Source organism: Drosophila bipectinata, chromosome 2R (genome assembly GCF_030179905.1).
Source record: "Drosophila bipectinata strain 14024-0381.07 chromosome 2R, DbipHiC1v2, whole genome shotgun sequence".
Taxonomy (NCBI): Eukaryota; Metazoa; Arthropoda; class Insecta; order Diptera; family Drosophilidae; genus Drosophila; species Drosophila bipectinata.
Window position 1 is genome coordinate 24,057,517 of NC_091737.1, and position 1,049,750 is coordinate 25,107,266.

The following is a 1,049,750-nucleotide window of genomic DNA, read 5'->3' on the forward strand; positions in this document are numbered from 1 at the left end:
TTAAAAATCGCATATACCCATTAAGACCCTAGCCAGGTGGCGCTGCTGAATCACCCGATCTTGGTCCAGACTCCATCGCTAATGCCCAAGACAAACAATGAGTTGACCAAATATGACTCTGAAATTCTTATGCAAAATTACTTAATAATTTAATTTTTATTTGATTTTTGTGATTTTATTGATTGGCCAGACACTCCCATGATTTTGGCTTTTGTTTGTTGTTATTTTTGTTGTTGGCTCCCCCACCACTCTGTCTCCTTTGCCACTCCCCCCTCGGGCAGCTGTCTTTCTTCTCTTTATCGGGTCTGTAAATCTTGACTCTTTTTGGCGTCTTTTTTTTCGGTTTGGCTTTTTGGGGAGAGACTTTGGGCTAACCGGGCAACAATCCACAATTGATTAAAAATGTAAATTGTTTATTTATTTTAAACGATTTTTATCCACATCGAGCACAGCACATACAGATGCCAGAGCTTTGTTATGTAAAAAATGCTGCGACCGAAAAAATATGAATGACTCTACGAATATGATTGTTTATGGACGCTTTTCTGGCCAGAGAGTCCCCGGTCGGTCCCCTAGCCTGTGGACAGTGTTTGTCTTGCTTACGGATCGCGGACCTTTGGCCACGGATTAAGTCATAAAAAGGCCATAAAAAAGTTGTCGAAAAATCGTGTAACCCGAAGACTATATGCCTGTAAACGTTCGGTGCCAGGTCGGTGGACATAAAAGGTTCTTTTTGGACCATTAAATGTTGCGTCCATAAATGTCATAAACTGTTGATCAGATCGCATAGCTCGGCCCCGTTTTATGGTCTGATTGGATGGCATCCGAGGTGCCATCTCCAAAGCCATATAAATTTCACGACTTATCAGCCACCCCTCAATAGTCGGCTACCGTTGACAATATTTTCAAAGACCATAAGTCCAGATCGGAGATCGGAGAAATCACTTTCCCCACAACACCACCATCACCATTCCACACGGTGCACTTGAGAAAACCGAATTGGAAATTTATGAAATTTCAAATTTAACGCTTTTCAAGTTGCGGCATTTGTCAAGTGGCAGGGATCATTGTTGCCACAAGTGGAACAAATAGACAAGGCCTCCGAAAAATCAAGGTGTGTGGCAGTTCAAGTGGCCAGTCCAAACGCAACGCAGTGCTCAAAAAATTTCGATTTACTTTGAAATATGATGAGGCGGATTTTCGTAAAATATTTTGATATCGTTTTAATTAAACCTTATTGTCCGGTACAGGTGGCAGGGGGGCAGTGCATTTAATTAAATGCGAGGCAGCTCGACATCTTGGCCAGTGGTAGTGCGTCCAATTGTAAAGCGTCAGAAGCGTTTAAACTTCGCTTAATTCACGGCCTGATGCGTTGCGACAAATGCATTTAGTCCAAGCCGAGAGTCCCTTTAGCCAGTTACTTTATTTTTGATGTTTTTATTTTTTGTTTTCGGCAGCAACACCTTGCCCCCAGTGGTAGCCACCACAACAACCACATGCCGTGCCAGCAAGGATCAACTTTGTCAGGGCGGTCTCTGGTAGATTCCAAAAAGGGGGTTTTTGTTTTCAAAGGATTAACATCCAGTTCACCCTTTTTCGAAGACGCCCCTGAACTTCGAGGACTTGGTTTCTTGGTATTTTCGGTTGCCGTTGCCGTTGCCGCTTCCTTGCCCCATGGTTTTGGATTTCACTGGCGGTCATCAAATTTCAACTTGCCCCTTCTCCGAGGAGCCAGAAGCAGAAGCAGCCTCGGCAGCAACTAGAGATGTGGCGATCTGGGGATTCATTTGCATTTATCTAAACCATGTAGCCATAAACATAATAATCATCGAAATGGGGGGAAAGCTTTTCTCCCAGCCTCCCTGGAAATGCGCATAAATTAATACAGTTTATTTATCAGTCAAGTCGAGTATAGCTGGTATGCGAGTATATATTAATGGCCAGAGATTAAGACATCAGGGCGACCTGCTGCTGGCCGCTGGGTGCAGGGTGCTGGTTGCTGGCTGGTCCACCGAGTATAGAGTTCTGTTTCAGGTATGAAATTTTTCACCCATCACAACAAATGACTGAGTTTCCGAGGAGACGGAGTGAACACAACTGAATTCAATTCGGTTTTGGCCGCCTGCTGTGAATTTATGCGAAAAGAATCGAACGGGCTGTCGCCTCGAGAGATCTGTATTTTTGTTTGGTTTTTTTTTCGGGGGGGCTATATAGTAGTTTGGGAAGATTGGACATCGGAGATGGAAGATCGGAGCTTGGGGGCTACACCATCCGCTGTGCATTCATATTTAAAACAAAGTGTCATGTGTCATAATGGCACCAAAAAAGTTGAATGGCTCTTTCTTTCTCTCCAAAATGGTTGCCTGGCGCCATTTTCTGTGGCAAGTGGCAATTACTTTCACTGTGGCAATTTCGGAGGGTAAACTGCTGCTGGTGCTGGTGCTTCTGCTTCTGCTGTTGCCGCAAAAAATGAGAAGCAGAAGCAGTAGAAGTTAATGATGTTGCCACATGCTTTTTATTGGCGGTCTTCCCTCGGTTTCCTGTTCCCAGCTGAATGCTGATGATGATGGCCGACCATGGCCAGGGGAAGCCCCTGCTGCAGCTGTCCCCGTTCCCCACCCTCCTCGATCCCCCCACTGAAAACTACTTCAATTACATGCGAATAAATATGTATGTATGGGTTGTGGTGCATCGGTGATTATGTCTGTGTGTTGGCCTTTGAGGCGGGGCCTTGGTAAAATGGCGTTCCTGGCTCTCATCGTTCTGTTTCTCCTACTTCTGGGCCGGCGTTTTGCCGTCGGTATCCGCAAGTTACGCAAAACTCACATCTGACGGATGGCTGCCGATCGGTGCCGGTTCCCGGTTGCCGGTTGCAGGGTGGTGATGCCACATGCTGCTCATCAGCTAACGAGCAAATCGATGCCGGGGACAATGTCGCCGCAGTTCTTATCTCAAAAAAGTTACTCAAAAAAACCGAACCCAAACTGAAGCTGCATCTCCATTTTCATCTCCAGCTGCATCTTTGGCCAGCCTACTCTGTGTTTGTGCGCTGCGTTGCTCCCAGCGATTCCAGCTCAAGCCCAGACACTGAAAGAAAACAATTACCCCATGAATAATAGCTTTATTGTCCACAAACGCTAATGGGAATTATTTTTCTCAGTGCCCTGTATGTCTCGATTGAACGCTGATCGATATCGCGAAGGCTGCCAAACGCTTCTATGCAAAGTGCCTGCGATTCCGCCTCTTCCTCAGCCAAGCCCCTTGAGCCTCTTGGGCAGCCGAGTCACCCAAAGGCTTCCTTCTCCGAACCTGAAGAAGAACCTGTTGCGGCTGCTGCTCCGGCCTGGGCTGGTCCTCTAACTATCAAGATGACCAAGGGGTGAACAAATTCATTCAGTCATTCATCGAAACAAATTGGTTGACTGATGATGACGACGACGCGATGCCGTCGAAGAGGTGGAGCTGGAGAGCTGGAGGACTGGGAAGGAGTCGAGGATCCGGCGCAGTGACAAGGTTTAACTTGTCAATCTGGTTATGTCAATTTGCTGTTTGTTTTTGCCTCTTCCCCGCCAAAAGATCACTTTTCTGCATACGAGAGTGTACATATACATATGTGGGCAGCACCATCCGACCATCCAGCATCCGAGGATCCAGCCATCCAACATCCCAGTCTCCCCATTTGCGTGTCGGGGGACTTAACAATTTTATTTATTCGTCGCCGGACGCATTTCCAATGCACACTCGTGTCATCCGATAAGCCAGCCGGGTCTAACAATTACTATCGCATAAATAACCGTTTACCAGTCCGGGTCTTGACTGGATCTGGAATCAAATCTACGATTGCCACACACGACACATGAGGCACCCATGCGGCAACTGTGTACAAGTTGAGGGGCGGCGGTGGCGACACAACCAAATCAATTTGTATGCGGATGTTTTTCGGACAATCTTAACCCGAAACTTGCTGTTTAATGGATGTTTATTGCCTGCCACAAGGTGGGAGGGGGGAGCAGTGGGTGTGGGAGGGGGCGTGAACCAATTTACGCGGCAAACGCATGCGCACAGACGTCGATATCAAAGCACATCTCGTTTTCAACTCGGGCGGGGGAGGTGGTCTAAACACTGTGAGAAAGTCTTACTAGAAAGGTTAAAAATACATTTATTTAATTTAAGATTATTTATAAAAGAATTAATAATTATAGGTAATTCTTAAGTAATTTAATAATTATACTCAAGAGCCGTAAAAGTTCTTTGGAAACTATTAACTTTTCAGGAGGTGTGTGTCGAGTGCACACCTCACTCGGTGGGTGTGCGGATAGATTCTAGCGAGTCTGGTCTCCAGTCTTCAGAGTCTTTGAGCCTCCAGTTTCTAGTCTTTGGTCTCGGATCGTTGCACGCCATGCGGTGGGGCATGAGGGGTGAATGGCATTTGCAACAATTGCATAAATTTCGCATTTTTATGACTGATAGTGTAAGAAATAGGCGTGGCACATGTGAGACGGCGCTGCTCCAGCTCCAGCTATTTGAAGCTGGAGTTGCGATTCTCCGATTCTCCGATTCTACGGATTCTCCGGAGCACCACGCAATTGAATTTCCCCCGTGTCATACATGAAATATACTTGTACCCGATAGACAGTTGGAATGTACTGCTCTGGGTCGTCTCATCTTCCTTTCAGCCTATCTACCAGAGTTGATCAATTGGGCGTTGCCACGATGCCACAGCGACGCCAACTGTGGCAGAGGCAGAGACTGGCTGGTGGCTTTCTGTGGCAGTGGCAGCAGAATCTGAGTAATGGCCGTCAAGCGCCCGCGGACATCATTTCCATAATGTCCTTCACAGGGCAGCGTACCTTCTACCATCCTTCCATCCGCTGTGGCAACTTCTCAGGTGCAACTCCACGGGGTGAACTATGCAACAGGGCAGAGCAGACCTAAACTAAAGGTAAGCGAACTTACCTGACCAACCGACAGCTTGTAACAGATTTGTATCGCATTTTATATGCCACAATTTTCGTTTGATATTTATGTCGATAATAAAATTAAGATGATGAGCGAAATTGCACTCTAAGCGGTGCATGAAAGGGGCGGCGACTTCCGAGACTCCCCAAGCATATATATATTATAATATTTATATATACAAGAAGTCCGGCCAGAGAGAATTGGCCATCCCCATGAGGCACGACGGGCAGATGCCGCAAAGCCAGCCAATCAAGTGCAAGGGGCAGCTGTCGCAGGACCAGATCAATCTTCGGTCATTTGCACCGTTGTACTCCCCGATTAACTCGATGAGAAAGTCCCGAAAAAAGTATACAAAATTCAGCACTGGAATTTGGTAATTTCTTAGCAAGCTTGAGGCTCAAAAAAAAAAAAATACAAAAATAACAAGTAAATGTTGGGAGTTCGTTATTAATTTGCTAATAAATTTATTCTTATCTTTTCTTCCGCATCATCTCTTGTCGGATTGAGAGTTTAAATTATGAAAATAAGAAACATATTTTATAAGATAATTATAAATCGATTTAATATAAGAGGGTTAAAGGTATTTTTATAAAGAAATATGGAAGTATAATTCTCATAACTCTTAGCTAAAAGATAACATGAAGTTTTTTAAGACTTAGGTTCAGCAATTTTCATCTCCTATTTTCCATTTAAAATTCTTATTAAATATACCTTTATTTATTTCACTTAGTATATTCTTATAAAACTCTCCTAATTATTTTAAATAATTTGAAAATTTTTCAATCACCTTGAATACGTTCTGCAAACCCTGAAGGATAATCATTAGCATGGTGGATGAACCAATTTTCCTTTAATTTTTTTGCCAAGTTATCCTCTCGGGGTGCCGAAAGTCATTGGAGCCATCAAAAAAGTAAAGATCGATTGGCCAGCGAGCAGGTGAGACAGAGGTGCTCCAGTGGACCCACCTACCCGGAGCGAAGGGAATCGATTTTGATGGGAGATTAGCAAAGCGCTGGGAGCCAAAACAACCAACCCGGGCTTAGTACCATGTTCGGCATGTCTCGGTATCCAGCGGCGGATATCTGGAGTATATCTATACTGGTTAATAACAATAATCAGCCATGGCGAGTACAAGCCAAGTACATGGATCTGATGGAGCGGGAGGGGATCCGGACAGGGATATGGAGACATGGGAAGGGACAGGGACAGGGACACACATCCGGATGACGGCCATAACAACAGCTGTCAAAGCCCAAAAGATGAGGTCGATGACGATGATGAACAACAGTCATCCAGTGATCGGGCGAGGGGATCAAGTGGAGGGGATGCAAAGACACTGGAAAAATTCAGGATCTACAGTATTTTGATCTCAACAAGAGCTATTGAAGGCCTTAAAGTCCATCAAGGGGCCTTTATAAAGAGATAAAAAAAGCGACTTAAATTTCTTGAATTTTCAGACTATCCTAGAGTTTTCTCTCACTGCATCAATAGCAACAACAACAATGACGATCGACTAGAGACGGGCGGCTGGGAATTTCAAGAGCCCCGGGTGCAAATTACCACGAAAACAATTTCTGTTGCAAGTTGCAAGTTGCAACTGGAAAATGGCAGCAGCAACATTGGCGGCACCGACACCGACAACAGATTGCCAGGATAAAGTATGTCTGTTGAAAGCATGCGTCACAAAGGATTGAGGTGCAACGGATCATGATGTGCAACAGAGAGGGGGCTAGAGGCGATAGAGCGAGAGCGACAGCAGCAACATCAACTGCAACGGCGATGAATTCTGATTGTCGCTGCAGCTTCTGTTGGCTGCTGTTGCAGAGGCGTTGACGTCGCTGTTGCTGTTGTTGCAAGTTGCTGCTGCTGCTGCTGCTGTTGTCTAGCTGGCAGATGTCGGCAATGTTTCCTTTTTTTTTTTTGCTGCCTTGCCGCACTGTCATTGATGAAGCATGAAATTATGGGAGGCAACATGTATGTGGTGTGTGTTGCAAAAATGGCCGCGCGATGGATTAAAGTCGGCAAATGTTGGTTGGCCAGAAGGCTTGGCTAACAAACAAAAAAAAAATACATGAAATAGTTCTATAAAGGGGAAAGGAAGTACACACATACACGGAAAGTATGTGTGCAACACGACGTTGCAAGTGCATAATTAAGCCTTACACCGTCGTGTTTTGCATGGCCGCGATTTTGCACACTTGAACGGCGATTGGCTGCCGTGATTGGCCGGCCAAGTTGCAACTAGCCAGCAACTTGCAACTTGGTAGCCACTGGCGGTGGCGGTCAAGCTCATAGATCATTGCACTGGCTCTGCCACATTCCACAAGAATTTTCTTCTATTGCAGAGCACCTCTCTACCATTTCTCTTTCTTTCTTTCTTACTTTTTTGCATGGCACTTGTGGCAGATGTCAGGGAGTTGCATTGTTCAATGGCTTTTCGGAAATTACCAAAAAATTAACCAAAAAACAGTAAAAAACAAAAAAGAGTTAACGAGGAAATAAAAGAAAAGACTGAAAAGCCGCCAGGAGCTGGAGGAGAGCATCCAATTGCCAATTTTGATAGCTGTTGCAACACCTTGACGCAAGCACGCAATCTCCAAGTCCTGATTCCTTGTCGCCTCAGTCGTTCCGCCACCCACCCCCTCCCTATACCGATCTTTTTCTCTTCCGGACGCTGTGTGTGGCTTTGAGCCATCACAACAACAACAACAGTACCTGCCACAAACAGCAACAACAAAGTTGGCTTGACAACTTGTAAGCAAAGTGAGTGAAAATTAGTGAAAACCTCTAAAAGCTGCCAGCTATATAAAGCGGTGAATGAGATTTTTCAACATTCTCTTCGGCAAAAAATATACCCAGCTTTATTGGGGTATTTTTGAAATATTAAGAGTTTTGTATAACAGATATAAAGATATAAATTTATTTTAGTAAAAAATAAATGTGCAGTCCTTAAGGTTCTTCTTATGTATATGCAGTCCTCCTTGACAAATTCTTCCTTTAAAAATGGCAATCGAAAATTTACAATAATATATCTTTAAAGATAGAAGATGGGTATATATTATTTTCATTGAATTTTAAATACATTACATGTCTAACTCTATTGAAACCTGGAAAATCTTTATCATAAGGTACCCAAAAAACGATTGTTTCTTCAACAGTTTATTTAATTGCAAGGTTTATTAACTTAAGTATCTAAATATTTGTTTTGAATTACTTATTTAAATATATTTTGTTAAATATGTATTATTATATTCATATAACTATAAAATTAAAGTCAATTAGGTCCATTAAAAAAAGTTATCTTTACCTATCTTTTCTAATAAAATTAAAAATTTTTATGACTTTTAGAAAAAAAGTACTCTCGATGATCGTCAGACCACCTGTTAGGGTGTTTTCGTATTTCATTCGGTTGTCCAAAAAGCAACTTTCTCCGCCTCTCACCCAGCCAGCCAGCCAGCCCAGGTCCTCCTCATCTGGAGCTCACATTGCGTGCCTGGCCATTCTGCCCACTGCGTTCTTTGGCGTTCAGTACTGCAGTGTTCGGGGCTTAGTGTTTGGTGTTCGGCGGTGTACCGGCGTTCATATCCTGCGGACGTTCATAAACATGACAGTTTGAGCAATTTCCATCAATCACTTTTTTTGGCTGCTTTTATTTTGTGGGCTCTGTTTTTGCGAGCGACTCGCCGGGATATCGTGACTTTGGGGGCACGAAAGAAAACCATCTCGATGGATGGATTTCTGCCTGCAAGATTGCCAACTTAAATATTTTCACTTTATTACATACTCACAGGCGTTCTTTTTTCTCCTTGTTTTTATTATTTTTTTTTTGTGTGTGGTATGCGGTTAAGGGAGGGGTGCCAGGGGGCTGGCCAGCGGGCGGAGATCAAACAACAAAGCGGTTCCGCATGCTAATGAATGCGCAAATACAACAAACTAATTTAAACGATTCTCGATCGCAATCAAGGCGCTCAGAGGCCAGGGCTGAGCGGGTCTGTTCCAATTTTGATACAACTTTAACACCAATCAATTAGCACGATCCCAGGTGGGAGGAGGGTCCCACTAGGGAGGAAGGTTTAGGGTTTTTTTTTGGACGGGGAATCTCTAACGAACACGCAACGCACACCTTTTTCCCTTTGAGGCCATTTGGCACCTTCGCATCCGAGACCCAAAGATCTCCGATCTTACAGCCTCATCTTTTCACACGCCGTCGCTAAGTGCGCCTAAAAAATGGGGGAAAAAGTCGGTCTTACATCCAAAAGCCAGGTGAAATTTTCTATACAACTTCATTTCCAAAAAGCGAAAACTGAAACATCAAATTGCAATTAAGAGAAGTTCAACAGAAATATTACATGTGCGGGGGGAAACTGGTTTTTTTCCCAGTCCGGACTACGAACTCTCATACCCAAATCTGAATCCAAATCCATGGTCCGGGGTCTCCATGTCCCAGCATCAGTACCAGTGCCAGCACCAGCCCCGAGTCCCATGACCATGTCTAATCAACTTTGCAATCGCTGTTCATAAATTTATTTCATTTCGGACACAAATTACAAGAGAGTAGGGTGTTTAACATGCCATTCGCGTTGTAAGATCAATTGGGTTAAGCTTCGATCGAGAATCGATGGATTGCCACAGTAGCACTTCAAATTTGTTCAAATTTTTTATTAATCAAGTCTAGTAGAAGAAGTAAGGAAACTCAATTAAAGACTATTAAGACTATCAAGGATGCTGTTTAAGGGGGTTTTTTAGGAAGTATATAATTCTTTGGCTTTAAAGTTTTATGATTTGAAAGTTTCTCTTTCTACTTATTGCCTTTTAAAACCAAAACATAATAGAATTAAGAGGAATATCTTTAAGTAATTTAAATTTATTTCTTTCCAAAGAAATCTTAAGAAAATAAAAGCCAAAACGAACTGTTAAGTCTCACATTCAAACAAATAATTTATTTGCTTTCTGTTTTATTTTTTCCAAAAGATACTTAACCTGTGCTTTTTATGAAACGTTGACATCTTTTTGATCAGCTATCACAAGCCCATGAATCTTTTATAATAAACTAGAATGGACTGGAAGATATTTGCAAATTTTATTTATAGCCTTTTCGGTTTGGAGCGGTCGAACTTAAACACACTATTAGAATAGAGCTAGAGGCGATCGAGCCAGAGAGCTGGGCTGGTTTGCCTCCAAAAATCTGCTTCCCATAAATCATCCGGTAATGCCAGACGCCGGCAGCGAGTGATTGAATTAGCCGGGCCGCGAAGCCATGATATCGGGCAATACCAATTTCGTAAATTAGCCAAATCTAACATGTGCGATAGCCGGCCTGGTGGACCAACTATCGTCGGTTGCGCCTACCACATTGGAGGCAGCACCAGCAACAGCAGCGGCAGCAACTTGCAACTTGGGCTCTCGGCTCGGACCTGGCCAGAACTAGTTGTACAATAATTATCAGGCCTAATTAAATCGTTGCTTTATGCGATATCAGCCACTTGTCGCGGCCGGGTTTTCTGACACAGTTTTCTCAGCAATTCAGCGTTGCCGTCGTCGTTTTCATTTTCATTTCGGTTTTCGCACTTTGTGCCACAAATTTGTGGCTGCTTTTAATTAGCTGGGTGGGGCAGGTGGCTGGATGTGGCAAGGGGGTGTGGAATCCGCCTGATAAATTGCTGTTTGGTTATGAAACTGAACGGATTTATGGCGTACCCTAGACTGCAACACAAATCAGTGGCTTTCATCGCCACCAGAACCCCACCACCGCTGCTTGCCACTCGCCACTTGCCACAGAAACTGAAAACTCAAAAAAAATCCTCCGAGTGGGGCATTTAAGCCGGCACATAATTTACGCTTAAGCATGGCTTTTGACCAAAATCAATAAATCCACTCGGCATTCGCACAACAAAAGAAAATGTGCTGGCTAGCCAAAAGTCCACGCACCAGTCTCGGCTCAACTGGCTAGATGTTGCCACTCTGTGGCACCATGGAGTGGTATGTACATACTATACATACATAGGTACGGTGTGGTGCAGTGTAGTGCTGCATCATCAACGCGCCACTGCGGCTGCGGCCTAATATCGTTCGAAATTTATGATTTTGAACTCTCTGCCCAGTTGAACGTTACCTGGTTTGGGGCTTTGGGGTATACTTGGAGGTTCAGAGGTTTAGAAAATAACGAGTGACTTGGTTATAACATTTCGCAATGCTAAATACCTTCAAAAAATATCTAGAGCAACTACTACTCATTCTATAAGTTATAGAACTTATCTTGAGATTAGTTAGGCCTTTAATATTATTAACCTTTTACAGGATATTTCGATTTCCAAACTAACACATCGTCTTTGGTTTTTAGACTGTTTTATATTTTCATGGCTTAGTTTTTTAGCTTCGACTGAGCCCTACACTTGATTCTCATGTGATGGACTGGAACTACGTAGACGGGACGAACTGCCATTTCTAGGCGGCTGCGTGGGCGTGTCTAAGGAAGGACGGAGGGGGCTAGGGAAGGAAAGGTGTAGGTGGCAGGTGAAACCAAAAGGTGGGTAGTTCCCAGTGACTCGGGGCAGGGGGCAGAGGGCAACGTCAGTGGCCACCATTTATGTGTCTGGCAAAATATTGGCTTAACCTAATTTGTGTGGCGCGGCATTGACGTTTTTGTGTTGGCCACTAATCACGAGTTGCATGGCCCAGAGTTGCAGTCACCTGACTGGGCAGAGCGGCGAGGTGGGGAGGGCTGTGAGTGAATGGATGAGTTACCTGGAAAATGCAATAAAATTGCAGAAAGAGAAAGAACCGGCCCTGTCAAGCATCTGTCGGCGTGAGGCAGACAGTCGGCTAGGCTATCTTCCCAGCAGAGGAGCAGTAGCGCCATATTCCCCTGCCGCCAGCTCTCCTGCCCCCCAGTTGCAAGTGTTTTTCCATTTCCCCAACCCCACCGCAAGACTTGGCTTATCTAATCGTCTGACGTTTTCGGTTTAATTTGGCCAAACGCCGCCGCCCCAAGGCTTTCGGCAATAGCAACTAAGTCAAGGCCTTATGGCCAAATTTTCGCGCACTCTGCAATGTGCGTGGAGTACATGGGAGCTGGGCGGCTGGGCGGAGGGGGAGACTTGGACCAGTTGGTGGGCCGTCAACCAAATGACAGGTTAACCCACTTTCCTCCTCGAAAAAAAAGCCAAACGCCATCGCACGCATGCTCTCAGCCAGGTCTAACGAAGTTGGCACAACTATGCCAAAATATTTCACTCCGCTTGTGCCGAGTGCTCAGCGAATTTCCCTCTTCATTTTCGTAATTTTCATGGTAATGAATACTCACATGGCCGGCCTGACCCACTTGGCCGGGAAAATTGTCAGAGCCCGGCGGCAGATGGATCCCAATTGGCCAAAAACGAAGGCAACTAACTGCCGCAAGGCAATAAATTACCAGGAATTTCTGTCCGCATAAAACAAGAGGAGAATTGAGAATAGTGTTTTGCAAAATTTAGCAGCAGCTTAAATAAAATTATTCTAGCTGCGGAAGGCTATAACTTAAATGAATGTAAAAAACTATAAAGTGCCTTTCTAATTTCACCCACTGCAGTGGATGGGTATTAAACAACTCACTAAATTGTTAAAGTATCGGCGAATTACTGGTTGTAAAAAAAGAGGTAGTTTCTCAAAAACATATATATCACTTTAAGTGTTTTTGGTCTAAATACTAGGTGCTTTGTACTCCAAAAATTCCATAGATCTATTGGAGTTTACAAAATATAAGCTGAGACCCCTTCACTGTCATTTGAAGTGCCTTGAATACAGAAACCAAGTCAAAGACTTATGCAAATTATAAACAATATTTCGTTGCCTTATTGACTTATTGATATATGATCGTGCTGACCCAGCGACATGCAACAGGTTGCGGATTGCGGCAGCCACTTTCCCGCAACATTGCTGATTGATTGCCGTTGCGGCAGGTAAAATAAGCCTCTCAACAAAGATACAAAATAAAATAAAATCAAAAGTAAAAAAATCGAAATGCAAATCTGTGAGGTAGACTGTTACGTGTTACGTCTAAACGCCAAAAACCCAAAGCAATTGGTCTTGGTCAGCTACGCAGCCTGAATTCGGGCTAACAAATTGCTTGGTAAATGTTTGTCTAGTCAAGCCATTTCCGCGGCAATTGAAAGGATGGATGAATGGATGGCTGCCTTGCTAGCTGGATGGATAGATGGATGGAGTTGTTCCCACAGAAGCAGCTCTACGATGACAAGTCAAATTGCATTTGCTTAAGGGTTTTTCGTCAAACAAACATTACAAGATTACGCGAGGGAGTTGATCAAAAATCCAAATAAAAATCTGAAAAATAACTATTTTGATGTTGCTCCAGTTGGCGGAACTGTGAGCGTTTTAAAAATGCACATAAATAAATCAATGCCATAGCTAAACCCATAAACAGTCATAGGAGAACTACATAAGCGTAGGAAAAAAAAAATATAAATAAATACGAGCATAAAAAATCGAATAAATAAAATTTGAGGCAAAAATCAATTACAGAAAATGTCGCAAATGGCAAACAGAGAAAAAGTAAGCGAAAAATGTTTATTGCCTTGGCGCTGGAATTTTCAAATCAAAACTCGGCATTTTCGTTGCTAACCTGTCAGTGTGGTCAACAATCAACTATCAGGCTAACACAACCAGGGCAATAGCAACAAAATGCGGCATTTGAGGTAGCAAAAGCTTTCATTGTCAATATGAAGTGAAGTCAGGCGGCAGGCAATAGCCAACAGCCAACAGCCATCAGGCAACGGGCAACAGGCGGCATGGGCCATGGTGGCTCTAACTTTTGCCTCAAAACTCGTCGACGACGACTGCACGCAGTGTGGTCGGGGCAGCTAACAAATGTTGTTAACAATTTCATGCTGGCAACAGCAACGACAACTACAACTACAATGACAACGACAGCAACAGCAACAACTCGAACAACTGTCAATGCACATGAAATAGAAACATTGGCAAGCGCAGCTGCGTCAGTGAGGAAATGCACAAAAGGCCGAGACAGACAAGCCGGCCCAGCCAGACTGACAGTCAGTCCGGATCGCTTCGAACTGGGCCTGGGCTTGCACCGTGAAAAATAATAGGAAGTAAGATTTATAATATTCCTAAAAAGATGTGCATAAAAGTCGGATTTTCTTTAGGATGGAAATATTATTTATTTATTAAAATATTTTATTTAAATCCCCTTTTTTTCACAGTGTATAACTAGGCCTGGTTCTCCGTTTGTCTCCCGAATTGCAATTGAAAAATTGTGAGTTGTACAATAAATTCCTTCTGTGTGGGATTGCGAAACATTTGAGCTTGATTGAATTATGAAGTGCGTAAGCTCCGCTCGAGGGGGCATGTAAGGGTTGGAGCCAAGGAGGTGGGGTGTGGGGCTGAGGCGGAGGCGGGGGTGGGGCGGTGAGGCAGCAGAGATCTGTCACAGTGACACACACTGTGGCAACCCAAGACAAAAGACGCAAATGGAGCCAGGCTGCAACGCTGAGTGAGTCACTTGAGTGGCTCCACAGCTCAGGAGTTTTGTGTTTTTATCTTTTATTATTTTTTTGCTTATTTTTTTGCATATGCAAATCATGCTGCCGAGGACATGCATTACGCATTTGTTAACAATCGAAGCTACAATTGTCGGCTGTGTCTGGGCGAAGCTCATAGTTTTAACATAAATACAAAAAAAGAAGCTCATCATTGTGCACTTTTGAGCCACATTTTAGAGAACATTTCAGTCATTTCGGATCGTACTTTAAAAAGGAATATCTTTTACGAATCAGGAAACTATTTGCCTACAATCTACATTTAAAACTCGTGAGAATTAAAGAATAAAATTTTTAGTAAATTTTTGGGCAAAATCGTGATCGTACCCCTTGGAAAATTTTCAAAAATTGGGTCAATTTTTAGGTATCCAGTTTTTGATTAAGAATTGAAATACTCCAAATTCTAAGATCGGGAAGGTATAAAATTTGTCGATCGGATAATTATTGGCAAAAATATGACCATTTTTCTCAAATAAATGGACACCGAGAGCCTGTTGGCCAGGTTAAGACCATAGTCTCTAAAATTCAAACTTTTTAGACACTTTTTAGTCAATATTTTAGTCATCTCGCATCAGATTATAAAGGGGAATACCATTTTCGAATCGGGGAACTATTTGCCATCGATCTGCATTAAAATATCTTGAGAATTCAAAAATTAAATTTTTGGTCAATTTTTGGCCAAAATCATGATGTACCCCTTGGAAAATATTAAAAAATTGGGTCAAATTTTTGGTAGCCAGGTTTTGATGAAGAATTGAAGTGCTGGAAGATCTAAGATTGGGAAGGTATAACATTTGTCGATCGGATAATTATTACCAAAAATATGACAATTTTTTTCAAATAAATGGACACCGAGAGCCTGTTGGCCAGGCTAAGACCATAGTCCCTAAAATTCCAACTTACTAGACACTTTTTAGTCAATATTTTAGACATTTCCAATCAGATTTTGAAGAGGAATACCTTTTCCGAATCAGGAAACTATTTGCCGTCGATCTGCATTAAAATATCATAAGTATTCAAAAATCAAATTTTTGGTCAATTTTTGGCAAAAATCATGATGTTACCCCTTTGAAAATTTTCAAAAATTGGGTCAAACATTTTGTGTCCAGTTTTTGATGGCAGTTGATAGGACTCAAAGAGCCAAGATCGGGAAGGTATAACATTCATGGATATGACAATAATTGCCGGAGATATGGTCTTATAGGCTTGCAGGATCCTGGATTTTGCAGGATCGTAATACCTGATGGTCCACCACGGAAAATAATGGCTTAGATGTGTTTCAAAATTGAGCCTCCATATCGTCCCATTTCCATGTCAAAAATTCTTAAGGTCTTAACATTTAGTCTTAGGTATTTGGCAAGAAAAATTGCATTTAATGCCAAATCCATATGCTTCGCTTCACAAAAATATTTTTCGCTGGCCCTGGAAACCTTAGACCCGAGGCTAGACAGTCAAATAAGTTAGGCCTCAGAGGCGAGACCCCGGACCCGCGACCCGGTACCCGATTGGGTGTTAATGGAGGGAAATCTGTGATTGGGGCCACGGGGGATCCCCACACCCGATATGTGGCAGTTTCACCTTCGCTCAATTACGGCGACCGGCCGACTGGATGACTGGCTGAGTGGCTGACTGGCTGCTTGCCACAAATGTCAACCGCTCTGGGGTAGCTTTCTTTTGGCAGCCACTGTGTGTGTGCCATGCGCCTGGCCTGGGTCCTGGTCCTGGCTTACAACTCCATCGATTGGCAGTTTTCCTCCATTACCATTTCGGTTTCGCCAAATCGAATATTTGCAATCTCCACTGCGACTGCGTGGGCCGTCGCGAAAACAAAAGGCACTCGGAGCAGCTGGGAGCTGGCTGGGATCAGTTGGATGCTGGATATGATAAATCTGTGTGCCATGCATTATATTTCATTGCTTAATAAGCCCGGCAATCTCGACTGCCTCTGTCCCCGCCCCCGCCATCGAATAAGCGGTGGCAACTGGTTTGCTCGGCGGGTCAAATTTTTTTATATAAATTGTATTTTTCTTTATTTTGTTGGCTGGTCTTTTACTTTTGTTTTCCATCGGCTGGCAACTCGTGACTTTTCATATTTATGGGGACAGCAACAAGTTTTTTTATTTTTAAGTTAATTTGGCAAGGGAACAAGCGATCCGAAATTATATTTATATTTAATTTAATTGATCATTAAGACTTGGGGCTAAATTGAAATTTATTTCAGCTCCAAATATGCAAATCATTCAGATCCAGATGGGGGCTTTGGATAGAAGATCGACCCGAAATTAATCACAAATACCTGAGAGTTACCTTTGGTTATTTTCGGCAAATCCCAGATGCAGATATTGAGTTACGCTTGTAAATCGAAATCTGGAAAGTATTCCAGTAACCAGCTGGACACGTCGCAAATATTGTTAATCGAACACCCAACAAGCCGATCGGCTACTGCGTTTACACGCGCTCCACTTGTGGCTGGGGCATGGGGCAAGGGGCCAAGCCACATGGTCGTGGAAGGGGCGAGGGGCCGTGGAGAGGCTGTGGCGGCAGTGTCGGTGTCGGTGTTGGGGCCATGTTCACGCAAGTAAGACAAGACGTGACCATAAGAACCACGAACCAGCAGCGCCGGCTGAAGAGATATCTCAAACTCTCAAAATCTCAGCCAAGCTATACAAGCTTGAAGTTTGCAGTTTTCCTCCAAAAAATACTTGGAGGTGAGCCAATTGGAGATACTCTTGCTTAGGAGGTAATACATTTTATACTAATTTAATAAAAATAGTTCTTATAGATCCTTTATAGATGGTTCTATCCAATGAACCTTTTCTTAACTTTAGTAAGGCCAAACTTTATGGCTTCAAGTTCGCATAAATTCTAGAGTATTACCAGTATCGGCTTTGGCCAAAAAAAGCCGTCTATGATTTTTGCAAAACTCTCTGTAATCAAACACCATATAGCCAGCACAGAGAGCTACTGTTTGACTACACTTTTGGTTGGTGTTCCTATAGCAGCTGCTGCTGCTGCATGTTGTTGAGGTGCAGTTGCAAGTTGCAAGTCGCGAGGCGTGTGCGCCTGATGCCTTGGCACGCCCCACACTCGCTCAAAGTCAGCGGTCTGAGCGGTTGGGGAGTGGGGCAGGCGATGCGTTAATTATAAACGCATTAGGCAGGCCAGGGGAATTAGAATTAGAATTAGCTTATCGCCCTCCGCTCACACCTTGCCCAGACTCTTTCGGGCATCCCTCCCAAGCTGCCGGCTGAAACAAAATGCTAACAAGACTGAGGGAAAATAAATAAATAAATATCGTAAATAAAACGAATCGTTATCTGGTCAGGGACTGACGCCTTAGTCGGGCCGAGAAAGAGAAAGGTGGAGGGGGGCTGGGTAGCAGGAGACCTGCAATTAATCACAGCTCCGACCAAATGATTCCCAAGCTGATTTACATAATTTTATGAACAAACAAACAAATGAGAGATGGAGGGGGACATCTGGGGCAGACACAACAACATTTGAGGATTTCGAAAAGAGATTTCACTGCTCAAGATTAGCCATGTCTCTGTCCCCTATTGACCTTTTTAGAGCCTCTTACCTTCAGGAACAACAAACAGAGGGAAAAGTTAAATGAACTGCAAGTGCGAGAGAGGATGAGATGATCAACTGTCGTTAAAAGATTTATTGCACTCTGCATTCCAGCTCCCCAGCTCCTCGGCTCGGTTCTTCCACTTTGTGGCCTATAAAAAAACGCCAGGCAATAACAACATAACTACACACAAAAAAAGAGCCACAAAATAGCTTGAACTTTCGACACCTTTTCGAGGCTGTAAAGAGAAATGTGAGCTTTGTGTGTGTTCTGAATTGGTTTTGCCTTTATTTATTTCCACTCGATTTTAATTGCCAAGAACGAACCTGGTGAACTTTCGCGTAGTATAGGGTTACCAATATTAACGGCTTCGTGTACGGGTTCGGGGGGGTCTGTGGACCTAAATGGTCTGTGGACTCCGGACCAAATGCATTCACCACATCCAAGTGAAGACCATGGCTTTGGCCGTAATGAAGTAATTAAGTCTAGAACAGTTCCACTCTGCCAATCGGATCGGCTTGGCCAAGATCACCTGGCCCACCGTCAAGATGGCCAAAAGCCGCAGGTCATTAACAAAGCAGACAAAACACACACCGGACGAACGACTTTTCGACTTGTCAGCCCTTTGGAGAAATAGACCAATCAGCGTTACGCAAAATCTCATGTATATGTATATTTCTGATGACGATTTGCAGATCAAGTGGCGCTCTCCAGATACCCCACTACCAAAAAACAAAAAAAAAGAAACACGATGTCTCATGAATAACATTTTTTAATTGAGTTACCAACTGTGAGATGGGCTGGCTGGCGGGATGGCTGGTCAAACATTTGGTCTCGGCGGTCTCTGTAATTTGACAGTTTGGTGATATTAACGCGATTTGACAGCCACAGTGACAGTTGTGTGCATCTGTGTGTGTACTCAAATCAAACAAGACAAATAAACCGCCGATCTGCGCTCTGCCTTTTGTCAACCATCCATCAAAAAAGGCATCGCAAAACACCAAAATGAGTAGAAAAAGAACCAACAACGACGTCGGGCTGCAACAGCATCATCTTGGCCATGTATTGTCAATGAAACTGGTTTTTGGTTAGCATCATTCCGTCACTCAGCTCCAGACAACAAAATTCCAGAGAAAAAAATAGTTTTTAAATTTTTTCAAATAAAAAGTTAAGAAGACTTCTTTCAATAAATATAAAGAATTTAATATTCCAAAGAGACATGAGAAGTCTAATTTCTTTATATATATTTTTTTCCTGTGTATCTTTTGGTCCACTCTGCGGCCAAATACGCACAAGAGGCTGGCAGACGGCATCGGTAAACGCACCGCAGCGATGCGCTTCAAAGATAATAACCAATATGCAACAGCAACAACCACGGCTGAGGCAACACGGCAACAGCAACAACCTGTGTAACGACCACGCCAACACCAAACACCAAAACACCCAGAACAACAAATCCCAACAAAAACAGGCTCAGAGCCACAAACAGACAAATACAACATATATGGAAAAATGGGTAAGAGTGATAGGTGGGGGGCAGGGGGGCTTGGACAGGGACACAATCGGAGAGGGAATGTTACAAACGAGTGAAAACTAATGGAAAATAATGGAAAAATATATTTACAATAGGCAGAGCCAAAAGAACCGCTAAGCAGAACTTGAAGAAAGAGGAAAATCTTATAAAGATTTGAGTGACAGAAGAAAACGGAATGACAGGAGGGGGGGTGGAGGGGAGGAGCAGGTGAGAGGGGCGATTGTCAGAGCTGGAGTCGGTCTTGGGGCTGGGGCTGGGGAGACGACAGTGACAAACATTAGAAAGCTAATGAAAGTGAACCACAGATACAAAATAACAAAGAAATATCCAGACAAAGAAATATTTCTAAATCCACACACTCGTCGCGAGATCTTCAGATACTGCAGATACTTTTCACGTTAAAGATCTTCAAGTGGCTGGCTTTTCATTATAAATAGATGCTGTATCTTTGGCCATTTGATAAATTGATCGGGGCATTGTTTGAAGGTTAGCTCTCAGGCACTTTGCATGCGATATTTGCATTTGCAACTGCCCCCTTCAGCTCCCTCTGCCTCAATTGCGTTTTTGTTGTGCGACTCAATTAGAACATAGTGTTGGTGGGTTGGGGGTACTGACTTGGGGGTACTGACTGCACACAGAGTTCGCCCACGCGAATCTCAGAGGCATGCGAAACTGGAACTGCGACTGGGTCCGCGATTGCAACTGGAACTCAGAATCGTCGGCCAAATGGCGCCAGCTCCACAGATGTGTTTGTGTGAGAAAATCCAAGCTAAAAACAGAATCTAGCAAATATATTTTGCACTACAGTGGAGATCCTTCAAAAAGACTCCAGCAACACAGGTCTAGAAGAGGAAAGACCTTCTGAATAGTAGAGAAACCAATGCAAACCACAAAGCCAGGCTAGTTCTGGTTTAAATTAGAAAACTAAACTAAGAAACCCATCGTTTATCTACTGTACTGGCTGTGTGAATTATTTTAGCGACCCAAAGTCAACTAACATGCAATAAAAGACGTTAAAGTGAACATTAAAGCTAACATCGTCCATTTTCCAATGCAATTACTTAGCTTTTTGTCGCCGCCACCGATCTCGAGAGTCTCGAAAATCGCCAGAGTCGTTGGGGTCGCCGGAGCGGCGGAGGCGGGTAAGTAATTACCCCAGAAGGTATCTATCTATTTTGCGGTTCAAAATCTATCATAAACAATCTATAAATTTTCATTATGCAGATCGGGGCGATGGCAATTGCCCGGATTGCTTGTAGTTCTTCTGAAGGTCAGCCAGTCCGCCGTCCGCCGTCCGCCGACCGCGGTCTACAGTCAATTACATGGATTGGGGTGCGACCCAAACAACTAATTAAACAGATCCATGATCGCTGATTGTAATTGAAAGAGCAACATGGGCAACAGCAAATGTTTTCGGATCGGCAGGGGTCTTGGAGTTTGGGACTCTATTTAGTGGGTTGGTATGGCAGGAATCCCGCGGGAACCCGGTATTAAGGCCGAGTTATAGGTTTTAGGCGGCCAGGCCACGCCCTCGCTGGTCCATCATATGCATTTGCACAGATTACTAATCGTCTTTTTGTCTTCATTTGATGGCTTTGGGTTTTAATTATTCGAGAAATGGTTTTCCAAAACAGACCAGCTCAGCGAGATGAGATGAGAGCCCGCATATCTTAAACGTTCCGTTGTGTTGTGATGGTGTCTCGAGCCCATTTTCAGGTGTCTGTTAATTTGTTTTCCCCCCTCGTGGGACCCGTGTCCCGTCCCGGCCCACCCCTTCCCCACATGAGGATGGCTGGGACTGCCTTAAACTCGTCTGACCCTCATCGTCTTTGTTTAACAACAAATGCTTGACTTGGGCCAAGGTGTTAAAGCTTGTCTCCGCTCTACAGTTTTGAGTTTCCATTTTTTTTTCTTCATTTCGGTTATTTTTGGTTATTTTCGAGAACCGCTTTCCTTCTTATGTTAGTCTAGTTCGGCTCGTAGGCTTTATAATTTATGATAACCGAATGGTTTCTATGAAATTCTCCATGGAGCCAAAAAGAGATCGCCTCAGATTTGGGGCAAGCATGTCGGATTTGGTTAGACGGACAGCGGATTCATATTATTATGTTGCACATTAGCTCAGAGGAGGGTCGCTTCGATGCTCCGATGCCCTGATCCATCCATCGATCCATGTATGCATTTATAATTCAATCACGAGCAATTAACTAGGAAAAATGCATCAGTCGAAGAACAAAAGACTTAGGCAACAAACTTGAAATTTCATTAGTTTGCATAACTGCCCTTTTCTTTCTCTCCCCCTATGTCTCTCTCTCTCCTGGACTGTGCCTTGTGCGTTTTTGACAAATTTGTTTGAAAATTTCCAAATTGAAAAGATTCATTCATCAGCGGGACCGCTCGCATCATCATCATCAAGGCAGGCAGCCCGAGAAGGCAGGCAGAAGCCGGGCTCAGGGTATTTTTAATGGATTCCAACATCCCAGGTCCCAAGTTTGGGCTTTTCTTGTTTTTTGTCTGCTGCTGCTGTTGTTGCTGCTGCTGCTGCCGGGATGAGAGTCTTAGGCTCAAAGGTCCCATGTGCGATCTGACCCATTGTCGTTATAAATTAGCGCAATCAATCAACTCACTTCACCTGATTCGCCCGAAAAAGCGAGATGGCATCACAACAAAAGAGTCCAGACAATCGAAAACAGGTTATCCGCCCAAAGATTCAGATAGATAGGGCCGGCGAATGGGTAAGATACATTTATTTTGTGTATTTTCGGGGGGTTAGGCTCTATGTCTGATAGATCAGAACAGAGACCAGACAAATTTCGGCACTTCGTCAATGTCAAAACGACAGAATCATTGACCAGTTTTGTTAAATTAATCAGCAAAATTGTTTAATGGCTTTCGAAAATCCATCTCCTCTTCGGCCAGTCTTTGGCTAGTCTTTGGACTAAAATCAAAAGTTATATTTTAGCTGGAAATGTTACCGACTGGCTTATCAGAAGAGACTCGCTCGTTTGCCTATCAAAGCCATCGAAGACCGATCTCGGCTCTTTCTTCTTTTCCGAGCCAATGTTAACAAGAAGAAGTAGAAGACGGGCAGTCGAGTCCCAAGAAAAAGCAGTTAAGCATCTCCCATCCCTCCCTGCTTTTCAGGTGTAAAATGAAAGAGGGTTTTTCATCAGATCCCAAAAGAGCCGACCATAAATTCTCAGTTGCCCGCTTGCGCCCTGGAAACTTGGATGAAACCTTTTCCATATAATTTTCCTCCGTAGCCTCCAGGGGATGCGCACTTAACCGAAAAATAAAAGAATTTCAGAAAGCAAAGAACTCTCCCTTTTATTTGAAGGGTTTTTTTGTCAGGATTATGATATGATATGATTCAGTTCGATACGATTTGCCTCCTCGGGGCTTTCTTTTTACGAGTGGGGAAATGTTTTATTTTGATGCTGTTGGCCGGCACAATGTCTCTCATTATTCGTGGCACAAAGGAGTTGACTATTCAGATAGCCGGCAGTCTTTTCTGTGTAGTATGTGGGCATGGGCATGGGCACGGGTATGGGCACTCTATATGGATTCCAGGTCGCCGGTGCATTGATTTTTTGTTCATATATATATATTTCTTACGTAGCTGCAGGTGCGGAAGCAATTTGTTTAGAATTTTCGCTGTAAACGCACCAGCAACAGCAACAGCCATAGCCATAGCCACAGCAATGGCAATGGCAAGAGCAACTGCCACATGTTGCTGACGGGCGGACTGGAAGGGGAGGGGCAGGGAGACAGGGGCGCGGACATTAAATAAAAGCGAAAAGAGTAAACACACAACACGAGAAAATATTGCATGCAACAACGCGGTTCCCGTCTACACCATACCGTACTCCATGCCCCATAGTGGACTATATGGCGTATGGAGCTTGGAGTATGGCGTATGGGTGCTTGTGAGCATACAAATATGCAAATTATTGTGCACACAGAGCGGCCACGCCAACAACAAACAGCAAACAACAAGCAACAACAACCGGGCAGAAGAAGCTGGCAGATTTGTTTGGCCTGCCAGGCAGTCAAGTAAAAAAGTGAGGCAACGACTTGATCGCCGGGCACAACTAGCCAGGATGTATTGGCCCGGACCGAGTCAACAGCGCCCGAGCGGCTAAAATATATGGGCTTGAACTTGAAATTTTTATAGTCGGAAATTAGTTTGAATGAGTAAGTGCGCGATAAAGTGTGTCCAGGATATCCCCCGTATGCCATTTTGCAATTTTACAATCATTTTAAATATTCCAATAAAACAAACCATTAATTTTTTAGCTCCAAAACAATTACCATATGGCCCATAAATATCTATAAACTCTATGCATTAATACAAATGTTACAGCACTTTATGATCTGCCTGGAATCCAGATCCGAAGAAATGATTCTTTGTTGAGGAGAGTCATAACCCCACCTAGGGACTTGAGTGCTCGTATAAATTATATTTTTGTGTCAATGCCAGTGATTCTTTACGATATTTCAGATACTCCGTTTTATCATCTACGAGGAGCAATTGGAAGCCGGGGATTAGCATTAGTGGCATTACGTTTTATGGGGCCCTTGGGCGTTTTATGGTTTGGGGCTCGGCATCCCAGTCCAGTATTAATAAGTTCATAAAACTACGCGCCGTTGATGTTGGCACATTTGCTTGGCGTTTGCAGTTTTTGGGCCATAAACCGTGTAAACTGTAAACTGTAAACAAAGACTCGGTTGGTGGGCAAAGCATTTCCGAGATCTGTAAACACTCCGTCTCAGGTTGCTCCATCTAGGTATGTTCTACGGTTTCTACGTTCTTTCGTCCATCTCTCAATTATATTGTTTTATTATGGTTTCATTTTGAGCCAAGATGCCGAGCGGAGGCCTCAGAGACAAGCTCCGAGAACCAGAGACCAAAGTCACTGCGAGATACATTGTACGGCCCGGAGCGAACCGAAAAGGTAAGACGATATTCGAAAATGAGTTTTGCGGCCAAGTCTGTGAACGTGTTAAAGTCACAAGTTCCCTAACACGTCTTTAGGTTATTTGATATATTTATTAAACTAGCCGAACAATTTTTTATGCAGCTCTCGGCCTTTCTTCTCGCTCCCTCTCGCAGCCGGCGAGCTTGAGATACTTTATCTGGCGGGTACGAAACGGGTTATCAAAATATCTGCGCTCTGCTCAGGCGTGAGTTGATTAACTCTCCGATGAGGTACATTTTTTGGTAGTTGGGAAACATGGGAAAAGCTATCTGGATTCTAAATTCCCAGTATCTTTTATGGGAGGCTCATATAGGGAGAAAATGGGCGAGTATTTTGGCAAGAAATTTCTCTCGGTGCAACATTATTTCCATCTCCTTGCAGCTTCACTTGCCACTTCATCTGCGCGCCTTGGTCCATTTCATTTTTTATTTACGTGAACTACTCTGGTGTCCAATAAAATATACGCAGCGAAATCAGATGCAAAACGTGCGACAGAGAAAGAGGCGGCAGGAGAGAGAACGAGAGAGCGGGACGGGTAGAGAAAAGATTCTCAGCATCTTGTCGCTGAGACACGCGGACGCACTTAATGAGCAGCGATCTTAAATCTTAAAGTCAGACAGAGGCTGCCAGGGAGAAGAGGCATGGAGACGGTTGTATCCACACGAGCGTGTATCTCCAGACACTGCACGTAGCATGACTGTGTGTCTGTGTGTGTGTGTGTGTGTTTGTGGAAAGTATCTCGAACTGGCTTTGGTCTGGCTGCATCTTTCTCCGCCACTTGAGAGCTTGAAGAGAGCCAGAGAAGCGGTTCTCAAATGCTTATGAAGATATTATGAAAAGCAGCATAAGGTTCTGACTCCGTGCATCTTTGGGGTGTCTCGGTGTGAGTGCCGCAGCAGCAGTCGCAGCATTATGTGGCAAGTTCCATCTCCATCCGAAGGGGCAAGTTGACAAATGCTAGGATAGAGGAACGTGGACGGGTATGGGTTATGGAATTGGGAACCAGACTCCGCTTCCATCTCACCTGCAAAAAAAGATCAATGACAATTTATTGTCATGACTATGTAAGTTCTCACAAGGCGCAGGCGTGCTCAGATACTCAGATACTGAGATACTCAGATACTCGTGTATCTGCAGATCTGCATCTGCATCTGCTGGATGGTTTTCCATATTTCAAAATGACATTCGGCTGGCGCACTACGTTTGCTTTTCGGTATATTCGTTGTTTATTGGTTTTAAAAATTAAAATGAAATCTACTTAAGCCTGGTCTTCTCTTCTTTCTTAGACAAATATCACAAACAGATGGTTAGGGCTAGCTGGGCTTATTCTATACAGATACAATTACGGGAGTAGGTTAAACTTAATACTCTGGCATTTACACGATAATCTTCAGTGGACCACCCTCTAATACTTGGATCTGCTCTGCACGGGGGGCGTACGCTGGGCTCTTGGCTCGATCGTAGTAATCATAATTAACTTTAAACAATTTACAAAATAGATCTAGTAATCGCTCCTCTAATACAGGCTGGCACGTGCGTACGTACACCCCCGCTCCCATGACTATCCAGATGAAGATGCTCCGCCCTCTATTTACAGCTGATCAGTCGAGGTGTTGTTGGCTTCATTAGCTGCCCTGGCACTTGTGCACCTGTCCGAGCACCCGGTCGATGCGCTCCACCAGGATCTTGACGGACTTGTCCGGCAGCGACGGCAGGACATCCCGCACTCCGGGGCTGGTCGTCTTCTCGAAGAGATCGCGCAGCTTCTGGCCCGGCCCCGCCGCCCTCAGGCGCTGGAGGGCCTCGATCGTGGGTCGCCGGAAGACGCAGAGGTTGTCCAGCAGGAGGCTGTGATAGGCCTCGTACTTCTTGAGGAGACGATAGCCGTGAAGCAGGCCGCTCTCGTTGTCCAGGAAGACGAGCAGCTGGGAGGCGGGCTGGCGGGCGAGGTTGTGGGCCGGGGCGGCCATGATGTCGGCGTTCCATTGGAAGTTGTACAGGTTATTAACCACGCGATCGAGGTTCGCGATCAGGTAATCGAAGACGATTAAATCGGACCATTGTGCCAATTCAATTAGCCGCTGCACCAGAGCTCCTCCAGCCTCGGCATCTCCTCCTGCACCCGCTCCTCCAGGGCCGGCTGCTGCGGCTGCACCTTCTTTGCCAGCTCCCGTCTCTTCAATCGCACGTGATTGATGATCGGAGCTTGGCGAACTGGCAGCCCCCAACCGCTTGAGTAATCCCGTCTGCCTTTCGGGTTCGGTCTCCCTCTCGCCCTCCCCCTCCAATTGGCGCGTCAAATTCCAGACATCGTGCTTGTTGAGGTGCCGCTCCAGCGGCTGGAAGGGCTGTGGAATGCCAGCGGGCTCGAGGTCGGATAGCCAGCGGGTCAGCACCACCGGTCGGCGCTCCTTCCACTGGGCCTGACTGATGTCGCCCAAGGCAGCCGCCCAGTTGGGCGTGGAGGTGTCCACCACTGTGGCGGCACTCGGTGCCAGGTTGCTGATGTTCAGCAGTTGTCCCAGGTAGTAGCTGAAGATCTCGCCCTGGATCTGGTCGGTGTTTTGGCGGTAGCGGGCACAGGCCCGTGTCCCGTCAGCGAAGATCACCAGACGGTTCTGCATGCGCCCGCAGCCCGCCTCCAGGCGGACTACGCGGCCCTGCTCGCCCACGAATCTTTCCCAGCTGAGCTGGTCCTCCGAGGCGAAACCCTTGGGCAGAGCCTTCTCCACCACTGGTCCCCAGAACACGTTGTCCTCGATGAGGCCACTTGGGCCTTGCGTCGTGGTGGTCACCGGCGAGCGAAGCGTCTCCGCCTGCGTCCTGCGCTCCGGAACCTTTTTGGTCAACCTCCGCTCCGGTCCCTTCCGGTAGCGTCCGCTGGCCGTGCGCTGGACGTGGAACTCCTTGATGCTGCCGTCGTTGGTGTCCAGCTTCTTGACCACCATGGAGTCGGGGGCATCCTTGTCCTGCTCCAGGTGGAAGGCGTTGCGGAAGACCTGCTCGGCACTCAGCTCAGAGTCCTGCTCCTCCTTGATGAAGGCCACGCGGTAGTTGTTCTGCAGGGGCTCCACTATGATTTCCTGGAGCATGTCTGGCGGAGATTCGGCGGCATCGGGGCTACGGGGCAGGCCGAACATGGGCACTACCACGCCCAGGGCCATGCCAAAGACGAAGGCGGCCAGGATGCTGAGGAGGCAGGCGCGACGCTGCAGCGATCGACGCCGGCGCAGGGACAGCAGCGTCATGTGGGTGGCCTCGCTGGAATTGGGGTTATCCTGGAGCTTCAGGGAGGGCGCTGCTATCACGCTGCAGGTGAGCTGCTGCTTCTGCAGACCGCTCAGGTCAAGGCCCAGGGATTGCTGTTGTTGCTGTAGTTGCTGAAGTTGCTGGAGTCGCTGTAGTGATTGCAGTTGCTGTTGTTGTCCGGCTTCCAGGCGCTTGATGTCGTACATTTTGCCGGCGAACCGTAGATCCTTAGTTCCCTGCTCAAGCCCAGACCTCTGGCTCAAAGTTCAGGCCGCGCATGGGGGGCAGGTGGCTGGCGGACAGGGGTAGCAGGGGGGCGCGTGGGTCGCTTGGGCAAGAGGGTGGCTCCAATATGCTGGTGGTGCACAAAGTCGTGAAATTAATTTCTGTCTTTGTTTAATAAATATCGGTTCTTGGCCTCGTCCTCGTCCGCGTCGTTGTTGCAAGAATCTTCCTTGTTGTTGCAGTTGCAGTTGCAGTCTCGGTTTGCCCTCGGACCGGTTCGAATTTTTCCTCTACGATTTCCACAATTGAAATTGAAACAAAAACACAGAAACGTGCTCTTCCTGCTAAAGCTCCTTGATCGCTCGCAGATCGTCGTTCGTTTATTTATTTTTATACTCTCTGGACCGCTGGACAACGTTGGCTTTTTTTCGTTTTTTTGTTGTTGATTTTTTTTTTTCGGGTTTAAGTTCGTTTTGTGTTGGAGTTTTGGCGTTTGGGGTTTGGGGTTTGGGTTTTGGGTTTATCGATCTATTTTCTGCACGATCACTTGCTGTAATTTTTTATTATACATTTTTGCTGGCCGTTTGTTTGTTTGTTTGTTTGTGGGCGACTGACTGTTAGCCCGGCGGGTTAATATTTTGTGGGGCGGCTGGGCCCTTCAGTTTCTTTCTATTTCTTTATTTTTTTTTTTGTTTCGCTTTTAATTTGTGCAGTTTGGCGATTTCGGTGGGGCGATAAAAACTATTTCGTGGCTCGGAGCTATTTGCCTCACACACCCCAACACACGCGCTAGCGCGAAGCACACACACGCACACACTGGCGAGGCGACGCAGGGACACGTGAGGTTGTCAGGAATTCCCAACCCAACCGATTCGACCGATAATTGCCCGCGCAGTGCAAACACCAACACGACAATAATAACAACAACACCACCACCGCCAACAAACGGCCAGGAGCTGGTCCAACAATATCCGGCGGGGCGGCGGGCAGCCGCGTGGGGCAACCAAGAAGATGATGGCGAAAAAAAAAAAAACGTAAAAAGACAAAGTCCTAGGAACGTCGCTGGTCTTTGCTTTTTAGGCTTTATCAATTTAATTTCTTGTCTCGCACCTCCGGCTCGGCTCGGGTTTGGTTTATTTTTCGCCCTTAGTCTCGTCTCTGGAGCTGAAGCTGGAGCTGGAGCTGAAGCTGGTGCTGGTGTCTGGTGCTGTGTGCTTTATTTTAGGCTTTTTGTCCGCGCATTCGATCTCGTCGCTGCGCACCGAACGATGTGTGGAATTTTTATGCCTCCGCTTTATTTATTTTCTGCCTTATTTATATGTTTGTCCTTCGTTCGGCGGACAGGCGGACTGACACTGGCGGTCGGGCGGATATTTTTGGCGGCGTAACCGGAGTTTAGAATGTCACACCACTACTACTAATAATAGTACATCTGCTACTGCTACTCGGCGTATCTGCGAGTTGCAAGACTTCACTTTTCAATTCTGATTTTCACTGGCAAGTATCTGACGGATGTGCGACTGCGCGCCTGCGTACCGTTCGCTTTGAGTTTCGCTGACAAACTGACGGCTCATCGGCTCTCCCCGGTCTTAGTTAAAGACACGCGGCGGCGCATGGCTCCGGTGCTCACCTGCTCGCCTGCATACCTTCTCTCTTGGCCACCTTTTACGGGAGAGATCTCTCTCGACCACCTTGGCTTGCCGGTTTTTGAGTCGATTTTGAGTGGAATTTTGGATCTGTGCTCTTTGAGTCGAAAGGTTCACTCTCTTCGTTAATATGCTACTAATGGTTGGACTATAAATTAATTGTTAATTAGTTAAGAACTAGTGGAGACTTGTCCGTCTGATATCAATTGAAAGAATATATAAAGAATATTAAATTCCTTATAAATTCTTAAGGAATAATATTTCCTAACAACTAATTAAAACAAAAACCCAATACACAAGTCCAGTAATCATATATTTATTTTTTGTAGTCTCAATAAACTGAAAATAATAAAGAATATTTATTGAAATTTGTTGTATTTTTTAGGAACATGATAGAAACTGCCATTGGCCTGAACATCGACTCCCAGGATATTGTTGCCGTAAAACTTTCCATTAAAAGTATAGTTAAAATCAGGCATGTACTGCGGCATATCGTCCCCATCGAACTGAATACGCTTCATAGGGTAGGTGACATTCTAAAAAATCATGAAATAAAATCTGTATAAAAAATCATCCAAATCCATTATTTTCTTGCCTTTAAAAGTGGACACTTTTCGGGAAAATCGGCAGCCGCACGTCGAAAGACTCTGTAATAAATAGCAGTCCAGTTTTGTTTTTTAATCATCTTTTTTAGGTTACAGAGCTCTACGCGGATGTTTCTCAAGTGCACCACGTTTCCATAGACCTCGGAAAAAATATTCAGCTCGAGGACACCCAGGATATTATAAGCATCCTTGTCACCGATCGTGACATTTAATGCCAATACCAAAGGGGAGGCCAACTTGCAGACAATATTTGAGAATACATGGTTCTTTAGAGTACACTTTACATTATCGAAGGTGATTTGCTGAAGGTAAACCAAGAAATGAAACATATTTAGACATCAAATCGATAAATTTTTAATATTTTGATATAATTTAAATACAAGATATTCATAAACTATGATGTTTTATTTAAAGAAGGATCGTAAAAGCATCCTGTAGCTTTTGCAACAAATCCTAACTTTTTATTTGCATAAAACTTTCCACTGTACGTAAAGTTTGCCTCGGGAAAGTACTGTGGAATTAAATCGTATTCGAAATACAATCCTTCCAGGATAAAGGTAGTATTCTGCCAACAAATAAAATTATTTTATGAAAAAACAGTTAAAGATTCTCACTTTTGGAAAAGGACATTTTTCGGGAAAATTTACTGCAGCCTGAAGTATTTTTTTATGTTGGAGGCCAAGGACAGATTTTTTCTCACTCTGTTTTTTGAGATTACACAAATCCCATTTAAACTTTTGCAGTCTTAACGATTTGGTATAACCCTTTAGGAAAATATCCAAACTTATCCAACCGAATAAGGTTTCAGATGCCTCCTGTTCGGCAGTTGTGAATACTATTTTCAGAGTTCGATTGGATTCCTTTAGGCAAATTACACTCGATATAACATTGCCTTTCTGAGAGCATTCAAAAGAGTTGAACACAACCTGCCAAAATTAAGTTACTAACTTAAGACCAAATAAAAAAAATTGTATATTTTGAAAAAATATTAGGATTATCAAACCTTTTTTGCAATCCCGTCGGGCGGTAATATCCAAACGCAAAGAACTGCGGTCCAGACAACTTTTGGGTTACGAAACATTTTTCCAAATGATTCTATAAATAAAATATATCTTGTCCATGGTTTTTGATTTGGAACAGTTTAATGATTGAGCTTCAATTATTTTCAATCACCAATTAGATCATATCGTTTTAATTCACAAAACTCGTTGAAGTGAATCTTTGTGGGAACAATTTTAAATAAACGTTTTAAATGCTATTTTGGGTAGAAGTGGTCTTTGAAACATCAATATATTTTTTTGTTCCTTTAAAATTTGTTTACTTAAGAATTTGTTGAATTTATAGAGAGGGGTATTTAATATTTTGTTCTGAATCTAGCTTAGAAATTCTTTATTTTAATTATAACCTTTTTAACGACCCTATAGTATATCCTTTCGATAATCGATTTTTTGCAACGCCGTCGGATGTTTATTTACACTTTATTCCTAATTTTTACAAGACTAATTTTTAGTTAAAGTGGAAACATTATTTTTCAAATTGTTGATTTCAAAAAAGGCCCCTGTGGCATGTGCCTCGATTCCTAGTTCGTTGTTGGAATAGAATTTGGCATTAAATGTGTAATTAAAATCTGGCAATTACTGTGGCATGTCATTTCCATCGAATTGTAGTCGTTTCAAAGAATATGTGGTGTTCTATTTGAAATAATAAAGAAAGAAATGTTAATACTAAAGAAAATAAAAAAATTTTTGTCAAATGCTAACCTTTTGAAAAGGACACTTGTCGGGAAAGTTGGCGGCTGCTCTTCGTAAACTTTTATAATAGATGCCCATCAGGGATTTCTTGTCAATGAGTTTCTTAAGGTTACACAGCTCCACACGGATATTTTTTAAACGCATCATTTTGCGATGTCCTTCGGGAAAGACTTGTAGCTCAATAATGGCCAGAACATTGTGAGCTGGCTCCTTTTCAGCAATGGTAACATTCACGGTCAAAGATACTGGAGAATCCACCTGGCAGATGATCTTGGAGAACTGTTTGGTTTTCAAAGTGCACTCCATTGTGTAAAATACAATTTGCTAAATAGGAATTAACAGAAATTACAATAAATTTTCAATTAAATATATATTTTCATCTAACCTTTTTAGCTAACCCGTTGGATGGTAAAAACCCAAAGAAATAAAATACCAGTACCCACATGAGCACGTAGTTTTGATTCATTTTTCCAACTGGAGCGTTGAATATTGCTATGATCTAACAATTATCTGGCTTGCCAATTATATATATATAGTATTTCTACATGATGGTATTGACACTCTTGTGTATTTTACATTTAAGAGCGGCTCCGAGTAAAGCCACTCATTGGATTCACTCAATTTTTAATAAGCCGGGGATCTATGGAGAGCGGAGAGCTCCAATCGGTGGGAGGCTTGTGGAGCTCTGGATTTGTTTGTGCTCCCGTTGACTTTTATGCTCAATGCGGCACATTTGCTCCGGCACATTAAGAAACTAGAATTCCTAATGGAAGAGAGCGGAGTGAAGAGTGGGGAAACGATTGTAAAGTGGGAAAAGGTGTCCTGAAAAGGAACAATTTTAAACCAAGACTAGAAAAAAGGTATTAAATATAGATTCCTTAAATAGTTGTAATATAAAATAATTTAAGGGAAACACTTTACTAATTATTTTAAAGACACAAAATCAGAAGGACGATATAGCTAAGAACTGAAGACAAATAAATAAATAATAGAGTTAACTGCCTCGACTATACAATATCCCCCAATATCAAATTTCAAAAATAATCAAAACCATTTAATAGTCGTTCCGGTTGTCTACATAAATTTGTACTAATTTTTTTGGTATCATTTATAAGCCGAGACTTATAATTTGGGGCCTAAACGACCATTATTTTTAATACTAGGGCATAAAACAGATATTGAAACCGTTTGAAAGTGATACCAAAATTATAATATTTTACGGTTGGAAAAGATAGTTTTATTATAAAAATCATTTGATTTGTATGGGACTTTATGGGATATACGGAAAGCGATATACCCACTGAACTTCGAGGAGTAGAAAGAACAGAAACGGAAAAAATATGATCAAGGAATGTAGACATAACTTGACAGCGTGTTTAGAGAATTTTTACTCGGGCCCGAGGACAGGGACAGAATCGCGAGTTCCAAGTTGCGACTTGGAAGACACCGAAGACTCGCGGCTCGGAAGAATTGGCTGGCGGAGGCGACGGCAAAAACGAAAGATAACAACAACTCGGGGCCGCTGCATTCTTTTGTCCAGAAGAGCCCACTAGAGAGCGAGATGGAGACAGAGGGATCACGAGAAAACCGAACCGAGAACCGAGAAATAGAGAGTGCGAAGGAGAGCGAGACGGGTTTTTTGACTCAAGAATTGGGCTCACGATTTTTCGGGTGCAGTTTAATTTAATAAAGTGAGAGCATGTTCGGGCCTAATTGAATTTGCAATGTTGATTCAATGGCGGCAAGATCGAACCAGAATTAATTTATTTTTCTTTTACACACTATTAAGCTTGATGGTTGAAATTTCCATGATCCGTCCCGAAAGCCCACAATGCACAAGTTAGTTATGCGCCGGCCGGATTTGATGTCTTTTTGAAAACCAAAATAACCAAACAAATAAAAAGCTTTTAAGTGGGTTTTTGACTTTTTTCAAACTTTATCAATCGAACGCCATCAGTCGGTTTCCATTTTGAATTGTCGCTGTTTTTTTTTTTGTTGTGTATTTTGATTTGCCATATGCCCCGCAGTAATGTGTCTGTTGAAATCGTCAGTTTAAGTCAAATTAATTAACATTAATTTTTGTGGCTCGTTTCGAGGCATGAAATCAACCGGGTGGCTCTGCTCTGCTCCAACTCTTTTTCCTTGGGTCTCTGGTCTCTGGCTTTCAATGTGTGTAAAATTAATGTCGGCTTTGATGATAAATTGGAACTCGTTGGAGCTTTGTTTTATAGATTTCATTTCTGGCTCTGACTCTTGCCAATATGGTGGGAACCAAATGGATGGATGGATGATGGTCGGAGTGGTGTGTTATAGTTATAGTTTTGGCCCAGCGCCGGGCCCAGAGGTTAATCGAATTAAACAAATACCTGACGAATGTTTTCTTTTTTTTTTTCCCCTTTTTTTTGTTTTGTTTGGGGGGTCTTTTGAAAAATGATCTATTACGGGGCGGCCGTGTAACTGTGCCCAGTCTTTGCCGTTGATGGCCTGTTGATGGCTGCTGCGTCAAGTTCGTTGCCTAAGTCTTTCGTTATGGGAAGTCAGCACAAACACAAACACCAAAGAAGAGACACTTTGCGGCGACTCAGCCCTTGTTTTAATTATTTGCAGGCTGCGTATAAGTTTCAGACGAAAAGAAACGGCGAAAAATCCCCAAAAAACATTGAAAACCAATGGAGGCACCAACACTGAGACTAACAACTGAAGTGAAATCGAGTTAACGTTTGACTAATTATTATTACAATTATAAGGGTTTGTGTGCGGTGACTTCATTGCTATTTAAATACTTTTTAATGATTAAACATTAAGCATTATCTGTATTTCATGATTTATCTTTTATGCGTTTATGAGGGGCGATAAATAATTGTCACAAAACAAAAATTAAATTTCTTTATTTCTGATTATGGTTAAAATTTTTCCTCAGTGCTGAAACCGAAACGGAAAGCATTTGCCGAAGTTTGTTAAGCGCAAATTCCTGGGATGTTTGCAGTGCGCAACAATTTGGAACATTTTGTCGAACACAAGAGGAGCAAACAGACTGCATCAAGCTTACAAAAAAAAAGAAGAAACCGAAAATATAACAAAAAGGAGGGGATCCTCGACGGACATCGCCTCGTGGTCAACGAAAGTGAACTGTGAAGGACATGGCCAGCGGCCCCCGCCTCCTGGCCAGTTGGAAATTGGATGGAACTCGAGTGTTAGCTGCCTTTTGTTTGCTCTGCTAGATTCCAGACCACTCATCCTAGACCAGACGCTGGCGTCGTCGCTGACGATGACGACTTGGACGACCTCAAGAGGCAGGAACTCAGTCACCGCAGCTCGGTCTCTCCCTACCTCTCTGAGGCTCGGATATCGTCACGGGCCGTCAGCGCCTCCATCCACCATTCACACTCTCTAGGAGATCCTAGTCGCAGGCGTACTTGAGCCTCGGCATCCACATCCACATCCACATCCCCATCAACGCCGCTGCCAGGGCACTTGCCACGGACTGCGGCAGCGACCTCGGCTGTCGCGGCATCAACTTGGATGGGATCTGCTCAAGCATCTACGCAGACAGCACGGCACAGTGGTTGCGAAGTTGCAAGCAATCGGGGGCGGAACGGAAACTTTGCGATTACAAGTGCAAATAATAGGCTCCCTTTTAGAAAATCAGGAACAAATAAAAAATATATAAAAAATATACTTCTTATTAAATTTTATTTTTAGTTAAGGAATTTTGAAACAAGATATTGTTTGGTTTTTAAAAGGAAAATATCACTGAAAAAGAATGCAATATTTATTTAGGATCATGTGGTTGATGGAATCACTTTGAAACCAATGTCGCGGATCAGAATTGTTAAGGGAGACTGAAAACAGTCTCCGAGGTTCAGATACACTCGTACTAGGTGCCAGGGCCTGACCTGAGTTAAACAAATTCATTAAAAACTCGTCACTTTGCGCAGATCACGCTGACTTGGCACAACTTGGCTCGATTCTTGATCCTCGTCCTCGGGCTTCGGTCCTCCAGCTGGCGTCCTCCATGCCACATCCATGCAGCATCCTCGTGTCGAGCACTTTGGGCACTTGGCAGTGTTCGGTGTGTGTATTTTGGCCATGGCCTGTGTATCTCCGTCTCTGGCCAATGAAGTGTTGGCCAAAACGTTGGCTGGCATTGTCAGTTTTAGTTTTAGGGCGATGGAAGGACTCGATGAGAGGCCAAAAGACAATATTTTCGTAGCATCCCTTCACACACTGTGCTGTATTTGCACTTCCTACAGGAGAGGTTGGTTTTTATTTGGAGTTTTGTACTCGTAGTTTTTGGTGTTTTCAAAGTTCTGGAGCCTGAGCTCCTCGCATGTTTGTATTCAGCTTCGAAGGCACTTCAATCAACTTGATCTGCTGCAGCCTGCGAGGCAAGATCGGGGCAAGCCACATCGCTCCTCCGTCCACTGGCATTTCTCTTGAGAAAGCTCCGAAACCAAAACCGATAAGGTGGCAGGCAGTTGCATGCTTCATTGAAATGTGGCAAGTGAGCCCGGCTCTAACGGCGGCTCATAATTGTCCGGCTAGAGGAGTTTGGTGCCTCCAGGCTGGAGATAGGTTTCCAGGAAGTGCATACGCACTGTTCACACCGCTACTGATGCCGCCAGTTGATGTCGCCCCAACGAATCGGTCCAACGAATTCCCCAAACGCATCGCGATGACTCAGACTGGTTTCCTGGATGGATGGTTGGTCGGCAAAGGTGGCGGATGTGGGAGCGAACAGTGTGGGAAGAACAGAGACTTTCCCTTTCACTGGCCTTATGAATTTTCAAACAAACGTCCACACATATATCCTTTATATATTTATTTATATACCGACTGTCATTCCCCGACAGTGCCATCAAAGATATCGCTTCGCTATTCGCCTTTTATGGCTGCCTTGTCCCCTGAAAAAAACTATATATATCTTTAAAAAAAAACATACAAACGCGCCTGTAATTTTAAGGCCCAGAGAAAGGAACAGGGAAAAGGAATAAGGGAGCCCAGACCGAGACCAAGTCCAAGACCAAGGGCCAAGTATGACGATGATGACAAACAAGGATACCAAACTCAGAATACCAGGGAATTCTTTTGGATAATTAAAAGCACTTAAGTAGGAATTTTTTTCGTCTCTCTTTCGTTCTGTCTATCTCTCTGGTTCCCTCTTTTCCTTTTTTTGTTGTTTATGTTCTCTGTGGTTCCCTCTTAAATTTATATAATTTTATATAAAGTTTATAATACTATGTGGTTAGTCTAAGGATTCAATATACAGGTTAGACTGGTTGCCTTATATTCCTAGAAGAAAGCTTATAAGAACCTGTAAATATTATATAAATTATAAAGGATTTATAGTATAAGATCGTAAAAGTTCAAAAGGCCTCTTTACGTATCTGTTGAAGATTTTAATTGAAACTTAAAAGTCCTTCACTTCTCATTTCTTAATTTAAATATAAAAATTTATTATAAAGACCCTGCTGCAAGATTACCTCACTTTAGTCCACTATTATCCACTATTGGCTCTGGCCATTCAGTTCCCCATCAAAACATTAACTTTTATTTCATTATTTATACTGGCGGTGATCCAATCGAATCGAAACGAAGCCACATTCATGCAAATTCCCGGCACGTTAGCTGGCGTTCGAAATGCTTTTAGCTGATATTCAATATTTTGCCTGCGATTCTGCATTCAAGGCGAACTTGAACTTCAGAGGAGGACCTGAGTATTTCGTGTGATTTGTGGGCATTTCGCGCGGAGACACTTCATTTATCACCTTCGCTTTGGAACGGCATCGGATTCGCGTTTCGAGAGATCCCCGGTATCGGTATCGCGGGTCAGCCTTGACCTTGGCCAGAGATTTTGCGACGAACCCAAAAATCAGCGGAGAACACGACGACGGTATCGGGAATTAACATTTATTTTTTGCATTTTCAGTTTTTGGGTTCATATTTGGATTTTTTTGTGTTGTTTCCCCCTTTTGGCTTTGGCCTTATTAATGATGCAACACTCGCGATAATGACGGATCCCCACATAAAGTCCCACAAATGCTAAGTGCCTGCGATCTCCGTACTCCGCACTCCCGACTCCCCACTGCCCACCCATCCACACCCACAATCTCGCATTGGTCGCTATCTATTCTAGGAGCTGTGGCAATGCCACAAAATGCCAGGAATGGTGTTAAGCACGATTAATTCATCGACAATCCAGCTTCTAGAGACCCTCTTAAGACCCATCCCCAGCCTCCCCATTCACTTCTGGCTCAGTGTCGAAGGCGAGCGCTAAATAAATAAATGAATTAATGGCCAATGCATGTGCGGTGCAGAAAAATCAATTAAATAAAATACGAAATACGTATGCGGATACGGATACGTTAAACATGCTGCTGCCAGAGACCGGGGAGCCTGCTGCAAGTGCTGGCAGTAGTGGCAGCAACAAGTTGCAGGTTGCCAGTTAATGTGGAACTACACTGGTCGAGTTTGAGGATTTCTTAACTATCTTTTGAACCATTTATTTCGGATTTTAGGAATAGAATTCTCTTCAATTCTTGTATAAAATAGGTTAAAATTTATGAAGGAAGGAACTGGTCATGAAATATCTCTCTTATTAGTAGTAAAACATTATAGAATTTTTTGAATAAACACGTTCAACTTTATAGAAGTTTAGATTTTTTTTCAGTGACTTTTTGTCTGGCAGTTTGGGTCTCCGACTATGCAGATGCAGATGCCGGTGCCGGTGTTTTCTCCTGGGCTCACTTGGCACTGGCACCACGATATTAAATTGTTACGCTTTGGACAATTTGAACACGCGCAGGCGCAACAAAACAAAAACAACAACAAAAACAGAAGTGAGGTATAAAAAAAAAGCAAATAAAAAATAAAAAGAAAAAAAAGGAGCAAAGTGGTGAGGCAAAGTCAGAGCCTAAATGCAATCGCAGATCGGTTGCTCGATCAATGCGGCCGATTGCACTCCCCCGGATAACCCCCTTTATATATGTATGTACGTATATACTTATACCGTATGTATCCACCGACTTGGGCTGGCAGGCATTGGGCATTGGCTCCTCTATAAGGTCGAGGCATGTGTTGATGCCGCTCGCCGTGGTAATTAACTCGTTTGCTATTGTAAATGCCTCATTGCAACACTTTTCAAGTCGATTGCTGCTTGCAACTGGCAACTGGCATCTGGCAGTGGAAGCTGCATCTCTGATCCAAACCAGTGGGTGGTCCTCGGTTGGGCGGCGTGTTTGATGACCATTTTGCCGACTGACGTCCATAAATGTGTGATCCACATTCGCGATACCCAGTCCCTGTTCTGTGATCCGCATCCAACTTGGGCTATTGCTTATGAATGGGTTTTTAACCTTGAAGTCGGGATTCCAGGAATTAGCGACACTTTGGCCATTAAGCACCCTCGCACACAGCCACACATCTGCATACACAGATAAGGCCCAACCCAGGCAAAAACTTTGAACATTCGCGAATTAAAAAAAAAAATCAGCAAAAACCCGGTCTAACAATGACAAATCTGAGCAGAAACTCAACCAGATTCCCAGACCATGATGGAGCATGCTATCCTCTCACGATATCCCCAATGTTGTGGCACACACATGTGTTTGTATGTACCTGCCCTGCCACCTAATGGATTTTATTTGTGCCTCGCTCGCGTACCGATTTTTAAAATTTTCACATTTTGTGCCTCGTCCCTGGCTAATGCGAAACTTTTATTGCGGTTAATTTGTGTTTGTTGTTCCACCCGCTGACTTGGCATCTTGGTTTCGATTTCGATTTCAAGCTCGGACCCTGTCTGGACTTGAATCGGGCTCTGAAAATGGCTATGACTCAATTAGCCGCGGTGACCCAAGGCAAGGCCAGCCAAGACAACAAAGTGGGCGCAGTCAGAGCTTTTATGAATGCTCACAGACTATAGCAAAGATCCGGTGAGGATCGTAGTGGATTGGCATTGATTTAATGACAGCCAGTACTAAATTGTGACTGCCCAGACATTTTTTGCGAAATCACACTATTTCATAATATTTTTGGGCATTGTTTAAAACATTAAAACTTTTAGTCGATTGAGGTGGCCACAGAGGTGGCTTGAAGCTACGAACTACAGCTGCAAACTTAAGATATTTTTATTGTTAGGATTTTATTATTTATCTAATTACAATTTTCTCAATTTAAATTAAGCATCATACACCCCTAGAAGCAAAAGTCGTTGACTGGCACATCGCAGAACTTTCAGAAAACGAAAGACTTAGGCAACGAACTTTGTCGCATAAAGGAATCGTCGGAGACACGAGCAACTTATGCAAATAACACCGGTTCCAGTGCTATTTGATGTTGTTGCTGTTGTTGGTGTTGTCGCTGTCGCCATTACCTGTCTGTGGCATGTTTGGAGTGTTGGAGGCGCTTCCTTTTTTGCCGCTCAGCCAGGATAAACAAAGACCTTAAGCAGACAGCAGGATGTGTCAGACATAATTTTCATAATTTTACGCCACGAATCTGCAAGATTTCTGGCATTTACTTACGCCGTCCCGACCGCGCCCCCTCTCTTCTCGCCCGCCCCCCTATCATCCATCTTTATCCGCCGGGCTTGGAGCGGCATGAAACTTAATACGCCAGCAGCAGCAACAACAAAGTGGTTAGGTAGTGAGGGTGAGGCGGTGCAGTTCCCGCTCCTCATTCTCGCAACCCCTTTCCCCATTTACGAGTGGTTGTGGTTTTTTGTTTTTTATTATTTTTTGGGGAACGGCCGAACCGAGGTCTGAGGTGTGAATTTTTAACCGGATATGAGTGAAACGCATCTTCCAGGACAACCCCAGAGCCAGACATTCAAGACGCGGCAGCGACACAATTCTCTGAAGGAGACTGAGACTGACAAACGAGAGAACCAGGAGTGGGAGGAGCAGTCAGAGCCGTTGGAGCCTTCCAGGGGCGTGGCAGTGTTTAATAAAACTGATAGATTGACAGGCAGCAACAGCAACTCCCCCAAGCCAGAAAAATTTCACCCGAACGAGCACATGCCACCTCGGCTTTGTTTAATATATTCAATTCGCTTGCCGTCCTGGGCCGCGTCCACTTCATCCCGCTCCCGGTCCGTCCAATCAGCTTTCTGCTGTCATTTTGCCAGGCATTTTGAAGCCACTCGCATGTAAACAATCGAATTACACATGCTCCCCTGGACTTAACACCAAACAGAACAGATTAGATGAACGGGGCACAGGAATGGCGACGGTTCGGTTGTCCCGCTGGGGGATTGTCTGGGAATGCAACAGAAGCCAGAGGAAAGGAGGTTCTCCACTTTCTGATCAATAAATACCATGGGATATTTGAAATTATTGCAATTCCTTAGGCAAGGAGAAGGGCAAGGAAAGGTTTTAAAAATTCTAAAAGCTAGTCAAGTTAGTTTTAATTAAAACACTACATAGTAAATTCAATGGGGGAGATATAAGAACTATATAGGCTTATAGTACCTATATTTATTGTTCACTTTCCAAATTATATCAGGTCCAGTTCACTCTTTTAGCTTACAGCTCATATAACCATAACTTAAAGTATTTAGTTTAATAGTTTCAAAAATATATAGTCAGTCTGTCTAATTTAAAAAGAATATAAATTATAGCCCGGGCACTTGAGCTTACTAATATTGATTTAATGCCACTGCATCGGGTTTCTTTAAGATTTGCAATCTGGCGATCGCCTTCTAATAACAGACTTGGCTTAACGAGCCATTAAAACTTTTGGCTGCAATGGGATATTTGAGAAATCGAGAGGCCATTCGTTTCGGCAAGTTCAGTTTTGGCTTGCATTTGAGTGGAACTCGAAGTGATCTGACGGAGATTGCGGTTCCCAAATGGCACGACGACCTTTTCACACCTTCTCCTTCTCCAGCGTGGCTCTTCCTATTGTAATATTTCATTTGTATTATTTTTATTTTTTCTCCTGGCCCTGACAAAGACGCGCTTGGTATCGATTTCACTTGCATCCGCTTTTGACAAACTTCTTTGAAATCGACTTTGACAAATTTTGTCTGGCCCGAAGGGAAACATTTCCCTTTGTTTTTCTTGCCATCTTTCCATCTGGGAGATTGGGATTTTCTGGGTTTTTTGGTGTTTGTGTAAACGATACCGAACTCGTGCAGTTGCCGACTCGTGTTGCCGGGTCAAAGTCATAGATACAGATATAGACAGGCATCTGGGTGAGCGGCGCCACATTTCTATGCCCACTGTCGGCGACTGATCTATTTTTACACTAAAAGCATTTCCCATTTCCATATTGTAATTGCGAATGAAAGCGAAATGTCGCCGGCAACGCCTACGAGCGTCTGCCATTTGAATCAGCATCTCGGCCAAGTCAAATGCCAGGGCGATAAGTTGTCATAAATTTGAGCCAATGTCCGTTCAAATGCAAATGTGCTGTGCTGCAGTCCGAGTATAATTTTTATGGCCAAACGCCTGTCAAATGCAATTGAATGAATGCGAACAGCATCCAAAGACGGACAGCTTAGCCTCGCAAACAGATATAGCTACAGATACATTCACAGATTTCGCAGATCCAAATCCAACTCTCTGGCCAGCTGTTTAAAACTGAGGCATTTAGTCGAACAAGCCAACTTACAAGCTAAATGGCGGGTTGGGGCAGTCCAAGTGCGGGGCTTACTTGGGGTTTACCAGAAAGAGTCGGTAGTGCCCAATGGGGCATATTGTTTATCGTTAAACCATCAACCCGGCAAGTACCAGAAAATAGATTTTTAAAAACTTGGCTTTTATTTTTATGATTATTATTCAACCATAAATACCATAACGTTATAGATTGGCTTACTCAAAGAGCCTATAAATAAAAACAAATAAGAGTAATCAAAATTCACTATACTCTATCCAAAGTCATTTGTTTAAAAGCCCAAATGCTAATTCAATTGGCGCCTTGAAAGCATTCAAATGATTTACACCAAAATATATTTGCAATGCGATTCGATTCGATGGATCGGGTAAACTGGATTCAGTAGCCGTGGATATGCATCGTTAGTGGGCTTATTTGTCTGCTTGGAATGTGAGCTTGGCTAATCAGTGGCATAATTAATATTAATTTATATGAGAGAGTCAAGTGCACTTATCGCCAATTTGCATTGGCGCATGGCAATTGTCGCCTTCCTTCCAATCTCAATCTCAGCACAGAGTACAGAACGTACTCGGACATGGACATGGAGTGTGTGTATGGAAACCAATTGCCACTTCTTGTCAGCGAAATGAAAGCACATACCGGAGCCGATATGAAAAGAAAAGAACTCGGGTTGCACAACAAAGAAAGTCTAGAGCAAACGAGGTGGTGAAAGAAACTGTAACAAGTTCAGGCCACTCGAACTCAACCTCGGCGGCACTTGGCACATTTTATTACCAACCCGGGGACCGTAACCGGGGCCAGTGGAGTCAAAAATAAAAAATAATAAAATAACGAGAAATAAAAAAAAATGTAAAATGTATAAAGCAGCAAATGGGGCTGGTCGCAAAGACAACTGAAAAGTGTTTCATTTTCAGGTCGGTCGGTTGGTTGGTTGGTTGGTTGGGTTGGTTGCCCATTTCTCGAACCTGAAGTCTCGAACTGGAGTTTATTTTGTTTTTTCTTAACGAGGCGCTGCCAAGTCACTGTCAAAATATTGAAATAAAGGAATTTTCAATTTTAATTTCTTTAGCGCTCATCGTTCAGCACACACGAACGAGATACACGTGAAAGGCCAGATACAAAAAATTGAGAAAAATGAAAAGACCCTAAGAAGCCAACCAGCCAAGGGGGTAAGCAGCCGAAACACTAACGTTCCAAGGAAGTGACTCTGTTCTTATGTTAATGATTGTTATTCTAAGCGTTAAATGAGCGTGGGTAAATAAAAAGAACCAGCCCCGACTGACTGAAGCAAGTATAAGTATAAGAAACCTTTTTTTTACGAATTGACACATGCAACCGATTTTCCATTAACTTCCAGAAAACCTAGGGATCTATGTCAAGAGATCGCAAAGGGGGTTTAACATAATTTAACACTGCATTGTATTATTTATTTAAAAACATGCAAATAAGATCTAACAATAGTTTTTCAGAACTCCTAAGAAACATTTAGTTTCTTAAGTTTTGGGTTCAAAGAAACGGGGTTTCAAGAGCCAACTAACTCGGCTAAACAATCTTGCCAAATCCTCCAATCTTCCCCTTATTTACATTCAATTATAGAGTCTCCCATAGAGTCTCCCCAGATTCCCACTGATTGCTCGTTTAAATCAAACCGCTCAGCTTTATTGCTTCACTTTCCTTTTTTTTACCAAAAGGGATTACTTATTCAATCGGGACTCCCACTCCAGTCGCTGGTCGATAGCAGCTATAATTTGAGTGCAGTTAACTTGAATCTTTTTTGTAGAGCGAGGAATATAATTTAGATTTTGTTTTCATTTTTATTTTTCATTTTTGTTGGCCAACGAGCGCTTCTTAGCTGGCCTGGCCATTCCGAGCCGGCTGGCCTCCTCATTTATGCAAATTTCACTCAATATGCAAAACATAATCATTTTGTTATAAGCCACAAAGAACGCACTCTGGAGCAGGCAGCCAAAAACCAAAGCCACGGCGCAACCAGCCAAAGAGGAGCAGAACCGAACACGCCCTCAGCCTCGAGAGGAGATGCAGCCTGGTGGTGGTGGTGGTGGTGCCTCCCGAGCAATAAAGCAGCCAGCTCTAAATAACTCAAACTATCACGATGCCACAGGAGGAGGCAGTCCGGCGGTGCGGGGCGGGGAAGGAGCAGGAGGCGGGCGATCCAGGCACACACTCAGGGCGGAGGACGATCAATCGTTTAAAAATTTAAATAATATATATGTTTGCCAGTCGGCGGGCAGAACGCGCAGCTCAGAGCTCGCCACTCTCAGCTCGCAGCTCGCAACTCGCAACTCGAGACTTGCAACTTGCAACGCGAAACTGTAACAGTCGGGATGTCGGAGTTGAAGTAGGTGGAGCAGTTTCAGCAGGAGCAGGAACCTCAGAAGCTGGAGAGGATCGGCAAGAAGGGTAGGGGGTTCCTGGAGGCAGGGACAGGAGTCGTGGCAAGTTCAGTGAGTTGAACGCATATCGGGCGCATGCCCTGTGGCGATTTATGCTTAAAACAGTGTAGATTCTGGTGCTGCAAATACACTGAGACAAATGAAGGGTATTCGATGGTGCCTTAAAAGAATATTATTAAGAAAAGGGTTCATTAGCTTCTAAGCTTTGGTTTCTGTAATAATTATATAAATTATTAGGGAGGGAAAGTTTTCTCTCGGTGCCTTGTCGGAGCAGTCACAAAGGAGCTGGAGCTTCAAAACAAAACAGGATGGTGCATGGAACGCGAATGGGGAAAGGACGAGGCAGAGGTCCCAAAGAGCAGACAGCTAGGCTGCTTATTAAGCGATCTAGTGATCGCCGATCGCCGGTTGTCGGTTGCAAGTTGCCCGGTAACCGGCAACAAAGTGTGTTTTTTTTTTATGTGAGCTACAGGTTAAGGAACTTTTTTGGAGCAGATCAGGGCACATGGGTGTGGCGGGCGAGTTCACCAGATGAGTGCGGAACCCTCCTAGGCTGGCAGGGCAGGTTAATTGATTCGAAGCGAGACGAACTTCTTTGGAAATCTCACTTGAAATATGATTTATCCCGCCGGCCGATCAATGCAGAATCATTGAAGCAAATTAATGAAGCAACCGGGTTGACAATCCCACAGGAATCGAAATCCGGATTGGGTTTGATGAGTCACAGGAACGGAAAGCTGATCATCACGATCATCTCCCCCGCACACGCTCTCTCTCTGACGAAGGTGTGACAGCTGGGCTTTTGATTTTGGGTTTGTGTTTGGGATTGGGATTGGCTTTGATTTCCGAGAGCTAGGAATTCCCCCGGTGATCGGCTTACGCTGATTGATAATGTAGCTCAATTAATTGTGAATTGTAATTTCCAGTAGCAACAGCATTCAAATGCAACAAACTGTCAGCAGAGCTGTCAGTGCCAGTTCGAGGCTCTAAGCTCAAAGCCCATTCAAATGGAACCAGTAAGCCCACTCAAGTGATGAATACGTATATACAGAGACTCGTGTGTAAAGTAAAGCAAAGCCACTGAGGCAAACGACAAACGGCAACCACAAATTGAAGTAAACGCTTTAACCGCCAGAGATCCTCGACAACCTCCAGCCCAATCCCAGATCCGAGATCGCAGACAACCGCAGAGATAATCCCGAATGTGGTCGCCTTTATTTGTCGCCATCTTTTTCCCTTTTGGTAAATTAAATTCAAAAATTCATTTTGTTTGATTGCCGCAGCTGAAAAGGTGTGGCATTTGCCCCCACGGTTAAGCCACTGTTGCGGTTGCCCCTCCCGGTTGTCCTCCTATCTGTGTGGCATCTTGAAATGTGAGATCGGATATTGGGGCCAGATTCTACGCCTTTGTCTCTGTCAAGAGCTCTTCCTGCCAAGAATGAGGACAACCAAGGGTTTAAGAATTAGGTTTAAATATTCAAATATCCTAATATCTTTGGAGTTCAAGAAAATCCATATCCATCTACCATATCCATCTGAAACTATCTGTTAACTTTCAATGATCTGTCGCACGTTTGTCGAGGTCTTACATGGACAGCAAATGCGAATTTTAGAGCCGCTTTGATTGACAGTTAAACGCCGCACTGCAATTTGCAATTTGGCACATTAATCATACGCCGCATGTTGCACACACACGCCGGATCCCCCATATATGCAGCTACAGGTGCAACAACAGGTGGCAGCAGGCTGCAACTGGCAAGGCAAAGCAGCGGCAACGTCATTTGTGTCGATTTTTGTCTTCGTCGGGTGAATGTAAATGTGATTTTGTGTCGCCAAAAAAATGCCAGGCATGGAAATTAAAAACCAAAATAAAAGCAAAACCCGACTTTGATTCGCAAATGACATTCACTTTTTGGCGGCGCGACAAAAATTTAATCAAACCTCATGTAATTATGACATTTGCAAATGTTCGCCTTGGCGTGACTCCCTCTAACGTCTTTTGGGCCGAATGGGCGGCCACTTCGAAAATCCAACAATGCCAAATTGTTAACAAAATTTATCGAATTGTTCGGAGGTTAATTGAAAAAAATGTATTCACATTTTGAATGGATGGATGGCAGCTTGTGAAGGTCGTTTAGGCCCGCCTTACTACTAACATGGTGTGTGCTAGAGCTTTCAATAAGATAGTGAATATGTTTTGCATTTAGATGATATGAATCTAAGTCAGGGACTACACAAATTATAGTTTATTCTATAATTGAATTAAAATGTATTCAAGTCTCTATAGTCTAGGCAGGCTTTTTTACATAAGAACTCTATCTTCATCCAAAATTGTAGAAGCTTCTCTTTCATCTTACCTAAGTTCAAATAGCCTTACGATATTGTTACATGAAACACAATAATATGGTGAAATTAACGATAAAGATATTTATTTATTATTAACGATATAATAATACTACTATACTTCTCTAATAATTTCCATTACTTATAGGGCAATATCTGACAACAAGTTCCCTTGAACATCAAAAGCTTCCTCCAAAACAATTAAGTTTGATGATTTATAACATATTTTAACATACCTTAAGTAACTTTTAATTGAAATATATTTATCATTTCGCAAAATAGGGATGTTTATGGCTGGGAAATTCTCGCCATTTCCATTAACTTGGCCAGCTGAAGGCCGACTTCCTGCTGGCCCTCTTCCTGGCCCTCGTCACTCGCAACAAGCGGCAACCCCTTCTCGTCCGAAAGTTCCCGCGGTAATTTCAGCTCAATTAGGGAAATGTGTAATTACTCGATGGAACAGCAAATGCGGCATTTGCGAGATAATCTATCTGGTTAGCCACCAGGGCGAACCGAGAACTGAGAACCGAACTCCGAGACTCCGAGACTCGAAACGGAAGTGGCAAGAGGGCGGCGTCTGGGCTCTTGACATTGTTTTTGTCAGCAAGTTTACAAGGAACTGAACATGGGGCATGGCTCTAATCAGGAGATGCCAAAGCAGCCGCCGAATGGGGCATGACCAGGAGGGACTTGGGGCAGGGCAGGGTGGAGGAGCGGAGAGGAGAGGTTGCCATGCAAAACAAGCAAACTGACAGACAGCCAACCAGGCAGCGACATGCAAAGTCGACAACAAGAACAAATTGCTGCCGTTGGAGGTTGCCACAGCTGCCCCATCTGGCAGGCCGTGGAAAGCCTGTGGTGGAGTGATGGGGCTTAGGGGGGAGGAAAAGCACTGCAACGACATCTCTCGACCATGGCCAAGACGAGGGGGAAGAAGGAGAAGCTGCAGACGAGCAGCTCCGTCATAACTCAGTCTATTGGCTTGTTAAGCGAATTTTCCAATATCACCGCGTTTCAGGTTCGTAATTACGAGCTGCGTCTAGGGCTCCAATGTGATTTACACTGAGGTTATATGTTGATTTAAATATGTATAATATTTTAAAATTTAAAAGAACCTTTATTTATTAAAAAATAAGTTGAACTTATTAAAAGATTAGGGTTTAAACTTTTGAAACCTTTAATAGTGTCTGAGGTTCTTCTAGATTTCAGTATTTTTTCAGTGTCTAGATCGTGCGTGCTCGGATGTAGATGAAGTTTCGATTGGTCGAGTGAAAAAAAAATAAGTTCAAGGAAGAGTGAGGGGCATCCTTCGATATTTATTTTTGCGTACGAGTATTTCGGCCTTTGGGCCATTTTTTCGACTATAAATACCAAACCAGCAGCTCGGGCGCCTGCCTCATGCCCCGCCAGCCCTCCTCTCGAAAAGTGCATGCATCTCCCGCTTTTTGTGGAGCCAACTGGTGGCGCATATTAAGCTATTTTCCTTGCAGCTCATGTCCGCTTATCAAACGCATGCAAAGCTTTCGAGTCTAGACCAAGGACCAGAAATTGGCAACAGAGTTGGAGGAAAGGGGCTCCCATCGGGCAGAGTGCACTCGATGGTCCATGTCGAAGACCATGTCCATGTCCTCGCTTGCACTGCGCCAAGTGATTTATTAAATATCTTTTATTATTTATAGTCGCCTCGGCTCAAGGCTGTCAAATAAGTTGAGGTAATTAATTAAGCTCAAAAGCCGGCCGCAAGATGTTCGCATTTGGGCCGATGACGGTGCCTTAATCCTGTTCATTGGTTATAGAATATTTTATCTGGATTTACACGGGTTTCGATAAAGGCCACTGGCTACTGGGTATATCAAGCTGGTGGGGCGCTTTTAATCTATTAATTGCAATGATTTCTGGCCAACAAAGTGCTTAGCTTCTACTCCGTACTAATGTATCATTTTCTTGATAGAACTTGGCTTTTTTTATGTCAATATTTAAAATGACAACCTTAGTTTTTTGGCTGGTTCTCATTACCATCCGTCACCTGACTTCCACAGCGATTGCGTGCGTTTAATTGAAGAGTTGGCCAATGCAAACGAATCATTTGAAACACCTCATTTGAGTGAAATGGAAATGCCAATTTTCGGCCTGGCCAGCGTTAAAGGCGCTAAATGCCCCCAATGAACGGCCCAGCAAATCAGCAAACTCGAAAAAAAATTCATGGCCGGCAAACGAAATCACAGAGCAAACCAAGAAACGAAACCGAAATGCCGAGTTCCCTGTGTCATTAAGTGGAACATGCGATCATTTTGGCCTGGTAACGAAGGGGGTTGAGGTATATAAGTAAGGTAAACACATGGGGCTAACCGGGGGATACGGCCATAAAAAGAAGCCTGGCTAAATTGAAGGTTATCCATTTGGGCAAATAAAAGTCGAGGGCGTGCTGGATTCGCGGGTGTTAATTGCTGGGCGCGACTGGGGAAACTCACCAGAAGCCGCATCCGAAGCCAATTGACAGCTGCAGTTGGGAAGTGGGACCATCCGGACGTGGCCCAAAACCGATCTGTGTGGCCCTATAAAGTGTTGCGTGTCATCTCTAGGAGCCAGTAATTTACTCTAATTGAAATTACAGCTTTTAAGGAAGCCCTAATTAAAGTAATTTGAGAATTATAATCTTGTTTAAACCTAAATAAAGTAACTGAGAGATTGGTTGTTTTTAGGATGCTTTACATTAATTGGTTTATGAAAACGTCCTAAGGGAGTAATATAATTTTATAAGTACTTCGTTAATTTAAGGTTTATAGGTATGCCTTTGGAATATTTTTTCTAGACCACCAACCTGTCGACTTTATTAATTCAAAAACCATAACTGGTCGTTATTGTGTTCTACATTTTCGGGTCTCATACTGAAAACGCCACAGATTTTGGCCCACATGGCTGCAGACATAATAAAATTTATAGTCATACCAAGATCGAAAGTATCTGTATACTAAACGGCCTGCTGTAAGCCCCCATGATTTGTGGCACGTACTCGAACCGCTTGGCACCTGCTACTCGGCAAATTAATAAACGATTATTATATTACGCAGCCCGTTAAGTTAAAATGCGATTATGACATAACGAGGGCACTCACACACACTCGGGGCCGGGACTGGGCAATTGTTGTTAGGAAACTGAGAGGCAGAGGCCAAGAGGCCGGAGTTTGGAGTCCGGAGTCCCCGGAAAAGCGGACCGACTCCCAATAATTTATCCATTAAGATTGCACGCGCCCGATTATGTGCTACGTGGTTGTGGCTGTGGTCTTGGTCTCTGTCTGGGTCTTGGTGCTTGGTTCCCAGTTCCCAGCAAAGTTTTTTCTTCATTGCCTAGATGGAGACGGAGATGGTTATTGGGCTCGGCCCACAGTTGATTTAATGCGCCAAATTATAAAATTGTTGTTGATTTAATTTTATGAGTGTAAACCGCTCGGTCCGGTGTCGGTCGATCAGTCAAGAGCGCTACTCGTCTTTGTTTACCACCACCATCTCTGCAACTGCATCTTTAACTTTGGAGCTCCGACTGCAGCTCTTCTGCCGATTCCTCCAGCTCCGTCTCCAGGCTTGTAACCATGTTCTCGCAGTTTATCGCAAATCTCCAGCAGAAGCCACCGCATCCGAAAAACGGCAACTCTCAGCAAAGACTTGGCGAAACGTGGAACATGAACGTGACATGTGAATTAGGATTCGGACATGGGGACATGGACACGGAGTACACTCTGTACTCCGAACACTCTGCCAGCGAAGGTTCCTTTTTCTCCATTAATTTATCTTGTTCTGCTCATAAATTAATTGACACTAATATGGCGCTAGATAATCGTGATAGGCCAGGAGTTTTTATTTAAATACATGTAGTTGCAGTCTAATAGGTTTCTTCAGAGGAATAGCTATTTCAAATTAAAATTCTGAGAACTATCAAGACTGAATCCATATCTTCCTAACCATGCCATAAGTACTCTCTGATATTTAAGCTAAACTTAACGAAACTTTTATGACCACAATTTAATAATCTTGCATATAAAATTTTCCCATTTTGGCATATGATTATCCTTTTCTACGAATCTTGAGAAGTTGATTGGTTTTAAAAGACCAAATATTTATAAACCCTTTTCCTTGATTCGGGAACGACAAGTATTTCACATAAAACCCAAGTGGGGATTATCACACACGAAACGATATACCTCTGGGAGAAATTTTATTTATATTTTTTCTTGGTTTTTTTTATTTTTGGAGGCCATCCATTGGCTCTCACATCTCTGTTGGATGTTGCAAGTGACCTGCTTGGATGTTTGAATGCCTGAGTGCCTGGGTGCTGTCAATTAAGCAGGGACTCTCTGGGACCGAGCCCATTTCCATCTTTATTTTCACCTAAAGACGACCAACATGATGCACCACCCGCTGTTCTGGCAGTCAATAATCGAAATACTAAACCCGCTGCATTGCACTTCACTTTGGCCTGAAAGGGGATCTCAGGGCTCTGGAGAGAGTGGGGGAGTTTGGGATACTGAGATACTAAAGGGTTTCAGAGCTGCCCGGGGGTAAACCCGCAGCCCGGGACGTGCACAATTTGGCGCCCTACTTTGGACCCGCTCCTACGCACCTAAAAAAGGGCCTCGGATCCGAATGGGATCGAGCATGGTTAAGTGTTAATAAATCGCTGGGCGACTCGTATCAAACTGTTTTTATATTATTTTTACAACTTCGTTGGGACAGCGATCGCGGTCCCTTCGGTTATTACTTAACAAATTAGCTCAAATTAATCAGAAACGAAAGTAACGCCACATGCAGCACTTTTGGGGTCAAGACAAATGGACGGATGCGCTGCAAGGGGGCCTGAACCGATCCGAACTATCCACCTGGGTGGCTGATCACTGGACACTGGCCACTGGCCGGGCCAACGACATTATCCATGTAAGTGCATCCATTTCGAAACTCTCCGAAGATGCTACAAACAATTTGCAAGCTTTCAATCAACTCGCGTTGCCCCGGCTGCTGGATTCTGGACACTATACACTGGACAGGGTATACTGTATACTGGATTCCCTCGCTAATCGATCACGGAACCCGTATTCCCTGCCCAGCCCAGGCCAGGCCAGGCTCGACTTCGATTCCATCATTCATGCGATCAGCATTATCTGCCGTCAGGCATCGTTGTCTTTTGCGGCAAGTGGTTGCCACGACCATCCAGCCATCCTGCCATCCTCCCATCCAGCCATGCTGCCATCCCACCATCCAGCAGATGCATCTGCATCTCAGCATCTGGGCATCTGAATCTCGTCAGTGCGTAAGAGGCTTCGCCTAAAAAGAGCGTAATTAACGTTCGCATATTTTGCTGTCGGATTATCGCTGCCTGTGCAGCTCTGCGACAAAAGCTTCCTGTGCAAATTGAACGGATAATTGCGAGACATAACTGTAAATACACGCAGGCATCATTTAGGGGGACTTGACAAACTGTCCTAATTTTGTCCATACCAAATTTCACGTTTGTAGGAGATCAACATGGCCAAAATTATGTTTAACCTTTTAGGACATTAAGGGTAGGAGTTAGGAGTATAGCTGGCAACCTGTCTCATTATACTTCATAATATAAGAAGTCCATTTAGATATCTCTATACAATTAATTAAGCACAAAATCCCTGGCAATTAATAATCGCTAAACAATGTTTCCCTTCCAAGCGAGGGTGGTCTGACGACACAAGGGACTTACGTCTGTAGAGAGAGGGAGAAGTTTCCCAGCAATTGGAAAATTCTATAGAGCAAGTCTCAAGTGGGTTCTGTTTGTAAAATGATACGAGCACATTTTCTTCTTTCAGGCTGGCTCTTCTAATCCTTGGCTCGGACGCTTATCGCCCGCGCCCTGGACGCTAATTTGATGAGTCATCTGTGCCGACTTCGACTGCGGTCCGATAGCCATCTGCCACGCCCCCACCTCCTGTATCGGGGCTCATTCACCTGAGTTTCTTACCTGCTCGATTGGGCATTGTCGTAAATTTAAGGTTTGTCATTGAATGGGAGTGTTTAGGCATCATCTAGGGACGATATGTTTGTGTTTGTATTGAGTTTTCGTAGAAATTGTCACAAGAAATGGGGAAAAGCGGGTTGAGCAGGCAGGCGAGGCCAGAAAGCGGAATGTCAACACAAAACCTACGACAAGCAGGGTCGGGAAAAACTAGATGATAATCGGATCGTACCTTTGGGTTTTGGGTATCTCATTTCTCCATAAAAATTGGTAACAATGAACAACCATTTCTCCCCCTCCCCCACCGCTCACTCCATTTTCCGTAATTACTTTGATATCCGAGAGCCTAGTGGTAGGTATTCTCATTCCCATCTCTAGTTTATCGCAGTGAAATGGAGAATCCCATTTATACGGCTCATCCATCCAAAGGAAAAGGACTTGTGCCGCTGGCGAAAGTCGGAAAGTGGATCAGTATCACAGGATACCGGAGCAGATGTCTGGCAGCTGATATCATGTGGTTCAGGACATGGCTCATGGATCATGGCATTAAAAGGGTAAAGTATTTTTCGAGCCAAATGTGAAAGATAAAACTACCAAAAACAAGAAAGAAAATCTAACTTCGGGCGGAGCTGAGCGGTAATGATTGGATATTTTTTAAAATTTTTTGTCCATTTTTGCGATGGGATCCCTTGAAAATGGGGTTTTCCCCTACATGGCCCACAGTAATGGCTATATCTTTCTCAATTCTTATCCGATTCTCAAGCGGAGTACCTTAAACGATTTCTGGATCGATTCTCCACCATTCTGCATCAAAATCCCGAGACAAAATATTTTTTAGATTTTTTGTCCATTTTTGCGATGGGATCCCTTGAAAATGCGGTTTTCCCCTATATGGCCCACAGTGATGGCTATATCTTTCCCAATTCTTATCCGATTCTCAAGCGGAGTACCTTAAACGATTTCTGGATCGATTCTCCACCATTCTGCATCAAAATTCTGAGACAAAATATTTTTTAGATTTTTTGTCCATTTTTCGTGATGGGATCCCTTGAAAATGCGATTTTCCCCTATAGGGTCCACGGGGATGGCTATATCTTCCCCAATTCTCATCCGATTCTCAAGCGGAGTACCTTAAACGATTTCTGGATCGATTCTCCACCATTCTGCATCAAAATTCTGAGACAAAATATTTTTTAGATTTTTTGTCCATTTTTCGTGATGGGATCCCTTGAAAATGCGATTTTCCCCTATAGGGTCCACGGGGATGGCTATATCTTCCCCAATTCTCATCCGATTCTCAAGCGGAGTACCTTAAACGATTTCTGGATCGATTCGCCACCATTCTGCATCAAAATCCCGAGACAAAATATTTTTTAGATTTTTTGTCCATTTTTGCGATGGGATCCCTTGAAAATGCGGTTTTCCCCTATATGGCCAAAGTGATGGCTATATCTTTCCCAATTCTTATCCGATTCTCAAGCGGAGTACCTTAAACGATTTCTGGATCGATTCTCCACCATTCTGCATCAAAATCCCGAGACCAAATATTTTTTAGATTTTTTGTCCATTTTTGCGATGGGATCCCTTGAAAATGGGGTTTTCCCCTACATGGCCCACAGTGATGGCTATATCTTTCCCAATTCTTATCCGATTCTCAAGCGGAGTACCTTAAACGATTTCTGGATCGATTCTCCACCATTCTGCATCAAAATCCCGAGACAAAATATTTTTTAGATTTTTTGTCCATTTTTGCGATGGGATCCCTTGAAAATGCGGTTTTCCCCTATATGGCCCACAGTGATGGCTATATCTTTCCCAATTCTTATCCGATTCTCAAGCGGAGTACCTTAAACGATTTCTGGATCGATTCTCCACCATTCTGCATCAAAATCCCGAGACAAAATATTTTTTAGATTTTTTGTCCATTTTTGCGATGGGATCCCTTGAAAATGCGGTTTTCCCCTATATGGCCCACAGTGATGGCTATATCTTTCCCAATTCTTATCCGATTCTCAAGCGGAGTACCTTAAACGATTTCTGGATCGATTCTCCACCATTCTGCATCAAAATCCCGAGACCAAATATTTTTTAGATTTTTTGTCCATTTTTGCGATGGGATCCCTTGAAAATGGGGTTTTCCCCTACATGGCCCACAGTGATGGCGATATCTTTCCCAATTCTTATCCGATTCTCAAGCGGAGTACCTTAAACGATTTCTGGATCGATTCTCCACCATTCTGCATCAAAATCCCGAGACAAAATATTTTTTAGATTTTTTGTCCATTTTTGCGATGGGATCCCTTGAAAATGCGGTTTTCCCCTATATGGCCCACAGTGATGGCTATATCTTTCCCAATTCTTATCCGATTCTCAAGCGGAGTACCTTAAACGATTTCTGGATCGATTCTCCACCATTCTGCATCAAAATCCCGAGACAAAATATTTTTTAGATTTTTTGTCCATTTTTGCGATGGGATCCCTTGAAAATGGGGTTTTCCCCTACATGGCCCACAGTGATGGCTATATCTTTCCCAATTCTTATCCGATTCTCAAGCGGAGTACCTTAAACGATTTCTGGATCGATTCTCCACCATTCTGCATCAAAATCCCGAGACAAAATATTTTTTAGATTTTTTGTCCATTTTTGCGATGGGATCCCTTGAAAATGCGGTTTTCCCCTATATGGCCCACAGTGATGGCTATATCTTTCCCAATTCTTATCCGATTCTCAAGCGGAGTACCTTTAACGATTTCTGGATCGATTCTCCACCATTCTGCATCAAAATCCCGAGACAAAATATTTTTTAGATTTTTTGTCCATTTTTGCGATGGGATCCCTTGAAAATGGGGTTTTCCCCTACATGGCCCACAGTGATGGCTATATCTTTCCCAATTCTTATCCGATTCTCAAGCGGAGTACCTTAAACGATTTCTGGATCGATTCTCCACCATTCTGCATCAAAATCCCGAGACAAAATATTTTTTAGATTTTTTGTCCATTTTTGTGATGGGATCCCTTGAAAATGCGGGTTTCCCCAATAGGGCCCACAGTGATGGCTATATCTTCTCCAATTCTCATCCGATTCTCAAGCGGAGTTCCTTAAACGATTTTTGGATCGATTCTCCACCATTCTGTATCAAATTCTTTGTTTTTTGTTTTGATTTTTAAGAAATCAAAAATCAATTTGAAATAATGCAATAAACCCTTTATAGTTTCTTTACTGGAAATCAAAAGGATTCCCTTGTCGGCTTGTTGGATCTGTTTTGGGAATTACACTCTAATACGAAATACATGGTGTTTTGCTCAATTCTGACTCATCTGCGGTCGCAATTTCGGAGTCAGAGATTCATTGGCCATTCAGTCGAATGCCCCCCTGTGGCTATCATAAAATGCCGACTCGTCGCCAAAGGAAGTGGAAAGGTGAGGCCAATGTAGGAACGGAAGTGGCGGCGGGGAGGGCTAAGGTCGGTCGCCTACTTACTCCAGAGCTGTCAGCTTATCATTTCGCTTTTAGCGAACCAAATCCAACCTCTTTCCTCTACTGAAAGTGTGTCCTGCAAGGCACTTGGAAAAATATAAAAAATAACTGTCGAGAATTCTCAAAACATGTTTTCTTATACTTTACTTTTTTTAAACAATTCAATTTAAGGAAATGCAGACATCAAAGATATCCTTTTAATAATAATATTCTTTGAACCACAAAACTTTCCTTAGTGTATGCTGGTGGCGACTCATTATCGGGGTGCGCTCAATGGAATGTAATGGTGGCCCCACTTGACTTGGAGCCCCACCTGGCTCGGCGGTCGCCGCCGCGTCCTCCACTTTCCAAGAACATTGCGTGCTGGACCGCTGCTGTCTCCGCTGGCATTTCGTGTTATCCTTCAGCTCAATTTCGGCTACTTTTGGATGTCGCTGCGAGGAGTATGAGAATATGGGAGTGTGTATATGCTGCATTGCATGTCGCATGTCGCACTCCAACTCAAAAAACTCAAACTCCTCGCCGTGTGTGTCTCTGCCTTTGTCGCCGACCCTGTCTCCGTCTTTGTCTGGCCCTCCTCTTGCCTCTCTTTTGCGTTGTCCGTCCGATAAGGTTTTAAGTTATGACCTTTTAAAATGTCCAAATGCCGCGATAACACGTGATTACTACAAATGTATTCCGAGAGTGCAGCGGATCAGCGGATGAGACTCAAAATGCAATCCACACAGGCTGGAGGTTAGGGGTTCCCAGACAGAGACAGCGGGAGAACTAAGGGAGATGGATAGATCGGCCTGGTAACAAGCAACAAATTGTTTTGGCCTCCAACTGGAAAATATAACCCTAAATCACAGACCTCCCACTCCTCCTCCTTCTCTTCCGGGGCTTCTGTCTGACATCCAGTTATGAGCTGCAGGACATGCGACTCCCTTCTCCTGTAACTCCTTCAGGAATCATAAATATCGATCAAAACGTCAGCGTTTTATCTATTCCACAAATCGATCGATACATTGTAAGGTGAAGGAGTCCAAAAGCCAGGGATGTCATGATTATCAGCAGCTTTTATGAAAAAAAATTTAGACTTGAAGTAGTGCCCTTAAGAATGATCTCCCATTTTGGGAGAATACCCTGTCCAAATCCTTCCCGAAATGTTCCCACACTGGGCCTCCATCCAGAACAGAAAATCCGCATCCCTGGTCGATGGCCATTCACCATGTAAGCCCCGAGACGAGGCGGAGGCCAAGTGCAAAGGGCTGGGGGTCGATCACTTTGTAAATTGTTGGGCCTTGCATAATTTAAGCATAATTCTTATTTTATTTTTGCCTGGAAGTGCGAGTGTGTGCGGATGCTCCCAGGAATTTCATCTTTCGCTGGCACATGTCGATTGCGGCCAGATATCCGTCCAGCTCCGGCTACCTTCGACAAAATGCTCCGAGGGATTTCGGCCCCGATATGCCCCGCTGCTTATTATAAGGCCGATGGTGAACAGAGGGCCAGAGAGGTGGGGACTGGGGTGCCTTTATATGGCTAATAATAACAATAATAATATGCGTTCGCTTATCAAAATTGACGTCAGATCTTATTGATATGCATCTGGATGTGGTATGTTATATGTGGCTGTGGTGATGGTGGTGGTGGTGCTGCTGCTGGTCCTGCTGGAGTGGAGTGGCCAGGGTTCACAAAGGAAAATCGTGTCAGGGAATCGCTTGGGCTTAATTGAAGCGTTATTATGCGACTGTCACATACACGCACCAGCATATACTCCTCATACCGTATGTATGATTAAATACATACCTACATATATGCAAAGTTTTGCAAAAGTTTTGAATACCGATCCCAATCCTGCTGGCACCAAGCTGCGCCTGCGCGAAACCTTCACCTTCGCTCAGTTTGACAGATGCCTCAGAATTTTTAAGCACCGCAGGCCATCTCTGCCGCAGCTCTTGCAACTTTTGCTGCTTCTGCTGCTGCTGCCGATGCTGCCGATGCTGCTGTGGCTGCCACGGCAGCCGTCTTTTATTAATCAGCGGACCGACCACTTGAGAGACGTGTGGGGGGCAGGTCGGGGTATGCGGAGCGGTTGAAAATATTATTTATATCGAATTTAATAATAATTCTTGAGCCGCCGCCGCTGCTGCTGCTGCTGCTGCGTAGGTTGTTGCTGCTGCCGATGCTGCTGCTCGGCCAGCTTGATCAGCTCAGAAATTTGCATTGATCGACGTTGCAGATATGGACAGGCAGAGGCCACAGGCAGGGCCAGATTCAAAGTCAGGACAAGGCCTTGCACTGCACAAAATTATACAGAAATTTAAAATGAATTTTTAAGAAATATTAGTACAAAATTGATCAAATTTAGTCCTGTAAAAACAGATATAAGGTTATTTAATATTTAATTAAAAAATATGTATAGTAGTATCCCTATTTTCCCAGTTTATAAAGACAGACAAGATGGCAAGATGAGCAGTTGCTGCCACAGCGGCTGACGATGGGACTCACCTCGTATGATGGACGATTTAAAGTATTGGGGCCAAAGGGGCAACGGAGGGGCATGAGACTGCAGCGGGGGTGGAGGCGGCTGTGGCGGCTGCAGTGGCGGCAGAAGCCATTCAACTTTATGTACTTTCGCTCTGGTGAAAAGTATGCGCCGCCCTTATTAGCATGCCGCGAACGTTCTCGGATCGCGAGACTGGACCATGGAGAAAAGTGGGTTACCCCTTTCCTTTCCAGCCTCGCCCGCCCCACCGCCTCCCTCTCCAACAACATCAATCGATTTACGCCCCTCTGGCTTAATGTGCCGTTTTGTTAAATTGCAGCGTTAAGAATTGCGCACATAAAGCATTTTGTTGTCAAACTGATTTCTGATCATACATAATTTTTATCTTGATCCAAATAAGCCTTTACACGATCAGAACGCAGCTCGATTTTCGGGCCCCTAGGGCCAGAGAAACCAGTAACCTGGCATATACTACATCGATTTCATTTAATATATGCATGCGTGGTCAGAGGCGATATAGAATACATACAATACATAGATACTCGTATCTCTTATGTATATATTCGTTTCCGTAGCTGACGTTTCTTAATGGCAAATTTGTTGGCCAACAAATGAGCCCCGGTCGTCATATGCAAAATGTCTAAAAATTATGAGATTTCCAAAAAAGAATCGCCGGGGCGTTTCAAATGCCAGGCCTTATTTGTCGCTCTGGCGCCGCCCCCTCGGCAAAAAAAAAGACCGAAAATGGCTAAGTGGCCGACACTTAAGTGCACCATAAAAATCGGAACGCATAAATCATCTACCAAATCCACATAATAATACGTTAAACACGATCCAGAGATATACATAACTCTACAGATCGATTCTCTTGTTTTTGGGCATCGTATCAAAGTGACACAAAAATCAAATCAACTTTTTATAGCCATGGTTATGAAGCGGAGTGTTTTATTGTCTGTCGTTAACTTTCGAGCTCGAGAATATCAATTTGGGTTTTAATATTGTCCCAAGCGATCCATTGATTATGCGATAACTATCAATAAAAAGTGGAAATGTCCGATGATCCACAGCTCTTCAGACGGCTTTTCAGATTTCAGTTTAGATCCGGCTGTTTGGTATTACCAAAGGCATTACATCGGTGGTTTTTATTGCGTTGAAAGCGAGCCAAAAACGGTAATCTTGGCTAATAAAATAAAGGTGCGATTTGCATACTCCGCATACTCATAGAGAAACTCTGAATATATTAAACATAGACTAAATCAAATTTAATAAACATTAAATGCGCTATTACAGGTGCTTTTACAACCAATTGCTGGACTTCTAATGGCATTAACTGTCTTAAAGTTATAGACCAATAAATTGAGCAATATTATAAGTATAATCCTTTTTTATGAAGCTGAACTTTATTAAATAGTTTATTTAACTGTATTTAAACGGTCATCAATTAGTTTGTTTATCCTATTTGTACAATAAATTATAGAAGCTTAAGTTTTCTTTCCGTTAAAGGCCATTTCTTTGCTTCCTTGACCCAGTTTAAATCCCAAAAAAAGTCCACAAATCTTACATATTCCTCCAAAATTATGCTTCATGTTTACCTTTATGTTTTTTTTGCTCATCCTTGTTTCGATTCCCTCCCACCTGAGCGGGGAGGCACATAAATTGGCTCTCAATATCCACAAAACGACATTAAACGGTCATTTTTATCGAAATAATTGCTTTTTTTCGGTTCGGCCAGACTTTGGCATTGGCAGCGAAAGTTTTGATTGCGTTCCGCTGGCGTTAGCCCTGAACCCCTGGTTTAAGCCGCCACTCCATATCAATGGGGGAAGTGGCAGAGAGTGGCCAGTTGCCTGTTGCCAGTCGAAATGCTGAATGTTGGATGTTGAATGTTGGATGCCGGAGGGCCAGCCAGGCCAGGGCAAACGAGCCTCCTGACATTGTTGTAACCCATCGAATGGGGAATACGAGGGTATGTGTGTGCTGATTGTGCATACGCACGAAATCAATAAATAAAAGCAGCCAGAAATTGCCTGGACGGAGGCTCCAGCCGCAAATGGAAGCCCACGCCGCCCTGCCTCAATCTGAGGCTTCAGATTCGGATGCACTTAGCAAAAATATCTAATATTATTAGGTCATTACAAGCTAATACATATTAGAATATGGATTTCAAAAGGCATAGAAATCTTTAGATTATATTTATATGAATAAATTTTAATATGCATATTTATATTATTGATTTATAGTACTTCTTAATTTATTTCTGTGCCTTTTTTAGTCTCATCCCCAGTCTGAGATTGTGGCTCAGCTTTAGTCTCGGCCACTGATGCGCGCTCATAATTCATTTCATTATTGTTTTGACATTTTATTTATTGAATGCGAACAGGCGTGCGTTGCAACTTGCAACCAACCACCCGCCCCTCTCGCCCTTCTACCCTGCCCTTCCCCTGGCCCTTGGCCCACTTATGAGTTTTTGTTTATTTCTCCGCCAGTTTGGCTGTGCTTCGTTTACCCAAGGGGGTGGGCAAATGTTTTGTGCAAATTGTTAACGGGCTTGTATCATTTTTTTTTTTTGGGGGCTTCGGTAAGTAAGTGAAATCAATGCCTCCAATACCAGCAACAAAAAATTACCGCATACGCGTGTGTGAGTGAGCGAATGCGTGTGGTCCCGCAAGAGAAACAAAAGACTTAGGCAACGAACTTCGGCCAAGAAGAAAAGTGTTTCGAGCAAACAAACGAAATACTTATGGAAATGTTACAACGCAACAAAGCAAGGTGAAATTTACATAAATTGCTCTCAAATCAATTTAGTTTTTAGCAGACCCAACCGGTTCGGGCAAATGGTTTTCGAGAAATTCTCTTTAGACCAGATTTCATCGCCGGGCCATCGCATCAATTAATGATGTCGAGGCGGAGAGAGTTCTCAATTAGACAACCATTAAAATCGCATTCCAATTGGTCGATGCTAAATGGAGCACTCCACACTTCCCACGCACCGCAGCCACACCGCCACGCTGTCACGCTGACACTCTGCCATGCCCCCACCCACGCTCGGACGGTGCGATTGCCAAATGGATAACAATTAATACACACCTCGGCGTATTTTCCACATTTGAAAAATTATGGGGCCCGTCATGCCGCATCGATTGGGAATCAGAAGTTACGGAAATTACCTTGCTGGCGAGAGTTAATGGAGTCAAAACGCTTATAAAACTTATATGCCCTGCCGTCTGTAGCAGCTGCTCCAGAGCCAGAATATGACAATATGGCTGGAAATTAATCTTGCATAGAGCCAGTGAACCAAAGTCCACAGGAGAGGGCGTAGAATCCCAGACGACGACCACGACGACGGCAATGCAGTCGGTTTCTAGGCAGGATGTGGCCTGCCATTGTCGCCCGGTTTTCTCTCGATCTCGAGTCTGAGTCCCTCTGAATGTGAACTTGATTATGTTTTATGAGACTCGGTGGTAGTGTTGCTGCTGCAGTTGCATTGCATGCAGCAGATGCTGCTGCCGCAAATCCCCCAACTAAGTTGCATCTGTACCCCATTAGATGTCGCCCATAAATTGTGGTATCATTTTTTATATGCACTCTGGACTGGTCATCTAAATGACCCAAGAAAAGGGATCCCATCCGCTCGGCCTCCCTTTTTCGATTCCAATGCCTGGTGGGCGTTAATCTGTTTGCAACTATTTGATTTGATTATTCTGTTTTTATTTTTTTACTCCTCACTTATGGGGATTTTACAGATTACTGCAAGCGCTTCAAATAGTTCAATAGTTTGGATTAAATTGATAAGTTTTAAGGGGTAGTCCTTAGAAATTAATAAACCAATCATTAGGTACGGAAAGTCTTTGCCTTAACACATTTAACCTCTCGATAGTTGTTTCGGCAAAGATATAAACTTTAAAACAAAAACTATATAAGATATATAATTTAATTAGGAGTGTTCCAACAAACTTAATGTTTAATTTAAACCTTAAATCTCTAGTGACTGCAAAAAATGTAACATTCTTTTGATCTTAGCATTTTCTCTTCACTTATTGCACTTAACCAGGCAGAGTGATAAATTCTGTACAATGGGCTCCACTGTGCGGAGACTCCTACGCAGCTTTCACCCCTGCCTCGCCCTCCTCCCACTATACCCATGTCTTCCCCCTGTTAGCCAGCCGACCAACAAGCCAGCCAGCCAGCCAGGCAGCCTGTGTCGGTATCATTGTTGATGACATTTATGTCTTAATATTTTTGCAGGCCCAAATGCAAATGCAGTGGCACTCAGCCAGTACCGTTACCGGTACCAACGCCATTAGCCAGGCTGAGAGGCTCAGCGGATCTACACTCACACACACACACATGAACATTAACACACACACTCCCAAATGTACTGATGCCAACCATTAATTTCCATTTATGGATTAAGCCAGTGAGAGAGCCGAGCAGCAGGGAGTGGGATTTTGGGATTGGAAGATGGAGCTGCAGATGCAAAAGTCGAGGGGAAGGGGCATGGCCCGCACGCACAAAAGCCTTTAATAAATGCAACGCCATTACGGCCAGCACATGCTTAGGAGCAGCATCATCAGCCAGGAGCAGCAACATCATCAGCAACTGAAGCTGCAACTGCAACACCAACAGCAACAGCAACGGCAACATCATCAGCATCAGCAACAGAAGTTGCTCCTTGGAGTCCCAAAAGCCAAGCCAAAGCCGAATGGCCCAGCTGGCGAACAACTCAATTGCCATCTCAGTTTTCCCGAGCTGCTTATCGCCGGTTGCCGTTGCCGTTGCAGTAGTGGCTTTTCCATCTGCCACAGCCACCTCGCTCACAGCCAGCAACTAGCAACTTGCAACTCCACTCAGTGCTGCTCGCCCCAAATCTTTAAATGCTGCTCATGTGATTTTTCTTGGACGCCGCCGACTGGAATGGAATGGAATGGTTCGGAGTCCCTGGGATTAGCGCGAGTGAGTAATGATTGTGGCCTGCGACAGAGACGGAGATGAAGATGGAGACCCGACCAGGCCTGGCCGGGCCAGGACGCAGCGAATGATGCAGATCGAGGAAGATGAACACATGTATATTGGCCACTAGACCTTTACCCAAGAATTCTACACTCTGACAAACTGGGGTCTATGTTTCAAAAAGTCTTTAAAAAAGTCATAAAATATCCATCAATACAGAAAGCCAGCCGCGGAGTCAATAAATTCGAAGTGATCCAGAACGATTAGGCCTCCAATTGGTTGAAGAGTGTCTGTTGGATTTGTGGCCGCTGTTGGTGTGGTGGATGGCTATGCAAACATCTTGGCCAGCAAATAGAGAAACTTCAGCAGGGCCTTGAAATTCCTGGCACCCCTGCAGTTGCCGTTGCAACGCCCCAAAGATCTGAGGGAGTGGGCAAGGGCGGCGCTGATGATGACGAACAGGAGGAGGAGCTGGACTCCAAGGGGGTGCTGAAGGCAGGCCGGCCAGGAGGGAGGAGGCATGCCGCTCTGCCGCTGTTTATATTAATGTAGCGCTGTCCAAGTGGCAAATGAATGCCATCAATCAACGAGGAGAGCGCGAGCCTGCGCATTCACAGTTTTGCTTTGAGGACAAATAAAAATGGTAATAAAAACTAAAAAAAAAATAAAAAACAAATAAAAAAAAGTAAACGCAAACAGAAACAGAAACACACAAGAACAAACCCAAACACAAATACAAGGCATATGAGTGCGAAGTGCGCATGCGCGGAACGTTATGGTTTTCAAGGAAAGGGCCAGAAAACCAAACAAAAGTAACCAACACTGGGAAAAAAATTGTTTAAAATAAATAATTGTTTGTAAAATAAAAAGAATATATTGAAAAATACATTTCCAAGACCAATTTAAAAAAGTTTTACTAGCAAAACAAGGATTATCTTTTCTCAAAGATCAATGCAGCTGCACCTTTACTGTCTCCACCTTAGAGTAAAAATTATACTATATATTATTAATATTAATTTAATTTAATATTAACTATATATATACCCTCTTTTGGCGACGATTTTTTCAGTGAAAGGAGACTGTAAGGAGGAGTGATGCCGCCACAGGACGAAAGGGCGCAACTTGGCCGGCACTTGACAAATGTGAGAGTGCGAAAAGTCGCCGGCTTGGGCGCCATTAATTGTTTCGATGCAGAGGGGTGGTCTGCCAAGGGGCGGTGCGGTGCGGTGCGGTGTGGGGTGTGGGGTGTGGCATCCAAGGTGGTGCAACAATTATCGAACGCCATGTTGTCAGAGTGCTGTCCATCTCACTCGCGCCCATTAGGTGACGTCTTAATTGCCAACTCTATAGCGGGGCGTTAAAAATTAAATTTATGTTTTCTATGCAATTTATTACATGAAAAATAACATTTATATCGAGCCCATTGCACACAGGCTCGCGATTGGAGGCCTGATCGTGCTGACAAGGCTGCGCCACGCCCCCTTTCGGTTGAGCTTTTGATGATGTTGGCCAGGACAAGAGCCAAGAGAAGGCAGCAGCAGAAAGCGGCCAGCAGCCGGCAGCCGGTCGAGTTGATTTTTATATATATTTTTTTTATTTCGGTTTCCCCCACTTACTGATCTAGCCATGTGAGCAGCCCCAACTCCCGACTCCGACTCCAATCTCTTGTCTGCCCACCAGAGTTCGATCCATCTGGCGATAAGCCGCTGGTCCGGGCGTGAGTTCTCCACCTTTCTGGCCAGCTTCCTGCTCCGGCTGTTCAGGCTGCTCAGGCCGCTCAGGCTCTGATTTAATTTGGGCTCCTTTTTGTCTTTTGGCAGCAGCGGCAGCAGCTTTTACCTAACCGGGTCAACACGGAGGTTCAACAAATGTCCCAAATTTGTTCAACTGGCTTGTTGCTGTTTGCAATTCGTTAACTGATTTGCCGTTGTCAATATATTTTATGTTGTCTTCGATTATATTGTGGCCAAATACGTGGGTTTTCTCAAGGAATTTTCACAAGCCAAAAAAAAACTTAAACAGATCTAAAATAGTGGGTTCAGTGATTAATAATAATAGTTAAGTTTGGTTTAGCTATTTTAAAATGAATTATAAAGTATTTTTCTTCGAGTTATGTTATTGAAATTAAATACTTTATTTTATATTTTTGGAAACTAATGGACATAGTATTACCTTTACAATCTAAGAGCATCTAAGCTTCGTTTTAGTTTGCCACAATTTTGTGATTTAACCTTTTTTATTGGACTTATCGTCTTTTGTGCATCTTGCTACTCTCGTTTTTTCGTGCCCAGCAAACAGTTGACAGCAAAAAAAAAATAACAAAAAACAATAACCATGAAACTAAACAAGAAAAACTAAATAAAAACTATAAACCGAAACCAATAAAAAATCGAATCATAAAGCATTTTGACATTGTTACAAGTCAGCGGGAGATATTTCACTTTTAACCTTTCGCTTGACTTTTCCGCTAAAAAAAAAGACAATAAGCAAAAATTTAGGGTAGATATTGATAGATATTTTCCGACTTGGTATGGTATTTGCTAAAGGTATGTGCCTTTTTGCATTCATGCGTGAGCCGTGGGCAGTCCTAGTGCAGTGCAGAACATACTGGCAAGTGCATTTGTCGGCTGTGATTTATAGGAGGCATGCGTGGTTGTAGCATGTGAAAAATGAATACGAGATTTATAACATCAGCCTAATTGAATGTTTGATCCTGGGCATAAATAACCAAATTAATGAAAATGATTTTTAATAAATTTCTCAATTGCATGTTTATCCCGAATGCAGTGCCGCCCCACTGCCCGCTGGACACCAACAATCTCGACTAGACACGCTGCGAACTCAACGATATCCTGCTGGGCATGAGTAATGTTTCCCTATTAGCCGCTGCATCACTCCAGCTAATGGAGGAGCAGTGGTCCATTGGCGGCGGTGCACCACTGGGAGCCAGTGGCTCGGAGTCAGTTGTTGGAGCCACTGGAAGCACTGAGAACCACCAACGGCAGCAGAAGCAGCTGCCTTCGGTGTGTCATTCACCCGCTTAATTATGAAGAAATGCATCCCTTTTTGCGATAATTAATGGCGCCATTCGCTGGTTGGCAGAAAATTTTCGTTGGTTTTAGCTCAATTCGCGGATAATTGGGGCGGCAACATTGTCGCCATGTCCAAGACCAAGACCAAGACCAGGCCAAGAACCATGTCCCATGTTCCCATTTCCCTTGCGCTTTTGATTTCCCGCGAAACTCAATCCATTTTTTACACAGCCAAAAACTGAGATACTCACAATATTGTGTCCTTTAGACTTCCTTTTTATTTCTCATTCAAATTTCTTTCAGTGCTGATCGCCTGATCTGTTGTCATTGACATTGCGACGCATATTTTGTGGCATGCCCCGCTTGACAACTTCAATTAATGATTGCCGAGTGCGCGTAATTAGCGCATTTCTGAGCCTTTTGCTCTTCAAGGACCGCTTGCCGAAAATGAAACAAAATACACGAATTTCGCAATTTTGGCATACTTTGACAAGATATACTTGTACATAACAAGACATAACATATCCTCCCCAACCACCTCCATCCCCCGGATCGGGAAGACGAATTTGGTCAGTCGGTAGTATCCAGATATCAATCGGTAATGAGGAAATGGAAGCCGTTTGTCATCGCCATCGCCCCAGGAATGAGTTATGCTCAGGTATTCGAGTACCTTGGCTACTTCCCCTTGTCAGGAAAACAGCAATATCTGTCTAGGCCTTGATCTCTGTTTGGAATATCTAATGCCATATAGGGGCATGTTTTGACTACGCATAGTGGAGTAGAAAATCACGGGTTAATACCCATTAAAATTACACTGATTAAGAGTCTAGAGTCTTTAGAATTTTTAGAAAAAATATATAAACTAGAAAGAGTATACAATTTATATATATCAAAATATCAATGTCAATAACAGTATTGAATAGGAATAGAACCAATAATAGGTAACTCCCTTGTCTATCAAAATACGTTTACCCTTCAAGTAACTTCCCACTTATTTGTTCATTCAATCCACTGGCTTGGCTAATGAAATGTTGAGTTTTGAATTTTGAAAAGAAAAAGGCATAAATCAGCTAGGGGTCCGACAGGCCACAAAGAAAAACAATTCAAAATATGCAAAGGGGCAACCCCGACACCTGCCACAAGCCATTCCTGCGGCCCAAAGGCCTCACCTGCAATAGCCGAAATCCGAAATTGAAATTCATCCCACACTGCCACGACATGACGACGATTTGTCTGGTATAATCCAAGACCTTTGGGACACTAATGACGCGGCACTCGGATTTATTCTTCCGGCGGCTGTCGGTCTGAGAAGTGGAAGCCTCCCGGTGGGTGATCCCGAAAGTAAAAGTGTGCAAATTGCCGGATCTGCCACAGATTGCCTAATGCCGCACTCTATGTTGCAGAACCAGAAGAGCTGACAACAATGGCAGCTTTTCTTTTCTTCTCGTTTTTTGGAGGGAAGGCGGGCGAGAGCATGGCTGCCGCCTGGCTTGGGGCAATCAAAAGCACGTCACGATTGCGAGGATGAAATTGAAGCCGCCTCTGTGTGTAAGCTGGCTGCCCCGCCCCCTATGCCCCTTTGTTTGGTGCACAGAGAGATATTTGCAATGATTTTCAGATATTGTCTGAAAATCTTATTAAAGCTAAGCCATTCCTACTCTATTTTTTAAAACCCAAATATTTCTCTCCCTGTACCGATCATTTTCTTTATCTTGGCCAGACTCTTCCCTGAGATAAACTGTAGCCAAATCTCGAACTTGGTCAGCGGGAAGCATTCATGCACTCATGCGCCGTTTGCGAAAGCATCATGCGAATTTAATTGAATAAAGTTTTGTAAGAGTTTTGTAATTGCCCCGCCAGATTAACAAAACGAACTCAGATACCGACCAGCTCGTAGTAGTCCGCCCAGGGGGGTGCCCCGCTCCCGAATGGGCCTCGGCGGTTTCATGTCTGGCCAGGAGCCATAATTGAGATGCTTTTGAGGCGATAATAAATTATGAAGGCAGAAAATGAAACGGAACGAGAAGCCACAAAACGAAAGCAAAATAAAGCGCCAAAATCGAGGCCCAGAAAGTAAAATGTCGGGCGGGAGGAGACTGGATGACTGGATGGCCTGGACCCTACACTATCGTTCGTGTGGGCAGGGAAGGAGACGATTAGGCCAGGGATTAGGCCAAGTCTGCAGGCCATAAATTATACATTGTATTTTTTCGATTCGGGCTAAAAGCTAACGGGACTATGCCTCGCCAAACTGTTAGACAGGCTAACAAAAAACAGGCTTCCAAACAAAAAATAAGGGAAATTGAAAGTGCAGTGAACCCGCCAAAGGATTAAGGAGTCTGGGCATAGCTTCGACCCGGTAAACCGTCCATGTCAGTCGCCCGGACAGGTTGAGCGGTAAAGTATAGGTTTTTAATTGAATGCTTAGGCCGGAATGCCGAACTTATCTCCTAACAAAGCCCACATGCAGATGGTCCATTAATCACAGCCTCAACCTTGAATGTAAATTAACTCAATTGATTTATTCGCCCCGAACGAAAGGTGAATAACGCAGAGATTGATTTGATTGAAATTAAATATGTTTAGTTCCGGATTGATTTCAGTCTAATTCACAACAATTTATAAAGCCAGAAGAATAATATTCCCTGATTGAAAGGGAATATCATGGCCATTTGTTAGATTAGAATTGAATCATTTTTAAAATAAAGTTTATTGCAGCAGAATCTTTGACTATTTCATTTACATAATTTCTTACACAACTTTTAATAGGTTTGGTAACAAACATTTCTTACTTGATATTTGGCCGTTTTTGCAATTGAAAGCGTTTTGTTTTGGGAAAAAAAAAGTAATTGAGAACTGTCATGCAATCTGATATGATTGCAAATGCGGCGGCGGGCACATAAATTCACTGGGAATGTCCTCGGTTTCGGTTTCAGTTTCAGTTTCTGTTGCGGATTGGATTGGTCCCGGACTTGGACTCTCGGCCTCTCGGCATTTGAGTGTTTCAGTCTGGGTTGGCTTTTAGTAGACAATTAGCAGCATTGCGTGTCCAGAGCTTGAGGTATTCGGCCCAGAGGGGCTGGCTCCTAAAAACCCGAGACTCGTGAGTAAGCCACATCCTAATGGTCAATCGCTGCAGGGCAGCAGCAGTTATGGCCAACTCGGGCTAACCCTTCCACTTCCTGGTTAACCAAATAGCCAAACAGTGCTGCTTGCCAAGGGACTTTAAATTAAATTAATCACCAAACAAAGATACCGAAAATTATGTAAAATATTATTTATCATTTGCTTGTTTTTTTCAAAATAAGCGGACAAGAGCCTATCAAAAATATATGCTATTTTATATGCACATTTATTAGGAATTTATTGCTTCTAAAAATGTTAATTTCCATTAAATCTTAGTGATGCTATTTTTAACTATTTTTTACGACTTCTCCTTTTAAGCTTGAATACAAATTGGCAACACTGATACCCAAAGTATCTCATAGATAAACGCGTGACTCATAAAACCGCATTGAAGAAGATCGAATGAGGCAAAAATGGTAGGTAGAGGGGGGGTGGTTGCAGGGGGGAGGGCGAGGCTAGGGGGAGCACAACAAAAGGGAACATCGATTTGTGGCAGCGCCTGCGCAAAGCGTGAAATTTATGCGACCCACACGCAGCGCCACTCACGATCGCTGGAAAACGTTCACCAGCCGAAGACTTGAAGACTGTAGACCGAAGACTGTTGACTGCAGACTGTAGACTGTAGTCCGAAGAATGAATACAGAAGACTCCGGACGAAGACGAAGCTGCAGATAAAGAGAGAAGACAGACGCTGTAGAAGTCGAAGCTGTTGAGGAGCAGCCGGCGAATTTCATTTCTCGCAATAAATCCATGACTGATTTATGTACTGCACAATCGTTACAAATCACAAACGTTTACGTTTACTGAATGAACGTTTGTCTGCATAGGATTACACTGCAAAAAAAGGAGAGTATATACACAATTCTTTGATATATTTTTATAAACCATGAGGGGTTACATTCAAGGGAAAATACCCAATGTTTTAGAACAAACAAGTCACAATTAAAACTATCTTTTAATCTTTAATCATGTGCTAAGAAGTTTAATATTTCTAGCTGCATTTCTTTGGAGCTTTAAAACCCCAAAAATAAGTATTTTCAGTGTAAGCCATGTGTCATTGCATCTGCTGCCGGAGGTGGGGTATTGGTGGCTTTTTTAGATGGATAAAAGTAATAGTGGCTCCACTCACGTGTTGGCCTTCAGCTTGAATCAGTGCAACATCACTCGCCGTGATGCACTCGGAATTGCATTTGAATTAATTAAAAATCGTCGATGTGATGCGGACACGAATCTTTCAGAGCTCAACGCGAATTTGTCAAATAAACGTTGTGCAGACTCCCCATTGGAACTTCCCAAACAATAAATACGACTGTCTGGTCCAACACAGTGTTCACCCTTTATCGATTCCAGAACAATTGAAAGTTCAACGAAAGGCAACTGAAAAAACCACAAGTGACGTGAACAAAATCGATCAGCAACATCGGCAGCAGGCGCAACAATAACAACTCTCTAGTGCAACTCGAGTACAGAGTGCAATGCCAACAACAATATCAACAACCACGACAACGGCAACAACTGTGGAATGGCAATGGATCGGGAGATTTACATACTCCCGACTGCAGGCGAGGATCCCCATCAGAGGTGACACTATATGGACAAAAGTTTTTCAACAAGATATTGTATGAACAAATGCATAAAATTGTAAAGATAATTGGCAAGTGATGGATATAATGAAATAGTTTAATATAAAATACCATCCTGTTAATGATATAATTCTTATATATCTTTTAAAAAGGTTACAAAAGTATACCTATTTTTCTGAGATTTCTTAGGGTTGTAGACCTTAGGGTCATAGTCTCACTGAAATCTGAAAGATTAGTCTTTCTTTCTAGAATAATATTGAAGATATATTTTGTATTATACCTAGATATGCTATCATAATAAACGAAACCTCTAAAAATATCAAGGTTTTATCAAATATCGAGGTAATTATATTTTATAATCATAATACTCATATACCTTAATAAAGTCTAAAATTCTCATATAGCTAGTATAAGTCCTGGTAGTCCTGATGATCGTTTCAGTATTGGTAGTCCTGATGATCGTTTCAGTCAAGTTTTTAAAGAACTTTTCAATATCCAATATCCCAATAAAATGGCCAAATCGGCAACACTGATCCCCAAGCTCCGTGTGATGTTGTTATTGTTGTTTTGGCCCGGTTGGCCACTTAAGTTGACGTTGCGACGCGACTTCCCGATGCGCTGCTTGAGTCCCGCTGCCTGCCGCTGCCCAGAGGCGCATGCCTGGCTCCACCCCCCCTCCAAAAAGGGGGGCTACGGGACAGCAAGGAAGGAGAATGGGGCAGCGAGCTGGGGCAAAAAGTATGACTAAATGCATGCAAGTTATTTAAATGAGACATTTTCAGAGTCCATGGCCAGGCGGCGGCATGTGAACAGCTCCGGATATCGCCACGGCTTTTTGGCTGTCACTTAATTCTCTAACAGAGGGTATTTGGCACTTATAAAGTATTTTGTCAGACATGAATAATCTTAGAATCTCTTTAGAAACTTTAATTCTGCTCTGGTTAAAAGTAAAAAGAATTATACCCAAAGTATAAACACTTTGAACCAATTCTACATTTCGACTCTTCCTTAACAACTTAAGTTTTTAATGTATTAAAATTAAAAAAATGTAAAAATTAAAATGTACATAAGTGCTTAAATATTTTTATTCAGCCAAATGTAGAGCATTTCTTTGTCGGATTTATTAATCCAAACGGCATTAAACTCTACGCATTATCTTGCAGCTGAGACCGGAGCAATGCAAACTATTTATGTACATTTTGCTGTGGCGGCTGTCACTTTTGGGTGGCAGCTTCCACAGTCCCGGTCGCAGTGGCAAGGGGGCTGAGGAGCAGAGGGCCAAGACATCGGCCAGGGCGGGGCTGGTTAGGGTCTGAAAGGCCGTGCTAATTGTGTCGCTAGTGTCAGATTTATGTGGCCCGATCAATCGGTAATATATGCCCGGCGATCGGAACCCCCAAGCGCAGAGCGCTGGTCTCCGGCCCTCGGAGATCTCGAGAGTGGCGGAGTCGGGTATCAAATTATAATTCAATTTACGAATGGACAAGCGACCACCGTGGTGGCCAGCTAAACACATTCCTAAGCAGTTGTCGGCCGGCTAGATTGGCTCATAAATTGTCCAAATTAATTCATAGTGGCACCAATGGCGACACCTACTCGTTGTCACCGTTACACCTCGCCCATCTCCATCCACGATCCTCGGATCTCCCCCTGCCTCCGGACCAGCAACCGGAATGGAAATGGGCAATCGGCATGGGAGAATGTTTACTTGGTTCGTTAGTCATAAATTTATAGGCTTTATTGAAACATCAATTCGGACACCATAGCGGACGACACCCGACCAGTTCAAAGTTACCCGATCCAATTGTGTTCCCCGACATGGAGATGGTGATGGCGATGGCGATGGCGATGGCGATGCTGAAGATGAAGATGCTCTGCTCCAAGGAGATGAGGTGTCTCTGAGTTGGGGGAAAGAAAAAAAACGACATCGCGGTGGTCCATGGTGCGACCAACAGCAGCGCCTCCTCATTTCTCGGCTTTTTGTTTTTATTTATCCCCAACGCCTAGAACAGGTTTGCTCTTCCGTCGGATCGCCGGCTGGCTTTTGCGGATTCCTATTCGAACATTGGGGGACTGGGGACTTGGGATTCCAGCCAATCGCTCGCCGCTTGCGCTGTTAATTTTCAACAATTTTACAGCTAGTTATGCAAATGCCCGACTGTTTCTTTTTCGTTTGGAAAGTCGCTAGCTCGAGGCGGGTATTATGCCGAGCCGATACGGCTGGATGATCTCATGGCAGCAGGCCGAAGAGGCGGGACAATGGCAGCCACTCTCAATGTTGCCAAAGTCAGATTTATGTGACTCGGTATCTGGGTATACCTTTAGCAGATCTGGGGGATTTCGTACTCATAAAGAATTTTTGAAAAATTACCAATGTCGAGATGTGAAAGGTATCAGAGTTAGCAATCATGACTATTGGAAAGTATTAGAATATTTAAATCATAGAAAATATAATAAAATACTTAGATGCAAATAAAGGATATATTTTTCAATTGTTTTATGGCCATTTAATAAATAGAATTACATTTTATTTAAGCTTACCTGTTGATATTAAATGGATATTATTTGTTGTTTTATTTATTAGATCGTTATTATATTGAATTATTATTATTATCCTTTAAACTTTTAAACTGGTTTTAAAGAAACAAAAATATAACCAATTTTCTACATTAAGTTTCCTTCACTTTTACATAAGGTTTGGGTATTGGCTAAGAAAGGATGTCAAGAACGTTCTTACACTTACATGGGTGTAAGTTTTAAGCAATAAATGATTTTTAAGAAATAATTAAGTACATTCCTTATCTGCAAAGATCATTTAAAAATTTAATTTATGATTATAGAATGTTTAAGAATTTTTTCTTTATTTTTAAATTCAAAACGAGTTGCTACACAAATGATTACAAGCATTAAAGGCTGCTGAGCCTTACATCCTAATTGCTCTTTAACAAAACCCAAAAAAAGAAAAGAATATTATTAAACTTCTTATCTGAATATTAAAAATAATCCTTCTCCCAGCAGGGCCATAAATTTGTGGTAATAAAAACACATATTCCAAAAAAAAATGTAGAGTAAAATGTAAGCGAGTTGGATTACAGCAGCGGGCTAACAGTATCAGAGTCCTGCGAAGGACTCGCTGGGTGGGGTGGACGGGCATTCCCAAAGGACTTTCGGTATAAACAGATGAAACTCAACAGGTTTAAGCTCAGTCGGCTGTGTGCGCTCCTCGCGTTCAATCGCGGAAATCCGAAGGGAACCGGAAATTAAAGAAAAACCCACACACGGTATCGCGGGACTGGCGGTACATTCCAAGTACTTGTCGCAAATAGATAATTGAATTTTTTTGCCATTGTTTTGTGGGAATTTTAATGTGTGTGGGCCGTTTGCGAAGGCTGGTGGAATAATAAAAATTAAAGAAACTTTTTATGTGCGTGCTGTGCGATTGATTGGAAATGCTCGGCTGATAAAAGAATCCTGCATCCTGATAGACTAGGCACAGGCTACATTAACAACAAAATCATTGCCGAGTAACACGAGCGGTTTTTCCCCAAAAGTTGTAATATCATTTAATTAAGTGGAGTTCGGTTGAATATTCCCTCGTGTGGGCACCATTTGTCAAGCCAATTAAAACTTTAATCAATAAATGTGCTCTTGATAAGTGTGAAAATTAAACCAACAAACGGACACTGCGACAACAAGAACAACAAAGGCCAAAGGATGTGTGTCCACACACACACACACCCAACGACCAGCGGGGACAGGGGTTCCATCGCGTAAATTGTTTACTTTGCCAATACACTGGACAAAAAATGGGGGGTCTCCGCCTTGGGGAGCAATCAAATGTGCTTTCAATTAAACTCAAAGTCCCAACCCCTTTTGCGAGACTCTCGATTCCATTCCCCCTCCAAGCCCCAAAACCTCGAGCCCCCCCCCAACCGCCTAGTGTCCTGTCCCATCCTGTCAACGCTTCGTTGCTTGGCTGCTCATCCATCAAATTTGTCGTCCTGACGTTTGGACTTTCCCCTCTGTTTCTGTGTGTGTGTGTGTGTGTGGAGCGAGAATTGGGACAGGGGCACTGGGGGGGGGGCTTGTTTGGAGTAGGGGGCGTGGTCCGGCCACCCATATGTGCTTATCTTCCATTCTTTGCAATTATTCTACGCGCCCTCATCATTACGGCCCCATTGAAACTCAACAAGTGTCGCAAGGAGTGAAACCATCAGATACAAATTGAACAGTCACAGATACAGATACAGATACAGTCTGCAATTGCAGCTCTAGCACTGAGAGAAAAATATGTTTAATATTTATATTTCTTTTCAATATAATGCATTAAATGTTACTTTTATACTTTATATTCTATTTTAAATGTTTCTTTCTTAGGAAAAATTTTAAAAGGGTTTTTGAAGTTTTAACAATTTTTATAAACGATCTAAAAAGATCCTCACCATTTCAAAACCTTTTTAAAAAATATTTCTAAAGTAAGCATTATTTTTATGACTGATTTTTCGTTGACTTTTTTGTTATGTTGTGACCGATTTGTTGCCCTATCTTTATCCCATGAAGCATTAGTGTTTATGAGGCGCTGGCACTCTGTATGCTCGCCTGAACAATCAGCAATATGCTAAATGGAAAAGCGCACAAGTCCGGAGAAAATCCTGAACCTTGCCCGGCGGGTGGCAGTGGGGTGGGTGGCGAAAGCGGTAGCGGGAGTGGCAGAAGGTCCGCCGCTTGCGTTAAGATCGACATTAGCACTTGCCAATCGAATCATCCGATGAACGTGGTAATGGGCCCCGAGAAGCTTAACCCAACGGGTGGGGGCGCCGGCGGAGGACTCCTGGTAGTGCCCACACATCACAATCTGCAGCTCGATAAAATTTCCGTGCGCTCGATTAGTTCCGAGGATATATCGAGTGGCGGGAATGGAAAATGCTGCAGTGCCGCTGCCCGTAATCCGGCCATAAAAACGGGACGGCGCCTGCAACTGATGCAGGTGAGTGTTTTTGGCTTTTTTGGGAGGTTGGGGGCTGGGAGGGATGCTGGAGGAGGAACAGGTGCGAAAAACACACTTATCTAGAGCAGCATAAATTAGCGAAGGCACATGCATCTTAATTAGTCCGACTGGTCAGAGTCACGTGCCACAAGGAGTCCCATAGAATGAGTCTAATGAATGCCGCGATTAGCGGTCCACGATAAAGACTAATCACGCCTTCTCTGCCTTTTTGGTTTGTCTCTGACTTTGTTGTATTAGACTTTCTTTGAGCTTGCAACCAGCTCCTGATAGAGGCCAGATAGGTCTGGGCTCTGGGTTGAACACATATTGGTGACAAATGAAAATAGATGGCACCGTGGGGCAAGAGGGGTTAAAGAAGCATGTTAGATGAAAAAAAATGAAATATTATTAAATACAGGTTCAAATATCTCCCTTCAAAGATAAGCTAATTGTTTCTATAACATTACATAGATGTATTCCAATATTAAAGTCTGAAAAAACCAGCATTTATTTGAAAATTTATGTTAAACTTTTTAAAAACATGATCCTTCAATACCACAAGACACTGTCGGCAAGAGTTTGCTCTCATTGACATGCGAATCCATTTGCAGATGATAATTCTACCATTTATACCAATATTGGCGTTGATTGTGCAAACATCGGTGTCACTGCAAGAGATCCTGGAGTACCGTTCCGCCGTGGCAGACATTGAGACCCAGGTAAGTGAGAGACAGGACGATGAAAAGAAGTAAACAATGCGAAGGTGACCCAACTGTGTGTCCTTTTTGAGGCGTAATTAAAATTTATAGCTGAAATTCAATCATACGTCAAGTAGATGCTGGCGGGAGGGTCCTGTCCGCCGTTGTCTCGGTCAATGTTCACTTGACCATTACGGCGGAGGCAAAGAAACCTCGAAGACCACCCTGCAAATATTTATTTGCCCAGGTAAGTGCCGCCCAAGTCCCCGAGAAGGGTTCCGGAGCACGAGCTCTGGCTCGTGGCTGGTGGCTGGCACTCAGCAGTGTCCTTGGTCCCTGCCCGTGCACCCTCGGCCGCCCACTTCACTCATCCATAATGCAAATGCGTCGTCTTCCGTGGAAAATATGAAAGATAGAATAGGAAATATTGTAAATACTTGTATGTATGATGAGGAACGAGGGAACGAGGGCCGATGGAGCCAAAGTGAATTGATAGGGACGCATTGCCAAGTATGCGGCTAGATGGGCGGCGAGCTGATAGATACTCAGGAACAAGTGGCCGGGCGAAGGGTGGGCAGCGAATAGGGTCACGTACTTAGAATGCAAAACACACTATAAACAAATCAAAGAAAGAAAAGGGAAATGCTTCTATAGAGGAACTTTCCATTTCGAACATAGATGGTGGCCATTCATATCATAAAAGGGTCTGCGACTAAAGGGGCAACTAAACTTGAACTTTTTTAAATCAAACACTGTAAAGCCAATCAAGTAGGAAGCACTAAAGTTCTCAACGCCATTTAAATTACACTTGAAGTAGAGGGAACTGATTAGATTTTTTATGAAACTATAATTAAAAGTTTAATAATAGTGATAGAACCGAAATTGTTGGGGATACACACTGACATTATAATAAAATGTCAAAATATATTATATTCTTTGAATTCCAAGCACACATCACATTTATTATTTTCAAGAGTTAGCTTTACAGAGGTACTTGAACCTCATGGAAGGCTTCGGGGTTGAGACACAACTGGGTCTTGAACTGGACCGGCTCCGTCTGGCAGATGTGGGGAGCCCACTGGGTGCAGTTCTTTACGGCCAGGCGGTGATCTTCCACGACCAGTTGTCCTGTAGAGGTGGAGTAATTGGCCAGCAAAGTCAGGCAATCACCGCTGGCAGGAGTGGGCTGACCTACCGCCCAGGGCAGATAGAGAGCCCTATCCCCGGTGCTCTGCCAGAAGTAATCAATTAGGGTCGATACTTCGCCCAATTTGTTTCCAGCTGTCCAGAACTCCAGTTGGTAAGGCGCCGCCACCGGCAGCCACTCATTGATGGCCTTCAATTCGGTTTGGTTCTTGATGCTCAACAGTCCGGCGTTGATGGACCGGCAATGACGATCCGATTCGTACCAGCTCTTCCAGGAACTATCGGCGAGAAGGCATTTATCAGCCACACGGGTAAAGTTGACGGGGCAGGCGGAGAATGTCTCCTGGCTGGCAGCCTGATAAAGTTGGCAAAGAGCCAAGCTGACCAAGGCAAAACAGACTAACTTGGGCCACAACATTTTGGTTAACTGACCGACAGGTGGGCAACAATGTCTTTTATACACCCACCCAGCCTGCCAGGTCTCTGATAAGACTACCTGTCTGATAAGAGTTCGGGGAATATTAAGTATACGCCTAGTTTTCGTTATCTTTGCGCTATCAAAAAAGCAGCTGAATCCCTCACAGAGATCGTTTGGCCGCTTGGCTTCAAAAGATTACTCATCAGAGTCCCCCCTGCCATGTTAGGGAATCCCAAAATGAAACCATAATCTTAATTATACTATTTTTAATACCTAAAGGAATTCCCTCAAAATTAAAATTACTTAAGTAACCGATAAGGAATGCCAATAATTTTAGCCAAATATCAGTAATAAAGCCTTGATGTAATTAAAGCGAAAAGTTCTCTACTCTATTTAAATTACTTTTGAAGTACAGTGATTAGATTATTTAAGAAACTATAATTAAAAGCTTAATTAAACAGAAAATAATAGTGCTTGAACCGTAATTGATAAGGTTTTTGGAAAAATAATAGTTTTCTGAGTGAAATCGAAACCAATTGTTGGAGTAACACTCACTGTCATTATGATAAAATAATAAAATATATTATTTTATTTGAATTCTTAGCTCACGTCATATTTATTATTCAGAATGGGTAGATTTACAGAGGTACTTGAACCTCGTGAAAGGCATAAGGGTTGAGGCACAACTGGGTCTTGAACTGGACCAGGTCCGTCTGGCAGATGTGGGGAGCCCACTGAGTGCAGTTTCTTACCATCAGGCGGTGATCTTCCGTAGACATGGAGTAATTGGCCAGCAAAGTCAGGCAATCACCGCTGGCAGGAGTGGGCTGACCTACCGCCCAGGGCAGATAGAGAGCCCTATCCCCAGTGCTCTGCCAGAAGTAATCGATGAGGGCCGAGACTTGGCCCAACTTGTTTCCAGCAGTCCAGAACTCCATTTGGTACGGAGCCGACACTGGTAGCCACTCATTGATGGCCTTCAGTTCGGTCTGGTTCTTGATGCTGAGAAGTCCTGCGTTGATGGAGCGGCAATGACGATCCGATTCGTACCAATTTTTCCAGGAACTATCGGCGAGAAGGCATTTGTCCGCCACACGGGTAAAGTTGATGGGGCAGGAGGAGAAAGTCTCCTCGCTGGCACCCTGATAAGGTTGGCAAAAAGCCAAGATGACCAAGGCGAAACAGACTAACTTGGAACACATAATTTTGGCTAGCTGACCGATAGGTATAGGCTCAATAGGGTCTTATATACGGCCACCCAGCCTGCCAGGTTTCTGATAAGACAGGTCTGCTAGGACTGATAAGGTTTCTGGGAATATTAAGTATACGCCTAGTTAACGATATCATTGCGCTATCAAAAAAGCAGCTGAATCCCTTACAAAGATCACTTGGCCGATCGTTCTCGAAAGATTACTGATCAGAGCTCCCCCAGCTATCTTCGGGAATCCCAAAATGAAACCATAATCCTAATCAAAGTTATAATTATTAAGTAACCGATGAGGAATGCCAATTATTTTAGCCATATATCAGTATTAAAGCCTTTGTATATTTTCGTTTGTGACTTTGTCTTTATGTAAACATATATTAAGATATTAAGGTATTGTTTTATTGTTTTTATTTATTTTTACAGGTAACAATTGCCACGGACTTGGGAAAAGTAGTAACCCGCCTTCAGCTGGAACGGTCTGAGGTGGCCTTCTATATTTTCACCAACGGGAGCAAGGAGCGGTTAGTATTCATCCTGATATACACTTTTGCCTGATTCTTGATGTCCCTGGAACAGAAACAACCTGACACAGCGTTTTACAAACACGGATCATGCTCTCAACAACATGACAACCTGGAATGAGATCAGCGTGCCAACGGCTCCCGACGAGGATGAAGACGATCGGGAGATGATGCTGACCCGGACAGACTTTCAGAGCAGGCTGTCAGATTTTCGTAATCGTGTGCGCTTGGAGCCAGAAGAGAGCTCCATCACCGAGGTCATGAACTGGTACACGTCCATCAATAGAGGATTACTGCACCATCTAAACGAGCAAATCAAGGAAACGGACAACAGTGGTGTTTGGCGGTGAGTTCCTGTTCTAGGATAGCACTCATAATATTATATATTATCTCTCTACCATCAGCTATCTAGTAGGTTTTAAGAACCTTTTGAAAAGCATAGAGTGCCAGAACATAGCCACATCCTTCGGCATTCGTTACTATGGCAGAGGATCCCTAACGGCCGAGAATTTCGTGTCCTACGTACGTTATGAGTTCATGGCCCGGGAAATGATCAACTCCACTTTGAACTACGCTCCCATGCTGAAGGAAATGTACACAAACATCACCTGCACCAAGAAATTTCATCGTGCCAAGCAAATGTGGGTATTTTCAGTTCTGACCTATTGGTTTTGAGTCTGATCCTAATTCTTACTCTCCGCAGGGGCGCCACGCTGCTCAAGAATAGTCCCAATGTTTCCAATGAACGCAGTGCCATCGAGTACTACGATCTAATGAATAACTATACTGATGATCTCCGAATCTTGCAAAAGGCCTTAAGACGACAGATCAAGTGAGTCTATAAGGGATTGGAGTTAAATATTTCGAAGTTATTTTTTAAATTTCAGGGAATATGTGGACTCTACTTTGGCAGAGGCTGACCGCAAGGAGGCCATTGGAATAGCCATTCTTGTCGTGGTGCTCCTGGTGTCTCCCGTCATCATTGTGCTGGTCAAGAATGCCGCTGCCACAATTCAAGTGAGTATTTTGTCCTGATTATTAAAGGTTTTGAGTTAAAGTAACTCTTCCGTTTAGCTCTACGCCGTCAATCTCTCCCAGAAGGCCAAGGAGCTGAAGCGGGAGAAACGCAAAAGCGACTCCCTTCTCTTCCAAATGCTGCCCCCCAGTGTGGCCATGCAACTGAAGCAAACCCAGAAGGTGAGTGGAAAAGGAGAAGGGGCGTGGGTACGGGCTTTAGCCAGTTCTAATTGACTCCCTGACAGGTGCCCGCCGAGCTCTACGAGGCAGTAACCATCTACTTTAGCGACATTGTCGGCTTCACCGAAATCGCCGCACATTGCACTCCCCTGGAGGTAATTAAAGCATTACACTTAAAGAATTAATAAGAGCCTGGCTATCCTGTAAATTTCTATTCAGGTCGTTACTTTTCTCAATTCCATTTACCGCGTGTTTGACGAACGCATCGAGTGCTATGACGTCTACAAGGTGGAGACCATCGGCGACTCCTACATGGTGGCCTCCGGTCTGCCGGTGAAGAACGGTAATTTATGCAAATTCGGCTGTCATTCTGTCAGTCAGTCGACAGTTTGGCCCCAAAAAAGATTTGCGCTAATTTAACTTTCATTTGTGGCCATGCGCCGTAATTTTAATTTATGCCGCCCCCAAAACCACATACCTCCCACCTTCTGGCGCTGCCCAGGGAACAAGCACATCAGCGAGATAGCAACAATGGCGCTTGATTTGCTGGACGCCTCGTCGGTGTTCCGGATCCCGAGGGCAGGCGATGAGTTCGTTCAGATCCGGTGCGGCGTGCACACAGGACCGGTGGTGGCCGGGATCGTGGGCACCAAGATGCCGCGCTACTGCCTCTTTGGCGACACGGTGAACACGGCCTCGCGTATGGAGAGTACCGGCGAGGCCCAGAAGATACATATCACCGAGGAGATGCACGACTCCCTGCAGCAAGTGGGCGGCTTCCGGACGGAGCACCGAGGTCTCATCGACGTCAAGGTGGGTCTAATCCATTAAATGAACTAAACTCTATAACCTCCATGGCTTATAACAGGGCAAGGGCTTGATGAGCACCTACTGGCTGACCTGCAAAGATGGGCCAGTGAGGGCTCGGGAGGAGATCTCATGGCGGGCGGATATGCAGCCAGTTTTTTTGGACCATCTAAAGCTGCATCCGCCAGTGGACTACAAGCTGCCGAAAAGGAAATGACTGGCCAATTCGGCAGGATATTGATCTATCAATATTACCCTTAAATCTGTCACCAAGCATTCAAAAACATACGGCTATTGAGCTCTTTAGATGTGCGTGTGTTGGTGTTTCTCCGTCTCTGTATCTCTTAGTGTGTCCTTGTTCACTCTTTGTCCCGGTCCCCATTCTTAAAAGCTTCAACGCCCAGGCGTCTAAATGTAATTGCAATGTGAATAATAATAGCATGAGAAAGCCAAAATACAAATATACGTAAATTAACAAATCAGTTTCATCATAAGCTTTTTGAGCATTCAAAAATATTCAACGAGAAAATAACAGTCTCTTTTTAGCGCCACATTTTCGATATTTTGGGCTATCGACTTATCGATAGCCCGCCAGCTGAAGGTATGACTCCTCTGACAAAAGCTAGTTGCTTTGAAACGAAGTGAATTCGAATGAGCGAGTGTGTGTGCGTGTGGGAAGTTTCAGAGAAAGAACAAAGTAAAAATTTTAAGTTGCTATTGCTCCAGCTGCTGCTAATTTAGGCGATTAGAAAAAATAAGGAATTCGTAGCCATGGCCAAGGTTATTTCCCAGGACACCTTCGACGATGTGGTCAAGGAGAATGTGGTGGAGTTCTCCATGACGCCATCGGAGGCCAAGGAGGAGACCATCAAACAGTTCGAGGCCCAGGTGAGTGGGAATTGCGTTTTCCACACCAATGATTCACAAAATGAATGTTTTGTAGGGCATCAACCTGGCCAACATCATCAAGGACCTGTCCATAAATCCAGAATCGGGAAAACCGGTCATTAACGAAACAGTTGATCAGATTAAGGAGCACATTGGCCAAAAGACTGAAGACACTGCCCAGCTGCTGGAGCAATTGGCCACCCTAGATGCGGAATGCGCCAAATCGCTGGCGCATCGGGTTCTGGCCGGAAAGAACGGAGCCCACGATTCCCTGATTACTCTCCTCGAACAGACACTCTCCTCCGATTCGCCAAACGAAGAGTTAACCAGGAAGTGCCTGGAGGCGGTCAACAGTCTGACCAACAAACAACCGGATTTGTTTGATGCGGAGGCAATGGCCGTAGTCCTCAAGCTATTATCCTTGGAGCAGAGTACTACGGGAAGGGAAGAGATTACTCTGCTCACGCTTCAATGGCTTCAAAAGGCCTGCATTATGCACGAAATGAACCGCCAGAACATCATGAACACACCAGCCTTAAAATTAATGAAGCCGTTGCTTGGCAAAGACAAGCCGCGCCTGGTGCGTGAGCTCACCGCTGTGTTCCGATTCCTGGTGTTGGACGACGATATTCGTGTGGAGTTTGGCTGCGCCCACGAACACGCCCGTCAAATAGCCAACGAGGTCTTGCTTCCTTTGGTGGAGTTGCTTCCCGCGTACCAGGATCCCAACGTACTGGCCGATCTACTCCTCACCATTGGGACCTTGGCAGTGCGCCAAGAACTTTGTACAGCCATCGACGAGGCTGGCGGTCTGAAGATCGTCTTCGAGATTATGAGCAGCAACCTCGGCGAAGTTCGTTTGAATCGAGAGGGTCTAAAGCTGCTGCGGGCACTGGCTGGCCACGACTCGGTGAAGGCGCACATTGTGCAGCAGGGAGTGGCTCCCATCGTAAAGCAGCTGCTGGAAACGCACCAAAACAACGAAAACATCGTGGCCGCTGCATTAGCTTGTGTTACCACGCTGACCCTTCGAGTGAAGGAGCACAGTGCTGCGTTCTTCGAGACTGGCATCGCCGAGGTGATAGTGGAGGCACTTCGCGCCCATCCGAAACACAAAATCGTCCAAAGAAACGGGGCCTGGGCCATCCGCAACATGGTGTCACGGTCGCGCAATCAGTGCGAGACCTGGATATCCTATGGCGTCGAAGACCTGCTAAACGCCGCCATGACGGAGCACCCCAGTGTGGAACAAGACATCAAAGCGGCGTTGCGCGACCTGGGATGCAATGTCCACTTGCGCGAGGAATGGACGGGCAAAGCAGAAAAGAAGATCGCCGCCTGATTTTGGACTTCCTGTTTCTCATTTTTGTATTTAATTCTAACTTATTAATTCAAAACCATGCATTGGCTACGTAACAAAATAGCATCCCAATCTAATTCCTGAACACAGGCAGTCTTTATAGTTCACATGACTTATTTGCCCAGCTTGAAGTTGCGAAGGGATCCGGCCTTTAGCCGCTGGTTGACATTCCGGGCAAGTGGTGCCGTGGATCGGCAATTCTCCAATTCCTCAGCGCGCTGCGCAAACGGATCCACCTTCTCTGAGCCTCCCATTCCGTTGAAAACGAAGTTGGAGCTCGATGTGGCCGCCAGTCCACTACTGCTGGGTAGCAGCAGTCGTGGTTTCTTGAAAATGGAGTACTACAAAGAATTTGTATTAGGTTTTAGCTTTCTTATTTCTTGCAGCCTTACCTTTTCGCTAAGGTCACTGGTCGTCTTGCGTATAGTTCCACTGGCCATGTTGGCACCAGTCGCCGCCTTGATTGGAGATATTTTGGTTTTTGTTAAACCGATATTACCCTTGGTGTTGAGTAAATGGGCTAGTCCCACGCTGCTGGACTTGATATTCAGATAAGGCGAAGTCGACTCTTCTATGCGCTTGATGTTCTCCTTCTGCAATATAGAGCGGGAATATTAATTCCAAGAGATTTTCACCCTAGGACCCTAGGACTTACAATTGTGGGGGAGATGGTGTCGCGTCTTTCTTCTTTTTTTAAAAACATGAGATTGCTTTTGGTAGGCGAATCCACAGGAGTCCAGTTCTTCGCAGATTGAAGCTGTTTTTGAAAACAATTATGAAAGTGGCAATAAAAAGAACATTGTGCTAACAAACCTTCTCCTGTGCCTGGTAAAGATCGCTTTCCAGTTGCGAAACCCTCTCCTCGAGCTTGCTGGAAAATAAGAATCATGGGTTTCTGAACAATTTTGAATCTCACTCTTCTCACCGTTTCACTTCGATCTCTTTGCGCAGATCATTTTGGACCACTGTGAGTACATTCCTCATGTCAGTCTTCTTGCTCTCGCACTGGCGCAACTCGCGCTTTAGTGTGGTGACCCAGTTGGCCAGCACTTGGGGATTAGACTCATTTTTTAGAAGGCGTTCGGTGTCTGCCGATCCAGCGGCAAGAATGGCTGACATGCTCTCGACGGAATGAAGTAGTTGCTTCAGCGATTTGTTTTCCTTACGCAAAGCATCCACCACCAGAGCCTCATTCTTCAGGATGTGGATCTGCTCCACGTAACTGCTGATCAAAAAGTCCTTCTTCTGGACCTTTTGTTCCAACCCAGCTATAGTTTTCCTGCAATGCAGACGTTTAGTATTTATGGAAAAATAATCAAAGATTCCTAACTTACAGGCACTTCTTTTGGGTCTCTTTCTGGTCACGCATTTGCTGCTCCAGTTTGCCGGACTCCCTTTCCTTCATCTTCAGTGCCAGATTGGCATTATCCAGCTGTTCCTGAAGAGACCCCACATCGATGCGGCTCACATCCAAGTTGGCCAAATTAAAGTAGACCCGAAAGATGTTGCGCGTGGTGCACTTATTGCGGCACTGGGGACAGGTTTTGGAGCTGCCAATAAATATGATTTTTCCTTATTCCAAGACCCCATCCTGTCAACAAAAACAAATTCTTTACCGATCGAGCCATTGGTTGAGGCAATTGTGGTGGAACATGTGGCCACAAACGGTGACGAACACCTCGTCCGCCTGGGAAAACAGTTCGGCGCATATCACGCAGTTTAAGTTTAACATATTCGAAACAATAAATAATCTACATAAAAACAGTTATAAAATCCAGATATTCGGCGCGCCGCAAAGAATTCGACAACTCATTAGGGATGAGTCTTAATTTCAAACATTTGTTTATATCGATATATCGGCAGCGTCACGATTACCATACCAGTTTACGCGCCCATGACAATCAGCTGATAGTATTCTAATTCCCCACACTTGCCATAAATTCAATTCACCTCGATAACGTAGGTAATCGATGTCTTAGCTTTTATTTATTAGCCAAAAAGAATATATATATTTTAAGGAAGAATTAAGCTTGTATATACATTTTATAAACACTTTTAAAGCAATTAATAGACATAATTATTTAAATTTAATTATTGTATTTGTTGTAATAACTGACGAAAAATCTTGTTTGAAAGCCCCACGGAAAGCACGCCATCATCGATAGCGCCATCGGTGCCACCGCTAATACAACATCTCAAAAGTCGTCAAATAGGAATAATAAATAGGAATAGTTTTAGATTTGTGTGCATTTAATTTTTCTTTGTTTGTTCTATTAAAGTTCTGTACAAAAGTTAACCATTAGTTACCTGCTAGAACGGCGCCAGAACGGTGAAAAGCACAAGGTGGCAATTCAGCTTGCGCATTTCGCATTTCGACACCTTTGTCAACGCGATTGAACTTACACACACTCGGACAGTGGGAGAACGGAAAGAACAGACGGCGGAAGAGTGTGAAAAAGAGGCAAACAAACAACCGTGCGATAACAACAACAATAGCCAGCGAGCCCCAGCGCCTCCAGCAAATGGAAATGGCCAACATGATCGGCAACAACCACAGCGGGGGCAACAAGAGCAGTGGCGTCGGCGGCCCCAACTACAACAACAGTTACAACAGCGTGGCTGACAGTGGACACAGCAGCACCACCGGAGGTGGCGCCGATACTCCACGGCTCCGCGACATTCTGAATGTTGGCGGCGGATACCAGATTCCAGCAGGTGGCTGCGCCTACGACCTCATCATCGAGCTGATGCGAGGCCTCGACATCCAGGACGACGGAATCGTGCTGAACTCCAAGATCAAGACCATTGAGACTGACTTCTGCAACATTGTGCGCGACGAGTCGATGCTGTGGTATGTGTCCCCATGTTTGTGTGACTGTTCGTGTATGGGCCATTGATGATTAATAATGTTATAAGTAGTATGTATGTTTGCCACCTCTTTTCGCGTATAAATACTCGCAGTCTATACAGCGAGCGCCAAAACAGTAAGGCAGGAAGCGGGTGAAAGCGTTCTCGATAGTCCAAATGGACTAGGAGGTCAACCAGGGCGGTATTCTTCTCAAGATCTCCTGCGCCAGGTCCCAGAATGAATTCATAAACGAGGCTTAATGTTTACTCTTTCAAGAAGATCGAGATTAAATTGAATATTGTCTTCAATTAATACTCTTATCTACTTCCATGACACTTCACACATGGGCGAAGGAGCCATAATATGCCTACTAGGCAATTTTATTTCTCGATTTGTCTCAATTTTTGTTCTCAGACATAATGTTTATACAAAGCAACCCATCAAGGCCTATTAGGAATAATAATAACAACTTGACAGTTTCGAAACGCACTGTAGTTGTAAATATGTGGTAGACCAGGTCGCTTGGACGTCAGCGTGTCTTAAAAATTTACAGCTTTTCATATAAATAATCACGGTGCGAGACTGTCGCCATCGAAGCAGTTCAAAGTGAACACTTTTCCCACCCATTGCCTCCGGCTCATGCTTCCAGTTAATTGCCGAGTAAATAAATTCGAGACTTGGGCTTATCAGATAACACTGCTCCGTACCTGCGAAAGCATATAAATAGAAAAACCAGCATGCTCCTGTTACCCGATTCGGTTCTATAGCTCACTCTCTTTGTTTACAGCGAATCCATGGAGTACCTGAACGACAAGGCGCTCGGAGACAGCGACACGGCGCTAAAGTTCGCCCTGCTCTTCTCATCCCGTAACTTCGATGCGCTGGCGATGAAGGACACCAAGGTGCGCAGCGCCATGCTGAAGATCCTCGAGACAAATTTCCTGAATGCAGATGCGTACCGGACGCACGACAAGAACCGGCTGTACAACTCCATAACGCTGCTGGGCGAGTACTACCACCGGGTCCGGCTGGCAGACAATGCTCCAATCACGATCCTAGGGGTGTCCCTGCTGGACCTGCTCACCCGGGAGCTTACGGACGTCAATGTTGTGGTGAACGCCCGTCTGGCGCGCCTCGTCCTTTCCCAGATCTCGCTGAACGGAGAGATCATGCGCACGCGCCACAAGGCTGAGATCGACCAGCTGCTGTTCCACGTCCGTCGCCACCTGATTATGCAGCCTGCGCTAACCGCCAAGGTGAAGGCCATGTTCGTTATGGTGCTGGACCTGTTCTACAGCCACTTCAAACACATCGGCAACGAGCTGGAGGCCATGTACACCACCTATCTGGTGGTTGAAGAGGGGGAGGATGACGCAGTCAACAATAACGGATCGGGACCCATGCATCCGAAGGACGACAATCACCCGCTACAGCATCAACAGTCTGAGAACGGGAGCAGCGCCAATACTTCTGGCCAAGACCCGGACACTTTCGATCCGCCGCCGACGACAAAGAAGTGGAGCGAGCAAGTCTGCGAGGACTCCTTCTGCGACATCGGCTACGGCGAGGTGGAGCCAAGCGAGGAGCGCTACTCGGATGCAGCCCCACAGCCATATCCTGCCAGCAGCACGGGCCCTCATCGCCACGGACGCCGCAACTATCAGCCGCGCCAGGCCCCGAGACCGTTGAAGACTCAGCAGCCGGCCAGCATAGACACAAACTCCGACCAGTATCCATCCATGGCCAGCAGCGAGGATCGCGACGAGAGCAAGCCGCTGCCGAGCTGGCGAAAGACGCGCTTCAACCGCAACCACGACGGTGACAGCAACGGCCGTTCCCGCGACCAGCAAAGGCGCTACAGCGCGAGCTTCGAGGACGACCATCACAGCGTGAGGAGCGAGGGCACCGGCAACTTGCGGCTCTACAGCATTCACGACCGAAGGAAACACTCCCAGGAGCGGCACGAGCGCAACATGAGCGGAGGGGGGAACTACAACAGCATAGTCAACTCCAACTGGGACCAGCGCGACAGGGACGACCGCAGCGAGCGCTCCTACATCAGTAACTACGAGCGTGGCAACACCTATAAGCGGGGCGGCCGCTTCCAGAACCGCAACACCTACGACAAGCCGCCGCGCTTCCAGAAACAGCAGCAGCAGCAGCAGCAACAAGGTCAGGTTCAGCATCAGCCACAGACTGGCCCAGGCCAGAAGATTCATAGCGATACCTGGCGGCGCTCCAATACGGCCATTAACAGTGGCTACCAGGACGAAAACTGTGCCTACAACTCCAACGGGCCAGAGTCCAATAGCCGCAGCTCCTCCAGGGCTCGCACCCTTCCACGCCCTTCCAAGATGGACAAGTCTGGCGGATATCGGTACAACCAGAGTCCCACACGAGGGGGAGGCGGAGGAGGAGGTGGTCCAAGGTTCCCCCGATACAGCAGCCAGAGCAGCTTGGCCAGTGAGGCGTCCAGCACGTTCGACCGCCGTCAGCAGACCTCGCCGCAGCATCCGCACCAGCGACACCGCCACTTCACGCGCCGATCGCAGCCCGACATCCATCAGCCACAGAACGAGGACAAAAACTGGCAGGGTGGACAGGGTGTCGGTCAGGGCGATCAGCAGGCGGCTGGCAAGGAGGAGAGCGAGCTGGTGCGCAACGCCCAGCAGACCACCAAGTACATGAACTACCTGTCCTCGCAGAAATGACCTCCGCACCGCAGCCACCGCCGCCAGGGCAAAAAAGTACATTTGTAAACTAGTTATTACTGTTTGTATGGAGGGAGCCCGGTTCTTCCATAGCTACTCAAAGTGTTTTTCAGTTTTTTCCCCTCATCGCTTCCCAAACAGTTCATCCTCAGATTACAACCCAGGGGACTGTACCACCTCCTGTTCCAGCCAGACCAGAGCTCAAATGTGAAACCAAATCAACAGAAACCAGACTCAACTCAAAACAAGGCTCAATAGCGAAGCATTAGGTCCCATCACACATTGGAATCCGATCACCACTCTGTAAATACCAATCTATATAGTATATAGATGATAACATAGCACTTGCACGGCCCACACAAACATACACACGAATCCATTTTTATATATTTATGTATACAACTGCTTAGGAACTAAGTACAAACTCCAGGAAAATCCTATCGAAGCCTGTTAAATGTTAAATCAAAGTTGAGCATATGAAATTGTATTTTAGCTAAATATATACATATATATTGAATGTCATGTTATAGTGCAGATTCAGATAAAGTTTATTAAACGAATTATACACCCACACAAAGGTATTTTTAAAGAAAATTTTGTGAGGCCCTTTGTTGGAACAACGAAGCCAAGCCAGAGCTCCAGAGAAAGGAATATATTCTAGAGTTATACGCATAGTCACATATTATTACTTAAACCATTGTTTAGAAACTGTCCCGATGTTCACAGCATGCGTAGGATCAAAGCATTAATCTGATTATTCATAGCGTCTAACACATTTTTAAATAAAAAAAAGTATGAAGATCAAAGTGGCTACCAATCCTCTCTTGAAACCCCTACAGATCATCCCAGCTTGGGTACAAAAAACAGACTTCTTTTTGGAAAAGGATGGATTTTATTGAAAAATAGCCGGAATGGGTAATGAAATATCTTTGAACTGAAAAGAAATGGATTACAGGAATGGATTACATCGATATACCCTCCAAAGTCATGGTCTCACCTGGTCTTGAATGATATTTCTGCTAATCTTCATCGAGATCCTCCCACAATATATCTTCGTCCGAGTCTTCTGCGTCAATGCGATCTTTGGAGTCGTAGGAATCATCGTGTCTCTCCTCGGTGGACCAATCTTGTGGTTTACCATACTCATTAGTAGGTTTACCATACTCTTTGGGAGGCGGCTTTGGGGGCTTACGACCCCTACCATATACCTTCATTTTGATGGTCGTGAAGCCGTACCGGACCACATTGCCCGCCTTGATCACCATATCGGCCGACTCGTTGTCCAGGAGGAGCACTACCTGCCGCGACGGCCCGGAGGCCTTCTCCACCTTGACCACCCGCCAGTTGGCAGTTGGAATCTCCGGGTTGCAGAGCTGCAACATTTTAAGTATGATCTCTGGCTCTTCGGGCTTAATGGTGACCCAAGCCCGGGCCTTTGGCGGTGAGACGACCTGCTCCCAGTCAACCGCCACCAGTCGGGCATTGGGGTAAACTTCGCCCAGAGATTCGATCATTCGCTTGTAGATCTCCGCCGATCGGGTGTCTTCACAGACTATGGCCTTGACACAGCCCTGGTGCCATCCAGCGTCCGTGCACATGGGGGGTGGTTCGCCAGAGTCGCCCACGAACTCCAAAAACCGATCCTGCAGCTCGTTCTCCACCAGCCTCCACTTCTCGCGAGGAACATTTCCACTGACAGCATTCCTGTCCTGCACGCCCAGAAGGACCTTGCCCTCGGCCATTTCGATCAATGATCGGTTTTGCATCTCCATCCTGGACCGCTTGGAAGTCGTTGGACCCTCCACCCGCTCCTTTCGTTTGCTGCCCGAAGGCTGGCTGGGAGCGGGAGCCTGAGCCTGAGCTGGTTTTTTGATGTTTTTTTTATGAAATGTCACACCAGCTTTGGCGGGCTCGAAGTCCGGGAGGATCGTCTTGGCCCATTTGATAGCTTCCTGCTCTTCCGGCGAAACCACTTCGTCGGAGGTCCTATTCAAGTCCTGCATCAGAATGTAAGCAGCTCGTCTCTTGTCTTTGTATGATTTTTTGCGGGTTCCAGGCGAAGGTACATCGCCTGGATGGTCGCCCGATTTGTCGTCAATCGCCGTATAGGGCCTCCAGTCTTCGGAGTATGGTGCGGACCTGCTCTCCTCCACGTTTGTTGAGTGATCTGTACCAGATGTCTGGTTCAAGTTGTTACCATTATTATTGTTTGAGTTTTTTCGATTCATTTTGGATCCCACGAGTGCGCAGGAAGGGGTTGGTCGCCCGCCGGCAGAGCCTGCAATGCCGTGGGAAGCCTTTCTGAAACTGGAGGTCGGCCGGTGTCCAGAGTTCGCATGCTGTCGACCGAGCACCCCCTCGGCCACGCATCCATCAGCGCACACAGTACCGCCTTGGATTGGGGTGATTTTCGGAGTTTTCTTCTCCTCGCCCGACTACAATTAGCCAGCGTCCACGGCAGAGACATGACCGTGCCGTGGACCTGTTTCCAGCCGCCCTCGCGAGGAGAGTGTAGTCGCACTTCCGTCGGTGTACACAGTAGCGACGGCGCCGCCCCGCATACCCGACGGCTGACGGCCAAAGGATAGCATGTATCATCAGGTGCTCAACCAATAATCGGAGAGCCCGTCGATTCATCATGCAATGACCTCAGGAGTGAGTCATCAGACGTACTACGTAAACCAAGAACTGATTTCATGCGGATATTTCACTAATAAAATAATAAAAATACATAACTACTAATTAAAAATAATGCATTAAAGTTAAAGGATAGGAATCTAGCTAGGGATATGGTAAAAAAAGGAATATAAACTAAGCTATAGAATCTATCTATTGGAACAAACATAAAGCCACAAGTTAACATTAATACAGAGAATACATAGATACTATATTTAAAGAAAAAACAAAGTAACTTTAACAAAGATTCAATTAAGAATTAATTCTCCATCGAGGAGCATAATAAGTAGAAACAGATCATCGATCGGCTTGTTCGCGGGGAGTCACCACAAGGACCTCATACGTACGGGTGTTCACCTCGAGATGGTTGTGGGCCATGTACAAGACTTTGTGCGAGGGATGCACCTTTCCCAGCTTCTGGATACCTTTGTATAGACCACGTCCGGTATAGGTAACTTCCTGGGTATCACCGTATCCGGATTTTAAAGCATCTTCCGGAAAGCTTCCCGCCTCGCCGGCCACCCATTTGTAATCACAGTCCTTCAGTACAAGCACTTCAACTTCATCGGTAAGGCTTCTAGACTGGCAGCTCCAGGACGCGATAACGGCTTTCTTTTGGGGCACATAGCTGGCCGGGAGTAGCTCGTTTTCTATGTAGACACGAGCTACGTAAGTTGGCTCGCCGTCATCGTCTGTGCCGCATTGTATGGCTCCCTTAGGGGGCAGGTGGGCATCCGTCGGAGCGCCCGGCTCCAGATCCATGGGCACCCACTCGAAGGGTGCATCCGGCAACTGTTCATCGTCGAAATCAGTGCGTTCAGCATAGTTCAGGTAAATTCGGTGAATGCGCGTTCTGTAGCAGTGGGAGCGGCACTGAGGACAGCTAGAGGATGTTCGCAGACAGCGAGTTAGGCAGTTCTTGTGGAAAACATGGCCACAAGCAGCAGTGCTGAAAATCACATCGCTTGCCCGGAAATATATGTTGCAAATCGCACACAAAATATTCAGCTGTGGCGATGATACCGGAGTACCATCCGCGCAGGGAACGTGATCCTCCGAGTTGTGGTCCTCCATGTGAAGGTTATTTACGTGAGTCAACAGCGAAGAGGCGTAGAATTTAGTTTTGTGGCACTGGTATTTCACAAGGGAAGGAAAACAAACCCGGAGAACACGAAATAGTGATGCGCAAACGTCAAATACAACAGTGCACTTAAAAATCGATTATCGATTAATCTGGCGGGAAATCGGTTCGAAATTTTAAAAATGTTTATTGATGGCCAAGGCAATATCTTTGCCAATTCTTATCCGATCCCAGAGCCGAGTACCTTTATCGATTTGTGGAAAGATTCTCCACCAATCTGCATCAAAATCTAGAAACAAAATATTTTTTAGATATTTTGTTAAAATTTTCAGGGGGTCCCCTTCAAAAATGGGGAATTGCATGGGAGGGGCACTATAGCTCACTGCGAAGGCTATATCTTTAACAATTCTTATCCGATCCCAGAGCGGAGTACCTTTATCGATTTGTGGAAAGATTCTCCACCAATCTGCATCAAAATCTAGAAACAAAATATTTTTTAGATTTTTTGTTAAAATTTCCAGGGGGTCCCCTTCAAAAATGGGGAATTGCATGGGAGGGACACTATGGCTCACTGTGAAGGCTATATCTTTAACAATTCTTATCCGATCCCAGAGCGGAGTACCTTTATCGATTTGTGGAAAGATTCTCCACAAATCTGCATCAAAATCTAGAAACAAAATATTTTTTAAATTTTTTGTTAAAATTTCCAGGGGGTCCCCTTCAAAAATGGGGAATTGCATGGGAGGGGCACTATAGCTCACTGTGAAGGCTATGTCTTTAACAATTTTTATCCGATCCCAGAGCGGAGTACCTTTATCGATTTGTGGAAAGATTCTCCACCAATCTGCATCAAAATCTAGAAACAAAATATTTTTTAGATTTTTTGTTAAAATTTCCAGGGGGTCCCCTTCAAAAATGGGGAATTGCATGGGAGGGACACTATGGCTCACTGTGAAGGCTATATCTTTAACAATTCTTATCCGATCCCAGAGCGGAGTACCTTTATCGATTTGTGGAAAGATTCTCCACAAATCTGCATCAAAATCCAGAAACAAAATATTTTTTAGATTTTTTGTTAAAATTTCCAGGGGTCCAGTTCAAAAATGGGGAATTGCATGGGAGGGGCACTATAGCTCACTGTGAAGGCTATATCTTTACCAATTCTTTTCCGATTCCAGAGCGGGGTACCTTTATCGATTTGTGGAAAGATTCTTCACCAATCTGCATCAAAATCTAGAAACAAAATATTTTTTAAATTTTTTGTTAAAATTTCCAGGGGGTCCCCTTCAAAAATGGGGAATTGCATGGGAGGGGCACTATAGCTCACTGTGAAGGCTATATCTTTGTCAATTCTTATCCGATCTTAGAGCGGAGTACCTTTATCGATTTGTGGAAAGATTCTCCACAAATCTGCATCAAAATCTAGAAACAAAATATTTTTTAGATTTTTTGTTAAAATTTCCAGGGGGTCCCCTTCAAAAATGGGGAATTGCATGGGAGGGACACTATGGCTCACTGTGAAGGCTATATCTTTAACAATTCTTATCCGATCCCAGAGCGGAGTACCTTTATCGATTTGTGGAAAGATTCTCCACAAATCTGCATCAAAATCTAGAAACAAAATATTTTTTAAATTTTTTGTTAAAATTTCCAGGGGGTCCCCTTCAAAAATGGGGAATTGCATGGGAGGGGCACTATAGCTCACTGCGAAGGCTATATCTTTAACAATTCTTATCCGATCCCAGAGCGGAGTACCTTTATCGATTTGTGGAAAGATTCTCCACAAATCTGCATCAAAATCCAGAAACAAAATATTTTTTAGATTTTTTGTTAAAATTTCCAGGGGTCCAGTTCAAAAATGGGGAATTGCATGGGAGGGGCACTATAGCTCACTGTGAAGGCTATATCTTTACCAATTATTTTCCGATTCCAGAGCGGAGTACCTTTATCGATTTGTGGAAAGATTCTCCACAAATCTGCATCAAAATCTAGAAACAAAATATTTTTTAGATTTTTTGTTAAAATTTCCAGGGGGTCCCCTTCAAAAATGGGGAATTGCATGGGAGGGGCACTATAGCTCACTGTGAAGGCTATATCTTTAACAATTTTTATCCGATCCCAGAGCGGAGTACCTTTATCGATTTGTGGAAAGATTCTCCACCAATCTGCATCAAAATCTAGAAACAAAATATTTTTTAGATTTTTTGTTAAAATTTCCAGGGGGTCCCCTTCAAAAATGGGGAATTGCATGGGAGGGACACTATGGCTCACTGTGAAGGCTATATCTTTAACAATTCTTATCCGATCCCAGAGCGGAGTACCTTTATCGATTTGTGGAAAGATTCTCCACAAATCTGCATCAAAATCTAGAAACAAAATATTTTTTAGATTTTTTGTTAAAATTTCCAGGGGGTCCCCTTCAAAAATGGGGAATTGCATGGGAGGGACACTATGGCTCACTGTGAAGGCTATATCTTTGCCAATTTTTACCCGATCCCAGAGCGGGAAAAATGGGGAATTGCATGGGAGGGGCACTATGGCTCACTGTGAAGGCTATATCTTTACCAATTCTTTTCCGATTCCAGAGCGGAGTACCTTTATCGATTTGTGGAAAGATTCTCCACCAATCTGCATCAAAAGCTAGAAACAAAATATTTTTGTTTCATTCCATATTTTTTCATTCCTATATTTTTGCAAAAATTCCAGGGGGTTCCTTGCCAAAATGGGGAATAGAATGGGAGGGGAACTTTGACCCACTTTCTAGATGATAAGATGAGCAGCTCATGTGAAAAAAGCGTGTCATAAGTAAGTTTTGCTAAAAACTGAAAAACGTACCGACACCCGTATAGGACCCAATTTGAATCGAAGCTTGCCGAAGTGCCGGCGAGAGAAGATGAATGTAAATATAGTACTTAGTAAGTAATTCTCAGTCGCGTGGATCGGAAGAGATGGAAGGCATCATCCCAGCTGGAGACCCGCGAACACTTAACATTCAGTGTAGCGTTTGCAAATCTTTCTTTGCAGTTGACGATGAGATCTATAATATAGGATGCCGCCATTTGTTCCACAAAACCTGTATGGAGCTCCAGCTAACACGATGTGCCCTCTGCCTGCAATGCGGATGGCAATGGAATGGATCGCAGAGAAGGGTTTACCTGTCATTTGGGGAACCCACCAGCTTTACCCAAGGAGATCTGCCTTACAAGTGGGTGCCTATGCAACTAGGACCAAATGTTTCCCTCCGTTCCATATCGCTACCTTCTGGAGTCGTCGAATGTGGCACAGACTGCGAGGGTCACGAGGCATACGTGGCACGGGTCATTAAATGCCGGGAACTACTTCCGGCAAGCTACGTTCCTTTTAAGAAAGCTGCTCTGGCATCGACTGGCGGCATAGCTTATTGGGTTACGGAGGACGTCGAAGTTCTCGTACTGGACGACTGTGATATTGAATGGGTTGCTGCTGACCATGGTAGATATCCACCGCATGCCATCCCAACCGGATTATCTGACACCGGCGAAGTAACCTACACGGGACGTGCCACTTTCCGCAACAGGCTGAGAATTGGAAAAGTGCATCCCTCATATAAGACGATGTTCATTGCCCACAACCACAGGGAACCAAGCATCTCTAAGTATGAGGTTCTGGCAATTACTCCCAGCGAACCCGTGGATCGTTAATCATCCAGGATTTTTTGAATTATTAAACAAATTTCCCAAAATTGATACATCATTATACCTAAATGCGAATCATCTATCCTGATTCATAGATTTTTGTGAAACCCAATCGAAGTTTTTTAAGGGGGGGGGGGGTAAGGTCAAATCATGCGAAAAAAGCCATGTTTTTTCGATTTTTTTCCTGACGACACAGTTAAAATTTATTTATTCAACAAACGGTATATTAAAGTATGACATTAGAAAAATGTTTTATCAAATTTTTACAAAAAAATATTTAAAAATATGGCAATGGTAGCAATTGTCCTCATAACTCGGTGCTGGATTATGTGAAATCAAAGAATGAAAGTTCATTCGTTAGATAATAGTTCGCAATTTTTTAATTTTTTCGACGACTTTGAAGTGAAAAACACAATTTTTTGGGAAAAAATCGCTTAATTTGTCATTGCGAAATCAAAATTCTGAAAACGTTTATAAGCAACTTCGTCAATAACTAATAACTTCGTCAATTTTGCTTTAATTGACTTGAAATTGACACAATATTCTTCAGATGTTATGCATTCAATTTAAAAAATTAAAAAAAAAAAATGAAAAAAAAAAAATTTAATAAATTAAAAGATGACAAAAATTAAATTAAGAATTATTATATTGTTAACAGATAAAAGCTGTTAATAGCTTTAATTAAAAAGCCACGTCAATGATTTCATAAAAACAACCTTAAACATATACATACATATATTTCTAAATATATGTACAATTTTGTTCTATGCTCTTGAGGTACAATAAATTTGGTAACACATAAAAATAAACCTTCTTAGTTATAGTAAACCTTTGTTAGAATTGTTAAAAACAGATTAAAAAATATTTAGATTAGAGATATTAGATATTTAGATTTACTTAAAATATGGGACCTCGTTTAGTGGTTGTTAGATTCGCGCGGCTTGACCACCAGGACCTCGTAGTTGTCGGTGCTTACTTCTAGGTCGCGGTGCGGCAAATACATTAGAGAATGGGAGGGATGCACCTTACCCAGGCGCAGAATGCCCTCGTAGATGCAACGCCCAGTAAAGGTGGGGTGACCGATTTCGGAGTGGCCGGTTCTTAGGGATTCTACCGGATAACTTCCATTCTGGCCGGGCACCCAACTATGATCACAATTGTTCAGCACCAGGACCTCCACGTCCTGGGTTTGGGCATACGAGCGACATCCATACGATCCGCAAGCGACACCTCTTTCCGGTATGTAACTCGCTGGCAATAAATCACGGTTGAAAGTCATACGTGCCACATAAGCGGGATGTCCGTCCTCGTCGGTTCCACACTGCACAGAACCTTCTATTATTTGGGGAGTATCCTCGTCGTCGTCGTCGCCCAAGTAAATGGGCACCCATTCATAGGGCGGCCTGGGAACCGGGTCGACATTCTCAGGCATACTCGCCGGTGCTGTGAAGTTTAGGGAAACCCTATGGATTTGATCATGGGAGCACTCTGATCGGCACTGGGGGCACGTTCTTGATCTATTCAACCACCGTGTGAGGCAGTTCTTGTGGAAAACATGACCGCAAGTAGTGGAATTGATGACATCATTCTCCTTAAAAAATTCGTTGCATATTGGACACAAAATGTTCAGTGCAGGTGTGTGCTCCGTAGACGCTTGCCCTGGGGTAACTTCCTCTCCTGCCATATCAGCTTGTAGGTCAGTATATCCTTAATCCCTGCAGGCAATTCGCTGTTGCTTCTTTTATAAATTAATTTCACAATAAAGTGAATAATGAGTCAGAACTGTAAACTAAGATTTGTAGATCTAAGATAAATAGAGATGGCAGTTTTAAATATACTGAAAATACCAAAGTCGATGAAAAAGAGTAAAGACTGCCTAACTATAATCATGAAATGTATTTCTGCAATTGTTCATATAAAATTTATTAAAATCGAGTTTATTCTGATAAAAAAAGACCCTGAATTACAAAAAAATAATGTTTGTATTAAGCTTAAGTCATCGAAGAAAGTTATCGATTGGCTAACCGATATGTAAACAACTTGGCAGCTCCGCACGGTACGTGGCTTCGGGACACGGAAAACAATTTACAGGAAAATCTAAAACAAATTATGTGTGTTTCGGTTTAAAAAATTGCATGTCGAGGCCCAGCATCCATCAGATTTTACAAGCAAAGAAGGCTACATGAAGTGTGAGTTCGGTTTCGGGCCAACGGCGCCTTTCTCCAGAAGCTGTGGCCAAAATGCCCAAAATCATAACATCCTTTCACTTTCTAATGAACCATATTCTCGGGGAGAGCTTAATACAGCTGATTTCTTGTTTATTTCGTTAATTAATATCCAAGGCGCCTTTTCTGTTTCTGAATATGGTGCTTAAATGTTCCAAATGGCACCTATTGTGGTGCAGCTTTCGTGTTTGTTTTGGTTTGCTTCGTTTGTATATACAAGTATATATGTACCTGCGTAAATATGTTTGCTACAAATGTACATATGTACATGGACATAGTATTTGCTCTTTGTTTGCCGCTAAAAATAAACACCAAACTATGCGTAATGACAATCCTATTTGTTGTTATATGTCTTCTAGTTTTGTATACGTCAACAAAGCAATATTATATAAACAAAAAATCAGCTGTTCCCAAACAACAACATTTTGGTGAGCGAATGTCGATAACGGTAATTTCGCTTATTTATGAAATTTGAGAATTCTTCTGGGTTAGGCACTCTCTCTTTCTTTGGGTTCTCTCTTTCTCGGAGAGGGGATTGCATCATGCTAGGCTTGGGTTACCAAAGAATCTGTTTAATCCTCAATCCTTCAAGATTTAAGATCTTAAACCCAAAGATTTCAAAGCTTTAAGATTTTCCAAAGGTGTTTGTAATGTCCATTGGGAAGATAGGTTCTGCCCGGTTTCCTGTATCCAGTTTCCTGTATCTGCCCAGTTTCAAGTTTCTCTTCCGGAGAAATTGCCACTCTCTTAGCATGTTTTAATGCCCCACATGGGGTTAGTATTGCATCATGCCAAGCACTCGATTTCATCATGCTGTTTGCCGGGTATAAAAGCACCTCCAGTCGCTTCTTCAGTTTTATTTCATCATTGAGATGCAAGGAAACAAGAACCCACGCCAGAAAACCCAAGCACAACTCAGTCAGATGGGCATAGGATAGGTGGGGCACTTGTCCTTTTGCGGCTTCCTACAATCTTACTCATCCGGGATGCACTTCTCTTCCTGTAATTTCAGAATTCATCTAAAGTCACCCATCCGCATCATTCTCAACCTGCACAATCACACACAGACCCGAAAGGCAATGATTCCAAGGATACAGTGAGGCATCAGACAACAAAGACAATTAGCATAATGAGTAACCTACAGAATGCCCCGAATGGTGGGGGCGTCGGCGTGGGCATTAAAACGGCCCGGAGCAACATCTTCAACGTCGATGGGCTGCCGCAGCAGATGGCGGCGCTTAGCGTGGACTTCTCCAGCATCCGGGGGAAGGATGTCCTGGTGCAGCCCAGTGCCGATCAGTTGGAGCTGCTGCAGAAGCGGCTCCAGGATCGCATTGCCGACAATTGTGGCGAGACCATTTACGAGGTCGGCGTGGGCGAAGGTAAGAAGCCTTTCCTAAGCTGTCCTCCTCCAGCCGATTTAATTCTTGAAATCCTTCTCAGACGGAAGTGACAATGGCCTGAATCCGGAACAGTTTCTCGCCTCCGTGAAGACACTCCATCTTCTGGCCGCCAATATTGATGCCGATGTGGTCAAGCTTCGAGAGCGGAAGGTAGAGAAGGGCATGTCGGCCCAGTTCCTCATAAGGAAACACATTGAAACGACGGACTTTATGGAAATTCGGTAAGGGAACAGAATTATCTTTCAAGCAGTCCAAGCACTGAAAGAATTCCAAATTGTAGAGTGGCCGTGGTGGGCAACGTGGACGCCGGCAAGTCCACTTTGCTGGGCGTTCTTACTCACGGGGAGTTGGACAACGGACGTGGACATGCCCGGCAGCGGCTCTTCAGACACAAGCACGAAATAGAGAGCGGACGCACCAGCTCAGTGGGCAACGACATTCTGGGCTTTGACGGAGTGGGAAACGTGGTCAACAAACCGGACCACGGGCACCTGGACTGGGTGAAGATCTGCGAGAACTCGGCCAAAGTTATAACCTTCATTGATCTGGCTGGTCACGAGCGCTACCTGAAAACTACGGTCTTCGGCATGACAGGCCATGCCCCGGACTTTGGCATGCTAATGGTGGGTCTCATGGTTAGTTTCTTGGGACCTTTTAACCTAATCTTTTGTCCAATATTCCCAACAGATTGGCGCCAATGCTGGCATTATTGGCATGACCAAAGAGCATCTGGGATTGGCCTTGGCCCTGGCAGTTCCCGTTTTTGTGGTGGTCACCAAAATCGACATGTGTCCGGCCAACATTCTGCAGGACAACATGAAGCTCCTCTTCAAGATGCTCAAGTCGCAGGGCTGCCGCAAGGTGCCGGTTGTGGTGCGCACCCAGGACGATGTGGTTCTCAGTGCCACGAATTTTGTGAGTGAGCGGCTATGCCCCATTTTCCAGGTGTCCAACGTCACTGGCGACAACCTGGAATTGCTCAAGATGTTCCTTAATCTGCTGAGCACGCGCATGGCCGGCTCCGAGAGCCAACCGGCTGAGTTCCAGATCGACGACGTGTACTCGGTTCCGGGTGTCGGAACCGTAGTCTCGGGCACCTGTCTACAGGGCACTATACGGCTTAACGACACCCTGATGTTGGGGCCTGATGCCGTGGGTGCATTCGTGCCCATCACTATTAAGAGCATCCACCGGAAGCGGATGAATGTGGCACGCGTGCGTTGCGGCCAAACGGCCAGTTTCGCGCTGAAGAAGATTAAGCGGGCTTATCTGCGAAAGGGCATGGTGATGGTGTCGCCGGAGCTGAAGCCGCAAGCCTGCTGGGAGTTCGAGGGCGAGATTCTGGTACTCCACCACCCGACTACGATATCGGCCCGCTACCAGGCCATGGTGCACTGCGGCAGCATACGGCAGACGGCTTCCATCATACACATGTCGCTGGACTGCCTGCGCACTGGCGACAAGGCCCACGTCAAGTTCCGGTTCATCAAGCAGCCGGAGTACATCCGAGCCGGCCAGCGACTAGTCTTCCGCGAAGGTCGCACCAAGGCCGTGGGCAATATCCTGTGCCCGCTGCCCAATGCCGCAGCGTCACCCTATCGCCCCAAGCCAGCCAAGATGCAGTCTCGCTCCCAGAACGGTGGCAGCAACGGAAGCAACAATCAGCACCGCCAGCAGGGCCAGGGAAGTTCCTCGGGCGTGGGAGCTGGAGGCAGCAAGGACACCGGCGAGGAGAAGCAGAATGGCGGCAGTAGGCGGGGCGGCAAACGGAAACGAAACAATCGCCCACCGGCGGGAGGAGGCGGAGGAACGGGACAGTCCAACGGCTCGGCCGGTCTGGTCCTGCCTCTTGGAGAGATGCCCGCTCCCTCCACCGCCGGATCAGTGGGTCTCACCGAGTGAGGCTCGCCTCCATCACGTTTGTTCTTTCTAGTTGTGTAAGCTAAAGTATTTTTGAAAACCTTAAAGTGAGAAACTATATATTTTGCTACTCGAGTCCGGATTCCTGATCTGCATGGCCGTTTGCCTCAAAATAAACTTTTCCGTGTCCTGTCCTTGTCCACTATACTTTTGATTTTAATTTCTTGAATCAATCGCATGTATGATTTTTAAAAAGATGTCTAAATTATATAAAGTTGTTTTTTTAACTGATTATTCTGATTATTTTGTTATTTAGAATTAAGACCACATGTCACATAATAAAATTATTTGATTTTTTATCTAGATATTACTCGATTTACAATAATAAAACCGATTTCTGGACTTTAAATTGTTGTACTTTAAACTTTCTAGCATCAAAAATTAAATAGATTTGTAATTTAATGCTTCTATGTCAATTTTTATTCATTCCTAAAGTTGACTAAAATTTTGCTTGCCACGTATTTACAATTTCAATGGCGAAGAGGCTCCTAGTTCTTCTTTTTGTTGTTGATCTCCTTCTTGACGCCCTCCAGTTCCTGCCGAACGTTGTTCTTAAACATATTCATAAAGGACCTGAAACAAAATCCAATTTTGGTACCCAAACTATCTAGCAGTGAGTGGATCTACTCACTTGAAGCGCTCTGGTGTCATCTCATGCAGGCCCTGCTCCCTGGCCAAGCTCTTGGTGCGGTACATCAGTGAAACGGCCAACTGGGCCGCCCGTCTTATGGGATAGCTCTCCGACATGCGCTGGATGAGCTGCTCATTGTTGGCCAGATATCGCATCAGGAATCGCAGCACCATCTTGTTTCTCTCCCGATTCTCGCCTAGAACTCGATGTCCTTGTATTTCCGAATGAGCTGCTGCTTGAGCTTCAGCTGGTTGCGTAGCAGTTCCAGTCGCTGCTGCTGCTCCTCCTTGTTGTAATCAATGCCAGGCAACTGCCGTATTTGCTCCCTTGCGGAGTCGAATCGTTTCTGCAGCTCGAAGATCTTCTGATTGCAATCCTGGGACTCGCGCAGCTTCACGGCGTTCTCCAAGGGATCCTTTTCAACGCTGCAATGAATCATAGTTATATAAGGCTCATGCCAAGTGCGCACTTGTTTGTTATTTTCGGCTTTCTCCGATGGGGTGGGTGACCGGAACCTACGTCCGCATCCCCTCCATCCGTCGGAAGAGCACCTGTTACCCACCAACGCACAATGTCGTAGATTATCGGCAATATCTCAATGTCGAGCTGGTCGACTGTCAGTTGGCACTGGCCACCGCCGATGCCGTTGGAGGTCTGCGTCTCCTGCGAGATTGTCGGCTCGAAGGGGGAGTTGGATGTCTGGACCAGTCCGTCGGCAGTTAGGATGGGTTTTCTGTCCTCGATCTGATTGTTTGGCGATAATTCCATCATAAAAAGGCCGAATTTCAATGTTGGCGTCTCAGCAGGGTTGTGGATATTGTATAAATATATCGATATATTTGTATAAAACTCATACAATCGAGTTATCGCTCCTCTAGTGTTGACAAACGTCCCGTTGTGACGTTGGCGGTTAATTTGAAAAATTTAATCGCATTTAAGATAGATGCTAATAAACTAAATTGCACTGCTAATTTAAAAACTTGAAGCTCCATTCACTTTTTATTACGCCTTATAATATTTGCTAAATTTCTCTCTATAACCGCCAGAGATTTTGATCAATGGCCATAAAGAGTATTTTTAAGCTGATGTTGCTAATTTGTGCTGATTAACTGCGCTAATGAAAACCTTAGTTGAAGCTACCAAAAAATGTTAAAAAAAACGTGCACCTATTCTGCAAAAAGAACTCTGCGGTTCATTGTAGAAAATTGCGTCTTTGACTTTCATTGTGGAAAATAAATTAATTTCACTTGGCGACCTCGTTATTGAAGACAATTTAAAAACAATTGAAAAGTATTTTATTCGCCAACCGCCAACCATATTCCCATATATATTCCCGGTCGTATTGCGATCAATTTAGGAAATGTAAAAGAAAGCAAAACGAGAATGGCAATTTTTCAAAAATTCGGATACGGCTTTTATCAATTAAGGCCTCAATTAACACTCAGGATAGATGGCGGGATAAGAACTGGGTTCTTAAGATGTCATGAATGAAATCGGAGGATGTTAATTGATCTGTATTAGGACCACTTGAAGGTTTTCACCATTAATGGAAGGGGTGACAAAAGTTAAAAGCTTCTAGAAAGTCTTAAAGATTACAATTTTTTCTTTCTGAAAAAAATTAGTATACAAAGTCTTCATATTTATAAAATTTACATCATTTTCGTACTAATACCTAAGCTAACAACCGGGATAGATGGGCGGGATTAGATCAGGTTCTTGATTTTTTTGGGAACCAGATCGGTGGAAGGTAATTAGTTGGTGTTGGTACCCAGATGTGGATCTTAACCAGCTGAAGAGCATTATCAGCAGGTGCAGCACTCTTTAATAGTCTCTCTTTGGCGAGAGACTGGGATTTTCAACAACAGCTGTTCTTGTTGATAAATAGCATTCTTTGCTGCCCATGGGGGGAGCAACTGGGTGGTAAATGCAAGTCAGCCCCCCACAACAGAATTTTGCAAGTAAATATATTTCAGCGGAATAGATACTATCCGTATCTGGATACATATACATACTTAAAAATGAAAGGTCGCAACGAAAGTGCGTGCTTTGTTTTTGTTTTATTAAACACACCCGCAACGATGGGGTCTGGCTGCACCTGTATGCGTGTGTGGAAGAGCGCCCCTCGCTCTTTTGGAGCCATGCGACCTATGAGCGGGAGAAAGAGAGAGAGAGCGAGGGAGACAGATGGGGCCCAATGGGGTCCCACGACTAGTGTTGATATTAGCGTATGCTCCACGCTCAATCAGTTTTTATTCAACAGTCGTCGTTAAAAGTTGAGCGTTTAAGTGTAAACTAATCTGGAGCAGACAGAATCACCATAACCCACCAGCAACAACACCAACAACAACAACTACAAACCACAATCTTCGTCAGAAATATTAACACGTTGACATTTTTTAGTGTTTATCGCGAGCGGAAAAGCTTAATTAGTCGAAAGGAAGAGGCAGAAAGTCTTTTTCTTGGGCTGTGCGGGTGCGCGCCAAAAAAATCAAATACGTCATCGACGCGCGCATCGAAAAACCTACGATAATTTTCGATTACCGAAAATATTCAAAAGCAACAACAGCGAATAGATTTCCATTGCGGGAACAAGCTAAAATAGTCCGAGCAACGCCCAACCTGATAATCGGAGGAGGAAACTTGAAATAGTTAATAAAACTATCTGTATCTTTACTAGCTGCTTTTGCTTTGCCATTCACAGCGAAGCGGAGAGCCCACAAAAAAAAAAAGAAGAACGTGCAAAACAGCTGAGCGGAGAGTAACGGACCTCCTCAGCCTCAGTCGTCGTCGGCAGCGAAAACAAAGCAACAAGTGCAGTCAGCAGTATCTGACCCACCAACAACAATAACAACAACAACACTAAGCCCTTTCAATTGAGCGTATGCCAGCGAGAGAGTGTGTAATTTGTGTGTGTGTCCACTCCAATAAACACATTGTTGTTGCCGCAATCAATTAGAGTGATAGCAGTAGCATCAGCATCAGCATCAGCAGCAGCAGACGGAGGAGCAGCTTGTTTTTGTCGCACTCGTACCGTACCCGACGTCTCCGATCTGTGATCCGCGATCCGCGATCCACCATCCGCCCATCCGACCATCCAACCATCCAACGATCCGCGATCCGCCATCTCCGATCCGATCCGATTCTCTTGCCCAGGCGTATTTCTTTTCTTGCCCAAGTGTGTGTCCGTGTGGGGCAGCGCCGTCGGGCTTGATTGGGGCTTGTTGGATTCCGAAACTGTATCTGTAGTTTCCCGCTAACGGCGAAAATTCACACAACTCATTGATATTTTAACCTCGTGTCCGCGTTGGCTGCCGCTCGACCAAGGTTCTGCCGCACAAGATGCTCGTCTCCTTGGGCTTTTCGAAGCCTGGCTTCGTCGGACTAAAAGTGCTCCTCTAACGAGCAGGCCCGCAACGATATCAAGAATTTTTACAAAAAAACTGAACAATAACTGAACCTATTTGAATTGGCCAAATCAGTATCTAAATCCAACTCGAAATTATACAAATCGAAACTCCAAAAAAATTTTAAAAGTGTTTAAAATCAAGTGAATCAAACTCCTATTCTGGCCTTTAATTTGTGAATAATTAGCCCCCCTCGAAAGAAGAAAAAAACCCGTTTCGCGTCGCAGTCGCAGAAACAGAAATTAGGCCCCCATAAAGTGACGATCCAAGATACTGGTACATCTCGGCCCGTTGATATATAACACCCCAACACAACCGCATTCGCAGTCGGATTCGCGATAACACCCATACTAGCCCGCGACTAAAAGCAGAGCGAAAATCGAACTCACGAATCAACTTCACAGTAACGTCTGAAAGTCAGTCCAAGCCAGAGTAATATTGTCGATCGTACGGAATAGTTGTGCCCTCAAGACCGTTAAGAGTCCTAATCAAGAAATTGATCAAGAAAAGCCTATTCAATATCAGTTATCAGTGTGCCTACCTATCAGTGCCTTCGCAGCAAAGTCAGTGTCGAAAAAGTTACATAACCATTGTTGGATTGAAAAAAATCCTATTTTCGGAAGCCCCACAAGTTTCGAGCTAATTGAAATGTCGCATATCTGACAGTGACTCAATAAATACAAAAAATAAAAAAAAGTCCAAAAGCTAAGAACTAGCTAATCGCTAAACTAAAAAAAAACCCACAAAAAAAAAACGTCACAAGAAAACCTACTTACTATCAGCAGCAGGAGGAGTGCAGCAGTCTGTTGCCTGTTATCAGTGAAGGGAAAAAATTCAATTGAAGCGTAAACAACTCCTATATGATGTCCGACGCCATCTGACAGTGTCCACCAAGCAGCCAGCAGCCCAGCTATAGTCGCATAATCCAGTGACCATATAGCCCATAGCCCCAGAAGTCGCAGAGTACAGAGCCAGTTAGAGCTGTACAGTAGAGCCACGTTAAGTTGAAAATTCGTGTGAAGAACGTATCGCATATTGATCAATAAATGGAGAAATCTGAAATACGACTGCAGCGCATGTCAAATGAATATCAGTCGCAATCGAGCTATATGTATTTGCGGACCAAGATGCTGTTAAAAATCGAAAACACCCTACTTCGAAGCCATCGTCAGCGTGAGACCACTGGAATCAAGAAACTATACAATTCGTTTTTCGTATTGTTTTAATTTGCCCCCTTGGCCCCTCGTCGAAGAACCCCGTCGTCCCAAGGCCCCCCTCAAGAACACAAAACGCACAACGCAACAATTCCAATTCCAAAATCACTCCATCAAGTGAGCCAATTTAGAGAAAAAAGTGTAAAAAAAAAAAATAAAGCAAGTTATTAATTATATAATTATATGAATAAACTAGAGATATTTTATAGTGGTTGTTAGTGGAACTCCCGACAAGTGCGTATATTCTTAATCCAAGTACTGTACCAAGCGACGAACAAAACGGCTCACAAGTGTGTCATATTATCAACATTTTGAATTCAAAACAAAATGCCAATCCATATCTAAGTATCCATTCGATTAAAAACGGTTTCTACTTCGAATATTATCATTACAATCGCGTTGTACGCAACTTGATCAAAATTGCTGACGAAAGGTCGGTCGGTCGTGATCTAAAATATATATATCGATAATCTATAATCCGAGCTATATCCTACGAAAGAAAACAAAAAAGTTGTTAGAAACAGAAAGCGAATCTTCCGCCTTCCACTCACCTACCGAATGGCTCTTTCGTTTCTATCCCAAAACTCCGGTCTGTTGGATTTACAAAGTATATTTGATCCACAATATTCACATAATCATCATCAACAACAACAACAACAAAATCAATCAACTTTAAACAACAACCAACATCAACATCACAATCAAGAACTCAATCAGGAACAACAAAATCAACGCTCCAACTCGACAAAGTTTGATTTAAGCCTATTCAACGACTTCGATCAAATGGAATTCAATAACAACTTAAATCGTAATCAATATCAGAGCAATATCAACAATCAGAACAACAACAACAGCAATAACTCTACTAGCGTAAGTTAACTATCTTATCACTAGTTTATAGACCCATTTATAAAGAATAACTATAGATTCTTCAAGTGGTTATGGTATTAGGGCCTTGGGATTTGTAAGACTTTAATATTGAATCCTCTCATCAATCTTTTAGTTCTTGAGGTTATATAGTAGGAGTTCCTTCATGTTGTCTATTTTTGGAGAAATATATTAAGATTTTCGTCCAAGAAACCTTAGAATTCTGGTAGCTTATATTCATTTCTATTATTTGTACAACTGTTTCTGTCTTAAAAAGCAGTTCCCAACACTCCTTACAGATCTCTGAACCTCCCCCAGCCAACTCTGAGGCCTGGAGACAAACATATAAATATATAGTTCAATTGCTAATTATAATATACGGCCTGGGGTATCATATAACTCACATATGAGTGCCTCTAAAGAGAGGAAAAACAATAGAATGCAGTTTAATAAATAGTTGCAAGCGTTACGTCAACAGTTCGACCTACTTACCCACCCCAAGTGGGGTATATCTCACTCTATATATATACTTTTGAACTCTTTCATTTTATATATTTTTGGACATTTTGTTTAAATAAAGAAATATGTATGCACCGGGGCTTCTTTGCCCAGCTCTTGAGGCGCATATCTCTCTGGTTTGTTTACCCATATCGGGCATTTCCAACTTGTCCTTATCGGAGCGAAAATAATGAAACCAAAGCGACTTTTTAATAACAAACACGATTCTCTTGAATTTCTGTCTGTTTGTCCCTACTCTCTCCGTTCTCCGTTCTCCTGAGAGTCGAGATTGGAAGTGACCTTATCAGCAAGGTTCGGACCTACATATAGAATTTAAGCTGGACTCTGGGAGATAATGCTGGGAGGGCATAGCCTCGCTGGCGGCTAGACACGCTGCTCTGGCTGTTTGTGATGAGCTTCCAGCAGTGATTACGGCTTCGAAATTCAATTTTCCAACTAAATACCTCTCTTTAATACCGAAATCCCTCTCCCGATTCCGATTTTTCAGATCCAGAACCGCCACTTCATCAGCGGCTACCACCACCAGCATATTAGTTCGGATTATGAGCAAGTGATCAACTTTGTTGACTCGCCACCCAACTCTGAAGAATCGTGGACAGGTAAGAAAAAAGAGCTCTTTAAGATCACTTCATGTACATCATCAAACTGCAATCCTCGCCCATCGAAAACATAGAATCCTCCGCATCCTCGCTAATCGAACAAATTACGATTGTCGTAGACGCCCAGTCGAAGGACTCGCCGGGACCGCAGATCATTGACGTCCAGACTATTTACCTGAACAGCGGCTCACGCAAAAGACGAATGGATTGGGACTCCCTGGACATTGGTCAAAGTGAAAGCTCACCCACCGGATCACAGAGCGGCGACCTGCCCACCAAAGTGGTCCACCAGGAGAGGGACAAGCACAAGCGCGAGAAGCACTCTGGTAAGTAAGACCCGACTATATATCTATATAGGTATTCCCACCAAAAAAACCAGACTGTCGAGAATGCCACTTAATCATCATAATTTAATAAGTACGTTTGGTGGTAGGATACTATATTTAAACACAATGGACAGCTGGCCAATATGTGTCAATGGGATGATCATTAAATGAAATCTTAAATAATTTGCATAACTTGTGCGCTGACCCAGAATCAATGAAAGCGGTTAAGAATGGACCTGAGACTTCTTCCTGTGACTGGGAAGTTGGGTAGCTGGGTGGCGTGGTAGCTGGGAAGTGGGAATTCAAAACCCGTTGGCCCTCCCGCGATTACTGGTAGTATTAGAAGTGTTCGTAATTGAGAAACCCGTTTTTAAAACCGAATATACATGTGTGCACCTGTGTTAAGGAGTATATATACATGATACTTGTATACATCGGTATACCCTAGACAGGTGTATCTGATCGTAAGACAAGTGTGAGGCTTTCTGCCTTTCGGGGGTGCTAAGTGGCGTATAAACAGACGAATATACGATCGCTAATTAGTCTGTATCTATCAGACATGAAGTTATACGACATGCGTGAGGTGCCAATTAAAAGCCGAATAGATGAAGGGTTAAATTGGCCATTTTTCGGCGTATTATTTGGATTATGGATGTATAGGCCGAGTGCACTGTGAGAGCGGTCAAGTCTTTAAATAGTTTCATAAATTTATTAACACACATAAGGCTGATGGCTTCTAATGTCGGAGTTTAGGGTCCCTAATGAAATTAACAGCTGCGGCCATCTAACTATAATTAATTTAGCACCTGTGCTTGTGTTAATCAACCCAGCTTTAATATTAGAATGTCACTATCGAAATGAAAATCTTCTCGTGGTACTTTTCCAATGGCCAGCACCGAACAAGCCCCTAGCCCAAAGAGACCCTTTAAAGTTTCAACTTTAAAGATCTGCCCCTAAGATTGGGGGCTCAACAAAAATCACGCAAGGCACTCGGACTAACTAGGGGCCTAGGCATGACACTGACACACTACCTCTACTATATACAATGTACCGCGGAACAAACAGATTTGGGTAGACCCGGCCATATAATTTTGACTCCAATCTAGAGCACTCTAGCTCTGATGGCTTATCATCGCCATTCGGGCGGTACTCGGGGCAGATAAGGCCAAACACAGGCGTTTTGGCCGTCTGTGATGGTGGGTTGGTGGGAGATGGGTTGGAAGTCTGAAAGCGCCCACAGATAAGCAGGGATTGGAATATATATAGTCACTATGGGAGGCAGCCCCAACTGAGATCACTTGGCCAGGCCTAATTGCTCCAGCTTTTGTCCCATCCTCGTTCCCACACTCGGTTTATATAACCAAAGGCCATAAGATGAAATTGCGGTCTATACCCGAAAAGTACTCAATATATATAGTACTATATCTGACATTACAGAAGATTTGAATCAAACAATTAGCTCTCTGACACTATCGCAAATGTGAATTTGTTTGTGCGTCATTCGGGGTCTTGGATAACTTTGAATCGATTGTGAACCGGGTATTGTCCAATGGAATAGCCACACAGACAGGCTATATCTATCTCTACTGTCCCCACAAATTAAATTAATTAACAAAAAGCATCACAAACATTCTTTCATTAGAGTACATCATATATGTAAGCAGTTTACAATTGAATAGACTTTTCGACTTCAATGCCTTGAAGTCTGTTGTTCAGATCCCGTAACTTTATTCCTGATTAGGGTGGCGGGTCTATAATATATATAAATTAATTTCAAAGTGGGCTTATAAATGATGGCTGTGACTAATGTTTGACGTTCTTTTAGCGGCATTTACGCAAGTCGGCCATCAAGATTTGAGGGCCGCTTATCGCTGTCAAGAGAACAACTCTCTGATAGTTTTTTATAAAATTAGAAAAAAGTTGATAAGGATTGACTATATAGATCTTGTGGTCTTTACTTTCACAGGCCGCAGCAGCTGGAGCGATGATATTGGCTTCGACCTGAACGCCGAGTTCAACAGCAACTCGTACCTGAACAAGTAAGAGAAGCTCTAACCAAATCCAAGATTTATGGCTTATTCAGTTTACTTTGCAACCAGTGACAACTTCCTGGCTTTCTCGCCCACTCTAAGCACCCTGAAGCAGGAGCCCCAGACCGAGCACATCAAGCCGAGCCCCAAGATTTCGTTGGAGAATGCCGCTGGATCGCCCTCGGTGGCCATTGCCAAGTTGGACGAGGCCCAGAACTCACCGCTCCAGGTCATACCGCAGGGCAAGGAATCCGCTTCCGCCTCCGCCGGATCAGGTTCCGCAGGCAACACCAAGCACGATGTGAACTCCGGACTGGCGTGTGGCTGTGGCTCGCCCCAGGGATCCCCACAGGCCAACAACGATTACGAGCTGAACGACAAGGGCAGTGTCCTGCCTCAGCAGCAGCTGAGTGTCCTGGACCCGGCCAAGATAGAGATTGTTTCGGCCAATGGAGCCGCAAATGCCGAGGACCACAAGTGAGTCACAGTCTTAGAACCAAAGTTGGATATCTTTTAACCTCGTGATGTATCCAATCCAGGTTCCAATACATCCTCGCTGCGGCCACTTCAATCGCCACCAAGAACAACGAGGAGACCCTGACTTATCTCAACCAAGGCCAGAGCTACGAGATCAAGCTGAAGAAGATCGGTGACCTGTCCCTCTACCGGGATAAAATACTGAAGGTGAGTTCAAAGTCCCTGTTCCCAGCCACCCATTCAGCCGCCGGGCGGTCATGTGATGCGACGAATTGCTCGAGTGTCCACTGAGTCGTCTTCCAGTCGCCGAGTGGGTGTGTGAGCTGGGACGAGTGTGTGTCTGCGAGACTCAATTGGTTTTAATAAGCCACAATTGGTCTGCTCGACTCGAGAGTCCAGAAAGCCAAAGCGCCATGGCTGTGCATGTGGAATCTGCGTGTGCAAAATTGAAACTGAAAACTTTCCGAGTGACTTCATTTGCGGCCCCTCCTCACGACTTCTCCACTTTGCTGCCATTTTCAGAGTGTGATCAAGATCTGCTTCCACGAGCGCCGCCTCCAATTCATGGAGCGCGAGCAGATGCAGCAATGGCAGCAATCCCGCCCCGGCGAACGCATCATTGAGGTGGACGTACCGCTCTCGTACGGCCTGTGCCACGTGTCCCAGCCGCTGAGCTCCAACTCCCTGAACACTGTTGAAATCTTCTGGGACCCCTTGAAGGAGGTCGGCGTCTACATCAAGGTCAACTGCATTTCAACCGAATTTACCCCCAAGAAGCACGGCGGCGAGAAAGGAGTCCCCTTCCGGCTCCAGATTGAAACCTACATAGAAAACACCCCAGCCTTGAGCAACGCCTCCAATGGTGGCACCGGAAACGGCAGTGCCAGTGTGGTGACTGCTCCAGCCTCACCGGAACAGACTGCCAACGGAAATGGCTCCGGAAACAATGCCAAACAGGCGGTCCATGCCGCTGCCTGTCAGATTAAGGTAAGTGCTTGGGGGGAACCTCCTCCTAGACTAGACTCTCATAGTGACTAATACCTTCTTGCAGGTTTTCAAGCTAAAGGGCGCTGATCGGAAGCACAAGCAGGACCGCGAAAAGATACAGAAGCGTCCTCAGTCTGAGCAGGACAAGTTCCAGCCCAGCTACGAGTGCACCATTATGAACGATATTTCTCTGGACTTGGTGATGGCCGCCACCACTACTGGATGCTACAGTCCTGAATAGTGAGTACCCATTAGCCCCCTAGAGGCAATGCTGCGAATAATTTACTTTCCTAAGCGGCCCCACAATCTTCCAATTGAGCTCAGACAATTTTCCGCAAGTCTTGTTTATTTATGTGACAGCTACGGTCCGGGCCTTTTGATTTACGAACCCAACGATTGCAGTCATTCCAGCCATACAGCCATTTACATAACATTCAGTTAAGATCAAGTGCATATTACGTACCCTGTGATACGTGTTCCTTATCATTTGCAGTACAGTGCGGTTCATAGATGTTATATACATGGGATATGGGTCAATTATCTTCTAATGGAAGGGTCATTTAGGCTCTAAAATGTATTCCAATCTCAATTAGTAGCTGGAATTATTATGGCTCTCGTTCGATTCAGTCAGTAAATGCATTAATTTAGATACACATATTAAATCATATATAAATAGTCTGAGGTTGATGGCCGTTTCTACATATCTATAATTAAATTTAGGTTAGCTATTTATAAGATCTGTGCTTTATTCAATTCTAAAAATTTCACCAAGTGTTGTAATATGAAGGGCAGGAAATTATTGAAAATATTATTGAATTTGTTGGGTTTATTCCTTAAAAATATATACTTAAGTAGTATATACTCTTTCCAAAACATTCCATTTGTATTCAAAAACAACATTGTATCTCTCTTACAATAATGAAACGCACCATTGAGTGGAATTTTCCCGCAGCAGCCATACGAGAGGAAATCATTTTGTTTGCCATTTGAACAATCATCAAGATCAATTGAATTGAGAGCAGAAAGACCAGAGGGAGCAAGACACTGGGGGACTGGTCGCTGGTCACTGGGAACTGGCCACTGGGGAGACATGTGGAGACCCCTCTAGAGAGAGAAGGATCTCCCTGTTCGGTAGACTTTTAAGAGATCACCTAAGAGCGCTTTTCGCCGTGTGGCTGGCAGCCGCTTTTGCTTTTGGCCAGAAGCTATTTTTAGTTTAAAGTTGCTTTTAACCGGTTTTCAGTTTTCGTTTCTGCTCAATGATTTTGTTTGTTTACTGGTCGAGTACTATAGATAATAATGGCAAATGATATGGGATTGTATAAGGTCTTGTATTGTTGGGATCGATTATATCGATTGGCTGTGATCATCGCAACTGGATTTTAGCATTAAATCCATCCGAGCTTTAGATATGTGGACAATGGGAGGAGGGGCAGCGTCGGAAAGCGGGGCGGGATCGGGCAGAAAGTCTGGAAAAATTTCCCCTATGATATAGTCAGTCGTAAAACAGATTCCAAACTGGTTTGCTGGCCAATTAGCCGCAACAGGGCGTATCGGGTTGCTTGTAAACAAGGCGAGCGGTGGACGCCAAGATCCAGCCAAGAGCAAACCAGATTCTCCCCCCGATGGCATATGAAAAATGCGGCATCCAAGATGGGAGATCGATGATGGGAGTGTTTCTCGCATTCGCGAACATGCGCTTGCATCTGAAGGATCATCGGTTCTGCCAGCGTCAGATATTGAACGAGCTCTACTGGATTTGTAGGATCCCAGGACATTCCACTCTCGCCAAGCCCCACTAATCCTTGGACTATGTTTTCTCATCCTCAGTATGAAACTGTGGCCCAATTCGCCCGTGCACATCCCCAAGTACGATGGAATGCTTCCGTTTGCAGCCAGTGCAGCATCCCCGGCCACCAGCAGCAGCCCCATCGCCATCAACTCGGTGACATCCACCAACTCACCCACTCTGAAGCTGATGGACACCACCAACATGGTTTCGCCGCAGCATGTGCCTGCCGACATCGATGATTGCGTAGGTTTTCCTGTCTATAACCCTCTATCAGAACACCCCCATTTAACGATTACTCCAATCCCGAAACAGAACCAGAACATCATGCCGGAATCGACGCCCTCGCAAGTGACGCAGTGGCTGACCAATCACCGCCTCACGGCTTATCTTTCGACTTTCGCGCAGTTCTCCGGATCGGATATAATGCGGTTAGTACGACCATACTTTTCTATATATATATTTGTTATTAATATTTTTGACTTCCTTGTAGCATGTCTAAGGAGGATTTGATACAGATCTGTGGTCTGGCTGACGGCATCCGCATGTTCAACATTTTGCGCGCCAAGTGAGTAGACTCCTTCCCAAAATAAATGATTTCTTTGCTGACACCTCACTTTCCTCCCGAAGGACCATTGCACCCAGACTTACCATGTACGCCAGCTTGGATGGCTGCAGCTACAATGCCATTTACCTGCTGTCCAACACCGCCAAGGAGTTGCAGCAGAAGATCTTCAAGATGCCCGGCTTCTACGAGTTCATGGCCAAGGCCAGTGCCCAGGAGAACGGGGCAGGAGGTGCCGCCGCAGCCGCCGCCCTCTACAACAACTGGGGCATGCACTCGAAGTACTCCGGCAGCGGATCCAACATCTTCAACGACGCCAACAAGAGCTGCGTGTACATCTCCGGGCCGTCCGGCATCCTGGTCAGCGTCACCGACGAGGTGCTCAACAACGAAGTCAAGGACGGCAGCCTCTACGCCTTGGAGGTGCAGGCCGGCAAGGTGATCTTGAAGCTAATCAACAAGCAGGACAATAACTAAGGCCGCCTAACCCAAAATAAATCACCAGAAGAAGTATAGTTTATAGCATTTAAACGTAGCCCTCGGCTTGTTTTCTATATAAGCTTCAATTATATGAGATTTTCGCGCAGTAATTTTGAACAAGTAATAAGCAAGCAACCCGAAACCCGTTTTCCAATCCAAAACACTATCAAAAACAGAAAAAATATATAAAAAAAAAATCCTTTTCCCTTCTTAATGATCTAGTGCAAAGTAATATAGTTTTTTTTTGTTTTCAGTTTCTTTCTTTAAGTTTGATTTACTCTACCATGTATTTTATACCACTTATGCGATATACGCGAAACCTATGCACATTTAATCCTCCGATGCGATGGCATTTCGATTCGTTATTGTTTCTTCTACTTTTAGTTTTCTTCACCTTCTATGTTTAACGCTTATGTAAGGACTATATATTTGTTTGTAGAACCCAGCCAATACCAATATTAATTATTTGAAGTAGAATGAAAAGCACACAAAAAAAGTAACAACATATACCATCATGATTATTATATTCAAGTACAGTACCACGAATACAAGAATTGAGCAATTGTTTCGAAGCAGAGTTCAACTAGCAACCAAACAACAACTTTTGTATGTGATAGAAGCAATAAAGTGTTATCCACAAGTGGACTGTCAAAAAAAAACCAAATTGTAGTTTTTATTTAAAATTCAATCGATTAATCGATTTAAATAAGGGGCTTTCCCGAAAATGTAGTGTAACTCATTCGGTTCGTGTCTACGTTTGGAGCATTTTCAAAATCTAAAACAGTCCAGATTCCCTAATCAAATGGGTGGCTTCCACATCATTCTCATTATCCTGAGCCTCCCCTTCGGTGAGTTATGTGGACATGGTTTTCGGTTTCCTCTCTAAAGCCTTGCTACTCAAGAGCAGCTTGGGAAGTGCTGGCCGATTGTAGGATAACCCAGCACATGGTGGAGCAAACCAATCGCATTTTCACCTTTCGGGATGCCAGGGGAGACCTCCAACTGCAGCGACGGGAAACAGTGCCCTCTGGGGTCACCCTTCTGATGTACGCCAACCCATCCGATGTGCTGGAGACTCAGTGCCTGGACAGTGGCGGGTTCTCCGTTGCCCTGCCTATGCGGTGTGGCAATCCCATGATGCCAACGGTGACCAGGACAAGGGATAACGAATGTCCTGGCACCGTGTTTTCCGTGGGCTACACGATTGAGGGCAGGAGTCTGGAGCTCTATCGCACCTGCTTTGATGCCGAGCACGGAAGGTCCTTGTACTCCCAGAGCGACGTCTACTACAAGACCTTTTGTGAGGAAATTATTATTTATTTATAAGTTTCTATTTTAATTTATAATTTCTGAACAACCAGTTCCGAGACGGCCATTCGTGGACTTTGTAGCCGATGAGATGTTCAGTCCCCGAGAAGCAGCTGCCTACCTAAAGTCCAACATTTACTTCTCCTTCAGAGCCATCTACGGCGACGGCCAGTCATACCTGCCGAATCCTCGGGCCTTGATCATCAACCGAGGACACCTGGTGGCCTCTGCCGATTTCCTGTTTGTGGACCAAATGGGGAGCACCTTCCGCTACTTGAACGTGGTGCCGCAATTCAAGTCCATCAACGACGGCAACTGGGAGAAGATAGAGCGCTGGGTGCGCAGCCAGATCCCACCGTCCAGCTTCTTTCGGGTGAAGTCCGGCGGCATCGGGGTTTTGACACTACCGGACGCCAATGGATCCTTTCAGCAGGCATTCCTAGCCGGTTCCAAGATACCTGTTCCGGAGTGGACCTACAAAGTGGTCCGAGATGCCAGCGGTAATGGCCTGTACGTGTTCCTCACGTACAACAACTCCTTCTACACAGATAGGCCGCCGGTCCTGGACATCTGCCATCCTGTTGGTTGCCCCATTAGTTTGCCCAACAACCCCTCTGAGGGATACACCTTCTGCTGCAATCCCAAGAGTTTCCCATTCTAAATCAGCGATGTTGCATATTTCATAGCTTCCCATTTTCGGAAGGACTGCGCCAAATTATCCTGCGTAATAATCGCTTCATAAAAAATTCAGTATTTTTATTTAACAGACGCATGTTGGTGGAAAATTGCAGAGCAGCTAGTACACAGCGGATAAATTCGACATAATATATATTTAAATAAAAGTTTTTAAAAAAGATTAATATATATATTTACCTTCCTTCTACCATACCTACCATACCTTCCTTCTATATAATACCTTCTTTATTTAAACCCCAAGTGTTTCTTTTGTATTATGACCCCTTCGATTTTTGAGTCCTAACTCCACCAGGACAATTAGCCATTAATTAAGCTAGCTAGTAGCTACTAATGACATTTTAATCGCTATTAAGCCACTATATAACCAGTTGATTCCAAGTCATTTTTTAAAAATTATAAACCAATGGCGGAAAACGCGGAAATCTTCTACAAGCGCCAGAGGGCCTTCCTGAACATCTTCTCATTGTGGCCACCAGAATCAGGTTATCGCAGGTCCCTGCACCAGATCAACTTCATCCATGTGATTGGCTTCTGGGTGCTGCTTTTCGATCTGTTGGTGATCTTGCACATCTTGGGCAATCTAAACCGAATGTCCGAGGTAGTGAAGGCCTTCTTTGTGCTGGCCACCAGTCTGGGGGTCACCATTAAACTCATAAGCATCAAATGGTACAATGTGGAGTTGGACAAGCTCTTTGGGAGTCTGGACGACGAGGAGTTTCGGCCTCAAGGACCCAAGGAGCGGGCCATCTTTGCCGCTGCCTGTGAAACAAGTCGTTGGCAAAGGGATGGATATATGTTCTTGTCCTTGGCGGCTCTGGGAATGATTCTGATCCCGCAGCTCATCTTTGAATGGTCGCACTTGCCCCTGCCAGCATATAGCCCCTTTGATGAAGATCCTCGCAAACCCGGCTACTGGATTCTCTACACCTACCTGTTCCTAGGAGAGACAATATCATGTCTGACCAACATAGGATTCGACCCCCTCTGCTCATCGCTGTTTATATTCATCAAGTGCCAGCTGGACTTTGTGGCAGTGAGGTTCAGTAAATTGGACCACGAATCCGAGGATGACAGTACCGTTGGTGAGGAGCTGAGGAAGTGCATCCGCCAGCACATGGCCATCGTGGATCTAACAGCGCAGGTGGAGAAGCTTCTGACCAAAACGATATCGCTACAGGTCTTTTGTTCGGTACTAGTGCTCACGGCCAACTTTTATGCTATAGCTCTGGTGGGTCCTCTCTACGGATAATGAATCTTTAAAGGATATTTATATCTTTTACTTCTAGCTCTCTAATGAGAAGCTAGTCCTGTTCAAGTTTATCGTTTATCAGGCTGCCATGTTGGCGCAGATCTTTATTATGTGCTACTATGCCGGGTAGGGATAACTAATAAGATATCTTAATGGATATTAACTCAATCTTAAAAGAGAGGTCACCCAGCGCAGCTCAGAGCTCCCACATGAACTCTACAAAACCCAGTGGGTGAACTGGTCTCGTCCCAACCGCAGGATTCTGCTCCTCTTCATGCAACGCCTTCAGTCAAATCTCAGGATAAGGACCATAAACCCCAGTCTCAGCTTCGACTTAATGCTCTTCAGCTCGGTAGGTTAATATTTTAAAATATACCCCCTGCTTCCTTGCACTGTAGCTATAATTTCCATAATGAGCCCAATTTCCAGCTATTATCCTGGCTATAGCCCTGTCTATAAAAGGATTGGTTTGGGGGTTAAGTCAAGTTGAGTCAGAATCGGCAACATGTATCAGCATCAGTTGGTCACAGAGGACTTTTACAAGTACCAGGTGTGGTACTTTCAGATCCTGGGCGCTTGGAGGCTACCTATTTGGGCCACAAATGGACAGAAAAGACTCCACGCCTTTCGCTTTGGATTCATCCTGGTGATGCTCTGGGTTATGCTATTGCTCTTTGCTGTGGAGCTGGTCAACAATATATCCCGGATGCGGCACATCCTGAAGGTGTTCTTCATGTTCGCCACGGAGATGTCCTGCATGACTAAGCTGATGCATCTGAAGTCTAGGAGCCGGAAACTGGCGTACATGGTCGAAATGATGAGATCCAAGACATTCTCCGCTCGGGAAAGCGAAGAAATAGAGATAATGGAGTCGGCCAGGAGGGTGGTGATCAAAATGAGAAATTTCTACGGGATCTCGTCCCTGGGCACGGCCTCGCTTATCCTGCTAGTGCCCTTTTTTGCTGGATTGGAGGAGCTACCTCTGACCATGTACGAGGTGTGCAACATCCAGGGCAGCTTGTGCTACTGGCTCCTGTTTGTGTTCCACTGTGCTTGCCTGCTGCCCACCTGTGTCCTGAACATTACCTACGATTCGGAGGCTTTTTCTCTCCTCACCTTTTTGAGAGTACAGCTCCAGATGTTGGTCCTGCGTCTCGAAAAACTGGGTTCGAAAATTGATCCCAGAGATAACCAACGGATTGCCTGGGAGCTGCGGGAGTGTGCCAGATACTACAATAGCATCGTGCAGCTCAAGGATTTGGTAGAGGAGTTCATCAAGGTTCCGGGATCAGTACAGCTTATGTGCTCAGTGCTCGTCCTGGTATCGAACCTCTACGACATGTCCACTATATCGATTGCCAATGGAGAAGGAATTTATATGGCCAAGACTTGCATCTATCAGCTGGTGATGCTTTGGCAAATTTTCATCATCTGCTACGCCTCCAACGAGGTGACCATTTACAGTTATAGGCTCTGTCACGCCATCTACAGTTCCCAGTGGACGGCCTGGAGCAGGATCAACCGACGGATGATCCTTCTGATGATGATGCGCTTTGACTCACCTCTGCTCTTACGAACCCTTAATCCCACTTTTGTTTTCAGCTTGGAGGCATTCGGTTCTGTACGATGAATCTTAGTCATTAATAGGTTGTTTTACGTCTTAATTATATTTATTTTCTTTCCAGATTGTAAATGTCTCGTACAGCTACTTCGCCCTCCTGAAGAGAGTCAACAGTTGAATTTTGAATGGAAAAACTAAAAGGACCTCCTCTCTGTAGATCTATTGAGAGTTTTGAAATACCTTTTCTAGAAAACATTTTGCACTACTCTTTTAAATAACTACTGCTTTAAAATAAATACATAATTGTTAACGGGAAAACTTTTAAAGATCTTGAACTTTGTTGTTTGCCCGCCAAGGTTTTAAATGCTGCCATAGTATATGGGGATGCCACTATGGGGATGCCACTCAGACTTTTATAGTTATCGTTATCGGAGGGTCTATCGGTTTCTGCTAGCGGACAAAGATTAAGATGTCGGAAAACCAAAATAAACAAAGCTGCCTGCATTGTAGAGTATTCAATCCGAAATTCCGCTACCAGGAGATATTTGATGAGTTTGGTACCGAACTGGGCCTGCAATCCTTGCTGGCCAAGCACTTTGACTTGAATGTGACGCAGGACTGTAATAAGCAGCAGTTGCTGTGTGAGGTTTGCGTCAACAGTCTAATCCGTCTCTTTGACATCGATGAACTGCAGCGGGAACAGGATGCCTTGAAGAATAAGACCAAGACCAAGGAGTCTGCTCCTGAGCAGCAAGTATCTGTGGCCATCCAAGAATCCAGTGCTCCGCCATCCCCAACGGTGGATCCTGCTAAAAAAGAGGTGGCGCCTCCAAAGACTAAGACCGTAAAAACTGTACTTGTTGCTCCTAAAAGAGAACTCATTGTTCGCATCGACAAGGAACCATCAACTCCACCTCAGATTCCTCCGGCTTCTTCGCAGGATTTTGATAAAGTTAAGGAGCAGGAAAGATGCCCTCTCCCCGTCAAAGTAGAATCCAAAAGAGTTCCAAAGGAATCGGATCAGGAGCAGATCAGCCGCCTTATTCGGAACATCCTCAACGACGACGAGGTGATCGTTGAAGAGGTTTCACATTCGATTCCAGTGGAAGTTGAAAAAAATGAGGGAATAGTTCTGCTGGACAGCGAGTCTATCCCCGACACGGATCTAGACCAGGAAGAATTCATTTACGACCATGAAGGTGGGTTGGCTAATGGGTAACCAAGATCTTATCCTTAAGTCCTTTGTGTTTTTTTCAGATATTCTAGACCCGGTGCTGCCAGACTTAAAGTTGAAGACTGAGACTCAACCGAAGGGTCAGGAGGAGGATAGTCAGAGTGAAGGAGACGATGGTAGTGAATCCAGCAACGTCATACTCTTCAACTTTGTTGAGATCAAAGATCGTAAGTTGGATATTTGTTTACCCATTGGTTGGAACTTATTTTCTTCCCGCATTGCAGATGACGACGTTGGGAACATTTTCGAATACCTGTCCACGGTGGTGAAGACCAGCTTTGAAAAACTCTCTTTCGAGTGGTGCACAGATTGCAAACACTGCTCCCAAAAGTTCCAAAATTTCGAGTCTCTCTTTAGTCACATGTTGAAAGCGCACAAATCTCGAGGTAATGCCTTCAGGTGTCCTTTAAAGGACTGCAGCAAGGAGCTAAAAGGAAGCCAGTTTCTGGCCATGCACTTGGTGCTCATGCATGCCCAAGTGGCAGAGTACGTTTAAAGATCAGTTTAAAAAATGCCTCTTATATTATAGTTATTTATTTTGGTGTAGAATTCCAATCTATGGCAGCTGTCCGGAGTGCAGAATGACGTTTTCAAACATTCTGCAGTACAACAAACACTCTTGTGCCCATGTTATCAAAAAGAAGCGAGGAGTGCGGCTTTACTGCGAAATGTGTGCTCAGGAATTTCCATCCTGGAAGCGGTAATACCTAAGCTTAGGTCCATAGGTCTTCATTTCACTTTAAAGCGTGATATATTCTCTTTATAGTTTCAACTTTCACAACCAATTTCATTTGGAGAAACACAGGCCGCGCAATTGTTTCATCTGCGATTATGCCAGCAAGAATATTGACGAACTTTTCCAGCACTTGAACTACTTCCATGAGCCAGAGGGAACACTATTCTGTGATATGTAAGTGGTTGGAAATGAAAGAGGACTTAGACTCAAATATTTTGTAATTCTTAGCTGTGATCGCACCTTCCGAGATCCTGAGGTTTTTACGGAGCACAACAAATCCCATGCCAATATTGGTGGCAGCAGCTTTACCTGCAGTGAGTGCATGGCCTCGTTCGAGTCGCGTGGTCGATTGTATGGGCACATGGTACGATATTCTATAACATAAAATTCTTCCAAAAATATTAAATGCTAATATCTTTAGAGAGCCATGCATGGCAGCGCTATAAGCTGCGAACTGTGCTCCCGCGAGTTCGCCACCGAGGCTACCTACAACATTCACATGAAGAAGCACTTGATCATCGAGAGGGACGTCAATGTGTGCACCAAATGTGGCCAGCTGAGCGACAACCTGGAGAACATGCAGGCCCATGTACACAATAAGGAGTCCCCCTGTTTTCAAGCAAAGGTTTCCACAGAACTCCTTCGCGATGCCTATACCTGCGAACATTGCTCGCTGTACTTTAAAGAAAAAGATGACCTGCAACGCCATCGGAAAACGGGCGTCCACAAGAACGGATTGTATTGGTGCCAACCGTGTGGCAAGGAGTTTTCACATATGAAGCTATACCGCCACCACATTCGAAACTTTCAGCAGATAAGAGGAGATGCCACACACCGCAAACTGGAGATTTGTGTTTTATACATGTGTGACCAGGAGGTTTGGGTTATAATCTAAGATTTTGAATATGAAGACTAATAATATTCTTTTAGGACTGTTCTGAGGCTTATGCGAATTGGAACTCCTTGTATACGCACAAGCGACGAACCCACGAGTCCTCCAGCAAGCAAGCTAAGAATACTTCAAAACCTGAACAAGAATGGGTATGCCAGTTCTGTTTGAAGCAGTGCCGCTCTAAGATGTCGTTGTCAGTTCATGTAGCAAGGAGCCACAATAATGGTATGAGACGAATCTGTCAAATTATCATACTCCTTACAATTAAACTTTGATTTGCAATCCCCTCTAGACAATGTTGTCTGTGCTTTGTGTAATGCTTCTTATAAGAACCAGGAAGCTTTGGACAAGCACCATGCCTACTGGCACGAGCCCATTGAATGCCCCCAGTGCTTCAAAATCGTCAAAAACCGTCGAAACTATGATACCCATGTAAACGTGGTCCATTCCAATACGAAGCGCTATGCCTGCAGTGTTTGTCAGAAGGGTTTCTACCACAAAAGCGAAATGGAGTCGCATCAGAGAGTAAGTACCACAACCCAACACTTTAGGGCTCTTATTTATGACCACTTATTTCCCAGCTCCATGGGCAGTCCTACAATTGTGACCAGTGCAGCTTTACCACCAGGAACAAGAAGTCCCTGTCCGTTCACGTTCTCGGTCAGCACTACAAGCGATTTGCTTTCGAATGCATGATGTGCCACAAGCGATTTGGAAGGCAACAGGGTCTGAACACCCACATGCAGCGAGCTCACGGATCGACGTTCACGTGCCGGGAGTACTTTGAAGGCGGCTGCGGGCGCAGCTTTCTCAACAGTTCCCAGTTGAATGTACATGTGCGAAAGGTTCACAACGGCACTATATTCCTGACCGAGGAAGAGGAGGAGGAATTCATCAACGACGGGCCATCGACGTCTAAGAAACGATGCTTTCGGATCGACGATGATACCCATATCGAGTTTGTAGAGGATGCCGACACCACCCAAGATGGAATGGAAGTTGTGGATGAAATAGAAGAGGATGAGTTCGAAGACGAAGGCTTAGATGCCAAGAATTAAGGTAGTTTCATTTACATTTAATTTAAAATTGTTTTGCTAAAGCAGATTTATTGGTTTGATTTTCATTTGTTTGCTATCCATGAACACAAATGATGTCCGAAAATGACATTAACATGTATTCAGTAGTACATAATATAATTCTAGTGATAACATAAGCTAACATTTCAATTGCATTAACTAGCCAGAGTCTGGCGGAAGCAAATTTGATTTATTAAGCGTTGTAGTTTGGTCATTTAACTGCTGAAGATTGTGTGCGGAGCTTACCTAAAATTAGATACAAGTGTCATTACAAGGTTGTGAAATACATAAATGGGATTGGCTTACTGGGCTAATTGGTGTTATAACAATGGCAGTACGCGTGGCGCACTGCAGCAGGGCCGTGTCCTCAGTGGATTCATCGCAGTCACCGTCGGCGTCCGCATCCACGTCCACATCGACCCCAATATCACTGTCGATCTCCCAGGAGGGGAAGTGTTCCATTTCGCCTTCACAGTTGAGGTCCTCCTCCTCGAAATCCTCGTACTCATCGATTAGTATAACTGAACGAGAGAATATATAGCTTATAGTTTATAGTTTAAACTAAATATTTTGCTAATCAAAAAGTCAACAAAAATTTGTTTATTTTTCTTATTTTATGACCATCTTTAAATCCGCAAATAAAAAAATACTGTTTTAAAAATATAAACTCATAAAATAAACATATTTGGTTTCTTTTTATTCATTCTTTGGTGGCCAATTATTTAAAAACTATTCCATTGTCTAAATTAAATCATAATACTCTAGATTCCATTTAAAATAAAACAATCTATCTAAATTTTTAGGGAATTAAATTACTTGAACTATCTGGCGGCGTTGGCTTTGCACTGCTGTCCAGGGATTCAGCACCCTCATCGGGTATGTTGATGCGTTGCTCCTGCTTGCTATATGGCTCCGATGTGGATCTTTGTAGGCTTTAGCACAATTATTTAAAATTAGAAGCAGATATTTATTTGTAAGTTACTGGACTTACCTTAACGTAACACGTTTTTTGGTTCTATTCTCTAATTCAGTCAAAAAAACATCATTGTGCTGCTGCTTCTCAGACCCCAGCTGATATGAGTTAAGCACGGAAGACTGTAAAGATACAAAGATACTTGATATCCTTCAGATACTTGCAACTGTTGCACATTACCTTTGTATTGGTCGCTGTATGCTGCATGTGCGGCGGCAATGGGGTTTGTGTGGCTATCGCATCCGTGGTCGTGGTCGCCGTCTGTGTGGCCGTCAGGGACTTCAGCTCGGAGCCATCGGTGAGAGAGGCACTCACCACCGGGGTGGTGGTCACCTGCTCCGGATGGACACTGAGTGCCGCAGTGCGTTTCCACACATCGATCATGGCCAGGTTGTGGGCGTGGTGCAGGGGCTTGTGGTTAGGACTAATGGAATGTATTTTGGGCTTGGCTGGCAAGGGAAGAGCCAGGAATCTATCACGATCCTCCATATACGCCTTGATCAGCACGTCCAGCTTCTCTTCTATATCAGCGACCTGGAAAGTAGGTTGTGGTTAAGTCTTTATTTAAGATGTCCATACTTTAAGGGGTTATCTCACCTGCCGTTCGACTTTAACCCCTCTGGAGGCTAAGCTTATTTTAGAAGCATAGACATCCTTGGCCTTGGAGCCTTGTTTGCCTAGGATTTGATCCAATCTGTTTGGGGATTGGGGGATATGTTAAGAGCTCTTTGGGGTTATTTGATTTTGAAGAGAACTCACCGCAAATGTAGCATCTTTACGCGACCCAACAAGTCCACATGACCTTAAAGTTTTGGTATTTAAATAAAAAATATTTTAAAATTAATAAAATATCACTCACCTGCTGCATATTGCTCCATGACATCCTTGACATCGTAGGGCTTCAGGGCTTCCTTGAACTTCCGACGAGCCACAAAGTACTTGAGCTAATTATAAAGAGATTTAAAAGCTGAATCCTTAAGGGGATATCCTAGGACTCACCTTGCGTATGAATCGGATGGCGGTCTTGTGCCGGTTGGTTAGCTGGGTGCAGCGCGGCTCCTCATCCTCATCTGCGGGCAATTTGTGAATCAGAGAGATTGACTTGTGCGTTAGGTTTTGGTTGCTAGCTTCGCTTGTTGGTTATTTATTTTTTTTGGTTTTGATTTTGGTTTTTGGATTAGGTTATTCAAGTCAACGTCAACGCAAATATACAACAACACATACAAAAATACCGTTACACACACATATGGAACAATCAGTAAATACACATATAATATTATCATTATTATTATGAATTAATTTTTAAAGATCATCAACGATAGATAGAGAGAGAGCTTAGTTAGTTAGTTTAGTTAGTAAAATGCGCGGCCGAAGGATCCTCCAGCCCAGATACAAGAAGCAAGCGTTGTGGTGTGAGGTGGTGTCGCAGTGTGATGGGATTAGTGGGAGTACTACTATTCTTTTGGGTGGTGGCTCAAATGTTTCCAATATTCTTGCTACAAAATCAACTCAAACTGCAGGATTTGTGGGGAAGAGGACATTCTACGGGGGATAGCATGCAACCCTAGCACAGGCGGAATACTCGGAGCTTTCTTTCAAACATTCGACGGGGGCACACGCACTTGCCACATTTGAGCTTGCACCACCACCACCGCCTCCAGAGGTGGCACTGTGCGAGAATCCGGTCTCCAGGAAATGCGAGGCTGCCGCAAAAAAGCGACCCGTGCGTCCGCTGCCAGGACTCCGGTTAGGACTCGAACTGGGACTCCGCCGGCTGATGCCGGGCAAGGGCAATGTGTTGCTGCGCCGGCAGGCATCTTCTCCTGGCTTATCCTCCTCCTGGTGGCCCCCAGCCTCCACGTCCCGGTCGTTGGCAGGAGCCACTCGCGAGCCACGCAGCGACAACGTCGAGCCGAAGAAGTTTCCGTGCAGAAAACCGTAGAGCACCACCGGAATGGTAAGGTTTCTGGAGCTAGGCTCGCTCTTGACCGGCACCTGGCCTGCATCCCGATCGGAAACCACATGGACCTGGATGGCTGGTTCCGGATCGGGAAACTGGGCCAAGGAGCCGGCACTGGAGCTGAGCTTGCAGTTGGCCAGCGACTCTGGCGGCTGGCTGGCTAATTGGGTTAGAGAGCTGGATTAGGATTAGGACCCATCCGGAGCGGTTAGTCGAGGGTGTCCAGTGGGACCGGCGGGGCAGGTGGGAGGGGGCGTTGTGTGTTAGGCAACCAACCAACCAACAAACAACATCAATTCAAATTTAAATCAATCTTATCTCTGGGATGCATTGGATTCACAACATTGACACAACCACAACACTCAAATACTATATAGTGTGATATAATATTCAATTTTTGTTTTTTTTTTTTATGTTTTGATAAATTTTGGATATTCGTATTGTAGGACCTGGGGGAGAGGACCTTGTAGACTTACCGTCTGAATTTTTAATATTTTTTAAGCAAGTGGTTTCAGCAACCGAATCCTCGCTGAAACTTGGATTCATGGATTTGCCGTTTTGTACTACCTCTGCAAAATTTTAAATCAAACGTTAAACTCTACGAATTTTTGGTATTCTCGAAACAACAACGAAAATTTGCATAACGGAGCAGCGATTTTGTAAATTGTAACTGGAATCGGATTGTGTGCCAATTGGATCTGCGATTCGAGAGACACGGTACGGTACACTCTATATATGGGTCGTACAATATTGGAACATTCAATACGTTTTTGCGAAATAAACTTAAAAAATAAATATCCAGCGCCACAAAAGAGAAATCAAAACAGTTTGTTAATCGCATCCAAGTTTAAAAATACTATTCTTAGTTATTGCATTGTTTGTTGGTAAATTTAATTTTTGATTTAATTTTGATATTTGGTTAAAGGAATGATATATTATTTGGGGTTTTAAGGCTTAATATTTTTCAATCTTTTCAATTCTAATGATAAGTATATGATTATTTAGTCAATTCGTCATCTTTATCTCTAATAAATAGCCCCAAAAATGGTGGGCCATTAGTCTGTTGTTAATAAAATTAATTATTGAGGCAGATATTGGAAAATCTTAGTAATGAACTTGCCAAGGCTCTATTAAGCCGCAATATTTCAATTAATATCGCATCAAAGCTGCCCGGAATTGTTTATGGTTTATTGCTAAACGACTATTTTATTGACAATTAATTCAAGTGGAATTTATTGCAGAACGTTGCATGCATATCAAAATAAGCGAAATTAAGCAAATGTCCCTTGAATCCAAGGCGGATAAAAATATATGTTTCAATCGTTTTTCGAAACTTGTATGTTTTGGCATCTCTGGTGGGGGAGTATCTTTGTCTTGTTGGGGAATTCGGGGAGCTGCGTAAATATGCAAAAAGAAAACCTTTTTTTTCTTGTTTGGTTATTGTTTGCTCAGCAACAATAAAGTTTGAAAGAACAACATGCTTGGGTCGAACAGTGCGTTTCGTGACCGTAAGGCATATGTTCTAAAATAAAAAATATGTTGATTTGTACGTTTTAGTCTCGAAACGCACTTTTATAAAAAAAAATACCCATTAAAGCTTGATGTGTGTGTGCATGTGTGGGCTTTGTGCAAACAGAAATTCGCCATGGAATGGAAATGGGAAACATAAACGGAAATCGGAAGGATCTCCTAGTTAGTCCTTCAACTTACCCAGATTCTCCACGGACGCATTGATGTCCCGAATGGTGCGGGTGTAGCGGGTGGAGGCCCGTGACGAGCCCGGGGGCTTGGACATTCCGGTGCCGTCGCCACCGCCCGGAGTCTGGATCGTTTGGCTCTTGTGCCGCCGGATGGTGGGCAGCCGGGCCACGAAGGACGTGTTGTGCTTAAAGCTGGACGAGGCCCGTCTACACGATGGGTCAAACACAAAAAAGAAGTCAAACGGTTAGCCATCAAATATTTGCACAAATCAAACGTTTTTCATTTAATGTAAATAGAAAAGTTATCTGGCAAATAGTCAACAGGATACGACTGTGTGTGTTTTCTAGTTAAAAAGATTGTGTGTGTGTGGTGTGTAGCAGTGGGTGTAGGTGTACTTGTGTAGTTGCGCATACATACAAGAATATGTGAGATTAAGAACATTTAATATTGAGATTATGGTGCCAAGGCCACAACACTAAAGATTAGTTTTAAACATATACAAGTTTTCAATGAAGTGCAACAAAATTCCGGACTCTAGCGACTTTAGATAGAGATGGTTTACTCAAGAGGGCTTTGTCGCGGGGGACGGCCGTCCAGGTAGGTGACGAACCTTCGGCCTTAGCATAGATATACTATCTAATATCTAAGGTTTCTACCTACAGCTATCTTTATTCTTCATCATAGTTGTTTAACTTTCCCTGATTCACTTAACATAACTTTAAAGAACCTTATTAATGGGGTTTTGAAAAAGTGGCGACCGTGACAGCAAAATAACCGTGCCCTTATGTACAAGATAATAGAGGTCGCAGCAAACTTAACAATTAGAATTGGTATAGAAACCCTAGGAATTTTAAACATTTTATTCTAAAATTAAACCTACTTCTACATTAATCTAGCTCTCAATGAATCCCTCAAGGAAACACAAATTCCTCTTAATAAAACCCAGAAAAATATCTATCAAACAGTTGAGAATAAACTTATAAATGTTGCAAGTGGTGCTTTGATCTTTGAGAAGCTGGATATCGAAAAAACAGGCGACGAGGTGCTGGGGGGCAAAACATATCGTAAATGTTCAAAACGGTAGCGGGTTGTGTGGTTGGATAAGTGTCTTCATTGGGCTTAAGGGGTTAAAAGAGCAAACGGGGGGTTGAGAGACAAAGATAGAATCGAATAAAAAGCTTTTCACTCAATTTGCTTCATTGAACTCACGTGTTAATTATAGTTTAGACACACATTTACATATATGCATTTTTTATGGAGTTTTTGTTTGGGCGCGCGGCAGCAGAACACACAGAATGAGAATCAATTCGTATCACATTGATTAATCATACATATATCGGTCATTGAGGAAAAAAATTCAAAAAAAATGTTTTTCAAAATTTAGCATAGAATTCTTTAGAATGCAGCGGAAGACAGAGATGGATAGAACGAGGCGAGAGAAAGAGACAGAGCGGCAGAGGTAGAGAGAGATAGAGAGACTGGTGCTGATGGTAAGAAAGCTGCGAATTAATTTTATTCGATTTAGATGTGGGAGCCATGTCTACAGATGTGGGTGCTTTGGGGGGCTGAAGGACACCGCCCTTAACAGAATGATGGCAATTGCTTTTTGAGTCTTGCTTGGCTTTGAGATTGATTTTTATTGCTTTTTTTTATGGTTATCAAGTTTTACCTATATTCAGTTATGTTTTTTAATAATCGCTCCCAGTTTTCAGAACTGAAAATGTTTACAAAAATTATATTATCTATGGGAAAAAGTAAATTATAGAGAACTTAAGTGGTTAATAATCTGGTGGGTGTGGAGAAGAAAGACAGATAGATAGAGAGTTGGGTGGCTAAGTATTCTGACGGGGCTACACTCTAGATATATGCAATATATCTCTAGTTCTACCCATGCTAGGTGTTGACCAGTGTTCTTGTTCTGTACATCTTTAGAGATTGTTTTAGTTTGTTTTTACACATGTTTAGTGTCATGACGCTTTACCAATTGGCGCCTTTCTATGCGCTTCTCAAAAAGTTTAGCTGTGTCGGTCATGAGCACACTCATGTTTTTGTTTTAATTTCGGTTATACACACCAATGCAGATCGTGTTCGAGTGTGTGGGTGTGTGGTGTGCGAGTGTTTGTGAGAGTGTATGTGGTAATTTATCTTTTTTCTGTACAAAAAGTCGTTTCACTTCTCCTCTGCAAATAAATTCCCCAAAAGAGTCTTCATTTTTGATACAAATAACCCACCCAAAGCGAAACAGTTGAAGGAAGGGGAATACTTACGAGGCCGGCGGACTGGGCAAGGCCACCTGATGGATCTTCCATGTGGCCACCGACACGGAATGCTCGTCGGCCGCATAGCATCGCCACACGGCCTGGATGAGAGTGGCAGCCGGCTGGCGTCGCCGGATCATGTGCTTCTGCCGCTGCTGCTGCTGGACCTTCAAGGCAAAACCACTGCCCAGGATTCCCTTTAAAAGTTATTTAAATTATTTATCAATAAAGTAAATATATAGGTACTATTTTGTGCTTACCGCTGGTAGTGCAAAGAAGGATATTCCCAACAGAGCACAACAGGAGGCTATCAGCTTGCCCTGCCAGGTGATCGGCACCATGTCTCCATATCCCACCGTGCAGAGTGTAATCTGCATTCGAATTATTGTTATACTTTTTATAAACTATAAAAAATAAGTCATTTTCTTACCACACCCCACCATAAAGCCTGTGCGAAGTTACTGAACTTATCATTGACGTCCTTCTCCCACATATAGACCAGGAATGATGCAAATATTAGACCTAAGAATCCTATGTACATGGTTGTGATCAGCTCCTACAAAATAATCATAAAATATGAAATTTAACAACACTTGCCATTAAGTAAATTCAATACATTAACTTAATGAATGCAAAGTATTATATACTCAGATTTTGTCGCTTAATGAGAAAGTAAGTGACCCTACAGCACAGAAATTAAATTTTAATAGCTTTTTTTGCGCTAAGCTTCCAGTTGGAATGCTTTTGTTTTTGATTTGAAATTTAGCTCAGAATTTAATTAATTTCAAGAGAGTTTACTAACCTGTCTGTGTGCGTAAACAACCGAACCGAGCAGCTTCCAGGTGCCGCCCCGTCGATCCATGCGCACCATCCGCAGGATCTGAAAGAACCGCAGTCCTCGCAGGGCACTTGTGGCGAACACCTGACCGGAAGTGCCCATGCCTAATACTACAATTGAAGCTAAAATGGTGACTATGTCTGCAAATGATAAAATTTATTATTAATCTACTTGTTATGCTCCTAAAGCTCTATCTTACCTATAATACAGAATGGTCGCTTGACGAACTTGAGCCGCCCTATGCAGCCCTGGTACCGCGATCGGCAGCCCGAGGACCACAGGCGGGCCCCGAACTCCATCGTGAACCAGATGACAACCAGAATCTCCATCCGGAACAGGATGTACACGGCGTCCTCCTCGTATTCCTTGATGGTGGAGAATACGCTCAGAGCCAGGCAGGTGAACACCATCAGGAATCTGATACATGGTAGGTGTGATAAAAAATTAATAAGTTTATTTTATTTAAAGTATAAATATATTTTTTATATTTATTTATTTTATTTTAAAAGACTATGTAAATATTTTGAATGCTTTCTTTTGTTTAGTCGGCACTTTTATGGGAGAATAAATAACAATAACTACGTATTTATGAAGGTGTCATATAACATTTCATTTTCTTCCATAGGTGCGGAAAAATTTACTTTTAAGAGTACGATTTTAAAAAATATATTTGAGAAAATAATTTTACATTTAAAAGAGTTCAAGTAATAAAGCTTATCTTAAAATAAATAATAAAAACAACTCAAAAAGGTAATTCATGAAAAGTTTTAAGGAAAATCACAACTTAAGTGTGTTTGTTGATACTCCACACTTCTTTCTTGTTTTTTGTTGATTAAAATTAAAAAATTATTTAATTATTTATTTAAAAAATATACTTACACCATAACATGGTAGAATATGGCGTGCAGGCCCCGCGGTCGCTCCAGGAAGTTGTAGAGGCGGCTCTGGAGGCGCCGGTAGCGAACATCGCGGCGGGTGCCGCGATTGTAGTTGAGCGGCTTCCCTAGGAGTGACATTCGCGGTTGCAGGATTCGTTCCGAGATCGGCCTGCCCGGTCTACATTTCCTGCAAAGAGGAATTTAAACATTTATGATTTTCACTTATGGCCCGGTATCTCAGAAGATAAGAGAGATCATTTTTGCTGAGTGTACCCCTTGTACTCCCTAATGTCGTAGAAGGCATAGATATCGTTGTCGGGATCCATTCTAATCTCATTCCAGCACACTGATTTCTCAACAAATCCCGGATAGCTTGTGACACTTTGGACACGTCTGGTCGGAACGGCGCTTGAACCGCAACTCGATCGTTGGTTAAGCGTTGGCCGGTTAAAAAACCTTCCCTAACAAGTCTACTGACTTTCAAAACCCTCATGTGTAAATTTTATTAATTATCTACATAAACAGTTTTTCGTTCCACACACCTTGCATTTTTATGGCAGACTAGGTCTACGCAGACCTCTATTTGATTTTATTTTGATACTCTATATACCACCCTCAATATACATCGTCACTCGCCAGAGTGTCATAAAAATTCGCGTATTTTAGCGACAATTTCGTTTTGGTGCTCCTCCACAATTGTGGGCGGGTCAGGTTCGGTTTAGTCACGATCTCTCGACTTTGTCTTTGCCCAACGTGCTGCCCCGAGATCGTACGTCATTAACATTTGGTCGGCACTTGCCGGGCCATGCCCCATAGCTCACAAAAACAGCTCAAATATGGGTGAGTTTTGGCAATTCGTTCGGGGTGTGCTGGAAAATTACCAGCCGCCAATAATAATACTAGGGTTTCAAGAACTCTATATTGCTATGGTAAATATAATATATACTATATAGAGGGTATATATTGAGAGAAATGCTAGGAAAATTTCACAGTATTTTGATTGGTTCCGGGTCTGTGTTTATACACTTTCTTTAAAGAGGCTGTTTAAAATATCCTCATAACAATCATAAGCTTAACAAGAAAGGAAAGCTAACTTCGGGCGGAGCCGAAGTTTATATACCCTTGCAGTTAAAACTGGATATATATCGCAAACATCGGATATAGTTGGCCGATCCTTATGATTACATCATAATAAAACCAATTAATTACAATAAAAAATCTAAAAAAAAGTCCCAAGCTTCTATCTTCAAAAATACGAAAGTTGATATTTCTACCAAATACCATTTCCGATCGTTCAGTTATATGGCAGCTATAGGATATAGTCGGCCGATCCTAATGAAATTTGGTAGGTCGGATTAACTGACCAAAAATATAATCTGTAGCAAATTCCAGCTTTCTATCTTCAAAAACACGAAAGTTGGGTCATTTCCGATCGTTCAGTTATATGGCAGCTATAAGATATAGTCGGCCGATCCTTATGAAATTTGGCATGTCGTAATTTGTCGCCAAAAATAGCTCTCATGTTAAATTTGAAGTCTCTAAATTTAAAAACACCAAAGTTATACCATTTCCGATCAATCAGTTATATGGCAGCTATAGGATATAGTCGGCCGATCCCGGCCGTTCCGACTTATATACTGCGTGCAAAGGAAAGAAGGGTGTGTGCAAAGTTTTAAGACGATAGCTTCAAAACTGAGAGACTAGTTCGCGTAGAAACGGACAGACAGACAGACGGACAGACAGACGGACAGACAGACGGACAGACGGACAGACGGACAGACGGACATGCTCATATCAACTCAGGAGGTGATCCTGATCAAGAATATATATACTTTATAGGGTCGGAGATGTCTCCTTCACTGCGTTGCACACTTTTGGACAAAATTATAATACCCTCTGCAAGGGTATAAAAAGAAAAAGTTAGACATTTGATATTTTTATAAAAAGTAAAATAAGTGGAATATTTTAGGGTCTATATTAATTGGGAGATAGGTATAGGTATCTAGTTGAAAAAGAAACCGATTTTCATATATCTGGAGATTCTTCTGACCATCTTCCATTTTTATAGGACAGCTACTTTCACTGAAGAGTTTTAATACAATTTTAAGGAAACATCGATTTAAGAAAATATTCTTTAGTGAAACTTTGAACTTTTTAAGCAAAAATAAAATTAACTATTTTAATTTGCAGAATGTCTTTAGAGGTCTTTGTAAAGAATGCATTTCTCTGAATCCATAGGGATAATACAACAACGTAGTCATTATTTTCTATAAGAAAGATATGATCAGTAGATTGATTTTGTATCCAAAGCGGTAAACTTGAAAGCCCCCAACCAACAAAGAAACGTCAAACAAAGAGCCGTCTTATATTGGCTCTTCTCTGATTTATATTTACAAACTAATGCAAATTAGACATGATTCATTAAAAACACACAATTATCGTGATTTTACTGGCATCCCAAGTCCCCAAGCACTGAAAAATATATATGCTAAATGGACGAATTGCGATGGCAGGCAGTCAGGCAGTTATTGTTGTGCTAATTGTATGTGGGAAGCGGGAGAGCCAGTTCTCAGGTCTCTTTTGGCAAACAACTTTTCAAAGCTCCAACTACATGGAATGGATATATAATTGCAATGTTGTGAAGTCAGTTATCGACATCGAGGCATCGCCACTTCGCCACATTGCCACTCGGTTCTCTTTGAAAGCTTTCCACCATCCACGGACCACGATCTCCGGGGGGAGAGACTCTTTGTTTTTTGATTCCGCGATGTGAGTCAGCCCCCTATCTTATCTTCCTGCCCCCCTGGGATGGGCCCCCGATCCCTACAGAAAGTGCTGCCCATAAGCATAGGTCCATTAAGGCGAAAAAATCGTTATATTTTAAAATTGTTTAATGCATTCTCGCTTGTTGATGTGTTTCTTCTTATATATTGTAAGTGCTGCTGTTTGTTGTGAGTGTGGCTTAGGTTAGGCAGTAATTTAAAAATACGATGTGGGTGCGCAATGCTCGCTTGGCCGTCAGAACGTATTTACACAGTAGTTTGCTGGGGGAGAACAGAACCGCTTTAACATTAGGAAATAAAAATACGTTAAGTATAAGTGTTCGTGTACAAGATCACAAGTTGTAGCACCGGGCGGGGGAACGAGGCGGTGGGGATGTCACCTCCTGCCTCACTGCCTCACTTCTTGGCATCGATGATGATCTCGTCGCCCGACTGGATGTTGTAGCTGTACAACTGTTTGTTGGGGAACCTCATCTCCTCGGGCCCGAACTCCTTGTAGTCCTGGTCGAGATAGTAGAGACGCATCTTGTTGGGCGCCAGGCCCACCAGCTTCTCCAGCTTGACCTTCAGATCGTTGACCGTCAGGTAGATGTCCACGAACCGGCTCTCGCTCACATCGTTATAGGTGAACACGACCTTGACCCGCTTGTCCGGCTTCAGGCTGACGTTCACCAGGGGGTCCAGCTTCCCGTGGATCCGCAGCAGCTCCTCGTACCTGGCCGGTCGCTCCTCCTCGGGCTTGTCCATGTAGTAACGGACGAACGCCCGCTCGGCGTCCACCCGCTCGTCGGTGCCGATCTTTCCGCCTCCGTTCAGCATCTCCACATTGGGCAGCCGGGCTATCAGGAGCTGGCGCCGCTCGTGCTCCGTGCACTCGAGGCTCTCCCACAGGGGCCAGTGTTTCACGCGGAGATTTCTCAGCTGCCCGAACTTGGCCAGCTGGTCGATGGCACTCCAACTGTTGAGCTGCGCGGAGCTGAGGTTGAGTAGCTTCAGGCTGGGGAAGTATCTGTGGGACGCCGACTCGGCCTCGTTCTCCGCCTCCTCCGCCTGGAGCGAACGGATGGGACAGTCGGCCAACACCAAGGCTTCAAGGTTGGGGAAAAGGCGGCCCAGCCGGCAGATTTCCTGCCAGTGCTCGACGGGATTGCCGGTGAAATGCAAAGTCTTTAGTTCGGGATGGGCTTTGGTAAGCCTCCGTTGCTCCTTTTCCTCCTCTGTTTCCGTATCCGGTTCCGTTCCCTGGAGACGCTGTTCCGCCAGCACCTCCACCTCGTGGGCATCTATCAACACCTGTCTGTAGTTGTTCAGGCTGAGGTGGAGCTCCTGGAGCACGGGCAGGTTCTGGAGCAGGGCGTCAACGCAGGCCCAGTCCAGGTAGGTGCCGTTGAGCACCAAGCTCTTGAGGTTGATCGTGGGCGCCGTGGCCAAAGCACTGATGGGACTGGCCAGCTGATTCTTGCTCAGATTGAGGAACTCAATGCGCGGCATGTGCTCCAGTATGCTGAATACCTCCGACCAGTCGCGCAGCTTGTTCTGGGCCAGATCCAGTTCCCGCACCCGCTGGCACTTGTCGCGGATGCTTTCGAAGTCGCCAGCGGAGTCGATGTCGCAGTCGTTGAGCACCAGCAACGCTGGGACACTGGTCAGGGGGGAGAGTCGTGGTATGAAGATGGAGAACTCCATCCGCCCGCCGCACTTGGTCACCGTGAAGTCGTTGGGCAGATCGCTCCGCTTGTGCAGCTCCGGTTCGTGGGCATTCTCGAACTCGCACTCGGCGAAGTACTTTCGCTCCAGCGCCTCCAGCAGGGATGGCATCTCGTTGCAGTACTCGTCTCTTTGTAGGAGGGACGTTCCACTCCCCAGCCCTTGGCCAGTTCTTAGAAACCTACTTCTTCCTCCGCTCTCTGGCCTCCGACCTCTGTCCTCCGAAGGCTACGATATGGCCAGTATAGTGGGGCTTTCCTCAATTGATTTTCCACTCTCTTGCTGGCATAGACTTTTCCGTTTTCCGTTCCTAATTATTTAATGTTTATTTTTGTGTCTTGGCGTGTTCTGGCCGTGGGGCTGTGATGCAATTTTTCAGTTTTTTTGCGCAGTTGCAGTCTTCATTGATTTTAAACAAATTATTGCGCACGTTCCGTGTTCGTTGTATTTTTTTGTTATTATTGCGCACTTTCGTATTTGTGGTGAGTCCGTTTTTTACTAAAGTGCTGCGATGTTAAAAACACAAAAATTCGTAACAAAGAAACCAAAAGTGCGTTGGTCTTGGATCTTGGTCTTGGTACCAGCTTAGATGCGTTTTCCCTTTGTTGTTTTTTGTTTTTGTAGTGGTGGTTGGTTGGTTGTTGTTGCTGCTGCTGCCGTTTAACCTTTGTTGTTGCTGGTGTTGCTTGTTGCCTAAGCTGATGTGGTGGTGCAGATAGTTTGCCACTCTGTCCGCTCGCAGTGCCACCAAATGCTCAAATAACCACCGAGAACCGCGCGAACTCCGCCAACAGCCGTCCCAGTCGGTGGGGCTTCGTGTGCTCGTATTCGAGTCGTGTGCTCGTATTCGGATTCTGGCCTGTTTAGTGCTTTTGCTGTGTAGGTCGCTCGACATGCGCCCAGGAGCGGTTCAGCCGATTTCGGGCGCCCAGCCACCCTCACCGGTGTACACTAGTTGGGGCCAATGTACCCCTATTGGACTATATTCGATAAGTTCTCGTCTGACGTCTCACACAAAGTAGATACGTGGGTGAGGAGGCGGCGGTTCTGATCAGACAAGAACTTATCGTGTAATTTTGAAAAAGCTAAGAAAATAATAAAGGAAAATAACATAACATTTATTTCATAGCCTTCTTTTTGGCAGGGTTTACTATGGTTTTTAATATTTAGGAACTCTAAAATAATAATAATATTGATCACCTCTTAAACACGTTTTTTTAAATTGAATTTTTTTCAAAAAATACTTCTATCCTAAATATGTCGCCCCCAATTCGGGCGCCACACTTTTCCCGCCACCCATTCACCCATGTAAGCGATTTGACAGCGACCTTGCCGATAAAAATAAATAAACTGCTCAATTACGAAATTTTGTTTAAATAAAACTGGCGGCAGAACAGAAAATAATTTGTTTGGTTGCTCTCGCTTTTCGATCTTTGGTTGTGGGCTTTTGGGGTTTCTGGTGCAGGCCAGAGCATAAATAGAATATAAAAGAAGGGCAGCGGATTATTATTTTAAATAGTAGAACACACATTTACAATGACCTTGCCGCTTGCACTTGGCGGCGGCCCTAAAAAAACAGACGCCCCATTTGATGGATGTCCCAACTGACAGGCAGGCGCCCACCGCCCACCCGCGGCCACTGAGTGCGCCTCTGGCGAGCCGTGAGGAAAACCAGTTACAAGTCAATGGTCATGGCACAGTAGGCACTCGCTGAGAGTGACAGGTCACTAGCTGCTTTATTTTGATTGACGCCTACAATTGCAAGTGGGGCGGACAGAGCAGAAACATGCAAAAAATTAAGAAAATAAATGAATATAAATTTAGTGACGGCCTTGCAGGTCATAATGGACCGTTATATGACTCGCTTCGTATCAGTCGCTGGGGTTCCACTTTGCTTCGAAAGGTGCGCAATAGATCCGCGAGAGAGTTCAGCGTCGCTGTGGAAGGGGGGTTGGGAGTTGGGAGATGGGGAGAGCAACCCAGGGCAGAGAGCAGAGCGCGCGCCAATTTAGAAAGCTCTCGCGCACACAGCTGTGCTTTGTTGTGTTGCCAATGTGCTCTCTCTCTCTCTCTATTCTGGTGGAGCAACAACAAAAAATAACAAACACATATGTTTGCTTACTTTGAGGTGGGGGCTTTTGGGGCAAAAAAAACTACGCAGCATTTGGGCTGGAGCTTCGGCGACCACCAGCTGATTGTGTTTGGCTAGAAAAGCTCTGGCCCCAATAGCCCCCACCCCTGGCCCTCCCGGGGAGCTTTGGCGCCATGTGCAACGCTTGCCACCACAACAACAAACAAAGAGCCAAACAGATGGCAGCTCTTTGTCAGGTTGCTCCGCTGATTTTCCCATTTTCTCATTGTCGCTCGAGTACTCGGTCTTGTTTTTTGTGTTTTTGATATTTTTTGGGGGGGAAGTGGGGTCTTTATGATTTGATTTGCAACGAACACGCCATGGATCGAAGGTTTTGCTGAACAGTGAAGGTTCCATATAAAGAATAGTTTTCAAAATGTTTGGTTTAAAATAATAAAGAAAAATTCTGAATAAGAATTATTAATATTAGCTTGATTATTTTACGTTAGATTTTGAAAATATGTGTGGCTTTTCAGGGTTTAATGCAACGAAATGCAGGCCCGCCAATAAATGCCTCAAGATCAAAGCAAAACGAAAAATTCTTTTGAAAAAATTAAACTTTCGATAATCGGCAAGGTTTCAATAAGGCAGAACCTTGAGATGAGTATATCTATAGGCTATATCTTTGCGATTATGTATCTGATCCCAAAGCAGAATACCTAAACGGATTGGCAGATGGACTCTTCACCAATCTGCATCACAATCTGGGAGATCCCCTGCGAAAATTGGGAGCAACGTGGCAGGGGCACTATGGCCCACGGAGAAGGCTATATATTTGCCAATTCTTATCCGATCCCAGAACGGAGTACCTTTATCGATTTGTGGAAAGATTCTCCACCAATCTGCATCAAAATCTAGAAACAAAATATCTTTTAGATTTTTTGTCAAAATTTCCAGGGAGTTCCCTTCAAAAATGGGGAGTTGCATGGGAGGGTCACTTTGACGCACGGGGATGGCTATATCTTTGTCAATTCTTATCCGATCCCAGAACAGATTTTGATGCAGATTGGTGGAGAATCTTTCCATAAATCGATAAAGTACCTTTATCGATTTATGGAAATTTCAGATTTTTAAATATTTTTCAGATTTTTTGTTAAAATTTCCAGGGAGTCCCCTTCAAAAATGGGGAAATGCATGGGAGGGTCACTTTGACGCACGGGGATGGCTATATCTTTGTCAATTCTTATCCGATCCCATAGCGGAGTACCTTTATCGATTTGTGGAAGGATTCTCCATTAATCTGCATCAAAATCTAGAAACAAAATATTTTTTAGATTTTTTGTCGAAATTTCCAGGGAGTTCCCTTCAAAAATGGGGAGTTGCATGGGAGGGTCACTTTGACGCACGGGGATGGCTATATCTTTGTCAATTCTTATCCGATCCCATAGCGGAGTACCTTTATCGATTTGTGGAAGGATTCTCCATTAATCTGCATCAAAATCTAGAAACAAAATATTTTTTAGATTTTTTGTCAAAATTTCCAGGGAGTCCCCTTCAAAAATGGGGAATTGCATGGGAGGGGCACTATGGCTCACTGTGAAGGCTATATCTTTGCCAATTCTTATCCGATCCCATAGCGGAGTACCTTTATCGATTTGTGGAAAGATTCTCCACCAATCTGCATCAAAATCTAGAAACAAAATATTTTTTAGATTTTTTGTCGAAATTTCCAGGGAGTCCCCTTCAAAAATGGGGAGTTGCATGGGAGGGTCACTTGGACGCACGGGGATGGCTATATCTTTGTCAATTCTTATCCGATCCCATAGCGGAGTACCTTTATCGATTTGTGGAAGGATTCTCCACCAATCTGCATCAAAATCTAGAAACAAAATATTTTTTAGATTTTTTGTCAAAATTTCCAGGGAGTCCCCTTCAAAAATGGGGAGTTGCATGGGAGGGTCACTTGGACGCACGGGGATGGCTATATCTTTGTCAATTCTTATCCGATCCCATAGCGGAGTACCTTTATCGATTTGTGGAAAGATTCTCCACCAATCTGCATCAAAATCTAGAAACAAAATATTTGTTAGATTTTTTGTCGAAATTTCCAGGGAGTCCCCTTCAAAAATGGGGAGTTGCATGGGAGGGTCACTTGGACGCACGGGGATGGCTATATCTTTGTCAATTCTTATCCGATCCCATAGCGGAGTACCTTTATCGATTTGTGGAAAGATTCTCCACCAATCTGCATCAAAATCTAGAAACAAAATATTTTTTAGATTTTTTGTCAAAATTTCCAGGGAGTCCCCTTCAAAAATGGGGAGTTGCATGGGAGGGTCACTTTGACGCACGGGGATGGCTATATCTTTGTCAATTCTTATCCAATCCCATAGCGGAGTACCTTTATCGATTTGTGGAAAGATTCTCGCCCAATCTGCATCAAAATCTACAAACAAAATATTTTTTAGATTTTTTGTCAAAATTTCCAGGGAGTCCCCTTCAAAAATGGGGAGTTGCATGGGAGGGTCACTTGGACGCACGGGGATGGCTATATCTTTGTCAATTCTTATCCGATCCCATAGCGGAGTACCTTTATCGATTTGTGGAAAGATTCTCCACCAATCTGCATCAAAATCTAGAAACAAAATATTTTTTAGATTTTTTGTCAAAATTTCCAGGGAGTCCCCTTCAAAAATGGGGAGTTGCATGGGAGGGTCACTTTGACGCACGGGGATGGCTATATCTTTGTCAATTCTTATCCGATCCCAGAACGGATTACCTTTATCGATTTGTGGGAAGATTCTCCACCAATCTGCATCAAAATCTAGAGACAAAATATTTTTTAGATTTTTTGTCAAAATTTCCAGGAAGTCCCCTTCAAAAATGGGGAATTGCATGGAAGGGACACTTTGACCCACGGTGAAGGCTATATCTATCTTTTTTCTGGCCCAGTTTTTCACAATGGCTGTTCTGAAGATATATTCTTTGTCGGCTGTGAAGAACGCCTCTGTTCCGCTCCACTGAAGTCAATTCGCAAATATTTCACTCTGCACACAGCCATAAATATGAGTGATAGATAAAAGTGTTTGTACACACATCGTGCCGCGCACACACAGCTAATATTTTTGATTGACAGCTAGTTGCAAATTGGTCAATGTCTGAGCTGGGTTCAATCAGGGACTTGCCAATTTTTTCGCCTTTCATTCTTTGCGAATGCCCTTTGTGTGGGAAAATAGGCGCAACAGACCTTGGTATTGTTATTTGGGTGTTGGATTTATTTATTTATGGAATTTGAATGTCTAGAATCTAGATCATAACCATGTATAATATAAACTAAAAAGCCAACAGCGGGCAGATATATATTGAGCTAAAAATTTGCAAACAATTCGCAAGAGAGTGGACAATGTCCCGTTGACTATATCACTTTATGGGGCTCTTAACCCCAAAAGTCAATCACTTAAGTCGGCCCGAACCTGTCCCATTTAAAGATGCCCACTCGTGAGTGGTTGCATCTATCAAAGTCATCAATTATGTCCACTTGCCGCAGCCCCTCATCAGCTTTTTGAAGACCGAGACCCATCGAAGCACCTAGCCCCATCGAGTCTATATTTAACCAAAATCGTTGGGACTTTGGCGCTTAGACTTGTTGGCATTTTCACTCTGTTGTGTGCGATAATAGTTCAAAAAAATATAATTTTCTGTTATGGCTGTGGGCTTTTCGCGCCACCCGCCCGTCCTACCCGCCAGGGAAAGCAGAGTCGCAAATAAGTCATTTGTCAATAGAATTTTCATTTCACTTGACTGCTGCCCCTTGGCCTTGCCCCTGGCTTTCAAGAGGCCCGCCACGATGAGTCGGATCGGACACAATTAAGCTATTGCTGCATCAACATCATATATCATGTATCCGCATATCATCCAGAATTTATTATTTTCTGATCTATATGCGCATTGATTTGCCTTTATTGGAAGCTTTTCATGAAGATGGATGCGTTTGGTGGTAATTAGGAATTTTGTGTAGCTTCCAGGGATATAAATATTGTTTTTATGGCCACAGAAGCGTTGGGTTTTTGTTTACACATCGGGGATCGGACGGCACAAAGGCCTAGTATTATCCAGGGTATCGAGATACGTTCCGATCGATTGCGTCAATTAATGCAGAAACTAAAAGTGTTGGGGCTGCCTCTGGCTCTTGGGTCGTAAAGTTTCTAAAAATTGTGCCTGGTCTGGGGGTCTCGACGACGTTTAACGACTTTTGAACCGAATGGCACACAACCTCAAAAATGGCAGCGTAAACAATGGCCAAAAATGAAATATGAATTGGTAGGAGTACGAATTTCCCTCGACAGCATCTTTTTCATCTTTTTCTTTGTCTCTGGCCCGAGTCTAGACTCTAGACGGTTCTTGTGAATTATTGCACGTTTACCCAGTGTCAACAGCATCTCTGGCTCTCTGCCGGCGAATGCGAATGTGTCTGGTTTGCGGCCAACCTTGCGTATGAGTAATTTCATTATGATTAGCTGCCTTGTGCTGCATTTAAAATGAGGTCTGTCTGAGGTCCATTGAACGAATTTTTGTATCAAAACATGCACTGTTAGAAAAATATTTCTATAAGAGCATATACTAACAATCAAGGGGCTTAACTTGAGATATATACTCTGAATATATCTACTTAGATCTCCTAATTAAAAGACTATACATTTCCTTTTGATTTCTAATTTTTTTGCTTTGTGCAGCATATGACCTCCTCGCTGGCACATTTTTCTGACATCACAAGTTCGCTCGTAAATTCTGAGAGAAAGCCATATCGATTGGTTATAAAAAAAAACTTTGTTTTAGCGATAAGGGCAAACAAATTGTTTAAAAGTGATTGAGTACTAGAGCTGGAACGTCAACAAGTCTCTCGATAAGCAATTTTTGATTCTCGTTTTTCGCTGTGGCTGTCAATAGTCTGCAGTATCATGCTCTGACTAATTTGGTTTCGCCTTCGCCGAGGTGACAGGAACGGGGGGGAGGACAGTGTCTGTCAACTGGCAGCGTTAATTTAATATGCAACATTTGCACTTTTCGGTCAGCAGCAGTGGGGTAACCCAAGCCCCCAACGTCAACCCATGACCAAAGCCGGGGTTCATCGGTTACGCTATCGTTGGCGGTGTCACTTTCGGGCGAGGATTGGGGGGACAACACCTCCCAGTTGTGCCACACCACGGGCCATACCACACAGCACAGCAGATTGTGTTGGCGGTGAAAAGTTCAATTTTGAGCAATGCACTTTATGCACTTTCCCGCCAGCCGGAGGGAAATTGCGGTCCGGCGGGAGAAAAGGGTCTGTGTCGGATATACGTCCGTGTTTATTGCTCATCGTTTGTCATCCGAGCGCGGTGGCGTACTTGATAGTCACGCATTTTGATGGAATTTACGCATTTTGTGGGAATTCGCTTGTCCGGCGAAAAGGATAATGTGATTTTTATGCAAATGTCTTATTTCATCAATAACGGTTTTGTCAAGTCCGTCTGGCAGTGGTTTAATGCAAATTAAAGGCAAAGCCCTTAAATTAAAATTCACTTTTTATGGCCAGTGATTCTGCGTTTTTACTGAAAAAGATAAACCCTTAAATCTTTAGTAATTTCTGTTGTTTAACTGCAAGAGATTTAAATGATTTTATAAATATTTCTCTTTAAAAATCATTCTTCTTCCATGGGGATTTTTCCTCCTCTTCTTTAGAAGGATTCCATTTGGTCCAATGCCTTTCCCTTGCACCCACTCACTGCCTCTGTCTCACTCTGTTATCAGCTTAAAGTAACATTTTTATGGCCATAATATTCGGCTTAGTCACTCCTCCTCGCCGTCGCACTCTTTCAGCCTCGATAGGGATTATGTCTGGGCGTCTTTACGGAATCTTTCGAAAACTTTTGCCGGATAATGTCGGGGTAACGTCTCGTATAATAGTCAACTCGATTAGACTGAAAATAGCTTAAATGAGTTAAGGGCTGAATGCGGAATGCTGGCAAAAAATAACAGCACGAAGAGTTGCTTTTTAAGAAAGGGTCTAGTCTTCTTCTAGCATGCCGCGCGGCAGGACACTGCTTCCTGGCCTGCAATTGTGGCTCATTACTGGCAATTAGTAGACGTCCTTTGGTGGCAGTGGGCGTGTCTGGCTGGTCAGCTCCTGGCAAACAGAATTATTCATAGCCCGCTGAGGTAAAGAGATGCACTATCAAAAAATACTAGACCGTTTAGGGGGTTATTCTTACAAAATAAACAAAAGAAATAATTCACTTTCTTTATTATTTAATTCTAATAAATTAAATTGTTAAAAAATGCCTTTATAATTATAATTTTATAAACTTTTTCTCTAACTGTATGGGTAAAAAGCGGCTTTCGTTTGACTCGGTGTGCAATTAATTTGCCGGCAATAATGAAATCTAGGACAAAATGCTGGCAAAAGGAAAATCGTTGACAGTTGACTGCATGCGGCACTCAGTTTTCCATTTTCCCATTTTGCCTTGTCATTATACCCTTGCAGAGGGTATTATAATTTTGGTCAAAAGTGTGCAACGCAGTGAAGGAGACATCTCCGACCCTATAAAGTATATATATTCTTGATCAGGATCACCTCCTGAGTTGATATGAGCATGTCCGTCTGTCCGTCTGTCCGTCTGTCCGTCTGTCCGTCTGTCCGTCTGTCTGTCCGTCTGTCTGTTTCTACGCGAACTAGTCTCTCAGTTTTAAAGCTATCGTCTTGAAACTTTGCACACACCCTTCTTTCCTTTGCACGCAGTATATAAGTCGGAACGACCGGGATCGGCCGACTATATCCTATAGCTGCCATATAACTGAACGATCGGAAATGGTACTTGGAAGAAATATCAACTTTCGTATTTTTGAAGATAGAAGTTTGGGACTTTTTTTAGATTTTGTATTGTAAAAAATTGGATTATATATTCCTATTCCCATAAGGATCGGCCAACTATATCCGATGTTTGCGATATATATCCGGTTTTAACTGCAAGGGTATATAAACTTCGGCTCCGCCCGAAGTTAGCTTTCCTTTCTTGTTTTTATTTCACTTTCCCTTCGACTTGTCCCTGGTCTTGTGTCTTATGTCCTGCGTCCTGTGTCTTGTGTTGTATTGTGCATATGGAAGAAGTTGCGAGTTTTCCATGGCATTCGATTTAATGAAATTATTCAGGTGTTCCAGGTGTGCGATTGTCTGTTTGTCTGCCAAGGCATTGCCATGGCCCACATAGCAACCCTGGCTGCAGTAGCAGAGTTGCCAAGGTGTTATCTCAAAATCCTACTTCTTTTGGCCAAGTCTGTAACACACACAAACATACCCCCCGCCCCCGCTCATTCGATGGTATCTGCATATTGAATGGCAAGCAGGCTTAGATAAAAGTAAGTATTATAGATTATGTACGAAACAGGACTGCTCAGCCTGGCTGGTTCGTTTGGGCCATGTTTTTAATCAAACTAAAATGCTTGGCAACACCGAGAGTATTCCCAGCTGCCACTCCCTCGAAAAGGGGAGCAACTACTCCCCTTGGATTGTAATTTTGGTTTGCTGAGGGATGATGAGGCTTAAGCCCAAAAGGAGCTTCTTAGTTCCCAAGGATGCGAAAAGAAAGTACTATTTCACATTCCAATGGTCAAAACTGAAGTGGTGTTGCATTGAAGAGAATTGGTTCTAAAAGAATGAAGAATATTATTGATTATCTATTAATTCTGCAATGCTATTTAAATTTTATTTAAAAGTTATGAACAAACAATTATCTAGAAAGCAGCCTCAATTGTTTATATTTTATGTTTATTTTATGAAATCAGCCAATACATATTCAATTCCTCATGTTTAGCTTATGAAATAGCCATTTAATATTTGCCATTTCCCATTTGCATAAAATTAATTCCAAAATCAAAGCCATTATAATAGTAATAGATGGCCCACTTTGTTTTGGTTGTTATACTTTAATGGAGAATTACATAAAGTGTGCAATTAATTGGAATTTCGAGTGAAGTGAGTTCTTGAAGGAAGTACAGTGCCCAGATTGGACTAATTGCCAGTCTGTCAATCAATATTGTCAATATTGAGTTGCATCTGCCAAAAACGGATCAGAGTGGCAGCGGAGAGGGAAGGCAATTTTAACCGTGTCGGAACGCATACCCCTGATTACCCTGAACCTAATGCCATTAACCCATTATCTATGCACCTGCTGCCATCCGTGCACTACCTTTGGCCTTTATTGTAGACTCTCTCGGCCTGGTTTTGGCCCACTTTGATGGCGTGTGACACTGATTAGACCGCTGCACCACCGCTGACGGTGATAGTAATAATGATGATGGCGATGGGGATTATAACGATATAGACTTTGGCTGATGGCGTGCCAAAAAGTTATCAATGAATCACTTTAAGTGCCGGCCATTATTTGCATATTCCTCGTCTGTGTTGGCCGTTGAATTTATTTCTGGTGTTTGTTGATTTAAATTGTTAAGATCTTAATGCCAGTGTTGCTCCACGCCGACTGCTCTACGTACTTGTGTACTTGTTGATGCTTCTCATCAATCAAATGTCCGTGTTCTCCGACTGCCGACCGGGTTGTAAGAACAATTGCGAATTTATTGTAATTTGTTTGAACAGCTGCCAAAGGCAAACATCAAACGGAGCGCGGGAATAGGCAAAGGGGGCGTGGCCCGGGCTTTTGTTTGGCCAGAGATTACTCAGCCCGGTCCGGTTGGGACTCCGGAGTAGGAAATACGGAACCTTGTACGTGCGGACACGCAAAAATGGTTCAGCAATGTCTCGACTAATGATAATTACATTCAACGTGGCCTTGCTCCTTTCCGAGGAGGGCAGGGGCAGGGGTTTGTGTTAAGCAGCTTAAAGCGTTATTCGTGACACATGCCCCCAACCACCCATTGGACGTACCACCCACCACTGGACATCCAACAGGCAGGCATAATTTTAATTATCATCAAATTGCGTTACATTCTCAGCAGGCTTCTGTTGGCAATTATTTTGCTTCCAAAAACCCATACAAACCCACATTTGATTAGCCATCAGCTTACAGTGCGTCTCATAACAGCATTTTACCATCGATTTAAGTGATTATTGCCGAAGAAATATCCTTGCAACTCTGCCACAAAACTGTGGCCCTTGGGAATTTCTTAATTAGATTTTTCTGGGGCTTCACTGGATTGGAAAACTTCTCCAGCTCGACGATTTGTGTAAACTGAAATGCCGGTCTGTTGGTTCAATCAGCTCTCAGAAATGAACGAAAAATTAAAAGTTGTTAAAGGTCACCCGCAGCAGCAGCAAAATTGATTTAAAAAAAACAGAAAATATTTCAACTATTTTATGGTGGCTGTAACTTTTTCGCCGCCAAGTGACAATGGCCAAAATGCAATTTATATTGTCAGCAAAATATTCTGATGCCATCGAGGACACCATCGCACCACAACGTTCCGCATGAAGTGGCAGGAACGGAGAGTTTTACGTAGTATCTCGGGGCGTCTCTGGAGGGTGGAGCCACTGCCGCAGCCACTACTGGCTCGGCAGCCATTGAAGTGAGTTAATTATTCAAAGTTGCTCATACGCAACGTTGTCGCTGGGTCGCAGAGTCGCTGATATGCACCATGTACCCCGATATGGATGTGACGCAAGTGGCAGGAATTGGCGGCGTCTCTTAAGGCAGCCAGCCAGGTTGCACAGCACATATAGTACTGCTTGATGTGGGTATCATGACTGTTAAATAACCTCAAATTGATTGACAATTAAGATTTCCCTGTCATTGGAGCCGGATAGCTGCGGTCGGTTGTGCAACAAGGTGGAGCGGCCCGGGTAGCCCCGTACTAGCTGCCCCATCAATTAGTCCCATTTAGATGGCTCTCTCTTTGATTAATTAAATGCAAGTGCAAAGTGCACCTCTGCTGCGGAATTATTCTCTACATTGATCACATAAAAGGATTATAGTGATTGGAGGATTGGTCATATCAGCTTGGATTATTGTATCCATAAAGCTATATTGCTTCTAAATATTGGAGCCAAAGGTCTTGATTCCAAAGCCCTTGAAATAATATCTACTCCATGCATATTCATAAACCAATATTGATATATTATATATGTATATTTTCTCATGTATGCCAGGATCGATAAAATCGATTTTAATTTTCGCGCGACTTATTGTTATTTTCCCATTTTCTAGTGCGTTTTTCCATTCGTGGGAGTGGGGGTGGGGTGGTAGGGTTTCGACTGATTTGAGAAAATATTTGCACAGTTTGTCATTACAATTGATTGCCGGCAATCAAGCAACTCAAGGCACATGCCACTTTTTCCAGAACCCCGACTGGAGGTGTTCTTACTTCTCGAAGCCATTAAAATACGACCACATCAAAGCAATTACTTATTACTGCTCCTGCTGATGGAAAATCAAAATAGAAACCCCAAAACATATGAAACGCTAATCCACAGAGCCACTTCACCCACAAATCTTGACAAAAGTTAGTTTGGCGTGAATAATTCCACTAAATACAATAAAAACATTTTTCGCCGTCGGCATTAGGAATTTGCATAGAAATGAAAGCCTCGCAGCCGGAACTGTGCCACCAAAAATAAAAAAATAATCAAAATAAAAAACAAACGAGGAAAAATAAAGAAAACGTTGATGAGTTTGCGGTTAGAAAGAGGGGGTGGAATGATATACAGAAGGGGCAGGAAAAAAGGCACTTAAAAAAAACATTCCTAACTACAAAAAAAATATGTTTTCAGGTCTAAACAAGACATTTTTTAAGGACATTGCCCATCATTTTTATTATTTTTATACCATCTACTTTTTCTCTCAGTGTCTAGGGGGTGGCTGCTTGTTAGAAACTGGTTTCCTTGCTCTCCGGGCCGCGGATGTAAATAATAAAAAGCACATTAAACAGCATTTTCTTTCATTTCGAAACGAAAACGAAACAATTCCCCACTCGGACTAGGGCAAACCTCACTCTCCTTCCTCTTGCATTTCCTCTCTCACACAAACACACACACACACACACACACTAACACTTATACAAGAAAAAAACACCCACAACAAAGACTGACCGCTCCGAAAAGTATGCTACACTTGCGGCTGGCGACGCGTCGCTTTGACACTTGGGCAGACGAACTACTTAGAGTGGGGCACGACGGTCCATTTTCCACATTTCCCATGCACTCGGGATTCCATTGGGGCAGCACGCAAAGCCGGAGACTTAAGACCCTTCTGTGTGGGCGGTTGAAACTTCTCTCATAAATATTCTTTGCTTTTCTTTTTAAATCTCTTTAAGTTTGAGTTTCAATCTACCGGATGATTGTTTATTGGTAGATACATTTTGTCAATGTCGATGGTTTTTTCTTGATTAAATTGATAAAGTTCAACATATGTTTCTATTAGTAATGTTTCATTGTTTTTTATGGACTTTTGTAGATGACATATGTATTTTTATGAAACATTTTATAGCTTGTTCTTTGAAGTTCAACTTGTGGGTGAAAGTTTAATATTCTCATTATAATTCATTATATATAAGGGATACATTTTTAAGAAAAAAATGCTTTAGAAATATGCTATACATTTTATTTAAAATTTTTGGTAGAATTACTTTAGAATAAGTAAACTTTTTTAAGTATTTTTATTAGCAATTGTATTAAAAGTTGGAACACTAGCTCTCCTAGTGACCTTCTCAAATCTTTTTGGAGTTTTTTGAGAATAAATTCTACATAAACTATACTATTTTTGATCAACTTTTCCATTATATTTGCAAAAAATTAAAAATAATAAAACTGTTCTATTAAATGTACTTTGTTTCAAAGATAAACATGGCAAAGTTAACAAGCCACCTCCCCAAAAACAAGAAAAGCAAAAGTATGAAAGTAATGAAGCCTTTTAATATTAGAGTAGCTTGCAACTTGCATTTGCAAGTCAAAAAATACTCCATTGCAGACACGAAAATAATAATGTTGACCCCATATGCATGCAGAGTAGAGCTCTTTTTCATAAAATCCCAACCCAATGCAGGTCATCTGTTCTGGGCTCTCCTGATTTCCTTGAGGGCATTGCAAGTTCGTTAGAGAACCGACACTTGTTTCGTGGCGCAGCAAATTGTGGCAGCTGCTACTTGTGCCACTTGCTGCTGCTACATTACTGCCACATTCTACAGCCAATGCCCCCGCTTTCTCCCCCCTCTCTCCCATACTTTTGAGCCTTTCATTTTCATGTCCAATTTTGCAGCCTAAAAGGGCTGCTTGGCTGGCTGGATGGCTGGCTGGCTCACAGGCTGGCGGGTTGCACTTGAAAATTTAGCAGTCGCTGCGCCACCTGACTGCTGTCAGTATGCCATTTTGCCAGTTTTGGCTTGGATACGATGGATACTACGGCTCTACTCCCACAGCCCCTCGGCGGGAGAGCGGGAAATGAAATGTGAAATGAAATGTAATCCAGTGTCATGTGCCATGTTTATTTGCCTGCCGGTAGTTGGATGGCCGGATGGCCCATCCCACCGCTGGGCTGTGCCAATTGAGTTTAATTTGTTGAATGCCTTTTGACAGATTTCAAAATTAACTGATACCACAGCCGAGTGCACCGACAAAGAGCCATCGGAATATGTTTTGCTCTCCAGTGTTCATCCAAAAACTGATTGATATGGGGAGGAGGACTCCTCCCCCTATGGCGAATTCCAACCAAAGTTTCCCCCAAGCATGTGTGTGTGTAGATGGGTGTGGGGAATGAAGGACTAACTCTTGGTAATCATTTGGTTTACCTCAACTTTGCTCAACTCTAATCCGATTACGGTTTCCTTCTGTTTGCACATCTTGGGTCCTCAAATTCAGCGGAAATCGGTTTAAGGAGATTTAAGCAACTAAACGGGTTGGAACGAGTCCCGAATTGCATTTTCATGTTCGAAGTTTTCTGGCCCGACAACTTTTTTGGACTGTAATCTTGGGGCCAGTGGTCCCGGGGGAAGGGGCATTCAAAATGCAAGTCAAGTAATCAAGAATTCAGCCATAGTCTGAGCAAATTTGCATTTCCGCCGCTTCTTTTCAACTTAAAGCGGCTTTGCCGCGCTTCGTTATACTCAATTCATAATTAATATAGTTTAAACGAGCTGAGAATAATTGATTTTGGGCCACCCCAACAATGAGAGATGAAGAACCGGATGCTGCAGAGGAGGAAAGACACTGCCAGAATGATGAATTCATTGATATTAATTGTTTTCGTTGTGCCTTCCAAACGAGTTCCGGGAAATCAATGTTTTCCTTCAGATAACTCAGAAGAGAAAGGAATCGAAATTCTTGGTTTATTTTATAGTTTTAAGTTTTAATGGGAATTAAAATCAAATTTGGAAAGTGAATAATTGCGATAATGTGATAGCTTCCCTAAGCTCCTTACCAAAAATTAGTTTATTCTGGCAAACACAAACATCGGCTTATTAAATATTCGCTTATAGATTCTCAAGGTATTGAGGGCTCTATTGACTAATTCCAGGTATCTAGCCGACATATACTTGCTCTGAACATTAGCATAATCTGCTGACCTATGACAGATGATAGCCCGGCCCTCCCGATTTGCATAATCTGATGCCGCACTGCAGAAAGCAACCTGCCCCTGCCCCATGCCCCATGCCAGTCCTTCCAGTGTTTGTTTATCTGCATATATATAGCCATCCCATAGTATATATCTAGGGATGTGTAGCTATACCTAATGGCCAAGCACAACAAACGGAGTCAAGTGCAGATTTCCTTTGGCAGCAACGATTTCCGACAGTGAATTTTGATGAGCCCGGAGTGCAGTTGGCTGGATGGCTAAAAATAAAGTGCGGAAAAGCAGCGAAATTGAAAGTAGGGGACGATACGGAGAGGTTCTAGTGACTGGCTAAATATGCAAATTAATGAAACCAAGCCAAAATGTTGCCTGCGGTGCCGAGTGCAGGTACAAGAACAGAGGCCAAGCCGGTTGCAGGTTTAGGTGAGTGAGTTTCCCTTTGAACTATTTTCGGTTTTTGTCGCTAACAAATGGTCTAAAGCGGCAGCAACGACAAGTGCGGTGGCTCGAACAAGTGCCACAGCTAACAATGCCACATCGAAAAAGGAGAAAGGAATGGAGGGTATACAGAAAGAAATAAAATAAATCAATCAAATATATGCCAGGAATGTGGATTGTCTTCTAGAGGTCTTTTAAAACTAAACTATATAAAACAAATACTTGAAATTATAGAGCCTAGTAATTCATAGCCTAGCCTAGTATTTAATTATAAAATATTTTTCAGTGTGCATGCCAGGGTGAGTAAAATTTGTCGCCAACACTTGACACAACAGCCGCAATAACGACTAACTGCAAAAACATCTAAAAGCCAAAAAGGACGAACAAGGAACTGCACTAATAACCAACAAGCCAACAAAAGCCAACCCATGAAAATAGTTCTAATAAACACTTGAGAGCTTCTCCTTTCTGTTCTCTAACCAACACCACCACTTCACAGTCGGGCAGGGACCCACACAGAACACAGAGAAACACGTGTATGTGTTGGCACTTGCAACCCAATAATAACTGTGACCGCATTGCGTATACGTCATGTGTTGCAGTCAGCACAATGCCATTTGATTTGAAAAACAGCAACAATAAGCGGTAAAGTGAACTTTTTAATTTCCTGTATAAATTTGTTTTAATTGCAACAACTAGTATAGTACATACTGGCGCACTGACTAGCACCCACAGCGTAACAGAAACAGAAATAGAGCCACCGTAGCCACCGTGGTTGTGGCTTTTTAATTAATGAATAGTTAATGCCACAAAATGTTGCACTTAAAACGAATGCAGGGCCATGCAGGTTCTCATTAATGTGATATGCTGGCTAAATTGTGTTTTTTTGTTTCTCGTTCTTTTGCCAATTGAGTAATTTGTTGGCTAGGCATTTATTTCATTCTGATTGAATTGCAATTTTTGTTGCTGCCCGCCTTGTTTGGTGCACTAATTGTTCAATTATAATTGTGGTTAAATGATGTATACACATGTGGCAAGTGAGCATATATTTACCCTTCTTTTGAGTAAATAATTCATTTTTAATAGTCCGAGTCCCTGCCTCGGAAAGTGTTACATATTCAGGAGCTAACGAGCTTCTTGGGAATATGGGGAAAATAAGGAAGCAGAAATTGGGTGTGAACTCTCCAGGGAATCCGGAGAAGGAAAATCAATGAAAAACCCGCAAGTTGTTTAAGCCAACAAATCAATAAAGGCCTTTCTGTTTACTCAAGTTTTATTAACTATTTGGCTTTAAGATTTTCATTCAGTATTTATTTGTATGAGGATGTTTGTTTATCTTGGCAGTTTATTTAAAATAGAAATAAATTGTAATAAACAAATGAAACCCAAACACCTGTTTAAAATAAATTATTAAATCATTGTCTTCATTAATTTATTTATCTTTGGGAGAATAAAAACTACTAGAACTATTCCTTTATAGGCCTAGATATCTTGGAATGGCCATAAATTATTCCCAAATGTTCGATCATCGTTGTGGCGTATATCTTGGCGTCATTTGTCATCCGGTAATGGACGCGTTATAGACGTTATCGGCACCACTCGTCTGCGAATCGAAACAGCACTAATAGAAAGCCTTTATGTGTTTTTTTCCGTTTATTATGTTTTCGATTCTAATCGTCAATATAAATCACTTAGCACTTTTCGACGCTATCGACCTGCCCGACCCACGCTCCAATTGGCCCACTCGGCCTGGCCGAAAATGAAATTTTCGCAATAGCCGCCGGCCATATGAGAGTTATTTACATTTCCTCGGCGATTACTAATTAACCGGACTGAATAACTTTTTAATTACATTCGTTGCACGAAGCGATTAATATGTGTCCGCTAGGTGGCGCTAATTGCCAGCGTGCAACGCCCACACGTCGCACGAGGGACTTTACCTTAAATGGATGGTGGTCAGCTCCCGGAGGCATGGCTTCAAATTGTAAATTTATATTTAAGTTAGGTCTGCTTCACTTGCCTCGACAATCGATCCCCACACCAAAGATATAAACTCCTATGCACTGAGGAAAATGACATAAGAAATTAGGGTAATTAAGGATATAGGTAGGTGTAGGATATCATATAAAAAATAGGGAATAGGCCATTGTAACCTCAAAATAAAAGATTAGAAAATAACTATATTTGAAAAAAGAATCATTTTTCTTTATAGATTCTTCTGTTTAAATCTCATGACTTCCTTTACCAGGATTGCCTTGGATTCTTTCCGTGCATTTACACGTACATACGTTGGAAAATATTTGCCAAAGCTCGACACTGATTTGGCTTAAACGATAAAGTCAGGAGAAGGGTCCTTTGTGCCCAGAGCGGACCCGAGCAGTCCGGTGCAGACCGTCCTCGGACCAGCCCAAGCATAACAGTTTAAATGCGAGCTGGGTCTATTAAAAAACCAAATGGAGTACACACCGACACATATCCACTTAGCCAGTGGCAGGAGCAGGATCAGGAGGTGGTGCCAGGGGGGTGGTGCCAGGCGGGATGGGGCACGGGGAAGCGGCAACAGGAGCGACATGCCAACACAAAAGCCAACATGCAATTTATGAACAGCTTTTTGCTGGCGGGCCCGAAATGCTCGTTTGAAGCTAACGAAATGTTCTAGTCCTGGCCAACCTGCCAGTGAATGGGCTCCAGGGGGTGGGGTTGTCGAGGTCGGAGGGGCTGGTAGAAAGCGTAAGCAAGAAAGCGTAAAAAAAGCATCAAGTACCAGAATGCCATTTGATTGCCAGCGAGCCAACGAAGCGGAAATGCCCTTTCAATATTCTATTGGTCACTCTTGCCACTTTTTTTTGGCAATTGTCCACCGGGTGGACTTTCGAGAGTGAATTATTCAAAAGTTACTTCCAGAACGGCGATGGATTTATTCATAAAAAATTTAAGACCTCACTCCTTTAATGCATTTTTGTTCTATTCGATATTGGATGGGACTATCCCCCAACAAAATGCAACCTCTCTGCTCTAGAAAGAGTATCCAGAGAGCCAAGACGTAGAGCCAAGTCTCAGGGCGGAGCAGCTGAGGTGAGTGGGGCAGACCCTTAAGCCATAAGTGGGGGTTTGGGGACTGCGGATTGGTAGCTTGTGGCAAGTGGCATGCGGCCAGAGGAGTACGGGGTGCTCTCAGGGGAAGCTAGTGTAGCTGTGGCACGTTCCAGGCTCTTCCTGCTGCTGTTGTTTTTGCTGAGCCCATTGTTTGCTAAAAAGAAAGAACAGCTCTCCAATGAGAGCCAGAGAACTGTCTAATTTGCAAAGACTCATGAATTTATCAGCTCGGTAAACCTAATCAATATCAACACGGCCCAGCTAATTGGAAACTTCAATCTTCATCAAGTCCCAACACAGAAGAACCACAGAGTTCTATTAAATTTTAGAGAGAGACTTCAGGCCTGGGCTTTCTGACCTTTTGCACAAAACTGGCTATTTTTTTGGGGGCATCCGTGATCCGTATCTCACGAAGGTCCGGGCTTCGGAATGAAAATTGGCATGGCTTAAATTATATGTGGGCCAGGTCAGTACACACTGGCCGAAGGGCCCGGAAGCTTCGCCATTCCGCCATCCTTACAGGACTGGCATTATTTTTCAATATATCGATGTACGAGGATGGCTTCAAGTGCACTCCTCAATGCTGCATTTATTATGGCTGCAATGTTGCAAAAGTTATTTTTCATGCCACCACACTCCCACTACCCTTTTTAATGCAACACTCTGCCCCGCCAAAGTGTTTCGCTTGTTTAGTTTTCATGTTTCATATTTTATGGATGGCCACAACAAAGGTGGCTCTGAAATTGCTTTCGTGTCGAAGGCTGCAACTCTGCCGAGTTATTTGGGTTTCCATTTCAAGTTTGCTATTTTTTTTTCGTACACTTTCTGACAATTTAATTACGGCTCCCTTATGTCGAAAGGACGTGCGCACAAAGGTGCCTTGTTTATTTAGATTTTCAAGTTTTTCGTTTTCGCAGAGCGTTTCTATCTCGAGTTGGGCTATATTTTTCGGTATTTCCAGCACCTTTTTCACTTTTAAATTGAATAAATAATTTAAAGAAGTCAGCTTAGTCAACACAATCGAACCATTGCAAAGGTTAATCAATAAAACATCAAATGAAAATCAATTTAAATCCCTGAAATGGCAATCTTTTGTTTAGCTTTACGCCTTTTTTTATCCCTCCTCGTTTTTGCGCCAAAAAGTAGACTACACTTTTTGTTTCCGTCGCTGAAAGGGTTCGCCGCCGCCCGAAAGTCCTACTTCCTCGTCCCGAATTTCCATTTCTCGGGCAACAAACAATTGTCCGCGACCCACAGAGCAAAGCAAATAATTTTGGCTGAGAAATGTCACATTTTATTGCTTCTTCCATCATATTTGGCCCAAGGAGGTCGGCGGCAGGCTGGGGAGGAAAAGTGGAGCAGCAACTTCGGCCAAAGTCAGAGGAATTTCATGCCATGGGCTAATAAAAGTGCGAAACCTGGCCGGGAAATGGCCAAGGAGAGGGCCGGACGAAAGTTTCGCCATGAACATTTAAGCAAAACACGACCCAATATCCTTATCGCTGGCTTCGAGTCGGGACATTCCCAAACAAAAGACCCACAAAAACAGCATTATAATAATACGAAAATGAAAACAAAAATGTGTCACGAATCAAAGCTGTTGTATGTAGCTGGCAGCAAGAACTACTATACAACGCGTTAACATCTACAAATTATTATGTAGATTTCGCTAAACTGAAATTCCGATGACTTTCGCATAGCTTGAGGTTGGGGCCATGAGTCTTGGGGCTGGAAAAGCCGCCAGTTTTCTCCAATTAGGAGCTATATCCGCGACTCTTAGGCACACGCAATGCTAAATCAATTATACAAATTGCAGTCCCCCCTCCCCAGACTCACATTTTACCTCAATCTCATCACACCAGCCCATGAGGGTATCAATCTGATTACAATTGAACATAAATTTCAGGTCCCCAGCGCCCCGCCCTCAGTCTTCCTTCCTTCCTCGACATTGTTTGCAAATTTTAATAAGCACGCAGGCTCATACAAACATACTACATATGCATATTAAAAGGCACTTGGGGAAAGGCTTTCCCTATTCTATTGTTTCACATATTTTGTAGAAATGTAATTAACACAAATCACGAAGCTAAATTAAACTAAATAGTAATGGGGCTTACCCAATTCTTACTATGATTTAAAAGGAATTAGAAGTTGATTTCTTATTAAATTTTTTTGACGAAGCTTGTTTCTATTATTCATCCAAGTAATTGTAGCGTTTTACTTATTTTACAAAAAAATATATTATATTTTTTATAACGCCATTAAGTAAGGTCTCTTATAGGCGGATCATTTAATGTGGCGACCGTGACAAACCTAACATGTTTAAAACTTTAGCCACTTTTGTAAGTTAAATTGGAAATTTCATAGACTTTTTTTTGCAATCAATTATTTGTTATTATATTAATTACAAATTTATTAAAGAAATTATATTTATTATTTAAGCTTGATTATGTATATAATATATTTCCCAAAATACTGCTCAGTGTAAGTAGTACCCTGTTTATGACAGGGTGTGTCAGCTGAGCCCCACTGGGTGGCGGGCTACATGGGCGGCGAAAAGGGGCATTGCAGCACACAAATTAAAAGCGAAAATAAAGTTGGGCGTAAATTTTCAATTTCGTGCAAAATGATGGCAAAATTTATATTGAAAATTCAGCTGCCTCCCGCCGCCGAAAAGCAAGCAGGTTCTACAGAAAGCCCACCCTCTCCACGCCCGTCGCGGGGCGACGCACCACCCACACCACCCACAGCACCCTTAGCACCCTTGGCGGTGTATGTGAAGGGTTTCCTGGCCGCAAAAGCCGACAACGTCAAAAGTTTTCATTCATCAAGGAAAATGGCTTTGAAGTTTCGTTAAAGTTCTGGCGGGCCGAGAACTAAGATGGAAATTAACTCGGAACTTTGATGGTCTTGCTTTCTATTTTGTTTTTATTTTATTTATTTTTCTTAGAGCGCTTCGCGGCTGTGTAACAGTGACGTCATGGACATAATTACGCATACGCCGCGTGTGCCGGGCAGAGCAAGGGATATGCTGTTTGGTTGCTTTTGGGGCTGCCATTGAATGTCATAAAAATGTGTTTGAGGTAAGGTTAACAATAACAAATAAACATGTGCCTATGCCACTGTCTGTGTGTGTGTATAAACACATATGCAAAAAGGAGAAAAGGAGGAAGCGAAAAAGAGAAGAAAAGAATTGTAAACAAATATAAAGTGTTGGGCCTGCCCCAGTGTGGGAGTGCTCACATGTGTCTGCGTGTGTTTGTGGGGCTCTATTCATTTACAAAATGTTGGCAAAAGTTGTGGCAATAAGACCAAGATGACGACTACGTCGAAAAAACCTGTTAGGAGCAGCCTTTCTTGTCAGCAATTTTTAAAATCTAACGCTCTTATTTACACCTGTATGTGTGGGCTTGTATCAAATGTGCAGCTATTTGCATATGTTTGGGTTAGCTGTCTGGAAGCATAAGTCCTGGAATGGGCCCAGGAATGTGCCAGGGCGAATATTTTATAATACTCGGTCGAGACGGGCCCGTCAAAGGAGGTAGGATAGAGAGTATTTGTGTCATTTGATATTCAATATTGAAAATGGAGCTTTTCACTCGAATGAGGATAGGCTTACATTTGTTTTTTGATTGGAAATGGCAGAAAATAAATATATTTGCGGATCTAATGGAAAAAGTTTTTCTATAATAATAGCTAAACAATTTTTGAATATAGTTAACTAAGAAAATATAAGGATAAGTACATGAAGATTAATAAAGATAATCTTATTAAGAAGTTGAGATATCTTTTGTTCAACTTGTCTTTCCAAGAATGAAGAATAACGTTTCAAGTGACAAGAATCATTTTATAGATGAGTCTCTCTTTTAAATATTTTTAGATTTTTGGGTAAAGTTTTGTTAAAAAAAAGTTTTTATAGATTATCTTAGGTAATTACTGTTAAACAAAGATTTTATTAGAAACCCTTAGAAGTATAAATACATTAAACCATTAATCTTTTAAATAAAAATCACACAACATTGCGCTTTAAACTTAAAGGATTGTGTGCATTTTGTATAAGCCCCGCCATGAATGGGTAATGTGAGAAGCAAAGAATGCTTTTAATATTTTGATGCCCTCGCAGAAATTTCGCACAAATAATTTCAAGTTGCTACATTTCGAGATGAATTCCTCTGGCACTCCTCCACACTCTGGCACACCAACACACACTCATCGGCATCAGGCATCCGACATCCCGGAGAGGATGTAGAACAACAATTAAGTGAAAGGAGAAGGAATCAGGAAAAGCAGCTTGGCAGGCACTTGCTTAAGCGTTTTTCATACCAAAAATTATGTATACATGTGTGAACATATCAGCATAATTCCAAAATGTCTGCTCGCACAAACACACACACACACACACACATAGTCGTATCACAACACAGCAGGACGAAGAAAGGAAGATGTCTATTTGGCTTCACTTTTGGCCTGGTTCCATTTCCCCTCCGCCCAGCCCTCTTTCGTCATCGTCTGAGACATGTGGGCGTGTTCATAATTTATTTCTGGGTAATTGACAGTCAAGTTAAATGCTTTATGGAGCCGAGTGCCCCAAAATGCTGTAATTCCAGCCAAGTATTTCACCTTACCATTGAGAGGAAAAAGAAATCTCCAGCGTCTACTCCTGCCCCATCGTATCTTGCGGATATAGATGCTGCGCTCTGTTAAATGGTGCGTAAAATTTCACACTCAATTTGTGCCTTTTGCCGACATTATGCCTCGTGGTTTATTAATGTCAAATTTATGTAAATACTTCAAAATTGACAGCCGAGGACTATCAAATTAATTAATGCCTCATTGGGTATTTTTCAGCCGTTGTGACAGGACTTTCCCCCAAAAAACCCTTGTGGTCAATCGAGAAAAAGGAGGGAAATCGGCAAGTTCCTCTTGTAACTTTTTGTTTCCTGACTTTGTTCGCTTTCCCAACAAAGTTTTCCCTCCCTGTCAGAACAAGTTTTTTTGTTTAGTTTTTTTGCTGATTTTTTGTTGAAAAGAATTCCTCGAAGAATGCAGCGTGGAAATGCACAAAAGGTAACCAGCAGTGATAAGTTGCCAAGTCAACGGATGGCAGGGAAGGTCTTGAAATAATTTCTGGTAATATGTCTGAATTATATTTCCATTACCTGCTGGACGTTTTTTCCGAAATGAAATACCATTCTAATGAAATGGTCATTGCCAGGAGGTTGGATTAATCGAAGTCTAGACGGCCATTTGTATTAATAAACTCTGATTAAGTTGACCTTCCAGGGGCAGGCAGCTACTCAATGAACCCCCCTCGCTGGCTGGTATATTCATCGATTTTGGATTTATGCGATTATGCAAAAAGTTCTTTACATTTTCTCCTCCCCCTGTCCCCTAGTGATGTGGCATGCCACCAATTAAAAATTGCTTAAGGGCAACATTACAAAAATTTTAATCAAGCCAAAGAGCCTGGCTGGGATTTGATTATCTAACAAAAATGGTAGAATAGATATTTCTAAACGACACTTGGAATTAGCCTCAAGTCGGACTCATTTTTCAAGTAAATGCAGTTTGACAAGTTCATTTTAGAATTGTGCTGAGCAAGAAGAACTTGTTCTGAAAGGCAAAGAGTTATAGTCTGTTATATACCCTATTTAATAATATTTATTTAATAAACCATAATATTAATTTAATATTAATTTCATTTCAAAGAAATCCACCTTTGCCATCTTCTACTGCTACCATTTATTTTTAGAAACGACCTCGAAAACAGCTAGATAGCTAGAGCCAAAATAGAAGTTCGGGGTCATCTACTGACATTTATCAACTGTGAAATTGGCAATGAAGCTTACCCCGAACATGGCTAACCAGGCCAGCCAGGCCAATAGCTGAGTGCGATTGGATGTGGCATTGTCTCTGGGATTAGGCCCAAGCCAATCGAACAGATTGAACTGCTCCGAGTGTAATTGCTACACAGATATACGAGGGTGTGCTCCACATGTACTCAGATCCCCAGCTCCGTGGCTAATACAGATTCCTGATTGATGGGCGCAAACGTGTGAAGTGCAAGCCCCCGGAACTGACCTTGGGGGCACTAAGGGAGTAAAATGTTTTCCATTTGCTGGTGGGTAATTGATTTAGCAAATGCAAATGCCATTCCCCAAACCCAGCACCAGCACCCTCAACGAATTGTCTCCCCCGATTTGGATGTCAGGCAGGCGATATAATTTCAGGCACGTACACTGCCCCATTCCGCCCTCCTTCCGCCTTTCAGACTTTAAATTTCTGTCTCAGTTTCAGTTTCGGTTTCAGTTTGGAGTTTTGTGTTTTTGTTTCAATTTGAGTTCTTGTTTCGTTTCTAATTGCCATATCGCTGCTGTTGGTAGTTCGCTAGAAATGGGCCAAAGTAAATTGGTTTGACAACCGCAAAGGGCCAAAGCCTCTCAATAGGCCGAGTTCTCATTGGGTTCAGCACGTTCTAGCCATGAAAATGTTTTCCTTTTTTTTTCTCCAACCAGGAATCCAACACGTTTTAATACCCAGCTATTAGGCTAACATCACTTGATATGGAAATATTAAATATTTTGTTGTTAGAAGGCTTTAAGCCTAAAACACTTAATAAAATAAGTGAGCCATTTATTTATTTATTTATTCATGTTTTAGTTTACTGCCACCATGGCTTATGGCTGTTATTTTGTATTTACCAAAACTAGTCACTAAAACAAACACAGGTAAATGAAAATATTGCAAGCCAAATATCAGTGTTTTGGCCAACAAATATTTACTTTTTCTAATGATTGGATTCACAAAAAATGTCAAAACAGGCCATAAATGTAAAGGGTTTTTCTAGACTTAAAATCTTTTTCTGAAAACTTTATCTTTAAAGTCAAATTCTAAATATAGAGCTTTGACAATTCAAGTCTGATAAGACTATAAATCATATAACACTTCGTCACAGAACAGTCTTTAACACAGAGTCTATTTCATCTCTATAAAAAGATATCTCTGTAGGATTTCCCAGGGTAGACCCCACTTCGATAAGCCCCCTTCAGGTTTTATCAAAATTTAAACTCTTTATATATTTGTGTTTTATGAGCACATTTATACGACACCCCTGCACTGTTGTCGTTGGCGCTTACTTGGCAGGTTCTTTGGAATTTTTAATGATTTTGCGTGCTTGAGATTTTCTATTGGAAAATATACGAAAAACTCGTACGTTGCCGTCTCTCTATATTTTGCGAATTTTGTCGAATATTTTCGAAAAGTGTGCGTGTTTTTATTTCTACTTACAAATCAAAATCGAGCATAGAAATAATGGATGGATGGCTAAAAAATTTGTTATGTTTTGCTGCTGGGGTGCTGCTGGCCAAGAATGCTGCAATTTGCTTTAACGAGCCGTTAACAACTGAATATTTGAATATTTAAATAAAATCTTATAAATACGAGATTGTTTGTGGTTTAAACAAAACACCCTGCCCCACACATACGCACATAATTTTCTACATTTTTAAACCGATGCAGGGGCAGACATATAGAGAGCTGTATATCCAATAAAATTGGACGTTGTTTCCGCCGCCAAAAAGACTGAAAATACCCGAAAACCCGAAAATCCGAAAAACGTTTTCCAACAAAAACACCCCGAAATTCACAATTTTAGCCAAGAAATTGTTGCGTACTGCAATATTTGCAATTTGCTTAGCTGAACTTAGCATCTTTTATTTATTTAAATTAATTCTGGTGTGTGTTTTTTTATTGCTTAGCACGCACCTTTCTGACGGGATTTTTGTTGCTGGTTGCTCGCCTTTTGTATTATTTTTGTTTCTCCGGTTTTGTTGTTTGTTTACTCGCCTTTTTGTTTGGTGAGTATTAACTATTTTTTATTCGTTTTCACAGTTTTTTTTTTTATTTTTTGTTGGCCAAAACTCACAGACACACTGTCACAGAAACTCGCAACGCTGGCACTTGTTTTACGATCGCTTCTTGCTGCTGTTTGCTGCCTTTTGCTCTTTGCTTTTTGCGAGTTATTAATATTTATTTTCCATCTATTTTCTCTGATATTTGGATTTAACCCTCCCCGCGCCGCATTTGGATCGAAATCGGTTATTCGGAAACGCGCTGGATCTGTGGGCCGCCGTATTATCGCTGGCCTGGCCCGCCGCCGGCTTCTTATCCGCCGAGCAATTCCGTGGATCGGCTGGCGGAAAATCGGAGAGCGGAAAACGCAGCTAGTTGCGTTGCCGAGCGAACTTCAAATGAAACCGAGAAGCCAACGACGACGTCGAACAACGTTGGCGAACTTGTGCGAAAAAGATTGCTGCTGCACTGGGAAAAAATTGTAGGCCTTTTGGGTTATTATTAAATTTCATACAATTTTTATTGTTTTTTTATTGTACATTTTTTAGTTTTTCTTTCAGAAAGAAGGCTTTTGTTTAAAAATAATCTTAATAATTATAGTTGTATTATGTTTATAAAACATATAATAATATTAAAATCTTTATCTTTACTCTTATTAACCAAAGAAAAATAATTGAGAACCGGAAATGAGAAGTCTCCATTCAGTTTCAAACTATATTACTCATACGCAGTGTGGCCGTGATATCTTATTTTCAATAAATGGTTAGTAAGTAAAAGTAAGATGCTAAGATGGTATTTTTATACAGTATTAATATACTTTTTAAGTAATAAGGAAGAAAGTGAGAAGGATATTGCAGTTATTATTATTATACATTTTATTTTAATTTTTTTTTTATCTCAAAAACTTCTACCCCCAAACCCAGAAGCTAAACTGCTCACAAAATTGTCTTTTATCATTTTTTCCAAGTGTCTGTTGTTGTTTTCTCGATGGCCAAAAAGATGCCGCCAATACTTGACGTAGCGCCACATCAACCCCCCGCCCTGTTGGCCGACTACGTCATCGATCCGGCCAACTTGGTTCGATGTTCGAAGCTGCCGCTCGAACCTGTTGTATAGGCCACAAACTGTTGCCGGTTTTGTAGGTTGGTAGGTCACTGTTGGCCGTATGTTTGTGTTTGTATTTTGCCATGTCTGTGGCATATCTGTATCTGTATCTGTGTATTAGACCGTGTCTGTATCTGTATCTGTGTCCATGTTCCACTCATAAGTTCATTAACGGCGACCACTTCGCGCAACAGTTTCGTACGCTTGTGCGTGGGCGGGTGTGGGTTGGTGGCAGTGGGTGGTTGTATCTGTTACCGAGTTACATGCCGAGTTAACCCCCGTTAGCCGACATACTGGAATTTTTGGGGTAATTGCTTGAGGCCAGAACAGCAAATGCGTATTAATGAAACCCCTCGATTTGCACGTGATGCCACCACAATATCCTTTGTGAGCCTTTTGTTGCTCCTCCCAGAAAGGGTTGCTCTTTCTCAATTATTTACTGGGCTCTCGTCCAAATAATCACATTCCCAGAACTGCTGCGAAAAAATAAACAAACTAAAGTTAGTGATAGACCTCATAGTAACCCCAATCCATCAATTGAATACAAATAAATCCTACTAAGACGATTGTTACCCTTTCGACTGAAGGGGTTTTCTATTGGTTCTATTATTCGTTCGACTTGCCTTGGCATTTCTATGGGAATGTGTTTTTAATCCTAAGAAAGCAATTATTTTGATGGCCAACGATGGTTGCAAATTTATGAGGAAAGTACTAAAAAGTTCATACAATTCTAGGAAATTATTATAATAGGAAGACCACCTTCTTTTTCCCTTAAAACTACTCTAATTTTATTTATTTCTGAAACGCAAGTACCTAGTATTTTTAAACCTATTCTGTAAACCCCTTTTATTTATTGATGAGGAAATGTGTCTGGTTTTATTTATAATTTGTTTACAGACCTCTTAGTTTACATCTAATTGTATTACTTTCCTGCAGGTCTGTTTATTTCCGGTGCTAAAAAGTTTATTTTCAGTCACACCTGCTGCTAGTACGACCCTCTTATTATTTCGGCAATATTTCACAGGCCAGAACAAGCGGAAAAATCTCATTGGCCCCCTTAATGAGTCGACGATTTGTTGGCTTTTGTAATGGTGCACTCCCTGCCCTCAGCCATTTTAAAAATTTTATTTCCAGTCGGTAAAATCTGCAACTAAATTTCGGTTTTGGCCAGAAAACAAATGGTAATTAATTTGTGCATGTGACGAACGCATTTATTGCCAAAAATTGCGCCAGCAGATGCTACTGTGGCAGTGTCCGTTGTGGCAGCGGCATTTAGCGGCCGTTTTATGGCCGTCTAATTAACTGGTCGGAGAGCAGTGGCCAAATCCCAAATTAATTGGGAATTAAACACACAGAGAGGCAGGGCGCGGGAGTGAGGGCCGAAAAGAAAAGTTCTCATCGCTAAATGGGGCCATAAAACCAGTTGGCCTTCCCCTTAGGCCCTGGGCGTGGTCACGCCCATCTGGCCCTATGCAAATAATAAAAACGAAAGCCGACATTGATTCTTCTTTCGCATAGTCCATTTCTACCCCATCTATTTTATTTTTATAAGCAATAAAATCGCCACCCATCCACCCATCCCTGACATCCTTGCCGGCATTATCCTGGGGAGGGAATCGTAAAAGAAATATGAAATGTCGGACGACGCATAAGTTGCTCTCCTTGGCCAGGGTCCTGGGGCATAAACTACGTATATTTAACAATCTGTTTATATGGACTATGATGTTTGCCTCGGTTTATGCACCGAAGTCAGCAAATCTCTACTTTTATGTTTGTATTTCAAATATGCCAAAAGGAGCACAGGACGAGGGTCCGGCCGGTGATTGCTGTCCACTCGAGACAAATGTCCTTTAGGTCCAGGCTGCTATTTATTTATTTTATTCTTTTTATTTTGGTCATCGTCTAGAAAACTAGAAAATTATGACAGGGCAGGAGATGGATTTTGGTAGACCCTGGGGGCTGGATATTGTTTGACCAGAAGGGTTAAGGAACTCTTAAGGTTAAGGTTAAAAGTTCCTAAATAGCCCAAGGATAATCTTGATCTCGCTGATTAATTCCTCCGTTCAATGTGCCACTGGCCAAGAGCCTGAATTAGCCAGGGGATTTGTAACTCGGTAAGCCAAGTTTGCGACCCGGCTAATCCGCAAATCTAGTTCCCATTTGATTAGCCAGCATATTTATCACTAAGTAGCCGAAAAGTAGTTTGTCTAGGCCCATTTCCAGTTCCCAGCTCCCAGTTCCACTCATTGTTATGCGTGCTATGCACAATTTTTGTATTTGTATGTGGCATGTGGCATGGCGAGTGTCGGCGGGGCACATGCGTGCGATTTATTTGCTGTCACCACAAATACAAACACGAGAACAAACACAAACATCAGAGCAGATATGTAGGCATACAAACATTCACAGTAACAATGACTTTCGCACCCCCACTTGGCCAACACTTGGGGCCACAAATTAACCCAAGCACGTAGCTCGCTTAGGCGGCCTAATCAAATAGAAGCGCCCAAATCAAACAACAACACCATCAACAACAACTACACCAACACCAACAGCACCAGCAACAACAAAGATACAAAAACACCAAAAATGCTGCCAGAATCAGCAGCCAGCCGTCGCACCACACGAAGAGCCAAGTAAATATATGAGCTTCACACCCACAAATTGGCGGGGGACTCTCGCCAGCCACAAGCCGGTTGAAAGACCTGGCCTATGAGACCTACACTGGCTTCCCAAGGGCCAGGGACTTGGCCAAGAAACACACAGATCTGGGCCACGGTATGGTGACAACTTAATAATTTTCAAGATATTTGGGCTTTCGAGGAAAAGGTTTTAAAATAAATTTATCCATAATATAAAGATATGGGTCTATAATTTTAAAATCTTTGAAATAAATGTATTCACAAAAATCTAAAAAATCGTAAAGGTACTCCGCTTAAGGATCGGATAAGAATTGACAAAGATATGGATATGATACCCGTGGGCCATAGAGTCCCTTCCATGCTATTTCCAATTTTTGAAGGGGACCCCCTAGAAATTTTGACAAAAATCTAAAAAATATTTTGTTTCTAGATTTTGATGCAGATTGGTGGAGAATCTTTCCACAAATCGATAAAGGTACTCCGCTCTGGGATCGGATAAGAATCGCCAAAGATATAGCCATCCCCGTGCGTCAAAGTGCTCCTCCCATGCAATTCCTCATTTTTGAAGGGGACCCCCTGGAAATTTTGACAAAAAGTCTAAAAAATATTTTGTTTCTAGATTTTGGCGCAGATTGGTGGAGAATCTTTCCACAAATCGATAAAGGTACTCCGCTCTGGGATCGGATAAGAATTGGCAAAGATATAGCCATCCCCGTGCGTCAAAGTGACCCTCCCATGGAATTCCCCATTTTTGAGGGGACTCCCTGGAAATTTTGACAAAAAATCTAAAAAATATTTTGTTTCTAGATTTTCATGCTGATTGGTGGAGAATCTTTCCACAAATCGATAAAGGTACTCCGCTCTGGGATCGGATAAGAATTGACAATGATATAGCACTCCCCGTGCGTCAAAGTGACCCTCCCATGCAACTCCCCATATTTGAAGGGGACTCCCTGGAAATTTTGACAAACAATCTAAAAAATATTTTGTTTCTAGATTTTGATGCAGATTGGTGGAGAATCTTTCCACAAATCGATAAAGGTACTCCGCTATGGGATCGGATAAGAATTGACAAAGATATAGCCATCCCCGTGCGTCACAGTGACCCTCCCATGCAACTCCCCATTTTTGAAGGGGACTCCCTGGAAATTTTGACAAAAAGTCTAAAAAATATTTTGTTTCTAGATTTTGGCGCAGATTGGTGGAGAATCTTTCCACAAATCGATAAAGGTACTCCGCTCTGGGATCGGATAAGAATTGGCAAAGATATAGCCATCCCCGTGCGTCTAAGTGACCCTCCCATGGAATTCCCCACTTTTGAAGAGGACCCCCTGGAAATTTTGACAAAAAATTTAAAAAATATTTTGTCTCTAGATTTTGATGCAGATTGGTGGAGAATCTTTCCACAAATCGATAAAGGTACTCCGCTCTGGGATCGGATAAGAACTGGCAAAGATCCACTGTCTAGCGAGCTCCTCATTAAATTAATGTGACTTTTCCCAGCACACACTCACACGCACCCAGGGCCCCAACCACAACCACACCCACTTGAGTGCGGCAGGTGGCTGGCTAGTGGGTGGTGGGTGTTGTACATACGTATTAATTAGGCCCCCTGCTAGTCAGCTAGTCCGATTTCCTGCCGCCCCCGCCACTCCGCTGGAGGATCGCCCATCGAGCCGACTGAGTGCCGAGTAAATTGAGTGGCTCTACAATGACGAGTGTCGTTGCTGTTGCGCCTCCACGTTTTTTTCTGGCTTTGTGGGGCTCTCTTGCCCCCACTAGCCACCTCCGGCACCACTAGTGCGGCTGCTTATACTTCGCTTTCGCTTCGGCTTTGAGTGGCTGCCACTTGAGTGGCGCTAAAGTCGTGGAAAATGAGCCATCAACAGCTGCCGCCTCGGGCTTGTTTGCTGGGGCGTAAGAAAAACAGTCGGTACACAGGGGGAAATATTATGGCCAATACTAAGGTTCTATATGTTAACCCATTTTTCAACTTTTTAGTTGGTTTTCTTTAGGAGTTTATAAAGGTTTAAAGGTTAAAAAGGTTTATATTATTTCTCCCAGTGCCTTTTGAGAGCCACAGGCAACAGGCGGCGTGCCTGCTCGGTCCTAGCCCATCCCGACCCGACCCGGCCAACAGTTGTTGACATTCTTTTTAGCCAGGCTGTTGACTAGACGGCCCAGCACGTGCTGTCGCTCGCCCGAGCGGGACAGACAAACGCGGACGGGGCACAGCTGAGCATGCATATTTCATGGCGTAAGCTTCGGTCTCAGTCTCTTGCCCCCGATGGATGCCATGCCTCATGCCCCCCACCCAGCGCCAAGAGCCACAAAATCATTACAAACATCCCAGCTCTTGGTTTACTTTGCTGTTTCGCATGTCGTGCGCCTCATTTATTTATGCACAAATATCCCACAGAAGGTGCAGGTGGCGAGGTGGCAGCCACAGTGACAGCATCAAAATCAGCAGCAACTTTGGCAACAGCAACAGTATCATCCGCAGCAACATCGGCAACACCAACAGCAACATCTGGAAATGTTCAATTCAATCAGTTTAAATCTCGTTGCTTAAGCTCTGACGAGGGGGAGTTTCCTGATTCCCTGATTTCCAGCAGCCAAGTATTCACTTTAGTAGGATTTTATTCAGAGTCGTAAAATCCGAATCGTGTACTATAATCAGTAGATATTGCAGATATAAAAGGTTTGGGGGCTTCAAGGATAGTAACACCAGGATTATTGCCTCTTTAATTGATATTCATTGCAATCCTCACAGATCTTTAAATCGGTATGGTTTTTTATAACTTTCAATATCAGTAGTAGCTAGTCTCTCAATAAAATCTTTAGGGTATGACATAATTTTCCTGATTTAAGCACCCACTAAAGAAATATATTTATTATCCCGAAAACTCTGTCAAAACTCAGAAAGTCAAAGACCAAGGAACCCAAACAAAAGCAAACAACTTTGTAGACATTGGCTTTAAATTGTGCTTAAATCTAATATTTGTTTATTTTATTGCACGGAAATGTTTTGAGCTTCTCCTACATATTTTCGCATTTCTTTCTTAGGCACTAAAAAAAACAGTGACAAATCAGACCCAGAATTGTTGTGTTTTCATATAGATTTTTTTTTGTTTTCTCCGATTCCAGCTCCGGATCCTCTCCGACTCCGGTCGTCCTTTATGTATCCCGTACTCAAGCCGCCTCGTATTTTGGTTTATTTTCGTCTTAATCTGCGTAAATTGTATTTCATTTGATTTCATTTTCCCCGCTGTGCGTGGGTGGTGTTTTCCGGGGGGTATTTTCTGGCCAGAAAGAGCTCAGACAAAGGGATGCCGCGTGCGTCTTTTGGCCTTGATGGGATACTCGTAGCCCTCGAAATCGTCATCCAGCTCGTCCTCGTGATGGTGGTGGTGGTGGTGGCTGCGGCTGCTGTGGTGCTTTTTCGGTTCGTGGTGGTGCTCCTTGACCGGCACCGGAATGGGCAGTGGGACCTTCTTAATGACCGTCTTCGTGTGCACATGTGTGTGATGCTTCACTGGCACGTGTATTCGAATTCTGCACAGAGGAAAAAAGGTTTAGTCTTTATATTAGGCTGATATCTTAGATATTAACTTAATATACAATTCATATTTAGTCAATTATATTAAATGTATCTCTAATTAGTCAATAGAACTCAAAATTGGCATAAAAAGTATGTTATTTGAGCTTGTTTTCTTAAATTTGAATCACGGCTTTGAATATTACTCATACGCAGTGTTGTCTTTGGTTTGAATTATTATTATTTTATATAAAAAAAAGATATGTCGATGACAAATATTAGTTATTACCATCGTTACTAAACAAACAAAGAATTTATTTTACTTTAAATTTGAATTAGACTTCCCATAAAACTACAATTGGTATACAGGTCGTATGAGTAATTTTGTTTTAGAAATATTAAAAAACATGGAAATATGTATGTCTTAAAAAAAGTATAGTTTGTAGGATAAAATTTGATGAATTATTACAAATCTAAAGAGTAAAACTAATAAGTTTAATTTTTTTTTTAAATTTATTTTTAAGTTTAAACAAATTTTTTGCTTGTCTATCCCTGATTCTTGAATAAAAAAATTATTTTTTTCTCTAGGCGTATGTATACTTTTCCTTTATTTTTGTGAGTCGTTAAAAGGGCGGGGTTAAGGGTCTTACTTTAGCTTGTCGCTTGATGGATGGCCTCCTGCCAGCGCGAACATCATGCAAGTGATGAACAGAAAACTTAATGCCTGCAACGGAAATAAGTAGAAAGGTTACGATCCAGTAGCTAAAAGTATAAACATTACGATTCTACCATCTGAAATAAAGAGAGGTTATCGGCCTCTTCAATTTTCTTCAACAAACAGCTCATAAACAGCCGGACAATACAATTAGCATAATAAGCATCTGAGGACCTTATTTCCTTGGGCGGACGACTATTATTCGAAGACCCATCATCATCATTTAGGGATGTGATGGGACCTCCCTCGTGGACGAAATGTTTTTGATTTGGGCGTGTTAGGAGCTGTCACCGGCAATGTCAGAGGCCCGGTCAGCGGCAAAGTGGCCAAGACGGAATTAGAAAGCCATTTTGGGACGCCCACATGGGTAATCTACGAGCCCATGTTTAAGGTAGACAATGACTATTTTATAGAAAAGCTATATAACTTGAATTGCAATAAAAATTCTGCAATATTTAAGAGGGCATATCTTTCACTGATCACTATTTGTGTTTTGTGAAGTTCATAAAAGTCTGACACTAAAGGGATTATTTCTCAAATATTTTATAAGCTTATCACTTGATTATAAAATAATATTTTCGCAATTTTCCGACCATGCCACAGACACCAAGTCCCTTTCACTTTGGCCAGCACTCGTGTCTGGATTTGTGACTTTCCCTTTGTTGCACAATTTGGTTCAATTAACAGTTTATGGCCAACTTGAGAGTTCTTTTCATGTTTCAACATTCAGCGCTGGTCATAAAAAACGAATTAAATTTTTGCGGTTATCTGCAGTTTATTTTTTTGTTTTTTATTTCTCGTTACTCATTTCCCGCGCGATTGGAGTCAATGAATTCGTTGCAAAATGAAAGCTTTTTATTTGCATATTATTTTTTTTCCCCTCGTCGTGCACTTTTCCAGCGGAATTATACGGAGACTTTCTAAGCCGGATTTCATTTAAAACATTTATTTTTTATATTATTTTTTTGTTGGTCTCTTGGCTAACACAAACATATTTTTGTTGGGGGAATGTTTACACGGTTCTTGTTTTTTTTTTTTCACGAAACTCCCAATGTAATTAACACTTACTCCTTGGGGCAAATGCATTGTTATTCGCGTTGCTTTTTGTTCTTTTTTTTTTTATTTTTCAATGTTATTTAATTGGATTATTGGTGCGGATGTTGGTTAACCATCGTCGACGGACGTAGAAATGGTATTGCTCTGGGACCCGACGCCTGCATCCGCTTAAATATGAGCCAAAAAGCAAAGAAAAAAGTTGCGAGCGGCCGCTACAGTGAAACGTGCCACAACTGGAAACACATGCGGCGTGTCGGAGCGAGACAGAGCGGCAGCAGAGCTCTTGCAACAACAACGATAGCAGTGCGGTGACATGAAGTTGCTGAGTTGGAAACGAAACTTAAAACAAAAACATAATCAACTCGTGTCCAGGAGGCGAACCGAGGGGGTGCGGAAGTGGCCGGAGCAACTACTTACTGCGACAGGCCGACCAGCTTGGACTTGGACTCACTCGGCTTGTGGCAATGTTAACTGCCGCCTCAAAGCACTCTGAAGAGGTACCAGCGAAGATGGTTGACTTGGCCAAGACTCTATAGGCTGTTATTTTTAGATAGCTTCAGGTTTGATACATCTTTATCGATAATAAACAGCTTTGGGGAGGTTACTCTTTAAAGCCTTAGTTGTTAATAAAAGCCTTTAATGTTGAAATTTTGAATATAAACTAAACAAACTAAACAGTAAAATATCTTTTATTCTAGAGAATATATCTTCTAGAGACATTCTTTTATCTTTTAATCTCTATTTAATATTAATTGTATTACCTAACCCCTTATAATAGCCTTTATTTAGGCCAAGTCTTATAAAATTATGATCGATATATTGTATATACCCCGAATCATTATTTATAAAGCAGGGTGCCGATCCACCCTGACATGATAGTGAATACCCAGGCCGCAAATAAACCGAGCCAAAGCCAAAACAAACCCAAAGTAACCAGCAAAGTCAGGCGGCAAGCAGCAGAAACTCAAGCTCAAAGCCACAAGCTCTCGGGCGGCCTCCACCGCTCTCTTTCTAACCAACTAGTCCTGTCTCTTTCGGCGGGTTGCGAGGGAAAAGCCAAGATGTCAGTCAATGAGACCGAGCGAGAGGGGGCTAAGTGTAAGTGTAATTGAAGCCTGTGCCGGAGTTAAACGCAGCGATTATGTCGGTCTGGCCGCCTGCAGGCTGGAGGCAGCTGGAGGAGGGCCAGTTGAGGAGGAGGAGGAGGTGGTAGCGCCAGCAGCATATTGCCGTTGCAGTTTCTGTTGCAGTTGCAGTTGCAGTGGCAGTGGCAAGGATTTTGGCCAGCTTCCTGGTTAGGCATTTGGATTCGGAATCGTTTGCCGTAAATTGAGTTGTGCGCTGAAATATGTCGTCATGTCAAAATAGGCACTGAAAAAAATATATTTTAAATAAAATCAAGAATAGTGCATAATTTGTAAACTGAAAAAAACAGTACCTTACCCATTATTTCTGAAGTGCATGCTCTCCATACTTAAGGTATGATTTATAGATGTATTTTTAAACTTTATTTTAAGTCTTTAAAAAAATATTGTAGAACCTCAAATTTTAATGGCAGTGCACCTTGCACCCACAACTACCAACGACCTGCATTTGATTGCAATTTAAATGTGCAACGCAGTGGCAGGCAATCCATTTGATTGGCCATTCTGGCCGTTGGGCCCGCATAGGTACTACCATTAGGTATTTTACGTGGGGCATGGGGCATGATACTGAAAGTACATAGAAAGTACAGGTGCTGGCAGGCAGAGAGCTAAGCTAAGCAATGAATGTAATGCAGGAAGCGCTCCATTTCGGCCAACTAATCAACTGGTTTCGCTGGTGGCACACCGCGATTGCATAACAATGACAAATCCAGACCGGCACGACACTTGGTCATTGTCTTCGCCGCTTCGTCGGGCTCATCTACAACTAGTTTTCTTGTTTTCTGGCTATTTGGCAGTGCTGTTCCGCCTGACATGATATAACTCCGTATTTTGTGATACATCTATAACTGCTTATTGGTCTGCAATTGTGGAAAGTTTCACGACTCCGGCCAGAAGAAGTTGGCCAATTAACAGAAATATTTTGATGATATAATCACAAAAAACGTCAAGAAATATGATCGAACCAGCCACCACACTTGATCGCGCGCAATTGCGAAAAAGTGTCAAAATTAATTGCATACAAAGTGGTTCGATCCACCAAACCACCTCAAAGCCAAAAAGCCACCAAGCTACCAATCCACCAACCCACCGATCCACCGAGTGGGGTTGGCCTGACATCGGTCATTAGCACCACATTCGAGTGAATGGTGGCAACATCCAATCAAAATGAGGCTTCGAGGCTTTTCCAGGCCATAAATACATATATGTCTATTACATTGCAATAAAAATTAAATATTTACTGTTTTTTTAGGATATATAATTAAAGTAAGATCTATTGATTGACCTATTATTATTGTTGCTATTATTGTTGTTGCTATTGCTATTGATCTTGATGTTGATTTAAATTGGTTTAATTTTATTATCCTTTACATTTGTTTCTTATATTGTATTGTATCCCAACAATATACATACATAAGGCTTATCTGCAACCTATGAGAAGCGAGGAGGAGGGCGCTAGTTCTTAATTAAATATTTCTTAAAATTTTAATAAATAGTTACCAAATTAAATCATTTTTTAGAATCTTTTTACACGCAAAATAAAGATAATATTGTACTCTTTATAACTATTCCAATTCTAAGGGCCCTTTAAAGTAGGCAATGAAGATATGCCTTTTTACATTTTCAGATATATAATTTATATACCATACAAAGAAGTTTTCCTTCTGAAATTATACAATTCGGAGATGTCTCCTCTTAATAAACATTTCTATATACTGCAAATTATAAAAATCGTTTCTTTAACGTTAGAAATTACAGTAATTTTTGCTTTTAATTTATAAAAAATATAAATAGTCAACAATACTATACTATACCAATAAAAGATTTTTATTTAACATGTAGAAAGTTAATTTGTTTTAGATCCATTCTCTGATTTAAGAAATAACCTTTCAACTTTAAAGCCATAAACTGGTGCAAGGCCAGCCAAGTATTTCGCACTTTACTCCAAGATTAATATTGAAGATGGCCAAGAGGAATCGGCAATGGCCGACAACAACTACAACAGCAACGAAAACGGCCAAAAGCCAACGCATACGAAATCGCCAAAGCCATAGCCAAATTTGCTTAACCTGTTGTGTTACGGCCTTTCACTTGGATGGCGGATGGCCTGCCAAGGATTATCCAACCGAAAAGCCCCGGAAACCGATACATCAGGCCTGTTGTCTCCCTGTCCGCCGGCCATTTCCTTTACCAATAAATTTTCACTTAACTATGTCGATCATCGTGGCAACGAAAGGCCTGCTACCGCCTGCTATGCGTATATATGCAACATGCAACATTCATGTGCAACAAACACACTCCCCCAATCTGGCCTGGCCATCCGGCAGTATGGTAAAATATTCCCAATCTCATTCCTGGGCGGAGCTTTGGTGTGTGTGACACAATTTTCCAGTTTGCCAGTTACGCCTCGTAAGTTTAATTGACGGAAGCGCGTTAAAATTGCAGAGTTAAACCATAGCAGGAACAACAACAAAAATTACACATTTTTTTTCAGCGATGAAAATGAAAATAAAGTGAAAATTTGTGTATGCATTATGTATATTTGCATATTTTCGCAGCCAACCAAGTTTCCCGCTTCCATTACCCATCTGTAATTGATGACCAAATATTAAAGAGTTCGAACAGCAGCCGGTTTTTTTTGGGGAAGATATGATATAACCACACTCCAGATTTAATCTTTTTCCTAATAAAAACAAACTTAATTCGATATTACGTGGCAGGGGCATTAAAAGGGGATTAATCATTGAGCAGCATTAATGAATTTAATGGATTGAAAAGGACAGCATGGGGGATTTGGGATTTTTAATTGGCCGTAAAACACAAATATGGGGAAAGCTTAAATTCAATTTTGTAACTGAATTTCGGTTATTTTCCTTGAAAGCTTCCTAATTTACTTGCCACAAATATTTCCCCGTCATCAGCACTTTGAAGCACCTGCAATTGCGATGAATCAATTGTTAAGATTTAAGGATAAACTTTGTGTACTTCTCACATGGCCAACTACTGCTGCCCTGCTGACTCCAACAAAAGTGACCTTGCCCCAAGTAGTGGCAACGTGTTGGTGTATCCATGTGGCCATAAATCTAGTTCTCCCCGCCCTCCCCCTCAAGTAGTGGCTAGTGTGGCAAAAGTTTTACTTTGCCCCAAACATGGATTTGCGTTTAACGGGGCAAGCAGGTGTCGTTATTGTTAGTGCTGTATGCTATTGTGTATTGAAAACCGACTCTACAAGATTCTCGACTCGACTTTTGTATGCAGCACGTTTTTATGGCCTCCAAGGCGGCTCGGCCAACACGGGGGGTCCCTGAGAATCGGGGGAGGTATTAATTTATGGCCATCAAAAGCGAGTTTGTCGATTGACCATTTCAGCTTCGGTTGTTCGATTTTGCCGCCAAAGTTTGCTGAACTTGGCAGAAAATCAGCCAGTGTTCTCGGAGACATGTTGCCCCCTTGAAGGAGAGTGGGGGTGTACGGGGAAAAACCACAAATGACTCATGATCGCATACACATGACTGCAATTGGCCTAAATAACTGTAGGGGCGACCTTACATATATTCTCCATTTCAGGAACTTGTGCTCCAGTTGCGGTCATTATCATATATTAAAGCTCTGCTTCATTGTGTAAGAAAGTAAATTGCTTTTCGATTTTTTCACGATTGTTGCATGTTTAAGTGAGGGGGAGAAATGGGTGACTAGGGATTGTATTTTGTTCTTTTTGTGGTATGTGGTTCGTCACCTACCGAGAACACAGTTAAGTTCTTTATAAAGGGAGCTTCTTCAAGACATTTAAGGACATTGTATAATCTTCAAGATTTTTTAAAACATACCTCCATGAAACAACACCCCCAGACTGAAAGTTCATTGATCATTTTTCACTTTTCCCACCACAGGAGGATGGATGTCCAATACTTACTTCCGCGGAAATCATTCGGAGTGTTTCCTGTACTGGTCCAGCTGAACGCCTTGATTGACGTTTCATTAATGTGGATTATGAGCCACAATGCAAAATCAGGCGCTGAACACCAGCACCGTTGTGCAATTGAAACAATTTTTAATTGAAAAATGGATATAATAGGCAATGAAGTGATTAAGCCGCCCCTTGAACCCCCAAGGCAAGTAAAAAGGCCGGCAAGTGTTTTCTTTATGATTTTCATTTGTTTTCTCTTTTGGTTTGCTGTTGTTTTTTGTTTTTGTTTTGTATAATTCAGATTACATTTTATTATTAAGAATGAATTGAATTATTTTCTGCTGGTTTCTGGTTTCTGATTTCTTGGGTTGATGCGGCGTTTAACGGCGTTCTCCAACAATGTTTCGGTTCTGGGACCAGCGGATGCATGCGGTATTTTGTTTCAGTGTCGGGTTGTTTTCTTTCTCGAATCATAATAATCGTAATAATCATAATGCAGTATGACATAATATATATAATCTGTCCCATATATATGTATGCGTGTGTATACGTATAGAGATTCGTATATACTATATATCTGTGTATATATAATTCGATTTACCTAAAAACAATTTACAAATATATAAAAACGAATTCACCTATTAAACTAAAACTACATGTGTCTGAGTTTTTTGTGAGTGTGTGATGTGTGTTCTTTGAGTGAGTGATAGTTTATAAAAAAATGATTCCTTCTTTGATTCCTTGTGTTGTTCGTGTGCCAATACCCCTTCAACCTCCTCCCTCCTCCAACAGCAGCTACTGTCTCTTGGCCAGTTTTTGTTTACAGCCGAGCCACATACACAAATAATAGGTATATTGGTTTATGTGTTGATTTTCGAGATTTATTTATGTTCGGGCACGGACATTAAAAAACCGAATAGTATTGTTTGAAATTAAACATGCTCCGGGTCTAGCCCGTTGAAAGTCAAATATCGGAATGAGTCGATGCATGTTACTCATACGCAGCGTATGGCCAACACTCATACGCCCCATGGTACAGGTACGAGAGGGAAAATCCTAAGGGCGAGGCAAAGACGTCATTGGAAACTATATATATTTATGTTAGTGAGGAAATTGTTTCATTCACCAATAGGAAAAGAAATAATAAAACTGTTCATCAGTCTATTAGGGCCAGTGTTCACTGTACCGTGCTTGTGACTCTTTTCCGTTGACATATTGCTTTTTTAATATTCACCTTAGAATGCGAATGGCTGTGTGTGTTAGTGTTTGAATATGATGTTTAGAAAATTTCCCCCATTTTGTTTTTCAGCTGCAGCTTGTGGGTGTGTTTGTGTGTGTGTGAGTGTGATAGAGGTGTGTGTGCAACAGTCGGCCTAAAGCTACTTAATCATATATATAATATATAATTTGCCTTCTTTTCATATATAAGTTTTGTTTGTATATTTAATTTTTTTTTACCTCCTTTGGGTTCTCTGATTGTTATCCTCCTTTCCGTTTTTAATTTTTTGTGTTTTTTGTTTTTTCTTTTAAGGGGCATTTAGATTTTTATAGATTTCTTTCTTTTTTTTTTTGCTTTTATATAAATGTAAATATCGTAACATAATAATTATGTCGTATATATGCTAAATTTAAATGTTAATGTACTCATTTTACACCTCGACGAGTTCGCATCTTTTATTTATTTTTTTTTCTGTTTAGTATTATTTAAAAATGTAACCGTTTGTCTCACTAAAAACTTAGCATACAAATTTAACAATACATATATCATTATATAGATACATACATTTATGTTTTTGTTGCCAGCGACCGCTTAAACCAACTTAACTTCAATTTATATTTTAGATTAACTTTGTGTCGTCAGTTTATTTTTTGTTTTTTGTTTTTCTTTATTATGGATAATTTTTAACAAAGTTCTGTATGTTTTTTTCGGGATTTATTTTGTTTTTGAGTTTGAAAGCTGCTCCCTTGCTTTGTATAAATTAAAACTAGTTTTGTATTCTCTATATTGTATATATGGTTTGTATATATATAAAGTACTTTAGTTTTCTTCTTTTTTTATTTTTCATTTAAGGCCAAAAATGTCAAACTTAAATTTGTCCAAATCTATCGATTACACTAAACATAGATTTTGTTTCAATTGAAATATTGTTGTAGTCCTCGTCCCAGTTCTATGTTAGCTAGTGTTTCAGGCAAAGTTAAAGTTTAGTTTTCGAGAGAAATCTTGCAAAATAATTGTATTTATTTTGGAATTTGCAAAATGTAATTTATTTGATTGTTTTTAAGATGTTGTTGTATACATTTTTCATTTTTATTTATAAATGTTCTTGCTATAATTAATGTTAATTAATTAATAATTATGCCTGCCTTCGGAAATTGTTTTCTTGAATAATTACCAAAAAAGTCCTTTTGATTTATTTTAAGCATTTAAATTTAGTAAAAATTTTCACTTTCGGGATTGGGTTCGAGCCGTGGCTTGGGAGGGGATCGGGTGGAGAGGGTGGGGGGATTAAGACACACCAATTATCACCTACTATCCAATGTGTTTGTTGTTGCTTTCTTTACTCTAAGTTTAACTAATTTATGTAATGTAAGCAATGTGTGTGTGTGTATGCGTTTGTGTGTGTGTGAATGCGATTGTGTGTGTGTGTAACGTCTTTGTGTAGTCAGTCAGTTAATTAATTGTATATATATCTTTATGTATCAACCAAAAAAGTTGTCGTTTTGTCTTTATTTTAAAAAAGATTTTCATATTTTTTTTTAACGATTTTTTAGCGGGAGGAGGGACAGGCTGGACTGGGAGGGGAGAGGGCGGCATGCTGTCGGGGTCGGTCCGTCAGTCTGTTTTGGTTTTTCTCATCCATTCCATTTATTTAAGTTTTAATCTTAGAAACAATAAAAGTTTTGTAATTATGCGTAGGATTTCATATCAAAAAATGTTTGTTTTTCGTTTCATTTCTCTTTATTTTTTTTTTTTACTAAACCTTGGAACCGGATTGGGATTTGTCTATCATGTATACATATATATACATATATGTATATATATAGATATATATAGCCCTATATATACGTGTGTGTATGTACGTAATTATGTTAAATTTAATATATATACTTGTATGAACTAATAAAAAATTGTTTTTAAACAAAATATTGCATACTTTTATGTGCTTGCTTGAAATTTGCATTTTCTTTTCATATCCGTTTTCTGGTTTTCTTTCGATTTCCCGCTCACTTTCTAAACTCTATTTTCTCCTTACACTTTCGTTTTTTGTTTTCTTATTTAACTGATTCCCTTCATCATCATCATCATCATCATCTACTACGTCGACTTATGTAAAATGTAAAAACGTAACGGTAAATTGTAAATATATTGTAATTGCATTAATCAATATAATTATAAGAACACATTTTCCGAGATATTCGATTTAGTTTTGTTTACAGTGAAATAATTTTTTTGTTTTTTATGTTTTATGTTTTCTGTTTTCTGTTCTGACATATAACCGATAAGACATAGAGTTATACATACATCTGCTGTATATATAATACACATACTTTAGTTACAACATAAGGCAAAGACAACCTAGGCGGGACCAGGGCGGGGCAGGGGACGGGACGGGAGGGCTGCTGGAGGAACCGAACTGTAGTAGAGCTAAGGACCAACTATCCTGGGATGCATACAAATTAAAAATTTAAGTACTTAATCAAGGCATTGCCGCCTGGGTTTGCTGATTTCTTGATTATTTCTTACCGATCTGTTTGGGTTTTCGGATATGAGATGTGGTACATATGTATTAATATATATATTTCTTTGTATGTATATGTTGTATATAAACACGAAAATCAGAATTGTATGCCCCTTGCTCCAAAATGCAATCGGTTTCGGTTTCAGTTTCAGTTTAAGTTTCGGTTTCGATTTCTCTACGAAGCAAAAAGTCTTAACTGAGTTAACAATATTTTTCAAATATTTTCCCTTCCCTTTCTCTGCGTTTTCCGCTCTGTCATATATAATATATATATGTGTGTGTCTGTGTGTGTGGGTGTATATGTGTTTATGTATAGATAGAGTTCTTTTTAAGTGAGTCCTTGGCGAGGATCACATCCTTGGTTGTATGCTAGCTTAAATCATGATAAAGTTCTTGTATCTGCAGACATCTGCAGAGGCTGTATAACGCATTTCTTTTCATATCCTTTTCATATTTGTATCCTTGCCGCTCGGTCCTCAGTCCTCGAGCAGCTGCTGTCCGGCAGGTGGCGCCACCAGCGGCAGGACTAGGCCTGCGGCATCCGCAGCCGCACCGGCCTCGTCCGCAACCTCATCCGCACTCGAGCTCTCCATGAACAGTTGCTGCTCTTGTTATGTCAGATCCTGCTGCGAATCTATGGAGAAGAGCTCCTTGTACAGCGCCGGGAACACCACATTCGGATGCTGTTGCTTGAATTTGCTCAACGCCTCCATATGCAGAATGGAAATGTCGCTGAAAATATGAATAGTTATGATTAGATCGGAGGATACTAGGTGGATACCATCCAAACACATACCGGAAATTGGGTATATTGTTCAGCAGTGTGTCCAGCACAGTGACATCGCCCTTGAGCGGCGCATGATTCGTTTCCAGCTCCTGCCGAATCGCATTCATGCTCAGATTGAAAAGCCTCTGAATTTCCGTATTACCACGGACTCCATTGCGTTCTACAGAGAACAGATGAAAGATTTATTGGTAGTAGATACAAATTCAATAGTAATATAATACCCTTACCTGGCCAGAGCAAAACTAAGCTCTGGTACAGCGCCAGTTCGGTTTCAGTCAGTTTAAGTTCGGCTATCGACTTGGCCGTTTGGAAGATGCGCGACACCAGGCGCATCTCCTCCGAGTCGGATGTGTAGAACGCCTCCTGGGGCAGCATCACATCGCCGTAGAGTACCGCGTTCTGGGAGAGATCTAGCAGTCTGGACATGCGAACAATCGCCAGCTCAAAGGAGCCCGTCTTCAGCAATAATATCTGAATGAGATTAAAACCATTAATTAGGTAGTTAATATATTTATTTAAAACAAGGTCTACCTGATCGTCCTGACTCAGGCGCATGAATCCTGGTATTAGCTTTGCAAATTCGATTATGTTCTGTATCATTTGTGTAAGCTTCTCGGCGCAGTCCAGCCAGAGCTCCTCGGGGCCCAGATTCTTGTAGTAGAGAATGCGCGATACGTCCTGCTTTTGTTTTAATATTTAATATTTATTTAGTCAGGGTTTAAGTTAGGGATTAGTTAGTTAGTAGCCTACCGGTTGCTTTCGGAACATGTCGTGCACAGCTTCCAGTTTGGTATTTGTGTTGTTATGCGCCTCCGCCAGGGTTTTGATCAGCACATCGTTGATATCGCCATCTGCTGAAGGGATATTATATTATTTCTAAAATATATATATTAAATGTTAGTTAGTTACCATGACTAATAAATTCGGGATCGATTATTGTACTGCGCGGCTCGTAGGTGGTGCTGTCCACGTAGTCCGCCGATATATCGTACTGCATGGTCTGCTGGGGCGTCACCGAGGCCGAGTAGCCGTAGGGACTGCCGTAGCCCACCTCATTGTTGGAATATCCGCCGCTGTAGCTGAGTGACAGAGAAGGGCATTACGGGTCGGGCATTACGGGTTGAGCGTTGCGGGTTCAGGCCGGGCACGGGTTGGCGGGTTGGGATATTTGGGTGAGAGGGGAAGAGAAGAGCAGAGAAACGGGGGAGATAAAGAGCGTGGACCAAAAGCCGGGGGCAGGGGCAAGAAAACGCAAACGGAAACATCAATATGGAAAGTCATTCTCATATCGGTCATACTGCACCTATTGTAGTTGTTGTGATGCAGCTGATCGCTGCTAGAGGGCGTCTGCGTATCGTACACGGAGCTGTCCGGCGCCGCGTCGCTCTGGGCCCTCATCTGGGCCCGGTGGAAGCGGACCTCGTCCTCGACCTTCTCGCGCTGTTTCTTCGACATCCTTCCGAACTTTACAGCTGCAAAAACGGGTTAAGGACATGATGGAATTAATTTTAAAGCCTCAAGATGGAGGATATTTCTGTAATAATAATTAAACTAACAAATCAACAAATTTTTCTCTTTAAAAAACTGTTATTATCCTTAGTTTTATCATTAAAATGATCTTCATGCTTCCTCCCACTTAAGTAGACTATGAAAATTGTCTATTTCTTTGAATAGAAAGAACTAGTTCATCACTAGTTCAAGGACACCCACAAAGTCTGAGTTGAAAACTTAAAAATAGCTTAAAAACTTTTTCTCCTTAGAGACTTGAACCATTTCTACAGACCATCACGACTCATTCCCAGTTTTAGGCACTTTTGCAGTCTACAGTATTGACAGCGGTTCCGGTTAACGCGGTCCACCACACATTGCTTGTTGCGCGGACACTGATAGTTCACCACGGAGCTCTGCGATCGTCGAAAGAATCCCTTACAGCCCTCACAGGTGATAACGCCGTAGTGCACGCCCGATGACTTGTCGCCGCAGACTTTGCATGGAATTATCTCGATTTGAGCTGAAATTAAAGAGGTGGAAGATATAGATTAGTATTGAAAGAAATTAAAGTAAAACCTAAAAAAAATATTTTAAATAATTGTTTACCAGCAGATATTTAAACTTCATATATCATTTTAATTACTAGATAACAGATACTCTATTAAAAGGAAATAATTTCCTCTTCTTTTGTTAATTAAACCCCTGTTAAATTTTTAGAAAACAGCTTTTTCATAACTTAAGAACCTACATCACAAATAAACGACAATTGTGAACGCCCCGCAATTACAATCAATGGATTTTCCGATCCCAGACTTTCCATTGTCGGAGTTCAGACAAAAGCAAAATCAACCCCAAAGAACTATTGCGCAATATTGTAATGTATTATCCATGCGGCACAATGCACCTTAAGCCACTTGTCTGCCCCAGACAATAAAAGAATGCTCGCACACCAGATTGTCTGTGGCAGCGAGAGGCCCAATGGGGGAGAAGAGGCCCAGAAGAAAGAGGTTGGAGATAGTGCGACAGCTGTTTGGGTTTCCCTTGCCGCAATCCTTTACAGCGATGATGCAATTTCCTGATCAGCACCACTGCACCATCGCTGAGAACTGGTTCAATGAGAGAATTGCGATTTGTTGCAACTAACACTAGTTAGCAAAAGATCAGTTTGGGCGTAGACCTTAATGGGGTTTCTTAAAATTATAAAAAAGGGGGATATTTTTCTATATTAATATCCATAATATCTATCTATATTGATATAAAATATATCAGGAAATAATGAAAACTCTTAAAAACTCTAAACGAAAACTAGAATATTTAAGATTATAGTCCATGCAAGTTCATAAAATCTTAAAAATTCCAAACCATTATTATCACTTATTTAATAAAGCTTAACCCCAACTTTTGTTGCCCAGTGTTGGACTTAAAAAGCATGCAAGAGCGGCAGCAGATAAAGAGAGTCTGGCGGCGGTATTGTGTAATCTAGGCGCTTTGCGTATTTACCCACGAGGATGAAAGATGCGCGCTGAACCGAACGCAGACAAACACAGACGCTGTCGCAGCATCCGCCGCAACAGAGCCGCCAGCCGAGACGTCAGCAGCGGCAGCGACGTCGACTGCGGACGGCAGAGCAAAATCAAAACACAACACAGAGCTCGAAAAATGTGCCAAGCCGCACTGCTTGGATCGGATCGAATGGAAATCGGATTGGGAGTGGATTGGGATATTGGGGGACGGAGGATGTGGGGGACCTTTTGGGGGATTGGGAGTCATGAGCCGAGAGAAATGTGTGACAGATGATGAGCGACAGCGGCAGTGGCAGCGGAGTGAGTAACCGAGTCGCTTTGTGTGAGTGAGTGACTGAAATGTTTTTCAAGTGTCAATGAACCTTTCCAACACGGCAGTATCTCACAGCGCACACAGATACGGATACCGCTACCACACAGATACTCCCGTAAACATTCTCGGCGAGCGAAGAAAAAGAAAACAAAAACAAAATCGAAAAGAAAGTTCTCCGACTCTCTTTACTGGCTCGCCGCTCTCTTAAACGGTAAGAGAGTCCTTGCCGCTCTTTGGAAATGCAACTGAGCGTCAAGTTTTCTTTCTCAGAATGTGTGTCGTCATCGTCGTTGGGCTGAAAATGGGGGGGTTTTAAAGCGCCTTAAAGTTTTATCTTTTTCGGGAATAAGGAAATACTTGAAATACCCGCCTAGCAAATGCCAGGCTTCGTAAGGCTTTCCCTCGACTTCAAAATAATAAAAAAAACGAACATAAATCTTTATCTGAAGTACTGGGAATGTGCGTGTTTATGAGTCTTCAGACAGATAAGACGGAGGTAACTGCATTGCTGGAAGAGAGTGGGGGTGGGCCAGCATTTACCGCTATGTCGAGTAAAAGCTTCGAACTTTACGGGCAATTTCAGCTCATTTGTATGCACTTCATAAAATCGATAAATGAACCGATAACACACTAAGCAAACATCCCTGTCGGTAGTAGTGCACTTTTTTTGTTTATTTATTTTGGAAGTTTGGATTTTTATGGTGGCTGTCAAATAATTCATTAGTTTTAGCTTAGTATTAGTAACTGTTGCAGGGGCTGTGTTAGAACTATAATTAAGTTTTCAGACTTTACATGGTGACAAGTTACTGGAACTAAATGAATTCTGAACCTACGCACATTTTTTTGCCCCCATTCGGGTTAACAAATACCAGTCGCAAATATTTACTTAATACGCTGCGCGGAAAAGTGTGTCACGAAATACATTTTATTGTCTTATTTGGTTTTTTTAGCATTGTGTACTTTGACGGCGAGAAAACAGAAATTTATGACATACTTTTTCGAAATTTAAGCAAATATTGGGTGAAATTGTTTACTTATCAGAGGTAAAAACTGGAATAAAACGAGCCAGCAAAAATCGCATGTAAGCTATAAAATATGTTTAATTAATTAAGCTGCAACGCCCAGCCCAGCACTCAATGAAAAAACATCCATTCAATTATTAGGTAACTCCACGTATCACGCATACGCACCGTTGCCGCCGAAAACGAGTTGCAGTTAATAAACTAAAAAAAACCCGCTTAATAAAATAAATTCAGAATGAGGAGGGGAGAGGCTGAAATATTTAGCATGTGCAATTTATTTGCATTGCCCCACGGGCTTTCTTTTTGCCTCGTTCGCTGGGTGCAGCAATAACCAGAAGTCAAAATTAATATGTTCTTCTTTATTGCAAATGCATGGCCACAAAAACAAAAATGCAGGACCCGAGACACTCACACTTGCAAATGCTCACATTCGTATTCGTATTCGAGAAAAATTAATATGCAACGACATGTGCTAACGAAAAAAAAAAGCAACAAAAAAATAAAAATAAAAAGCCGGGAGACTGCAGAAGTCGGCTGCCGGAGGGGCCTGTGGGGCGGGCTGCATATGATTGCAGTTTTTGGCACTGCGGCGCACGGCAAAGTCAAACAAAATAACAATAACACCAGAAACTATAGCAATAATAATAAAAAAATAGACATATAAAACACAAAATAACTCAAAAACAGTTGGTCGAGAGACGAAAACTATGAGACTAAAGGTGATAAATGGTTTAGATTATGATGTAAAATATTTAGAAATATTGGAAGTAGAGTTTCAGTTTTATATAAACAACTTGGAATAATTGAAGTTTTAATTTTAATTTATTATAATTTAATTTATTATACATTTTAATAATTTCAGGCTTTTGATTAAATTTAAAGGAAATACAGTAGCTTATTATTATTTTCATATACTGTATTGGAGTACTCTTTATTATATTTCAAATATTAGATAAGAAAGTTTTTAGAAATAAAATAATAAACTTGAGCTTAGCTTCGTCACCTACTTCGAGAGGTCCCTACATTAACAAATATAGTCTAAGGCACATTCTTACATTCTACATTCTGTAAACCTCCATATCCATATAAAATCTATCTTATCTTAAACTTGATGTAATAAATATGAAATATTGTTAAACACCACATTCGTCACTTACTTCTTCTGCTCTCTACAGTGACAAATGTAGTCTTAAAAGAAAACAATCCTCAAAAAAATGTAATATTTATTCAATAAAGATAATGATTAGATATTTATCTTATGGATGCTTTAACTTTAAAGTTTTCTTACTCAATTTGAGACTCAATTTGATGCTTTATTATGCATTATTTATTGAAGGTATTCATTTGGTGATTTTTGATTAGCAAATTAGTCTTGTACCTTCCAATTAGCATCCCAATTGAGGTTTTACTGCAATGTGGATTTTGGCATGTCTGGGACCAGTGTGCCGAGGCAGAAACCAAAGCAAAGTCAGTTTCAGTTGCCACTTTGGCAGCGCAGTCGACGCTATTGCTGTTGCAGTGGCTGCGGCTTCTGCTGCTGCTGCCATCGTTGCTGCTGCTGCCTATTGCACAAGTTGCTTATTCGCCCCGTCGGCAGCGGCACGAGCTCGCTTCGGCGGCCAACCATTCGCATTCGGATTCGCATTGGCAAAAAGCAGCTTCGTAAGTGGGTCAGCGAGCTGTGGGGTCAATGCACCAGCCGACGACTGCCTTGTGTTGGAGAATGAGAAGCCAAGAGAGTCGCTCTCGGCCCCCCCTATCTTTCTCTCTGTTGGAGCTCTCTCTCTCTTTGGGTCGTGCTTGGTTCTTTTGCCGCCAAGCAAATGCTAATAGAAAACTCGTTTCAAGCTTTCACACTAACACACTCAAAGATGACAAAAACACAGGCTGTGAGATGGTGGGATGGGTGGGGGCGGGGGAATAAACTGGGAAGAGTGCGGCTTTTAGCCGGCTGTGCGAAATGCCGTTAGAGAGAAAGAGCATTAGCATGCTGGCTACGTAATTTGTCGCTTTCTTTTCTGCCAGGCTACTACATACATATGTACGTGTGTGTGTGTGTGTGAGCTTAGAATTCCGTTAGAATTTCGTAAGGTCCGATTTCATTCATTCACAGGCTTAATGGAGATCTCAGAAAAACACATAATATTGTTGCTATTAACTTGGCTAACGGGTGTTCGCCTCAGTTCGGTTCAGTTCAGTTCAGCTGAGTTCTTATTTTTGGCCACATATTTGCGATGATGATGACGATGATGATGATGATGATGATGCGATGGCTTGGCATTTTTGTAATGTTTACATTTCGCACTCGCACTCGCTCTGGCTCTTTCCCTTTCCCCCAAAGAGCCCTGTCGTACGTGACGCGTTCGTTCTTTTGTTGCCAACAAAAGAATTTCTCATATACAAATTTTTGACTGGGCCCACAAGTTTATTGACCCACGAAACAGCACAAACGAGGAAGAAGTAGTGGCGGTGGCCAGAAGCGGAAGAATTTTGCCATTTTTAGTCGAATTTTACGAAATGCTAAACATTTTCACCAAATGATGTAATTTCTTCGTGTCGATGCATAAGTAATTCGATCGTTCTCAACCAGAAAAGATTTATTAAAACAGCCACTATGGAGTATTGACGAGAGTGTCTATATATAAGCGCACTTTAGTCAGCGTTACGGCCACCATGACGTATGCGTAATTTATTATATTGTTTCCCAAACATCACGTATACGTTTCACGTGATGGTGGATCCGATCGGAGAGAGGAGAGGAGCTTGGAGAGATCCGCGAGAGAGGTTCTGAAGTTTACGGGTTTTCTTCGAAATGATTCATGGTTTTGTGGAAAATTTCGCCTTTGAAAAGTATACGACTTTTTAAATGACTTTGAATGCATATATGTATATATATTTATTCATACTTATTTTTGGCCTTTTGATTTTCTTTTGAATCATGCCGAAAATCACGTTTTACAACAAGATCTTATAAGTAAAGAAAGTTCTACATGAATTTCCATTACATTTAAATAGTCTCTCTATAAAGAAAATGCATTTTTCTAAGAATTCGAATGGGTGTATGCATATTTATGTGCTTGACATCGAACAGAAGCATAAAATGTAGGCCTACGGCATTATTTATGCACCAGCAGCAGCATAAATGAAACTCAAATCGTAAAAATACGAAAAAAAATACCTTGAAAACCTCAAAAGCCACACACCAAGCTTGTAAACTGACTCCTTCTGATTGTTTTTTTGCGTTTTTTTGCGCAACAACTACCAATGCACTTAAGTAGCCAATTATTTATGGTATTTAAGTGTTTTTGACTAAAGCATCAAAACCAAAAAGAACTCGGTTTGCATTTTGGCCAAAACAAGAATTTTCAAGTTGAGCCGGACCAAGACCAAGACTGACTCGAAAATACATATACTTTTTGGCCAAATGTATATACATGGCCATAAATGCACACAGATGTACAAAAATGCAATCTGTATGGAAAAAAAACAGCAGAGTTCTTGAAGAAAATCCATTCATTGTGGTTGTTGGGTGATGGAAACCAGGCAAACTCGTTTTTCCACCATTAATTAAAATTTGTTTTTTTTTTTTTGTTTTTGGTGGAAATGTCTGCAAAATTAACAACAACAAACTATACAACAAAAACAACCATTGCAGTTTGCTACTGAAAAAAAGAGAAGAAGAAAAAACCTGAAAATGCAATGCTGAAGCGCCAGGGGGTGGCCGGCGAGGGAGATAAAGTGCTTCTATCCGCCCTGTTGGCTGTACTGCCACTGCCTCTGCCTCCGCCGCTGCCTCTGCTCCTGCCACTGCCTCTGCCGCTGGCGTCATGCAAATTGTAATCAACAAACAACAAAATTTTCTGTAAAGTTGAAAGCTATACGGCCGGCACAGTGAGTACTCGCCGCAAAAAAATTCTTAAGTTTTCAGATAATAGAAGTAATGGAAGTAACGACCTTGGTAATTGTTACTCTGGCAATCTTTTTGCTGCAGTTTTTTACATTTAATTGATATTTGTTTTTATTTCTTACAGGGCTACTTTAGTTTTGCCCAAAATGTGGGGCTTAACTTGTATTTTTCTTTAGTTTCTTTAGATAGATATATTTTTGATAAATTTTATTGAGATTTCTATTACTTATCCAATTTTAATAGCAAAAATGCCTCTATAACTGTGGAGGAAATTCTAGAAAGGTGACGAATAGCACGTCTTAGTTTTCCTACGGAGGCTATTATTTAAAACGAAGAATCAAACATTAAAAGCTTTAAATGCTTATAAATTGGAAAAAGTATGAATTGAAAATGTATATCTTAAACAAAAATTAACATAAATCAAATAAATTAAAATCCAAGAGTCAATATCCTTTAAAATAAAGGATAAAATTAGTCTTAAACTAGAAATTCTCAAGAAGAAATCCCCAACGGATTTCACAAGCTTCACTAGTCTTGTCAGTCTTCTGAGAAGAATCTTCCTATTCCCTAGAGCTCTGAACTTAAAGCCAAATAAATCAATCCTAAAAGATTAAATAAATATGTTTTTTGACATTTGGGAGTTGAATAGAAAATATATATTTTTTTTGAAGTGATGTCTTGAGGGATTAGTGTGTCGGAAATCCCCAAGATACTTGTGCGTAAAAGTACATTAGGATCTTAAAAGGGAGTTGATTCTTGATGTTTTTTTTTTTTGAGTCTATTGTGTATTCACTGTAGAGGCAGCAACAACAACAATGCTGGAAAACATTCATTTTGTTTTTCCACTTTTCGCTGGCAACTTCTCAGTCGTGGCCCCCCTCCCAGCTGGCCCCCTGTCGGCCGCCCAGTCAGCGTTCATCATGCAACTGTTCACTGTTCAGTGTTCGGTGTTCAGTGTTCGGTGTGTTCGCGCCGCGTCGCACTAATATCCGTCCTTGGCTCGTCTGTTCAACTTTGTCCCAGTTTTCGCATTTTGTTGGCGCGCTTTGCCTTTGCCTCCACAAACGTTGGCGTTGCATTCTGTCTATGGTTGAGTGCCCGAGTATCTGTGTGAGTGTGCTGGCAGCCAGCAGCCAGCTAACAGCTAACAGCACTAGCTCCACTATGTACAGTATAGTGTATACATACATACATATATTTGTCTATTCATTTGGCGACGCGACTCAAATGCAATGTCTGTGAATCTGTTTGTGTCTGCATTGTGGGGCACATGCAATCTTTTATTTGCTTGCATATACATATGTATATAATATATATATACAATATATATATGTATTGATGGACGAGTGGTGGTTGTGTGCGACAAACTCACGCACAAAACGTTAAACTATGCGAAGAGTTGCATAGATAAGATACGCAGCTGTGTGGGGCTGGGGCTGGGGCTGGCTTTTGGGGGCTGTTGCATTAGATAGGCAGGCGGGCCGGCCCACTCATGCCTAGCATTTGATGTCTGCCTGTCTGCTTTATAATTACTACAATAATATTATTTAATTTATTTTTTCGCTGCAGCCCAGCATAATGAAAACGTTTGTCAAGCTATACTTTGTACAGCGGATGTCATTAGATAGAACCCTATATGACCTGTGGAACTTTCCAGTTCAAGTTAATTCCTACCGTCCATGTCTAGTCTATTTTGATTCCTTGTCTATATCTCTCGTAGTACATTGTAGCATTGAAGTTGCGGTGGCCTTATGACACACATTCTGTGGTTAGGCTTATCTCCCGTCTATATGTAGGGTTTATTTTTTGCCTTACTTGTTTGTGAACAGCACAGTAGTGTTGATTTTGAAGAGTTGGACAAAGAAGTGATAGTATTTCTACCTTTTCTATAGATCAGAGTTCAAAAGACAATCTTTAAGATTGATATTATCAATAGAAGCAACAACTTTAAGACGACTTGAGTCAATAGATCATAAATTTGAAACACGAATCGATAGATAATTCCCAGACTTTGATGGGCTGGGCCCTATTATCTTTATCGGGCTATTCAGAGTTCATTGAACCCCTCACATATTTGCCAGGTTTCGGACCAGCACTTGTAAGTTTCCCCCAAATTATCAGAAAGAACAAATAGCCTGTTTTTTAGTGCTATTTTTTTTTTGCATTTCATATTTTTCTAGGACACATGCGAATGAACTTTTGGAAAACATGAACACATTACTCCATTATTTGCCTCCAGCAGACAGACCAGAATTTTTTCAAAATATTTGCATGCTCCACATACGGAATCTATAAGATACTATATGGGGGTGGGCTATATTGATGGGAAATTCCATGCCAAATTTAGGTATTTCTTTTCAAATGGAATATGAGTATATATGAGTATATGAGTGTGAGTTTGGTATGCAAATTGGAGAACATGTGTCATTACAGACATCTGCCAACTATGGAGATGGTAAAAAAAAGAAAGTTTAAAAAGAATCTTTATTATTTTATAAGGAATAAGGTATAAGGAAGAGAAATATGTATCAATAAGGCATTAGTGTAATTAAAGTTTAAGGTTTAAAGACCTTTTTATAGAATTCTGAATAGAAAGTATAATAAAATAAGGGTTATAAGAATATATTCTTGAATTTTTAGATGAAATATAACATCATACTTTATAATATGATCTAATAGAATCTCATATTTCCGAAATATATTTTTCTAATATTGATATACATATGTATAGTATATGTATGATATGGAATATATATATATTAGTCAAATATATATATTATTTTTATATACATATATAGTTTTATATATTTAGTAGCAATAACTCAATATCATGCTCTATCTTTTTGTTAAAGATGAAGTTCAAGATCTTCCTCTATGATAAGATCTATAACAACCCTATATTGCCTAAATACCATCTTCCTAAATGATAATTATGGACAGATAGTCATAGATATGATATGATGTTGAAAGCTTTTAATATTTTAAGTCTTTAATACCATATCTTGATCTATCTTTTTTAGATCTTGATTCATATCTGATTTATAATCTCTGTTTATGGTTCTCCACCGGTTCTTTAGTGCCTAGGAAGCTGGTAAAATGCTATTTATAGGCCATTATCATTTGTGCCTAATCAGGAAAGTTAACGGCCTAATGGCCGGCCCAAAAGGAAGTCAAAGTTCGACGACTGTTCTACTCAAAGCAATTAATACGGCATTTGCATGAAAAGCAAGCAGCAGTAGGGGGAGAGCCAGCAGCGGTAATCGTGGAAATTCACGCAATAATTGTCAAACAAAGAAGTGGGCGGCAGAATTTCCTCCCCCCCACTCTAAGGCAGTGGCTGATTCTTCCTCCATATGCCTCCCATGCTATCGCATTTTTATGGCTCCAAACTTTGACTGCATAAATAATAATTTCGAGTCGCGACGAGTCGAGTTGTTTGAAAAGAAAATAGAAATGGGGGAGAGAGCAGTAGAAAAAGCCATAGAAAGTATTTCCCATTGTGTCGATGTTGTAATGTGCGTGCTGCTGGCTGCGCTGCCCACGCCGACACCGCTGCCGGCGACGCAGTCGATGCCTAGCTCCCGCATAATAGTCATCGAATAGACCCGACCCCTGCGCTCTCACGCACTCTCTTCCCGCGCTCCCGCTCCACCGTTCTCCCACTCTCTCCGCTCGGCGCTCTATCGCAAAGTGCGTGTTCGAGAGTGCGTGTGTGTGTGTGTGAGTGCGTGCGAGTTGAATGACCGCCGAAAATAATTTTTTTTCAACGATTTCAGACTTTTACTATGTTGACGCTGCTTGCTGCCTGCTGCTTGCTGCCCTGCTGCCCGCTGATGATGGCTGTGTGAGCTATACGGCCTGTGTGCTTTGGCGCTTCTCACGCACACACCGGCACACGCGGCGGGGCACACAGATACGCGCCGCCAGAAATTTTGTAGCTTCATAGTTTTTTGAGTGTTAAACGACCGTTCGCACTATCTCTCGGAGGGGGAGGGCGAGGGCGGGCCTGGCCGGCTGGGCTTGGGCCTGCATGGGGCGCTTTTTTTTCGGTCTATGTGTGTATATGTGTGTGTGTAGTGGTGAGCAGACTACACAATCAGCTAAAGCAGCAGCATTTCACTTTAACAAAACTTTTTCGGTTTCTTTCTTTTTCAATATTTTTATTGTTGCTTCTTCGCGCTCCCCACATCCCTAGGGTCCCCACTACCCCCTCGCTTTCGTTGTCAACTCTTTCGCTTTTTAAATTTCTGCTTTTGGCTGCTTTCTGTTTACGCCGCAAAATTTCTTTCACTTTGCGTACGTTTCTATCAGTTTCACGGTTTCAGCCAAAAGGAAAGGCAAACAAAAAAAAAACCATAAAAAAAAAACAGCAAAAAGTGAAAATTTTAATAATAAAATAAAAAGTTGATTTTGCGGAAGTCGCAAAGGCAAATTGCATGCCAAAAGTAACAGTGACCGACAGTCACCGACCCTACACCCCTTTTTCAGTTTTCTCCCTTAACTAATTTACACGCAACCCCATGGGCGTCCCCCCCAGGAGGGGGATAGATGGTGGCCTGCGATTAAGATTTATGTTGGATATATATAATATGCTCCTAAAGCTCGGCTATTACGGTAATTGCAGTCGGAACTGACCCCCTAAGGGTTCAAGGAACTCGGATTAAATGTGAATTTAATTAGTTGTGGCCAGTAGTTTATTTTAGGTCCGGATGGGCGACACATTATCCCCAAACAGGAAATTTTTCAAGGGATTTAAATTGGTTTTCTTTTTATAATTATCATTCAAATACTTTAAGAGAGGGGAATGGCTTAAAAATTAATATGAATAATTGTTACTATGATTTTTGTATAGGTTTTTTAATAAAAAGCATCTCTGTTTTGGGTTCAACTTTCTTGAACTTTATTTTATCTTAGTTCATTAAAGGACTCCCATAATAAAGGTCTATAAGCCCCAAGATAGCTTTCAACAAAGCCATTTTTGAATAGGAATATATTATATGATATTATTATATTATTCCTTACTGCACTACAATATAAATTACATTATAAAATGTTTAAAGACTTGGATAATGAATTTCTATTTGGATTTTTAGTAAGTTTTTTGATAAAAAATGTGTCTCCTTCTTGGCTTAAACTCTCTGAAACCTTATATTATCTGAATTTATCAAAGAACCCCCATAGTTCATGACCATAAACCCCGAAGAATACTCGCAATTAAACCATTTTTGTATAGAAACAATATTATATTATTATATTGCACACATGGTCTTGCATCTTCCACGAATAATAATAAAATGTATATAGCTCTTTGAAACATTGTTGGCATTACAATATCTCATTTATTTTTTTTTATGACTGGCCTGCGAATTTTAATTCGCAAGTTTCTTTTTCATTTCATTTTGAACTTTTTTTTTTTTTTTACACTTTTTATGGCTCAGTTACATACACAATTTGTATCTTTGTATCTTTTTTTTTGCAGAGAAGAAAAGGTTGTTGGCTGTCTCTTTCTAACCATTTGATTGCCTTTTCGAATTAGTTGAATTGTCAATGCAAACCACACACACACACACACACTACGCACTATACACTAACTCGAATGCAAACACACTCAAGAGTGTGTGGCAGTGTGGCATAATGTTTCGTAATCTTTCATTTGGCTCTTGTTTCTTCTGCTGCTGTTGTTGTTGTTGTTTTTATTGTTGTTGGTGTTTTTGGGGGTCTTTCTTCATTTACGAATTTCATGGATTTCCCTTAAATAATTTTTTGTTTTTGTTGAGAAACCCAAGTGACTTTCACTGCCAACAACACGGCGGTAGCCACTCGTTTCGGGACCAACTGACTGACTGACTGAGTGAGTGACTTGGCTCTGCCACATAAAACCCCCAACTTAACTGGATTTCATTAAATTTAAAATTTATTTGCCTTTTTTGAGTTGTTTTTTGTGCAATTCTCTAGTTACTTGGTTTTTGTTTTTTTGTGGGATGAAAGTTCACACTTAATGTTTACTTTACTTGCAGTTAAAAGTTACCAAATAGTAAACATTTCGTGGTTTGAAAATCCCTCTTAAAAATAGACTTCCTTGGGGTTTGGCAGGAAATTTCTTAAAATTAGAAACCATTTTGGTTTAATTGGGTTTTTGAAAGAGGGTTTTTGAAATACTTTAAGAGACTACATGATATAAATGTATATGAATCTATGAAGTATAGATTCTAAACAAAAAGTACTGTTGTTCTTAAGTTTTTATTATAAATGACATTCCAAAAAGAAGGCCCAACTTAAGTATTTACATATATCTAGTATATATAGATATATATTCTCTTCTTTACCTTTGATGGAACCGCTGGAGTTGTTTTGTCCCGCCGGCGATTGGACGTTGCTTTGACCGAGATTGTTTGCGTGTGCTTCCAGTTTCGAAGTGACGCTGCTCCACATGTCAAACATACGTTGCGTATACATAATTATTAATGGAAATGCGAAGCTTTGGTGACGTTTCTAACGTTTTGCTTTAACTGGCTGTCGCTGCAGTACACTTGCAGCTTGCAGGGGGGTATACTATCAGTTGTATCAGTTGTGGCGGCAGCCCACACACTCTGTTAGGCCGCGGGCCATACGGGGCGTATGCGTAATGCGTAATCCGGCAGCTCTTTCTTGAGTTGGAAATCGTAGTCTTTTGCTTTTTAACTTGTTATATATTGGTTTGTAAATATGTAAAACGTTGTATACAGTATTTAATATATATATATATAGGTATATACTTTATATAGCTGCCCTTCGGTTCCAATTTTGTTAGCCAATCGTATTGCACTTGGTCTTTGAATCAATCTGCTTTTTATGAATGGATCTCTCGCGTCCAGTGTGAATCAAGAACTATCACAGTGTGTATGGGTGTTTTGTGAGACGGGGGGGAGGGGCTTGCTGTGTGTGAGAGGGGGCTTGCCAATCGATATATGTATGTATATATATATATATATGTTGTATATTGCTATATATATATGTATGTATATAATGATCTAACGTTGTCAGGCCTGTAGGTACTAAATTGTTGATGTTTTTGTTGGATCTGATGCTGCTTTTAATATTATTATTATTTAATTTTGTTTATAACTATTTTTTAATAAGACACTTGTTTAGTTATTTAACTTTTTTTTGTTTTTGTTTTTTAATTGTTTAGTTAAAGCGATTTTCTATGATTTGTATGAATATCCTATTAATTCGAAACGAACGACCTTTAACCCTTTTGCAGTATTTGCAGATTGTGGTTGTTGTTGCTGTTGCTGTTACTGTTACTATTATTGTTGTTATTGTTGTTATTGGTATTATAGTTGTTTGAAGTTTTGTTTTTGGTTGTTTTTGGCAGTTGCTTCTGCTGCTTTATCACTTTCACTGCGTTGCTGTTGCTTCTTCGGTTGCTGTGATTTTTATTGTGTTGTTTGTTGTTGTTGTTGCTATTACTGCTTGTTGTTGTTGTTGTTTCGTTACTGCTGTTGCTGGTGTTGTTGTTGCTATGCTCATTGTTTTGTCGATTTCTCTGTTTTGCTTGATTCCAAATCAAAATTTCCAAAAATACGAAAATTTCACGACAATTAATTCCGGAAGACATTTAAACGCAATCTTTAGCGCTTTTCTCATCGATTTGAACTGTCGCTGCCTTGGAAACGTTCATCAGTTTATTATTATTGTTATTATAATTATTAAGGACCCTCTAGGCTTTTAGCTTAAACACTTTGATGTACAAAATGGTCTGGCCCGTTATGTAAATACTTTTGCTACGCACTGTCAGCCATGGCCAAATCATGGCATTCAGCATATTGCACGGGAATGATGTCTGCGGGAATTTAAAAATTTTCATTTAATTTAAAAATCCCAAAAATGCACATAATTTTCGAAAGTGATTCTCTCATAAATTATGGGATTTTTTGGAGGGTAGCCAATATGTGTGTCTGAGTGCCTCTTTGCCAAACAGGAACTGGGCCGAATTCCCCGCCCCCCAACTAGACTCACGCTCTCCCTTTTTTTTCGGTTGGCAACTCCCTTTTAGCCAGCGATGATTATACGGACATGGACATGAAAAATCGATAAAGAAATGGGATTTAAGGGTGCCCAGACAGACGTTGGGGTTGGGTCGTGGGGCCTGAAAATGCAGCGCATAAATCTCATCGCCAGGCATAGTGGGTGTGTTCCACCAGTGTAGTGTAGGCGCACGTGTGTGTGTGTGTGAGGGGGGGTAAACATAGAAAAAAGTTCTATGACCCAAAGCTCAAACACACACAAACGAGCCGGCAAACCCAATGAATATAAAAACATTTTTACTTTTCTCCCTTTCTAGCCGCCATGAGCCCCCCACCCCACCCAAGGGGGCCGGGGGAGTAATCAGTATGTTGGCGGTTTGGGGTGGCTTTGGGTGGCCATGCGGAAGCCTCTGGCAGACGTATAAAATACGTCACCAAAGCGACAGCAACAACACAAAAATTGTGCCAGCTCAGAAAGCGAGAGAGATGGAAGTACATAGAAAGAGATGGCCTACACAGAGAGGGAGAAATTTACATACACAAACATACAAACATACGTACACATATACATATAGACAAAAACGCAATGAAAAGAAGAAAATGCTGAAAAGAAAATGAAAATGAATAGCCCCCCCCCCAACAGTAAAATGAAAAATTCTCTCACAACGACAACGAACTTACTAACGGTACCCCAAGCTAACGAGCCGGTCAAGCCGACGATGAGTAAGAGAGAGAGAATCATACGGTGAAAGATTGCTTGTGGGATTGAGAGGGTGGGGGGGTGGTGAGGGCAGAGCCGAAGGCGGTTACAGTTACAACAGCAACAGAGCGACAGCAAAGCAGACGACAAAGTTTACAAGGCAGCGCTGCCAGCGTCGCTGTTGCTGCGCAGCTGATGTTACTGTTGTACTGCTGGCGCTGCCGCTGCTGTTGCTGTTGCTGTTGCCGTCGTCGTACGTTGACGCCGTCGAAAAAGACCAATGACCTATGGGTGGGCTCTACGGCTGCCCCCACTTTTCCACTTTTCCGCCTGGGACTTGTGCTTAGGCTGTTTTCCGCCTAGACACGGAAAGAAAAATCGTTCTAATAGAAGGATGTCTGACTAAGAAGCTCTTTTGGAGAAGAAGTGCAAGAAGCTTCAAAGATTTTAATCCCAAAACTTAAAGAACTATATCTTCTCCCGATTTGGAGAAGCCTCTGCTGCATTCTCTCAGTGCATCTGGGGTGGCACACTTATGGGCGACACATGTAGCGAGTGTGTGTGTGCTTAGCCATGTTGTTCCACTAACGGTAATGCAAACAGCCGACTAAAAAGGCAGCAGAAGGAATGAAGAAATAGAAGGAGGAGGGGCAGGAGGAGGAGGAGGAGCAGGAGCAGCAGTGGGTGGCTCTGGCTGGCGACCGACTTTAGTCTATGAACTCGCCTGAACTGAAAAGTCGGAGCAACTACTACCGCCTCTAACTGCTTCTAACGACAACAATAACAATTGTTGATAATCATAAGTTGCCACAATGGACACAGATACAGATACAGATACAGATACAGTATCTGCAACAAAGGGGCAGCCAACTACCATAAGGCCATAGACAAGAAAAGGGCATCTTGTGGCTTTGTTGCCAGTTTTTGGGATACTCCCAAAGATCTCCTCCTAGGATGATGATGGCAAAGACAATGGGCCCCAGCCCCAGAAGTTATAATAGATACTTTGAAAAATTGCAAAAAAACTGGAAACTGACGGAAATAGTGGGGTTTGGTCATCAAAGAGGTGGAATGTGGACCTCGAGGGACGGTTACTGTCTGCTGTTGATCTTAAAAACTTGTCAGAACTCAAAAATAGTTCTATTTCCCTCACAAGTGGCCAATAAATTCTGATTAGAACGGAGTGGGGACTACAAGAGAAAGCAATCCTAAACCTATCTACAAGTTCCTCAACCCGCCCGTGAGATGTATCCAAAAGATGCTGAAATTATCCAATTGGCGGGTGGCGATGAGGGATTATCCTTTCTGGCACATTGGCACTAAGACACACATATTGGTCTTCACCGATCGTACACATACACTATATTGTTGTTGTTTCTTAGTTGTTGTTGTTGAACAATCGTATTGGTTTAGACGAGGGGGAGGCTGGTGATGGGGGCCGGGAAAGGATATTGCATTCCCAGGATCCTTTTGTTTTTTTTTCTCAGGAATATGGAGAGTATTACGTCACTGGCACTTCCGTTTCCGATTTCCGAGAGGGGGGAGGGGGGTAGGCGCGCGTTGCAATCAGAATTGCAATTGTTGCAGTTTTAGGCACGATGTGATATTTGAATGCACACGATATTGATTGATTGATTGACTGGTACTGTGAGTGTGTGTGTGCTCGCAGAGATATAGATAAACCGTATTCTATGATTTTTTTTTGATCTGAAACCGAACAAACTTCATCAGTTGCAGTTGCAGTTGCAGTTGCTGCAGCTCATGTTGCAATATTTTTTGCACACACACCCACACCGACACTGACACACTCTAACACACTAACACACTGAGGCAGCGGCTGGCGCGCGCGTTAGTTTCGTAGTTTGCCTTTTTTTTCTCAAAATTTTTTTGAAATAATTTTCGTATTATTTTGCTCCTTCTCGTCGTTGGCTAAGGGGGATGGTGGTTGTGGTGGTGGTGGTAGTGGAGGGAGGGGATCCAAAACGCATAGACACACACACGCACACACGCGACACAGATGCAGATGCAGATGCAGATACGGATACGGATACGGATAGAGCGATGGGAAATAATACGGTACAGAGTAAACAACAACAACAAATAATTAATAATAAAGATACAACGCGCCACGCATCGTAACCCGCCGCCGCGAAACGCTCAATTCGAGGTGTATCTGAAGAGTGCCTCGAAATGTTATCGAGTTCGTTGTCGTCGTGCGGCTGGTGCTGCCGCGGCGCAGCAGAGACGCCGGCAGTGCGGCGGCAGCGTCGCAATGCGGAGTGTGTGTGGTGGCACCTCGGCCGCAGAGAGAGCGAGTGGCCGCGGAGAGCTCCGGCCGCCCAACGACCCAACGAGGGCTCCCCCGAAAGAGAGCGCAACGTCAGTGGGTATATGTGTCTCTGTGCCGATGACTTCTTCTTCGGCTGGAACCGCCTGCCCGCCCCCAAGCCCCCACGCCCCTCCTACTCGACGGGTTTTCCTGCTGTCAGCATTCCGCTTTGGGCCGTTCATTCGCTATGGCAACCGCTCGGAAAGTTTTCAGCCCAAAGAGCGGGAGAGAGAGCCCCCAATCAGCTGTTATCTGGAGTTCTCTCTTCGTTTCTCTTTACCAAAAAAACATAAAGAGAGAACGAGAGAGAGCGGACTGAAGCTTTTGGCGCTTCCTTCAATTAGCAGGTCAATTGCTTTTTAGGCCAAAATGTGTGCACTGCAGTTGGCCCGGCCTTTAATTGCACTTTTTAGCCATGCGTCTAATGGTTTTCGGGGAACGGAAACGGAAATTGGCCCCAAATTGTGTCACTGTGTGTCCTGTCAACAAGCCATTTTGTTTACTTTGTAACTCATACTCATACACTATACATAGTAGATACACTATTTATGTTTTCGGTTCTTTAGTTATGCAAAAATCAATTGGGTTAAGTTGCATTATTTATGCATACACTTTATTAATTTTATAAATATTCAAATGGCGTGCAAAAAATATAAGAAATAAGACACAGTCGCAGAAACAGTCAAGGTGAACTGCAAGACAGAGTTTGCGAGCCAATTAAAAATGTTAAAATTAGTTTAAGTCGTTTGGCAATTTGCTTTCGAAGTTTGCCAAAATGAAAAGCAAACTGGGCAAAAAATAAAAAAGTCAATTTCCATGTAAATGTTGAAAACAACAAACTTCGCCAAAGTTATAAATTAATATTTCGCTTTGGCTAATTTATGTGGTTTCGTTCGACGCCAGATACTAAAGCCATTAAGTCTGCACCTCACAGATACAAAGATACACTCGCCGTCTGCAGCATAATTCGTACTTTGCATAGACGAGCAGAGATGAGCAGCCAGTAAAATAAAAAAAAAAAAATACAACATATTTATTATACAAAAATAAGCTGGGCATTACGACATCGCCCGGCCAACAGCAGCATCGATGAAGTTTGGCAAAAATCGAAAATATGATAATGAAACTTCGCCACGCTCGATTGGAAGAAGCCTCATGGGGGGCTGACCTGGCTAATAGCCGGGGCTATAGTTGTTTCGAGTCTTCCAGACCAGACCAGACCAGACCACCGAACCGACCCATAAGCCAGGCCAATAAGCAGAAGATTCATGCATGAAATGCAAAACGTTGTCCAACCAAATTATAATGAACCTGGCACTGGGAAATTACAACAATAAACAGCCAACCGACATCCACCAACTATATGTATGTATATATATCGCAAAAGTGATAGTGTGAATCCCGATGGTCAAAAAAATATATCTCGTAATCTTCGGGTTGCGACATCTCCCCGGCAAAGTCCATCGACCATGTTCAGGGTCGCCACCACTGCAGAAAGGTCTTTGGATGAAGAAAACCCTATCGTTTGGGTTTCACATTATAGATTGCTTTTTAGTTTGTCGTTTTAGCCAACTTCCATTATGTGGGCTAATCATTGTCAAATCCGCTTGTGATTTCAGGGAATTAAATGCCTTTATTAATCATAATTTTATTTTAAAACTTGAGCTATATATAGCTTCTGAAAATCAATCCTTTCCAGATCTTGTTCTGGCGTTTACAGCAATTAGGGGAACAATTGATTGACTTGATAATCAATCACAACTCGGGGAAATCCATTCGAGACATTCTGGTACGCCCCAGCCTCTAATGAATGGTGTTCCCTGCCCAGAGCCGAGATATATCAACAGAAACTATAAAATATAGATCAATCTTGGCCGAAACTGGTAGGGCTTCTGCATGAGAAGTCGCGTCAGTGCCTGACACTCATTTGTAGTCATCAAGAGTGGAGAAATGGGGGCCCGAGGCGCTGCCAAATCCATTTTTCAGCTTAGCTGCCCCTCCGGCGGGCTCCCTTCATAATCCGACTGCCAATAAGCGTTAATACTACACTGAGAAAAATTCATACTTGAGGGTAAAATAAATAGATATATATATCTTTTAAAAACAAAAAATAAACTCAACTTTTCAATAGCTATTTTCTTTCAGTGCATTATAGCCAGTTACGCTTTGTCTGGAATTTCACCCTCTATCTCCCTCTACCGTTCTAGACTTCATTCAGTTAACTGTATAGTTTGTAGTTGACGCTTTTACCGCTAAGGTTCGTGGTACGGTAAAAATATGAGCCAAGCAGAAGAACAGCGCCAGTATCTGTATATCTGTATCTTGTATCTGTATCTGTAACTGGTAGATTGGTAGCTTGGCAGCTTTGCTGGTATTGCAGCAGTAAAGCGAATATGTCGAGGTAGCAAGAATGGCAGAAAAAGCAGAAAAACAGAAAACCGCGAAACAACACCCCAGTCATTGGTAAGAAGACAGAACGGCTAACAGAACCTAATGATAAAGAACACCTAGACTTGGCCAAAAGCTAGGCAGCCTACCAGCCTAGCAGCCTAGCAGCGGCTTATTTAGTGTGTCAAAACATGTTCTTGTTGCTTGTTGCTGGTTGTTGTTGCCGCATGTGGTTGCCGAGTCCGGAAAGTGGGACACATGCCCGTAGCTGCAGCCACACAAAGGTGAATAGCCAATAAATCGAGGCTTGTAAATTGAAATTCTTTTTAGCATGGGGTGTGTACACCATACACCTGTTGTTGCCCCTGCTAGCTGCCTGCTGCCTGCCACTGCTGATGTGTTGCTGATGTGTCAGCCTGTTAATTGCTGTTGCTGCCTGGGATGCTTGCGCAATGCCGGAGCGTTCATTTGCATAGCTTAGATTCTTTTGGAGGGGGTGGAGGGGGAGGAGGGCCAGGGGATGGTGGGCGATGCTTATCAGAAGCATCGCTGATCATCAGTGGTCGCTCTGGGTGAGTGCTCACTGTGGTTAGGCCGCCGTTGTTGCAACAAGTGGAATTCCTACAACTACTTGGTTAGTGTTTTGGACCGTAAATAGAAATATTATAGGTTCTGGTTAGATGGCCAGATTTTTTGGTAGATATTTTATAAAAGATATTATAAATGATAGATATTATAAAAGAACCAGTTTGAATATCCTACTAACTCTCAACTATTCCAAGTCCTTTTATACAAACTAGCTTAGATGAACTATGTTAAGATAAGATAGGATAAATCTTTAAAAATCTATTATAAAAGATATAGATACTAACTCTCGTTAACAAGCTTAAAAGTTAATCCCTTTTTAAAATCTATTTACCTGTCATGGCTCCATTGGTGCTGCTGCTGCTGCCGCTGTTGTTGCTGCCTCCATCGCGGACCGATGTTGCTGCTGTGCCTGCCGCACTGCCAGCGGATATTGCAGTGGCTGTGGCAGTGGCAGTTGCCGTCGTCGCTGACGAGGCCATGGCAGCGGGTTTCTGGGCGGCGAGAGGTGGCATGGCTGGTTGGTGGGGTGCTGGTGGCGGCGAGCGCTCCTTGGAGCGCTTCAGGTTGTTGCTGCTTTCGGTGCTGCTGTTGGTGCTGGCCATGTTCTTGCAGGCGGAGCTGATGTTGCTGAGGCTGCTGAAGCTACTCAGGCTGCCGAAGCTGCTGGAGCGAGCCAAGGCCGGGGGATCCGACAGGAATTTAGCCTGCGGCTGGTGTTGCTGCGGCTGCTGCTGCCTTGGCTGTTGCATTCGGGTGATGGTCAACCTCTTGGGTGCCGGTGGCTCTGTTTCAGTCTCATCTTCCGGCTCGGCCACCCCTTCCAGGTCCCCCTCCAGATCCGTGTCCATGTCCGGCTGCACTGTGGCTATGATGGTGCCGTCCTCGTTGGCCTGCTCGAAGCACACGTCCAGCAGGGTGGCGCCCCCGCCCGCCTGGAGGCCCGCTATGTCCTTGAGATCAATCCAACTGGCGCCCAGCTTGTCGGCATCGGTGAGGGGCAGGCTGAGGACGCGGGTGTCGCCCTCATCCACGATGTGGAACGACTGCGTGGGCTCGATCTTCACGATGATGGGCTGGTTGGCCAGGATCTGGGCGGGCGGGCCGCTGCCCAGCAGGCTGGCCATGTTCTCCTCCTCCTCGTCGGCCGCCTCCAGCTCGCTGAGCTGCTGCTCGATCTGCAGGTAGGTGCTGTTGGACGAACCACTGGTGCCGGACGCCCCGCTTGCCCCCGGATTGGGCTTCACCACATCCAGCTTCAGTACGGTGCACTTGTCGGTCTGCTGGTACTGGTGCTGCTGCTGGGGGCGGGGCAGCAGGGTCAGGCCGGGCGTGGCCTGCGAGTCCTGCGAGAGGAAGGCCAGCGGAGGCGAGGTGGCCGTTGACTTGTTGGACACGCTCCTGGCGCCTGAGCTGGGTATCAGCTGGGGCAGGACACCCGCGGCAGCTGCTCCACTGCGTGCCACGATGCTGGTGGACACGGGCAGGGGGATTATCGAGATGGAGGGCACCTTGCTGCGCAGATTTGCCACCGCGGCTGCTGTGGCAGCATCGGTGTCGATATAGACCTGGCCGCCACCGCCCGACGAGGACTTGCCACTGGCAATGGTGTTGGTGGTGCCGTTGCCGTTGCCCGGGGGCTTGGCCTGCTGGATCAGCAGGAGATCTCTTGGCCTATCCGTTGTGGAGGCCGTTTCAACCAGATTCTGGGGAAAAGTCCTTCGATTTCTTCCTGCGGCTTAAACACTAAAACACTCACACTTTCACTTGGTTCGTTGCTCTCACTGGGCAATTCTCTCCATTAATTATAGATTTTGTTTTGGTTTTTGGCTTTAATTACTTTGGTTTTGGGTGTAGAAGCACAACATCGAAATAAATTCAAAATCAGCCTTACGAAAGTGCACTTAAAAATTGTCGACTAAACGAATACGAATTCATTCATTTTGCGATTCCTCGATTGCTTGTCAGATTGGTGTAGATACCACTAGAGGAGGGGCTATTGGGGATTGGGGATATTGGGGCATGTGGCAAAGGGCGGGAGTTCTCAGCAGTAGAGAGCAAGAGCAAGGGGGGTGGCAAGGGAAATGATGCACCTGTGCGTTTCGTTTCGTTTCGGTTCGTTTGGGTTCGCTTTGCAGCTGGAATACGGGTCGTATACTCAACTTTGTGCGATTTCTGGGCGATTCAAGACCTTTGAATTAAACTGCATTCTCTGGGGAATTTTTGTTCACTTTGATTATTTTGAATTTCTTTGTTTTTCCAGCCACAATATGTTGCAGGCTAATGTCCGGCAAGTGTTGGTGTAACTGTGTATCTGTGGCTATAACTGGGCTTGTATCTGTATCTGTATCTGTTAGCGGTCGCAGTCCAACTCCTCGATGTTGTTGTCATCCTCGCTTTCGTATCCTGCTGATGTTGTTTTTGTTGTTGTGGCTGCTGTTGCTGTTGCTGTTGCTCTTGTTGTTGTTGCTGCTGCTGCACATGCAACGCGTCGCCGCTGGATGGCTGCAAGGCTGCGCTGCAGCATACGATTTTGGCAGAAGCAGCGCCATTGGAATCCACTAGCCGACGTCAAAACAGTTGGAAGTGTGTCTCTGCCAGCGTCGCTGTTGCTGTTGCTCTTGTTATTGTTGTTGTTTTTGTTGGTTCTGTTGATTTCCCACATTGCGGCACGCAACCCCCACCTATGCAACCACCACCATCTTCACTGCCACACAGCCAGCTGTGAGTGGAAAGTGGCTTTAATAATCGATTTTTCAGCGGCCAACATGTAAATCAATAATCTCACACACCCACGCCAGGGTACAGAAGCTGCACACCTCTTGCCTCGATCCTTTTCCTGTCCTGGTTTTTCAATTAAAATCTTCAATTTCCCAACTGTTTTTCACACTCTTCGATTAACTAATTTATTTCACTTTAGAATCGAAAACTAATTAAATAATCATGTTGCACCGCGCGCGTTTTTTGTGCCTCGATTTTTGTGGCCTTTTTTTATTATTATTTATTGGTGGCAGCAGCAGCTGACCGGAGCTGCGTCCTTTACAGGAATGTGTCCCAAATTCGAGTGCCACAAACACAGTTGCTGCTGCTGCTGCACAAACTTTCCGTTTCGTGGGGGTTGCGCCTCGGTTTCTGCCACCGTTGCTGCCACTGCTGCTGCTACTGCTGCTGCTGCTGCTTTTGGGAAAATCGCAGTGGGTTTGTGTGTGTATGTATCCCCGCGTGCAACTTGAAAAATGGGACTCGCTGCGAACTGCTGCGAAAATAGGGTTAGTAGGCATAATGCCAAGTGCATAGCCAGGAAAAACTGGAAGCCCGCCCGAGTGCTAACGAGTGCGAGAACGAGCCATCCGACTTGGCATTGTTGCGCAGCTTTTCCACCCTTAGCCTCTGCATGCGGGTGGCGGCAGCAGGGGGTGGTAGCCGGGAAATTCCCATCGTGGTGTGAAAAGTTTTCTGCACATCCGTGGTGGGTTTGGGAAGGGCGGGAACTTTTGAAATGATAGCTTTGAAGCAGGGGGTTGAAATGAAAGTGTGGTTATGGTCAGAAGAAAGTTAAAATGTTAATATATTTTCAATAAATGGATAGGTTAAATTATATACAGATTCATAAAAAATAAAACATATTAGACTATGAGACTAAACAACATCTCTCATGCTTTCGTTTTTATGGGTGCATTTATTTTCTTTTAAAAAATAATGCCCAATCCAAAAAATCCATCCTATAAATTGTCCAAATCTTAGGCCAAGTAATTCAAAACAAGGCCCAAAAACAAAAAACCCTTCAAAAACGCATTAAAATCTCAGCAGAGTAATTGCACATCATTAGGCCAAGAGGTATGGGCCATGAAAAAATCAGAACTTTGGCAAAAATAGAGCCAAGAACAGCTAAAACCGCAATAATCGAATCCATCACCGCATGACCTCCAAGCTTGAAGCCGAAAACACTGAAGGGAGACTGATTCTAGCATATTGCCCAATGGGCCAGCTGTAAATTTTGGCTTAATCGCCTAACTGGGCCCTAACAGAGGCCCGGTGCGATCGAAGATCTTGGGAGATCATTATGGGAGGGCCGATGAAGGCGAACCATCGCAGAGACCGTTAAGAGTCAACCATCAGCATTAATATTTCATGTTTTTCCGTTGCTTAAATCATGTTAGATTTATTTTGTGCTGGTTTTCAGCTGCCGCGCTTGCGCAACAACAATCAAGAGCCTAACTGGTTCTGCCAGCCCAACTAGCAACTTGCAACCAGTAACTAGCAGCCTAGCAGCTAGAAACTTGGCAACTTGGCCAGAGCACCGTTGGTTCTAACGTGAAACGCGAAAATGTGTGCCTCACCGTTGTAAACTTCTTGCGGCTGCTACATGGGCCATATCTATTGCAAGTCTGCGCTGTGCCGATTCTAACCTGTTTTCTTCTCTGCAGAAACTCTCCGAAAAAGTCCCGTAAGAAAGTCCCAGTTATTCAAGAGGAAAAACCTGTTACACGCAACTGGCTCACAGTTGATTGCCAAGAAAAATAAAAATAAAAAGAAAGGAAAAGAACAGAAAAGAAAAGAACAAACAGATAAAAAAAAAAAAGAAAAAAAAGCTACAATAGCAAGCAGCAAACACGTTAGTACCGTTGCTTCGGATTCTTTGTTGCGCAACTGTGTTGCAAGATTAGCTGCGACTTCCAACTGGTTTATTGCAGCTCCGCTGTCGATGAGGCAACAGTTGCCCATTGCCGTTGTTGTTCTTTTTCTGTTTTTTGTTTTTTTTCTGTTTTTTGCCTTGAAGATGTTGTAAAATCTTTTGGCTAGAATCGGAAATCCAGCAGCAAAGCTTTCCGAAGACGGAGAGTCGCAGCATTGCATGTTTGAAGCTTGACTGCATATTGCATCCATTTATTAGCGGCTACTGCCAGCCGTTGCCTTATTTAATCAATTAATGTTTGTTTTTTTTTTTTTTTTTAATTTGTTTGCCAGTTAAGTGATTCCATTGACTGGTTTTGGCCATCCAAGGTTGATGCCTACTAAGCCGGCAATATCACCAGAACTATTTTGATTGCCAGAGAAACTCATGTTCTAATATTGCAAAAGTTTCACAAAAAAGACGTTATTGAGAATTGGAGAAACTATAGCCTTCACTGTGGGTCCTATAGGGGAAAACCCCATTTTCAAGGGATCTCCTCAGGAAAAATGGACAAAAAATCTAAAAAATATTTTGCCTCAGGATTTTGATGCAGAATGGTGGAGAATCGATACAGAAATCGTTTAAGGTACTCCGCTTGAGGATCGGATGAGAATTGGGCAAGATATAGCCACCACAGTGGACCCTATAGGGGAAAACCTCATTTTCAAGGGATCTCCTCAGGAAAAATGGACAAAAAATCTAAAAAATATTTTGCCTCAGGATTTTGATGCAGAATGGTGGAGAATCGATACAGAAATCGTTTAAGGTACTCCGCTTGAGGATCGGATGAGAATTGGGCAAGATATAGCCACCACAGTGGACCCTATAGGGGAAAACCTCATTTTCAAGGGATCTCCTCAGGAAAAATGGACAAAAAATCTAAAAAATATTTTGCCTCAGGATTTTGATGCAGAATGGTGGAGAATCGATAAAGAAATCGTTTAAGGTACTCCGCTTGGGAATCGGATGAGAATTGGAGAAGATATAGCCATCTATGTGGGCCCTATAGGGGAAAACCTTCTTTTCAAGGGATCCCATCATGAAAAATGGAAAAAAATCTGAAAAATATTTTGTCTCGGGATTTTGATGCAGAATGGTGGAGAATCAATCCAGAAATCGTTTAAGGTACTCCGCTTGAGAATCGGATGAGAATTGGAGAAGATATAGCCATCACAGTGGACCCTATAGGGGAAAACCTCATTTTCAAGGGATCTCCTCAGGAAAAATGGACAAAAAATCTAAAAAATATTTTGCCTCAGGATTTTGATGCAGAATGGTGGAGAATCAATACAGAAATCGTTTAAGGTACTCCGCTTGAGGATCGGATGAGAATTGGTGAAGATATAGCCATCACAGTGGACCCTATAGGGGAAAACCCCATTTTCAAGGGATCTCCTCAGGAAAAATGGACAAAAAATCGAAAAAATATTTTGCCTCAGGATTTTGATGCAGAATGGTGGAGAATCAATCCAGAAATCGTTTAAGGTACTCCGCTTGAGAATCGGATGAGAATTGGTGAAGATATAGCCATCACAGTGGACCCTATAGGGGAAAACCCCATTTTCAAGGGATCTCCTCAGGAAAAATGGACAAAAAATCGAAAAAATATTTTGCCTCAGGATTTTGATGCAGAATGGTGGAGAATCAATCCAGAAATCGTTTAAGGTACTCCGCTTGAGAATCGGATGAGAATTGGGGAAGATATAGCCATCACTGTGGGCCCCATAGGGAAAACACCATTTGCAAGGGATCCCATCATGAAAAATGGACAAAAAATTTGAAAAATATTTTGTCTCAGGATTTTGATGCAGAATGGTAGAGAATCGACCCAGAAATCGTTTAAGATACTCCGCTTGAGAATCGGATGAGAATTGGGGAAGATATAGCCATCACTGTGGGCCCCATAGGGAAAACACCATTTGCAAGGGATCCCATCATGAAAAATGGACAAAAAATTTGAAAAATATTTTGTCTCAGGATTTTGATGCAGAATGGTAGAGAATCGACCCAGAAATCGTTTAAGATACTCCGCTTGAGAATCGGATGAGAATTGTAGAAGATATAGCCATCACTGTGGGCCCCATAGGGAAAACACCATTTGCAAGGGATCCCATCATGAAAAATGGACAAAAAATCTGAAAAATATTTTGTCTCAGGATTTAGATGCAGAATGGTGGAGAATCAATCCAGAAATCGTTTAAGGTACTCCGCTTGAGAATCGGATGAGAATTGGGGAAGATATAGCCATCACTGTGGGCCCATAGGGAAAAATCCCATTTTCAAGGGATCCCATCATGAAAAATGGACAAAAAATCTGAAAAATATTTTCCCTAAGGTTTTTTGGTGGCAGAATGGTGGAGAATTAATCCAGAAATCGTTTAAGGTACTCCGCTCGAGAATCGGTTGAGAATTGGGGAAGATATAGCCATCACAGTGGACCCTATAGGGGAAAACCCCATTTTCAAGGGATCTCCTCAGGAAAAATGGACAAAAAATCGAAAAAATATTTTGCCTCAGGATTTTGATGCAGAATGGTGGAGAATCAATCCAGAAATCGTTTAAGGTACTCCGCTTGAGAATCGGATGAGAATTGGTGAAGATATAGCCATCACAGTGGACCCTATAGGGGAAAACCCCATTTTCAAGGGATCTCCTCAGGAAAAATGGACAAAAAATCGAAAAAATATTTTGCCTCAGGATTTTGATGCAGAATGGTGGAGAATCAATCCAGAAATCGTTTAAGGTACTCCGCTTGAGAATCGGATGAGAATTGGTGAAGATATAGCCATCACAGTGGACCCTATAGGGGAAAACCCCATTTTCAAGGGATCTCCTCAGGAAAAATGGACAAAAAATCGAAAAAATATTTTGCCTCAGGATTTTGATGCAGAACGGTGGAGAATCAATCCAGAAATCGTTTAAGGTACTCCGCTTGAGAATCGGATGAGAATTGGGGAAGATATAGCCATCACTGTGGGCCCCATAGGGAAAACACCATTTGCAAGGGATCCCATCATGAAAAATGGACAAAAAATTTGAAAAATATTTTGTCTCAGGATTTTGATGCAGAATGGTAGAGAATCGACCCAGAAATCGTTTAAGATACTCCGCTTGAGAATCGGATGAGAATTGGGGAAGATATAGCCATCACTGTGGGCCCCATAGGGAAAACACCATTTGCAAGGGATCCCATCATGAAAAATGGACAAAAAATTTGAAAAATATTTTGTCTCAGGATTTTGATGCAGAATGGTAGAGAATCGACCCAGAAATCGTTTAAGATACTCCGCTTGAGAATCGGATGAGAATTGGGGAAGATATAGCCATCACTGTGGGCCCCATAGGGAAAACACCATTTGCAAGGGATCCCATCATGAAAAATGGACAAAAAATTTGAAAAATATTTTGTCTCAGGATTTTGATGCAGAATGGTAGAGAATCGACCCAGAAATCGTTTAAGATACTCCGCTTGAGAATCGGATGAGAATTGTAGAAGATATAGCCATCACTGTGGGCCCCATAGGGAAAACACCATTTGCAAGGGATCCCATCATGAAAAATGGAGAAAAAATCTGAAAAATATTTTGTCTCGGGATTTTGATGCAGAATGGTGGAGAATCGGCCCACAAATCGTTTAAGGTAGTCCGCTTGAGAATCGGATAAAAATTGGGGCAGATATAGCCATCACTGTGGGCCCCATAGGGAAAACACCATTTGCAAGGGATCCCATCATGAAAAATGGACAAAAAATCTGAAAAATATTTTGTCTCAGGATTTAGATGCAGAATGGTGGAGAATCAATCCAGAAATCGTTTAAGGTACTCCGCTTGAGAATCGGATGAGAATTGGGAAAGATATAGCCATCACTGTGGGCCCCATAAGGAAAACACCATTTTCAAGGGATCCCATCATGAAAAATGGACAAAAAATTTGAAAAATATTTTGTCTCAGGATTTTGATGCAGAATGGTAGAGAATCGACCCAGAAATCGTTTAAGATACTCCGCTTGAGAATCGGATCAAGATTGGGAAAGATATAGCCATCACTGTGGACGCTATGAGGTAAAACTCTATTTTCAAGGGCTTTAAAAAATATTTTGTTTCAGAATTCTGATAAAATTATAAAGAACTGTTTGAACAAATCAGAAAAGAATAAAATCACTTATTTATTAATTATTTTATTTATTAATATGTATTCCCTTCAAACTCACCTCTTATAGTGCTTGGCATGTTAGTCAGGTTAAGCGATTTCATCTACGGGCCAGACTTTCGTTCACACACACACTGAAGTCTCAACGGATCAATGTCAAGGCTTTGAACTCTTCACCAGACAAGATCATCATAATGATCGTTAGATTCGCGAATTAGTTCAGGTCGCAGATATGGCGACATCAAATAGCTTTCAAACGGTACAAATAAAGACGATGATGATGCCGGCGAGCGGAACGAAACGAAACGGATCAGGAAGGAGAACTGGAACTGGAACTTGGACCGAAGCTGAAGCTGAATCTGAAGCTGGAGAGTGACACCGTGTGGCCAGAATCCGTGTGGACTGGACTGGACGTGGGGACAAACGATTGCACACTAAATGGCAAGAGACCAAGTCGGAAGACCCGTTGCATCCCAGGTCCGATCATGATCATCACGATCATCATCGGTCTCATCCGCGGTGGAATCATCATCCCCAGGCGGGAACCTGTGTGTGGAGGAGGTGGCGACTGCAAAAAAAAAAACAAGAAGATTCCCAAACAGAAACAGAAGCTCAGCCGAGAAAGGAGAAAGGAGCTGCAAGAAGATTCCCAACTCACACTCACACAAGGCATGTACACAGATACACAGGTATGGTACACCATCACCTGGAAGAGTTTACTCACAAAAATTCCTGCTAATTAAATGCGTGATCACAGCCCAAAAATATCCACGCAGCAACCAAAATAATACAGTCAGGCTTAAAAAAAAAAAATAAATGACAAAAAAGATCTATTTCATCATAATGGTAATCTTTAAGAAATTCAATCTATTAGTATTCATGCTATGATCTATGACATCATTTAGGTTAATCTATAATTATTATTTTAAAACCCTTATAAAAGCCTCTCTCCCCTGAAAGCATTTTTCATTTTAAAATTTTAAAAGATAATACCATATCTTAAATGAAAAACCTATCGGTTTAATTCACAGATGTAAGCCTGTATCTCAAAGTAAAAGATACAACTTGAAGTACCAGAGAGGAGTCATGCGTGCATTTCATCAGAGTTGTCCAAGAGCCGGGTTCGGGAATATTGTACTTGTGGTACTCGAACCCAAAGAGTCAGAGACCCGAAACCCGGGCGGCTGTTGTTGTTGCTGCTGGTTTGGGGCCCGTCATCGGAGCTTGCTCAGTTGCACCTTTAATCGCTGAACAAACAGGAAGACTTCTACGGCAAACACACCAACACCAGTGCACGACGCGCCCGCTCACACTCACACACACACGCACTCCGGAGAGCGGGAGAGGCGGAAAACAGGTTGAGAAGTACCGCTAAGCGGGTAGCAGCAGCAGAAGAAGCAACAGCAGAGCCCCAACACGGAGGTCAACGAACGTTCTTAGCGCTCAAGAATGAAGGAATCAAAACACACGAAAAAAACTGAAAAGCGGGAGAGAGAGAAAGAAACAACAGTGGGGGAAGAGAACAGAAGAGAGCCCCAACGTAGAAAGTACGAAAAGAGAAAGGCCAGCGATCGCGTCATTGTTTAAGAGAGGCCACAGGTGAGCACAATGGGAAGAGAGTGAGAGCCGGAGAAATGATTACACTGCACATGCACTTCTGAAACGAATTTATCTGTTCGACTGTCTCCACCGCTTACAGCTAAATAAAAGCTTACAAAAAAAATGTATTTTTAGCAACAAATTTAATAAGAATGCAGGCGGTGAACAGATAAATGAGTTGTACAAAGAGAGAAAAGACAGTGGCAGTGGCAGTGGCAGAAGGGGGAGTGGTGGTGGGGCGTGTCTGGGGCCCCAACAAAAGCCGCTTTGTAACTGTCTGTCTCATGCCCAAAAGAAACTGAAATTCTTATTCTTATTGCCCAATATTTGGTAATACACACACCAGAAACCAACTCACGGCTACAGATACAGATACACTCGCACAGATACAGATACAGATAGAGATACGTGCAAAAGCCATTGAATGTAGCGGTATTTTGTCGAAATTTTCAGAGTCTCGAGACGAGTACAAAGCTCATTGACCTCTCTGCTTTTCTCCTTCTTTATTTTCTCTTTCTCCGCACCGCCCCGCCCCGCCCCACCCCACACTCACCCCCTCCCACCGTGCTTTATTTTGTAACAAGTGTGTAATGAGGGGAGGGGTCTCTCGAGCGGAAGGGGGCTCGATTTGCTTTCTGATATCGCCGCGTATTTTGAAGCCGAGCTTCCAGCTAACTTGCTGGGCATTTTCGGCTTTTATGTCTTCCTGTGCCAGCGGAGACCCGAAATTATATGCCCCATCCCGTGCCTCTGGGAATTGACTTTTAATCCGGCCAGATGTGGTATTTATTATTGGCCAAAGCGGCCCTTTAAGTCAGCGAACAAATTGGTTAGGAAGTGGGGGGAGGGAGACTGTCTGCTGCTGGCCGACAGCCTGTTGATCCTGTTTGTGGTTGCCGCCCTCTGATTGGTCAGCTTGTGTCGTCCTAGCGAAGGACTCCACCCGCCATTGGCTGTTCGGTTCTCTTCGCTTTCGTGGCCTTTTTTTTCTTTATGTTCTCTTATTGTTTTAGATACTCTTTCAATACTAGTTTATAGAATATTTGTATAATAACATTGTTATTAATATGTTATTTATTTAGTTATTTATCCTAATATATTTAATATTTTACATTAAAATTCAGTTGAGTATATGAACCAATCTATAAGAAAGGAAAGAGTATTAAAAGTTCAGAAAGCTTCACCCACGCATTTTCCTAAGCTTATAGTTGTTGTCATTCATATTAGGAAAATGGCCATCCTGCTGTTTAATGTCATTTGGAAAGACCCCCCTTTTCTGGCAGAAGCAGAGCCCCAGTTCCAGGGTATAAATAGATCCTGTAAGAGTCCCATTTCCTTCAGTTTGAATCAGATTTTAGTCCTGCGAGTGTTTCGTTTAACTTTATTGTGTCTGTATAGTTCGGTAATAAAATAATATTTAACTTACATGTATTAAAAGTATAAGGATTCTCTTAATTTTAAATATTTTATCCCTTGTTTCTTTGTATTATATTGCCATTTTTTTGGATAAAATTTTATTAAATTTGATAACCCATTACATCGAATCGCAGATGAGTTAGTATCCATGTTATTCCCATTTTAAATGCATGACAAAATGCAGTTGGAGAATCGGAGTGCACGTGTGTGGTAGATAGGCACCTGTACAGTGAAGCCGGTGCATGAGAGCTGCAGATCGAGCGATAGAATTAATTTGCGGTATTTAAAATGTAATCAAAGCTATGGGAGTCAGCAAGCATAAACAATTAGGGGGCGCTTTCCAATTTAAACGGAATTTTGTTGCAGATCCATGGCGATCCCCCCCATTCCCGCCAGAGCCACGTCCGGATATCGTGCCACTGGGGGAGATGGGCAATTAGGCCAGCTCCATGTTCTGACAACTTGTCGACACAATTTGATTTATTTCGGGGCGCATATTCCAGTTCTATAAAAGCCCGGAGTGATCCAAAACAGAGGCAGTATTAGGATAAATATTTTCGTTGCCGTAATTAGGTTATTCAGCCAAAACCCTTCCAATACCTGCGGATAGGGTCCGGCCCTGTATTTTCACAGCTGGCCGTTTTTCCAGGCGTTTTTCTTTTGCTTTTCCAGGCCCAAAAGAAGCCCCACAACATCGGAAGTGTCCAAGTTTCCATTTCATTATATTGTTCTTCAAATTTTTTCCCGTCTGTATTTTTTTCGCCAGCGGTCAGCGGTTGACGTTCCCATTTAGCATTTCAACTTAGCACAAGTGCCCCCCAGAAAAATGGAGCTGGCCTAGCTGGACCCACACCCAAAATAGACCATATAAAACCATATAAAGCCCAAAAGGAAAACAACAGCAAAGAGCGAGCCAGAGAGTGCGAAAGTCCAAAAGGATTAGGCCAAACTCATAACGACACGAGTCGGCTAAAAGACGCAGTTAGAGCCACTGATTGTCTGCGACAATTGCACAGCATTTACGTCAGCAAGGGTTAAGCGAGTCGATTGCACCACCATGGACTTCAAGGAATACCGCCAGAGGGGTAAGTAGATGGGGGAACCGGGGGAGTGGGTCAAATCTGGGCCATAAACTGCACAGCGGCAGGCAGGGCAGGGCCGTATGGTAAATACCGGATGGAAATCCCCTCCGACGGGGCGTATATTTGATTTGGCCCCGAGGAGGATTTGGCCCGGCCGTTTGTCTTCGTTTGATGGCCTCTAATTGAATTCGACTGCACAGCAAAAAGTATATATATATATCAGAGATATATTCTTATTTGAAAAGAGTCTAATAGAAACTTGAATTTAATAGATAGAAGACTACAGAAAAGAATTTCCTAAGGTTTTGATCTTAAAAAGCTTATTCTAACTATTATCGAAATGATAATAATTAAACCCCTTTTAAAACAAAATAACTATAAATTTCTAGGAAAGGAAATGGTCGACTATATAGCGGATTATTTGGAGAACATTCGCGAGAGACGCGTCTTCCCCGATGTGAGTCCCGGCTATATGCGCCAGCTACTCCCGGAATCGGCACCCATTGATGGGGAGCCCTGGCCAAAGATCTTTGCGGACGTGGAGAGGATCGTGATGCCTGGAATAACCCACTGGCAGTCGCCACACATGCACGCCTACTTTCCGGCCCTCAACTCGATGCCCTCCCTGCTGGGCGACATGCTGGCGGATGCCATCAACTGCCTGGGCTTCACCTGGGCCAGTTCTCCGGCTTGCACTGAGCTGGAGATCATCGTGATGAACTGGCTGGGCAAGATGATCGGGCTGCCGGACGAGTTCCTGCACCTGAGCTCCAGCAGTCAGGGAGGCGGGGTGCTTCAGACGACGGCCAGCGAGGCCACTCTGGTCTGTTTGCTGGCGGGCAGGACGAGGGCCATTCAGCGTTTCCACGAGCGACATCCTGGCTACCAGGATGCGGAAATCAATGCCCGACTGGTGGCCTATTGCTCGGATCAGGCTCATTCTAGTGTGGAGAAGGCAGCTCTAATTGGTGAGTTTATTTTTAAATTATCCTTTTTTTTTAAATATAAATACATTAGTGGGTATTTTTAATGAAAAAAAGAGGAAGCATCGACAACCTGATGCTTCTTAGTGGGCTGGTGTTTGGTTTCTTTAAGCTGCTTAAGGCCTAAGCCTCTCTCACGCTTCCCTCCTTTGCAGGACTCGTCAGGATGCGGTACATCGAGGCGGATGAGGACTTGGCCATGCGCGGCAAACTGTTGCGCGAGGCCATCGAGGATGACATTAAGCAGGGCCTGGTCCCCTTCTGGGTGAGTGGCAGTCTGTCAAAATTAATTGGCTTGCCTTCCGCTGCCAGCTGATTCTGGGATTCTCGCATCAAGAATCGCGACTCCCACTGGAGCCAATTAATACATGTCAGCCAGTTAAGTGTCCTGCGGTGGTTTATTTTTAGGTCTGCGCCACTCTCGGCACCACCGGCAGCTGCAGTTTCGACAACCTGGAAGAGGTGGGTGTGCTTAGTGTTTGTGGCTTTTCTACAAATTATTGCCAAGGGAGTACTAGAAAAATACCTAATAATTGTGAAAGATATTCAAGGGTTCTAAAAAAGGCTTATAAATGTTATATTTCTCATCCAGATCGGAGTGGTGTGCGGTGAGTACCACCTGTGGCTTCATGTGGACGCCGCCTATGCGGGCAGCGCCTTCATCTGCCCGGAGTTCCGCACCTGGCTGAGGGGTATCGAGCGGGCCGACTCGCTGGCCTTCAACCCGTCCAAGTGGCTGATGGTGCACTTCGATGCCACCGCCCTGTGGGTGCGCGACAGCACCGCCGTCCACCGCACCTTCAACGTGGAGCCACTCTATCTGCAGCACGAGAACTCTGGAGTGGCGGTGGACTTTATGCACTGGCAGATACCACTGAGTCGCCGTTTCCGGGCCCTGAAGGTCTGGTTCGTTCTGAGATCCTATGGCATCAAGGGCCTGCAGCGCCACATCCGCGAGGGAGTGCGTCTGGCCCAGAAATTCGAGGCCCTGGTCCTGGCCGACCATCGATTCGAGTTGCCCGCCAAACGGCATCTGGGCTTGGTGGTTTTCCGGATTCGCGGCGACAACGAGATCACCGAGAAATTACTGAAACGTCTGAACCATCGGGGCAACCTTCACTGCATCCCTTCGTCGCTGAAAGGACAGTATGTGATCCGGTTCACGGTCACCTCGACGCACACCACCCTGGATGACATTGTCAAGGATTGGATGGAGATCCGGCAGGTGGCCTCCATGGTGCTCGAGGAGATGAACATCACCATTTCGAATCGCGTCTATCTCAAGGGTAAACGCAAATCCTACCGCCTCTAGTTCTAGTTCCAGTTCCAGTTTTAGTTCTAGTTCCACATCCGTTCCTGTTCCAGTTCTAGTTCCACTTCCGTTTCAATAACCTGCCCATGTTTCTTGTTTTTATGTTTTTCTTTTGTTTGTTTTGTTAGTGCACTTCGATCACCTAAAATCGTTGATTACTTTTAGTTAATATACGTTGGAGTTATGTTTACTTTTTGGTTCAGAGAATGGTGTTATAAATAGTTGATTTTCAGGAAGATAGGTTGGAAAAATGGGGCTATTTTGTGGAAATCCTTTTTAAATGTCCAATTTATATTCTTGAAATGCATATTTATATTGTACAAGGATTCTGTTGGGCTCTTTAAATAGGTTTTTAGCTCACTTTTTAATGAAGATTTAAGTTAAAAATCAAATTTACAGTAATTTTTTGGAAGATATGGGAGAGTATGAAGAAGATTCTCCAAATACGGAGTGCAGATATTCATACAGATTATAAAGCCTTTTCTTTTTTATGTTTTTTTTTTAAATAAAGTTAAACAAGTATCTATAGTTTATTTCTGATCATAAGTCCTGGATTAACATGCAAGTTTTCCAATCTAGAAACCAAGGAGAAAAACGAAGCCTTCGGCTCCAGTCTCCTGCTCTCGAACTCTCCGCTTTCGCCCAAAGTGGTTAATGGTTCGTTTGCGGCCATATTCGATGCCGATGAGTTCTTGGCCAAAACCTATGCCGGTGTTCGAATAGCGGTGAGTAGCACCAATCACTCCTGAACATGGTTTTAATCCGGATTTCGTAGCATCATGAATCACCGTCGATGAGGAGACGGGTCCGCGGTATTCTCATGTCCGGGAAGCAGTTCTCGCTGGACTCGCACATGGACGTGGTGGTGCAGACGACCCTTGATGCCGGCAGTGGTGTGACTCGCACTGGCAGCACCAACTCCTACGGGCGCACGGCTCTAAAGGAATCCACCGCCCAGAGTACGGCCGGCGGCCAGGCGAGTATCCGGGAGGACAACGAGGAGTCGTCGGAAGGTATGAAGAACAGGTAGTGTAGTCGGCCAATTAGATCTATTGCCAGAATGCTAGTTTGTAGAAATGCGAGTGGCTTTTAGGATGATATTTTGGATGCTAACCCAACCTTCTTATCAAAATTGGTATCTTTGCGTTTTTTGTAGAAACTGAACTGCTTTCGCTTTGCCGGCCTGGCAAGGTGTGCAGCCTCACTCCTAACTCCAGCCACGCCCACTCCCTATCCACGGCCAGTCGCAGCTGCAGCTCCACTTCGCACTCGCACTCCTTGACCCACTCACCTTCCTCCAGCCACTCGCCGCCAAATAACCAATTCCGGCCCATAAACACACACGAGACTTCCCATCAGACCCCGATGGAGCTGCCCCACCCCATGCCCCTTCCATTATCGCTCCCCCTCCCTATGATTTATCCCTCCTGCAATCCCAGTGTCACCGTCTCTGTGGACAGCCTCTCGACCCCCGTTACCACCTGCAACGTCTACCATGGCAAGCGATTCCTGGAGACCCTCGAGAGCCAAGCCGACGGCGGGGCTTCCTTCAGCAGCAGCATCTTTCGCCTGCCAACGCCCCTGGCCACGCCCACCCAGGAGCCGCCCGAGGATCTCGACTGGCCGGCAAAGACCTTCAGCCAGCTGCTGCTGGAGCGCTATGCCACGTATTCGCTTTCCCGGTCCGAATCCCTTGGCAACTCCTCCACCGGCAGCAGCAGCCTCAGTTGTGAATTAGACGAAAGGGGCGGTGCCACGCCCACACCCACACCATTGAGCAGCCTGGATGAGCAGGCCACGCCCCTGTTGCAGTCGTTTGCCTCCCCGACGACGCCACCAATGTTCTCCGCCCATGGAGTCGGGGAGCCAGCGGGAAGGGATACCGATTCGGATGCGACCATTTGTTCGGCAGCATCATCGATGGAGTCGCTATAGTCCTTTCCAACCAGCAGGATCTAAATATTTCTACAAAAGTTCTTATATAGAATACCTATATAGAGTTTTAGATCCTAAGTTTAACGAAATTGCTTTGGAATGACCCTTTAAATCCTAGAATATCCTTATCATTTATACCTGATTGGGTCAAAGGTGAAGCCATCCGAAGCTGCTGTGCAATCAATCAATAATTCAATCAATCGTAGTTACAATCAATGTTGAGCCGTTCGTTATATCCGTAATATCCATATGTGTTTAGCCTATTGTAAGATCTGCTTCAACTAACCAACCGGTTTACATACTATATCCACGTTTAACCAAAGTCAATGTGATTAAAGTTTCAAGGTTCCAGTTAAAGACGCTCTATTTGTTTATTTTTGGATGAGTTCATACATGCAGGTGTCTCCCCACGAAGGGTTCTCACAATTCCACAGACATATGATGTATCACGAGTGCCGGTGTCCTAGTCGGGGGTCAGGAGATCTTGAATCCTAGTCACTATTTCTAGACTCGTCATCCCCTTCCCCGACATCATCTGGATTTGAATGGATTGTGGAGGATCTTGAGGGGAAAGCTAGAAGTGTGGGATGATGTCGTGGAAGAGGATGAGCGAGACCAGCAGGAGATTAGGGAGAAAGTACTCCTGGCCGGGCAGGTTATCCGGGAGGCTTTTGATCACCACCATCACTCAAGATGGGCTTGTTAGCCCCATCCGCGCTATCACTCAGACTGTCAACTGTCGTAGTCTCCGTTGGCTCACTGGTGGAGGTCGAGAATCGGGTGGCAAACTTGTGGACGATCTGCGCGTAGAAGGACAGCAGGAAGAGGATGATGAAGTCGTGGAAGAGGATGAGCGAGGCCAGCAGATGATCATTGAGGCGCATCTCCGCGAACCGTCCACCGTTAATGGTCTGGGCATGATACATGACGAACTGAACGAAGGATCGGGGATTAGAAGGTTGTGATGGAAACTCTGGGTATTCTCCGTCCTTACCAGCAGCACTATGATACTGACAAAGACTTGGAAAACCACAAAGGAGAACGGCATGTCGACCAGAATATACAGCATGACGAAGTAGATGGTGATCATCAGGAAAATGAAGGCCAGCACGAACAGTATCACCACATCCAGAGTTAGGTCGTGCTATGGAAGGGGATTTCAAGATAGGGATTAGTTTGTCAGAGGAATCGGAGTCAGAAGTCCATTACCGGTATTATGGAGCCCAGAAGTACGAATATGAAAATGAGCAGCATGCAGATCAAGAACCACATTACTATGTCTGGCCAAGGAGATCGGGCCACCAGTCCAAACAATCCGATGATGATGAACTCCACCTGAAAAAGGAGACCTCTTAGAAATCTGGATGGCTATAGACTGGCAGTAACTCACTATTAACACGGCTAGCAGCCAGTTGAGACCGATTATGAACCGGACCTTCTCGAAAAATATAAACAGGATGACCAACAGCATCGCCACCGCAAAGAATATGAGGCTTATCCAGTAAGAGTGGTGGAACAGGTCGCTTATTTCGTTTCTGAAAGACAGGATATATATCTAGGAAAAGGTTACAAACCCACAGACTCCAAGAACTCACATCAAGGACACAATGAGCCACTGAATGATGGCCAGCACCATCCAGGCAATGGTCAGGATGTAGACGATGAGGGCGAACTTTCGGCGGGCCCGCCGGTACGCCCGGAGTCTCTGGCGGCGGTCCTCCATGGCGGTGTGGGCGTGGCCCGGACTTCTGTGTTTGGTGTATTAAAAAAACAAACACACAGAAACTAGGAGCAAAATTAATGGAGTACTCAAAGCCACTCTGATGGATGATCTCCGGGGATCGGCACTCAAAGCCACTCTGATGGATGATCACCAGGGGATCTACACTTTATTGCCAAACCTCTCGAAGGTGCTTTCCTTTTTAAAATAGGAATGGCTCAATCCCTCAAGAACTGACTGATTTTAACAAAATTAAATCAAAGTAACAAACTTTTTTAAAACTGACATTAATTTCTGGAACATTTATTTTCGAATCTTTTGAAATTCTATTCCGAAATGTCGCCTGAGATCACACCTCCGAAAAGGAAGAACTCCGTGGGCCTCACCTATGCAGTGACTATTGGTTTGCTGGTCCTTGGCCAGCTCCAAGCCTTGGTTGCTGTGGAAATGTGAGTATAATCACTTTCCTAAAACTCTGATTGGATAATCAAGCTCTCTTATTGAACAGCGATTCGTTGAAAGTCCTTAGGAGCAGTCGCCATTACTTCGGTCTGGGGGCTTTCTTCATAAGCTTCATCTCCATACAGCTATATGGGTTCTTCTACCACATCCTCGCAAAGAAACCCTGGTATGTGCGCTTTCTTGCAGGCTTATGGACAGTGAGTTCTTGGGGAATAGTTCTTAAATACATGAATATTATATTTTTCATTTTTAATCTAGTTTGAAGCCTCGACCCTGGCGATCATGAAGCCCGTTCGTAAGCCCACCTACCTTAGCTTCTTTATTTCCGTATTCTTAACCTACCTGATGTTGGGAATTGGCTGGATCTATGGATCTATCAGTGCCACAAAACGAAGGGGTTGCTTCGTAAGTTTTCAGTCTTTATAAGATCTATTGTGATATATCCCATCCATATAGATGTCCCGCCTGAGAGTGGTTCTGTGGTCCGAGAGGATCTTCGCTCTCACCTGCTTCGGAGTCATCGTTTGTGCGGAAATGAAACGTAGTGGCATCGAGATAACCAGCATGCTGGTCTACACATTGATCTCGAATACGGTTGGTAGAAAAGGAGCTATATACCCGGTACTTCTTTATATAAGCCACACTTTCCCCCACAGTTCGTTGTGATATTCGCCGCCTCCATGAAGAGACAACATTTCTTCCGCGAGAACATCGACTCGGACTACATTTTCATCGCCCAACTATACTACCTCAACCTATTCGCCCTTTGCATGAGCTACGTGTGGGCATTGGACTGCTTTTCTTTCAGTTTTTTGAATGTAATGTACTGGCTTTGAAGACTCACATCGCTAGAGGTCGGGGCGAGCATGCGCCAACTATCGGAACAGCTGTCTGGGACTCCTGGCGTCCTGGCGAAAACAGTTGCTTTGTGCCGCGCACCCAACCTGGTCAGACGTCGGGCTTACTTTTGTGCAAGTGCAGCAGCTCCTCAATTCGGTTAACCGGAAAATCGATACTGTTTTCTTGACACACACATCGTTTAATTGTGGTCGCAGAATGCAAATAAATGGCTTGTGTTGTGAACTGCTTCCGAACTTCCGAGGCTCCAACGGATTCCCCAGGACTGGCTAAAGGGTGGGCATATTTTTGTTTTACAACTTTATGACATACAAGTATATGTATATATAATATAATTGTACATTTGCATAAACATACACACGGACCTCTGGTCTCGGCTACAATACGTGAAAATGTTTCGTTTAACATTAAGTTTTAATAATTACAATCTGGTTAAATATATGTTAGACGCGATTTTAGTTAAATTTCCATAATGATTCTCTCCACCCTCTCTCTCTCCGTGTTGTGCGTTAAGGCCGAAAGCTAATGCTGCTTGGTTCCCGTTCCAGATATACATGGGTAAATGTTTGGTCCATAGTTCCTGTTCCGTATCTGTGTGGTTGCCCCAATTCTCTCCTCCTTGACTTGGAAGGCACCTAGTGCGGTGCCTCGGTAACGGCCTTAGCTCCGCCGCCTCCGCTGTTACTGCTAGATGGCCAAACGGACACTAAAAGTTGCAAAAGTTATATATTAGTTTCTTGATGGTTTAATGAAGTATTTTCCTTGTAGTCTGGCTGATAAAAATGCACCCCGTGCTTCTAAAAACTCTCAATATTAATTTTCAAATTAATTTAAGCCTTTTAAAACCCCAAAATTTAATATTCACGAGTGTAATCTTCCCTATCTTTATTTGCAAAAGAGCCGAAACTCTCTGCAACCCACAACACACAAAAACCTCCTAATTACAAACACATACTACGGCTCTAATCTTTAGACTTTATAGACTAGACAAATATAACGATAATTAACACTTAGAACAGATACCAGAACGACATTTACCTTTAGAGTTTTGGAGTTGCTTAGCTTAAACATATTATATAATATATTATACAATATAATGCGTATATAGTAGGAGCCCGAAACACACTCTTAAGTGTGTTATTTTTTGTAAAATCTGAGAACCTTAACATTGTTGTATGGAAAACGGAATTGGTTTTTCTTTTTCAGTTGCGATTGCTTTTTGTATTTTTTGGGGTGTATGTAAGGGTTTAATTGTTTCAATTGAAAAGCGACACTGCAAGTAAACAGAAATTCACGATTTGTAATCAGTTCGAGAGGGATTATCTCTTATTGGGTTAGTTGGAGTGCCGAAACCGCAGATTGAGCAAGAGCGTCGAGCTATGTTTTAGTTAAAATCACAAGACCAGCCACCTAGCTACTCAGAGAGGAAAAACCACAACCAGAAGAAGCCCCAGAAGCAGAAGCCGAAGCAAAGCCATAAGCAAGCATCTTACCCAGGACGATGATGAGCAGCACTACGGCAATCACGCCTAGAATGATCATCATTTTCATGTTGGCCCACCACTGTTTGCGCTTCAGTTTTCCGGCCTGCTGTTCGAACTGCGAGGCGCCCTGCTCCAGCTGGTCGGCTCGTTCTCCCAGCTCCGACAGCTTCTGGTCCCGCTCCAGCACCTTCTCCACGTTTACCCGCATGATCCCGACCACCTCGTCCACCTTGGCCTGCGTCTGCTGCAGTCGCTTCTGGGCTGCATTGTTGTTGCTGTGGTGGTCCCCGTATTGGTTCGGTTGGAAGTTGTTGTTGTTTGGTGGTGGCGGAAGTATGGGAAAACTGAATAATATTATATGTGTGGTGGGGGATGCTTACAAGTACTAAAATGTGAGGAAACCGATCAGCTAGACGATCAACGCACAAAAGCCGTATGATATGAGAGAGTATAAGCTTTTAAATACCCTTGCTTGCAGTATACAAGTTGGAAAAGTTAGTAACTTTTACTAAAACAAACTATTATTTGATAGGTCATCCTATTGTCATGGTCTAGGAATTCCCATAATGACTTTAGCTTATCACACAGCTGTTTAAGCAGGTTTATATAGAGAGTAACTAAGCTAAAACAGACTTGTGGAAAAAACCACTGCCTTTAAAAGAAGCCCTACTTTCATTGCTTTGTAAACTTTATTGCCTTGCAAGGGTATTCCAAAGTTCAGTGTACGAAGCTGGGAACTTTCTTTCCAGTTCGATTTCCGGCAATCAAAGCCGGTGACGTCACGACACAGATATATATGTATGTTTTCCTGCCGTTTGTGCGCTGAGCCTGTTGATTCGATGGTTGATTCCACTTACTCGTTCACATTGGATCCAGATGGGGAGGGGGCTTCGTTGTTCTCCATTGTGAATGTGGGCTTGTTGCTGCTAGAAAGAGTATCAAAGAAAGGCCTTTATTCGCCGATTTGTAGCTGCGTAGGCAATTTATTGCAATTTCTCGCACATACTTAAACACACTCACACCAGCCTCGAGATTATTTGGGCCGCAAAATAATAGTAAAAGAAAGAAAACAAAACGGCACACACCTTATCTATTCGGTGAATGAATCACTCCATTTAGAAAAATGCCATCACCAGGCAACGAACGAAAAAGACTTGTTGCATGCCGCTGTGCCAACGCACACTGTTTACGTCCCCGCCCTTTGACCGTAGCGCCCTACGGCGGACCACCCACCACCCCAGTGCTCACCTTGACTCTCTACCGTTAGAATGCTGCTGTATATTTGGCTTTTCCAAGGAAAACTTGCGTCGTGTAGCACAATTTTCGTCCAGGAGTTATAAATATATCAGATGACAACAATCGACATCTGTGCCTATCGCAATATCACTTTTTTGGATATATCGAACAATACAACAATCGATATTTTTTTTCGTTTGGAGAATTTTTCTACTAAAGAATTAGTATTTAAAAATAAAACATAATAATATTAAACTATTTGAAAAAATTACCTTATTATTTTGAATCGCATTATTTTAATTTGAATCAGAAATGACTTAACTATCGTTATCAACCGTCTAGTGTTGAAAAACGATTTTTATGTTAAGGAGTTGCCACATCGCGCAGAAATCTAACGCTTTTTTGAAATGATTTCTTTTAGTAAAACAACTATGGAAAATGCATAACTCGCTGGTGTCCAAGTTGCTGGTCCGCCTGCTTCTGCTGTTTGCTCTGGTGACTGTCGCATCCATTGTGGTTCTCACCAAATGCGGATTTGACGAGTTGACCACGCGGGAAGCACAGCCCAGCAATCCAAGTGAATCCAGCGGCTTCAGTTATGCTCTGAGCGAGCGCGAAGCAGAAATTGAAAGGCTTAAGCATGAAGTTCTTTCCCTACGTACGCAAATTCTTTTTCTGAAGAATAACCACAGCAGCCACAATAGTGGAAAGTTGTCCAATGGCAGTCTGCAGCTGGTGGAGACCACAGTGGGTCCACAGTCTGCCCCCTTATCGCACCACTACGACTGCAGTAGTTATATCCGGAAGCAGGTTGGTGCCGCTGAAATTCTTCACGGATTGCCGCTGAATAACGAATATGAGCTGGTGCCCTACAACCATTTCACATTCACCCGGGTATATCCCATCGACTTGGGCCTGGGCAAGCGGGTGGTGGAGAAGCCCATTGGCTATAGGCGGCGCGATCTCATCGAGGCTGTTAACAAGGCTCTGGAGAGCCTGAACCGAAATCACTCGGCCAAGATAAGAGCCAAGGGAGCTGTGGCAGGGGCTCCCACGGATGCGATCAAGTACACTTTGGACGACTTCGTCGAGGGCATCTACCGCAATGAGCCCACAACTGGCACTCAGTACGAGCTCTATTTCCAAAGCGTTAAAAATCAGGCGAGCCCGGTGCGAAGGGCACTAGTTATGCGACCGTTCGCCCCCCTGCAAACAGTTCAGCTGTCGGAGCTGACCCCGACTGCAGACGCCACAAGATCCAGTCCACCCGTGATCCATGTGATAATGCCCTTGGCCGGGAGGTTGCACAGTTTTCTCAGCTTCCTGCACATGTTCTCCAAGCTTGAGGATCGGCAATTGGAGCTCATTGTGGTTTACTTCGGTGTCAGCGGTCTTGACCAGGCCCGTCGAATGGTCAGTCGATCGAAAAGAACACAACTTATAGCCCTCAATGAGACATTTAGCAGAGGTAATTACAATAATTATTTATTTATATGAGTGGGATACTAAAATTAAACAAAATTTATTTATTTTACAGCCAAAGCTCTCAGAATTGGCGCGGAGCATGTAAAGCCCGCTGGAGAGGATGTCCTGCTCTTCATGTGCGATGTGGATATTATGTTTACAACCAGATTCCTAGAGCGTTGTAGATGGAATGCAGCCCCTGGAAAGAAGGTAAAATCTACATACACTATGTCCTTCATCAATTCTAGAATAACTTCCTTGTTTTAGGTTTACTATCCTGTGGTTTTTAGCCTCTACAATCCCCATGTGGCTTATACCCTCCAAGGAAAGCCGCTGCCCAGCGATGAGGAGCAGCTGGTGATCTCCAGGGACACTGGATTCTGGCGAGACTTTGGCTATGGAATGACGTGTCAGTACCGCTCCGATTTTCTGCAAGTTCGCGGTTTCGATGAGGAGGAAATAGTTGGCTGGGGCGGCGAGGATGTAATGCTGTATCGAAAATATGTACGCTCCAAAATCAAAATTATACGTGCCACCGATCCTGGTATCTTTCATCGCTGGCACATAAAGGTATTTAGAATGTATTGCATTATTTTGAGTATTATTTTAAACAGTTTTTTTGATGCTATTTTTAGATATGTTCCAGTTCCCTGACTGCGGATCAGTATCGAGCCTGCATTCGATCCAGAGCTCTGAATGAAGCGTCTCATGCCCAGCTTGGCTTTTTGGCCTTCCGGGACGATATAGCTGCTGCAAACGCTGCCAACTTGAACTTGTGATACTTGCATATCCTTCATGTATCCTTTCTGATTCGGCTACTCTATTTTAGGCCAACATATGAATGTGATTTTGTGAACAAATGGTAGTGCTCTTTAAAAGTTAAAGCTTTTTGTTAGGAAAAAGGTTGTCTAATTTACAAATCAATTAAATTATTACCTATTACTATGCTGTTTAATTTATTTAATATTTTCCCAAAGACTTATTGCATTTGTTTAGATAGGGTATGAAAATATGTGTGATAAGTTATAATCCTAGTCATCCTAGTTTTCATTATAATCGAACTTGTATCACTACCATTTTGTCACAAAATCGTAATCGCATACTATATATAACCCAAAAGTATGTACAATTTGAGACAATAACATGTATTTAGCAGAATCGTTGAACTAGCTTAATTGTTGATCTTGTTGCGCCCTCGAGAGTGCCACAAACAGACACATACACATCACATCACATCACAAATTGTTCTTCCATGAAGTAAATTAGATGCAATCTGTAGAGCCCAAGAAAATATATTTACCATATCGAATCTGTAACTCCTACTAAGCCTACCAAACCTGCCAGACTGTGGCGCGCTTTGTAAAAACTAAATTAAATCGTTTAATTAAACTTGTCGCCTGGCTTCTGTGTTTTTTTTTTATGTATTTCGGGTAGTTTGTTTTACAGATGAAGCCAACGACCTCCGGCTCGGGGTTCAGTGAGCGTGCCGACCAAGAAGGTCCAATCCATGGCGCCAAGTGCCATCTTGTGGTTCAACTTAATCCGCCATGATTTTAAACTTTAGGATAAAAGATAGTTGTCATAGTTTCATAAGAGAAATTGCTTTCTTTAACTAATATATAACCAGTTCTTAAACTTCCACAGAGTATTCAAAAACTCTGGAAAAAAATGGATCCAAACACTCCGTTTTGTTTGGGACTTCTTCAGGTGGAAAGCCTTTTCATGGTCACGGTCGGGGATTATGTAAGCACAGCCAGAGTCTTTTGCTCGACTTTGAAGTGGAAATGGTAATCTCATGCTTATTCCGAGACTTATTTTCTGAGTCACAGGTTGGGAAGCTCGAACGAGAACCGAATAATCTGCGATAATTTCACAGGAGTGTTCTCTGGGGCATTACGCAATAGACAGATGCATAATTAGCCCCCCAGCTCGATGAAATAATCCAAGGCGTTTTTTCAGCACATCCTCCTGTCATTCTCCGAAAGCCAAACTGACCATGAAACGAGAGCGGAACCCCAAGGTGTTGGGAACAGGCGAAGTGACAAATCGTCGCCCCAGCCCAGAAAACAAAACAAAAATAGGAATCCAAGTGCCAACACCTTAGCTGCCACAAATGCCAGCGAACCACAGCCATCAACCACAGCCACTCAACCACCAGGCACCACCTCTAATAGCCACGATGATCCGGGGCTGGGATCGCGGTTCAGTGCTCCCGACTCGGCCAGAATGAAGTTCGGGTTGGAGTTCAAATAAATACGGCGCCATCCGCCCCGGGCAGATCATTCGCGGTCTGACACCCGTCTGAGAAGCTTTCAACTCGTCGCGAAAATAGTGCAAGGATATTTTTCGATATATCAACCAAAAAACCAAGGAAACGATATTATAGAGGCACAACGCGTGCCGGTGATTTATTTGTGTTCAACTTGGTGGAACGAAGTGAGGCGGAGTAACGATGAGAGCTTTTATGCTGGTGAGTCCTGAAGTCGATGGATTTTTATAGATTAGAGATCTTATAAAGAAATTAATGAAAAATATTAAAATTTCTTATTTGATAAGAAACTGCGTTACAAATTAAATATTTTCTATTATAACTTTTGGAAAGTTCCTTATAAAAGGAACTTCTATTGTAGAGGATTGAAGTTGTGAGAAGAATGTCCTTTATGTTAGTTTTTCAGTATTTATTTATGCAATTATTTATTATTGATTTATTGATCTGAGATGTATTTGCATCTGGTGAGGTATTTATATCTGGAAAATATACAAATTCATTAAAACAAAGCATGGAAATTCACCTTTGATAATAAAAAAGATAACACAGCATTATAGGTTTCAAGATTAAAAGTTTTTCAAAGAATACGTAGGTCCTTGATACCAATAGTAGTTTTTTTTCGTAAGAATAAGTGTTTTTTATACATTTTAATATGTTCCTATCACATTTCTTAAACGTCAACTATCAAAACTTTTTAATTTTGATATATAAATAGGTTTTTTATTTGAAAGTCTAGAGTAGTGAAATAGTAAAGTTCAGATCGGGAAGGTATAACATTTCTAGATCTTTTAATCTTTTTTTAGACGAAAGGATACACATAAATATTTTTATATAAGACTTATCACAAATCCATAGCTATTCCATAACATGACCTCGAAAGAATTGTGTAACTTTTTAGTAGAACATGTTATGCAACCCCCAAAATATTACCAGACACACGATATGTAAATTATGTGATAGACTAAACAAAAAAAACCATAAATTCAATTTGGAAAAACAACAATAAAAAAACAGAAATCATTCATACTATTTCGGCGGCAACGACCCTCGGTCATCAAAACAATAACCCCACATTCATATAGAAACTACATATCTGACGGTACTCACTCGAAATATAATTATTCTAATGAAGTTGGCCAGAGTCAGTGACAAGTCACGCCGATCCATCGCCACCGCCATCGCCGTAAGCCAGAGTTAAAGCCAAATTCAACACCAATGGCCTGGCCGGAAGTTGTTCCTGATGCTTGGCTAACAAAGCGTGGCGGCCAGCTAGCAAAATATTTTCCATGATTAACTCTCTTCGGGCCGGTCTGGCCATTCACAAATCTAGCATATGCCACTGGAGTTATGATTCCAATCCGAAATCTGATTCATGCAACCATGAGCGGTACTCCGAAATGATGTCAATGCTATTTGGTGCCCGGACTCTGGCTGGTGGAGCTTCGACTTTGGCTTCTGGCCCGGCTTTTGGCCACAAATCCATTGCATAATCAGTGGGGTACCTGATCATATTTCACGCCGACTGGCCACAGTGTTGTCGTCCATTTTACCACTATTTTAGTGGCTATCAAATGGGGAGGAGAGCACCGGCTTTGTGCCTCCTCAATTACGATCGGAGGCTGATGCTGCCACATTACTCTATTTTGGCCCAGTTGGTTGCCGAACCGTGCGATATGCTTAGCAGTCGATTGCAATAGGCCCCATCGGAGGCAATTAAAACCAATCAGTTAATGGCGATCGCTTTCTGCTTTCTATTCAGAGAACAACCCTTTATTTTTGTAACAATCAGAATATAATCTATTCCATACCATCTATGAAAAATTAAGTTCTTGAACTGTCATGACCTGAAAACTTTTTAAATGAGTTTTAATTATTAAAAGTCTGAATGGAATAGATATTAGGACAATTTGTTTAAATCTGTTTTCAAATCCGGTATAGAATAAATTGTAAATATGGCCATTTTAATTTTTTCAAAATCTGAATTTTTGATGGACTTTTTAGTGGATATTTTTAGTATTTCGCAACCGATTTTGAAAGGGAATACCAATTATGAATCAGGACTCCAATCTTCTTCGATCTACATACATCTAAAGATTGAAAATATAAAACAAAAAAAATTTTGTCAAATTTTTGGCCAAAATCATGAGGGTACCCCTTGGAAAAAATGAAAAAAATGGATCCAAAATTTTGTTGCCAGCTTTTGATTGAAAATGATGCTACTGGGAGTTCTAAGATCGGGAAGGTATACCATTTCTAGATCTTTCAATTATAAGCAAAGTTATGCACATTTTTCCATTAAGAAAGTCCAAAAAATGGAATCCCGATCCTGACGTTTTTACGTTTAAAAAATCTGATTTTTGTATGCACTTTTTAGTGGATATTTTTAATATTTCGCAACCGATTTTAAAACGGAATACCAATTATGAATCAGGACTCCAATCTTCTTCGATCTACATCTAAAGATTGAAAATATCAAACTAAAAAAATTTTGTCAAATTTTTGGCCAAAATCATGAGGGTACCCCTTGGAAAAAATGAAAAAAATGGATCCAAAATTTTGTTGCCAGCTTTTGATTGAAAATGATGCTACTGGGAGTTCTAAGATCGGGAAGGTATACCATTTCTAGATCTTTCAATTATAAGCAAAGTTATGCACATTTTTCCATTAAGAAAGTCCAAAAAATGGAATCCCGATCCTGACGTTTTTTACGTTTAAAAAATCTGATTTTTTTATGCACTTTTTAGTGGATATTTTTAGTATTTCGCAACCGATTTTGAAAGGGAATACCAATTATGAATCAGGACTCCAATCTTCTTCGATCTACATCTAAAGATTGAAAATATCAAACTAAAAAAATTTTGTCAAATTTTTGGCCAAAATCATGAGGGTACCCCTTGGAAAAAATGAAAAAAATGGATCCAAAATTTTGTTGCCAGCTTTTGATTGAAAATGATGCTACTGGGAGTTCTAAGATCGGGAAGGTATACCATTTCTAGATCTTTCAATTATAAGCAAAGTTATGCACATTTGTCCATTAAGAAAGTCCAAAAAATGGAATCCCAATCCTGACGTTTTTTACGTTTAAAAAATCTGATTTTTTTATGCACTTTTTAGTGGATATTTTTAATATTTCGCAACCGATTTTAAAACGGAATACCAATTATGAATCAGGACTCCAATCTTCTTCGATCTACATCTAAAGATTGAAAATATCAAACTAAAAAAATTTTGTCAAATTTTTGGCCAAAATCATGAGGGTACCCCTTGGAAAAAATGAAAAAAATGGATCCAAAATTTTGTTGCCAGCTCTTGATTGAAAATGATGCTACTGGGAGTTCTAAGATCGGGAAGGTATACCATTTCTAGATCTTTCAATTATAAGCAAAGTTATGCACATTTTTCCAATAAAAAAGTCAAAAAAATGGAATCCCGATCCTGACGTTTTTTACTTTTTAAAAATCTGATTTTTTGGTGCACTTTTTAGTGGATATTTTTAATATTTCGCAACCGATTTTAAAACGGAATACCAATTATGAATCAGGAGTTCAATCTTCTGAGATGAGAATTTTAAAAAAGTACAGATATAAGTTTAATTTTGATGAGAATTTTTATAAAAAAAATTATTTTATTTATATTTAAACCAATTTTATTAGCTACCTTGGTTGGCCCTGCTCGTCTGTGTGCGAGCGGCGGTGACGGGACCCGAGGCGAGGTCCAGTGTGGACTCTAAGGATCGACAAGTGGCCACCGCGGGGGTGGGAGTCCTGGACTCCGTGCTGCGCGGCAAGAGCCGACAGTCTCGCTGTGTACGCTGCTACGAGGATCGTGATCGGGATCGTTATTACGGCGGATACTCCAGCCGAACTGGAGACGATACTCGCGGCAGCTCCTGGTACTATTCCGGATACGATGAACGCGGCAGCAGTCGGGACCGGGACTACGACAGGTACTATGACCGTTATCGGTCATACTACGACGATCGGTACTCCCCAAGGACTTACGACCGGTACGAGGGAAGAGGCTACGATGATTACAGACGTCCTTCGAGCTACGGATCCTACGACAGGGAGCGCGGATATGGCTACGATAACCGAGATCGGTACTACACCGACCGTTATAGCGAAGGTTCGTCCAGGGGTCAGTATAGATTCGTTTCGCAAATAAAATATTCCTAATATTATATTGTTTTATTTCCAGATCGGTACTACGACCGCTCTCGTTCCGGCTACGATCGCTATGACCCCTACGACCGCTACTACTCCAGGTATGATTTTCGCAACTATCGTCCTTGGGATGAAACCTACAGGTATCCTTCTCTTCTCTTTCTTTCCTTTCTCTCTTCTCTGTATATATCTGTGTTCTCTTCCACTTTCATTCAATGAATTATTTCCGTTTTTACTTTCTAATTGCATACAACACCAAAACAACAACTACAACTACAACATGAAATACACACCACACCAAAACAACAACACTGTGGACACTGCGGATGCTTCACGGCTGGCAAACAAAACTGTTACCCGAAATACTCAAATGCACTGCTAAACCCGCACTCACTACTTTCCGAACGAAAAATCCCGTATCCGCCCCGTGGGCTCCCGCTCGCCAACTCGACCACCGCTTCCGTTTCCGCCTCCGCGCCATCAGAGGTCAGTCTGGCTTCGATAACTCCGGACGTGGCTATTACTTTGCCACCGACGAGGACGACGGAGACATGAGAAACCGGGGCTACGCCTACAACCGCCCCTCCAACTCGCTGTCCACGCCCTGCGGCCGCCTCGCCGGAAATTGTCCTTATGCCGGTGCCGGTTACTCCAAGGTCACGTCCTCGGCCATCGGCAGTGACAGCTCCCGCATCCCGGGTCACACCAATGTCCTTGGCTCGGAGGGCGGCGGCTGGACGTATCTGGGAGACCGCGACCGAGACCGGGATCAGGACAAGGTCAGCGGCAATGGCAACAGCAGCGGCGGGGGCAGCGGCAGTAGCTCCAACAGCGGCAGCAGCAATGGCAACGGAGGCAGCGGCAGCGGCGGCAGTCGGGATCGGGACAGGGATAGGGATGCACAGAGGTAAGTTGCAGTGGGTGTTGCCTCTGCCACAGCACCACGAATTTTGAAATAGTATTCCTCTCACGGATTCGGTTCCGGAATCAGTCTCGGCATTAAGTTAGGCTTGCCCTCTTGTCGCCCCTTATAGCTCTTCCTATGGTGGCCGACCACGTCCTCTAGGCGTCAGCTATCTGCTGGAACGGGACTCGGACTCCTCGTCGGACGGCCCTGGAAACCCGGCGAACCCAGCCGGTGGTGGTGTTGGTGGAGGTGGTGGTACTAATGGTGGTGCTGGTGGCCAGAGCATGCCCATTCCCGCTGCCCAGACAGCCGCCGAAGGAAGTTCCGGCAACGCCGAGCAGTAGAGCTCGAACCGGAAACTGATACGGAACTGGTTCCAAAAAGGCGAATCTCGAATCACGACTCCTGGAACCAGAAGATGCGGTGCAGCGGCTGGGAAAGAGGCCGAGCCAGGCCGGTGGGCGTGGCATAGCTTAGTTTAACCTTCCTTCCGTATTTATGTGTAATTCGTAAGCTAAGTCTCCAAAGAAACTATTTATGTGTGCGGCACAGCTTTGCTTAAAAAATAAACTTCAAAGATCCTCATAGCTCTTTTTTTTATTTTTTTGCTTTTGGGAAAATTAAAAAATGGGTATTTGTGATTGGAAGTACTGTATGTTTTATTCTTCAATGCTTAATTATAAGTTCGTACATTTTTTATCATTATTATGACAACATACTTTCCTATGAGAGAACCTGAGCAAAAATAAAGAATCAAACTGAAATGTTTCAAAATTGAAAACCAAATAAAATAAAACTTTAAAAACATAAAATTCAATAAGAAATAAATGCAATAAAATGAAAGTTTAAGAAAACTGTTAGACAAAATTGAAAAAAAATTCATACAAAGAATTGTTAAACCAAATATAACAAACAAAATAAACAAAAAAATAAATAAAGAGGTTTCACATGTTGTGAACAAAATATTTTAAGATGATTAAATATAATCAAATGCTTATATAACTAAATAACGAAATATAACAAATTAAACCCATAAAAAGGAACTGACAAAAAGGAATAATAAAATCTACAAAAATATAAACATAAATTATAAATGAACTTATATCAATAAAATTATGCGAAAAAATGATGAAATGATTTAGATAATGAAGTAAAAAAAGTAACAAATACAAAAATTTCAACACAAAAGATTTTTAATTAAAAACTTAACTAAATAATAAACACACGAAAAAAAATAAATTTTGAAATAATCCTTTTGAAAAATAATCAACTGATAAGTTTAAAAGCAAAATTATTAGAATTGAAATTTTTCAATAAATAATATAAAATTATAAATTAAAGTCGGTAACATGATAATAATATTTCCAATTGAGAACATAAGTTGAAAAATGAATTATAGAAAACCACTTGATAAGTGGCTTTTTCAAAATAAATAAACTTATTAAAAAGGTACCTTGATAAAATCACAAAAATTATAATAATAAAAAATAGGACAACTCAAAAATATAAAAAAAAATTGATAAAAAATAGGTCACCATAAATTAAACTGAAATATAAATGAATGTAATAAAAATTATAAGAAAACATATTCAATATAAATCATGTGAAAGGATGAATAATCAAATAAATAAGGACATAAGGAAGGAATAAGGAATACAATTAAAAAAAAAAAAAAACAGAATTTGAAATAAAAACTACAGAACAAAATAAGAAATTATGTAATTAAAAGAAACAAAAAAGTACTCACCAATTCAAAAGAATAATGAAACCAAGGATTCGTATAAATAACCAAACAAGAACTGATAAATATTTTCAGAATTAAAAAAAAAGGATTTTCAAATAAAAAAATAATTAAAATCGAAGACTGTAAAAATAAAACACTTAAGAACCGCAGATTTAAAGCAAGTTGAAACCAAAGGAACTTAAATTGATTAAAAATTAAAAACGAAGCAATCGAAATAAGATTTTAGAAATGAAATAAATCACGATATTCTTTCTTTTAAAATAAAACACAATTTAAGAAACAAATCTTTAAAAAAAAGTATGAAAAAATGATATGAAATTAATTTAAAATAGCTCAAGGAACCTCATAAACAAAACAATTATTTTTTAACAAAAACACGCATTGCTATTGGCAATATACGTTGATGAAACTTTCCTAATATTTTCTTTCTTAAATTTCAAAGTTTAAATTTAAGTGGAAACCTTCGTCAAGGATATTGTTAGACCAACAAATTTATCTCAAAACGATTTAACAAAAAACAGCAACAAAAACTAAAATAATTGGAAACTAAAAAGGCACAAAAAAATATGAAACTAAAGTTTAATTTTATGTTTTTAGAAACTGTATGGTACAATTTCAGGAAGTATAATCTCTTGGTGGAATCCTTAGGTATAGGTATATTTTTTGTAGATGATTTTCTTTTGAATGTTTAGTTTTTGGATATCTGATGATTTTTATAAGAATTGTGTTTCAATTTTCGGTGGAATTTTTGTCAGTGTAACAATGATATGATTTGGATGTTAAAGAAACATGATGGGTTTTGGATAGTTTCCATAAAATCTATTTAAGTTTTAATTAGCCACTATTGTCGTAGTTTAGGCGTCAAGATGTGTAAACCCATTTTTTGTACAGGATTCTTTCAATATTTCTTGGAGTTTGGTTTAAGAAAAAGTAATCGCGGGTTTTGGATCAGTTTTAATATTTCTGAGTGATTATATCCTGTTGCTTGTTTCACAACAATCTGGTGGGTTTTTATAAAATTTTGATGAGCGATAGCAACACGTTGTATTTTCTATTGTTTGCCTCTGATCCTGTGAAAGACACGAATCTTCAGCCTTCTTGTTAAATTTTTCACTTTTTTCTTACTTACCGTATGACCAAAACGGGAAGAAGTTATGATGGTTATTTACTTTTTAGGACTTTCTTTAGTAACAAACTTTAGTTAACGGCTAAGGCCGCCACATAGCGTGGCGGCTTAGCTCGATCTACGAGCCTGGTGACTTCACTCGATGGTTTCTTGAACCGAACTGTGCTGTAATGCCGATCCGATCGGGGTTTTATACCCTTCGAGCGATATCCACCACCAAAAACACAATACCATTGAAAATACTTTCGCATGACGCAGGCGTGCCGGCAGAGGGGGAACCCAGGCACCCGGGAACCCTGGAATTTTCTGGATAGTGGGAACCGGGTGGGGTGCGTGCTATTGGGCCATGATAATAACAATACGAGGGTTAGCTTTAAGAAACGTGAATTCAATTGAAAATGTTTATTTCATTTTTATGCTGGTATGTCCCCGGGATCGTTGTTGTCTTCGCGGCTCTGGTGGAGGGTTGGACTCGGGTTAGGTCACCCCCAGTTAAGGCGATTTTGCTTTGTGGGAACCGACCCGACATGATCTACGACTACCAGTTGAGTGCATAATAATTAGTCAAGATATTTCCCGTTCGCTTTCTCACGCTCCCGTTGGCTTTCTTAGATCCTGTGGCGAAAATCTCCCCGAAAGGTGTTCACCCAGAGCATTTCACAATAGTTCGCAACTAGAAATGATAACAACGAATGTGTATAGGGGCTGGGGCAGGACGACAACCACCAGGGTGGGTTCTCCTGGCTCCTGTGTCAGTTTGCCAGCTACTGGTTCGAACATTTATAGCAGACAGATCGATTTATGCTGGTTGCATTTAATTTCATTTAGGACTCTTGTGGGATCATCAATTAAACATGATTTTTGCTACTGGTAGTATGCGGGTTCTTTAAAACTCCAAGGTGCAGCTGCACGGGTGTCCTCGTGGCGGGTGGAATCTTCCTGGGACTCTAGAGAAATTATGGGAACAACTACTCTACTATAAAAGTTAAAAATTCATGTTCAGATATGGTTTTCTTACTCTTATTTTATGAACCTTGGGATTTAACTTCCCAAACTCTGTTCTCTGCCTTATTTCTTGTTTCTAAAAATAGAGTCGTAGTGCCAGCTTGATTCTCCGTATAGGAAACTCTCCAAAAACTATCACAAAATTCGGTGGGCAACCCTCTCCACTTGTAGAGGTAGTAGTACATTTCGCCGATAGCACATCTTATCAATGAGTCCAAAACTGATAAGGAAACAACTCGCCCATCGAAGGGAACACTACTCTCTAGAGTTTTAGTTTATTTCTACTCATTTCGGGGTTAAGTTCGCGATAGTTTCGGCATTTTCAAGTATTATTTACGAAAAATGCGACGGATTTCCTACTGGCTGCGTCCCAGGGTGACGCATATTGCCTTTCTGGTGTTTCTGGTCTATATATTCCTTCTCGTCGGCTATAAATTGCTACAAGTGAGTGAGACAAATTGGCTGCATTCAATTAGAAACAAATATTCTTTGTCAAGAACACATCCGTACCTCTTTAAAGTATTTAATGGTTTGAGTAATTAATATTTCGCCTTTGAGTAGCGTAAAACGAAAGGAAAAGCTAGACAAATATTTTTGTTTTGATGGGAAAATAACGTGGACCCAATGGCTGAGAACAGTGGGTGCGATATGGTTAGAAGTGATATGAAATTAACTATACTCAGTAAAACTATAACACATGAAACTATGAAAATAATGAAAGTAACAAATAAAACTATTCTAATAAAAATGTGAAATAAAAACTATAAAAATGTTTAAATTACCAAGCTTTTAATATAGTATGATTACTTCTAAGTACGTACCTATAAGAAAGACTATTTGAAAAGTGATGTACCACTGTCCTTAAACTTATTTAAATGAAGCATCAAGTGGTCATCGCCTTTCCCCAGTCCCTGCTCCAAACTGGCCAAGACAAATGTATTAAATGTGGCAATTATACATAAACATGTGTCTGAATAAAAAATATTCGGCGGCGAGTATGTATGCTGGCTGGCATGTGCCTATATATAATTGATATATTTTCATTTTCGATAATAAAAGTGGAGGATGTTGGCCGTGTATTTACTTAAAAATAGCTTGGAAAAGGCGACGCTGACTCACCCAGACATGGACACTCCAATCGAGAGACAAACGTACAATTTATTAAGTCCTCAGCCACCGGCCCCGCCCCAGTCACGGCCCCAGTCACCTAACCCCAAGCCATCAACCCCACCGCCACCCACCATGGAGTATGCCTCTTACAAGGCCCCTCTAGTTGCGCCGCTACTGCGCTGCCACAGCGCTGCTGCTGCTCTGCTCCAAGGCTGCCCCGCCATTTGATGACAGCGTCCATGGACAGAGGCGCCAGTTTGATGCGAGGCGTGCGTTGATTAACTTGTTGCATACGCGTCCTGGAGAAAAGCGGGAAAGTGCTTTCCCCCATCTCCCCACTTTGCCGGCGCCTCTTTGTGGCAGAGTGTGTGTCTCCCAGTGTGTGTGTGTGTGTGTGTGTGAGCCATAATTATTTGCGTATTGTGGGGCGCCAAGTGAACTTGCGGTTAGGTCGGTCAGTGGAAGAGACAGGGCTAAAGAATGCCGAGGGCATACACAAGAAGAAAATACAATTTATAATAAAATATGTAAAAAATTATAAAATATAAATAATAATAATAATAATTATAGCTGAATTCTCATATAAAAAACCTATAAAAGCCTTTAGAAGTTTCTTATGAATAGTCCTGAACCACGAAGAATTTCATGATAATTATATACCACTTAATACCTTACATATTTCGATTTAATTATTCTTAAAAAATTAAAGTAAAATGTTAAAATTAAGGACAATATTGGAAGTGCTTTCCAAGTATATTATAACCCGCCTCCAGTGGCTCTAAACTGTAACTAAAATGTTAATCAAATCAGGATCTAATTGAGTTTGCCGCGTAACAAAGTAGTTCCTCAAGATACCTGGCCCTGGCTGGCTGGGGGTGGTGAGTGGTCTCCAGTATCTTGCGGTGTGGTGATGACACTGAGGGGACGCCCCAAAGCAGAAGACATACCTGCCGCACCAACAAGCCGCGTGTTATCGCTAATCGATGGCCGGCCATCAAGAACGACGCTAAGCAAATAAGCAACAGGAGGTGCCTTTGGGGTTGGCCCGAGCTTGGGGCTTGGGCTTGAGACTCGCGGACACCGAGCCACCCGAGTGGAGACGTTGCTGCCCCAATCGCAGTCTCGCTGCCGCAATCGCTGTCGCAGCCGCTGTCAGTGTCGCTGTCGGCGCCCACGCAACGCTCAACAATAAGGCTAGAAATAAATAAACAGTTTTTAGTTGCTGTCGGCGATTCCTGAGGAGAGGATCGACTTTGGGTGAAATGTTGGCCGCCCAGGAGAACCGCTTTCAGTATGTGTACTTCATGCTGTCCGGCCTGGTGGCCACCGCCATGCTCGTCCTGGTCTACATCTCCATGCGCTCGAGCCTTGTGAGTGTGTGGAGTCCTTTAGGGATAGTATGGTTACCTTATCTTATGGATATCTTTCTTTCTTGTTTACAGAATGAACGTCTGCGTGAGGACTTGGCCAAGACACAGCGCCATCTCGTCTTTGAGAAGCCAAATCCCCACTGGGACTACACCAATAGTTGGCGCAGGATTGGAAATGCTTCCCTCCGGCACGAGATCTACTCGGCGTACTTTGACGTCAGGACGGATATTATAGGTGAGATACATATATAGCATAAAGGATATCACAGAACTAATAACTAACGTCCTTTACAGGAAGTGTTCGCCTGGATGAAGAACAAATAACCATAGGATCCTTGAGAATCTTTGCCGTATTGCCGGAGCGGCTGCGGGACTACTCCGTGAGTTGCATTGTGCGCTTTGCGGACTTTACCAGCCTGGAGATCCTGGCCGAGGAGGCGGGAGCCATGCACGAGGTTCACAACAACACCTTCGCGGCGTGGAGCATCATGTGCCCCCTGCACGCCTCCCGTCGGGATCCCCTTCGGTTGCCCCAGGCTGTGGCCTTGACCTACTCCTCCAATAGGTTGAGCCACCTCAGTCCCACCTTTGTGCAGATCAGGTGGGTCATTTGATGAAGTCCAAAGAAATGGATAATAATTTAGTAATCCTTTAGTTACCCCCGCAACATGACGAATCTGTTTGCCAAATCCCGTCCCGCCATCTCCGTTTGTGTGGGTCCTGTCCAGGACAACTACTCCAATGTGCTGCGCCTGGTGGAGTTCGTGGAGATGTACCGGCTGCAGGGCGCCAGCCACTTCTACTTCTACTATGTGCAGGCCAGCGAGGAGGTGCGTCGAGTCCTGGAGTACTACCAGCGCGAGGGACTGGCCGACGTGTTCGAGTGGAATGTGGGTGCCCACCTCCAGGATCTGCACTACGCCGGCATTGTGGCGCAGTTCAACGATTGCGTCTACCGGGCGAGCATCGTGGACAACTTCCGGTATGCGGCAGTGGTGGACCTGGACGAGGTGATGATGCCGCTGAAGCACAACTCCCTGGCGGACTATCTGCGCCAGTGCGACGAGGGTCGCACCGCCGGCTTCGTCTTCCGGAACGTCTTCTTCCACCGACGGGACAGCAACGACACCTTCAACGCCCCCGCCCACGTCCTCAACCGCCTGCTCTACACCCAGTCAAAGGTGAAGCGCACTCTGGAGGTCCTGCCCGCCCACGTTCGCAGCAAGGTCATCGTCAACGCCCGGGCCATTGTCGAGATGGGCAATCACCAGGTCTACCGTTCCGCACCCGGCTACGCGGACCACGTGGTCCATCCGACGGTGGGGCTGTTGTTCCACTACCGCGACAAGTGCATCAACTGCAAAATGGTTCTGATCGTGGACTACACGGCCCGGAGATTCGGTTCGCTGCTCTTCGACCGAGTGGACAACACGTGCCTGGAGGTCTTCATGGATCGCCGGGGCATCTGCGAGCTGGCGTAGCCTCCATCTGTTTCTGTTTACGCGATCCACAATATGGGTATCTGTATCTCTATCTCGGCCTCGAGGTGACGCCCCCTAAAACCTAAAAAAACAAAACCAACACAGAGATCTCTTCTTCAGTTGAGTGCGTGGCCTTTGCCCGACGACATGCTGAAGTTCTGTTCGCTGAGAAAATCCAAGGAGCCGGCGGATCCTGCCACTCCGGCTCCGAAAGTGACCAAGAGTGTACGACAAATTAGCCTAAGTCCTAATCTAGCTGTTCCTCTCTAAGTGTTATGCCGTAATAAATTGTGCTTTAAGTGACTTGTGATGTAATCCGCATTGTTTGGTTTCTGGTCTTCTATTTTCCACCTCGCACAGTCATCGTTGCGGTTGAAGGATGTCCCGCTGAACGACACCCAGCTGCTCCGCGTCCTCCAGGCTCAGCGGGAGCGGGGTCCTTTGATTTTGGCCCTAAGCAGGTAAGAGCCCCCAACCCCATATCGCTCCGGGTGAGAACTTCCCCCTTATATCCGCCCGTTTTTAGTGCAGCGAGCAAGCCGGAAGCCTGCCGGAAGTGCGGAACACCCCTGGAAGGCCGCGAGTTTGTGGGGAATGGCACAACAGGTGAGTCAGAGCTCTCTCGCCAGAGGCATGCTATTTTAATCCCGGATCACCGCAAGTACCTCACCCAGCAAATCTAACAAGTGGTGTTTCATTCGCATGACACTTGGTATTCCCTTGAGATTTTTAATTAGCCTAAAATGGAACTAAATCCGTGATTACTTTCCATCATTGTTTAGTAAACCTAAAAGTCCCCTAGAGAGTGCTTAGGCCAGAACTCCGCTATGAAAGCCATAAAGCAGTGGCATTGCACTTCGTAAACTGTGAAACGCATAAACGCCGACAAACCATAAACAGTTTAATGGCAAGAGTCTTGAACAGCGGAACAGCATTGGAAATATAATAACTAAAGTGCATGCCAAACCGTCCCAAAGCGAACCCCTTTCCATCCCTCTAATGGGCCCCCTGCCTCCGCCCCTGTCCGGCCCGTTGGAGCTTGACGACGCGCCGATGACAATGACGCTGGTATTATGTGTTTATGGGGGAGTGTGACAGGCCATGGAGGGAGGGCACTGGAGGGTCTTGTGTGGGGGGGGGAGGGCAGCCAGCGAATGGCTTGGAGCGGGTGGTCAGTGCCTAAGCCTAAGCCGGCGAAACTTAAAAAAATATAGTCTACATAAGAGAGAGAGAGTGGCTACGGGGGTTTCTGTTTAATAATCTGAAATGATACTTATTATTGGGGTGATACTTGGCCTATACTAGTACTAGTTGTAATATACAACCTAAGCCCACTGGAACTCCTTGATCGCCCCACGGCCACCCGCAATATCGTCATCGTCATTCATCGACTGTCTCCACTCCAGACATCTGTCTGCTCATGTCGAGCCCGTCCTGCCCCCCATCGCCCTGTCACCCATCCGCTGCCAGTTTCAATACATCAGTGTGTGTGTGGCTCACAGTCGCAGTTGCAGCTCCAAGTCTCTGGCTGCCAAGCTCTCCAGCCTCTGCCCTAAACCAGATGCGCACATGCTGCGGCACAATGCACTGTCAATGATTGGATTCTTTTGTTCTGTTTTGCTGTCCAAGCCCCGCCTCCTACCCCCACCACATCGCCAATGGCACCCCCACTCCTACTCAGAACTGACCCTGCGACCCTCGCTGTGCATTTGTGTGTGAATTTATGCATACAAATTTGAAAAATATCGGATCTGTGGTCCGTGCTCAGCCGAACGCAGAACGCCAGAACGCAAAACGGAAAAACGACGACGGGGACAACGTCACCAACAACTAAACTAAAGATTAGTATAGTTATGAGGGCGTTGACTTACCCTGTAATTATTGTATTTTGAGGGGACTATATCTATTATAATAGATGTCATGGTAGACTTCAAAGATTATGACTGAAACATCTCAAAAATATTTTTAAAATATTGATTCTATTTAAAAATATTAAAAAAGATACGAACAAAAATAGAGATATAATATCATAGAGAGACTAAAGAAATATAGGTATATTGTAGAGATATAAAATATTAATATATATATATAATAGGAATAGAAATATCTGTAACTGGTAAGGTGACAGATGTATCTTTTGTTCTAAAGTACGATATAAATTTCAGGTGAAGATACTTCTTCCAGCTAGATTTGATATGTAAATATATCTAAGATTCTTCTTCTAATATCTAAGTCTTTTTTAGCACAAGTCTTTCAATAAAAACTCTAGAAACCATTTAGTAATATATTAAGTCCCCAAATTTTAAAGCATCCTTTGGCCCAACCTCCTTAGGAGCCCAAACTACCCATCAGATACTATTACTGGGCATCACAATGGCAAAACATCAACAAGTCACGGCTCTAAGCCGGCTACAACAACAACATCATCCACTGCAAACATTGGGGACCAGTCCGCACCCACCACTCGACGTCGTTGTCGACGCGGGCATCTCTGCCTGCGCTGGCAGAGCTGAGGCCGAGGCAGAAGCCGAGGCAGAGGCAGCAACAAGTCAGCGTCGCACTAATCAACAGGCGACTCTTGCTCTCTGCCGCTGCTCAGGCATTCTGCTTGTTTGCTGCCCTGCTGCTGCTGCCATGCTTTTGGTGTGTTTGTGTTATTCGATACCGTAGGCCCCAAGCGATTTAGTTACTATAGAAGTTTTGCCAAGTCAAGTCGTGAGCGAAAACCCATCTATATGTATATTTTTATCTATCTATCTATCGGTACCTTTTCGCGGGCGGTGATCGTCAAGTTCAGTGGCAACAAAATCAAAGCGTAAACAGTTGAAACGGTCGCGTGAAATTAATTAGCAACCGTTGTTTGCAAAAAATTGCATTAAAAATCAAGCCATCGCAGTTACAAAGTGAGTTACTCGATGTAGTTTAAGCCAATTGTGTCTCTTCCCAATCAAAAATCCGTTCAGAGATTGAGTTTGGCGACCGTTTCTACCGTGTCAGTGGGCCAAGAAGGTTTTGACCCACAAAGCAGTATGGCAGCGTGTGCTATGCCCATGGAATAATCAATTGTCATACCTTATTGGCGATTGGCTTCATTAACTATTTAAATCAATCGGTCTATTTTCGATTATCGGTTTCCAATTTAAACTTCAGCCTGATAGGCAAATGCAGACCGAATTTGGGTTAATTATTGTCTATGCGGTCGGGTTGATAATAATACCCCAAAAATGGCACAAACTTCTATGTATATAAATAAATGATATGCTATATATAGTTTGGGCTGGACTTTGTGTGTGCATACATGTGATTTTAATTCGTTTTAAATTATACAGTGCAACCCTTTTTCCTCTCTATGGTCATAGTTCAATTAAGTCTCTAATGACCGGATGCCATATAGAGTGTGTGTGTGTTGTGTGTGTGTGTTTGGCATGCAAATGAAGCCGGGAATGTGTCCCAGAATTTCGGTTTGATTTTGTTGTGAAAATGTATAATTTTTAGAAATTAATTTCCAGCCGGGATCGCTTGCCCCTGAAAGTTGCGGTTCATAATTCAATTTGCGCGGCACACCCAGATCGCGTTTATGATTAATTATAATTTCTATTCGGCGGTCTTCTATCGCTCATGGCATTGAAGCAGAAAGAAAGCCATTTCCAGTACTATTATTATTCTACTTTTGTTTACCGTTCCACGACGACGTCGACTACGATGGCGACACAATAACAATTTTTGATAAGCCTCAGCTGGCGAAAAATTCAAAATTTGTATTTGTGCTTTTGCCTCTAAAAGTAAAACAAAACAAAAAATGAAACCAACACTAGGAAATTTTTATTGTCAATTGCTAAAAGCGATAAAAAGACACTAAAAGACTGAGAGGGCAACAGTGCGATTGCGACTCTACAAAAACCATAATAAATTTTGAAAAATTACTAAAGTATTAGTTGGCTTTCGTTCTATATAAACTCATTAAAAAGTTGGAACTGGAATGTCTTTAAATCAATGGGTCTCCAGCGAAAACTTAAAGTTTAACAAGTTCTTTGTTTACTTCAATCGATTATAAAAGAAAGGCGACCTAGATAATGGTCTACATTTTTAATTTTTAACTAGCAGTGCAGCTGTTTATTGTCTCAAGAGGTTCTCTATATAATTTTGAACACAATTTAACGAAATTATCGCCTTCAGTTCGGTAGTGACTCAATGGAGTCCGGTCATCGACTTGGGGGAAACACTCCTTGGCATTACAATGGAGGCCCTTCTGGATTTTTTTGGTTCGAATTTTTGCGGTTTCGGGTTACCTGTGTGGGAAATGACCACTCCGGGAGGGGTTGGGGGGAAAACAACACTCAATTTATTTGTCGGGTATCAGTTTTAATGGCTTTTGTCACATTAATGTGCCATGAAACATAAATGAATGATATCGATCGTTGGACAGGGTCGGGGTTTTAAAATGTATTGGGTTACAAAGTAATTTCAATATGAATGGGATTTATGAAAAGTGGGTGGGGTTTCAGCTAATTCAATTAAATGTTTTAAAAAGAATGTAATGTTTATAAACAAGGCCAGTTGTTACTCACATTTGTACTCAGAATAGTCTACTTTTAGGCGTATTTCAAATACAAATTGGTTTTTTAAAATTCTCATCTTTTGAAATGCACCTTGAACCATAAAATCCAAAAACAATAAAAGCCTTAAGTGCCAAAAATGCTAATTTAAGAACTAAAAGCCTACTCCACCTTCTGTTCACCTTTTCTGGCTAATTTAGTCTAATATACACCTTCGAAATTGGTAACTAAATGCGAGCTGGCGATGGTGTCATGTTTGGTTTTTGGTAGCGCCCCCGCAGCTCGACCCCAGCCGAACCTTTCCAAAATTGTCTAACCATGTCTTGCCTGGCCATTATTTCATTATGATAATTTTGTGTTTCGCCGTGGCTATCTGTCTATAAAGCCGTTTTGCCGCCGCTCAGCTGACACGGCCTGGCCTTTTGTTATTGTCGCAGCGTTTTGGCAACGACATCGCCAAACAAAGTTTTAGTATTGAATTGTGATTCAGTGTCTGAAAAACAAATAGAACCAAATAATATAGAATTTTTGACAATGCAATTAGCGTGAATTTGTTATTTAGCAGCAAAATGTTTTGGTTATATAATTTTGATATTTGTTGTTTGCGATTCAAGTTCCCAAATAAATCATCCAGCGAAATGCTTGAATAAATATTGATAAACATAACTTCCAGATTTTGGTGTCCAGAATTCCTTATCGTTGCTCTTGATTTCTGTTTCTAGCCGTGTATGTTGAACGATAACTTAAACTTGAGCTACAATTTTAGTGATTATACTACAGTGAATACTAAAAAAACCAATATATTCAAAAAATATTCAAATTCGATTTGTTTACGATTTGTATAATTCCATTTTTGAATTATAAAATCTAGAACAACACCACATAGTTACCCAATTATTTGTTTGTTTATACAACTTTAGATTTTATAGTCAAAAAAATATTAAAAACGTTTAAAAATTTTGGAAAGAAATATACTTTTGGTTACTTTTAAGGGAATAATTTGTATTTTGTTTACACGACTGTGAACTTAAGGAAAGAGAACTCAAACCCAAAAACATTTGAAAGACATGTAAACAAATGTAAATGCTAAAGAAGCAGCCAAATTAAACAAAGTATCTTGTGGATTTCGAGATACAATACCTCATAAAACACCTCGAAATAAAATTGAAAAATTTGCATTTGCTGGAAAGCTTAAAACACGTTTGCCATTCGCTTTCTAGCCCTGGCCAGTTGGAGTGTCTTAATATATTTTAGCTTGTGATTTCATAGTACAACTCGCAAACCAGAATTGCTTCTTGTTTTTGGCAGTACGTATGGGGAATTACGTTACTAATGGCTCTAATGGCCCCCTTCCTCACCACCTCTCCCCCACCGAATAGCAGTGTTTATTCCAGAAATCGAAAGCTGCTTCCAGCTGGCTGGAGACTGGCCCTGTGCCAAACATTTCACATCCGAGCTACCAAGTGCCCAGCAAAGTAGCTGCAATCGGAAGCCGATTTCGTATTGATTCCATTGAACTGGCGGGAGGGAGGGAGAGGGCATGAGGAACCGAGCGAGACGGGTGACAATCAGCAAAGTTAAAGGCTTTCGGGCTGAAACTTATCTGCCAGCTACCGGGCGGGTTTCCAGGTGTGCTGTGGCGGCTCTCAATATTCTGCGAAGCTTTCAAAGCTTCAGTCCGGCATTAGAACTTCGACTCTGACGTTGTGTGTTGCGATCGAGCTATCGGAAATTACACTGCCCAACACGCTCGTGGCCGGAATAGCTGTTGTCTTGCAGTGTAGTCTTCCCGCCGTAAAAATAGTCTTCCCCCGCCAGCTTTTCGTTTGTGTGTGTGTTTAGTTTTCCCTGGCCCCCAGTGTGTGTCCGCTTAGGGTCGAGAAAAACCTGCGAAAAACTGACGCAACCGCAAAGGAAAACCAAAGGCAAAGTTATTGTGTTTGTTTAGGCCATTTTGGAAGCCGAGTGTGTGGAACTACCACTACTGCCATTAGCATTAACGAAATGTTGGCAATTACGCGCAAAGTTTGCCACTTGGATGCGAGTCTCTGAGATCATTGTTCGATTTTAGCTTCTACGTTGTTGCAGATAAGACAGGGAAATGAATAGGGCCTGGGACTGGGACTGGGACAACGGGGCGGATACGTAACGGGGCGAGAGTGCGCCTTCTTCTTGCCTTGCCTTGCGGTGGCAAGTGCGGTGGCACTTTTCGCTTTTCAGTTGGCTCACGTACGCGGCCTTTGATGCAACGAGAACTGAAAGAACCGCCTTTACTTTGTCCGATGCCGATGCCGACGATTTGCAATTAATTGGGAATTAAATCGTAAGAGCGTGACGTCAGAGTGCAGGGTCGTCGGTCTCGGCTGGTCTTGTCTCTAGTGTGTTTTTGTTTGTGGGTGGCAGAGCGCTTCATAAATTAATTTACTGAGCATATTGTTTGTGTTACCCCTCGACCCTCCTGCCCCCTTGAGTGTACTGTGTGTAAAAAGCAAACAAACAATAAGAACAACAAAACAGAGAGGAGCAGACATGTGCTCAGCTCGTTATGGGAGAACAGAACGCTCCGAGCTGCGAGCTGCTAGCTGGCCAAATAAATAACGAAAGCGTAAACACGACGGCAAACTCAAAAATCTATGCTAATTACGATACATATATCTGTATCTGTTGCTGTGCCTCATTCTGTATCTGAAGAATGCTTTAAACATAAGTGCAAAACCAACAAATCACTCGAAAGACCCCCGAGGAAATGACAAATAGTGTGAGTGGCGAGTGAATGGAGGAGAGTGTGTCTGCAGCCTGAACCCAAACATAGCCAACAAATTTAGAAAGAAAGATGCAAGTGACCTCAGCCGATCTAGAAAGTGATGGCTAAGAGCAAGTGAAAGGAATCTAAGCCAAGAGGTCTTTAGTTTTCATCTAATTTCAAAGAATTCTCTGTAAAACATGGATGAATGGTATTCTTTGTCAGCATTTGAGATACAAATACTTTTGTACAACATTTTCCAAGAAATCAAAAGCATTTCGCATTCGGTTCTTTATCAGAAATGCAAAATTTATCAGCGATAACCCAGAAATAGATAACTGGAACGAGCTCGTTCTACAGCAAATAAATCGAAGAAATTGATTTTGTTATGTGCCTTTGTTGATATTATAGAGCCAGGAATAGCGGCCAGATAGTAGCCACCAATACACTTCAGTGTGCGTCAATGGTTTCGGGCCCAAACCCAAAGAGGCCCAAACGGAAACAGAAGCCCATTAAGTATAAACATACAAGTGATATATGTTCCGGCGATGGGGGGAAGTGACCGTTGGAATGGCTCCTAATTGGGCACCCAGGGGCAGTCTACAGTCTGAGGAGTTTATGCAGTCTGTCCACAGTGTGCAGAATACCCGGGGATTGCATAATCCCCGGGGAAATAGAGAGGCCCAGCCTCAGTAAATGCACATCACGTGTCTGGGTTGTCTGGCACCTGACAGATATACACAGAATTACTTCAGTTCGGATCGGCTCTGGTGGCTCTGGTTCTGCTTGTGGCCGGAGGAAGTTGCTGATGATGATGAGTCTTAAGGGCCAGACAGAGACACAACAAGAGAAATTGAAATCCATTAAGTACCTTTAAAAATAAAAGCAGAATACTACTAACCGCATGGCCCACTGGGATGATACATGGGCGAGTGCTATATATATAGTATATACGCGTGGATACGCGTTCAGCTTCAATTATTCAAGAGTAGAGCGAAACAGAGACTTGTGACCACAAAAATCAAAAGAAATTACGCACGAAAAATATCTTGAAAATGCCATAAGTTGTTTTGTAGAAGATACACATAGCCGGGCCGCAGACTCACCATCAGATACTCACACACAAGGCAGAGCGAATATAGAAAAACTCGATCTGTGGCAAACTATTTCCGTATTGAGTTCTCTTCCTCAATGCCCTGTATACGGTCTATTTGGGCATATTGCTCCCGACTTTTTCCAAGATTCCCCGAATTTTTCCGAATGAGATAATCACATCCAAATGACCACTTAATTTCAAACTAACATTTCTCTGATTTGATTTGACCTCCAAGTTATTTATTTTTTCCGCCACTCCCCAAACATTTATCAACTGAAATATAAGCCTTTTTGAAAACCGAAAAATGTCGCTGCGATATTTTTCAAATGATATTTTCCGAGCGTTTAAAAAAGAATATATAATTTGTGTGCCTTCTGCGTAAATTCCACCGCGGAGCCAAACAAATTATAAACGTGTTCCAAAAACATTTTCTAATATTTATGGTAGCGCCAAAAATATACATATACGCTTTTTGAGTTTTATTCCTTTCATATGATTTTATGGTTTTGTTTGGCTTTCGGAAATTGCATTGACCTAGAAGACGGGTATTCGGATATTGTTGTTTTTACGGTCTATTGAGGGATCTTGATGTCTTTGGAATACCCTGCTTTCGAATATGGTTTTGCACTTTTCCCCCAGACACTCCCACTCATGATTCTCGCTCTCTCTCTCGGCGTATCTCAGTCTCTCTAATTATATATTCCCCCGATCTCAGAATCAGAGCGAGAATGAGAGAAATGCGGCTGGCAGCATCATTATGAATTCCCGATTTGTTTTTTGTTGCTGGTCGGTGTGTATATTTTCAAATACGTGCATTTGGGTGCCCAACCTTATGCGAGAGTGTCTGGGTGAGTGGGTGCCTGTGTGCGTGTGAGTGAGGGGAACTGGCTCCCGGTTGAGATCGTGGAAAGCCCATGGGCCATTCCTTGTCCGTCGGTCGCCAGCACAGCCGCGAGGAGCGGGAATCGCAGTCCCCCCCACGAAAATCACAAAAATCGGAATTAAGTTTATAGCCAGAAGAGAAGGCAGAACTCTAATCGAATCGGGAACAAAAGTTCATTGAAAACGCAATTTAATTTGGCCAAAAACTGAAAACTCGATACAAAGAGCGCGATTTCGGGGATATATCTAGATACGTATATATCCGAGCGACATCTTAACGATTTTCGGACGCGTGCCCGGCGATGTCCGCCACCCGACGTTCGATGGGCGGTGGGCGGTGATCGGCGGCGGAACGGCAGAGATGCCAGCGCCGGCGCTGACGTTGGCAGAGCTGACTTTTTATATTATTTTCCGCTCGTAGTGCTCTTTTTTGCTGCGGTTCTGTTCAGTAGTTTATTTTTTGTCCGATTTCTGTATTTTTGTTGTCTACTGTTTGCCGGCTGTCGTCGTGAGCTGAATGCCGGCCCGGCCCGGCGGTTCAGTTCTGGTTGAGTTTCTGGCGACGAGTGACACACACAGTGGGCTTTAAGAAACAAGAAATTAAACGACACACAAACGAAAACGAAATACATTTTAGTTGTAGATTCTTGCTGATTAGGAAAGAGCAACAGCTAACAAACACAACACGAGGCGCACACACAACGTACAACACTCCCACACAACGCACACACAGCACTGCATTAGTCAGATTCAGTGAGGGACAGTGACGTAGACGATGCCCAATAACCGGAATCGCAACCGCAATCGAAATCGCAACAAACGCAATCGAAATCAAAATCCACATCCAAATCAAAATCAAACTCAGGCCGAAGAGGTTCAGCCGGAGGAGCAGTCGGTAGAGGCCAGGCAGCCAGGGATTGCAGTAGCATCATCCTCGTCTTCTTCCATAGATGATAATGGAAATTCTGGCAGCGTTTCAAATGGGCCACCTCAGAACGACAACAGCAACGCCGAAAGTTCTATTATTTCCGAACCGAAAGTGACGAATACCCCCCAACATCAAGAAGAAGGTGATATAGAACAAGATATAGAAAACTCATCAGAAATGGGTGCCAAAAACTCGAAACATCAGAAGGATAAGGCTGGCAAGCAGGTGGAGGAGCAGGTGCGACCTGGACCCACAATCATACGAAGGCCGCCGGGAAGTCCCCGTCAGGCCAAGGTCATAGTGCACCGGATTGTCAAAGAGGAGGATCTGGTGGACAAAGCCGAGGTTCCACAGCCAGAAGCCAAGGTTGTGGCAGTAAAAGTGGAACCAGAGGAGGAACAGCAGGACAAATCTGAAGTTCCAGGAGACCAACCCAAAGTTTTGGAAATAAAAGTGGAACCAGCAGAGGATGAGGTGGACAACTCTAAAGTTCCAGCAGACCAACCCAAAGTTGTGGAAATAAAAGTGGAACAAGAGGCCTTGAAAGAGGATGAGTTGGAAGAGGAAACTATCCAGCCAGCAAGTGAAGCTGTCAAGGATGAAGTAGTGACTCAGGTGACTACCATCTCCGAGAAGCTCAATAAGGAGCTGGAAGACCTGGTGGAGAAAGCACAAGAGCTACAAGACATCGCACAAGCTGTAGAGCCAAAACCTTCCCAAGAAGTAACCAAAGTTGAAGAAGAGCAACCTCAGGAGCAGGAACCTTTACCCCTGCTAGCAGAGAAACCTCCCACCAGCATCCCAGAGGTACAAGCTCATCCAATCCTACAGTCACCTCCCCAGCAACGCACCTCCAAGGTGATTATTCACAAAATCCGCCTAGAAACCGACGAAGAAGAGCGAGAACGGAAGGGTAAACCCACAATTGAGGAAATCAGCAGTACTTCCGGAAGCTCATTGGCTGGCACCCTCTCCCCACCGCCACGCTACCTGGTGGAGTCGCCTAAGAATGTGACTAGTGGAAGTGGAGGGCAGTTCGCGCGCTTCTCTCGGGATGTGCAGATCCAGGAACTGGAACTGAACAGCGATTGCAGTTCGGGAGAGTTCAATGTCACGCTATCGCCTCTGGTCTGCGAAGCTGACTCGGAAACCGAGGGATCGGGGTCGGCCGGAGGAGCTGGTCAGCAGGAGCTATCTCCGCCAGAACAGCCGTCCAGCAGCAGCCGTGTGGAGCAGAAGGAGCAGCTGCGTCAGAAGCGCGCCCAGAAGCGAAACGCCCTGGAATCGCACTTCTTGCCGCAGCTGCTGAATCCGCGCTACCTGGACAGCATCCTGGAGGAGAACGGTGAGACGCCCAGTTATAAGAGCTCCTCCTCCAACTCCTCCTCCGCCGCCAACAATCGTACCCCCAAGCTGAACGAGAATTTCCCGAAGAGTCAGCTGGACTTCAGCAGGCGGCACAAGCGCCGGGAAGAGGCACCCACTCCTCTGAAGCTGGAGACCAAGTTTTTGGATCAGTCCCTGGATTTGGAGAGCTGCACTCGCCTGCAGAGCACCCTGTCGCCCCAGTCCGAGGACGCTGAGCTTGTATACCTCAGCTCGTCGGCCTCCAGCAGTGTCTCCGATCTTATGGAGCTCGAGCTGGAGCAGGCGGCCGCTCTGGCAGAGAGGGCCCTGGTGGACCTGGATACGGATGCCAGCCGATTGATAAATCCGCCGGATGACGAGATGAGCAGCACAAGCACCACCACGGCGGAGAGAAGCGAGACGGAGGCGGAAACGGAAACGGAGACGGAAAGAGAGGTGCCGGAGAGCCGCGAGAGCACACCTGTTAATGGCAGCTCTCAGCTAACGTTAGCGCCAACGCCACCACCGACGTCGACGTCGACGCCGTCGGCAAGAGAACCATTGGCAAAAGATACAAATGTTTCTAACGGATCGTTGTCGGCCAGTTTCGGGGCAGCGTCTCCGCTGGCGGCCACGCGCGAGGAGTTCGTTCGCAATATGGACAAAGTGCGCGAGTTGATCGAGATGACGCGACGCGAACAAGAGGAAGTGACCGGTACGCCGCGATCGCCGTCGCCACCGCCCGTACCCCCGCCCCCCGTGGGCCATCAGCTTTATAGCAACACCCACATAGTACCCCTAAGCCTAGATACCACCAGCTTCGCCAATCTGAAACGGCAGGAGTCGAACGACTCGCACTGCTCGGACAGTACCACCCACAGCCAGTGCACGGCCATCAACCTGGCCAGTCCCCCGCTTCCGAGCACGCAGCCACCCACACCGCCCCTGAGGCAAAAGCCAGCCCCGCCAGTAGCACTAGCACCACCTCCAGTTCCTGTTTCCGTGCCCGAACCCACACCCACACCTCCACCCACCCCAGAATCCACCATCGCTGCACCCAATTCAGAGCCCGAGCTTTCAGTTGCAGATTCGGACTCGGATGCCATCAAGAAGCTGCGTCTGCTGTGCACCGAGACCCTGGCCTCCATGCCCTATGGCGAGCAGGTGCTAGAGGAGCTGGCCAGCGTGGCCCAGAACATAGCCAGCAAGTCGCAGGCCAACATGCCGTACCCCATGCCCCAGCTGCCGCACATCAAGGAGCTGGAACTAAATGCCGGCGAAGGCAAGTCCTCGTCCGCCTGGCTCGGCCTGCCCACCCAGTCGGATCCCCAGCTGCTGGTGTGCCTGTCGCCGGGCCAGAGGCAACTACTCGATGGGGAGACCCAGCCCGATCAGCTGTTGGACGCCCATCAGAAGTTCGTGGAGCGCCGGGGCTACCATGAGCTGAGCAAGGCGCAGGTGCTGGAGCAGGAGGAGAAGCAGCAGCAGGAGAAGCAGCAACAGCAGCAGAGCGAGATGCTCAAGACTGCGGCCATGATGCGGGAATTGCGCAAGAGCCTGTCGCCCAGCAAGTCACCGCCCCCGGTGCCCCCGCCGCCGGTGCCCGTGAAGAGCGCCGAAACGGCGGCCAAGGCAAATGCTAATACTCATCCAAACGCGAAAAGAGATGACGCAAGCGAGCAAAAGCAGAAGATAGAAGCAAGTGAATCGTCATCGCTTGAAAATAAACCAAGGCGAGCAGCTGATCTTTACGAGCAGCAGCAGTCGGCAGAGCACCGCCAGAGCAGCAGCACCACCATGACCAGCAGCAGCAGCAGCAGCAGCACCAGCACCACCGGCACCGGTAAATTTCCCACGCTGGAAAGCATGGAAAGCGAACTGGCCAGAATGTTCCCCCACCGTCCCAAGAGCGGCGACATCTTCGAGGAGCAGCGCAAGCGGTTCTCCAACATCGAGTTCCCCAGCCATGTACCGTTGGCGACTCAGTCCCAGAAGCGATACTCCAACATCGAGACCAGCAGCTACGAGTCCAAGAAGCGCACCGAGAACGGTCAGGTGGTGTACGATGTGAGTACTTCCAGCCACGAGAAGAAGGAGCAGGGGGACCCGCCCAAAGATGGGCAGCAGCAGCCACAGCCCCCGGCACCGCCCGTTCCCCCGCCTCCAATTATGTCAGCAACGAAATTAAACGGTGGCACTTTCATTGATGGAGACAACAAGCCCAAAAATAGCCAGCCAGAGAAAGAGAACAGCGCCAGCAACGGTACGTACGAGGAATTTCGGCAGCGTGCCAAGGCCGCCGTGGATGCCATTGGAGGAGATCATCAGCAGCAGCAGCAGCAGCAACAGAATGGCTTGGATCACGACCGCGTGTTCAAGGACTTTGACAGACTTTCGCAGCAGATGCACGCCGAGCTGCAGTCCACGCGGGAGAGGCGGGAGAAGTCCGCGTCCCTCTACGATCTCAGTGGGCTGACCCGGCCCGCGAGCACAGGCCAACAGAAGCTGGAGGAGCTGCAGCAGCGGCGCCATGCCCACATGCAGGAGCTGGAGCGGGAGATCGAACGCTCGGCCAAATCCCGGCAGGAGCGCATGTCCTCGGTGCCCCGTCAGTTGGAGGCCACTCCACCCCATGTCCATGAAATACCCATCGAACTGGAGTCCCGATCCCGGCGAGCCGAGTCTCTGTGCAACTTGAACGAGCCACCGCCCCGGCCACACACTACAGTAGGTAACTACGGAAACAGCCAGACCGACGACTGGGCCAGGTATGCCAGTGACTTGGGCTATTCGGAGAACATTGCCCGACCCTTTGCCCGGGAGGTGGAGATCTGCTATCAGCGCCAGAACCCAAGGGCCTCACACGGTATTCGGGCTCCCAGACTGTCGGCCAGCACCAACGACCTGAGCAGCTCCAGCCAGTATAGCTTCGATAGCTTCAACGCCTACGGGGGCCGCAGGACCCATGCCCCCATGCTGAACCAGGTGCAGCAACAGCCGCGTCCGCACTACGGCAGCTGCTACTCGATGATCGAACGGGATCCCAATCCGCGATATATCAGCACCACCTCCAGGAGGGGGGTGAGTCCTGCTCCGGGCGCAGTGGCCGCTCCACCATTACCGCTGCAACCACCACCCGCCTACGATCGCCAGCAGCGAAGAGCCTCACTGCCTAGGGAGCTCCACGAACAGCAGCTGAAGTACATACTCTCCAAGGAAGAGGAACTGAAGCTGGAGGTGGAGCGACTGCAGCACGAGCGGCGTCGCCTAATGGAGGAAATGCAGAGAGCGCCCGTACTGCCCGCCCCCCAGCGCAGGGAGAGCTACCGGCCGGCTGCCAAGCTTCCCACCCTCAGCGAGGACGAGGTCTTCCGCCAGCAGATGGCCGAGGAGTGGATGAACAAGGTGGCCGAGCGGGAGGAGCGCCGCCACAACAAGATAATACGCATCTCCAAGATCGAGGACGAAGCGGAACACGCAACTGCCGAGAGGGGAACCATCAGCGATGAGTTCCTGGACCGGGTCAAGGAGCGGCGGCACAAGCTGTCCATGCCGGCGGACAGTGACTGGGAGAGTGGAGCCGAGTCGCAGCCCCAGCCGAACGCCAATCAGTCGCAGGGCGAGTCGGATGTGGAGGCGCCACCGGTACGCATCCTCGAGGGCCAGGCCGAGGCCAATCTGCGCCAGCTGCCACGGCACCTGCGGGAGTTCGCCAAGTTCTCCACCAGCGAGCAACTGCCCGATGGCGGCCAGATGGAGCGACATGAACAGCAGGAGCGGCACGAGGAGGCCACGGACAACTCGCACAGCAGTGCCAGCAAGAAGACCAGCATCGTGAAGACCTACAAGGTGTCCCGGCTACCGCCGTCCGTGCAGGGTGAGTTTCCCGGTCAGTTATCCGGGGGAAAGCCGCGTCCTCGCCAGTATCGCGAACGCTCGCAAACGGCGCGGCTCGTGAGTCATAACATCCCTTTGGAACTAACTAACAGCAACTGCTCATCTCCACTTGATTCCGATTCCGGTTGTGGTTCACCAACGGCAAAAGGTTCCTCTACCCCCATGTATCCCACGCCCACTCCCACACCCAGTACCCCATCCTCTCCAGCAGCCAATGCACTCCCAGTACCACCCCCCGAATCGAATTCATCCAGTACCGCCGGCGGGATCTTGGGCACCGCCTTGCTGGTGGGTCTGTCCTTGCTGACCGCCTGGAACAAGTTCAGTTAGTTCATTCACCCACTCACCCCCGATTTCCAACTTGATCCATTTGAGTTTATCCAAAAGAGAAGCATCTCAAACGAGAATATTTGTATATATCCGAAATATTCGATTTGTTATTATCAAGTTGAAAATATTTTGTTTGCCTTTCTGTACATCGGTGTCGGCCCATCTCACCCACCCGCACTCCCACACACCATACCCACCATATCCACACAGTAGCTACTTGGTGTTGTCCAAACTTTCTGTCTCTTTCTTTAGTCAATTCTCTATCTCTCTCTCTTTGTATTTCGTTTCGTCTACTCATTGTGCGCGATATACTCCTACTCCTACTCAAATACAGACGAGGCCACAGAAACCACAGACAGGAGCAGCACGATCCACCATATAGATAGACAGGAGAGCCAGGAGAGCTCCTCCAGCTCCGGCTCCAGAGCCAGCAAATTCGGCGGCCATTGGGAAGATTTCTTCGCCGGCTCGCCCTTCCGATCGAAAATCTTCGAAGAATTCGACAAGTACTGGCGAAACTTTGAGCACTCCGCCTCGAACACATTCTAGAAAACAAGAGAAATCCTTTGAATCGACAGCTGAACCACAAACCGAATGCTTTAAATACCAATGCCCCCCCCCCCTAAAAAACAAAGTCAGCTGCATGCAGCCACCCCCTAAACCCCACGCCCCAAAACCCCAATATGCTCATTATAAATATTGAAATAAAACTTAGAGATTTTGTCGAAATTGCGTTTGTGAAACTTTGTTAAATGTTTGAAAACATTGAAATTAATAATATTAGAAATAAAACCAAAAAAAGAAACGAAAATTATATATCTTAGTGTTGTTTAATGTTTAATAAACGAAATTATTTCATTAACCAAAAGTTGTTTATTTGATTCGAGAATATGTACCTATATATTCGTTGCATTCATTGTATATTCTGCATGATGTTTCCTTTTAGTTTTGTGATGTGTCCTTAAAGAGAGAGACTATAAGCTGCTTGAGAATATAAACTAATCCGTATATATAGTGTATATAATGTAAAGATATTGATGGGAGGTATGAAATAATAATGGGAAGTGGGGGCGCTAAACTATGTAGATCTTTAAATATTTAAATAAAAACCTTTAATCCACTTAAATCAAACAAATAATGGCTTTGAATTACCTTTTTATGACCCCCATTTCTTAATATTAAAACCAAACAAAGCCACCCATTCAGTACCTAACGTCAATATCTCATTATTCTGACTTTAAGAAGGCAATGCTACCGCTTGGCTTTAGCTTTTCCTCGAGCCATCTTTGTAAATCGGCTTAGCCCGAGTGCGCCTCGTTCTCCACCCATCCCAGTTGCACCCCAGAGATCCATCGGCTTATCTGCCGCTTAAGAATCGCAATCAAGAAAAGTAAAGACAAAGTCGAGTGACTCGCTGGGCAGAAGCGAAATTGCGATTAAGCGGAAATTTTAAATTAATTCCATTCAATTGCATGGACACAAAGTGCAGTCCGACAGACGGTTCGTTTGTTTAAATGGGAATTACGAAATCGGGGGCAATTGAGCTAGAATGTCTACACAGAGAATAAGATCGTAATCGACTTGAAGTCAATTCTTGGCTTTACTATCTATATGTGTCATCTTATAAGTTCTAGCTTTCTATGCTTTTATTAGAAGAGATTTTTAGAAGTTACCCACCGAGTTTCGAAAGACTGTTTATGAAAAAAGTGAAGAATTCTAAAAATATTGAACAAAAGGCTTAATATTTGTTTCGAAAATTCCACCTAACATGTCTCTAAATCGCCTAATGTTTCTCTCTGTGTATGTTATATGCATGGAAAACGCGAAAAAATGGGGTCCACAGGCTAAGGAGGCTGGAAAAGTGAAATTCTAACCGCATGCTATCGTTCAGACAGAGGAACTTCATCCGAGCCAGCAACCCCCGGGGCCATGGGTGTCCGGCTGCGACCACGCCCACCCAAGCAGACGCGATTCCTGCTCAACGCCCAGCAGCTGCAGCAGCAGCGCCAGCGACGCAGCTGGTCCGAGAGCGATCTGCTCAAGGAGATCGACAGCGAACTGCAGCTGGCCAAGGGCTTTCTCTACGCCAATGGTGTGTCAGAAACCCCCATATCCCCAACCTCCCCATTCCTTGTGTGTCGCCTTGTGTCTCTAATTGTCTAACCCAGATAACCCCTCAGATCATAGACCAATCGGATACGTCTCGAGGTCAATTCGATCACGATTGGTGATGGTTTTGATCATGAAATAATTACGATAAAGATCCATTTAAAAAGAGTTGTTAAAATTTGCTTAAAATCAGATTAAGTCCAATGTGTGCTCGTCTAATTATGTTAAGTTTATTTTTAGTCCGCCCACTTTGTACATAACGCATTTCAATGGGCCGCCTGAAAGTAGGCAGCACTTGTTCTGTTTTATGTTTCAGCAAATTACGTATACGACGTGAAGGCTTCTACTTGGTCACTTGCTTGTATCGCTATTTTCTCAAATGTATTTATGTTGGTCTGCATTGTGTACAAAATTTATGACCCACTTGAGTCAAAGTTCTCCGCTTTTCACTCCCTTACGATCGCACCACTCTCTGCTGGCACTCTCAGGGCTTCCTCTCGGGTCTCTGTTTACGAAAGCATTTTCCACACGAAAAAAAAAGAACCTGTTGTTTATACTAGCTGGCCGAAATACGTACATATTCGAATTTTTCATCTGATTGTGAGTAGGAGAACGTTCAACAAATTTGTTGTCTCGACGCTGAGAACTTTCGGCTGGGATTTCAGATTTTTTTTGGATCTCTAGAGTCTATAAGGCGCGACGAGAAGCAAAATCCAAGCAACCTGCCCGAAAATGAAAACCGTTTCGTAGTCGTCGTCGTGTTAAAGTCGTGCGAGCAACGCCAAGGCGCGTCAGCAGGCGAGAAAAGCGAAAAGGAAAATCGAGAAAATAGTCCAAAGTCGGAAATTAGAAATTAGAAAAAATCTGAAAAAAAACGAAGTCGGCGCTAATATTTCCACAGCAAAATATGGGGCAGGGTTAGTTGAGTGTTTTGTATTCGAAAATTTTGTGTTTTTGTGTGTTTCTTGTTGGCGGATGCCATGTGAATGATATACAAAAGATGCAAACCGCCATTGCATTCGAAATCAAGTGAACTTCAGTGCATTCCAGAATATAATTCTCAAACAAGTCTAAAATTTTGCAAATCAAATGCAAATCTCTGATTTTTTCAGAGCACACACAGAACACGGGCGGCAATGCTACGACTTTTGCACCGAAATTCAAGGCGCGCGCGCCCCCAGGCTCAGGTAAATGGAAGTGTATCCAACGGATGCACCCATCCGTCACAAGTGTGACAAATGGCAAACATGACGTTTTCAGGAGGCTGTCTTTTGATGATTCGTCGCAGCCTGACGAATCGCATAAGGTTGAATGAGTGAAACTTTCAGCACCTTTTTTTCCCCCGACATCCGACAACCGTCAACTTTCCACCTTTCGACTTGGCCGTTTCCAAATTTATTGCTCATATTTATAGATCATCGTTTTTTTGGTGTTGGCTCGTTTGCAGACTGAACTTGATTCGGTTTTTGGCAGATTGGCGATTGTTTATTTTAAATATTTCACATTAGTTCCCTGTTAATTGTGCACACACACACACATCGTCCAAAGAAAAGTTTCCACATGATTTAGGAGATGGGTGCTCTTTTTCTTTTTGGAAAATCCAAAACTGGAAAATGAGGTGCGCCACTGCTCTAAATATACAGTATGACGTAAAATTCTACAGCGAGAATATACGAATTATTTATTACAATATTTGCAATGTTCCCAATTGTTGTTCTCCGTCCAGCAGCCGTTGTTGTTTTAGCCGCCCACACGGATGCCGCCTTTACAGTATCCCATTAAAATGCCAGCTAAATAAAATCAACACGGGGTACTCTACCATGTCGCCATCACGATCCATTTGATCTTTCATGCTAGTTCTCCTGCCAAAGTCCAAGACTTTCCATTCACTAGAATCTCTTGGCCATAAACCCCCTTCAGGACTGACGGGGGCGTGGGCAAATCCATCAAAACTTTGTTCCTTGATTGGCGTCATCTGATGGTATTATCTATGCTCTGGGCTTTTCGATTTTCATCTTGTTTATTTAGAGCATTAATTTGTATGTTGTTATTTTTAAAATTTCCTTCCTCCGTGTTTCGGTTTTTTGTTGTTTCTATTTCAGAAATTCAGCGTTTTTTTCGCTCATGCCAAAGAATGGAAAATATAAATTTGAAGACTTTTAGTGAGTGAAAATAATTTATAGTTAGGTATAAATTCAGTTGAACTTGAACGAACAGATTCCCTCGGAATAGCGATTTAATTTTGCTTCATGACGTTGCCATTGGGATTATCAATCTGTTGAGCAGCGATCTTAATAATAGCGATTGGATAAGAATTTGGCATCAACATGGATCCACTGCTAGATGAAGAATGGGATATAAATACTGGGGAATTTATTACAGGTGGAAATCAAAGAAAATTTTACTTTGAAGATGATGTTGTTTTGTGTGGGTTGGGTATTTAGGTACTAAGACTAAGTAAATATATTTTTTTAATGGCCCTAACTAGCTTTCTAAACAACATAAATGAGATCCCTTTCATCCGATGCCTTCCATCTATGAAAGTTCCAATCAGTTCCGGTTGAACCACAAGTATGCTGCACTCCATAAATAACCCCAACTGGATAAGTCTCCCACTCCCCAAAGCACCTACGAACTCCCCCCAAATTCCCCATAAATCAGCTCAGGAAATGCTCTTAATTTGCCAGAGTTGGGGCGCACCCATTTTCATTCCCATTTCCCATTGACAGGTCGGAACTCCGGAGTCCGCATCCGAACTCCCGTTCCCAATCGGCGACAGGTTACTCTGATGGGCCGCTTTCCCCTTTCTCCACACACACTTTCCCCTTGAACACAACTACACACACCTATTTTTGTGTGAATTTTACAAGGCCGCAATGAGCTATTGGTTCCGCTATTGGAAAAACATTTTAAAAACTATCCCGAGTTAAAATTAAATGGTTCCCTCATTGCAGGTTAGAGCTCTTCCAATTACACAGAAAGAAATGTGTAAAGCTTAATGAGTTTTAAAAGTAAAATTTCTATAGAAAGAACTACGATAGGGTCTAGTAATACTAGAATTCTGTTTGTACGCATGGTACCTTAATAGAAATCTTCCTAGAAAAAGCCATTTTAAGTGATATAATATAATATACATAGTATACAGTACTATATATATTTCTATAATATAATGTAATATACTATGTAATTCTAAGTTTCTTAATGTGTATAGTTTGCTTTTTTCAGAATTTTCTTGTTCGCAAATCGATAAATTTGAAAATGAATCGCTCTGAGGAACGAAATTCGAAATGCGGCTTCTGCTGCTCGACTGCGGACACTCCTTTTGCGGGTGTGTCTCTGGGTAGTCACCGCAGTAGTATTGGTAGTAGTATAAGTAGTATCTATGGCAGTGTCGCACTCAAGTGCCACTATTAACATTTTTTATCCAAGCGAATTTTCGAATTTTCCGTTTGATTTGTTCTAAAGTCAGCAGCAGTGGCAGTGGCCACCGGAAGTGCCAAGCCAAGTCAAGCCAAACCAAACAAATCGAATTGGCTTTTGTGTTTTGTTTGGCTTTTGTGTGTGTTTTTGGCCTGTTTTTGTTTTGTGGATTTGGCTTTGCCAAGAAGAGTTGGGCTTTATTTTGTTTTGTTCAGTTGTTTTCGGGTGACTTTTTATTGTTGTTTAAATGCTGGTTCACTGTACTCCGGCGCACACATTTCCATTTCCGTTCCATTTCGCATTGCACGCATAATTGGCGTTCCGGGGTGAAAACGAAGATCCCTCGATCTATTCGTGGTACCCCTCGTTGCTCCGGTTGATCGAGCACTACTGTTACTGCTCCCACATTTGAGTGCCCGCCGAGTAATTGATCTTCTATTCGCGAAGGGGGGACACACACGGACTAGCTGGCTGGCTGGCTGGCTGACTGAAGGAGGAGCAGCCAACTAGATGGGTGTGTTCGCTAGCCGGTTGCTTGTGATTTGGCCTTTTGTTTCTCCCCTGCCCATTACCCATACCCATACCCATTCCCGTTCCGAATCTGAATCCGATTCGGAATCCATCCCCATTCCTGGGCTTTGCTCGACGGTGGCGAGTCACGCAAAATTTAGTTCGCCTCGAGCCGTGCGCGGAGTCAGCAACTCAATCAGCGAAACGCTCTCCAAATCGTTATCCGTATCTGTATCCGTATCCGTATCGGTATCTGTATCTGATCTGTATCTGATCCGAGTGCATCTGCTAGGTAAATCCATCAGATAAATAGAAAGCGATTAGCGCGTGTGACTCAGAGGATGTCCATCTGTGTGTGCGCGATTTTGATTGACTTTTGCAAGGAGAAGTCTCCTTTTGATTCGATTGTATAATTCAATTAAGTGCTGATTGAATAAAGACGTCAGCGCGCCCACATACGAGAGACCAGCATCACCACCCCCACTGTCCCCCCTGCTAACCCAGCACCCCACCTCTAACCCGCCACTGAAGGAAAGCCAACCGCTGGCGAAATCAGAGGCAAGACCGCTGCTCCTCGTCCGAATACGTGTCAATGTCTCGAAGGCAGTGCGCCTAGGGCAGATCTATCTGTATCTGTGTACCTCTGACTGTATCTGTATCTGAATCTGTATCTGTTTCTCGACGTGTTTGTTTGTGGTTTTTGTTTTTTTTACAGGTGGCAAATAAATCTGTAGAATGAAAGATTTTGGCTAGACCCAATGCAAAACCTGCACAGAGATTGGGTGGGTTACTTGACAAGTTATGGAATTAAGGAAGCAATTTATATTCATCAAGGAATAAGAATTGAAGAGAGTGTTCTTGGTTTAAAGTGGGTTAATAGAACATCTCTAGATAATCTTTATAAAGTGTGGGGCTTTAGATCTAAAAAGATACAAATTAGGTTTGATTTAAAAGGCCTTTCAAAAGGTATATAGTTTCTCACAGTACCTCTTTTATAAGAACTCATTAATAAATGTATTCCTGTCCAGATAATTATAATAGCACACCTCGTTTAGTTCTTTAACGGTACGGGAATATAAAATTATATCTCTTGGTCTATCTTGGTCTGTATTTGTGTATTTTGTGAATGCTAAACATGCGCCAAATGCGATGACTCATCCCGGGCCTTTTCCCCACACTCCCCACCTCTCTGAATGTGTGTGTGAGTGTGTGTGTTGGCCGAATTTTGAATGGCTGCCAAATGGCGGCTTCCTTGGTCGCAGTCGTATTAATTATTGCTGTTCTACGTCGCTATGTTTGTTTGTCAATTTGTCTTTCGGTCGGTTTGTTGACTGCCGAGCGCTATTTTCGAAGAGAATGTATCGAAACGGCGACCGCAGATTGAGGCGCCCATTGGGCATAAATTTGTTGACAAGTGTAAATGTCGCGGCTAGAAACTCAATCTCTGAACTCACGGCGCCCCTGAAAATGTCATATGCCACCACGAAAACGAAATAAGAAAAATATGTATGAAAATAAATGAAATATCAACGACACCCGCCCACATCCCACATGGTCTCATCCCTTGAAACTTTCGACAGGCGTGTGGACACCTTACGGATCCAGCAACGAACTAAATCAATCGGGCGCCCCCTCGGCCACGCCTCCACCCCCGCCGCTACCCGCACAGCCCGTGTGGACGCCGCAGCCGTCGCCGGCGCTGAGCGGCCGGAAGGAGTTCCGTCCGGTCCACTTCGAGTCCCCCACCCTGCCACGCCGCTATACGGCCCTGCAACACCAGCAGCAGCAGCAGCAGACAACGACGACACCACCGTGGTCCTACACCAACGGAGAGGCGCCACCACCGCCCGCACCACCGTCCCTCAACTCCGTCAATTCCAACTCGGACTACGCCGAAACCGATTGTTCCCTGCACTTTGGTCCTGTAGCCCCTAGTAGGAGTGTCTCCGACAAGATTCGAAGTACTATATCCTCTAAAGATCTCTACAAGATTCTTCTAACTTACCCCGCGACCCAAAACTCAAAGAAACAAACAGGTTCTATAGAAGTGCCCAATATTTGGGGAAAATTATTGAAAATAATAATTGTTATGTCCTATCTTTGAGTATCGGGTATCGCACAGTTGGCTTGATCCTTCTTTCTCTGATTCTCTTATTTCTCTGATTCCCATTTATTATTTTATTCCTCTTACGATTGGTTCTCGTCTATCCTTCCGAAAAGCATTTGAACGCTCCGCTTCCAATTCGGAACTGCAGAGGCCCTTCGTGCGGCGCCAGGCGTCCGACGTAGGTCGTCCCGCCTACAGGCCCAATGAAGTCAGTAAGTATAGCCGATAGCCGATGTTTGTTAGGGCAAGTGACCAGGTGAAGCGAGCTCACGTCGAGGCACAACACTGAATGTAGCCGTGATCTGTGTAACCCTATTTGTTTAACCCTGAAACCCGAAACCCAAAACAAACCCCCAAGGATTACCCAAAGCACTAACCCAAAATTCATCTGCGGTTTCCAGTATACAAAGTGAAGAGCGAGTATTTGAGCGAGCCGGAGACGGGCAACGATCGTCCCCGGAAAATGGCACAGTTAGGGCGAAGGCAGTACGATGGCATCGGTCCGGTGACCAACGATGGAATGCCCATCATTCTCAGATCGGTAAAGGAAACTCCATTTTACTTCAGGGGGTTTTAAAAGGGGGCTTCTTTTCCACGATTTGATACGAGTACTGTCCTTATCCTTATCCAACAAAACAGGAAGTCCAGGAGCCTCATCAGCATGAATGGTACAAGCGTCTGTATCAGACCATCCACAAGCAGAAGAACGGCGGTAAATGTCTCCCACTCTCACCCATCGGTCTGAAGCATTACGAACTCCCCAGAACACCCATCCCAACATCCCACCTCATTCCCCACAAACCCTTTAATGCTTCAGTCTGATATCCTGCTTATTATTTTGGTCTTTTCTCAAAAACAAACTCTCGTTTCTCACATTTCCATTCGCTTTCACCCCAAGATGATTTCGTGATTCGCTACAAGTGTCCCAGAGGTGATTCTTTGATCTTATAACTATGCTATACCCCGTAGTCTCCATCCTGTACCTCCTCGCTTTCGCCTGTACATATAGATAGAGTAGAGTGTTGGAATCTCTAAAAAATAGAGTGCAACACTGTTGATTGGGTTTTATTTTATTCCATGCATGCTGTATTATTTGATTCTACATCCGGTCTTTATCATGTTCCCGCGTCTAGCCCATTGACAATTCGGCAGCTTCTACTAAATTTCAAGACTAACCTACTTTAAGGCCTAACCCACCCACAACCCACCGCCAAACAATAACACACAAGCAAACAACGCTAGCCTAACATCATGCCCGCCAGTACACCAACCAAACAAAGTAATGACTGCGATTAGTAGAGCTTGATAAACTGCCTAATTGTCTGACTTGAACGACCATGTCTAATGAGTTCTCTTTATCCAATCAGCCCGTCCGTCGTACAAGAGCAACGGCTACGTCTCAGAGCCCGAACCCAACTACGACTCCGACTACTCGACTACGGTGAGGTACCGCACCCAGAATCCGCACCGCGTGCAGTCCGTCTCCTCGGCTGTCAATGTGCGAAACCTCAACCAGGACGAGAAGTCAGTAAATGCTACTTGGGCCTACTGATCCCTGGTTAACTGAAGCTTGATCTCTTGCAGGTTGTATGGTACTATGCCAAATCCTATAAAATCAGCACAGAACTCGTATAAAAATCAGCCAGGTCGCATTGAGGACTACACCACCGGTCATTCGTCAGTTTCCGAAAAGGAAAAGAAGGAGGTAAGTGCCCAGACTCATAGCAATACTCCCGCTACTTCACCAGTGTGACCGATTCTGTGTTTGCAACTTGAAAGAGATAGATTGGTCACACTGTTCATCACTGCTAGGATGTCCTAATCATCAACATTATGTTAATTCGCTGAAACCTCATAGAACCAAAGCTTTCGCAGCTAAACCTCACCTTAAAGTATAAAAAGCAATGGCCTAATACACCTACCATCCTCCACCACCGTCATTATAACGCCCCACATCCAAAATCGTGCACCACTGTCACCTCTCATGATACACATTCAATCATAAGATCGCGTAAAATGTATTAACTCACAGCAATTATTCTATTCACAATTCTAGTGGTGGGACGAAGTGATGGACATCTTTAACGGGGTATGATCTCTACTATATACTACTAGTTTTAGTCTTAGTTTATTTACCTTCCGATTGAGTTACTCTCGACTGAGTTTTCCGTTACCTAACGTGAATTAAACCTTTTCCAACTATCTGCTTACCGTTGTATCTTTCCCTGCCTACCATTCAAAAATGCCTTCAAAAATGCCTGATCCACATCCTTCGCAAAGTGGCTTAGGGAGCATACGCGCATTCCGCGTATTATCATAGAGTTTGTCGATGATTTCGACGGAATCGGAGTAAGTTTCCCCCGACAGAACACCCATCAGTCTGAGCGAGGCAGGAATCATTGCAAAAGGCACCAGAACTACTAATTAAAGCCACTGAATAAAATGTTAAAATAATTGTTGTATTTAGGAGTTAATTTACCTTTTCTTCGTTTTTGATAGAATCTTGAACAATCGAAGCTATCACCTTTGTACACCGAAGGTAACTTGTCCAGGTAAGTTCACAGGATCCATTGGGGTTTCTTTATTCTAATCCCTATATCATTCCAGAGCTCTGGCTAAGGAATCTGGCTATACCAGTGACTCGAACCTAGTCTTCCGCAAGAAGGAGCTTCCAGTGAGCAGTCCTTTGAGTCCCGTGGAACAAAGGCAGGCCTATAAGAGTCTCCAGGCAGGCGGAGAACCTCCACTGCTCGGCTTCCGCAAGCCAGCCCCCGAGAAGCCCCGTGGTGAGTTCACTTTCACTCTTAGTGTTCCAGGATAGTTGCCACTGTTGAGCAGTAATATCTAGAAATCTAATGACTAACTTAGTTGTAAGACGCTGGGCTATTCTACTCACTAATCCTGCAAACGGTGTTGGTTCCAAGGTCTCTATCTTTCCTACACTCAAGCTATCTAAAATGGTAAAATCTAGCCACTTGTTGCCCCAGTTTCGTTGCCTCTCACCCACCCTCTCTCACTGATCACACGAAGTTGTTTTTGTCCGCCCACAAGGATGTGGGTGCCACCCAAAGCACCACCGTTAACGGCACTGGCACAGGCACCTCTTAAAACCACGACCAGACGATGCCTAATCTCCAAAACGATTTATTGCCTTCCTCCAAAGAAATCGTGGAGGAGTTCGAATTCATACAGATCACTCCCACGCTCACAAAGATTCGAGTGAGCACCAAGGAGCTGGAAGAGGAAGAACCAGTAAAGCCCTCAGCCCCACCCCCACCACCGCCACCACCGCCGCCGCCACCACCTCCGACCCACACTCAAAGCTTGCCAGGAAGGAAAAGCCAGAAGCCGACGAAGATGTTCTCGCAGATTTCGAAGAATCTGCCCTCGTTTATACCGCTGAGCAAGAAGCAGCAGGCGCCGCAGGATGAGCCTCCGCCAAGGCCGCCCCACCGAAAGTCCAGCTGCACCAAGAGCACTGTCCGAGTGCTCAGTTCCGCCTCCAAGTCCAGGCACGAGCAGTGCTTCCAGCCGCCGAACGGCCCGGCTACTGGAGTGTCCACCATCACTCTGAGGAAAGTGGCCACCTCGAGCTGTTCCCGGCGGGAGCCCATCTGTCGCTCCAAGTCCGTCGGGGCTGTGTCCACGCTGCTGCAGACTCTCACGGCCACCAAGGAGACAAGGCTGACCCGCCGGGTGCAACAACAGCAGCAGCAGTCCCGCCTGAGGTCAGCCAGTCCCAGTCGTCGGCCTGCTCGCCTCCTGGCACTGCGTCAGTCCAGCCGCAGTCCTGTGGCCTTTGGCCGAAGCATCTCCAAGGAGCGGAGCTTTGCCGAAGAGAAGAAGCGCCTGGAGAATACCTTGCCAGCCAGCCGCACCAACTTCGAGGCCAGCACGAATATACTCCGGGATCCCTCGCTGAAATCTCCCCAAGAAGTGAAGGAGGCAGTGCGTTCCTATGCCACTTCGCGCAGCAAGTCGCTTCCGAGACTCCGTCCCACTGTCAGTACAGTGAGCACTACCACGCGACAGACCATGTGCTTCCCGCAAGTGCGGCCACAAACGTTGCTGGCTTGTGGAAGCCGCTCGCTGAAGAAGTCGTCTTCCAAGAACGCCAAGGGTCAGGCCAAAACCGGCTCCAATGACAGCCTGCCGCGCAGCAACTCCACCTTCTCCATTGACTCGATCGTGCACCAGGAGTACGTTCCCATTGCCCCGCCCAAGACCTATGTGGGTAAATCCAGGGGCACTGGGGGCTCCAAGGCTCTGGTGCCGCTTCAGAGCAGTCGCAGCGAAGGACACGTTCCCAGGAAGCGTCAGCAAGGGAAGTCAGCCACCAAGCCAGCACCACCACCACCACTTACGGTTCACTCGTACAGCGAGTCGGTGCGGGAGAAGACCAACTTCTGGAACGACTACAATGCCAAGCAGGCCATGTCCCTGCCGCAGGAGTACAAGTTCTGCTCAGAGGATGTCTGCGACTTCTCGGCTCCCCCGCCGCAGCCGTGCATCGAGGATCTGGTGTGGAAGTACGAGGGCAATGACCAGCACCGTCCTCCCAAGCAAGTGGCTGTGACGGACATTGCCCGTCCCCTGTCGCCGCAGCTGAGTCAGGAGCGCCGCTTCTCACCCACTCGGGAGGTGAGGGTGCCCCAAATCAACCGGGAGGTGCGCTCCCCATCGCGCCGTCGTATAGATAGCCTGCGGTCCAAGGAGAAGGATCAGTCCCTGGCCCGGGCTAGCAGCCTGAGCAGTGCCGACGACCGTGGCCGGAAGTCGACTCCAGCCCCCTCTCAGGGTCTCTATCTGTGCGGAGAACTGGCCCACAGCGCCACTTCCCTGACCCACCTGGAGCGCCACAGCCCCAGCTGCCGGTATCGCAACAACTGTGAGCGTTTCACCGAACTAAACCGATTCTACAGCACCCTGGAGCGAGTGGGGCAGCTGGAGAGGGCCACCTCCTCCAGCAGCTTCCATCCACTGCGCAAGGATGCCGAGCTCCTGGACTTCGATGAGTGGCGCAAGGTGAGGCTGCATGAACGAGCCGAGAAGGAGCTGCATTACCTGGTGGGCAAGCTGCAGGATGACCAGAAGCAAAGGGATCTTCACTTTCGGTCCAAGGACGTGGAAGCCATCAAGTGGCGCCAGGACGCAGATCAAGCCCTGTGCACCAAAAAGAAATCCGTTGAGGATCTGCGGGACAACTTCGAGCAGTTGAACTTGCTCCGGCAGCAACAGCAGTTCGAATCCGAGCCCGTTCATCGCCACTGGAGGCGCAACACGGTGGCCGACCTGGCCAGTAGTCTGGAGCACCGCGTGGAGGTAGAACCCGAAATGGATCGCCATTTGGACAACGACCTAGTAAGCACCTTGTCCAAGGATCAGATCAAGAAGATCACCCAGCAACTAAACGAGATTTACTCCGGCAACCGCCAGATTCCCGCCGTCGAGGAGCAGTACGTGGTCACTGTGGAGAAGGGTACTCGCCCAAATGGCCTAAAAGTCCGCTGCAACTCGAGCATCTCCAAGGACCAGCTCCTCGGATCGGTTCAGCGTAAGAGGGAGGAACAGCAAGTCAACCAGACGCTGCCCCGTGCCACCCGGAGTCAGTCGCCTGTGGTGGTGGCCAGGGAGACTCGTGGCGCCATTGCGGCCAAGAACGCGGAGTTGACACTCACGAAGCCGCCAGAAGTGCCTCCCCGGCCAAAACCCACGCCCAGCCAGGAGGTGAAAGCCAAGCCGCCACCCAAGGAAGAAGCCAAAGAGGATTCTCGTGAGGCCACGGAAAACATCAACCAGAAGATACAGTATTTCGAGGATCGCCAGTTCGATGAACCACCAAAGACCATTTACCACGCTCGCGAGGACTCCTCTCCGGACGAGGCGGAGGTCATGCGACTCATCGAGCACAACATGCAGGAGCGGCAGAGGGCTAAAGGACAGACCTGCCTGCAGCACCAGGAGCTGAGCAACTCTCTGACCGATCTTAGCGGGGTGTTCGGCGAACGACCTGCCGCCCGGGTAAATTTTCACTTGCACAGCCCACCCGAGCGCCCGCCCGACGATACGGAACTTATCAGCTTTGGGAACGGTTCTCCGGATCCCGCAGACGCCAGTCTTGAGCTCTACTCGGACTCGTACTACCGTTCGAGGAGCTTGTCGCCCCAAAGCCAGGTCTCCGCCTGCTCCAGCTCCTACTTGCAGAGGGTCTACACCGGGGAAGTGCGGAAAATGCGCCAGCACTTCGAGAGCATCCACCAGTCCGGCGAACAGTCCCGGGAGCAGTCCTCAGAACGGCGGGATTTTTTTGGGCTTAGCTCGCTGCGGAGGGCGCGCAGCGATCCCGAAGTGAATGCGGGATCCAAAGACGCCCCGGACACCGCTTCGGAGGCGGTGTCGAAGGTGCAGGCCACCGAGTCTGGTGGTGGTGTGCCCCGACTGACCCACAAGTTCGAGGTACGAGGCGCCACGCCATCGCCCGAGCGCGGAAGGCGGCGTCAGAGGAGCGCCCAGGATCGTCTGATGCCTCACATCGATATCATTAGCAAGACGGCGGCCTTGAAGCGGGAGCTCCTGCCTCGGAGCAGCCCCACCCGGAGCCTGAGCACCGGCAGCCAGTGTGTTGAGCGCTTGAGGATGCGCTACGAATCGCCGGAGCTGCAGACCCACAGCTACCTGTCCACCTCGCACCCGGACATGCGGGATGTGCACGTCATCTCGCCGCACCTGAGTGCCGACTGGGTGGCCCACCGCCACCCACAACCCTCGAAGCCCAAGCCTCAGCTGCCCAAAAAGCCCCAAAGGGAGGTGGTCCAAAGAGCCAGCTCCACCTCGCCGCCACGACCGGCCAGGTCGCAGAGCCACCGCCTCAGTTCCCGGCTCACCAGCTGCATGAAGGACATCTTCGCCAACCAGAAGTTCGATCCCAGCAAGCATCGTCCCAAGGCTCGGTACGTTCCTGACGAAGCGGAGACCAGCAAGAAGAAACCGGATGGTGCTGTCAAGGAAAAGAGCCAGCCCAATGGCAATGGCACCCTGGAACGTCTCAAGAAGACCATGGCAGTGACTTTTAAAGGTGACTAGAAACAAAAACCATAACTTTCAGATGAGACAGTGAGAGGGAGGATGATTAGGGGCATGAGGTAAGGGAACTGGGGCAACTCTTAAGTAATCCCTTAGCCATTTGCTTCGTTGGTCGCCTGAACTCGTAGAGTTACTTAGCTGCTTCTGTTTTCATTGGGTTTAACTCCCTAATTGGTTTAACACTCGAAATTATCCCTTTACTCGTCTATTATCTGTAATCGTTGGCGCAGATCTCGACCCGAATGCGCCTCCTATTCCCCCCCAGCCGCCAGTCAAGGGTCTCTCCACCTACGATATCCCGTACAACTCTGACACCGTCGACGGAACAGGTGAGTGACGAAGATTCCGGGGGTTTCCTGGACGGGAATTGAATGCCAGCTTGTCAAGGGGTTACCTAAAAGTATTTTGCGATTATAATATGTAAATTTTTGGGAGAATCTTATATAATATCTATAGGGTTGATATCCTCTAGCTGAAAAACACCCTCTATCATCGTAGATTAATTATAATAATATTATAGTACATATAATGAGCTTAGTATAAGTGGTTCTACCCCCTTTGGGAACTGGTAACTCCGCCCCTGGGGACACTGCCATACGTTGACCTTTCCTAAAAGCGTTTTTACTACCGCTACGGCATAGAATTTCCGCAATTGGTGCAATTTCGCTTTGAAGGTGCGCCGTGACCAAATTAATCGATATCCTCAATGAAAACGCCGGCCACGCGGACGCTCTGACCCGCTTAGTCGGTCCGACCCACCACCCACCACCTACCTGTCCACCTGCCCCGAAAGTGGTGCTGTTAGTGTGCTGCTACTGTTATTGCCGCCAGTGGGGTGGCTCACCTTGCCGGTGTGCGCGTTGCCATGGCCAAGACGGTGCCGTCAACAAAACAAACAGCCACTGGAAGTGGGCTCTGGAATACTCGCGGCACTTGTCGCGGCCGTTAGTCAGTTTCACTTTTCCGTGCCAAAAAAACGCGTCGCTCGGAAAAAGCTCGTCCGCCGGAATTAAATGCCCCGCAACCGGGTTCTGACGGCTTACGCAACTGTGTGTGGGTAGCGGTAGCGCGATGATCCACCAAACCCTGGCACCACACCGCACCCAATCCTCCAGCTACTCCAAGAACAAGGCGGTCCACTGGCGAACGAAATTGCATCGCAGTTGCAATGACCTGGACGCGGACGACAAGCTGGAGGACTCGCAAAACTGGTGGCGCAGCTCCGAGGTTAATCACAATCCCTGGCAACGACCGCAGAGTAGTGGTGGCGACACTGCCATCCCCTACCAGAGCGACAACAACAACAGTGTCCAAATCCGTCCCCGCAACAATGTGGTGTTGCATCAGGAAAACGGTGTTTGTGATGTACCCAACTGCGGGAAAATCCTGTGGATACATCGCCAGGGATACGATTACTCCAGACCTTCCGCCCCACTGAGGCCTCCGCCTCCGCCCCAGTATCAGAGCGGTGCGGTGGGTTACCACGTGGTGGGTCTGCCCCACACCCCGCAGCCCAATCAGCGGCAGGCTTACCTGGCCAACCAGCGGGCAATCGGAGCTTCCATGCCCCTGCTCCTGTGGCAGCAACAGCAGCAGCAACAGTATCTGCCACAGCAGCATTTACGGCAATGGCCAGAGAGTTAGTATTTTAATAACTAAAGGGTTTATAAAAAATATTAAAGTGACTTGCTAGTCACTGAGTGAGATAAAAGAAAGCCAAACGATCGATTGAACCCCCTTTCTTCCATTCACCCGCCCAGCTGGCTGTGCACTTTCTCATTTGACTAAAGCGACCTTCCTGCTTTGCACTTTCTCACGGCTTTTCTTTTGCAAAAAAAAGTAAAAACTCGTTATCACCTGGGCTGCCAGAGATTGCAACAGAGCTGAAGAGAGGCGTCCAGCCAGGCACACGCTGCTCACCAGCTTTTCGCCACGCTCCTCACGTTTCAGTGATAAAAGCTGGAGACTGTGTGAGTAAGTGCGATAAAAGCTCCTCTCTGGGAAAGATCGAGATGGGGAAAGATACAGTGGGTGGAGGAAAAAAAATCCATTGAAAATATATAAAAAATTAAAGAACTATATCTTAATTAGAGCTAATTTTCAACCCTAAAAGATACTAAATATAATCATAACTGTAAGGCCCCATTATTTTTCATATTTTATCCCACTGTTGCTGTCTCCATACTCCCCGTAGAAACAACAACAGTATCTTGGAAACGTGAGTCGGCGCCGGTAAAAAAAAATAATAAAAACGGAACTTGTAGTAAGCGCCACTATCTTTGGAGATTACTCACCAAAAAAAGACTCTGACGTCGGCGGCGAAGCTTCGTCTTCTGGCCTCTCTCTCTCTCTAAGCTCTCCCATTCATTCCTTTCGCTCTCGGTGCCCCCCCCCCTAGTAGTGGTTTCTCTTTCTTTCGGCTGCTTCGAGGAGCCCCCCATATTGGGGGCCCCATTCAGTTTCGATTTCGGTTTCAGTTTAGCGCAACGCGAGCAACGGTAAAGTCGGGCGCAAAGTCCCTCCCCCTTGTCACGTCCTTGTCTTTCTTCTGGAAAGAGACTCAAGTGAAGCGTGAAGCGGTTGTTGTTGTTTCCAAGAGGCTTTATCAGAAGAAGAACCCAACCTTCGAATTCAATTCTGAATTCTGATCGATTGTTGTGACTAATGAGAGGCCAGAAAGGAAAACTTTATTGAGCGTGAAAAGTTGGGAAAGGCCTTGAGAAAATTATGTTTATTTTTAAAGTGAAAAAAGGAAATGGCTAATGGTTTTCTAAGGAAACCTATCTATTTCCTTTCCTAGAACTGGACTATGTATGTTCTTAAATAAAATTACTCACAACCCCACTCATACTCCAAATATTTGAGCAATCTCGATCTTCGGGTTGACTTTCAACTGATAACCCCAATTAACCAGTGTGGCTAATGTGGCCAATACGGCTCTGATTTTCCTCCATAGAAGGCACTTTCAAATGCTCGCAAAAATGTGCCGCAGCGAATCAGTGAAAGTGAAAATCCCCCGAGTGTCAATTAAACCTCTCTTTCCATTTCTCCGCTTGGCGTTAACAGCACGTACAAAGCGGTTGTTAATTGTTGTTGTCCGAGAGACAAAGCACTGCGGCTCATGTGGTATTTGCGGCACACAAATATTTGTGCAGCTGCCCCCCCATTCCACAGCGCACCTTCCTAGGTTTTCCCCTTGAGATTTCCCCCCGAATCGGGGTCAATTGAAGTTGAATTATCTTTTTATCAGCTTTATAGCCCGCTGCGCAGTTCCATTAAGGCATCAATTGAATCGAGTGGAGCACTTGGAAGGCAGTCGTATTAATATATTCCTGAAATGCGAGTAATTCGCAAGCAAATAGGGAAGCTCTTATCACGAGGTCATTCGGCTTATTAGAGTTCTCTATCTCCTGATCTCCATATCTCTGGAGTCGGTTCAGACCCCAATTAACGAGAACATTAACTTCAATTGCTGCTGAGAGAGAGCTGCTTAATTCAATTTGAGATTGTACCTTGTAGGGCCTAGGTGGACGGGGTTGTTTATTTGCCTACCAATTGGCAGACAGATATGTACGGCCGCACCCGACTCAGATAAGCCAGTGTTTCATAACAGAAGCGGCGGCAGTAACAACGATTTGCGGTCGGATCGTCTTACGTCTCAGACAACGACATCAACTAGCTATTTTTAGGGTAGAAAGGGGGCTACACCAGAAAAAAAAGGTTCTAAGACCAAGGTCTAGTCTTTAGATAGAAGGTCTATAACTTAGTTAGTAAGGATTCAGAGGGATCAACGCCTCCATAGCTGCTGCATCTACGCTTGAGCTTGAGCCTGAAACGCTTTTGTGCTTTGTGCCTCTTATCTGAACAGAGTCTCCCAATCGTTACTATGCCACAGACGTGAACATCCACTTCAAGACCCCGATCAGGCATGAGCAGCGCCAGAACATACCGGAGGACGAACTAGCCATACGCCAAGCGGAGCACATGCAAAAGCTCTACCAGGAGGAGCGTCGTCGCAAGTATCTACAGGAGTTGCAGGACATGAATTCGCGACGCCACACGGACAACTTTACGCCCTCCCAGAAGTCGCCCATCGCCCTCAATCGCTACGATGACTTCCCCACGGACGTGACCCTCAAGTCACTGGTGGGCCCCAAGACAGTGGCCCGGGCCCTATTCAACTTCCAGGGACAGAGCTCCAAGTAAGCTAAAGATACACCATTTGATAGGAATTCTTGGTAACTTCATATTTTGTTTTGTAGGGAGCTCTCCTTCCGCAAGGGTGACACTATCTACATCAGGCGACAGATCGATCCGAACTGGTACGAGGGCGAACACAATGCCATGATTGGCCTGCTGCCAGTTAGCTATGTCGAGGTGAGTGATAAGCTCGAAGTCAGTCTGTAGATTCCACATTTAATCCAATTGATATTCCATTATTTACAGGTTGTCAGCCGCGATGGAGCCCGCACCCCCTCCAAGAGGCCATCGGAGGGCCAAGCCCGTGCCAAATACAACTTCCAGGCACAGTCCGGCATCGAACTCTCCCTGAACAAGGGTGAGCTGGTGACACTGACGCGCCGAGTGGACGGAAACTGGTTCGAGGGCAAGATAGCCAACAGGAAGGGCATCTTCCCCGTCTCCTATGTGGAGGTGAGTCCCCTATTTCTAATGGAACAAGAACTTTAGCTAATCCCGCTTATATCGACAGGTACTCACGGACATTGGAGCTGAGGACATTGCGGCAAGGACGACCGTGATCAGCAGCCAAAGCACCACCAACCTGCGACCCACTCTGGACGCGCTGCGCACAAACATCAACAATGAGTTCAACACCCTTACGCAAAACGGATCCCAGCCACCAAATGGCATCCTCAAGGAGACGCGAACGCTGCAGAAGACGGATGCCCTCCACGTGGACACCAGTTCCGAGCCATTGGCGTAAGTACCCCCTTTCTTTTATTGAGAAACCTTCTTTAATTTCCGGAGTATTCCCTTTTAGGTACCGCGCCCTGTACAAGTACCGGCCCCAGAACTCGGACGAGCTGGAGCTGCTCGAGGGCGATGTGGTCCATGTGCTGGAGAAGTGCGACGATGGATGGTTTGTGGGCACCTCGCAGCGCACCGGCTGCTTCGGCACATTCCCCGGCAACTACGTGGAACGGGCCTAGAGGAGATGACCGGGAATCCTGTCCCCGGGCCGGAGGTCATGTCTCTAATCTTAATGAATTTTTGTAGTCTAATGCGATGAGGAGGACCGTGGCCGGGGCGAAGGCAGGCTCTAAGATTAACTCTGATTTGGTTTAACTGGATTATTTTATGTTGTTGTTGAATAATTCTTATCCCGCTAATTCTGATGCTTTCGTTTGCCGTAATTTAAAGCTATTTATTTATTTTTAAACAGAGCATTAATTATATCAATGTTGGAATTACGTTTATTTATGAAGTGCAAATATTAACCAGACGTTGTACCCTCCACTGTCCCCCACTCCGACACCCCATTCACCAACGCCCTCACACACACACACACACACACACCAAATATCGAAGAAACTAAATTAAGATCATACTTATATATGGTATATATTTTGTCGTTTACCTACTAATTTTAACTAGTCACAGCTAATTTCCAAAAAGAGAATCAAACTATGAGAAGCAAGCAGAGACCGTTGAACTAAAGTGCCTTAAAGTTGAAATTTTAATGACTAAAATTAAAAAAAAAAATTAAATAAAATAAAAAATCAAGTGCTAAGAACCAAGTGCCCCTGTTGAGTCGGCGAAATGGATATTTATTATTGATAATTAATATTTATGATGATATTGTCGAGTCCGAACCAACAGAAACCATTTTATAATCATTAAAAGCGTTTATTACACAGACACTGTTGCAAGCGTATTTAGTAAATAAAGATGAAACTAAAAAACAAATAATGAATTATTCTTTTTGGGTTTATAAACAAAGCTGTTCCAAAGGTAGGTTCTTCAATTAAAACAATAGCTTATAGATATATTCTTTAAATATAAAAGCTCTATCTTTTACCTTCCATTTTGGTGTAGTTTACAACTAATTCGTGACTTAAATCAACATTTCCCTCTTTAACATTAACCATAGCTATAGCTCCGCGAATAAATTATTCCAAGACCATCACGTTTGCTCCATTTTCCGTTTCCTCTCCTGCTTCAGCTCCCGCTTTACAGCCCGCTGCTCCAACTCCTCCGTGTACTCGGCGTACATGGCCAGCAGGGCGGGGTACAGCTTGTGGTAGTGCTGCAGATCGTCGACGGTCACCTGCATGTTGTCGAAGGCAATGGCCACCTGCTTCATGTCCTCGGCATCCGGCAGCCTCGGGCACTTGGCGTAGCGCTGCGAAAAGTGGGTGAGAATGGTGTGCCGGGCGTTCATGTTGCGGCCCTGCTGAATCGCCTGCGAGACTGTGCTGTGCGTCTTGACTCGCGCCTCCTCCTCCAGGTCGTCTTCCATTGTGGCTTCGTGGATTAGCACCGTGGAATTGCGACCCAGCTCGATGAGGTCCAGGCAGGGCATCGTGTCGCCGCTGTAGGTGATCTTTATGGGTTCACCTTCATGCTGGGCCGCCAAGGTGAGACTGATGCCAAAGGAGTTGGGACAGTGCCGCACCAGACAGGTGCCTATAGCGGTGATACCCAGGGGCTCCACCTTCTCGCCGGTCAGAGGACTTTCCAGCAGTTCTCCATTGCCCACCAGGTTGTACGAGTCCTCAATGGGCTCGATCTGGCGGTTGTAGAACTCCAGCCATGGTTCGATCTGCCGCGGGGCCAGCAGAATCAGGGGATCGACCTTCTGCTTCAGCTTCCTTCTTTCCCGGAGGAGGCCGATCAGACCAATGTGATGGTCGGCATGCAGATGGGATACATAAATGGCTTGGAGTTGAGCGAGAACTGTTTCCGCTTTGCTTCTGCCGTAAAGCCTCACAATCTGGCCAAAGGTCCCTTCGCCACAGTCCAGCAAGACGTAGGCTTCGGCCGCAGTCTGAACTAGAATGGAGCTAACGTTGCGGGTCTTGTTGGGAATACATGACCCTGTTCCGAGAAAGATTATTTTTGGATAGCTGTTGGCCGAGCTGGCCGGAAAGGAGTACTCCTCTTTGAACTTTGCGAGCAGTTCCGTGAAGCCTGGAACAGCATGGGTCTCCTTGACGTACTCTTCGGGCGTGAGCTTGGCTTCGAGGGTGCGATCTAGACCTAGTGGGAAGAATAATAGTTCATATCAGTAGATAACAGACTTTTCATCAATACCAACCTTTTTTTGGCCTCAAGTGGAAACTGGTCATGGACACAACACCCTGTTCGGCACTATCGTCATTCGATGGCTTCTCCTGCTCCTCCTCTTCTGGATCTTTCTCGTCTAGCTTGGTTTTCTTCAGGTTCTGGCTGAGGTTTTGACTCTGACACGGCAACTGTTCGTTCAGTAGCGGAAACACCTGGGGAGCCAGTTGATGGAGCTGATGCTGGATGCGATGGGCAGCAGCATATCCTGAGAACTGATTGTTCGGGGAGCCGAGGTAAATGTGCTGTGTGTCCGTCGAGAAGTTCTGGGCCACAAAATCCTTGTAGTCTGTGCGTGACGCTATCAGCTCAGGTGTAAAATGAACCACTAAGGCTACCTCTGTGAGTTTCTGGTCTCCAAGTTCTTTAATGCGTTTCGCTTGAGCCAGGAGTCCTGCCACATAATCCTCCGAGGGCACGTCCAGGAAAACAAACGAGAGGTGCGTTTCACTGGCCTCGGTGACATCCGCCGAGCGTACCACAGTTCCATTCGGCAGTGTGATATCCTGGCCGTTCTTCAGCTTTCCCAGCAGTGGACCCGGCGGCACTCCCTGCTCCACGCACTTTACCAGGTTGAGAGCTCCCGGTCGCGGCTTCAGTTGGCAAATGTAGTTGACAACGCTCTTGTCGGGATCCACCGAGCTGAACAGAGGCAGGGAATCCACCTTTAAGATGGAGTCCTCGAAGCTCCCGCCCTCGGAGCAGTCAATTGTCTGCATCTGAAGGTTCTTCAGCACCACAAAGCGCCGCATGGACTGTAGCATCGTACTGAGGTGTGGGGGCCCGTGGAGTCCAACGTTTCTCACACCAGCATCCTGGATTGTAAGCGCCAGTCCTGGCAGTCCACCCACAGCAGCCCACGTGTTGCGGGTAACGAAGATCTGCTCTAGTCGGGACAGGCGAGTCTTGTGCTCGTGAGCCAATCTCTGAGTTCCTTCTCCGCAGTTGAAGAGGTAGCGTGCCTGATCCGTAAACATGTAAACGGCGGCGGGTGCCCCGTTGGCCCCGGCACCGAGCACTTGGAGATTCACAGAGCCGGGAACCACGGAGGCCAGCTTCTTGCGCAGCACATTGGGTTCACGCTCATATCGGGGGCCTGTCAGGGGATCCGTGGCGGAGGCTATAGTGGCCGCCACCGAGCTGCTCATCTTGAAAGTTCGAATAGTTCCATAAAGCGGCCAACACCTCGATTTCACCACAAACATTCGTACTCAGTCAACGGCGCGGTCCTCACGTTTCGCTTAACAGCTGTTGCTTCTAAAGATGGCCAGTTCCAGAAACTTATCGATATATTTAATATTTCAAAAATGAAATACCTTTTTTAAAAACTAATATTTATTTCTTACTAAGTTTTTGGGAACCTTTTCCTATTATTAATATTTAAAATAATGAGAAACACTTAATTCTTTTATTCTTAAAGCAACATCTTTCTTTGTTTTCCAACACTGTTTCTGTGGTGTTTTTCCCCTTGGACTGGCCACACTTATGCCCACGTGCGTTTTGTTTAGCTATTGCCGGGCTCTGTATTTAATCGCTTTTCATTGAATTTATTTTAATTTTCGTGCATTCAGCAGACTAGAGGACAAGTAGACATGGTGTTCTTTACATGCAACATTTGCGGCGAGTCGGTTAAGAAGCCGGCGGTGGAGAAACACTACCAGACTCGCTGCCGAGGAAAAGACAAGAGCGTATCCTGCATGGATTGCCTTAAGGACTTCTACGGCGAGGAGTATGCAGACCACACAAAGTGCATCTCGGAGGCCCAGAAGTACGCCAGCCAGAGCCAGGGGTTTGTGGCCAAGGAGCCGCGCAACAAGAACGCCCAGAAGCAGGACAGCTGGATGGACTCCATTCGTGCGATCCTGGACAGCAGCGAGTACCAGCTGACTCCCGCCCTGCGCGCCGCCTTCCAGAAGCTCCAGAGCGTGGACAATGTGCCGCGCAAGAAGGCCAAGTTTGAGAACTTTGTTGGCAACTGCATGCGACTCCCACGACACCAGGCCACCGAGGTGTGGGACATCCTCGAGAAGGAGCTCAACAAACTGAAGGTGGCCAAGCAAGCTGAACTGGCCAGAATTAAGGCTGAAAGGGAGGCAGCGGTGAAGCAGAAGAAAGAGTCTGAGGAGGCGCCGCCCACGAAGAAAGCCAAAGTGGAAGAAGCTCCCGAAGAAGCCACCAATGGCACTGCCAGCAGCGATTTTGATTGGCTTTCACAGCTCACCAAGATTGTGTCAAAGCAGTCCGAGGGCATATTTGTGGAGAAGCTGCGGAAGAAGATTCTCAAAAAGTATACCAAGCACCTGGCTGTGGAGGAGCTGAGCGAAAAGCAAGCTAAGAAATTCACCAAGCGCTTCGACAAGCAGCTAAATCAAGCTGAATCCCTGGTAGTGGAGGGCGATCTGGTCAAGGCATCCAGCTAGCAAAGTATCTCCCTTAGACGTAGTTAAGTTATAGCAAAGTACAATAAAAATGTAAGCTGCAAGTGCTGTGTATTTTCGTGTGATTATTGTATCTCTCTAGGCCTTGTACTTGAGGTACTGCATACACTGCTTCAAATAGTTTCTGGTCTCTTTGCAAGCGGCCGTTTGTTGGAATTTCTTAGCTGGGCAGTTGAGGATCATCTCGTTGGCCACGCACTCGAAAACCAAGCCAGGATACGGATGACAGCCGTAGGAGGAAAGGCGCTTAGCCAGCTTCTTGACACCCGAGTGCGGCAAGAGGGAAAGGGCTGCAAAGAAACCCTTCCTAGGTGTTTGATACTTCAGTTGTATATATAAGTCTCCTACCATGTTTGTCGCACTTGATGTAGGTAGCATAAAGTAGATCCACATCTGCATCGTTGACCAGGTAGGATTCCAAGTGATTCTTCACCAGACGGAGTCTGAGAGACTGACGGGTCTTGCCCAGAATCTCGGTGCTGTTAAAGGTGCATTCTGCAGTGCACTGACAATTGAATTGGTTATCCAAGGTTTGAGTCTATTGAAAACCTAAACTCACAAACATATAGCTCTGTTCTTCCTCATCCGTGGAGTACTGGATCTTGTCATGCCACTCTCTCTGGCAGTCGGTGAACTGTGGGCCCTCTTCGTGAAGGTCACAGCAGAAATCGTGCTAAAATACACAGGATTTTATTTTAATTAGTGCAATATAACCCAAATACCTCTTCTGCTGAAATAGTAGTAGAATAGTAGTATCTCTGTCAAAACTAACAGTATGTTAAGGCCCTGTTGGCAACACCATTACTATAACAGAGTTTAGACCACACACTGTTATGTCCTGTGGTTTTTAGAACAAAATGGTTTCCTCGTAAAAAAAAACATTAAACTTAAAATAAAAAGCAATTTTTATTCAAAATTTGGAAATGTCTGTTACCAAAATCAAGTAATAGCTTCAACTTTTATCATAACTCACCATTGTATCCACCGCATTTAGTTCGCAATCCTCGTCCAGGTCGGAGGAAGTACTTCTGCCCGAAACCCCAAGGGCCAAGACCAGGAAGAAGACTCCATTCCAAAATTTAAACATTGTGAACAGTCTGGGCCCACAATTCAGGGGCTTTATATCGAAATAGCCCCTATGAAAGTGTAATTTTGCGTAACATTTGATGGCTTTTAATTTGAGGCCTAATTTATGTTTTTAATTATTGTGCCCGAAATCGCCCCACCACTGGGAGTAGAGTCAGAGGCGTCTGAAATTGGGATTCGGGTGCAGCGTCATCCTCATGCAGCGTCGTCATCATCATCGTTCCGCTCCAGTTCCTGGAACCCATTGCAGTTCCATTAGCCCGCTGCACTCGAAGATAAATGATGAAAAGGCGCAGGCATCCATCACCGATCAAGCGGCGCATTATCCAAATATAGCAAAAATACGCACCGTGGCACGCACTTTCTTCTGGTCTCTTTCTTCTGGCTTCCAAAACGATCGGGATGCAATGCTTCTACTCACATCAAATGCATGCGGAAGCATTACTTCATTCCCAGGCAGGCCCATGCCCACTCCCTCTATCCACTCCCTAGCCTCTGTGTTCAGCTGCAACTAATTAACCGAGAAATACATCATAAATAGTCCAACTGCCGGTCCCTCCGCCGACTGCGGCTCTCGTTGCATCTCCATTTCCAGGTCCTCCCACCCCCAGCTCTCCGCCCAGTGCTTCTCCAGCACCCGATCATCATCAGTCAGGGCGCAGACGTTGCGTCGCTCCCTCAGAAGTCAGAAGTTACCCATTTGTTTATTTTCGACTCGCCCCCACCCCGCCAAGGAAAGGGATTGGTGTGGATCAGAGATGCCTAAATAGTTTTATAAGAATATATATATTTTTAAAGTTTTCTTTAAATTAAAAAGATATTAAAGAAAAGGTATAATACATTTTTTATTTTAAAAATCTTTAAAAACAAAATATTCTAGAGCAAGGTCACTTAATCTTAAAGATTATATGAGAATATCTTAAATAATCCTCCTAAAAACCGATTAAGAAAGTCATTTTGGCACCACTATTTTTTTGGGGCAAGACATTAGGAATGGGTGTGGATATGCGTGTGGATACGGATGTGTCTGTGTGGTAGGTAGCCGTTCTCCACTCCGCCGTGGCGGCGCTTCACGGTGGCATGCAACGGGGAATTTCTGGTCTGGGGGGCAAGAGCAATCAACCGGCACGTGCCCGCCTGAAGTTCAGTTCTCTGGAATTAGAACGCCCGCAACTAACTAGCCGCATCCGTGTTGCCAAGAAGCCAGGCCTAGAAGACTCTGTCCGGATGGGGATTGCAACATCAGAGGTGGCCATCTGTCCGGGAAGTATAATAATGGGCTCAAATATAATATTTTGAATATCATAGTTTTACCAACATCAGAAATTTCTTTATAAGAACCAAAATCCTTTACTTCTAAGACACTTAATATGCCAGTTCAGTTTCATATTATACCAGAAAGCTATGTTAATATGAGGTTATAAATTAAATAGATTTATTTTTGTAATATTCCCACCATAATAAATATTTAAATTATATTTCTATCTTATCTCAATAGTCAGTATCAAAAGTGCTAGACAATTTTAAATAAGTATGAGTCGGATTATTTCCTAAAAACACCTTTAGCTTATATTTTGTGGATGTCAAAAAGTATAAATTCCACGATTACTGCTTTAATTAGTATTTTCAGAACTTTTGATTATTTTCTATTGCTTTGTTGACACCACAGGCAGTGAATTTCGGTGGTAAACATCAACAAAGTTCTGTCATAATTGCTCTTTCCAACCTCCAGATTGCAGTTTGTGGATGCTATTTGTGGGACTGCAATTGCATAGATGTTCGAGTATCTGCCGCCTCCAGAAACACTCTCACTTTCACCCACACACACGCAGATACAGATACACTCACAGATGCAGATACAGATACTCGGATGTAACGGACGGATGGGCACCGAGTCGAAGAGAATCCACAGCGGAGACGACGACCATCAATCGAGAATCAGTTGGCAAGCCGTGCGGTTCGTTCGGTTTCGCTCGCGTGCTTGGGAAAAGCAAAGGAAAAGCACAAGGCAGAAATCAGAGGAAAAGCAGAGGAGCTGGTGCTGTGTCGCCACTTGGAGCGACAGTTCCAAAAAATCTGACAACTATACAAAAAATACCACAAAAGAAAGAACGCACCTATACAGACTACAAACTTTTCGAATAGATAGATAGTGCCACATTTTATTTATAAACCCGCCATATTTTTGGATCAAACTTGAGGCGAAAGCGAAAGTGTTCTAGGAATTCTGTTCTGTGTGTCTTGAGTGCGTCTAGTGTGAAAATGCCTTTGGCGAAATTCTAAGGCCCTCGCGTGTCAAAGTCGAAGAAGTAAACAGATATACGTATTGCCCATCAAAAATAAAGAATACCAGATATATCCCGCCACAATGCCGAGCTTCGGCAGTAAATTCCTTGCCTGCTTGCTCCTCAGCTCGGTGATCCTGGTCAGTGGCCAGTTCGAGCACTATCTGGACAGTTTGCGGGCCAACGAGCTCTACGAGTTCGTGGACGATGGCTCCTCGGGCAGCCTACAGTTCCTGCCCAAGGGCGACAGCGAGAAGATCCTGCTCCAGCTGGAGCAGCCCGTCCACTTCTACGGAGAGCAATACGAGCAGATATATGTGAGTAGCAGTCGAAAACCCCCTTAAATCTAGATTCCCGCCTAGAATACAAAGTATCTCGAAGATTGTGCACTGAATGAATTTCGCGTTTGCAGCTTTCGTGGTGATAAGACAGATGGACGGGCCATCGATCGGCGATAAGCTGCAATCATTATGCAAATATAGTTTCTATTCTATTTGTCCGCATGTCCGCCTATTTCTGGGTTGCCTGCTTTGTTGTGGACGGCGTATTTATAGGCGACATTAATTTTCGGCAAAACATGACAGGTCGGACATCGATTTCCACACACACTCTCGAGTGTCCCAATCCCAAACTATCCGCAGCCACTTGAGGGTGGTCCAAGACCAAAAACTCAACCCATTGATGTCGCTTTTGCCGCCTTGGCCAAGTGCCAGGAGTTCTGAGCAGAAGAATCCCATCATCTCGCCATCTCGCCAGAACACTTTGGGTGTCTCTGGGTGTGAGTGCTTTAGGCACTTGGCAGCCGAAAGTTATGAGTTCTCCGCGTGGAGAGTGTCGCCTATTTTTGAACAACTATGCTTTTTGTTTCTGGCCGTGCCGTGCTCTGTATTTTGTTAGTTAATTAACTGAATTTATGTGTCTGACGTAGAGAAATAGCACGCGGCACAGAATCGCGCCACAGATCGGATACTTCGAGAGCACAATATGTCCATAGAAATCCATAAATTTTATTGAAATTCCTTGCCCCAATGGACGGTGCCCCAAGATGCGAAGAGCTTGGGGTCGAAATTGATGTCGAAACCATTTGAAGATCCCAAAAATAGACCTGTCACACTCACATTCATAATAACGTTTTAATAACCCGACCTGAAAGTCTAAATACTCAGTGATAGCATGTGCATATTTTTTGTTAAATAAATACATATATTATTTTTGATAAGCTAGGCACTCTTCAGAATTAAATTTTTAGCAAGAATTTAAAATCATTAAGAATATAATAAATCCATTGATTTATGTATAACTCATACCATTCCAATTCTAAGCTTTTAAACGAGATAAGAATTGCCTTCTTTGAAGTGGAATCATGACTTGTATTGACCCATTTGCCTATATTTCTGCTTGTGGCAGACAGACTAAAAAAACAATCTTGGAGTGGCTCCTAAGAGCCTTCAATTTGCCCAACAGTTTACCTCAATCAATTATCAATTAATTGATCCAAATATTTAGTAAAATAGGGCTGGGATTATGGCCCTTTCGTTCCCTCTCCCAACCTCAATTGGAAAGGCATTGCGGCATGTGGATCACCCAGTTCATAGAAATCACCTTCCAGGCAGCCGGAATTCAAAGATATTTTTGTGGCGGGTCAAATGCCTTGCCACATGCCGCCTCTTCCTGCGGCGATAAATGCAGCCCATGGTGCTGCCACAAGAATATGCCACTGATTTATGTTGCGGCCTGTCGGCATTCAAAACAAAGCATTTTTCAAACACCTGTGCTCCAATTCCAATTCCGATTTGTTTATTCAGATTGGCGGTTGCACATAGCTGGAGGAGAATGCAACATGCAGCATGCATGCTGCATGCTGTCAGCTAATTATAGACCGATCGGTGAGCGGATGTCGAGGACTCAATTAGTGTCGGCCCTGTGGCAGAACAATTATCCCGAAGGCATCGCAATACAATATACACACGGATATCCCATATCCCAAGATCATTTGCACCCTCGTTAATGGTTTGTTGTTATTTTGTTTCCGCCAAGAGGATTCCCATTCCGGAGCTAAGTGGCCCGTTAGCACTTTACGGGGCGTACCACTGCAGGGCCATATCATTCCACGCCATATGGAGGCCAAGTATTTCCACTTGAAAAGGTCTGATCCACACTTCCTCATTCCTGGTTCCAAACTAAATGATCCATACATAAATTTATAGCAGCGGGGATGCCAAACTTGTAATTTTAATAAAACAGAACTGTTCGAAATACTTTCCGTTTGGGAGAATCCTTAAAGATGAAAAATGTAAAAATTCGGGATCGAAAATTTTGTTCTGAGGTGCAGATTGAAGCAGAATCCCACTACAAATCGTTTAAGGTACTCCTCTCAAGGATCGGATGAAAATTGGCCAAGATATGGACTTGGTTTGGGGCCAACATCGAAATCCCGGGTTTTGCAAGGGGGTCCATCAGAAAAATTTGAAAAATCGGGATCGAAAATTTTGTTTTGAGGTTTTGATGCAGATTGAAGCAGAATCCCACTACAAATCGTTTAAGGTACTCCTTTCAAGGATCGGATGAAAATTGGCCAAGATATGGACTTGGTTTGGGGCCAAAATGGAAATCCCGCATTTTGCATTTTATTTAAAAAAAAAATATGCACATGCTATCACTGAGTATTTAGACTTTCAGAAAAATTCAGAAAAATTTGAAAAATCGGGATCGAAAATTTTGTTTTGAGGTTTTGATGCAGATTGAAGCAGAATCCCACTACAAATCGTTTAAGGTACTCCTCTCAAGGATCGGATGAAAATTGGCAAAGATATGGACTTGGTTTGGGGCCAAAATGGAAATCCCGGATTTTGCAAGGGGGTCCATCAGAAAAATTTGAAAAATCGGGATCGAAAATTTTGTTTTGAGGTTTTGATGCAGATTGAAGCAGAATCCCACTACAAATCGTTTAAGGTACTCCTCTCAAGGATCGGATAAAAATTGGCCAAGATATGGACTTGGTTTGGGGCCAAAATGGAAATTCCGGATTTTGCAAGGGGGTCCATCAGAAAAATTTGAAAAATCGGGATCGAAAATTTTGTTTTGAGGTTTTGATGCAGATTGAAGCAGAATCCCACTACAAATCGTTTAAGGTACTCCTCTCAAGGATCGGATAAAAATTGGCCAAGATATGGACTTGGTTTGGGGCCAAAATGGAAATTCCGGATTTTGCAAGGGGGTCCATCAGAAAAATTTGAAAAATCGGGATCGAAAATTTTGTTTTGAGGTTTTGATGCAGATTGAAGCAGAATCCCACTACAAATCGTTTAAGGTACTCCTCTCAAGGATCGGATGAAAATTGGCCAAGATATGGACTTGGTTTGGGGCCAAAATGGAAATCCCGGGTTTTGCAAGGGGGTCCATCAGAAAAATTTGAAAAATCGGGATCAAAAATTTTGTTTTGAGGTTTTGATGCAGATTGAAGCAGAATCCCTCTACAAGTCGTTTAAGGTACTCCTCTCAAGGATCGGATGAAAATTGGCCAAGATATGGACTTGGGTTGGAGGGACATTGTGCTGATCTCTTTTCATTTTGGACAAATATTATACCTTCTTAGGGTTCTATGTTGTACTTTGTCATAAAATGTGAATAATGATCACTAATAACGCCTCTCTTCTTTGAAAAAAATCAATAATAAAATATTGCGTTACTTTTCAGATAAATACCAATGGTATCCTGACATTCAATGCGGAGTTCACGGACTATCTGAACCAGCCCTTCCCGCTGGAGTATCCCTCGATAGCCGCCTTCTACTCCAATGTGGATACCTCTAATAGTGACGACTTTACATCCATTTCGCTCTTTGAGACCAAGGAGCAATCCACCCTGGAAAAGGCCTCCTCGCTGGTTCGGTATGCTTTCAGCAGCCAGCAGGAGTTCGAGGCCCGCCAGGTGATCGTGGCAACGTGGCGCAATGTGGGCTACTTCGACTCCAAGACGGATCGTCTGAACACCTTCCAGGTGGCCCTCCTTCTCGGAGAGCAGCAGACCTTCGTGCAATTCATTTACCCGGAGGGCGGCCTCAACTGGTTGCAGGGCGAGTCCGCCGCCCGTGGTCTTCCAGATATCCGTGCCCAGGCCGGGTTTGTTGCCGAGGACGGTCGTTACTATAATCTGAATGGTTCGGGATCGGAGAACGTAAGATTAAAATAGAATATGCAAATACTTTAAATACTAATCTCTTCTACTTTCTAGGCCCGTTTCCTGAGCGAGAGCACTAACCTGGGTGTGCCCGGAGTATGGCTTTTCGAGGTGGCTCCCATTGAGCCTGGACAGAATGTTAAGACCCCGGACAATGCCGAGACCCTCACGGAGTCACCGGCTCTGGCCCAGAGCTGCCAGTCCAGCGCGCACCAGTGCCATGAGAAGGCCCAATGCCACGACAAGTCCGAGGGCTACTGCTGCGTCTGTGAGCCTGGATTCTACGGCAACGGCAAGTCCTGCCTCGCCAACGGACTGCCCATCCGAGTGATTGGAACGCTGACCGGAGAACTGAACCATCGGCCGGTGGAAGAGCAGGCCCAGTTGCAGTCGTATGTGGTCACCACTGATGCCAGGTCCTTCACCACCATCAACCCCCTGGAACCGGAACTGGGTGCCCAGTTGCGTCTGGTGCTCCCTCTCCTGACCACCGTTCCCTGGCTTTTTGCCAAGTCGGTGGGTGGTGCTGTCAATGGCTACCAGCTGACTGGTGGAGTCTACAGCCATGTCTCCCGCATTCAGTTCGATTCGGGAGAGTCGCTTTTGGTGAACCAGACCTTCGAGGGCCTCAACTACTGGGACCAGCTGTCTGTGAAGATCGAACTATACGGTGAAGTGCCCACCGTGCCCGCAGATGCTCCCCTCCAGCTGGCCGACTACGTGGACGAGTACCGCTTCGTGCGTCCCGGAGAAGTGCGATCGGTGAGGTCGCACCAACTGACCCTGACCGAAGAGCAGCGGGTTATTGGATTGCAGGTAAGTCCTCTCCCAGGATTCTGTCAACGTAATCATACTTACAAGGTCCTTATTTTCGTCTCACCCATAGGTGGACCAGCGCATCCTGTACACCAGTTGTCTGCGTGACGACGAATCCGATCCCACCGAGACAGTTGCGTTCCAGAAGATCTCCAACGTTGTTTTGGACTACATCCCCGGGGACGAAGCCTTAAGGATTAGTGCCAACAGCAAGGTGGGAGTGGATGCGGAGTCCAATGCCTGCACCGATGGCACTGCCGAATGCGTGGAGAACTCCGTGTGCGTTCCCCAGGACGACTCCTTCAGATGTGACTGCCATCATGGATTCGCGGCTCAGCTGGATGATCGTGGCCTGGAGATCTGCGTAGACATTGACGAGTGTGCCCTGGGCACCCATGTCTGTGACGAGAACGCCTCTTGTGAGAACACCGAGGGAGGATTCAACTGCTACTGTGCTGAAGGATTCAGCGGCAATGGCTACAGATGCGATAGCAACAACACGGCTGATAACATTGAATACCCCACACCTCCAACTCAGGATGAGAATCCCAATCCCAGCCCCGACCCCATTCCCTATCCTTACCCCGATCAGCGACCTGATCAGGGACAAGAACAGGAACAGCCCCAGCCGGAACCTTATCCTTATCCTGGCGAGGATGAGCAGGTGCCCCATCGTCCCGATGAGTGTTATGTAAGTATTTAACTTTTCTACCTTTATGTTTTATTAAATGTGTGGTCCCTTAGCGCTGCTCCAAGGATGCAAACTGCTATGGAGGACGTTGCTTCTGCCACGATGGCTTCTCCGGCGACGGCTACAATTGTGAAAACATCTGCGGGCAAGAGCAGGTCTGGGAGAACGGACGCTGCGAGCCTCTGTACCTGGACAAACACGACCTGGAGCCCAGTTGCGACTTGTTTGGAGAATGCCGTTGCCCGGACGGATATGAGCTCTCCGAGGATAACCAGCGCTGTGTCTATGCCCAGGACTTTGACATTGAAAAGAATGGAGAACTGAGTAAGATTGCTACAAATCTTAAAATAGATGGATATCGTTTATTTAAATGACCTACTCCCCTACAGTTCCTTGCGATGTGGATGCCAATTGCCACATTAATGCCACTTGCAACTGGTATGAACACGAATTGCGTCACATTTGCACCTGTTCTTCTGGCTTCAGTGGCGATGGTTACACCTGCGAGCCCATTGACGACTCCTGCGCCATTGTAAGTATTGATTAGGTCACCTACCACATCCCCATCCTATAATTCCCGTAACATTTTCAGAGACCCGATATCTGTGATGCGCATGCCACTTGCGAGTACAACGAGCAGCTGGGAAAGTCCGAGTGCCAGTGTAATCGGGGATACGAGGGTGATGGCTTCCGTTGCCAACTCGCTGCCGAGTGCGAGGCCAATGAGCACTGCGGGGAGAATGCCTTCTGCGATGGCGGAGTGTGCCAGTGCCAGCCGGAATTCGAGCGGGATGTGAGCGATCGATGTGTTCCGGCCGGACGTTGTGGCAGTGTCTTCTGCGGATCGAATGCCATCTGCAAGTGGGACGCCGAGCAGGGTGTCCAGTACTGCGACTGCCTGGAGGGCTATCAGGGAGACGCCCTGGTGGGATGCGTCAGCAAGCCCATTCCCTGCAACCTGCGAAACACCTGCGGCATCCACGCCACTTGCGAGCCCACAGAGTAGGTCTTCCACTCCCTAGACTCCGCCAACTATTCTTCATTATCCTATTGTGTATTGCAGGGACCCTGCCCACTACGAGTGCCAGTGCATTGCCGGTTACAATGGCGACGGCTACGTGTGCATCGAGGAGCAGAACTGCCTGAATAACCCCACGCTCTGCGATCTGAATGCCCAGTGTCGGTCCACCAACGCCGGTCTGGTCTGCGTCTGCAATCAAGGTGAGTTCCGGTCAATTGTCCCTGCCCTGGTATGGGGCCACGGGCGGACGGGTCTGGACTGCTTTCTTCTCCAGCCGGTCGTGTTCGCAGGGGGCGCACGAGTTGAAGAAACAGAATCCGAAAATCGCCAAGCCCAGGACTACATTGAAGTAGCCGTTGTTCTTGTCCCAGGTCATCGGATGCATGAAAAACTCGCGCATCGACTGCCAGCTGTTGGGGCTCTTGAGGGGGTCCTTGACGTCCTTGGCATTCGGTGGATGAATGGCCCTGTGCGGAGGGCCACACAACTTCACTTTCAGTGTTCTGGCCGGGGGCCAAGCTTTTGTTAACATTTTCTGAGCGACACGCATGCCTGAAACCGATTTCGGTTAAACCAGTTTTGAAACTCGGCTGAAAGGGGAACCTACCTTGAACTACAAAACTGAAAATTTAGAAGAGAGGATAGAGTGAAAGTGTGACCCAAAAAACAAAAAAAGGCTCAGGACAGACTGATGGAACAGAGAATGCTGGGATTGTCAATTGTTTTCTAAAAGAAACTCATCAAAATCGTGTCCCCTTTTCTTCCAGGATTCTATGGCAATGGCTCGGTGTGCCTGGAGCGCCAACAACACGAGTCGGACTTCCTGCTGGTCAGCCAGGGAGTGGTCATCGTACGAGTTCCCCTGAACGGACGCCAGGTTCTGCCCATTGCAGTGGCCTCCATGGCCATTGGCTTGGACAAGGACTGTGTGGAGGGTCGTGTCTACTGGGGCGAGATTACCACCAAGAAGATTGTGAGCGCCAAGTACAATGGCTCTGATATTCGTCCCTTCATTGCCACCGGTAAGATTATAATAGTGAGTCCCCATTAAAATCGTACTAATCTTCATATTTTATTTAGATATTGAGTCGCCTGAGGGTATTGCCATTGATGTGGTCTCCCGTCGTCTGTACTGGACAGATTCGGTGAAGGACACCATCGAGGTGGCCAGCCTGGACGATCCTTCCTTGAGGGCAGTGATCATAAACAAGCAGTTGGTGAACCCACGAGGCATTGCCGTGGATCCCTATAGGGAGTAAGTTTATTTTCTCAAGTCTGATAACTTTTTGCTAAATTATGATCTTTACTAGAAAACTCTTCTGGTCGGATTGGGATCGCTCGGCGCCCAAGATCGAAATGTCCAACCTGGATGGCACCGAAAGGCAACTGTTGTTGGGCCACGATTCGGTGACCCTGCCCAACTCGCTGGTGGTGCTCGAGAACTCAGGAGAACTGTGCTACGCTGATGCCGGCACCAAGAAGGTGGAGTGCATCCAGCCCCAGAATGGCCAGACTCGCACCATCTCCAACGAGCTGTCCTATCCCTTCGGACTTACCTTCACTCACGATCAGTTCTACTGGACGGACTGGTCCACGTAAGTGGCTTTACGACTAGTTGTTCTATACAGATCTGTAACCCTGAACTTTCAGTAAGAAACTGGAGAGCGTGGACAGCCTGGGCACTCGGCAGAAGGCCATCCAGACCCCGTCCTTTGGCAGCCACAAGATGTACGGCATGACGTCCGTGGAGCAGAACTGCCCGCAGTACCAGAGTCCCTGCCAGATCAACAACGGAGGTTGCACGGATGCCAGGCTGTGCCTGGTGAACCGCCTTGCCCCCTCCGGCAAGAGCTGCAAGTGCACCAGTGCCTCCACCACTTGCAACCTGCCCACGGCCTATCCCGGCTACTAAGTCTACCTTTAATGCAAAACTGAAATTATTTTTCGATACGTATACAATCGCACAAGAATACAAAAGCAAGCTAAGAATTCTTCAAGTTAACCACAAAGGAAGGGGCGAGAGCACAGTAACTTAACTTAACTAATTTAAAATAACTAACTAGGAATGCCTGTGTGCCATTTTATGTAAAGCAACCCAGAGAGGAATAATTAATAAAGAAAAACAGGCCCTTTTGTGGGTCAATTACATTACAGAATATTGGCTTTTTATCAACTTACCTTTCTTATCCCTTAAGATTTAAATAATACATCTTATGAATTATTTCCAACTATAGTTTGAGTTTATTGTGAGTTCTGTTCGGCCTGCCCTAAAGAGCATGGCGCCGATAAATATTACAGCAAGTTTATACCCTAGACCACACTAATTGTATCTCTAATGCTCCGTATCTGCAGTTTCCGATGCAATTCAGTTACCTAATTTTGGTTTTGTTTTTGTACATTGAGACATCGATTCGATCTATGCGGTAGATGCAGATATACAGATACATGGGTATACATATACGGAGATCTATATATAAATAGGTTTTCCTTTGGGGTGCTAGGCGTAAGCTTAACTAGTTGTTTTATTCTCTCGAGACACTGGAATGCATTTAATCGTCATCGTTGACTAAAATTTTCTTATAAAACAGCTTTGGGTGCATTAACTAATTTAATTTTTGTTGTTAGTTGTTAGTTGGTTTCTTTGGTGAGTGGATGTGATGTAAGTGGTAAGTATTTGGTGTGTAGGTACATCTTTGCATTAACTACTTCCTAAAGAGGATATAACTTGGCCGTCGAATTGAGTTTGTGGGACGTGGGTTGCGTTGCACTATGCTACAGGGTTCGGGCTCGTTAAGCTGCAACCGATCCTGCTCATATAGCTCATTGTATTTTGGTTCAGTTGCCGTCAATCCGTACTGGGTCCAAACTAGCCTTAACTGGTTACGTCTCTAAGCTACGGCTCTATTTCTAAATTCTGTTGTCCTTTCAAATTTAAGTTTTAAGTTTTCTTTAGATCCTAATAGTTTAAATTTTCGTTTTTTGTTTTGTTTTTGAATGCGTGGTTGGTACTTAATTGATAGAGTTTATATACAAATTCTTTGATTTATTTTTAGTGTTTTTTTCTTTTTGTTTTGTAAAGCATTAGAGTATACCAAAGCCCGTTCCAATTTTTGTTATGAAAACCGTTTCTTCGTCATCTTTTCGTTTTTTTTTGTTTTTTGTTTGTAAAACATTTCTAATAGGTGTTTCTAGTGAGTGTATAGTACAAGACATTGATAGCACCGTCATATATGATCTATATGGGGTTTACGTGGGTCAGATAGGGATTCTAAAAACCAGACTGAAGCCCACTAAGACAGTGAGGTCATACCTAAGGTATTTACATGGCTTTTTTTTATTATTATATTCTGTAGCATTAAAGCCCGATAGACTAAGCATCAGATATATATATATACAGTTATACAGAGTTTGCTAAATCATCGTCGTATCCAATAGTTTAACTACAGTTGTTGTTCCCAAAACACACTTTGCTGCGGCTCTTCCGATAGCCAAGCCGACATAATCATTGCTTATTATTAGATTTAGTATATATTTTATATATTTGAATTTATGTATCCCTCTAGGGATAAAACGATAAGCACGCTTTAACTTAATGGGACCGTTGGGGGAGGAGGGGTTCCCAGGGAGACACACACCACAGACAGTTTATCTTTTAGTTAGTAGGGGGTGGGCTGATTTGCTTGGATTAATAATACTTTTGCTCCGATCAGAACTTATCTCTACGCGTGTGTCTGTGTGTGCCGGCCGAATTCTATATCCATTTGTTTTTCGACATGGAGGAGCGGAGGCGGCGCCCCCACATCAGGTTGTATCATACAATCGTGCCCTGCAGATGCTGCGGCGAGGACACCTGCGACGGCGCCTGGCCTAGAGAGTCCTGGGCCTGCAGGGACCCGCCGGCGCCGGACGAGGTGCTCGGCCCCGGGCCCAGATCCGCCGTATTAATGGCCAGCGAGGAGCCGGCACCCAGCAGGCCGCCGGTGGAGGATCCGGCCCCGGAAGGATTGATGCCGCCACCACCGCCACCGCCCACCACGCACGGAACACCCAGCATGGGGGTGGGCTCCTCGGGCGGGGTTACCTGCAAGGAGATTTGGTTCTACAAGAGAGTGAGTAAGAGGATTGAAATGAATAAATTGATGTCCAATCATTTACCTCCATGCCTATGCTGCCGTTGAGCGATATCTTGATGGGATTGCTGTGATTCGTTGCTTGCATGAGGGTGGTGAAATGACTGATGCCGATCTCCTCCAGCGACGACTTTCTCCGGCCGTGGCTGACGCCGACGCTGGGAAGGCCCTGTCGCAGGGACGAGGATCGACGGAGCAGGATGTCGTTGTCGATCTGCAAGAGGAGCAAGCGGAGGAACAGCCACCAGAATGGCGGGTATTAGTGGATATTAATCACGAATCTGGTCTCGTGGTGGTACCAAACTCAACTCAAATTACGTTTACACATACAAATTGGCTATTTTGTTGCAGTTGCATTTTAAGTCACAATTTAAAATGTAAATTTTAAATTTAAAAGTTTAAGTTTACAATCAAAACAAACAAACACATTGAACAGGAAACACATGATCTTCAACTCGCAATGCGGCTCGATGATGGGGCTGACATCTAAACTTGATAGATATTTTATTTTATTTTCGATTTTATGATCTTTTGATTATCCTCTGAGTGCGAGCAATGATTGTGATTAATTCATGTTGTTGTTGTAGTTGTTGGTTGTTGCAGTTGTTCTTGCTGTTGCTGCTGTTGGTTGTTGCAGTTGCAGGTGGAGTGTTCTTTTGCGGCTCTAGTTCGAGTATATCGAGTTCTCGGAATTTTGATGCTTTTTGTGTGAAAGTGCAAATGCTTGATGCCCGGAGACGGCAACAAGCAACAGGGTGGAACACATTCGTTTGTTTTTAGCCAATTTGTTTAAGAAACCGAACAAAATAAAACTAGGTTTGTTTTTGACTAAAGTGTATAGCTAGGTTGGTAGACTATGTAGGTAGTTTTGGCTTATAACAGTGGAGTTTACATGGCGGTCTCAATATAAAGAAGCAATTTTTTAAATTTAAGAAATATTTATTGGAATGAGCATTAAAGTTTAAAGATTAAAATTACTTATTTAAAGGTTTTTCTTTATCTTAAAGCCTCGAGAAAAGACTTCTATGAGAAGAATCCCACAAAATGGAGACAAGCCCCCTAAAAGAAGATTTTTAAATTTTTATTAAAAATTCTTAGGAAACCCTACAAATACTCTTGTGACCGGAATGTAAACTTTCTAGTTTAAGCAACGCCTTTTAAAGAAAACTAAATGAACCAACGTGAAGAACGTGAATAGATTTTCAAAATCAAACAAACATAGAGACAGAAAGGGTGTGTGTTCCAGTGTGTATTTGAGGTGTGTGTGCAGGTGTCTGTGTGTGGTTGTGGTTTATCTTTGGGTAAGTGGGTGTAATAGGAATAATAGCCAACCCGCAATGAGTTACTCCGTCCTCGCTGATTGCCAACCACCGTCGGACTGTCGGGTAGAGAAAGAGAATTCGATTTAATTTGCTGCATCGGGGGGCTACAGCGCTGCGAGGATGATCCATACCCGGCCAATGTCTGAACGCTCTGCATTTGCATCGGGTTCAAGCCGGCGATGCCGGAACCGCGTCGCGATCCAGCCCCGACGGCGGTATTGGCCATATTCATGTTCATCTGCGGCATTTGCGGCATCTGGCCGCCCAGGTTCATGTTCGAGCAGAACGAGATGTTCGATTTCCGGCGCGAGTTATGGCGTTCGAATGTCTTTTGGGCCGAGAACGGCGATGGCCTGACCAAGTAGCTAAGGAAATAAAGCAGAAAAGCTAGAAGGTAACCAGCTTAAGGATGAATCTCTCAACTCACATGAGATCGCCTTCCTCCAATTTGAGATCACAGCTTGGATTTATTATCACATAGGATAGGTGGTTGCGCTTCTCGCTGACATCGTCGTAGTCGATGGTGGGCAGGTTCAGGGACTCCATCCGACTCCTGACCAGGTTCGCGATCTCGGCCCTCTCGATCTGCTGGGCGTGGTTGTCCCGGGCCTCGTCGGCCAAGTTGATGGAATACTAAAAGGGAGAAGAGAGACTATAGCCCTCCACCTTCAGCAACAGGAAATCAAGTGTAAGGGATAGTTTGAACCCCTATATAGAGAGACTAGTTGATCCTGGGTTAGTGTTGCTGTGGTGCGGATGGGCAGTGGTGATGGGCGGATTGGCGGACTGATGGGCTTCACCGCTGCTTGCTGGCTTTGTTGTTGGTTAGTTGTTAGCTGTGATGCATGCTACCATTCAAAGAGAACACCATGCTGCAAAGGCGGAAGGAATCAAGGACCTACCTGGAACCCAAACAAACCCTCTAACCTTCGACCTTGGGCCCCGCTACAGAACTGAAGAGGTGGAGTGGAATGGTGGGCGGGTGGAGACGGGGGTGCTGGCTACTTACGGTTGATCCTTTACGCTCCGAGCAACCGCCCAGACAATTGACCGAACGTTGGCGCTGCTGCTGCGGCCGGAAGCTGCTGGCGCCACCTGTTGCCGACGACGGGGGGCGGTAGGTGACTCCGCGCAGCATTTCCGTCGAGTCCTTCGTCGAGTCCGGGGTGCCGGTCTCCTCGTCGTACTGAGACATGCCCATGATTTGTTTGGTGTATGCAAATTCGAGTTCGATGAGTTTGGTTAAACACAAAATGATTTACATATTTAATTGGTTTTTAATTGAAATGGTAAATTGCTTTCGCTGAATGGTGTGTGTCGATAGATGTGTGTGGCTGAGTGTTGGTCTATGGCAAGTGGTTGAGTGGTTCAGTGGTTGAGTGTTTGTGGCCTTAGCAAAAAATTTCAACATTTAGGTTGTTAAGCATGCCGTGGAAAGCAAACACGCCAATGTTCGTTCCACTTTCCGCTAACAGTCATAAATTATGGAATGAAATTCAGGAAAATAAAAACACGCGACTTACTGATTCAAAAAGCGAGAACCAAAAACAGTTTCTAAACTTAATGAAGAAACTAGAAGAATCGGTGCAGGGCAAGCGTTAGGCAGATGTTTCTGGAAATCACAAACTACTAACTCCAACTACTTTCCAGGGTCATTCGATACTAATTGAATTTCAAAATCTTTTTGTTTTGTTTGCCAATTATCCCGAAAATTCGAGTTTATCCGGTGCCTACGGCGGGGGTATTGATTTTCTTTTAATCGAGCAAGCATTTTTAATGAGCACTCGATGCCTGTCAAGTGGGCATTAATTAAGCAAGTTGGACTGCCTCGAGAACGGGTTAGGGAATATTTAAAGGGAAGAGAACTAGAATTTCTGGCACAACAAGCATATGCAATCAGCTAATTAAAAGCGGCATGCAAACAGAAAAAGAAACCAGGAACGTGAAAACAGGAACGGAAACGGAAACGGAAAAAGAAACAAAAAACAAAATGAAACCAAATTAAAGTCGGAAAGTTCAAACATGCAGCAGCCAACGGGTCACGCAGGACCAAAAGGATAGGCTGGCTAGAGTGGGGCGGGAGGAGGGATAAATCTAGTACAACTACCCACTCCCAAAGGACAACATCTACGACTAGACTACACACAGTTACACACACACGAACGATTAACGAATCAGAGGCCAGGCATATATGAGATTGTATGAAGTGTGTGGCTGGTATTTATGGGTTTTCCATTTTCGTTTTTGAGTTTTTGGTTTTCTTTTTATATTTTCTGTTTTGTTTTTATCGCTTCGGGTTAACTCACTGCGTGCGTGTGCGTCAGGTCCAAATACAAACGCAAATCAATTGTTCAATCGGTACAACGGGTCGTATGTGTAATTTGTTTGAGTATTCTCATTGACCTGATCTGATTGATATACATATGCTCACACAGCGATGGTGAATGGATTTTCTCTGTTCTGTTCTGTTCTGTGCTGATTTGTTGTCCTAGTTTAATGAAAATGCATCGAGGCAAATCAAAATAATCCAAAAACGAAACGATTCTGGGCGAGGATGGATCGCAGGACATCACTACGGTATGGGTGGCAAAAACAAAACTTTTATGGGGAACTGCGATTGGGAGTGGGAGTCGTAATTATAATCAGCACGCTATGCTTTATAAAAATATACAATATAACTCGATTCTGGGGTTTTTTGGGGGGGAAGAGTTTACTTTACAAAAGGGTTCAAATCGCTGCTAAAGGCATCAACCAAGCGTATATTCTTATTTATTTCAAAAACTATGCCTTTTACCAGTTTGGCCAATGAATTTTACAACTTTAGAGATTATATATATTCAGATATATATATAGAGAGAGAGAGAGCGAGAAACAGAGGTATACAGGTTAGAGTAAACTTATGCACTTAACAATATTGGAGGTAAAAATGCAAACTTTGGATGATGAACAGACTTCAGACTCGATGCAGTTAGTAGTAAAGCGTAAGCGTGTGATTGACAAAATCAAAAATAAAAACCAACTCAGGGATATCAAAACCAAAAATACAGTTAAATCATCAATGGCCTCAAGAGGGGGGTAGAGGGCGGCAATTGGCAACTGAAGGACAAATCTTTTAAACGCTTTCTTTCGAATTTACTTTCGCTGTGTTTTTGTGTGTGTACCTAATCGCAACTCGAAATACGATTACGTGAGCAAGAGACAAGAAAAATAGCTATTTAATAGAGCTAGTAGAGAGATATAGAGTTAGACATAGAGAAAGAGATAGATATATAGGTAGAGACAGAGAGATAGATAGACAGGCTGTGGACAGGTGTTGAGGAGTGTGTGAGTGAGTTCGAGTGTTAGCTTGGGTTAGAGAATAGAATGCGGTTGTCTCTTGAGTGTCCTGGGAAGACATTTCCCCTTTTTGGTATTAGTTTTTTGAAGCTGATTTTGAGAGTACTGACTCGGGATATCTTGATATCCTGAGTGCTTGAGCTGCTGAGATTTGCTGTTTGCAGTTCCTTGGACTCACCGATGGACGCAAGCGCACACAATGTCTGCTGAAGGCCGAGAAGGGTCCCCATCGCTCTACCGGCGAGTTACTCACATGAGAGGTGTCCGCATTCGAGGTGTCCTGGGTGCGGTAAATGCCGATGGGTATTTCGCAGGTGGTGGAGCAGAGTTTCTGGTACAGTCGCCCGTACGTGCGTATCCACATGTCGTCCTTGGTGATGCGCATCTGCGGGACATCGAATTAGCCAACTCAAAAATCACTCTCTCGGCCATCTCTCTGGGCTTACCGAAGTCAAGAAGCCACTGCCGGGGGCCTGGTCGATTCCCAAAAGCAGTCGCACAAACGTAATCACATAGTCCTTGACAAAGGCCTGGTAGAGCAGGGTGTCCAGCATCGAGGCACTGAATACGGCGCCCGCCGCGAACGGCAGCCGGAACATGTAGGAGATGTGCGAGCCGCGCTCCTTCTCGCGCTGCAAAGAAGTGAGCGGCCAATTAACCAAATGACACTTGCCGGGTCAGGGGGGATTTAAACGCTCTACCGACCTTTTCCATTTTGCTGAGGTGCAGGGCGTACTTGTCGTGGGCTCTGAACTGCATGAACCTCATATTGGAGCTCTGCGACAGCTCTGTGATGCTCTTGATGCTGGGAAAGAATCTGAAAAGCGAGTAGGATGTGAGAAGTATGATGTGATTCGATGAAAAATATAATCCCTTACTTGAACATGTTCTGAACAGCCACAATGGTGTTGCAGTCGGAGAGGGAGTCCTCCTCGGCCGAGTTGGACAGTTCCTTGTTGACCACCACCACGCTCTCGGCCAGCGTAATGCCAGCCCTCAGCAGATCGTCCAGGCAGTCTATCGAGCCCAGCATCCAGTAGACCTAAAAGATACCATTTAAGACCCAATGAGCCAGAGCCAGAGCCAGAGGCCAAGCCACCCACCAATGGGAAGTACGAGAGGGCATCCAGAAAGGCTACGTCCGGCCTTCGCTCCAGCAACAAGATGATCGGATTCAGAGACGTCTTAGAGCGGAAGTGAGCCCTCAGCGGAATGATGAAGTTGTAGATGCCGTTGGAGGCGTAGTCCGCCGCCAGGATGATCGTCTTGTTCTGCCACTGGTACTCCTTGGCATTCCGGTAGCTGCAGTGCTCACAGACCTGCCGGGGACAGAACAGAGACATTGGCAGCTGGCTAATGGAAGTGGGAGAAGGTGTCAGGTCTCACCTGGGCCAGCTGGAGACAGCAGAGGGGCTTCTTCTCTTTGAGCAGGTAGCAGAGCGTGGGACTCACGCCGATGAAGGGTGACACGGGCGGAAAGCCCTTGACAATGCTGGAAAGGCAGACACAGATCCGGTTTAGACGTGGGAGGCTCCTGTTCGGGCCGGGAATCATGTGGGATGGGTGGCGCTGTGTGTCTGGCTGTGAGGGATTCGGGTACGTGGAGGAAGCAAGCCGAGTGTGCTGGGATTTAAACGTTTTTACGGTTAGCTACGACAGGAGGCTAGAGAGTGTAGGAGTGGGGGTGATGCAAACTACGAGCAGGTCCAAAACATTCACTACGAATTAAGAAATGCCAGAACTTAAATTGCGGCTTCTGGGATGCCAGGACCTCGGCCCGGACCTCCAGAGTAATGGCCTGTCACTCCGGAAAGGCAAACTTTTTGAAGCTCCGGGGTGACGCTTTGGAGATGAATGCACACACAATTGAAGGCGAAAAGCAAAACAAGCAGAAGCACGAAATGCAGATGAAATGGTCACGAAAATGCGGGATGCAAATGCATGTAGTTTGGGATTCTGATTCAGATTCAAAGCCAACACCAAGAACAAACATCAACCAGTGAGGAGCAGTCTTAAGTTGTTGCTCTGTTGGTCCAAGGTTCAAGGTTCAAGGTCCAGAAGGTAAACGGCGGCGTCATTAAAACGTGACCTGCGGCAGGCAAACAAAAGCAACAACAAGGAACGAGCAACAGCAACTAGAACAACGACAAGAACTCTTCAACAAATGGCGTGTGTCCGCGGAATGGCATGGTGCCGCTCCCCTGCCCAATCCTTGGGCAATCCTCTCCCCCAGTCAGACTTACCCGGAGTAGTCGGCGGCCCAAACCGGACGCCCGGGCCGTGTCTGTACGGAACTGCTCGACGTGAATGCCGCTCCTGCCCCTGCTCCACCTACTCTTGCTGCTGCCGCCGCCGCCGCCGCTGTGGTGGTCGTTGTTGTGGCCGAGGTAGTGGAACAACTGCAGGAGCAACACCTCTCCTGTTGCCGCCTGCGGGCCGCTGCCAGTCTGGCCAGGGCTCCTCCGCCCAGTCCCAGCCCCACTCCCATTCCCAGTCCCATTTCGGGAACACTTCGGCACTCGCTGTCGCAGCTGTAGCTCTTCCTCATAACGCGCCTACGTAACTGGGGCAGGTACTCCTCGGACGGCAGGGCAGTTGGCAAATCGGTGGAGGCACCAGGATCATCGTCATCCTCCCCAACAGCGGCAGCAGCTCCATCAGCTGCAACATCAGCAGCAGCAACAGTAGCAGCAGTGGCAGTGGCATTACAGAAGCTGCAACTGCGCTGATACGAATCCTCCGAGGAGCTCATGATGAGCGAATAGGTGCGCGATTGTGGAAAGTGCCCACCCAAGCAGCTGAGGCAGAGTTTTCGATTTTCGTTTAGTTGGATGTGTTCAGAGTTGGGTGATAATAAGTTGGGAAAGGTGGGGAGTCTAGTGCATGAGTACAACATATAAAGTTTACATTCATAGTTAGGGGTCTGGCACTCCTCAACGATCCATCCTCGATCGTTTCGGATTACCGACATCACACTAGTTTGGTCTATATGTACACAGATTGGGGTTCGAGGTTAGTTTCGAGGTTGGCTAAGAAGTACAGTTAGTGATACACATACGTTTTGGGGGTTAGAACTCTATGTGGATAGAGACACTACACTGGGAAAGTGGGGAAAACTGTGCCTCGGATTAGGTGACTAAGAGGTGGACGGGTAGGGGTCGCTTTCTATTGCGTGTTTGGTGGTAACTTACGCAATCTTCTCGGAGGGCGAACGCCAGGGCATTTCGTCATCGATCTCGTCGTCGCTTTCGTCACCCTCCTCGCCGTCGTCGTTGCCCGCGATGCTGAAGGAGGAGGAGGTGAACATGTCGGGCACGGGCAGGATCGAGGGGCGTCTGCTTCCTAAAACGCACAAAGGAATAAGGTTATAATCAAGATCCTTAATAGATGGACTTACCCCTTCGCTGGTTGAGCACATCCGGACTGAGCAGGTTCGGGTTGTTGGCAAAGGGCACGTCCAGGTGGTTGCCCGTCGTGGTCAAGGTTGCCGGGGTAATGCTCAGGGACGTGCCCACATTGAGGCTACTGCCCACCCCAAGGCCGCCCGATCCACTCGCCTGCGGCGGCGGCGGCGGCAAGGTCGTGGTGGTGGTGATGGTGGCCGCCGTCTGGGTCACCGTGGTGTCCCTGAGGTTCTGCCTGGAGTCCGAGATTATCACAGCCGTCGGATTATCGCTGGCTGGACGGGGGAGAGGGGAAAGTGCCGTTAGTCGCGGTTAGATTGTCGATCAATATCCACTCTAATTACGACTACTTGGTATACAAGACTCTTGCTATACAAGATAAAATGTCCACTAATTTCAGCTGAGCGACAAAAAGGTGATGAAGAAAACTAGAGAGCGAGTAAGTTGGGTGGGGGCTAGGTAAGGGGGCGTGGCAAATCTACAAGGCAAACCTGGGGAAAACAACTCGTTAAAAGTCCTCGACAAGACTGCACTGGCCGGGAAAGTTTCGGCAAAGTGATTAAGGTGCAACTTTGCCAAAATGTTGTCTTTCCCTTTCATTTTTTTTTCTTTTGGGCCATAGTTTTTGGTTACTTAATTACAGGGGCAGGCGGGGGCCAGGCGGGGCGGGGAGTAAAAACAGGGTTGATTTACAAGGACATGGCTAAAATTGTAGCGTACAAAAAGCTAAACTATTTCTTTGCGGCTAATTTACACGAATTGTTGCGTGTGGTGATATTATTATTTACAGCGTTTTTTATTATTTTTTCGTTTCTACCAAGTAGACACCCAAAAACACATGCTCGTACATACACACACATGGCTAGAACTACAAACAAACAGGGCTAACAAACAAACAAAGGCTAAAACAAACAGGGAGAAATGCAAAGACAGGCAAGAAGAATTGGCAACAGGCGGAAGCAGGCCCAGAAAGAGTAATGTTTTGGCCAAAAAGAACTACGGAGCGTGCAGAAGAAGCCGTGTAGAAAATGAAGCAAACAACAAAAATAGCTTTGCATAGTGCGAGAGAGAAGGGTGTATGTGGATGACAAGGCCAGGCTAGGTGTGGTCTTGAGAGTGGACCTCGTTTATTTAAAGGAATGTGGTTCAACCTTATTTGTGAACTACAACTAATTATAAAATATTTATATATTTAGAAAATAAAGAACAAATTAAGAACAAATTTTTGTTAGTTAAAGTTATTTGAATGCAAATGCAAGAATGGTACCTTGGATAACATGGCGTATGAGTAATATTTTGTGCTGACATTAGCAATACTCTTAAGCTTTCAGATTTGAAAATCATTTTCTCTAAGAGATTTTATCCTTCACTCTTCTCTTATACAAAAATATTTCTTTATATGTAATATATTCGTTACTTCTAAGCTCTTCATATGGACTTCACATCGTAAATTACTCATACGACCTGTTGGCACCAGTATTTTGAAATAATAACAAAATTCTTAAAATTGAAGTCTAGTTAGAAAGTTTAGGACGATAACTAGTGTAAGTTCTATTCTAAGGACTACCAACATTTAAATAAAAGAGGTCCACCCTGGGTATCCTGCGGCGGACGGGCGAGTGTGCTTGTGTGTGTGTTTGAGTGTTGATGTGCGGAATAGAGGAATGCAGAAAGGAGTCTTGATGGCAGCGGAAATGCTTTTTGACATGGGTAGCGGAAGTGAAGGTGGCTTGGGTGGAGGGGGGGACAGCAGCTCAAGCCTTAAAATTGAGACAGCTAGAGCCAGAGAGAGAGGGAGATAGATAGAATTGGCTTGTCTTGAAAGGGGGGACTGAATTGGTGGTGTGGCGGGTGAAACATAGATTTAGGCAAAGAACGTGTTTTTCAAAAAGACAAAGACGAAAGAAATAAGTGTGTTTTGCTTCATTTTTTGTCCAAAAAGGGGTTTGTTTTGTTGACTTGCAGGATTTTTTGTTAGTTCTCGTGTCACACTCACGCACAAATAGTGATGCAAACTCGCCACTGTCGGGTGTTTGCATTGACGGATGCGATTGCGATTGCGGATACGGATACGGTTGCAAGTGGGTGGCGTGGCCACTGCCGCCGCCACCCTCGTAACTAGGACTGTGGGGCACACGCACACAAACAGACGGCACAGACTGTGGTGGTGGTGCGGCCGCTGCTGCGGATGTTGCATTTATTGTTGCTGTTGTTGTTGATGCTGATAGTAATGTTGATGATGTGAAGGTTGTGCTAATTGTTGTTGTTGTTGTAGCTGTTGCTTGTATTGTTGTTGCTGTTGTTGTTGGTACTGCTGTTGTTGTAGTTGATGACGTATAGTTGGATGTTATTGTTTCGCCACAATACATTAAAGACAATATTAGGGGTGTACATGTGCTCTGGATGGGGTATACCTCACACTAACGTGGTCATATATGAGGTCATCAGGTGGGTGTTCGTTTGTCTGTGTGTGTGTGTGGGTGTGTGTGTGTGCGCTATAACTAACCTAGAGCTCTGGAATCTAAGTTGATCCCAAGCTACTTGCCATCTACGGACAACTATAAGCGTGTTCTGCTCCTAAACCTCTCTTGGTTCTTAACGTGTTTGCTTAGAACTATTGTCATTTTATAATGGAGACAGCTAAGAAAGCACTTAAACTTATAACCCCGCAGGTAGGTAATTAATTAAAAAAAAGTATAACCAAACGAATCACAGGCCCACAAAAAAACAGACACCGAAAGCAGTTTCTTTTCATTCAGACAAACCAAACCGAACAAAAGGATAACTTGAAACTCAGCCTCAGAAATAAATTAATCAGATTAATGGTTTAACAGAGAAAGAAGGATAATAAGTTAGAGATAAAGAGAGAGAGAGTCATAGCAATAACTTGTTGCTAAGTAAGGATATATGGTAAGCTTATAATTCATATAGATATACTTTTTATGTAAATGGGCGGGGTTCTCTCCACATTCATTCGCTTTGTATTTTAAATGGTTAGCATACCACTAACCCACTCACACACTGGCACACTCGCACACCCGAGAAATATTTTTGAAAGGGTCTACCCACCAGTTGCAGCCGCTGGGTGGGTGGAGGCGGAGGAGGAGGGACCACCGCCCCCGCCTCCACCACCGCCAGCGTCCTTGGCAGCTGCCGCCGGGTCCGATGTTTGATTTTGATTAACGACGAATGCGGAATTCTCCTCCTTGGTGATGCTCATGTAATAGCACGTGTCATCCTTTTTCATAATGTGCCTGGGTCCTGGATTCAGCAGAATGGTGTCCTCGTAGAATTCCGGCAGTTCTGCCGGACGCACGCCCACCAGGGCCACTCCGTATCTGCGGGGCGCGCAGTCACACAATTTAAACATCAAAATTGCGGGTATACGGGAAGGGATATATGGGATACTGGAATATTGACAGCCAACTTACTTGCGATGCGAATGGAAGCTGGCGTATGTAAAGCTCTTGCCCTCGTATTCACCGAAAAATCGACTGTCTCCGAGCACAATGTGATAGATCTCGTTTCCGGAGCACTTCCCGTACAAGCGATGCCACTCCTCCGGCGATTGCTGGCCCTCCCTGTTTAAATTTTTCAAGTTGAAAGATTAATAATATTTAATTTTGGTTTAGTGGCTCATGAGAAATGCATGAGTCATGCCGATGGGGGGCCTGGCCTGGCGGTAGTGACCCAATTAGAATCCGGCGACAGGTGAGATTACATTGGCTTTTCGTGTCGCGACCGCACGGCAAACGGAAACTAAAAGCCGCATTTAATTGACGTCTCGGGCGAAACACCATTGCCCTTCCTATTCTGCTAATTTTCACACTTTTCGACCTCTGGCGCACTGTTTACCACCTCTGGCATGTCACAAAAGCAGTTTAATTAAAACTGAAATTTTAAATTGAATTCCTGGGTTGTGCGATGCCGAGGGCAGAGAATATGTGCCATGAATTCATTAAATTTTCACGTTTGTTTACTAGCCATTGTCGGTGTTTAGCCTGAAGAGCTATTTGCTTGGTTGATGTTTACTATTACAGACTTCTTAAGAGTTATTTAAATAATAAGAAATGATTTACGAAAACCATAACTAACTTCCAACAACCTCTCACTTCCGAAACATTAACTTCAAGACCGAGCTGCTCTTCATGAAAAAATAATCTGCAAGCCATCATTTTCTCCCAACTAGCTTATGCATTTAGCCACCCACCTAAGGCTAAGCTAAATTAGCTTCTCCCACTACAAGCACACACAAAAAAGAAGAAAACATGGAAACAAAAATAAATAAAGGGAAAACACGTGAAAGGCCAGCGGAGGAAAAACCATCTGAATGAGCAATCAACTATGTCCACCGACTTGGCTAATGACGCATCCAAGCGAGCCGATGACGCACAGCAGATAGAGAATTTTTTTTTGTGTTTTTGCATGTAGATGTATGTATGCCAACTGGCCAAATGGCCAACAGTTAACCGGCAACAGTTAACAGTTGACCTGGCTGAAAGAATACTCACTGGCCGCGGGAGGTGTGAAGGAGGAGGGTGACCAGCGTGCTGGCGCCGGGGCAGGTGCAGTTGTTGGCCAGGAGGGCGTACTTGAACTCATCCTCGCAGACGACGTGCTCGGCGAACTTGACATGCAGCTTGTGCTCCGGCCTGCGAAATGCGAAAATCGCGAATCGAAATCGGGGAATGGAATTTCCGCAGGATTTGCAGACCAACAGATTGGTTTTACGTTGTGCGTCCAGCATATGGAAATAGAAGAGAAGATAGTGATTAGGGTTTATGTTGGGGATGGGGATAATGTGTTGCTTTTACCTGAAAATCTGCACATACTGCGGCACATTCGGCGCAAAGTCCTTGACGGCCCAGGATCGTAGGATGGTGTGCTCGTCGGCGGCCGTTTTGTCGGCGTAGTTGCGGGCCGCCAGGATGAAGCACGCCTCCGCCTCGTTCATTCGAGCCCTGGCCAAATCGCCATCCTTCAGACAGGAGCCCTTCAGACGGGAAAATAGAGTTTTACTTTTCAACTCCCACGTGAGAGAAATGGCTGGAAAATCCCACCTGTATATAGATAACGCGCTGCGCCCAAATGGGCACTTGAAGGATCATACGCATCGTGGTGTCCAGTTCCATGGGGCTTAGCAGGACTACGTAAAAGTCCTGCAGCAGCGGGTGGGCGTAGAACTCGTTGAGAAAGTCCATTATGGTGTCCGCGTGGAGGGTGGTGGAGCAGACCACCACATGCTTTTCGCTCTGGGCCCGATGGGAGCTGTAGCTTCCTCCGAGCTTCTGCCTCTCCATCCAGGTGAACGCCAGTTGCTCGAACTTTAAAGGGAAACCAATTAAACATACTTTTCCGGTCGCACTTCACACAGCCTAATTCCATTTCCCAGCTTTAATTGAATTGAAGGGGCAGCTGCCTCTGGACGTTTGCAACATTTTGGTTGAAACGCCACCTTGTTTTGGGTTTTCTTTCATTTTTATTGGTTTGACGGGCTATTGGGTCGTGAAGGTCATAAATTCTGCAGCATATTGACATGCACTTCGAACTTTTAGAGCCACGCCCCAAAACTATGCCCGAAAAAATAGGCAACTCGGGTAAACAACAAAAAATTTGATGGATGCTTGTGTTGTTTGCTATTTGGCCAAATGGCCCGGGTCAGTTGTTTTTGGAAACTCTCATTTTTTTTAGGTGCTTTATTAACTAAGATAGTCACTAGTTAAGATCTGAATAGTTCCCCAAAAAAGTTTAGTACATCTATCCATCATGGTAGGGTGCTTTGTCTAGTTTGCTGCCATTTAAGCTTATATTTCTGTTTGCAATCTGTACTCCTCCCTCTGGTCAGTTGTGTGTGTTTTGTTGATAAAACAATTGTTTGCAAATTGTTCAACATGGAAGCCAGTCAGCCAGTCAGCTAGTCAGCTGGTCAGAGGGGCAGTGAGGCAATGGATCAGGAAATGTGAGGAGGGTTCACGGACAGACAGAGTGTGGCAAGCAAATGGTAAACAATTTCCACCATCAGCATCCCCCATTCCGTATTTATTAATATCGATTGATGACCAAAGTGGGCTATATCCACAGAACATGGTCGGGACTCCGGACGGCGGAGATGCAGATGATGGATGGGTACAAGGTTCGTCCTGGCTTATGGCGCATAAATATTTGATGTTGGCTCTAAATGAAACTATTTGGCAAGGATAGGGAACCCGAATCCTTTTCGTTTTCGGGACTTACCTGTGTGGGCAGGACAATGAGGGCGACACAAATCATGATGACCATGTAGAGCTGCGACGGCCAGATGTCCGGCACAAAGTCACCGTAACCCACCGTGGAGAAGGTCACAACCACATAGTAAGTACTCTGGAAAAGGTTCAAGTGACGATGGCCAGCCCGCTGAAAGTGCTGGATGCCACAAACGCTAAGAATGGATATTTATTTTGTAGAGCTTGAGGATTATATATTGAGGAATGGAGGTACCTGGTAAACACCAAACACAGCAAAGTGGCTGACAGAATGGTTAGTTGCTGGGAAAGCGCCGACTGAGACTTCTGCATGGCCCGATGAAGGTCATTCTTCAAGGTGAACATAAACTAGTTATTAAAATGCAATTCTAGTTAATCAAATCTTCACTTACAAACATATTTTCCAGCGAACGCTTGGCCAGCCAGCAGTTGAGGAAAATGGGTATGAACAAGTTCCGAAGTGGCGGGTGAACAATCTAAAAAAACATATACTTTTCAGTTTTATTTAAAATAGAACCCCAATAGTCCCTACTCACCGTTAGTGCAAAGGGTATTGTCGTTACTAATTCTAGTATAAAGTGAAATGAGAGTATCTGTTGCCAGATGTTGCCCTGAAAGAAGTCATGAAAGTCATTACTGTACCTATTTAATACTATTTTGGGGGATACTACCTTATAGCCTAGATATGTGAGAACCAAGGATTGCGTTAACGACACCATGGCCAGCATTAGTTGCAGGACCCAGAGCACTGTCGGCCTATTCACCCAAAGTATGGCGTCCCAATTGATGATGGGATTCTCCTGGAACTCCTCCTCCGTCAGCTGGGCCGAGATGATGAACTCTGTCTTGTTGCCAACTTCGCAGCCATAGCTATGAGAAGTTCAAAAACCATTAGACATCACCTTAAAAGACTCTATGGAGGGTACTCACCATGTTATAAAGGTTGGATTTTTATCCAATATCACACGTATTATGTAGAGAACACACGACAGTAACTTAAGGAATAAATCGGCGATTCGTATGCGTAAGCCTTTTTTGTTTTTTTTTTTTTTTGGGGAGGAACATAAGGAACAGAGTTAGAATTTGGGTCAGTCGAGCGATGGGGAATCTAGTCTAGGAATGTTTGCCCTGTGCTACCCGAAACAACTCCCACTCAATCGAGACTTGTTTACCTGTTCAATTATTTCGTTTCCAAATCAATATTTACCCAAGATTATCGAATTCTCTTTTGTAATGTCATTCGTTTGTATGTGTGTGTGTGTGGGTTTGTGGTTGTGTGGGTATTCGTCCTGTCAGGATACATGTTTATAGATATTTGTGTGTGAAGAGTCTGCCCTCACACTAATCAAATTCAATTAAATTCCACCTCTTGTTGATTGTTGTAATCAAGTCGAATATTTTGGTTAATTCAAAGACAATACAAAGCCATCCACTTACTTGAACGCTGATTCTTAATGAAATAGAGTTGCAGTCTTTCTTTAAATGTGTTTTCGTTCACATAGTACTCCACTCGAACTCTGCAAATAGACGGAAGGATAAAGTCAATTGGTGATTGAGCTTATTTCGAATTAAATTGCAGAACAAAGCCTTTTCAGTAGAGTCCTTGTTCTTCGAGACGCCATTATCCCCGCCCTCATTCAATTGCCCCTCGAACCCCACTTTCCAGGCACTGCACTTGACAATTGATGCGCTTACTTATCACATTAAGGAACGCAGCTGGTGCAGTTTCCCTTTCGCTCTATTACTATGCACTGCTAGAAAAAGAGGGGTCAGAAGTTGGACACAAAGTATGGGTATATGTTTATGGAACTATAGATCTAAAATTATTATAATATCATTAATAATCATTTTCTCAAACCTATAATTACTTTTTCTTCAGTGTATATAGTTTCTGCGTGCAGCTAAGTATCTAGGAATTACTAAAGACTCAAAGCGAGAGCGAGTGAAAGTAGCGAAAGTAGTTGTAGTAGTAGTTCCAGTAGCAAAGCAGTAGAACACACGAATGCCCTGAACACACGTGACTGTCCCGGCCCCCCGCCACTTAAGGACTAAGGATGTCTGGGCAACTACGCCGTGGATGAGTTTCCTTCAATGATTGTCTGTCTTCGTCGTAGGGGCCTTTCGTTTATGCCCCACAATCGGATCAAAGGAAATATTAAAGTTACGCCCTTAAAAGTGACTTAAAAACTAAAGGATGTACGTTAAAGCAACTTTTTCCTACTGGAGGGTGCTCAGAGCTTCTGCCGGCAGCAATATGTGGCACGGGCACACATGGCGTATGTGCAACGAGATGCAAGGCTAATGGGTTTGCAGAAACTGTGGCTGCCTAAGTGAGAGGCAAGCTCATAGTCGAGCAAACATTTGCCAGACATACAGACAGAGGATCCTTTTAAGCAGCCACTTGACTGCACAAGACATGCCAGATGGCAAAGGATAGACTCCAGGATATATGTATCGCACCCAGCTCTGGTAATTAAAGTAGTTCAAAGCTCTTAAAGTGCGGAGCCGGACAAAGGAAAAAGAGATTCAATTAACGACTTGGCACCTTTTTGAACCTTTGTTCTGGCTTTCAAACAGAACTCTGAATATTCATGTCAAGGTTAATGCACCAAGTGGAAAACCCAAGGAGCCTGGGAATAGTTCAAGCATTGCTCCCGGCAATGGCACCTTGGGGGCCATTCGGGGATTCTGCTGCGCCAGGACATAGGACGATGACTGCAAGTGCGTGGTGAAATTAACGAGCGTCCCAGTCCTCAACCGATTCCAGTCCTCAACTCACACGCAGTGGCAGTGGCAAGTGACCAATCAGTTATGACCCGGCCAGAAGCAGAAACATCGTGCCACTGCATACAATCAACTCTGAACCTGGAGGTGGATATTTCGTCCTGCGGTTTGTGCTCGGTTTCGGGTTCATTCCACTCGCTTTTTCTTCTCACTTGTGCTGGCCATTGAACGCGGCAGAGCGCCTCTACCAGATGGCCATAAGTTCTGGCCATAACTTGCGGGCGAAAAGAGCAATCACTTGGCTCTGCAGCGCTTTAAGTCTTTAGTCACGCAGCAAATGAAATTCGACAAAATGCAATCAAAGCTACGGAGTGATTGCCATGCAGCTTCAATGAAAATATTTTCGTTAAATTAAAAAATATACTCAGTCGGGTGGTAGAGCAGCAAAAAAGTGAAAACTACGAAATTGGAAAACAAGCAAAACTTCTATCTGATTGGATATCGAATTCCATTGTTTATTTATTAGAAACTTAATTTAAACTCTCTGGATTACTCTGGAGTTTTTGAGGTCTATTCTAAAGCGAAAATTAAATTTCACTTTCCCATTTATGGTCCATCGTTTATGTGAACTTTTCAGCCTCGGATAATTGAGTTCACGCCCCGAGGGCCTTTACATTTTCCTATGTGAAGTTCTGGGCCCAAAACCCGCAAAGTTATGAACTTTTAAAGTATCCCCTACATCCACTTAAATTGATTCCCTTAGCCGGGATTCAGGTTTTTTTTGGCCAGGCTTAGCCGGCGACAAATTGCACGTTAATGTGTTTTTGTTGTCCCATCATTTGATTATCCAGAGATATTGAGTTTAAAGCTCTATGGATGAAATGGCCAAATGGCCAGGACGGGGCCAGCCCGCGGCAGGATATGCTTAGATTGTTTTACCTTTATTGATTTTTGATTTGGCGCTTTTTAAAGAAAATTTGATTTAATTTTGCCAGGCTGCTGGCAGCTAGGCGTTGTAGGCTCAGGTTTCTGCGTTTCGTGACGAGATTTGATTACAACTCCTTGATGAAATTTGGCTGGGAGAGGAAACGAGGCGAAGCGAAGCCAGCCAAATCAAAGGCCACAAAGGACTCTGGGAAAATGCCTAGCATAACAAAGGCCGAGAAAGGTTTTTCTTTCCCGACTGCCAGTAGGCTGCCTGCCGCCAACACAAAGGACCTTCGGACAAAGGACACCTATGCGTGGTGTAAGCTGGCAACAAATTGCATCTCTGGGCGAGGCCTCATTTTTTGTGTTGGTCCTTGCTGCCGGAGACCGTGTTCCTGCTCGTTTATTGGTGTCCTTATGAGACATCTCAATATCCTCGCTGAAGTATCCATTAAGTCAGCGCTGCTTTGATTGCTTCTCGTAAAAACTAAAGAGCTCTCAGCTAAATCATTGAGCCATCTTCGCCACAAACACAACTGCCCGATTATGTGTGCCAGAGACAGCAAGAAGTGGAGGGGATGTGCAGGATAATGACATAGGAATGAAATGCATTTTGCATCAAGGATTTCCGGTTCTCATTTGTCATTCCAAGTCGCATTTGCAAAGCGGAAAGGAAAAATTACTAAACTATTTGAGGATGTATACATTAAGAATGTAAATATTTTATATTTTATATCCTTTTAAATATCACTGAATTTTAAATATTTTATATCCTTTTCAGTGAGCTTGTCTGGAAGTCATTTTTGCGAGTGTATGTCCTTGAAAGCACTCTCCAATTAAATTCTTCATTTGAAATATAATTCCACAGTTAAAGTATCAATAAGAAACTGGCTCCATTTGGTCATTGAATTTCAAAGAAAATTTCCTTGAATAACTTTAAGGAGAAGAATAATTTTTAAAACAAAACTCAAACCAAATTGCCCCCAACTGTGACCTTTCCGCGAAGCAGGACACTCATCTGCCCGCCAGGACTCGCGTACTCCGGCAGTTTTCACACTTTAATGTGTGTGGGCTTTTAGTTGAGTCCTGATTCGATTATGAATCGACGCCTCGCTCCCGCTTTGACCTGTTAATGGCAATCACGCTGTGCTCGACTGCTTTTTAAATCGAATTTTGAATTAAGTTACATGACTCGAGGGCTCCAGGATCGGTCGAGTGGAGTGAAGGGGAGGAGTCGCGCGACGGCTTACCTGGGTATTCGATCATAGGAGTCCCACGAGGAGAGACAATTGTAGGACGAATTGCGACTGTTGCCCGCCATGTTGCATAATAGATGATCCATTTGGCGCGACTGCCCTTAGCACTTTAGTTAATTTCACGTTTCGAGCGCACTGGCCGATTGCATTTCACGTTTCGATCTCTTGGAGGGTTAGATTTATTTCTGTGATATGTCTACTTTGAAGGACCCTTTAAGGCCAATACTTTAATAATGGTGGTCTTTGGCGGCGCTTCAACTTTAATCAAAATTGATTGCCCCGACTGAGTCCTGGCTGGGCAATTAATTTTGTTGTTTGAACACGCAATTGAGGACAGGACACACACATTCCGGAGCACACTTATTTATAGCTTGTTTAACATGATTTTTTCCCCTCTTTTGTTTATGCTCGTTGTGTGTCGTCCTGCCCCCGTTGTGTGTTCTCTGGCCATTTAATAAATTTATTGCCCGAACGGCCATAGCCTTGAAAAGCGATGGAAACAGCGGAAATTGCCGAGGTGGAGGTGGCAGATAAACCAGCTCGGTGTCCTCATTTTGTCATTAAGCCCGGTTTTTACACTTTTTATTATTATTATTTGACATGGCATTACGACTATCCTTCCCCTCTGTTTACACAATTTTTCACTTCCCTTTTCAATTTGCGCAATTAATTAAAATGCATGAGGCCGCTGGAATATTATTTACCGCCAAAAGCACCGAACCACCGAACACTGAACATTTTGTGTTCAATTGTTAATCCGGAATTCAATTGTAAACACATTCATTATTTAAAGAAATGGAGCAGGAGTTGGAGCTTTTATGCCTTTCATCAACATATAATACGTTGTGATTGCTTTTTAATTGCGAATTCATGTTCGCCGCGGGTGACGAGATTCGTTAAAGTGTCGTTATGGCACTCGCTTTAAGCCAGATTGCCTGCCGAATCCATCAAGTGGCCCAAAAGAGTCAATCGAATTTATGGCTTTTGACTTACGCTGACAGCCAGCTGAGCCAAATCATTAGACGTGACCTGAGGAGTCTGGCTAAGTGACACATTGATAAATGACAAAAATACAAGGACTTCTGTCTCTCTGTCTCCCTGCCAAAGGACATTTTGCGGCTGAAACTGTATCCCTTTGCTATCTTTAATTTAAATTGGTTGTGGTCTGGCCTTAAGCCATCTGTCGCCTTGCTTTATGGCCTTTGGCTTGCCGGGGACTTCAATTAAAAGAACCTAAGGAAAACGCTCACAAAAAAGGGAGCTTTTTCTTATCTATGAACTTTGAACTTTTGCTGAGGCTGCTGCTGCTGATGCTTCTGATGGCACTACTGTGACCTCGGTGCTCTGATTGAAACACTTCTTTAATGCAATTCCTTCCATTCGAATCGCCTTCTTTTATTCATTCTGTCTCCAAATGCAATTTGCATGGCTATGGTTTCGAGCTTGCCTCTGAATTATTTAGGCGTTCGAAGTGATTAATCGAAGTGCTTTCGGTGGAAATCCAGGGTGCGTGCCCCGACTGTCTGCCTGTCGCAATCAAGTATACGCCCCGTTGCCGGCATGTATTTGGCGCGTAATGCCCGTGTGATGTGGCGCTTTTTTCGTGGGCCCCACAATTACAGTAATTGGCCTGTCCCGTGGTTAACACCTCTTTATGGGCGACCCGAGGCAGCGAGTAGGGGTCTCTGGGGGGTAAGTAACCCAATTTTTTCGGGGGTTACCAGCAAGGGTGCGAAAAACAGCAAGTTCGAGGACTCCTAATTACAATCTATGTCAAGGAAATCAATAGAGGTTTCCTATTACTCAAAGGTAATTTCCTTCTCTTCTTCAAGACCATTATTCTGTAATATTTCTCTGCTCCTGTCGAACTGATTCTTTAACCATTAAGGAAGTACTTTGATTCTATTTTGGGTTCCCGCATGAAGGTTAATTTTAAAACAAGCCCCGCGACTCAAGCACTCCCTCCCTGTCTGTCTGTTCCACAGCTCATTAGGTTTATCGATTGGCCAGATCCCCTATATCCTTGAAGGCAGACAGTCACAACAATCGTTGCTGAGGCCCCAGACCCGGAGGGTATGTTGCCTAAATGTATGCAAACATTTGCATTAACACTCGACACATGAACAGCGTGTACGTTGGAGCGTTCCTTGGAGCACGCCAAACCCAACTCAACTCGGGGAACGTTGAACCGACAAACAAATCAATTTGGCTGCATAAAATTTAAATATTTTGAAAGAGCTTTTGTTTCATTGTCCAGACAGTTTTCAGGCTTTGTTTCGTCGCTGAAATGAAGCTGCCATGCTGGCTCAGTTGGCTCTGGTGCTCTTGGCCCATTTGCATAGCCAACAAAATATCTTTATTCATTTTGGTGAGCCAAGCGAATAGAAATTGGAAATCCGGTGACCTTTGTCCGCTGCTTCTGCGGAAGTCCAAAGACGTCACAGTTCATGAACTCTTTTTGGCCAAAGCACCCCTGGTCTCCCCCTTCTCTTGCCACTTTCTCTTGCTACTTTCACTGCCACCGCCATTGCTTTTTATGATTTCTGCTCAAAGTTTATGTCCTGGCTTTATGTGCAGCATAATAAACTTGATGTCTGAATCGCTTAAATTGACTGAAGGTCGTATTTTAATGGGCTTGTATCTTGATTGCACACACCAAATCCCCAGAAAACGAAAAAATATGATGGGATCATGATGGAAAATGTACATCCCGGCCCGCTCTAATGCTGCACATTTCAATGGCTCGGAAATGGGAACGGGAATTGGGCACGGGAACGGCTTTGATGTGTTCCGAGCAGCTGCTCACTGGAGCAGACCTAAGTTGCATTCGCATCTGCCCCAATTAGCCTTACAAATACCTTTTGAGGCAACTCCTCCTCAACAACATATTGCCATTTCCCACGCGATCGAGTCATTCACAAGGTAGGCCATCTTTCCTTTTGAATTTCAAAGGGTACATCCATCCTGTGGCATGTTCGCATATTGTAATTTTTCCCCTTTTTGCAAAAATAGTATGAAATATTTATGGTGGAGTGTAAAAAGAACTCTACTTGTTGTGCATTTTTAAAATGATTGAAAGCGAAAGGCAGCTAGCTGCCGGCTGTTGTAAAAAATCTCATAAATAGTGGTGGTTGGAAAAAAACAAGCTGTCTTAAAAAGTGAAACAACATTTATCGCGCTTTTTCGCCAAATTTAAGAGTGGGGTATAAAAGCAGGAACTTCATACTTTGTAGTTTGTGGACCTGAAGAATTAAGGTGGCTTACAAATACAAATACAAAGTTTAAGACAGTCTGCTACGAATGTCTACCGAAACTTCATTTATTTTCATAGACAAATAATGATAGTATATGACTCCTATTTCAATTTATAAAAATGCCATTACGTTACCCCCAATTAATTATTTATTTTTGACAGTATTCATAAATATTTGACTAATATAAGCAATTTTTCCCCCGCCAGGGTACCAAACAGCTCGAGTTTCCTCCGTAGCTGCCTCAACTTGTTGATTAATGGTTATTTTTCCAGCTATTTTTGCAAGCATTGCGTGAGCTGCTTCGATTCGAGTGAAAGTTGGCACGCGCCACCAGAACGCGGAGAAAGTGAGAGTGATAGAGTGATAAGGCGAGGGCAAAGGGCAGGACGTGGCAGTACGTGGCAGGAGCCGAAGCCGGAGCCGGAGTAACAACAGACAGTGGCACGCCTTGGCTGTCGGCCAAGTGCGCAACAGTTTAAAAAGTAGGCGTCAACCAGGAGGGCACGACATGTCAGGACACAAAAAAAAAAGTTAAATAAAAGACAGCAAAAAAAGAAGAGGAGGAAGCAAAGGATCCCAGGCAGACAGGCCACAGGACAAACTGTTGCTGCTTCCCCTTTGGCTTTAGCATATTTAATCGTGCGGAAGCAATCGATGGCCGTTAAATAGCGGCAATTTGCCCCTAATGACGTCATTACATGCAACAAGCAAACTGCCGCAGGACATCCCAGGCCATGAAGACGAAGGAGCAGGGCATTAGCCCTAACCACCGCCAGTCCGTTCATAAATCAATTCTCTAAACTTGGCCAAAACCGCACGCGACCTTTTTGTGAACTGGATAGCAAAAAAGAGCAAAGTTGAGTGTAGGCTGGAGGAATTTATCACTTGGCCAGCTTAATGGCTCTTGGCCCAAACAAAGGCGAATTACAAAGCGTTTAGCATGTTGTTCTTCCCACTTCTCTTTACTCTTTTTAACATTTCACTTGATCCCTCTTTTGTGGTTCAAAGAATGAAAGAAAGGCCAACTAAATGAAACGTTGATGGCCGGCCAAAGGTGAAGTTTGTTTTTTATGAAGTTACAAGACTAAAGTGGACTTTGATGAACTATAGCGTAAATTGAGTAAGAAGTGGCTAAAAAAAGAGGCTTACTAAGGGGTCTTTCATTTCTCAGAAATATTTACTAGAAATATACTTGGTCCAGAAGACAGAAAGGTCCTTTAAAGAGTTACACTAAAAAGCCTCATAAATCCCATTACAGGTTTAAGCCTCTTTACTGAATAATTATATTAGTTTAATTAAGCTCTTGTTGTGGTTTGTTATAATGTGTCAGTATTAACAAATAATGTCTATCAGTGGCTTTTAAATGAATTTAAAAGCAAAAAAAGTGGTTTTCCAAAAAAAAGATAATTAATTTTGAACTCTTCTTGAAATGTTAATTAAAGTCAAATAATTTCGCACATTTAAATCATTTATTAAGAGTTCTGCGAAAATTTTTCAATTAGCTTTCGTGACTTTCACCTTTGGCCCCAATTGGCTTTTGTTTAGCCAGTCCCCTCACACTCCCCTCCATCGCTTCCAAGGCAGCAAGGCAGTCTGGCAGCCCGATTCCTTGGCCAAATGTATGCAAATAGAAATGTCGCACATATTTCATAATTTTCATATTCTTCGCTCCGAAAAGCAATTTGCATTGCGAAACGAAATTGGTTGCCATTTCTGTTTATCATACATGGAAAATTGGGCTCCCAAAGTGAGAGAGAGAGTGTGTGTGTTTACATACATGAAATTGGAATTATGGTACAAATTAGCTTATTTGACATTTCAATGTGCAAATATTTGGAAAAGTGGCGACTCGAACGAGTGGCGGGACGAGTTTTCAAGGTGAGGATAAAGTCGCTACGCATTTTCCGCTCCGCTTTCACGTTATTTTCGTTTGATTGCAGCGCCAGTCAGGATTGATGGAGCTTTAAGGACCTGCGGTTGTCGAAGGACTTGAGTGGCTGGAATGTCGCCGGAGCGGGTATTTCATTTATCTGCAGCTGTCAGTTAATTTCCGTTCAAGTAGCCATTAAAACAATCATGACGCCGCTTAGGCTACGCACACATACACACGCACAAAAGGACTCACAAACACACACACTAAGGGAGCAGAGCCTGAGATACGCCATTTTTATGGGATGCCATTAACAGCTTGTTGTCGCAGCAGCCATTTAATAATAATAAAATGGTAAAAATCCAAGAGAAATAACTCAATTACACGGCCAGCCAGACGGATCCGGGCCGACTTGTCAACACTCTGCCCAGGCCCTTTCTGCCACAACGCCACCCCACCCCTCCTGGCTAATTATAGACTTCTCCGGCTTCATTGCCAGCTCCTCCCGTTTGATTATTAATATTGAATCCAATTAATCTTCCCCCATTTGGCTGCTAGGACGCCCAACACAACATGTGGCGCATGTCAAGTTATCATAAATGATTTCGACTTGCGGAAAGTTTGTCGTAAAAACTTTCTCCAACTTGCATCTGGGCCTGGGCATGTCTTCTGGGCCCCGGCTTGCCAAGTCAATTTGTTGGCAAGACTCTCGTTCTGAATTGCCGCAAATTTTCAGTGACAACAAACTACAACCAGCCAGTTAGTCAGTTAGACAACTTGGTCGTCTGGCAGAGTTTCTAATCCCTATTAGGCACTGCCTGATTAGGTGGAGTATTAACTTGGCTAATTACAGAATTGGTTTTCTTATGCCTGTTGAGTAAACTGGATTAGCTCTATGCTAATTGAGTTTATTTTAAAATTCAAATTTTGTTAAAAGTTTTTTTTATGATTTGTTGGTTTATTAAATTATTAGGGTTGGTTTCTTTTATATTATTCTTTGAACATTTAAGAAATTTAAGACACATTTAATTATTTTTTAATATTTGATTTACTTTAAGCACTCGTTACCGTTAAAACTCTACACTCTATGTATTTAACTCTACTTTTTAATTAAAAAACTAAGTTATTTGTTTGAATTTTCAACGTTACGATTTGAAATAAAAGCGCGGTTGAAGCGTGTTTGCGGCAGGATTCGGTACGCTCGCTTCGGCACAAGGATAAGGACTAAACCTCGGCTCCAAGGACCGAACTCTGCAAAAGGAAGTGGCGCAGGCTCGGAATGCGAAACGGAAATGCGAAAACTCACCACTGTGGTGAAATGAAATGGCGCCAAACAGCTGAGAAATGCCGGCACGGTATTCGGCGACTTTGTTTACAATTTTCCTCGACCGGAAAAATTGGGAGAGCGAGGGAGAGAGCAGGAAAACAGAATCAGAGAGCCCGAAGCTTACAGAGAGCAAAAAGCATCAAGTGACATTCTGTTAATTAAAAGCTTTCCATTAACAGAGACCCCAACAGGACTCAACAGAAATTCAAATCCTCGCTGTTAACCAAAAACTGCATAAATTAAATGCCAACATGTGAACCAAAAATTCAATTAAAACTTTGTATTGACAAATTAGTATGCGGAATGCTGGGAAAGCACTTTTGGCGGGAGAAACAAATAGACGACAGCTTAGCCAATCAGTGGAAAGGATAATGGGTGGGGGGTGAAACAAGGATATAAGGCATTTCAAGGCCAGGTAAGTGGCACGACCCTACCTGTTGGCTGCCTTATAAATCCTAGTCCCCAGGACCACGAGCAATTTAGCCTTTGGGCCAGGACCTCGTTCCCGGAACACGACCTGGCATCAATCATTCTCGAAGGCAACCATTTCATTTTGTGGGCGAGTCAATCTTGGAGCGCCGCCACCTCAACCAATTACCTAACCGCAGATGAAAAGCATGGGAAAGTGTTCTTACTTATATTTGGGGCAGGAGGACCATGGACGGGGGGCAACCTTTGTCTGTTTGCGCCGCAGATAAGACTTGCCCCAAACATTCCGGCCGTAAGTTATGCAGAGCGACGCACTCGAGCCTAACCCAACTGGAAATGGATCCGAATCCGGAGGAGCTGGTGCCGAGTTCATAAAATATTTATTTATGCGGATGCTGCGGCCTGAGCCTGATCTGGGGGCCCAAAGACTGATTGAAATGGCTCGGGGAAGCGCATGAACGAGTTCATTTGTGTGTCAGGACCTCGTCTGTCTTCTCATTTGTTAAACGTTTTGTGTGGCTTACGACGTCGTCATAGGTACATACACACATATGCCTATATATGCCTCATGTATCGTCCTGGATTTGCTCAATAATCAATCATAATGAATGGGCAGCCGGCAGGTGAGTCAGGTGGAGGTGGAGGTTAAGGTTCAGGTGGGGTAAGGTGGCTGAAAGATTGCCACACAGTCTCACACATGAAACACCATACAGGTAACCCTTAAAGTTCGACTTTGACGCACGGTGAGATTGAGGAAGTGCAAAGTTTTTGCGTTTCCTTAAACTTTGCCAAGTTTTACCCAACTCACCTTTTGACATATATATTTATTGCGGTTGCCTTTGTTTTTTAGCTATTAAAAGGGTCTAAAAACTTTCAACAAACTCATAAATGCATTGAACCTGAATTTTGAAACAAAAGCTATAACTTGTGCATTATTTTGTTAAATATTTTGACAAACGGGGCTTCAATCTACTCTTTACCTGCTAGAAGATACAAAAAAACGCATTCAGAAATTTGGTTTTACAGCAGCCTTCTCATTTTATTATTTAAAATGGAACACAGGTCCTTAAAACTGACCCATATGCAGGAAATCTTTGAATATTTAGGGCTCGCAGCGTCGGCATACGAAGATGCCGCACACCACGCCAATTCCAAAGGAAAGAATGTGGATCATTGTGAATTACTGAAAAATAATTAAGCCTCACTAAAGAAATCTCTCAAATACCAATAAAAATAAACGACTTACTCGAGTGTTTTTGGCAAGCAAAAATCCAACTATTCCACCGACAATAAATGTTATGAACCTCTGCATGACTTTTGGGAAATTTTCAAATCCGAAAACCAGGAATTTAGGCTGAGCTCCAAATAGAAGGTAGATTATGGAATGAATAACCTTTTTTTGGGCTTTCCGATAACTTAAATCATTAAGCCTACTTAGTTGAGGTTTCTACTTGTGTTTTATTTAATTTTTCCTTCATATAGACTAGTCGGTATGTACGGCTACTAAATAACCCACAAGAAAGCCAACGATGAGGGTCAGAGCCAAGTCCGAGTCTTTCTTTTGAGGATTCATGATTGGAGGAATGTATACGTGAATTAAAACTAATATGCACTGCGTCTGTGAACAATACTGTTTACAAAACAATAAAAGTTTGTAATTTTTTGTACAAACTTTTTCATAAAAAGGCTAACTAGATTTCAGATTCAGAAATTTTGGTAAACAAATATTTCACAAGAGTCTCCACAAAGTTCCAACTTCTTTGTTATAAAGACTAGGCTAAAGACTTTGCTATAAAGACTATAAAGGCATTAACCAAAACTATTTAATTCAAAACATCTTTAATGAAAAAACAATATCTTTTAGGCATATTTCTGTATTTATTATTTCATGTTAACTTTCGAAATTTTTCCAAAAAAACTAGGCTTATTAACGGCTCAGGTCAACATTTTCGGCAACTCATCATTCCAACTATGACACCCAGAGCGAAAGAGATCACGGGAGTCATTTTGCTTCCTGGCTCTTGATCCTGAAGGTCTTGCTTTAAATATTCAACTCTTTATAGGCTCAGCAGAGTGTGATAGTCAGATGTTGACCCTCACCAAGCTAAATAAATTTTAATAATATTTTCCAAATGCATTGCGATCCTTTCATTCCTAGCTTGTTTAGGAATTTTTGGCCAATAAATATCCAACCAAAAAGCCAACTAGAAACGTTATCACCCAGTCCAAATCCATGTTTAACAGTTGGGGGGTCAAGCTTGTAGTTCCAAGAAAATGTTTTGTCAGTGTGAACTTGGAAAATATGTATATTTGTGAGCGATTGCAAAGGGAAAGCCTACTTTGGAATATCCATTTTGAATTTTTTTTGACCAATTGCCACCTCAAGTCAACATCTCCGGCAAGACATCATTCCGATAATTACTCCCAAGGCAAAGGAGATTACGTGAGTCATTTTGCCCAATAGATTTTAATCCTGAAGAGACCCGTGATGATGATACCTAGATCTATATTTGATATGCCCTGGAGAGTGTGAGCAATATCCGGATGTTGACCTTAACCAAGCAGGGAAATTTTGAACAATATTTTCAAAGGTTTCTTTGGTTAATCCATTCCAAGACAAACTATGCGTTCATTGCTATTAAATACCCCACCAACATGCCAACTAGGAAGGTTATCACAAAGTCCATATCCATTTTCGTGAATGAGGAGTACAATTTTGTTCGGCTCCAACCAGAGAATCTTAACTTGAGTGATATAATAGCTATTGGTTGGCAAGTTAGGTTACAAAGCCTACTTCAATAGATGCATTGAATTGTTTACCTTATCGCTTTACTTGTGGTGTTTGCCAAATAAAAATCCAACCAGACAGCCCACAATGAAAGTCAGTGCGAAGAAGTTGTCCATTCTTAGCTTCTGGGTGGCTTGCTTTTGAAATTTTTCTCTATATCTTTGCCAAATAAGAAGACAAAAATAAAGAGCTGTGTTTGAAAATTACAAAAAATTATTTACAAATTTTAAAACGACATTTTAGTCAAGGAATTGTGATTGATATAGTTTGCTAACCTGCGACACTATTAACCCAAATAAGTAGGCAATGAAAATTTTTATTGAAAGCATGGACGAGGAATCGAAATGGTTTAGGACTTTTATCGTTAATTAAAGATTTTTTTCAAAGAAAAAGAAGTTTTGCTATAAAACAAGATTAATGTAGGAAAACAATTATTAAATTTTTTATGTGAATTTGAACTCTTCTTCCGCGAACTTTGAGCTGGCGGCCGTCCCAGAACTAGGGGACTAAAAACAATAGCCTTGAAAGTATTAACATAATATTAGTCAAACTTTCTGAAAAACAAACTACGTCTGTTTTCTTAAAAGTAGAGTTTGGGATTTACGTCAGATACTTGACTGATTGCCAAAAGCAATGTTATAGCTCCTAACACTAGTCCAAATTTTTCATTCGGCTAACAACATATTTCGGAACCTCTTTTTGTTGTAAAATTAAAATTTTTGTCGGGACTTTTGATCGTCTAGTCCAAATTGGAAGATTCCGTTGAAGGCAACCGTTTAAGATGTGCGATCAGCCGCCGACGTGCCCCCCACCGCCGCGATGCTGTCCGCCGCCACCGCCGCCGTGCAAGCCTCCGCCGACTCTGTGGCAGAAGCTGAACTGCGTTCCCTGCAACAGGTTCTTCTTCTTCCTGGTTGGAGCCGGGATCGGGCTCTATTGGGACAAGCTGAAGAAGGATGCGGAAAAGGCCCGCGAAGAGGCTAACAAGTCGCCCAAGGAGAAGGAGAAGGACCGCAAGGAGCGGGAGAAGCAGCAGAAGGAGAAGGAGAAGGCCGAGAAGGATAAGGCCGAAAAGGAGAAAAAAGAAAAGGAGAAGAAGGAGAAGGAGAGAAAGGATAAAGAGAAGAAGGAGGCCGCCGGCAAGAAGGACGGCAAGAAGGATGGCAAGGACGATAAGAAGAAATAAGGCACTACTACCAACTTTGATCTATGAGGCGCTCCAAAATCGCCGTAAGAACCGCCATGATGATGATGTCACGACTATTGTGTCCCTCCAACATGCAAAATTATCAGTTAAATTAATCGAAGACCCATATAGTGCTGTACCATGTTAGGAAAGTTCATAATACCCAATTCCTAGTGTTTCCCAACCCGATGACCCCCTCTCAAGGACGTGATGGCTCGGAAAAGTTCTACTACACGGAGTTCGAAGCTGCGTGAACTTAAATTCGAAACTGGGATGATATTCAATGATTATTAACCAAGGCTTTTAAATTTAAAAAATTACCAGTGAGCAGCAAAAATACAAAATATATATTCATATATATATTTATTGAAAACTTTGTGTGAATTAAATTACCGTTCCTTGGCTAGAGTTGATCCTGAACGACATCACTTTGAAGCACTTGACAAAGTCTATTTACTAATAAAATACAAAAAGATGGTATAAACGTGAAAATAAAGCCTTTTTTAAATTCAACAATTGGTAAACAAATACAGTTCCCTTTGCAGTGACAGCAGAGCAATCAAAAAATGTATCCTATTACGTTGATACCCGGTACTTATACAATAAAGAGGGTATATTGGAAGTACAGCTAGTAGAAGTACTGGGTATCTTTACTGGCATTAATGATAGAAAATATATCGTTAATAATTTAAATTCCCTTTTATTATTTTTTTTTGGTTACATTTTGAAATCCGGTTAACAATTGATTGAAAAAATTAGGGTACTCTTCGCATCTTGGTCTCAGAAACTAATTCCAAACAGTGGGTAGGCGGCTTGCCCCAAAAAAACGTTCCAATTGACAGCGGAAATCAAGTAAAATTTTTTAAAATGATCGAATGTCAAAGTACTCATAGAGAATACATCAATCGAAGAAGTCCATCCGGGCACGATAGTTCGATTGATAAATTACTCCATTGATGATTTTATCTACTGGAAAATTTTGGAATCCCTCAAATTCTTCGGTGGACAAAGTCATCGAACGGCATTCCTCCTAGTCGGGTCACTAGTCCTAGTCCCTTGCAACTTGCTCGACAGATGCATTATCAATGGATCAGAATGTAATCCAATCGATCGGTCCAACTGGGCTGAATTTTGGAACTCCGGCCGGGCCCTCCACTGCCAATCTACTTCTTCGCCTTGGCGTCCTTTTTATTCGGTGCGGCGTCCTTTTGGCTGTTCTTGTTGTTCACGAAGAACATCCCCAGTCCCACTCCAATGACGAAGAACAGGACCCGATTGCACGGCGTACAGTTGAACCTGGAGAGTAGTGATGGCATCGGGTGGCACACCCGCCGGGTCTCAGCTCGCTTGCAACAGGGCATGATTGTATCCAAGAATGCACTCCTCGTTCTTCAGAACTCGGCTCTGCCACGAATTTTAAAAGAATTTTGATTTCTAAACTAGGCTGAGTTAAAAAAGGGAAGGACGGAGAATTTTAGACAAGCCGAAGAATGATAGATCTGGTTGTAAGCTGAATGTATACTGAGGAATGTCATTTTCGGAGTTGACAGCTCCTTGAAATTCTTGGCTGGCCTACTAGGATTCGACCTATTTTGTCTAAGACTAAAAACATAATTAAGGAAAATGTAATAAAATTAGAATATACAATATGCGCACCTTAAGCTCGAGATGAACTAATTAGACTTAAATGATGATTGGCCTACTTCTTCTTGTCCTTGCCCTTCTTGGCATCCTCGGCCTCCTTGGGGAAGGTCTTGGCAAACCAGAGTCCAGCAAGTATACCGGCAAAAACCGAGGATATCCGTTCACACATTAAATGCATGTCGCTGCTTAACTCCGAAAGAATCTCAGTATAACCTCGATGGAACCCCGATGGAAAACAAGAATTTTGAAACAATTTTGAACTTTTTATTTCGAGCCTGGCAGTTGACCACCTGAACTGAAAACTGAATGGAATAAATGAAATGTGCCCGACAACCCAGTGTTTACACAAATTTCAAAGCCATCTATGTGGCGATTTCGGAAAACCATTCAAATTGTCGCAGTCCCCCATTCACCCAAGGCGGGGCCACTTAATTAACTGAAAGATTACAAAGACCAATTTAATTAGCGGGAATTACAACGCGTATCCCTCGGCTGTGAAAAAAGGCAGAATTAAAGCCCGATTCTACCACCAACAGGCAGCAGTTTGCCTGAATTCGTGAATACACATTTGTGTACTCGGGCATGTTATGGGGCAACAACAAAGGCTCCACATGTTGCAAGAAACATGATTTGGAAAAATGCGAAATCAGCGAGGGGCCACCCCCCTGGGAGGTTCGTCCTCAAAGAAAATAAAAGGCTCTGGCATGTTAAATAATACCAATTGAATTTATTTAGCGCCAAAAATTGTATTGTCATTCTTAAGAACTGAATCCTTTAAATGGATCAACTAAGTTAACTGTCCAGAATAAAAATTAACATCTTTGTCCGGTCCGTAAAGCTTTGGGGAGGGACTCCACTAGTAAAAAGAAGCTACTCCTTCCGTTCACCAAGATTGGAATTTTGAGAGTGCCTACTGGAAGATTTGGCTAGAAGTAGAAATTTTCGATCAGATGTTGCCAAACATACGTATCTAAGCAGCTAAATTGAGCAAAGTCCCCATCGCAAGTTCTTAAGAGAATACTCAGTTTAGCCTATTTGGTTTTCTTTTCCAGCTTCTTGCCTTTTTCAGCCTTGTCCTTGGCGGCCTTCGCGGCAGCATCGGCGTCGGGCACTTTACAAGGATAGGTTTTCGCGTACCACGCCCCGACCATTAGTCCGGCTGCTAGTGCTGATACACGATCGCAAAGGTTACGCATTGTAAAAATAGATTGGAAAAATAGACTAAACTGGTATAGAAACAGCCAATTTTGGACCGTGTAAGAATACTCAAAAGGGAAGAGATAGATTTTGAATGCACATTTGCACCGAAATTTCGAAAGACTGAATTCGAATAGCTTGCTTTGTGATTTTTTTAATTACGAATTTAAATTACCTTTGAATATGGAAGAACCTTTGCTGTTCTTGACAAGAGCTATGCCTGTTCTTGACAAGACCACATTGTTGCCAAGTGTCTTGAGCTTCCGACTTATTCTCACCACAGAGGGCCAAGTTTGTGCGGTTGTGTGTTTGTTTTCCGATGTCACTCAGAAGCAGTCAAAACCAAAGAGCAGCTGGGCCCTCTTTAAGACCCCTCCCCAATGCTCTTTTAGCGAAAATATATATGAAAAGTTTTGCAATAATACTGAATGGTAGGAATATACGCAGGTTTTTGGTTTAAAAGGTGTATAAGTAGGCTTTACACTCTAAAGTTTTGGGCTTTGAATTCTGAGAAGTGCAAAAGACCAAGGAAAATGTATCTAAATTCTTTGTTTTAGATACTTAAAGATGAGTTATAAGATTTAGAATATTTTAAGCGATATATATAGTTCTAAAATATAACATACATACATATATATTTAAGTTTAATATTTTTTAATATTAATATTCCCAAAAGTTCCCAAAAACAGTCATTGGTCATTGGTTTTTACCATAGACACCCCAAAGTGTAAAGTTCACATTCCTCTTTAAGAGAAACAATCTAAAACTACATTTATAAATATATTTATTTTATTTCATTTAATTTAAAGTTTAGAAATAGTGGATATTTTTCCTCTTAGTCCTCTAAGAACTCACCTGGGTATCTGGAGGGCTATCTCGTCCAGACTGTCCGAGGGACTCATGGGCGTGCGCTCGAAGAGGCGGGAGGGGGCCAGGGTCAGGTGGCCGGTGGAGTCGCTGACACATTTGAAGACCTTGGCCCCCCGCCGCTGGCGCTGCTGCTGGCGCTGCTGCTCCACCCGCTTCTTGCGCTTGTTCTCCTCGGCGCGCTGCAGGTTATGCAATCGAAAGAAGAACATTGACATTCTGCGGGTGGGAGTCGGTATTGTGGGGGTGGCGGATGTTATGACGAGTTGATTGCCGAAATAATTTTCAAATCCAATTTTTTCGTTTTAAGAATTCATTTTCCGTTCGTATGGCATGGTATTTTTGTGCACATTTCGTTTATTGTTGAGCAAAGTTTCGGTTTTCATTCATAAATTATTTTATTAATTTGATTAAAGCATTTCATGTTGTTTGGTTTCGGTTTGTTTGAGTTTCGATCGAGTTGTTATGGAGCGAATGGCAGAAGCACATCGGATTAAGGTTAAATGTGTGAACAGTTTGTTTGTGGAGGTGACTTGGTGGTGGAGGGAGCTTTCTGGACTACAAACAATGTAATTAATAAATAAAAACACGCTTACTGCAAATACTACAAAATTGGTCAAATAAATATTCAGGTTCAGGCCAATACGCATGCAAGATCTAGAGGTAAAAAATATGAAAATTAATCTGAACAGATCCGGGATTGGAAAAACCATCTAATGGCGAAACTAAATCAAGCAAAGTGACATACGCTCCAGGGCCCAAGCCAACTTCCGCAACATCAATCAAATTTGAAGTGAAATGGAATGCTGGCCTGGCCTGGCCCGGCCAGAGCTACACAAAAAAAATGGAAAAATAACGATGAAAACTTTACAACTGACTGTGAACAACAAACTGGCAACTGTCCGCAAATGCTGGGGAACACAGAGCTGGAAAGCTGAAATGCTCCTTCCATTCCGGAAATTGAAATATGAACCCCGTTTCGGGGGCGGCGGGATGTCCATTTCGAAAATGCCAAGGCACGGAAATGGCGGAAGTTCTGTGGTAAAGTCTGATTTCCAAGGAATTTAAGGCTGCATCTATATGTATATCCTTGCAGTGGGCTAGGGCCTAGGGGCAGGATAACTTTGAATAATTTTTCGTTGGCAAATTTTGTTTTGATTGATTGCTGATCAAACCGGCAATCAGCTGGTTGGGAAATACATATATACCGACTTGTGATTCCCTGTCATCAACTCGAGATTTCCGTTCAATTAGCAGGCGACTTTCGTCCTTAATGAGCTGGGAAGTGTGGGAAGAAGTCTCGAGCCTCGAGCTCACTCTCGGTGTCAAAAATAAATTAATCGACATTTGCATAAATTTGTTTTGGTCTGAAGGCATTGTCGCGTCGTCTGCCCCAATACTCCAAACCACTCTAAATGATTGCGTCCCGAAACTTAATTATAAAAGCCAGCAACAAAAAAGCGGAGGAGCAATGTAAATTTCGATGAACTGGAATGAAAACGACAACTTTGCATCGTCATTAGCTCGTCCTGGCAGACAGTTCGATGCGCCTAATTACACGGGTATTCAGTTTAAATGTGACTGGTGTTTTAAAGAAATTTTTGAAGTAAGACTTCCTTAAGATCTGTTCTTTAAACACACAAAAAATTAAATTGGAAATAAATGGCAAGACTAACTATCCCTCTGTCGGCGCAGCTGCAGGAATAATCCATTAGATTTGTTATTTCGCATTACGACATAGCTGCCGGCAAAATGACAGACCGGGGCAGGAAAATATATGAAAAGTGAATTCAAGTTTCCCCTCACAAATTACAGTCCATCATTTTGGGCTTTCGGCTGCAAATTGCAGTACAACCGTCATTAGTCCTAATGATGTTTTGGCACTGCCCATTTGGCAGACCACATGGAACTGAAAATTAAATATAAACTCAACAATTAATAATCCCCAACAGGCAGACATTTATTTTTGGGCCCACAATAGCCCAGTCTATGCCATTGTTGGGAAAATACCTTGACCAATTCAATTTCCACAACCTTTTAAAAAACACAGATCGTTTAAAGCGGATGATTAGTTTCTCTTCTGATGTCATGACACCTGCAGTTTGTTTGTTTTTCTTATTGACGTTCGGCCTGCCGGCGGAGTCAATGAAAACGAAAGGTAAGAGTGACTTCATGGAACTATATCTTTTATATGTTATTATTTTAAACATTATAAAGCCATGCTTTGCCATCAGTATGTTGTCGTAATGCGAGAGAAGACCATGTGCTATCCTCTCCAATCCATATGGGTTCTGAGAGATGGGAAATGCAAGGAGGGCCTCATGTGCGCCTCTGGATTGACGAAGAGCGAGTGCGAAAAATACTGCATAAAAAGGTCACCTGCGAAAACCACTAAAATTCAGCACTATAACACTATCGAACCAAATACCTGGAACCCTTTAGAGCATATGCACGGAATGGACATAACTCATAGACCGCGGAGAACTAGAAGAATTAGAACGACCCTAAAGCATAAATGTGGTTGGACCCCGAAGCCTCGACTCCATTCCAAACATTTAAAGCGAAATAAAGTATATTTTAAGACCTAAGATCCTCCTAATTATATTTATTTATTAAGCTTCATGGTCGTAAGTAACCCATAAGCTTTACCAAATTAGCAAATCATTTAAATAACATAAAATCCTTATCGAGCGAACGGCAGGCATCCTGTATCGAGTCACCCTCGAGAAAGTATTTTTATGTCCATTGAAAATCGTCGTAAAAAGCGAAGAGCTGGCGGAACAATACCCTGTGTGTTCCAGCGCCGAACAATGCCAATTCAGGAACCGAAAAAACGAAGGGAAAGCAATAATCATTAGGCCAACAAAGGACCCTCTCCTGGTGGAGGATTGGGGCTGGCCGCCAGCCTCTTCTATCGGGTTGAGTGCGTTGTCAAATGCTGACCAGGCACGGTATCCTGCCAGGACACAAACAAAAAAAAAACCAAAAAAAAAGATAGTCCTAAGCGAAATGCCAAAATAAACACTTGTCGCTGGTGAAACATGGAGTGGTTGAGGTGGTTCTTCCGTTTCGACCACAAAAGGGAATATTTTCCAGCTCAGCACGCGTTTAGGCGCTGGTGCGTGCCACATCGCTTGCCCCAAGCCCCCAACCCCGAAATACCAAAAGCCCGGAGACCATTAGCCATGTGAGTGCGAGAAACATAAAGAATTTTTATATATATAGCTATATTCTGCGGTGAGGGCGGCGGACAGACGGACGGCAGTCAGAGGGATGGCTCAATCTTTTCACGGTCCTGTCTCCTGGCGAGCTGCCTGGAATGACTTTTCCCTCCGCCCTGCTTTGTAATAAAAATGTAGACAATTTTTACGACACTGTACAGCGTACAACACAAGTGGACATTCCGCTTTTATTTCTTCATTAAAAAGCAGTATTGATTGCCCACCAGTTGGTGGGGCGGTGGGGGCGGCCCGCAGGACCTCTTCTATATCCATACTTTTATTATAGTTGGCACACACAAAGGGGCTTTGTCGGTGGCGTTATTGGGCTTTCTGCAGATCTGCCTGTATTTGATTTATCCGTATTGAAAATCACATCTTTTTCGTTTGGCTTTTCATATTTTAGTGCACTCCGGAGCAGGCTTAAAGGTAGCTTTGACGCTTCTAATAAAATGTGTATGTTGACATAAAGATTACCATTCAAATTGAAATTAAACCTTGATTTCATTTTCGTTAAGCCACGTTCGGAGAGTGATTACTGCTCGGTGCTTTGTTACCCAATGTCGGCCTAATGTGGAAGCAATTTTTCATCACCAGCTAACGACTCCCAGGAGCTCGATTAATAGCACCCTTTCTGGTAAATGATGGCCTAATTGGGCTGACCCAGAAGCCTATAAAATAGAGGCCAGGACATGCAGTCTATTAGTTTTCAAAATGCCTCTTCTTGGGGTGCATTACTACAGTTTCCTCACCTATCTGACCGGTCTAAACGGACTCAATACCTATTACTTTGTGGGTGAAAGCAATCGATTTAGGAATTCTACAAAACTAAAATTATACTGCTTTATGCATCACTTGCTCTGCGGCCTGGGCCTGGCTATCATGCTCAACTCCTCCTGGGGAAATGTTCGCATTTGTGTGACTCTCCTGACCATAGGGGCAACCTGCGTCTTTGCCATAAACAATTGCTGGGAAAAGACCCAAGGCATTCGGAAATTGGCCGAAGGATTAGTTCGATTGGAGACCAAGCACTTCGCAGGAAAACCAAGCGGCTTTGCCTTGAAGGTCCGATGCTACATGAAACAAGTGCTTGTAGTAGTTACCCTGGTAAGGGTAATCGTCTTCTATCCGCTCTACATTAAGAGGTTCATACGCCATTTCTTTATTCTGAATGTGGCCTGCTACTGGCTGCTCTACAACATGCTCTTGTCCGCCGTATTCGGTTTCTACTGCCTCGTTTGGCAAATATGTCGCAGCCAGAAACTGATAAACGATCGGATGACCAAACTTTTGACCAAGTCCAGGATAAGGAATCGTTCCAGTAAGATGAGAAGGTGCCTAAAACTCTATTCGAAGCTTCTGGGCCTGTGCAACAGCTTAAACTACGAGTTTGGCCACATTTCCATCTGTGTCCTGGCCTGCAAAAGCTGGTTTCAGATCACCTACGGCTACGAGATATTCATAATGATAGCAGCCCCCAGAGCCATCGACTTGAGCCTACCCCTGAGGATGTTTGTGGTGCTGACATATGTCCTGGACGCAGTTAATCTATACTTTGCCACCGATGTGGCCGAATTGTTCACCCGCCTGAGGGAGGACTCCTTGTGCATCCTGCGGGAAAGTAACCGTTTGGATCCTTTGGTAAGTTTTTGGTTTCTTTTCAAGAATTCCTCCTAAATTCTGTCTTAATTTAACAAACTATGTACCCTTCTAAACGACTTTTCTATTCCTATTCAGCTCTCCATGTTCACCTTGAAACTGGCTCTGCACCGAAAGCGGGTCGTCTTTCTAAACGCTGTTTCCTTTGACCGAAAGCTGACTCTCACCCTCATGGCCAAGACGTTGTTGTACACAGTCTGTTGGCTGCAAGGCGATTACAAGAAACTCGTGCACTAGATGGTCCCATTCAATAGCCACACAGTCCTGTCAAAAATCTAGACTTATTCACACGGCTTCTCCCTATTATGGAGAGCTTATTAAGGAACATACAAAGGGCCACGTTGGGAAGAGTTTGTCTGGACCATAAACCATAGAACATGCACAAATTGAACCAGCACATACGCTCACAAATATTTTTACAGCAAATATTGGCAAAACATATATATTTGATTTTAAACATCCAAATATAAAAACCACAAACCTGGGAGTTGTGTGCGATGATGGGATGTTGAATGAGGAATGGTTCAATTTCCATGGCGAGATTGAATTGAAAAACTGGGTTTCTAAAAATTAGAACGAAGTAATATACCCTTGCCCACAGTGATGGCTATATCTTCCCCAATTCTCATCCGATTCTCAAGCGGAGTACCTTAATCGATTTCTGGATCGATTCGCCACCATTCTGCATCAAAATCCTGAGAAAAAATATTTTTTAAATTTTTTGTCCATTTTTCGTGAGGGGATCCCTTGAAAATGTGGTTTTCCCCTATAGGGCCCACAGTGATGGCTATATCTTCCCCAATTCTCATCCGATTCTCAAGCGGAGTACCTTAAACGATTTCTGGACCGATTTGCCACCATTCAGCATCAAAATCCTGAGACAAAATATTTTTTAGATTTTTTGTCCATTTTTCGTGAGGGGATCCCTTGAAAATGTGGTTTTCCCCTATAGGGCCGACAGTGATGGCTATATCTTCCCCAATTCTCATCCGATTCTCAAGCGGAGTACCTTAAACGATTTCTAGATCGATTGGCCACCATTCTGCATCAAAATCCTGAGACAAAATATTTTTTACATTTTTTGTCCATTTTTCGTGAGGGGATCCCTTGAAAATGTGATTTTCCCCTATTGGGCCAACAGTGATGGCTATATCTTCCTCAATTCTCATCCGATTCTCAAGCGGAGTATCTTAATCGATTTCTAGATCGATTTGCCACCATTCTGCATCAAAACCCTGAGACAAAATATTTTTTACATTTTTTGTCCATTTTTCGTGAGGGGATCCCTTGAAAATGTGGTTTTCCCCTATAGGGCCGACAGTGATGGCTATATCTTCCCCAATTCTCATCCGATTCTCAAGCGGAGTACCTTAATCGATTTCTAGATCGATTTGCCACCATTCTGCATCAAAACCCTGAGACAAAATATTTTTTACATTTTTTGTCCATTTTTCGTGAGGGGATCCCTTGAAAATGTGGTTTTCCCCTATAGGGCCGACAGTGATGGCTATATCTTCCCCAATTCTCATCCGATTCTCAAGCGGAGTACCTTAAACGATTTCTAGATCGATTGGCCACCATTCTGCATCAAAATCCTGAGACAAAATATTTTTTACATTTTTTGTCCATTTTTCGTGAGGGGATCCCTTGAAAATGTGATTTTCCCCTATTGGGCCAACAGTGATGGCTATATCTTCCTCAATTCTCATCCGATTCTCAAGCGGAGTATCTTAATCGATTTCTAGATCGATTTGCCACCATTCTGCATCAAAACCCTGAGACAAAATATTTTTTACATTTTTTGTCCATTTTTCGTGAGGGGATCCCTTGAAAATGTGGTTTTCCCCTATAGGGCCGACAGTGATGGCTATATCTTCCCCAATTCTCATCCGATTCTCAAGCGGAGTACCTTAATCGATTTCTAGATCGATTTGCCACCATTCTGCATCAAAACCCTGAGACAAAATATTTTTTACATTTTTTGTCCATTTTTCGTGAGGGGATCCCTTGAAAATGTGGTTTTCCCCTATAGGGCCGACAGTGATGGCTATATCTTCCCCAATTCTCATCCGATTCTCAAGCGGAGTACCTTAAACGATTTCTAGATCGATTGGCCACCATTCTGCATCAAAATCCTGAGACGAAATATTTTTTCGATTTTTTGTCCATTTTTCTGAGGAGATACCGTGAAAATGGGGTTTTCCCCTATAGGGCCCACAGTGATGGCTATATCTTCCCCAATTCTCATCCGATTCTCAAGCGGAGTACCTTAATCGATTTCTAGATCGATTTGCCACAATTCTGCATCAAAATCCTGAGACAAAATATTTTTTACATTTTTTGTCCATTTTTCGTGAGGGGATCCCTTGAAAATGTGGTTTTCCCCTATAGGGCCCACAGTGATGGCTATATCTGCCCCAATTCTCATCCAATTCTCAAGCGGAGTACCTTAATCGATTTCTAGATCGATTTGCCACCATTCTGCATCAAAATCCCGAGACAAAATATTTTTTAAATTTTTTGTCCATTTTTCGTGAGGGGATCCCTTGAAATTGGGATTTTCCCCTATAGGGTCCACAATGATGGCTATATCTTCCCTAATTCTCATTCGATTCTATATCTATTCTATCTGATGGCTATATCTTTCCCAATCCTTCTAAGTCTGAAACATTTTCTTAGACTGAAACCCAGAAACCAGTCATCTACAGGGTATTTGTTGTCGCCATTTGACACCGACAATGGCCTCCCTGCTCCGACTGTTTGCTTGGGCGGAATTGTGTACATGTTTCCAAAGTAAATTTTAATTTGATTTGCCAAGGATAAAGGATGAATGCGGCTGGTGAGTGAGGTTGCAGGTTGCGGTGTGACAATTGTGGAGCAAATAAATATGAGAAATGAAAACCGAATGGGAGGATGGGCTGGGAGCGAAATCAAAGAATAAACAAAACTTACGTGTGGAAACCAATTAGCTAACTTGTAGTTACGAATTCTGGCTAAGCGGCTACTGATGTTGCTGTTGTGGCTGCTACTCGTTGATGCTTCGTTGTTGTTGTTGTCATTGTTGTTTCTGATGTTGCTGCTACAGCTGGGTACCGCTTGGTCTAGACCGCCGAGGTTGCTGCTGCTCATTGTTTAGGACTTACAGGAGATATATAGATACAGAATACCGTGCTAGGAACACATACACATGGACACAGATACACACAGGTGAGGACACAGTCGCATAAATGCATTTGCAAGGAACACTTATAGATCTACAAAAAAATATACACAACAGCAAGGAAAGCTCCCAGAAAGGATTGTTGATGTGTTGAGGTTTGGTCAGGCTTGGCTTGCTTTACCTGGAAATGGTGTTAGTGGTAGCAATAGTTCAAGTAGCAGTAATAGGACTTTCTTTTTCTCTAAATGCTTCTTCGTGGCTTAGGGTAAGTTTATACGTATAGCTTGAATATGGTCATGGCACAGTCTACAGATTACACGTTCAGTTACACTTTACACTTTATATATAGTATGTATATAATATATTACGAGAATTGACAGCAAAAATCGAGTTGGGTTTTGCCTCCTCCGGTTGACTTAGGTCTCTAGTTTAAAGCTTTTACCAAGTTTGTTCCATTCTGGTCATATGTACACTTATGCTATACTTCTTAGGTATATAAATTCTAGGTTTAGTTATCCGTATTCCTCTTCTTTTATCGCTCTGAAGGTAGCAGCTTGTTGGTCCGCTCAGTTGGATTAAGTATATGGTTTGTTGTGTCCTGATGTTTAATCAGTTGGTAAGGTTGCTTGGTCAGTTGTTGGTCTGTCAATACTTAAATATTTAAAGCTGGTTTACATGGACTCCGCCTGATGATATTTATTGTTTCGTCCTTGGTCCTTGGTCCTGCAGAAAGAGAAATGGATGCTGTTGGGAAGAAGGAGGAGGAAAGGACGAAAAAAAACTATCGACTCAAGTGTGCCCGTCGACTGCCTCGTCCCGGGAGAGACTGAAACATTTGCTTGCCAAACGAAATTATGGCCATGATATTTTGCAAATAATAAATGGAGGAGAAAAGGATGCGAAAAAGAGATGGCCAAGAAAAAGACATCGGCTCAAGTGGCCGCTGGTCCGGGTCCGGCTCTGGCTCTTGGTTTTTTGGTCCGGAACACCCGTCGAGCAAGGAGTCACCATCTCTGGGCCATTTCTTAAGTTCAAATGCGTGCCAGGCAGCAATTTTGCTGTCTTTTGTGCCACTTAGTCCCGGCCACTCGCCATTTGCACTTGTCTGTGGCTCTGGCTCTGGTTCTGGTTCTGGTTCTGCTTCCAATTTAATTCCCCAGGATTCTTATTAAATTTAATAGTTAAGTCCTGGCTGAAACCCTGCTGGTAGCGGCTGGTCGTTGATCCGATATGATACCCATGTATGATTATACATAAAATATTAATTAATAATTAGTTTATTTCCACCGAAATCCCAAACAGACTAATCTCCTACAAACGACCTGGGATACAGCTCCGCCTAAATATAGACACCATCCACCCACCTGACCAAAGAAAATCAATAATCACCCATACGCCCCGTGGGCCAGTGGGTTCTGGAAGGTTGAAAGAGGTGGAGGTAACAAAATTTCTTCGATTATTAGTTTTGTTGCAGTTGCAAGTGACAAAACGCGACATAAAGTCACCTCGCACACATGCAACATGAGACTTGGCGTTGTCCCCACTTCCGAAATTGAATTTATGACCCACAGCCACCCACTCGTAACAGCTGCTGCCTCGACAGTTTACACATTTCGTATACGAGAAACTTTTCGGCTGAAGTAACTATCCACCTCCGCCCCAGCACTCCCCTAAAAAAACCAAACCAAAAACCATGCCAAGGAACTTTTCACATCAGCCCTGAGCGTATAAGTTTATCTCGGGGCTTTGGCTCTTCGCATCAGGCAGCTATCTACGATTTTTTATGCCAAAAGTTCAAAGCAATTTTTAAAGATCAAAATGCCAAACGGAGACAAGGGCTAAGGACATGCAACCGAAGGATGCTCGAGTGGATACTCGGTTGGAAGCCGCCAGGGAGCACTGGACCAATACCAATGCCGTTGGCGAGAAACCACAGAGAAATCATTTCATTTCAATTTATTTTTCGATTCCCATTGTTTTCACTTGTAGTTAGTAAACATTTTTGTTGTCCCTCCTAGCCTTAAATCGGATTTTCTTCGATTTTGTCTTGCCGTGTTGGCATTTTCACACCATTCGGCCTTTGAATTGGTTATTTTCGAACAGAGGACCCAAATTACACAACATTATTTTTCCAAATTACTGGTATTTGTCCACATGGCATCCGAGGTTTCTCGATGTGTGGCTGTGAGTAATTACAGTCTGGATTTCTTTTTCAAAAAGTTGTAAGGAAATAAGTAAATCAAAAATTCCATTGAAGCATTTCTAATTGGATCAATGGCAGTGTGGATTATATTGCAAAGTTTTTGGCTTCAAATTCAATTATAATTTGGAGGAGCCCTGCTTAAAGCAAGTTTCCCGCGAACAAATCCCAGAGCTTACTTGGCTTTTGGGTCATAAATTGTGACACTATTTTCAGGAAAGCAAAAAACTTAAGCCCATTAATCACAAGCCTGTGGCCTCTTGACACAAAATGGCGCAGATACCGGAGGGATCTCAGCTCTCAGGAGGTATAGCACGAAATGTGCTCTTTAATTAGTTTAATTTTTAAAAATTAAAACCACAATAGCCATAAATACACAAACGCGTTCTCGCCACTTTCAAGCTGTGGGGCAATTATGAGAAATCTTGCCAAAGTGAAAACTATACTGCGTGGGTGTTTGTCAGCGGAAATTTATGCTCCAGGGTCAGGACCTCTCGGTGGCCGAAAAGGAATGGCAACGTGAAAAGGAGAATGGGCGCCACTTACTTTAATTGCTGGCACGTTGCCGGGCTCCTGTCCTCTCCGCCTGTGGCCCAAATACACAAAGGAGCTGCTCTGCGGCTTTGCGTGTAATTAAAGCACCGAGCCATGCCACACGCCACACTGCATCCCCTGCAACAATGCGTCGTCTGGTGTGGCAAGTTTAGTGCTTGCATTTTTCTCTGGCATTTCACGCCTTTGGTTACCAAGTTTTCGGCACTCAATTGAGCACATTAACTGACAGAACGAGGCCCCGAAAAAAAGACGTTATTGGTTGCCCTTTCGGGCCTTTCCCTTTCATCCGTCCAGCCATCCTTTCAGCTGCTACGTGATTCATAATTGGCCAGAACCAGCACCGGACCAGAGTGCAGGCTTCAGTTTAGTTACTTTTATGTCAGTTTCCCCCACCGTACGGGCGTGGTAAATGGAAAGCTTATGAATGTTTAAACAACTTTCAATTGCGAGCGAAAAGTTTTCAATTTTCGTCGTAACTTTTTCTCGCTTGCCATGGCAATGCATTAACCAACTTTAATTAATATACTATAGTACATAGTATGTTCGGGCGGGGTGGCACAGGAATATCGATACTATTGCCAGCTTGTCGGAAAGTTTTCACTTAAATGGATCCCCGGGCGCAACAAGTTTTTCGATTGTTCTACATCAGCGCCCACGTGACGTATACGCAACTTTTGTTGCGACCTTCTGGGGGAAGGGATGAGTTGTCTAATTTAAATACAGAATTTCAGCTTAACTGCATAAGAACTCTATGGCCAATGGAATCCCAAGTGGTTTACGATTACAGATGACTGTCTAACCCAAATACTTTGACGGCGGCACTTGGCTGCTACATCGTGTGCACACTTTGCATACGTTTGTCAAATCCAATCGAAACCCATTTCGCCAGGACATTGCCAGCAACGAATCCTGCTGAAATTCAAGACTCCTCCGGAATATCTAACGAATCGAACCGAAACAGTGCAGAGGCAACCAGCTGTATGTCCTGGCTGCAGCTCGGCGATTAGCAAACAAGATGGTGTGGAGCAAAGTGCGACTTGTTCCCCCAAAATAGGGTACGGATGGGTGGTGATACATAGGGGGGGAATGGCTCACATAAAAATGCAATGCGTTGCCTGGCAACGGTAAAAATGTGTCACTGGAGATGCAGGGATATGAGTACACTGAGCGAAAAATGACTTAATCGAACACGAGGGTCGGCTATAGATGGGCTTTTTAAAGAGGTCTTTTATGAAAGTATTTTATTCACAAGTATTCACTATGGCTTCTTTTAGCGGATTATTTATTAATATATGAAACCGTGTTAACTAGTATAAAATATCTCCCAGTGTATAAATGCTTGGGAGGGAAAAAGGGCACTGCCACAGCCCAGGGAGCACCGTCGCAACGTTAGTTGGGAAAACGCAAAATGACTTTAAATTGAGAAATCGCTTTGAGGGCCCTCCCTTCGGTTCGTTGTCGCTACGTGCCACTTGAATGGTCCTCTTAGGGCACCGAGAGGCGGCAGGGGGGGGATCAAAATGAAGTTATGCAGTATTTTCATTGATTTCCTCGGAACAGGCCAATGAAGGGGGCAGCCCAGAGACACCGAGAGAAAAGTGTTGTCAAAGTCGATCAGGTACTTACGGAAATTAAAGGAGTCGTGCGGGGAGATGGGTTCTGGGACTACTCGACACCTGCAACATGAGGCCTGAGCTCCAGGCACGCTGTCTAGTTGACGTACTTGATGCTCTTGACATCGCTGGCGCAAATGAGTTGGCTAATGTGACAGGCAGCGAAGGCCAAAATGTTTGGACAAAAGCCCAAAAGTGTGAGGAGTGTGTGTGAGTGGCCCTGACAGGTATGTATGAGCGGGTTTTATGGCTGATTTGGTTGCTGGCAAATGCATTCGTGCCCCACAACACATCAGCAGCAAATGCGACCTCTCTACATTACTCATACGCCCCACACGCCCCATAAACAATTTAAAGGCGCACATTAAAGACCTCCGCGACCTGCGCCCGTAAAACCATTCAGTTCATTAAATATTGAACACGAATTTATGACCGACTGGAACATATACACAAAAAGAGAAAGAGATAGAGAAGGATAGTTAGAAAGAGAGGGAAAGTGAATTGCAATTTGAATGTTGTCCTTTGAATTCATTGAGTTCTCCTATTCCCTTGTGAAAACCGGAAAAAATATGCTTCGCCCGCTCATTATTATTTCGAAAATTTGAATTTTCTGGCATGCATAAAAAATGAACTGGAAGAGAGGCAGATCTCCTCCGTAAGGCAGTTTATTAATAAAATATTTATATGCCCGGGATGCTTCACACTCGACCCTTCCCTAGGCGAATTCAGAGAAAGCGCCAAACTCAATAAGCGGCAAATGAAATTCCCCTTCAGGTTAGAGCCAACAATCTTTTTGGCCGTAATAAATTCAATTTATTTTAGCCATCTCTCAGTACAGCCCAGAGGTTTTGTTGGCTTTTTTGTCTGCCTGTCTGCGATGGCGATATGAAACACTCACAATTAATATTAATTTGCACTCGGCTCGCTACATTTAATGCAAAAGTTTTGTGCACGTCAGTCCGGATCAGGCCCGGATAGAGAAAGTGGGAAAGTCGGCCACATAATTGTCACTTAAAAGCTTTCGCATGCTTTCCCCAGCTCTTTATTATTTATCTTTGTTTTCTGTCTCAATTATCCTGCTGTCAGTTAGTGTTATCGCGGAAGAGCCTCAATATGTGGGAAGGCCGATATAAAGTGGCTTTAGAACTGGTAGGTGGACGAATTTTAGTTGGAAAGTATGTCGAATCATGGGGAATTGTACCCAGCCAATCAATTGATTTGTAAGAGATTAAAATAGGTCAATAAAATCACCTACAAACAGACGTTCAAAGTAAGTTTAAAAGAGAACCACGTGGTTATTAAATTCCTCACTTTCTAAGAGTGGAAAAAACCTTAAGCAGGGCCTGTACTTTATATACCTCCCCCCCATTAACAAACATTTCCAATTATAACCAACTTCCAACCTAGAAACTCTCCATTTGGTAACTAAGCGCCTGATTTCCCGCTCGACTGCAGTCTGAAGTGAAAACTCAAAGTTCCAAAGCCAAAATTAATAATTAACTACGTAGGGGGGTGTGGCTGGAGGAGTGGAAGCCCGCTCAGCCAGATGTGGCTAACACAGAACGTGGTCAGAAGCAGCTGGCAGGTAGGCCACAAAATGCCTTTTCCTTGTAAATTATAATTGTTATTAATTCTTGCCAATTTGCATGATGATTCTGCTAGCACTGCTCCTGTGGCTGTTGCTCCTGCTGATGATGATGATCAATGAATTACGGCACTGGGTCGTGGAAGCCTTCTTGGGTTGATTAAAAACTGTCCAGGCGACAAAATCGATGATGGAATTAAGTAAACAATCAATTTGCGCCAGCCAGCCAGGCTAGAATGAATGAATGAATGAGTTCCGTCTTAGTCCTGGCAGTTGCCTTAGTTGCCAAGCAAACACTAGCCCCTGGCCCTCCTGGTCCTGCCCCTAAATGCCACCCCATGGTGTTGGTATTTACGGCTATAATGAAAGTTGTTGTTTCTGGTTTCTGTTCGACAATCCTGCGTCCTGCGTCCTCCTGCGCCCTTTGTTTGAGACTGGAAAAGGTAATTCATTGGCTCGATATTGTTGTCCTGCTGTTTCTGCTAATAAAACATGCCCCAAACACTGCGAGAAATTGCCGACTATTATTGCCAGAGGTTGACATGCAAAATTAATAGTTTTAAAGGGGATTTCCTCGAGTGTAGAGCTCCCTGTTTGCACAGCCTGTTGCTGTTAATACAATAAAATGGCAACCTCATCGCACTTAGCGAGGCCCGAAATATGGTCTGGTCCTTTTCGTCCTGTTCGTCGATGGGGTCCTCCTTTATTGGCAATTGTCAACAGTCATTATGTGGCCCAAAAGTTTACCATTCCGTCTAAATATAAAATGCCATCGGTGCACGTGTCAAGAAAATGTTGGGGCGGAGAATAGTTGGCCATAAATTTGCTGGAAACTTCGGATGAATAAATGATGACCCAACAGGTGTTGGAGTATTTCCTTCAAAAATTCTAAAAGAATAAGCTCCTGGTAGTCCTGGCAGTGCGTTTCACTGCATAAATAATGCCGATTCTTTGCCGACTTAAGCAAATTGGATTTCTACAATTAAAATCTGCCTTCTTAGTCGGCTAAAGACCGTGCGATTCGCGACAGGCTCCTAATTATTCATGCATAAATTACAAAAATAAATTGTTGACACAGAACCAGAGTAGGAGTGCCTGCCGCAGGACTCGTCCTGTGTCCTGTGTCTTCTTCGGCAACATGTTGCTCAGAGCAGTTAAGCCAAATTTGGGTTGGAACAAGCTGCTAAGACGGCTCAAGAATGTTCTTGAGGTCGTGTAAATAAATTAAGCGGCTTAGGATTCCATGTATGCCTGGCTCGACGTCCTGACTCCTCGTCCTGACTTGGCTTGTTGTTTGTCGTTTGTCGCGCTTTTTGTAATTAAAACACTCGAGGCACACAGCATTTGAAAGGCGTTTCGGTGTGTATTCCTAATGGAGTCATTTGTTATGCTAAGAAGGACTTTGCACGAACCACTTTGCCAGAGAAAAGTAGTGCTTGCTTGTTATGATTATGAACTTTATGCCACTTTCGCAGCAATTAATTTTATAATAGTTTTCCAACTACTTTCCAACTCTCTCCTGGCAGCGTAATCCAACCAATTTAAATAATTTAAATAGCATTTTCAGTCTCACAAACCGAGTCCTTCTTAAATTAAAGTGTTGTGTCCTCCCAGAGGAAGTGCAAGTGCCGCCGCCGGATGGAGCTCTCTGCGTTCTGGCGTTCTGCATAAATTATGCACTTGCTGGTGTTGTTGGATCGCATATCGATGGCATTTTTAATTGAAATACCACGGCTCCAAAAACACAACCACAGAGCCTCGAAAAGTAAAAAAAATGAAGACCGTAAAAACGGCCTGAAATTTAATTAAATCAATGTGTTGATTTAATTGAAATGCAGTGTCAGTGGCAGTGTCCATCTTAATACGCCTGGCCGGGCAAAGTAATTAATTTACATGATAATGCTTCTTTCTCAAAGTTTTCCCTTCAAAGTTGTAGCTTGAACTTTGATCCATAATTCCTGGAGATTTTTGTGTCCTCCTAAATGTCAGACCTCCTAATTTAAACTCTTTTAGAAAATATTGAAAGTATAGTGTCTTTGGAAGCCCTCACTCTAAGAACTCCTAGACCCCATCTAGTATTTTATTTTATCCGATTCGGTGAAAGCCATCAATTTGAAAGCCAGACCATGTAATTCTAAAATATGAACCGACTCTCCGTTGACAGACTGTCCATCAAACAGAGCCACGTCTCCTGTCTCTAGCGATGCAATATGTCGAAATGTTTGTTTGTTTATGGGTTGTTGTTTGTTTGTTTGTTGCATCAAGATGGAACAACAACAAGAGACACGCTGGCTGGCAAATAGGGAGTGTCACAGCTCCCCAGCACCACCCCGGCCAGCCCACTTGCCAACTATCTGTGATTGTCATGCACTTAGCCAGGCCTGACACCAGCCGACTCGTCGTTTCCATTTCATTCCTTTCCAGTGCATATCCTGTCAGCTGTAAATTTACGATTTTCTGGCAGCAGGAGGCAGGAGGCAGCAGGGATGTCCTGGAGGTAATAAAAAAATGTTGATTCAACGTTAAGCCGCTAGAAGAATTTCAATTGCAGTCTTCAGCTGGATAATTGATGAGAAGTGAACCAGCTTGGCTCTTAAAGCTTTCCATGAAATGTCTGCAAGTCATTTCGCTTTATTTCTCGCCTTTCACTCTCTCCGCTTATAAAGGATTTTTTTCCTCTATATCCTAGCGAGTGGGCGTGGCTGAGAGGCGGTGGCAGAGCAAGGCAAATATTTGTACTTAAACGGAAGTTTTTGCCCAACTCGCTGCCAGAAGAGCAGTTTGCCGAGCGGCAGGCCCCGAGGTTCTTTGCTTTTCACACTTTGCCTGTACAGGCCCCATCCGCTAGAAACACCAACACCCACCCACTTTTGCCAAGTTTTAGGTTTACATACTTACACTTGCACAAGGGAATGGGTATTTAGAAATTTCGAATTTCTAGAGAATTAAACGGAAAAAGGTATAGATTTCAAAGTCTGTTAAATAATTCATAATTTTATTATCCTTTAAAGTCTATGATCCTTCCTATCCTTAACCTGATACTAATATTTAAATTTCCAGTGCATTGGACTGCAAATGAGTTTTCGGTTGGCTGCCTGGCTGTCGGCTTTAATAAGGTTAAGTGACCCATCCTATCCCATCCCGACCCAACCCAACCTGACTTGCTGCTGAGCTGGCATATTTTGACAGCAAATTGACCAACAAACCCGCATTCCCGAAGCATATGATTTCCATTTAGTGGGCCAAATTATTATGGATTGTCAGTGCAATTAGCTTTGACTTTAATGGAATGCAGCCAATGAGGGATGCAATTCCCGGGCCGGCAGAAAAAAGCTTGTTTAGCGCAAATATATGAATATAAATCAGGAATGATTGCCATGTGTGGTTGAGTGCATTTCATAACCTTTAACCCGAGCCTTTCAGCACTCGGGTCGGTTCTGTCTTTCTGAATGAAAATTGACATGCGAGGCGTCCATTTCCAGCGCCTTCCCTAGGGACTCGCACACCCACACCTTCCAATCAAAGGCACACCCACTCTGTAACACATCCACAACGTCAATCAGCAAATAACAATCTGACAAATGCAAATACCAGAAATTCAAATTGTATGCGATATAAATAATTCACGGAAAACGCAAAACGAAGTTGTTCGTTCATACACGTGAAAAGTTATGCTTTTCTACTCCCACAAACCGAACCAAAAAAAAAGGACTCTTTTCCGCTCTCTGTTACAATTTAAATTTTAATTAAATGATAAAACAGCAAACGGAGCAATCAGCTTGTCGAAGCGTAACTCTGGGAGAGGGATTTCGCCTCCTTTTTTTTTATTCCCTGGCATCGGTGTTGGCCTCGTTAAGTCGACGCCACAATCCCAAGGCATAAAAGGCATGGCGTAAGTTGAGAACTTAAACCCCTTCTGTAGGTGACGCATCCGCCCTGTGGGCCCATGTGCCAGTGTGTCACCTTTGTATTGTTTTTCCTTTGCCCAATTTTTTTCCCCTTTTTTTTATTGCCTGTTTACTGACGTCAATCGATTGATTTTGGAGTGTTGTCGTTGTCGATCCATGCTTTCCCTAATTGCCAGAGACCTCCAACTATCCAACTACCAACTAGTCCAAACGCCCGACTCATCAATCTCATCAATAGACTGGATACCTTCTGGCTCAAAGTACACATTTATTATGCAATAATTAATTGTCGCCCCCGAAATCCGGTCAAGGTTAGGCCATCGAGTCGGTGCCCACATGTCGGCATTATGTTTGGTTCCCATTCCCCAACGCTGTCACGACTTCTTGGCTGGCTGTCCCTCATTTTCTATCATAAATGCCTGGCATATCGTCACATATATCATTCGAGTTCTGTTTATGACCGAGGTTTTTTATTGTCATTGATGAGAGAACCGAGATACAGACAAAGGGTCAAAGGAACAAAGACGGCTTGCCTTGAACTCTTGGTGGGAACATTTATTAAAGTCATTAGGCGGTGCAATTAGGGTAAAATATACAATAATTAATTGACAAACATACTTTACGTTGGATTCACTTCTTCAACCAATTGATTATTATTTCCACAACAAAAACGCAAATGCTCACACTCCATCCTACGAACAATAAACCCCACAAAGCTATAAAGTCCCGGGGCTGCAGAGTATTACCAACTCGTTTATGATCCTTCCTTTGAAGTTTTAGACTCGAAACATGCTGGTGTATGGCCTTCAGTAGCCAGTGAGACATGAGACCAGTATCCCAGGCATTTAGCGAAAACCTTCGAATGGATCGCGAGAAAATGGAGTTCCTGGGCAGACAAAAGATATAGGTAAGACCGCCCAAAATTTGCAGATCTGGTGACTTGCAGAGAGCCTTCTTGGGCACGTTTTCCTGCATGAGAGTGAAGGGATCCTCCTGGTAGGAGAATATCAAATAGGCGTAGTTGGCGTTCAACGTGCTTAACAGCTCCATTTGCCTAGTACTGCTCACTATTAGGGCTTTTGGCAATTTCCTGGCCAGAAAATCCATATTCACATGCTTTTCGATCATCTGATAGGTGAGTCTGTTGAATAGAACTGGTGTTTTGCTCTCGATTAGCTCCTGGAAGTTGACGACGTGCCGGTACTGGGGATTCAGGGTGAGAAGGGTGCTTAATTGTGCTCCTAGAATGCAATAGGCCAGCATTCCTGTTGCACTCATGGCCGTCAGTAGTTGCCCCTTCACGGATCTGAACCGATTCCCTTCAGGGACCGACATGTTTAGGATGCTTAGCAGCACCTTCAGGTTAACAATCATTCTGAAGAATCGAAAACGGCGGTGCTTGCGCTGGATCCAGTGGCTGAAAGCTATAAAAATAAATTCAAGAACGCTGCAAGAGATATAGAAGAGGAAAAAGAAAGCAATGCGCTCCTTTCCACAATTCATTTGGAACAATTCGTATAGAGCCAACTCCTCTCCACAAGGAACTGCGATGGCCAGGCTCGACCATCCCAGAGAAGCATAGATCCGGCTCTCATTGGAATGCCTGAAGTTGTAGAATTGTCCAGTCATCGGTATGTCCAGTTGCCCCTGCAGGGTTATATCCAGTAGCTCTATCTGGGGAATGGCTCTCCTGCCATTCACGGTCTTCAGAATTTCCAACGAAATGTTGTATTGGGTGGCAAAATTCCGAATAACATCGTATATATAGCCGGCATGGGATCTCTTGCCAGTGAGGGGATCTGTGCGAATGAAGCTTCTTGGGGGCACAAAATCGGGAAAACTTCGAAGTTTTTTTCCCATAAAATTCCATGGCATTTCGCAGAAGATTTTATTATTTTTACCTGGATTTTCTACAAGCTTCAGGAATGGCTTTGGAAAAGGTTGTAGGCGATATATCCTTGAAGCACTGTGTACCACGGCAACTCTCACAAAGTTGAACTCAGCTGACTTTTCCTCTATGACTCTGAGAAGTGATTCATATTTTGGGATCGACAACCAGACAATTATCCTGGTATTCCTTAAATGATTCAGGTTTTCCGCCAGAGCATCTAGCAAAATGGCGTCCTCCAGACAATCAATGTAAACCAACGAAAGAATATGTTTTATGTAGTGATTCACCATATAAATAGTGTGATTCTCGTCAAGGCGAATCGTTGGCCAAGCGAAGGGATAGTGCTTCTCCAGAATATCGAGCTGGGACTCCCTCTTCGGAGCCCTTCTTTGCAAAAGCAGGAGGGTGGAAAAGGATCGTGTTTGGTTCACCGATTGAAGGAAATCGCTGATATATCCATGATGCTCCAGGGAGGCCACTGCCCCAACGAGGAGGACCAGAAATAGAGTGACTTTTCTCATGGCTTTGCGAGTTTTAAAAGGCAACTGATGTGGCTGTGAGGCTCTGGTTTAGTTTTAAAGTCATATCCGCGCATCTCCTCCACTAATGCCTCGCAAATCTAACCTTCCATCTAAAGTGCTCTGCACGTATGGAAAGGCAAACCCGCAATCAAATTTACCATTCCACACTGGCATTACGTATACGCACTGAAAGCCGCGAAATGCGTTTTCATATTTAAATTAGTATGAATATTAAATTGAAATTACTTTCGCTATGGCACCATCGCCATCGCTGGCAGCCACCAGGTTGCTTTATATTTAATTAAAGGCATCGCACAATGTCCCCATCACAGCCGCCGTTCGCGGAAAGTTTCTGAACACATGTTTATGTCCTGCTGCCCCTACGGTTAGTCCTTTCATTTGGGTTTCGGGTTTGGCTTTGGGGTTTGGGTTACTCCGCTCTCCACTCTCCACTCCACGCTCCATAAAACCCACTCGAGCTGAGCCCTTCAACGACATAATTTACAAAGCGCTTTGGCAGCTGTCTACCTCTGTCTCCTCATGTCGCCTCCTGTCTGCAGGCTTCAGTCTCCTCGCTCCTGTATAGTGTCTACTGTCTTCTATCGCCTTACCGACACTTCCGGCTCTGCACTGCACTGTTCCCCTCCTCCCAGCTTGGTTATTCCAGTGCCTCGATGCCCTGTTATCGTTGTCACTGTCAGTTTGTGTGTGGCAGGGTAGAGGAGGGCAGGTCCTAGAAGCGGAGGAAGTGGAGCATTTCAAGCGCATTTAATGCGCATAATGTCAAATGCAACAAAGCAACAAAAACAACAGGCCCCCACTCCACGCCATCCCCTCGAAAACCACCAAAACAGTGGAAGGATATGAGGGGCTGGGGTTCGGTTTTGTCAAAAGGGCAAACGTTTGAATTTTAAGCAGGCTTAACCGGGAGATTGAATTAAATTCCTTCATCAGATTAGAATAAGTTTTGCGGTTAATTAAAGTAGCAGGGGTGCTTCAAAAGGATACATCTTTAGAAACCTTAAAGCAACCACATTATTTCTAATCTTATGTGATAATCCGTTTAGTATTCCATATCAAAGGAGTCTATCTAATGAGCTGGCTATAAAATGTGTTACCCAGTACCCGGAAAACTCTTCTCCCCCAATGGTTTCCAGCAATCGCGAGCCATTCCAGCCACAGCCATCGCTTTGAAGATACTTTGGACGAGCGCGACCAAGCCCCAAAAATAAATACTTGCCCGCGAAGGATACCGGGGGCCCCAAACTACACTCCGCATAGGAACAGATAAACTTTTATTGATATAAAAAATTACCCACGTAGAGCAAACAAAAAACAAGGGAATTGCTAAAGAAAACAATTGCCACGGAAAGCGGAAAACGGATGCGGCTACGGATACGGATACGGATGCGCTGGATTCACTTTCGATTGCACACTTGAGTCGACATGGCTGGCATTTTCAGGTGGATTGGAATACGTACCTTTGGCATATCCTGCAGGATACCTGTGGTGGTGTGGTGTGGTGTGGAGGGTTATGCGAGGCTGTTGTTTCGGTGTTTATGATTTTCGGTTCTGGGTGTGGAGGTTACGGGTTTTTTCCTTAGGCCGACAACGAGGCCCCGAGGACAGTGGAGTGCGCGAGCGCGGCATTGGCAATAAATTCTTGGCGAAACTTTCGGCAACTTGGGCCTTGATTGGGGTTCTCCTTTTTTGCGCCGGTGACTTGGTGTGTCCACGGGATAAAATACGGCTTACGGGTCAACTGGCTGGTCACACTGAGCGCCACTCACACACTCGCACCGAATACGCACACTACTTGCGTCTCCGGCTGCTGTCAGCCTTATTTATTTATGCATTCGCACAGGCACCGGCACCGGATCAGGCACTGGCACTGGCACACCCCCTCCACTGACTGTAGACAGCCACAAATTCGCACGGAAATTTTATTGCCACTTATATCATTCGGTGTGAAATTAAATATTTAACTCCAGCTTGATAATTTATTATTCTCGTTTTATTGATTTATGTGTGTGTTATTTCGGCTGTATAAAAAACCAACTACAAACTACAGTACTTTCCATTCAAGATTTATGGTTGCAAGGTCGTTAAAGCTAAAAATCTTTCCCTATTTCAGTTTTTATCTTTAAATATTCTATTAAATTTTATGCTAAACCTTAGACTAAGTCTAGAAACTCATTTTTTTCACTTTGCACAGTCGATTGATTCAATTTTAATTAGCACTTTAGCCATTTCCGGTACAAAAATCTCGCGTTTTGGAAAATGTCACCGACACGAACGAAATATGAACGAAACTCACGACCCCACACGCACGAGCACACACTCAGAGTCATACACACACACACACACAGGCCCACTGTGTGGGGGAGCGAGGGGAAAATCTTCTAAAAGAAAACTCTGGCTTCGCTGACTGGAGCTGGTGAGCTGGTGAGCGTTCGAAGGAAATCACATGTTTCATGTGCAAGGTATAAAAACAAACTGAAAACAGAAACTGAACTGAACTTGGAGCCGAACGTCCACTGCCGACCGACTAACATATTTTCCCGCAGCTGAGTGTGGGGGGTGAGTCCTGGCGAGGATTGTGTAACAGGACCCGATCTGCCGCGAACATGGTTTCCCACTGTTACAGGACTATGCTGGCTGGAAAGCTTCTCGCTTCCAGCGAGCTTTCTCCACTGTTAAGGCTCTGTAGCTTACAGAGTACCGCCAAACAATTGGGGAAGACGTCGTTTCCCACATAATTCGCGCTTGATTGGCAAACAAAAACCAAAAAAAAAAAAGCAGCTACAAAACGAGAGTGACAGGTGTAAAAAACTGAGAGTACAATTAACGCTTGTTTATGACTCGACTGACAGACAGAAAATCAGTTCAGCGAGACCGCAACAGGTGTGCGGAAACCGCAGGCCTGAGCTTGAGCTTCAGCTCGAGCTGGAGTCTTAAATGAGGAATATTGTAAACAATAACAAGAGTCATAAATGTCACAAATGCCAAGAGCAGCAAAAAAAAGCTGTAAACTCAAGCCGATAGACGCCCTCCGACGGGCTGAGCCAATAAATAAATTCCAAGCAAACACACACAACACGCTTAAGGTTGGCCCCAAGCATTCCTTCCTCTGAATTTCATTACGAATGCCAGACACAGGAGCACGCAGCTGGATGGCCACTCAAGCCACACTGTTTGCCAGGACAGCGGGACATGGCAGCACAGGACAACGGGTCGGCAGTCAAGTAGCCGGGCAGCTTCCTCAAGTCAAGTCAAGTGGAAAGCATCTAGGCGAGGCAACGCCAGAGCCAGGGGGCCAAAAGTGTGTTAACATACTAATATTCACTTTGCATCTTAATCGTTGTTGTGTGTGTGTGTCTGTGTGTGTGTGTCTTGGCCAAAAGGATGTTATTCCGGTGTGCGGGGGAGTGACATTGATAGCATTGCTGAGGATGGAGCCAGCAATCCTGGGCCGTCGTGCTACACCAATTTCAATTGCCGCCTGTAGTTGATATAATCATCATTATGCTGACAAATTTGGGCTTTGTGTTTGGCATATGCGAAGGCAATTTAGAAGTCATGAATAATTTGTGTGTCAAGGAAGAGATCTAAGCCACAGGATGCAAATATCAATTGAGAATTAAGTTAAATAATACTTGCTGGCACAATTGATTGAGTGGGTCACAAAGGAATAAGTTCTTTGCTTTGAATATATGTTTTGATTCAGAATATAATTCTTATTCCCAATTCAAGCCCAACATATCCTATTAACAGAGTTATTGGCGCCATCTGTTTCTCGGGATGTGAGCCTACTGGCTAGTCTCCAAAAAAAGCTTCTCCTGGCACACAAACACAAAACACAAAGTGAAAGCTGTATAACCAATAGAACGGAAACTGAAACATTGTCCTGTGCCTTTTTCTCAACTGGCAATGCTCACAGGCTCTCTTTCTGCCCTTGCTCCCTCATCCTGGGGTTATGCTTCTCCCTAGCATGTCCTGCGAATAACAATGTAAAGGCATAAGCAGCACGAACACGTGGTTGAGCCACAACCAAGAGAGTAAACCGTGACTTTGATGCAAAGAGCAAAGAGTAATGCAAAGAGAGGATGGGCAAGTTAACAGAAGGATAAGGTCAGGAACGGGGGGGAGGAGGACGGAAAGTCCTGAGGAAAACATGTGCGTCCAAACGTTTCCTTGCTGGGTGCGCCGTTAAGCGCATTTGCTTGCTTAGGCGCAAATCTCACTTCACTGACATTTTACTGGCAGTGTCCTGACAGCGTCCTGCCATTTTCCTGACCAACGTTGGCCTCTGTTGACCTCCGATGGCCTTCTGCTGCTACTCTGCTGCTGCTGCATTTGCAGCTGCCCTCCACTAATTGGCAATTTCAGTGAAAGCAACTTGTCGTGGTCGTTAATGTTGGTGGCTTTTTGTTGGTGCCTTCCTGTTGATTTCAGATTAATGAATTTAAGACACGCACATCCTGGCCAGTCCAAAGGTGGGATTTTAATTTCAAAATCCAGCTAATGCTTGAAATTTTTCCCCCCTGTTTCGGACTTGTTGCTTTGTCTGCGTGGGGCATTAATTTTTTTAATGAAACCTTATGACGCAATGGGTCGTATACGTAATGTGCGCCATGACGCCCGCCTGAAAGTATGCAGCAAAAACACTTTAACCATTTTCAGAAGCATTGCATCTGAATGCTTTTATCCTTGTGGTTATGAAAAGCTTAGGCGGAAAGGGAGAACGCAAGGGGCGAGGGGTCGCCCATCGAAATGTGTGCTTGGAAAATGTTATTAAGCTGTTGAGCAAGGAACTCGTCCTGCGTAGCCTCGATTTATTGAGTTTGCTCGTTGGTTTAACGCATTGCAAACTACTTTCTCAACAGGATAAGTACATAAATTCCCAGTTCGAAAATATTTGTGCTTCATAATCAAATGAAGCGGGTGAATATAATAAATTTATGCCAATTTATGCTTGGGCACTGCCGAGATAAATATTTAAATTCATCCAACACGTTTAGTACTCATTTTATAAAGCAATTATCTTTGTATTCCAGCTCCTAAATCCAACTCAAAACCACAATGCCAGAAGCACCCCTTTTTTCTCGCTTTCGTTGGATAATCAAGAGCCCACCGGCGGCGAAGATTAAACCGCTCAACCCTCTGAATGTCAGTCACTAATTGGAAACGAATCGTTACACTTTGGACAGACGGACCGGGAGATAAAAGCCACAAAGATCTGCTGCTGTCTGTTACATACTCGTATATCGAGATTGACACAATATACTTGTGCACACACACACACAAGTTTTACAAGGATATCCACGAACGCGTAAAACACAATTAGGAGCCGCACACACGCACACATAGACACACGCGTGGAATACATTTTGTTTCATTTCGGGTGGCAGCGGCATAAACATAACATAAACACTGGGAAAACATTAAACATAACACACGAGGCATAACGAAATGCGTGCCAACCAGGATACGCTGGTTTCCACCTGCAAACGCATCGAAGAGGACCCAAGGGGGCGAGGATCCTGCTGCTGCCTTCGTCCGTGATGATTTGAGGCATTTTTTATGATTGTTTTATGAGATTCCGAGGGAGGGGGAAATGAAACGATGCCGATGAAAGCAAAGACCACTTCGGAATGCGTAAAGTCATTTGCAAAATATTCGAGATTCCGGCAAGGAATTTGCCAGGGAACAAGAACAAAGACACAAGGTATTTTATTTTTCCAGATAAGACATAATTGATAGCGTGTTTTGCTCAAGGAGCAACTTCTAGGGCTCTTTACCTGTCCACCCTTCCCCCTGTGGCACTTTCACACATGATAAAGTCCATTTAGGACTCCTTACATATTACGTATACGTACCGTTGTCAAGGTGGATACAAAAAATCATGTTAATTTAGACACTTTCACTCACCTGCAAGAGAAAAAAGAAAAAGGTTAGCAAAAGAGCTATCTTAATGCTTGGAATATTGACTAAAATCATATTATAATATTAAACGTAAGTATAATAAAGACTATTGGGTTTTTATTAAAATATATTTTCCTTTGTGTAGGAAAGTCTTTAGTGGGCGGCGCCAAAGACCAAAGCTCTTTATGTTCTTCAATGGCTCTTGATATATGAGCAATTCCTGGGCAGAGGGGTTTCATTCTCAGCTTTTATGGGCCATTGTTAAAGGATTCCTTCGTTTTTTTTCCAAAGCTGTGGAGTGTGGGTGGCTTATTGCAATAAAACGGCTTAACAGAGAACTAGTATAGTATATATACAGACCGCAAAACAACGTTAAAGACCAGTTAAACTCAATAGCGAACTACACACCCCCATTTAGCTTTGGCTGAGCGATAATCATTCATTTCAATTACTCGGTGGAACATTAAATGCATGGGATTCCATGGCCAGACGCGACTTAATTAATGGTTAGCACTTCTTGGCAGGAGCTGAAAGAAGCTGACAGGCCAATTACCGGGATGGCTTACACCCGACATAATCACCAATCAAAGAGGTGTCGATGCAAGGTGCCATGACCGGGGCCATCTACACGCCGAAAAGAAAGCCGAGCCGAGCATAATTGAGTTATTTGCGCTAATTGGCGCACCAAGGGGCGGTCGGATGGTGGCTGAATGACGCAAATTGGCCAAGTTGCAGCACAAAAGCCTCAGAAGTTTGCACAGCTAACGTGGGCTGTGAGCTGTTGACTGACTTGGCCCTGTTGCCAGTCCCTCCCTTTGCCTCTAAATCATATTTCATTCAAAATTTCCGGCTGCCAACCACGTGCCACAGCCATATTCGGGGGAAATTTAATTACAAATACTCATGTGCAGGCCACAAAAATAAACAAATGTGGCAAAGGCTCGTGAATTATAAGGAAGACAAGATACTCGGTACTAACAAGCTCCAACTTTTGTATCCCCTTTGGCAATCTTTCTCCATTATTCTCCACTCAGTCACTAATCTAGTCTGGCACCCAGATATCCTTGCTAATATATTCCGACACTTTCAATATTGCCACCATCCCGATATCTAAATCCCATTACTTTGGTGTTAACGGGGCGGCAAGGAGGCACCGACGAGTGCGAGCAATAATCACAGACCAGAGACAACAAACGGGATAACAGGATAATAAAAGTCCAAGTGATAAAACTAAATTAAGGGGTTATATACAGTTGTGATATATGAAAAAATCGATTTTTTTTTTATTGCATATTCTTTAAGTATATTCTATTGGGAATACTCTCACAAAAATTCATAACGATCGGAGCATTGGAACAGAAGCTGTAGCTATTTAAAGCGCACTATCTGCATATAAAACTTGAACAAACTTGAAACTTTAAACGCGATTATCTCAGAATCTTTTTTTTGGGAAATTGCTTTTGCGGTGGACACGATTACTAAAAAACTACTAATCCGATCAACACCAAATTTTGACCACTTATTTATTATGATATTAGCTAGTCCGTGAACGAGGGATTTTCAATTTTTTTGAAAACTCCTTTTTTAAAGCACAAAAAACAAAAATCTTATACGTTGAAAAAGTACATTTTTTGTTAAAAACGTCGCCATTTTTTTTTTTATCAAAATTTTTAAAAATCCCTCGTTCACGGACTAGACAATACAATATACTAACTAAACTTTTTTGAATTTTGGATTTCGGATGAACCGTTTTCGAGAAATCATGTCCACCGCAAGACACCATCGAAAAAAGACGATCCGGGAATTCGGCTATAACATTTTTGTTATGTAATATTTTTTTTATGAAAAAATTTAATTAGGTACCCAGAAACATGTACTAAACAACGTCGGTAAAACATTTTTCATAAATATTTTCTATGGTGTCAAAAACAAATCGATAAAAATCCATATGTTTGCGCGGTACAACTGTATATAACCCCTTAAACTGCCCTCGAGGCTGCCCTTTCATGCATAAACGATTTGTGTCCGGGGTCTCAAATTTGATTTAAGCATTTTCCCAATATTTTCGCTAAAGAGGCACAATTTAATGGCTGCGGCACATGGCGTTCAGCACAATGACAGAAAAGCTGTTTGAATTTAATTTTCGTTTTCGTTTATGAACTTTATGGAAAACAATTATGCCCGAAGTGTGTGCTTAGCTGGGAGTAATACGCAGGAACATACGCTACAGCCGGATTTAATAATCTCCAATCTGCGATAATAAAAATATAATTTGCTTTAAGCTGTAATGCCTCCCAGAGGATGTTGGCCATTAAGTGTGTAAAGACTCTGCTTAATTTCTGCACAAAGAACGTAATTGATGCCTATTTTTAAATATTTGTTCAAGAGAAAATCAATGCCCGCCCTGTATCGATAGATTAGTTATAATCAGATGAACTCGCAGCTTATAACACTTTGTCATGCCTCGCATACAGCCGCTGGCAGGCCTACTCCTCGGGCACATTCCCCTCCTTGTTGGGTGTTTTATACGATAGAAAGCAAATATTTATGTAGATTTCGCTCACGCAATCAGCCTAAGAATACAGAAAACACATAAATTCCCTAGAAGGCAGGACTCGCACCCCAACACACTCACAAACACACACAGAGCCTGGAAACCACATGTCGCAAATTACAAAAGAGCCTCGGGCTCGTACAGAGGACAAAATGGCTTAGGTTTCATATAACCTTCAAAATTATTCCATTAAATTAGCATTTTTATTTTGTTCCTTAACCTTTATTAAGCTATCGGGTTTTATTTTATTTTTTGTAATTTTAAACTCATAATAATAGGAATATTGCTTCACAAAATAATGAATTTTTCGAGGAAAAATTTTAAAAAAATATCTCATAGCATGACCACAAATATGGGAAGCTTTCTTTCGTCTAGAAGCCCAGTGACCTTTTTTCTAAGTGTACCACAAACCTAACCCAGGTCCTGGTTAACTACCTCCCCCACTTACCTCTCATCCAGACGCATACTGCTCCGGCTGATGTCACTCCACACGGACATGGAACGCGGCCGCTGGAAGATGGACTTGGAGAAGCGCCGCACCGCCGTGGAGGGGGGCGGCGGCATCTGCTGGGGCGGGTAGCCGGCCAAGTCGTTGAGCTCCTCGTGGAAGTTGACATTGCGCTGCAGGCGGTGATTGGAGCCGGGAGACGCCATCGAGGGCATCGAGTAGCTGCAGGTTTGATTATCGTCCGACATGCCCAAAGCTGTGTAGCTCACTTGGAGGTTGTGGCTCATGTCCTTGGGGGATCAGATCGGGGATCGAGATCGATATGTGTACGTTTCAGTCCGGGCCTTAACTCGGAGCCTACATCACATCATGGAATACGAATGGCTGTTGTATTTCTGGTCACTGACACTTTTCTTTATTCACTTTTCACTTTTTCCCGACATGTAGTACTTGCAGGTTGCATATATTTTTGTCCGACACGTGTCCCGTTTTTGTTTTTTGTATCTTAAGGATTCGCCTGCATCGAACATGGACTGATGACTGAGTGCTTTTGCCTCCGGGTGTTGTATTAATTGCATCTGCATGGCAGAGGCGGAGGCAGAGTGCCTTTGGCGAAAACTTGCATATTGTCTGTGCTCATGACATATCAGACACTTCATTAAGCACAATCAGCCCAAACAATTGACCGTCACTTTTTCTCCCGCCTGGCCCTTTGTCTCTGGCCACGTTTCCCACTTCTCACTGCTCGGTTCTCGGGTCTTGGCTCTCTATTTTCTATTCTGGAACTACATAAGCGACAGTGATAAATTACTGACCTTAGGACCTCCCTGGCTCACACCAGTCTCCCGGCTTAATTGAGCCAACAGACATTCAACACGCAAATATTACTGCAGTTTAAAGTTCAACCATCGAGATGATCAATCAAGCAAACATTCAATCAATCAAAGGGTATGCATTTCTGTTTTAAAAGAGTTGACCATTTTTTGTAACCCATCAGAACTTTACCAAATCAATTTTCTTTTCAGTTTTTGATTAGCGAACTTTATTGAACACCTCATGGAATTTTAATTCCTCTCGAGAAACTTTCAGACACTTTTCTTTTCTCGATAATTAAGAAACTTTATTAGTACCTATTTTGATATGAAAACAAAGACCTTGAAATCTTAAGAAAGCTCTGAGCTAACAAGGACTTACTTTGCAACTCCATATACATATTTATTTTCTTTAACACTTATGACAAACTCTTTATATTTTCCCCCTGAAGTTATGCAATTAATCAAATATTTAATTATGCTGGCCGAAAGCAAGTCCATTTGGCTGGAACTTATCAAGCTGAAATGCGTCCAAGGCGTGGCAAATGGCGCTCCTCATCAGCATAATGAAAAATATGTATATACTTCCAGAGGGACACACCCACACAAAAATGCCAAAACAAAAAGCTGCAGTTCTGCCAGATGACGCAGAAATGGAGTGAAAGTGGAGAAAGGACGGGAAAGCAACGAAATTGAATTGTTTTCGCTGCGACTCTCTTCTGGGACACTCCCTTATTATATTTCAGCAATTTCAAGCTCCGTAAACAAGCATTCTATGCAGCACTTCTTGGCCACTTGAGTTTTATGCTTTAAGGCCAAAATGTTTAAAGCATTTTCCAGCTTAGTATGGCCATTTGCATGCTCAGCCGTAACTTGGCCAACTAAGTGCCACAATTAACAAATGTAAAGGGTGCTAAACTGGTGCCACGCCCACTTCTCGATGGCCTGTTGGCCAAAACTGGAGTAGTACACGCGATTTTCCAGCTAGACTCCTGGCATAACTAAGACATTAAATGGCCTACGAAACCGGGTGGCCAAACTGTCTTGGCCGGGGTGTGTGCGACACTTGCAAGGTCATGATTACAAATGTGTATACTCCGTAAAGGATACCCTCTGGATGGCTTCCAAAAAAAAACCAAGAAACAAAGAGAAAAGACAAGAAAATCCCACTGGCACTTCATCGATGAAAGGGGAGCCTTTTGCTGAATTGGCAGGAGCAGCATTTTAGAATTACAAAGAAGCCAATTGGCCAGAAAATAATCCAACAAAATTTAAGAAAACAGACTAAGCATTTAACTCCCACATTATTCCATTTTAAATCAAAGAAAATATAACATAATTCCACAAAAATATCCTTTAACAAAAAGCCTGCACTGTTTCTGTAGAAAAACCACCTTTTTCCTTATTTTAACCACTTTTTTTTGCGGCAGAAGGGAAATGTACTATGCACATGCATAATATATGCCAGAAAGCACACAGTCGCTTTTATTAACCGCAGAAAAATTCCCAGCTCTGATATCCGACAGACCCACGGTCCAAGACCCACGACCCACACGAGAAAAGTGCCAGGGCGTCCTATCAATTAATGAACTTTCTCACCCTGACTTCCTGCAGTTCCAGAAATATAAACATATATGTATGTCTACAAAAAAGGGGAAAAGTGAAACATGTGACAATAGTTCCTTCCTTTTTATATCACCATGGAGAACGTTTATTGTTGGTGCCGGCAAGGAAATGTCCTTCAAAATGGCTGACAAACAGAAGTTCTGTAAACATGCGGGAATTGTTGGCATTTAATGCTCAGCTAGAGCCTTCTCTTCCAGGGCGGCGGGGGAGACGGTCGGGGAGGCAATAAAAAATGTGTTGGCCTAACATGTGCCGGCCATAAATAAATGGGGAAAAACAAAGCAAAGCCCATAATATATGCGCCGACATCTGTGCAACCAGTTTGGGGAAAATCCACACACCGCACACTAAAAATAAGGTGCAACTGTCGTCCTTTGGAGAGGGACTCAAATCCTCGTCTGACATTTCGCCTAAGACCATCAAAACGAGCTTATGCGGAAGATATCCTCTAACTGGAACACCCTCCAACCAACTGGCCATAGGTTGTCACCAGTATCTTACCCTCATCAGCAGCGCTTTGAACTCAATTTTTGCACAAAAGTTGACCTTTTCTGGCATTCAAATGGTTGAAGCGGGAAGGTCGCCCTATCACAGCAAAGCAGTTACCAAAATGAATGGAAACTGGCATCTCTATTAAGTATTTATCCCACAATATGAATGTATAATGGCGAACTTTGATGGCAAAGTAATTTGATGCATGTGAGCTATATCCTATTCTTATTCCAAGTCAAAGTTGAATCAATATGATGAAAAATATATTTTAAAATCCAAACCATCACTTAAAGCTGCTTTCATCCTCGAGCTTTTCATTTTTCATTTTTTATCTTTCTGGTAGAAAATGTTACAACACTTTCTCCTCATTTTGTTGGCCAACATCCATTTTTGTTTATCCTTTTTTTTGCTTGGCCCACTCTGCCAAGTCGGAAATTGATTTGTGGCTGCAGAGAAAAAGTTTCACTTTTTTGTGGTTGCGAAATTGAATTTTCATTTCGACTTTGGCCCGGTTTGAGAGGAAAAGTTGGCCAAGAACCCCTCACATTCACGAGGTTTTCACACCTGTCTATCCAGGCTTAGAATTAGCAAGTCAAACAATTTGGTTCTTCGATTCGAATAGATATTCAAAGAAGCAGCCGAGGCTAAACGGGCCAGGACTTATTTTTAAACCATATTCTGGAGGAAAACTTTTCGCAGGATAAAGGATAAAGTTGAGGCGCAACTTTCACGGACAAATGCACAAATGTATACTTAAGTTCGAGGCCCCAAAACTGACACATCGGATAAAAGTCACTGTCTGTTCGTGGAATATTAAAGCCTCCTAAAGGTTCTCTGGCCAAGACATTTGAACCGGAACCGGAAGAGATATGTAAAGTAAAAACCACTTAACTGCCTGTGACTGGAAAGATATAAAAAATCTGACAAATGCGCGGGGCGAGGTCGACGGCGAAAAAATCTCCACAATATAACAGACAAATAATGTACAAACAAACGATGCCCCCCGTCGAGTGGGCGTGTGGCCAAAGTCCAAAAAGAAATCAAAGGAAAAACGGCAAAAACAAGAGGATATATGGCGAAGAGTTAATACAGCGTGATAAGTTGTCTGTGTAATACATTTAGTCCAACAAACAGAGTCGGTCCGGGAACACAAACAGCATTTTCTGAAGGCAACCGTCATCAGTTATCGGACAGAAATAAGCATCACGATGTCAACCACAACTGCTTGCGGCACCGAGAGTCTTGAGGGAAAAGTTCAAATGTTTTGCCCTGGAATAGATTGGATTAATATATACTTTCTGGGGGAGCTGATGCGCAAGGAATAATAAGTTATCCAATCTTAAATCAGAGAGACATGGCCTCTGGCTGGAATTTAGGAAGTGTCTTTAATCCTAAAGCTGCTTTCCTGGCTGGTTAATTTAATTTGCAAATCTCAACATAAAATGCAAATGACTGGTGTTGATTCACCGCAAACACATCCAGCAGACAAATTCCCACTAAATGGCAATCAAAAAAGTGTCACAACAAAGCAAAAACACTCAATGGACCCTGAACTTTGGCTCATTAGTCAATTATACCAATAGCGATGTCCCCCACTGAGAACATTGAGGAATTGACAAAGTGCCAAGTAAATGGAAAAGTCATCAATCTCGTTGTAGCCTCAGCAGAAAAATTATCATTTCTGTAGAAAAACTATAATTTATTCATTATTTTAATTAATAGTTTATTTCACTTGTATGTTTATTGCCCAAACTATCCAACTAACTAAAATATTCATACCCTCACTTACAGTCAACTTTAATTAAACACCACAGGAGACATTCCCCAAAGAACAGCTCGGTTACTTTGTTTGAGTTCTCGGCCAAGTTGTAACCAAAAGGCTTGTCATTTCGCATGCATGACAACGACTGCATTGAGAAAAGTAAATGGCTCACACATATTTACTTTCTCTTATGCAAAAGTTTCATCCCAGTCAGGTACTTTCACCTTTCATCTCACTTTCACTTTTCCCCACATTCTGTTTTTCTTTCTCCGGCATAACCCTAGATTAACTCGACCTTTTGCGAGCCTGTGGTCGGCATTCTCTTAACATTTTCCGGGATGGGCGTTAGCCAGGGATTAGCCCAGTCGGTTCCCGTTTCATCCCGTCCCAACCACGTAGCCACAAAAAGTTCTAGTCCCTATCCCCTTGGCTCTCTCTCTTCTGCATTTTTTTTCCTCCTGGTCTTTCTCAATTTTGTTAAGCTTTCACTTTTAGCTTTTTAAGGTATTTGACCAGCTTACCCAGCAAAGTAAGACGGGTTCTCATACTCCCTAGTATATGTATATCCCACTTTGATCGCTGCATCAGCCCCTAGGGAATAAATGGGGAATTAAATGCAAAATGTAACTCATAAGCCATGTGTGCGTATTTTACGACCTTGCTCTTGCCTTTTGGCCAAAGCCAATTTCAGTTTTTATTTTTATGCTCTTTTTATGTTTATTATTATTTTGTGGTTTTTCGATTTTGTTTCAGGCTTTTTACCGAATAAAATCGTCGAGTTATTTATGGCCCAGCTGATATTCTTGTTAGCAAACATAAATTAGTTTAAAAAATGTATTTTTAATGCCATCATTATGGCCATACTTTATAAAGGTCTTTGCAAACAATCTCCAATACATTTGAATTAAAAAATTTTTTAATTTTTCCCCCAAAATAGTTGTGTTAACCTTAATTTCAAAGTTGCTTTGGCAACTTTTGCTTTTATTTTTTCTAACAAAAACAGACCGCAAAAATAGGGTCGCAGAACGGCAACGTCGAGTGGCTTAATGAAAGTCAAAGTAAATATATAATAAACTTAATTGGTATGCAAATTTGCGCTGCTTGGCCAATTTCAGCTAAATGACTGGCCCACAAAGTGCAGAACGAGCGGGTGCTCCGGCTCCATCGATGCCGCGAACGGAATGTGTCATAAAACCTAATTGAAAATTTCAGACTACGGGGCATTGTTGTGGGTGTTGTGGCACTGCTGCACTATGGCACTATGCCACTGAGGCACGGTGGCAAGAAATATTGTTGGGCAAACAGATAAGCGAAATAAACGGCTGTTGATGCAGCTGCAGCTGCAGGGGCAGCCTCCTATCCATTTACGGTGGCAAATGTCAGTGGCTATATGGCTATGTGGCCAAAACGAAATGTGTCAAGGCGAAACAAAGGCAAAATACCTGCAGGGGCCTCTCACATAAGCAAACATGACAACAAAGTTCTTCGTGCATATGCGATATGTACATACGCGATGGCGTATGGCCCCAAACTACAAATGCAAAAATAAAAATGTTCACTTTCCTAATTATTCGGTGGGCTTGATAAACAAAATGGTACAGGGACGACACGGAAACACAGCCTGGCATCGATTTTGTGTGAGAAGGCTTCGCCAAGGGAAGTTTCCTCAAAGGCTGCGCACAAAAGTATGCTATAAAGTTTTAGTTTTCCACAAAAGAGGACAAAAACACACTCCAACACACTAACACACCACTAACACACAGATAACAATATGTCAGAGGACACTGCGATTTTCCTCGAGTTATTTTCGCTTTGTAATGCTGACACTTGATTAGGTCTTTTTAACGGATAGGCGAGTCCTTTCATCCTCCTCTTTTTTTTATATTCCTCCATGTATAGTATCATTATTTTCCATTACAGCCAAGGACACCATAACTTTCACTTTTCCAGCCTTGCTGCTGTGTTTTTTTTTTTTTACCCATTTGCCTGACATTTTTTGCTAATTAACACAACAAATCTGCCCGACACGTGGGCGGTGGCCTTGAGCCGCCCAACCACCCGCACCTCCCACAGTCATAACCGCAAGCATGATAGCACCGTTCAAATAGGCTTTGATTAATTCGTGGAGGTGACACTGTCGCGTACACTATGCTACACCCGATATACCGAATTAATATACAACTCCGTTGGCGGACCGTTCTGCATCCAACTGGCAGCACAAACTGACTGACGGACTGACTGCCTCGGTGCCTCGATGCCTCGATGGCTCGATGCCTCGGTGGCAGCTTGTTGGCGAATCTTTTGCAGTGGCTCCACTGGCAAGCGTCTAAAGTCACGCACCACCAGGAGCAGAGCAGAGGAGCACAACTGCCACAACGACCGCCCCACCGAGTGCCTGTGACTCTGACTGTGTGTACGAGTGTGCCACTGTGTGTGTTTCTTGGTCCTTTGAATATGCTCTTTTCCACAATACTCTCTCGACAGGACTCTCTTAATCAGCATTCAATGCTGGTCACAGTTAACTAGAGTTGCCAATCTTGATAGCTTCAATATTAATATATTAAATATATTACAAATTATATTTTAAAATAAAATTTATTTTTATAAAAAAGAGTTTAAAGGACAAAGTGAAAAACATGTGATAAACAGCTTTAACAGTTATATGAATAGTATTTTTTGAAATTATCATTGGTTTTTTAAAGAAGTCTATCTATTTTATTTTCTCGTAAAATTTTCTTGCTTTGTTATGTGAGGATTTTCTTGGCTTAACTTGGAATGTTTTTAGATACTAATCTTTATTTATACGAAAACTCTGACTAAGATTGTAGAAAATAGGATAAAATAGAAAATAATTAATTTTCTCTAATTGTTCCTCAAAAATAGTAAAGTTGTGAACCCATTGCGTATACGTAATTTTATCTCATGTAAATGAATTCCTTTCTTTCCTTTCCCCTTTTAATGATTATTAAAAATAGTAATAGATTCATAGAAAGCGTTATGACCACACTGCGTATACGCAATTTCAGAACCCATTATGTATACGCCATGTAGGCGCGAGTAACACCACTTCCTGCTTTTAATTTTCCCTCAGTGCAACGGTACTCTGTTGGTGGCTGGCCCAAACACGTGTTATATAACAAAACAACAAATGTTAAGAGAATCTTCTCCGGCAAAGAGAGCCAAGGACTTGTTCCGTTAACCCAGAAGTAGGATAACAGCGAACAAATAATGAAAGCAAATGCCAAGAGCTCCAAGCAACAACAAATTTGGCGCCAAAGACACGTGTGGAATCGGAACGCAAACTTCTCTTTCCATTCCATTGCGTGGCGTGTAAACATTGAAGCTTTTCTGTGACGTCAGTTGCGGCCTTATGACGTCACCGACCAAAGCAAACACAAAACCAACACAAAAGTCTACAAACCAAAGGAAAAGGCAAATAATGGAAAGCACCATCTGTGGGTCGAGTTTTGACAGGATATTGTTTCGGGTTCTGTTAGATTCTTGAAAAATGTTAGAAGATGCTCTTTAAAAAAAGAATAAAAACACGTTCCTGCGGTTGATAAATCAAATAAATATTTCAGGCACGTTTGTAACACCCACAAAAATGTTCTGAGTGAAAATATGGAAATGAAGTTATTTAAACAAAACACCGATCCTAGTAAACTAGAAGGGAGCACCGACCCCGTCACCCATTCACATGGGAATTCTAAAACATTAAAACACAATAGGTCTGCCCCCATTTGGTTCGGGGTATAATGGAAGCATATTGATTTCCATAAGTGATTGATGAACCCAAATCGATGGACGAAATTTCTATACGGTGCCCCCATCTAATACATATTTGTGTATTCACGTATACAATGTACTGGCCAAGGTCTATGGACTGAAACAAAAGTGCAACTGACAGCCGCAAGAGTGGTGTGAGCCGAGTGGTTGAGTGGTTGGGCTTTGGTATCCTTTATTCCAAATGCAAATCCCTTAACTTCGAATGCAGCTCGATTACTGTACTATCGGAAATGCATTAGAAACCGCTTTAAAATTCAATTTAATCCAGATTTAAATTTCGATTATGCATCCGAACAATAGACATTTCAGGCGAACTTCTGCCTTATGTATTCCAATAAATGCAAATGAAGAAAGTTTTAATTTTCAAATTAATATTTACCCAATAGAATCAATAAAAAGTTCCAGATAAGCAAATTGTTGAATCTAAATTTTGCCGATAAAGCTCAATTCATTATCATTAATTAAAATGTTTGAATATTCAACTAGGCAATTATCACATTTTAGACGATAACTTTGAGATTTAATTTAATTTGGTTTTGTTTGAAAACTTTAATAAAATGTAAATTGAAAGGTATTTCATTTAGTATCAGTATACATTCATAATAACATCAAAGGACATCAGTAATAAATAATAATTAAGGAGCTTAGATACACAACTACTGCTCTTTATCTAAAATCTGACCTGTAGCTTTTTATTATACCCTTGCAGGTATTTAAACAAAAATTTTTTAAACAAAAAACTAAAAAATATTTTGCCTCAGGATTTTGATGCAGAATGGTGGCGAATCGATCCAGAAATCGTTTAAGGTACTTCGCTTGGGAATCGGATAAGAATTGGGAAAGTTATAGCCATCACTGTGGGCCCTATAGGGGAAAACCCCACTTTCAGGGTATCCCCTCATGAAAAATGGACAAAAAATCTAAAAAATATTTTGTCTCAGGATTTTGATGCAGAATGATGGCGAATCGACCCAGAAATCGTTTAAGGTACTCCGCTTGCGAATCGAATGAGAATTGGGGAAGATATATCCATCACTGTGGGCCCTATAGGGGAAAACCCCCTTTTTCAAGGTATCCCCTCATGAAAAATGAACAAAAAATCTACAAAATATTTTGTCTCAGGATTTTGATGCAGAATGATGGCGAATCGATCCAGAAATCGTTTAAGGTACTCCGCTTGGGAATCGGATAAGAATTGGGAAAGATATAGCCATCACTGTGGGCCCTATAGGGGAAAACCCCATTTTCAAGGGACCCCTCACGAAAAATGGACAAAAAATCTCAAAAATATTTTGTCTCAGGATTTTGAGGCAGAATGATGGCGAATCGATCCAGAAATCGTTTAAGGTAGTTCGCTTGAGAATCGGATGAGAATTGGGGAAGATATAGCCATCACTGTAGGTCCTATAAGGGAAAACACGATTTTTAGGGTATCCCCTCATGAAAAATGGACAAAAAATCTACAAAATATTTTGTCTCAGGATTTTGATGCAGAATGATGGCGAATCGATCCAGAAATCCTTTAAGGTAGTTCGCTTGAGAATCGGATGAGAATTGTGGAAGATATAGCCATCACTGTGGGCCCTATAGGGGAAAACCTCATTTTCAAGGGATCCCCTCATGAAAAATTGACAAAAAATCTAAAAAATATTTTTGCTCAGGATTTTGAGGCAGAATGATGGCGAATCGATCCAGAAATCGTTTAAGGTAGTTCGCTTGAGAATCGGATGAGAATTGGGGAAGATATAGCCATCACTGTAGGTCCTATAAGGGAAAACCCCATTTTTAGGGTATCCCCTCATGAAAAATGGACAAAAAATCTCAAAAATATTTTGTCTCAGGATTTTGAGGCAGAATGATGGCGAATCGATCCAGAAATCGTTTAAGGTAGTTCGCTTGAGAATCGGATGAGAATTGGGGAAGATATAGCCATCACTGTAGGTCCTATAAGGGAAAACCCCATTTTTAGGGTATGTCCTCATGAAAAATGGACAAAAAATCTCAAAAATATTTCGTCTCGGGATTTTGATGCAGAATGGTGGAGAATCGTTCCAGAAATCGTTTAAGGTACTCCGCTTGAGAATCGGATGAGAATTGGGGAAGATATAGCCATCACTGTGGTCATTTAGGGGAATATATGTATATCCTATAGCTGAATTATTCGGCTCCGCCCGAAGTTAGCTTTCCTTCCTTGTTTTTATTTTATATTCTTTAACAAAGAAAATAACATTCAACTTTTTCAAAGTTGTATTTTGCTGGCCTACGTTTATAAATCGAACCCCATCACACATGTATCTTGGAATAGTTTACATTACATGCTTTTAAGGGCTTAAAAAACTTTCCAAGGGTTTGACAAATTTCAAAGTTGTTTGAACCATTTTTGCGCTGACTCGATTACATATTCCGGTCAATATTTGGGCCATTTCCCCCATTGATATGCCAAGGAGCAGGCCGATGGAAACCTCAACAAACACTGGACCCAATTTTCCGTATGTGTAGTTGATTAGTAAATGGGGTCTTTATATCCTTATGTGAGCGACCGAGTGTGTGTCCTGGAAATTTGTTGTCAATTTCCGGCAATTTGTCGTAGGCAGCAAAATCATTGTGATAAGGACAAGCAGGAGAGGATTCGGGTGCGAAAAAAAATAAAGGAGAAAAATAAAGCGGCGGCTGGGGTAGGAGACAAACACTTCCTGTAATGGATCCGCAGCAAACAGGCAACACAATCAACGCAACATAATGTAAAAGTAAATTAGAATGCCAAGATATGCCCGCAACCCATAGAGAAAGTAAGAACTTTCCTTGGTAATTTGTTTTGGCGCTAAACGAAAGTCGAGAGTGAAAGTAGGTGCACTGAGGGAAATACAAATAAGGATTCTTTCGCAGAGTTTAAAAGACTCACAAACCAAAATTATACGGGAAAATGTCTTAAAATATAATTGATAAATATTTTTCTTTATTGATTATATTATGGAATATTTTGTTCAGTGATCATAATGCGAAGCAGACCAGCCAGGCGCTAGTTGATGACCCAAATTGAGTGTTTGACAGTTTGCCTGGCCCCTCCTCCTTAAGACCCCGCCACCCACTGATGGCTGCCGTCAGGTTGCTCCAATTATGCCAGAATTCTAGCGCTCTCTGATTGCTTAATCTTGCCGGAATGCATTAATGTGTCAGCGCCGGGCCTTGCAAATTGAACCCAGTTAACACGTAGGCCGCCACTCGCACACACACGCGCGCATAGAACCACCTCCGTTTGAGAAGAAGTCCTACTGTAATTAAAATGTCAAAACGAATTTACATGCCACATTCCTGCGTGATAAGGACTTTTGATCACAAGGATGCTCTAATGCTGCCATCTTAAGCGAAATGCGAAAAAAATAGTAGGCCTCTTCATTTGGTTTTGCGGTTCGGTCGTCTGTCAGGGCCAAGCCCACATCCGAGAGAAAGAAAAATGTTGTATCAGACCGGACACACAGACGGTCGGTCAGGCAATGATGCAAAAATATTTCAACAATTTTTTTGTGTACAAATAGAGGAGAACGTTGGACGAGATGGCCAACACAGACAAGACATGGCTCAAAAACAGGAATCTAAAACCGAATGCAAAAACCAACTGTGGGCGAACACAAAGGACCAACATATTTCCAGCAATCGGAGGGGAGAAACAACGAATGGACAACCCACAGATAACACAACGAAAGGACTTTAAAAACTTTACCCTATAAAGAGAGAGTTAGTTTTTGAGGCGAGCACGTCATTACTCATTGGATTTCACAAAAATAGGTTTGGGATTTAAGGTAAACTGAGACCGATTTTCCACTCTGTATTGTGTTTATTAAAAAACTGAAAAGGAAAACCCACAACCAAGATCCTATCTCAAGACCGAGCTATGCCCCACTTGGTGCTTACATCAGATGTGACCCTGTTGATATGGGCAACCGAAATCTCCAGAGACATTAATATAAATAAATTGGCCGACAAGTGCAAAAAATAATAAAAATATATAAATGTCAACAAATAAATATTTGCTGATATTTATAGCCCCCCACAGAGTCATAGGATATGAGAAACTTTATACTTTCGGGGACGAAGAGATGAAATATTTTTGATACAAATTGCACTTGGAAGTCCTGATACCTCTGGGGACTTTGGGCCGAGATTGCATTTCAGTCAGATGACAGGTTGTACCCTGTCCTGTTCCTACTGCCCCTTTAAATTTAAAAACAAGTATGCAAATTTATTTTGATAGAAATAAAGTTCTCAGGACAACACAAATGCATATATTTGAAACTCAAATAACTCACGACACAGTCTGCTAAAAATGATGGTCTTTTTTATGGGTTATTCTTTTTTGAGGGACTGTTGCCGACGGAACTTTTATTAATTAGCACGCAATGTTGCGTCAAATGTCTATGTAAATAAAACCCCCCCTTAGACAACCCAAGCAATCAGCAATCAATAAAGCAAAAACAAGTTATTTTTAGTAGAAGGGCTTTAAAGAGGTTTCACTTTCAGAGGGAGTAAGTGATAAGCTACAAAAAATGTCATGTACGCCATTTCAATAATTTGATTCCCCATGTTAAGCAGAAATTACACGAACCTTATATCTTTATAAATAGCTCTCCGAAAAGGTCAACGTGTGGCTATAGATTTCAATCAACTTCTAAATAAAAACTGTTGCCCACAAACTAGCTTCCTTGTGATTACTTAGAGCCCACCTTTTCGATTTCCATTCGAAATAAATTTTTCATCTTTTCCATCAAATGTCTTTAAGCCGAAAGGAAGTTCAATTGCAGCGAATGGAACAAGGCCCAACACGATTTGGCTTTTTTCATTAGTGTCAGGCTGCGAATGAACCGCTCGGGACGTGAAAATCGTGAAAATTCTGTGGAAACGGCGGGAAATCGTGGGAAAACGTGAAGCGCAGCTGGTACCTCTGACTTTGCCGGGCTCATCAAAAGATTGAAAGGCCGCGCTGCCTCCGCCGCGAGAGAAGGAAATATTCAAATGCCTAAACTAAATTGCATATTTATGCCAGTCCACAAATACTGAAGGAGCAGGATAAAAAAAAATATGAATAAAAGTAAGACAGCAGTGGCTCGCACTGCTGGCATAAATTATATAACATTGCACGTATTTTCCTTTTTTATTATACTTTTTCATTTTTGCTTTTTTATATTTTTTGACAGGCCGCGGCAGTTTTCGTCGAACAGGGACAATTGCCAAAACGTCAGCCGATTTTGTTTATTTTTTTTCTTGTTGTGACTGTCAATATTTATTTTTGTTCATGTTCGTGTGTGTGGCACACTTTGGGGACTTTGGAGGGACGTCGGTTACAAATTTTGATTGACACATCGAATTTAGTTTGAATTCCGACCAGGCCCCACGCATGGTGGCGCATTTCATGTCAGATCAATTAACTGAAGCTTCCTGGAACTGGCAATCCCAAACAACGTCTACTCCTAGTCCTTTGGTTTACCAGGCCAGTGATCCCTTTCTCCACCTCCTCGATACACAGAATTTAAGTCAGGTTCAGAAAAAACCCATACCCATATAAAAAGGAATGGCAAAGTACGAAAAAAAACGAAACTTGCTCAATTATGCAAGGCCCGGAACGTGCTTGGAACTTGTCTAAAAGATACACTAAATAACAGTGAAGCTTCTATGAGACCAACTTTTTTCTTTTAGCAAAATAATAGGTTTTTTAGAGACGTATAGCTTTTAAGGTAATTATTAGTTTCAGATTATGTTACTGGTGTCACACTGATAAGGATTAATCGTAAGACATTCAAAAAATATTGTCTTACATCTACAATAAATATTTTACCATCCCACATTAATGTCCCTTCAATTGAAGTAACACTGTGGCTATAGAATAGCTTGCCTTGTTGAATTTTGAATAAGATTCGACGCTTGAATCCTGCTCCTGCTGGGGGCTGGAGACAGGCTGGCACGCTGGCTGGCTCCCTGGCTGGCTGGTTCGCTTGAGGGCTAATTGAACGCCATTTGGTTAGACAGTAATTGATGTATGAGTCAGCCATGGATACGCCCGGTCAGTCGTCTGGGGGATACCCACCAAAGGCGGGGAGGCAGGCGGGGCTACATATTTTCAAATGTCAACCTTTGGAGTCAGTCCTTGGACTGGTTACCAGGTTCCAGTTACCATTTCGGAATGTTTCGGGTTTCGGGCACTGTGTATTACTCTTACAATGAGTTTTTTGTAGTGTCTTGCTGTTGAAACTTAAAACTGATGTCCATTAGGAAATTGCAGCAGAGAAACGTGCATACAGAAAATGCAAAAGTGACGAGAGGAGGGCCTGTCGAGAGGTCACCGAAAGAGCAATGGACCAAAAGAAAGGATGCAGTCATCCTGTGCGTTCGTTTACCTGTCTGTATTGACCCAAAAGTGAAAGACAAATGTTACAAGGCTCTTCAGTTGAAATGGTGTCCTTGGGCTTTAAGGGAATTGTTGCTTTCACTTCAAAAAACAAAAATTGGGTTCAAAGAAAATAAATAAAATAAAAAAACCTATCTCGTGTTCTGGTTTTATAAAGCCCGTGGCTCGCGCTTATAGCTTGTTCTTTCTAGATTTATCTAATGCATATCCTTTTTTCTCAGTGTTTATTTATATGCCAACCACGCCCACTGACAGCCCCTCCTCTGAGAAAGGCCAGAGTGTAAATAAACCCGTTGTTCTGCAGTGCACTTTGCCAGAGAACTACATACAGCAGCGCCGAGGCAGAGGAAGGTAAAGTATTTTTTATTTGCTTTACGACTTTCTTTTCTCCTATTTTCACCCAGGTTGTTGTCTCTTCGATATTGTCCCGATGTTTACTTTCACTTTCGCTGGCTATTTTGGTAACAGTCTTTTCTGGTACAAAGTAAAAGGATATGTTCAAATGGAAGCTTTATAGCGACACCTGAAGTGCATTTACTTTTTTTTATTAAATAAGTAAAGCTTGTAGAGTGTAAAAACTGAGCATCTACTGCAATGGCAGTGGGGCTCTTTACCAAATTCAATTAGCACTAAGTGCCAGTTGTTTTTATTTTGACTTGGCTCTCACAAAGTCATTACCAAGCAATCGAGTTTAATGCAATTGCTTTCTCGATCCAGTTTCCTTGGCTTTTCCAGAGAAACCCGAAACGTTTCATTTAATTTTAATTGCTCAAGTGGAAGGAACTCGAAGACAATTGAAAATCATCGAGGTCGGAGGCTTCCAATTGGCCGCAAATGAGCTGCGAACAGACATTTCTGTTTGTCTATTTTTGTGAGTAATTAGAAACATATTTCTAATTGTTTGATTTAAAGTAAATATTTTAAGAACCTTTAATACTAAAATAGTATAATAATAAATAGTTTAGTATAATAAAAGCTAAAAGAAACCCCAAAGTTCATTGTCCTTTTCGGGTCTAAGGCTCGAGAGCTTAGCAGATGGTTTATAAAGGCCGGCCTTTTATTACCAAGCTTATGTTTTAATGGCGGTTCTAAGCCAAAAAGTCGCTTTTCTGTCTTTAGATGAACCATAAAAAAGCTAATGGCCTTGCTAATTGTTTCGCTGTCTCTTGAAGTAAACCCAAAACCATGGATTTTTAACACATACTTGGGTATGTATCTTGGTGGCTATAATACGAGTAACCAACCCCCAGGTATCCAATATCCCTCAACCCTTTGCCAAAAATGTAATTTATGTAAATATTGTGATTTTATATTGAAAATCCTGCAAGAAAATTAATAACGCTTCAAGTGCTTTCAAGTCTTTCAGGCGAATTTTTGTACATTTTTTTTCCATTTACGATTTGCGGCCGCTTATTGTTTTTCCGAGCATGTCAGGGCAATTGCTGAAAAATCCCTTTAATTTGCATAAATTCGTAGCTATTGAAATCGGTTTAATGCCAACAGGATTGTCCTGTCTGTTGGCCCGGACCCTGATCCAATCCTGACAATCAGTCGGCGGATTCAGTCAGTCAGTCAGACTGGCAGACTGGCAGTCAGTCAGCCGCCCGGCAGTATCCTTCACTTCCAGTTGGCTTGGCTTGATTCGGTTGTGGCTCGGGTTTGATTCGGTTTGATTTTGCCATTCAGAAAAGGATATCCGATTCGGTTGGCTGCAGCTCCCGGCGAAAGTACAGGTGTAGGCATTGTGGTCTACCTTTCGGGGCCCACGTAATTGCTAAATTTAAAGCGACAGCTTCTCGACAGCCCCAGTCATCAGTCCCAGTCATGCATGGTCCGTGTGCTAATTAAATTTACGTGGGCAAAGGTCCTGCCGAAAGCCCATACTTCTTACACACACAATGAATGACTTTGCCAGGAAATTGAAAAATTCTTTATTGTTCATTGCGGCAAATAAACAGCTTGGAAATTCGAAGAAACAAATAATGTTCCCCAGCAAACGCCATTAAATGCATCATTGACCAACAGCTCGCCGGGCGGACAAAAAAAAAGAGCGAGAAAAGCTAAAATATTTATTTTCCCTGGCCAAGAGAATAAAGACGACCTGGCCAAGGACCTGGCCAAATCCCAAAAAGTCAAGCGTTGCTCATGTTTTACGCCACATTTGTCGGTACTGGGAACAACAACAAAAAAAGTTGTCAACAAACAAAAAAAGGAAAAAAAAGCCAGCACACACCCTCCCACAAAGACTGACGCACAAAGACCAACACTTTTACACTCTGGTCTCCACACCTACACATCACACAGGAAGCAGCAAGGAAACTTTACTTATAATAGAATTTTCAAGCATGGTCATACCCTAAATGACGTCAGGGTATAGGCCTTTTTGGCCTAAAGGTTAACAATTATAGGCCAAAAATTGTGAGAGGATTTTTAAAGGAAGAGGTAGCATTCTTATATTATATTTTACTTTTTATACTATTGTTAAACCGCTTTTATAAAAATGTTTTACAAAATGCTTATTTTAGAAGCCATATTTTGAATTTTTTAAGACAAGTTAAGATTTCAGACATTTTTTTTATTCGTCACCAAAATATTTGCTCATCCAAATGAATGTTTTTTTTGGTAAAATATATAATATTAAACCAAATACCTTTTGTACCGATAAGTACATCCAATCACGTTTAGGAAAAAACATGTCCTTGAGTAAATTACCACAAGCATTCGACTTCATTGAAAGAAATGGCTTTTGTTTTGACAGGACCATCAACTTTAATCTAAGCACACTTGTAAGCTGGGAATATAATAAATAAGGGTACATAAAGATGCAGATTGCTGAAATGGAATTTTTTTTATAGCCAACTGTGGTAGATCTCCGTCTCCGGGTGCCGAAGCTTCGCCTCTCCCCGGTAGCCACAAATTGCCTTTTTCGCACGTTGATTGATTTTTGAACTTTTTCTTTCGGCAGACACACATCCTGATACACCCACACACTCCCTCACACCCCCACCAGACACTCACACACAAAGGCATACGTGCTCCTTTCTTTGACTGCAAAAGTGGTAATAAAACGGCTGCACTTCGGATGCCAGGGCAATGGCTATTGTTGCTATTGCCACTTTTCGAGTCGGTTTCTCCTTTGGCTTTTTTTGCTTTTTGCCTTTCAGTGACCTCCATCGATCCTTGACCACCCGCCTATAGTTGTGGCACACATAATTATTTATTTACAAGTGTTCATTCATTGATGAACACAAACGCTGTTTATATTGCTCTTTTGCCTTTCGACCCGATGCGAAAATGTGAGGGTTCAGGTTCGGGCCAAGCCGGCCAAGCCAGCCAAGCCAGCCGCGCCAGTTCACCTGCCATGAAATGGCGTTCCTTTCAGTCCCTCGGTCTGTTGCCACATGGAAAAAATACTCAATGACGTTGCCAAAGTTTCGAAAATAGAAACGGAAGCATTCACAGCACTCAGTACTTGTGGGTGGGTACTATACTCGTATACGAAAAAAAAACTGTGTAGATAAGGGACCTATGAGTCTACCATTTTTATTACCAACAATATAAAATTTTGGGGAAAACACAATTACACTTAACAGGAATTTCTAATTGGGTAACGGGGGAATAAGATTATGGGGTTCATGGAATATATTATTATCTAAACAAAAGTATTCAAACATATTTCACAGTGAAGTGAGCTGGCCAAACAAGGTCGTGCTGAGTACTCGGTATTCATTGGATTAAATCACTTGCATGCCTGGACGAATCACCTGGACTGGCTTTAATGGCCGGCCCACCCATCTGATTGCTATATATAGAATCCTGTATGCATAATGTACGCCATTTTGCAAGCATTAATCCGACAGGAGAGCCTTGGAGGACCCTTCATGCAGCCCCAGACATATCCATTATTGAAAACAGAATGGCGACAGCCTGTGGCTGCGTTCTATATACACAATGCTATTATAATTATATCCGTATAGATCAGGGCCCCGGGAGAAGCATGGGGATTAGCGTTGGGCCAGTGGGGATATGTGTGGAAGCCTCCAGCTGTCTGACTTGTCATGGAAGGAGTCGTTCTGTTTTAGAAGCGGATTAGAACACTCCCTCGAATAATAAAAGGGGTCTTCGTATAGAAGATCCATACACCAGACACCATAGTTCTCTTTATTTTCTCTCTAATATTTCTCTACTATTACTGCAGAACCCTGGAAAACCGCATACTCTAATTTTTCATGAGTATATCTTGTAGAATAATAATAATTTGCAGGCATAGCTGCAGTTGAGCGCTTAGCAGCAGTGGGAAAAAACAATAACCTGGCCAGGGAACGCCGAGGAGGAAGCGATTTACATAAGTTATTATGGCAAACCACACAACACACAAGTGTGTCAGCTCACGTGGGGATGGATGTGTCCGAAACTTGTACGAATGGAAATGGGAAATGTCAGAAATTGTACTTCACAAACAGGCTCCCATTCAGGCTTTATTATTTCTCCCTCCGCCAAGTCGCATAATCAACGCTAATGGACATGTTGAGGCATTTTTAGGAAGGATACCAGCTGCACTTTAGTTTGCTAAACTGGCGGGAAAAACGTACAAGCACAAGCCCACCTATCAGGTGCAAGGATATTTCATGTTTTTATTTTGCCCCTCGGAGAAATTGCGTTAAACGTGCGAAAAACAAGTAATTTGCCATTACTCAGCCCCAGAAGGCGCTTCTTCCGCTTCTTTGATTTTTTTCAGGTTTTTTCGCAACTTGTTGAGGAAGTTCTTTGTTTTTGGGGATTATGCTTTCGGTTTTTTGGGCATTTCGCCACTTAGATATAATGAGAAAGTCCTTGGGCGGAAACCCTTTTTTTTTGGTTAAGGAAAAGGTAAACAGGACCCCAGTTGGCTTAATTGAACATTTTACTCATGTTACGCCGTGAGGAATCTTATGCCCATTTTCCAAATCATTTCAAGTGCTCGCCACAGCGCACAGCCGACGAAATTTTGTGTTGAATTTGTTTGCTAATGAAGCCAAAGTGGATTCCGGAGGGCCCGAACTTTGACCTTCACTAACAGGTCGCCGATTTGTTAAAGCTTGTTAAAGGAATGTAATATTTTGTCACAAAAAGCGGTCAATTTCATCTGTTAACGAGTGCCAACAAATTGCTAAGTCGTTTCCCCGATGTCGTCCACTTGAACGTGTGGCCATTAAAGTCCCGAATTCCAGTACCCATTCAGAGTGGCAATTAAATATTCCCGAGCTGGGGCCTCGACCCTGCCCCGGAGGTCGGATTGGACCATAAAACTGTTGTATTTAAGGAGCCATAAATCTTGATCTCGCAACGCTGTCGTCACCGCTTATAAAACAAAAGCGTAATTTCCGCGTACTTATTAAATATTTCACATAAAAAAAGGGTTCTCCTCGCAAAAAGGTAAACCATGTCGCAAAGCCTTTAAGCCAAGACCCGAACGGAATTCTTCAAGAGAGCCATATAAGTGTGAGGTAGCCTTAAATGCTCTATATAAGGTTCTGAAAAAATATTCAATAATTATATTTACTTAAAATACGAATGAGCCAATTTTTAAAACAAAATAAAGGCCTTAAGTTTACCAAACGAGTGTCACATATGCTAACCCTTTTGTGAATTCGGGTAGAACCACTTCCCTTATTATGGCCACGAATCTCAGTGTAGCATGTCAAATAACCCTCAAGCATTGGTATCCTGCCACGGCCGGAGTCTGCTAAACCGTTTATAACCGATTTCAGGTAGGGAATCCTGGCCGGCAGGACGTGCAAGCATCCGTGACACAGTAAAAGCCCAAACGCACACTGCCATGGGCCGGGTTCGGGCCTTTTGGGCCGTTTGGCCCGTTCGGGCCGGGCCGGGCTAGGCTGGGCCAAGTGGCTGGGACTACGTGGCATTATAAAGGCAACTGCCACGGCCACTTGCGCACGTCGCAGTCAGCTGAGCAGAGAAGAGCTGGCCAGAGTGAGATGGAAACAGAGCCGGGGAGTGAGACGGAATGAAAAAACTAGAAAGAGAGAGGGCCAAGAGTGAAGCTTGAAGGCAGCTTATAAAAAATTAAAATGTTTACGCTACATTAAATGCAAAGAAGGCATTGCCAGCGAATTATGATTTTCCTTAGCCACACACCCAACCAGGCACACACTAACACACTCAACACCTTACGACTCCTCTGGGAGTGAGTGCGAACTACACGGCGTATGAGCAACGTGGCGCATGAACACCACGCCGTACGAGCAACCGGAACAAGCCAACTAAAACTTGAATACTCTGCCCATGAAACTTGCAAAAAAAAGTGCGAAATGTTTGTGTTTATTAGATGCGCACAATTTTGTACTTCCACAGCATTTCCATGACGAACGGGCCACGACTTTCCCTCATTTTCACCCGCATCGAGAGCTGAAAGCGTCCAGGTGGATGAAAACTGGGAAATAACGACAATGTGGCCTCGTTCTTCAGAAAGTACACTTTCGGCTTGATGGGGCACTTGAAGAAACTGCCGTTGACCACCAGGCTCTTGTAGGCCGCGTCGAAGGCCTTGTATAGAATGGGATTGCTCAGGAACTCGCAGCCACTAATGTTCACCATCTTGTACATTATCCTCTGGGTTTTCGTGACCTTCGACACTATGTCGATGGAGAAGGCTGAAGCTAGTTTAACAACTCGAAAGGTGTAGAGCAGGCCGGAGTTGGGCACCTTATGGAAATACTCGACATAGTCGTGATCGCAACTCGTGTCCAGAGACTCGATGATGAACTTGAGAGGTCCCTTTTGGAAAACGAGGGGCTGAAAAACTATATCGTAGGGTATATATTTTTAGTGGAGTACTCATAGATTACCTGATCTTTTGCTGCCACTAAGAGGATCGACAGCAGCCACAAACAAAAAAAATAACTACCAGCAGCAGCCATTAAGCCACAACGACTGGCAAAGTATATTTGTTTGGGCAACATCGTTTCCACTAATGAGCTATTAATTGAGCCCATCGAGGCGTAATTATTCAAACTAATTACTTTATGTTTTAGAGACTGTTTGGTATGAAGTTTGTTTGTCTGGCCGATTGTTAGGGAGATATAGTCAGATAAGGTTTAAACAAAAAGACGTTCCTCTGACAATAATATATTATTTATTGCCTAAGCTAACCAAAAACTTGGATCATTCTCATTTAATCCTAACTACATTGTAAACCCAAAGCATTTCCATTACAAATGGATCGTGGCTCTCTTTCATTCTGACCCTCATGGTGATCTGGTACCTGCCGGGCGGTTGAAATGCCGGCAACATGGCCTCCGTGCCTTCGTTTTTGAGAAAGTACACCTTTGGCTTAATGGGACATCCAAAGAAGCTGCCATTGACGATCAGCTTCTTGTACACGGGGCCGAATATTCGAGACAAGAGGGGGTTCTTCAAGAACCCACAGCCGTCTAGGTTGTCGACTTTGTACAGAATGCGCTTGGTTTTCTGCACTCTTGTGGCAATGTCGATGGTGAAAGAGGGGGCCAGCTTGACAACCCGAAAAGTGTACAAGGCGGCGGTTTTCGGGACCTTGTGGAAGTATTCCACAAAATTGTGGTCACAGCTGGTCTGTATGGTTTCCAGGATGAACTTCGAGCCGCCTCTCTTCGAGACAGGTGGTTGCTGCAACAATATGATTATCTCAGACAAGTTTTTGTTTAAAAAAGAAACTTACATCTTCTGTTCTATTGGGGGTTACTACGACAACTAGCCATAGAAGAGCCCCAAACCATGCCAAACCTCTTTTACTGACAATCATAGTTAACTAAAATCATAGTATCATAATATTTGAGTCTCTAGTTCGTTTCATTAGTCATTTAAACTCTTAATTAGTGAACCACATGAGCAGAAAATGTATTTATCAACCGACGAGCTATTAATTGCCATTTTAGATTTATAAAAATTTCTATAATTAGTAGCTTTAATAGGTTTTTTGTGTATTTATTACTAAAAATATTTAAAAGTATAGATCGGTAATTTATGAACGTGAAACACGGTATCGCCAAACAAACCTCGCCGTATAAGATGCTTCCTTCTCGGTTTTGATGTTAACCATAAATCGGTATCTTCCAGGTGGATGAAATGAGGGCACCGACTGATTAGTTATACCGTTCTTCATATAGTAAATACCAGGACGAACAGGACACTTAAGAACCGTGGAATTACCCACAAACTCTTCGTAAAAAGCGGAGTAGAGCGTTGAAATGAGGCGGTTGTTTAAAAAGTTGCAGACGGAGAAGTTTTGGACTCTGTAGAACACCCGATTGGTGTCTTCGTCTTCAACGCGATTGTCCATGAAGATAGTCTTTACTAACCGAGTTACATTAAACATTATAACCTTGGATTCTCCAGGGACAAAGCCTAAATACGATACATAGTCCTTAGAAAACGCCATTTCAGGGCCCGTAACCACAGACTTTATTTTCTGGCCCTGTTATGACAAATGACTAGTTATTTTTAATAACATGTTCTTTGGACCTCACATACCTTTTCTCTGGCCTTAATTCCCAACGAAATTATACAAATAGTCACACAGACTATCGTGAAAATATTCTGGACCATCACTGAACTAGTAACAACTAAACTGTATTACAAATATTTCCAACTGACGGGCGTTTAAGGTTATTTCGCTGTTGAAACTAAATAAATGATCAAAAACTCATAAAGATTATCTCGCAGCGCTGGCTATGCAGGTTAATTTTTTTGTTTTCGTGGTCAGATCAAACAATGGCTAAATCAAATTATTCGCGCTCCCTCCTTTCCGCAATTGAACTGTTTGGTTTTGGAATTTTTTCCACTGCCACTGAATTGGCACTTCAAATCGGATAGAAAAAAGCTGCGGCTATTGATTGGTTTTTAGGGGTTCCACTTTTTGCCCAGATTGTCACGAAATGTGCGGATGATTTGGAACAATTGTGACTGACAGGTGGGGCGGTGGAGCTCGTTTCATTTTTAATAAAGTCATCAAATACCTGAAAGAGCTTTAAATGGCTTAAACCATACAATGTTTAAAGCTTTAAATAGATAACGTGGTAATAAACAATGGCTATCATGACTTTTGGGAACATTAAAATATAAAATATAATGAAGACCATATACCCTTTAGTGATTTATTCCTATCTTAAGCTAGATATATTTCCTTTATTTACTCATTAAATTGCTAAAGAACTATCTCCGTAAGTATGTGACAAGGAACTTGGAAAAGTCCACAATTGAATAATTAACGAGACCTGGACATGGACAGGACATCAAGTATGAAAAATCGATTAATCGATTGTCAGGTGAATGAGGAAAAAATCGTTTTGCCAATTGGAGTTGGCAAGTGTAATTAACATTCTATTCTTGGTACAGACGGTAAGCAGAAAATGGTAAGTGGTGAGTGGTAAGTGATGGATGATGGAAGGGAGAATCATGCGACACGGTGACACGCCAGCTGGCTCGCGGCCAATGGGGCGTATGCGCAATGCAGCGGGTAGCCAGTAGCAGGTGGCAAATGGAAGAATTCACTTACCTTTCGCCATCATCGTTGAACGAAAAATCACCCAGGAGTAGATCTCGGAAACGATAACGTGGTTGTATAATGCGCGACATGTTGTTATTATTATTGTTGTTGTTGTTGTTGCTGTTGTTGTTGGTGTTGCTGCTACTGTTGTTGTTGTTGTGGTTGTTCGTGCTGTTGATGTTTGTGGTCGTTATGGTCGGCACTCTTAACTCGGTGATGGTTGTGGTTGCTACCTCGCCCGCCTCACTTATTTGAATATCACTAAAGTCCGTTACATTAATTAAGCACTCATCGGCAGCTGCGTATCCCCGCCTGGCCAGATGCTGCTCCTTGTCCTGCTCCAGATGCTGCTGCTGCTGCTGCTGCTCCTGCAGACGCCTTCGTCCTGCAACGAGCTCATCGTCGCGCGGCGCACTTGTGCCCGTCAGCAGGTAGCCGCCAGTGGCCCGATTGGGCCGCGGCGAACGTAGGCGCGTCCACAGATTGGCGAGTGTCCTTCTTGGTGAACAATGCCTCTATCCTGCCAGTCCTGCCACTAGCCTCTTCAGCCTCTGTTCAGCCTCCTTGTTCGAGTACCCCTCCGCCTTGTTCAGAGCCCAGAGCCCTGACGGTTCTTTAATTAAACTGATGGCACCGCGGAATTTATTAGCATTCGGCGACAGGTGCGTGCTCCTCTATGGGACTCGGTTCGGTCATGGCTCTGGAAATATTAACAGGAAATTGAAGAAAATCAATAATATTATGCTTTCAAAAATATTTCAGGTATTGTGATATAGAAATTTAATATAAGAACTGTTAAGAGATGCCTTTTTAACTGTCTGTAGAAATAAAAATAGCTAAGATGGAAACCACAGCCATTTTTTGTAAGCACTTTGTTTCCATTTTGAAAAACCTTTACAGCTTCGGCCATAAATCCCGCTTGTCAGCCAATCCAATTCCCGTCAAAGAGCAACAAATTCAATTCAAACAACACACGCAAACAAGTGCCAAGGACGTGCAAACACACAAACAATCATATAAACAAACAAACAAACAAGCCGGCAGTTAGACACATGAGTGAGAAAGGTAGAAAGCTAGCCATCCCAACAGCAACTACAAGGATGCTGATGCTCCGGGCTGGGCCAGGACGGGCTTATTATTTACAGGCAGCCAAATCAAATCATCTCCCAGACAGACAATTGAAGCTGGCAACGCAGATTGCTGCCACTTGAAGGCACTTGTAGGATCCCACTCGTTGTTTGTCTGTTTGTGAAAAATTTACGCAATTATTGCCGCCGGGGCCCAGGACAAGAGCAAGGACACTCGTGGCCAGGTTATCCCACCAAGATCCTCCTCCTGACTCGTAAGCGCTAAATAAATTTCCTGAGCGTTTTGTTTCGCACATTAATTAGATTTGCTTCTCCGCGCCAGCGCCACAGTATCTCGGCCGGCAATTTCGCCTTCTTCAACATTGGCATATTTATGTAGCTGGGAAATATTTAACTTAAAGTGTTTTTTAATTAGTTACGGCAAATTAACGCTGGCGAAATAAACAAATTTCCCCACAGCAGCTGTCTGGGCCTGGGTCTGTGCCGGGCTCTTTTCCCTGCTGCTAAATTAGGTTTTCAATTAGATTTATAGTTTTTTGGCTGTGGCATTAATTAAGAAAAGTTTTTAGAAGAAATCTCTACTGGGATGTAAAATATAAAATTTAAATATAGGCGGCTTGTTTGCCATATTTATTGGATAAGTAAAGCAATTTTCCAACTGACTGATAATCCATTTACTGCCCTAAAGACTACTTATTGTGTGTAAAATAGTTTAAATAATATAAATTAAATGGTTATAATTAAAATTAATTCCAGAACCAAGAGCAAGAGGCCGTGGATGATTGTATTAAATTTCATCCCATAAGTATGCTATACTTTTTTTCAATGAATCTTTTACGCCTGAAACCAATTCGAAAATCTAATCTTTTATTTAATTCAACTTAAAATTAACAAATCTAAACCCCAAGTAATCCCCATTTCTGGTTTTCTAGTTTGGCAATATATTTGTTGGTGAAATGAACGATTTCCTGTTCCATGGGAAAACCCATTTAATTTCTAATCATTATTTATGGGATTGCCACCACATTAAATGAGGTTTTCCATTGTTATTTGTGTGCGAGATGATATGAAAAGGAGCTCCGCTCCCCAACTACCCATCGACAGGCCCATAATGTCTTAATTATGTTCATTCTCGGGCACACAAAACCGCTTTGCTAGCCCACGCATAGATGGATAATTTTAGGTTTTTGTGATTTATAGACTCTTCTCTCGGGCCTAGAGGAGTGGGCCGGAGGAGTCCTCGAAGCGGCCAGATAACAAATTATTGTTTTCCATGCACAGGATGGAGGGACGCTTTCCATTATTTTCCAACAACAAAAAAATGAGACAAGAAAACCTTCATTTTGCGTGCCGAACGGGGTTGGGGTTGGGGTCGGAAACTCAAACTCATATTTTCTATATCAACTGGTATCTGTGTGAGTGCGTCGGCCCTTGTGTGGGTGTATTCATCAACAGTAATTGCCCAGACCTGTTCTTCTAAGCCTTTCGCGTGTCTCGTTTTTTTTTTGGCCTAACCTTACTTTTGTACACAGAGAGAAAATATACATATAGAAATGACAATAAGTCCTAAATGAATAAAACTAGACAGCTTTTATTAGAACTATATAAGCTCTCCAAAAAAAAATATATTTTATTATTTTTTCATGTGTAGTTTCCACTTTCTCCTCATCAACACGGAAAATGCAAGGGGCAGGCCTTTCTTGTCGCCTTTGTTTCTCTTGGCCTTTATTATTCTTTGGCCTAAACAATGTCCCGCAAGAAGTCGTCGCCAGTTGTCTATATTGTTGTTGTTGGTATTGCACAAGTATTAACTAAAGGACCCCAGGAGCTGCTAAACAAGCCGCATCCGCGGTGGCGCCACTTACGCCCCTCCTTCCTACCACTTGTTATTATTATTTTCGTTGTTTTATTTCGTTTTTATTTTATTTTTTTTTTTGTACATACATACTATATATTTTTTTAGTGACACTTGGAATATTTTATAACAAAAACTTGACCCGCTTTTCCGGCAGCGAGCTTTCCGGAGTGAGGACTCACAAGGATATCCGCATTTCCTGACACACCTGCTCATCATCAACTGCCGACTTATTGTTTAACCATTGTCCTTAGCACATCCCCCACCCCCAAAGTACTGTAATTCGCCGCCTTAATCCTGTTTTTTATTCCATCTCCTTTTTCATGGACTCCTCTGCCCTTCTTAGCTCAGCTGCGTCGCAGCGTCGCTTAATTAAAATTAACATTTCATGAAGTGCTGGGAAATAGGGGCCAAAAGGACATTCCTCCTAAAAAACGTAAAAACAAAATAAAAAGTTTGGTTAATCGTTTTATAAATTTTTAAGCCTTATGGCAGTCTGATCTCTCACTGTCTGTCTAACTGTCTGACTGCCTCCCTCGCTCATCCGATTCTAACGGCTTTAGTCCCTTAGCTGACTTTCAATTTAACAGTTACAATTTCAATGGGATTTTGTCGTTGTTTGGGTTCACCTTTTTTTTCACCATTTGAATGATCTGAGATAAGCCGAAAATTATATTTGAATGGTTTACTTAGTTGGCATTTACGCGAGATGGTTGTACAGTGGGGCCTCATTAAGAATAACTGGTTAATATTAGAATTTTATATATATTTTGAGTATAATGGGCCTCTTTTTAGACAATAAGCTATAAACATAATGCTATTTAAATGCTATAGAATTTAATATCCCTAAAGACTAAGGACCTTTTTCCTTTAAAAAGTTTATAAAACAGAGACACATTTTCTTTATCATTCTGACAAACATTTTTTGACAAACAATTAATTATGAAACATACCCTAAAATATTAATTACACCAATGCTGATATTAAATTGTAACATTCGGAAGTCCCTTTATGATTCCCAGCATATTAAAAGCGTTTGTTTTTTCGGTCATATATGCAAATGTTTGTTTTATTTTATTCTTCTGTGACATCCGTAATTGAATGCATTATTCAATGAGCGTCGTGGGAGTTTTATTTTTTTACCTTTTTTATGGCACTTTAACACTTTGATGACCGGTCGGGTGCCGGGAGGGGGGGGCTAAAGTTTGCGGCGGGGATGGAAATATCTTGGCATATTTTATGAGGACAGTTGGCGGCAAGTTTTGGGCCAGGCCAAAAAAGTTTAGCGTCGCGTCTGTTATTGCATTTACCGTTTCAACTGGCACTTTGGCGGCTGCATGGACACGGGCCGGGAAACTTTTGATTCAAGTTAACAGAGGTCGGACACGCACTAGCGATCAGATCACTTGAGAGCAGAGGTCGGAGGGAGGCGCGAGGATTGGAGCGGGAATAGTGCTGGAGATGATTTGTTCCCAGCTTCACATGCTTGGATTAGAGGAGCACATTCCCCCGAACACACACACGCACATGACGCACCGCGGGGAGCCCAGGACAAACAGCGGTGAAAGTTTTTCCCCGGGTCTGGGTCTGGGTATGGGTCTGGGTCTGGGTCTGGTATGGGGATGTGTGGAAAAGTTTTCCCTCCAAGGTGTGCACTTTGTCAGAATGCGAGAACACGCCGCGACACTCCACTCGAATCGCCCCCGCCGAATCGCAGTCCCAAAACCCAAAACACCGAGCCGATAAAACAAACAAGCCAGCCGACCAACAAACAAACTAACAAGTGAACCTCAGGTGTCGCTGCCTTTTTACCGTTAACCGTTATTCGTTATCGCCCGGTGGACAACCGCACGCGCGCATTGCTAAATTTGAACTGAGCCGGAGACGGAGCCGGAGCGCCAAACCGAAGGCGGCAGGCGAAAACGAAAGCGAAAGCCAAGGGAACGGAGGGGCGGCGTGGGCGCTTATCAAAATCAGCTGTTCGGCAACTGCTTCTGGCGGAAGCTTTTGCAATCAAAGCTCTGGACACACTCCGGGCCGGGCCAATAGAGAAAGCTTCCCCCAAACACAATACCAGGCTTTTCTAAGGATGCAAGACAGGGTTTATTGCTTCTCCTTTATGGCACATTGAAGAACGGGGTGTTCAGAGACACTCTACAAAATTCTACTAGTTCTAATAGTTCTCGGTGGTACGGACGTAGTTGACGCCCGATGGCATGGAGACCTTGTCGAAGCCCTTGGGGAACAGCTTCTGGGCCTCCTCGTCCGAGACCGTGGGCAGGATCATGACCTTGGTGCCAGGCTGGAGGAGAAATCATAAATCAGAATAGATTCCCTTGAAGTAAGAATCTGAAATACTCACAGTCCAGTTGGCGGGGGTAGCCACCACCTTGAGGCGATCAGTCAACTGGAGGGAGTCGATAACCCTCAAGATCTCACTGTAGGATGTGGAAAAACAAGATCAGTAAGGAAGATACATCAAAGGACCTCCAATTAAGGACTTACTCGACATTGCGTCCAGTGGACATGGGGTAGAACATGGAGAGGCGCACCTTGTGGTCGGGGCTGATGATGAACAGCGCCCGGATGGTCTTGCCCACCTCGGGGTCACGCTTCTGCTCCTCGTCAAGCATGCCCAGGCTCACGGCCAGGTCCCGGGTGGGGTCGGCGATGATCGGGTAGGGGAACTCGCCGGGAATATCGAGGCAGTAGCTCTTGATGTCGTTCACCCAGTCCACGTGCGAGTTGAGGGCGTCGACGGAGTGGGCCAGGCACTTGGTGTTCCGCTTGGCGAACTCCGGCTGGTGGACCGCGATCCGGCCCAGCTCAGTGGTGCACACTGGGGTGAAGTCAGCGGGGTGGGAGAAGAGCACCACCCACCTGTTGATTGTGAAGATGAACACATGAGTCTCCTCTGAGGTTAAAGGAGGAGGGATCTACTTACGAGTTGCCCTGCCACTCGTGGAAGTTGATGGGGCCCTTGGTGGTGGCGGCCTTGAAGTTAGGTACAGTCTGTCCCAGACGCATCTTGCAATTGAGGTTGATTGGATTGAGACTTGTAGGAAGTAAGCTGGATAGCTGTAGCTGTTAGCTGCTGGATCACTTGTTGATTTCTGAATGCTTGTTGAGCGAAGCGGCCGTCTTTTATACCCGGCCGGTTCGGGTTGCTGAGTGGGTGCAACAGAGACGGAGAGCGCTGCCTTATCGCACGTTTATACTATCCATGTAGGGTGTCGTGGATAGAATCAAGAGTCTAGATTAAGAAGTAATTCCACGCAATGGCTATTGAGGGGGAACCGAGGTTGAAGGCCTATAACAAGGTCTCTATTTTAGTTTCCCTGAAATCTAACTGCCAGCCTCGCCCAACTCTGGACTTTGTGATGAAATTATTCTAGAAACCCTATGGAAAAAAGTTCAGTTTTATTGTTTTCAGCTTCATAATAAGATTTAAAACATTCGATCCTAATGAGATTCCTACAGGATTAATAACGCCAGGAGATGGAACAGCTGTTTTTTCGCGGCTCCGCAAACAAAATTTGTAAACAGAGAACAAAATCAGCACAGAGCGCTCTAAATTCGACATTAGTAGTGGTATTTTGAGCGAAATCACACACACAAGCAGAGGAAACCCCACACGGACAGAAGAGAGCGGAAACATGAGAGCGCCGCAACGTGTAATGGTGTTTATGAGGGCCTGCCATTCACACATACTACTTTAGTTAGCGCGGCTCTCGCGTACACGTACACGAAACGAGCCTCTTACAGGGAGAGCTGAGCGGAAGAATTGGTTAGAGTGTGTGGGTGAGTCTTCCCGAGATTCGCATACAAGTGTATATTGGCTCTCAGCTGGTCACATGGATGGAAGCGGTGGGCTATGGTGTCGGATGGGCAGAGCTCTGGCTCAAAACCCAAACAACTGTCAGCCGGAAAGGAGCCCAAATTGGAATCAGATCCAAATAATGAAAACAATATTAGTTACAGAGCTAAATCGTGGAATATTCAACAGGTGGGAAGCGTTTTACAAGTACAGTCGCTACTTTAAAAGGAAAATCTTCGTTTCTATTACAATCTGAAACCCAAACGCTAGATTCTAGTAGTTTTGTGGTTTTTTTCCATCGGGCATTTGGTTATCATTTCCTTGGGTGTTGTTTGTCAACAACAAAATGGAATTTGTAGCCGAGAGAGGCAGAAGATTGATATTTTGCGGGGAAGAGCGAGAGAAGAAGGTCTGTTGCTGGAGAGAGGAGAAAGACAAGCAGTGAGGGAGTAAGAAAGAGCCCGAACCCAGGAGCGAAACGGGTCCGATTCAAAATGGTTGATACCGATACCCTTAAACCTTAAAAAGTTATCGACAATCGAAGGTGGAGCGCCATCTTTTGAACAATTTTAAGGAGCTGTTATCATTAAAGCACAAAAATAACAGTAACTGTTATAATAAGGATATTCTTTTGATTTGAACCATCTTCAATGATTTCAAGGATATACTTTGTTTTAGCAATAAGTGTGGGAGAATTTCCAAGGGTCATTAAATACGCCAATTAAAGGCAACAAAAGAAGGCTAAACACATATTTTAAATATAGGAATATATGTACAAATTTTATAAAATAAAACAAAATTCAAAGCTTTCCATTTAAAATCAAATCCTATCTTCATAGTTTGTCTTAAAAAAAATGTATTTTCACAGCGGAATTTAAAAATGTGGTTAACATTATTACCTAAATGGGTTATATAGATTTTGGTTAAATGAAAATGGGCCTTTAATAATCGTTTTTCCACATACCATACCATACCAGAAAACTACCATACCATTGATTCTTTAAATAAATTTTGCCTTTTCTAAGTAACAGTTCTCCAAGTTGTTAATAAAAAGAAAGGTGTACACCTTAGAAACCAATATTTAAAATATCAATATTTGTTTTATTTTGTTTTTATATACATACTACAAAATATACATTTTAGTATCTATATAATTTTAATAACTTAATGGCAACTAAAAATTCGATCTTGTACCTTAAAATCTACACTCTTGTGGCAATTATGATCTACTTTTCCTGCTGGTTATTATCTGATATATACCCAGGCCGGCGGACAGGGTTCCAATAGCTCCCACCTGGAGGGTGGAGAGCCTTCCGCCCCACAGGTTGCCCCTGGGCAAGGTGTTGACGGCGTGGATGCAATCGAGAAGAAGGCGGGCAACGGACACCACATCATGTCTGTTTATCCTTTCCCGGTTCAGGGATAATCTTCTCATAGTCCTCACGAAGTTGAGGTAGGCGGAGAGGACACAGAAAATAGAGTTGAGGTAGGCCCAGGTGTTCCTGTTCCTGACATCCACAATCTTGTGCTCGGCCAGCCAGCAGACTGTTTCGATGGGATAAAACAGAAGGTCCACGGCATTGGACATCACCCCCAGAACGGCCGTTATTCGATCAGGTTCGTCTCTGCCCAGGCCGTAGTCCAGGGTATACTGGATCTGGGGAAGATCGTCGATCAGGCGGAGGGTGGCTCTGGCCCCCGAGATCTTGGTGCTGGCGGTGTCACACCTTCGAGCCAGGTCAGGATTCCTGTTGGCATGAAAGCCGGCCACCAGCTTGGCTCCGTAACAGAGCGCCTCCAACAAGGTGTCTCTTCCGCCATAGGATTCAACAAGTGAAGGAAGCTCTTTCAAAAACTGGGATGTGGGGCCCATAGTTGCTTTCTTTAATAATTATTCTTTGAAATGAATGGAAGCTTAAAACTGAAAGTGCTGAGCCGATGCTGGCTTATATAGTCCTCTGCGGAGAATCAATTTCGATAACATTGCGCGGTTTTCTAATATATTTTCTATCGAAATTCAAACCGATTCGCTCTCGGCCTTCTACATTCTTCCCCTCTCCACTCACTTATTGCTTCCTCGCTCTCAGAGCACGTGGCCTTTCTTTCTCGTTCTCCCCCGCAAGACCCCGATCTTCCTTCTCATTTGATTACAAAATCCATATTGTTGTTGAAAAACAACATCAGAGTATACGATAACCAACGGGCAATGGAAAAAACCCACAAAACTGTGTATACTAGGTTCAACTGCCAAGCGTTTTTCTTCGAAACTCACAACTGTACTTGTAAAATACTTTCCTCCTTTTGAGCATTCCACGATTTGGGCTTATATCCAAAATATTCATTATTGTGGTCTGATCCTAAATTGGGTTCCTTTCCGGCTGACAGTGAATTGGTTTCTGATCGCGAGCTCTGCCCATTCGACACCAAAAACCACTGCTTCCATCCGTGTGCCCAGCTGAGAGCCATTCTTCAATGGTGTGCAAATCTCGGGAAGACTCACCCACACAGTCTAACCAATTCTTCCGCTCTGCTCTCCCAGTAAGAGGCTCGTTTCGTGTACGTGTACGCGAGAGCTGCGCCACCTACAGTAGTGTGCGTGAATGGCAGGCCCTCACAAACACCATCACACGTTGCGGGGCTCTCTTGTTTCCGCTCTCTTCTGTCCGTGTGGGGTTTCCTCTGCTTATGTGTGTGATTTCGCTCAAAATACCACTACTAATGTAGGATTTAGTGCGCTCTGTGCTGATTTTGTTCTCTGTTTACAAATTTTGTTGGTGGAGCCGGCAGAAGTCCAACTGGAGCGGGATCAGCTGTTCCACCTCCCGGAAATACGAATCCTGAAGGGATTCCACCTAGCCGGACAATTACAATTTTGAATAGCAATGAAACTGTACTTTTTTCCACTAAACTTCTAGAATTATTTCATCACAAAGTCCAGACTTGGGCGAGGCCAACTGCATGGAAACAAAATATAGCCTCAATCTGGTTCTATAGAGCCCCCTGCCTTGTCAGAGCTTCCTCTGGCCCCTTGGCCCCCTCTAGCAAGTACCTAACATGTTTATTATTCCACACGCTGAACGACAGCACACCCGATAAGGTAGCGCTCGCTCTCCGTCTCTGTTGCTCCCACTCACAATCACGACCCGACCGGGTATAAAAGGCGGCTGCTTCGCTCAAAAGCATTCAGAAATCAACAAGTGATCCAGCAGCTAGCAGCTACAGCTATCCAGCTTACTTCCTACAAGTCTCAATCCAATCAACCTCAATTGTGCAAGATGCGTCTGGGACAGACTGTACCTAACTTCAAGGCCGCCACCACCAAGGGCCCCATCAACTTCCACGAGTGGCAGGGCAACTCGTAAGTAGCTCCCTCCTCCTTTAACCTCAGAGGAGACTCATTTGTCTCACCTCACAATCAATAGGTGGGTGGTGCTCTTCTCCCACCCCGCTGACTTCACCCCAGTGTGCACCACTGAGCTGGGCCGGATCGCGGTCCACCAGCCGGAGTTCGCCAAGCGGAACACCAAGTGCCTGGCCCACTCCGTCGACGCCCTCAACTCGCACGTGGACTGGGTGAACGACATCAAGAGCTACTGCCTGGACATTCCCGGCGAGTTCCCCTACCCGATCATCGCCGACCCCACCCGGGACCTGGCCGTCAGCCTGGGCATGCTCGACGAGGAGCAGAAGCGAGACCCCGAGGTGGGCAAGACCATCCGGGCTCTGTTCATCATCAGCCCCGACCACAAGGTGCGCCTCTCCATGTTCTACCCCATGTCCACTGGACGCAATGTCGAGTAAGTCCTAAATGGGAGTTCCTTTGGTGTATCTTCCTCACTGATCTTGTGTTCCCACATCCTACAGTGAGATCTTGAGGGTTATCGACTCCCTCCAGTTGACTGATCGCCTCAAGGTGGTGGCTACCCCCGCCAACTGGACTGTGAGTATTTCAGATTGTTGCTTCAAGGGAATCTATTCTGATTTATGATTTCTCCTCCAGCCTGGCACCAAGGTCATGATCCTGCCCACGGTCTCCGACGAGGAGGCCCAGAAGCTGTTCCCCAAGGGCTTCGACAAGGTCTCCATGCCATCGGGAGTCAACTACGTTCGTACAACTGAGAACTACTAGGAAGCGATTTCTATTTTCATTTCAAAACTTGTTATCACTACATCACCATCACCACTTGTGCCATAAAGTAGCAATAAATATATATTTTTATTTAAAAAACCAGCTTGTATAGAGTGTAATTATTACCAAAAGGCGGACGTCGAAATTCTAAACAGCTTGAGGCAAAACCTTATTTAAAATGAAACAAGAAAGTAAAGCTTACTTTGGACGAACCGAAGTTGATATGCCCAAATAATAATCTGTAGCAACTTCCAACTTTCTATCTTCAAAAAACCCGAAAGAAGGGTCATTTCCGATTGTTCAGTTATATGTCAGTTCCTATATGGTCCACAGTGAGTCCAAGATATAACCATCTTTCCCAATTCTCATCCGATTCTCAAGCGGAGTACCTTAAACGATTTCTGGAACGATTCGCCACCATTCTGCATCAAAATCATGAGAAGAAATATTTTTTCGATTTTTTGTCCATTTTTCCTGAGGGGATACCTTGAAAATGGGGTTTTCCCCTATAGGGCCCACAGTGATGGCTATATCTTTCCCAATTCTTATCCGATTCTCAAGCGGAGTACCTTAAACGATTTCTGGAACGATTCGCCACCATTCTGCATCAAAATCATGAGAAGAAATATTTTTTCGATTTTTTGTCCATTTTTCCTGAGGGGATACCTTGAAAATGGGGTTTTCCCCTATAGGGCCCACAGTGATGGGTATATCTTTCCCAATTCTCAGTCGATTCTCAAGCGGAGTACCTTAAACGATTTCTGGAACGATTCTCCACCATTCTGCATCAAAATCCTGAGACAAAATATTTTTTCGATTTTTTGTCCATTTTTCCTGATTTTTCCGATTTTTTCAAGGGGATACCTTGGAAATGGGGTTTTCCCCTATAGGGCCCACAGTGATGGCTATATCTTTCCCAATTCTCATCCGATTCTCAAGCGGAGTACCTTAAACGATTTCTGGATCGATTCTCCACCATTCTGCATCAAAATCCTGAGAAGAAATATTTTTTCGATTTTTTGTCCATTTTTCCTGAGGGGATACCTTGAAAATGGGGTTTTCCCCTATAGGGCCCACAGTGATGGCTATATCTTTCCCAATTCTCATCCGATTCTCAAATGGAGTACCTTAAACGATTTCTGGAACGATTCTCCACCATTCTGCATCAAAATCCTGAGAAGAAATATTTTTTCGATTTTTTGTCCATTTTCCTTTTTGTTTTGGGTTTCCATTTATTTGCGTCTATTAATCTAAGTGGTTAAACAATGCCAATTTAAGTATTATCTTAATGACATTAAATTAAATTTTTTGCAATTGTTGCTAAATTAGAAAACAAATTGTTTTAAATTGTTCTTAATGAAGTTTTACCTGCCTAGAATATTTAATTGAATTTAAATGATATGATATGGTATAGAGAATTAAGCTTGGAACCTAGTTTTAATAGATGATTATAATTATATTACCTTCTTCACGGGTTTTAATAACCTTTATAGACAGAATGAAAAGGAAAATTCATGAAACTCGATTAACCCCGTTCGTTCTTTTTTTCGAAAAAAAAATAAACTGGAATCGGGCTTTGCGTAACTTTCAAGTTTCAATTATTATTTCAGCCGATACATGCTGCCAATGTCGACGGAAACCTGTCTCCAAATAAACAAAGCTAACTAAAAAGTGCATTGCGGTAGTTTATGTTTAATTTAAATCTTTATTGCTACTTTATGGCACAAGTGTAATGGTGATGTAGTGATAACAAGGTTTGAAATGAAAATAGAAATCGGTTTCTAGTAGTTCTCAGTTGTACGAACGTAGTTGACTCCCGATGGCATGGAGACCTTGTCGAAGCCCTTGGGGAACAGCTTCTGGGCCTCCTCGTCGGAGACCGTGGGCAGGATCATGACCTTGGTGCCAGGCTGGAGGAGAAATCATAAATCAGAATAGATTCCCTTGAAGCAACAATCTGAAATACTCACAGTCCAGTTGGCGGGGGTAGCCACCACCTTGAGGCGATCAGTCAACTGGAGGGAGTCGATAACCCTCAAGATCTCACTGTAGGATGTGGGAACACAAGATCAGTGAGGAAGATACACCAAAGGAACTCCCATTTAGGACTTACTCGACATTGCGTCCAGTGGACATGGGGTAGAACATGGAGAGGCGCACCTTGTGGTCGGGGCTGATGATGAACAGAGCCCGGATGGTCTTGCCCACCTCGGGGTCTCGCTTCTGCTCCTCGTCGAGCATGCCCAGGCTGACGGCCAGGTCCCGGGTGGGGTCGGCGATGATCGGGTAGGGGAACTCGCCGGGAATGTCCAGGCAGTAGCTCTTGATGTCGTTCACCCAGTCCACGTGCGAGTTGAGGGCGTCGACGGAGTGGGCCAGGCACTTGGTGTTCCGCTTGGCGAACTCCGGCTGGTGGACCGCGATCCGGCCCAGCTCAGTGGTGCACACTGGGGTGAAGTCAGCGGGGTGGGAGAAGAGCACCACCCACCTATTGATTGTGAGGTGAGACAAATGAGTCTCCTCTGAGGTTAAAGGAGGAGGGAGCTACTTACGAGTTGCCCTGCCACTCGTGGAAGTTGATGGGGCCCTTGGTGGTGGCGGCCTTGAAGTTAGGTACAGTCTGTCCCAGACGCATCTTGCACAATTGAGGTTGATTGGATTGAGACTTGTAGGAAGTAAGCTGGATAGCTGTAGCTGCTAGCTGCTGGATCACTTGTTGATTTCTGAATGCTTTTGAGCGAAGCAGCCGCCTTTTATACCCGGTCGGGTCGTGATTGTGAGTGGGAGCAACAGAGACGGAGAGCGAGCGCTACCTTATCGGGTGTGCTGTCGTTCAGCGTGTGGAATAATAAACATGTTAGGTACTTGCTAGAGGGGGCCAAGGGGCCAGAGGAAGCTCTGACAAGGCAGGGGGCTCTATAGAACCAGATTGAGGCTATATTTTGTTTCCATGCAGTTGGCCTCGCCCAAGTCTGGACTTTGTGATGAAATAATTCTAGAAGTTTAGTGGAAAAAAGTACAGTTTCATTGCTATTCAAAATTGTAATTGTCCGGCTAGGTGGAATCCCTTCAGGATTCGTATTTCCGGGAGGTGGAACAGCTGATCCCGCTCCAGTTGGACTTCTGCCGGCTCCACCAACAAAATTTGTAAACAGAGAACAAAATCAGCACAGAGCGCACTAAATCCTACATTAGTAGTGGTATTTTGAGCGAAATCACACACACAAGCAGAGGAAACCCCACACGGACAGAAGAGGGCGGAAACAAGAGAGCGCCGCAAGGTGTGATGGTGTTTGTGAGGGCCTGCCATTCACGCACACTACTTTAGGTGGCGCAGCTCTCACGTACACGTACACGAAACGAGCCTCTTACTGGGAGAGCAGAGCGGAAGAATTGGTTAGACTGTGTGGGTGAGTCTTCCCGAGATTTGCACACCATTGAAGAATGGCTCTCAGCTGGTCACACGGATGGAAGCGGTGGGTTTTGGTGTCGGATGGGCACAGCTCGCGATCAGAAACCAAACAAATGTCAGCCGGAATGGAGCCCGAATTGGAATTATATCAAATAATGAAGGTTATTGGGGATAAACAGCTATGTAATGGAATTTTCATTTTGTAAAAAGTACAGTCTGGGCGTTCTAAGGAAAATATTCGTGTCTATTACATATTGTAACCCAAGACGTAAAAATTGTTTTCTATCGTGTGGGTTTGTGGGTTTTTTCCATTGCCAGTTGAATATTTCTTACCTTGTTTGTCAACAACAAAAATGGTCGTATGGTCAAGTAGGAGTGGTAGCAGGGGAAGTAAACAAATTCTAATCAAGACAGAGCGAACCTCACTCAGCAAGAGCGAACCGGGCAGAGCCTTTCAAGATTGCAGTTATCGAATTTTAAATCTCGCGCGCTTGCAGACTAGCGCATACACTGCGCCATCTGTTGTTGATGTCATGTTTTCTAACATAATGTTATTTGAATGTTAAGCAATCTGTTGGATAAATTTTAAAGGTTCCTGTGGATAAGAAAGATACTATTATTTTTTTCCCATTAGATAATTTCCAGAAAATATTAAAACTCAGGCTTATGTTTGGAGAGTTGGTAATTTATTTAAGATAAAGTTGAATTATTTATTATATAATGATATAACTAATTGGTTTCAAATTTGTTTGTTGTTTCTTGTATTTGTTTTCCTCTATCTCATGCTTTAAATTAATTATATATAAAATCACAGCAGTCTTTCATTAAAAAATAGATTTCTCAATTTTGTGTTGAATTCATAAAATATATCTCTAACCGTAGATCGTGTGTGTATATAATAAAACTGAACAAACTTTCACTATAATCGTACGAAATATTTAAAATTTAACGGAATCAAGAGCTTAGCTTAGCACTAATTGGAGCTAAAAATTGCCAGTGAAAACTAACTACGAATTTCTGTAATCACCTATGCATTAACATTAAGGTCGGCCCCCATCCAGATCCGGATCCAGGTATCGGATCGGATATAGACGTACCGCCGTTACGTATCGTTACTAAACTGAGTTGACAAAATAAACACTTTTATATCGTTTACAAATTGCACAAAGAGTCGAAAATAACATTAGTTGATATATGGTTTAGATTCTAAATACAGATACTCTTTACAACTACCACGTACGTCGGTTTCTTTGTATGAACATTTCTGCTACTGGAATGTATTAACTTGCTCCTGTGTTGCTAAGAAAACAAACCTCTCGTCGCCCAACATTCTCTAAACTATCTTGGCATGTGCGTGAATCGTTTGGATATATGTTTGTAAGGTATTAGCGAATATTCCGAAAGATTTCCACACAATATATGCATGTCTATGTACAGGTTCCGGCTCACTTTCAATTAACTACTTAAGAATCAAAGGATCGTGTTTCGAAGGACAATTCAAAAAGTGTCTATAATTGATATTCAAAATTTTGATTATGCTACTCAAACTCGAAGACGGGAGGGGATAAAAGGGGACACTATCTCACACGTACACGGGTTGCTACATAGGATGGCTATATATCGTACATATCGGCTTTAATCACAGCTACGCAGAGTTTAGGCAAGGCGATTAGTCAGCAGGCAGGGGGGACAAAACGGGGGGACTTAGCCGGTGGCTTAACCGGCCACCTGCTGCATGGTGATCGTGCTGATCAGTTGCTGGCAGATCTTGCCGTACTCAAACTGGTCCCCGGAGATGCGCCGCAGCTTGATCCCCTTGGCGGCACCGTGGTGATCGCGGCTGCGTCCCTCGCACACCTGCAGTTCGATCTGCAGGCCGCCGGAGTACTCCAGACTGAGATTGGTGGTGGGCTCCCCGTAACCAGAGCCGGTCGCCACCATGTTGAGGGCCTCACAGGCCAACGGGTTGGAGCTAGAGGCGTTCGAGACGCTGCTATGACGCGACTCTGCTCCACTGTCCTCCGAGCTAATGCTGCCCTTGTGGAGAACAAAGCCCTTGGGTGGCATTGTGGAATCAATTGTTTGCTTCACCATCTCCAGGATGCGGGTGGAGTCCAAGTTGGAGCACTCGTGCGGCAGCGGCACCTCGTAACACATCTCGTCCGACATGCGTCGCGAGTCGCACATGGAATCAGGTGTCAAGTGGCCGCACTCCGTATGATCCCCCATTTCGGAGTGGGAATCTGACTTGAAGCCGGAGCTGGCGGATGGCTCCTGGCAGGGCGACAGGTTATTCGAGTCGTTGCTGAGGGAATCGTCGGAGAAGCCCAGAGATTTGTCGCTTCCTCGCCGGCACTGGGCTTCGGTTTGGGCCTGGGAGTGGCTTTGGCTTGGCACCTGCTGCGAAACACTTCCACTGGCAGTTGGACAATGTCCTCCTCCGCCCGGTTCACAGTCCAGGCTCGCCTTGCGTCCAATCCCCCTGGTAATCGAAGGCATATCGCTGCTGGGTTCGGTGATGATGAGACCCTGAAAGAAGCGTTAAATGTTAAAGGTATTTCAGAGAATCATAGCCAATAATCTCACCTGTAGGGACATCACAGGGGTGTGGGGTTCCAGGGAGTCCTCGCTGTCCCGACTGTTGTCCGAGGAGAGCGCCACCAGCGTGATCTCGCTGCCCTGGACGTCGGTGAGGCAGATCTGGGGGGTGATGCCGCCGGTGCACCCAGCATACGGCGTGCCGGTGCTAATGGTGTGGCACATCTGCCCATTGCCATTCTCCTCCTGGATGATGCACAAGTTGGGCGACGCCGGCGGCGTGGGGACAACCCTCACGGGCTGCGCCGGCGAAAGATTCAAGGGTTTCACGTCATAGTACGCAGTCCCAGGCATGAACCAATTGGTAGTCGCGTAGTCCGAGGGCTGCTGCTCCATGGCTCCACCACAAACGTCCATGGACAGGTCCAGAGGCTGGTTGGCAGCCGCTGCAGCAGCAGCTCCCTCGCTGGCCGCCGAAGTTCCCCGGGTAATGGAGCCACCGCCGCCGCCTGTGCTCAGTCCCGAGATGCCTTTGGTGATCTGATGGAGCGGGGAGGAGCCGCCGCCCGGACAGGGCACATAGGGATTGGGCGAGCAGGTGCCACTGAAGACCGGCGACTGGCAGCCACTGCTTGAGTTGGAGTTGCTGGCGCCCAGGTTGATGCTGCTGAACTGGCCCACCAGCTGCTGCTGCTGGAGCTGCTGCGGCTGCAGGGCCAGGGTCAGCTGGTACGGCTGGTAGCCGCAGATCGGCTGGCCGAACATCTGCTTGGCGGAGGTCAGCGAGGCGTTCACGATGCCACCCGGCGGCAGGCTCAGGGGCGACACACTGAAGCTGTGCATCTGCTGCTGCTGCTGGAGGTGCAGCAGGTGGCTCTGGTCCAGGTGACCGCCGCTCACAGCCGCCGTGCTCGAGGCGTGGGCCGCCAGGCCGAGAAGCGGCGCCAGGTCCATCGGCACCACATGCGTTGAGATTATCTTGTTGGCGATCTCGAAGCTCACCCGCTGCTCCTTGACGAGGCGGTCCAGGGCGGGCATTAGGTTCTTGATGGCCTCCGGGGGCACTTCGATGTCGTGGCCTCGTCTCAGGGCCAGGGGCAAGCCCATTCCCGGCTTACCGTGTATGGGAGAACCTGGCGAGGACAACATGCATTAAAACACACTCTTATGTGGCAAGCTCTGAAGCGTGAAGAAGCCTTCGCCTAATTTGGGGTTCACTTTCGCTTTCCTCACCTGGCAGACTGATCGAATTTTCTAAAAGCGGCGGACTGGGTGCAACCAAAAAGTTTCTCTGTGCAATACCTTTTTGCAGGGATTGGCACTCCTGCAGCGGTCCCTGGAATTGGCTCTTGGATCCTTCCGAGGCGCGTCGTACCGGGCTGTAGCGTCCTATTGTCGCTAAATGGCAATCATTTTAAGAAAAATAAAAAGAACCAATATAAAAATTAATTAAAGCCAATATTTGTAGTTAAATTTATGGAATGTCTTTTTAAAAAGTAATAAAATTTAAAGAAAAGTAGATCCGCAATCAAAGTTAACAAAAAAAGGTAATCTTTAAGCTGGATATTCTCCCTTTAATCCTCCTGCGACCACTCGTTCAAGGGCTGTAGACTTACCACCCTCCTGGACGGTGGGCAACTTGGAGTGAACCACCCGATGGATCCGCCGGTTGTTGGGCGTCACCAGCGGCACAGAGCCACCGGCGGCCGCCACCAGAGGCAGCGAGTGTGGCGGCGACACGCCCTTCCCCATGCCCATGGACAGACCCACGCCCACGGGGTAGGTGCCGTTGGGCGGCGACTGGCTCAGAGATTTCAGAGTGGGCGGCAGGTAGTCGCGGTTCATCCGGGACTCGACCTCGCGAATGATCTCGGGCGGAATCACTAGCGACCGAACGGGTTAGGCGGAGGAGGGTTCAAGCAGCGCGGTCAGGAGCGGTAGCGGTGGTTTGTTGGTTGGTGCGATGCGGTAGCGGGCGATGCAAAATTATCAATTGCAATAAACCAAAAAGAATACATAAAACGAAAAGTACAAAAGGGCAAACCATTAAAATAAGGAAATGATAAGTCTACAAAATATATTATACATTAAACTTAAACTAAAGTATTTAAAATTTAAAGCATAAGAGCAGGCAGCTATAACTCGGACATTTAAGTTAGTATCTCCTTCTGTTAGTCTCAGTTTCCCTTCAGAGGAAGCCACTTTTACGCACCTGGCGGCCTTTCTGTCACCGTCAGCAAGCCCGTCCTCCTCTGTCGCATGTTGGAGGAGGTGGTCGGGGCATGGGACTGGGAACCTTGTCCCGGAACCGATAGATCCTCAGTGCAGCCAACTGTGTGGCGCTTGACACAGCCACGATTTTGCATATAACTGGAAAAGTAAGATAGTACTGTAACTATCTGGTATTATAGTCATTCTTCCCACAAACCTCTGCAGCTCCTCGTTGCAGTCTCCAGTGGCGTTCTCCGGACAGCAGGACATCTGGGCTGAGGCCTGTTCGTTCAAAGGTGACAAGTCTTGGACAGCCAAGGGATCTGTGCCACAGTTGGGGTTGATATAGTAGCCGGAAGTGTCCATTTGCTGGCCTGGAGTGGCCCCGCCAACTGTGCCCGTGGCTGGATAGTAAATGTGAAGATTCGCGCCACCATCCGAGGCACGCCGACCAAAGGAACCTTTGGAACAAAAGGGAGAATTAGTTTTTAGAAAGTAAGCTAATCATTGGAGTACTTACTGGCACCCATGACCACTGGGGGCTTGAGCAGATGCTGGTCCTTGATGGTGAGATTGTGCAGCGGCTGGTTCTGCAGCATGGGCAGGTTCATGGGGTAATAGGGCACCGCACAGGGCTGTGCAGGATCGCCGATCTGGGGCGGGCACTTGAAGTCGATGGGCGGCACATTCGGGTTGGCCAGTGCCTGCTCATGGGCCACATCGCCGGGCCCCACAGTGTGCCGTCGCGTGTTCGCCCCGTTGACTCCTCCGCCGGCATGGGCGCTCAAGTGTTGTGGGTTTACGGGAGGCTGGAAAAGGTCAGCTAGGTCAGCAAGGATTATTACACAACATCTATGAATCTCACCTCATTAGATCGTGCCAGACATTCGAGCTCAAAGTCGCCGTACTTCTCCAAGTCGACGGCCACATCGGACCAGCCAAAGCCCAGGGCCGAGCTGGAGGCATTCGCATTGCTGAGGGGGCTGAGCCGGTCGAGAGATTCCTGCTTGACGGGCTCGGATCGATCCACCACGCCCGTGGTGATGCTGGTCTTGCGGGATCGCGAGTACGCTAGGCTGGCGTGGTGCTGCAGTCTTTGGTTTTCGCGCCGCCGCTGCTGCAGCTTGTCCTGCAACAGGTTGTAGATGGCATAGATGTTGTCGAAGCGCTGCTCGTGTACCGACTGGGCGATCATGTCGGCGGTCAGGCCGGGCAGTTGGAGCATGTGCGTCATCACCACCGAGTCCAGCTGCGGCGGCGAGTCCGACATGCTGCCCAGCGAGGATGTGGACGCAGATTTGGAAACGGTACCCGATCCAGGCCCTCCACCGCCAAAGGGCAACCCCTCGTAGCGCTCCTCCTCCTGCAACTCTGACTGCCATTCGCTGAGCCATCGGTGTTTGATGATCTGTTTAATGGTGTAGCGGCGATCGGGCTCCACAACCAGCATATTCCGGATAAGCTGCTCGCATTCTACAGAAGGGAAATGGGGGTTCAGTTATTTCAACGATTTATGGTCCTTCGAGCCTACCCTGCGACATGAAGAAGGGAATGCGGAACTTTCCGAGGACCACGCGGCTTTTCAGCTCCAGAATCGTCTTTCCATCGAAGGGCAGGGCGCCACACACCAGGGCGTAGAGAACTACTCCCAGACTCCAGATATCCGACTTGGGCCCGTCGTACTCCAGGCCCTGAAACACCTCCGGGGCGGCATAGGGCGGCGATCCGCACCAGGTTCTCAAGGTGGCGCCTTCCTCGAAGTGGTTGCTGAAGCCAAAGTCGGCAAGCTGTGGGATGGACGGTGTTAGTAAGATTCTTCGGATACTCATGTGGTTGGCTCACCTTTATGTTCATGTCCTTGTCCAGCAGGACATTCTCAGCCTTGAGATCACGATGCACCACCCCCCGCAGATGGCAGTAGTGGACGGCAGAGACCAGTTGGGTAAACACTCTCGCCGCCTCCGGCTCCTTCATCCGTCCGTTGGCGACCAGGTGATCGAAGATCTCGCCGTTGGGCGCGTACTCGGTCACCAGGTAGATCATCGACTGCGACTCCATCACCTCGTAGAGACGCGTGATGTGCGGGTGCCGCAGCGACTTCAGGATCGAGATCTCGCGGAAGGTCTTGCTCAGGTACTCCTCGTTCAGACATGTCTTGTCTATGATCTTGATGGCCACCTGAAACGATCAGACATGGAAACGGCATTTAGTCGCAGGCATGTAGATGTCATTCTCCTTCCCGATTGTTTGGGGAAGGCAGGTGAACGAACGCTTCCAGCCGAGCGAGAAGAACGAGAGAGGAATCACCCACACCAGAGATTTCCGCACCGAAATTCAAGCTGTGTGGGTTGGCAACAAAAAACAGTGCCTCGCTTGGCTGGCAGACAGTGGGACGCATAAGGTTGTTTTCAGTTAAAAATTTATATTTAAATCTTATTGCATGTTTTAATTTAATTGAAAGAATAAAGAACAATTACAGTCTACTTTCTCGACAATGTGATACCCCATACTCCTCCAGTCCCTTTTTTTAATAAAAAGAAAGAATTTCCTAAAGTTTTGCTTGAAAATAATGCCTATTTTGTTTTTTAATTTATAATTTTTTATTCACTCGACTTTAAAGACTAGAACATCATGCTCAAGCTTCTATTAGTACTTAAAAGAATCAAAATTCTAAAGGTTCCAAGGTAATTTATAAAGAAAATATTTCTTTAGATATTTTAACATAGATTTCTTTTCAAAAAAGGTTGAAAAAACATTTAATAAAATATAAATAAAGTTGAATTTAGGAATTTAATTATAAAATAAATAATAAAGTTATAAAAAAAAGAAAAGAAATGTCTTGTCATCTTAATTTCGTCTCTCAACCAAATGTCTCGACGATATATCGCGTATAGCCCATTGTCCAGGTCAATGTTGCAATAGTTTCTGGTGGGTGGGTGGTTGGGTTGGGTGGAATGGTTAGGTGGCACACCGCCTGTGGCAGCAACATGAAGAAAAACAACAAAAATCAACGAAAAAACACAATGACAGGGCCATACATGGTGCGCGTGTTCGGATCTCGGGATCTGGGGATCGGTGCGGATATGTGAATGTGCGATGCGGTGAGATGACGATGTCGGAAGGGGAGCAGCTGACTTATCAGGTAGATGTATCAGTCGAGGAGGGGGCGGGACCTCCGAGGGGGACAAAGGCGGCAACGGCGACGGCAACGGCGAGACGAAACATTCTTCGCTCACGACTTTCGGTCGCCGTCGCCGTTGCCGCTGCCGTTGCTGACTGTTTATTTGCTTTCGTGTATTCGCAAAACATTTAAAAAATTTAACACAATGTTAAATAATTAACAACACAAGCAAGCACGCGCTCTCGCTCTCACTTTTGAGTGGGTCTGTTGTTGTGGCATCATCGCCGCCACCGGTTTCTTGAATAAATTCCTTCCTCCCCCAGCTATTATTTCAAGTATTTATTTATGTTCTCTCCTCTCTTCGGCACTTTCAATCAAAACGAATTCACAACACAAATTTATATAAAAAGCTAGCCGTCGCTGTCTTTGAACTTGGCCAGTAGCAGCGCTTGCTGCACCCCATCGGTGCAACACTGCGTATGCGTAATATTGGCTCTACGAGGCGGGGAACAATAATACTTCGGGATGATTTTGACAATTTACATAATTGCCGAGACGAGAGCTTCGATTCTGTCAGAGCCACGTGAGCAGCTCGAACTTCGGGCTTACTACGCCGCAGTGGGTGGTGGATAATGGGTGGTGGGAGGTACACCCACCTCCCGGGGTAGTAGCGAAAATGCCATTGCCACGTGCCGTTTGACCTTTCGCTGTGAACCTCGGCCACCAGGCCCTCCAATGAGACATTTTGAAATAATCGCAATCCAAGCGGCCCCGTACTAACTATAAAAGTCACAGCAGAAATACTCGGTGGCGGTGGCCTCTTTTTAGGAATCCTTCGGCCGAAGGCAAAAAATCGCATCAAAAGGTCCTATTGATTCGAAAGGCGAACTCAAGGCAAGGTCTAAAATGTTGATTACAAGTGCCGAGGCCCACACCACCGACCCAGAGTCATCGCTGGAATTATGGATGTATTTTGGGCCTTCCCCAAGCTTTATTTTAGGATCTAAGAACTATAACTTGTAGAAACCCCTTCTTTACATGCTCCCCTTCCACAGGAACTTGTTCTCCCGCTCCAGCACCTCGTACTCCTTCCTGAGAGCCTCCAGTTCATTGGCGTTCTTCTCCCCCAGGCGCTCCAGCTGACCGCTGACGGCTATGATCTTCTCCCGCAGCGCGTTTATGGTGTACTGGCTGAGCCGCTCCGGCTGGAACACGTCCTCCCTAATGGTGGCCACAAAGTGCCACATGTCCTGTAGCTCGTCCCTCTTGACTGCCTTGTACTTCTTCAGCTTCTCGCTCAGATCCAGCTTCTCCGCTTCGATGGCGTTTATCTGGCTGACCAGAGCCGCCGTGGAGGAGCTCGAAGGTCGTTCTGGAGCCGTGCCATCCAAGTCGGGTTCAGGGTCCTCCTCGTCTTCCAGCATGAAGTTCTTCGGGTTGAGCTTGACTTGGTTGCATTCCAGATACTTCTGCTGCGCCTTCAGCCGCGTCAGCTCACACAGTATGGCCGTGGGTGTGGGCTTGGGCGTCCTGGTCTGAGCTTTGGGCTGACTCCTCCCCTGAATTCGCTTCCGAATGGGTTTCTCCGGTGGCTTGGGCTTCTCCGGAATAGTCGTCTTCTGGTCTTGGTAGTCCATGGGGCTTCGCTAGCATGTGACTGCGGGCCTCTGTTGCACAACGACGACAAAGGACACGAGTCCTTGCAACTTTTGCACTTTCCGTGGCACGTTCGTGTTGTTGTTATTTACACGCGGTAATCAAACGTGTTGCCAGCGCAGCCACAACCCCCTGACCCCTCCTCACGTGTTTAATCGATATGCGCGACCTCTTTCGCTTTCACCTTTCTCCCCCTCTACCTCTCTCTCTCTGCAGCTGGCTGCTGCAATTCTAGCACTCTCTCCGCTCTCCTCTGGTCTACACCTCGGGGTCACTAAACTCCATTTGGCTTGGACGGATTTTAAAATTTTCCCACTGCCCCGGCCGGCCGACAACTGGCTGTGGCGGCGGAAAATCGATTACAACAATTACGCTTTTCATGCCATGGCCTACTTAGCTGCCAATGGGAATGGGGTCTAAAGGGGGTGCTACCACTCAGAGGCTAGTTATGGCTGCTAATCAGTGCCCTGGCAGGCAGAAGAATAATCCATTCCCTCAAGTGCTGATCACAAATTTTTGGCGGGCTAATCTATTTTGAATTTTGAAAGGGAAGAGTACAGTATATAAGTAGACTAAAATATAGACTTAATTATTATTAAATTATTAAATTTATTAATCAACTAGTTCTATACCTTTGTCGAATATTAAAATGTCCTTTAACCCTTATATTCTCTAGAAATTAACCCCCCTTGCCAAGGAGAATATAGTAGAATAGCCTTACCCAAGCCTATTATATCTTCTTGCTAAAATTCCCACCTAGTTCTGGCCCTGATTCTCGATCGAGGGGCAACCCTGTGCGATGGAAACACTCGAGTTTATGATTTTTTATCACTAATTCTGCTATCGCTCGGTGGAGGAAGAAAGAATCGCAAACAACGCAGCTCGCGGGGAACATAAAACTTGGCGCGTGCGACTTAGACCGCCCCCTTGCTCCCCTCTATGGGGCGGGGGAGGTGTGGGCACGTGACTGATTTGCGATTTCGGTTTCTCTGCCTTGCCTAGAAGAGAGGAGCAAAGCAGGGCAAGTTGATAAGAGTCTTGGTTATCAAATACCAATTCTTTTGGGCCATGGCAAGAGGAAGACGGTCAACATGCCTCAGACAGATAGGAGCTGGAACCAGTCGGGAGCAGAGACCGGGACAGGCCCTAGATTCGGTGCGCATGATTTTTGGCGTAAAAACCGCAGACCCCCACCACCGAGTACTGGCTACCAAGCCGCGAAATCGTTAATGAAAAGGTAAATAAAAATAAAAAAATGTTAAGCGATTTGAGTCATCCATCCCGCTCGCTCCCTCGCCTTCCAGCTGCCTTTCACTCTAACTAACGCGTGTGCTGGGCGTACAAACATGTTTTCGGTCTGCTGGCCAAGAGCAGCGCTCAGACGGCAGCTTAAATATTTGCCAAAGCGAAAGATCATTCAGCAAATACATCAGCCAGGGAGGGGGAGAGGTACATACATATGTACATACATAGGAGGGGTGTTAATACACAGAGACAAAAAAGGGGGGAGGCGCTGCATGGCTGCGGCTTAATTGCATCAATTGGAGCATTAAACAGTGGCCAGGGCAGGGGCTCTCGGCTGGAATTCAATTAAACTAAAGCCCCCCACTTGACTATCCGATCTAGAGGAACTCCAAACAATGTATCTGAAGTGGATATGGTTTCGGTCCCAAAATTTAAACTAGGTTATGGTTATGGTAGTGCTCCTGTTGGGCACCTTTTCTTATCGATTGTTTGGCCATTATCGCCATGTACTTGCAGTCGTACAAGTGAACTTTTGCCATTTTCCATTGATAATAGAAAATTATTAGCAAACGATAGAGAGCCCGGGAGCGATAAGCCAGGGCTGTATAATGTCGTATATACTACACATATGCTATATACTGGTATATAGGCTTGCGAAAATAAGATAAGTGGGCACCGTTGGACCTTGAAGTGCCCAAACAGCTGTGTTCTTATCGGAGGAGCCTTCGGGTTTTTGTAAAAATCAACAAACAATTGGCATAAAACCTCATTTGGTTATCGACTTAAGGGTGCTCCTGACCAATTGGTTTACTTCGAACATGGTCTTTTAGCCAAAAGAAGGAGTCACGTGCTCTTAGAAGATTCCTCAACGTCGCCAATTATGCAAAAATCCATTTGGAGTGTTTGCCTTTAAAATTTGCATCCTTCCGTGCCTCCAGCTGCTCAGTTTGTGCCTCACTTCGTATTTGTTCCTCCCTAACTGTGTCACTTTGAATGATTAGATGGGGCTTGGTACTCTTAGAGAGGGTATTCCGATTTTCGACTCTATAAGGTTTATAGGAGGTGATACAGGTACCATCACCTCCTCAGTCAATATAAGCAGCTTTCTTGGTTTCTACTTGAAATATATCTCAGTTTTCAAGCTAAAAGTGCTTTCCTTTACAGACAGTTCTTAAGTCGGTTGAACAGAACCATCATAACTCAAGTGCTTTTGAAGATAAATGGCTGAAACTTTCTGCAGATCCCATTTTTAGTTTAATAATTCATTGTATAACTTTTCATAAGGATCGGATAACTATATCCCACCTATAGCTACCCTACAACATAACTTTTCCGATTCGGAAGAGAAAAGTAAGGGACTTTTTTCAGATTCCATATATTTACACGTATCTACCTTGGCTTTTACTGAAATCCTCCTAAGAAACATCAAACTATATCCTTTATAACCAATGAATATCTCATCCCAAGTACCTCCTTTAAGGGTATATCATTTTCGTTTCCTCCCTAGGCTATCTCTCCTCCTTGTTATTTTTTTTGTGGCTGCCATGTGCGAGTTTTTCTCTTGACAATCCCAATTATCGAGTGTCACAGCTGTTGCTCGCACACTCGCAGATGAAAAGATACAAAGATGCAGATACTCCGATGAGTCAGCCTCCCAATCATCAAGATTCAAACATGCTGTAGAGCAGAACTGGAATCGGTTGGAGGAAAGAGTGTAATTAATTGCGAGTTACTCAGCTCATCGGCTTCAGGTTGGAGTTTACAGCAGGAAGCTCTCAAAGGGAAAAGACAATAAAAAAAAGCGATTTGCGAATGCAAATGACATCGAGAAACAAAAAGCGAAATTGAATTACTTCCTCAAAAGGTTCGCACACAACCACCCGTCCAGGTGAGTGAAAAGAGCACTCACACTGCCGCTTTACAAACGCGATTCAATTAGCATCTGTCGACTACCGACTAACCCCTCCTCCGGGAGCTGAAAGATCTGAGATGTTGGGGCCGATGCCGAAAATGAAGCCTCCTCTGATTGTCAATAAGTTGTGTAAATAATTATTGTTGGCATATTTACGCGGCAATAAACAAAATCATTCAAGAACAACCACTGAAGTCAACTCGATCGATTCGGATGCGCAGAAAATCAGCCAGAACTCGGGGTTTTCCAGAAGAAGCAGTGGTCGGCACTCAATACATTGATATGATTTTAATGCATTAGTATTAGTAACTGAGAGCATGACGTTTCATACGTTTATACTGTGTGTGTGTGCTCCTGGAATAGGGTCTTGCCGACCACTGTTCTAAAGGATAATATATTAGATCTGTAAGGTGGTTGTAATACTATCTGAAAGCTAAACACTCTACTGTCTGTTAGAATATACAATGATCTTATAATTAAGTTACAAACAAGGTCCTTATTTTAAAATTTTTAAGATTAAGCTTTTGTTAATTGAAAAAATAAATATTCTACTTTCTCAGCTATGAGTAACATTCTAAGATCTACACTTATATCATAATCATCATCATATAATGGACTGCCTTATAGTGCTTCCAAGCCAACCTCTCCAGGACTGCACCCTCTCTCTGCCTCTCTAGCTCCTTAGCATCTATGTCTCTTGATCTACAATCCTAAATCCTGTAATAACACTTAAAAAAAAGCTCTTAAATAATAAATTCACCTTAAAAGTTATTTAAAATCTATATCTTCCGGAAGAAAATCTCACCTTTGTCTTGGTCACTATGTTCGTGGCCAGCTTGACCACCGCAAAGTTGCCCTTGCCGATGGTCTTCTCCAGCTCATAGTAGCCCACGCGCAGGAGCTTGTCCACGGATATCTTGCTGGTCGATGGCACCTTGTAGTTCTGCGGCGTGGAGGCTGGCGGAGCTGGTGTTCCGGCCGTTGGTGTGGCGGCCATCGCAGATAATGCTCGCTTTTGTTTGTTTAATTTGTTGTTGTTGTTGTTGTTGTTTTTTTTGGGGACCGGGGGGAGAGGGGGGCGGAGGGGATCAACTAATGGATATCAACTGCGTAATTGGCTAATGGACACCGGAAATTCACTTAAAATGCATCTTCTTTTGTCGCGGAGTTCGAGCGCGAGTTCATCGGCTGCCCGGCTGCCGCCATTCAGCGCCGGCTGGGCGGCAAGACCGAGATCCGGAGACGGATACCACGGGTCCGGGAGAACGAAGACGAGCAACAACAACAACACCAGCTCCCGATTGGGTTCAGGGGGTCAATGGCAGCTCTCCAGCGGATTTTGGGCGGGCAGTGGGCCATGCCCACCTGGCGACTCCAGTGCTGACTCTTCTTCTTGTTTCTCGTTTCTTCAAAGACACTATCTTTGTTTCTTTTGGTTCACAATTGCAGCACGTCGTCGGTTCACAATAGTTGGTCTCTCGCGAGTCGCAGAATTTTCACATTTCGATTTTCACTTTTGCGTTATCGCTGCTGGTGTTACCGCCTTTGGGGGGGGAAAACAGAAAATTATTAAATAAGTGATTCTCTGACCTTGGAATTCTTTTATTTTTCGTTTCGTGTTATCGCGGGTGGGCGTGCCGCGTCTGTCGGTTTGTGGGTGGGTGAGTGGGGCGGAAAGCAAACAGTTGAGATACCAAGCCAAGTAATGAAAACAACGGGCCGGTGTTATCTATTCGGGCAGGAATCTCAAAGAAAACAAAAGGCAGGCCCATGGAATATTTATCATCCGATAAAGGCCCACGAATTTTGGAATTTCTAAGGATTCTAGGGTTTCTTAGTGGAGTTCCTATAGGATATTATAGGTAGGTATGAGGTATTGTAGGATAGGATGGGGTTTTATAGGATAGGATATTGTAAAACATCAGATACGAGGAAATATCAGAGGTTGGGATAGGATGTATGGAATAGTATAGATAGGATATGATGGTAGTAGGATGGTAGCATATTCGAGGTTAGGAAGGAATATTATAGGAAAAGATACAATGGATAGGATTGGATGATTTCTTATTGGGGGATAAGATAGGGGGTATATGAAATATAATGGGATATGAGAGGATGCGGTGAATACTATAGGATAGGATGGAATATTAAAGGAAAGGAATGAATAGGATAGGATGGAATATTAGAGCTTAGGATATGATAGGATAAAAGATTGATAGGGATAGGATGGGCTAGGATGATACTATAGGTTAGAATTAGAATATAATTTAATAGGACCAAGTATTATGGTATAGTATGAAATATTATAGTATAAGATGGCATATTATTGGATAGGATGGGATTATTTTGTATAGGTTAGGATAGGATGGGATTAAATATTATAGGATTTAAGAGGATGGGATAAAATATCATGGAGAATCATAAGATACGAAGAGATATGGTTGAATAGGATAAGATTGGATGGAATACTATAGATATAGGATACGATAGGATTATTATTTATAGGTTAGGATAGAGTATTATTGAATATTATAGGATAGGATAGGTTAGGTTAGGTTAGGATAGGATAATAGGGTGATATGGAATACTATAGGAAAGAATAGGAATATTTTGTATAGGTTAGACTAGAATACTATTAAATATTCCTCGATTTGAGAGGATGGTATGGAATATTATAGGTCAGCCTTTTAGGGTTAAATTATAATATTTCATTTCCAAGCTTTAAAGTGCAGTGTAAGCCGAGAAGAAGACCTAGGCAGGGCCCGACAGGTTTTCTTTCCTTCCATTCCGTAAACCGATCGCCAAAGAGAGAAAGACAGAGACAGGGCGATGGGGGCTCTCAATGGGTTAATGTACAGCATCAAGGTCGTATGAAAACCGGGCACTTGCACATCCACATTCGCACATAATTGCCGAGCGAGACAGAGCGAGGCAGGGCAAGAGAGAGAGAGATAGAGAACCGTCAGAAAAGCTCATTGAAATCAATTTGGAGCAAAGTGTGTGCGAAGAAGAGGAAGCAGGCGGCGATCAAACATCAGCCCCGCCGCCCTTGCCCCACACACACACACACACACATAACATAAACAAATTGTTTTTCCCCAACATGGGCCAGTGGCCATTGGGGGGGGGGTTCGAAGAGAGTGGGTGTGAAGAGAGCAGCGGCAGCTGGGGGAACAATGCAAACACTATATTCCACATTTCCGAAAGGTTCTCGATATTCGCCTTTGTTTATTTGCATTAATCATTCGCGGCAAACAAAAGACACGAAACAGTTGGGCCGCTTGGAGACCGTGAGCGGCCAGTGAGCGGCGAACTACCGGATGATAAGACCGAGTCGGAGACGGAGACCCGGAGAACGAAGTATACGGAGTCAAAAGTCAAAGCTGAATGAACTTCCAAAGTGGAAGAGATTGGAGCTGGCGATGCTGCGACGTCGCTTCCAGCGGCCAGCCCGCTTCCAGCGCACATGCGGCACACCGGGAGCGGGGTCACCGCAACGAGAGAGAGAGAGCCAGGCTCCCAGAGAGTAAGCGTGGAGAGTCTGGCTGGGGCGGGGGAGTGGGTGCCAAAGACGTCACCGGGTTAAAGGTGCCGCTTCCGTTGAAAAGCGAGTGGGTGGCCATCTTAGTAACTGGTTCTAACTAATCGAGGGCTCATCTTTAAGAAGAACAACTATTCCACGTAAGTGGCCTTGCGGTTTGGCTTTTTTTTTCGAAACGAAAGCAAAGAGCAACAAACAACGCGAAGCGCCAAAAAGGAATGGCGAGTAAAACAAACGAGCCAAGAAGCAGAAAGCACAAAAGGGGGGCTAGAGAACTCGGACCTACACAGCAGCCTAAGCCAGACAGGGGAGCAGACAGCCGGGGGGAGGATGGGGGGGCAGCGTCTACGATGGAGCAAAGCAAAGAACAGCAACAACAAAACAAAAAGCAAAAGACATCGATTGTCAAAGGGTAGAGCGAGAGAGGGCGAGACACTATCAGTTCTTTGCATCTGAACGGGCTTGGGAGTGAGCGGGGGCGCAGCAACAGTTCGCACGAGTGTGTAGGTGTGGGTGTGTGTGTGTGGGGGAGATTGGGGTACTTCAAGGAGTCAGGACAGCATACACAGGAAAAAAAAAGGACTGACGACAATACAAGCGAAAACTTGTCCAGGTCGCCAAAACACACACACATGCACAGGAGAAAGCACCTGGTGGTGATAACGGGTCGCCAATAGTATAAACAAGTAAGGCGCAAGGTGTCCAATTAGACCACTCAACAGCAATTGGCTTTTCGCTGCCTTATTTGCGTTTTACCGGAGTTGCCATGACGTGCACACACTCACACACAGAGAGAGAAAGAGAGCCCCAACACACACACACATACACACACGTAGTCAGTTATGCATGGGAAAACGTCACGACTTCCAAAGTGGAAAATCGTACGCGCGCAGTTTCTTTCTGCTCGGAATCGAAGGTAAAACTTGCCGCAGCGCACATAATTGCCATTCATGAATATGTTTTAGCTTCCGCATCTCATAGGTTGCTAGAGATGGCAGCGTGAGTGGGCCAACTTCATTTTGATTGCAAAGGATCCAAGGCGGTAGCTTGGCCACCGTGTCACGCGGCCATCTTTGGTAATAGTGGCTCCCCACGCACACACAAACACACACTCGCACTCGCGCACACGCATGTAAAATTGCTGTTGTTATTCCGCTTTTCTTCCAGCCTCCGCAGAAACAACAACAATCACAAAAGCTGCTCAAATACAAAACACACTTGTAAATTTATTTAATCTTCGGTGCGACGTTTCGTTTCATATGCTCCGATCCCGCTTACACATTACGATTTCTATCTCTCCTCTCTTCGCCATCACTTTACTTTATTTCCATTTGTCGCCCGAGTCTGCGTTGCTGCCTTGCTTCTTTTTGTTGTTTCTGTGGCTGGCTGGCTCGCTGGCGAGATTTCTTTTCACGTCGAATTTGTATTATATACTATGTTATTCTCTTATCACTTGCTTTGTGAGGCCGTTGTATTATATATATGCTCGTATTTTCTCGCCCCGTTGCTTGCACTGAACTGTCGGAACGCGTGGGCGAAGCGTGCGCCGCGTAATTTTGCATTTAACTTTAATACTCATGTATCAGCAAGTGGCAATCGCCCTCGGCTATCGGAATTTTTTCAATTCTGATTGGACGAACACCACCTGCTCGCGAAGCAAAAACTCGGTGTGACCGCAGCTGGTTATCTCAAAAATGACTACCTCTGTGTCGCAGTGTTGCCAGACGATGAGCCAGAAAATCCTGCTAGTACTACCTTTTAAAAACATAAAAGTTAATACAAATCTTTTAAAATATTAAAATCTTTCAAACCAAGCTGAAGAGTTCTAAATAACAAATCCATTTTTCTGAAAAAAAAACCATATCACATTATTTCAATAGTGTACTGAGACTGCTGTACACGTCAAATCTTTATTAGGTATTTTATTTAGTCCATAAAATCCATTTATTAAAATTTTGTGCGGATGATATTTCTAATTTTTAAATTTAAATTCTCCGTCAGTACCACCAGCTGGTCAGTAAAGTTCGATATCTGTTTCAAGACAGCCCTGGGGGCCTGCAGAAAGATTTTACAACACTGCCGAGAAGTTTGAATTGCACCAGCACTCACCAACACTGGACATCTGTTTCAAATTTCTAAAATTTCCCTGATTTTCTGAAAATGTAAAAACAACGGTATTTTATTTTAAAATAAGGTTACTTCAAATCTACTTACAATGATAATGAATTTTTTACTTGCTCTGCCAATTAATGAATGGATATTGTGTTGTGGGCACGCTATTTTGAAGTCCCATGGCGGTCTTGGGGGGTTGGCGAACGGTCCGGACTTCTTTAGTGGACTCACTGGTTACCCTTTTGTTCTTCTTTTCCCTCAACAAGGTTATGGGCATCATCCGGGCCTCGTACCATCCGGGATTCACGGTTTTAACCCATGTACTTGCGCCATTTTGAAAGCTCCTCAATACTTTCGCCACACCAGTAACCATTATTGTATATTTTTGGAATTGAAAGTTAACAAAAAGTGTAAAATATTTCTAAATGAGCTCCGAAATTTGATACTGTTGTAATAAAACTGGGATATCGAATGAGTCTGAAACAAAAAAATAGACTTCTCCTTCAATGAAGTTACGTTTCTAGGCCTGCTACTCTAACGGTTTTCCCCACCCATCCTGCGCAGCCTGGAACACGCACAGAGTCAAATGTCATCCTGGAAGGCGCCAGGTAATGAATGAAACTTCCAAATGCCCATTGACATCGCAGTTTGGCCTTCCAGTCGGCAGCTCAATGAAAGTGGAGCCGGGAATTCCACTACATCATGCGTGGGTGGCACAAGAGAGAAAGTTGGAGAGAAATGAATAGGAGGCAGAGAGTGAGTGCCGCATAAGGAGTCGCGTGACGTCAGTGGAAAGTTTTTATGCTACACAGAGAGATACATTTGTATCTTTAATAATTCGTATACTTCAAAATATTACATTTTATTTTTTAACATATTAGACATTACATATTTATTTATTGTTTCACAGGTTTTGGAGTAAATGGTGGTCTAGTCTGAGCATCAGCAAAGGCCACGCCCAAAGCTATAAGGATAAAAATAGTCAACTTCATTTTAAATGAAATGAAGGGAAAATACACGCTTTTATACCACGAGGTTTAACCGAAAGCCAATACGTTCTTAATCTGAATCGTCACACATAGATATAAATCACAAGGAAGTTAATTATTTATGGTCTTCGAATATAAGCTAAATAAGCTTGGTCAAGGTTCTCTTAATGTATATATTCTACCATATAAATAAGATATGGAAGATATGGAAGTTGAAGTGAGGACTTATTTTCTTAACCCTTATATTTTAAAACCCGCTAAACTTTTGAGAAAAAGGCCATTCTGAACCCCACAGTTCACCGATTTATTTAGCTACATGCTCTTGGGTTTTTATTTATCATAACTATGAATGCATTACTCCAATAATCCAGCTATATTCCGGAAATTAGAAGCTTTCTATACCAGACTAATCTCTGATGGAAGTTTATTCTTGTTGGGCCAGACTAAGATTCCATCGGCGAACGACAGAGTTATAGCTGCAACGGCGAAGGCGATGATGAATTTCATGTTGTAACTTAAGACCTATTCCAACCAGGTTTGTTACACATTTTCAAAATATTAAGAATATATGCAATTTTTTCGAGATATGGATGAGAAATAAAGCGGTTCGTTACAGTTGACCTTTCTGATTTTGCATTATGGTAAAATAATAACTAACATCTTTTAACACAGGTTTTGGGGTGTATTTATTTTAATCGTATTTTCCTGTAGAGTACCAATATTGGGGATTGGGAGCTTATTATCAACGCCTGCCGTCTGGAGGAATTGGAAAGTATCTTGGAGGCCAGAATATGGCATTAGCCATTGAATTGGCAATCGACAGAGTGAAAGCTGCAACCACGACGGCGATGGTGAATTTCATATTGTATAGCTATACCAATTTAAACCTCCTATTTTATACAATTTTTAAGAAATATTGTTTTTAGGATAGAAAATAAAGCGATTCGTTACCATTGACCTTTCTGATTTCTTGGCATTGAATAGTAATTAAAAAATATGGGGAAACTACGTTCCTGGTTCTACAAAAAATAGTCTCCTATAAAATAAATATACCTAGTATAACATGTTCCCATTGCCTCTATTAAGACTTAAATATCTTTATTAAAAAAAATTCCATTTATTCGACAAATTCTTTTTGTATATATATTTTATTTCGATTTTTTAGGGTTAATACGCAAAGCTCCTCCTGGCCACCTAACTTGGGGTCTGGCATCAATAAACGCCGGAGCTAGAATTGCAAAAACCACCAGTGAGAGCTTCATTTTCAATATTAATGGCTTTTAATTTTAAAAGTATTATATACTTTGTAGGAGGGGATAAATTAATTGGCCATGACTAAAGATCTGAATTTTCTTTTTCTAATCATTTAAAGCATAACGCTTATAATCCAGCAATCATCCATGACTGGGAGGTTTATTTCGTCAACTTTTCTCTGTTTAGCCCCTTCTTGTTCTATAATATTTGGGAAGTTGCCAGGAAATGGCTAATGCCATTGAATTGAAGAACGACAGGGCCAGAGCAGCAACTGTGATGGCGGTGGTGAATTTCATGCTTCATGGAAAGTTCTATTATAACTCGCTTTTTATACTTTTTTCTAAAAAATATATATTTTGAGATATGGCTAGGAAATAAAACGATTTGTTACCATTGACCTTTTCAATTCAATGGCCCTTAATAAAAGGTAAAAAATCCTTATAGAAAGCAATAAAAAAAACTCGAATTAAATACCATATCTTATCGTGATGGAGCAGAGTCACTATCAGTGTTATGGTTCTGTTTTAGTTCTTTAAGCCTTAGAAATAAAAATAAAAAACTCCAGGCTGGCCTCGACTTTGTCGTCAAAGCTCCTTCTCATAATAGATATGGCACCTAACGTGCATCCAAAATTTTCAATGTACCCGCAAGCTAAAGAAAAAATCTCCAAGAATAACATCACCGGCAGCGACGAGTCAGCAGGAATCTCGAAAGTTCGTCCTTTGGGAGAAGGCCTAAATAGTTGCTGAAATGGTTCGACGAAGGGCCCTGGCCCACTCGGCCACGAGGGCTTCGATGGCCGCCTACCAGCACTTGTGGTCTAATGCCCAGCAGATGCATCCCCGGACCGTGATGGTGCCCTCGATGCCGGAATATTGGCATTCGCTTTGCAACAAGATGGGCGGGGCGCTTCCCCGGATGGCGGTGTTGCCTCCGCCGGAGGCCAGCAGCCGGAGATTGACGCGCCTGCGTCGCCAGATGATGCGAACGCCCAAGGAGGGCATTAATCTAAGCAACTTTGTCGCCAACTACATGCAACAGTCAATGATGCAACAGCAACACCAGCACCCGCAACACCTGCAGCAGCATCAGCAGCAGACTTCGCAGGTGTCCTACCAACCCGTGTGGAATAGATCTTGCTATGGGACACCGATGAGGGAGTCGGCTTCCATTATGCATACATTCTACCGACCTCAAGCAGCAGCCCAGCCGGAAGTTAAATATTCCCCGAAATCACCTCAGGAGGATCGGAACTACTACGACTATCCTTCGACGGCGAGTCAGTTGCAACTGCAATGGCAGCAGCAGCAGGCTCAGATGCAACAGCAATACAAGCAATACCAAATGCAGCAACAAAAGAAGCATTTACCCATCAGTATTTTGAAAAAGCAATCGAGGTCTGAAGCTGGTCAGAGCGTTGCCACTGGACTGCAATCATTCAACTCCCTCAGTACCAAGAAAAGTCGAAGAAACCCGGTGGCAAGTAAATACAACGAGCCGCGAGTGGAAGTGAAAGGTAAGCCGGCGGTTCCACCCAAGCCCAAGAAAGGTGCCAGGGCAGCTGTACTTAAGAAGGATCCACCAAAGCCAAAACAACCCACATATCAGCATCAAAGAAATCTGAAAGCCCCAAGGAACACCCATCACTCTGGTTGCTTCAATTTCGGAAAATGTGCCAGCCGATTGATAGAGGGCTTCGGATGGGACGCCAAATCGGAAACATCCATGCATTTGGCTGCCAATTCCAATATCCAGCTACCGAAAGAGGTATTCAGGTATGGAGATGAGAAACAAGATCCACCAAAGGAGAAATCCATCAGAAAATCAAACAAACCTGTTGCTGAAGACAAGAGCACTTCGTGCCGCTTTTTGGAGCAGCTGAACCGAAAACTGGATTTGGCTAACGTGACCAGTACCGTCACTCTAACCAGAGCTTCAGGAACCCCCAATCAGAGCCACACCTCCTTGGCCGACAAGGGCACCAACACGAGGGTAGACCATTTGCAGGACTTTCTTAAACGAACTCCTCAGCGCTCCTCTTCGCCAAGTTCGAGGAAACTCAAGCTCAATGAGCTCCTGAAGAACGATAAGATCAAGGACCTCGATGGTAATCCCATGCTGCACTCTCTCATGCAATTGGTGGCTCATATGTGCGAGTCCAGGGAAGAGGAGAAGGCGAGGAAGGCCAAGGAGGAGGGACAGCCGGATTGCTTGAGGGTAGGAGCCGGGGCTGATGCCCGCCAGAAGCAGTACTCCGTCTACCTCATGGTCACTTCCGACGAGGAAGAGGACAACAAAGGTTCCGACAAGAAGTCGGAAGTGGTTGAGTCCAGTAGTGACCCGAAAATGGAGGATGCTGCGTGCAGGGTTGAAAGCATGGAAGACTATACGAATCGCTGTAGACATGTCTACGAGGCTGAACATCCCATGTAAGCGGAGGCACTGACCTCTAACCTCTTTTAGTTCCCAATGACCTTTCTCTGTTCCAGCTTAGGGCGTCGCAGGAAGAAACGGAAGCGTCAGGGTCTCAAAGAACTAGCCTACCCCTATCCCAGTCCGCTGCCCCTGTTGATGAGAAGACCCCTCCATTGGCCCAAAGCCGACCCACCCAAGAACCCGAGTCACTCCCATCGCACCAAGAACTCCTCTCGAGCTCGGGCTCGAACGCTGAAGAAGAAAGCTTCGAAAGTGCGACACCAGAGACCCATCAGCGCAGTCCTTGACCAGAAGGGTTCGCATCGCCTGTGGGAGGACCTACCCATCACCTCAAAGGTCCTGAAAAAGGCCTACAGCCGCATGCTGCCATTGGGGGGAGCTACGGAGAGCAGCGTGAACCTGTAGGACTTGGAATCCCTTTTCCTAACTCATCTTTGGGCAGGCAAGGTCCATCAGATCACTAGCGATGATCAAGGAGTAGCTTCATCCGACCAAAAGACTCAATGGCCGATGAAGTTGCTCCATTCGCTTTGCTCCTGGTCTGATGTACTTCCGCCTGCTACTTTGGTTCATTCCCACTGATTTTTGTGTCAAATATTTGTCAAATAAATAAAAGCTAAAGTTTTTGTTTGTTCTTCAAAGCCCACATATCACACATCCTACCAAATTTTTGTCTGTGTAGAGTGGATAATGTAAACAGTTTTTGTGATTCTTAAGGCCAAAGGCAACCTATTAATTGACCTAATTTTGTACCCAATGGCCGATCCTTACGGTCCCAGGCAGCGGGGTAATTATGTAACCATCCAGAATGAAGCCAACGGGCAGAGTACTTGCACCGAATGGAGCAGCAGCCCGGGATCGCTGACGGCTAAACCAACTCAACCAAGTGGTGTCTGTCTTGTGGACTTCAAGCACCTTGCGGACAGGGATAGGATGGTTTCTGGGGAGGAGAGCGACTACTATCCCTACACCACATTCCTTCGCAACACTGTGGTGGTGAGGAGTGGCGAGTGCTGTCCTCCCAATAACAGCTTTGGTTATCCCACGCAGCGTTCCAAGAGTTCCTGTACCAAAAAGGACAAAAAGAGCTCATCAGCACATCGCCATTCCAATTACCAGAACTACGATAATCGTTCCTTGCTGGGCCATACCGACGAGAACTTGGCTTACCAGCCCAAGCGCAAGTCCTCGAGGCATTCGTGCGACAATATCAATGCTTCCAACAGGTCCAAAGATTGTAGTTGCCCTCCACCGAATCCCAAGCCGCTGCCCAGACCCAGACCCCCGAGCAACCCTTCGAATGACTGCGGCTGCGATCCTCCCCAGAAGCGGTCTAGATCTCGATCCAAGTCCCGGGAGCGGAATGACGACGAAAATTGTTCTTGTCCGAGGAGCGGTGGGCAGAGGGCTCTCAGGTCTTCATCATCTCATTACATGGAGTACAAGGACTTCCGGGGTACTAGCCCCGGCCCACGAAACCGCAACTACAGTAGCGAACCGGGCCGTAAACGGAGAAAGAGCCTCACTCAAAGAACGTCCCCTGAACCGGAATCCAGGGGACGTCGTAAGCATCGGACAGATCCTCCGGATCCCTCCTACTACACGAGAGCTCCCACTGCTGCCGCCCAACAGTGTTCCGTGCGGCGACATGCCCACGCTCACGTGAGGAACAAGTGTCCTCCGGGGAGAGCTCCACCACCCCCGGTCCAAAAGGGAACATGTCGATCTCCGACGCCTTGTAAGCCGCCGCCTCCTCCTCTCTGCAAGAACCCTAAATGCAAAAATAATCCTGCGAAGAAAACCCCCCGGGAGAAAAAGAGGAAACCGCCTTTAGACATCTATGCTGGCGATAATGGTTGCGGCCTGCCCACCGATTATATCGTTCACAATCGCTCCCAACAGGAATGTCTCAGAAATCCTGTGACCTGCAGCAGCGGCAACTACGTCCGCGGAGGAGTCTTGCCCCACGAGACGCATTTCGAGGACCAGGGCCAGTGCCCGCGGAAAAGGACGAGATCCTGTGATCGGTGCAATCGCTCCATTCCCGCCTGCTCCAACGAGACCATGATGGAGAAACCCGTGCAGAGCTATCGCTACAACTGCCCCGAGAACGGAAAGAGCTCCCGGAAGTGCACCAAGTGTAAGGCTCGAGTTGGTGCTGAAGGAGCTGGCAGGAAATGTGCCTCGGCGGTGGCCAACAGGTGCTGTCCATTGTGTGGAGTAAATACTATGATGCCGAAACCCTCGATAAGATCCATGGCTGATCCCACCAACGTGAGTCTCGAACTACACTGATTTCGTATTAAACAGAAAACTTTCCTTTTATAGAAGAAGTCGCGGACCATCTACAAGACGATGAATTCTCCGATCTGTCGTCCTAAGAAGCCAAAAAAGAAGAAATACAATCTGACGATCTGTTACACGTCCAAGAATCGCTGCCTGGGCGGTAAGAATAGTCACCACATGACCTCCACGCTGAAGAAAACAGCCAAGGCGGCGCTTTCCCGGGCCCAATTCGAACCTCTCAAAGCCATACCTTATATGGAGGGTAAGTACATTCCCAGATATAACCTCGTTGGTTTAATGGAGATATCCTAGGTTCCAGGCTAGAGCAACAATTCCATCGCCCGGCGTTGATTACCAAGGCGTATCATGCGTTACCCATAAGCTCGGGCAATTTCCTTGGCCCTTTTGGCCAAGCCCGTAACCTCGCCATAAGTCCCAATCCCGCAATATCACCAAGCCCTAACCAGAAAAAAATCGCTACCCCAACGCCACTTGTGAATTCGACTTTGAATCATCCACAGAGCAGAGCTGGTGTCGTTCCAACAAAACCTTCCATCGGGCCAGCAACCGCAGCACCGTCAGCTTCGAAGAAACGTTCTTCGTCAGCAGCTCCACTGGCGGCATTGTCAGTAGATCCTTCCCCGGTTAAGACCCTTAATCACCCACTACCCAGATTAAGTGTTGAAGCCAAGAAGACTGAGGCACAAAAAGGTCAAGCAGATAGACAGCCACCTAAGGGGCAAAGATCTACGCCCGACAACGTTACCAAGTCCCCCAGAGCTTCAACAAATCTTCGATCTCCACTTGAAGCCGCCAAGTCTCTTAGACCTGAGCTTGAGCAGCCAGACACGTCTCTTAGATCCCCTCTTGTGAAGACAGAAAAGTCTGAGACTCCATCTCATCGAAAAGAAAAGTCTCTTCGATTTCCATCTGAAGAGCCAGATAACTCTGAAAAAACAGAGATAGCTCCTCCTGAAGAGCCAGACAAGTCCCACGACCCACCAAAGTCTCGTCGATCTTTACTTCATGAACTAAGGTCGGAAAGCGATGGACACAGTGGACCAAAGTCTTTTCGATCACCTCTTAATGTTCATACCTCAACCTGCATGGAAGCTCTGGAAATTCCTCGCACGGTGCAAGCCCAGATGAGGTTACCGGGTTATCGGGCAGCTAGCTACTTCGGCACTGAGATAAACCCCTTCTATAGGAGCAGCTTTCTCAAGGTGCGCGTTTCAAAGGAGTTTCTGCAGACACGCCTGAATCCCATAAGCCAGAGGACGGAACAAATCAAGGAAGAAAAAAAACCAAAGTGCCGAAGATCAATATCCTTGAGCACGCCAAGCTTTTGCTCCTCCAAGAACCTAATGCGAATGGTGTTTGGAGATCCCTTTGTCAGGATGGGAGCGAATCCCCACTACACCTTCAGCTGGAAGAAGCTCTTCTCCTTCAAACCCTCTACTCGCTACAACGTTAAAGCAAAACCAGTGACAACCGGATTAAGTAAGGGTCGGGGGTCAGATGATCACATGGCCTAGGCCACGACTGTCAAAGCAAACCTGAATTACAACACTTTTTTAAAATGAACCTTTCCAAAATCAATAAAACTATGGAACACTGCTGGAGCTCGAATTGCCATTACCAGAATCGATGTGAAGCTGGCCAGGAAGATGTTGAAGACTGCCAGTCGGAGCTTCCCAAAGTCCTGTGCCACTGCCAGAAGCCATGTGCAGCTGGCCAGGAAGAAGTTAACGACCGCCAGTCTGACAATACTCTGGCCCAGTGCCAGTGCCAGTGCCAGTGCCGGAAGCCAAGTGAAGCTAGCCAGGAAGATGTTGACGTGAGCCAGAGCGACGAAGACCTTACCTCCGTGTTATCACAGCTCTGGCGGCAGCAGTCCCCTGCCCCAAAGGAACCTTCTCCCGATAGTAAGACCCCACAGGACCCAGTACGTGAGAGGACCAAACAGATGAAGGAACTAAAGTATCGAAAGAAAAAGGCGAACATGTTAAACTTCTTCTCCTCCAAGAAGGTGATGCGGCTTGTGTTTGGGGATCCCTTCATCAGGATGGCCGCCAATCCTCACTACACCTTTAGTTGGAGGAAAATCTTCTCCTTCCCCAGCAAATCCAATGGCCCGAATCGCAAAAAGAAACCGTGCAACAAGGGCTGATACTTCGAGGATCGCTTGACCTGGGCCACGATTGTCAAAGCTATGACAGCTTTTAAAAAATGAAACTTTTCGGAATCAACAAAATTATGGGCCACTGCCGGAGCTCGGACCAGAAGCGGCTTGAAGCTGGCCAGCTGGAGGTTAAGGAAAGCCATTCTGAATCTCTTAAAGGAAAAAGCGAAGGAGACGCCCCCGAGTCGTCCCAGCAACTCCAGCAGAAGAGTCCTGTCCCCAAGAAACCGTGTCCCAATGGCGAGACCCCACCCGGCGAGAACCTATATATCCTGAAGAACTGCGATCATTGTGCGGACTTTACTGTAGGTCCCTGCAAAAAATGTCGGTGTGCTCGAAGGCCAGAATGTTCCAGGCAATGCCATAATACGCCGAAGCCGACATCTCAGGAAAGCATGTCGCCGGAAGAGCCCGTTTCCATCGACACACCGCCGAGTACTACTGTGCCGGAGCCCTCCCGTCATTTGGGTGGAAAGTGCGGGCCGCAGGTCTGTCAGGTCTGCAGGCAGCAGGAAGTCACTGAAAAGCACACATGCCTGTGCACCAACTGCAATGCCAAGATCCAGGATGCTGTGAATGAAGTCTATGTCCAATGCCAGGGCCAGTGTCAAAAAGAAGGTCCTTCCCAGGCGCCGCCTCCCACTGCGTACCAACCCGGCCAGCAGGGAGGTCAATGGCAGCAGTTCAATCAAGGTTATAATTCGGGTGACCGAAATGCCAATCCTTACAACATAATCGTGGTTCAAGACTGCGACAATCATGCGTTTATGGAACAACTCACCTCGGCCATTAGTCGAGGTGCACCTCAAGCGGGAGGACCACAGATGGGAGGACCCCAGAGATGGAATCCGCCAAACAATGGCTTCCAAAATGTAGGTGGTGTGGTGGACTATCAGTATCTGGACTTGAATGGTGAACGTGGTGGATACGACAATCCCCGGGATGGAGGCTACGACTACGGCTATGAGATGGGTCGGCCGCCCATGGATGAGCAGTACTTACCGGGTAAGAAATGCAAGCCACTTCAGAGAGTAACTTGTCGGTTAACCCAACCCTTTTTACAGAGTTTGAGGACAGGTACGCAAGACGCGACTCCAGAAGCACCGGGAACCGGGGATGCAATCGCAACACTTGTCCGAGAAGAACGGAATCGAACCAGTTTCCGGAAGGGGAACGCAAAGAGGACGCAACAACCTGCACTTGCAACTGCCCCATATGCCGCAAGGGCTTCGAGACCAAGGAAAAGCTTGCCATGCTGATTGCCCAGGCCCTGGAGATCTTCATCATGGGATATCAGGCCAAGCAGAGCCCGGTGACGGAAAAGAAGGATAAGAAGGGGAAAAAGGACAAGAAGGATAAAAAAGACAAAAAGGGCAAAGACAACAAGGACAACAAAAATAACAAACAGCGAAAGGGCAAGGGGATGCACGAGAATAGACCCAAGGCGTTGCCCAGATCGCGATCAGGTGGTAAGGCGGAATCTGGTCCTTCTTCTCCAGCAAGTTCCAGGCAGAACTTTCCCCAAGACAACAGCCAATACCCCAATTTCGCTCTTCCTTCCAAGGACCCAAATCCGTACAACAGGGACCCCGGTGATTCGCTGGAAAACACGTCCAATCCCTTTAGTCAAGGCTCCAAGAACTCCAATCCGAGGAGTTTATTCCAAGGGTCATCTAAGAACTTCCAAAAGGCGGATCGCATCAGTCAGGGGTCAAAGAACTCCCAAAGGTCCCAGAACGCCCCGCCGCCAACGGATGACTTCTTTCTGCCCAACTGCCAAGAGCATCGCTGCAAGTACAACTGCGGCGGACTCTGCTCCCGGCCGCCCCACAATTGCGGCAAAGCCTGCAAGGGCCACTGCCGAGGTGCCTGCTCCATTTCCAAGTCCGGAGCCGGTGACGGACGCAGTCGCAGCAAGAATCGCGGCCCCCAACTCCCCGCCCATCGACACTCTCGCTGCGAGCAGTGCAACAAAATCGAGGGGCGTCAGTGGCAGGAGGTGGACTCCTGCCCCGGGAACGCCCACTCCGGCACCAAGTCGGGAACAGGGTGCGCCGGCTGTGGCAACTCGCAGGACAGAAACGAAGGAGGCGGGAGTAGACGTGGCCGGAACACCCTGATGGGACTCAGCCCCATTGCCCACTATCGTCCTGGGATGCTGCAGTTTCCCGTCAACTACCTCCTGGCAGGCACTCAATTCCGGCGCAGACTATCCCGCACCGCCGCCGGAGTTACGCTCCACCAACGACCCTATGTGGACGAGGCGGATGTCAAGGATCTGCCCATTTTCCCGCTGAAACGACAGGAGAGCACCCTGGACACGCCGGTGCCCCCCAAAAAATGGCTTTGAGCTCCAGAGCGCGCCTTCGGAATTTATGCATTGTATGCAATCGAAGAGCTGTCGTTCGTCTTCGATCGGTAAAGTGCATAAGTTCGGCCAGTCGCGTAGTGGTTTATAGTTTTAGTGCTCCAGAAATTTCCAGTATAATACCAGTAATATAATAGCAGTTTTTGAATACCTCAAGTACAATAAACCAATTTCAATAAAATGCAACAAATATACAAGAAAGAATGTGTTTTTAAAGCTTCTCAAGACTACATCGATAAAGTCATTAGCCCTTAATTAAAAATATATCCTTTAATATATATCTTTGAATCTAAAGATGACCTCAACTCCAACAAGTGCCATTGTATGCCGCATCCTTTTACTTTTTGTCAACAGTCTCTTGTATTTAAATCCGTCTATTTATGTATCCTTCTCATTTGCAACAATCCGGCAAATTTCCAACTAATTTCCTGATCCTCCGGCTTCCGTCTTCCGGTCTCAGTCCCAGTCGCTGGCACTGCCGGCCGTTTCCGCTTCCTGTGGCCCAGATTAACCGCTTAGAGCGGTTCGAATCAAAGGACATCGGCCAGCCATCGAGCCGAGACAAACAATTAACGCCGCAGGCGTTTCCTCATCGCCACCGACCAAAAGTCACTAATCACCGGCAATATTTTGGAAGTAAAATACCTGTGCGGGAAGTGAACGTGAGCGGACAATAGAGGTCCGGTCTTTAAGGAATTCCAGGCCCAGAATCCACAAAAAACCAGCCTGCTGCATCGGCTTCCTGCATTGCATTTCACACTGCCTCAAAAACGAGAAACTAATTTGGTTTCCCTGCTGAGTTTGCCTTGCCACATGTCCTGACGAGCGGATGACAGGAATAAGTACACTCGGAGAAATAGCAGGGACCTGAAATTCATTCCCTACTCTCACTATACATCCTATCTTCTCACAATTTTTCTCAGTGCCTTAATGTTAATTGCTACGCACAACATCCTACGCACTTTTTCTCGCTCAGCAGGACATCCTTTTCCTTGTTATTGTTGTTTGACAACATTTGTTTTTACAATTCCCTGCCCTTCTATACCTGTCTTTCTCGCCCTGGCACTTTCCGTCTCTTTCAGCTCCTGTTTGTGTACAGCGAACGCGCCTTCCTTTCCCGATTCCCGATTCTCGTTTCCGCTCGGGAGAGGCCTTAATTCCTGCCCCCGGACCCGAGCAACAGATGATTTCGGTTCCAGGGCCTGAGCTCCTGTGTCAGGACCTAATCCCATGTGTTGTTTGGCGAACGGGATGCGGGTCGGGACAGGAAATGCAATTGTCTAGTCTCAAATATTTGCCAAATGCGTCGAGCCATTCATCCAGCGGATGCTCCTGCTCCTACTCCTGCTCCTATTTATGAAATGTCGATGGCATCTTTCCATTGTCCTGTTTGTATTTGCCAAACTGAGTTCCTAAGTTACTTTTTAATTGTGTTTCATGGTTGATTTTTAAGGACATACAATGACATACAATACGTTTTATTTTGAGGATATTTTAATATTAAGATAGTATCTATCTTGTTCCTATGAAACTTTATTAACTAACGTTTCCAATCCCTTAATATAAAGTTCCCTAAGACCTCTAAACACTTCCCTTTACCTTCATCCCAAGGCCCATAATTCTCGTATGGTCTTCCGCCCACAATCGTAATCCCATTCCAAATCCCTGTAAGTGGTTTAACTAACAAAGAACGATGTTGCCCCATTAGAGAGTTCCCTTCCGGAGACAATGCCCCGCGAGGTCGAGCTTTCCTCACCGCTTTTGTGGCATTTGTGGCATTTGTTCTTGAGCATGTTGTTTGGGGTTTCATGTTGTTGCTTTAGTTTTCAGCTCAGTGGGTTGTTGCTGCTCTCTGTGCCTTTGACTTTGCCCACAAAACCATTTACGTGACACGTTTTGTAAGTTCCCATCGTTGGTGCTGGTTTTTTTTTTGCTTTTTGTTGCTACTACTACTTACTGCCCGTTAATCAGATTCACGGAGCATTTCTTCACCGCCGTTCTCTTTATTTATTTTCATTGTTATCATTTGAAAATGCCTTAATCCGAATTTATGAAACGAAAGCGGAAGTCTGCTGCGGCTTGTTGCCCTATTGTCTCCGGTATTCCTCGGTTTCGGTGCTCGGTTTCCCAGCTCCCGGTGATGTGCCCATCAGATCTCATCTTGGAATTACTTTTTCACTAAAAAAAAGATATATATATTTCTGTAATTTCAACGAGAAATTAAAAGAACTAATACATTTTATCCTAATAGAGATCACAGGGACTCTAGTACCATAGTTAGTTTGCAACATTCGAATCAGTCAATACCTTTGATTAACTTTTCTTAAAACAACCATAGTACTCTTATGAAAATTAAGTAAAATAAGTAAGAAATTTTCTCAGTGCACTTGGCAGGCTGTGTGGCATTTTCATTGCAATGTTTGGGTTGGCTTCTTTCTTTACGATCGCGTCTTATTTTTCCAGCGTTTTTTTTTGTATTTACGGTTACTTGATTTGGTTTTATTATGATTCTTCCGATCGATTCGAGCGTATTCGTAATAAGATTCAGTTGGAAACTTGAGAAAACCGAGAAAAAACCCCCGAATAAACCCCGGCAGCTGTTACGCCCTCCGGTGTTAGAATTCCACGAAGGAAAACGCTGAAAACTTTATGACGGAAGATGCCACACAATCTGTTTATTGATTTATAGTCTGGGGAAAGTGCCAATAAAACGCCGAGCACGAACCAGAGGAGTCTGGCCGGGATTAGTTAGCTGGAGGGGATGGCCCTCCCACCCTCGGTGAGATCATAAAAATTACTATCTTATACTTGGAGACGGACTTCTGTATATTTTTGTTGTTCGTTTAATGACTGGCTGGCTGGAAGGGATCCAACCAGCCGGAGTTTGAAATTTTTCGACTATAAATCGTTTAGTTCGGGGGTGGTTGGGCCCTAAAAATAGATGGCGACACCCTCGATCGGGGGACGGATATTTTTGGGCATTTGTGATATATGTATATGGATTTCGAAGGCACACGCTCCCCACACACAGCTGCAATGCCTCAGCCAGATGCACTTTCATATTTACTCCCTCAGACATAAGTGTAAATTAACTATCGAATGGGATCGTGTCCCAGAGGCCTTACTTCCTTTGCCGGCAACTTATGCACAAACACAATCAGAAATACGGAATCCCGACCCTGGCACGTAATTGAAAAACAACAAACTAAGCAAATATCCAGGCATCCCCGGCATTTGGGCAATTATCAGCCGGACATACAGGAATTACCTCAAAGAGTCACGTACGAGTGCCTAAGTAAACATCCTTTTCTGTTTTTCTTTTTCACTTCTTTTTTTTGGCAATCCTCATTGCACATCCTGTGGAAAGTGATTCTTATCGCCTTCAGATAACCGTCTCTAATGCAGAGATTCAAATTCAGATTCCTGACCGGACAATAGACGAAAATTAGAGAAAACATTGCAATTGGACGCCTGGCAGCTGCTTTGGCTTGGGCTTGGCTTCATATGTGGATAAGCCGGGGATTAACTGTGTGTACTATGAAGGGAAAAATGTACAAGACCTTTCAAAGGATCGATAGAGGATCCTTAAAATTTGAAAACCCCATAGAAGCTTCATTTGGTCCCCCGCGATAGCCATATCTTGGCCAATAATCATCGGATTCTCAAGCGGAATACTTTAAACGAAAAGTAGATCGATTCTCTATCGATCTGCATCAAAATATAGACAAAAAATATTTTTCAGATTTTTTGTCAAATTTTCCAGGGGATCCCCTTCAAAATTTGAAAAGCCCTTAGAAGCTTCATATGGTCCCCCGCGATAGCCATATCTCGGCCAATAATCATCAGATTCTCAAGCGGAGTACCTTAAACGAAAAGTATATCGATTCTCTTTCAATCTGCATCAAAATATAGAAACAAAATATTTTTCAGATTTTTTGTCAATTTTTCCAGGGGGTCCCCTTCAAAATTTGAAAAGCTTATAGAAGCTTCATATGGTCCCCCGCGATAACCATATCTCGGCCAATAATCATCAGATTCTCAAGCGGAGTACCTTAAACGAAAAGTATATCGATTCTCTTTCAATCTGCATCAAAATATAGAAACAAAATATTTTTCAGATTTTTTGTCAATTTTTCCAGGGGGTCCCCTTCAAAATTTGAAAAGCTTATAGAAGCTTCATATGGTCCCCCGCGATAGCCATATCTCGGCCAATAATCATCAGAATTTCAAGCGGAGTACCTTAAACGAATAGTAGATCGATTCTCTACCGATCTGCATCAAAATATAGAAACAAAATATTTTTCAGATTTTTTGTCAAATTTTCCAGGGGGTCCCCTTCAAAATTTAAAAAGCCCATAGAAGCTTCATATGGTCCCCCGCGATAGCCATATCTCGGCCAATAATCATCAGAATTTCAAGCGGAGTACATTAAACGAAAAGTAGATCGATTCTCTATCAATCTGCATCAAAATATAGAACCAAAATATTTTTCAATAATTTTTGTCCCAATTTCTGTAGACATAATTAATAATATGAGGTACAAATATGTATTTCGATCCACAAAAGCAATTTCAGTTTCTTGAAACAATTGTTTCCTGTGTGTTTATCCTTAAGTATCCTTTGAAACGTAATTAGAAATGATTAGAGCGACGCCGCAATCAATTTTGGAAAAAAGGTCCTGGTACCTACTCAATTTATTATTTGGCGGTGATCGAGAAATGCTGATAAACAAGCCATTAGATGCACTTGAGATCGCAACAGGACACCGCTTCAAAGGGCAGGAGGTGCAACATCTGCGCTGCAATTCGAGTGCATCTTGAAGGATGCACCTTTTCTGCTTCGTTCTTTGGGCGTACGCGTGCCTCTGGAGGAGTGGGAGGGGCGTGGTCCTGGAACAGGATCGATCAATAGACGGTTTTCCAAGTAAGCTGGCGTAACTCGATCATCTCGGGCAGATCTCGGTTGACGCGAGCAGCAAAAGGATTCGAACACACGCACTTGACAGCCCCCTGACACATGTCTGACCCATTCCACACGCCATATGCTCCGCCAGGCCCCCCCCGGTCCACTAAAAAGGATACGCAGGGATCTGCCAGGGAAATCGTTTGGCATGCGTGTCAGCCGCAAGACAGCCACTGAGTTCTACATTGAAATGCTTTTTGGTGCGCTGCAGGAAAAGGATTTCCTGTAATTACTCTTCGGCTCAGCGCTGGCTGCATAATTAGTCCGGGAGCCTCCGAAATTAATGGCCACAATAACTGAACGAATTGAATCTGATTTTGATAAATGGTATATGGTAATGAAGTTGTGTGTATAAATGGGTTGACAAGTCCCGGGGCGAAGTCGAAGAGTTGTGAACTAATGGGGTAGGGAGTCTAATGAAAATTTGATGACAGCTCCCAGAGGGTCAGAGGGAGATTAGCTCGACGAACTATTTTAAGACCCTATACATATGTTTTCTAAAATCCCTTAATCCTTGAATAGAAGTGTAAAGTTAACCCACATTCGATTCAGGACAAAGAACCCCGTTCTGTGTATCTTTTGTTCTCGAAAACCTTTCAGGCTTTGACCTCTCAGGATGTTGACTCAATCAGCTTAGAAATGCGGGCCCGAAGACGATCTACAAATGTGGCCGCAGCTGTCGGCCAAAACAGCTGAGAGCGAGAGCCGGAGAAGCCAAGAGAGCGGGAGCATGCGCAGAGAGCTGGCGCGAGAGGCAGGCAACAAAACCCGCTGCTCGGGGCCGATCGGCAATCAGTCGAGAACGCGCAGCTAGCAGATACTCAGGCTACAAGATACTTCTCCGCCAGTCTCAGATACACCGAGCACCGAGTACGAGTTCGCATTACTCACTCATCCGCTAGATACGAAGATACATTTCGCAGTGCGCCAAACGATTGCAGTTTGGAAACTGGATTTACCACCAAAACCCAAACACACAAAAAATCCAAAACGTGCCAAGTGAAAAATACAAAAGCCAATTGCAGTCAAAAAAAAAAAAAAAAACTTTCAAAACTCGAACCGCAACGAAATAGAAAAAGTAGTTCAGAGCGTGAAAAAATACGTTACTTGCTGCAAAAGTTGTGAAACGTATCCGAGAGATACAAACTAAAGCCCCATAGAGAGAGCCAGCAGCAGCGAAGCGAAAGCCAAACAAGCTACAAAAGTGCAATTTCCAAAAGCAAATCTTATACTACAATCTAACTAACAAAACAAATAATTAAGATTGACAAATTGAAAAGCCCGAAAACGATTCAGCCTCAACGGAGATTCGCCAGAGTGGATTAACATTTTTGTTTCGACCAAGGTAAGTTGGTTTACATATTTTTCATAAACGGCCCAATCTCTGTTTATGGCCCTCATTAACACCCCAAGCCAAAAAAACGCAAAAACGAAAAGCATTTTGAAGGTTTTTTTTCATATTTTGGTTGCTAGCTGCCTTGCATTCAAAGTTTCCGTCTGTTGAGGTGACTCTTTGGGGGCTAATTGACCTCCAAACTTGTGCCTTTAAGCCAAAAAATGAAACTACAGTGGTATTAACAAATTGAAAGGTATAACTGGGTAGTCTCTATAGTTACTTTAGGCCTATAGGCCTTCAGAAAAAAAAGATAATAACTGAAGCGAGAATAACCACTAACAAAACGACACTCAAAATGCCAATGCGGCAGCTGCAAAAACGAAATTTTGTGGCCAAGTCGATAAAGATGCATTCATTGCTCCGTTTTACCCTGTTTCGGGCCCTGTTTCTCCGGTTCTTCTCCGGTTCTCTGGCCCTCGCTTCTTATGAATGCGCGCGCATGCGCAAAGGATATGCCCTCTAGGGTGGGGGGTCCTCGCCTCGGCTCTGTAATCTTTGCAGCTGCAGGATCGCACGATCTGCACCTGGCCTCGCCCGCTTAATTAATTTCCCAGCTGACTCAGAACTGAGAACCACAGAAGAGGAAATGACAAAACGCTGACTATGCGCCACTTTTGATAAGCAATTCTTCGGGCAGGGAGTAGCTAGAGGAGGGGACTTCCTGCTGAACCTATGACAGGAGTGGAGGCAATGCCTCACTTCCCCGTGACACGTGCGAGGCGTGAATACGAGTCCATCCCCTCCAACCCGGACCCAACTATGTATTTCGCTTGATTTCAATTTACTCTCCGAACTGCACATTTCACAAGACTTGCCGGATTCGGATTCGGACTGGGACTCGGACTCGGGACCGATTCGAAATGCATTTGGCGCCATTTGGCCGCACAGTACTTATATTTTTAAACGCATCAGCGACAACAAGACCGAAAGTCGTCACACATCCGTCCATCACACATTGGGGGCCATTACACTGGGAGAAAACGGAAATGGAAAATTGGGGGTGTTTTTAGAAGCAAGAAAATGGGGTTTCCTAGGCTTAAGTTTAACTTTTGGAAAAGATTTATAGAAATAAACCCTCTTTAAAATATATTTTATGGTTTTATGAATAATAAATTAAATAACTATTCATTTCTACAGAGTCTTGAGATATCATAAAAAATTTTGTTTTAATTTTCCATCATAAGCAGTCTTGAAATATAAATATAAAATATAAATATAATAAACACACCCACTTAAAGACCAGTTTTTAAAGACCATTTACAATATTTTATATACCTAAAAATCAAGTAAGAGCCCCCTATTTTCTCTCACTGTACCAGGCAAATGATGAATGGGGCACTGTATTTTTTGGGGGGAGGGCAACAGAGACGGCAAGAGACAGAGACAGAGATAGCAGACGTCAGGCAGACAGACGATGCAATGCAGTTGCTGCCTCGATGGCGTTACATGATTTGTAATATCAGCAAACATACATCCATATACATATATAGTACGTCATGAAAACAGAATTACGACGAGATCAGCATGTGCATAAATGGAATCCGGTTCGGCTGCTAGACTGGCAACAAAAAAATATGTTTATTTTTAAAAGATTCAGCAGATTATCATCTGTCGTCTGGTGCACTCCGATGAATGAACGAGTTTATTGCCTTGAAAGCTGGCCAAGAAAATTGGCAACAAAAAGCCACAGCGCCACAAAATTTACAAACAATAAATGAGTTTTCTAGGAATTTCAAGAAAATTAGTTTCTAAAATTGCATAATTTGTTATTTAATTTAAAATTTTCAAAAAAAAAGTTTAAATTCTGAGCCGGGCGGAGGAATCTGTTTCGGCAAACGGAAGTCAGATGCAAGATGGAAAGGGAGCCCTGGAGAAAGAGGAAATTGTGTGGCATAAACACCCGCCGACAAACCCACACAGACACAACCACACACACACAGATACAACCGCCAGAGATACACGATCAGCCCGAAACTGAGAGAATCACATATATTTGGCGGATAGCAAATTACGCACTTAAAGTGCTCGCCAAATGACAGGAAGCGCGTCATTTTTACGAACTTCAAATTACAATTTTTACGTTTCGTTGTCTCTCGAGATGTTTTTTAAGACTCTGGGGCTGCTGCTTTAGTGGCAGCTACTAAGTGGCAAGAACGGCGGAGTGCAAAGTGCAGAAACTCACGCACTTAAACCTATTTATTTTCGTGGATGTAATTAAAAGTGGCGCATGTATGGCACATTTCCTCATTTATCTGTTTGACTTTTGAGCATTTCCTTGAAAAGGAGAAAAATATATAGTGGGAGAGAGAGGGGAAGGAAGGGAGGGGCTGGTGGTGGTACATCCTGTGTGCGCAGGCGGTTGGCGGATATGCGATCGTTGCACTGACGACGACGACTGCGACTTCCTGCCATTGACTTCCATTGACTTTGTCAAATAGTAACTGAAAACCATTTCCCTTTCCCTTTTTTTTTTCTTTATAATTTTTTTTTTTTGTTCATTTCCATCCACCAAACAAAGCGAAGCGTGAAAAACAACCAACCAAGAAAATAAGGCGACGCGTGCTCAGCACGAGCTACCGATCACCGGAACACCAGGGCACCGATCACCCGAATGTCATTGCCATATGCTATATCTGGCCGACGAATCAATCACTTTGATTCCAGAGTCAGGGGCGGCGGAAGCCCCTCAGACAGCTGATCCCTTTGGCTTTTCCGCACTTTTCACACGCTTTTCCACGGGCGTGGGAGTGGGAAGTCGGAATTTTGTTTTCATTGAAAGCGGAAGTTGCTGAAAACATTAAAATATCATTTTCAATGATCATCTAATCCATGATTATTACTCTCAGTGTAGAATCCACATATGCCCTGCCTCAGGGGTGGCCTTCTCCCCCTTTTTATTTTCCATTTTCCATTTTCCATTTCCCATTTTCAATTAAAATTGAACCTAAATTGAATTCATAGTGGGCCTGCTGGGAGACCGCCCGAAGATCAGGAAAACTTGAGGCTGCTCCATGGGGTCATTCCCCGCCAGACGGGGGGTTCTTCGAGGGCTTTGTTGTTCTCATCTAATGGTGTCTAAGATGTCGCTTTATATATCTTTTGGAATGACTGACTCACCCATTTTCGATTGGGATAGCTTTCCCTAAGGTAAGGGGGTCTTGAGTTAGAGGATAATTTATACCCCCTTTAAGAGCCTTACAAGAACTTCAAGAGCCAGAAGTAGAACTCCAAGACTCTTCCTGCTTTTTATATATTTTTCGTGGGAATTTCTGGGCCGAACGGCAATGAACTGTGTAATTAAAACTTCTGCAGCTCCTTACGCATTTCCTTCGGCGGAAGCTCCCTGTCGCGTATTCCGGAAAACTATTAAAGGTTCCCTTTCGGTTTGGACTTGAAATCCCAGAGCAGGGCTTCCGTTGCCATTTGCCACTGCCATTTCCATTCCCATATTCTTACCCGCATTCGCGCATTGACACCTTTTATGATCCGTCGGCGGATGTTTCGCTTGTTTCTTGATTTTTTTTCTTCGAGCCCCTTGTATACTATATTCATTTTGATTCCCATTTTTATGGGCTCTTTGTTTTGCTCACCGTTTTCGCAGCTGCCAATTGGGCTGGTAATTATTTCCGCTCCGCCCTGTTCTCGGCTCTGACCCCCATCTGGAATCTGAAATCCGGCCTGGCCTGGCCTGGGTTTCTATGTCAGCCAGTGCCACATGCGCCGCTATACCCCCGGTCATTAGCCACGACCCGTCCACGTCCGTCCCGCCCCCGGGATCCCGCACTCCCCTCCGATCGATACGACAGCCGACCGTCCCGTCCAGTCCAGTCCAGCTTGGTAATGATTATTCAGCGCTTCCTTTCGCGTGCGATCCGCCTCGATGCTAATGACGCCCATTCCGGCAACAAGGTCAGATTTGATAACAGTGTATCAATTGGGACACGAGGAGGGGTGGGGGCCGACCCAACACCCTTAAGTTTATAAATTTTGTTTATTGTTTATTACAAAAGATTGCACAAAAATCAAAAGAAGGCAGCACATGTAGTAGATAGTACTTATGAGACCTACAATATGACCTATAGAGGTGTCTATATTTAATATTTTAAATTATGTTTTTAGGAATATTACTGAGAATTATTATAAAGATTCTGATTATTTTGTTAACTATAAATCGTGTACAAACCCAATGACTAATCCGACATACCCTGTAACCTGTAGGCAAGGGGGTCATCACACTGGTGTTCAACTCGGCGTATGCGTGTTATTATTTGTTTTAGTATTTATACGTCCGTTTTTGTTATTATTTGTGCCGTTTTTGCTGTTTTTGCTGCTTTTGCTGTTTGTGCTGTTATTGCGATTAACGCAATTGGCGGGCCGGCTTGTGAAAGCATTTCCGTTGCACTAACCTACCCACTGAGTCACTTCCATTAATCAGCAACTTCTGTATCTCCCCCAGACAAGAACCGAGAGCCCAACAATGCAAGTGGAGTCCAGCTACCCGAAATACGCCGGACGTGTGCCTCCGCTGGACCTGTCCCAGGTGAACGCCACCCAGGACCTGTGGAGTGGCAGTGGAGTGGCCAGCACACCCTCCTCGAAGCGGCACCTCCACCACCCCTACCAGATGCTGGACAAGTGCCGAGGCGGCGGAGTGGTGTCCCTGATCAGCAATAGCTCCGCCACCTCCGACGACAACAACAATCGACTTCTGGGCATGGAAGACGGGGGCATGACCAGCCTGCTGCATCCCATGGGCTCCGACGGCCTGCCCCTGGATCCGCGCGACTGGACGCGAGCGGATGTCTGGAAGTGGCTCATCAACATGGCCGTCTCCGAGGGCCTGGAAGTGACGCCCGAACTGCCCCAGAAGTTCCCCATGAACGGCAAGGCCCTGTGCCTCATGAGTCTGGACATGTACCTGTGCCGCGTCCCCGTCGGCGGCAAGATGCTCTACCGTGACTTCCGGGTGCGACTCGCCCGGGCCATGGCCCTGCTCTCATAATCCGCATCTCGCGGATACACGCAGCTATCCCTCAAACGGTTGTACATATGTATCTCTAGGGTTCGTTTAGCCTAAACTATTTACTAAAGTTAGTTGTAATGCCTAGTCGGTAGATATTCGTTAGCTAAGTCCTTAGCCATAATTGATTCTGCATTTCAATGTTGTCAGAGATTGCTCCGCGGAAGAGCAGTTCGAATGCTGTCCTATTAGCGTGCTAAGTTTTGCATCCGACGATGAAAATATAAATATAAAATGAAATTTTATAAAAAAAACAATGGGTTTTATTTTGATAAGGAGTAAGATTAAGGTAATGGTAAAGGTAAACACCCATACAATAAAGGGGGATTGGTCTATTCATGGGCCAAGACTGGCCTAGGCCTTTGAGGAACTATATAAGAAGATGATCCAAAAGAAGAAAAGATGTCTTTACAAGAGACTACTACCGGGTTCTTGGGGGCTAAAGGGTGAATATTTCTAACAAAGAACTTATAGATTCCTTATAGAACTTATACATTCCGGAATCTTAAATCATAGTAGGTTCTTTTGAAAATTCCCTAAAGAAGTTCTTGATGATTTAGTTACAGAAACACTTAAGAAGCCCCTGATAAAAAATATTCTCTAGATTCTTTTAAATACCAAAACCTATAGCATTACGTGAAGTATATATTCCAGAGCTAGAAAACCATGTATGTACATCTGTTTATACTAAAATAAAACCCATTCGAAACAGTAATTTCCAAATTGCCCATAAAATACAAAGATCTGATCCGGCACGGGGTTGGGCAATCCTTCTTTTGGGTGTTTCGGGCCCTAATGTTCTGTTTATGTCTCTCCCCGACAGTGCCCCGCCAGACAACCGGCATTGACAAGTGAAAAACGCTTGCCCAATTAGCACATCATTAAGTCCCAGCTATATTCTTTGGGGGAATGGGTGACAGGGAGCGGGGCAAGTGCAATAAACTCTTTGTTATTCTTGGCCAGAAGTTAATGCCAACATTTGTTTAGGCCCGGGCCATACATAGATCACCCAAAAGTGTTTATTTTCCCAATAGCAGTGGGAGAGTTGGGGAAACTGGAGTTACTTGGTAGTAGTACTTGGTACTGACCCGATCTATTAACTTCCTAAATGGAACTTCCACCATTTACATTTTTCGGAAGTTGCAAAAAAAAAGAAGCAACACAACAATTATGACAACAATAACAATAACGGATAACGATAATCAGCATCGGTAGTCAAATAGAACCCGGATAGATACATAGATACATCCGTGAGTGGGTGAACAAGCGGGACGGCTAGATCGGTGGCATATATGTATATACAAAATTCAAAGCGCTCCATCCGCCCGTGCATCCGCTCATTTCATTTAGGTTTTTCTTTTTGTGCCTTCTATGAATGAACAGACACACCGATGCATAGATACATAGATATACGGATACAGATGTACAGATACAGATACCTATTCAGATACAGATACGCGATGTTTTGATGCTCTTCCTGCTGCTTGGGTCTGGGTCTGGGTTCGGGTTTGGGGTTTTTGCTTTTTCTGCTCCATGTGGCTCATTGTCGCTTTTTGGTTTTGTAAGTTTGCATTTAATGCAGTTCAGTTGAGTTCTCGGTTTGTCGGTAGCATCCGGGATGTAGTTAAAGGTAAAGGAAGTGAGACAAATGACCCATCCCATACCTTGTAAACACCAAAACCCCAGACAAGACAAGCCGAAGCCGATGTCGAAGCCGAAACAGCAACAGATGTCGCACCTCGACACATGCCACAACAAGGGGCACGGGCACAGGGCACAGGGCCTTGTCCAGCAGCTGACACCCCCTGACAGAGTCTTATTTCCACAAAAAAAAAAAGAATAGCTGCAATCTGGAGATGATTTCCAAAGAATGTCTGTGGTGTTACAGGCAGGATCACATTTTTCGGTTTATGGCAGGTCTTTTTAAATATTTATGTCTATAGGAGGATTAGTCGTTTATGTCTAGGTTAGGGCTTATATCCCTACAAGTACCGGGTATGATTATAATAATCTTCAAGTTGATCTTATAGAAATAGAAAGAGTTATCTCTATGATATCAAGTATTGAGCTATGATTGATGGGGACTATTTATAACTTGAGCTTATGATTCAGAGAGGTTCGGATCTAGTCTCCTACAAGTAATCCATAAGTAATATACTAAGTAAGACTATCCTCATATCCTCATGACTATCCTACCCTATAGTATAAGATATAATAACGAATAAAGCGACCAAAACAAAACTGTGAATCATATACTCGTAAATCATATAAAGACTGGGGAAAATTGAGGAAATGCCGCTTATGTAAAGTAGAATATCCGCCGGCAGGCGAACGGAAGACGAGGTGCGAAAACAATAAAAGCGGATGGAGAGAGGGGCTCAGGGACGGAAGTGGACAGGGACGGAAACCGTCCGTCCGTCCGTCGATCGACCGAGCCAAGCCAAACCAAACATCAAATACCAAAGAAACCAAAGCCACACAATCACAAACCCAATTCCAGCTACCGGGCTTCAGTTGCCAATTTGTCGAAATGCTTTTTCCGCTTTTCCGGCGCTTGTCTTGCCGCGTAATTGAATTTTGTTTCGGGGAGGAAATGACTAGACCAAAAAAATACAACAAAAAATTCTATTCAGGGCCTTCAAGTGGCCTCGAAAGAGGAAGCTCCAGTTGGAAAAGGAACAAGTGTCTGGGATGGTGCAATGGAAATGTGGATATTCTAAGACTCTTGAACTCCAGAACAGCAATGTTATATTTTTTAATTAGTTCATTGCCTGGAGAGGGAGATCCAGTAGTGGCCAGGGTGCTATGTTTCCCACGAAACTCCGTCTCCATTGGCGTTGGGGGTAAACAAATGGAGAAGTGAATCAACAGAATACCATACATGGGGAATATGGGGGGAAAGAGTTATGGAAGCCACACACAATGCTTTTCCCCGATGGGCCACTTGTTGTTTGGCTGTCTGATATCTTGTTTGTTTGTTTGTTCTGGTCCGAAACTAAAAAAGAAAAATAAAATATGCTAAACATGTTTGGGCCAATGGACCAGGGTTCTCAATAAAAAATGATCCGGGCTTATTGATCTGCAGGCTGCAGGTGAGTCAGAGAACCGGACGACATAAAATAAATATGTATCTGAAAGGCGACTTTTCAAACACCATTACTGCCGGGTGATAAATGGAGAAAATAGGAATTTTAAATTCCTTAAAAAACTACAGGCAGGCGGTCCCCAGCGGGTTTTGGTAATATGTGGAAATTTAATTACCAAAATCTCACATCCAAGACTTGAAAAGCCCACCCGGGGGTCTACATTCTTTTCAATTAACATCCGTTCGCAGTTCAAGAAAATGTATTTCTCAGCGAATTCAAGAGCACTTGAGGTTCAGCGGATTTGGTTTCAGTTTTTTTTGTTTCAAGCTTTTTTTTTGGGCATATTTTCAAGTCGACTCGGTTCTCACTCCCACGCTCGGGGAGTTGTGGAAAATGTGTCTTTTGAGGGAAATGGTCGAGACCCACAGTCTCAGGGCAGTCAAAGAAACTGTCATTGCCAAGCAGAGAACCCACACACTCGAATACAGATACAAAGACAAATAAAGATACAGATACAGATGTACTGGGGGCAACATGGGAGAATTTTATGCATAGAGAGCAATCTGATTGCCACACACCAGAAGAAGTTCATGGGAACGAACTTTGCGGCTCAGCCAAGTCAAGTGTGAAGCGAGAAAGAGCGGGCTAGAGGGCGTTGGAAAGAGAAAGGTAGACTTGGAGTCAGGGGCAGCTATCCCCCCGTTGGTGCAACAAGTGCATTCATCTAATAGATACGAGTCGCAGCCATGAATACGATAATTAAGGGGATCCTCCATTCATTCATGATTTCGTTCCTTGTCAAATGGAAACAAGGCTGGTATCTAGAAGATATTTCAAATGACTTGGAGTCGAAAATTTAACAAGATATATTGCATTTTAAAAAATATTTCATTTAAAATTAATATAAAAATTAATAAATCAACTAAGTGTTTCAGTAATAAAGTTGGGAGAATCTATAACCTAATAAATGGTTTCTGGAACAGAATTTTTCTTTTAAAAACCATACCTAGATATAAATAAAAAAATATAAATATCATTATACACTTTTTTAAAGTTAAAAAAGCATTAAAATATATAACAAGATAGGTAGAATATTCTATAGAAAGTGCTATTTAATTTAAGAACAAAGGAATGGTATAATACTTATTTCTTCCAAAAACTAAATATTAAGAGGTTTGGTCTGTTTAATCGCTTAAATGAGTTATAGGATCATAGGAGTTATGAGTTATAGGATCATTTAAGCGATTAAATAGACCCAATTCTATGTTTATTATTTTATTGATAAAGCTATAAAACCTATATTTATATTAATACCCTTTTCTTTCTGTGCACTTTTTAAGAAATCAAAACGCTCTTCCTGCACTTCCCATCCAATTGCTTGCTTATGCAAGACACCATATACTGTGTGGGCGTGTCATCACTTTCAATTTTGCGGCCAATTTGAGTGACACTTTCTGCCTGTTTGTCACGCGGCTGGCGTAGCCGAAGATTGTGGCACAAACGGGGTGGCCTGGAGTGGCAGAAGCCAGGAGTGGGGCTAGCCAGGAGGCGTCTAGGAAAGACGCAACGCAACGCAACGCAACTTTGTGTCTGCTCGTCGTCTGCGGCGCTTCCGTTTCCTGCGCATAAATTTTAATGAGCGAGCCAGTTCAGTTTCCTCCCCCTCCTCCGCAATCCCGAGGTACTCTATCAATTGAAGATCCAAGAAACAACTCTGAAAACGGTTAACAGGAAACCCTTTGAATTGTGTGCTTTTTTTCTCGTTTTTTTCCATGGTGTCTTGCATTATTTTCTTACCTTGACTTTCGCGAGTTGAACGCAAAGTCACGGCAATGTTGGCCATAAATTGGCACAACCAGTTTGGCCACGGGAGAAAACAAAAGAAAAGCCAAGGCAATGGCCAAATGGCCAAACGGCCGAATGGATGAGGCTTTTACTGGCTTTCCCAACCATGAAATTCGTGCAGAAAACACGTCAGCAGGAATGTGGCTAAGACTGATCGACAGGTGGAGTATCTTATAGAATATATTTTCTTATTAAATGAAGAGATTTGATAATATATAAAAAGTAAAATTTAAATAAATATATAGATAGCATTGGAAAAGGATATACTTTTAACTCTAAAATATGAACTATCTATCTGAGAATACTATAGTATGGATATTGACTAGAAATCTTTAAAAATCTTTAGACATTTATTAATAAACTCTCACCCTTTTAAGAGCTTTAATTTTAATGATTTCTATGAAAAAGTATTAAAAAATATTGCTCTTAAACCCAACAGCTTTTTTGATAAATGTGTCATACCATTTTTTTTTTTTTAAATAGCCTCAGTTTTAAATATTATTAATCACTTTATCAGGGTGAGTTATGATATGATGATTTGTTGGGGAAACCTCATTTTTATCAGAGTGGCTTTTGATCTAACGCCTCGAGGAAGGTTTCTTTATATAAAACACCATTCATTACGAAAGTCCAGCATACCCCTGGGACTCTAGGACGTGATGGAGTTTTTCTGCTCAGGTTTCGGCCACACACCGACCGCTGCTCCATTGGCAACAAAGTGAAACTAGTTTTTCAGGTTCGGCGCATGGCCACTCGGCTGATAACAACAATTGCAATGCGACGGACGTCGGCGCATGCGCGCCACTCTTGCATTCCTGGAGCAACGCTGGGTGCCTTGGCGAGGCATTTGCGGAATTTTAATTGCGCAAAAAACGCTGCAAAAAGAACTGCAACTGCAATGGCAATTGCAACTGAGACGATGGGCTTCGGGGGGCCTGGATCTGGGCCTGGAATGACGTTGAATGATGGGCACTGGGTGGTTGGATCGCTGCAAGTGAGAACATATCGCGTGATGGTGATAGATATAATGACCATGGATGGGCAAGATCTGGGAAGATCACACAGTCACCAGACCAGAGCCAGAACGAGGGGACTGGCTGGCTAAATCTTACACGCTGCTCGAATTATAAGTCGTCGACATTCTGCCGGCACAGAAAAATGAGCCAGCATAAATAAACTTGGAGCCAAAGCGAAATAGAATAGACATTTGTATCTGTTTGTGGCTGTTGGCTGTCTCTCTGGTGTAATTGAAGTTGCAGAAAGCCAACCAAACAGCCAAACAGCCACAAAAAGTAAACTCTAGAAGGCAACAGCGCTGGAAAAACAAAAACAAAACCAAGAAAAGTAAAAAAGAACACTACAAGACGAGGTCTCCACCACTGGTGGTAGTCAGTGGAGCGCGAGGCATGGCGCATACGGAAGCCATAAGCTGCAAGAGATTTCTCTTTGGCCCCGCTCGAGTTTCGGCTGTTGAACCCGCCGCACCACTGGAGCATGATCTCTGCGAGAGATTCCCCTGCCTGCCCACCTCGCCCGGGGTTGGGAAATCACTTGCCCCAAAACGTATTCAAGGATGCAAGACCCCAGAAAAAAAATCAATCACCCATCCTGTATTTTGGGGCACCTCAAAGGAGGATGCCCCCAAAGAAAGACCCAAAAAATCGCCGAAAATTACAGGAAGCAACAGCACTTGCCCGAACGATCGAAAATCATTCAATTACGACAGCTGGCATATGAATACGGGGATACGGGAATACGGGGCGGGTAATCCCCAATAATTATGTAAATGCACTGAAACCTCAAAATGACAATTACCATTTTCATAAAAACGACAAGGAGAGCCATCAAATAATATAATTTCTGATTAATTATTCAAACAAGCTATTACCCAAATTTAAACTATGATTTTTAAGGTTTTCATTCATTAAGACTTTTAATTCATTACTTAAAAAAAATTAATCATTTTTAATAAAAGTTTTATTAGAATTTTACTGACATATTAGACCACTCTTTGATCAAAGAAATATATCTGTAAGATAAGAGAACATTCACATGCTTAAGATCTTTATTTTTATCGTACCTTGTATAGTTACTTTTAAAAAGTATTTTAACTTCATTAACTAAAAAATGTGCTTTCTTTCTTATCTCAAAACTTCGATTTTATCCTCTAGCTCTTTAAAATTCAGTATTTTTTATCAAAAATTTGTTCCTGTGTTTGAGAAACTGGAGCAACAGGAACTTAATAAGGTCAAAGGCAGGTGCTTAAATTTATGGCAGGAAGCAAGATGCAAAAATCAAGGCTATTGATCCAGGATGAGGTCAGGCTTTTCCACAAAATATACAATTTTTAATAAAAAGTGTAACTTAAAGAAGAAGATTAAGCTTTTATTTTTAAGCAGAAGAGCACTTTTATGTTACAGATTTACAAAGATCGAACATGTTTACTGTGATAAAAGGCTGAAATAAGCTCTTAATATTAAACCATTTTGATATTTTAACGCAATTATAGAGAAAGTAAAAAGAAACCATATATTTTTTGAGATTCTGATTTTAAATTACTGACCGTTAAAGAGAAAGACACTTACCAACACTAACAAAGTCGTTAGCAATAGATGGCGCCACCGATTGTGTTATCGAATATATTCTATAACTTATCGATTTTTCCCCACCTCTATATCTGAGCTGTAAGCCACTTTCCAAAACATTGTTCGGTCACACTTGCTAAAATCATCCAGTAACTGCACTGAAAAAAGGTGAAATACGAAATGCGCAACAAATAAACAAAGAACAAAGCCAGCAAAGTTGAAATTCTAGAAAGCGAACAGGTCAACGCAATCGGGCCAATGAGTATCAACCTGTGCGTGGAGACGCTGAACACAACGCTGCAGGCGATCGCTCGACAAGTGGAGGTCTTTGCTGGCGTTGCCCTGAAGGCAGCCGTCGACTTGCGTGGAAGTCTGGAGTCTCTGACCGGCGACTACCAGTGGGAAAACGGGCCAATCGCCTTCAGCGACCTACAAGCGACGTTGCTGAAGGTCCTGCTGGTCCTGCTGCTCGGCACCTGCGTCCTCATCGGCTACTCCTGGTCCGTGTACGGCCAAGTCATCACCGAGAAGTTTGTCAGACCAAGTAGGCACCCAGAACGAGAGCTTCACTCGAGCGATTGAAATAATGTTATATTTTTCAGGCACTCTTAAAGAAATCGAGGAGCTGAAGCTGTCGGTGGCCAAGTTGAAGTTGCCCAAGGAACACTCGCCGCGCATATAGAGCCAGTATGTCGAAAATAAAGAAGTTCTTTGCCAGGAAGAAGGAGGAGGCGTCAGCTTTTAAGGTACCTTTGACATTTCTCGACCTATAACCTTTTCAAAATCAACAAAATACTTCATAAATTCGTGTATTCTCACAGCTCAAGCTCACTGGCAGCACAATGGGGGCAGGACATAAGCTGACCGATCCAAAACAGGAGGCCCCGGCCAGCAGCAAGTCCCGGAAAAAGTACGAGGCCTATGTCCCGCCCAACCGCAACGAGCTTAGCAACGAGGCAAGGGCAGCTGCGAACGCTGCCCTGGCCCGCATCGACAAGAAGAACTCGCGGGAATTCAACACTTCGATGGCGGCCATCAAGGCGCAAGCGAAGCGGGAGCTGGAAGCTGAGAAGCGCCAGAAGGAGGAGGAGCAGGCCAGCGCAGAGGCCAAGGCATCAACCACTAACACGTCGGGCGGGGACAATCGCAACCTGGCTTGCGAGGGAGTCTTCTTCCGCTGCCCCATGATCAGCGAGGAGCTGCTGCCGAAGAGCGAGTGGAAGGTCAGGATCAAGGAGTTCCTGTACCAACAGCTCGAGACAGACCGCGGCCTCACCGGCTGCCTCATCATCCACAACTGCAACCCCAAGGAGAAGGCCGACGAGTGCATCGCCACGCTAATAAAGTATTTGGAGAACCTCATCAACAACCCCACGGAGGAGAAGTTCTGCAAGATCCGCATGACCAACAAGATCTTCAGCGAAAAGGTGCGGTACGTGGAGGGCGCCTTGGATGTCTTGCAGGCAGCTGGCTTCAACGAAGTGGAAATGGATGGGGAGCCGTATTTGCTGTGGACCCGTGACCGCACCGAACAAGATCTCGATCTTCCCACTCTGGTCGATGCTCTAAAGAACTCGGAGATCATTCCACTGGAACTGGATCGCAACATCAAGGTGCTGTTGCCTTCGCAGGCCCGTCGTGTGGCGCTACCCGACGACTTCTTCCGCATGACACATGCGGACATTAAGAAGGAGCAGCAGTTGCGGGCCGAGGCTGTTGCCAAGTCCCAGATGCTGATGACCAAGGCCATGAGGGAGCGTGAGGAGCAGCGTAACTTGCGCATGTATCGTTACGCTTTAGTGAGAGTCAAGTTTCCCAATGGATTGTTTATACAAGTGAGTTATCAGACGCCTTTATGAGGAAGTAAACCAATAGCTTTAATTTCCAGGGAACCTTCAACGTGTATGAGAAGATCTCCGATGTTGTAGAATTTGTGCAGTCCTGTCTGGCAGACGAATCACTATCATTTACCCTAAATTCCGCCAACGAGGGCCGCTTTGGTGAAGAAGACATGGAAAAGACTCTATTCGACTGCAAGTGAGTTTCTGAAGAGATCGGTTAGGAATCAAAGATATACTTAACATTTCATTCTTATGTTCAGACTCATTCCCAACTCTCTGATGCTGTTCAGCGCCGATGATGTTTCCAAGCCCGTCGAGGCCGACTTGAACTACTTGAAGGAGGAACTTCTCATGCTGGTCCAGGACATGTAGTTCCCTCCAGCTAATCAGCGATACTTGTCTCTAACTTTATACCCCACAGAGCTGTTGTTATTTATTGCATTCAAATCTATTCGGAATTAATATATAAACGCACTTTACAAAAAATACGTAGCCTTTGTTTTTATTGTCAGATTTTTGAAGTTTAAACCACTGTGCCGAACAGCTGTTTAGTATTTTTGTAGTGTCGGTATTTTAGGAGGTATTTTTCTGACGTGCCAGTATACGGGCACACTCGGTGCAAAAATAAACAACAATTGCTAGCTAGCAAGTAAAAATCAGCAAAAGACCTTAAAATATGAGCTTAACCAACGAATTGTGAGAAACGAGAGGTAGTGTGATCATCAACGGACCATCTGGTGCTATGTAAATGTGAGTGCCCCTTTGTTTCCTCCGTGAATCATCCCGCCAACAAACAATAACAAAGTCGGCCAATTGGTCGTGCCTGCCTCGTTGCCCAATGTGCCTAATGATTGCCTAAGCAGGGGAATTCCGGGGATGGAAGTGCCATAAATATGCTTTTAATAAGCGGGTGAGATGTTCCGCCTGTTTAGGAATCTTCTCCTCACACTTTGTCTTCCTACCAGCCATGTAACTACCCTCCTTGGAAGGGGCTCCCCTGCCTTCGGTGATCATTATCGAATTATTGGCTTTGTTTTCCATGTGGGTGCTATTTGTTAGTGTTTCGATGTGGAACTCTAATTGGTCATTTGGTCAAAGAGCTGTCAACCCACCATCAGGGGTTACTGAATCCCTTGCTTTCGATTAGGTTACCTCGCCTTCCACATACCTACAATTGAAGTCGAGGTTTGGTAGCTCCTAAGCTATGTATTTAATATTAAACCATTATCTTATTAAGAATATAGACATCTGGAAGTATTTGACACTTTTTCTTTAAAGTTAAGATTTAATATTTTCTAGAAAAACCCCAAATTAAAGCATAGAAGTATCTTATAGATAGAATATGTTATTATAATATCTTTTTAATATCTACACCTAGACTCTGGATTAGTTAGTAGTAAGATTTAAACCTAAATGTACTTCCCTAAGCCTTCTTACTTTTAAAAAACAAACACTTGAAACAGCCTTTAATGAACCAATTTAATAGTTGGCCCACACAGTCTATAAGACAGGGACTCCGAGACAGAAAAGGCCGCAAAAGAAAGAGCCCAATAGGAGCAACCGGAGCCCAAGCCCAAGACCAGGCCACTGGCAATTTGGCGTAAATCTCGCTTGATCTTGGGAAAAGGTAAATAGAAAAGCAGCCAAAATCAAACATTAATGAATCTCTTTCGGGGGAGCTGCGAGCTCAGGGCTTAAATTAAACCGAAAGCAATCGCGCCAAATCGAGACACGCAGCCAGGCCGGAGGAAGGGGCCAGCCTGAAAGCCATCGCATAAATTGGCCCAGGGACGGAGCTAAACCGATAGCTAGAGCTGAAGCCAAAGATTTCATTGTTGGCCATTGCTTATTATGGCCTGGCATCGGATCTAGGCCTTCATTAAACGGCCGAAAGCAACTGCAACTTGGGCCACTCCAAGGAGCCTCATAGCCCCCGAGAGCTGGTGCGTGAGATATGCATTATTTATCTAGCGAAATTTTTCTCATTTCAACTTTGGCGTCCAGACTTCCTGGTTGTGAACCAAGACTCTAGCCTGTGTCCAGCTGCAGCGCTGGCCAGCCAAATTCCAAGATGATACGAATAGTTGGGACTTGGTGTACAGAGATAGCGAGAAATATGTGGGACATCCTTAGACCCGGTTCGTTTCGGGTTGCAGGTTGCAACCTGCACGTGCCTCCTCATCCATGCTGGCTGATTGAACGATTGGAAGATCATCACCCATCACCCGGAGAGATAGGGATGGATGGCCACTAGGATAATAACGATGATGAGGTGCAAATTGGCGCTGCCATGAAATTGCAAATCAACTTTCCGACTCCCGATCTCACTTCATTCTGAATTGTTTGCTCAACCCAGCAGCAGAAGCCTCAGGTTTCTCGTTGGGATTTGTGTAGAAATTGCAAATCGAATTCGCCAATTGCCTCTCGAACTCCAACGCAAGCTTCAGATCCAACTTCAGCTCCAACTGCTGCTGATTTGTTTTTGTGGTTGCCACAAACCACACACAACATCGAAGGCAACAATTTCGAGCACGCCCTTTAACAAGCATTTAGCCCGCCCGGCCGAGCTCGTGACCCCCGGCCCTCCACGGCCAGAACTCCTCCAATATGCTGGCAGTTTATGACCCAGCTCGAAATTGAAGTGGAAATCGGTTAGCGGTGGGTTCCCTTTTCGATTTGCTTTTATCGCTCCACGCAGGCGCAGCGCCAGCTCCAGCGCCCTGCATTTACATATTTCTGCCTGCCTTTGAACTCTGATCCTGGGCCAGGGTGACCCCTCCCTACGGAGCCACAGCTGTGTCCGGATTAGCTCGCCCGACTTAGGGCCGGAAATACTTCCCCAGTGACGAGCAAAACAAATAAATATCAATAATTAAGGCTCTTTTGCTTTAATTAACACTTGAACTTGAAGAAAAGTGGAAGTGGGAAGGAAAGGGGAATATTTTATACCCTAACTGAGGTACTTTCTTATAGGATCAGGGTCTATCTTTCCTAATATGTGATACCCAATACTCCTGCCTTCTCTCTTCTTGTACAAGTACCAGGTATAGTTACAAGTATTTCCAGTACTAACTAGTTTTCAAAATCAATAAATAATCTTCTTTATTTTCATGAGAACCAACATTTCTACACCCATTTATACCCTTTCCTGGAACCTATCACAATTCGCAATCAAATAAGAACTTCCGGCCCATCCAGCGAGTGTTTTATGAATGAAAATCTTGTCTCATTGTCTCATCCAGCACCCCAGTGGATGACCATCTCGATCTCGGACGATCGTCACGCTCATCGCCAATTAGTGCAATCAACTGTGGAGGAGTACTATATGGAGGAGGGAGCTCTGAGTCTGGACTTGGTCAGCCTGCAGAGGCCTAGACCAGTGCCAGGGAAATCTTGTAGAGTTCAGAGCTTGATGAGATTAATTAACCGGCTTATAGAGATGGAGTGGGGTTTATAGAAACCTGGTAATCATAACCTCAAGTCTTAAATGCTAGAATGATAATTTTTGACCAAAATGCCAAAAGTAAGCCTCTAAATGCTAGCCAAGAGTACTAGTGTTTCTTTTGATTAAACAACATAATTAAAATTCCAAGGTATTGCAGTAACCGAATGGAAATTTAATCAACTATCCAGCATAGTAGAAGCTCGTATAATTTATATCGCAGCCCCCACCAAGCTCCATCTGAGAGACTTGCAGTCAATTTGAAATACATTTGCAATTTGTCAAATTTCGGGTAGCCATGAGTGCCAAGATAAATTAATTTCGGCATCGATTTGATCGCTTGTCTCTGCCCATTTTGCCCGGACATGGGTGTACGGAAGGGGGGGCTTGGACCATGTTAGCCGGCAGCCGACATGGCCTGCCTGGCCGGCTTGGGGGCTCATTGTAAATGTGCTTTAATGACCACTGGTCAGCAAATCTCATTTTTTGTCGTCGCTCGGACTCCCATGGACCGCATGCTGGCTTACACACACACTAGAAAGAGACGGGTAGTATGGAGAGTGAAAGAGTGGACCTGATGCTGGCTTGGCAAACATTTCTTGTACCTGTTCCCCCTCCCCGCCCGCCTCGGCAGCCGCCCCCTGGCCAAAATAATGACCACTGTCCACATGGTGCAAAATTAGACATATTTTCTTCTTACTTCGGGTGGCACCTCCCACCTCCACCCGGATGGCCAACGGCTTCGTCTTCGTCTTTGTTCACCTTTTGCATTTTCAACACCAAAAGTTTTAGAAAAATGACATTACAAATTGGGGGACATTTGTCCAATTAGATCCCTGCCTGCTCCAATAACGAGGGCTTAGATTACAATTTCCCAGCGGTGCGTAATGGCTTTGTCCTTCTGGCAGGACCAACTTCCAGGAGGGGAAAAGGTTGCAATTTGTGGGAAATTGAGTTTGAAGTTCGGGGTTCAAGGAGAGATATGATGGGGATTATGTAAACAAAGGGGTTGCAGCTAGTTGTGGTCTAGTTTTGGAAGGGATGAGACTCCTTTTGGGATGAAACTCTTATAGGAATTATAAAAAAAAAGATGAATAATATTCCATCATAAGATTAGAAACTTTTTCCAAGAAATAGGAGCTATAGAGGTGTGGGATATCCCTAAAGAAACAACAAATAAAAGTCTTTATTATTTATTGAATTATTTCTTCCATCAACTGACTGACACACATCATAATTTATTTCTGAAAAGATAAACTTTAATTCCCTTTGAAAATAAACCCAAAAATAGGGGCGAACCTCAAGTACATAACCACTCTGGCCACTGACCAATTAGAGGACCCACCGATATGCAACCCCATCTCGCAGAGTGACCAAACAAACAAACGTGGACAGTGGACCAGCATCTCAAAGAATTAAGCCAAAATCGAACTGGGAGCCACTCAATAACTATCAGAGGACCAGTTCGACTCATCTTGAGCTCAAACTTGAGCTCTCACTCAGACCTGAACTGATAAGAACACGTGTTGCTCTGTGCTGCTGTCCCACTCTGACGTGGGGGGGGGGCAGCGAGAGCGCACGGCTCCAAGGCGCAAGAGAGAAGAAGGCTCCCCGGGAGAGGGAGAGAGAGACTTGGGGTCCCATTGGGTTGCCGGCAGCAAGCATGCGCTCCCTTTTCCACCACCACCAGTCAGCGCAGCGTAGCAAAGGCACTGGCGCTGGCGCTCCTCTCGGCGGCTCAGCTCGGCTGGCAGCTCAGTGGCACTTGGGTCTCATTCCGGTTTGGCAGGCGAACCGAGTGGAGCGCGTCCCGTCCGTGTTGCAGTGTACTCGCTGTTGTATTAAAACCCTCCTCAATACCAGCCCCCTTGTCTGGAAAAAATAGCAACAATTAAAAAACATAGGTTTTTTTTGAAAAAAACCTCAGAATTGCCGTCGGCTCAGTGTTGAAAGTGAAAGATTTCCCCGAAAGATACTCTTCTGAAAGCCAAGAAATCCTTCTAGTGCAGTGTCGAGTTGAGAATCAGTGTAAGTTCTAGAATCTAGAAGATAATACCCTATAATAATAGCTAGAAAAACGAAAGTGAATGCGTATCGCTGGTTCCATCCGCTCCCCAGATTTCTCAGATTTGGGGTCTATATAGGGTCTTATCGCATCGCAATGCCCGAAGATCGTTAATATTAATGGCCTGGCGTATGGAGCATCATGTTCCGAGAGTGGGAATCATATTCGGAGCTGCCCAGAGCCCACACTGATAAGCCCTGTCGGGCAGAGTGTGCATCCGAGATCTATATTGGGTTGTCTGCTCCATTGAGCCTCTGGAATCTTATCTGGGAGGAGGGACTTTCCCCCACCTATCGATCACTCCAGTCCCAGCCCCCGCCCTCGCCCCCCGCGAGCCTGGAAATTAATAACTTTTGTGAGAACAACTGGCAGCTAGCCGGCGCACAGCGAGTCCATGTCCGAGTGATTAAATTAATTAATGATATAGACACACTGCGCAATAGTGTCCACGCAGCCGCAGAAGGAGTACATCTCGCGGCTGGCCAGTTTTCGCGGATTTCGATCCTGCAGCGAGCGGGGACCAGCGCCACATGATGCGATCTCACCAGAGACCCACGAGGCTGCAGAGGCGCGCAGATCGTTGTCTTAACTTGTCGTACACGATGTCTTATACATGTAGCAACAATTTATTGGCCGATGGAGGATCGATCCTCTGATCGCTGGGCCCTGAGCCCTGGCCAGATCTGGCGATCAATCAAGCCCGGCTGGATGATCAATATTGGCCTGGTCTAAAAATAATTGTAGGGAGATGGAAGGCTGTCTTGAACCTTAAATAATAATTTTATTTTGGGCAGTGATTTCATTGGAATTCTATTTTCCATCGAGCGGAATATTTATTTTCATTAAAAAGATCAGAAAATTAAAACAAATACTAGAGGAAGCTTCCTCTATTAATCTCCTCAATCTAATCTCAGTTTCTATTATTCTTTCATTAAAAAAATTCCTATTATTAATAAATAAGTATTAATAAAAAGTGCCAACCTAAGGAATTCCTCTCTAAATAAACAAACTTACTTCAGGAATACCTCGAGAATCCCCTTCCCCAAAAGTATCTTAGAGATTTTCTGTATCTTATTCCTATTTTAGCCTCTTAAAACCTCTTCTAGCCAAAAGTATGAACATCTCATTTGACTTGGCTTTTTGGTTTGTTAACACTTTACGACTTTTGTAATTAGTTTTTCTCTCGAAGATCTTTTATGGCAGCCGGCCGACTTTAAGATACAAATAGGTGTACTTGCACCACCTCAACCCGCCACCCAAAACTCTCTCTCCACCCAGTTACATGGCCCAAAATGCCATTAAAAATTGGAGTAACTGTTTTTCCAACTAATACCTGTGTCCAAAGCGCTAATTGAAGGCAACTCCGTGCGAGACACACACATCTCCCAGCCCACATCTCGCATCTGGCATCTGGCAAGATGTCTAGCTGGCCGGGGTCAGGGGTCAGAGTTCTTTCGGTTGTGTGCGATTTTGTTTATAGTCTCAGCCCGAGTCGGGTCCGGGTCCGAAAAAGCTATCCAACTGACTGACGACAAGTGGCTAGTACACCTCTTTCGAGTAAACTGTCAAAGGAGGCATGTTAACAGCCTCCGAAGCTGAATTAATTAAACTAACTCTGAGGTGCACGGCCCCCCGGCTGTCCCGTCCCGGTGATTGCAACTCAATTTGTACCTTTCCAAATTGGTCAGTGTAACCCGAGGCCAGTGGCTTGCACCCTGACTGGCAGCCCGGCCACTCGTCACAGGTCCTTACAAGAAAAGGACATAATTGCTGCAATAGATTCTCCCCAGAAGTTGAAAGGTTGCTCCGAGAAATGCCTTTCAAGCAGGGAGGTGCACTCAGAGAATAAATGTGTTGACTTTTAAACATAATTTTAATTAAATAGTCGTCTTTGTTTGCTTAGAGAATAGCCTTTCAAAATAAACTATAGTCTGTTATCACCTTAACCATCGAACATTTTAATTTCCTGTGGCAACTTTGTCCTGGAGGTCAGGGATTTTGTAGAGCTTCAGCAACCACCCACCCACCCATCACCCTAGTCCTTTGATTGGAATATTCATTGAATAGTTTTTAAGCTGATTTATGTGCCATTGTGTGTGTGGGTTGTGTGTGCTGTCGATTTAATAAATATTTAATTTCAAGTCTGAGCTTTCAGCCTGAGCTCTGCTGATGGCTCCTAAATCCACACATAAAAGATTCAATCAGCCGCTGCAGCTGCTGCCGGTGATGATGATGTTATTGTGGCTAAGCCTGCGTCCGAGTATTAATAATGCCCCGAGAAGGATAATGCCGGCCAGAACGAGCTCCCGAGACATCGTAATTTGCAAAATGCACAATCGCTTCCTATAAATCATCCCGGAGACACACTCACAGCGAAGGAATCTATTCAGATCGGACCGCAAATATATATTTCACCTGGCCGAATCATAAAAGTTCTTTCAGGGCCTTTCAAAGGCCCCCAGCAACAAAGCCGCCTGGCTGCCATCAATCTCAGGTGAAATGGAGCTGCGTCCGCCGCGGCCATTAGATGCTCCGCCAGCGATGCTTTACGGCCCGGCTCCCACTGCTTCAACGGCCCGAGAGGCCTTCCCCAATCCTCAGTCCCAATCCCATTGAAACCAAGCCAGTTCCACAGTCTTTCCAGGCCATGGTGGCTCCGCTCAAAGGAAAGCGCCCGTCGCAATAGATCGCACATTGCAGATAGAGGCGTGCCTGCCACTCTGGTCCACAAAGTTGGAGATTTCGAGAGGATATAACGGTCATTGAATACCCTAACAATGAGTATTATATATTTGTAAGATATATAATCTTTAAGAAATATTTCAAGATGGTTACAACAGACATAGGATCTAAGAAATTAACTAGAAGTTAAAGTTTCAGAAAGATGGCTAAATAGATCTAAGAGATTCTTGGAAAAGGTTCTTGCCTATAAGATACTATACCCGGTACTAAATAGAAAACATTGGAAAGGGGGGTTAACTATTTGTAGAATATTATTAGATACCATGAACATTTCTACAAAGAACCATTCTATTTGAAGATATCCCAGGATAAGGTGTTGTGTTTGAACCTTTTGTCTTTCAAAAGGTATTGGACCATCTTAAGGCCTAAATAAATCCAACTTACGAAGCTTATATTAGATTATTTATGAATATTAATCAAACCCCCTAGAGACCCCTAAATACCCCTTCAAAAGAGTATCCCAAAGAGGCAAAGCCAAACAATGCGCTGCAATTTCTTGCCACAAAGGATGGCCACAAACGCATCGCGTATGCCGAGCAGAAAATAAAAGAAAGAGCCTGGATACCTGGTGGCTGGAAGGGAGGCGGTTTGAGGGGAAGGGGCATTCAGGGGGAGGGAGAGTTGCTGCCTCGAAGCTGCAAGAGTCGCACATTCGGCGAGCGCCTTCAGCAGTTGTTATAAATTATAGTGCCGCATGCGGAATGAATGCCCAAGATCAGGCCTCCAGTGGGGGAGTACATCCATATACCTTGCCTGGTACCTCCACCGAAACGAAGGGGAGGGCCGATTGGGCGGCTGGGCGGCTATAAAAACAAACCTCCGCCCCCGCACGTAGCCAGTTAATGTTGTTGTTGCAGCATGTTGCCTGTTGCTTGTAGCCTGTTGCCTGTTGCCTGTTGCAGCAAAATATTTAACAGTGTACCGCTATAAAATTTGGTATTCCAAGCCGAAGCCAAGATGCCGCCGCTGTGCACTGAGAGAAAAGAGGTCCCCAAACATAAATGATGAAAATAATTAAGAAAATATATTCGTTGGGGGGTACTACTTCCAAAAGCTTCTAACAAGCCATACCTCTGACTAATATTTTAAGCTAAAATTTCCAGACTCTCCCCCATTTGGACCTCTTTGTTTTCGGTGCATCTTGGTGGTGCTGTGGTTCCATCGGTGGTGCAGCAGTTGGGCTGCCATTACCATTACCACGTTGTAGGCATGTTGTAAATGCCAGTCGACTGCTGTGGATTTTTGTCGTTTCTTACTGCTGCCTGCTGCTGCTGATGTTGCAGTTGTCTGTTGCCAAAGTTTATAGAGTGTGTGTGTGTTTTGGCCATAAAAACAAAACACAGAAACAGAAATGAGCCCACGGAAAACATGTCCAATTGCGCTACAAAATATTCTAAGCTGGCGGCGCATCAGACAAGGAAACCAACGCAGAGATGATCCTTGATCGGAATTTACAAGAAATAGGGAAATATTTGAGGGAGTTTTAGGTTAAAATAGAGACTTTTTTAAAGGTTAGTAGGATTTAAGATCTTTTACAGAACCCCTATAACCTATAAGCCCTTAAACCCATGTCTAAATCCCTCGATAAATATTATTCCCAACTGCAACTCTCTATATAATATCGACATATCCCATCAAAAGTCGAGAAGATTTTCCCAGAATTCCCATTGCAAATCAGCGGCTCATTTTGCGAGACCGCAAAAGTCAAACGGGTTTAAGTTAGTTAGAGTAAGTCAGACTTTGGTTTCCGCTAATGGCAGGGGCAGCCGAGTGGCGGGCAGGCTATTTGACGAGTGCAACTGCGGAGGAGAGGACAAACAAAGTGCCGCGCTTGTCAACCGACAGGCCTCAGCCACTGAGAGAAATAAAAAGAAAATACGACTCTGTCTGGGACTGTGTGCTATGCTAATTACTGGACATGACGGCAGCACAACGCTTTTGGAATCGGGGGCCCCATCCCATGCCCAGTCCCCATCCCAATCCCCCAAGCCATGTGAACAAAAGGCGCAAACGTTTACGCACACTCTGCGCTTTCGGGTTTTTCGACTCAGACTCGCAGTCGCAGGCGCACTGGCACTCGCATTTGCATTTGCATAAGCAGCCATAAAAATAAAACTAAAAAAAAAATAAAAAAAAACAAGCAGCTGGCATTCGCAGAGACAGAGGCAACTTGGCAGATACTACACGACAGGCCGAGGCAACCTCAGAAGACAGTCCGGAGTTGGGACTTGGTGAGAACTGGCCTTTCTTGGTCTCCTAAATGGGACTCTAATCGAGGGACTAAGTCTATGATAGGTCTTTATTAGAATTATTCGAAGGGAGCTCTGCAATTATCACATTTTTTTCAAATATTAGTCTCGAAGAAATCCCCAAAAATTACTCAGATCTGAAGTGATTGACAGGCCGATTGATATATTCTTTCCTGCATTCATAATTCAATTGAGCGACGACAGTACGTGTATAATGAACCTATCATCATTAATCATTATCTGGATGAAATAGAATTATCGACTTGAATTGCCGATTCGAAAACATGAGCCACGGGGAGCTCGACAGCAGCTCGGGCATCAGCAATTCTAATTAGAGCTATTCAGAGCCGACTTTGTGTTTCATTTTCGGAGCTTTCCTACGTCTACCCCTGGCATCTTCTGCAAAAGTACAAAGTATCTCCAGTCTAGAGTCTAGAGCCGGAAAAAAAAGCCAAAGACACGATAAACATGGCCAGAAATGTCAACTTCAGTTTAGTTTGTTCCTCTTAGCCTCAGTTGGGGTTGTTATTTCTTTCGGCGGATTTTGGCATCCCGAAACGTTGTAACCGCCAGAGAGGAACACGAAGCCCGGCTTCCACTTCCAATGTAAACTTTCGTTTTTGTTTTTTGGGCCTCGCCAGTCCGTTTCTGGGGGGGATCGGAAGGAAGGAAGGTGGCCGCGGCCTCGGCCTCACGATATTTGCGTGCCAAAGCGAAATTGTGTGGAAGTCAATTGGCAGTCACGTTCGGGCCAAATCTGTTCAGCCAGGGCCAGGGCCTGGACCAGGGCCAAAAGCATCCTCTCTGCAGCTGGGCCAAATTAAATTGTCAGTCCGCCATTAAATGAATTGAAAGCGGGGTCTTTCAGGAGGCCCAGATGGATAAGCTCGGCCGTGGATTAAGTTATCTATCGATCGCCAATCGATTAAAATTAATTTTACAATTTTTGAGACATTGTTTTCTTAGTTCATACACTAAAATTAGTTATTAAATGCAAAGGGCTTAAAAATTATTAATTATTATTAATTATGTATTAAAAATATAATTAAATCAAAAATGCCACACTTTTTTCCGATTTGTCCCCAAAGATGCTATACATGTAGATATACAATGTATAGGACTTTTAATAAATATTTCTTATTTGTTTATGACAAACTTTAAAAGTTTATTTAGAATTTAGCGCTTTACAGGCACTTTACACTTAAATATTTGTTTAGTGAATGGAGGGAGCTACTAGCTAGAAATTATTTGCATTTATTTTTTAAATATTTGCTTAAGAAAACCGAAGAGCCAGCATTTTCCTTGAATTTCTCTCTCTGGACAAAAGGAAAATCACGAACCCGGAAGAAGGCTATGCCACTGAAGCTTCAGCCTCAGCCTCAGATTCAGCTTCAGATTCAGATTCAGCCTGATCCGCGTCTCTCGAAGCTCACTGTTTCCCTTGTCACATGTTGGCTGTTGGGTTGCCTTGTTTTTCCGCCTGCAATTTCTTCATTTCGGCCGCCCACCAAAAAAAGCTTGAATTTCAACGGATACGGATACCCAAGAACCGGTTTTCATACCCTACCAGAGGGTATCATGCTTTTGGTCACAAGTACAACCCTACATAGTATTCTTGATCTTTATGTAGATTCTTGATCAAATAGGGAGTTCGGATTTTTTATAGGTCCTATTTTTTGCAAAATAATACGACTTACCAACATTCAAAAGGAAACTATTGTGGAAACCCCTATTTTCAAGGGATCCCCTAAAGGAAAATGGACAAAAAATCTAAAAAATATTTTGTCTCAGGGTTTTGATGCAGAATGGTGGAGAATCGATCCAGAAATCGTTTAAGGTACTCCGCTTGAGAATCGGATGAGAAATGGGGAAGATACAGCCATCACAGTGGACCCCATAGGGGAAAACCCCATTTTCAAGGGATCTCCTCAGGAAAAATGGACAAAAAATTCAAAAAATATTTTGTCTCAGGATTTTGATGCAGAATGGTGGAGAATCGAGCTAGAAATCGTTTAAGGTACTCCGCTTGAGAATCGGATGAGAATCGGGGAAGATATAGCTATCACAGTGGACCCCATAGGGGAAAACCCCATTTTCAAGGGATCTCCTCAGGAAAAATTGACAAAAAATTCAAAAAATATTTTGTCTCAGGATTTTGATGCAGAATGGTGGAGAATCGAGCTAGAAATCGTTTAAGGTACTCCGCTTGAGAATCGGATGAGAATCGGGGAAGATATAGCTATCACAGTGGACCCTATAGGGGAAAACCTCATCTTCAAGGGATCCTCTCAGGAAAAATGGACAAAAAATCTAAAAAATATTTTGTCTCAGGGTTTTGATGCAGAATGGTGGAGAATCGATCCAGAAATCGTTTAAGGTACTCCGCTTGAGAATCGGATGAGAATTGGGGAAGATACAGCCATCACAGTGGACCCCATAGGGGAAAACCCCATTTTCAAGGGATCTCCTCAGGAAAAATGGACAAAAAATTCAAAAAATATTTTGTCTCAGGATTTTGATGCAGAATGGTGGAGAATCGACCTAGAAATCGTTTAAGGTATTCCGCTTGAGAATCGGATGAGGATTGGGGAAGATACAGCCATCACAGTGGACCCCATAGGGGAAAACCCCATTTTCAAGGGATCTCCTCAGGAAAAATGGACAAAAAATTCAAAAAATATTTTGTCTCAGGGTTTTGATGCAGAATGGTGGAGAATCGATCCAGAAATCGTTTAAGGTACTCCGCTTGAGAATCGGATGAGAATTGGGGAAGATACAGCCATCACAGTGGACCCCATAGGGGAAAACCCCATTTTCAAGGGATCTCCTCAGGAAAAATGGACAAAAAATTCAAAAAATATTTTGTCTCAGGATTTTGATGCAGAATGGTGGAGAATCGAGCTAGAAATCGTTTAAGGTACTCCGCTTGAGAATCGGATGAGAATTGGGGAAGATACAGCCATCACAGTGGACCCCTTAGGGGAAAACCCCATTTTCAAGGGATCTCCTCAGGAAAAACGGACAAAAAATTCAAAAAATATTTTGTCTCAGGATTTTGATGCAGAATGGTGGAGAATCGATCCAGAAATCGTTTAAGGTACTCCGCTTGAGAATCGGATGAGAATTGGGGAAGATACAGCCATCACAGTGGACCCCATAGGGGAAAACCCCATTTTCAAGGGATCTCCTCAGGAAAAATGGACAAAAAATTCAAAAAATATTTTGTCTCAGGATTTTGATGCAGAATGGTGGAGAATTGAGCTAGAAATCGTTTAAGGTACTCCGCTTGAGAATCGGATAAGAATTGCCGAAGATATAGCCATCACTGTAGACCCTATAGGGGAAACCCCCATTTTCAAGGGATCTCCTCAGGAAAAATGGACAAAAAATCTAAAAAATATTTTGTCTCAGGGTTTTGATGCAGAATGGTGGAGAATCGATCCAGAAATCGTTTAAGGTACTCCGCTTGAGAATCGGATAAGAATTGCCGAAGATATAGCCATCACTGTAGACCCTATAGGGGAAACCCCCATTTTCAAGGGATCTCCTCAGGAAAAATGGACAAAAAATCTAAAAAATATTTTTTCTCAGGGTTTTGATGCAGAATGGTGGAGAATCGATCCAGAAATCGTTTAAGGTACTCCGCTTGAGAATCGGATGAGAATTGGGGAAGATATAGCCATCACAGTGGACCCTATAGGGGAAAACCCCATTTTCAAGGGATCTCCTCAGGAAAAATGGACAAAAAATCTAAAAAATATTTTGTCTCAGGGTTTTGATGCAGAATGGTGGAGAATCGATTCAGAAATCGTTTAAGGTACTCCGCTTGAGAATCGGATGAGAATCGGGGAAGATATAGCTATCATAGTGGACCCTATAGGGGAAAACCTCATCTTCAAGGGATCCTCTCAGGAAAAATGGACAAAAAATCTAAAAAATATTTTGTCTCAGGGTTTTGATGCAGAATGGTGGAGAATCGATCCAGAAATCGTTTAAGGTACTCCGCTTGAGAATCGGATGAGAATTGGGGAAGATATAGCCATCACAGTGGAAGAAATAGCGCCCTTCTCCTCGATTCTCACTGGTTGCACTTAAGCACTGAATTGCAAATGCCATAACTGCCCATCTGATATTATATTATAGCTCCAACTTAACTGCAAGGGTATACCAAATTCGACTCTAAAGGAAGTAGGCTTTCCTTTCGTGTTGTTGCCCATGTTGTGTGTTTTTGGCAAAAAATTTGTTAGCGCTTGTTGACAATTGTGTCGTGTAAGGGCTGCCCGAAGAATTTGAAATGTGCGGCTAGCATGTTTCCGCGGATGGACGAGTCGGGTGAGCAGAGGAGGCTGAAAGAAGTAATTTTTTGTTGGGTTTTGGATGGACAGACCGACACACTGGGTGTAAATTACATTGCCAGAACCAGAAGAGCAGAAAAGTAGCAGTTTGGAGCTGTTGCCGCTGTCAGTTGCTGTTCTGGCTGCACTCGTCAAAATGGCAATCAATCACTTGGCCAAGAATGCCCGGCCAAGACCAGACCAGACCAGACCAGGCCAGGCCAGCAGTAGACAAATGGAACCTGTTTGCGGCCAGGCACTTGGCCGAGCTATCAGTGTTAAATCTACAAGATCATTTTCCCCGCTCGGCCGCAAACCCATAATTTGTGATTGTTATAAGACCGAACCGTAACGAGTTCTCCGGACTCCGGATCGTAATAGACTCGTCGCCGGCCTAATGAATTGAAACGTTTCTGATGGCCTTGTTTGCTGCGTTTCTGCCATCGATCACGCTTTGGACTATGGATTGAGGACTCTTCTTAGTCTCCTCCTAGCCAAGCTTTTCTTGGGATTCTGGTTCTCCTATCGAGTGGAAGGAATCTCCAGCTCGGGCACGAAGTGACTGGCGAGACCGCCCGCTCAGCCAGAGTCAACAGAACTTTTGGGCCTTTGATTAGGAATCTGTTTTGGAGGAAACTCGGTCATCCTCAGAGCCTCACCTACATAGATCTGGGTTTCAAGAGTTCCTTGGCCAGTCAGCCCATTTCCATTGACGAGGCACAGAGAGAAACAAGAGCCTCTTAATCTTAAAAGCTTAAAAGTGGCAAAAATTTAAGTGATTCAGACTGGAAGTGATTCATTTCCGTTTAGTTATTTGTTTTTAAAAATAACCTAGTAAGCTTATTCTTATCTTGAAAACACTGATACTGAGTATTAAAATTCGAAAACCTTTTGTTTATTTTTCCTGTGCAGCCATCCATCCTTTGGCTTTGGTTGTGGAGCGCGCCTATCGCCAACTGTCATCATTTTCAAATTATTTCTCGTTGAATATCTAATCAAGATTCATGCATGATCGCGGCTAAATTGCTTCCAGGCAAGAAAGACGAGGCCTGGCTGGGCTCCTCTCAGGCTCCAGCATCCAGCATCCAGCACCCAGCCAGCTCTTCACGTTTTCCTGTTTGATTTTTCCACAACGTCGTCGTTTTCCATTGTTTTCCGCCCCGAGCCGACTTAATAGTGTTGTTCCTGGCCGCAATTCTTCCCGACTCCGAGAGGCTCTCTGGGGCCTGTGTATTTATTTTTCCTCCCATTTTTCTGTTTTTGGAGCCCGACAACGAATTCTGCATCGGAAATTAGCCTGACAATTGTTTTTCGAGACAATTTCGTGTACTTGGCCGGCGCATGTAATCGTTTATGTTTATGAGTCCGGTTGTTATTTCACTCGTACGAGTACGGCATACTTGAACTTTAACTTGTCTTTATTTCGCTTAATTGAAACTAGACAGCATCCGTAGGTAAATAATTCAATTACCAGCCTTTGCTGAGTCAGCTTGAACTGCAACTGCATCTGAGGAACAGGGTGCTCCAGCTTCCATCTTCCAGCTCCAATATCATTAAATTCTATTAAATTTGATGTTCATTTGGTGGCTAATTCGCTGTCGCCGCCACTTGGTGGTTATTAACTTTCGTGTGACATCTGTGACTTTGGGTGTTTGCCTCAATTGGCCGGGATGTGGGCTGGCCACTGGGCCTGCCTAGTGGGTATCACTCCGTAAATTGATGACCCCACCCGGTGACCCTCTAATTGTTTTATTAGATTTCACACAACCCGGCCACGAGCCAGCAATGGATGAGTTTCCCAGCCCCCTCCAGAGACACGCCTCTGCGAACCAATTTCAGGGTGTCCATTGTTGGCTGACTCCGATGGAAGGAGCTGGGGAATCGAATCAGCCGCGGGCCTCACACTTTTGACATTTTTATTTGCACGTTTTGTATACACACGTATATTTATTTTTATTTTTTTGCTCAAATTTACGAGTCAGCCAAGGAGGGATCGAGGTGTAAACATATTTCTTCAGCACCACCACTTCTCCGCTTCGAAATTATTATCAAAAATGCAAATCTCGGACGGTTGCGGGCATCGTAAATTGATTTTTATGCTCTTGCTTCTGTTGAAGCTCGAGAAGTGCACGGAAAATAATATTTTCTGGTTATTCGAGGCTCGAAATGCTAGTTTAAGCCTCAAACTCAGTCCTTGTGGCTCTGGACTATCGTCCCCTCTGTGTAAAATATTGCCTACATTTTATTATTTTTATATTCTTTCCACAGTTGCCTGCTACTCGTCTTGCCCAAGACCGACTCCGACTCCCCAGATAATTGAAATTGAATCCCGGAATAGAAGAAGCCCCTGAAGAACCAACAGAGGCAGCCACAATGGTGCTCGTTTTGAATGGAGTGCTGCAGGACGACTGCCCCATGGACACCAACAGCCTCTTCCTGCAGCATCCCGTCTACAGAGACTACGCCCAGCAGCTGCACTCCATCCAGGCCAAGTCGGTGGGTCCGGTGGGCCTGCTCTACCTGGGCCAGCGCGAACTGGCCGCCTCCGCCCCGCACGACAAGAACGTCAACATTATTGGGGCCGACGATGCCACCACCTGTATTATCGTTGTCGTCCGCCACTCGGGTGCGTATCCGCCACTCTCAGCCATAAATTAGCTTCCCTTTAGCTCATTAACCCCAACTGTTTCCAATTTCATGACAGGATCGGGCGCAGTGGCTATGGGCCACTTTGACGGCAGCGGCGTGGACGAGGCTGTGTGCACCATGGTGTCCCGGGTGCAGGAACTGGCCGTCGGCTATCCAGAGGGTCGCATCGAGTTGCAGTTGATTGGTGGCTACCGAGATGCCAAAGGCTATGGCGAGGATGTATTCTACAGCATAATGCGTGAGTTTTCCTTCTTGTGTTTAAAGAGTCTTTACCAATTGGATGGTCTCCTTCCAGAATCATTCCACAATCACCTTCTGGAGATCGACCTGACGCAGGCTTGCGTGGGGGAACTGAACACCATGATGCGCGGCGAGATCAACTGCCCCATCATCTATGGCGTGGGAGTCAACATCAAGACTGGCGAGATCTTTCCGGCCACCTTTCCGGACAGAGGGCCGGACCGGGAGCTGCGCGATGCACGCATCTTCATGGGAGCCCAGTCGGTGGGTACTCCTCCCAACCCATCACTTCATCCAACTAATTGTACAATTCTTTCGTAGGTACTGGATGTCTACGACTCTTCGCTGGGAATGCTGCGAATCGGACCCTTCAACTACGATCCGTTGCGCGGCGCCGATCTTTGGCTCTCCCAGACAGATGAGTTTCTGCTGCAACACCTGTCCTCCAGCCCAGACGTGGAGCCGCCACACTTTGCGCCGCAGGTACGTCCAGTCTCCCGCTGAGACGTGGCGTGATCTAATTGCCATCCTCTCGTTTCAGACGCGTGCCACCATCAAGTTTATACAGGAGAACCAGTTCCCCGCCGTCACGGTTTTCAGGGACAATCGGCCGCGCTACTACCGGCGGGACGATGCCACGGGGTGCTGGGTGCCGGTTAGATATTAAAGCTTTTAGTCCATAAGTGCTTAGTTGTTACACAATTCAAGAAACTGTCGCCGATGTTTTAGTTGTTTGGTGCATGTGCTGTTCGAGTTGTTCTCGCTCCTCCGCAAATCATATCCACTGCTTCTCGCTTGCCTTCGTTGAGTTAATTGTCTTGGCCTGTAATTGTCCTGCAATTAGCAATAGCAGTCTATTTATTATGCGAAGCGATCGTCAATAACCTCCCTCTTTTCCCAACTAGAAGCAAGATTGAGCTCCGACGTGCACTGGACGGAGATGCTTGGGACGAGCCTTAGAAATGGATCTGATACAATTGTACTGCATATGTATATAGTAAATATATGTATGTAGGTATGTAAACACCCGCATTAGCAAACCTAATATTTAAAATAGAGATCCCTAGCAAAATATATATGCGTAAACACATGTAAACGAAACGAAACAATTTCGAATACAATCATTTTAGCCCGTACTTGTAAACTGTAATCAAAAATGTAAGAAAAATATAGAAATGGCATGGCTATACATAATTTTGAATCTCTTTATTTATTTGGAACTTAATGGGTATTTAAATCTTGGGGAGTAAGCTTGACAACTATGAATAGTTTCGAATAAATGCGCGTTTTTCTGAATATATCCCAGGCTTTTATCATATGCTTAACAGCACTGTTAGCAACAGCGAAATCTTAACATATGGAGGTATTTTTCAACACTGAATTGCAGTGTTCTTTCTAGCTGCAAAAAAGCTTGTAAATCGCCAAGCTGGCAGCACTGTCGTCGTCGTTGTGGAAAAGTTGGTCGCAGTGATACTTTCTGATTTCACATTCATTTCGCGTCTAATTAATTGCTTCTTATACTACGAATTAACTATCACGGCTCACAGCCAATACGGGTGGCGCCTTGCCGAGCAGGCCCGCTTCCTTCGAGCACCCCAGGAAATTCAAAAGACTGAAAACCCCCGAAACTACAGAATCGCTGCACTTGCACACATAGACGTGTATGCATCGCGATTTCCAACATCACTAGCAATCGCAAGACTTTCTTCCACTTAATAGAGTAACCTGAAAGGGCCCCCTGCAGCCATTAAACGGGAAACTGTGCCACACTTTACCCCCAGAAACGCCGTCCGAAAAGCAAATAGAATTAAATAACAGGGAAGAGCTACATCGATAGATAGCCCAGAAGTAAAGTGGGGCGCACAGGGCGTTATTTCAGAGTTTCGCTTCAAGTCTGGACAACGACGACGACAAAACGTAAGTAGATTGGAATTTCTTAATAGCTTTCTGGCTCAACACGAAAACCGAAAAGAAAACAGTGTGCCAACTCATACAGATGTCCAGTGCCCAGTTCCATTGAACCGCATGTGGCTCTGTGAAGGAATTTGGTCAGTTACGTTCCAGGGCTGCCACACTTTTTGAATAACGGTTCCTTTTTTCGCTGCAAAAGCTTCGTGTGGCGTCGAGTGTCGCAGTTACTGAAAATACTCGGAATTCTTTTGCATTTCAGCGAACATTTGGAACCATGAACGGGCAGAGCCCCTCAAAGGTGGATCTGTACATCACGCACCTGGATCACGTTGGCCCGTACCTGAAGATATACGGCCAGGTCAACAGAGATGCCGCCTTCCTAGTTAGCAAGCGGATAGAGCAGCTGCTGCCCACATGCTTCGCCATCGAGCCAAGCTGGTCGGTGGAACGCCAGCAGGCCCTGCTCACGCCCGGCACCTTCTGTGTCTTCAAGAGGACAAATGGAGCAGCTCCCGGGGATATGGAGTACATGCGTACCCGGGTGGTCACCGCCGCGTTGGAGGGCACCAAAATGCGCATAGAAATCGAGTACCTGGACCACGGATTCAAGCGCACGGTAGATTCCCGTGATGTGAGTTCTATAACCTAAAAAGAAGGGATAGCTAATCCAACCTTTCCTGTCCTCGCAGTTACTGTTCCCCAAGCAGCCAAAGCTCCTGCAGAATCTTCCACTGCTCTGCTCGCAGTACATAGTCCTCGGCATTTGCGCCGAGTGGGACCAGTCTGACCTGGCGGTGGTCCAAAAGCTGATTGTCAACCAGACCGTCCAAATCCACATCGATCCGACGCAGATCTGCGGCCAGAAGTTTGGCAGCGTGCGCTGGAAAGATTTTGAGCTGAGCGAGTTCCTGGTCCAGCAGAAGCACATCGGCGCTCCGCTGGCCAACCAACTCATGCTGGACCACTGCAAGAAGCTCTGGAAGGACGTGCCGCAGTCTTCTCCCGAGGAGAAGAACAACAACAGCATCCACAGCACAAAGACACCGATGGACATAGCCCGGGAGCAGCTAGCTTCTCGGAGATCCCTGGCAGCTCGCCTGGATGCCCAGCGTTCGGTGAACGTTACGCCCCCCAGGCCCCTGAATGCAGAACCAGCTGAATACCCGGCCAAACAGCTGCCCCTCACCAATGTGGTAGGTTGTAGTTGAATTTCTCCGAAGCTGTTTGGACTAACAAGCCTTGTTTTTACAGACAAATGTCCAGGTGGTAGCTCCAAGCCTGGCCAATACTCAGAAGCCGGCATTTGTGCCGGGAAACCCCTACAATCGTGCCAATTACCAGCCCGCCGAGCCGGCTGCCAATCCACCTTATGTGCCCAAGATGCAGCCCCGATCGCTCCTCAATTACTTCAATGTGCGAATGAACAAACCGTTGCAGACCATGCCAGGTCCGCAGCCCATGCTTCCATACAAGCCAAGCTTGAACCAGCAGCCCAACTACGTGCCCCTGAGCTACGCTCCGCGTTTCACGCCTCCGCCGCATATGGCACTGTCGCAGCGAGCTACGCAGCGCACCATTCCGGCCTTTCGCAGTACCAGCCTAACGGTGGGCCTGACCTACGATGTGTCTGTGAGCTATGTGGAGAACGGGCCGCATCTGTTCTGGGTGCAGCTGAAGAGCTCCGACAACGATCTGGACTCGATGATGGGCCAGATCGAGCGGATGCGCCTGCAGCAGCTGGCACAAGCTCCCGAAGTCGGAACAGCATGTGTGGCCCGCTTCTCGGAGGACAGACACTTCTACCGAGCCCTCATCAGCGCCGTTTACGATCAGCGCTACCGCGTCGTGTACATCGACTACGGCAACTCTGAGCTGCTGGCCATCAGCGATATCTACCAAATACCCCCGGATCTGCTCCAGATCAAGCCGTTTGCCTTCCGCTTCGCTCTGGCCGGAACCAAGGAGATCGAGCCCATCGACGAGAGCATGAAGCAAATCTTCAAGAACTCCGCCTTGTATCACAGCTTCCAGCTCACCGTGCAGGCACCGGAAAGCGTGGGCTCCATGCAGACCTGCCATCTCAGCCAGCAAGTAAGTTTGGAGATTCGATAGCCAATCAGAGTGTCACTAATTGTGTTTTGTTTTAAGGGCAAGAGCACCCTGGAGTTCCTCCGGCAGCTGAAAAACTCTCGCCAGGCCTACCCCAAGGCTGAGAACCTCAAGAACGACGACGCCGTCGAGATCCGCTACATTGACTCCCCCAGCAACTTTTACGTCCAGAAGGTCGCCAACATTGGCGAGTTTGAGCTTCTGATGGACGAGATGTTCTCCTACTACAACGCAAACCAAAAAGTGCCTGACCAGCTGGTCCTGGGTGCTCCGTGCATCGTCAAATGCGACCAGGAGTGGTACCGAGCGGAGATCCTCCGCGTCGACGAATCTGTGATTGTCCGCCACGTGGACTTTGGCTACGAGCAGAACGTGAAACGTCATCTGATCGGCCACATTGCCGAGAAGCATCTGAAGATGCCGCGCCAGGCCATCAAGTGCTGCCTGAAGGGCTTCGAGAACAGCGAGCTGAGCAAGGACAAGATCACCGACCAGTTCGAGATGTTGGCCGAGGAGTCCAACATTCGCCGCCGCACCTTCAGCGTGCGAGTCTTCCGCATCGAACCGGACGGACTCAACGTAGTCAACCTGCTGGCCAAGAACCTGAATGTGATGAAGAAACTCTACAAACTGTCCATGCCCTTCGAACAGTACCTGTCGCTGGAAAAGGGCCAGTTTAATGGGAATGTGACGCGTACCGAGTCACTGGTGTCCTCCGAGCTGGACAAGAGCAACGTGCTCAACTCCACCAGCATTGGGGAGAGCGAGGAGCGCGTGCCATTCGTCCGCCAGCCGCAGGAAAAAGTTCCACCAGTCCAAGCCGCTGAACCTCCCAAACAGCAGCCGCCCTCTAAGAGTGGCAAGCACTCGGGCGACTGGGACAAGCGCAGTTCCACCTCCGCCAGCTCCAAGGAGAGCAAGCGGCAGCAGCCAGCCCAGCGCTTCGACCACAACCTCGACTCCAGCTTCGAAACCCAGAGCACTGGAAGCTACACCAGTGGAATGAGCTCACCCCGAAAGGGCAATCGAAATCAGGGAGGTCGCTCCCAGACCCAGTCGCCCAGGACTCAAAACGGAAAGCAGGAGGCGACCAAACATACGTGAGTATGGTTATCAGGATCACAAAGGAACTCTTAACCTAATCTCCCCCATTCCAGACGCTTCAACGAATCGCCCCGCAAGAACCAAGACGGCCAGCAGCGGAACTCGCCAAACCAGCGCTCCCAGAACGCTCCGCAGGGCTTTGCTCAGAAGCCGCAGCGGCAGAAGTCCACCCTGGACGGGACCATCAGCTCGAAGCGCTCCAGCGGCGTGGAGAGCGATGCAGCCTCGTCCACGGCCTCAGAGTCTGTGAAGCCCGAGAAGTACGTCCCGCTGGACAAGCCTTACAGTTTGCAGGAGATCAAGACCCCGGCGAAGGAGGTAGCCAGCCTGTCGTGGTGGGTGTCACCCTTCCAGTTCTATATGGTGCTGAAGTCGGCCGCCACCAAGTACGAGAACGTGCTGCGCGAGATGCGTCAGTTCTACCGCCAGAAGCAGCACCAGGCTCTGCAGCTGAAGGCGGGCTCCACAGTGGTGGTGCGCCAGCGCAAGGACAACGCCATTCTGCGAGCCACGGTGGTGGCCTGCAACCACATGATGCGCAAGTATCGGGTTTTCTGCGTGGACACCGGCAGCTTGATCACCGTCACCTCCGAGGACCTGTGGCAGCTGGAGCAGCGTTTCGCCGATCCCCCCTGCTTGGCCCATCGCTGCAGCTTCCACGGCGTGGTGGCCAACTACGACCCGGGCTACATCGTCGACCGCATGGAGAAGTATGTGCCAGTCAGTGCCAAAGTGGAGTGCGAGTTCCTCGCCAAGGAGAAGACCCCTACCAGCTCCAATAGCCACCACAGTGGAAGGTGGTACACGGTGAACATGTTTGTGAATGGGGCCTCTCTGAAGGACACGTTGGTCAAGGCTGAGTTCCTCACCGAGGTGGCTCCGGAGGTTCGTCTCAGCCTGCTGGCCGGTCAGCAGGTCAGGGGCCGGTTCACCTCCATTCGGGATATGATGAGCTTCAAGGTGCAGCTGGACTACTGCAACAATGTGGACTTGCTGTGCTGCTACGACGACGCAAAGTTCGTCAAGTCCAACCCGGATCTGGCCAGGCGCTTCAAGGAGTTCTACGAGGGCAAGTCCTTTGCACTTAATGTCAAGAGTGTCTGCGAGAACAACATGTAAGTAGTCTCAGCCTAGTCCCAGTCCTAGTTTCAGAACTGCATTCCAATCGAATCTCCCATTCAGTATTCACTTGCGACCCGTGATGCCTCTCTTCAAAGACGACCGCAAGTCCTTCGTGTGCCCCCACCCCGTGATCTTGGGCTCCTTCAAGGCCCTCGTGGTGTACATCGCCAGGCCCTACCGCGTCTTCGTCCAGCCGCAGACCATCGACTCTGCAATGAAGACTCTTTTGGACACCATGTTTGAGTTCTACAGATCCAACGGTGAGCTAGATTTCTATAGAAACTGTAACATAATGGTAATCCCACATCTCTTCACCAGGCAAGGCCATCAGGAAGGCCGAAGGGGGACAAATATGCGCCGCTCACAGCGCAGATGGAAACTGGTACAGAGCCCGCGTGTCTGGACAGGATTCAAAGGCTGAGCAAACGGAGGTCCACTATGTAGATTACGGCAACACCGAGGAGCTGAGCCGAAAAGACCTGAAGGAGCTGGCGGATCAGTTCTACAAGCACAGCAGCGGATTCGCTGTGGAGGTTAACTTGCCCTTCGGCCGCCCCAGCAATGAGGCCAAGCTGCAAGCGCGCCTTACGGAGATACTTCAGGAGCAGGTGGTCACCGTGACGTCCATTGAGATGCGTCGAAATCACCTCATCGCCGACATTATTCTGGAGAACAACCAGAGCATCACGGATATGCTCAAGGCGGAGAAGCTGACTTCCGGCCTCGATGTGGAATTCATGCGCAAGCAGCTGGACAAGGGAAAGACCCGCTGCTACGAGTACTATGATATTGTGGACCTCACCCTGGACGACGAGGAGGAGAAGGCCCGCAAAGATCAGGGAGGCGGCAGCAAGCCCAGCTCTCCCAAAAAGAAGCCACAAGGCGACAAGGACAAAGAGCCGAAGACGAGCAAGCCATCGGAGACAGCAGCTGCTCCATCGCCTGGCCCGTCTCCAGCCAGCAGTCCGAGGAAAGCGCCCACTCCCGCTCCACTGGAGCCACCACCAGTAGCTGCCCCAGTCACCGCAGTTCCAGAGCCAGAGCCAGTTGCTGAAGAGAAAGCTCCCGAGCCAGTTGAATCTGAGCCGGAGAAGCCGACCACTCCTGAGGACGACCCCTACAAAGACATGGAGAAAGTGGTGCTGAGTCACTGCGACAATCCCGGGCACTTCTTTGTCCACCCCATCGATCAGCTGGAGGAGCTGCACCGCCTCCAGGAGAACCTGCAGATAGTGTCGCCCTCGCTCCCGCAAATAAAGGTGTTTGTGGATGGCGCCGAGTGCATTTCCATGTACTCGGTGGACAAGTGCTGGTACCGCGCCAAGATCCTGGATGCCGAGCTGATGGTGCTGCAGTTCATCGACTTTGGCAACACGGACTGCGTCACCGACACCACCGATGTCCGGGAGAGCATGTGGGGGCACATCGATCCCTTCTGCCGGCCCTTCGCTCTGCCCGTCTGTCCCAAAGGCACGCTCGACTGGGTCGACGCCGCCAACAGAATCTTCAACGAGTCCTACACCAAGATTATCCACTACGAGTACCTGTCGCAGGGCGATAGCCAGACGGTCAGCTACGTGAAGCTGTACATCGAGGGCGAGGACGTGGCCAAGAAACTGATCGACGAGGGCTACGCCAAGCCCCTGGAGTACGTCGCCAGCGGCTCCAGCTGCTACATTTCGCACGTGAACGGAATCAATGACTTCTACATCCAGCTGGAGCGGGATTCGAAGGCTCTGGAGCTGATTGAAATGTTCCTGAGGGACAACGAGACCACCCTGAAGCCCCTGGAGAACTTCGAGAAGGGTGCCATTGTCGCAGCGCTCTTCGAAGACGACGAGCTCTTGTACCGAGCCCAGTTGCTGAGGGAACTGCCCGATTCCCGCTACGAGGTGCTGTTCATCGACTATGGCAACACTTCCACCACCTCCAAGTGCCTGATTTTGGCCGAGGATATAGCCAAGCTGCCGAGTCTCTCCAAGAAGTGCTCGCTCAGGCTGCCGCAGGAGTACGTCTCCTTTTCTGCCGAGGCTGAGGCTAAGTTTGCGGAGCTAACCGGCGAGGGCGAGCTGGTGTTCACCACCCAACTCTTGAAGCCCAACAAGGACTACGTCAGCATCCATCTGCTCCTGGACGGCGAGAACATCCTGGATCGCCTGCTGCCACTGTGCCAGAAGAAGGAAACAAAGGCGGCCAGCAAGGAGTCGCTGGTGGAGGGATCCGTGACCACCAAAGCGATCATAACGCACGTGGAGAACACCGCTGAGATGTTCCTGCAGTTCAGCGAGAAGGATCCCCTAATGGACAGCATTTGTGCCAAGCTGAACGACGGAGTCCTAGTGCCCAAGAAGGAGAAGGCCTGTGTGAACGAGATGTGCGTGGCCCAGTTCTCCCACGACAAGGAGTTCTATCGCGCCATCATCTTGGACGTTCTGGAGGATAGATACCGCGTCCAGTTGATAGACTATGGCAACAAGACGGAGGTGGACAAGCTGTACGAGTTGCCCGAGGAGCTGGTTCTCATTCCTCCCGTGGCCGAAGTCTGCAGCATGGAACCGTGTGTGGACTTTGACAAAAACAAGACCCTCGCCCTGGTGACCCTGGATGCGCTGCTGGACAGCTGCAACGGCAATGTGGTGGTGGAGTTCGTGGACAAGTCGGCTCGCCCACCGGTGGTTCGTTTGAAGACCAAAGACAAGAAGGGCCTGAACATCTACGACCAGCTGAGGAAGCTCATCGAGGCCGAGCTGAAGGTCATTCAGAAGAAGAACGAGAACTCCGAGTGCATCATTTCCCACGGCAGCTCCCCCAGGAGCTTCTACGTGCAGCTGAAGAACAACTCGGCGGACTTGGATGTGATTGTGAAGGCGCTTGCGGGCCTGAAGAAGGAGGAACTGCTCAACTTGGAGGGCAGCGAAAAGGACCTAATTGGCGTGTGCTTCTCCCAGGAGGACGCCTTGTTTTACCGTTGCACCATCAAGTCCATGTCGGAGGACAAGAAGAGCTTCGATGTATTTCTGGTGGACTACGGCAGCACCATGACCGTCCCCGAGGTCTGGAAGCTGCCGCAGGCTATCGGTCACATTCCAGCCTTGGCCTTGCACTGCCAACTGACCGAGATCCCCCAGGACGTGTCTGATGAGAAACTGGACGAGGCCTTTGCCGCCCTGCTGGAGCAGCACTTCGGCGAGGTCTTCCAGATAACCACCCAGCCCAACGAGGACGAATCGATGCCTCTTTCGGCCGTGTTGCGGGTCAACTACAAGGACTTTGCCCAGGAGTTCGCCAGCACGGTGGCCGGAGTGCAGAAGCCGCTGGAGGCGGAGCTGCACAACTGCATCGTGGTGCAGTACGATGATCCAAGATCGTTTTACGTGCAGATGGAGAGCGATGTGGCGGCGCTCGAAAAGATGACCGACAAGCTGTTGGATGCGGAGCAGGAGCTACCTCTGTTCACCGACCTTAAGGTGGGGGCCCTGTGCGTGGCCCAGTTCCCCGAGGACGAGGTCTTCTACCGCGCCGAGATTATCAAGGTGCTGGACGACGGCAAGTGCGAGGTGCACTTCATAGACTTTGGCAACAACGCGGTGACCCAGCAGTTCCGCCAGCTGCCCGACGACCTAACCAGGCCGGAACGCTACAGCAAACACTGCGAGCTGGAGGCGGCCACCATTTCGAAGTGCGACGTGGCCAGCCTGCAGACCTTCATCGACACGCGCTTCTCAGAGACATTCCAGGTGGAGATTCTGGCCACCAAGGGAGCGGGCACCCATGTCGTGCGGCTGTTCTACCAGAGCACCAACATAAGCGAGAAGCTGCGCCTGCAAGACGAGCAGTGATCGAAGACGCCCCCACTGGGGACACATCCCCAAAAAGGATTGCAATTCAAGAATGCTCCAAGCAGGAGGACATTGTGATTATTTTTGGCTAGAACATGCGTTGTATTATCGAGTTAGTTGAACGAGTTAAACTTATTCAAACGGAGGAGGCATATATGAGGATACCTCACGATTTGAGTTAGCCGCGAAGCTTCATTGATTTTTCATAAAAAACCAAGTGAAAGCTATTTTAATTTCATAATCAAAGAATACTGAAAAAAGGAAAACCACATTATCACCCAAAAAAATAATCAAAACGAAAAAATCGAACAAAAAAAACGAAAAAACTGTAAAAAAAAAACTCAAAAAAACAAACGAAAAATACTTCAAAAAACACTCAACAAAAAAATGAGATCTAGATACAATTTTTCTAACGGATCGGAGTTAGTCGATGGAAAAGGACGATTTATATTTATAGATTTGCTCAACATTTTATATAACCAACGAACCGCTGTTGAAGCTAGCGAGGAGTGGGGAGGACACTGAGCCCCCGGATTAATAATTTATTTTATTCTAACTTTTGATTTTGAATTCTTGATTAACACACTGAAGATTTGTTTTTGTTTTTTTTTACTACCCTTACTGTCATCTATCAAGAAAATAATGCAAAGTGAAGACTAAATAACGCAATATTGGAGTATAGGTCTATGAATAAGGCCTTTAATCGCGATATCATATTTTTCTACCATTTATTTTTCATGTTGTGAACAAAATATTAAATGCAAACCAATAAATGCGATGAAAAGTAAACCACATCCTTGCTGTTTTCTACCTGGAGGTTGACAGACCTCCTCGTACCAGGTAGCATACGAATTAGCGGTACGAAACCAGGGGGATTTATGGGTTTATGGAATCTAGAATGGACATGCTAAGGAGAAAGAATACCTGTGACAAGCTGATAACGAGGGAATTATAGCGTCTGCCCACATTTATGACAAGGGTTAAGCCCTCTATTCTTGGTACCACTGTATCGTATCGTATCATTCATCAATTTTTTATAGAAACATATAATATAGATATTTGCTGTCGTGATTACTTTATTATAGAAGAATCCCTTCACGCTGAGATCAATTTCGATTATCGTTTATTTGCTAATTGAATGAGTGGCCAGATAAATCACAAATATCCCCATTCGAGCTGTCAAAAGCCCCAAAACAATTCAATCTCCAGCGTCGTATCAGTTCCACTGCTGCTGTTATCACGGTATTACGGGAGAGCCACTTTGTTTTCCCGCTCTCTCTCCCGATCGGCTACTCTCTATGCTGCTCTTTTCCGAAATTTCCCAGCGATTTTCCGCTGCAACAGTGTCATCTTCATATGTTTAGGTCTGTGTTCGCTTTATCAGCGTTTTTCGGCCTCTGTGCTCGGAAATCGTCGGAGTCCGAAAGGGAAAAAACTGAACGATCGTTTCAATTCTACGTCTGCGGTTGAATTGGACGGTTCCGGCTATATTCTCGCTCCATAACGGTCGCCCTTTTCGCATTGTCCGGCGTACAATCGTACAATTCGGTGAAAATTGCTCATAGCATACCCTGCCTTAAAAGTTGAATTCAAAAAATATCCCAAAAATACATAAAATATATGAAATATTAATATTTGTTTCTGTGTGGAAAAAGTGTTTTGTGGAAAGTGAAAAACAATGTTTAAGGATAGCCGCCACACACATTAAATGGGATTATTTTTTAGCATTTTCTATTCCTAAGAGGTAAGTAGAAAAAGGGTTCTCTACAAGTAATTCCCTTGATATTTGGGACTATAATATTTTGGGGTCTGAGGGGTTATCATCAAACGTACAACATTCCGAGCAGATTGCACAACTGCTCTGCGTTTTCTTTATATGAAATTTTCTAATCTACAAACTTAGCATTGAAAGTGCCCAGTCTCAGTCCCCAGAGTCTCACAACAGTTCTAAGACTCTAGAAAAGCATAATGCGATAGAATCCAAGTTAAATTGATTTCAATTAGGGGAGGCGTCGGCGAACCAGCAATTGAAGGCATTTCATGATACTATAAAATGTATACTGAAAAAACACTATATATTCTTGAAAGTATACATCATATCTGGAGGAATGAAAAGGTTTAGGGGGGAAAAAGCAAAAGTGTTTATACAGTAATTAAGTCGAGCCCCACCGACCACATGCTTATCGAGGGGGAGACTAATCTTTACTGTCTGTGTTCCAGAAAAATAGCACCCAAGTACAAGAAAGCACCAGGTACCAGGTGCTGCAATCTACAAAGTAAAGTAACTAGGAAGAGGGTTCTTTGTGTGGCACCTAGAGCTCTAAATAAACAAAAGTTATGGAAACGCGATATATCTCCACCGACATTCCGATATTTTATGGCTGCAACTGTAGCTTAGGGCTCCAATCTACTGGCTTGAATTCTTTTGTTTTCCGTTTCTCCACTCTGTCGAGGGAATGGTTTCTTGATTGTATTTAATTGAAATAAATGAACGTGGTTTTTTTGTATTATTGCTCCACCATTCTTGCACTGGCCTTTTCAATTAATTTTTTTTGTTTTTTACTTCCCCTGGCATCGCTGTGATAATTTTGAAAATAACCTTACAACCGAAAGGGGAGCAAGCTCGATAAGGAACTCAAAGCACTTGACGTGCTCTGATAAGCCTTTGGTTTTGTTAACAAAATATGATTCTTGCTCAATGGCATTTCTAGAGGGGGGCTAGAGGTAACTGAGATGATGACGACAGAATCAAATAGTTCTTTCTTCACAGCATCACCGGGAAAAAGTCAAAACAAATAAATCTTTATCAGCGTAGCGTGCTCGTGAAAAATGTGAATAAATCTTGCCCCTTGGAGGGCCCCTCCAGATCTCACACACACCTGTTGGTGGGTAAGGTGAGGGGGAGATACTCCAACGAAAGATATATTATATATATTTTATATATCTGGCGGCTGGCGACGCCCACAATGTGTGACAGGAACTATCACAAGAGCACATAAATCCATTCACAAATGTTTAGAATGTTATTAAAATATTTGATACTAATTTCAGGTTTTTTTTTCATGTTCCAGCGATTTTTTAGGGGGATTTCGATTTCTTGTTGCCTTCGTTTTTTGTTATCCCCATAATCGCTTGGCCCCAACGAGCAGATAAATAATCCCTCGTCGTAATATTAATCATATTGGCGGGGCAGGCTGCAACCCGTTGGTCTTCAAGAGGTGGGTGTGGGGTGGATGGGGTGGGGAGACTCCTATCGGAGGACCATTCCGATCCGTAACCCATTTCTGCCACCCCATTCGCAGCTCCCATTGTTTGTCTGGTCTGCGGCAGCCGCTTGATTGAGCCTAATATATAAATAAATATTGAAACAAATGCGGCCAAAGTGGAAAACATAAATTCTGACCCACTCCCGTTCCACCTCCAAAGGCTAAGTCGAACGGATTTCTTGGGGGAGATCACTCCAATGGCCAAAGACGATTCTGGCCCGGCATTAGCCCTTTTTATGGCCAATTTCTTTGAATTCTAAGCTTTCCACCCTAACAAAAATTTTGATATTAAAAGCGGAAGCGAAGGGAATCTCCTCGATTCGGTATCTCCTCGATACTGTAGCTTGTGCCATAAGTTTGCAGTTGGCTCCCCGCTGTTTATATCTCCATCTTTCTCTTGCCGTACGGCTTAATTTTAATTTAAATATATGAAATATATTTATAGCCATTGTTGCGGTGGCTGTCAGTCCCAAAACGTGTGGAAATAGCTTCAATATTTTCTTGTTTGATATTTTCTGCTTCGTTTTCTTCCATTTTTTTGCTGATTCGACAGGCTGCTCTAATGACAGAGGTAGAGCACACTGGGTGGCAAAAGTATGCGCCTGCTGGGGGCCTACTACTGTCCAGCACTGTACCCAAACGCATGTGTCTCTCAAGTGGAGCGCAGCAATTTTTGGTTAAAGGCCAATCCACTTCAGGCCAGCTGACTAAAACCAAAGGGGAAATCTAATAAACGGGGGAATCATGGCCGCTAAAAGGGGCCGCGTGAATCATTCCAGATATGTTAGCTAATGGTTACTAACTTTGACTTTTTTTAAATTGATTAGCCACCTTTTGTTTCCTTTGTAACTGGAAGAGATCTTATCGATCGAATGGGGTTCAATGCGTCTTACTTCTGCCACTTGGAGGGGCTCTAAGTGATTTGCCAATTTATGGATGGATTTCGAAATGTCGTTCATCATTCGCTGGCAATTATTTTTTGAGGTAAATAGAACTTGGCCATATGCTGACACCTGACTTCGGGCCACATTATTTTGCTTGGCTTGCCAAAAATATACCTCAGCTGGGACGGCTTTTAATCCGTATGTCACCAGACCCCGCCCCTAGAAAAATTACGATACTCAGAAGATATTACTCATAAGGTTGAGTTTCCATTTTCAAAATTTTCACAAAGCAAAATATCACGCAAAGCCTGATACAAAGTCTGATACCCAACGTGGCAAACGTGCAATTTTCTAATCGCCCTTCAATGGGGCGTGACAGAGACATTAACAATGGATTCTGGCCATTTCCCAAATGTGCATTCCGAGGCGGTTTTACAGGCCCAGATCATGTCGAGATATATGTACTACTTATCCGAAGGTATAAATCACATTGAACCATTGCTATTTCTGGCCCAAAATCGATTATTGTTTCCATTCGAATCTTCGGTTCTTCGATTCGTTTTCCTTTTGTTTTTGGCAAATTGTGAAAAGTGATTCTGACACTTTGAAAAGAGCCATAAAGGCATTCTAATGGAATATCTATTTGATTTATTGCCACCCCCTATTCTGTTTGATGTTGAATTAAAAGATATATAGTACACATAGACCGATAAGATACTATATACTTTTGCCAAAAAACAGACACCGCACACTTGCTTCCTAGAAGCTCCATTAAAATGGCGGGATCCATAAAACTCTGATTCAGTTTTTATTTTGATTATAGGGCCTGCAACTATTTCCGCCAAACGAAACGGAATCATCTTTTGTATTTTATTTCTCTGATGTTCATGAATGTTGTCCGTCGAATGACACTGATTGTTTATTACGTATACGTAATATGCGCATCACTCATACGCAGACCTGGGCTTTGTTTGTTTGCATTGGAACGCTCTGGCATATATGGGTTGGATCCCAGAGCTAATTCCATTTGCAAGGTGCGGGAGATGCGCTTGATTGAGTGCTTTCAGATTCGGCTTTCGGATCCGGATCCGGATTCCACCCCTATATCATTGAAAAGCCCACTAACCCAGACCCCCGGCGATCGGCAATGATCTTGGCAATTGTTAATTCGAAAATAAACGCTGCGACCCGCCCTAATTTATTATTCTGGTTGCAATCGAGAAAATAAACAAGTTATCGCCGAAATTTACAAAGACCTCCCATTGGGTGGGTGTATTATAGTATGTACAGAAATTAAAACCAAATTATTTATTTTGGCAGAGCATGGAGCTGCATTGGCGGCTGCTGACGTTTATAGTGATTCTGCAAAGCCTGCTAGCCCAGGGATTTATCCTCCAAGATGACCGCAAGTGCAAGTACGGGCGGATCGAGAAACTCCTGCGGATCCGATGCTACGACCTGGACCTCAAGGAGGTGCCCCAAAACCTCAAGACCTCGGTGGAGGTAAGTTTCGGACAAGGCGATTACAGCGGGGTTAGAGGGTTACGATCCGTAACTTAATTCGTCATCCGACCCTCGCCACATTTACCCCCAATTGAGCTTAATTAAAGAATAAAGAAGTTGCCCACAAAACATAAATTTATCCGCAAGTGTACTACATACATATTTATATGGATGGGAACTGGGAACAATCCCCATAGAAGCCAGCCAGCCCTACCCATTCGCAACTCTCCGACTGCCATTTAATGATTTTGCAATTTGCTGGCTATTTGTGTAGGTTCTGGACCTATCGTACAATCGCATCAGGAAGCTGAAAAGTAGCTCGTTTCAGAAGTACACAGACATCAAGTTTCTGATGCTCTATGAGAACATGATCTTATCGGTGGAGCCGGGAACCTTTGAGCCGCTCACCGCGCTCCAGGTAACAACCACATCCAATTAATCAGCGACTGTCACTTTAATTAATTTGATAATCGACATGCCCAGGAAATAGATCTATCGAGTAATGGACTGACAACGATACCCCTCGAGCTCTTCCAGCTCCCACGGCTGAGAAACCTCTATATCGACAGTAATGAGCTGACTTCCCTGGATCTTAGGGGATTGGAGAAGCCCATTCGGGCGCCGCTCGAGTACCTGAACATTGCCAACTGCGAGCTCAAGGAACTGCCAGATTTTGGGATAATGCCAAGTATGATTACTTTCTTTAAAATATTAGTTGTTTAAAGCTATAAAATCTATCTATCTTTTTTAGAGCTCTGGCAACTGAATGCTTCGAGGAATCCTCTGGATAACTTCCAGGTCGACAGCCTGGCCAACTTCTGTCACCTGCAGGTCATCGATCTGACCAAGACGCAGATCAGTCAGTGCGGCTGCCAGCAGGTCACAAACCACATAATGATGCTCGGCGCCAATCCAAAGTTCGTGCCCGTTTGCTTGGGTAAGTGAGGCATTCGCCGTCCACTGCCGCAGTGAAGCAGTGGAGCAGTGGGGAGCAGCTGCTAATTTTGGCACATGACCAATATGCAATTCCATTTTCAGAGGCGCTCGACGTCCGCGAATGTCCACTGCCCTACAATCGGACGATCCACTCGGAGACATTCGCCAGTTGCCAGACGAGTGTACAGCTGGCCGAGACGAAAAACTTGTGGCTTTTTGCCGCAGTCTGTTTTGGAGGCGTGAGCTTCGTCCTCTTAGGTGAGTCTTAGAAATGACTCCATCTAATTAGTACTAATTCTGTTTCTCCTATCAGTGGTACTCTACTGCTTTGTGAGGTGCCGTCGAAAACGAGTCCAGAAACGTATGCAGAAACGCAAGCCGTTTGTGATCTCGCCCAGAAATGCCATCAACCGTCAGCCGGAGGACGAGCCTCTGCACTGTGATATTGCCCGAACCTAGCACTCTAGTTAGTTATTTAGTTTAGTGGCCAGTTATTTATTTCCTACCATTAACGCCTTAGTACAACCGTCTTTGTAGCGAATATTTTCTATTAATTTTTACCAAAATGAAACACACCAAAAACTACACACACAAAACATTACTATTGTTGAAACAGAATCAAAGGAAAACGCCTTGCTCAAATGCCAAAACTTAGCTACTTTATATAATAGGAACCCTAGTAGCGACTGTCAGCGACTGACAGATTTAAGAGTCTAATAAAAACTAAAATATATTTATAAAATTAAAAGTGTTTTCTTTATTTTATTTGAAGTAGACTTCCCCAGCGTACAGTATTTTTTAGTATTCTTTTTGAATTGGCGGCCATTTGTAAGTGTTGGTGAATCTTGCGTTTATCAACACTTGTTTGAGCGTTGATAGTTTTTTATCGATAAATTCATAAGCGGCCATTTGCAACTGCTGGGAGCCATTAAAGAGTAAATAAATATTGTTTTATTTCGGCACTATTAAATAGAATAGTTCATAATGTGTTTAATTTTCTCTTATTAAAGGTCTGGGACTTCAAAAAGAATGAAATTGCTTAGTCTTTTAAGATTATGGTGCCTATTTCAAAGACACCCCATAAGTATGCAACAGGAAACCAAAATCCCGGAAATGGAGCTCCTTTAGCTTAAAATCAAAAGGACGTTATTAAATGAGCTTAATTATTATTTGACAAAACAAAACGATAAAAAGATCAAAAGATTTTGATCGAGCTATTAAATTACCACTAAATAAGTTTCAAAATTTTAAACGCGGGCAACGGGTCAATTATTTTTAGATTTAAATCGTAGATAATGGTTGGGTATTTACAATTTTGTCAAGATTGAAGAACTTGTTTATGTTCTGGCACGATCGGCAACCCTGCTTTTCTCTTAAGAGCTCTTTTGAAATTCTCCGCTCACCTGCCCCAATCAGAGTTTGCTTTGGCACCTATATTCGCACCTTTGCGCTCTCTCTGGCTCTCTCTCATCATCGTTCTTCCGCTTATAGCCGGTCCAGCAATAGCCGGCAAGAAGAGGCAGAAATGAAATCCAAGCAAGCGGAATGCAAAATACTTTTCCTTTGGCGCCTTCCTCCTCGCTGATAGACAAACACACACACACATACAGAAATACGCCCGTATGCCACATCTCACATCTCCCACCGGCATTTGTGGGCTCTGCCGACGTCTCAGAAGTGGCATTTGGCACCGCACGGCATAGTAGCATTTATGCCCACGGCATTCGAGTTGAGGCTTCAGATTCTCGTCATTGCTCGTGGAAGGCGCATCGCATCGCCTCTCGCTCTCGTCGAATTTCAGTTTTTGTGAAAGCTCAACGGGCACGCCCACCCCCCACGTATCACGTACCACGTACCACCCACCGGAAACCCACCCGCGTGTGCTTTAATATCGAGTTAACCTTTTAATAAAACACAGACACTCTAAAACCTAACAAAATGAGCAGTAAGTTGGGATTAAATGAAATGAAAGCAAACTGCAAGCGCCAGCAAAAAAATTAAATCAAAAGAATAAAAGAAAAGAAAAGTAAAGAAAAGAGACGGCGTGTGTGTGTGTATGCATGGCTAAAGGCCCAAGGAGAAAGCCTGCCCTAAGTTAAAGCTCCTTTGGCGTTATTCCAGCTAATAATCGAATTTTTCAGACCCACTATCCGCATCCTCACATCACATAACATTCGCTTTGGGAGTTATTTTCTATAACCGAGTGATAAGCGCAAAGTTCTTATTTCAAAATCGAGCATAGAGCGGCGGTGTGTGGCCACTACGACCTTTACTGACCTTCAATAGCATTCGCCTGCCCGTTCCGCTCTCCCGTCGCCCATCCCCGTCCCCACGGTGCCGCCCTCCCCTCCTCGACCAATGCCAAGCACTAAAATGTTCCTCTATTTGTAAAAAAAAAAACGCATTGGGCATATTTGTTTGTTTATGAAAAGTATGTGCACGAAACTGCTGATAACACACGTTATGTGAGCTTCGAAGAGCGCCTGCGAATCGAACGGGGGAGAGCGAAACTACGAGAGTAAGAGAGCGCCTCCTTCACCGTTATGTTTGGTTAAATGAACGACGGGGGGAGACTCGGGGGGAGGAGCTCCATTTTGTTGTGATTCGACTTCGCTGCCCCCTCACCGTTGCGCTTTGTACCTGGCCCTTTGACGGCGAACGTAGCGCCATTAGCGCTGTTATCAGCGTTATCAGCCGAGCTATTTCCGCATCTTTGGCCCATTGAGATTAGCATTAATGGGATGCATTTCGCCTTGGCATTTTCACACGCTGACTTTCTGACGTCCAACGATCATGTTTGATGCACACTCTATACTACATACGTTCTATACCCATAACTGAATACTATACGCGATATTCTATATAATTTATAGATGTCGGTCTATTTATAGCGCCGGGTATACGTATGGGTTGGAATTATGGCTGGCGACAGCCGTTAACAAGTTTCTGTGTTCGAAAATACAATTTTTCGAAAAGTTTTCCACGCCCGAGAACATTCTTTGTGTCGCCCACTGAAATCTGCAGAGAAAGAAATGTTTAGAAATGTTTATTTTCGGAAAATGAAATTTAAATATTAAAATTTCTAGATGTTTTTTACGAAATTCCATTATCATAAGCTCTAAATAAAAGTCCCCTAATTGAAGTGATTTTTACCTTTGGATTCTGATTTAATAAATTGCATTTCAAACATGACTCCTCCCCGATTTCAGGGCCGAAATGATTTCACATTTCTCAGGCTGTGTGGGAGATACAATGTCGGCCCAGAAAATCCATTAAATCTGCACGGATTTATGCCCGCATTAATCATCAACCACGGCAGCTGTGAGTGCCTTTGCCTTGAGTTCTTAGCCCGCAGGGATCTCCAGCGGTTTGACAACCCAGCAACAGGCATGGGTCCCATTCCATCCCCCATCCCATATCTCCCTCCATGTGATTCAATTTCTAAAATTGCTGCGGTGCCTGTACCGATCCAATGCATCGCCTACCAGCAGACAGTCTCATTTTATTTCACTTCACATTTGCGGGGCTATTTTTAGTGGCCTGCTCTTTCGGATACACAGCATCTATAAGATACTCGTATACACATCGGGCGGCCGGCTAAAGATTTCCCGCAGAACTTGTTCCTCGCCCTGCACTCGCCAATTTGTGCGTTGGTGTCGCCTTGGCTCCCCATTTATTTTTTTCTCCTTTCCTGCAGTATTATGCATTCCCAATACAGTGGAGTTTCGAAAAGATACTTTTCAAGATAATGGTAGAAGCATGATTTTTTTGAAGTTATACTTTTTGTCTTAAATTGCCTATAAGTAGCAATATTTTTGGTCCTATATATTTTCGAAATTAGCAACCTGTTTGGTAAAATGGGGAAATCTAGACCCCAGACTTCTTTAAAAATATTTCTTAAATAGCCTTGTTAAGAAATTATTTACGTCCTACCATAAGGTGGCCATAAAATTAAAAAAATTCATCACAATTTTGACTGAAAGGGTACTTAAAGCCCATGGATTAGTCTGTCAAATGTCTCATCACGCTGCTGGCTAGATATATTTTCCTAATAAACAATAGCTATAAGACGCAATGGCTCACGATCTAGAAATAGAAATATTTTGAAAATTAAATACATATAACTAGCCTGTAAGGATTGGCATTAGCGGCAGAAGACTGTGCATACTTGGCTGCTAATTTGCCGGCTGCAGACTGTTGGCGACGCTTTAATGGGGACCCTGACAAACGGGTTTCCGGATGCCGACCAGAGGCCCACACCCTCAAGGTCCCGCCGACATCCCCCATTCATCTAATTGCTGACCCCATTCATGGATGGTCTGGCGTTAATCTGATCTGGGCCCAGCACGCTCCAATGGGCGCTCATTCGAGTCACTTGACCCAGACCCGAAAGCTCCAGCCACGACCTTTTTCGGCATTGCTTTGACGGGGCGCTTTATCAGCTTTATTGTGCTCAGGGCATACGTATAGCCAGGGCGCAAACGCCGCTCCAGAAGCCAGAAGAGAAGCCAGGATTTAAGAGAACCCGGTGGAGCTTTTCCATCGCCTGAAGCTCTCTTTGAACACTGCAAACAATTTCAAGTAGTGTTTTCCCCAAAATTAGCTGTCACACATGTTGCTAATTTATTTATTGTTAAGTTTAGGTGCTAAGCATATTTTAAGGAAAGTGTCGCGAACGCTTCGTTTTGACAATTTCAACAGTTGTGTTGAGAGAGGTTATTTTTGGACCGAGTGTTGTTTATTTTATTTTGTTTAAATCGCCACAAATTTATGACGTCTGTGTGAGATTCCTTTTGATCGTTGATCGTTTTCCACGCCATAAGTTTTATTGTTTTGTGAAAATTGTCTTTATTGTCATTTTTTGCACACATCCGGTAAGTCAGAAGTTATTAAAATCCATTCTAGTGTCGGCGAAAGTAAATGATTTCATTTTTATTTTAGGCACAACGATTCATTTCATGCACACACACTAGAAAAGAAAGTATCTGTGAGCTGAAGTCGCATATATCTCACCCGCCAACAAACACATACCACACATACACACAGACCCAAACACCCATGCCAACCACACACACACAAGCATTAGAGGTGTACATAGGAGGATACAAAAGCAATCTGAACTCAATCCCAACCAAGATCAGCTAAAGCTCAGCATTAGCCCGCTGTGCAGCAGCATCCATCAGTATGCTGTATCAGTATCTGTATCTGAAACCGCACATCCGTATCCGTGTCCATAGCAGCCAGAAGGTAGTTGTTGTAATCCACCTACTTGTTGTATCCTTGCTTTGACAATACCTTTCAGTTCGCTTCTCTAAAACCAAACAACCAACCAATCTGAAACTTAACCCGACTAAAGTTAGTTCAACGAATTGTACAAAGAATATATACACACACACACCCACAACCTTGTATATATCTACAGCTGTTGTCCTCTGATATCGTAGCATTAATACCCCAATAATCACAATGTTCAAAATTCGATTTACTTGTCAATAATCAAAATTGGAAATAAAAAACGACCTTTATGTTATCTCTATCTTAACTCTAATGATTTTTTAATTTTCCAACTAGACCGACCATTGCATGGATTACTAAGACTAGGGGAGAGTATTTTCGATTAAACCATAAAGACTAGACTGAATAGAGAGACTGCAACTGTTTTCTGTATAATCTAAACTAGTCTAAACTAATTCCCCACCGTGCGCGGCATCTGCCCCAAAAAATCCCATAATCGCCCCATAAACATGCACACTACATATCGAGCCAGCGCCATGAATAATTATCTATAGCTTTCGCCCAAATAAATGCCAACTACGCAAAATTCTAATTGCTCGTTTCGACTCGCCTGAAATATGCTCCGCCCGATTCTGCCAATTCTTTATGATTTTCATTTTTTTCTGCTGCCAGTTTTTGCAATTCTTTTTTTTCCGCTCTAACAAAGCAAATGAAATTTGGATGCATGTGGGTGCCGCGTGCCGCGTGCCCCGCCCACTTGCCACTTGCTGACGCACACACCACACCAGATTCTGAACCAGAACTGTACATATGTATCTATTGAATTTCATGCGGGAAACCCGACAGATAGTTGTTTATTTTTAATCCATAACTACGATGCTGTTCTTTGCTGAAACCGAAACTAATAAAATACGAAGCGAATTTCTTTGCCAGCTGCTGCAGTGAAACGTGCAATGTAACTGTAACTGCAACTTGTATCTGTATCTCTATCTCTAGCCATGTGTATCTGTGTATCTATAAAAGTGTTATTTTGCATCTATTCCCCTTTTTGTAAAATAGAGTTCGCTTGGGTGACGCTGACGACAAATGACACGTACTCACTGGGTGCCTTGGTGTTGGCCCACTCCCTGAAAAGGGCCGGCACCGCCCACCAGCTGGCCGTTTTGGTCACGCCCACCGTTTCGGAGGCGATGCGCGACAGACTAAAGGACGTGTACAACGTTGTACAAGAGGTCAATGTGCTGGACTCACAGGACGCCGCCAACCTGGCGCTCCTCGCCCGCCCCGAACTGGGTGTGACCTTCACAAAGCTCCACTGCTGGCGCCTGGTCCAGTTCGAGAAGTGCGTCTTCCTGGATGCGGACACCCTGGTCTTGCAAAACTGCGATGAACTGTTCGAGCGCGAGGAACTGTCGGCTGCTCCGGATGTTAGCTGGCCGGACTGCTTCAACTCCGGCGTGTTTGTGTTCAGACCCAGCGTGGAGACCTTCGGCCAGATCACAGAGTTCGCCGTCAAGAACGGCAGCTTCGATGGCGGCGACCAGGGCCTGCTGAATCAGTTCTTTGCCGACTGGGCGACGGCGGACATCAAGAAGCATTTGCCATTTGTTTACAATGTGACGGCCTATGCCTCCTACTGCTATCTGCCCGCCTTCAAACAGTAAGTTTCTAACTATAAGATAACGAGGCCCAGAAGGCAGGACTTAATGCGGAGATAATGTTGCATTACAGGTTCAGAGATAAGATTAAGATTTTGCATTTCGCCGGCAAACTGAAGCCCTGGCTGATTCAGTTCAACTCGGAGACGAAGACCGCCACCGTTTCGTCCGATTATGCCCACGCCCAGGATCTGATCCAGCTGTGGTGGAACATCTTCTGTGATAACGTGATCCAGTCCCTGTCCACCGATATGGTAAGTGATTTATGGACGAACTGTCTCCCACCTAGCGAACTATTTACAGCCGTTTACAAGCCTCCGAACCAGACTGAACCCGTATCGCTCGTTATCTTGAACTCAATACTAAAGCTAATCTAAGAATTTTATTGTTTAACCCCATGTACTTGTTTTGCTCGCGCCTCCCCAATATATCCCCTTCTGCTTCTTCGTTTATTAACCCGCTAAACGAAACAAATATTGAAAACCGCCAGCAAACGCCAGGAACTGCGGCGAGTGAACCAGAGATCGCTTCAGAGGTAAGCAGATAGATCTCGCCTAGCACCCACCAATCTCCCACCAAGTAGAGACCTTGAGCACCCGCAGTGTAAATATCTTAATTATAACTCAAATATTTATCTATTTATTTATCCATCTTTCTGTGCGCCAAGTAAATAACCCAAGCCAACAAACCCCCGATCCAAATCCGAACTATTTGCTATTCTTCGCCAATAGCTGACCTCGTTATCGTTTCATTTCGGCGCCGCCTCCCTCCCCCTGTTTTCTAATTTAAATACCCGCACCTTCTCTGTTCTTTTCACTTTTTTGTATTGTTTTTTAGTTTTCATTTCGAATTGCCATTTTCTGTTGATTTTTCCCCAATTAGCCGCCACGCCCCAGAGTAACCTCTTTTTTTTTTCTTTGGTAGTGGCCCCACCGACAGACATATGGACTGTTTCTCAATTGGGGGGGCTATCTGTTCTATTTAATTTATTTCTTTTGTATTTTTTTGTAATATTTGTCCAACTCTCACTGTGTGTGTGTGTGTCCCGTGTGTGTGTGTGTTCTTGTCTTAGTGTTCACTTTCTTTCTGTTTTTCTAATTTGCATCGATTTGGCCAAGTGCCAAGGAAATGTTTCAGTTTACGCCATAGATAGATGGAAATGATTCAAATCGAAAATCGGTGGGCTGGGAGGGGGTTGATGGAGGGAATTTCTCTTGAATCATTGGATATGTCCCATAACCAACACACAGACACCCACCCACCCACAACTGCACACACAAACACACACACACACACCCTGTCCTTTCTGTTCGTCCTGTTCGGGGATTTCTTTTGCAATCAACCTTTATTTTGATCAACTTGATTTACTTTCATTTACTTCTTATTTTCTTCGCTGGCTCTCCTCCCATGTTTGCGCATTCTGTAAATTGTATATCTTGCCATAATATAATCTCCGGACTGCCTGTGTAAATAAACCAATATCTAACATCGTGTCAGTGCCTCTGCTTGAACCTAACGCACTCGCCAAGCGACTATGCCGCCGACGAGCAATGGCTAGATCAGGACTACGAGCAGCGGCAGCAGCACGAGTACTACCAGCAGCAGCGGCTGCACCACCACCTGTTGCACGAGCGCCAGTTCCGCGATCCTTGGGCAGATTACTATGAGAATCTGGAGAAGGAGCAGCGGCATACGGACGAGCACGAGCAGCACAATCCCAGCCAGAACCATGACGATGGCCATGCCCATGCAAATGCGAATGCCTATGAAAGTGCCACTGAGTGGCACAATGACGATGCATGCCACCCACCATCACAGCCAACACCACCTCCACCGAATCCTCCTCAAACTCAATCCTCCACTGCCAATGCCAAAGAAGACTCTGCATCCGTAGATGTGAATAGCAATGAGCTGAACCACCCACCACCACCCGAACATGCCTTAGCCTCTGACTCTGCCATGCCCAATGCCACTGCCTCTGCCACTGCCACGCCCATGCCCACGCCTACGCCCACGCCCACGCCCTCGTCCACGCCCACGCCACATCATTCCGTGCATAGTCAGACAGTAGAAAATGCGACAAACCACCAACAAGAGCAGGAAGTCGCAGCCAAAACGGCGCCTGAGGTAAAGGCAATCAATCTAGTCCTGGCCAAGATACACAGAAAAAAATGTGGCATTCTTTGCGTTGAAAAATGTATTAAAAATATTGTTTCAAGATTAATAGATTTCTCTAAAATGAGGATAGGACATTTCAAATACCTAGAATGCCAAGCATTTTTTTCTGTGTAGAAAATCCAACCAAAAGCCAACCTCCCACCCAACCATCACCGGATAGTGGTGTTCTAGTGCAAGTTGAAGTGCAAGTGCTAGTTGATAGTGATAATGTAATCCTCTGGTTTCCGTCTAGTCACTGTTTTTGCATACGAATTGTCGCTCCTTCATTGTCCTGCGTCCTTTTGGTCATCGTTCATTGTTCATGGTAGCTGGTCCTCGGTTTAAGGTTCATGGTTCATGGTCCCCGTTTTGTTTGTGGCCTGGATAGAAGCATAAAAGCATTTGTTGATTTATTGTTAGTTGGCCTGCCACCTGGTCAAGCACACATATAAATGGAACATGGAAAACTCGTTTACTGTCCAGTGTCCACTCGTCATCGTCATCATCATTATCATCAAAGTCATTGCTGGGATATTGAGATTCAAACAGCAGCAGAAACCTCCTCTTCATCCTTGTGTTGCATGTCCACGCTCCACCTCTGTACTGTCCTTCACCGCCACATAGTAATCTGCCAGAAGGTCGACGGGAGCACTCAGTTGCACCAACGTAAGCAGCAGCAGCCAACGCGTCGTATACTTGATTTATGCCTCGAGCAGCACTCCGTTGTCATATTAATCATACGCACTGTGCACCGTAACTAACATGTACAAATGTTGCCAACTGTTTAGTAGTCTGTATGTGGTTATAATATATGTTTTGGAATTGTAATTGCATGAGAATCCTGCCAGCACACCCCCTACAAGTCCACCAAGTCCACCCCCCAGAAACCAGAAATGAAAGTCAGGGAAATTAATTTTGATTGCATACTTTCAGGCGGGCTTGGCAGGAGCCCTGTCACAGCTGAAAATTGGCGAGCAGCGCACCGCCGAGCAGGAGGCCTACGAGAACCTGATGCGCCGCCAGTGCTGGGAGTCCGGACAGATCGACTACTCCGGCGCCGATTCCTTCGACAACATCTGGAAGAAGATCACACAGACGCTGGAAAAGAAGCCCGATGCCGATCAAACTGGTAGCTCTTAGAAAACAAAAACAAAAACATATCAAAAACAAAAAAAATACTAAAAACAAGCAAACCAGAACAAACAAATGCAAATCGTTCGTTATTCGTCGTTTTGTTGCCATTTTTTTTGTACACCCACCCACACATACAGAGCACACACACTCTCCCTTCAGTCCCACAATCCCCTCCCCCGAAACACACACATATTTAACCCTTGGGAGACACACAATGTCAAGGCCCGCCCCCGCCTAATTGAAATTTAAGGTTTTTGGCAGAAAATATGGCCAGAAACGAATTCTTCCGAGTGTCATAAATGCAATTTTTATTTCGCAGCAGCACATATATTCGCATACATGGTAGCAATCTTGTTATGCCAAAAGAACTGAGCACAAAAATAAGTAAGAAACAAAAATGAAAAAAACGAACCAACGCACAGAAATTTTAATTAAGTTTTCAAATTAAACTTTTGCTGTCGCTGCTGCTGCTCTCGACATACGTGAGATGTAAGCTAGTGCGCCTGTACGAGTAAGAGTGTGTGTGCTGCGACACACTTGGCACAGTTGCCTCAATTGGGCCAACACCCAACCCCTCCTGCAATCCTACAGCACCCCAACACACACACACGAAAACACTTGGCCCCGGCCACAAACTTTTACACTTCATTGTATTTTAATTGAAAATTTTGTACTTTTGGCACTTGGTGTATTTGCCGATTTGTGATGATGACTTTTCAGCTCATCTGTATCAAAAATTCATTGTAGCATAAGGATTCTTCTCCCCACCCCTTCCCTTCTGACCCCATTGACCCTTGACCCACCACTTTGTGTACATATGAATAAAAGCCAACAATGAGTGTATAAAAAAGAGCTCTAGAAAAGAACTATTACGAAAAAAAAAATAAAGTTAAAATCAAAACTAAACTGTTGCCAACATTTTGTGGCAAGACTTATTGTGTGTATGTCAGTGTGTGTGTGTGTTTCAGTGTGTGGTGGTGTCAGCCCCGCCCATCCATCTGTGTACGCCCACTTTCGGATCGAATTCGAACATCGAGCGTACCACGTTTGTTTCAAGTGTTTTGCCGAATAACTTTTCTCTATATCCTATATTGTATCTAAAATGTATGTTATAATTTACTTTTGAAATAATGTCTTAATATTTATTCGAGAAACAGCAAACAAGAGTCCCAACAAAAACAACAACACAAACAAACTTTTCAATTTACGAAACACTGTTTTTAAATGTGCATTTTTATTTTAGTCCTAAGTTCGATTAAGTATGTTTCTTCAATTCTCCACTTGCGTTTATTGCTCTTTCAGTTGTGTACTTTTAAGCCATTGGGAAGTTTTTTTGTAGCCAGCACCATTTCATCCATCGCATCTATATATCACCCTGTACCCCTGACTATTTGGCCGATTCGAATTTAAAAGAAACCCCTCTCGTCTCGTTACCTTACCAACCGCATTTCCAGATAATGATAATGGTAGTGATACAGCTAACACACTAAGCCAGAAACAATTGCTGAGCGAGGTCGAGGAGAAGCTGAAGCAGTCCTTGCCACCGCATGTTGAGAAAAAAGCTTCCACTAACAAAGTGCTTGAGAAGAAGGAGCCAGCTCAGCCGGCTCAGCTTGACCAGCCACGCCCTAACCCATTACCGGCTAACGCTTCATCAGCTGCTGATGCTCCTGCTGCTGCCGCCTCCTCCACTTCCAGACAGAATCCACAGAGACGTCAGGAGTCGCAACCGGAAACGAAACCGAAGCCGAAACCAGAACCCCAACCGCAGCAACCTCAGCAACCGCAGCACATCACATTGCCAGCTGGAAACCGAAGCGGAAGCGGAAGCTCAAACGTCTCCAAGAACGGCAAACAGAGAGGTGGCCGCAAGCTGAAATAGCAATTACTGAACCTGCTGATGCACTACAGCTGCCTGCCACACCTGGCGTGTCGCTCTAAGGCGCGCTACCGGCGGCTGGAACCAAAACCAGACCCGGAGCCCCAACCCGTACATGTCTAATCCGGCGATTGATTCGAATCCCAGACCGACCCCCATGCTGAAAGTACAAAGTGAAAGTGAACACAAAGAAGCGAGCTGTTGACCTGTACAAAAAATAAGCTTACTAAGCGGCTCTTAGATGAGGTGACTAGGGGTTTAGCTAAAAACGATCAATTAAACAGCCTTGATAAGGTATTTATTATCAAAAATAATCAAATTTACTCTCATCGAAACATTTCAGACATGATCGTTTTTATTTGTTTCTTAAAGGAAATTGTTCTTATGATATTATTTTACTCACAACTCTTCCATTAAAGTCTTGAATGACAACGAAATATAATCGAATGCACAGTTCTGATACTTTTTTTTAATAGTTTAGGAGAAAATATTAAAATAAATTTTAATATTTAGTCTAAATGTATAGAGGAAATTAATAAAAATAAATAAAGCTTAGTTAATCAGCTTGAAAATATCATCCAAGGGTCGCTTAACTAACACTAATCGCCAGTCTGCCTTAAGGAGGAAACCAATGCAATATCGTAGAATTATAGGGTAGCCTAAGAGAAGCAAATACTAGAAATTAATCCGCAAGTGCTTTGGATAACCCCCGATGCAAATACACACACGCACATGAAGTATACTCTCTTAAGAAGAGCTTGGGATGCCAGCAGCTTCCATAAAAAACCTTAAAATATAGAAACATGTACTCTAAACACTCCATAAAATTCACACAATAGAGCTTATTACTTCCGCCGACATTGAGGACGGTAAGGTGGAGTTCGACAAGGCCACCGGCATCACCACCACCTACAAGGTGGTCGATGGCGGCTACGAGGTCATCTCCACCATTCCCCAGCCGAATGGAACCATCAAGACCCAGACCCGCACCTTCTGGGACCCCAAGCCCGTCAGTGAGGAGGACCTGAAGAAGGAGCAGGAGAACAAGAAGCTCATCCAGAAGCGGCTGGGCAAGGAGATCCGCATCGATGAACGCACCACCATGCTGACCCGGGCCATCGAAGGAGGCTACGAGGAGGTCTACACCACGGTCAACGAGGACGGTTCCCGCGCCACTCGCACCAAGACCTTCTACGACTCGGTTCCCGCCGAGGTGGACGACGCCACGGCCGCCAAGCTGAACAAGAACAAGAAGACCGTGACCAGGAAGTCGTCGGTGGACTCCACCGATTCCACGGAATCGTCTCGCCGCCTCGTCCAGAAGCAGCAGAAGAATGTGGTTCAGAACTACGAGGACCAGAAGTCGACCACCACCACCACCACTGAGCGCCGTGTGTCCGTCACCCAGAATGTGGAGATTACAGAGAACAACCGCACCGTTCGCAAGAACTCTCTCCAGGAGCAGAACATCAAGGCCGTCACCTCCACCACTGCCACCGACAGTGGCAAGAAGAAGAAGAAGACCAAGTCCTCTGCCCCACCACCGCCAGCTGACTTTGTGCAGAACGACACCACCACTGTGGCCACGAAGCGCGTGCCCGGCGGAGTGGAGTACACCTACTCGACGGAACTGGAGTCCGGCAAGACCATCACCACCTCGAAGACCGTCTACGAGGAGGAGGAGGTGGAGCTCACCGAGGAGGAGATTAAGCAGTACAAGAAGACCCTCAAGGATGCCGAGAAGCACAAGAACGTTACCACCTCCAAGAAGTTGAAGTCCGAGTCGGGCACCAAGAAGATCGTGCCCTCCGAGAATCCCGGCGACGTCACCACCGTCGAGACCATCAAGATCGAGGGCGGCACCGAATACCTTTACACCACTGTTACCGCTGAGGGTATTGTGAAGAAGGCCAAGAAGACCGTCTACGATCCGGTGCCCTGCAACAACCCCGAGGAGGACGACGAAGAGGAGATCATCGAGGAGTACGAGGAGGAGATCATTGAGCCCGGCGAGAAGAACTTCAAGACCATCGAGACGATCAAGCAGCTGCCCACCAAGTTCGAAGGTAATTGATACATAAGACCATTTAAATTATTAATCAACTAAATTATTAATTAATTAATTAATTAATGTTTTTCTTTTTTATTTGACTTTATTCCAGAGGAAGTGACCATTACCCATGAGAAGAAAGAGAAGAAGGTAAAGAAGTCCATGGTCATAAGCCAGTAAGAAACACCCGCTCACAAACACACTCAAATACTTGACACTCACTCATGTACGGCACACACCAACACACACACAACACCTACACTGAAAAGCTTTAGAATAGAGTTCTCAGCCAATCCAAACGGCTCTGCGAAGATCCCAAGCTAATTATCGTGACGTATTTCAGCATCCAGTTCAGTTAGTTGCGAGCGGTCTTTGCACGCTACTCGTTAGCTTTGTTCTCAATTACTTTGCCAGCTATCTAGTGCCCTAGAATGTATTACAAACTATCCAAAATTTATTGCGAAAGGAAACTGTCTAACCTAATTGTACCCACATTTGTTTAACAAAATAAAGATCACGTTTTGGTTCTAATTCGTCTTGACTTTCCTCTTGGGACTGGAAGCTATCGCCTGCAACAACCAGGCAAAAATGGCGAAAAATGGGAAAAGTCGTAAATTTACAATTATCAAGGGGTACCCCTTGAAAAAATTTAAAAAATTTCAAAATCGTAATTATGAATGGTTTTGTGTAAGGGATTAAGCTACTCAAAGCTCTGATCACGGAAATGTATATATTTTTCCGATCCGTTGTATATTGGAGGAGCTATGGCAATCCGAAGGGCGAAAAATGGGGAAAGTCGTAAATTTACAATTTTCAAGGTACCCCTTGAAAAAAATCGAAAAATTTAAAAATCGTATTTATGAATGGTTGTGTATGAGGGATTATGCTACTCGGACCTATGATCACGGAAATGTATATATTTTTCAGATCCGATGTATACTGGAGGAACTATGGCAATCCGAAGGGCGAAAAATGGGGAAAGTCGTAAATTAACATTTTTTAAGGGGTACCACTTGAAAAAATTCAAAAAAATTTAAAAATCGTATTTATGAATGGTTTTGTATGAGAGATTGAGCTACTCGAAGCTCTGATCACGGAAATGTATATATTTTTCCGATCCGTTGTATATTGGAGGAGCTATGGCAATCCGAAGGGCTAAAAATGGGGAAAGTCGTAAATTTAAAATTTTTAAGGGGTACCCCTTGAAAAAATTCGAAAAATTTAAAAATCGTATTTATGAATGGTTTTGTATGAGAGATTGAGCTACTCGAAGCTCTGATCACGGAAATGTATATATTTTTCCGATCCGTTGTATATTGGAGGAGCTATGGCAATCCGAAGGGCTAAAAATGGGGAAAGTCGTAAATTTAAAATTTTTAAGGGGTACCCCTTGAAAAAATTCGAAAAATTTAAAAATCGTATTTATGAATGGTTTTGTATGAGAGATTGAGCTACTCGAAGCTCTGATCACGGAAATGTATATATTTTTCCGATCCGTTGTATATTGGAGGAGCTATGGCAATCCGAAGGGCTAAAAATGGGGAAAGTCGTAAATTTAAAATTTTTAAGGGGTACCCCTTGAAAAAATTCGAAAAATTTAAAAATCGTATTTATAAATGGTTTTTTATGAGGGATTAAGCTACTTGGAGCTCTGATCACGGAAATGTATATATTTTTCCGATCCGATGTGAATTGGAAGAGCTACGGCAATCCGAAGGGCAAAAAATGGGGAAAATTAAATAAAAATAGGAACGATATTATAAATATATTAACTAAATAGAGTGTAGCCCTTGTTTAATAACTAAAATGCAAAATATATGTGTCGTGGCATGGCCACTACTAAACTGATTTAAATTCCTTAAAATGACAATCCTTGTAACTTTTTAGCTCATTTTGACCTTTTGGGTTGTATTATTTCTTAATGTTTTTGTAATATTTCGACAAACAAAAAATAGAGCCAGAAAAGGTAGCAGGGTTATGGCTAGAGCCAGTCCAATGACATCCAGGAGGTAGAACTGGTACCAGGGAAGCTCCACACCAACGGACACCAAATGGGGAGCTCCTCGGTGCTCGATCACATAGTTGATCCAGTACATGGCCGTGTCCATGGCACTCAGAGGTCTATCGCGGAATATTTTAGATGCCTTCCTAATGTTGTCTCGATACTTCGGGTTCTCCAACAGCTCCAGCAAGGAACTTCGAAGCTCATCTGCGGTAAACGTTCGGTAGTCCAAGACCAGAGCAAAGCCCGACTTCTCCCCCCTCTTGAGGTTCGAATACTGATCGCCAAAGATGGGAATGCCCAGGATGGGAACTCCATAGTGCACACCCTCTTGAAGCCCAAAGAGTCCTCCGTGGGCAATGAATACCTTGACCTTGGGATGGGCCAGGATATCGCTCTGCGGCATCCACGCTTGGATCTTCACATTGGCTGGTAGATTGGGGGGCAGATTCTCATCCTCGAACTTCCACAAAACGCGCTGCTTGAGGCTGCCGAAGACATCAAGAAGTACTTGGAGCTTCTCGGGCGGCAGGTCAGCATTTCGCACTTGAGATCCTTTAAAGGATATGGAGTAGTTAGTGTCATACTAGTGTTTATTATATTTAGTTTTTACCCAAGCTGAAGTAAATGGCTCCATGAGCGGCTCCATCGAGGAACTTCTGCAGGTCTTCTGGCAGAGCCCTGGGCTCTTTAATGTGAAGTCCTCCCACCGGAATCATATTGTAGGAGAGTGGCCTTGGATAATAGGAATATTTCCTCAGGAGGTCGTCCGCGCTGCTCATGAATACATTTCCGATTCGCTCCCAGAAGGACATACGGTCGGAATACGGCATATAGAGATACGGAACATAGGACCAAGGTGAGATAATGCCAACTATTTGGCTGAAATAGTTAGCGTAACCAAAAGTTGAAATGGAAATGGCTGGAATCTGGTACAAGTGACCCAAGATGAGGGCCCCCTCATTCATAAACTGCTCCACCAATAAGAGGTCGTATTTTCCAACCTTATCCTTTGCATTAAACAAGGCCTGCAGCTCGGGAGTTTCAAAAGCAAAGTCTGTGCTTTCTGGCCCAATGGCGTGGACCATACGGGAGAAGGTGAACTTGTTTACTTCGGCCATTTCTATGACGGCATTGGTGTTGGTCAGTTCCTTCACTTAAAGGGGAAAAATATAATTTATTTTTTAAATCCAAACTTAAGATAATTATTGTAAAACCGTATACTTACTCCTGTTCCACGACGGATACCGGTCGATCACAATTTCCTTATAATTGGGACCCAAGTTTTCTTTTGCCAAGGAATGGGGTGTAATAAAGGTAACCTCATGACCTTGTTTTACCAGTTCCCTGATAATGGCATTTGTGATGACAAAGTGGCTTGTTGCTGGAAAGATAAAGGCTGCCAGGATACGAGCGCCTTCTCCCAAGTCCAGTTGCTGGAGAACCACAAGGACCAAAAGGAGTATCTGCAGTTTGTTTCTAAACTTCTGTAAATATACAGAAATTATTAGATAGCATTGAATTCCTCTATTACCCTGCTACCGAGTTGTAAATGTTTGATAAGAAAAAAGTAGAAAATAAATATAATAATATCAATCTACAAAGTCAACAAACCATTATCTTTTCTATCGTTCTCGGTGAAAAACTCTATCAAGAACCGAACCGTCTGAAGTCTTCCAGACGACTGAGAAGTGCCAGCTGATGGGACAAAGTTTTTAAGCTTCGATTTATATAAAAAGTAATGCCCATGATATGGCAGAAAAATTAGTATAGGAGAGGAACTGTCGAAATCGGCTGGGGATAGGAATTCTAGATTCTTCTGTTTTTATTCAAAAGTGTTGAGGTGCAAGTGAACGCAACTAGTTTTTGTTTTCATGCTTGAATGTAATATAATGTAGCCTAGAATGCATGTATGTGTTTTCTAGACACTAGGTTTCCTACTGATAAGAAGAGTAAAAGTCCATAGTCATCAGCTATTAGATCGCCCATTCATAAACAATTAGGCACTTGCCTCTCACACGAGCAAAGTACACAACAAACACCCAATATAAACCATAAATCAAGCTGATTAGGTGATGGATTCTTTTCTTATACCCTTGCAGAGGGTACTCTGTTTTACGCCAACTAGTATCTTAGTGATAGGTATCCAGTCTATTTTTCTATTGAAAGCAGTACATAAGTCGGAATAGGCCGGATCTGTCGATCACACCCTATAGCTGTCTTATAACTAACCGATCAGAAACTCCCTATCTTTATTAATAATGAACACCTCCATTTGAATTCGAGGGTATATCTACTTCGGCTCCGTCGAAAGTTAGCTTTCCTATCTGATTATTAATCATTGAAGTCGTTAGCATTGAGTACTTTTCATTATTTATTGATTATATTCAAAATAAATATGTATGCTAATGGCAATTCTATTGGTTATAGTACTAGTTCTTCTTAACCTTCTTCTTTTTAAGGCTTTCTGTCTTTTTTAAGAATTTTCGACAAATGAAAAAAAAACCCAGAATTGGAAGTAGCGCTACGGCTAAAGCCAGTCCGATGACATCCAGGAGATAAAACTGGTACCAAGGAAGATCCACTCCAACGGAAACTAGATGGGGAGCTCCTCGATGCTCGATTACATAGTCAATCCAGTACATGGCCGTGTCCATGGCACTCAGAGGTCTATCCCGGAATATTTTGGATGCCTTTTTCATGTTGTTCCAATACTTTGGATTTTCCAGCAACTCCAGAAGGTTTCCACGTAGCTCAGCCTCGGTAAACTTCCTGTAATCCATCAATAGAGCAATTTCTGCCCTTTTGCCCTGATTGAGGTTTGAATACTGATCGGCATAGACGGGCATTCCCAAAACTGGCACCCCGTAATGAACAGCTTCCTGGAAGCCAAAATTGCCGCCATGAGCAATGAAAACCTTGACGTTGGGATGGGCCAGAATGTCTGCCTGTGGCATCCATTTTTGGACCATTACGTTGGCAGGAAGATTGGGCAGTGACTCATCCTCGAATTTCCATAGAACCCTCTGCTTGAGGCTGCCGAAAACAGCCAGGAATATCTTGAGCTTTTCGGGTGGCAATTCGGCACTGCGGACTTGAGAGCCTGGAATGTAAAATGATTTTAGGCCTCCATTATGACCTATCCAATCAAGAATACCTACCCAAACTGAAGTAAATAGCACCATGGGTGGCTTCATCGAGAAATTTCTGAAGATTCTCAGGCAAAGCTTTGGGTTTTTGAATGTGAATTCCTCCCACAGGAATCATGTTGTAAGCGAGTGGCCTGGGCGATGTCAACGGCATATATCCATTCATTAGGATGGCGGATGTGTTACTTTCCAGTTCCTTTATAGTCGGAACTCTATCTAGCTTATTGGAGAAGTGTTTCTTGAGAACTGCGTCTTGTTTGGGGTAATAGGAGTATCTTCTTAGAAGGTCCTCTGTTCCACTCATGAACACATTGGAAATACGCTCCCAGAGGGTCATGCGATCAGAATAAGGCAAATAGAGGTGAGGAACATACGACCAAGGGGTCACAATGCCAAAAAGATGACTTAAATAGTTGGTACTACCGAAGGACAAGACCGTAACTACCGGAATTTTATACAAGTGGCCTAGAATGAGGATCCCTTCATTGTAGAACTGTTCCGCCAACAGAAGGTCGTACTTTCCGACTTTGTCCTGGGCATCAATTAAAGCCTGGATTTCCGGCTGCTCAAATGCAAAATCTGTGGTTAGCGGTCCCAATACATTAAGCATCCGGAGAAAAGTTAATTTGTTCACATCAGTCATATCCAGGATGGAGTTCACGTTGCCCATTTGCTTCACTAAGTAATTAAATAGTTTAAAATGTATTCTTGGTTTCAAAAAGACTTCACTTACTCGGCTCCCAGACGTTGGCCTGGGCTATCAAGATCTCCTTGTAGTTTGGTCCCAAGTTCTCTTTGGCCAAAGAGAAGGGTGTGATGAAGGTGACCTCGTGACCTCGTTTCACCAATTCCCGGATAATGGCATTGGTCATCATGAAGTGGCTTGAGGCGGGAAAGACAAAGGCTGCCAGGATGCGAGCTCCTTCACCCAAGTGTAGTTTTTGGAGAGCCACTAGGCTCAGAACGAGTATCTGCATGACATTAATCTTCTGTAATGATATTTAAAATACATTTGTATATTGGATATTGTGATATTGTGCTAAAGTTTTAATGCCTATTTCTAGAACACATTATGGATACTCACTGTAGAACAACTATTGCATTAAATATATATAATAACTACCTTTAATCATTAATCATTTTAAACTTTAAAAATTTTAAAAATATTTTATAAATAAAAGTAAACAAACCATATTAAAGCCGTCTATTGCTTTTCTTAAAAATCTATCAGCACCCGACTCGCCTTAAGTCTTCCAGACGACTATGAAATGCGAGCTACTGCTGTGTCGTATTTATACCTAAGGAGTACATAAAAAAAATAATAAAGATAATCCATATAATAAATTAAATGGAGCGGGGAGGTCTGTATGTTATGTTTACAAGCGTTTCAATTTATATACTTCCATACTGAAAGCTGATAAGAGATAGTTACTAGGTACACCTATAACTTAAAATTCACATAATACTGGTGATGAATATACGTCGCCGGAAACTTTTGAAATGTAAGAATTATATATTTTTGTAAAATGTAAATTAGGAAAAATATGCTTTATTTCAAATTAAGTAAAGATGCGACCGGAGCCGCACTATCCAAGGGAATTCAGACTACTGTCAGCTAGATTGATAGCAAGTCGTATCTCTCGTACCTACACAAGAGCAGATACAGAGCTCTTCCCATGAATGAGAACTTTGAAACTGGTTTTTGCTTATCAAAAAACCTAATTGGTATTCATTTGGTCATAGGTCATGAAAATAACAAATTCATTCAAAGCAATCATAGGTTTATTTTGTTTATTTGTTTCAATAAATCGTGTTTTTTCCAGTTAGACATATGGAAATAAATATGTTCAGTGGCACGGTCACTAATAAACTAACATAATTCTACAAAATGGTACCCTTCTTAGCTCTTTTTCGCCTTTTGCTTATTGATATTTCTGGGGGATTTGAAAATAATTCGACAAGCAAAGAAAAGAGCCAGAATTGGTAGCAGGGTTACGGCTAGTGCCAGTCCAATTACATCCAGGAGGTAGAACTGGTACCAGGGAAGCTCCACACCAACGGAGACTAGATGGGGAGCTCCTCGGTGCTCGATCACATAGTTGATCCAGTACATGGCCGTGTCCATGGCACTCAGAGGTCTATCGCGGAATATTTTAGATGCCTTTTTAATGTTGTCTCGATACTTCGGGTTCTCCAACAGCTCCAGCAAGGAACTTCGAAGCTCATCTGCGGTGAACGTCCGGTAGTTTAAGACCAGAGCAAAGCCCGACTTCTCCCCCCTCTTGAGGTTCGAATACTGATCGCCAAAGATGGGAATGCCCAGGATGGGAACTCCATAGTGCACACCCTCTTGAAGTCCAAAGAGTCCTCCGTGGGCAATGAATACCTTGACCTTGGGATGTGCCAGGATATCGCTCTGCGGCATCCACGCTTGGATCTTTACATTGGCTGGTAGATTGGGGGGCAGATTCTCATCCTCGAACTTCCACAAAACGCGCTGCTTGAGGCTGCCGAAGACTTCAAGAAGTATTTGGAGCTTCTCGGGCGGCAGGTCCGCATTCCGCACTTGAGATCCTTTAAAGGATATGGAGTAGTTAGTGTCTTAGTAGGGTTTATTATATTTAGTTCTTACCCAAGCTGAAGTAAATGGCTCCATGAGTGGCTCCGTCGAGAAACTTCTGCAGGTTTTCTGGCAGAGCCTTGGGCTCTTTAATGTGAAGTCCTCCCACCGGAATCATATTGTAGGAGAGTGGCCTTGGCGACGCCAATGGCATGTAACTGTTGATGAAAATAGCAGAGACATTGGCTTCTAGTTCCGCTGTGGTCGGAACTCTATCCAGCTTATCGGAAAAGTGTTTCCGAAGGACAGCGTCCTGCTCAGGATAGTAGGAAAATTTCCTCAGGAGGTCGTCCGCACCACTCGTGAATACATTTCCAATACGCTCCCAGAAGGACATGCGGTCGGAATACGGCATATAGAGATGGGGAACATAAGACCAAGGTGAGATAATGCCATGGAGTTGGCTAAAATAGTTGGCGTATCCAAAAGTAGAGATGGTAATGGCTGGAATCTGATACAAGTGGCCCAGGATGAGAGCACCCTCATTGAAGCACTGCTCCACCAACAGGAGATCGTATTTCCCAACTTTATCCTTCGCGTTGAAAAGGGCCTGGACTTCGGGGTGTTCAAAAGCGAAATCTGTGCTTTCTGGCCCAATGGTGTGAACCATACGGGAGAAGGTGAAACTGCTCACTTCAGCCATTTCTATGACGGCATTGGTGTTTGTCAGTTCCTTCACTAAAATGCAAAATAATTAAAGTTTATTTTTTAATTTTACAAAAGTAAACTTACTCCTGTTCCAGGATGGATACCGGCCAATCACAATTTCCTTATAGTTCGGTCCCAAGTTCTCTTTGGCCAAGGAGTAAGGTGTGATGAAGGTTACCTCATGACCTTGTTTCACCAGTTCCCGGATAATGGCATTTGTGATCACGAAGTGGCTTGAGGCGGGAAATATAAAGGCTGCCAGGATGCGAGCACCCTCCCCTAAATCCACTTGCTGGAGAGCCACAAGGCCCAACAGGAGTACCTGCAGTACATTCTTCCACTTCTGTAATGATATAAAAAAATATATGATTACACCTATTTCCTCAATTTTTTACATTTCACCACCGAGTTGTAAGTGTTTGATAAGAGGTAAGTGGCAAACAACCATTTTTCATCAAAAACTTTCCGTAAACCTGTTTATAAGTTTTATTGGTAATTTCACAACGATTCACGGTTCGATTTGAAAACTAAATCAACAATCAAAAAGTCAACAAACCATTATATTAACTATCGTTCTCCGCTAGAAATTCTATCAACAACCGAACCGTCTGAAGTCTCCCAGACGACTGAAAAAGGCGAGCTAGTGGGCTATGTTTTTAAGCTTCGATTTTATACAAAGTGTATTGGCCATGATATGGCAGAAAAATTAATATGGGTGAGGCACTGGCGTAATCGGTTGGAGAGCGGAATTCTAGATGTTTCTATTTTTGATTTAAGTTCACATGAACCCAATAGGTTTGATTGTTTGTTATTTTAGGTGCAAGTGGACCCAAGTATTTTCATGTTTGAATGTAATATTTATTAATCTTTTCGACATCATAGTGGGCGGCAATCTACGTTTGTGACGAACCGATGTACATACCTAATAATTTCAATCGAAAGGTACTGTTTTAATTAGATCATTTTTATCCTAAGACAACCGACATTTACCATACGGACATTAAAAAATATATTTAATATGCATAAAGTTTTGGCGACGAAAAAATGCAATTTATTTATTACACATAACTATATTATATTATATTTATACATATATTTATTACAAAACAAAAAAATTTAACATTTTTCTCAGACACGTGTGGTATCTGAAACGGACTCGTGGAAGCTTTCAGAATCACTTGACTTGACATTCACACAAGCAAAGTACACACCAAACATTCAATATAAACCAGAATCCAAATTGATAAGCCATCGGGTTATATTTTTAATAATTATTCTACCCATTAACCTTAAAACAATCGAGACAGATATTTAGTAGAGAGTTAGGTACTTTTAATCATCTATTAATAATTATAAACAAATATTTTTCATATTATATTTATTTCCAACTAACTTATAAGGCTAATTCTTCTTGACCTTTTTCTTATAAGTTTTTTTCGTCTTCTTTGAGAATTTTCGACAAATTAAAAATATACATAGAATTGGAAGAAGCACTACGGCTAAAGCCAGTCCTATGACATCCAGGAGGTAGAACTGGTACCAAGGAAGCTCCACACCAACGGAAACCAAATGGGGCGCCCCTTTATGCTCAATTACATAGTCGATCCAGTACATGGCCGTGTCCATGGCACTCAGAGGTCTATCCCGGAATATTTTGGATGCCTTTTTCATGTTGTTCCAATACTTTGGATTTTCCAGCAACTCCAGAAGGTTCGCACGTAGCTCAGCCGCGGTAAACTTCCTGTAATCCATCAATAGAGCGATTCCGGCTTTTTTGCCCTGATGGAGGTTCGAATACTGGTCGGCATAGACAGGCATTCCCAAAACTGGCACCCCGTAATGAACAGCCTCCTGGAAGCCAAAATTGCCGCCATGAGCAATGAAAACCTTGACGTTGGGATGGGCAAGAATGTCTGCCTGTGGCATCCATTTTTGGACCATTACATTGGCAGGAAGATTGGGCAGCGACTCATCCTCGAACTTCCACAGAACCCTCTGCTTGAGGCTGCCGAAGACATCCAGAAATACCTTGAGTTTTTCGGGTGGCAAATCGGCACAGCGAACTTGAGAGCCTGAAAAGGATACCGATCGTAGCATTTATTCCTCATATTTAATATCTTGAGCACTTACCCAAACTGAAGTAAATGGCCCCGTTGGAGGCGCCATCGAGGAACTTTTGTATTTTCTCTGGCAGAGGCTTGGGTGGTTGAATATGAAGTCCTCCCACAGGAATCATATTGTAGGCGAGTGGTCTGGGCGATGTCAACGGCATATATCCATTCAACAGGACGGCAGAGATATTTCTTTCAAGCTCATTTATAGTCGGAACTCTTTCCAACTTATTGGATAAGTGTTTCTTGAGAACTGCGTCTTGTTCGGGGTAATAGGAATACCTTCTTAGGAGGTCCTCTGTTCCACTCATGAACACATTGACAGTGCGCTCCCAGAGGGACATGCGATCAGAATAAGGCAAGTAGAGGTGAGGAACATACGACCAAGGGCTAACAATGCCAAAAAGTTGACTAATATAGTTGGTACCTCCATAGGTCATGGCGGTAACCACCGGAATTTTATACAAGTGTCCTAGAATAAGGATCCCCTCATTGTAGAACTGTTCTGTCAGCAGAAGGTCGTATTTTCCCACTTTGTCCTGGGCATCAATTAAAGCCTTGATTTCCGGCTGCTCAAATGCAAAATCTGTGCTAAGTGGTCCCAATACATTAACCATCCGGAGGAAGGTCAATTTGCTTACATCAGACATTTCCAGGACGGTGTTCATGTTGCTCATTTTTTTCACTAAGTAATTAAGTCAAGTGATAATAAGTAAGTGAGAAGCGCGTTATTATTTTTAATAAGATATGACTTACTCGGGTCCCAGATATTAGCCTGGGCTATCAAGATCTCCTTGTAGTTTGGTCCCAAGTTCTCTTTGGTCAAAGAGAAGGGTGTGATGAAGGTCACCTCGTGACCGCGTTTCACCAATTCCCGGATAATGGCGTTGGTCATCATGAAGTGACTTGAGGCGGGAAATACAAAGGCTGCCAGGATGCGAGCACCTTCTCCCCAGTCTACGTTTTGGAGAGACACAAGGCTCAGAACAAGTATGTGAAGATAATTCGTTATCCTCTGTAAATAGTTGGTATGTTTTATAAAAAAATGTTATAGAAAAATTAATAAAATCATAAATCGTTAATAAAGTAAACAAACCATATTGGTGTAGTTTTCGGGAAATTCGATCAGCAACCGATTCGTTTGAAGTCTTTCAGACGACTATTTGTTGCGAACTAATGCGCCTTGGCTTTTATAGCCTCTTAGATATATACAAAATTATTAAAGATAATGTATGTAATAGATTAAATGGATGGGGTACGTCTCTGTGGTGCTTATATGAGTGTTTTATTTAATCTTTATCAGTAATACTGATTACTATTAAAGCTGATAAGAGATGCTTAGTATCTATCAAAACCCAACAACCACTTAATAATGGTGACGAATCCGCCTTTAAATGTAAAGAAGTAGGAACTAGGATAAGGTAGGTTTATTTAACACATATATTTTTATTTGTATTTTTTTATTTCAATGAATACACTAGATTTTAAGGTCTTCCTTATTTTTGTAAAATTGCCAAATCATCAAATGTTTAACTCGTTTTCGTTTAGACGTATTTCACAATATTAACTAATAATGGCTTCTTTTTAAAATTTTATTTCCAGCGTTTCCTGAAAAAGAAGGTTCTTTGGTTTTTGTTAAATTATTGAAATGGCCTATTGATTGAAATGACTTAGCTTGATCACACAAATACTAAAGATCTAATGTTGTCTAATGGAAGTCCTCTTATAAGTTGGAATTAAATTTGGAGTTGGATTTGATCTTCTTTTCTAAGTCTTCTTTATCTTTTGGCTGGAACTACTTTTGGCCAAATTGAAAATTTTCCTGCAAATAACAAATATAGCCAGAGTTGCTAGGAGTGCTGCAGTTACACCAAGTCCGATCACATCCAGGAGGTAGAACTGGTACCAGGGAAGCTCCACTCCAACGGAAACTAGATGGGGAGCTCCTTTATGCTCGATTACATAGTCGATCCAGTACATGGCCGTGTCCATGGCACTCAGAGGTCTATCTCGGAATACCTTGGATGCCTTTTTAATGTTGTTCCTGAATTTGGGATTTTCCAGCAATTCGACAAGGGCATGACGGAGCTCTGCGGCAGCCAGCTCCCTGTAGTCCAAGGCTATTGCGAATCCTGCTGCCTCTGCCTGCTTTATGTTCGAATACTGATCGCCAAAGATGGGCAGTCCCAGAACAGGAACTCCGCTGTAGACCGCCTCCTGAAGGCTGAAAATTCCTCCGTGGGAAATGAACACTTTGACGTTGGGATGTGCCAAGATATCGATCTGCGGCATCCAGTTTTTCACCATCACGTTGGACGGGAGGTTGGGAAGACTCTCATCCTCAAACTTCCACAAAACCCTTTGCTTGAGGCTGCCAAAGACGTTTAGCAATAATTTGAGCTTCGCTGGCGGCAATTCCGTATTACGCACTATAGAGCCTGCAGAGGATATTGTCTTTAAAGTTGTATTCTTTTGTTTATTATCTTTAAAACTCACCCAAACTAAAGTAAATGGCTCCATGAGTGGCTCCATCGAGGAACTTCTGTAGATTCTCTGGCAGAGCCTTGGGCGGCTTGATGTGGAGTCCACCTACAGGAATCATGTTGTAGGCGAGAGGTCTAGGCGATGTCAACGGCATATATCCATTCAGCAGCACGGCAGAGATATTACTCTCCAATTCCTTTACAGTCGGAACTCTATCTAATAGCTTTGAGAAGTGTTTTTGCAGCACGGCGTCCTGTCCGGGATAGTACGAGTATCTCCTCAGAAGGTCCTCCGTTCCACTCATGAACACATTGCCAAGGCGCTCCCACAAGGACATGCGGGCCGAGTAGGGCATGTACAGATGAGGAACATACGACCAAGGTGAAACAATGCCAAACAGTTGACTAATGTAGTTGGTCCCGCCATAGGTCATGGCGGTGATGACGGGAATCTGGTACAGATGACCCAGCATGAGGGCACCCTCAGTGTAGAACTGTTCCGCCAACAGTAGGTCGTACTTTCCCATCTTTTCCTTGGCGTGTATTAGTTCTTGAATCTGAGGTTGTCTCAAAACAAAGTCTGTGCACTGGATGCCTTTGATATTGACCATTCGGAGGAAGGTCAACTTGTTTAAGTCCGCCATTTCCAGTATGGTGTTGGTGTTTGTCAGTTCTTTCACTGGGAAACCAGATTTTTCGAATACATATTTTGTTTAAAAGGAGATTCCACTTACTTATGGCCCAAGACTGGTATTGGTCAATCTCGATTTCCTTATAGTTGGGCCCTAGGTTTTCATGGGCCAGGGAAAATGGTGTGATGAAGGTGACCTCATGACCTCGCTTCACCAAATCCCTAACAATGGAGTTGGCGATGGCCTTCACCGGATACCAGGTGTTGGAGGACCACGAGGCTCAATAGAAGGATCTTCACTGTGCTCCTAATCTTCTGTAATTTTTAAAAAATGAATAATAAGTGGGTTACAAGGGCTTTACGAGAGATAATGCCCACTTTTCTCTAATCAATGGACTCCATTACTCAAGTATCAAGTTTTAACCTGTAGGTGCATCCGCACCTGGGATCGTAGATAAGAGATTTTAAATAAAAAAAACTATTACTAAAAAAAACGCAATAAGTTTGAATTTAATTAGAGAATTTCACAACATAACGAAATATTTGTTGGCAAAAATATTGTGTTTATGTATTTACAAAAAAAGCTCATAGAAGCTAAAGGTTCTTAAATTATTAACAAGTAAACAAACCATTTTGATTTCAGGTGTTTTTTTTAACGACTATTTAATGAATAGTTCCTGATAAAGCAACTGACCCGTCCGACGGATCTGAAACGACTACGAGTTCCACGCAGATAAGACGTCAATGTTTTATTATTTTTTTGTATTAAGTCTTGCAGCAATATCAGCCTGGTCCCACTATTCAGACGCTACATATTGCCATAGGGGTTAAGGCAAGCATGATACCCTCTAAAAAATTGCACAAATGTGTCAAAATTTGCAAATTCTTTAATTTTTCTTAATCTTCCTCTTGGGACTTGTGGCCGTTGTCTTGGATCTCCTTCGGCAAATAAAAATAAGCAATAGGATAGACAGTAGGATGACTGCCAGAGCCAGTCCAACGATGTCCAGTAGGTAGAACTGGTACCACGTAAGCCCCGCACCCACGGAAATAAGGTGAGGGGCTCCTCGATGCTCGATCACATAGTCGATCCAGTACATGGCCGTATCCATGGCATTCAAAGGTCTATCTCGGAATACTTTCGATGCTTGTTTCATGTTGTTCCTGAACTTTGGGTTCGTCAGCAACTCGAAGATGTTGGATCGAAGCTCTTTCTCGGTGAACTTCCTGTAATCCATCACCAACGCAAGACCTTCTTGTTTGCCTTTATTGATGGTTGGATACTGATCTCCATAGACGGGCATTCCCAAAACCGGAACTCCGTATTGGAGAGCTTCCTGAAAGCCATTTGGCCCACCATGGGAAAGGAACATTTTTACATTGGGATGAGCTAGGATGTCTGCTTGGGGCATCCACCTTTGGACCATCACATTGGTAGGAAGATTGTTCAGAGATTCATTTTCGAACTTCCACAAAACACGCTGCTTGAGGCTGCCGAAGACATCGAGGAATATCTTGAGCTTTTCTGGGGGCAACTCGGCACTGCGGACTTGAGAGCCTGAAAAGGATGTCGATTTTAGACCCATATAATTAGATATCAGATCTTGAACACTTACCCAAACTGAAGTAAATAGCTCCATAGGTGGCACCATCGAGAAAATTCTTTAGGGAATCAGGCAGAGCCTTGGGTTTCTGAATATGAATTCCTCCTACGAGAATCATGTTGTAGGCAAGAGGTCTGGGCGAAGTCAGTGGCATAAATCCATTCATGAGGATGGCAGACACATTTCTTTCCAGCTCCCTTATAGACGGAACTCTGTCCAACAGTTTGGAAAAGTGTTTCTTCAGAATGGCATCCTGTTGGGGGTAATGGGAGTATTTTCGCACCATCTCCTCTGTCGCGCACATGACCACATTTTCAATGCGTTCCCACAGGGTCATGCGGTCAGTGTAGGGCACATTGAGGTGAGGAACATAGGACCAAGGGGATATACTGCCAAATAGTCCACTCAGATAGTGGGCATGGCCAAAAGTGCTAACGGTAATGATGGGAATCTTATACAGATGGCCCATGATGAGGGCGCCCTCGTTGCGAAACTGTTCGGCCAAAAGAAGGTCGTACTTTCCCACCTTATCCTTGGCGTTTATGAAGGCTTGGATGGCAGGTTGCTCAAAAGCAAAGTCGGTGCTTTGCGTTCCAATCAGGTAGACCATTCGAAGAAAAGTAAGTCTATTCACATCCGTCATTTCCAGAACTGAGTTTGTGTTGGTCAGCTCCTTGACTATCAAATATTAGCTTTAGTTATATAATATAATGGCTGAGAATTCGTTATAATATCAACCTACCCACGGGCCAGATGGCGTATTGGTCAAACAGGACTTCGGTGTAGTTCTGACCCAAGTTCTCATGAGCCAAGGAAACAGGGGTAATGAAGGTGACTTCGTGGCCTCTTTTCACTAATTCCCGGATAATGGAATGGGTCATCATGAAGTGACTCCTGGCTGGGAAAAAGAACGCTGCCAGTATGCGGGATCCTTTCGAAAAGTCGATTTGTTGGATGGCCACAAGGCTCAAAAGAAGTATTTTTAATGCATTTTCAAGCTTCTGCAATATGATAGTACAAAAATTAGCAGTCGCCACGTGTGTTTATTTTAAAATATCACAAACCATTTCAGTTTTTTAAGAGACTACTTTTTTACAACCGAACCGTCCAAAGATTTGAACGCGAATGCGAAAAGATTTGTTATTAAAAACAAGTCTTGGAAAATTTTCCAAAAATTATAACTAATTAAAATTCGTAAACAAAGCACGTGTGCTTATTTTAAAATACTACAAACCGTTTCCGGTTTTGTAAGAGACTAGCTTTTTACAACCGAACCGTCCAAAGATTTGAACGCGAATGCGAACAGATTTTTTATTAAAAACAAGTCTTGGAAAATTTATGAAAAATTATAGCTAATTAAAATTCGTAAACAAATAGACTCGATGTTGCATTGATGATATCCGATATCCGATGAAACCACTACGAGTTCCAAGCAAATAAGAAGTCAAAGTTTCTTTCATTTGTTGTATAAAGTTAGACACTACATCTTGACATGAAGGATAAGGCAAGCATAATACCCCCTAATAAATTTAAAAAATTGGTGAAAATGCAAAAATTGTTTGAACATTTTTGATGTTTTTTTTTGGTCCAAAATCTAAAATCTGTCCAAAAATCGGTTTGCTTTTTAGTAAATATTTCAACTTCTCCTTCGCGGATTCAAAAACGGACCATCATTTTAAAATCACGACTATAGTTCAAAATTATGAGGTACCTCTTTAAAAATATACGAAAAATAGATAAAAAATAAGATTTCCATAAGATTTATTTGAGGATGACGCTACTCGAAGTGCTGAATGTGAAAGGGCATAACATTTCCAAATATGGCAATTATTGGTCGAGTTGTATTCTTTTTCCTTTAAGAATTCTTTAATTATTCTTAATCTTCCTCTTGGGACTTTTGGCCGTAGTCTTAGGTCTCCTTCGGCAAATAAAAATAAGCAGTAGGATAGGCAGAAAGAAGATTGCCAGAGCCAGTCCAACGATGTCCAGTAGGTAGAACTGGTACCACGTAAGCCCCGCACCCACGGAAATAAGGTGAGGGGCTCCTCGATGCTCGATCACATAGTCGATCCAGTACATGGCCGTGTCCATGGCACTTAGAGGTCTATCGCGGAATACTTTCGATGCTTGTTTCATGTTGTTCCTTAACTTAGGGTTCTCCAGCAACTCGAAAATGTTGGATCGAAGCTCTTCCTCGGTGAACTTCCTGTAATCAATCACCAACGCAAGACCTTCTTGTTTTCCTTTATTGATAGTTGGATACTGATCGGCATAGACGGGCATTCCCAAAACCGGAACTCCGTATTGGAGAGCTTCCTGAAAGCCATTTGGCCCACCATGGGAAAGGAACATTTTTACATTGGGATGAGCTAGGATGTCTGCTTGTGGCATCCACTTTTGGACCATCACATTGGTAGGAAGATTGTTCAGAGATTCATTTTCGAACTTCCACAAAACACGCTGCTTGAGGCTGCCGAAGACATCGAGGAATATCTTGAGCTTTTCGGGGGGCAACTCGGCACTGCGGACTTGAGAGCCTGTCAAGGATATCGATTTTAGACCCATATAATTAGCTATCAGATCTTGAACACTTACCCAAACTGAAGTAAATAGCTCCATAGGTGGCACCATCAAGGAACTTCTGCAGATTTTCAGGCAGAGCCTTGGGTTTCTCAATATGAATTCCTCCTACGGGAATCATGTTGTAGGCAAGAGGTCTGGGTGAAGTCAACGGCATAAATCCATTCATCAGGATGGCAGAGACATTTCTTTCCAGCTCCCTTATAGACGGAACTCTGTCCAACAGTTTGGAAAAATGTCTCTTCAGGATGGCATCCTGTTGTGGGTAATGGGAGTATTTTCGCAGCACCTCCTCTGTCGCGCTCATGACCACATTTTCAATGCGTTCCCACAGGGTCATGCGGTCAGTGTAGGGCACATTGAGGTGAGGAACATAGGACCAAGGGGATATACTGCCAAATAGTCCACTCAGATAGTGGGCATGGCCAAAAGTGCAAACGGTAATGATAGGAATCTGATACAGATGGCCCAGGATGAGGGCGCCCTCGTTGTAGAACTGTTCGGCCAAAAGTAGGTCGTACTTTCCAACCTTATCCTTGGCGTTTATAAAGGCTTGAACGGCAGGTTGCTCAAAAGCAAAGTCGGTGCTTTGAGTTCCAATCAGGTAGACCATTCGAAGGAAAGTTAGGCTACTCACATCCGTCATTTCCAGAACTGAGTTTGTGTTGGTCAGCTCCTTGACTATCAAATATTAGCTTTAGTTATATAATATAATGGCTGAGAATTCGTTATAATATCAACCTACCCACGGGCCAGATGGCGTATTGGTCAAACAGGACTTCGGTGTAGTTCTGACCCAAGTTCTCATGAGCCAAGGAAACAGGGGTAATGAAGGTGACTTCGTGGCCTCTTTTCACTAATTCCCGGATAATGGAATGGGTCATCATGAAGTGACTCCTGGCTGGGAAAAAGAACGCTGCCAGTATTCGAGATCCTTTCGAGAAGTCGATTTGTTGGATGGCCACAAGGCTCAAAAGAAGTATTTTTAATGCATTTTCAAGCTTCTGCAATATGATAGTACAAAAATTAAGAGTCGCCACGTGTGTTTATTTTAAAATATCACAAACCATTTCAGTTTTTTAAGAGACTAGTTTTTTACAACCGAACAGTCCAAAGATTTGAACGCGAATGCGAACAGAATTTTTATTAAAAACAAGTTTCGCAAAATGTATGCAAAAATTATAACAAATTAAAATTCGTAAACAAATAGACTTGATGTTGCATAGGTTCCGATGATATTAATAAATTCTGTTTTATTTCGTTTCTTTTAGTTTATTTACATTCTGAGTTATAAAAAATCAGTTTCAAACTTTCTTGCAAATTATGTAAATATTATGTTTCAATTCTTCTTAATCTTCTTCTTGGGGCTGTTAGCCGTCGTCTTGGAGCTCTTTCGGCAGATACCAAATAGCGCCACGATAGGCAGTAGGACTACGGCGAGAGCCAGCCCAATGACGTCCAGGAGATAGAACTGGTACCAGGGAAGCTCCACTCCTACGGAAGTAAGATGAGGGGCTCCACGATGCTCGATCACATAGTCGATCCAGTACATGGCCGTGTCCATGGCGCTCAGAGGTCTGTCGCGGAATACTTTCGAAGCCTGTTTCATGTTGTTCTTGAACTTTGGGTTCTCCAGAAGCTCAAGCAGATTCGAACGAAGCTCTTCTTCGGTGAACTTCCTGTAATCCATGACCAGGGCAAGTCCTGCCTGTTTGCCATTATTGAGGTTTGAATACTGGTCGGCATAGACGGGCATTCCCAATACTGGCACCCCGTAATTAACAGCTTCCTGGAAGCCAAAAAGTCCGCCATGGGCAATGAAAACCTTGACATTGGGATGAGCTAGGATGTCTGCCTGTGGCATCCACTTTTGCACCTTCACGTTGGCGGGGAGATTGGGCAGAGACTCATCCTCGAACTTCCACAGAACCCTCTGCTTGAGGCTGCCGAAGACATTCAGGAATATCTTCAGCTTTTCGGGGGGTAAGTCGGCACTTTGAACTTGGGAACCTGCATGGAATAAAGGATTATAGTTTCATGTTCCATATTTTACCCAATACCTTACCCAAACTAAAGTAAATGGCTCCGTGAGTGGCTCCATCGAGGAAGTTCTGGAGATTCTCTGGCAGAGCCTTTGGTGGCTTAATGTGGAGTCCTCCCACTGGAATCATATTGTAGGCGATTGGTCTGGGAGAAGCCAAAGGCACGTACTGGTTGCATAGAATAGCCGAGATATTTCTTTCAAGTTCGTTGATTGTCGGAACCCGGTCAAGTAGATGGGAGAAGTGCTTCTGCAGGATGGCATCGTGTTCGGGGTAGTACGAGTACCTTCTCATGAGGTCCTCGGTTGCACTCATGAATACATTTCCAACACGTTCCCACAGGGACATTCGATCAGTGTAGGGCATGTACAGATGCGGGACGTAGGACCAAGGGGACACAATGCCAAACAGCTGGCTGAGATAGTTGGCGTAGCCAAAGGTCGAGACGGTAATGACCGGAATCTGATACAAGTGACCCAGGATGAGAGCTCCCTCGTTGTAGAACTGTTCCACCAGGAGGAGGTCGTACTTTCCAGCCTTTTCCTTGGCATTAATGACCGCCTGAACGCCAGGCTGATCAAAGGCAAAGTCCGTGCTGTGGGTACCCATTACGTTCACCATCCGGAGGAAAGTCAACCTGTTTACGTCGGTCATTTCCATGATGGTGTTGGTGTTGGTCATCTCCTTGACTAGGGATAGCATCTAATTTGAATTTGATATTCATTTTAGTTGATTCTTACTTACTCTCCGGCCAGAAATTGTATTGGTCAATCACGATTTCCTTGTAGTTGGGACCCAGGTTCTCTTTTGCCAAGGAGAAGGGTGTAATGAAGGTGACTTCATGACCCCGTTTCACCAGTTCCCGGATAATGGCGTTGGTCATCATGAAGTGACTTTTGCCGGGAAAGAAGAAGGCGGCCAGGATGCGAGATCCCTCGCCCAGGTCGAGTTGCTGGAGAGCCACAAGGCTCACAAGAAGTATTTGAAGGGCACTCCGTAACTTCTGTAAAATGAAAAAACATACTTGTTATCACTTGGAGTGACCCATTTAGTTTTTTTCCTATCTGTAGATTTCTATTTCACCACCGATTCTAATTCCACCGAGTCTGGGTTTCTAATTGTTGATAACAGGTTGATTGAAATTTTCTTCGCGTTTTGTTTTTGCATTTTAAGCTTCTAAAAAGTTTATTAACCTTTGATAGCATCTGAGAAAGCTCGTAAAGCTTCTAGAATCTAGATATTTAATTAATTTATTTACATCAAAGGCAACAAACCATTTTGCTTCCACTTGTTTTTCTAAGAGAAGAACTATTGGCCACCGACCAGTCCGACGACTCTCAAACGACTGCAAACCGAGAGCTGATAGAGCGTTTGTATAACCTGATAGTTATACGTGTATACTATATAAAAATAATACCCATGACTCGGCGAAATCTACCGATCTAGACAAGCTTCTCTAGTTCGTGAGAGGCACGGCAAAAAATGGTGCGGCCTTTAAGTGGAGGCGGCGGCACGTGTGAGTCTAAAACAGTGGGGGGCAAAACTAACACATTTTTAAAATTTTAGTGTATGCGTAGCAGAGAAAAACAATGAGAGCAGAGAATTCACTGAGCGAAAAAACGTATTTTTTTATTTCATTTTTCGTTAATTCAAAAGTTGGAATGGGCACTAAAATTGAGTATTTTATTTTAAAAAAAGCTTTGCTAGCAACATTTCTTAAAAAAATAAAAAACTACGCTGCCCTATCTATATTCTCCATGAAGGAAAGTTTTTCCAATCCAATTTCTGAGAAAATTTTGGAAATTTTCTCAGTGGAAAAATTTTTATTTTTTAGTTTGGGCTGTCAAATGAATCAAAATGAGAGCAAATGAGAGAGCTTCTAAAAAAAATTTGAGAGTGCTCACACTGTCAGTGTGCCGGCAGCGCTGCGGCAGAATTTCCTACCCTATACTCGCGTGCTATGTAAAATGAGAGTTTGCCCACCACTGGTCTAAAACTTGTAACAACTGCGTATGGTTTATAAAACTGGCTGGTTTATGGTTTATAAAACTAAAACTTAAAATCATCCTCGTTTATGTGGAACCCTTCTGTTTAGTTAAAGTACAATTACACACGCATGAGATGCTGCCTAAGATTAATGTTTCAATGATGAAAATATTACAAAAGAAAACAATCATCGTACTTGTTTGAATTATCGTACGTGTGTTTTATTTATGTAAAATATTTGTGTTTCCAAATCCATTACAAAATCGTAAACCTCACGTAAATGTTGTTTGCTTCTTAATCAGTGTGTAAAGATTAGTTTATCTGAGACATCATAGACATCCGTATAATTATGTTGTACTTCCCAGACAGGCCCTAATGTTTCTTGGGCTTCTCTATCTTTTTGTCTTTGCTCCAAAATAGTTTCACGACCATATAAAGCAATATAATGCCAAGTATAGGAATTAAAGCCACAAAGGCTATCACATCCACAAGATAAAACTGGAACCAGTTGAGATCCAGGCCAGCGGACCGCATGTGAGGAGCTCCCCGATGCCGGATGACGTATTCCATCCAGTAGACGGCAGTTTTGCGGGCTTCCATGGGACGATCCCTGAAAATATCCGACACCCTCTGCATGTTCTCCTTATAGGTGGCGTTGTGTAGCAACTGGTCCAGGGAGTGCCTCAGAATCTCCTCGGTTATTGATTGGAAGTGCAAGCTGATGGCAAAGCCGCCCATAACCGCTTTGTTCATATTCAGGTGCTGGAAACGAATTAGTTTCAGATGTAATTAAGCCCGAAACGTAAACTATACCCACCTGGTCGCAGTATATGGGAAAACCTAGCAGGGGCACGGCATAATGGACGCCCTCCTGGGTGCCCAAGAGGCCGCCGTGGGTGATGAATACCTTGACGTTGCGGTGGGCCAGGATATCCGCTTGTGGCAGCCACTTCCGCACCATTACATTCTCGGGCAACTGTGGGATGCTTTCGTCTTCGAATTTCCATAGGACGCGCTGCCTTAGGGATCCGAATACCTTCAGGAACAGTTGCAGCATCTCGGGCGGCATTTCCTTGCTCTGGACATTGCTGCCGAGGCTGAAGTAGATGGCCCCCTCCTCGGCCCCGTCCAGAAATCTTTGCAGGTCCTCGGGGAGTGCTTTGGGCGGGTAGATGTGCATGCCACCCACCGGCACCAAGGCATCTACAGTGGGACGTGCCGTGGTCAGTGGTGCGTGACTGTTTAAGAGTATCACTGAGGTTTCCCGCTCCAACTGCCTCACCTTCGGCACCTCACCTAAAAGTGGGAGATTGTGGAGCTCAAAACACTTACTCCCCTTGCCGTCTTGACCACTCACCCAGAACCGGGCCAAAGTACTCCTGTGCCAGTGCGTCCATTTTAGGGAAATAAACGAGCAATCTGTACAAGTCCTCGTGGAACGATGTGTACGCGTTCTGGAGCCTTTCCAGGAAACTCATCCGATCGGTGAAGGCCAGAAAGCCGTGTGGCACAAAGGACCACGGTGTAATCAGTCCCACTATCTGGCTCATGTGATTGGCATAGGGCAGGGTACTGGTGGTCACCACCGGCACGTTGTAAACGCGAGCCAAGGGCAGCAGCGCCTCCTGGTAGAACTGCTCAGCCAGGAGCAGGTCAAAGACTCCCTCGGTCTCCTTGGCATGGATCAGAGCCTGGACCTTGGGCTGCTTGAGAGCATGTTCAGTGGTCTTTACTCCAATAATGTCCAGCATCTTTATGAAATCGGGGTTCGTCATCCGGGTCAGTTCGAACAGGTGTAGGGCTCCAAAGTCCAGCTTCACTGGTTTCGAATGATAATAATGAGTGTCAGTCCCTTCGGGACGATAGCCACTTACCATCGTGCCAAAAATCATAGACTGGTTCTATTAGTATCTCCGTGAAGTTACTGCCCAGGTTCTCGCTCTCCAGAGACAGGGCTGTGATCATGGTTACCTGGTGGCCGTTCTCGATGAGTTCTCTCATCAGAGCCTTGTGCATCATATAGTGCGATTTGCCTTGGATCGAATTTTATGATAGAATTTATATTTTAACTTGATAGGCAGATAGTCTCACCCGGAAAAGAGTACGCTGCCAGAATCTTAGCTCCATCCGCGGGCTGAAAGGGGGAATATAGATTCCCAGCCAGCAACAGATAACCCAGCAAAATAAAACACATCTTCGCTATTGGAAATTGAAAAACAAACTGCGGTCAGATTGTAAGCATTTATAGAATACTAATTGTTTCCACTTGATAAGGTTCTGTGGGTCTTCAACCACCCATCAATTAACGTCTATGGGTATTACGTAATTCCTGCGACTGCCAGACGATCGCGTGAATCTGGAGTTGTGGCCGCTTGAATCTCTGAGAGAATACTAATCCCAAACAGCTTTTAAAACATAGTTTTAACTGCTTGGCAATCTCAAACTAGAATTCTTTGTTCCATCTCCCCCCAAATAAATCAGACTCTGGTCACGCAAGCTTTCTTAATTTGTTTTATTTTCATTATTGAAACGTATTTGCATTTAATCGAGTTTAATGTTTAGAGCTAGGAATTAAGCAATCGATACATTAGTTGTAGCTAAATTAGTTAAATTAATTCACATATCCTACTAACGAATCATTTGTAATTTACATCAACACTCCATACTCGATATTCGATATTCGATATTCCATACAAATTAAATTTAATTCTCGTCTTTATACAAACATCACATTCGATTCGTTATGTTTCTGGTGCTTTTGTTAAAGTTGTAAAGTGTTTTGTGAGGGTGAACTCCAAGTTCGAGTTCGAGTTCGAGTTCAATTAAATTTTTAAGTACTAACTTGATATATGCAATTAACAAACTCCTTCAGCTTCGCAGTTGAAACATTGCTGGCGTGTGGGCTAAGGAATTTCTAATATTCCAATTTGAACTTTATTTTTGCGTCCAGTTAGTTGGTGAAGGTGAAGTTTTTGTGGCGAGCTGGCGGCTGGTGGGAATTATTAGTCTAAGGCCTTAAAGCTAACGAGCTTAAGTGAAATTCAATTTGTGGTTCTTGTACGTATGCAGGAGGGGGCGGTGCTTCTATGGGAGATGTTCGGGGAGATGGCCCTCGGATGGGGCCGTGCTGAACTTTGTGCTGAGCCCGGCTAATTGAGGCCAGTCGTCGAGATAAATGGCTGAGGCGGAAGCTGTTTCAGTGCAGTCGGTGCCGGTTCCATTCCATATGGCTGAACATATGGGCTCCAGCTACTCCGCCTCCGGTTCTCGTTCTCATCCTTATCCTTATCCTCCAGGAGGAATGGGGATATTCCTTATCCTTTGTGCTGTTGCTTTTCAACAAAACAAAAAGTAAACAGAAAGAAACAAGGAGCTGTGATAAATAATTCCCCCGTTGACTCTGCGGTGGCACGTGCCCAGAATGGCTACCCAGCTTCCAGTCCTAGATGTACTTGGATATGTAACGCTTCTGGATGAGTCGACCGGCCTTGCGCTTCAGTATCGTGAAGCGTATTAACTGCTAATCGCTGAAGTGCGGCGACTGCGGCGGCACACGTGGGTACAGCTGTGAAAAAGGAGTTCACACTTATAACCGTCCGTCGGGCACGTGAAGGCATTCCATCGCTACTCACCCCCAGGAGGTTCCGTGGCACGTAGCCCTCCTCGCCGCCGGCGTTCCTCGCCCACCACCACTCGTTCTCGGCATCGTCGCCCTTGCGCAGTACGATCAGGGGCTCGTTCACGTGGAAGGAGAGCTCGTCCCCGTTCTGGGCCTCGTACGAGAACACGGCGTACACATCGCCATTGTGCAGGATGCCCAGCTTCTCCTGGATGCCTAGAGGGAGAGGGAGGAACAGGATTCAATTAAATTGAAAGTCAAGTGGAAGGACTTAAGATGAAGAACAAATGGGTATCCTTTGGCTATCCCTTATAGGGCTTATAGGGATACTACTTACTGTACAAATACTCGGAGCAGCCATCGAAGCCCTCCTCGTCTTCTTCGCATTTCTCCGCCGGAGTCTCGTGGTCGGAGAGCGTGGAGGCAAACAAGCAGGCCCCGCTCTCCACCAGGAACTTTACCATCGACAGGTTGTTGCAGCTGGCGGCACAGTGCAGTGGCGTCCAGCCATCCGAATCCTGGGCATTCACATCGCAGCCAAACTCCACCAGGAATCTGTAGGGAATAACAAGGATTAGTTTAAGAAAGGAGGGAGACTTGCGGGAAGAGGACACTCACTTGACAATGTCAAAGTGGCCGGCACAGATGGCATTGTGGAGGGCTGTGATTCCCTCGTCGTTGGCCGCACTGGGGTTGGCTACCTGCATGGCCGTCTTCTTGACCAGCTCCAGCTCACCCTCCAGACTGGCGTCCAGGAGCAGGGCCAGCGGATCGAAGCTGACACGGCGGGCCAGCTTAGGCTTCCCTCCGGACGAAGATCGCTCTTTGATGTTGCTCGTCGTCGTGGGCGGTGTGGTGGTGGTAGAAGCAGTTCCAGTTGGTGAAGCAACTCCCTCTTGCCCACCAGTTCCTGGCGCCACCATGCGGTCTGGCTCATCCACGCTGGACTCACTGCTCGGCGAGTGCTGGGGCGAGGTTTCTGGCGAGGATTTCAGAGCCTCAACGGGCTGCCGCATCAGGGGCTCTGACTTGCGCTGGAGCAGGGGCTGCTGCTTGGGTTGCTGGCCATTGGCCATGGATTGGGTGGACTTCAGGCGAGGCTGTTCGAACAGGGGCTGCTTGCGAATGGTCAGAGGCTTGGCCTTGATGGGCAAGTTGTCGTTGATGTTCAGGGACTGCAGGCCGAAGGTTGCCGCCTGGGTTTTTCCGGCTAGAGATGAGGTGGCTGCTGCTGTCGTGGAGGTGGCGACTGCCGATGTTGCTGCTGCCGTGGTAGTGGCCTCCACTGGCGAGGGCTGCTCCGTGGGCGACATCTTGCTGGGCTTGGGGGGCAGTGCCGGGCGCGGATCCGTCAGCACCACGTTGGGTGCCACGCGGTTCACCTTCGGGCTGTAGGTGATCATCTTGGGTATGGAGCTGCCTGTGCTGTGGCTGTTGGTCACCGAGGTAGGCGCCACACTGCTAATGGGCTTCCGCGGCGGCACTGCCAGGTTGCTCACCTGCACCTGCAGTGGCTTGGAGGCATTGGACACAGCTATGGCCACCGACTTGCTCACTGCCCCAAGGGGCATGCTGTGCACGGTCAGCTGCTGTTGGGTGTTCCTCTCGGACAGGGTCTCGCTGGTCACCGATATCTCGTTCTTCTTGATTTGGGACTGCGACTGCTGCTGCTGATCCTGGCTGTCCTTGGCGGTGGCCTGCTGGTTCAGCTTGCTGATCAGGGCGGAGGCGGAGATGCTCTTGGGGATCTTGCTTGCGGCAGCCGGCGGAGAGGTGGCACCTTGGGCTGATGCCTTGCCTTGGTTGGTCGCTGCTGCTGCAACTTCTGCTGCCACTGCTGCTGCTTGAGCTGCCGCTGCCGCCGCTGCTGCTGCCGCGGCCGCCTCCCTGTCCCTCTTCTTAGGTCCCACCTCCGCATAGATGTGGGTAGTGCTGTCCATGGCCTCGGTCTGGGCTTGCTTCCTGAGCTCAGCTTCGGTCTTGGCACTGCCGGGACCCGCCATCAGCTTCTTGGCCAGCTTGGACTCGTCGCTCTCGCTGCTGGAACTGGTGGCTGCCACAGGCACGGACACCGGCACTGATCCCGCGAAGAAGCCACTGCTCTGCCCCAGCTTGCCCACGTGCGTCAGGTCCTGGATGAGCTGGTTCTGCTGGTTGGTGTTCGCCGTGGCTGCCGCATGCTTCATGCCCCCGCTCAGGTAGCTGGCCGTGCTGGTGATGGTCGACTTCTGGGGGGTGTGGATGAATGGCTCCACGGCCGCCACATTGCCGCGGGCTCGTCCTGCGGCCGCAGCGGCTGCGGCGGCGGCCAGTTGGTTGACCTGCTTCTGGAGCAGTTGCTGCTTGAGGGCCGCCACGCCGCCATGTTTGGTCAGATTGCTGGCAGGCTGCTGATATCCCAGGGACTGCTGTTGCTGCAGTTGTTGCTGCTGCTGCTGTAGTTGGTGCTGCTGCTGTTGCTGCTGAGCCGTGGCTGCCGCTGCAGCCGCCAGTAACTGCGCTGACTGAACATGCAACTGATGTTGTTGCTGCTGTTGCACGGAGGCCTGTTGTTGCTGCTGCTGCTGTTGTTGTTGCTGCTGCTGTTGCTGATGATGGGTGTTGGCCTGTTTCTTGCGCTGCAGGCGTGTCTGCAGCTCGTAGATGCGCTGGTCCACGGATCGCAGCTCCGCCTGCCTTTGCTGCAGTGCCTCGCGTTGCATGTGCAACCTGGCGTCCTGCTGCAGCGACAACTGGTTGCGGTACTGACATAGTTAAGAGAAATATGTACAAATTGTAAAAAACTACACAAAAATAAAAGTTGGCTTGGCAACTCACCATCAGTTCGCGTCGCAACTTCTCCAGCTCGCGGGACGCCTGGGGAGGCAGGGTCTGGGCGACGCCATTGGCGGCCGTGGCTGCCAGCAGGTTCACCGGACACCGGCGGTCACGTCGCAGCTCCTCCAGCTGCCGGGTCAGGGCCTCCACCTTGGCCACTGCCAGGCTGAGCTCCTTCTCCTTTTCACTGAACAGGGCTCGGATGGAGTCCAAATCATTGCCTACAAAGAGGGACATTGGTTTCAATAAGAGGACTAATGCGGAAGCAATGGTAGTCGAGGCTTACAAATAATAGTTTTTAAAAATACTACACATATTCAAACGTTGAAATAGGTCAACTGGTCCGAAAATAGATAATACATGCGTATTTTATAGCCTTGGAGGTGACAATTTTCAAGGAAACCCATCACGAAAAATGGACAAAAAATCGAAAAAATATTTCATCTCAGGATTTTGATGCAGAATGGTGGAGAATCGTTCCAGAAATCTTTTAAGGTACTTCGCTTGAGAATCAGATAAGAATTGGGGAAGATATAGCGTTCACTGTGGGCCCTATAGGGGAAAACCTCATTTTCCTCATTTCAAGGGATCCCATCAGGAAAAATGGACAAAAAATCGAAAAAATATTTCGTCTCAGGATTTTGATGCAGAATGGTGGAGAATCGTTCCAGAAATCTTTTAAGGTACTCCGCTTGAGAATCGGATAAGAATTGGGGAAGATATAGCTTTCACTGTGGGCCCTATAGGGGAAAACCTCATTTTCCTCATTTCAAGGGATCCCATCAGGAAAAATGGACAAAAAATCGAAAAAATATTTCGTCTCAGGATTTTGATGCAGAATGGTGGAGAATCGTTCCAGAAATCGTTTAAGGTACTCCGCTTGAGAATCAGATAAGAATTGGGGAAGATATAGCGTTCACTGTGGGCCCTATAGGGGAAAACCTCATTTTCCTCATTTCAAGGGATCCCATCACGAAAAATGAACAAAAAATTGAAAAAATATTTCGTCTCAGGATTTTGATGCAGAATGGTGGAGAATTGTTCCAGAAATCTTTTAAGGTACTTCGCTTGAGAATCGGATAAGAATTGGGGAAGATATAGCGTTCACTGTGGGCCCTATAGGGGAAAACCTCTTTTTCCTCATTTCAAGGGATCCCATCAGGAAAAATGGACAAAAAATCGAAAAAATATTTCGTCTCAGGATTTTGATGCAGAATGGTGGAGAATCGTTCCAGAAATCTTTTAAGGTACTTCGCTTGAGAATCGGATAAGAATTGGGGAAGATATAGCTTTCACTGTGGGCCCTATAGGGGAAAACCTCATTTTCCTCATTTCAAGGGATCCCATCAGGAAAAATGGACAAAAAATCGAAAAAATATTTCGTCTCAGGATTTTGATGCAGAATGGTGGAGAATCGTTCCAGAAATCGTTTAAGGTACTCCGCTTGAGAATCGGATAAGAATTGGGGAAGATATAGCGTTCACTGTGGGCCCTATAGGGGAAAGCCTCATTTTCCTCATTTCAAGGGATCCCATCAGGAAAAATGGACAAAAAATCGAAAAAATATTTCGTCTCAGGATTTTGATGCAGAATGGTGGAGAATCGTTCCAGAAATCTTTTAAGGTACTTCGCTTGAGAATAGGATAAGAATTGGGGAAGATATAGCGTTCACTGTGGGCCCTATAGGGGAAAACCTAATTTTCCTCATTTCAAGGGATCCCATCAGGAAAAATGGACAAAAAATCGAAAAAATATTTCGTTTCAGGATTTTGATGTAGAATGGTGGAGAATCGTTCCAGAAATCGTTTAAGGTATTCCGCTTGAGAATCGGATAAGAATTGGGGAAGAAACAGCCATCACTGTGGGCCCTATAGGGGAAAACCCGGAAGGGTATCTTGTTATTAATATAATATTGAAAATCCTAAAACCCAGCCAGCCCCTCAAAAGTTTCTAATGAGGTGCTTAAGTCCATGTAGTGATTCCTTTTGATTAAAATCTATTATCCCGACCGCAGCTTAATTCGTGGCGCAATTTCCTTGAGTGGGCCGCTTAATCAACGTGTTGTGGGCCAGAATCAGAATCCATTCGTTGCTGCCACTAACTATTTTATAATCGCCGCCCGCCTGCTGGCCACCCGATGGCTGGCCGTGTTTTCCTTTCTTGGATTTGGGTTGCCTGTTCAAACTAATTACAGCCACAACACTGGGCGCCAGCTCATTAACATAATACCCTTGTGTTTGGCTAGTGTATGTAGGTATGTGTGTGTAGTGAATGTGGCCAACATCTTCTTAGCCATGTTCAAGAGGCGTCGCTGCCACCGCCCACAGGCAATCATAAAGGACAACAAAGTGGCACACATACATAAATTAAATTCACACACGCAATCGTGGTGGGGGGATAAAGGAGTGGCAGGGTGGCTGGGTGGCTGGGTGGCAGGGGAGTGGCAGGGGGAAGGCCGGCACTCAACAAGGTTTAAACACATGTTAATCCAACCCGAGAACCCCTCGTTGTCTTCACTCATCCAGCGATGCTCAACTCAATTGGAGAGGGAGGCTTAGGCGAGAAAGGATACCCCAAGCAGATGCACTCGTTGCCACTTTGCCACTAACCCTGACCACCACCCTCCTCTCTTGGGTGCTTGAATTCCCTCTTTAATGGGACTAACACTCAAAAAAATGGTTTATAATGAAATCTTAAATCTAATCTCTCAGCTTTTGACCTCTAACCCTTTTGAAAGTATTTATTAATTAAATATTTAACTTTTCTTCAAAAAGTTACTCCTATTTTTTCTTAAAGGATGACCCCCATTAAGACCATAAACCTTAGTAATCCTAGTTTAAGGTATTCTCTTTAACTCGATGCACTTACTCAGTGTGACATTGTAGGTCTTCTGCAGGTCCACTTGACCCCGCAACGCTCTCAGGCGACGGAGCTTGGACTCCTGGGCCTCCACCCGCTCCCGCAGCCGCCGGAGCCGCTCGCCCTCCGCACTGGCCACGGCGCTGCGCACCTCCTGGGACTTGAGGAAGCGCAGGCGCTGCTCCTTGGTGGCCAGCAGTTGGTGCTGGCTGTCGATTTGCTGCTGCTGTCGCAATGCCATCGCCCTCAGTTCGGCTGACGTCAGCCTGCTGGGCACCTGGAATGCAGAGGGAGATTGTTGTTTGGGATTAGGACGAACACAAGATGGATACGGGATTTCAGATCGTTAGCTAGCACGCACACATCCCCCCACCTCCCCTAAGCATCACACCCCCCCAAAAAAAGTGCCAAAAATGAAATTTTACAATTTATAATCCAAGACGAGCTGAAAGTCGAAACTGAAACTGAAAGTTGTCAACGTTCGTGGTCAGCCATAAATCAAGTTATGCTTAAGCTAATTTTGGCTTTTTGTTGTGCCTCCAGATTAGATTGGAGCAGGATCCTGGACTGGGACGGGGACTGGGGGTATACTCACATTCAGCTTGGGCTCGCAGGTCACCACCACGCCCACCCGCGTCGGGCTGACGGAGGCCAAGTAGGCTGTCGAAGGCGATGACGACGCCGATGACCTGGGGGCGGGCATCAGGGAGGCGGGCGGCATCTTGGGCAGATTGCCTGAGACGGGTCGACAGACGCAGGTCAACATTTTCGACGGCTCTTTTGATTTTCGGTTTTTAACTTTGATTTATTTGAATTTAAGTTGAGTTGAGTTTGGTTTGGTTTGGTTGGTCCTTTGCTCCTTTCTTGTATGGCACTTGGAAAAATATCCTTTCTCGTTTTGGTTTTTTTTTAAAGAGTTATCTTAACTTTCTAGTGGTTTTCAGTTGCATTTTGTCTTTAATTGTGTGCTGATTTTTAAAGAATATTTTAAACTATAATTCTCATGTTTAAGTTTTTAAAAATTGACTTCCCCAATGGCCTTTGACCTTGGAAGTGTGTGATAATTAATTGCAATTTAATTCCCTTTGAGAATCTCGTTTTCTGAATTAGAAACTTAATTTTGAAAAAAGGTCTAAAATGACCGGAAATGTCAACCTGTCATTCAGCCTTCAAACTTTCTAATTAAAAAAGGTTTTAAAATCGAATCCCAGTTGCTGGTAAAGTTCTCAGAGTGTATAGCTTAGTCCTTGCAGGTCCTTTGTTTTGTTGGCAACTGCATTCTGTTGGCGGTACATTGTGGCCTTGACGGCTGCAACACCAGGAACAGGAGCTTCAAATTTGTGTGTGCCAGGGTGTGTGTGTGTTATTGTTGAAGAAAATATACGACGGACTGTGCCCCTCTATTTTCGCTCTCCTTCCTGGGAAACAGTGGGTGCCACATCCAAGGCAGTGGCAGTGGCAGTGCCAGCTGGCGCCAGCGCCTCTGCCATGTACTCGTTAATGGATTTTCAATTCAGTGCCTGATTGAAAGCACACTTTGTGTGTGGGTGTTGCCCACCAGACTGTGTGTGAGTGTTGCAGGAGTGTGTGTTGGTAAAGTGCACAAGTGTGTGCATGCGTGTGGCTGTAGTAGTGTGCGTGGTTGGACGAGTGTTTGCCGAGAACAAAGTGCGCCTGCTGGCGTTGTTGTTCTACCCTTTGCGAGGGGTATTCTGGTTTTAATGAGGAATTTGTAAGAACTATGTATTACATAGGAGATTCAAAAAGTAAGCAGGTAGAAGGGGACTTAATATACTCATATGAGTGGGGAGTTTTGAGGACATAGACTCAATCTTCAATTTAGGAGTCTTTCAGTTGTAGCTTTATCTTGAAGCTATATGTCCTTATTCAATTTTGAAAGGCAATCAGTAGGAATATTACACCAATTTGTTGTTTTATTTAAATATTTTTTTGTAAATATTATTAAGCTTATTGCTTCTTTTCCCTGACCTTTTAAAACCTTCTTAAAATTCCCTAATTAAGTCTTGCTTTGTCTTTTGGAAGAAGAAAGGCTACTAGTTAAGAAGACTAATAGTTTCTTAAATTAATTTTACTTGGAAAAGTTAGAACACTCTTTAAAGACATAATTGATATATTCTGCTAACATATGTATAAGTTTATGTTTTAACTTGAAATAGCTTTTAAAAAATCCTGAGTCTTATAATAGAAATCTCCTCTCTTCTAGGGTATATTATAGTCGACTACCTCATTCTTTCTACATTTTTGTTGCCTTGTTGGGTTGTCAGTGGCAACGGGCAGCGCCCCAAACAGCCGTGACAATAACAACGTTTGCCGCGACTACTGACGGCACTCGAAACCCTCGCAGGACCTCCAGTACCGCCAAAGAACCGTCAACTGAAACAGCAACTGCTCAGCCAACAACAACAACAACCACAGAGAGCTAAAGTCATAGTTGCGTGTACATAATCGCTGGCACTTACAATAACATAAAGGATACGAGCCGGGCGGAGCAAGAACGGCCCGGAAAATATGGAAAATCGGGCCATAGCCATAGCAGGGGTGGTAGTTGTAGTCAAATGTTATCCGAAAGGAAATACAGAACTAGCAGAACACACCCCACAATAACCCACTCAACTGGCTAAAGACCGACAGACGGCAAACAATAAAATGCCGTCACAAGGACTGACCAGGACACGTAGCTAGTGTCCACCTAGCGAGTGTCCTGTCAGCTACAAGGGAGTACTGAGAGAAGAGCCTTAAGAAATTATTTGAAACCTTACTACTCAGTAGAACGAACTCCTAACCGTTCTCTAGAAGCCTTTTATTTTTAAGCCCTAATGACCTCCCCTATCTTGGCCCAGTCCACTACTAGCTACCACCAAAATTATGCTTCTTTAGAAAGTTCCAACTTTGTTGGCAGATACTCCCTTTTTTTCGCACTGTTCACCAGCCAACTGGAGTGTTGGGAGTAGGAGGGCTCTTCGCTCTTGGCCCGGCCAAGTACAATTGGCTTCGGCCACCATCATCAAGTCCAGGGACGAATTGATGATGGCGATGGCGATGACGGTGGCTGCAATGGATTGCCTTGGCAAGAGCTGCTTCAATATTTAACCCCACAAGATGATCAGCCAGAAAGGATGACACTGAGCGGGAGCGGGACATGGAGGGAGATGGACTTGACTGCAGTGGAATTGAGGTTTATACACAGCACCCACCCCCCCGTATCACGCCCCCACTCAATTTATTGCCCCTTTAGTGGGTCACATAATACTTGTGCTGTTGCAAATAAAAAATAAGAGCACATTAAGGCGAAATGATACAAGAATACCATGTATGTAGTATGTTCTGGGGACAGTGCGTCTCACGGCTATAAATCGCGTGTAGAAGACATCAAATGTCGGAGGATCTTCCCAAAAACCACCACTGCCAGCTGTCATAAAGTTACCCGAAAGCGGTTTGTCAAAACTATTTAAAGTCTATATCTTTAGGACGTAGTTGTAGCGAACTTGGCTGGCAGCGTAATGAATTAATCTACTTTCCACCGATGCCATCTGCGCAAATATTTGCCCAAAAAAGCAAACTTTCCGCACCAACAAAAACACTGCGACCGGATGGCTTGGAGGAGGAACTGGCTGGGAAACTTGTCGAATGCATTGAAAAACCACAGAAACCAGAAACCAGAAGCCAAAGGAACATCGCCAACGCAGGCGGCGATGAATGTATCCTCCAAATTCAATGTTGCGGCATTCAGCCAACATTTTCGAGGAATATTTTCCAATTAACAAAGTTTGTCATAATAACTCGCTCTGGCTGGAATCTCCAGCATGTAACGAGCTATGTGCACCACTCCCCTCCAGCCATTTATGGGCGCTGACGAAGCTCTAAGCCGGGCGGCAGGCGGCAGCCAAAGGAGCAGTGGAGGCATTGGCGGCGCAGGACACTCTACCCGGTCGCAGTCCCTGGAATTTCAAGCATTTTCGCTGGCACAGCGCAAAGAGTGGCCCAGTACAGAGCAAGAAACATTAAATTGATTGGATTATATTAAAATCATAATCAGTTTAGTTTTTAACGAAGGGAATGCCACACTTTTGGATACAAAATCGTAAAGGGATAGAGGTTTCTTTAAAAAAGTTATGGGAAAGGACTCTCATTAGATCTATTCTATTTTTATAAAGGATACCTTGTAAGGTATTAACAGGTCTATAGTTTTCTTTAACCTTCCAAACTATAGCCACCATTTCTTTTATTCCCGAGAAGCCAGAGGCAAGGGGTATACTACTATACCATAGTGTTGAGGGTGTGGTGGCAGGGGGGCGTGGCAGAAGCCAACCAATATAATTGTACATTGAAAGATGTCGGGGAAAAGTCGCGACGTCGGTTGCCATTGTGGAAATGTTGTTGCCACTTTTTGTGTGTGTTGGGGGGGCCTGGTGTGGCATGGTCTGGCGTTGCTGGTGTTGGAGCAACAAGCACTTTATTGATTTTAGCCCTTTTTGGAGGAAGAGCTGGTGACTGAGTCGAGGCTCGAGCCTGGAAGCAGGACATCGCGTGCCCTCACGCTTATTGCTAATTTTTCCTTTTTTGTTCTACTTTTCCTTTGGCGCTCCGCTATCGGGGCTCCGTTTTCTTTCCTCTGCCTCGGCCTCTGCCCTCCCCGTCCCTGGGAGAGGTCCTTTGCCGGACAATGTCCTTGCTGCACATTTTCAAATCGATTACAAACAGGATATGCACTGCGGAAGCGTGTTTGATGGAAGTGCCAGCCGCAGCAGAACGATTAGAGAGCAACTTCTGCCATTTGACCCTCATCGCAGGACCATACATCCTGTTCTGATCCTGTCACGGATTGGATTGCCCGCCATTGCCTTTGTGGCCATTTTGTATTTTAATTAATTCCAGGTGGGGGGGGGAGAAACTTTTGCCTATTCGAGAGAATGTCCGCAACTTTGGCAATTTGTGTGCAGCGATGGGAGACGAATGAGGCCCACTCCGCCCCTTTGACGAGACAAGGACATCTGCAGTACATATACATGTATTTGCACATCAGGGATGCGAGGTACCAGGCCAAATCTGAGCTGTATCCCGACTAGGAATGTTGCATCCCTGAGAGAAGCACATCCTTGTACTGCGGACCACACACATATGGTAGCTGCGACAAGAATCCCTAGCCTTTGGCTCACCGAAATCGGGCTTCACTTTCGTGTTGGTTACTGGAGCAGACATTAGTGGCACTTTCCGCCGACCCGCCCGCCCCTGCCGACCGTGGCAAACGGTCTGTTCCAAGTGGTTTCAGTTGCGAGTGGCTTTTGCTTCGCAAAAAGTTTCGCACACTCATGTCACGGCACCAGCAGGGGGCAGGGGGCAAGGATCTCAAGCAGCAGGACCAACAACAAACAAGGCCCGTTGAGGGGCTTAAGTCGTCGCTCACGCGAAGCTCTCCTCTCACATCTCAGTTCCGGGGGAAATATTTTGACGTTCCTGGCGAGTGTCGGACGGGCCGTGGACTGCGGTTGCGGTCCCAGTTCGTTTCCAGTTCGGTTCCGTGTTTTTTGTCCGTGGGACCCTTAACTGGGTAAAAGACCATCATGCACCGTTTGGAGCCGCCACAGACCACCCACCCACCACACGCGCCGTAATTCCTACTGACCCTCATTGAGCGAATAAGAGACTCGAGTTCGAGTTCGAGTCCGTGGCGGCTTTTTTCACTTTTTCTCGTTTTGGTTTTTTTTTTGTTTCGTGCCAAATGCTTAACACTCAACAAAGTTGAGAGTTGAAGCAATTTTCCGCAAGAGTAATTAAAGGCAGGGGACTGGGGGCCGGCAGGGGCCGTTTTTTGGGGGTCACTTTACACGTGAGCAGCCTCTGACCTGCTTCAGACGAGCGAGAAGGCCGGTGGGGGGGTGAGTGCGTTCAAGGTCAGAGAAAGGTTTGGCTATCGAATGGGGAATACCCAGTAGAGAAACAAGTTAATTAAAGTTATATCTTTTATTAAAATCAAGCAGAGATGCATCTGAAAATCGAAAGCCAAAAAGTATCTCCAGTGACCGAGTTAGTTTGAATTTGCAAGCCAAAAATTGAATAATTGACGCTGAGGATGGCCAGAGAACCGCATTCACAAAGCACTGCCATGGAAATCCAATCAAGTATTCTGCAGTGAACTAAACTGGAAACAGGACTCCCCTCGCTGGCCAGGGAAGGCTAGTGTTGCATACTTTTGAGGGCCGCAAATTGAGAATTTCCACACGAGGATACTGGCTGTCGAAGTAAAGGGAATTTCCATGTGATTTTCAAGTAGCAGAAATTACTTTTAGCAGCAGTCGATGGAGCCTGGCCTATTGAATTCGATGATATATTCGATATCCATTCCATTCAATTCCGATTCAAACGCACTCTAATCCCCAATGGCACAAAAAATAAAACCTCAAACCTAATATATGTACTGTCGGCTTATTGGCATGGCAAATAATTTGCGTTAATTAAGTGACTGTCACGACAAAGGCAGAAAAAAAGGAAAAAAAAGAAATCCGAAAGGAAAGAGGATCAAGGACCAGCCCTGGAGTGGGCGGTCACTGTCAGTGCAATTGTTAACGACTGTTTGGCAACTTAATTGCGTTTGCTTTTGTAAATTTAATTTTAATTTAATGCTGTGCCGCCATCGGGCAATCAATTCCATTGCTCATCGCTCCTCAATTATGAAGGACATGGAACAAGCCAGCCAACCAGCCAGCCAGCCATTGGAAAAAATCATAAAAACAATAATAAAGAAAATAAATAAAAAGCAAATTGAAACATAAAATTTACACGCCATCCAAAGCAATTGATTCAACACACGAGCTCGAGCATAAAATATATAAACAAACAGTGTAAAATAAAGGAATGAAATAAATAAATACTGGAGAGGTTGGGGCCAGGAAGTGCGAGTGCCTTTTGTTGGTCGTGTGGGGGTCAGGAGGGGCATTAAAAATTTACGCTCATTTTTTAAGCGCAGATTATGCAAGCCAACTGGTCAGCAGAGTACCAGCCTCACTCCCCTGGCAAATTACGGCCGTAATTCAGGGAATTAAATTTAAATTTTTAAAGCAGCAACAAAGCAAAAAATAATAGTTCAATTTCTCACAACATTCATTATTCAAGCTGGAGCTGGAGGTGGAGCATAGTGGCCACTGCGTCCTTTCTCACGCCTCCCCCACTCCTCGACGCCTATTAGCCTGAATATTCAGGCGGCCAGGCCTCCGGCAGCGGCCACCATCGAAATGACTTTTAAACTTTTTACTGTTGTAATTATTATAAATAAATGAAGCGCAATTTGGTGGCCCATTTCCCGGGAAGCCCAACCCCTTTTCGGTTCGAATGTCCTTGACTCGGACTCGGGCATACGTGTGTCTGACTGAGGGGTTCTGTGGCTGGTCCTGGTTCTGGTTCTGGTTCTGTTTCTGTCTGTTTATTATTAACTTGAATGACGACCCAAAAATTTGCTCATTTCCAGAGCTGTCAGCCCGAGACTAGGAAGCGACAGGCCGAAGAGAAGTGCTTGGGAGGAGAAAGGAGTGCCTTGGTCAGATGTCCTGCCTCAGATCCACATTCGCATTCGCATTCCCAGGCAATTATTCAGATGGGCTTCGGAACCAATTGGCTCGGACATTAATTTGCTGCCCATAATAATGTGTTATTATATCTTTCTTTTATGCTTTTTATTTATGACCCTGGCCAGGATGGCTATCTGCTCCAGGACTAACGAGCAAAACAGATTTTCCCTTTTTGCATAAATTAAACAATATTTAATGGTTGACTTATTTCATAAATGACTTCTGCTGCCGGCAGCCTGCAGCCTGGGAAGCCTTGTTTGGATAATGAAATCGAAAAGTTTAGATTCGCAATTTTTCCTGCATTGCTTTGATGACTTTTCATTAAATTACGCTTTTCCGCATTCCATTTCCCTGACATAGATATGCAAAAAATAAAGAAAAACAGAAAAGGCGAGAGACTGAGAGACTAAGCGCAAACAAAGTTATAGAAGCACAATTTTCCATTTTCCATTTTCCATTTGCTCGTTGCTGTGTCTTTGGAGGCGGGTGGTGGAAAGCTGGTTATGGGGTGGCCTGCATCCACTGCCCACTCTCAGTGACAAAAAGAATGTACGTCCATCTGGGGAATCCGGGCAGAACGAACCGAAAATTGTCCAAATTGCATTCCTTGACCTTGACTCGGTTGTCTGAGGACCAAGGGCCTTTCACTTAGCGCCCTGGGAATGTTAATTACTTGGCCGTTACCGTAAAATCCTGCCCTGGATCTGAATCTGAATCCATGTGTGACAATCAAACTATTTGCCCAATGTATGTGAGCAATCAAAGAGATGAATCTGAATCTGAAACAATGCTGGTGTTCTAACCCATTCAGTGGCAACAACAATTGAGCCGCAATCTGTGGCCAAAGTAAACAGCTGGCGGGCTGGGATGATTGTGAGGAAAGTACACTCAGGGAAATGACTATAGTCCTACTACAAAGCCCTTTAGACCTGATACCTCTACTATTAGTTATTTCTTTCAGTGCTGCTGTAGTAAGCAATGAACTCTTTGAGAGCTCGGGGCAGAAACAACTGGTGGCAGGAGCGAAGCATTTACTGTAATTCGAAATCAATCAATAGAACCCATAAAAAGTGAGTGGGCAGGCCCGCAGTTGCCCGCATCCGCCGAGCCACGGCCTTGTCCCCCAGACTCTTTAATACTTATTTAATCAAGTTAATGTAGTTAAATCAGCTTAAGCAAATATTCCCAGCAGCGGCTGTCGAACACAATGGACCAGATAAACCGTTGATTCCAACCAGGTCCTACCAGCCTCCACTCTCCATCCTCCCGCCCATAAACTAATACAGATAAAAGGGCATTCATTACAAAGACCAAAGCGGCAAAGTTTTTCATCGACGGCAACGTCAGATTTGCGACATCAGCGCCAGGATCTTGGGGACTTTGGGGGCGGCCTGGGTGGGGAGGGCGGAGGACAGGATGGCAGATGGCAGGCAGGCAGGCAAGTCCTAGTCCAACGAGTGACCACACAGCCTGGAGTCATTAATATTAAGTAATCGTGAAGGATGCTCTCTGGTGTATAGTGCCCCCCGCCCACCGGGCCCAGCAACAACCTGCACTCGGAAGTTCATGAACCCGCTCATTGACCATGAGTTGGCCATGAGTGTTGACTGAGGTCGTAACTCACCGCACCCCTTGGCCTCCTGTTATGAGAAGCTTGTGGGAACGGGGCGTGACTAGGCCTACTCGGCCCCACAATGTCTCACAATGGACAGATTAGTGAAGTGCCAAGAGCAAATGGTCTTGGTCGTCGGGAGGAGGACCAGAACATCGAGTCACCAGACAATTGCCCGAGTGGGAAATGGACCAAACGGAAGCCAAATGGGGGCTAAATCGAAATCTGGTGGTCGGCAAGGCAAAGTGATTGGGTGAGAGGACACGGGACAGGACTCACAGGCTAATTGAAAAAAGAGCTTACTGGTCGATAAATTATAAAATAAACGGCCATTAATATGCATAATTGTAATCGCATCGAGTGGCCTTCCAGTGGAGGAAGCTAAGCCCACGTGGACGAAGACTTAATTAACTTTGGCCGAGTCGTTAAACTGATGGCTTCCAATTGATGCTTAATTGCAGCAGAAACATGGAGGGGCGAGCGAGGCCAAATGACCCCAACTTTGCACACTTGATAAGGTCAAGCGGCGGAGCTAATCCGAAAGTTTTCCATCTTTGGAGCCTTACGACCCTTCTGGGAAATTTACCTCCGCCTGATGGGCTTCAGCCCTCCAACAGACACAAAAAATGGGTTGAATTTATGAGCTTAAGATAATGTGGTGCCTGGTGTGCCGAAAAAAAGCAGACCTCTGGGTGGGGTAATCCAAAGCATGTGGAGGACATTCAACGTAATTTCTGGCACCTAGTCCTGAGCCCCTCTTGGCCCCTAACCGAAATTCAAATTAAATCAGCCAGGACCTGCCCTGGCCGGACGTTGGGTTTACATTCCTTGAAGCTTTAATTGCACATTAAGCTTAATTAACAAATTCATGGAGGACGTGGAGACACGGAGACAGGGAGGTCTCTAATGGCCCGGCCCGTACCATCCAATGATGAAAATAACCCATGGCCATTCCGATGATGATGTGATGTATCCGTCTGCCAGCCAGTTCTGCTTCCAAAATAGTTTTTACACATTTGATTAAAATGTTGAAGCCAAGAGCCAAGTCCCTTTCGAAAGGACCAAGTCCCTTCCCCCAGCCGTTTCTCATTTCGGACAGCAATTGTGGCTGTGGAAATTGAGTTTGTGGCAGCTTTGTGTGTTGGTTCTAGCTTGGACACTTGGACACATAGCCGGGTGCTGCACGCTTAACAAATTAAAACGCCACAGCACTTGGAAGGGGGGGAGGGGAGTGTAGTTACTTTTCAGGCATCTTCATTAAAATCCCGCTGCCGGCCATGTCTTTTCAATGCCCTCGCCCTTTAAATAAGATTAAGCAGAAAAGCATAAATCCCAGAGCAAGATAGCAGTTGCAGTTGCAGTGGCCTGAACCGAGAGTGGCAAACAAAAGCCCCCTGCCCTTGGCCGCTGCACCCCCTTCCCTCCAGCCTCCCACGCCGAAAAGCTGAATGCCAGGGAGGCCAACGGGGCGTATGAGCGTTAAATAAGTGTGTGCAAAGTATCTGCGGCCGAGCTGCGCTCATTAAGCGAATTCAGGCCAGCACGGTGAGGGGGCAGGAGTCAGAGGGGGGGCAGAGTCACCTTCTCCTAATACTGCAACACGGGCGGGCGCACTTGAGCAGATGAAGGCAACAAATCCGCACAAATTGCACTCACAGTGGGTGGGAATGGGGAAAGGAGTGAAAAAAAAGTTAAAAACGAGGGGAGTGGAGGGGAAGGGGTGCTGGCCAAGTCGCTGTCATGCGACATTATTGATTTAAATGTCATAAACACCCAAAAGTAGCACACAGACACACAGGCACACAGGCAAGTGGCACATCCGAAAGATACTTTGAATGCTTTTCGAGATACCCCGTAGCGGAAGCCAAAAGCCAAGAAAAACAAACACGATCCCTCCTTGCAGAGGTACACCTGTGCCGTGTGTGGGTGTGTGCCGTGGGCTCCCTGGCATTAATGTGTGTGTAATATGCCGCACACGTAGACAACTATTAACTAAAGGACAGACAGACGGACGCACTAAAGCATACATTTAGGCGCTGATGGGCGGATGTTCCGGAGTGGGGATGGAGGGATTCCGGGACTGGGGATGCCAAAATGACTATGACTCTATGGGGAAAGCCCTGAAAGCCCATGAAAGACCGAAAAAAAACCCCACAGCCACTGTCATTTGTAACAGATGCGGGCCAGCACACAATTGACTTCACAGCACCCCGCGAATTATTTGAAGAAACTGCCGGCAGTCGCCTTTTCGTATATTTTTTTTTTTTTGGGCTTTTGGAAGCCACCACAGAAACCGCCAACGCTCGCGATCTGCCCGCCTTTTTGGGCCGTAATTGCGGGCTGAGATAAGCGCTTTATTACCGATTCACTGGCTTTTATCGCATTTTAATAACTCACGAAAAAAATGCGCCAAACGACAAACGACAACGACATTGGCTTACGTTGCGCCCTTACGTTTACGTTACGTTAATGGCTCGTTATTTTGGTTATTTGTTGGCCAACAAGAGGGTCGCCTTAGCTCTCGACTTTCGCGCTCGCCGGCCAAAACGAAACTGAACTGAAGCCTTCCCGGAGGAGCAGAACTTGACGCACCGACGGCTGCCGCTGTTTTGAATGGAAACCGAAGTCGGGTCGAGACCGAGGGCCGAAGTCTGCCACATGGCGATGTTGCACGAACCCATCCGAAAGCCGCTCGTACTGGGTTGCATTGCCAAATGGCTGAAGATGCCACACGGAAGTGCGTGCGTGCATTGCCACCGTTATCCAAGACTTGGAACTGGCCCAGGACTAGCACGGGGATTATGAATACTCTCATATATCTGCCACACTCGTAGCTGGCAAGAAATGACTGCCTCGGGAAGATTATTAAGCTGCAAGGACTCCTCAGAGAGCTAATTAAGCTCTCGCTTGGAAAACAATTGAATTTTAAGTCAAAACAAAGGAATAACACAAGAATCTAAGAGCTGGAAGCAGGAATTATAACCAATTTACATAATTTCCTTTTAATTGATTTTTGGTTTCTGTTGCAACCTAAATATATCATGCATTTGTAGAGCCTTTTCGTCCTTTCCTGGCCCCGGCCGAGGGCCCACTGTCCCTGCCCCGGCCTGTCATTCGGGCTGCGCAAATTAGCCGCCCCCCTCCGCCTCCGCCCCCAGCTAAGCTAGCCCTTTTGTGTGTGTGTGCGGGCCTGCTTAGCTAGTTTCGGCTTAGCCAGCTATGCTTGATGGCTGCTTTCTGCCTCCTGGCTTCCGCTGCCTGGGTGAGCGTGTGCGTGTGCATCAAATCGTTGCCGACTTTTGTGCGCAAATATTTACGACAACTGGCAGCTGCTGTCCCGCCCTGCTCTGCGATCCCCTCCCCCCTACCTGCCCTCACACGCAGAAAAAATAGGCCACCATATGTTCATACAGCAGGCCTTTGTTTCATTTAGTTTTATTTGTTTTTTTTTTCAAGTCAATTAAGTGTTCTTCCGGGTTTTTTATAATTTCATAAAAATAAATATATTTTTTTTTGAAGAGCTTTTTAAGTGAATGAATTAAAGCCAGAACATTTATTTATCAGACATTGGAGATAATGAATGTACATTATTTTATAGCTAATAGTCAGAGCAATAAAAAAACGCATATATTGTGATTTTATTGCAAGAAATAAATAATTTTTTAATATAAGCTTTTATAAGAATAAAAGAGCAATTTAGGTACAACGGTTTATTGAAGTATACGCCCTGTAGGTTTGTTATTCCTTAACCCCAACAGTATTGTAAGAAATTATTACTAAAACCTCTCCATTTTCTTATTAATATCTAATTATTTAAAGATCTATTTTTAGTTCTCATTAGAAAATCCCCATCGAAAAACTTTCAATAACATAATTACGTAAACGACCTGTGTACCTGAGTAGGGCTTAAGGGTTCTGCCTATTAAGATAAAAAAATATATATAAATAAATATAAAAACCAATAAGATTGATGCCAATTTTAATTTATGATTAAAAAACAAGAAAGGAAAGCTAACTTCAGGCGGAGCCGAAGTTTATATACCCTTGCAGTTAAAACCGGATATATATCGCAAACATCGGATATAGTTGGCAGATCCTTATGATTACATCATAATAAAACCAATTTACTAAAATACAAAATCTAAAATAAGTCCCAAACTTCTATCTTCAAAAATACGAAAGTTGATATTTCTACCAAGTACCATTTCCGATCGTTCAGTTATATGGCAGCTATAGGATATAGTCGACCGATCCTAATGAAATTTGGTAGGTCGGATCAACTGGCCAATAATAGAATCTGTATTAAGTTTCAGCTTTCTATCTTCAAAAACACGAAAGTTAGGTCATTTCAGATCGTTCAGTTATATGGCAGCTATAAGATATAGTCGGCCGATCCTTATGAAATTTGGCATGTCACAATAATTTGCCAAAAATAGCTCTCATGTCAAATTTGAACTCTCTAACTCTAAAAACACCAAAGTTATACCATTTCCGATCAATCAGTTATATGGCAGCTATAGGATATAGTCGGCCGATCCGGGCCGTTCCGACTTATATACTGCGTGCAAAGAAAAGAAGGGTGTGTGCAAAGTTTCAAGACGATAGCTTCAAAACTTAGAGACTAGTTCGCGTAGAAACGGACAGACAGACAGACAGACGGACAGACGGACAGACGGACATGCTCATATCAACTCAGGAGGTGATCCTGATCAAGAATATATATACTTTATAGGGTCGGAGATGTCTCCTTCACTGCGTTGCACACTTTTGGACAAAATTATAATACCCTCTGCAAGGGTATAATAAACCACAAAATTAAAAGACAAACCCTCCTCTCATAATTTACAAATCTCTACCAGAGGGTGAGGTGGCTTTGGCGCTTAAACTCCATTAAGTTTTAAGCCCCTGGGATTTGTGACTCCAAATCCATAGAAACTATAACATAATTTAAATGAAATTACCCCCCATTTGTGGCAGTGTTGGGCCATCCCCCACTCCCTCGGAAAGAGGACACCGAAAAGAAACAAAAGCATGCGTCCAACATCTAACGACGACAACAACCTGTCACACCAGCTGAGGTACGGCCACGGGTCTATGTAGGGGGTATGGGTCTAAGGGCTACGGTAACTGGCATTCGAGGTACGGGAATGGGCCTGCCAATGGCCCCTCTAACAAGGTATCATGCAGAGCGAGACAACAATGCGACTAAGCGGAGGGTCAGCGGTAGGAGTTGTAGAAAGGACCTGGAGACGGTGCTCCACATGAGCTGACACTGGCAGTCAAACAGAGGCCCATGGCTCCCTGCTCGTAATGGCCTCTAAACAAAAGGCGTGCTTGTTTAGCAGGACCTCCCTCCATCCCCGACTCACTGGTTCTGGTTGCCAATGCCATTTGGTGCATAGATGTGTACATGGCTAGGGGTTAAGGGGTGGTGGGTGTGCGTACATTTCTCTTTTTGCAAATTAATTTATAAACACAATTCACATTGAGCCGGAATGTAAATATTCCGCCGAGAATGGTTGTTGCCTTGCATTAAAAATTCAAGTCCCACTCAGTCACATCTGCATGCCTTCCTGCCACATGTGTCCCTCTGTGTCGGAGTCCCTGTCGGTGTGTGCGTGACTCTCCCTCGTGCTTCTATGTGTGTTTGTGTGTGTGTGTGTGGGTGTGGGGCTTGTTTGTCTTTTGCCATGGCCTGGCCTGGCATTTATATTTCCCCTCAGCATTGGCAACAAAGTTGCGAAATGCCAAGCTGACGTTGCACTTAAGGAAATAGGCAACTACAAATACTGCTGAAACGGGCGACACCAGGCACCCGGCTCCGTCTTGGGAAATTTCAATATTAGTTATGTCCTTGAGGCGGAAAAAGACTCCGAATAAATAATTGAACGAGTATCTAATTGAACGGCCAGCGGAATGGGGCAATCGTTACTTCTCAGGGCGGGGTTCTTAAAGATCCTGGGTCCTGGCTCGGCTTCTACAAAGAGAGAAAGTAAGAGTGCCTATTTTGGAAGCTCCATCTAGACAACTTTGTTAATGCCATTATTCGATTTATTAGCACTCGATAATACGCATTCCCGAGGTCTAACTTGGGAATTTCATTCGCCCGAACTTTGCTAAACGGTTATTAACTTTCCAATGTGTCTGCTGGGCCCTAATGGAGGAGGAGCTCCAACTTTGATGCCGAAATACAGCCATAGTCGTTCGGAGATACTTGCAGCCGAGAAACAAAAACGAGAATGGCTGCGGCAGAGCCAGACCAGGCACTTTGGCTGTAGGAACTCAACAACAAGTTGCCGTTGACTTACCAACTGATTTGCAATTTTATAAAGAGCTTGGCTTGCACACCCAAGGAGGGCCAGGAAGAAGGACCAGGAGGACCGAAGGGATGTGCAGCCAGGAACCGAAACAAAAGCAAAACCAAACTTTTGTTTGTCCTCATCGGGCCGAGGCAGAAAACTGCTGACTGACTGACTGACTGGCCTGTAAAGTATTTCGACCAGGCCTAAGCCACAGTCCCATCCCTCGCTCCCTCTCTGTTCAGTGGGTGACCTTTTTTTTTGGCCAAAAAATTGTAAAACTCATTTACATAACAATTACCGCTTGACACGGCGACGGGCCATCTCTTCTCTCTGTCGCCTGCCGACAAAATACTACTCCACATTGGCTAATACTTTGAAGTTTGGCCCCAACTATTGTTTGCTGTTGGTTCGGGCCACGTCGTCGTTGTCGTTGTCGGTCCGGGCCGGGCTTGGTCTGGCCTGGCTCACATGCCGTCCCCCTCGCATGCCCCCACTGGCGTCTGCTGGCGCCACCTGCCGGCACTTGCGGGACTGACATTTTATTTAGATTGCTTTGCATTTCCAACTTTTCTCCGTTTTCCAACCGCCAACTGCGTGCAATTTCCACACACCGGAAAATGTAAATGCCAGCAAAAATAAATACGTTTTTAAATTAATTTTTCTTAGACTTAATTTTTGAGATAAAAAAGGTTTTAAATTAAGGTTTTTTAACCTATATTGTAGCTGGAATTTGAAGAGTAAAGATCGAACATTAAAACAAGCTTGAGAAACAGATACAAAGATACTATATTCATAATATATTTTCTTAAATATCAAAAACACTTCTTATATTAAAATTTGTTCAAAGTCTATCTCTTTTACCACTTTGTGGCCACTATATTTTATTTAACATTTAATCTTTTATAGCTCATACATGAGTATAACTGCCTACAAATAAAACTTTTACAAAAGGTCAACAATAGACCTATTATATTAATACCTAAAATAATAAATAAAAGCTAAGGTCATATAAAATTCAATAATATTAACAAATTCTTATATAAGTCCCTGTTAATTTTTCCAAGTGTACACCACCACTTCCGTGCCCCAAAAAGTCGTGCCCTCTCACTTCCGCGCACTTCGCTTTCATTATGTGTCAGTTGCATTGTCTTGACTTTTTCGCATATATTTACCGCAACTTTCCCCCACACCCCGCAGCCAAGTCCCCTGCCCCAGACCTGTCCCCACTTTTTATGGGCGTGATGCGGATCCGTTTGGGTTATGTGACACTGGGAGCTGGCTCAGCCGGGAGCTCCGCTCCACACTAGACACTGATTAGCCAAAGCACTTACAATTTCATCCAATGTGCTCGCCGGCTCCTTCATACCATGACGTTAGGGATTCATCCAATCTGCGGGGTAAAGAAGGCAAACAAACGAGAAGTCAGAATCAGCAAACAGACAAACAAATAATCATTAAATATCAGATGTTCCAGGAGGTGCCAGGGGGAGTGCCAATATACAAGTGTCTGTACATGAGAAGGTATAGTATGCCCCTGCTGTCAGCAATGGTGTGTACTGGTGTGTGTCTGGCAAATATATTTAACAAAACCAGACAAACACACAATTTAAATTTGTGTTTTCAACAATTTTTGTGGCTTCCTCTGTTTGGTCTTTTCCCTCACAAGGAGCATACTCGAAAGGGGAGGAAGGATGACTTAAGAATAGTGACTAAAGTAAGCTTAAACTTAAAAGAATAGACTAGTGTTTAAATAAAGCTGAGAAGACTTAAACTATTTTATAGAAAAACAAGTGTATCCCCCGTTTCGATGGCCGATAAAATAAATTTTTAAAGAATGGCTTTCCGAAGGGGAGCGATGCAGCTTGTGGCAGCTAACAATGCCGAACCACAGAGACCCACACTGGTCCCCAGACACACCACACACCCTACACACACCCTAACCCACTGGCACACACAAAAGGCAGCCTTATCAATTTCAAGCATTTTGCCGTAAAATATTAAAAAAAAAAATAATAATAATTTGCCTTTTTCCTTGGGAAACATACTCTTGTATGTGAGGAACGATATAGATAGCGGGGGTATCGAGAGAAGGGCCACCCAGTGCCCATTTCCTTTCAACGCCTTGAATGAAGACAGCCCCCCATCCCCTGGTGGAAAAAGAAAATTCACTCTTTTTATGTGACTTATTTAGTTCAACAATGAGCAAAAAGGACGAAGGACACAAGGACTGAGTTGAGAAAAAAGTTCATTCTTATTAAAATCATGGCGCACACAGCAGGTCCTGCCCCATCCCGTCCTGGTGCTCCGTCATTTACATTTTCCAGCCACTCGCCTAGACATTTGTTCTTCTGTTTTTTAACTTGATTGCCACATAAATTTCGTGTAATCCAATAAAATTTGAATTGTGGTCGTACGAGTAGGGTCCTTAAATATATGCCAGTACTACCTACACTTGGAATAAGGATCACAAAATTGTTTAATATTAAAGGAATAAAAGTCGGCTTGGTACTTCATTTATTCTCAGTGTGAGCCTCCCATTCTTTTCCATTCAGGACTCAGTACTGAGGACTCTTATCCCGATCCGTTCGGAATGCTGATGGAGTTTCAACTTTGAACGGGCGATAAGCTAATCAAATTAATTCAACTTCAACTTAAAAACTTGCTAAGCGAATTTGCAACAAATTAATGTTATTTCATGGCTTCTTAAGCTTGACACTGCGGCAACCACCCCCCCGATCCGAGCCACCTCCTCTGTGGCAGCTCACTTCAAAGTAATTCATTTCTGATTGGAAGTTTCCTGTCAGCAATTTTACTTTTTCCTTGCCGGCGGTGGCTTTTCACTTTCCACTTTTTGCAAGTGCGAGTGGAAACTTTTCTCCATGGCTTGAAGTGTGGCCAGTTGGCTGAAGGGGAAGTGGAGGGGGAACTGGCATTTATGCATAGCCCCCCCACCAACACACATCCCAGAACAAGTTATGTGGAGCTTCCCCCCCTTGGTGGCTAAACAATAAACTTGGAAAACCCACTCAACAGCAGCGGAGAGAACATCTTCCAGCTGGTGGATCGGAGTCCTCCTGGCGGGACACCAGATCGATGAAGTCCTCTATCCCCTGGCTGGTATATTGCTGCCTATTGGCTGGCAAATTGCCCGCATTTTGTTGCTCTCCCGAGTGCTAGTATCTTCGGGATGTTATTTGTAAACTTTCCCTGCAAAGTTAATCTCGGTTAGACAAAGTTTCGTATTGTGTGTTTCGGTTAAGAACATTTGATAGATTTTTTTACATCCCAACCAGGAGAGCTCCCTCGGCTCTGATTGAGTTTGAAAGGCAAATACTCCAGCTGCTGGGGAGGTGGGGGAGGCAGTGGCTTTCCGTTCACTTGGCAATTTGCTCGAATGCAGTTTGCATGTTTGATGACAGCTCTCCGTCCCTTCTGTATCCGGGGGATAGCCCAAAGTTTTTTGCATACACGAGCACCCACTGGCAGCGCCATAAACAGAACGTGGCCGTGCCAAACGTGTCAAATGCACGAAAATCCCCAATTCTCATATAACCAGTAACCAGTACCCAGCTGAATAAAAAGCCAAAGCGCTGCACACACCCACACCTCCGATATGTGCACCAGCCACGTATATATTTGGCTATATCTGGCGTATAAATAAAAGCAAAGGAAATTGCTGGCAAATAAGAAACTGAAATGGAGTCAAATGTTTGGCCAAAACAAGCCAAATTGGCTCAGATGACAGTCCAATCTAATCAAATATTAATCGAAAAACAAACAAAAGTATTAGTAGTTTGTTTTTAAACCAGTTTCCATAATTATATCAGAAACCATCCCACAGATAACCGAAAAGCGCAGTGGCCTGCCCATCCACAGCCCGGCTTTTAATGCAATTATCGATTTAATCGATAACTTTGGAATGTAAACACATGTGTGGGGCTCGTGCTGGTCAAATCCCAGGTGAATATTTGCATAAAAAAGGTAAAATATACTAGAAGCCAAAGCAAAACCGCATTTAAAACTCTCCCAGCTAGAGCATCGGCGGCAAAACAATTTCAATAAATGTGTAATTTACAATTGTTTCAATTATTCGACGACGGGGGCGACAAGGGGCGTTGTGACATGGGGGCGGGGTCAGAAACAATAAACAATGCGAGTCCTGATTGGAGATGCGCCACACAAGGACACGTTTGTTGGTTTGTGGGAATTATTTGTCTATGCGGTTCGGTTTCGGTTGCAAATTCATTTGGGATTTTATTTCATTTATTTTTTGTTTTCAGGATGATTTTCAGGTTCTGCCTAGTCCTGGCAGAAGCCTAGTCCTGATCGATCTCACTTCCGCCCTTCAGCCTCACATTATTAAACCAACAACTAACTGATGCAACTTTAATGAGAATTAATGATTCACTTCGGAGTGTTGCAAATTGAATTTGAAAATGTGGCAGGATAACAGGATGCAGGGCACACTGCAGCGTCTGTTATTATTGTTGTGGTCGTTGCACATTTGGCCAAAATCGCCACAGGGTCAAAAGCGTTCTGCACACAAAATGGCACCACGCACACCCCCTATTGTCCCCCGAGGGGGCTTGTAATGGGTGTTGGGTTGTGCGTGTGGGAATTTGGCAAATGCTCGACCAGAGCGTGAAAATAACACCTGCAGGCAACAAACTAATTAAAATCCTTGCACCCACAGGGGGGTGTCGTCTATCAGATCCCGCACTGAAGAAACCCTATAGCTTTGCAGCTTTTTGATTTTCATTCGCAAATTTACACTCCAAACAGATGGGTTTTAAAACAATAACATTGCTTGGATTAAAGTTAAATATTAATCCTTTCATTGTTTTAACCAACTATCTTATACTGAGGCAGCTTTAAGCCAAACCCGAAGAGACTTGGCCAACTAATTATCTTTAGTGCTGGCCTGTTGGCCAAATCAGCAGCTTATGTGGGCGAACGTGCTGTCGTTTCGGTTACTCGCCCGATAATGCATCTCCCTATCTGTGTATCTGTGTATCTCTATATCTGTTTATCTGCATCTGTGCATCTGATACTTTGAGAATCTGTACCACAAAGAGACTCACGCACGAATAATTCAGCCTGCTGAGGGCCCAATTATGTGCGAAATGCCAGAGCTGGCCAAGAAACAACGTTAATCTTTGCGTCGAAAGGTAATTACCCCAGTGCCGCCACACTCGGAGTAGATGTCATTAGGAGCAGGACTCATCCTGGGCCGAATTATGGCAGTCTGTCGTTCTGAATGAGCTGTTCCGGGCCGGTTTAAAGGGAGACGCGTCAGCCAGGAGCCGGGATCATAAATCAATAGCCATTGACAGCTTTGTCAATGAATCAGTGGATGATTGAATGAGCATACGCCACGTCCATCACGGCGTATACGCAACGCTCCGCTTACCTCGAAGGTCATCAATAAGTGGCTCTCCCAGTGGATGGGGGGTTGAGCGGGCGCTTTTCTGTTTCAACGCTTGCCGAATTGAAAGCATTTTCCGAGCTGGCAGTTTTTGTTGAAAATCATTGGCCCTGTTGCCGGAATAAGGCCCGCACTTTGTGGCAATTTGTTCAATTACTCCCATGTCTCAGACATCGATTTGGTTTATTAAAAAAAAGAGAAGCTACAGTCTGTGGATTATGGGCCATGGGCTGGAAAAACATTTTCAATTTAATTAAACAAAAACAAAGCAGAAAAATGCTGTTTTCCGACAACTTTTTGTGGACCTAATGGGCCAGGTCCCGAAAGGGATGATGACGGGTCAAAGGCTGTGTGGCAAGCTCCAAATAATTATGCAGAAGTTGTTTCCAAACGGAATTTGTTGTCTGTCAAGATAAGCGATGGAGAATAGTTGTCCGGACAACTTTTCTGGCCAAAACCCTCACATTTTGACCTAACTGGGGAGATAAGCGTGCAACTATGGGGATGGAAGTCACTTTTAATGTCTGTATAATTGAAACAAAGTACAAAACTTGATTTAATTGCTGATGCAGTGTTTGATGGGAATATTTATGATGCCACGGCTTAGGTGTTGCTATTGTTTATCTCCAGCCCACGCCATTAGGCACTAAATTACTCTCAAATTACGAGTATTCCACTCCTAATCCGACGGTATATTACCCCGAAAATGGGACACTAGGAATAGTCCGACCCGGCTCACATCCGTCCGCCCCCTTCGCCGCAAAACACCTTTCCTGTGACATTAGCTGACAATAAAATATGTAAATGGCTGCCAAATAAATCGCAGCCACTTCTGACATGCCCCAACAGCCGAGGGGGAGTGGCTGTGGCCCAGAAGAGGAGGCTGACTCTGGCTGGCGGATCTGGCTGGCAGACAAGAGTCAAACAAGCAGAAACCGAGCGACATTTTCGTAATGCGAAAAGGTAACAGACGAAATCCATCAGTCCATAACGAAAGCCCCTTGTGTGGGTATATGTACATATATATATGGCTTGGCCGTGCCTCCTCTCTCCGCCTCCCGCGGCAAACTACAACGCCCCAAATGATGAGTTGCGATTACACACATAAATACGCAATTCGCTTAAGTGCGGCGGTGAGGCGGGCTTCCAGAAGCGGAAGAGTTGGCCTGGCTGGGAGCGCTTTTGCGGTCTCGGTTCCGCCATGTGCGTCATGGCCCGACTTCTGTTACCACTTACCCATCCTCCTGCCCAGTCGGCAGACAAACACCCACAGTGGTGGCCAGAATAAAAGTATTATTAAAGCAGGCTTCTAACAAATGGAAAATAATTAGTTTAACGTCATTTCGGCAAATATTTATTTGAGGTTGGGCGGGCAAGGGGGTCACCAGGGGGCCTGGATATTGGAGATTAAATTACATGCCCAAAATAGGTCATTGGAGGGGAGATACCATACAGACCTTTTTAATTATTTTAACTGATGATAGGGAGGGAATTTTTAAAGAATTGGCCTTTATTGTAATCTAGACTCCATAATCACTAATATTTAAATATTTATACCCGGTACTTATAGAATTTAAAAGGTATTATACATGATTCTTGCGAGTATATGTAAGAAGGAGTGGGTGGGTTCGTCGGTCCACCTGTGCACCTTGATATATTAAACTTTAATCAGTTTTAAATAAGGTATAATTAAGTATTTTTCGGGTTAGTGTTCAGAACTATCATATTAAACTATCATACTCCAATAAATTCCCCTTTTAAGAGTCTAGATATTTTTCCTAAATATAATCTTTAATAGTAAAAGCCCTAAAACCCCTCTATAAAATACTATAACCCATTTTTTTTATTTTTCCTTAGTTTAATTAACAGTTTTTCCAACCTAACCTAACTTGATAAAAAAAGCTTTTAAAAATACCACCTCGATAGTATTTATTTGCAATTCAATGTGGAATAGGGGCGACACAATCATACCCCCCCTCCCACCAACACTAACACACTCTGGGGCAGGCAGACAAACGCACCCACCCACCCACTCACGGACAGACAGCGAGAGAGAGAGCGGGACAGACAGCACTTACGCACACACTGGCATCCGACAATGGCAACAATAATGCGAATTGATGAAGCGTGAAGGATTCCGGAGGCAATTTTCCAGGAGGGGGGACCCGGACTGCATATCGTCAGTCTGCACACGCACAGATTAGGTTGGGTCGAGGGCGGCAGTTGGAGCTCGGAATGTCGGGAGGGAATCGGACTTATCATATGTGAACATCACTGAACGCACCCTGGCGGGATTATAGGTATCCCCGGATGTCCTTCGGGCGGAGATTTTAATTTTAATTTGCAATTACATTTTAATGATATTTAAATTGGGCCGATGGGCCACTTGGCCGGTGAATTACGGCCGAACGAGCAGGATATTAATAATGCGATAACACAGGACCCGAGACGGACGTCTTATCAAGGCAAGCGGAAACTTTGAGGCCCACTGGAATGTGTTTTCCTCACAAAGGCGGAGATATTTCGAAGAAAACTACGAAATAGTATGCGATACTTGTAAATAAAATGTTTAAAGTTTAAACATCAAGCCATGAAATTGAATTAAAATCACTTTCCGAAATGGTTTATTTCGTTTATTTTTATTATTTCACCAGAAATGGCACACAAATACGAGATGAAAAGGTTAAACCTAAAAACGGCGTAAAATAAAAAGAGAACCAAACTCAATTGCGGCAAAATAACTAAAATTGCTTTGTCAGGAAAATGAATTTCCCGCAGCAGTGGCACTGGCGGAGCCTCCTCCTCTCAACACAAAAGAGGGGCGTGGCAAAAAGCCAAACTCTTTTGAACCGACTAGTGCGTGTGTGTGTGTGTGTCGCAGGATAATCCAACAACAAAAAAACTTTGATTCTATATGCAAAAAATACAAAAATAAAAAGAAGGGAAGCTGGAGAAGGGAATCCTCGCCAGGCCAAGACGGGGGGGCGGTGTGTCAAATAAACATATTTGGCCCAAATACCCCCCACCCCTCCCCTCAAAGCCAGTTGGCAGGCATAAAATATCTGCAAAGCGCATTTAAGCCGCGCCACACAATAAAAATAAATAAGGCGAGCCGGCGAACAAAAAAGCGCCCAAAACCAAAGGCGAACAGTTTTCTGGCCGGAATGAGGGCAGCCATTTTTCGCAAGGGGGGGGGGGGAGGAGGCGGTAGGGGTGGAAGGAAGCTGGGGGCGTACCAGGTAGCGCATGCAAGCCAGAGACATAATAATAATAAATATTCAGTTCAGTTTCCGCATTTTCGGCTCATACATGGGCGTGTGGGTGGGCGGATGCTCTAATTTTTGGTAAAAAAAATGGGCTTTCTTTTTGGAGTTTTTTTAAAAGCTTAATGAAGTAGAATTTTTTAAGCTTAAAAGTCTAAAAAGAACAGGAGTATCAGCTATTATATAACAGCAGAGGTATAGCAGGGGTTATCAGTTAGCCAAAAATTAACTGAAAACCTCTAGAATTTTAAAAGTTTCTTCTGAAAAATGTATAAAATAAAGATTTAATAATAATTCTAAATAATATATTATTTAAAAAACTTCCAGGTCAAGGCTCTCAATCGAGAAAATGAATTTCCCCTGCAGGGTATCCTCGCGAAATCAACTGGCTTCCCCGGCCATGTTTTTTGCAGGGAAATCGCATGAATGAAAAGGCGATATGAATGAATAAGAAACCGAAGCCCCACCCACACACACACATGTGCACTGGGAGCTGCAGTAACGGGAAGAGAAAGTGAGCCATAGGAGCCATAGGGGGGAGGCGGCAGGAAGACGGTGGCCCGCCAGTAAGTAAACCAAATCCGAATGAACAGGGATTTGCATTCATAAAATATATCGCATGCGAGCAGAGGAACAGAGACGTCCTTGTTCAACCTACGTTTTAGTGTCCTTACTTCTCGTTCTCTTGTTCTTCCTTTCCCTTCCCTTCCTGGCAGAACCCAGGCAGGTATTGCTAGTCTCAAATGGAGGTCATGATTGTCTGTGTGGGTGTGTGTAAGGATGTGGTTGTGCAAATTATGCAAATCGCAAGCATGAAAAACAAATATTAAACTTTTCACGAGAAAAAAAGATTCAAAAATTAAATAAAATTTCACAAAAGACATAAAAACCAAACGGTTGCCCCAAACACACACACACATGTGTGTATAAGAGGGTGTCCTGTATGACAAAAAGGAAGCCGCAGAAGGGGAAAGTGGTGGGAGTCCCCCATAAACCGAAAGTGGGGAAAAAGGAAGTACCCACATGCTTGTAAAGGTACAGGTGGTAGTGGATAAGTTAATCCTTTAAGGGGTGATACCTTTGCCAAAATATCCCTAAAAAAAAATAGTAACAGGTGTAAAAAGGATATCCCTTAAATACCCAAAATGAAAACCCTCTACAGCTAGTAATCCTCTTTAGGGACTCTCCACTGTAGAGCTAGAGGAGAGCCGCGTAATGATTGTACTTACACATGTATGCATGACCCACCATTACCCTGCCAACCCTGACCCGCCACCTCCCCACAAAAGTTGGCAACTCACTCGAAAACAGCCAAAGCAAGCAAACAAACGAAAATTCGGTTCTCTTTTTACTTTTTATTTCACTTTTTTTTTTAAAACTTTTTTTTATGAAAAGCCCGCGTGGACAATAGACTGACTGCACAGGGGGCAGGCACTGGTGGGGGGGGAGGTAGGTAGGTGCAAGTACCAACTGGGCGCGGCTGGCTGCACGTGTGTGTGCTTTGGAGCAACTAGTTGTGGGCCGGGCCGGGCCCATTTCATTTCGGCCTGGCCCAAAAGCGTCGCAAAAATATCTGTAAACACGCAGCTTGTTGTGGGGAGAGCCCATCCATCCGCCATCTGGCATCTGGCATCCAACCCCCCACACCACACCCCACCACACACACCTCCTAACTATGGAGATCCAAGAGCGTTAAATAAAATCTCGCACGCTTCGTTTGGACACGAGCGGCAAAAAAAAAAAAACTAAAAAGGAAAACAACTTTCCCAGTGAAATGCAAAACAAATTAGAAAAAAGGTTTGTCAACAGACGGCAGTTGGTTTGGAAAACTCGAAATGTGGGCGCACATGACACGCCTGTCGCAGAGTTTCGGTTTTCGGTTTTCAGTTTCCCGGAAGGATGAAGGAACTTGCATGTTTCGCAGGAAACTGGTTGGGAAAGTCCCCTAGGGTCCTGACTAACTGCTTGCTAGATAATACTCTTATACTATATGGTATATATACTACAACTTTTTACAGGCTCCCTAGAAGAGAAACTTCTAAATTACCCAGCCAACTTCGTTCGGTTTTGGCACATGTACCGATCCGTTGCCAATCTCTATAAAGTTAAACATTCCAGTAGAAGTGCGTTAATATTATTCAAATCAATTGTAAAATTATTAATGTATGAAACACGATCGCGAGAAGGAATAATTGCATCCCTGGGGCCAATTAGGGCTTCGGCATATTCTTTCAATGCCAAAATTTATTGGGAATAAATTATCAAAAGTCCATTCCCTAATGTTCCAGCGATAAGTCGTTTTTCGGCATCTTGGCGCTCAACGTCAGTTGCCAAACTAAGCTTGAGGCAAACGGTTTCATAAAACGCCGCAAATAACGGAAACCCGCTTTCCATGGCTTGGTTAAAGATACTTCTTATAAGTCTGACGATACTAGTTCTCTGCAGGGGCAAGGAATCTCCCTGTCGCATATGGTCCGAGCGTGGCCATGTGGTTCTATATAATGAATACGTATTTTGCCAGTGTAATGGTACCGGCACAACGAGCAGTGATATACAATTTATAGTGTCAAAAAAATTTCCTCCACTTGAAATTGTTGACAATTTCACTGTCAAATTAAGAGTACCCACTGATTATCCACGGTTTGCACGCACATGTAACCTGGATATGTATTGTTTTGGGCCGGACAGAAAATATACAACTATAATATTAAAAATAGTCTCACAACTGAATGTGATCGACTTTAAGTGTCGTTCGTACCAGAAAGAAGATGTTGGAAACTGTACCTTCTCGTTTTGCGATCCTTCAATCAATTTGGTTCCACACTTCTTCGTGAGCACAAACGGGTCGCCCAAAGTTATGTGTGAGAATCTTGTAGGGAATGATGTAAAGTGCCAAAATGTTAAAATAAACCAGAGTATTAAACAAAACCTTTTCAAGATAGAGATGGAATTAAAAGGAATCGTTCGTAGTGAAGAGATTATACTTAACTTACGTGAAATCGTTATTCCAAGTTGGGAGTTAGTAAAAAAGGCATTTGACTTTGAATATGCAAAAAAATGTAACTGCATGGGCCGTGTAAAAAATACAGGTCTTTTCTATGAAGATATTAAAAAAATTTTTCGTTTCCCATATGGAGATCTAGATTGTTATGGAAAGTATAGTGCTTGGAATCATGATTTTTTTGAACTTTCATCTTATAAAGAATCAGCATTTTATAAGTCAGAATTTACTAGATTCAAATGCTTTCCCAACGATTTCCCTGGCTATAAAAAATTAAAACATAAAATTTCTTGCCGTTTTCGAAATAATGTTCAATGGTCCGAGAAGTATATTTACAATTGTACGACCAAGCCCATTCCACCTTCAAAGCCCCCAAAGATTTTACCAAACGGATTTTTTTACGTTCCGGATCAAAAGCGGCTCTACATTTTCTGGTTTCATCTGGATGAGATGGAATGGAATGGACCTAACTTCGGATATGCCGCACGATCGTCGGATGGGTAATTTATATTGAAACTTCCCACTTATCAACATTACCTTCGGCCTTACTGCTTTCTTGGTTTTAATAAATACGTGTCTTTTCAGAAAAAATGGCATAATAGTTGCCAACACAACAGCACTATTTCTCAACTGGGAAGCCGCACTCCCCGCTTCCATTGTCATTTGGAGTGAAAACTCAGTGGGTCCTTCTGGCGAAAGTAGCAGATTGAATTTGAGTAGTCTGGCCAATGTATATCATCAACAATCCAGGAATAATCTCTACAATGACGAGGAAAAGGTCCTTAGATGGGATCCACCCACCGATACGAATAATCTTGTGGGGTACACGGCTTACTGGTGCACCGCCTCTTTAAATATTTATCAGATCTGCGATACAAAAGGTAACTAAGAATGCAGGACCTAAGGCTCTAACATCATCAAAACCGATTTCCTAAGTCGATGAACTTCTCCAACATGGCAGTGGCAGTCAGGTATAGTGACAAGATCGGAGGTGGGATGCAGTGAACGGGTTACGGGTTAGTGGATTATTAATAAGACCCCCTCGACCGATCCCCACGGAGGTGGAATAAGTTACTACTTAGCCCCCATTGGAGTTTCCATCCTAATTGCATTGTGTATTTATGTATACCGAATATGCCGAAAATGTAATGATATCGAAGTGGTCCTCTGCGAAGGTCTGTTGCTAGACAGGAATATAAGCCCCCCTACTCCCCAAGCTCCAACCGTGTTTCCTGGATGGGTTTCGCCGGAAAAGGTAATGGATATCAACCGGTTAGGGCCGCCGAAGACAGCTGAAATGGAAAACGAATCGCAGGAGGAAGACTCTGGATCAGAATACGCAGGAAGACTAGATATGCAGGAAGCCTTGGCAGATGGAGTTTCATACAGCTTTGTAAAAGTTTCCGATTTTTGAAGCCACGATTGCGAATAACTTAATTTTAGTTGAAGACTAAATGAAAATCACAAATCAAAGGTATTACGTTCGAAGGATTTTTATTGTTGGAGTATATCTGGATCTCGTTGTCCATTGTTTTGTTTTCAGGGTCAGATTCTAAGGTTCCAGCTTCAGATGGTTGGCAAATTGCTGGTTTTTATCACTCTAAGTTTCTGAATACTTCTTAGAGGCTCCCAAAAATAGCCAGCTCACTCTATTCCGGCTGAGGTACATTCACCGAAGATCCGTTCTCAAAGTCCACAAGGTTAAACATGGCAGTAGGAAAACATGGCAATGTGTTAAAATTATAAAATTGAGTTATAAATTCGATAACGAATTTGGGAAATTCAATCGTGAAAAGTAATAATTGCGTCCCTGGGACCAATTCGGCAATCCGATGGCACAATTTATTGCAAATATCCAAAGTCAATTCCCTAATGTACCAGCGATAAGTAAAAAATATTCAAAATTATTTTATACATCCCTACCGCGGTTTCTTGGATCTCAACATCAGTTGCCAAGCTCAGCTTGAGGGAAACGGTTTCTAAAAATACGCCACTAAAAAAAGGAACCCGCTTACCATGACTTGGTGGAAGACTCTCCTTATAAGTCTGACGATACTAGTTCTATGCAGGGGCGAAGAATCGTCCTGTCGCATATGGTCCGAGCATGGGAATCGGGTTATAAACAGAGAATACGTATTTTGCCATTGTAATGGTTCCTCCACAACGAGCAGTGATATTAAATTTGAAATACAAGAGCCTTTTGTTACATCTCCAATTGGTAACGTAACAAGGGCGGTTTATACTGAATTTTTAACAAACGGGAAGTCAATTCTATCTCCATTGGAAATTGTTGACAACTTCACTGTCAGGAGAAGAGTACTTTTTTTTTTGTCAATTGAGAAACTTTTTTATTGCGGTACGAATAAGGGCCATGAAATGTCAGTGGCGGCAGAAAAAATATTTAAAATACTTCCAATACTGTACGTGTCCAACATTGAGTGTCGATCGTACCAAAAAGAAGATGTTGGAAACTGCACCTTCCACGTTTTTAATATTCCATACCTGCAGGAAACAAAGTACTTTATGAGCGCAAACGGGTCGCCAAAAATTAAGTGTGTGGAGTTTCCAAAGTATAATATTGAGTGCCAAAACGTTCCCATAAACCAGAATATTACAACAAACCGTTTTAAGATAGAAATGGAAATAATGGGGATCATTCAAAATCGAGAGATTACCGTTAATTTGCACGAAATCGTTATTCCAAATTGGAAATTCATGAAAGTGAAATATGAATTCGAAACTGGGAAAAATTTAAACTGTCGCTGCGTCAGAGTTTTATCAAAATACGAGGGTCTAGATTGCAAAGTAAAATGCGGATTGGAGTACATGGATTGGAAACAGACTTGGCCGTCTGACTACAAACGTGTTTTAATTGAACAAAATAATTACACTTGCTCTTCCGAAAATTTCAGTGGCTACAAAAAAATTAAATCTAAAATTTCATGCCGATTTGGAGTATATGGGTCACCCTGGTCGGATGAGTTTATTTACAACTGTACGACAGATGCTACTCTACCTTCGAAGCCCCCACAGATTTTACCAAACGGATTTTTTTACGATCCGGATCAAAAGCAGCTCTACATTTTCTGGTTTCATCTCGATGAGATAGATTGGAATGGACCTAACTTTGGATATGCCGCACGATCGTCTGATGGGTAATTTATGACCTTTAATTAATTTTCGGTTAATAAATGTGTGATTTTACAGAAAAAATGCCGCAATAGTTTCCAATACCACTGCAGTATTTCACAATTGGGAACCCTCAGTCCCCGCCATCATTCACGTTTGGAGTGTAAACTCAGTGGGTCATTCGGAAGGAAGTAGCAGCTTGAAACTGGATAGTCTGACGAATGTAAATCAACAATGCAGAAATATTCACTTCAATGACAAGGAACAGGTGCTTAGATGGGATCCACCCACCGATACGAACAATCTTGTGGGGTACACGGTTTACTGGTGCACAGCCTCCCTAAATATACATCAGATCTGCGATACCAAAGATGACCTAAGGATGGAGGATCTTAGCCCCTCACAGCATAAATATCCATTTTCTAAGTCTATGAACTTCTCCAACATGGCAGTGGCGGTCAGGTATAGTGACAAGATCGGAGGTGGGATGCGGTGGACGGGTTACAAGTGGATTATAAACAAGACACCCTCTGCCGACACCCCGGGAGCTGGAATAAGTTACTACCTAGCCCCCATTGGAGTTTCCATCCTAATTGCATTGAGTATTTATGTATACCGAACATGCCGAAAATGTAATGATATCGAAGTGGTCCTCTGCGAAGGTCTGTTGCTAGACAGGGATATAAGCCCCCCTCCTCCCCAAGCTCCAACCGTGTTTCCCGGATGGGTCTCGCCGGAAACGGTAATGGATATCAACCGGCTAGTGCCGCAGAAGACAGCTGAAATGGAAAACGAATCCCAAGAGGAGGACTCTGGACCAAGTCCAGATACGCAGGAAGCTTTGGCAGACGCAGGCTCATACAGCTTTGTAAAAGTTTCCGATTTTTGAAGCCACAATTGCGGATATCTTAATTTAAGTTGAAGACTAAATGAAAATCACAAATCACAGGTGTACAAGCCAAAAAAGAAAGGATATGTTATAAGATATGTTTCTATATAATATGTCTTAATTTACATAGCAGCAACAAGATATGTATGATAATGTATGATATACGTATGATATTATTGTATATATGTATGATGTATGATATTCTATAAGTACCATAATATTCTTTCTCAAAGAGATACATTTTTTCTCAGATTCTCAAATTAAGACCAAACTTGCTATGACTTGCACAAATATTTCATGCCTTTTCCCACTTTTACAACACTGATGTTAGTAGCCAGCCTTTTAGGAAACTGGGTGGAAAGTCCCTAGTGTCCTGACTAAACGGTTTCAAGGTGTACATACCACAAGGATAATGTTATAATTTATTTTTCTATATAATGGGTTTTGATTTTATTTGATTTTACATACATATTACAAGAAAGAACATTCAAAGTAGAAAAAAAAGTGTATGATACATGTATGATATTATTGTATACATATATGTATACATTTGTTTGTATGTTGTATGTTATGTTTTTATAAGTTGTCTATAAAAAGTACTATAATATTCTTTCTCAAAGAAATATATTTGTTCTCATATTCTCAAAATAAAGCCAAACCTCCTCTGACTTGCACAAGTATTTCATGCTTTTTTCCGACTTGTACAACACTTAGTAGTAGTGTTAGTAGCCACTTTGTAGAGAAACTAACTCGAAACAACAAATGGCTCGTCAATCAAACTGGAGTTCATTAAACGACCGGCCATGTTTGCGACGTCATAAGCCCTACTACACGCACTCGGGGCCCAAACGGAGCGTGATGAATGTTTTTGAAACAAAAGTGTTACTGACCTCGCATTACACGTAAAAAACGTGCCTTTTTCGGGGGTGATAGAGAGGGCAACACACACGGGAGGGAGAGGGCACTACACAGGGTGCAGTGACCAGAGCCGAGGCGGGGAGATGGGGGCCAGTTTTGGGGGCTTCGGTCTGCCCCGCTTCACTTTTCACACTTTTCGTTTTCGTTGCGGGCCAGCCTCGACCAGCTCTTGGAATTTCTAAAAACCAATCTCACAGATAGAATTCCACAGAGAGAGAGATAGGCCAGGTAGTTCGGCCAGGTAGAGCGGGACGGGTAGAGGACTGGCATTCCTGGTTGCCAAGGCAACCCAACCCAGCAGCGCACGATCGCTGGAATGCAGCAGCTCCAGCAACAAACCTGGCTTCCAGCTACAACAACAACAACAAAAACTGGCCCGGCCATGTTGCTTTTTTTACAACATTTTTGTTGTTTTTGTGGATAGTTGGCCATGTAGTTTCGGGGAGGGGAAGGGGTGCTTGCACAGGGAAAAACTTTGTACAACTATGGTGGTATAGTAGAGGAGCTAACATCTATGGATGGTAGGACTACATATATCCCACCAGCATTGCCTCCAAAAATGATCTCATTTCTCTACGTGATCGCCACGACCGACTGTTGACTTTTCAATTGGAAATTGGACTTGGATCTGAGAATGGGCCTGGCTTTTGGATCTGAATCTCGGCTTTGTCTTTGGGAGTCTCTGCGGTAGACTGGAGGGGGGGAGACTGCGTGCGACTGTGTGTGGGTTTTCGGGGATGCTTTTGTGGATCGACTGACATGCTAAACCGGAATGTGGCTCATTCAGTGAAATGAGCATAATAACGATCCGTGATCCGGGGGAACGTGATCATGACGATCGAAAGCCAAAACCGCTCGTAACTTGAGGCCGGCGATCTAAGCTTGGGTCTCTCTTGTTGTTTTTCTGGTTTCTGCCATTCGCGCTCAATTGCGCCAGATTTGCGTTTTTTTTTTTTTGTACAAGCATATAAGTGCAGATACACAGATACAAAGATACAAAGATACACAGATACATATATACATTTTTAGTTTAGCAAGCAACTGGCCGAAAAATATGTCGCCAATGGATCAGATCCCAGAGCATGGAGCATGGAGTACAGTTGCAGCATCATCAGAGACCCCCCTCAGCACCTCCCCCCTTTTGGAAAATTCGATGGGAAAATTGCTGCCGCTGGACACTGAACTGAACACTGGGATGGTTCCAGAATCACGTTTGTACCGTTTTGTAGTGATTTTCCAGCCCACCTCCCCGGCCCGGCCCGAACCGACCCGGCCTGGCTTACACACTCACACACACACACACACCTCTCTCGCTGTCATTATCTGCTCTTTCTCTTTCCACCTTTGGGTTTTCAAGTGCAATTTTGAAATACCAGCTAACACACACACACACATACACTTGCAGCTCTTGGCCACGCTCATTAAATATTTTCGCTGTTGGATAATTTTTTGTTTCTTCTTCCCCCCACCTTCCCATGCCACCCAAAAGGGGGGGAAAAGAAAACTTCAAGTTCGCCTGCTGGTCTCACCTTGTCTGCACCTTGCGCTTCTGCTTCTTGTTGTTGTTGTATCTGTTGCTGCTTAATTGCACCTTAAAGTGAATTAATCACCATTTAGGCCACTGCCACTACTGCTGCTTTTTGCATACTTTCAACAGCCTTTCTTTCATTCAATTCACCTGGCTCTTTGCTTTTGTAATTAATTAAATATGCACACACACACTAGCACAAAAACACACACACACTGACGGCGCGCGGGCAGGTGTGGGGGTCGAGATAGTCGAACGTCGCGCAAGAGAACAGGTACGCGGGCGGTAAGCACGTCTGGCGGCAGGTAAGCGAGCTGAGCAACTGACGCCGACTCTTTCGACGGCTTCGCTTTGGGCCGCGCTCAGTGCTCAGCGATCGCGCCATCGTGCGGTCTCTTTCTGGCCCAGAGAACCGCAACGCAGTGGTGGGAAGACAAAAGAGACAGGTGAGCGTGGGGAGATACCAATTCAGCGAAAAGACGTTACGAAGCAGCGTTTGAATTTTACCTGCGACGCGTACAGCTAAAGAGAGGAGCGAGAGAGCGGAACTTACCTGTCGTTATCTCCCGCCACAGGTAACCAAAAATACATTTTACATCTACATCTTACAGCCTTATCCAACTGGCTTACGTCCTGGCTATTTTTACATGGATGTAAAAACTGGGCGCCACTTGGCCAAAGATGGCGCTGTTGTGTACGTTTTGAATTTGAAATTATTTATTTTGAATTTCAATTATATTTTAATATTATCTACAATTTTACTTAATTGAAATATTTTTAAAATTTTTATTACCTTTAAAATATCTTTATTTTTTAACCAAACATTTTTTTTTATTTTTTAAACGAAGAACTTTTTGAATTTCAGTTACTAAAAGCATGACATGAACATTTTTTCATTTCATAACATAAGAACAATTTTATCGCATAAAATAAAAAACACATTAATTCCAGCTTTTATCCTACAGATAATTGGCAGAGTGGAGGGGAGTGAGGGCGCAGCCCGCCCAGAATCATCACCTTCTTCCTTCCTTCCGCTTTCCCGCCAAAAAAGTTGCTTAAATCTGTGAAATTGCCCAAACACTCGAAAGCTTAGCACAGACGGTTGGGTAATGCCCCGCCATCGGCCCGGGAAAATGGAAATTACACGGCTAGGGGGTGGCAGTGGTTGGTGGGGAGTAGGGTGGCAGGGCCAGGGTAAAGGAAAAGTTAACCGCAGAACAGAGCCACCGTTTTCGGCAGCAGGAATACGTCATAAAAACGATTTAACAACCGAATAAGCAACCGCGAAAGCTGAATGACAATGTGCCCCTTAGCCACCCCTTTTTGGGGCCACCCACTCCCTTCCCCACCTCCTCTCGAGAGCGGAAATGAAGCCGACAAGGCGCGTAAAACAAAAAACCACGAAACGGCATATAATTTAAGGCTGGTATGGGCCTTTTCTACCAAGATACCAATGAAATCTTTTTAGTTTCAAGTCAATTTTGGGTATTCATTTGTGTAGAATTTTTAAATAAGAATGCAGTTGTTCTATTTCCAATTAACAAGCCCCCAGATACAGATACTCATCCGCAATCCCCGGCCTTGATGCCTTCGCTTAATCCAACTGTATTTTTTATGGCCTATCATGGAACGTCTAATGGCGGCAATTAAAATAAACGCCAGCGCCAGGAGCAGTTAGTACTGCCCTGTTTCATCTCATCTCCAAAGGATTTCAGGACGAGTCCTCCGGCCCTCCGGCAGCTAGAAAATGTGCGTTTAATGAAATTTTTATTCAATCAGCGCTGAAACTTTTATGGCCACGCACGCACCCACCGACAGCCCCAACAAAGTGCAAGACTGTACGAGGGAAAGGACCTGTTGAGTTTATGATAAAGTGGCTTCCTCCGACCGCTCCTTAACAGCTCCTAGCCAGCATCCCAGCCAGCATCCTAGCCCTTTTGGCCTGGCTGGGTGAGAAGTGCCCTGCTTTTACAGCCTCCATTTATCTTTCACTTTGCGCCACGCAACGCCTCGAGTGGCAGATGGAAGGGATTTCCCCGACTCCTCCGATGATGTTTGCTCAGAGGGGGCTATGGAAATGGGTATGGTTGAAAGGTGCCGATGGCTAGAAAAGCTACAAAGTATATGGCTTAGGGCTGCATATCCTTTGAAAGGAAAATAAATCAAAAATCAATCATAAAGAAAGGGTATTTTTTTTATATTAAGTTGTAAAGATGTCTTAATGATAATTTAATTATCTTGGGGAAATATTTTAACCTTCAATGTTTAAAGAATCTGACTCTTGAGACCTTCCTTTGAAAAATAAGTCCAAAGACCCCCCAGTTCCGTCACCAAATCAATTCTGATTTCGATTTCAGCAACCTCATTTCGAATGGAAATGGCAAAACCAAAAACCACCTCATGAATATCATTAGGAATAGCTCTATCCTGTGACACCGACTCCACATGCCTTTTTTAGTTGCTGTTGTTGCTGGCACGGCACCTTGCCACACACCTGCCCTGCCCTCAGGTTGCAATTAAGCATTTGCGTTTGTGGTGAGGCAAGTTGAGGCAAATTGTAGCCAAAAACAAACAAAAACGAGATACAAAGCGACCAGAAAGCCACCACCAGACCAGAAGACAGAAACTGAGAAAAACCTTTCCTGGCAGACAGGTGTACGCATTTCATTTACATAGATTAGGCGGATTAAAGCTGAAGAGGCACCAAAAGTTGGGGATTGGCGTCCCAATCCACAGTTTTCCCGGTTAATTAAAAAGTTTTTTCGAAATAAATTTACATAAATTTCGTTTGGCGGGGAAATCCGCGCAAATGAATTTCCTTCTAATTGACCAACACACCTGAGGGCTCTCAGCAGCTCCGCCCCACTTGAAAATGAAAATCCCACCTGCTGGAGCAACAATTGGCCGGGAGCTTGGGCCTTTAAGCGAGCTTTAATGGCCGACAAAGTGGCAGGAACCTTTTCTCCTTTGTGGGTCACCAGCTCTCGCCTCGCAGACCCACTTTTTATCTGCCGAATATTGATCGCATTAGTGAAAAGGCGGGAAACCGCACAAAAGGGTGGCCCCAGACCCGTTTTTTGCGCTTGGGTTTCGGCCATGTGGGTCAAGTAAACCAATTGACAGCTCTCCGAACTTGGGCAAGGACAAAGGCGGCCTACGAGTGTGTATATTAGGGTTATGACTGTATGGGTGCGGGCCACCTGGCTGCCTCTATAAATAAATCATGGCTTATGATAATGTGCGACACACCCCACAGTGGCACAAAACAAATACACACACCATAAGATATGGGCCAATAAATGGGGAAAGGGGAGAAGGCCCATCCAAACAGTAGAACTCAGCTATCGAAAATTTCTGAGGCGGTTTCCTTCAGACTATTCCAAAGGGTTTCATATTATTTAATAAGGAAGGTAGGTAACTTAAATATCTATACTATATCCTGGTTCCACTGTATCCCTAACCACGAACGGCCATAACAAGAACCATAACCGTATAGAACTCGACACCATTTGACTTTAGCCAACGATTCCTTATGAGCACATTTGGCTAATAGACCCCAAAACCCAACCCAATAGACCCATTTGCATATCTCTCGGAAAACCTCAAAGCATTCCCCCATGTATGGTATTTTATGACGTCGGATGGCATTTGTTGGCGGTCTCCTTGACAGCTTCGCTGAAGATTAATTGCATTTGGCTGTTGCAGCAGGTGCTCTGCTTGGTATTGTTGTTATTTTTGGAAACTGCAACCGGCAGACACTCGCTGCTTTTGGCAAATGAGTTTGGACACTCTGGTAATTGCGAGTGAGTGGAGGGGAGGAGGCCATTTCAGGTCAAATATTCAACGGAAATGTTCAACTGAGAAATGGAATACGTATGGTACATCAAATATTGCACTTCCCAAAGTATTTAGCCAGCATTTTCTATGAATCAACCACAAAATAAATCACAATTTCATCATATCCTGCAGACCACCTTTGCAAGTTTCTATTAAACATTAAAAAAGGCTTTAAAAAATATTTTTTTATTTAAACATCAATTGAATAAGGATATTTTGAAATATTCCTTTAAAAATCGGAAACTTTTACAAAGCTGTATGAGCCAGCGTCTGCCAAGGCTTCCTGCATATCTGGGCTTGGTCCAGAGTCTTCCTCTTGTGATTCATTTTCCATTTCATCAGTCTTCGGCGGCACTAGCCGGTTGATATCCATTACCTTTTCCGGCGAAACCCATCCGGGAAACACGGTTGGAGCTTGGGGAATAGGGGGGCTTATATTCCTGTCTAGCAACAGACCTTCGCAGAGGACCACTTCGATATCATTACATTTTCGGCATATTCGGTATATATAAATAAACAAAGCAATTAGAATGGAAACTCCAATGGGTGCTAGGTAGTAACTAATTCCAGCTCCCGGGGGCTCGACCGAGGGTGTTTTGTTTCTAATCCACTTGTAACCCGTCCACTGCATCCCACCTCCAATCTTGTCACTATATCTGACCGCCACTGCCATGTTGGAGAATTTCATAGACTTAGAAAATGGATATTGATGCTGTGAGAGGCTAAGATCCTCCATCCTTAGGTCATCTTCTGTATCGCAGATCTGATGTATATTTAGGGAGTCTGTGCACCAGTAAACCGTGTACCCCACAAGATTGTTCGTATCGATGGGTGGATCCCATCTGAGGACCTGTTCCTTGTCATTGTAGTGAACATTCCTGGATTGTTGATCATTAAAATTCTTCAGACTTTGCAGTTTCAACCTGCTACCTCCTTTTGAATGACCCACTGAGTTTACACTCCAAACATGAATGGTGGCGGGGAGTGAGGCTTCCCAGTTTCGAAATAGTGCCGTGGTATTGGAAACTATTGTGGCATTTTTTCTGTAAAATCACACATTTATTAACCGAAAATCAATTAAAGGTAATAAGTTACCCATCAGATGATCGTGCGGCGTATCCGAAGTTAGGTCCATTCCAATCCACCTCATGAAGATGAAACCAGAAAATATACAGCTGCCTCTGATCCGGATCGTAAAAGAATCCGTTTGGTAAAATCTGTGGAGGGATTGAAGGTAGAGTGGCAACGGTCGTACAGTTGAAAATGTAATTCTCCGTCCATTCACCCGATTCATTTCCTCCAAAACGGCAATAAAATAGACATTTTAATTTTTTACAGCCACTGAAATTTTCGGAAAAGCAAGTGTAATTATTTTGTTCAATTGGGATACTTTTGTAGTCAGTTGGCGGAGTCTTATACCAATCCTTATAACTCTCGCATTCTACTTTGCAATCTAGACCTTTGTATTGTGATAAAACTCTGACGCAGCGACAATTTGAAATTTCTTCATTTTCGAATTCAAATTCCACTTTTATGAACTTCCAATCTGGAATCACGATTTTATTTGAATTAAGGGTCTTCTCTACACTCTGAATGATCCCCATTATTTCCATCTCTATCTTAAAATGGTTTGTTGTAATATTCTGGTTTATGGGAACATTTTTGCACTCAATTTCATCATATGATAACTCCACACACGTAACTTTGGGCAACCCATTTGCGCTCACGAAGTACGTTGATTTCTGCATGTATGGGTGTTTAAAACCTACTAAGGTGCAGTTTCCAACATCTTCTTTGTGGTACGATCGACAGTTAATGAATCCCACTTCCAGTTGTGGGATTATTCGATATATTTTTTCTGCTGCCCATGATGATTTATTATCCTTATCCACACCGCAATGAAAACGTTCAGGATGTGACAAAAGAAAATAACTTGCTTTTGCTTTGACAGTGAAATTGTCAACGATTTCAATTAGATAAAACGCCCCTTCTATTCCGAATTGAATATAACTGCTCGTTGCGGCGGAACCATTACACTGGCAAAATACGTATTCATTGTGTATAACCACATTCTCATGCTCGGACCATATGCGACAGGACGATTTCTCGCCCCTGCATAGAACTAGTATCGTCAGACTTATAAGGAGAGTCTTCCACCAAGTCATGGTAAGCGGGTTCCTTTTTTCAGCGGCGTTTTTTTCGAAACCGTTTCCCTCAAGCTGAGCTTGGCAACTGATGTTGAGAGCCAAGAAACCGCGGAAGGGATGTATAAAATAATTTTAAATATTTTTTACTTATCGCTGGTACATTAGGGAATTGACTTTTGATATTTGCAATAAATTGTGGCATCGAATTGCCGAATCGGTCCCAGGGACGCATTTATTACTTTTCACGATTGGATTTCCCAAATTCATTAAAGAATTTATAACTCAACTTTATGATTTTAAGTTAAAAATAATTTTAATTAAAATTCTCATGAATATTATTCGCTTATCACTGAACACTGGGGAACTAAACTTCGATTTAAAAAAAAAAAACTACACTTACGGCATTAAAATGGCATTATAGCCTATAAGTCTAAGCCTATAAGTCCCAGGGAAGGCATTATTCCTTTAGGGGTGACAATTGGATTGCACGCTGGGGGGACTTTGATATTTAAGCAGAAAACCTGCGTTTCATATTGCTTGTTTCAGGAATAAGAATATTTTGCGTTGAAAAAATGGTATTTTATTCAAGATCTCGCAGATTTGTTCCTAGTTCCAATAAATAAAGTGAACAGCTGGGGAAAGTGCTTGAAATATTACTCATACGACACGTATGCCAAAGCACAACCAACTTGCAACTTTAACTGTATTTTTTCCTTAAAAAATGTATAAGATACACTTTAATTAGGCGTATTTTTCATTCCGATATCTTAAGATTTTTCACAAATGATAAAATCGCAATATACTTGACAAAATGCAGCAGCATGAGCAATGGGCAAAACCTCCAAGCCCCGCGCACATCGACACATTCATAAAATGCCAAATAATGCTCGTCACAAATTCTAAATATTGCTGGGCTGTCAGCGATTTGGCTCATAAAAGAGCCAACGGGAAAAGCGCGCAATAAACATGGCCAAAACATGAAAACAATCGGAGAGAAACTGAAACAAGGGTGCACAAGCAACAAAAAACAAAAAACTAAATAAAATAAATGAAAACGTTGCAATCCTCCAAGCGTCTTGCGGTCCTTCTGGCCCACACCAGTATCCTTCGGGCCCACACCAGCATCCTTCTGGCCCATTGAAACGGAGCACACAAAACAAAGTCAGCAGAGACAGCTGAAGATAAACAAAGCCAAGTCGTAAAGAAAAAATACAAACAAGCCGAATGGAGGGGAAATCGAAGCGAGAGCGTGTGAGAGAAAAGCTCCTGATGACGTGGCGGAGCTTTTCTGTGACGTCACTATTGAAAGCCAAAACTGTAAAGACCGAGTCGAGCCGAGCCGACAACCCGAACCGCTTCAAACACTCGAAGGCGCTCGCACGGATCGGATGTGAAAAGCGGAAAATCGGAAAAGTGCCCAGGCGGTTTCGTTTCTCGTCTTTTTTTGGAAAAGTCGCGTTTGGAAAACCCAAAGGCACACTCTCGAATAAAATCAAAAAATAAAAGAAACGACTAGTCGCCCACTTGTGGAATCAAATGTTTCTCGTTAATCGCGAAAAAGGAATAATTTGAAGGAAAATTTCTGTGCTTCTATTTTCTAAAAATAGTCCAAAAATAATGAAAAGTGAACAAGTGCACAACATAGAATAATAGTTTTTCGTTTTCATACAACTTATCGATCAAATACATAATTTTTGGAGCCAAAACTTATTCTTCGGATGGCTGACCGCCCGCCGCTTAGCCGCTAGGTGCCGAAAGCTGAAGGAAAAGGTTTGTTTTGATTAATTAAATGCCTAATTGCAGTATCGTGACCCAAATAGATACAAAACCACTACAAAAAGAAAACAATAGGCCCGAAAAAGAAGTAGTTCTACCGCAATAGTCGTCGTGGCTTTAAGCGAGGGAAAGTGTCGTGTGCTTTGGCACTTTTTCCATTTCGATTTGTTTATTTTAGTCCTTGGTCCCCTTTTTATTTTTTGGTTCTTTGGGGAACAGGAACAGAAACAGGATAATCGGTGAAATCGTAAAAAAAAAAGCGAAGCAAAAATCACTCATACGCCTGGTGGGCCGGGCTGTGCATAAAATATTCAGCGGCAGGCTCCGTGAGTTTATGGACCGGCCGCCTTTAGAATGGCCTCCTTTTCGGAAATGGATTATTTTGGCAGCGAATTCTTCGGGGTGCCATAAAGCATTCGCAGTGCGGCGATGCGGTGGTGCTGGAAAACACACACAATGCGAAATTGCCAAATAACATTCAATTCGGGCAGTGTACCAAAAGATAAATGGCTAACGAATTGCACCCGGGAATGCAAGAACATATAAAATAAAATACAATTTAATCAAAAGTCACGGGTGGAGCAGCTCGACAATGGGCCCGATAAGCGAGCTGTAAAACCCCCTTGAGGACAGCAGAGTCCTTTGGTCCTTTGAATGGTGAAATAAATTTCAAGAAAGAGGAGAACCTAAAAAGAGAGTTCCGAAAATGGGGGGTTTTGAGCTTGGGTTTGGAGGGATATATAATTTATTAAACTAAAAAATTCGCCTTTGTTCTAAAGTTTATTGAACTCGACTCTTTTTTTTTTTGAAGTTCTGGCTAATAACACTATCCAACCATTAATCTTAATAGAAACGAAATAGATTACATTGGCGAAATGACCGCACATATAGAGCCAGGGATCAGATAACATTAAATTGCGGTTCACTTGCAATCAGAAAAAATAAGCAAAAAACAGGCCAGAACAAAGGGAGACAGTCATTGCCGGGAATCATTAGCGATACAAATCGCCAGGCCAATTCCCCCGAGATCCCAAGCCTAAACAGGACATCCACCCAAACACACTGACGCGGCATCCTTGCTCGACCACAATGGCCACCCACGGTGGGCGCTGGGGCGGGGAACAAATAAATGTAACTGCAGTGCGGCATTCGGATTTCAATTCACTGATTTCCCAACGAACTAGGATGGCGGATATGGGACGTGGCTGTTGCTGCTGCTCCTGCAGTTCGCTTCAAGCCAATTAAACTAAAATGCCCGACGGCTTCGATGGCACGCGACATCCTGGCCACGCCTCTTTGTTCCCGCCCACACATACATGAATGCCTTGGAAGACTGGGGATTGCTTTTATGGGAAATCAAATTATCAACTAATTCCATTAGAGTTTGGGGCAGAGTAGCTATAGAAGCGAGCACCACTAATTGTTAAGTGAAGGACTCCTTCACCGGGTCATAACCAAATTCGTAGCCTGCTCTTAGGCCAAGTGGATTGGCCAGATTGGACTCTGGCCTCTGGTCTCGGGGCTCGGGCCCGAATTTCCAAATTCAATTAAAAGCTGCACTCTCTGGCACATGGAGCACTCACTGCGGAGACAAAGCGTCCTTTTCCTACTTTTCCACCTCCACCTGCACCTGCACCTGGCATCCCGGCATTCTGGAACACCGGAGCCAAATACCCGTGGCCATGTGGCTCGCATATGTCAGAAGGTTGAGCCGGGTTTGTTTGTTTTTTTTTTTTTTGGCTAGGTCGCGGCATTGTGTGTTTCCTTTAGGCCACCCCGCCTGGCACCATGTCCTGGCACTTAACCCCCCAAAAACGTTGTCACCCGCTGTCATTGCTGTTAGGACTCTTTGTCCGCCCGGGGTCGAGTTGAACATGACAGGCGGCCCCTTGTCTCTGTTGCTGCACTTAGAGAAAAAAGGGGTGTACTGCTTGGGGCTCAGATGACCAAGCTTAATGTCAGATGTCATAATGTTCAAAGAGTTATTCTCTCAGTGTGGCTTAGAAAACTCCCATTTAAGTTGAGCAAGGAAAACGTGACTAGCTCCTCTGGCAGTGACGATTGGGAAGCAAAGTGGAGTTGAGTGGCTGGAGTGGGGTTGCCTCCTCTCCTGTCCACCCCCGGGCAGACAAAACTAACAAAAATATTTATGCACACACTTAGAATGCTCGGAGCAACCAAAAATAAAAATCCCAGCCCAGCCAGCCAAGCAAACAACAAACAAAAAGCAGTTCAAATGCGAATAAATTCCCCCCCACTGTCTCAACTTTATATCCTCAACTTTTCCTGCATTTTACTGGCGGCAGTGGCAGGACATTGAGTATCCTTTTTTTTGCAGAATCTCTCACGCCATTGATCTCTGCCGGAGGGGAAGTAATTGCAGCCGTCCGGGTCAGAGATGTCCTGACAAACTGAATGGCATTAAGAAAATCTGATAGTAAGAGGAAGTCAAATCCTTGAGGGGAAACATAGTTGGTTTAATATTGTGGCCCATTTAATTTCAATTTTTAAAACAATCTTGAAGATGTACATCTTCTGCCTCGATTGGCTCACCACGATCTTCCATTCAATGTCCTTTTGAATGAGAGCTTTGGTTAAAAAACAAAGGACATCATGGAATGCCGATTCCCCCCAATAAAATCGAACAAAGCATGTGAGCTGAAACTGGCAAGGCAATTATGGAAAGGGACAAAGGGAAATCCTCGTAAATTTCCTCAATTTGTTTTCCGGCCAAATTGCCATTCAACAAATACCAAAGACATTCCGGGACAGTTAATTATGACACACACACGCACCACACACACCGCTTAAATACATCAAAGCGAGAAGGTCCTTATTTATCCTGTCACAAACTAAATGAAGTGAATTTTTGTGTAAACATCTGGGCCTGGGCCTGGGCTTGATTTGAATCTAAATTGGGAATAACAAGCAATTGCGCGGCCCCCGAAGACTACCACTTGAAGTAAACAGCTTCAGCAGCCAAAGGTGGAATAGGCACACCCTCCTACACACACTCTCAGCCAAGCACGCCCCCGCCAAGTATTTGCACACACTCTGGATTCACCCACGACCCCCGCTCATGTGTCATAATCACCGTAAAGGACGTGAAGTTTAAACTAAACAGACATCGTTTTGGTGTATCAGTGTGTGTGATTGTGAGGGGTTGTGTGGGTGTGAGGGAGAGACCAGATTGGGCCCAGAAGAGACAGAACATTAAGCGCCATAATCTGGCCTTGAGCCCGATTCTGTCCAACGATTTGGAAAATCTTTCGAGAAAAATACATTTCTAAACAGATTTTCCTCATTCTCGCCGATTGCCTTTTATTTGCTGCTGCAATCCTTGTTTATATATAACACACATTGAGAGTCCTTATCGATTTATTGAACATTGGGCACGAAAGTCAAAGTCTACCCGTCTTCGGGGAGCCAAATGCTAAGCATATACCTATTCTCGAGCATAAATTAATGTCAAAAAGATGGAAAATCCACGGCCAGTGTCAAGTGATTGGTCAACTAAAAACAAATAAATTATATACATACCTCTAGGTTGATGATCTCCTCTTCGTGGAAGTAATTTCATCATGGTTTTCAAAATGTATTTTTTGTTTTCCTCTCAACCATAAAAATTCTTCGCACGCTTTTGTCCCCACAGTCGGATCCAAAATGCAAGATAATTTATTTAATCATTCAAATTTGTTTTCCTCTGCCGAGCAGAGAGCAAAATGAAATAACTCGTCGGGCTAATTTCATATTTGCTACATAAAATGTTGTCCCATTAGAGCCAGAGAAGCCAGGCAGCCAGTCAGCCATCCCCCAGCCAGCGACAACGTGGCGTATGCGCAATATAAAGTTTTTTGTTCTTATTTAGCTCATTTGAGACGACAAGCTGCACGGATTGTTGCTGCCAGATGAACATAATAATGATGGAGCTATGCTCAAGCCCAGATGAAATCTGAGGGAAAGTGCAGAGACCAAACATGAGGAATAATAATATTTATTACCAAAGAAATTCTACTTGAGTCTTCACTGTACATAATTTTTACTTTACCCTCTTCTGAAGTGTAATATTACAAATCAACTTAAATAATGAGCATAAGTGATTGAGGGAGAAATGGGCATCTAACCCTGACCTTTAAGACAACCTGGGCCACCGGGTGACCTATTCATATAAATTTTACAGCAACAGGTGTGCGCCTGCTATTCTGGTCTAGTGTGCCTGTCTCTGTAAGGGACAGTTGGCCGTGGAAACAAGCAAATGGCCAATTAGTTCCACATATTTATATACCATAAACTCCAACTCTGCAAATCTCTATTAAACATGTGAGTACAGTACGAAAAAAAGAGTTTTGAAGGAATTTGTATTTACGGCTGGAATATACCCAGTACTGGCACATTGAAGTTGAAACGAATAGATCCTAAAATATTTATTAAGAAGCCTTCCAAAATCCTAAGTGTCAACACGACTGTATGAGCCTGTGGCTGTCCAGGTGTCAGACACATCTTGTTTTTGTCCAGAGCCATCCTCTTGCGATTCGTTTTCCATTTCAGCTTTCTTCGGCGGCACTAGCCGGTTGATATCCATTACCGTTTCCGGCGAAACCCATCCGGGAAACACGGTTGGAGCTTGGGGAGGAGGGGGGCTTATATCTCTGTCTAGCAACAGACCTTCGCAGAGGACCACTTCGATATCATTACATTTTCGGCATATTCGGTATACATAAATACACAATGCAATTAGGATGGAAACTCCAATGGGGGCTAAGTAGTAACTTATTCCAGCTCCCTTGGTGTCGGCAGAGGGTGTCTTGTTTCTAATCCACTTGTAACCCGTCCACCGCATCCCACCTCCGATCTTGTCACTATACCTGACCGCCACTGCCATGTTGGAGAAGTTCATAGACATAGAAAATGGATATTGATGCTGAGAGATGCTGAGATTCTTCATGCTTAGGTCATTCTTTTCATCGCAGATCTGTGAAATATTTAGAGAGGCGGTGCACCAGTAGACAGTGTACCCCACAAGATTGTTTGTATCGATGGGTGGATCCCATCTGAGGACCTGTTCCTTGTCATTGTAGTGAAGATTCCTCGATTGTTGATTTACATTCGCCAAACTATCCAGTTTCAAGCTGCTACTTCCTTCCGAAAGACCTATTGAGTTTTCACTCCAAACGTGAATGGTGGCGGGGAGTGAGGCTTCCCAACCGCGAAATAGTGCCGTGGTATTGGAAACTATTGTTGCATTTTTTCTGTAAAATCACACATTTATTAACCGACTATCAATTAAAGCTCATAATTTACCCATCAGTCGATTGTGCGGCGTATCCGAAGTTAGGTCCATTCCAATACTTATCATCGAGATGAAACCAGAATATGTATAGCTGCTTTTCATCCGGATCGTAAAAAAATCCGTTTGGTAATATCTGTGGGGGCTTTGAAGGCCGAATGGCATCTGTCGTACAGTTGAAAATGTACTCCTCCGACCAGGGTGACCCATATACTCCAAATCGGCAAGAAATTTTAGGTTTTAATTTTTTATAACCACGCAAATTTTCGGAAAGGCAAGTGTAAAAGCCTGGTGCAATTGGGAAATGGTGGTAATCTGTGTGCCAAGTCTGATTCCAATCTTTATACCTATGGCTTTCTACTTGGCAATCTAGACTTTCATATTGTGATAAAACTTTAACGCAGCGACAATTTAAATTTTCCTCAGTATCGAATTGATATTTCACTTTCATGAATTTCCAATTTGGAATAAGGATTTCGTGCAAATTAATGGTAATCTCTAGATTTTGAATGATCCCCATTATTTCCATTTCTATCTTAAAACGGTTTGTTGTAATATTCTGGTTTATGGGAACATTTTTGCACTCAATATTATACTTTGGAAACTCCACACACGTAACTTTGGGCAACCCGTTTGCGCTCACGAAGTACTTTGATTTCTCCAGGTATGGGTATTTATAAACTATTAAGGTGCAGTTTCCAACATTTTCTTTGTGGTACGATCGACACTTAATAGAGCTCACTTTCAGTTTTGGGATTATTCGATATATTTTTTCTGCTGCCACTGATGATTTATTATCCTTATCCACACCGCAATAAAAAAGTTGAGGATCCGACCAAAAAAATTGAATTGCTTTTATTTTGGCAGTGAAATTGTCAACGATTTCAATTGGAGATGAAATAGAGGACTCTTTTACTGCGAATTGAATATCACTGCTCGTTGAGACGGAACCATTGCACTGGCAAAATACGTATTCACTGTATATAACCACAGCCTCATGCTCGGACCATATGCGACAGGACGATTCCTCGCCCCTGCATACAACTAGTATCGTCAGACTAAGGAAAGTCTTCAACCAAGCCATGATAAGCAGATCCTTTTTTTTTAGTAGAGGTACCGAATTTTTTTTTGAACCGTATGTCCCAAGCTGATCTTAGCAACTGAAGCTGAGTAAATCAAGTGATCGTAGAAAAAAATTTCTATTGTGTAGCAGGATTGCTACTTATTGTATACATATATTAACTATTGTATAGCATAACATTACATCAGTGTAAGCATTAGTATAGTTGGTGTTTCTGCTTGTTTTCGGGGTTGGTTCTCTCTCTCTCTCAGTAAACAGAACAAATTAAAGAACAAAAAAAAAAATTGGAGGAACTTTTGAAGAGACCTAGTAGGAATAGTTTATTATGTCCAATTATTATGTCCATCCATATAGTACAAAACCGTGTTTGAAATATTTCTAACACCATCAATATCTTGATTTATTTAGAACAAGAAAGGAAAGCTAACTTCGGGCGGAGCCGAAGTTTATATACCCTTGCAGTTAAAACCGGATATATATCGCAAACATCAGATATAGTTGGCCGATCCTTATGGCAATAGGAATATGTAATCCAATTTTTTACAATACAAAATCTAAAAAAAGTCCCAAACTTCTATCTTCAAAAATACGAAAGTTGATATTTCTACCAAGTACCATTTCCGATCGTTCAGTTATATGGCAGCTATAGGATATAGTCGGCCGATCCTAATGAAATTTGGTAGGTCGGATCAACTGACCAAATATATAATCTGTACCAAGTTCCAGCTTTCTATCTTAAAAAAAACGAGTTGGGTTAAAGTTGGGTCATTTCCGATCGTTCAGTTGTATGGCAGCTATAGGATATAGTCGGCCGATCCTTACGAAATTTAGCATGTCGTATTATTTTGCCAAAAATAGCTCTCACCTAAAATTTGAACTCTCTAACTTTAAAAACACCAAAGTTATACCATTTCCGATCAATCAGTTATATGGCAGCTATAGGATATAGTCGGCCGATCCGGGCCGTTCCGTCCGTCTGTCCGTCTGTCTGTCCGTCTGTCTGTCCGTCTGTCTGTTTCTACGCGAACTAGTCTCTCAGTTTTAAAGCTATCGTCTTGAAACTTTGCACACACCCTTCTTTCCTTTGCACGCAGTATATAAGTCGGAACGGCCCGCTTTCGGCCGACTATATCTTATAGCTGCCATATAATTGATCGGAAATGGTATAACTTTTGTGTTTTTAGAGTTAGAGAGTGCAAATTTGACATGAGAGCTATTTTTGGCAAAACATTACGTCATACCAAATTTCATAAGGATCGGCCGACTATATCCTATAGCTGCCATATAACTGAACGATCGGAAATGACCCAACTTTCGTGTTTTTGAAGATAGAAAGCTGGAATTTAATACAGATTCTATTTTTGGTCAGTTAATCCAACCTACCAAATTTCATTAGGATCGGCCGACTATATCTCATAGCTGCCATATAACTGAACGATCGGAAATGGTATTTGGTAGAAATATCAACTTTCGTATTTTCGAAGATAGAAGTTTGGGACTTTTTTTAGATTTTGTATTGTAATAAATTGGATTATATATTCCTATTCAGATAAGGATCGGCCAACTATATCCGATGTTTGCGATATATATCCGGTTTTAACTGCAAGGGTATATAAACTTCGGCTCCGCCCGAAGTTAGTTTTCCTTTCTTGTTATTAATCAAAACAAACAGGATCCAATTTTTACACGAGAAAATTCTATTTTTGAATTTTTGGCGCGATTTTTAAATTTTGACGCCATTTTTTCGGTACAACTTCTAAAAAATGGTATCATTTTTGATACATATCAATATTGCCTCATTAATCCTAAAAAAACGAGACCAAAAAATTATTTCATTACAAAATTATGAAAATTGTTGAAGTTATAACGCTTTTCCCAAAACAAGTCAGTGCAATTTTACTAGCGCTCAGACCGTTAGATTTCGTGCCCATCTATGAACTAATGAATATTAATGTTGAATCTGTAGAATACAAAATTGGTGAACAAGTGGATTATAAGAGTAGACAGCTATTTATTAAAATTTTTATATTAATAAACAAAGACCAAAGGAACCAGAGGTTAGGTGTGAAATAAAGCAGAGGATGACTCAAAACATTTTAGCAGTTCTCCGAAACGGTTTGCTTATACAGAGAGAGAAAAGTTACAGCGATTATGTGTGGATTACAGGAAGCTTAATAAGACAATGATTAAAGGTAATTATCCACTACCCTTAATCGATTATTTATTGCACAGATTAGTAAATAAGACTATAAGAATAAGACTATAAGACTATATTTTTTGTTGAGAATGAATCAATTAAATATACAATAATCAATTAAATGTACTTCATTTATGACGCCTCTAGGGTAGTTCGAATTCATGCGGATGCCAATGCGCTTAAAAAACGCACCGGCGGTGTTTCAAAGATTTATCAATAAGACTTTTGCAGACATGATAAGAGAAGGAAAGGTGGTTATATACATGGACGATATAATGATCGAAAGTTAAGAAATTGAAGAGCATTTGAGTGTACTTAAAGAAGTTTTTGAAAGATTAGTAAGAAACAAATTAGAACTAAGAATGGATAAATGCGAGTTTCTAAAAGCGAGTGTTCCATACTTAGGCTTATTGGTGACGAGTAAATGAATACAAGCGAATGATAAAGGTATTGAAGACATCAGAGGTTTTCCAGTCCCCAACAAAGGATTGGGGCTTTTTTGGATTGTGTTCATACTTTATGGATTATAGGGATGAGGTTGAACTACATACAGACGCACGCGCACATGGTTTTTGTGCGGTATTTGAGTTACAGAGGAAAGAGGATAAGAAATTGCAACCTATATTTAATTTTCTCAAGCTACAACGAAAGATGAAGCAAAATATCATGGCTTTGAACTTGAAACGTTCGCCATTATTTATGTCCTACGAAGGTTCCGAATTTATGTGCAGGGTAGACGGTTTAGAATTGTTACTGATTGTAATTCGTTGACTTTGACGTTAAACTGAATAGAACTTAACCCTCGTATTGCGAGTATGACTTTGAGTTAGTTCATAAGTCGGGAAAGTTATGCAACATGTAGATGCTTTAAGTAGGAATACTAACATACATATGTGTAGTAGAAACGGTAAGTTTTGAAGACAATTTAGTTAAATGTCAAGCAAAAAATGAAAAATTAAAGAAAATTAGTATGGAGTTAGAAAAAGAAGATGACAAAATGTTTGAGATGAGAAATGGAGTAATTTATAGGAAAGCAAATGATGGAAAATTGTTGTTTTATGTTCCAGAAGAAATGGAAGACAAGATACTGTACAAATATCATAATGAGTTAGGTCACTTAGGTAGAGATAAGGTTATGGATGCAATTGTTAGGGCGTATTGGTTTGCAAATATGAAAGAGAAAGTGGTTAGACTCATTAATAATTGTTTGACGTGTGTAGCGTTTTTACAGCATAAGGGAATGTACCATTTGAGATCATACATATTGATCACTACGGCCCAGTGGATAAGGGAATGTCAAATAAACATATTATTGTTGTCATAGATGTCAGGTTATATGCAACAAAAACAACAAACACAAAGGAAGTTATTACAGCATTGAAAGATTATTTTAGATCGTATAGTAGACCGACTTGTATAGTCTTGGATAGTGGCAGTTGTTTTACATCGGATGATTTTAAGAAATTTCTCGAAAAGTATAATGTTAAGCATGTAAAAATAACAACAGGGTCTCCCCAAGCTAATGGGCAGGTGGAAAGAATTAATCGAATAATAGGACCGATGATAGCGAAATTGGCAGACACAGAAAAGGGATTGCATTGGGATACAGCAATTGAAGATTTTGAGTTTTATTTAAACAATACAAAGCAGAGAAGCATTGCGCTAATTCCGAGCAAAATGTTATTTGCATTCGCACAAAAAGTAAAGAATATAGATATATTAAGACAAAAGTCTTAAGAAAATACAATAAGAAAAAAAAAGAGAGTTCAAAATACAAGGTAGGTGATTATACCTTGGTTAAAAATTTTGATTGTGCTGTTGGATTTGCAAGAAAGTTAATACCCAAACATAAGGGTCCATTCGTAATAGACAAAGTTTTAAGAAATGATAGCTATTTAATTAAAGATTTTGAAAGTTTTCAATTGTCACGAATTCCATATCAAGGTATCTGGAGTATTCAGAACATTAAACATTGGATAGGTAAACGAAAATGAAGCTAACATCTTATGTAAACTTTTCTAAATAAATCCAACAGTATCTGAGTCAAATATGTAATATGTAAGAATCAATTGTAAAATATCACAAGATCAGAAGATCTTAAAATGTTAGGACGGCTTTGTTAGGATTAACTATTAAGAGCATAACTATTAAGAGCGGAGTCAGTTGAACACCAGCAGTGATCTTGCGCAGAGCTAAACAGAATAAATTAAAGAATTGCAGTGTGCTAGTGTTCTACTTCAAGGTCATTTTATCATATGCCTGAAATCGTTAATGGAAAACACCCTTTTTAGCATAGAGAGCAGCCTAGAGCCCTATCGCAGTTTAGTAACCATCTAGAATCTAATCAAGTTGTCAGAATCTGACCTTGATCCTTGGGGGTACCTGGGCCACCGAGCGACCCATTCAAATTAATTTTACAGCAACAGGTGTGCGCCTGCCTGTCTCTGTAAAGTACTGTTGGCCGTGGAAACAAGCAAACGGCCAACGAGATCCACATATTTATTATTATATTAACCATACATATAAGTATATTTAACATATAATCAATTTACAATACGAAAAAAAATTTTCAAGAAAGTTTTATATACTGCTGGAATACCCCCAATAGTGGCACATTAAGGTTGAATCGAATAGATCCTAAAATATTTATTTAGGAGCCTTTTAAAATCCTAAATTTGTACACGACTGTATGAGCCTGTGGCTGCCAAGGTGTCAGACACATCTTGTTTTTGTCCAGAGTAATCCTCTTGCGATTCGTTTTCCATTTCAGCTTTCTTCGGCGGCACTAGCCGGTTGATATCCATTACCGTTTCCGGCGAAACCCATCCAGGAAACGCGGTTGGAGCTTGGGGAGTAGGGGGGCTTATATTCCTGTCTAGCAACAGACCTTCGCAGAGAACCACATCGATATCATTACATTTTCGGCATATTCGGTATACATAAATACACAATGCAATAAGGATGGAAACTCCAATGGGGGCTAAGTAGTAACTTATTCCAGCTCCCGGGGTCTCGGCAGAGGGTGTCTTGTTACTAATCCACTTGTAACCCGTCCACCGCATCCCACCTCCGATCTTGTCACTATACCTGACCGCCACTGCCATGTTGGAGAAGTGCATACACTTAGGAAATGGATATTGATGCTGTGAGAGGCTAAGATCCTCCATGCCTAGATCATCTTTGGTATCGCAGATCTGATGTATATTTAGGGGGGCTGTACACCAGTAAACCGTGTACCCCACAAGATTGTTTGTATCGATGGGTGGATCCCATCTGAGGACCTGTTCCTTGTCATTGTAGTGAAGATTCCTCGATTGTTGATTAACATTCGTCAAACTATCCAGTTTCAAGCTGCTACTTCCTTCCGAATGACCCACTGAGTTTACACTCCAAACGTGAATGGTGGCGGGGAGTGAGGCTTCCCAACCGCGAAATAGTGCCGTGGTATTGGAAACTATTGTTGCATTTTTTCTGTAAAATCACACATTTATTAAGCGACTATCAATTAAAGCTCATAATTTACCCATCAGTCGATTGTGCGGCGTATCCGAAGTTAGGTCCATTCCAATACTTATCATCGAGATGGAACCAGAATATGTATAGCTGCTTTTCATCCGGATCGTAAAAAAATCCGTTTGGTAATATCTGTGGGGGCTTTGAAGGCCGAATGGCATCTGTCGTACAGTTGAAAATGTACTCCTCCGACCAGGGTGACCCATATACTCCAAATCGGCAAGAAATTTTAGGTTTTAATTTTTTATAGCCACGCAAATTTTCGGAAAGGCAAGTGTAAAAGTCAGGTAGAATTGGGAAATGGTGGTAATCTGTGGGCCAAGTCTGATTCCAATCTTTATACCTATGGCTTTCTACTTGGCAATCTAGACCTTTGTATTGTGATAAAACTCTGACGCAGCGACAATTTAAATTTTCCTCAGTTTCGAATTCATATTTCACTTTCATGAATTTCCAATTTGGAATCACGATTGCATTCCTATTAAGGGTCTTCTCTTGACTCTGAATGATCCCCATTATTTCCATCTCTATCTTAAAATGGTTTATTGTAATATTCTGGTTTATGGGGACATTTTTGCACTCAATATTATACTTTGGAAACTCCACACACGTAACTTTGGGCAACCCGTTTGCGCTCACGAAGTACTTTGATTCCTCCAGGTATGGGTATTTATAAACTATTAAGGTGCAGTTTCCAACATCTTCTTTGTGGTACGATCGACACTTAATGGAGCTCACTTTCAGTTGTGGGATTATTCGATATATTTTTTCAGCTGCCACTGATGATTTATTATCCTTATCCACACCGCAATAAAAAAGTTGAGGATCCGACCAAAAAAATTGAATTGCTTTTATTTTGGCAGTGAAATTGTCAACGATTTCAATTGGAGATGAAATAGAGGACTCTTTTACTGCGAATTGAATATCACTGCTCGTTGAGACGGAACCATTGCACTGGCAAAATACGTATTCACTGTATATAACCACAGCCTCATGCTCGGACCATATGCGACAGGACGATTCCTCGCCCCTGCACACAACTAGTATCGTCAGACTAAGGAAAGTCTTCAACCAAGCCATGATAAGCGAATCGTTTTTTTAGTAGAGGTACCGAATTTTTTTTTGAACCGTATGTCCCAAGCTGATCTTAGCAACTGAAGCTGAGCGATTCAAGTGATCGTAGAAAAAAGTTTTTATTGGTCATGAAAAACACCCTCATGAGCCATGTGACCTCAAAAGGGTCACATACTATACTTTATTTTATATTATATTATTTATGTTTTTATACCCTTGCAGAGGGTATTATAATTTTGGTCAAAAGTGTGCAACGCAGTGAAGAAGACATCTCCGACCCTATAAAGTATATATATTCTTGATCAGGATCACCTCCTGAGTTGATATGAGCATGTCCGTCTGTCCGTCTGTCTGTCCGTCTGTCTGTTTCTACGCGAACTAGTCTCTCAGTTTTAAAGCTATCGTCTTGAAACTTTGCACACACCCTTCTTGCACGCAGTATATAAGTCGGAACGGCCCGGATCGGCCAACTATATCCTATAGCTGCCTTTTAACTTTTGTGGTTTTAGAGTTAGAGTTAGTTCAAATTTGACATGAGAGCTATTTTTGGCAAAACATTACGTCATGCCAAATTTCATAAGGATCGGCCGACTATATCCTATAGCTGCCATATAACTGAATGATCGGAAATGACCCAACTTTCGTGTTTTTGAAGATAGAAAGCTGGAATTTAATACAGATTCTATTTTTGGTCAGTTAATCCAACCTACCAAATTTCATAAGGATCGGCCTAAATCCGATGTTTGCGATATATATCCGGTTTTAACTGCAAGGGTATATCAACTTCGGCTCCGCCCGATGTTAGCTTTCCTTTCTTGTTTTATATTATATTATTTATGTTTTTATATATTATATTTATGTTTCTTGAAAGAAATTTCGAAAATCAGTTTTAGAGCTACACCACATCAGTATTGTGCCAAAAAACGCGATAGGAATAGTTTCTTATCGCTAAGACATTTGGGAATAGACGCATGGTGTTTAAAAATAAAATAGGAATAGCTGGGAAACTGGGAGGGGCCAACCTTATAATAAGTAATAAAAGATACAAAAAAAAGTAATCAGAAATATGAGCAGTTTAGTAACCATCTAGAATCTAGCCTAGTTGTCAGAATCTGACCCTGACCCTTGGGAGTACCTGGGCACGGAGCGACCCATTTAAATTAATTTTACAGCAACAGGTGTGCGCCTGCTTCCCCGGCCAGTGTATGTCTCCGTATGCCTGTTGGCCCTGAAAATAAACAAATGGCCAACGAGATGAGACTCAAAGGGAAACATTAAACAAACGCTGCGAACATTCACTGACAACGACACGAACTGCCACACGGATAACAACATGGACATGGACCCGCTCAGACCAGGACGACAAGGACTTGGCCGTGTCGGTGAAGGAAGCAAGCTGCCAGGCCGGGAAACACAGGCTCCTACACAATTGTGGAGGGAGAGGGGGGTGGTTCCAGGGTCACCATTAAAGAGGACTAAATATAATGTTTCCCAAAAAAAAAAAATTTAATACGAGAAATCTTAATAGAACAGAGTATATCTCCTTAGAACTTAGCTTTTAATTAAATGTTCTGACAGATCTTAAAAAGAATTTAAGGAAAATATTAAAAGATCTGTAGTAGACTTTCTGAAGATGGGTTTCTGAATAAATTAAGTATTATTGATTTAACTTTTAATATCTTCAAAAAATGATAGAAAAACTTGCCGAAACCCACAACAAAAAAGATGATTTCCATTTCAATCAATTTCGGTTTCAGATTCGGAAACTCTGAGCTTGATTGGTTCACCTTTTTTTTTTTTGGCCATTCAGGTGTCAGGCCATATAAAGCCCCCTTAGTCAGAGCCCATTCAGAACAAATCGGACCACATATACCGCGTATCAGTTGACAATTTATCGGGGATTTTTTCCCGGGCGGGCTCTTTGGCCGCATTTGTTTTTGGGGCGATAGCTTAAGTTGCCTGAAACCGAGCACAGCTGTCATCATCTGTCTGATTAGCCGCGTTGGCAGGCAAAAAAATGTTTATAAATAAATGATAACAACAAAAATGGATGCCAAAATATCCGAGTCGGCGTCAAATTTATGTTAATAACAAGCAACAGGCCACCCGATAAGGTTGGTCCCTCATATCGCAGCCATAAAGCCGAATGACCCTACCACTAATATGGCCCAGAATTCCGGGTAATGCCTATGAACATAAAAATGAAAATTAATGGCCAGCTCCTATAGCCAAGAGCTTTAAAGGCTGGAATGCCAGGATCTGTATCGGTGTATCAGTGTGGCTCTGTGTGTTTGTGTATTCCTGTGGCCAATTAGGAGGACACACATCCTTGTGCACGCTCCCGGGGACTTTTAGAAACAGCAGCCTGCGGCATCAATTGAATGCAAACAAGGCGAGGCAACAGCAAGTTGTCTTGATTCCTTCCTCCAGGACGAAACTGGGTGAATAGCTGCTGACAAAGGACGTCGGCCAGGACGTCGACTTCGTTCGTAATCATCATCATCATGTGGCCTGGAGTTTCATGCACGACTGAATGGGTCAGCAGCTGAAATCATTTCTGAAAACGCTACCGGATACCCTTTTCCTTTTTTTCCCTTTCATTATCCTTTTTTTGTCCGTGTGTGGGTGTGTGTGTGAGGGTGGGGGTCCTCGTAATGCATCGCTGGATTCTCGCTGGCAAATCAAGCGGAAAGTCGCAGTGAAAGTTTGCTCAGCCCTTTAAATATGTTTAAGCCAAGAAATGGTGGGGAGGGTGGCATTCGGGCCCAGTTGACTTAACTCCTTCAGATTTTAAGCAGCTGTCGCATACGCTGCTGCCACGTGAAACATTTTCAAGTTTATGTATTTATTCTGGGCCCCCCATTTTTTTTCTCGTTCGTGACTTTTGCATTATTTACTCTCAAGAGGGACTTGACCCGATTCCTTTGTTCTTCAAATATAAAAATAAGAAAAATAATTAAAAAGGAAAGGGTGCTGGGAGCTGCGATCCTTAAAGTTTTAATTATTTATGTTTTAATCAGTCGCTCGAGTTAATTACTCAGAAGGATGCTTTAAGAGCCCTTCAGAAAACTGCAAGTTCGTCAAGTTTTTTGGCCGGGGAGTGGAAAGTGTCTCATGATGCACTTAAGTGCAATAGCGGATGAAAGGATAATTCGATTACGCAGCTTAGCGATGACAGGCGGGGACTCACTAATGAAGCATCCCTAAGTAGTGCGCTGTTGGCAGTATAAGTGGATTACAAAAACATTTTGATTGGCCCGCTGGCGGAGGTCTCTTCAGTTTTCCATCCCAACCAACGGCTTGGAAAACTCAATTTTGGGTGACCTGGCTTGGGGCCAACCTGGGAATTGAATTGCAACCGCTAGATAGGATCAATTAAGGCCTCGTTTGGTAAGCTCTGCCCCCAAACTTAAACAGAAAATGTTTACATTTATCAAAGCATTCCCATCGTTCGTTTATTTACATCAAGATGGTGAAATATACGTTCTTTTGAGATCAAACTGAGGGTGATGCAAGGACTGGGGAACCAAAAGAAATTCTATATTTTTAGATGCCGGAGATCTGGTGGTTCATGGGCACTTGGGGATCATAAGCAGCAATCGATGTAAACAAAGGGGTGTGGGCCGAGTGAATTATGAAATGGGGAATAAATTTCTTTATGTAATCCAATTCAAACCGAATCTGGCCACAATCTTTGCTGGGCTTTGGATATGTTTCCCCGCAATTTGTCGCTGTCAGTCTGGGATTGTCCACTATTAAATCCAAATCCAAATCCATATCGGAATCCGCATCCGAATGGGGATTCGTATGGCAGGCTGACCCAGTTTCCCAGAGAGACGCGTGAGGCACGTCCAAAAATAAAACGCAAAGTGAGATGTTGGCGGTGTGTTGAGGAATTCTATGTTTAATGGCCCCACTGGCAAAATGGGAAAAGAAATCTAAAAAAAATGAAATGAAAAATCACACAGCAAATTATGTTGCATGTTGTTACAAATACAATTCTGTAGCCCGCAGATGAGATTCGCTTTTCGTAGCTGTTCACTTTTATTTTCTTTTTTCGGTAGAGAAATACATACGCATTCATTATTTTTGGGTTATTTCTGTAAAATATTGGCCACTTCGCCGCACCCAACCGAATTGAATTATTTGAGAAATTTGTAATTTAGTTTTTAGCAAAAAATAGCATATATTTCATTTGCATTTGTTCTTTGTTTGCTTTTTCACAATTTATTTGCAGAGCACCCAAAAAGTAGTAGAAAAGTTAACAAAATCACACAACATCCTCCTCAAAGCTCAGACTATGAATTATGCAAGAAACCAAGAGAGCTGCCAAGTAGAGCAACTAGAACCACAGCACGAACTGCTTGATGCACAACATTAGACATCTCTAGACTTGGTCGAAAAATTCCATTTTGCACAAAAAAAATTAAATAAAAAAAAAGAGGAGGGAAAGGAGAAAGGAGAGCAGGACCAAGTTACACGAAATTTCCCAAAGGATAACAAAACTTGACCCGCCATGGTGGACGACATCTCACCGATGCATCATCGGATGCAGAAGAAGACCAGGAGTGCCTCCATCTGCGCCACGGGGGCCAGCATCGAGACGGTCATCCACAGTATGCCGGGTGCCTCCGGCAGTGCCACGCCCGAGGGCGGCACCCCCGGCTACCGTCGCCGCCGGCCGGCCACCCGCTCCCAAAGCGCTCGCATCACCTCCGGCGCCCGATCGGTAAGTAGACCATAGTTGCTCGGATTACGGGTCGTATGCGTAATGCTTGTTACGACACCACAGTCGGTGCAGTCATGCGATATAATTTTAGCAGTTTTTGCCTTTCGCCTGTCACTTTGCATATTTCACATATTGTGCCGCTTTCTCAGCGCGTTTTATTTATTTATAGTGTTCGTTACATGCACGTTTTCCATTCGAATTAAATATAGAATAAACAGCAACGTCATTTGCTATATTAGTTTGTGAAACAGATTATTTTATTGGATTTATAGTAAGTTAAGCCTTACTAGAACACAAAACCGATTTCATGGCAACTATAGGATATAGTCGACCGATCCTATTGAAATTTGGTATGTCGGATTACAAGACACAAAATATGTCGGAACTTCAAACTCTCCATTTTCAAAACACGAAAGTAGGGTCATTTCCGACAGTTCAGTTATATGCCACTTATAGGATATAGTCGCCTATAGGGTCCACAGTGATGGCCATACATCCGATTCCCAAGCGGAATACCTTAAACGATTTCTGGAACGATTCTCCACCATTCTACATCAAAATCCTGATACGAAATATTTTTTCGATTTTTTGTTCATTTTTCGTGATGGGATCCCTTGAAATGAGGAAACTGAGGTTTTCCCCTATAGGGCCCACAGTGATGGCTGTATCTTCCCCAATTCTTATCCGATTCTCAAGCGGAGTACCTTAAACGATTTCTGGAACGATTCTCCACCATTCTACATCAAAATCCTGAGACGAAATATTTTTTCAATTTTTTGTCCATTTTTCGTGATGGGATCCCTTGAAATGAGGAAACTGAGGTTTTCCCCTATAGGGCCCACAGTGATGGCTGTATCTTCCCCAATTCTTATCCGATTCTAAAGCGGAGTACCTTAAACGATTTGTGGATCGATTCTCCACAATTCTGCATCAAAATCCTGACACAAAATATTTTTTCAATTTTTTGTCCATTTTTCGTGATGGGATCCCTTGAAATGAGGAAACTGAGGTTTTCCCCTATAGGGCCCACAGTGATGGCTGTATCTTCCCCAATTCTTATCCGATTCTCAAACGGAGTACCTTAAACGATTTGTGGATCGATTCTCCACAATTCTGCATCAAAATCCTGACACAAAATATTTTTTTAATTTTTCGTCCATTTTTCGTGATGGGATCCCTTGAAAATGATGTTTTTCCCTATAGGGCCCACAGTGATGGCTGTATCTTCCCCAATTCTTATCCGATTCTCAAGCGGAGTACCTTAAACGATTTCTGGAACGATTCTCCACCATTCTACATCAAAATCCTGAGACGAAATATTTTTTCGATTTTTTGTCCATTTTTCCTGATGGGATCCCTTGAAAATGAGGAAAATGATGTTTTCCCCTATAGGGCCCACAGTGATGGCTGTATCTTCCCCAATTCTTATCCGATTCTCAAGCGGAGTACCTTAAACGATTTGTGGATCGATTCTCCACAATTCTGCATCAAAATCCTGACACAAAATATTTTTTTTAATTTTTCGTCCATTTTTCGTGATGGGATCCCTTGAAATGAGGAAACTGAGGTTTTCCCCTATAGGGCCCACAGTGATGGCTGTATCTTCCCCAATTCTTATCCGATTCTCAAGCGGAGTACCTTAAACGATTTGTGGAACGATTCTCCACCATTCTACATCAAAATCCTGAGACGAAATATTTTTTCAATTTTTTGTCCATTTTTCGTGATGGGATCCCTTGAAATGAGGAAACTGAGGTTTTCCCCTATAGGGCCCACAGTGATGGCTGTATCTTCCCCAATTCTTATCCGATTCTCAAGCGGAGTACCTTAAACGATTTCTGGAACGATTCTCCACCATTCTACATCAAAATCCTGAGACGAAATATTTTTTCAATTTTTTGTCCATTTTTCGTGATGGGATCCCTTGAAATGAGGAAACTGAGGTTTTCCCCTATAGGGCCCACAGTGATGGCTATATCTTCCCCAATTCTTATCCGATTCTCAAGCGGAGTACCTTAATCGATTTCTGGATCGATTCGCCACCATTCTGCATCAAAATCCTGAGACGAAATATTTTTTCGATTTTTTGTCCATTTTTCGTGATAGGATCCCTTGAAAATGAGGAAAATGATGTTTTCCCCTATAGGGTCCACAGTGATGGCTATATCTTCCCCAATTCTCATCAGATTCTCAGAGATCCCTTGAAAATAAGCTTTACCTCAGTATGGTACTTACAAATGTAAGTTAAGCACTGGACTAAAATTGAAACTATGACGTTAAGACTCTCACAATATGAAGTGCTTTTCAAATCTGAAGCGCTATCAAGGAAGCGCACTTCAACCTAAGTCGAAAGGGAAAATGCATACACTTCTCTTTCAACGATTATACAATTTAATGTGACTTAATTGGGAGTTGTGGGAAAACCAATAGTATTTGAGCAACAAGTAGTGTTCCAAAGCCTAGTCGACCCTCAACCTGTAGTTGGAGAGACTGAGAGCCCGGCGCAATTGGTCCGAGACATAGCGTTCGTGGATCTGCCGGTATGCGGAGTCCCCAGTCTGCAGTGAGGTCTTCGAGACTACCGCGGGATCATTCCGCAGCCTCAACTCGCTGACCACACTGCTGAATACCATTGACTCGTCGGGCTTCGAGGCAGAAGCACAGGATTCCGGCAGTTGGCTTGACATTTTGGCCACCCTTTGGGCACACCTCGACTTCTTGGCCAAGTTTTTGAAGTGGTCGAGCAGGTCCTTCTTCGGCTGGCAATCGTCCACCTTCTGCTCAATGCACTTGGGCGGAATCCTGAGGCACTTGCAGAAGCTCATGTTGTGCATGAAGTACTCGTCAAAGTCCTCGTTCGGTGCCAGCAAGTTCTTGTAGTGCTCCAGGGTCTTAATGTCCAGAGGGTCCAACAGCCGGGCGCCGCAATCCAGTTGCAAGTAGGCACTGTAGAAATAGTCGAATATCTCATCCACCAGTTCGATGAAAAACTTTATAGGCTTGTGGAAGGCATCGCCCATCACGAACGGAGTGTCCTCATTCAGGTTCACCTTGGCGCACTCCCGTCGAAAGGCCAGGACGAAGGGCCTCAGAGCCTGAATGGCCCATTTTTGGGTTTTATTGGAACCGTCTATAACCTTTCATTAAACATAAAAGTTATCACCAAATGTTAAAAATCGCTATAGCTCCTATACCTGATAGTGCATATGGTATTTGTTCAAAATCGCATCCTCCGTTTCTATCTCATATATCTGGGGACATGTGCAACTCGTGTCCACTTGCATGGCGATCATGTAGCGCTGGATGAGATGCCACAGGGTTTCGGCCGCGATCCGCTGCAGCTCCACCTCCTTCTTGTAGGTATCGAAGTACTCTCGAAAGTGTTCCTCAATGGTTAGGAGGAGTCGAAGCACCGTCTTCTCATGGGCATCGGAATCGGCCAGCTTGTTCAACGCGAACTTGGCCATACTCTCTGTGACGGTGCTCCGGGAAATGATGCTGTGACTCGCCATTATGTGCAGCAGTTGTGGCAACTCCGCCAATATGTCCACTTTGCCTGTCATTGTGACCACATAGGCTAAAAATGCAGAGGTCCTGAGTATTGAATAGTTTCTCAGTGTCTGCCATGGAATTTTGACATTTAAAGCAAAAAACCCCCTCCTTAAAAGATTTAATTTTAAATTCCATAATTCTGCAGTTCTTTAGTAATTTTTTGTCGACACTCACGTCTAGCCTTCCGTCCCTCGTCTGGATGTGGGAGATGTTGAAAGTCTTGCAGAACTCCGGCTTACTGATTCCTGTCAGCCAGCTCCATGTGTGAATTGAGTTATAACGTGGCCAAATTCAATTTTTATGGGCGGACGCCAGACAAAAGGCGCCCACCAGCCACGTGGCAGCATACGTTGCGTATCTGGTTCGTTCTGGCTCTCCTGATGGAGTCCTGCTGCTGCCGTGTAGTTGCTACTGGCTGATCCCCCTGTTTATACCCTTGCAAAGGGTATTATAACTCCATCTCGAAAAATGTCACACTCAATTGCAGTACTATTCAAAGTATCCATCCCATACGACATTATCCTATAACATATCCTGCCACCTAAGGGCGAGGGTATACTAACGTCGGCTCCCCCGAAGTGAGCTTTCCTTTCTGACTTTTTCGCGCTTTTCCGCCACTGCTTCGGATGCTTCTGATTCCGCTGGTGATGATGACAAGGACGAGGACGTTATTAGTAAGCAAACGAGGCAACAAAAAGCCACGAAGCTCCGTGCAACGCATCATGCTCGCCGGCACCGTGCTAAAAATGTCGCATCGTTCTCATCGTTTTCGATGCGCCCCGAGCTGGTAATTTATATAGAAAAAGTTTCCAAGTCAGCGGCACACATGCTTACCCTCACCAAAAGGGGCGTGGCTTTACGGGGGGCGGAAGGCGGGTCCGTAATGAGTTCACAGCCACAACAAAAAAGCAACCCGCCAAGGCAACAGCGAAATGACTTTTGTTTATGAACCCGCGGAGGGGGGCCCGCGGACGGTACAATCGACAGGAGCTAAGAAATAAACTTTGAGTGCTCACTGTACGACGTTGATGTCGATGTCGATAAGTCGCAGGCACTTACTTTTCATCCGCTGACGCAAAAGTTTAATGAGAAGCCGAACAACAGCCAGGGGAGCAGTGAATTCGCACTGAAACAGACAGACACACTTACTTGCCAGATGGAAAAGCAAAAATATCCCGAAAGACATACATAGACGTACATTGTAATGCTATTTTCGTTTTGTTTAGAATTCTATGAGCCAAAGTTGGGGCGTATTCTGGGCAAATAGTTGACAAAAACCAACAAATAGCTCCGCTCCGCCCAGACAGGCAGCAGCCACAAATAACCAAAAATATTTTGCATTTTCCCAGATGAAACTTTTAGGCCAAAAAGTGCACTGAGAGATAAAAGCTGCATATCTCTATCTTTTATGAAAGTATTTCCATGTTTTCCAATTAAAATTGTAAATCCATTACATTAAATCTTTTAGAGTAGTGCTATTTATTCCTTCTCTACAGATTTATTTTCAAGATATATTTACTTATTTATCATACATGATACAAAAGACTATAAAGTTTTTAAAAAACTATTAATATTCTTTTAAAGTGCACAGATTTTAGTCCAATAAAATATTCATTTTAAATAAACTTTATGCACAACACTTTTAATTGTATTTTGGTTTTTGTAATTCAAATAAAATAGTTATGCAAAAATAGTATTAAGAGGTCAGGACGATTCAAGATGTCTGTTTACTGACTGACTGACAACTTTCTGAATCCTCCATTGTTATATCCTTGCTGGTGGCCAAGTTAAACGGAGAACATTAAGAAAATAAATTATCAGCGCAGGACCCAAAGGACTAATTGGGGATTAAGCGGGAACAAATTGAAGACTTTGCCGGGGACAGACCGCCATGCCAGATCCCGGGGCACATCCCGTGGTCAATGAACTAAAGCCAGGAAGCAATTAATTTCCGTAGCGTAAAGGCGAGAGACCATCCGTCCGTCCATCCATCCCGTGCCGAAGTCCCTGCATCCGACGGACAGTTCCGATGTGTACGGGTGTACGAATATACGAGTGTCCAGCCGTAATATTTGATTAAGCCCGTAAAGTAGACCATGCAAACATTTGGCCAAGAAAGAAGAGCAATTACTGGTCACGAGAGCCCATGAAATTCCCGGATAGATGCACTCACACAAGTACATACATCCATACATATATGTTTATATATATAATGTATATATATTATATATATATATGTTTGTATCTATGTGTGTGTGTGTTTGAAGGACCGTAAAAAGCGCAAAAGAGAGGCCACTAAATAAACAAGAAGCGTTTACACTGACAGCTCGCCTAATGGCTCAGTCGCCACCTCCCCCTTCCAGCTACAGCCCCCCAGTCCACCGCTTTTTATGTCCGGCCGGATTTGGTGGCTTTACCAGCTGGCTGGCCCACACCCATAGTGGCCCAAATCCATGGCCACTTGACAGCCAACGCCACGTAGAAAACGCTTCCGGCGTGCCGCTTTCCAGCGATGAGCCAGCGATGATATGGAGGCAGTGGCGGGCTATCGGGGGTTCTCTAAAAAGAATATAATATAATATATTTAAACATGTATGTATATGGACCTGTTTTGACCTGAAAACTAGCATAAAATATTACTTGATTGCATGACCCCCTCTTAATGAGGACCAGAACTGCCTCTGTTTGTGGGCCAAGGAAAACGGAAGTGGCTAACAAAGTTTGACGTTTTGCATGCGGCTATAAATACCGCCCACACACTGGACCAAAGAAACTGAACAAGGAGCTTACATCGCCGGGACAGGTGCTGAAATTAGTTTTTCCCCAACGGCACCTCAACCGTCGTCAGCTGGTTTCCGCCCCCTTGTCCTGGGGTCCTTACGTCCTTTGTGTCCTTTCGTCCTTCTACTTGACGATCTGAGGCGAAACCCGGGGACCAGTCAGCTTGACAGGCACTTGGACATGGCTTGAAGGATTTGGGACACCAGTGCCATTGGCTGGACGGGGACTAGGACGTGGACTCCGACGTGGACGTGGACGTGAGCTGGAAAACTTTTGTGGCGGTTGAGACAAGCGGTGGTGCTGATTGCAGTTCGAGTGGCCCAGAGTCGAGGGCCGAGGGCCGAGGGCCGAGAGCCGTTTAACCTTGACATTTATGCGGAAATCCCTCGAGGTGCCTCCGATCTGCTGGAAGGGGCTGTGTGGCAGGCAAAGGGCCAGGATTCCGGTGGCAAGTGCCAACTTGGCCGATAAATTATGGCATTGGCAATGAGGCGGCGGGGGCTGTGTTGTTTTTTTTTTTTTTGTGCCCCACCAGATCCAAAGGACAAACAAGTGCAATTTGATTTGTGTGGCGGCTTGATTGCTCTACAAGCGAGAAATGCAATTTAATTTCTCACTCAATTGGCAAGGACAGATCCTGCGGCAGTCCATAAATCAAAGTGATTGCCTTGACAGATGACGGGGCTGGGGTTAAACTGTCGTCACTGAATAGTCTGGTTATATTTCTAATGGAAGTTCTTTTTTTTTGGTCCTCTGCAGGTTCGACAGCGCACCAAGGCGCAGCAGCAGCAGCAGCACACGCTCCAGGAAACACGCTCCTACTGCACCAGCGAGCCACGTCTGAGTGAAACGGAGACGCCTCCGCAGAGGCGCAAGCTCTCCCAAAGGAGACCCCAGCCACACGGTAAGGAAATAACCCAGAAGCTTATGGAAAAACAAGATAAATCTGGGGAATGATTGGAGGAAAAGCCAAAAAGCATATCTTTTTATGAGTATATTTAAGCTAAAAAGAGTTATCTGAGACCTGCCATCTAATTTATCAAACATGATTGCAAACTATTCATTTTTTAAAGCCCATTTAAAGTAGCCTTCTGGCCATATGCATATATTTTCCCATTAGATCGATTGATAGTTTTCTAAAATGCAATTATGAATCTATCATATAATTTATTTGGCAATAAAAGCTATTAAACATCAAAGCTCATAGATTATTCAACACCTTAAATGCCAAGTTTATTTTTAAAAGCCACCACATACATTTAAATGCCCTTATAGCTCAGTTTAGCCATAAATGGCGTTGAGCAATTTGTTGCTCTATTTTCTGTTTTGGGAACACCGCTGTTCACAAGTTAGTGGAAGTTGCAGGGCCCTGTAATGGCCCGTTTGAGCCATAAAACTGTGGAACAACGGCAACAAATTAGCCAAGTGCTGAGCCTGATCTTTTATGTGGCATAAACTAAGCTCTCAGCAAAATTGCTCGCCGCACGAGAGCAGCGGCGATGTAAAATCGACCGTAAATACTTTAGTGGCCAAAACAACAGGATGCCTCGCACCACTGGGCTTTAATGTGAGGTGTTGAAACAGAAAAAGCTGGCTCGATTCCAGCACTTGGCAGTTGCTGGTTTTATTTTTCGCTTTCGTCAAGTACTACTATCATCCGGTCGTCCTCTCCAATAATGTTGATTCAATTAACGACGATGCTGCCGTTGGGCGTTCATCGAACTTAACCATTGACCCAGTTAACTGGGTTTTAGCCACCAGCCACGTAACAATGCCACTGTCGGCCCAATGTGGCAACTGTCAGCCGGGCAACTGAAGGACGAAATACTGAATCAATAATGCAACGAACTGGGGAGAGAGTTTCAATGGATGTTGGCATAATGTAGTGTGATTTTCATAAAAAGTTTTGAAAGTTTAATTAAAATTTTAAAAGAATAATTCTAAAAATGCTAACCAAGTGCAATTGTTGCCTTCCTTTTTTCCCCTACAGGACATAGAAAGTCGAACGCCTTCCTGGACGTGCCCACCATGAACATGCATCATCTTCGAGTCAACGATGACGACGAGGATGTGGACCGACTGCGCACTTTCAGCGCCTCCAAAGGAGGTGAGTTTAGACTTGACTCGAGGAGTAATATCCTCCCAAGCAACCTTAACAAAGATCCCGTCGGACCATTTATTAATTTCGAAATTGAAAGTCAACAAAGGACCCGAGGGCCAGATGACTGGGATTACACATCTTAACAATGCGGGCACGGAGGCCAGGACACGGATTGTCAGGACACAGGGGCAGGGGTGTAGGGGGAGAGCGGTGTATGGAACAAGAGCTGGGATACATGATACACCAGAAGGCATAAAATTATAGTTTCGTCCCGGGGCACGGACACGCAACATACAGAAATCCTTATTGAAATCTTAAAAGGCTGTTACACAAAGATGTTAAGGAGATATCAGTGGCACTAAATGCCACTCTGCATAGAATATGAATACCCATCCGCATCCGCATCCGCATTCGCATTCGCATTCGCACTCGTATCCACATCCACATCCCCACTATATCCATATATTTATGCAAACACACTCAAATAACCACATAGCCCCGTGAAGTTTTCCCATTATGTGTGCGTTCCTTTTTTTTTTTTTGCTTCCTTTATATTCTACATTTGTGTCACGTTATTGTTACACATACGCCCTGTGTGCTGGCCGGGTAGTACAGTGTGAGTCAGTTGTGTAAGGCGGTTAGTTGAAAGTTTAGCGTTTATCAGATTAAATCTTGTAACAAACTTGTAGCTTATAAAGGGAGCTTATAAAGTTTCTATATCAATTATCAAATTTAAGGGCAAGGTCTTGAAATAGTAGTATTATTTTATAATGTATTTATAGTAAAAACGCACCTCTCTACTCTTAAATAAAATAGATTTTACCTTATCTCCTATCACTTACTCACTGATTCAGTTTGAATGTCAGACCGTACACAAGTACGTGTTTAAGCCGAACCGTAATAGAGTACGGAACTAGGAACACGGAGCACTTGAGCTGACATGACAGAAAGTAGACGACAAGTCGGTGTATTAGCAGCAAGAGGTGTCATAACTTAGTCATGAAGAAGGTGGAGGCAGGTACATTTCGCACAAACTCCCCCAGTTCAGCGGCAAATGTATTCTATATCTGGTAGAAGTGTATGACTGGGGGAAACTATGCAACGGACAGGTACCCCATGTAGCCCGAATCTGCTGTCTGTGTCGTTTTGCCACAAGCGCCTGTGACATCAAAGAGTATCAAGGCCTGTCCCTGGGTTGGTGCCTTTTTTTCCTCCTCATCCGTATCCTCGGCCTCATCCTTTGGCCCGGGATGAGCACCCGACAGGGACACGTTCTCCAACGCACTGCATATTAAAATTCAATGAAGTGTCTGTGTTTGCTCAACTAAATTGCTTTCAAATACAAGCAGAATGGCATGTAGTTGCGGCATCTCGGATGTGGCAGCTCTGTTTTGTGGTTATGTCTCGTTCTTGGCCAAGTCATGTGCCGCCGTTTAATTAAACTTAATTCGGCCAAGATGCTACGGCATCAGCCCGCAAAAGGTACCAGAAGCCATCCATCAATTATGTTTACGGTTGGCACGAGTGGCGAAAACTTAAAACCGGCCCAGAAACAAGGTTGTGGGCGAAAAACTGACAGGTCGACATTGATTCGAGCATTCGGGGATTCGGGGAGCAGGTTGTGTGCCGGGAGTGTGGAATGAGTCCGGAGTGTGTGTGATTAATTGAAACGCCCAGGCGGGTGTCAGTCAGCGATGGCAGCCAATGAAGCGCCATGAATGAAATTTTCCCCAACATATATATGTATAAATTGGCCGCCAGCAGGAGCAAACAGAAGCATGCGGTTGCCTGATTGTCCTGCGGCCATAAATCGATCCATAATTGAATGATGCACCAGCCAGTCAATAAAATATTTGCATGTGTGCTTATTCCCAATTCAAAAAAGGAGATAAAACCCACCAGAAGTTTGGTATATTAAATATAAGCTGATGGACTTAACAAAACATAGTTTAGCTCTGAATTGGGAGCTTCAAAATACAAATATTTTGAAAAGGATGTGGTGTCAACACTTAATCAATGTTTGTGGATTATCAATATGCAAATGATACATTTGTGGGCTTAATCCTAAATAAATTAAAGGTAAAAATCATCATCTGAGGCTGGCTGAGAATATATCTTTCGCCAAAATGTTAGCTTGTCCAAAGGATTTTCTGGCTTAGAAACTTTTAAGTTAAATATTCCTCCAGTATTAGAGATTTGTTTGAATCAGTTAAAATAATTATTGTGTAATTTCTACAATAATTAAATGCAAAAATAACAATCCCCTAACCACATATAAACACTGTTGATACAGTTTCAGATTTTGTGATACATTACCCATATACCAACAGTTTTTGTGGCCTCGATTTTGATTTGTATTTTTAAAAAACGAACTGATTAAACGTAAACAAATAGCAAAAAACTCACCCAACCTTGGAGGCGGTTAATCATATCGCGAAAAGTTTTTCATTTCCCAGCAGCACATGCAAAGTATCTCGCCACACGCGCCGTTCTTTAAATCAATCAGCGAATAAAATTTTCAATTTATTTGCTCTAACAGTTATTCCTTAATCAAACAAACACCCTGCCGGCCCGGCACAAAAGAAAATCTTTTCAGCAAAAATGTGAAAAGACCGAGAGTGCTAAACCAACATCAAAGACAAGTGAAGGGGAAAACATTTGTTTGATGAATAAGTGGAAGCCAGAAAAAAAGAAACTGAAGCTGGCAGGATTTGTGGAAATTACTCCAACGATTAGTCAGTTTCAATTATAGACGAGTTGGTTAAAAATAACTATGAACATTGCACAAATATTTGAACGGAAGGTAAACTAGCTGGCTAGCTGGGTAGGTGGATTTTTATTGCCCGACCGTTTGCACCTTTTCAAATGAATTGTTTCCCACACGCGCTGGCCTCGTAATCCCCGATTTCGGGAAAAAAAGGGAAAATTTTAATATGTGAATATATGTATATCGTGTATCTGAACAGTATTCGGCCACCCAAAATGGTTTTATGGCTTTCCAATGATGAAACACCCAAGAAGGGGGGCTGTGGCAGGCCCCCCTCGGCTCGAAATGTAAATGTTTAGAACGGTTTTGGCAATTAAATCAATTTGCAGAAATTAATGACCGCAGATGAGAAACGAGCGAATGCTAACGCTGGCGAGAATCGAAACGAATCGAGAAATCTATGATGTACCAAGATCTATTTATATTGGGATATAGACTCCTCGTATATTTCGCGCGACGGCTGAATGCAATAAGGCAGGCCATAAATCTATTTATGACATTTAAAATGTACACAACATACTACACTTACATAAACTGACAGCCGAACAGAGCAAATCGGACAGTGCCAGACTGCAGATTGATATATATAATGGTATATATATATATATTTCTGTACATCCCCTTAACCCATTGCCTCTGGCCTAGGAGGGGGATTATAAATGACAGAACGGCCGGCCGCAGGTTGTTCAGAAGGCTCTTGACTCTGCGTAGTTCCATTGTTGGGTAATACCTTCTATTGGGACCGGGGAGGCAGATGGGCTGATTATTTCTAGATTTATTTGGGCTTTTGTTTGGTCAATCAACTCGTTATGGCTCGGGAAAGGCTACTAAATTATGTGAATGTTGCATAAATAATCCAAGCGACTACCTTAGCCGGGATTAAAGTCTCAGCACAAACATTTATTTATATTTCTTGCAACAATTATTAATTACATCTTTAAACGGTCTAGCACTTTTGGCTTTTGTCCAAGGAATTCCAGGAACAAGATCAGGGTTAAAGTAACCATTACGCCTGGTCCCAAATAAATTGCCATGTCTTCTTAATTGCTTTATTATAAAGAGCTTCCATAATGGCCCGGACATTGCGGATAAATATTCATGGCATATGTGCATTATTTTGTAAATATTTTCCATTTACTTAAATAAGCCACAGCGGCAGGAAACTCTTCTTAAATTTTAAATGAAAAATGGGAAAAATTTCTAACAAAAAAAGAGGATGGCGGGCTGGAGTCACAGATGCGAGACACAAAAGACAGATTAACTATTGTTGATGTTGCCCTTGCGGCAGGAAACTGTAATTTCTGCCGGCGCTACGTGGCGTATGCGCAACGTTGCACATACGCCCCGCGTGCCAGTGGCAGGTTGACTAACAAAAGCCGGCATGCACTTGGAATACCAAATTGCAAAAAATTGCCCCTTTTTTTGGAATTTTTTTCGTCATATTCTGCCATATGTTTCCTTCTTCTTTTTTTGTGGGCATTCAGGTATCATTAATCGCGGTGACTCGTTCCGACGCCGCCGGTCGCGCAGCAACAGTCTGGCCCCCTCCAGCCCCATGCATCCCCGCAGCGGAGTGGGCGGCCTGGGCGGGGGCGTGGGCGGCGGTAGCAGCCTGGGCCTCGGATCCGGCTACAACGGCGGCAGCAGCAACAACGGATTCGGATTCGGGAACACCAATGCCCAGGAGAGTCATCAGACGCCAGTGGAGTTCTTCCGCGTCGAGATGCTCGGATCGGCGGGAGTGGGCAAGCAGGCTCTGGTTTCACAATTCCGCACCTCGGACTGCATCAATGCCTACGATGGACCCGGTAAGTTGTTTCATATTCGTTTTATTATGTGATTCGATCAAAATAAGGACAATACGTAAAGTTTTTTGATAGCATTTTAAAGCATTTTGGTAGCCATAGCTCCACCAATTTATATCCGATCTTGGAATAGCATACCATTTTGTGATCAGGGCGGAGAGTAGCTCCATTTCTCATTCAAAATATGGCCTGATAATCGTTTTCAAATTTTTCGACTTTTTCCAAGGGGTACCCCTGTAAAATGTTCAGATTTCCAAACATCCCTGTTTCGCCCCTTCCGGTAGCCATAGCTCTGCCAATTTATATCCGATCTTGGAATAGCATACCATTTTGTGACCAGGGCGGAGAGTACCTCTATTTCTTATTCAAAATATGGCCTAAAAACAGTTTTCAAATTTTTCGACTTCTTCCAAGGGGTACCCCTGTTAAAACTTAAGATTTCCAAACATCCCTGTTTCGCCCCTTCCGGTAACCATAGCTCTGCCAATTTATATCCGATCTTGGAATAGCATACCATTTTGTGACCAGGGCGGAGAGTACCTCTATTTCTTATTCAAAATATGGCCTAAAAACAGTTTTTAAATTTTTCGACTTTTTCCAAGGGGTACCCCTGTTAAAACTTAAGATTTCCAAACATCCCTGTTTCGCCCCGTCCGGTAGCCATAGCTCTGCCAATTTATATCCGATCTTGGAATAGCATACCATTTTGTGATCAGGGTGGAGAGTACCTCCATTTCTCATTTAAAATATGGCCTGATAATTGTTTTCAAATTTTTTGACTTTTTCCAAGGGGTACCCCTGTAAAATGTTCAGATTTCCAAACATCCCTGTTTCGCCCCTTCCGGTAGCCATAGCTCTGCCAATTTATATCCGATCTTGGAATAGCATACCATTTTGTGATCAGGGCGGAGAGTACCTCTATTTCTTATTCAAAATATGGCCTAAAAACAGTTTTCAAATTTTTCGACTTTTTCCAAGGGGTACCCCTGTAAAATGTTCAGATTTCCAAACATCCCTGTTTCGCCCCTTCCGGTAGCCATAGCTCTGCCAATTTATATCCGATCTTGGAATAGCATACCATTTTGTGATCAGGGCGGAGAGTACCTCTATTTCTTATTCAAAATATGGCCTAAAAACAGTTTTCAAATTTTTCGACTTTTTCCAAGGGGTACCCCTGTTAAAACTTAAGATTTCCAAACATCCCTGTTTCGCCCCGTCCGGTAGCCATAGCTCTGCCAATTTATATCCGATCTTGGAATAGCATACCATTTTGTGATCAGGGCGGAGAGTACCTCTATTTCTTATTCAAAATATGGCCTAAAAACAGTTTTCAAATTTTTCGACTTTTTCCAAGGGGTACCCCTGTAAAATGTTCAGATTTCCAAACATCCCTGTTTCGCCCCTTCCGGTAGCCATAGCTCTGCCAATTTATATCCGATCTTGGAATAGCATACCATTTTGTGATCAGGGCGGAGAGTACCTCTATTTCTTATTCAAAATATGGCCTAAAAACAGTTTTCAAATTTTTCGACTTTTTCCAAGGGGTACCCCTGTAAAATGTTCAGATTTCCAAACATCCCTGTTTCGCCCCGTCCGGTAGCCATAGCTCTGCCAATTTATATCCGATCTTGGAATAGCATACCATTTTGTGATCAGGGCGGAGAGTACCTCTATTTCTTATTCAAAATATGGCCTAAAAACAGTTTTCAAATTTTTCGACTTTTTCCAAGGGGTACCCCTGTAAAATGTTCAGATTTCCAAACATCCCTGTTTCGCCCCGTCCGGTAACCATAGCTCTGCCAATTTATATCCGATCTTGGAATAGCATACCATTTTGTGATCAGGGCGGAGAGTACCTCTATTTCTTATTCAAAATATGGCCTAAAAACAGTTTTCAAATTTTTCGACTTTTTCCAAGGGGTACCCCTGTTAAAACTTAAGATTTCCAAACATCCCTGTTTCGCCCCGTCCGGTAGCCATAGCTCTGCCAATTTATATCCGATCTTGGAATAGCATACCATTTTGTGATCAGGGCGGAGAGTACCTCTATTTCTTATTCAAAATATGGCCTAAAAACAGGTTTTCAAATTTTTCGACTTTTTCCAAGGGGTACCCCTGTAAAATGTTCAGATTTCCAAACATCCCTGTTTCGCCCCTTCCGGTAGCCATAGCTCTGCCAATTTATATCCGATCTGGGAATAGCATACCATTTTGTGATCAGGGCGGAGAGTACCTCTATTTCTTATTCAAAATATGGCCTAAAAACAGTTTTCAAATTTTTCGACTTTTTCCAAGGGGTACCCCTGTTAAAACTTAAGATTTCCAAACATCCCTGTTTCGCCCCGTCCGGTAGCCATAGCTCTGCCAATTTATATCCGATCTTGGAATAGCATACCATTTTGTGATCAGGGCGGAGAGTACCTCTATTTCTTATTCAAAATATGGCCTAAAAACAGTTTTCAAATTTTTCGACTTTTTCCAAGGGGTACCCCTGTTAAAACTTAAGATTTCCAAACATCCCTGTTTCGCCCCGTCCGGTAGCCATAGCTCTGCCAATTTATATCCGATCTTGGAATAGCATACCATTTTGTGATCAGGGCGGAGAGTACCTCTATTTCTTATTCAAAATATGGCCTAAAAACAGGTTTTCAAATTTTTCGACTTTTTCCAAGGGGTACCCCTGTAAAATGTTCAGATTTCCAAACATCCCTGTTTCGCCCCGTCCGGTAGCCATAGCTCTGCCAATTTATATCCGATCTTGGAATAGCATACCATTTTGTGATCAGGACGGAGAGTACCTCTATTTCTTATTCAAAATATGGCCTAAAAACAGGTTTTCAAATTTTTCGACTTTTTCCAAGGGGTACCCCTGTAAAATGTTCAGATTTCCAAACATCCCTGTTTCGCCCCTTCCGGTAGCCATAGCTCTGCCAATTTATATCCGATCTGGGAATAGCATACCATTTTGTGATCAGGGCGGAGAGTACCTCTATTTCTTATTCAAAATATGGCCTAAAAACAGTTTTCAAATTTTTCGACTTTTTCCAAGGGGTACCCCTGTTAAAACTTAAGATTTCCAAACATCCCTGTTTCGCCCCGTCCGGTAGCCATAGCTCTGCCAATTTATATCCGATCTTGGAATAGCATACCATTTTGTGACCAGGGCGGAGAGTACCTCTATTTCTTATTCAAAATATGGCCTAAAAACAGTTTTCAAATTTTTCGACTTTTTCCAAGGGGTACCCCTGTTAAAACTTAAGATTTCCAAACATCCCTGTTTCGCCCCGTCCGGTAGCCATAGCTCTGCCAATTTATATCCGATCTTGGAATAGCATACCATTTTGTGACCAGGGCGGAGAGTACCTCTATTTCTTATTCAAAATATGGCCTAAAAACAGTTTTCAAATTTTTTCGACTTTTTCCAAGGGGTACCCCTGTTAAAACTTAAGATTTCCAAACATCCCTGTTTCGCCCCGTCCGGTAGCCATAGCTCTGCCAATTTATATCCGATCTTGGAATCCGATCAAATCGCATACCATTTTGTGATCAGGGTGGAGAGTACCTCCATTTCTCATTCAAAATATGGCCTGATAATCGTTTTCAAATTTTTCGACTTTTTCCAAGGGGTACCCCTGTAAAATGTTCAGATTTCCAAACATCCATGTTTCGCCCCTTCCGGTAGCCATACTGCTTGAGATTCTTATAATGTTTAAACACAAATCGTATCTTATATACATATTCGTATCTTAACTTAAAAGAGTTAAGAGCTGCTTTTCCTTTAAAATTAAATCAATTAAGCTTCTCATGTACATCCTTGAGTACCAAAAACGATTCAATCTTGTTCCAGAATGCGACGAGGCCGAGCAGAACATCTCAATCATCCTGAATGGCACCGAGTCGGAGCTGAAGTTCCTCACCGGGAACACGGAGAGCAAGGTAAATCATTTGTCAGGCTTCCAGTTGCCGCACACAAAGTAAAGTCCACATTCCTTGTTTGCCAGTTGTGTTTGTAATTGTCATTAAATATTTCACTATTAACTGGGCTGAAACCGCAAAGCAAGCAGGTCTTGACCGTGGCGATGGTGGGTCCTGGATGAAAGGTGGGCGACAGGAAGGACCGACTGTCAGGAAGACAAATGAGGTTGTCCGAACAGCCGGGCAGAGATTTGCCTTTGGGCCACGGGGAGTGATTTGCCAACTGGACGAGCATAAATTGCACAAAGTGAATTAATTACAGATGCAAAATGAGTTCGTTGAAACGCAGGTGGAGCGGTGAAGCGGTGGAGTCGGGAGTGGTGGAGGTGCGGAGCGAAAGTGAAGTGCCAGAGGTTACTACGTCTACCTGGTCTGGTGGAACAGTGCACCCACTCGGTCTCGTAAATTGCACAACAAAGACGGTGGGCAGGGGACGGGTGGAAAACTATGAAAACTTTCGGAAAAAGAAGGGGGAGGCGTTCTGCCAGCTGCGGTTAATTACGGCAAAGTGCACGGAATGCCGGAGGATGCCGGCTGCATTGAAATCATTTAAGGAATTCATTTAAAATCCTGTCAGACAGGCGGTGCCTGCAACTGTTGGGAAAAGTGATTTGCAACCGCTACCAGAAGCAAGTCGAAAAGAAAATGCACAGAAAGAAATAAATGGTTAAAAGCAGGGTCAATTGTTTTAAGGTTTTATGAGGCTAAATAGTAGGTGGTATTTTAATAAAATTTAAAAAAAGAGATACCGTCTATAGGTCAGTTTTACTCAACTCAACTATATGCTACTTCTCTGGGATAACAAAGAAGTATCGTTATAATAATTTAGGGATAATCATGCCTCATAAAAACTATAAGCTCTTAAAGAAAAAGCCGCTTAGATTCCAAATCCTAGCCCATTTCTTCCAGTGCATCAATATGTATTCAACAATTTAAGCCGCGCCGCTGTGCAGTCGAAATGCCAAATTGCTGGCCAAATGCCAAATGGCCAGCGGTCCAATACTTGCCGCCTGTTAGTTTGTTTCCCTTATTTTTATTTATTTTTTTTTTGTGGCAAACAATACAAATGAACACGATAATGATAATTATAATCGCTGATGACGATAGCAATGATGATGGCGATGGCGATTGTGATGACGACGATGACGACGGCAATGGCGAGGACAAACAAAAGGAAATGGCAACAATTTATCCATTCTGGAATGTGACAGAGGAATCAAGCGAATTAAAGCACTCGTGCATGGTTCCCCCAAAAAGTTGAGGGAAAAGCAAATAATAAATTGCTCGAGAACTGACCTTAAACCTTGGGCCAAGGCACACCAGCCAGCACACCTTGGAGCCAAAGTGCCAAATTTACAAACGCCGGATGTGCCCAGCGTGGCTTTATGAGCCACGAATCGGAAGCCAACACCCTGGGCAGAAAGCCAACGTGCCAACGTCACTCAGGACAAAGTGAATTGGTCAGAAGAAAGGACACTTCATATACCCTAAGGATATCCAGCTGAGAGACATTCATACATAACTTATTTCCATAAAAACAATTTTCTTGATGAAGTTTATAAACTTTTATATTTTTTCGATGGAAAATGTTATTCCTAAATAAGCTCTGTTTTATAGACATAAAAATGGTCTTTTTTGTAAGTCCAGTCTTTAAGATGAACATGTCCTAAAGAAGTCCTAAAAGAACTTGAAACCCGAGTCTTCATCTTTCATATTCTTTAAAAATAAACCAACTCATAAGTTGAAGAGATATCTTATCATAAAGAAAGATATTTGAAAATATGAGCAAGTACAAAAGAGAAACTTTCTTTTCAAAAGAAAGAATTCAACTAAGAAATAGAAAACATTGCGAAAATAATTCTCATTTCAATGCTAATCAAGTAGAAGGAGAAAGTTTCACCTTTAAGCAAAATTCAAAGGACCTGGCCGGCGAATTGAGCCGTCCCGCTGACCCGTTAATGTATGGGCCAGATAAATGAACATCATTAAAAGTCCGAGCAGGTCGGCAACTTTATTTTTTGCACTCGGCGCTCGCCTCGTTATTGCGATGCCAAGTGGCCATAATTTTAATTTTTACGAGCATAAAATGCAAAAGTACCAAACAAAAGGAAGCCGGGGAGTGGGCTGGATGCTCGCTCCGCGCCTGCACTCGAGGATGGGGCGCAGTTAAGAACTTTTAATTTCACCTCGACCAAATGCAATAAAACACGGCATTAAATATTTTCAGCAGTCACGAAACTGGGCAGAAACTGCCCCACCCCCTTAGAATGTTGTAAACTTGTTGAGTTTCGTGTTTCAAGTCTTAACTTTTGGTTTTATTTTTGTACTTTTTTGCAGGACGAACTGGAGCAGGCGGATGCGTTTCTAGTGGTCTACTCCTGCATTGACAAGGAGTCCTTCACGAGGGCCAAGCAGATTCTATCGCGGCTGCAGGACATGGACCTCCTGCGCCACCGCCCCACCATCCTGGTGGCCAACAAAATTGATTTGGCCCGCTCACGCGCCGTCTCCGCCCAGGGTGAGTATGGCAATTAGCCATTAGCCGGTGTTCGGCCTGTGGGTTGCATTTGCATTTCCATTTGCATCTCCAATTAAATGTCGTGACCCGAAGCCCGTGACTCGCCATCGCTGATGTGGTCACCGTTTGGGCTTAAAGCCAAACATGACAGAAAACTAATGTTCTTTTCAAGATTTTGATTAGTACTACAAACTCTCCCCCTCTAGATGGCAAATGCCTGGCCTGCACCTTCGGAGCCAAGTTCATCGAGGTCTCCGTGGGCATAAATCACAACTGCGATGAGCTGCTGGCCGGCACGCTCACCCAGATCCGGCTGAAGAAGGACCAGAACCAACTGCAGGTAAGCCAAGGACCCTCCCAGGAGGTGGTACGACCACCCTAACCCATTGATGGATAGCCTTCCTAGGACCCACTTGCAGATAGCTGGTTAGCTAGTTGTCGCTCCTCTATCCACTCTATCCACTCTCTTAGATACTTTTTGGTGTGTAATCATTGTAATCGATCGCTTTCGCAGCTGAATCCGAAAAAGTCTAAAGACAAAACCAAATTTAGAGAAAACAAGAACGTAGAGACTGTAGAAACTGAAAAATGTCTGACTGATCTTAAAACTGGCGATGGGGTAAGTAGAACAGAACGTACTCCCCACCTCCAAAGAACCACCTCCCCTTCGGACTGAAAACTAATCGATGTTTGATGTGTTTTGTGCTTTCGACCCCCCCAACTCCCACAACTAAGAACAGCATGATAATGTCCGGGTAGTGCTTGTTTATTACACACAGTGTATATATACTATATACTATATAGACCCCGCCCCTGTCTTGATCTCCTGCCAAGACGAGTTCTGCAAACTTGCCAACAAGGAAATGTGTCAAGTGTCCAACTATTTTGGAGAAAACTGCCAAACTGTTCTGCCTTTGTGCCCTGTGTTTGTTTGTTGTTGTTGTTCCCCATCCTATGCCCACTCTCTATTCATTCCCGGACCCGGGTCCTCCGCCATCGCACAAAGGACATGAAAAATGCAAACTTCAATTGGCACCCGAAATGGAATAACTATATTGCAGGGTCATAAAAATGCTCCGCCAACCGAATGTAAATAAACCAAATCCTTCCGTAGTCTATAAGTTATTTTTCCCCCCATTCCCTGCTGAGATTAAGTCTGCAAATTGGATTTAAAACTGACTATCTTTAACCGGGATGATTGCAGGGCCCGAGGGATGCCAACTCGCCGGCCCACTGGTACAAGAGCCGGAGTGTGATGCTGGCCAGCATGAAGGCCCGCCAGATGCTCACCTGGATCCTGGGCAAGGAGGACTCCAAGTTCAAGCACTGCGAAAATCTCCAGGTGCTATAAGCTATTAGCATGCATGCATAGAGATATGTGGAGCAGAAAAGCTTTATATTTAAGTGCTACCAGATGGGCTCATCCAATATGTAAACAGGTTTCGAACGGTTCGAAGCTCTTCTAAACAAAACGGCCATCCTTCCCCCAACTACAATGTGTGTGTTTGTGTGTGGTAATAACTAAAAGCTATAGCAAACAGCAACCATTAGTAATGTGTAATGTGTAAGCCTGATAATCAAAAATTAAATCAAATTTAATGTAAAACATAAAATGTGGAGTGTCAGAAGCTGGGAGAGACTACTGATGTGCAGCAGCAACTTAAGGAACCAAGCGAAACGAGCAAAACCAAAAACCTACTGTACTTACTAATCTAAGCAGAGTAAAATTCTACTTATGTACTTAACTAGTTACTTTAGAAACTACTTTTCTAACCATAAGCCAGGGAGGGACGTGTGTGTGTTTGCTATTAGAGGGAATATTTTTCATAAGCTGGACAGCAGTTTAACTATTTACAACTAAATGAACAAGATGGGCCAAAAGTTGTTCCCAGTCTAAACAAAGCAAAACCAAAACTTTACATATATAAATACCCAAGGGCAAACGATTTTTGTATAGGATTTATAGCATATATCTGTGTGTGTGAAATTTATAAGTAATATTTGGTTATTTTCTGTTCTACAGCTTAGGGGAGTCTTACAGGGTCTTTATTCAAAAGTTAGTTAGAAGGAAAGCCTGGCCGAAAGATTGAGATTGGATCCATACCCGTCATACATCACATATTTATATTTAGAATTCAAAATATTCTTTGTGTCTTCCTTAGTGAAATATTTATATAGTACGTGTGTATGTGTGTGTGTCTATATAGAAATATATATATATATTAGGGATCCTCATCCTTCCAAGTGCAATGCAAGGAATTAGCCTGTCATCCACGAATGGCAATCATTAAAGTGCTCAAGGTGGAAGAACATGGAATACCAAACCCATTACAATAATTTCGTTATATAGATCGATGTGTAAATATGCTTAATCACATGTGGACATTGTTTCTACAAAACTTGTACTATAAATTACAATAATGTAATAAAATATTTAAATGTTTAACAATATAAATTATGAGTCTTAAATCTAAATGAAATTTGTGAGGAATGTGGCGGTTTTGATGGCTTATATCTAGGTTTTCATAATTATACTGTTAGCCAAACTGCTGCTGTGGATTTTTGGCCTTTATCACCTGGGAACGGTACCGGAAAAGTGGACGGAATACGTTAATCTCCGCCAGCTCCATATCATCGGCAGCCTCTTCGTAGGCCAGTTCCTCGAGAGCTCTTCTGAACCGGCTTAGGCTTCTTTCATACACATATAGATTCTCCAGAGCCTCACTGGATCTCAAAGATATAGTATCAGTGTCACTAATTGCACTGGCTCTTTCCATTTCTTCCGCGGAGGTAAGTCTTTCTTTTGGAAAAGCGAATGCCAAACCAAATACAGCAAAGAATGCCACAATTTGGACGGTAAACTATTATTTAAATTAAAATTATTAGAACTAGCAATCAACGGTGACTAACAGCCATTAGCTTACCTGTTTTAACTGCATTTTATGGGGATTATTTGTTATCAAGCAGTCGTTGTTTTTAGCCAGACTTCAGGTTACCAAGTGTGCCTCCAATTTGCTGGCTTGGCCATTTATACATTGAGGGGATACTGTTTGTGCCTGCCGTGATTAGCACTTGGAATTGTTCTTATTTCTCGCCTCGATTTTCACAAGTCGGCAAAGAGCCGATAGAGGAAATTAGCATTTGGGTGTTGAAAACCTGGCCATTTTCCGCTCTCAGTTGGATCTGATTTGAAAGCCAGGTCATGTGCAACCGGCAGCTGTGTTTCCCGGAGCTGGTTATTTGTCAATAGATTGCATAGTGAGTAATGTTTATTTGAATACCTGGTCGCGTGTAAAATAGTTGACAATTAACTCGTGTTCTTCGAAAAAAGGTAAATAAGATGGTTATATCAGAAATGAGATCAAACAACAAAGTCTTGTTTATTCAACTTGTAATTACAACAAACTTAATTTTGATAGAGCTTAAAAACAACATCTTTCTAAAATAGTAAAAAGTTATCTATTTTTTAAATTTCAAATTAAAATCAGTTACTGTTATCGATAAAAACGGCATTGCCAACACAAACTACGCAACTAGATGGCGCTGTAAGCCAAACCAGAATTTGGGTATATTTAGAGCCCCTTACTCTGGTCACACTGAATGCATACGTTTTGCGTTTGTCTTTTGTTATTTATTACTGTGCTATGTTTACCAGCTGTTTAGTGTTTGTTCAACGGTAATAATGCCTAATACTTGTTTGTTATCAATGTCGCATTGTCGCTCCGAAGGCTGTCTGTCAGATTCCGTATAAATTCCATGTTCGTGGGCGTCAACAAACAAAGTGAAAAATAACCGCCGCATATCGACTTTGGGATACTCTTTCGGGTTGAAACTTTTCCGTGGTGTTATCTTTGAAAAGATAAATCTCTGCAGTTGCGTTCGGGTTAAGTAACTGCCAGCTTGAGATAAACTTATTTCTTATCACCAAGTGGGAGGAAAACACGTCTATCAAAGTTGGAAAATTTCGCCAACACAGCAGAATAGAGACCGAGCGGAAACGCAGTTTATAGCTGCGATACGGAGTTTGAACAAAAAAACCGACAACGTAAACAATTAACTACACCACATTTATAAATGAGATACATGTATGTATGTATGTATATGTGTATCTGCGATAAGGGCATAAGCACACTCATTGAACTGAAACATAATTCCGCGACTTCACCGAAAACCGCGACCCACTACCCAAAGCTGCTTAGCCACTCTACCTCTACCTGGCAGTGCGAATGTATCTGTATCTGTACCTGAGTCACCTCCCGAAACGCACCCTTCGCCTCAGAACCACCTCAGCACCTGTTGATCAACCGGCCTTTGTTCTTGCAGGTAGTTAGTTAGCTTTCGGCAGCCAAACAGCCACCACGGACGTCGACGGGGACGGGAACAGCTTGCACGGCTTCCACTTGCGATCCCAGCTCCTCCTACGCCTGGGCCAGTCGTCGATGAGAGAGAGAGCTCCCCGGGGAGCGGCCAGAACGCGAAAGATGAGCAACAACTACAATGATGTGCCCCTGGGCATCCGGCTGGTGCAGCGGCTCTCGCGCCACTGCTGCACCCGTTTCCATGCCCGCCGTGATTTGCTGTGAGTATGGTCCTCCAAAACACCCTAGAAACTGAATAAACGGGGGTTTCCCCAAACAGCTAAAGCCATTAAGTCCATGACTTATTCTGGTTTATTGATAAATAACTAATAGCTTATCTAATACTCTTCCAGCTACAAAATGTCCGTGTTCGTTCTAACCTTCTTGGCGTATGCCTGCTATCATATGTCCCGCAAGCCCATATCTGTTGTCAAATCGGTGCTACAAGGGAACTGTTCCACCATTCAGGTGGCCAAAGGCCAGGAGTGTGGCTACGCTCCTTTTGGTAAGATGGCTCTCAACTCTTAATGAAGTATAGTGATTGTAATCCTCTGTATCTCCCCTCAGATGGACCCGATGCCACCACCCTGTTTGGCATGCTGGATTCAGCCTTCCTCTTCACCTACGCCATTGCCATGTTCGGCTCGGGATTCGTGGCTGAGCGGGTTTCCCTGCGCTACTTCCTGTCCATGGGAATGATCCTAACCGGAGTGTTCACCTACATGTTTGGTGTCGCCAGCACCTCAAACGTACACAGCCTGTGGTACTTCATTGCCGCCCAAATCGGAGCCGGCATCTTCCAGACCACCGGATGGCCGGGTGTTGTGGCGCTGGTGGGTCGTTGGTTTGGAAAGTCCAAGCGAGGCCTAATCTTCGGCATTTGGAACAGTCATACGTCGATTGGAAACATACTGGGAACCCTGATCGCGGCGCACTACGTGGAAAGCGACTGGGCACTCTCGTTCGTAGTGCCCGGCATCATCATTGCTGCCGTGGGCTTCCTGCTCTTCCTTTTCCTGGTGGACCAGCCGGAGATCGTTGGCATTTATCCGGAGGCGGGACAGCATGAGCGCCGCGTGGCCAACGAGTCGGACGAGGAGCACGACGACGAGGAACAGGTGCGCCACCAAGATGCGGTAAGTATCGGTGCCAGTTCTCAATCCCGGCACTCTTAGCTTCTGCCTCCGCGCCCCCCTTCTTTGCAATTTTAATCCCCAAATAATCCTCGCATTTTCCCGGCCGTAGTGTGTGGTCAGTACGGGGCACGGCTACTCACAAATCGTAAGTGCTATCATATCTGTTTGGTTTTGGAGGTTGCTGTCCAGTCCCTGCTTTTGTAATATTCGCGCTTCCACACCTGCCCCTGGGTTTTGGAAAGAAAATCTCACTTGTTTCTTTTCCTACAGGAGATCAACTACCGATCACCGCCCACCGAGCGCACTCCCATCCTGGCCCGTCCCCAACAGCCGAGTCACACCCGCGGTCGGGGCCGGCCAATCAGCCTGACAGATGCCCTCTACATACCCGGCGTGGTGGAGTTCTCCCTCTGCCTTTTCTTCACCAAACTGGTCAGCTACACCTTCATGTACTGGCTGCCGTTGTACATTCAGTCTTCCAGTGAGTAGTGAATGAGCTTCAAGCCTTGGATTATTATAATCCTATAACCATTTTTTATGCAGGCACACTGGGACCTGAACTCTCGGCGGATTTGTCCACCCTCTTCGACGTGGGAGGCATTCTGGGGGCCATTGCTGCGGGATATCTGTCCGACGTGAGTGGAATGTCGGCCACCGTTTGTACGGGCATGCTGTTCATAGCCTCTCCCATTGTAAGTACCCCCGGTATTGAGCAGATAATTCGTGATACTGACGCACGTTTGTGTTTTCCCAGCTGCTGCTCTACCAACAGTACGGAGCATTGTCGGTGACGTTCAGCGTGGTGCTACTGATTGTGGTCGGCATCTTTGTGAATGGGCCCTACGCCCTGATTACAACATCGGTGAGCGCGGAACTGGGCCAGCACAGCTCTCTGGAGGGTAATTCCCACGCCCTGGCCACCGTCACGGCAATAATCGATGGCACGGGATCGATTGGAGCTGCTGTGGGTCCCCTGCTGGCCGGTCTCATCTCCTCCACAGGGTGGCAGAACGTCTTCCACATGCTCATCGTGGCTGACATCATTGCCATGGTGCTTCTGGGCCGGCTGGTCGTCAAGGAGTGCGCCTCCCTGCGCCGATCCTCGCATCGGATTCGGATTGAATAGCAGGACGCCGAAGTGGCTACGCCCGTTGACACGGATGTGGTTTGACCCTATTTATTCTTTTATTAACTCTTCGTTCTGTGTACATAGCATGGTATTTGTATAGCCCTCGTACATATAGAGGCCGTTTGTGTTTCCATTCGAGAGCATATCAGAGAGTGGTTCTGATCCTAGTTTTAAACGATAGCAACATCAGCACCTGACGTTATTTTTTAATGGAATGTTTACCATCATCCTAGGCTATCTAACCATCGAGTTTACAGTTTTTGATATATTACCTACATAAATATAGACACCTATATATATTTTGTAATCCTGTGTGAGCGCGCGTGTGTCCAGAGTCTCCTCGTTTTAAGTGCCGAACTATCATTAGTTATAGCGTAACTCTACTGCTATGTAAATACACTTTATCGTACACTTTTGGTACCAAATAAAATCGGATTTGGCTGCCCCGTTCCCGGCAGTCCTGTTTCTGACTCCGTTTCCTTTTCCTGGGTGGGCGGGGAGGAGTGCCTCATTCCGCAAGGCTTTCGTTGGATGACGAGTCGGAATCCCTTCCGTTTCGTCGCCTGAAACTTTCAGCAGCTATCTTCTTGAGGAAATGTACGGTGGCGGCGTCATTCTGGTTGACCAGCTTCGACAGGAGACCGTCCTTGCGCTGCAGGAGTGTGTGGGGTGCTCCGAACTCCACGATCCGCCCGGCATCCATCACCAGGACGCTGTCGTTGTCCATCACCGTGTGCAGCCTGTGAGCAATGGTGAGGACTGTGCATTCGGCGAACTTGGTTTGAATGGTTTCCTGGATCAGGATATCAGTTCTGGAAAGGAATACCAGTTAGCTTAACCAAGTTGTGGATACAACAAGACACCAACTCACTCTGTGTCCACGTTAGCAGTGGCTTCGTCCATTACCAGAACCCGATTCTGGCGCAGAATGGCCCGGGCGAGGCACACCAGTTGCCTCTGGCCCATGCTGAAGTTGGAGCCCCCGTCCTGCAGATGACACGACAGCCCTCCCTCCAGACTGGCCACATGCTTCTTCAGCTTCACATCCTCCAGAGCACTCCACAGGGACTCATCGCTCTTTTCGAAAAAGGGATCCAGGTTGAACCTTAGGGTTCCCGAAAAGAGCACCGGGTCCTGGGGTATAATTGAGATTCTGCTACGCAGGTCATGCAGACCCAGCTGGCCTATATCCTGGCCATCGATTTCGATGGTTCCTTCGTTGAGAGCCAGGCGGAAAAGCGCCTGGATGATTGAGGACTTGCCGGCACCAGTGCGACCCACAATGCCAATCTTCTCCATTGGCTGGGACTCGAAATTCAAGCCCCTGAGAATAAGCGCGTCCCCTGGAGCGTAACGCATGCGAAGATCCCGGAAACGAAGATGCCCTGCTTGTGGCCAGTCCGCAGACAGCTTGACACTCTTGGGACTCTCCAGCGGCGGCTCCGATGGCATCTGGGCGTACTCCAGAACCCGCTCCACGCTGGTCATGTTGTTCTCCATCTCCGCCGTCTGGCGCATGCCCCACTGGCACATTATCACCAAGGTCATGGACTGGGTGATGGCCAGACCCACGTCACCGCTGTAGAAGCTCTGGTCGATCACCAGGAAGCTGAAGGTCACCGCCAGGATGTACACCACACAGATCAGATCCGTCCAAAAGGAAAAGGCCCGATTGGCGCTCACGTAGAGGAACAAGGCCGAGGAGTTGGTGTTCTGGTGGCCATGGAAGGTCTGCTCCAGCTGCGGCTCAGCATCCATGGAACGGATGGTGGTGTGGCCATGGAAGGTCTGGTTCGTGTGGGAGTAAATGGGACTCCGCGCTGTGGGAAAATGGGCCAATTAGTTGAATCCTTTCCAGAAGTATAAGAAACTTACTCAAGCTCTCAATCCTCTTCAGACTTCGACTGGCTCCAATGTACATAGCCCGGCAAAAGTAGAGTAGCACCACCATGACAGCAGCTGGGATGAGGAGCCAGTAGTTGGCAATGGCCACGATCACCAAAACTGCAACCACATCCACCAGGAACTATGGATAGAAAATAGGAAAATGAATTCTGAAAAGGACTGAAAAGGATCTCTCATAAATACCTGAAGGGAATCCATCATGGCCTGCGGCAAGGTCACGTCCACGTTCTGAATGTCACTGGAGAAACGGTTCAGGACTCTGCCCGAGGGATTGGCGTTGAAGAAGTACATCCAGGCACGAATGATGCCATGGTAGAGCTGGTCGTGCAACTTCAATGAGATGCGGAGGCACATGAAGAAGAAGCCGAAAGTCCGGAGCAGGAACAGCGCCAAGGTAAACAGCAGGAGCACCGAATAATAGATTACCATCCTTGTCCTGGTTGCCTCGTATTCATCTAGGGAATTATAGCCGCGCTCCTCCTCCCAGGTGGACCAGCGGGAGATGAAGATGTCCATCAGAGCCTGGCATCCGCGGGCAAACACGAACATGGACAGAACCAACCACACCAGGAGAGGCGCCCCCAGGGCACGGAAGTAAGCGTTGTAGGTGTCGTAGCTCACGGCTCCCTGGAGCTGCTGCTCGGCATTGGGGTCTTCACTTACGTCAACGGCTTCCTTCTGCTCCTCTCCCTTGCTCAGCTTAGAGGTCCTGTCCACCTGGCTGAGAACCCGCTTCACCTGCTGCTTGTCGGCTTCGATGGCCTCCAGATCCAGGGCTGCGTGATGAGTAATAACATCCTTCAGCTTCTCGTAGGTGCCCTGCTGGGTGATGGTTCCGCCCTCCAGGAGCAGCAGGTGATCCACACTCTTCAGAAGCTGCACATGGTGGGTGACCAGGATGCGCATTTTGCCAGCCAGCAGGCGGTGGAAGCACTTGTCCATCAGAAGCTTACCCACTTGGGCGTCCACCGCTGCCAGGGGATCGTCGAAGAGATAGATATCCGCTTGGCGATACACGGCTCTGGCCAAGGCTATCCTGGCCTTCTGGCCACCACTCAGACTGATTCCCCGCTCACCCACCACGGTGGCATCTCCGCGTGGCAGCAGCTCCAGATCCCTCTCCAGCTGGCAGGCATGAATCACGGCTCGGTAGCGATGCTCCTCGTAGGGCTCCACGAACAGGATGTTCTCCCGAATGCTTCCCTGGAAAACCCAAGGTTGCTGGGCGGCGTAGCTTATCCGGCCGTGGATCTCCACACGGCCCTGCATCAGCTCGATCTCGCCGAGAATGGCATGGAGTAGGGTGCTCTTGCCAGAGCCCACGTTGCCCACAATGCCGACAAACTCATCGGACTTGCTTTGAAAGGAGATTCCATTGATGTGCGGCTTTCGGGGATGCTTGATGCTCGGCTTGTCCCAGCTGGCGCTCACGTTCCGGAAGCTCAAGGACTTCACCTCGCTCTTGACGCAATGCAGACGCCCACTCACCGCCGGCTTGGGCTTCTCCGAGTCCAGTTGGAGGCCGGGATTGTCCCGGCAGCAGCCCTCCTCCTCTGGCTTCTCGACCTGCAGCAGGAACTCCACCACCCGGCGAGCACTCACCAGAGTCTGGGCCCAAGTGGTGATGGCCATTGGCCAATAGTGCAGCAGGGAGTCATTGAGTAAACTGTAGTACGACGAGAGGATAAACACCTTCTTGGAGGTCACCACATCGCCCACGTACACATAGGACACCAGGCTGAGGAAAAGCGAGATCTTGGAGATCATACTCGTGCACTGCAAGGCCGCATAGATGCTCATGGATCCCCGGATGGCCTTCACCTCCGACTGGCGCACCTTGGCGATCAACAGGCCGAAGGACTTCTCCCATGCATACATCTTAATCACCTGGATGGCGGTGATGATCTCGTTCATCAGCTTGACCCTTTCGTCGCGATGCTTCGCGGACTGGGAGCTGAAATGAGCTGCTGCTTTGGCGGCCCAGGCTTGGAGGGGAATCAAAACGATGATGAAGGCGATTCCGATGAGACTCGTCCAGCCCACCTGACGGTACATCAGGTAGCCAAAAATGCACGCCTCCACTGGTCCCTTCCAGAGATCGTGGAAGAAGTAAAAGGTGAGATCGAACTGCGAGAGGTCGATGGACATCACGGATATGGCCAGTGCTCCCAGACCTTCCCCGCTGCTGGCGGAGGCTCGCAGGCACTTCCGGTACACCAAGCCAGCGCAGGCCAACCTCACCCTGGTGCCCACCGCGAAGACATAGAACATGAACGGGTGGAACACCAAGGAGGTCACCAGAGAGCACAGGACAATGCCCATGGCGTACAGGTAGGCACTCTCCTTGGTCACTGTGGTCTGTCCATAGGCAAAGTAGGATATCAGGCCTCCCAAGAGTAAAGGTTGAAAGGAACTGGAAAATAAATCATAATTTAATTATTTTTTAATTAAAGATTTAATTATAATACTTACTGTATGGCCATCTCCAACAAGGAATACAACACACAAACGGGAACAAACTGCCATCCATAGACGCGAAAGATTAGGTTCATCAGACTGGGTTTCTTCTTTTTGGACTCCTTGTCCCAATGAGGCTGGAGGTCCTCGGTCAAGGACTCGCTGTCGAAGCTGGGCAGGTGCTCATACAGCTTGCTGGCATCCAACTGCTCCCGCCTGCCCTTGCGGAACACTCCGGTCATCCATCTAGAAGTCAAAGGAGTGATAAGTAAATCAATATCTTATCAATGGATCTCCTGGATGAAGGGAAGACTTAGGACTGTCAGATTCGGAAACCCGGACACATAATGCTACGTGACCCTCAACAGGCAATCAATGGCCAGATCGGAATCGCTATGGTGAAATAACGGTACACAACTCCATCCACTCCGTTTTTAATAGACCTCTTTCTAGGATTATTTTCAGATTAAAGTAATATCCACTTTGAGTGAAAACAAAACCATAATTCTGGAAGCACTGACTCCTGGATAACTCCATAATATCTTAATGAGGCACACAGTCTTTATGACTCCGATACGGTTTACGATGCCACTCCTGATATGGTCAGGAAACACTTTAACCTTATCGTAAGTCGTAAACGAGCAAATCAAGCGGATCCCTCGATCCCTGATTGAATGTGGTCAGGGTTCGAACTGAAACCTTCCGGTTTTTATGGTAAACACTAGATTACTTGTTTATTTTTAACTATTACACAAAAAAACAGAGTCATCACCACTCACAGGAACAGCCACTTCGAGATAATGTTGGCCTTGCTGAACGGATTCGGCTCGCGCCTCGAATTAGTTTGCTTGGAAGAGTCCATGGCTCTTCGGGCAGGTTGTTGGCGCGGCGCTTGACGGATTCAAAATGAGCCAAGACTGGCAGGTGGGGTTTCTTTTAACCGGGCCAGACGGACCGGTGACGTCGGCGGACTGTTTGCCCCTCGAGCCACCATCTTCTACGGCATTTTTGCACAAGGCACAACCGTATAGCCGCCGATAGCGAGTCCACAAACTCAGCACGCTTGCCGGCTCTTAACTCTCACTTGTCGGCCAACTTTTGATAGTGATACGAGGCTGTGATAGTGACTAAAACGTAATCGATTGAGCCATTAGCCCTGCACTTGACATGGCGGCCATTACTGCAGTTTGCACACCCCGAAATTTTTAAGTCTCTTAATTGGCGGCTGTAAATTCTGACCGGATTTCGGAGAGTTTTAGATTCCTTTGTTTTGGGTCTATGATAAAACACCACCACCAGATAGCCTGTGGCAGGGTTTTATGATCGGAGAACTCCGCACTGGTGCGACCTCAGTACTTATCTAATCAAGTACTCGCTACTTATTATGCTATTATTTTGGGAACAAGCGCTAAACTATGTGTTTGCCCAACAAGTTCATTGAACACCCAGATAGCGAAGAGTTATTCATTCATGAGTAAAGCTTTTATGGTCTTAAATTGCGAGAGATTGGAAAGAAAACATTAAAAACGCTTAGACTGGAAACATTTGAGCTTAAAAATATATGCCATTGTCGGTAGGGGTTAACCGGAATGCAAAATAACAAAATCTTTAGCGCCCGCAAAACAAATACTTTAAGTTACATTTAAATACAGAGAAATTTGCTATATAAAACTAGGGATTTAGGTACACGTTTCAAGGCAAGCTGTGCAGGTCGTGAAGGGTGTAGAGCTGCTCCGTCCGGTCGTAGTTGGCCCGCATGTGCTCCAGCATTGCCGGCAGATTCTCGGTGGCCATCTGGATATCGGTGCAGACTCGCTTCAGCAGCTCCCCTCTCGTGGGCATGGCATACATAGCCAGCCGAGCGCCCTTGCGGATGAGGAAGGAGTGATGCTTGCCCAGAGTCTCGTCATAGGCCGCTTTGCACACGTCCGAGGTCTTTTGGTCGTCCACCAAAGCCTGCACCCTATTGAGGAACTCGTAAACAAAGTCTAGATAAGGCAAACAAATTAATCAGCAAAAGTGGCAGGCTTCCGCTATGATACCATGACCCACCCAATCCGCGATGCAGACGCAGCAATGTCCGACTCCCGGACACGTAGCCTTTTTGGTTCAGCAACTGGGCCTCCTTCTCGTACTCCAGCATGGTCTTGAATGTCTCGAAGTTCTTTAGTCCGTCCGTATCCGAGGCCCTCAGCCCATAGAGGATGTCTATTTTGGATCGTACATCGCTGCTCACAAAGCTGAACACACTGCCCATCAGTTGGAAGAACCTGTGAAGCACCAAAACAAGGTAACAAATCCTCAGGGACAAAGGAGCTAAACTCACTTCATGATCTCCTCGTAGGCTGCCAGGTAGGCATCCAATTGGACGTCATCCTCTTCCAGGAGACTTGTCTCGAAGAGATTTGAGACCTTGACAATGTCAAAGCAATCTGAGGATTGCACTGTGACATTATTCGGCACCACTACTTCCGTTGCGCTCATTGTTTTTAGTTTCCTTCCTTTGTTGTTACCTTTTAATGGAAATTCTGCGCAAAAGCTTTAATCGATAACTCCAAACAGCTGAAAGTTTATCGATTATTCGACACCAAATTCAAAATTAAGTTCTTGGTTCTAGGTAAGTTTATATTATGAAATTTTATTTTTAAGAGCTGTTAAACATAGTTACACCCTAAGTATCTTAACCTAAGCCGACGAAAGATTGCCGCTTCCACTGCCAGCTCCCTTTTTCGTGGGCCTATATGCAATCACATATCTCTGAGCCACCGGTAGGGGTTCTGCGTAGCCGTTCATGTAGGAGGAGTCCTCGAAGAGCACCTCGTAGTCTTCCGTGGCAGTCTGGGGCAGGCGATGCACTATGGCCTTGTAGAAGCAAGTCGTCTGCGGGTACAGGGCCATGACAACTGTGTCTTTGGGAAACAGGGCATGCCCATCAGTCTCTGGATTAGCCCGCATCAGAGGCAAGGGTATGACTTTGCGTTTGCTCAGGACATGCCTGTCTTTTTGCTCTTCATCAATGTCGATGACGTCGTATTTGTTTTGGCGGTGAAGGAACTGGACCACCTCTGCCAAGATCCAGTTCTCCTCCTCGTCAATTCCTTTGGCCAAAGCGGCGACGTTGTCACCCACCTGTCGCAAAATAAATTAATTAACAAAAAACTTGTTGAGAAAAAGGGCAACTCACTTTAGCCACATAGTTTCCCTCGGCGGGTATGGCTCCACATAAAGCCGGAGCTCTTTCGCCAAGTTTTCCTACAAACAAGGGTAGGGTTTGGGCGGATAACTGGACCATTTTCATAAGAGCTCCCCGACGGATAGCCTCCTTATTGCCAGCATTACGAGCTGAGAAGATATAATAGTTTAAACCAGAGAGGATATGGCTTTAAATACGCACCTTGTATCCTTCTTTCATTGCGAATGTTGCGAATCTCGTGTATTTTGGCCAATGCGGCTCTGATTGTGGCTTCCTCTTGGGCTGCCTCCATTAAACTCGCCTTGAGCAAGGGTTTCACCTTCTGATTTGTGGCATGAAGGGAGCGCACAAGACTGCCCACCGAGTTCTCCGCCCGGCGACGCTCCTCGTCCACAACATGAATATGCTGTTGAATGTCCTTCAGGCGATCCTACAAATAATGTGTTATAACGAATTCTTTTTAAGCCTGAATTCTTTTTACCTGAATTTGTTGTGCCGCACTTTCTGCAGTTAGTGGCATTGTATTAAAATTAAAATTCTTTTTTTAACAAAAATTTGTTTACAATTTCCTGCAAAAGAAAACAATGGTCAAAACTATCGATAGAAAATAGGCTTTTCATCATCATCAGGTATTTTTTAGGCACATTTTTGTTTTATAGTTTTTATAGTTTTCAATTAAATGTTTCTAATTTATTAAATTATTAATATATCCTGCTTTGAAATTATAGAAATATATAGATTAAGCTTAATTATATTTACAAAATCTCTTCAGTTTTTAGCCTTTTTAGCTTCTTTCAGTATTTTTCAACACTGCCTCCTGCTTTGTATATTCGCATTGACTGGCAACTCTCTTTCTTTTTAACCTCTCGTTTCGGGCAAGGTACGGACGCTCCCCACGTGGCTTTTTATTTCGATTTTTTAAGCTTTTTCATATCTAAAATGACAAAAAAGCATTTGGAATGTCTTATTTGGGTACTAACGCAACATATTTTCTGTTTTCCATTTGGATGCACCACCTGATCGTTTGGAAATTCGTTCTGCCGCTGGAGTAGCTTAAAATGGCCAAGTCAAAGAACCACACAAATCACAACCAGAACAAGAAGGCGCACCGCAATGGAATCAAGCGCCCGATGCGCAAGCGTCACGAGTCCACCTTGGGAGTAAGTATAAAAATACGTCCTGGCATTCCAAAAACACTTGCTAAGATGGTTCTCCCTTCCTTCTAACCAGATGGACGTCAAGTTCTTGATCAACCAGCGTTATGCCCGCAAGGGAAACCTGTCCCGCGAGGAGTCCGTGAAGCGCTACAACGAGCGCATCGCCGCCCAGAAGGGAAAGACCGCTCCCGTTAAGTTGTAGATTGCTCCCATCTTTTAATAGTGGATAATTAAAGGACAATTCAATTTAACGAATGCCACAGCGTCTTTATTTAGTAGTAAATGCTCAGCACTTTGTGGAACGGGATGTGCTCCAGGTCAGCATTGTGCTGGCGTCTATAGTCCCACAGATATTGGTCGATCACGATCGAGTTTACATTATCCACGGAGATATCCGGGTGATTCTCCTTGAGGAGCTTCACTACTTCGTCCCTGACCCGTTCGATGATGTAAATGGAGGCTCCTCGAATCTCCACCTCGCGCGGATCGCCATTCTCGAGGATAGTGTCGGTTTTGAGGAACTCCAGAAGTTCCGGGGTGTACTCCAGGCTGCCAAAGAGCACTAGAACCTGAGGTACGCGGTAGTCCGCGAACATGGTGATCTTGTAAATATCATGGAAGTAGCCAAGACCCTTTCCTTGATAGCAACACCAAATATCGCCCACCAGGATCTGAGCCCGCTTGAGGATGGAGACTCGTTTGCCAGCGAACTCCGCCTGGTCCCTGAAGCAGGGGAACTCTTCCACAACCAGGTCCAGCAGTCGCACTGCTGATTTGTCAGCGGCCTTAATTACGTTTTCAAATCGTCCATCGTACTTGTTCAGTAGGACTTTTCCTACTTCGTGCAGGCAATCTACCCGCTTTTGGAGCAGGGGAATCTCGGTCACCCCGTCGTCGGAACGGAAGATGTCCTTCAGCGTCTTCAGATCGATCTCGGAATAGTATTTGGGGTTGGTTATATCCAGACCTTCGCTGATGGCTCTTTTGACAGCCGCGCACAAGGCAAAGTAGCCGGTATACCCGTTGACCTTGTATTTCGTGTAGTTATCTGTGGGATAAGCTTGAAAGATAAAGAGATACTATGATTAGTATGCTCATCTAACTTACCGGGCGTCCAAAAGCAAAAGTTTAGGGTATCCAGAACGAACACCCAATCGGCTGCTTTCACGTAGTCTTCCGGATGATTTGAGTCTGGATTGGGGTGCAGTTCATGCTGCGAGAAATTCTCTACGCTGAGCCGCTTCTCTTTCAGAGCTTTAAGGATTTCCTGAGTTAGCTTCTCAATGCCAGCTGGCAGGACACGCACATGCTTGGCATTCTCAACGATGTACTCGCCCGATTCTCTGGGTGTCAAGGCCATTCTCGCAGTATAAACAAAACTTTTATTTGATAAGTCTCTGAAATTGGCGCTGAAACAAGCGTTTGGTTTCAAAAAGTAATTTATTTCCCTTCGCGACTTTGGGGTTAGTGTTGGACAACGTGTTGTCCGTGTTAGACAACGCCTGAGAAAAAGTACCATTGGTCGAGGCAGTGTTCTAAAACGCGTGAATAAACAGTAATGGAACACACGTCCCTAGACCATCGCGAAAAATAATCTAAGCCATTATTTTCAGTTAAATGGCTTAACTCGAGCGCGAAAGTGGCAGCAATAGCTCGTTATATTTTATGTGTTTGAAAGTCAACGGTTTCCTTTAGGCGCCACCGGAGAAACCCCCTTAGTGGCGTACCGTCAAATAATCGTTTTCGCCAACAAATTCTTTAGTTTTCACGCGTGACACTGTGTTTTCGAGTAATACTTTGTTCCAAAACCAAAAATAACAGTTCCTTTTGTTACATTTTCGTTTCGAAAGCTCTTTGTGGCTGTGTTCAAGTATTTTATCGACGTTTCAGTTGGCACACCAAACCGTACAGCACATCACAGCCACACACACGCTTAAAGATACTCCGCAGACCGCACACAGATACAGAGGGGAGCCGCAGATACAGATACAGATACACGTGCGCTCAGCTGTGCTCAATGAACGCTGCTCAGCTGTAGTTTGTTTTCATTCGGCTCCTGGACCTGAGACCCAGATCCTGCTCGCAGATCTCCCGCCATCCGGAAGGGGCCCACGGATATATGCCCTTGGTCCGCTCAACAGGTGAGTGCCGTCCATCTGGATCAGACCGGTTCAGATACGGATGGAAAAATAGAATCTGCGGATCATGTATTTGCCGAAATAGTTATGCGCTTTTTTGTTTGTAGACAGAGACACGAGCTAGTCCGATAATTGTTTAGTACTCGTAGATAAGCCCAAGAAGTGCTAATTGGTAGTACACTGACAAAAGGATTTGTAGACTCATTGTCGTCGGCACATGAACCATTCTCCATTGTATCGTTCTAGAGCTCGCCCACACTCACGGACATTCGTACGCCCGTCCACCCGTCCATCCGTCCACATTCTTAGATACCTATACGTATGGATGTAGTTTACATAAATAAACTTAGAGACCTAGAACTTGCAATATCATACACATGCCCACTTACGTTTGTATTTATTTTTATAATTATTATATTCTGGCCCATTCCGATTTTAGCTTTCGCCTCCAAATCGTCACCAGATTATTTTGGCTAAATGTTTGTTTTAGAAGGAAGCGCTATCGACTGTGGGTCTATGGTTCTCATTTGTTTGTAATCAGTCATAATGCCCTGGGGTCTCAAGTGTAAAGAGCCCCCCTTATCGCGCACTCCACATTTGTATCCGCATATGACAGCGGGAGCTCAAAAGAATCAACAAATATACAATTTCAATGCATCATCAGCCATCAGAGTCGGCCTCGTCCATTCCATATTGTTGAGTGCTCATCAAATTTGAAAAGTGCTAATTTGAGCTGACCAATTGATTTCTATATTTTTCCACAACGCCGCGACAAGCCATGGAGTCTAGATCCACAAAGGTACTTGATATCTCTTTTATAACCCCGCCTCCCAAATCAATGCTAATTAGTGCGATAAATCATTCGTTTTGCAATGATTGATCTGCTTTATCGGGCGAGGTGTCTCAGTATTTCGATTATCGCGCAACTTGACGCACGACTATTGCTCCATCGCGTATCAAGTATATGCGAAAACATATAGTAATCCAAATATTTATAAATATCACCCGTGGATATGGTGGAAAGTGTTCCGGTCTACTCCATTTCGCATTTCATGGAGTCGCAGTTGGCGATGTCAAGGAATAGCGACAGAAGGGTGTCCAATTCCCAAGTGAGTCAAAAAATAAGCAATTACAGGGAAGTCTCTGATACTTGGATATATGTACACTTGAAGGAGTATTCCGATTTTTGCATTATATTTGACTAGAGCATCTTGTTTCTTCTTTTCATAAATGAAGAGCATTCTTTTTAGAACCCTAAAACTCGATGTTTTTTTTGGAGAAAAAAATATATATTCATTAATATAACATTTAAAAATTAAAATATATGATTCAAGCCCCAAAATGAGACATTGTAAATGTTGGTTTTGGAAACTTTTAATATTTTTTTAAATTTTATTAAAATAGTCTATAAAAGGAATTCAATTTTAAAAACTCTTAAGAGATTCCTATGAAATAGACAATATTTCAAAGTACATACCTTAATTGAAAGCCTTTTAATGTGGATTATCAGAGAGTCATCGCAAAGTATTCGATTTTGCAACTTTAAATATATTTTCCTTTTTGGAAAAATCATTTTTGAGATTAAATGCTTATAAAATGATCAATTTTTCAAAGTATTTCCCTCAGTTGAGAGCCTTTTACCCTAAAAATCCAAAATGATAATGTATTACAAGCTTCGACTATGTGAAAATATTCTTCAGAATAGTATATAGTTGATTTTTCGCTTTTGTTTTCATTGCGACATCACCCACATTCGCGTGTCACGTGTGTGTCTGGGCACACACACCCAGTTTGATAAACACCGTTATTTTGGGTTACAGTTTCGCATTTTATCAGAAAGCCGGTGGGAGTGTGGGTGTGGGTGGGTGGAAAGTGGAGCGTGGAGCGCGGCGGATGGGGAGGCCGGCCCAACAGGAGAACGATTGACGAATGAACGCTCTGAGCTTTCTGCGCCAGCGATTTTATTTCCAATTCCAATTCAGAGCGCGCCGCGTGCGCTCCACTAATCGCTGGCCATATTGTTTATTCCGAATAGATTGTAATCTCGGTTTTTGTTCCTGTTTTTAATATATATACTGTGTTTGTAGTGCGAATTTTCAAAGCCCTGAGTGTATAATATAATCCAGACTATATTGTAGTTTGTAGTTTGTCGCGCGGAGATGCTCAGTTCTGTGTAAGCCCCACAAGGGGAAGCAAATATTTGGAAAGTGGCCGGAAAAGATAAAAACGCTTGCTGAAATTACCTCATAATTGTAATTGCGGCTAAACATGGGCCGCACCCCCAAACTGCACCTGGTGGGCAAGGCCTACTCGGAGATGTCGCCCTTGAACCCGGATCCCCTGCAGGACTCGCCGACCACCAGTAGTGCCGCCCAGGCGGATCGCCGGGCCGAGCAGGGCGGCTACGGCAGCATCTTTCCCTTCGGCCTGCTGCGGGGCTCCTTTGGGCGTGGCGGCAATTCGATCCAGGTGGGTTTACGGCCGAAAGCAGGGCTTATACAGCTGTTTGGCATACACATAGTGCTTATCGGATACTGGCACATACGTTTGCAGAAGCAGATTGTTTAACCGATAAGTGACTGGGCGGCGCAAACTGTTTTTCCATCTGTTTGTTTTATCGTCACAATTAGTTGAGGTTGAGGTGACTCGGTTCTCCCACACCCTTCTATAAAGAATTGTAGAGTCTACCCAACCTTATACATGAAGTCTACCTACATCTGTGTGATAACAGCGCCAAAAAGTATGCTATACTTTGTGCCTCTACCACAAAAGGTTTAAAAAAAGAAGCATATATGAGTAAGGAAGGTTCTCAGGAATTTAACGACAAGAACGACTTAAGTCACGCGATGAACTGGAAGGCTTGAGATATGGGTCATTCTTTGTCGTTTAAAATTGGATTCTTTTTGGGGTATCAGTTTCTTTTTGAAAGCAGAAAGTAAAAAAAAACCCCTCTTAAGATTGAACTTTCAACAGAGTAACCCCAAGATCCCCTTCTCCCAAACAAATACCTCTCAAAATTATCAAATCTTATCCCCTTCCGGTTGAACTTGTCTTCTATTTGCCTTTTTGGGGGAAATAAAGAAAAGGTAATTAAACCGATAAAACATTATTATGTAGTCTTTAGTCCACAAGGAAATAGGGACCATATAGAGGGACTAGAGCCGGGCAGTATCCGTTGCTTATCTGAGTTATCTGGCTCCGGACTCGGCTGTTTGCCCAATTAATGAAAACCAAACACCCCCTTAGATGATTGGGGGGCCGGGGCCCAGCGCTTATATGATGCTCCCGCGTGGAAAAGCGGACAGTTTACTGGCGGCAGTCGATGCCCAAAGTTCGTTCGGCGGCTTCCCAATCGAATATCAAGTATCATACCCCATCGATTCCCCCGGCAACCTTCAAAACGGAACTGAACGGCGAGAGTCTGGTGAAAATGTTCAAGGCCCGCCTAAAGTCGAGTCCGGGTGGGAGTGAGGTGGGTGCCCCCAGCGAGCGACAAGTGTTATGCAAGTAGAGAACCTCATAGTCGAGATGCGCTCCTTCGTTATCGGGGATATCATGTGGTGTTCGTTATCCAAGACGTGTCAGTTCCTCAAAGCCAGCTGCTATCTTGAGGAAAGGGAATTTCGAAACTAAGCCAGCTTGATCGACAGGCCGCCGTTTGTGTGTAGGTCCACCCCAATGGGTCTGCATCAGTCAATCAATTGAGATTCATTAAGGGAATGGGACTCATCAAAGAACCGAACTCGACCAGACGAACCAACACTGCATAGCTCGATGAAGCCACACTGCCATTGAGCGCACAGCTTTCGTAGTGATTAAGTCACGTAAATAATGATATACTAACTAGCCACGTCCTAGATAAGCGAGTGCATTTGAGCATCTCGTGAGTGTCACCTGAAAGTCGAACCCGATCGCACAACCCACCAGCACCATGCCGAAAGACGGCCAGTCACGTAAGCCGGGGAAGAAGGCCGGTGCAGACCCCGGCGCCGCTTCCGAGACGCCCGGCAGCCCCAACAGAGCTGCCAGCAGCAACAGTTCCACCATCGGGGCCCTGGTGAGCAACCTGCACCACAACGATCTCCAGTCCCTGCACCAGCCGCTCCTGGAGAGCGAGGAGCGGGTGCTGAGCCACCGCAGTCCCACCAGAATCCACCCGCACAACCGCCAGTTTGGAAGCGAACTGAAGCCGCACAGCTCCCTGCCCCGGTTCGTGATCGACATCGAGGAGGAGACGGATGCTGCAGTGGCGGCGGCAGAGGCCGAGACCGATGGAAAACCCACTGCCAGCCAGGAGCAGGACGACCATGCCAATCAAAGTCCCTCCCGCCGTTTCAGCCACTTCAACCTGGCCCTGCGTCGCTTCTCCCACATCCATGTCCACGTAAATGCCAAATATCCCGGCCGTCTTGGTGTTGTAACGTTGTTGCTCTGCTGCTTTTTGGATCTCTGTCCTAACCCCCAGATTGGCCTAACCCCATGTACATACATAGATACCCAAACACACAGCACACTCGCACACAAAGGAGGGGGTATCCCCCTCCTAAACATATATGGAAAAAACCTGTATGGGTCGCGTGCACTGGATCTAAAAATAAATATTCTAGTTGCAGTCGCTTCTTCGCTCCCGACTTTGGTTAACTGCTTTGCTCTTTTGTGCCACTAATGCACCAAGAATGGTCCTTCTTTCTTTCAACTCTTTACTCGGCTCGCACTCCTCCAGCCCAGCACTTTGGTACACACTTGCGGTAAAGGAAATAGGGGTTATCTATGGGAATATTAATACTAATTCAGTCCGACTATGATGCATTTTACATTATTAATCGAATTATATAGGTACATCGGTGTAAGTTCATTTTATACAAGTCCATAGATACCAATTCCATACCATATATATACCATTTTTAAAAGAAAGGTATGATTTTTAAACCAAAAGGGATATTTTAAGGTTTACTGAGAAGAGTATGAGTTCCTTGAAGCTTTAATAAGATAATTTTTAAGAAAATCAACACGTTATAGAACCCTTTTTGTTAATCTATATAGGTATTATGATACAGTCTAGATTTTCTAGGCTTATGTTTAGTTTAGAACGAGTTCCTATATATTAGATTTATTTAAGATATACAATATAACTAGAAAATAAACAAAAAATAGACTCATATTCAACCAATTTTTAATGAAAAGTAATACTACCTCTTGAAACTCTATTATAACTTTTATAGTTCCTAACTAAAAAGTAAATAAAAGTCATTATAAAATAAAAAAATATTAGCTCTAGAGGTCTGAAAAAGGTGTGCTTGTATTTACATTCACAGTTTATTGTTTATTGCTTTTAAAATGTACATAAAATAGCAGTTACTTAACAAATTTATATTTAATTAAAGAGTCTACATAGTCAGACTGAGATGAATCATTAGGATCATCAACTAAATGTATTCTCAAAAGCCTAATGATTTAGTCAGTATTACTTAAGAATCGCTGTGATTACTAGTCATTCTTCCCCTGCTGTACTCAGCCCGCGAGTCAGATTCTTAACCCATTGCCAAGACTAGTATAACCCTTGAGTAGAAAAGCCCATTAAGTGAAGTTCTAGTGTCTGGCAACCACTCGAGAGTCGAGTCTAAGAAAACAAACTCACCAATTGGCAATCGTTCAGCACACGTCTCCATATTATCAGCCGCCTTCTGTCACTGTCGCAGATACTTAAACCCAATATTCGAGTATCTGAAAGAACTGCGAAGTACGAGATCAAGATACAGATACTCTGTCTGATGGCGGTGGTAATTGGCGTGTAAAACACAGAAATGTCTGATACGCGAAGAGGGTCCTGAGGAGGCCGACGACTGGCTGGCTGGTCGTTCAATAACCTAATGGAAGCCATAAACCGCTCGAACTGCCCAATAGAGCCAGCAGAATTAATGGCACTTCACACGGCCTTAGAAGAAGCATAAATTCGAGTGAAACTTTATTTACGCAAGCGAGTGCAGAAATAGCCGCACCACCAAAACCTGGCCATTCAGTCTTTGTGCAACGCTCGTGGCAGCAGGAGTCCAAAAGACCAAACCGGAAAACACGTTTCCCCCAAAGGGGCAACTTGGCTGACCAATTACTGTGTTTGCGGCACGAAACCATAGGCTACTTCCAGCCACCACCCACCTGTAATCAGCCAGAAGAGCGATGCTCACCTCCAGTCGGCAGTGGCTTGATAACTCGGACACCGTCAGACGTCGGCGAGCAGCTGAGGCGGTCGGTTGCATCGCTCACTCCTCAAAAAAAAAATTAATTAATTTATAAACTAATTATCGGGCCAAGAAATGGAAGAGTGATTTTGTCAAGTGAAGTGTATGCGCCAGACCAGTGACAATATTTATGAGGATTATTTAATTGGCCATATAATTGGACCAAGAGAGCCAAGAACTAGTGCCTGTCAAGCTGCAAAAACTACGGAATTTAATCCACTAATTAAGTAAACGTCGGGAATGCATTTGTTAATTGAAAGACAGCAGAAACACATCGAGTAAATATTAGAGGAATTAATTTGCCGATTCAGTACGCAACCGAGAGGAGGGAAATAAATGAATTTGCACATGCTGGCACTTAATTAAAAGTCCAACGACGTTGTAACTAGTGAGAGCCGGTTGAATGTTGTGATATTTTATTTCGCAAAGTGAGTCTGTGCCGGAGACCAACTAAAGAGCAGCACTTCCATGTTTACATGGCGTTTTATCAGCTTGACGCACGTACCAGAATCGCAGACTAGAACTGCAGATATCATTGAATAAATTAAGCTAAAAAAAAACCCAAACCAGTCAAAATGAAACTATCCAAGAGCTTCGATGAACTGATCCTCAGTGCCTCGCGGCTGAGTCTCAACAACCTGCGATCGCCGACCAAGAAAAAGTCCAAAAACGTAAAGTATACAAAACACCCCACAGTCACCGTCACTGTCACGCATAGCCCATTAGTTCCGACTCTGAATTAGCCATAATGGGGACGTAATACGAAAATTCCTTCAAAGTACCCCAGAGATAAACACACTCCAGGCCTCCAGACCTCCTGACCATCGTTGACTCAGACTGGCGGGCTGCCAGAGTGGCTGCTATAAATCTGAGACCTATCTGACTAATCTATTTTCTATCTATTTCGGCCAGACCCACTCCGCCGAGCGATACCCGCCTTAAATGCCATAATTTCGTTCGTTCTAGGTAGCTTAAGAGCCAGCAATTAGATCTATGCCAAGTAACTTTGTTTACCGATTTGTACTAACTCTATCGTTTTATGCTCGACTGCATTTTAACACCTTCGATTGAAACCGAAAACCCAACCAGACCAACAGCCAAGGTTTAAGGCCCACAAACAAGATCGTTGGGTGGCTTTTATTGATCCAATTGAACGCTCCCCCCTCCCCCCCTAATAACCGCCTGCCGTTGGAACACAAATTAATTAAAATAAACAAATAAATTAAAGCCAAGCCACTGCATTGCGTGCGGGATGTGGCCGGCCAGCATTTGTTCAAATAGCAAATACGACAATCTGTGACGTTATCGTTAAGATGGGTGATTACCTGACTCGTGGAGCATCAGACAGTGTGTGCCGTGGGGTTACGAGATCAAAGACGTCTGCCCAGATGGGCTTGGACGGGTCCTAGCGCCCAGATATGAGTTCAGGGCTATTTATAGTATCACCAACTTGGATATTTTCGGATATCAGGCAGTTAAATCAGGCACATGGTTCTCCGTTCATACTGATTTCTTGGAGCTCTTTATTTCACAATTACCCATCGATGGTGGCGGCTTTTATGACCCAATAACCCCTATAATTTATCGGTAATCACCTTTCAATGAGTCAATCTTGGGACCTGACAGAACACCATTACCTAGTACTAATTCTAAGATAAAATAATACCACTTGTTTAGGAGTTACTGTTTGGTTTCCTTGGTTCAGCATGGATCACCTTCGCCCCCTGGATATAACGCGAGGGTCTAATCTATCAAGTATTTCCCCAAAACCCTGTTCTAATTGCTTTGTAACACGAATAACCCGAACCAGTCTTGCTGAAGCCCCACAATTTTTATTTGCATGACGTTATCTTTTCCTTTAAATGAAAACCTATTGAAAACCCCACTGGGAAACCCATTCTAATCCCTCCGCTTTCCTCGGCCAGAACATAAATCGCTACGGAGACTCCATGGGTTCGCTGGGACATCGCGCCTTGCTGCAGTACATCGACAATAATGATATATCCGGTCTGCGGGCCATCTTGGATAGTCGGCATCTGACGATCGACGATCGGGATGAGGTGAGTCCTGGGGTTACCTTGTGGTACCAAAACTCTAATCCCTAATCACTTAGAATGCCACTACCGTCTTGATGGTGGTGGCCGGACGCGGCCTGACCTCTTTTGTCCGCGAGTTCCTGGCCCGCGGTGCTGATGTTCAGGCGGAGGACTTGGACAACTGGACAGCTCTGCTGTGTGCCTCTCGAAACGGTCACTTTGATGTCGTCCAACTACTGCTGGATCACGGCGCTGAGATCGAGCACCGCGACATGGTGAGTCAATGGAAGTAATCCCTCTTGTCCCCGATCCTTGACCATCTTCCTTTCAGGGTGGCTGGACCAGTCTGATGTGGGCAGCCTATCGGGGGCATACGGAGCTAGTGCGTCTACTGCTGGACAAGGGAGCCGATGGCAATGCCCATGGCAACTACCACCTGGGAGCCCTGTTGTGGGCCGCAGGACGTGGCTACAAGGACATCGTGGAGCTGTTGGTACAGCGCGGCGCCAAGGTCAACGTGGGAGACAAGTACGGAACCACGGCGCTCGTCTGGGCCTGCCGGCGGGGAAACGTCGAGATTGTGGACACTCTGCTGAAGGCTGGGGCGAACGTGGATACAGCAGGGATGTATTCGTGGACTCCCCTGCTGGTGGCAGCCTCCGGCGGACACACCGACTGCGTTAGTTCCATTCTGGAGAAGAAACCGAACGTGAATGCTTTGGACAAGGACGGCATGACCGCTCTGTGCATAGCCGCCCGAGAGGGGTACCAGGATATAGCCGCCTCCTTGATAGCCGCTGGTGCTTACATCAATATCCAGGACCGCGGAGCAGATACTCCTCTGATCCACGCAGTGAAGGCGGGACACCGTACTGTGGTGGAGGCTTTGCTGAAGAAACACGCCGATGTGGATATCCAGGGAAAGGATCGCAAGACGGCCATTTACACGGCCGTGGAGAAGGGTCACACCCCGATCGTCAAGCTACTGCTGGCCACCAATCCCGACCTGGAATCCGCCACCAAAGACGGGGACACTCCGCTCCTGAGGGCCGTCAGGAATAGGAACCTGGAAATTGTGCACCTGCTGCTGGACAGGAAGGCCAAGGTGACGGCCAGCGACAAGAGAGGCGACACCTGCCTGCACATTGCCATGCGGGCGCGGAGCAAGGCCATTGTGGAGGCCCTGCTGCGGAACCCCAAGCACAGCCAGCTCCTGTACCGGGCCAACAAGGCCGGGGAGACGCCCTACAACCTTGACTCCCTGCACCAGAAGACCATTCTGGGCCAGGTGTTTGGCGCCCGGCGCCTGAACACCAACGAGGACTCCGAGGGCATGCTGGGCTACGAGCTGTACTCCTCCGCCCTGGCGGACGTGCTCAGCGAGCCCACCCTGACCACCCCGATAACCGTGGGCCTGTACGCCAAGTGGGGCAGTGGCAAGAGCTTCCTGCTCAACAAGCTCCGCGACGAGATGAACAACTTTGCCCGCCAGTGGGCGGAGCCGCCCGTCAAGACCAGCGGCCTGCTCTTCCTCGTCTGCCTGCACCTGGCCCTGCTGATTGGCACCATTGTGGGCCTGAGCTCCTGGTCGGCGGTGATCGGAGTCTCGGCTGCCGTGGGCTTCATGCTGCTGGCCTACCTCCTCCTGGCGGCCGTCAAGTACTGCAACTACCAGATGGACCTGCAGTGGGCCTACTCCGTGCAGCATGGCCTGGAGAAGAGGATCACCAGGCTGCGACTGATACTGCAGGTGGCCTTCTGCCATCCACCCGGACCACAGTCGGACTCCCAGGCCAAGCCGGTCAGGTTCCACTTTGCGGAGGCGAACAGCGCTTCGCCCACCGGCGACGGAGCTGTGGCCCATATGCTGGCCTCCCTCCTGGACGCCATCGAGTCGCACTACGGATGGCTGGCCACCAGACTGTACCGGGCCTTCCGGCCCAAGTGCCTCAAGGTGGACGTGGGCTGGCGCTGGCGTCGCATGTGCTGTATTCCCATCGTGGTGGTCTTCGAACTGGCTCTGATCACCCTGGTGACGGGGATTTCCCTCATCGTGGCCTACTTCACCTTCGCCAGCGAGTCGGAACGGCCGCAGATCCTGGTGGCTCTGTATGTTATCGCCGCCGTGATGGGCACACTCATCTGCACCCACCTCCATGTCCTGGCCAAGGTGTGCGTCTCCCTCTTCACATCGCACATCCGGCAGCTGAAGCGGGCGGTCCGCTCCAGCGAAACAGCCCCTCTGACCATGCTGGGCGCCGAGGTGGCCGTGATGACGGACATGGTCAAGTGCCTGGACGCGTTCACCAACCAACAGAGTCGTCTAGTGGGCGTGATTGATGCTCTGGACTCCTGCGACACGGAGAGGATTCTCACCCTTCTAAACGCCGTGCAAACCCTGCTCTCCTCGCCAAACAGACCTTTTGTGCTGCTCATTTCGGTGGATCCGCATGTCATCGCCAAGGCGGCGGAGGCCAACAGCAGGAGGCTCTTCACGGAGGGCGGAATCGGAGGACACGACTTCCTGAGGAACCTGGTCCACCTGCCCGTCTACCTGCAGAACTCTGGGCTGCGGAAGGTGCAGCGAGCTCAGATGACAGCGCTCCTGTTCAAGCGGAGTACGGGCGGAGAGTATCAGACGGAGGATGGAGCCACCCTGGGCCATTCGGTGTCCGCTCGCCGGTTGTCCAACGCCTCGGAGATCATTTCCAGCCAGGAGAAGCTGCGCGGCCAAGGACGAGGTGGTGGTGGCAAGAAGCTGCGTCTCTCCGAGTCTGTGGCCAGCTCGACGGGTTCCAATCTCCATCGGCTTGGCCAGAACCCCCAGACAGTGCTCGATCTTTCGAGGATTGTGCTAACGGATGACTACTTCAGCGATGTGAATCCGAGGAGTATGCGGCGCCTGATGAACGTCATCTACATCACGGTGCGCCTGCTCAAGGCCTTCCAGATTGATTTCAGCTGGTACCGCCTCAGTTCCTGGATCAATCTCACGGAGCAGTGGCCCCTGCGGGCTAGTATGATAGTCCTGCACCACGACCAGTTCATGGACGGCAACGCCGACGAGTCGGTTTCCCTGCAAAGTGTCTACGAAAAGTGAGCTTGACTTACAACCAAATCTATATAGTATCTCAACAATCTCCTTCCCACAGACTGCGTCCCAAGCTAGCCTACTTGCGAGAAGCTGCTCCTCTCCTGGAACTGGATCGCGATGAGCGGAAACTGGACGCCTTCCTGCAGCTGCACAAGTCGGATCTTCTCGTGGCGGATCTCCGCATCTTCTTGCCCTTTACCATTAACCTGGACCCCTACTTGAGGAAGGTTTTGAAGGGTAAGCACTTCGAGGGGTTATCCTGTCCAGGAATTAAGTATATCTTCTCCCGTAGAGGACCAGCAAATCATCGAGGATGAGGGCTCGCTTGTCCTGCAAACGAGACCCAGTGTTTCCAACGCCATGCGCCAGTTCCCAGCACCCACCACCTACGTGCCTTCGCCTCCGACCTATCCACCCTACCAGATGTTCCAGAACGAGTATCCTCCAGCCAACGAGCTGCGCTCCAGGAATCTCAGCTCAAGCACTGAACCCGTCACGCCACTCATTAACTCGCCGAGTGATTCCTTTGGGGTAAGGCCTTCACTCTCCTTCTCCAATAAAAGGTTCCTAATTCCACATCCTTTAGGAGGACATCCTGCAAACCAAGCTTACCGATCTGACGGTGGACGGAGTCATCAGCTTGCTGGAGAGGATTGATGACATGAAGCCGGCAATGGCCAAGCTGGCACCCGTGCTCCGCGAGAACGCCATTAACGGGCGTGTGCTAAAGCACTGTGATATGCCGGATCTCAAATCGGTAGGATCTCCTTTCCAAAGAAACGATTCTCGATAACGAAACGATTCCATGACAGGTTCTCGGCCTCAGCTTTGGCCACTGGGAGCTGTTCCGCCTGCTCATCACCACGCTGCGGGAGTGCGAACGCCTGCCCCGGAAGCCCCAGCGCCAGCAGTCCCAGCAGCCCGCCGCCCTGGAACCGCCCTCGAATGTCCCAATGATCAAGGATGTTACCGACGCCCTGATGCAGCCACCCCGGGAGTCGTTGTCGCGCAAGAACTCGGTCAGTCATATGGAGAAGCAGGTAAGATTTCGAAAGTATCTTGGGGTGTTATGCATAAGGATCGGGATCGACAATTGCTCTAACTCATGTGCTTTGATCTATTCTTATTCCGACCATTCTAACAAACCGAAACGAAATGCCAGTCAAAAGTCCATGACTACGAGTACCTGCAGGTAAAGCCCACGCTTGGACACACTCCAAGAGACCCAGACTGAACCTAAAAAACAAACACGCCCCCATTAAAGCCATATCATAAGCAAAAAAATAAAACCATTCCCAAAACAATTTAAAATTTTAAGGTCAATTGATTGTGAATGAAAGAAAAGCGGAAAAGAGGAAATTCTTTAAAGAAACAAGTAAGGAAGGGCATAGAGAGGTATGTGAGTTCTTCTATGGACTAGGCTCTAGTCACTAGGATGGCCATCTTAAACACGGCACTCCTCGGAGATCGGAGTTGTATTCCTAGTAAAGTTGGTTAATCCTTTGGACAATAATAAATTTTGTATCGTATTTAAAAGCTATAGCTCAGGGATATGTACTTGAACATTGGGTTTTCCCCTATATGGCCCACTGTGATGGCTATATCTTCCCCAATTCTCATCCGATTCTCAAGCGGAGTACCTTAAACGATTTCTGGATCGATTCGCCACCATTCTGCATCAAAATCCTGAGAGAAAATATTTTTTCGATTTTTTGTCCATTTTTTCTGAGGAGATCCATTGAAAATGGGGTTTTCCCCTGTAGGGTCCACTGTGATGGCTATATCTTTCCCAATTCTCATCCGATTCTCAAGCGGAGTACCTTAAACGATTTCTGGACCGATTTGCCACCATTCTGCATCAAAATCCTGAGACAAAATATTTTTTCGATTTTTTGTCCATTTTTCGGGATGGGATCCTTTGGAAATGTGGTTTTCTCCTATAGGGTCCACAGGGATGGCTATATCTTCCCCAATTCTCATCCGATTCATAAGCGGAGTTCCTTAAACGATTTCTGGATCGATTTGCCACCATTCTGCATCAAAATCCTGAGACAAAATATTTTTTAAATTTTTTGTCCATTTTTCCTGAGGAGATCCCTTAAAAATGGGGTTTTCCCCTGTAGGGCCCACAGTGATGGCTATATCTTCCCCAATTCTGATCCGATTCTCAAGCGGAGTACCTTAAACGATTTCTAGATCGATTTGCCACCATTCTGCATCAAAATCCTGAGACAAAATATTTTTTAGTTTTTTTGTCCATTTTTCCTGAGGAGATCCCTTAAAAATGGGGTTTTCCCCTGTAGGGTCCACTGTGATGGCTATATCTTTCCCAATTCTCATCCGATTCCCAAGCGGAGTACCTTAAACGATTTCTGGATTGATTTGCCACCATTCTGCATCAAAATCCTGATACAAAATATTTTTTCGATTTTTTGTCCATTTTTCTTGAGGAGATCCCTTAAAAATGGGGTTTTCCCCTGTAGGGTCCACTGTGATGGCTATATCTTTCCCAATTCTCATCCGATTCTCAAGCGGAGTACCTTAAACGATTTCTAGATCGATTCGCCACCATTCTGCATCAAAATCCTGAGACAAAATATTTTTTCGATTTTTTGTCCATTTTTCCTGAGGAGATCCCTTAAAAATGGGGTTTTCCCCTGTAGGGTCCACTGTGATGGCTATATCTCTTCCAATTCTTATCCGATTCCCAAGCGGAGTACCTTAAACGATTTCTGGATTGATTTGCCACCATTCTGCATCAAAATCCTGAGACAAAATATTTTTTCGATTTCTTGTCCATTTTTCCTGAGGAGATCCCTTAAAAATGGGGTTTTCCCCTGTAGGGTCCACTGTGATGGCTATATCTTTCCCAATTCTCATCCGATTCTCAAGCGGAGTACCTTAAACGATTTCTAGATCGATTCGCCACCATTCTATATTATCCTTCTACATTGTCTATTTTTTGTTTTTCGTGACCAAAGACTTTTTTGGCTAAGGAAAAAACCCCTTATATTGAACGCCTTATAGTATATAAAGAAACCTCTTATATTAAGCCAATGCCACACATGTGGGTCACGGCTGATCAAATATCCAGATTTCTTATGGAACAACTTAAATTCCTGAAGTATACAATACTCTTTAGGAACCATATGTGGAACAAGAGTATACATACGGCCTTCCTGTATTTGCCTTTAAGTGGGTTCTTTAAATATTTATATTATTATTTCCTCAAGAGCATCGAAGCATGCCACTCGAAAAAGAAAGGTCTGCTCTTTTTAAAATACTTCAATAAAATATTGCTTACATCAATTGATCTTGAAATTCTTATTTAAGAACAAAATACTTTAATTTTTTCATCCAAAAACCGCATCTAATATGATTATTTGTATGACTAGGTCACGCTGGAGGAGCAAATGATCTGCGGAGCGCTGCAGACCCTCAACGAGGAGGCCTTCGAGGATGTGGCCATTAGCGAGAGGCCGAGTCCCACAGGTGAGATGTTGGCGGCTGTCGCCCAACTGCAATTAGCACCCATCCGCGAGTCCTCCGAGTTCGGATCGCCATCCGACGAGCAGATGCACCTCAACAACAATAAGTACTTGCATGCCGGGTACAATCGCAGCGCCAGCTCGCACTCCCTGCAGAGTCTGAGCACTCTGGTGGGGGCACCGGGCGTGGCCCACGGTAGCCACACAAGTCATCTGGGCAATGGTAACAATTTAAGCGGTAGCACGCTCGATCTAATGCATGTAGACTCGGTGTTTAATGGTGTTGGTGTTGGTGGCGACTATCACCGCACGTCGCGCCAAATCTCGATCAGCAGTGAGCTGCTGAGCGAGCCCAGCTCCCTGCCCCTGGTGGTGGTCATACCCAATACCTCCGGTGAACAGACCTACGACGACACGCCGCTCTGAGCCAACCCGGCCGGGGAGGGAGAGGCGCTGGCTGGCCTGTGATTAACCAACAGGAGCTGCATGGGTGATCGGTGTACCATCCATAATTTAAAAACAAACATATCTATAGTCTGACGAACCGAACCATTTTAAACACTGGACCAAAATCAGAATCGATACCAAATCATAACCAATATCATCCTCAGTCTATCTCTGGTTTTTGTTTAATTTTTGCTTTGGCTTGGCTTGATCCGGTCTCCGGGCAGTATTATCTACTAAACACTAACGTTGAGTTCTGCGAATTACTAAATCATTCCAATTGTTACCACATATGCTGATAATTAGTTCTTAAATTTCGCCACAAACACACACCCAGACCACAAAACACATTTAAGATTGTGAATCCCCCACGAAACACGAACCCCCTACTAACAACTACGATGGCATTCTAACCCCATCCCCCCAAAACCCACGATGAAGGATCAATAAACGATAAATATGAACAACTCGTTACCAGATGCATTTTATTCAGCTTTCTACTATATACTCCTCTCTGTTTATATTTTGTATTAAGTGTTTTATGTTCCGCCTTCCGTTAACATCTGTTCCGAGTTTCGACATTCACCTGGTCCCATGACTATGTTACTCTGGGGCAGCACCGCCTGTGACGGGAGATCCTGTCCCCCGGCAGAATCCTAACTAAATTTACCCACAAATCGTATGAATTTTAGAACTCGACACACCGAGTGCCGGAGCGGCAATGACGACGCCATTGCTTAGTTCCTCCAGTTCCAGCACCGTTCAGCCAGCGCCTTCGGGTCGCGAGCAGGGCATCCTGAAGCAGCAGGGCAGCGTCAAGGCCGACAAGAGGGTATCGATCCAACAAACGGCGAGCAGCAACAAGCTGGCACCAAACGTGGAGTACGTTTCCGAGCGACAGTCGGACGTCCAGGGAAGCAGCAAGCGCTTGACAACCAAGCCCCCACCAGGTATGGTTCTCCTTCTCAAATCCAAAACCCACGACTAATACCAGCCATCCATCTTTTAGGACCACGGCCCGCTTCGCTGATCATCACCAGAAACGATTCCAATTCGCAGATCCAGCTGCTGCGCTCCTCGTCCGTGGACTACGACGACGTGGAGGCCCAGGAGCACCGGACAACGATACGGACTACACTGCTGGAGCAGCAGGAGGAGGAGGAGTCCGCCCCCTTCGCATTTACAGTGCGCAAATGATACAATCTGCTTTAAGCTTAGTTACAAACTAGATTTAATACTATTAGCCAATAACTAGAGGCCTCAGTCGGAGCTCTGAGTTTCGAGTATACAATGCTGTTCTCTAGCAAAAGACAATTTGTTTTCAGCTCTGAAGTTCGTTCACTACATGTTACTTGTAAAGTTATATACGATATATGAGCAGGTGTATTTATTAATTGTATAAAAGTTAAGAGTGTTTTTTGCCTGAGATTTACAATACGATATGTATATGCGCGTCGGCGCGGCCTTTGAAGCCTCTGAGAGATATATATTCGAGACATAATACATAGAGTCCTAGCGCAATCGAAACTTTGGTATATGTAACGTTGTGTGGCTGCGAAAGCTCTTTTGGCATGTTTTCATGTTGCCTTTGGTATAATGATTTACAAATAAATTCGATGTGTACTATTGAGAATGTCAGATCTTGAAGAATGCTATCGGTGGAAGCGTCGCTTGATGTGCAGAGCCGGCTCCAGGGCCTTGTACAGTGTCGGGGCCCACGAGGTGTCGGGCACCCTCGTAAAGAGCTCCATTAGAGCGAACATCACGTTGGACTGCTGCTGGGTTAGATCCGTCTCATCGAAGTTTGGATCCTGCCAGAACGCACCGCTTGATTGGCTCTCCATACGGACTTGGGTCTCAACACTTCTAGTGGAGGAGACGCCTTCCGTTTGGGTGGCGGCGTTCTTGTACAGCGTTGCCGTCTCGATGTCCTCCGCCGGCGAGAGACCCTTCTCCATTTGCTCCTTTTTCAGCTTGAGAATGCGCTGCGACGGCTTCGCTGTCATCTGGATCTGCTTAAGGCGCTCCAAACTGATGCCCAGAATACGAAGCAACTCCCTGGTGGCCTGCGGCACTGTTTCCAAGCCCCACTTGTTGAAGTCAATCTTTGTACCCGGGACGGAGTTGAACGCGTACGTCACGTTCATGTTGTTACAGATGGGCGAGGGATTCTCGAAGCTGTCCTGGTTGCGGAACGATTCGCTGACGGGCAGCTTTCCCACAGTTTCCACCATTTGGACCTCGGTTTGCTCCTGGTCGTCTTTCTGCTTCTGAAAGAGCTGCAGAGCCAATTCTGCCCGAGCCATGGCGCGATTCCGCCTGTCGGGCAGCGCCAGCTTGCCTTGGTGTGGCACAAACTCCTGTTTTGGAGGGGCAAAGAGGCGGGATGACTGCACCAGTCGGATCTGCCTTTCATCACTTCGCACTGGAATACAGTCGGATTCTGGATCTGGCTTTGGCGTTTTTAGGGACTCATTGCCGTGACTGCGGCGGCGCTTGTTTTCCTTCAGGCTGTCGTTGAGCGAACTCTGGCTATGCCGGCGCTTCCTTGACTCCGATTGCTCCTTGCTTTGGCTCGATTTGTGAGACCGGTCCTTTTTGTGCTTCTTTTTTTTCTTCTTTTCTTTGGGTTTCGAAGCAAGTTCAGTGTCCACTTTTTCCAACTGCTGCAAGATCTCCTTCTTAGTGGCGATAAGCGCGTCAGTACTCTCGGCTTCCGAAGGGTCCTCCGCTGCTGACAAAGCATCGAGGCTGCACAGGTCCATATCGTTGAGGCTTTCCCGCCGAGTGAATTGACTTGGAATTCCGTCTAGGGTGCGTCTGATTCCTTCACTGGGCTCCGACTTAAGAGGTGGTTTTGTGTCGGCAGCTGGTGCAGGTTCCTCGCAGTTGAAATCCTCATTCAGCATCTCATCCAGCATTTCGTCCACTTCCATATCAAACTTGGGTTGCAGAGGGGCCTCTTCCTTAGGTTTGGTTTCCTGTAGGCTGGCCCCCGGAGTGCGGGGGGCAGAAAGATGACTGACATCGTCATTGTCACTTTCCCATCCGGATTCGGTCGCAGGAACGTAAGGAGCAAAGGCGTGAGGCGGCGTACTTATGGTTCTTTCTCGTAGAGGTGTATTATCGTTCTCATCCAAATACGTTTGGCCCTCAACCTCTTGTACTTCTTGCTTTATCGGCTGTTCCATGGCTTCTAAGCAATAGTTTCGAATTTCTTTTAAGACATTTGACACTTGAATGAAAATTCGTATTTATGAAATGCGTTTAGAGATGAGGAAGAATCATCTTTCATTTTAGATCAGTAATCGATAGAGATGGCCCCACCTCTAGCAAGACATAAAACAGGTGCCTTCTCGAAAACCTGTTGATGTAATCGAGTACTTATCGATTATTCAAATTTAAAAATGTTTCTTTTCGTTACAGGACATTAATGCTAAAAAATGAATAAGATAATGTATCTCTCCAATTCAATAAAAATATTCTTTTCTGTCGCGCCTATTTTAAATATAATATGTTTATGCGTTAAGAAGGATGATGTCCCAAAAACATGCATTTATTATTAATTTTTGTTGTTAATTGAAAGAAATTGGTTGATAAATTTCCCCGATTGATGTACCTTTTTATTTATTATTAAAAATAAATACAAAACTACCCCAATTTATATTAGGATTTAGTATCCTTCTTGTAACAAAACAAAACGTCATGTGTTTTTGTTATCGTATGAACAACAGCTGTTTTTTGTTTACAAGCATCTGTTGTTGGGGGTTGTGCCTGATGACCACAAAAACTTCAGAGGTCACCTTGAGCTTGATAGAATCGGAACAATTGCTTAAGAATTTCAGCTGGTAACGTAAAAGTTCAATTTGTCGCTTCATTTCTTGCCCAAACAGTACAAAAATCATTCAAAAACGTGTGTAAAATCAAAACAATTCGTGGAGAACGTATTCCCGTGTACATAAACAATATTCCCAAGCATGAATGTGAATGAAAGTGTTTAGATAAGTGCGGGGGAGATAAAAAGTATACACAGATTACCCACATGGAGCAGTTCTTTGTTTTTTTTTGTTAAATTTAGGACTGGATTTCTATAGACTGCTATTTATATATTCTAAGGCCAAGTCTGCCGGCAAACAAGTGCAATTCATTGACCTACATCGGTGGGTATGAAGGTGCAGGCGCTCCTCTCCCACACGTATGGATGTGGGCGTGTGCGGTGGTGTGCGTCTGTTTGGGCTGATGTGTGCAAAAAGTATTTTTATTCCTGACCTGCTAGTGAAATTTCAATGTTGATAACATCCCGCCAATCGCTAAAAAAATGTTCGAGGTCCCCAACACGTAGGCGCCACATGCCTGTCAATAAAAATGCAACTGGAAGCCCAGGGGCAGGGGGCCTAATATGGAGGGTGATGTGGTGAAATCTAAAAATCTAAAACATATTATTTTTACTGATAAGGAATTTCGAATTTGTTCAATTTATTCGACCCCCACAAGCCAATAAAACTAGTCTCATAGGGAAAGCTTTATTAGTTCCCCCACTGATTGATGAACTTGAAACAGTTTCTTTGAGAAAATAAATAAATAAAATGGAAGACCCTCCAATCCCCCTCTGGGAGCACGCCCCTGAAAATCCAACTTGAGCCACCTTCCCATGTGTATAGTGTGTGTGTGCATGTCATCCGAACGCGATTAAAGGTACATATTCGTTTAATGCTCCATTTGCGATTAGGCCGGCTGAGAATTCCTGGCAGTCACTGTTCCGCGGCAAACGGCTCCAAAACAATTAAAATTCCCCAAAAAAAAAGTAGCCAAGAACGATATTTTCAGCTGGATTTGGTGGAGGCTTGAAGGGAACCGGGATAAATGCTGTCTGAGGGATTCCATTGGTTCTGGAGGAGCGTCCTCCAGATCTTGATGCGCTATCAGTTCTTTCGCTGGCTGCTGGGATTCATAGAGCCTGATAAGAATGCACCGTTACAAATCGAATCCGAGGAAGAGCAACTACCGGGAAAGAAGAAGCAGCATCAGCATCAGCCGCCGCCAGAGCAGCATCGTCCGGCGGAGAAATCGGAATCAGTCGTGATTAGAACCGGTGCAAGTGCAATGGGAAATGCAGGGAGTGCCGAGATCGTATCAAATCAAATCATCCGTCGCCGTGAGGTAGTATCGCCTATATTGCCTGTGATCGATTGCTGTTCCATAAATCTATACTACATATATGCCACCCGTGTATATGCCTACCTATGTGTCTCTTCTCTATGTCCGTGTGTTGGTCGGAGGCCATGGAATATAAGGCAAGCACTCCGTCCGGCGATGCTGCAGTCTGTGCCGTGTTCTCCTTGTTAAATCTACTAAAACTATTCCGAAACCAGTCTCCGTCCACCGTCCACCGGGCAATCCTCAACAATTCTTCTCGCAGTGTGGTGGTGTTTTAACAAGATGCCTCTGTGTGTGCGTTGTGATTGCAGTTATCCCCCTCATCCCCATCACCTACTCTCCTCCATCCATGAAGCCATGTTCATGTGTCAATTAAGTAATGGTGTGACGGCTGGTTGTGTAACCATTTCCACTGATCTCCCACAGATCAGCACCATGGGCAAGGAGACGGATTCGCACAGCATCCCCATCAACGAGGGTCAGAATGCGGAGCACGTCCTGTACCGCCTGAAGAGGGGCTCCAAGCTCAGTGTCCATCCCGATGCCGCCCTCCTCGGCCGGAAGATACTCCTGTACACCAACTACCCCGCCGAGGGCCAAAAGTTCGTACGGACGGAGTACCGGCTCCTCAACTGGAACCTCAGCAGCGGCAAGCAAATCTCATCCGTGATGCATCCAGAGGCGCATGTCGTGGACACGGATATATACAGCCTGGTGGAGTTGAACCTCTCGGGCACCTTCCATTTCTACTTCCGGTATCTGGAGAGGTAACAACATGACTTTAGCCCTAATCCTTATCCCTTGATGAAATCTTGCTTTTCTAGACCAGACACTGGGGCTGCTGGAGCGGACGGTGCTCTCTATGTTCAGGTGGAGCCCACACTGCATGTGGGGCCGCCAGGAGCCCAGAAGACGATACCCCTGGACTCGGTGCGCTGTCAAACAGTATTGACCAAGCTCCTGGGACCCCTCAACACCTGGGAGCCCAAGCTGCGCGTGGCCAAGGAGGCCGGATACAATGTGATTCATTTCACACCCGTTCAGGAGCTGGGCGGCTCTCGCTCCTGCTACTCCCTGCGCGACCAGCTCAAGGTCAACTCCCACTTTGCCAACCAGAAGGGAGGAAAGGTCACCTTTGAAGAGCTCGAAAAGGTTATCAAGAAGTGCCGTCAGGAATGGGGGGTGAGTACAGACTGCTGGAGGCTTCGAAGGGCTTACTAAACCCCCGCCGCTTAGGTGGCCTCCATCTGCGACATCGTGCTCAACCACACGGCCAACGAGTCCGAGTGGCTGCTCCAGCATCCCGACGCCACGTACTCTTGCGCCACGTGTCCCTATCTGCGGCCCGCTTTCCTGCTGGATGCCGCTTTCGCCGCCTGCGGAGCCGACATCGCCGAGGGTAGTCTGGAGCACGTGGGCGTACCGCAGGTCATCGACCAGGAGTGCCATTTGGAAGCCTTAAAGTACCAGCTGCACACCTCCTACTTGTCCAAGGTCAATATTCACGAGCTGTACCAGTGCGATGTGATGAAGTACGTGAACGACTTCATGACCCAGGTGCGCACTCGGGAGCCACCCAAGAACGTGGCCAACGAGTCGCGCTTCCAGGAGATACAACTGGTACAGGACCCGGAATATCGACGCCTGGCCAGCACCATTAATTTCGAGCTGGCACTGGAGATCTTTAATGCTTTCCATGGCGACTGTTTCGATGAGGAGTCGCGGTTCCGCAAGTGCGCCGAAACCCTGCGGCGGCATCTGGACTCCCTGAACGATCGCATTCGCGCCGAAGTCCAGGGATACCTGAACTACGCCGTGGACAACGTGTTGGCCGGAGTGCGCTACGAACGCGTCCAGGGCGATGGTCCCAAGGTGAAGGAGATCTCTGAGAAGCACTCCGTCTTCATGGTCTATTTCACGCACACGGGCACCGAAGGCAAGAGCCTGACCGAGATCGAGGCGGACATGTACACCCAGGCGGGACGATTCTTCATGGCCCACAACGGTTGGGTGATGGGCTCCAGCGATCCACTCCGGGACTTTGCCGAGGAGCAGCCGGGACGTGCCAATGTCTACCTCAAGCGCGAGCTCATCTCGTGGGGCGATAGCGTCAAACTGCGCTTCGGTCGCAAGCCGGAGGACAGCCCGTACCTGTGGAAACACATGACCGAGTATGTGGAGACCACGGCCCGCATCTTCGATGGTGTTCGCCTGGACAACTGCCACTCTACGCCGCTGCACGTGGCCGAGTTTCTGCTGGACGCCGCCCGGAAGATTAATCCGGAGCTGTATGTGGTAGCTGAGCTGTTCACCAACTCCGATGCCACGGACAATGTGTTTGTGAACCGATTGGGAATCACTTCCCTGATCCGCGAGGCCCTCTCCGCCTGGGACTCGCACGAGCAGGGCCGTCTGGTTTACCGGTACGGCGGCGTGCCAGTGGGCGGCTTCTACGCCAACTCCGCCCGCCACGAAGCCTCCAGCGTGGCGCATGCCTTGTTCTTGGACCTCACCCACGACAACCCGTCTCCGGTGGAGAAGCGTTCCGTGTACGACCTGCTGCCCTCAGCGGGGTTGGTCTCCATGGCTTGTTGTGCCACTGGCAGCAACCGTGGTTACGATGAACTGGTGCCCCATCACGTAAGTAGCCGTCATGGTATCCTAACCGTGATTCAACCCCCTCCCTCTTTCAGATACACGTGGTGGATGAGGAGCGCCTCTACCAAGAATGGGGAAAGGGAGTGGACTCCAAGTCTGGCATCATGGGCGCCAAGCGAGCTCTGAACATTTTGCACGGCCAACTGGCGGAGGAAGGGTTCAGCCAGGTGTACGTCGACCAGATGGATCCCAATGTCGTGGCCGTCACCCGCCACTCACCGACCACCCACCAGTCGGTAATCCTGGTGGCCCACACCGCCTTCGGTTACCCGAATCCAAATGCTGGAGCCACCGGCGTCCGTCCGCTGCGCTTTGAAGGCGTCCTGGACGAGATCATACTCGAGGCCAGCCTGACCATGCAAGGGGACAAGCCATTCGATCGCCCAGCTCCTTTCAAGAAAGACCCGAACGTGATCAACGGCTTCACGCAGTTCCAGCTGAGTCTTCAGGAGCACATCCCGTTGGCCAAGTCCACTGTGTTCCAGACCCAGGCCTATGCGGACGGGAACAACACGGTGCTGAACTTCGCCAACCTCAGACCCGGCACTGTGGTGGCCATTAGGGTGTCAGTCCACCCGGGACCGCGTGCCAACTTCGACAAGCTCCAGAGTATCTCGAACTCCTTGCGCCGGGGAACCGGCGAGGAATGGGCCCAGCTGCAGGACATCGTGTCCAAGCTGGACTTTGTGGCGCTGAGCGGTGCTCTCTTCAACTGCGACCAGGAGGAACGGGACATGGGCAACGGGGGATCAGCCTATGATATTCCCAACTTCGGAAGGATCGTGTACTGCGGCCTGCAGGGATTCGTGTCCCTGCTGACGGAGATTTCGCCCAAGAACGACCTGGGTCATCCCCTCTGCAACAATCTCCGCGACGGAAACTGGATGATGGGTAAGTAGTTTGGAGTGGATCAAGGCCAAAGCCTTACATATGCCGTCCACAGATTACATCGCCGACCGCCTAACCAGTTTCGAGGACCTGAAGCCCCTCTCTGCCTGGCTCAAGGCCACCTTTGAGCCCCTGAAGAATATTCCTCGCTACCTCGTACCCTGCTACTTCGATGCCATTGTCAGTGGGGTCTACAACGTGCTCATCAACCAAGTCAACGAACTTATGCCAGAGTACGTTCTCCACGGAGGGGAAGAGTTCATGATAGTTACCCTCGTTGTCGTTTCAGTTTCATAAAGAATGGCCATAGCTTTACCCAGTCCCTGGCTCTCTCCACGCTGCAGTTCCTCTCCGTTTGCAAGTCGGCCAACCTGCCAGGATTCAGCCATGCCATAAGCCCACCGAAACCCCCCAAGCAGTGTGTCACTCTTTCCGCTGGACTGCCGCATTTCTCCACTGGTGAGACTTCCCCAACAGAAGATCAGCTTGATGGCAATGTAAACCCTCCCAATCCCTTTTCCAGGTTACATGCGCTGCTGGGGCCGTGATACCTTCATCGCCCTGCGCGGTTCCATGTTCCTCACCGGTCGCTACAACGAAGCCCGCTACATAATCATTGGGTTTGGACAGACCCTGCGTCATGGCCTGATTCCCAATCTCCTGGATGGTGGCAACCGTTCGAGATTCAACTGCCGCGACGCCGTCTGGTGGTGGATGTACTCCATCAAACAGTATGTCGAGGATGCCCCGAAGGGAATCGAGATCCTGAAGGACAAGGTGTCGCGCATCTTCCCCTACGACGATGCGGAGGCCCATGCTCCGGGAGCCTTCGACCAGCTGCTGTACGACGTCATGCAGGAAGCCCTGCAGGTCCATTTCCAGGGATTGCAGTACAGGGAGCGCAATGCTGGTCGCGAAATTGACGAGCACATGGTGGACCAGGGATTCAACAACCACATCGGAGTCCACCCGGAAACCGGCTTCGTTTACGGCGGCAACAACTTCAACTGCGGCACCTGGATGGATAAGATGGGCTCTTCCCAGAAGGCGGGCAACAAGGGGCGACCCAGTACTCCCCGTGACGGATCCGCCGTGGAGCTGATTGGCCTGCAATACGCCTCGTTGCGCTTCATGCAAAGCCTCGCCGAGAAGGACCTCATACCCTACTCCGGAGTGGAGCGCAAGGGCCCGTCTGGTGAGAAGACCAAGTGGACCTACAAGGAGTGGGCGGACCGCATCAAGGACAACTTTGAAAAGTTCTTCTTTGTGTCCGAGTCGGAAACCGGTTCCCTGGCCAACAAGAAGCTCATATACAAGGACAGCTACGGAGCCACCCAGAGCTGGACGGACTTCCAGCTGCGCTGCAACTTCCCCATCACCCTGACCGTGGCCCCGGAATTGTGCAATCCCCAGAACGCGTGGCGAGCGCTGGAGCAGGCTAGGAAGTATATTCAGGGACCCCTGGGCATGAAGACTCTGGATCCCGAGGACTGGAACTACAGGGCCAACTACGACAACTCGAACGATTCCACCGACTGCACGGTGGCCCACGGTGCCAACTACCACCAGGGACCGGAGTGGGTGTGGCCCATCGGATTCTACCTGCGGGCGCGCCTGATCTTCGCCAAGAAGTGCGGCCACCTGGACGAAACCATTGCCGAGACCTGGTCCATTCTGCGCAACCACCTGCGGGAGCTACAGACGTCCCACTGGCGGGGACTGCCGGAGCTGACCAACGACAACGGTGCCTACTGCGGAGACTCGTGCCGCACGCAGGCCTGGAGTGTGGCGGCCATTCTGGAGGTGCTCTACGACCTGCACTCCCTGGGGGCGGATGTGGCATAGACCCAGGAACATACTCAGACGTGTTAGTTGCTACCAAGCTCGGAAACCTGTTATTAGTGTTACATTTGATGGAGTGGAATGAGATGTGCTCCTTGAACCTGTCCTTTTTCCAATTCTATTAAAGTTGCAATTGTTTTTAATCTACTCGGAGTCGGCTCCGGCATTCCTCTACGAGAAGTAGCTGTCCCGGCAGATGCGCATGCAGGAGCACTGCGGAGGGTCTATCAAGCCGCTGTTCGTTCGGGGCATGTCGCGCCCTTCGTATTTGATGACTTTCCGAATCGGTGGCGCCTTGGGTTTAACTAGTGGAGTAGCCACCAGCTCCGGCGGGCTGGAGGAGATCGCCTTGGGAGGAGGCCCGGGCTTCAACAGTTTGTGGTTGCCGCCCTTCACATGCTTTGGCTAAGAATAAGGTTCACTTAGTGCTCAGGAGACTCGGGAGAATGGTGGCCACTTACGTAGGTGCACCTCCTCAGGGCACAAATGGCTGCTTCACAGGTTAAGTCATAGGCCTTCTGCAGCACAATTCGCTGAACAACATCGAGAACTATGGACATTTTGGATGGGCTGTATCACAACAAATTTGGACTATTGCTTACACGAAACCTGGCCTGTGACTGGCATGGGGCAGAGATTGACGCAAGACTCCCAACTAATCTTACAGGTTGTGTATATTTGTAAACGATCACCTAGTCTCCTACTCTAATCTACATAAATACGTCTATGGTCTATGTACATAAAGCTTTGCATAACGTTACGTGGGCAGCGGGGTGTGGGTTTCGTTCAGGCTGGCCAGGTAGGATTCAGTTGTGGTCTCGACGTCGTCATCTTTGATGGACTTGAGATCGCGTCCTATGCTCTCCATGTTCAGGTTCAAGCCAGCCGCCACAACGGCCGCCGCGTTGCTGTTAACTTCGTTCAACTTTGGATCCTTTAGGCAGTTTTCGTTCTCGCTGGAGGCCTCGCGCTTCATCCTCGCCAGCGGCTGCTCGGTCCCGTCTTCGGACTGCCCGCTTCGCAGGTTCAGAAGCTCCCTACGAATGGCCTCCACGTTGTCTTCAAGGTTGGGTTTCCTCCCCTCCGAATCGTTGCTCGCCTTTGGCTGGGTTGCATTCACCATCAGGGCAAGCGGGATTGGGAGTCGTTTGATGAGACTGGCCGTGTCCGCACTGGCGTTCTTGAGCAGCTCTCCGGTTTTGTAGGACAGTGGCTCGTAGACGCCGGCATGGGCTTCCTTCTCCTCACGCAAGTGAGTATTCTCCGTGAGTATATCGATTAGAGAAGCCCTAGGCCTGCGCTCTTCCACAGCCACAGGTTGTTCCTCTTTGAGTTTCACTTCAGGTTCCTTTGCCACGTCGGCAGCTTTGACTTCCTTTTCCAGAAGCTCATTGGTGGGTGCATTCTTTTGGTCCTCCAAACGGTCAATCTTCTTTTTATCCAAATCCTGGCCGAGAGGCACGTTGTTCTTGGCCAGCTCCTCCTTGAGCTCCACCACGGTCTTGGCCAGAAGCTTCTTGGTTTCCTTCAGTTCGTTCTGCGTCTTCAGCAGCTCATCGGCACTGCCCTTACTCTCCTTCTGCTCCTCGGCGGCCACCTCCTCCTCCTTCTTGATGGCAGCTCCATCAATCGTGTTGCTCGCCACCAGCAGACTGGATTCCTTCTTGAAGGCCTCCGTTGGAGCTGCCGCATCAGGTGGTGGAACGGCTTTCTGCTTCCCAGCAGACATGTTCACATCAACAGGTTTCGCATCCGGTACAGATTCCTGTGGCTCGACCGCAGGCTTCTTGGGCTCACTAGGAGCGTTATCACTTTCCATAGGAGCCGGGTGGACTTCATCAATGGGTAGGGGAGGCAACGGTGGGTTTTCGGATGGAATGGGCGGCATTGCCTTTGGCACATCAACTACCTTCTCCACGCCCGCATCCTTTACTAGCTCTGGATTCTGCACCTCCAGTTTTTTCAGCAATGGAATCTTTTCATTTTCCGAAGGTTCCTTGGCCAAATGTTTGGGTAGGTCTACCACAAGGCCTGGAACCTTGCCTTCCGGATACAGCGGCGTTACCAGCTGGACGACATCGAACTCTGGGCCCGAGCTCTTCTCGTCAATGGCAGTTAGATTGGCAAAAGTGCCCAGAATCATCAACAGAAATCCGCTCACGAACACAAACTGGGCCAGTGTGCGTTCCATCGACTCCTTCTTGATAATCTTCCGGAAACTGGAGGCCGGAAACATAATGCAGATGGCCACGCCGATGGTGGAGCCCACCAGTCCGATGATAAGCTCCACCGAGGGAATCACCAAAGCCACGCATAGCGAAAAAGTAACTATGAAGATTGTGATGAAGCGGAAGCGCTGCTCCGGAATATAACTACTGCTCTCCGAATGCCCCTGAAAGTATAAGCATTACGATAATTCCTAATCAGCGGAACTCCGGTTAAGGCACTCACTTTCCTGTACAGCAGCGAGTAGATACTGGCCCGGCAGGGGAAGATAACCAGGGGAAAGCTAAAGGCAATCGACAGCACAAATCCGATCTTTATGATATCGCTGCCGAATGAGTTGGACAGGTTCACCAGAATATTGCCTGCAAAAGCCAACCCAAAATAAAGTTTATTTACTTCGTAGGTTCAGATATAAATACCCGAAAATGTGTGTGTGCAGAAGGCCACATATCCGAAGAAACCCACGGCTATGTACACAAACGTACATATCCAAGTGGCATTGCGCACAATTCCGTTTAGCTTGTCGAGGCTCTGGTTGTTGATACTCTCGAAGACTTCGAACAGCTGCCTGGAAATTGGATAAATATTTAGTCAAATTTCGCGAACAAAGAGCCAGCAATTGGGCCAACGAGACACCCACATTTGGCAGGAGAGCGCCATGCTGAATATGGGCAGGCACTGGAGCACGCCCGCCGGCTCCCAGTAGCGAACCTTGTCCGTCCAGTCGTTGGCGGATATGTGCGCCTGGGCCTCCAGCACTATCTTGAGCATCAGGCACACGTAAAACCCAATGGAAGCAGTGCACACGGCGGACAAACTGTCCACGTTCCGGAGCATGCCCAACGGCAGGATGCAGACCACCGTCACCACAATCATAACCTGAAACTCATACATTATGTCCAAAGCCCTTTTGTTCAAAGATTAAGATGCTCACCAGGGTGCGCAGGTGCTGGTGCTCGCCCACGTTCAGGGTGAACATCTGGGAGATTATTTGGGGCCCCAGATCACCGACCACCACAAAGTACGTGATGCACGTACCGATCAGGTAGCCTATGATGCATAGCTCCACCAGCAGCTTGCCAGAGACGCCGAAAGCATGAAGGCCCAGCAGCTCGAAGCTCTTTCTACGTGTCAGAAGCGAGGTTTTTATCAGATAGTGGCAGCACACCCTGGTAATCCAGTTGCTGAGGATCAGCAGGACGATGGACAGTACTATGCCGCACTTCTGGAAGCAGAAAGGCATGGCCAGAATACCCACGCCAATAATGCTGTTGGCCAGCGTCATAACGTGGGCGGAGTGGGCCAACATCTTGGTCTAGTGCGTCACTTTCTCTCCTCTCCGGAAGTCCACAAACTGGTTTCGGTGGCTGATTGGTCTCCTTCTGCCGGGCCGCCGCGTATGCAAAAAGTAACTTAAAAGAAGCACGTCAGTCAGACAATGAGCTGGGTTTCCAATGCTGATAACCACCCACCTGTGACAATCAGATAACGATACTACGGAGCAAACCACGGACTCGCCACTTCAAAACTGAAGTCGAAAAGCTCTGCACTTGTGCAAGCAAAACAGTAAACAGTAACAAAATATTCCGGCGGCGACGACGGCGGCGGCGATGGAAGAGACGTTGGCGCTTACATTGAGTGGGCGGACTTTCTTCAGCAAACATTTGTTCCAAATACGTGGTCCGATGCGGAAAAGCGCATTTTTACGGCAGCAAGAAAGTTTTAAAACGAATTTCTCGTCATCATCAGTGCTGCCCGGTGGCAGTGAGCAGTGTTGCCAGTTCAGCCCCTTTCCGGCTGGTCCAGACAGTTCTGTCCGTTTCTTCTTATTGTTTGGAATATCCAGAAGATCCGGAAATCTGTATAGCTTTATGCTGAATCATATTTCTGATGTAAAAATAATGTAAATTTAAACTTTAATAAAGAAAACATTAGTATTTAAACACCTTTGAATTCCACAGCAACGGAAAGCGGAATGGAACGGTGGAATCTGGAGCATGGCGGTTTTTTTAAATTCTACTCAAATTTTATTTGAGGTTTTAAAAATTAAATATGAAAAGAGCGATTATAAGGAATGCTTATTTATTGGGGAAAGTGAATAAAATTATTACAAAATTCAATAAAAGTGCGAGAATCAGGGGCAAAATAATGTATTCAAAATATATCATATGCAGCCGGCAAGAACATCATGAGATGGGAAAAAATAAACATCGTATTTTCGATAAGTTATCGGTTATCGATATACTGATAAGTTAGTATATCATCAACAATCCCATATTCCATCTCTAGTTTTTAACACGAGCAGACGTGCCCTCGCGCACATTCTGCGGAAAATATATTCTAGTTAATGTGCAGAAAATACTGTGAAATTTGCAGATTCACGAGTGCGGCATCATTTGCGCAACGCATCCGCACATTTTTCACTTCCGGATGCCTGGCAGAGATGTGGATATTTTGTGATTAAAATTCCCCCCGTCTGAGGTACGCAAGAAAATTTGTGAAAAAAATGTCTGCCCGCGGTATAAAATCGACGCGCACACCAACACATCCAAGCGACGCCGCCATGTATAGTTGTCTCTTTCCCGCTAACGTAGTTTGCTAATATGTGAAAAGTGCTTATTTTAAGCGTTAAAATACGAAAAATATATTAAATTCTGGGAATTTCGAAAAGTTTTCACATTTTGCGTCAGATAATTGGCGTATAATTTTGACTGTTCCTTGTGTGTGTATGCGGCAGTTGCTCAAAATGAAGTCGCGCAGGGTTGCATTTTAATCGAGTTTTCGGGGTGCGGAGTGGAAATATAGTATGATAAGCTTTTTTGTGTTAAGATGACTTGGTTCCTTGCTTCGCTTTTATTCGCTGTTCTGATAATTGATATTACGCAGCATTATTTAGAACTATAGCTGTGTGCGAGGTAGAGCGGTTGCGGTTCGAAAGTCTGACCAGGGATGGAGTGGTGCCCATGTGCTTTCCCGGCTAGTTTCATTCTCCCGCCAACCGTCCGTTCGAAGGTACACTTATCGGTGATAAAGAATCTATGACACTTGTGGGCTATCAAGTACTACCTATTATTAAGAGTCAGCTAGTGATCACAATGCATATATCCACCAACTCAATGTTATTATTTTGTTTCCACAGATGTCTCAAACATGAATGAAGGTAATTCAGCAGGAGGGGGGCATGCAGGGCTCAGCCCGGCCCCTCCTGCTGTGCCAGACCGCGTAACTTCATACTCAACGGAAAAATCGGTTGGAACTCCCAAACATACAACTACTGGGCCGACTACAAGTGGCAGCAGAACCGCACTAGCCTCGCCGGCTTCCCGCCATCACCACCACCATCCGACGCAGGGAAAAGGAATCGCCAGCAAACAACAGCAGGCCAACCAACAGCAGAAGCCCCAGCTGCCCAGTGCGCAGCTGCCTGTGCCGCTGTCGCCTTTGCCGCTACATCAGCAAACGACAGAGGCAACGGCAGCCACGCCAGCGGCAGAGACTCCCGCCCAAACACCCACCACCTCCTCCAGTAGCACGAGCACCATAGAATCCTCCGTTTCGCCGCCGCAGGCCAAGCGTCAGCGTTTGGACAACGAGCCGACGAGCCTGGGGAGTAGCATTGTTGGCACCGCCAGTAGCAATATCGTTGGTTCCTTGCTGCCGGCGTCGGTGGCTGCCAGTAACGAGGTTGGCGGAGTTTCGTCAACGGCCCTCCAGGACCTGAATGCGCTCAAGAAGCGCATACTTCAGCAGAAGTTGCAGATCTTGCGTAACCTTAAGGAGAGGTGGGTCGAATGAGTTAGTCCTGAGTGAACAGTAAACTAATTGTTACTTTCTTGAGCAGGCATCTTGAAAATGTGTCCGAATACTTTTATTTGCAAAACGGAGGCAGTATGATGGAGTACCCTGCGTGGCGGAAGAAGACACCAACCCCGCAGTTCATTAGCTACAGCAATGCGAACCGTATAGACCAGCTGGTACACGAGAATAAGCCGAGCACATCGGCACAAGCAGCAGCGGCGGCCCAAAACCAGGTCCAAAGAACTACCACCCAGCCAGTGGCTTCGGCAGACGCCACAAATGCAGAAAACACTACTTCTCCACTGGATGGCACACCAAAAACGGTTAGAATAATTAGACTAGTGCCTAGTTGGATAAGCCAAATGATGTTACAATCATACTGAGTGCCGCTATCGGTCTATTTTTGACTGATTCTGGCGTATATAAGGGATGTTCGCAGCTGCGAGGCATTTGTCTGATGGAAGGCATAAAATAGTTGAATAGTTTCTTCTATTTGGGTGATACTGATTAGTTTCTTTGTTTCCCTGCAGAATACGCAATCTCAAGTGCCAAGCAAGATTGGCACTGCACCCGCAACATCCGCAGCGGCAAACAACTCTCCTAGAAGCAACAGCTCCGCTTCAGCAGCCACCACAGGGGCCAGTTCGGTCGAGGGGAGCAGCAATGTGCTGCCACCAGAGGCGGAGATCAAGATTCCAGCCGTTGGAGCCACACCAGTGGCCATTTCGACGAAACTACCCGCCGCCGTTGTCCAGCTCACGCAGCAAGGTGAATTCGCCGTCAATGTCGCATCTAGATACTACCTCCCTATATATTTCTCATTGTTAAACGATATTTTGTGTTTCTGTTGTGTTCGTTTCAACCAAAAGAGATTATGTTTCGTTTCAAACTTGTGTTTGTCCAAAACAAAATTCAAGCCAAAATTCCAATTACAAAATCAATGCCAAACTCTAGCCAACAAACTCAACAGCTCTCCCGTAACTCCGATATTACAAACTGCGCCAACTGCCAATGCACGATCTGCACTAACTGAATCCGACTGTGCATTACTAATTAAAAAAAAAAAGAAACAAGAACTAACCACCAGAAACCACCAGACACTAGAACACACTGCATAACCACATAACCAACTACACCGTATTGCTCTTTATTTTAACATTTTATGATTAATCCTCTTACTTTCGTTCCCGCATTACTGCTGCCTACATTGTCCTTAATCGCACACACTCTCAACTCACCATAATTGTATCGTTATCGTTATACTATAGGTCACATACCCGGTAGACCTTTAGGAGGTCGTCACGGTATGGTCTTCGGTCAAATACCCGCTCCTCCTGCTGCCGTAGGAAATCCTTCCGTACCTTTGGTGCCAGGTGCTTATCGTTCGCAAAACAACAAAAAAAAAAAAACCAAATATCCAAAATCTTTCACTGCTTTTCTTTTCTTTTGATTTCCAATCGTATATTAAACCAGTTTGTGTGTTAAGCATATTATTATTTGCCACGAACGTAGTGCATTGATGTTCAAAATTTGATTATTTTTAATATTTTCATAGAATTGGTGTTACTGCCTTAGTTTTGATTGGTACTCGTACTTATACTTCTACTTCTGCTTAAGATTTTGATTTCCTTTGAATTGAAACTGATATTGACGAATGTGTACTTTGATTATTGCGTTGATTTGTAAGCAGTTTAGCAACTAGTTACCGCGTCCACGGGGGTCCCTTCCACACCACACCACCATTCTCTCATCTTCCTCCTGCACCTAAAAGCGTTTTCTTGCCAGCCCGTTAACTGCTCTTGAAAATCGTAGATGTGTGCCAGAGCAACCTCCGCAACAGCAAGTGATCTGGGTGCCCCCGTAACTCTTATCCGTTGACGTTGTGAACAACCGTATCTGTAAGAATGTAAGAATATAGGCAAACGCACTCTGTGTCACACAGACAGCCACTTGTGAATACAATTTGTAAGTTTGCCAGATCAAGGGGATGCGTCTTATCCATGTGGTCGAGGCCCCCTCAGGGCGACTGCATTGAAAACCCATCTTACATCACTAGTACTAGTATCTGAAAGCGGTATTCCGCTTGTCCCTGGGGTGGAAGCAGTCCAGAGCCCTGGCTCCACACTAACATTAAGACTGATATTGCATGCCTCTCCCATAGTCTTTCGTTCACCAACCGATTCGCAACCGATTCTCGTTCTGATTGTATTCCATTCATTCCTAATGCTTCTCTGCTAGTTACTCCTACTTGATGCATTCTTCAGCATGCCAAAGTTGAATCTTTTTCGAATGCCTTCTCCGTGAATTTCAAACACTAATCTGACGTTCTTGACTTCTCTTCGAAGGTGGCACTCCTCTGGTGCCCTGCGGTCCATCAGTGCGACGCGTTCCAGGTAATGTCCAGGCTGGAGGAGCATCCGGGTCTGCCGGGGGAGGAGCTGGCACACCCACTCCCATCTACACGGGTAATGGCCTGGCCACCCTTACTCCGGGAACACCAACCCCCGGCAGTCTGCTCAGCCCGGCGGCTGGGGCCGGCACTCCGAGCTCGCAAAGCGCCACTCAGGAGTTCTCGTTCAAGGCCAAGCAGGAGGTGTATGTGATGCAGCGCATATCGGAGCTCCAGAGAGAGGGATTATGGACTGAGCGGCGCCTACCCAAGCTGCAGGAGCCCAGCCGCCCGAAGGCGCACTGGGACTATCTTCTGGAAGAGATGGTCTGGCTGGCGGCCGACTTTGCCCAGGAGCGCAAGTGGAAGAAGAACGCCGCCAAGAAGTGCGCCAAGATGGTGCAAAAGTACTTCCAGGACAAAGCCACAGCCGCCCAGAGGGCGGAGAAAGCGCAGGAGGTGCACCTGAAGCGAGTAGCCTCCTTCATCTCGAAGGAAGTGAAGAGCTTCTGGTCGAACGTGGAGAAGCTGGTGGAGTACAAGCACCAGACGAAGATCGAGGAGAAGCGCAAGCAGGCGCTGGACCAGCACCTCAGCTTCATTGTCGACCAGACCGAGAAGTTCTCCCAACAGCTGGCCGAGGGCATGAACAAGAGCGTGGCAGACACGCCCAGTCTGAACTCCAGTCGCCTAACATCCCCGAAGAGGGACTCAGATGGTGAGTTACTGATCCCCATCCGATCCTACCCAGATCCTATTCCCGTGCACTTGATGATAGAATCCACACTGATACGTTGTTGTGGTCTATTTTTGAACACTTCGATGTTACCTTAGGATGGTCGCATTTGCGAGGCATTTGCCTGATGCTCCCTCCTCCAGTTCCTCAAGGTCTTCCAGTCTAGAAACCATTCTTAAGCCCCTTTGTTCCTTTGCAGATGAGTTCCGGCCAGAGTCCGGGTCGGAAGATGACGAGGAGACCATTGCCAAGGCCGAGGAGGAGGCGGCCGACGTGAAGGAGGAGGTCAAGGCCCTGGCGAAGGAGTCAGAGATGGACTTTGACGACTTCCTCAACGACCTGCCTCCCGGCTACCTGGAGAATCGTGATAAGCTGATGAAGGAGGAGCAGAGTGCATCCATAAAGACGGAGACCCCTGACGAGAGCGACGACAGTGAGTTCGAGGCGAAGGAGGCCAGTGACGACGACGAGAACACGATCAGCAAGCAGGAGGAGGCCGAGCAGGAGATCGACCACAAGAAGGAGATCGACGAGCTCGAGGCGGACAACGACCTGTCGGTGGAGCAGCTGCTGGAGAAGTACAAGTCGGGCAGAATCAGTGATCGGCCGCCCAGCGCCAAGCGAAGGAAGCTGGCCGAGATCGATTCGGACGACGATTCCACGGCAGTGGAGGACTCCACGGACGAGAGCGAAGTGGAGGCCACCGACGAGGAGGAGGATGAGGATCTCTCCACCATCAGAACGGACACGGACGTGGAGGAGACCGAGGAGAAGGAAGGCGGCCTCAAGAGTCTGCTGACTGATGCCGATGGATCATCTCCTGGCGACCAAAAGACGGGAAGCAGTGCCAACAAGGACGACATGCTCAACGACGCCGCCGCCCTGGCCGAGAGCCTCCAGCCCAAGGGCAACACTCTCTCCTCCACGAACGTGGTCACTCCTGTGCCGTTCCTGCTGAAGCACTCGCTGCGGGAGTACCAGCACATCGGCCTCGACTGGCTGGTGACGATGAACGAGCGGAAGCTGAACGGAATCCTGGCCGACGAGATGGGTCTGGGGAAAACCATCCAGACGATTGCCCTGCTGGCCCACCTCGCCTGCGCCAAGGGCAACTGGGGACCGCATCTCATCGTGGTGCCCTCGTCCGTGATGCTCAACTGGGAGATGGAGTTCAAGAAGTGGTGCCCCGGCTTCAAGATTCTCACCTACTACGGCTCGCAGAAGGAGCGCAAGCTGAAGCGCGTCGGCTGGACCAAGCCGAACGCCTTCCACGTCTGTATAACCTCCTACAAGCTGGTGGTCCAGGACCAGCAGAGCTTCCGCCGCAAGAAGTGGAAGTATCTGATCCTGGACGAGGCGCAGAACATCAAGAACTTCAAGTCGCAGCGATGGCAGCTGCTCCTCAACTTCTCCACAGAGAGGTAAGTAATCCCCGCGAGATTCGCCATCCATATGCCCGCCTGAAACCAGCACCAAAATCAGTAACCATGCGACTGCTAACCTAGTATGGCGACTACGCTTGGGTGCTGAAATTAAAATCGCTATAATGCCGCATACTAAACCAGAGCACGATAACTCAGCCCTAGAATGCTTGTGGCCTTGTTCCGAGACAAGTACTCCCCCTCCCACGATCGAATCATTCAAATATTTCTCTCTCCCCAGGCGCTTGCTGCTGACCGGCACTCCCCTGCAGAACGACCTGATGGAGCTCTGGTCTCTCATGCACTTCCTCATGCCGTACGTATTCTCGTCCCACCGCGAGTTCAAGGAGTGGTTCTCCAACCCCATGACGGGGATGATCGAGGGCAACATGGAGTACAACGAGACGTTGATAGCGCGACTGCACAAGGTGAGCATTGACTTCCTACCGTCCCGAAACTAATCGCCTTCCCAGCACCTAAAAGCGTTTTCTTGCCAGCCCGTTAACTGCTCTTGAAAATCGTAGCTGTGTGCCAGAGCAAGCTTCCCAACTGCAAAGGATTTGGGTTCTCCAATAACTTTAATCCGTTTATGTTGTGAATAGTTGACTAACTAGTATGGATACTCTGGTAGAGGCAGATGCACTCTGTGTCACACAGACAGCCACTTGTGATTACAATTTGTTAGTTTGCCAGATCAAGGGGATGCGTCTTATCCATGTAGTCTTATCCCTCTAAGGGTGATTGCATTGAAAACGAATCTAACATAGTTTCCATTGATTAGGGACACAGGTGTCCACTTATCGAAGATGGATGTCAAGGATTGAGAAGTAACTACCAGCACCTAAAAGCGTTTTCTTGCCAGCCCGTTAACTGCTCTTGAAAATCGTAGATGTGTGCCAGAGCAAGCTTCCCAACTGCAAAGGATTTGGGTTCTCCAATAACTTTAATCCGTTTATGTTGTGAATAGTTGACTAACTAGTATGGATACTCTGGTAGAGGCAGATGCACTCTGTGTCACACAGACAGCCACTTGTGATTACAATTTGTTAGTTTGCCAGATCAAGGGGATGCGTCTTATCCATGTAGTCTTATCCCTCCAAGGGTGATTGCATTGAAAACGAATCTTACATAGTCGTAACTCATTAGGAATTCTTCGAAATATCCATCAGCACCTAAAAGCGTTTTCTCGCAAGCCTGTTAAATGCTCTTGAAAATCGTAGATGTGTGCCAGAGCAACCTCCGCAACAGCAAGCGACTCGAGTTTCTGTAGCTCTTGTCCGTTTACGTTGCGGACAATAGAACTTTAAGAACAAAGAACCATTAAGTGGGAAAGGCAAATGCACTCTGTGTCACATCGATCCAACCTCGAGTGAATACAATTTGTTAGTTTGCCAGATCAAGGGGATGTGCTTATCCATGTGGCCAGCCCCCTCAGGGCGACTGCATTGAAGACACGTCTTACAAAGGTTTCTCGAGGCAAAGGCAGCCTGTGTCACACTCTGCCCCAAGTGATGACACTGTTTTAGTTTGCCAGATCGATGAGGTGCGTCTATCCATGTGGTCTTGCCCTAGCCTATAGATTACATTGAATTAGCATCAGACATTACCACAACCTCTCCTTTATCCTTGCAGGTGATTCGTCCTTTCCTGCTGCGTCGCCTCAAGAAGGAGGTGGAGAAACAGATGCCAAAGAAGTACGAGCACGTGGTCATGTGTCGGCTGTCGAACCGCCAGCGGTATCTCTACGAGGACTTCATGAGTCGATCCAAGTAAGTAGGAAGAGGTTGCTAAACTAGCAGAGCTGAGTAACTGGAACCTTATTCGTTCTACAGAACCCGGGAAACCCTGCAAACCGGCAACTTGCTGAGTGTTATCAACGTGTTGATGCAGCTGCGCAAGGTGTGCAACCACCCGAACATGTTCGAGGTGCGCCCCACCATCTCGCCGTTCCAAATGGAGGGCATTACATTCCACACGCCCCGCCTGGTCTGCGACTTAATGGAGTATGATCCGTTCACGGTGAGTCTAGTGAGGCTTCTGTGGGCTCGAGGCTGCCTTCTGTCCGAAACTGATGACAACCTGTCACTGATAGTTGGGCCCAATCTATTTTGGAGCGGGTCGTAAACTTTTCCCAGGATGTTCGCTTTTGCGAGGCATTTGTCTGATTCTTTTTGAAAAATACATTCTTTTTGGATGAAATCTAGAGGAGAGTTGATAATTTTGGTTTTCCTTGCAGCAAGTCAACCTGGAGACGGTGAACCTGCTGCTACTGCATCTGGAGCAGACCATGACCGCCTACGTCTCCCACAAGTCCCGCCAACTAGCTGCGCCGCGCAAGCTCATAGAGGAGATCGACACAGCGCCACAGGCTGCTCCCCGGTGTCCGAATGGGAAGTACCGCTTCCACATCCGGGTGCGCAGCGCCGAACTGGCGCAGAGAATCAAGCTCAATGCAGTGCGAGTAGGCGCCAGCCCGGCGATGCGGATGGAGGGCTCCAAGGTGGTGCCCGTGCGCAACCTGCTGCCCAGCGGCAGAGTTCTGAAGCGAGTTAGCGCCTCCATCAACCCCGTGAACATGGCCCTCAAGCCGGTGGTGATCAACAGCGTGGTGTCGACGCCATCGCCCACTGCCACCTCGCCTGCCGGGGCGTTGAATGTGCTGGGCAGCTCGAAGCTACTGGGGGCTCGTCCTCAGATGAATGCCCCCACGCCTGCCAAGGTGGCCAAGACGATGCAAGATGGGAAGCCGTTCTTCTACCTCACTCCCGCCACGAACTCTGGGGCGTCTGGTGCCCGCTTGACGCTGACTAGCAAAACCACAGCGGTGCCCGCAACGACCTCCTCGCCGACTTCCGGGTCGACGGTGGTCGCCGGGCCAGCCACAGCGCAGCAATTGATCCGCGACCCCATTGTCAAGGATCTGGCCTTGCACGTGAAGAGCACGGCCCAGAAGAAGAGCATCGCCAACGGGAAAACAGAGCCCGAAGAGGACGAAACCGAGGCAGAAGACCCCTACAAGGTGCAGGAGCTGATACAGATGCGCAAGGAGCAGCGCCTGGCCACGCTCAAGCGGATGGCCGCGATCAACCGGCGGCGCACTGATGCCACGCCCATCTACGGCGAGGACTGCCGCGGTGCCATCGAGCTCTGCATGCAGGCCACGCGATCGCTTCGGAGGTCCACCTGGCAGACGCGAGGGCACGCCAACTGCAAGACGGCCATGCTGCACCGCGACGGCTGGTCGCTGAACCACCTGCTGAAGAGCTTCGAGCAGCGGTGCACGGATCTCAAGCCCCTGTTCGCCAACTTTGTGATCTACGTGCCGTCGGTGTGCGCTCCGCGAATCCGCTGCTATGTCCAGAACCTCTCCTCGACACGGCGGCAGTGCGAGGTGGAAATCGAGGAGAGAGTGGGCCGGGAGGTGCTGCCCAAGCTGGCGCTGCTCCACCCCATTATCTCGGCGATGACCACCCAGTTCCCGGATCCCCGCCTCATCCAGTACGATTGTGGCAAGCTGCAGACACTGGATCGGCTGCTCAGGCAGCTGAAGGCCGATGGACACCGGGTGCTGATCTTCACCCAGATGACCAAGATGCTGGACGTGCTGGAGGCCTTCCTCAACTACCACGGCCACATCTACCTGCGACTGGATGGGTCCACCCGTGTGGAGCAGCGCCAGATGCATATGGAGCGCTTCAACGGCGACAAGCGCATCTTCTGCTTCATACTCTCCACCCGGTCTGGCGGCGTGGGCATCAACCTGACGGGAGCCGACACCGTGATCTTCTACGATTCGGACTGGAACCCCACGATGGATGCTCAGGCCCAGGATCGTTGCCATCGCATCGGACAGACTCGGGACGTCCACATCTACCGGCTGGTCTCCGAGAAGACGATCGAGGTGAACATCCTGAAGAAGGCCAACCAGAAGCGCATGCTCAGCGACATGGCCATCGAGGGGGGCAACTTCACGACCTCGTTCTTCAAGAGCTCCACCATCAAGGATCTGTTCACGATGGACCAGAGCGAGCAGGACGAGGCGAGTCAGGAGAAGCCGGAGGACAAGGACAAGATCACCACAACGACAACCACCTCGACTGAGACCCCAATGGTGGTGGAGTCTGAGAAGCAGTCGCTGCGCGCCTTCGAGCACGCACTGGCCGCCGCCGAGGACGAGCAGGACGTCCAGGCCACCAAGACGGCCAAGGCCGAGGTGGCGGCCGACCTGGCGGAGTTCGACGAGAACATTCCCATAGCCGCGGACGACAACGCGGAAGGCGGAGTCGGAGGTCAGGTGGAGCTCAGCAAGGCCGACCTGGAAATGCAGAATCTGGTCAAGCAGGTGAGAGACTATTTCTTGCAGGGATTCCGGGTCTGGCAGCATTCGCTACTTTGTTGAAACGTGTTCCTATACTGCTTCGATGAGCGAGCGCTGCCAAGATTGAATAGACTTTCAGACATAGTTGAGGCGAGCCAACCCACGCCACGATTGTATCACTCACTGTCTAACATTGCTCTGTTCTCCTGAGACTACGAGCTTGGTACTAACGCCTTCCTTCTCCTTGCAGCTCTCGCCGATCGAGCGCTATGCGATGCGCTTTGTGGAAGCCACCGGAGCTGCCTGGACGGCGGAGCAACTTCGCGCGGCCGAGGCCGAGCTGGAGGCCCAGAAACGGGAGTGGGAGGCCAACCGACTGGCGGCCATGCACAAGGAGGAGGAGCTGCTCAAGCAGGAGACGGAGGCCGAGGAGCTTCTCACCTACAGTCGCAAGGACTCCAGCAAGCAGGTTAATAGCAAAAAAGATTCCTCCACTTCCCATAAGCAACCACGCGTGCGGGTAATGCGCAGCAACTCAAGTCAGAAGATTAACAGGAGTATTAGTAGTAGTCATAGCAGTAGCCAGGGTAACAGCAGGAAGAGATTGGTGCGCGGAACGCGCCAGAACAGCCTTAATTCGAGTGCACCGGCAGGGGCGGGAACTGAAACGGGGGCGGGGGTTAGTAGCAGCAGGAGACGCAGTAGTAGCGGCAAGAAGCCGGCGGCGGATGCCACTCCGCTGGTCAGGCGGCAGACGAGACTCCACTCGCTGGGTGTGGTTTCCACTCCGCCCACTAGAAAGACGACACGCACAGCTCTGGCTGCCGCTCAGAGTGCCACCTTAGATGAGGCCGCTGGCGTGGCCAGTGAGGAGCGCCCCAAGCGGCAGTCCGCCAACATTGCCATGAGCAAGATGCTGAAGACGCCGATCAAGCCCATCGCCACCACTCCTAGCAGTGTGACTGCAAAGACCACCCCTCCGAAGCGTGGACGAAGGGACAGTGTATCCGTCTCGGCCACTCGCAGCAAGCTGCTTGCCAGGCGCGCCACCATTGCGGCTCCTTTGGCCACCAAGGCTAAGGACGAAGAAAGCGAGGCAGACGAAGATGAAGAGGAGCAGGAGGAGGTGGAGGATGAGCAGATGGAGGTAGCAGAGGACTCTGAGGACGAGGCAGCCGATGTCACCGTTGACGAAGATGATGGCGAGGAGGAACAAGAGGAGGACGAGGCTGCTGGTTCAAATCTTGAAGAGGAGACTCCAACGGAATCACAAACAAACGAAGATGAAGATGAGGAAGAGGTGGAAGAAGAGGAGGAAGGAGTGGATGTGGCCACCGAAGACTCTGACGACGATGCGGATGCCAAAACGGCTTCCAGCTACGCCACCGCTGGCGAAGGAGAGGATAACGGAGGCGAAGAAGCCGAGTCAGCCAGCTTGGACGGCTGGAATGCACACGACCAGGTGCAGGACACTACGATGACCACCTCCACTTACTACAATGTGAGCGAGGAGTCTGATACGGACGAGCACAAGGAGGAGGGCAAGGAGCAAGCCCAGCAGTCGGACAAGAGCGAGGAAACCGAAGCCGTGGGCCACACACCCCGAACTCGCTCTCGGGGCTCTGTGAAGATCAACCTGTGGACCCTGGACATGAGTCCGGTTCTGAACAACGTGGGCCGGAGTGGCGCCAGCCGGAGCGCCAAGAAGAGCACGCCCAAGGAGTCTCAGAGCGAGCCGAGGCCGAAAGCGGTCAGGCGAACGGTGGCCAAGAAGGATGTGCTCAACAAGTCCACCGGCAAGGTGAACACCCTGCACGGGTGGATCACCAAGTCGCCCAGGGTGCTGCTACGGTCCACGCCCTGCAACAATTCGAATACCACGCCCACGACACCCTCCGCGGGCACCGCCACCCTCTCCTCGAGCGGATCCACTAGGTGATGATGACCTTCAACTCGCTCTCCTCGCTCCTGGGCCTGTCCGTCAGTATTATCAGCTGTGCGTGCCGTGCTCGTTTTGGTGGGTGAAGAGTCCTGCCCCGTTACTGCTGCCCTCCCGATCCGGGATTATCCGACAACACTGATTCAGAACGAGTATTTATAGACTGTAACGAGTTTCCTTCTATCATATGTGTTAAGTTAGTTAGGCGGCGGAACCAATGCGGGGGAGTAGGCTACGGAAGAACCTAGATTAAGCTAAAGCCGATTGAACAGAGGATATAGCGTAGGGAGTAGGTTAGGCGCCCGGGAGTTCTCAACTCCGGGCATTAGTCGTGTAAGATATCTCAGTTTGTACATAGATGTATCGATGGCCATTGGCATTCAGTAATTGTGTACCATCTCCATGTCCAACCTCAAGATTCCAACAACCACCCACACACACCAATCATTTCACATTATTGTTACTAAGTTCAGATTGTCGGGGAGATGGGTTCGAGGAGTGGACACCACCACACACAAGCTGCTTTAGTTCGTAAGCCTAGGCGTATTATGTTAAATATTTCTCATTCTATAATTTATTTTGTACTCTAACTTAATTAAACCATTAACCACCTAAAGACCTCGAGCCAGACCACTAACCAATAAAGTAGAGCCCATTCGTATGCTTTAAAAAGTATAGAAACCCATTGTTTGTGTAACAAAACAAAAGAAACTCCTCTGAGAGACCAAGAAAGAAAGCAAACCTTAAAACAAAAACAAAGACGTTGTGGTTTTTATTTTCGGACTAATTTCGTGCGTTGCCCAAACCAAGTCAAGCCCCCGCCCCAATCCCTTGTGGATCAGAAAGGTGGAAAAGAATGAACGGAAGTCCTCCAGAGATTGCTAAATATTATTTTCTCCGAATCTAGAATTCTGTTTTGGTGTCGCGACTACATTCCAATTGAAACGATGTCACTAGCTCCTTGTCCGCTGACCGGGTGGAGGTCTCCTCCAGCCTAGCCCTAGTACCTACCTACATCTTCGTCCTCCAAGCGCCGTACGAAAGACAGAAATTGTTCGGAATGAAAGCTACAACGCCACCTGTTTAATAGTTTTTCGATTTAAAGTCAATTTTTAGACTCATCACCTCGACTAAGTTGATCCTAGAGTAGATACTAAGCCAACACCAAAACAGAGTCTCTATATCCTGAAAATAATGTGGAACGTTTATTCTTTTCTTTGACTTTCTTGCCTCCGATCCGGCGCCAGGTCTGGATATCGCGCAACACCATGGAGCAAATGCCGGTGAGTTGAAACAGGTGTACGACGATCTTCCCCCAGTGCTAATCTCTTGTGATTCCCTCGGTTAGATGTGGTGTCCGCCCACGCCGCCGCAGGACAACGACAACGACATCTACATCGACTACTCGCTGTCGTTCATGTACGACCTGGAGCCGATTCCGGAGACGGAGCTGCCGCCTGTCTATGTCCGCAAGGAGCACAAGCGCTCCCGCACGGATGCCGGCTATGACGGCAGCCGGCGGCCCAACAAAATGCGGCGGGAAGACAACTACGTGCCCCCCAGATCGCTCTTCGATCGACCCACTCCGCAACTGGCCCGCCTGCGTCGCGAGCTGAAGGCCCAGCGCTTCCGGGGAAGCTTCAAGCCCAACTCTCCCATTCCGGGCCTGAAGCCCCCGATTCCCACCAAGCCCTTGACCGAGCCGGAGGCCATGGCCGAGTGGGGCATCTTCGAGGACATAGCCATTCTGCATGTTCTGGTAAATCTCCAAGGGCTGCCCTGCAGCCTGATGCTGCTTTCCCCTGGCCAGACCCCCAACTGGGACCTCGTATCGGAGATGGTGAACTTCTGTTCCAAGACCTACCGGTCGGCGCGGCAGTGTCGCTGGCGCTACGAAACCCACATCCAGCCGCGCGAGGAGGGCAAGGTGGTGGAGAGCCCCAAGAAGCAGAAGAAGCTGAAGCCCACTCTGCGCACAGAGTACGTGAAGAGTCCGTTGCGCTATCTTCGCACCACGCAGCTGTATGTGCAGGACAACAACGCCTCCTTCTACAAGACCATGCGGTCCCGCTTCGACAGCATCAAGACTGCCTACCTCAAGAAGGCTCCTCCTCCCAAGCGCCAGTTCAGTGCGCCCAGCTTGATGAATCCGAAGCATGTGGAGGTGCTGCAGGAGTTCGGCATCCAGAACTACGACCAGCCGGTGCCCCCGCAGAACATAGCAGCCATGAAGGCGAGCAAGATCCGGGAGAAGCAGAGGGGGCAGCAGTTGCCACCACCGTCGGTGGGTCAGCAACAGGTTCAGCAGCAACAGCAACAGCAGGTGCAACAACAGCAGCAAGTGCAACAGCAGCAGGCGCAGCAGCAACAACAGGTGGTGCAGCAAGTGCAGCAGCAACTGCCCACCGTTTCGAGTGTGCAGCAGACCCTGCCGGTCCAGCAGTCGGTGGAGCTGGTGCAGCAACAGTCTACTGGCACAGGAACTACAACGGTGGCTGTGCCCGGAGCTGGGCAGCTGCAGCAACTGCAGATTCAGCACCTGACCAGCGCCACTGTTTCGCCCGGCCAGCAGACGGCCATTCTGCTCCACCAGCCTCAGCAACAACTGCGGACCCATCCCGGCCAGGCGGGACAAACCACAACCCAGCAGCTGGTCAAGACCATTGTGGGCACCTCATCGAGCCTGACGGCCGGCCAGTTGCAGCAGCTGGCTCAGCAGTCCGCAGCCAACTCCGGCGGTCAATCGAGCGTCAGTGTGGTCCTCACCACACCAGTGCAGTCTTTGCCGGCGGTGGTGCAACCGCAGACGGGCTCCGGTGCCCAGATTGTATCCATTTCGTCGCAGACCACTCTGCCGGTGAACAGTTCCCCCCAACTGGGCAGCATTGTCCAGACCCAGACGCTGCCGCAGGTGGTGTCCGTGAGTACCTTGCCTACAGTGGGCTCGGTCCTGACCACCACAGCCAGCCAGCAGCAACAACAGCAGGGCACGGCGGTCACCACTCTGAACACGGCCATGTTGCGGGGCCAGCGCATTGTGTCGGCAGCTGCTGGGAATACTCTGCAGCAGCGGAGTATTACTACCGCCGGAGGTCAGTCCATCGTCTCCATGCCTAATCTGGGCCAGGGTGTGAATCAGCAGTTCCAGACGCAACTGCGATTGGCGGCAGTTCCCACGTCGCCAGCCAACCAGACCACTCAACTGGTGACCACGAAGGGCATTCCGGTGAGTGCTCTGCAGCAGGGCGGCAAAACGACTGTGATTCCCGGCACCCAGCAACCCGGCGGAGCTCATATTCAGCTCTACAGGCAGCGTAGCTTGAAGGTGTTGCAGACCACCACGCAGGCGGCAGCTGGCGGTGCAGCTGGGGGCACGGCAGGAGGAGCCACTGCGAGCCTGGTCCAGGCCGGAGGCACCATCATCCAAGCCAGCAATATGCCTACCCATGTGACCAGCCAGAAGGTGGCGGTTTCGGGCATTCCGGGCTCTTCCACTACCGTGCAGGCGGGCAACGTAGTTAGCAGTGTACAGATGCACGGGCAGGCCAGGACGCAGTTCATCAAGCAGATGGCCGCCGGCAAGCAGGGACTACAACGCCAGGTAGTGTCAGCAGATGGCACAACCACATCAGCGGGAGCAGGTGACATGCTGCTGGTAAAGCGGCACAATATTTTGGCGGCGCAGAAGGCCCAACAAGCCACCGGGGCATTGTTCACCACCACCTCGGCGGCTGCCCAGCAGCAGCAACAACAGCAGCAGCAGGGGCAACTGCCTGTGGCGGGACAACCCCAACAGGTGACCCAGCAGCAGATTGCGTCCCTGGTCAAAGCCTCCACGGCGGCGGCGGCCAGTGGCAGCAGTGTGAGCGCTGGTGGGGTGACGGTTTCGGCCACCGGACCCACTGTCCAGGGGGGTAACGTTAACATGACGCTACCCCAGCTGAAGCCAGGCAGCCAGATCAAGGTGACCATGCCCAACCAGATGCGACACTTGCAGATGCAACAGCAGCTGACGATGCCGCGGAAGATAAGTCGGATGACGCAGTTGGTCAGTGCCACCGGGCAGCCCACAGCCACGAATATTGTGGCCACCACCGGCGGCCAACAGCAACAGGGAGGGGTTACCGTGTCTGGAGGAGCAACGCTGCCGACAGTGGCTGGTCAACAGCAACAGCAGCAGCAACAACAGCAACAGCAGCAACAAAAGGCCGGCGGAGGAGGCAGTGTCCAGGCGCAGTTGCTCCACATCCAGAACACGAAGGCCTTGCCCAACTCGGTGACTGTTCAGCAAATCCAGCAGGTGATGCGCAGCGGCCAACAGGGCACTCTGGCCACCACAAACCTGGTGCTGGGCAAGACCAGCGTGGGCCGGGTGATTCCCGTCTCCGTGGCGTCGCAGGCCAACCAAAGACAGACTATTCAGGTGGGTTTTTTTGCGAGACTGATCCATAGACCCATTACTATAGCTATTGTTTCATTACAGGTGGTTTCTGCTGCTTCCGCCCAGGCCTTGGCAGCCGGAAACCTGCGCACCCATGTGGCCGGCCCGAATATAGCCAGTGCGCTGAAGGTGGCTGCCTCTGGGGCTGCTGGACAGACCACCCAAAGAACGATAATCGATGCACTGCAGCAAAATCTGCGACAGAACGCCAGTCCAGTGCGGCTGCAGACCACGGCCGGAGGCAGCCTTCTGGCAGTGGTGCAGCAACAGCAGCAGCAGCAGCAACACACGACCATTTCGGGACCCACGGCCGGGCCGGCGGAGGTGATGACCATAACTCAGACCACCACCACGCTGCCCACAGTCGGAAGCCTGCAGCAGCAGCAGCAGCAACAGCAGCAACAACAGCAGCAGCAACCGACCACGCAACAGGTACGCAAGTTGGTGCAGAAAAAGATCATGATCCGCAGTGAGAAAGAATAACGGTCCAGCAAAGCCGCCAGATCACGTAACCGGCGGAACATCCCGAGCATTACCACCACCGCCACCGCCACTGTCACCGCCACAGCCACTGCCACAAATTCAATATCGAATCCCACAAGCACTATATTCACACACCCGAACACCAACAACAGTCTGATACTTTCGAAATCCAAAAAAATCGATCAAAATTATATTAGCTCCATCATCTCATAATCCGTACGATCCTCATGCATTCAATCAGAATCAGAATCAGTCCGCCAGTCAGTCAGTCAGTCAGTCAGTCATTGCTAAATTGATCTCAATTTCTGTCGATTGGTTTTGCAGCCATGAGCTCTCGAGGATGCCCGCGATGATGACCTTGATGATAGCTTCGAACAGCCGCCGTATTACTAATCTTACTGATCCCTAGTAGCTCCTAACTGGAACTTATTTGTAAAAATAAATATACATTACGAACTATTTATAGTTTTTTACGGAGATGCGAAAAGTGTAACCCATAGCTGTAACCTAAACTTTGTAAATCGTAGTCACGTAAGGTATTCCCTAAGAGGCGTAGTCTGTACATCCGTATATCCAATCCAGATCTATCAGATGCAGATACTACGCCAGTACCCCTATATACCCCATATATGCTGATAGTTTTACCTTCTGAATTAAATAAATTATGCTTTAGTATAATGGAAAGAATGCAAATAAATAATGTAAAAATCGTAATGTTGCCACATCGTGGGGGTTTCCATGGTTACTGGTTTTCAACCACAACACTTTTGGTTCGGCTGGAACTGGAGTTTTTTCCGTAGTTCCCAGTTCCGTCAAGCAGTCTCGCCATGTCCTTGTTCAATGTCTGCAGCTGGTGGTCCGCCCAATGCTCCGATCCTGGCGAGGAATACGATGTGGCCAGCTTGCTGTGCGCCCGCTTCGGCCTGGAGGCTCAGGAGAAGGACTACATCATTGTGGGCTCCCAGTCGGGACAGCTGAGCATCTACTACCCGCACCATCGGGGCTATGATGCCACCGATTTGCTGCTGGAGACCCAGATGACGGCTCCTATTTTGGGCCTATATGCTGGCAAGTTTAGTGGGTGAGTTGTGGCTGGAACACCAACCAGGAAGGCGCTCAACATTATACTCCTCCAGCACTGTGCGCAACGAGAATGCCAACCAGTTGGGAGTTCTACTGCCCAATGCCATTGTTATATACAATGTCCTGGCCATCGGTGGACTGGCGGAACACGGGGCTCAGTTGCGCTTGCAGATGCAGGCGGAGCACAAGTTCCAGCGCGTGGCCTTTGGGATGTGCCAGGGTCACTTCGGCCAGGTGAAGGGCAGGGAGTTCTTCTGTGTGGTGCATTTGGATGGAACTCTCACCTTTTACGAGCAGGATGGCATATCATACGAGTGCCGGTTTCCCGGCTACCGGGCTCTTCCCGCTCCTGTGGTCTATTGCGAACGTACCGATAGCTTCTTTCGGTTCAGTGCTACCTGGGATCTTCAGTGCTATAGCTATCAGGATTTGTCCCATTCCCTCGTCACGAAGAGTAGCTACCAACCCACTTGGACGCAGTGCGTGGGCGAGGGCATTGTCGATATGCGGGTGGTTCAAGTTAAGGAGTAAGTATGGGATTTAGTTTCTTTCGGATATTTGTAATCTGTCGGATGGCAACCTCCAGGAACTGTTCCTACATTATGATCCTGGGAGAACGAAACTTTATATCCCTGGACGACAATGGAAAGTTTAATTTCATGCTAAAGTTGGACTACGCTCCCAAATGTTTCATTAGTTTCGTGGTGGGTTACTATTGGGGTAAGTAATCCCCTTGATTAACCTTCCGGTGGCTCATCTCCTTGACTATCCAGAACCGGGCGCCCGACTCATCACCGCCATCATTTCGGACTCCTCCAAACTGCACTTGTATGAGGAGGCCAATCTTATTTGGGCAGCCCAGTGGCCCAATCAATCCCCTGCCCCGGTGGCCATTCAGCGCTCTAATGTCCAAAACTTGGCTGGCGGAATTGTAACCTTGGGTGCCAAGGGGCAGCTGGAGGTGGGCTACCTGGGAGCCGATCCCTTTCAGTTCCAGGTTCAGCCCCTGAAACTAGAGGAGCTGAGCTTCGCCCAGGCCCACAAAGAACTCCAACAGCTGGAGGATGAAATCAAGGAGGCGGTGGATGTGCGGGACATGGATGCTCTCAACCAACAGGCGGCGGATCAAGTGCGTCTTACTTTTACTATCCAGCCGGAGGTCAACGACGATTTGGATACCCTGCTCCTTGACGTTCCCGCCGATGTGGCAGTCAAGGAATTACCGTCAGCCAAGGGTCTACTACGTTGTAGGATCAAGGCAGAGCTGGCCGAGCTGCAGCTGGTATTCCAAACCCCAAATGGGGTAAGATGCAGCCAGGACACCTTGAGCTTTGTGGATGTGGCAGCCGGCACCATCCATGAGTTTAAGCTGGATTTCTATATTGCCGAGTTGTTGCACATTCACAGCGCCAAAGTGGAGGTGATCGCCTCGTTTGTGAGTCCCAGGGTGAGTTCATTTGGTCTTTAACCTGGCCAGAGCATCCTTAAATAATACATTGCTACTCCAGGGCATCCCACGGGTCATTCAGCAGATCGCAAACCTCCCTTTGTCCATGTTCTATCGGGCTTGCCAGCCCCAAAAGGCAGCTGGAATAAAGTTGACCTACAGCATCATCAGCCGCCATGTTACTCCGAAACTGGCCACCTTCTTTGGGGAGTTTCTGGAGGAGCACAGTGAGGCACATGCCTTGGGCCTACAGCTTCTATGTCCGGGCCTGGAGAAGCAAAGCGAAGTAATCACGTTGGTGGCCGCCAAGAACTCCAATCGGATTCGCATTCAATCCGATTACGTGGAGACCTTCGCCATGATCCTGGAGCGCATAGTGGAGCGGACCCTGCAGCTGGACAGCTCGGCGGGATTAATAAAAATGGACAAGAAAAAGCCCAGAAAGGGAGTGCTTAATCGGTGTGTGGAGCGTCTGATAGCTGCCCCCTTTCTGCCCATCCAGCCGATTCTCCACAGAATTGATGTGCATCACGATACCCAGCAGAGCATTAGAAAGCAAACGGTGAGTTTTAAAAACTTTAACTTTTAATTATGTTATAATTAATATTTTTGACGATTAACAGGAGCAACTAGAGGAATTGTGGCAACAGTTCAAGACGCTGCAGCGCAATTTGCAGGAGCAGTCCGAGGGGGACCCCAAAGAGGCCCTGACAATGCAAATAGAGTCCAACTACGACCAGTTGATCCTGGAGGGTGATAAGTTGGTGGAGATACGGCGGGACGAACGAAGGTACATGTGTATTTATCATATATGGGTGTATGTTTTGGGTTCCGTAATTAGCCACCCACTGGGTCAACCCAATTTATTTAATAACCTTTCGAACTAGCGGATATAAGTGAATGAAGTAGTCTTACCTCGTGATTAGTTTTGGTCAAAGGAATATCGGTTATCAACTCGTAATAGAGTTAATATTAGAGAATCATAAGAGCTATCTATTGTTTTAAATACTTCTATTGAAAGGAAAATAAGTATGTTTTATTTTATTTAAGTTCTAAAGAAGCCTTAACCACAGGGTATCTTCATATCCCTGCACCCATTAGTCCCAATCTATTTTAACCTCGTTGCTTTTATCGATTTTAGACAACGTTGCGACTTGAATTGCGCAGTGGCATTAGCCAGATGGATTATTCATGCCTTGAACCTGGAGGAGCGCGTGGTCAACGTGGTGAACTCCGTACTAAGTGTGCCCATCGAGGACTGGACAGAACTTGTAAAGATTCCCAGGCACACAAAATAATCATTATTTCTAAAAAAAATAATATTTTCACAGAGCTGGGAAGAATCTATGGCTCCGGGCATTGATATGCTGCACCACTTCGGGCCACTGACCCGCTCTAAATCCACATCGACCCATGGACTACTGGACTCGAATGCCAATCCCAAGGACAGCTTCGATTATAGCCGCTTTAGACGCCACTTTGCCACCCTCTTTGACAGGATTATACGACTAGCATCTACACCGGTGGCTATCAAGCCGGATGACAGCAAGGAGCCATCTGGTGAGGTGGAGAAACCCGCAGCGGAAGAACAAGTGGATGAGATCGGAAATATGCAGCGCATGCTGGGAGAGAAGGGTCTGCCTTTGGGTCCACCCAAGCGTAGAAGCAACATGAGCAGTTCCCTGGAAGCAGTCGAGGACGATGAGGAGTACGACGAGGAGGATCTGCGGGAGGACGTGGGCTATCGGAAGGAGTATGGAGCCACTGATGGGACGAACACCTCCTCCAACAGGAAAAACCGATCCGAATGGGTCAACGAGGACTTTGAGCTACCCACCACCGAGGAGCTGTTCAGCGACCTGGGTATCTGGTGGTAGTTCCCAGTTCCCAGTCCAAGTGTGGTTACTCCGCGTCTCGAATAAACGTGCTAACTGTCAAAACAGAAATCTTTATTGGCTTGCTCTCACTTCGCCAGGGGAATCGGACTGACAGCTGCTGGGGCCCGAAGCGAGATCTGAGATCTTGCGATTCTGGCGGCGATAAAGCTTCGTAATCGGAATTTGCATAACCAGCAACGACAGCTGGAGTGGGAGTTCGGAGATTTGTGTGGACAGAACAGGACCAGGAAAGGCGGGACAGAACAGGACGGGACTGGAACAGGAACACTGACTCGTTTATGATGCATAGCAGCAGATAAAGCAAGATAAGTCAATGCTAGGCCGACTGGGAGAGGCTTCACTGTGGCCTCTTTCTGAGAGTAGGTAGTGTAGTACACTGAAAAAAGTTTATATATTAGTTGAGATTATTATTATTAAATCATTATTCCAAAGTCAAGCTTACCTACCTTTGGGAGGGAGTCCAAAGCACCTCCCAGAGCGTTAGCAAATATTGAAATATTTAAGTAATATCAAATATTTACGCCTTGTGCATTTCCAAGCATGGGACAGTCTCCGATCCCTTGTCTGCTCCACATGAAATCCCACACACACGGGCAGGCTGAGTTATAGGGCACCCAGTCCGGTCTAGGCTTTAAAGGCACCGTAAATTCTCCACAATTGACTGGAGGAATGTCTCTCGGGCCTGGATCTCAGATGGAAACTGAATCTGTCTACGTCACTGTTGGGTGCATTGTGCATGTGGCTGGGATATTGTTTTTGTTGTCGAGGGTTTGGGGTAGGCGCAGCTGGCTTATTGATCAATTAACAGCTTTTTAATGCGATTCTGAGCAATTAAAAATTAATTTGCGGGTTCGCTGATGGGATATACGCATCTCATCGAGTGATTAAAATGAGTGCGGGATAGGTCAGTCACATGCAGTCGAGCGGGACTGTTTAGCGAAAGCACCTGGGGCGATTTTTACTGATTTTATGACGAAAATATACATTTTGAATTGATGATTATGATTCTCACTAGTATTTCAAGGGTCACTGATACTACCAAATAGAATTTGGAAATCCATCCCATGCGTTTTCCAAATTTTGAAGGGGACCCCCCAGAAAATTTGACAAAAAATCTAAAAAATATTTTGTTGTCAGGTTTTGATGCAGATCGATGGAGAATCAATCTACTTTTCGTTTAAGGTACTCCGCTTAAGAATCTGATGGGTATTGGTCAAGATATGGCCATCACAGTGGCCCATATTGTCCACCCCATGCATTTTCCAAATTTTGAAGGGGACCCCCCAGAAAATTTGACAAAAAATCTTAAAAATATTTTGTTGCCAGGTTTTGATGCAGATCGATGGAGAATCAATATACTTTTCGTTTAAGGTACTCCGCTTAAGAATCTGATGGCTATTGGTCAAGATATGGCCATCACAGTGGCCCATATTGTCCACACCATGCATTTTCCAAATTTTGAAGGGGACCCCAGAAAATTTGACAAAATATCTTTAAAATATTTTGTTGCCAGGTTTTGATGCAGATCGATGGAGAATCAATATACTTTTCGTTTAAGGTACTCCGCTTAAGAATCTGATGGGTATTGGTCAAGATATGGCCATCACAGTGGCCCATATTGTCCACCCCATGCATTTTCCAAATTTTGAAGGGGACCCCCCAGAAAATTTGACAAAAAATCTTTAAAATATTTTGTTGCCAGGTTTTGATTCAGATCGATGGAGAATCAATATACTTTTCGTTTAAGGTACTCCGCTTAAGAATCTGATGGCTATTGGTCAAGATATGGCCATCACAGTGGGCCATATTGTCCACACCATGCATTTTCCAAATTTTGAAGGGGACCCCCCAGAAAATTTGACAAAAAATCTTTAAAATATTTTGTTGCCAGGTTTTGATTCAGATCGATGGAGAATCAATATACTTTTCGTTTAAGGTACTCCGCTTAAGAATCTGATGGGTATTGGTCAAGATATGGCCATCACAGTGGCCCATATTGTCCACACCATGCATTTTCCAAATTTTGAAGGGGACCCCAGAAAATTTGACAAAATATCTTTAAAATATTTTGTTGCCAGGTTTTGATGCAGATCGATGGAGAATCAATATACTTTTCGTTTAAGGTACTCCGCTTAAGAATCTGATGGGTATTGGTCAAGATATGGCCATCACAGTGGCCCATATTGTCCACCCCATGCATTTTCCAAATTTTGAAGGGGACCCCCCAGAAAATTTGACAAAAAATCTTAAAAATATTTTGTTGCCAGGTTTTGATGCAGATCAATGGAGAATCAATATACTTTTCGTTTAAGGTACTCCGCTTAAGAATCTGATGGCTATTGGTCAAGATATGGCCATCACAGTGGGCCATATTGTCCACCCCATGCATTTTCCAAATTTTGAAGGGGACCCCCCAGAAAATTTGACCAAAAATCTTAAAAATATTTTGTTGTCAGATTTTGATGCAGATCGATGAAGAATCGATCTACTTTTCGTTTAAGGTACTCCGCTTAAGAATCTGATGGCTATTGGTCAAGATATGGCCATCACAGTGGCCCATATTGTCCACCCCATGCATTTTCCAAATTTTGAAGGGGACCCCCCAGAAAATTTGACAAAAAATCTGAAAAATATTTTGTTGCCAGGTTTTGATGCAGATCGATGAAGAATCGATCTACTTTTCGTTTAAGGTACTCCGCTTAAGAATCTGATGGGTATTGGTCAAGATATGGCCATCACAGTGGCCCATATTGTCCACCCCATGCATTTTCCAAATTTTGAAGGGGACCCCCCAGAAAATTTAACAAAAAATCTTAAAAATATTTTGTTGCCAGGTTTTGATGCAGATCGATGGAAAATCAATATACTTTTCGTTTAAGGTACTCCGCTTAAGAATCTGATGGCTATTGGTCAAGATATGGCCATCACAGTGGCCCATATTGTCCACACCATGCATTTTCCAAATTTTGAAGGGGACCCCCCAGAAAATTTGACAAAAAATCTTAAAAATATTTTGTTGCCAGGTTTTGATGCAGATCGATGGAAAATCAATATACTTTTCGTTTAAGGTACTCCGCTTAAGAATCTGATGGCTATTGGTCAAGATATGGCCATCACAGTGGCCCATATTGTCCACACCATGCATTTTCCAAATTTTGAAGGGGACCCCCCAGAAAATTTGACAAAAAATCTTAAAAATATTTTGTTGCCAGGTTTTGATGCAGATCGATGGAAAATCAATATACTTTTCGTTTAAGGTACTCCGCTTAAGAATCTGATGGCTATTGGTCAAGATATGGCCATCACAGTGGGCCATATTGTCCACCCCATGCATTTTCCAAATTTTGAAGGGGACCCCCCAGAAAGATTGACAAAAAATCTTAAAAATATTTTGTTGTCAGATTTTGATGCAGATCGATGGAGAATCAATCTACTTTTCGTTTAAGGTACTCCACTCTAGAATCGGAAAATATGGCCTTCGCTGTGGGTCATATTGTCCATCCCATGCGTTTTTTGATTAGTATTGAAATTGATTATAATTTTTGAAGGAGTAGGGTAATAATTTTTAAACCTGTATTCCTGTATTTGGATCCAGTGTTTTTGATTTGCTTCTGATTATTTCCGTTAACATTAATAAATGAGCGCTCACCCAGCTGGCAATTAGTAATCTTCCAAATTTAGAATCCGGAACGGCAATAAACAAAACTTGACGTATCAATCAGTCGAAGAAATTATCGATTATCGGGAGAAAGTAATAAAAGTCAAGGAGATCATTTTGTTTTATTAGGTAGGGGTCTGATGGGTTTTTATTGGGTTCTTTGGCTAGTATAAGTTATAGTTTGGATTGATGGAGCAGAGGGCGGGGTAGTCCGGGTTGCTTCCAGTCCGGCAATCGGAGGCCGGTTCTCCGGCATTGTAGACAGGAACTCCGATGGCATAGACGCTGGCGTAGTTGCAGGCCGTGTTGTAGATGTAGAGGAAGGGATACTGGGGATTGGTGAATCGCATCATGGCACAGCCCACATGGGTATTTCTGTCCACCACCGTCTCCACAAAGTGACCGTACTTTTCACTGGAAAAATAAACCAAATTAGTGGGTTAAGTTATTGGAGAGGAGGTGTCTGGAACTTACAGATTTCTGGTGACCCGAAAGTCAGTGATGTAGCTGCTGTCGATCACGCGATGCTCCCCAAACCACAAGCCCATCGACTGCTCCACCAAGTTGGTCACGTTCAAGGGCCAGTTACGAGGCCGATCCACTCCGCACAGATTCTGACCCAGATTCCGGAAGCGGTAGCTGTTCCGGCAGTCGTCGTGTTCCAAATGGCAGGTTTTCAGGTTCAAGGTGGCCAGATACTCCAGTTCCTCGTCCCACACCATGGTGGCCATGCGGGTGGCCGGGTAGTAGCCCGGCAGGGAACCCGAGGCCACAAAGTTCCTCCTTTTGTTGTGTTCGTCAACGATCAGGGAGCGATACGGTTTCAGGTCCACCATCGTGGCATCCTCGGAACATCTTTCATGAAAGTCCTGTGTACAAAAATATTTTAATTTTAAGAATCTAAGGAAGAATTGATCTTCATACTTACGCCATTGTTATTGCAGGCCACATGAACAGTATCATCCGGACACAATGCCGGATCGCACCAGGAGGCGGGTTGGCTGCTGGCCATCTCCAAAATTACAGCCAGACAGACGATGATAAGGTAAAATCCAGAATCCATATTTACTTTTTCTTGATGAAGGCTCGAATGCAAATGCGAATCCTGACCAGCTTCAAGGCGATATTTATAATGAAATTTTTGATTTGCAGGTGTTTATTTTCGGTTTTGTTTACCAATATCGATCCCGAATCCCAATCCGATCTCAATCCCGCTCCCGATCCCGATTTCAGTTCCGATTTCCCCCTGAGACGGTAAAAAAACCGAAACCGCAGTTGCTTGAGACAGGTCAAGCGACGTTTTATGAATCATTTCCATTTTCGGGGAGGCCTTTGTCTTTGTCTCGCGATCTCCATTTCTCATATTATGTATTATTTTCACCCAAGAGCATTCACACCGCCACACGCTCCCGAGGGCACAGGTTCTAGGAAAACGGGCGCCATAAACCCGCGAGGCCCGGGGCCCGGGCCGGGAAGAGTCTCCAAACGCCGGCTCCCTGCTTAAAATTAGACTTCTAATAGCTGTCTCCATTAAGTCTAGGGGTGAGTGAAGGTCAAGCTCAAGTCTCTCTGGACCCAAGCGACTCCAGAGAAAATCAGTTCTAATTTAAGCTCTGTTTGGATGGGTTAAGCAAGTGTTTTGTGGGCAAACGAGCAAAAAAGCGACTTTAAAACTTGTCCCAAAGTCGAGGCGTGGGTGTTTTTGGCGGTTCAGTGACTCCACAGCTCTAGACCTCTGAGGGGCTGCCATTAACATTGACATTGACCCAATTGGTGAGTCTCTTAACTGTGAAGACAAGTTTAATCCCCATGATTTAGGCTCGTTGCACACGCTTTATCTTCGCACTCAAAGACAGGTTCTCAATCACAAAGAACAAATCAATAACTTCTGCGCACAAATCACATAAAAATCGGAATTTGCATAAACTGGGAGGGATGGTATCTGGCAGAGGGGGTTAACGTCTCTATGGTCAATAACAAACGAAAGTTCTGTATGCCAAACCAGTCTCACGATGGGGGATCCAACTGGCCAACCGGCAGACGGGCTTTCTTTGCGGAATAGAAATCGGAATAGAGTTGTTTATTTTGGTCGGACCTCGTCGTCTTACGTCTTAGGTCTTACAGCACACCCAAATATATAATACATATAACTCAAATCGTAGTGGTTATGCAATGATACAGCCGGGTCAGAAGTCAGCGTCGGCTCTGTATTTAAATAAATTATGCAAAGTGTCTGGAATCGATGCGATCATTTATTGGTTTCTATACATTTTTAAAGCTAGATGTTACAAAATACTCTTGGCAGTTAGACCTGAGTGAATGGGAGATGTGTGCTTCCCCCAATGGTATCACTTTTACCAATTTGGATCGTACTCCTCGCGGGTGGAACACAGCCCCGGATAGAAGTGACTCTTTCCGGTTACGCAACGAGAGGCGGGATAGCCAGTCTCGTAGACGGGAGCTCCCAGGGCGTACAGTGAAGCATAGTTGCAGATGAAGTTGTAGATGTAGACCGAAGGGTAGTCGGGGCGAGTGAACCTTAGGATGGAACAGCCCAGGGCAAAGTTCTTGTCCACATTCATCTCAGCAAAGTGCCCATAGTCCTCACTGTAAAGGACGTGTTCAAAATTAGTTTAGTTGGTTTATAAAATATATGAAAGTAACTCACAATATCGCCGTAACCTTGAAGGCGTCAATGAAACTACTGTCTATCAGTGGGTACTCATTGAACCACAGACCCACACACTCCTCCACCAGACTGGTCACATTTACATAAGGACTCCTTGGTCGCCAGACGGCGCACAGATTCTGTCCTGAATTGGCATAACGATAGGTGTTGTGGCAGTCATCGTGGTCTAGTTTACAGGTGCGGGAATTCAACATGGACAGGTATTGCAGTTCATCGTCCCAAACCTTTAACAAAACTGTGTCATATTTGGGGAGAGTTTTTAATAAAAAGAACTCCTACCATTGTGGCCATTCGTGTAGCTGGATAGTATCCTGGCACTTTTCCCAAGGCCAGGAAGTTTCTTCTCTTGTTGTGGGCGTGTAGGACTTGGGCTTTGTAACTATTCAAATCCACTTGAAAGGAATCCGGCTGGCAGCGACGATGAAAAGCCTACAAAATTTAAAAGAATCGCGATATTTTATTGGAATAACTTTACATAACTTAATAGAGATCAGATTAAATTCCAAATTCCTAAGAATTTTATCAGCTTATCAGTTAGAAAGTGTTGATTCCTGATTTGTGATCTTCAATTAAGATACACTTCATAAAGATGATGTGATTTTGAATTAAGAAATGTCACGATTATATTTAAATTTAAATGCCAATACAGCAAACTTGATTTTCGGCAAATTTTTAATTCAGCTATATTTACAAAAGCCAATTATGTATTTTATTGTTTGAAATCAGGAATGATTTATTTAAATGTGATAAAAGTATTTATTATATGATAACTTACACCCGTATTCCGGCAGGCAATGTGCCTTTGGGTGGGCTCACACAGACTGGGATCACACCAGCTGAAATCCTTGGCCAGAGCCAACTGGAAAATGGCCACGCAGGCAGCCCAAAAAACGACCAGGGAAGACATGATATCTGTCCGCACTTTTGAAAAACAATAACTTCAAGGAGAGATTTCTATCACTTTCTTTGATGGCACTTCCAATAGATTTTTAGCCAATAGTCGTGGCTGTTGTTATTGAACGTTTCCGTTTGAATGATCACTAAACCGAGATCGGGAACTGCGACTAAGACCCGGGGACTGGAACTGGGACCGGGACTGGGACTAAAGTAAGAGAGCTCGTGCGGCAACCGACTTTTTATATACCAATGTATATGTCTCTCCGGCCAAGTTCTATTGCCAACACCAGCCAGGTTAAGACAAGCCTTTCTAACACGTTTAGAAACGAAACGAATCGAAATGGCCAAGAACAAGTTTGCACAAAATAATGATAATAAATATAAATATTAATTTGAGGGCCAGCCGGCGAACAGCGGAGGATGAGCTGGCTTAAGTTTCTAATTCTAATTCTGTTTCTAATTCTTCGTGATTCCCAGATTGGGCAAAAAATTAGGAGAGTTTGCTTGGTCGGGCTAGTGGAGAGAGTGGCGGCGGTTCATTGTCGCCACGAGCTGGAGAAGCTATCGATCGATCTATGTGGACAACAGATCGGTTGACAGGCCATAAAATGTGCGCGTTTGATGTTAATGCGCTCGTTAAGAACTCCCTGAGACAAACCTACATAACTATGCATATAAATAAAAGTATATACCACATATAAAGTTGGAACATATATTTTTAAAACACTTAGAGAACTTGGGAAACGGCGGCCATTCATTTCGGGGGGCGTGCAATTAATTACCCGACTTTTATTGACACATATATCCGACCGGTACTATCCCATCCCATTCTAGTCCGTCTTAGAACCTATTAGGCTAAATTTAGTGGCCTCAGTATGCAAATTTCAGCAGCGATTATGCCCGATAAGGCGGCACTTAAGACCGACGCGTGATTTAAGTTGCTTTCCACAGATTTATGGAAGAGAAATTAGAGAGGAAAGGTGAGTCTGGGACTCGGAGTGTTGCTAATTGATGGGTTGTAGCATGTGTTGGGCTACCCTAGGAAACTAAGGGAGATACGGGGTCTATGGGAAGTATAAGAAATCAGAGATATATACGAGAATGGATTTATAGGGAATAATTATAAGCAATTCAAATTGAAAAGAATACTTAGTTTCAAGGGTAACCTTTTGCATAATATTGGCAAACTTTTAAATAGAATACAAATTGTATTTACTTTCAACAATATTGTTTATAATTGTTACCCATTTTAAGCAAGTTATAAAAAATAATTTTTCAATAATAAGTTTTTTAAGCTTTTGTTTAATTTGTATAAGACTTAAAACTTTGTTTTGTGGACCCTTAAAGATACTTCAAGGTATTACGACTTTGAAAACTACTAGACTTTGCTTTTAGAAAATATTTTATAAGTTTGCATCTTTTTTTTTAAGTACGAAAAATGTTATAGCTTCTTTAGTTAATCGATATAATCCATCTTTATGATCTGAGGCGGTTCCCACACCGTTGAAATCAGGAATCCGGCGATCAATGCGCCATTACTTCGATACCACCATCCCCACCCACATCAAAGTCTGATTACAAGATTAGATAATGGCAATTAATACTCAATACTGATGGCACTGCATTAACTTCCGTCATGTGCAAAAAACTTTGCATAATTGCATCTGATTGCGATGAGGGTTCGACTTCATTTGGCGCGAAATGAAACGAAATAAATCGCTACAAGTAACTCGGTGAGAACAAGCGAATATCATTTAATTATAATTAATAATCGGCATTGTCCCAGCCCGGCATGTGCCAGAAAGTATCTGAATCTGATGGATGCCAACCAGTTTTTTCTGGCCAAGCAACAAATTTGTGGCTGTTGACGCCTTTCTGTCTGTTGCCAAAATGCCAAAAACAAGTGGTCGACTTGACTTGCTTAGAGAGTTTGAGAGAAAGAGGAGAGGCGACTTCATTGGGTTTCACTTCGAATCCTGAATCCTTAAACTAACTGGATAATTATTCAAATGAGCCCATAACTAGGTAATTAGTTATAGTTTGATTTGATCGGTTTTGCCTTCTCTATTTTTTTGACACACGCCATAGCCATTCGATCCAACGCTGAATACTTGATTGCCAATTAAATTAGTCAAAACCCCGAAGAATTGGACGGGGGCTGGAGGTCCGAGTAGAGAAATGGATATTCATTAATTCATTCAGTCATTCATCTCGTGTAAGCCCAACAAATCTTCCCAGACATTTGTATTTTTAATGACTGACTCGACTGGCTGATTGACAGCCGAGTGGGTGAGGATTAAGGTGGGGGAGGTGTCAGCACTTAATAACTAATTTGCTTGGCTAATTAGCTGTGACCAAGACATCTTAATTTACTTCAGAGTTAGTCAGAGGGAAATTGGTTTACAAATTGAAAACTTTATTAAATTAATAGGAAATTAGTAGTGCCCATTCATGAAATGAGTGACTTTTAAACTTAATTAAAGGCATTATAGTGGCGTGTGCCGAAAGTGCTAAGACTTGCTAATTATGGCTTTTTCCAGGGAATTCTTTAGAGGATAACAAAACAGAGCACTTTAATAAACTCAAAACAAAACCTAAAAAATAAAAAAAGTATAATAATAATATTAATAAAAATAATAATAATAATATTAATTAAATATTTAAAAAATGCAATATCTAACTAAGGAAAAGAACCCTCAATTTCTATATTTGTCTATTTCTTGAAGCTTTTAGCAAATCTATATATTTATTCATTGAGAAATCTACGGGTTGGGAATTGCCACCCCGTTGTCATAGCTTTTAGGTCAACGCCGAAGAGTATGCTACAAATAACTGCCAGCCACAGTACCATCCATCTGTCACCCACCGTATCAATAACATTAATAATGCTCCATTTGTCTCCAATTCTGTCAACAGCTTTGGTTGTTCCCATCCGGAAAATAAAGCATTTATAGTATATTACACTACCATACTATGGATTCCCCAAACAACCCCCAAAACAAAATGACGAAGTGCAGCCCTTGAGCCAGAAAACCGTGGGCTGTGTCCGCCGAAAGCCGCTGACATATGGAATATATGCGCTAATGGCCAGCCGATGACAATGGCTGCTCCCACGCATCCGTCAGATGATTCATGCGTTTCCACTCGCTTATGCACACTTAGGAGTCGCATCGCATCCTTGGATGCTGATTTGCTATACTGGAAAAAATGGGGGATTTTTGAGTTTAATTCAGAAGAATAATATATATATTTAAAGCCCAAAAAGTCAAAAAATTGGTACCTAATTGTATGTCCTTCAAGTCTGGTAAAAAAAAGGAAATGAATATTAATTAATATTTTAAAATTGTCCTGAATTGTCCTGTAGCTGACGATCCGCTTCCAATGCCATTGATTGTCCTTGCCAGAACCAACTTATCGCCAGAAATCTCATCTCATCGGACTGAGTCCTGCCAGAGAATTGATAAATTGAGGATTTTAAGTGGTTACCAAAGATGGTAGCATGAGAAAAATGGAAAGGGATGGAAAATTATGAATTATGAAGAACGGCCAACGGTCTTCTAATGCTGCCCCTGGGGGAATGCAGTAAACGCCACTTGTCCGACAGCCGACAGCATTCAACCAAATTCCAAATTTGGCGCACGCCGTGGCGCCACACCATCGGCGGTCAGTCGGCGGATGCCCCAGTGGAATACGTGGCTATGTTAGTATCCAGCTTTGTGGCAGCTGCTCCGATATGGACAGGTTAAGGCCCGATTAGGACAGAGCACGCGTCGTCAGGCGTCTCCAGAGTAGCAACACGCGGAAGTACTCAAAGGCGCTTCTGTAGAAGCAGATGTCATCATGGTCAGAATCAGAGTCTAGGATCGATTTGTGCACTGGAAAAAATAGTGGTAGAGAGGCTATATTTGGCTTAGTGACCATACAGTCTCTTAAAGTCTTTCAATCCAAATAGAAGACTCTTTTAAGTTTTATTAAAATATTAATAATAGCAATCGATGTTTGTAATTACTGTCCCCATTTAGTTTCTGTGTATGAAGCTTTTCTCCAGAAGAGACGCACATCAATCAGGCATCGGGCATCAGGAGGCGGCAGTGGCAATTGGAAGTGGCATCAACCTGATGATCGGTCGACATTATTGGGGATTCAGTGCACGTGCCCGCTGCGTGGTGCTGCGCTGTATGGCGATACTTTCCTCAATGAGCCATGAGCCATCAGAGCCAAAGCCATTGGCTGGGCCAGATTGTGTTTTCCGTCTAAATCGCCGGCGATCGGATCGCTTGAATTTACGAGCGCCTGATTCTTTCCAAGAATTCCACAAAGCTGGGCCCGCTCGAATTACTGACAAGCTTGCTGGTTAGCTGGGGAATTGGAATTGGTATTGGTACTGATACTGGAATTAAATTTGACCATCCGAGAGCGACCCTAGACAGCGTTGACAATTATTGCTAAGCAAACATGCATAAATTGGCATTGCCTCCAATGGCTAATGGCCATGCCCCGTAATTCGACGCCAGCCAGACTGAGTTTCTTGTACAGAATCCCTCGGACTGTTGGACTCTCGGACTCTCGGCCTCTGGAGTGGCCCTTGGCAACTGTTTTGCCTTCCATCTCACCCGCCCTGCACTTCCTTCCGTGACTCCGGCTTGGACTCCGGCACTCGCTGAGTGCCCTGGAGTCCATTGGAGTCATTGGTGCCATTGGAACCATTCGAGTGTTTGCCGCCACCCCAGACGCTGTGTCGTCGTTCGTGCCTCTGAAACTGATGCCACACACGAGCGAACAACAATAAACACAACTTTGCCGGGGATCCTTCAATTGGATTTGGCTCGTGGATGGGGTACATTCTCGTATGTATTTGATGCAATTCGACGCCAGCTGCTATTCAAATTGAAAGTTGAAAGCAATTGTTTCCTCAACTGGAGCGCCTATTGGGACTTGAGCTTAGTCAAAGCTGAAACCCCCAATCAAACGATTTTTAATTACATTTTTTTGTCTCCATATATTTCAATGTTCATTTTAACCACTTTTTTATTCAAGTGTCATTAGATTTTGTTTTTGTTCTTTTTCGTTTCATCTTTTTTGGGATATTTAAATATATACCATTATTTTACAGATCTTCCAGCCATACATGGTAGTACAATATATAATGAAGTAATTATAGTACATTACATTTAACTTTAAACTCGATTAATCTGGTAAAAGTGAAAAATGGCAAAGAGTTGTCTCCTTTTCCTCTGGTTAAGTGCATAAATAGTTGGCGATAGTAGGTAGGTAGATAGGTAGGTAGGTAGGTAGGTATATTATATAAATATTAACACAGTTTGGGTAAAAATGGGTTAACTCTGCTCTGGGCAATTTGAGATAAGAGGAGTACAAGAGGGTTAAGGGTTAAGGGTATCAAGTAGGAAGTCAAATGGAGCTGGGTTCGTTTTTTTGTTTTCAATTATGAGTGAGGGTCTCTCTCAACTAAGCAAAAATACTGTTTTGTGCAATTCTCATAGTAGTTGGGTCGGATCGCCTTTAATTCCTCCTTTTCCTTTTATTATTTTTAAGAGCTTAAATTTTAAGCAAACATCAAGTATTTCGGCTAGGATTCGCGTTAAGTTCTAAGTACACTTAGCTAAAGCTTAGCTTAGTTTTAGTTGTAGATTTAGTTTAGTTTAGTTTTTAGTTTATGGTTTAGTTTAGCGCAGTGCAGCGGTAAAACACACATACAGGAATATAAATACAAAACAGGCACACAAACAACAGGCTCTCCGAATAAAAACTCCATTACTAAAGCTAAAATAAATAAAACTTAGGCTACACGAAATGGCGAAGGAGATGAGTTCTGAATGCAATGCGAATGCGGGTCTTACACTTGTCTAGATCCCTATAAGTGGTGCGAATGTATATATGTTTTTGCCTACTCCAGAGGACCCTTCTGGCCTAATACTGTTGCCTGGCTGTCCTGGCAAGGGGACTATATCGGCACCCTTTCCAGATACTGCGCTTGTTGGCCGCCAAAAGTATGCTATGAAATGCGCCCCCTTTCAATGTGTATGTGTGTGCGTGGGTCTGGGTGCTTGTGTGTGTCGGTGTAGTAACTAAATGGTGGTAACTAAGTGGTTAACTAATTATAAACTTAATGCAGGGGCGGCGGCGTGCGATCCGGCGCACGGGGATGCAACACTAGGCTGGGATGCTTCCGGGTGAACTCCTTGTCCACCACCTGGTTGTGCTGGCCTCCCTTGGGCCGCCGCCTTCGTTCCTGTTTCCTCCTCAGCTCCTGTTCCTGCAGCTGCTGCAGCTGTTGGCGATGCAACCGGTGCTGCTGTCTCTGCTGCTTCCGTCCGCGGCCCTTCAACCGCGTGAAGCTCGAGTCCCCGTAGTACTCATTGTTCAGATAGCTGGACAAGGTCGTGGCATTCCGTCGGAATCCGCTCGGGCACTTGGTGGCTGTCCTCCAGTCCGGCAGGATGACACCCAATCGCTTGCACTCGTGGGCGTAGGCGGCGAAGCTGTCGCAGTGGCAACTCCCCGAAGGACACTCGCACACGTCCATCCGGCAGGCGGCGATGTAGTTCTGGGGATTCAGACGCTCGTTGCATTCCCCAAACAAATGGGAGACGCTCAGCGGATGGCAGTAGAAGCTGGACATCCTCTTGTCGCAGGTGGGCAGGGCAGCGATGTTTTCACGCTGGCGGGAACAGGACTTGGGGCCGCCCACCTTCCAAGAGTTGGCAAAGTGCCAGACCTCCTCATCGCTGTGGGAGCGGCCGTCCTTGCTGGTGAGATCGTCCCGGGCGCTGCCGTTGAAGTTGCCGCACAGGCCGCACAGTCGTTTCTTGTATTGGGCGGGCACTGTGACCTGCAGGAAGCCGGCTCCATCCCACTCCAGCTGGAGCCCCATTTCGGATCGCAGCATCACTACGCCACCCACACCATCGATGAACCGCTCTATGGTAACGTTCTGTCCTCCGGCCATGCCCACGTAGGGCAGCATGACCCTGGTGCCGTTGACCTTCACCCTCAGCCGCTGGCCGAGATTCACGCGCAGGTTGTGGAGCTTCAGGGTGATCGTTTTAGCCCAACTGGCATGCCGGGTTCCCCTGCCCTCGTTCGTCAGCCGGATGTGGAATGTATTGTCCCTGCAGTCGGCGGCCAGCAGATACTTGCAGCTTCCCTGGAAACTGAAGAACTTGCCATCGAAGGTACGGAAGTGGGGATCCCCAAAGACCGTACACGTTCCAGCCGCCTCGACGCACCGATAACAGCACTCTCCCGGTGGCAGCTTCAGAACCTCGTTCGCCCGGCACTTGACCGCCGGACAACGTCGCTCGGAACACCGGATGGTGCCACCGTTGCAGCGGCAACTGCGGCAGGGTCCCATGTTCCAGGTCTCGTTGTTGCGATAGGTCACGCCCTCCAGACTACACTCGCTTCTGACCTCGGCGACGGCGCAGCGGGGACAGCAGCCGTCCTCCTCCTGGAACTCGGGGGCACACTCCAGGATGGGGCAGGTGGCACGCTGGCACACCGAGGTGCCGTTCAAACAGGTGCAATTGGTGCACCTATCCGGCATGAACTGGGTCTTCTCGTAGTACATCTGTTTGTTGAAGAAGCACTTGCCTGAAAGGGAGTTTAACAAAATGGAGGTATAGTATTAGATTAAACTTTATGCTAGATTGGGTCTTAAAATATGGTGGAAAATTATGTAATTTGAAAACGCACTCACCTGGCACCGTAAATATCTCTCGCTTTTCCGTGCACCTTGGACAGCACTCGTCGGGATGCTGCTTCTGCTTGCTCTTGGGGCACAGCAGGATGGGGCAGGTCTTCTTGGAGCAGGTCAGCTGGTTGTCGCCGCACTGGCAGACCAGGCAGCGATCGTCAATGAAGGGGACAACCTCCTGGCCCTTGGCCACAGTCTGGCCGTTGATCGTGCAGCCTGAAAACCAAAAGAAAATGGTAAAGAAATAAGCCAAGCAATCCCATCAGATATAAGACATGAGGAATCACAAATCAGACATCGGGCACTTATGATTTAGTTTGGTTTGATTTGCTTGGCGGATGGCCAAGAAATTTTCCACAAGGCGAAACGGGTTTCCAAGCGGGCGGCATTTGCATAGGCAGCGTCATCGTAGGACGGTCCCCCCGATTTCGAATCGCCTCTAATATATCTTTGGCTTTAGCTGCGACTGGGTTTGTTTTTGTTTGCTTAGCGGTGAGATCGCAATGCGAATGCGGGACAACATTGTCGCCTTAATAGACAATTTAAAGCCCATAAATAAGCAGCGCCAACAATAACATCAGCCCCCTAAAGAGCACCAGATCAAAACAGATCGGAGCAGATCACCAAACGCTGATCGGAGCAGCACCCAGCCGCATATTGGAATTGGAATGTCCCATGAATAAATCATTTTGATAATAGAGACATAAAAATACTGATTATCTATAGTTTAGGCATTCGACAATTTCAATAAAAAGTAACCCGAATTTGCCAACCAAATTATACGGATATACCTTTTTATAGTGTATTCTTTTATATTTTTTCATTTTCGAAGAAATCATTATGTTTTGGCTCGGCTTTGTCTAACAATTATGAGGCATTAGTGAGGGCTATGGCTAATTTTAGTGAGTGATGCTACTGGGGACTGGTCTGGAGTCTCGAACTCACCTTGACAGGTGGGACAGCATTCTCCGGGGCGTGGTGGCTGCAGCTGATCGTCATCGCACTGGGAGTAGCACTTCTGGATGGTCTCGGTGACGACGGTGGCCACGCACTTGTAGGTCCTGCAGGGATCCTCCGGGTCAGTCCATTCCGCTCCACTTTCATACGGAATGCCCCGGAACATGCAACCTTAAGAAGCAAATTGGATATATTTAGAATCGCTAGTAAATACCCTGATTATGGTTGAACTTACCTTTACATCGGGGACAACAGGAGCCATTTGACCTGTCTACCATATAGCAATCATCAATGGGTGGGCAATTGTTGGAACATCTTACAAATCCATTCTATAAAGTGAGTATAAAGACCATAAGTTAGACTTGTACTAGTTGAACAATATTTTCGAACCCCCGTGGCGTATGCGCAATTTGCTTTAATAGAATGGGCCAGGTAACACTTGTCACAGATCAGTTTATGAGCTTATAAATAGTGGGTGAATACTCTTCCAATAAATGTCTTTACTCGGGGGAATGGGGTTTGAATAGTTACTCTAAAACAATATCAGGGAAAAGGCATGATTTGAGCTATAATTTTCATTGCAAATTCAATTCTTTTCAAGGATTATGCAAATCATTTTAATTTATGCTCCACTAATTTATCCTTAAACTCTAGATTTTCATTTTCTCATTGCATCTCGTTAGTTGATCCCTCGACTGATTGCCTGCCCACCACTACCAGTAACCCAAAGCCAAATCAGCTTAGAAATATATACATATATATGGTAAATGATATAGCAGGCAGGCAGGCAGTCAGGTCGGCCGACCGCCAGACCAGCAGTCCAGCAGACCGGCAGGTAGGTATCTCTATGCATCTGGATTTTCTAGCCATTTGGCTGTTAACGACATGCTGACAGCTGGAGCGGGGAGCATTAGAATTGATGTCGATCATAAGTCAAACTGTTGCAACTTGGCCAGCTTGTGCAATTGCCTTTAACCCTTGAGTGTGCACCAAATCCGAAGCAGCTGTTATTCCACCGCACTGACAGTGACAGGTTAAAGCCAGATTCAGATTCAGATTCAGAGTCAGAGAGCCTGGCTGGTCGTAATAATAGAGCCGCTGGGACCCGTGGAGCCCGCCGCTAATTGTAAATGTATCTATAAATCTAGATAGATGTCGACCAAAAACAGGCAAAATATTTCACTAATTTGTATGCAGTTGCTTCGGAACAATGTCTGCGGTCTCTGTAGATATATAATTGCCATTGTATGGCATCTGTGACTATCTGTGTGAGTATAATTTAGTGCAAGCAAACCAGATTGGATCTCAATTTGGATGGGGCTGCAACGTGCAAAATTTGCAATTGTTATGAAAATGAAAATCTCGAGAGTCTCAGTTTCTTTGGTCTCGGTCTCCAAGCAGCCTGCGAGATTTTTATCATCGTATTAGTTTTAATGGCAGTTGTTAGTTGGAATTTTAATGGCACTTTAGTACGGCATTGTCGTAACTCCCTCCGACTCCCTCTGACCCTCGACAACTACAATAAACTGACAGATTGAATATCACCCTAATCGCTCGCTCTGTCTCGATTTTAGATATAATCCAAGTCAGATCCAAGTGGGTTTAGTCATGAAATCTGACCGCATTTTTCAGCAAAATAATCAATAATTTTGTAGCATTTATTTGTCTCATTTATTGAGACGAATATGAGAACTTATAGAAACTAGTTACACACTTTTTCGCCGTGAAGCTGTTTATGCTTAAAAATTCTTTCTTTCTAATCGGGAACCGGTATAGAAAAATGTTCAGCCAACATGAAAGTTGAAGCTATTTTTTTTTTTTGTATTTTGCGAGAGATTGCTGAAGGCGCCACGATGGCAACCTGAGCTGCTAAGTAGCACCGATGCTGCCGTGTTGTTGCTGCCCAGCGGCAATCCAGTGTATCTGTATCTGTGGGCCGGCCAGTGTGAGTGTGTATCTATGTGTGCCACAGTGGCAGAACCACATTTGCAAACGGCCTCTAACGACCTTGCGTTTGACAAAACATGATCAGTTTTAACACCGTCTCCGTCTGAGCCTCTCGCCTAGTCCCCTCTCGCTCTTTTCGGCCATCTCCGAGTTGGCTTGGCCTGTCTTGGAGTTCCAACCACTCGGCCCGGCCAGGCCGGGGTAGGCCAAGACAGGCCAGCTTGGAGTCTGCCGCTGTAGACACGGAGTGAATATGGTAATGACAGTCTTGTGGTTTTATGGTCATGCGTATTTTGTCACTTGTGGGTTACGGCTCGACTCGGAATTGGCAGCGGACGGAATTGAAATTAAAGTCGGAATTGGTAACACAATCAGTATCGCAGTATCGAAATCGGCATTCGGTATCGCATTTTAGAATGTAGGAATGCCCGAGAATTTGCAGAAATGGAGTTGGCAGACCTGTATGAAAATGTTTTCGCCAAATCTGGTTTGTCTTTGCTCTAGAATTCCATATTTGCAAAAGTGAATTTATTTGGCTAATTCTATGCACAACAAAAAAAGGTCTCTAATGACTCCAATTTGCTGATGTGCCCCTGTTCTCGGTCGTAAATCCTTCATTAATATTAATATGGAACTGCCAAAGAGAAGAGTTCAAATTCCAAGATGCCACTTATACAACCAATCACTCGCAGAATCCTATAATCGCATGTTTACCCATTTCCAGGACGAAAATTTCATTTGCAAATACCCATTCTGGGGATCCATAAAAGTCCTGCTCAATCATTTCTCTCGTAGAGTTGGGGTCTGGGGCTATGGGGTTGGTCGGTATATGGGTATATGGGTTAGGGGTGAACTAACCCGAAAACCGTTTAAATCATAAAGCATTAGAGGAGAATTCAGCGGATTCAGCATAATATTCGCATAAAACCGAATATTTGTAGCCCCACCGAGGGGTGGGTGGCGTTTTCTTTGATTGTCCTTGACGTTTTGGCACTACCCTGGCGAAAACATGTATATGAGCTTGTCTCTACGCAGACTCGTTTATTATAATATATTTTAGACAATAAACGCTGGTCGTAAACTTTCGACTTGAATGGCCGAAAGTAACGAGATACCCATTGAAGAAAGCATTATTTATCGGATTTACGCGTTCAAGCTCCGATTAAAGCTTAACGGTTTGCACGCTCCACTGCGGAATCTTAAGAGAGGCGAAGCACTAAGAGAAATCACACCGGTCTCAGGTTAAATTCCGATTTCATGAACTTTTAATGAGTTGAGGCGACGAATCCCCCGCCAGCGTGCGAGCGAGATGCACCCGGCCGGACCGGAAAGAGACGGAGCTACTGATGGCGCCTTCCCAGTAAGGTGGCGCCAGTATCGTATTTGCCCGCTGTTGCTTTTTAATTTCGGTTACGCCCACTTGACGACGACGGTGGCGGCGACAACAGCATCGGCAGCAACAGTAACCGCAACAGACCCATACCAACAATGGGAATAATAATAACAACGAAGCAAAGCTCAGCCGCAGGCGAAAAACAGATTCAACGATCGATCGATCGATCGATCGGGTCGCTTGGATCGCTGGGGATCGCTGGGGAGCGCTTGAGCGGCGCCAGCGCTCGGACGCTTGCCGCTCAAATTGGAGCAGCGGCGTTTAGCAGCGCTTAGCGCTAAATTAGCGGCAGGCTCACGACAGTCTCACCGAGAAAAATAAAGCTAAGGTTCAATAAAGATCAATTATCTCATTTGGAAACCATATGTATATTTGTATCCCCCTTAAAACCCATAAGCCTTAACTATTAATTACTTTTTTAAAAACCTTTTTTCCAGTTGGTTTTTCTAACCTAAAGACCTTTAAGTCAGAAGTTCCTTTTCAAAAAGATAGGTACTATCTGGTACTCTAGTCATAATCCCAATCCTAAACATATAAAGGTTTTCTAAAATTTAGGAACTATTTAGAATTGGAATTTATTGTATTATTTTAGATAATATTTTCTTGCAAGCATTTCTTGCAGTGTACTGGTAACTCAATGCCCCCAGCCCCCTCCACCTGTTTCTTTCGCTCCCAGCCTCCATCTATCGATCAGCCAGATGAGCACGCGCTAACTTAATGACGACACGAAGACGTCGTTTGAGCCGCGTCAGAAAAGGGGCATAGTGGGGCTTGGAGCCGTAGTGAGGGAGATGGAGAGGCGTAGTAGCTGGCGACAAAAAATCACTGCTGCTGCGGCGGTGGCGGCGCCAAGTGTTTTTCAAACGATCGGATCCGATCGATCCGCATCCGCAGACCTAACCGCCGATCAGCGATCAGCGAACACCGAACCGAATACTCTTGCCAATCCAATGGCGATACGAATTCCGCGATTCCAAGACCGTCCCACACGGCGGCTGATGATTGTCGTAGAGTGCGAAACCCGTTTGACGACCTTGGATCGTAAAAAATCGCGGTATGGGGGTGACATGAAGGGGGATAGAGTGAGAGCGAGTTGGCGAGAGGAGGAAGTGAAGCCAAACAAATGCAAACCATCTCAAACATTTTGGTCAAGTCCACAATGGATATAATATCTTTTTTAAGTACACACAGAAAAAATCGTGCAAGATACATATACTTTATTCTGAGCCTTTTTAATAAAATTTTCTAAAGATTGCTTTGTCTTGTAAGCCGAAATATCCAGAGAATCTTTGGTATTTTTAATTTTGGCAGACTTCTTAGGATGTAACTGCAGTGACACGAGTCTGAATGTCCTGCTGGCTGGACACTGGCGTCGCCCCCCGTCGAGACACTTTCGGATTGAGGCGGGATTTTGGCCAGAAAGGACCAAAGGGGAGGACAAATTACGGAACATGAGATTTATTTTAGCCAGTATGCTCATGTTATTTTTTCATTTCGTTTCATTTCTCTTTAAGTGACTTTTATCGAGGCCAAGAAGGCATCTCCTTTTGCCAAATTTTGGCAAGGACTCGTGGAGCCATCTTGGAGTTGGCTCTGGCAACTTAAAATGTTTAATCAAAGCCCGTTTTCCAACTCACCTGACAGATGCAATTAAAGCACTTGAAGTCCTGATTACGTTTCGCCAATTGGACTTCCTCGCCCTCGTTCGAGCAAGATTCCAGGTAACCTGAAATAATTGTTTAGATTGTGGATTAGTATTGTGCTTATCGGTCGGCTGTTAATCCCCATCCCGGACATTTCCTGCCCCTGACGTTGACTCTTGATGAAATAATACCAAACAAATACAAACAAACAAGACGATTCATTGTACAACGCCGGAAATTGCCCACCGACTGAGATCTTATCCGAGCACGTGACCCAAAATGGACTTCTATCTGACTGACTCCCTCTCTTATTTGTACATTGTATGCTTCTCGATCTAAGACTCGTCTTCTGCCCAGGCAGTTGTGATCTTTTGCTACGGGTCAGTGGGATTAGGCCTCTTTAAGAGCATAAACTTGTGTGATTGAGTATGGTGCAGAGAAAGAAATATTTTCAAGATTCTAAAGTGTTAACTAAAGATGAACAAGAATTAAGAAAAGGTTTTTAAATAAAAAGAATTTTTTAATAATTAAAAATCTCTATTATCTTCTTCAATTTCTCTCAGTGTAAGCACTCTTCTGCCCTGCTTTGTTGTTGTTTGGCTTTTACCTGGCGCTCTGCCGGCGCTTAACTCAAAAGTAGCCAAGAGCTGCATGTTAAACATGTTCCCCAACAGAGACTACAAAAACAAAAACAAGCAACACAAGAGAGGTAATAACAACAATGGGGCAGCAGAGCAAGAGGCAAACGGAAACGCATGCAGAGAGCGAGGTGGAGCAAGAGTGGGGGATCCACGACCCCATCGAGCTGAGCCCGGTCTTCTTCTTCTTTCACAAAAGAGAGGACCACCTGCAATGTGCTGATAAACACACACACACACACAGAGAACACTCGCTACCTCTCGCTCTGGCCAGCCAGTCAGTGATAAATGAAGACGCCGGCGCTAAGCAAGTGGGGCAAGGAGCGGGCGAGGTCGAGAGGTGATCCATTGGAGCTACCTTGTTGTATTCCTCGTTTTCAGGTTGTTCCTCTTCGGATGCGGCGTCTCAGTGGGCGGCTTGGGGATTCTGTTTCTTTTTGTTGTGTTCTGAACTCTTATCGAGGTTCCTCCTACCTGATCTCGGGCCCCTCGCTGCCCTTTCGCCCCCCAAAAAGAGCAATCTGTGTAATTTGGTCGCTTGTTTGTTTTTAATTCGCTTTTGTTCCCTTTGATGATGGACTTTTCACGATTGTTGTTCTTGGCCTTCCTGTTCTCCTCCCAGGGTCCTGCTGGCTCGGCCTCCGCCCCCTTCCTCCAGCAACAAATCATGTGGAAAATTTCCCCCAAATCTGAGAGTTTCTTGACTGCCTCGGAGGGAGACTTTCTATATTCCTTTCTCTTTTCGACTAGAGCAGTTAATGAACTTGGTGGAGTAACCCGATATTGGCATTGCAATATATCTAATTTATGCGATTTTTATTTTCATTTAACACACTCGAAACCCCATAAAAAAGCCCACTCAATATGTTTTTTAGAGGAGCACAGACGCAAAACAGCAAGTCGAATAAAAAAATACCTCTAGACGCGGACAACGCTTGAATATGTTCAGTCAGTAGCTGTTCCCGATGAATTCTTCGATGCCCGGCCCCCTCGGCCAAAGCCACCCCTCCCTCGGCCGTTGGCGTCGCCGACGTTCACTGATTAATCACAGCCGCCGATTAAGCGCCAGCCAGTGGAGGGGAAAGGAGATCGAGCGGGGATTAAAAAGCCTCCGGGTTAAGGGGGGCTGAGGCGGTACTTGGTCAGAGGTGGGGGCAGGCGACGGCACGTGTCCGGCCCCGAATGTGCGACAAGGCGTGCGCCTAACAACAGTACCTAGAAGATACTTTAATTATTCGAAATTGTTGGGTTTGAATCTTTTGAATATTATTGAAGAACTGCGAACTAAATTGGAAGAAATATATCGAAAACTAAGACTTTATCAAGAGTTTAGGTGATTAATATTCGTTGATTGAAGAGTAATGGATAACCAAACTAACCTATAGTACCGCCAAGGGGAAGGTTATAAAGTGCCCCTTCAACTCGAGTTATTCAAAAGCCGATGCTGAGTCAGTTGACAATCTCCAATAAAAAGTTCCGCGGAAAAGCGATCTAAACCGATCACCACAGTTGGCAGTTAAAGCTGTTATAAGCTCGTAAAAATCAGCTAAAATCCATGATTCATAGTCATAAGTCGCATTAAATCCAACAAGCCGCTTAAATGGCCAGTGGGACTAGTTTTTGAATATCTCACTTTTTTCATTTTCGAATTCTGGAAGAATGCCGATGCCGATCTTCATCAAGGCTAGATGAAAGTTTTATGATCGGATTGAACATTAAAGTTATGGCCGAAGAGAAAAATCGGTCATAAAACAATTATGAAATTAGAAAATAGAAGTGATTTTTCTATGGCCGTAAAAAAGGTTTAACTTTTTATGGGAACCAACTTAGGGGTTTCCGAAATTGATTGAATAAAGGCAGAAAACAAAGATTACCAATTAAATGAAGAACTTAATCAGGCGATGGAGCTATAATTCGATTCTAACTTTGATGTCTTGTGGTTCCCCCACTTGGCAGAGTGATCAAGTCAAGTGCCTGCCAAGTGATCATTTCCCGTTTTCAGATCTTAGATGGGTCTATTGATAGACTTAATTGTACTCACCATGCAGACTGTTGCCAGCTCCGGCGGCGACTGTTTGTATTTGGAGAAGGGCGACCAGGATCAGTGCGAGGATAGGAATCAGGATCTGAGCACCGTTCTGGCTAAGCCGCCGCCTGTGTCTTGTTGTCTTCCTGGCCGGTACCGATTCCGAATCCGATTCCTGGTGCGGCTGTCCACTCGAAGACTGCGCAGAAGATTTCCACTGGCCGCTTGATTGGCAACACATTTTCGATTCTTCGCAACCGGTCGATGTTCGCGGAAATCTTCTATTAGTTTTTCCTTGTTCGATTCTTGTTAAATGGCTTTTCCTCGCTTTGATTTGTGATTTTGCTCCGGATGGCTGTTGGTTTTCTCGCGTGAATTATGACTGGAAAGAAATTTTGTATTTTTGGTGGAGAAAGATGACGATCAAGCCGGTTAGGTTTAAAAATAACAGCGCAGCCAACGAAAATAGATTTGTTTGGACGTTCTGCAGGTGTCTTGTACCAATTTGTACCTACAACTTTGTTGTTTCAAATTAAATTTAGAACCGATATATCATTTAATGGGTGTGTGCGTGTGCAACAACTGTTGTTTTGGCTCTGATCTGCCGGCGAACCGGCGATCTGACCCAGACACTTTGCACTTGCCCAGGGTGAGATTTCGGCCAGTAAATCATTTCGTTTTTGGGTTTTACGACGCACGACTCCCGACTCCCGACTCTCGACCGCCCGGAACCCGAGATGTTAGGCCATAGATACGGATACGGATGGCTCGTATCGTAGTATGTATGGGTTCTTTCACCGGGCCGGCCAATTCTGCGAATCATCAGAGCAGCCCTTGGCCCGCCCTCTCAATTGTCGACATCGACATCGAGGAGGTGTTAAGACAACCTGGACATTATTAGTTTTGCGATTTATGGGTGCGTACTCACAAATACGCGTATTTGTATCTCTATCTGTGTATGTGTGTATCTGCGTATTTGTATCTAGGTATCTAGGTGCTGTGTGCGGCTCAGGTAACAACAGATATGAGCCTTATGTGTGGTGGCTCTTTGTTCGACTGGCGGATCATAAAAATGTTAATGATCTTTGACGGGCTGGCGCCAGCCAAGGAATATTGTAATGCTTGTTTGAGTTATAATTAATTTCGATTGTCTTTGTTGTTCTTGTTGCTGCTGGCGCGCATAATATTTTATTATTTGTCTTGAACATTTCGAATTTGCCAAAGATTTGTTGTCTTTCAGCTTCTCTGTGTTAGTTTTAGCGTTTGTTTTTCTCTTTTTATTGATTTCTAGCGGCTTCAAAGTGGCGCCAACCAAATGCCGAACGCACCAAACGCGGATACGAATCTCCGTGAATCACTAAGCGTGTTAATCCCAATCCCCGACGTAATCCCAAGCCTCTGTTCCCATTCCCCATTCCACCTAACGACTTGGGATCGTGTGACACACCCTGCAGCGATTGAAGAGAGCCATGATTTTGGAGCTGGGAGGTGGGCACCCAAATCGGTGCTTGACCCAACATTCGAACAAGTGTTCAGCGTCCAAGAAAAAGCTGATGAGATTCCCATTACCCTCTGGCAGGGCAGCTGCCAGTCCTTTCCACAAAGCCCCATATACCCGCCAAAGTCCCAGTAGCCAGCCAAGTGGGTATCGCTCACCGATTTTGATAAGGTACGAGCTTAGACTACATAGTACACTCAATAATATGTTAATTTCTGCACTTGATAACGCCGCACATATTAACAATAACATATGCACTGATCGACTACGTGACAATCGGTTTAAGTAGTGTTATGTATTTTTTCCGCTACCGACGATTAGCTGCAATTTGTCAAGCGACTGGCCGTTGACAAGGACAATGTAAATCAAAAGTGGGAACTACCTACGAACAGTACTATAATCGGACTCGGACACAAGGAAGCTGTTCTTTGTTCTAGGTTACAAGAGTCGCCGGACGTTGATAAAGTGCCAAGTCTTTAATTAATGGCTCTTTTCAGGAAGAACTATACACAAACGAGTGCTATTTAGATGATTGTGTAACTCTGAGCTTCAATGGGTCTGTGGATTTGGATATGTGGTTCCCCTCCATTCAAGAGCTCTTCGAGTGCCAATGCCAAAATACTGAGTCAAGGGCCTACCCCCCGAAAAACATTGAAGCGCGCGTTGATTTGAATTGGGTTCTCGGCTTATCGTGTGGGTTCGGTTCATTGTTCAGTTCTGAAAATGCCCATGGGCTTAAGCTTTAGCTATATAGCCGCCATTTCGATGTCGGTCGTGCCCCATGTGTGCAGCAAAAGTACGCAATTCCAAAATCGTCAAATCAGTCGACTTTTGAGCCGGGGTTAATGTGCGATTGAGTGAATGAGTTGCCGAGAGGTTGAACCAAATATAAACGGCCCAGGCAGTAGTGGAAATTATCAGGGTATTTAATTTGAGGACTAGTTCCTAAGATATCTTAGGACGGCCCCCCTGTAATGTGTGTAATTGGAGAGCCCTAGAACCCGACGGCCCTGCAATCGGCTGACTCAGAGTCAGACTTTGACGATGTCGTGCCAATTAAAATTGCCGAGGGGCGGTGATTACCTGGCCTGGCGTCCAGACTGGGGGCTTCTAATGGTTGCCCAGTGGCACGGTGGCGCTCTGGCGTCAACCCAACCGGCAAGGCCAGGGCAATTAAGCCAACCCCGGGGTTGGCCGGCCCTGCACAAACTGCAGCAAATTGGTTTGGCTCTGGGTTCTCGTATCTGGGTATACTAGGCCCCCGAAAGGGTTACGCATGGCACGCAGACGGTGTCTAGACGGGGCCCTCTAATGATCGGCGGTAGGTACTAAGTACACAGCAAACAAATGGCTCCCAATATCACTGATAAGTAAGACTATTGCGAACTTAATATTATTTAATATCTAAAAATGGTCACATTTTAACAGAGGAACTTGTAAGAAATATATTTGCTTGAATTGCAAACTTGCTACTATATTTTCGCTGTGTAACTAGCCAGTCAGGTAGGCAGTTTGCCAGTTCTGTCCTTATCACACTCTCGCCATCAGAAATTCCCCTTAAAAGCCTGCCTTCTGCCTCCTGCCAATTACTTTCGGAGTGGACCATGTCGCTGGCTTAATTCAATTAACAGCGGAATGCCGGGCTGCTCTTACAACTCTTACATCTCTTCGAGTTACAGCCAGCCAACATAACCATTAAGCCCCCGAGATCAGTCGTAATCCCCCGCGGGCGGCGCCAAAAACCCAAAGACTTTGGCAAATCATGCAAATTCCACCAGCCAGTCCGCAAGCCAGCCAGCCAGCAAAAGTTACAAGGCACGAAAACGACTTGGGACTTCCAGCTTTTGGAGTCAAAAAAAAAAAAAAAACTCCCCGCAGAGTCAAAAGTCTGATTCCGATCGCTGGAACTGCCGACTGCTGACTGCCTCACTGGCACTGGAAACTAATTTCAATGTATTTGCATATTGAAGGCTGTTTGCCACAACAATGAGATGGCTAAAAACGCACATTTGTCAAATGGCAGGGCCCTTCGGGGCAAGACGTGTTCGAGATTTCAGCTTTATTTGGTACAATTTCGACTGGCAGGGACAGGGGGGACTGGGAACTGGAGACTGGGTCTGGGTCTGGGACATGGACAGAAACTGAATCCGAAACCGAAACTGAAACCGGCGATTACAGCTGCAGCTCCGATGAAGACAAGACCCAAGCCCAAAACTTCAACTCTAAAACGCCAGTCGATGACGCTGACGATTGCCCAAGACAATGGGCCAACAATAAGAGTTAACCAATTTCATGTGCCATCAGGAGGGGACGGGGGGGAAACACGAATGCATCGAACGACATAATAAAGTCACAAGCCAGACAAACGTATAAAAGCTAACAAAGCTATTAGCCATCATCATCATCATCATCGAAGTTGGCCCAGCCCAACTTTGGAGTTCCAGGACCACGTTGGAAGACCTCAAACTGGTCCTGCTTCGCCATCCCTCCGTTCTTTCGCTCCCGATGGGGTAATGCGATTTTAATAGCGTTCGAAGACCATTGCCAAACCGAAAAGAACTTTGCTGAAGGGAACAGAGCCGAACCCAAATGTGCCGGAATAAGTGCTTCATAAAAGTCGCACATCATATAGTTTAATTAAATGAGATTTCTCCACATAATTTTCGAATAAATTTAGTGATTTTCCCCCATGAGAAAATGCCATTTGTCTAAACTCGTTTTCTTTGATTTCAAATGCAAGTTTGAGACGCCGAAAATCTATTAAAATGGTAAGAAAATGTTTAATTTCTAATCAGGTATGACTTTTTAATAGAAATTTAAAGACTTTTTTCTTTTACAGTGATCATGGTACACTAAAAGTGTCGAAAATTGAATAGTTTTTGATTACCAAACATTATGATGAATAAAAACCGAGCTTTAATGGCAATTAGGCCTACCTGATTATGGCTAATACCTACGTTTAAGCCATAACGATATCCCTACTTTGGATTCCTGAGTGTAAACATGGCAAAGTCTATCTTGAAATTCATATTTTCAAATCTGTGAAAACTCCTTTTATAGAGACATATTTTGATCATATGTTTATTGGCGAACCAATCAGCATAAGCCACTTAAATCCAAGCCGTTTTTAGACCTGCCACCAGATTACTCCGATTCGACTCGATTGATATTTTTTCCTTGGCGGCTTAGTCATATTCCTCCAAGAAATCTTGGCCATATAAGCTGACAGTGAGACAAAGTCTGTGCAGAGTTTGTCATGGCCATGAATCATGGGTAATATAAAATGATTTTTATTATTCTTAAATGCTCATTGGGTTCGCTTTAACAAATTATTAATAAACTCGACGATGCCCATTTGGAGGGGGAGAAACTGGACTGGAGGGGCCCGATGCGGATGGGGGGCTGTCAGCGTTAGAGTGCGGGTGCTGGGTTGTTGAAATTTGAGTATTATTAGCGAATTTACCGCAAAATCTATAAATAGCCAAAACAGAACGATTAATTGATACCCAGACACAGAGATCAAGCCTTTTGTTTGAGTATCTGTTGAACTTGTGTGTGTTTGTGGCAACTCCAAAGTCGAACTCTAGTAAAGATCACAAAAATAATGGCACGCCTTGACAGATAAAAAAGACAAAAACCACAGAAATTCCACACAATTTTTATTGTGCAATTATTTAGGCGAAAGTTAATCAAAAAACTACGTAAACGAAATATTCGTTGGCTTCTTTTTGTTTTGCCCAAAAACCGGATTTTATCGATCGAAGATGAACATAGCCGCGATAACAAAAACAAATGCTGTATAGCTGTAAACAATTTTTTAGAAATAACCATCCAACGGGCCAACAAACAAAAAAAAGAAACAGAAACAACATTTTTTTGAGTAGACGATTTACGGGAATTCCAGCGAGTGACGTGCGGAACCCGAATTTAATGCCATTGATGTTGTTGGCTCTTTGGTAGCTGCTTCTGGCACATTTGTTTAATGACAATATATCCGAAAATGCCAGAGGAGGTATAGATGGGAAGATACTTATAGATTTTTGGAAAGAAATGGTAGTATATCTAGCATGGGATTGGTAGTACAGGATGGTTACTATTGGATAACTGGTATAAAAGGCTAAGAATATTAGTATTTCTCCTAATAGGCCCATAAATACCACTCCACTATAGGGTATCCCCACTTCGTTGTACCATTTCCATCAATGCCTTACAAGTTTTGTTTGACTCCAGCAATCAAAATGGTTTTCTCAGGCAAATTTATTGATTAGCACGCAAATGCGAATTGTTTGAATATTTTCAGTTTCTGTTTTGTGGCCAAAAGACCAGAGATTGTTACGGCAAGGGGCCTAGGGAGGGGCACAAACAGGTGCTACGGGGTAACACTTGGGCGCCGTATATATCCGTTCCGTTTTTGGGCCCCAATGGAGCTGATTGGCTGCTGCTGATATGGTTTTTTTCGTGTCATTCTTCGTTCTGGTGGTGCGGCTGCTTGAAATTCGATATGGCCATAAAAAGTTATTAACTCTATATGCGAGTGGCGATGCGATCGGCTGTGCATATGGCGCACAACCAACAACACCAACAAGCAACACCCAACAATCTACATTCTGCACTCTGGATTCAACATTCTGAATTCCACATTCCGCAGTTGTGATTCAGTTGGATGCTATATAGTCTTCGGTCTAGACTTCCGTTTCTTCTTCTTCGGCTTGTTTTAGTTTTTCGTTGTTGTTGCTGTTGCTGTTTCTGTTTCTGTTGGTGTTGCCGTTCACGTTCGTTTCTAGAGTCTTTCGTTCTGGGGCCCTGTTTCGACGCTGGTCTCGTGTTTGGAGATCGGTTATCGCTTAATGTGTCTGTTAATTCACGTTGATGTGCTCATATATCTTAGCTCTGCGATTTCAACGTTCGACTTTGACATGCAATCGTTCCTTGGTTTTCCTACACAGGGGGGTGGGGCTGGCCTGGTGTGACAACTCGACTGTAAGGGGAAACGTGCCTCTGCCACTGACTTTGCCTTTTGACTCTCTGGCAGTGCAGTTGCACTTGATCAGCTTCGTTCGCTTTGATCGTTGTTTATTTGTCTGTCTGTTTGGTTGTCTGATAGTCTGGCTGTTTGTTGTCTTTTGTTTCGTGACGTGACGTTGAACCTGCCACAGTACGGGCAGACGTTGCCCCGTAGGTGTTAATTCAATTACGGCAACAATGTCAGCCCCCAAAACCATGATGCTCCAAATCCAAGTGACAAGCCAGAGCTAACGAAGCGGATCTTGGAGCTGCGAGTTACACAATCGGAAATAGCTGTGTTCTGGTTGGCTAGAGACTTATTTTACAGACTTCAACTTATGTATAACATAGTTTAAAGTTAATCCTTGTCTTGGCACATTTTCTTTCATTAATAATTCATTTCCATTTATGCATATTTTCCTCATCACTTTTCTTGAGCGTCCTCAGCTGTTTTAGAAAACATTGGCTGTCTATTCGTATTCCATTGTTATTGACATGACGATATGGAGGCCCGCAAAGTCATATAAATTAGTCTGTTTATGATTAGAGCTCCAGTCCGAAAGTCAGCGTTGATTTGAAATTAACATATGATTATCACAAAATTTGCTTCCATTTTTTATGGCTGCTAATGTTATTGTTTTTATGTTGTTTTTTGAAAAGTTTTCTTCGTTTTTTGCATAGGAAAAGCATAAATGCACATTAATACATTTGCATACAAATGAGTGTGGTTACGGAAAACTAAAAGCTGTACTAGAGTTGGGGTCTTGGGGGCACCGATTCTCCGCATAATTTGTGTGAAATTGTGACTACAAATTGCTCATCTTAACCCCCTTCCCCCCCACACTCATTCGAACGACAAAAATACATACAACTGTTCGGACTTTGGCTGGCGGCAGGCGATTTATGGGATTTATGGGTGGCCGAGCCAAGCGCCACACGAGGCGCTGTGTTATCAAGGTGCTTTACTACTCCCATTACCAGATCGCCCGGGGAACACTGTCTGCTATGGAGTGTGTGCTTTATGCTTGTGTGAGCCCGCATATATTTTACCGACAATTGAAATAGTTTGTTCTCCTCGGAGACTCGAATTCGCTGCCAAAATGCGGCTGACGTTGTCGGACTGCCTGCCAGGGCAATAAGAATGAATGTTAGTAAATAAATAAATATTGTAAACAAATGTTCATTTTTTGCTAGCTTGGCATATGCGCAGCTATCGCTGTTGTTGCTGTTTTTTTTTTTTGTTTTTTTTCTCCTATATTTGCTGCTGCAACAAATGAGCTTGTCAAGTTAAATGGCACGCACCAAATGCTGTCAGCGAGGTTGCAGCTCGCAAACACACACACACACACACATATAGTGTAGTGCCCCGCGCACACATATGCATTGGCATTGCCGCCATTTTGTCTGGCTGCACTGAGTAAATTGTTGCAATTGCTGACTGTAAATAACCCGAGCACAATGTGGCACAACACGGCGTATTAGTAATCTAGTTTATTTCTGTATAAGGCAGAGTCGATGGGGTGGCTTCCAAGCCGCATATTTTGCAACATTCGCTCGAAAGCAGTCGAAAACTTTGATTTTCCTTCCGTTCTAAGTTCTGGATTATATTTGGGAAGAACGTGGCCAAGAATATCTACTGCTGATACCCACTAATCATGAGTTAGCTAATTTTAAAGCTAGATTCTTTAAGAACACTTTCCTTAAAGTCCCTGAATCATGCCCCAATGTTGAGAAGATAAGGTTCTACATCGTCATATCCATTGAGAAATATTTACTTAAATCATGTACAATCACTCTTTTGTAACTTCCCTTATTTTATCCAAAACCCCCTCTTTATGCAAACACATGTATCGTATATCCCTCCTTGAAGTAATCGCCGAAGTACACGCCATTAAGTCTGGCACAACCAGCTTCGAAAGATATAGTATAGACCAGATACCAGGGAGGGGGATGGCGGAGAGCTGTCTATTTTTAATATCTTATCAGAGGAATTTTTATTAGCTTTGCATTGTTTGGCAAATATTAATTAGTTTCTCTGATTGTATAGTATCGTAGTACTCGTACAGAACAATAAAAGGTAAATGGCTAAACAAATCGGTTAGTGTTTGTGGGCTGTGGGCCCCAGTTGCGTGTCATGGCGAAATAATCATTGACAAAAGCCTGTGACGCAGAACAGCACCCCTTCTGGATTCCCTTTTTAAATTCCAGCTGGGTGGGATGGGGCGAGGGTGGCGATGGTGGGGATGGTTGCCTGGTGTAATTGCAATCGAGAGACAACGCTGTGATGACGCATGCTTTTTCTCAGTGTGTGTGTGCTTGGGAGTGTGTGTGTGTGGGCCTAGACATATGGCGACAAAGAGGCTGACGTCATAAGCCATCCATCCAGTGGGAAATGGAAATTGGAAATAGAGGCTGGCAGGCAGAGAAACAGCCAGACAGACAGACAGACGGAAAGACAGCCTTATAGACGGAGAAACTACCCCCAAATGCGTGTCAAGACTTTGGACCCACCAAAGTGGGCACTTGGCCCAGTTGCCTCCGCACCACTTTGCACAGCTGCACCACAGCCATAGCCATAGCCATAGGAATCGAAATGGCAACAAAACAGACAACAGCACTGAGGTAAATAAATTGATTTTGTTTCTAGTTTAGTTGGGCCTTGCTCGAGGCTTTAAGCCAATACAAATTAAAAGAGTCCACTTGTATTATTTTCAGTGCAGCAACACAGCAGCAGCGGCAGTGGCAGCCGCTTCATGTCCCACAGCCCCACATCCCACGCAGGCAATTAAGAACGCGACTTGGCTATTGGGTTACACTTAAACTTCACTTGGCCGTTCGGTTTCGTTTTGTAGTCAGCATTTAAAATTATTTATTAGAAGCAACAGTCGGACAGGCGGTGTCACATGGGGTGGCTAACCGTGGAGGGGGCTGGTGTGGTGGAGGGGCCAAGACAGAGAGCGTATCAAATGTTTTGCTTTTTTTTTGTTGCTCCTCAGTCTCAGTCTCAGTTATTTTTTATTTATTATTATTTTTTTTGTTTTCTGTTTTGGGTTTTGCCAAAACGAAACGAGCCAAGCCGGCCCAGGCTTGTTTAAAAAATAAAATAAAATAAAAAACTAAAAGGGGGACGGGGACTATCGTCTGGCGCTTGGCGACAGCAATTTACCTTTAAGCTAAAATGCAAAAGTGTGCGTGGAGCAGAAGAACCAGCGGCGGAAAAAGTAGTCCCACCACACAATTACCCCACTAGAAGGTGGCTCTCGAGAGGGGCAGCTACCGGGACTGGGAATCGGACGACTATAGCTGGACCATCTCTATAAATAAGCCGATGGAGTCGCTGCCGAACAAGCTGAACCATAAATCATAAGCAGACGCACGAGTGTCGAGTTATTATGCGATCATATTTTAATTGCCGGATTATTATTATGCAGGCAGTGCCACAGTTTGTACCCCCTCTTGGGGCAGCATAATCAACCGCAAGCCTACAACTGTCCGGCAAACAAACAAAACACCTGCAAAAAGTCGTCAGTTGCAGGTCCACAGGTGAGTGAGCGGATTGCTGATCGTCCAGCCACAGACTCTGGTACGGAGCAGACTCGAAGACCCGCTAAAAGATTGCAGATCCCAGATCCAAGATCCCCGATCACAGATCGCAGACCGCCTGGCTCTACGCTCGGACAGGTGCGTGTACGTGGTCCGAGGGGCCTGTCGGGGGGACTTGATGGCCAGAGAGAGTTGCAACATGAACTACTATATCACAAGGATGTCTTTAAACGAAGGTTGTATGCTCTTGGTGGAATTATAAAGTATTTTTATCTCAAAGTTGTCAAGAGAAATATGCTCACAGGATCTTGTACAATATACCCTTTTAAAAGAAACCCCAAAGCCATCCACCAGTTAAGATGCCCCTTTGCCAAAGTGTATAGATTGTTTTTTGAAACCAAATTCACATGCAGTTTATAGTTGTAGTTGCAGTTGTTGCTTGGTTTTGTTGTTGTTTTGTGGGCAGAAGGGGCAAACGAGTTGGCCCCGTCGCCTGCACCGAGGTGTGTGTGTGCGAGAGTGTGTATGTTGGCCGTTGTCAGTTGGCAAAACTGGTATGGTTGCATTTTTATTATAAAGCGAACAGAAACAACAGCAAAAAAGCGACACCTAGGCAGAGTACGGGAAAGTCCGTCGGTTTGTCTTGTCATGTCGGGGATCAGGAATCGGGAGTGGGGAGTGGGGAATGGGGGATAGGGAATCGGGAATTGGGAATCGGAGGGGACTAGAACCAGGGATCGGGCCGGGTTACTAGGAATGGGGTCTGTCATCCATGGCCTGGTGTGTCGCCTGTTTAGCCGAGTACTCCGACTTCTAGTCAGACGTTTGTTCTATGGACATTTCATGGACATGCCGGCGCACATTCGCATTAACCCATGTGGCTTTAGCTCCTCCCTGTCCTACTCCTTCCCAGCCCCCATTCCCCGCTCCGAAAGCGCAGTTATTACCAGCATTTCTTAAGCTTTATTGCTTCTTCTGTTTGCGTTTCGGCTTGTGTCTTAGCCCCGGGAGTAGTAATTTGTATTTGTGTCCTTTTTCCCGGTCGCTCCTCCTAATGAGCCGGTTCATTGTGTTCTGTCTGGCTCTGTCTAGGATAATACTTTTTATGGTTATGTCAATGTAATACAGGAAATTGCCAGCGATTAGCTTAGCGACAATTCAACTTGCAACTGCAATCGCAATTGCAGTTGAGGTTGCTGTTGCAGTGGCAGTTGCAGCTGGTGGAGTGATTTATCAGCCAAGTCAGGCACTTGGCCCGTATTTATCTGTATATCACAGCGAGATATTTGACACATCGTTACTAATTGGTTAAACAATATGTCTCACCGCAGTGATTCATGCCCGGCAACAGTTGAAGTTGGCCATTTCCATGCCCACGACACCCCGAATACCCCAAAATGCAGTCCAAGCCCGTGTTTAATCGCTCAATTAGCTGGTGGCTCGTTAAGCGGCTTAAAGTCACTCCAAATTCTAGATATTCGAAATGTTAGATTGCCATGCCGGAGGGGAACTGTGTGCAGTAAATTTCCGCCTCTTACAAAATTGTATGCAAATGTTCTCGATTAACTACTTGCCAGGCGAAACATATGTTTGTTCGTCCACTTCCAGCCGTAATTTGAGTTGTATTTGATTTGTAGTCGACTCGGGCAGTCATAAATTCTAATGGCAATAGTGGTATATATGGGCAGGTCCAATAAATTTCCAAAATATTTCCTCAGAGAGAACGAGAGTTCTGGGTAGCTCGAGCCTGGGGGAACTGAGAGCCCCCCGAATGTGATAATAGAATCCAAACAATTAAACAATTTTCGCAAAATGTTGAAACAACAAAGGCAGATTGCACACACACCCACCCACAGGGAGAGAGACACACAGATAAGTGGGAACGAATGTTTATATGTTTCGCATTCGCATTCGCATTATAATAAAACAAAATCGCGAAATAGCAACAAAGACCGGAGAGGTATTGCCCGGAGAGGCAGAGATTAATTACAAAGGAATACTTTAAGTAAAGACGCAAAGTTTACCCGTAATTACACTTCCAGGTCCGAGGATGAGGCGGCGTCGGTGGTGGGGCTATTGGCGGTACTGACGCTACTGACGGTTCTGATGGTTCTGACGGTTCTGGAGGAGGTGGTGGCAAGAAATCGGCGGCAGCAAAAACAGAATCGAAAATTAATTATGCTTGACATGTTGCTGCGATCATCGCTGTTGCTGTTGCTGATGTTGCTGCTGCTGATGTTGTTATTCTTTTTGGCCTAGAAGTTGTTTGTGTTATTGTTGTTGTAGTAGGCCGATATGAATCGCATTTTCAATTGCCATGTTTGTGTCTATTTCGCGTGTCTCGCAGCGGGAAAGGGAGAAAAAAACGCAAAGACAGTGACAGGAGATGGTGGAGCGAGACGGGAGGGGGGGCACTAGAGAATTCTCACTGGCGCATAATTTATTTGAGCCGGCGCGCGCCTTTCATTTCAATTTCCATTTCCATTTCAATTTCAATTCGATTGCGAGTATTTCGTTCGTTTGCCACACAGATTACGCATACGCCACGTTGTGTTCGCGCGACCGCTGCCTTTTGCTTTTTTTGAATTTGAGTTTGAGTTTGATTTTGATTTCGATTTTGATGCTGATTTTTTTCTGCCTCTGCCTCGGCTTCACGCTATAGCTGTCAAAGGTTCAATTTTTTAGCTGCGCCGCGAGTGCAATTTGCATTCAATTCAATGAAATTGCGCGCCAATTCCCATTTGCCTCAGCACTCCCAGCGGGGTTTTGTTTCAAATTTTTTGTTGTTATTTTGTTGTTAAATGGGGAATAAAAAGACGCAACAGCCACCGCACACGCAGAAAATCAGAAAATCGAGCTAAGCCCGTATTAAAAGCTCACCGTGTTGATAACAATTTCGGTCTTGTGTTTTGTTTTCTTGTTTTTATTTTATTTTTTACGACCACTTTTTAATTATAATTGGTTTCTTTTTGATTTTTGTCAGACGAGCCTAACGATCTGCTAATCAGAAAACGTGAAAATTTCGCGCGAATTTTCCCATACGAGTCGAAAAAATGTTTTTTAATTCCTGGCCAGCAATTCGAATCACTTCCGAGCGTTTTTAGTCGCACCAAAATCGCACCCGCTCGCCGGCACACTCCATTCGAAACTAAATATCTTTTAAACTGAGATACTTTATTCCGTTCGATGCGAACTCAAACTTGGTTCGAGTTCGGAATTTTGGTTTGACGAGCGCCAGTGTTGAGACATTTCGCGCGGAAATTCCATTATAAAAAATTAAAAGAGTAAAAAATAAATTTTTTAAATTGATAATTAATTCTTAATTCCATTAAAAAATTAAATTCCATTAAAGAGTAATTAAAAAAATATTTTGAAATAATAGAGCTCTATTTTCTCTTTGGAGTACACACTAAATGTACAAATTAAATTATCAAATTAAAATATTATCAAACATATATGTATATTTCATATAACTATTTCCTTATAACAAATGTTTTCAGAATTAAGTTTTAAAATTAAACCATTAGCTTCAATGGGGCTTCTTGGCTTCTAATATTTTTGGGGGCTCGCTCTTTGCTCTGCTTTTTGGGGGAGTGGATTTCTGGGTAAAGTGGGGAGGGAGTTGGAGGGGACCCGCGACAAAAAGCTTCTCATTTAGCGCTAATTAGGTGCACTGAGAAAAACTCTGAGGTGCTTTTTGCTTATATATTTTGAACTATATTTTATACGTTTAATTCTTCAAGTTGAAAGTTTGATATACAAAAAGAAAAAAAAAACATGATAGTTGTTCTGATTTAGTGATTTAGATAATTTTGCTGATTTATAGTTAACTTCTTAGCCATTTTTATATATTAGATATTGTCTTAATATTAGAATTAATCAATATATCAATTTAGTAAAAAAGCCTTGAGCTTTCTCCGGTGTATACAGGTAATGAGCGATGGCCAAAGTCACACACAATAACAACTTCAAAGGCGCAGCCCCCAATAGTTGCAATTGAAAATCGAATTTCAATCTACAATCGCACATTCCTCAGCGAAATGAAAGACTCCATGGGCAGTGGGGTGGCAGGGTGGTGTTGTTAACACGACGAACCTGAGAAGCGCCCCACCAGCCACGATCCAGCACATTACCACTCCTCAGGTAAGCAACTCAATTCAATATTGATCAATTCCGGGAACTCTTGCCAATTAGAATGTGTCCAATGGCAAGTGGTATTCCGCGCTGTCTGCGACGACTTCTGTTGTTTTGACAGCTCCGCGTGCCCAGGGATTCTTTCCCATATGAAGATACAGAGAGGGAGGGCCTCCCCCCCGGCTGATAAGCACATTCCCTGGGCGTAGTATCGATAAGATTACTTGTCAGCCGAAGCATGAATGAATTGAAGTTCAAGTGTGGGGGAACAACTGATCGATAAGATCGCCTTTGTTTGGGAGGCAGGAGAAATTACCAGACCTTGGAGCACTATCAGAGGGGTGTCAGGTGGAATCTGGTGAAATTGCCCTAAGGAATTTAATCTTCCGGAAATATATAGGGAAAGTGGTAATTACACGACAGAAGATAATCGATGGAAACTTTAAGCTCTCCTTATATTTCCAGAGGCAATCCATCAAATTTCTATATCAGGTGATAGCTAGATCAATGGGTGTCATGTGAGAATTGATAAGGTCAATAAAAGTCAGGTGAAATGAATAATCTTGGGCCAACCCATGAAGCGTAAGCATTTCTTAGCAATTACAGAATGGATTTGGGTTGAAATATTTATGAATTTTCCAAGGCACTCACTTCCCACCATGAATGAACCCATTCATTAAAAGGCTTTACGCCGCAATGACAGCCACAATCCGTGGCATTTGCCGCGATTGCGATAATAGCACTTAAGGCCTGCACTCAAATGCATATTCTGCAGATGAGACAACATACAAATGGTGCTGAGAGATCCGAGGCCCTGGGATAATTCACACTTAACCCGCGGCCAAATCAAACTGCCAGGCATTTGACATTTATGCGGCGCTTTTTGGTTTTACTTTAAGCTAAGAAAATGCCACAGAGTTGCAGCTGAGCAGATGGAGATGATTTATGCACTCATTGTATCTGTAGTTGTGAATACTGGCTAGGAAAATTGCAGTTATCACGAACGATACTCGGGCTTGGATTATGGCTTTAGCTTCAGCTTCAGCTCCAGCTCTGGCTTTAACGGATTCGAGTTTCCCAGGCCGTAGATTTTGTCACTACGACGGAGGTTGCCCAGTCATTATTTATGAGGCGACGCGACGTCAACGATCATCGACGAGCGTTGCAATATGCAACACGGTATGGTGTAGTGTAGTATGCAACATGGGGCCAGGTGGGAACCGTGACGCAGCCTGTAAAATTAAATAATTGCGTTTCATTAAATGCTATTTGCATAGGTTCCCCAGTTCTCCCTCTTGTAAACAAAGTGCAAAGCAATTTGGCATAAACGTCATCGGGTCGGTCGGTTGGGTTGGAGTGGGCGGACGGTTGGAAATCTGAGAATCCCGCCCCACAATTTTCCACGCCACTTGAGCGTAATTAACCGTTGAGCTCCTAAGCGCTGGGCAAATAAGAAACTCGTCGGCCGTCTCCAAGCCAGAGACCCATCCCCCTTTTTCACCAATTATCCACACAAGGAAAAATGGTCAGTTTTTCATTTAAATTTTAAAATAAATACTCCAAGAATTAAAGATATTACAAGAACCATTCCTTTGGTAAAGGGAATTGGTCAAGAAGATGACTTGGACTTGCAATCGTTAATAAAAGCTATAGAAATCCAGATTGTTTTTAAAGTGTACCGATTTTGTGCTATATTTACAATACAATAGAGAGCAGTTTGCGCATCGCATCGATGCTATTTTGATACTGGCAAATATTTGCAATTGACAATTATTTGACTCGGCTCTATTGTGGTTCTATTTCTGGAATGGAGGCGGCGAGTCAGGTGAGGATTATCCCAATTCAAACACCCCCAGTCCAGCCGGAGAGTTGTGAAATAGTTTGTAAACCGCGACCAGTCAGAGCCAAAGTCAATACTCCCCATGGATTCTGGGATTCTGGGCATTTTCCAGAAGGTTACCACGCGCGTACCAAAAACAAACAACCGGCTTGCCAAGCTCCTCAAATTTCACTAATGGCGCAGAGTTCATTTGCCCCCTGCAATCGGACAACAGTAAGCGATATCTGACGGTCCAAAGACCTCGCATGAATGGACACAAAGATCGGGCTTCTGCGCCTGGTTACCCTGGCCCATTCCCCCAGTTTGTTTACACAGGCGGCACGACTCTCACACTGTAATTAGGCGTGCCGACCACTGCGACATCAACAACATATTGTCCTCTTCTGGCCTGGCTAATTGAAAAGCCCTTCTCCGCATGTCCACATAACAATAAACTGGGCGGCAGGTCAGTGCATTGCCCATTCAAAAGGGGGCGTGCTAGGTTGAGGATATTGTTTACCGATGTCTGGGCCAACAATAATATCATTTTTACACACATCGCGCAACTGGGGAGTATGATTGAGCTCAACTACTATAATGATGGTATTTAAGATTGGTAAGAGCTCCTTTAGTGCATTATTTACTTAATTATAAGTACACATATTTAAGCAAACAATAAAATTTCTTAAAATTTGCATCCAAATACTTACCCATTTCCATATAAAATTAAACTTGATCTTAATTAAGAGCCTAATTAAAACGCATCGAGTTACAACCGACCCCGGCTCCGGCTATGCAATTAAAATCGAACAACTTGCCGGCTGATGCGTCGCCGCAGATTATTTCGGAAATGCCAATCTGATGAAAGACCCAGCAGCAACACGGACATCTCCTTCTCCGCTCGGCTGCTGATGCCCCGATCGTCCAAATTCCCCATCCCCATATGCCCCCTGTGCGTTTTCGATTAGCACTGGCGGCGGCGGTGAGTCAACATCGTGTCTGTGACCAAACTCTGTCACGGCGAAAATGTTCGAGAGATCAAAGTACATGTGGGCCAATTATTTTTTGCGTCGACGAAGATGGGCGATTGTTCTGAGAGAGTCAATCATGCTGAGGATATTAAGAGATTGGCATATAGGTATATATATATGATTAAAATCGTTAGTTATATTGGCAAACAATTTGTCTATGTGGTCTATACAATTACACCGATGTAGAGTTGTATAAGGGACCATGTACAGTGGTAACTAAGACTAAACAATGCAACTTAGGCTACGCAAATGATGGTGGCAACAATCTTTACACTTATCAACTAGGGTACGTAATGCACTAATCTGAATCTGAATCTGGATCTGAATCTGAGTCGGGCAGTCGTTGCTTAGTGTCATAAGCCGTACTTAAGATATAACAAGGACTTAACATGATCTACTGTACACCAGGCGCTGTGCCTCCTTAACCATCACCAGTCGTCCCTGGGCAGCCGGTACGTTACGTTGTCACTGCGAACGATGTGGATTCCAGCGCCATAGTATGGTATAACATAGGCGGAACCATCGGCCGGGCCCACCACCTGCAGAGCTATGAGTATTATGTCCACCAGCTGGCCCAGGAACATGCCGCCTAGCGTACAGAACTTGAGCAGTCCAATGCCAGGATAGCCCAGGTAGAACCGGTCCACGCCAAACATTCCCAAAAACACGGAGAGCAGGAGAGTGGTATCCAAGTGGTAGCCATTTCTACGAAGAATAATCTCTTAGGGGACGAAACATTAATGGAAATTATAGAAACTCACGTCCACTTGCAGGGCACTTCCCTGGTAAACGAGGAATTTCCAGTTTCCGTGCAATTGATTTCGCTGGCGGCGATGCACCAGACGCGGGCGCGGCCCTCCTTTGTGCAGCCTGCTAGTTGCTGAGTCTTGGGATCGATGTGGTCTGTTCTTGCCGGGTCCGGGCACATGAACTGACCCATCATCTGCAGCTCGTTGCAGTCGACATTCACCTGGTGCGTTGCCCTTGTGCCAAATATCAGGAGGAGCAGCAGCGGGAAAAGGGCGCAGCAGCACATTTGTTAATAGTAATTTTGGCCTCTCTATGGGGTTCGGTTTCTTGGTGGTGTGGTTTTGGCGGTGGCTGCAATTGCAGTTGGGGGCTGGATGTTGGTCTTCGTTTCAATTTCGATGTTTGTTAGTTGCAGTTTCGTGGGGACAGCGGCAGGCACCAGATTTGTTGTTTTTTGGTATATATGTTTTGCAGCACTGCAATGGCCGTTTTTCAACACTCCTACGCGTATTCTTGGGGATGATCTAAAATTTAGCACCATTATCGACACTCGATAGTGATTACCTCCAATTGGCGGTCCTTTTTAAATTTTATAGAACTCTGCAAGGATGGAATTTCATTGGAACAGTCCCGCCTGTTTATTAAAAACATATTTTTTACAATTAAGCACCACCTTTACATCCTTAATATTTTGAATTGTATCTGTGGAAAGGGCTTCTCGAAAATTAATAGCTACTTTCGAGGTTTGTCCAAAGGTTCTTTCGATAAGGCCCCGTTCTCCAGTGGATAAGTCCACCCATTTGCCGACGAACAAGTCTCTGTTGGCTTCCTTCTTAAATAGATTATGAACAATCACTTCATTCGCGGTAACAACACGCTGAATGCCGCCAACTTTTTGTTTTCGCTTGAAGATTCGCAGTTTCGGCAAAACATCCTGAGCGCAGGTGGAACTTTGCGTCTGCCAGGCTATTCGGCCCCAAAAAGCCAGGCGGCAACTGGTGCTATGTACATCCATATCCAATTTGGAAGCTATCAGTATTGAATTGGGAGGGATTAACGCAGGAGTCTCGAACTGCAGCAAGGCGAAAACCACATCAGATGCAGGCACCTCCGCTGGAAGGATCTCTTCTATAAATTCGTAATCCTTTTCTGGATGGAAGTCCGTGGAGTGCTTCTCATTATCCCGAAACAGCGTCACGCTGGCCATCACAGTGTCATGTCCAACGGAGATGTGAAGTTTACTATTAGATTTAATTGATTGTTTATAATAGCGGATTGGACGAAGCTGCAGGCACACGGCGTAGATGGGCTTTAGGTATCCTGGTTCAGCAATCACACCGCGTTCCATTAACTTGGCATTGAATTGGGTGACACACAAGCCAATGCGATCGCCCATGGAGGCACTGGTAACGTTCTGTCGGAACATCTGCATGGATTTAACTTTCCGCTGCTCTTTCAGAGCTGGAAGCTCCACCGTGTCATTGACTTGGACTCTTCCCTGTAGCAGGGTGCCTGTGCATACAGTTCCTTGTCCTTTGATTCCGAAGCAGTGGTCGACGTACATTAACAAAGGAGCATTTAAGTTCCTCTCTGGTTGGAAGAAAGCATCGTTGAGGCCGGCACGCAATGCCATAATATTAGTGCCTTCTAAAGCTGAGACGCTATACATGGGTACCTGACTACCAAAGCTAGTAGAACCTAGGGTCTTTGACAGTCGTGAACGCAGTTTCTCCAGCTTACTCTCCCGTTGGTCTGCTGCCAAAACATCGATTTTGTTAATCACCACTATCAGCTTCTTCTGCAGCAGCTCCCCAATGATCAGACACTCGGCCGTCTGGGTCTGGATTCCTTTCTGCGCATCTACAACGAGCACCATAAGATCAATAATCTGGGCTCCTGCAAAACATGGAAATAATTACTTTCCGATTTTCATTAAATGCTGTGTAGTCACCTCCTATAATAGTCCTGATAAGGCTTGCATGTCCAGGACAATCCACAAAGGTGAATTGAAGAGGGTCTCCTTGGGGTGTCTGAGCCAGCACTCCACTGAATCCCAGATCCAGAGTAATTCCTCGCTCCACGGACTGGGGATTTTTGTCGAAGGCGGCCGTACTGGAAACGGAGCTTAAGGCTTTAGCTAGAGTGGTTTTTCCACTGTCCACATGCCCCAGGAGGCCAACATTAAAGTTGGTAGGCATCTTTCCATACAGATCTCGCTCAATAAAAACCAAAACAAAGTATATGCTAAAACCAAAACAAACAGCAATAGGGATGGTAAGTGCTCGATAACAGTGGCGGGGAAAACGATAACTTTTGATCTTTAGAATCGTCTATCAGTGACCCAATTTCAGTTATAACAGCTGAGAGCGCAAAATAATCTTAAAAATGTATTCTCTGTGTCTTCAATTTCTTATCTTAATGATGTACTAGTATAAAAACAAATTGTAGCCCAAAACATACCTATCTAGCTCTGAATATAAAGCAATTTTAACTGTTCCCAAGATAAGAGTGTTATTAGTTAATAAACAACAATCTAACACATACAGCAAGAAGAGAGCACTCCAAAGAGCGGACGATCAAAGTTTACATTAAGATTGGAAAAAGTTTCGCTTTTAATGAAGGGGTCCGCCACTTGGACCTCAATTCGCGATCAGTTCTCTTAGCGCGCGCATTTCGGCAGTTCTGAACAATGTCCTCATCGGTGATCCCCAAAACAGTTAATCCGGATCTGCAAAAGGAACGGGATGGAGCAAGTTTTAGTAGCGAGGAGTTCGCCGCCTGGTGGGCAGGAAGCGATGAGGATCTAAAGTTCACCCGGGGCATTCGTAAGTCCATTCCTCTCGCAATCTCCAGCTTATCAGTTGGGGGCAATATGCATAGGGTCATGCTGACGATGCTCTTTTTAGGCGATTACCTGCAAAAGGATGTGAATCTGGACGAGATGCTGCAGATCCAGAATATGTCACACGAGGATATTAACGAATTTTCCGTACGGACGTCTATCGATGCAGCCAAAAAGCTGCGTCGTCTCCAGGAGGAGCGCAATCCTGGCGGGGAGGAGTACTGGCCGTGAATATTTTCTTAAATATTTTATAAAATGCAATTCTCCAAGTCAACATTTTCTCTTTTAGAAATCTCTACGACAGCAAGGTGATGTGGGGTCTCACACCCGCCGGCAATCCCTTTGGAGTGATGTACGTAATGCTGGTCAAGGCGCTGCAGGCCCAGTGTACACCGGAGCAATACGAAGAGTTCGGAAAACGCATGGAGAAGTTCGAGATCTGCGGCACGTACGCTCAAACTGAGCTAGGTCATGGCACTTATCTGCGTGGCCTGGAAACTAGAGCTGATTTCGATCCCAAAACGGATGAATTTGTACTGAACACGCCGAAGATATCTTCCTACAAGTTTTGGCCAGGAGGCTGTAAGTAATCAGCATTTTTATTGTTTTTTTTTCACTTACGAATGGACTTTATTTCCATAGTGGGTCACAGCTCCAACTACTGTCTGATAATGGCGCAGTTGTACATCAACAATGTATCTAAAGGACCACACATGTTCTTTGTCCAAGTGCGCGATGAAGAGACCCACGAACCCCTGCCTGGCGTCCACATTGGTGATATTGGAAAGAAGATGGGCTTCATCGGAGTAAACAATGGTTTCCTGGGCTTAAAAAACGTGAGGATTCCTCGCACCCGCATGTTGATGCGACACGCCAAAGTCAATGCCGACGGCTCCTATGTGAGCAGCCCAGCTAACGTTCTTACCTACTTCGCCATGGTGCGCACGCGCTGTGTGATTGCTCGCAACAATGCCCTGATGCTTGCAGGAGCTGCTACCATTGCTACAAGGTATTCTGCTGTGCGCCGACAGAGTCCCATAAATCCGAAGTAAGTTCATGACATATTCCTTATATTCATACCCTTGCAGACGGTATTATAACTATGGGCCTTATAGGGGAAACCCCCATTTTCAAGGGATCCCATCACCGAAAATGGACAAAAAATCTAAAAAATATTTTGTCTCAGGGTTTTGATGCAGAATGGTGGCGAATCGATCCAGAAATCGTTTAAGGTACTCCGCTTGGGAATCGGATGAGAATTGGGCAAGATATGGCCATCAGTGTGGTCCCTATAGGGGAAAACCCCATTTTCAAGGGATCCCTTCACCAAAAATGGACAAAAAATCTAAAAAATATTTTGTCTCAGGGTTTTGATGCAGAATGGTGGCGAATCGATCCAGAAATCGTTTAAGGTACTCCGCTTGGGAATCGGATGAGAATTGGGCAAGATATGGCCATCAGTGTGGTCCCTATAGGGGAAAACCCCATTTTCAAGGGATCCCATCACCAAAAATGGACAAAAAATCTAAAAAATATTTTGTCTCAGGGTTTTGATGCAGAATGGTGGCGAATCGATCCAGAAATCGTTTAAGGTACTCCGCTTGGGAATCGGATGAGAATTGGGCAAGATATGGCCATCAGTGTGGTCCCTATAGGGGAAAACCCCATTTTCAAGGGATCCCTTCACCAAAAATGGACAAAAAATCTAAAAAATATTTTGTCTCAGGGTTTTGATGCAGAATGGTGGCGAATCGATCCAGAAATCGTTTAAGGTACTCCGCTTGGGAATCGGATGAGAATTGGGCAAGATATGGCCATCAGTGTGGTCCCTATAGGGGAAAACCCCATTTTCAAGGGATCCCTTCACCAAAAATGGACAAAAAATCTAAAAAATATTTTGTCTCAGGGTTTTGATGCAGAATGGTGGCGAATCGATCCAGAAATCGTTTAAGGTACTCCGCTTGGGAATCGGATGAGAATTGGGCAAGATATGGCCATCAGTGTGGTCCCTATAGGGGAAAACCCCATTTTCAAGGGATCCCATCACCAAAAATGGACAAAAAATCTAAAAAATATTTTGTCTCAGGGTTTTGATGCAGAATGGTGGCGAATCGATCCAGAAATCGTTTAAGGTACTCCGCTTGGGAATCGGATGAGAATTGGGCAAGATATGGCCATCAGTGTGGTCCCTATAGGGGAAAACCCCATTTTCAAGGGATCCCTTCACCAAAAATGGACAAAAAATCTAAAAAATATTTTGTCTCAGGGTTTTGATGCAGAATGGTGGCGAATCGATCCAGAAATCGTTTAAGGTACTCCGCTTGGGAATCGGATGAGAATTGGGCAAGATATGGCCATCAGTGTGGTCCCTATAGGGGAAAACCCCATTTTCAAGGGATCCCTTCACCAAAAATGGACAAAAAATCTAAAAAATATTTTGTCTCAGGGTTTTGATGCAGAATGGTGGCGAATCGATCCAGAAATCGTTTAAGGTACTCCGCTTGGGAATCGGATGAGAATTGGGCAAGATATGGCCATCAGTGTGGTCCCTATAGGGGAAAACCCCATTTTCAAGGGATCCCTTCACCAAAAATGGACAAAAAATGTAAAAAATATTTTGTCTCAGGGTTTTGATGCAGAATGGTGGCGAATCGATCCAGAAATCGTTTAAGGTACTCCGCTTGGGAATCGGATGAGAATTGGGCAAGATATGGCCATCAGTGTGGTCCCTATAGGGGAAAACCCCATTTTCAAGGGATCCCTTCACCAAAAATGGACAAAAAATCTAAAAAATATTTTGTCTCAGGGTTTTGATGCAGAATGGTGGCGAATCGATCCAGAAATCGTTTAAGGTACTCCGCTTGGGAATCGGATGAGAATTGGGCAAGATATGACCATCAGTGTGGCCCCTATAGGCCAAAACCCCATTTTCAAGGGTCCCATCAGGAAAAATGGACAAAAAATCTAAAAAATATTTTGTCTCAGGGTTTTGATGCAGAATGGTGGCGAATCGATCCAGAAATCGTTTAAGGTACTCCGCTTGGGAATCGGATGAGAATTGGGCAAGATATGGCCATCAGTGTGGCCCCTATAGGGGAAAACCTCATTTTCAAGGGACCCCATAGCGCAAAATGGACAAAAAATGTAAAAAATATTTTTTTCTCAGGGTTTTGATGCAGAATGGTGGCGAATCGACCCAGAAATCGTTTAAGGTACTCCGCTTGGGAATCGGACGATAATTGGGGAAGATATAGCCATCACAGTGGACCCTATAGGGGAAAACCACATTTCCAAGGGATCCCATCATGAAAAATGGACAAAAAATCTAAAAAATATTTTGTCTCAGGGTTTTGATGCAGAATGGTGGCGAATCGATCCAGAAATCGTTTAAGGTACTCCGCTTGGGAATCGGATGAGAATTGGGCAAGATGTGGCCATCAGTGTGGCCCCTATAGGGGAAACCCTCATTTTCAAGGGACCCCATAGCGCAAAATGGACAAAAAATCTAAAAAATATTTTGACTCAGGGTTTTGATGCAGAATGGTGGCGAATCGATCCAGAAATCGTTTAAGGTACTCCGCTTGGGAATCGGATGAGAATTGGGCAAGATATGACCATCAGTGTGGCCCCTATAGGCCAAAACCCCATTTTCAAGGGTCCCATCAGGAAAAATGGACAAAAAATCTAAAAAATATTTTGTCTCAGGGTTTTGATGCAGAATGGTGGCGAATCGATCCAGAAATCGTTTAAGGTACTCCGCTTGGGAATCGGATGAGAATTGGGCAAGATATGGCAAGAAAACCTCATTTTCAAGGGACCCCATAGCGCAAAATGGACAAAAAATGTAAAAAATATTTTGTCTCAGGGTTTTGATGCAGAATGGTGGCGAATCGACCCAGAAATCGTTTAAGGTACTCCGCTTGGGAATCGGATGAGAATTGGGGAAGATATAGCCATCACAGTGGACCCTATAGGGGAAAACCACATTTCCAAGGGATCCCATCATGAAAAATGGACAAAAAATCTAAAAAATATTTTGTCTCAGGGTTTTGATGCAGAATGGTGGCGAATCGATCCAGAAATCGTTTAAGGTACTCCGCTTGGGAATCGGATGAGAATTGGGCAAGATGTGGCCATCAGTGTGGCCCCTATAGGGGAAACCCTCATTTTCAAGGGACCCCATAGCGCAAAATGGACAAAAAATGTAAAAAATATTTTGTCTCAGGGTTCTGATGCAGAATGGTGGCGAATCGATCCAGAAATCGTTTAAGGTACTCCGCTTGGGAATCGGATGAGAATTGGGCAAGATATGACCATCAGTGTGGCCTCTATAGGCCAAAACCCCATTTTCAAGGGTCCCATCAGGAAAAATGGACAAAAAATCTAAAAAATATTTTGTCTCAGGGTTTTGATGCAGAATGGTGGCGAATCGACCCAGAAATCGTTTAAGGTACTCCGCTTGGGAATCGGATGAGAATTGGGGAAGATATAGCCATCACAGTGGACCCTATAGGGGAAAACCACATTTCCAAGGGATCCCATCATGAAAAATGGACAAAAAATCTAAAAAATATTTTGTCTCAGGGTTTTGATGCAGAATGGTGGCGAATCGATCCAGAAATCGTTTAAGGTACTCCGCTTGGGAATCGGATGAGAATTGGGCAAGATGTGGCCATCAGTGTGGCCCCTATAGGGGAAACCCTCATTTTCAAGGGACCCCATAGCGCAAAATGGACAAAAAATCTAAAAAATATTTTGTCTCAGGGTTTTGATGCAGAATGGTGGCGAATCGATCCAGAAATCGTTTAAGGTACTCCGCTTGGGAATCGGATGAGAATTGGGCAAGATGTGGCCATCAGTGTGGCCCCTATAGGGGAAACCCTCATTTTCAAGGGACCCCATAGCGCAAAATGGACAAAAAATGTAAAAAATATTTTGTCTCAGGGTTTTGATGCAGAATGGTGGCGAATCGATCCAGAAATCGTTTAAGGTACTCCGCTTGGGAATCGGATGAGAATTGGGCAAGATATGGCCATCAGTGTGGCCCCTATAGGGGAAAACCTCATTTTCAAGGGACCCCATAGCGCAAAATGGACAAAAAATGTAAAAAATATTTTGTCTCAGGGTTTTGATGCAGAATGGTGGCGAATCGATCCAGAAATCGTTTAAGGTACTCCGCTTGGAAATCGGATGAGAATTGGGCAAGATATGGCCATCAGTGTGGCCCCTATAGGGGAAAACCTCATTTTCAAGGGACCCCATAGCGCAAAATGGACAAAAAATCTAAAAAATATTTTGTCTCAGGGTTTTGATGCAGAATGGTGGCGAATCGATCCAGAAATCGTTTAAGGTACTCCGCTTGGGAATCGGATGAGAATTGGGCAAGATGTGGCCATCAGTGTGGCCCCTATAGGGGAAACCCTCATTTTCAAGGGACCCCATAGCGCAAAATGGACAAAAAATGTAAAAAATATTTTGTCTCAGGGTTTTGATGCAGAATGGTGGCGAATCGATCCAGAAATCGTTTAAGGTACTCCGCTTGGGAATCGGATGAGAATTGGGCAAGATATGGCCATCAGTGTGGCCCCTATAGGGGAAAACCTCATTTTCAAGGGACCCCATAGCGCAAAATGGACAAAAAATGTAAAAAATATTTTGTCTCAGGGTTTTGATGCAGAATGGTGGCGAATCGATCCAGAAATCGTTTAAGGTACTCCGCTTGGAAATCGGATGAGAATTGGGCAAGATATGGCCATCAGTGTGGCCCCTATAGGGGAAAACCTCATTTTCAAGGGACCCCATAGCGCAAAATGGACAAAAAATCTAAAAAATATTTTGTCTCAGGGTTTTGATGCAGAATGGTGGCGAATCGATCCAGAAATCGTTTAAGGTACTCCGCTTGGGAATCGGATGAGAATTGGGCAAGATGTGGCCATCAGTGTGGCCCCTATAGGGGAAACCCTCATTTTCAAGGGACCCCATAGCGCAAAATGGACAAAAAATGTAAAAAATATTTTGTCTCAGGGTTTTGATGCAGAATGGTGGCGAATCGATCCAGAAATCGTTTAAGGTACTCCGCTTGGGAATCGGATGAGAATTGGGCAAGATATGGCCATCAGTGTGGCCCCTATAGGGGAAAACCTCATTTTCAAGGGACCCCATAGCGCAAAATGGACAAAAAATGTAAAAAATATTTTGTCTCAGGGTTTTGATGCAGAATGGTGGCGAATCGACCCACAAATCGTTTAAGGTACTCCGCTTGGGAATCGGATGAGAATTGGGGAAGATATAGCCATCACAGTGGACCCTATAGGGGAAAACCACATTTCCAAGGGATCCCATCATGAAAAATGGACAAAAAATCTAAAAAATATTTTGTCTCAGGGTTTTGATGCAGAATGGTGGCAAATCGATCCAGAAATCGTTTAAGGTACTCCGCTTGGGAATCGGATGAGAATTGGGCAAGATGTGGCCATCAGTGTGGCCCCTATAGGGGAAACCCTCATTTTCAAGGGACCCCATAGCGCAAAATGGACAAAAAATGTAAAAAATATTTTGTCTCAGGGTTTTGATGCAGAATGGTGGCGAATCGATCCAGAAATCGTTTAAGGTACTCCGCTTGGGAATCGGATGAGAATTGGGCAAGATATGACCATCAGTGTGGCCCCTATAGGCCAAAACCCCATTTTCAAGGGTCCCATCAGGAAAAATGGACAAAAAATGTACAAAATATTTTGTCTCAGGGTTTTGATGCAGAATGGTGGCGAATCGATCCAGAAATCGTTTAAGGTACTCCGCTTGGAAATCGGATGAGAATTGGGCAAGATATGGCCATCAGTGTGGCCCCTATAGGGGAAAACCTCATTTTCAAGGGACCCCATAGCGCAAAATGGACAAAAAATGTAAAAAATATTTTGTCTCAGGGTTTTGATGCAGAATGGTGGCGAATCGACCCAGAAATCGTTTAAGGTACTCCGCTTGGGAATCGGATGAGAATTGGGGAAGATATAGCCATCACAGTGGACCCTATAGGGGAAAACCACATTTCCAAGGGATCCCATCATGAAAAATGGACAAAAAATCTAAAAAATATTTTGTCTCAGGGTTTTGATGCAGAATGGTGGCGAATCGATCCAGAAATCGTTTAAGGTACTCCGCTTGGGAATCGGATGAGAATTGGGCAAGATGTGGCCATCAGTGTGGCCCCTATAGGGGAAACCCTCATTTTCAAGGGACCCCATAGCGCAAAATGGACAAAAAATGTAAAAAATATTTTGTCTCAGGGTTTTGATGCAGAATGGTGGCGAATCGATCCAGAAATCGTTTAAGGTACTCCGCTTGGGAATCGGATGAGAATTGGGCAAGATATGGCCATCAGTGTGGCCCCTATAGGGGAAAACCTCATTTTCAAGGGACCCCATAGCGCAAAATGGACAAAAAATGTAAAAAATATTTTGTCTCAGGGTTTTGATGCAGAATGGTGGCGAATCGATCCAGAAATCGTTTAAGGTACTCCGCTTGGAAATCGGATGAGAATTGGGCAAGATATGGCCATCAGTGTGGCCCCTATAGGGGAAAACCTCATTTTCAAGGGACCCCATAGCGCAAAATGGACAAAAAATCTAAAAAATATTTTGTCTCAGGGTTTTGATGCAGAATGGTGGCGAATCGATCCAGAAATCGTTTAAGGTACTCCGCTTGGGAATCGGATGAGAATTGGGCAAGATGTGGCCATCAGTGTGGCCCCTATAGGGGAAACCCTCATTTTCAAGGGACCCCATAGCGCAAAATGGACAAAAAATGTAAAAAATATTTTGTCTCAGGGTTTTGATGCAGAATGGTGGCGAATCGATCCAGAAATCGTTTAAGGTACTCCGCTTGGGAATCGGATGAGAATTGGGCAAGATATGGCCATCAGTGTGGCCCCTATAGGGGAAAACCTCATTTTCAAGGGACCCCATAGCGCAAAATGGACAAAAAATGTAAAAAATATTTTGTCTCAGGGTTTTGATGCAGAATGGTGGCGAATCGATCCAGAAATCGTTTAAGGTACTCCGCTTGGAAATCGGATGAGAATTGGGCAAGATATGGCCATCAGTGTGGCCCCTATAGGGGAAAACCTCATTTTCAAGGGACCCCATAGCGCAAAATGGACAAAAAATCTAAAAAATATTTTGTCTCAGGGTTTTGATGCAGAATGGTGGCGAATCGATCCAGAAATCGTTTAAGGTACTCCGCTTGGAAATCGGATGAGAATTGGGCAAGATATGGCCATCAGTGTGGCCCCTATAGGGGAAAACCTCATTTTCAAGGGACCCCATAGCGCAAAATGGACAAAAAATCTAAAAAATATTTTGTCTCAGGGTTTTGATGCAGAATGGTGGCGAATCGATCCAGAAATCGTTTAAGGTACTCCGCTTGGGAATCGGATGAGAATTGGGCAAGATGTGGCCATCAGTGTGGCCCCTATAGGGGAAACCCTCATTTTCAAGGGACCCCATAGCGCAAAATGGACAAAAAATGTAAAAAATATTTTGTCTCAGGGTTTTGATGCAGAATGGTGGCGAATCGATCCAGAAATCGTTTAAGGTACTCCGCTTGGGAATCGGATGAGAATTGGGCAAGATATGGCCATCAGTGTGGCCCCTATAGGGGAAAACCTCATTTTCAAGGGACCCCATAGCGCAAAATGGACAAAAAATGTAAAAAATATTTTGTCTCAGGGTTTTGATGCAGAATGGTGGCGAATCGACCCACAAATCGTTTAAGGTACTCCGCTTGGGAATCGGATGAGAATTGGGGAAGATATAGCCATCACAGTGGACCCTATAGGGGAAAACCACATTTCCAAGGGATCCCATCATGAAAAATGGACAAAAAATCTAAAAAATATTTTGTCTCAGGGTTTTGATGCAGAATGGTGGCAAATCGATCCAGAAATCGTTTAAGGTACTCCGCTTGGGAATCGGATGAGAATTGGGCAAGATGTGGCCATCAGTGTGGCCCCTATAGGGGAAACCCTCATTTTCAAGGGACCCCATAGCGCAAAATGGACAAAAAATGTAAAAAATATTTTGTCTCAGGGTTTTGATGCAGAATGGTGGCGAATCGATCCAGAAATCGTTTAAGGTACTCCGCTTGGGAATCGGATGAGAATTGGGCAAGATATGACCATCAGTGTGGCCCCTATAGGCCAAAACCCCATTTTCAAGGGTCCCATCAGGAAAAATGGACAAAAAATGTAAAAAATATTTTGTCTCAGGGTTTTGATGCAGAATGGTGGCGAATCGATCCAGAAATCGTTTAAGGTACTCCGCTTGGAAATCGGATGAGAATTGGGCAAGATATGGCCATCAGTGTGGCCCCTATAGGGGAAAACCTCATTTTCAAGGGACCCCATAGCGCAAAATGGACAAAAAATGTAAAAAATATTTTGTCTCAGGGTTTTGATGCAGAATGGTGGCGAATCGACCCAGAAATCGTTTAAGGTACTCCGCTTGGGAATCGGATGAGAATTGGGGAAGATATAGCCATCACAGTGGACCCTATAGGGGAAAACCACATTTCCAAGGGATCCCATCATGAAAAATGGACAAAAAATCTAAAAAATATTTTGTCTCAGGGTTTTGATGCAGAATGGTGGCGAATCGATCCAGAAATCGTTTAAGGTACTCCGCTTGGGAATCGGATGAGAATTGGGCAAGATGTGGCCATCAGTGTGGCCCCTATAGGGGAAACCCTCATTTTCAAGGGACCCCATAGCGCAAAATGGACAAAAAATGTAAAAAATATTTTGTCTCAGGGTTTTGATGCAGAATGGTGGCGAATCGATCCAGAAATCGTTTAAGGTACTCCGCTTGGGAATCGGATGAGAATTGGGCAAGATATGGCCATCAGTGTGGCCCCTATAGGGGAAAACCTCATTTTCAAGGGACCCCATAGCGCAAAATGGACAAAAAATGTAAAAAATATTTTGTCTCAGGGTTTTGATGCAGAATGGTGGCGAATCGACCCAGAAATCGTTTAAGGTACTCCGCTTGGGAATCGGATGAGAATTGGGGAAGATATAGCCATCACAGTGGACCCTATAGGGGAAAACCACATTTCCAAGGGATCCCATCATGAAAAATGGACAAAAAATCGAAAAAATATTTTGTCTCAGGACTTTGATGCAGAATGGTGGCGAATCGATCCAGAAATCGTTTAAGGTACTCCGCTTGGGAATCGAATGAGAATTGGGGAAGATATAGCCATCACAGTGGACCCTATAGGGGAAAACCACATTTTCAAGGGATCCCATCACGAAAAATGGACAAAAAATCTAAAAAATATTTTGTCTCAGGATTTTGATGCAGAATGGTGGCGAATCGATCCAGAAATCGTTTAAGGTACTCCGCTTGGGAATCGGATGAGAATTGGGGAAGATATAGCCATCCCTGTGGACCCTATAGGGGAAAACCACATTTCCAAGGGATCCTATCATGAAAAATGGACAAAAAATCGAAAAAATATTTTGTCTCAGGGTTTTGATGCAGAATGGTGGCGAATCGACCCAGAAATCGTTTATGGTACTCCGCTTGAGAATCGGATGAGAATTGGGGAAGATATAGGTATCAGTGTGGATTCCATCACCAAAAATGGAAAAAAATCTAAAAAATATGTACTTTACTTACTTTCCAGGGAACGGGAGCCACAAATTATGGACCATGTAACGCAGCAGTTTAAACTCTTCCCAGAAATAGCCACCAGCTTGGCTCATCGTCTGGCTAGCGATTATCTGTGGAAGCTGTACGACGCCACCATTGATGACATAGCTAATGGAAAATACGAACGGCTGCCAGAACTTCATTCCCTTTCTTGCGCCTTAAAAGTAACTTGTTCGTCGGATTCTGCTGCTGGTGTGGAACGCCTGCGTCTGGCTTGTGGTGGTCACGGCTACCTCACCTCGTCCAACATGAGCAACCTTTACGTCGCGGCTACTGCAGCCTGCACTTACGAGGGCGAGAACACAGTACTTCTGCTCCAGATTGGACGCTTCCTGATGAAGTCTTGGCGCTCGGCACTGAGTGGAGCTCCTTTGGCTCCAACTGTCAGTTACCTGGCCGAGGTTCAAAAGAATCCCCAGTTTGGAACTTGGACAGGCACTTGGGAAAACATGGTGAAGGCTATGAAGTATGCAGCAGCAAAGTAAGTTGATCGCCGTTTTGAATATTCAATTTATTTATAAACATATTTTTGTAGTAAGACGCAATCGGCCTTCAAGAGTCTTTCCAATCGACTATCCAGAGGAGAGAGTGAAGGAACTGCGGCTAACCAAACAGGGATTGAATTCACCCAGGCAGCAGAGGTTAGTATGAATAAAAAGAGGTTCGTTGACCTGCTAAAAGCCTGATATTTTTAGCTTCATGGGCGCGCATTTATTTTCTCGTCGTTTACCACTGAAGTGACTGGCCCCAACTCTAAGAACCGATCAGCGGCCTTTAATCGGGTTCTGGAAAACCTATTGGAACTGTATTTGGTCAAGGAAACGCTCAACCAACTAAGCAACTTGCTGAGAGTAAGATCATACAAAGTTTGTTGTGCACAATTTTCATTTATAATATTATTTCTTAGTTTATCAACCTGACCGATACGGATCTAGCCAAGCTGCAGGATCGCTTGGAAACGGTTCTCTCGAAATTGCGTCCCGATGCCGTGGCTATAGTGGATGGCTTTGACTTCAGTGATCTTCAGCTTAACTCCACGCTGGGATCCTTTGATGGAAATGCTTATGAGCGTATTTTCGACGCTGCCCTCAAGAATCCCATGAACCAGAAACCAGTGCCAAAGTCCTTCCATCAGCACCTTAAACCCTTCATGAAGTCTAATATTTAATGTCCAGTGCTCTATACAATGCACTTTTAGTAATGGTGATGTGTTATTTAATTTTAATATTCTTTGTTTTTACAAATATACTCTTTTATGAATTTATAAGAAAACATCTCTTTAAATATTTTTACTTCGAAAGTATAGGTTCAATATTTCTGTCCTCTATTCTGTATTGGTTTCGTTCTATAAAAATACAAAGTCACAAGAATAGGTTTGGAATCAAAACAAAACGAAAACTATTAGCATTTTCAACTAAACAAAAATTTCTTATCAATGCTCTAGGTCCCCCTAATGGTTATGGTAATCTCATAACTTAGTATCTGCGCTGGGCTATCTGTAGTATTTACCATAAAAAAATCAATTAGGGTTATGGTTGTATTTAATTTAATCAGATTTAACCGTTGTCTCGATAAGAGTGCAATAAATATTTAATAATCTCACTCCCACCACCACTGACAAGAGCACTTCAAACGGCAGGTGAGCAAAGTTTAGAAAGATTACCAAACAAATTCACTTTTATTTCTAAGTTTCGAGCACTTGGCCCTCAGTCGCTCAGCGGTTCCCTTATCGTTCAGTTCGGAAATAAAATACAGAGCACCATGCCTAATTCGGTTATTCCAAAATCGGTTAATCCGGACCTTCAGAAGGAGCGCGATGGGTCTAGTTTCAGCAGCGAAGAGTTCACCGCCTGGTGGGCAGGAGGAGAGGAGGCTTTGAAGTTTATCCGTAGCGTCCGTGAGTCCCTTTTTCTTCCAATCTTTGGCTTATCTTTTATAGTTGAGAACTTCGAGGTTATGTTATCGCTTTTCTTTGTTTCTAGGGGAATATCTATATAAGGATGTGGATCAGAACGAAATGCTGCAGATCCAGAATATGTCCCACGAGGATATAAACGAGTTCTCTGTAAGGACGTCTATTGAGGCGGCAAAAAAGCTGCGCCGTTTGCAGGAGGAGCGCAATCCAGGCGGAGAAGATTACTGGCCGTATGTATTTGCTTTAATTTCTTCAACTAGTGGCCTGAAATTCGTTATCTTTCTGTACAGAAATCTTTACGACAGCAGGGAGATGTGGGGTCTAACACCTGCCGGGAACCCTTTTGGAGTTATGTACGTGATGGTTGTCAAGGCGTTGCAGGCCCAGTGCACTCCAGAGCAGTACGAGGACTTTGGAAAACGCTTGGAAAGATTTGAGATCTGCGGCACGTATGCCCAAACGGAGCTGGGTCACGGAACCTACTTGCGTGGGTTGGAAACCAGAGCGGATTTTGATCCCCAGACTGACGAGTTCATACTGAACACCCCCAAGATATCCTCCTACAAGTTTTGGCCTGGCGGGTGTAAGTTGAAATCTACTACGATCTGTTTATGAATTTCTGAGTAACAAATCCTCATCTCCAGTGGGTCATGCTTCGAATTACTGTCTGGTGATGGCGCAGCTATACATCAACAACCAGTCCAAAGGACCCCACATGTTCTTCGTGCAAGTTCGCGATGAGGAGACCCACGAGCCAATGCCTGGAGTTCACATCGGAGATATAGGAAAGAAGATGGGGTTCATTGGAGTAAACAATGGCTTTCTGGGACTAAAGGACGTGAGGATTCCCCGAACTCGCATGCTGATGCGACATGCCAAGGTCAACGCCGATGGAACTTATGTGAGCAGTCCCACCAATGTCCTCACATACTTCGCCATGGTGCGAACGCGATGTCTTATTGGGCGGAACAGTGCCTTGATCTTGTCAGCGGCTTCTACCATAGCAGTGCGTTACTCTGCAGTGCGCCGACAAAGTCCGATTAATCCCAAGTAAGATTAGGGATGGAGAAATCTACGCTATAAATATTAATGTTGATTTTCAGGGAACCGGAGCCCCAAATCATAGATCACGTAACGCAGCAGATGAAGCTGTTCCCTGAGATAGCCACCAGCTTGGCCCATCGCCTGGCCAGTGACTATCTGTGGAACTTGTACGAAGAGACACTCGTGGATATAGGGAACGGAAAGTACGAACGATTGCCGGAACTTCATTGCTTGTCCTGTGCTTTGAAGGTAACCTCATCCATGGACTCCACGGCTGGCATTGAGCGCCTACGTCTGGCTTGTGGCGGACATGGCTACCTGACTTCCTCTAATCTGAGCAACCTGTACGTGTTTGCCACTGCAGCCTGTACATACGAGGGCGAGAACACCGTACTGCTTCTACAGATTGGTCGCTTCCTGATGAAGTCCTGGAACTCGGCACTGAGTGGAGCTCCGTTGGCCCCAACTGTCCGTTACCTGGCCGAGGTTCAGAAGAATCCAGAGTTCGGCACCTGGACAGGCACCTGGGAAAACATGGTGAAGGCTATGGAGTATGCAGCTGCAAAGTAAGTATTCCTTACTATCGAGTTGAAGCCAGGAAAATAATGTTATGAAATTCGTTGCAGTAAGACGCGTTTGGCTTTCAAGAGCCTATCGAATCGTCTGCTTAGAGGAGAGAGCGAGGGAACTGCGGCTAATCACACGGGCCTAGAGCTCACTCAGGCAGCGGAGGTAGTTTTTCGAAGATAGTTTGGACTTTGAACCACTAAATGTAGCACGTTACTTTCTCGCTTTCAGCTTCATGGTCGCGCTTTTATTTTCTCCTCATTCACCGCAGAGGTTACTGGTCCAAAATCAAAGAACCGATCAGCGGCCTTCAATCGAGTTCTGGAGAATCTTTTGGAACTTTACTTGGTGAAAGAGACCCTGGGCCAACTAAGCAATTTGCTGAGAGTAAGACTTATTATAGATACACTTTATTAAACACTGATTTCATACATTTCCAATCCCACAGTTCATTAACCTGACTGACTCAGACCTCACCAGCCTGCAAGATCGCTTGGAAGCGGTGTTGACCAAGTTGCGTCCTGATGCTGTGGCTATTGTGGATGGCTTCGACTTTAATGATCAGCAACTGAACTCCACCCTAGGAGCATTCGATGGAAATGCCTATGAGCGTATATTTGATGCTGCTCTGAGGAACCCCATGAACCAGAAATCGGTCCCAAAATCATTCCATGAACACCTTAAGCCTTTCATGAAGTCCAATATTTAGTGGCTTGTCCTTTAGGTCTTTACTTTTTCTGATTATATGTATTGTTTTAATCATTTCTTGGCTGTTTTAACTTTTTTATATTAAACTATTGTTATGTGAATAACTATATTAAATTTCCCCTAAAAGTCGACTTTAATATTGTCATTGATTTCTAAGTACTTAGTTACTATCGAAGAAAAGAGGCACATCACATATGGGAAACGTGACCATAAGTGTTATTGTTGATAAGATTACTTCAAAGTTTATGAATTAACTATTTTTAGATGGTTGCTATAATAAAGAGGGTTCCTTTATATACAGCATAAAGGAAAACTATATAACTCTTTCTATTTTGTTTTGATAATAATTATCTAAGTCTTGTATGTACAAGTGTATGAATAAACATAGTGGTTCTTTCAACTTCCAAAGCTCCCTGGGTAACAGCGCTAGAAATTGTACCCCGACTACTTAGGACAGTCTAAGCTATGAAGGTTAAAAGTTAAAAGGGAGAGTGAAAAATAATGAAGTATGACGCATTGTCTCAAAAACATAACATAAACAAAATTCTATCTTAGATTACAAGATCGCCCTTTTGCTAACACTTCCCAAACGGAAATTAAATTATGGCCTTGTTTGTTATTATTTATCTCACGTTTTAAATAGCTCGTGCTTTATAGCCTGTAATCTCCAAGATCTAGGCTTTTGTACTCAAGAACCTACGCACGAAACTATATAAGGTGGGTTATCTTATTTTGCAAGAAACCAATACACCGGGCTACCCTTGCACCTAAGAGCACCTAAATCTAATCTGTAATAAAAGCGAAACTTGGTTATGAATGGATCTTATTTTAATAACATATACCGGCTCGATATCGATGACATAAGTGAATAAACTTTAATCTCACGCACACAGGCTCGATTGCACTCGAAACGGTGGACGAGGTAACACTAGATTGGCAGGTAATTCATATTTATTTCGGGGTTTCCGGCTCTTGGCCATCAGTCGGCGAGTGGACTTCTTGGCGAGCAGTTCGGACACCTCTATTCCAGGATATAATGGCTTCAAGTGTAATTCCTAAGGAGGTGAACCCTGACATACAAAAGGAGCGCGATGGAGCGAGTTTCAGCAGCGAGGAGTTCGCGGCCTGGTGGGCAGGAGGCCAGGATGACCTTAAGTTTTACCGGGAATTACGTAAGAAACCACTGCACTCAGTTTGGTAACATTTTAAGGTTTTTTCTGTGTGGTTAGGTGACTACCTGCAAAAGGATATAAATGCGGACGAGTTTCTGCAGATCCAGAACCTGTCCCATGAGGAGATCAACGACTTTGCCGTAAGGACTTCTCTCGAGGCGGCCAAGAAGCTACGCCGCCTGCAGGAGGAACGCAATCCTGGAGGGGAGGACTACTGGCCGTAAGTACTACTTCTTCCAAACATTATCCTCATTATCCTTTTTTGTTTTTTTTTTAGAAATCTGTACGACCACAAGGTGACGTGGGGCGTCACACCGGCAGGAAATCCATTCGGTGTGATGTACGTGATGCTCATCCAGGCCCTGGAGGCTCAGTGCACCCCGGAACAGTATGAAAACTTTGGAAAGCGAATGAAAAATTTCGAGATTTGTGGAACTTACGCCCAAACCGAACTGGGACATGGCACATACCTGCGAGGTCTGGAAACAAGAGCTGATTTTGACCCGAAAACCGATGAGTTTGTCCTGAATACTCCAAAGATATCCTCTTACAAGTTCTGGCCGGGCGGCTGTAAGTTGAAATCATGATCCCAACTTCATCTTATGTAACAAATTTGGTCTCATAGTGGGTCACTCCTCCAATTACTGTCTGGTGATGGCGCAGCTGTATATCAACAATCAGTCCAAAGGTCCCCACATGTTCTTCGTGCAAGTTCGCGATGAGGAGACCCACGAACCACTTCCCGGCGTTCATATTGGCGACATTGGCAAGAAGATGGGCTTCATTGGGATCAACAACGGCTTCCTTGGCTTGAAGGACGTAAGGATACCCCGCACCCGCATGCTGATGCGCCACGCCCAGGTTAACCCCGATGGCTCCTATGTCAGCAGTCCTGCCAATGTCCTCACCTACTTTGCCATGGTTCGATCCCGCTGTGTGATCACTTACAACAACTCCTCGATGCTGGCAGTAGCCGCCACCATTGCCACGCGGTACTCCGCTGTGCGCCGCCAGAGTCCCATCGAACCCAAGTAATTTCAGAAAGGCTGTTAGTTTACTTCACATTATATAACTTTTCTTTTTTTCAGAGCCCGTGAACCTCAAATTCTGGACCATGTAACCCAGCAGATGAAGCTCTTCCCCGAAATAGCCACCAGCTTGGCTCATCGTGTGGCCAGCGACTATTTGTGGAAACTGTACGAAGTGACCATCGAGGACATAGGAAATGGAATATACGAACGGCTTCCAGAACTCCATTCCCTCTCCTGCGCCCTGAAGGTGACTTGCTCTTCGGACACAACGGCCGGAATAGAGCGCCTTCGTCTGGCTTGCGGTGGTCATGGCTACCTGATCTCGTCCAACTTGAGCAACTTGTATGTCCTGGCCACGGCAGCCTGCACTTACGAGGGTGAGAACACGGTGCTTCTGCTCCAGATTGGACGCTTCCTGATGAAGTCCTGGAACTCGGCCCTGAGTGGAGCTCCTTTGGCCCCCACTGTCAGTTACCTGTCTGAAGTGCAACAGAATCCAGAGTTTGGTGCCTGGACAGGCACCTGGGAGAACATGGTCAAGGCTATGAAGTACGCAGCTGCCAAGTAAGTAAAGCTGTTTTTAAATTTGTTTAAATTTTTAATTATATCTACTTTTAATTAAAATTCTTACAGCAAAACGCGCTTGGCCTTCAATAGCCTGTCCACGCGCATTTCCCAAGGAGAGTCCGAAGGCAACGCGGCTAATCAAACAGGCATTGAGTTCACCTATGCAGCAGAGGTAGCTTTTTTAAAACAATTGGACTTTGATCTGTAAAAAATATAGCCATTTTTTATCTTTTTTCTTTCGTAGCTCCATGGTCGTGCCTATGTCTTCTCTTCGTTTACGACTGAAGTGACGGGTCCCAACGCCAAGAACCGATCACCGGAGCTAAACAGGGTGCTGGAGAATCTCCTGGAGCTCTACTTGGTCAAGGAGACACTCAATCAATTGAGTAATTTGCTGAGAGTAGGTTTTATTTGGATTGATTAGATATTAGATAGTTAGGAGCATAAATTACGTGAAATATTTCCATATTTGTTGACAGTCACTAAAAGATATAGATATGTTTTATCTATCTGTCGGTTTTTCTGTCCATTCTACTATTTACTATCTGCTCTATAATTCTATGAATCATGTGACTGATAAAAATTATTTATTTCCAGTTCATCAACCTGACGGACAAGGATCTTACCAGCTTGCAGGAGCGCTTGGAGGCCGTCCTGACCAAGTTACGTCCCGATGCAGTGGCTATTGTGGATGGCTTCGACTTCAGTGACCTCCAGCTGAACTCCACCCTGGGGTCATATGACGGCAATGCCTATGAAAGGATCTTCGATGCTGCCCTCAAGAACCCCATGAACCAAAAGCCAGTGCCAAAGTCCTTCCAAGAGATCCTCAAGCCCTTCATGAAGTCTAATATGTAGGAAGCTTATATTTTTATTCATAAGTAATGTTTGTTGACTAATTTATACTCTTTTCATGTTTCTAATAATACTCTTAAATTATTATTTTAACCAAAACTCTTTCCTTTTTTGTTTATTTCTCAAAAATACTCTTAAATAAGTTGTTATCACCACAGGCCACTCTTTTGTTAGTTAGTTTCTCTTAACGTTAGCTTGCGATCTTGAAAAAAAAGCTCTTGTGTGGCCTTTGGTCCCCCCAAAGCTTTCCTTCTCCCGCAAAAATGGTGTTTCGCTCTGTATTCGCGTTGGGCCGACAGCTGATGGTTGGAGCAGCTCCACAACCTTAAATATTTTGTAAATAATTTGTAAATATTTTGGCATAAAAGTTACAATGTCGGACATTAAGAACCTTATACCAAACACTGTGAATCCCGATCTGCAGAAAGAGCGCACTGGAGCCGAGTTCAATGTTGAAGAGTTCGCAGCCTGGTGGCAGGGAGGTCAAGACAAGCTCAAGACCAAGCGGGAGATTGGTAAGTCTCTTAGAATAATTAAAAACAACAACAAAGACTGTGGGATCTGTCAGCCCTACCTAAAAAAATCTAGGTCCAAACAGTTCATCTAATGGCCGCAAAGTCCAAAAATATTTATACATTGTTGTATCGGGTATTAGCTTTGTTGCTATATCACTAATGATTGCTAATGATACCCATGTCGAGGCATTTTTAGTTGATAAGCCAATTGCAACGAGAGACAAGTTCTTATCAGGGCAAAGGGGCTCATCCACGCCCAGGTGATAACCGGGCCGGCTACAGTCCAAATTCCCTATCTGGTACCACCATCAGCAGGTGTTGACGGGCCGACAAGACTTTATTGGCCACGAAGACTACTAATGAGTTTGATGGAAAACTTTCAGTGACGAAAGTTCAAAGTTCAATCATTGTCTTATTTACTATTTCTTATTCAGAAAAGGCCATATTCAGCGACTTGGAGGATGGCTATGGTCTCAATCATGAGTACATGTCCCACGAAGATGTCTACAACTCCAGTGTGAAGAAGGTGGCCGAGGCTGCTGCCAAGCTGAAGGCTCTCCAGAACAAGATCAATCCTGGCGGCAATGATATCTGGCCGTAAGTAAACCAGGTGGCTAGTGGTTCCCCCAATATCTTATCGTGGTTTTCTTCAGGGGCTTGCTGTTTAATGTCCAGAGCCATGGCCTCTTCCCAGCCAACCACCCGCTGGCCACCCACATCACCATGTTTGTGGACGTGATCAAGGGTCAGGGCACACCTGAACAGGTGAAGAAATGGGGCAAGGCGGCGGAGAACTGTAATATTATTGGTACCTATGCTCAAACGGAGCTGGCCCATGGAACCAATGTGAGAGGTATAGCCACTCGTGCGGACTTTGACCCCAAATCCGATGAGTTTGTGCTAAACACACCCAATCTGGAGGCCTACAAGTGGTGGCCAGGAGGCTGTAAGTTGGATCTTAATATATTTATGGTTAAGATGGACTAATTAACCTTATTTCTTGCTGGTTTAGTGGGTCACACAGCCAACCACGCCATGGTTGTGGCTCAATTGTACATTGCCAATGTTCATTATGGCATTCAGATGTTCATTGTTCCCCTGAGAGATTCCGAGACGCACATGCCTCTGCCTGGCGTGGACATTGGCGAGATTGGCAAGAAGCTGGGCATGGTGGCTGTGAACCAAGGCTTCCTGGGCCTCAAAAATGTTCGAATTCCCCGCTCTAATATGCTGATGAAGTTTGCCAAAGTCGAGAGAAATGGCACCTTCAAGGCGAGCCCGGTATCGAGGGTTAACTACCTGACCATGGTCTATACCCGTTGTCTGATTGTCAACCTGAACTCTACACTGCTCCTGGAGGCGGCCACAATTGCCACCAGGTATTCGGCCGTAAGACGGCAAAGTCCCATTGAAGAAAAGTGAGTATTTGAACCTGGGATGGTTTCTTATTATGACCAACTCCTTCGCCACTTTAGCCAACCAGAGCCCCAGATCATCGACCATGTCACCCAGCGCCTGAAGCTCTTCCCCGAGATTGCCAATGGCATGGCGTATCACCTGGCTGCCGAGTACATGTGGGAAATGTACGCCCAGACTGTCCAGGAGGCCAACAATGGCAAATTCGATCGCCTGCCGGACATGCATATCCTCTCCTGCGCCCTGAAGGTCCTTTGTACCACCGATGGATGTGCTGGCATTGAAAAGCTGCGTCTCTCCACTGGAGGTCATGGCTATCTGACTGCCGCCAACATGAGCAATATTTACGGAAATGCTGTGGCTGCCTACACCTATGAAGGCGAGAACACAGTACTCCTTCTGCAGATTGGTCGTGCACTGGTCAAGGCCTGGGCAGCCTTCTTGGAGAAGAAGCCAGTGTCTTCCTCATACAGCTACTTTGCTAGCTCCATGGCGTTGAGGGAGTTCCCCAAGTGGGACAACTCCTGGCAGTGCATCATTAAGGCTTTGCAGTTCACGGCGGCGCAGTAAGTTTCGTTTGAGATGTGGTTTGTCTTTTAAATATTTTATTTAAATTATTTTTAGGAAAACTCGCATTGCTTTCGAGAATCTGGCATCTCGTATGGCTAGTGGACAATCCCAGGGAGTGGCGGCTAATAATACTGGCATTGAGCTGGCTCGTGCTGCTGAGGTAGCTTTCCATAAGTTCTCCTTTAAACGTAATATTTTATAATATTCCCATTTTAGCTCCATGGTCGTCAATTCGTGTGCCAGACCTTCCTGAATCAAATCACAGGTCCCAAGGCCCAAAAGCGTTCTCCGGCCCTTAACCAGGTTTTGGAAAATGTCCTAGAACTCTTCCTGGTCCAGACTCTGCTCAACAACCTAAATGATATTTTGAGAGTGAGTACTTGCAACCATAAATAATTTAACCTTAATTTTTTAACCATTTATACTTTGATACCAGTTTATTAACCTCACTGATGCCGATCTGAGATCCCTGCAGACACGCCTGGAGGTGTCTCTGGAGAAGCTCCGCCCCAATGCAGTGGCCATTTGCGATGGTTTTGGTTTCCACGATCGGGTCCTTAACTCGGTGCTGGGCAGTTACGACGGGAATATCTATCCCAGGCTCTTCGATTCGGCCAAGAGGAGTACCATGAACCAGAAACCCGTGCAGAGGTCCTTTGAAACGTACCTGAAGCCCCTCATGAAAGCCAACTTGTAAAACAGACAATAAAAATACCATCCATACTTTGTTTTAAATTAGTTTCATACCAGTTTTATTTAGCAAATCAAAACCAATTTCTCAGTACATTCAGCGCATTTTAAAAAACTAACAAACTAAACGCTTACAAAAGAGCAAAAAAACTTGATGTGTAAAATCTGACAAAAACGTACTATGGGTCGAGAGTGGAACAAACATAGTACGTGTACCATACATATCAAAAAAGATGCGGTTGCGTTTTTTACAGTGTAGAAAAAGTTGTAGTCAGAAAAATGTTAAGTTCTTGTTGCTGTTCTGGCTCTCTGTGGTTTTTTGTTTAAATTTTTGCTCGTTTTTTGTGTGTGTGGTATGTGTTTTGTAAGTTTCAGTTTCAGTTTCAATAGGAAAGAGGATAGGGTGGTGCTGTTGGAAATTTGCCTTTTTGCTTCTCAAAGTAGGAGTATTTTTAATTTATTATTTATGCATTATACACAATTACACACACAATTGATTTATGTCGCTAATTATATACTTATATGATATATATTAGTTTTCGATTTTTGTTTTTCTTTTCATAACTTTTTGTTTTCGCAATGAAAATATGGCATGAGAGTTGGAGAGAATATTGGTTGACTAACAATTAAACAAGTATTGCAGCTAATTTGTTGATTAAGAGGTTGGAGTGTACGTTGTGTGTGTGTTAAGGGGACTGGAGGAGGAGTAACATTATATTGCTCGACTGCTGTCATGTTAATTGTTTTTTGTGGTTGTTGTTGTTGCTTTTTTTGCCTTGTAAACTTAACAATAAATTTTCGCTATTGCATGTTTTTGTGGATGATCTGTGGCTGTTGTCGGTTGTTATCGATGTTGTTCGTACTTCGCATTTTGTATTTTGCTTGCAAAACTAAACAATTGTCATTGACAGCGAACGTAAAAACTAAATAAATGCACAATAATCAATGCGTTTAATCCGATTTTGATTCTTAGCCATGGAAGAAGCAGTTGAGTCAAGCGAAGGATATCTCGTTGAACTCGAAAAACCCAATGGGAAACCCAAAATTAATGTACAATTGCTTTTATAACGATTTTCATTTTCATTTTCCATTTCCTATACCATTTTCCTTTAATTTCATTCAATAAATATTCAAAGATTTTGTGTTTTTGTTTCATTGTTTGTATGTTTTCTAGAAAAAAGTAGAAATTGTTGTCCTCATTTAAGTTTCTTAATTTTTTTTGTTTTCGTTTTTGGTTTTGCCAGGAAGGTTCAGAGTGTCGCTTTTTCGTTTTGTTTTTTTCTTCATCGTTTTAGGAATTACACTAATAATTACATAGTTTGCTTATGTATTAACTTAAAAACATTTATGCATCGATTTCCGTTTGTTATGTGCCGCACAATTCGTAATTCGTAATTATATTTATTTTTATTTTCAATGGACTTGTTTGTTGCTGTTCTATGGTGAGAATTGGTTATGGAAATAATCAGTTATGGGGCTTCGAAGAGGGGTCTATCGAGATTTGAGAGAGATAACCGTGATGTATCCAATTCGCTTTCGTTATTCAGCTAACATATATAATCAATACATTTATATATTCAATATGCACGAAAGTGGCCTTTACATCTATGTAGTTGAATGCGCGTGTGTGTGTATTATTATTATTATTATTATTATTATAATAGGTATTATTCAAGTTCCTTCCTTCGTCTCTTCCTGCTCCTTTGCTCTACATACTCGTAATTCATAATTAATTCGCTTAATTTTGCCCGCCCTTATATTGGTTTCACTATTTATATATTTATATATATATAATATATTATTTATATATTAAATTTCGCATGATTTCATTGCAATTATACTTGATATTTTTGTTTGTTTTTTCCATTTTGTTTTTCGTTTTTTGTTTTTTTTTGTTTGTTGTTGCTTAAAACTTACTTAATTAGAAAATTTGCATACACACATCCACACACGCAGAGAATCGTTTTGTCTGACGATGTGTATGCTTTTTTTTAACTTACAGGTAAGTTTTTCATTTTCTTCGTTATTATATCTCCAAATTGGTTGGTTGGTTGGTTGTTATTAGTTAGTATTTTTACCCCTCACGAAAAATTGTATGATTTGAAAATGTTTGAAAGATTTTCAATTTTTGTTGTGTTAGTTCTAGCTGCTGTTGTTTCTGCTGCCGATGAGTTATCCATGGTTTAGTGGGTTGCTGATGGCATTGCACTACCACTCCGCACAGTGTATCCAGTTGAGCTCCCCCGACTCCATCGCCTCCGCTCCATTCCGCATCGCCTCACCACACCCAGACCCGGAGTCTATCCCTTTGATTTTCTCCTGCAGTCGTGGCCAACTTAATACCTGCGCGACGTGCCATTATCTCAGGCGTAAAACTCGCGATTGTTCGCATTTTTCGCATACGAATTGTTGGCCGGAGAGCGTTTCGGTTCATCCAGGGCATAGGATCCCTCGTCCTTTTTCCGCATGCGGTAGACGATGAACATTACCACCAGTATGGCGCAGAGCAGTCCAACGACGGCTCCGCCAATGACAGCTGTTACGAGAAAATGCAATTATTTAGTTTAAAAACCATTAAAATTGGACTCATTATGTTAAAAATCACTCATACGCAACGTTGGACTGATTTCTTAAGATTTCTTATTATTGTTTTTCTTTAAGTGTTCTTTAATTTAAAAACAAGTAATGCCTGCTTAATGATTTTGTTTTTATCATCAACTGCTTTTGAATTTTATTTAGCAAAAGCACAAAAACTCACACGGAAGGAAAGTCAACACTGCGTATGAGTGATGTGCTTCAAAACCATTTGAAAAGGTAAGCCATTTAAGATTTTATAAAACATTGATTCTATTTCAACTGATTGACATTGATTCTGAACATTTTGGAATATCTTTACAAAATGACCAAAATATTAAGAAAACCCAGAAGTGACAACGCTGCGTATGAGTGATGTTTTTGAAAACTACACATTTGAGAAGGAAGAAAACTACTTTCTAATGACGTCTTTCTCATAAAAATGTAAGTGCTTATCCTTATGACTATGCTAGTATCCTTGTAAGCACTTACCAGCCAGAATGCCGGGCTGCGAGAAGAAGCTCGACGTGCGATCGTCCTCGCTCATGATGACAACCTCGTTGCCGTTGCCCCTGTGATCGGTGCTCTTTGTGTCGGAGGGCTGGCTGTTCACGTTCGTGTTGGGGTCCAAGGCGTGGACGTTGCTGTTGCCACCTGCGCCGGCTGTTCAGGAGAAAGAGAGGGCAACAGTTCGGTGAGAATGAGATAGCGATGGTGGGGAAATCCATTTATGCCCATGACGTGCAAGCAAAATCAAACAAAACGCAGAGAGTGAGAGACAGAGATTGTTGTTTTGTTTTATGTTTTGTTGTTTTGTGTTTGTAGGAGGCATTCAATTAAATTGATTCGAGTGTCAATATTGATTTAAGTGAGCCAGTGTGTGTGGGGAGGGTATACGTTGTGTGAGAGTGTGTGTTGGGTGTGTTAATGAGCTGTTATGCAATATTTACAAGGCTTAATGTTAGTCGAGCTGCGATGACTACAAAGGGGGAAACTTACACTAAACTTTGGGGCTTATAACTAACTACATTACTTTTAAGGATATACACTATATGTGAAATACTGCCACGCCCTCTGACATATACGAGGAATGGGCTAATTTCACGCTAATGAGCAGCCCCCGGAGAAAAGTTGTCAACCGAAATGAAAAAAGTTTCCCTACTGCCGAGTCTAGAACTCGCTGCTCTGAGTATGCAATTATTTTCGTTCCCTGAATCTGACAGTCGAGTGACAGCAGCGGAAAAGAGCAAAATTTAATGCCAATTGGCTGTCAAACAGCGCGAATTTAAATTATATTTAATTGACATTTGTTCTTTGGCTTTCTCCGCTATGGACTCCCCTCAATATGTGTGTGCTTGGGCTCCTTATTCTTTGCTGAGCCATTGTTTGCCCGCCTGGATCCTTGTTATACACATTCCCCACCCCAGGCAGGGGCTTAAGACAAACAAATTGCTTGTTTAGCTCCTTGTACTCGTACTTCTTTGCGTCGAAGCACCAACTCACACACGCCCTTCCTAGCAGGGCGGCATATTAATTAGGTAATGCCCACGAGAGCCCTCCACGAAGAGGCCCTCGCGGATAAACCGCCTTAAATTGATTTTATATGTGTGTGCAGGACGTACATAGGTCCTGGGCAAATCACTCCCATACGGACGTTTTCTCAATAGCAGCTGGAGTGCTTTGGAGCTTTGACTGGCACATGGAGCTATAAATATTTGTTCTTCAATGCGATTTCCAAAAGCAAATGGATTTCTCTTCCAGATTGCTTCAATGTCTTGCCATCGAACTGATTGTCTGCCTTCTGTTTGTCCTGAGCCAATAAGGCTACCAGGTCCCCCCTCTCCTCCTTTGCCAAAAAGGTAGTGTTTGTATCTGGATCTGAAGGCAGAATGCACTTTGCACTCACACGAAGGATTTCGCAAGGGACTGGGTTACCAGTGACTCGGAGAGGTCAACTGCGCGCAATTATGGCAAAATTATTGCCTTCACAGTGTGTGTCAGCCAGCCATATTGATTATGTTTGTGTTTTTGGCTCAGACATGTCGGTTGGTGGCTGGCGATGGCAATTGCAAAGCAAACATCAAAGCCATAAGCCCACAAGAACCACCACACCCACGATGCCGATGCCATTAGGCCGAATGTTTCACAGCCTGACACTGCACTGAAGACTCAGTTTTGGCCATAAACTAAGCTTTTTAAGAGAAGAAATATTAAATTGTAAGAAAAAGTAAACTTTAGTTGATATATACCCTCTGAAAAATAGCCTTTTTTAAATACTATCTCCATAAATTAGTTTTAGAATAGAAGCCCTATAGTATTTTGTCCAGTGTCCTTCTCACAAAGTCATTGCAGGAGCAACAATGCCTCAAGTAAACGGCTACAGTTACGCGGAGGCTTCGAACACCAAAAGGCTGGACAGGATGCGGAGAGTGTAACTGGAGGAGCCGTGCCTTGTGCCACTGCCAGGACTCTGGGTGATTTTTCATTTGAAGTGCCTGGCGAAGTACGGCAAGTGAAACGCAAAGCACAGAAAATCACTGCGCGGCTTAGTGCGATTTTCCAGGCGATTTTCATTCCACCCATGGAGGAGTACTATGGGAGGAGGCGGGGCATTCAACACTGTTAATGGAACTTTATGCCTAGGGCAAGGAATTGCAAAATGTCTAGTCCGCCCCCGCCTCCGCCCTGGCTTCACTTTGGTAAATCCGCTTGCACCCTCGAATCCCTGATGGAGTGCTCCTCCTGTTTGCAGCTTAATCGATTGTTTGGCTTGCCTTTGCAGTTGGCTTTGGCTGTGTCACTGCCATTGTCTTTGTCTGGCCCTGGTCCGGCGTTGTTTGTCCTGTTTGCTTGCCATTTGTCACGTTAAAAGCTTTTAAACTATCCTTAAAATACTCGACTTACTTCTAGACTAGCGCTAGCTTAAAGTAGACTAAAGTTTGCTGCTCTGCGGGTGGCTTCCAATCGAATAAACGACAGAAACCGACAGGGGAATGATTCAATGAATTGGACAAGGGCCGAAATGAATGTTTTTTTTGGTAATAATGTGGTATTGGGACACTGTCCGAGGAGTAAGTTTTTCGGGACACCCGCTGCGTTGACCGTAGACTGTTCGGAGCACGCCACACAAAATAATAGAAACCGAAAACCAGAACTTACAACTTAATTTAACTAAGAAATACTTGGAATTGAAAGTGCACGTGTTAGGAGCTACATAACAGAAGCAAAGCAAATAGACCACAAATTAAATCGCTAAAGTATAAAAGCAAATACGTATACCAGAAATAAATAGCAATAATACTAATTCATGTAGTTTAAACAAAAGCCAAGGCACAGTGTTCCAGGCCATGTACAAGTAAAGCCAAGAGCTGCACTGCTGGTAAGCAATGGGGTTTTAGGTGCAGTTGCTCTCCAAAAACACAAAGGACGGTGCAGAAAGGACAACACAGGATATGGTAATAAATGTGATAAGACAAACAAATAAAAGCAACAAATAATAAATAAAAGTACGGATTTGGATAACAAGATGATACAAAGTAAGAAAAGTAGAAAAGTAAAAGTTGAAAAATAAAAACCACTGACGTTCGCGCTCTGGGTTCGAACCTCCATCGTTGCCACGGCCAATGACAGGACCAAAGTCGGTTCTGGTGGAAACGCCATCAACAGCACCACCAGCAGCACCACCAACATCCGGGACCACGTCCTCCTTCTTGATATCCTCGTCCAGGTCGATGGTATCCTTGTCAAAGTCTGTGAAGTCGTGGTTGTTCGTGGGAATCTCGTCCTCTGGCTTCACTTCGTCGTCAGTCCTCGTGCCAGGAGCATCGATGTTGCGGTCCGCATAATCGTATTCGTCATCGCCGCCATCGCCATCGTCGTCGTTGTCGTTGTCGTTGTCAGCATCAAAGTCGCCGTCGTCATCGTCGTCATCATGGCTATCACCACTGCCCTCGGTGTCCACATGGGGATCGAAAATGGGCATTTCGGGTTGACGAAAGATATCGGTATCGTTCTCTCTCTGGCCAGAAATGGAGTTGGTTGGCCCATTGTTGTTGTTGGTTGCTGCTGTTGTTGTTGTTGGAGATGATGCACTGGTGGTGGTTGGCGTTGCTGTGGTGGTCGTTGTTGTGGTGGTTGTGTTCCAATTCGCAGTCGTTGGTGTCGAGATTGTGGATGAGGTGTCTGTTGGTGTATGAGCTGCTGAAGGATATAGAGATGCGATTGATGTTGGTGTGTTTGTTGTTGTTGTTGTTGTGTATGATTGACTATTAACTAAATTAGCTTCTAACCTAACTATATCTGTATCTGTATCTGTAACTGTGCCTGTATCTGTATCTGTAACTGTATCTGTATCTGAAACTGTAGCTGTTACTGTTTTTGGGATCTTGTGTTTGGATTTGAGAGTGAATAGAGTAGTAGCTGGAGTTGAAGATGTAACAGTACTAGCTTGATCTTTACCGATTGAATTAATGCCAGTGCTATGACCACCGATCTCACTACCACTGATGATGCCGTTCTGGCTGTTGATGTTGATATTGTGGTTATTGTTCGCTGTGGTGCTACTACCAATGATTGTGCCACTATTCGTTTGATGGTTATTATTATTATTATTATTGAGATTGATATTCTGGCTGTTGTCGATCTGATTGTGATTATTATTATTGTTGTATCTACTCGAGATGAGGTCGCTGTTGCTATTCTTGCCGTTCTTGCTGAAGTCGTTCGAGTTATGCTTACTGTTTATGCTGGCACCGCCGCCGGCTCCGTTCTGCGAGTGCTGCGAGTTGTGCGAACCGTGCGAATGGTGGTCGGGCTCGGCGTCCTCGTCATCGGGTCCAAAGCCGGAGCCAGAGTAGTCCGGATCTTTCTCTAGATCGTCGTGAATCTGCAATAGGACAATAGAAATGTTTATACTCTTATTTCGATTAAATTCCAGGCCATCTAGCCAAGCCTCTTTTAAATATATTACTTTCCAAGAACAATTTCTTTTCAAATTCAAATTTCTCTTCTATTTTTTTCACATCAAAAGGCCCTTCAACCTAATAAGGCCCAACGACTATGGCATCTGTGTATTTGCCAATGAAAATTATGCACGGCCCGTATGTCCTTGAGTTGTTCCACATTCACATCTCAGGGGGTGGGAAATGGGCGGAGAGGGCTTCGGTCTCCTGGGTCATGTCCCACCCACATTCGTGTCTGACTGAGGGACAACTATGACGGGTTTTTGCGGTTTATTCGCACCAAAACGAGAACAGAAACCGCACACATCGCATCGACAGAGGACAGAGGACACAGGACAGAGGACCGAGAGTGCCAGAACAACAACTGTGACCAGACCAAAACGAACTGAACCAGACAAAAACCAATTGGCCAGAGACAGCCGTGGGCCAACAACAGAATGACAGAGACAATTCCCAGCCGCAGACGCCAGGCCTTGTTTATTGACTTTAATTTCGTTGGCCCTTTGTTGGGGCCATAAAAACACTGGCCGAAATAGAAACACGGACGGAGATCTCCATCTCCCAGTCCCATTTCCACTCCCAATCCAGCAACTTAATTGAATTTCTTCACGCGTTATGAAATGTCCTATAAAAGTCGTGTTTTTGGAGCCAAGTCCTGGCACTTGGCCAGCCAGGGCGACACTTGTTGACCCCCCAGCATTGACACCCGTCCCGATATCACTATAATGTCCATAAGTACACATCAAAATATAGACAAGACTGACAACGGCCGTGACTAATGAGGACGAGTACCAATTGAGTGAGTGCTGTGGAAGAATAATTGTAACTCACTGTTGTTGGAGAATAAATTAAATTTGGCAAACAGAGCTGGAAGCTCTTGTTACTATTTCATTCGCTCGGTGGATTAACAAACATGCCAGAACCCAAAAATTGAAAGCACACAAGCCCCAAGGCCCAATTTCTTTTCCACATGGGGATTTAAACGAAAAGAGACTACAGTGGGTGGAAAAAGTATATGGCTACGAAGAGAAAGGCTTTCAAGATAATATATTTTAATAATTTTCAGATTTTAAGGTTTATTTTCCATTTTAAGATTCAAGTTTACCTTTTTAAGGTTACCTTCCAAAATAAAATCCCCACAAATAAGTGAGTCCTCCATTATCCTGGCAAATACGTTTTCATTTTTCGGCGTATTCCTGCTCTTCTCTGCTCTTCTGTTTGCTTTCGTTTCATATTTCGTTCCGTTTGAAATTTAATTAAAATATTTGTGTATTGCGTATACGCAGTGTTGCGCACCGAAAGCAAACCCACACCGCAGCATATATCATCCTGGCCAGGACAGTTGGCAAGCAAACGCTTGACCAAAAGCGTTCATAAATATCCCACCAGCGCGGGGGGTGGTGGGGGCTTTGGAGAGGGAAATGGCCAAAGAACCATAAAGCATGGGGCAAGTGAAAAAAGCGGAAAAAAAACTGCTTGTGCCGCTTGTGCAACACTTTCGTTCTGGCCGAGTTTATTTAAAGCGCCGCCGTCGTCCTCGTCGTAGTCGTTGGTGGTGCCTCTGGTGGGTCGCTGTTTTGCCGCTTGATTTATGCAGCAATTAGCAGTCAGCAAAATGGGGCATGGCTGTAAGTAGAAGTGGCGAGTGGCCGCCTCTCACATGACTTGGCACGAGCGTGCCTTCCAGCATTTGTTGCATACTTTTTTGGGTCTTTAATGAACCCAGCCAAGCATGCCCATAAAAACTGCAGTTTCATGCGAAAAAGCACACCACTGGCCTCGATTAAACGTTTACGGGAAAAGTTTTCCTGCCCAGGGGACACCACCCCCCCTGCGATCGATAGATCCTGCGGCAAGTGCGGCCAACCATCCAAAGTGCAGTGTGAATTTATGCAATAAATTGCTTTGTTAATAAAACACAAGGCAAATGCTAAGAAGGAGCCCCACCTGGCACTGGTTGGGTGGCCCAGGCTCTGGCTCTGGCCGAAGCCAGGAAGCATATGCTTCGCCGCCACTCAGAGGTGCAATGTGGGTCATGCATGAATTTAAATGATGTCATTTCATCGTGGCCACCTGCTGCCACCATCAGGAGGAGCAGCACCGAAAACGGAATGGGATGCTTAAGCTGATGCTGATGGTGATGCTTTTGCTGACTGCATGCAGCATTAAATTTGCATTTACTGGGTAGCTCCAGCAGGGGTAGCTTCCTTGGCTGGCCAACATGGCGTATGCTTGACACCATTTTGATATATGACAGCGAAAATGAAATATTTCTGCAAAATGGCGAGAATTTCCATAAAACGGAAATTGTTTCAATAAAGCGTTTAAAAAAACTTATCCTGCCAAGTTCAAAGACTCCGAAGACGCACCGTAACTATCTCACCAGGGGGGAGATAGCTGGAAACTTGGCAAACAAAACTGGGAGACTGGAAAGACAAAAGAAGTTGTGCGGAGCCGGGCCAAGGAGCAACCTTTGGGGCTTCTCCGTAATGAGGGAAAATTGTGTCAGTCAACTATAAGTAGAAAATGGAGGAAAGGCAGGGATATAGCGAAAATAAAACAATAAGAGAGTTGGGAGTATGGTTGCATGGCACGTTCCATGCATAAACAACAGCCAAGTGCATTTTCTCGACTTTTCGCCAAACATCACAGCCATCCGAGCCTGACATGGCCATGAGGAGGAAACTTTTCTCCAAAATCCCATCTCCCTGTAAGCATAATTAATGCCTGGAATTCCATTTCGAATGTGCTGCAGCAGTGCCGTCATAAAACAGACTTAAGACCACCCACATGTCGTCCTTGGGACAAATCCCTGCCAAATCCTGGCACGGCACTATTTTGTAAATAAATTTAGAAACTAAATACAAGGAGCTTTCAATTTGCAGGACATCTCAGAAGCAAAGTTTGTGGCAAAAGTTCGCCTAACGAGTAAATTGTCGATTTGACAATGTTCGCAAAGTGCGTGACTTGAGTTGACCGAGTTGCCAGGCGGCCGGAAGAGAAACATTTGGCGAAAAATCCTCGTCCAGAGCAAGTTTTTACTGTTTGGGGTTTTCACTTTGGCCGACATTTCCCCACTTTGGCCTGCAGATGTACGTAACAGTTCCGACCCTATTGGCCCGCTTTCGGCCCTCCCCACCAGCACCACCTACTTTAGCACAAATTTCGGATTGTGAATGTTACATTTTCAGCTTGGCCTGCTAAGCATTTGCATGGCTATTTCTGCAGGAAATGGCCAAAGTTTCCCAACAAAACAAAAGGGGCCAAAAGTGGCATAGAGACGAAGGGAAGCCACAGTTCCCAGTTGCCAGGAAAATTGATAGCCTCGGCCTGTGTTCTCAGCTTTGTTTTTCCAGCATTGGCATGGCATTGCTCAATAATTGCTTGAAGGAATCTGTGCTCGGCAGGAATGGGGAATCCTAATTTATTTACATGCACTTGCAACTTTGGCCTCCAGAGAATGTAGGGGTTGTAGGACGGTATCCTACGGTGGAAAGCCGACTCAGCAAACTCAATTTTCCAGCTGGAGTATAACTTACGGCTTTATTTAGACAACGAAATTGAAAATTCGTTTCGTTACGCTTTTGTTTTTTGCCCCATCTTTCCTCCCAACTACTTTTCCACCTTTCTGTATAGCATTTTCCCCCCCAACCAGATACAGATACAGATACATACATTTATAGAGAGATAGCTAGGATGGACAAGCTCTAAGCTGGCTAGGATATCATTTTCCATTTTCTCAGGACTCTCTCTCTCTCCGTACAACCGTGTTATTATTTTCCAATTGCCCATTTACATTTAGATTGCAGCACAGCGAATAATCCAATGAGAAGGCGAAAAGGGTTCTTGTATCTGCAAACGGCCCCGAAAACAAGTACATCCCCCCCTCTATTTGGATTATGCTGCTGAGCTCTTCATGGCAAATAATTGCTTTTTAAACGCAACAAATGAGCAACAAGAATCATGGCAAGTCCATTTCGTTTGCAGCAAATTGAAAAAGTTTTTTGGCCAAAAACGAAAACAACAAGGACCCAGGATCTCAAGAGTTGCAAAACTTTCACTCGCAACAAAGGGAATTGTGTCGTGGCCTTGCTTTCTGGATGGTTCTTGGATTTTGTTCATTTCTATTATGTGTGTCTTGCCGAGCAACTCTTCAGAGCCACGACGAACAACATCCTTTTGTTGTCAACACTCTACTGTTGCATCCTTTTGTCCATCGCCGTTGCCACTGACACTGCCACTGCCAGTGCTGGCTGCCACCGTCCCTGGCATAATTTGGCACTTAATTGGCAGCTGCAGTGCAGTGCAGTGCAGCGGGAAAATGCGGGAAAACCCCTGAACATTTATCAAGCTCAGTGCTGTCATTTGAGTCCTGGGAACGCGACTTTTGCTTAATTCCTGTCGCCGTGTTTTCGGCTCCCACGGGCTTTATCATTTTTTCCACCTTTAACGGAAACGGATCCGGACACAAGCCAATTTGCCTTCGTTTGCGGATAATTTTGTGCCTTTTTTTCCCGCCACTTTATCAACTGCCTGGTCGGAGATTTATTTACACCCATTTTTTGCGTCTTTAATGATTTTTTCGTGTTCACAACTGGCACAAATTTTTGGGCGAACGAGTAAAGGGAATTTCTGCCAACGCGACAAAACGCAGTGGAGCGTTATCCTTGGCCACCGCAACATCATCCTCATCATCATCATTATCATCATCATCATCATCATCGTTGTAATCGGCAACAATTGTGTTGCCTGGGAGCTGGCTGGCTAGGTTCCCCACCAAATCCAAAAAAGTTCCAGCTCATCAGTAGAAGGAAAAATCAATAGCCGCACCCAGGCTTTTCCTTTTCCATTCCCATTTATTTCCTTTTTTTTTGGGTCGCTCTTTTCGCTCCTATCTCCTCACTTTTTATGATTCCTTCCTTTTTTTTCCTCCTCGCACAAATAAATTAAATGCCACGCGGTGGAAGCCGCATCATCAGCATTAGCCAGTGGTAATTTAAATCAGTATTAGCTGCAGTAGTACCAGTGCCAGTGCCAGTGCCAGTGCCCTCGATTCCGCTTGCCTGTCATAAATAATAATTTTCATTTTTACGGCACAAAGTTCTTACATCTTTTTTCTGTTCATTATGCATTAAGCAGTAGGCTTACTTGCCGCCGCTCTCTTCTGCGGCTGGCAATTAATAAATGAGCTTAGGGCCACAAAAACCTGCAAATCATGCTCGGGCTCGGCTCTCCAGTAACTCCAGTTTCCGGATTGCTTGTTACTTATGCTAATTGCAAAATCTGTTCGTCCCCCCACCACCACCATCCTCCTCCTGCCAGCGCCTGCAACTTATGGCATAATTAATCCTTTTTCGGGACCTTTTCGAGGTCTAATCAAAATTGATCAGCTGGCAGCAAGGCGAGGGGGGAAATATGGGTTAAATGGCACAGACAGGCGGCTAAAAGGTGCACAGGGATGGGTGAGGGGATTACCCCAGTTGTGTTTAATTTAGTCTCGGGAGAAATTTGCAGACAGTTTGCGGCTAATAAGGCAACATTTTCATTACAGCCACTTGGCAGCAGGGCAGGAGCAGCAACCCGAAGAAAGTGAACTGAAGCCAAGCCATAAACTGCAACTAAAAGGTGCATACAACATGCACTGTAAAAAATCATTAGTAACCATTAAGGTATTGAATATAAATATGGTAATTAAAATGATTGGAAATACCGACTTTGACTTCTTTTTGAGATGAGCTCTTAGGCTAAGGACGACTTATCGATAAAAGCTTAAGGGCGATGGCATCGAGATCAGCCCAACGCTAAAAGAACAAATAGAAACCGTTTTGGAAAGCCCACAAAGACTAAAAATAACCTAGAAATATCACCCTTTTCTCTTCGTGCAACACCTACAACATCTTAATGCCTGTGTTAAAGTTTTCTGCATTTTAATTGCAGCATCAGAAGGCAAAAGGAGAAGGATTTCCAGTAAAAGGATCTCGGAGCTGCATCAAGCTTAATGTGTGTGCCGATGCCAGGGCGAAGGGAGGACCCCAAGTGGCTGGAGGAAGTCAGGGAAGCGCAGCCCAGGCACACGCACTCCCACACACACCCATTATAAGTTGGAGAGTTTGGGGAGGGAACTTTGGGAAAAGTTGTGAGTCCTAAAGTCCCGGGACTGCTTTTCTTCTGCTCAGCCTGTTACCGTTGCACATCATTAAAATTTTAATGCAACTCATGCAGGTTTTAGCAGCTCCTTTAGCCGAGCGACAATACCGCTGATGGGCGTGGCCCAGGCAGTTCTTGTTCAGTCAATTGTGAAAGCTTAGAAACCGGCAAGAAAAGCCAGCCAAGGCATGCCAGGCTGGGCCCAAATGGAAACGGAAACCCAGAGAGCGCCAGGACCGGAAAATGCCAAGTTTGATCGACTGTGCGATGAGGTGTACGCACCATAATGGCATAAGCTGATGCCTGCGATATTTTCTCAATGAATATTTAGTTAAAGAAACTATAAATAATAAATTTTAAACCAAAACTTGCTATTAAAGTAGACTTTAGGCAAACCCAAACAAGGACCGCTCATTAGTGGCACAAAAGCCCACATGTTGGGCCTCATTTGCATGTCGTTGTTGACATTGTGCCTCATATAATATTATTGTTTTCCCTGATACTGACTATGCAATTAAAATCAAAACAAAGTTTAGGAGGGTGTCATTTAAACGTACCAGAAACCACCACAATCGACACAATGGTTTCCATTTAATCAAGCAAATATTGTGACTCCGATCGACTGAGGTGAATGGGGGGTTATTCAGGGCATTCGGGGCATGTTCAGAGTGCATTTGGAGTAACCGCAGCTACCGTATGCATGCACCGACCTCTTAACCTTGCCACATGCATTGTAAACATGGCAATCAAAATAAATATGCATGAGATGTTGGCCCGATCCTTTCATTTGCACTGCCACCGCATTCCGATTGAGGCAACAAAGCGGATGCCATGATGCAAGGATGCCAGTGTGCCAGAATGCAAGCTGCAGCCACAGATGCTCTCAAATGCAATCATCGCCAACAGCACGTAGCAACAAATGTAATTAACTTGGCAACTGTGCCACGCCCAAAAATAGAAAAAACGAGAAAAAAAAGAATAAGTTAGCCAGTAAGGAAGAAACATGAGAAAAATCCCTGTGCTGAATTATTCATGGCAGTGGCAGTTGCTTGACCCAGGCCCAAGGAGAGCCCAAAGAGGAAACGCAAACGTCAGGACAAGAGGAACTCCTGTCAGGTTCAACAAACTTGCCTCACGTTGCGCCTAAAAGCATGCAACACTCAAGAGTGCGGTTACAAGTCAAATTGCTGGCAGAAAGAGCCGCAACTTCCATTTTTCCCTCGTCCTTGCGCCAACCAAGCCACCCTCCACCAAGGAGTCGCCTGACAAAACGACAAATGGCAGTTAAAGGAGACGCCAAGAAGGATACATCCTTCCTTTTCATGCACAGCAAGAAATCTTGGGGTTTTTATTTAAAAGAGAGGTTTTATCTACTTTGGGTTCTTCTTTAACTATTTAAGTTTAATATCCTAAAGAGAAGTGCTTTCGACAAGTACCGGGTATCATTACACGCCTTACTTCATGAAAAAATATATAAAAGCTTTAATTTCCTTTGATTTTGTCCAAGACTCTGATAAAAGTCAAAAGCTTCTTGGCCTTTTTTAATTCCGAACCGTAAACCACCACAGAATCGCAGAAATTTCAACCAGACATCTGTTTCTTGGCCAGCAGTTCCAGGAAGCATCTATCCATCTCCTGGGCTGTCAGTCCACCGCGTCCCACCTGACCGTTCGTCAGTCTGACAGTCGGTGGGGGTCCAGCGCAGGCTACATATAATTGGAGCGACCCCATCTTTTATTCAGACTGTGTACTCGGAAGGACCCCAAGAGCCGCTCGAGTAATGGTTACCTGGCCGGGATTTGCAATTCAAAATGCTGGCGGTCTTTGAAGAGGACCATCCTCCCTGCTCTCCTGCCCGATGGGTTGCCAGCCGAACTTTGAGGTACTTCGAGTGCAGCTGTGGTGGCTCCCGAAACGATGCACTAATTGAAGCACATCCCGTAACAATAACAATCGAACAGGTACCAGCCAGGGATAGAATATCAGAGCGGGCTGAAGGACTAATATAATTTCAGGATAATCGCCAAAATGTATGCAGCCACATCAAAGATACTGAAAGCTAAACCAATTTTGGGTTCAGAGGGCTCGGTTCTGGGCCTAAATCAAATTATGGCTCACAGTTCTCGAGCATGGAGAACGCCCCATCTCTTTCTATACACCCATCTCGCTCTATCGGCTATCTCTATCACTCCTAATCTGAGTTTAAAGCGAGTGGAATTTTATGGCAGGGCTTGCAGCTACAAATTGTCGTAAAGTTAAGCGAATTTATTGGCATACATAATGCATGTGGCATGTCCTCCGTCCTGAGGCCCCGGTTTTCTGGCCCAGTTCTCCGTTTAGAGTTCTCACTTGGTAATACAATGCGCATACCGTTATACCGTTACGCCGGAGACAAACAGAGAAAACAAAATGGCGACAACGCCCCCATCATCATCATCATCATCGACGCCATCACAGTTGGGGGTCCTGGCCCCCACACTGCCGCCCTTGCTCCGTGTTTTCGCGTCAACTTTGACAATGACTTTTCGCCGGGATTCCAAATGTTATGGCACTCCACCCACCCACTGGCACTGTCTGTGTCTACGCATTTGTATTCGTATGCGACTGGCACAACGTGTTCCTTATTTCGATGCCAGCCAGCATCCTTTGTTGGCCAGCGAGGTGATATACCCTGGAAGTTTGCATTGCTAAGTAAATGGAAACAAATGAAATCCCTTGATTGCACAACCCAGCAAAGCCGGGGATAAACTTCTGCCAGAGCTCTGAGTGACACAAGAATAATGCATTTCAATGATTTTAACAAAATATAACTGAATAAGCAATGGAAGAACTCCCAATTTCGAGATCCAGCTCAAAGGCCGTCTCTGGTGCTTGCTTTTGGGTGTTTAATTCAATAGACATTCAGGCTCGTCTGCGGCAACGTGGCGTATGCGCAATAACCGACGGCAGCTGTCCCACAGCGAGGAGGAGTGTGCTAGATACTCCCATATCCTTTGCAGCCAGTTTCGGGCAAACCGTTTGGCCCCAGTGGCCTCGGATTACCGAGATGTTGGTGTATGTTTGGGCTGGCTTGCTATCCCCAGCTCTGGGACTCATTTGGCCTCTCCAAGGGGAATTATGTTATGTGAAATAATGCACCATCATTTGTACACTTGTATGCTGTTGGCCAAAAGCAGAACGACATTGAGTAATGAATGCAGGGCACACGAGGATGTAGCATCCTTCTCATCCTTTGGCATTAAAAAGTCAGATTTTTCTGCATTTGCCAGCAAGACGACTTGTATGGGAAACGGATGCCCATTGCCATAAACTCATTTGCGAGAGCTGGTTGCCACACACATACAATCTCAATAAATTTCAATGTCTATCGGTTAAGAACCCCCATTTTCTAACAGTTGACAGCCAAGTGTGTGTGAGTGTGTTGGTGTTAGTGGGTGGGCACAGTATGCATTATGTATTATGTGAGCTGTCACCAATAAATTCCCATGTAAGCAACTGATATTGACAGCTTGAGTACGACACAGCGTTGGAAATTATATGCACGTACTTAAGCGCAGGCACAACCGCCCACATAGCCGACACATGGTGTGGTATGGGCTATATGGATGTGGAGGAAACGGGACACTGACTGAGTGCAGGCAGGCACCAGGATACGGGATAATGGGATCCTGGACAGGCAGCATATTTCGCACTACCTAACCACATCATCAATGCCTTGGGCTGAGAGGCAGGAAGGACGCGGAAGGGAGGTGCTAGTTGGAACCTGTTTACACAACACATTCTGTAGCATACTTTTTCGGGCTCTCTCCTCGGCATGTCAATCGATGTTAATTTATTGTCAATACGCATTTCCGCCTCTCTCTCTCTCTCTCTATGCGACACGAATACCAATATGGGGGGATTACCCCAGATTGTGTAAGACTGTGTGTGTGTGTGTGTTATGCAAAAAGGCTTTTCCTTTCGGCCATCCACAAAAACACGTGCGCCATGTGCACGTTATTAATCAACAAGGACCTAGGACAAGCTCGCTTGCCTCCTCACTTGCCGGCTTTGTCCATTTTGGGGAAATGCAACGAATCCTTCGGGTATGTGTGTGTGTGCACTGAGAGAAAAACCTCTGGACTGTGTGTGCTCAGTGGACTGCGTGTTCTGCAAACGGCTTATTACACACGAGGCAAACAAACCGACCCTGCAACAAGCCAACGACATCATATGCACATGCTTGCATACGTGTTCCTTGGATGTGCCCACAAAAGTTCATTATCTTGTTGACACGTCCCCGAATGGCAAATGGAAAAATGTACAAATACCTATAACTACACACAGCTTGAAACAAGCCCAATCCATTGTGGATGGATGGCCAGCCATTAATCACGAGCACGCAGCGATGATTAACTCCGGAGTCAAGGCAGAGTGACATATTAGAACTGTGACTGAATAATCTGCGAATTTATCATAATTCATAAGATGCTGAAACAAAGACGGAACAGGAATCATTAATAACGAAATAATGAATCCCCAAGGAGCGATGACTCAACAACAGCGCGGCGGAAAGATGAAACCATGAGAATCCATCCAAGCCACTGGCCTAATCACTTTAAAGAGCCAGCTGTAGTTGGCCCAAAAGATCAACAGAGCGCATAATAAATTGCATTTAGTGTCCTTTCCTTTTGCTTTTTTTCCCAAAAAGGACGAGGAGGAGCAGGAGGGATGGTATAAAAGAACATCCAGCACATGGGAGACGTTTTTACGTTTGTCAGTTGCATAAAACATAAAAATGCCAACACATTCGGACGAGGACGGACGTGGACCATGATGGCAGCACATGCCAGGAGCAGGCAGGATCAGGCAGTCGGCAGCAGGACCACCGCAGCGGAAATGGTGCAAAAAGCGGAACGGAACGGGGGGATGGGGTCTGGGAGGGAAATTAGAAAATGCCACAGTGAAGAGGAGAGATGGAGGAGGAGATGACAGACAGCCTTTTAAAAAATAAAACCACTAAGGACATTAGGGTTCAGCTACTCAAATATGAGATACCCATTACTTGGCCTAAAATAGGACTTTACTAACTAAATAAGAGATATATCTTTTAAATGTGTTATTTTAAACTTCAGTACTAGGAAATACTTAGGTCCTTCCATCACACCCTTGGAAACCCTTCTTCTACAGGGTATGAAAAATGAAATCCGCTTGAAGGGATTTTATTTACTTATTTTTCCACCGAGCTGACTGAAATCCCGGCTAAATGTCCGACTCGGGGCCAGCCTTTTCCATGGAAAATTAATGCCTAAGTCAATAGCTTTTGTGCTCTTGTGTTGATCTAGTCACAGTGACTCAATAAAGTATGCAACGTGCCCCGCATGTCAGAGCTCGCTGATTGAATTTCGCGAAAGTTCCTCTCAAAATTTTCTATTTATGTTACGAACCTACTTCCTTTTTTTGGGAAAATGTTTAATTAAATTGAAACTGGAATAGGAAAGAAATTGGAAACCAAAACGAGTCAAGGAAAGTCGGCGAAAAAGCCAAAGAATTTAATTAAACTTTTTTCTATTTTTACTTATATTCGTCCTACAATTTTTTCTGAGAGCCGCAGCAATGTCAGGCCACGCATTTTAATTAGTTTTTTTTTTTTAGCTCTGTGTGTGTGTGTGGAGGGTACTAGGACTCGCACATGTGTGTGTGTGTGTATCCTGAAAGGGAATCAAAAGTGTGTGCCTTTAACAATTGACGCGTTCTGGGCGGAACAAGCGCTGCGCTGTCAGAAAACTTTCAAACAAATGTCGCTCACATGCCAAATGCATACGCAGACAGGCAGTACACCCCACACACTCAGTTTACACACACAGCCCACACACCCCCTTTTTTATTCACACTCGTAGCACAAAAAAGGTGTTGAACATTAACATTTCATGCGCATAAACAAATGAGTTTTTGCCAACGTCAAGTTTTGATTACGTAACCAGCTTTTGGCCCAAACTTTTGCATACATGGTTGCCAATCCATTTTTTTTTTTCCATTTTTCCTGCACGGCAGGACCTTTTTTCACAGTTCTGGTTTGGATGAATAAAATAAATGCATATTCGGATGTGGGCCATAAAAAATATGCTGACTATGCCCTAAATGCGATTTTGATTGATTAACATTGCACTCCACATGGCCACTATTGAAATCGATATTGGGCGATAAAATGATTACTAAAATTCTGAACAAAAACTCATTGCATAAGTCATCCGATGTGTAAAGTTTTCTGCTGAAATGCAAAATAGGAAGCCACTTTTATGATCTCAACTTATGCGGAAACTTTTCTATGGCCTTGTTCGGAAGGAAACGCAATTATTAAATTAACATTTAATATGAAGAGCAACTCACCCCGCCGCGTCCACCAGATCCTTCGATGCTGTCATCGTCGATATAGATGGGAGAATCTCGTGACGATGAGGGCGCTGCCGCCGATGGTTTCACGGATTTCTGAAAAAATAAAAGGAATTTCCAAATAAAATGAGTTTTTTTTTTCCAAACCATATATAATATTAGAAGGATGTGCGTGAGTCTGTGTGTGTTGGAGGAGTTGGAGGTCGTGGAAACTTTTTTAATTTTCGCCAGGACATCATCAACTTTTTCGCCTTTTGTTGAAATGCAAATATTTTCATTTCATTAATTAGAGAGGACAGCGGAAAGTTGAAAAAGTTGGAGTCACTGTGCCATGAGTTCCACAGAGAAAAAAAAATTGGGAGAAAAATGATACCGCAGAGGAGGGGTAAGAGGGGGGTGGGGATAAATTTATATTGCCATTTGTGATCCGGGAGACCGCAACGATTCGCGAACATGCTACGTGGAACAATTAATTAATAACAATGCTTAAAGTATATGCCATCCACCCGAACCAGTTAAATGCATTTTTAATGATGCACGGGGAAAATCAATGAGAAATGCAAATTGTGTGTGTGTGGCAAGAGCCTTGTTGCCTCCCCCTACCCCCATGTCTCCTTTACGAGCCACAAAGTATTCCAGGGGATAGCCATGGAAAAGCCCGGAAAACCCCGGAAAAAGTCGCCCAACAGTTGAGGCTTTTTTCGGCCCAGTCGGATATTGCATAATTAATGGAGCTCCATTCACATCCACTCTGATGGCCATCCTAGCGGAGTCCTAGGAGCTGCTGCTGTCCGCATTTTATGGCCAAACATAAAAACCAGGAGACCAGGGTGGGACTTGACCAAGTCCCGTGTTGCCTCATTAAGTCAGGGGGGAAAATCGGTGCGACTTTTTTTTATACTTTGCTTAAATGCGAATTGATGAAGACTTTACGAGGGCAACCGAAAAAAGTGGTATTCTCGCAACACACATTTCAGGTCATTAGGGTAGAGGTAAGCTTACAATTATTATCAACCCATACTAGATGATTCATTTTTTAAAGAACCCTATATAGTTTAAAATATTCCCTCTCAGCTAAAAACTTTGGCACAACATTTTCGTTTTTCCTGCTCTCTATTTTCGTGGCCAAAAACTATAAACCGAGTTAAGTTATCTTTGTTCGGGGCATGGCATGGCAGATTAGCAACAAAACCTGAATGCGCCAACTTGGCGACTCAAACTTGTCAAGAGGAGGGTTGGGTTGGTTTTTGCCTTCAGCTGCCTTCAGCCTGATGGCATTAAGTTTTTGGCGGGATGTCAAGCCAGAATGATGGTGAGCTGCGGCTGCAACTCTAAACAATTTAACTGCCTTTAGTCTTCAGAACTCAAACCTGGCGGTGAGGTAACTTTACACCTCCATATGCAGGTGTGAATAACCGCTGGAGAGATAAGCCTGAAAGTTTTCATGCCAAAAGGGCAACAATTTTTCTTGTCTTGGTTGTAGCTCTGCCTTTTTTAATTGAAAATTTTACTCCTTTTCCACAAGGGAACAAAGTTTTCATCTTTGCGGGAAAACATTTACGGACATGTTATTGCTTTATGCCTGAAACGATTTTCCGGCTGGAAAACGTGCAAAATATTCTATGGGGAAATGTTCTTCCGACTACAGCTACAGCTAGAGCTAGAGCTTTTATATTATTTTATCTCTGGGTCGGCTTCTATCTCTCTGGCATACATAGTATACTCGTATTTTTTGTATTTTTGCCTGCCATGCTTGGTTTATTCCATATTTTAAAATGGCAACAATTTTCCGGCAAAAAACAGGTTAAATTGAATTGCATTGGCCAATCCTCGCACCTCTTTCGGCCGGCCCCAGTGACAAATTGTGGCATTCAAAATAGTTTTGTGCCTTTTTTGGGAAAATGACAACAAAAACGCCGAGCCCTCAGCCCCAGCAGGCCAAGCCCCGGCTATAAATCAATAGATATATATATTGACAGTTGGGCGATGTGCTTCTGCGTTTTTGATCGCCTGAATGCCCGCTGTTATCAGAGCTGAAAAAAAGGCTGAAACCATTTTGTTTTTATGACAAAGAATATATATATATATGGATATTCTTTGGGGGCTTTCATTTGTCAATATTTATGGCTGGCAAATATTTGTTGAACTGGGAAATCTATAAAATGCGCCCATAAATATTTCAATATTATTGGATGTGGCAATTGTAAATTTGCGTAGCACTTAATACCATAATGTTCAGCGAAAAAACCATTCACTGATTTAACAAGTCCGATCCGCATCCCTGTCCGCATCACAATAAAATAACCATTCGCAGCCCGTTGATCTGGACATAAATGAATGGAATATTTAATGCGGAGATACTTTCTACTCTGATTCAATTGTGGCCAGCTCGTTTAATGTGTCAATTGCATTATTCGCTAAAACTCTCTGCTCCGACAGTTGCAGGACGCAAAAAGCAGTCGGATGGCTGGCTGGGAAGTGGAATCCGGGCCAGAGGTCCTGACAGCCAATGACAGAAGCTAAAGTGCGCAACGATGCGGCGGGCCAAGTAGAACTGACAGTTCTGAGGGCTTCACTCCAACGAAGACAGACAGCAGCCGGCTTGGCTTGGCTTCCCATGCCCCAAAAAGTAGGCAATACAATTCGATCAATGCCAGTATCAAGTATACGCCCTGTAGTCTGTATCTGCGCAGCGCCCGCACAACAAATCGTCGAAAGGCAGGTCAGCAGCAAAAACAGGAGTGCCAAAGGTTCCAAGGATCCAGAACCCACCCACATACGAGGCATATTCAACTTGTCTGCGCCGTCATTATGTTGATGACAAGGCAGCTTTTTCTTTCCTTTGTTCCCTTTGGAAGGTTCCATCTTGCTCTTAGCCTGGGTTCTGGGTTGTGCCAGCAGGCCAACTTTTGGTGAGAGACCTTTGGAGGGGCCTAAATCAAGACAAACCAAACCAAAGGCGACCCAACCAATGCCAAGTCAATGACAGGCGGGACCATTTGCTTTGATTGCCCTTTGCAGGTGAAAGGGCATAGTGGGAAATAAAAGCAAAATAGGTTCTATAAAATATAAATAATAAATACTTTCAAGATCTTTATTTTAAGATAAAACATTCCATAGCACTAAGCCTCATAAGATTATCTTTGCTTATAATATCTTAGTGATTGTCCTCCGAAAGGGTATTAAGCTGTTGAGCAAGCCTATTAGAATTTCCTGGCCCTTTTCGGACCCGAACTGAATGATAAATAAACAATATGCGTTGACGCTTAGGTGAATTGAACATTTTCATTTGGTTTCCCGGCCACCAAGCTCCGGCTCTTTGCCCATTAAGGTGTCAAGAAGGTAAATATGAGAGCCCTGGCCCAGAAGCACAAATAAAACCAAATCAAAACTTATTATGCCAAACATACACACATGTGTACAGATCTAAGCCCATGTGGCGAGGCTGCGAGATTGTATTTTATTGTAAGACGCGTGGGTGTGACTGGGTGTGTGTCCGGATGTGCGTATCTTTTGGGAGAACTTTTATGTTTATAGTAGTCGTAAAAAAAGGAAACTTGACTTTTCGCATTTGTTGCTGCCTAAACCTAATTGAACAGAAAAATTATTGCCCTTCCTTGGGGGGAAATAACAAATATTCGGACTGGGCCTAAAATAGCTACAAAAACACAGCCAGAAATAGGACTGCCAGGCCGAAACTTTGGCATTAAATTTTCATTCTGACCTGGCCGAGAAATATTTAAATTATGCACCGCACGAATTTGTTAAACATGCAAATAACAAAATGCTCAACAGTGCAATTAGTCCGACAGCCCGACAGCCTGGCAGCCCGGCAGCTGGGGAGTTTGTGGACAGGCTGACAGCCAGAATATTTCCCAGAAATATCTCAGTTCGAGACGCATTCAAATGTAAATAAAAGGCTAAAAGGTACAGCCATATCTCTCGAGTATGGCTGTGAGTTTGCCAAGCGACTTGACACAAAGCCAATGGCGGAAATTGCAAACCCCACTCACACAAGGCCCAGAAATCCTGCTCTGGTTCCGAAATCACACTCACAAGGACACTGAGGGATCCTGTCAGACACTCGGGCAAAACTGTGCCATCAGACGGAAAAAATCACACACATACCCCGAAATCGTTATAACACTGACCTACAGAGACCTACAGACCTGGAGTGCTCCAAAGAAATATGAATACTTTACACGCCACCGGAATGCCACAATTCGCGATTTTATTTTATTTTTTTTCTGGTTTTTTTATTTTTTGAACAATAACAAGTATACGCACCGTTCTTCCCGCCCCTGGGGTGTCCTTAGAGCAACAAGAACACGAGGAGCTTAGAACTGTATACGATTGTCACCGTGGAAGGGTGTTTTGGGCAGCAGAGAGACGTAGATATTGAGGAGGAGGAGCGCGCCAGGACGCCCGCTCGATCCAACAAGCCAACCGAACACTTCACCAGAATGTTTTAAACTGACACCAAAACAAGGTCCTGCTATCTCCTGGCTGGCAAGTGTTGTGATAAAGGCCTCTCACACACACCAATGCCGAAACACAGAAAGGTGGAAGGACTTGTGGTCCAGAGCATTGGATGTTGGGTTTTTGGGAGGCTGTCGAGGGTTATTGCGCATGTTCAGCTTTTCAGAGAGAAGCACAAAGCTAGGACACGAAGCTTGAAGGATATTTTATAGGAAAATGATTCTTAAAAGTCCTGTTAAAGCTTATTATTCAGGACTAGTAAGTTTATGATAGAAGAAAAGCTTGCAAAGTTTTAATTTAAAGCTAAATATTACCTAAGCTTAAAACTGTCAAAAATAATCATGTCGGAACTTCTACAAAAGCTTAAGAGTAAGGTTAAGATAAAGGACACTCAACTTTTAAAAGGGAGCTTTTTCAACAACTCACCAACAAACTTGGACTGCATAACAGAACCCTGAAACCCTTAAAAAGCTCCCATAGATGTCGCCTTTTGGTAGTTCGAATTGGTGAACAAAAATGATGGCAAGCAATTACCGAGGCATTCTACCAAAACTAACTAACGAGTCTGCAACTTGACAAGAAATAAGCGACTAAGCCTGGAGTGGAGTGAACCAGGAGAGAGTGACTTTAAAAATGAAGAAAAATTAACATGGATAAGGCAGTAGAAGGAGGACCAGGAGGAGCAGGACTCGCAGCAGGGGCAATAGCAAAGTTATCCTAGACTCATTTCCGTTGATTCAGGCGCTGTGGCACCAAGCGCATAATGAATTACAAGTGTCCATCTTCATAAAACCAGCCAGCAACCAGCAACCGGCAGCCAGCAGCGGAAGGTGCTGTCAAAAAGGACAAGCCCAGGACGATCTAGCCCCCTGGTCTCTGGCCCACTTGGCTCTTCTTATTAGTTTCGTTTAATTTGGCCATAAATTACGCTTTTTTTGGTTGTCTGTTGGCTGTTCTACCATCTTCCTTTCTTTCTGGTCACCTCCCTAATACTTTTTAATGATTCTGCGAACGAATTTTATGTCCTAGGACATGGTGCGTTTTGAATTTCGAAAAACTTTGTCGCCAGCATTGGCAATATATCATTTATGAGTGTCCTGGCGGAGGCGTCAGACCGTAAAGTGCATTAAGGATGAAAAAAGGGCAGTTGGAGCTAACCTGAAATTAAAGCCAATTAAATGGCCAACCCGGGAAGACAAAGCAAATCAAGCTGACCACAAAAGGCACCTTCGGAGGAGCTTAGCAGCCACCTGTCTAGAGGACTTGAAGGCCATTCTAATTAGAATCCCGCAGCCACGCAGGACCCTTCAAAAGGCGTTGAAATGAACAGGGAACTGGGACCCGAGAACCGAGGAAAGGACCAACATAATTTGTTGCTTGACAAATTCGTTAGCTCTTAGTCGGGATGGCCTACTATGAGAGCTAAGTGGACAGCGGAGAACTGGCTGAAAATGAAGAGTAATAAAAATAAATTACTCTGCCTAATTACGCCAAGAAAAACCCAAGACAGACGAATGCAAAACAGGCACGCGTGTGCCAAAAAAAAGACTTCCAGGGAGAGTCCTTCAACTCCCAACTCCGAGACTCCAAGGATATATGGCCGCAGTGCACTTGACTGGAGCTGCCAACTGTCTGGACGTCATAAATCAATTTTAATTGCTCTGGAAATGTGCAAAGTGGGAAATATTTAACAAACAAAATAGGAAGAGTGTCCTGCCAGCAAACCGCAGACGGGCCACACACACAGGAGCCACTCGGCCGGTTAACTCGCTCACAGCCGATGATGAGTCAATGACAAACAGGCCAAAATTAATGAGTCCCCGAAAATTCAATTGCCGCACTTCGATTGGGCCCCTCCACACACCTCTCGGTGGCCCCTCGGTCTCATGTCAGCTTAAATTCAATCAACGCGACTTTTCATAAATTATGCAACTGACAATGATTCGGTAAGAGAGTCTGGATGGTCGGCAAAACTAATTTGTAAATGGCAGTGGGTATGCGGTTTAGACAGAAATCCATAAATTTTTCAACAGCCTGATATATGGACTATGGAGGATATAATTTAGGCTAAAGTAGTGTTGCATGGGTAGCTCTATATAGTAACTTTAATAATTTAATCAATACTTCGTTTATTTTAATCATGTCTGTCTGTGGGTCTCTTTTTTCTCAATAAATGAACGTTAATTTGACGAGAATAAAAATCAATCGGAGTGTCGTATTACAGCAAATTACTGCTTCAGTCCTTGGGTCAAAGGTCGCCTGACTGTTATTACACATTTCATTATTTGCTCGACTTTTAATTGGCCCTGTGTTGTGATAACAACAATAACAATAACTGAGAGAGGTGGCACACATAGTGGCAACAAAAATCCAATTAAAATATAATAACTTATTTAATTAAATTTATGTGGCATATCAAAGATAAATTACAGAAAGTGCCCAGAGAATGCAATATGTATGATTATGCATCGAAATGAGTTTTAATTGATATTATTATCTCGCCAACCCCCTCCCCTTTTCTGCGAAATTTTCAGTCAACACTGGAGTTGGCCATAAATTAGAGACAAAAATTTTCGTGGCGAGTTGAGTGAAAATTTTCGGGAGAATTTCCAACCGCATTGCGTTGGAAAACATATAATTTTACCGGAAAATATGCGCAAAATTTGTACACGGCCACCCACATGCCTGGCTGGCTGGCTCACTGGCTGGCTTGTGTTCTTGGTAACATTTCGTGCCTGTTTTGGCCATTTAACGGATTCTAAATAAAACGAACCCCCACCAGCCAGCCAGCCAGGCCAGGCCAGGCAAAGAATGCAGTTTTTAATTAAGTTAAGCGCTGGCGTTCAATTCGGCTTCAGTTCATTATGCGTGTGGATGTTCCAGTGCCTGTGCGTGTATGTGTGCTTATGAGAGTGTATTGGTGTAGACTGGAGCCACGCCCACGGCGGATAACATGCGTCCTGCTTATTAGTGGATGCAATGGCGCTCTATTCACGTCCGCGTGCCGCTTCTAATGCGAATTTATGACCCACAAGGCCCTGCGGATTTTGTGGCCAAGGGGCGGGATGGTCCTGGCCCTGGTCCTGCCCCGCAGGATGGACAGAGGGGCTAACGCAGGGGCAGGACATTCACCGGTTTCACACGTAGACACTAATCAGCGATTATGCACGCCCTGCTTTTGGCCAGCTTGGCGGTGGCCGAAACCCAAACAAGCTAAAAAATATATGAAAGCCGAGAAGGAGGAAACTTTAAACAAGTTTTGGAACTGGGACGCTGCCACACATCGTACGGCCTTAAAGTTGAACCTCAATGACAGCAACTCTCAGCTTTAAACCTCCTCGGTAATCGATGGGACAAGTTCAGAGAGGCTGGCAGGATAATCATAACTTGCTTTTTATTTGGGTCCTAATATCCTCCGACCCTCACACACTCACTTAAAGTATTCCAAGGATATTCGCAACTCCAAGCCACAAAAAAAAAAACAGAAAAACATGTGCTCAACCCATTTTGTTGTGGCCCTTGACGCATAAATTTCCGAAAACGATTATGGAAGACTAGTCTCAGCAGAAGGGGGGGCATACAGTGCGTATACGTATTTTGGATGAGGCTTAGGAATACATAATGTGACTGCTAAGTCCCTTGGGTATTTACGCTTTTGTTGTCGGCAAAACTTTCAAGGATTACCTGCGGGGGAAGGGCGAAGAAAGAGGGCCACAGGGCCGAAGGTTATTCAGGGTTAGTTAGCCAGTTTGTCGAGTCTTTAGCAAAAATAATATTTGTCCCACAACAAGAGTGCATTTAATTAAGAATGAGATGCACTTGTCCTGGCAGGGTTCTATCCGAAAATAGAGAGAGATGCTTGTCTCATTATTTAACAAACTGATTAAATTAGAAGGGAAAGGCACTAGAGAGAGAGGCACTAGAAATATTTTCATGGAAATGGAAATGGAAATTTCACAATGCAGAGCAAGGACATGGCTACATTTGTTGGATTCTGGCAGAAAGACGAAGCTGTTTTAATGAGTTGGCAATTAGCATATCACGCACACACAGCCACTTGCACCAACACACTAAAATAAACACACACACACTCGCCCAGACTGCGATGCACATGTTTCGAACACAAATATTTTGGTTTAATTGTTTGTAGCTCTTCTCCTGCCAACTGGCATTCAAGTTTAGACTTTCTAAAGGTTTCTATTATTTCTAGTCATTTCTAGTTTATTTATTATCCTTTAGTTTTAAAATTAATTTTGTAATTTTTTCCGTGTGTCTATGAAAACCAAAGCTACAAATGCAGCCAAGCACCAACTTTTGCTCTTCTCAAGTAGGCCCAAGTACGGGGGCGTGGGGTCTGAGTTTTCTGAAAGTATGCCTCGTGTGTGCAGTTTTATTTTGAAGCGTCTTAACCTCAAAACTTTTACACTTGTAAGCACCATCTCTTCCTCCCCGTAACCCCAACCTGAACCAAAAACTTAACTCAAAAACTCAGAGCCCACCACCATGTTGGTGTAAACGTTTTATGCAAAGATTTTCTTGTTATTGTTTACAGCCAGGACGAGAAAGGAAGTGTGAGTCTGGTGCACTCGACATGCTTAAGAACTTTCCTGAAAATACAGCCAACTAGCCCTGCTCCCCAGATATTTATTAGTAAACTTTCCACTTGTTCCAGCTTGTCACTTTAAGCCAGAGGTCGGCACGGCCCTATCTCGGGGGCATAGGAAATTTCTCTGCCCGAGCTCTGCCACACACACACAGTATAAATGTGTGAAACGTCATGCTCACAGCCTACTTTCTGCTATTCGTTACTAACACTAATGCGGTAAAATCATATCAATGTATTGGGGTGCCGACCACTGCTTTAAGCCAAAAGTTGAAGCCTTTCAAGCCAAAAATAAACCAAAGGTCACTACAGAAAGAAAAGCTCCTGATTAATATCCCCGGACTTGGCCACGTTTATTTGGTTAGCTCGTCTCGCTTCGATGCCTCCAGTCCAAGACCAAGACCAAGTCCAGGCCCACTCCCAATACCAATCCCAATGTTTCTATTTTGATTATCTCGAGTGTCAATTTGAGTTTAACTAATTAATAGCCCGGCAATGTCAAAGTCAGGTGTGTGTGTGTGGCGAGTCGGTTTCTGGCTCACTGTCAGGAGCTGTGTGTGTGTGTGAAGCCGCAAGTAGATACAGCCATGGGAGAGGGCCACATATCACCGGCTGGGTGGTGGTGCGGTGGGGGAATGGATAACATTTTAATTAGAGCGCGCCAAGTCGACAATGAACACCTTAAGCGTAGGCGGCAGAGCCTCGTACATGCCCGACAATTACGCGAACTTGTGATCAAGTTACTCGACTTCAAAGGCTAAGCCGTCTAGGAGGTGATATTTCCCGCATAAACCCCGCCAAGAGCCCCCAGGCCTCTGTCTTCCAAATTAAACAACTTGGAATTTAATTAAAACTTTAAACTAAACAAGCCATGGCAGTGTCAAGGCTGTGCAAATTATGATGCTCTCTAAATAAACTCGAGACTCGGGAAAATAATATTGAAGACACGTGGCTTGAGGGATTCCTTCAATGGATTTGATGGTCCTGCCTTTGCTTTGCTTACTTTTCCCTTTCTTTCCGGCAACCAACCATCACTTACGATTCTTCACGGCTCTTGGGCTATTCTCTCTCGGTCTCCTCGCCATTTATCGCATCATCAAACATTTTGATGTTGATTTATGGAAAATATATTTCTCAGCTCCGAGCCAACAATAACAGTCCTGGCTCTGGAGTGTCCTTCGTCTGAGGAGTGGGTGTCGGGCGGAAAATGAGGTAACGCTGAACACAAACAGACCCGAATAAACAGAAAGCAAGGCCCCAGATGCTGAATACCCAACACAACGATTGTTGGTCCACTTCTGTCTCTCAGTCTGTGTCTGTCATTTTCGTTGAAGTTTTGGGAATTGGGCCAGAGATTTGACTCACCACCACCACCACTGAAAGAAGAGAAATAAAGAAATCATCATTCGGTTCAATACTCTAGTTTATATTACAAAAGTTCCATCGTCCTCCCGCTCTGTAGGTTTCTTCTTTTATTTTTCTGATAATTTATTTTCATTGCGTTCGCTTGACTTTCCTTCAGGGATCTCTGTCTCCGTCGGAGGACAGACGCAGATGTATATCCATTTGAAATTTGATTTTTATTTGACATGTTGACAAGGCTTTCCTTTGGCCGGGCCAATCGGGAGAATCGGCCAATACTCCGATTCCGATCTCTTATGTTTATTTTTTAGCCAGAAACTTTCCTCATTAAGCGGCGAAAGTTTGCGGCAGGCGGGCGAGTTCATCATATGAAAACTAATTAATATGTCGAGCATTAAGCTGAGCAGGAGCAGGAGCAGGTACAGAAACAGGAAACGGAAGTGGGTTCTCTTTTTTGTGTGGCAGGTACACACACACTCCCATATGCGGATTGGAGCTTAACGCTTGCTTGCATTACAAAATATTTCTGCATTAATTATGCGAAAAGTTTATGCTGCCCAGTTTTATGCTTTATTTGTGCTTCCCCCCACATTTACGAGTGGGTGGCTGGGTGGTGGGTGGCTGGGTGGCGCGTCCTTTGCTGCTGGCTTAGCGCTCATAATCCTCGCTGCGAAAACAGCGGCGTGTGTATTTGAGCCTTATTGGATTTCATTAATTAAAATATGTTTTTGTTTATCGACGCGTCGATGCGTACATGTCTAGGCGCGTGGGTGCCTAGGTACGAGGACACAGACACACATGTCACACACTCGAGTGCCAACAAACATACACATACATAACAATTAATTAAATATCAAGTGTAAATTTACGCCCCAGCGATAAACAACAAACTTAATACTTAATGAGTGGCCCTCTTCAGAGCCAAGTCGTCCGGTCCTTGCCCCCACAAAATGTCCATTTATCACAATCAATACGGTGGACTCTACGGCGGATCCTTGGAGCTCTTCCCGCGGTGCCCCCTCTACAACTGCACATACATCACTGGCTGCTTCTCCCTGTCGGTTTCCCGTTTGAGTTTTCCGTGCTTACACGGATCATTGAGCAACGCGGATGCGGAAAACGCGCACAAGAGTTCCAGTTCTGCTTCACACACACTCGCTCGCTCTCTCCTTGTGGCTTGGTTTCCCAAGGATACGAGGTTGGAGCTTGGGGCGGGACTTCTGATAGGTTTCTCTGCTGGTCATAATCAAGTTACCACTGCTATATATCGGGGACTATCGAGAGGTTCTGAGTGCATTCATTGAGCTAGTCCAGTCCTGGGAGTATGATCCTAGTTCGGGCTTTAAGGAATATGTATTTTAGGCATTTAAATCCCAGCCAGCCCGCTGGCCCTGTCAGAGGTCAACATTTTAGTCCTGGCAGCACAACTTTAAGATATTCCCTCTTGAATGTGTACTTCCACTTTCACAATCCCCTGCCACTGGCCGCCCCTCCACCGCCGTCTACTTATGCAAAAGTTTTCGCTGTCGGTTCTCATAAGCCTTCTCGCCTGTCTGAGCAGGCCAACAAAGCTGAAAATTTCATTAAAAATGGCTTTCGCCAGGAGGAGCTGGAACAAAAAGCGAAGTGGCCCTGCCGGCGGTGGGCGGGGCTTAAATTGGCCAACGATTTGGCCACAAACATGACAGGGACATAAATTACCAACTAACCAGTGCTAACCATGTGTCAGTCAGATGGAATTCAATTAAAAGTGCTAACAAAGCACGAAAACGAGAATCTCCAGAGGAGCGTGGTGGCAGACCGGGCTCTGAATTACACGTGTAATCAAACGGGAATGGCCCAAAGTCACAGCCGGATCAGGGTCGGCATAAATAAACAGCTTTGCTTTGGTGCTGCCAACTGATAGAATGCGGCCGACACAAGCTGCCCTCGAGGCAGGGCCACCACATCGCCCATACGCCCCGTTGTCCTTGCAACTGCAATTGTCTAAATGGCAGCCAGGGCTCGATGCGTTTCTGTTTACCTTTTCCGAAGTGAAAGGACCCCAACATTGAATATTGATCCAAATTAGACCCAGACTGATGTAATCCTTGTGACGAAAGCTGTCGCTTTTCAGCCATTTTCTGCGAGAGATGGGCTGACAAATATTTTTCATTCACCTGCGCAACAAAAGACACCAGAGCCGAGGCCCGTGAAAGGGAAGCCGGCCCCTTCAAGCACCACGTATCCTTTAAAGGATGAGGGTGCCTGCCGCTGCTGTATTTTCAGCTGTTGGCTGCAGGCGTACGGTGCGTATGAGCGATGCAATGAATGAAATTGATTGCAAGCGGGCTGGGCGGCAACCTGAGTGCCAAAGCTGGCCATGACAAGCTGCTGGCTGCCTGCCATCCCAGCTACCAGAAATGTTTTTCGCTCTCTACACTTGAAACTCACATTTTCTAGTTTAAGAAGAGGTTAAAGCTGTTAGGCTTTAGTTTTTAATGAAAAGAAGGCTTTAAGCTTTTAAAAATGAATATAATTTCATAAATTTTAATTTAAAGAGCCACTAAATTTCTCCCAGTGCACACAAGGCAATCGGACCCCGGCCCGAGGGATGTGTGTGCTTAAAACTCGCTGAAGTTGCCTGGAAAGTATGCCAGGACATTTGTTTGGATAAAACACAGCGACATCGCGGTGTCAACAGATGAAATGCAAAGATCCAGTAGCCGGGATAGAAGAGCCGCGTGTCAGCTGACACCTGCCTCAAGTTGTTTCGCAACTTGTCAATAAAGTTGCTATCGTGGCAGTTGGAAAATTGCAACTAATTGACATGGAAATGCAGGCGAGAAGCACATCATCGCATGGCGATGATAATGTTCTGCTCGCTGTCGTGGGCGGAGGATGTGCTCGGTTGCTCAAAGTGCTCGGTTGTCGATGCTTTTCAAGCAGCATCCACTATAGTGTTTGCATATATTTTTAAAACATATATACACATATATTTACTTTGCATTTCCTGCAGCATCCATCGCACTAATGTAAGCGCTCATCTGTGCTCCAGAATGGTTGTCCTTCTGGTTCTGGTTGTAGCTCTCGTCCTGGTTATGCCAGGATATCGGTGCAAAAAGGGAAAAACTGCTACAAAATATGCAAATAAAATACAAACTGTCATTCCCTCGTTTCGCAACCGAGGAAGGAGCAACAGGATCGAGGCAAAATGTCTACCAGTCAGCCTTCCTGCTTGCCATTAGAAGCCTTTGTTGCCTTCGTTGTTTGTCGTTGCTCCTTGTGTCTGTTTACTTTTGATTTGCTCGATTTATACATCTGCTCGGGAGTGTGTGTATGCCTTTAGTTTCCATATACATACTATATGGAGAGAGAGCACATGTGAGCTGCTTATTTGCTTGCGATTTTGCCAATGTTTGCCAATTGGAATAAGGCACACCAGGCTGGATAAGGTTGGAGGAGGCAGGAGCCGCCCTTTGTGTTTTCCCAAGAGATAATTTCAAAGTTACTTTCCTGGGGGGCCGGCAAATGGGGCCTGGCATTGTCTAAAGTCCCTCTATCCATACCCGGTACTTTAATTAGAAGGGGCTTGCTAATCCTTCCCCATCACATGTGGAACTATAAACTACTACTAGAATGCTCAGCTAGTATTAGGTTAGTTAATTTAGTGTCCTTGTGCCATCTGTAGCTGCAAATTCCCATCTAAGCCTGTAGAGGACCCTCATTCTTTAGCTTCCAAGCCCCCCTCTATATAATTTCCCATTTATTTGCGCCGACTTTTGCACTTTCCGTGTGCACATATTTAAATGAAAGAAAACCCAGGTAGCATGCAAGCCAGCTAGGCAGGTTTTTCCTCCTTTTTTGACGTGCCAGCCATGTATTTTTCATATTTTTTATTAAACAACAAAATGTGTTATTAAAGAACATTCGCTTCGAGATTAAAATACTCTCGTCCTGGCAACTCTCCGGCAAGATTGTGCTTTCACTTGCAACTAAAACGATTTTCTTTTAACGCTTTGCTGCTCACCTTTTTGACTTGGTTTAGTTGCAGTGGTAGTTGCGTTTCAGAGTGTGTGTGTGTGTGTGCGTGCTTTACCCTTTTTTTGTATTTTTTGCGGGAGAAACAAGGCAATTTTTCGCTGCACTGAACAGAGCGACAAAAAATATGTGTAATTCCAGTGCCGCTGGCGGGTGACCCAAATTTCGTGGCTGCCTACTTGACTCCAGATGAACTAGCCCCCACCCACCTCTGCTGAACACTCACTTTCACGCTCTCGCATTGCCCGGAGAACTCAGTCATGATGAAAAATTCATAAAGTACCTCCTGGCCCGGCCCGGCCTGACATGGTCTGGTCTGGCCTGGGTCTGACCTGATGTGCATAACTAACCTGGCGGCGGCGGCTAATGAGTTTAAGTTCTCAGCTGACACAAACAGCCACACACACACACATGTACGGCCAACCACCCACTCGTGTCCACACAATTGACAGTTTTCTCCCCCAGGCTACTGCATGGAGGGGAGGCGGATGACAAGTGTCTTGCATTTTACACCTGAAAGCAGAGTCTAACGGAATTGCACCTGCGGGATTTGGCTCGGGACCTGCCTGACTGAGACATGAATTATGCAATTGCACACGGATATACGGGAGCAACAGGTGGAAATCTGAAATCTGAATCGTTTTCCCTTCTATCCTCCATTCAAGACCTCTAATTAAGTAGAGAGCATGGGAGGACGAAAGTTTCTTGTGTCTACTTTCGGGGGTTTTTCTTGGCGTTGTTTGCTTAATGAAATTACATTAGCAGACGAGAAACAAAGAGAGATGCCACAACCAGAGGACCTGAGAACCAGGGGAAAGCGTTAATAGAGTTGCCTGTCCACCGGCAGGACTACAACTTCCAGCTCCTCTCCCCACAATACCCATCCTCCGACACACTCGCGGAGATTCAAATTGAATTAAAATTCCATTTGCAGTTGTCGTTTGCTTAACGTTTTGTTTGTCCCTCTCCTGGGGGACTGTGCTCCTGTTGGATTCAGGACTCGGGATCGGAATCGGGACTCGGCAAAAAGAATCCTTTAACAAATCGATGCCTGCCGGCAGCAATAAACCTGCAGAATGTCCTCTAATTGCGATTTCGCAGCATGTTGTGCCATTTCTTTTCTTGGCCAACAGAAACTTTAAATTTATTTACCAAGGGGAGAAGGGAGCAACCGAAAACAGTCTAATAATCTGAAGAAAAAGCACGAATTTATGACAAAAGTTGGCCAGTTGGCCAGTTTGCCTGTTGGCATATTTGTTTATTGTTAAACTTACTAAAAACAGTCAGCGTCAAGGAGTAACAGAATGGAAGTTTTGGCCAAGCCATCTCAAGGCAAGGGCTAATGGAAATTTTGGCACAAACTTCTTGGCCAGTTTCTATCATTCCAACAAAAGGGGCAACGGCAAAGGAACAAAACTCATTAGAAGGCAAGCGGAAAGCAGAAAAGAAAACATTAGCCCAGCAATTTATAATTAAAAGCGGAGTGGAGCAACAGCAGTGGCGAAACAATTAAAAAGACAAACAGAAAGTGCCAAGAAAACGCGTCAAAATAGACGTCTGCAGTCCCGACACTCCCACCCATTTCTAGCGACAATTTATCATCGCACATCCCTCGATGAGTTCCTCAACTTTACTTTCGTTTTCAGCTTCATTGGTCATTTAATTTTCCTTGTCTTCAATTAGTAAAAATTGTATTGCCTACATTTTGGGGCTGTTGCCATTTTAATTAGTGCTTTTGGTAATAGGCTTCCTTTTCATCTTTTCTTTATTAGTATTGATGGGGCTGGACAGATCTCGATGTTTGTGCCTTAAAGCTTTTATCGATATCTAGTATCTATAACATCTAGTACTATCACAAACAGGATATGCAAATATGTCGTTTAGGGTGTACCCTATCTATCCAAACTTCACACTTTTATTTGACACACTTTGATGGCCATTAATTTTTAATTTAAGCCCTAATCGAATTCTGTTTAGCCAAATGCATTTCAATTGGGTAACCAAACACACATATACGATATAAGGCGATTACAGCCCTGATGCACACGTAACCGACTGAAAATCCCATTAAATGCTTTTCAATTTCAGCCAAATCGCTCAACTGAGCTCCTCGCTTTTGTGTTCCCGCCTCCTTGGGCTGGATAATGAAAGTAATGAGCGTCTTTTCCCCGATGCCAGCATTTAGATAAAGTTTTATGGCACACCCGAAAAGAATGGCAAACAGGCAGGCCGGCAGCCAGGCAGCCAGGCAGGGCTTCAGGGTAGAAAGTGGCTCACTTCGATTGACAAACTTTTCAGCCAGGTTGGGGCGGGGCGGGGGTAACCAGCCACCCACCCAGTAGCATATTGAAAGCTTCTCATCTGGCTCACCTGGTGATGGGTAATCGATAATAACTGCGACACACCAGTAATATTATAAAGTTGCCGCCAAAAGCAACCCCAACGCCGAGAGAGTGAAAAACTTTCCACTGAAAAATAATAAAGGATAATTTTCCACCCACCTTGGGGCCGTCCGCCCTTCGATAGCCCTTAGATAGCTGGCTGATTCGAAGCCTGGGGGCGGTGGGGAGCGGGAGCGGGAGCGGGAGCGGGAGCGGGAGCGGGCCAATGTTAAGTGGGCGTAACTGGAAAATGTCGACGCCACGCCAGCCCCCTGCGGCTGCTGCACTTACCTCAGTAATGTCTAGCAACACACTCGGCTATCCGCAGAGGCGGGCGCCTAGGGGACAGGGCTTTTCAGGAGTTTTCATTAAGTTTCCAGCGATGATCGAAGGGGAAAGGGGTGGCACGGTGGCCCGAAAACTTTAATCTTAGCCGGTTTAGTTGAATTTCCGCTCTTAATTCAAGCCGAATGCGAAATTTCCCAAGTCAATACCGACCGACTTAACATTGTTATCGCTCCGAAGTTGGAGAAGGGTTTCGCTAAAACGATCATAAATATTTTGCCTAAAAGTTAGACAACCCCAGTGCACATGTACTATGGAAAAGTTTACAATATTTTCAACCTTTTTTTCTTTTTTGGTTTTCTGTTTGTGTGTTGGTTGGGCAGATTTACACATTTGTTGATAACAAAGTTTTAAGCCCCGCAAATAGCTGGCCAACTCTGCCACATACCTGTAACGAAAATACAGGCAAAACTACTATACTACTGTCGAGTGGCAAGCAAAAATTGCAATAGAAGGTGGCAGGCAGGCAGCTAGGCGAGGAGAGGAGAGGTGGTGGCATGATGGCTGGAATAGGAGAAGGTTACTAGCTGGAAGCAAAAACAAGTTGCAAAACGCTGTCCGAAACTTTTAACGCGGCTCAGCCAACTAATCATAAAGTTTCTAATTGCGAACGCCAAAATCAGCCGGCAAAGTTCCAACTTTCGAGTGGAAAACCCAAAGAAAGATCCGATTTTAAAAGCCCTCCTCCTCTAGCAGTCTTTAGTTTATTATTTCTGAATTTTTCATTGAATACGAGAGAGACGAGTGCTGTTTGGCCGACAATTCGACAGCTGTTTATAGGTAGTGTCCTCTCGATTGGCGCCACTGGAAACGTAATTTATGTCCTCACAACAGCACGTTAAATTGACTCCACGTGTCCTGGGGGGGAATACTTTTATCCTGTCACCGACCAGCAACAACAGCAGCCCGAACCCGAAAGCAAAAAAAGAAAAACAGACGGAAACGGATGCGGAAAATTTATAACAAACGATTTGAATGGACAGGTCAGGCAGAACGGACAGGTCCAAATAAAATAAAAGTAGGGATACATGTTCCTGTCAGGGACATAAACATCTCTTATTCCGTTTAATTTTTTAGTCAACCCTCATTAGTGTGCATATTTTATTCCTTCTTAGGCTCATAACTCGCACATTAATCTTGCTTATTAAATTATTTAGAGCCCTTCCCTCGAGCCAAATAAAATCTAATGAGATTTAGGGGCTTCTCTGGCACACTTTGCACTCGTTTCCTTCCTGCCAAACACACAAGGACCAGCCAGTAAGGATCTTTCAATATCTGCCGCACCTATTTCTTTAGTTATTTGCATTTTTCAATCTTCCGCCATTCATCAAACTGTCAGCTTCCGAGGCAACTTTGGCTCCGACTCCAGCTCTGGCTCCGGGGGGAATGACAAAATATTTGACGTTTAGCACAGCATCACGTAAAATTTGCCGGCAGTCATTGCCGTTGCCGTGGCTGTTGCCATTGCGGCATCATTGTATAGTCCCCGGTATCCATCCTTTAGTCCTGGTGCAACCAGAACCAAATAAACGAGCTAAAAATCACCGCAAAATGGTGCTGCCTGCCGCAGCACGTGAGTCCTAGTCCTAGTCGCAGTCGCAGTAGTTGGCAGTGTCGTTGAAAATGCCAAAGTATTTCCTTTTCTCGTTGCACAGGAAACTGTCGAGCGACTGACAGTGGATCCCAGTGGTAGTACGTACTAGTAGTTTGACTTTTAGCGATACACTTTCTCCGTGACTGGCATCAATCACACATTTGTGTAACCAGCCCAGCCACTCCACTGGCAATCAGGCCACCCGGCCACCAAACCAGACAGACCCACCACATTAGTCAGATTATTGATCATTGGTGTTTGGTCGGCCGTTCCGACCATTATCCCCACAATTCGGACCTGAGTTCGGGCCTCTGAAGAGCTAATTATAGAATGCACGGGCACGGCGATGCTTGCATTTACCGAAATTGATGTAATTATTGATTCGAATCTGTTAGTTTTTTCCTCCGCCGGACAACGCAGGACGTCAAATTAACATGGAAAAAGTCTCGCTCATTAATGACAGCCCAGCTGGCCAACCAGCCGTGGTCTGGCCATTTTCAGCCTCCACTGGACCCACAGACCGCAATGCCAAAAATTGTAACATGAAATGTCGATTCGTGTTCATTAATGAGGAGTCGGTGGAGAGTAAGGCCGATGGGGTTGATGCCCTTACTTTTAATACTAAAAATATAGTTATTTTAAAGCCAACAGAATATCTCTTCAAAAACTTTATTTCCTTTATTGTTCTTTGACTTGATAATTGGCTTTTCATGCATTTATGTAGCAAGGATTCCGGCAAGGACCAACCAAGAGAGGGAATTTAAATTTCATTTCTTCGCAATCTGCAGCCAAATTTCATTTAAGTTATGAGCTGCTGTCAGAAAAAGCCAAAGCATAGCACTATAAAGACTATATGATACCCTACAACTAAAAGGTCAAAGGTTAAAGAAAGGTCTGGTCTGCAAGTTCAAAATATAAAATATTGCCTACCAAAAATAGGGCTTTGAAGGATATTTCCTACAAACGAGTATCCAAGTGTATCCATGCCCGACTCTGGCAGGAGAGGAAGGTCCTGCTGCCTTATGGCCTGTCATTTATTTGACCCGACCCGAACACACACACACGGATACACATTTGCGTAAGTCAAATAAATGGCCGTCGTTCTTTTATCTTGTTCAGCATTTTATGGGGTTGCTGCCGCGTGCGAATGGTGTCAGAAATCGCATATTAAATATTGTATGTGCTGGCCGGGCTAATAATGTTTGCCCACGTATGTGCGAGAGTGTGTGTTTACTGCTTGTAAGTTGCTTAATTACATTCGGCAGGACTAAGCCCCACACTCCACACAGGACTTGTCCCATCCGCAAGCATTGTTGTAATGCATTACTCGTGGTCAGGACTAAGCCGCGAAGGAAGCGGAGAAAGTGGCAAGAGAAAGCCGGCAAGAGTTGGCCAACTTTTTCGCTTTAACTCAATTTTAGTTGGGGTATAGTTCACCATCTTTTTTCCACTGCCCTCTGGGCGGGGCTCTAATGCATTTTGCTTGTCCCCTACGTGGTTTCATCAGTTGCAGTCGCAGCTTGTTTAGTTCTTGGCTTTCGAAACTTATTGCAAAGTGTCCACACAGCTATGTGGCTTTCGGCCAAGTGCTCTCCGACAACGAATCTTACAATGCAATTAATTGAATATCCAGAGATGCAACCCTCCTGGCCTATAATTGATGTTTGACATTCAAAGGGAAAGTTTTCCTCACCTTGTGGGGCCTGCCTGCCACCTTCATGGCAGTACTCCTGTCTCTCTATAAAAAAGATGGTTATAAAATGACAAAAGCAGCTAACCACAAAATGCACAGGGCCAGGCCAACATTAGCAACAGAGTCGTGTAAACTTTTGTAATAAAATGCCCGGAACACACACCCACACACCCCAGCAAACTCGTAAAACTATTGGACCTTGCCTGGCCTTCACTCGGCCCTATATAGCATACATATAGTATACCTCGTGTTCTCCCCTTGGTCCTCCGGAATCAAAAAGTTTCGTTTTTCAGCTGTCTGCAGCACACAGTTTTGCCTTTTTTGTCTGCTCGGTCTAAGAGCACAAATTATGCAAGTTTTTGTTATTTTATTTCGGCCAGAATGTCATACACCCATCTACACAGACTATAGATATAGCTATACATATGTAGGTATATGCTGCTGCTGGTGGGTTTCCCTAGAAAACATTTCGCAATTTGTTTTACCTTGTTGTTTGGTAAAGACTTTCATTTTAGAGAGACTTTGCATATTCAAAAATAATTGTTTTGGCCCTTTGTGAGAAAGGATATTGGACAGCACAACCAAAATACATATAATATAATTGGAGAAAAGTCTATTTCGGTGAAGGTTATTGGGTTAAGTCTGTATATTGCCCTCTGCTGTCGCTTTAATTAACAAAGGCCCATTATATTGGGCGTTTTCCCATTAATAGATTAATAAATTATGCACATCTTAAAAAACATTTCCCATTCGATATTTATTGGCCAATTTATTCGCATTAATTTCACGCGCTCACCCACCAGATCTCTCTGCATTAATTCCACTTACATACATAATTGTAACGGCTACTGGCTCGAATATATGCCAGCCGGCCATTAAAAAGGCCCGGGAAACACCATTCATTGGGCAATAAGCAGGCGATACACTTGCCAACAGATATATGTATCCAGGAATGGCGAAAAATCACTTACACGAGCCCGGCCATTGTTATTGTTGTGGCCAGCGAAGGATACAAATGAAGCTGGCCAGGATTGAGCACCGAAATCTAGGTCGCAGTCTCAATTACCTTATAAATATTAAAAACACCAAATTGTGTTTCAAACGTTAATTAACTGAAAAACAATAATGGCCGAATCCTCCGAATCACGAATGAAGAATTAATATTTATCTTTTCCAGGAGAGAGCAGGCTGAACAAATTGTAAAAAGTTGCCAAAGTAAACAATCACAAATACTCTATAGCTGTATCTGTTTTTTAATTAAAAAACAACTTTATAGGCAAGCGACAGGGAGAATAAATGTTTTTCTTACCATTTAAGCGGATATTCAGAGATGAAAAGTGTTGGGAGCGAGAGCCAGATAGTTAGCTGGCCAGGAATGCTGAATTTGGGCAATTAAATCGGTGGCATGGAGATTTATGGCAAGTCTAATCCCGGCACTGCTTCCATAGAATGTGGGCCAAGTGCCAGGGCCAACAACAACCGTTCGATTGGAATGCTGCCCACTGTTTTAGGGATTCGAGTTTCCTGGCGAGGATGCCCCGAAGTGCGAACAGGAAACACAAGTGCAGATTGCAACAGTTTATTTATGGTTGAAATTCAATATTGGCCATTTTGATCGAAACAATCAAGGTTGGCCAATCGATTCGCCATCCAGCCGTAAACCAGTTCGATTCCCTGCACGTAATTTGATTAGAAAAGTAAACCGAGTATGGCTATAATCCCAGCCACATCTAAATCGAATTAATTTCGGTCTGGATGTCTGGATGTTGCTGCACTTTGGAGCTCTTGTTTCGGAATTGCAGTCCAATTTTTGGTTGGCTTATGCCCCAAGATACTTGTCATTTGTGTGGCGTGCAATTAATTATGCCCGAGTGTTAATTATTTTCCCATTTTGCCTTCCCCTAATTACATCTTCCGCCTGCCATGTCCTGGCCCAGTCCTCCCAGGCCCCTCTCCACGTCCTCTGCGGAGAAGAACAAACTTCCTTTTCAGTCGGTTGGCAGTGCAGAGCAGCGTTGGTTCCCATGATAATTTCGCCTGCCAAGTAAAAAATTTCCATTTCCGTTTCCTTTCGTTTCGGGCTTCCCCACGGCCGGAGATAGAGATAAATAGAGAGAAAGCTGGCAGGACGGAGGATAAATGGCTGAAAGAGAAAGGCCGAAACGGGAACATGCTAATTTGATGCAGAAATTCTTCTCTTCGCGCTGAATGTCTGGTCGAATGCGTATCTTGAAGCTCCATTCTCCAGAAGCTCCAGACCCCAAACACCCAAACATTTCGGTTGCCACTCTTCTGGCTCTTGGCCCTTTACAAATTTCGCTTTTATGATTGCCCAAGTTTTGATTATTGCTGCCAAGAGCAACTGCCACTGAAAACTGGCAACAGTCACTCACTCTCACCCTCACCCTCACTCAGGCCCATTCTGATTCTGTGTGGGCCCCAAAGATTTGTGGCTGGGCCATAACCTGCAGTTGTGGTGCCCGGTTGGCAAATTGCATTGTACTTGGCTACAGTTTGTTGGCCTAAAACCCGGCACCAGGCCAGGACACACTTGACACTTGACAGCCCAACTGAATGATGAAAAACTTTGCCAGTCGTCGACGGATTGGTTGGTTGCGGGCCATGGTGATGGTGATGATGACGATGACAACTTTGCCAGTAATTAAAAATTTACGTCATTTACCTGAAAAGATAGAAGGAGAAAGTTTTTTAATACAAAACTTAAAAGGAGAATGGTCGGGGTTGTGGGTAACTACCATAGCTTAAGTTTGCTCGAAAACCTTCGCCGCCTTCACCTTCGCCACAAAAAGCTATCAGAATTGGCTGTATCAAGTTACTATCTGGAGTTGGCTCCCTTGGCTCCAAAGTGCAGTATTTACAATTTGTTTTTTGCTACCTAGGCTGCCTCTGCCTCTGCCTCGGCCTGGCAAAAGTTTCCTTTTTCACTTTTACACAATTTCAAGTGTTATCCTGCCCCTGTAATTGCAGCTGCCTCCTGATGCTGCCTCACAATTTCGTGAGCCAGGAACACAGAGTGCCGCGTATAATTTCTCATTAATTTCTGCTACGTTTGCGCTTTTCACGTGCAGGTAAGCGCACGTCACGTCGCCGGCAAGTGCAAACATTTTGATTGCATAACAAGGCATAAAATAAATAGCTTTTTCAAACATTTAAACACTCAGACAAGAGCGAGCAGCCAGGCCAGACCTGGAGCGCAAAGACAATTGAATATTTAAGCGCCAGGTGAGCGAAAACTTTCCTCCGAAAGCTCCTCCTCGGCAATCAAATTAAGAAGCCGAGGAATAAGTTTTCAAGCCACCAGGCAGACCACCAGGCAGGCCACCAGCCACCAGTGGCGGAAAATCTTTGAATTTTCCAAAAATATCTTTTCCTAAATACAATTGTTGTTTTCTATTGAATAATTTGTATATTCAAGGATTCAAAGCCATTTTATTTATTTATTCATAGACTGGGGCTTTCGAATGAATCTTTTTCTTAATCGGATATGGCCACCGCAGGGAGGCATATCCATATAAGATCCAAGAAAATTTGACAAAAAATCTCAAAAATATTTTGTTGCCAGGTTTTGATGCAGATCGATGGAGAATCATTATACTTTTCGTTTAAGGTACTCCGCTTAAGAATCTGATGGATATTGGTCAAGATATGGCCATCGCAGTGGCCCATATTGTCCACCCCATGCATTTTCCAAATTTTGAAGGGGACCCCCCAGAAATTTGACAAAAAATCTGAAAAATATTTTGTTGCCAGGTTTTGATGCAGATCGATGGAGAATCGATATACTTTTCGTTTAAGGTACTCCGCTTAAGAATCTGATGGATATTGGTCAAGATATGGCCATCGCAGTGGCCCATATTGTCCACCCCATGCATTTTCCAAATTTTGAAGGGGACCCCCCAGAAATTTGACAAAAAATCTGAAAAATATTTTGTTGCCAGGTTTTGATGCAGATCGATGGAGAATCGATATACTTTTCGTTTAAGGTACTCCGCTTAAGAATCTGATGGATATTGGTCAAGATATGGTCATCGCAGTGGCCCATATTGTCCACCCCATGCATTTTCCAAATTTTAAAGGGGACCCCCCAGAAATTTGACAAAAAATCTGAAAAATATTTTGTTGCAAGGTTTTAATGCAGATCGATGGAGAATCGATATACTTTTCGTTTAAGGTACTCAGCTTAAGAATATGATGGAAATTGGTCAAGATATGGCCATCGCAGTGGCCCATATTGTCCACCCCATGCATTTTCCAAATTTTAAAGGGGAAAATTTGACAAAAAATCTGAAAAATATTTTGTTGCCAGGTTTTGATGCAGATCGATGGATAATCGATATACTTTTCGTTTAAGGTACTCCGCTTAAGAATCTGATGGAAATTGGTCAAGATATGGCCATCGCAGTGGCCCATATTGTCCACCCCATGCATTTTCCAAATTTTAAAGGGGAAAATTTGACAAAAAATCTGAAAAATATTTTGTTGCCAGGTTTTAATGCAGATCGATGGAGAATCGATATACTTTTCGTTTAAGGTACTCAGCTTAAGAATATGATGGAAATTGGTCAAGATATGGCCATCGCAGTGGCCCATATTGTCCACCCCATGCATTTTCAAAATTTTGAAGGGGACCTCCCAGGAAATTTGACAAAAATTCTAAAAAATATTTTGTTGTCAGGTTTTTATGCAGATCGATGGAGAATCGATATACTTTTCGTTTAAGGTACTACGCTTAAGAATCTGATGGATATTGGCCAAGATATGGTCATCGCAGTGGGCCGTATTGTCCACCCCATGCATTTTCCAAATTTTGAAGGGGACCCCCCAGGAAATTTGACAAAAAATCGAAAAAATATTTTGTTGCCAGGTTTTGATGCAGATCGATGGATAATCGATATACTTTTCGTTTAAGGTACTCCGCTTGAGAATCTGATGGATATTGGCCAAGATATGGCCATCGCAGTGGGCCGTATTGTCTGTCCCAAGCATTTGTTAGAATTTTGAAGGGTATTTGGTATCTGGTATTTACATTTAACTGACCCCCTCCTGAAGAAACTTACTGTCTAAGCTCTTGTTGGCCATTTCCTCCGGCTTTGTTTCCCAAAAAGGCCTTACGAGGCAGAAATAAACTTCCAGCGAGAACGAAACGGGGACACCAATAACGAGAAAAAGAAATAAAGTGCAAAATACTTTTCGGACAGTCATTAGCAAGAAGGACTCGGATCTCGAGTAGGACTCTGGTTTGAGTTGCAAATTAAGAGAGCTGGGGGGATACAGGTGGGAGTATCCTGCACACTCGATTAGCAACAAGGACACGATAGCAGGACATGTCTATCGTTTTCCCTACACATCTTTTCCATTTCCGTTTGAAGTTGTGGGGGAAAAAAACAATATAGATGAAAAATAGAGGAATTGAAATGGAATCACTGCTACTTTCTTTCAATTCGATTTAATTCATTTCCTTTCTTTGGCATTTCTTCCTGCTTAGTTCTTCGATTCGACGAGTCCTGTACTTGTGTATTGTGTTTGCTGCTCGCTTCCTTTGCACAAATTGAATTGTTCGCTAACAAAATGCAAGACAATTGAAACACATTTCAGGTCTGATTTACCTAAAAGCTTTTTATAATTGGAAGCATTTTAGAGAGTGGAGTTGGTGGAGTTGCAGGAGCAGGAGCTCTCCTTCCCGGCCAATAATCGGGTTACCTGCAGCAATTGGCTGACGGTCGGTTGTGTCTGGCTTACAACTTCTTTTCGTTGTAATCGCATTTTCATAATTGAACTTTCCTCCAAGACCAGAGTAGATGTTTTATTATTTTTCCCTTTTCCCACATGTTCAGCTTTCACTCGCTTTTTGGAGTAATCCCCCTTTTTGGGAAATAATGAAAATAAAGCGAGGGTTAAGCTCGGACCATGAACCCTGAACCCATCTCAAACACGAACAATGTTTGCTTAAATATTGAATCAAACAATTGGCAGCCAAGCGTCCAGCACTTGTCAGACTTCTCCCCAATTATATGGAAAGTTTTTCTCCCCTTTTTTGTAATTTTTTTTAGAGAGAATACTTTGGAATGCAAAAACAAAGTTTCCAGCCAACAAACATCAAAAGGTGAAACACAAACAGCTGGCTCGCAAAGCCGCTTAGGGCGACGAGAAGAGGCCAAAACCGACACTGGAAAAGGGTTTAAAATTGTCCGCACGACGTGGCTAATAAACCGGCAGCCCAAAAAGGACAAGCCCACCTTCAAGAAGGCTCTGAGCCAAAAAAAAAGAAGCATAAACGTTGTAAGAAAACACGCAAATAAAAGGAGACAACGAGACGCCAAGGCAAGACAAACCCTGCCAGGCATTTATAATTAAAAATGCAGAAACACAAGGGAATATCTGGGGAGGGGGCGGCAAAAAAAACTTAAACAAGGTTCTGCCGGAGGGTCGTAGGCATGTGGCAAGTGGGTGTGAGTGGCGGCTGGGGGCGTGTCTGGGTGGCAGACAGAAGTCAAACAATAAAAGCAGACAACAATAATTTTAACAATAACATGACAAATGTTGATGCAGCGGAATGGCGGCAGCCGGAGCAAAAAAAGCAGCAGACCAGATTCCAGCAGAGGAGGCAAGAGCTGCTAAATGCTGCATACTTTGAGGCGGCGCCGACTCCAATGGCGGACAAAAAACAAAATGGAAGCCGAGAAGGCGCGATAAGTGTCTCCAGTTGGAATGCAACACTTTTCTATTAAAATTCAATCAATTTTGAAAGGATAATAGGATTTCTCAAATAATATACTTTAGAGTAAAATAATATTTATGATTTAAGAGGAAGATTTCCACGAAAACTCTCCATTTTTAATGAAATTTAAACTCCCATGCAGAGCAAATTACTTGGCATTTGTTGGGCTTTTATTTTGCAAGCCCTCCACACTCTCCACAAGCCTCGAGTTGTGATATATTTGATTGCAACATGAGCATCCATGGCCCGAGCATTTTGTAACATTTTAGTAGTCACCCGCACTCAGACATAACTCAGCATGAAAGGCCTTTCTCCCGCTCGGTGGCTGGCTGGCTTTCATAATTTTAGTTTTTCGACGCTTGCCGGCGACATAAATCAATTTTAATGCTCGCAGAAGGAGAATTGCACGTAAAAAGCCAAAACACATGAAAGTAGTGCACCAATGCAGAGTGAAAGAGAGGTGACTAGTGGGTGTGAAAGAGAGCACCAGAGACATTCTAACTGTATGAATATTTGTGATTTATGGCAACGATTCGACTTCAATTTTTGGCAAAAAGTTACGGCGAGGAACGAATTGTGCGCAAATGACTGAAAAATAACTGCTTCTACATTTTCCGAGGAAAACTCAGATCTATAATAAAAATTATAAAAAAAAAAAACAAAAAAGGTGAAACCAAGATAGAATTTAAAGCCCTTTTGGGAGAAGACCTTTGCCAAGGCGTTCTCAACCCTAAAAGCATTCAAAAACATCTTTTTTGCAAAAGAAAGTGCTTTTAGGGCTTTGATTTTGGTTTGGGCCACATGTCGCTCTGCTCGATTTAGTCCTGCTGGCTGTTAAGGACACTGAATGCCTTACTGTGCTTTGCTTTTCCTTGATTTGCTTTGCTTTGGCCCTGAGTATTATGTTTAAGCCTTTTCAAATGACCAACAACAACAGCAGCAGCAGCAACTGAAGACCCAGATGCTCTTGTGTATCTGTGTAAGTGGCTTTCACGCAGCCATTTCCCCTCCATGTGCGACTGTATAAGTGAGGACAGTGCCTTAAAAAAAGCAAACAATAAAACATAATGAAAGTGTAAAGCTTTCGGGAAGAAAATCTGACCACTGCTGGCCAGAAGCGGGTCAATTGCCAACTCGAGTGCCACAAAAATGCACATAAATGTGATAGATGTGGAGTCGTCGCGAGCTCCAAGCCGAGAGTCCTTTCTGTTTGTGGCAATCACGGCCAGCAACAGAATCATAAATTCTGGACTCAAAAGACTCTGGACTCTGTCTGGAAAGGGGTTTCTATTAAAATAACTTTGTATATTTTAAGTTATTCTACTGGAAGAAATTTTGCTAAAAATGGCCATCTATTTAAGCTCGAAATTCACTCATTTCTTCTTAAATTTATCCTAGTTTCTGAACATTTTTCTAATCTCTATCCAAGCACTTGTTTGTCATTTGCCAAGCTTAGCTGGAAAGCTTGAAAAATAGTTCCAGCTTCACCACTTTCAGCCATTTGTTAAACGCTTCTTATGACCTGCTCTTGAAAGAGTACCACCCACTCTACTCCTCACCCACTGTATCTCCAAGTTGAGTAAATTTTAACATTTAATTATGAACATGTCATTGCGGTAAGAGGTTTATGAAATGAGCCACAAATAAACACACACATATACACGCTCGTTCGGCGAGGAAAAGCTCATGAAAAGCGCATAAAAAGGACCAGAGGACGAGGATGAGGAGGAGCCACAGTAGCCATTAAAAAGGTTTTTGGGGTCAGCAATTTTAAAGCCAAAATGTATAAATAAAATGTCAACTTTTATGACAGCCACAGATACAGACACAGAGCACTCACACACTGAGGGATTTTAATGCCATGGCATATATCAAAGTAAGTATCCGACCACAGCATTGCTCATACGCCTCATTGTACCACAAAAGGTAGCCGGGTAACAAAACGGAGGCTAAAAGCCAATAAGCAAGTGAGAGGAAAGAAAGAAAAATGGAATGGAGGGCTGCTCCTCCCAACAGAGGCTATTTTTCATGCCACCGCCACAATCGATAATTCTTTTGTTCATTAAGAAGTTTATAAATCAAGGCAACTACTATTCGATGGGTGGGTTGTGAGGAATGTGAGGAATTTTCATAGTTTCCTCCAATTCAGTCGAAAGTTCAGGTGCCAGACTTGAGGCTGGAATGCGTAGCAACTTTATAGACTTGCTAAGGACTTTACTAAGCGACTCCATCCACCATCCGCCATCCGAGGCCGAGTTTGGAATGAAATGAAAACTGAATTGCGAAACAAATATTGCTGTACATTAGATTTCCGAGTGTGCCGGAAGTAAGTCAGAGGAAGGAAAAGCCAAATGGGCCTGGGGGGGAAAAGCCATTTTCCACGAAACTTAAAGTTCGTTAATTGCATTCACTGGAAATGGAAGAGCGAACGGGTATTTGAATGGATATTTACATGCGGAGCTCACCTCAAAACCACAAACCCCAGCGAATTTGTTTCAACATTTTATTTATAAAATATATATACTATATTCAGTGTATTTGTGGAGCACTTGAACCAATTTAAATGGCAGTGCTGAATGGTGCTTTACGGGCCAGTTCAGCCCAGTGACGTTGGCAATTAAAGGTGGCCTCGAAATCCTATCCGCGGCCCAAATGCATATTCATATCGGCATTTGCATAATCAGTTTTGGTTTCTAGCCACCTAGACTGGGCCAACTTTGGCCACTTTGACATGCAACTCACAACAAATGACGCCAAATCGCCAAAATGTAAATCGATTTAACCTAATCGAGTGATCGCATTAAGCACTGACGCCAATTAACGCAACAAATCGTTTTTAAATGGCTGTCAATTGGGTTCTGGCCAGGCTCGCAGCTTCCCAGCCTCCCATGCCATTATCATCTGATTCTGGCCATTTGCACTTTTCTCAGGTGCCACGGGCCTGGCTAATTCGGCACTGAGACTCGGCCAATTGCGAAATTGCATTTTCAAGTACATTTGAATCGCAGAAAGCCATTTATAATTGTCATCTCGGCCAATGCAATTAGCACTGGCTAATGGGCAATTAAGAGGGTCGAGGACAAGGACTAGGGCCAGAATCAGGGCTGATGATGAGGCAGTTTTTCTCGAAAGTTCTCATATGATTTTATTTCCTTGGCCATTCAGGAGGCAAAACTAAATTCAGGCACAGAATTCAATTTGCATCACAAAGGATCAGTGCGGCATTGTGGCAAGTCGGCATTTAATTAGCCGCTCAAACGTAGAAATGGCCAACGAAATGGAATGGAATGAGCCGGATTCCAGGCACAAGGATTAAATAAGAATGACAGAGCGAGCGAGGGGCGAGGAAAGGCATCTAGATTGGAATGGAATCCAAAATGGATATGCACAAATATTTGCATATTTCACTGAGCACATCAAAAACATTTTCAATGCGGGCTGAAGGACTAGAAGAGGGGGTGGAAGTGGCAGGACTATGAACAATGGCCGCCGATAAACTGCTACACATGTTAACAAAGTTAGGCAGTTACTGGTGCTGGGCTATCGACACAAAAGAGCTGAAATTGGTTCAAACCAAGCTAAACCAAGCTAAACCAATGCAAACAAAGCGGAAACTGGCGAACGGCCATTTTTGTTATCGCTCGCGCCATTTTCAATGAGTCCCTGCATGTGTGTGAGTCTGTAAGTGTGTGGGGGGGATACAATTTTGTTATTTATTTTTAGGAAAAATAAAAAGAAAAGAATTCGACAACAAAAAACAAGTGGGTGGCACTTGGTCTGGCTGGAATGTGAAGCATTACTGACTGGGTGGTTGACGGCGGAAACGGAAACAAGCCAACCACGCACACAGTCGCAGCACACACACACACACTTACATGCAGTTGAAAAACAACAGCAGCAAATCAATTCAACGAGAGAAAATTAAAAATGCCGCCACTGTTGCATGTGGAATGACAATCGGGTTGGAGTGCCTTGTCGCCATCAGGATTCACTCCCCGACCCGCACACCCGCACCCGTTTGACTTTTTGACAAAACGCAGCTGCCGAAATAGTTTTATCCCCTCGCACCCCCCTTGGGCACAAACTCGCATCAAAATGGCGCCATTTTGCAAGACATTCGCCCGCAATGTCACGTACGGCGAACACGAGATGAGGCATCTATTAGGGCTGCTGGAAGCATCCTCGGCGGAGGATATTCCACGCATGTGAGTGCCAATATCAGAAAGTTTTGCGTGCTGGCAGCTACGGGGCTCAAATGTCAAATATTTTGGTTTAACCCTCCTGTTGCCACATTCACAAAATGGCTGTCATTTATGCCAGAAACTCTATGCATCAGACTCTTTAGTTGTGGAGCTATTTATGGCCTGAATCAGTTTTTTGGTTATTAGAGTAGCATAAGGATCTATACAGGGAGATGTATCCATCTCCCAAGCTTCTATCTTCAAAAACACTTAAGTTATGGTATTTATGAATAATAAGTTACATATATGGAAAAGAATGTAGTCAGATTTATACACATATAAGATATCTGACGAGAAGATATAAGCCAGGTATACAACAACAAGCATACAACAACCAAGTTGACAAAAAAAATAAATAATTATAATTAATTAAAAATATTTTCTCGACTTTTGGGGTCTGCTTAAGTGCAACCTATGAGAATCGAGGAGGAGGGCACTATTTTTTTAATTAATTATTTTTAAAAATTTTATTGAATAGTGACCAAATAAAAGCATCTTCTAGAATGTTATCATACGCAAAATAACGGTAAAATGTTGCTCTTCATTCCTATTATACTCCTCGGCGCCCTTAAAAGTAGGCAATGGAAATATGAGTGTTTTCATTTTTAAATTTTTGATTTAGAAACAAAGTGGTTTTCCTTTATGAGTTAGTGAAGGATATGTAAGGAATAGATATATCATTTGATTATATATCTATCAGACATGTCATCAGTTTCCTATCCAAATAAACACTGCCAACAAATTCAAAACCCCCTTTCTTGACCATTATTATTATTTCGAGACATTTTTCAGCATAAATGTATGCTATAAATAAAGGAAAACAAGCTGCCAACCACATACGCTTCTGAAGAGAAAGCAAAACGCCACTGACACCGACAGGAGCGGCATTAAAAAAAGCAACAACGGTTTCAAGTATCAATTGCTGTGGCATTTAAGCCAAGTACCCACAATAAATTGCATTTTAAAGAGCCAGTAGCCGGCCGGCCAGTTGCGGGCATTAATAGCGCATAATTAAAGCCACAATAACTCACTGGCCGAATCGGTCGGCACATTCATTATCGGGGGCCGGCAGACACGAGGAGAGGCATTAGGCCATTCTGGATTTGCATTTTAACGCCGCATGTGCGAGAGATGGAATTCCGGCCACCAGGCCACCAGTGCAGATGGAAGCTGCCACTTCCGGTGGCCAATGGCAGGCCGTTGGCCAACTCAGATGTCAAATAATGTCAGCAGCAGTAGCATCGACAAGGCAAGAAAAGCCGAGATGGTCAGATGGTCAGATGTTCCAATTTGGCCACAAAAGCAAATCGCCCAGCAGTGATAGCCCCACGACCGCAAATTGCCCGGAGGGGGGGCCGCCTTAATACAATTCTCATGCTCGATGGCCTATGCGGGTGGTGGCCTTTGTGGCCTGGCTCTCATTATGACACATAGATATAAGTATGGTATCTGCCATTAGGCGTCTAATTGTGAAATATTTTTATTGTTATTCCGCAAACAAACTTTCAGGCAGAGGCATCGCGTGGGAGGCTGTTGCCAAGTTGAGAAACTTTCCATTTAATTAAAAAGTTCAAATCATATGTGTGTTTAAAAATTTCCCAGCCAGCTCATATGGTAGATGTTCCCAAATTTGATACCTTTTGTGGCTAGAATGTTAATTAAAAAGTTGTGCAGCCGCAACTGGAAGCTAAAGCTGAATTCCAAGCCCAGAAGCTAGCTATTCTCCAAATGAATGAATTCTTCAAGTGAATATGAAAGCATGTTCCTTGAGATCAAGTCCAGATGGCCTCTGAAATTAGCTGCTCATGTGCAGCATAGTATGTCCTTAGGCTCTCGTAGTTTATCCTGCACTCTCCAAAAAAGATACCCTACTTTATGAAAAATCAATTGAAATTATTACAAAATAAATGCGATTTAGTGTGTCTTATTTATTCAATTGCACGGAGTTCTCTTAAGCGTGGCAGCGCCCCCCATTTGGGAGCCCTATCCGGCTGCTCATCCGGCCGCAATTTGCCGGCGCGGTGTGTGACATCGCAAAGCCTCTCGCTGATAGCTGCTATCCAGGCCCTCCCCACGGGCTTCCATCTATATATACATATATTTTTTATAAGATTTCCGATCTGATGCCGCCCCTCTGCACTTTACATTTCATGCTCAGTCTGCGCTGTTTTTTCCTTTTTCTTCCTTTTTTGTTGACGGCTCTGGCTGAGCCATATAAAAAATGCAAATAATTTGCTAGCGCTTTACAGCGCGACAAGCAAACGAAGCAAGGATCTGAGACCAAGTCGCAGTCCTTGCCATCGTCCTGCTATACACACCCACACCAGCCAGCCCACAGCCCCGCGGCAAAAAAAGACGCAAGCGCGTAAAGTCAAAAACGTTTTAATATTTATGGCACATTATATGGCTTGTGGGCTTACTTTAGCTTCGGCATCAGCATCAGCTACAGGATATGGCTATGGTTTGCCGCGAAGGATATCCACGCGAAGGCTCTATAACAACACATTGGATCTGTGTTTCTATAATGTATGCATTGTATGCCTACATAGCCATATCCATATCCATATCCATAGCCAATCGTGATAAATGGTGGGTCGTATGCCCTCGTTTGCTAAACGCAAGAAATCTTTAAGGAAATCGAATAAAAACATCATAAACATAATTGTACATTGGGCTGCAAGGACAATAAAAACCAGCCATAAAGAACTCGAACGGCCAAAGGATTTATTTGAAAATAAAACTTTTCCATAGCATACATTTCAGCGCCAAAGAGGTGGTCTAACAGGTGCTAAAAATTTTCATTCATCATTAGTGCCTTTGGCTCTCTTTTTTTATCTCTCTCCCCCCCTCGTCACCTCTTTGCCTTTCAGAAAGTGTCATTAGCCTGGACCTCCTCGTACCTCTTCTAATTGAACTTTGCCCTCTCGCTCATTGCTATTCGCGTTCCCTGTCGCTCCTAGGAGTTGCAGCAAAAAAAACGCTTAGTGCGCTGAGCTAAGTACCGTAATCAAAGTTTAATTACACGGCCATTGAGGCGGACTTGAGGGGCAGAAAGAGACGAAGCGACTACGCCGAGACAGAGACCGAGATAGGGACAAGAAGGGAGCTTTTTTTGCGTGTTGTATCTTGTCTGCTTTGAGCAATCATGGGTTGACTGAAATATTTCGAGGCGTTCAACCGCTTAATTAGCAGTAAGGGCGTTTTTTTTTATTTTCTCACATAATAATGGACTTGCAAAGTAAAGGCACTCTTTATTTTTGGAGAAAAACCTGCAATAAAGAATAAATTAAACCCGACATACTTGCTAATGATCTCAAAGGCGGAATCTCTTTGGAAAATACTCACCTTTGACCCACCAAGTACAAGAAATTGCAATTTCGGGAAAACCATAAGTGACGAAATGAAATTGTAAAGTAATCCCGAATTAGGATCAGAGGAAAATGTTGATGTCATGGTCTGGCCAGGAATTATGTTTAATATGTGGATGTATTTGTGTATTTATACATATATGTGTGGGTGTCATGTGTGCATGTGTCAGCTATTGTGTGGAACGTAATTTGTGGCCTGGCCGCATGTTACACATTTGCAAGCTGACAATTTCATTTAAATTTCATGCAAGACATGCGGAGACACATCGCAACAACAACAACAACAAGAACAACATGGAAGCCGGTAGGTCCTGGGCCAAAGCCATATGTCTTTAATGTCCGTCTGTGGGGATATCTGTCCGGTGTGGCTCTGGTTCTGGGCCAAACCAAACATGACAGCGTTTTGAAACTTTACGTGATTTATTATCACCCCAAACACACACCCACACCCACCCCCTCCGGATGCAAATACTTGTCGAACCACAAAACATTGGCCAGAGATTAGAGCCACTTGCATTCGATTGGATTGGCTGACAAATGCAATTTAATGAACAGCAAATATGGCTGATAATTTAGTTGATATAAATTAAGGGGTTATATACAGTTGTGACAAATGAAAAAATCGATTTTTTGTTTATTACATATTCTTTAAGTATATTCTATTGGGAATACTCTCACAAAAATTCTTAACGATCGGAGCATTAAAACCGAAGCTGTAACTATTTATAGCGCACTATCTGCATATAAAACTTGAACAAACTTGAAACTTTAAACGCGATTATCTCAGAATCTTTTTTTTGGGAAATTACCTTTGCGGTGGACACGATTACTAAAAAACTACTAATCCGATCAACACCAAATTTTGACCACTTATTTATTATGATATTAGCTAGTCCGTGAACGAGGGATTTTCAATTTTTTTGAAAACTCCTTTTTTAAAGCACAAAAAACGAAAATCTTATACGTTGAAAAAGTACATTTTTTGTTAAAAACGTCGCCATTTTTTTTTTAATCAAAATTTTTAAAAATCCCTCGTTCACGGACTAGACAATACAATTTACTAACTAAACTTTTTTGAATTTTGGATTTCGGATGAACCGTTTTCGAGAAATCTTGTCCACCGCAAGACACCATCGAAAAAAGACGATCCGGGAATTCGGCTATAACATTTTTGTTATGTAATATTTTTTTATGAAAAAATTTAATTAAGTACCCAGAAACATGTACTAAACAACGTCGGTAAAACATTTTTCATAAATATTTTCTATGGTGTCAAAAAAAAATCGATAAAAATCCATATTTTTGCGCGGTACAACTGTATATAACCCCTTAAAGTAACTGTTGATGTTGGTTTGATTGGTCAGGTTGTAATGATAACTGGTAATTAAAACAACAAGGTTGAGTTCTGCTTCCAGTACAGCACTCATACGCAGTGTGGGCCGCCAACACTCATACGCAGTGTGGTACACAGCACACAATGACTGACTGGAGGGGTCAATAAAGTGCTCGCCATATGACTTTTATGAAAGTCTCCGGGCCGGGCAGAGCCGAGTCAGCACAGCGGCGAGAATACAAACTGTAATTGCCAACTGACCAGATCAGACCCAGACCGAGTTAAAACGTCAAGGCGAAAAGTGCAAGGCTAATGGTTCCGTGGAGAGGGGACACAGAGGACTGTGTGTTGCAAACATGATTCAATTGCCAATCTGCAGATACATATGTTTGTTACTATCGTATTGAATGCACTTGCTACAACCTTTCAGGCTTGCCGGATCCGAATCCACAACAGAGCCAGTGCCCAGTGCTCTGAGCCCCGAAAGCATCTTTGAGGTGCCTACAAAGCGCTGTAATCGAATATTGATTAAGTGCAGTTAGAGCCATCCTCCCTGGTGTAGCGGCCGGAATTCTGGGCATTAGAGCATTTGGCCATGATATTGCAGTTAAACGTTGATAATGCACCAAAAGATGGCATTGTGTTTGGGTGCAAAAGGACCCCATGGCTGCTGCGGAAAACACTCCGTTGTGAGTTGGCAGGCCGGAAAATTGAAGTACTTGCCGAACTGAACTGGACCAGGACCAGTACCAGTACCAGTACCAGGACCTGGATCAGAACCTGAGCCTTTGTGCTGCTGCTGCTGCCTGGCTTCTGGGGATGCTTCTGCTGATGCTGCTGTTGGTGTTGCATGAAAAACAACATTGAACATGTAAGCGAGGCAAAAACCAAGTCCTGCCCCAGCACTTGCCTCCCCCCGCATTTCTACTTTATTTTCACCCATTTCTTGATGTTTTTTTTTTTTTGGTCCGTTTTGGCAATGAGTTTTGATTGCTTTTGGCCGGGACCCGTGCCCGCAAACGTTTCGGGTGCAGTGACCCCGTTTCCGCTTGTTATCGATTTGACAAGAGGGACTCGTCCTGTGGCAAGGTGTGTGTTTGTGTGTGGAGTGGACGCCGACGCTCCGAGGCAATTGCCGGTTACCACCTCCTTTTCATGCCTCAACTTTGGCACTTGACTGCCGCCGCGTGAGGCAGGAAGTTTCCCTGGCTCTCTCTTTACTTTATTTCGCAGTTTTCTGCCCGGATTTGCCCAGATATACAATCAGCTTTCTGCTTTATAAAGCCAGAAACGAAAGTCCAGCAAACAGATTGGCCCAAGGCGATTTTAATTGATATTCCCCAAAAAAAAGGCATTGCTGGACCGGGAAAATCAAAGTTTAATTTATTTTAATTAAACACTTTTGCTGGTCTTGTGTCACATTTCCAAAAACAAAAGCCATAAGACCATATTTGTTCAAAAAATATGACAGAATTGCCGGCCAACAGACTTTAAATTGAAATACAAGGTTTATGCGGCAGTTATTTTGGAAAAGAACGGTGTGGAAATACTATTAAAAATTTATCTAAACATTGTAGGAGCTATTGTTTCTGATATTCACCGCATAAACCTCACAAAAAAACCATCAAAACAGAGCTCTGGATCGTGTCCAAGTGCCGGCGGCATTCATTTCAATTTACTGGCGTTGATTAGAGCCGCGGCGACACACTCAGTTCAACTAATTCAATTGATTAGTTTGCTGGCGATTCAAATTCCAGACCCAATCGCACACACAGCAATATGGAATTCAAAAGTCTGTCGGAAATACTCGAAACTTGAAAATATTTCCATTCGCCACTCGAGGAGCAAATGTTTCCAGTTTGAAATGCAATTTATTTAGTAGAATCTTTATGCAGCATATTGTGGCATGCACTTGGAGCTTGCAGAACAACCAAAATGAGAGCCAAGGGAATTTTTGGCCAGCCCCTCACCCCTCCCTCCCATCAGCCCTGCCACACTCAGTGGCAAATTCTGGCACTTGTGCACGCAGAAAATCTGAAAAGAAATTTCCTGAGTATGATTTTATGCAAAATTAATGAAATATGCAATGTGGTTGGTTGGCTGCCGGGGGCTACTCTAACTTTCTGCAGATGGCGTTGACATCACAAGTGGCCACTGCACTGTCTCCGCTCCGTTCGTGCCGTGCCACTTGTGCACCCTCCTCTCTGTTTTGCGGCTTTAACATTCAAAGCCACTTTGGCCTAATATTTCTGTTGTCGTTCGGTTTCGGAGAAGAAACTTTTATTTGTTGTTGGCCAACCAACTGCCTCTTGTTATCATTGCATTTTAATGTGTGAAGCTGACAGCCGCATCAGAACTCTGGCAGAACAATGCCAGCCAGAGGTGGGGGAGAGAGTGCCAAGAAGCAATCGCCACCACATGGTGTCAAGTGGCATTTGAAAATGCTCTCAATCCGCTTGTTTGTCGATTTGTTTATCTATGCAACAAAGCTCGGGTGGCATCAACAAGCTGCATTCCACTTACACTGCATGCACAAGTGCATCCATCGGATTATTACGCACAATTGAAGCCCAATACAGAAATGGCAAGCATCTGTTCTGGGGTCGGCCAGAAAAATGTACATACTTTGCCATGAATGTACTTTATTTCTATTTCTGGCGATGAGGAGATCTCGAAGCTTTTAGTGATACATCGTGCTTAACCTACTATTGCATCGGCTCATCGCTAAAAGATCATGATAGTCCTTTACTTCAATCGATAACGATGGGGAGATCTCCATCTATCTAAGCTTTTATCGATACATCATGCCTAACCTTATTTTGCATAACGGTCCATCGCTAAGAGATCGTAACTATCCTTTATTACAATCGATGGCGATAAGGAGATCTCCATGTTTCAAATCTGTTATCGATATATCGTGCTTAACCTAATTTTTTATTAAGGTCCATCGCTAAGAGATGTAATTTATGATGAATATCAATGAAAGCTGTGCTTTTCATTAATTTTCCCAATATTTGGCTTCCATGACAACCAGAAAAAGCAAAACTCACTTTCAGGCCACTGCCAAAGCAGAAAAAAAGTAAACAGACAAGAGGGCCGAAAGTTAGTAATTAATTGTCTGCCATTTTTGTGTCAGCGGCGAGTTGCATGTGGCACGATGCAGCAGTTAAACATAATGCATAATGTAAGCGGATGCACTACGCCAAAAGGAAAACACGAAGGTAAACAGAGGAGCTAACCAAACAAAACAAAGGATAACAGAGCGAGGCGGACAGGCTTCCCCGGCTTCACTACAATTAAAATGAAATTTTCATAATAAAGTTGATCCTGGGGGCAGGACACAGGAAAAACATTTTGTGTCTCACTGTCTGGATGGGTGGCTAGCTATGGCAGCGCTAGCTACACAGTGTCAGCCACAATTGTGTGCTCACTAAACATTTTAAATGTAATTTTAATTTGTTTTATAACTTCCTTAGGAAAGTTGGGCCAAAGTTTTGGTATCAGAAGCCTCCGAGGGAGAAAAAATGAAATCAAATGGAATGGCAAACCAATTTCAAGTGCACAAAAAATAAGGAAAAATCTAAAGCAAAACAGGGCCAGGAAACAAGAAGGACTGGGAGTTCTAACTTTTCCTCCAACAGAATGTAACACAAATCCTCAAAAGTGGGAAATAGAATGAAAACTTTGAGATTTTTCCATGCCGGAAACCAAGCCAACTCGGAGTGTGTCAGAGGGCCTGTGTTTAGGATTGTGCCAGTGTTTAGTGGGTGGATAAGCGGGGGGGGCAAACTCATCATCAAACAAGATTATTTGATCAAGTAGCTTCAAAAAAACTTTTCCCGGGCACTCATTTGCTTTTAGGCTGCGTTTGGAGGGGGGTTCTAACCGCAGCCACCCAGTACCCAGCACCCAGTGGCGGGGTGGGTGAGAACTTAATACAAATGAGCCGAGTTTCAAGTTAAATCAGCCAGAGAGCACAGAATGCGGCAAGAGGGCTTAGGTTCTAAAAAGTTTAGCGGTCTACAGAGAGAAAATTAGGGCTAAACTTTTGATACTCAAATGGAGGATATGGCAAGAGGATTCAATTCCATTTTTTTCTGTGCGAGAAACCCTTAAGAATATCTAGCTTGGCAATTTGAGATTTCAACGATAGGAAGGCACTGTATTTGGGCTTGATTTTTTATGAGCTGCAGTGGGTCTTGGGGGCCAAGCCATCCTCCTTTATATTCCCACAAAGATAAGCGTAGGCGAAACCCCAAAGCTTATAATAACAAGTTCCAGAAAAAAAAGGTAACCCAGCTAATGCCTAGTGTGGGAAAAAAACTTGTTTAATTTTTAATTCATTTCCATGTAATTTATTCATCAAGATAGATGGAAACCAGAACAAAAAAAAAAGAGAGAAGCATAAAGGAAGACACACACACAACCACGTCGCTTTATCCTTGTTGAAGCCTCAAGGTTGAATCACTTTACGGTTCGTTACATATTTCGCCCAAAACTTTGGTGAAGACGGTGGAAGCGAAGGCCCAGGACTCAGGACATCTAATTCCATCTGCGCCCCGCGACTTTCACTCTCGGGCTCTCGCCTTTGAGGCGCTCCTGCGTGGCTGGCCTTCCCAGCAATTTACGGGGATCTCGTCAGCATTAATTTTCATTACGCGTCGTCCTAACGATTCGGTTAGTTGACTTGACCATTGCCAATTTTGTTCTTGCTTTTGTACTCGACTCGTTTGGGTAACAAAATTGGCAACGACTAGCCTGTCTATGCTGTCCCAGCCCATCCCATCCCTCCCTTCCCGAAAAAGGACCCTTTTCAAACCGCTGCCGGTCCTGTCGTGTGTCCTAATGGGCTCTGGCCGTCTCGCTCTCCTGTTGCCACATTCTGGGATCGTAAGCTGCCGTAAAATAACCCTGAAGGAATGTCATAAACGGTTGCCATAGTTCGCCAAGAGAAAGAGTTAATTGAACCGCAAGATACTTTCAAAATGCCCAAAGGTGATGGACAATAAGAGGAAAGTATTGATTTGCCAGTAGATGGGCGGAGTCCTGCACCTTGTGGCAGTTAATCCTGCAACAAACAAAACTTAATTGGCACGAAGAAAATATTTATGGAAAATATTTCTATTGAGGCACAAAGGTTCCAATTTATTTGCCATTTTGTGGAATATGACGACCGCCCTTTGTGACATGGAAATCAGGGAGGGAAAAAACAGAAACCTAAGTGAATTCAAATCGCTTTGCGTGCAATTTGCTTCGTCATAAATCATATTGAAATACACGAAAAAAAAATAACACAGTAATAACACAGTGTGGCAACAATGGATGGAATAAAGGAAAAAATTGGCGAGGAAAGAAAAGGCAAACTGAGGCGGTAACTATATTTCAGCGTTATTTCGTTTTAGGTGCTATGTGCAGCACCTGCCAACCAACACACACACACTCACACAGTCTCACGCACTAGCACACACACACACATGAACGCTCACCGACATGTACAACTAACCCAATTTATTTGAGTGTGAAAATTGGCTTTCGCCCATTTTGAAATTCTAAGCTGTTGATGGCGTCGTTCAACCACACACACACACACACATACTAGCAAACACACACATGGCTTAACTGTACTCGCTGCCATTTTGATAGAAAAACCGGAAAAGGAGAGAATACATCGTTATATACTCACACACATTGGAAGGTTGAGGGGGTTTGGGAATCCCGGACGGATGGGAAAATGTGTAAAACGCACGGATTAGATGAAAAATCAAACAGAAGAGCCAAATCGCAAGCTACAAGAAGAAAGAACGAACCATAGAATAGAGAGCTTGTAGCATGCAAATGAATTCCGTTTGGATTCGCCTTCAATGGCAACTATTAAGCCCTCAGGTTGGTGCTCTTCTTGTTTGGTCAGTTACCTGTTTTTCACTCAGTTTTTCAATTACTAGAGCTGTCGAGAAGACCCAGTAGACAAAGCATCAAGTTCCCCAAAGAAACAGTACAGAGGATCACTATGCGATTTCAAGTCTGAATATAGGGCGATTATCGCATTCAATGAACTGTGAGGATTGGCTGGAAATCTTTAATTGATTTTGTTCTCAGATTGCATGAGGAAAGCATATAGGATGCCGAATGAAAACCAATTAAATTTATTATACATCCGCGTAAGTAGGTAAGGGAATGCCAGTCGAAATAAGATCCCCAGCCAACAGAAACGTTAAATGAAACGCACAAAAATATATGAATAATAATGGAGCGACTCGAGTGCAGAGCAACAGGATACACATAATTATATACGTACAAGGACCCACATAACGTGGCTCGTACGAAAACAAGAATCGTAATTCAGATTGTTGCGAAAAGTCAGCGCTGCCTTTGAGCTTCAAGGAATGCGAGCTGCCATTTAATCACCTGTAAGCCAGGACACATGCTCCAAAAGAGCACTGAGAGAATTGGATTCAATTCTGATGGATATAAGCCCAGAAAGAGGAAATCTTGGACAGATATTCTTCAAGTATTTTTCTATAAAATCATAACTGAAGTTTGTTTTATCGATACATCGTACATACAAAGATCATAAATGTCCTCGATTTCTATTAATGGCGATGGGCAGATATCGATTCCATCAAAGCTTCTATCGGTTCATCGATAAAAATCCAATAGAGATGATTTAATACCATTCTTAGACGCATTTTCTTCAAGTGCTTTGGCTTACTTGCCTCTGGCAGACATTTGATCATTTGTAACGCATTTTCTTATCAATTATTCCAATGCAAGCGACTCCTGCCCCCAGCCATCGTCCCTGCTTGGCTCTCTTCTGCAGAATTTCACTTCCGTTTCCCCGCTGGTGGCGGGTGGAGACACCGATGATGCTGCTCCTCCAGCCGCAGGCATGGGATTCGACCGCAAGTCTGGCTAGAAAAGCAAATGCCACGAAAACTGCAGGCAGGCAGGCAGTCAAGGTGGTAACAGCAGCTCCGGCTTGGCAACTAACGAGTCCGCAGGAGCGAACAGCAGGAGGCCAACCAGTCCCCCCACTCCAGTCCCACCCACGCCAGTCCGGGTTTCAAGTGTCATAAATGAGAATTTATTCTGCCAGACATTGTCATTGTCGCCATGGAGGAGCAGGCAAGGACCACATGGCGAACATGGAGAGGTACGCTGTACGCTGTGTGGAGCACATCCTGGAGGCCTGTGGCTGGGCTGACGCGCTCAGGTGGCAAATTTGCCATCCAGGTTGCCCGTTGCCGGGATTCTGGCATTGTCAACTGCAACTGCTCGACGACGACGACCTCTGGGGAGGCAGGCCAACGGGGGTCATGAACTCTCGCCACCATAAATTTCATTAACAGCTGCTTGTGAGCCAGCCAGCCAGCCGCTGCTGCTGCTGTCTGCACTGCGGATCACCGAGATTAGCTTATAGATTAAATAAATTATAATTACGTATACGCAGTGTAGTCCATTTGTTGCCATCAGGCCATTGTTCGGCCGCTCTTCATGCCCTCTGACCTGCGCCGACACAGAAACACAAAAGAAAAATCTATGGGCCATGAATGGGGAAATGAATATGACATATTGTAGTTACTAACCTAAAAAAAAGTTACTGTGTAGTTTGCAAGAAACACGGTCAGGGGAGGTTGTTGCAGCAACAACACACTTTTCGTTTTGCCACACATTCTGTGGTACGTTTTCGTTGACAACAGCCATGCAATAACAATACCAAATACTTGAACTGTGCTTCAATGGCCGGGGCCTGGCAGGGCAGGGCAGGACAGGTCAGGGGTCAGAGGGCGAGCGCACGAGATGGCCATAACTGACTGTTGTCAGCAGTTGCAACAATGCAAATGCCAAACGGTCACTAGACCAACAATACCAGCAGCAGCCACGTCAACTAACGATTTTCTAATGGACCCACAACCAAACACAATATGTGTGCGACAATGGTGGGGCATATTCGATATAAAAGGACTAAAATATTATCCTGTTCCGACAAATATTTACAGTTCTTGCTTGAAATAGTTAGTAACTCTAGCTTTAAGCCAAATCTGATGGCCTGTGGCCTACACTTTCCATTTTAAAGCCTTAAGCAACAAAACAAGAAGGACAATCGAATCAAATATTTATATGCGGGCTCGAGACACAAAAAGCTGGCCCAAAAAGCTGGCTAAAACCAAGCATAAACTGCCAAGTACGTGGTGGCCAAAAAAAGAAAGAAAACTGGGAATGGGACTCTGCCCTTTGTGGGCCTCCAGTTTGCTCCAGTTCTTCTGAAAAGATTTCGCTGCTTCTTGCAGCAACTTACTGGCCAGAAAAGTTTCTCTCGGACATTTCAACTTAACAGCCTCATAATAATGCCGGGAGTGGGGGGCGAAAGTTTTTTACGAGCGCCCATCGCTTGTTCGAACATCCTGACTCTGGCTGGAATTAAAAAAATAAAGGAAAAATATCCTATGCCTGACGCGTTTACACGGCAAAACAATCAGAATACAAGAATCATCGACACGTATGGAGAGGAGGCTCTGGGGCCTGGGAAATCAATTTAGGCAACTTGAAAGGGCAGATGCGATGCTGGTAGGATCTTGGCCAGACCACCCCCACCAGAACTCATCCTGGGACGTGAGGAAATTGATGTGTATGGAAATGCGGAGGCGGCAGAGCGGAAAAGACTTGCACTCAATACAATCAGGGCCGCCAAAAACAGAATCAAATGAAATTGATTTGTTTCCTTTTTCCTCTTTTGGCCCAATTTGGTTTCAAGTGAATGAGGAAAGAGGATAAAAAAGAAATATAATAAAAGGAAAGAAAAACGGGCCACACATATCATAAGTGCGTGTGGCAGGGCGCAACCTTCAACCACCCACCGTTTTTACTTGCACTCTTTATTGTAGCATACTTTTTAGGGCTTCCAGCGCCACTCGCATTTTTCGCTCATCTCAAGCTGTTGGCAAAAGATTTCCACTCTGCCCGAGTCCTTTCTCTGCCCTCTTTTGTAAGTTTGGTAAGCAGGATAAGCGCACTGAGCCTGGCCAAAGCATAATGTAAGCTCCTGCCAAAGCTGCACTTAAACTTTTGATATCAATAAGCAGAAAAAAAACCCAAAAGGAAAAAAGAGTTTCTTAAAAAATACAAACAGATCCGTAAAAAACCCGAATGCAGTTCTCAACAAACAAAAACAACAATAAACTTTAAAAGTCGAGAACGAGAGTAAATCAGTGCCAGGACTGCTCTGAATGCAAAACTGTCAGGATTAAATTTTCGGCCGAAAAAAACCAAAGTTAGGAAGGAAAAAAGGATAAGGTGCAGAAAGGAGCAAATCTAATGCAAAAACTGTCATTTAGAAGTGCTCCTCTTATTTATTTTCATGTCAGATGCACGTGCGTCAGTTTCTCATTCCATTTCACTTTTACTCTATGCATCCCTCTCTTTCTCACCAGGCTATATAAAAATATATATATATATGTATATAACCCGAAATGACACGCTCACGTTTTGGTCCACGTTCCGGGAAAAGTAGGAAAATGATGATGACGATGATGCTGATGAGCGGCAGGAGAGACAGTGGGATAAATGCCCAGCGACAGCTGCTAACTAGGGGGTGGGTGGTGGAGGTGTGTAAATCACTTGAGGGTCAGGTGAAGGAGTGGTGATCACCTGCCACCCCATACTAGCAGTCCAGCCTCATCAGCATTCCACTGGCGCTTGTCAACTTTAGACATTACTTTTCCCAGCTGATGCTAGTGGTCGGCCAGAAGAGGGGGGGTTTTCATATCCAAAAAAGAAATAAATAATAAAGTTTTGAGTCGAAAAAAAAGTAGTTATAAGCTTGCATAGGTTATCTGTCGAGTACAAGGACATGCTTGTAGCCAGGATTAACAGAGATAGAGACACAATGACAATAAGCGACTGAGACAGCCGACAAGGACACAACAACGTCACTGCGATAATCAAGTACATGCCACTGGAGACATTTCGGCCAACTGTTTTCGCTTGATTGAATTGAATTCGAAACAAGGCCTAAACTAAAACAACAGCCAGGCCAGGCCAGGACAGCCCAGAACAGGCCAGACTTGGCAACAAAGCCAAGAATCCGCCCCAACTGTCACAAAATCAATAAAACTTTTTCGACCCAAAACCGAAGGAGTCAGTGGGTGACTGCCGGGTGGTGACTGCTGGGTGGTGGAAGAGAGATGGCCCTGGCAAGACGACCTCTGTAATTTCGATACAACTCTCAGCGGGCACATTAGCAACATGTGTTGCCCTCCAGCATCAGAAGAAGACCCAGAAGAAGCTTAAATCCATAAGAAATAAAAGAATATAATATTTTTATTTTTTTTTTAATGTTTACTCTGAAAACCAACTGATATCTATTCATAAAAAATAAATAATAATAATATATATCAATAAGAGGCATATTTTTTTTCAAGTGGAGTCATGAGAAGAGCTTAAGTAACTGGAGCCTCGAGGAGAAATTTGTAGCGATACCAAATCATAGCAAAATGTTTGTGGCCAACATAAAATAGATATATAAATGGATGGCTAAATGTGTGTATTGGCCCAAGGGCCAGAAACAGAGGCGAAGTATTCGGCATTGCGGAGGAGGCCAAATTACGTGGGAGAGAGCTGGGAACTGGGATCTGGGAGCTGGGAACTAGGAGCTGGGAGCAGCAGCTATAAATGACAGACACTCGTTGAGATTTATTGTACTTTCGGCGGCAGAGTAATTGGGTGTTGCTGTTCTACTTAAAGGATTGCGGATTACAGAGTGCGGAACTGGGATTTAACCGGAACTGGGGATACCGGATTCTGGATGCTGGATTCTGGATACCGGATTTCGCATTGCGGCCTCCAAAAAGAGAGCAAGTCAAATTTGCATTTGCAACCGAATCTCGTTTGGCGACCGCCAACTTTGTGCGATTAGAAGCTGCTGCAGTCGTCTGGGATTAGATTCCAGCCAGAGCCCGGATGGCAAACTAAATATTTGATGGGAAAATAGAATTCCGCGTTCAACGCTCTTCGCATTTCAAGCATGCTTTTCCCCCCAAAAAAGCATGCTTTCTCTGCCCTTTGCCAGCTGCCGTCCTGCCCCGAAAATGCAATCGAAACGCAATGTGAATGGAGATGAGGTGTTTATGGGGGCGAGATACTGCTCTTCAGAGAAATAAAGAACATGGCCAGCAATGGCCAACAAAAGGGATTCATTAACAAAGTAAAAGATGGAAAAGTGAGCACCCCCCCATCGAGGAAGGAAAGCGGATACAAGTCGGTAACAAAAGCGGCCAGACGAGGCCTCTTAAATGCGAGTATCTGTTTGGATTCCATGTGTATATAGAAGGGTCTTTAGAAAGCCATACTCTTTTTAAAGATTTAACTAAAAACATGGCTTATTTTAAACTAAGTGCCTATTTGCTTTCTTTAAAGACCTTAAGACACCTTTTAAAATAATAATCAAAACCACCTCTAATAAAACACAACTTTCCTTAATAACAGTCACCCACCCACAAATAAATATAAAAAATAATAAAAGTAAGCAAATAAATGGAATAATAAACAAATGCTGGAAATGGAAAGTTTAGTATTACAAAATGACCCACAGACCTCCAGCCTCCGCCAGCCCACTCAGATACTGATGATGATGATGATTATCTAATGTTTGCACAGTAAAAACCAAATTTAATTTTTTCCATATGTTTGTTCGAGATATAAAAACATATATATTCTCACTCCATGTGAGAATGTGTGCTGGCTGGTTTGTTGGGAAAACACAAGTGTATCCGGCCCAGAAGGTTATGTTTCTGGCACTCGGCTGCTCATTTCATCGGATTAGCATTGCATATCCACAGCACAGTGGCCTCAGAGTCTTTAAATATCTCATCTTATGATACAGAATGATTATTTCTGGGGACTATGATTTAGTTAGAGTGCCACTGTGACTACGTATCTGGCTTTAGGTAGCTCTCGTATGGATGGCAGTTAAAATTACGACTCGTTGAAAACTTTTGACGAGCAGAATGCATAAAAACAATGAAAGTAAAACAAAATAAAAGCCAACATTTCTCATCTGGCAAATGTTTTGCAATTTTCGAGAACGCCCCCAAAAACCGCACGAGGTCGGTGGTTTCCCGCTGGGTCCACTGGGTGGTTGGGTGGCTGGGTGGGCGGGTAGCTTGACAAAATGTTACCCTTGACTGCGAAATTCCCCAGGAGCGTCCATAAATATTGACATTGGCATCGTGGGATTTTCGTGAATTTATAACCAGCCAGAAAGATGATTTCCATTTGATAACTCGGGGAATAGCTCGCCCGCCGGCGGGTGTGGACACATGGCGAAGGCTTTCGATTGAATCAATCACTTGGAAGTGGGGGGTGGATGGAGGACACATACCTGCAACGAGAGAACAGAGGATAAATAATCAGTTATGCATTGCAAATGTAAACAACTTTTTCCGTCTGGGCAACTAATCAACACACCACTCGAACAAGTTTTTCAATATGTTTGTGGGAGCTTGAAGCTGGGAGTTGGGGGGGAAACAGCAGACAAACATTGTTGTTGGACTAAAATTTACATTTCAACAAAGGACATGAACAAATACAGAAGGCAGAGCACGCCAGGACAGTGCCACACTGTTGCAAGAGCTGTGATCTCTTTGAACTGCTAACTGGGAAACAAAAGCCCAACAATTTGTTCATTTTGGGGAGCCCTTCTGCAGCTTGGGTTCCAAACAAAACCCGAAATCAAATATTGAGACTTGTGGAGGGGCCGATAAGAACTTTAAATACTTGATTTGCACAGTTGGAGTTGCACTTTTCGACAAACAAACTGGAAAGGATAGAAGGAGTGGGAGCTGGAAGCTGGCATCATATCCCTGGAGGGAATACCACTCTGTTTGCAGTATTTATGATGCATATGGCATTTTAATTAAATTCTCCGTCGATGCGGCACATTGGCAGCCATTTATTGTATTTCCAAGCCCACACACACACCCCCTCCCAGCTCAGTTCTTTAAAAAAAAACAAACATTATTTATTGCATAATTAATGTCAATTTTTTCGCATTGCTTTGTTTCTCCTCCAACTTGATATTGTTTGGAAAACACACACAGACTTGTACACACAAAGAATTTAAAATTAATGAGTTTGTTTTGGCATCTGGCATTCGAATGCCTGGGGGCCTGTGATTTTTTCAGAAGGCGGGTGAGCGAAGGCACTTCATTATGGGGAAAGTGACTCAATCAGACCCATTCTCCAGTACCACAGGTACTGGTGTGGTCAAGTGCGAAAATTAAATCCTTATTAAACAAAGCCAGGTCTAACCTAATGGCCCACATAGCCAAACTCCTCGCCGAGAGCCCATCAATTAGCCATAAATTGATGCATCGCTGATGCCGGAGGCCTCGCCCAACCTAATCTCCAAGCTACAGCCCATCATCCGCTCCCATTCAGCGCTGAGGGAAGACAATGCCTGGTCATTGTTTTGCTTGAGCCCGTGCCACATGCCTCCTGCCTCCTGCCTCCTGCCACATGCCTCGTGTCCAAAGCCCAACCCTTTCAAACTAATTGCAAGACAAAACAAACCATTTACAAAATGCTTAAGTGACACAACCGCAAACACGAGAATATGAGACGAAGACGAGAGTCTTGGTCCCACTACCAGTCCCAGTCCCAGTCCCAGCGCTGGGGCATTATGCGAGGCACATTATCTAAGCTTATTTCCTCATTAACTCTTGGGGTCTCGGATATACAGACACCCACACATATAATACATAAGTATGTGTGTGTGGGGGTCTCCTTCCCGGGGGATATACTGCCATACCACTCTCGGTTTCTTGCTCGTCCTCCTACTTTCCGACTTGGCCCGGCCCGGGTGACTGCAACTCTCAGAGCTCCCTGGACAGAGCTGTGCTTTTTCATGGCCACTCACAGTCATAAAGCAGGGAAAGGATCCAAGAAGGAGACGGATACGGATACGGAGGGTTGAGCCATGAATTGTGACACATGGAATAGTCAAGTTGAATTTAAAGTCAAGGCGCCGCTTACAAGAGGATTAAAAGCAGCTTAGTTGCTCCTCTTCATCGAGATTCTCTTAAAACTGGGAGAAACTATTATTTTTTGCAATTTAAAGAAAAGACATTTTCATATCTCACTATGTATCATACTATATATTGTCCTATATATGTCCCTGTAGGTTAGCAGATACTGTAGAACCCACAATGTCCTTCCATATCCTATTGCAGCTCATGATATGCACACCGTATCACATCGTATTAAATCATACTATATAAGATATATAACCTACTTGTTTAATCTACTACATTGTTTAATCTCCTATTATATCCAACTATATCCCACTATAATATCCTATCCTATCAAACCTTATTATAACCTACGATATTCCATTATATTCTATTATATCTCTTTATATCCCATTATATCCAACTATAATATCGTAATACATTTCATTATATCCTATTATTTCCTACTATATCTTACTAAAACCTTTTACATCATACTATATTCTACCATCTCCTAGTATTATATCCTAAGTATCCTAAATTATAACTTGACATAGTTTTCATATCATTACACATCCCTGTATATTCTATTAAATCGTATCATAATTATCTTCTATTGGGTCCTACTATATCCTAATATATCCTATCATGTCCTACTATAACCTGCTATATCACATTATAACCTATTATATCCTATATTCTATACCATATTTTACTATACACAACTATCTCCTTATTCCATATTCTACTATTATGACCTATTATATCCTATATCCTATACAAAATAGTTTACATATCATATTCCATTATTATAATGGGTTATAATGGGTTGCTATATTCTTCTATATTCTACTATAATACATATTATACCTAATCATATCTCTTTAAATCCCATCATTGCTTAGAATTTCTTCCTAAATCCTCCTCCTCCATTACATCTTACTACCATAATTTGAAAACAGCGTAGTTCTCAGTGCATCTCCCTGGCATTCATGCCCCAGCCACTCGCACAATTGCATCAGTGGGCGGAGTGGCCCAGAGCACTCATTAGCATATGCCACAAGTCAGTCTGGGATTGTTTTTTTACTGCCAGCCAGAATGGGGCAGAGGAGCAGAGAACAAGACATTGTTGCCACTTGCAACCTTCTATCGCATTTAATTCGGCGAGTAGGTGGCCAGACAATTAAAATGTTCAGATTTGTTTACAAAAAAGAGCAGAATACCCATCATATTTCGAGATAAATGAACATAAAGCCCTGAATCAGACGGAGAGCAAATAAATAGCCTGGCAGGCTAGCAGCTGCCGTAAATTATCGGCAATTAATAGGGCGAGTTTCCAGGGGGCGGGGGCCTCGAATTAAATGTCGAATAAAAACGGCAGTACACACATCGTTTAATCAAATAAACAAGCTTTGAATCAAAATCAAATATGTGCTTGGTGGAAAATATTTATGTGCCATTTTATCAGTTTTTTGCTCTTCATTATTTGCCTGAAAAGTATGCAACATATGCGGCGGCCATCGAATGTGGCATGCACCGAAATCCCCCAGTGGAATTAACAAGGTAATAAAAGCAAGAGCCCGATTGGAAAACATATTTGCATTGATTTTTGAACAAAAACCAGAACAAACATTGTGGAAATTGTGAAAAATAAGCCGTCCTTCGGGGCATTATCCTTCCAAAAATATAGATGACAGCCACAGCTCACTGAGAATACTGATGGATACATTTTAAAGGCCTAATCAAAGGCGAAAAGTCTCTCGAAAAATTACCCAATTCCGCAATGCAAACAAAACTCTGAAAATGAGAACAAACATCTTCAAAGAGCTGAGGGAAAATCAAAATCAAAACTGAAATGTTTCCCACTTTCAGTTTACACAAAAATGGGCGGAGAGGGGGAGGGGAGGGGAGGGAAAATTCCAAACTAATCAAAAACGAATTCAAACATTTCATATCGAACAGGAGGAGCCGCGAACTGGGTCAGTTGTGGCACGAGTATTTTGTTTTATTATTCCGCAATTTAATATGGCATTGATTTTCAGCTAGCATGGTAGTTACTTGTTTATTTGTGGGATTTTCCACTGGCAATGGTTTTTCCGAGGCGCAAGACACCGTAATTGAATCATTGGAAAAACAACACAAGTTCAATCGATAGTTTGGGGCCGGGCTGGGAAAAACCCTCGCCTCGACATGCAAAGCTCGCATTTCCCTCCACGAGGTCACACCTTATCCATTATTCGGCCCGTAATTAAAACCGAATGCATAAGCCGTTTAATATTTCAGCAAAAATGTATCCAAAACTACGTTTTAAATTCTTCACTCAAACAAAACAAAAATGCAACGCAAACAAAAGCAATTCGCTTTTAAATATTCACGAATTAGTGGCCCCCCCTCCTATCGAATGACCATGAATGTGCAATAATGTGATTTGCAAAATATCCAAATTTAGTTTAAAGTATCTGTCGCCATTTGCACCTGATATCTCACTCCACGCTCCAGCTCCTCCACATGCACGTGCCGAATTGTAAATGGATCCTGCCCCCCATCCTTGCAATCGAAATCCACAGGAGCAGCAGGAAAGGAGACAAATGGAATCGCTAAACGGGGTAACCAGGGGGAGATAGTATTATCAGGTAACTTGACTTTCAATGGGTGTATCTCTGGGATAAGCTCTCTCATATATAGTTTTAATCAAAAATTGCATCCATTATGAATATTTTATGGTCGAAAGTTTTTCAATTTTTGGCCAAAACTTTCAAGCCAATCGCCAGCAAACATGGTACAGAATTCGGTGCAAGCTCTTAAAGTTTTCAGGTTGCCATTTTCCGAAAGGACACTGCCACTCGGCAACATCAACAACAAGACCAACTTAATAAAGTTGAAACAAAGCCCCGGCTGTCGATAGTGAAATGGGTCGTCATAAGGCAGATTCCTGATTCCTGATGCCAGGGTTGCCAGGACTGTGTGGCAGTGCTGTTATCGCCGCCATTTGTGTGCAGCAAAGTTCGAGGAACTCTTCGTCCTACATCTTCCTCGGCGGCCCCTTTCCGTGGAACTCGTTCGTTCCCATGACTTTCTATGCCAACGACGTTTGCTGTCAAAAAATCTTCAATTAAACGCAAGCACAAAAGCTGTCGCAACAAAAAGTACAAAAAATATATGCCCAGGCGAAGAAAAAAGGAACGGCTGGAAAAAGATGCAGGCGAAAAAGTGCAGAAATGGGAACGATTCGAGGGAAAGCACATGCCAGGCCACTACGCTGAGGGAAAATATTTGGAAATTCACTCATTTTACTTTAAAAGGTTTTATTCAAAATCCCCTTCTATGCAGAGCATGGCCACACTGCTGTAAACACCTAATTAACACTATACTTCAGTAAGCTGGTCACTCTATCTTGAGCCTTTCTTAAAGAGTTTCTTAAAAAAGTACCCTTGATTTTCTTTCTCTGATACCTGGGGTTGGAGATCCGGATTGTAAGCTGCTGCTCTGGGTTGCATTCAACATCAGCAGTAGCAGGAGCTCCAAATGAGCCGAGCGCCACTCGCATACCGAGACAATGATGTCAGCGGCAGTGAGCCAGAGCCCAGGCCACCAGCCCAGGCCGGATCAGGCCGGGAACAGACGTGGCCCTCATCCCGGGCGTTGAAGGAGAAAGCGACGGAAGGCAACTGGGCGAGGAAAGCCTTTTGTGGGACATGGCATGGCAATCAGCCTGCTGCCCTGCCAAGGAGTTGGGGTCACCCCAGCCATCCACCAGACAGTCGGTACTATTTTTAAACCAAATAATATTTGAATAAAGTGTGTAGGGTGGATCCTTTAAAATAAGACAAGTTGGGATTAATGCAAGCTCCCTCATTTCCTTTGTAGGGTATTCAAGGTGACACTACCCACATCGCAGATCCTCTCGTGATTTTCCCCCAAACTTCTGCCCAAAGTTTGCCCGACAAGGCTCTCGGCTGATAAGAAACGGAATTAACTATCCTGTCTGGCCGTTTCTCCGGGTGCCCATTCAGCCCCGACTTCGGGCATGTCCATGTGGGCAGTCCTGAGTGGGTCCCTTCCACTCCCCCTACATAATTCGATCCATCTGGGGGCTTAATGCTCCTCCTCGCACGGAGCTGCACCTCAAAGACACGCGACGGGCCTTTGAAGTTTTCGCTCAAAGGACGTGGGCGACTAGCGGAAAACTTGCAACGTACTTTGAGGTCAAAGTGGAAAAAAGGAAGCGGAGCCCCTTTGTCTCAATGAGTGCGTGTTTCGAGGGGAGGGAGGGAAAACTTTCACAAGGGACGGGATTAAACTTTCCGATCAGTTTATTAAACAGACACACGGTGCTGGGCTATTCGAATAGATGAATGTTTGCCATTTCAGCACAAGGATATGACACATGTACCCACATCCCACTCTAAACACACCGACACACACACACTTAGCAGCTTACACTCGTATGGGACATGAACCAACAACCCACGCCTGAAACTATGCAGTGACATTTTAGAAAATTGGAATTCCCGCTATGGACAAACTCAAAGTAAATATGTAACTCGGCCAAACGAGAAAAATGGCACAAAACGTGCTAAAAGTGAAATACATTCATTGAAACGGACAAACAAAAAACAAAAAAGCAGAGAGGCAGGCAGCGCAGAATGGGGGCGACATGCAGAGACATGCAGGGACATGCAAACATTCTGCATGGATATGGGGATAACTAGTAGGGGGTTGCACCACTCTACACTGAGTTCTAATAGTTCTGAACTGAGTTGTAGGGAAAAATAGAAAGTCTTTTATGTACATTATAGCCAATTAATAAGCCATGTATGTATGTACTTGGAAATACTCCATACCATGCTGCCATAATTATGTCCAGTGTTGTAAAACGTAAAGTGTTTGACATACGAATGTTGAAATACATTTAACCCTTACCCTTGCCCGATTTTTATCGGTCATTTTTATGAATTTAATCAGTGATGTACCATAGTTTGTAATGAATACATACCTTAATCGCCTTTTAAGGGTTAAAAAGACACTTTTTAGTAATTTGTCGATGAGACTACCTTATTATTACCTCAGTTATTATATCATGCCCCACACTATCACACTCTTCTGTAGGACTATCCCCACTCCCGCATTCATAGCCCTCCCATATGAACTGCACCCACCCCCACACAGTAAAAGCCAATCGATTTATGGACTATCAAGCAATTGACATTGAAATGCCAAAATAGACCATTTTGCACCATTCTAACGTGATTTCACTGTACTTCCTGTGAGCTGCGAGCGCATACTCTGCATGCCAATTGACGCCGTCTGGAAATGAATGAAAGACGACCGCCTGCCCAGCCCAGGGATGAGCACATAAGGAATTAGCGGGCAGAGTACGTGGCACATGGCTCCATTCCCCAATTGGGACTGGTCGTCGTCTTCGGTGCTGCTGTTATTGCTGTTGTTGGCAAATAAACCCAAGTAGGCAAGCACATGATTAAAAATGCACATACATGAGGGGGCAGGGCAGGGGCACAAATGGCCAGGGGGCGACTTGGGGAACATGAAACGCGGTCTCTCTGGTCATTAAACCCTTCTCGGAGCCCTCGACACCCAAAGCAGTACGAAATCGAACCTCAGAGAAGCCAGCGGAATGCCATACAGCCCACACCCAAATGGGGGGCTGGGAGCTTATCGAAATTCGCCACTTACTTGGTCTAGAAAAATGTAATTCTTTTAATGGATCTAATCCGATTGACCAGATGGAGAGTATATAGCACCCAGGGGATCTATTAAATATTATCTTAATCTATTATTTTTGATAAGAAAATTAAAAATCAATAAGAAGGTTATGCATATTCAAAAATTAAATCCAATACTCTTCTTTTAATTTAATTGAATTTAATTCCATCGTATCCCCCACCCCAGGCTGTCAGCAAATCCCAATTTCCAATCAGCCTTTCAATTGTTGTTTCAGCCACTAAACCGGAGCATTTGGGCCACTTGGGCAGATTGATTGATTGGAGGTACCACCGCCGGGCTGTCTTTGTTTAGCTTCCAGACGATTTAGATCGCTGAGGGATGTACATATACACAGTTTACAAAATGCAGATTTATTACATGTTTAGCCTTCTCGGTGAAAAGTAAAAAAAAACACAAACAGAAAGGAAGAAAGGGAACCCCAAATCCCATTTACTCCCTCAACTAATTACGAATTTAAATTTATGCAGCCGGAAAAACAGAAAACAACATTGAGGGAGGAGGAAGGAGGTGCTCCTTCCATCCAAAGTGCATAACAAATGCGAGTCCATCTGTCTCTCTCTATTACATCCTATATACTATATATATATACTTTTGGTTTATGTTTGCATACTTTGCGGTTCTGGGGACTTCCGTAAGCCCTGAGAGCGAGATAAAAAAAAACTATGGGGGAGAGAGATGGCAGGCTGGTGAAAAATTTGCATAAATTACAGAAGACTTGACCAGTAGACTTGATATGGTAATACCCTTGGAATTTGACCTATTATAAGACTAGCAGAAGGGTTTTAATAGCCTTGAGATAGGGTTTAAAAGGGTTTTTACCATAAAGTTATTTTGAAAATAATATTAAATGGTATATAACCTTAAAAAGGGTAATCGGGAAGTCTATACCCATTGCCCTTTTCATACATTAGTATTCTAGGACTATTATAAGACTAGGCTAAGAGATTAAGCAGCTTTGAGCTAGATTTCTAAAGACTATATAAATTAAAGATCTCTTGAAAATAATATTAAATTAAAACAGGGTATTCAAAAGACCTACCATACCCATTTCCCTCTTGAAACATTAATTTAATAGGCCTATTATAAGACTAGGTTTAGAGACTTAAGGGAATTCGCTCTAAAGTTCTCCTAAAAATAATATTAAATGGTATACAACCCAAAAAGAGAGGTATTCAGCAAGCCTATACCCATTTCCCTCTTCCAACATTAGTATAATACGAGCCATTTTCGAGGCATGCAACATGTGTGCCAGTTCTGGGCGGCGGGTTAGTTGATTAATTTTGAGAGAAATCTCAAATCAATTTAACTTCAAGTGTGTCGCTTCTGTTGCTGTTTTTATTATTCTTCTTTTTTCTCCTCCACTCGTGCCCCAACGGAAGCCAAGTAGCAACAAAGGCCCTGCAACACAGCCCAACAAAAAATCAGTCAACAGTCATTGGCCCATGGGTAATTTGAAATGCAAACATTTTGCTCCTCGCCTCGGCCTCGGCCTCGGCCTGGGCTTCGGACAACTTCCTTTTGGCCTGCCGCACAGCAGCTGGGAGCCAAGTGAGAATTGTTGGTAGTTCGGCAGGGAAAAAAAAGCTGTGGAACACGACGGAGAAATGTAATGAAAATGTAAGCAACACTGCAAATACAGGCTATAGGGGGATATATATACACACGACTATCAGCAGCGACAACAAAGCGAACGTGGAAAATTGAAAAATGTGAAAAGGCAGCAACGCAGCCCCGGCAACGCAAAAAAGGGAGAAAGAATGAGGAAAATTGTGTGAGCCGGGCCAAAAGCAAACAACATTTGAAAAATATTACGAGTATTTGCATATGAAACAGCAGGCAGGTCTGGGTCTGGCGGCACAAGAGCCCCTCTGGCCCCTCTGGCTAAGAAAAAAAAATAAAAAGGACCCAACAGCAGCGGGTGGCGCCTCACGCAGCTCATCCTGTGGCAAAAGCCAAAGCCAGAGCACAGCACCAAACGCCAGGGACTCCAACACCACCCCCTGGCCCGGGCAGCCAGCGAGAAATTCCAAGCAAAGCTACACCGCCAGCAGCCACCAAAACGACAGAATCTTGCTCTCATTTGGGGCGTAAATGAAAATGGAAATTCGCTTTAATATTTAGTTTTTATATCCTTTTCTTGTAGGTATACTGAGCATTGGGGATTTATTGGCAAAAGTCAATGTCAAGCAGGCAATAAATACTAAAAAGCGGAGAGGGAAAGTATAAACCACAATATACTTTGGTTTCTATTGAAGATTTGCGCTTAAAATCTAAAGAGACGCTTACTGTACGGCTAGAGAATAAAAAGCGAGGTTAGATCAGATAGTAAACCGAAAGATAGATAGAAGACATACCTAATTATAAAAATATCTGCAATAGTTATCATAGATTTCATAGATATTTCAAAGATTTAAGAAAATATCTACAATAGTTATCTCATTCTTTCTTGAAATGTAAAGAGACGCTGCCACACAAAGTACGGCTAGCCAGGAAGACAGATCAGAGAGAAAAGTAAAGAATTCAAAACAGAAATCCACAATAATTATCTCTGATTCTGAATCAAATGCTATTGCATTTCCGAATTCCCAGAAACAAGTGCCATTCAACAGCTATTGATTAGGTTGGCTTTTAGGAGCTGACTCATCAAAAAACTGAATATATTGCTGATCTATCGCTGACAAGCCAGCCCGGAGATCGGTTATCCGCCAACTCTTCGGCTGAGTCAGCAATCGGAAATACGAGACCCAAGCCCCAACACCCATGAACTACGTGACACAAACCCCAAAAGGAGGGAGACCAGATACTGGGAACGGTATACTGGTTGAAGTGCGATTAAACTTTAAATTAAATATGACAAATAAGCATAATTTAAGCTGCCACACTGCCGGCTGATAACAATTAAAGCGTCAATGTCGAGGGCAGCACCAAACATCGCCAATTATAACAAAAATCACTAGCACTAGCCAGCTAGCCAGCCAGCCAGCCAAAAGTCAAAGTCATGAATAATGCATATAGGTTTTTCAACGGATTTGCTAAAATTTTAATGCCCAACACAACAACCACGAAATCCGTGACATAATGGGAAATATTTTCAAAAATTTTACTCCATTTGGGAGCTAAGCAAACTCAGTGGAATGTGTAATTTATGCAATAATTATTAAATCATAAAACGCAAACTATTTACAATTGAAAAATAGAATATATTTAAACACTGACTATTCATAATTAGTGACTAAAATTGACTTTTTAGTCAAGTTTGATGAATATTTAAAGGCTATTATTCAATTCAAATTAGGCCATTTTCTCACATAATATTTTCCAACCGAGTTAATATTCATTAAAGTAATCATTTCCAGATACAGATACAGAGATGCACTTTGTGGGATGTCCAAGTGCCTGCACTTGACTGAGACAATCTTTTTAGGTTTTTCTTCTTTTTTTGTCTCTGTTTCAATGACCCCAAATGCGAAACATTTGCCGGCTATCAGCAGCTGCTCCTCTGGACTTCGGGACACTTGAAACTCGAGTCGTGTCAATAAACTGCAAAGCCAAAAATCAAAGACCAGGCCAGCTGTCAGGTCGGAAGAGGGTCAGGAGATGGCCGGGTAGGATGGGTAGGAAACTTTTCGGGAGCCTGCAATCTGTTGCCGCAACTTCAGCTGCAACTTGTGGGGTGTAATGCGTACTTGGCCACCCTAACGCTCCATGTGTGAGCCTGTCCAGGCACTTTGGGAGGGCTTGGCATTTAGCTGGAATCCCCAGAACTGATTCCCAGAAAGCGGGGACTATCTGCTTTAAAATTATAACAGAATTGTGTTTATTACGCAAATTTGAGATTGAAAACCGCAACTCAGCAGGAAAGCTTTCTGGATTATTGCAGAATCGCGAGCTTTCTTTGTAGCTGTCTCTTTTTAAAAAATACAATTGGGTGTCGGAACGAATAGCAATGATCTCATTTGGAGTCTCATTAGTACACTTTTTAAAATTTTGTTTTGCCATCAAGTTGAAGTAACAATTTCGCTAATCACTAGGCGAGTAGTGACCCTGGTGACCCGAGTTCGGCGATTATCGGAGACACCCTCTTCGAATCGCGATTCGGTCTTTGTTCGCCAGCTTATTTATGGCGTCAATTGGTGATACTTAATATATAACAATAATCGAGGGAATAATTCTTATCACCATGCTTTAAATGAGCCAGGAACTGAAGCTCCCCGCCGCCCACTAAAGGGGGGCAGGATGGCCCCAACCTAAGACTATAAAATGTTTCAGTTAATGTTCCAGTTAATAGAAATTCGTTACAAAAATACACAAACGAAATACCTGAAATATTCCCAAATCCCTAATTACCGAATATTTCCATAAATACAACCATAATAAAGAATTTTAGTGTTGAAACTAATGCTTAATTGCCAAATTGCGTACAGAGTCTGAATGGAAGGTATGAATACATTTTCTGAAATATTTCCATTTCTCCAAAGCCTATAAACAAATCTGCATATGTATGTGTTTGTTTCGGCCCCTCCCCCTCGGCCCACCGCCCTTTGACTCGTTTACGCCGCTGCGGTGTGTGTGTGCAAGAATTTGCGTTGGTTTTGTGGCCATCGCGTGGGCGTTCCACAACAAACAACACACAATGCCTCTGGAAAATGGTTCAACAAACAGCTACAGCGGCGCAGAATATGATATACGACCTTCGGAGACTCTAAAAATGTAAATATTCCAATTATTGGAGAGGATTTCACCGAGTTTTCCGCGGTGTCTCCTTCGAAAGAGTCTTCAAATGCATGGAAATCTTAAGATGGCCCCATTAGTGGCTATATCTTTCCCAGAACTTATACGATTCCAAATCGGAGTACCTTAAACGAAAAGTATATCAATTCTCCGTCGATCTGCATCAAAATCTAGGAACAAAATATTTTTTCGATTTTTTGTCAAATTTTCTAGGGGGTCCCCTTCAAAATTCTGAAAAATGCATGGATGGACTATATGGCGCACGGCGATGGCCATATCTTGGCCAATATTCATCCGATTATTCAAGGGAGTACCTTAAACGAAAAGTATATTGATTCTCCATGGATCTGCATCAAAATATAGGAACAAAATATTTTTTCGACTTTTTGCTACATTTTCTAGGGGGTCCCCTTCAAAGTTCTGAAAAATGCATGGATGGACTATATGGCGCACGGCGATGGCCATATCTTGGCCAATATTCATCCGATTCTTCACAGGAGTACCTTAAACGAAAAGTGGATCGATTCTCCGTCGATCTGCATCAAAATCTAGGAACAAAATATTTTTTCGACTTTTTGTTACATTTTCTAGGGGGTCCCCTTCAAAGTTCTGAAAAATGCATGGATGGACTATATGGCGCACGGCGATGGCCATATCTTGGCCAATATTCATCCGATTCTTCACAGGAGTACCTTAAACGAAAAGTGGATCGATTCTCCGTCGATCTGCATCAAAATCTAGGAACAAAATATTTTTTCGACTTTTTGTTACATTTTCTAGGGGGTCCCCTTCAAAGTTCTGAAAAATGCATGGATGGACTATATGGCGCACGGCGATGGCCATATCTTGGCCAATATTCATCCGATTCTTCAGAGGAGTACCTTAAACGAAAAGTGAATCAATTCTCCGTCGGTCTGCATCAAAATCTAGGAACAAAATATTTTTTCGATTTTTTGTCAAATGTTCTGGGGGTCCCCTTCAAAATTCTGAAAAATGCATGGGTGGAGAATATGGCGCACGGCGATGGCCATATCTTGGCCAATATTCATCCGATTCTTCAGAGGAGTACCTTAAACGAAAAGTGGATCGATTCTCCGTCGATCTGCATCAAAATCTAGGAACAAAATATTTTTTCGACTTTTTGTTACATTTTCTAGGGGGTCCCCTTCAAAGTTCTGAAAAATGCATGGGGTGGACAATACGGCTCACTGTGATATCTATATCTTGGCCAATATCCATCAGATTCTTAAGCGGAGTACCTTAAACGAAAAGTATATTGATTATCCATGAATCTGCATCAAAATCTGGCAACAAAATATTTTTTCGATTTTTTGTCAAATTTTCAGGGGGTCCCCTTCAAAATTATGAAAAATGCATGGATGGACTATATGGCCCACTGGGATGGCCATATCTTTGCCAATATCCATCAGATTCTTAAGCGGAGTACCTTAAACGAAAAGTGGATCGATTATCCATAAATATACACTTCTTTAAGCCTCTTTAAAAGAAAGTACTCTCTCTAGTGAAATGTACAAAGTGACTCTGTTTCTCGTTAGTTTTTCTGTAATCATCCATTTTTCAAAGAGTATAGGGCCAATGGCCAAAGGTGAGGGGCAACTATGTGGCAGGGTGAGAGGTGAAGTGGTCTTTTGAAGGGAACTGGAAATGAGCAGCCGCCAGGAATGCGTAAAAGTTTATTGGAAACTCATCGACAACATCAAACAGGCGGCGGAAGGAGAAGAGAAATTATGAAAGTATGCAGAGCGCGTGGGTGAACTGGGCGGCGTGAGGGGTGGAGGAAGTGGGCGAGAAAGAGACACAAAGGAGGGAAAGGGCCAGCTAACTTGGCCCGGTTGTCGTTTGAATTTTTTGCGTGGGCGGTAGCCGTTAACTCTTTTTCAAACACTTTTCTGGCTGGCTTGAATTTTCCGTGTTAATGATATGCAAACAAACACACAAAAAGCAAAGCTCCCAGTGAAAAGTCAGAGCCAGAGAAAAAACAGAACCCGGCATTGGAAAAAAAAACTAGACAGGAAATACGCGCCATATACAAAAACAAAGTGGAGAGAGAAAAAAATAATAAAATACATGGATCCAGAGAGGAAGCTAAAGAAATCAACAGAATATTTTTCGCGCGATTTGCGTCAATGAAATGTAAAGGCAAAAAAAGGGGGGCAGGGGGGAGGGAAATGGGGGAGTAGCCTGAAATCGGGATTGGCACGTCTTCCATGTTATTTTTCGCAATTAAAAACTGAAAAAGGCGGGGCGGGGCGGTTGGCCCCAAAATAAACACAAAAAACGAGGTAAACAAATCAACTGCGAATTATCAAAACGAAGAGTGCGCCACATGACCCCACAAAAGGGCATACGAGAGTGAATTTCCAAATACTCTTCTAAGAGAAACTGAATAAAAGGATAATAATAGCTAATTATCTAAGAAGGAAGGAGCTTACGATTTCCTCAAATGTGGCATTTATCCTTTGAATTGCGCAGAGTACCTTGCATGATTTCTTAAAACGTGGCGTTTTTCCTTTGAATGGGTAATGCCATCGCAGCAAAGGGTATACAAAATATACAACAAAGAGGCCAACCAAATCAGCAACAGTGGGACACACAAAAAGGCCAATAAAAATGAAAACAAAATTGTAAAATCCAATAAAACAACACGGCCAGGCACGGCACGCATATTACAGCGTTCAGCGGAAGAAGAAGAAGATGCGCGTGGGGGAATGCAGAGATACCTCATGTGGGGAAAGAGAGTGCCGCCAGAAAGGGAAAGAGTTATCACGAGAGTGGGAGGGGTGGGAGGAAAAGGAAAAAGGAACAAGATGGGGCTCACCGCATACGGCACACACACACACAAGTTAACCGCAAAATGAAACAAGACCAAGTCGAACATATGAAACACAGCAGAAGCAACAGCAACAAAAACATCAACAGCGCATCAGCAGTACCAACAATGAAATGCGGCAACAACGCATGTTTATTGACATTGCCCATCTCCCTCTGCCACCTTGTACACCCTTCTATCTTCCGCTGGCTCTCTTTCCCTCGTTCACGGGGGCGGGCGAAGGCGGCCAGTGTTGTTGTCTGTCTTTGGGTCGCGACGCTGCCGGCCTATGTGTATCTGTGTGTATGTTGTGTATCTGTGTGTATTTATTAATGAGACAGTGTTCGTCTGTTTGCGATGTTTACCTCACCCAGCCAGCAGACGGCTCACAGCACACACGTTCTCGTACCCGGTCGTAAATGCCGCCTCAGCAGAAACAGAAATCTTCAAGAGACAGAGTCTGCAGGCTGCAGGCAGAGCCGTACCCGTCATACGGGCCAAGAGACCCAACCCGAAGACTCAAGACGAGGTCGCGAGAGTGCCCACCCAGGACACTGGCCACCACAGAGTTGGTTTTAGGCTTAAAGGGGAAGTTTAGTTAGTCATTAACTAACTATTTTAAATACAGATTTTATCCTGTTTTCTTATCAAACTTAAAATTCCATTATTAAACACAAAAATATTACTTCTTTCCTGAAGTAATTAAATTTAAACCATTTCTCATGAAAACCGAATTATTTCTTGGAAATATTTCCATTTTAATACAATCTTTCTCCTTTTAAAATAATTTTTATTAACTCAACGCCTAATTAAAACACATGCTAAAATTTCTTATCAATTACGCTTAATATTAAGTAAACTAGAAAGATAAGAATAACTACCATGTGTACCCTTTCAATGCCATTAACTTTGTGGCCCAGTGTAAAGCAACTTCTTGGCCGGAGTTCGAACCCAGAGGTTTCTGTTTCTTCTTCTTCGATGTTGTCTGCTGCCTACACGCAAACACACACACACACAACCACAAACACAGACAAACAGTTTTTATGCTGGGCCTGCTGCTGGTTTCAGCTTCTTCCTCTTCCTCCTCATTGCGTTTGCTTCATTTACAATTTACAACGCACTCTCTTTACATCGTTCTGCTCTCTTTTCCCCGCTCTTGCTCAATTATGTAGCAAATGTTTTTGCTTCTGATTTATTTGCGGTGAACCCTCGGTTATTATTTTAATTAAATTTATTTTTTATACAAATAATTGTGTAATTGATGGAAATTCGTTGGTTACAGTTATGTAAATTGCACGTGCCAATCTAGATGGTCCTCCCCCAATTACCCTCTCTTCCGTTGGCTCTTTGGCGCTCTCTTTCCATCTGATCTGGCTGGAACCAGCTTAATTAGCAAATGGCGCAGATTACTTGTGGTGGGGATTTTTAATTGAACTTAGATTACGGCAGTAATGCCGTATTTTTCTAGACTACTTGTGAGCTCCTTTGACCTTTGCAAAAATAATAATGTTATCATTGATAACCTTTTGACCCAGCCGTAAAAATAACACCGCAAGTGGGAATTACTGAGAAAAGAAAACATTCCAAGAATTCTTTACTGATTACTGAATATTATTCTCCGTGTATGGAGGTAAAAACAAGGTGCGACGAGAGTAAGGGGGACGGCAAGAGCATGAGCAATCACAAGTGCATTACAACAACAATGTAAATGAAAAGAGACAAATGAGCAAGACAAGCCACACGTGAATAATAATTGTAAACCGCATATGCGGGGAAAGGAGAGGAAGATAGACCCCATCTGAAGGTAAGACAGGGAACAGTGATTGAATGGAAATGGGTGGCAAAGATGGAACCTGGAATGTGAATAGAAATCGTAATTAAAATCCCGACATGGCAAAAACCTATAATAATATCTCCTCTAAACTGCATCACCATCGTGTTTCACAATAAAACAATTTTATCAACCTTTTCTGGAATCAGCTACTGTCATAAATCGAGCATATCATTAAACCGTAAGACCAAGTTCAAGGAAGTGTCGCGTATTTAGGTAGATCCATCGAACTGATCGAATGGTAAAACCCGATACAGCCGAGACCGTATCGGGAGAACCTTATCTCCGTGTCTGTGTCTGGGTGTCTGTCGCCGGCTGCCAATGAATCGAATATTCCAAGAAAACCAAGAAAATAAACACAAACAGCAGGCAGTCGGCAGTCAGGGGCAGTGGCAAGGGCAGGGGAGGGAAATGGATTGAAAGGAGGAGGGCGAAACCGAGTCAAAGGAGGCTCGGCATATAGGGATTGACACCTTTCAGGTGAGGATGCAACGAACCGATATCCCATTCCAGCCAAACATGGCTATAATGCTAATGAAGGCAAAATTTGTAAATGAGTCAAGAGGGGAAGGAAGGGAAGGAAGGCAAGAAGAGTGTGGCACTTGCAACAATCACATTGCTCTCAACATATACATACATAGATATATCGCTATAGAAGTCTGAGTATCTGAGATACATTTTAAGAAAATATTGTTTTTTTATTTTAAATTTTTAATAAAATAATAGATATAGTTTTGTTATCCAGCACTTATTGTTGTATTAATTTCCCTTTATCAACACTTTTCTTAAATGCTTGCTTTATGCCACTTTCCAACACTTTTATTTCGAGTGTTCTCATCAGGGTTCTGAGCACGTTCTGAAATTGTTTTCGGCGACTGGGGGAAGGAACTATAAAGATGGCGAAGCATGGGAGGAAAGTGGGGGTAAAGAGTGGATGGATAACCGCAAAACAGAAGCAGCACCAAGAGCGAATGCCAATTTTGGCCAAAACAAGTGACAAACACCAAAAGCAGGACGGACGATGGACGGAATGGCAAAAACAAGATTATCGAGAGTGGAGGGGGGAGGTGGGGTAAAAGGCCATCGTACTATTTATGGGTGCATGGGTGTGTGTGTGTGTGTAGAAATTTTTCGGGCCAATAAGTCACACACCAGCGAAAGCAAACAAACAAACAAACAGGGAACAGCCGTGAAGGAGACAAAAACACAGTCATCGAAATTGGCAACAGCCGGATGCTTTGGCTGGAGACCATCGGCCGCCGATGGCAAAGATCAACATGGCCAGAAGCTGAAACCCAGCCAGAGATGAGCTCTCGCAGCCCTGGATCTCTAACCTGGCCAGCATTTTCGGCTTCAAGTCTGTTAGCCAAGATACTCTAATTAAAGCCACAAATACCAGAATAAAATAAAACAATTTGGAATACTCGGAGGAAGGTTCTTTCTTTCAATTAACCAGACGATCAATTCCAGATAGAGTGCCTCAGATAGAGGCACTGGCACTGGACTCCGAATTCCGTTCTCTATTTGCGGCGCTGGCGGCACTCATCTCTCATCACTCATCACTAATGGGGTTCAACTGACAACCTCGATGCGAGCTGGACTTGATGACCAATTTCAGATTTGCAGCCTTATTTGAGGAGCCACAGAGCGGCCTTTTGCTATTTCAGAGTGTTTCTACAGTGTGGGGCATGTGGCATGTGGCATGTGTATGTATGGATGTTTATTTTGTTGCCATATTTATGCGTTCGCAATGCAGACGGTTTTAATGTCTAATGTCTACAACAACGGACTGGAACTCTGGAGACATCGACATCGGCACCGACATCGAGCAGCGCCAGCTCTTCATTATCTGGCTGCCACAAATTGCATCGAGTGCAATGCCTTGCATTGATTAGTTTGGAATCACTCCGGAGTCTCGTCTGGCCGAAATTTGTGCAACACAATGAGGCAGCAACAAGACGAGACCGCAAACCGCAAAAACAACTAAGGTGCACGGACTATGAAACTGGGTGAAGGAAGTTTGGGGTTCCTGATTAAATCACAATTCAATTGGTGTGCTTCCCCCAATTGTTGAAGTTGCAGTTGCAGTGGCAGTGGCAGCTGTGTCGATAATGTGGTACGTGAGCCAATAAACCAAAGGGCTGAGGTGTTGCAATTAACGTGTAATGTAACTAAAATAAAAATCGTGTTTAGCATGGAAGCTATCCGTGTGGGACTCACCTGATCGATGGCTTGGATGGAGGCCACCAGAAGACCCATCAGCATGGCGAGGAGCATGAGGTTGCCCGTCGCCAGCGGCAGCGTTAGAGCTGAAGTCTTCTGCTTTGGTTTCATTTTCCGCGTGGCTGTCGAGGTGCTTTCCTGTCGATGGAGTGGCTGCAGTGGCGGCTCTAAATGGCTTCCAGTTTTGTTTATGGATTCTAATGTGGGACTGGGCGGCAGCACATGTAGCTCTTGGCTTTGCATACACACACTCTTGATTCTAGAACTGGTTTCTGCACTGCAAGAATTGAATGAATGAAGGCACACAATATCATCGATTAATATTAGCTGGCACTTTGGAAAACACTTGATCGCCTGCTTGTGGCATTTGAGAACATTTCGAAGTGCGAGGGGTTATCGAAGAGAGTCGGTGAGGGAGAGGGAGAGCGAAACGAGCGGGGGGCAGTAATTAAACATTAAACACTCACTAACTTAATCCAATGCGCGCGCGGCTAAATCAAAGGAAGGGATGTGGGCGAGGGGGGGAAGTAAACAAAACGTTTACGCAGAGAGAACAAAAACTACAACGACAAAAACAAAAGAGAAGAGCGCAACTAAAGGTGTCTGTCTGTGTGTGTGTGAGTGTCTCTTTACATGTGTGTGGGTTGCGCTTGTGTGGGTTGCAATTGGCTGAATGAATTTACTATAAATAAATCAATTCTCCAGCAACGCGGATTTGGAAGTTGCAATATTTAACGTCTCTTCTTTCTTGTTTTTGCTCCCCACATTTGCATTTAAAAAGGCATTCGATTTCTCAATGAGTCCGAATCCGAAAAAAATAAAAAAAACAACCGCCCACCACTACCACCACACTATTCGCTCTCGCTGTCTCCCTGTCCCACACTCTCGTCCGTCTCCGTCGCACACATGCGGCTATGGCGGCTTCTTTATGTGCCTTTTTCTCTTATGCTTCGCCTGCTGCTGCCTCTTCCTCTTCGCGTTGTTTTGGTGCGATTTTTTTTTTGTTAATTTTTGTATATTGCACACCTTTAATATTTTGTATAAAATTTATTCACTTCGGCGCCGCGAATTTCCCGACGCACCGCTGCGTGTGGAAACGGAAAAATTTCTTTACACTCGAGTGGCAAAACAGACACGAAACGAGCAAAATCCCCCAAAAATATGACCGTTCCGTCCGATTGTTGGATTTCGAATAAACTCGGTACAACACAGTGGTAGGTAGTTGCAACTATCGATACAAAATATCGATATCTTTAATTAATTAGTTTATTTAAATTTAATTATTACTTATTTTAATGTTTTGTATAGTAGGACAGACTAATTAAGGTAATTTGATGGAGTTCTATTAGATAGAAGCAAAAAATACCATTAAAATACCGAAAATTAGTGTTGGTCAACACTGCACCTGCTAACCGACTCTGCAGCCCTGTTTTCACGGTAATTTTTAGTCACTTTCCGTTTTACAATGTTTTTTGTCTCGGGATTAACAAATTGGCCAAAAAACTAAAGTAAATAAGGTAATTGGGGGGCTTCCGAGGTGCTAACTTACAGGTACTAAGAGGGCTAGTAATTAAAGTAATTTGCGAGTGTATTGAAAGTCTGGGAAATTAGCAAATCACAAGACTCCAATTTGTTTTTTTTTGTTCGTTTTTTCGTCGTTTTCTTTTTGCGTTTCTTCTGGTTTTCCATTGTTGTGGAAAATTTCGATTTCAAATATGGGGAGCTAATGGGAGCCCTTTTTCCGTGTATTTTTAGCTGAGTGAGCGGCCATGGATTTGGTGGACATTGACCAGGTTCTGGACAACCTGGAACTACGCATCGCTGCCGATGAACAGTTGAGCAGAAGTGCAGCTGCAGCGGCGACAGCGGCAGCTCCAGCCCGTCATTCGGGCGACGGAGCAAGTGCCTCGAATGTGGCCTCCAACGGTGGAGGCGCTGGGGCAGGCACAACAGCGTCCGGAACTGTGGGATCTTCGAGCTCCGGGGGTGGCAAAAGCTTCGTGGGGGTCTCCCAGGTCTTCAACAGCCTGGACGACTACAGAAATAACGTAAAGTCTCTCGAGGTGGATGCCCATCTGCCCAGCTATGATTGGCAGGCAGAACACGAGGACGATCTCAACAAGTTCAGCGAGGAGCGCTCGAAATCCAATAACGACGCCATTGTTTCCTCCTCGGAATCGCTGACCACGTCGTCCTGCTCCACTTTCTCCTCGGGACCATCGCCCGTGAGCAACGGCAGCCACTCGGAGGAGCTATCATCGCCGCCGGAGAATGAACTCCCCAGTGAACAACCCAAAGAGGAGGCGGAAACGGAGGTGATTGAGGATCGGGCTAAGGTCCCCGAGGATCCTTCGAAGGATCCGGAACCCACACAGAATCCAACCAAACAGGAGCCCGAAAGGGAGAATGTGGAAGAACTGGCAGCTGGTCTTTCGTCCATTTCCATTACCAAGTCTGGTACAGAATCGCAGTCCCATTTGGTGGAGGACACCCCGCCATCCTCTATCCAAGGGCAGCAGCTATCGGAGGACAGTTCGCCTAGTAACGAACCCGAAACGGAGATGACCAATGGCTTGGAGATCCCTGCACCGATTGCTGTGAGTTTTGGGTCATTTATGGAAGTACTTGATGACTATCTATTCTATTCCCTCAGAAACACATTGCTCCCGAAGTAACTCCTCAAGAAAAGATCGAACCGCAGCTGGAACTTGAGCCTGAGGCGGAGGATGCAGACCAGCAGGAGCAGCAGCCCCGGCCCAGTCAACCCATCACCTTCTGCTCCACAATGGACGACATCTCGGACACTGAGCTGGACAGCATGTTGCAGGAAATAGATGCCGACGATCCGCAGCCCATGGAGGACCAGGAAATGCCCGAAGAGGAAAAGTCGCCCTCTGCTTCGCCGGTGACAGAGGAGGAGTCGGTGCGCATTCTGTCCGATGAGCAGGAGACCACATCCAACGACCCGATGAACGTGGACAACTTCTCGCAGGCCTCCACCGTTGAGTTCGCGGATCTGAAGCAGCCGGAGGCAACGCCAGTCACCGCTATGGGCGACGACATAGCCTCCAGTTTCAGCAGCACCGAGTCGGACTCGCTGTCGGGCCGGAAGCTGGACGATGACGATGAGGCACGGGGCCAGCCTGGGGAGAGGGAACCCCAAGAAGAAGCCAGCCTGGCCGCTGAAGCACTCGAAACCCAAGAAACACGTCCGCAACGACCTCAAACCCTGGATTTGAACGGTTGCCAGACAAGCCAACTGACTCCCTCCCAGGAGGAGACGCAAGATAACCCCCCAGACGAGTCCCAGCCAGGCGTGGTGCCAGAGCCGGGAGTGGTGCCCGGCGAGGATGACGAGGAGAGCCCCATCTACGAAGCAGTGGGCTACAGTGATCCGCACGCCAACCTGGGGAAGGTGCCGCCCATCTGGGTGCCGGACAACATGGCTGGGCAGTGCATGCAGTGCCAGCAGAAGTTCACGATGATCAAGAGGCGCCACCATTGCCGCGCCTGCGGGAAGGTGTTGTGCTCCGTGTGCTGCTCCCAGAAGTTCCGCCTGGAGTTCGCCAACGAGCCGGAGTCCCGGGTCTGCGTGCAATGCTACATGATTCTGTCGGAGAGACAGGCCACGGGATCCGCGTCGGGAGCAGCTGCTGGATCGGTTCTGCCGCCCACGCCCATGCGATCCCCGAACCCCAACAACCCCATGGAGTACTGCTCCACAATACCGCCTCATCGACAGGTGGCCGCCACGCCCGGTGCCCCACCCCCCAGCGTCATCGTGCCGGTGGGTGTGCTGAAGAAGACCGACGGCAGCTCCTCGAACTCGTCGAGTTCGGACGGGAAGAAGGGCGCCCGGAAGCGCAAGAGTGTCATGTTCAGCGACGGCATAGCGCCCGGCAGCGAACTGGCCAGCACCATGGAGCAGCAGTGGGGCGAGGCCAAGCAGGCGAGGCGGGGTCTGTCGAGGAGCGGTTCCGGGTCGAACCAGAAGCCGCCCACCCCGGCGACCGAAGAGCCACCGCGCAGTATTGATATGGGCACCACCATGGGCCTGGTGGCGCAGCTATTCCGCGGCTCCATACCCCCGAGTGCCGCAGCAGCTACGCTCTCCGCCACCGAGACGCCAAGTGGTAAGGATTAGGCTTATGGATCTGAGTTTGAAGTTAATGTTTTCGTTGCAGCAGCTAGGGCTTCAAGCCAGCCCCAGGCCCAGACGTCGCCGCGTCGCAAGGCGGAACCGGCGCGCAGTCGCAAGCTGCCGCCCAACGCCGACTCCCAGGGCTGCTACCTGCCGCCGGAGGAGAACGGTCTGCCCCCCATTTGTGTGACCCTCAAGGACGGCGAGGTGGACTACAAGGTTGTGCGGAACGATGGCTCGCTCCTCGAGAGACTACAGAACGAGACGCTCAAGTTCATTGTGAAGAACAACTTCTATGTGCTGGTCAAGATTGTGAATAGTAAGATTCTTCCTTGTGGATTCTACCGTAAGATTCTTCCTAACTAGTAATCCCCCCAATCCCACAGTGAGCTGCTGCATGAATCGCTGGGTGTTGAACTTCACAACCTCGGGTCTGCATCACACGGGCAGCGATGAGCTCATCATTCTGCTGGAGATAAAGGCTCCGGGGGCCGGGGACTCGGCTGATAAGGAGGCTGGTGTGCCGCGCGACATATTCCAGCACCTGTACGAGCTGTACGCGGAGGCGGAGAGCGCCCCTTCGAACACCCACGAACTGGATTTCACCAGTCCGCGGAATGCCAACTTTCTGGGCTCGCGGGAGCACGGAGGCTTCATCTTTTTCCGGCCGACGTACCAGTGCCTGCAGGGCGTGATAGTCCCGGACAGCCCCTACCTGGTGGGAGTGCTCATTCACCGGCACGAGGTGCCCTGGGCCAAGGTGCTGCCCCTGCGCCTAATCCTGCGCCTGGGGGCCCAGTACAGGTACTATCCCTGTCCCCTGATCTCGGTGCGGGGCAGGGAGTCGGTCTACGGGGAGATAGCCCAAACTATCATCAACTTCCTGGTGGATTTCCGAAACTATACGTACTCGCTGCCCTCCATTCGAGGACTGTACATCCACATGGAGGACCGGCAGACGACGGTGGTGATACCCAAGTACCGGCATCAGGAGGTGATCAAGGCTATCAACAACGCCAGCGACCACATCCTGGCCTTTGCCGGCAACTTCTCGAAGGTGGCCGACGGGCACCTGGTCTGCATGCAGAACATCAACGACGACCGGTCCGAGATGTACGCCTACTCCACGCAGGCCATCAACATACAGGGCCAGCCCAGGAAGATCACGGGGGCGAGCTTCTTTGTCCTGAACGAAGCCCTCAAGAGCACCAGCGGGCTGTCCGGGAAGTGTAGCATTGTGGAGGACGGCCTGATGGTCCAGATAATGCCGGCCAAGATGGAGGAAGTGCGCACGGCGCTGAGGAACCAGGCGGACATCGACATAGTCTGCGGGCCCATCGACGCCACCGACGACCAGAGTGAGATTGTGAGCATCAAGTGGGTGGACAACAACCGGGACATCAACGTGGGGTAGGAACTGCCTCTATGGTTTCTTACTGGCTTATCTGAGCTCCTCTCATTCCAGAGTCAAGTCGCCCATTGATGACCAACCCATGGACGGCATCTCGAGCATGCGTGTCCATGCCAGCTTTAACTATTCCAATACCAACTACACCATCCGCCTGAGTGACATCTACATGGTGAAGGTGGGTTCTCTCTTGGAAGCCTTTGGAATTTTCTAATAATCTCTGATTCTAGTGCGAGGACTGGTATGCCACGAATGGCGGCAACTACGCGGACATCACCCGGATCGCCGAGCAACTGGCCCGCAGCGCTTCGATGGCCCTGCTGCCGTTCCTCGACCTGCTGGCAGCGGCTGGCATCACCAAGATCGGTCTCAGGGCCACGCTCGACCAGGAGAACGTAAGTGCCTCCTCCACAAAAAAGCGAAAAGACTAAAGTTCCCTCTTTAAAGGTCGGCTATGAGGCCGGGGCCCGGGGCTCCAAGCTGGCGCCGCTGTACATGAACGCCCTGGACAATCACTTGATAGCCACCCTCCACGGCGAGTCGTCGGGCATTCAGGACCCGATCGTCCTCGAGCTGGTCTTCCACATACTGAACGCCTGATCTTAAGCCCTCGTAGTGCAATTCTCCCGCTGGACGTCGAGTTCCAGCGGAATCTCTAGCAACTCTGTGCTCGGAAACGAACAAAGCTGACCAATCCCTGGAACCTGGAATGGGATGTGCGGTGGACTAGATAGTTATGTTGTTGGATGGCCCGTTAACTGTGTATATATTTAAGTAGCTCCTGGTTGGTTTTATTATTTTGTCTCTACATTTCTACGACCTCCTCTCCGCCTCTGTTGCAATCCTTCTCCTTTAATCGATTTGAGTTTTCATTGAAAGTAAAAAGAAAAATACGATCCAAGCCCTAAATATATATTAATATTTGTATGTGATGTTCTTTAATATGCTTTACACATTTACCATTCGAGTATATATACTAATCTGTATATGCTGCTATACTATACTATATATATGAATAACAAACTATATAAAACTGTTGATCGAACTTCGTTTCCTTTTGGAGAAATAATTCCCAATAATGTTAAGTTAGGTGTATTCTTTATTGAACTCCAAAGTTTCCAATTGACTTTGTCGTGTGTTTCTTGTTTTTTATAAAATATGATATGAACGCCAAGCACAAATTAGTCACAACTTGAATATAACAACCTATAAATGTATATAAAAAAGATGTTCATTCTCGCTCAGATTGTATATAATTTAAGCTACGTCTAGAACCGATTTCTAGAACTAGGGACTCCGACTCTGTAGAACCTCGAATGGGTCGAATGTTTCTGGATCTATATACAAAATGACATCGAAACGCATCAGTCGCACTCATCTGATCTTCTATATATTTCTTAGTGTGTATATATTTATTTTTGTGTTTCATATAACTTAAGCACTCGTGTCCCTTCCCGCCAGGCCCTGCCTCGCCAGGAGCCTACAGCTCGTCGTGCTTCGGCCCGGAGAACTCGTCGTGCGAGATGAAGCCGTTCTTGTCCTTGTCCTCGTGCTGGAAGATCTCCTCCACCAGCTTGTCGTTCTCGGCCAGCATGTTCTTCAGCTCGTCCGAGTCCTGGCCCTCGACGGCGGTCATCTGTTTCTTCAGGTATTCGCTGACCTGCAAGGACAATAAGCTTTTAGTCTAATCCTTACGAGGATACTATCTCTAGAGAGGAAGGTATAGCTTTTAGTAGTTTGACCCTTGACCCAACGGATATTTCAGTGAAGAGAGGGAGGAGGAGATATATAACAAAAGTGCGATCCATACATAGACGATTACCTCTTCGCGACTCAGCTGCTTGTCGGCGTTCTCGTCGATCTCCTTGAAGACGTTGGTGGTGGGCGGGGCGTTGCCGATGTTGATCAGCTCCACGTCGAACAGGAGGGTGGCCTTGGGCGGGATCACGTTGCCGGCGCCCTGATCTCCATAGCCCAGCTGGGGGGGAATGGTCAGCTTGCGCTTCTCACCTGGTTCGAGGGCAGAACAAAATCCAATTAGAAGGGTGGACTCTCGTAGTGGACAACTTTGGGGTACTTACCCACGCACATGTTGAGGAGGCCCTGGTCCCAGCCCTTAATCACCTGGCCGGCTCCCAACTGGAATGTGAAGGGCTGGTCGCGGTCGAAGCTGCAAAAAACGGGAAAAAAGATGAACCATGTTGGCCGCAAAGTTTGAAGTGCTTACAGGTGTCGCTGGGGAATCCCCCAAGCCAGCATTCCTCCAACCCACCCACCAGCCACCCCCTTGAAACCCGAACAATTCATCATTTCTTTATGACTCTTCTGTCTTTTTTTTTGCGAGTCTATAAAAATTATTTATTTGATGGCCTTGCTAAGCGAATTTACTTTAATTTTTTAAGCGGAAAGGAGGATCCCGTCTCCGGAGACAGGAAGGAGGAGGCCTGCTCAGGTATGCATGAGAATGTCGCGCCTTGAGCTTGATGTATGATGTGGCACAGTTGCAGGCTGAATTAGGCATTTGATGATGATTATGATATATAGGATTCGCAGCAGCCCCGGGGGGTGGCACGGGTTGGGGGCGGGTCCAAAATAAAAACATAAACACATTGTAAAGTGGGTTTTATGGGTCATCATTGCCAGGCTTTGTTCTATAGAGTGCTTTTCATGGAATTTTAAATCAAGGGGCGGATATTTCACCAATAAATGTTATAACTTATAAGATAACATTGTAAAGATATAAAAGATTAATACAGTTTTTAAGTGGGTTCTTGTTTTTTAACAAAAATATTTCTATTAAAACCTTAAGTTAATAAGGCCCCTAATCCTCTGTTTAAAGTCCTTAATATAGCCCTAGTTCCCGCCAGTTCTTAAGGGCTAAAGTACCTTAAACTTCGATCCCGCCCTACGGACCTCCAGAGATCCCAACTTGGCAATTGAAATGTGTCGCCTGGGCCTGCTCCTGACTGCCGGAAAAGTTTCCCTTCTCTCGTCATTATATTATTATTGTTGTTTCTTGAGAAAGTTGCTTTTTTAAGCGGTGCGGGGCCAATGTTTCTTTAAACTTTGCTAGGCCTGGCTGGCGGGGATCTGGAGAGACAGATTGTTGCACTTGTAGGAGCGGAAGGGCAAACAAATGATTAACAAGACCCCACCCAGACCCCACCGAGGGCTGGGGGGAAAGTTCTGCTCCCCAGCTAGTCGAGTGCCAGCGGCCCCTGTCTGTTAAATATTTTATGCGCATCTCCTGGGCATTTTGCAAACATTTCTACATTTTTACATGCGCTGCCTGTTGTTTCAAATTCCTGTTTCGAGTTTGGAGTCCCGGGCTCATGACGATGATGATGGGGCAAGTGGCAATGCGCGGTGGCACAAGTGGCATGCGGATTGCCGCTGAATAATCCACCCAACCGATGTGGTCTCCAGCAGAAAAAAAGGGAAATAGATGGCGGTTAAGTGTGGCTCCGGAGCGGAACCAAAGTGTCGTCGTCTCCGCCGCCAAGACCGCCTCGCCCACCGCCGACACGGCTGGCTTTCGCTCAAGTGCAAATCTCCTGATGAAATAAAAAAGCGTACAAAATTTGTATCTTCCTGTATCGTCATCCCCATGTGTGTGTTCCGGGGATTACTCGCCAAATCCAAGACACCTTGGGCTTCTTGTCTTTGTCTCTGGCTGTGGCGCTGGCTCTGAATTTTTATTATTGCATTATTTTCCATGAATATCTAGTAATCGTACTCGTATGCGAAACATTTTATAGATCTATGTGGCAGCCTTTATCCCTCAAGTACTTTGCTCCTCAAACCCGCTAATTTATGCGATTCTGGGTCTTAAGGGAAGAAACCTGGCCTACCTTTCTTTCCAATTAAAGCCTTACCCGTTTAATCCCCAGAACTTTAATCGAGAACCGTTTAAAAACGTATCATAAATAAATTAATAAATCGTTTAAACGTGTTGATTGTTTCAGTCAGCAGCAGCCCCACTCCCGACCCACTCCAGACCCATCCCAGACCCACTCCAGACCCGGACTTCCGTGTTCTCCGTGTCCTGTTTGTCCCACCAAGGTGTTCAAATATTTACGAATTACCGAGAAGCTCAAACAAAAGGTCAGCTGGCAGCCGAGGTGATACCTGAATCCACTCGCAGGTGGACAAACAAGCTACCGGTGCAGTCGGTTATGCAATTCTGTTTTTACCAAAAAGTCAAACAGAAAACGCAGATATTTTGCAACGCGTCTTGCGGGCGATTTGCAAGCGGTTTTTCCAGCCTAGTCCCCGGAGAGGTGGCTGGAGCACACATTCTGGCTTTTTTGGGAACTTTTATGGCCAGCACATTATCATAAAGTCGAGCGAGAAATGTAAACTCATTCATCCACTCCCTAAATATTTAATAAGTTTCGATTTCATTCTTCCACTGGTGCCTGCTACTCTTTTTTTTCCCATTTTTTGCTGTTTATTTTGTATCTGAATCCCGATTCGAATCTGTATCTGTATCTGCGAATTGCGAGCCAGGTCCCAACGCATCGCAAAATTTAAAATGCAACTGAATGGGCGCCCAAACATCCGTTTGCCATCCTACGTGATTCCGCACCACGGGTGGTGGGCGGTGGATGGTGGGTGGTGTCCTGGACGGGGGGTTGCGCCACCCAAAATCATACCACGTCACTGGACGACTTCAGACACATTCAATCCAATCAAATTGAATCCTTTTGGGCCCCCTTGATGACCTCGTTTTATGTGTCCGGCCAAGAAAAGTTATAAAATCAAATATGCAACCACAATTCCTACACCTTGCAGGGTATCCACCACCCCTTTTGGGGCGACAAGTTGCGATTAACGTGCACCACCAAGGACAAGCACTCCGGCAGGACCTCCGCCCGGCGGACTGGTCTGGTCAACGTGCGAACAATTCACACAAAAAGTCAAAACTTTGAACAACTTTACAGGCCTACACTGCAGGAAATCAAGTTCCTTGATTCAAGTTTAAGATATTTTAATTATTTTATTTAGTTTTTAACTAAAAAGTATCTTAATAAAGTATCTCAATCCTCCCTTAAATCATTTTTTAAATCAAAAAACCCTTTTAAAATTCCCCCAGTGCCTAGACAAGTACCCTGCAGGACTCGCAAATTTATGCCCCAGCTGACGGCATCACGTTCCGACTCCCAAAAAATGGAGAAAAAATAAAAAGTGCAACCGTTGAAGCTCATTAATTATTTAAACTATCTACAAATGTGTCTGCCTCGAAGACTTGGAGACTCGGAGATGTATATTCGAGGCAAGAGCTGCCATAAAAGTCAGACGGCTGTTGCAGCAGCGGCAGTTGATTGCTTCCACATGGTAATGAGCTTTAGATTTAGTGGCCAACTCCACGGCCCGCACTTTGTTGCACTTCATAAATGTTGTTGTTATTGTTGTTTTTGTGTTGCAGCCAATGGTGTCAAGGTTCGAGCCATTCAAGCAGAGCTTAAGGCTTCCAGACCACCGGACCACCAGACCCCTTTGTCCCCCAATTCAAGGTTGTCGTTGCAACTTTCACTTTGATGCAACTCCATGTTGCTGCTTCTGTTTTCTTTTTGTTTTTTAAACGCACTTTGCTTTTGGACATTAAATGGCAGTTGTTGGGGCAGGGAAAGGGGGTGGCCGGGAGCTGCCACTTGGCGCTCACAAATCATGACAGCCGAAAAGCGACAACATTGCGAGTTATGGCCCGATGCTTCCAGGTAGCGGCAGGTACCTTCAGGTAACTGACTTCTCATCTTTTTGTTGAAATTTTTTAAAAATAGTTTCACTGAGAGAAAGAAAGGGGTGCTTTCTATTAAAAATAATACTAATAAATCAATTAAAACAATGCTCTAACAGGTTCTCCATTTGGCTTTGTCTGGAGGAGACTTTCTCCCAACAATTTACATATCGCTTTTAATTGTCGCACAAAGGTGTGAAGTGGCCTGGAAGACCAAATATGGATAATTTTGAAAGGGTCTTTATATGGAACTGAAGACCTTTCTTCAGGTTTCTTCTCTTGAAACTTTAACCAGTCGAGTCACCTTTTTTTTGGGAGATACTGGAAACTAAAGTAACAAATTAATTTCACCCAGCGAGTGACACCACCATGTTGCACACCCGAGAAGCTCCATATATCATAGGAGGTAAGAGGTGAGAGGTGAGAGGTTGGAGCACCACCACCAGTAGCTCCACCAGCGGGAGTGTCTTCGTGTTACGCGTCAACCTGATTAGAATATAGCGGCCCGGGACTAAATAATTTATGCCGCCGAATGGAGGTCTGCGGGTCAAAAGTAGAGCTCAACTTGTTGCCACCAGAAACCGAAGGTGAGGGGAGGCTCCAGCCATTGACAAACTGTGGCAGCACGTGACTTGGCCATGGCTATGACAGGTAGACTTGATGGACTCCACTCCGGCTCGGAGACAATGAAAATAAAAGCCAACTGGCACGTGACAGAACTCATCCAGCGCTCATCCTTTTCATTATTGAATTAGTTATGATGAGTTGGAGAGGAGAAATAATTTTAATTGTCCGAATCGTAAAGGACTCGACTCATTGCCCTTTTTCGGGTCTCCTCGAATGAGTTGTAATCCTTTTTAATAACAATTAAGCACGTATGCAATTGGAGGCTCTTTTACGGCTGTGTGCTTAGGACAGTTTCCACTTTGATTGGCATTTCAATGGGCGACTCATCGGCAGGACCTGTCTGCTGCACGAAAGTATCCTTTTTGCCGTCTATCTGCCTCTTCAAAGGCAGCCGATTACTCAGGTCCTTGGCTCTCTATTTTTTGCTGGGAAAAGCTTAATTATCCTGGAGGTGGAGTCTGCTTTCAGCCAGCTAATTTCCGCTGCAACCATATGGCCTTAAGACCAACTCAGCTTCGGGCCAGAAACGGCTTGAAAGATATGGCTTTTTAGCATAAAGCAGGTTGAGGGTTGAGGTGGAGGAGCTGTCGACATCCTTGACTGCACTTGACTGGCAAAGTGCCTTGTTTGTTGGCCCGAAGTTCGAGGGCATTTAAGCCGCAGCAACAGGTGGTAAGCCAGCAGCCAAAGGACGCACTCTGATTGAGTTAGTTAGTTGGCCAGCCCGAGACTTTGCTTCGCTAAATTTAACAGCAATTGCGAAACTTTTTAACCAGGACCTGGACCAGGACGAGGTCTCTGGGAGACACAACTTTCACATAATTTGCCACTCGGTGTGCAACCAAAAATTGTCTACTAGACAAGTCAGCCCGAAAAAGGACAAATTTGTGCTTCGCAGACATGCTTTCCAAGGACATGGAGTGAGTGACAGGTGAGTGGAGTGTTCTTGCTTCAGTTTAGCATAAAAGAAGGATTATAAAATCATTTCCTGTATGTGAAACACAATTTTCTGGCCATAAAATTAAATCAGAATTTGGTAGAGCAGATAGCACGACTGAGAGACTGTCAAAAATGGGTTTTTGGTTATTTATTTATGAGAGATAAGCTAAATCTAGGTTCGGTTATCAACTCCTGATAGGGAACCAATTTCAGGAGATTACACGGCCTTCGAACTGTAGTAGCCCCTTCAGCAGAGCTTCAATAATGAGCTGGAAGTTATTACTTTTAATATTTTACTTAACTAAATGAAAGCCTCTGCCATTAACCTTGCCCCCGGGCTAGCTCACTGATTTCTTCCCAAAAATAAAGCCATAAACCCAGAGAGCCACGTCACTTCCCATATATGTTAGGTCTGAAAAGCGAAACAAAAAGCTTGAAAAATCAGCTGGGGTTTTGGGGTGGAGTGGCGATAGAAGAAAGGGGGGCTCATTCATGGAAAGTGCAGCTGCAACAATGCAACAATGAGATCGCTTATCAGTTGGCGTCTAATTTACGACAATGAGCCGCCCTGACGACAGACCGCCTGACCGCCTATGCCGTGCAGCACCACCACGGCTTAATCCCCCAACGGATGGAGAATAATCTCCGCGACGAGATTACAGAATGCCCCATCCAAACGCCAGCTTTAAATATATATTTTTTGGGCTCTGAACTCTGGCATTATTACCACAACTGGGGGGGGTTACTCACCTCGAGTCGAACTTCTTGCCATCGGCCTGGAGGGTGCCGGTGTAGTGCATGGTGAGGGAGTCGCCGTTCTTGGACTTCTGATCGCACACCTCCGGGGTGCTGATCACCTCCACCTTCAGGTCCTCGCCGCGGACGAGGCTGCTGCTGGCCACCAGGAGGCACGACAAAACGAGAATGGACTTCAACATGGCTGAAATGAAGAGGATCGGGATGGGAAAACTTGATTACTGGATGACCGAAAAATAAATGAGACTTTCGCAAAAAGGCAGAACGTGTTTCCACACTAGTCAGCAGGGTAGGGCTTCTTTTCAGATTTAAGATGGGGAATTTGAGGGGTTTTAGACCCTTACTTATAAACTTACTAATAATACTAAGACTTTGTTAGAGCTAGTTTAGTTTAAACCGGTATATATCCCTAAAATCGGAGCCCATTTTATGAAGAACCTTTAATTAATGTTCATAGATCCAAGAGATATGGTTTAAAACCCCTACTTTACCCTTAAGCTTATTCCGATTATACCTTTTACCAACTCGAAACTAAACCAAGTCACCAATGTGGCCTCCGCTGGAGGTGATCGTGTTTTATATCGCCAGGCACGTCTATGATGAACCATCCACCTGCTCCCCATCATCATCACCTTCTCCGGCTTAATCATCGGTTGCACAAGCCTTAAGTGTTAAAATCGAATAAACCAATTACCCGGAAAGGTATAACATCTTTTTGTTGTTTTTTTTTTCTGTTTTTTTTGCTCAACAGTGTAAAGTTGAAATTGAAAATTGAAAGAGGGGCGCCTCCGATTGCGATTGCGAATGGGATGCGAACAGCAGAAATTAGTCATTATGCAAATGTGCAATTCATTGCAGAGCAGGTAGGGGAGAGGAGGGGGTAGGGAGCTTGGTTTTGACCAACCGGCCAGCTTTGACCATCCGACGAGCAGCTGGGGAGGGGATTATGCAAGCCAGAGCCGAAAATTATTGCGCGTTTTATGGCCTCGTACACGGTGGCGTATGCGTAATGTCCAGCGGGGTAAATTCCAATTGGACGGATGGTTGGATGGCTGGATGGTGGGTGCCCAGTGGAGGCCTCTTCGAATGAAAGTTTTGACTGAAAGCGGTACGCGTAGGTCGGCCCACACAAATAGATACAAATAGATATGATTTTGCAAAAAAAATTCCAAAAAAGGCACTCTCGAAAAATACAAAAAATAAAATATAAAGAGCCACTATGTAGGGGAGAAACTTTCACTAATGGAAAGGCAATGGTCAAGCCTCAATTACGTGGAATCGGCATTAACATTTCTCGATCTTCAAAGGAGACTGCTCCGTTTCTGGTTCACCTGCACTGAGAGAAACTTTTACTGAAAATCTCTGAAAACTGGAGAATACATCTTCGATCTTAGGGTGACCCAATTTCTTCCTGTGTGCTCTCTTTGGACTTCTTCAGTCCCCAAAAAACCTGTTGGGGGCGAGCTGATTCTTCTTTTTCACCTGTGCTTTCTTCTTCTTTATAAAATGCGATCTTTTTTTTATGAAGAGTGAAGAGTTCAGTGAACCGGCAGTGGTGGGGAGTTTACCGTTTTTCTGTCTTCGAAACCCGAACAGTTCCAATTGACAGATCCACGCTAAACGCTTCGGAAAATCTTCCCCCCAAAACAACACGTCATGGGTTTTTCTTTTCTTTCCGTTCCGTTCGCTTTTCCAAAAATGCTAATTGTTGTACTGATCGTGATTAGAGGAAAGCAACAACAGCAACAACTCGCTGTTGGAAACTTGGAAACCGCCCGGCAACATTATTTACGACTTTTCGAAGCGATAAGCTCTGGGTCATCTCTTTCTTGTACACACACATGCAGTGACTACTACTACCCGGACCTCTCTCTCGCTCCTTGGGGCCTACCAGCGGGGGGACCTGTGTGTGCGTGGACTGAATATGAATGGAAGAGACACGACAGCAGTGGCAAAGTACACGCTTTCTTCGATTTCTCAAAGCCGAATTCGTTTCTTAATGAGCACACTTTTTTATATTATTTTCTTGTTTTTAATATTTACGCTAAGCCAGGCAGGCAAACAGCCGTGTGTTGCTATACCTTTTGATTCCACAGATATCACTCGTGGGGGGTGGGTGGATATGCGGATGCGATGGATCGGCAAGAGGAAGACGACGACGAACAACAACAACACGCGATCACGGTAGGAGAGAGACACGTCTGCTTCGATCGAAGTGCGAAAGAGAAATGCGGCCCCAACGCCGCTATCGCCGCCGTTTTCTAGCTTGGGGAATGCGGGTCTTCGGGGGAGAAAGAGACTGCTGGCTGGAGAGCGCGAGCACATCGAGCACTTTGCAACACTGTTTTCACAGATTGGCAGCATTTTTCAAAATGGGGATTTAATCTTTTAAAATTTTAATTATTTTAAATTAAAAGTAATATTACTTATGATTTGGCATTGATTATTAAAGAAAAATTAAACAAATAAAAGAAAAATCTAAACCAATCGAGAGTAGTAAGATTAAAAGTATAAACTTTCACGATCAGTTTCAGAGTTTCAATTATTTCAAATATTTTTAGTTTTATGAAAATGTAACTAGTTTTAAACACTTACAGGTGAAATGAAGTAACTAACTTATTTCAGAAAACCAACTTCTTTACTTCTATAAGCAGGTTTTAGAAAAAATCCCAACCAAAAACCGAAGGATGCGAAACATATACGGAAACCAGAAGACGCGCAACCTGTTCGAATGGCTTTTCCAAGACAACTGAATGGAGTCTGTGGAAAAGGACACCGAGTCCTCTTGAAACTTGCAGCATGTTGCAGCAACAATTGGAGTCTCATGTTGCTGAAACCTTAAGGTCACGCCCATTATTGCAAAGGCGCAGGCGCTGGGTTTTCTTAGTGGGCGGAGCTTAAGAATTAAAATAATTAAATGATTTTTTATCAATTCCTAATGGTAAAATATATATAATTATTATAGTGTAAATTTTACAAGAAATAAAAATACAAAATTAGACAAAAATTAAATTAAAATAAATTAAATAATTTTTATAAATAGCTGGATCATTTAAACCGATGATATATAAGTTTAATTTCCCAGTATAATTATCAAATAATTGCTGGTCAAAAATTCTGAGATAAAACTCAGACCATATACTATGCATGGTCCAAGTAGGGGCACTCCCATGGAATCTGTCACCCTTGGGTCATTTTACGCCCCACTGGGCAGCCAGCAATAGGCGATAGAACGAATCAATTAAACAAAATTCATTGAAAATCAGTCGAAATCAGTGGCACTCTCAAATCGGTCGTGTGGTGATCTACGAAAACTGTCAAAAATGGTCAACGAAGTGCAGAACAAGACCCCCCTGGGGGGGAATCGATCCCTAGGATACGCCTTGAAGCGCCGGAACGATCGATTTGTGGTGGAGCCCATCGGAGGAATCATCAATCCAGCCTACGAGCCCGATCTGGGTGGGGATATATCCGCACTCAGGGAGAACAATACAACCTGGCGAGTATACTATAATAATGGGATTACTTAAGCTCATAGTTAAGCTCAAGGCTGTTCGTAGACTCTGGAAATTAATTAGCAAAGTCCATCAATGTTTATTTTTAAAAAACAAAAAATAATACAAACAATATTCATTATACTTAAGGTAGATAGATTCTAGAACCCCTTGACGTACTTCTTGGGCTTCTTAACTGGCGTCGGATTACTACTATAACCACATTCGATGACTGTGTACTGTCCTGGGAGCAAAGTGGAATGCAGGCGCTTCTTGGCCATCTCAGACAGTTCCTTTTTGGGGCTTATCATCGGGGGGAGGCTCGTGTTCAGGCCGCCCTCCTCTATTTCTTCGTCGGTTACTTTCGTGAACTCCGCTGTGGTGGCAGTGTATACCTTGGGCAGGCTGGTACCTGGAACATTGGGACGACCGTCATCCTCGTCGTGGGGCTTTTCTGGCTTCATGGGCAGCTTGTTCAGCCAGTCAGCCATGCGCGCCTCCGGCTCCTGGCCACTATCCTCCAGGCGCTCTTGAAGCATTTCCCTGCTGACATCCCGCGTGTGATCGAACTCCTCCATGTCCCAGATATCCAGCAGCTGGACGGACAACATGTCCGTGTAGCGGGACAGCTGGTAGGCGGACTTCTGCCAAGGACCGCGACTGATGCCCCTGTCTTTTTGGAAATTCTGTTTTCCGGATTTGTTCTTCTTGGGGGACGCCCCTTTCCTGATGTTCTTCTCCTTTTTTATTTTTTTCTTCTTCTTCTTGAAACTCTCTTTTGAGGATTCGGTCTTGCTGTCCGAATCCTCCGAGTCCGGAATACCATAGTCTATATCTACGTACTCTACAATGGTGGGCTTCTCGTCGACCTCCGGCAGCTTGGCTCCATCTCGCAATATTTCCCTTATCTCGGGAATCGTTTGCACGTCGGTGCATCGCAGTTTCTGACGCTCCACCCGCTCCTGCACCACTTCGCCACAGTATCGAATGGCCTCGGTGGTGTGGAGACCGGTTCGCATCTCCTGAATCAGCTCGTCGTTCTCCCGAAGCGACATTCTTTGGCAGTAGACATCCCCCAAACTATTGGCTGTCAAAAGCTGGGCAAAGGCATCATCGCTGGTCCTCTCCAGGCGGCTGAAGCGCATCCCCGTTGTACAGGCCTTGACGCGCTCGGTCAGATCGGCGTATATGTCCACATAGCCGTTTAATCGGGCCTCCATCAAAGCTTCCTCCAGGGTAGGTGGCTGGTAGGGCAACGCGGGTGAGAACATTTCGTCCACGCTCTCCGCCAGGTATCCCTTCATTTCGCAAATCCTCTGATCGTTCGGTACAAGTCCACTGAGCGCCACGTACTCGCTGCTGTCATGGGCAAAGGTGTCCAGGAAGCAGGGCGGAAAGGTCATCTGATGGGTCCAGGTCACCACTGAGCGATCGGTGAGCTTCTTGCCCAAGCACCTCAGATCCAAACAGTGCAGCTTATGATTGCTGGCCACGTAGAGAAGATTGGGGTTCGCGCTTCTGGCCAAGGAGGAGAAGGTCTCGCAGTTCCTGGAGTGCACGCTGCTGGCGAAGCAGGGATTGATTGGTTTATCACATCTGACGTCGACAGTGAGGAGAACTGGTTGGGTAAGGTAATGAAAGGTGCTGCCGCTAGCCGGGAGTAGTTGGGCCCAAGTACTGGCCGTCTGCTGGAGTCCCTTCAGCAAACACACATCGTGCTTGGCTATATCCTGTTGGGTCTCAATATTCACAAATCTCAAGGAGCGATCCTGAGAAGCTAATGCCAAGGTTTTGGGATCCCCCCAAGACTGAGCGGCACTTATAAATGGAGCCTCGTTGCAGCTGTACTTGCTCTGGCAAACAAGTTCGTAACTAAGCTCCTCATCCTCGGTCTCTTTCTCCTTCAACTCGTAGAGGACTACTTCCTTGAGAAATCGGGTCAGGAGCATGTTTTCGTGGTCATCCTGAAAGCTCTTGAGCGGCAGAATTTGAAAAATTTCACTGGATGCCTCTTCCATGTGCATGGAGAGCTTGGGCGTCCACATTTCCGCTTCGGTTTTCACCTCGGAAAAGTGGAGGTCCCTCAGGTTGGGTCCACTGGCGTGCATGGCCATGCTGCCCAGTTGAAACGGCATGGTGTTGAGGTTACCACCCGTGTAGTAGTAGTCATAGTTGTCCCGGAAATGGGGGTTGTCCTGTCTGGCTATTTGCTCAGCCAAATCGAAGATGCTCTTGTCGTAGACATTCAGACTCTGTTTCTTCTCCCGCTGCTTCATTTTTTTGGTACGCCTCTCGAACCGTGTTCTGGACTTGTGTAGTAGCCGCAGCCAGTCGTAGTGATTCTGCGTTCTCTGGTGGCAGGGCTCTAGGCCCGGCGTGTGTCCATCCTTGGCCACAAACAAGGGAACAGGCACCGTCACCATGCAGTTGGGAAAGACTTGTTCTGCGTGCATGCCCTGGTCCTTCAGCTGCTGGCCCAGCATTCCCAAATTTTCAGACGGGTGCGTAGAATGGCACGTATTGTGCAGTGTCTGGAGGTTGAATTGCAAGTTGTTCTCCGCCGGGTCCTCCTCAAAGTCGCTCCCAGAATCGGAATCATGGTCACTTGTCTTGGAATTCTTCAGGGCACTCAGTTTCGCCACTAAGAGAGATTTCTCAAAGCACCGAGGCATGTCTAAAAAGATGGACACTTTAGTTTGGAGAAAGGTTTAAGTCAGGCTTAAGATACTTTTTGGTTGCCCGATTTGTTAATTTCTATATTTAAAAAACAAAACAAAACAGCATGGGAAGGTGGTTTTTATCGATAACGATGTTTTGTAGTGTTTTCCAACACTGGCATAATTTAGAGAGCATATCGATATTTAAAAAATTGATTTATATCGATGGCCTAAGAACGATAGCACTATCGATAGCTAACCATCAGCTATTCTTGCCAGCCCTGGATTTTAAGAGTCTTCAAAGCAGCTGGAAAAATTGAAGGAAAAATAGGTCCCGGGTCCCGATTACAACGTTACAACGCGAATTAGCGAACTGTGCGGGCGTGTGTTGTGTGTGTGTGCGAGTGCGCGCGAGCAAGAGAAAAGTGAGCGAAAAGCCAAAAGAAACACAAATTACACAAGTTGTAAAGCTGGAAAAAAACGAAGAAATTCGCCAAGAGCCAGTATTGATTTTTCATAGACACAGACACCTCCTTTCGCCGCCGCCGCCGCCGTTGCTGCTCTTCTCCTTCGCTGGCAATTAAAAGACTTTATTTGATAACGGAAAGGAAAGGTGGAAAGCGGCAAGACAGGGGGGCCCAGGCAGTAGTTTTCCACGATAATCCCGACAACTCGACCCACTTCTGCAGGCGAAGAGAAGGAAGAAGGTGAAACAAGAACGGAAAGCGTCAGGTGAGTTTTTACATTCATCCGTGCACACGGTCTACGCACACACACACACACCTATACACCCACACTCACCTCGACACCCAGCAGGCACAATTAACACACATACAGGTGCGAGGCAGACAAGACAACAAAACACAAATGCTAATCAAAAGAGAGGTGTGATTGAAGGGGGAGCAACTTCGTCCTCCCTCTCCGATCATCTCTTTTCGGATGCATTTGTTTTGTTGCTGCCTGCCTCCACTCCTACCCTCTCTTCCACTCTCTCAATCTCTCTCTGTATGTCTCTCTTAAAATCTCTGCGCTCGCCCCCATTACAAAAAAACGCTGCCTCATCCAACTTATCACTTGCATCCCATTCGTATATCCCCCTTACTCCTTTTTGTGTTCTTTATCCGTTTAGCACTGTTATATTTTGCACCCTACTCTACCTCAGTTAACAGTTAGTTGCTAGAAGTTGCCCCACCTGCACGCTCTTGTTGTTGTTGTTGTTGTTTTTGGTTGTAGCGCTTGCCATATCTCTACTAATGCATCCAGTTTTTTTGGATTTTGGGTTTTGGGTTACGGTTACATGTTGGTGCTCCTGGCTGCTAATTTTGACAAGCCCCAAATGGCTTCTGGCTCTGACGTAATGCCACCCGCCACCCTCGCGCTCTCTCTCTCTCTCTGTTTCTCTCTTTCTCTTGGAGCTCTCTCTCTCTTTTCTACTCTAAACGACCTCCAACAAACTTCGCCACAATCATTTCAGCAGCTGCCACAGTGAAGCTCCTTTCGGGGAACAGGATTCTAAAGTTCTTAGGTGTCTGAAACTTCATAGATACTTGTATTTCAATGTCCTTTTTATAAAGTTCAAAGGTCCTTCCATAGCTGGAGTTTACTGTCCTTAGCCGACATTTGTTATTTGCTGTTTTGTGAAATTTTATTGCTCCTGCTGGGGATGGGATAGGTGGGCTAGGCTAGGATAGGTGTATGGGTGGGCTGGCTCCACTGTATAACCTGTCGGCGCCATCGCCATCGCCATCTCAGCCATTTTCGTTATTCGGTTAGTCCTCCTCTGGGCCACTTCTGGATAGCGACTGCCTGGCCATCCATCCTCGTTCAGCGGCGCCTGTTTAACTTTCCTGCATATTTAATGCGTAGGTCAGTTTACCCCACAACACACACACACCTACACCCACCCACACACATACACTCTCGCTGGAAAAAAAAAAGGAAAACCGCAAGAAAAACAAAGAAAAGCTCACAAATTGCTTTTGGCGCCTTGTTGCTGTTGTTATTGTTGTCACTGTCCACTCAGGTGTTTACCAACTCCCCTCCAGCCCCCTCTCGGCGGCTCTGTTTTTATGTAACTTTCAAATCGATTGCAAACACGTAACAGTAGAGCCAACCTGCAACCCCCCCGCCCCCCTCCCATTACCATCCTACATCCTGCAACAACATTCTGACGTCCTGAACGTGTGATTTTGTTCGTTTTTTTTGCTTTTCTTTTTGGCCTGCGGCCTGGCATAGCGTGACATTTCCTTTATGTGATTTGCTGCCACGACCCCGGCTTTCCACCTGCCCCTAGGACCCTCCCCCTTCCTCTTTCAAGAACAAGAGCATTTGAATAATTTCTGTTTTTCGCAAATTTGTCTCCGAAAGGAGGGGATATCCTTGAAGGGCCAGGACAAATTGCAGTCGATAGAAGCCAGGAAGTAGTTTTGGCAACAGAGGTCTCACTGTACGACTGGGCTCCATTACCATAATTTCCTATAGGCGGGGGATATAGTACATATATTGATTCTTCAAGAGCCCCTATTCCTTTGAAGATTACAGAAGATTCAGCCTTGGAGTCGGTGGCCAGGAGTTCCTCAATTAAATAAATGCAGTTGCATATTGCACTAATATTCAGACACGTGCCCACTTGCAACACGAGGCAGGAGGCACATAGCTGAGGAATTTGCCACCATGCCGGGTTCGGGTTCGGGTTTGTTGTTGCCCGTTGACCTGCCAACGGTTGCCAAGGGCTACCTGCCAAATTGTCGATATTCCGTGTGCTCCTCCGCCGTACGGCCCGTACTTAGTCCGGAGAAAGTATTCCGGAAAGGCAGGCAGGGCACGTCCTCTGTCTCTCTCCGGCCTCTTGCTAATTTCGACTGTTCTCTGCTCTCCTCGCACCAGGACCTGGTATAGAGCCTCCTAGTGCCCTCCCCCCCCCGGACTTGCAATCGTAATTATGAATAATTCCCAATAAATGGCACACGTTGCTGCTGCTGGCCTGCAATTATTGGAATTGAAGTGCCCCAGATGTCGCTGATAAGTCGCCTGCCCCACTCTCTCTTAGGGTCAGAGGTCCTAGACTATGGTAATATAGAATATAGTAGTTATTATATCATTTCGTGCGAGGGCGAGGTGAAAAGTGCAAGCGCAACTCTATCGGCGCCCATAAATCGCCAGGCCAAAGGTCAAAGTTGAAGTCGGCCTGAAGGCTTTCGCTCCCAGGGGCATGGGCCCTTGAGGAAGTAATGCTTGGCTTTATCTACGAAAACATGCATGAATTGAGGTTCCCATCATTAAAATGTAATCAGTAATTGATTTATTACATAAGAGTTTAATTTTAAAGATTTTTTTTTATAAAAAATTCTCAAGATGGGGGGTGACTGAGGAGATATCAGTCAAGAGGGTCAGTCAGTATTCTCAGATAGACAGATAAGATAAGAAAAATACCATTATTGCCTTTTAAAAATTGTACATTTTTCATAGGCACTGCTTTTTATGGTCAAAGTTTTCTTTATTTTTCCCAAAATGTGAAAATTATGCAGAGAATACTGCAGCAGAATTGGGTAATGAACAATAAAGTACTCGAGTTACTGCCTGGCTGGGCCTCGGGAAATGTATGCTTCTCCAGCCCTGGTCTGCCATTCCGGTTCTGGCTCTCTTTTCACGCTCTCCCTCTCTTGGCTCTCGCTCTCCCCACTGGCTCATTCATCATACGCACCGTGGCCCCGGCTTGGAAAATTATTGGCTCCGAGCCTGACTGAGTTCGAGAACCTAAGACGCAAAAAGTATGAATTATACGACTAGTCATAACGAGTTTTTTGTTTGAATTTATACGGCTTGCAATTATATATTATATTCACTTCAGATACAGATATCTGTGGGGGGCTGCGTCATGGCTGTGGAGTGGGACTACGGTGATTGTGGCTTGATAACTTGGGTGACGCACTTAATCAGCTCCAAAAAGCCACATATCTTGGCCTCTGGGGGCATGTGTGATATCTGCAGGCTTCTGTTCTAGTTTGGCTCCCAGCCAGGGCACGTGGAGAGCGGTCCTCAGACCCTTGGCCCGAACTGGGTTAATGTAATGCAAGTGCTGGGGTCGGAAGGAGGGCGCTGTGGAATCTCGGTGGCCTGGCCTGCTTAGTTCGCCTTGGATTTCCACTGCAGTGGTATGGAGGGGTATCGATGCATCTCATAGAATAAATATATGTAGTTCCTAACCTGGGTAGGCTGGGTGTTGGCTTGTAGCTATGCTTCACTGTAGTTTCAGACTTCTAACAACTATATCAATTATTGTTAAGCCTCGGGACTTCCTGTGACTCATCATTGTTTTGTTTTTTGTCATTATAATTTGTTTTGTACTATTTTCTTCTTTATTTTTATATGATTTATGTTTTGTGACGTTGTGACGCTGCTGCTGCTGCTGCTGCTGCTGGTCTGCCTTTTGTAAAATGTCTGTCTGTCTGCCGGCGATGAATCAAATGCATTGTTAACTCAAAACACACAACAATCAACAATCAACAAATACAACAAAATAAAATAAATATAAAAACACGCACCACCACCACTCAGCCACCAAGCCACTTTTGCATGCACAGTGGATGTTTCAGTTTTCGGTTGCCTTTCGATCAGAACCACAGCAAGCTAAGTATTCAAATTCAAGTAAAGCCCGCCCGAGAGCTCCGATATAGCCCCCTCCGTATATATATATACGATACGTACATATTTGATAAATAAATAATATAAGAAGCATGCCACAGTCCGAGGGCGGATATGTTTCGCTGCCGGCCGTAAACGGCAACGGCACCGCCATCTACCAGTCGACCACAGAGCCCACGGCCCCGCCCTCCGTCTTCGAGAGCGTTAAGAGGGCCATTGGCCAGGCCATCAAGTCCTCTCCGGGCAGCGACGGCAGCGAGGAGCTGCTCCGCTCGGAGCGCCAGCCGGTCATCGTTGGCGGCGCCAGGTAAGTCCCACATATATCCACACACACACATCTTCCCCTCCGGCACCACCCACCACCGTCCATCGCACACCCACCCACATTACTTTGGCCATTTAAGCCGGGTGGTGTAGCCACCAGGTGAGCTCTCCGGCAATCACTCTTAATCACTCCAGTCGGTACCATAGACTCCAACCCCCTGCCCCTGATTTATAGACCCTGGAAGCATTAACCCCCAATGACTTCTACACAGGGAAATATATTTTATATCAGAGGTTATAGAAACTAGTATCTAGAATCTAGAGTATCTAGAGATTAAAATCTAAATAAAGCTTAGTTTTTGGACTTGTTTTTGTTAAAATATCACTTAAGTATCGTTAAGATTTAAATTCCCAATAGCTTTCGGGTTTTTATAGAGATATATTATATTTTAAAGCTTAGAATCATGATGTTCTAATAGTATTATATTTAAAATTGCCCATTATATCTCTGGGAATGTAACTATGATTGTTTATTAGTCTAGAATCTATAGTGTGGGTTCTTTGTCATAGGTGGATATCCTTTCTCTTAACATTCCATTTTATACATATTTTAGCTACTAATTGAAGATAGTTACGGTTCTAAACCTCTTAAGAAGTTACTAGATAGACTAGATACTAGATAGATACTCTACTAATAGAATTAGGTAGACAGGTATAGATAGATATAATAGATATATTCCTAAGAACTTTGAACGTTCTTGAAGAAAAAAAAAGTAACTTTTAAAGGACCTCATTTCAGAGTCTTTTGTATTTCTACGCTTCTACTTCTTAGTCTTCGACTTCTTCTAGAGAAGAAATATACACAGAGTGATCTTCATAAAGATTTTAACTTAAATATCTCCACTATAACTACACCTTAGACCATACCTTTTTTTAATCCATTTTTTTAAGACCTTAAAGTAAAGCTTCAAGTAAAGCCCCCTGTTCTTAAGAACTGAGGGATTAGGCCTTCTTCCAAGTCCAATTCTCGGTGTAGTTCACTTAACACGGCCAACATCAAAGCTTTCCGCTGCCTTGTGCCACCACCACCCACCAGCCGCCAGACCCACCCACACAACCCTCCCCTCCTGCTCTCCGGCTTAATTGCGATTGCATGTCTACCCCCAATGTTTGTTTTTGCTTTTCTTGCTTTTGATTGTTTGTGGTTGTTGGCATTGTTGTGGGCCTCTGTTCCAGTAACATTTCCCATATTTTTAGTTTTATTCTCTCGCTTACCTCCCTCTCCACCCCCCACCAGGCACAGTTTATATAATTTTGAAAGTACATCTTACAGCCTTGCACCTGCATCACATCGCGTCATCCATGCCAGCCTACACAGCCTCCCGTAGAGAACCACCTCGGGTAGGGTATCTCCAGAACGATCAGAAACAGAAGTCAGAAACTCGGGCCGGATATTCAACTTCTTGTAGTTTTGGGTTAGCCATGACTCAAGGTCGGGCCAAAGTTTGCAGTTTCTGCAGTTTTGTCAATACAACAAGCCCCGAGCCCCCAGAGAGCACTGCAAACAGAGCTCGGAACCGAAATTGGACGCAGAACCACCGTCACTTAGTCGGTCGCCGGCTGCGACCCACATTCGTTCTATTTGCGGACACTCTTTAAATTATTCATACTCTCGGGCATTCACGGCTGCCGGCTATCTCAAGTGGCTTTAATTAATATTTCCGCAGACACTGACATCGTTCGTAAGTGGCCCGGCTACCGGGATTTAGTCCAATTAGTCGTAGATCGTAGGCGTTACATACAAAGATGTTGTTTACTCCGCGGCCTGACTCCAGATTCTCCAGATTTCTTGTTTACTCGGCAAGTGCAATGCACTGGGTCTCCCTCTCCTCCGATTCCGATCCAGGGCGGTTCTAACCAGAGTCCGGCGTCAATACCGGTTCAAGCTGGCCTGTCATTATACCGCCTGGCACAGAAAGTAATTACCGGGTATCGTTCCAAGTAAGCAAATACGGAGCTTACACAAACATCTGATTGCCGGGAATACTCCCAAGACACTCTTCCGATTCCATTTTTAACTGAAACCTCCCGGGGAGCACATGTGCGTGTTGTTCCAGGAATGGATTATGAGGTGGATTTTAAAAAGGAAGCCTCTTAATTAGTCATATAAGTTGGTACTCTGGAGGTCAAGTTTTCATTAAGGGGTTATACCCAGTTGGTCAACCCCCAAAATCTGAATATTGAGAACCATCTTAAGGGGAGGAATTATACAGAAGAGAATGACTTAATGACTTTTCCATTCAAATCTTAAATAAAGAATTACCTGGGGTATATCTCCAAGAAGATCACCTTTAGAAAGTGTACTTCTGACATGGGAAGTCTCCCTTCGTGGGACTCTGACTAGACTAAGCATCCACCTTAATCTATATCTTCGAAAATATCCATCCTATTTAGTTGAAATTTTCTAAAAACACGCCCATATATATATAGATAATTATACAGTAAAAAGATTAGACCTACCTGCGAATAACCCCCTAAAATATCCTCCTAAAAGGTCATCTCGACTATAGTATTCCAAAGCTCTTATGCAATTACTCCCTTTGGGATGCTTGAGGACTCAATCACGTAACCAATTAAAGGTGATAATGAAAACAGCCCTGACCCTATATGGCCCAGGATAATGAACTCTCATCCCTCACCTGGGCACCTCCACACACCTCCACACAGCATTAACTAATTGAGTTCGGTCCCAGCCGTAAAAGTTTTCTGTTGGCTCTAGAGGAGCGAGGTGGTAGGACCATGGAGCCAGAGCCGTAGCCGTAGCCGGAGCCAGTGGGTAAACAAAAGTTTACCGCCTCCTGTTTCCGTTCCTTTTCCACGCTTTTCCTGTTTTATGAAGGATGTTTTTGGGGGAGGTTGGGGGGAGAAGGGAGGGAAAGTCAAATTAGTATGCCAGCTGGTCTCATTTGGATGGCTCTGGCTCTGGCTCTGGCGTGGCGCCACTTGTTTGTCGGTTGCCATTTTCATACATCGCTTACATCCATCGACATTTACCCCGAATGACATTGCGTGACTCACTCGGTTACGTTTTACGTAAGGAGCTAGGACCTTGGCCAGGACTCCCCCGCCATTTCATACATCCAGCCGGCAAAATAGCTTTATTGTAAGACTCTCTCTCATTCTTCTGTCTTCTGAACTATCTCTTCCATCGTGTCTACGTCCTGTGTTTTACGATCTTCCCCAACCCTGAAATACTCTGAAAAATAAAAATATATATATACAACACCTATACTCTGTACCTATATGTACGGTGAAAGTTTTTTGCCGATTTGGAATAGAGTCTGCCAAAAACTTGCCTCGACTTTTGTGTTCCTTTGGTTATTCTTTGCTTGCATGCTCATAGAATCTATTTCAGAGACCGCGACAAATCCGGTAAGACACTGACCACCAAGATGCCGTCAGCTCCGACACACACTGCCGAGGAGGCACACCTGCTGGGGTAAGCCACAAACCACTAGACCACAAATCTCCAAATCTCCAAATCCCAAAAAAGAACAGAAATCTTAATCAGGCCCAGGGATTCGTGTAATTAGGCCCATCCTTCAGTAAGATATGTACACACACACACACCTGGAACACCCCAACCGACACTCTCACAACACCAGTTTAGAGTTTTTTTCGTTCAGTTACCAGTTATAGTTTTGAGTTGATCATCACATAGTGTTATCTATAGCTTGTAAGTACCTTTGCCTAGACTTGAGTTCCAAACTAAACCCCCTAACAGCATCCCCTACTGTATACCTCCGAATGTTGATTGATTTGTTTGAGTTTCGTTTATGATTTGTGCATATGAGACCATGTAACACTAGACTAGTCGAGCAGCGAGACCAACTCATGCCTGATACCCCCAGTCCGATCAGTAGTTCCCCAGCCTCTCGACGAGAGGACCCCCAAGGACGCCAGAGTCTACGAACAGCTGATCTCCCACAAGATGATGATCTCCTCATCAGAAGACTGGTGCCTTACTAATCGAACTATTCTTAATCCCACAGCACCATGCCCGTAGATCCCATGGACGATATCGAACTGCGCTCCGTGCAGCTGCAGTTCCCCAACGCCCGGGGCTCCATCCTGGAGGCCTGCGAACAGCGCCGCGTGCCCACAGACAAGGGCGACGTCCATGTGGCCATACAGGGCGATACGGCCAAGCCGGCCATCGTCACCTACCACGATCTGGGCCTCAACTGTAAGTCCAGTCGGATAGCCAGAGGAGTCTTTTTTAAATGTGTCCTTTTCAGATGCCACCAGCTTCGCTGGCTTCTTCAACTTCCCGGTGATGCGGGGCCTGCTGGAGAACTTTTGCGTTTACCATGTGACCGCTCCTGGGCAGGAGGAAGGAGCCCCAACCTTGCCAGAAGAGTAAGATCTTGTCTTACAGATGTATAGCTATCTTCTAACCCTCAACATCTGCTCCACAGTTACACCTATCCAAGCATGGACGAACTGGCCGCCCAGTTGCTGTTCGTGCTCTCCCACTTTGGCCTGAAGTCGGTGATTGGTTTCGGGGTCGGGGCCGGGGCGAATATTCTGGCCCGTTTCGCCCACGCCCATCCGGACAAGGTGGGCGCCCTGTGCCTGATCAACTGCGTCTCCACGCAGTCGGGCTGGATCGAGTGGGGCTACCAGAGCTTCAACGCCCGCTTCTTGCGCACCAAGGGCATGACACAGGGCGTCATCGATTACCTGATGTGGCACCACTTCGGGCGCAATCCCGAGGAGCGCAACCACGACCTGGTGCAGATGTACAAGCAGCACTTCGAGCGCGGCGTCAATCCGACCAATCTGGCGATGCTGATCAACGCGTACATTCATCGCAACGACCTGCACCTGGCCCGCACTCCGCCAGGAACCCCCGGCACCGAAGCGGCGGCCACCACCCTGAAGATGCCGGTGATTAACATCACGGGATCGTTGTCGCCGCACGTTGATGACACGGTCACCTTCAACGGTCGTCTGGACCCCACAAACTCATCCTGGATGAAGGTTTCTAAAGAGCTACCTCTTGCGTGGTCAAGGGATCTTCGTATCCTTCAAGTACTAACCTATTTCCACCTTCTCTCAACAGATTTCCGATTGCTCTTTGGTGCTGGAGGAGCAGCCGGCCAAGCTGGCCGAAGCCTTCCGGCTCTTCTTGCAGGGCGAGGGCTACGGTAAGTGTTAGAACACCGCACACACCACTGATACCACCACCACCACCACCACCACCACCTCCAACCAACCACCAAGAACAACAACAACAACTGCTACAACTGAACAACCTCAGCAATCTCTGCTACAATCTCAACAATCTACTGAACCCACTCTATCTAATCCAACTCCCTCTACTAACCCCTACTATTACTACTACTATTTCTACTACTCCTACTACTACTTCCTTAAGAACTACTATTTTAACCCGCCTATCTTAGCCAAGTACTTCATACCCAGCAAGTGGGACAGTGAGAAGAATAGCACTTTCATCTAGAAGAGATCGAAAGAAGATCCCTCCCCGTCCTAGTTTCAGTTCAGTTCAGTTCCCCGGGAGCTGCTCCCACCCTAGCCTAGCCTAGCCCCCCAGACACGCACACACTCCCCAACCCGATCTTAGCTTTTACTGAAGACTCTTTGAGAATCAAAAGCTTTTTGAGATGCAATGAAACGAAACCAAAAACTGACATTGATTGTGCAAAATTATTATATTTTTCCATCGGATATAATTTTAGAAAAGAAAAAACCAAAATTTGAATTGAAAAACCACCCCCTATGTTGATAAACCAAAAGTATTTGTACGCCAAGTATTTCAAAATAAAAAAATCGAAAAGTTGTTGAAAATCAAGCGTTTACTTTCTATACACACAGATACACACACACACATATATATACTATACCATTCCGATTCCCATAAACCCCTCTAGTTAGGACCCCCGATAAGGAATGATACACAGACCCAGTTACCAAATATGCATTTTCGCATCCACGACAACAACAAAACAAGAAAAGATATTTCAAGATGTTCATTACTTTGTTTTTTCATTTCTTTTTCCTTTCTCCAAAACTGCTTGTTTTTGCTAAAACCAACATACAAAATATATATATATATATATCTGAACTATACGATAACCAACCGAACAACATGCAACACAAATCAAAATGAAATACGAACACGAATATATATCCGCCACACGAAATTGCAACTCGAATCGATGAATCGAATCGCCGCCCGCATCCCATACCACCCATTATCTTTGCACACGCGACCTTTCATAACCGATTTCACGGTCAACTCTCGACTCACCTTCGACCTGGTCCCGGCTGCATTCACCTACGACTCCTCTTCTGTTCGATTCTATTCTAATTCTCGTTTTCTTTTTAAAAACATTGGTTTCCAATCCCACCCCTCGAATAAAATAAACTCAACAAATAATCGCTAACAAATGCGATCTCTATATAACTGCGCGATCTCTATATAATTTCAATCGACAACAATCGAACAAAATATAACAAAACTATATAATCGTGTAAATGGTATGTATATTTGTACAAAACACTCGCCCACCTGTGATTCTGTAGTGTCCGAGAAACCTCAGTAGGAAGATCCGCCACCCAAAGCACACCATATAGTAAAAATACCCATAAAAAGTTGACAAAAAAACCAAGAAAAAACTGAAATCTAGTTGGAATGCATTTAGCTAATTAATTAATACAATAATTGAAACCTAACATTCGTATATACCGTTATATAGACAAAGTAGAACTTAGATAAAGACACTCACACTTACACACACAAAGCTGGTGAAGGAACTTTTGGATTTTTGAGGTTATGCTTTGAATTTCGAACAAGAATGAGCATGAATCTTAAGCCTTCAAAAGTCCCTTCTAAAAAGCTAATGCTTGCCTATACACATAGTTTGCTTTTAAGTACAGTGTTACCTCAGTAGCTGGGCACTTGATGCGCTTTCACTTTCCGACGCTATTTAATTTTCTAATCCCCCCAACCCACCTCCCACACCAAAGACACCATTTCTCCTGAACAACAAAAAAAATGTTTAATTTATTTGATGTTTTATTTGATTTATTTATTTACACGCCAATTGACAAACAAAATACAACAAAAACAACATCAACCACAAACAAATTGTTACAAAAAAACCTCCCGACAAAAAATGAAACCAAAAGCTGTCGGCACACTTCAAAAGTTGGCGCGCAAAATCTCAATGGCCAGTCGGAGCAGTTCCACGCAAATTGAGCTCAGCGTGCAGTGAGCCCGGGCAGGGTCCTTGGGCGATTGGAGAGAGCAACACAACCGTACAGCAGCGGTATAGCAGCACAGCCCCCCACACTGGTGCGAGACAGCCAGACAGAGAGAGAGAGCGCAATTGGATTATCACCAACACCCCACGACAAAAATTCACCAATAAATACCGTTACAACAACCATTACCCGAAAGGATTCAATGTAGCAACAAGTTGGGCGCTTTGTGGCACTTTCTTGCTTCGGTTCTTCGCTTCTGTGATTTCCATTGAAATTTGTTTCGTTGCTCCTTTTGTTTATTTTTAATCATTATTTTTTTGTAATTAATACGAGCTTTAGTTGGTAAGCCAAGGTAAACAGCAAAAAGCAACATGTTTTGATTTTAGACTTTCATTTCATTTGTTGTCTACATGCATATTATAAATAATGAACGCATTGCGTAAATATATGTATTTTTTACATAATTATCTTATGTGTTATCCTTGTCCCACCTGTTCACCTTGTTCACCTGCCGCCAACTGTTGGGCTGTAATTGCGAGAACCTCGCTGCTTTCACCCACACAAAGAAAACATAATAACATTCACATACAACGCAGCTTAAATGTATGGAAGCAATAAGTTTATTCACACTTTATACAAATATACATACAATACATGACAACGCTATTATATACAAGAAATTACATACACTAATCATACGCAATTAAAACAAAAACCAACAAAAAAAATATTAAAAACAAGAAAATTGGAAAGTGTAAGCTTTTGTTGTATATTTGAGAATTCTAAATAAACGGAAAACGTAAATTTTCGAAATTTAACGGTACGGATAACGGTTCAGAGGGAACGGAACGGAACTAGTTGCGCGGTTGTCGCGTCGTCTCTTCTTTCCAGCATTCCAACAAACATCAGCAAAAGGTGGCGCCACATCAACATCAACCGCATGCCCCCATGCAGCTCCATCGATCATCGAATTCAGCTTCCTTCCTCTTCCCCTCCATCTCGTCCATCAACTATCAGCCAGACCAACAATATAACAATATAAACAATAAATTATTAACAAAGCAGCTGCAGACTGTCGCCGCTTTCATTCTCCAGTCATGCAAAATGCACCACACAACAAATACATTTAGAAATACTGGCAAGTCTCTGTGGTTTAAATATTGAATATTTTTTAAAGAAATTAATATTTATTTATTTAAATTTAGGATGAAAGTTAAAAACAAAGAGTTAGATATGGATGAGAAGGACTTTTCGTTATTACAGCTTCCTTAAACGATTGTTTCTATTAAAAATAGTTTTTGAAAAACACAATCCTTTAGAAATTGAGCTTTTTTTAAGACTTGAATCTATTTTAATATCAATCTAAGCTATGAGTTTCTTTTAGAGTTTTTAAAGATATTAAATTTTAAATTCCCAAAAAAGTTATTCCTGAAAAAGGGACTTGATATACTGTTATTTAAACCATAGTTATGAGCCACAACCATCAACACTCCACACACACAAAACATGAACATTTCAAACGAAAACAGCAGCCAAGCCTTTAGAAAGTGTATAAAAGAAAACATTACATGTTCAAAAGTAACATAACGTGAATAACAAAAGCCAAACTACTACTACCTTCCCCCCTACCAACAACAACAACAACAACCACCACTTCTATAAAAAAAAAAAACTGCCACAGCAACACCGCTGTCAACGCCAGCGAGTTCGCCCTGTGGCACCAAGTACCACACCTACTCGTCGATCTTCTTCGCCAACTTCCGGGAGCAGCAGCAGCAGGCGATGGAGGAGCGCGAGCGGGAAAGGGAGCGGGAACGGGATCGGCAGCGGCAGCTGAGCCTGCGGGTGGGCAACCGCCTGCGGGAGACGGCCATCAACTGCACCGGCGGTGGCCAGGGCGACAATAACAACGCCGAGGATCAGGAGTTGGACGAGGAGCTGGACCTGGAGAACGGTAATGGATCCGGTAATGGCAATCGTGCCTATGTGACCACGGATACATCCGGCACCCTGTACTACGGCACCCAGAGCAACAAGATTCGGATCACCGAGAACCCACTGCCCGAGCCGGTCAGCTCTTAGATTGTTGCAGCCACATAGCCCAAAGAGACACCTTGTTATAAATATTGTTGTTACCACACACTGACGAATATATAAAGCAGAAGCAGCAGCATCAGCAGCCGCCGCCCGCAGCAGCAGCCAAGCCAAGTCAAGCCAAGCTTTCAGCCGTGCTCCAAGAGACACAACAAACAATAAGACACACTGTACACCATACACCATACACCATATACCATAATACCACTGCTACTAGAAATGAATGCAATAATTAACCACCAAGAATATGAGAATCCTTTGATTGATTGTGTTTTCCTATGGTTTTCGAGAGACGCGGAGGAGAGATATTTGTAATTTACACTTTGTGCCTGAGCGTAACGTAACGAACACAAAACATAGTATGATATATCGAGCAGAGATCGTATCAGATCAGCAGCAGACCCTTAGTTATCTCTATTGTCGGTATTTTTTTGTCGAGTGCAACACATATTTTATGACGAGCTTGCTTAGTTGTTGTGAAACGATCGGATATACAAAGATATATATTTAAATATATATATTCAGATGTGTATACAAAACACAACACGAAACCGAAACTCAAAGATTACGAGCATTTCTGCTTAATGTTAAAAACCAACAAAAAATCCAACTGTTAACTTAATCCCAAAAGTATAACGAAATCTAAAAAAAATGTAGCATATCAAATAATAACGAAAAAATCTTTCAAAATTACGTATATAATTATACACAGAGAAAAATATATAAGATGAGAACCTAGATAAATCGTAGACTATTGCGAATTGCGAATAATTCCAACCGAAATTCAGTTCACAATGAATGGAAGAATAATTCCCTAGACACTGTCACACGACAAAATAACACACACACACGATATGAATATAGAATACATACATATATACTATCTATAAATAATGACAACTTTTTGCAATAACTTCGAATTCAATTCAATAAAAGTTTTAGAAGCTTGAGTCGGGAGCGCCTTTTATTACTTGGGGGGCAGTAGTTCCTCTATCCGGCGAAGGGTCTCCTCACGGTCGCGGCGCATCAGCTCGGACACTTGTTCCAGAAACTCCTGTTGCTGGGCGCGCTGTTGCCGCAGGAAGCTCTCGTTGGAGGACTTGATCAGGTTCAACAGTTGCTTCTGACCCTCCATGATGGTAGTAATGGCCTCCATTGGCGTGGGCTGCCCGCCTTCCACGGCGTCTAATCCGTCTTCGAAATCTTCGCTTTCGCCTGCAGCCCTCAGAAGATCACAGGTAGAGCTGGATTCATCACTGTCCGTCTCGGGCGGTGCCTTCGACCTGGATGGCTTCGAAGAGAATGTTTTTATTGGACGGTTGGGTCTTTGGGTGGCACTCTTTGGGGTTTCATGCGGCGTCTTGATAAGCTCGTCGAAAAGTTCAAAGTGGCGGGGCAGGATGCGCACGTTCTCCAAGCCATGCTCCTTGGCCTCCCGATGCCGCTTGAGCAGCATTCTCAGTTTGTTTCGCAGCTGGTGTGGTGTTCGTTTGAAGGATTGCTTGGCCAGGATATTGGAGATGTGCACCAGAGTCTGAAAGTTTCGTTTCCTCGAGCCATCCAAGGCCCGAAAGAAGCCGTTGTCCCTGATAACCAAAAGAAAGGCATCCACCTCCTCGTCCGACCAAAAGTGAGCTGTTGCCAAAAGAGAAAGCATATTCAATAGCTTCATTAAGATTTATGGTTATTTCTTACCTCCTCTCTGCGAGGGATCTCCATCATCGTCCTCACTATCATTAAATTCGGTTTCACTGGCAGAACTCAAATTCGCATCCGCGTCGCCAACGGCAGCTTCTTCAGGCGTGGGGTCCAGCACTTGACGCATGGCCTCGAAGTGCTCAAAGGTCTCGCCGGTTCCATTCTTCACCTTGTTGTACATTCGCCGCAAGAGCTGGAACTTGATCCGCAGCTTGTCGGGGCCCTTGTTGCAGTTTCGCTTGGCCATTTCCTTGGCCAGCGCCCTAAACACTTTGGCATTTCGCTTGCTCAGTAGGGCTCTGCGCAGGCCCATTGTAATGATCAGGTCGAGCAGCATGTCCACCTCGCCCTCGGTCCACTTGCAGCGGGCATTCACGTGCATTGTAGAGGAAGAGGCATCTAAGGTGTCTAAAATGAAATGGAATTAATGAAGACAGTTCTTTTCATTCCCTTGCAGAGAGTGTTATAATTTTGGTCAAAAGTTTGCAACGCAGTGAAGGTTTCAACTCCTGTAGGGGGAAACCAATTTTCAAGGGGTCCCATCACGAAATGGACAAAAAATCTAAAAAATATTTTGTCCCAGGATTTTGATGCAGAATTGCGGAGAATCAATCCAGAAATCGTTTAAGGTACTCCGCTTGAGAATCTGATGAGAATTGGAGAAGATATGGGCATCACAGGGGACTCTATAGGGGAAAACCCCATTTTCAAGGGGTCCCATCAGGAAAAATGGACAAAAAATTTAAAAAATATTTTGCCTCAGGATTTTAATGCAGAATGATGGAGAATCGGTCCAGAAATCGTTTAAGGTACTCCGCTTGAGAATCTGATGAGAATTGGAGAAGATATGGGCATCACAGGGGACTCTATAGGGGAAAACCCCATTTTCAAGGGGTCCCATCAGGAAAAATGGACAAAAAATCGAAAAAATATTTTGTCTCAGGATTTCAATGCAGAATGGTGGAGAATCGGTCCAGAAATCGTTTAAGGTACTCCGCTTGAGAATCTGATGAGAATTGGAGAAGATATGGGCATCACAGTGGACCCTATAGGGGAAAACCCCATTTTCAAGGGGTCCCATCAGGAAAAATGGACAAAAAATCGAAAAAATATTTTGTCTCAGGATTTTGATGCAGAATGGTGGAGAATCGGACCAGAAATCGTTTAAGGTACTCCGCTTGAGAATCTGATGAGAATTGGAGAAGATATGGGCATCACAGTGGACCCTATAGGGGAAAACCCCATTTTCAAGGGGTCCCATCAGGAAAAATGGACAAAAAATCGAAAAAATATTTTGCCTCAGGATTTTGATGCAGAATGGTGGAGAATCGGACCAGAAATCGTTTAAGGTACTCCTCTTGAGAATCTGATGAGAATTGGAGAAGATATGGGCATCACAGTGGACTCTATAGGGGAAAACCCCATTTTCAAGGGGTCCCATCAGGAAAAATGGACAAAAAATCGAAAAAATATTTTGTCTCAGGATTTCAATGCAGAATGGTGGAGAATCGGTCCAGAAATCGTTTAAGGTACTCCGCTTGAGAATCTGATGAGAATTGGAGAAGATATGGGCATCACAGTGGACTCTATAGGGGAAAACCCCATTTTCAAGGGGTCCCATCAGGAAAAATGGACAAAAAATTTAAAAAATATTTTGCCTCAGGATTTTAATGCAGAATGATGGAGAATCGGTCCAGAAATCGTTTAAGGTACTCCGCTTGAGAATCTGATGAGAATTGGAGAAGATATGGGCATCACAGGGGACTCTATAGGGGAAAACCCCATTTTCAAGGGGTCCCATCAGGAAAAATGGACAAAAAATCGAAAAAATATTTTGTCTCAGGATTTCAATGCAGAATGGTGGAGAATCGGTCCAGAAATCGTTTAAGGTACTCCGCTTGAGAATCTGATGAGAATTGGAGAAGATATGGGCATCACAGTGGACTCTATAGGGGAAAACCCCATTTTCAAGGGGTCCCATCAGGAAAAATGGACAAAAAATCGAAAAAATATTTTGTCCCAGGATTTTGATGCAGAATTGCGGAGAATCGATCCAGAAATCGTTTAAGGTACTCCGCTTGAGAATCTGATGAGAATTGGAGAAGATATGGGCATCACAGGGGACTCTATAGGGGAAAACCCCATTTTCAAGGGGTCCCATCAGGAAAAATGGACAAAAAATTTAAAAAATATTTTGCCTCAGGATTTTAATGCAGAATGATGGAGAATCGGTCCAGAAATCGTTTAAGGTACTCCGCTTGAGAATCTGATGAGAATTGGAGAAGATATGGGCATCACAGGGGACTCTATAGGGGAAAACCCCATTTTCAAGGGGTCCCATCAGGAAAAATGGACAAAAAATCGAAAAAATATTTTGTCTCAGGATTTCAATGCAGAATGGTGGAGAATCGGTCCAGAAATCGTTTAAGGTACTCCGCTTGAGAATCTGATGAGAATTGGAGAAGATATGGGCATCACAGTGGACTCTATAGGGGAAAACCCCATTTTCAAGGGGTCCCATCAGGAAAAATGGACAAAAAATCGAAAAAATATTTTGCCTCAGGATTTTAATGCAGAATGATGGAGAATCGGCCCCGAAATCGTTTAAGGTACTCCGCTTGAGAATCTGATGAGAATTGGAGAAGATATGGGCATCACAGTGGACCCTATAGGGGAAAACCCCATTTTCAAGGGGTCCCATCAGGAAAAATGGACAAAAAATCGAAAAAATATTTTGCCTCAGGATTTTGATGCAGAATGGTGGAGAATCGGACCAGAAATCGTTTAAGGTACTCCTCTTGAGAATCTGATGAGAATTGGAGAAGATATGGGCATCACAGTGGACTCTATAGGGGAAAACCCCATTTTCAAGGGGTCCCATCAGGAAAAATGGACAAAAAATCGAAAAAATATTTTGTCTCAGGATTTCAATGCAGAATGGTGGAGAATCGGTCCAGAAATCGTTTAAGGTACTCCGCTTGAGAATCTGATGAGAATTGGAGAAGATATGGGCATCACAGTGGACCCTATAGGGGAAAACCCCATTTTCAAGGGGTCCCATCAGGAAAAATGGACAAAAAATCTAAAAAATATTTTGCCTCAGGATTTTGATGCAGAATGGTGGAGAATCGGACCAGAAATCGTTTAAGGTACTCCGCTTGAGAATCTGATGAGAATTGGAGAAGATATGGGCATCACAGTGGACTCTATAGGGCAAAACCCCATTTTCAAGGGGTCCCATCAGGAAAAATGGACAAAAAATCGAAAAAATATTTTGCCTCAGGATTTTGATGCAGAATGGTGGAGAATCGGCCCAGAAATCGTTTAAGGTACTCCGCTTGAGAATCTGATGAGAATTGGAGAAGATATGGGCATCACAGTGGACCCTATAGGGGAAAACCCCATTTTCAAGGGGTCCCATCAGAAAAAATGGACAAAAAATCGAAAAAATATTTTGTCTCAGGATTTTGATGCAGAATGGTGGAGAATCGGACCAGAAATCGTTTAAGGTACTCCGCTTGAGAATCTGATAAGAATTGGAGAAGATATGGGCATCACAGTGGACCCTATAGGGCAAAACCCCATTTTCAAGGGACCCTATAGCGAAAAATGGACAAAAAATCTAAAAAATATTTTGTCTCAGGATTTTGATGCAGAATTGCGGAGAATCGATCCAGAAATCGTTTAAGGTACTCCGCTTGAGAATCTGATGAGAATTGGAGAAGATATGGGCATCACAGTGGACCCTATAGGGGAAAACCCCATTTTCAAGGGATCCCATCAGAAAAATGGACAAAAAATCTAAAAAATATTTTGTCTCAGGATTTTGATGCAGAATGGTGGCAAATCGGTCAAGAAATCGTTTAAGGTACTCCGCTTGAGAATCGGATGAGAATTGGGGAAGATAGGTCCATCCCAGTGGACCCTATAGGGAAAACCCCCATATCCCATTAAATACGTACCATCTCCTTCAGTTTCAGAGCCTAGGCCGGCCATGTCCTCGTCCATCTCTGCCTCGCTGTCACTGTCCGGCTCTGGCTCCAGGTCTGAAGCTCCACTGGCCTGGAACAATTCGTGCAGGGCCTCAAAGTGCTCAAAGGGTTCACCACCGTTCCTGGCCCTCACAAATTGTTTTCTCAACTGGTGGTATTTGGTTTGGAGCTGCTGGGCGCTCTTGGAGCAGCCTTTTTTGCCCATTTCCTTGGCAATCACCTTGAAAACCTTCGAATTACGTTTTCCATGCAATTGACTCTGCAACTTGAGTTCATAGATGACGCCCAGAAAGAGTTCCAACTCCTCGTTCTTCCATTGGCGTTTATCGGTGCTGCTCTCCAAGGCGGACTGGCTGGCGCCGCCAAAATCTGTTGATTTGAAAAAGAAAGAAGTTTATTGTTCTGCCAACATTTATACCAAGGATCACCTACAATCTGAGTTCAGCAGGTGGGCGTACTTCTGTTCGTCTTCCTCGTTCTCATTAAAGGCGCACGCTTCGTTCATGGTTTATGGCGTCCACCTGTTATTGAGGTGGTAAAGTGTTGATCTAACAAGTTAAATACTGTTTTCAGATAATAAACAAAGTAGAAATTGACAAAAACAATCCAACCGGCGATGGCCTAATAGAGATGTGAGTATCTAAGGGTTGCTGCACCTGTTAGACTATCGGAAGGTATATCGATAAATTCCAGATACTGCACTCGATACAATTTTTAAATTTCGATTTTTCCCGCCAGGTTCGATTCAAACCAAAAATGGTTCCTGTGTTGGAAAACGTCAAAAAATGGAAATTGCTCTGTTATTTTACAGTATCTGTAATAGTTTCTGTAGATGAACAAATCGTATCTGTAAGTTATTTTCAAACGCGCGCTCTTAGAGGAAACATCGGAACCACGGTGTGAAAATATTCTACAAATATTTTTACGTGATTACCCGTGGCTCAAAGGAAACTTATTTCCAAATCGAAATCCAAAAATCTCGAAAAATATCTTGGTGATATTTCGGTCGTCACTTCGTCAGAGAAATAACGCTCGACCGATCGCGTACTTCGATTCAAAATTCCCGATCAAGTGCAAAAGCAAGCCAACAAAAGCAAAATACCCATTAATATTTCGCACAGCTGCGAATTAACAAAAATCGAAATAAAAGAGGAATCACAATTGTTTATAATATTGTAAGCCCAAAGCAGAGCTTTTCGGCCAACTGGCAGTTGGGTTGTGTGCGTGAGTGTAAGTGATCGCCCAGTTTGCTTTTTCGCTGGATTTTCGCCACAAATCGTTGCTGTTGTTGTAACGGCCTCGTCTGCCGCGTTCTCGCCCCCGCCCGATATCTGTTTCGGTTTTTTATTTTTGCCACATTACAAATAATTGCACGATACTTGGTATTCGCGAAACGAAAAAAGAATCACCGGCTGAAATAGATTGAATCGCACCCATACCAATACGTTATTACGCGCCGGCCAAAGTCTGGCTTTCCGAGAGATGGGGCAAGGAGGAGCGCCAGCCACGCTTGACTAGGCACCCCACCACCCATTGGCGCAGCACCCCCCTTACAATCGTCTTTGAAATAAACAAACAAATCCGATTCGGACTCGGATTCGGATACGGATCCGTATAGTTTATCGCGTGTTTATCCAGTTGGTGGAATATAAGCAAAATAAGAATATCATACGGATTTTGAATAGAGGATCCATCATCATGAGGATATCAGGCGGAGGACTGCGGAGCATCGACTCCATTTGGCTGATCCTCGGCTGCTTGGCAGCTGTCACCACCGCATCGGTCAGCAATTCCGGCTATGTGGATCATGGCGATATGAAAGGTAAGCTGTTTCCACATACAGTCGAGCTTCTGTAACTTGAATCGCCAACTGGCTATAAAAAAAATTATATATAAAATAATTATATGGAAATATGGTTGTTATATAGTGGCTGAAGACGTTGACGTTATTCACCTTTTTATTAAATTTTAATATTTATTTCTAGCACAGCCACAAAATAAACACATTATATAGTCATTATCAGAGTACAATTCTCCATTTAATCTTTGACTTTTAATTCTCAGCGAAATAATTTATAATAAATCTTATATAAATCGCAATAGAATTCTAAGAAATTTCCCATTTGGAACTTAAATATTGTTTTGAAAAGGTTTAATCAGCATTTTAGGGTTCATGGAATTCGCTTATTATTAGATATTACCAAAAATGAATACCTCCAAGTTAAGAAAAAAAAAACACAATTTAAAATTCGCAATAAACTTATCTTTGGGAATTTCCACTGTACGCAGAATACTGGAACAATAAACTGTGCCAAGTTCTGTGCGTATCAGCGTGAGATACCGAGTATCTATATCAGCAATAGGCCAAAAGATACAAAAACCACGATACATCATAGTGGCAAGGTGCTCTCTGCCAAGAATCTCATCGTTCATGGGTGCACTGACAAAAGGTCCCCCCGAAACAAAAAGATCGCCCATTGCAGGGGTGGCTCTGATAAAAGGGATTCTCGATTCATTCAGTCTCGGATTCGTACCGAATGGAGGAAGTGAATAGTGCTATCTGTATCTCTCGGATCCCTTTGCTTATCGTGCATCTGTTGCCCAGTCTGAAGAAGAAGAATCGCAGCATCGTCTTCGTTCTGGTTTTAAGGGAACAACAACAGGTTTCCCGGCCAGCGTGATTTCCCATGAGCAGCAGTGCAAACACACACACACCTTTACTATTTCTACCTGTTGGCGGGGGCTGTGTGTGTTTGTGAGTTACCTGGGCCAGGTAGCGGCCTCTGGGCCCATTAAGCATCTCGAAATATGAATGAAGTACAGATAGCCTCGTTAAAAAGGACAACAAAAGGGCGGTACACAGGAAGAAATATGTATATTTTTTATAATATTTTTTTATAGGGAATAAACAATATTTTTATAGTTTAAGTCTTAAATATTTTCTGTAAGTTTTCTGTTAAAGTTAATCTAAGGCTTTCCCTCTTCTTTGTAATTGTTTTCTGTCGGCTTTTGAATCTTTGATCTTATTTCTTGCCGTGTAGGGACACGCTGCAGCAGTGTTTATTCAAATCTCTCAGTTCTATTGGCCATTTGCATGGACAGCCAGCCGCCAGAGCTCCTCTTTGGAGACCCACCCGACCCCCGTGGCCCTTTCCTGTTGACGTTGCAGAAACCAGTTTGGCTCTTTAGTGGCTAGTGGCTTTGTGTGTATTTTTTTTTACGTCTTTCTTGCAAAAACAAACCCACATGCATGTCTATCCCCGCCACAGCCCGCCTCCTTCTCATCTCTTGCGACCGACTTACCGGGCTCTCCTCAGTCTTTCTGGTTTTGTTGTTGAGTTTTGTATTTTTTGTTGTTTTTGCCAAGACTTCCTACCACCTGCTCCCCCTCTGCCCGCCCTGATCTCGGCCTGGCTTTGTCTTTCTTTTCATTTTTGTTGTCTTTTTTTTCGCCAACTCTGTACGCATCTGAACCGTGAGATTTTATTTCATGCAAAAAAGTAAAAAAATAAGAGCCACCAAGCAGAGGCATTGCTAAAAAAGTAGAAGTACTCGGTTGCGCATGCGCAACACCGACAGAGAGGCCAGAGAACGAGTTAAAGCGAGAGTAAGACAGAGGCAGAGACAGAGAAAGAGAACCGACCTGTGCAGGTGTTTTGCTTAAACTTGGAACAAGGAAACCAGCTTATAAATTATAAGTTTGGCTCATTGCAGTTGCGGCCTTCTTGTCTTTGGTAATGTGCAGTTTATGTTTCGCTCGTTATGGCCTGAAATGATTCCAATCCCCCTTAAAAAAGGTCACAGGTTGCTTTTTTGGCAAACAAATAAATCAAATATGCCTCAAGATGTGTATAGTTATTGAAGTTTGAGGTATGTTCTTGTAAAATACATCACGTTTTCAAGGAAAAAATAGTCATAAAACCACTGCCTTCAAGCCTAATCTTTCCGATGACTGATTTGGCTTAAATGGAGTTTTAATCAGCCTTGATCTTAGCCTAGTCAGAGAAGTCAAAACCAAGAGTGTATCTTTTATTTCGACTTCAGATCTGTGATCTCAACTGGTTCAGTCCTGTGGGAATTGTGCAAAAATCCAGCAGAGCTGCCCATACATTAGCATAAGTAATGGGCTTGTAAGATCCATTGGGGCTGTAAACTTGTACATATTACGGCCACGATACGATCAATGACATGGCCCTGAGAGTGGTTCACCTTAAATTTGATAAAATACACACAATAAAGCGAAATCAGGTACGATCGGGGTACAGTAATTTTTTTGTTTATTCGAGTGCATCACTTTTGCTTTCGATAAGCGATAAGAGCCTTATCACAAGTAAGCCAACCCATAAAGAGTGAATAATTACTAACCGTATACCGTTGAAATTAGAGAGAAACCCGATGACTGGACGCCGTCTAGGGTACTCAGTTAATACTCCAAAAAACACATTAGATTGAGGACTTCTTAAGCGATGTTCTTTTCCAGCGAAACAGGAACTGGCTAAGTGGCCCGTCGAGTAGTCGGCCAGGCGAGGATCAGGACATTTCGGTTGTCAAGCCGAAAGTCGAGTCGAGTGTCGGGATTCTTAAAAAAATATTCAATATTTCAGAGTCTCTGAGGCAGGTAGCGCTCTACCCGCCTACGTTTCAGGTTCGCTGCTTGCTTTCTCCTTCGAGGATATCAGATTTCATAAAGGACATGGCCATATTTGCTCGAGTGCCTGTTCCGTCCCGGCACAGCCAGGATGCACAGCCAGAAAAGTTCCCATGTCCTTTTAGCTGGAAAAAGCATGTCTGAGTTCCAATGGAAAACCACTTGAGTTGGGCAGCAGCATGCGTGCCGCATGTATTTAATTACGATAGGGCCAAGCGCCCACTTGAGAGCCACCAGCAGCATTTCCATGCTCCCGTTTGAAATGCATTGTATCTTTCAGATACATTTTGTGCCTTTTGTTTCTGTTCGGGACACTCCAATTCCGGGATTCTCACGTATCTCGGCACAGAAGAACAAGAGCCATAGTATGCCGTGGGCGGGGGCATGAGGCCTGGTAATCATAAATAATAATCAATTTCCTGTATCCAAAATGTTTCCCATCGCTCCACAGCATTTCCACATTTCCATTTTCCAGCTGGGGCCAATGCAACTGCAACTTTTCCGAATCTGGTGAGAAAATTGAAATAAAATCTGACAGCACAATGCGAGGGGGCCGCAGAACCAAACAAAAACCCAAAAAAAAAGCCCACAAAAAGTAGAATCCAAAGGTGAGGGGCGGCAGGCTGATTGTTTCAAATTTATTTATTGTTTGCCGTTTTTTCTCGTTTTATTGTTGATCTACCATTCGGTTGTTGAACATTTGTGCACATTTGTTTGCCTCATTTGCATCCAACAGCCCCCAGTCCCCACCCGGCTGACCCCCGAAACCGGAGGCTGCCAATGGGGAGCGTTCTTCAGAACGCTGGAGAGTAGATGCTTCGGCTAGCCGGGCGCTTCGGCTCGCATCGCTCGTTCCGTGGCGTTCGGAGGTTAAGTGTTGGCCCAATCAACGGCCACGCCAGCCTGCCCCATTTGCTGCCCATGACGCATGCGCCCTCGATGGGTTAACGATGCCATCGGATGCAATCGGGGGCATACTGACTCAGTCGATGGAGGGAATTAAATGAATAATTTTAGGGTTAATAGTCATTTAAGATTTTTATAACAGAGGTAATATAATTTAATCAGTTATTGAATAAAAATATTTAAAGAAATTGCTTAAAAAGGAGTACAGCTTCTTAATAGGATTACCAAGGATATTCATCAATAAAAATATCTCTTTATCTATATCTATTCTTCTTAGAAATCCCCTCTATTATAATAATACAAAAACCTCCAAATAAGTACCAGGAATCTATACAAATATTTATGTTTTATAATTCCATCACGGTTCTCGTTATTTCGATCTATAAAACAAACCACACACTCTCTTTTTCATTTTTGTTTTTCTTGGGGGCATGCGGCATGCCGCATGGCTGTCCTGTTTTGTTTATGACTTGGCCAAAAATAAGAAAGAAGCAAATTGGTCCAGCTGTTGCCGGATTGGATGCGAGATGGCTTGAGATGGGATTCGATGCGGGGCGATCGTTTTACCCTTTGCCACATTGTGTGGATCAAGAGATAAACACAGATACTCTGCTACTCAGACCCAGACAGCCGCAGTGTGCAATTAGCGAAGTGAAGGGGGCACTTGCAACATCGAAGAGTGTGGGTGTTGTGAAGAGGGGATTCGCCTGTTGCACCATATGTCACTTTGGTAAGCTGAGCCCGGGCATCGGATTACCACACCAAGCTTCAGATACTTCCCTATCTTTAGGTTTTTCTTATTTTTTCTTAAGGTTCCTTCAACAAATATAAATCCAAGCCGGACGAGATGTTTGTTGCTTCTTGGGTCGCTTGTTTGTTTTTTTTGTTGGGGCCAGTTTATGCTGCCGAAGGTTCTCGGCCGGAAAACGCCAAAGAGCATAATAAGTTAGGATTCAGCCGAGTCAGAATCAAAATCAGAGTCAAAGGCACACGGTCTGCAGTCTGCATGTAAGGTCATCGCCGTTGACAGTGATCTTGCATAATTGCAGGCCATGGAGAAGGTACAATAGATAGCCCCTCCCAAGATTTTGCTTTTTTCCTTCCTTCCTCTCTGTTTTTTTTTGTGAATTTTTGCTTAGGAAGTCAGAAAGCAAGAGTTAACCCCGCATGGCCCCGAGGGGTCACCAGCAGACGAGCGTATGTGAATCATTGACAGTTTTTATGAAGCGCCGCATGCAATCACTCAGCGACATCTCAAGAAGTGCCCGCTGTTTTTCCATGTCTCTCAATGGGTGTGTGGATTCGATTTACCCAGGCACTGAGGAAAATTTTAGATCAAGTTGATATTCCACTAAGCCTATAAATTGATTAGGAAGACCTGCTGATATCTAAGCTTATTAAGAGGTAGAATCTTAGATGACCAAGACTATAATACAATACCAGCTTCTAGGAATTTTCAATAGTCCTATAGAAGTACATTTCCTTCTATTATTACTATTAATATTAGTACTATTAAAATACAAGTCTTAGAGTACAATTACTAACCTCCCTTATGTGATTTTTAATATTTTCCCTGTGTATCGCATGTATTCACGATGGGCTCGGGACCGCACCCCACTGCTGGCTTTCAAAATCATTTCAAATTCAATAGAAACAACAGCCGAGAAATATTAAAGTCAAACGATGACGAAAGTTTCCATATCGAAGAGCCAAGATCTCTCGCTCTTTCTCCCAGAAAAAGCATTGGGAAAATTGGAATGTTTATGCCGGGCCGAAGTCGAAGTCGAAAGCGTTTGCGTTAATTAAAAACAATTAAAGTGGCAGGCGCTTCTGGGAGGCAGGAGGGTGCCTCTGGCAGGGGGTTGGCCAGCATCGGGGTCGCCAGAATTGTTGGAATTGGAACCAAGTACTATAGACATCTAGATCTCACGCACAAGCCACCAATCCAAAGATCAAGCCGAAAATAAAGGTTTTGATGCAACAAATATGGGTCGGGTTAGGGGAGAAGCCGACTTCGGCTTAGGGCCCTACACGCTGCGGCGCTTCTCTTTTTCATTTTCATTTGTTTTGTAGCCCCAGCAACGGGTTGACTTTCCATAAAAATTGTATAATATTAATTGCGGTTAATTGGGATTAACAGCTGCGCCAAAATGTTTGCGGCTCTCAGTGCACTCGGCTTGGGGATCACTTCGCTGGAATCCCAAAGGGGAAAGTACACTAAAAGAAAGAGTTTTTAAATGAAGGGTTTCAGTTGCCATGGAAACACATATTCTGCCTGAAAAGGGCCTTCGAGAACGGAAGCAGAGACCTGGCCCAAAAACGATTTATGGCCGAACGGGTTCCAACATCTCTAGCTCTTCGGCAGCGGCTTCTAGGCATCCCCACGCTTTTTTTTCTAGCATGGAGCCGGTTCCCATTTCCTGGCAAAGTGATGACAAAACTTTCAGAATGTCCCGTCCAGCTATTGCCACTTGCCACTTGCTCCATGGACCGCCCCATCCGGCGCTGGCCCCATCCGGTGTCGATCGACTGGTTTCTCCATACAATTTTGTTTTTAGTTTTCGTCGCTGCACAGGATTGCCTAGCCATCCATAATTGTAGCGCAACAGTAGGTATGTATGTATTTGTGTGGAAAAATCAGTAAAGAAAATCGTTATGGTCCGCATCCGAGCCAGAGCCCGAGCCGCGGCGATTTTCCTGCCTGGAATTTCCGCTCTTGTTGACGTCGCGCTAATTACGATGATGGAATAGCCGACAGGCTGTGGGCCCTCATTCAGGCCATTTCCAGTACTGAGACCAGTATTAGTACCGATACCTGTACCTGTTTGGGCCATCATAGATTGGCCGCGTAGATTACACATTGCCACCGACCACGCTTCCAGCCATACACATACACCACGTACTATACTATATGTGGCAAGTAATTGTTTTGGCCGCGCCAGAATGTTGCAGCGGAAGTAATTTGAGGTTGATGATGATGCTGCAAGCGGCGGTCTTTCATGGCTTGGGGTTAATAGGCTCACACTGGGGTTAATCGTTAATGGGCATCCTATGCACTTGCACTTTGGTGCCACTGGGCAATGGGAGTAGGAAACTACAGTAGAGTTCTGCGAAATAATTACAAGCCAAATGTTGTAAGGGAACTCCTAAAAGTACTACTTATTTTTGAAATAAAATCATAAACATTTGGAATTTCGTTGCTGTTCAGAGATACTTACATGTTCAGAGCCACACCCCTTCTGAATACTCAATGAGCAGACAAATAAGAAACATTTAAAGACAAAAAACATGGGGGAAAGCCACACCATTCAAATATAACGACTGCATTTTCAATTTTCCAAAATACCGCTTCTTGGAGATAAGCCGGGCCATGGGGTCTGGACTTGACTTGTTGGCCTTTGTCTGGCAAGTATGTGAGAAATGATGGAATCACTTTTCTTCTCCGCTCATGTCAATGGTTAAGTGAACTCCACTCCATCGGCGACATTTCAAAAGATATTCAAATGAGCCTCTGGCTTCGAACGGGCCTGGAAAAGGCGATTAGTATGTCAGAGTTGGAGTCGGATTATGATTATGATGAACACTCCCATTTAGAATGGCTTTCAAATCAGAGAGCCAGACTGACTTTGCATGTCACAATTCAGAATGAACATGAACCAAATAACAAACATTACAAACATTGGCAATTGCACAAAGTCCAAAAGCGAAGACCATACGTTGAGGGAGTGGCTGCATAATTATATGAATTTATTTCAAAAACACTGGAAAAAGTTTATTTGAAAAACAAAAATGGAAGATACGAGTTTGAAGGCAGGTTTTTTCCTATAGAAGTTATAATAATATTCAGAACCCTCTTAGACATTCTTTGATTTATTTTCAGTGTAAGACTTTTGGGATCTGTATTGAACATGTAGGGAGTACGTGAATATGTGTAGTAGCTTATGCGCCAGGCCAGCCAATACTTTACTCAATAATAAAATACAAAATACAACTGAGAAATTGTCATGACGATCACGTATGTAAAAACAACGACAACGTGTTCTTGGAAGATTTGAGAGAGCCCCGGCGAGGAGAAGGAGGCAGACATACCACTGGGGCCTCTACTATGTAGAATCTGTTGAAACTAAAAGTCTATCTCCCCTTGTTCACCTCCGGCGACCTTTTGTCAAGTCTGTGTACTTTGGCAGTGCACGTGTAGTTGTTGACTTGTGCTGATTGCAGCTTTAATATCACCTCGACAACGTCGTCTACACATGTAGGCACATCATCATCATCGAAGCCCAGAAAGCCCCAGCACCAGGTTTTTTTTTAGAAACCCAACTATGTGCACAACAAAAATACAGTTTTCCAAACCAAAACTGAATATATTTTGTAGAGCTCAGCACGTTTGAAAGAATATGTGGATTTCCAAAAGTCAGCAATCTTTGGATCCGAACGCCATTATGGTTTTAATATTCGTTTGTATTGTATGGCTGTAATGGTTGCTATTTTTCAGTTGAAGTCGCCTCTTGGCCAAGCATTCATTTTCACATTATGTGGCGAAAAAAAAAGAAAAAATAAAAAACTGATTAACAAACTGTGTTAAGCACCGAAGATCGAGCCGAACTCGGTGCTGAATTGAATTTTGATGAACACCCGCTGACAAGGAACGGGGCCAGGGGGAGCAGACCTTTTTTCAGGGCTTGGTCTTCGGCTTAGGTTTTGGGGTTTCAGCTTGGGTCTTAGCCAGTCCCGGCCAGGTGAAGAAGTAAAATTTATAAAACCGGCTCTACTCTCCAGCGGATCACAGCTTCGGTGCCTGTGCTCCGGAAGTAATTAATGCTTTACTTTATTTCATTTTTTTCACCTCCTCCTGGTGTGCTGTGCTTTTGTTTGCCACACAAAAACAAAAACCTAAAAAACAGAATCTATGCCCCGTCCGGAGGAGGCAGAGTGGAGTACCTCACCAAGTTTAAGAGTCGATGATGATGATGATGCCAGTTGGAAACTTTCACCAATGCCTGGCTGGCCTGGAAATGATGTGAATTTTCCAACATTTGCCCAATATGGTGGGGGGCCACTATTCCGCCCGATATGGCTCTGTGGCAGCGACATAATTGTGATCAATTGCCAAGTGGCATCCTACTGACCAAACCGAGTAACTTGGGCACTCCATTCCTGGTTGGATGCTTGGCTGCTGTCGCTCAGCAGCGTTGTACCCTTTGTCTTCGGTTTAATTAAAGCGACCAGACCAGGAGTCGGTGTATCTGGACATGAAGCTCTTGCCTTGTTTGCCAACTCGATGTTGCCGCAATCGGGCATCTGCATCGCATCCAGCCCATCCTCCTCCTCCTCCGCGGTCATGCCACTTCAAAACATACTCCTCCATCTCCCGACCAGCTGCCACAAGTTGAGCCACCGAAGTTAACGATCCGCTCATAGTTTGATTGATATCCCCAAGTTCTATAAGGCAGTGAGAGAAAAAGTTTCAAAAACGCAACAAATTTATAATCTGGGTTCAAACTTCCAAATCTTTGTTTTTCTGAATTTCTATTGGCATAAAGAAGTCAATAAAAGTTGCGATGTGTTTTTAAATGTCTTGTTTTTTTAATGACTTGAATTTTAAATATTATAATCTATAAAAAAAGCTCAAGCTAATTTTTTGTCTTAAAAAGTAATGTTCTTAAACGCCACTGATAGAGATTAAAAATCTGCAGTTTTCAATTAGGAAACTCTCTGTTTTCTGCTAGAATCCTCTACTAGTTGAGTTTGTGTATAGTGTTTTTCTCTCTCTGTATTAGATGATCATAAAGCAGAAGCCTCTGCCCGATCACTCAACCGTTGCCCTGCCCATTGGTCACCACCCAGCCAAAGTCACAGGCGTCTCGTATCGGTCGTTGGATCGGTCATGTCGCAAGCTGGCCAAGCTCATTTTTTCCACTACTCTTTTTTTATTTTCTGTTCATTAATTGCCAACATTTCATATTTTATTTCAGCATTATTTTCCTTAGCTGCTCTGCGCTCTTTTTCCATTTGTTTTTCAATTATTTTTGTGGCCCTTGGTGTGTGTTTTATATTTGGGTTTTTTTCTGTTTTTTTTTTTATTATATTTTTTCATTCGAATCAAGCACGCTTGTTGTCGCCAGCGTTGTTGGTTGGTTGTAGCCCGGTTTGTGTTTTTTTGTGTTTTATTTTAGTTATTATTTTGCTTTATACCCCAATGGAAATGAAATTCCGCTGGCTCAGCGCTTGGGTCTTGGGCTTCGGTGTCGGACTTCATACAACAAACACTGCAGCTCAGCGCTTCCATCAGCCAATGATTATTATTGAGTTTGGTTCGCCTCTGGCTCTGGCTCTGGCTCTGATAACATTTTGACACGGCTACGGCTATCAGCAGCGTACTTTGTCCGGGCACAGCAGCGGCCAGAAATCCGGAATCACAAGGTGATCCTTAGGAGGGAGAAATTACACAATTTCATAGATGATAGTTGATACTCCTGGCCATTGCATAACTCTTTCTATTTGGAGCAGAACAATTCAGTCGCAGACTGCAATAAAAAATACTGTCTGCCATCCAACATCCGCCTACGATATCTACAATATATAGGATGTCCACATTTTTTATTGCCCATCAAATCAGCAATGTAAAGCCACGATTTGGAGAATCTGCAGTTAGCACTTAATTAACATTCGGCCCCTTTGACTTGGCCGGATTCGGAATTCGGGCTCGAATGATTTATAATGTGAGTGAAGATTGCTTTTCATTCTCAAGTTTTCGAGTTCACCGTGGGTCAACCTTTTTGTTATTTTCGGTTTTTGTTTCCATCAGGTGGGCATTTGCATATGGGGCGAGCGGATGCTGAAATTGTGGGAATTGGGAAAACGTTTAGGGTACAATCAGATGGCGATAAGGTGGCCGAAAACGTTTTGAATAATAAGCGGGATTAGTTGGGAACAATCGAGGCAATTGTGATCTGCAAGATACCTCGGAGACTTTGCTGGGAGAAAGTGATTCCATCTGCTCTGCTGATATTCTTGGAAATTATGAAATTTCAATATGATTCAGAGCTGCCATCAGATGCTCAAACACATTACTCATCAAGTACCGAGACGATCTTGATTCGCTTTGAAATTCATTTGTGGCATTGACCTTTGTATCTGTATCTCGTTTGTGTATCTCGGTGGCTCTCTATCGTCATGGCAAGAACGAAATTGACACAAATTGCAAAAGCCAAAACAGCAAAAAGCAAAGATCTGCTAACCCACAATTAGCATCTGGAACTAGGGATCTCCCATGTGTTTCGCTTTGTTTTTTCTGCAATCCCCAATTGCAACTGCAACTGTGTTTTGGGGTAAATGTGAAAAATTCTTGGCGGAATTGCAAAAAAAAGTGAGTGAGGAGTGCCTCTCATCTGGCTGGCATCACTAGGTCTTATTTTTTTGTGTTTTGTTGGTTTGTTTTCAGTGTCGTGAGAACTTTTTCGCGTTTGGGCGCACAGCGTGTGAATTGAAAGCCGAGTGTGGAAAGGGCCGGGTCGCGACGGTCCGGGTGGGGTGGGGCTGGTCGGAGCTTGCGGAAACTATCTGGGAAGCGAAAGTGTTGCAAGTGCTGGGAAAGCAAGCCAGCAGTCAGCCAAAGAGGCAACAGTGAACGCAATCATGAGAGTTTGTCAGCGTTTTGCAATGGGGATCAATAATATATATCATTATTATTTCAAATCTTATATATATTTCAAAAGACTTTTAAAACCTGACTAATCTAAACTTTAATTCTTTATTTGCAGGTGAGTTCCGCTGCAGATGTCCAACTTCTCTATAATTTTTTCCAAATGTTCGTGAGTCGACAATTAAAGGTTTGTTAAGCAATTAGGCAGCTGAGCTCGTGACGAAGCTTACCTCAAATCAATTGTATGGGTTTCCAAAAACAAAAACAAAAAAAAAGAATTCCAAATGAGAACAAAATGCCAAACAATTGGAAATTCATTAAGCCCCGATGTGGCAATAGCCGGTATCAAATGCAGCCGACAGCAACAGCAACAGCGCAGTCGCAGCGTGGCACAATTGGCCCGGCTCTAATGCGACTCTCCGTTGTCTTGGCTACGGATTCGCGGGCCCTGTTAAGGGGGGGATGTAGTCAAAGTTATGCATGAAGTGTTTTATGGCAAGAACAGCGAGTGCCCATACAGAGAGAGAGACATTAGTTATTATTGTATTAAATGTAACTATTCTATGATAAATATGTTGAGTGATTACACTAAAAATTCATCATATTTTTAGATTTGCTTTTTATTTAAAATTTATATTAGGACAAAATGGGAGATCGTTTGAAAATATTTTATAATTTTTCTTAGTGCACTTCCTTGTGTGTGCAACAGATACCCAGCTGGCAGCCAATTGTTGCACTCTGGGATATTGGACAAAAGGCCCTTTTCCATCCCCTCCCTTCCATTGGAACCCCTTTGAGCCCATATTTCGGTGGTGGCGACACCGACACGCATGCACGTTACCCCGACAAAAGGGACTCGATCGGGGCACCCCTGCCCCCGTTTGAAATATAATGAAAACAAAAACTTAAACAGCCCCCACACACCCGCAAAAAAGGCAGAAAGCAAAACAAAGCACAGACCAAAATTGAAGTTGGAAAACTTCACGCCTGGTTGCCCACATCGGGTGTTCTTTTGCTGGATATATGGCCATATAGCGCTATGCGGATCTCCCCCTTCGATCCATGCGAGTGCGCATGCGCCAACGCCAACGCAGATATGGTTGGGCCGGTGGCATGACCTGTGTGGACGTGCAACAATGGCACACGAGGGTTAATGGTATGTCGTACTGGTTTGGATTCTCCGACGGTCATTATGCGACGACCGCTTCATAACTGGAACATCGCAGAAACCAGCACAGTGGTTGTAAAATCTGTCCAACGGAATGGCTCAAAAATCAATATCAAATCAAGATTTTCAAGCCATTTCACAAGTTTGTGCAAATTGTTGGAGACAATGCTTACCTTTGTACGCCAAATGCATGAATAATAATGATAATAGAGAGCTAAAAACTCTTAAGTAGACAAAAGATTATTTTATGCAGTGGTATTTCTTAAATGCTTCTTTTATATCATTTATTTTTATTTAAAATGCTTCAAAAAACATTCAAGTTTTCCAAATATTGAAACGGTCATACCATTTTGTAGTTTTGCAGCGACACGCATTGGCCGGCGGCATGACTAGTGTATGTAGAATGTAGAAACTGACATTATTATTTGTCGGCGCTAGATGGCGCCGTAAAATGTAAGAGTGATGTAAAAATTTTTCCTTTTGACAATTTTTTATGTATTTATTTATTTAACTTTAAATTGTAAAATTATATAATTTTGAATAAATTAAAAAATTATTCAGACCACTTTCATGAAAATAAATGAAACAATGAAACACACACCATTCTTCCCTTTGCACGCAGTATATAAGTCGGAACGGCCCGGATCGGCCGACTATATTCTATAGGTGCCTTATAACTGATTTTTAAGGATCGGCCTACTATATCGGCTACTCGGCTTCGCCCGAAGTTAGCTTTCCTTTCTTGTTTAGATTTTTTATTGTAATTAATTGGTTTTATTATTATGTAATCATAAGGATCGGCCAACTATATCCGATGTTTGCGATATATATCCGGTTTTAACTGCAAGGGTATATCAACTTCGGCTCCGCCCGAAGTTAGCTTTGCTCTCTTGTTATAAATAAAATAATCAGCTTATTAAAATTAAATTATTTTCATTAATTATATTATTTTATTTAGATTCTCATGAAAACATGTCAGAATAGTCAATATCAATTTCATTTTGTATAACGTTTCGTATCCAGTCCTTGTAGAAGTAAACATTAGTGTGTACAGTAAAATTATGACATATCTGATCTCCATAACTAATTAAGCCTATCTGAATTGTATTACCGTTTAACAAATAAGTAACTGGCCCGCCAGAATCGCCACCACAAGTATTTCCATTTCCCGGCCCAAGACATATTTGAGAACTGTCAATGCTTACTCGGAAGTATTTGTTACATTCCAATCGGTCGTAAACTTGTAAAACAGCAGTCCTTAAATAAGAACTCCTTGTTTCATATAAATTCGGTTTACCCCATCCAGACACATTATAATGGGAGGCAATATTCAGAGGATTGTAGTTCACGGGCAGACAGATAGGTCCAATGAACTCTGGGGCAATATAAGTTTTATATTCTGTTTCAGGTATCCGTAGAATGCATTTTTACTCACCATCGTATGTCACTGAACGAGACAATCTGAAAAGTCCAATATCATTCTTGATCTCAGTCCTGTTATACTCGGGGTGGGGGATTTGCCGGTCCACTTCAATTATCTTTTCAGTTCCAGTTCTATATCTTGTGTATTCTCCTAAAATCGCAAACCTGACAAAAACTATGAATCACGAAAGTAAAAATCAATATTTCAACTTACATTCGAGATTCGCTCTGGCAATGCGCCGCACTCAACACAAACCCTAAAATTATAAATCGATTATAATTTTACTTTAAAAAAAAACCCCATTTCACTTACTATTAGTGATAAGCGAACCGCCACACCATTGACTTCCGTCTAATAGCACCATCCATTGATGGCTATTCACCTCAGCCAAGCCTCCTCCAAGTATTCTATAGTTCTTTGGCACACAGTCATTATCCAGGTAATTGAAATCCAACTTTTTAGTACTAGCCTGATTTTTTACTATCATACTGATTATTAAAATGATCACAGCTATTGCAGTCTTCATGTTTAAAGTCGAACTAAATTTTTGATTGAGCGCAGTCTAGCTTTTATACAGCTGTAGGCAATCAAAGTGCCAAGAATTTCTTCGGAATTTCCCATGAACATCATCCGATAAGAGAAATTTAAATGCTCTATTAATTTAAAACAAAAAACGTCTCTAGAACCACAAATATTGTGGCTCCTGTATAGGACTCTAATAAGTAAGAAAAATAAATTCAATTTTTTTTTCGTAGAAAAAATACCCGGATATTTGCGATTATAATATTAAAATGACTAAATTTTCCGGTATTTTATGTTTTTTATTCATTTTGTTGCAAACACGAATCAGAAATCTGTTTGGGATACTTTTCCCTGAACTATCTTTAAAATAACCAAGAAGAGAAAGTTCCTTGAAATATTTAGACAGATTTATTTTAAAATTTAAGATATAATTTTTTACAAATTTTTTGCTTTTGGAAAATTTTTCTAGAAAAGAAAATATGTTTCTGGTATTCTTATAAATCAAATATTTTCAAAAGAATAGTCCTTATTTTCGTTTATGTCGGTTTTATGTGTGCGAACCATTTCCGATATCCAGGCCATGTAGTGGTAGACATGAGTGTGGACAGATAGACTTTGGCAACCCCATATTCCAAAACTTACTAGTCCAATCTGAACTGTCACTGTGCCACTACCTTGGAAATTGACCAAACTAGTAAGTGGCCCACCCGAGTCTCCATTGCAGGGATTGCCATCAGCAGGTCCAACACATACCTGGGACTCGTCAATGTTTCCGAGGTTTCTACAAGTCGATCTGTCATGTACGAGTACAGTGGCCGTCATTAAAACAGAGCTCGTTGTTGCATTATAGCTCGTCCGACCCCATCCTGTCACATTTAGGTTGCGGACAACGTCCAGAGCATCGTAGTTTGTGGGCAAACAGATAGGTCGAATGTGCACTAGGGAAGAATCCGTATTAGTTTCGGTTGTGGATATCCTTAGAATCAATTTTAACTCACTAGTGTACTCCACAGGTCGAGACAGTCTAAAAAGAGCAATATCATTCTTGTGCTTATCTCGATTATAGTCGGGGTGAGGAATTTGCAAGTCCACAGGAATTTTTCTTTCCAATCCAACATCAAAACCCCGGAAGTATTCTCCAAGAGTTGCATACCTGAAGGGACGTAAAGAAATAAATAAAAATCAAAAGGACATGTCAGTGAAAATCTCTGTTTCTACTTACGTTTTTAATTCGCTCTGGCAATGCGCCGCAGTCAATACAAAACCTAAGATTTTTGAAATGACTATGACTTTAACCGGAAAATCCAAGGTGACTTACGATTAGTGATGAGCGATCCGCCACATAATAATCGACCTTCTAGTAACACCATCCATTGGTTGCTCCCAAAGTCTGCCAGCTGTCCACCCGATATTCTTGCAGTTGAGGAAGTACATTTAGGCTCCAGGTACTCAACCAAAGCCTGATTTTTTCCTATCGCACTGATGAAAAAAATAAACACTGCTGTGGCTGTCTTCATTTTTGAATTAAGACTGAATCTGCTCTCGCCTAGAATTGATATTTATTCCATTCTGAACATGTAGTATATGACAGACATATAATATCAAAAAATAATCAAAGTTCAAGTTTAAACAAAAAGATTAAAAAAAGGTCTTTTATTTTAAAATTTAAATACTTGAGCTTCGTTAACATTATTGACGATGCATCGCATGCTTTGGCGGGGTCTAGGAGACACTATATACATATAGCCGAAGCATTAAAAATTTTCTGTTGAACGCGTCGATTGACACCTCACCGATCCCTACACGACTTTTTGTTTAAAATTTCTCGGGAATTTCTCAAATGACAAAATTGACAAAAAGTTTGTTCATCTGGTAGTCTGTTAGGTAAATTGAACTATGTATGTACAATTTAAGAAAAATTGGCAATGTTTGTTGTTCAAATGTCGCCCATTTATTTTCTAATCAATTCTAAAAAATAAAAAAAAGTTTTAAAATGTTCGTATCAAAAGTCGACGCGACTCATTTTAAAAAGGATGAAGGAACCTTGTTTTAGTGAGCTCCAAAGCCTACAAGATATAAAAAATCACAAGCATCAGCTTTTTTTTTATTTTTTTTTATTATTATTTTATATTATTTATATTTTTGCCTATTAAAGTTAAGATAGCTTTATTAGTTAAATGTATAGTCCTCATCTTGGTGTATGTCATGCTGGCGAACAATGTCTAATATCCAGTCCATGTAGGAAAAGACACGAGTGTGGACAGAGGTTGTTACGCACCCCGATCTTCCATAGCTGACTACGCCAATCTGAACTGTCACGTCTGTGCCTCCATAATCAAATGAAGTAGTGAGTGGGCCGCCCGAGTCTCCATAGCAGGGACTGCCATCACCAAGTCTAACGCATATTTGAGACTCGTCTACGGGTCGCATAAGCGATCTACACCACGATCTGTCATATATATTCACGGTGGCCGACTTCAAAACATAGCTGACTTCACTATAGAAGGTCGTACCCCATCCTGTCACAGTCAAACGGGAAACTCCATTGAGAGCATCGTAGTTCAAGGGCAAACAGATAGGTCGGATAAAGTCTAAGAACCCATTTTTTTTAGTTTCTGTTTTAGTTATCCGTTGTCTTAATTTTTACTCACATGTATACTCCACTGGCCGCGACAATCTGAAAAGTGCGATATCATTCTGCTTTTTCGTTGGATCATGGTAGGGATGAAGGATTTGCAAGTCCACAGGAATTTTCCTTTTTATTCCACTATCATAACCTCTAAAGTATTCTCCTAAAGTTGCATATCAAAAAAGGTGAAAAGAAGGAGTGTCTGTGAGGACATGAAATTGGAAATCTACACTCTTACTTACGGGTTATGGCTCTGGCAATGCGCCGCCGTCAATACAAAACCTAAAATAATTATGTGTGTACATATACTATTTACCAACAAAATCGAATACTACTTACGATTGGTGATAAGCGAACCGCCACAATAATTGATACCATTTAGTGCTTCACCTTGAAGTAACACCATCCATTGATTGTTGAACATGTCTGCCCTACGGCCTCCTATTATTCTTGCACCAGGGGGCAAGCATTTTGGTTCCAAAAATTCAACAGAAGCAGCACGATTTCTCACAATCACACTGATGAAAAAAATAATCTCTACTGTGGCTTTCTTCATTTTCAAATTGGGACTAAATCTTCTTTCGCCTAGAGAGTGAAATTTATACATTGATAAGTATACAATATGTACATATGTGTATACAAATTATGCCATTAAATTTATTAATCACAATTGTCAAGAAAATAATCAAAATTCAAAATTATATATTTTTTTTTGCTTTTGGAATATTTTATTGCCTCTTTTGGGATGATTTTATTAATAAAATGTATAGTCCTCATATTGTGGCACATCAGGTTGGCGAACAGTTTCCGATATCCAGTTCATGTAGAAATAAACACGAGAGTGGACAGAGGTTGTTACGCACCCCGATGTTCCATAGCTGACTACGCCAATCTGAACTGGCACGTATGTGCCTCCATAATCAAAATAAAAAGTGAGTGGGCCGCCCGAGTCTCCGAAGCAGGGACTGCCATCACCAGCTCTAACGCATATTTGAGACTCGTCTACGGGTCGCATAAGCGAACTACACCACGATCTGTCATATATATTCACGGTGGCCGACTTCAAAACATAGCTGACTTCACTATAGAAGGTCCTACCCCATCCTGTCGCAGTCAAACGGGAAACTCCATTGAGAGCATCGTAGTTCAAGGGCAAACAGATAGGTCGTATGAAGGCTAGGGGACAATTCATTTTAGTTTCTGTTTCTGTTATCCGTATAATTAATTTTTACTCACTAGTATACTCCACTGGTTGAGCCAATCTGAAAAGTGCAATATCATTCTTCTTCAAAGCTGAATTATAGTAGGGGTGAGGGATTTGCAAGTCCACAGGAATTCTCCTTTCCCTTCCACTATCATATGTGATTAGGTAATCTCCTAGAGTGGCATACCTGATGGGGCGAAAAGAAGGAGGGAGTTGAAAAAAAAATAAAATTGAAAATCTATACTTCTACTTACGTGTTAGGGCTCTGGCAATGCGCCGCCGTCAATACAAAGCCTTAAATACCAATAAATAACGTTAACTTGTGTGTATTATAATTACCAAAAAATATAAGTTTACTTACGATTAGTGATAAGCGAACCGCCACAATTTTGTACTTCACTTAGTAGTAACACCATCCATTGATTGCCAAACATGTTTGCCACACGTCCTCCTGTTATTCTTCCACAAGGGGGCAAACATTTCGGTTCCAGGAATTCAATATAAGCAGCCTGATTTTTCACTATTAGGCCAATGAAAAAAATAATCAGAGCTGTGACTGTCATCATATGAATTTAAAATCAAATGAAATACCAATTGGCTCCGAGTCTCTCTTTTATAAATATGATTATATAATGCCTAAATTTAAAGATTTGTTTAATATATAGGGTCATTGAAATGACATTAGAGGCTTGAAACCTATGAACTTCTTAAACATTTATGAATATTATTCAAATGAACAATACTTGCAATGTCTTATACATATGTACAGCATCATTTAAGATTGCCAAAATTTTTAAATAAATAAACTTTGCGGGATATTCCCGTTAAATTAATGGTACTGATAAGAATTGTCTGAACCAAGAGATGCACATCTAGAGGCACTTTAAAATATATTTTATTGCTCTCGAAAATGGTTTAATATTCCCCATGATTGTCGGGAATTTAGTTTTTTAGTTTAAAGACCGAATAAGGGGACCATAGTATAGCACCACATTTCCCTGTATTTTGCTCGGATGCTGAGCCATCATTTCTTGAGAAATCTTAACTGACACCGAGAAAGGGGAAGAGAATTAAGCTCTGCCTCGTGTGTGTGAGCCTCTCAGTGGCTTATTCGAAGTTGTGATGTTGTATATTACGGCCGAAACCGGTTTAAGTTCGAATCTCGGAGTGCACACACTCTCTGGGCAGAAAAAAAAAAAACACAAATCAAGAGGAGACAAACAACAAGCATAGCCTCGGCAGAAATAATCATTTTCATTTGAAATAAGCAAATGAGCCGCAACAACAACGAATGAAAAAAATGAATAGCTTGGAATTTGAATATTCGAATTGGAATGTCTGAACTCTAGCCAAAGGTAATGATATTAATTCTCATCTAATTATGAAAGCTTTGTTTGAAATCGAGGGGTGACAAGCGGGCGAAATTCATCAACGCATTAATAAATGAGGATTTTATTGGAACTTTGTTTAAAGAATTATACATATTTAGGGTTTTAGAATTTATATCTAAAATCTTTTTTTTCTCATACGTATTAAATGGCTTTAAAAAATGTTCAATGTTTAACCCTATATAGAAACAGAAGAACCAAATTCCGTCATTTTATTTTTATACCTGGAAATATTCTTTAAACAATTTTTAAAAATATTCCTACCTTTCCCATCATCATCATCCACATTACTCCTCTCCACCGAATCGGGCTTTCTGGATTTATTGACCTTGCCGGGGCTGTTGCCAGTGGGGCGGCATGAATCCTTACATTGCGGAATGCGGCTGCGGTCGGCATGGGTCCAATACGGGCGATGTTGCTGCTTCATGTTGCTGATGTTGACACCACAACAATTGCAACAGCAACAGCATCAGCAACAGCAGCATAGGCAGCATCAGCATCACGTCTATGGTCTTGACTTTGGCTGCAACTCAGTCGCCGCACGTACAACAGCCATTTTACATAGCCGCCGATTAGCCAAGGTAACAAACGAAGAACTGGGCCCAGACCCCGGCTGGTCTCGCCTGGGCCCGGCTCAGATCCAAAATGAGCTATCTCACTGCGCAAATCTTTCACTTCGTGGTTGTTGTCGTTGGCTTTTAAGGGCCTTCCAGCCATCGAGCCATCCAGCCCAGCCATTTATCGCAAATGCATTGTGGCAGTTGGCCGATGCACTCCAGCTCCACTCGCTTCTTGGGCCCAGGCATCCCCCTCACCCCGTTACCCCGTCTCCTCCTGCCCTTGTCATCTTTCTCGGCCTGGCTTTTGTTTCATGCTCCATGGCTAATGGCACGCAGGCTCCACAGGTTGCCGCTGTCGAGTGTTGTTGCAACAAGCTGTTGTTGACGGGCGCTCTGCACTCCAAGGTCCAAAGGCGAACATAAACATGATGAATGCACTTGAAAAAATAGTATAAATATAAAATTTGAATAACTCTAATAGTGTTTGCAGTCATTATTTTTGGCAAAAGCTGTAGATTATGACTTTTGGAATCTGAATAATATTTTTAGAATAATATTTAATTGCTTATCACTTTCTTTCTCTGGAGAATGGTTCGGCGGCACACGTGTGCGTGGCTAAAACGTCCGTTTCTCGGCTTCTCTGCCCGCTTATCGCTTAGAGATTCTTTCTCGCTCACTCTTTCTCCCTGGCCATTTTTCTAGAGGTGGTTTTCTTATCTGACCGATGTGGCATTCACTTCGTGCTTTATGCTCGGATTAAATTTTAGCAAATCGAAGCAATGCGCTAATTGAACTTGCTGCTGGCTCCCTGCCCTCCCTGCCCTCCGACCCTCGCCCTCCGCTCAAAAAAAGAGACCCACACAACATTGTTGTACTGAGCACAAGCCACACACATCTTGGAAATATTGTGGTGATAGCGATGGAGACAAAAGGAATCAGCTTAAAAGTACATAGCATATATGGTATGGATATTTATAAACCGAGGCGAGTACTTGGAGGAGCCCTCAGCTCTAAAAAGACGCAGCCAAAAAGCTCCCCAGCGTCTTGGACGGACGCTCATATTTCACACTTCACGACAAAGCGATTAAAGTCGCGCAAACAATCTGTTATTGGAGTTGTTGCAATTATGTTTACAAAGACATTAAAAGGAACGAAAAGCGAACGGACAAAATACAAATAAAATCAAAAAATACCCAGAGAAACCCAGCAAAGCGAGCTCCGAGCTTAAAGACTCGACAAAACCCGACTCGAGAGACGTTCAGGCGTTTTGAGGCACACTCTTTTTTATTATTTTGAATTCTTTTTTTTCCTTGTTGTTTTGTGTTTTTGAAACGTGAGTCGTGCACCAACAACAGGAACAACATCAACATCGAAAACAACAACAACAACAACAATGTCAGACGACGGCGGCAATCAATAAAAAAAATCAGTAAAACAAAAAACCCAAGAAACGAAAAAACTTTTATGCTAAAACGATGAGATGAAGTCAATGTTTCTGCGTATTTGCATGCATGCTTATGGTCCGGATGGAGGGGGGGTTAACTGCTAAAAACTGATGCTATATAACTCTACAGGCCAATTAGCCAGAGCCGGAGCGGGCGAGGAATGTACATATCAGCCTGGCCCTAAAGAGCCATCAAAGCCAAATGTGCCGCATCACGTTGCTGGCTGGGATGATGTTGCTCCAAACAGTGCAATTAGCTTTAATTCTAAGAAGCTTTTACGGCCATGTGACAACTCGAATGCTGATGAAGCATAACACAGCAGCCGAATTCTGATCAATCTATCATGGGGGAATGTATCTGTATCTTTACTTTGCATGTATCTGTATCTGTAACAATGGTGTCGGGCAAAAGGGCTCGATAATCCAATTATGCGGCCTGGGGTGTTAGGGCTGGCACGCGCTTAAAGTTGGCCAAAAAGTAAGCTCAATAGGCTCTTAATTGGACTTTATATTCTTTTCATATTTTCAATCCACTTTTTGGCCATTTAGGTACAAAACATGTGGAAGTAAAATATTGTATACATATTTTTCTTAAAATTGAATTTATGATACATATTTTTGCTGATCAGCAAATGTGCAACACTTCACAATGCTGCAGATTCGTTGCGCCTTATGGGCACTCGAGAGGGCTGTCGGGCTGTCCCGCTCACTTTACTTGCCTCTAACCCCCCCCCCCCCCCCCCCCCCCCCACCCTCTGTGCGCACTTGAGCGCCTCCTGAGCCGATCTTTTGTTACTGTTAATCTGCGTGGCACTTGAAAGTAACGCCTCGACTTCATCCGACTCGGAGTCTGACTCGCAGACATCGATGATGCCGATGATTCCGACAACCTGTAGAGAGCCCAGGCCCAGGAATCACTTCAAGGGTCTTCTTCTCTCTGGTTCTCGAGGCTTTCTTTTGAAATTTGGAAAACTAAAAAGAAAAAAACAGAAAAGATCATAGACAGATGGAGTGCGGTGGAGTGCCTGGGATTTTCAGGAGTGGGGGAGGTAAGACATTTCTCCCCGCCGCCTGGCATTTTGTACGCTTCATCAAATGTGTATGGAGAGGGTCTGAGGGCTTCTTACACCTTTCGTACCTTGTACAAGGTTTACCTGTCGAATGGCTAAAAAAAAGTAAAAAGTGGAGATGGCGATGGCGATGGAGTGCCCTGAAGAGGTTGCGGAGTTCTCAGATCGTTCTCAACTCAATGTTCGATGCTGTCAGTTGCATGCTCTTCGATTTTGACAGATGATTCTGTACGGGTTGGGCACTGGTTTTGGGATTTTTGATTGAGGTCTTCTCGTCTCAGACAGCTATTAATATGTTTGATTATAGCTGGCGATCGGAGCGCAGAAGACTCAGAAAAGTAAATAAATCTCTGCGGCGCTTTCCCCCTTTCTGGTGTGTTGTCTAACCAAGAAAGTAGAAACGCTTTTCAATTTAAAAGTATTTTCATGCTCATTGTTTTTAGAGAGACAATGCAATGCCTCTTGAATCGCAGCGTGGGACTCGCTGTCGAATTATGTATTTGCGCTTTTCCGAGTGCACCTTTCGTCTCCTTAGCAAAAAAAAAAAAAACGGGGAAAAGGTCACAAACGCTCTTACCTGACACCGCGATGTCCTTTTTGGCCCCGATCCCGCAGAGCACATGGCGCAGGCGTAAAAACCCCGATTACTTGTGGGCTGGAAACAGGTGAAGACCGAAGAGCGAGCGACCGAATATCAGAGGTCCAAAATCTGAGATCTGCCCTAACAATGTTGACAACGGTCGAACAGAAATCGTTGCCAAAAGACAAATCCGTAGCGCCAGAGCCCACGCAGGCGCAACTCGCACAGATACAGATACAGATACGGGCTCACACACAGATACAAATGCTGAGATCGAGGAGGGCGGCAATATTGTTAGCGTATATGGCAACAATGCCCACTCACACTCGCACACTTGCACACTCTCGCAGGTGAGAAAACAAGAGAGAGAGAGAGAACTAGCGCTCAGAGAGCTCTGATATTGCTACCTGAGCGGGTTTACGAATTCGCCGCGAATTCGGTGCAACAACAAATGACACTTAACTACAGAACAACAACAACAATAGTGCCAAGAAATTGGGATATACACAACGTCCCCTACCTGTGTGCGACCTGCAATCAATGCGAATCTTAAATGCCCTTTTGACCAGCTGTCAAAGTTACAAGCCAGCCGGATTATCTGCCAAGATTTGCTATTGGAGGTAGGGCCGAATATTTGGAATAAGACCTTTTTTTTGGTGGCAAGTTAGGAGCTAGAAAAACCTGAATGTTTCTCCAATAGTTAACCTTTCTAATAAATATTACATATTTTATAATATAGCATTATCGCAACTCAAAATCATAAAGGTTTAAAAATACTAGTGTTCTTACCAAAAAAGATGGCTTCATTATATTTTCTTAAATTAAACTATTCTATTCTAAATTATATTTCAAGTTTTGAATATCAGAAAAAGGTACATACATTTTAGATATATTTTAAATTCGAAAGATACATGCCTATGTACCTCTTTAGCTTACATCACTAGCTTTTGTTAAATTTTGAAAAGTATCTTGTCTCATTTTTCTGTTACTGTGTGGATGGGCTTTGTATTTGTTAGTTCCTCTTGGGCACTTGGCTACTGATGGAATATAAGTACTATTTATTAGTTTTTGAAAAAGTTTTCCTAAAGGATTCTTCTTCCCTCCTAAGTATGCTACAGTTTTTAAAACTCCTATTTCCACCAAAGAATTCGAATTCTAATGTAGAGCATTAAATGGTCTGGGAAATTGCTCAATATTTTGCCGTATCGTTTCGTATTACGACGACTTTTTAAAACGCTGCTACGTTTAAGATTACCTGTAGATGCCCCCGCTGTCCAGGTGAGCGCGGGGAAAAGAGAGCTCTCGGGGCAGAGACAGAGACGGGGAGAGAGCGAGGTGTGCAGCTGTGATCGGTTTGGCTATTGTGAGAGTTTCTTGGCTTTATTTTTTTTTTTGACCTGATCTCCGCTTGAGATTTTGCCTCAGCAGCGGGCCGCTTACCTTTTTCCAACCAACAATTTTTACCTGTGCCCGCTCTCCGAGATACTCGGAGATATGTGTATATGTGTATATCTGACTGGAGAGGGAGAGAAAAAGACTTTTTGGGCTACGGCGGTGGCTTCGCTTTTGGTTTCAGTCTCGAATCGTACTTGTTGCTGCGCAGACGCAAATCGGTCGGAACGGAACGTATCGTCCTCGATCGTCCAGAAACAACAATCTTTGCTCTCGATCGGATCGTGGCGATTGCTAATTTGCGCTTACCCATCGTGCTAATCGAGGAAAAATACAAATGTACAAAACCACATGAGAAATCGGTGAAATCCGTGATATCGGCTATTGGTGAAAAATAAGAAACAAGTGCTCCGGCATATATTATACGTTATTTTGTGAATTCCCCGCTAATTGGCCAGCCACTGAGCCAGGTCAGGCCTTTTCTCCATCCATCCAATATCGAATTGCGGTGGCAATTGTGTTTTTTTGTGCAACAAATTAAACAAATAAAAAAATCAAGAAAACTAAACAAAAAGAAAGGGAAAAAGCTAAAGAAAAGCAAACCAACAATTGCTTAGGGCCATTTAAGCTGCGCCTGCGCGCGCTCCTTAACCTCAAAGTCTGTGGACGACAAGAAGCTGAATACAAAAATATATAAAAAGCCTTCGGACGACTCTTGTGGCTCGTAATGTGAAACTGGTTCCAAACAAACACACTCGTACACACACACTGGCAAAGCCACACACACCCAAGCAAACCCACTCGAAAACACAAACACACACAGTGAAATGTAAACACCAACACAGTGGCGAATTGCAACGACAACAGCTTAAAAAACAAAAAACGCAGCGAAAGAGTTGAAGTTGAATTAAAATTTATGAAAAAGTATTTATTTTTGGCACGCAAAGCTGACCGAGCAAAAAAACGCAACCGCAAGTTCGCCAAAAAGTCAAATATATAAGAGCCAAAGATAACCCTATGACGTCAGGGGTTATAGCTCGGACCAGGGCTTGATTGGAGACCCCAAAGCTTGGCTTGACCAACTGCAGAGACCTGCTGTTGGCCCACCCACAACATCGACTCCCAGCAAGAATGCTGTTACGGCGGCGCAACGGCCTGGGCCTGCCCCTGGTACTCCTGCTTCTGGCCCAAATCATTTGCCGTTGGCCGGCTTCTGCGGCCCGTGATCGCTATGCCCGCCAAAACAATCGGCAGCGCCACCAGGACTCGGAACGGGATCGTTACCGCTACACCAGCTCATCCGCTAAAGATCGGTCCCGAGGAGGTGGCGGCGGCGGCGGCGGCGGAGGAGGCATTCATGTCGGCCATGGCACTAACTTTGCCCTCGGCGTGGGACCCGGTGGCGTGACTATTGCCAAGCCCCTCGAGGAACAGAAGTCCAACGAGTTTGTGAAAGGAAAAAGTAAGTCCACAGGATCATCCATATATACTCCACCATATCTCCCATCCATCTTCGTCAAGACACCCCATCCATCACAATGTGTTTATGTAGATTTCGGCTGCCCATATATCAAAATAATGAGAAAAAACTAAGAAAAAGCCAAGACAGCCAGCCAGCCAGCCATATCAGCTTGGTTCTGTTTGGGGTTTTAGTTTGCTTTTGAGGCATAGCTTGGGGTTTCGAATTCTGGGGTTTCGGTTTCTGTTTTTCGGTTTTCGTTGCAGCGATATGCTGTTCATTATCTTATCGCGGGTCGTGTGCACGGTGGGTTCTTGTTTTGGTTTTGTTTGCCTCTTATGCTGCAGTGCATATAAAAACATATATATTATATGATATACGTGTATGCATCGGCTGCATTTTGTATTATTAGGTCTTATCGTTAGGTGGCTAAACAAGGTAGCACGGGGTATGTAGGAATTGTGCAAAATCTGATACAGTTTGATACATATATATAGACAAATTTTAATATATTTTACCTTTCTTATATATTATATATATATTCCTTTTCATGGACCCCAAATCTAGCAGCTAACGCCTTAATAGTTCTTTTGAAACGCTTCCCAATCTTATGCACTATATATTACGTATACGTCAGGGTACCCCCTTAGTCCATGATCGCAGCTCTGCTTATCTTATACCTGCCCTTTGCTGCTACTCTCACCTGCCCTGTCTCACCTCTTGACTTGGCGCTGGCTTAGTTAAAGACTCTTGTGTGCACTATCGCCCTCCGTTTTTTGTTATTTTTGGGTGCCCCCGCCACCAAATCAGATATCACCGCAAACAACAAATACCATAACAGACACTGATTAGCCAAGGAGAGCATTTCGTAATGTCAAATGTACAAGGTCTGCGGCGTAGAGTTAGTTATGTTCAAATTGTTTCACTTTTCAGCCTCTGTCTGGGTCTGCGTGCACTTTCCACTGCATCAGCAACAATTGCAAGTCAGAAACAGAACCAGAACCAGAAACAGAAACAGAATCAGCAGCGACTAGCGACACAATTTCCAGTTAAAATTGCAATTCAAAATTTGTTGACTCGGCGGTTTGGCTTCTGGAGGTTTTTCCCTGGAGGTTTGTGGGTTAGAGTGCTGTTGGACAATTACTACGAACGTCGTCGGGTGGCTATTTGAACAACCATTTGGGCACAAATGCTCGTCGGCCAATTTAATGAACAGCATTGCGTGCTTAGTATCTTCGTATCTGTTTGCACAATACTTTGAGGCAAATATTTGGCGGGCAAACAAAAAAAAATATATATTCAAGAAAAAACAGCCATGCCCCACCATCGATAGCCAGTATTCAGTGATCTTGTAGCTGCAAATTAATAACTGAATGTGCGTTCTTCCCGCCGCCGGTTCACCGGCAACTGTGCAAATATTGATAGGAAAACTTTGGCCTCGGCGGGGCCTCTATGCTAATGGGGTGGCATTTGCGCCATAGCCGGATATGGCTAGATAAGCCAACGGGCTATCGGGCCCCCCAGCCCGCCAAGGATTCCGCTGCCGCTGGGATAAGGCACTACTAGTTTCCATACTGTAACCCCATTTTGAAGTTTTTTTTCCATTTTTTTGCACAGACGATCGCTGTCACAATGCCTTTTCCGCTGAAATGGCTCGAGTTGTTTGCTTATTGCTCTGGCTCTGGCTGTTACTGTTACTGCCATTTTTTGTTGCTCTGTTTATGACCATAAATAAGCACAGCTGCGAGGAATATGCAAATAATGAATGCTAGTGAAAAGCCTGCACGTGCAAGCGAATCGAAATGCCCTGAAAAGTATGGATCACAGTGGAGAGGAGTAGGGTTGGGGGCTTGGGAAAATCTAGCAACTGGCGGTTACTATATTATTAATTGAATTTTAACGTCTTAATGGCCATAGCCTCCCCTCTCAAACAAATTGATTGTACTCGAAAAAAAGTCCCGCGAAAGTCTGGGCTTTCCCGGCAATAAACCTATATTCCTAGGAATTCTTTATTTTTGTTTGATAAGATAACCTCTAGGTTTAAAATATATTTCCTTCATTGGAAAAAGCCTTATCAATTATCTTCTCAGTTTTATTCGCATACGTGTCAAAAGGTGAAAATCATGGGTGTCAAAGGTGAAAAAAATAATCTTCTTCTTCGTGAAATCATTACTTTCTTTTGAAATAAATATATTTTTGTTATAATTTTGCAAGAAATGAACAAAAATAGCAGGCAGCATCTTAATAGGATTTCTGTTGAAATATTTTTATATGAGTTTTCGGGGAAATTTAGATTTTTTGAAGCTGAAATCTCTGCATGGCTCACCACCTCCGCCACCTATTTACCTAGGTACCTCCCCCCATAGATACACCCATACACACACGCTTTCGGGCCATCTCTTGACGGCTTTGAGTGTGCGTGTGTGAACGCTCGAAAAACCGCATTCCATAGACAGCATTGGCTTTTCTGAGTCCGGAGTCCAAACCAGCATCCTCAGAGCTCCCAGCCTCTGCCCCGGCTCTCCTCTAAGCTCTGGCTAATTACCGCGTCAGGCACGCGCTACCCTGTGCCTGTGTGCGCGAGCTGTTTGTATCTGTGTGCGCTTTGCATTTTTCTATAATACTCCTGATTAAGCCATCATATCAGAGAAATAATGGCCAAATTGTACTGCCACAGCAGCTTTTCAGCCAAGTTGAACTTTAAGGCCTGGTCGTTTCATATTTGTATTTCTGTTTTGCAGTTGCTGTTGGTGTTGCAGTTGTTGTTGATGCATTAGCGTTGCACTTACCTTTAGCTGTTCAACTACTTCCAGCAATTTTGTGCCTCAAGTCGAAATACTGGTTTTCTAAAACCCACACACACATGCACTGAGCGGGAGAGCGAGTGCCCAGGGAGAGGGATCTTCTCTCTCGGGCTGCTGCGATTGCGCAGTCTCACTTGTTGATTGTTTTTTTTTCTTAAGTTATAGAGTTCTTAAGGTTTTTATTTATCAAAAATAAAATATAGAAAATAGAAAAGTAGATGTAATATTATAAACTTGTATGGTTTGTTTATTTTATGAACTTTTGAACTGCATTAACCTCTTTGCCTTTTCTTTATACTTTATACTGTTACCTCTTTTTGTACCTTACGTGGGCGTTCGATTTCGAAAACTGAAGCCAAAACTCTAGGCTGTCGGTTTTTCTGCCCACGAATCTCGTATTATTGTGGCTTTTGCTTCCGAGACTTCTCCCCGATTTTCTTTTCCCAATCGTCTCTCTTTCTCTGTAGCCAGTTCTATGCCTAAAAATAGTTGCGAATTGCGAAAATTTTCAAAAGCCAGGCAGCAGACCAAAAATGGCGCCAGGGCGTGCTCATTAAGCCAGAGTCAAAGCCATAGCCGAAGCTGCATTCGAGCCCAGTTGGGGGCTACCATTCGACGGGGGATACGAGGCAGTCAAGAACAAAGACTACGGGCCACGAGCAGCGGGCTAAAAACAATGAGCTTATCTAATCCAGCAGGCTTGGATGTTCTGGTTGCTGTTGCTGCTGCGGAGTTGCTGTGTTGCTGTCGTGCCTCACGACCTTCGTACACGAAAACCCGAAAGCAGAAGAAGATGCTGATCATGATGACCACTATATCCAACAAGGGGCAGTGACAGGGGCTGGGGTAGGGGCTGGGCAGCGAGGCTGGGTGCCTGGAAAACCAGCCAGATGAGCGCGCCACAAGGCATCATCATCATCGTCGTTTTGGCTGCTGTTGTTGCATCTTCGTTGTCCGATTTGCCTCTGAGCAGGCACTGTAAGAAATTTGTGGGTTTGAATGGGATAAACCATATAATATGTAATGTGGGCCTATCACAAATATTTCGAGATACATCCAATATTTGCTTAAGTTTTCTGTCAGTGCTGTTGTTTGGTGGACCGTCGATTGTCGGTGCTTTGTTGTTGGGACGACTTGGCTCGGAAATTTGTTATGCCAAGCTGAAGATGCGCCTGCGCTTGCAGCGTTTTCTGGCGAAGATGGCTCCTCCTCCTCCGCCCAGCTCTTTGCCACGATCCAAGGCACACCAGCACCACCACCCGCTGCAGATGCGCTTATTTGCCTTCGCCTTCGTGACGCCACGACTCGAGCATAGAACACAAAAGCAATAAAAGCAACAACCGCCCAAACAACAACAAACACGAAAGAAAGTTGCCGCAACAGCATTCTGCAAAGCAATCGCAGAACAAAAAAAAATCGCCAGAGAGAGGAAAATTGCAAAATCCGCGCACGTAAGCGGCGGCTTCGGCCTGGCGGAGACTGCTTAAGCCGTAAGCTCCAATCAGACTGATCACCAGAAGCCCCTCCGCCCCACCACCCCTCGACCGTAATGAGCCGCGTGTTTTTAATGGCCGCACAAATGAATTTATTAAGCACTTTTACACAATTTCATTGTAAAATAGACGCGTGCCGCGCCGCAATGGTCTGAAATTGTCGCAAAACAGTTATGAATTATTTATGTGGCGTTTCTTCAAGAAAAAAAAAAATGGAAATAAAAGAGAAATAAACGATCAAGACGATATGGCGATCGCATTGCAATTGGTATCGGAATTGGACTGCAATGTGGACGTTAATCTATGACACCTTGCGATCGAGTGGCAGCTGCATCATCTGCATATGGCGCCCCCATCGAAACTTTCACCACAACAGAGGAGATCCATGGATCAATGTACTTGTACATCAAATATCTGGATACCGGCCGTGTATAACCCATCGGGCTATCTAGCCAGAGGCAATAACGGAGTCCGGTGCCCGATAATTTGATCGAATCAAAATTGGTTTGCTGAGGTAGGCTTCCCCGCCTCCTTGAGCATCTCCATCCCCGGCGACGCCACTTTTCGATCTCCAAAATCTGAGAAAACAAAGCATTCTTAATGCCCTTTTAAATCTTTTGTTATATTACAACAAAATCTAGACAATTCTTGTTCTTCGTGTTGCCGCGGGCAAAGGTACACAAAAATGTTGCCTTGCCAGCAACAGCAACAACCAAAATGGTAGAATCCAATGAGCAATCCAGATGGTCTTGGTTTCGGTTTCGGGCCATGAGTTAAAAATCTTTTCCACGAAATGAAAATACATACAGCCGCACTCTGAGATACACAGACACAGATACAAGACGCTGGGAAGGGAACAGAGCGACAGATACAGATACAAAACGTGAGCAACAAAAACTGTTAAATGCGCAGAACCGGCTGAGCGAGTCGGGTCCGCTGCAGCAAAGCCAGAGTGCCAGAGGGAGATGGGTGGAGAGGGAGCGATAGAGAGGGGGCGAACGTCAAGAACGTTTTGCGTCTAGGCCAGAATCGAGGAAAAACTTCAGGTCCAAAAGTCAAAGTGGCCGATGGAAAAGCCAAAGAATCGATTATGCAGTCTTCTTGCTTTCTTCTACCGATTCCAGCATCAGTTGCACTGAGGGAAATAGCTTAATAATAGAGGGTTATAAGCCCTCTAAAATTCTTAAAAAACTAGAGATTTTCTCGCAGTGCCCTTGCAGCTTCTTGAAGCCTGGTGAAAAGGCAAACGGCAGCCGCAAACCCAACTCAAAAAAACAATATTTAGAAAGTCAGCAAGCAAAGTAAAGTTTGAGGAATGCGGTTGCCTATTAATCAGTACGTCCGGCTGGGGGGCAAAGGGGCAAGGGTAAAGGGGGTGTCCCGGGGTGAAGGGCAGCTATTGAGTCGTGTGTGTTGATGGCTTGGCATACAAATCGATAAACAAATACAGAGATTTTCCTCAATGCGAGAGTGTTGGTTGATTAATCTCGCGATGCGATGCTGAAGTTCGTTGCCTAAGTCTTTTGTTTTAATGAGCACATCATGAGTTATGACTTTGATTTGTGCTGAGCTGAAGCTCCTGCTTCTCGCTCCTCGCTTCAAGCATCGACTTTGGGTCGCCCTGCCACTCATTAATGTTGCCACACTTAGCCTTAGCCTAAGGATTACAAATTAGCCTTTTTGTGTGAGCCTCGTCGATGCTGTGCCGAGGCGGGCGTGTCTCTCTGGCAGAAGAAGAAAAATCGCAAAAGCCCCACCAGGCTCGGCGGCGATTCGCAAGAAACCCGAGTTTAAGCTTTTGCCTGGCAGGGAATCCACTTTGACAACAGCCATCGTCGTGGCTTAAGTTTCAGGCTTGGGACATGAAAAACCTGGCTGATAAATTGTCCGCGATAAAGCCCAGTCGCGGAGCTCGACTTGAAAAGGGTTTCGTGATGTCGGGCTCTCTGGTATGAGAAATGAAGGCGGCGACTCTGGCTGCTGCCCAGCGGCAACCGGGACGAATACAAAAAACAAAAAAAGCATCAGAAAACAAAGCTTAAGAATTTGTACGAAAAATTTTTGCGCTTCGATTGCTGTAGCCGCTTTTGATCAGTGTCCAGCGACAAAGTCGAGGTCCCAGTCGTGGCCTCACCTTCGGCGCATCTCCGCGACAACCTCAACCCCAACCCCAACCCCAGCTCCAACCCATATACCAATCCCCACCCATTCCAGAGGAATGTATGGGACGCATATCTGGGGGCATTTAACTTTTTCTTCCCATCGCCATAGGAATTTCTCTCTGTTTCTGGCGACAGAAATATTTTTGCCTTTGGTTCGTTCGACGTTCTTTTTCATAATTATGTGTATTTCTTCTTCGGTTATTTGTTCAAAGGAAATCAATAAAATAAATGGGCAGATGCTGCAACGTAGCGAGCGGCGGCCATTTTGTGGATAATTAGTTGGGTGCACCACGATATGTAGGTTTGGTCTCTGGTCTTTGGTCTCTGGTCTCATCTTAATAATAGGTTTTCGGATGTGGGTGTCCCTCTAACTCTGACTCCAGTTCTTTCAACTCCATGGCACACTTTTGCGGCCCACACGGATGGCCCACGTACATAGGTACATGTGTGAGCCCTTTTCGAAGAATCTGTGATGAATATATATACAGCATATGAAATTGTATCTATCGGATGCAAATCAATGAAGTTGTCGCCGAAGATGTTCGACTAGCAAGCGGCTAAAACAGGTCGCTGACTAATGATAAGAGACCGTCTGGGTCTGGGTGCGAGATGAGATTCGAGACTGCGTGGGCTGCTAATTATTAAAAACGCCAACTGACTTTGAGTCTGACTGAGCCGCCCACTGGTTTCGTTATTGTTTCTACCTCATTTTATTGCTTCCGAGCAGCCAACAGTAATGCCGGAGTCTCTCTTGCTCAGCGAAGCTATTTCCGTTTACGACTCGGAGTCGAACTGAAATTAATTTCCCAACGTGTCCGAGCATAAGTCAACACCTACCCGACCTGGTGGGCTGTGGGATAATTAGACAGTTTAGGGTCAGTTGAGACCCTTTCGAAAAACACATTAACCTGTAAACGCTCCCACGGTACTAACGATTTCCCTTTTTATTTACTCGTTGCAGTTTGCATTGGAACCAAGTCTCGGCTGTCGGGGCCCTCGAATAAGGAGCACCACTATAGGAACCTGGTGGATCGGTACACGAACTGTACCTACGTGGATGGCAACCTGGAGCTGACGTGGCTGCCCAACGAGAACCTGAACCTGAGCTTCTTGGAGAACATCCGGGAGGTGACCGGCTACATTCTGATCAGCCATGTGGACGTTAAACATGTCAAGTTTCCAAAGTAAGTTTCATCGCCAACTAGCCACCTTGAGGCATATCCTGACCCTGGGTCTTTCTACTTTCCAGATTGCAAATCATCCGAGGTCGTACCCTGTTTAGCTTGGCCGTGGACGGGGAGAAGTATGCTCTGTTCGTCACCTACTCCAAGATGTACACTCTGGAGATGCCCGATCTCCGGGATGTTCTCAACGGCGAGGTGGGCTTCCACAACAATTACAACCTTTGCCACATGCGCTCCATTCAGTGGAACGAGATCCTGACGAACAATGCCAATGTGACCTACAACTACAACTTCACGGCCCCGGAGCGACAGTGTCCCAAGTGCCACGAATCCTGCTCGAAGGGCTGCTGGGGCGAAGGACCCATCAACTGCCAGAAGTTCAGCAAGCTCACCTGCTCGCCCCAGTGTGCCCAGGGTCGTTGCTATGGTCCACGGCCCCGGGAGTGCTGCCACCTGTTCTGCGCCGGCGGCTGCGTCGGGCCTACGCAGATGGACTGCATCGCCTGCAAGAACTTCTACGACGATGGCGTCTGCAAGGAGGAGTGCCCGCCCATGCGCAAGTACAATCCCACATCCTACGAACTGGAAGCGAACCCCGAGGGCAAGTACGCCTATGGAGCCACTTGTGTCAAGGAGTGCCCCAGCCATTTGCTGAGGGACAATGGTGCCTGTGTGCGCAGCTGTCCCCAGGACAAGATGTCCAAAGAGGGCGAGTGTGTGCCCTGCAACGGCCCCTGCCCCAAAACTTGCCCCGGCGTGTCTACCCTTCACTCCGGAAACATTGACTCCTTCCGCAATTGTACGGTTATCGATGGAAACATTCGCATTTTGGATCAGACTTTCTCGGGCTACCAGGACGTTTATCCCAACTATACAATGGGTCCCCGCTACATCCCTTTGGATCCTGAGCGCCTCGAGTTGTTCTCGACCGTTAAGGAGATCACTGGCTTCCTAAACATTGAGGGCATCCACCCGAGATTCAAGAATCTGTCGTACTTTCGGAATCTGGAGATTATCCACGGACGCCAGCTGATGGAGAGCCTTTTCGCCTCCCTTTCCATCGTGAAGTCATCACTCTACAGTCTGGACTTGCGCAACCTCAAGAGGATTAGCGCCGGCAGTGTGGTCATCCAGCACAATCGAGATCTCTGCTATGCAAACAATATACGATGGGGGGCGATCCAGGTGTTGCCGGATCAGAAGGTGTTTATCAACGAGAACCTTCGAGCTGATCTGTGTGGTAAGTATTTCTCACAACCATGTGGTCTTTTAATATTCTAATCAATTGTCACACCTTCCACCTTGTAGAGAGAAATGGAACCGTTTGCTCGGATCAGTGCAACGAGGATGGTTGTTGGGGAGCCGGTCCAGATCAGTGTCTGAACTGCAAGAACTTTAACTACAGTGGCACCTGTATAGCCGATTGCCGTAATATATCCAAGTAAGTACTACTTTTCGACCATGACGAAGGTCAAACTCTAACCATTATCCTTTTTCCACCCAGTGCTTACCAACACGACGGGAAGACGTGCCTAATGTGCCACGAGGAGTGTAAGACTTGCTCCGGTCCTGGCGCGGAGGCTTGTGACGAATGTGTCCATGTGAGAGACGAACAACACTGCGTTTCCGAGTGTCCCGAAAACAAGTACAGCGACAATGGGATCTGCCGCAAGTGTCACGCCACCTGCGAGGGCTGCACTGGGCCCAAGGACACCATCGGTCAGGGCGGATGTACAAGCTGCAACCTGGCGATCATCAACAACGATGCCACTGTGGAACGTTGCCTGCTGAAGGATGACAAGTGTCCGGACGGCTACTACTGGGAGTACGTGCATCCGCAGGAGCAGGGCACGCTGAAACCCCTGGCCGGAAAGGCCGTTTGCCGAAAGTGCCATCCCCGGTGCGAGCTCTGCACCAACTATGGCTTCCACGAAAAGGTCTGCTCCAAGTGCACCGGTTACAAGCGGCGAGAGCAGTGCGAGGACGAGTGCCCGGTGGATCACTACACGGACGAGGATCGACGGGAGTGCTTCGAATGCCATCCCGAGTGCAAGGGCTGCACAGGTCCGGGTGTGGAGGACTGCATAGCATGCCGCAACTTCAAGCTATTCGATTCCAACGAGACCGGTCCCCACGAGAACTCCACCATGTTCAACTGCACCTCGAAGTGCCCCCCGGAATTCCGTCACGTCAACTACCAGTCTCTGTCCATCGGACCCTACTGCGTCTCCAGTCCCCCGCGAAGCAGCAAGATGACCGCCGGTCTGGATGTCAACATGATCTTCATCATCACTGGAGCCGTCCTCACGCCCACCATCTGCATTCTGTGCGTCGTGACCTACATCTGCCGCCAAAAGCAAAAGGCCAAGAAGGAGACTGTGAAGATGACCATGGCCCTGTCTGGCTGCGAGGATTCCGAGCCTCTACGACCCTCTAATATTGGCGCGAATCTCTGCAAGCTAAGGATTGTCAAGGATGCCGAGTTGCGGAAAGGAGGCGTTCTCGGAATGGGAGCCTTCGGCCGTGTGTACAAAGGTGTCTGGGTGCCGGAAGGTGAAAACGTCAAGATCCCGGTGGCCATCAAGGAGCTGCTCAAGTCCACGGGTGCCGAATCCAGCGAGGAGTTCCTCCGGGAGGCATACATCATGGCCTCTGTGGAGCATGGAAATCTTCTCAAGCTCCTGGCTGTGTGCATGTCCTCGCAAATGATGCTGATCACCCAACTGATGCCCCTCGGCTGCCTGCTAGACTACGTCCGGAACAATCGGGACAAGATCGGATCCAAGGCCTTGCTGAACTGGTCCACACAGATTGCCAAGGGCATGTCCTACCTGGAGGAGAAGCGACTGGTTCACCGTGACTTGGCCGCCCGCAACGTCCTTGTCCAGACCCCCTCGCTGGTCAAGATTACTGACTTTGGTCTGGCCAAGTTACTGAGCAGCGATTCCAACGAGTACAAGGCGGCCGGAGGCAAGATGCCCATCAAATGGCTGGCCCTGGAATGTATCCGCAATCGGGTCTTCACCAGCAAGTCGGATGTGTGGGCCTTTGGAGTTACTATTTGGGAACTTCTGACCTTCGGCCAGAGACCGCATGAGAACATACCCGCTAAGGACATCCCCGACCTCATTGAAGTTGGCCTGAAGCTAGAGCAGCCAGAGATGTGCTCGCTGGACATCTACTGCACCCTGCTTTCCTGCTGGCACTTGGACGCCGCCATGCGACCCACCTTCAAGCAGCTGACCACAGTTTTTGCGGAGTTTGCTCGCGATCCGGGTCGCTACCTGGCGATACCCGGCGACAAGTTCACCCGCCTGCCGGCATACACGAGTCAGGACGAAAAGGATCTCATTCGGCGGCTGGCGCCCATGACAGATGGCTCCGAGGCCATGATCGAGGCCGATGACTACCTCCAGCCCAAAGCCATGCCCGGTCCCAGTCATCGCACAGACGGCACGGACGAGATACCCAAGCTGAATCGCTACTGCAAAGATCCCAGCAACAAGAACTCGAGCGGAGGCGACGACCAGACCGACTCCAGCGGCCGGGAAGTGGGAGTGGGAAATCTTCGCCTGGATCTGCCGGTCGACGAGGATGATTACCTGATGCCCACGGGTCAGGGAGCTGGACCCAACAACAACAATAACACAAACAATCCCAACAATAACATGGCCGCTGCGGGTGCCACCGCCGGCTACATGGATCTCATCGGAGTGCCCGTGAGCGTGGACAATCCGGAGTATCTGCTGAATGCACAGACTCTGGGGACCAGCATGGAGGCGCCCATACCCACACAGACCATTGGCATTCCGGTGATGGGAGTGCCCGGGACACTGGAGGTCAAGGTGCCAATGCCAGGCAGCGAACCGACGAGCTCCGACCATGAGTACTACAACGATACCCAGAGGGAGCTGCAGCCTCTGCACCGGAACCGGAACACGGAGACGAGGGTGTAGCCACCACCCGGCCTGCAGCTCGAACTTCAGCGGGATCTTGCCACACAACAGCCAAGTGCCTTTGGAAGCCATGCGGATCGAGTGGATGGGTGTACTCCAGTCTTAGAGATGGGAGCCCCCAGACCTCGTCCGTAGAATTGTATATTACTATCCGATATTACTCTCTAGTGTACTTAGCCAGTCTTTCTACTCCGCTACTAAGTGTATACTTCTCTGTCCTAGCCTCTATATGATGAGTAGTAGTCAGCAGGATCGCACTTGCGCATCCTGCGCCTGTAGATTCCATGTAATTACGAGAACAAAACACCGATAGTGCATTTCTTAGACGTTGCCGGTCCAGGAGCCTGCCAAGATCCCCTCAGCCAGGATCGGCCCGACCGGAGGGCGCACACTAAGCTAAACCTACATATTTCTAGTTCATTCAGCTGCATAAAAATAACCTTCTCTATTTGTAGTTTAGTTTTAGAAGTAGTGACTAGTTTCCAACTGTGATATATTTATAGGAATCGACATAAGGACTTATTTTTCAAACACGATGAACAAATCGAACGTCTCGACCAGATAAATACAAAATAGTAGAAATAGCCAGATACCGATCTTATGCAATTTTAGGCCTAGTTTAAAAATCCCATTCGATATCAAAACTTTGACTAACCGGAAATCAAATCCCGAGCGTGCCATGCATCCATCGATGCAATTCTCCTAAAGATTTCGAATAATTTGTTGGCACACTAGCGTGTAAGTGAAAGTCTAGGCGATATGTTACTGATCAAAGATATATAAGTAATCCACACAAAAAACATATATGTAACTCGAATATACAACATACATGTCTACTTATTTGCCAAGTGCGGTTATGCATAAACAAAAATATTGTAATTTAATTTAAATTAGGCTATTTACATATACACGAATATATATATAAAATAAAAATATTTTTTAATAAACATAAAATGGTTGTTATTATTGGAAAACAATTAAGCAAAACTGGTTTGGCTGGGAGTCTTTTAGATAGATATTCTGACTTCTTAAGAAGTTTTTTCTAATACAAATTTAAATGATAAAGAGTATACATATATCTCGAATAATCTAATGTAGTAGATAGGCTGATTCTGTTGAGATTTCTAAATCTGTTCTTCAAGGGGCAAGAAGAGCGAATAAAAATTGGTATGGGCGAATTGAAGTTTTGAAGCTGAAAGCTTTTTAAACAAAGCTTTTCGATAGTAAGCTTTTCGATAGTGCCATATCTAATAAAAGCTGGTATTTTTTGGCGCCGTTCAGAAATGGCCACATTGAAAATTTAAAACTTAACACTCCCAAGAGAAAGGTAGACCACATACACGTACTTTTTGCTTTATTTAAATATTCAATTGAGACAATTCGAATGGTTGTTCTATAGAGGGCGTGGTCGCAAACTGTATTTTGTTGAATATATCTATATTTGCATGTAATTGGATTCGTATTTGAATTGGTGTAGACTATTTAGATGTCGGTTCGTATATATTGAAAAAGTTATCCCATAGTTTACATTCATAAAAGTTCAATTACATCAATTATGTACTACAAAACTATTTTCGCTGTGAGTTACATTGTTTTTTTTAGAGTTTATATTACTTTAGCATAGGTTTTCAGTGTTTTGTGATTGTGTGTTTGGTGTGTTGGTTGTGTATGTTCTGTAATTTATGCCACCGACGATTCGTGGCCAATTTGATTTAATGTAACACCTCAAGGTAATTTGCAGTAGGTGGTATACTTAGAGAAAACAATATACGACTTAAACGCAAGGTTAATAAACAAAATCAGTGCTGGGCTCTTGGTTCACTAAATGCTAAAGAGAATACGCACAAGTCGAGTGTTTTTGTGCCAGCAAACTTAATTGGTAAACATTAAATAACATTTGGATTCAGATTCAGAACTTGCATCCGCTGTGAACAGGTCTCCGGGCCATGAAGACATCTACTCAGAGCAGCAAAGTGTCAAGATCTCTATAATTTTAAATGGGCTCATTATTTTTCCAAGCCGTTACAAGTTTCTTGGGGAAAGTATCTATTAATCGTTCGGTTTCAAAATATTGAGAATAAAAGTTTGCGGTTTCCGCTTAAGTTTTCTTAAAATTGAAACATACTACTTATTTTTAAGCTATACAGATATTCTGAACCAGTTTAACAATCAAAACTTCAAAAAAAGGTTTTCATTTTGGCAACGACAGAAACATTTTAATTTAGATTTAAGGACTTTAAACCAATTTAATATGATACACTATAAAAGCTTATAGTTTAGACTAAAAACTGAAGTTTCAAATACAAATTATAGAAAATCCTTTAGATTGATAAAATCCCCTTATTTGTAATGGTTTTTTGGCAATTTATTTAGGCCAGTTAGCGCTTGGATCGCACTTGGATGAGACGCCCTCGACGAATAGGGCCTGGGCCAGCACCAGAATAGGATACGGAACGTGAAGTTGCTGTTTCCGGAGCAGAAGCTGTTGATGGTGATGGAGATGATGCTTCCAGGCGGACCGAAGCTGGAGATGGAGCTGGAGCTAGAGCCTGAGCCTATCACATGGGAACGCGCCGCGCCAGCAGATACTCGGAGAACTGCTGGCCCCCGACACTGGCCTCGATGGTAAAGCCGGCGTTGAGGAGTCGCGTTAGCACCTGGACAGAGTTCAGCTTGCAGTAGCCGTTGAGGGGAAAGCGGATGATTTGCCCCCAGTCGCCCTGGTTCCAGGACACGCCGCTTCGACTCGACTGTGTCGCCTGGCTGGCCTCCGGGAAGAGCTCGTCGAGGAGCGCCCGTTCCGCCGATAGCATTATGCGTTCGCCCAGGTCCGGCGAGATGTGCAGCGCCACCACCTCGTAATTGCACTCCGGCGACGCGCTCGTCCGCGGGCTCGTCTTGATGTGGCGCGCCGGTGGAGTGGGTGGCGCCACCAAATAGTTGCCGTTGCGTACGCGATCCTTGCGCATGCTCTCCAGCTGCTTAATCATCGCTGCGGGCGGAGACCGAGAACGAGAATGGAAATGGTAGACGTTGAGTGAGAGTGAGATGGGAGGAAGCGCAAATTAGTTGGCTATAAATGCCATGGCTAGTGGCCATGACCGGTTGGACCAGTGCACAGAGAAAAATAATTACTGTAATCTGCCAGAAAAGCCAACCATGCAATTAAAAGGCTATTTTAGGCATTTAACTTTACGTTTAAGTAGCGTATATGAATCCATTATTTAGAACCTGGATTCTATTTAAAAGACTTTTATATTCAATTTATTATTTTATTTATTTATTAAATACTTACGCTCCACTTCGTAGTAGCGGGCCTCCTCCAACAGCAGCTCCAGATCCGGAAAATCCTCGGCAATTAGAAGTCTTGAGTTTCTCATAAAGTTCAGAATGTGACGGAACATGCCTCCATCCCGATCGATGAAGTAGTGCTGCTTGAGGGAGTCGAGCACAATCGGTATCTGGCCATTGAAGAGCTTGGCCAGCTTCGACTCCGGATACTTGGTGAGCGTCTCCAGGGAGCTGGTGTAGATGGTGCCGCCCACATCGATGTGAACGGGGGCGGTGTACCGGGAGGCGGCTGCCACGCACGGAATGCCGGTGATGGGCTTGTGGTTGCCATGCAAATAGGAACTGGCCCCCGCCGATGCCGCTCCGCCGGCGGCAGCAGCGGCTGCAACGGCAGCAGCAGCCGCCGCCGCCCCCGGCAGGCCCAGGGGCGTCACTGAGGAACTGGCGGGCGGCGTCGGTGTGGGCGAAGAGGAGTTTGAGATCGTTGGCGAGACGGTGGGTGAAGCGCTGCGGGCGAGAACATTTCACGAATTCACAATGAGTTTCAGGACAAAGGGAGTCGCAGGATAATTGTTACAGTGAAAGGACTAGGTTTCCATGGTCATATAAGGGATGAATTTACTTCTGTTTTAACAACTGTCCTAGCTACTCCAAAGTGGCTTATAATTCCCCAGAGTTTTAATAATGAACATTTTTATAAAATCAGAATATTTTTCAGAAACGACTGTTGCAGAGGGAATTATAATTTTGGTCAAAAGTATGCAACGCAGTGAAGGCGACATCTCCGCGAGAGGAAAATCCTATATTGGAAAAACCCGATTTTCAAAGGGTCCAATCAAGAAAAATGGACAAAAAATCTAAAAAATATTTCGTCTCAGGATTTTGATGCAGAATGGTGGAGAATCGATCCAGAAATCATTCAAGGTACTCCTCTTGAGAATCGGATAAGAATTGGGAAAGATATGGCTATCACTGTGGACCCTATAGGGGAAAACCCCAGTTTCAAGGGACCCCATAGCGAAAAATGGACAAAAAATCGAAAAAAAATTTCGTCTAAGGATTTTGATGCAGAATGGTGGAGAATCGATCCAGAAATCGTTAAAGGTACTCCGCTTGAGAATCGGATAAGAATTGGGAAAGATATGGCTATCACTGCGTACCCTATAGGCGAAAACCTCATTTTCAAGGGACCCCATCACGAAAAATGGACAAAAAATCGAAAAAATATTTCGTCTAAGGATTTTGATGCAGAATGGTGGAGAATCGATCTAGAAATCGTTTAAGGTACTCCGCTTGAGAATCGGATGAGAATTGGGAAAGATATGGCTATCACTGTGGACCCTATAGGGGAAAACCTCATTTTCAAGGGACCCCATCACGAAAAATGGACAAAAAATCGAAAAAATATTTCGTCTCAGGATTTTGATGCAGAATGGTGGAGAATCGATCTAGAAATCGTTTAAGGTACTCCGCTTGAGAATCGGATGAAAATTGGGAAAGATATGGCTATCACTGTGGTCCCTATAGGGGAAAACCTCATTTTCAAGGGACCCCATAGCGAAAAATGGACAAAAAATCGAAAAAATATTTCGTCTCAGGATTTTGATGCAGAATGGTGGAGAATCGATCTAGAAATCGTTTAAGGTACTCCGCTTAAGAATCGGATAAGAATTGGGAAAGATATGGCTATCATTGTGGTCCCTATAGGGGAAAACCTCATTTTCAAGGGAAGCCCATAGCGAAAAATGGACAAAAAATCGAAAAAATATTTCGTCTCAGGATTTTGATGCAGAATGGTGGAGAATCGATCTAGAAATCGTTTAAGGTACTCCGCTTGAGAATCGGATGAGAATTGGGAAAGGTATAGCAATCACTGTGGACCCTATAGGGGAAAACCTCAGTTTCAAGGGACCCCATAGCGAAAAATGGACAAAAAATCGAAAAAAAATTTCGTCTCAGGATTTTGATGCAGAATGGTGGAGAATCGATCCAGAAATCGTTAAAGGTACTCCGCTTGAGAATCGGATAAGAATTGGGAAAGATATGGCTATCACTGCGTACCCTATAGGCGAAAACCTCATTTTCAAGGGACCCCATAGCGAAAAATGGACAAAAAATCGAAAAAATATTTCGTCTCAGGATTTTGATGCAGAATGGTGGAGAATCGATCTAGAAATCGTTTAAGGTACTCCGCTTGAGAATCGGATGAAAATTGGGAAAGATATGGCTATCACTGTGGTCCCTATAGGGGAAAACCTCATTTTCAAGGGACCCCATAGCGAAAAATGGACAAAAAATCGAAAAAATATTTCGTCTCAGGATTTTGATGCAGAATGGTGGAGAATCGATCTAGAAATCGTTTAAGGTACTCCGCTTAAGAATCGGATAAGAATTGGGAAAGATATGGCTATCACTGTGGACCCTATAGGGGAAAACCTCATTTTCAAGGGACCCCATCACGAAAAATGGACAAAAAATCGAAAAAATATTTTGTCTCAGGATTTTGATGCAGATGGTGGATGCAGATGGTGGAGAATCGATCTAGAAATCGTTTAAGGTACTCCGCTTGAGAATCGGATGAAAATTGGGAAAGATATGGCTATCACTGTGGTCCCTATAGGGGAAAACCTCATTTTCAAGGGACCCCATAGCGAAAAATGGACAAAAAATCGAAAAAATATTTCGTCTCAGGATTTTGATGCAGAATGGTGGAGAATCGATCTAGAAATCGTTTAAGGTACTCCGCTTGAGAATCGGATAAGAATTGGGAAAGATATGGCCATCACTGTGGACCCTATAGGCGAAACCCCCAATTTCAAAGGGTCCCATCACGAAAAATGGACAAAAAATCGAAAAAATATTTCGTCTCAGGATTTTGATGCAGAATGGTTGAGAATCGATCCAGAAATCGTTAAAGGTACTCCGCTTGAGAATCGGATAAGAATTGGGAAAGATATGGCCATCACTGTGGACCCTATAGGCGAAACCCCCAATTTCAAAGGGTCCCATCACGAAAAATGGACAAAAAATCGAAAAAATATTTCGTCTCAGGATTTTGATGCAGAATGGTGGAGAATCGATCTAGAAATCGTTTAAGGTACTCCGCTTGAGAATCGGATAAGAATTGGGAAAGATATGGCCATCACTGTGGACCCTATAGGCGAAACCCCCAATTTCAAAGGGTCCCATCACGAAAAATGGACAAAAAATCGAAAAAATATTTCGTCTCAGGATTTTGATGCAGAATGGTGGAGAATCGATCCAGAAATCGTTAAAGGTGCTCCGCTTGAGAATCGGATGAGCATTGGGAAAGATATGGCTATCACTGTGGACCCTGTAGGGGAAAACCCCATTTTCAAGGGACCCCATAGCGAAAAATGGACAAAAAATCGAAAAAATAGTTTGTCTTGAAATTTTGATGCAGAATGGTGGAGAATCGATCCAGAAATCGTTTAAGGTACTCCGCTTGAGAATCGGATGAAAATTGGGAAAGATATGGCTATCACTGTGGACCCCGTAGGGGAAAACCCCATTTTCAAGGGACCCCATAGCGAAAAATGGACAAAAAATCGAAAAAATATTTCGTCTCAGGATTTTGATGCAGAATGGTTGAGAATCGATCCAGAAATCGTTAAAGGTGCTCCGCTTGAGAATCGGATGAGAAATGGGAAGGATATGGCCATCACTGTGGACCCTATAGGCGAAAACCCCATTTTCAAAGGGTCCCATCACGAAAAATGGACAAAAAATCTAAAAAATATTTCGTCTCAGGATTTTGATGCAGAATGGTTGAGAATCGATCTAGAAATCGTTTAAGGTACTCCGCTTGAGAATCGGATAAGAATTGGGAAAGATATGGCCATCACTGTGGACCCTATAGGCGAAACCCCCAATTTCAAAGGGTCCCATCACGAAAAATGGACAAAAAATCGAAAAAATATTTCGTCTCAGGATTTTGATGCAGAATGGTGGAGAATCGATCTAGAAATCGTTTAAGGTACTCCGCTTGAGAATCGGATAAGAATTGGGAAAGATATGGCTATCACTGTGGTCCCTATAGGGGAAAACCTCATTTTCAAGGGACCCCATAGCGAAAAATGGACAAAAAATCGAAAAAATATTTCGTCTCAGGATTTTGATGCAGAATGGTGGAGAATCGATCTAGAAATCGTTTAAGGTACTCCGCTTAAGAATCGGATAAGAATTGGGAAAGATATGGCTATCACTGTGGACCCTATAGGGGAAAACCTCATTTTCAAGGGACCCCATCACGAAAAATGGACAAAAAATCGAAAAAATATTTTGTCTCAGGATTTTGATGCAGATGGTGGATGCAGATGGTGGAGAATCGATCTAGAAATCGTTTAAGGTACTCCGCTTGAGAATCGGATGAAAATTGGGAAAGATATGGCTATCATTGTGGTCCCTATAGGGGAAAACCTCATTTTCAAGGGACCCCATAGCGAAAAATGGACAAAAAATCGAAAAAATATTTCGTCTCAGGATTTTGATGCAGAATGGTGGAGAATCGATCTAGAAATCGTTTAAGGTACTCCGCTTGAGAATCGGATAAGAATTGGGAAAGATATGGCCATCACTGTGGACCCTATAGGCGAAACCCCCAATTTCAAAGGGTCCCATCACGAAAAATGGACAAAAAATCGAAAAAATATTTCGTCTCAGGATTTTGATGCAGAATGGTGGAGAATCGATCTAGAAATCGTTTAAGGTACTCCGCTTGAGAATCGGATAAGAATTGGGAAAGATATGGCCATCACTGTGGACCCTATAGGCGAAACCCCCAATTTCAAAGGGTCCCATCACGAAAAATGGACAAAAAATCGAAAAAATATTTCGTCTCAGGATTTTGATGCAGAATGGTGGAGAATCGATCCAGAAATCGTTAAAGGTGCTCCGCTTGAGAATCGGATGAGCATTGGGAAAGATATGGCTATCACTGTGGACCCTGTAGGGGAAAACCCCATTTTCAAGGGACCCCATAGCGAAAAATGGACAAAAAATCGAAAAAATAGTTTGTCTTGAAATTTTGATGCAGAATGGTGGAGAATCGATCCAGAAATCGTTTAAGGTACTCCGCTTGAGAATCGGATGAAAATTGGGAAAGATATGGCTATCACTGTGGACCCCGTAGGGGAAAACCCCATTTTCAAGGGACCCCATAGCGAAAAATGGACAAAAAATCGAAAAAATATTTCGTCTCAGGATTTTGATGCAGAATGGTTGAGAATCGATCCAGAAATCGTTAAAGGTGCTCCGCTTGAGAATCGGATGAGAAATGGGAAGGATATGGCCATCACTGTGGACCCTATAGGCGAAAACCCCATTTTCAAAGGGTCCCATCACGAAAAATGGACAAAAAATCTAAAAAATATTTCGTCTCAGGATTTTGATGCAGAATGGTTGAGAATCGATCTAGAAATTGTTTAAGGTACTCCGCTTGAGAATCGGATAAGAATTGGGAAAGATATGGCTATCACTGTGGACCCTATAGGGGAAAACCTCATTTTCAAGGAACCCCATAGCGAAAAATGGACAAAAAATCGAAAAAATATTTCGTCTCAGGATTTTGATGCAGAATGGTGGAGAATCGACCCAGAAATCGTTTAAGGTACTCCGCTTGAGAATCGGATTAGAATTGGGAAAGATATGGCCATCACTGTGGACCCTATAAAGGAAAACCCCATTTTCAAGGAGCGAAAAATGGACAAAAAATCGAAAAAATATTTTGTCTTGAAATTTTGATGCAGAATGGTGGAGAATCGATCTAGAAATCGTTTAAGGTACTCCGCTTGAGAATCAGATGAGAATTGGGAAAGATATGGCTATCACTGTGGACCCTATAGGGGAAACCTCATTTTCAAGGGACCCTATAGCGAAAAATGGATAAAAACTACCGGAAGTTACCCCTTTTTCGTGATTTTGAAATAGAAAGCCATATTTTATATAATTTTATATTATAAAAGAACCTCTATAAATCTTCAACCTCTTAAACATTTAACCCCGAAACTCACCTGATTTTAATATCGCTTCTGGCATAAATGCGGCCCGTGGAGGACAAATCGCGTGGCTCCAGGGCCTTGACATCTCTTTCGCGCTCTCGATCCATATCGCATTTTTTCCTGCAATCAAATAATTAATGGGCCAATAATTAGTATTTATTTAAGTAGAGATTAGCTTATATAAATGGAAATTGGCTGGCAAGTGGCTCCCTAATCATGAGAACCCACTTGGCCTGAAACTGAAACATAAATTGGCTTGACTCTGATTACTTGGAAACCCAACAACGTGACAACGAAAATGCCGCGATGGGGCCAATATCGCTTACAGGGCTCCACAGGGCCCCATAAAAGTTCACTCACACACCAAAAGGCACCGATAAGTCCAAAGAGATGGCTGTAACGAGCCAGAAAGAGACATACATACATATATAATCCATATGACCATAGTCTTGGGCTGATTGTGTGGGAATATTTGGTTTTTCGCGAAGCTTACATCTCGGTTACGGGGCTTTCGGGCCCGAAGCGATCGTGGACAAGACAAAATCGCCAAACAGGCAACAGGCAACAGGCTCGCCAGGGCCCGGTTAATGTTAGCGGCCATTCGAGAGCATCGTTTTGGCCATCGCGTTTAGCCGCAAGTGCTGCGAGTCGAATTTCACACGAAAATCGCATTGTTTCGAGGGGCAGAGACTGACTGCGATGTGGATTCAACGCCAATTATGATGAGCTCTTGTTTTATAACGTATACGCAACGTGGCCCGTGTTGGCGTGTCTTAACAAAGTCAATACCAATTACCCGGAGCTCCTCCCCGGCTCCAGAGTGGCAACTTAATTCACAAATATGAATGGCCATCATCAGTATCAGTATACCGAGTGCAGGAGCATGAATTAATAACAGAAACTAGTTTTCCCTCCGTATGACAAATGTGCTCATGTTTTTTGCACATTAACTTGGCTAACAGACAGTTCTCGTCAATGGTCTTGTAAATATTAGCCAGAAATCGGGTAACCAGGACTTCGGGTGAGGTTTGGAAATGTGGGAAGTGTTCTAAGCACTCTTCTCGATCCGGTGACTTGTTAGGCTTGTGTGCTCTACCTTTGTAGAGCATTCAGTCTTCGTTATGGCTGGAAAACGTGTACTATCCATGTAGCTAAACAAGTTTGCTTTTTTTAAATGTTTGAAGCCCTGCGGCCATATGACTGGGGCTGGGTAATTACGATTTGATTAACTTTAACTACATGAACATTCAAATACGAATGAGCATAGACCAGCTATAGTGGAGTGGACTGATGGGGGGCTGGAGACTATATGGCCAAATGCAGATGGACGAGGAGGGTCAGCAACAACAACAACGACCGAATAGAGTCGCAAAGAGTGGACGTCGAACGGTACGGGGCTTACAAGCAAATAAAAACCGAGACCAGTACCACAAAAAATTGCACAAAATAAATGTCTGCAAGGCATTCTCATGCTCATGCCAGCCAATATAAAAAAAATGGGAAGAGGTGAGGAGGCGAGAGGGCAGCACAAGTGCGATAGAGAGGCAAGAGTGCCAGTTGAATTTTATTAATTTACGGCAATTATAAAGCGTGAGTAATGCGTTCAATCAAACATTGGATATTCGTTTATGGGGGATCTGGCTTAATGGTTTTCTAGCCATCCTCCCATGCAGACTGTCCCAATCTTCACCTCCCCTCCTGTGCGCCTTGGCCGGCAGCTGCAGCAGTTGCAGCCACAAAATATGCAATGCCCGAGTTCTCTGGCTTGCCACACAAACAATTCAATTTCAATTGCTTTGCGGCCCACTTGAGCAGGTGCAACAACAACAACAAAAACCACACACACATGCAAGTATGTGTGTGTGTGTGTGCGAGTGGGTGTGGACACCCTGAGCTAACGGTATTGTATATAAGACAAGCACTGCAGTTTGCATCCTATTCTAGTCCATTATCGCCTGGGGCGGTATCTTTTCTATGCCGTCTAGTAGCAAGGATGGGCCCAGGAGTTGGTGGAGCGGGGGGTGGCCGAAAGGAGGTAAGGCTGCCGGGGCTGTTCGGGCGGGAGCGGGCAGGAGTGGGACAAGTCGAGGGCGGGCCAGCTGGTGGAGTTGTTCGCAGCGCCTTTGGTTACACTTGAGATGAGACCCAGCGATGAGCACGTGAGGTTGCCAAAAATAAAATGTAAAGGGATTAACCTAAACTTAAGTATAAATAATATTTAAAACATCATATACTATTTTTAAGAACTTATTTTTTAAAGAATAATTAATTCTAATCGCATCTCTAGAAGGTTATATATTTTGAGATAGTTTCCTTTCCCGTAGTCATATTTGTCAGGAGGCTTCCCTGGCCAGGATGTTGCTTTGCATTCCGGCCTCTCTCTGGCCCAACATCATGTGCCATCTAGCCCAGGCTCTGGTTGCAGGATTGCAGTCTGGTTTTAATGGCAATGCCATTAACTCTCAACTCTTGGCATTGCACATTTCTGGGGGGGATGGATATAAGGTCTTCTGTTCCAGAGAACATGCCACAGAGAAAGATAACCAGGCTGTGAGCTTATTAGTTTGCCATTGTTGAGATTGTGAGTTTGAGAGCCGAATATCAGGTTGCCTGGCCAGTCGAGGCTCAGGCTCAGGCTCTGGCCCAGGACGAGGCAGCCTAGCCTCGGGGCAAACCATTTTCCAAAAAGGAATTATGAACAAAACTGGCCGTTGGCACATGCTCAATGTTCGAATGCTATGGGGGGTGGATAACTCAACTCAGACCTGTCCATTTCAGCCCAACCCAGGCAATTGCCAAAACGACCACGACTTGGGGTTCTGGGGGTTCCTCCGCCCTCCAGCCGCCTCTCCTCAACTTCCCCTCACCTCGCCCACCAAAAAACAGGACAAAAGCGAAAACAAAAGCCAAGAAATGAGCTAAAGTGCACACCACCCACACGCATACTATCACACACTCCCACACACACACACTCACATGCCAAGCACTAACACTGAGATAGCGACACACACCTAGGCAGAGCATCAGACGTTGACGACTGCGACGCTGACTATGTAACCCTAGAAAATGTCCTGCGGCCAGCCAACCTTCCGCACACAAAGGCCAGACCAGACAGCCCGAGTGTCCTGGTTGCCAGCTGGAAGGAGACGGAAAGAGACGGCGCCACCCGGCCAGAGCGAGAGCGAGCGAAAAAGGGCAAAAGCTGACTAGGCCCGCGGCGATCGTTTGGAATTAGTGCGGAAATCATGGATGGATACGAAACGAAACCAAGCAAGGAAAGCGAGCCAAGCCAACCCAACCCAAGCCAAACCAGACCAGAACCCAAGCCAAGCCAAGCCAGCCCCGCCAAGGAGGAACACGGGTGGAATACACGGACGGAACTCGGGTCCAAAGGACTGCTCTGGCTCGCAGAGCAGTTGGAGGGCTTATTCATCACCACTGCTCATCGGATACTGGGATACTGGAGGGGGGGTAGCCCCAGCTCTTCTGCGGCACTGCCCCCGCAAAGCGAAGGTAATCCTCCAGGGGCTCTGCATGAGCGAGTGCCCACTGTAGTTGGGCAAGGTGCCTCGCGCTGGTTGGATTGAAACTTGGGGTTATCCCATACTCGCCTTGGTTTCCTTCCAGCACTGAGAGAATAAATCAGGGGATATTATTAAATGAGTGTCTATACTTTTTGAAGAATATATTGAAATTGTAGGCTCGTCCTAGCTTGCCCCCCCAGGTTTCTGTTAACAAAAATAACATCTTTTTCCTCAGTGTAGCTGGTTCCTCTAGGGCTTCTCCTTCTCATATGAGTGTGTCCATGTGTGTGTGCAAGTGGGTGCCTCCTCATTCATTTATCCTTGCAATGCTGAGGGCAACGAGAGCAGCAACAGCAGCAGCAACAGAAACAACAACAAAAGAGCAGGGAACATAGCCAGTAACCACAACGGCAAGGATACTCCTACCAAGCCCAACTCGGCTCCAACTCCGATTCCCAAGGATAAGGGTTTTGACGGAGGTAGTGAGGTCATGGAGGGGGGAAAAGAGCTGCAGGCGCAAACTTTTGCGATTGGTAGGTAAGTCTAGTCGTGTCCGTTCTGGCTTTAGCCTGGCTCACACACACACACACTCCCCTGGCTCATGTGTGTGGGTGCTGCCTGCATTTAAAGATATCATACCTAAGTTGGTCTCCCAGACTCATGGCCTTACGGCTCCCCAGGCAGCACAAAAAAACAAGAGACGAGAACAAAAACAAAAAATATATCAAACAAAAAAATAAAAAAAAGAATAGAAAAAATAAAAAAAAGCAAAACGAAAGTTTTTGAGGCAAAATCTTATCTCAATTTTAAAACGCTTGCGGCCAAAGCTGGCAGCGCAGTCAGCGGTGGCGTTGGAGCTAGCGTCGGCGTCGACTGCACTGGATTCACCTCGAAAAGTTAATATGAAAACATTGGAAGTGCTGCCTCCGCCTCGACCCCCGCTTTGACTATACTACATGTGTACTTTGGCAGAAGAAGATTTATCAAACTGCAACACTTGCATCACGAGTCAAGATTATGTTATGGGGGAGTGGGAGGATTCCAATTAGGCAGGACTTTATTCGGGGAAAGGAAAATGAAAGCAAACTTACGACTCCAGGGAGCCAGATAAGGGAATGCGGACCGTTTGTGTATATAGCCAAGACAAACATAAAGTAAACACACACCCAGGCACCAGCACCAGCACAAGCACATCCATCCAAGGAGCTGTGGAAAAATCTGCAAAATGTCCTCCGGCCAAGTTGAGAAGAATCCAACGCCTTGGGTGATTTCTCTGGAAGTGGAATGGTTTTTGGGCATGTGGTGGGGCATGGTGTGGTGCGGAGTGGCTTGTTTTCGTTTCGCAGTTGGCCAAAACCAAAATCAAAACGCTGATGAGCAGGCAAATGAAAAACTTTTGCCGACCAGATCCAGTCCGTCAGTCAGTTAGCCTCGTCCAGGATCCAAGTAAAACACAAAAAGCCAAAAACTAGGAGGATGCCCCAAACTACAGCTCCGTTTTCGGCTCCATCTCGGGTTGCAGTTGCCCAGGACACACAGCCACACACACAGACACACATGTAGAGAGTCTCACTCAAACTTCTGCGTCGACGTCGTCTTTAGCCAAAGGGTCCAAATGGCGGAGCTGGATCTGGAGCTGCGGCATATGGGAAATCAGTCCAGGCACACCCCGACTGCTTCCCGACTGCCCTTCGAAAATTGTTGGCCAAAGTTGCAGAATGTGTGCGCCATGGCAAATTGTACAAATATATGCGATATATAATATATACATATACATACAGATATATGTATGCATGAGTATGTGTGTATGGACGGGGAGTGGGAGGGGGAGGACGGTAGGGAAGTCTGGCAGAAGTTGAGTGAGTGAGTAACTGGAGTCCCGGCATATACTGAAGCAGCAGATATTAAAACGCTGCAAGGCTTTCAAAAATAAACTTTGAAAAATTTATTAGAAAATATTAAATAAAAACGACGATTGCGCTGCATATGGCTCACTCAGCAAAAAAGGGGGGGAAAGGGAGCGAGAGGGAGAGTTCCTAGAACGAGGAAGGGACTGGAAGCGGCATGGGCCAGCAGGGACAAGGGGTAACTACGTATGCAGAGCAAACATTACTCAGCCAACTCACAACTCGCAGACCTCCATCGCATGCCGCATGGCAGAGCCAAAGAAAAAACACACAAAAAAGCTGAAACAACGACGACGACAAGCAAAATATAAATATATTCAGGATAAATCTATATTCCGTTGTGTGTCGGGATGTGTAGCTCCTGCATCCTACCTAGATAGGATGTTTTTCCATTGCTAAATTCGAAAATTGAATTGAAAGTCAAAAGCGCAAAGGATAAGCAGGCGAGTCGGTTGGAAAACATTGCGCATACGCAGCGTTGGTGGCTGGAGGTGAGGCAAAAAGGCGCTCTAAAGCTGAAATGTGCAACGAGGGCAGGCACGGTACTGGGGGCCGAAGGGACTCTGATTGCCAACGCTACTTAATCAAGTGTACATAATAATTAACAGTCATGTTTCCACTCGAACGGCAAAACTGGAAACAATGGAACACGAATCGGAATCCGACAGGGAAGTGGCAGCCAGAAAAGCAGGCTCAGCCACAAAACCCATTCATGCGTCCTGACGCACCGAGTCCTGTTGCAGCAAGTGTAACTGGCAGCGGCAGACAATGCGCCCCGCTTAATTGGTGCAATTTGCGTGTGCATATCGCAGCCAATAATAGCTGCAACACAGAAGCAGCAACAGAGGCAGCAACATCACCAGCCAAAGCAGCAACCTCAATAGCAGATGCAACACAAAAGCCACTGGAGCAGAATGCACTCGGCATGCCAGGTGCACAGGTCTGAGGGATCCGGCTTTGGAAAGGGGTAATCCGGGGTATAAGCGGAAAGTAAACAAGAAGTATTGCAAAAGGGATCAGGATCAGGGAGAGGGTTTATAACAACATGATCCATAAACAAGTTGTCTTTGCAAAGGACTTAGGTCAGGGTTTTAAATATAATTTTAAAAATATATGATAAATAGTTTAAAGACTGAAGTTTAGACTTTCGAATAATCTTAATTGAAAGATAAGAAATAGTGCCAAATAAATGGGAAACATTAAAGGGCTTTTACATGGTAATTAATTGGAAAAAATTACAGAAAACTTAAACCTTCCTTTTTAAGGTAATATTAATTAAACAAATAGTTAAAACCCAAGTAATTTAAGAGCTACGTGATAGCTAAACGTCGAACCCCTTTTCCTAAACCCAACTGAAATTGCTTCTGTTGGTGGCAAATTCGCGACGCAATGTTGATGCTGATAATGATGCCGAATTGCGGCTTAATTAACACACAGCGTGTTAAGAGCCTTTGTGGCACAACCTGCAACCTCCATTCAAATGCAGCAGAATGCGCCAGAGTCCTTTGACTATTGGCTCGTAATGGAAATCACTTTGCCAGCGATGGCGCGGGCTCCAAAAGCTTGAACAGTAGCTGACGTAGGCCGTGAACGTGAACGGGGAGTGCGAATGGGAATGGAAATGCGAATCCAAGTAGCTGGAGCTTGAATCCGCAAAATGAAAACAAATTAGCTGGGGGATAACCCGACAATGGGCAGGAAGAGCAAACGCGAGCTGCGGCTCCAGCCAAACAAACAGACAAACAAGCGCGACTTTGACTGCGACTCCGCCTCCTCGGAGTCTGCACATGACGAAGGGAGCTCTTCTTTGGGGCTGGTGGCACAAAAGGAAGGACAAAAAAGTATCTGGAGATAACACTGAACCGAATCCGAAGACCAAAAACCAGTTGCTTCCACACGAGACATTGGCGGAAAGAGAAGCAGACGCGAAGAGAGGCGAAGGTCGCTGAGCGACTTGCTCCTCCTTTTCCCCAAAAACTTGATTCCCTATTTGAATACAATTTCGCAGAATGCAGCTCTTGCTTTGAACTTTGCCTCTTGACTTGGCTCCGGCTCAACGGACAAACGGACAGACGGACATACGAACAGCCTGGACGGACAAACGGACAGGGGACTCTCACGGAACGTCGATTCGCTGGCTAAACAAAAATTTGTTGTACTATGTGTGTGCTGTGTGTATCTGGCCCGGGGGTCATCTTTTGGCCGCTTAGTTTTCGACCAGCCACAATACAACCGGTCACAGCTGGCCCCTTGGCCCTGCCTGCTTAGTCCCTCCTTTGGATACCCTCCCCTCCACCGTCCAGCTTCCACCGTCCACCGTCCCACATCCGAGCAGCACCATCGTATTTTATAGCCTTTAAGGTAGAAAAAATAATGCGACTCGTTCTCGTCTGCACACATAACTCAGCCGGGGGCTAAGGTTGCCCAAAAGCGCCAGGGGCGAATTTTGTATGATTTTTTTCCTCCCTCGATCCCGCTTTCCTTCTGCCCGCGCCCCGTCGGTTACTCTTCTTACTTTTGTTTATTTCTCCTTTGGTGCGGGTACAGAGCACTTGAGGCGCATAATTTTTTTTTCTTCTTTTTTTTTAAACAGTCTTCGTTTATGGCGCACAATTTCTGACTTGGCATGTGGGAGAGACGAAAATCAGTTGCCCGAGGCCTTTTTGGCCAAAACCAAACGGGCAACATCAACAACAACAGTAACAACAGCAGCAGCAGCATCAGTAGTAGTTGAATATGGGGAATAGGAAAAGAGGTCGGGTGGCATGCAACTTGGAGTTTTGATGCTGTTGTGTGTCAAAAATTCGTTTATTACAGAATCTTTTTTAAACTCATTTATTGGCCAGCTCGAAGGTTGTTGGCAGGGATTTGTAAAAGGTTGAAAATAAAAGACTTACCGTTTGGGGCAGGAGGAATCCACCGTCAACGGCGATCGTTGATCCAATGCAACAAACGGAGTTCTGTTTTTGGTAAGATATTAAGAAAGATTATAAATAAATTAATTAGTTTTTTTTTTTGCAATTTATAGGAGGATGAAGAGTTTCTTATATGAAGGATTAAGGATTAAAGAATATATTGTACAGACAAAATTAGGTCAAGCGAATATTATCTTTTTAAATATATAAATATTAGTAAGATAAGTATCTTATATTTCAAAATATAAATCTTCTACTTTGTTCTGAGACTTATTTAGTTAAAAATTCAAATAAAGAAAACAGAAAAATAAAATATTTCTCATATTTTTTTTAGTTAACTCACAAAAAGGTTGGTATATTTAGGAAATGCACTTTAACTCTTTTTTTTCAACAACGCGCGCGTAGATAATAAGATCAGATTTGTTTGCCTTGGGAATATATCCTAGGATCGCGGTGATCTTCGGATATTTTAGCTTCCGTTGGGAACAGTTTTATATTTTTTGAAATGGCGAAATGTTTTTGAGGAACGCGCGCAAAAACGTCAAACACTTAAACTCCGCTCAAACTGTTTACTTCCGTTTCCGCTGAGAGCAGATTGTTGCCTATTTTTCGGAGCTGGCAATTACCTCACTTGCATTCGCGTCTAAAGTTTGTCGAGAACTGTATCGCAAACTGTTGTGGTTGCGGCCTCGTTGGCTCAAACGGGTTGCGGTTCGACGTTGCTGTTGGTTGTTGGCTCTTGCTAACGTGTTGCGGGTGGAGTTCGTTTCTGGCGTCTTCTGTGCTGCGATGAGACAGCAGACCCCACTGCGACGACCTTGAGAGAGAGCAGCAGAGCGAGAGCGACGAAGTTGCGTTTGTTGTTCAGCTGCTTGGCTTTCGCACCATATGATGCTGCAACTGTAGTTGTATTTGTGTATGTGTATGTGTGTGAGAGTGTGTTGGAAGGGGGGCTGCGTGTGAACGTTTAATAGTCTATTTCCGGTTTAAGTGGCCCGTTGTGGCGCTTGTTGCTACCGTTGCAACGTTGCTGCTGCTATTGCTGTTTCTTGTTGTTTGCTGGTTGTTGTTGTTCGTTGCAACTAAGCTGGCGCAATTAACATTGTAACTGTAAATAGAACAATTGGTTTGGGTCAAATGCTTTCGCTTGGCTTATAAATCGATGTATTAAATTAGGTCCGATACAAATATTAGATTTCATAGTACACAGAAAGAAATTCAAATAATTATTTGTGGCAATTATAATGAGCATTATTCGTGACTTTCTCTTCCCTTTATTTCATTATGAAAGTCTTTGTAGTATTTTTTAAATTTTTATTTGTTTTAGAGACAAGTGTCCTTAAAAATGTTGACCGTGCCTGACTGCATTAATCATGGGGGTGGTACACTGTATCTGTACTTGTGGCCGATTTCTATTATTGTAAATATCAAAGCCTGTTTGTTTTTACCGCCCTTGGCCATGGGTATGTATTGGTGCATGTACAGCTGACACCCACCGATTGTCCTATGTATTTTTGCGAGTGCCTTGGTGTGCGTATGCCTGCGTGTGTATTGGTGCGAGTGTGCGTGTTTGTGTTAATGACAAAGCATAGAACGCTGAACCCCCAGGCCAAACGAAATGAAACTTTGTGCGGCATCAGCTCCAGAGACTTTGAAGAAGAACCGGCGGCGGCAGGAAGAACGGGGCAAACAGCGAACGAAGAACGGAGAGCGGAGAAAGCCTCGCGGCTAAATACGAGCGTCTGCGACTGCGACTGCGACGACGATGGAGGCAGCTGAAATATTTTGTTGCCCCCGGGCGATGCAAAGAAAAACTTGTGATAAATACGCCTCGGGGCATGTTTCAAAACACGAGAGGCCACCAGAAATATAGCAGAGTGAGGCAGGGTGACGGGGGTATAGAGACAGACATTGGTACAGTGAGGCCTGCAGTTAGGCAGCTGTAATTAAAATGAGTGCGAACTTTTGCCTAGCCACCCTCTCGGCCACCCACTCGGCCACCCTCTCTGCCACCACCCCTCTGGATAAATGCCCGCAGGAGTGGAAAAACAAAGTATGCCCCTAACCACCCACCAAATACTGTGTCGCATCATTTTTCATTGGCAATTGTTTCGGAATGCTCGGTTATTTATCCCCCGGCCATATTCATTTTGAAGTATGTACGTTTGCCGCAATATTATTCCTCTATATTTGCCCGATGCAGCACCCGCGATCTGGGTTAGAGACTCTGACGTGACACGACTTGGTCTAAAAGCTTAACTTGGCTTAAAACTAGTCTTTCGAAAATACTTTTTAAGACCCTCTTGCCTCTTTATTAAACTATTTTTTGAATAATAACTATTGCAACCGCATAGCTCATTTCAGCCACTCAAGGGGCTTCTATTGTTTCAAGTGAAATGAGGCAAGAGTCATGAGGCAGGAGGAGGAGAACCGTGGCGCTGGAGGACTCCTTTATTTTGACGTCGCTCTGCGTTTTTGCCATTTTAAATATTTTTTTAATCACAAGCTCACGCACACAGCCGCACCGGGGACACAATCGCATCCCGTATACATATATGCGGGCATTCAGTCACTCATATACGAACTCATACATATGGCAATACCAATATTTCAAGCCAATTTGCTGCAGTTAGCCGCCAGCGGACTGCCAACAAAATAATTCGACAAAATGTGTGCGGCGCGCTTTATGCTTTATTGTTTGGAACGCTGCGGGGCCACTGCACGGATGCGGGGAGGCAAAGGGGGCGGCTGGGGGCTGCGAGGGGGAGTAGCTGCAGGATTCATATATATGCCACTCTGATATATGTATATGTATGTATATGTATAGCCTGGATCAGCAGCAAGAGTGCTGCAAAAATCAGAAATCAGCGTCGACATTTATACACTTCCTCTGCCATCGTTTGTAATTATTTGTTGATGGCTTTTTAAAGTAGCCCACGCGCCACGCCCCTAGTCCCTCGTCCAGGGCCTCTCCGCCCCTCTCCTCTTGGATATTTATTCTAGGCTTGTGCATTTGCTTGTCAATCAATATCATACTTCATATAAGTGGGAGTGGGTCTGGGTGTGGGGTGTTGTACAAACATTAAAAATACCAACGCATATGCTGAGAATTTCTGCAGATTTTTTACTGCTCCTCGCTGGCCGACACCATTCAGCATCATTATTATTGTGATTTTTTATTATTACTATTATATGTTTGTGTTTGTTTGTGTGTAAAGTATTGGTGTGTGTGGGTGTGTGTGTGTGTGTGCCGCAAACGAATGGCTCATCAAGAGGCTGTGTGTGTTTGCGTTTTTTAAAAAATATGTATATATTTTTTATTATTAACGATACTGAGTGAACGCCAAACAGCAAACAACAAAAACATATATATATATTTTATATACATACGTATGTGTATGTTTGTATGTATGTTTGAAAAGGCTCATAAAATTCACAATGTCTGGCCGCGGGGCTTTTACTTAATGATGCCATTTTTGCCGCCGCAGCCTGAAATTCGCGTTAAATTTTTAACGCACGACCGAACTGCAGCAGCAGCAGCCGCAGCATCACCATCAGAAGCTTCAACAAAATCAGCCTCATATCCCATATCACCCATCAATTCAAGCATTCATCAATCCATCCATCCATTCATCCATATGTGGCACAACATTTACATTAACATTTGAATGGTAATCATTTTACAGCCAATGCATTTTATAATGAAATATTTGTATAATGATTCTTAAAGTAGACATTATTAATGGCATGCATTATTTTATATTTTTATTAATATTTATAAAGTTAATTATATCTATGGGTTCCTATATTTGTGGCCCATAAATTCTCATAAAATTGTGTTTAATAACATTCTTTTTCAAGCTTTTTTTAAAATACATCTAATATTACTTTATCTCTCAGATATATTTGAATTTGAGATGTTCGAACTTAAAAGCCAATTGATTGGGGTATAAATAGTCATCTCAAGAAAGATCTATCCCCTTTCTTGTAAAGATATATGGGTACTGGTTAATATTAGATGAATTAATTTTAATAATGGGCACTCATCGTCCATTGGAATTCAGGCGGGGCCAGGAGACAATGGCCGACATCCTTTTGTCATTAGCATTAGCGAGACATTTGTCATTAACTGCATAATGATTCCTATGCAGTTTGGCCAACTTCCCCGACCATAAACACTCATACAGGCATAATGGATATGGAGCGGATGTGTGTATGTGTGAGTGCATAATTTTAATGATTTACAAACTAGTCCGGAGGCGTTTTTAGCTCGAAAACTGACAGTTGATATCCAAAGACAAGCAGAATGAGGGAAATATAATGCAAAAGAAGACATAGCCGCGAGTTATGAATGGGAGAGACGACCAGTTCTTTATTTCCCAGTTTACATTTTTTTCAGCTTTTTTGCTTTTTGGGGTGGAAGCAGCAGCAGCAGCAACAGCTCCATGCTGCAGAACGGAAAAGGATTGCTCGAACATGCAACTAAGATGGCCCGTGGCAATGCGCAGGCACAGCCGAGACTGAGGAAAAATGTGCAAGTTAAAAATAAGTTAAGTTCGAGTGGCTGGCGGCCCTATGCATTTTGCATATAATGAGGGTCCCAGCGCCCGACCCAGCCGCCTCCTTTTGAGGACCGCAAGGCCTGTTTTTGTGGTTGTCACCTGGCCAACACCATCTGTCCGAGCAGAGCCGGAGTTTGGACCAATTTCGGCGACAGTGATTCCAAAAACAGGGCCACCACCACCGGTTCATAATTACAGAGCAGTCTCAGTGCAATCGTGTTGTTCTTAAATTATATGGTATTTGTGAGTGTTGTTCTTCGCGGCAGCTGTGACTATAATGCACCTCCCACCCAGGCCAGGTAGCCACCCAGACACCCAGTCAGCACCATTAGTGCGATTCCCGACAGTTGTCCAAACACGTGCCGTGCAACAAGTTAGCAATGCAAACAAACAAAAAAGTGGCAATAGCCCAACTGTTATTCACCTGCCACCGTTTACTTGTTGTTGTTGCCGTTCTCGTTGCCGTTGTCGTTGCCAAACACAAACACAAACACAAGCACTAGCATTACCACAAACACTGTCTCAAAAATTGGGATCAAAAACACTCTGAACTAGCGCTCAGCAAAGACAATGGCAGACTATGCTGTTCGATAGGGTCTAAGCCGTCTCTTGTCGAGCATGTTGTATGCAACATGCTGCAAATGCCCCAGGCTCCCCAGCAACACCAACACCAACAATAGCAACATTCCATGTTATCAGCCGCAACGTAAACACAACCACTACGGCAACTAAGTATCCATATCCGTCCAGTTTCGCGCCCTCTCTTTCGCTGGCTGTTCGGGCCCTCTCTTTCCCGCTGCCGGGGCTGGTTGTTAGCGTGGCTAAGCGAGATGCGATGCCAATGTTCGACGGCAACAGAAACGGCAACGGCAACGACAACGACTCAGCTCGACTCACCTCTCCTTGCCTTGCCCCCGGGCGTTCGCTTGTAATTATAATATTTCAACCCAAATGTGACCCGCGGCCATGCGCCAATGATGGATTTCAGCCCAGTTCCCCTGTCCCCTCTGCATATAATATGCCATATAGATACAGTGAGAGAAAAGGTGAAGTCAAAGTACTTAGGGTTTTTGGCAAGCTTGATTTTTGGACTTAGGGAAGGATTAAAGGGTTTTAGATTGAAAAATTATGTTTTTTGAGAATCAATTTCAAAAAATTTCTAATATTTCAAGAAATTATATAAATACTTACTAATTTATATAGATGTTATCTCTTAAAAATGTTTAGAAGAAAAGTTATAAGTTATTGGACAAAAGTATTAGTTAGCATAACTAGGAACAAGAACCAGTTAGGTATAATATTAATAGTTTGGCCATCCAAACACGATCGAAATATACACTTTGTCCTTAAGATTCCTAAGCAAGCTACAAACTAATGCTCATTTTCTACAAGCATTTCTCCCAGTGCACCTGTATATTGTTAGCTCTGACTGAAGACAGAGCCAGCGACCGATACCCGAGATGAGGTGCGCCGTTGTTCCGGGGTTGCTGCTGATGTTGCTGTTGCTGTTGCCGTGCAATTTGCTGCCGGCGGGGCAAGCGGATTGGCCTCCGGCCAGACATGTGAATAAAATTACATTCACTATTTTATATGCCACATGGTATGTATGGCCTGGCATTTATCGGTTTATATATATGAATGTTTGCTAGTGCCATGTGGAAAAATCCTATGTAGGTAGAAATAATTGAATTGGCACATCAGCTAAATCACATAAATATATATGTACATGTATATTGGAGTATATATAAATGGGTAACTGGCAAACTGGAACCGGAGACCGAGGCCGGGCCAATAGCAAGATTAGATCACTGAGAGAAGAAACCGCCGTGGGCCATCCGGCAATGGAAAAGGGTAAAGCGTAAATGAAGCTGCCACTGACAATCCACAAAAGCGAGGTCCGAGTGGCTGGACCACCATATCCCCCCCTCTGTATATCTCTCAATGGCTAGAGCTTTCCTCGGAACATGGCCAGGTGAACATTAATCAAGCCAAACAACCAAATAACTTATGGGCCTGGCTAATAGAGACATTCGGGCAAACATTCGGGGCTTCTAGCCGAACGATTAGTAGCCATATATGCCAGCTAGCCTGGTCTTGAGATAACCAAGCCATGCAGGAAATAATTAATTATTTATAAACACAATAATTAAGCGATATTATAAATGAATTTGAATAAAAACTCAAGCGGAAATCCCTCAGTATCTTGACCATTTAATTCCCTTAATATGTGAAAATCCTTTCGGTTTCAAGAGTCAAGTCGCCATGTGTGTGGGTCAGTGTGTGTGTGGTGTGATGTGGTAATTAAATTGGCATTAATTAAACTTACGCCGTTACGGCGGCGACGCGACGTAGCTGCTCAAGTGCCGCTCATTAAGCAATTAAGGGATAATTATCAACGGCGTTGCCTTTTTGCAATTTTCATGGCACGGCAAAGTGTTAAAATCACTTAATAGGTGGCCACATCCTGGCCGTGTTGTTGTTGTTGCCGTTCTGCTTCTTTCGCGGCTTGCAGGTGAGCATATGTGTATGTGTGTATGAGTATGTGTGTGTGTGTGTGTGTGGTGTTTGTGTACGCACGCGGCTGTTTGTTTAAGTGTAGCGTTAAACGCGGCCACTGACAAGCAACGGATGCCGGATAGCACCTGTAAGCAATGCCTCATGCTGACGTTGCTGTTGCTGCTCCTGCTGCTGCAGTTGTATGTGCAATGTTGAGCCAACAACAACATTTGGCTGCTGCTGCTACTGTTGCTACTGCTGCTGCGGCAACAACAACTAATTGGCGGCCCGAGTCCGTGGAGCATAAGCTCGGATTAATGCAGTTATAAGAGAAATTCCGACACAGACACCCGCGCCATCACAGCATCGCTATTGCCGCATCGCCATCACACCTGCAACACGACTCGTACATACTGACACTTTGACTGACAACAAACCAAACAGGAGCAACAGCAGCAAAAGCAGCAGTTTAACGACCGCCAACAGCCACCAGCTACCAGCCAGTTGTCGAGTCAGTCAGTCAGTAAAGCAATTTACAGACATCTGTTACACCTCCCCCAGCCCAGCCCACCCTCACACACATACACTCACATGCGTATATGGTTGTACAAATTGCATTTGCCCATTTAGGCAAGAAGGTGGCTGGGCTGGACTGGGCTGGGGCATTATAAAAAGAGTGGAATCTGCACGGAAGCTTGACAATTAAGCGGAAGCTGTGACCAGTCCACGACATTATGTCGGTTGCTCTGCGGTTTCTGGTTATTAAACGAATGGAAAGAGATTTGATTCCGATATTTGATAGTAAGAGGTTTTCTAAGAGGTAGTAAAGGGTAAGAGTTAGTATATATTGTAGTTAAATAGGAATAGTTTTTAATTACTTTGTGTAGTTTTTAACTAAGAGCTCGAGCCAAAAGCCTTGAAAGGCCATTTTGTCCGCCATGCAACTCCTTAAGGTATGCAACAAAAAATTGGCATGTGATTGCTCTTTCAGGATACTCCCAATATTCAAACCTTTAGTCCTAATAATAAGTTTTACAAACTATTATATAATTTTGACAATAATTTTTGAGAACTACTTTAAACCTATCATAGTTTTTATTTTGGACTGATAAGGCCGATAAACTATTTAAAGGCCCGAGGCAGTTTTAACTTGAAACGTAGTGAGGGCTTTCATTTCTGTTGCCTCACCTGGCATGCGGTGACCCTTATCATCTCGGGGGCCTCGTTTTCACAGAGACACCAGCATCTCGGTTGGCATCTCCCTGGCCATTCCCCAATACCCACTCCAATACCCTCGGACACTTTCGCCTCGAAGCCACCACAAAAGGCCACATAAATTCCTGTTTCTGTTTGCCGTTTGGCTGTTGGTGGTGCCTTTGTGGTCTGCCTTTTGTGGCTACCCATGGCGTGAGATGCTGATCCGATCCGAGGCCCCCGTATCCACATCCATCTCACCAGCAATCCAGCTTTCCAGTTGCCCCCACCCAGCTGCAGAGCCACTCTCGGGCTCCGGTCATAAACGGATTGGCCCGGAGGCTCAAAACTTGCTGCTGTTGCACACTTTTCAAAAATGCCTGTCAATGCGTGACATTTCATATTTAAGTTATAATCTGCATGCATTACTTTTGGATATCAAAGGGGTTGCGGGGAGCAGTGGGGGAATGTAGAAATTTAATGGCCAAAATTAACTGCAGGCTAATTTTCAATAAAACTGACAGCCGTACGTGTGTTTGTGTGTTTGACGCGCCCTGAATTAATTCGAAATTGGATGAGACGAGTAGAAACGAGACGAGAGACAAATAGGAATACAAATGCGATTGCGAATGAAAGCCTGTTTTAGAAATTAAACAAAAACTTAATAAATACCTGCAAGCCATCGAGTTGCAATTAATAACGGGTTAGCCCCAACCACCCATCGAACCCTTCAGCCCAGCAGCCCAGCAGCCCAACAGCCACCCACAATAAAACAGAAGAGAATAGAGCCGAGCTGGAGGCAGGTGGCGAGGGGGAGCATAGCTGGCATCTCGCTTACACCTAACTGTTGCCGCTTCGAACATGTTGCAAACATTGAAACCAGTTTCAAGGCTTATCACAGCCAACGCATCTAAATTATCAGTGCCGGCAGGCGCCCACATAAACACAACCCATCGACGAACATGTTGCGACTGAAGAAGAAGCAGGAGGTCGAGGCAGCCGATGGAGGTGGGGATGGAGCACAAGGAGCCCCCAGGGCAAAAACACTGAATGTCTGACAGAGATGGAAGCACAGACAGAGAGAAACGGCAGCCAGACGAGAGCGAGCGAGCGAACGAGCCAGAGTTGAGATTTGGACTGCCTGATGTCGCTTCCAACCACTCCACCACCGCCACCGCCTCCCTCGTCCCACCACTTCTCTGTCCCACCCCGCCCTTCCTGCTCCTCCTTGGCCGCGGGACATTCGCTTGTAATTATAATATTTCATCCCAAAAGTAGCTCCCAGGCATCAGTCAGTTTCGGTTTGCGGTAAGTGGGGGAGCTGGCTGCCTGGCTGCAGGAGAAACTAAGGGAAACGATGCTGCCCGAGGGGGGAAGGGGCTCTGAAGCGGGCTGCAGGGGCGGTGGAACAGAGCAACAGCAGCGGCAGCATCAGCAGCAGCAACAGCAACAGCAACAGCAGCAGCAGGAGCGGGGTTTTGGCAACAATGCAGCAGCGCCAACAATGATGAATTTTTGAACTCAACGTGCTAAAGGTACAGTAAGACATGGCAAGTAAAGACAGCCAGTACCTTGAACTAGATAAGAAGATATAGATATATTGCTTTTTCTAAACTGGACTTAGGACAATCAACAAATATTAAAACCCTCAAGAACCTTGAGCTTACAACCGTAAACTATCCCTAAACCTCAATTAAATCTAAAGAAAACTTTAATCTTTCTTTGACTTCACAGTGATACGTCAAAGCTCCTGTAACTCTTTCCCCAGCTTCCTAGCCACCTCCATCGCCCCTTCCCACCCCATCCATTTCTCCTTCTCATAACCCTGGGCACTTGAAGGGCTAAAGGATTTTCCATTTCTTTTCGCATTACTCCAGCATTGTTTGCTTATTAAATAGCTCAACTCGCATAAGGGGGTCGTAGCGCCCGCTCTCTCACTCTATAAATTAGCCTTCAATGGATGGCACGGACCCCAATTCGAAATCCCAGCCGCGAACGCTGGGGGGCCAAAACGCTTAAAAACGCTGACACATGAAATGCAATTCAGAATGCACTGAAAACAAAATTAAAACTTATAATAAAAGTCCTAAAAACAAGTTACAGCTTAGAATCTTCATCTTGATATTCGTTAAAACTTTATCCATTTTAGATTCCAATATTTTTATGTTTAATTGGTTTTTTTTCAGTGTGACATTGCCGTTTAGTGGGGATTGTCAGAAAACGGTATTAAGTGCATTCGAGGCGCTTGACAGGGGCAACGGATTCGCGCTCATGCGGCGGCTCATTTCTGATTTCTGGTCAAGCGCCTGGCCAACTTGGCCTGCTTCGGCTTTGGCTTTGGCTCTGGCCTGGCTGTGGCTTTGGCATTGTGATAAATTGAGCCAATGGATTGGCCCGCCAGGCCGCAATCATATTGAACGCTAAAATAATGCCCCGGCCCGTACCTGGAACTGGGATTACCGGGCGATGCGATTTGCTTCCGATGCTCTCCATTTGACTCGATTCATATTACCGCATCGTTTGCGGCGACATTTAATTAAAATTTCTTTCAGCTGATACGATGGCCGAGGCCAAAAGTTTTGCTAGTTTTGGCAGTGGTAGTTGTGGCAGTGGCCACTGGCCTCCTTGCCTCCATTCTGGCCGCGTTTATCAGGCGCAATTTAGTGGCTTGAAGATAACTCTTTCGCCCGCACTCTCCAAGTTGCACTTAATAGCCAAATATGCATACCAATTGGCCAGGATAGAACCGACAAGGCCGGGCTCGGCCATGGGTTGGAGTGGTAGCTCCATTGGAGGCGCCATTGCACCCACAAAACGGTCATAAAACGACGCTTAATGACTCCGAAATGGAGCCGGCCATTGTTATTATTATGATTATTGCAGAGTACCAGGCTCGGGTGTTATCTGCCAACCTCCAAACGGGAAGCATTGTCTCCCGCATCCTGTGTCAGTGTGTGCCAATAATATTACACATACGCCGCATAGGCAACGTTTTAATTTCCCGTGCAGCAGGAACTCCATTCAGCAGGAACGGCCGGGCGGGCCTCCTTTCGGGCGGGAATGCTCGTATTTAACGGAACTTATGCCGCAATGCTGCTGACGTTTCCTGTCTGCCATTTTGTTTGTTTGCGGCTTAAGGATGTGCATTGCAGGAAGTACTGCCATTTTTCTTGAATATTCGAAACAGATATTCGGCTCTTGTAGAGAAAGAGGCTATATTTCAAGATAAGTTTCCCAGGGCTTAAATTAACATTAAATTAAATTAACCCTTTTAGGATAGCGCTGAGCAAAAATAATAAAATCTGAGGAAAAATCCATTTTACTTTAAAATAAATCTAATTTGCTGCCAATCGTATCTGTTTTAAGATTCAACCACTGAATCTAGCCAAAACTTGCCGTGCTTTATAGAATTTTTGGTCCTGAGCCATCAGTCCATAATAATCCCGTCTTTCCCCCATCAAAGGATGCACAGATGGGAATGCATTCCATAAATAAGAGTTTTTCTGATCAAATTAGCCGCTTCAATGAGCAGGCAACCGAGTCGGTCGGTGCATATGTCGAAAGTCGATGCAGTTTAAACACAATTTAATTAACATTCGAATGAATAAGCGCAACAAACGAAGCTTTTAGCCCCTCCTGCCACCTGTATCCTGCCGATCCCCTCATCCCGTCTTTAAATATTTCTGTGTGGATGCATTCGCTTGGAAATTTATGCAACTGACAGTTGCATGCAACGAAATCAAAGTGCATTCAAGGCATCCAAAATAATCCAGCCCACCCACTCCTTCGCTCCCCCACAGCTCCCCATTTAATTGAACAAGTATCTATTCAATTTCTGGTTTTGATCTTCCATTTTTATTAAATATATACACATGTACATATATATTTTTTTGGGCAGTTCAAACGCAATTAAAGCCAGAAAGGAAATGTCAGTCAACTCTTCAAGTCAAAGCCGGAGTCAAGTCGTCGTCCTGTCAGCTGCTTTTGCTGTCCGCCGATGGCCGGGAGGCAAGTTCTTGCCTCAAATAGCTTCGGGCCATGGCAAAGAACCGCCAACAATGCCAAAGCGGCAGCAACGGCAGAAGACAAATACGGGCAAAAGCGAAAAAAGCAACAACAACTGCATTTTAGTTGCTCCACACCAAATGGCCGCCAGTCATCGTTACACTTGGCTAAATACTCTGAAATATTCTCCGGGTTTTCTTAAAAATATTAAATTAGGTTCCTCAAACTGAAAGTATACTTTTGAATAATCTTTTTGTATTTAAGTATCGTTTACTAACTTTGTAGTACCCTAAGTATTGAATAAAGTTTTTATAAAACAACATACATTGAAAGGAATCCTTATCCTCTTTTATGATAAGTGTCTGATTACATACACTATGCTGAATAATCTGAGAGTTTAATGGGTTTCTTACTAAACATATTTAAGTTAGTGTGTATGATTTTCTCACTCATTTAAAAAACAGAAATAATTAATAATCTCTTATTAATCTTAGCAAAAGTTTTTTCCAGTGGTATGATGCTTATGTACAACGGGCTTATGTACCAAGTGCGGATCCAAGTTGAAGGAGTTGCGGATGGGACCGCTGCTGCTGCCGCTGCCGCTGAGGACAACCTTGTCGTTTTCCCCGCAGCTCCTGTCGCTGCTGCTTCTGCTGCTCAGAGAAAAAGCGTCGCTGCATGAAAAACGGGCCTGCGGCAAGCCGAGGCAGAGACAGAGCAGAGGCAGCGACTGCGGCAGCGTCGTCCTGTACGCTTCGCTGTGCTAATGTTGCCGCAGGACTTAGACGCTTTGATGGGAAGTGGGGGCCAGGGCGGTGGGCTGGCGGCGGGGCAAGAAGGAGGGAATGGGGTTTGCGGGTCGGAAGCAGCCGGAGATAGAAGCTGAAGGAGTCCTCGAGGCGATCTCTAGGATGGGTTGAGGAGAATCGCCCAAGGATTTGCGCCTGCGCAACACTCGCAGCGTGCAACATGCAATTGCAACAGTTGCAACTAGCAACTATTCTGTTTTAATTGCATATTAATGTGAAAATGTGTGAACAAAGCCCCCAGGCACAAACGAAATTATACAATATTGAAACCAGTTAGTAGACGTTGACTGTTCATTCGAATTGGTAGCAAGATACATTAATATACTCTTATATTTTCATATGAGCATTACTGAGTAAATAAAAAAAAAGTGAAGTATGCTGCCCATTAACTTGTGTCGTCGGTAAGTAAGCTTAAGCTTCTAAACTGCAAAGAACAAAAGCAACTTCTTTCTAGACGACCAGGGGATAAACCTGTTCAGGAGATGCACGGAAATCCGAATTATAATTAGTACGCTAACCTTTCTTCAATTCCTTTAAAGTACCTAACATTTTACCTATGTATATTATCTTTCAGTGCAAATTTAAATTCTAAGGATCTACAATCTGATGATTTGACCATTGGGTAAGCCTAATCTTTCTAAAATGATCATTCTTAAGAATTGAGCATTTCTATAAAATATAATATATTTTTTTTAGACAAGTGGCTCAAAGGCCATGGGAAAGCGATATTTTAAAAGACAATATGTTCACTAGCAACAAATACATGGCCAAGCCGTAAGTAGTACTTTAGATTAACATTATTTAATTAAATAAATTTAAAAAATTTATTATTTAAAATATTTATTTTTATAGAAAAAGTTCTCAGGATGAAGGGGAAATAAACAAAATGAAAATGGACAGAACACATAAATACATGAATGAACCGTAAGTCCTCTTAAAATTAAATTCCAAAACCTTTTTATCAAAAAACTTTTTTTTTCCCATCCTTAGGATGCTTTGTCGTGAGGAAATTGATCGGCACTTAGTTAAAATGTACATTAACAAGAAGCGTGTGCAGGCTGTACCGTAAGTTTATTTTTTTTCTAAATAAATAAATTTTGTATTCCGTCTAAATATATAAAATTTATTTATTTTCTTATAGAAAATCCGGTTCTAAAAAAGACAAAAAGGAAGTAGAGGAGTTGTACCCGAAAAGGAAGTTTGTCGCTGATTCGTAAGATTAGTTATCCCAAAATATCCATTTGTATTTAATTGTTTAATTTACAGGGTAACTTCTATTACTGCCACTCGCACAAAGGTAACAGCCAACGGCGAGATGAGAACTGATCCTGTAGAAGGTGTCAATCCTCGCCACCTGACCGCCAGCCCCACGTTGCCCAGCCTCCGAGAGCGCACTTCGAAGTCAAAAAATGCTGAACTTTACGATCTGTCCATGATGCTCCAGGAAAATGAGCCGTCGTGTAAAGAAGAACAAAATCCTAAAACAGTGGTTTTCGAAAAAGAAACGAGCAGCGAGATAATTGCATCATCTAGAAAACGTTTCCTACGAAAAGACCGGGCTAAGAAGGTTGTTAAGGAGACTTATGTAGCAAAAAGCAATGAACCAAATCTTTCAGATAAGGTAAGTTTTGAGGTGGTTTTAAGAACTATTATTGCCCATTAAAGGAGTTTCTTTAGATGGAGGTGGCTAAGGGGGCATTTGTAAAGAAAAACGACAAACCAAATATTTCAGCAATGCCTGAAAAAGAATTCTCCCTTATGGCTGATAAGGTGAGTTTCGTGTTGTTTTTAAGGGCTTTAATAGTCTCATAAAAGAGTTTCTTTAGAAAAGGGTTTTTGAGAAAGCCTATATAGAGAAGTACGAAAAGCCCAATCTTTCAGCAATGCCTGAACAAAAATTATCTAATAAGGTGAGTTTTGTGGTGTTTTCTAAAAGTATTAGTACCCAATAAAGAAATTTGTTTAGCCAAAGCCTCAAAAATCCGAAGAAGCTACTGAAAAGCCGGTGACAAAGGTCACGCCTAGAGAAAAAGAAACCGAATTTGTAAGATAAACTTTTTTCTAATATGGCAGAAAAATAAATATATATTTTGGTCTTTAGGTGGCTTACTCATCTAGGCCGGAGTCTTCCCCATCAAAAATTACCTCAGAAAAGTGCTTAGATCCAGAGGTATATGGTGATGTTAAATACTTTAAGGCAATAGCTGGGGAAGCTGATGTGGCACTGACAAAATCATTTGATCATTGGCCAAAAAAGGTCCATAGACCAAAGAGCACAAGTAAGAGAAAGACCATATGTAAGCCAAAGACTACATCCTTTTCAAGCTGGGCTGCTGAATGCATACAGAATATTGTGAATGCAATAGGTAATCTTAGCGATAACTATTCCATAGTGATACAACATTTTCCTTTCCAGATCATTATTCTGCCTATAAATTTATTATTTTGTTTGGCATAGCTTTCTACTTATGGTACATTCTGTGCTATGACGTCAACGAAAACGTGGCCGAGGAATGGCGCTACATTTCGATAATGAAAAAATCAGGGACACTAATGAAGGTTTTCTACTACGTGATGCGAAAGATGCGCATCCCCATTTTCTGATGCCAGTTAGAGAGAAATTTCAAATATTAATCAAACATTCTGCATTTGAATAATAAAATGGCAGCAATACTGTTTTATTCAGTTCGATTTTCGTATTGAAATATTTATTGTAAAATATTTATAAATGGATATTTTCTCTGATGTCCGCCGCCCCAACTATGGTGTTGAATGGGACTCGCGGTCCAACACCTCTCTTTGTCCAATGCTCAACCACCCCCTTGCCGTTTCACCCTCCGTTTGTCCCCATTTTAGCCACCTGATGCAGCTCTAACAAATGAAAAACAAATATTAAGCTTTGTTGTTGTGCCAAAATAGAACCAAAAACATCCACACACCAGAGTGTGGAGCAGAGCCATTCGCGAATTCACGGAAATTGTAAAGTGTTAAAAATAATAAATTATTTCTGTTATTCTAAGTGGTATTAGAAAATGTTCATGCATAAATTTAAATTGCCGGAGCGTGTTGCGAAAACATTTTGCGGTGCGAAAATTGAAATTCCATTGTCGACAAAGGATTGGCAACAGGAACAGAGTGTGTGTGTAAAAATACAGGCTGGTTGATGGGAAAATGATTATTGTATTTTCACCTGTCGGCAGGTGGGAACCCCTTTTCTAACCAATCCCCCCTCAGACCTCTACTCCCGCTAAAAGAAACAACGCGGACATTGGCATCAAATAAATGTCACTGGCCCGGGGCAGACTAATCCGTGGAATTAACCCCTCAGGTCGGGCTGCTACAATTTGGATAATTTAAAAATATTTTTGTGAGCGTCCAAAGATGCTCGTAAATCACGGATACTTTTCGGCTTTTTGGCCAAGAACTTCGGGGCTCACGGCAGCCAACATCGAACTTGTTCGAGAGCGCGAAAGGGGGGTCGGTGGGGGTTGGGGGCTGGAGAGTTGCAACCGCCATTTACAACGTAAACACAACACAGACAATGCGAAATGAAAATGGGAAGAAGTGTATCTCTCAGATAGCCGGCGGGTGATTTCTTATTCTCAGTCTCAGTTTCTTCTCCTTCACTATCCGAATATCTAAATCTGGCCGCTGGCCGCTGGTCTGAAAAGAACCAAATCCAAATCTCAGTTCCAACCGGAAAACTCTTAATTGCAAAAGAAAACTAAGTTTACGTTTAGAAAATGAGTAAACCTCCCAAACCAGTTGAATATTAATTTGTATTTTATTGGATATGTTAATTAGTTGGCTAGATTTCCGCTCAGCCTCCATTAGTGGGCCTATTAGTGCCGCTCCCAGAGCGCAAATAACCAAACATGGCTTGGAGGCTTTCAAAAATGGATGCCAATTGAACTAAGGGCGATATATTCTCACATATAAGGAATGTGGGAACTATTTTTTTTATGTTTTTTTGCCTTGAACAGAGGAACCCACACACCAATATAAAGATACAGATACCAAACTGAAACCTATCTTCTTTGAAGCCCCAGTGCGGCAAACATCCCTGGGGCAATATCTCCGGCTCAGTGCGACTACGACGCTCATTTGTTTCACAGTCGTGGACAAGATAATCGCCAATGTCCGCCGCTTAGAGGAGCTCGCAGAAGGGTCATTGGAGGGGGGTGGGGGAGACTGCCAGTCGTTGCTGGGGGAAATGTATCTCAATAATTTTCACACGAATTTCAGTCGAAATGAAGTTGTTCGGCCAGAGTCTCAGCCTTCGACCTAATGCCTCCTCATCTGCGGTCCCGCTCTCTTAGCCGTGTCAGTCAATCATTCATCGCCCAACGAGCTGTGGCAGTAGCAACAGCTGTACCACATAGACACATGCAACCAGCTTACACATGCTCCACACACACTCACACCCTCTCCTTACCTGGCTCCCCTTCCCGACTCTTTTGGCCACATCTTTGGCTTGGCTTGGAATGACTTGGCTTTGCCGTAGGTAGACGAATGGTAACTGAAACTGTCACAACGTCAGCGTGGACACCTTTGGCGCTGCTTCGACTTCATTTGGATATCATCAGGCAGCACCTGGGCTCCCCTTTGACTCCGTCACCACCTCGGCCACGTTGCCATAGCAGCTAAGGCTCCAGAAACAGATACAGGTATACAGATATAGCAACAATTACAGATACGGATACGGATACAGACTGCCTCTGCCCAAGTCAAAGCCTGCAGAGAAAGAAAAACAGAGAAATATAATAAATTCTTTTTTCCATACAAGAATGCTTCAATTCCTTATTTAGAGGAACCTTTCTCGCAGTGCAGGGACCGCTACAGAGAAGAGCAGAGCCGGGGGGCCTGCTTCGCTTGTAATTATAATATTCCAGCCAACCCAGAATGTGGCCCACGGGCAGCAACAGGAAGATGAAGCGGCGTCATACGGAAATCTCCTTGTTTTTGCTGCCGTGGCACATGCAACACGACAGCGGCAATGCCAACAACACTAACAAAAACAACAACGTGGATGGTGACTCCGACAACGCCTGTGGACTTTGCGGATGACCTCGAGCGCCACAAGTGCTGATTACGAGGCCGTCCCACCAGCAACAGAAACAGCATTCAGACCCCCATCAGCAATATCAAAAAAAGAGAATAATGAAGAAACGAGAAAGCCACAAAGCTAAATAGAGAAACTTAAATACCCTAAAACGTAGGGAGTTGTTTTAAAATTTAACTTTTATTTTTTCTACATATTCTTATTTAGGAACTTAATTATGACTGAACTCGATAGAACTAGAACTACATTATAAACTATTTAACAAATTAATTAAGCCTTAAAGGGATAATATTAGGCATGCAACTTTTAAAGTATTTGAGGCCACTTTTAGTGACGAGCAAAATCACATTTTCACCATTATCATCTCAAAACTAACCTATTTGAGAACTAGAATATTAAAAGATTTTCTTTATTTTACAATTAAATCTATCTAAGTATATTGTAAAGAACCCAGCACACTTTGTTTGGGTTGGTGCCGAAAGACTTAATGGCTAAGGGCAGGATATAAAGCCAAACGCAGAGGTTGGCAGCCTCTTCTCCTTTTAACCTGCTTGATGGGGGAGTGTAATTTGGTGTATGATGAATGCATGTAAGTGTATGAGGCTGTGTGTTTTTTCATAGCTTTGGGGTCTTACTGTGCGTGTCCATGGCCAGGATATCGCTGGCCAGTCGCCGAAGCTGGCCCATTTACATAGCTTGAGGTATTTCAATTTATTTCATTGTGCTTTTCATATTATTGTATTTGCAATTTTGATTGGCATGGCCCTCGGTGGAGATACCGAGGGGACGAGTTGGCGCTCCAGTAGGCATATGCAAAAATCCGTATAGATTGACAATCACAATCAACTTTGACGACCAATAACTTGATTATTTCCCATTTAAATATCACACAACACACACTCTCACCCATAATAAAAATAAAGAGCTCAAGGCTGCTCAGTGTTCAATGGTCAATGGTCAATGGTCGTTATTCTTACTATGAAAAATAATATTTTAGTCAAATATTTGATTTAAATACGATAACTTGGCATTAAGTAAATAAACATAAATAAGACAAAAGACAAGAAAACAACAAATGTCAGATCAATTGTTTGCCCGGCGGCCAGTATTTGATTTTTATATCCAACCGTATTGTCATTGCGTTGCCATTGCACTCCATTATCAATTGCAACGACAGTGATATATGATGACTGTCGGACCAAAAACAACACCAACGACATGCATAAAAATGAGAAAAAGCAACAACAAGCAAATGTTATGGAATTTATGTGGCCAGCGGATAGAATAAAAGTCATAAAATCAATGCACAAATGGCACTGAAATGTACTTACAAATGCAGATACGTGTATCTTCGTTGTTATATGTATCTGTATCTGTCGGCTGACAAATGCCAAAGTCCAGATTTGGCAGGATACTTGTGATTATTTCCGTTTTGAGTTTTTTTCAAGAGGATCTTTAATTACACTGTCCAGAGCTGGAGACTTCATGAAGTGGTATCTGTCCTTTCTCGCCGGAATTGCCATTTAACCAGGACATTCTTCATTAAGCCCGGTCGAAGCTGAACAAATGTTTCATGTTCAATCCGGGGGAATATCCTTCAAATGCCTTGATTTTGATTGCTGCTTGTCCGTTCCTGAAAAGGCTGAAAGAACAATGCCAGAAACGAAGCCTGGCAACAAACAATTGCCCAGAAAATTCAACAGACAGAATGAATATTGAAAATGAAAAATAAATACGAGCCTTGCCACTTCAACCAGAGGCTCCCCCAAACAAGGGGTCCTGGCCATCTGAAACAAACTGAAAGCTTTTTCGAGGCCCAGGACTGAAAGGATTCCCCTTGTATAACCCGCTTATGCCAGAGGACCTATTCTCATATGCAACAACTAATTGCAGCCTTGCCTACATCTGCCACAATTATAAGAAATATGCAATTTTACTGCAAAAATTGTTGCAACATTTGCCAAAAATGTTATGCAGATCTTGTTCTGTAGACCCATACACGTGTGGTTGTGGGCGTGGGCTCATTTCAATATGGACAATGCATACATATCGAATATAGGGCCTGCACATTCTGCATTCTTCCGCAAAATACACACGCACCCACACGGTCCCACACACATCCCCCACACCAATACCAATAAATCAGAATGCAAGAACTGACCAAATACAAGAAACGAAAAATGCATAACGAAAGCATAAATTGCCAACAATAAATAACCGAAAAATTTGTAAATAAAGTTGCTGCACAAATATTTCATAAAGCAACGAACAACCGAAACCCAGCTTAGGGCTAAAGAGCAGATGCCAAAAACGAGAAACGGTAAGACACCAGGGCACCCAAGTATCCCCAGTATCCCCAGTATCCGAATAAACCAGCATCCAAATACTTGGGCACCAGGCAGCAGCCAGCAGACACCAAATGCCAAACACCAGGCGAGGCCAAAAGTATTTACGGCCAACTTAACACACGCCAGCGATGGCAGCGTGACACGACCGGAAGGACACCGATGTCTATAAAACATGATATGGCACATATTTTTTATATAGATGGATAGAGAAATAGTTTAATTAAAAATATTTTTTATGAGTTTTATGCCAAATTACGTACGTACCTAGCTGCCACTAGCACACACTCCCACTACGCCAGGAGGCCAACTGCAGCAGCATTTGGTCCTCCCAATGAAGAAGAGGACGCTGGGGCAAGTGGGGGCTGGGAGATAAAGGCGCAGAAGGAGCGGACGGGGGCTGAGACGGAGGCTGGGACTGAGGCGGGGGTGCGGCTATCGTATCGAAAAACCAAAAAGTAAAAATGGCCCCCAGCGAATGTTGCAAGCAGCGCCAGAGATAAGCAGCCACAGCGGCAGCAGCAGCGGCAACTTAACATTTTGCGGCGGCAAAGCGAGATGGCCACGGGGAGAGAGAATGAGGCAAGGGAGCGGGGCAAGTGAGGCAAGCGGGCCAGTGCAAACAAATTTCATACTTGGCCCAATGTTTAAACTCTTCAATTGGCTAAAAGCACTTTTCTCTAAGCGAGCGTGTGTGTGTGTGTGAGTGTGCGCTATCTAAATGTGGCACGATTATTGTTATTATTGTTGTTTTGGTTGCAGGCGGCCAGCTTCGGATGGTCCAACTATTTATTTGCATATGAATTCGGCCTCCCAAATCTAGAATTTATTAGCAATTGCAATGCAAGCCGCAAGTACGGCCACAATAACAGGTAAGTGAACTGCCAAGAGTCGCCTTCTTATGGCCAACAACGAGTCATAAATAGCACACGAAGACGGCATCAGGACTTTTGTCAACGCGCTGGCAATGCAACAAAATGTTGTAAAATAAACGAAAATAATGGAACACGCGAAATAATCCTCAAATAGGGCTGAGATTCAACGGAAGGATACCTTAATGTAGAGCCTGAACTGTGATATTGGCTAAAAGGCTTGGTTAAATAATATTTTTGGGGTTAAAGTTCAATCTGGAATGTAGGAAATTATTCCAAAGGATTCTTTTCACCGGCACTCCCCTTCATATCCTTGCAGTTCCAGGGTATGCCGAGGAAAAGAGAGCCTTGGCGGTCATATAAGAACACCAAGAGGAGCAACAACAAAGGCGAGTACCGCTGGCGATGAAGGAATAAGAGCGAGTCACAGTCAGCGGTAGCAACAACAACAAATTGGAATATACCGCCGACAGGCACAACGGTGTTCATAATAATGATGGCGTGGTCTCTGAAAAGAACCATGACGGAGGAGAAGCCGCAGCGGAATCACCAGGAGGAGCCGCAGTACGAGGGGCACCAGAAGGGAAAGGAGCAGTAGCAGGAGCAAGAGCCGGGAGCAGGCCGAGAGACCAGGCCGAGGCCGAGGCAAGGACAACATGGCCGCAACATAATGAAAACGAAGGGAATTTTCAGTTCGCGAACTCGGCGACAAGGCGGACGCAACCGAGGAAGGGGAAGACCGGGGAAAGGGTGGCGGAAAGGGTGGGGGCTCTGGGGGAACGGGGGCAACGACGCACGAAACCGCACAAAATGCCTGCCGGCCATTGCAAGTTCTCAAGTGCTTCCGGCTGAGAGGTTGCCTACCCAGGAACCACAACGAGAGCGAGAACGAGAACGAGGACAGTGGCGGCGAAGGGGGTAGAAGGTAGCTCCCCAGTATCAAACTACCTTACACCTACCTTTATACACTGCAATAAATATAGGCTTTAACCAAAACAATTGAATGATAGTGAAAACCTAGGGAATTCATTAAAAATTGATTGTTTTTATTTGAAAAATGTAAAAATTTTATGTTCTTACTAAAAATTGAATCCTTGACTATCTGTAAATACCATTTCTTTGAGTGTATGCCTCCTCACACACTTACCTTCCCATCAACCTACCAATATTGTCATGTGGTTTTCTTTGCCGATGGAAGGAAGAGGAGGTGAGCGGTGGGAGGCGGGATAAGAGAGTAAGAGAGTGAGGAACTCCTGGTCGACTGCCACTAACCATCGAGCTTCATCAACGATGACGACGTCGTCGACATCATGGGACGGAAATGAGTGAAGCGTGACATTTGCTGCTCCTGCGATGTCACGCTACGCTGCTCTTCGCCGCATCTCCTCCAGCCTCGACTCCTTTGCCCGGCTCTTTATCCTTTTCTCGGTCTCCAATCCTTTGCCCATTCCCCATTCCCAGTGCCATTCTCATTCCCCCATTTCACATGTGAGCCGGAGGGCAGGCAAAAGGAAACTCCTCGTATAACGCAAATTAAAAATCGCACTGCCATGCAAGACATCAGAGCATCCGCCATCAGCCATCATCATCATCCATCATCTTCCAGTAAATGGGGAAAGAAACTATAAGGTCCCAGGTCGCCTAGGAGTAGGCAACGCGTTTCGTTTTTAATTAGTCATTAATATCGAGGTCCTTTAACAGGCATTATGTTATGTGGATGCTTTAAGTAGTTAGTGCAAATAATGTTGATGGACCCGCCGGCGTATTACATTTCGACATCAAAACAAATGCATAACAAAAGGTGTAGCACACATATCATGCATATTTTGAGTAAAATTGCCCCGAACGCGCTGCCGTCCATCTGTCCGTCTGTCCGCTTTTCCACCCCTCCCCCCACAATCGCAACACCCAGCAACCGACACCCAAAACCCTTGTAACCCACCGCTGCGGTGCCGCAATCAACCTTTGGCAGCGGCTCGCGTTTTTGATGTGCCAGCGGCCAAATATCGATGTAAAGAATTAAAAACATAGGTACATGCGTACTAAGGGCGGTGTATTGGCCGCAGGACACTCCAGGGGGTGGCAGGGGTGGCGGTGCTCTGGCAGGGGGACGTGGCAGAAAGCGTGGCCTAAACTGGGAGAACAGCAGATACAATAAAACATGCAAATATTCGCCCAAGGACATTGCAACAACAACAACAACAACAGCAGACACAGTCAAAACACAGGACGGGAGTAAGTGAGAGAGAAAGAGAGAGAGCGCCAAAGAACGCAGCCAAAACATCAAACACACCCACACACACTCACACATGGACAGAGAGAAGGTCCTTTGGTAACGGCATGACCGCAGGTGTATACATGTATGTATATGGATATGTGGCAGATACCAAAGGGTATAAAGTTTATTTAGCTTTAGACGAAATTAAAGGCCTTTGTATATTAAGTAACCCACGTGGAAAGCATCCATCCATCTACTCACACACAACCACACACATAGACATACATAAATGCAGTGCGATAACACACACACACTCACAAATATCCTCGGAGTGTTGAAGTTGTACATAAAATATGCCCCTGGCCGTTCTAAACATACCAAAAATGAAATTTATACCAGGAAAAGGCGAAAAAAACATAAAAAAAAGGAATGCGAACCGAATTCGTTTCAAATGTTCATTGGAGGGCCCAAAAGGCCGCCGCAGGACATCGTTGCGTACCTCAAAAACGAGCTGTAAAGTTCTCCCTGCCCTCCTGGCCAGGACATCATGAGTGGGTGTGTGTTTCGGAGTGTACGGTGTGTCGGTGCCTGTGTGTGAGTGTGAGGCCGAGCACTCGGTTCCTGAAAATACTTCACTCATATTTTGATTTCATCAGCATGCTTTTGGCTATAATAACTGGACATGAAGACAATCAAGCGATACTATAAAACAAATCCAAAAATTTCATGGTCCATAAAAGCCCAAATCCAGTTATTGGCTAAAGGATAAAACACAACACATCTAAAGGATATGATTCGTTAGACAAAAGGTATTAAAAGGTATTTCTGAAATGAATATTTTTAATGGCACTGCATCCTATTTCTTAACATTTAAGGCCGTAGTGTCTAAAGAACTCTGACATTTTTATTAAACTCTTTAAAGTTCTTCCTTTAAAACACCAATATACTCGTCCAGTCGTTATGTAGATTTTCCCCGCCCTTTGGCATGATTATTAACTTTGAGTTGTATTTAAATTTGACAATTTCGGGCACAATCAGTTGGACAGTATATTGATGCATGTCCCGAGTCCCGGGCATTGCCTGCCACAGTCTGGGGCAAATGTGACTGCAGCAGCTGCAAGGGCATAAAAACTGATGACTTGTGCCGCTGTCTGATCCGCAACGGTAACGGTAACTGTAACTGTAAATGTAACTGCAACGGCAACTGCAACCCTTGACCCCCTCAACCAACCCAGTTCGCATGTCCCAATGGTACAATTTCATTTTTAACATTTTATTTCCCTTTTTTGTCACATATAAAAATGCATCAAATACGAAAACTGGAAAGCGAACATGGCCAATTGTAAAACATATCAGAATATATACATATATGTATGTGTATATTTAAATGCCGTTACACTGATTGACAAAAGCCATATCGGCGGGGGCTCAATAATACAAGCACACCAACAACCACAACATGAACGCGACTTACAGCGCAACGAGGAGAAAAGCCACCGGGCCAACAGGGCGTATGAGTAATGCAGCCGAAACAATGCAATTGCCAATAAAGATGAGAGGTCGCATCAGAAAAACTTGATTGCAATTTCATTTTTTTCTCATTTATGATAAAAAAAACCGTTTGGCTCTTTAATCTGAAATTCTTGATTTTTGGCTGAAAAAACACCCACACCTGTTTCGGATGTATCTAATAAAATATGCTGAATGCAAATAAAGCTTAGAAAGTGCAACACTATTTTTTCATCGCACTCGGCCCAACAAAAAACCTCTCTTAGCACAGCGGTGTTAATATTTAATGCAATTGTTATAGAAATTTATTTTGATTTTATTACAAAAGTCATGAATAATTGGCGCACCTGGAGTCCTGAGTCTGAGCATGCATATGGAAGGAAGTGTTTTCGGTTCCACGCCTGCATTTCTAAATACCATTTTGTCCGCTTTGGCGGAACGCGATTTGCATATTTTTAGGCATCCGTTTATTTTCAATACCGCCAGAAAAACACAGAGCACTGTTAAAGCGGCAAACGCTTAAGCATATACATATAGGACTATATAGCATGCACAAATATTGGCGGAGTGGCGGAGCGTCAGGGCGGATATTCTATATAATTTTGTAGTCTCACATTTTGCGGAGCTAATCTGCATTTAAATGGAATTTTTAATTATTTTCCTAGCCGCATCCTTTGACAATCACAGCGGACTAAAAATCGCCCCGAGGCGGAAGCGACGAGGACACCAACCGCAGCCACGCCTCTTCTCGCTTTCGGTGACCAAACCGCCCAATTCGCGGTCGGTAAAATGCAGTTCGAATTTAAATAAAACTTAACAAGCTTGTGCACACACAAAGGTGTAGGTTAGAGCCGGTTAGAGCCAGGCCCCCCTCTTGGCCAATATATATTCCGGAACATTTTAGATTGCCAATCAAAATGTGGAGCACAATATATCAGACGGGAGTGGTGGCGCGTGGGTGTGAGTGATGGAGGGCAGCGGAGGGTCGTATAGCGAGCCGCAGCACCTAACAATTTCGCCATCATCGGCTAAGCAAATAAGAATATTAATGGTTTTTTCCAGCCATTGCACAATATTTTCCATCCACCCACTCCGCCGATGCTCACGCCCATGCATAATACACCTGAGCGAGTTTTTCGATTAGGAGTCACCAGGCAACCCACCTTCCTCCCACCTCTATATTCATATACATATATGTTTGTCCCTATTTGTGGAGTGGTGCAGTGCATAAAATTAAAATTGGCGACATTTTACAAATTGCATTTTCGCATATATGCCATTGAAAAATTGTAATTAACATGTTAATTAATAGTTGGCCGCGGGCTTGGTTTGTGTTATTAAACAAAAAAAATCCATTGCATAATTTTAGGCTTCAGCATATGTGTGGGTGTATGCGTCACGTCTGTGTGTGCCAGTCTGTGTGTGTTTGGCGGTTGTCGTTCAATAAAAACAAAATCACTTTATGAGCCTGCTATTTTAATATTAATTAGTTTTGGCTGCCTGGAAAAAACAAGCGGCAGTAACAAGCAAACTATAAACATTTTATTGTACATTTTAATGATAATACATAGGCGGGGTGAGATTTGAGCTGCGATGATTAAACCGTCGATGAAATTTCGTTTTTTTGCCATTCCGATCATGACCAGAACCGGAAGTCGCTAGGAATCCGCTGCCGCGCCCGGAGCCCGGAGCGTGTCTTTCAATTTGGCTGCCGGACCGCGTCGACCATGTTTGGTTTCATCAGGTTTGGCAACGGTACGGCAACGGCATTCCATGAATTCACCCGGATTCCGGCAGAGACGACGTTGGCCTCAATTGGCCATTGGCGTTTTTGCTTCAAATCCTTCTTCCTTGACTTGCCCGCCTCTCTCTCTTACCAGCATCCTCTCGTACTCGCCTCTTACGTATCCTTGTTATTGCTGCAAAGGAAATGTGAACGTGAGCTGTGTGTCTGGGCTGGATTGGGGGCAGCTTCACCTGGCTAACAACGTAACATCAACAGGCAAATAGGTTAGGGCAGGAGCAGGAGCTGAAGCAGGACATTGGCAGCATAACGGAGCGGAAATTAAAAGGAGCAAAAAGAAAACAGGCGGCCAAATGGGAATGGGAAGAGGAAGGAACAGGAAGAGGAACCTCTAAACCTAAACCGCACAAGACACCCGATCTGCACATTACAATGAATCCTGCGGCGGCAGTGCAAACAAAACTAACAGTTGTTGCATTGAACAAAGAAGGCCAACTCTCCAGCGTCCCTTGTCTCGAATCACATCCTGATGATGGCTGGACGAACCAGTACCTGATGCCAGGATAATGATGCCCTGCGTTAAGCCAATAACCAAGTGACTTGATGTCTTTTGGGTGTTCTATTGCAATTTGTGATGAAAATGTAGTCCAGATATTGACAGACTGCCAGTCGGTAATCGAGATTCTTGGTTACACCTGTCTTCTGGAGGGTGCCCAGCCACAAATTTAGTTTATTTACTTACCAGTCCTTTGGCCCAAAGGAGTGCATTGGCATTGTCTTGGTTTTGGTCTTGTAACCTATTACCAGGAACCCATTTACATACGTCATCGTCTCCCAGTTTCTGTGGGGAAAGTTGTGGAAAAGCAATTACTTTTCCGTTGAAATTTTTGTTCTTCGTAAACATTTAATTTCCAATTTTAATTTGCTTCAATGCATTGCCACATACAGAGAGCCGAGTAGCACGGGGCAGGGTGGTCTGAGCCAATATCGCATCGGGGGACTGCTAGCTGAGGTCCTGCTGCAGCAAAGGACATGCCCGTCCCAGCCCGTCCTGGCCCGACCCGGCCTCATGTGCCTGGTGTGCTCCGTTTCTCATTTACATTAAATAAATATTGTACAATTGTATTGAGCAGCTGGCAAAGGTGAGTCCCAGTCCAATGAAATGAGCTCCAATTTCGGCCGTTTGCCAACTTCATCTTACGGAATGCTACGGCTTTGGCTTTTCTTCCCACTCCCAGCTGCCACTGCCAATCCAACTCTCCCCCGTTCCGCAAGTGTAAATATTCCCAGAAAATAAAAGAATTCAAGCTGCTTGCTCCCCACGACAAAAAAAAAATGCAAAGAATGAAAGAAATGTTTGAATATTTTCGATGAATAAAATTGAAATTGAAACGTTTTGCTGGTTTCCGTTTATGGAAAATGCATGTTGCACGTGGCCCGTTCTGTATGCAAATTTTGCAAAGCAATATTGCAATTTGGTAGCAATCAAAATAGCCCAATATAACCCATCCTCCCCCTCACTGGAGCCTGTCAGTGGACCAGCCGTTGTTCTCAGAACTGGTTGTATATTTTTCAGCAGTGATAGATTTTAATACCCTTGCAACGAGTACATAATTTTGGTCAAACGCAGTGAAGGAGATATCTCCGACCCTATAAAGCTAATATATTCTAAAAGCTATAAATTCTTGATCAGGATAACCTCCAGTTGATATAAGCATCTCCGTCTGCGAATGGACAAAGAATCTAAAAAATATTTCGTCTCAGGATTTTGATGCAGAATGGTGGAAAATCGATCCACAAATCGTTAAAGGTATTCCGCTTGAGAATCGGATGATAATTGGGAAAGATATGGCCATCGCTGTGGACCCTAATAGGGGAAAACCCCATTTTCAAGGGACCCCTAGCAAAAAATGGACAAAAAATCTCAAAAATATTTCGTCTCAGGATTTTGATGCAGAATGGTGGGAAATCGATCCACAAATCGTTTAAGGTACTCCCGTTGAGAATCGGATGTGAATTGGGGAAGATAAAGCCATCACTGTGGACCATAATAGGGGAAACCCCCATTTTCAAGGGACCCCATAGCGAAAAATGGACAAAAAATCTAAAAAATATTTCGTCTCAGGATTTTGATGCAGAATGGTGGGAAATCGATCCACAAATCGTTTAAGGTACTCCGCTTGAGAATCGGATGAGAATTGGGAAAGATATGGCCATCACTGTGGACTCTATAGGGGAAAACCCCATTTTCAAGGGACCCCATAGCGAAAAATGAACAAAAAATCTAAAAAATATTTCGTCTCAGGATTTTGATGCAGAATGGTGGAGAATCGATCCAGAAATCGTTTAAGGTACTCCGCTTGAGAATCGGATGAGAATCGGGAAAGATATGGCCATCACTGTGGACCCTATAGAGAAAAACCCCATTTTCAAGGGACCCCTAGCAAAAAATGGACAAAAAATCTCAAAAATATTTCGTCTCAGGATTTTGATGCAGAATGGTGGGAAATCGATCCACAAATCGTTTAAGGTACTCCCGTTGAGAATCGGATGTGAATTGGGGAAGATAAAGCCATCACTGTGGACCATAATAGGGGAAACCCCCATTTTCAAGGGACCCCATAGCGAAAAATGGACAAAAAATCTAAAAAATATTTCGTCTCAGGATTTTGATGCAGAATGGTAGAAAATCGATCCACAAATCGTTAAAGGTATTCCGCTTGAGAATCGGATGATAATTGGGAAAGATATGGCCATCGCTGTGGACCCTAATAGGGGAAAACCCCATTTTCAAGGGACCCCTAGCAAAAAATGGACAAAAAATCTCAAAAATATTTCGTCTCAGGATTTTGATGCAGAATGGTGGAGAATCGATCCAGAAATCGTTTAAGGTACTCCGCTTGAGAATCGGATGAGAATTGGGAAAGATATGGCCATCACTGTGGACCCTATAGGGGAAAACCCCATTTTCAAGGGACCCCTAGCAAAAAATGGACAAAAAATCTAAAAAATATTTCGACTCAGGATTTTGATGCAGAATGGTGGAGAATCGATCCAGAAATCGTTTAAGGTACTCCGCTTGAGAATCGGATGAGAATTGGGAAAGATATGGCCATCACTATGGACCCTATAGGGGAAAACCCCATTTTCAAGGGACCCCATAGCGAAAATGAACAAAAAATCTCAAAAATATTTCGTCTCAGGATTTTGATGCAGAATGGTGGGAAATCGATCCAGAAATCGTTTAAGGTACTCCGCTTGAGAATCGGATGAGAATCGGGAAAGATATGGCCATCACTGTGGACCCTATAGGGAAAAACCCCATTTTCAAGGGACAACATAGCGAAAAATGAACAAAAAATCTCAAAAATATTTCGTCTCAGGATTTTGATGCAGAATGGTGGGAAATCGATCCACAAATCGTTTAAGGTACTCCCCTTGAGAATCGGATGTGAATTGGGGAAGATAAAGCCATCACTGTGGACCATAATAGGGGAAAACCCCATTTTCAAGGGACCCCATAGCGAAAATGGACAAAAAATCTAAAAAATATTTTGTCTCAGGATTTTGATGCAGAATGGTGGAGAATCGATCCAGAAATCGTTTAAGGTACTCCGCTTGAGAATCGGATGAGAATTGGGAAAGATATGGCCATCACTGTGGACCCTATAGGGGAAGACCTCATTTTCAAGGGACTCCATAGCGAAAAATGGACAAAAAATCTAAAAAATATGTTGTCTCAGGATTTTGATGCAGAATGGTATAGAATCGATCCAGAAATCGTTTAAGGTACTACGCTTGAGAATCGGATGTGAATTGGGGAAGATAAAGCCATCACTGTGGACCATAATAGGGGAAAACCCCATTTTCAAGGGACCCCATAGCGAAAATGGACAAAAAATCTAAAAAATATTTTGTCTCAGGATTTTGATGCAGAATGGTGGAAAATCGATCCACAAATCGTTAAAGGTATTGCGCTTGAGAGTCGGATGATAATTGGGAAAGATATGGCCATCACTGTGGGCCATATGGGGGGACTATATGTTCAGCTGCCATGAACAATCAGAAAAGGTATTTGGTAAAAATAGGTCTTTTTTTTAAATGTTGTATTCTAATAAATTGGTTTTACAATAAAATCCTAAGAAGGATATGTGATATTTACGATAAATTTACGTCAATTTTAAACGTAAGGGTATAAAATCTTCAGCTCCGCTTTCGTTTTTTGTTTTTCCTTAAAAATTAAAAATTTGCATAAAGTTTTCTATGAAATTAATTTTTTGCCATGTTTTTTCAGTTGTCCTCTGATAGGAGACACACACAGAGACACGGACACACACACACACAAAGACACAAATGTCATCCTTTTTAATGGCTCAATGGAGTCCTGATCCAATGACTTGTGATGTGCAAATGTTATCCTGGCACTGCGGCAGTCTCTATCCATCTGTCTGTCTCCGCTTCGCATGTGTGTTTATAATTTACTTTGCTTTCTGACAAAAGGATTTTAAAACAATTATTTTAATGTTTTTCCCACACATCCTGCATACATCGGTGCTGCATATCCTGCCCACACACACAGACGCAGAGAAACAGACATTACGTTAAATTGAGTTTGTTTCGCACTCGCACTCGCAAAATGTTAAAATGTTCAAATGACTTTTGTCAATTTTTGGCTTTTAAATTAAATTTTTCTCTTCATTTAACATTTGCCCGTGCCGTCATTTGAGCAAAATCGAAAACTTTATTTAATCAAACACAAAAACACTCATACTCACACACAAAACCCCAAAACACAAATGCAAATCCCACAAAAATGCAATGTAAATAAATTCCAAAAGGAAAAACATACATACCATAACATAGATGAAATGAATTTGCCGGAATGTTGGCTGTTTTTGTTTCGAATTTTGCTATTGTTATTTCAAAAATTATCCCCAGTTATGTAAATGCAAATTTTTCTACAATTATTTAGATTAGATTGCAAGTCAAACCGATAAATGCCCAATTACCAAGAAATTGTTTGATTGCCTTTAACAAAGTGCAAATTTCGATAGAGTTCTTAAAGCCCGAGACAATGATAAATTACACCGCTAATTATGGCAAGTGCAACTTTTTGGTCAATTTGTCTATTCCAATCGTTATCGCCCGACACATCCTTAAGAAATCCTGACTCCTGGCGACGGAGCCGCGGCTTCAACTTTCAAACAATAATAAGATGCGGCAAAAGTAAGCAAGTCATTAACATATCGCACCAATGAAAATGCAAATGCAACACAAATTATCCAGCCAGCCGGATGGCAGACTTCGTCCTTTGGTCCTGCGGAGGAATTTCCTTGGCTGACCGCTGGTCCGGTGGCTCATTAAAATGCGCTGCCATCTTGCGAAAGTGAAAAATTGCCAAGCCAAAGAAAAAGTTGAGAAAAAAAGAGCGTGGGGCGGGGCCCCGGGACAGGACTAGGTAAGAAGAAAGTCCATAATGTCGAAATTTCACTTGGACAATAACGAAGTTTGTATATTCTATGGCCCTCGAAAAATAGTTAATAGAGGATTACGATTAAGAAGCTCTATTTTATAGAATATAGGTTAGTATATATCCTATAATTGAATCCATGAAGAAGTAATCTTTAAGGACAAATTTCAGTAATTTATTCAGAACTATTTAAAGAAATAACTAACAGACCCCTTCTTTGAAGAGCACAGATTAGAAGGAAAGCCAAGAACTTTTGTGGTCAACACAGTTAGGAGGAAAAACTCGGGTATTTCACCTGACATTGCGCTCCTTATTGTGGCCATTTTGGTCATATCTTTACGCATTGTTAGCACTTCATAAACCAAATCTCATGAATATTATAGAGTTTTATCTTCCACTTGATTGCGAAAGCCAGCCAGTTGTTCTATTTCCCTCCCGAACACGCCAGCCATTGTCCGCGACTTGGCTCCGGGTTATGGCAGCTGTGTCCTGAAATCATGGATAGTGACGGCTCGTCCTGACGAGCAGTGCAGTCATGTGCAGGAATTAATTTTGCGATTACGCGTAATTACAGCCCGGAAAAAAGTCAACAAAGAAGGACGCAGGAGAGGCGAAACTTAATTGCGAGTAAGTGTTGCTTAATACTCATTATCTGCACTCGCGCCTCCTCGTGGTCCCCTCCTGGTTTTCGAGGGTCGTGGGCGGTATGGGGGCGTGTCAGCGGCACTGCCGAAACTTAATTGTTAGCTTGCCGAAACTTTTCGACGCGATATTTAACCCTTTACTTTTTGTTGCTAATTAAAAAACTTTTTGACGGAAGAAAGCAAAAAAATGAAAAGCGAAAAATGAAAAATGGAAAACCGAAAAAGCGACATAGATATACATCTCTATGTATGACTATAGACGGGGGGATAGCCCCCGCGCTGGATGTTTACACAAAAGCAATCATACGCCACGTTGTACGCGCCCGAGCAGTATCGTCACTGTCAACAATATGACATCAAGGAGGGAATTTGGCGCGATGGCTGCTCCCCGAAAAGCAAAGAGATCCCCTGCGCCTTGCGTCCTGAGTCCTGACTCCTGTCCTGCCTTCTGACGTTGCGTTGAAGTTTCATTAATTAGATAAAACTTTCTGCCACTTCCCCTCTACATTGTTAATGACGCCAGCGAACGAGCTGCAAATTATTTGCACACAACAAAAGTCAGAAAGTTGCACGACTCCAAGACTCGGAAGAGTCCAAAAGGAAGAGTGTTTGAGTGTGGTTTCCCAAGGATGTGTGATATGGTGAAGTATTTCTTAATATTAATGTGGATATCTACTATAGAAGGAATGTAATTTCGGAGAAAAGAATACTTCAACCACCTGAGGGCAAAGGGCTGCCGAAAAAAATGGGAAAATTAGGTTTCAATTAGAAAGATATAAGTTGGCCAGGGATGATTGCAGGCCTTGAACAAATATCCGAAAATAAAAAATAATTAACCCCCTCTAGACCCGGGGCTGATCAAGGAGCAAGGTGGTAAGTAAAGAAAAACAGGAAGCACTGCACCAAGAAGCGCCAATCAAATTAGAAAAAAAGGGACCTCATCAAGAATCCCCGGAAAAGGATTGCCTGCTAGAATGGTAGTCTGTTGTCAGGGAAAAGGATATAAAAAGACATGGCAGAAATCATGGGATATGCGGAAGATGAATTTTTAATTTGTTGCTGTTGCTTCCCGTTTTAATTGTTGTTGACAGACTGAGTGACTGACAGCGTAATTTACAATCCTTTTTCTTTTTGCCCCGCTTAGAAACATCCAACCATGCCCCATCCCAGCCATCCTGCCACACCGGGAGTGATGGAAATTTTAATTAAAGAAATTGCGGTTAATCCCGTTAGGAGTACAAAACAAAAAAAACCGGGGTATATACGCCTTGCGGGTCAGTACGTTGGTGTGGCTACAATACAACCAAAAATTTGCGTCTAATTTTGTGGCAACTCTTTGGCGTCTTACATGGAATAAGAGGTCTCCCACCTGACAGCCTCCGACATCAAAAAGGAGGAACGACATCTTCCGGAAAACCTTTGCCTCATCGGGTTGAGGAAAAACATTTTCATTTTCACTTTCACTTACTCGCTTCTAATGATATTACTCGAAATAAAAGGGGTGGTGGTTCAGGTAAGTGTGCCAGATGGTGTTCACCCCTCCCGGACTCTGTTTGTGTCAAAGGATTTTGTGTAATTTTATTTCCTGCCATTTGCACATCAATTTGCATCCAAATTCAAATTCATAAGATGGTCGAGAGCCACACGAGAAGCAAATAAGAATATTTCCAAAATATGCTTAATCCTTAACACAAGTCTGGTCTATATTTTTAGAACGAAATGTTTTCGAAGGGGTACAGGGGAACGAGATTGCTTGTTGACACTGTGCGGGCCATTAAATCGGGCTTAACTAACCCAAATATTTGGCAGCAAACAAAACACTGCCCGACCTGTTGATCCTCACAAAAAACTGGGGGAAAAAAAGCTAAGCAAAATAATTTATGACTAAAAATCCAGCTAAAATCACAGTGCCAATTAGTGCTTGAAGCCATCAAAAATATATGGTATTATTTCAGACATACATATTTAATGATGAATGGCATAATTTGACATTATTCAGAGGCACTCGACTTGAAGTTGCCCTACAATTTATGGGGCGGGCCAATAAAGAGTCTCGACGCAAAGAAATTGACTTAAAAAGCCATTTTGCTGGAAAAATGAGAGAATGGAAAAGGGGTGGGAAAAAAGGATTAATTGCATGAGAAGCTGCACCGTCTCCTGCCACTCCCGACAACATGACGTGCACGCGGCCATGAAGTGAATATCCTGGCCTTACCATAAGCCATTGACTTGCCACATCCTCTTGGCCAGGACGAGGCCCAGGCTCCACCACAGTCCCAGCTTCAGTCGTCAGGACGACGATGGCATGTGTGCTCTGGCGGATCCGTATTTTTTAATAGTGTTCCGTGTGCCTCTTGGCGTTAATTTATGCCACAAAATCATTTTCTTTTATACCCTCCACACTCTCCAGCCACATGCGAAAAAAACAAGAATTAAAAAAAGTGCAAAATATAAAAAAAAAGTGACGGGGGATGAAGGCGGAGTGGAGATGCAAATTGCGTTGCACCGTCCCCGGGCCATGAGACGCAAAGGCAGCTTTATGTCAAGTGAAAAATGAGTGCGAACTATGACATGAAATATGAAATACGAGCATATCCCGAAGAGCCTTCTGCGCCACAAAAAGTTTTATTAGTTTCTCTGTGGTGCGAATGCCAGGCAAATAAACGCAAAAATTCGGATTAGCTTTTAGAGGGCGTATCAGTGTCTACATATATTGTAAGTACATGTGTGTTTCAGTCTCTCGCAATAACGAAATCGAAAACGTAAACAAAACGCGCAAAAAAAAACACACTGAAAAACCCCATATATATAAATAATTTATAATGTGACAGACCCGATGATGATGAGCTTCCCCGATAAGCACGAACTGCTTTTATGTATGTGCGGTAAGTACCTAAAAAAATTAAAATACTTAACAAAACACAGAAAATATTATGGCAATTTCGAACTTCGTCCAATCTCGGCTTGCCACCAATTTTTTATACTTTTGTTGTCTAGTTTCTTTGGGCTTGGGTTCGGGTTCGAGTTCGGGTTCAATCGCGAATGATTTCCAGGGATTACTGCATAGCTTATGCAATCTAAGACGCAGTAAAGTGTGCTTTCTATTCAATTGCCTATTAATATAGTACACTAAAGCGGGAACTGCACACGTCAAGATGTTACATAGTTCCCAAGACTTAATTTTATATAGACCGAGCAGTGTCCAGACAGCCGGAGACCTTGTAGTTTTCACTGTCACTGGCATTGGCGGGTTAAATGAATTGGGCCTGGTAATTGCCATGTGGCACTGACACTGAATTCTCTAAAGCGAGAGTGTGCAGCGAGAGTGATGCAATTCACTCACCAGAAGGTCACAAATTGTATCTTTAAGATACTTCCCGTTCTCGTTGATTGCCACTTGTAATGCACAGAAAAGCACCTGCTCTTCAGAGTTCTTAGATTCCCCAAGCTAACCAGAGTGGACCACATTACTCCAGAACTGGTCCCATCTGCTGGAGGAATCTACCATACTCAAGCAGTCCATTGAATACTTATAGACACATGTTGGCGCCTCAATGCCGCCTTGCATACGGATTCATTCAACTCAAGAGCACTGGCCAAAACGAACTAAACTGAAGTGACCCCGCCGACCACAGCCAAGAGCCTATAACTATAAATAACTGAATGGAATAGGCGCTCAAACATTAGCAATGAAATCATGCATAACCGAAAGATATAAACATTAAATGTGTATCAGCATAGCGTAGAGTACAGAAAAACAAACCCCATGCCCGGCACATGGACGAGGCGGGAGATCGTGTCGGATCCAACAGATATATCTTTGCGCCTCGCGCAAGGTCGTTTATTTTCGCTGTTAGAACTGTTTTTGGAACCCAATGTATGTTTTAATCAAATATTCAACCAAAAATATAGACATATTCTGTTGTGTCCAAAGACGAATTAAATGTTTTTTGTTTTTGTGGCATCTGAACTTGACATTGAATCTGGTTGGCGATAAGCTTTGCTTTTAGCCTCCATCTTATGATCTCACGCTTTGTTTTTTCCCGCCGTCTCCCCAGACTGGGAAGTCATACTCCCCTTCTTGTGGTCACACAACTGTACTTGGGGGCACGTGACGGCATAACTCCGGCCGATAAGACGACTTAGACTCGCTTCCCAGCTGTCAGCTGACCCGAACCAATACTTACATCATCCTCCGATTTGACTCGAAACTCGAATTAGTTTTGGAAAATATTTACAATGCATTTATTGGAAGCAGACAAATATTTCACTCGGGGGATTATTGTGGATGGGGGGAGGGGGACTCTTAACATGTCGCACAAAGGTATTCGTACAATATAATTAATATACAGTATATAGTTAAATAAATACATGTTAATGTACGGTGTATGTATATAAGTGAGGATGTTTAGATAGAGAACAGAAACAATGTATCAATACCAGTTTAATCTTTGAATTTTTTAAATAAACTTTTCAAGCGAATTTTTGATGACTAATCATCCTATAAATAATTTGAAATTAAATAAAGACTTGCTCTTTAAAAAAAACTACAAACTTCAAAATATTATGATACTGACATTTATGGGATCCTCTATCTGGTTGCTTGGATGTTTCGTGTATTGGGTTGTGGATGTGAGAATGTGTGTATTACTAAATCAGGACACAGCAGACTTGGCCATTTTCGCAATCGTTACCAGGTCGTAGGAGCCTATGGTGGCATCGGTCCATGCACTCTCCAAAGTGCTGCGCGCAGGGCGCTGGTCTAACCGGCACTGCAACGGCAACGGGAGGATGACATTTGGCGGTTTCGTGGACGTGGTGGTGGGACAGACAAAAATGGATGTGGGATTCAGGTTATTAAAGTTAATTCAATTACAAAAGATACCAATTACAAAGAGGGATTTTTTCGAGCTGATGGCAGTATGGTATTGGGTTATTTGTATGCGGACTTTAGGCAGGACATCTTTCAATCAAAATACTCACGTTCGTAGCAGCACTCCACGCCGTGGGCGGAGCTTGAGGGACACAGACCCTTGTTGGTGGTCGGCTCCACACAATCGCTCGACGCCACACACAGTCCGCCCACCAGCACACACTGTCGATCGTTGGGATACACGCGCACACCCTGCAGCACTGCGGTTTCAAAGGGTAATTAGCAACAAGTCCGTTTGATCACAGTCCGAAGAATTGGCACACTTACTGTACACATCGGGGTCATCCACAATGTTTGTGTCAATGTCCGCGGCGGCCAAGTTCAGCATAGTTGTTGCGGTGGCCACCAGCAGGCAGCCCAGCAGCAGGCTCTTCCTCAGCGACATTTTCGGCTCTTTGTACGTGGCGTATACTTGATATTCGTTACTTCGCTGCGATGCGCTTTTTGTTGGTTTCAGGCACTTTTCAGGTTTGTTCTTCGATCACTAGTCACTAGTGGATTACTTCCGTTCGATGGCGCTGGTTACGATGAACTGATCCCCAGCCGATGTATTTCAACGAAAAAATACTATTCCGCTGAGAGAAAAACGCTGCACCATGGGGCCAATGAACATATTGTCTGGACAAAACCACTTTTTTTAAAAGTCGGTTTTTTTCATATCATTTCTATTATAATTTTTTAGTTATTTTTTTTTAAATAATAAAAACTAACTAATTAAAATCCCAAAGTACAATACATAGGGTTGGATCGGATATTTATGGTCACAAATCGAGAAGGTTATAAGCTATTCAAAACCCATAGTGCGAGCCCCATGGGCCCCATAGTCCGATGTTTGAGAGAGGGAAAGAGAAAGCGTTTTGCACAACCGCCAGGCCACACACGCACACACTTTAACAGAGAGAGGCCACTAGCGCGGTATAGAGGAAGCTTGAGAAACGGATTGTGGGGAGTTTCGTGGTGGAGAGTGGGGTCCTCTAGGAAGCTAAGATCAATTGAAGAGCGTGAGAGTTAGAAAATTGGCCAATTCTGAGTCAGAATTTCTGAGTTTGGCTTCATTTGACACACAGAGAACAACAGGAAGTAACTCTTCCATGAAGCTCAAATAGTTTACAAAAAAATATAGTTAAGATTTAAATGTTAAATTTGAATGAACATATCTGTAGGTTTTTTACAAGCTTTTTTTGGAGTTTTTAAACATTTAGTTTCTTATTGCTAAAAACATTGATAAAAACATAAAAAAACAAATCAATTAAACCTAATTGGATATCTTGTGACATGATTAAAATTTTCTGCGTGTAGCCAAGATCACTTAATGAATGGGACGCCACCAGCACCAATCAGCGATCATCACCCAAAAGAACAACATCAACGGCCCCAAGAACAAAACAACAAAAACAACCAGAGAACGAATAACGAGATGGTTTGCATTTAATAAACCGCATTGAGCGGGGCCTAACGTGATTTTTCTGCAATCCGATCTGGTTTTGGCAGACAAACACTTCCCATTCCCTTCCCTTCTTATCGGCGTTGTTTGTGTAATTTTCCAAAACAATTTGTATGAAATACGAGTTTGTGTGTGAAAAATAAACAAAATATACATATTACGCATACGCCGCAATGCCCCAGAAACAATGTTTTTTTGGAAGCCCGCTGCCAGATGTGTTGCCTTCATCGGATCTAAACAACAGAAGCTAGAATGGAAATTAAGTGGAAACGATCCAATGAATGAACTAAATGCCTGACCTTCGATTGTTTATTTTATCAATATTTTTATCATGATTCCGAGATGCACCCAGGTAGATAAATAACCCCTTAACTCATTGACCTTTTTAACAAGGTTTCATGGAGTGGGATTAATCAGAATCTGTCTCCGGATCCCCTGATAACGTAATATTTACCTTTTAAATTCAAGTGGCAGCCCCACAACAGAAAAATCCCCTGAACTCTGCTGTTATCAGTTGAGACGTGAAAGCTCTGTGTCAGGTTTTTTTTTGTAAAAAGCTTTGTCTGGACGGTTCAGATACAAGATACAGCTTTGGGGCGCAAAGTTACCAGATTGTTCCACCAAATTGAATGGTTCAATCAATTACGAAGCTAAGCAGTGCGAAACCCCATTTCTTAAAAAACAGAAAGTCCCCATCCCAATGAGTCACTTTTCAAACTCGTGCTTATACATTTTTTCAATTTTATATTTATTACATTAGTTAGTTATTCATCTAATTTCAGTTGAACTGGCATTTGAATGCATATGCACAAACAGATATCTTTCATTGTCAGTCTTTTTTCAGGGTAATCCTACACGGCAACAATTACTTGGCTAACTGCCGTAAAACAGCAAATATCACAGAGATGGGTGGTTGGCAAAACTCAGGTCGCCACTCAATGGCGTAACCTGCTGCTTATCGGTTAGTTGGCCGACTTTTGCAGTTCATTAACTGTAATTACACTACAGGTAACTGCCGGTGCCGGTGGCGGCGGCGGTGTGGCAGGCGGGGCACTAAGTTCACCGCCCTTGCTGTTGAATGGTATAACAAACACGCTCGTCTTGGCCGCATGCTGCCTTTTGATCACGGTATCATAGCTGGGCGGTGCGAATTCACTGTACGACGGCGAGGGGGTGGGCGGTGCCCTCAATCCCTCCGTGGACTGTCCTCCAGCGGGACGACGACGCATGTCACGGCATCGGCGGTCCGAGCAGGCCATTAACATGAAGAAGGCAGCCAGGGCCAGGAAGGTGGCCACATACCACACAATGGTGATCACATCCATAGCTGTCTGGGATAGATCGTTGGATTCGACAACGGCTAAAATGAAAAAGAATTCGTTAATAAAATTCAAAGTCTAAACCGCAGATGGACCATTTCGCAACCATGTGAAAAAAATAATAAGAAAGTCAAAACCCCATACAATTATAAATAAAAATTGCATAAAAATAAAATAAATTTAATAGAAAAGTAACACCGATTTCTAAGTACTCCCTAATACATTCTGGTTATCATCTACTCGAACTGTTGATTGCTGTTTGTGCTTCTAGTCACGAATTAGGGGTCTGGGTCCAATAAAATTTATGACGAAACTGCTGGAATCGCATAACTGTCTCGTCATCGAACTACGCTAATGGCCAAATGGGAAATTCGATCGGGTCCCTAACCAAAGTTGAAAGCCCGCCAATTAAACAGAAATGTTGTTTTGATTGCTGGCTCTAAGGGTTACTGGTATAATAGAGATATTACCAGTTATGAAACCAAGATCAGCAAAGGCTTCTTGAACCTTCTTAGGAATGTTTACATGAGATGCTGTGTAAACAGATCTTTTCATTTAACTTCTATAAGCTTCTAGAGTTACCTTTGTACTTGGAAAGCACTACCAGATTTACATAGTTACCCGAAGTATCTAAGCTGATCGAATTTGAATGTGATAAGATAGGTTAAGTGTCACTAATGGATATAAACAAAAGTTTATCAGTCTTTATCAGTTCAAATTAGTTTTAGACGGATAATAGAGGTTAACATACGTTGCCAATTTTAATTCCACAGGAAATGTAGTAACAAATAATATATTTTTTGAAGACACATTTTCATATTAGGTCGGATAATGGTTAACGAATCCTCTTAGTTTGAAAGGACACTTACTGTTCTTGTAGACAATTATCCGTGTGTTGTTCGTGATGGTTTCGGGAAAAAGGTCCGCCTCCGAAGTACCGTTTGAGGACGTGAGGTTGTGGGGCTGCAGGCGGGACGACTCGTTGAGGAAGTTCTCCAGGCTGAAGAGATAGGACTGACCGTGTACGCTGCACGAGCAGGCGATGAGCACTGAAATGGAATGAAATGCCCACACCGAACCAAACCAAACCGCATCGAATCGAATCGGTATGGAATGGAAGGGAACGGAGCGGATGGGAGGTATTAGTGGCGATATCTGGAAATCAAGACGGAGCGGTGAGCTCACTGAAAGCGATCCTAGATAGCTTATCTCGCCGCCATGCGACGGCATAGATTTTCTTTCTGAATTTCAGGTGGGAGAATGCTAGGCATAGTACCATCATTATAACAGCTCCAATCTGGGCTGATAAGACGATCTAAAAATAGACACTTCTAGAGAGGCGTTCCCCCCATAAATGAATCGTTAATTAAGCAGGTCCAATCTAGTGGTTAGCTTTACGACCACTCCGCCACTTGACGATAAGAGTCCCCACCGCCGACTCAGTGTCTGAGGTGGTTTTTGGGATATTTCCCCGCTCACATATGGATAGATAGTACCTCTAGCCGGTAGGGCTTAGTGGGGTAGGTGCTTAGCCATAGATTGTTTACCATTCCAACCCAGCAGCGACTTGGAAAATATTTTTCGCCATCAAAACACAAACACCATAAACCCAGTTAAGCTGCCGCCAATAAAATGTTGCGTTTTCTTTATCTTTTTCAAAAAGAATAACACCATTCGATGACAAGACAGCGTTCTGCACACTTCTTTCGCGGTGGCCATATTTAACTAAGGAAGGTGGTGTAGGCCTCCTATTTTTTTCTTACCAACCATCCACGTTTATTGGTTGGGTGCGGAGTCATAACAGCACACGGCACACAATCATTATTCAGAAAATTGTATCTTTACAATGTCTGTCAATAATTACTTGATTGCCGCTCTTTTCGCCTATCAATTTCACCACAAAACTGATGAAATTTCGGTCCCGCAATCAAGCAAATATTGTTGACCTAGGTTGGGGATGAAGCAGCCCGTCATTCCCACAATGACTTATTCTGGGGTCTATCTAGGAAACGTTTTGAAACCGAAATAATCATACGCCCTGTTGTCAAGACAAATCTTTTAAAAATAGATAAATGGCAAAACAAAGTTATTTTCGGTTTAAAACGTTTCCGAAACTTATCAAAACAGCCATTAAACTGGAAAGGGAATCTTTTCTGAGCAGATAGTCATGTGAAAATTCAGGTCCCGAGGCAAATTAGATGAATGGAATCTTTCATCTTATCAAAATATTTTCCATGTTGATAAAAAACAAGTCTCGAGGCAAGCTGACCCAGCATACAAACATTATCTTGTTAGTCCAAAAGGCAAAGATTTATTTGAACCATTACAAGTAGAAACCCCAACAACCCTGCTCCAGTTCTACACGAACTTGATATTTGGCTCCATGTAGAAACTCTTTTAAATAAATTCTAAATATAAATGGGTGTGCTAAGTATGGCTTCAAGAATTTAATGGATATAAATTGGTGGAGTGGGGGTAAGTTATTTATGGAGTGGCAAGTGGGCGCTGATAAGGTGGCAGGAAAGCGCGTGCAAACACCGCGCAACACGCTAAAATGCCAAGCCAGCAGCAAAAACAAAATATTAGCAATTAAATTCTAATTAGCTACTAATGGCCAAACGTGCTGGGTCCAACGTCAGCAGTTCCAGCGGTGCAAGTGGTGGGGTAGGGCCACCTGTGCAAATTAAGCCGATGGTGACGGAATTTCATGGGTACCCGTATCATTATCTCCCCTTTATATGCTCGAGTTAAATGTAAATTCGCATTACAAATAAAAGCGAACTCCGTTTACCTTGAACTGGCTTTCTACTCAAGAAAGTCGATTTTCGGGAATTTCCGTGATTTGAAGCCATTGTTGCCACTTAGCCAGGTAGTGGAGCAGCACCTCACTTAACAACGTCATTAGTCATAAAGACTAGGGGATTGCCGCTGCTTTACTTTTAACCGGTTCCCATATAGGCCGGGAAATTGCGAGCCCCCTTCTTCTAGGAAAGTGACACCCGAAATGAGGACACAGGCTATGCCTGTATGATATTTATTAGACGATCACATGTCACCTAACTGAAGATCTTATCTACCGGGGATTAGCTGATGACGGGCCTCGTAAAGACTTCGTTAACTGGTTTACGATGTCTGAATGATGTCTGAATATGGTCATGACGGCTCAACTTGCTCAAACACTCATTTTGGTTATTATTACCAAGATTTACATTTGGCTGATAACCCATTTGGGAATTACGGGCTTACTGGATAATACAAGCTATACTTGCTCTGGGATTACTTTGCAAAACACCACTTAGTATATTGTAAAGTTCAATTATAGGGGTACGAAAACCAATCAAGCAATCTCTGGTCAATAAATAAATGAAAATGTTAATTAATGGTTTAATTATTTGCAATCAGCGAGGGCTTGTAGAAGTTCGCGTTCACATAATTAGCATATGCTCGTCGGAAACTGGATTTAATGTTTTTTTTCTATATATATTTATATAGCTATTCATATGTATGTTGGCTTGAGAAGGCCTGGCCGGCAGTCCGAGACTCACCTATCATAATTAACAGCATTGTCTGGATCGGAGCTGGTCGCTTGTATTCCATTTTAAAGGTATTCACTTATTTGTTTTTATTTTTATTCACACACTTGTCGGCCTGAATGGCAATCAATAAATTTCCATAAATCGTTCACTTCACTGGGAAATGGCACCGTACACCGGCAATTGACTCGGGCTTGAACTTGGGCTCGGGCTTGGACGGGACCTGGCGGTTCCGGCGGATCGATCTTGCAGCTTCGACTGTGTATCGCAGACTGAACCAGTCGCTTGCTTTGCCCACAACTTTTAGTTGGAGCTGGTCTTGCTGATTCGTTTGATTTTTTTGCTGTGCTTCCTCTGCGTCTTTGTGTGGCCTGGCCCCCCGTGCGTATGAGTCACGCGGTCTGGACGGCTGCTTCCCGCTCTCCGCTTGGCGTGAAAGTAATTCCTACTATTGGTTAGAGCGGCGTATCTAATTGCTGGCCAAAACATCAAACAGAGGTGCGATTGTCGCCACCGCAAGCCCCATGAATGGCTGGAGGCGGGTTTGGCTCTGGATTCTGCGGTTTTTACACAATAATATTAAATACGAGAGCTTTATAAGTTTGTTTTTCTATTTATAGCTTTTTGACATTTACTTGCCCACACTGATATCCTGTTTCTATACAGGATGCTGAAGGAACTGCGCCATTAGGGTCCGTTATTATTAATCAATTGGAAAATATTTATGTGAAATATTCTATTGACTTGTTAAAATTATCACTCCTGAAAATGATCAATTGATAGGACATCCAATACCTTTTTAGGTGATATTTTTGTTGGTGCGTGTTTACGCCTCAAATTTGCAAATATTTTTGTTTATTTTTTACCTTTATAAACTCCATAAAATCGTGCCAGTATATTCGTTTAAATTTAAACTAACGCATACAGCTAAGGTCCCGCTTAAAAGTTTGTTTTAAAAATATATATCTGGGTCGGCGGCAGCTCCACAGCACAGAAAGAGCTTTCCGAAATGCCGTTTTGATTAGGGTTATTTTTGGGCGTGATCGTTTCGGCCAAGTCGCACCTACACGCCCCACTCCACGACGCTAATATGCAGTGTGAATTTCAAGATTTGGCGGCTATCGAGCATCAGAACGAAGATTGAGTGAAATTTCGACGATATGGGGCAGTATCTTGACTCCTGATGATCGATTGGTAAGGAATCAAACAACTTCTTAGCCGGTTACTCGACCCTAATTAAGGCCAAGTGCTGATTGTGAGCAGATTATGACTCGCAATTGGCCATTTGATGCGTGTGACCCTGAACTTGATGGATCTCTCGATCGATCGTTTCGGCCCATTGTATGCGTGTTAAAATTGGCACCTGGGCGTTAGATAGGGGGATGTGTAGACCAGCTACCGGTTGCCAAGAGGACAGAGCATTCGCTAATTGATTCGCACACACCGTGGCCCCAAGGCAATTGGACAATTGTGGCCTGGCATTGAACGGGGGCACAGATTGGCCAGAATGGCTGTCTCGCAGATATAACCAGTTTGGTCAATTGCGCCGAGTCAACGGCCAGATGACCCCGCACGTGCCGCATCCGTTGGTTGCGATCTATCCGTTGGTAACAAAGGAAAATCAAAATCAGTGACGTTAGAAACCCAAGAAATTGATTAGACCGAAGATGACGCAGTGGCAGCAACAACATACCCCCCCTAATCGTGACCAATAATTGGTTTCTTCCAAATGAAAGGCGGGAGGGTGGCCTGGCCGACTGGTTTTCGGATAAGGCACGTGCTGATTCACGATGTGTGTCACCATGTGATGAAACGCAGCACCCGCGGGAGGATGATCGCCAGAGGCAAGGTACTTTTCCCCCCCTGTACTTTCGACATGGTCGACTTGAGATTTAGTTGGTTTATTTATCAGTTAATACGTATTTGAGTGAGTTGCGTGTGTATACATATGAGTTAATTGGCTTAGTACCTACTGACCACAAACGTGCTGCTTCGCTTGGATCTCTCCGTTTTCATTGCAGTTACATATTTGGAGTAAATACTGTAGTTCATACATATCCTCATGAGCACAGGTGCTTACTAATATTATTCTTTTTTTCGACAATCTCGATTAAACAATTGACACTTTCGGCCGAGCTCACAACAAAGACATCTACAAGCGCGTGGTATACATAACATACATACGTCTATGCAGTACAGAAACAGGTACAACTATATGGAATACTTGGCCAAGTGGTTCCTGGCCTTTCAGATGGAACGCCTGGACCTTGGAATATTTACGCTAGCTAATACAGTGACGAGTACATTGTGGCTTACTTATCAATAATTGTTTGCTTAGATAAATAATTGATACATTTGTAGAGTATTATAATTTCTGTGAAAATTCATCAGTGATTAAACAATTTGACGTGCCAAAAGGCAGTTTCAACAGCTGCACGATAAACATCCACTATACTCATTTTGAAAAACATAAAACTTAAATATATACAACAGTAAAAATATGGAGATTCTCGGTAAGAGTATTTTGGATTCGATTAGTAGTGAACACACATTGAAAAAATATACGTGTGAAAAATAAAACTTAAATATATACAACAGTAAAAATATGGAGATTCTCGGTAAGAGTATTTCGGATTTGGTTCGTAGTGAACACACATTGAGAAAAAATAGACGTTCGATCGCTAACGCTAATCACAAAACATAAAATCAGTCCTATCGTATTTACATGGAATGCTGATCTGTTTAGATAGAGATAAAATTACCTAATAGGACTAATACAACAAGTGTGCGATGCCAAGTACTTGCTGATCTGGAACAAATCGGAACTAATCCTGGCCCAAATCTTTATCTGTCCGGAAACAGGGACTCGTAGCTAGGTGGCAGATCCTTCGGTGTCGCTGGATGCTGGTGTTGGGAATCTTGCTCGGACAGTACACCATCGTCATACTGCGGACCTGAGGGCAACTCTATGGTGGGTACATCCGACTGGAAACAAGGGTTACCCATTAAATAATGAAAAGGAGCGTCTAAATTAGTGCGCCTACTCACCCTTGCCCGTCGCTGATCGAAACGTGCGGCGGAGGCCTCGTGTGCCCGCTGCTGTACTGTAATGCAGTTCCAATACTTCCAACAGATCCAGACGCAGAACCCCACGCCCAGCATGGTGAAGATTAGCGATGTCAGCGCCGAAATCGCCACATTGGCAGTGTCGTACTCTTCCGGTACCACAGCGTCGTGGAAGCAGGTGCCCTCATCGCGACATGGATATAGGCAATTGGTGATGTTGTCCCGCACGAAGTGCCTCGAAATGCAAGAATACTGGTCATTGGGATTGCACAAGAAGTCGCCGTTGAACTGGCACTCGGAGTGGGCAGTGAGAACCATTCGCAGTTCCAGGGGGTCACCGAGAATGTGCCTAGCCTTGTCGATGAATATGTGAACATTAACTTCGCGGTCCCGCTGGTCAAAGATTAGCCGTCCGGCGGGTCCATCAATGGAAATGTCCGTGCAGATGCGCTCGCTTGGCGACCGATTTCCGCTGCTGAACTGAATATAGTCGATGCAATTATTTGACACAGGATCCCGCCGAAACTTGAGCCGTGTTATGATGGTGTAGATTCCACGCGGTAGGCGCTCATTAGTCACAACTTTAAAGTGGCAGTCGTACTTGATCTTATTACCACCATGTCCATGGGGTAGTGTTACATTCCACGCCTGTGTCACAATTGACCCGGAGTCATCATCGAACTCCAGTCGCAAAGTCGGATCACCCCGAAAAGGCTTGGCCAGTGTGTGAAATAGTTTGTCCGAGCACATGTTATCCTGGAGGCGAACTGGAACGAGGCATTAGAATACATTACGTCGTAGAACAGACGAAGACATACCATGTTTATAGGCACTAGTGAGAGCCACCAATAGCGCCAGTGGCCAAATTGTTTTGATACACCAATTGACCATTTTGGCACTAGAACAATAGTGTGCCAGAGTGGCCAGCCATATACAAGTGTTTAAAATCCTATCGGGGCTCAAATTTCGTTGACCAACATTGAGAAGTAGTATTGCAAAACGTTGGCACAGAAAAAATGGACAGACTCTTACATCTTTCTGGCAGCGCTGTTTATCTATTTAAACTTAAACTCTATATCTATTATTTTGTATAGCTTGGGAGCAAAAGACGTCGTCCGAGGAAACGAATAAATATCCCGGAATTTTCAAATAGTTTAACACAAAAATTGCAAAATAAACTAAGACAAATGTTTTTGGCAAGATTTAATGAAAATTTAAAAAAAAATGGAACTATATGTACATCGTTTAGGGAATTCTACTTTCGGATCGGATAAAGTTTGACCAAGATATGAACTTGGCTTGGGGCCAAAATGGAAATCCCGGATTTAACAAGGGGTTCCATCAGAAAAATTTGAAAAATCGGGATCAAAATTTTCGTCTTGAGATTTTGATGAAGATTGAAGCTGAATCCAACTACGAATCGTTTAAGGTACTCCTCTCAAGGATCGGATGAAAATTGGCCAAGATATGGACTTGGTTTGGGGCCAAAATGGAAATCCCGGATTTTACAAGGGGTTCCATCAGAAAAATTTGAAAAATCGGGATCAAAATTTTCGTCTTGAGATTTTGATGCAGATTGAAGCAGAATCAAACTACAAATCGTTTAAGGTACTCCTCTCAAGGATCGGATAAAAATTGGCCAAGATACCCCGGATCAGAAAAATTTGAAAAATCGGGATCAAAATTTTCGTCTTGAGATTTTGATGCAGATTGAAGCAGAATCAAACTACAAATCGTTTAAGGTACTCCTCTCAAGGATCGGATAAAAATTGGCCAAGATACCCCGGATCAGAAAAATTTGAAAAATCGGGATCAAAATTTTCGTCTTGAGATTTTGATGCAGATTGAAGCAGAATCCAACTACAAATCGTTTAAGGTACTCCTCTCAAGGATCGGATGAAAATTGGCCAAGATATGGACTTGGTTTGGGGCCAAAATGGAAATCCCGGATTTTACAAGGGGTTCCATCAGAAAAATTTGAAAAATCGGGATCCAAATTTTTGTCTTGAGATTTTGATGCAGATTGAAGCAGAATCCAACTACAAATCGTTTAAGGTACTCCTCTCAAGGATCGGATGAAAATTGGCCAAGATATGGACTTGGTTTGGGGCCAAAATGGAAATCCCGGATTTTACAATGGGTTCCATCAGAAAAATTTGAAAAATCGGGATCAAAATTTTCGTCTTGAGATTTTGATGTAGATTGAAGCAGAATCCAACTACAAATCGTTTAAGGTACTCCTCTCAAGGATCGGATGAAAATTGGCCAAGATATGGACTTGGTTTGGGGCCAAAATGGAAATCCCGGATTTTACGAGGGGTTCCATCAGAAAAATTTGAAAAATAGGGATCCAAATTTTCGTCTTGAGATTTTGATGCAGATTGAAGCAGAATCCAACTACAAATCGTTTAAGGTACTCCTCTCAAGGATCGGATGAAAATTGGCCAAGATATGGACTTGGTTTGGGGCCAAAATGGAAATCCCGGATTTTACAATGGGTTCCATCAGAAAAATTTGAAAAATCGGGATCAAAATTTTCGTCTTGAGATTTTGAAGCAGATTGAAGCAGAATCAAACTACAAATCGTTTAAGGTACTCCTCTCAAGGATCGGATAAAAATTGGCCAAGATATGGACTTGGTTTGGGGGCAAAATGGAAATCCCGGATTTTACGAGGGGTTCCATCAGAAAAATTTGAAAAATCGGGATCCAAATTTTCGTCTTGAGATTTTGATGCAGATTGAAGCAGAATCCAACTACAAATCGTTTAAGGTACTCCTCTCAAGGATCGGATGAAAATTGGCCAAGATATGGACTTGGTTTGGGGCCAAAATGGAAATCCCGGATTTTACAAGGGGTTCCATCAGAAAAATTTGAAAAATCGGGATCAAAATTTTCTTCTTGAGATTTTGATGCAGATTGAAGCAGAATCCAACTACAAATCGTTTAAGGTACTCCTCTCAAGGATTGGATGAAAATTGGCCAAGATATGGACTTGGTTTGGGGCCAAAATGGAAATCCCGGATTTTACAATGGGTTCCATCAGAAAAATTTGAAAAATCGGGATCAAAATTTTCGTCTTGAGATTTTGATGCAGATTGAAGCAGAATCCAACTACAAATCGTTTAAGGTACTCCTCTCAAGGATCGGATGAAAATTGGCCAAGATATGGACTTGGTTTGGGGCCAAAATGGAAATCCCGGATTTTACAAGGGGTTCCATCAGAAAAATTTGAAAAATCGGGATCCAAATTTTGGTCTTGAGATTTTGATGCAGATTGAAGCAGAATCCAACTACAAATCGTTTAAGGTACTCCTCTCAAGGATTGGATGAAAATTGGCCAAGATATGGACTTGGTTTGGGGCCAAAATGGAAATCCCGGATTTTACGAGGGGTTCCATCAGAAAAATTTGAAAAATCGGGATCCAAATTTTCGTCTTGAGATTTTGATGCAGATTGAAGCAGAATCCAACTACAAATCGTTTAAGGTACTCCTCTCAAGGATCGGATAAAAATTGGCCAAGATATGGACTTGGTTTGGGGCCAAAATGGAAATCCCGGATTTTACAAGGGGTTCCATCAGAAAAATTTGAAAAATCGGGATCCAAATTTTCGTCTTGAGATTTTGATGCAGATTGAAGCAGAATCCAACTACAAATCGTTTAAGGTACTCCTCTCAAGGATTGGATGAAAATTGGCCAAGATATAGACTTGGTTTGGGGCCAAAATGGAAATCCCGGATTTTACGAGGGGTTCCATCAGAAAAATTTGAAAAATCGGGATCAAAATTTTCGTCTTGAGATTGAACCCCATCAGAAAAATTTGAAAAATCGGGATCAAAATTTTCGTCTTGAGATTTTGATGCAGATTGAAGCAGAATCCAACTACAAATCGTTTAAGGTACTCCTCTCAAGGATCGGATGAAAATTGGCCAAGATATGGACTTGGTTTGGGGCCAAAATGGAAATCCCGGATTTTACAAGGGGTTCCATCAGAAAAATTTGAAAAATCGGGATCAAAATTTTCGTCTTGAGATTTTGAAGCAGATTGAAGCAGAATCAAACTACAAATCGTTTAAGGTACTCCTCTCAAGGATCGGATAAAAATTGGCCAAGATATGGACTTGGTTTGGGGGCAAAATGGAAATCCCGGATTTTACGAGGGGTTCCATCAGAAAAATTTGAAAAATCGGGATCCAAATTTTCGTCTTGAGATTTTGATGCAGATTGAAGCAGAATCCAACTACAAATCGTTTAAGGTACTCCTCTCAAGGATCGGATGAAAATTGGCCAAGATATGGACTTGGTTTGGGGCCAAAATGGAAATCCCGGATTTTACAAGGGGTTCCATCAGAAAAATTTGAAAAATCGGGATCCAAATTTTCGTCTTGAGATTTTGATGCAGATTGAAGCAGAATCCAACTACAAATCGTTTAAGGTACTCCTCTCAAGGATTGGATGAAAATTGGCCAAGATATGGACTTGGTTTGGGGCCAAAATGGAAATCCCGGATTTTACAATGGGTTCCATCAGAAAAATTTGAAAAATCGGGATCAAAATTTTCGTCTTGAGATTTTGATGCAGATTGAAGCAGAATCCAACTACAAATCGTTTAAGGTACTCCTCTCAAGGATCGGATGAAAATTGGCCAAGATATGGACTTGGTTTGGGGCCAAAATGGAAATCCCGGATTTTACAAGGGGTTCCATCAGAAAAATTTGAAAAATCGGGATCAAAATTTTCGTCTTGAGATTTTGATGCAGATTGAAGCAGAATCCAACTAAAAATCGTTTAAGGTACTCCTCTCAAGGATCGGATGAAAATTGGCCAAGATATGGACTTGGTTTGGGGCCAAAATGGAAATCCCGGATTTTACAAGGGGTTCCATCAGAAAAATTTGAAAAATCGGGATCAAAATTTTCGTCTTGAGATTTTGATGCAGATTGAAGCAGAATCCAACTACAAATCGTTTAAGGTACTCCTCTCAAGGATCGGATGAAAATTGGCCAAGATATGGACTTGGTTTGGGGCCAAAACGGAAATCCCGGATTTTACAAGGGGTTCCATCAGAAAAATTTGAAAAATCGGGATCAAAATTTTCGTCTTGAGATTTTGATGCAGATTGAAGCAGAATCCAACTACAAATCGTTTAAGGTACTCCTCTCAAGGATCGGATGAAAATTGGCCAAGATATGGACTTGGTTTGGGGCCAAAATAGAAATCCCGGATTTTACAAGGGGTTCCATCAGAAAAATTTGAAAAATCGGGATCAAAATTTTCGTCTTGAGATTTTGATGCAGATTGAAGCAGAATCAAACTAAAAATCGTTTAAGGTACTCCTCTCAAGGATCGGATGAAAATTGGCCAAGATATGGACTTGGTTTGGGGCCAAAATAGAAATCCCGGATTTTACAAGGGGTTCCATCAGAAAAATTTGAAAAATCGGGATCAAAATTTTCGTCTTGAGATTTTGATGTAGATTGAAGCAGAATCCAACTACAAATCGTTTAAGGTACTCCTCTCAAGGATCGGATGAAAATTGGCCAAGATATGGACTTGGTTTGGGGCCAAAATAGAAATCCCGGATTTTACAAGGGGTTCCATCAGAAAAATTTGAAAAATCGGGATCAAAATTTTCGTCTTGAGATTTTGATGCAGATTGAAGCAGAATCCAACTACAAATCGTTTAAGGTACTCCTCTCAAGGATCGGATGTAAATTGGCCAAGATATGGACTTGGTTTGGGGTCAAAATGGAAATCCCGGATTTTACAAGGGGTTCCATCAGAAAAATTTGAAAAATCGGGATCAAAATTTTCGTCTTGAGATTTTGATGCAGATTGAAGCAGAATCAAACTACAAATCGTTTAAGGTACTCCTCGCAAGGATCGGATGAAAATTGGCCAAGATATGGACTTGGTTTGGGGCCAAAATAGAAATCCCTGTTCCATCAGAAAAATTTAAAAAAGTAGGGATGGAAAATTTTCGAAATGGAATTACAAGGAAAATGGAGCTTTAATGTATTCCGCTGAGGGAATACTAGAAAAGATCTAGATACTGACTTGGTTTGGAGCTAAAGTTTAAATAGTCATTTAAAGTTCTAACGAATTTTTCCACCTATCGACTACAATTAAGTGCTTTTATATGGCGATGTTATATCGATAACCCTTGTTATAAATACCACTTTCGAACATGAGATTGGTCAAAATTCATCTAACTCTTATTTATTTAATTCGCTACTCTAATTAAAACGATGTTGCCCTCTTCCACAAAGCAGGCCAAAATAGATCATTCGACAGTGACAGCAGCTGCGCCAAGTACCAGCAGCTCGACTGGTGCAGCGGCTAAACCAGCTTCTAACCCGCACTCCGTCTTGGTCCACAGCAAACAACGGGGTAATCCTATTCTAAAGTCCATCCAAAATGTGCCCCTTGAGTACCGGGACGATATTGTCCCAGACTACGTGGTTGGCAGGACCTCTTGCGTCCTTTATTTGTCGCTGAAGTACCACAATCTCAACCCGGATTACATTTGCCAACGACTGAAGACGCTGGGCAAAATGTACGATTTGCGAGTGCTTTTAGTCCAAGTAGACACGCCGGAGCCACACAATGCACTCAAAAGTCTAACAAGGATTTCCCTGCTAGCCGACCTCACTATGATGCTGGCCTGGAATCATGAAGAAGCTGGAAAAATTATTGAGACCTATAAGCAGTTTGAGAAACGTCCACCAGACTTGATTATGGAAAGGGTAGAGTCTAATTCGCATCAAAAGGTGAAGACAATAGAATATATTAAAGTGCAAGAGTAAAAAAAGATCCCTGTTTCAGCTTGTTACAGCTTTAACCAACATAAAACCGGTCAATAAAACAGACGCTGTTACCTTACTGCAGACCTTTGGCAATCTGGGCAACATCATCACCGCCAGCGAAGAAAGGCTATCCCAGGTGATAGGCTTGGGACCCCGTAAGGCCAAAAAGCTGCATAAGACACTCCAAGAACCATTTCTTAGCAAGTAGCTTTCATAACGGCGATCTTACATGAAAGTTCAGCGTTACAAACATCCATCTCTCGTGGGAATACTTTAATTTCTCGTTAGGACATTTTGTACAAAAAAACAAAGTTCCGTTATTGTTAAGTCACTTAAATATACCTCACATTAGTCTAGCTACTCGGTCATTTTCCACAATTTAATGGTGCCATCATCGCTGCATGATATTAGTTGTCCTTCCACCACAGGATTCCATTCTACCGAGTTTACATCCTGATCGTGGGCACCCTCCTCAGCGGTAAGTTGCTCAAAAGTTGGCTCATCCCGTTTGGAATCGCTGGTTTCCTTAAATATCCGAATGCCATCGTCGCCGCAGGCAGTCGCTATCAAGTTCGTTAACTTGCACCAGGAAACGTCGTATATGGCCCGTGAATGTTGTCCGGAGATTGTGCAGACGCACTTCCACACTGTCTGCTTGTCGGGAGTGGCTACGCCCGCATCATTGCCAGGATGGTAAGCTTGCCAGATCTTAAGTGAGGTGTCATCACTGCAAGAGACCAAACGCTCTCCACTGGCATCAAAGTCGATACTCCAGACGGTGCTCGTGTGAGAGGATAATGTGGCTACGCAATCCCAGTCGTTGTCCAGTGCGCTCTCCGCAAACATCTTGATAGTGTTGTCGTAGGAGGCAGATGCAAGAAGCTCTTTGGTCGGATGCCACACCACTCGCTTCACGTCCTGTGTGTGCGGATTAAGAACAGCTGCACACTCAAATTCATCATCGCCGGCGACCTCCCAGATCCACACTGACTTATCTCGCGAACAGGTAGCCAGCAAGCCTCCAGACCGCGACCAACTCACGCTCTTCACCTCGTTTTCGTGCCCCTCCAACGTAGCATTGCATTCGAATTCTCCAGAAGATTTCGACCAGATGGCCGTAGTTCCATCGAAGCTCGCCGAGGCCAAGTACTGTCCGCATGGTGACCAACGAATTTCACGGATGGTCCGTTTGTGTCCATCGGAGAGAATGGTTTTGGTGGTCCATGTATTACCGTTCAGAGACCAAATTCGGATGGCCTTGTCCTCGCCGCAGGAGGCGAACACGTTTCCTTTTGGGTGCCAAGCCACCCCCCAAATGCGTCCTTTGTGGCCCTGCAGCGTGTGCTCCAGATTTAGACGTCCCATATCAGCTTAAATAGTTAAATCACTGTCCGATTTTTGATAACAAAGGAGCATATAGAAGAGGAAGCGTGGGCACATAGCAACAGCTGATGCCAGCGATAAACAAATTTCCAAATTCCTTCTCCGATTACAGTGATTGTTCACAGCAGGAATGTCTACTCCCATTGCTACCGGTTGTCTTTTGTGGATGGATACATTTTTTTATAAGAAATTACTGCAACGGCTATGTATATACAGGATTTATATAGGATTTTATATTTTTAACTCAAATTGGAGATATAAGCAGAGTTTTGGCTCCCCTCATTAACAGTGATTTTTAAGTGTTGAAAAACTTAAAAAAACCTTCCTAATCCAACACTGTGTCGTGTCTATTGTGTTTTTGTGATTTGCTGCTGATAAGAAAATGAACGGATTGATTGTATTTAACAGCGCCAACGACGTAGTCTACCAAAAGCTAAATCACGCTCTAGCTCAAAAGATCTGCGATGTAGCCGTCGCCCAAGGGCTGCTTCCTTCCGGGGTGCAGGAAACGGGTTGCATGGTGGACAGCAACATATTGCTGCAGATTTTTAGTCCCATTGTGGGCTCGCAACGGATAATGCAGTGCCAATTTGACAACGCCTATGCCAGCCTCCAGTGCGAGCAAGGCTTCAACCTGGTTTTTGGGGAACACCTTGGGTTCACTTTTCTGAAGATTGGACACACACCCGTGGAGCAGCTTGGTCGGCAGATGGGTGTTGCCATCACTCTTACGCGTTACTGCTATGGAGCCAATCTATTTTCCGCCCAGGCAGGTGCGATGCAGCAGGAGCTTTTGACGCAGTGCCTAGACTGCTACGAAACCCTGCTGTTGCAGGAGGACCAGGCCTACCTTCTGGAGTCCATGCCTAAACTGCTGATCAACGCAGAGCTGAAGAGAACGGTACACCTAACGCTGGATGCCACACTGGAGCAGCTACGACAGGCGGGTCTCCCAAGAGCCCATGCTCTCCTTATAGTCTCCAACAAACTGGTTGCCGCCAATAGCACCCGACAGGCTCTTCCGCTAGCTGCCGCTGATTTGCTATTCCTTAGTCTGATGTCGCGAACTCTGCAATCCCCTAAATCTCCAGCACACCGAGCAGTGGCCGTGTTTCTCCAAGGCGTCTCCCACGATGTGAACTCCGGATGTGTGCCGAGCATTGTGCACATATCTCGATTGCATGGTAATCAGGCCCTACTGCAGGTCATTGAGTATTCCAGCATGCCACTAACCAGCTGTATCTACGACACATTTTTCGTGTTCCAAAAGATTATCAACGTGCAACACCAGGGCGATTCTGATGCTTTAAAACCCGCCTATGAGAATCTGGAATCCTTTGTTGGCCAAACTCTGACGGCTCTGAAAAGATATCTTAAGCAGAGGCCGGAAGATTTGGAAAACTGCATAAAAAAGTTTTCCGCAAAGTGGGAGAATTTACGAAAGATGTATCTAGAATACTTCAAGAACTTTGAACGCGAGCTGCTTGTACGAATCGAGTCCAATCTCCCGTCTTTTGGGGAAGAATTAAAACACCTTTTTACTCTGGCATGTTGTGACAGTTCAAGTGTCCACGAACTAGATCAACTCTCTGAGACGGCAGCAAATGTGGAAGCAAAACTTTTAGAATTTGCCGAGTTTTTAGCCGTCAAAGCCACACGTAACATATCTATTGATGCTTATCTGGAGGACTTTCCGGGATTAGTACACTTCATGTATGTGAATCGCAGCAAGGGGCAGATGCTGGCTCCCGATTTGCGGCCCAACCAACTAGTGCCGAAGTCAAAACTCTGGAGCATGGTGGACATTGCTCGAAGTTACCTAAAGAAGGGTCAGACCACTGTTATTTGGAAAGACAAGGCCTTTCACTACTCCTACTTTCTTTGGTTTGAAGATCAGTCGGGAACTATTTTAAATTCAACACTAGATCTACAACAGCATTTTCTTTCTACGGGTGCGGCCAGCGGGCAGAAAACTCCAACAGAGCCGGGTGCCCTCACCATGGATTACTACCACGATTTGGCCGAACTGTGCTTTCCCAAGCTGACGCCAGGAAAAGTGCGAGTCTACGAACTTTACTGCATACATTTGGGACTAGTCACCGCAACCTGTGCCGTGGAGCATGCCAGACGCCTTGTGGCCACTATCAGTGATGTGGTTGGGGAGGAAACATTTTAATAATTAAGCGTTTTTATATAAACATTCCATGTAACATTTCCAGCGATACGTCGCTTGATTCTAGTCAATTCACGAGGCTCCTTGAGGAGACAACCCATGCGAAATTTTGTTTTAGGGACAACTATCCATTGTTATAGGCTACTCATAGATATAATAAAAATATTCTTCATTACATGCAATAAAAACAACAATTAACCTATTTATTGTGTTTCAGGTGTTTTTTTAAGTTCCTCCAACTTCTCCAAAAAGAATGATTTCCGGGCAGTCAACGGCATCGACTTTTGTCGCAACATGTAGTTTTCGTTTCCCAAGGCAGTGTAGGTATCATCCCCAATCAAGTCCCTTAAAGCAATGTTCTTTTTCAAATGCTTATCGTAGTAGCTGACCCCAGCAGCTACGAATTTGGGGCCCATGGAAGCCAGTGTCTTGTCAATATTAGCATCCGTGGAGACCTGGTTAAAGTCCTTCATAAAAGACCACATACCAACTCCAAAAAGTCCAAGGATGCTGTACAAAACGAAGCGGACCTAAGATTTCAAGAATTATTAGTACCTGTCTTACATATTTTTGTGAACCTTTCCAAGCTTACACTTCCATGGCGGGCGAATAAATTGAGTCGCAGGTTCAAGTAGTGACCCATGGTGTATACCATAAGAAAGCTAACACTAGGAAAGATGGAATTCAGCAACACGCGATGGGTCTGCAACTGCAGCACAGTTTTAGTCAACCCGAAAACCTGCTCATCTTCGTTCAAGACAATCGCCTCTTCCAATAGCTTTCCGCTGGGGGAACTCCAGTTTATTTGCCGATCCCTAAATCGTATATCTGCCCGCTTTATCTCTTCCGGACTGGAGTAACCATAGTTTACCGGTATTCCCACAGCACCGCCGAAACGCATCTTGGTCGTGCCCGCCTGGAAGAGATCGAATCCGAAGACTGTGAAGGGCTTAACGAACTTTCGCTCAAAGGGACCAAGCCCCAGCTGATCCTGAGCCTTCTCCAGCCGCTGCAGCACAGCTGGAGGGACAGGGCGCTCCACACCGTTTCTGAAACCGAATACATGGGTGTTAATTTAACATCGAAGTCGAATCTAATTTTGTACCCACTGGTAGCATTGCACAAACTGCTGGTAATACTTCAGGCCGAATGTGTGGGGCAGGAAGTTTCCGACAAATAGTCCTACTGTTGTGGTTCCCGCCGCATAAAAAACCAGTCGCCGTCCTGTTTCAGTCTTAAAAAAGGAGAAAAAGCCTCCACCGGATTTTAATTTCGGCTTCATCGTTGCTCGCCAGTTGTTTTGTAATCGCAGTGTGGAAGCAGAAGCTAATGAAAGAGAATATTTGTTCAAAAACATCCTGCAGTTGGTCACACTAGTCCCGCGCGATTTAAAAACAAAATAAATACTACCACTGATAGCTAAGGTAGATGTTAAATGAGTAACAAGACATAAGTAATTAGTAATTAGAGATTATGTTAATATTTTGTGATCCTGTAAAAATAAAGAAGCCAAAAATTCTCACTAAAATCTTTTTAATTTTACATTTTCAGGCTGTAACTGGTTACATGAACTATACAACTTACTATTATTACTAAACCTATTTGCTAGCCGCGTTCTGTAGCTTTACATCGACTACAACTATATGATTCTTGGCCTCCTTGTGTCGCCACCATCGACCCAAGCGGTGCTCCTGACCGGCGGCCACAAACAACTTGGTTCCGTCGCTGTTAAAGACCAGCCCATTGATGAACCCGGCAATAGGTATGCTTCGAATTTCTTCCAGTTTTCGGGCGTTTGGATTCGTTTGCCAGAGTCGGACAAAGCCGTCGCAGGACCCTAAATAGACACAGAGGTTAGAGGAAGGACTACCCAAGATAAAACTAAGAAAAGCAACCTGTTGCCACCAAATCCGTGTTGACTACCACAGCCACTGCTGTGAGCCAGTTGGCCACCTTATTCTCCCCAAGTCCATGCGCCAACTGCGTGGTGCAAATTGGCTTTTTCTTCAAAGCGCTCCATAAACTAACGGCTCTGAAAAACACAATCGATATAACCATGTTCATCATGAAGTAATTTAAAAGTTACCCGTCCATCCCGCCTGAAACAAAGTGCTCATCGTTGATGAGCTTCACGCATTCAATGCTGTCTTTGTGGCCGTTGTAAATTAGTTGCGACTCCTCTGTTATTTTCCAAATACGCAACGAGCAATCCGAACCACCAGCGGTTATTGCTCGCTCTCGACTTAATGCATCTATACTGGTTACTCCCGTCTGGTGACCGAATCTAGAGAGAAGGATAAGAAATTAAATAGTATTCAAAGCACAAGCCGGAATTGCACTACACTTACAAACTCTCTACATAGGCCATTTCATCGAGGGACCAAATCTTCACTGATCGATCTTTGGCAGCCGAGTACAAATCGTGGGTTCCCTTGCGGAAAACCAGTCCCGCTACACTATCTCTGTGACCCTTTAGGGTTTTTAAGTGTTTCATCGTCTGCGGGCACCAGATTTGGATGTGGGGCCCACCTTCGGCCAAAGCCAGATACTTCATATCCGAGGACAAGCAGATGGCGATGATATGGGAACGGCGTTTCTTGCCTGTTTCAGGCTCTTCCCTGTGCGGCAGAACGTCTGATTTCGCCAGTACTTTGCCAGTTTCCGTGCACCATTTCAGCAAGAACTGCGACTTGGCTCCAGCGAATAGAAACTTTCCGTCCGGACTAAGGGCCAAGGAACAGATGGGCGTGTGATGGATTTTGTGCTTAAGAACTCGGCTGGTATCGCAAGACTTCAGACTGCCGGCTATGTTTCTACGAAGTTTGCCCACGCTATCCAGGTATTCTGTTTGTAAGCGCTGTTCCACACTTTGACTCAGTTCCTTGTCTTCTGCACGTTCAGCTTCCTGCTTCTCGATCTCCGTAAGGTATTGCTTGGCTAGGCGAAGGCGTTTGTCTTGGGGTGTCTCCTCTTCGCCTTCGTCAGAGGAAAATGCCAGCGTATTGCCGCCCGCGTCGCTGTTGTACTCATCGTCATCACTGGCAATCTCCTCGTCCTCCTCCTTGGGTCGCCGCTGCTTCTTTGGCACGGGACCTGTGGCTGGTTGTCCTGATTTTGCAGACTTGCCCGGTTTCCCACCTTTTTTGAGGGGTTTTCCTTTTGTTGTTGCTGCTCCTACTGTGGGATTCTTTGGAGAACGTTACAGGTGTTTCTACTTTTTCCGACCCTTCGGACTTACCTTGCGCTTTTTGCCGGCTTTTGAGCCAGGCTTAAGGAAAAAAGAAGACGACATCCTGAAGAAAGTCCTGTATAATGGCTTCAATTCAAATTTCTTTACAAAAAACTAAAATAAACGTTGTGAGCCCACGTGCATATTATAAAGCGCTGGGTAATTTTTAGTCCGTTTCTGGGGAAACAGCTGTTGGTCCAGCGTTCTGACGACAAGCTGGTAACTCTATCAGGAAAACGCTGAAGATGGCGCGAATTTCAAATGTTCCCGTTCTTGGAGTACAATCATAAAAGACTTCTCGTAAAAATAGAGATTTTAATAATAAAAAATCTTGATTTGCAATTGGATATAGGGTTTTATTAGGCATTTAATATGAAGTATCGACTAAATACAAATTCAATATTTTTGTGATATTCATTTTGGCTTTATTTCAAATCAGCATAAAAAAATAAACATAATTACACAAGGGAATTCCGATTTGTTTTCTAGTGTTATAAAATTATCACAAATTATGTATACTTTGTTTTTTTTTTAAGTGGGTTTTTTATTAAGTTTTGCGAGTTTTTTCGATAATAAGTTATGTTGAGGCGTATTTGCACGAAGCTCCCTAAATGTGGAGCTACTTTGGGTACCTACAAAGCACGAGAGATAATCGCGCCGGCTATCTAAAACTAAGTAACGTGTAAAAATAATCGAATTAATAATAAAATAGGAATATCAGTGCGCCGATCGATCGATTTACATAATCGAACACAGGCCGGAGGTCTCAATGCCGTTCTGAACCTTTTTCGTACGCTTGAGGGTCACGTTCCGAAGCGCCGGTTTCAGTTCTACCACCGGCTCGGGATCTGGCTCCACGGCAGCCGGTGGAGGTGTGGCCGCCGACTTCTCCGCTTCCGCAGGAATTGTCCCGGCAACCGTTGAAGGCACGGAACTGCTTGACCGACTGTTGCTTCCGTTGTTACTGCTGCTGCCACTGCCGTAACTACTTCCAATCACAGAGATCGAGCTTATGACGCTGGAAGGAGTGCTGGTAGCAATCTTCGGCACGAACGTATTTCCGCCGCACAGCACTGGAATGGTGGAAATCGTTTGAATGGCGTTCACCTGCTGCGTGGCTTCTCCGGATCCGGATACACCTGATGCAGCTCCAGCTCCTCCGATGACACTGATGGCTGATACTTGCGAGTCCGTCGTCGCCGACGATGAAGATGGCATGGCGGTGGCGTTGGAGGCACTATTATTACTATTACTACTTGTATTCTTAGTGATATTTATCTTTATTTTATTAACTATGCTAGCCAAAGGTAACGCCGGACCCGCTGCGCTCAGGTTGTGGGTAGTCTCCTGCGCCTGCTCTCCGTTCAGTTCTGGCTCAGCGACAGAGCCACCCGTCTCTGCCGGCTCCAGGTCGTCCGCTTCGTTGGCGGGTAATGACAGGGATAGCACAGATGCCGGTCTCTCAATGGTGGTCGGCGAGGCCGACGAGGCGATGGTCTGCGTTTGTGTTTCTGCCATGGTTCCAGATGAGTGAGCAACTTGATTAAGAACTGCTAAGGAACTAAGATACTTACCGCTGCTGTGTATGGAGATCTCGTCCTCGGGAAGAGGCAAAAGTGGAACCACAGTGCCGACATCCTCAAAACCGTCGTCCTCGTCATCCTCGTAATCGTCCTTGGGCTCCTCCTTAATCTTTACGTTGAGCATCGCCGCCCTGGTCTCGTCGTCGATCTCCTTCTCCACGTACGTGTCCAAATCGGTGAAGGGAATGTTTGGCTCCTGGATCTCTACATCTGACTCGTTGGCTACATCGGACTCACTCTGTGAGTGCTTTTCAGAGTCGTCTGGCTGCTTCTCCGTTTCTTTGCCCGCCGAAGTGGACTCGGTCTTGTCCTGGGACTCATTTCCCATTTCCGCTCTTGTCACGTTGCCGGGGATGTACTCGTCATCATCATCGTCGACGATTTCGGTAACGCTGGGTTCTTCGTTTGGCAGAACAATGACATCATCATCATCATCATCAAACATGGTTTGGGATGGTTTGGCAGGCTCTGTTCAAGAAATCAGAAGTTAAGAAATGGACATTTTTAAACTGCTACTTTAACTTACCATCATCATCGTCATCGATTTCTTCCACCTTGATAAGCGTATCCATGGCATTGTCGTCACTGTTGTTCATGTTAACATCTCCGTTTATTTTTTCCACAGCCGGAGGATTCAAAGAGGCCTTGTAGTCTTCATAACACAGTGGGTGATAGATCTTATCCTCTACCCGGATGGCGCTGCGGAGATGCCACTCCTCCAGCTCTTCGTTGTAGAACTGCTCGAACTTCTCGTGGCACATGTCGCAACTGCGGTCCACATCGTCAGCTCCGGCGGCACACGTTGGCATCGGCGAGTCCAGCGATCGCTGCTGGGAGAGTTCATCAATCGCATCTGGTCCCCCGGGTTGACCTTGCGCCTCCAGGAAGTTCTTCTCACGCTCCTCGACATCCTCAATTTCCTCGTACTGCCTCCAATCGTTGAGATCGTAGTACCACTTCCTCGAGGTGGCTTTTCGGGTAGAGTCACGTTCCCTGCGGTTCTGCCGGAAGTGCCAATCCAGATGTTGGCTGTATTTAATCGTCTGTTCAGGCGGAAACCGCACTCCACAGCTACTGCATTGCATGCCAAGATAAAGAGTAGCGATCACCGCAGACTGACGAGTCTTAATAGTCTCGGGCTTGTGGAGGTTAATGCGTTTAATGGGTTCCGAGGGCGGAGCAGCTGGCGTAGGAACTGGCGTAGCCGTCGGACCTGCATCTTCTGAAGACACTGGAGGAAGATTAGCTTCCTTCGGGGCTGATGAAGCCGGGGTGGCTGTTGCAGCTGCAACAGGTGCAGTTCCACCAATTATTCCCGAGGAAACGAGCTTCTGGAACAGCTCATTGATGTTAAGACTGCCCAAGGCTGCTGCTGCCGCTGGCAGGGAGACTGGCGGAGCTGCAGAAGGCACCACTGCGGGCTGCTCCACAGGCGGAGCTTGCTTAACAATCAGCGGCGGAGGTTGGGGTGGCTCGGCAGGAGCTTCGGTCTTAATGTAAACCATATCCGCCACGTGTGTTTTGCCAGCCACAACACCTTTGGGCAGAGTGCCGAATCTTATGAAGCAGCTGCGACCACCGTTCAACTTCATTCCCTTTGGAAGGCCACCGTACTCGATTTTCTGCAGCTGACCATCCAAAAGCGCGTAATGGAAGCTGTCTACAAACTGAAGCGAGTGCTGCTCGGCTCCTAGTTGGAAAGTCTGTTGCCTGGCGTCCAAGAAGAGAGGCACAATTGTATGGGCATCCACTATCATGTTGATCTTTCCAACGACCAGATCTCGACGCACACGACCAATGTCCACATTTGGGGGAGGACCCTCCGCCTTTAGTACATGAATCTTATTCCCAATAGGCACTGAGACTGGGGGTCCTCCAAAGTAGATCTCATACCAATGATCGTCGATGTACAGTTCCCGTGAGGGAAAACCGAAGCGGATGCGATGCAACTGCCCGTCAAGCTGGAACGGCTTATAGTCGTCGTTAAAACAAAGGGGCAGTGGTTCATTGTTGTCGATGAGGATCACACGCTGGCCATGCTGAAAGCCAATTTCATGCGGCTCATCGCCGTCCATGAAGATGATGGCCACTTGGTTGTAGAAGCGAATCTCCTTGGAACCGCCGTCAATGGTAATGCTGCGAACTACATCCGCCATTGGATTGTCCAGTGAATTGATGGCCTTAGCCATTGTAACTGGAGGGACAGGCGGCAGACCCATCATCGAAGGCGGCTGTGGAGGCGGTGGCACTGCTGACTGCGGCATCACGAGTGCCGGCGGCTGTTGCCATGGCATGCCTCTGAATCCAGCGCGCTTATTGTTGTTGTTGTTATTGTTGTTGGCATTGGCCAGCTGCCAGGCAGCTCTTTGGGCCGCAGCTGGATCCACCTGCTCACCCCATTTGCTGGGCTTTCGGCGCTTGTTCTCCCTCTTCGACTTGTCTCGCTTGTTCAAAGTTTTCTCAGCAGCGTTGGCTGGCGGATCATCGTATCTGGGCGAGCCATCGCTGCGGGGCGATCCTGAGGAGTGATTCTCGTTGCCCTTCAGTTTAGGAATTCGTTTGCGCAGCACTGCGTCTCTGGCCGCATTTCGCTCCAGATCCGGATCATCATCGCGCCGGCGGGGGTCCTTCACCTTGCTATTCTCATTGATAGCCACCACCTTTTGCACAAGATCCTTGTACTGCTCCTGATTCATACTGTGGTTTTCGAGCATCTCATGCGCTTGACTGAGAATCGTGCGCACCTTCTCGACGTGTGCCTCCTGGGAGTCTTCGTTGGTCCTTAGCTCGGCCAGCTGCTTGTGGCGCTGGATAACGGCTTGATCTCTACCCTTGTCTGGAAATAACCAATATTGAGTCTTGGTTGATGGTTCCTTGAAGAATTACTTACCGGACTTGCTTGTCTTGTTTTCAAGACGAGCTGATTTGGCCAACTTGGCGCGAATTTCCTGAAGGGTTGGCTGCTTTGAAGGCAGACCGGCTTTGGTTATGTGCTAAGGTGAACAAATCTTTGTGAATAAAAATCGAAGTCAAATAGCTAAGGTTGACTTACATCGCAGTTATCCATGGAGTCGTCCTCCACCACGATAACTCCTGAGGGACTTGGCTTTCCTACAGGCATCTCGCGACGCAAATCCACATCCTCGCTTCCAAATAGACTAAAAAGTGTCCAAAATTATAGTATTTCTAATGAAAGTTTTTAGGCAACAACTTACGCGTCCAGTTTGGCTGACTTGCTGCGTTTCTGTTGCGGGGGTTTCTCCTCAAGATCAACTTCCGGATGCAAAGGATCGGCCGGCCGCTTTTCACCGACCCCAGTAACGCCCTGGACCTTCAGTAGCTTGGAGATCGACTGCTGCAGAGCCTCAGATACATTACCCTGCGAGGCAACTGATGAGGCCAAGAGGCTGGACGATGATGGTCTGACTAGACTTGCGTTGGTTGGAGCTGCTGCTGAGGCGACATTTAGCAGTGATGCTGTTGATAGATTCGCTGTAGATTTTTCTAATTTATTAAACTGTTTTTGTATTTTGAACGACACTTTTGCGGGTAATTTAGAAGTGGATGCGTCGGACGATGAAAAGGAGGCGTTGGAGACGCCGCTAGCAAGTATTGTTGTGCCGCTGTTGCTGCTACATGGCATCTGGTCGAGCGATTCCGGTGAGTCGAATGTCGGGGGAGGCGGCGTCTTTGGACGCCTCAAGTCAATGTCCTTACTCGATACATCTATAATTGGCGGACATGAAGGAGCTGGAGGAGGGCCTGGTTCAAGTATTTGAAATGTTGCTAGAAAATGATTTTGCTTTTGGGCACACTTTTTATTTTTACGGCAGAGAGAAGGTGGTAATCATAATCAGATGAATTCAACGGGGGAAATCGGGAGGATAAATGAGGCATAAAGTGCTAAGCAAATCAAACCGAGGGGGGATTGGGGGCAAAATAATAATGAAATCATAAGGGGAGCAAAAGATCAACAAACACCAGGCACAACAATAAGGCTAGAGAAATTAGTGAAAGAAATAAATAAATAGTATGGGATTGGAGCCCGCGAGCTCCGATCGAGAGCTGTGGCGTAATCGGGGTTAGGCTATGTATAAAAAAAATGTGATACTTAATGGAAAGTATATACTAAAGGGTAAAAGTGCCGTTCTACAAATACAAAATAATACAGATATACATAAGAGATACCACTAGCTGGCCTTCATATACATCGAAGCCAACCACAAAGTACGCTTAAAACAAAAATAAACTTAATCTGGGTTACAACAAGCTTTCCGAACGGCATTCTTTTCATTTTGATCAGCGTGAAGAATGGCTCTTAGGATTTACGTGGGTGTCAACAACAAATTAAAACTGCAGTCTTTATTTTATTTTTGTTTCTCTTCATCTAATCGGTTTTATCAATAGTCAGTTTCGAGGTACAGCAAATACTTCACAGTTATCATTATTTAGTTTTGGTTTAGTTCAATTAAGGTTTACTGTTTCGTTTAACATTTATAAATAGTACGAGTAGGATAAAATTTAAATCACACCAAAGGCGGCACCAGGCTACGTTTTTGCATTAATTAAAACAACTTGGAATGCAAAAGGTTTTCAACACATTTTATTTACACTTTAGTTCAGAAATCGTAAAATTGTTAAGAGTTCTTTAACGAAAGCTTAAGTATTTATAAGAAAATATGGCGTAAAGGTATTATGAGATCGATTTAGTTGCCTTAAAATGAAATCAATTGCCTACAATCCACAACGACTGGGCCAGAAAAAAGCGGAGATTGAAACGAGTTCCATCAAATCAAAAAACTCTCTCATGACTGATCTTTAGGAAAATAGTTTTGGTGATCCTGGATGGATCCTAGCCATTTCGCAGGAGTTGAAATCAAACAACGTTCTAGCGACTATCACCCATGGTTCTCCCCCATGAGGAGACCATGCCGATCACAGATTAAATCACAGGACAACGAATCCTCCCCGCAACGAGTCAACCCGCCAATGCCAACCCGCCCCCCTGCCTAAGCCATCGTGTGCCGCCAGTTTGGTACGTAATTTCTGCACTTTCTACTACGCTGTGGATATGGCTAAGTTCCAAGTCGATGTCCACTTGGTTGTTGGCTAACAAATGCAAAATTAGAATTAAAAGTTGTATCTTACGTTTCTCTAAATCATTTGGAGCTTTAGCAGCTGTTGCTGATGATGACGGTAAGCTGACCGTTTGAGGAAAAGATGTAGGTGCTGCCGCCTTTCTCTCTGGGGACTTGCTGTGCAAACCCAGGTCCATGAATACCGGAGAACGACTGCGTGATCGAACCGACGATGACTTCCCTCTTGAGGAAGAGGATTTGCTTGACGAGCTGCGTTTGGGCTTCGATGGCGAGCTGCTTGGCGAGGAGCTCTTTCTCTTCGATGATCCCGTTGGTGAACCGTTGCGAGCGTAACGCTCCCCGTGCTCCTTGGACGACTGCTTGCTAGACCGTTTACCCGGAGACTGAGAGCTGCCGGTCCCACTGCCGCCCTTGGGTCGTACTTCAGATCCTGACGATGACGAGGAGGCCGTGGAGCTCTTCGACTCGCTGCGCTTGCGGCTGGAGGAGCTGCTGTGGTGCGAGCTGCTGCTCTTTCCTGAGCGACTGCTGCTGTTACGCACAGGCGATTTGCTGCGCGATCGACTAGATTTTTGCGAGCTGGCCGAGTTCGACTTGCCCTCGAGGCGAGGATCACTTCGAGTCGAAGTCGGTGGCGGTGCTTGTGATTGCATCTGCCGGGCAAGACGGGGATCGCGCTGCCGCACAGAGTTCAGTAACGCCGGATTGACAGGATTAACCTTCGGCTTGATTGCAAACTGCTGCAAATCGGAAACAACCTTATAGCTATCGTGCCTTAAACACCTCTTAATGAACGCTTACCGATTGGCCCACTGGCATGGCCGCAGCATTACCGGCTGGTGCTGGGGGTCGTGGCTGACGTATCGCCCCCATCATGGATGGGTCTATTATGGTTGGCCGCACGGCACCTGAAGAGTTTGGAGCTGGCATAGCCGTAGGCACCGCAGACATAGCGTCCGTGGCCTGGTTGAGCTGTCGCTCCTGCTCCTCCAAATGCTTCTTAGTTTGCTCCAGTTCGAGCTCGAGTTTGCGCTTCTTGAGCTCAAGCAGCTCCCTAGTCTTGGCCTGGAGAATTTCCTCCATGTCGCTGGGCAGTGTAGAGTTAACAGGCATTACAGGAACCATTCCCTAGATGGGTAAATCAATATAAGTATTATCCTATTTGGAGTCCCAACTATTTCCATACCGTTTTAAGAAAGTCTGGATTTACATGAATCGCCGGATTGACGTGGATCTTGCCGGTGGTTGGCTGCTTGGCGGTAATGGGCCAGTTACCATCCATACGCTTCACCTGAACGTCCAGGGCGTACATTTTAGATGGAGGAAAGACCTCGTTCCAGGTCTGGCGCAGGGCATACATTCTTTCGCGCACCTTTTCGAGAACCTGGGACTGAGAGTGTTGCACCTGCGGAACAAATATGCAAATAATCGACCATGAAATGTTGTATAAACACGTAAGCTGCGAAACACTTACCGACTCAAAGGCGTGCAGGAATATTTTGACTATGCATTGCCCAAATAACTGGACGTAGCTGCTTTTCACATTCTTTACTATCGAATCAATTAAATATAGTATGGGCAATTTAAATTCGGGCGCCACCTGTTAGAAGTTTGGTAAAATAGGTAAGAATTGAGAACAATAAGTGACTGCGAGTAAGTCGCGATCTGGGCTGCGGACAGAGGAAGGTAGAGATCTTCGAGAGACACGACACTGACAGACAGACAGACACATCAGCAGGATCATCAGTCTTCCAGCGGCGTCATCAACGGCAGCGGCTGCTGGGCACAAAGTCTATTTTGATATCTCCAAGGTAAAGCGGCCGAATGCTAGCAACTATGGCGATTTATCTCAAGGGGAAACATTTACGAAAATCGGGGGCCTCGCGTGGGGAAACTACATACATATACGTACAATATTCAATGATTTCGGAGGGTTAAATGTGGTCGAGTATGATAAATATTACATGTCTGTCCCCTGTTCCTGGTGTACAACGTGGGCGAAATGCGGAATGGGAAATCAACCGTGAAAATGGGCAAAAAAAATTGTAGTATTAAGTGTTACTAGGGTCGCCTAAATTCTGATTACTTTTACCAAAACTGGATTCTCTTCTTTCGGCAATACAAAACTTGCTGCACATCCTTTGGGATTGAATGTAAGCAGTCAATGTTTTTGTATAAAATAAAAGACAACTTGGTGACAATTGTTTAAGTATTTTCTCTTTTTATTGCATTTTTCTTTTTTTGTTGTTAGCTTTAAACTCCGGGAACCAAAGTAGAAAAAGAAACGAATATAGGAGCAGATTAAACGTCTTACCTTCGTGGAGGACTAATATCAGTCTCTGCTTAAAACCCAGATTATGCGATACGTATTAAGATAAGGAAACCTAACTAGCATTATAAGAGAATGGGATTCTGCTTATTCACGAAAGAAAACTAACGAATGCCGCGGCGGTCGACCTTTTATACGCAACATAGTATAGTTTCCATTCGTTGGTTTTCTTTGGGAATGAACAGACTCCGCAAAACAATTGTAATTGATCACATTCTATCACAATTTCGATCGGAGAATCACTTTTGTGACGTTACAACCGCCGACGACGGCCGGTAAGTACTTTGTTCACTTTGTGTTCACTGTGTGTGTGCTGGGTGTCTAGTCTTTAGGTAAATTAGCTTTGTTTTGTTAACCTGGCTGATATAATATTCCACCACTTTCACTATGACATGGGCATAGTTGATGTTCTCATCGGCGAGCATTGTGAGCATATTGATGAGCGGCTTGCTGTTGCAGTTGAGGTCCTGCAGGCTGGACAGGTACTCCTCGCCGATGCGGCGCTCATCATCACGGTAGCTCTGAAACAGTTGCTCCATTTCACTGTCAGTATCCCGTGGGTTACCTCCTTGATCCAGGATGCGGTTCTGGTCAAGGTATTTGGTTTGGTGAAGTACGCAGTTGTTGGTTTTCGCTAAAAGATAACAAAATTTATTAGAACATAAAATTTAATTTGTTCACAACCACCAGAGCAGGGGCCCGAGATAAAGAAATTCCAAACAAAACAATCACGCAAGTCGAAGTGACTAAAAACCCAAACTACCCACCGACCAATGTATATGTTTATATACATATACACACGCGCGTTCAAATTCAATATGGCGACAGAGACATTTTTTCACGAGGCTTGGGTCCGTAAAATAGCATAAAATCGCCATTTAAATTTTGATTTGGATTCAAATTTGGATTTATTCGAACGTTTCACGTTGCAAACTAACATTGCATTGTTTAAGCATATCTTTTTTTGCCACGAATGACTACATTTTCACAAGGTGAAGCCACGTTTATTAAAACAGTTCTCGCAGACACGCACTCCTTTGTTCACATATTTTACTCTTTTTCTTCGTTCCATCACTTTGAAAACTTACCTTTTTGTGCTAATACATTGGTTCAATCACTTCAAGACACTTTTGTGAAGTAAATCTTCCTTGAAAGCACTTAGAAACAATAAAAATTAGCGTTTGAAAACTTTCACGTAACAACTGCGATGTATTTTTCATGAATGTGTATCTGGGTGTGACCGTTCATTGATGATAATTAAACCTCGCACCTGCACCAACACTACCGTTCAAACTATTTGGAGGGTGGTTTTCGGATCTGGATCCGAATACGGTCCCATCTCAATGTAACCTTTGGCACCCTGGCAACACTGTTTAATGCATTGGTCACTGTGCAATATGTGAACGATTCGAAAATTAGCAAATATAATGGACGACTCCCGCCCATTCCTGCGCAACGCCTTCCAGGTGTCGATGATCCCTTCCGACCTGCACCATGAGGAGACAATAATCAGAGCAGCCCAGTCCCTGGACTGTCTACACAAAACGATAAATTCGATTTTCGAGCGGATCGATGCCCGCTTGGCCAGGAATGGTGCAAAGGTTGAGGACATAAACAGTCGTGTGAAGCGCGCCCAGGCGAAAATCGATGCTCTCGTCGGCTCGAAACGGGCCATTCAGATCTTCGCACCCGCCCGCTTCCCGGCCAGCGACGTCCTGACTCCATTGCCCGCCACCTTCACGCAGGTGGCCAGATCGCTGATGGAGACGGAGGAGCCCCGCCAGCAGCAGCAGCCGGAGTACAGCCGGCGCTTCAACAGCGGTGCTGGTGCCTCCGAAGAGCAGAAGCCCGATGAGGAACCCGTCTTCTTTCATGTGCGGGCCGAGCAGGAGCACGAGGCGCCGCTGGTCGCTGAGCGGAAGCTGACCAATCGTACTTCCGGACTGGGAGCCCTGCCAAAAGACGGAGTACGATCAGTAACATCTCTGATGCGTTTTAACACCGACGAGTTTGCGTTTGGAGAAGATCTGAATGACTGGAAACGATCAGTGCCTCCGCAGAGTGCTAAACGGGCAGCCAACAACCTGGCGAGAACCTCGGATGAAAATCTCCTGGCTCCAGCCCCCCACTCCCTGGCCCATGGCGCCACCAAGTTAGCCACCCCTGCCGGGGACTTACGCTACAACCCCGCTGCTGAAGCTGCGCCCGCCATCGAAGTGCCGCTGGACCTACCTGATCTTCCCGGCATCGCCAATGATTTGCATTATCAGCCGGTAGAGGAGAAAATTCGCATTGCACCGTCCTATCAATACGGGGATCTGCCTGACTTGTCTAGGCTGGAGGTGGAAGAGCAGGAGATCACGGTGCAGGCCATCGCAGCCCAAACTCACATTCCGGGGCCGACAAGAAAGAATAGTGTTGGAGTCACACCCCCTTCAGCACTACCGCCACCTCCTCCTCCACCACCGCCACCACCACCGCCTCCACTACAGACCAAAAAACCACCGTCACCCCCACCTTTTCCAACCAAGGGAGCCGTCAAACCGCTTTCCCCATCTCCCATGACGCCACTAAGGATGCCAGCACCCCCTCCCACTACAGTAGATCCGCGCTCGGAGCTTATGGCTGCCATCCGAAATGCAGGAGGAGTAGGTGGTGGACGTCTTCGGTCACCAGCAGCAGCTCCACTTGATGCAGTTGACTCGAAGCGATCCAAAGCAGGAGAAACTGCCTCGGGAGATCTTATGGCCGATTTGCACAATAAACTCATGCTGCGACGAAAGGGAATTTCTGGGAGCCAAAATCCTGGGGAGTCCACGTCTGGAAATCCGCTGTTGCAACAGCTCTCGCGGGTTATACCCCCTCCGGTGCAGCCACGCAAGGGATCTCAATCAAGCGAAGAGCAGCGCTCTGACGACGACGACGTGTGGAACTAATGGACAAACTGGGAAAATCGTCTTTTAACTCTTACACTATTACTATCTAGCTTTATCACCAGTTAAGTGCCTTTGGTGGCTTTAAGCACTAGATGCAATAACAATCTCTAGATAGAATTCTAAATTCTGTGCTCAAGCGCATGCCAAATTAGCAAAGTCTTATAATCAGTTGAATAAATTAATCAACCAAAAGATGCTTTTATATTTTTTATGACTAAAAGTACCTCGACAGGTGCAATTTGCAATTTTTTAAAGAAGTTATTTATTCTTAGTATGATTTATTGATTGATTTATCGGAGTTAAGCAGTACTGAGGTCATAGAGACGATCGTTGATAAGCTCCAGATGAATACCCCCGTCAGCCTGGAGCAAGAGAGCTTTGGGATCGAACTTCATTTCCTTAATTGTTTCAGCACACGTCCTAACAGTGTGATTCTTGAGCAAGTGCACCAGCCCCATTTTGCTCTGGAGCAGGCCAATCCGGCTGCCGATGCAGTTGTGTGGTCCGGTACCAAAGGGCAGATAAGCCATAGCCTGTATGTTCTTACGGTTCTCGGGGGAAAAGCGTTCCGGATCAAATTGGTTGGGATTTTTCCAATACTGAAAATATCAATTACATATATATTAAATACTTATATATTATCATATTTGAATCAATTTAATATTCTGTAGAAACATTTTGGGAAGTAACTATATTACCTTTGGATCGCGATGCAATGCGAATACTGGAATAAACACTGGAGTTCCATTCTCGTAAGAAAAGTCGTAAAAGGGCTTCAACGAGAGATCTGGCTCACCCTGGATACTTTCATACTCTCGGTCCAAGAACGGTAGCACCGGGTACAAACGCAGAACCTCATCCACAACCATGGACAGGTACTCCAAGCCTTGGATCTTTTCATAGGTTAAACTGCCACCACCTTCCAGCAGGGCCTCGTTGATCTCCTCGCGCAAGCGCTGTTGCATCTCCGGGTGCTGGGCCAACTCGTAGAGGGCGAAGGACATGGTCGAAGAGGAAGTCTCGAAGCCAGCAGTGAAGAACACACCCGCTTGGGCCACCAGAAAGTCCTGGTTACGAGCATAATGTGGTTTTGACGGTTCCGCAGCCGCCTCCTTCCGTAAAGCCACCAGAATATCAATGAGGTCGTTACGAACGTGACCCGTACGCTCCCGCTCCTCCATCACATGTCTAATTGTTTTCCTCATAAAAGAGGCGAGCTCCGGTGGAAAGAATTGGATTCGCAATAAGGAGACCAGTTTAGGCAAGAAAAAGGATACAAAAAAGTCCTTGGCTCGGAATATTGTAAAGTTGAATACTTTGCGTCCATACTTGCGGAACTCTGCATTGGGATTTTCCAGACTGTTTACCCGAATACCATATGCGATGGAGGCAATGCTGTCAGTGGTAAACAAGGCACAGATATCCTTAATCTCGGTGATGTACTTGCCAGAGCTTTTCTCGTCGCGTATTTTTAGGGCAGCTTCAAGATCCTTGCCAATCTTAAAAAATAAGAGATTAAATCATATTATAAAGAACTAGTTGCCACAAACAGTACCTCTTGAATTAGTGGGTACATCTGCTTTATCTTTCCACTCGTAAAAACAGGAGTCAGCTTAGTCCGGATGTCCTTCCAGTGGTTGTTTCTCACAAAGAAAAGATTGTTGTAGCCCAAGGGATCTCTATGTGGGTCGCATTGGGCATAGCGATTGTGGAACCTATTGAAGTCCTTGATCAGCACGGACTTGATCAAATCCACATCACGAATAACTAGTCCGGGCTTGTTTAGGGCATAGATGCCCACGACAGCTTCGTTCTGCGCCCGAGGATCATTGTAGATATCGGAAAGGTGGAGTCCAAATGAAGTCTCCAATGTAAAAGCCGGCTTTGTGTTGCCGATAATTGGCGTAGGTGGAATGTAGGGTATTCCCTTTCGCTGCCAGTAGGTGTGATTACGCTGGAACCACAAGTAGACTGCCACCAGGGCAGCCACCACAAGGAAGAGGACTTCAGTTAAAGCCATCGGAGGTGAATAGTTCTAGCAAGGCGGTAGCTAAACAGATTCGATTTAATCCCTTCTGTAATTAAGTTTTTAGCTGAAACTTTTAGTAGTTTTCACTTGGTTATCTTTATTTATTATTGCTTAGATAAGAAAAACTAGTAGGTCACCAAAAAAATAGTTTTTAAACACAAATTTCTAAGTTGGAATGGGATGCTTTTTGGTTTTTTACTTTTACGCACAACCCCAAAGCCGGACACACAACCGGGATCAAAACTTCGCGAGCAACTAAGGCTTTTTAACATTTCGCTTGTGATTTTATACCTCCAACAATCCGGAGATAGCGTATTTTTCGTTGATATGGACCGCCTGTGGATTAGCCGGCTTAAAAACATACTAAAATTTAAAAGAACCATAAAAAAATAAAGCAAAAGCATAAAAAAGTGTCATGTCATGATTACAAGTTTAATTTTTTGTTATCAGGTGCAAAACAATGACATTAAAATTATTAAAAAACGTTTTTTTTTGTTCATAAATTTACAATTTTTTGATTTTAATTCAAAGTTTGGTTTTTTGGTGTAACAAAAAGCTTAAACAAAAAATTATAATTTACTTGTTCTAAATCTTGAAATGAACTTAATTATGCCTGTATCACTACAAATATTATCAATCTATGTATGTAAATATGTATCACTAACAAATATTATTATCTTAGTATTATAACATTGATTCCAAAACTTAAAGAAGGGTTTTTTTAAAAAGTCGTGACTTGGTGTAACCCCCTTATATCTACAGCCCTGATAAGGTTCTGTTTAGCTACATATCTACAGTGTTGTAAAACTATTTAAGTTATTCCACATTGAGGATTTTAAACACATTGAACGACATTTAAATAAAAAACTTAATAAAAGGTCTAGAATAGACTTGAATATTTTTAAAGACACAACGTAAAAGCTCTACAGGAGTCTGAAGGCTCTGGAACAGGGTGGTAAACGGAGAGATTCAAATAATGTCCACTCCGCCGCGGGATATAAACGATTTGTTTGACGACATTGTTTTGACGGAGGAGAAGCACGCTCGCCAGGGTTACGACGAGGGATTAGCCGACGGACAGGAGCAGGGCAACGAGGAGGGCTACCGGCTCGGCTACGCCCAAGGCATACAACTAGGTGAGGAGCTGGGAAGGATTCTAGGTCAAGTGGTGGCCCAGCAGCAACTAAATCATACGGAGAAAGTGAAGCGCAGTCTGGAACAGCTTCGTGAACTTATAGAGCAGTTCCCTCGTACCAACGACCCGGAAGCAGACATTATCGGAGCCGTAGAAACTATCAGAAACACCCATCGACGTCTCCGTGCCCTCTTGGGAACTAAGAAAAGTGCTGAAGCATCATCTCCAAGCCAACCTAGCTCCGAACGTAAGGATTACAGCTTCTAGCACCATGTCCAGGGTGGGAGTAACACAATTGCAGAAACGCCTTGATGGTCTCATCGATTTCCTAAACCCTCACTGGGATTTTGTCAACTGCCATATGGTGAACTTCCTGACGGATTTTCATTGGAGTACTTTTATTCCCGATGCCTTGAGGAAGGAAATTGGGTGCAGGGAAGACGTTGAGCTGGCCATAGAAGAGTTGTTTTGGCAATCTTGTCGTAGTAAAAGCAAGTTTCCGAATTGGGAAAGTTTTCTTGCCCAAGGAGAACAGGAGCGCTTGTCCAATCATTTGGAATTGCTGACCACGGTGGACCAACTTATAGATGGAGATGAAAATCACACTCAACTAAGTATTCGTGAGTTCATGAGTGCCAAAAAATGTCATGAGGTGAGTTGGAGAAGCCATTATCCTTCGAGACATAAATCAGATTATTCCAGGTTGAGCTTACGGCGGCTCTAATAGATCATCTTGTTAAAAATTGCAATCAGGGATGTTACATTGTTGATGCGGGCGACGGTAAGGGCTACTTGTCATCCCGCTTGGCGCTCCAGTACGGTCACCACGTCCTCGGCATCGATGCCAATGCTGCAAACACGGAGAACGCTCTAAGCCGAAATCGTAAATTACAGGTATTTTTTTTACTACAAAATAAATATAGCTTTATTTCATAAGACTTAAGCTAAGTTGTGGGTGCTCCTCCATTCAATCTAATCGCGCATCTCGCCCTCCTCGTCATCGTCTTCCATGCCCTTGATGTACAGCACATTATTGCAGCGGATGAGCACTTCGCCGAGGTTGCCGGTGACGGAGCCCTCAATAACTTCCTCGGTGTTAGCCAGCTGCATGTTCATGTATCCATCCACGGAAACCAGGAAGCCCTTGTACTCCTGTCCCCACTTCAGCTTCACGAGCACCGGTTTTCCTGTGAGGCCATTCAAGAATGGCTTGGGGTTGATGGGCATACCAGCCGACATGGTGTTTATTTGATTTTTGCTACTTTATTTAAGAAAAACAAGAAAATGCGTGAAAATAGCGCCGGCGTTGTGGGAAAGAAGAAGAGATGCGTGGAGATGGAAGATATTTGATATATTTCAGTGTTGGAAAACGTTGTAGTAAAATGTTATCGCCGCTAAACTAAATTTTGAATTTATATTTTAATCTAATTCGTTTTTTATTTTAGCGCGCTTGGAATGGCTTGACTGAACGCGCCGAGCTCCAAAGTCAGGGCATCACGCCGAAGAGGCGTGGTAAGAAATCACCTATCAGAGATTCTTCTAAACCTGTACCAGCTTTGGAAAACTACAAAACCACGGCTAGATTTATAACCACCGAAATCAATTTTGGGGATTTGTTGGAGCAACACTTTTCAAAGAAAGGAACTAGTGAAATTTGTCTAACTGGTCTTCATACCTGTGGAAATCTGGCTTCCACTTGCCTGCAAGTTTTCCACGCCCAATCGGATTGCCGGATCCTATGCAACATAGGTTGTTGCTATCATTTGCTACGGGAGCGCTATTCAACGAATGAATTTTTTGGAAATAAGGCTTTAATGGACATGCAAACTGATTTCGGTTTTCCACTGAGTCAGTATCTGCAGCAGAAAAAGGTTCGCCTTGGACGAAATGCCAGGATGCTGGCCGCTCAGTCTATAGAAAGAACCTTGGATGCCAAGGAGTTGCCGAATATGACGCTATATTATCGTTCCCTGCTAGAGATTTTAGTTTGCCGGCATGCTCCGCACCTGAAAAACGAACTTCAGGTGGGTAAAGTGCGAAAATTTGAGGATTTTAAGGAATATGTTGAAAAATGTGCCTCAAAATTAGACGCGCCTTGGTTAGCCGCCATCGGGGATACCGAGTTAGAATTGATATTGCAAGAATACGCAATGGAAAAGCATTATTTGGACCTTTTCTACCTCGTACGCATGTCGTTTGCTCCGGTTCTAGAGAGTTTGATACTTTTGGACCGCCTGTTGTACCTGAAGGAATTGGGATATCAACGTAGCTATCTGATTGACTTATTTAATCCTGTAATATCGCCCAGACATTTTGCAATCGTTGCTCTTAAGCCTTCGATGTAAGCAACTTGACGTTTATTATTTTAATAAAAGACTTCAGAAAAAATCTTGAGTTTCTCTAAGCATACAATGTTATATTTTTTTCTAAATTAACTTACGAGAGTTTATAATAAAATAAACATTTTTGACATTAAATTAATCGCAGTAATTGCACATCTTCGTTCTACATCTTTGATCCGTATATTCACCACACCTGTAATATGTAATATAACTTGAAAACGCTATCTCTCGGAACCGTCGGGTATAAAATGCCGAGCACAGTTTAAATATATTTAGTTATTAAAAGCTTTAATTGTCGGTTGGGTGCCAGATAGCTCCGGATTTCATTATTAAAATAAAAAATCGTTTCCTTGAACTTGGAAAAACAAGTTTCAATTAAGGTCAGAAGCAAGTGAATTGATAGAAATATAACGAAAAACGAAGAGAGCTGTAGGATTAAAAGAAACATATTCAAACCAACCATGTTCTAAAGGAGATGAAGGAATCGAAGTGCCGATCGATCCTTTTCAGAACATTATTAAAATTCTTTCAAGTTTTCCAGTGTTTTTTAATGTATTACACTAATCTATTAACTATCCAAGTGTCTTTCAAGTATTGTTTTGGAACATGTCCAACTTTTATAATTACAAGGTTTTATAATAACATTTAAATAACTATATGATAAGATATCAACACATTACCAGAAAGGTAGTATTTATAATAAACAATGATAAAAAAGCACTTGTGACGGAAAATATCATCCTTATCGCCATCCTTAGCGCCTTAACTTATCAAAGTAATAACTTTATTACAGTGGTCCCGACCCCTTTTAAGAATAGTCAAAAACTGCGATGGCCATAACTGAGGCCCTCTTCCTTGTGGTGGCTGCCCTGGTGGCAGTCTACCTGTGGTTCCAACGTAATCACACCTACTGGCAGCGAAAAGGGATACCCTACATTCCACCTACGCCAATCATCGGAAACACAAAGCCGGCCTTTAAAATGGAAACCTCATTTGGACTCTACCTCTCCGAAATCTACAATGATCCTCGGGCTCAGGACGAAGCTGTCATAGGCATCTATGCCCTAAACAAGCCCGGACTAGTTATTCGCGATGTGGATTTGGTTAAGTCCGTGCTGATCAAGGACTTTAATCGGTTCCACAATCGCTACGCCCAATGCGACCCACATAGGGATCCCTTGGGCTACAATAATCTTTTCTTTGTGAGAAACAACCACTGGAAGGACATTCGCACCAAGCTGACTCCTGTTTTTACGAGCGGAAAGGTTAAGCAGATGTACCCACTGATGCAAGAGGTACATTAATTAGTCTTTCTTTCCTTCTGGGCGTTTCTTTGATTAATTCTTTCTTTACTCTTCCAAGATTGGCAGAGACCTGGAGGCAGCTTTAAAAAGACACGGCGAGGAGAGCTCTGGAAAGTATATCACCGAGATCAAGGAGATCTGTGCCCAGTTTTCCACCGACAGCATTGCCACCATCGCATATGGCATCCGGGCCAACAGTTTGGAAAACGCCAATGGCGAGTTCCGTAATTATGGTCGCCAGATGTTCACTTTTAATGTCTCGCGTGCCAAGGACTTCTTCGTTGCCTTCTTTCTTCCTAAACTGGTATCCCTATTCCGAATCCAGTTCTTCACGCCAGAGTTCTCATCCTTTATGAGGAAAACCATTGGTCATGTGATGGAGGATCGGGAGCGAACGGGTCACGTTCGTAACGACCTCATTGATATTCTGGTGGCTTTACGGAAGGAGGCGGCTGCGGAACCGTCAAAACCACATTATGCTCGTAACCAGGACTTTCTGGTGGCCCAAGCGGGTGTGTTCTTCACTGCTGGCTTCGAGACTTCCTCTTCGACCATGTCCTTCGCCCTCTACGAGTTGGCCCAGCACCCGGAGATGCAACAGCGCTTGCGCGAGGAGATCAACGAGGCCCTGCTGGAAGGTGGTGGCAGCTTAACCTATGAAAAGATCCAGGGCCTGGAGTACCTGTCCATGGTTGTGGATGAGGTTCTGCGCTTGTACCCGGTGCTGCCGTTCTTGGATCGAGAGTATGAAAGTATCCAGGGTGAGCCAGACCTCTCGTTGAAGCCCTTTTACGACTTTTCTTACGAGAATGGAACTCCAGTGTTTATACCAATTTTTGCATTGCAACGCAATCCAAAGGTAATACTTATACTTTATACTTTACTTTTCAAAATCTTTTTAATAAATAAATTTACCTAAAATACTTAAATTTGATTTGCAGTTTTGGCCCAATCCCAACCAGTTCGATCCGGAGCGCTTCTCCCCCGAGAACCGTAAGAACATACAGGCTATGGCCTATCTGCCTTTTGGCGCTGGACCCCACAACTGCATCGGCAGCCGGATCGGCCTGCTCCAGAGCAAGCTAGGCCTGGTCCACTTGCTCAAGAATCACGCGGTCAGGAACTGCGCCGACACCATGAATCAAATGAAGTTCGACCCCAAGGGGTTCGTGCTCCAAGCCGATGGAGGCATCCACCTGGAGATCGTGAACGACGGCCTCTATGACGTCAGTGCGCGCGAGCTGAACCAATCAGTGTGAACTTCTAGTACATGCTATAGTACCTGGAGATAGGGCCGGTGATTAGCTGACAGGGTAATAGCCCTCGGACAACAGGCTTATGGATGTTTATGTTTTTCTATTTTAAAATAATCCGTGTCAAACGCGGCGCTTCGTCTAGGGAATCAAAATCGGAGTGGTTATCAAATCGCATTTAATCTTTAAGCTCGAAAATCTGGAAAATTGCGCCACCAATAAATATACATAAATATAATCTTTTATTACATATTCGCAAATCTGTTTTTAAACGCTTGGAATTGGAAGCGTAACAAACAAAGTAGAGCTGCCTAAGATTATGGAATAAATTTATAAATGACTCTTAATTTGCATGGGTTTATATATTTTTATATGGGAGATTGATCACCTATGTCAGAAATGAGGCATCTCCTCCGCTCCGATGGATAAACACGCAACATGTCAATAAAATTACCCCAAGATGCGACACCAGTTGAATTTTTAAATGACGAAACACGCAACTTCTCCGGCTTAGTTCTCGTTCAGGTTTGGTTGGATACTTTTCTCGCGAAAACTCAGAAACTTTCCACTAAACTTCCTAGCCACAGGTGAGTTAGACTCCTAGAGGATCGCGCACAAGCCTCAGGTGAATGCCCCCTTTGGCCTGGGTTATAATAGCCTTGGGATCCAGCTGCATGCGGCGTGGAGTCCTTTCCGAAGTGGTGATAAGATGATTCCTTAAGAGGCTTACGAGCCCCACCTTAGCCTGAAGGAACCCAAAGCGCTCTCCGATGCATCCATGGGGCCCCAGTCCGAAGGGCATGTAGGTATAGGGTGTATGTAGTTTTCTATTAGCGGCGGAAAATCGTTCCGGCTGAAACTTCCGGGGCTGCGGAAAGTGCTAGTCACAAGTGAGGATTAGGACTATAATCATTACAGTTAAAGAAGCTATAATTCCTACCTGGGGATCCATGTGGAGGGCGTAACAAGGTATATAGACAGGCATTCCGTTGGGCACTTGAAAGTTATGAAATGGTTCCAGGGAGTAGAGTTCATCGGCAGTGCACTCGCGATCTAGGAAAGGCAGAGGTGGGTACATGCGCAGGATCTCCATTAAAATCATCTGCATGTACTCCAAGGACTCGATCATCTTCATGGTCACCTGACCGCCGCTCGCAACCAGAGCCTCCTTGATCTCCTCCCTCAATCTTCGCTGGACATCGGCATCCTTGGCCAGCTCATACATGGCAAAGGCCATTGTCGAGGACGAGGATTCAAAGCCGGCAGTAAAAAAGAGCACTGCTTGAGCCACCAGGATATCGCCCTCGAAGACGAACTGATCCTTGACGCCCTTGGCCTTGGCCTGCTGGGTATTCCGTCGAAACTCGATGAGGATGTCGATGAGATCGTTACGTGCTTGTCCCGATCTTTCACGTTCGTCCAGGACATAATTGATGGTTTTGCGCAGGAAGCGAGTCGACTCGTCGGGAACTACCTTGAACCCGAAAAACGGAACCCAATGGGGCAGGAAGAACACTAATGTGAATTCCGCTGCCCTTAAGAAAGTGAATTCAAAGACCGATCTTCCATGTCGTCGGAATTCGCCATTCGGATCCGTGAAACTATTGGCCCGAACTCCAAAGGCCACTGTGGAAATCACATCGGTGGTGAAGAGGGCGCATAGCTCCTTGGCCTCCATGTCGAAGCAGCGGAGCCGTTCATTGTGCAGTGGCTTCTGGCGCAGATGAGCATCCAGGCTGGCACCCACCTCCTCGATCAGCGGGAACATGTGCTTCAGACGGTTGCTGGTGAAGAAAGGAGATAGCTTCAGTCGCACCTCCTTCCAAGCAGGGTTTTTCAAAAAGAATATGTTCTGGGAACCCAGTGGGTCGCCTTTGTGGTCAGAGTTTGAGTACCGATTGCTGAACTTGGCGAAATCCTTGACCATAATCTTTCTGACCAAGCCAGGATCCCTTAGGAGCAACCCCGGCTTATGGAATAGATGTATGCCCACAACCGGTTCGTTTTCCGCTTCAGGATGGTTGTACAGCTGGGCTATAAACTCCGCCGGACTAGTTCGCATATTCAGGAGTCCCATCAGATTGCCTACTATCCACTTAGGCTTGATCTCAGGAACTCCTCTTCGCCTCCAGTAGGAGTAGTGCTGCTGCAGGAGCCAACAGGCGGTGCTTAAAAGTGTGACCACCAGGACCAGCAGTCCCAGTGCCATGTCGACGCTTTGGAATCTTTTCGAGAACTGTTCGATCCCAGCCAGCATCGAAGGGTTAAAAAGCTACAGGAAACCGATTGAGCGATTGGGTTCATCTACATAGATAGCCACCAGTTTTGACTTTGAATCTCAAACGTGAATGGGGAGTATTATCATTGTAATGCTAAATGGGCTTGGATATATTCTTCTTTTATGGAAATGTGTTCTCTGGGGAATTCATGAACAAGGTTATTTAGATTTTTCCAGACTTTTATAAATAAAAATAAAAAACTAACAATAATGTATATTACTCCACAGTTACAATGATGTTCCTCTGGCTGATGGTATTCACAACTTTGGCCTTACATCTTTGGCTAAGACAAAAGTACGACTACTTTAGAAGGCATGGGATTCCCCATCTACCCATTTCCGGTTGGTCACCACTGGGTCACCTCGGACAGCTACTTTTCCTGCGCATTTCCTTCGGGGATCTCTTTCAGCAAATCTACGCGGACCCACGATGCGAAAAAGCCAAAGTAGTTGGCTTCTTTTTGTTCCAGACCCCGGCGCTGATGATCCGGGATCCGGAGCTGATTCGTATGGTGCTGATAAAGCACTTCAATAGCTTCTTGAATCGTTACGAGGCGGCGGATGCTGGAGACTTGATGGGAGCGTTGACTCTGCCTCTGGCCAAATATCACAACTGGAAGGAAAGCCGGCAGTGCATGTCGCAGCTCTTTACAAGTGGTCGCCTGAGGGAGGTGATGTACCCCCTGATGCTCCGAGTGGCTGATGACCTGGAGCACTATCTGGATCGCAAAATGGGAGCTCGTTCAGAGAGAGTTCTTTCGCTCGGCAAGATGTGCCAGCTTTATACCACGGATGTCACAGGCAATCTCTTCTACAGCCAGGATGTGGGTGGACTACGTCAGGGCCGATCCCCCCTTCTCAAAAAGACCAAGGAGTTATTTAATCCTAACCTGCGAAAGGTATTGGACTTTATGACCATTTTCTTCCTACCAAAGTGGGCCAATCTTCTGGGAGCCAAGGTCTTCAGCGAGGATTATGCCCAGTTCATGAGAAAGCTGGTGGATGAACACCGGGAAACGAGGATGGGAGATCTGATCAACCAGCTGCAACACTTCCAGCTGTCGCGATCTTCCGACCACTATTCTCAGCATCCAGATTTCATAGCCTCTCAGGCAGGGATTATCCTCTTGGCTGGATTCGAAACATCCTCAGCGCTGATGGGCTTTACTCTTTATGAACTAGCCAAGGCTCCGGATCTCCAGGAGCGGCTGAGAAGCGAACTAAGCGAAGCTTTTTTGACCAGCTCCACTTCCCACCTCAACTACGAGACCCTGGCGACACTTCCCTACCTTAAAATGGTTTGTCTAGAGGCACTGCGTCTGTATCCAGCGGCTGCATTTATCAACAGGGAGTGCACAAGTCCGGATGCAGGTGGCTTCTCCCTGCGCCCGCATGTAGATGCTATATTGCCACCAGGAATGCCTGCGTACATCTCTATCCTAGGATTACATCGAGACGAACAGGTGGGTTTCTATCATCTTAAAAACTTCTTGTTATCTTACTATCTTATTTCCTTAGTTCTGGCCTGATCCCTGTCGGTTTAACCCTGAACGATTTTCTCCTGAAAGAGCAAAGGAAATAATACCCATGACCTATATTCCCTTTGGAGCTGGGCCACATGGCTGCATTGGCAGTCGCTTGGGCCTTCTGCAGCTGAAACTGGGAATCGCCCACATATTAAGACTGTACAGGGTGGAGATGTGTCACCGGACAGTGAATGAAATCCGATTTAATCCCAAAACCTTTATGCTGGAGTCACGCGATGAAATATTCCTCAGGTTCTGCAGGGATTAGGGTACTAACCATACAACATATGATGGCTATTTGTAGTTTGGCTAATTGGTTGGTCTCGTAACATAATGTTCCTAATTAGATCTCATCAAAAACATAGTATTCTTTTAAATCAAATCCTTTATAGTTCGTAGTTAATATATTATAATTACAAATGGTGTCTTTGAGTCCCATCTTACATTATCGTAAACCATTTTTTAAATATAAGTTATTTTCAGCCAATTTTAGATGCTTTATATCCAGACTTCTATTCTAGACCCAGCTGGGGGTTTGGCCGCTCCCCTCCGTCTTAGTTTCCGGTCTGCATTTTACCCAGCTTATCTTCGATGTCCTTGATACGACAGCGAATCTCGGGTGCAGAGTCCCGCTGAAACTTTTCCAGATTCGATTCAAAGCTTTTCTGGACCAACACTAAAGACGATTCGTTTTTGGGGCCGCTCAGCCGCTTAATCAGCATTAGAACGATGTTGAGGGCCTCCTTCTTGAGCCCTGTATGGGGGACTCCGGCAGCAAGGGTCACCGCCGCAAGGACATCAGTGCAGATCTTCTCGACAATGGCCTCACGAGTCTGGGGCAGTGGCACATCCGTCTTAATCTTTTTCTCCTGATTGATCTGGCTGAGATCGGGCACCTGAGCAGACTCATCGAAGACGTGGAGTCTCTCAATATATTTGGTTATGGCTGCCAGTAGGCTAACCTGCACAGGACGTGTACTCTCTGCCAAAATACTCGTGCAGTTCTCGGCCAAAAAGAGCTCGTAGCGGTGCTGGGTTTCGATGGAGTGGCGTGGCCAAGATTTACCCAATGTTTCCCATACCACTTCCTTAAGTCGGTTGAGCGTTTGCGCCCGCTTGTTGCGCTCATCGGCCGTCAGACTCTGACTAGTACTGGGTTCGTCGTCGTCGTCCGAATCCTTGCTCAGCTCCTTCTTTTCGAGCAGGTTCCAGGTCATGTTATAAACCTCCTCGAAGCGATCCGCCTCAAGCTGATCCAGGATGTCGCCCAAAGATGCTAGGGCCTTTGTGCGGTAGATCGGTTCCCGCTTCCTGGCCTCTCGCATTGCCGCATCGATAATACTTGGCCCGATTGCGTGGGTGCGGTTCAGTCCCTTGGTGAGTCCGGCCAAAGCCTGCAACAAGCGCTCCTTTCCCTCAAAGGTTCGACCCTGGAGCCCACTTAGCAGCAGCTTGATTAGTCGCACTCGGTCGGATTCCTCCAAGGAACTGCTGAGTCGAGTTGCTATTGTTTGGATGGCATTCGCTGCCTGAGCCTTACGCGACCAACTTGCATCCGTGAGCGAAGCCTCCAGTTTCGGAATGATCACATGCAGATTGAGACGGATGCCAGCATCCCCCGGGCTTACGTCAGTCCACAAATCCTTCCACAGTTCCACGTTGGCCTTTGATTCGTCGTTGGATTCCTCGTGCATTGCGAAGAAGATTAAGGGGAGCATACTGTCCATATAGTCCTTGAGCAGCTCATGATGGCGTTTGTTAATTGACTGGATAGTCAGGGCGATGGAGCGGTTGCTCGGCTGATCCGCATACATCTCGTCCAACTTGGTAAAGAAACTTTTTATGGACTGCTCCTTGGCCAAGCCCAAGATGTGGCCAATGGCGCTGGCGTTGTACTTGCGGACAGTGGCATTGCGGTCCTTGATGCCCACTAAGCATGCTCTTAAATACTTTGAGACCACCGGGGTCATCTCATTGCCCAATCGAATGCTGATCTGAAGGAGTCATTAAAATAAAATATCTTTTCAAAATATTTTTAAAATTTAAATCTCTTACCAGACATACAAAGTGGGCACAGCCAATCTTTGTGCCCAGGTTGACGCTGTTCTTCATCAGTTCCAGAACTTCGGGTGTCATCTTCTCTAGCGCCGGATAGTCGATGTAGCGAACGCACTTACCAATGGCTTCCATGGTATGGTGCGACTTGGCGGCCTCAGCTCTCAGAGTGTCAACTGCTTCCTGAGCCTCGTTATCAGCACCCAAACGAGTGGACACATAGGAGAGCTTGGAGTTCTCTAGCTCACCGGTGGCGCGCAGTAGGCAGGGAATCAAGGTGGCCAGATGTGGGGCAATCAGGGAGCCCGATGAATCGATCATATCGGAAATAGTTTTGATGCTTACTTTGCGAATTTCAGCCACCTTGTGACCAACTCCAGTATCCAAAAGATACGGAAGTATGGAGGCAGCTACCGCTGTGCCGGATTTTCCATGATCCGCAGAAGCAGCGATGACACACAGCTTGCCTAGAAAAGAGGCAGTGCCGTGAGCCGCCACTCTTGTTCCCTCATGGATGTCGTCCATCACACGGAACAGTTGGAACCACAGTTCCTTCAGCTCTGGCTCGGGCACTTCATCCACCTCCATTGCATCGGAACTTTTCACCCCACGCACCAACTCCTCCGAGCGCAACTTCAGGCCGTTGGGACGCTTCAGTAGATCCCTCACGGCCAAACAGCAGGCGATGCGCACTCGCCATTCTTTGGAGGTGAGATTGTCGAGAAGTTCACGCAGGATCTCCCAGTAGTAGCGCTCGGTGACCTCCTTGGAGTCGCTTACTATGGTATCCCAAATGGAGATCATGGAGTTCTGGATTTTGGGGGTTGGATCATACTTGTAGCGGTAGAGGCGAGGAATTATTTTACCCAGATAGGGCTGCATCTTCTGCCGGGACTCAGCGGAAAGAGTCTTTAAACCAAACGCTGCACCAAGCTTACTAGTCCAGGTGGCATTATGGTTGGCCAACTGCATGAACTGATAGATCATGTCCGGCTGGTTGAGATCTGATGCCAAAGAACACAATTCCTTGTATGTTGTGATGTTGCCTCCGGTTGGCGTTTTGCCTAGCATGCCCTCAGCAAAGAGTTCGGTGTCAGCAGAGACCTGGTTGACTTTCCGTTTGCCTCCAATAAGTTGGTCCAGCAGGGAGTTGGCGAGATCACCCTGGCTGGTGGAGTCGGAAAGGGTATAGACCAATCCCAGGCCACGTGAGGCCACATCCTGCACAAATTCTGGGCAGCACAAAGCAGATCGATCAGTAAGAAAAGAATATGTACATTCATGAATGGAAAAACTCACCGCTATCATCTGATAAAAGCTCCGTAAAGGCGAACTGCAGCAGCTCCTTTTTAGCCAGGACAGCCGGGCGTTGGCTACAGTGCTTGACCACAGCCAGAAGCCAGACCGATATAGCCTGGCGAGAGTGAATATTGGGCTCGGTAACTTTTCGGATCAGCGAGATAAGGAACTCCTCGAAATCTGCATCGTTGAAGTGGACGTTTACGAATTTCTCATCGGGCTTTCCTTTGTTCACATCGTAGCCACAAAGAGTATTAACAATGGCCTCCGAGATGGCTATGTTCAGGGCGGCGTCTTTTTGCTCCTTTGCCAACGTGAGGAACTTCTCCAGATTGCGCTTCGTGAAGTGCTCCCCATCACCTATGGCCAAATAACCCAGACATCTGGCCGCCTCCTCGCGGATTTTTTGGCGCGCTGACGAGCTCCGCAGAAGTTGAAATACTACGCCAAAGATGAGCAGCTTGGTCGACGTGTCAATGCTTTTGTACTCGGTCATTTCCTCGTCGTCATCCGCGTCGTTGCTTGGCACTTGAATCTCCACCTTTACATTTGGAATCTCCACAGTCTTGCCGATCATGGAAATGCATTTAACTGCTGCCGAAACAAGCAGCCATTGGGATTCGCACAGTGTTTTTGCTAAAATACAGACGAAATTAATTAAACGAAATGTTTTGGGAAATTCATAAGAACTCACAGATAATCTTAACAGCATTTACAAACTGCGCCCATGTACCATAGTCCTTGGCCTGTTGCGACTGCTTGAGCATTGCTATCTTCCGGTTGAAGGTGTGTCCCACCACCAGGAGCCAGCCATGCTTGTGCTCCAATGTCTTTTGCGAAAGATTATTTAAGCACTCGGCGAGCTCCTCATCAAACTTATCGTCCGGCAGTCCGAAGGCCCACAGAATGCCATACACCTGAGCAACGTGAACGCGCATGGTCTCGGACACATCCTTTAAGGAGTTTCCGAGGGGCTCTAGGAGATGCAGCTGCTTGGCAGCAAACAGTTCCGGAGCGGCATTCAGCAGATCATACAAGCAAATAAGATTGGATTCGCCTGAAAGAACAACATTTTAGTACAGCTTCATTGAGGCGCATTGTTATACTTACTTCTCTTGGCCTCCACTCCGCGTTGGACAAACTGCACGTACTGGTGCAAGGCGTTTCCTTCCTCCTCATCATAATGCAACTTAATGTAGTTGCGAAGGTCTTGGGTGTACTTCTCGTCCCCGGGAGCAGATACAACTCCAGCCGAGTACCACAAGCACAGACGCAGGTAGTCAAGGAGCTCCTCGTACACCTCCAAGCTGTAGGGTAGCTTGGTGCGGCCCACCGTCACGCAGGTGTTGCTCTTTTTTAATCGCTTGTTAGCCATATCGTGGACATGCGACATCATAACTGTGAAGCTGGGCAGTACTACTCTTCTTTGTTCCAAGGAAAGGTGATTAAAGTCACTGATAGATTCACTGTTGATGCGGTTTCCGACCTGCTCAATGGAGGACAGCATATTGTAGTTGACGTGATCCTTTTTTGAGGTTCCATACAGAAATGTGGTCACATTTTCACGGAGAGAATTACTTAAATTAAAAAAAAGATAGTTGTGTTATTGATTCTTGTTTAAACTTCACTTCCACTAACCGTTCTCCTGCAATAAGAAGCAACAAGTATCTGGCGGGAGCATAATACTCAGGGTAACAGCTGGTCAGAAACACGCTTGTGACATTCTGCACAATCTGGATCTTAGACTCTGCATTGTCCAGAAGCATGGCCAAGAGCAAATGCTGCTGACCGTCCAACTTAACAGTGGCCGGATCGGTGTCTTCGTCCACCTCCATTGCATCTGTTTTTTCTTTTGTTTTCCATGCAAAAGCTGGGGCCATGGACACAAGGGCCTCGCGAATGGATGAGTGCAGTTCGGGTGCACTACTCGCTAGGTTGTTGAAGTATCCCAGAACCAGCTTAAGGTCCTGACTGACGTCCTCAGGAAAACTGCGGGCATGCTGAGCTAATGCTGAATACGCCGCATTCTGCACATCGATGGGTTCGGTGGAGTCGCGTCCAATGACCTTAGTGATGCCGGTTAAGATTACTTTCGATACTTTGGAGACTAATTCCTTGGGACCACTAGAAAAAATGGTGATAGGGGTGAATTATTTTTCCAAAATTAGTACAATATTCAGCTTACTCTTTGAGCACTAGTTCCACAAACTGCAAAGCCAGCACCTTGCATTTTTGATTGGTATTAGTCCCGAATAAACCGTCGAAGATAACCTGAAGTCCTTTAGTTACATTGATGCTCTTGCCGCGGCATTTGATGAGGTATTGAAGCAGCTTCTGGCGAACTCTGGCGCAACACGGTCTCGTCTGGCGATCCGTCAGCTTGTTCTGGTTGCCAGCAAAGAGGATATACAAAGGAGACGTGACAGCGGGATTGCTAAAGTCCAGCATTGTGCACAGTTTGCTCAGCTCTGCGATAGCCGGAGTGGCTACACTGAATCTAGTGTCTGCAGACGCCACCACCAGGGGCACAAAGATTTGCACATCCGTAAAAACACTGCCACAAAGGAAACGAACGATTCCCTTTTTAACCTTCTCTAGATCTTCGGCACGCCAATTATTGGCAATGATTCGCTTAAAACTGAAAGGACTGAGTCCCGGGGGAACTTCTTGGTCCTGCGTGATGCCGTACGGGAGAAGCAGTACATCCTGCAGCAGGGATAGAAAGTTCGCACTAATGATCGGCTTGTTTTCAAGCTCCAGGAGCTTTGAACGCTTATCCGGATCGTCCGGGATTTTTATGTCTGACAGAATGGGCAGCAGCAGCGAAAACAACTTGTCCTGATAGTTTTCCAGCTTACTCTCGCTGCCCACTACTTTTCTTGCCAAAGCGGTCTGCTCCTCCAGCGGAAGACGTGGATATCCCATGGCAATAAATATGATGGCGAAGTTTTTAAGGAAAGTGCTACTGTCCTCGGCGGCATATTGATCCAGCAGAGCCTCGACGGGGATCTGGACCTGTCCTCTGGAGGTGAGGCGACGTTTAATGTGGGTCAAAACCTCCACAACCTGTCAACGGAAAGGGTTCGAATTGCATTACTCAGCCAAATTTTGCAGCGTCACGCTTGGAGAGGGGGGAGAAATCTCCTTGTTAGTCCCGGCCTGACCAGATCACTTGCCTTTGTGCGAACCGCGGTGTGGGGCGAGTTCATCTTCAGGATTACGGGGGCCAAGAATTTTCCCACCGTAGCCTCCAGTTTTTCATCGGAGTCTGTATTTCCAAGGCGCAAAAGAACGCGCTCCAGAAGCTCTGCAAGCGGAACACATATTCATTTTTTTTTTAATTTTCAATAGATTTTAGTCCCGACTGCATTCCTAACTACAACCATGCCGTACCATGCAGTTTGTTGGTGGAAAATAATGATAAATAATATTTTACCTATTTCTGCATTTGGTCCAGTTTCCATTTTGTTGTTGTTTTTCCTTTTCAATGTTACCAGGTACTAATTAGCAAGTGCCTGTTGTGAACTTTTTAAAAGTTTTACAATACTGGATGTGTGAAAGCTTGGCGCGAATATTGAATATGTCATGTATAGCAATAAATAACTTTGCTCTTGTATTTGGCAATACAAGAGGAACCCAATAAGTTTATTTTATTAAATACCCCCAACAAAAATCAATTTTAATTTCAAGTTAAGACTCAATGTTTATTAAAATATTGGAATTATAAATTCAACAAGTAATGGCATTCAAATCGTCTAGATCTCAGCATTCAAACCTGCAAAAAAGGAGACAATGATTAGCCTATTTTCATCAGTAATCTTAAAAATAACATTTCTTTTGATAAATTTCAGTATTTTCACTTTTGTGAAAAGAGTCAAGGTTCTTCAGCAATTTGTTTTATGAAGACCGTCATGATTTTATCATCAGAATGCCAATTTTAAATATTTTTAATGAGAATTTTCTTTAAATACACACCTTTGCTTTGGAAATGAAGACTCGTAAACCTGAAACTGCCTGAAAAACTAAAAACGGGTCAAGAAAGGGTAAATTTACATTTTAGTTTTATTCAAAAAGAATAAATGCTACAAATATTATCTTTTCCGAATAGTCGTCCGCAACATTTAGTACTTCTTGAAGCTCTTCTTGGCTCCCTGACCCTTGCTCACTTTCAGAACGTTGAAGCGCACAGTCTTGGACAGAGGACGGCACTCACCAATGGTGACAATGTCGCCTTGCTCAACATCCCTGTAACAATAGAAATATAAAAAATACTTTAATAAGAGCTCATTTGTAAAAAATCATAATAGATTATTTGAAATGTGTCAGTATTTTCACATTTTGTGAAAAGAGTCAAGGTTCTTCAGCAATTTGTTTTATGAAGACCGTCATGATTTTATCATCAAAGAAGTATGGCTGAGCACTGAATCAATTAAATTTGTATTATTACCTGAAAACGGGCGAGCAGTGGACGCTCATGTTTCGGTGACGCTTCTCGAAACGACTGTATTTGCGCACAAAGTGCAGGTAGTCACGACGAATGACAATGGTACGCTGCATCTTAGCCTTGCGGACAACACCGGTCAGGATGCGGCCACGAATCCTCACATCGCCGGTCCAGGGGCACTTCTTGTCAATGTAGGTGCCATCAATTGCCTGTTTAAAAGAGGAACCAACAGATTAGTAAGGGAATTCAGTGGCGCTCAGGTGGGAAAGTTTCTAGCATCACCTCACGGGGGGTCTTGAAGCCCAGACCAACATCGCGGTAACGGCGCAGGACCTTCTTCTTGGTGATGCCGGGCTTGACCTTACGGTTCAAGTTCACACCGAATTGTTTTTGGAAGGCGCGCTCGTTCTGGTTAGTTTGGAATCGGGTTCGGGGTGGCAGGCGGGATCAGGTGGAGTTCGATGGCCAGGCGGGAACAACAATCAGCGTGCAGGGGCAATGAAACGGAAACAAACGGGGGACGCAACATTAGAACGGTTTGCTCCGCATCTCTTACCTCGGCCGGAGCTCGGAAGCCCAGGCCAATTTGACGATAGAAGCGTGGCCGTTTCTTCAAGTTGGGATTCTTGCGGCGCACCACAACAACCGCGTGCTGCTTGCGAAAAGCTCGTTCAGTTTGCTGGAATATACATTTCGTGTACACATTGTGAGACAGCATGTGCAAAAGTAGGGTTAGGGCGCATCTTCTCTGACTCCCTTCAGTTGTTTGCTAGATATTTCACAGTCCGGTCCATTGATTTGCAAGCAATCACTCACTCTTCCGTTCCCATTTCGCTTTTTCCAGGCTTCCTCGCCTAATTTTCATTTATTGTTAACGCGTTTTTAAAAACCTTACCTGATCAGCCATGTTGAAAAAAAGAAAGAAAGACTTAGAGATGTGAGATGGAGAAACATCGATGGTTTAAAAATATTGGTAGTATCGATGTTTGGCAGGGCAACACAGTGCTGGCAACTTATTTGTTTTTTAAACATAAGCTACTAGAATATTAAAAAATGTAACACGTTTCAAGCAAGCCAATTAAACTATTGTAGCAAATTGTGCGTTATATTTACAGTTGCTAGTGGTGAATAAACAATAAGTGAAATTTGCAAATATCGATAATTACTTACCATTTATCGAAAAAAACGCCTATCCTAACGCTAGATGGCGACAGTGTTCATGCACAGCGGAAAAATGTAACGTCTGATTACTTTCAAATTTAAATGTACTCATATATACTTATAGTACTTATAGTAATTTACTTATAGTACTTATTGCTTAGTAATTATGTTTTTCATTTCAAGCATTATTGGAAACATCCAATCAGAATTTATTCAGAATCATCAAACGATTTAATGCAAGTTCTAATAAATCGCCAATAAAAACAACATTTCTTTATATATATATGTGTACTATAACTTTTTTCTCTAGTCTAACCAATTTGGCTATTGCTGATTCATGTAGTTTGTCGCAGCTATTGACCTTCATAATGGCTGACATTGACAAAGATTCCCTATGAGGCCAAGAAATATTTTCTATAGCACCACTTGAGCAACGTACCCAGCTAAGAGTCAAAAAAAAAGGAAGAAAAGGCGCCTTTGTGGCTTGCTCTTGTAGTTATTCTTTTAGGGAAGCACAAATTCCCGGTATTTAAAGCAAATGCCTGTGCGCTAATTCCCCACATAGCCCACCAAGGAATATGTCGGATTAAAAATAATGACAACATATACGAGTGCCAGGAGTGCGCCCTTGAAATGCCGCCCACTTTCAAGGCAAAAGCTGCAGCAGATGTAGCAGCTGCTATAAATCCGTTTACGGCTAAACGACACGGACGGAGGTTGCTCCTGCTCCTGATCCTGCTCGGCTCTTGCTCTTGCTCTTGCTCTGGACTGCCCAGCTCGGCTCTGACTGCATTTCATTGCCATTGTTAATGCAGATGTCTGCAGCATAAAATTGCGGCAAACGTTGCTGCCTCTGCTGTTGCCGCTTCTGTTGCTGCTGCTGCTGCTGCTGACCTTAACCTGCTAAAAGGGGTTGCCAGTGGAAAGCAGTCAAAGGGGACGGAGGCAGTGCATTAGGCGTGGCATGCGTGTGAAGCTGGCGAAGGTTTTCCCTGTCGGCCTTTCGCCATGCTCGGAAATTTCACCTTGCCGAGCTCAGTGACGGCAATGAAATCCCTTTACTGTCGCTTAGTCCCCCAGCCACCTCACCTTAATCCAGCCAAGGCTCTTTCCCAGCCCCAGTCACCGCCCCCCGTTTTCATCACCTACTTCACTATCTATTCTCCTTTGGAAATTCCGCAGGTAACTGAAACCCGGGCCATAGTTACGTTACTGCGCCTTATGTCTCGGGACATCATTTGGTATTATCGATTAAATAAGCTCCGGGACATCATAAACAGCAGCAACAAAGTTTACAACTTTTTCGCTTTTGTTTCCCTCGGTTATTATTATGATTTCATGCTCATTGCCATTATTGTTGTTTGCCCGGGCAAATGAAAAAACTTTTACTGGCTGCCAAAGTTCGTCCAGAAAGCCAGCAATTTAAATTCGATGCTGGCATACATTTTCCATCTTCCTTTACATATATTGTTGTTAAATACTTTAAAGTCAGGGCCCCAACTTTTCGCTTTTGCCCTCAAATTAAGAAAATAATTTCCTTGCCGATGGGGAGGGACAAAAAAGAGAGCAAAGATAACGGCATCAAGTGCGCAGCTTAACGGTACATTAGGTAAACAGTGTTGTCAACGTGGCCACCAGCGAGGGCTGTCGGTCGGGGGGTGTGGTTAGTAGTATTCAACAACAGTTTATACATATACTTAAAAACTTGAAAGTGGGTGGGAAAAGTCCCCGACAGAAAATTAGGGTAGCAGATTCACGAGACGAAAACCATTGACCCCATGAATGGAATGGAAGCTTCGTGGTGGTCTCCAGCTCTTGAGCGAGGGAACAAAGCGGATCTGTGGTGAAAGCGGCGACGGATCCGTCGTTTCCCTGCACGGGAAAAATCATCTCCGATATCAATTTCCCGAAAATGGATACTTTTCATAAATAGGCAAATGGTCTCTAATTAAATTGGCATTTAGCTAAAAAAGCTAAATGTTGTGAAAAATATCAAATTAAATTGGGCATTTCATTGCTTTATTTATACTAATTGAAACGGAAATAGATATTCGGGTCTTTAACAAATAAGCCATTTTTTATATTTTATAACAAATGATAAAGATTTTGAGAGTCTTAAACGAAAGCAAGGAGTAAGGTAAGAATTAGTTTCTACATTATACATTTATTAAAATTTTCTTTTTCAGTGAAAACCCTCAAACCCTACAACCTGTTTAATGGAAAGTAAGGGAAGGCAGAGAACGTGTATTTGAAAAGTGACCGAGATAATTTTTGGCATGCTTTGTTTGGTTTTACTTTCGCCAGCGGTTCCTCCACCCTCCATCCCCATTCCCCACACACCCATTCCACCCTCAACCCATGCAACTTTGATGAGCGGCAGCTGGGTTGCGGTTGAGCCCAGGGGCTTGGAGCTGCCACCCCCTAAGCACCCCGAATTTCCCATTTTCCCCAGGATCCTGGTAACCACTGCTCTCGAACCTCTGCCTGGTTCGGTGGGTTGTTTAACAAGTAAATTTATGCGCTGCGCGTGGGGAGATCGAGCGGTTGAGGGTCTCTCTTTTTTATATTTCCTCGGCTCGCTGGAAAGACTACACAACATCCTCTCTCGTCCTTTCTTTCACCCCCCATTTGTCTCTATCTCTGCTGCCTCGTAAAAAGCAAATGCAAAGAAATTATTACGATGCTGGGTTTTTGGGGGTTATGGGGGTTCATTTGGGGGACTGTTCGTTGTCATGACTACCTGCCAACCCCCCAACGAAAAAAGGGTTGCAAGCTGTAATTATGTTAATTTTCCGTATACGTAACATTCCCCAAATATTTGCAGTAAATTCCAGAGGCGAGGGTCCCCAAAACAGTTCAACCCCCAGATTGATGGAAATGGTTTCCTATCGGTTCATTGTCAGATCCCCCCAAAAAGAGGGACACATTTCGGTCTGTTACTAATATAAATACATAATGTATTAAGTAATACATACATATAAACCAATGACAGATTGTGCGGAAATTAGCAAAGTCAATTTCCGCTTTTGTCAATTATATGAAAACTTAATTGGACGGCAACGGGATCTGGCATAATATTATTGGAATCAATTCTAATAAAGTAGGGCATCCCTTCCCTGTCTGTTAAGGGATTCGGTCAGATTTCTTGTTAATTAAGGAAAAACAAGGGAATAACGCTACTTGACTGCCTAAACGTCCACATGGAAAGCTCCCAAATCGTCCAGCAAACAACTCTAATGAAGCCTGCCCAGGCCCTATCCAGGGCTCATCCCTGCTTGCCTGACTTTCTCCCAGCAACTTTCCCTCTCCGGTCAACTAATTGAAAAACTTTCGTGCTCCCCAGAACACGTGCCACCCACTGATTCGTCCGCGGGTGGTGGCGTTGCATGCCCCACACCCTGCTCGGGTCTGTTTTGTCTGTTTTATAGTCACTGTTCGCTGTGTGGCTCCTGCCTCCTTATCGCTCCTTCACCCCTGACCTCGGCTGGCGTCGGCATCCGTACAAAAGGCCGTAAAAACGTTGCCTATGCTTGTGCCAGCACCAGTCCCAGTGCCAGTGCCTGCGCCCTGACGTCCGCAATTAAAGACCAACAACAATGCCAGGCACGGCAATAAAAAGGACCTGCATGAAAAGTGGAATTCGAGACGAGCTCTTCAAGTTATACACATCAGTTAGAATGGTTTCTCCTAAATAAAATATTCCTAAAAAGTATGAAGTAATTTATAGCTGATATTAATTTTTTAATAAATGAAAGTTAAAAATCTCAAGGATAAAGTGTGAAATAAAACAAAATTTTCCATAAAAATTTTGTAAAATTTTGTAAAATAAAAGCTAAAAAGGATAGTTACTTGCCTTTGGATTATTTTTTAAATGTTTTGCACAAGTTTTTCTTACCATTATATCAATATTACGTATACGTATATACTTAAACATTTGTTATGTCTTATAAATAAATAAAAAACACTTTAAACATTCTATAAAAATAGAAAGGAAGAGCAAATAAGTATGAGAGCTTCCAAAATAACTTAAATATTTAAAAAGAAGACACTTTAAGCCCTTAAGTCTTTCCGCAACATTACTCATACGACCTGTAGTCCCAAGAAACATCTTCAGTCATTTGTAAATTTGTTGATGGCCCATCTTTTCCTTTTATTTTCGCTTTAAATTTACTTTTCCCCTAAATTATTCATTTATAGCGCATCAAATACGCGACTTGGCCGTGTCTCGAGCAAAAATTTTCCTTTTAACGTAATTTTTTTTGGCAGAATTTTTGTGCGCCGCATCCGTTACCGTAGCCCAGGAGGCCCTGGAGGCCCGACCCGGGGCTTGGCTCAAATTTTCGGGTGGGGCAGCTCCGGAGCCAGGTCATCTGCCATGCTCCTGGTCTATCTCCACCAGGAGGGGCCGACGAGCGCCGCGGGGCATGTGAGGCGTGGATTTATTGGCCGCGCCCGCTGGCAAGCCGTAAAAATAAAGAACAAAAAAAACCGAAGAAACTCGCATTAATTTCTTAAATTGAAGCGTCGTCGCGGCAGACAAACGACGCCCAGGAAAGAGCAAGATTACATTTCATTTCTATAGGGAGGGGAGATGGAAATACCGAACCTGAACCTGATTAAACATGTCTATTCCATTTAATCCGTGTACATAGTATAGTACGGCTTGTATCCGTCTAATTGGGGGCGAATTCTTTTGTCCCACTTCTCCAGTATCCTTGCCAGTATCGTTCCCGTTTGCCATCGATAAAAGGCAGAAGAAAAGCAACGAACAGACACTTTTTCTTGCCATTGTTCATCGTAAATTTATGCATGACGTGGCCATGATTTATCCAGAGTTCGGGTGTAAATTAAAATTAAGTGGATTCTGTTTTCCTTTTGTGAGAACAGCGAAGGAAATGAGTAATTTATTGATTTCTTTAAGGCAGGACTCGTATTTAACTTTAAATCGGGCGGAGCCCGGATGGTATTTGATTTTCTGAAACTGGGCCAGCAGCTATTTGTGCTTTACATTTCCCATACATATGTATTCCAAACAGCATCCGCCATCAGTAGCCCCCATCTTACACATCCACAACTACTTCCCCCCCATTCCCATTCACATCCCGAGCCGCAGTCGCAGTCGCAGTTGTGGTCGGAGCCAGAAACGCGCATCCATGGTGGACAATAGTGACCCATGTTTATGGCTTTTGCTGTTGCTGAATGCCTCGATTGGTGGGACTCTCCCCTCCTTAAAAAAATGTGTACCCTCATTGCATTCAAAAAAGAGAACTATTGTAAGCATCGACAAAGATTTACGAGTCGCATTTATGAGGAAACTTTTGGCCCGGACCCGGCCAACTGGATGAGTAATGCATGTTTTGTAATTGCCATCATACATCAATTGTTAGCAGCCAATTTGGCAATCGATATAAAAAAATATACGCGTGCAATGAACATTAACACATAATCATCTGCGAGGGAGACGTGTGTAGGGTGGTGTGGGGAAAATCAAAAGGAGAGGCAGTAAACACCAAAGGACCTTCATTAAATCGCCAGCAAAGCCAGCGATGTGTGCGGATGTCCATCGCATCAAGGATGTGCCCGCATTCGAATCCCCATGCGATATACGTATCCGTGTGCCTGCTTTGGAGGCCGTCATGTAATCGCAAATAATCATCCACTTAACGTCATGAAACTTTATGTCGGAGATGGTCCAGCCAGCCTCTTAACTCGGTCTCGGACTCAGGTCTCCGGCCATTGGGCTCGGACTACGGCTCTTATCCGACCCCATCTGCCGGCACAGTCGCCTTTCCCTTTCGAAGTCAGCATAAAGTGCCCGGCACTTGGATACGGACAGTGCCAGTCATAATAATGTTTATTGTTTGCTTGCCGGCAATCCAGGACATGCAAACGGTTTCTCTATGCACTGGAAATAATATATATTTTTACTATAAGTTCATATTATATGTTTTTTTACACATTTTTTCTATAAAATACTAAAATAAAAATGAAGATTTGTAGACTTTCTATTAAAATGAACTATGTAAAGTTATCATACGAGTCTACTTCAAAAGTTACAGACCTCTTCTGCTTAGTTATAGTTTTTTCCTTGTGTCCTCACAAAGGACACGAATGCCGCAAACCACTACAAGGTTCCAAAACCAATGAGACTGGGAACTGAGAACTGAGAACGGGAACGTCCATGTCGATGTGTAGTATCTCTGCTCTTGACAAGTGAAATGGGTATTCAGTCCCGGGCCTGGGTATTTTTAGAGCCACTCATTTGATTGGCCAAACAATCCCGGCCAACACATCAAAAGTAAATTCTAGGGGTGTCCTGAAAAAAAAAAACACACACCCCCACAAAAAGGTTGTCTGCCACAAAGAGCATGTGTTACCTTAAAGGCGTTGAGCGTTGGGGCTTTAATTCCCGAGTTTTGTGGCATGGAGCAGCCGAAAAAAGGAAGTGCAGCCATTTTTAGCGCATCCTGGCCAACGGCGAACATCCTGTGCTGCAATTGTAAATTTTCGCTGCTCGACAAACAAAAGCGCAGCAGGATGTGCAAGGCAAACAGTTGCTGAATTTTATTGTCAGTGGATTTATAATATAGATATATATATATTTGGATATCTCTCTCTCTCGAGCTTTTGCGGGTAATGCTTTTAACTGGTTTTCCTTGGGTTTGGGTCAATAGATTTTGGGCTAAACTGGAAAACCGAATGACCAACAAATCAAATAGCGGAAAACTTTTATTTTGCAAAAGTTTGGCTCATACTTCCGTCGGATGGTGGTAGGATGTTAGGATGGCAAGACGGGTGGGTGGATGGACTTCTTCCTTCGGCGTGACCATCTTGGGCCCCATAAATAAGCCAGCAAATTGCATGCTTCACTGACTTGAAAGGGGGGGAGTAGGGTTTCCAAGTTCCGAGTAGGATGGCCAGCAAATTGATGGCTTTGTAGCAGTTGTGGTGAATTTGTTGGGCCCTTTGAGCGGTCCGACGTCCTTGCTTCCTTGAACTCTGACCAGCAAATTGTATTTATGCGTTAATTATTTCATTAACGCCCCATTGAGTACGCCTCCTTGGGGCCCAAGGGGCCTGACTCTGGGCCATGCCGGTCCCCTCTTCTCTCAAATTATTCCGGCCTATTGCATTCAAGTGATTTTGATTCTTGGCCAGGAACGGAGGGCGTGGGACTGCCCAGGCAATCGAACGGAGGCGTGAGAAATGTGGAGGTCATCAAAGGGCCCTCATTAGGGGACAGATAGGTATTGAATCTCGTGAGCTGTGTCCAAATGTATTTTAATTAAATGCATTCAATTGACGGCAGGGACTATGGGACATGGGCGCGGGGACAGGACTCACGGGAGCACTGGCTATCCTCAAAGCAATCTATGACCTCGCATTCCGCACAAGGAATTTCACGAATGACAAGATAATGTAATTAACTCATGCAATTTTACAGCTAAAGGTCCAAATAAGTTTCAGCTTTAAAGGTTAGATATTTGAATTAACATACTTGTTTGGCTATATTTAGTTGTACAAAACATAAGTATTATTACCAATATCATTATCCCCAAAAGAAGTTTGAAAATATTGTGCTTGTGGACCGTATCTTAAGAAAAAAAGTGTAAGGACACCCCATCACCTTGGCTCTCAGAGCTCCTTCAGGGACAGGTAAAAATAAGCTGAACATCAGGTGTAAGTAAATGAAAGAGCAGGCTGGAATGGAAGAAAAGTGAAACGCCAACATGAGCAGCTCATAAAAACTCAACAAGGCGAAATGTTTAGGTTTAAGTGGGCGTCTCTTCCACAGGGGGAGGTGTGGCGGTGGCAGTGGCAGTATGGTTGGTGGATAAAGTCGCCTGCATGCCGTGGCATGCCTCGCCTGCATTTAGCTAATCCACAAGTTTAGCACAACAAAGGCAAAAGGCAAGGAAGGCACAACTCAAGGTCCTTGCGACGAGGACTACGAGTGGAAATCATGGGGGCCTTAAAGCTGGGGCGGGGGCTGTGGAAGGACGAATACTTGACAGTCTTGGCCTGGCTTTGTTTCTACGGCCCAGTACAGTACAGCAGACCCGCCCCCTTGCGCGTTAGTTGCATATTTTGCGGCGCTCTGTGGCACATCTTAAATTTTTGTTATTTTTTTTTGAGAATTTATATAAGTGAGTTTTTGGTGGGAGCTTCTGGTCCTCTGACCTGCTAGCATATGTAAATTGATGGCTTTGTTTGTCTTTCGGGCTGAGCTTCAAATTCGTAAATCCGTTGAAAATCCTTTTTAACTTTTAATGATGGGGCTGCTTCGCTTCCTTACTTTCCTTTACTTTTCCTCCTCAAAGTGGGCCAATGTTTTCCCATGGGATTTGCGTAAAGTATCTGCTAAAAGCTTTCCCCATTCTGTTTGCCTGCCGCCGCTTTCTGTTTTCTGTTATTTGGCCAAAAAGGCAGCGCTAACCGCATCGACAGCCAAGCCCTGCCGCCTGCTGCCCCATCCTTTTAGCCAGAAGAAGTCAACATCATTTTCGTTTTCATCAATTTGGTTCGAAGGGGATGCTGGGAAATGGAAAATGGAGCAGCCAACAAAATTCAGAGCCAAGACTTTGATAACTTGGGGAATGTTCAGCTTGGTTTTCATTAATTTGTTGTGTTAGTTGGACCACTTGGGAGAAGTTTTAAAACTAGAGGAATTTGAACTTGTGATATCTCTCTAGAAACTCCTAATCCTCAGACTTGAAAGCTTCTAATTGAGGTCGAACTATGTCGAACAAAAATCTCCTATAAACCAAAGTCATAAAGTTGAATTATATCTTCGAATTAATTTTCTTTGCTAAACCGCACCCGAGTTGATTTGTTATTACACCTTTTTGGCACTCGGAGGAAATACATTTTTAATTAGCATCGTTACTGCTTGGGCGCCAGTTAGAATTTGGAATCGGTAGTTTGTTTTATACATACATATATCTTATTATCTGGGAAAGACAAATGCTAGCAATTATTTGGGAATAAGCCAGGGGTGGAAATGGCAGTCCCCTGCTCTGTTTCCGGCTTCACAAGGTCTCCCACATATACGTATGTATATTGTAAAGGAATCTGAAGCACGTGCCCAAATTATATTCAAGGCGAGAGCCTGAATAAAATAACAGCTGCAAACAGACACGCATAAACAAATGACGATGATGGCAACACTTTGCTTTCGGTATCCTCTAGGTAGCCCCCACTATGGTACACCCAGACTAAACTCATTAATTATCTAGGAGCCTGTGGAGAGAGAGCGCAGGAACAGGATGCAGGATAGTGCTCTGGCCATGAATACGGCATTGTGTTTGCAATCAACTTTGCCAATGAACATAAAATATGCTTTATGTGCCTTTCGATTGTTCGTCCTTAATGATGGGCCAACTTAGCACAAATGATTTGCCATCAATAGCTCCGGTTATTAATGAAGGGGAAACATTTCTGGGCCAGGACACATGCCTCAAACTATGAAATAAGTTGGTTAATTTTCTTGATTCCCATTCCCAAATAACAGAGAAATTTTTGAAATGAAAATCGCTTAGATGTTTGTGGGAAATTCCAGGAATTAAATATATGAGGCACTTAGAAATTAAATAAATGTGAGGTACTCTATCTTGCAAAGCAGAAAGCCAATAAATTAGCAGGCTGCATAATAACTGCCAGGATATATCCATATTAGTGTCGACTCTTCCCAAAATGTCAGGCTACAAGGTGGCTTTTGCCTGTCTTAAATGTGGAAATATCATCAGCTACAAGTCCTGTAAACTGGGTGAGACTCGTTATGATGTCCTATTAACCACCACCTACAACTTGATCCTGGAGGACAAGATTCGAGTAACGAATGGAGAGAAGTTCCAGAACGTCTACTGTTCGAAATGCCGCATGGAGCTGGGCTTGCTTTGTTTGGAAAGTTACTCGAATCAACAGCTTAAGGGAGTTACGCTGCTCCAGAAGGCCCTACTGATAGTGTACGATTCGTATGAGGTGCCGTTCGAGTTGCCTTGAACCCTTGAATAAAGTCAACTCGACGGAATTAACTATTTAAGGGTTCTGCCTTACATTCTGGCGTGTCTGCAGTTGACAAGGCGACCCTCGACCTCCTCCGATTGACACATATTATATATGTGTTTTTTGACTTTTACACGAGCTTGTCACTTTGGAATGTTGGCAGGGCGTTAAAATCATTTGCCTGACTTGCGACTGTTGGGGCATTAATCAAAATCAAACCACGCGTATTTGTTGCCAATGGATTCCGTCGGGGTGCAAGCCAAAAAAACGTGCCAGACGACATGCGTCAGTCTGAGGAGCTACAGGCCACGTTTTTTCTCGGCTTCTGTTGTTTTTTATCCTCGACTTGTGCCGAGTCTGTACCAGGCACGTAAAAAGGCCAAAAGCTGAAGCCAAAATAATTTGCGCTCTGCTCACACTGTGACAGTTGGGCGCCAGTGTTGGGGGGACTCCTGCACATCCTGCTGGTCCTGCCTGTCACTGGGGCGACGGAAATTAAAGCACTGCCGGCTGTCTTGAAATCGGTAGCTTTAGCTCAGCCCTCAGTGGCTTGACGGCAGAAGGCATTTTAATGATTTTAATTAACTGCATGTTTGCCTGTAATTACAACGGCAACAATGCAATTACGTTACATGTACAGCTCACAATGGCTATAAACAACGGCGCCAGGTCAGAGGGCAAGGCCAGCTGGTTGCCTGGTCGCCTGGCTTGTGTCTTCCCACTCCAGTCCACCTCCGGCTTTGGAGCACACCTCGGATGACAGAATAATTACAGGCAGAGCCCCATGCCACAGCTCCACCACAGTGGGAGGCTGTTCCCGGAGAGAAACAAACAGACAAGAGTATCATCTGATGGATACCATGGATGTCCCTTGACAGGGGCTGTCTTTCCGATGAAAATAATAATTTTCAATGGGCTATTCTTAAAGTCAAGAAGAAAGAAAACGCCCATTTCAAATACCTTGTTGTTGCCCGACAATAAACCCTTTTGTGCGACGCCCTTGGCCTTGGCACTTATTACTAATACGACATGTGGCCCTCGGCAAGGTACAAGTGTAATTATAGCCAGCAAATGTCCTGTCGCTGTCCCTGAGTGTCACCGATGCCGGATAGAACTTGTTGCTTTCTCTGCCCCGAAGAGGGCCCACACAGGAGGGACGGAAGGTGAGGCGGAAGACGCCTACTGTCGACTCTATTGTGTGTTCACTGACCGTAAATATCAAGTAATTTTCTGCAATTTTTCTACGCTACCAATTGATTTATGGCTTGCTGCCGTTATGGCCTCCCATTTCCCCACATTGCCCGGACATCCTTCCTGGGGCCTCCCAGTTTGCTTTGTTTGTGAAACAAAAGACAAGCCAAGTGTGCGTTGTTCTTCCAATAACAACAACAATAGTAGGACTATCACAAACAACAAGAGTAACAACAAAGGCAACAGCGGCAGCGGCAAAGGACTTGTGTGCATGTTAAGCCTGCGGCTGTCAAGTGGTCCGCCATTCGCTGGCCGCTAGTGTTACACAGTAAAAAAATAAATATCCCAATCTATTTGTAAAAATTGAACTTTTAAATGCATTGGCAAAAATTCCTTTTAGGAACGAAGTCTTTCTTCCTAAATACTTTAACCCTCAAACTCTTCCATTGCATGCAGAAATGTGTCGCCTGTCGCTTGTCGCTGTTGCCAGAAAAGGCATTAGGGCTTGTCAACGAACAACCCGCCCTTAGACCACCGCCCCTCGGCTGCACTCCAAATACTCTCGGCATGGGGCGTGGCCATTCGCGCCGCTTAACAAGAAAATTCGTTTAGTAAATTTCATTTACATTTCTGTGTCGAACAGCAATAAGGGCCCTGAACGTACAAACGACTAAATATAAAGATTAAACAAGCGAAAATAGTTTGCCTTTAGTGGGGCTATTTTTTACGCAGTAATCCAGCCTCAGCTTGCTATTAATTTCTTTGTGGCTTAATAAGGCATTGCGTTACTCATACGCCACGTGGTGCGCAGCGAGTTCCTCGTAATGCGATTCCAAGGGGAAGGGCCTTGTCCCTGGTGCCCGGAGGGGTGTCAACTATTTATGCATATACATGGTACAATGTACACTGTACACTGCATAATACATCCTCTGCTCCGCTTTCATTAGCCCCACTCCCCACTGTCCCCGGTTTCTGTATGCAAATGGAGTAATTTGATTTTTCCCGGACCTTGGCTCTCGGGACTGGGGAAAAATACGAGAATGTCCTAATGGGTTGTCACGAGTGCTGGCCGGGTTCAGCTAATCAATCGATATTTTCATAGCCAAAGTGAAAGACATAGAAACTATAATTGAAAGGATAGTTTGATAAGAACTAAATTACCTTATTTCCCTTACAAGCCTACCAACTAAATTGATTAAATAAGGCCTTTCTGTCCATTTTATCGATTGTTCATGTTTGAAGTTCTGATTCACATATGATATTGCATTCAGATTTTCAAAAGGTTTCAAATTCCCTTAAGTGGATTTTATTTTTGGCAAAATACAAGGAAACACAACTAAAATCTAATAAAGGTACAAAAATCTAACAAATATTTTGTCTCAGGGTTTTGATGCAGAATGGTGGAAAGAAAGTGGAGATCCAGAAATCGTTTAAGGTACTCCGCTTGAGAATCGGATACGAATTGGGGAAGATATAGCCATCACAGTGAACCCTATAGGGGAAAACCCCATTTTCAAGGGGTTCCATCAAGAAAAAGGACAAAAAATCTAAAAAATATTTTGTCGCAGGGTTTTGATGCAGAATGGTGGAGAATCGATCCAGAAATCGTTTAAGGTACTTCGCTTGAGAATCGGATGAGAATTGGGGAAGATATGGTCATTACAGTGGACCCTATAGAGGAAAACCTCATTTTCAAGGGGTCCCACGAAAAATGGACAAAAAATCTAAAAAATAATTTGTTCCAGGGTTTTGATGCAGAATGGTGCAGAATCGATCCAGAAATCGTTTAAGGTATTCCGCTTGAGAATCGGATGAGAATTGGGGAAGATATGGCTATCACAGTGGACCCTATAGGGGAAAACCCCATTTTCAAGGGGTCTCACGAAAAATGGACAAAAAATTGAAAAAATATGTTGTCTCAGGATTTTGACGCAGAATGGTGCAGAATCGATCCAGAAATCGTTTAAGGACCTCCGCTTGAGAATCGGATAAGAATTGGGGAAAATATAGCCATCACAGAGAACCCAATAGGGGAAAACCCCATTTTCAAGGGGTTCTATCCAGAAATCGTTTAAGGTACTTCGCTTGAGAATCGGATGAGAATTGGGGAAGATATGGTCATTACAGTGGACCCTATAGAGGAAAACCTCATTTTCAAGGGGTCCCACGAAAAATGGACAAAAAATCTAAAAAATAATTTGTTCCAGGGTTTTGATGCAGAATGGTGCAGAATCGATCCAGAAATCGTTTAAGGTATTCCGCTTGAGAATCGGATGAGAATTGGGGAAGATATGGCTATCACAGTGGACCCTATAGGGGAAAACCCCATTTTCAAGGGGTCTCACGAAAAATGGACAAAAAATTGAAAATATATGTTGTCTCAGGATTTTGACGCAGAATGGTGCAGAATCGATCCAGAAATCGTTTAAGGACCTCCGCTTGAGAATCGGATAAGAATTGGGGAAAATATAGCCATCACAGAGAACCCAATAGGGGAAAACCCCATTTTCAAGGGGTTCTATCAAGAAAAATGGACAAAAAATCGAAAAAATAGTTTGTCTCAGGATTTTAATGCAGAATGGTGCAGAATCGATCCAGAAATCGTTTAAGGTACTCCGCTTGAGAATCGGATAAGAATTGGGGAAGGTATGCCTATCACAGTGGACCCTATAGGGGAAAACCCCATTTTCAAGGGGTCTCACGAAAAATGGACAAAAAATTGAAAATATATGTTGTCTCAGGATTTTGACGCAGAATGGTGCAGAATCGATCCAGAAATCGTTTAAGGTACTCCGCTTGAGAATCGGATAAGAATTGGGGAAGATATAGCCATCACAGTGAACCCTATAGGGGAAAACCCCATTTTCAAGGGGTTCAATCAACAAATTTGAACAAAAAATCTAAAAAATATTTTGTCTCAGGGTCCCAGAAATCGTTTAAGGTACTCCGCTTGAGAATCTGATGAGAATTGGAGAAGATATGGTCATCACAGTGGACCCTATAGGGCAAAACCCCATTTTCAAGGGGTCCCATCAGGAAAAATGGACAAAAAATCGAAAAAATATTTTGTCTCAGGATTTTGGTGCATAATGGTGGAGAATCGGATCAGAAATCGTTAAAGGTATTCCGCTTGAGAATCGGATGAGACTTGGGGAAGATATGCCTATCACAATGGACCCTATAGGGGAAAACTCCATTTTCAAGGGGGTCATCACGAAAAATGGAAAAAAAATTGAAAAAATATTTTGTCGCAGGGTTTTGATGCAGAATGGTGGAGAATCGATCCAGAAATCGTTTAAGGTACTTCGCTTGAGAATCGGATGAGAATTGGGGAAGATATGGTCATCACAGTGGACCCTATAGAGGAAAACCTCATTTTCAAGGGGTCCCACGAAAAATGGACAAAAAATCTAAAAAATAATTTGTTCCCGGGTTTTCTATGCAGAATGGTGCACAATCGATCCAGAAATCGTTTAAGGTATTCCGCTTGAGAATCGGATGAGAATTGGGGAAGATATGGCTATCACAGTGGACCCTATAGGGGAAAACCCCATTTTCAAGGGGTCTCACGAAAAATGGACAAAAAATTGAAAAAATATGTTGTCTCAGGATTTTGACGCAGAATGGTGCAGAATCGATCCAGAAATCGTTTAAGGACCTCCGCTTGAGAATCGGATAAGAATTGGGGAAAATATAGCCATCACAGAGAACCCAATAGGGGAAAACCCCATTTTCAAGGGGTTCTATCAAGAAAAATGGACAAAAAATCGAAAAAATAGTTTGTCTCAGGATTTTAATGCAGAATGGTGCAGAATCGATCCAGAAATCGTTTAAGGTACTCCGCTTGAGAATCGGATAAGAATTGGGGAAGGTATGCCTATCACAGTGGACCCTATAGGGGAAAACCCCATTTTCAAGGGGGTCATCACGAAAAATGGGAAAAAAATTGAAAAAATATTTTGTCGCAGGGTTTTGATGCAGAATGGTGGAGAATCGATCCAGAAATCGTTTAAGGTACTTCGCTTGAGAATCGGATGAGAATTGGAGAAGATATGGTCATCACAGTGAACCCTATAGGGGAAAACCCCATTTTCAAGGGGTTCAATCAACAAATTTGAACAAAAAATCTAAAAAATATTTTGCCTCAGGGTCCCAGAAATCGTTTAAGGTACTCCGCTTGAGAATCTGATGAGAATTGGAGAAGATATGGTCATAACAGTGGACCCTATAGGGCAAAACCCCATTTTCAAGGGGTCCCATCAGGAAAAATGGACAAAAAATCGAAAAAATATTTTGTCTCAGGATTTTGGTGCAGAATGGTGGAGAATCGGATCAGAAATCGTTTAAGGTATTCCGCTTGAGAATCGGATGAGACTTGGGGAAGATATGCCTATCACAGTGGACCCTATAGGGGAAAACCCCAAAAAAAATATTTTGTCTCAGGATTTTGGTGCAGAATGGTGGAGAATCGGATCAGAAATCGTTTAAGGTATTCCGCTTGAGAATCGGATGAGACTTGGGGAAGATATGCCTATCACAGTGGACCCTATAGGGGAAAACCCCATTTTCAAGGATGTCATCACGAAAAATGGAAAAAAAATTGAAAAAATATTTTGTCGCAGGGTTTTGATGCAGAATGGTGGAGAATCGATCCAGAAATCGTTTAAGGTACTTCGCTTGAGAATCGGATGAGAATTGGGGAAGATATGGTCATCACAGTGGACCCTATAGGGGAAAACCCCATTTTCAAGGGGTTCTATCAAGAAAAATTAACAAAAAATCGAAAAAATATTTTGTCTCAGGGGTTTGATGCAGAATGGTGGAGAATCGATCCAGAAATCGTTTAAGGTACTCCGCTTGAGAATCGGATGAGAATTGGGGATAATATAGCCATCACAGTGAACCCTATAGGGGAAAACCCCATTTTCAAGGGGTTCTATCAAGAAAAATTAACAAAAAATCGAAAAAATATTTTGTCTCAGGGGTTTGATGCAGAATGGTGGAGAATCGATCCAGAAATCTTTTAAGGTACTCCGCTTGAGAATCTGATGAGAATTGGAGAAGATATGGTCGTCACAGTGGACCCTATAGGGCAAAACCCCATTTTCAAGGGGTCCCATCAGGAAAAATGGACAAAAAATCGAAAAAAGATTTTGTCTCAGGGTTTTGATGCAGAATGTTGCAGAATCTATTCAGAAATCGTTTAAGGTACTCCGCTTGAGAATCGGAGAAGAATTGGGAAAGATATAGCCATGACCGTGGACCCTATAGGGGAAAACCCCATGTGCCCCTGTCAAAATTTTTTCGAATGTATAACAATCCTAATTAAAACTCACATCTTTTCTTATTGAAGGAGCAAACCAAAAGTAGTAGAGAAAATCCAAATTAAAGCTTAATTCATTTTCGTGCATCTGGCCCGGGGTGAATATGGTTACTTGGCCACCCTTTAACCTTTGACAACAGATCATGTAACATGTTTATGGCCATCTAGTCAACTGCAGCCATATTTTCATCTCATTTCAGCCATCCTGCCAGAGCCTGGCAGCAATATCCTGGCACTAACAAGCGCAGTTCTATCTATCTCCATCTCCCTATTTGGGATGCTGCTCTGGTTGGTTCGTAATTTCAAACCGTGCCACTGACCGTCCCCGGCGGATGATCCAGGGGCGTGGGAGGACGAAGGATGCACGCTGGCTAACCGCAGGAAAACGCGTCCTGTCGACCTTTTTACCAGGCTCTAGGCTCAGAGTCCGCGGAGCTGGGCATTAAAATGCAAGTACAGTCGGTAATGAAAAAGGAGAGAATGCGGGGCAGGAAGCAAGGATTTTTCGGATTTTACAGGATTTTATTTATGACCGTGGCCGTCCCGACGGAGCAAACGGAGCACACATGCAACCTCACCTTGGAGATTTACGACTGGAGTCTTATTAAGCATAAATTAGGACCTGTCTACATTCGTTTTTTGTCGGCAATTTCATTTCACTTTCGAGGCAGCATGAAATCAAATTTAGTCACTTTGAAGTCACTCAGCCTAATCGCATTTACGGCAATCAAATGTAAACACGTCATCCGAATATAGCCTGCCACTTCGTGTGATAGAATATTTGATGACCTCTAACCCAAAAAAATAATCATCGGGGCCTGACTTGTGCCTAGGCTTTCCGCCGGCTGATCAGTGGCAACAAGTTAACTAAAATGAGTGCAAAGTTCACGCTTCGGCGCCAGGAAACAGAAGGCAGTAAGTTCCTGCCGATCGGAAGGCCTAAGGACTTCCCAACCACCCTCCAAAAACAACATGTGAACCAATAATGTATGCAAATCCAATTTAGCGCTCCATAAGCTTTATTAGATGCCAAAAGTTGACACGCGCCCTTCCATGCCTTTGAGGGATACACATGTTTGGTTCAGTATATTGACAAACTGAGTGAATGCCTCAGTGACTGACTGACTGAGCAGTTAATGTAACCACTGTAATTTCATTTAATGGGCGAACCAAACTTGTCACCCAGTTGTGGCCAGGTGAGACCCGAAGCCCATTTAGCCACAATCTATCGATTTTCGGTTGGATTATGGGAGACGTTTCCTTTTAAAGCTAAAAACGCACTGCTAGTGTTCAAACTACTACTGTTAAATTAGGATAATAAAGTACATTTAACAAATTACAAATCCCAGCAGCATAGACTCAAAAAGATTCAAAAAGCCTACCTCTTTTGAGTAACTTTATTTTAGCCACTTTTAAATCTGTCAAATCATTTAACAACACAAATAGCCATTTTTTCAATTCTCAAAGCAACAAAAAATTCAATTTTAAATCACAAATACATTTATTTAATTTTCTGTTTGTGAATAAACATTTAAATTTGCCTTGAGGCTGTTGATTTTTGATTATTTGAGTTTTCTGCCTTTTTCAGATGCGTTTTTAGCATGTTTCTGGTGTGTTTGTGCCATATTTTTGATTGCTTGTCGTATATAGTTTCAATTCAATTAACTTTTGATGGCTGGCCGTAATAAATTGCCATTTCAATTGAATGCTTTTCCATGCAAATCCCACGAAGATTCCAACTAATTTCGGGTGGATCCTTTTCTGTTTCCTTTGCCCCAATGCAAATTTGGTCGGGCATCAGTCAATCAGCCTGATCCCTCCACAATCTGCTTATTATAATGCCGGCCTACTGAAATCGCCATCCATCATACGGCCTATATGCTATAAGGAGCTGTACACAGGAGGTCCTGTGTAGGATGATTTGATATATGAATGGCTGAGTAGTTTCCAGGCAGCGCCGAGGAAACCAATTTCTCTGTTTACTTATGCATGGGCCACACAATAAGGCCCCACAGTCCCTGTTCCCAGCTCCAGCGAATATCCTACGTGTCCTGCAGGTGCAGCAGGAGTAGGAACAATAACAAGGGGCAGAGTCGAATAAACTTTACTCTGATGCCTCACTGATGATGATGTACGACTGAAAAGGGGCAATAGGGGGTGGGATAAGTGGGTGTAGAGGGTGGCAATGATGAGGTGGGACGAACAAAGATGGGAATGCAGCCTTGGGCCGGCATTATCATTCAAGCCATATCCACAAACACACAAGGCACGTGACAGGGTTGTATCTGCTTGCTGGTACACTGAAAAAAAATACATTTTCTGATACTAAATGAGAATTATAAGGAGAGTTTAATCTATAAATAACAATATATAATATCCTTACATATATAAGCATTCTCAATTATTTTCAAAACTATGACCAAAAATTATTCTATTTATTTTTCTCTCTATGTAAAAGTGTGACTGCTCCTGTTTTCCTCCCCCCACGCCCACTACACTGGCGCCTCCTACTCTGGCGTTGTGCAAAATCCAAACTAATAATGACATTTTGCGAATTATTCCACATCGCAGCCTGCTTGACACACTGACACTGAACCAGCAAGCGGCAAGTGGCAAGCGGCAATAAAAGCGAGATGAGAAAAGAGACGGAGACAGAGACGGCCAAAGGACCAAACAGGATCCTTGGGGTGCAGGGGGCGATGAAGACAGAGAAGATAAGGCTGCAACAGGAGCCACGTTAGTGGTGGTGTAAAATTTATTTGCTACCAGGACCCGTCACGTCCTGGGCCTTACATGCACAAGTATATACGTGTGTACGTATGTGTGTGTTAGCCATAAAATTTCTCATTCGAAAGGAGTTCACAGGCAGCTGAAAAACAGGAGGAATCATAAAGCAGGAACGACTTCCAGGAAACAAACAAAAGCCCTTATCAATGTTCCGAAAAATTCAGTTATCAGGGCAACAAACAGGGTATCCGTTGAGACGTAACACATTCTTACTATTGCCTCTAAGAGGGGGAAGCTCTTTCTTTACAAAGTCGTCGGCAAAATGAAAATGTTGCCCGGCTATTCCCGCTTTTCCATTGAATTTATTATCCTGCTGATTGCGTAACATTTATTCATGTCAATTAGCCTTGGCAGCAAATGCAAAAATGCTGTTGATGCACTTGTCCTCCGGTCCTTGCCAATTATCCCCTCACTTTTCCCCGGAAAACTTGTCATATGGCTGTTTTTGACATTCATTGTTGAAAAATATTTCTAAATTTCAAGTATTAAAGTAAAGTGCTATTAAAGCTCTTGAGAGAAAAGTTTAAAATATAACCTGACCTCGCATTATTAGTTGAAAAGACATGTCAAGGTAGACATGGAAAGGCACTATTCATTTATTTAGATTTATTTTCAAAGGGCACAAGCCAAATCAATGGAAAATGGAAACACTTGTCAACACTTTGTATATCCTCATTCCTTTGGAGCTTAGCTCACAGCTAGCGAGTCCTTTATTTTAATTTAGCCGCTCCAACTAATGGATTCGGGCTTACGTAACTCCAACACTTTGGCCATAATGCGGCACTGGGCCAACCCAACTCCTCCTCCTCCTTTAGTTCTAAACTATTCCGCACCCTGGGTGCTTGGTGCTATATTGTGCTGCAAAAGACTTAATTTGCATTAACAGCAACACTGTGCACGTACGCAACACTATATATTTAGATATACAGTATATATATAGTAGGGGGTTTGGTTCACTTTTAGCGGAACCTATTGTAATACGTGCAGCTAGAGAATTAGTCGAATGGCAGGACCAGACCGGGCCAGACCTAAATATATACATACATAGTCGTATATAAATTAAGTATACGCAGTGCTGCCACCTCGCCTGTGTCTCATTTCTCTATTGCCCATTCTTTCTGGGAGGAAACTGGCAACTGAGCCAAAGTCTCTAATGACCACTTTGAGGGTTTTAAAATGGGCGACAGTCAGGCAGCGGCCACATAAATAACACGACGAAGAACGTCAGTATACCCTACTCTTACTCCTCCTTGCTGCTACTACTGCTTTCCCTGCTGCGGCCAGAATGAAATTAACTTATTCATTAGCAAATGGCAGCCCGGGGGCCCGTCGTCTTATACATCAAAATATATGTAAATTCATGCACATATATACATACTTACAAAGATATATATTCAAATGTTTATGTGTACTATAGAAGCTATTTGCAACACTTTTCAAAGGCGCTAAATGTCAGACACTTGCCATACCTTGGTCTGCCCCAAGGTGTCTCTTATGCTGGCATACCCGGCGTATACTTAATAAAAATAGTATTAGAGGGTTTTTTGGATTAGTCAAAAACTATTTACTAAAGAGTTTTATGTCTAATAATCTGACATTTGAAACTCATATCATATCATTTTAAAGACTGTTGAATATATATTTGGTTATCTGCACTGGGTACTCTCGTGACTTATAAACTCTGGCTATTTCCTCAACAACCTTCGGCAAAGTTTTCTTTCTTGTTTTTAATTAAAAAACATTTTCATTGCAAGGTGCAAAATGGCTGGCAAATTGCATAGAGAACACAAGCCAGCACCGCTGGCAGGACTTCAGGCGCCATTTTGAGTTGCCGGCTTAACGAGACACACTTACACACACAAACACACAGAGCTACACCCACAACTGGTGGCTGAGTAAGTGACTGCGTTTTGTAGTTTGTTTGGCATGTCCTTTTCCTTTTCCTCTTTCTCGTTGGGGCTCTGTGTTTTGTTTCGTGATTTCAAAGAAAGCAAAAAAGTTTAATTAAGTTTTCAGGTTCCTGGTTTTATTTTTAACTCGAGTTGTTTTGCATGCCACTCGTACAGAGCAGAACATAAACAAAAATAACCGTGAGTTCTGACAGCTGCCTGTAATTTATAAGGGCATTTAGGTGCAGATTTTTTTCCAGCATTAATGTGGGATGCTTATTTTAAAACTTTTCCATCATATGCGCTGGATGGATTATTATGTGGGTATTTCGTTCTGCACTTGATAAGCTTGATGCTTCCGTAGTTTTGAATTCAAGTTTTCATATTCCTGTTTCCATTTTTGACAATTATAATTTAACTGTCATGTGAAAATGGAAACTTTAAATGAGATTTTGTATCTAGTTTGGTAGACAGACCGAGAGTGCAGATAGCACCTGACCATTTTAATCCATTTCGGCTTTTTCTGCTATTGTGTGAACGTCCGGAACCAGCTGGTCCCTGCCATTGGCCAAAGATAATACTCCGCTGATTGTCAGCTGCCCAATCCGCCCAACTTATTTGCATTTGTCATCCGCATTACGAGTGTATATGTATCTCGTCTCCTTTTCTGTTCTTGCACCATCAAATGGAGCGACAGACCCCGTGGCACAAGGATCCATTTAACTTGCAATTTGTGCAAACGACTTACAATTGTCGCAGACAATTTTGCCGTTTTTTAAGCCAGCACAGGAGAATGGAACATCGAATCGCAAATTTCTACATTTTATCTCTACTTTTCTGCTTCAATTTCTCTGTTCTTGGTTCTAAAGCTTAACCAGCCAACAAAAAACAGGAAATCGAAAAAACGAAAACGAATGGAAAATGTGGGGAAAAGAGGAGTTTCCGGGAAAATTGTGTTCTGGGAAACAAAATCTCGAGGATTAAGCTCACTTTTTAACGGGTTTCAATAAGATAAAGGTTTTTACTTCTTTTTTCAGATTGTATCTATGGTATGGATTGTATCTACTTGTATCTATCAAATGGAACATAGAAGTTTAATATTAAATAATTGAAGTTGATTGTATATAAGCTTTCCGGAACGTCGTCCTGCCAATAGGGGCTTTCCATCTTCGCTTAGACTGGCAAATTGGGAGCACATTTTCAGGCCAACTTTAGGCGAACGTTCATGGTGAGATACGGATCGCAGGCAGGTGGTTTCGAGTGGCCGCCAGGTGGCAACCAAGTCCGCTACGTTTCGTGGAAGTGCGAAATATTTTCGGTGCGATTTGCATGCGCTCGGGAGCAGCCAGGGCAGACTGAAGGCGTGGCAGCTTGAATTGGCGCCGCACATAAATGCAAATGCAAAAAGTGGCCCAGGGCGGAAATAGGCAAGTGCAAAGTGGGGAGAGATGGAAGGCAAGTGGGGTGCGAAATTCGATTGGGCGAACCAGGTGGCAGCTGGTGAACAAAGTGTGGCATACATTTAGGCGTCGCCGCATGCAAATGTTTGACGTTATACAATAATAAAAGCAAATACGTGGCACCAAATAAAAAAGAGACCCTTCTCGCACACAAATATACACATCATATTTTTTTTATTTCCCCAAGCTTATTCTTGTGATGTTTTTATTTCCCTTTCTGCTTCTTGTTCATTTTTGCATATTTTTCCTGTTCGATTTTTATCGCCACGTCGCCGTCGACGACGAAAATGTTGCGCAAATATTTGCGCTTTTATGTGCATAGGAAAAATCCTCTTCGCTTTTTATGCCCTTTTATTTTTATTTATACAATTTTTTTTGTTCTTTTTTCGTTAGGTCCCATCGACTTGGCTGGAACCTTTTCTTTCTCATTGCTTTTTGTGCATTCAGATTTGCTGCTTTTTATGATTTACTTGTGCTTCGTGTTTGTACATTGGGTCGTATACGTATTCGTATTCGTATTCGTATTTGTGTTTGTGTTCTCTTTGGTATGGGTGTACGTATTGCTGTTGGCATGGTGTGTACACACTGTTGCAAAGGTAAATTGGATTGAGAAATTGAAATCGCATTCACCGACAGCGAGAGAGAGCGAGGGACTGAGAACGGTAGGATGAGATGAAAAGCAAAGGAGATAGAGGAAAATCTT

At 44.3% G+C, this 1,049,750-nt stretch overlaps 127 protein-coding genes, 3 long non-coding RNA genes and 14 other non-coding genes across 276 annotated transcripts; 70 read left to right on the forward strand and 74 right to left on the reverse strand.

Moving 5' to 3' along the window:
* Positions 1-25,796: 25,796 nt before the first annotated feature.
* On the reverse strand, positions 25,797-29,644 carry fj (four-jointed box kinase). Its single transcript, XM_017231836.3, has one exon. It carries the CDS (start codon positions 28,047-28,049, stop codon positions 26,220-26,222), a length of 1,830 nt encoding a protein of 609 aa, XP_017087325.2. The 5' UTR covers positions 28,050-29,644; the 3' UTR covers positions 25,797-26,219.
* A 47,000-nt stretch (positions 29,645-76,644) lies between these two features.
* On the forward strand, positions 76,645-83,460 carry LOC108118736 (uncharacterized). Its single transcript, XM_043210662.2, has 12 exons — positions 76,645-77,065; positions 77,677-77,784; positions 80,958-81,055; positions 81,111-81,401; positions 81,460-81,696; positions 81,759-81,887; positions 81,943-82,072; positions 82,130-82,252; positions 82,318-82,407; positions 82,472-82,595; positions 82,755-83,065; positions 83,121-83,460. Exons 1-12 carry the CDS (start codon positions 76,694-76,696, stop codon positions 83,274-83,276), a joined length of 2,169 nt encoding a protein of 722 aa, XP_043066597.1. The 5' UTR covers positions 76,645-76,693; the 3' UTR covers positions 83,277-83,460.
* On the reverse strand, positions 78,709-79,327 carry LOC108118737 (C-type mannose receptor 2-like). The gene has a single exon (XM_017231530.2). It carries the CDS (start codon positions 79,325-79,327, stop codon positions 78,746-78,748), a length of 582 nt encoding a protein of 193 aa, XP_017087019.2. The 3' UTR covers positions 78,709-78,745.
* On the reverse strand, positions 79,966-80,529 carry LOC108118739 (C-type mannose receptor 2-like). Its single transcript, XM_017231531.2, has one exon. The coding sequence runs from the start codon at positions 80,527-80,529 to the stop codon at positions 79,966-79,968; it is 564 nt and encodes a 187-aa protein (XP_017087020.2).
* Positions 83,461-83,693: 233 nt separating the features above from the next.
* LOC108118904 (armadillo repeat-containing protein 6 homolog) lies at positions 83,694-85,392 on the forward strand. The gene is made up of 2 exons (XM_017231844.3): positions 83,694-83,947; positions 84,003-85,392. The coding sequence occupies exons 1-2, from the start codon at positions 83,831-83,833 to the stop codon at positions 85,287-85,289; spliced, it is 1,404 nt and encodes a 467-aa protein (XP_017087333.2). The 5' UTR covers positions 83,694-83,830; the 3' UTR covers positions 85,290-85,392.
* nopo (no poles) lies at positions 85,298-87,131 on the reverse strand. Its single transcript, XM_017231845.3, has 7 exons — positions 86,924-87,131; positions 86,642-86,857; positions 86,233-86,586; positions 86,121-86,178; positions 85,963-86,064; positions 85,700-85,900; positions 85,298-85,648 (listed from the first exon to the last, which is right to left on the reverse strand). Exons 1-7 carry the CDS (start codon positions 87,037-87,039, stop codon positions 85,421-85,423), a joined length of 1,275 nt encoding a protein of 424 aa, XP_017087334.2. The 5' UTR covers positions 87,040-87,131; the 3' UTR covers positions 85,298-85,420.
* A 324-nt stretch (positions 87,132-87,455) lies between these two features.
* On the forward strand, positions 87,456-91,388 carry LOC108118875 (uncharacterized). The gene is made up of 2 exons (XM_017231806.3): positions 87,456-88,158; positions 88,943-91,388. Exons 1-2 carry the CDS (start codon positions 87,830-87,832, stop codon positions 90,864-90,866), a joined length of 2,253 nt encoding a protein of 750 aa, XP_017087295.2. The 5' UTR covers positions 87,456-87,829; the 3' UTR covers positions 90,867-91,388.
* A 350-nt stretch (positions 91,389-91,738) lies between these two features.
* LOC138926000 (uncharacterized) lies at positions 91,739-93,462 on the reverse strand. The gene is made up of 2 exons (XM_070278071.1): positions 91,864-93,462; positions 91,739-91,800 (listed from the first exon to the last, which is right to left on the reverse strand). Exon 1 carries the CDS (start codon positions 93,092-93,094, stop codon positions 91,886-91,888), a length of 1,209 nt encoding a protein of 402 aa, XP_070134172.1. The 5' UTR covers positions 93,095-93,462; the 3' UTR covers positions 91,739-91,800; positions 91,864-91,885.
* Positions 93,463-93,732: 270 nt separating this feature from the next.
* LOC108118877 (uncharacterized) lies at positions 93,733-94,736 on the reverse strand. The gene has a single exon (XM_017231808.3). The coding sequence runs from the start codon at positions 94,614-94,616 to the stop codon at positions 93,840-93,842; it is 777 nt and encodes a 258-aa protein (XP_017087297.2). The 5' UTR covers positions 94,617-94,736; the 3' UTR covers positions 93,733-93,839.
* Positions 94,737-97,495: 2,759 nt separating this feature from the next.
* Positions 97,496-98,303, forward strand: LOC108118716 (uncharacterized). The gene is made up of 2 exons (XM_017231507.3): positions 97,496-97,538; positions 97,648-98,303. Exons 1-2 carry the CDS (start codon positions 97,517-97,519, stop codon positions 98,301-98,303), a joined length of 678 nt encoding a protein of 225 aa, XP_017086996.3. The 5' UTR covers positions 97,496-97,516.
* Positions 98,304-98,480: 177 nt separating this feature from the next.
* On the reverse strand, positions 98,481-100,112 carry LOC108118756 (uncharacterized). The gene has a single exon (XM_017231549.3). It carries the CDS (start codon positions 99,979-99,981, stop codon positions 99,214-99,216), a length of 768 nt encoding a protein of 255 aa, XP_017087038.2. The 5' UTR covers positions 99,982-100,112; the 3' UTR covers positions 98,481-99,213.
* Positions 100,113-100,326: 214 nt separating this feature from the next.
* GTPBP1 (GTP-binding protein 1) lies at positions 100,327-104,194 on the forward strand. 2 transcript variants are annotated; one of them, XM_017231828.3, is made up of 5 exons: positions 100,327-100,486; positions 101,535-101,904; positions 101,966-102,146; positions 102,206-102,548; positions 102,613-104,194. In XM_017231828.3, the coding sequence occupies exons 2-5, from the start codon at positions 101,652-101,654 to the stop codon at positions 103,825-103,827; spliced, it is 1,992 nt and encodes a 663-aa protein (XP_017087317.2). In that variant the 5' UTR covers positions 100,327-100,486; positions 101,535-101,651; the 3' UTR covers positions 103,828-104,194. The 2 variants fall into 2 exon arrangements, with proteins under 2 accessions (XP_017087317.2, XP_017087316.2); XM_017231827.3 differs by lacking the exon at positions 100,327-100,486 and adding an exon at positions 101,309-101,460.
* Positions 104,195-104,242: 48 nt separating this feature from the next.
* Positions 104,243-104,649, reverse strand: LOC108118893 (protein NCBP2AS2 homolog). Its single transcript, XM_017231831.2, has 2 exons — positions 104,477-104,649; positions 104,243-104,418 (listed from the first exon to the last, which is right to left on the reverse strand). The coding sequence occupies exons 1-2, from the start codon at positions 104,647-104,649 to the stop codon at positions 104,334-104,336; spliced, it is 258 nt and encodes an 85-aa protein (XP_017087320.2). The 3' UTR covers positions 104,243-104,333.
* A 23-nt stretch (positions 104,650-104,672) lies between these two features.
* MED9 (mediator complex subunit 9) lies at positions 104,673-105,300 on the reverse strand. The gene is made up of 2 exons (XM_017231830.3): positions 105,039-105,300; positions 104,673-104,901 (listed from the first exon to the last, which is right to left on the reverse strand). The coding sequence occupies exons 1-2, from the start codon at positions 105,245-105,247 to the stop codon at positions 104,673-104,675; spliced, it is 438 nt and encodes a 145-aa protein (XP_017087319.1). The 5' UTR covers positions 105,248-105,300.
* A 1,420-nt stretch (positions 105,301-106,720) lies between these two features.
* On the forward strand, positions 106,721-109,286 carry LOC122321284 (uncharacterized). Its single transcript, XM_070277987.1, has one exon. It carries the CDS (start codon positions 108,927-108,929, stop codon positions 109,104-109,106), a length of 180 nt encoding a protein of 59 aa, XP_070134088.1. The 5' UTR covers positions 106,721-108,926; the 3' UTR covers positions 109,107-109,286.
* A 143-nt stretch (positions 109,287-109,429) lies between these two features.
* Positions 109,430-118,374, forward strand: gem (transcription factor CP2 like gemini). 6 transcript variants are annotated; one of them, XM_017231798.3, is made up of 12 exons: positions 109,430-109,964; positions 110,968-111,079; positions 111,154-111,405; positions 113,372-113,444; positions 113,505-113,912; positions 113,975-114,119; positions 114,435-114,899; positions 114,964-115,139; positions 116,730-116,934; positions 117,004-117,119; positions 117,182-117,256; positions 117,319-118,374. In XM_017231798.3, exons 1-12 carry the CDS (start codon positions 109,653-109,655, stop codon positions 117,728-117,730), a joined length of 2,751 nt encoding a protein of 916 aa, XP_017087287.2. In that variant the 5' UTR covers positions 109,430-109,652; the 3' UTR covers positions 117,731-118,374. The 6 variants fall into 6 exon arrangements, with proteins under 6 accessions (XP_017087287.2, XP_017087288.2, XP_017087289.2 ...); XM_017231799.3 differs by having other exon boundaries at positions 113,538-113,912; XM_017231800.3 differs by having other exon boundaries at positions 111,199-111,405; positions 117,319-118,372.
* Positions 118,375-118,442: 68 nt separating this feature from the next.
* LOC108118874 (uncharacterized) lies at positions 118,443-119,857 on the forward strand. 2 transcript variants are annotated; one of them, XM_017231804.3, is made up of 3 exons: positions 118,443-118,581; positions 118,641-119,033; positions 119,095-119,857. In XM_017231804.3, exons 1-3 carry the CDS (start codon positions 118,536-118,538, stop codon positions 119,700-119,702), a joined length of 1,047 nt encoding a protein of 348 aa, XP_017087293.2. In that variant the 5' UTR covers positions 118,443-118,535; the 3' UTR covers positions 119,703-119,857. The 2 variants fall into 2 exon arrangements, with proteins under 2 accessions (XP_017087293.2, XP_070134087.1); XM_070277986.1 differs by having other exon boundaries at positions 118,451-118,581; positions 118,636-119,033.
* A 283-nt stretch (positions 119,858-120,140) lies between these two features.
* Positions 120,141-122,725, forward strand: Or46a (Odorant receptor 46a). Its single transcript, XM_017231508.2, has 5 exons — positions 120,141-120,965; positions 121,024-121,112; positions 121,164-121,338; positions 121,501-122,607; positions 122,672-122,725. Exons 1-5 carry the CDS (start codon positions 120,141-120,143, stop codon positions 122,723-122,725), a joined length of 2,250 nt encoding a protein of 749 aa, XP_017086997.2.
* Positions 122,726-122,993: 268 nt separating this feature from the next.
* On the forward strand, positions 122,994-126,474 carry LOC108118855 (zinc finger protein 11). 2 transcript variants are annotated; one of them, XM_017231769.3, is made up of 10 exons: positions 122,994-123,746; positions 123,805-123,948; positions 124,006-124,267; positions 124,329-124,481; positions 124,548-124,691; positions 124,746-124,881; positions 124,939-125,394; positions 125,448-125,634; positions 125,702-125,934; positions 125,991-126,474. In XM_017231769.3, exons 1-10 carry the CDS (start codon positions 123,017-123,019, stop codon positions 126,465-126,467), a joined length of 2,922 nt encoding a protein of 973 aa, XP_017087258.2. In that variant the 5' UTR covers positions 122,994-123,016; the 3' UTR covers positions 126,468-126,474. The 2 variants fall into 2 exon arrangements, with proteins under 2 accessions (XP_017087258.2, XP_070134309.1); XM_070278208.1 differs by lacking the exons at positions 125,448-125,634; positions 125,702-125,934; positions 125,991-126,474 and having other exon boundaries at positions 124,941-125,260.
* Positions 126,475-126,483: 9 nt separating this feature from the next.
* On the reverse strand, positions 126,484-166,975 carry KCNQ (KCNQ potassium channel). 9 transcript variants are annotated; one of them, XM_043211047.2, is made up of 19 exons: positions 166,506-166,975; positions 135,095-135,280; positions 134,415-134,632; positions 134,180-134,355; positions 133,808-133,933; positions 133,638-133,748; positions 133,387-133,574; positions 132,789-132,833; positions 131,129-131,325; positions 129,895-129,987; positions 128,458-128,528; positions 128,318-128,402; positions 128,218-128,260; positions 128,056-128,152; positions 127,639-127,992; positions 127,477-127,580; positions 127,302-127,417; positions 126,792-127,006; positions 126,484-126,731 (listed from the first exon to the last, which is right to left on the reverse strand). In XM_043211047.2, the coding sequence occupies exons 2-19, from the start codon at positions 135,229-135,231 to the stop codon at positions 126,645-126,647; spliced, it is 2,463 nt and encodes an 820-aa protein (XP_043066982.2). In that variant the 5' UTR covers positions 135,232-135,280; positions 166,506-166,975; the 3' UTR covers positions 126,484-126,644. The 9 variants fall into 9 exon arrangements, with proteins under 9 accessions (XP_043066982.2, XP_070134310.1, XP_017087256.3 ...); XM_070278209.1 differs by lacking the exon at positions 166,506-166,975 and adding an exon at positions 135,636-135,975; XM_017231767.3 differs by lacking the exons at positions 132,789-132,833; positions 166,506-166,975 and adding exons at positions 129,081-129,578; positions 135,367-135,531.
* mlt (tubulin folding cofactor E like protein mlt) lies at positions 137,967-140,679 on the reverse strand. The gene has a single exon (XM_017231771.3). The coding sequence runs from the start codon at positions 139,692-139,694 to the stop codon at positions 138,273-138,275; it is 1,422 nt and encodes a 473-aa protein (XP_017087260.2). The 5' UTR covers positions 139,695-140,679; the 3' UTR covers positions 137,967-138,272.
* Positions 166,976-173,502: 6,527 nt separating the features above from the next.
* Positions 173,503-175,744, reverse strand: LOC108118776 (uncharacterized). The gene is made up of 3 exons (XM_017231573.3): positions 175,660-175,744; positions 174,527-174,600; positions 173,503-173,893 (listed from the first exon to the last, which is right to left on the reverse strand). Exons 1-3 carry the CDS (start codon positions 175,675-175,677, stop codon positions 173,656-173,658), a joined length of 330 nt encoding a protein of 109 aa, XP_017087062.1. The 5' UTR covers positions 175,678-175,744; the 3' UTR covers positions 173,503-173,655.
* Positions 175,745-184,503: 8,759 nt separating this feature from the next.
* On the reverse strand, positions 184,504-216,412 carry Hr3 (Hormone receptor 3). 7 transcript variants are annotated; one of them, XM_043211083.1, is made up of 9 exons: positions 216,379-216,412; positions 187,010-187,237; positions 186,530-186,698; positions 186,136-186,305; positions 185,977-186,080; positions 185,758-185,907; positions 185,454-185,697; positions 185,236-185,386; positions 184,504-185,171 (listed from the first exon to the last, which is right to left on the reverse strand). In XM_043211083.1, exons 1-9 carry the CDS (start codon positions 216,395-216,397, stop codon positions 185,051-185,053), a joined length of 1,356 nt encoding a protein of 451 aa, XP_043067018.1. In that variant the 5' UTR covers positions 216,398-216,412; the 3' UTR covers positions 184,504-185,050. The 7 variants fall into 7 exon arrangements, with proteins under 7 accessions (XP_043067018.1, XP_070134549.1, XP_017087244.2 ...); XM_070278448.1 differs by lacking the exon at positions 216,379-216,412 and adding an exon at positions 207,828-209,211 and having other exon boundaries at positions 185,977-186,077; XM_017231755.3 differs by lacking the exon at positions 216,379-216,412 and adding an exon at positions 207,828-209,210 and having other exon boundaries at positions 185,758-185,904; positions 186,136-186,299.
* Positions 200,699-204,379, reverse strand: LOC122321287 (RUS family member 1). The gene is made up of 2 exons (XM_043211084.2): positions 203,551-204,379; positions 200,699-201,307 (listed from the first exon to the last, which is right to left on the reverse strand). Exon 2 carries the CDS (start codon positions 201,080-201,082, stop codon positions 200,711-200,713), a length of 372 nt encoding a protein of 123 aa, XP_043067019.1. The 5' UTR covers positions 201,083-201,307; positions 203,551-204,379; the 3' UTR covers positions 200,699-200,710.
* A 710-nt stretch (positions 216,413-217,122) lies between the features above and the next one.
* Hdc (histidine decarboxylase) lies at positions 217,123-224,670 on the forward strand. The gene is made up of 10 exons (XM_017231723.3): positions 217,123-217,163; positions 217,349-217,916; positions 220,099-220,417; positions 220,804-221,382; positions 221,553-221,662; positions 221,806-221,859; positions 221,990-222,683; positions 223,289-223,434; positions 223,485-223,722; positions 223,866-224,670. The coding sequence occupies exons 3-10, from the start codon at positions 220,390-220,392 to the stop codon at positions 224,642-224,644; spliced, it is 2,628 nt and encodes an 875-aa protein (XP_017087212.2). The 5' UTR covers positions 217,123-217,163; positions 217,349-217,916; positions 220,099-220,389; the 3' UTR covers positions 224,645-224,670.
* A 306-nt stretch (positions 224,671-224,976) lies between these two features.
* On the reverse strand, positions 224,977-226,463 carry LOC108118839 (uncharacterized). The gene is made up of 5 exons (XM_017231734.3): positions 226,240-226,463; positions 226,035-226,179; positions 225,854-225,979; positions 225,639-225,788; positions 224,977-225,576 (listed from the first exon to the last, which is right to left on the reverse strand). The coding sequence occupies exons 1-5, from the start codon at positions 226,365-226,367 to the stop codon at positions 225,301-225,303; spliced, it is 825 nt and encodes a 274-aa protein (XP_017087223.1). The 5' UTR covers positions 226,368-226,463; the 3' UTR covers positions 224,977-225,300.
* Positions 226,464-226,546: 83 nt separating this feature from the next.
* On the forward strand, positions 226,547-227,909 carry LOC108118840 (uncharacterized). The gene is made up of 5 exons (XM_017231735.3): positions 226,547-226,813; positions 226,873-227,023; positions 227,085-227,231; positions 227,283-227,420; positions 227,483-227,909. The coding sequence occupies exons 1-5, from the start codon at positions 226,701-226,703 to the stop codon at positions 227,660-227,662; spliced, it is 729 nt and encodes a 242-aa protein (XP_017087224.2). The 5' UTR covers positions 226,547-226,700; the 3' UTR covers positions 227,663-227,909.
* On the forward strand, positions 227,884-232,662 carry Csgalnact (Chondroitin sulfate N-acetylgalactosaminyltransferase). The gene is made up of 5 exons (XM_017231725.3): positions 227,884-227,960; positions 230,826-231,872; positions 231,942-232,078; positions 232,136-232,438; positions 232,504-232,662. Exons 2-5 carry the CDS (start codon positions 230,843-230,845, stop codon positions 232,645-232,647), a joined length of 1,614 nt encoding a protein of 537 aa, XP_017087214.2. The 5' UTR covers positions 227,884-227,960; positions 230,826-230,842; the 3' UTR covers positions 232,648-232,662.
* Syb (Vesicle-associated membrane protein synaptobrevin) lies at positions 228,080-230,572 on the reverse strand. 6 transcript variants are annotated; one of them, XR_001772956.3, is made up of 5 exons: positions 230,417-230,571; positions 230,026-230,094; positions 229,178-229,512; positions 228,723-228,957; positions 228,080-228,390 (listed from the first exon to the last, which is right to left on the reverse strand). XR_001772956.3 is itself a non-coding variant. In XM_017231737.3 (4 exons), exons 2-4 carry the CDS (start codon positions 230,070-230,072, stop codon positions 228,320-228,322), a joined length of 453 nt encoding a protein of 150 aa, XP_017087226.1. In that variant the 5' UTR covers positions 230,073-230,091; positions 230,417-230,572; the 3' UTR covers positions 228,080-228,319. The 6 variants fall into 6 exon arrangements, 5 of the variants coding, with proteins under 5 accessions (XP_017087226.1, XP_017087230.1, XP_017087225.1 ...); XM_017231737.3 differs by lacking the exon at positions 228,723-228,957 and having other exon boundaries at positions 230,026-230,091; positions 230,417-230,572; XM_017231741.3 differs by lacking the exon at positions 228,723-228,957 and having other exon boundaries at positions 229,178-229,443; positions 230,026-230,091.
* A 1,118-nt stretch (positions 232,663-233,780) lies between the features above and the next one.
* Positions 233,781-239,804, forward strand: LOC108118838 (uncharacterized). 7 transcript variants are annotated; one of them, XM_017231730.3, is made up of 5 exons: positions 233,781-234,338; positions 237,791-238,274; positions 238,335-238,443; positions 238,785-239,207; positions 239,309-239,493. In XM_017231730.3, the coding sequence occupies exons 1-5, from the start codon at positions 234,321-234,323 to the stop codon at positions 239,364-239,366; spliced, it is 1,092 nt and encodes a 363-aa protein (XP_017087219.2). In that variant the 5' UTR covers positions 233,781-234,320; the 3' UTR covers positions 239,367-239,493. The 7 variants fall into 7 exon arrangements, with proteins under 7 accessions (XP_017087219.2, XP_017087215.2, XP_017087217.2 ...); XM_017231726.3 differs by having other exon boundaries at positions 234,133-234,338; positions 239,335-239,804; XM_017231728.3 differs by having other exon boundaries at positions 234,133-234,338; positions 238,335-238,401; positions 239,335-239,803.
* A 3,462-nt stretch (positions 239,805-243,266) lies between these two features.
* LOC108118792 (uncharacterized) lies at positions 243,267-247,358 on the forward strand. 2 transcript variants are annotated; one of them, XM_017231620.3, is made up of 4 exons: positions 243,267-243,526; positions 245,635-245,797; positions 245,857-246,163; positions 246,218-247,358. In XM_017231620.3, exons 1-4 carry the CDS (start codon positions 243,425-243,427, stop codon positions 247,041-247,043), a joined length of 1,398 nt encoding a protein of 465 aa, XP_017087109.1. In that variant the 5' UTR covers positions 243,267-243,424; the 3' UTR covers positions 247,044-247,358. The 2 variants fall into 2 exon arrangements, with proteins under 2 accessions (XP_017087109.1, XP_017087108.1); XM_017231619.3 differs by lacking the exon at positions 243,267-243,526 and adding an exon at positions 245,333-245,562.
* On the forward strand, positions 247,181-283,982 carry CAP (Cbl-associated protein). 25 transcript variants are annotated; one of them, XM_070278631.1, is made up of 18 exons: positions 265,663-265,848; positions 266,044-266,118; positions 270,442-270,822; positions 271,082-271,180; positions 271,370-271,509; positions 271,608-271,680; positions 271,867-271,899; positions 272,336-272,492; positions 272,553-272,673; positions 273,025-273,057; positions 273,468-273,520; positions 273,576-273,754; positions 274,132-278,043; positions 281,920-282,253; positions 282,314-282,428; positions 282,498-282,704; positions 282,763-282,992; positions 283,054-283,982. In XM_070278631.1, exons 1-18 carry the CDS (start codon positions 265,839-265,841, stop codon positions 283,220-283,222), a joined length of 6,321 nt encoding a protein of 2,106 aa, XP_070134732.1. In that variant the 5' UTR covers positions 265,663-265,838; the 3' UTR covers positions 283,223-283,982. The 25 variants fall into 25 exon arrangements, with proteins under 25 accessions (XP_070134737.1, XP_017087102.2, XP_070134740.1 ...); XM_017231612.3 differs by lacking the exon at positions 274,132-278,043 and adding an exon at positions 278,282-278,380 and having other exon boundaries at positions 265,673-265,848; positions 281,947-282,253; XM_070278632.1 differs by lacking the exon at positions 271,867-271,899.
* RNaseZ (ribonuclease Z) lies at positions 283,899-286,612 on the reverse strand. Its single transcript, XM_017231618.3, has 2 exons — positions 285,331-286,612; positions 283,899-285,272 (listed from the first exon to the last, which is right to left on the reverse strand). The coding sequence occupies exons 1-2, from the start codon at positions 286,559-286,561 to the stop codon at positions 284,197-284,199; spliced, it is 2,307 nt and encodes a 768-aa protein (XP_017087107.2). The 5' UTR covers positions 286,562-286,612; the 3' UTR covers positions 283,899-284,196.
* Positions 286,613-286,729: 117 nt separating this feature from the next.
* LOC108118750 (uncharacterized protein C16C10.8) lies at positions 286,730-287,838 on the forward strand. 2 transcript variants are annotated; one of them, XM_070278642.1, is made up of 2 exons: positions 286,730-286,849; positions 286,931-287,838. In XM_070278642.1, exon 2 carries the CDS (start codon positions 286,949-286,951, stop codon positions 287,774-287,776), a length of 828 nt encoding a protein of 275 aa, XP_070134743.1. In that variant the 5' UTR covers positions 286,730-286,849; positions 286,931-286,948; the 3' UTR covers positions 287,777-287,838. The 2 variants fall into 2 exon arrangements, with proteins under 2 accessions (XP_070134743.1, XP_070134742.1); XM_070278641.1 differs by having other exon boundaries at positions 286,765-286,849; positions 286,928-287,838.
* Positions 287,825-289,377, reverse strand: Obp46a (Odorant-binding protein 46a). The gene is made up of 4 exons (XM_017231544.3): positions 288,768-289,377; positions 288,354-288,467; positions 288,143-288,299; positions 287,825-288,084 (listed from the first exon to the last, which is right to left on the reverse strand). The coding sequence occupies exons 1-4, from the start codon at positions 288,879-288,881 to the stop codon at positions 287,873-287,875; spliced, it is 597 nt and encodes a 198-aa protein (XP_017087033.2). The 5' UTR covers positions 288,882-289,377; the 3' UTR covers positions 287,825-287,872.
* A 1,417-nt stretch (positions 289,378-290,794) lies between these two features.
* Ndg (Nidogen) lies at positions 290,795-299,998 on the forward strand. Its single transcript, XM_017231665.3, has 12 exons — positions 290,795-291,482; positions 294,862-295,341; positions 295,399-296,160; positions 296,231-296,851; positions 296,905-297,175; positions 297,241-297,383; positions 297,444-297,853; positions 297,915-298,072; positions 298,640-298,894; positions 298,953-299,127; positions 299,183-299,467; positions 299,523-299,998. Exons 1-12 carry the CDS (start codon positions 291,249-291,251, stop codon positions 299,782-299,784), a joined length of 4,056 nt encoding a protein of 1,351 aa, XP_017087154.2. The 5' UTR covers positions 290,795-291,248; the 3' UTR covers positions 299,785-299,998.
* On the reverse strand, positions 298,322-298,641 carry LOC108118807 (uncharacterized). The gene is made up of 2 exons (XR_006246001.2): positions 298,480-298,641; positions 298,322-298,424 (listed from the first exon to the last, which is right to left on the reverse strand). It is a non-coding gene; the product is annotated as an uncharacterized protein (transcript).
* Positions 299,999-300,106: 108 nt separating the features above from the next.
* On the reverse strand, positions 300,107-389,555 carry SLO2 (slowpoke 2). Of its 15 annotated transcripts, XM_070278868.1 has the most exons (28): positions 365,013-365,740; positions 317,744-317,823; positions 317,237-317,336; positions 316,978-317,176; positions 316,843-316,917; positions 316,699-316,782; positions 316,542-316,636; positions 316,299-316,482; positions 315,125-315,388; positions 314,879-315,057; positions 314,576-314,716; positions 313,496-313,645; positions 313,134-313,402; positions 312,061-312,378; positions 310,058-310,339; positions 309,852-310,002; positions 308,047-308,152; positions 307,764-307,979; positions 307,539-307,702; positions 307,366-307,477; positions 307,107-307,292; positions 306,839-307,045; positions 304,334-304,510; positions 303,752-303,957; positions 303,456-303,689; positions 303,335-303,380; positions 302,028-302,216; positions 300,107-301,971 (listed from the first exon to the last, which is right to left on the reverse strand). In XM_070278868.1, exons 1-28 carry the CDS (start codon positions 365,297-365,299, stop codon positions 301,684-301,686), a joined length of 4,989 nt encoding a protein of 1,662 aa, XP_070134969.1. In that variant the 5' UTR covers positions 365,300-365,740; the 3' UTR covers positions 300,107-301,683. The 15 variants fall into 15 exon arrangements, 14 of the variants coding, with proteins under 14 accessions (XP_070134969.1, XP_070134967.1, XP_070134970.1 ...); XM_070278866.1 differs by having other exon boundaries at positions 303,335-303,689; positions 307,107-307,283; positions 365,013-365,768; XM_070278869.1 differs by having other exon boundaries at positions 303,335-303,689; positions 306,914-307,045; positions 365,013-365,758.
* Positions 331,492-332,487, forward strand: LOC122321248 (uncharacterized). Its single transcript, XM_043210898.2, has one exon. The coding sequence runs from the start codon at positions 331,663-331,665 to the stop codon at positions 332,065-332,067; it is 405 nt and encodes a 134-aa protein (XP_043066833.1). The 5' UTR covers positions 331,492-331,662; the 3' UTR covers positions 332,068-332,487.
* Positions 332,750-333,663, reverse strand: LOC108118808 (uncharacterized). The gene has a single exon (XM_017231668.3). It carries the CDS (start codon positions 333,426-333,428, stop codon positions 333,231-333,233), a length of 198 nt encoding a protein of 65 aa, XP_017087157.2. The 5' UTR covers positions 333,429-333,663; the 3' UTR covers positions 332,750-333,230.
* Positions 333,724-334,024, reverse strand: LOC108118809 (uncharacterized). The gene has a single exon (XM_043210899.2). It carries the CDS (start codon positions 333,887-333,889, stop codon positions 333,767-333,769), a length of 123 nt encoding a protein of 40 aa, XP_043066834.1. The 5' UTR covers positions 333,890-334,024; the 3' UTR covers positions 333,724-333,766.
* LOC138926116 (uncharacterized) lies at positions 336,274-338,130 on the forward strand. Of its 2 annotated transcripts, XR_011442482.1 has the most exons (4): positions 336,274-336,344; positions 336,408-336,816; positions 336,872-337,933; positions 337,993-338,130. It is a non-coding gene; the product is annotated as an uncharacterized lncRNA (long non-coding RNA). The 2 variants fall into 2 exon arrangements; XR_011442481.1 differs by having other exon boundaries at positions 336,275-336,344; positions 336,408-337,933.
* On the forward strand, positions 339,708-341,015 carry Gr47a (Gustatory receptor 47a). The gene is made up of 2 exons (XM_017231499.3): positions 339,708-340,634; positions 340,731-341,015. Exons 1-2 carry the CDS (start codon positions 339,708-339,710, stop codon positions 340,887-340,889), a joined length of 1,086 nt encoding a protein of 361 aa, XP_017086988.2. The 3' UTR covers positions 340,890-341,015.
* Ir47a (Ionotropic receptor 47a) lies at positions 354,354-356,085 on the reverse strand. The gene is made up of 2 exons (XM_070279206.1): positions 354,424-356,085; positions 354,354-354,365 (listed from the first exon to the last, which is right to left on the reverse strand). The coding sequence occupies exons 1-2, from the start codon at positions 356,083-356,085 to the stop codon at positions 354,354-354,356; spliced, it is 1,674 nt and encodes a 557-aa protein (XP_070135307.1).
* On the reverse strand, positions 386,215-386,810 carry LOC108118710 (uncharacterized). Its single transcript, XM_017231500.2, has 2 exons — positions 386,798-386,810; positions 386,215-386,693 (listed from the first exon to the last, which is right to left on the reverse strand). Exons 1-2 carry the CDS (start codon positions 386,808-386,810, stop codon positions 386,215-386,217), a joined length of 492 nt encoding a protein of 163 aa, XP_017086989.2.
* LOC108118711 (uncharacterized) lies at positions 387,061-387,673 on the reverse strand. The gene is made up of 2 exons (XM_017231502.2): positions 387,590-387,673; positions 387,061-387,537 (listed from the first exon to the last, which is right to left on the reverse strand). The coding sequence occupies exons 1-2, from the start codon at positions 387,671-387,673 to the stop codon at positions 387,061-387,063; spliced, it is 561 nt and encodes a 186-aa protein (XP_017086991.2).
* Positions 387,893-388,745, reverse strand: LOC108118712 (uncharacterized). The gene is made up of 2 exons (XM_017231503.3): positions 388,402-388,745; positions 387,893-388,345 (listed from the first exon to the last, which is right to left on the reverse strand). Exons 1-2 carry the CDS (start codon positions 388,474-388,476, stop codon positions 387,893-387,895), a joined length of 528 nt encoding a protein of 175 aa, XP_017086992.2. The 5' UTR covers positions 388,477-388,745.
* Positions 389,556-394,461: 4,906 nt separating the features above from the next.
* Positions 394,462-395,483, reverse strand: Prx6b (Peroxiredoxin 6b). Its single transcript, XM_017231666.3, has 4 exons — positions 395,304-395,483; positions 394,865-395,239; positions 394,722-394,797; positions 394,462-394,661 (listed from the first exon to the last, which is right to left on the reverse strand). The coding sequence occupies exons 1-4, from the start codon at positions 395,384-395,386 to the stop codon at positions 394,533-394,535; spliced, it is 663 nt and encodes a 220-aa protein (XP_017087155.2). The 5' UTR covers positions 395,387-395,483; the 3' UTR covers positions 394,462-394,532.
* A 1,845-nt stretch (positions 395,484-397,328) lies between these two features.
* Positions 397,329-398,576, reverse strand: LOC108118908 (peroxisomal membrane protein 11C). The gene is made up of 2 exons (XM_017231848.3): positions 398,449-398,576; positions 397,329-398,311 (listed from the first exon to the last, which is right to left on the reverse strand). Exon 2 carries the CDS (start codon positions 398,047-398,049, stop codon positions 397,396-397,398), a length of 654 nt encoding a protein of 217 aa, XP_017087337.2. The 5' UTR covers positions 398,050-398,311; positions 398,449-398,576; the 3' UTR covers positions 397,329-397,395.
* A 774-nt stretch (positions 398,577-399,350) lies between these two features.
* LOC108118907 (peroxiredoxin-6-like) lies at positions 399,351-400,404 on the forward strand. Its single transcript, XM_017231847.3, has 4 exons — positions 399,351-399,534; positions 399,599-399,973; positions 400,041-400,116; positions 400,177-400,404. Exons 1-4 carry the CDS (start codon positions 399,452-399,454, stop codon positions 400,303-400,305), a joined length of 663 nt encoding a protein of 220 aa, XP_017087336.2. The 5' UTR covers positions 399,351-399,451; the 3' UTR covers positions 400,306-400,404.
* A 1,586-nt stretch (positions 400,405-401,990) lies between these two features.
* On the reverse strand, positions 401,991-403,048 carry LOC108118745 (peroxiredoxin-6-like). Its single transcript, XM_017231537.3, has 4 exons — positions 402,858-403,048; positions 402,419-402,793; positions 402,276-402,351; positions 401,991-402,215 (listed from the first exon to the last, which is right to left on the reverse strand). The coding sequence occupies exons 1-4, from the start codon at positions 402,938-402,940 to the stop codon at positions 402,087-402,089; spliced, it is 663 nt and encodes a 220-aa protein (XP_017087026.2). The 5' UTR covers positions 402,941-403,048; the 3' UTR covers positions 401,991-402,086.
* A 1,407-nt stretch (positions 403,049-404,455) lies between these two features.
* On the reverse strand, positions 404,456-422,096 carry Sik3 (Salt-inducible kinase 3). 5 transcript variants are annotated; one of them, XM_070278412.1, is made up of 14 exons: positions 422,051-422,096; positions 421,753-421,996; positions 421,160-421,696; positions 417,206-417,943; positions 410,309-410,644; positions 409,998-410,253; positions 409,332-409,939; positions 408,987-409,275; positions 408,684-408,927; positions 408,468-408,625; positions 407,872-408,138; positions 407,489-407,653; positions 406,304-407,388; positions 404,456-406,246 (listed from the first exon to the last, which is right to left on the reverse strand). In XM_070278412.1, the coding sequence occupies exons 4-14, from the start codon at positions 417,395-417,397 to the stop codon at positions 405,434-405,436; spliced, it is 4,413 nt and encodes a 1,470-aa protein (XP_070134513.1). In that variant the 5' UTR covers positions 417,398-417,943; positions 421,160-421,696; positions 421,753-421,996; positions 422,051-422,096; the 3' UTR covers positions 404,456-405,433. The 5 variants fall into 5 exon arrangements, with proteins under 5 accessions (XP_070134513.1, XP_070134511.1, XP_070134512.1 ...); XM_070278410.1 differs by having other exon boundaries at positions 421,399-421,696; positions 421,753-422,089; XM_070278411.1 differs by having other exon boundaries at positions 421,262-421,696; positions 421,753-422,089.
* On the reverse strand, positions 412,548-413,619 carry LOC108118862 (uncharacterized). The gene has a single exon (XM_017231783.3). It carries the CDS (start codon positions 413,222-413,224, stop codon positions 412,622-412,624), a length of 603 nt encoding a protein of 200 aa, XP_017087272.2. The 5' UTR covers positions 413,225-413,619; the 3' UTR covers positions 412,548-412,621.
* A 2,093-nt stretch (positions 422,097-424,189) lies between the features above and the next one.
* Positions 424,190-427,356, forward strand: LOC122321289 (uncharacterized). Of its 2 annotated transcripts, none has more exons than XM_070278413.1 (2): positions 424,190-426,725; positions 426,791-427,356. In XM_070278413.1, the coding sequence occupies exons 1-2, from the start codon at positions 425,047-425,049 to the stop codon at positions 427,017-427,019; spliced, it is 1,908 nt and encodes a 635-aa protein (XP_070134514.1). In that variant the 5' UTR covers positions 424,190-425,046; the 3' UTR covers positions 427,020-427,356. The 2 variants fall into 2 exon arrangements, with proteins under 2 accessions (XP_070134514.1, XP_043067027.1); XM_043211092.2 differs by having other exon boundaries at positions 424,821-426,725; positions 426,786-427,356.
* Positions 427,357-427,478: 122 nt separating this feature from the next.
* Positions 427,479-431,188, forward strand: LOC108118890 (serine/arginine repetitive matrix protein 1). Its single transcript, XM_070278414.1, is given in 4 exon segments — positions 427,479-429,006; positions 429,061-429,280; positions 429,331-430,543; positions 430,546-431,188. Coding segments are annotated over 4 exon segments (3,594 nt in total). The 5' UTR covers positions 427,479-427,488.
* Positions 431,189-431,247: 59 nt separating this feature from the next.
* LOC122321288 (uncharacterized) lies at positions 431,248-433,750 on the forward strand. The gene is made up of 2 exons (XM_043211090.2): positions 431,248-432,205; positions 432,265-433,750. The coding sequence occupies exons 1-2, from the start codon at positions 431,248-431,250 to the stop codon at positions 433,548-433,550; spliced, it is 2,244 nt and encodes a 747-aa protein (XP_043067025.1). The 3' UTR covers positions 433,551-433,750.
* Positions 433,751-439,311: 5,561 nt separating this feature from the next.
* On the forward strand, positions 439,312-445,174 carry edl (ETS-domain lacking). The gene is made up of 2 exons (XM_017231846.3): positions 439,312-439,875; positions 444,383-445,174. The coding sequence occupies exon 2, from the start codon at positions 444,404-444,406 to the stop codon at positions 444,926-444,928; it is 525 nt and encodes a 174-aa protein (XP_017087335.2). The 5' UTR covers positions 439,312-439,875; positions 444,383-444,403; the 3' UTR covers positions 444,929-445,174.
* A 7,397-nt stretch (positions 445,175-452,571) lies between these two features.
* Positions 452,572-453,206, forward strand: LOC108118728 (uncharacterized). 2 transcript variants are annotated; one of them, XM_070278135.1, is made up of 3 exons: positions 452,572-452,630; positions 452,692-453,006; positions 453,065-453,206. In XM_070278135.1, the coding sequence occupies exons 2-3, from the start codon at positions 452,721-452,723 to the stop codon at positions 453,142-453,144; spliced, it is 366 nt and encodes a 121-aa protein (XP_070134236.1). In that variant the 5' UTR covers positions 452,572-452,630; positions 452,692-452,720; the 3' UTR covers positions 453,145-453,206. The 2 variants fall into 2 exon arrangements, with proteins under 2 accessions (XP_070134236.1, XP_017087008.2); XM_017231519.3 differs by having other exon boundaries at positions 452,577-453,006.
* On the forward strand, positions 453,067-454,791 carry Gint3 (GDI interacting protein 3). The gene is made up of 4 exons (XM_017231518.3): positions 453,067-453,208; positions 453,284-454,297; positions 454,351-454,499; positions 454,564-454,791. The coding sequence occupies exons 1-4, from the start codon at positions 453,152-453,154 to the stop codon at positions 454,673-454,675; spliced, it is 1,332 nt and encodes a 443-aa protein (XP_017087007.2). The 5' UTR covers positions 453,067-453,151; the 3' UTR covers positions 454,676-454,791.
* A 64-nt stretch (positions 454,792-454,855) lies between these two features.
* On the forward strand, positions 454,856-473,218 carry Ntan1 (N-terminal amidohydrolase 1). 4 transcript variants are annotated; one of them, XM_043210839.2, is made up of 7 exons: positions 454,856-455,053; positions 471,404-471,761; positions 471,840-472,022; positions 472,080-472,288; positions 472,346-472,507; positions 472,566-472,679; positions 472,930-473,218. In XM_043210839.2, the coding sequence occupies exons 2-7, from the start codon at positions 471,509-471,511 to the stop codon at positions 472,939-472,941; spliced, it is 933 nt and encodes a 310-aa protein (XP_043066774.1). In that variant the 5' UTR covers positions 454,856-455,053; positions 471,404-471,508; the 3' UTR covers positions 472,942-473,218. The 4 variants fall into 4 exon arrangements, 3 of the variants coding, with proteins under 3 accessions (XP_043066774.1, XP_070134234.1, XP_070134235.1); XR_011442292.1 differs by having other exon boundaries at positions 454,857-455,053; positions 472,566-472,849; XM_070278133.1 differs by lacking the exon at positions 454,856-455,053 and adding an exon at positions 459,507-459,773 and having other exon boundaries at positions 472,566-473,218.
* Positions 473,219-473,438: 220 nt separating this feature from the next.
* On the forward strand, positions 473,439-482,898 carry tud (tudor domain containing protein). Its single transcript, XM_017231788.3, has 8 exons — positions 473,439-473,941; positions 474,195-474,566; positions 474,625-475,128; positions 475,187-476,026; positions 476,084-477,144; positions 477,202-478,263; positions 478,331-478,530; positions 478,589-482,898. Exons 2-8 carry the CDS (start codon positions 474,210-474,212, stop codon positions 482,107-482,109), a joined length of 7,545 nt encoding a protein of 2,514 aa, XP_017087277.2. The 5' UTR covers positions 473,439-473,941; positions 474,195-474,209; the 3' UTR covers positions 482,110-482,898.
* Positions 482,899-483,588: 690 nt separating this feature from the next.
* Positions 483,589-489,409, forward strand: Lapsyn (Leucine-rich repeat activity-regulated protein at synapses). The gene is made up of 7 exons (XM_043210910.2): positions 483,589-483,853; positions 487,580-487,762; positions 488,037-488,180; positions 488,246-488,450; positions 488,514-488,699; positions 488,801-488,956; positions 489,012-489,409. The coding sequence occupies exons 2-7, from the start codon at positions 487,583-487,585 to the stop codon at positions 489,155-489,157; spliced, it is 1,017 nt and encodes a 338-aa protein (XP_043066845.1). The 5' UTR covers positions 483,589-483,853; positions 487,580-487,582; the 3' UTR covers positions 489,158-489,409.
* Positions 489,410-490,500: 1,091 nt separating this feature from the next.
* Gyg (glycogenin 1) lies at positions 490,501-500,107 on the forward strand. 5 transcript variants are annotated; one of them, XM_017231789.3, is made up of 6 exons: positions 490,501-490,643; positions 494,993-495,593; positions 495,665-495,845; positions 496,082-496,126; positions 497,089-497,718; positions 498,682-500,107. In XM_017231789.3, exons 1-6 carry the CDS (start codon positions 490,637-490,639, stop codon positions 498,886-498,888), a joined length of 1,671 nt encoding a protein of 556 aa, XP_017087278.2. In that variant the 5' UTR covers positions 490,501-490,636; the 3' UTR covers positions 498,889-500,107. The 5 variants fall into 5 exon arrangements, with proteins under 5 accessions (XP_017087278.2, XP_017087281.1, XP_017087279.2 ...); XM_017231792.3 differs by lacking the exon at positions 497,089-497,718; XM_017231790.3 differs by lacking the exon at positions 496,082-496,126.
* LOC108118869 (uncharacterized protein DDB_G0280579) lies at positions 490,505-503,342 on the forward strand. The gene is made up of 3 exons (XM_017231794.3): positions 490,505-490,643; positions 501,601-502,827; positions 502,924-503,342. The coding sequence occupies exons 1-3, from the start codon at positions 490,637-490,639 to the stop codon at positions 502,989-502,991; spliced, it is 1,302 nt and encodes a 433-aa protein (XP_017087283.1). The 5' UTR covers positions 490,505-490,636; the 3' UTR covers positions 502,992-503,342.
* A 1,352-nt stretch (positions 503,343-504,694) lies between these two features.
* LOC108118749 (UDP-glycosyltransferase UGT5-like) lies at positions 504,695-506,503 on the reverse strand. The gene is made up of 4 exons (XM_070278344.1): positions 506,428-506,503; positions 506,042-506,300; positions 505,427-505,969; positions 504,695-505,368 (listed from the first exon to the last, which is right to left on the reverse strand). The coding sequence occupies exons 1-4, from the start codon at positions 506,428-506,430 to the stop codon at positions 504,695-504,697; spliced, it is 1,479 nt and encodes a 492-aa protein (XP_070134445.1). The 5' UTR covers positions 506,431-506,503.
* A 671-nt stretch (positions 506,504-507,174) lies between these two features.
* On the reverse strand, positions 507,175-509,217 carry LOC138926126 (UDP-glycosyltransferase UGT5-like). The gene is made up of 4 exons (XM_070278932.1): positions 509,153-509,217; positions 508,696-508,951; positions 507,975-508,640; positions 507,175-507,916 (listed from the first exon to the last, which is right to left on the reverse strand). Exons 1-4 carry the CDS (start codon positions 509,153-509,155, stop codon positions 507,246-507,248), a joined length of 1,596 nt encoding a protein of 531 aa, XP_070135033.1. The 5' UTR covers positions 509,156-509,217; the 3' UTR covers positions 507,175-507,245.
* A 509-nt stretch (positions 509,218-509,726) lies between these two features.
* Positions 509,727-511,943, reverse strand: LOC108118755 (UDP-glycosyltransferase UGT5-like). Its single transcript, XM_017231548.3, has 4 exons — positions 511,787-511,943; positions 511,315-511,573; positions 510,595-511,260; positions 509,727-510,536 (listed from the first exon to the last, which is right to left on the reverse strand). Exons 1-4 carry the CDS (start codon positions 511,787-511,789, stop codon positions 509,863-509,865), a joined length of 1,602 nt encoding a protein of 533 aa, XP_017087037.2. The 5' UTR covers positions 511,790-511,943; the 3' UTR covers positions 509,727-509,862.
* A 676-nt stretch (positions 511,944-512,619) lies between these two features.
* Positions 512,620-514,491, reverse strand: LOC108118757 (UDP-glucosyltransferase 2-like). Its single transcript, XM_017231550.3, has 4 exons — positions 514,438-514,491; positions 514,098-514,356; positions 513,361-514,026; positions 512,620-513,302 (listed from the first exon to the last, which is right to left on the reverse strand). Exons 1-4 carry the CDS (start codon positions 514,438-514,440, stop codon positions 512,632-512,634), a joined length of 1,599 nt encoding a protein of 532 aa, XP_017087039.3. The 5' UTR covers positions 514,441-514,491; the 3' UTR covers positions 512,620-512,631.
* Positions 514,492-514,763: 272 nt separating this feature from the next.
* LOC108118913 (UDP-glycosyltransferase UGT5-like) lies at positions 514,764-517,335 on the reverse strand. Its single transcript, XM_070278934.1, has 4 exons — positions 517,085-517,335; positions 516,559-516,770; positions 515,838-516,503; positions 514,764-515,779 (listed from the first exon to the last, which is right to left on the reverse strand). Coding segments are annotated over exons 2-4 (1,338 nt in total). The 5' UTR covers positions 516,560-516,770; positions 517,085-517,335; the 3' UTR covers positions 514,764-515,108.
* Positions 517,336-517,342: 7 nt separating this feature from the next.
* Positions 517,343-518,940, reverse strand: LOC108118914 (UDP-glycosyltransferase UGT5-like). The gene is made up of 3 exons (XM_017231853.3): positions 518,802-518,940; positions 518,072-518,737; positions 517,343-518,013 (listed from the first exon to the last, which is right to left on the reverse strand). Exons 1-3 carry the CDS (start codon positions 518,938-518,940, stop codon positions 517,343-517,345), a joined length of 1,476 nt encoding a protein of 491 aa, XP_017087342.3.
* Positions 518,941-519,925: 985 nt separating this feature from the next.
* LOC108118777 (UDP-glycosyltransferase UGT5-like) lies at positions 519,926-521,762 on the reverse strand. Its single transcript, XM_017231574.3, has 4 exons — positions 521,707-521,762; positions 521,385-521,643; positions 520,655-521,320; positions 519,926-520,596 (listed from the first exon to the last, which is right to left on the reverse strand). The coding sequence occupies exons 1-4, from the start codon at positions 521,707-521,709 to the stop codon at positions 519,926-519,928; spliced, it is 1,599 nt and encodes a 532-aa protein (XP_017087063.2). The 5' UTR covers positions 521,710-521,762.
* Positions 521,763-521,864: 102 nt separating this feature from the next.
* Positions 521,865-524,052, reverse strand: LOC108118744 (UDP-glycosyltransferase family 49 member B1). The gene is made up of 4 exons (XM_017231536.3): positions 523,956-524,052; positions 523,426-523,684; positions 522,705-523,370; positions 521,865-522,649 (listed from the first exon to the last, which is right to left on the reverse strand). The coding sequence occupies exons 1-4, from the start codon at positions 523,956-523,958 to the stop codon at positions 521,979-521,981; spliced, it is 1,599 nt and encodes a 532-aa protein (XP_017087025.2). The 5' UTR covers positions 523,959-524,052; the 3' UTR covers positions 521,865-521,978.
* Positions 524,053-524,959: 907 nt separating this feature from the next.
* Positions 524,960-527,043, reverse strand: Ugt49C1 (UDP-glycosyltransferase family 49 member C1). Its single transcript, XM_017231538.3, has 5 exons — positions 526,759-527,043; positions 526,542-526,700; positions 526,025-526,486; positions 525,485-525,963; positions 524,960-525,429 (listed from the first exon to the last, which is right to left on the reverse strand). Exons 1-5 carry the CDS (start codon positions 526,859-526,861, stop codon positions 525,040-525,042), a joined length of 1,593 nt encoding a protein of 530 aa, XP_017087027.2. The 5' UTR covers positions 526,862-527,043; the 3' UTR covers positions 524,960-525,039.
* A 117-nt stretch (positions 527,044-527,160) lies between these two features.
* Positions 527,161-567,930, reverse strand: ASPP (Ankyrin-repeat, SH3-domain, and Proline-rich-region containing Protein). Of its 2 annotated transcripts, XM_017231796.2 has the most exons (8): positions 567,614-567,930; positions 550,791-550,849; positions 533,972-534,239; positions 531,104-531,324; positions 528,905-531,030; positions 528,624-528,841; positions 528,300-528,502; positions 527,161-528,232 (listed from the first exon to the last, which is right to left on the reverse strand). In XM_017231796.2, exons 2-8 carry the CDS (start codon positions 550,821-550,823, stop codon positions 528,188-528,190), a joined length of 3,114 nt encoding a protein of 1,037 aa, XP_017087285.2. In that variant the 5' UTR covers positions 550,824-550,849; positions 567,614-567,930; the 3' UTR covers positions 527,161-528,187. The 2 variants fall into 2 exon arrangements, with proteins under 2 accessions (XP_017087285.2, XP_017087284.2); XM_017231795.3 differs by lacking the exons at positions 550,791-550,849; positions 567,614-567,930 and adding an exon at positions 534,558-534,818.
* A 7,036-nt stretch (positions 567,931-574,966) lies between these two features.
* On the forward strand, positions 574,967-615,207 carry Rgk3 (Rad, Gem/Kir family member 3). Of its 3 annotated transcripts, XM_017231811.3 has the most exons (10): positions 574,967-575,366; positions 592,762-593,253; positions 600,346-600,490; positions 601,577-601,693; positions 605,939-606,262; positions 610,107-610,195; positions 612,572-612,752; positions 612,959-613,092; positions 613,267-613,371; positions 613,957-615,207. In XM_017231811.3, exons 2-10 carry the CDS (start codon positions 593,041-593,043, stop codon positions 614,101-614,103), a joined length of 1,455 nt encoding a protein of 484 aa, XP_017087300.2. In that variant the 5' UTR covers positions 574,967-575,366; positions 592,762-593,040; the 3' UTR covers positions 614,104-615,207. The 3 variants fall into 3 exon arrangements, with proteins under 3 accessions (XP_017087300.2, XP_017087301.2, XP_070135034.1); XM_017231812.3 differs by lacking the exon at positions 613,267-613,371; XM_070278933.1 differs by lacking the exon at positions 613,957-615,207 and having other exon boundaries at positions 592,764-593,253; positions 613,267-613,876.
* Positions 595,622-596,897, reverse strand: LOC108118881 (uncharacterized). The gene is made up of 2 exons (XM_017231814.3): positions 596,448-596,897; positions 595,622-596,390 (listed from the first exon to the last, which is right to left on the reverse strand). Exons 1-2 carry the CDS (start codon positions 596,814-596,816, stop codon positions 595,713-595,715), a joined length of 1,047 nt encoding a protein of 348 aa, XP_017087303.2. The 5' UTR covers positions 596,817-596,897; the 3' UTR covers positions 595,622-595,712.
* Positions 615,106-616,151, reverse strand: LOC138926127 (uncharacterized). 2 transcript variants are annotated; one of them, XM_070278936.1, is made up of 3 exons: positions 616,034-616,151; positions 615,677-615,969; positions 615,106-615,613 (listed from the first exon to the last, which is right to left on the reverse strand). In XM_070278936.1, the coding sequence occupies exons 2-3, from the start codon at positions 615,689-615,691 to the stop codon at positions 615,290-615,292; spliced, it is 339 nt and encodes a 112-aa protein (XP_070135037.1). In that variant the 5' UTR covers positions 615,692-615,969; positions 616,034-616,151; the 3' UTR covers positions 615,106-615,289. The 2 variants fall into 2 exon arrangements, with proteins under 2 accessions (XP_070135037.1, XP_070135036.1); XM_070278935.1 differs by having other exon boundaries at positions 615,677-616,083.
* Positions 616,152-616,332: 181 nt separating this feature from the next.
* On the forward strand, positions 616,333-619,845 carry MFS16 (major facilitator superfamily transporter 16). The gene is made up of 7 exons (XM_017231820.3): positions 616,333-616,428; positions 617,076-617,331; positions 617,464-617,615; positions 617,678-618,246; positions 618,517-618,727; positions 618,790-618,938; positions 619,001-619,845. The coding sequence occupies exons 2-7, from the start codon at positions 617,192-617,194 to the stop codon at positions 619,370-619,372; spliced, it is 1,593 nt and encodes a 530-aa protein (XP_017087309.2). The 5' UTR covers positions 616,333-616,428; positions 617,076-617,191; the 3' UTR covers positions 619,373-619,845.
* LOC108118883 (probable multidrug resistance-associated protein lethal(2)03659) lies at positions 619,408-624,625 on the reverse strand. The gene is made up of 6 exons (XM_017231816.3): positions 624,517-624,625; positions 623,753-623,983; positions 621,464-623,693; positions 621,251-621,401; positions 620,247-621,195; positions 619,408-620,187 (listed from the first exon to the last, which is right to left on the reverse strand). Exons 1-6 carry the CDS (start codon positions 624,597-624,599, stop codon positions 619,884-619,886), a joined length of 3,948 nt encoding a protein of 1,315 aa, XP_017087305.2. The 5' UTR covers positions 624,600-624,625; the 3' UTR covers positions 619,408-619,883.
* Positions 624,626-625,192: 567 nt separating this feature from the next.
* LOC108118742 (ceramide-1-phosphate transfer protein) lies at positions 625,193-626,316 on the reverse strand. The gene is made up of 3 exons (XM_017231535.3): positions 626,064-626,316; positions 625,790-626,007; positions 625,193-625,725 (listed from the first exon to the last, which is right to left on the reverse strand). Exons 1-3 carry the CDS (start codon positions 626,219-626,221, stop codon positions 625,430-625,432), a joined length of 672 nt encoding a protein of 223 aa, XP_017087024.2. The 5' UTR covers positions 626,222-626,316; the 3' UTR covers positions 625,193-625,429.
* A 74-nt stretch (positions 626,317-626,390) lies between these two features.
* On the reverse strand, positions 626,391-627,538 carry Sgf29 (SAGA-associated factor 29). Its single transcript, XM_017231533.3, has 4 exons — positions 627,412-627,538; positions 627,132-627,360; positions 626,922-627,079; positions 626,391-626,866 (listed from the first exon to the last, which is right to left on the reverse strand). The coding sequence occupies exons 1-4, from the start codon at positions 627,448-627,450 to the stop codon at positions 626,423-626,425; spliced, it is 870 nt and encodes a 289-aa protein (XP_017087022.1). The 5' UTR covers positions 627,451-627,538; the 3' UTR covers positions 626,391-626,422.
* Positions 627,539-627,679: 141 nt separating this feature from the next.
* On the forward strand, positions 627,680-628,338 carry RpL29 (ribosomal protein L29). The gene is made up of 3 exons (XM_017231711.3): positions 627,680-627,810; positions 627,983-628,090; positions 628,161-628,338. The coding sequence occupies exons 2-3, from the start codon at positions 627,989-627,991 to the stop codon at positions 628,287-628,289; spliced, it is 231 nt and encodes a 76-aa protein (XP_017087200.1). The 5' UTR covers positions 627,680-627,810; positions 627,983-627,988; the 3' UTR covers positions 628,290-628,338.
* LOC108118829 (queuosine 5'-phosphate N-glycosylase/hydrolase) lies at positions 628,329-629,606 on the reverse strand. Its single transcript, XM_017231710.2, has 2 exons — positions 629,195-629,606; positions 628,329-629,135 (listed from the first exon to the last, which is right to left on the reverse strand). Exons 1-2 carry the CDS (start codon positions 629,604-629,606, stop codon positions 628,360-628,362), a joined length of 1,188 nt encoding a protein of 395 aa, XP_017087199.2. The 3' UTR covers positions 628,329-628,359.
* Positions 629,607-630,088: 482 nt separating this feature from the next.
* Positions 630,089-647,159, forward strand: Arms (Ankyrin repeat-rich membrane spanning). 6 transcript variants are annotated; one of them, XM_070278860.1, is made up of 11 exons: positions 630,089-630,228; positions 638,390-638,524; positions 638,578-638,775; positions 638,832-641,596; positions 641,653-641,831; positions 641,887-642,125; positions 642,181-642,351; positions 642,407-642,634; positions 644,990-645,086; positions 646,219-646,476; positions 646,536-647,159. In XM_070278860.1, the coding sequence occupies exons 2-11, from the start codon at positions 638,414-638,416 to the stop codon at positions 646,721-646,723; spliced, it is 4,434 nt and encodes a 1,477-aa protein (XP_070134961.1). In that variant the 5' UTR covers positions 630,089-630,228; positions 638,390-638,413; the 3' UTR covers positions 646,724-647,159. The 6 variants fall into 6 exon arrangements, with proteins under 6 accessions (XP_070134961.1, XP_070134959.1, XP_017087191.2 ...); XM_070278858.1 differs by lacking the exon at positions 630,089-630,228 and adding an exon at positions 630,989-631,024; XM_017231702.3 differs by lacking the exon at positions 630,089-630,228 and adding an exon at positions 632,199-632,694.
* Panx (Panoramix) lies at positions 647,143-648,823 on the reverse strand. Its single transcript, XM_017231709.3, has one exon. It carries the CDS (start codon positions 648,715-648,717, stop codon positions 647,179-647,181), a length of 1,539 nt encoding a protein of 512 aa, XP_017087198.2. The 5' UTR covers positions 648,718-648,823; the 3' UTR covers positions 647,143-647,178.
* A 470-nt stretch (positions 648,824-649,293) lies between these two features.
* Positions 649,294-656,218, forward strand: LOC108118857 (glycogen debranching enzyme). Of its 4 annotated transcripts, none has more exons than XM_070279221.1 (8): positions 649,294-649,374; positions 651,110-651,450; positions 651,508-651,865; positions 651,920-653,323; positions 653,377-654,232; positions 654,285-654,462; positions 654,519-654,688; positions 654,753-656,218. In XM_070279221.1, exons 2-8 carry the CDS (start codon positions 651,119-651,121, stop codon positions 656,072-656,074), a joined length of 4,620 nt encoding a protein of 1,539 aa, XP_070135322.1. In that variant the 5' UTR covers positions 649,294-649,374; positions 651,110-651,118; the 3' UTR covers positions 656,075-656,218. The 4 variants fall into 4 exon arrangements, with proteins under 4 accessions (XP_070135322.1, XP_070135323.1, XP_017087261.2 ...); XM_070279222.1 differs by having other exon boundaries at positions 649,350-649,439; XM_017231772.3 differs by lacking the exon at positions 649,294-649,374 and adding an exon at positions 650,361-650,686.
* On the reverse strand, positions 656,098-656,708 carry LOC108118860 (uncharacterized). Its single transcript, XM_017231777.3, has 2 exons — positions 656,533-656,708; positions 656,098-656,476 (listed from the first exon to the last, which is right to left on the reverse strand). Exons 1-2 carry the CDS (start codon positions 656,629-656,631, stop codon positions 656,243-656,245), a joined length of 333 nt encoding a protein of 110 aa, XP_017087266.2. The 5' UTR covers positions 656,632-656,708; the 3' UTR covers positions 656,098-656,242.
* Positions 656,709-656,727: 19 nt separating this feature from the next.
* Positions 656,728-660,055, reverse strand: LOC108118859 (putative sodium-coupled neutral amino acid transporter 10). The gene is made up of 6 exons (XM_017231776.3): positions 659,770-660,055; positions 659,232-659,709; positions 658,938-659,176; positions 658,717-658,865; positions 658,523-658,659; positions 656,728-658,463 (listed from the first exon to the last, which is right to left on the reverse strand). The coding sequence occupies exons 2-6, from the start codon at positions 659,604-659,606 to the stop codon at positions 656,829-656,831; spliced, it is 2,535 nt and encodes an 844-aa protein (XP_017087265.2). The 5' UTR covers positions 659,607-659,709; positions 659,770-660,055; the 3' UTR covers positions 656,728-656,828.
* Positions 660,056-660,564: 509 nt separating this feature from the next.
* Positions 660,565-678,536, forward strand: dom (domino helicase). Of its 3 annotated transcripts, XM_070279219.1 has the most exons (16): positions 660,565-660,778; positions 661,437-662,079; positions 662,139-662,418; positions 662,626-662,863; positions 663,364-663,468; positions 664,441-665,202; positions 665,420-666,641; positions 666,883-667,069; positions 668,274-668,410; positions 668,474-668,660; positions 668,878-670,983; positions 671,210-671,428; positions 674,146-674,181; positions 674,247-677,321; positions 677,382-677,771; positions 678,147-678,536. In XM_070279219.1, the coding sequence occupies exons 2-16, from the start codon at positions 661,448-661,450 to the stop codon at positions 678,150-678,152; spliced, it is 9,582 nt and encodes a 3,193-aa protein (XP_070135320.1). In that variant the 5' UTR covers positions 660,565-660,778; positions 661,437-661,447; the 3' UTR covers positions 678,153-678,536. The 3 variants fall into 3 exon arrangements, with proteins under 3 accessions (XP_070135320.1, XP_017087179.2, XP_017087180.2); XM_017231690.3 differs by having other exon boundaries at positions 677,382-678,536; XM_017231691.3 differs by lacking the exon at positions 663,364-663,468 and having other exon boundaries at positions 677,382-678,536.
* Positions 662,452-662,560, forward strand: LOC122321306 (small nucleolar RNA Me28S-Am2589). The gene has a single exon (XR_006246079.1). It is a non-coding gene; the product is annotated as a small nucleolar RNA Me28S-Am2589 (small nucleolar RNA).
* Positions 663,855-663,987, forward strand: LOC122321318 (small nucleolar RNA psi28S-3316). Its single transcript, XR_006246091.1, has one exon. It is a non-coding gene; the product is annotated as a small nucleolar RNA psi28S-3316 (small nucleolar RNA).
* Positions 664,013-664,148, forward strand: LOC122321311 (small nucleolar RNA psi18S-841/snoR66). Its single transcript, XR_006246084.1, has one exon. It is a non-coding gene; the product is annotated as a small nucleolar RNA psi18S-841/snoR66 (small nucleolar RNA).
* On the forward strand, positions 665,247-665,355 carry LOC122321303 (small nucleolar RNA Me28S-Am2589). Its single transcript, XR_006246076.1, has one exon. It is a non-coding gene; the product is annotated as a small nucleolar RNA Me28S-Am2589 (small nucleolar RNA).
* LOC138926186 (small nucleolar RNA psi28S-3378) lies at positions 666,689-666,833 on the forward strand. Its single transcript, XR_011442561.1, has one exon. It is a non-coding gene; the product is annotated as a small nucleolar RNA psi28S-3378 (small nucleolar RNA).
* On the forward strand, positions 667,113-667,245 carry LOC122321317 (small nucleolar RNA psi28S-3316). Its single transcript, XR_006246090.1, has one exon. It is a non-coding gene; the product is annotated as a small nucleolar RNA psi28S-3316 (small nucleolar RNA).
* On the forward strand, positions 667,274-667,409 carry LOC122321310 (small nucleolar RNA psi18S-841/snoR66). Its single transcript, XR_006246083.1, has one exon. It is a non-coding gene; the product is annotated as a small nucleolar RNA psi18S-841/snoR66 (small nucleolar RNA).
* LOC122321316 (small nucleolar RNA psi28S-3316) lies at positions 667,478-667,610 on the forward strand. The gene has a single exon (XR_006246089.1). It is a non-coding gene; the product is annotated as a small nucleolar RNA psi28S-3316 (small nucleolar RNA).
* LOC122321309 (small nucleolar RNA psi18S-841/snoR66) lies at positions 667,639-667,774 on the forward strand. The gene has a single exon (XR_006246082.1). It is a non-coding gene; the product is annotated as a small nucleolar RNA psi18S-841/snoR66 (small nucleolar RNA).
* Positions 667,809-667,939, forward strand: LOC122321314 (small nucleolar RNA psi28S-3316). Its single transcript, XR_006246087.1, has one exon. It is a non-coding gene; the product is annotated as a small nucleolar RNA psi28S-3316 (small nucleolar RNA).
* On the forward strand, positions 667,974-668,108 carry LOC122321312 (small nucleolar RNA psi18S-841/snoR66). Its single transcript, XR_006246085.1, has one exon. It is a non-coding gene; the product is annotated as a small nucleolar RNA psi18S-841/snoR66 (small nucleolar RNA).
* LOC122321313 (small nucleolar RNA psi18S-841/snoR66) lies at positions 668,117-668,248 on the forward strand. Its single transcript, XR_006246086.1, has one exon. It is a non-coding gene; the product is annotated as a small nucleolar RNA psi18S-841/snoR66 (small nucleolar RNA).
* LOC122321305 (small nucleolar RNA Me28S-Am2589) lies at positions 668,704-668,813 on the forward strand. Its single transcript, XR_006246078.1, has one exon. It is a non-coding gene; the product is annotated as a small nucleolar RNA Me28S-Am2589 (small nucleolar RNA).
* Positions 678,537-678,647: 111 nt separating the features above from the next.
* BBS9 (Bardet-Biedl syndrome 9) lies at positions 678,648-682,229 on the forward strand. The gene is made up of 8 exons (XM_017231553.3): positions 678,648-678,903; positions 678,959-679,432; positions 679,492-679,625; positions 679,679-680,352; positions 680,414-680,914; positions 680,976-681,142; positions 681,494-681,623; positions 681,684-682,229. Exons 1-8 carry the CDS (start codon positions 678,650-678,652, stop codon positions 682,227-682,229), a joined length of 2,880 nt encoding a protein of 959 aa, XP_017087042.2. The 5' UTR covers positions 678,648-678,649.
* A 3,843-nt stretch (positions 682,230-686,072) lies between these two features.
* Positions 686,073-686,971, reverse strand: LOC108118720 (venom allergen-1). The gene is made up of 3 exons (XM_017231510.2): positions 686,837-686,971; positions 686,383-686,777; positions 686,073-686,322 (listed from the first exon to the last, which is right to left on the reverse strand). Exons 1-3 carry the CDS (start codon positions 686,969-686,971, stop codon positions 686,073-686,075), a joined length of 780 nt encoding a protein of 259 aa, XP_017086999.2.
* Positions 686,972-688,140: 1,169 nt separating this feature from the next.
* LOC108118775 (antigen 5 like allergen Cul n 1) lies at positions 688,141-690,347 on the reverse strand. 2 transcript variants are annotated; one of them, XM_070278826.1, is made up of 5 exons: positions 690,277-690,347; positions 689,373-689,518; positions 688,877-689,026; positions 688,577-688,821; positions 688,141-688,515 (listed from the first exon to the last, which is right to left on the reverse strand). In XM_070278826.1, exons 2-5 carry the CDS (start codon positions 689,502-689,504, stop codon positions 688,263-688,265), a joined length of 780 nt encoding a protein of 259 aa, XP_070134927.1. In that variant the 5' UTR covers positions 689,505-689,518; positions 690,277-690,347; the 3' UTR covers positions 688,141-688,262. The 2 variants fall into 2 exon arrangements, with proteins under 2 accessions (XP_070134927.1, XP_017087060.1); XM_017231571.3 differs by lacking the exon at positions 690,277-690,347 and having other exon boundaries at positions 689,373-689,915.
* Positions 690,348-694,473: 4,126 nt separating this feature from the next.
* On the reverse strand, positions 694,474-718,993 carry cv-2 (crossveinless 2). Of its 3 annotated transcripts, none has more exons than XM_017231810.3 (8): positions 718,738-718,993; positions 717,882-717,978; positions 705,828-706,194; positions 703,143-703,231; positions 698,401-698,494; positions 698,154-698,336; positions 697,212-697,424; positions 694,474-697,105 (listed from the first exon to the last, which is right to left on the reverse strand). In XM_017231810.3, exons 3-8 carry the CDS (start codon positions 706,051-706,053, stop codon positions 695,619-695,621), a joined length of 2,292 nt encoding a protein of 763 aa, XP_017087299.2. In that variant the 5' UTR covers positions 706,054-706,194; positions 717,882-717,978; positions 718,738-718,993; the 3' UTR covers positions 694,474-695,618. The 3 variants fall into 3 exon arrangements, with proteins under 3 accessions (XP_017087299.2, XP_070134685.1, XP_070134686.1); XM_070278584.1 differs by having other exon boundaries at positions 717,882-718,197; XM_070278585.1 differs by lacking the exon at positions 717,882-717,978.
* A 3,964-nt stretch (positions 718,994-722,957) lies between these two features.
* On the reverse strand, positions 722,958-724,059 carry bisc (TM2 domain-containing protein 1 biscotti). Its single transcript, XM_017231835.3, has 2 exons — positions 723,603-724,059; positions 722,958-723,546 (listed from the first exon to the last, which is right to left on the reverse strand). The coding sequence occupies exons 1-2, from the start codon at positions 723,875-723,877 to the stop codon at positions 723,270-723,272; spliced, it is 552 nt and encodes a 183-aa protein (XP_017087324.2). The 5' UTR covers positions 723,878-724,059; the 3' UTR covers positions 722,958-723,269.
* Positions 724,060-724,207: 148 nt separating this feature from the next.
* eEFSec (eukaryotic translation elongation factor, selenocysteine-specific) lies at positions 724,208-725,845 on the reverse strand. The gene is made up of 2 exons (XM_017231834.3): positions 725,543-725,845; positions 724,208-725,487 (listed from the first exon to the last, which is right to left on the reverse strand). Exons 1-2 carry the CDS (start codon positions 725,787-725,789, stop codon positions 724,208-724,210), a joined length of 1,527 nt encoding a protein of 508 aa, XP_017087323.2. The 5' UTR covers positions 725,790-725,845.
* Positions 725,846-725,942: 97 nt separating this feature from the next.
* On the forward strand, positions 725,943-738,411 carry LOC108118894 (acyl-coenzyme A oxidase 1-like). Its single transcript, XM_017231832.3, has 8 exons — positions 725,943-726,416; positions 726,498-726,660; positions 726,723-727,015; positions 727,076-727,481; positions 737,114-737,620; positions 737,675-737,780; positions 737,835-737,990; positions 738,047-738,411. The coding sequence occupies exons 1-8, from the start codon at positions 726,281-726,283 to the stop codon at positions 738,305-738,307; spliced, it is 2,028 nt and encodes a 675-aa protein (XP_017087321.3). The 5' UTR covers positions 725,943-726,280; the 3' UTR covers positions 738,308-738,411.
* A 428-nt stretch (positions 738,412-738,839) lies between these two features.
* On the forward strand, positions 738,840-741,499 carry LOC108118761 (acyl-coenzyme A oxidase 1-like). Its single transcript, XM_017231554.3, has 8 exons — positions 738,840-739,036; positions 739,122-739,284; positions 739,345-739,637; positions 739,699-740,104; positions 740,158-740,664; positions 740,725-740,830; positions 740,897-741,052; positions 741,114-741,499. Exons 1-8 carry the CDS (start codon positions 738,901-738,903, stop codon positions 741,372-741,374), a joined length of 2,028 nt encoding a protein of 675 aa, XP_017087043.2. The 5' UTR covers positions 738,840-738,900; the 3' UTR covers positions 741,375-741,499.
* A 426-nt stretch (positions 741,500-741,925) lies between these two features.
* Positions 741,926-745,063, forward strand: LOC108118768 (acyl-coenzyme A oxidase 1-like). The gene is made up of 8 exons (XM_017231564.3): positions 741,926-742,545; positions 742,603-742,765; positions 742,823-743,115; positions 743,171-743,576; positions 743,634-744,140; positions 744,210-744,315; positions 744,388-744,543; positions 744,741-745,063. Exons 1-8 carry the CDS (start codon positions 742,410-742,412, stop codon positions 744,999-745,001), a joined length of 2,028 nt encoding a protein of 675 aa, XP_017087053.2. The 5' UTR covers positions 741,926-742,409; the 3' UTR covers positions 745,002-745,063.
* A 224-nt stretch (positions 745,064-745,287) lies between these two features.
* Acox57D-d (acyl-Coenzyme A oxidase at 57D distal) lies at positions 745,288-748,208 on the forward strand. Its single transcript, XM_017231642.3, has 8 exons — positions 745,288-745,513; positions 745,948-746,110; positions 746,167-746,459; positions 746,526-746,931; positions 746,989-747,495; positions 747,554-747,659; positions 747,716-747,871; positions 747,936-748,208. Exons 1-8 carry the CDS (start codon positions 745,372-745,374, stop codon positions 748,194-748,196), a joined length of 2,034 nt encoding a protein of 677 aa, XP_017087131.2. The 5' UTR covers positions 745,288-745,371; the 3' UTR covers positions 748,197-748,208.
* Positions 748,209-748,608: 400 nt separating this feature from the next.
* Positions 748,609-836,956, reverse strand: Sdc (Syndecan). 3 transcript variants are annotated; one of them, XM_070279256.1, is made up of 7 exons: positions 836,791-836,956; positions 835,762-836,041; positions 768,241-768,339; positions 755,222-755,648; positions 754,346-754,963; positions 751,256-751,426; positions 748,609-750,725 (listed from the first exon to the last, which is right to left on the reverse strand). In XM_070279256.1, exons 2-7 carry the CDS (start codon positions 836,005-836,007, stop codon positions 750,553-750,555), a joined length of 1,734 nt encoding a protein of 577 aa, XP_070135357.1. In that variant the 5' UTR covers positions 836,008-836,041; positions 836,791-836,956; the 3' UTR covers positions 748,609-750,552. The 3 variants fall into 3 exon arrangements, with proteins under 3 accessions (XP_070135357.1, XP_017087136.2, XP_017087135.2); XM_017231647.3 differs by lacking the exon at positions 754,346-754,963 and having other exon boundaries at positions 755,501-755,648; XM_017231646.3 differs by lacking the exon at positions 754,346-754,963.
* A 241-nt stretch (positions 836,957-837,197) lies between these two features.
* Sara (Smad anchor for receptor activation) lies at positions 837,198-842,353 on the forward strand. Of its 3 annotated transcripts, none has more exons than XM_070277967.1 (8): positions 837,198-837,281; positions 837,520-838,361; positions 838,418-839,897; positions 839,949-840,224; positions 840,292-841,315; positions 841,371-841,491; positions 841,544-841,708; positions 841,761-842,353. In XM_070277967.1, exons 2-8 carry the CDS (start codon positions 837,534-837,536, stop codon positions 841,911-841,913), a joined length of 4,047 nt encoding a protein of 1,348 aa, XP_070134068.1. In that variant the 5' UTR covers positions 837,198-837,281; positions 837,520-837,533; the 3' UTR covers positions 841,914-842,353. The 3 variants fall into 3 exon arrangements, with proteins under 3 accessions (XP_070134068.1, XP_017087113.2, XP_070134069.1); XM_017231624.3 differs by having other exon boundaries at positions 839,952-840,224; XM_070277968.1 differs by lacking the exon at positions 837,198-837,281 and adding an exon at positions 837,299-837,315.
* Positions 842,354-842,394: 41 nt separating this feature from the next.
* Positions 842,395-851,592, reverse strand: Fkbp14 (peptidyl-prolyl cis-trans isomerase Fkb14). 2 transcript variants are annotated; one of them, XM_017231641.3, is made up of 5 exons: positions 851,457-851,592; positions 849,370-849,559; positions 843,395-843,483; positions 843,136-843,323; positions 842,395-842,973 (listed from the first exon to the last, which is right to left on the reverse strand). In XM_017231641.3, the coding sequence occupies exons 2-5, from the start codon at positions 849,555-849,557 to the stop codon at positions 842,794-842,796; spliced, it is 645 nt and encodes a 214-aa protein (XP_017087130.1). In that variant the 5' UTR covers positions 849,558-849,559; positions 851,457-851,592; the 3' UTR covers positions 842,395-842,793. The 2 variants fall into 2 exon arrangements, with proteins under 2 accessions (XP_017087130.1, XP_017087129.1); XM_017231640.3 differs by having other exon boundaries at positions 843,124-843,323.
* Positions 851,593-852,656: 1,064 nt separating this feature from the next.
* Positions 852,657-852,952, forward strand: LOC138926158 (uncharacterized). Its single transcript, XM_070279110.1, has one exon. The coding sequence runs from the start codon at positions 852,699-852,701 to the stop codon at positions 852,903-852,905; it is 207 nt and encodes a 68-aa protein (XP_070135211.1). The 5' UTR covers positions 852,657-852,698; the 3' UTR covers positions 852,906-852,952.
* A 37-nt stretch (positions 852,953-852,989) lies between these two features.
* On the reverse strand, positions 852,990-855,731 carry TAF1C-like (TATA box-binding protein-associated factor RNA polymerase I subunit C-like). Its single transcript, XM_043210962.2, has 2 exons — positions 855,598-855,731; positions 852,990-855,543 (listed from the first exon to the last, which is right to left on the reverse strand). The coding sequence occupies exon 2, from the start codon at positions 855,539-855,541 to the stop codon at positions 853,031-853,033; it is 2,511 nt and encodes an 836-aa protein (XP_043066897.1). The 5' UTR covers positions 855,542-855,543; positions 855,598-855,731; the 3' UTR covers positions 852,990-853,030.
* An 84-nt stretch (positions 855,732-855,815) lies between these two features.
* MESK2 (misexpression suppressor of KSR 2) lies at positions 855,816-870,768 on the forward strand. 11 transcript variants are annotated; one of them, XM_017231626.3, is made up of 8 exons: positions 855,816-856,258; positions 860,084-860,477; positions 863,838-863,933; positions 864,487-864,680; positions 864,733-864,853; positions 864,913-865,477; positions 865,560-865,644; positions 869,406-870,768. In XM_017231626.3, the coding sequence occupies exons 2-8, from the start codon at positions 860,263-860,265 to the stop codon at positions 869,804-869,806; spliced, it is 1,677 nt and encodes a 558-aa protein (XP_017087115.2). In that variant the 5' UTR covers positions 855,816-856,258; positions 860,084-860,262; the 3' UTR covers positions 869,807-870,768. The 11 variants fall into 11 exon arrangements, with proteins under 11 accessions (XP_017087115.2, XP_017087117.2, XP_017087116.2 ...); XM_017231627.3 differs by having other exon boundaries at positions 855,817-856,258; positions 863,850-863,933; XM_017231635.3 differs by lacking the exon at positions 869,406-870,768 and adding an exon at positions 867,044-867,275 and having other exon boundaries at positions 855,819-856,258.
* On the reverse strand, positions 868,441-876,212 carry LOC108118798 (uncharacterized). 3 transcript variants are annotated; one of them, XM_043210966.2, is made up of 5 exons: positions 875,941-876,153; positions 875,479-875,877; positions 871,514-871,924; positions 870,790-871,453; positions 868,441-868,734 (listed from the first exon to the last, which is right to left on the reverse strand). In XM_043210966.2, exons 1-5 carry the CDS (start codon positions 876,011-876,013, stop codon positions 868,731-868,733), a joined length of 1,551 nt encoding a protein of 516 aa, XP_043066901.1. In that variant the 5' UTR covers positions 876,014-876,153; the 3' UTR covers positions 868,441-868,730. The 3 variants fall into 3 exon arrangements, with proteins under 3 accessions (XP_043066901.1, XP_070135210.1, XP_017087128.2); XM_070279109.1 differs by lacking the exon at positions 868,441-868,734 and adding an exon at positions 876,165-876,212 and having other exon boundaries at positions 870,501-871,453; positions 875,941-876,029; XM_017231639.3 differs by lacking the exon at positions 868,441-868,734 and having other exon boundaries at positions 870,501-871,453; positions 875,941-876,152.
* Positions 876,213-876,381: 169 nt separating this feature from the next.
* Egfr (epidermal growth factor receptor) lies at positions 876,382-916,076 on the forward strand. Of its 3 annotated transcripts, none has more exons than XM_017231713.3 (5): positions 876,382-877,330; positions 910,967-911,189; positions 911,255-912,429; positions 912,498-912,630; positions 912,694-916,076. In XM_017231713.3, the coding sequence occupies exons 1-5, from the start codon at positions 877,207-877,209 to the stop codon at positions 915,143-915,145; spliced, it is 4,107 nt and encodes a 1,368-aa protein (XP_017087202.2). In that variant the 5' UTR covers positions 876,382-877,206; the 3' UTR covers positions 915,146-916,076. The 3 variants fall into 3 exon arrangements, with proteins under 3 accessions (XP_017087202.2, XP_017087201.2, XP_017087203.2); XM_017231712.3 differs by lacking the exon at positions 876,382-877,330 and adding an exon at positions 902,266-903,549; XM_017231714.3 differs by lacking the exons at positions 876,382-877,330; positions 910,967-911,189 and having other exon boundaries at positions 912,201-912,429; positions 912,500-912,630; positions 912,694-916,075.
* On the reverse strand, positions 892,875-893,817 carry LOC108118713 (uncharacterized). The gene is made up of 3 exons (XR_011442422.1): positions 893,139-893,817; positions 893,043-893,085; positions 892,875-892,973 (listed from the first exon to the last, which is right to left on the reverse strand). It is a non-coding gene; the product is annotated as an uncharacterized lncRNA (long non-coding RNA).
* LOC138926091 (uncharacterized) lies at positions 895,744-896,552 on the reverse strand. The gene is made up of 3 exons (XR_011442436.1): positions 896,015-896,552; positions 895,908-895,947; positions 895,744-895,840 (listed from the first exon to the last, which is right to left on the reverse strand). It is a non-coding gene; the product is annotated as an uncharacterized lncRNA (long non-coding RNA).
* Positions 916,077-917,463: 1,387 nt separating the features above from the next.
* Positions 917,464-939,806, reverse strand: twz (BTB/POZ domain-containing protein twz). Of its 4 annotated transcripts, none has more exons than XM_070278625.1 (6): positions 939,691-939,806; positions 933,429-933,910; positions 932,785-932,847; positions 924,469-924,576; positions 918,441-918,943; positions 917,464-918,137 (listed from the first exon to the last, which is right to left on the reverse strand). In XM_070278625.1, exons 2-6 carry the CDS (start codon positions 933,437-933,439, stop codon positions 917,704-917,706), a joined length of 1,119 nt encoding a protein of 372 aa, XP_070134726.1. In that variant the 5' UTR covers positions 933,440-933,910; positions 939,691-939,806; the 3' UTR covers positions 917,464-917,703. The 4 variants fall into 4 exon arrangements, with proteins under 4 accessions (XP_070134726.1, XP_017087345.1, XP_017087346.1 ...); XM_017231856.3 differs by lacking the exon at positions 939,691-939,806 and adding an exon at positions 937,874-937,933; XM_017231857.3 differs by lacking the exon at positions 939,691-939,806 and adding an exon at positions 937,874-937,933 and having other exon boundaries at positions 933,146-933,910.
* Positions 939,807-946,125: 6,319 nt separating this feature from the next.
* On the forward strand, positions 946,126-948,556 carry LOC108118774 (muscle M-line assembly protein unc-89). Its single transcript, XM_070278988.1, has 13 exons — positions 946,126-946,269; positions 946,323-946,376; positions 946,443-946,490; positions 946,565-946,642; positions 946,721-946,792; positions 946,859-946,933; positions 947,010-947,081; positions 947,135-947,489; positions 947,546-947,638; positions 947,695-947,778; positions 947,835-947,912; positions 947,970-948,234; positions 948,285-948,556. Exons 1-13 carry the CDS (start codon positions 946,244-946,246, stop codon positions 948,470-948,472), a joined length of 1,488 nt encoding a protein of 495 aa, XP_070135089.1. The 5' UTR covers positions 946,126-946,243; the 3' UTR covers positions 948,473-948,556.
* Positions 948,557-969,949: 21,393 nt separating this feature from the next.
* On the reverse strand, positions 969,950-971,203 carry LOC108118764 (U-scoloptoxin(19)-Sm1a). 2 transcript variants are annotated; one of them, XM_017231560.3, is made up of 3 exons: positions 970,933-971,203; positions 970,716-970,865; positions 969,950-970,643 (listed from the first exon to the last, which is right to left on the reverse strand). In XM_017231560.3, exons 1-3 carry the CDS (start codon positions 971,048-971,050, stop codon positions 970,621-970,623), a joined length of 291 nt encoding a protein of 96 aa, XP_017087049.2. In that variant the 5' UTR covers positions 971,051-971,203; the 3' UTR covers positions 969,950-970,620. The 2 variants fall into 2 exon arrangements, with proteins under 2 accessions (XP_017087049.2, XP_017087048.2); XM_017231559.3 differs by having other exon boundaries at positions 969,950-970,504; positions 970,933-971,202.
* A 1,630-nt stretch (positions 971,204-972,833) lies between these two features.
* LOC108118747 (uncharacterized) lies at positions 972,834-977,454 on the reverse strand. 2 transcript variants are annotated; one of them, XM_017231540.3, is made up of 3 exons: positions 976,974-977,454; positions 974,298-974,477; positions 972,834-973,469 (listed from the first exon to the last, which is right to left on the reverse strand). In XM_017231540.3, exons 1-3 carry the CDS (start codon positions 977,023-977,025, stop codon positions 973,072-973,074), a joined length of 630 nt encoding a protein of 209 aa, XP_017087029.2. In that variant the 5' UTR covers positions 977,026-977,454; the 3' UTR covers positions 972,834-973,071. The 2 variants fall into 2 exon arrangements, with proteins under 2 accessions (XP_017087029.2, XP_017087028.2); XM_017231539.3 differs by lacking the exon at positions 976,974-977,454 and adding an exon at positions 976,220-976,628.
* A 1,392-nt stretch (positions 977,455-978,846) lies between these two features.
* LOC108118732 (uncharacterized) lies at positions 978,847-980,995 on the reverse strand. Its single transcript, XM_017231524.3, has 3 exons — positions 980,846-980,995; positions 980,010-980,794; positions 978,847-979,946 (listed from the first exon to the last, which is right to left on the reverse strand). Exons 1-3 carry the CDS (start codon positions 980,916-980,918, stop codon positions 979,806-979,808), a joined length of 999 nt encoding a protein of 332 aa, XP_017087013.1. The 5' UTR covers positions 980,919-980,995; the 3' UTR covers positions 978,847-979,805.
* A 5,190-nt stretch (positions 980,996-986,185) lies between these two features.
* On the forward strand, positions 986,186-987,190 carry Ercc1 (DNA excision repair protein Ercc1). The gene is made up of 2 exons (XM_017231824.3): positions 986,186-986,798; positions 986,854-987,190. Exons 1-2 carry the CDS (start codon positions 986,277-986,279, stop codon positions 987,040-987,042), a joined length of 711 nt encoding a protein of 236 aa, XP_017087313.2. The 5' UTR covers positions 986,186-986,276; the 3' UTR covers positions 987,043-987,190.
* Ciao1 (cytosolic iron-sulfur assembly component 1) lies at positions 987,093-988,302 on the reverse strand. Its single transcript, XM_017231822.3, has one exon. It carries the CDS (start codon positions 988,197-988,199, stop codon positions 987,192-987,194), a length of 1,008 nt encoding a protein of 335 aa, XP_017087311.1. The 5' UTR covers positions 988,200-988,302; the 3' UTR covers positions 987,093-987,191.
* A 244-nt stretch (positions 988,303-988,546) lies between these two features.
* Positions 988,547-990,592, forward strand: HPS1 (Hermansky-Pudlak syndrome 1 protein). The gene has a single exon (XM_017231821.3). It carries the CDS (start codon positions 988,600-988,602, stop codon positions 990,391-990,393), a length of 1,794 nt encoding a protein of 597 aa, XP_017087310.2. The 5' UTR covers positions 988,547-988,599; the 3' UTR covers positions 990,394-990,592.
* LOC108118887 (transmembrane protein 177) lies at positions 990,568-991,715 on the reverse strand. Its single transcript, XM_017231823.3, has 3 exons — positions 991,500-991,715; positions 990,983-991,439; positions 990,568-990,920 (listed from the first exon to the last, which is right to left on the reverse strand). The coding sequence occupies exons 1-3, from the start codon at positions 991,670-991,672 to the stop codon at positions 990,594-990,596; spliced, it is 957 nt and encodes a 318-aa protein (XP_017087312.2). The 5' UTR covers positions 991,673-991,715; the 3' UTR covers positions 990,568-990,593.
* Positions 991,716-991,917: 202 nt separating this feature from the next.
* On the reverse strand, positions 991,918-993,789 carry U3-55K (U3 small nuclear riboprotein factor 55K). The gene is made up of 5 exons (XM_017231546.3): positions 993,629-993,789; positions 992,739-993,577; positions 992,477-992,674; positions 992,286-992,422; positions 991,918-992,227 (listed from the first exon to the last, which is right to left on the reverse strand). Exons 1-5 carry the CDS (start codon positions 993,680-993,682, stop codon positions 991,989-991,991), a joined length of 1,467 nt encoding a protein of 488 aa, XP_017087035.2. The 5' UTR covers positions 993,683-993,789; the 3' UTR covers positions 991,918-991,988.
* A 246-nt stretch (positions 993,790-994,035) lies between these two features.
* Positions 994,036-1,003,878, reverse strand: Pcf11 (Pcf11 cleavage and polyadenylation factor subunit). 5 transcript variants are annotated; one of them, XM_070278396.1, is made up of 12 exons: positions 1,003,719-1,003,878; positions 1,002,987-1,003,264; positions 1,001,776-1,001,901; positions 1,001,488-1,001,706; positions 1,001,103-1,001,429; positions 1,000,351-1,001,038; positions 998,418-998,694; positions 998,255-998,360; positions 998,093-998,195; positions 995,729-998,038; positions 995,194-995,670; positions 994,036-995,130 (listed from the first exon to the last, which is right to left on the reverse strand). In XM_070278396.1, exons 2-12 carry the CDS (start codon positions 1,003,167-1,003,169, stop codon positions 994,358-994,360), a joined length of 5,589 nt encoding a protein of 1,862 aa, XP_070134497.1. In that variant the 5' UTR covers positions 1,003,170-1,003,264; positions 1,003,719-1,003,878; the 3' UTR covers positions 994,036-994,357. The 5 variants fall into 5 exon arrangements, with proteins under 5 accessions (XP_070134497.1, XP_017087205.2, XP_070134498.1 ...); XM_017231716.3 differs by having other exon boundaries at positions 998,418-998,964; positions 1,000,351-1,001,041; XM_070278397.1 differs by having other exon boundaries at positions 994,037-995,130; positions 998,418-998,652; positions 1,000,351-1,001,041.
* Positions 1,003,879-1,003,910: 32 nt separating this feature from the next.
* On the forward strand, positions 1,003,911-1,005,758 carry wash (WASH complex subunit washout). Its single transcript, XM_017231720.3, has one exon. It carries the CDS (start codon positions 1,004,058-1,004,060, stop codon positions 1,005,564-1,005,566), a length of 1,509 nt encoding a protein of 502 aa, XP_017087209.2. The 5' UTR covers positions 1,003,911-1,004,057; the 3' UTR covers positions 1,005,567-1,005,758.
* A 2-nt stretch (positions 1,005,759-1,005,760) lies between these two features.
* LOC108118835 (cytochrome P450 6g1) lies at positions 1,005,761-1,008,026 on the reverse strand. The gene is made up of 4 exons (XM_070278398.1): positions 1,007,795-1,008,026; positions 1,007,122-1,007,659; positions 1,006,265-1,007,065; positions 1,005,761-1,006,165 (listed from the first exon to the last, which is right to left on the reverse strand). Exons 2-4 carry the CDS (start codon positions 1,007,584-1,007,586, stop codon positions 1,005,866-1,005,868), a joined length of 1,566 nt encoding a protein of 521 aa, XP_070134499.1. The 5' UTR covers positions 1,007,587-1,007,659; positions 1,007,795-1,008,026; the 3' UTR covers positions 1,005,761-1,005,865.
* A 387-nt stretch (positions 1,008,027-1,008,413) lies between these two features.
* Positions 1,008,414-1,008,997, forward strand: LOC108118848 (protein LTO1 homolog). The gene has a single exon (XM_017231748.3). The coding sequence runs from the start codon at positions 1,008,572-1,008,574 to the stop codon at positions 1,008,995-1,008,997; it is 426 nt and encodes a 141-aa protein (XP_017087237.2). The 5' UTR covers positions 1,008,414-1,008,571.
* A 4-nt stretch (positions 1,008,998-1,009,001) lies between these two features.
* Positions 1,009,002-1,011,095, forward strand: LOC108118847 (probable methyltransferase-like protein 25). The gene is made up of 3 exons (XM_017231747.3): positions 1,009,002-1,009,382; positions 1,009,433-1,009,624; positions 1,010,176-1,011,095. Exons 1-3 carry the CDS (start codon positions 1,009,002-1,009,004, stop codon positions 1,011,073-1,011,075), a joined length of 1,473 nt encoding a protein of 490 aa, XP_017087236.2. The 3' UTR covers positions 1,011,076-1,011,095.
* Positions 1,009,628-1,010,062, reverse strand: SmF (small ribonucleoprotein particle protein SmF). The gene has a single exon (XM_017231749.3). The coding sequence runs from the start codon at positions 1,009,967-1,009,969 to the stop codon at positions 1,009,703-1,009,705; it is 267 nt and encodes an 88-aa protein (XP_017087238.1). The 5' UTR covers positions 1,009,970-1,010,062; the 3' UTR covers positions 1,009,628-1,009,702.
* Positions 1,011,096-1,011,298: 203 nt separating the features above from the next.
* Positions 1,011,299-1,013,976, forward strand: Cyp6g1 (Cytochrome P450 6g1). Its single transcript, XM_017231744.3, has 4 exons — positions 1,011,299-1,011,452; positions 1,011,866-1,012,367; positions 1,012,435-1,013,235; positions 1,013,318-1,013,976. The coding sequence occupies exons 2-4, from the start codon at positions 1,011,903-1,011,905 to the stop codon at positions 1,013,633-1,013,635; spliced, it is 1,584 nt and encodes a 527-aa protein (XP_017087233.2). The 5' UTR covers positions 1,011,299-1,011,452; positions 1,011,866-1,011,902; the 3' UTR covers positions 1,013,636-1,013,976.
* Cyp6g2 (Cytochrome P450 6g2) lies at positions 1,013,791-1,015,852 on the reverse strand. Its single transcript, XM_070279116.1, has 2 exons — positions 1,014,570-1,015,852; positions 1,013,791-1,014,509 (listed from the first exon to the last, which is right to left on the reverse strand). The coding sequence occupies exons 1-2, from the start codon at positions 1,015,836-1,015,838 to the stop codon at positions 1,014,222-1,014,224; spliced, it is 1,557 nt and encodes a 518-aa protein (XP_070135217.1). The 5' UTR covers positions 1,015,839-1,015,852; the 3' UTR covers positions 1,013,791-1,014,221.
* Positions 1,015,853-1,016,140: 288 nt separating this feature from the next.
* Positions 1,016,141-1,017,726, forward strand: Cyp6t3 (Cytochrome P450 6t3). The gene is made up of 2 exons (XM_017231746.2): positions 1,016,141-1,017,370; positions 1,017,426-1,017,726. The coding sequence occupies exons 1-2, from the start codon at positions 1,016,141-1,016,143 to the stop codon at positions 1,017,699-1,017,701; spliced, it is 1,506 nt and encodes a 501-aa protein (XP_017087235.2). The 3' UTR covers positions 1,017,702-1,017,726.
* A 74-nt stretch (positions 1,017,727-1,017,800) lies between these two features.
* On the reverse strand, positions 1,017,801-1,024,305 carry LOC108118842 (proteasome-associated protein ECM29 homolog). Its single transcript, XM_017231743.3, has 9 exons — positions 1,024,224-1,024,305; positions 1,023,964-1,024,094; positions 1,022,973-1,023,853; positions 1,022,426-1,022,911; positions 1,021,898-1,022,364; positions 1,021,482-1,021,844; positions 1,020,788-1,021,423; positions 1,019,489-1,020,720; positions 1,017,801-1,019,427 (listed from the first exon to the last, which is right to left on the reverse strand). The coding sequence occupies exons 1-9, from the start codon at positions 1,024,249-1,024,251 to the stop codon at positions 1,017,988-1,017,990; spliced, it is 5,664 nt and encodes a 1,887-aa protein (XP_017087232.2). The 5' UTR covers positions 1,024,252-1,024,305; the 3' UTR covers positions 1,017,801-1,017,987.
* A 526-nt stretch (positions 1,024,306-1,024,831) lies between these two features.
* RpS11 (ribosomal protein S11) lies at positions 1,024,832-1,026,138 on the reverse strand. Its single transcript, XM_017231511.1, has 5 exons — positions 1,026,127-1,026,138; positions 1,025,788-1,025,910; positions 1,025,514-1,025,678; positions 1,025,235-1,025,440; positions 1,024,832-1,025,032 (listed from the first exon to the last, which is right to left on the reverse strand). Exons 1-5 carry the CDS (start codon positions 1,026,136-1,026,138, stop codon positions 1,024,909-1,024,911), a joined length of 630 nt encoding a protein of 209 aa, XP_017087000.1. The 3' UTR covers positions 1,024,832-1,024,908.
* Positions 1,026,139-1,035,959: 9,821 nt separating this feature from the next.
* On the forward strand, positions 1,035,960-1,036,455 carry LOC108118722 (uncharacterized). Its single transcript, XM_017231513.3, has one exon. It carries the CDS (start codon positions 1,036,086-1,036,088, stop codon positions 1,036,392-1,036,394), a length of 309 nt encoding a protein of 102 aa, XP_017087002.1. The 5' UTR covers positions 1,035,960-1,036,085; the 3' UTR covers positions 1,036,395-1,036,455.
* The last annotated feature ends 13,295 nt before the right edge of the window (positions 1,036,456-1,049,750 follow it).

Excerpts from the sequence above, each read along its gene's own strand:
- fj (XM_017231836.3), bottom strand. The coding sequence starts at position 28,049 with ATGTACGACATCAAGCGCCTGGAAGCCGGACAACAACAGCAACTGCAA.
- LOC108118736 (XM_043210662.2), top strand. The coding sequence starts at position 76,694 with ATGCTAAATGGAAAAGCGCACAAGTCCGGAGAAAATCCTGAACCTTGC. Across the intron at positions 81,888-81,942 it reads GCCTTAAGACGACAGATCAA|GGAATATGTGGACTCTACTT; the intron begins GTGAGTCTATAA and ends TTTAAATTTCAG. Across the intron at positions 82,073-82,129 it reads ATGCCGCTGCCACAATTCAA|CTCTACGCCGTCAATCTCTC; the intron begins GTGAGTATTTTG and ends TCTTCCGTTTAG.
- LOC108118737 (XM_017231530.2), bottom strand. The coding sequence starts at position 79,327 with ATGTTGTGGCCCAAGTTAGTCTGTTTTGCCTTGGTCAGCTTGGCTCTT.
- LOC108118739 (XM_017231531.2), bottom strand. The coding sequence starts at position 80,529 with ATGTGTTCCAAGTTAGTCTGTTTCGCCTTGGTCATCTTGGCTTTTTGC.
- LOC108118904 (XM_017231844.3), top strand. The coding sequence starts at position 83,831 with ATGGCCAAGGTTATTTCCCAGGACACCTTCGACGATGTGGTCAAGGAG. Across the intron at positions 83,948-84,002 it reads TCAAACAGTTCGAGGCCCAG|GGCATCAACCTGGCCAACAT; the intron begins GTGAGTGGGAAT and ends AATGTTTTGTAG.
- nopo (XM_017231845.3), bottom strand. The coding sequence starts at position 87,039 with ATGTTAAACTTAAACTGCGTGATATGCGCCGAACTGTTTTCCCAGGCG. Across the intron at positions 86,179-86,232 it reads AAAGAGATCGAAGTGAAACG|CAAGCTCGAGGAGAGGGTTT; the intron begins GTGAGAAGAGTG and ends CTTATTTTCCAG. Across the intron at positions 85,901-85,962 it reads ACACCATCTCCCCCACAATT|AAGGAGAACATCAAGCGCAT; the intron begins GTAAGTCCTAGG and ends TCTATATTGCAG.
- LOC108118875 (XM_017231806.3), top strand. The coding sequence starts at position 87,830 with ATGGAAATGGCCAACATGATCGGCAACAACCACAGCGGGGGCAACAAG. Across the intron at positions 88,159-88,942 it reads CGCGACGAGTCGATGCTGTG|CGAATCCATGGAGTACCTGA; the intron begins GTATGTGTCCCC and ends CTTTGTTTACAG.
- LOC138926000 (XM_070278071.1), bottom strand. The coding sequence starts at position 93,094 with ATGAATCGAAAAAACTCAAACAATAATAATGGTAACAACTTGAACCAG.
- LOC108118877 (XM_017231808.3), bottom strand. The coding sequence starts at position 94,616 with ATGGAGGACCACAACTCGGAGGATCACGTTCCCTGCGCGGATGGTACT.
- LOC108118716 (XM_017231507.3), top strand. The coding sequence starts at position 97,517 with ATGAATGTAAATATAGTACTTA. Across the intron at positions 97,539-97,647 it reads GAATGTAAATATAGTACTTA|TTGACGATGAGATCTATAAT; the intron begins GTAAGTAATTCT and ends CTTTCTTTGCAG.
- LOC108118756 (XM_017231549.3), bottom strand. The coding sequence starts at position 99,981 with ATGGCAGGAGAGGAAGTTACCCCAGGGCAAGCGTCTACGGAGCACACA.
- GTPBP1 (XM_017231828.3), top strand. The coding sequence starts at position 101,652 with ATGAGTAACCTACAGAATGCCCCGAATGGTGGGGGCGTCGGCGTGGGC. Across the intron at positions 101,905-101,965 it reads CGAGGTCGGCGTGGGCGAAG|ACGGAAGTGACAATGGCCTG; the intron begins GTAAGAAGCCTT and ends AATCCTTCTCAG. Across the intron at positions 102,147-102,205 it reads ACGGACTTTATGGAAATTCG|AGTGGCCGTGGTGGGCAACG; the intron begins GTAAGGGAACAG and ends TCCAAATTGTAG.
- LOC108118893 (XM_017231831.2), bottom strand. The coding sequence starts at position 104,649 with ATGGTGCTGCGATTCCTGATGCGATATCTGGCCAACAATGAGCAGCTC. Across the intron at positions 104,419-104,476 it reads ATGACACCAGAGCGCTTCAA|GTCCTTTATGAATATGTTTA; the intron begins GTGAGTAGATCC and ends ATTTTGTTTCAG.
- MED9 (XM_017231830.3), bottom strand. The coding sequence starts at position 105,247 with ATGATGGAATTATCGCCAAACAATCAGATCGAGGACAGAAAACCCATC. Across the intron at positions 104,902-105,038 it reads ATCTACGACATTGTGCGTTG|CGTTGAAAAGGATCCCTTGG; the intron begins GTGGGTAACAGG and ends GATTCATTGCAG.
- LOC122321284 (XM_070277987.1), top strand. The coding sequence starts at position 108,927 with ATGGAGAAATCTGAAATACGACTGCAGCGCATGTCAAATGAATATCAG.
- gem (XM_017231798.3), top strand. The coding sequence starts at position 109,653 with ATGGCTCTTTCGTTTCTATCCCAAAACTCCGGTCTGTTGGATTTACAA. Across the intron at positions 114,900-114,963 it reads CCGCTGCCTGTCAGATTAAG|GTTTTCAAGCTAAAGGGCGC; the intron begins GTAAGTGCTTGG and ends ACCTTCTTGCAG. Across the intron at positions 115,140-116,729 it reads GGATGCTACAGTCCTGAATA|TATGAAACTGTGGCCCAATT; the intron begins GTGAGTACCCAT and ends TCTCATCCTCAG.
- LOC108118874 (XM_017231804.3), top strand. The coding sequence starts at position 118,536 with ATGGGTGGCTTCCACATCATTCTCATTATCCTGAGCCTCCCCTTCG. Across the intron at positions 118,582-118,640 it reads TATCCTGAGCCTCCCCTTCG|CTTGGGAAGTGCTGGCCGAT; the intron begins GTGAGTTATGTG and ends ACTCAAGAGCAG. Across the intron at positions 119,034-119,094 it reads CGTCTACTACAAGACCTTTT|TTCCGAGACGGCCATTCGTG; the intron begins GTGAGGAAATTA and ends CTGAACAACCAG.
- Or46a (XM_017231508.2), top strand. The coding sequence starts at position 120,141 with ATGGCGGAAAACGCGGAAATCTTCTACAAGCGCCAGAGGGCCTTCCTG. Across the intron at positions 121,113-121,163 it reads ATTATGTGCTACTATGCCGG|AGAGGTCACCCAGCGCAGCT; the intron begins GTAGGGATAACT and ends CAATCTTAAAAG. Across the intron at positions 122,608-122,671 it reads GCTTGGAGGCATTCGGTTCT|ATTGTAAATGTCTCGTACAG; the intron begins GTACGATGAATC and ends TTTTCTTTCCAG.
- LOC108118855 (XM_017231769.3), top strand. The coding sequence starts at position 123,017 with ATGTCGGAAAACCAAAATAAACAAAGCTGCCTGCATTGTAGAGTATTC. Across the intron at positions 124,692-124,745 it reads GGAACACTATTCTGTGATAT|CTGTGATCGCACCTTCCGAG; the intron begins GTAAGTGGTTGG and ends TGTAATTCTTAG. Across the intron at positions 125,635-125,701 it reads AGCAAGGAGCCACAATAATG|ACAATGTTGTCTGTGCTTTG; the intron begins GTATGAGACGAA and ends AATCCCCTCTAG.
- KCNQ (XM_017231767.3), bottom strand. The coding sequence starts at position 135,419 with ATGGATCCCGACAACGATATCTATGCCTTCTACGACATTAGGGAGTAC. Across the intron at positions 131,326-133,386 it reads TTGCCCAGTCCGCCGGCCTC|ACGGGCCTCGTCCAGCTTTA; the intron begins GTAAGTATTCCC and ends CCCATCGTGTAG. Across the intron at positions 128,153-128,217 it reads GTAAAGATGCTACATTTGCG|ATTGGATCAAATCCTAGGCA; the intron begins GTGAGTTCTCTT and ends ATCCCCAAACAG.
- mlt (XM_017231771.3), bottom strand. The coding sequence starts at position 139,694 with ATGCCATCCCTGCTGGAGGCGCTGGAGCGAAAGTACTTCGCCGAGTGC.
- LOC108118776 (XM_017231573.3), bottom strand. Across the intron at positions 173,894-174,526 it reads CCATCAAGCGACAAGCTAAA|AATTCGAATACACGTGCCAG; the intron begins GTAAGACCCTTA and ends TCCTCTGTGCAG.
- LOC122321287 (XM_043211084.2), bottom strand. The coding sequence starts at position 201,082 with ATGTCTTCCGGAATTAATTGTCGTGAAATTTTCGTATTTTTGGAAATT.
- Hr3 (XM_070278446.1), bottom strand. The coding sequence starts at position 208,620 with ATGGCCAGCCTGCTGGGCAGCGGCCCGCCCGCCCAGATCCTGGCCAAC. Across the intron at positions 187,238-207,827 it reads CACCAATGGAGCCATGACAG|CTCAAATCGAGATAATTCCA; the intron begins GTAAATAGATTT and ends CTTTAATTTCAG. Across the intron at positions 185,172-185,235 it reads AACAATATACCCAATTTCCG|CGACATTTCCATTCTGCATA; the intron begins GTATGTGTTTGG and ends TCATATTTTCAG.
- Hdc (XM_017231723.3), top strand. The coding sequence starts at position 220,390 with ATGGACTTCAAGGAATACCGCCAGAGGG. Across the intron at positions 221,860-221,989 it reads GTTTCGACAACCTGGAAGAG|ATCGGAGTGGTGTGCGGTGA; the intron begins GTGGGTGTGCTT and ends TTTCTCATCCAG. Across the intron at positions 223,435-223,484 it reads ATGCCGGTGTTCGAATAGCG|CATCATGAATCACCGTCGAT; the intron begins GTGAGTAGCACC and ends CGGATTTCGTAG.
- LOC108118839 (XM_017231734.3), bottom strand. The coding sequence starts at position 226,367 with ATGGAGGACCGCCGCCAGAGACTCCGGGCGTACCGGCGGGCCCGCCGA. Across the intron at positions 226,180-226,239 it reads TGGCTCATTGTGTCCTTGAT|AAACGAAATAAGCGACCTGT; the intron begins GTGAGTTCTTGG and ends CCTGTCTTTCAG. Across the intron at positions 225,789-225,853 it reads TTCTGGGCTCCATAATACCG|CACGACCTAACTCTGGATGT; the intron begins GTAATGGACTTC and ends CCCCTTCCATAG.
- LOC108118840 (XM_017231735.3), top strand. The coding sequence starts at position 226,701 with ATGTCGCCTGAGATCACACCTCCGAAAAGGAAGAACTCCGTGGGCCTC. Across the intron at positions 226,814-226,872 it reads GCCTTGGTTGCTGTGGAAAT|CGATTCGTTGAAAGTCCTTA; the intron begins GTGAGTATAATC and ends CTTATTGAACAG. Across the intron at positions 227,024-227,084 it reads TTCTTGCAGGCTTATGGACA|TTTGAAGCCTCGACCCTGGC; the intron begins GTGAGTTCTTGG and ends TTTTTAATCTAG.
- Syb (XM_017231737.3), bottom strand. The coding sequence starts at position 230,072 with ATGGAGAACAACGAAGCCCCCTCCCCATCTGGATCCAATGTGAACGA. Across the intron at positions 229,513-230,025 it reads TCTGGATCCAATGTGAACGA|TTTTCCCATACTTCCGCCAC; the intron begins GTAAGTGGAATC and ends AATATTATTCAG. Across the intron at positions 228,391-229,177 it reads GCTGCTCATCATCGTCCTGG|TGTCCGTTTGGCCATCTAGC; the intron begins GTAAGATGCTTG and ends TGCAACTTTTAG.
- Csgalnact (XM_017231725.3), top strand. The coding sequence starts at position 230,843 with ATGCATAACTCGCTGGTGTCCAAGTTGCTGGTCCGCCTGCTTCTGCTG. Across the intron at positions 231,873-231,941 it reads CAATGAGACATTTAGCAGAG|CCAAAGCTCTCAGAATTGGC; the intron begins GTAATTACAATA and ends TTTATTTTACAG. Across the intron at positions 232,079-232,135 it reads ATGCAGCCCCTGGAAAGAAG|GTTTACTATCCTGTGGTTTT; the intron begins GTAAAATCTACA and ends TCCTTGTTTTAG.
- LOC108118838 (XM_017231726.3), top strand. Across the intron at positions 238,444-238,784 it reads CCTTGGGATGAAACCTACAG|AGGTCAGTCTGGCTTCGATA; the intron begins GTATCCTTCTCT and ends CCGCGCCATCAG. Across the intron at positions 239,208-239,334 it reads AGGGATAGGGATGCACAGAG|CTCTTCCTATGGTGGCCGAC; the intron begins GTAAGTTGCAGT and ends CGCCCCTTATAG.
- LOC108118792 (XM_017231619.3), top strand. The coding sequence starts at position 245,455 with ATGTTGGCCGCCCAGGAGAACCGCTTTCAGTATGTGTACTTCATGCTG. Across the intron at positions 245,563-245,634 it reads TCTCCATGCGCTCGAGCCTT|AATGAACGTCTGCGTGAGGA; the intron begins GTGAGTGTGTGG and ends TCTTGTTTACAG. Across the intron at positions 246,164-246,217 it reads CCCACCTTTGTGCAGATCAG|TTACCCCCGCAACATGACGA; the intron begins GTGGGTCATTTG and ends GTAATCCTTTAG.
- CAP (XM_043210378.2), top strand. The coding sequence starts at position 257,096 with ATGCCCAATAACCGGAATCGCAACCGCAATCGAAATCGCAACAAACGC. Across the intron at positions 272,493-272,552 it reads AACCTCAACCAGGACGAGAA|GTTGTATGGTACTATGCCAA; the intron begins GTCAGTAAATGC and ends GATCTCTTGCAG. Across the intron at positions 282,254-282,313 it reads TTCCAGGGACAGAGCTCCAA|GGAGCTCTCCTTCCGCAAGG; the intron begins GTAAGCTAAAGA and ends TTTGTTTTGTAG.
- RNaseZ (XM_017231618.3), bottom strand. The coding sequence starts at position 286,561 with ATGTTTGTGGTGAAATCGAGGTGTTGGCCGCTTTATGGAACTATTCGA. Across the intron at positions 285,273-285,330 it reads CCACTTGAGGCCAAAAAAAG|GTCTAGATCGCACCCTCGAA; the intron begins GTTGGTATTGAT and ends TCTTCCCACTAG.
- LOC108118750 (XM_070278642.1), top strand. The coding sequence starts at position 286,949 with ATGGTGTTCTTTACATGCAACATTTGCGGCGAGTCGGTTAAGAAGCCG.
- Obp46a (XM_017231544.3), bottom strand. The coding sequence starts at position 288,881 with ATGTTTAAATTTTGGAATGGAGTCTTCTTCCTGGTCTTGGCCCTTGGG. Across the intron at positions 288,468-288,767 it reads TAAATGCGGTGGATACAATG|CACGATTTCTGCTGTGACCT; the intron begins GTGAGTTATGAT and ends TGTGTATTTTAG. Across the intron at positions 288,085-288,142 it reads CATCAAGTGCGACAAACATG|CCCTTTCCCTCTTGCCGCAC; the intron begins GTAGGAGACTTA and ends GTTTCTTTGCAG.
- Ndg (XM_017231665.3), top strand. The coding sequence starts at position 291,249 with ATGCCGAGCTTCGGCAGTAAATTCCTTGCCTGCTTGCTCCTCAGCTCG. Across the intron at positions 296,852-296,904 it reads ATCGTCCCGATGAGTGTTAT|CGCTGCTCCAAGGATGCAAA; the intron begins GTAAGTATTTAA and ends GTGGTCCCTTAG. Across the intron at positions 298,073-298,639 it reads GGTCTGCGTCTGCAATCAAG|GATTCTATGGCAATGGCTCG; the intron begins GTGAGTTCCGGT and ends CTTTTCTTCCAG.
- LOC122321248 (XM_043210898.2), top strand. The coding sequence starts at position 331,663 with ATGTGCGATCAGCCGCCGACGTGCCCCCCACCGCCGCGATGCTGTCCG.
- LOC108118808 (XM_017231668.3), bottom strand. The coding sequence starts at position 333,428 with ATGCCCTGTTGCAAGCGAGCTGAGACCCGGCGGGTGTGCCACCCGATG.
- LOC108118809 (XM_043210899.2), bottom strand. The coding sequence starts at position 333,889 with ATGCATTTAATGTGTGAACGGATATCCTCGGTTTTTGCCGGTATACTT.
- Gr47a (XM_017231499.3), top strand. The coding sequence starts at position 339,708 with ATGCCTCTTCTTGGGGTGCATTACTACAGTTTCCTCACCTATCTGACC. Across the intron at positions 340,635-340,730 it reads GTAACCGTTTGGATCCTTTG|CTCTCCATGTTCACCTTGAA; the intron begins GTAAGTTTTTGG and ends ATTCCTATTCAG.
- Ir47a (XM_070279206.1), bottom strand. The coding sequence starts at position 356,085 with ATGAGAAAAGTCACTCTATTTCTGGTCCTCCTCGTTGGGGCAGTGGCC.
- SLO2 (XM_070278865.1), bottom strand. The coding sequence starts at position 365,299 with ATGAGCCACAACCTCCAAGTGAGCTACACAGCTTTGGGCATGTCGGAC. Across the intron at positions 315,058-315,124 it reads AGCGCGTTATCTATATACAG|GGCTCCTGTCTGAAGGATGG; the intron begins GTGGGATTTTCC and ends TCCCGTCTGAAG. Across the intron at positions 308,153-309,851 it reads TCGCCCTCCGAGAAGATTGC|CATTGTCAAGGGCTTTCCGC; the intron begins GTAAGTTACCAC and ends CTGCCTTTCCAG.
- LOC108118711 (XM_017231502.2), bottom strand. The coding sequence starts at position 387,673 with ATGATTGTCAGTAAAAGAGGTTTGGCATGGTTTGGGGCTCTTCTATGG. Across the intron at positions 387,538-387,589 it reads CCCCCAATAGAACAGAAGAT|CAACCACCTGTCTCGAAGAG; the intron begins GTAAGTTTCTTT and ends ATATTGTTGCAG.
- LOC108118712 (XM_017231503.3), bottom strand. The coding sequence starts at position 388,476 with ATGGTCCAGAATATTTTCACGATAGTCTGTGTGACTATTTGTATAATT. Across the intron at positions 388,346-388,401 it reads GAATTAAGGCCAGAGAAAAG|GGCCAGAAAATAAAGTCTGT; the intron begins GTATGTGAGGTC and ends TTGTCATAACAG.
- Prx6b (XM_017231666.3), bottom strand. The coding sequence starts at position 395,386 with ATGCGTCTGGGACAGACTGTACCTAACTTCAAGGCCGCCACCACCAAG. Across the intron at positions 395,240-395,303 it reads CACGAGTGGCAGGGCAACTC|GTGGGTGGTGCTCTTCTCCC; the intron begins GTAAGTAGATCC and ends CACAATCAACAG. Across the intron at positions 394,662-394,721 it reads CTACCCCCGCCAACTGGACT|CCTGGCACCAAGGTCATGAT; the intron begins GTGAGTATTTCA and ends TTTCTCCTCCAG.
- LOC108118908 (XM_017231848.3), bottom strand. The coding sequence starts at position 398,049 with ATGGGCCCCACATCCCAGTTTTTGAAAGAGCTTCCTTCACTTGTTGAA.
- LOC108118907 (XM_017231847.3), top strand. The coding sequence starts at position 399,452 with ATGCGTCTGGGACAGACTGTACCTAACTTCAAGGCCGCCACCACCAAG. Across the intron at positions 399,974-400,040 it reads TCCACTGGACGCAATGTCGA|TGAGATCTTGAGGGTTATCG; the intron begins GTAAGTCCTAAA and ends CACATCCTACAG. Across the intron at positions 400,117-400,176 it reads CTACCCCCGCCAACTGGACT|CCTGGCACCAAGGTCATGAT; the intron begins GTGAGTATTTCA and ends TTTCTCCTCCAG.
- LOC108118745 (XM_017231537.3), bottom strand. The coding sequence starts at position 402,940 with ATGCGTCTGGGACAGACTGTACCTAACTTCAAGGCCGCCACCACCAAG. Across the intron at positions 402,794-402,857 it reads CACGAGTGGCAGGGCAACTC|GTGGGTGGTGCTCTTCTCCC; the intron begins GTAAGTAGCTCC and ends CACAATCAATAG. Across the intron at positions 402,216-402,275 it reads CTACCCCCGCCAACTGGACT|CCTGGCACCAAGGTCATGAT; the intron begins GTGAGTATTTCA and ends TTTCTCCTCCAG.
- LOC108118862 (XM_017231783.3), bottom strand. The coding sequence starts at position 413,224 with ATGGACTACCAAGACCAGAAGACGACTATTCCGGAGAAGCCCAAGCCA.
- Sik3 (XM_070278412.1), bottom strand. The coding sequence starts at position 417,397 with ATGGCCGCCACACCAACGGCCGGAACACCAGCTCCGCCAGCCTCCACG. Across the intron at positions 410,645-417,205 it reads ACATAGTGACCAAGACAAAG|GTGGCCATCAAGATCATAGA; the intron begins GTGAGATTTTCT and ends TGATCGTTTCAG. Across the intron at positions 408,139-408,467 it reads GGTGACAGAAAGGCCGCCAG|TGATTCCGCCCGAGATCATT; the intron begins GTGCGTAAAAGT and ends TTCGGTCGCTAG.
- LOC122321289 (XM_043211092.2), top strand. The coding sequence starts at position 425,047 with ATGGTTCGACGAAGGGCCCTGGCCCACTCGGCCACGAGGGCTTCGATG. Across the intron at positions 426,726-426,785 it reads TACGAGGCTGAACATCCCAT|CTTAGGGCGTCGCAGGAAGA; the intron begins GTAAGCGGAGGC and ends TCTCTGTTCCAG.
- LOC122321288 (XM_043211090.2), top strand. The coding sequence starts at position 431,248 with ATGAAACTTTTCGGAATCAACAAAATTATGGGCCACTGCCGGAGCTCG. Across the intron at positions 432,206-432,264 it reads GGATGAGCAGTACTTACCGG|AGTTTGAGGACAGGTACGCA; the intron begins GTAAGAAATGCA and ends CCCTTTTTACAG.
- edl (XM_017231846.3), top strand. The coding sequence starts at position 444,404 with ATGCAAGTGGAGTCCAGCTACCCGAAATACGCCGGACGTGTGCCTCCG.
- LOC108118728 (XM_070278135.1), top strand. The coding sequence starts at position 452,721 with ATGAGTATCAACCTGTGCGTGGAGACGCTGAACACAACGCTGCAGGCG. Across the intron at positions 453,007-453,064 it reads CGAGAAGTTTGTCAGACCAA|GCACTCTTAAAGAAATCGAG; the intron begins GTAGGCACCCAG and ends TATATTTTTCAG.
- Gint3 (XM_017231518.3), top strand. The coding sequence starts at position 453,152 with ATGTCGAAAATAAAGAAGTTCTTTGCCAGGAAGAAGGAGGAGGCGTCA. Across the intron at positions 453,209-453,283 it reads AGGAGGCGTCAGCTTTTAAG|CTCAAGCTCACTGGCAGCAC; the intron begins GTACCTTTGACA and ends GTATTCTCACAG. Across the intron at positions 454,500-454,563 it reads AAGACTCTATTCGACTGCAA|ACTCATTCCCAACTCTCTGA; the intron begins GTGAGTTTCTGA and ends TCTTATGTTCAG.
- Ntan1 (XM_043210839.2), top strand. The coding sequence starts at position 471,509 with ATGGTGCTCGTTTTGAATGGAGTGCTGCAGGACGACTGCCCCATGGAC. Across the intron at positions 472,289-472,345 it reads TCTTCATGGGAGCCCAGTCG|GTACTGGATGTCTACGACTC; the intron begins GTGGGTACTCCT and ends ATTCTTTCGTAG. Across the intron at positions 472,508-472,565 it reads CGCCACACTTTGCGCCGCAG|ACGCGTGCCACCATCAAGTT; the intron begins GTACGTCCAGTC and ends CTCTCGTTTCAG.
- tud (XM_017231788.3), top strand. The coding sequence starts at position 474,210 with ATGAACGGGCAGAGCCCCTCAAAGGTGGATCTGTACATCACGCACCTG. Across the intron at positions 477,145-477,201 it reads CAGGAGGCGACCAAACATAC|ACGCTTCAACGAATCGCCCC; the intron begins GTGAGTATGGTT and ends CCCCCATTCCAG. Across the intron at positions 478,531-478,588 it reads TGAGTTCTACAGATCCAACG|GCAAGGCCATCAGGAAGGCC; the intron begins GTGAGCTAGATT and ends TCTCTTCACCAG.
- Lapsyn (XM_043210910.2), top strand. The coding sequence starts at position 487,583 with ATGGAGCTGCATTGGCGGCTGCTGACGTTTATAGTGATTCTGCAAAGC. Across the intron at positions 488,700-488,800 it reads GTTCGTGCCCGTTTGCTTGG|AGGCGCTCGACGTCCGCGAA; the intron begins GTAAGTGAGGCA and ends TTCCATTTTCAG. Across the intron at positions 488,957-489,011 it reads CGTGAGCTTCGTCCTCTTAG|TGGTACTCTACTGCTTTGTG; the intron begins GTGAGTCTTAGA and ends TTCTCCTATCAG.
- Gyg (XM_017231789.3), top strand. Across the intron at positions 496,127-497,088 it reads AACCAGAGATCGCTTCAGAG|TGCCTCTGCTTGAACCTAAC; the intron begins GTAAGCAGATAG and ends ACATCGTGTCAG. Across the intron at positions 497,719-498,681 it reads CAGCCAAAACGGCGCCTGAG|GCGGGCTTGGCAGGAGCCCT; the intron begins GTAAAGGCAATC and ends GCATACTTTCAG.
- LOC108118869 (XM_017231794.3), top strand. Across the intron at positions 502,828-502,923 it reads GCTGCCCACCAAGTTCGAAG|AGGAAGTGACCATTACCCAT; the intron begins GTAATTGATACA and ends ACTTTATTCCAG.
- LOC108118749 (XM_070278344.1), bottom strand. Across the intron at positions 505,970-506,041 it reads GTATCCGTCGTGGAACAGGA|TGAAGGAACTGACCAACACC; the intron begins GTAAGTATACGG and ends TTCCCCTTTAAG. Across the intron at positions 505,369-505,426 it reads AGCCATTTACTTCAGCTTGG|GATCTCAAGTGCGAAATGCT; the intron begins GTAAAAACTAAA and ends TATCCTTTAAAG.
- LOC138926126 (XM_070278932.1), bottom strand. Across the intron at positions 508,641-508,695 it reads GGCCAACGTCTGGGAGCCGA|TGAAGCAAATGGGCAACGTG; the intron begins GTAAGTGAAGTC and ends TTAATTACTTAG. Across the intron at positions 507,917-507,974 it reads TGCTATTTACTTCAGTTTGG|GCTCTCAAGTCCGCAGTGCC; the intron begins GTAGGTATTCTT and ends TTTACATTCCAG.
- LOC108118755 (XM_017231548.3), bottom strand. Across the intron at positions 511,261-511,314 it reads GTATCCATCCTGGAACAGGA|TGAAGGAACTGACAAACACC; the intron begins GTAAGTTTACTT and ends TTTGCATTTTAG. Across the intron at positions 510,537-510,594 it reads AGCCATTTACTTCAGCTTGG|GATCTCAAGTGCGGAATGCG; the intron begins GTAAGAACTAAA and ends TATCCTTTAAAG.
- LOC108118757 (XM_017231550.3), bottom strand. Across the intron at positions 514,027-514,097 it reads GGCTAATATCTGGGACCCGA|TGAAAAAAATGAGCAACATG; the intron begins GTAAGTCATATC and ends TTAATTACTTAG. Across the intron at positions 513,303-513,360 it reads GGCCATTTACTTCAGTTTGG|GCTCTCAAGTTCGCTGTGCC; the intron begins GTAAGTGCTCAA and ends TATCCTTTTCAG.
- LOC108118913 (XM_070278934.1), bottom strand. Across the intron at positions 515,780-515,837 it reads AGCCATTTACTTTAGTTTGG|GCTCTATAGTGCGTAATACG; the intron begins GTGAGTTTTAAA and ends TATCCTCTGCAG.
- LOC108118914 (XM_017231853.3), bottom strand. The coding sequence starts at position 518,940 with ATGACCCATTCCATTATCCGGGAATTAGTGAAAAGAGGCCACGAAGTC. Across the intron at positions 518,738-518,801 it reads ATACGCCATCTGGCCCGTGG|TCAAGGAGCTGACCAACACA; the intron begins GTAGGTTGATAT and ends AATATTTGATAG. Across the intron at positions 518,014-518,071 it reads AGCTATTTACTTCAGTTTGG|GCTCTCAAGTCCGCAGTGCC; the intron begins GTAAGTGTTCAA and ends CATCCTTTTCAG.
- LOC108118777 (XM_017231574.3), bottom strand. Across the intron at positions 521,321-521,384 it reads ATACGCCATCTGGCCCGTGG|TCAAGGAGCTGACCAACACA; the intron begins GTAGGTTGATAT and ends AATATTTGATAG. Across the intron at positions 520,597-520,654 it reads AGCTATTTACTTCAGTTTGG|GCTCTCAAGTCCGCAGTGCC; the intron begins GTAAGTGTTCAA and ends TATCCTTGACAG.
- LOC108118744 (XM_017231536.3), bottom strand. Across the intron at positions 523,371-523,425 it reads ATACAATTTCTGGCCGGAGA|TCAAGGAGATGACCAACACC; the intron begins GTAAGTAAGAAT and ends TGCTATCCCTAG. Across the intron at positions 522,650-522,704 it reads AGCCATTTACTTTAGTTTGG|GTTCCCAAGTTCAAAGTGCC; the intron begins GTAAGGTATTGG and ends TATTCCATGCAG.
- Ugt49C1 (XM_017231538.3), bottom strand. The coding sequence starts at position 526,861 with ATGTGTTTTATTTTGCTGGGTTATCTGTTGCTGGCTGGGAATCTATAT. Across the intron at positions 525,964-526,024 it reads GTACTTTGGCCCGGTTCTGG|GTGAGGTGCCGAAGGTGAGG; the intron begins GTGAGTGGTCAA and ends TCCCACTTTTAG. Across the intron at positions 525,430-525,484 it reads TTCCCATATACTGCGACCAG|CACCTGAATATGAACAAAGC; the intron begins GTGGGTATAGTT and ends ATTCGTTTCCAG.
- ASPP (XM_017231795.3), bottom strand. The coding sequence starts at position 534,728 with ATGTTGACCTGCGTCTGTCGACCCGTCTCAGGCAATCTGCCCAAGATG. Across the intron at positions 531,325-533,971 it reads GACCTACAATGTCACACTGA|GCAATGATTTGGACTCCATC; the intron begins GTAAGTGCATCG and ends CCCTCTTTGTAG. Across the intron at positions 528,233-528,299 it reads TGCCACGGAACCTCCTGGGG|CTGTACCCACGTGTGCCGCC; the intron begins GTGAGTAGCGAT and ends CCTTTTTCACAG.
- Rgk3 (XM_017231811.3), top strand. The coding sequence starts at position 593,041 with ATGGTGGACGACATCTCACCGATGCATCATCGGATGCAGAAGAAGACC. Across the intron at positions 601,694-605,938 it reads TTTCAGCGCCTCCAAAGGAG|GTATCATTAATCGCGGTGAC; the intron begins GTGAGTTTAGAC and ends GTGGGCATTCAG. Across the intron at positions 612,753-612,958 it reads ACGCGCCGTCTCCGCCCAGG|ATGGCAAATGCCTGGCCTGC; the intron begins GTGAGTATGGCA and ends CTCCCCCTCTAG.
- LOC108118881 (XM_017231814.3), bottom strand. The coding sequence starts at position 596,816 with ATGACAGGCAAAGTGGACATATTGGCGGAGTTGCCACAACTGCTGCAC. Across the intron at positions 596,391-596,447 it reads AATACCATATGCACTATCAG|GTTATAGACGGTTCCAATAA; the intron begins GTATAGGAGCTA and ends GTTTAATGAAAG.
- MFS16 (XM_017231820.3), top strand. The coding sequence starts at position 617,192 with ATGAGAGAGAGAGCTCCCCGGGGAGCGGCCAGAACGCGAAAGATGAGC. Across the intron at positions 617,616-617,677 it reads GTGTGGCTACGCTCCTTTTG|ATGGACCCGATGCCACCACC; the intron begins GTAAGATGGCTC and ends ATCTCCCCTCAG. Across the intron at positions 618,247-618,516 it reads AGGTGCGCCACCAAGATGCG|GAGATCAACTACCGATCACC; the intron begins GTAAGTATCGGT and ends CTTTTCCTACAG.
- LOC108118883 (XM_017231816.3), bottom strand. The coding sequence starts at position 624,599 with ATGGACTCTTCCAAGCAAACTAATTCGAGGCGCGAGCCGAATCCGTTC. Across the intron at positions 623,984-624,516 it reads ATCTCGAAGTGGCTGTTCCT|ATGGATGACCGGAGTGTTCC; the intron begins GTGAGTGGTGAT and ends TTTGACTTCTAG. Across the intron at positions 620,188-620,246 it reads ACTGCTAACGTGGACACAGA|AACTGATATCCTGATCCAGG; the intron begins GTGAGTTGGTGT and ends ATTCCTTTCCAG.
- LOC108118742 (XM_017231535.3), bottom strand. The coding sequence starts at position 626,221 with ATGAGCGCAACGGAAGTAGTGGTGCCGAATAATGTCACAGTGCAATCC. Across the intron at positions 626,008-626,063 it reads GCCTACGAGGAGATCATGAA|GTTCTTCCAACTGATGGGCA; the intron begins GTGAGTTTAGCT and ends GGTGCTTCACAG. Across the intron at positions 625,726-625,789 it reads GCGTCTGCATCGCGGATTGG|ACTTTGTTTACGAGTTCCTC; the intron begins GTGGGTCATGGT and ends TGCCTTATCTAG.
- Sgf29 (XM_017231533.3), bottom strand. The coding sequence starts at position 627,450 with ATGCCACTAACTGCAGAAAGTGCGGCACAACAAATTCAG. Across the intron at positions 627,361-627,411 it reads GTGCGGCACAACAAATTCAG|GATCGCCTGAAGGACATTCA; the intron begins GTAAAAAGAATT and ends CATTATTTGTAG. Across the intron at positions 626,867-626,921 it reads AGGGAAACTATGTGGCTAAA|GTGGGTGACAACGTCGCCGC; the intron begins GTGAGTTGCCCT and ends ATTTTGCGACAG.
- RpL29 (XM_017231711.3), top strand. The coding sequence starts at position 627,989 with ATGGCCAAGTCAAAGAACCACACAAATCACAACCAGAACAAGAAGGCG. Across the intron at positions 628,091-628,160 it reads GTCACGAGTCCACCTTGGGA|ATGGACGTCAAGTTCTTGAT; the intron begins GTAAGTATAAAA and ends CCTTCTAACCAG.
- LOC108118829 (XM_017231710.2), bottom strand. The coding sequence starts at position 629,606 with ATGGTACTTTTTCTCAGGCGTTGTCTAACACGGACAACACGTTGTCCA. Across the intron at positions 629,136-629,194 it reads CTTTTGCTTTTGGACGCCCG|ATAACTACACGAAATACAAG; the intron begins GTAAGTTAGATG and ends CTTATCCCACAG.
- Arms (XM_017231702.3), top strand. The coding sequence starts at position 632,494 with ATGGGCCGCACCCCCAAACTGCACCTGGTGGGCAAGGCCTACTCGGAG. Across the intron at positions 642,126-642,180 it reads CGCCGAGTGATTCCTTTGGG|GAGGACATCCTGCAAACCAA; the intron begins GTAAGGCCTTCA and ends CACATCCTTTAG. Across the intron at positions 642,352-642,406 it reads ATATGCCGGATCTCAAATCG|GTTCTCGGCCTCAGCTTTGG; the intron begins GTAGGATCTCCT and ends ATTCCATGACAG.
- Panx (XM_017231709.3), bottom strand. The coding sequence starts at position 648,717 with ATGGAACAGCCGATAAAGCAAGAAGTACAAGAGGTTGAGGGCCAAACG.
- LOC108118857 (XM_017231772.3), top strand. The coding sequence starts at position 650,390 with ATGCTGTCTGAGGGATTCCATTGGTTCTGGAGGAGCGTCCTCCAGATC. Across the intron at positions 653,324-653,376 it reads ATGAACTGGTGCCCCATCAC|ATACACGTGGTGGATGAGGA; the intron begins GTAAGTAGCCGT and ends TCCCTCTTTCAG. Across the intron at positions 654,233-654,284 it reads CGACGGAAACTGGATGATGG|ATTACATCGCCGACCGCCTA; the intron begins GTAAGTAGTTTG and ends TGCCGTCCACAG.
- LOC108118860 (XM_017231777.3), bottom strand. The coding sequence starts at position 656,631 with ATGTCCATAGTTCTCGATGTTGTTCAGCGAATTGTGCTGCAGAAGGCC. Across the intron at positions 656,477-656,532 it reads CCCTGAGGAGGTGCACCTAC|CCAAAGCATGTGAAGGGCGG; the intron begins GTAAGTGGCCAC and ends CCTTATTCTTAG.
- LOC108118859 (XM_017231776.3), bottom strand. The coding sequence starts at position 659,606 with ATGTTGGCCCACTCCGCCCACGTTATGACGCTGGCCAACAGCATTATT. Across the intron at positions 659,177-659,231 it reads ACCAGCACCTGCGCACCCTG|GTTATGATTGTGGTGACGGT; the intron begins GTGAGCATCTTA and ends TATGAGTTTCAG. Across the intron at positions 658,464-658,522 it reads ACTCGCTGCTGTACAGGAAA|GGGCATTCGGAGAGCAGTAG; the intron begins GTGAGTGCCTTA and ends TTATACTTTCAG.
- dom (XM_017231690.3), top strand. The coding sequence starts at position 661,448 with ATGAATGAAGGTAATTCAGCAGGAGGGGGGCATGCAGGGCTCAGCCCG. Across the intron at positions 663,469-664,440 it reads TTCCGTACCTTTGGTGCCAG|GTGGCACTCCTCTGGTGCCC; the intron begins GTGCTTATCGTT and ends TTCTCTTCGAAG. Across the intron at positions 666,642-666,882 it reads CTCAACTTCTCCACAGAGAG|GCGCTTGCTGCTGACCGGCA; the intron begins GTAAGTAATCCC and ends CTCTCTCCCCAG.
- BBS9 (XM_017231553.3), top strand. The coding sequence starts at position 678,650 with ATGTCCTTGTTCAATGTCTGCAGCTGGTGGTCCGCCCAATGCTCCGAT. Across the intron at positions 678,904-678,958 it reads TATGCTGGCAAGTTTAGTGG|CACTGTGCGCAACGAGAATG; the intron begins GTGAGTTGTGGC and ends ATACTCCTCCAG. Across the intron at positions 681,624-681,683 it reads TCGAGGACTGGACAGAACTT|AGCTGGGAAGAATCTATGGC; the intron begins GTAAAGATTCCC and ends ATATTTTCACAG.
- LOC108118720 (XM_017231510.2), bottom strand. The coding sequence starts at position 686,971 with ATGGATTCTGGATTTTACCTTATCATCGTCTGTCTGGCTGTAATTTTG. Across the intron at positions 686,778-686,836 it reads TGGCCTGCAATAACAATGGC|GACTTTCATGAAAGATGTTC; the intron begins GTAAGTATGAAG and ends TTTTGTACACAG. Across the intron at positions 686,323-686,382 it reads TTTCGGGTCACCAGAAATCT|TGAAAAGTACGGTCACTTTG; the intron begins GTAAGTTCCAGA and ends TTATTTTTCCAG.
- LOC108118775 (XM_070278826.1), bottom strand. The coding sequence starts at position 689,504 with ATGTCTTCCCTGGTCGTTTTTTGGGCTGCCTGCGTGGCCATTTTCCAG. Across the intron at positions 688,822-688,876 it reads CTACACGAATGGCCACAATG|GTTTGGGACGATGAACTGCA; the intron begins GTAGGAGTTCTT and ends GTTTTGTTAAAG. Across the intron at positions 688,516-688,576 it reads TTCAAGGTTACGGCGATATT|TGAGGACTATGGGCACTTTG; the intron begins GTGAGTTACTTT and ends CGTCCTTTACAG.
- cv-2 (XM_070278585.1), bottom strand. The coding sequence starts at position 706,053 with ATGTGTTGCCAATCAAGCGGCCAGTGGAAATCTTCTGCGCAGTCTTCG. Across the intron at positions 703,232-705,827 it reads AGCTGGCAACAGTCTGCATG|GTTACCTGGAATCTTGCTCG; the intron begins GTGAGTACAATT and ends CAATTATTTCAG. Across the intron at positions 697,425-698,153 it reads ATGCTGTCCCACCTGTCAAG|GCTGCACGATCAACGGCCAG; the intron begins GTGAGTTCGAGA and ends TTTGGTTTTCAG.
- bisc (XM_017231835.3), bottom strand. The coding sequence starts at position 723,877 with ATGTGCTGCTGCGCCCTTTTCCCGCTGCTGCTCCTCCTGATATTTGGC. Across the intron at positions 723,547-723,602 it reads GAAGTGCCCTGCAAGTGGAC|AAATGGCTACCACTTGGATA; the intron begins GTGAGTTTCTAT and ends TATTCTTCGTAG.
- eEFSec (XM_017231834.3), bottom strand. The coding sequence starts at position 725,789 with ATGCCTACCAACTTTAATGTTGGCCTCCTGGGGCATGTGGACAGTGGA. Across the intron at positions 725,488-725,542 it reads TATCAGGACTATTATAGGAG|GAGCCCAGATTATTGATCTT; the intron begins GTGACTACACAG and ends CATGTTTTGCAG.
- LOC108118894 (XM_017231832.3), top strand. The coding sequence starts at position 726,281 with ATGTCCTCATCGGTGATCCCCAAAACAGTTAATCCGGATCTGCAAAAG. Across the intron at positions 726,417-726,497 it reads AAAGTTCACCCGGGGCATTC|GCGATTACCTGCAAAAGGAT; the intron begins GTAAGTCCATTC and ends TGCTCTTTTTAG. Across the intron at positions 737,781-737,834 it reads AATTCACCCAGGCAGCAGAG|CTTCATGGGCGCGCATTTAT; the intron begins GTTAGTATGAAT and ends TGATATTTTTAG.
- LOC108118761 (XM_017231554.3), top strand. The coding sequence starts at position 738,901 with ATGCCTAATTCGGTTATTCCAAAATCGGTTAATCCGGACCTTCAGAAG. Across the intron at positions 739,638-739,698 it reads CAAGTTTTGGCCTGGCGGGT|TGGGTCATGCTTCGAATTAC; the intron begins GTAAGTTGAAAT and ends CCTCATCTCCAG. Across the intron at positions 740,105-740,157 it reads CAAAGTCCGATTAATCCCAA|GGAACCGGAGCCCCAAATCA; the intron begins GTAAGATTAGGG and ends GTTGATTTTCAG.
- LOC108118768 (XM_017231564.3), top strand. The coding sequence starts at position 742,410 with ATGGCTTCAAGTGTAATTCCTAAGGAGGTGAACCCTGACATACAAAAG. Across the intron at positions 743,577-743,633 it reads CAGAGTCCCATCGAACCCAA|AGCCCGTGAACCTCAAATTC; the intron begins GTAATTTCAGAA and ends TCTTTTTTTCAG. Across the intron at positions 744,544-744,740 it reads AATTGAGTAATTTGCTGAGA|TTCATCAACCTGACGGACAA; the intron begins GTAGGTTTTATT and ends ATTTATTTCCAG.
- Acox57D-d (XM_017231642.3), top strand. The coding sequence starts at position 745,372 with ATGTCGGACATTAAGAACCTTATACCAAACACTGTGAATCCCGATCTG. Across the intron at positions 746,460-746,525 it reads CAAGTGGTGGCCAGGAGGCT|TGGGTCACACAGCCAACCAC; the intron begins GTAAGTTGGATC and ends TTGCTGGTTTAG. Across the intron at positions 746,932-746,988 it reads CAAAGTCCCATTGAAGAAAA|CCAACCAGAGCCCCAGATCA; the intron begins GTGAGTATTTGA and ends TCGCCACTTTAG.
- Sdc (XM_070279256.1), bottom strand. The coding sequence starts at position 836,007 with ATGCAAAGCCAAGAGCTACATGTGCTGCCGCCCAGTCCCACATTAGAA. Across the intron at positions 754,964-755,221 it reads CACTGGCATTAATTCAATCG|CAGCTCATACACCAACAGAC; the intron begins GTAAAGATCAAG and ends TATATCCTTCAG. Across the intron at positions 750,726-751,255 it reads GCAGCCCGGCATTCTGGCTG|CTGTCATTGGCGGAGCCGTC; the intron begins GTAAGTGCTTAC and ends TTCTCGTAACAG.
- Sara (XM_070277967.1), top strand. The coding sequence starts at position 837,534 with ATGGATTTGGTGGACATTGACCAGGTTCTGGACAACCTGGAACTACGC. Across the intron at positions 838,362-838,417 it reads AGATCCCTGCACCGATTGCT|AAACACATTGCTCCCGAAGT; the intron begins GTGAGTTTTGGG and ends CTATTCCCTCAG. Across the intron at positions 841,709-841,760 it reads CCACGCTCGACCAGGAGAAC|GTCGGCTATGAGGCCGGGGC; the intron begins GTAAGTGCCTCC and ends CCCTCTTTAAAG.
- Fkbp14 (XM_017231640.3), bottom strand. The coding sequence starts at position 849,557 with ATGTTGAAGTCCATTCTCGTTTTGTCGTGCCTCCTGGTGGCCAGCAGC. Across the intron at positions 843,324-843,394 it reads CCTCCTCAACATGTGCGTGG|GTGAGAAGCGCAAGCTGACC; the intron begins GTAAGTACCCCA and ends CCCTCGAACCAG. Across the intron at positions 842,974-843,123 it reads GCGAAGAGGTAATCGTCTAT|GTCAGCGAATACCTGAAGAA; the intron begins GTATGGATCGCA and ends TTGTCCTTGCAG.
- LOC138926158 (XM_070279110.1), top strand. The coding sequence starts at position 852,699 with ATGGTCAACGAAGTGCAGAACAAGACCCCCCTGGGGGGGAATCGATCC.
- TAF1C-like (XM_043210962.2), bottom strand. The coding sequence starts at position 855,541 with ATGCCTCGGTGCTTTGAGAAATCTCTCTTAGTGGCGAAACTGAGTGCC.
- MESK2 (XM_017231626.3), top strand. The coding sequence starts at position 860,263 with ATGCCACAGTCCGAGGGCGGATATGTTTCGCTGCCGGCCGTAAACGGC. Across the intron at positions 863,934-864,486 it reads GAGGAGGCACACCTGCTGGG|CACCATGCCCGTAGATCCCA; the intron begins GTAAGCCACAAA and ends TTAATCCCACAG. Across the intron at positions 864,854-864,912 it reads GCCCCAACCTTGCCAGAAGA|TTACACCTATCCAAGCATGG; the intron begins GTAAGATCTTGT and ends TCTGCTCCACAG.
- LOC108118798 (XM_043210966.2), bottom strand. The coding sequence starts at position 876,013 with ATGAACGAAGCGTGCGCCTTTAATGAGAACGAGGAAGACGAACAGAAG. Across the intron at positions 875,878-875,940 it reads CCACCTGCTGAACTCAGATT|ATTTTGGCGGCGCCAGCCAG; the intron begins GTAGGTGATCCT and ends TCAAATCAACAG. Across the intron at positions 871,454-871,513 it reads AGATCCCTCGCAGAGAGGAG|CTCACTTTTGGTCGGACGAG; the intron begins GTAAGAAATAAC and ends TTTTGGCAACAG.
- Egfr (XM_017231712.3), top strand. The coding sequence starts at position 903,219 with ATGCTGTTACGGCGGCGCAACGGCCTGGGCCTGCCCCTGGTACTCCTG. Across the intron at positions 903,550-910,966 it reads CGAGTTTGTGAAAGGAAAAA|TTTGCATTGGAACCAAGTCT; the intron begins GTAAGTCCACAG and ends TACTCGTTGCAG. Across the intron at positions 911,190-911,254 it reads AAACATGTCAAGTTTCCAAA|ATTGCAAATCATCCGAGGTC; the intron begins GTAAGTTTCATC and ends TCTACTTTCCAG.
- twz (XM_070278625.1), bottom strand. Across the intron at positions 924,577-932,784 it reads GATTCCTCCTGCCCCAAACG|GAAAAAATGCGATATGGATC; the intron begins GTAAGTCTTTTA and ends ATTTGATTGCAG. Across the intron at positions 918,138-918,440 it reads CCGCTACTACGAAGTGGAGC|CGATGATTAAGCAGCTGGAG; the intron begins GTAAGTATTTAA and ends CTCCGCCCGCAG.
- LOC108118774 (XM_070278988.1), top strand. The coding sequence starts at position 946,244 with ATGCTGCCCATTAACTTGTGTCGTCG. Across the intron at positions 946,934-947,009 it reads AAGCGTGTGCAGGCTGTACC|AAAATCCGGTTCTAAAAAAG; the intron begins GTAAGTTTATTT and ends ATTTTCTTATAG. Across the intron at positions 947,913-947,969 it reads GAGAAAAAGAAACCGAATTT|GTGGCTTACTCATCTAGGCC; the intron begins GTAAGATAAACT and ends TTTGGTCTTTAG.
- LOC108118764 (XM_017231559.3), bottom strand. The coding sequence starts at position 971,050 with ATGTCGCTGAGGAAGAGCCTGCTGCTGGGCTGCCTGCTGGTGGCCACC. Across the intron at positions 970,866-970,932 it reads GGATGACCCCGATGTGTACA|TGCTGCAGGGTGTGCGCGTG; the intron begins GTAAGTGTGCCA and ends TTGAAACCGCAG. Across the intron at positions 970,505-970,715 it reads CGTGGAGTGCTGCTACGAAC|TGCCGGTTAGACCAGCGCCC; the intron begins GTGAGTATTTTG and ends TTGCCGTTGCAG.
- LOC108118747 (XM_017231539.3), bottom strand. The coding sequence starts at position 976,280 with ATGGCTTCAAATCACGGAAATTCCCGAAAATCGACTTTCTTGAGTAGA. Across the intron at positions 974,478-976,219 it reads GAGTAGAAAGCCAGTTCAAG|TGCTCATCGCCTGCTCGTGC; the intron begins GTAAACGGAGTT and ends ATTCCATTTCAG. Across the intron at positions 973,470-974,297 it reads GATAATTGTCTACAAGAACA|CCGTTGTCGAATCCAACGAT; the intron begins GTAAGTGTCCTT and ends TTTTCATTTTAG.
- LOC108118732 (XM_017231524.3), bottom strand. The coding sequence starts at position 980,918 with ATGGTCAATTGGTGTATCAAAACAATTTGGCCACTGGCGCTATTGGTG. Across the intron at positions 980,795-980,845 it reads CACTAGTGCCTATAAACATG|TTCGCCTCCAGGATAACATG; the intron begins GTATGTCTTCGT and ends GCCTCGTTCCAG. Across the intron at positions 979,947-980,009 it reads TCGATCAGCGACGGGCAAGG|TCGGATGTACCCACCATAGA; the intron begins GTGAGTAGGCGC and ends CCTTGTTTCCAG.
- Ercc1 (XM_017231824.3), top strand. The coding sequence starts at position 986,277 with ATGTTGCCCTCTTCCACAAAGCAGGCCAAAATAGATCATTCGACAGTG. Across the intron at positions 986,799-986,853 it reads AGTCTAATTCGCATCAAAAG|CTTGTTACAGCTTTAACCAA; the intron begins GTGAAGACAATA and ends TCCCTGTTTCAG.
- Ciao1 (XM_017231822.3), bottom strand. The coding sequence starts at position 988,199 with ATGGGACGTCTAAATCTGGAGCACACGCTGCAGGGCCACAAAGGACGC.
- HPS1 (XM_017231821.3), top strand. The coding sequence starts at position 988,600 with ATGAACGGATTGATTGTATTTAACAGCGCCAACGACGTAGTCTACCAA.
- LOC108118887 (XM_017231823.3), bottom strand. The coding sequence starts at position 991,672 with ATGAAGCCGAAATTAAAATCCGGTGGAGGCTTTTTCTCCTTTTTTAAG. Across the intron at positions 991,440-991,499 it reads CAGTTTGTGCAATGCTACCA|AAACGGTGTGGAGCGCCCTG; the intron begins GTGGGTACAAAA and ends ATTCGGTTTCAG. Across the intron at positions 990,921-990,982 it reads TATTCGCCCGCCATGGAAGT|GTCCGCTTCGTTTTGTACAG; the intron begins GTAAGCTTGGAA and ends TTGAAATCTTAG.
- U3-55K (XM_017231546.3), bottom strand. The coding sequence starts at position 993,682 with ATGTCGTCTTCTTTTTTCCTTAAGCCTGGCTCAAAAGCCGGCAAAAAG. Across the intron at positions 992,675-992,738 it reads ATGGCCTATGTAGAGAGTTT|ATTCGGTCACCAGACGGGAG; the intron begins GTAAGTGTAGTG and ends CCTTCTCTCTAG. Across the intron at positions 992,423-992,476 it reads GTTTCAGGCGGGATGGACGG|AGCCGTTAGTTTATGGAGCG; the intron begins GTAACTTTTAAA and ends TGTGTTTTTCAG.
- Pcf11 (XM_017231716.3), bottom strand. The coding sequence starts at position 1,003,169 with ATGGAGCAACTGTTTCAGAGCTACCGTGATGATGAGCGCCGCATCGGC. Across the intron at positions 995,671-995,728 it reads AATCGATGACGATGATGATG|AGCCTGCCAAACCATCCCAA; the intron begins GTAAGTTAAAGT and ends TTTCTTGAACAG. Across the intron at positions 995,131-995,193 it reads GATCTCCATACACAGCAGCG|AAACACAAACGCAGACCATC; the intron begins GTAAGTATCTTA and ends GAACCATGGCAG.
- wash (XM_017231720.3), top strand. The coding sequence starts at position 1,004,058 with ATGGACGACTCCCGCCCATTCCTGCGCAACGCCTTCCAGGTGTCGATG.
- LOC108118835 (XM_070278398.1), bottom strand. The coding sequence starts at position 1,007,586 with ATGGCTTTAACTGAAGTCCTCTTCCTTGTGGTGGCTGCCCTGGTGGCA. Across the intron at positions 1,007,066-1,007,121 it reads TGTACCCACTAATTCAAGAG|ATTGGCAAGGATCTTGAAGC; the intron begins GTACTGTTTGTG and ends TTATTTTTTAAG. Across the intron at positions 1,006,166-1,006,264 it reads CATTGCATCGCGATCCAAAG|TATTGGAAAAATCCCAACCA; the intron begins GTAATATAGTTA and ends TGATATTTTCAG.
- LOC108118848 (XM_017231748.3), top strand. The coding sequence starts at position 1,008,572 with ATGTCCACTCCGCCGCGGGATATAAACGATTTGTTTGACGACATTGTT.
- LOC108118847 (XM_017231747.3), top strand. The coding sequence starts at position 1,009,002 with ATGTCCAGGGTGGGAGTAACACAATTGCAGAAACGCCTTGATGGTCTC. Across the intron at positions 1,009,383-1,009,432 it reads GTGCCAAAAAATGTCATGAG|GTTGAGCTTACGGCGGCTCT; the intron begins GTGAGTTGGAGA and ends AGATTATTCCAG. Across the intron at positions 1,009,625-1,010,175 it reads GCCGAAATCGTAAATTACAG|CGCGCTTGGAATGGCTTGAC; the intron begins GTATTTTTTTTA and ends TTTTTATTTTAG.
- SmF (XM_017231749.3), bottom strand. The coding sequence starts at position 1,009,969 with ATGTCGGCTGGTATGCCCATCAACCCCAAGCCATTCTTGAATGGCCTC.
- Cyp6g1 (XM_017231744.3), top strand. The coding sequence starts at position 1,011,903 with ATGGCCATAACTGAGGCCCTCTTCCTTGTGGTGGCTGCCCTGGTGGCA. Across the intron at positions 1,012,368-1,012,434 it reads TGTACCCACTGATGCAAGAG|ATTGGCAGAGACCTGGAGGC; the intron begins GTACATTAATTA and ends TACTCTTCCAAG. Across the intron at positions 1,013,236-1,013,317 it reads CATTGCAACGCAATCCAAAG|TTTTGGCCCAATCCCAACCA; the intron begins GTAATACTTATA and ends TTTGATTTGCAG.
- Cyp6g2 (XM_070279116.1), bottom strand. The coding sequence starts at position 1,015,838 with ATGGCACTGGGACTGCTGGTCCTGGTGGTCACACTTTTAAGCACCGCC. Across the intron at positions 1,014,510-1,014,569 it reads CCCTCCACATGGATCCCCAG|CACTTTCCGCAGCCCCGGAA; the intron begins GTAGGAATTATA and ends ACTTGTGACTAG.
- Cyp6t3 (XM_017231746.2), top strand. The coding sequence starts at position 1,016,141 with ATGATGTTCCTCTGGCTGATGGTATTCACAACTTTGGCCTTACATCTT. Across the intron at positions 1,017,371-1,017,425 it reads GATTACATCGAGACGAACAG|TTCTGGCCTGATCCCTGTCG; the intron begins GTGGGTTTCTAT and ends TTATTTCCTTAG.
- LOC108118842 (XM_017231743.3), bottom strand. The coding sequence starts at position 1,024,251 with ATGGAAACTGGACCAAATGCAGAAATAG. Across the intron at positions 1,022,912-1,022,972 it reads GTGGAACTAGTGCTCAAAGA|TGGTCCCAAGGAATTAGTCT; the intron begins GTAAGCTGAATA and ends CATTTTTTCTAG. Across the intron at positions 1,021,424-1,021,481 it reads AAATGCTGTTAAGATTATCT|CAAAAACACTGTGCGAATCC; the intron begins GTGAGTTCTTAT and ends TCTGTATTTTAG.
- RpS11 (XM_017231511.1), bottom strand. Across the intron at positions 1,025,679-1,025,787 it reads GCTTCCGAGCTCCGGCCGAG|TCCCGCCTGCCACCCCGAAC; the intron begins GTAAGAGATGCG and ends AACTCCACCTGA. Across the intron at positions 1,025,441-1,025,513 it reads GCTTCAAGACCCCCCGTGAG|GCAATTGATGGCACCTACAT; the intron begins GTGATGCTAGAA and ends TCTTTTAAACAG.
- LOC108118722 (XM_017231513.3), top strand. The coding sequence starts at position 1,036,086 with ATGTCAGGCTACAAGGTGGCTTTTGCCTGTCTTAAATGTGGAAATATC.